General features: G+C 40.9%; 6 protein-coding genes across 13 annotated transcripts; 3 read left to right on the top strand and 3 right to left on the bottom strand.

Annotated features, from left to right (window-relative positions):
• Window positions 1-46537: 46537 nt before the first annotated feature.
• Window positions 46538-474036, top strand: SPAG16 (sperm associated antigen 16). The gene is given in 16 exon segments (XM_076342108.1): window positions 46538-46590; window positions 50701-50747; window positions 51188-51286; window positions 56664-56791; window positions 62747-62884; window positions 69173-69280; window positions 70689-70806; window positions 72219-72288; window positions 78367-78518; window positions 110216-110346; window positions 256629-256772; window positions 280407-280592; window positions 304780-304906; window positions 343536-343601; window positions 360675-360801; window positions 473540-474036. Coding segments are annotated over 16 exon segments (1860 nt in total). The 5' UTR covers window positions 46538-46547; the 3' UTR covers window positions 473716-474036.
• Window positions 474037-474616: 580 nt separating this feature from the next.
• Window positions 474617-531271, top strand: VWC2L (von Willebrand factor C domain containing 2 like). 2 transcript variants are annotated; one of them, XM_076342106.1, is made up of 4 exons: window positions 474617-475035; window positions 477157-477620; window positions 495997-496126; window positions 529111-531271. In XM_076342106.1, the coding sequence occupies exons 2-4, from the start codon at window positions 477210-477212 to the stop codon at window positions 529257-529259; spliced, it is 690 nt and encodes a 229-aa protein (XP_076198221.1). In that variant the 5' UTR covers window positions 474617-475035; window positions 477157-477209; the 3' UTR covers window positions 529260-531271. The 2 variants fall into 2 exon arrangements, with proteins under 2 accessions (XP_076198221.1, XP_076198222.1); XM_076342107.1 differs by lacking the exon at window positions 529111-531271 and adding an exon at window positions 502637-505437.
• Window positions 531272-551884: 20613 nt separating this feature from the next.
• On the bottom strand, window positions 551885-600606 carry BARD1 (BRCA1 associated RING domain 1). Of its 2 annotated transcripts, XM_076342103.1 has the most exons (12): window positions 600455-600606; window positions 600229-600285; window positions 596386-596531; window positions 588605-589605; window positions 579913-579993; window positions 579033-579205; window positions 572163-572228; window positions 568498-568606; window positions 566843-566978; window positions 564617-564709; window positions 554129-554226; window positions 551885-553422 (listed from the first exon to the last, which is right to left on the bottom strand). In XM_076342103.1, the coding sequence occupies exons 1-12, from the start codon at window positions 600604-600606 to the stop codon at window positions 553093-553095; spliced, it is 2442 nt and encodes an 813-aa protein (XP_076198218.1). In that variant the 3' UTR covers window positions 551885-553092. The 2 variants fall into 2 exon arrangements, with proteins under 2 accessions (XP_076198218.1, XP_076198220.1); XM_076342105.1 differs by lacking the exon at window positions 572163-572228.
• A 15837-nt stretch (window positions 600607-616443) lies between these two features.
• On the bottom strand, window positions 616444-707640 carry ABCA12 (ATP binding cassette subfamily A member 12). Its single transcript, XM_076342102.1, has 54 exons — window positions 707260-707640; window positions 702365-702458; window positions 685609-685756; window positions 682856-682944; window positions 681325-681434; window positions 680389-680574; window positions 679419-679597; window positions 676377-676489; window positions 675192-675288; window positions 670907-675064; window positions 670212-670327; window positions 669404-669510; window positions 667680-667933; window positions 667449-667561; window positions 666855-666979; window positions 665860-666033; window positions 664775-664939; window positions 663618-663819; window positions 662891-663030; window positions 662194-662313; window positions 660929-661019; window positions 659386-659565; window positions 657609-657924; window positions 654899-655013; window positions 653242-653571; window positions 652259-652328; window positions 652017-652151; window positions 651152-651307; window positions 650198-650375; window positions 647140-647358; window positions 646290-646486; window positions 645736-645896; window positions 643870-644094; window positions 642540-642678; window positions 640932-641184; window positions 639573-639659; window positions 638265-638358; window positions 636582-636709; window positions 635580-635667; window positions 634064-634169; window positions 630486-630540; window positions 629824-630001; window positions 627779-627894; window positions 627000-627159; window positions 625398-625666; window positions 624538-624748; window positions 622777-622886; window positions 622014-622158; window positions 621734-621868; window positions 620243-620346; window positions 619884-619976; window positions 619323-619428; window positions 618455-618592; window positions 616444-617220 (listed from the first exon to the last, which is right to left on the bottom strand). The coding sequence occupies exons 1-54, from the start codon at window positions 707326-707328 to the stop codon at window positions 617101-617103; spliced, it is 11967 nt and encodes a 3988-aa protein (XP_076198217.1). The 5' UTR covers window positions 707329-707640; the 3' UTR covers window positions 616444-617100.
• Window positions 707641-736661: 29021 nt separating this feature from the next.
• ATIC (5-aminoimidazole-4-carboxamide ribonucleotide formyltransferase/IMP cyclohydrolase) lies at window positions 736662-761248 on the top strand. The gene is made up of 16 exons (XM_076342101.1): window positions 736662-736746; window positions 737480-737606; window positions 739398-739474; window positions 740566-740632; window positions 742998-743086; window positions 744446-744597; window positions 744734-744890; window positions 746622-746747; window positions 746917-747024; window positions 748275-748360; window positions 749607-749696; window positions 751355-751483; window positions 752478-752570; window positions 758519-758701; window positions 760255-760410; window positions 760902-761248. The coding sequence occupies exons 1-16, from the start codon at window positions 736725-736727 to the stop codon at window positions 761019-761021; spliced, it is 1782 nt and encodes a 593-aa protein (XP_076198216.1). The 5' UTR covers window positions 736662-736724; the 3' UTR covers window positions 761022-761248.
• A 3839-nt stretch (window positions 761249-765087) lies between these two features.
• FN1 (fibronectin 1) lies at window positions 765088-821142 on the bottom strand. 6 transcript variants are annotated; one of them, XM_076342096.1, is made up of 46 exons: window positions 820935-821142; window positions 820431-820559; window positions 818824-818961; window positions 816854-816985; window positions 816612-816749; window positions 813946-814104; window positions 812324-812524; window positions 811665-811844; window positions 809989-810165; window positions 808914-809066; window positions 806895-807023; window positions 805128-805271; window positions 802592-802713; window positions 801215-801392; window positions 800913-801089; window positions 799195-799323; window positions 798991-799080; window positions 798246-798440; window positions 796557-796829; window positions 793056-793322; window positions 791393-791487; window positions 790870-791038; window positions 790478-790564; window positions 789526-789717; window positions 786948-787220; window positions 785714-785896; window positions 784647-784736; window positions 783771-784040; window positions 783256-783372; window positions 782643-782807; window positions 781784-781939; window positions 780902-781015; window positions 778908-779177; window positions 776831-777018; window positions 775641-775728; window positions 775278-775454; window positions 774951-775040; window positions 774301-774480; window positions 773667-773756; window positions 772357-772823; window positions 771642-771780; window positions 770024-770188; window positions 768627-768752; window positions 767936-768042; window positions 767507-767617; window positions 765088-766168 (listed from the first exon to the last, which is right to left on the bottom strand). In XM_076342096.1, exons 1-46 carry the CDS (start codon window positions 821092-821094, stop codon window positions 766139-766141), a joined length of 7410 nt encoding a protein of 2469 aa, XP_076198211.1. In that variant the 5' UTR covers window positions 821095-821142; the 3' UTR covers window positions 765088-766138. The 6 variants fall into 6 exon arrangements, with proteins under 6 accessions (XP_076198211.1, XP_076198210.1, XP_076198212.1 ...); XM_076342095.1 differs by lacking the exon at window positions 765088-766168 and adding an exon at window positions 766212-767051; XM_076342097.1 differs by lacking the exon at window positions 765088-766168 and adding an exon at window positions 766212-767051 and having other exon boundaries at window positions 772357-772691.
• Window positions 821143-836667: the final 15525 nt, after the last annotated feature.

Raw genomic sequence — 836667 nt, 5'->3', positions numbered from 1 at the left:
AGGAGATACTGGCATGTTTTAAGATCACGTCTCACCTTACCTTGCAGATCTCCCTGGAAGTTAAACAGTCCGTTTTTCCTCATTCTACCTGGGTGGTTGCATGATTTCCCTCAGGGTCCCAGGGCCTTTCTTCAAAACACCTGAAGTATGTCCTGTTTATTCATTTCACTCATTCACCACATTTTCTAAAACACCACCAGCCCTGTTCAGCGTGCGTAGCTACAAAAAAGTCAGCACGGATTTACTGGCATGTACTTTTCCCTCATTAGTCCTTGTCCCTATTCTTTCACCGCTTTTCCAGCATCATGCTGGTGGCTTGTAGGGAGCCAGGGAGAGGCAGCGGTGCTGGGTCGAAAACTAGTTGCTGTGGTGGTCAGGGACTAAACAGCGAAAGCATCTTTCAGGCTGACAGCAGCTCCTGCAGGTGTGTGGCTCTGCAACATGACCTGATCCAGGGAACAGGCATGGCTGTCACAGGCCAGGGGAGCAGGGCAGGGATTAGTTAGTCCCCTGTGCGCTGCTCAGCGCAATGCATGTACTCAGTGCAAGCAGTTCAGCATCAAGTACCACCTCTGCAGTGAGTGCTGGTTTGAAAGCTGCCATGCAAACCAGTCTTTTGATCATTGCAGAAATGGTATGTCGTCAGAGTCTCATGAGTAATGAAGTCAGAACATAAAATCGTCTGAGAAAACAAAAACACCCAGCCTTCCACCTCCAGAAGAGGCACAGCTAAGCCAAAGGCTGACACTCTGTCACCTCAGAGGTGAAGGACAGCCTGGGGACTAAGCCTAAGTCTGGATTGTGGATGACTCGCTTTCAATGCCTTGCTTTGGAGGAGGATATTCATTTCCCCCTCCCATTTACAAGGGGTGTTTTGCTATAGGCACCTTGTTTAGCCTCCTATTCCTCGGCTGCTTCTGGAGTCCACGGAAAAGACAGATGCGTCCAGATTGCACCTCCAAGCACCAAAATTAGATTCCTGCTTGCAGTCACTTTCCAGAGCAACATTTCTTTCTCTGGTGACTACAGAGGGAGGCTGGAGATATCAGCTGGCTAAACTGGTTACTTACAGTGGGTGAATATCCCCGTTCATACTTCCATTCTTCACGTAGAAAATAAAGCTGATAGTATTTCTTCTCCTCTGTCAACTGTGTTGAGAATCGTGAAAACTTCAGCAAGAGGGACAGGGACTTGGATACAGCTGTGATGGAGGCCATGCGAGCGTGCAAGAGAGAGCCATTTAAAAAATAGGGGGTTTGTATGCCTCTTTTGTGCCTGTAAGCAAAGCGTCATCATAGAAGTGTCCTGGGGTTTGATTGTGAAAATACAGTCACCTTAAAATAACCGGCCGCATAATCAGTTTTAAAGCGGAGCCAGGTTAACTTTGATTAACCACAAGCAACAATTTAGATCATAAAACATTAGCATCTTTTTATGCTCCTCTCAGTGTTACATGAAACAACGTTTGACCACAGCCTTTTAAAGCTGCATGTTAATTTTATTGCAAAGCATTCCTCTGTCTCGCTCCAGCAGCAGAGCTGATGGAGTGCTCCACAGCCTTTTTTTAGGAGACTGATTCGTTTAGTGGTAGAGGATTTCTTCATTTTTCAAAGTTGTATTTATTATTCTTATTTTACTCCAGGAAAGGAATAACATTTCTCTACATCCAGACATTACCCACACATAACTGTGCAAGCGAAGAAAACATAACTTCATTCTTGTGGTTTGAAAATGCCTCCTTTTTCCTGTTTGTTTGTTTGTTTTTAAGAGGGAGGCGTTTCTGTTTTTTAGTTCTCCTTTGAGGATTTAAATCAATGAAGACATCATTTGGTCTCTATATTAAAGAGAGAATCTTATGCTCCCGGCTCCTACCAATACACTGTCATTTTTTTCTGAGATCTGGAAGAACAAATGTTATTTTCTGTTTATTAGCAACATGAGGGATTCTTCTAATTAAGATTTTGAGTGGTGGAACGATGGCTAAAGAAGATGTCATTTTATCAGGTATCTTTTCTTCACTGCACAGGCCTGAGCTTATACCACTAATATCAACAGAAATTCTCCTACTGACTTCAGCTAACAAGACCCCGTCTAAAATCTACAAAAGTAAAAAATAAAGATTCAAATTTTACAGCATTATGAATGAGAACACAAATAGAAAAACCTTTGCAGATATTATTATCATCTTTGTCTTAAAAATTCTTCTCTGAATTGCTTTTGCCAGTTTATTGCGTCCATACACTGCTAGAGTGTTCTTCTCATAACAAAATGTTCCTCAGGCAAAACACTCACAGAGTTTATCATGAAGCCCTATAGAAGTACCAGGTCTCAGCTTACTCATTGCATTAGAAAGGCAAATGCTTTTCATAGTGGCTTGCTGCTGGTTTGACTTTGTTGGGATGGTTTTTAATTCAACAAGGTTATAATTCTACATCCGGCTCTGAAGTTTGGTTAAAAATAGCTGTTGAAAAGGATCCTTAAAACCTGAACATATTTTCCATGGAAATTGTATCCAAAGTAGCTATAGGTCTTTAGCGTTGACTTGACCTTTAATGATTTCTACACTATATTGAGTTGGCTGACAACAAAATTACGACCCTCCAGCGAGGTTATCCTAGATGGCTCATGCAAGACTTTTGCACATTTGCACATATGACCCCTTGAAATAAAGTGTTTGCCTGGCTGTAGATGGTGGCTTCTTCTTTTGTAAGACAAAAGAGCTCTGTTGAAAACCCTCACTTAGTTGTCATCGCCCTAAAATCAGAGATACTGGAAGAGGGAAATCTAAAACAACGACTTCTGTGAGAATTATTATCTGTGACTGCTCTTAAAGTAGACAGAGCTATGAAAAAACCAAAATGCCAAACTGTGGGGCTGACCTCATATTTCTCCACGGGAATGTTTTTTTCCACTGCCTCCTTTAAGAGGTAGTTTCTTACTTTAGATAAGGGACGCTCCATCAGCTGCTTCATAGAGCAAAACTGACACCCACTGGCCACCCCCAGTACTTGAAACATTTTGAGCTATTGAGCAATCCTTGCTTCAGGGCAGAGCAGGAGAAACGAGAGGTGGATCAACCTTCTAGCCCATCTCAGCCCTTCTTCCTTACGGCGCACGACCTCAACCTTGTCAGTGGTAGCCCCAAAACCCCACTGCCACGAAGTGGGAGGATGCATGACGTAACGCTCAGGCTCCCTTTCGCTCCTTAGGGAATCAGTCGTATAAACTCCTTTTACATGACCAGTGACAGGGCTCCTATCCCTTTCTGTAGGAAGATGGACCGGCTTTACTGACCATTTTCCCCTGAAATTCAGGATGACATTTCATTTGATCAGTCTCGGGCTTGCTGTGCCCATGGTCCACCACGCTTCCCTGCATCAGCTATTTGCAAGCAGCCATCCATGTGCTGGTTGCCACTCCGCCAGACTTACTCAATTCTGCTCTGGCAGAGGTCCATCTCTTCTGCGTCCCAAATTTCTCTGCAGTATCCTCGTTCCTTGTCACGCTGTCACTTCCGATCACCGGAGCTTTATTATCAAGGCTCCCAAAGATAATGTTTCCTACCAAGTACTGTCGCCTGTGTGTTGTGTGAAGAAGTGTCCCTTTCTGCCTCCCTGTCACAGCACAGGCCAGAATTACATTGGCATTTATACATTTATTTTTCAATCACATTGCATGCTCATATCTGATTTGCTATCCACTTAGGCACTTCCAACATGATTGCCTTGTAAGTAGCTCCTTCCTACCAAATATCTTTGTTTTAGATTATATTTATCTCCTCATGGAGAACTTCAATCTTCCCTGAGATTCAATCTAATTCTCTTATTTCCTCCACATGTCATATATCATCATGTGCTACTCTCTGGTATTATTCCTTGCTCTTGTCTGGTCTTTGAAACCCTTCTCCACTCTCTTATATGTTACCGATTTCATATAGTACATTATATTCTACATGGAACATGTCACTTTGCTGAAGGGTGCATTATTATACTTTATGTAACCAGCATGCCCTTTTATGCCTGCGTGATCATTTTGCACTTTAGCTATTTTAAACGTCCCAGTAGTACATTATTCAAAATTTAAAGCATGGTATCTCTAAAGCGCTGTCCTGTTTCTTATCACAGTTTCCAGGCAGTGTAGAGTAACTTATGTCGTTAAACAGGGAAGAAATGTTTTTTAACACTGAGCAGCTTCATCCATGCACGCTCTCCCTGCCTGTGCCACTGCCTGAGCTGGCTCAGCCTCAAGGGAAAAAGGAAACCGGGGAAAACTGTGCTCTTCCTTTCTGAACACTCATACATTCAGATTGTCTCACAAGGGTTTTCAAGAATAGGCAAGCTACTCTAACATTTTAAATAATTATTTTTTGGAGACCCCTCACAGAAATGAATACTCTGACTTCATTTTACAGTTCTCCTTTTAGCTTTTAACTTCTCCAGGTGAGCAAAACATCACGATGCATTGCTTTAGAGGAACTTGATGAAGTTACAAGATTATTTGATGATGTTTAATTAATAAGCTGAAGGCAACATGTGACAGCAGGCTCTCTAAGAGGAATAGAGGCCACAGTGTTGCTCTGTAATTCCTTAATATTATATGTACCCACTTCAGCCTTAGCAAATTCCTCTCACCCACAGACTGACTTCAGGACCGGCTTCACCGAGGCTGGGGGATGCTTAGGGGACGCAAGCACAAATACCTCTGACAGTCCTGTCAGGGGAAACTGGCCAAAGATTTTAGGGCCACTCATTGCCACATACCCAGCATCAATATTACAAGGGAGGAAGATCCCACCTTGACTTCCCAAGTCCAGGGTCCAACTGCTTTGACTTAGCTCAGTTGTTAGTGCAGCCCCAGCTCCAAAGTGTTAGCCTTTCACAGGGGTCCGTGAGTGACAAGTTGTGGGTCTGGGTTAACAAGACAAAACTACTTGGCCCACAGCTGTACGATGTTATTTGTGAGCATGCAGAGATGCCCTGTCTGCCCACGCGTTTGGGAGCAGTGGGGAAGGAGCTGGAGGGAAAGTCCCATCTGAGCATACGCATACTGGGAAGGGTCACCAGCTTCAGCAGGGTTATTACAGAAAGCGCCAACCAGGAACCTGTCCCTCACAGTACAAATATTCTTTATTGCATCTCACTTTGGTTTCTAGACTTGCCTGAATTACAGTTTCTCCCAAACTACAATGTGCAGCCTCATGGCCAGAGGATGAAGTGGTTACTTGGAGAATGTGGAGCCTGTTCATCCCCAGATGTCACCATTTCCCAGAGGCGGTGGCCACTGGTAGGATGGAGGGGACGCCCTGCAGCCTCACTGCAGGGGACTGGGCTCCCTGAGCTCCCTCTGCAGAGAGTGGGTCATGCTCAACACTGAACTGAAGCAGCAGATACGTCTCCCCTGCTTTCCTTCTGCAGTGATAATACTATTAAAATAATACTAAGCTGACGGCTACACATCATTTATTGATTTTCCTTGCTTAAAGCTTAGCCATGATTTCAGGCATGCAAAAATCCTTTACATCAGAATGATTTGTCAGTAAATTGCTTTTTACGTTAAAAAGGGAGGAAAAAAAGACATTCAATGAAGAGTCCTGGTATTTTCAGGCTATGCCTTAGGTAATCATGGGGTTGTGAGAATACGGGTAAGTCCCCACCTCGATTCATGTCCACACAAACGATATGCTTTCTCTGCTGTCTTCCGTTTGAATATTCTTTTACTTATTCAGACTAGATTTGTCTCTATATGGTGGGATTCCTGGAGGAGAGCATTGTTTACGTAGATGAACCTTGCGTTGTTTAGCTTTCAAATTTCATTTTTCAAAGCAATTTCTGAAAAAGGACCCACCCCATCACGCTCCTGAGTATTTGCTTATTCAAGGTCTGCAAAGAGGGATAATTTGCTCCAGCTGTCAGCATGGGGGCACAAGAAGAGCCTGTATGTTTGCAGAGGCACAGAACCCATTTTGGTCATGCAATTTTTTGGACATGTTTGAACACCAAGTCACTGTGCTCTCCCATGCTATCAGGTCATCGTTCTGAAAGCCCAGTCCTGTTTGGATGCGAGTTATAGTGGGGTGTCTCTGCTTTGCAAATTCCCAAGTTCATATTAAGCGTATGGTGTTGATGTACAACCCTCATCTTATTAACGTTTGACTCTAAAACTAGATGTAACATGCGCTCTACTGCATCCTAGTGAGACCTCTTCACTGTGCCATAAACTGTGAGGTTAGTATCTTACTACCCATGTTTCTGTCTTCTCATATTAATACTGAGCAATATATCTGCAGCAACGGTAGTCTTTCCTACATAGCAACAAATGATTTGAGGACACTTCTGAAACACATGCAGGAGCCCTTTGCAAACTGACACTGACACGTCTGAAGGTTTGGATGGTGAGAAATCCCTCAGAGAGAGACAACGTGGAGACCCTTCGAAGTCATCTATGAATATATTTCACTGGGATCATACATGGATGGAAACTGTACCCAGCAAGTTTGTGCTGCTGGCTAAAGACTAATCACATACCCCATACGTTACTGTATGTTTATATATGCTTACTTGTTGGCTGAGGGTTTGGTATAAAATGAGAAGAACTTCAAGACACTGAAACCCTGAAAAAAGTCAAGGGCTAACAGCCCTTCTGACTTCCCATACCTTCACCGAGATACCTCAAAATCTATAGAGAGATCCAGACATCCAGTCTAGACATGCAATCCAGACACTTTCTATAAGTGATGTGAATTCAGGGAGGAAACCCCAAGAGCCAGTTTTAACAGTGTTTTCAACGCAAACTCGTTTATAGACTCACAATCAGTATTTCCATGATTTTACCAGCTATGTTTCTGTTGTGAGACAACTGCTTGTTTTTTACTTCGATAACTAAGAACTGCAGATGCGGTTGTTTTTTTTTTTTTCCTGGCCTTTCAGCCTTCCTTTCAGCAGCATGAAACGTGTAGACTTTTTCCTTTCAATTTTCAGGTTTAGGTCTCAATCCAACAAAGCACTTAAACCAGTATCTTCATTTGAAGTTAGCCCTTTTTTTTCATCAGGAGGATGGAATTAGATGAGTTCCAGAGGTGTCCCTTCCAACCTGAATTACCCCCCCATACACACACATTAATAGTAACAGTACTTAATATTTTGTGTAAGAGCCTCCAATGGTCATCACAGAATGAAAAGGCTCAAAAATGTTATAATCCACATATACATGAAGCAAGGACAGAGGAAGAAAGGGCAACATAAAGTGCAGAAAAAGAGTTGCTTTCCAGTGGTCTAATAATTCTTTTCGGTATCATGGATACAGGGAAAGGTTTCAAGGGAAATTGTGTACTCATCCCAATTTTTTGCCCTTCATGCATATTTAAAACCCGTAGCCAATTTCCAGTCTTTCAGTGACTCTTCTGTTTTGGGTTTTTTAATATTATTTTTAAAGGTATTTGAAAAATAAATACACTGATCAAAGGGTTTTCTGGAATTGTAGCTTGCTTTCTACCTTTTCATAAATAATGGAAATACACAGCCAAGGCGTAGTAAGCGTGTGGCTGTACTATTTATTGCTTTCCTCTGGGGAGCCATTTATCTTACAACTACTACAGTTTACTTTCAGAAATGTGTCTGATTGTAACACTTGCAAATGCATATTTTGAAAGTTGGCTCTGATAATTTATGCACTCACACTTCCAGATCACACGTTATTTTTAAAGCTTCCCTTTTCGCAATGATGTTCTCCATTTTCACTAAAACAAAGCGGGGGGGAAGCCCACCTGTGATATACCTTAAGGGAAACCTATGTAGTTGAAGAATAAAATTTCTATCACATTGCTCTCAATATCACATTAGTCCTTTTGGGCCACAACCTACACCATCCATAGTAAGATCAAAAAAATAGGGAAAGCTAGAATTTAGTACAAATTACTATGAATTTGTCAAGATCATTAGTTCAGAATAGGAGAAATAGAAAAAAAAATAGCTATGCAAGTTTATTGTACCTGAAGACCTGCCCTTTACAATTTACCTCAACAGACAGAAAAACGTGCAATTTGGTGGAATGTTCTCCACCAAACCCCCCAGCTGTTGGTTTTTTTCCCCTCCATTTTCATTTCTGCCAGTCAAACTTGAAAAATGTCCACCCCAAACTTAAGTTTTCTACTTTTGGAAACATATTTCTTGATTTGGGGGTCTTCAGTTTTCTAAGGAAAAAAACAGCACAGTGAATGGAAATTATTTCACTGTTGATATTTTTTTAGTTAAAATTCAAATTTTCTGTTAAAAAAAAAATTGATTAAAAATTTTCAGCTAGTTTTAATCTTTATTCTTGCTGTTAGTCCATAGCTGCAGGCATGGCAACAGACTGAAGAGAGGACAGAAACAAGGAGAAGTCCCCAGCAAAACCTCTGTGAAAGGAAAACACATGGAGAATAACTAAGGAATAATATTATCTGCCTTATTCTGATCAAGTTTCCAATATTCAATGATTTCTTGCCACCATATTTAACAAATGAAACCAAGGCCACAGTCACAAATATCAGGGTGTTCCAGATCATTTTTTTTCTCTGCCCACACACAAACTGAGGTTCACGTTGCTGAGTGTGAGTAGTTCCCATCAACCAGCCCTTACACAAAAGGAACTATAATATTTCTGGCCATTTTCATGTTTGCCAGTAAGAAAACCAAAGTGATATATAATCTCCTACCCCTACGTATGTCTATTTGTTTTAGGGCGCTATAAGCCAATTTTGGCATGGCAAAGGCCATGTTATCATATTTTGATAACAGGCCAGGTTATCATATTTTGTCTAATATCAGCTACTTCTCAGTAAGGGAATACACCTCGTCATTTACAACAGGCTGGCTACCCAAAATTAATGAAAGATATTTTTAGGCGTGCGTTTTTGATGGATCGAGAGCAAATGATAAAACATTGCACCGCAGAAGTTGCCTGTGCACAGTTGCATGGTATCTCTTTGAACCCTTCCAGAGCAAAACACGCTCTGCATCTTTCCACTAATTTAGCTCCTAGTGCACTCCAGATCTGTCAGCATCCAATCCTTCCCAAACTCTTCACCATCCTCACAACATATCCTGGTGAAAGTCCCACGCAAGAGGAAAGCAGGGTCACAAGTGCCTCTTGCAAAACCAGAACTAGGCAGCGCGTGGGCTGCTTGCTGTCTTCTCCAGCCTGAAAACTTTCCCCGGCAAAAGGCTTTAGAGCAAGAAAGAGGGGATTAATTTACAAAACAACCCCCAAAACTTTCCACTACACTTCAACTTTCTTTTTTCTGTGGTAAAAGGCAGATGAGTTTGATGTTTATTATCAGTTTTTCCTATTGTCATTGCACAGAGTTAATGTAACTGCCATGCTATAGTAATATACATCTGCTCTTTGAAATGCACCGGTGAATGTCAGTTAGGCAGTATTTATGCTTTTCCTGGTGTCAGAGTAATTAACAGCCCCTTCGTTTTAAGTATGCGATGAAACAATACATTAGAAGTCCCCGCAGAACATACCAGAAAGGGTTTAAATGGTAGGAAAAAAACAAAAAAATCATAAAGCTCAGGGCTGTGTTTCAGCACATCACTTTGGGTATGGTAAAGTTTAAACCCAGGGCAAAATCCCACTAATGGGAATTAAGCAAGAGCACCCGGGCTACATGCCAGCACGGAGACGAGGATGGAGGAGCATCGTTTGCTGAGGCTCTGGACTAGAGACACCTGAGCTACTTGGATTCCCTTTTGTTCTCCATTTGTCCACCCTAAAGCCTCTCTTTCTCTCTTTTTTTTATTCATAAAGCATTGAGTTTCATTAAATGTTTATGACCCTATTACAGGATACAGTTTTAGATTACTATAATAAAAGGGAGTTGATAAAACTTCATTATCTGTGGTGGCAGAGGAAGAATAAAATCTTATACCTTCAAGTTTGTCCATAACATTGGTTGTAATAATTTTTTTAAAAGCCAAAGCACACACACACACAAAAAACCAACCCTGAAAAGCCAAATCGACTGTTCTAACAAGTCACCACTGGAAATTGGTATATCAAGCACATCAGGAAAACTTTACTAAAGCCACAATTTCTTTGTCACTACATATGTTATTTCGGGGCAACACCTTTTTGTTCCCTGTGTTACTAGGGTGGGAAGTATACGATGGTTAAAGTATAGAAGTATCACCTCAGCAAGGACAAATCTATACCTGAGTCCGGGTGTGGAGCTCAGAAATTCCTGTGATCTTTTCCTTTAAAAAATAAATGCTGGTACTTTAATCATTTATCAGAAGGAAGAGAATGTTTGTTTCAAAGGCGCAGAATGAGGGCTTTAAAATTAAACTCTGCTCATCATCAGCTTCTGAGTGAATGCAGGAATAATAAGGATTTTAAGATCTGCAGAGGTGTTTTAATTCCTGTATGTTCTGCAGGTAAAAAAACCCCCAAAACAAACAACTCCCTTTTCCTCCCTCTTACCAGCTGTGCAAGAAGGGACATTTCGATAAAATCCAGTTCTCAGTTTTGAGTTTTATAAAATAAGAAAAAAATATTACCAACACAAAAATGCCGTACTAACAGCCCCTGCAAAATATACACCTCTTCCCCTCCCATGGCATTTTAAGAGTCTAATTTTGTTTAGGGGATGAATTTGGCTGGGCCATCCATGCAGTAGTGATGCTTAATCACCTACTGCTGGACTCAGATACAGGCAGCCCTGAGAAGTACCACACATCCCTGCCGTCAGGGGGAGGCCACAGAGGGGTCCGAGATACACAGCACAAAATGCCTGTGGTGTTTGGGCTCTGGCACCCCTGAGGTGGGGGTCAAGCGCTGCAGCATCAAAAGGGCACAACCGAGGGCAGGCAGGGAGAAGGAGGGAATCGTGCTGTCAGGGTTGGGGAAAGGTTTCTGTGGGGGAACCTGTTGTCCAGGCTCCTGCAGAAGGTCTGCCCAAGACCAGTCTCAGAGGAGCATATTGGACACGGCATGAAAAACTGGTCTCAATGGGTCCTTCAAAAGCGGAGGGCTGGGTGAGCTACCAGTTACCCCTGAGCTCAGGGGCAACCAGCCTGACTGCAAAGGGTTGAAAAGAAACAGGAGGCTTCCCCAGCTGCCCTGCTCTGGTTACACCACCCTCTGATCACCCCCTCCGAGCCTCCATGTATTACTTGTGCTTCCTTCATTTCTCACTCTTTCCCCCAAAAAAGTTTTCTCTGCATGGAAGAGCCACCTCCATTTGAGGGCAGTGCCAGCTGTGGGCTCCAGATGTGCTGATGGAGAGCAGACACTCACCTGCTTCCAGTCATGAAAACTGAGGGTGCTGCTTGTTCTGACTGTGGTTACCCCTCTGTCAAACATGGCCAAAATGCTGCCAGGGGCACCCAGGGGGTTGGGGGCTGGTGGAGAGAGGGAAAGGGAGACGCCATGCAGTTGGAGTGTCCCCTGGCCCCCAGCACGGTGCGCGGGCATCTTCCCATGGGCAGAGGAAGGAAGCTAACCAACCAAAGAGAGGTAGGTGTGCAGGGGGAAGGGCAAGGAGATGAGAGATACGGGGCAGGATGAGGCACTGGATGGGAAAAGCTGTATTTAAGGAGCCATTTTTGTATCTGAGACAGGCAGAAGGAGCACACAGCCCCTTCCTTACTCATGGCACCATGGCCTGTGTGCTTGCATTGCCTCTGCTTTGAGAGCCTCAGCCACGTCTCCTCTGCAATGTGCCAGGGGGGATGAGATGACCTCTACCCAATATAGTTGTCTTAGATTTAATGCTGGTTTAACTGCATTTGGACTAGCAGCACTCTGAATCGCCAAGGCTGGGGAGAGCTGGTTCTCCCTTCACCCACCTGAAAATGCATCTTCAGTTTGTGGACCTGGTCCTTGCTACCACTCCAGTTTGGGCTTGTGCCTTGCACGCAGGTCCCATGCTCAGCCTTTCGGCTGGAAGCACGAGGGCTAGAAAAAAGCTCTCATTTAAAACCCTCTTCATATAAGCAGAAATGCTGTGAGATTTGGCAAAATTAGGAGCTTCCTGGCTGTCCCTTTTTTTTTTTTTTTGAAGTTAAAAGGGAAACTTAGAGCATTCCTGATCTTGAAAGGCCCAATAACCAACTTCTTGTACTAAAAAAGCCCTATTGCACACACAGGATCATAAATGTGCAAAGTCTAGACACAGGATCATGTGTGTGTGCTAGATCCAACAGCCCCGTTTTGTAAAACCCAAGCAGGTCCAGGCTTTGGCTCTCCCAACCAGCACGTGTGCAAATGTCCCACTGGGGCATCTGATGCTAGGAATACAGCAAGTCAGCAAACAAACTTTTGTTCCTACCTGTGAAAAAGATCAGGAGGTGGAAAGATGAGGTTGGGGGGAGAAGGGAGATGTTTAAATGGTCTTTGAGTAAGATCCGTTTTCTGAAAGTGGAAGCAACCATCTTGTGGTTGCTTCTCGATGGTTGGAAGCAACCACCTCCTGCCCTATAAGAAACTAACCTCAGGTACACTTCGTACATCAAAATAAAATTTCAGTTCAATGCCTTGGACAGAAACTGCCTGACATGAAAGAGGCAGTTTCATACAGCTGTCATTAGGATTCAGGGTTTCTGCCCACATGCAAGAGAGTGGAAAGCTGCTTTTAAGACATTGGAGCAGCCCCGTTTGATACATCGGTTTGTGGGACGGACTGTGCCTCTGAGGGTTTAATTAAGGATTTAACTTAGTGTGGCTTGAGCCCCGGGAGAAAGAGGAGGTTCAGTGAGTATCTGCCAAGGCTCCTCAAAGGTAAAAATGAAGTTGGGGCCTATTAGTCAGAAGCCACCACAAAGCTGCGGAGCCGGAGGATGCTGAAGCCCTGGGTGTGCTATTTAACACCTGCCAGCTTTCAGCGCAACTGTATCCTATGAGGCTGTTTCCACTTGCGTTTGTGGTTAGCAAAACCAAAACCCAAATCTTCAGCAATTAACACTTTTTCTCTAAGGTTTCTGCTGAAAAGGACCGTCGCTTGCATGTCCAAATCTCAGTGAGGAAAACACAGGTTGAATGCTTGAACTGTCTTTTTTTATGGAGGCTTTGGTTTCAGGAAAGACATGTGGCTCAGCGATGGGGAGAAAGGGATTGGGGAGATGAAAAGATGGCATAAGAAAAGGAGACCGCTGAGAACGCATTGCCTCCGTGGAGTAAAAATCTTTCTGCATACTCAAATTCCTTTGAAAATCCAAAGTCATAGGGATAAGGCAGTGAAGTGCCTGCCTTTTAGCTTCTTTTAAAATACCCTCCAGCCTGTGACCATTTAAACAGGGGTTAAGGAGGGAGATTAATTTATGCTCCCCTAGAGCAGCCTCCTGCCTGAAGCCCTGCCTGCTCCATCCTGTTTCGGCTCCTGTAGCCCAGTTCATACACATGAAAGTGCGGCAGAGGGAAGAGCTGCCTGTGTCCTCCTGCTCTAAGCCCAAGCTCCGTCCTTTGGCTCGCCCTTTCTGCGGCAGGGCAGCCTGGAAATATGCTCACAGCTCCAGAGGTGTTATTTCACTGCACTCCGTGAATTTTGCTGCCCTGAGGATGGGGTCTGTCTGCTCCCGAAGTGGGGGGAAAGCCTTACAGACCTTGACTTGCTGCCAGGTCAGGGTGCAGTGAGGGGAAGAAAACAGGTAACAACTTTTTGAAGGGAGGGGGGGCTGCTTTACACCCCTACCTGGGGAGTAGGGCAGCTGTTGAAAGAGCTGCTTCTGCATATGCAGGTCCCTTCTGGCCCCTCTCCCTGCCCCAGAGCAATACAGACTGTATGGACATAAGGTCCTTAAAAAGCTTTGGAAACAGAAACATTTTTAAACTTGAGCGTCCCATGGGTATTCCTCTTTAATGAGAGAAACTAGAATAATCAGGCACTTGGGAGCAGAAGCAAATATTTATGTATGAGCTGCATTTATTAAATTCCCTTTCATGGTTGACCTCATTTTTTCTTCTTTTAAGGGGTTAAATAGCTTAGAAACAAACCGTCTTTGGATCAGCATTTCAGGCTGCTCTAGACCAGGCATCCCCAGTAATCCTGTTGTTTTAACTGCAAACACAGCTCATTGCAGACCTGTTCCCCACCAAATATCTTAAATGTCCTAAGCGGGAAGCCCTTCTGCCTCACCGTTAAATCGACAGAATAAAACAGGAGGAAAGACGCTACCCAGCAATGTCAGCCCTGGAGCTACTGGGCCGTTCAGGAAGGGTATAGCCCTACTCAGTCATTAGCAGGTGGCAGAGGTGAGAAGAGAGAGGGGAAAAAAAAAAAAGGAGAAAAAAATATCTATGCACAGCACTCACAGCAGCTGAGTCTGTCCCCTTCTCTCTGAAAACGGGAGGGTTTGGACAAGGTGCCCGCATGCTCAGAAAGAGGTGAAAGTAAATAAAACACATTAGTTAAGCAAAAAACCAAATGCAAGCTCACACACGTGTAGGGTTTTCAAGGACTGGCGTGCTGCAAGTGATGTGATGGTCTAAATTGAGTCTCCGGTGTGATTCTGCGCTGCCTGATTTAAACCAACGCTTCTCCATGACTGCTGTGGGACACGCTGGTGCCTTAGGTCAATGGCTGCACAGCTGGTACCTATACATTATCAGTGTGGGCAGTGATATATATCTACATAAGGCCTTCTTGCTGGAATGACCCATTGGGAAATAGGAACCGAAACACTGGATGAAAGCAGTGATGAACAGATTCAGGTAGTTTAGGCCCGCTGTGAGTTTTGACTCCCAACAGCGATTGGTGGTCCCTATCTGATGGTGGCATCTGACCTTCATCAGCTGCACCTTGCTGACTGAGCGGGCTTGTATAGCACGTCCATGTGGGTGCCTACGGAATAATGTTTAGACACGATCCTGGATTTCCCATGGGGTTTCACACTATCCCGTAACCACGGGGGGTGACTCCAGTGCTGTACTGGGAATGCTTTTTCAGAAAGCCTCCCTGCTTTGCTTCATTATCCCGGCAGCGAGCGGGTGCCGTACCTAGCCGTGACGCATGTGTACAAGAAATAAGCCCTGTAATATTCTTGCACAACTAACATTGTAAGTTAGACTGCATTCCTGTCTTTCAGTTGTCAGGAGAGTGTGGAAAGAAGATATTTATCGCATTAGCCCTGCATGATCAAGGGGAAGCCTGGCTGTTTAAGGATGCTTTATTAATGAATGCTAGAGGACATCTACCCCTCCTAACGTACAAGTGGCTCGTTACTGAAAAATGCAGGGAGATAAACAGCCAAGTCCTCTGTCTTCTGTGGCTGTTCAGTAGGTGTGTTACACTTGACATGGGTTATTTATGAGTCTCAGATAGTGCCCAAGGCTAAACCTACCATTGCCATTAAAAAATAAAAGCAGATGTAACTGACAGTGTTGTTCTGCTGCTGTTTTAATAACACAAATGTCTTTCACATGACTTAAAAGGCCCAATCCAAAGTGTATCAAAGTCAAGGATAATTCTTCTATTTACTTCAAAGAGTTTGGGATCAGGCTTAATAATGCAGCTGGTACCTTGCAGCCCTCTCTCCTGCCCTCCTCCCCCCGCACCCGCCTGGCTGGAGGCGTATCGATACCTTAGACAAAACCAATGCTGTGTGTGCGACTACGGCTGCTTACCTGCTCTGCGCAAAACACGCACTTAGCCACTGCTGGAGCACTCCCCCAAAGTCCCCTGTCCTTACAGCAAGGCACCGATGCCCCACGGGGGATGCTGCCTGGGAAAGCGGGGAGCTGGAGGCATCTTCTTCCCTGGCTGCCTCTTTCTTAGCAGCACATCGACAGCTTGTACAAAGCTTAGAGCGGGTCAGCTGGTCCACCTTCCCCAGTCCCAGGCATTGGAAACGTGTCCCTCTCCAAAATGGAAACGTGAAGGTGTGCTGCTGCAAGGTAAACCCTTCCCTAGGGCTTCACCTGCCTGCTTTTCTCCCTCTCCCCCAAATCTTCACACACCTACTAAATTCAACCCACAAAGAGTAGGGGGGAAAAAATCCCAACTCACGAGTAAATCACACTTTGTGTTAAACAACGAGACATATTTACATCCATGGCATTCCCTATGGCTCGTTCAATCCTTCTACACCTGAACGAAGGGCAATCTTGCCATTAGAAGGCGTGTCATGACCCTATAGCCATTGTATACCATCCTATAGCAACCTTTTCCACTGCAGCAAAGGGAAGCAGAGCCGGCAGGGAAGGGACGTATGCTTTCCATACCTTGCCATCATGCTGGTTGCTCCCTCCTGCCTGGATTTTTACCAGCCAACCTTAATTTCCACAGCAAACCACAATACGGAGGCCCTCGTAACTGCACAACTCTGTGAGCTGTATAGTTAAGGCTTCTAATTAAAACTGAAGGATCCGATAGCTCCGAGTGTCTCATAATGCCTGCTGGCAGCCTGGCTCTGGAAGGGGGCAGAGCTGTTCCCCCCCCCAACCTGCACAGCTCTGCGAAGGTGCCCAAAAACACCCTGGCTGATGGGGACAGGGACTTTGCAAGTAAGAAGCCAGGCACGCGATCAGTCTCACTGGAGACCACAAAACCACTAAAACCAGGTACGCACACAAACGCACGGCTGGAGTGGAGCCTCTTAAAACATAAAGTTAATGAAACTCCAGCTCCTGATGAGCTGTTAGTATTTTAACCCTCTTAACATGAGGGAAGGCGTAAGGGCACCGACGTATGCAGAGGTGTCCCCAAACCAGAGGGGCTGAGGTGTCGGTGGTAAAATGCCCTGGTTGCAGCGAGCTTTCTGGGGCAGGGAGCTGCAGCGGGGGAAGAGGAGCATATCAAAGACCATAGGGTACGTGGCGGCAGCTTCCTCGCAAAACTGCTTCTAAAATGAAACGACTGAAAAAGCTTCCCCCTCCCTCCCTCCCAGCACGCACTTGCTGCCAACACATTGCAAGCGCTCTGCAAAATGCTGCTCACTTGCTCTGTGGTTGCTCGTGACAGCTTGATTTGGATGAGAAGAGAGAATTAAAACACTCTTCTGAAGAAGATGAACGACCTGCATCCAATGCTACCTTTTTTCTTTTTTTTCTTTCCTACTTTTTCTGTCAAAGCAGTGCTATCCTTCCAAGGGCCAAGTCCCCAAGACACCATAAGCACCAATGCATTTTCAAGGAGGCAGTCGCTGCTCCTTAGCTCCCCTTTTATTGTGCACACTGCACACAGGGAACACGACACCAAAATAAATTTACCTCTGACTTCTACTAGCTCCAGACCCTGCGGGCACATCACCCCCTTACGAACGCCTCCATGCAGAAAGGATAAATTTGCCCTCAAGCAAGCGGTTTCAGCAGCACCGTGCTCAGGTGAACCACACCGGATTTATCCTGCCATGCCAGGTACCAGCCCAGGGATGGGTTAAACCAAGCCCTCCCTCCTTAAAACAGGAGAGTGCCTTGCTCCCGAGAATGAAACTCCTGCGGCACAGGCAGACACTCATTTTAATGACTATACTTTGTTGTAATGTTACCAGATATTTTAAAGAGCATATCACTCTAGCAGAAGCCGCTGCCATCTGTGCTTCCCCAATTAGGAATGCAAGCAAATATGTATTTTACAGTAACATCAATAAAATGTAACACGCAAGTGATGTATCTTTGTTTTGAGTTGTTGGTTTTTTTTTTTTTTTTAAAGACACAAATTAGGGAACCAGTCAGTCTTGAAACTGCGGAATTCCCTCGCAGGAAGAATGGGGGTTTTGTAACCAAAAGAACAATCCAGGCAGGGCCTCCATCGCATGGATTTTAGTTTTCAAAGCAGAATAAATGGGCTTTAATATCTTTTTTTTTTTTTAAATGTATCATCACTTTGAGAGCATGGCCTATACATTTTTTTTTTTTTTTTTTTTTTTTTTTTAAAACCCTGCATGTCAGGCTATTCATTAGTGAGCATCCCATACCATGTGCCTGAAACCTGCCTCCTGTCAGAAGACAGGTGTTGAGCGTTTTCCAAAATCTTGGCTCTTCTTTTTTCACTGCTGGCTCAAATCGGTCACTCGCAAGCTGAGCCACTGTAAATCAGCAATTGGGGGAAGAAAACGCTTTCATTTCCCTGTTACTTGCAACACGGAGATCTAAGTGCTTTGCAAATATTTGTGGTTATTTCCAGAAGGTCCTTTCCCTGACAGAGCTGGGCCATCGCCCTCCCCATCACCCAGCTCCCTGGGGAAAGCAAAAAAAGCTTTCAGAGGGCAGGAGAAGAAAACACCGGGGGAGAAAAACCAGCATCACAAAGAAGTAGAGAAGGTGGAAATCCCTGGTACAGGGCTGGAGAGCTCAGCTCCTCTCAGGGGGACGAGGAGATGCCCGTGGAGTGAGGCTGGGTACTGTGGGGGGGATGCTGGGTACCACAGGGTCTCTCACTGGCGATGCTTATCAGGCTGCAAAGTTGCACGGCGAGGGCTCGCTGCAGGCTGGGGAGGTGTTTGAAGTCAGAAAGGAGCCGTTAGAAACCTCCAGCCTGCCAAAACAGCGCTTTACACTGCGGTCACTTGCCTCTTTCTGCCTTTCTTCTTTTTTTTTTTTTCCATCCAACTGTATCTTAAACTGTTTCTCTAGAGCACGCAGCCCCCAAAGGGGAGGGGGCACCAACCCAAATAAAGTAAAACAGCAACGTATTGTCTGCGACTGCCAGCAAGGCATCCCCTCCCTATCTCATGCTTAATGTGATAATGAATCTTCCCGTGGGTGCTTTTGTGATTTAGGGCTTACTGAATAATAACGTAACACAGAATACACACAAAGCCACATTTCTTTCTCTCATCCTCTTTTTTTTTTTTTTTCCAAAATACACATCTGATCAAAAGCCAGGCTGCAATTAAAACGTAGCATAGTTTGTTTTTTTTTTTTTCCCCCGATGCCATTAGATGGTATTTCATCAGCAGACGAAAGCTAAGACAGTGTAAATATTTTCCCCACAGTGGTAATGATAAAGGTTATACTTTGTAACTCTGCTTTGTGCTTTAACACTTAGCCCTTTGAAAAATATTTTATGTTAAATTACTATGCAGGTAACTAAAAATTGTGCCTCACACAGAAGGGTTTTACCTGCTTCATGACACAGGAAGATAAGCACAGGACTTGCCTCGCTCTGCCAGAGTTTCCTATTTCGACGCTCCCCAACCCCATCTGTAATTGTGTTGCAGTCACGTATGCGTCTCCTCCACCAGCCTAACCATGAATAACTTTTGTCCGACAGAGATCTCGGAACATCCCTGCACAATGCTGTGGAGACCCAGGAATGATGCACCTTTTAATGGCGGGGAAAGCCATCAAGCTGCTGTCAACTTTGTCCAGGTTTTTCAGCAACTTAATGGCAGAGAGAAGAACAGAACAAAGTCCTTCTATGGCTATAGAAGTCCTCCCTATGCTATGACTTGCTCCTTGTGTGCATATTAACATACTCGAGAAACTCCTTGACATACCTGGAGGCTACACACCACCTAAAGGAGCAGATGCTGGCTAATAAACCCCAACTAATCAAAGCAAGGTGAACATGAATAAGAGTGAGATGTGAGGACCTCACAGATGTTCACCATGGAGCAGCTGTGTCAGTCATGGCATTTGAGAAAATACTTGCAGGGCCAAAGCATTAATTCTGTTTTAACATTAATTCTGTTAATAACATTAAGCTGTATATTGACGTGCAGAGATCCTTTCTTCAGAGCATCGGTGAAGAGGGACATTCTTGAGAGGAGCTCCTCTATTTTCATCAGCTTGAAAATTTTCAACCATGAAAGGAAAATAGGTCACCAAATCTTCACTCTCCATATACCTTCCTATACACTAATAGTTATGGTCTTCCTCATGGGATACAGATGCAGTATCTCACTTGAAACCCTGATAGGAGTCACTCATACGCACAATTAAAATTAATTATGCGGCTGTAGAGATGTCCCTGAGCCTTGCTAATAAAGAAATAATTCAATTTGACGGTCATCTTCTTTTCTATCTTAACCACAGCGTGTAAGATTAGAAATACGTGTGTTTCACTTCAGTTAATTACTCTAGGCATACACACAAATACATGTGCTCTGTGATTAATTACCCAGAGCTCAGTGAACTTCGCAGGGACTCCACCACAGTCAACAAAAGAACATTCTCTGCAATTTGGCCCTCGATTTCCCCATGCCCATTTGGGAGCCCCTTCCAGGGAGAGGTGGGCACGGGGTTTTTTGGTGCTCCGGGAGCCGCAGCCACACAACGCGAGGCTGGCAAGGAGGTTAGGCAAGGGAAAGCGCCCGCCTTCCCCTCCTCACAGCCACCTCTGATCTCAGCCAAAGATGAGATACCAGGTGAGAGGGAGCTTGGGTCTGGCTGAGCACAGCTGCTCTTATCTCCTTGGGTAGGAGAAGAAAGCCTTGGCACCAGCAAGCAGCTTGAATTAAAGCCTCTTAAGTCCCTCCAGAAAAAGTTTTGCATGGGAGCCAGTCCAGAGGAGCTGCAGCTCTAGAGAAACGCCTTTGCTGCTGCCTCCCTGGGCTGCCCTCAGCTCCTGCCCTCCAGAAACAATCCCATTTAGCCAGGACAGTTTTATATATGTCAAGAACAATGTTTGCATGGTTTCCTTTGGCTATTTCTGTTGTGTGCAGCCTGCCAGACCTCCTGGGAAGAGCTGCCTCCTCTCCTGGGCTTGTTCAGCACAGGACAGGGTAAGCAAGAAGTGCCACCTGCAGCGAAGGAGAGCTAGGAGAGGCATTAAGGAAAAACTTTCTAGTGGCAGGGGGACAGAGACATGGGAGTAGATGAATTGCCTGTGGAGGTTGTGGTCTCATTAGCGTTTTCTAACATTAGAGAAACTTCTCAGGGGTGACCTAAGCAGCATCTGCAAGTCTCAGGACAGATCCAGTCATCTTCAGGAGTTTCTTCTGACCAAGCTTGCTGCAATTCCCCAGGGGCCTTATACCTCACCAGGACTCAGACATTCCACTGCAGCGCCAATAACAACTGTAAGAATTTATGACCCATCCACGAAGTTATTTAGCACACTGATGAAATTTGATTTGGAATTAAGTCCCAGCTGCAAACGACAATCAGGACATTACAATATCCACAACAGAAATTTGGTAGATCCCATTCAAGAAGACACTAGCTGCTGCATTATGTTTATTTTGAATTTAGAGGCTTGTGCTTAGTGACAGGTTGCTGGTGTCCATCTGTAGCTTGTTTTTTGTTTTCATCCGTGCTGCACATTTGTGTGACAAGACGTGGGCATGTTCAGTGTGGAACAAACCCACTTGTTTTTCACCTCCAGTCTACCCACAGGGAAGGCTTGGCAGATCCCAAGCTTGGCAGCGTTTTCCCTAAAGGCACCTGGAGAAGCTCAGCATCCCCATCCGCTGTCCCAGGCATGCCAAGGTCAGGTGTGAAGAGGCTCTGCCCTGTGTAGGAAGCCTCTTCTGGCCAGGAGCAGAAAATCCCCTAAGCCCCGATGCTCTAGAAGAGTTGGAGTGGCTTCTTCCTAGTATTTCAGCTATAAAAGACATTAATCCACTACACTTCTCATAGCCTCACCGATGGAGCAGAGGATAGCTTTAGCACTGTTATTTAACAGCTGGGTCCACAGGCCAGGGACATTTGGGCATTAAATCCAATCAGTCTCCCCCAAGCTTGCAAGATGCCTTAACCAGGGCTTTACACCCTATGTGCATCCTCATCCCAATGCCAGTTCAGCAGGTGAAGCGCAGGGTTAACATCTGCCAAACCTCACACGGCTCTTCCCATTGACTCTGATACCCTCCCTGCAGGCCTGAAGCTGGGCATGTATTAATTATCTTGGTCAGTTAATTAAGCATCCTAATTCCACCCACCCCCACCCCAGGCCTTTCCTAGTATTTAGGAGAAACATTTAAATGTCCTAATGGCCCATCCCTGAGAACCCCCAGCCATCCTCACCTATTTAAACTTCAGGCTGACACAAGCTGCCTACAGGAGAGAGGATGGGGAGACCAGGCTGGCTTTTGCAGCAGATTTGGGGATTGTCACAGCCCTCTGAGCAAATTCAGAAGTACACATGCATTCAACTAACCAATGAGTACATTTCAGTAACAAGAGAGCCTCCTTTTGCCATTACTTGAAAGAGAAAAGAAAATGTGATGACTTTTAAAGCAACTTCTTTAAGGGAGGAAGGGAAGTGATGCATGTTATGCAATTGCAATGATTAAATAAGGAAGGGGTTCTGCCTGGTCTCAAAAATAAGCAAGAGGTAAAACGATGCCAATATCCCCCCTTAGACACTGAAAGCAAGCTAGCTAACGCACAGTACATCTTGCCGAAGCCCGAATTTTGGCTTTCCTTTGCCTGCTCTCTCCTCTGCAGAAAGGAGCTCCCTGTTAGGGCACTGGGGCAGAAAGCCCCAGGAGGGCTATCACACACGTGAACCCGGGGCTGGCCGCATGCTGCTGCACCACATCCCTAGCACGGTGCAAAGTCTTCATGGTTTCTCGCTAAGAGCCATGCCTGAGACACCCTTCTGTGGGTGCCAACCACTGTGCAAGGCACACACAGCAGTCAGATGGCAACGTAGGAGATCCAGAAGTTGTGCCAAGGCTCTGGCTGGGGCGGGGAAAAGAAAAAAGGAAAGAAAATAAAATAGTCACCCACGCAGAGCAGCCTTTCTTTGCAGGCTCACCAGCAATGGAAAGCTCATTGGTGCGCCCTGAAACAGCACCTGAGCATCCTGAAAACAGCAAAGAGAGGAGCCAAGCAGGCAGCTGCTTTGCTAGCTGTCAGCCTCAGTTGCACGGGTTTTCCTTCTGCAACATGCCCTTTTTAGGAAAACCTTAAAAGCAGCAACAATCTCTCTCCCTGAGCACAGAAGCTGCCACTTTTGAGGCTCTTCTCTTACCAAATTTAAATTTTCACAATAAATCAGCTAAGGGAAAACAAAGAAAACCTTGATGACAGCAAATTTGTATGCAAATCTTTGGCAAAGCCCTTTCAGGCAGCACACCTGGAGGAGGTGCAGAAGTCTCCAGCTGCAGCCTGAGCTCCCCAGGAAGGTGTGCAGGAGGAGAGTAGGGGAAGCAGCCGACACATGGGGTAGGTTTGGCGGGATGAGACCAAATATTAGAGGAAGCCTGCCCCACGTGCACAAACGTTACAGCATCGGTATTTTCAGGAGAAGTCCCCTTGGAAATAGGAAAGTGAGCAAGAATAGGTTGAAAGAGAAACTGTTGATTATATTTACAAGATGTCCCTCCCCTGCACAGGCAATATGAGAGCTGACAGCCCACTCCTGTTGTGGGAACTACATGCAAGCTCTGCTAGGACAACTGGCAAAGCCCATGTCTATCCTTAGCTCTGCCCTGAGCTGTCATGTAAGCTGAAGCAATTCCCTTCTTCCCCATGTAACCCTGCTTAAGCAGAGACGTCCTCAAGGTAGAGACTTTTTTGGTGTGTATAGCACCTAGGAAAACAGGGTCAGGGGGATATCATCTCAGATATGATATCTTCCATAATAATAATAGTGCCTGGCTGTCACCCACCCTGTGTTCAGACACAAGCTCTGACAGCTTGGCCAGAAATCGAGTTTATTTGTTGACATCCTGATAGCTCCTACCTTTATCACAGAGAACTGCTCCCTTTGACTTACACACAGTGGGAGACTCCAGCAATTTCAGAGGCTCCGAGCAAACTCCTCAAAAGGGCAATCAGCCCAGGGTGGGACTGGAGAATATTTATGACCTTGTTAGCACAAGTGAGGCTTTTCTACCCAGACTATGACTGGGCTAAGATTGGGCTCTGCTGCAGAAAGCTGGGCACATGGGGCAAGTCATCTCTTTACAAGCAAGGTAAGAGAAAAAGCCAAACTAGCACAAACAAGGAACATTATTGTCCTTATTCATACTCTGCTCACTCCTGGAGGACCAAGTTAGAACTCAAGCCATACTGTAAGAGACAGACCCCATATGCTGTGGGTAGCAGCCACCAGCTATACCCAGGACCAACCTTGCAAAATCACCTCAGGCACAGAGGACCAGCTGGAGAACCAACCTCCAAATCTCCCAAAGGATAAATGCAATAGGACTCACCAAGCAGCTTCACAACCACACGTAGCCAAGAGCTCAAACTTCTCCCTCCTTCACTCAAGGTACTCCTAAGTGGGGTGCAGGGGGCTTTTAAACCAAAAATACTCCTCCCTTAACAAGCCCCAGACCTCAGGTTGTAGCTGATGGTAATTGAAAGCTGTTAATGTGATCGCCTTCAGCTGCAGCCAAATCCCAAACCTGCTCAATCACCAGGCTTTTTGTCAGTACCCCAAGAGATTTCATAGTTTTTCAGAGGCAAATGTGTAGCTCTCGTGGTTATGGAAAAGCCTGGTTCAGCGACATTTAATGGGCTCAAAAAAACAGAAAGAAAACAAAAAACAGACCAATGAAAAATCTTGTTTGGGGTGCTTTTCTTTAAAACCACTCAGTTTCTGCAGGATTTGGCTCATAATTTTTGAATTCAGGGGAAAAGCCAAATACTGCAGGTTTTGGAACCCAAACAAGGGCAAAACATTGATAGCACCCCTCATCCTCGGGTGCTCCCCTCTTGCCATCCCCCTCCCACCCCGAGCTCCTTTGAGCTACAGCCATGCTGTGGGACTGCAATTATCAATCCCTCTGCAGGAGTAGGAATAGCCAGTGGGGCTCAGATATGCTTGCTATTCATGCCCCGTATTCACTAGAGGATTTTCTTTTGTGGGTTTGTGCCTTTTTTGGGTCTTACTAATGAGGGAGATATAAATATGTTGGGTGTTCTTGTAATTGTCTGTTTTGTTTTGTCCCTGTTTCATTCAATGTATTACCATTGCTTGTGACTTCAGCCTTAGTCTTGGAACATCAGCTTGTTTTCTAGATGTCCTGTTGAAGTTAGAAATCTCATTTTTTTGTGAGTAAAAGTTCATGGCAGTGGGGGAGGTAGAAAAAAGTGAAAGCCGAGCACCTTCAGCTGGGAAAAGTGAGAATGTGAGCCCTAAACACTGAGACATTGGCAAGAAGAGAGGTGGAGATTATGGTGGACTGTATTGTCTTTTTTTGTTTTTTAATCTCTTGCTGCTTGGTCAGTTATATTTTGGCTTTTTTTTTTTTTTAATGCCTGGGCTTGATCATACATATTGGCTTGCTGTTCTTAGTAAGAGATAGGACAGTGCGCTACTTGTTTTCCTGCTGTGCACAGAGTCTGACACTGGCTATGGCCTGAACTGCTCATCAAATAGCAGCCCTACCAACATGATGTTTTATTCAGTACAAGCAGGCAAGACTCCTGCTTCAGTACCTATTTAGAAAGAACAGCCATCACTCATATTTCCCCTCCTGATTTTGATATGAGGAGTACCAAGTGGCTTGAGATTTTGGAAGCGGCACTCAGGAGCTGCAGAACCTCAGTTCACAGCCCTGCTCTGACAAGGGAAATCCTGAATTAATTCTTAACAGGTTTGGTTTTTTTTTTGCTTAAGGATGGTAGACTGAATCCTGAATTTTAAGAGTTTCAAACATTATTAACCTTTATTCACAAACAGCATGAGCTGAGACTTGCTGCAGGCATTGGGTTTCCATTCCCGCATGCTCAGAGCTTTTCCTGCTAAGTTTACAGTGTGAGGACAGATGGACTTTTCAAATGCTTTCAGCATTGTAACTTTGGCTTTCAGCATCCCCAAAAATCCACATTCAAATGTAATGAGTTGGCTATTAGAAAAAGTAAGACATCCCAACAACATGCTCATGAAATCTGCCATCCACTCATGGGAGAAACCCATGCAAGGATGCATCTCGCACAGGCATCCATGCTGTCCTGGGCACCCTTTTTAGTCCTAGGAAATAAAAAAAAAAATAAAATCACAAATTGTGCTTTAGAAATGCCATGCTCAGGCTGTAGGGAGACAGCAGAGATTGTGTGTTAGCACTTTCCCTTTGCGCTGCTGAGCTGCGGTGGTGGGACCCTGGGGCACTTCACCAAGGACTGGGATACATGCAAAATAACCCTTGTGATTTTATTTAATTTTCTGTGAAGTGCAGGACTGCCCAAGCTCTGCAAGCTTGGGGTATCGTGCCCAGCCAAGCCCAGCTCACTTACTGAAATGTTTGTTTTTTGTTGTTTTTTTTTTTTTTTTCCACTCCCCCCTTTTCACAGGCAGGAGTGACACCGGCCCATGACAACCCTCTTGTTCATTGAGCACCATCAGACAGCAGCTGCATTCTGGCATGTTTCAATTATACTTCACCCATTACAATATCCAGCAGTTTGATTACTGGCACAGTTAACTATTATTTGAAAAATCTAACCAAGCTGAAGATATGTGAACAGGTCTCCTGGTTAACATTGATATAATAGCTTGGCAAAAAAAAAATCCCCTCCTTCCTTTCACCCAACCTGTTCCACTTGTCCGGATGTTCTCCCTACTTGCCCCATACCCAACCCACTATTCTTCAATTCACACTTCAAAGGCTGCTCTTTCTGAGCCCACTCCCAACATTATACATGCTTTGAAGTACCTGGCCTCATCTTCATCACCAGTGAGGTGGTTTTAAATGGAGCCTGAGGAGAGAAAACCACTTCATTGGCATTTCTGCCTCTGGAGCCACTGCCCTCCTCCCATTTTCCTGCCACACCTTGTTAAATACTTGCAGGAAATTGCCTGCTTCCCTGGGGTCCAGCTCTCCAGTGCCTTACACAAAAGCAGAATGAGGATTAAAAAAGTTATTAGTCTAACCTGGCTGTGTTTTCCACCTGCCTGCTCTGGTATAAGGGACTGCAGGAGGTGTAGGGCAACAGACCCAAGGTGCAGCTCTCACTTTACACAGTTTCAATCAATAAGAGGCAGAAACCTCTTAAAAAGGTAACCCTGGCTGAGGCCCTGAGCAAAAACCCCCTGAAACAGGCATTAAGACTCATTACTGACCTCTAACATTGCTCCTGTGGCAATACTGAAAGACAGAGCAATGTTTTATAGGTAGTAATTTTGCAAACATATCTTCTGCCTACAAAAGTAGCACATCCCTCATCCTCCCGCACAATCCAATGGCTGGTGTAATTAAAATGAAGCCAGACTCAACTAATTTGACACTCAAGCAGTTCAGATTTAAAATATTCTCTTGAAAAAATGCACTTTGCTGTTAAGAAGCAGCACATATGTTTATGTATGGATAATGAGCCTTGCTGGCAAGGACAATTAAGTCTCCTGTAAGCATCTGTGGTCATTCTCCACCCACATTTCAGAGGGAGGCTGCCTGTAAAATATTGCCATTCTCTAAGGTAATTGTACCATCCCTTGTACTTGGCTCTCATGGCTATAGTGATTCTATAGAAGACTATTCCTTGCCATTTTCCTTATGCGCCTTCCTATCTCAAAGGAGGATGGCATTCATCGCCTGAAGTTAAGTGTATTTTATCTTAATTCTCCTTTTACACCATATTTCTGCCTTGGACCTTGTCTTGCATTTAGTTATAAAATAAGCACAACCTAAAAGACTGGATTACCAAGTACAATGAAAATGTATCTAGTATCAACTCCTTTCACCCAGGTTTTTCCAGCTTCTTGATTTGGCCCTATCACACATCCCAGCTGCCGGTGAAATAGCTCATGGGGTTTTGTAGGCATGGAAATTCAGTGAGAGGCTGATGGGAGCTTTTTCCATGCCAAGCGGGGCTGGATGGGGCCAGCCTTGCTCAGGGACAAGACAAGAGGTCCAAAGCAGATCAGGTGACATCACCCATCTTCGTTGCCAAAAATGACCACATTTCTGGATGTTTATGAGATTTTTCAGCCCCCCAGGTGGGAAGCTCTTTTCCCTACCCCTGGAAAAGTGTTATATTGTACTTGTTTCCAGCATCCAACTTACAAGCAGCCCAAGCATGATGCTTTTTGCTGGCTCCCTGCCAGGCAGGCCAGGCTTCTTGCAGGCAGCACACAGGCCATCGCAGCCACAGTGGGACAGGCAAGGGCAGGGTTTCCCCTCTACCTGCAGCCCTGCATCCACATGCAGCATGTGCAGCAAGGAAGCGTGGCTCTGCAGGAGAAGGGGGCCTCTGTGCCCAGTTTCCCTGCTGCTCCCAGGGAGGGGCAGAAGCCTTGCTGCATTTAGACCAGCAGGATGCATTAGCTGCTTCTAATTTTTTCTTTTTTTAAAATAAAACTTTCCCTGCAGCTAGATGGAGCCAGTGCAGTATTAGTGTGCACTGGGGCTGTGCTCAGGCTGAAGCTATTTCTGACACCTTTCCCCACCCAGGGAGTTTGCTGAGCTCTTCTCAACCTTCCCAATAATTCCCACTTGCTCTAAGCCAAGGGATGCCATAGGACTGCACTGAAATAGCTCATGTTGCAAAGATGATGCACAGGTAGAAAGTTTTACACTGGGTTGTATTATCATGATAGGAGCCAAGAAAGGAAGACATTATCTTAGGAGCCAGCCCCACCTTTGCCAGACTAGTGACCCCCAGTTATCAAGCTATACCCATACCTTACCTAATAATTTAAAGAACAGTAGCAAAGGCAGCACTGTGCATGTCAGCTCTCTTGCTTTTTAAAATGTATATATATATGCACACGCTTTTGGGGGAAAGAATAATCCAGCACAGTCCTGAGGAGTCCCCTTCTGAAAGGGTCTTTTCCCCACTCACAGCTATTTTGCAGTAATACACTTTTGGTGTTAAACACAGGGTGGTTTTTCAAAGAAGCACACTTCGGAACAATTATTTAGCTCTGGACCCATCCATCTACTTACACCCACCTCCACCCCTTTCCCCCATTATATTTTTGGCATCTTTAATAAGTGTCAAATTCTCAGCAGAAGAATAATAGTCCTGAATGAGAGGCTTGGGAACAGCAAGCAGAGCATGTTATTAAAGGACCAACTCCGCAGCATTGCGCAATGAGGATCTGCACTCATCGAGCAGCACTGTTTGGGGCATTAATACCAAGCAGTGCAGTTGTCTCCCTTTTTTCTTAAATTCCTTCTTTTAGAAAAAAGGATTCAATTATTTACTCACATTAGGAAAGTTGAGGATACCCTAAGCTCAGGTGAAAGCAAAAGGCAGCACTAAAATATCATTAAAAATGATAGAAGGTTCCAGGTCAAGTTGGCTATTGCAGATAAAGCTACTATCATCTCCTGTTAGTGACTGGGACTGAGCGCCAAGTGTTTTCATTACACACCAAGTAAGAAGTACTTTATAAATCACAATAACTCCTGACACGCAATAACATCCAGTCTTATTAATATAAACTGCAGGGATTTTTTTTTTTTCAAGTCTGCTGGCAGTAAAACCACCCCTTCCATAAAACATTGGCATTCACACATGCCCTGCAGCTTCTCACAGCACCTTTAAGCACTAAAGATGTTCATTACCTCATACGCTGAAAAAAGAGAGTGGGATTATATCATTGCTTCAAAACACTTGCCCCTACCTCTCCCTAAATGTTAGTAAAGTTAGAATGTGCCAGCTGTAGGCACCCCCAAAACCCATGGAGACACCCAACTTAGAGCAGCCAGCCCCACCTTGTCTCTGCACTGCTGATGCGCCACTGGCTTTACCACTCTGGCATGCAGGTAGGGCTGAATACTCTGAATTAGGGCAGAAGAGCATTGCTCTCCATGCTTTCTTCCTCTTTCCATTTAGAGACAGCTGCATTTTATTATTGTGTTGGAAAGGACTGCATCTCCATCAAAGCAGCTTTTCCACACAGGCCCTAGTCTCCCCTAGCTTAGGGGTTGCAGGTGGGACCTCCTGTGCTGCAGGGAAAGCATTGGAGGTTCCTGGAAACTGTCCAAACCCCTTCTTTCCCCAAGGAGCTTCAGCTAAGATGACGACGTGTTAGCTCAGGTCCCTATTGCTGAGTGGTGGCAGGGTGGTCTGTGGCCACCAGGATCCCACAGACTGCCAGGCCCCACCTTGCTGGCTCATGCAGTCCTTCCTCCTCCTCCTCCCTCCCTGCCACTTACCTGGGAGCTCTTCTGTGCTCAGTGCCCAGAGCATAAAGCCCTCCACCCTAATGAGGGTCTGTAAACATTTCCTTAAGACAAATGAGCAGCATTACATTGCACTTTTGTGCAGGAGGGACATGTGGGCCCCCTGCAAGGAGAAGATCTGAGTTAACCACAAAGAGACAACTGGGATAGAGGCAGCACCATGACCTCACTGGTCTTCCCACATCCATCCACCAAGCAAACAGCTCTTTGTGGTACATACATACAGCAAACATGTTGCAAGAGGCAGATGGTGTTGCAATATAAATACTAGGCTAGAGAACAGCTCAGTGAAATACCATTTTTCTGTCTTGCAAAAAGGGAGCTTTTTTTGAGGTCCTCCCCTTTCTGATTGAGGAGAATGCAACATTGTTGAAGCAGGTAGAAAAAACATTGCTCTGCCAGATTGGCCAACACCAAAGAAAGCAGAAAATTTGAGCCCAAAATGAGCAACAGAGGGGTTTGGATCAAGCTCTTCGGCATACCAGAGAGCCCCACCATCACCAACCTGTCTAAGGAGTTTCTTTGAGAAGTTTCTTTTCTTAATGAAGTCTTTCATCAGACAATTTCTGACCAGCCCAGCTGCTGCTTTCCTCCCAAGAGCTTTATTAAAACTATCACCCTTGCTTAAATACACCTTGTATTATAGTTAAAATGCTCATCAGGTGTTGATCTTACATAGTTTCATGCCAATGCACCACAGCTGGGCCTCATGCATACTAGCTCTGAATAATAATGAAGATGTGAGAGGAAAAACAAGCCCCAAGCTTCTGTTATTTTCAAGTGACTTTTGATGAGATAAGTCAGAAATGGCAGGATCATTTCAGAAGTCTGTTGTACTTTGCATCAATAGCTGCTTGTTGTGCATAATGTGTTGAGGAGATGCTAGCGGTAATGGCTGTAGTACCAGTTTATAAATAAATTAATTGGTTGTAACTGGGAATGCTCCAATAAGGGCACTCTTAAAAAATGTAATTAGGAATAACTCATCTTACAACAAACTTTTGCAACTTTTTGATGCACAACTGAAAGCCACTTTGCTTGCTTTGCTGTGCATGGAAACAGTGAATTCTGCTTATCCTCCCTAACGTATGCACAGCCATACACAATTTCTCTGTTTCTATTAATTGCCAGTGTCTCTCAGTATTGCATTTGGTTTGCAGCTTCAAGGTTTATTCCTCCCCCCGCTGATGGTTCCTATAATGTACACAAGGGGCTCCTGAATGTCACTTAAATGTTATTAGAGATGCAGCGTTCAAATGCTGCAGCAGAGGCACAAACACTGTTATAAGCTTCATTTGTAATCTTTAAGGCTTTTTTTTTGGCAGTTTATTCTTTCTTGCTGCAGGAAATAAAACATGTTTCCTATCTGCACCATGATGGAAAAAAAGAAGATTTTAGTACTAATTGGATGAAAGGAACAGTGTAAAACTTAATAGAGAAAATAAATCTAGAAGGGGGAGAGAATTAATGCATAAAAGTCCTGTGGGTCTCCTAAAGAAAGCAAATGTTTACCTGCACTCAGTACGTGTATTTTGAAGGTACCTTAGCCCGTAACAAAAATGAGATCAGTGCAATACACCCTTCTATAAATATTTGCACTTCAGATGATTCTCTGGGGCTGTAACATCATGGCATTAGTTACATTTCCTTAGTTTATTGGTATGTGTGTTTGCCCTCAGCTAGACTTGTTACTTAATAAACCTGGCCCAGGGATAACCCATCTGCGGGCAGAAGGTGCAGGCGATTCCGTGCTGCCGACAGTAGATGTCAGCATTGCCATTTTCCTAACGGGAGCAGGCCCACCGAACAGCCTCTCCGGCTGCTTTTGGGAGGAAGTTTTCATTGGAGGAGAAATTAGTGAAATATTCACACAGAGAAAATATTAAACTAATAGGCAAGAGCATTTATTTTAGCTATTCTGCACATTTCTACGCTTTTTTAAAATATTCATGTTACCTAATGTCTTAAGATGGATAAAAATGACAGCGCCAAGTCTTTTTCCATCAGTTTAATGCTCTGCCGGGTACTCTTTTAAGGTTTCTTTTAACGATTTTTCCTATCATATGACTGTGAGAAAGAGCATATAAGAAATTATTTCTTCATTTGACTACACAGGGTCTGAGAAGGTCAAGTGGCCTCTCTTCTCCCTGCTCTCCATCAGCTAGGGCCGCACCTATAATGCTGTGCATCCGTTTTACCAGCCTGGGATGGCTTTCCGATAAACTACTGCGCCTTGCAGGACGCTGATTGTGCCTATTCTTGAACCTCTGAAAATCAGTGGATAAAACATCCCTTGGCTCCACGCCCCCAGCTCGGTTCCCTGATGGGCTCTGCACACACACCACAGGGCTGCATGGCGGGGGTGCAGGGACTGGGACGGAGGCTCTCTGCCTGGTGCAGGTATATTCTTTGTTTCGCATTAGGGTGGCAGCATTGGCCACGCAATGGGGACTTGCAGCAGCCCCGGCTGTGCTCGCAGGAGCTGTGCATCCTGCATGAGCCATAGGTGCTGAGCTGTAAGGGCTGTGCAAGCAGGGAAGCGCAGGGCCGGCTGTGCGTGGGGACATGAAGCAGTTCAGTAGTGCACACGCTGCCAGGCCCTGCAAAGCTCCTCCAGAGCTGATGTTTCACCATGCTGAAATCAGAAGTGTTACTCTCCGACACCTCTGGGATATTTTAAGGCATGAAGTGGCCCCAGGCAGCCCACACGTGGCCAGCTGGTATTCACCGAGCTGAATCTGAGTGTGATATTTGCTATAGTGAGGACACATGTGAGCAACCAGCCTTCTTGTCCCCGCTGTCCCTTCCTGCTTTCAGTGTTTTGGAAAGAGGACGGATGGAGTTTGGGGGACAGAACGTTCCCGCTGCGGGGGGGGGGGGGGGGGGGGGGCAGTGATGCTAGTGAAAGCGACTTCATCTGGAGGGCACTTGAGTGAGAGCAAAAGAGACCAGTCGCCTGCCAATGCTGCATCCCCCCAACCCTTCCTGTGCTTCCCCAGGTGCGGAGGGAGAAAGGGGATGTCTGGCAGGAGGAGAGGAGCTGGGGAAATGGGGGAGGAGCAGAGACAGGATATAGCGATGCATTTATTTACATGGGAGGTTTTACGATGATGATGGAGTGCAATCACTGGTAAAGATGAGAAAGGATCATTCATCTTGGAAGATTTCTCCCTTCCCAAATTCTACCACTGCCCCTCTCACAGCAAATGTGTTTTCAGGAAGGCATGCCTCTGCACGTGGGATTTCAGGCTTTTGGATATCTAAAACTAACGCTTTATTGGAGAGACTGACACATCCAAAGTCTTGCTCCACCAGCCCTCTTGGGATCCTAAAGTGGCATTGAACTATTCTGCCAGAGCCGCGCAGTGCCATAACGTAGTTAAAATTTAATTTTAATTTGCACAGGGGTTTGAAAGCCTGGAGCAGCACCGTTCACGAACAGTGCAGTCTCCTTTCTCTTGCCCTACAGTGGTTCACTGGTGGGAAATATCATTTGAAGATTGTCATCATCAACTTAAAAATGTACTTGCCAGCTACAGTTTTTGGAGCAGCTGACACTTTTTTTTGGACTCCAGACTCAGAGAAACCACAACCCTTTGAACAATGTGAGTCTTCAGATGGTGCCTGCGGGATGAAAACCACAGAAGATCAGAATTTTCCATTACAATTACACGATTGTTTGGACTGATCACAGCATCCTTCATTTCTGTGGTAATTACACTGGCCTTGAACGCCATGTACTGACATCCCGATGTCTTCCTGATACTCAGTAACCACTTCTGATCAATGCTGATGTGAATGAATTAAAGTTAATAATATTGCCTCCTATTAGGGCAATGGTTGCTGGGCTCTAATTCAATCCTGCCAGCTGAGAGCCAGCCTGAGCAGGTGCTTTCACTTTGGATGTGAAAAGAGACATGATTTAAGGCTCTGGTGAGTAGGCTGAAATGTTTTTTCTACTGTAAAGGAGGGAGAAGAGGTAGGTAGTGATTGTATGTTGAAGAAATACTTCACTAAATAAGTTTTTTAATGGATGTTTTAGGCCTTTTTGTTAGTATGATAAATATTAAAGAATGGATTTTAAGATTGAAAGCTTTACTTGGTTTTGCTTTTCTGCAACAGAAGGAAGACAAATGCTTTTTTAAATTTGCTTTGATGTTATAAAGGGTCACGTTAGGATAGGTAGCTTTATAATGGAAAATGTATTTGTATAGTGCATGAAGCTAACACCAAAATGCTTTAAAACCCCTGTAGATGTGTTTATGTTACTCTTGAAGCCTGGGCCTGAGTTTACCATTGTCCTAAACTTTGTTCCTCTCATTGTAAAGCACATGTAAAATCTAATTTGTCTTTGCTCTAGATGGGTGAAATTAAAACCCAAGGTACTAGTGAAAATGACAGTAGAAGACATCTGGCAATGGCTCCTGCTCCTTGCTAGTACTTTCCTTCTAGTTAGGTCCCCTTGAAAACTGACAAAAGATACATCTTTGCAAATCATTTTCTAGCCTGCACGTGTGTTTAATTAGTCTCCAGTCTGTATAAGGAACTGCAAGGAGAAAGATAATTATGCAGGCTTCATGCTGTTTTGAGCTCTTGCATTTTGCAATTTCTTTTCCAGTGTTCAATTAAAAGTTAAGCACTTTTTGAGGCTATCCAAGTAGATAGCTATTGATTATTCATTCTGTAGCAGAAGCCTTTCTTATAGTTTGTCAATTTGTAAAGTTGCTGGCTGGGAGAGAAACTGGGTAGCACAACATCCTTGGGGAAATACCACAATGAATTCAAGGCATGAGCTACAAAATGGCCTCGCACTTAAGACACAAATTCCTGAAAATGTAAAAGCACCTTGCTTTTTTTAAACATAAAAAATAATTTGCTTGTTAAAAAGAAAATCTGTGACGCATGGAGAAGTTTTGAAAAGATCTTACTAAGTGAACCAGTGCACTGAAAGCTGAGATAAGGAAAAGGGACTTTTAGCTCTGTCTATGCTTGGAGAATGTAACCAGAGTCTGTGGATCCATGGGCTGTTCAGGGAAATTTCAAGACCCTTTACCTATATTGACAAGGCACAAGCAAAATAGTACTTTGTATAGCTGTACGGTAATCACCCTGACAGCTCCCTGGGACAGATGAGAAATCTGAGTAAAAGCGGTGCTTGGACGGCGTGGTTCTGCCTGGCAGGGATCCCTGCTCTGCCAGCGGTGTTTTGTAGTGTAGCGGATAAAATGCCGCAGGGAGGAACCGGTACCATGTGCCTTAACGCACAATTTAATTACTATGTACATCTTTATGTGCACTGCTTTTCTGCTTTGGAGGAAAGAAATGTTTTGTTGGAGACTCACTGTCTCTCCTTCAGTTGTGGACAACATACATGTGTCCTCAGTGGCCATGGTTTATCACTGTCACAGGAGACAAGTTGATGTGACAACACCTAAGAAGATGAGAAGGGAAGAAAATTGCAAATGTTTGATTTTTTGCTGGTAATGGGTTGCCTCAATAATGCTTGGTCTGTGGAAATTTACTCCGCTTTGTCAGGAGGAAAAAAGCTTCCATGGGGACCTAACCCAAAGACCATTCACCCCCACGGGATCTTTTCTTCTATTTTAACAGACCTTGAATTTTTCCCTCTAATAAAGGAACACCCAATATACTATTAGAGGAACTGACACAATATAAATTCCCTGTGCCAGAAGTAAGATCTTTATGCAGTAATGGCTAAGGAGTAAAGAGGATGGTTCAGACAAAGATTATAAATATCCCCATTAAGGGCCCTCATTTTCACTGATATAATTACAGAAAAAGCAGGGAGCTCTTACGGGCAAAGCCAACACTCCTCATACAGGCTTTCAGCATTGATAATGGCACATAGCTTAACGGTGACCAAGTCAAATGGTCCCTTCTGTAAGTGTTCAGATGCGGAGACCCTCTGCTCTGCTGCTTTTTCCTATCTGATCCACTGGATATGGGCTGTGCTTCACAGCAGCTGGGTACAAGCTTTGGTGTTGAAACCAGCTGAGCCTGTTTTGCTTAGTCTTTTCTCCTGGGCAGTTTTAAGAGGGCTGCAGAAAGTGGTGGCTATGGCTGGGAGAGCAGGGAGGCTGCTATGGAGGGTCCTGCTTCTTCAGGAGGGTTCCTCTCGCCCTCCCATGTTCGGGACATAAGCAGGAGACGGGTATGAGCTGCTTATAATGTCAACATTTTAGATCTACAACAGCATAGCTCACTCAGTCCTAATTAGCTGTGACCAGTGGAAACATAAAGCTGATAAAGTACAGTGAAAGAAACATAACTGAGTATGTGCCTAGGAGGAAGACTTATAAAAATACTATAGTAGAAGATGAGTCTCTCTTTAATTAACAGATTTATGGTACAGTGGGTGCATGATGAATTGAGATGGTATGGTTAACTGCGGTGAACAAAGCTGTATCCTAACAACCGGTGGCTCTATAAAACTACATTTGCAATGAAATGTCATCATGCTTGATAACTCCAAGGTGGACTAAGCTGCAAAGCTGAGATCTAGATTTGCACATGTGTGCAAGAATAAATGTTCAGGCATGGAGACTTTAGCTGAATTTACAAAGTCCATCTGTGAAACCTGGACCCAGAGCTGGTTTCTAGCTTTCAGTGCCAGTTCAGACTGGATTCTCAGAATGAAGCTTTTGGTCTGTATTAGTACTGCTGTCATCCCCAGACATGGGGACCATTTTCATTAACGCTTTCTGAATGTTGAGAATTATTGTTACTTGCTAATATTAATTTACACTAATGGTAGTATTAATCAAATGCTAATTAAGACGTTGTGGTCTGTGTGATAATAAAACAGGTAAAGTGCTTTAATGGTCACAATACTTTTCATATACAGACTGCACTCTTGACTTGAGGGTATCAGGGAACAGCTGAAGCTGGCTAGAGGGCATTCACCTCCATTTTACAGGTGGAGAATGAGAGTGCTGGCAGGGTTGTAGCTCGAGATGCCTGCAGTTTTTGTTCAGTTCAGGTGCCATTGTGCTGTGAGCCCAATTTCATACAGGGAGTCTCGTGGTGGATTCTGGAAACTGAGGCAAGTGAGATGTCAAGTCTGAAAATGTCCAATCAAACAGCTTAGAGTTGTATAGAAAACCAGTCCTCTGTTATGCCACTTGCCGTAAAGCCAAAATCTATAGGGCTATTTTGCCTGTTAAATAATTTAGTGTGCAAAGCTTAGAGATTATTCCTGCATTCCTCCTGTGTTTAAAACTGCTGTTCTTTAGGCACAGTTTGGGAGGAATGATAATTTTGAGTTAGACTAGCTGATGTAGTTAGAAAAAAATGGACTTCCTTTTGGTCCTACCTGTCTTCCTTCAGATATAAGAGGATTTGGGCTGGACATCACAATTACACTGATCTTGCTGGCCATTCTCAGTATGAAAAGAGACTGGGGCAAAAAGGTTATGTTTTTACACTTCATCCGAGTTGCTGCTTAACACAAATTATCTTTTTCCTGTGTAATCTAATTGACAGAATTTCAGCTGTTTCATTTGTACAAAGTAATGTAACCCATGGGATATTATACAGATGTAAGAAAGAGGTTCTCTGCACTGTCTTAATATATTTATAATAGAGATTCATGCACAAATTAGGAGAAAACAGACTTAGCCATGTGTTTATGAAGTATGGCAAATCTCATTTAAAAACTGGAGGGATGAAGAAAACATTGCTGACATCAGGTTTACCTTCCTTAGCCTCAGATTTGCTGGGCAGTATCATGTTGTAGCTATTGCTATTTTTATAAGCTTTGTGCAAATCAGTGTGCCCTGTGGCTGTTGAAAAGAAAATAACAAGTAGCTTCCAAAAAGCCAGTAGTTTAACTTGTGATGAGAGCCTGTGAACGGTGGATGTTATGGGTTCAGCTTATTAGATCCAGTCCAGCTCTGTCTTAAGTTGATAGGAAAACCTCATCTGATTTCACTGAGGGTTGGGCCAAGAGGTTGCTTTTTGTCTTCAGCAGTAAGATCGATCACTGGGTGATGTCTGCATGCATGGTATACACAATGATTTTTAAAATTGTTAATTCTGTAGTCAACATGTCTCACTAGGTTCAATGGGTGCTTGTTAGTGACAGAGCCTTGGGTTGGAAAAAATGGACCATGAAGGTGATTATTTCTTTCTGAATTATTCATTGGGGAATCTTCTGCTTGTAAATAGGATAAATGTCTTTGACACGTGACCTGACCACGCGCCAGTCTGAGTAATTGCGGGCTCACTGTGAAATCACCGGGCATGGGCTAAGGGGGGGCGAAGACTTGGCAAGATGCTCTGCCTTGCCAAATGGAGTGCAAAAGAAAGGCTGTCCAGGTTTAGAAGTGTTCCAGCCAATGGGACACCAGGGGTCTGACATCAGGTGAAGTCTACCAGGACAGCTGAAGACAGACATATACTGTGCATTATGCCATATATGCATGCTCCCTCCTGAACAGAAAGTGGGAGGAAGAATTCAGGTCTGGACAGATAAGTACTCCTGCAACAACTCCAGCTCACTCAGAACCCAACTTCACGTGTAAAGATGTTTTTGTCCACAAAGTTGTTGGTTTTTTTTTTTTAAAGCAAATGATCTTACCTTCTGCAAGAGTAGGAATTACAACTGCAGTCATTTGTCATATCTTCAAAAATACTGATCTGTAGGCCCTAGCTTGTGAAAACTGTAATGTTTCCCTCTGCTTTAAAAAAACTTTATAAAAAGTGTAGCAAGTGAAAATTGCACATCTGTGATGGATATGTCAAAAGGGGTATGTATGGGCTACTCAGCCTACTTTCCTTCTCTTTCCATACTTTGTTTCAGATTTCCCACCATCATATGGAATGGACTAGAAGGAGCTACACTCTGATGTGGGGTTTGAATATGATTCCGGTCCTGGGAAAGGGCGGTAGATACAGAATTGCACATTGCCCAGCTGGTAGTGAATGGTCATTTCTGAACAGAAGCATTTCCTTTCAAGAGTGATCAACTCTATGAAGCGCAGCAAAATGAGTTGTGTATCTTCTGTAAGGGAGAAGATGGTCAGACAGATGGTCACGCTGGCCTATGAAGATACTTGTATTACGTCCCAGTAATACACGAATACTTGTTCAAAAGTTATTAGAGGTGAATTTAGGTGAGGGAATTCTGATTCTTCTGAACCAGCTACATATTTTGAAGGGTCAGAAACACCTTTACAGGGAGGTATTTGTTCAAAAACCTGGTTCATGAAGAGAGAAATCTTGTAGTCCTTAAACAGCTATATCATCTTAACTTCCACTGGAATAAACTACTATTAAAAGTAAGGCTACATTTCTCTCTTCCTGACCAGTGGAGAGGAATCAGCAGCCCTCAAACTGCCTTGTAAATACATGTTTTGGACAGCTAGCTGCCTCAGGATGGTAGTATAGTAATCAACACACAGAGCAAGGAACTGTCTCATCTGGTCAAAACACAGCACTGGAAAGAGTTATATCTGAAATGACATCCTTCTCGAGGGCCTGGATACCTCGTCCCTGACTTCAGGGAGTGGACTGGAGAAGAGCAGGGCCCCAGATACCGCAAGCCTCTCTTGGACACTGGCACTGCAATTGCCCTTTTCAGAAAGGAGATAAAGCTGGCAGAGCCACTTTTAAGGATTCACAGCCAATGAAATCCTAGAGGATTTTCTTCTTGGTTTCAGGTGCCTGGATCCCTTTAGGCCTCTCTAGATTCTCAGTTTATCTTAGGGATTTGGCTCTGAATTACTGGGAATGTATCTGAAGTATAAAATAGCATGAATTATAGTAAGAGTTTATATTAAGCTTCTAGTGTGTGAGCTAGCACATTTTAAACCAGTTTGGGCATCTTCAAACACAATGCTGGGTGCCCAAGATTTAGGTTTGTTTAAAAGAAGCTGAATTACCAATATTTGCTCATTCTATTCTATACCAAAATGAGCAAATGGCTTGATAGCGAAAGTTATGTCTGTGCTATAAGCAATATGAAGGTAAAAGCAAAGAACTTAAACATAGCATTTTCAGACTTCAATTTTGTGACACTTCAATATTTAAACAAAATATTACAAAAACCACAAAGGAAAGCTTTGACATTTAAGTATAGAGTATCAATATTGTACTATGGCTTTTATCAGAGATACGTGAAAATGAAAACCACAAAATGCTTCATCCACATCACAAACTGCAATCAATGGTGGATATAAAACTTTTTAAAAAGTCATCTTTTATCCAAAATGTTGGATTTTTACAGATCCTGTATCTCTGTTGATAAAAATGGAGCAAAAAGATGGACATACAGACTGTGTTGTCTCCATTATATATTAATATACAGAAACTAGTGTACACTGCCACCCTCAGCTGAGTTAAGACAGATTAGAGGTGGATGATTTGACTTCTAATTATTTATATCTTCACATCCTGTATGAGAGAAAATGGCGCTGCACTAAAAGCAACCAAAATAGTAGAGAGGAAGTTAAAATTCTCAGTCTTGATCAATGCAACTGGCTTTAAGCAGTTAGTGAAGGCTTGGCTAAATACTCTGGTAGCAAATGTTGCTTTTGGCTACAAATCACCTGCTAGTCCTTGCCCATCTTGCATCAAATTCTGTGATGTCTCAGACCAATTTTTTTTATAATTTCCTGGTTGTTTTCTTGGAACAGGAACCCACAATATCTTCTGGGTGTATCCCTGAAAAGATATGTGTTGAAGAAGTACCCAAGGATCGTCAAGCTTGCTAAAAACACAAATGGAAATGGTCAGATTTCAAAGGAGGTTGGTCAGAATGGGGGAAACCCAAGAAAAAAGGAAGCAATGAGTCCAAGTAAAGAAAACAGCAAAGAGCAGGCAAATGTGTTTTGGGCCAACATGGGTGAAAAGAAGTGAAGTCCTCTGTGCTGAGCTGATTAAGATACAGATAACAGAGGGAGGATTGGGTGCAGGGAGAAAATGTAAACAATTTTGTTGAAGCACCCAGCAGTCTTGAATAATTTATGTTTTTGCTAAATATATTCCTTTACGTATATCTTTAATCTGATTTTGACAGAGAAAATTTGGTCATGTCAGGTCTTAATGTGTGCACATACATACTATCTCTCAAAAAAACCCAAACCCAAACTTGAGCCAGAAACCAGCTAGAATTATTCTGGTATGTGCTAATTAGTATGAGACTCAGACTTCCAATGGGAAGATGCATTGCCTGGGTACCAAGTAGTGGATTACTTGGAAGCATGGTAAAATAAACAAAAGTAATTTCTGCTAGCTTTTCTGCTGCTTATCCTTTAGTTTGTGTGTTTTCTGACATAGCATCTTGATTCTTGTTTCTGTTACTAAGCGCGGATTAGGACAATACAGCACTTTGTTTTCTCTGGCCTTTGTGTTAAGGATGGTGGCTTTCCTGTTTACAACTGTCACATATAGTTATAATTTTTTTTTTTAGCTTGTAGTAGCAGTATTAGCTGCTTTGTGGTCAAAGTTACCTAAATTTGAAAAGCATATTAATTAAATTTAATTTCAAAGAGGAGAAGAACATATGAAATGAAAAGCCTCTCTGATTATTATTTAGTTCCTACAAGTTGCATAAATAACTTTGTGTTCATAAAGCTGGAGTTTAGAGAGAACATGGGTCACTTACATTTCTAAAATAAAAAATGACTATATGCCACTTCTCTTCTCTCTCAGCACAATTTACTCTTGTCTGTGATGCAGAAATACTCCCAAATTTAGTACATGGAGAGCCAAAATGTATCATCTGTCCAATGCTCCTGAGAATTTTCAAAGGCAACAACAGCAGAAGATGTGGAGGCTGTAGTTCTTGGAAACAGCAGCATCAGTAGAATAACTCTTTTGTTATACATTACAGTGTACAGACTGGACCATATACACTCCAGTTCCAGTGTCTGCAGTGGGAAACCTGCACTTCACAGTACTGTGCCCTGTAAAACCCATGCTGTGTGATCACACTGTACCGATGTCACTCTGGATTATTGACAAAATGCTTGACTGTTCACTCCCAAATTTTTCTGTAAGTGGGGTCAAACCTCTTCATACTTCTGTTTGCACTCATATCGTTGGGTTTTGAGCAGAGCGTTGTCTTACACTTTCTTTCCTGTGAAAAAGCTGTGTGAAGTGGAAGCCAGACTAAATTTTAAAAAATTATCAAAGAAAAACAGCTGTTTGGATTAGGTGATTAAATAGTATAACTAGTACTCCAGCCAATGCTAGTTATGCTTTTAATAAAATGCTTAGGAGAATGAACATCAGCAGAAGTACTGATGCATTGGGAAACTGACATTCCTGTTTCCACACAATCTCAACTCAAACTCTTCGTTCCAGAGACTTAGTATATCCTAGACCTAATCTATAGAAATACCTGGAAACATAGTAGAAGCTTTTACATTGAATGGTCTTCTGCAGAGTAGAGACAAAATAGTACTACGCTTAATAACTTCAGCTTAACTCTGAATGCCAAACCTCTAGCATTTTAGTATTGCTTTTCCTAGCATTCAAAAAAAATCCCGTTTTTTTTTCCTTCTGGATTAGCTTTTTTTAGGTGTAAATTATTTGAGAATCATATGAGCACCAGCACACAAGCGCAGCAGGAGGTAGAATAGAAGATTTATTGATTTAAGCTGTCATAGGATTACACTTACTGAAAATTCTACTCCAATTTTTAAAGCACCCCATTCTGCTACATTTAAAGCCCAGCAAGGTTACTACGACCCCTAAGCTTTGCAAATGCAACCTTTATCAATATGAAGACCTAGCATTACAGCTATTACACTGCACTTCATACTACAGTTACACTGTATTTGTCAATATTTACATTTTTAGATGAAACTTTTGTTAAAGTAACATCTTTTTGAGACTTTGTTTGTACTAATCAATTTCTTTGTTTCCTTTATCAAAACTACCTTTGGCATACATCATTATGGCAAAAAAAACTTTCCTTGTAAGCCTTTTTTTTATTTCAGAATCTCAGTGTTGCAAGTATCCTTGATATGATTCTAAGGATAACTGTTAGCCAAATTCTGCGTGTTACTCTGTTGTTGTACAAGCAGCTGCCAGATGGTAATATGGAGAAAATGCATTTAACGTCAGTCACCTAACTGGAAGCCAGATGGCATAGCAGAAGTTGGAACAAGATGTTTGCTAACTCATTCTGGCTTCCAGCTGTGGTCCCATGTTCCACCATGACCATGTGGACAACGGCTTCTTGACCGTCACCGTGATACTGCCTTTATAGTGTTCCTGACCACGCTATGTGCTCATTCAAAAAGCTGAATCGATGACATTCCCTTGTCCCTTCTCCCCGAAAGCTGCGCTGAAGAACCATCAGAAATGGGTGTGTAAAAGTCAGTGGGGCAGATAATTCTTTGCTGGCTGCTTGTCTGCTGCGATGAAGTGCATAAACTGGACCTTTTGGATGTCTTCCTGCAGGGGGGGGAAAGCCACTGAAAGTAGCTTGGATGGATGTTCTGGTTTTCTAACTCAGCTTGTCAGAACTGTAGTCAGTTTGCTTGTTGAATTCGATAGGAGGGGGTATTTGGCTCTGAATGAGAGAATAGTCTTGCAATCCTTCAGCTGGTGATGTAAAGCTGGAAGAGTATCTGGCCTTTAGGGCTTGGGAGTGCAAGCAACACTTCTGGAGCATTCCAGTTTACCCAGTTTTCATGAATGGTCTTTTCAAATACTGTAACTTGTCTGGCTGATATATCTGGCTAAGGTACATGGCTTAGTCTTTGCTGTGTGAGAGAAGTAAACAGTCTGTCTAATGAAACACTCAAGCTACAGCAGACACTGCTTCCGTGTCTTTCTCATGAGAAGTTATAGGATACAGTAACAACATTGGTTATTGCCATTTGGGAGACAATAATCATTTATAACTCAGACCATTATGAGGCTATAAAGCAGGGTGAATCGGGTGTTTGGAATTCAGCTTAGCAATAACCAAATACAATGTATTTATGGTAGACGGCTCTCAACCAAGTAGAGAGAAACAAGTTGGCTTGTTATGCTTTTGAAGGAAAATTCTTGTACTATCAAGTCATTTATATAGTCATGATGGGATGACATAAATAGTTTAGAAGTTGCCAACCAAATGCTGTTTCCAAACACAGGTTTAAACCTTTGGGAAATAACAATCAGTAACTAACCAACCAGTTCTTTAAAAGCAAACAAATAAACTCTACAGGTCCTTTAGGATACTGGCAAATCTCCACATATAGTAGAACTGGTTATCTTCTCATTTAAATTTTTTTTTCATAGAAAGTACCATTGCAATGACTGTATCTGACCTTTTTGAAAATGCAAGCCATAGGACATCCTGAACTAGCTGGTGTCTGAATGCAGAACATAACTTTTATGAAGGACTCTGTCATTGTGAAAATCCTCCGGGAACAGTTTCCATTATACTTGGAAATAAATCAAATAGTTATTTGTTCAAAATTTGCTCTTTTAGTTGTAATTTATTTTTATTTAATTCTTGACATGGTTGGGTATGTTTGTATCTTTGCATAGCCTTTTTTATCAAATCTATTACCTGTGCACTTTGATCAAGCTGTTTAACTATTCCTTTAATAAACCAGGAAGACTGAGATCCTTTTGTCCTTCACTATTAATTGTTTTTCAATCTTAATCTTCCCTGAAGCACTTCTCTGAGCCCTTTTTAAGCTTTCATCAGCCTTCTTCAATTGTGGATACCATACATTTCCATATTTTAGTGAGATAGAGAAGTCTTGTGAAAAATCTGTAGGGAGAAGTTAGGCCTGTAGAGACAGAGAAAACTCTGAAGTGGAGAAGGGAGAGAAGGGTACTGCTTAGCATTTTGTATGTTCAACTCTACGTAAAGGCTAACAGCAAACCCGTTGCTGAGAGGAGTGGTATTAACTTAATGATATTAATCAGCTGAGCTTGCCTGTATTGACGTAAGTACAACTACGCTTACTCTGTGATTTGTGGTGGAATTCTGAACTTCCCTAAGAGAATGAGGCCTTCATTTGAAGCCATCCCAACTGCATTATGACTTTTTAATCCCACAGTTTTGGAAGTACTGACTCATGGGTGTTGTGCTTTATGATGCCACTTCTGCTTATTCTTTGTTATTTTTTGAGATGGTCTCCTGGAGTTCAGGACTGTTCTATTGGGTTGGATATGGATGAAAGAACATTGTTCTGGTCACATCACTTTCCTCCGAAGGGGGGGAAAAAAAAAAACAACCCTGCAAGACAAAAAGAAAGGTATGCCAGCATTTGTCCTCTCTCTTGAACCCAGCTGAGTTCAAGCCCTGACACGTACCAAACTCAACCCAGTGGTGAAGCTGACAATAGAGAATTTATGAAGGAATACAACAGTTCTTGTTGCCTTAGCAGTGTTGTGATGATCTTGTGCCAAAACACTGTTCTTTTATTACAATTTGGAGACTTTTTGACAGCGCCAAAGTACTCATTGTTTCTCAAGAACGTGTCTACAATGGGAGAAGAATGGCAATCCTGTGTGACAATCTCTGGAAAGAAAACGCTAAAATAATAGTTTCACAGGTAACAGGCCCTCTTGCAGGATTGCATCTTGTTTTTTCAGGCTAAAGACTGAACTGAATTATATAATTCAATTTCACCCATTTCCATCTTCTCTGATCTTCAGACTGTATTTTAATTGTTAGACTTTTTTTTTTTTAAAGCTTGCAAGCAAAACTGGTGCCTCTCCTTTCAGACCAGCTATACTAGCACTTCTTCCCCCCCCTCGATACTTTGTGCATTTATTTTCAGTTACTTTACATGAATTCAAGCACTGAATTCCTATCGCATGCAAATCCCATTAACTCAATGGAAGTTTAGGACTGGGACCTCTAAGCTTATTTTGAAAGAAAAAAAAAACCCCAAAATTTTCTGTTGAATTCTGCAACTTTATCTCAAACTCCTAAGAGCCATAGCATGTATTCTCCACAAATGTATAGGACATGGTATGCTTCTTTCCCAAACTTTTGTCTGGGAAAACTCCTACTCTTAATTAAACTTGAACATACTGCAGGAAGTTAATTTAAGCCATCAGTCCCACAGGACTGAGCTCAGGTGATCCAGCAAACACCTGTTTCAGCTACAAAAATGTTTCCTCTGAAGAAGAAATTAGTCCCTTCTTATGAGATTGGAGGGAGTTTTTCCCTCCCTTCTCCTGTTGTTTTCCTTCCATTTAAGTAAATGCAGTATACCCTAGTCAGAAAAGTCGCAGAAGCCAGCGGGGAGGACCTTGAGGAGACACCGAGGCCTGCCCCGGCTTCGCCAGCGACCACCCTGGAAACCTCCAGGAATCTCCTCACCCTCGAGCAAATCTCCTCACGCCCCCCGCGGTCCTCGTCGGCGCCGCTCCCTCGCTAGTAAAATGCGTGAGAAACTTCGCCTCAATTTAAAGACAGCACCCGTTGGGACCTCCGGCGGCAAGAAAGTGAAGTGTGAGTAACGCTAAATTAAACTAAATTAAATGGCTGCTGGGGGTCTGCCACCGCCCCGCCCCGCAGCGGCTTTCGCCGTGGGACGGGCGCGGGGCCCGGGCGCCTCTTCTCGCGAGAGGCTGCCCCCGGCAACGGCAGGACGCGACGGCGGGGAGGCAACGGCCATGGAGGAGGCGGCGGGCTCTGAGGCGTCCTTCTGCCTGCAGAGTATCCTTCCTCCTCCGGAGTATTTTCCTCCTCCTCGTCTGAAGCGGGCGGCTGGGGGGGTGTGGGGCGCCCCGGGGTCCCGCCGGTTCCCCGCCTCAGGGGGCGAGCGGCGCGGGCGGGCCCGTCTCCTCAGTGCTCCTGCCTTCCTCTGGGTGTACTTGTCCTCGCCAGGCGGGGGGACCCCGGTGCCTGCCTCGGCGGCAGCTTGGGGGCGGTCGGGCAGGGCAAGGGCAGCGTGCAGCCCTGCCTGTGCCGCTGGCTGCTCGCTGGGAGCCGGGGCAGGACCGTCGCAGCAGGAGACCCGCGGGTTGCCAAGTTTTATTTCATAGAATAAGGGGGGGAAAAAAAGCCAAAAACCCCCAAGACCTTGTTGCTGCTTTTTGCGAGTTACTGCCCCTGGAGGCTGAAAAGGGCTAATATGCGGGGGTGTTTTTTCCTGCAGAGACGGTAGGATCTTGCTCACTTTAACGGGGTTTGTTTTCTTGGCTGTTAAAGAGTCCCTGGAGGGACCCTTAGGAAAAGCGGGGTAATTTTATCCTCCCCTGCTGATGGGGCAGTCTAAGCAAGAGTTAAAATTCTGAACTGAAAGTCTCTTCTTGCCTCGTTTTAGTTGTTGATCAGTCAATGACCCAAAAATATCTACCGAGGAGTGACAAGCCATGTCATTAAGACTCAGTCCCAATGTGCTGTTGTAAAAGGTGCTCCTTTAATTTCCCCGTGCCTGCCACACACAGTAACTGGCCAGATAGTTGTGTTTTTCTTTAGTATTGTGTATGACTAAGATACAAAGATTGTGATACAATAACCTAGACATAATTTTGTTTGCTGTGGCTTCTAGAGGAAAAAAAATCAGTTTGAATTCTTTTCACAATTGAGTTGTGGCAAATTATGTTAGAACTTTATGGCTTTTAAATGTGTAATTTTTGGTCAGACGACCCAAATTCTAGTTTTGTCACTAGGTCAGATTAGCTCTGTTTTGTAGCTGTGAGCTGCCAAATCAATAAGATCTTGCGAGCTTTGTTTTAGAGGCTAAATAATCAGAGCTTAAGTGTTAGGCCCTACCAGTACCTTAGTTTTTCCTGCCTTGCTAGACTTAAGATGTAAGCCAACGTAAAAGCAATAAAAAACGTGGAATATTTGCCTTAGTGAGCTTGTGCCTCAGTTTCTACCTCCTTGAAACTGCCCAGCTGTTTTCAGTGTGGTGTACTTAAAGCACTGCATCAGCACATGTGTTAAAATAATCGACACAGTGTTTGTGGCAAAAATACAATAATTTTAAAATCAAATTCCTCTCTTTTATTGTATACCTGGCTATGATTTTTGGAAAAAAGAGGAAAAAAGTAATTGGGAGTTTTAAAGTAATGTTTTAGTCTGTGCACAGTGTTTGCAGTGATGCATTAGTTTAGACGATAATGGATCGCAAGTAAGGTCAGGTCAGTAGAAAATCCAGGAGGAAAAAAACAGTGTTTGAAAGTGTTTTACTCCTCAGGGTTATACTGCAGTGATGCTTCTATCTGCATTGAAAGATTTGACAAATGTAGAAAGAAATAGTCAAGATGGGGAGAAGGATCATTTTTAGCCCATACAAAAGATAGCTTTAGAAAAAATAAGTTTCTGATCAAATCACTAAACATGGTATGAAAAATCGCTGGGTACAGTATTTTATTTAAATGCACTTCATTTAAATTAATTTTAAGTTGATAAATACTGTGCTATAAAGTAATGAAGAGGCTTTGGAGTTCCAGAGAAGTATGCAGATATTTATTTTGTACATAGAATTACTACATATATACGGAAATTGTCCCCTGCTTCATACAAAAAAATGTTCACGCTATACAAAGATGACCATGCTTTTTAAAGTCTCATTCTTTAAAAAGAGCATGTGTAGTCAGCTTGCTAGTGCTAGGATATCTTAATCTAATTTAAAAAAGGATTTTTTTAGAACATTACCCTAACTAGTCAGTCAATATTACTGTCTTTTATCTTGACTTGCCTGCTGCAAGCAGCCTTCTTGCTTTTTCAAACAATAAAGGAAACCTATCCCTCCTGCTTTGCACTCGTGCCTTGCTGCTGTTCCCTTTTCTTCTGTAATCAGCAGTTCAGGTGAACTTTTCTCCCTGTGAGTTGAAAGAATGAAGTCCAGGAATTGGGAGCTGTTACATTAGGATGTGGTCAGACATGGATGTGAGGACCAAAACATTCCTGTTGTACTGGGGAGCAGGCAGACAATTGAAAGGTAGCCTGATGCCTGCATCCCTGATCATTCCCTCAATTCTGTTGGGTCAGCTCTTGCAAGTCATGTCTCAACGTGAGCTATTTTCATCTGTGTTCTCTTTGCTTACCTTGGTGGACCCACATATGGTCCTGGAGTACCATGCTGAGAAAAGGTGCATTCATTGAACCACGTAACTTCTTTGCCCTCCTGTTAAAGTCAGAAGAGTTAATCCAAATTTCTTCTGGTGCAATAGAGAACAGACTAAGGCCTGTTAAATCTAATAGTTTGGGGGTTCCTTCCTTCCCTCCCCTCCCCCCCCCCCCTTATGAAACAAAGCATAGTAAACATTTTTTGGAGATGAGTTTCTGCGTAGTTCAGGTTTTAGAATTAACATTCCAGAATCAGTCAGGTTAGAAAATGATGCTTTTGCAGAGAGCGAAATTTGAGATGCAGAGAGGTGGTGACTTGAATTCAAGTCCTGTGTTCCACATTGGCAGTCTGTCATGCAGTAATTCAGGAAGTAAATTTGGGGGCACATACATTACAGGCATTTGCTTTCATGTACTAAGCCTATATAGGAGATTCTTAAGAAGTGTTCATGCCAGTTTTCTATTTACATATACAGTTTTTATAGTAAGCATGTAGGGTAATTGGGTAGTTGGAGGTACGCAGATGTACTTTGACTTGATTACTGAAAATTACACATTTATTCACTCAATTACTTCCCTATTTGGTTTTTAAGTTTAGAAGAGAAAATGATATCTCTCCAACTTCTATCTCAAACCTCACATCTCTGTAAAACAAATGGTGGTTATTCTTTTTTGGGACATGATCTTCAGTTTTTAGCCTTCTAGATGGTTATAATCTAACTGATAGTTTTGTTGATGCTGGGGTCTTGAATGTAGATGATACTTTTACATACATATTGTACTGTGAGAACTGTAGCAAAAGGCCTGTTTTCTAGGAGAATAATTCAGATTTGGGAAACGATGCAAAGCTGGAAAATCATGTATCTTTTTTCTCTTTATATATAGAAGTTACCATTTAAATTTGATGTGTGTGAAGTACTGAATTGCCAGCTTCTCTTTCCTTCAGAAGTTAATTTCTGGTTTATTTACACGGGTCACTTGTAGGCTAACTGATTTCCTAGGGAAACTGTCAACAGAGCATTCTTGCTAAAAACGTTTTTGTTATACTTTCATGGGCTGTGAGGCTAGTGGATGAAAAAATGTTTATTTGGGTTTCATTTTACACCATTTGTAGTTATTTTTAATGAAAAGTTTGCCTCTAGAGCATTTGGAGGAACTGTAGATAATTTCCAAACGACTTTTTACATTTTGAAAGTTCCTTTTTATTGTAGCTGTGTTGTAATTAAGGCACTTGTATCAGCTTCAATAAATGGTCCTCTAGTATTCGGTGTTTGATCTCAGATGTTCGTGTTTGAACTCTTACATCTGAATTTGATAAAAAAATGCCAGTCTCTGAGAGCATGAAGCTTCTTATGCTTAGAAGCATGAAGTGTGTGGAAATCTCAGTGCAGTAAGACCCGTATGAAAATGGATGATTGTGTGAGAGCAGAATTTAGCTACTGTTTAACTCGGAACAGTGCTTGACTTCTAACTTTAACAGATCTGATGAGGCAAATTGTAATGGTGTTTAAACCTGCTATAAAAACTTTGAATCTAAATTCTGTCTCTGTGTGCACATAGTTTTCACTGGAGCTAGGCATGTTCACCTAAAGGCTGAAAGGAGCCTTGAAGTGTAAAGTCTTGTATCAAAAAGAACAAGGGTGAAGGTGGTGATAACAGATTTATAGATGGTTGGTTTATGATACATTTTTTTAACTTGGAACTCATCACATGCATCAGCTGTTTCAGACTTAACAAAATCTGCAGAATTTACCATAACAGATGACTCTAAAGATGATTATCAGTATGAAGAGGTAATTTACTAATTTGATAATCTTCAGATATATGTGGTAGAGCATTCATGTTTCGTTCTTTTGTTTTACTTCATCAGTCACAAAAACATCCTAGGAGAAATGACACAAATCTTCTTTTATGAAGTGTGATGATGCTAGGCATGTCTTTATTTTTCAAAAGAAGATTTAGTGTCGGTTGATTTATTATGTTTTACTTTTATTTGAATGTTTAACATTGGAATGTTAAATCTTCTATAAAGATACAGGTATTTCTATTTAGAAGTTTCAGCTTATTTATAATGAATATTTCAGTTATATAAATTCTATTTAAATAGGGCAAAATATTATTTTAACAAGAACGAGATTATTTTCAGTAGTTGTACTGGGAGTGGAAACGGCTGTATTCTGAAAGAAAGATGTATAAAATATTTTGATACCTAACTTTAAATCATTTCATTTAGGTTTCAGCAGATGATGAATTTAGTCTTCAGGAAGATGATGAGGATCTGTCAAAGGCTTTGCAGACTATTCAAGAGCAGGCTGAAGATGCCCAAATTTTAGTAAGAACTTCCTAAACATAATTCAGTTGGCATTAGTGGCTTAAAATTTACACATAACTTATTTTAATTATGAAATATTTGTGTGGAAAAGATTGTTTCTTACTTTGAAGTTTCTAGGGGTAAATGTATGCCACAGTGGAAAAGTCAACTTATGTTTCCTGGGTTTCATCTTCCTTTAACTTTTGTTCATTTTATGTTCTGTAAACAACCTGATATTGCAAATACAAGTAACAAATATATAGATAGATTATTTAAAATATATTACTGTTATTACAATGTATCAGTACTTTAGGGTTTGTTTCTTTATCTGAGTAGATTGAATGAGAGCGTGATCCGTGACACAAGAAAGAAACTGCATATGCTTAAGACCCACAGAAGCTTGTACTCGAATACCTTGCTAAAGAAGATTATTCATATATTGAAAATAAAGAATGGGCTGTTAAGCTACGTTAAATCAAAATATTAATGAAATTATCAATCATTTCACACAATTAGTTTTTGAAACTTCTTACATTTACAGTTTGTTTTCAAAACAGTCATGTAATAGTTCAGTTACACAATGGGATTGTTATATTGCGTTTTCCAAAATGTGATTTACCTGAATTTACTTGCTTATAACAATCTAATGGAAAAGTGCTTTTCCCTGCTGTGTTTCTAATATCACTGCTATCTTATAGCCTCATTAGTAAGCTATTGTCACAGTCTTCATTTTGCAAAAGCAAATGATTAATAATGAAAAGGTAAAATTATCTGAATGATTCTTAACATCAAAATGGAGGAAAAATGTGCTTTTTCTTCTGCACTAATGCATATCAACAGTTCAGTTTTGCATTTTAGATCAAACTTTGAATGAAAACTGACAATACCAGAGTCTTATGTGTTTTGAAACTGAATATGCCTGAAAATTAAGGGAAAGGTGGCAGAAGTTTTAAAGACTGAACATGCTTAACCAAGTAGTTAAGTAGTAAAGACTGGACTTACTTAACCAAGTAGTGGGAATTCTTAGTGTTCTTTAGGGATAACTGAAGTTTTGTCTGTTTTACTGTGTGAGTTGACATTCAAATAGAAAGTGAAACAAGGAAGAAAATTTTTAATCTATTCATCTTTTGACAGTGCTATATTTAAAAAATCTTTTACCTCTTCATTGATTTATTGAATTTTGCGTGGTAGGAAACAATATGCTAATATCTATCCCATTTAATCAACTGAAGAAAGTGTTACCTTTCCTTAAAACAAAAGAAGAACGTGTGTGCTTAAACTCAAATTCTCTTTGATTTTGTGCTTATGCTAATAGATGTCCGTCTTCTTGCTTCTTGACTCATTATTTGGAGGTTTCATTTTTTCCATAATTTTGAAACTGAAATAACATTTCCAGCCTTTAGACAGGAAGACATGAATAGAAAAATGTTTTAATACACTTGCTAGTTCCTTGGCAGCTTTCATAACGATTTACTGTATATTTTGTGAGGCTCAGTGACTAGATTGTTTGATGCTAATTCACTGGAAAAATCCAAGTGCTGCAGTGGATGCTTTTGCTGACCCAAGTTAGAAGCACTGTTTCCTGTGAATTAATACTGAATTAATATCCAAACTCTTGAGCGAAGAAGCACAGCAGAAGGCTGTCTTCACATGATAAATAATTGGTACACTTTTTCAATCATTAGCTTCTAATCTTGGCTAAAATAGGTTAGATTAGGTAATAACCATATCCTGGAATAGCTACTCTGTGATAAACGTTTTTACGTGATTATGTATATTTGCTGTTCATAGTAACTTGTATACCTAATTCCGTATTAAAGATTGCATTTCAATATTAGATGCAAATCTTTTGGTTAAGGAAAGAAATTATAAAGAGAAGGCACAGATCAAGTTAGCATCCAAAAATATTTAAGCGGTTTGCCAAATGCAGATACTCAATTTAGAAACTATGGATATTTATAGTAACTACAGTTTCTTTTACGCTCTGTAAAAACGTCAAGTATAACCGGGAAAATCTAAGAAAAATACTTATTTTCAAACTTCCTTCCAAAATAATTAGCACTAATTACTAAATGAAGAAGAGCAAACGTAAGCTAATGAGAGATGGTGCTATTCACTTTTTTTTTTGTTTAAATAAAATGGTGTGTAGGAATTAAAACTATGTTTCTACAGGGGATATTGAGACATGTTTTCGTTCCTTCTGGATCTCTGCATAGGTACCATGAAACCTCTGGTCTTCAAGGAGTTTGGTGAGGCTCCCTTGCCAGTTACAGTTCACGTTTTTGTTTGGATCCCAAGAGGGAAATGAGGGTGATGGAGCTCTAATCTAAGTATCATTTCCCCCTAGTCTGGAGGTGAAATGGCAGCTGATTCAAAATACAGCTGTGCTGGTCAACACATGCCTTGGATAGCAGTGATCCTGCCTGCTGTTCCTGTTCTAGTCATCATTTGTCCTTTTCAGTTGCAACTCGTGATTTTTTTTTTTGTTGTCCTTGTTTTGAGACATTGTAAAGTAATATTAATTATTTTTAAACACAAGCAATAGAGTACTTTGCATATGAAAGAAAATCTTAAGCTGATAGGGACCGTAGGAAAAGGATACAGAACTTGTGGAAAACCACGAGAAAGCTGGCTGAAATACTCTCTTCAGTAGTTACAACTATTACACTTCCATTCCAGGATCTTTATTTTCTTAAGATCCCAAATGATAATCTGAAGTTACATTGTCTTTCATTAACCTTATATTTTATGTAGGTTTGATTGATAATTCGTTTGAATGTGTTAAAAATCCTTGAATTCCCTTTTAATATTCTTTTTTAGTTTAATAAGTTTTGCAAGAACATCTTATTTTGTTTTCTAGAGAAATTATTAATTTATCTGGTGTTCATCTTTCTTCATTGGACAGAAATTCTTGAGAGTATTGTGGAAGTCTTTAAGGTTGAACTCTTAGCAATTCATTTATTTTACTGGCCATATTTGCAATCCTTAGACTCAAAATGTTTTGAAGATTTTAATTAAAAAAAATTAACCAAGAAATATTTAACAGATATTTAACAAAGCAAATATTTAGTTTGTTTATTTTGACTTAATGGTCAGAATCCTTTAATAAGGTATTTTTGTCTGTATAGCTACCATAGGGTGTCTGTTTGCACCACATTAATAGATTGTATTTTCCTCATTTCTAAGTAGGTAAATATATACAAAAACTTACTGTTATGCCATTCTATGGGTAGTCATCCAAGGTTAAGATTAAGTTAAAGTGGTTAACCTAATGTCACTCTCAAAGTCTGCAGAAGAGCTAGGAATTTAGTTCTGGTTTCCTGAGGTCCTGTTCCAATACTGTGCCTGCTATACTGCATTCATTTTTCCGTATATTGTTCCCTCCTCAAGCTTCAGTTCCTGAAATGATTCTCAGTGCTAGTATCGAGCTAATAAATTCTCTTCTGCACGGATGAAATTAATTTCTATCATATTTCCGTTTATTAAGGGAATCAAGCTGTGTCATTTCTTCCAAAGACTGGGTTTATAGATGTGTTTGGGAAACTACAAGCAACGATATTAGGTATTTGCCTCACTTAGAATAAAGAAAGAAAAGAAGCAAGAAAAGGGATGCAGCTGCATGTCTGCAGATGTACTCTCTTTGGTTCTTGTATTACCACAATTAGAAAATAGACCTGTCTGATGTACTGTATCTCTAGTAATGAAAATATGCTAAACATTACATTGCACTTGGCATATTGTATTATTCATAATACAGTGTTACATGGCCTTGATCGTACATGTACAATTCTTTCTGTTTATATTAGCTAGGTTGCCTGGATTAAACACAACATTTTCTGTATTACACAAAATGGCTATGAGATTTTTCCAGTGTAGGGAATGCTGTGTGTTTTTTATCAAGAGAAATGCCTTTATCTCCAGGTAATTTATGCAGTCATGTTGATAGAGCTCCCACTAAGGACGTGAATAAGCCATAAATGGATGGAGTTATCAAAAATCCCTGGCCTTAAAGATTCTTTTTAAATGGATGGAGGAAATAATTTGCAGTCACAGCCTTTAGTATGTCTTGATGAGTATTTCACTGGAATTTTTTTCAGTTTTGCTAGTATTGAAATGAAGAAAAGAAGGTAGGCATGTATGGAAGCTGTTTCTGCTGCTCTTCTCTACAGCGGTATTTTTTTCTAATAATATGTAGCTCACATCATAAAATCTGAGTTTCTTTCAAAAGTGTGCTAAGTGATAGTTGTCAAGCCCAAGTTTGTTCTGTCCTCCTCTCACCAGGAGGACAGGCACGTGCAGTATCTTGTCATAGTAGCCTGTGTTGTTGAGCAGGTCCGTTGTAGCATTGTGCCCATGTGGAGTTCCCAAATGCTGAGAACTTCACATTTAGGTATGTCAAGTCGCTGTAATCCATTTGAAGTCTGAATGAATTAACACCATCTCTTTGGCTGCCAAGTTGTGGCAGCCTCTCTCATCTGGTTATCTTTAAGTGCATTTTGTGGGGGGGGAGGGTAGTCTCAGACTGGGTCATATTTTACTTTTTTCATATCTCTGTGCATCTTGAAATCTCTCTAGGAGAGCTTAATATCAAGCTATGCACTGAGTGGGCTGAATGGGGTTGGGTGAAGGTAAGAAATGTGCATTGCAACAGAAAGCTGTGAAGGGCATTTTTTTCTTTCTCTCTGTAGTAGGATTGCTCTGTTTTGTTTTGATTCTGCTTTTGGCAACTGTGCTTGACCCATGAGCTGATCCTATCTGAATAACTGTCTATCTTGATGGCACTGGAGGAGTTGCATATGAAGCCTCAGTGCACCATCTGTATTCTGCTAACACTTGTAGCGATGTTGTCTGGCAGCTTCATTCAGTGTCTGCATATGGATGTTGAGAAGGAAAGGGAGAACTGATCTTTGAGACTTTCTAAGAGATCTAATGATGGAGATGCAGTTCTTTCAGTGTCTCCATTGCATGCATCATTACAAGAAGAATATAAGCTATTTTACTATCACCTTGGATTTTTGCATTTTTCATTAGATGAAGTACTGATTTTTCTCATCAGTAGATTTGAAGGTTTCTGAAGGGTGCAGGAGTATGAGAACTAACATTTTCTCTCTGGTGAGTGACAGAAGATCATCCATCAGTTTAAATAGTTTCAAGTCCATATCAGATTATGTCAGGTTCAGAATACGTAAATCAGATGATTTTGAGTTATTTCTCTATAACCTTTCACAGACCTTGACATTAGAAGGATCAGTGATTACAAATCTGATCAATAAAGACAAGGGAAACAATTCAGCTGTACTCTGGTAGGTATGTGACTTTAGATGACCTCAGAAATAGAAGGTATGATAATTACATCTCTCTTGTAGGTTTAATAACAATTATAAAATTTTAATTTCAGGCTTTGCAATCAGTTCTGACTTCTAAGAAATCCGTGTCTGAAATACCTGAAGCGATGGATGACTTCTTCTGCAATTTCCTGGTCAGACTGGGAATGTCCAGAACCCTTGACTGCTTCCAAACTGAATGGTAAAATATTTTAAGTGACCGTGTTACTTCGAGAATTAGGAAGTAGATGCTCAGGATTCAAATATTTCCAGTATTTCAGGATATATTTCCAGAAAAGTCTTCTGAGTACAAGCCATTCTTAAATACCTAGTGTCTTACCAAATAAATATATTCATGTTGAGAATGAGGATGCAAACCATTGTTTTAAGGACAGACTTTCAAGAAAGCTGACTCTGGGGATCTCCGAAACAGGTACCTTCGAAGGACTGTATGCATTTCACTTAACTCTAGACATTTACAAGCCTGAAGTGGTCACCTGAGGCCTCTTCTGTGACCAGTGAAGAGAAATCATTTTCAGGATGCAACTCATCTGAGTTGTTTAAGCCATCTCCCTTAAGATGAAATGAATTCAGTTATAATTTTTTCAAGTATATTCTTCTCTCCACTGACTAACAATGAAAACTAGAAACCAGCTGCAGTGCAGAAGTCGTTATTGGATCAAATGAGTCAAATGCAAAATGACCAGCATTTCATTTCAGCAGTGCTGAGAAATCATGTGGCTTTATTGTTTTCTTGCTTTCCAGAACCTAGGTGCCTGCTTAAAAACTGAATGTTTTGTAGTATGGTATAGTATTGTCACCTTACTTGTTTGCGTATTTTTGGACATTCATCATAGGTACCTCGTATTTTGAAGTAGAATAATCACAATTTTTGATGCTTGGTAATTTTTGGTACATCAGTCAAAATAATATGGTTCGTTGGTTTTATTCTTTTTAAAATTTAATTCATATAGTAATCAGAAGAGTAAACTCTTGAGCTGTTGCTATCTTCTTTTCCCCAGCTTTTATAGATTGCAGAGATTTTGTCCATACTTCTCGCAGAAGTTTAAAAATGCAGTTTTGTCTAAATATTCCACTTCCTCCACCACTCTCTTCACATATGGAATCCCACAGGGTGTATACATTTTTAATACTGATTAGGAATGATGTGCTAGGAGTGCTGCAAAGCTTGAGAGGAGAGCTGAATTATTTTGGAGGAAAAGATTGTTCTTGTCATAAAGTTCTATTGAAATACTTTCAGTTACGAGCTTCCTTTGAATCACAAGTTATGTTGGAAAGATTCTGAGAAGTGGAAACAACTCCTTGCGTTATCTTGTAGTCAGTCTTTAAACATCAGAGGTTCAGTGCTTCGTTCATAAGGTCTCTTGGAATTGTTTAATTTGAAAATTAGTAAATTTGAAGAGTTAGAAACATCCTATTTTTTCCTACAAAAGCCTTGAAGCTTTTAAATTTTCTTAGAAATATTCTCTAATGAGGAAATCATTGCTATTGTTTGCAAGGTTGTGATCTTATTAGTGTAGAGCTCACCAATCAGGTGTTGCCTTTGGAATTAATAATGATCTGGTTTTTGACAGCATAACAATGTGACTTAAATGATTCCTTAGAGAAGAAGCACTATAGTTCTGTATTCTTTTTCAACAAAAGAACTGATATGAATAGCGTTAAGTTTGAAGAAGTTTAACAGTTTTAATGGAAGAAGATAATTAATACCAGACAGATATAAATAGCGACCTTTTTATGAAACTACAGCTTTCTCTGAAGTGCTTAATCTGAATTTATATCAATGGCAAAATTCAAATTGCTTTTTAACAGGGCAAGAGCAGGTCTTAGGAGGCCCTGTCTTGTAAATCCTTAGCTATACATACTTTTTTCTCTGTAAGTAATATTTTTAATTTCAGTAGCATTACAAATGAGCCTAGCATGTCAGGATCTAAGCTTACTGTATTGAGACTTTTTCTGCATTAATAACTTGTTTCAAAATGTTTCTTGTTGGTTTGAAATAGATAATTTACAATATTAATGAAAGTGAGAGCAGATTAGTGTGCTCAGGTTTGTCATTATGTATTGGGATGACACTCTCACTCTCATGCTGTGGTGATCAAGTACTAATGGAATTTAAAATGAGAAATTAATTAACGTAGAGAAAATTTATCAAAAAGCTTGCTTTGAAATAATTGTCTGTCTGAGATCTAAAGGTCACGTAGATTGGACCAAATTATCTGTGTTTATTTCAGAGTTTGAGAAAACATTCTGTTCTATCCAGCTGTATAAAATGTCATGATTATGTTTTATTTTAAGCCAAACCCACTCTTTTTCTATGATGTAATGAATAATTTTATCACGCTTGTAGTGATTTTTTTTTTTTTACTTATGTAGGTTTTTGCACATACACTTTTTTCTTCCAGTTATACTTCAAGGAACTTAAAATTAGACTTAAATTATTTTTAGAATATCTAATTTACCATTAACTTTTCTATTCCTTTGATACACAAGATTTTGTAGTGCTTTTGTTGCTTATTAAAAATACTGGATTGACAGCTTTGGAGTATGAAGTGCAAGGGCTGATCAACTGTAAATTCACGCGTCTGACAGTCTATACCTTGTAATCCCAAAGAGCTCACTGCTGCTGGCAGCATGTTGCCAGTCGGATGAGCAGATGAATCATTTGCTGTTCACACATATGCACGGAGCTATCACTGTGATTAGTTAGTATACCCATTGGACTGGTAATCTCTGACTAAGTGTTCCTGGAGACCTGGCAGTGTTTCAGCTTGTGAGTAAAAGGAGAGCTCCAGACTAATTACGGAAACATGATTTGAAAATTCTTTTCTGTTTGATGTGGTTAAAATTATGAATAAACTTACATGACCAAGCAAGGTTAAAAGCCATGTCTGTCTTGTGTATGCCTTGCAAAGATTGCCTGGGTTGTGCATAACAGAGCACATGCAACAAAGCTACTATGTCTTCTCTGAGCATAAAGGTAGACTCATTACAAAAAAAATCCTTTTTGCAGAATGAAGAAAATGGATATAGGTTGTGATCCTCCATGTCACAACTCCCTGAAGACAGTGGAAACAATCTGCTTATTTCAGGCAGAGCTAAGTTTCCTCTACTCTGTGTCCTCTTTGGCCTGGAAATCGTATGGTCACATTAATGTACATTGTGCTCTGAGTTCATAAATCCTGAGAGGAATGAGGGTTATCAGTTCCAGGACAGCATCACACTAAAATAGATTCAGTTTTTGGATTAGACTGGCTCAGAACATAAGCGAAGTAACCTCAAGTTTGACTTGCAAAAAGCTACATGGACATACCTACTTTCTTGCCTACATAACAAGCATAACATGATAATATAAATTTTCTACTTATATGCCATAATAGATTGGAGGAGTACACTAGGGCAAAAAGGTGCTTTATTTTTCTCTGCTCATTTTTCTTAGCCTTCTGTTGAAACTGTTTAACAGGTTATCAGTTGGAATGATAATTTTCAGTAAGAAGTTCTTGTAAAAGCTAAAATTTGAAATTTTAATCCCTGAATGCATCTCTACATGAGTTATCCCTTGGTAAAGGATTATCCTGAGCTACATATCAGTTAGTTTATTGTAGGGCCTCTCTGCAACCTAATTCTTCTAGAACTCTCAGAAACTTGAATTTAATGTAACCTATATAGTAGTAATGTATAATTTTTAGTCAGTCTGTACTGGGTTTTGATCATAAAATCGTAGTTGACATCTGTTCCTTAGGTTTCCACATTCTTGGTTAATTTTAAATAGCGATTCAAGAATAACAACTCAGTTGTTCTGAAAAGCTTAGCAAAATGCTTGTGTGTGTATGGAACTAATTAGTTTAATTTGCATCACAGTTCCCTTCTATAATAGAAAGAAGTGAGAACAATAGCTATTTGGCAGTCGACTAGGTACGTAAGAGTTCTAAAAGTTTTACAAGACTAGGTTGATGAAAGATAATGAGACTTCACAATGCAATTTTGTTGTGTGGTTTTCTATTCCATTTCTACTACATGCACAAAAGCCTTCAATTTTAGTAGTGTTCTTAGACAATGGCATAATGAATTTATTGGTATTAATTGTATTTCATTAAAATTGTCTTTCAGAGTTCTTAGCTCTGCTGGAGGCTAAGTTCATCAATTATCCATGTCTGATGTGTCTTTGTGCAGAAATTTGATGGTTTTCATGAGGTGCAGTTAAGGCATTCAGTGGAGAAATTTTTCTGGCAGATAAAGGAGTATGTAGAATTGTGATCATTTGCAGTGAGAAGTGCCCTTATTTTCAGTATTTCCAGTAGGAATTGTACCTGCTCATCAGTCAATGTTTATTTGAGGGGGGAAGACTAAGCTTCTTTCTTAGTATTAAAGCCTGTTGCCACTGTAATTTGCTTAAGAAAACAAAGTGATGACAGAATGAATTTTGCTTTGGACATGTTCAGTTTAACTTTTCAAAAACCTTTAATCTGCTGGTGGTGAATGTGTCAGCTTAATTCATAGGGATGAGCATTCCTAGAAGTATCCACAGAATGCAGGTAAGGAGCTGGCCATAGGAACATAAAACATTTGGACATAAAATTAAGGGGAATGTTAGAAAATTTTTGGAGGATGTTAAGTAAGAGTTGCTTGTCAACTAAGAATCCCTTATTCTACAAACACTTTTTGTTTCAGCAACATGTTTTATTGGTCTAGGGATGCTGTGCTTATTGTCTTCAAGTTTCAAATCTGCTGCTTCTGTCCAAGTGCAGGAGATAGCATTTAGTATAATTTTTATCTCTAATTACTGCTGTTCTTTCCATACTTCCTTATTGGAAAAAAAATGCACAGATTCAATATATTTTTCCCTTGAAAAGGCAAATAATGTTCCTATTATTCCTTCTGGTGAGTTCCCACCCAGAACATCTTCCAGCTGCAGTCAAGATCAGCAGGGAAGATGATTGTGGGCCTGTAGTCTTTATCTGATGTAAATTATTTATAGCTCCATTGAACCTATGCTGAACTGATATCGCGGCTACAATAGTGCATGATGTCTTTGTCTTCAGTGGGTCTATAAAAGTTCATACCAACTGAAGGTCTTGCTCTTCTGTCTTCCGGGACAGAAGTAAATGAAGAAATAGATGTTTTGTACATGCATGTACTGGATTCTGGAATCACCTCTGCAATGTCTGCTTGCACAGAAGCATCTTACGCTTTTCTGAATCCTTTCTAATATCACCGCTCTCTTTTTTGTATAGAAGATGCTTAGGTACTTTAAGTTGCTCTGTATTTAAATACCTTTAAATTAAGCCTAAAAGGAGTAGTGTCAATGCCTATGTCCTTTTTACTGCCTGTTAGAGTATTCTTAGCTTCCATGGACATCCTACCAAAAGATGGGTAGTCCTAAAAGATACGAGACTGACTGAGTAGACTTTATTGCCAGGGGCTATTGAGATTCCTAGGTTGCTACACAGCATTACATGCTGCTCCAGATTCCCTTTTACTTCTCAAAATGCAAGTTAGTCTGTATGCTTACTTAATTAAAGCAGCCTTCAGGCTTCTACATCATGGAATCATGTTTTCTCGGGGGCTGGTAAAATAGGTAAATACTAGTAAATACAATTAAATAAGGAGAGGGCAGCATAAGTAAATGGGAAGGAATGAAGAAATTTCCCTAGGTGAGCTCTGTATTCCATGTTGAAGATAGCTCATAGAGTCATTCATCCAGGTTATCCACAGCTTTGTCATCTTGAGTCCTCAGAAAAAACAAATATCTTGCATATATTTGAGCATATGAGTTAAAAAGGTCTGTGAGTATATACAAATGTTATTTGAACAAGAATATTTTTTCTGTCTTTTATTTAAGCTATTTGGAAGAAAGGAAGGAAAAGAACAATTGTTTAAATTGAAGTACTGTGTTATACAAGACATGTCTCTTGACTGTTAGGAACAAGAATACATTTCAGAATGAAAAGCAGTAAACTAAACAGTGTGGTGGGATAGTACTGTTGCTAATTGTTAATGATCATAAAAGGTAAATGCCTTGAGATAAGTATCTGTGTGATTCTAGTTTAGGTAAATGCTAGCATGAGAAGGGAGCCATAAGTGAAGTGAGAAAAAGGAAACGGAATAAAATATCTCTCCGTTTATTTTCTACTAGGTATGAACTCATACAGAGAGGTGTGTTCACAGCCGAAGATAGTGGATTGGTTCCAACTGTGTATACCCGCAACCAGCAGCTTGAGGCTGAGAATATGCGTTTGAGGAAAGATTCAGAAAACTATAAACTTGCTGCGAAGTATGTTGTTTGGTCTTAATGAAACTTTGATATGCAGTAGTAAATGGCCAGATAAAGTAAACCCAAGTACTTAATGGAAATAATAAGTTCCTGTTTGTTATGCTGGCTGTGCATATTTTTACTTTTAGGTGACATTTGTAATTAAAGTTCAATTTTGTCTGAGCTCTGTGAGAAACCTAAATCTTAATTTCTTTTATTTGTATTTACTGGGCTATAGAAAATAATTTTCCATATGCAGTAATCACAACAAATTACTACAAAGAATCATAAGAGTATAATATGTAGAACTAGAAAATAAATGGTTATGTGCATTTTGTATTAAAATACAGTACTATAAATTACAGCTACCACAAAACATCAACACAGGAAAAAAAAAATCACTATACACTTATCCTTCATTTTTTTTTAATTGCAAAAAAATCTATCGCTCTGGCCCTAGTGGTAAATAGTATGTCACTGTAAATTACTGTCATTGATTATACTTGTGTGTACATTGTAGTAGCTGATTTTTCAAGTCCATTGTACTTCAGTCATAAAAGAGTTAAAATATTTAGCCTGTATAATGGAGAGATGCAATAATGAACTACATGTAACATGGCCTTTTCTGAAGAATGATATGTCTGCACATGTATGTGTTCATTGAGAATTTACCCTGAGACCTAATAATGTACTCACTTTGATTTTGCCAGTGCTTAGTTTTAAAATATGGAGCTGTAAAATAGAAAGTTAACTCTATCTCTTTGATTTTCCTCAAGATTGCTCAAACTACTAATTTTCATTTCAATTATTCCTTTACATGAAAAATAGCAACTTGAATCTAATAGTAACGATAATTAAATTATTTTCCAATGGTAATGTTTTATTATATTTTAAATTAATAAATTAATTGGCCATAGGCTAATAGTTAGTAAACAGCTTTAATAATCAAGTCAAATATTGTCCAGTCTAAATGTACTGTTGCACTGGGAGATGGGCCATATAGAAAACATTCCTTTATTTTCATCTGCAGTTTTTTTGGACAATGCATAGTTAGGGGTTGTGTCTCCCCCTTGAGTGGAAGAGTAAGAAGCAGTAATGCATAGTAAAAGGAAAGACAAAATCTGGTCCTTCTGAAATTTGTTATTGTCAGTAGAAATTTTAACAGGCTTTCCTTTCTCTTTTTTTTCCCCCCACCTTTTTTTCTTTCATTTTTTTCCCCCCTGTATGAAGCAGAACATACTATAACAAGGTAATCTGAGCAGATGATGACTTGACTTGACATTCTGCCATATTCAGTGTTGGTGTGGCCTCACCTTGAATACTGTGTGCAGTTTTGGGCCCCACAATTTAAGAAGGATGTGACAGTCCTTGAATGTGTCCAGAGGAGGGCAGCTAAGCTGGTGAAGGGGCTGGAAGGAATGTCTTATGAGGAATGGCTAAGGACTTTGGGTTTGTCTAGTTTGGAGCAAAGGAAGCTGAGGGGCAACCTCATTGCTCTCTACAGCTTCCTGAGGAGGGGAAGTGGAAAGGGAGGTGCTCCCTGGTATCCAGTGCTGGGACGCGTGGGAATGGTTTAAAGCTGTACTGGGGGAAGCTTAGACTGGACATTAGGAAGCATTTCTTTACTGAGAGGGTGGTCAAGCACTGGAACAGGCTTCCTAAAGAGGTGGTTGATGTCCCAAGCCTGTCAGTGTTTAAGAGGCATTTGGACAATACCCTTAACATGCATTAACTTTTGTTCAGCCCTGAACTGATCAGGCAGTTGGACTGGATGATTGTTGTAGGTCCATGCCTGGCCAGGCGATGGCCATACCATTGGAGTTGTCCTGGACTTGTTGCAAACATAAAGCTCAAAACCATTTCACCATGGTCATGAATGAGTTGGGTTTTTCGCATTAAAATGTCTGTATACTCTGCGGGGTGCCAGAAAACTTTTTATAGCAGATGCCTTCTCGTTAAAAGACTGAAAGACAATATGATAATGTGCAACAGGAAGAAAGCAGGAGAGAGAAAAGACATTGCCAGTATGCTAGGTTCCTACAGGCTATGTGTTAAACAAAACTCCCAACACTCATTTAAGTGAACTGTGCTAAAAAAATAAATAAATCCATGAACTGAAACCGTGCCCTGCTTCTTCACATTCTAGTGTTTGATGAAACCTAAAATAGCAATGCTCTGGTGGTAAACAAATGAGATACGTCACCTGTTCAGTATTCCAGAGAGGGCAGTGAGATATAGGGGAGTTTTATATGACACAAATTAGAAGTGGGTAAATTCTATTCATTGGCATTTACTGTTAAATACTACACTTATTCTGCATGTACCTTGTTAAAACTCTTACAATTAGTCCTCCTTTCTCCACTTGTAGGGAGAGCTTTATTTTCATAGTCTTTCTGCTAATATTAGAATGGAGTATATGTAGATGTGAAACTTGGTTTGTGCTAACGGTCATTACTTCATTTTTCAACAAAATTTCACAAATGTATTTCAAATAACTTCCAAAGTTTTCATTGATACTAACATTAAAAGTTCAGCACTTCTGTGAAATTAATTTCACTTACTTTGTTTTGAATAATTTATGAAATAAACCAGTGGTGTTTCTGGAATAATGGGTGAAATTGAGCATTTCTGCTGTATGTACCATGAGTTGATAATGTTCCTTTGTGTCTTTTGGATAAACCCTGATCATAATACTTTATACTAATTCTGTTTACTGTAGTGACTGTTAACAGCATTTTTTTTCTTGTTCATACATTCAATAACTGTAGTTAGTACCCTTGCTATAATAAAGCAAATATTCCAGCAGGAGCCAAAATTACCTGGAGGACAATTTGAGTTTTCAAGTATTGTGAGAGAGAATTCACCAGCTTACACTGAAAACAGAATGTCTAAGAGTACTGAAGAAATGCTGATTTGACTGGTTAGAAATCAAGGATTTGCGAGCAAAGAAAGTCTCTCATTTTGCTCTCTGGATTAGTCAGAAAACTTTCATTGTGAGATACAGTGCTGTGAAGTGTATTTGAAGAAAGCTTTTAACTACATTTGGTATTTCTGAGCTTGGTATTCTTGACAGCCATCTTGCAGAAAAGAGATGTTACTTGGGACGTAGGCAGTATGGGGGCCCAGGATAAACGACTGTAAACCAGTTACCTACTGCTCTAATGTTTAGCTATTGGTGGAAGAGATTCAGTGTCTAGAAGCTAACTGTAATTGTATTTTGGGTATTTTAATGTAGTATTTACATGATTGCATGGCAAGCAGGTGGGCAAGTAGAGTAGATTGCAGGCTGTTGGTTACATTTCACTGTGGTGTTTTGTTATTTGAAGAGAAAATCACAATCAGCTTCACTTCCTGTATACAACGAGTATGTATTTTAATAGGTTGTCCAATGTCTGAAGGCATCTTGAGATGTAACAAAATCCCTGGATGCATATAATAAAAGAAATAAATATCAGCATAATTATTTTACTCCAAAGCTAGTGATAGTTATTGCCTTAAAGTTTAGATACAGTACTAATATTTATTTAAATTATTTCTAAAAACAGACATTGTGTTGTGATAGAAATCAAAACTAATTTTACGTTGGTTTGCCATGTGACAGTAGTTAAAGTATACCTTAAGTGTACTCCCTTTCTTTCTTTTATCTTGAAGGCTACAGTTGAGCCCTGATTGATTGGTAAGGGACATTGCTATCTGCTGCAGTATTTCTTGAATGGAAACATAGATACTCTTTCCCATATGAAAGAAAAATTTGAAAACAACATCTCTGAAAACTGTTAACTCTTACAGGAGACTAGTTAAGTTTAATTCATTGTCTTCAGTGATGATTTGTGTCATTCAAGCATTTAATATTCTAGTAATATTTGCTTGTGAGTTGAATAATAGATTGTAATTTCATAGCAATATTAAACTGTGCCTATCTGATGATTTAAAATAGCTTGAATCCCATATATTTCGGTGTTTTCCTATGGCCAGGCCCTTTGTATTGCCTTTGTATTTGAACATGGAGGTAGACAACATAATGGTATATCAGGTTTAAGTTTGTGTTAATCACAGGGACTGCTAACTGTGATATTTGTAAGCTCTTTAAACATTTAGGAATTTATTAGGTAGATGGAATGAAAGTTGTGTACAGCTTTTGTCTGAGGTTTGTAACTGTGTTCACAAACATCAGTTAGGAAGTTTAAATATTTGCAGGTATCTCTGTCCTGATTTTTGGAAGCATGCTCACAAATACACGCCCAGTTTACAGCCACAGTAACAGTCAAAATATAAAGCAATCCTGGAAATTGTATTTATTATTATTGTTAGTGCTATCACCAGTAATAAAATCCTCAGCTGATCTCTTATTTCTGTGCCAAAATCTAACCATTCCTGCACATATTTGTCCATTTATACAATGAAAAAAATAAAGTGAACACTTTGTATTGTGCACCATATTTAAATGCATCTGTTTAATTACACGGTACATCTAGCATCCTTGCTACTAAATGCTATATAAACTAGACAGAGGAAAAGCATGAGAGTATGTTTTCTAAAACTGTCTTAATTTCAAGTAAAATCTTAGGGCTACAACTTGCATCATGTTGGGGAATAAAGTCCTACCTAAATTCAGTGGGAACACGGCATGTAACTCACCTTTGAAAATCCCTACTTGGTTTTATTGGACCTTGCCCTCTTCTGCTATTTTTATTAAACTATTTGCTTGAGAAGTTTAAATGGAGAGACCTGCAGTCTTTGACATACATCTTAACTAAAAGAAGTGGATATTGGCTTTGCTATGGCTGTAGCAACATCTTTTACTTTTAGAACAAGCCATCTGCTTAGCTCTGAAGGGGCAGGTTTTGTATTCAAGATCTTATGGCAAGTCAGATTTTGCGTGGTGTCATGATGGAGTTGTTTCACAGAACTATTCCTGAGACCACTGATTCATTTACCTCTCAAATCTTGCTGTTCATAGGAGCTTGAGCAGAATCATAATCTGTACTTTGTGTCCCAGTATCTTAAGTTACTCTGTTTCACAACTTCTGGTATTTGTGCACATGCACACACAAAGCTACATGCACGCCCACAGCTCCTTTGAGCTTTTCACAGTGTTACTGCAGGGTCAGCCCTGCCTGTTTTCATTTCCCTGTCAGCTTTTTCTCAGCTTTGACTGATACATAGTGGCATTAATTCACTGTGCTCTTCTTCAGGTCTTTCTAACTGTTCCTGCTACAAGCAACAATTCACATATAAATGTACACATATAAATATGGTAGTTTGTATGGGTAGTAAATACAGCAAATGCATATATAGTAAATAAATTGTTTGTACAATTAAATATAATGCACTGGCAATTATGGGTCTTCTTCCTGGACTTGTGATTTTGGCATACTCCACTGTCATAGTGGTTTTCCTAACTTTTCAACTCCTGTTGGAGAGGAAATGAGCTTTATTTTTTGCAAAGAGCAAATATCTAATTTCTGTGCAAGGTAATTTCAAGTTTCCTTTGCAATTAAACAATTCATCCTACTAATCTTTCCTGTCAAACCCAAGTCAGTGAAGGCAAGGAGAAAATGCATGGAATATATGTAGAGTATTTTCTTTATGTTTATGGAGCAGAGTATCTCAGGGTGTCCCATGACTGTGTGTAGAATGTGCTTAGACAATAACAGGCTATCAGTATGTTTGCAATTAATTTTTAAATGGATTTATGTTTGCTTCCTGCTCTCACGTACAGAGGACACTTGGGAACAGGCTGCAAACATGACTGATTAGAGCCTAGAACTTTTCTAGCACAATTTTTTCCAGAAGCTCTCTAAATGCATGTATTTGCAAGGCAATGATACAGTTATCCTTCTGTGTGTGTCCTTCTAGCATGTACCATTATGTTGGGCTCCAGATGTGATGTAGATGTTAGGAAAACTAGTATTGCAATACGTTTTCACATAGAATTTTAAACCTACAAGAAGAGTATTTTTTTCTAATCACCTGTAATTTGCATGTGTACCTCCACAAGACCCCTTGTTCTTGAGGTAAGGTTGATGTCTGAGATTTATAATGCCAGGATCCTTATGGAATCTATCTAAAGGAACTGAGGAAAGGTAATGGTGAAGAGTACCCATGGTTTTGTACATCAGCTGGCAGCAAAAAGACCTCAAAAGTACATGTTCACCACCACAGGGCATACTACCAAAAGTTTCCAACTTGGATACAGTAGGCATGTGCATATCTGAAAATTAATTCTATGCATATTCAACATACCCTGATGAGCAATTAATAGGAGGAGACTAATACTTCTCTCTTATATTTTCTGTTTACATACAGCAAAGCAAAAGAGGCTTTCCTAAAAATGCAGAAAGAACGGGACTTCCATCGAATGCATCATAAGCGAGTGGTCCAGGAGAAAAACAGGCTTATTTGTGACATTAAAAGGTAAAAAATGATTTTAATTATCATACATGTAACATTAAAGATAATGTCTTCAATTGTTGCCTGGTAATGAGATAACACTGTGGAATTTAAAGTGCTAAAGGAAAGCTAGCTGGATTTAGTTAGTGTCCTGGTATATAGCAGTTCCATCTGACCATTCTGCCATGTCTCTTAAACAATTTCTAATGATTTTTTTGTATTTTCCATGGTGTGATGTGGCATTAATAAATATATAGTATTTCTAATAGTTGAAAATATAAATGAGATTTTCTTTTACCCAGATCTTTTTCCATAAATATGTATTGATTTCTGGGTTTAGATCCTTTGTCCATTTTAAGGTTAACTGGTGTCACACTGAGTTCAGCACCTTTGCATTCATGATTCTCGTAGCTGGTATTTTCTGTCCTTTCACATCTTGAACTTCCTATGTGAAATTTGCTATGTTGCTTTGGTTGCAAATAAGCCCAGACTAGTCCATTGGTACTGAGTTATAGTAGCTTTTTTTGTAACATGTAATTCTGTAATTTTGTTGTTCTGGAATTTTGTAAGTTTTCTATTTACTGTTGTGCTTCTTTCCCTCCACAAATAGAACTTTTTATATTGTCCATCTGAAGATCACTGGGCCAGTGAAAGGGTTGAGTTTAGAATCTCTTCTTTACACGTGTTTATGCCAGCACTTATTTTAAAATAACATTGGGGAGTGACGTATGTCTGCAGCTCCAAACAAATCACAGAATTTTGGCTTGTCAATATTGTTATCAATAAATGCATGTAATAGCAACTACATGTTCTACATCTTAACCTTGAAATCCATACATACTAATGCAGGAGAGCACTATTCACTGACTTACCCTCTGTGTCAGCTTTTTGCAAAATGCAGTATTTTTGAAGCTTAATGTCCTGTGTTTCTCTTGAGAGATTATATATCTAACTTTCAGTTGTTCTGAAGAATTAAAGTGGTTAAGTATTCTAAATGTAATGTGCAGTGAAGAAAGAAATAGTAATCATATTACGACTGTTTTGTCTAGATTAGGATCTTAATTGGTAGTTGGAAAATAGCTGTAATTCTTTCTTCCAATGAAATATCATCCATCTGCAAGAAAACAAAAATTAACAAAAATTAATGTGCAATATGTGTATGAAGGATTAAGAACAGGTCAAAACTGGATGGATTGTTTTAAAAGATATGACTAAACAAACTATGAAACCTCTTATTGATCTGACTACTTATTTTTGTTTTTTCTTGTGTTATTCCAGTTGGGTTGTTACATACTAAATACCTTTGCTGTCTGCTCTGTGTTGACCTTTTGGCACTTTTATTCTTTTATTCGGGGAGGAAAAAAGTTACACAGACATAAATCTCTGATTTAACTCATCTTTGAGGAATCATTCGTCCTGTTCTTGTTCACAGGCTGAAGGCACATTATGCATCATATGAACCAGTGCTGAAGCAGTTGACTGAAAAATACCAGGCTACACTGAGACAGAAAATGTTAACTAGTTTGGAGAGAGACAGAGCAGTTGGGCAGGTAAAACTATGGTGACCACCACTTGCAAAGCTGTAAGGAATGTTTTTGGTTTTCACTTTGGTAAATATATAGGATATTTCTGTTAAAGCAACTCACTTATGCAGTAGTTTGAAGCAGAATATTGTAGTGAGTTTCATGTTATTCGGTGAAATCTTAATATTGAAAGTATGTGAAACTTAGTGCCACAAAGTAGTAGTTCTTAGTCTGTACTTGCTCAGTGCTGCTCTACATGAGTCAGCAATGTGCAGATCCTGTTATACTTTCAGTGTTGACAGCTTGAGGAAAGGTGTGATATTCTCCCAGATCCATATGCTTCCATCTATGCCTTTAGAAATCTCTTAACTTTCTCTATTACTATTTATTATTTTATTTTTTCCTAAATATATCCAGGAATGACCTACTAGTTAAGGAAAAAATACATTAAGATATCGAAGACTGTTTTTCTGGTTTGTGGGTGGAAAAATAGAGTAGTATTTTACTCCTATAATATTATCTGATGTATAGGTTGGTATACATGATATTCTGCCCCTTTAGCAGGAAGTATGACAAGCACAGATAGGATGGATGAAGAACAGAAAATTATCTTGCATGTGTTTAACCTGTAGGTTGTTTGTTCAAAAAAAGAGAAGGAAAAAAGGAAAGGAAAAAACCTCCCAAAATGCATTGCATTTCAGCAGTAGCATCAATTATATGTGGGTAACATGAAAGGAATTTACCATGCTTGCACTTTCTTCTAATAGTCCTCATCTCTTGTTTCCTCCTTTCCTCTGCCTCCAGTTTTTCTCAGGTCATCTGAGAGCTTACTTTTAAGAGACTTGAGGATTACATGTTTGAAGTTTCAATAAGTAAAGGAAAATGTCCTATGGAAAAAGAAAGGTTACTGTTCATATACGGTTATGCTGAATTGGGAGTACAAAATATAGAACAGTTCCAATGCTATGAAATTTCAGGAACACATGTAAGACATATCCAGTTATGAACTGTATGCATTCTGGAGTGATTGCTTTTCGTAATGCATAACACCATATTTTGTGGCATTTTCTTATGACAAAGTTGTATGTCATATTGTGCCATTAAGTTAAAGATCAGTGCAGTGATAGCAGTGGTTAAAAGTTGATGGTGCAGTAAGAGCCCTAGTATTCTATGTCTGCATTGTTTTAATAGAGCTGTAAAAGTAATCTGAGAGATTCTGGATGGCTTGTATTTTATCACATTGTTTCATTGGGCCTTTCCAAAATCTTGAATTAGGAGTAATTTTTATAATTTAGAGGCAATAATCAGAAAATTCAGAAATTATAGATGGAATTTATTACCCAAATATGCAGGCATAAATGCTGTGTGTTGTGAACAGACAGTTCAAAAGCAATGTTTTCATATTACCACCTCTTGTTCTCTCCTCTTTTTAAAATTAGGTTACAGGTTTGCAAGCCACATTACAAAATTTAGAATCCGGATGTGCTATTTGGATTCCTGTGACAAAAGGTAAAATATTCCCATCACCAAGCTCAGGCTGGTTATGCGTTTTTTGGTTTTGTGATGCATTTCAAAATCTGGTGTAACAGTAAATCAAAAATACTTGCACTATAAACACTTTGTCAGCTGTCCTGGTGACAAAGCAACAATTTTATCATTTGAATATTTATTCTAAAATGTATCCACTAAGGTCAGTGAAACTGCTGATGGCAATATAGAATACGTGAGTAATTATGGAAGGACTTTTGTCCTAGAAATCTATTTTGTGTTTGACTTTGTTATTTTATCCACTAATACTCTTTTTTTTATGCGAGTGTTCTTTTTCAGCGCTCTGTAAGAAGCTATATATGGTGGTCTAGAAACATTTTGAAAATACTGGTGTTACGAAATCCAGCCTCTTATTTTGGCATGTCTCATTTTTACAGGAGGTTGCTAAGGTTGTATAATATCTGCTGGAATAATATCTTTATCTGTATGGTACTACAGTACTTCCCTGTTGTTTTGAATAAATGCATAATTATTAAAGTATTTTTCTAACTCCATCAGAAAAAAACCGAAGCACCTCTGGTTTCCTAAGTAAATGAAGCCCATGCTATCACATTCTTTGTGAGCATCACTCCCATTAATAATTTTGAACCTATTTTCCAATTTCAGCTACATTTGACAGTGAGGTAAGTCTCAAATAAACCAGGTTTCTAAGACTCCTGAAAATAGATAACGAAAAAGGGAAACAGTGAGCTCTACCCTCTTTGACAACAGAGTATTCACATGAGAAGGGGATGTTGCATCTGCCTTAGTCATGAGCAGAACTCCAATCGGAGACTGGAGTTTATTTGACATTAGAGAACCCCAAATTTCTTAGCCATGTAGGTGACTAGATATCAGATATTATACAACTTCCTGGTGAAGCATTTGTTGCAATTAGTTTATATCTGTTTCTTTTGTGTTTTTCCAGTGTGTTAAATGCCTGAACTTTTGCACTGGTAATGTATCCCCGGTTAAAAGCCACCGAGTTACCCCAGCCTTTGACAATCAAGCTTCATTAGTTCCCACATTCATGGAGTTAATTCTATTGTATAAAATTCCTGTAGAAAAGACAAGGCTGAGAAGAAGAATAGTAGCCACAAACTTTTTTGGTTTCTTTTTGGATTTGAGTCGAGTTGAGTAGTTGAGTGAAGAGGATAGCAAGCATTTCCTTGACGATTAAGATGGCTTATTTACTATTAATGCAGATATTTCAGCTACCATCCAGATCTTTGCTACTGCCTGCCTATTATAAGCATAGCACATTTGCTTTAATTTTTCCTTCAAATTCTATCTAATGTAGGTTGAAGCAGTTGGTCTCCTAAATTGTCACGAATTGCTACAAGCACTGGACTGAGATGTAATTATCTGAAAGATGCCCCTCATCCTAGCGCAGGTCTTGGTTTCCATGCAGCAGTGGGAGGCTTCCCTAGCTGAGGAGTCCCTTGGAGCACACCCTACTACTTTTCTAAACTACTGTTTAGTTAAGAGCATAGCTGCTTTCATTTCTGGGAGAACCTGGAAGGGTTCTGTAGTCTTACCCAGTATAAACTAAGCTATAATTGTAACTCGGTTTTGTTGTGGTTTAACCCGGCAGGCAGCTAAACACGACACAGCTGTTTGCTCACTCCCCCCACAGTGGAATGGGGGAGAGAATTGGGGAAAAAAGAGTAAAATTCGTGGGTTGAGATAAAGACAGTTTAATAGGACAGAAAATGAAGGGAAGATAATGATGATGATAAAAGAATGTACAGAGCAAGTGATGCACAATGCAATTGCTCACCACCCACTGACTGATGCCCAGACAGTTCCTGAGCAGCAGTTGCTGCCCCCCCCCGGCCAATTCCCCCCAGTTTATATACTGAGGATGACGTCATATGGTATGGAATATCCCTTTGGTCAGTTGGGGTCAGCTGTCCCGGCTGTGTCCCCTCCCAGCTTCCTGTGCACCCCCAGCCTTCTCGCTGGTGGGGTGGTGTGAGAAGCAGAAAAGGCCTTGACTCTGTGTCAGCACTGCTCAGCAGTAACTAAAACATCCCTGTGTTATCAACACTGTTTCCAGCACAAATCCAAAACACAGCCCCATACCAGCTACTATGAAGAAAATTAACTCTATCCCAGCCAAAATCAGTGCAGGTATACAAGCAAATAGCTACTAAACTAACAACTTCTGTAAATACAGACTTCAGATGTGTTAATACAGTAGAATACTGAAGTACTGGCAGCAGGCCTCTTCAGTGTTCACAGTATCTTTCTGATTTTGGATTCTGATGCCTTTTTATGTATGAATTAGTATCATACTCCTCAGCAAGGCACATTTCAGGCCCCAAAATACCTTTCTGTGGATGTATGTACTGGATATGCTCTGCTGTAGTCTTTAAATCTTGTTACAACTAAAAGTATAAACCTCTGCCCCACAAAAGAGCACAGTGCTCATTTTCATCCCACTTCAGATAGGGAGGTAGAGGACAGGCTTCTTATTTTATATTAGTTTAGGGTATATAGCATTCAACTTTTCATTATACTCAGACTTGAGGATATATATTGTGGGTTCTTTCCCCATGCTAGTGTTTTACAGTATAGATGCCCCATCTGCCTCTTTCGTATTTCACATACTTTCATTTGTTGTTTGTGCGATTCTAAAAACCACTCTCGGGCTGTTCACAGTACTTGTTTATTCTCCAAAAATCTCGAGAGCAATTTATAATACCAAAAAATGATGCGCACTTTATAAATAATATTTAAAAAAAAAAAAAATCACTTAGTGGCCAACACAAATTAAGCTCATCAGCCACCTACATGCTTGTACAAGCCTTAATTTGCTTCATACCCTGTGTATCATAAATTAAGTGATATTTCAGTTCATTTCTTTCCAGTGCTTTGTTCTCTAATACTACATAATTTTTATTGCCCTCTGTAGGTCATACTCGTGTCTCAGTGGGTGATACTGTCTCTTATTCAGATACTTTCTGCTGCTTCTTGAAAGATGGTCATGTTCTGTTGCCTCTTGAGTTCTTATTCATGAGACAGTATAATTGAAACCTTGAGAAGCAAGCAGTGCGTAGATACTGGAGAAATGTTTGCTGCATTTTTCTCTGAATTTAAGTTCTTAGTTTGGAAAGAACCAGTGCTGTTGGACTTGCAAATCTCTGCTGTAAGGAGACCTACAGCTGCATTTTTTCAGTTGCTGTCTCTTCAGGGCTGACTTTTATGCATTAGTACATTGTAATTATAAGATATTGAACATTCAGATTGGCAGGTTATAATTTGCCAAGGTAAGATGCTTTTTCTCGCCAGCTGTCTGCTTTCACTGCAGGGCAGAGCGTGAAGGAACAAGAATGGCTCTTCCTGGCAGCTGGAGGTTGCCTGTCACTGCTCCTGATGCTGCTTCTGTCCCACAGCCTGACTTGACGGCAGAACACCTGGAATGCTGGCTTTGGCTACAGGGCACTGAGAGTGGCTTTTAATTAGTTTAGGGTTTGCTGAAGTGTTTGAGGTTTTGAATAGTGTCAGTGAGGTCCTGCACATCCAGTCCATTGTGGGTTTGTTTTTTTTTTTTGTTTTTTTTTTTTTGAGGGTGTCATGTGATGCATAATGAAGAACAAAGGGAAGCTTCGTAGCATTCACAATAAGTTTGCGTTGTAAATTTGTATCTGGTGGCTAGGTAGGAAAAAAATTAACAGTAGTTAATGTTAATTGTAGGACAACTATTCTGGACTTATTACTTAGGCATTTGATGTAGCAGCTTTCAGCCTGATGCATTTCAAACAGTTGAAGAGGATAGCACCACAATATAGAGCATGTAATTTATTTACTAGGGTTTTTTGCTGTCCCACTGCCAGACTGCTGTTTAGCTTTGCAAGCAGGGCTTTGTACACAAATCCTTCAAGAGAAAGTTTTCTTTAGGTGTCTTAAAAATTATTAGAAGTTTAAGTTTTTATTTCCTATTTACTTACCTTGCTTGTTTAAAGTTGATATGAAGGACGTTCAATAGTTGGAGAGGAACTAGTTAACAGTTAAGATTAGGACTCAGTCATCTTGTAGGCTGTTTCTCTGTCCCTGCTATGCTCATTCAGAAGCCAGCTCTGAAAGAAAAGTTGTATTTTGAGTTCAGATTATTTTTAAAAAGGACTGGATGTTTTGTGTAAGATTTGCATTAAAAACTGGTTTGTTTTTGTTTTAAATCTGGTCCTCCCTGATGTGGTAGCAAGATCATACATAGAGGGATCTAATTATCAAAGAGAAATAACTGATTTTTTTATTTAGGTTATTGGTGTATGTTAACAGGGCACTTGCACCCTTACTTACGGATCAAGACACAGTGTTAGGTGGTGCTCTGAAGAAGGACCACTTTTGCCTGAAAGAATTGGGCGATGTTGGTTGTGGCTTGCTTAGAAACCTAAGTGAATGCTGCTGTAACAGCTGGTTCTAAAAACATGTTATAAAACTGTTACTTGCTCAGTACATTTCTTGTATTTTCTAAAAACAGCTGCTTATTTATTACCCAATTATATTCAAAAGTTAAACTCAATGAGTTTCTTTACTCATGGTTAAATTAACTCATTGCTAAGCCTGTTAACTGTGCTTTTCCTTTTCTCGATCTGATGTAATTGCTGTTAGAAGGTCATGCAAAAAGAAATTTAAAATGCAAAAGTTAAAGTACTTAAACTTGGTTGTCCCCATTCCATCTACAATGCAATCAGAATAGAAAATCTGTAAACACAAGCTGTTAACATCTTAGTGCAATCACAACAGTTCTTTAGAATTTTTTTCTTTTTTTTAATGGTTACTGACTTTTAAGCCCTTCAACTGTCAAAACTCTGTTGGTTCATAAGTATGTATATTTCAAAAGCACCAACAAACCGAATATTCCATGAGCGACATGCTAGTGGGTAGAAGGTGTTTGACATATAAACCAATTTTGCTGTATACCGTTCCTCAGAGAAAGTCATTATTCAGAATATCTGTGACAGTAGCTTTAACTTTTAAAGCAGTGAGAATACAGGCATTTGGTTAGACCAGGCACAGTTCTTTTTATCAGTTACAGTTTTACTCAGGTTGGGTATACAGGAAGGTTTTGTGTTTGCTTGATCTGTGTTTTTTGCCTCGAGTGGAGAGGGTGGGTTTTCTTCCCCTTTAAGTCAGAAAATTTGCATTTTGGTGTCAAGGTCTTAAACTACTTTACAAGAGCAAGCATTTAGAAATGCGTAGTGTGAAGTACATTTGTTTCAGTCTGGATTTTAGCTGTATAATGTGTTTTCCGATCCAAGATTTTTTTCAACGAACTGGAGGGGGATGTAAGTGCCCAAATCCTGTTGGAATTCAGTATTCCATTCTTTTTCCTGTAGACCCATGTACATACTACAGAGCATTGCAACAAGATACAGGGATCACAAGGGACTGTATTCGGATATGTGTGAGCTGCCAATACAAAGGCTGTCAGAGAATAGTATCCTTTCTGCCAGGTCATGGCAGATACATTGTACAATAGTCCATATGTGCTGTACTGTTCCTCATATTCCTTTCAGCCTATTCTGATGATTTACAGCTATGCTACCTGCTTATGATTTCTTTGAGTTACCTATTCGTAAGTAATTCCTTGTTTGAAAGGCGGGTTGGGAGAAAGTGCAGGGAGGCAAAAGGGAATGCAGGCTGTAAATCAGAATAATGCATTGGTGGTAGATATTGGATAGGATGCAGTGAGATGATGTTTCTTCTAGCTCTGAGGGAAATGAAGAATTGCATCCATTTTACTGTGAGTCTCTCCTGTACTGCAAGGTTCAAAATCATTGCTGCATTTTGGGGGCAAAATCTAGGGTACCATTAGGTAAGCTGAAATAGATCACACCAAAATCATTTATGGAGCAGAGTTACATGTAGTCTTGGAATACTTTATATGGATGGCACAGTAACCTGAATATCTTTTTATTTAAAGTGGTGTTTATTTAAAGTGGTGTTTCTTTTAGAATTTCACGTCTGGCTAATATTAAGTAAAGAGATATCTTCCAGAAGAGTAAGTGAAAAATGCATTCTGATGATATTTTTGTTGGTTTTATTTTATAGCAGGCCACGAATGTCAAAGGAAGAAAGGGTTGGAAGATCCCACCCAGAAGGCTCTTCAGGAAGCCAGGCAGCAAAAAATTCTTGATGCTGAAAGCTCTTTATATGATCCAGTCAAAGATGCAGTGAAGAAGACAGGCAAGAGATAGCCAAAGGTATGCAGCATTCTTTGCAGTTGCTCAGTAACTAATCCAAAGTACACTTTAAACTTTTACTAAGCTGTGGTGAAAAACATTTGTCCAATATGACTGAAAGAAGTCTGTCACGTAGTGACAAAAGCTTAGTAAAAGTAAAGAGGACAAGTAGGCAACAGGGTTTTTATTTCTAATATGAGTTTCTATTGCAACTAATTTTTCAGGGAATAATAGGAACTTTGATTAGTTGAAGCAAGCAAGCTACTTTTTGAGAGTCTGATGTGATGACCCTGCAGAGGAAGAGCACTGGCTATAAATGCTTGTTGCTCTGTTATGTTTCTTTTGTATCTGGAGAAATCCTGATCTATTCTGTAGTGCTTGCAAACTTTTCAAGCATTTCAACCTGTCTGTTTCAGCTGGGTCTAAAAGGTATAACATCTGGGAGACCAAGGGCAATAAATTGGTGATTTCTTAATGGTCAATGAAAGTTTCTAAACTTGAGTATACCAAAGGTGTCTTGCTGTTTCAGTTTGGAAGTTGTGCAAAATCAAAATTAATTCCTGATTGAATTGTTTTATTGTTGAAAGGAATTTGTTTTCTTAACTTACTTATTCTACTTGGTTTATTTATTGAGGTTGCATTTTGGGACTATAAGCAGTGCTTTTTATTTTTCCAAATCAAGGTAAACATTCTAATATCTAAAATTTCTTAATCTCTTAAAACTGTTACACTGCCCTATTTTTATTTGAGAACCAGAGTTTAAATGGTGTTTTTTGAGAAGAACAAAAAGCTTTAGTTTACGTTGATATAGTCAGAATCGGCTTCAGTCTTTCCTTTCCCTGTCTCCACAAGAATATGTTCATGGTGATTTATTTTTTTGTATGTTTCTATCTGTTTTTGCAAGGGCATTTCTTCTGTGTGACACTGGCAGTGCACCTCTCCTCTGGCAAACATACCATTTTATTTCTGTTTTCATCTCTTTTCTTTGTCCTGAACCTCCAAATAAAATAAATCTATATTCTGTTGCTTTCTGGAACACTTCTCACCACATATTGGAAATAATTCTCTGTACCTGTATCTAATCCCCACCTATTAGTATCTGAGTATTACTAAGGCACCTGCCAGTCAGTCCATCTCTACTTTCCCCGTTCTTCATTCAGTGGTTAGAAACTTCCGTCTTAGACTCTTACAGGTATCTCTTCTTTTCATTTTGACTTGTGAACAGATGAGTATTTCTTGGCTTATGAAATCTTATTTTTATTCCTGTTTCTACTGAAGTCATCAGGATTTTTATAGTAAACTTCAGTGGAGTTATGTTTCACCCCCACAATATATAAACTCTACACAGGTAGTATGCCTGTCTGGCTCTTTCTTGTTCTTTGAAATTCATGAGCACTGTTAGTTGACTGGTTCTGGCAAGCATTTGTGTTTCTGCAGATCTTATGTTTCCCAAATGAGTCCTACCAGAGGCCCTGATGTCTTTATTTAATCAATGCATTAGAAAACTGGAGTAGCTCCAGAAATAAGACATCAGAAAATATGGGCGTGTTTGAATGTACTAGATTTTACCATGGCTAACAATAATCTAAAACTTTAGGTGTGAGACTAACATCTTTTCCAACAATGGAACAATACTTTTTTCACTTCAATTTTCCTGGATCTATTATTTCTAAATATTTCCGTTCCCCTAACGAAGGAGACTACCTTAGATACCGCATGTGAATTGCCTTTTTTTTTTAGGCTGTTATAAATAAACGGCAGAGGGAATGATGAGTCTGTAGAGGGTGAAGGGGTAAGTTAAAATTGTGTTTAAAACAAAGGTACTCACAGAACTTTGTCCTGTAGCACACATTTATTGAACTACAGTTCTGATCTAAGTTATTTTTTTAAAATAGTGCATTCTTACTTAACAGTTTAGTTGTCTGAGTATTTGTTCCAGTCAAAAGGATTAGGTATAAATGAGTGCTTTGCATTCCTTAGATCATTTTATGTGGTATTTGGAATCAAACTTGTGTGGTGCCTCATCTCTTTTGACCTATATCAAAAGATCTTTTAAATTCTGCCGTGTCTTATGTGACTTATATTCTTTCTTACAATGATTCAACATGGCAATGTCTTTATTGAAGAGTGTACCATAAGTAAGTCTTGTTCTCATTTACAGTAATGAAAATAACACTTTAAATGGTGTTTTGGGGGGCTAAAATTGACCTACACATATTCAGATTAAGATTACACTTAAGTTCTTTTTTTATACCACAAAGGAAGTAAGAGTCAGAGCATAAATTGGTCAGTTCCATGGAGTTCAGGTGAGGAATATATAGAAGAAATAAATGCGACTAAAAAACATGTATTCAAACAGTGCATTTATGACAAAATAGAGAAAAAGAAAACAAAGTATGGGAAATCTAGGTAAAATTCACTGTCAAATATTGTTTAGCTCTTTTCAGTAAATTTAAAGCTTACAGAAGTTCACAGTGAACAGTCTATCCAATTTTAAAGTTTAGGCATTTGGATTATATCATGTTCAGTAGAAAGTAAATATATTGTTATGAAATTGTATCCTTGAGACAATTATAAATGTTTGTATTAACTGTACAGTTATGTAGGAGTGAACTATGGTGATGAAAATGATTTAAAATCTTTTCTGTGTCTTGTAGCTAAATAGTGATCTAACAAATGCCTGTTCTTACTTTTAAGTAGATGCAAATATGACTCATAGCTGAGCTAGAACATTTACTTCAAGGACAGACATATATTGTGTTATTGTAATGCCCTGTAAAAGCTGACACGTAATTTAAATCTTAAGGTCCCTTTGATATGAAGTTTATCACTGAAACAGTGAAAAAGCAACTGGAATTTTTCTGAGAGAGAATGTATTCTCCTGATTTTAAAACCTTTATTACAAGACTCAATTAGATTATACAGTAACAGGCAATTAGGCTAAACTGTTTACATTTCTAGCCCTCAATAAGCCAGTATCAATAGCATAAATATTCTTAGATTAAGAATATGCATAGAGTACTGCTTTAAACATTTAAATTAATTAAAATGCACTCACAGGTCATGAAAATTGTAGAGAACCTTTGATAATATGACTTTCATTATCCTGTTGAAATATACTTTTCCTATTTTTATATTTTTATTCTTTTGGGTTCCTCACAGAGTACATTCTGTGTTTGATTGCTTTTATGAGTTATTAGCAGGGTGATTGCAGCTTCTTTGATAAATTCTATTTCCACATATAATGTATTACAATGCAATTTCATTTTCTGAAGTTTTATTTGGTGTAAAACTTTATGAAAACGTGCACTGGACATTTTTTGGAGTTGATGCGTTACCTGTTTCTGTGGAACAGATTTTGAAATTATGGTCAATGGTATATTAAAAAAAATACAAAAGTAAAATCCAATGATCATACGAACATAATAGCTTTTGTAATTAATAAGACTTTGGGTCGAAATATTACATGTATACATGTATAAAACCCAAGTTTCTCCCGAGTTCTATGGAAGAAAGTGTACAAAATTTAGAAGAACTGCTGGTTCTGTGCTCTCAAACAGAGGGGAAGCTAAAACCAAATGATTACTTGATCAGATTATTAAGCTTGAATATAAATGAACACAGGCATATTGGGACAGAATCGGAAAGGTGAGGTCCCAAAATAGGAAGGGTCGTAAATGAAAGAGGCAATCATTCTGTGTTTGTAGTAAAGTTACTAAGAAAGCACTGATTTGATATTCAGCAGAGAAGATGACAGACAGATAATACTGGGAATACTTGTTTCTACAGTCTGTCAGTGCTATAGTAAAACTCCAGACAGATAGCTAAGAGAACTTATACCAGTTACAAAGATATGACGGCAGTCTAGAGAAGGGAAAAGAAAACACAGTGTCTGTATTTCAAATGAGATAAAAAGTAAAAGCTAAAAAATTATAGACTAGACAGTATAACTTAAATTCCCAAAGAAATTTGTAATGAATAAATGAAATTTTACTAAATGTCTGGAAGAAACCAGGAAAAGAAGTAACAGTGAAAATGGATTTGCAAAGAAAAGATGTTTTAATCCAGTCTAAATTGTATCTATAACAGGATAAGAGGTCTCATGGATAGAAGAGGAGTAGTAAATGTTGTAACTTTATCTTAAGAATAAGATGTAAGAGCTCTTACCTTTTTAATAAGGTTTTGGATACTGTCTCACAGATCACTTCTATTAGCAGCTGTGGAAATCTGGCCTGATGGAAACTTTCCTAAATTAATGGAAAAGAGATTGGAAATTTGCAGATCTATTGACTAGGCTTTTGCCGGGACATGTTGCCATTAATGGTATGGAAAATGGAACAGAAAATATGCTGACTAAACTTGCAGACCAAGTGAACTGGGTTTGGTGGGGGTGGAACTGCAAGCGCAATTGAGGACAGGACTACAGTTCAAAACTTGACCTGTTGGAGAATTGATCTAAATAAATAACATGCAATGTAAGAAAAGGTACAAAACTCTACCTTTAAAAAAAATCAACTGTACAAATAAGAACAAGAAGTTAAGAAACAGTCGATCAAATAGCTTTTATTTAGAATAGGCTCTAGGGTTTGTTGTATAAAACAGGCTTAGCATGAGTCAACAATGACATGATATTGCAGAACAGCTGAACACCATACTGCAGTGTTAACCAGGAATATTGTATGGAGGATGTGGAATATTCTTGCTTTGTTCAGCTGGCATGTAGCTTTGGCTGCAGTATTGTGTTCAGTTTGATCACAGCTCTTCAAGTGCTGCATCAAGTGGAGCATCTACAATAGAGCAATAAGAATGATTAGAAGGCTATGAAACATAACTGTCAAAGAAAAGGTGAAAAGTGAAATTGCATGGTCTATGGAAAAGAACGCTAAGAGGAGACACTAAAATCTAAAGAATTCTGTTTAAAAAAACCTCAAAACAATAAAACAACCTGTTAGAACAAGAAGTAATAAAGTAGAAATCCAATAAGAAAGATTCAGATTACATATTAAAGAAAATTTATGGTAGTAAATATAGTGAAGCACTGGAATAAATTGCCTAGAGAGTTTGTGTTACTGGAATAGGATAGACAGATTTTTCTGAGGAAAAACATAGGTGCAGCGTCCCCTTGGGAAAGGGGATGTACTGATTGACCAGCAGAGGATTTGTTTAGCTGTCTAGCTGTCACTATTAGTTTGATTTTTTTCCCCAAAAAAATTGTACTTAAGGGAAGAAGCTTTCTGCCTTGCCTTAAAATAGCAGGCCGCTTTTAACTCTGTGTTGAAGAACAGCAATATCAAAATAAGTTTTTGTAATTCCCATTAACTCGGTGGCTGGGGAAAAGGAAAAGACTCACATTAGTGCCTGTAGAAGGAAAGCATTCAGCAAATGCGTATTTGTGAACTGGTGAGCATGACTGTAGCTCTAGAACAAGTACAGCATGCACAGCTTCTCGTCTAGTGGGACTGTCATCAGATACACAGTGGGAGCTGGTGTTATTGTGGTGATAGTGGGTATTAAGCAGCAAAGAATACGTATGTTTGGAATATGATGCCTCTTTACTTCTACTTATAGAGTTAATGTTCTGTGACTCAAATGTTAAGAATATGATCCAAGATTAACTGGATGTAAGCTAAAAAGTGTTCTTTAGTTGATTTTGATGGAATTTAATTTAAAAGAATTAGATATTTTATTAGGCAATACTTTATTTTTTTAAAAACTACTATAGACTTGAAAAATGGTAAAAAGAAAAAACTTATTTTTATACAAAATCCATGCTTTTGTTTTAATCTGTGTATGATATTCTGTATGTAATAGATGATGTGATGATGGCTTTAGTTTTAGGCTTTGCCTAAACGTGTGTTTTTAAATATGACAGACCTACGTGGAGAAAACAAGAAAATGTTTAAGAATGTTAGCTACGAATAAAGCTGTATATAAAAAAATATTCATACATCTGTAAGAAAAATTTATAAAAGACAAAATAAATATAACTTTCCATCCATCATTGCAGCTTTGTTAAATCAAGACACCCAAAGCCATGCGTTTCTAGAAATAGATTGTTTGATATTTGAAGCCTTTGGTCCTTAATAAAATTACCTTGCAGAGCATCCAAAGGGTTTCTTTGTGCTAAAGAACTTTGCTTATTTTGAGTCATTAAATGCTGCTAAGAATAATAAAATAACAGGCCCCCGAGACTGAAAACAAATACAGAAGAATGTTGGAAAGTAAGATGCATTTGATCCTAATTCTAATTGTAGATATGCTTTGCATATTCATATATTTCTTTCTGTAGTTGAGTGTAAAAAGTGACAGATTTTAGAATAATAGCCCATCTTCTGTGAGACTGTGAATCTCATTCGTGCTATAATCAGTTGCAAAAACTGATGATAATAAAACTGCTAGTTTTTTATATGCAAATGCTTTGATTTCCTGGAAAAGGGACCTACTCCCTTAAATTAATTTAAGAAAAAACCTTTGAATATTGCTGAGAAAATGAAGAAAATTCTTATATAGAGAGTTTATATAAATATAAAAAATAAAGACTTTACAATCTTTATTTATTTTTCTTTATTTTTATTGATAGCTGTTGCCATTGCTGTCTTCCTCAGGACAGGCAGCCCTGTCAAATGGGGAGAGTTGGGAATTGTGTTGTGCATAAGGGTTTCATTTATCCCACAGGAGTTCCTGCAGTGCTTTCCCTCATTCACCTTGGGCTTTATGATAAGATTTGTCTTCGCATGATTTAAGAGGGAACTTGACAACAGAACAAGAGCCTCCATACAAAGCACACACAGCAGGTGGCAGAATGATGCTTGTACAGCTATCAGTAATGTCAGCGTTGTTTGGCGTTTGAGACCATAATTGAGTAATTTCATTAACTCTGGAATAATGCTTTGTTTTCCTTAATTAAAGTGTCAAAACCTTAAAATTTCTGTTGGAAACAGTTTGGGAATTTTGGAGGGGTCAAGGAGGAGAATGGTTCAGTTGTGCTTGTTCCTTCACGAACAAATGGATACAGTGCTTACAGCGCATTTTTTTGAAACGTGCTCACGTGCAATACCACCAAATGGGGTTCGGCCAGTACAACTTCTCTCTGTAACTGTGCAACTGTAATGCTCTTTTGAATGTTTAGCTTTTGCCAAGGTGTCTATTCTTTTAAAAGAAAGAGAAATCACTAAGTATCATTAGAATGCACTGCACAAGACATACAGCAGTGCACCCTTGCTTAGGTACCTTGGTTATGATGTTATTGATGCAAAATTCATTACGCTTGAAAAATGTTGATTTGTTTTTAAGAAGGGATATTTTTTTTGTGTGAGAGGAAAAAACTAAATTCCACAGAAGTCTATTTCCAATTATAATTCTTCTGTTATTTAAGGTCCATTTCATAATAAAAATATTATAATGCATGAGGTGGGAAGAGTTATATGTAATAATTTTGGAACCCTATATACATAGTTTTAGTTTCCAATACAACAAAGCAATGATCCTGTTTGGTATTTTTGCGTATTGATAAAATAAATATGAAATGTTAATCAGTTAATTGCAATGGATATACAATTGCAAATCCAAATGTTCAGAATGGTAAATGTATTTGAACTGTGGGAAAAATCATCACTATACTTTTAAAGAAATATTCTTCCAGAAGAAACATTTGCAATAAAAAATTCAGCAGTTAACTTACATTGATGTTCAGGTATGTGGTTAAAAGGAAGGGCAGTATGTGAACTACTGCATGATATACTTCCACAAAAAAAAGTAGATTGAATGAGGCCAAAGTTAACAATACTAACTGTTTTTTGTTTTTCCATTTTAATGTAGTTCAGCTTAAATTACTCATGCATAAAACTGTATCCCTTTGAAATTACTGAAATATGTTTTAAATATGAAATAAGCATTCAGACCCTTAAAATCTGGAAGGAAGGGCTCAGGTGCTCACTAACTGTGGTATTTATATTTTAAATTAACGATTCTATGTTATGGATTTTGGTGTTTCAGTATTTTTTCCAATATTTGAACAAAGCCTTTGCATATGTAAACATCACTTTCAGGAAAATGAAATTCAACATTAGCATTTAGTTTTCATGGTAACGAATCTCTCTAACTTACCATAAGTGCTCTGGCAGGAACATGCACTGCTCATCATGTTCAGGGTTGTTTGTCTTGTGTATTCAAACAGTACTTCTGGGAGTAGAAAGTAAAGTCTTAATTGTTTTTGTTTGAATACAATGAAATGAAATAAAATGCTGAGGTTGTATTCCAAACAGTTTATGAATTAATAATCAGACTATTTCCTCCAGAAAATTTAATTATTTTTCATTGGAGTGTCACATACTATGGAGATAATGTTAATGGGTCACAGGACTCTTCATAATTGGATTTCCAGTTCAAATCTAGGCCTGACAGGTTTGATCATGATTAAAACTAGTTGGATAATCATGGATTTGTTGATCTTAATCTTCTCTTACATGCGGTAACCAAAGTGAAAGCTCTGTCAGCAGGGAGACTGAGGTCTGACAGAGTACTGAAAACTTAGAATTTCCTCAGTCTTCAGGAGGAACATGAGAAGCTGTTGTTGGCCTTTGCGTTGTCTGTGATCCTTTGAGGTTGCTGCCCTCCACCCCCTTTCATGCTTTCTTTGTCCTTAACACCAGCTCATTTTATACAGATCACTGAACAATTGTCAAATGGTAACACCTTCACTCCCGTCAAGTAAGGGTTTTGCTTTCCTGAGGAAAGGTTCCTTGGTGAAGGATTTCTGCTGGAAACTAACCTGTAATGAAGTATATGCAGGTGGGGTTTTTATGCCAGTGGAACAGAAATAATTTCAGTGATGTTTAGACAATAAAGGTGGATCAAATCTGCTACTGCTAAATGCAACCGCTTGTGTAAAGCACAACTGTTAAACAGCGTACACTCTACAACAGGAAACAATTTTGTGGACACATGAAGAATGTTTTCATATTATATTCCAAAAGTATTTGTTTTTGTATTAGTGCAGTCTAATGTCTTACTGCGGCGTTTGGTGATGATCTCTGAGCTTTGTCTTTGGGGAAGAAGCACAATGTATGTTTTTTTTGTGCTCAAGTGGTTTCATATCTCATCTAAAATAATGCGCTTTTCCCCGTTTTCTTTCAGTCCTCCCTTCTCCCTAACAGCTACCCTTCTCTTTCCTACTTCTACTCGCTTTGTAAAGACTCTAAATTCTTTCAACTAAGGTGCTGAATTAGAAAGTTATTTATACAAGTTTGAAAGTCTAATATAGAATTCTGTTACTCAAAACACAGGCCAAAACATGCTGAAGTGATTGCAATATTACCATATTACTCAGTGGACGGTTTCAGTTTACATGTCTCCTGTATACTTTGTAACATTTTTTCTGTATTTATGTTTACAAGTTTTTATCATCTTGTGTATATACAGTTGAGATAATGTGCTGTATATTGTAAATCATCCAAAGCAAGTCAGCCAATCAGACGTTTAATTTACTACACATCTGAAGCTGCTTTTAGTTTTGCAGGAATGCTTCACTCATGGTAGAAAGCAATCCTACCCAACGTTTCTGGAGCACCTGTAAAGAAATTGTTCTCTTGAAGCAATACAGCAAAAACTGAGATTGTTTACTGTGATTTAAATCTGTCAAGAGCAATTTCCACAAATTTTTATAGGTTAAAGTAAAAGAACAAATAAACAGGAAAATCATCACTATGCATAGTGTTTTTAAAAATTGTCACGTGTACCAGTGGTATTTGTTAATGTGAGAATTCTTTGCGTACACTGTATTTCCACACTTCTGATATATAGAAAAATAGTAATGAAGATAGATATCTCCTATTTCATCTCTTTACTTTTAAAGATTATCCTTTGGAAAAAAAAATTCCTCATTTTGAGTGTATTGTACTTGGAATTTTTGATATACAGTCAGTTGTTAAATGATTGGGTTTGTCCAAACATAGTAGAAAGAGATGTTCTCTTGACTCCCAGGATATGAGGCTTTGGCAGATTTTTCTTCTGCTGCTCCTGTTCTCTGTTGTTGACTAAACTTCCTCTGTTCTGATCTTGTGTCTCCAGCTTCTTTTCTGTTTTGCAAACTAATAGTTCATGGCCAATTTTTGCCTGCCACCAAAGCTTTGAACAACCAGTGTATGTAGGCTTAGTTTGATCTCAAAAATCTACACAGGCTAAAATAGTTTTGGAAATAACAATGAAGAGGAGCTGAAAGGGCTTTGTTTGCACTATTGTTTGTTTATAGAGTTTTGTTTTATTTTAATGGAAGACAGCCTTTTATGCACTAATTAAGTATTTTAGAAACTGTGTAAACATAAAAAGAATGAGAGGGGAAGGCTGACAATATTTGGAGCACATTTAAGGTTAATTGGATACGTCCTGTGTTTGTATGTCCATAACTCCTGTGTTCTTTCTAAAACCACAAACTAATATACTCGCATATATTCTTAACCTTGGTGCTAAGTTAACTGGGTTTTGGTCTGAGAATCATAGCAAGGAGCTCTTTACAATTTGTGTGTAGCTTGTGTCCATTTTCATCAGGATATACACCCACAGTAAGCTTCTAGCCACCATCTGGTAAGCTGTACGAGTAGACAGCCTCAGTGGCAGTAAAACAGGCTGTGTGCCAAAGCTGTGGTTAGGAGCTTAGTCAGAATATGCCAACACCTGTGCAGGAGACTATTCTTATTTAGCTGTATCAGCTACTCAGCAATGCTTTAGATTGTCTTAAATTTTATACCTTTTGAAACAATCCTTTTCTGTTTCTTTGGAATAAAAAGTTTGTTTTCTTAAATAATTTATGAATGTCAGGAAAGCTTTTAAATTTGAGATTTGGAGCTATAAATATTGTTCCTAATATTACAAATCCTGATTTTATTACTTTTAAAAATCTTTTTACTAATTGAATTCATTCATCATGAATTTAATGTCAGAAGTAAGTTAATGTAATAAAAGTAATGAGAGGAAACAAGGAAAGGGTAACCTCTTTGTTTCTCTTCCCAGGCAAATGTATTTGAATATCATTTTAGTATGTCATTGGATTGTTCTAGTCAATATATTAATGAGACAGCTGAGATTTGATTTTATTAGTGCTATCTTTTTGGTGAGTCTGCATCAACTCTAATTTGGCTATTATTTTTAGCTACACAAGGATGTGCCTGTGTTTTATGAATGAGAGGTTGATCTACTTGTATATTGTCTTACTATACTTTAGCTGCACACCCAATACATGTAAGCCATTTACCAATGGGTTTTAAGGTTTTCAGTTTTTCTTCTCAAAATAGTGACTGTACATTTAGCAGCAATTATTATCTAAAGCTCTGCAAAGGTGTTTAGGTTCCCTGTCATAGAAGTTAATAGGAGTGAGTGCCTTAAATGCCTTTGAGAATTTAAGGCTTATGCTGAGATTGGGTTGATATTATTGCCTAATAAATTTTCTAAATGTGCTAAAGAGTTAAATATCCAGCTTCTGTTTAAAGTCAGCTATCATTATATAACGTTGTACTGCGAAGGTTAATTTTCTGGTACTCTAGGATCTTAATAATCAGTTAAACAGATCTAATGGCTTATTGCCACTGACAAGATTCCCATTTTCTGCCCCTGTTTTCTTTTCTCTCTTCTCCTTTCATTCTTCGCAGAGAATAATCTGTTTTTCTGGTGGTGGTTTTCTGCCGGTTTAGTTAGGTGAACAGGATCACCATGGGATCAAAGTAATGCTCTTCAGTGCAAGGGAAGGTGAAGCTGCATTAGCATGTGTGAGGGCACAGGATCATCTCTGTGGCTGCTAGCTGTTAAATTAGTATGTTACATGAAATCTCATTTTCATTTCCTATTCACTGTATAGTCAGTGACAGTTTCTGGGGGGAATTTCAAGTTTGTGATGATACTTACAGAATCCTAACAGCTTTTCTACATCTGAGACAGGATTCTGCTAAAGTTGTTGAGGAATGTGTAAGCTAATGGAACCAATGGTGAGAGTTTGTCTAGTTGTAAAGGGGACTTCATACCTGTATGTTTCTTCTACAGTTCTCTTCTGAATGTTACATGTTTAAGAGTTCTGTCTGGTCCTATTCAAATAATACAGCGAGGCATGCCTTGTTTGGGGCTTTTTGGTTTGAGAAAGCTGAAATTCTAGTGTTATGATAATGACTTACTGCTGTATGAATTATTGCATTTTACCTTTCTGCTGAAGTGTGCATACAAGCTACAAATATGGAGACCTTAGTGCAAAAACCATATTGGTTATATATTGAGACCTTCTGTTCAGTGTCTTGTCTGCTGCTCTCAGCTGTTACTTTGAAGGCTGCTTTTTGTGGTTGTTTCTTCCACCTGTGCCCCCCCCCAACCCCCGAGGAATATCCAGGTAATTCTGTGCTGGTTTATCCCCATGTCCTTTATGCAGTATTATAATGTAACATTTTTAAGCCTTAAATTAAAAAGAAAAATATCTGAAATTTTTGTTGCTCTTGAGTTTCTGTGATGATAATTTATATTCTGCTTTGTTTACATTCTCTTTAGATTCTGAGTCAGAAAAGGAAATTTTTGGAGAGACATGTACTCATCAATTTTACAGAAGCCTCCAAAAAATTATTAAAGCTTTATTAAGGTCACAGGCACACACAAATAGTGTGAGTTCGTATTAGCACTAAAACCTTGGATGAAAAAATCCCACACAGCTTAATTTAGACATGGAAATGTAGAGTTAGGATCCTGCTTCTCAAACATGATTATGTAACCTGTTTTAATTATGCTCTTGCGGCGTATTTTTTTTTCTTGCTCTCTTTATGAAAATGTGGTTGTATGCCGTAGAAGGTTTTTCCCATAGACGTTGTCATCACTGTGTATGCTAGACATTGATGACAATACTGAAATACTTCAGAAATCAAGTTGAACTTTCACTTCACTAGCAAGAAGGAAAAGAGAGTACTATGACCTGACTCAAAAGATGAGGCATCAAAAAACTTGAATTTCTCTATAGGAGTCCCTCAGTGCAGTACTGTGTCTGACTTTCAGTAGGAAGCTTGGCAACAATGAAAAGACCAGAAGTATTTTAGACTTGCCAGTCCTTCTGGATGGTGTATTGATAACTGAATGTAGAGCAGGTGTTTGTGTGAGATGTTTCTTAATTTTAAAGTGTTTTCTTTTAAATGCTTTTGTTCTGAATAAATAAGGTACTGTTTTAAGAAGCTATTGGTCTTAAGATAATCCTGAGAGAACAGAATTAGAGATGCTGTAATCTTTTTATCGAAATTCATCACCTGTATATAATAGAAGATTTTTTCAACTCCGGAAAAAGGATAAGTATGCATTTGATTGTGGGAATGATAGAAATTGAGAGAGCAATGTTGTTTGTTATGTTTTAGTGAGCATTGCTTTAGGTAGTTGAACCGTAATCCTGAATGTGTCCTTTGTTTTTCTCCATAGCACAAAAGAAGGATCTCTATAATAGCTAAAAAATTGCCAGTGCGATTCCAGTAAATTTCTGAGTCTGATCCGGAGGCAGAGTATTACAGAATTTTTCATCAGTTAGGGGCTGGAAGTTGGAGACTTTATTAGGATTTCCTTCAGGGCAAATACGAAGGGGGTCTGGAGTTACAGTTTATGGCTGAAACATTACAGGCCTTTTATCTGATGTGCAGCAATGGCTGTGATCACATAGAAAAGAACTTTAAAAACATATTAAATGCCTTTAACTGCAGTTCCTTTGAGTAAAAATCGTGTTGGTTTTTTCCAGTTTTACTGTGGAAAGCTCTTGCCAAATACTGCCTTCAGTGCTTGCAGATTGAAGGCAGAAGCACAACAAAAAATGAAATAATTTAAGGTGTTGGTGTGGCAGCTGAGGTTAGAAATGAAAGATAAAAGAATGAAATGACAGGTGAGGAAGACATGGCAGCTCTATGAGTAAGATGACTAGATCTTTGGGGAGTTTGAAATGAAAAGGCAATTTGCAACATAATGCTTGGGAAAGCACAGAGGAGAACAGGTGATTGTGAATCTTGTGTTGCAGATGAAAAGTGAGCTGTAACAATTCTGTCTGCTTGAATACCAAGAAGTGGAAGTTTGCAATCATGTACTCTAGATCAGAAATGAGAAACTGAAGACGACCTGCCAGCAGAAATAGATTTTACGCCCAGATCCAAAAGGCATTTTCCAGAAATACTATTTTGCTGAAACTACTCCTGTACTTATGTTGTTGTTGTCACTGTAAGAACACTTTGAAATACATGCCAACTGGAGTAGCACTTAAAATGGGAAAGCTGGCAGTTCAGGTCTCTCTTTCTGCGTAACTGGAGTAATTACATTCCACGTTGTTTTCCACATACCATATAAGTACCTAGGAGTACATGGAAGCTAGAAAAAGAATAATAGAGTGAAAGGTTGGTAAGAACATGTCAGATGACTATGAACTGCAGTAAACAAAGAATGAGGGAATGATACAGATTATAGATGATAAAAAAATAAGGGGGTAGAAGATTATAATGATTTAGAATTTCAGAGGACAAAAATAGAGCAAAAAAGCTACACTTAAATTTGTGTGTGGAAATGTGTAGTGGAATTTTTATGTTGTGAAATCGAGAACGAGAGAACTTCTGATACAGGTAGAGTATTGGCAAAGGAAATCTAATTTGCCTACTCCTATTCCACTTGGGTTTACTGTAAAGAGGAATGTGTTAAGGTGGCTTGCTATCTTAAAGCTTTTACTAAAGTCATAGAAAAAGATGCCAAGAGGATGTGGTAGAAGATGGACTTTTAATAAAACAAGTTGTTTCATAATACAAGTGGGAGCAAAATTCAGATTTAGGATTGATTAATTACACTTTTGTATGGGTTATTACTGTGGATAAGGGAGAGTCATGAATATGCTCAGCCATATTCAAAGGGCAGTTAGACATAATTTTATGACCAGTGAATCAGGGCTCAAGGGAGAGTTTGAACCACTGTAGATCCTCAAGAATTGGGAAAGTTACAAGAAAAAGCCTTTGCTAGGGGAGTAGATGGAGGAAACAAAGGCAATAGTTTAAGAGACAAGGATAGTCAAAATAACAACTTGAAAGGAGGGTACTTTCCTAAAAAGTTGGGCGATATGCCCTGTTTGCACAATTTATTTATTTTATTTTTCTCTAAACTAATTTTGTATGCTGCTAGGTTCTGTGTGCTTTAAGGCAGAATTCCTTGGAGTGTCCACTTCTCAGTCTGTTTTTTTCCCCACTAGTGTCTCGCTCTCCTTATATCCAGACTGTCTTTTTAGTTTTTCTAAAACTTTTTTTATCCAGGGTTTATCTCTAGAAATGTCCTGTGAATTAGAACAGACTGGTGCAACCTGTGATCAGGTAAATTTTTAATTTTTCTGGGTAATGTTGGGTTTTATCACTCCCTCCATTGTAGATTTCTGGTATTGTCTCCTTAAGCATTAGGCTCAGAACTGTGGTCAGTGAATTCTGCGGGGTTTTACCCACTTGTATCTCATAACTGGCTGTTCTGTTACTCTCTGAGTCCCCAGATGCATTGATATATAGCACTCTTAAATTAATAAAGCTAATGCCCATGTTTTTTATACTCATCCTGTGCTGTAGCTACTGATGAGTGAAATTTGACATGTCCAATAAAAGCTTTGAAACTGTTAAGGCAGTGCCCAAGTGCCTAGATTTAGAATGAAATTGCAAGTTGTCTTGAATCTGTCTGTAGATGAGCAGTGGTGGAGAATTGGTTTCAGATATTCCCTCTGACTTTGTCAGAGCGGATGGAACAGAAAGCTGCTGCGTATGAAAAGGTATTCTACACTTTGACAAGGGATACCAAAAAAGACAAATAGAATCTAGTTCCATTTCAAAATTGAGTTGGTTTTGAGGGGCTAGTTTTAATAAAAAGCAATACAAACTGTTACTTGCGTTCTTACTAAGCACATATGATTTTGAATACAAAAAAAGAACAGATCTGTTGGGTAAACCATTGCTGTTTCTCAGAGTAAAACTCATTTTAGGTCCACATGCCATCTGTCCTAACCCACATAAACAAATTACCTTTCTGTTGAGAGTACATGGACTAGGTTTCAAGAATTGAATAAAATCTTGCAGTTTTTGATATCCTATGCGAAAGCTCAGTCTTTCAATTCTGTAACTTAGGAGTCAGGTGGTAATAAACTGATTCCATTCTTTCATCTCCTTCTGTACTAAGAAATTGTCTCAGTGAGATTGTGCCAGCAATCTGTGGATACTTTCGAAACTATCTTTAAGATGTAAAATGTGACTCATGAAATGGAGACCTAGAATAATACAGAGAACTAAAACGTGTATATGATTAGTACTAATATTAATACAAATTATCCCGTGATTGTAGAAGATAGATTTATCTACATTAAGCAATTGTTCAAAATCAACATAAATGATGTTACTAATAAGGTAAAGTCTGACATGAAGCCTTAAATGGAGAATCATCAAATGTTTTCAGAGATTTTTTTTTTTCTCATAAGCTATTTAGCATTTTTATATGTGACTTGGTAAAAAAGTCTCAAAAACCTGATTAGGATTTATTCAGAGCTACTGATAAAGTTAACAGATGACACACCAGAGAGGTCTTATTTCATGAAGAGACCAGGTAAATGAGGAGAGGAAGTCTGGATCACTTGGTAAACTTAAATAGAAATAAAAATCTACTTTTTTACTACAGTGTCTGTTAAAGTTCCTAGAATCGTAGAATAGTGTGGGTTGGAAGGGACCTTTAAAGGTCATCTAGTCCAACCCCCCCCTGCAATGAGCAGGGACATCTTCAAATAGATCAGGTTTAATTAAGGAGGAGTTAATCTGTGACAGGACTGTGACAATGGGAACAAAATATATTCTTAATTGGACTGTTTACTTAGCAGACAAAAGTAGAATAGGACTTAGTAGATGAAAATTGAATCTAAGGACATTCTGGGTTAGAAATAGTGTTGCTTTTTAACAGAGAATGTAGTTAGGCATTTCACAAGTTACTGGCAGTTACAGTAAATTCTTCAGTCTTGAAAAAACTGACAATTTCTAAATAGTGGCTTTTTTTAAGCTATGTCTAGCTCAAGTAGAAATTAGTTCAAGAAAGTGCAACGGCCTGGGTTTTATGTGGTCCAAAACCAATTACAGATGTTCTCTGGCCTGACTTTATAATCAGTGCCTTGATGAATTTAGAACGGACTGACTTCCTTGCACCTTAAGGCAGTTTTTGGCAGTTTTGGTTTCACTGCTGGCACGTTTGTGAAGTCAGTCTGGCAGTACCTCACTTACATATTCTGTAGTATCCACTTCCTGCTGTGCTGAAAATATTTATCCTGAGTTACAGTGATGGATAATCAGCATTATCACTGTTTGATATAGTACTTATAGCTAACAACTATAGTAATCAATTAATTAGCTTTTTATTGTAAAGAATCCGTTACTCTCCAATATTGGCAAGTTGAGTGCTTTGCACCTGTGTGTCAAAGTACTCCTACAGCTTTTTATTATTTATCATTATGTGGAGCTTGGAATAATGGTTACTACCTGTCCTGAAACTGAATCAGTATGATCAAATGCAAAGGGGAGTAATATGGACAGCATCTGTAAAGGATAATTGCAAATAAATCAATAACTAATGGTCCCTGAATATGTTTACTAGTTCATTGTAGTGATAGATGGACCTTTGTAAACTCTATGTGCCTTATAACAGTTATTGAGATGATTACAATATGTACTTTAGTCATGTGAAAAATTACTGTATACTAGATAGTGAGAATGTAAATGCAATTTCTGAGGTTCTTGACAATGCCTTAGAAGTGGACTATTAGAGGAAAAATGAAACTTGTTTGTTAATATTTGGAAAGTTAATAAAAGAATGACAAAATTTAAAACTTATTTGAACCTCTAGCATCAATATTTGGACGTTACTAGTGGTAGGAGAATCTTCAGGAGAAGATATATTTTTCTCTTATTAGAAGTGCAAGATAGGATCATGTCAAACTAAATCATCCAAAAAGTAATAGTTTTCCCACACTTTTTTACAGTGCATGTGTTAGAAATAAAATTGAAATGAATTCAGATGAACTGTACTTTGGAACATCTGTAAATGAATGTATGATCTTGTATTAGCTTCGAAGGAATATTGTCTTCTGCTTCGGCACTGCTGTTTCCATAGTTTTCCACTTGCACTCACGTGATGTTTAGGGTAAAAAGTATGTAGAAAGTATCTCTAAAATTGCTGGTAACCCTGGGAAAACTACATGTAAAGTAGAAGAATGTAGCAATTCTTTTTAGGACGGGGTTTGAGTTTCACAGCAAATCTGTCCAATAGCTTATGTACTAAGAAAATTGTTCTGATTAAGATCTTACTGTTATTTCAGAACTCCTAGGCTTGTGATTTTGCTGTCTTGATCAATGGGAAGATACTTCTTACAGAAGACGTACCACATGTGCTGGAGGAAAGAATCAGTGAAGAAACATTTGGCAGTATTTTGTAGCATCAAAACATTTTGATAGCTGATAAAACTGATGTTTGTTTTAATTATGATCTTTTGGACTAAACTTCATAATGACTGAACAAGCATGTGGTGGGAAAATATTATAAATTAATTTTAATAGTTATAAATCGGTATTTGACATACCGGCCTTAAGCGTGACAGGACCTGTATGGGTAGGAGTCTTTTCATTTTCTGTTTGTTTTAATCAGTGCTTATGACAAGTAGCAACTTTTTTTTTCCAAAGAATAATTTTTGTTTTTCTAGTTTGAAGAAAAACAACATCCGCTACATGCAGTAATACTTAAAATTCGTAAATTCAGATTCTGCCATTTGCTTCAGGTCTTGCACACTGGTTTTATATATGGGCATATAGGTACAGGTGTGTATAAAATTTATATATATTTTCTATACATATGCAATACTTATAGTCTTTATATATAATAGCTATTATATAACTAAAACATTTTATATTTATTATAAAGCAATGCACCAGTCCTATTGTTAACAACAAATAAGTCTATTTCTATAAACCACATTCAGAGATATTTTATTGCTGTCTTGCTATATTTAAAGAACCAATGTTCTTTAGCAAAACTACCCTGTGCTAGAATGACATGCAAAAAAGTATTTTTCAAATACAGAGCTTGGGCGAAATACAATTTTAAGCACCTCATAAAGTTGTTTTCGTTAGGTATGTCTTCCTTTCACTTTGACCTCAGGTTAGCAATACAAATATTTTTTATGGTAACTTATTACATAATGTGTACTAAATTTAAGAGTGTCTCTATTCACATTTGTTAAATATATTTGTTCTTTTAACACTAGGTTCCCAAGCAGTTATTAACTTATTAACAGCAAGCTAGCTGTTAATAGCTTCTAACCCTAGGATCTTTAAATCAGTTTGAGTACTGCAATGGGAAGAACCATACATGAAGCATGGGTTTGATACAGGTTGTGATTTAATAAAAATGATGCCATGGTATCAATGATATCGTACCATACATCAATATGTACAATACAGATTTAGATCTGAACATGTGATGTTTAATAACTAATTTCTTGATTCATATGGCTGTTCCAGGGATGCAGACAGAAATTAGACAACTTTTGAAGCAAGCAGCTAAATTTGTTAATTGACTACTATAGGATACTTCTGTAGTAGAGAGAATTCATATTAATTACTATGAACAATTTTTTAAATGTATATAAAAAAAGACAATGCTGCAACATATTTTGGAGTATGTCAGAAAACTGAAGTAACTTGATGTCTGTCGTATAATCAGCACTACTCTTTAACATGCCTAATTGAATTCTATGGCATATGCAGCATGTGCTGCTGTAACTTAAAATATTGCTGAAGTTTAATTACACCATAATCAAAACTTAAATCTGCAAAATAAAATTATAATTGGTAGAAGTTTCTATATTTTATTGCACCATTGTTATTTTAACATTGATCATAAATATAGTCGCTTTTTCAAGCATAGGCCTTTCAAAGGAAGGGATAGGGAACATCTTTGGGAATAGCACATGGCTATTTGTGACTTACAAAACTGCTATGAAAATCCAGGCAACCAAATGCATGCCTTGTATCATCATAATTTATTGCAGCATTTTCATTAATGTTATTTTACTTCTCCTTGGCAACTGATCAAGCTGAGTTTTGTAACAGTGTTTTCACTTGTTTTTGTAAGATTGTTATATATGTAGTTGTGCTGTACATCTGTACTGTATGAACATAGATATTGTTTTGTGCTTTGTAAAAGGTTGATTATCTGTGTGATAACACTATTTTGAAAAACAAACAGGAGCATATTCTATTGTTATGGTATGGTGATGCTATGACAACAAGAATCAGGTCAACACATTCAGAATTGCTACCAGTAAAATAGTACTGAATTTATTTTTTCATGTGTGATGGTTTTACATTCATAATTCCTGTTAATGGTAATCAGAAGTAGGTATTTAAAATCAGACATATCAGTACCAGTATCTTAGAGTTGTAATATTGAATTGCTTAATTGTAAATTAAGACATTAATTTTAATTGCATGTATTAAGTTACATTCCCTACCATCAAGGAGTAGTAAATTAAAAGTTGAATGATTGTTATATCATTTTATTGAGACTGTAGCTGAACTCAAAATTATTAGTACATTCATGTACTAGAATAACTTCACAGTGACTCCTCACTCACCTTATTGACTCAATAGAGACTGTTGGTCATGCTATATCCTGTAACAGACTAGATTAAGTAATCAAAGAAGGGGCTAAAAGTAGATTTGATGAGGTAGCTGGGATGGTGGAAGTGATGGAAGAAGCTGCATGTGATATTTCTGCACAGCATAGATACCCTTTTTAAGATAGAACAGGTCTTCAATGAATAGTTTATTTTGAGGTCTGTTCCTTATCTGGAAAAATAATCCCTTCATCTTTATAAAAAGTTTAAGTATTTTTTTTCCATTCAGTGTGGGTGCAGAGCATCTTAAATCTACTAATTGTTCTATGGTCAAATCTTCAGCAAGCTCAAGGAGCCATTCTGTGGTTCTCAGCTCTTGGTCCTGAGACTCCAAGCTCTCAGTCCTCTAAGCAACTGTGCAACTCATTGGGCTGCAAAGTCACTATATATGCTAGGTTTCTTGTACATCGATATGAATCTGTGATCTTCGTGAATGTTGTGGCTGTCTGTGACTTCCTTAGAGAGATTAGTTTCTAAAGCAAAATACTCTGAAACACCCATACATGCCTGTTGTGCCAGTGGAGTCCCTACTCTGTTTCTGTGCTAGACTTTGGTTTTAAATGGTTTTGAATGTTTCCATTTGTCTCTAGTGTACAAGTTATGTTACAGTCCCCACATTTGAGTGGCGTGTTTATCCTTAACAGCATCATCCACAGTCATGTTGCTTTAAACTGAGAAATGTGATTTACTTAGGTATTTGCTAAGAAGTTTTTAAGTTTTAGCAGAAGCTAAAATTCTAGTTGTTTTCTTTCTGTAAGGTTGGGCGATATGTTTTGTGTAGAGTAAGTTTTTCCTTTTATACTGTTACTTTCTGAAATAGTGGCAATAAAAGTTAAAAAAGCTGTAGTGCTAAAAATTGGAAGAAAGTGATTACATTTCAGTGATGGATCTTTTTATAATTGTTAGCTTCCTCTTATTCTTCAAATCTTTCAGATTGTTAATCATTGAGAAATATGGTTTTAATAGCCACAATAAAAGAAACAAAACACTAGTGAAGTGCAGCAGCTTTCAATCTTCAAGTTTATCCTTTTTATAGTAGAAAATAATTTCTGTAAATTTATCAGTGCTAGTAAGAGCTCTAGTCAAAAAGGTATCAAGTGTCTGTTGTATAGTTACACATTTATAGTAGTACTGCTTTCTAGTTTCTTTATTGCATAGGCAATGGCTGTAGGAAGACTTGATTTGGCAGACCCTTAAAACTGACATTGTCAGGAGCAGTTTCAAGTTTACATTTACTGTTAGCACCCATTCACAAACTGTCTGAAGAGCTGCATGAATACACTAGCCCTGAACATGAAGGCAGAGCAGTTTTACCATTGCTTTTATAATTAATCTGACTTTTACTACCTATTACACGTTATCTTCATGTTTATTTCATATTTAAAAAAAAAAAGGAAAAAATGTCAGGGTTATAAACTGAATGAGAACAATTTATGTGGCCACAATCTTTGTAGGTGATTTTTGTTTTTTGTTAGCAAGCCAAGCAAGATGTAGTATGCAATAGAAGTTTTACTATGCACTCCTGCTATTGCTTTCAACTTCCTTTCCTTATGTTTCAGATGTTTGTAAAATAATTGTGGTCATGATTAAAATAGTAAAATAAAGTGCAAATGTGTTGTAGTACAGATACTATAGACACTGGAACATTTTGAAATTGAGTTGTTTCAGTATTAAGAACTGTACAACATTAGCTACTGAATATTTTGCTGATGGCATTCTGTTCAGTGGATGCACTAACTGTCGTCTTTTTTTTTTTTCTTCATAGCCTGCTAGAAAAGGATACCATATTCCTTCAATTTCAGAAAACGTGAAAAAGAAGATAAAATAATGCTCGGCTACTATATTTTATATTAGTTTTCTGTCACTCTTGCAGCAAAGCACTTATTAAGCAAGAAACTATTGAATTATTATTATTTGGTTCCTTTTGAAGCCACCTACCTCCATTGCACCGTAACTAAGCTACTTGGAGAACAGAGTGGAGTATCAGGATTTTCATCGTGAGAAAGAGGAAAACAGGAACAGCTTTGAATCTCTTTTAAAAACTTTGAACCTTAAAATAAACTTAAGTAGTGTCTTATGTCATCTTAATAGTGGTCATTATTCACATCTTTCCTGTGGAATTGTCTGATTCTTGTAAAAACTAAAAGATGAGGAAAAGTAAAATAGGGTTTGGAAATCTCATACTATAGTTTGCTTTTTTAAATGTTTTAGCTTATTTGACATACTTTATTTTTGATAGTCTGATGATAAAGATTCATTCATTGTGAGCAATTACAGCCAAGGCTATCTTCATTCTTATGTATTTGTATTTTAAAAATTTCTTTTGTTCCACTGTTTGAATATATGGGTTCTTAGTAATCCTTAGATTGTTTTGAAAACTGTGATAGTTTGGACAAAAACTGAGATACAGTGTAAAACTGAAGTCCTATTGTGAAAACTATATATTTAATATGGAGTTTCTGAGTAGGACTACTGATTTCCATGGGACTGCTTTGATAATTAAGATCTAAAATATGGACATTTCAATATATTGTAATTTGTTTAATCTAAAAGAAAAGAAAAAATACAAAATATATTCTCCATAATATAAGCATATCAGATTTTTTTGAAAATTAAGCAAACAATTATTAAAATTAATTTTCCCCCGCTCTCTCTCTAACTTTGAGTAAAAAGATAATTTCAATGGTATATAAGTGTAGCTATCAGTGATTAGTGCAGTACTTTTCCAAGCACAGAAGAGCAGAAATAATCCTGATTTTTGGGTGCGAATCAAGAATAGAATATTTCCTTGAAAATATTTAGTGATACAAATCAGGATATCTTGCTGAATCTTGGACATATACAGTAGCTATGCCATAAGGAGAATTTAATTTTCATGACTTTGTTCTCATTTCTGAACAAAATATCTATTATTTGCTTTTTAAATTAAATGTATGGATACACCAGGACGTGTGACTGTGATTGTGCCCCTTGTGTGTATGTCTTGACTGCAGTCTTAGAATGACCTTTAATTTTCAAATTGGAACCACTCAGATGATAGTTGTCAACTTTTGGGGAAAAAAAAAAAAAAGATTGCTCCTCCTCCTCCCTCACCAAAGGACTTTGAATCACCAAATTACTGTCTGATGATCTTTGCCTCAGTTAAGCCTGCATTTATTTTTTTTTTTTAGAAATAAAGTAACAAGGCTTGATCTTCCTCACAATTGCATAGTGAAGCTAGTTCTTTTCGACTTCAGTTTTTAACATCTGAATAAAGAGAAACTTAGAAATATGTGTAATGATGATATAGACAAGGCCAAGCTGTGATTTAGATAAACTGATTTGGATGTCTTCTGTTTTGTATTAAACTATACTACATTTTTCTCAGCTGTGGGATGATTTAGATCAGTTCCATTTACCTATTCATTGCCTTCTGTGTGTTTTGACAAATGAGTCTCTTGTGTCTTTCTCAAGGAAAATGAAAGCTGTAGACTTGCTCTGTAGAGCCCCACTATCAGAAGTTGAAAAGGCAGTCTTACTGTAAAAATTCAGGACAGGAAAGAAAAGAAAGATTTCTAAGAGCTTTAAGGGTAAATTGTCTTAATTGCATAACTGTTTCCATCAAGACAAGATTTGTATCTTATTAGGGAGAATTAAGTAACAGTTTGAGACTCTGAAGAGGTGAGTTTGGTTTAAAAGCTCTCCTAGAGAATTTCAGCTTGATCTGGGGTAAATCCCTAAATCCTCATAGGGTTCTGGCTCTTAGCTTAAAAAAAAGAAGAAGAAGAAGAAAAAAAAGGCAAGCTGTTCCTCTTCTCTTCCCGTTTGTTTTTGTATATGAACCTATGAGGTCTTAGGGCAGGGAATGCTTTTATGAGTTCATGCAATCCTGATTTCTATAAGGCTCTCTAGGTAAATCATAAGAATCAGTAATAGTTCCTTTTATTACTTGGGGGTGTAGATGGGTTTGCGTTATTACCTTTGCCAAGGATCTAGCATTGGGATGTCTTCCCTGTGCCTATAGAACAAATGGAGATAACAATGCTTACTCCCTTCTGCTAATATTTTTGAGAGCTATGGAAATACTACATGTAAATGGACTGACTCATGGATAACTTTTTATGAGTGGCTGACAGTCTGTTACACCTGTAACTTTAGATAACAATGATAGTGTAGTTTCTAAATGACAGTTTGGGCAGATACAATGCACTATTTGCTTTTACCATTGTCAGTGACTGAGGACATGCATTCAGAATGGTTATGGTTCACAGAGATTCTTTCTAGGACACTGTTTTGAATGTAATGTTCCTTGCCTTTAATAAAGTAATAGGATGTTTAATTTCACAGGCAGGAAATGCATTACTTTCTCTCTTATACTGATCTAAGAGAAAAGCTTAATAGCTTTTCATGTTTGTCATAGTACAAACGTCTAGTACGTTGCAGATACAAGAGTGAACAAAAACAATATATTGCTTTGGCTCCTTAGCACTCAGTACATGCATTTCTTGGATTTTGGCATGCACATTACTGTTGCCGATGCTGAAGTAGCATCAGGCTTTGCAATCAATGTTTGTAATAAATATGTTTCACAAAGCCTTGTTATGCAAGATCTCAACTTGTGTAATGGATTCTCTGTTACCCTTAGGATTTAGCAATTGAAAATAATAGAATAAGGATTAAATAATGATGCTTCATTGCAAAATTTTTTTTGGGGGAGGGGAGCATCTTCATATTAGCATTCTTGAGCATTTTTACCGTAGGAAGTTTTTAGGGTAAAGATACCACATTTATTTCACAGTGACAAATATTTGTATCTGGGGGGGGGACACACCAAACTATGACCTATTTCATAAGTAGCTTGTTTGTGTTCCTTTTGAGGAGCTCAGAACCTACATACCTCCCATAAATTGAAGTTCCAATAAAGCTTTGATAAATCAATACAGTAATAATATATTTTGGAAATGCTGTGAGAGAAAACCTTAAGCCGGTATTGCTTCTAAACTCCTTGGTAGCTTTCTCAGGCAGGAAATCAACTCAGCAACAGACTTGATGTGTTTAAAATGTGCCTTCCACCTGGTGTGTACTGGAGAGCTACTGAAATCAACATTTCACCTGACCATGACAAGTGATACCACTGTTCATACCATTCAGACCCTGAAGTATGAACCATAGGTATGAATTGTGTCAACAACTGAGGCTGAATCTCATGTTCTAGTAAAATAAAGGATTATCAGAGCAAAGGAGGTAGAAACTACAATTTCAGAAATACTTCAGAAAGTCAGTAGGGAATGATAGAAATGCTAATATTTTTATGTTATCCTCTACTTTTTACTATATCTGTGAATTTTACAGCAATAATTTACAGCAGTATCTCCTGAAGTAGTATCTGTTTTTTTCCCTACTGAAAAATGCAAGACTTTGTCACTTCTATTCAGAGTGCTTAGGCTGTCCTGGAATTGTTTCACTCTGAAATGAGTAATTCTGGTTACATTTAGTAATTGGTTTTGTTCCAGAAAGTAAACGAGACACAGTTTACAAAAAGCATGTTGATTGTATGCTTTTTTTATGTTATAATTCTAGTAGTTCAAATTTGTAATTCTTGAAAAGTAAAACTTTCTAAGACAAGGAGCACACAAAGCTTCTAAGGTTTGCATGAAGGCAGTGGCGCATACTGGGATTATACTCACTTTTAGTTAACCTCTTTACTCTGCTCTTTAGACTGTGTATAATAAATACTGCAGACTCATTTTAATCACTCCCAAATTTGGAAAATGTATGGATTTTTCTTGAAACTGGCTTCAGAGATCTGCAGGAATATTATGGCTGAAACACAATCAGAACTTGACATACATTTCTATAAAAATGTTTAACTTTAGCCACAGACATATTATGATTCCTTCCTGGAATAACAATGCAAGGTTAAAGTAATCTTTAGTCTTTACTTATTTGTACTTTATGTATTTATTTCCTAATTCTGAATGTTTCTGATTTGTTTAGTTTTTTCCCCCCACATAGTTAACCTTTCTCTCCAAAACTGTTCTTATCTGTGAGATAAGAATTTTAAATTCTGTTAACAATTATCTTCCACATGTTTCAAATAGAATTTTAAGAATTTAGGTGTTCATTTGAGGTTGACTTTCTTTCTAGGCTCCTCTTTGCTTCTTAGTACACCCCTAAGTACACATAAGTAAGTGGAAATATAGAGAACTGTATGTAAACAGATGGTAATCTATGTGAATTGGCTGGTTTAAGATGTAGATGTTCAGTTAGCGCCCCAGTACAAGATGTAGGTATATTGCTAATACCTGAGTTAAGACAACAAAGGATGATTTTGATCATCTGGCTCTCCATGATTCCCACATTCTGTCTTCCTCTCCAGTCAGAGAAGAAAGATAAGACTGTCCTACATCAGTCACCATTCTAAGTCCCTACCATTCCATGGAAATTGAGTCCAGTGTTCTGGGAATGTGATTTCTGAGCATCATTAAGGCAGTTTGAAGCTAAAGTTCTACATATCTATAAAAGCTTACAAAATAATTGCCCAGGCAAAATTGCCAGGCAAAAAATCTTGAGAAGCTTTTCTGCAAACAGAACACTGTATGTAGCTTTTTACCTTCAAAGAAACATAAATATGGTTTAGATGGAACAAAACTTAGCAGTGAACACCTACAGTTTCCATCAGATCCAGTTTTACTTTTTTTTATAATCAAGTACAAAAAAATAAATGAAAAACTAGATTTTTGGAGTGGTAGTGTTAGGCTATGTACGTGATTGAAGCCACAGGCTACTGAAAAATATCTTCTAGGTCTTGGGTCTGTAACAGATGCACTTGCACTGATCATTAAGTCATTAGCTTAGTTGTTTTCATAATAATTTAAAAAGTTTGACTCAGGTTAATAGCATCCTTATAGAACATGCGGTGCAGAGAGCTTCTGAAATGGGAGACAAAATGATATTCTTTTGATAGTGTGTAGTTCTGAAATTTGCTGTATGCTCATTCCTACAAATTAACAGAATGGCTACCATAAAGTTACGTGCAAACAAATTCTAAAAAAAAGTTAGTGGTTATGCCTGCTGTGTGTGTACATTTTCAGATTAAAATACATTGATTTTATTCCATTCTTAATCTTAGTCGTTGATGGGTATTTTAAAGAATATGGTAATTTCAGTCTTTCCTTTAAAGCTTCTCACAGCAGGATGTCCTGAAAATTTGCAAACACGAATGATCAGCTGAGTCTTCAGAAAACTGTATAGTCTCTGTAAGTGGTTTTGTAATGACTAGAGTAGTTCTTAAAAATATATTGTGCACAGTTACCCTCCTTACATTCTTTAATGACAATCTATTTTTAATAAAGCCATTTAGCTTGGTTAATTAGAGTTAGTAATAAATCTCCTAGTCTGCTGACTAATCTTAGAAAATATCTTAGACCACACTGAAAATGAGGCTGCAAGATTAACTATATGTATATATGTATTTTGGCTTTTTATCAGCATTATACTTGCAAGAAAAGTCTTTTGAAGAATACAGAAGATCTGCCTCTTGATGCAAGTCATAGAGCTCACCTTCATGGAAAATAGTGGTAGAAAAAAAAATAGGCCATGGAAAGTAGCCCATGCCAGTAATCTCACAGAGGGAGGCTGATATAAACCTTTATTCCCAGTTCTAGTCCAGTGTTTTATGTCAGTAGTATGCCATTTATCTTATTCATTTTTTGCCTTGAGGCTTCTTGCAACCATTGAAGCTTCTTCCTCTACAATTCAGCCCCACGTTGCGATACAGCTTCTCTTCACTACCTGGTGTATCTGGAAGCTTTCTTGTCCTTCTCCTCAGCTTCTGAAGTCTCAGGTCAAAGTAGATCATTGTTAATACCACCTAAACTGGTACCTTCTACCACATTGTACTAAGCAAATGTAATTCACTCTAGGAACTTACAAGAGAGATTTTTCAGCTTTTCTAAGAATATTACTGGAGCAGACTGTAAAGCCAGTGCAGACTCACAGATATTCTCAACTTAGTACTACTTGATCATGCTTGTATAATCCTCTTTTCGGGACATGTCAACTGTGCATATGTGAGACCAAGTGGACTGTATAGTCATGACATCAGACTGTGACCTGCTTCTGATCAGACTGTACAGTGACCTGCGATAGGTCAGAGACTTACTCTGTGTCAATACTAAAAATACACGCATTTCATTCTGTTAGTTCAGCTCTATCACCCAGTTCCATAGTAACAGGTTTTTCTTTTGGTCTGGAGAATTCATTTGTTATTTCAAACCATATGGCTAACCATTAATAATAACTTGATGCTGAAATGTAGTTAATACCCTCACATGCAGATACTGACCAAAAAAAAAATGCTCTAACTATATTCTGTATCAAGAAGCAATATCAACTCCCTTCAGTGGAGCTGATCTTTTTGAAGTCATATTATGAGTTTTGAATACCACTCTATGCTGTTTACCTGCCTAAAAACCTGGACAGTTATTTTGAGCTAATTGCAAATAAGTGCAGATGATGACATCCGAATAGTTATTTGAAAGTACTTGGAAGTCTCTTTCTTTGACTTGAATGTCAGTATGAAGGGCTGTTCTCTCTAATTCAGGGCCAGTTTCTTTATTCTATGCTGAATAATTTCCTAGTTCCCTATTTGGGAAAGCTGATGCTTGTTTCCTTCTATCTAGAATCCTCATACTGCAATCCCTTCTGCCCCTTACCTGGCAAAGCCACTCCTGGTTCCAGGAAACCTGTATTCTTTTTGGTAAAGAGCCTGAAAACTCAAGTCTGCTAATGTCTGACTCGAGGTTAGTTTGAGAAGGTTTATTGTGGAAACCTCAGCCCCCTCTATCTGATAGCATACATGCTGAATATCAAGTCTACAATAAGGTTCTTGATTAATAGCAAGAACATCTCTTCTGTGTCCAGGGGACCAGATTTTCTGCTGCTAAGCTGGTACAGTCCAGCAATAATTCTGTGGTTCTTATCCCTCTAGGTTAACTGCTGGAGCTGAAGAAAACTGGGCTAACAGCTCAGGGTATCTTAGTATTCTGTTGGTGTTCAGTATTTTTGTATTCTCGTCTGCTCAATATATATATCTGAAGGATTTGGATTGTTTGGGGAATCCAGTCCTGCAGTGGATCTTAAGCATGTTATCCATGAATCTTTGAGCAATCCGCTTCAATCAACATCTGATTTTGCCTTCCATTGTCTGATGATGAGGATGTTTTTCTTGATGATTGCCACTTCTACCAAATGAGAGAAGTCTGTGTAGCATACTCTTAAGCTGTCTTATTCCACATAGATAAAGCTACCTTCAGAGTTCGTTCTAAATTCATGTGTAACGTATAATTAGTTTCATCTGAATTGCAGAATTCGCTTTCATGTTTGTTCTTGAAGCCGCAGACTTCCAGGCCTGTCTTTGTCCTTTTATGATGAGCCTTGAAGAAAGGACTTTGCTTCAGGTCTGTAACTGAATTTTACAGAGGCAGATGCTGTCTCCCTGGGTTGCTGCTTTGGAGAGTTTGTTAAAAAGCTGCAAATCTGGAACTGCCTGCTGCTGTAGTCAATGCTGTTGAACAGCATCAGCAGCTGACTCGGAAAATGTCTCCTCTGCCTGGAGTTCCAGTTCCCTCTTCAACAAGTGTTACTGTGTTGGTGAATTTTATCTGGGATTATGTGGCATGTGTGAAACTAGTCCTTCAGTCTGTATTCAAGTAGAGAAAAGGATCTTTTTATCCAAGTAATGGTGATCTTTGGGAAATACTACCTGGAGTTACTCACAGTCTAGATCTATCTATATATATTTGAAATCAAAGGAGAAAAAAGGTTATTTACCTGTAGCTGCTCTCCTTTGCATTTATTATGTGTGCATACGCAGCCCTCCTCTCTTTGTATTTGTATGATTTTTCCATTTATAATTTATAATCATAGTGGAAACAGTTTCATTTATCTGATAAATCAGTAATTACACCACAGACGGTGCTGTGCTGAGCTTGGTAGTAGGACTAAACTTTATTCTTTTCATCTCCAGTATGGGACGTATGCATAAGAAAAATAAAGAGAAGGAAATAAAATATAAATGGAGTGACGTGGACAATGAGACTAGTTCTTCCATTCCAAATTGAGGAGCTTTCCGGCCACCAGTTGATGAAATTGAACGGTTTCTAGAAGTTAACTTCTTTTAATCATGAGATGGTCCAGTGCAGGGTAGATCACTGCATCTTAAATTGGTAGTTTTAAACTCGCTGTTAAACAATTTTAAAACACTTTTTCTGTTTAAGGAAAACAATTCATTTACCTGAATTTTGACTGTCTTGCACAAAATACCTACTAAAAACAGAGATTCTCCTGAATTCAATACAGGGGATTTTGTACTAACAATTTAACAGCCTTCCTTTTTAAACATCGTATCTTCTTCCAGTAGCAGGTACACAAATGACATTAACAATAAAAGTATCAGGCCAAGTTTTTGTCACTAATACCCACATCGTTACACAAACTTTGTCACGAGTATAAATGACAGCAAAATTTTATTTGCCATTTTTTTACTACATCTCTCTGTATCCACAGTGTCGAGTTGCTTCTTTCCCATTGCTGTTATGTTGAACTACATAAATGGGTTTTTTTCTGTTTTGGGGGAAGAAGGGGTTTTGCTGGTATAAACGGTGAATTTATATTTGGTTGCAGATAATGATTAGTACTGATGGTGGATCTTTTTCTAGAGCCATACTATATTGCTATAACTGTCCAGGAGTTAAATGATAGGAATATAATTTTAAAAACACAAACTAATAAATCTCATAGTAATCAGTTGTTCACTATGGACCCCAGTCTTCCAGTTATGCCTACAATCATCTTTAACAATATGTATCAAAATTAATAAAATCAGGACAACAGCGATTAAAAAAATTGATGAAAATTGAACAGAGGAGACAAATAGAGTGGAAAAATAAGACAAAAATGAGTTTTCAAAATAATAACATAATAAGTAGTACACTGTATGAACTTAATGCAATTTTATTTTTTTCACCAGGATTCAGAGTTCCCTGTTGATACTCAAGTGAACCCATACCTTGTGCGTGCTAAAGAATATACTCAACCCCTGAAATCTGGAGAGTATAAACTGGGCAACATTTTAAAGGTGCATGACTTAACAGTGAGCTGGTAGGAACCATTAACAGTACATTAATTTTATTGTTATATACATGTTGAGTTTTCTTTTTCAACAGGTCATTGAGAAGCATTTGCTTCAAGTAAATTTCTGAAAAACTACTGGCAGCAGTCGGGGGGACAGTCTCTCTGAAGAATGTGAAAGTGGAAAAAATGATTGTGAAATTTAGTGGGAGTGTAAATACAGTAAAAAAGCTGGGCAGAACTGTTGACAGATTGAGATTCATTGTTTATGTAAGAAGGGTGGGATTTGGTCAGTAGGTATAAAAATGGGAACCAGAGATGACTATAAACTCAGGTTCCAGGAAATGGAATTATAATGCTGAATATTTTTGCAATTTGTATTTGATTGCAGTTTATTCCCCTGGGTCAAAAATCAGAAGAGTTTAAATTTAGATTGATTGAGTGTGCAAATAGCCTGTAAGCAATGACATTTCAGGGCTTGCTAGCTGCAGCTGAGGAAGAATAAACATAAAAATATTAAAAAAAAAAAAATGTTAGAGCTAGTAGCAAAGTTCAGACAATTCTGACACACTGTCCAGGTATGAATATATTTTTAAATTAATTTTAAAAATAATCAATACCTTTGTCATTCAGATAAACTTTATGCAGCTTGATACTGTTCTTACTGCACTCAGACTGCTAGTAGATTATTTCTGAAGGTATCTCCCTAAAGAAAAACTGTATTCCTACACTTAATTGTAGAAGCTTAATTTCTTGTTGCATCCAAGAAACATAATCCAATGTAGTTATGTTTTAAAAGTCCAAAAACTTCGGCAATGTAATTCTCATGCAGATGAAGAGTTTGACAATTGACTGACTTGTTAAAAAAAAATCAGTGTTGTGAAGAAATAGAGTAGTACACCATACGAACAGTACACAAAATCAGAGCCAAGTAAAGCAGTGGCACAAATTAGAACATGCTGATGTGCGTGTAAGGTAAATCTTGTCTGTGAAAATGGAAACAATATTTACACATTTAATAATTACAATGCATAGGTCACAGATACTTTCTTTAGGTGGCTGCCCATATTTTGTAACAAATATCCACCGTACTGCTTTGAGTTTTGGCCTAGCTGGGCAGGCTTCTGCTTAGTCTCTCAGATGCTCAGTTCTGGTTTTCTGTTTGGCAAATCCCTAACCTGTATTTGTAAAGTAAGATTTTGAATTATTTTCTCCTGTACTTTATAGTCATGTTGGTCCGATCAGGACAGAAAACTTGCAACTGGTGTCTCTGTGCTGCTACTCTGAGAAGGCTGTAGTAAATCCACCCAAAATATTAGTCTTTAAACTTATTTGGAAACACTTTAGAACTTGCTTGGAGAAACAGCAACTAAACTGAAAAAAAACAGTGAGGATGTGTATTTAATTTCCTATACTGGCAATATGATGTTGACTTTCATGTAAAGATAATGCTTTAAAGAAAGTGAGAGCCTGGGATAGTGCTCTAAAATTAACTGAAATGCTTATTTAAAAATGTAAAAATATAAAAACATGTAAAGAACAAAAGAATTTTAAAGTGTTTTTGAAAAAATGTAAACAATGTAATTGAACTTTTCATTTGCTTAAAAAAACCCTCTGTGCACATGGTGGATCATAGTTTCTGCAAGTTTAACCATATCTGAAAAAAGCATTTAAAATTTAGTCATTTCAATTAACAGAATTTTTCCTGTCTGAATACCACTACTTAAAACTAATCTTTTTAAGTGATTGAAAAGAAAGCCTGTCTTTTGTTTTTCTTGTTAATGCTAAAGGCTATATTTTTAGCCTGGTTTGCTAAAGGTAGGTCTTTTTTTGACAACATGTCCTGCAGTATTTTTTTAACACCCTGCCCAGTTTCAAACAAATTTGACAGAGCAATAACAGACTCAGAAGTACTGAGGTTCCTCTGTGTTTCAAGAAAACAGATCTCTGTTGAAGAAAGGTTACTTTTAGTACCCTGTTGGCTGCAGGTGGCTAAGAATTCAAAGAGGGGGGAGAAGTTGCGAATACTCTATATTTTGGGAAGAGCTTCAAATGGAGCTCGTACCTTATTAGATGCTATAGAATCCAACCTCAAGGCATACAGCTAATGCACACAACTTGGGTAATCATTTTTAGTTTGACACAGCAGCTCTTCCATCCTGAATCTGGCTTTCGTTGGAGGTCCAAGGGGTTATTAAATGCATAAATCGAGACTTTTTTTTTCAGAGAAGAATGACAGATTAAATTCTCTATAGGGAATGAAATAAAAATGGCCCATTTAAAGAAATTCTGAACTTGCACTAAATGTATTTATAGTAATTTTGATTGTCTATTTCATTTTACACACAGAAGATGGAAATTAGTATCCACTAGATGAGAATTAATTCTTTCTTGTAATTCATAAGATAGATGCAAAACATTCTATTGACTTAGGAGACCAAATTTGCTTTTTTATGATTTAGGTTTTTCTCACCAGAACCAGTGTATCAAATAGAACAGAATCTGGTTCGTGTATGTATATTACTAGGTTCCTTTACAGTTCTCTAGAAATTGGAGCACCTGCAAATCCAAATTCACAGTTTTTACGTGTCCTGGTTTTGGCAGGGTAGAGTTAATTTCCTTCCTAGTAGCTGGTACAATGTTGTGTTTTGGATTTAGGATGAGAACAAAGTTGATAACATACCAATGTTTTAGTTGTTGCTAGGTAATGCTTACACTGGCCAAGGACTTTTCAGTTTCCCATGCTCTACCGACTGAGAAGGCTGGAGGTGCACAAGAAGCTGGGAGGGGGCACAGCCAAACTGGCCAAAGGGACATTCCATACCATGTGACATCATGCTCAGTACATAAACTGGGGAAAGCTGGCCGGGGGGGCCGCTGCTCGGGGACTGGCTGGGCATCGGTCGGCGGGTGGTGAGCAATTGTACTGTGCATCACTTGCTTTGTGCATTATTATTATTATTATTATTATTTTATTTCAATTATTAAACTGTTTTTATCTCAACCCATGAGTTTTTTCTCACTCGTTCTTTTCCAATTCTCTCCCCCATCCCACCAGGGGGTGGGCGAGGAGTGAGCGAGTGGCCGTGTGGTGCTCAGTTGCTGACTGGGGTTAAACCACGATAGTCCTTTTTGGCGCCCAACGTGGGGCACGAGATGTGTTTCCAGCCATCCGGTGGTTGCCTCCACCATTGTAAGCACGTGGCGCTTGCCTTGGCGGGTTTGTGGGAGTGTGATATAATCGATCTGCCAGGCCTCCCCATATTTATATTTCAGACATTGTCCTCCATACCACAGAGGCTTTAACCGCTTGGCTTGCTTGATTGCAGCGCATGTTTCGCATTCATGGATAACCTGCGCAATAGTGTCCATGGTCAAGTCCACCCCTCGGTGACGAGCCCATCTGTATGTTGCATCTCTTCCTTAGTGACCTGAGGTGTCATGGGCCCACCGAGCTAGAAATATTTCACCCTTATGTTGCCAGTCCAGATCCACCTGAGCCACTTCAATCTTAGCAGCCTGATCCACCTGCTGGTTGCTTTGATGTTCTTCATCTCTTGGGTACGTGAGCATCTACGTGACGGACTTTTACAACCAGGTTCTCTACCTGGGCAGCAATATCTTGCCACAATGTGGCAGCCCAGAGGGGTTTGCCTCTGCGCTGCCAGTTGCTCTGCTTCCATTGCTGCAACCACCCCCACAGGGCATTTGCCACCATCCATGAGTCAGTACAGAGATAGAGCACTGGCCACTTTTCTCGGTCAGCAATGTCTAAAGCCAGCTGGATGGCCTTTACTTCTGCAAATTGGCTCGATTCACCTTCTCCTTCAGCAGTTTCTACAACTTGTCGCATAGGATTCCACACAGCAGCTTTCCACCTCCGATGCTTTCCCACAAGACAACAGGACCCATCAGTGAACAGGGCATATTGCTTCTCATTTACTGGTAGTTCATTATGCATTGGAGCCTCCTCAGCACGCGTTACCTCCTCCTCTGGTGATATTCCAAAATCTTTGCCCTCTGGCCAATCCATGATCACTTCCAAGATTCCTGGGTGACTGGGGTTTCTTATTCGAGCCCGTTGTGTGATCAGTGCGACCCACTTACTCCACGTAGCATCAGTTGCATGATGGGTACAGGGGACCCTCCCTCTGAACATCCAGCCCTGCACCGGCAGTCGGGGTGCCAGGAGGAGCTGTGCTTCAGTGCCGATCACTTCCGAAGCAGCTCGAACCCCTTCATATGCTGCTAATATCTCTTTTTCAGTTGGAGTATAGCGGGCCTCGGATCCTCTGTATCCCTGACTCCAAAACCCTAGGGGTCGACCTCGAGTCTCCCCAGGTGCTTTCTGCCAGAGGCTCCAGGTAGGGCCATTCTCCCCAGCTGCGGTGTAGAGCACATTTTTTACATCTTGCCCTGCCCAGACTGGCCCCAGGGCTACTGCATGAACTATCTCCTCTTTAATTTGTTCAAAAGCTTGTCATTGCTCAGGGCCCCATTTGAAATCGTTCTTCTTTCAGGTCGCCGGGGTCTGAGTGGCCGCAGTGCCTGTTCCCGAAGTCTGAGTAGCTGCAGTGCCTGTCGCCAGGGTCTGAGTGGCCGCAGTGCATGTCACCGGGGTCTGAGTGGCTGCGGGGCCTGTCGCTAGGGTCGGAGTGGCCGCAGGGCCTGTTGCTGGGGTCGGAGTGGCCGCAGAGTTGTTGCCGGGGTCTGAGTGGACGCACGGCATGTCGCTGGGGTTGGAGTGGCCGCAGGGCATGTCACCTGGGTCTGAGTGGCTGCAGTGCATGTCATTTTACCGTCAGATCCAGAGACCTTCTCTTCCCTTTGAGGGTACTGAATGGTGTTGAACAGGGCTCGGTAGGCATGGGCCAGGCCCCAGCACGTTGCAATGAGCTGCATCTCTCTGGAGTTGCCAGGGCGACAGCATACTTTGTCCAAATATTCTACTAACTCTTCAGGATTCTGCATTTGCTCAGGGGTGAAGTTCCAAAACACTGGGGGTGCCCATTGGCCTAGGTACTTGCCCATCTTGTCCAACACACTCTGCCACTCATAACTATTCAGCCTTGGGGCAGATCTCTAGATGATATTCTTAAATTGCTTACCAACTTTAGACAAAACCGAAACAATATTCCCAAGAAGTACCAATAGAAGTATCTTAACTGCCCAAGGATGTTCAAAATACTGAAAAGTTACTGTAATGAAGGAGGAAACGTCATAGAAGAAGGTAGTGACCCTGCCATTCTGAATTTCCTCTGTAAAAAAACTCTCAGAAAAGTCACTGCAATTGCTAGTTGTCTCCACGAAATGGTCTCCGTGGTACAGTAACGGCTTCATTGCGAAGTTTACATACCACACTAACGTCAAGGTCAATGTTCTAAAAACAAACCTCACAAGCGAGACATCACTATTCACTGCAGACCACAGCAAACTGCAAAAACCAACACCAATCTTTAACATGTACAGCAAAAAAAGGAGCACGATGCAGATTACACAAATCAATATCGAGAACAGAGAAACCAACATTGTGACCCACAACTATTAACAGATATAAGTTCCTTAATACGCTCCAGTTAATCTGTTATTATCTCAAACCCTTCGTGCCCCACGTTGGGCGCCACTGCCTGGAACACTATCCTGGGCCTTGAAAAGCAAGTCCTATGGCGACATGGCACCCCAGAAAGAATTGAGTCAGACAACGGGACTCATTTCCGAAACAACCTCATAGACACCTGGGCCAAAGGGCACGGCATTGAGTGGGTGTATCACATCCCCTGTCATGCACCAGCCTCTGGGAAAATTGAACGATACAATGGACTGTTAAAGACTACGCTGAGAGCAATGTGTGGCGGGACATTCAAACATTGGGATACGCATATAGCAAAGGCCACCTGGTTAGTCAACACGAGGGGATCTGCCAATCAAGCTGGCCCTACCCAGTCAGAACTTTTATGTACTGTAGATGGGAATAAAGTCCCTGTAGTGCACATAAAAAATATGTTGGGGAAAACAGTTTGGGTTATTCCTGCCTCGGGCAAAGGCAAACCCATCCGTGGGATTGCTTTTGCTCAAGGACCTGGGTGCACTTGGTGGATAATGCGGAAGGATGGGGAAGTCCGATGTGTACCTCAAGGGGATTTGATGTAGGGTGAGAATAGCCAATGATCTGAATTATGTGATGTTAAGTACTAATTATAGTTATAATAGTTATACTAATAATACTAATAATATTATATGCCATACTAATGTTATTACAATAAGAATCACCCAGACTAATGAAGAATAACTTCAGTGAAACCAAGCAAAGCACAGTGATGATGGTACCAGAACTGACTTCAACATGAAACAATCCAACACCACATACCATCTCCATTTTTCCTGCCCTGGAAGATTATTATGACAGATGGAGCCCGAAGTCATGGAGTAAATGAGCTCACTGAACATTTTAGAGGGATGGCCCACAGACTAAGGGAATGATATCTCTGTGTGTGTGTGTATATATATATATATTAAAAAAAAAATGGGGGTGGTGATTAATGAAAATGTACTGGAAAATATGAGACTCGAGCATGACATAGATGGTATAGAATAAGGGGTGGATATAAAAGGACTGTCATGGTTTAACCTCAGTTGGCAACTGAGCACCACGCAGCCGCTCGCTCACTCCTCGCCCCCCTTCCCGGTGGGATGGGGGAGAGAATTAGAAAAGAACGAGTGAGAAAAAACTCATGGGTTGAGATAAAAACAGTTTAATAATTTAAATAAAATGATAATAATAATATAATAATAATAATAATACCCAAAGCAAGTGATGCACGGTGAAATTGCTCACCACCCGCCGACCGATGCCCAGCCAGTCCCCGAGCAGCGGCCCCCCCCGGCCAGCTTTCCCCAGTTTATGTACTGAGCATGACGTCACATGGTATGGAATGTCCCTTTGGCCAGTTTGGCTGTGCGCCCTCCCAGCTTCTTGTGCACCTCCAGCCTTCTCAGTCGGTAGAGCATGGGAAACCAAAAAGTCCTTGGCCAGTGTAAGCATTACCTAGCAACAACTAAAACATTGGTATGTTACCAACTTTGTTCTCATCCTAAATCCAAAACACAACATTGTACCAGCTACTAGGAAGGAAATTAACTCTATCCCTGCCAAAACCAGGACAATATGCCTTAAAGCTGATGTAGATTAGTTCTTTAGACCTTCATCAGTATTCATTGAAACTCACATTTGTGGAGGGGGGAAAAAAGAATCCCTTGAGAAACCATGTTTGTTTTCTCCTAAGCTGAATGTTTCCCGCTTTTCAAATCATCACATGGGCATTCCTCTTCTGCATTAAGCTCACATTTCTCCAGTGTCCTTTTAAATATCCTGGTAAGTTTTACTCTGCCTACAAAAATCACTGTAAGATCCTCAGCAAGTTTGCAGATAATACCAGACTGGGAGGAGTGGGTGACACACCAGAGGGTCGTGCTCCCATCCAGAGGGATCTCGACAGTCTGGGGAAATGGGCCTACAGGAACTTCATGAAGTTTAACAAGGAGAATTGTAAAGTCCTGCACCTGGGGAGGAACAACCCCATGCACCAGTATATGCTGCGGACTGCCCAGCTGGAAAGTAACTTGTCAGTAAAGGATCTGGGGACCCTTGTGGCAAAGAAGGCGAACGGTATCTGGGGCTGCATCGGGAGGAGTGTTTCCAGCAGGTCGAGGGAGGTGATCCTTCCCCTCTACTCAGCACTGGTGAGGCCACCCCTGCAGTGCTGGGTCCAGTTCTGGGCTCCCTAGTACAATAGAGACATACTAGAGAGAGTCCAGCAAAGCGCCATGAAGATGATGAAAGGACTGGAACATCTCCTGTGAGGAAAAGCTGAGAGAGCTGGGGGTGTTCAGCCTGGAGAAGAGAAGGTACAGGATGGATCTTGTCAATCAATGTGTGCAAAGATCTGAAGGGAGGGTGCAAGGAGGATGGAGCCAGGCTCTTTTCAGCGGTGCCCAGTGGCAGGACCGGAGGTAATGGGCACAAACTGAAGCACAGGAGGTTCCATCTGAACATCAGGAAATGCTTTTTCACTGTGAGGGTGACCGAGCACTGGCACAGGTTGCCCAGAGAGGTTGTGGAGTCTCCATCCTTGGAAATACTCAAAAACCATCTGGACACGGTCCTGGGCAACTGGCTCTATGTAGCCCTGCTTGAGCAAGGGGTTTGGACCAGATGACCCCCAGAGATCCTTTCCAACCTCAAGCATTCTGTGATTTAATTATATATAGAAATGCACATAAACACATATGTAAACGTATAAAATATATGTCTAATAATACTTTTAGATGTATGTGCTATTAATTTTAACGTCTGCTGAATAAGTGTAGACAGTGTAGTTGCAGGACTGGATTTTTTTGTGTGCTGAAATATTCAAATACTCAATTCTGCCTCTTTTGAAATATTAAAATTCTGCCTTTTTTCAAAAGTAGAAGAAATATGAGTGGAAGCTTGGGTTGATTCTTATCTCCTTGTATATATGCAAAGAAATTCCTATTTCTCCTATTTTATTTCTCCTCTCCCCATTTTAACAACCTTTGAATATGTCTGAAGGAGCTAATGCAAAAGATGGTTAAATGTAGAATTAACAAAAGTCACTCAGTGCATCTTCCTGACACAAGGGAGAGACAAGAGCAACTCTCCCCGGGTCACTCTGGACAGATCAGTCAGTACACTTGCAGCAAGTGGGGTTTTTTGCATGGTGTTTTAAACTGTTAGCTTTATCTCATACATCCTGTCACGTATTTTAGCATTAAATTAATGTTAATAATAAATTTGTTATATCTATCTTTACAACATAAGAAATTCAAGTAATTCCCTTTCATAAATGCTTGCGTTAATGCCTTTTTTCCCCGTGACTGAAAAAGCATTTCGCTGGCCTTGATGAGAAGTATAAAGGTGTTTACACTGCAAATAAATGAAGTTCTCCTCCTGCCAAATAACAAGGGACAAATAACCCTAAAGCCTCAAAGTGTGGTGGGTAAACCTAACAACACCTACAGTGGGATGGGAAGAATATGCTTTGTCTGGTTTATTGCCCCAGCTGCCTCTCTGTCCTTGTGGAAGCACGTGTGGCTGATGTCAGGCGCACAGGCTGGCACCAAGGTCCTTTCCCCAGAGGCCCGGGTGCCATCTCAGGCCCAGCTGGATGAGATGTGCAAGGCAGCCTGGGCTTGAGCAGCTCAGAAATGTAGATGCCTGCAGCCTAAGCTGCAAGTGCCAGCATGGGAAACTCAAAAGCTGAGTCAGGGAGCGAAGAGTGCCAGGCTGCAGTGGGCAGCGCAGATTTAATTTAGATCTAATGCGCAGTGAAGACAGGGTAGGCATATATATCTGTGTGTGTGCTCATATGGCTCTGACTATCCTGCTAGCTGAGACCTCATGCATGCACTTATCTCCCCAACAGTCCTGTGAAGTGGTATTATCCTCATGTGAAATAATTCCTGCAAGATTACCTAAGTGGAAGATCCAGAAATTAAATTCACGTCTTCCGAGTCACAGTTCAGTGCTTTAACCTTCGATTTCAGAGTATCACCGTTTCCTATAGAAAATAAGTTCTTAATTTCTTTCTTCATTAAGGCCCACGTTGTAATGGAGAGATTATTTCATGGACTTCAGTCTGTTCATTATCGTACAGTCTGTAACAGCTTTAATGCAGTTGATGTGGAAGAAGTACTTACAGGAAAATGTCAAATGTAGTTTAGCTCCTTGTAATGCAGTTTAATAAGGAAAAAAGTGAGCTCTCCGTGAATATTCAGTGAGAACTGTGTGGCTCACACTTTGATAAGCTCTGTGAGGGCTTGCTACAGCAATGGTATGAAAGCACAGCTCCTGGCTATGACCCTTTCAACCCCATTTGTAGCTTTTTTTGCCTAACACAGTAATAATAAGAGAAGTAAATGGTTCCCTTAGCTCCACAGTTGCCTCTTCCCCCCACTTGCTTTTTCCCTGGTACTGTTCTTTCCTGTTCCTCTCTATAAGCTTTTGGCTATCATAGTCTTAAGAAGTCTCTTTATTTCTTATTAGCTTTGTCTGCAACTTTGGCCACAAGTGATTACTCCTGTGAGAAGGCATTGGCCATCACTTTAACGGGCAGCTTGAAACCGTAGCAGTAATAATTTGAAGTCATACTGTATTCTTTTATGGTGCACGCATGAAATGAGCTGGGTGTATCTGTAATTTTGTTAGTGAATGAGCATCTTTATCAGAAAACCAGAAAATTTTCGGGGAAGGTCAACAGAGAGAAAAACATATAGGGTTTGGTTTTTTGGGGTTTTTTTTGGTTTTTTTGGGTTTTTTTTACTATTTAGCTTCATAGTTTTTGAAACAGACTTTGCAGAAAAACCTGGAAGTACTTGTTTACAAAAACATGATTGTAAAAAATATTGTCTTAACTTTATTAAGTCTCTGGCATATTCTCCATAGACTGAAAGATATGATGCCTGGTAACTGTTAGCTCTGCTAAATTTGATTTATTTTCTTTTTATTCCCAATAGTCTGTGGACAAGAAAGGGGTTGAATACATCAGGTTAGTAATTTTCTGAAAAGTGTTTAACTGAAAACAGTCAACCTGTGGTGATCCAAATATTCTGAACACCAAATACACTAATTAAATATTTAATTGAAGTGTGCTTATTTTGAACAAAAGTAGTTTATTTAAAAAAAATTGAAATTGTTTTGACACTTGTCATATGGGATGAAGTGCTAACTTAAAGTTATTTTGAAAATAAATGTATTTATAAATTATTTTATAAAGTGTAAACAAGATGCTGAGATTTTATTAAAATGAAAGGTTTTGGTGAGCTTAAAGAAGATATTAAATTGTATGAGGGGAATTCACATTGTGGAGTTATTTGTTTTTTAAAACTGTTCAATATATTTTAGAAGAGAAAAATGCTAAACTCCAGGATTTCCAAAAGGTATAGAATATCTGTCTTGACACTTCATTGACTTTGATACAATTCTAATAGCTATCTCAAAAAGATCCTCAATTAATGTACAATACTGAAATTTTCTTGTAAATTGAAAATCCATTTACATTTTTATTATATTTTCAGCACCCATTCAGAACTACTCTTTGTCAAGAAATATGGAAGGAAGTGTTTATCTTGGAACCTTTGTTTTGATTCCATATGTCAGTTTTTAAGTTTTCTCATATTTGGCAATTAGTTTCTCCATGTAAAGAAATATATATCTTTGGAAAAAGTAGGTTTTTTTAAAAAAGTAAAGTTTTTAGGCAGTCATATCAAGACTTTATAAATATCGGAGTCAGCAACAATTACCCAATTACCCAATAAGATAAACAGTCTGTTTTCTGGGAAAGTAAGGAGCATTGCTGAGTGATGTTTTTGAGAACCAGAGAGTGTTCAATGCATGATATATTATGCTAGAGAAAAAGGAAGTGGAACATAATAAAAATATAATGCCAAATTAAAATTTATATATTCTAAATAGATAGAAGTGACTTACATGAATACAATAAAAAAGGATAATTTACAAAAATCGGTTGCTACTCTGAAATAGTGTGTGAGGTTGCACATGCTGTATTTTAATGAGGAATTCTATTTGCCAAAACATTTAATGCATTGCAATTAATACCATAAAGCACTTTTCACTCTCTCTGATGCTATCTTGTCAAAATTGTGAATTGATCTAGTAATGCTTCTGATCTTTTCTTATTCTTAGTTTGACCTATGAAAAGATGTTCTGCATGTATTAGAGACCTACTGTACTAATGATTCCCTTTTTACTGGCTGAGGTAATAAGACTGAAATCACCTACCATTCATTTGTAGGCCAGTTTCATAACCTGAATGTAAAATCACTAAAGGTTTTGGGTATTTATGGTTGCAATGATTTAGAGATACAACACTAACACATAGGTACATAAAGATGGCAGTTTCTATTTGCATAACTCTATCTCCTAATCCCTTTGGCTTGGAAAATCTCATATTGGTGTTATATCTTGTGGGATGTTAATATCTGAAGTTTAAAAAAAAAAAATCTTCAGTTGTTTTTTCACTATCTAAATATTTTTAAAGGAGGTTTTCAATTATTAAAATGAATGTAGTACTTGAACTGTAGTAGCTGCAGTGTCTCTGAAGAAAAGCAAGACAAATACAAGAGATGTAAAGAAGAAAATAGGTGTATTTACTCTTGTGTTTGAGTGAGTAAATATCCAGCAGGCCAAGGAAAAAAAAAATTATTGGATTGTGTGCAAACTTGCTGCATTGTTGAATGAAAGTTCATAAGTACAAAAGAGCAATAAGGAGAAATATCTGTGAAAACTGAACTGATGGAGTCACTCCAAGAATGATATGAAGTGTTCCCTCAGGACATTCACATCGTTTGTGTTTCAATATGGTTAAGATGAAGCTTAACTTTTAATATCCATTATAGAGTTTTTTTCAGACACCATCTTTTGTATGTCATGGAATAACCTTTAAACTATCACAAAATGGTTGGGATTATTCCACAAAGACACATAATTCTAGATTTTTGCCCCAGACAGTGGAAAAGAAAAAGCGTAAAAAATGGTCTTAGCCAATGTTGTACACTCCACATGAAGACCAGACAGGACACAGAACAAAGTTCTGTGCTTAAAATAATGGGAGATTGACTTTTCTTTATACTTACCAGGCATGCTTTGCCTAAAAGATAAGGTAAGACAGCACTCTCCTGTGGTTTCACACTACAGGGTGATCTGAACTGCCCAGAAAAAGCATCTCCAAGGTTACAACTTCAGTATCTTGGGCTCTGCCTTCTTGAACAAGTGCCAGTTCTCTTGCACTTGAAAATACACTGTATTACAGAGCTGTACTTTCGTGACAGAATTATAATCGAATGAAGCTTATTTTGGAAACATCTGGTATGATTGCTAAATGCTGACCTTTTGACTTCCTTATAAATCAGATTATGGGAATTACTCCACGTTTCCACTGCTGTCCCATCTGCAGGTGTGCTAGTGTATTTTCACATTTTGTCTTTTTCATATACAGAAGTGTACGTATTGACTGTGCTCACAAAATACACATATTGTTTCTTTTTTTTTGCCACTCATGATGATGATTTTGGTTTTATTCCATTTTAATTTCAGTATTTTCTTCATGGTAAATTCTGAAAATATCAGTATTGACACACAGCTATACAACTGTTGATAAGATTAACAGAAAAAGTAAGAGCTGAACTCAGTTTGAAAGGTGACGTTTTAAAAATGTTGAAAAACATGTTCAAGTCCTATGAGAGGAGAGTACGTTCCCCTGGGTTTGACTTGAAATGCTGAAACTGACTTTCAAAAGTGTGTTTCCCCTGTTGGCCTGTTCTCAACACAACTCCTTCCTTGTTCCTCTACTTTTCATTTCCATTCTTAATCTTTCAGAACTATCTCCTTGGAGAATTTCCTGCATGGTATTATAAAATGTCCAAATACAATTGGTCAGAAAATCAAGCGATAGAGAATCCTTTATATTTAGAGTGCTTTACCAAAGTTTCCCTTTTTAAAAAAAAGACCAACCAACCACTTTTCAGTAGTTTCACTTCTGTATCTGATTCCAATTTTTATAGCAGTTTTTTAGGCCAAGAATTTACATATTTCTTGCTATAGTTGACAGAACTTGGAATAACGTACCACTGCCAGGAATTCAGTGATAGATTTTAAAACTTGGTTTTGAAAGAGATGTCATAAACATAAGAGGCTGTGCACTGTCTGTAATAGGTGCTTTTGTTTTGTTTCTCCTGGCTGAGAGAATGATGGTACGTCCTCGTATTGAAACAAGTACTTATGAGCAGGTGAAAGATGCATGATAGCGATGAGTTATGGGTATGGGTTTATTTACTGAATAGACTGTAATTGCCGCTGTTATAATTAATTAGGACTGGCATAAAACTAGAAAATTTCTTGAGCATCATAATCAGATCACATTGGTTTGTGTTTCTTACCTACACTAGGTTCTGCATAGATCAGCTAAGGAGTAAGGGATCCCTAACTAGGGATTTGGGAACTATGAAATGGAGCAGATGTATGGCCGTAATAATCTTACTTGAATATTTTCACTAATGCTGAAATTTTCAGGGACCGTGCTCAGCTTCAGGGACAAACTTCCTATATCACTTAAGTGCTCAAATTCTAATTCAGATCCAGCTTTCAGCAGCTAGTACCCAACTGTATAAACAAACAAACATAATTCAGAAGAGTGCAATTCCCATGTAGACTTTTGGACAAAATGACTAGATTTCCTTGAGGATGCTCAGCATATTCTGAAAATCGCATCCCAATTGTAGATGTTGCTAGAATTTGAAAATCTATGGAGTTTTTAGGTCAGTCTTAAACTACATCATGAAATACATGTTAATATTTTTCAATCATCAATGTAGGACAGAATGTCTACCGAGGTAAGCAAGTAACAAACTGCTTCTGTCAAACCAGACAAAAGAACATCTTGATTTTCATTTTACACTAATTGACACTAAATACTAGAATAGTACTTGCCAGGTTTTCTTGTATCTCTTTCTTTTCTTGTTTCAAAACAAATTAGACTTATAACTCTAACTTATAATCAAAACAAAATTGATGGAGATTTCAATTTCCAGTCCCTGGGACATAGACATTTGCATTTGAAAATAAAAATATTAACCAGGTGAATGTCTGTCTAAGGCTATGATCATCCTTGTTTTCTTGTGAGTGTTCATATTCATGAAAGTTAATGGACTGCAACACTGGAAACAAAAGTTTCTAAATTTATCAGGGCTATTTCCAGACTGAGTTTCTGTACTGTTGATATTTATTTGTTTGGGTTTTTTTGTCCTTAAAAATAAAACCATCTGTGTGTGAAATGGCATGTTTTAGGCAGAGGCTGTCCAAAACAAAGCAAGTTTGCTTTATTAAAATTTATAGCTTACTGTTGTCCATATCTGCAGACAGGTTTTTCTGGCCTGCTTTATTTTTATATTTTTATTTAAAAATTAATTCAGAAGCAGAGGTTATTTTAAATCTTTTCCATTAATTTATGGTATTGAAAAGAGCAAGCTTGTGCTTTGCTGTGAAGAAAAATATCTTGGATGTGTTCCTAGCTGATATTCAAAAACATCTTCCTTGTAAAATAGTCTTTGAAATGGCAGACCTTTGAGAGCAACAAAATAAAGAAAAAATAAACCCACCACCCTATTACCTAGGACTGCATGACAAGTTATTCCACATCCTAGAAGTAGCAATTAAGGAAGAGAGACAGCCCTCCATGCAAATATTGGTCAAAAGTCTTTTCAATGTTATTGAGACCAACAAACCTCTTTACTTGGCTGTGGATGGAGCCTGCAGCCAGGGTGCCTCGCCTCGCCTCCCCTGGAAAGGGGTGGCTTTGAAAAGCTCACTTCTTCCCAATGCACAGCTCAAAGAGATTTTTCACTGAATAGTAATATCAGTTGGAAAATTATACACCCGTGCACCTAAAATGTTTTTCTGAAACAGAGACAAATAAGTCTTAGTTTAGTATTGTGGTTTTTTGTTGGCTGTTTTTTTCCCTGCTGGCCAAGAATCCTGCCAAAACTGCCCCAGTTATTCCAGAATGGACTTGAAAAGTAGGTAGGGGATATTTGTTTGCTTATTTGACTTTTCTCAAGCTTTTCTGCCCCTTTTCATGCCAGATCAATTAACTAAGGAATTCACTGCTTCCTTGGGTGGGGTGCAGTGGCTCCAGCTGCTCTGCACCCCAGGGCAGCCCCAGTGCAGGAGCAGTGGAAGGTAGGTGTAAATGGCAGTAACACTCCAGTACAGAGGCAGCCATGCAAAGTGTCTTAAGGCTGATCTGGAAAAAACAATGCAAAACTCTCCACAAACCCAAAATACTGGTTGATTAAATTTAGGTGTGGTTAACGGGGTAAGAATATTTTAGTTTCTACTTGAGAAATTGTTTGCTTCAGCAGGTGAAGGCTGGCTATTTTCTAACACCAACTTCTGGTTAGTAACTGGTCTTTTGTTACCAATTGGACTTTTTTCCTTCGTTCTTAGTGTTTGTGTAGTGTGGGTTGTGGTCTGCATGTTGCTTTTGTTGTTTTCGTGCTCGTTGTGTCATCGCTAGATCTTAATATCATGAAATTCCTATTCAATGGTGCCTTATTGTTTACATGCTTTTGTATGCTTTGTGGTTTGCTGTATTAGTTACTTAAGAGAACACTCTCTTATCTCTCTTACCTAATATTTTAGAGAAGTACTCTGACACCAAATGCTCGGTAAGTAAACCAAACCTCAAGACTATGCGAGGTAATAGAATTATTTTTTGTAGCTTCTGAAGACCATAGGGGTCTGAGCTCAGTGACTGCTGCTTCTCTGGTGTAGCTGTGTGGTATCCCCGGTGTAGGCACCTCCAATAAACTGATTCAGATTAATTTATTGGTCTCATTTGTAGAGTAGTTACAGTTTCTTTTTGAGTTTCCTTGAATTAAAATGTTTGGTGTTTTAAACTTAAAATCAATAATCATAGAATCATAGAGTCATAGAATCATTGAGGTTGGAAAAGACCTCTAAGATCATCGAGTCCAACTGTCAACCCAACACCACCATGCCCACTAAACCATGTCCCTAAGCGCCTCATCTACACGTCTTTTAAATACCTCCAGGGATGGTGACTCAACCACTTCCCTGGGCAGCCTGTTCCAATGTTTAACCACTCTTTCAGTAAAGACATTTTTCCTCACATCCAATCTAAACCTCCCCTGGCGCAACTTGAGGCCATTTCCTCTCGTCCTATCGCGAGTTACTTGGGAGAAGAGACCGACACCCACCTCGCTACAGCCTCCTTTCAGGTAGTTGTGGAGAGCGATGAGGTCTCCCCTCAGCCTCCTCTTCTCCAGGCTAAACAACCCCAGTTCCCTCAGCCGCTCCTCATAAGACTTGTTCTCCAGACCCTTCACCAGCCTCGTTGCCCTTCTCTGGACACGCCCCAGCACCTCGACGTCCTTCTTGTAGTGAGGGGCCCAAAACTGAACACAGTATTCGAGGTGCGGCCTCACCAGGGCCAAGGACAGGGGCACGATCACTTCCCTACTCCTGCTGGCCACACTAGTTCTGATACAGGCCAGGATGCCATTGGCCTTCTTGGCCGCCTGGGCACACTGCCGGCTCATGTTCAGCCGGCTGTCGACCAACACCCCCAGGTCCTTCTCTGCTGGGCAGCTTTCCAGCCACTCTCCCCCAAGCCTGTAGCGTTGCATGGGGTTGTTGTGGCCGAAGTGCAGGACCCGGCACTTGTCCTTGTTGAACCTCATACAATTGGCCTGGGCCCATCGATCCAGCCTGTCCAGGTCCCTCTGCAGAGCCTTCCTACCCTTGAGCAGATCAACACTCCCGCCCAACTTGGTGTCGTCTGCAAACTTACTGAGGGTGCACTCAATCCCCGCATCCAGATCATCAATAAAGATATTGAACAAGACCGGCCCCAGTACTGAGCCCTGGGGAACACCGCTCGTGACCGGCCACCAACTGGATGTAACTCCATTCACCACAACTCTCTGGGCCCGGCCGTCCAGCCAGTTTTTGACCCAGCGCAGAGTACACCTGTCTAAGCCGTGAGCCGCCAGCTTCTCGAGGAGAATGCTGTGGGAGACGGTGTCAAAGGCCTTGCTGAAGTCCAGGTAGACCACAGCCACAGCCTTTCCCTCATCCACTAGGCGGGTCACCTGGTCATAGAAGGAGATCAGGTTGGTCAAGCAGGACCTGCCTCTCATGAATCCGTGCTGGCTGGGCCTGATCCCCTGGTTGTCCCACTCATGCCTTGTGAGCGCCCTCAAGATGAACCGCTCCATAATCTTCCCCGGCACCGAGGTCAGGCTGACAGGCCTGTAGTTCCCCGGATCCTCCTTCCGGCCCTTCTTGTGGATGGGCGTCACATTGACAAGCCTCCAGTCATCCGGGACCTCCCCCGTTAACCAGGACTGCTGATAGATGATGGAGAGCGGCTTGGCGAGCTCCTCCGCCAGCTCTCTCAGCACCCTCGGGTGGATCCCATCCGGCCCCATAGACTTGTGAGCATCCAGGTGGTGTAGCAGGTTGTTGACTGCTTCCTCTTGGATTATGGGGGGTTCATCCTGCTCGCCGTCCCTGTCTTCCAGCTCAGGGGGCTGAGTACCCTGAGGATAACTGGTCTGCCTGTTAAAGACTGAGGCAAAGAAAGCATTAAGAACCTCAGCCTTTTCCTCATCCTCACTGGCAATGTTCCCCCCCGCATCCAATAAAGGATGGAGATTCTCCTTGGCTCTCTTCTTGTCATTAATATATTTGTAAAAACTTTTTTTGTTGTCTTTAATGACAGTGGCCAGATTGTGTTCTAGAATGTCCCCATGCTTCTGTTAAGTATTTGTTTGGTTTTTCCATTTGTTTCGGAGTTATAGATTGAAAGTACTGAGAAACCAAGCCTCATAATTCTACTGTCTAAACAACTGTAAATCAACTTTTAAGACGTCTTTAAGGTGGTTGGTAAAATTTTACAGGAATCAATGGCTGCCAAATACTATAGTGTTTTCCCAAGCACTGTTATTTTAATGTACCCCTCCTTATAAAAATGTCTTTCTTAATAAAATATATGCATATTTATATAGCTGCTTTCAAAAGCAGAGGTACCATCAGCCAGAAAATAAGTAGCACTTATTGTTTCACCCAATCAGAAATATTTCTGGTGCAGTTCCATGTAGTTTTCCAAACTACATTATGTAGCATCCTTTAATTACTCCAAAGTACAATATTAACTGCAGTGTTAATGGCTGGCTTCAGCAGGCATTAGGGAGGCAAGGCAACCTTTTCTGTGCTTCGAACAGTGTTTAAATGGATCAGTTACCTATCAGAAGATAGATAGTAGCAGGGAAAGGGTAAACAAGACAACAGTAAATGGAGAAAGATTGATGGCCACTGAGATCAGTGAGAGTTTTTTGTCTAAAAATAACTTCCCTGAGTTTCTGAATAGTCAGGGAAAAAATAGAAAAAAAAAATTGTTTTAACACTGTATCCTGATGTACTGGCAAGCAGTTAAATATGCATGGAACTCAGTGTGCCTCAGAAAATGAAGCAGTAATGCTTGATTTAATAGTTTTTGGGGATTTATTTTAACTCACTAGCTATATAATGACATATGAGTTTACACTGCTTGTGTGATAATTGGTACCTTTATTACTGAAATGTCCTTCAACCCCATTTTGTGTTGCGTGTTGTTGTAGTATAAAACAAAACACCGCCATGTATGTTTCAGGTATTTAAAGTATTCTGTATCTCATAGTGCAAAGCATGTCATATTCTGATGTAATGGTACACTTCAGCAATGTGATATTCTGTGCACTTTAAACTTACGGTATGGCAGGGTACTTGAATGTGCTTTTCATGTGAATGTCTGTGGGAAAGTCTGCACTATTGCAGTTATTTATAATTCCATTATACAAGTTTAAGTGTGTATTTGCAGAAAGGACCAACCCAAAGACCTTTTATTAAAATGCAGACAAAGAGGTACTGTAAATACCTTCTCTTAAGAGCGTGAAGTCAAGACAGAGTCCAAGAAGTAGAGAACTCAAAAGCAAGAGATAATGGGGATAGACAAGGTTTTTAAGTCTTCTGGGTTGGTGTTTTGGGTTTTTTGTTTGATTTTTTTTTTGTTTTATTTTCTTAAAAAGAAGGCATGCTTTATCTTTGACAGATTGTAAAGAAAAAGTGCTTAGTTTAATGCCTGAATTTTGTAATGGGGGTAGAGTCGTGTCACCTTGCAGTTGGGAACTTTGGACACAGGTGAAACTGGATTGTACACAGTTGTGCTTGGGGGTGTGTGGGGAAGGAAGAGGAAGAAGATAAAAGAAAATACGTCAGTTGGTATAGTTTGAATAGAATAAGGTTGGGACTATAGTGGCATAACCTGGATAGTCATTGAAATTTTCTGAGTGTATTCTTTTGATAAAGAGTTCTCAAGAGCCATCTGAATTAAACAGTAGGTGTTAAGTATTTAAAAATAATTTCCATGGGCATCCCTCTCAACCTGTTTTTATGTTTAAATGAAACCCCACTCGGCCTCGTTTGCTCCTTCATCTCATTAGGATTGGTTCCTGTCATATTTTAGTATCACTTCTTAAGCTCTTCATCCTCTGTAGACTTCGTATCAATCATGGTGTAAGGTTGAGTCTGTTTCTGTAGTAATTTTATGAATGCTTTTTGTGATTGGATTGATAAGGGAAAGCTGAATTTTTATTTTTTACCCTGGAAAGTATAACTACCTACTATATACCTTTATTTTTGGTGATTAATAAAAATACAGTCAGATGAAGATAAGGTCTCCAGTAAGATAACTGGGACCTTTTCAAGTATATTTGGCATAGCTAAACAAATAACTGTGGCCACTGATTAGTAAAGGTTGTGTTGAGAGAAGGATCAACAACAGAAAAGGATTTGGGAGTTTTTTCTGTATTGTCATTTCCAGGTAACTGTTTAATAACACATACACTGTGACTTCCTCAGTATTGCAAATCTTGAAAGGAAAGCTTTGTTAGAGTGCAAGGAGTGGCTCTGGTAGCTACCAAAATTCAAGTTCGGGAGAAACAACTTATGTTCTACATTTTCGCCATTTCTTTGCCAATCCCTTTCTTTGGGACAGGTTGAACAAAATGCCCTATAAAAAGCAGGGGGGAGTGGGAGCACAAAATCCATATGGAAAGGACATACCAATGAAGCACGTTATCATATAGTAGCAGTTATAACTTATGTTAGAACCATAGCTCTGAAAGGCTTATTATGTGTAATTGTGGTAATAAATCATAGTAAATTTCCCTATCATTTAAAACAATTTTTAAATATCGTACTTGTGTAAGCTTCTTTTGAAAGTCCTGTGGGAATTACTTAATGTTAAACTGAGGATTTTGGTATTTTTAATGAGCTGGGAGTACGTGTGGAGTGGTTTGGCAGTATTTCAGTTTTTGTAGATTACTTGGATCTGTTAATTAATACAGCCCTTAGACCTTTTTGTGAAGATTAATGGGTTCCCTGAAGAATAACATTCCAAATGCAAGAGATCTGCAAGACTTTTGAGACTAGCACTGTTTTACATTATGCCAAAGTTTACTAGATTAAACATTATCTCTTGATGGAAGAAGAACAGAAATTCACAAGAGGCACGGTAAAGATAAACCACCCATTTATACTCATTTTATTTTCCCTATCTACACAAAACATATAAATTAAAGAATTTTTAGATAACATTAAGATTTAGAAATAACTAGGTGGGAGGGAAACATTTAAAAATAAAGCCGGAGAGGAGCAACTCACCCAAGAAGAGAAACCTTTCATACATCACTTGGAGGGTTATCCTCCCCCCCATCTATACATCTGGGTGTGTTCATAACTTAGATATGAGGATTGAATCTGCACTAGTCCTGAGCAGGCTGAAAGACTGCGTGATATTGGAGGCAGTTTGAGTAAGAAGCTTGGGAGAACTGTTTGGTTTTTTTTCTCCCTTTTAGGAAATTTAGTGGTCTAGACTTCTTTGACCTCCACATGGAATCGGCATCTTTGCAGGAGAATTACCACTTTGAACCATAGCACAAATTAGTATTCTTTAGCAGTCATAAACTAAGTAGCCTTCCAATCCTTAATTTACTATTAAATAGACTGTGAATTGTTGATGTGGTATTTAAATTCATCCACATTACTGTAATCATGCCTTGGTCTGTACTCTCATCACTTCTGATAGGTCATTGCTGTTGTCTTTTTGGAAAAACTATGTAGTATAGTGTAGTGTCAGGTTTTTTGACATACAGAGAATACCTAAACAATGCTTAGAGGCGTGTCTTACAACATCTTTCAAAGTTTATATTCTTTACTTCTGCTGTCTGTTGTCAAAGTCGTATGTATCAATTCTTCTGGTCTTCTACTTAGTGTATGATTTTGAAGTTTTTAGCTGAATCTGGCTGTGTAGTAGTCTGCAAAGGTTTCATTTTTGATGACTCAAGTTTTCCTATGGAATACATGTCAAGCACTTTAATTTATTCTAGTCTAATTTAGAATGAAGTTTGATGAAGACACTAATCTAAGAATCCCTCTTCTTTTTGCCTTTCTACCTGCTGATGATTTTTCTGTTGCATAAAACCTCTTTGTGACTCTCTACAGCCCCTTTTTGGTTAGTTGGGTTTTTCTGTTAGTTCTGCTCTGTTTGGGGAAGCTATAGTTAAACTGATAAACTAAAGAAACTTGAATAGTTTCATTTACATGTCCTTCCTTTATGAGTACTTGCTTTCCTCTCTCTTGTTGAGGTCAGGCCAGTTCTGAGATGGTATCATGCTGTTCTGCAGAGAAGAAGAACAAGGAGCACGGGTACACACGGTTGTAACAAGTATAAGCACCTTATTAAGAACAGAGTCAGGTTTGTGGGCTTTTTGAGCACCTCAGCATTAATTTTGCACTGGGAGCTGCTCTTTGCTGTCCTTTATGTCTCTGAAGATTTTTTTTTTTTTTACACTTCAGAGCACACATTGATAGATGCTTATCAGTTTGAAAGCCATCTTTTCTAGAGAAAAGATAGCCCTTTGAGCTGTGCTACATCTGCTGAAATGAAGTCATATGAGGCTCTTCAGTCAGGTGCTATCAGTAACTTCCATACTATTTTAATTTAGAACTACAGTTTAACTTTTATTACCAAAATTAGAATTTAATTTTTGTGTTGACTTTGATTTTGTGACCCACCTGTACCATCAGCAGAACCTTTCAGTTGAGTGAAGGATTTCAAAATAATGAACCCCGTTTTAAACTTGATTTAAGATGTTAATTTGCCATGAAATTCACGTTTCCAAACCTCTTGCAAGTCCTAAATACCTGCTGTTTCCTGGGTGATTTGCTCTTTTGCTGAGCGGTCTGACTGACAGTTCTTACCCTGAGTGAAAGGTGCAATTGGGGGGTACTTTTTTCTGGGTCAAGAGGCACCAGCTTTAATACAGTTCTTGTTCTATGCTGTTATAAGGCCCACAGAGTGTTTTATACTTCTTACTGCATTTGAAAGTAATAGAATAGTGTAGTGGAAGGTGATTGGATGATAAATGAAAGCTCTTTCATTATAAAAATTGGATGTTCAAGGCATTTAGGAACTTCTGTGTATTAAATGGCATAAAAGGTATATGAGTTGAGAAATCTCAGCTTCTTATCCTGAGAAAATGGAAAAGCTTACAAAATTCAGGTGGTAAAGTATCTGTTAACAGGATAGTTTAGGCTGTATAGACTTTAGTTTTTGCTTTCTGAAGAGTTATACAAATTTTCTGTGAGGAGTGTCTTAGCCTGTATAATAAGGGTGTGTGTTTGGAGGGGAAGAATGTTTGATAAAGGCATTATAATGCTTATTAATATGTAAGTTCTGCTTAATTTAATTTCATTAAAATGGAAGTCCTCCAAAGTCGTATCTGGAGACTTGCTCTTGCAGATGGAAGATGCATGCTGCTTTTGAAATGGTGACAGTGGCTTTAAGAAGCAGAATAGTTTGTTCTGTCATTCAGTAGCATGAGTAGGGAATATGCAGTCCTAAATCAATTGTTCTTCAACTTATCTATAAACTCTTTAAACACCAGAGATTATTTGTAGTAAGCCAATTCTAGTGTTGGTGATTCTTATATGGCAACTTTCATGGAATTGGCTTGTTTTTTGCCTTTTTTTTGTTGGTTTAAGTCTGTCTTTGCATGACTGAATACATGAGAATACTTTCCTCTAGTAAAAAAAAAATCAACAAAACCCATAACCAATAAAAGAAAGCTGCTGTGGAGAGCAATTCAAAAGCAGGGGAATGGGTTTTTTTCCTGTTTGCTTTTAAAATCTATTTTAATTGTGACTTTATGATTGTAGAACCAGACAGCAGTTCTGCCAGCAATTTAGCTAAGGACTCTTCACTGTGGTTGAAATTCAAACCTGTGTTTTCCAGTTTAGAAGTCTTTCATGTTTTGATAACGTATCTTTTGGCTTTTGCTTTTTTTGTTCTATTGTTTCCTTTAAGAGTTTTATCTATTTCCTCTTCTTTCCCCGCCATGAGTAAAAGTTTTTTGCTTTCTTAAGAATTCATGTCATATTTTAATCTATGTGAGGTTTTGGGGTGGTGTTTGTTTTGGGGGGGGTTTTATGGTTTGGGTTTTTTTTTTGCCTTTTATAGGTTGGAGGCTCTTGAGTTTTTGTAAGGTTATGTTGGCGTATTGATATGTTTCATAAAGGCCACTGAATATAAACTACAGCAGTCTTCCTTAGCACTACAGAAGTCCGTTTAATTACAGTTTGGAGTAGATTGCCAGAACGTTGGTATGTTGTTAACCCTGTGACTTCTCAAAAAGCAATCCAGTCCCATGACTGGATTCGTTTGGCTTGAATAAAATGTCATATAGTATGATGACTTGTCATACACTAATAAGTGGACACATGAAAATTTATTTCACTTTTAACTCTTTTTTAAATATTATTTTTTAATCTTTTTTCATTGAAAGGCCCTGCCTTTATAGAGCTTGGATAAAGGTCCTGTAGAACTTGGGAATGTGACCTTTTCCTTCCTTCATTATTCTTTATATTATTGATGTTTAAATAACCTAGTAGTACAAAATAATACAATTTAATTTACAGGATACAATTTACAGGAAAGTCGCTTAATTTTTTATCTCTATTATAAACCTCCATGCATCCAAGTATTTGAACATGTTTATAGTAAGCGTTTTGGCTGTTGCTGGATTAAACAGTAAGAACTTGACTATATGCATTTCATAGTTAAGTAAATTAAATGGTATTTGGAATACTTCACTAATAGAAAAATCATCTAATTCTTGTTGAAAATTGAAGATAGGCTTTCCGTAGTGTCATGCTTTCACTTAACAACTTAATGCCTTTCTGCTTACCCAAAAGGCAAAACCTCAATGACAAATGATGAAACTGCAGTCTCTTCTTACTTTATGTCGTGCCATTATCTATCAGTATTTTATTCTAACACACTGACATTTCTTGCATGGTGCAATAACCTCAGTCAGCAGGAAATGCACAAAATAAATAATTGCAACTTCTCCATTAGCACAGTATAGTTAGTACACTACAAGCTCAATAAAATGAGAAGAATTAATGGAGTTACAGGCAAAAGCCCCAGAGCAATAATGATTCAGGGATATTAAATTAACAAGTAATTGCATTAAAATAAAGTCACAGTCCTGACTTACTTCACAATACTTATCTTACTGAGGAAGTGTGGGCTCCTGTGTTTCTCTTATTCTTGGGGAATGGAGCTTGATTAGAAGATCTTCCACTACTCCGCAGTGTGACCTTACTTTCAGTTAGTTACCATCTGTAATTGTAACACTGACAGCAGAGTAACACCTTAATGCCAAAACTGTACCTAGGGCAAAATCTTATTTTGGACAAGAATATTTCAATATTGGATACCCAGTAACTGGGATTCTCTTTCCTAACTTCGGTAAGCTGACAGGTCCAAGCCAGCTTTCTAGACCAGCACAGGACATCTGCTGCTCTGAAATGAGATGTGGTGAGTGCTCTCCTGTGTGTCTCTGAGCTGTAGTTCTCTGCAAAGGCAGGTAGCTCAGAGGCATAAAAGGGCAGGAGCAATGCAGTCTACAGCTGCTCAAAAGCAAACATAATGAGTCTCTGCTGGTGTCTTCTGCTGCACCAACATTGGGACTGTGGACAGACTGTTGGATGGATCATCTCTCCCATCCCGTCTGGTTTAGCACCGCTGTTCAGTAGAGGGCAGCATCCTGCATCCTTTCTGCTAATGCAGTAGCATACCCACATGAAAAAATTTATTTGGTCAGATGTTAAGTTTCTGGGATTAATAAGCTGTCATTAGAATATTTTTTTACAATTGAATTAGGGCTTCATTTCTCTTCTTAGCAAGAGTTTGCAAGAGTAAGCAGGCAGAGGAGGAAAGAAATTGGGAGGGAAGGTGAAATAAACTTGTGTATGATGAGTGATATGATTCTGTTGACAGTATTATACTTACTACTTTTATTTCCTGAAGAAAAGGAGATTTATGAAATTATTTGATGTGTGTGAGAGTATGTCTGTCTGTCTGTGACTGCACTCGATTTAGAAATCAGTGGCCACATTAGATTAGAGAGAAAAGAGAGATCATGTAAAGTGCACAAATAAGGAGAGATTGCTCTGTGATCCCACATCTATTGATGGAAGAGAATCCGTGTGATTAAGAGATTTTTATTAATGTCAGAAAAGTTGGAAGGAACTAGAGTCAGTTTTCAGTCAGTGATGAACTGGATATTTGTAGGGCTTTGTAAATTCCTTTGCTTCTGAAATGCTTTTGTTTTCATATGTACCACATTCATACTGAAGTATTTAAAAAATTGTATCTTTATTTTTTAAATACTGGAATTTTTAGAAGCTTTATTTTTGATGTAGAACTTTAAAGGAAAAGAAAGGAAACAATTTACTAAAATTCAGCAAGTAAAGGTGACCTACCTTGAAGAACTCTAACAGTTTCTGGCCTGTACCTGTGTATGCTTCTGTTGAAGTATTTTGGTGAAAAGCATGTCATGTTGGCTTTTTAGATTTTTGGCAGGACATGCCAGGTTGGCCCACTCAGGGTTATTTTTAAAAAATCAGGTATTTGTGTTTCCTGTGCTACATAAAAATTGTGTTGCTGTACTAGTCAGGTCCAATAATACCTCATGGAAGTATAGTTTTCAGACTTTGAAAATAATTTCCATATGGTTCCCTTTAGTGTCTCATGTCTAGGATCAAGAACTATTCAAAGTTGCAGACTAAAAATCTACAGTATGTGTGGTTGTATCTTGGATGCCTTCTTCAAACCTTACATCATTTCAGCTATAAATGTGCAAACAAGGAATGAGAAACTCTGCATGTTTCAGTACCGCGCTATTTCTTGCATGTTCAACTACTCTAATTTCTGGTTTCTTCAGGGACTGTAACTAGAATTTTCTGAAGCTTGCCTTTTATCTCATAACTGTTGAAATGGATATTTTTTGGATTAACATGCATTCACTTATGAAAGTGATGTGGTTTCCTTTCCATACCTGCACATTATGTAACATCTTTTAAGTTTTATGCAATAAGTAAAAACTGCAGGAACAATATATGCTGAAACTTATAAAGACATATTTGATGTTTTTGTACGTGTCATTGTGCTATAACACAAATAAATGTAGTATCTATGCCACTAGTATTTTGTTTAATAAAATTGAATTCAATTATCTTGGTGGGATTTTTTTCAGCTGCTAAATGTAATTATTTTCATCTGCCTTTAGGGAATTTGAACTACTTGATTTTGTTTTGAACAAAAAAAAAAAAGGAAAGAAAAATAAGCCAAAGCTAACTCATTCTTCAAGCTGTTAGCCATTTAGAAGTTTTCTGGTAGCAATGAGCCAGGGAAGAAAAATTTGTACACTAAAACTGAGAGTACAGTAAGAGATATGTGGTATGAAACAGCTTCTAGAACTGTCACCACTGCAGGGCTTCGCCGTCACTGACACTGACAAGCAGAGCAGCAGGCTAACAATCTTAGCGTGACAGGAAGAGTGTATTGTGGGTACTATAGCCCTGTTTCTTCCATGAGTCTTCTGTTGTATGTTCAGTTGCATGGACTTTGTATATAAAAGCCATTAAAAAGGCCTTTTGTGGGATTAAAAGAGCGGTCTGCGACTTCAGCTGCTGCAAGGATGAATGATGAAGATGAGTCTAAGTGTGCTTTACATTCAAAGGCTTAAGGGAATAATGACCAAACCACATCTGCTAAGGTCACATAAAAGATGAAATTTCTGGTTTTGAGCAATCCAGACTGTGGAAAGTGCATGGAATGTGATTACTTAACGGTGGATGATAAAGCCATGTACAACGACTCTGAAGTGCCAGAGATTAAATGTTCTGACCGAAAAGACACCAATTAAAGAAGGAAGAGAACATGAATGCTCCTTAGAAATAAGCATATTAGTCAGTAATAACTCTATAAAAGTCACTGCTCTTACTCCAGACCCAGTTCTGTATCTGAAGTGTTTCAAGACCACTGGGGGATAAAGGTGGCAAAATCAGGTGTATGCTGTAGGATAATAAGAAGGTGGGAGATGACTGGTTAACAAAACATCTTTAAGCTGATTTTCTTCTCAGATTGAAACTTGGTTTTCCAAGGAGGTGGGGGAATAAGCTTTCATCTTTCCTCTTACCATTCACTTTTTGTATGACTGCTGATGTTCAGAAGGCTATAAAGTTTTTTTTGGGTGGGGTTTTCAGGTTTTTTTTTGGTGTATCTACATTTATGGTTGCTTTCTATGGATTTTTAAGGCAGCCTTTCTTTTTCGTTTACAATAATATGTCTGTTCAGACTATCTAATCTATCAGATACTGACATTTTCAGTGTCACTATTTTTGTATCATCTGTAAGATTCAGATGAGTTAGATCTAAATGTTAGGCTGCAGTTACAATTGTATAGATCAGGTGATAAAATTTACAGACACAAAGGCACTTGTGAATCTGGTATTGTATGCAAATACTCCTTCAAGACTAAAGGCCAACTCTTTCAAAAGTGATCCTTACTATATGTGTTAAAACATATATTTGTGCTTTAATGTTACTCAGATGGTTGACTTACAGTAGTTTTTCAAATATTACTTCAGAAATTCTTCCACTCATCAGGATTAAGCAAACCAATGGACATCCTTATGCACAAGATTTCAACAATTTTATTCCAAACTGAACTTTTTTTCTGTTGCTCCTTTAGAGATGAGAACCAGTGAGGCAAGATGTGTACGCACCTCCAACGTGGCCTGCGATAACTTGGGAGTCACTGGTGGTGATGGGCCCAAGTTCTGAACACCAGCTAGGGAATTTATTTTTGTAGTGAAAGTGAATGGTGTTTTTGCTGAGCTGATGTTACGCTTGTCTAACTTTATAGTTAAAAAGGCTGAGTACCTGCAAAATTACTCCAAGGAGTGGAGCGTCATCTTGAAACAGTGGCTTTCTTCATTAAGCGTGAAGAACACAGCTTGACGAATGTAGCTTCCTGGCCCAATGTGAAAGCCAAAGGTAGTAGAAGCTTTCTGTCAAGACAGGTTTTTTTCTATTGAGTTGCAATTCAATTGTCACTGTAAACTGCATTGCTGAAATGTTTAGTTTTAAGTCTTAGTATTTTGTTTCTTTCATGCTTATGTGTAGAAGTTAAAACATTGTCCAGAAGTTTTGTGTTTAGACTCAGAGTCACCTTCTGGAGTCCTAAAGTAGCATTGTGTAGTTTTCTTTAAGTATGCTTTTGTTATAGTAGTCTTTTTGTCGTTGTTGGCAAGATGGTTCAAATATTGCAAGAATTAGGTGCAACATGCAGCAATTTGATATTTTGTCTTTGGGCTATCGGTATTTTAGTATGAGACCTGGTTTGCAGAAGCCCTGAGTCATTGTGTCATTGGATTTTTGTCATATTGCATGAATCAGGCAGTGATAGATCTTGTGTGTTCTTTAGTTTTACTGAAGTGAATGTCTATTTTTAAGAGATACTATAGGTAACTGTTTCTTAATGTGTTTATATCACTCGCTTCAGCATGGTCATGAGAAAATTAGGGACATGCTTAGGTGGAAATCAGCGCTAAAATACTAGACCTTCTACCTCCTTCCTGTAAGTTTTGTTGTTGCTACAAAGCCCTGGGACTAGTCTATCCAAGCAGACTAATGTCTGCTCATAATGGCGCTGCTGTTAATGGCTGTAGGGGACAGGTATGTATTTTATTTCTGAATAAATGAAATGACATTGCCTTTGATGTCTCTTCAATGTCTTTAAATTGACAGTCTGCACAGGAGAAGAATAGAGAGTGTTAAATGGAAAAATGGGCCATCTTGTCTATTGAGACAACCTTTACGTGTGGCACTTCTCAGCTAGCCCAATGCCTGCATCTCCACCCACAGTACCTCCTCTATTACTTCTTGTGACAGGATAGATGTGCAGTCTCTTGCGTGAAGTGCAAACATGTGTGTGCATGTGTGCATGCACTTCTGTCCAGAAAGGCCTTCTGCCATCTCTGGACACAAAGTTCTGTCTGTGATAAAGGTTTTGTCCAGTGATGAGTGAAGTCCGGCAATGCTGAAGAAAATACAATCGTTTTGTGGTTGGAAATCATCTTCTGTAGTATCTCTGTAGGGTATCCAGGGTCTGTATTTTTGCAGAGTACAGTGCTATATCGATAACAAATTTAGCCTGTGTAAATCACACCAGAATTATTAGTTTATGTAACTGATATAAGTCAAGTCTCTTTTCTTATTTAAATGTGTGGACTGAGATTTTCAGCAGTGTGGTTGAGATCAGCACTGACTTCTTGTAGGAAGAAAGGTAAGTTGATGTAATGGGTGTTTTCAACACCTGGGGGGATTTCAACGAGTATTGTTGGTCAGTTCCATGAAATAGGCCTGCTGGAGATTGTGTGAAATGCATTGGCTATTTCTACTGTGGTGAGGTTGGCAGTATGACGTGATACAGCTAATTTTAAGTAAAGGCTTGTTTGATTAGAGAACACTTGTTTAAAGGAAAAAAGATTGTACGATGAGCGTTCAACCCTGTGTTGAGCATGCCAGTACACTAAATTGGATTTCATAGCTCTGTGTGTGATAATTATGAACAAGTTACCATTCTTTAGAGTAATTTTTGACAAAAGGGTAATGACCTTAACTCAGTACAGAACATTTAGGCTGTTCTCTATTGACAGAAAATCAATTAGAATCTTCAATTATTTTTGTGCAGCTTCTGAATGATGATGTGTGCAACAAAACTAGGTGTACTGGATCGTGTAGTACAATGATGCCTTCGTGGCAACGGTAATGTTATAGTTGGACAAACTCATACATGTATCTTGGAAGAGTTTGACCTGTGAGTGGCAATTGTAGCCAAAATCCAGAAATGTGAGGATCTCTGGGATAACAGACAACGGTTTAAAGTGGCATCTCCATTTCGTGTCTGGTGCAAAACCAAGCGGACCGAGGGCAAGACAGCCCCGAGCGATGCCTGGGTACCAGTACAGACCTTGGGGTGCTGCCTCTGGCCAAGGACACTTGTGGCCCCAACTGGCCGGGGGGAGTGGTAAGGGTGTGCGTGTAGACATAGACAGCAGTAGGTATCTGTAGCTGCTCTTGCTCTTTCTGGCCTTGAAGAGTAAAAACATAGCTTGGCTGGGCTGAGATGGCTTTTTCTTCAGTTAGAGTAACAATTTCTGTAACAATAGCAGTGCTTGTAACTCTGTTATCATTGCACAAATTTACTCCTGCAGTTTCAACAGCTGTTTTATGTAAATTGTATTGTAAAACTTTACTGTTAAAAATAATTTTCATCGGTTATTATTCTCCATGGGGATTTTGTTGCTTTCTCACAGAAGAAAAATGAGAGTATAGAGGAGAGTTTCTCCTTAGAAACTAGGCTCAAAGATTTTTTTTTTTCTTTACAGTAGTACAGCTGCACCTTCTTTTCCTGTTTCTCCATCACCAGTGTTTTTCTGACCTTCAAAATGGGGCCAGAGAGCTAAGTTTCTAATATGGCAAAGCTCATTTCAAGTCTAGGTATGTTACTTTGTGCTGTCGTTGGTGATAGACTACCCTACAAACAGTTATGGTTTAAAAATTGTATCTTTGTCCTGCTTTAAATGCCATCCAGATGTACTATACCCTCTTTTCTGTAGCTTATCTTTTCTTGGTGGAATGACCACATATGAATTGAATTCTCTTGAATTCTGAAATGGTATTATCGCATTTTCAATTTTCTTCTTGTGTTTTATTCAATCAGGCCAACTCCTTTTTTCTTTTTATTGCCATTCCATCTGATAAGCAAATTATAGCAGATGAGATAATTGATTTCAAAGTACAGTGCTGTAACCAATGTACATGGCACAGCAAAGTCTGCACCTGTAGAAGTGCAGGAGATGCAGTGCCTGCTCACAGGCTGGCTTGCCAAATCCGAATTGTTTATTGATCAATTCTAAATCCTGACAGAGTAGCAGGTGAATTTATAATACTTTCATGCTAAGAAAATGGCTTATATACTGATCCTGTAGTTTCACTTCTAGCAGCATCCCTCTCCTTCTGCCCCCCCCCCCCCTTTTTTTTTTTTAATTTCCATTAGTGCTGGCAAAGTTTTCTTGTTCATAATCCAGGTTTCAAGGCTTCTTTTCACCTTCAAAATCTGGAGTCCAAGTCTAAGGGTACCAGGAGTTGTAATGCTGGGGAGGGGGAGGCAAGGCAGGGCAGAAATAATTTGGTTCACACAAGATGCATTTTTTGCCATATTTTAGGGGACCTTTTGAATTTGCTGTCGTGTCCAGAAGCAAGCATTTTTATCATGCTGTTACTGTGACCCACTTGTCAGTATCAGTGCTTTCAGTTTAGAAGCTTGGTAGTTTTCAGTGCATGTACAGTTTGGTATCATTAGAGCTGAGAAATTTTTAAAATATTTGCTCTTTTTACTTCCTTTTAAATTGTAAAATGAAATTATTTCCTATTAGCCCTTGCAAAAGTGTCTGAGTTAAGAATAAGCAGTGCTATAAATGCTGTAGTTGAATAGCAGGTGTTTATAGTGACCATGATTTACAGTTTTAATTTGGCAGACTATGGATTAATAAGCTGAAAAATGTCACTTCAGTCAATACTGAGAAGATAATCAGTCTTTGCTTTGATGTGTATTTTTTTGTTTAAATTTTGTTTAAATCCATGTCTGTCATTTTCAGCTAAATAGTAAGAATTTGGTGTATGCAGAGGCTCAAGATTTTATATATATATATAAAAAGGTATAAACAATTACACACCCTTGAAATAATTTCAACATTAAAATGAATGCCAGGGTTGCGCATTTGGCTTGTATTAGTCACACCTATTATAAATCTTTCTACTGTGGCAGAAGATATTTTATTTCAATTAAAGTAACACTTTCAGAGTTTCAAATCTAAAGAAACCATGAAAAAGAGATACATTTACCTTTATGTAACTAATGTGTAGCTATTAGTAAACTGTTTTTATTAGCAACAAGTCAGCATTGGATATTTTGTAAGCATCATATTATGATACAGTAGTGAAGGGAAGACAATAAAAGGGCAGCAAACACTCATGCATAATGTTTTAGCCTTAAGAGAGCAAATGCAAGTTGGAGTCGGAATTCTGTTTTCATCATTGGCGCTGATTTGCCATTAGTCTTGACTCTGTTACTCTGAGAATCAATTTAATTTACATTTCAGGATTCAGTATTTTCTCCTGTTTTGTAGCCTTTAACGTCAATATTTCTTTAAAAAACCCACATTTTCTATAGAAAGTAAGATGTAGTAATCTGAGATGTACAGAAAATTCTGAGAGCATAGAAGTATACATTTTAAAATAAAATTGTTCTTTTTACAAGTGATATTTTGGGCTCCAAAAACAATTAAGGAAAACCTAATGGAAATAGAGAAATGGTAGAGTGACATACTGGCAATAATAACTCATACTGCTTATATGAGTTTGAGGGTAATAAAAAAATTAGAAAACACTATTGAGGAACTGAATAATCATAACTCTTTGCTGGGTCAAAGGCTGAGGTTTTTCCCCGCTGTGCTTCCTGAAGCTGTTTTTGCATCTGTCTCTCCCAATGGGTATTTATGGATATTCTGGTTCTTATTTTCTCATGGATGGAATATAAAAGTTCAATGATGTGATACCAGTGTGGAGCGACGTTGTACTCTAAATACCAACACATTGCAAGATGTGTGACTGCAACATGGCAAGTAAGCTTAAAGGCTACTTCTCTAAGTTCCCCTTAGAATTGCATCTGAATGGGCTCTTATGAGTCTCAGCACCTTTTCAGAGTCTGTCTTAAGTAACTACTTTAGTAACTGGATCAAATAATTGCGTTTTCTTTAAAAGTATATCTCAAAGTTTTATGGAGGGTCAATTGCAGAAGTTTTATTGTTAGAGAGTACTGTGGCCACCTTTGAAAAGGGTGGTGCTCTGATTATAATATTAAATCTAAAATAATGAAATCACAGTCTGAGATAAGTAAAACGTCCTTTTACAACTCAATAAATTAGTTTAAGTATTCTTGCATAAGTTTGATTTCCACTAATCATCAGCTGAAGTGCCATATTGGCAGGAAAGATATGCTTATTGCTTCTTTTCTGAAAATGAAACTCCACAAAGCAAGATTATAAGACGGATTTTTGGTGACCTTATAACTACATATGCATGCAATTGTAAGCAGATTAGCAAATCACCTATAGAATATATATTTCTTAATGAGTAATTTTTAGTAAATTCGTGTTCAGTCATGTTATAGACCTTAGGGATCACTTAGTATTTTTATTAATTGCTGACTTTTAAAATCCATTCATTCAGTCCTGCAGTCATTAAAACTGTTAAGCAAAGTATATTTGTGATTGTGAATAGAAATTTCACTAATGAAGTCATTTAATGTAAAGGATATGCAAAGGTAGGAAGTTTCAGATAACATGTCCTTTTATGATCCCACAGCTTCGCTGCTTTTAATCGTGAAATGGGTCAGAAGAAAAGGAGCAAATCAGTCTCTTAGGAAATTTGTTTTAAATCATGAACTTCGTGTACTTTATGAAATAAAGAGTTTAAAATAAGTACCACACTGAATGCATCAAAATGGCACACAAGTGATTTAAAAGACCTTCAGTTATTTCATTTCCTCTTTTTATCCTTTAATAGACCATTTATGTGTCTTCCACTACTTATTATCAAAAGGATGGCTTCCTTATAGTAATATAATGCTTGTTTAACAGGAAATTGAATGTAACCTATCAAAACGTAGACCTATGCTAACATTTATTAACTGTGCTATTTGGACAGTTTGAAAGCTTTTAATGTTATTTTTGCAGAGGTATGCTGTCCTCATCCAACAGCCATGAAGACTTCATATAATAAAATTCAGAAGTGCAAAAAGATGACATTGTGGTAATGCTTTCTATTTTTTCCTGTATTCCATTTGAACAGTTAAGCATACAGAATCACTCATCAAAAAGCTTATTATCAAAAGTACTTTTATTATGCAAGGAGTAGTAGAAATATAAATTACATGGCTGAACAGTAAGTGTACGAGAGCCTCACTGATACCCATTTGAGTGGGAAAACCCAATAAATTCGAATGACTGAATTTTGGGGGCTGGTAAGGAGGTGGACACAGTAACAAACAGAAGTAGTGTATGTGTTATGGTCCTTGTTTCACTTACAGACAGGTGGTGGTCTTGCTAATACAGCAGTACTTAATTATAGTGGCTGCAAGAGGCGTCTTTTATGTTCCTGTACTGGCTGTTCATGTTACCCTTTAAGAAACTGGTTCCTGCAAGTGTGAGGGGCCTGCATGTAACTGTTAGATCTTGGTCTCTGAAAGAGTGGATGGGGAGAATTGAGTCTAAGCTCTGCATTCACTGAAGCATAGGAACATGGACAAGGTAGCAAGATGGATTTACCTTGCACTGTGTGTAGATTCAGTGCAGGGCGTTCCTTTTTTGGAGGCTTTTTGGAAGTGCTCCAGTGATTCTGTAAGGAGATAATATATATCCCTTATTTAGTGTCTAGCACTTTGTCATACAAATATTTAAAATTTGTATTTCCTAAAACTAATAAAATTTGAGGGCCATTTGTAGTACCCTATTTAAGCATTCCATATATTACAGCTTTGTTAAGAAGAGAGTAAAGTTTATCATTGAATGTATGTCTGAATTTTAAGGTGTAACAACTGTGGAATTGTGATTTGGAAAGATTTTGTTTTTCTTGATTACTAGAATGAAACATTTTATTTCAGGGTGCTTTTAATGTTGCTTTTAGTCCATTAAGTAGATAGCCTGTTTTAAGAAAGCACAGAGAAATAATAGAAGAGCAGATGTGCATGCAATAAAATTAATAATGCTTACCTGTGTAAGAAAATAACAATGTTTATAATCTTCCATTTAATCCAGTTTATGTAGTAGACACATTTATTGCCATCAAAAGGCCCTCTGTTGTGGCCAGGATGATGTTATTGAATCACAGAATAATTTAGGCTAGAAAGGACCATAAGAGGTTGTCCAGTCCAACCTGTTCTAGAAGATCTAGTTTTAAAGTTAAATCAGATTGCTTGGTCTCCTTCTGTACAAAATGCATATAAAAGGACTTAAAAATGAGCTCTGACATATCAAAGTCACTTCAGTGAGGAGGCTGGAAATTGTACTGTCTACAAATTAGCAGAAGTTTTATATTACATTGTTTAGTGAATACAAAAATAAAATTCCGATGCCTGGCACTAGCTATAGTTATGCACCTTGTGGTTGGGTATACTCTAGTATGAAATGTAAGTAGTTTCATGATCACAAAGTGTAAATATTCTAGTATTTAATATCAGTAAATATTAAAAGCCCATTGAAACAATTGCTTGTTACGTTTCCAGTATGGGTTTCTTTCTCCAACACTAGATTCCAGTACATTTGTCTTCTCTTATACTTCAAAGCCAAGAATATGGTAAGTGTTCAGTACCACGTGGGTGGGTGGCTTCATGTTTGCCCTCTGAAGCAGCCCTATTTATTGTGAGCTGAAGCTAAAAATGCTGGAAGGGCAGGAATTGTACAGCTGTGGAGTTCACCTCCTCCAGAGCTCACATCCTTTTCACCTTTCCACTGTGATAATGAAATGCACGCTTTTTTTTTATTCCTCATAGATGACATCAGTGCCAAAAACGGCACTATCAATAGAAGAGAATACAACCTTATTTGTTTAATGGAAAAGGCGTGGAATGGTTACTATGACTGGCCATTGCTCTCACCTTTAAGACGCTCAGAAACAAGTATGTTCGCTAAAACTGTCCAACATTAGAACTGCCATTCTGTGGGAAGTCCCAAGATAGCGAAATTAAATGAGGAATTTTGAAATTGTCTGTCATGGTTTAACCTCATTTGGCAACTGAGCACCACACAGCCGCTCGCTCACTCCCTGCCCCCCCCCGGTGGGATGGGGGAGAGAATTGGAAGAGCACAAGTTAGAAAAACTCGTGGGTTGAGATAAAAACAGTTTAATAATTGAAATAAAATGATAATAATAATAATGTAATAATAATGATGATAATACACAAAGCACGTGATGCACAGTACAATTGCTCACCACCCGCCGACCGATGCCCAGCCAGTCCCCGAGCAGCGGCCCCCCCGGCCAGCTTTCCCCAGTTTATGTACTGAGCATGACGTCACATGGTATGGAATGTCCCTTTGGCCAGTTTGGCTGTGCCCCCTCCCAGCTTCTTGTGCACCTCCAGCCTCCTCAGTCGGTAGAGCATGGGAAGCTGAAAAGTCCTTGGCCAGTGTAAGCATTACCTAGCAACAACTAAAACATCGGTCCGTTATCAACTTTGTTCTCATCCTAAATCCAAAACACAACATTGTACCAGCTACTAGGAAGGAAATTAACTCTATCCCTGCTGAAACCAGGACATTGTCATGGAACCACAAGTTCAAAATTTTGTTTAAAAACATGAAAAATAGTACTTTTTTTTGTCTTGGCATTTTTCCTAAACATTACCTGCTTGCCATGTGTACACTGCAATTCACTAGTTTTTTTATGAAAAGTTTGTTTAACTAAAAGCGGAAACTCCAGGAATGCTAACTCTGGGACAACTGGTGGGTAGTATGAGCAGAAACCCCCTCCTGGAACATGTCAGTAACTTTGTTATTTCCAGCTCTATTTGCAGTGAATAATGAAATCATAAGAGAAGATAGCTGTCCCTAATAGGTTCCCCTTATCCTTAGGTTTTGTGCTTCCTGTCTGATCAGCATAGTATTTCTGACATAAATGATTTATTCAAAAGACAATTAGGAAGACATTGTAGTGAAAGGGAAAAAAAAAAAAAAAGAAAAATCAGTTATATAATTTCATCAAAATAAGAGATTCTGGTACATGTAACTGTCTCGAGCAATCCTGCTAACTTCTGCAAGGTTATGAAGATACTAGTGTCTTTTTGTGGGGGATTTCACAAGCATTAAGTGAGAATGGAAGCATTACTTTCAGAGATGTGAAGCTGAGTCACCATTATATGACTTAAAGCTTTCACACATGAATTCAGGAGGTTCACATATAGCAGCAATAAGCAGCTCTTGGCATTTACTGATTGAATGGGCAGTCCATTACTTTGCTAAGAGCTGCTCATGTAACCTCTGTGTGTGTGTGTGTTCCTATGGATCTCTAAAAGTAGAGGGTGAAATCAAATTTTGAAGACTGTTGACTGTCAAGCATGCACAGAGACCTTTCTTTTTCTAGACTCCATCCATGGTTTAAATGTTTTAATGCATCAAGTATTTTAAGGCATTCTTGGAATATTTTCTTAAGAACTCTTGAAGGCTTCGGTCTAAGATCTCTTTTCCTTAATGCAGGATCAACCAACTGCTGACTGCTAGTGGAGACAGAGTTGCCAGTTTGAGTATTAGCCACTGAAACACTTAATTGATGGTTGCTTTTTGCAAGGTTAGCTAAAACTAGTTGAACTTAGCTATGTACTCCCAAGGCACAGTAATTAATACAACTGCATAAATGTGTATGATGGGAAAAGAGTTGTTGTACAGGACTCTGAAGTACTGCTTCTTACCTGTTCATAAAAATAGATAGGATCAATAAAAATGAAGGATGGAAAGGAGAGAACGGTAAATGAGTTAAGTAGGAAACCTAAGACAGAACAGAATTTGACATTTGAAGATGCTTGTAATACCCTCTTTTCAGCAAGACCGTAATGAAAATCAGTGCAAAGGATAAAAGGCCCTCTCAAAGTGGGATGAATATTAAAATGTATAGAGAAAGAAAGCGAGAGTTAATGACTTGCTCACACAAGTTGTTTGGGACAGAAGCTGTGTCCCTAACAATAAATTGTTCAGGGCATGGAACACTCAGTAAAAGGTAATAGCGATGTAAAAATCATCTAGTAGTACAAAACAAAAGATGGTCTGAGGTCACTGCAAGATCATAAGGGATGAGATCATACTAGCAGAAAAAGTAAAATTCAGCTGAAGTTTTCTGAATTAGAAAAACCTACAAGTAAGGTTAAGTGAAGGAAGGAATAGCGCTCTTAGAAGCTATTGAAGCTTCACTGCCTTACTTTAATTAAGAAACAATTGGATTTAATGTTTGTAGGAATGGGATAGGGTAACTGAAGCACTTGTTGTAAAGGATCAAGTCCATGACCCAAGAAATAACTTTAATTTCTTCAGCCTTTACTTAAATTTGTGCTGAAATAGAGCAAGATATTAGATGTCAGGAACTGCTTGTAAAGGAATATCACTCTTGTGTTGAGCAAATCTGTGGTTTCTCTTAGGTATCTGCTGATAAGTCTCAAAGCTAGGGCAGAAGGCCAGCCGTTTTAAAGTGTAGTTGAGTTTGGATGCGTCAGTAATGAAGAGTCTCTAATGAAGTGCAACGATTAAGTCCAATTATATGTCTGTATGAATTGCTGATGTAGATGTTTATAGGAAGCACAAAGCTCAGTGTATGGAAAGCATTCATAGGGAGATATCCATGGTGCCTTCCTGGGTGAGAAAGGACTTAAAATATGAATTATTAATAATTTACGAACTGCTCAGTCAAGCACAGCTCTCATTTGTATCTCTACTGCTAATGAGTTATTTGCAGTTTGAGATGAAGAGAAGGTGGTCAGAAAGCCACCAGGAGGGGAGTATATTCCTCGAGAGTACTAAGAGGTATTTTACCTAAGCTGCACAGGCTGGTTCTGCAAGCTGCTAAGCTGAAGATTTGTGTGGAGGAAGTGCCTTTGGGTAACCAGGGAGAGCGTCCTGAAAACAGCAGGGCAGGAGAAAGGTTCCCTAAGCACACGGGGCGTTGTGACGGCATTATTATTTTTGTATTCTATTCAGAAATGCTTTGTATAAAATTGAATCTGTTAACCAAATACAATATCATTGAAGACGTGGTATAAACCTTCGTTGTATCAGAAGATGTCTAAATAGTTGGCAAATACATATGTGTAATTTACTATTGTTTGTGCTTAGAAGAAGAAAACATATAGTTAATCTAAAGAGGGTTTTCTGAAGCAATATTTTATTTACAATTGAGGAGGAAAATGATGGATTGAACAGCTTACTTAAAGCAAAAAGTTAAAAATACCTACTTCCCTCCACCCCCCAACCCTTCTTTTCGTCTGCAGCCATGCAATTAATTGAAGCTCACTAGGAGCCTGTAATGAAAAGTCTAACATCATATAGCTGCTTTCATTAATAATATCATTGTCTTTTGTCAGCTTTAATAGCAATTGGGTTTATCCAGCTGGAAAAAGTTAGACAAAGACAGATAGACAGGCAAGTCTGTTTACCGTCAATTGACTTAAAAAGAAATGCAGCTTTGCTTTTTAAATACATCAAACCTGACATTTTATTCACTTTTTGGGTTCATTTTAAGAACTTTGTATGTGGATGCTGTCAGAAGTTTGACTAATGGAATAGAGAGGTAGTTGTGGAGGGCAGTGGTTGTGACTTAATGGGAGCTACTGTTTGTTTCTTGCTGTAAAGATAGATATCTTTGGCAGCCCAAAAGAGCTAGAAATTGAAGGGAAAATTGGAATCACCATTAATATTTGGTGAAAGGTTTAAGCAAGCATTGTATTTTTTTAATTGGGTTAACCATTCTGTAAAATGTATATCTCCAACAGGACTTTGAACTACATACTGTTAATTAGTGTGTTAGTATGGTTTTAATTTCATAGCCGTGAAGTGCTAAATAATGTCAACATACATGTCAATGCATCCCTTGACAATCAAAACTTCCCAGTGAAGCGTGTTTATGAGTTACTGGTGGATGAGGAGTGCTGTTAAGCACTGATCGCTGGAGCAAAAACAATCTGTCATTATTATGCCACAAGCAGGCATTGTGTTATTGAAAGTCCTAGTTACCTTTATTTCCTCATGCCGAAATCGTACTGTAAGTTATCTTAACATTAATTATTCAATAATATGGTACTGAAAACGTACTCTGCAATCACCCTTGTGTGTTTCATCATTGTGGTTTTGTGCTTCATTAAATAGTAATTGGCTGGAAGTAAATGATCATCAGGTGTCAATCTCCACAAGATGCATTGGTTTGCTATTCACTGCCAGATTGGAAAGTGATTGGAAATTATTGTCATCATTTCTTCATTCTTTTGGCTTATAGCAGACTGATTAAGTTAAATGATAGCTGTTTAATAGCAGTGTTTAGTTATAATCTGAAAAGTAACAAGGGACTGATTGCTTTACTGATGGCTACAGTGTGGTGGCTAGTATAGCAACGTTGATGGAAACAAAAATATGGTTCTGTTTTCTTATGTTCAACATCTTAGGTAAGCGATGTTTATATATGGGACGGGGAGAACACATACTGTGCTCTTCTCAGATTGGTGGCAGTGGTGGTGAGCAATTTCAGCTCTTCAAAGGGAGAGAAAGATCTTGAAAGAAGCGTGCCTTGTGTAAGAGGATTTAGTCTATTCAACGTGAGCTTGTATGGCACAGTTTCTCAGTAGCAGTTGTGGGTATGCAGGAGAGGGAGATACCAGTGATCTGAATAATCACACTGGTGTCTTTGGTGAAAATTAATACTAATTTAATAGTGATGGAGAACTGGAGGTAGACACACCGATGGACCCAAATTATTTCGAGGTAAAGCAGTGGAATGTGTATCAAGGGAACCATTAGCTAAAATAGCTCATGACGGGGTCTTGTGAGTAGTATCTAGAATGGCACATCCCTGTGAATGGTGAATTTTAACTCCTTGAGGCCAAGGAGGTGCTCCTGATCCATTTAATTATCGATGTTTAGATAGATCCCTGCATTCTTAGGGAAATGGTGGGTTTTTTATTAGTTTAAAAAAAAAAAAAAGTTGTTGTCATTTTCTTTTGGAAAGGCATTATACCAAGAATTCTTAGATGATTAATCCTGTCAAGATACCTATTTCTAGGGAGAGAAGTGAAAAGTTGGAGGTGATATTTGGCATCCTGAGTCTTTCTGAAACTCTCTTGTTCCAGTAGTAAGCATTACTGCTAAATGGAAATTGGCTCTAAGGAGTTGCTGATATTCTACAATTATTCACTGGCTAGCTGTATGAATTCTTGAGGACTGGTTGTCATTTAGTAGTGGTTAGTACTCTTAGGAGAATAAAATTACTGTGCTTTTGAGATTGGTTTTCTTCAGTTTGGACTTACTTTAAAAGAAGCAAAGCCAGCTGTTTTGGCACAAGACAAGCACCCTAAAGTGTGTTTTAGCATTAAGTGCGAATACCTTGCATCATTGAAGATTTGGATGGATGAAGATGTGGATACATCTGCAGGCAGGAACTCTTAACCACTGCACATTATAGTAGCGTGTCTGACTTATTTTCACTTTTTCCTCTAGCAGTATTGGAGGCCTGATACATGTTTATGGAGGAAAGGTGAAGCAAAGCTGGGCTGTGTAGTATACAATTTGGCATTAATTAGGATGATCTCCAGGCATTTTTGAGTTGTACGGTATACAGGATAGCCACGAATCGTGAAGGCTTGTTTGTCTTTTGCTTACTGGGCAGATGTTTTGTGCACTTAAAGAAGGGGTTGAGCTTCCTTATCAAAACTTGGTAGTTCTACAGTGCCTGGACAGAATTAACTGCCTTGCTTTTTGCATTTATACTTAGGCAAGAAATTGACTTGAAATTGGTGCGACTTCTCTCTTATGAGTGCTGTTGTGCTTTCACTGATTATAAATTTAATCTTCAGTGACTTTTCTTTGTCCCATAATTCACTTGGTTTTGACTGTGTAGTGTGTGAAATTGGTAGAGAGAGGAAAAAACCCACAGATTCTTTTCTATGGAGCTCTGTCAACTGTCACTCTATTATCCCTAAGTAGAGATAATTCTCAGTTCAAAATATGTAGATGATCACTATCAAATAACACTTTCCAAAAGGGCACACTGGCAACTGACAACATTTTAGTCTTGCTCACTGAATGGTTTTAAACATGTTGTAGTAACAGAATTAATATTTATTAATAGTATGTCAAGTGAAATGGCACTGACTAGGAAGCAATAGGGACTGCGAGATGTTAACTTCACTGGAGTGTAAAATGCTGGCTGTCTTGTATTAATATGTACTGGGAGGAATACCAAACAAATGAAAATACTTAACCCAGTGGAGGCGTGCAGTAGAGATAAAATCTGAAAGAACTGATGAAGTTGATGTCTGCCTTGATAGGGTTTTTTATTATTCATTCTTTTTTAGCATTACTTAGCTTTAGGATTGCACTAAGGGAGGGATGTCTCAGCTCCAAAAGCATACGGTGGTGGATATACTTTTGTCTTGGCATTGATTTGTTTATTTCATATAGTATGTTGCCTATAGTAAATGCAAAATGGATTTGAAAAATAACGTAACAATGACCAAGTTTTGTAAAAAAAACCCCCTATACTCTGGTTTTTGCTTAAGAGTTAAGGAGTATATACTAAATTCCGGTAGTTGTGTACTACCCTGAGTACCTTGTTGGAAAATCCTTCATTTTCATCCGAATAGGTGTATGACAAGCAACTGTTAAACTTTACAGCATTGACATTCATCCTTGTTATCTAGTACTACTCTTAAGAAAAACAGTGAAAATAATAGGCTGTTATGGTTAAGAACAACCCAATCAAAGTTTTTCTTTGATACTTGGTTGCAGTGATATCACATGAAGGCACAGAAATTAAAACATTTGTGATCCCTCTCTTTTGGAGTATTGGAAAGTGTTAGGACAAAAGATCATCCATGTGTGGCCTTTCTGCAGGAATTTGCTTTTGGCATTTCTTGTGCAATGCAAACTATTTTGCTTGCTTCACAAGGCATGTTCTATATTTAGTTGATGCCCAGTTTTAAGACCATGACATGCACAGAAGGTAAGCATTCAGTGGGAGTGGATGTCAGTTGAAACTGTGTTTGAATATTCTGCGATGGTGAGTATTTTGTCAAGTTGGGTCCCATGACTCCTCACTTGGACACTTTTTAATCTTTTTGTGACTGTTTTAAAATGTAAATAGTTTTGCTTACGAGATTGTTGGGCTGAGAAGATTAATTTACTGGCTTTGAAGGACTTAAATGCTGTCAGTAAAAAGAGCTGTAAAAAAACCAACCCACAACTGAAGACATTAATTTCGTGTCCACTGCCACTGGAGTTTATTAATATAACCTAATAATAATAATAATAATAGTAGTAACTTGCATGCCTTTCAGCATAAGGCCGCAGATTAAATACTGATTAATCGCTTGATGAGTGAGTGATGTCCACCCTGAAGAACCATGTGGTCATGTTATTGAAAGCTGTCATTATATACATAAAACTTGAAAGGGGGTTGTGGGCACACTTAGCTTTTGATGCTGAATTTTGTCACTTTACTAATTTCAATTCAAGATTGTTTTGAGTTCAATTTTTGCTCTTTTCTTTCACCGTGGAATATGAATCTTGTTCTACTTCTAGATTTCACAGCACAGTTGAAAACTAGCAGAGAACAGTTATGTATTATTTCACAGATATATGTTTTCTCAACAGCTTTCTAAATGAAATGTATGAATATATAGATAATAGGATTCTCTTCTAAGGATTCTTCTTTTGTTGGTTGGGTTTTTTTTTTTCTAAGACCTTGTTGACTTTTTGATGTAATATCAAGATAGTTTGTGTTTAATGTGGAAGAGTATTGCTACTGTTAGTGATGGCTAGACTCAATACAAACTATCCATTGACATTTCATTCTCTGCACTATATAAAAATACACTAATGACAGCACCTGTATCGCTGTAGCTATGCTTTCGTTTTTTGACACTCACTGTGCCTAATGTATATGTTTCTCAAATTCACTTGTGAAATGTAGTATGCAGACAGCAGTGTCCCAGGCTGCTGCTGGACAAGTGTTGTGGGGATGAATGTAGACTTGTAGTGATACCAGAACACCCTTTTAAGCAAAAATACCCATACATGGTGTGTGACCAAACTGATTTAGTTCTAAGTGATCCTGCATAACACACTTCCAAATTATTTAAAGGGTATAGTGAATGGTTCAGAGGTGCACTGAACTGCTCAAAGTAATTGCTGTAATTGTAGCTACTGTGGCATTTATTGATGTAATTTGTTTGCTGATTTTTTCCTCATATCAGCGACTCTGGGTGATGCATCAGTTGTCTGAATTCACGGCTGCCTGCTAAAAATGATTGGGTTTTTGGGGGAGGTTTGGCAAATACAATTTCTATAGCAAAAGTGAAAGAGCTTATGCTATGTTTCTCTTCTGATTAAGCATTTGATCAGCTTTTTGCTTACATACTTTTTAGCTACATTTTGTACAACCCATTTAATAAACAAGTGAGAATACTTTACTACTAGTATTTTCCTAGCCACATTAACAAATGTTCAAAGGAGATTATTACTGCACATTTGTTGATACTCTCTAGTCTGAACTCATCAGTGTTGCACATTTTAATGTTTCCGACACCTTATAGTAAAGGCTGAGAATTTCAGTAAGATCAGTACAGACTGAAATACCAAATCTGTCTTAATAATAAAGCAAGTTTATCACACCATTACAATTCTTTCACCAATACCTTTTTTAACATTTTGCTCTTGTCAAATCGAGGGGGAAACTGGAAAAAAAATGGTATTTCTCTTTCAGAAAGATTTCTGAAGGTTGTTCCTGTCTTTCCCTGAAATGCCTTTTAAATAGAAGGCATCTGTATCTCGTATAAACAGGTGTTTAATGTGTTCAGTCCAAAGAACTATCCAGAAAGCTAGGATGGTGAGACCATAACAGCAATAAAGACTAAAATACATGTAAGTTACTTAACTAAAACTTATAGATGCTTTTAATCTAATATTTTCCAAATTTTTTATGAAGTCCTCAAAAATGTTTTAATCCCAGTTGAAAGCAAAAAGGCTTGGGGGGGTGTAGGCTTTTTAAAAGATGTGGGGAGAGAGCACTTAGTGCTAATTTGGACTGTTATTTATGGAATTACAGCAGATCTTTCTTTTATAAGGTTGCACGGTAAGGCTCTGTCGTCTATTGTTTTCCACTTAAGAAAGCAGAATAAGACCTTCAGTGTAAATTCACACTCCCTGCAGTTTTCTACTTTTTCAGATCATTAGGAGAAAGTGTGGGTGAGATTACAGATCTTTAGCCTTTGGAGACAAGGCTTAGGTGACGTTACACTTGGTCAGTACAGTCTGTCCTCCTTCTCTTCCCATAACCACTGAATTCGCAGGTCAATTCCAGCTGAATTTGAAAGGCAGACTGAAATTTCATTCATAATAAGTGGTTGACTAGAAGGACAATATACCGAATGGTTTCTCTCCTGAGGAGACAGGCTATACACTTCAGAAATTACACAGTCTGCTTTTTACCAGCCTCGCTGTCTCCCATGCAGGACAGGACATAAAGGGAAGTTAAGAACCTGATGGGAGTAGAGATGGTAAGTGGACAAGAACAAAAGGGATTCATTTCACATTTTTTTCCTTTGTGTCAGGTTTTCCCATTTTACTATATCTTTTTTCAACAAAGAAGAAATGTTTGTAATAACAAAAGAAAACAAAAATTAGTAGAATATTTGCTGTCTGAAATTACTCAGCTTTTTTTTAATAGGTTAGATTTTAGGTCCATTTTGACCTTAAGTGGGTTTTCTTAAGTAAGGTGTTGAGTCAGACTTAGCTCCATATTTGGGATTATAGTTCAGGAATCCAGTACTTCAAGAATGCTTTTCAAAAATGATAGTAAAATACTAATTATTATGCAGACAAGTATGAAAGACACAAGTAATTCAGGTGTTGCTTGTCAGTGGGGATTATCATGGATCTAGTGCATTTATGTCTTGTGCTGTATGTAAATAAGTCAAAACATATTTGTGTATTTAACATTTTCATGTCTATTAAGTTCTTAAATGGAGTGTTACTGAAAAAAAAAAAACCACCAACAAAATTTGACAGCAAATCTTTGAAAGAATGTCCAGCTTTATATTTAAGATATATGATATAGTTTATTTGCACAAAAAAGATGCTGTTTAACCTTTTGTAACTCTTGGTCTTAAATAAACTGTTGGTTTTAAGATATATCCTTAAACAAATAAGCTGTTCTTCCTCTCTCTCAAAACCAGTTTGGCCTTCTTGATGTACATCAATCATGTGCTCCATTAGATGTCACTTTTTGTAGGAAAGGCTACATAAATTATGAGTGTCTTTCCCAGAAGAAATTAAAATATGAAATTTTATTGCTTTTTTATCACTAAGCACATCACAGTACTATATAGTTTAATGAAATGTGACAGGCTTTGCTGCAAGAAGTATAATGAATACAACAGGTTTTTTGCATTTAACAAGATAAGGTGCCAACATTTTATTTTCGGGATACAAAGTGATTGTTTAGATTGGAGACAGATATAGGAATTCATCATAATGCATATAAGTATATATATGTATATTTTTGCAGACATCTTGTAATTTTATCATGTTTTCCTCGATAGATCTTCAGAATGATTGTTACCGACTTTCAAAAAAGAAAAAGATGAATTTCCCAATTAGAAAAAGATCTAAAGTTTGCATGTAAATTGGGAATAAGACTTCAGCTGATTTTGTTTGACTTCCCCCCTGCCCGCCCTGCCCCGCTGAGGGAAAGTACTTTTGGTTTCCTAGACCACAAAAGATTGCCAAATAGGTTTTCCTTTTCTAAAGCTTTTAAAATCTTTATTAAAGATGCATTAATAATTAATAAGATTTAAATATCAGCAGGAATCAATGCTTTGAAGCTTTAAGAAATAAAATGCTTTCTACTTAAAATATGTATATAGTAACTGCGCTTAGTCATTTACTTTTAACAACCTTAATTTGTTTTTGGTTTTTTACTTTTTTAATTTGAAGAATATATTCTGGTCAGCTAATAGGTTTGTCAACCCCTTGTCCAAAACTTACCTCTCTGTAGTTACTTCAGTAATCACTTTTTAACTGCAGATGTTCATACTGGGGTAAATTTGAAAAAGAGCACTTACTTAAACAATATTACAAAATACCAAAGGGATGTTGAGGATCCCATAATTTTTGGAACAGATAGCGCAAACTTGAATAGCCGTAGTGCTGTAACTGTTCTGTAACAAATATTCCAGTCATACTACATTGCTGGCATGGTATTTAAATGACAAAATTACTTTTCTTAGTACTTTTAGAATTTACTTATCAGTCAATACTTTTGACTGAATTGAACTTTCCGCTGAGAGTCCTATCTGTTAAGGTAGTTCAAGATAAAACATCATTTGTTATGCTATTTATGTCTGCAAAATACAAATGATTATGAATTTCCTAGTGCATTTAGTAATTCTCTGCAGGGTTGGTGGCATAAAGTTCACTTAATGGAAAGTTTTGGTATTAATACCTGCATGTACTATGTATAAGAACTATAAGTGCCTACAACTGCTTACTGTAATGTGAACTTAGAGTAATAAACTTGCATGATTTTCATTGGGAAGTTCTGAAATGAGGGATTTTGGGCATTGACTTCTAAATTGGCAATGGTTGTTCTGATGAAAGAAAATTGAGAAACTACTGCGTAGTTTATGTTGAACATTCTAGGTTCTTGCATATGTTTAGTAACTTGGAAAAAACCTGGGAAGTTACTAATTTAATCACATTGAAAGTAACTGTTTTCATTGATGAAGAGGTGCTTATTTTCTGATGTGAAATCAGACTCCCTGATGAACAGAAAACTCCTAGCTGGACAGATGCTTTTTTAGAAGAAAGTAGGATTGCAGCTCTGAAAGGTGGGTATGCACCCATACCTACGTCTATCCAGATATAGTTTAGGTTATTCTTGATACTACTTACATGAAATATTAACCATATTCTAGACAACTGTGTGAACTGTAGTACACTTACAGCTTGCTTCTTCCGCAGGATGTTTTTATTGCTTTATGAGATTGTTGATTTTTTTTTTCCTACAGTCAATTACATTCTTTAAATAAGAAAGAAAACACCAATGTGCTTACAGCAGGAGTAGGATCTCTTTAAAATGTTAGCATAAGGAAAATCCCTCTCCCTTTTTTTCTTTTTCAGTCTCCTTCTCTTATGCCCAAGACCATAAATGTTAATGCCATTTTAATCTGCTACAAAATACGGGTCTCTGGGGGGAGAAAAAAAAAAGGAAAAAATGCTCAGTGATGAGGACAATATTCTTTCAGCTTTAATTCCATAAGTATGACTTGAGAACTGAACAGACTTTCTCAGTAGCATTCAGAAGCTATTTAATCTTCTGGCCTTTTTTCCAGTTCGTGTCCAGGCATGTGCAGGATAGAATAAGAGCAGTGCTGTCACCTTTCACCTAATCCAGTTAGGGGCAGACAGGGTAATAGATGTTTTCATTAAGTACATCTGAGCAGTGAGACTCAACTTCTTTATTGATGTTTATAGTGATACTGTGTAGTTCACCTGATTAAATCCTAAGCCCCTTAAGTATGGAGGTTATTTGAATAATTGGGTATTATTTCCTCACCTCTGTTTCTGAGTGTCTTTGCTAATGGGAATACAGTTGCTCATGTACGTCTCATGTTAGTGATTGTGTCAATGATTTTAAAATATGATCACTTCCTACAGTATTTTACATTTTATTTAATTTTGTATCTGTTTTTTGGCCTTCTATGTAGTAAGGATGAAGAATCTATAGTATTTTAGGCTTTGTTGTATCATTTTGTATGGCTTCAGTGGTAGTGCTTCTCACCGGTTTGAAGTTCATCGGTTTTGCAGTTATCAATGTGCAATATAAATATAACCGTTGTTACTTTATAACTAAGCATCTCAAACACTGTTCTGTTTCAGTAACTCTCTGCAGGGAGTAATTGTCACAAAGGGGCCTTATTTCCCAGTGCAACTTACAAAATAAGTGAGGTATTAGGCTGGAAAGCCTCCGGGCAAGGAGAAATTGTCATTGTGGGCTGTATTCATCTATCATATGTACGAGGTCTCAGGCAGCTACCTTGATCATTCCGAAGTTCTCTTTTTGGGGTTTTTGGTTTCTTTTTTTTTAAAGTCTGAATGGTCTTTAGTGATTTGAGATTTCCTTTACATTTAGCACAGAATGCTGAAGGAGTCGATAAAATAACTTTTAGACGGCAGAACCGGAAGAATTGCCACAGGACTTTGCACTTTTTATTGCATTACTTGCTTCATTTCCTCTTCTCCTCCTTTATATAATGCCTAACATCTACTGGGTAGGAAAGAATGCAGAATAGGAAACTTCTTCCCTTTCTTAATGTCATAATATTTTACCTTTCTTCATTTGTAATTTAAAACCAGCACATTTGGTTGAGAGTTAGGAGGTAAGAGTTAAGAAAATGCTTGGACTGCTTTCCTTTAATGCAGAGTATTTGCTACAAAGCAATTGTCAGGATCTCTGAAACATGGCTCCTTTTCCTTTTGAAATTTGGAGAAGGTATTCTGTGAGCTGCTTGGTTAATTGTCGCATGTCCCTGTAATAGGTTTTCTTTATTCTGCATAAAGGTCTGATGCTTCTGCTTTGTTAGTTGAGACATACTGTTTAATAAAATTAACTTAATCTAAATGTAGTAATACTTTTCTTAAAGTATGAATGTTTATGCTTAAGTCTGTATTTAAAACCAAATTACTACCTTTTAAAAAAAGTACCACAACCCACTAATTTGCTATTGTAAGAAAGATTAGTTTATCTTGAAGTCAAAATGTGGTTTGTGAATCTCTGCATCTCTCCCTTTGCTGAGATTGAGTCCTACGCCATGCTGTGGATACAATAACTATGTATTATGATCCAAACTTTGGTATCAAATATTGAATATTCTTTAAGTCAGAGTAGTTGGTGTGCATTGATGCGTGGCCATATGGAAGCCTCATAATACAGTTGCATAACAATTGTTTTGATTTTAAGCTGTTTAGTTTACTTGCTTACAGATAAAAATAAACATCCTGCCTTCTAACTGGCTGTCATCTTTTTGTTTTTTTCTGTCAGTGGTGGTAGTTTGGTGGTTGGGGTTTGAGTGTTCTGGTTTGGGCTTTTTTTGGTACTGGGATTTCTTTTATTTTTTTAGTGAAAGAATATTTTCATGATTATATTTGCCCAGAGCATTCTTAATTGCAACTGGAATACAATACCTTTTGCTTTCCATTAGCATGTGTCTATATAATAAAAACAGTTCTCTCCAGAAGACTTACAAATTCTGTTTATTATTAAGCTATAATATAGATCTCTTTACAGAACGTGTGAGCAAACAAAATATATAGGCTGAGTTGCTCTCTGCATAAATGGGCAATAAGGGATACTTTGCAGGGCCCTTGCTTCATTTGCTTATGAAAGTTTGAAGGCATTTACCTGTCAAGAAAAAAGACTCATACAGAGGAGTTTTTGACAGAGCCGGGATTGTTGCCTGTGTGATCCAAATACATTTATTTTTAATGTTGACTGCAATATGTCTAGGGAGAAGTTCATAGCTAGCAGGAGAGGTTTAAAAATAGGATTGCCAACCTTCTAATGTGTCCTTACTTTTGAGCTTTCAACATCTGACCTAAGTATGCCATGAATCAAATGAAAATCAAATTATAGCAGCGTAACTATTGTCTCACATCCTGATGTACTGCAAGGAAACAAAATAAAGAAGAAATAAAATTTCTTTTTATTGCAGGAAAGTCAGCACTTGAAGGACAGTGCTTCTAGTTGACTGCAAGTAGTGGAGACTGGAAGAATATTTCTGTAGACAAATTCAATATGTTGAGACGTTTAAGTGTAATGAAATTTGAGATAAAGTTCTGTGATTTTTTTTTTATTGCTGAAATACTTAGCTTGGTACAGGAATACAATATTATCATGGGATGTTTGCACTGCTATATAAAACATTCTGAATATTTGAAAGTATGATTTATAAGAAAAAGTGTTTTGTTTGACAGATTGGCTTTTTTAATATGCAGTGAAAGCATATTAGGAATTAGGCTTCCACCTTCTTTATTAGTTACTGCATTGGAAGCTGTATTCACCAAGTTATCGTCTCAATTTTCATGAAAATTAGAGCTACTTGTCTAATTCCTTATGCTTTACAGTGACTATCAAAATATTACATGTGAACTACAAAACTTGATGTCCCCAAGGGAAACTTATAAGAACATTTAATAGTGAACCAAGAGATTTCATTGAATGCTTTGCAGTTCAGAAGCTGAAAGAGGACTTATGTTTGATTGAGATGGTAATAACAGGTATGGCAAAATCTTGAGATGATTTATTTTTTAAAGATGATTCATAAATAAGTTCTCTGAAATTTTTGGCTTGGTCTCTAACCCACTGAGCTGGAGGAAAGGCAGAAAATCTTTAAGTACTTTGAGTAGCCATTTTAATTGACTAAGGTTTAGATAGAGAATGCATTAATAGGGGTGGATACTATTTTTATTTTGTGTATCTAAGTTCATGTATTCTTTGCCTCATTGGCAAAAATGTGCAAAAGAAAGAACTCTATGTTTAGGGTTTTTAAGACTGAGGAGGGAAAAATGGGAGCTCATAAGGTCAGTAGGCATTTTAAAACCTTTCTGTTTGGTTGTCAGCTACATTGAAATATGGGCTCTTGACAGTTCTCATGATTACAGTTTGAAATCTTTTTGCTAATTAACTGGTGTTTCCAAGATATTGAAGTTTCAAGGCCATCACTGATGATAAATACCATCAGTCTTAGCCTGAGTAGATACATAAGATTTATCAATAGGATCCCAAAATACTCTTATTTCAAAAATACTGTAGAAGAAACTTTGACCAAAAATTATCTTATTGCACTGAAAATCAGCTATAGGCTATGAAACAAGTTGTGCAGAATTTTTTTAGAAAGGCAGCTGAATTGAATTACAGTCAGACTTGGGAACCTGGCTGCAAATGGAAATACAAGACATTCATTTTAAATATTAGAACAAACCTTTTTATGTTGAGGGTGGTCAAGCACTGGAACAAGTTGCCCATAAAGGCTGTGGAGTCCCCACAGACTTCCGAGATATTCACAATCTGACTGGAAATGGTCCTGAGCAACTTCGTCTAGATGACCCTGCTTTGAGCAGAGGCTTGGGTTGGACGTTCTCCAGAGTTCCCTTCCAACCTCAGTTATTATGTCATTCTGTGAACCCAAGATCCACCTGAACTCGACCATAAAACTTCTTTATTCGTCAGTCCAGAAACACTTCTGCAAGATCTTTATTCAAATTTGAAAGTGAGCTTGAGGCTGTATTCGAAAACTACATGAGTTCAGCCTTTGATAGTTTTCCACCAAAATGCATTAATGCATCGGAGTATATTAATACAGTAATAAAGGTGTTGTTAATTCTCCTATACTATAATTGATACTGACTGCAAGTCTTAAACATACTAATTTGACACTATGTTTTTGCTGTGGAACTTGCTCATGTTTTAAATCCTCAAACCAAGCAGAAAAACTAATTAATACATGGAAAGTATGCAAGCTTAACTAACTTGGTAATTTTCCTGATTTCTCATAGTTGTGAAATAAATAAAAATAAGAAATCTTTCAGTGTCTAGAAGCAGGATTCATAAAATACTTTAAGGGAAAGCATTTGCCCTAAAACACCCAAACTGCAATTCTCTTTTGGAAGAGCAGAAAATGAGGGACATTCATTTTAATTTTTTGCTTTGCAAGTACTGTGCAGATGAAGTCATTAAGGTATCTGCAATAACAGCTTTATTTTAAGTTAAATAGAAGTTACCCTGCAAGTAGAAATTAATGAACAAATATTTTATTAGGATTAAGCCTCTGATTCTTTCCCTTCAGTTAGTATGAAAAAGGTAAACCTTTGACAATCTTCTAGTTTGTTGCTATGATTTAGTAAGGAGAAAAATGGGTATTTAACTTAGGCAGGATGAGGAGGCATCTGGTTAGCTCTGCAAATGCATTTTGGATACAAAGTACTATAAGAAATATTCCATCTCTGTTTTAATGATGAGTTATTATAATGAAAAAGAAATTTGTCAGCTAACTGGCTACACAGATGGTGTTCCCAGGTATAGTTTTGCTTCAGATTCAGAGAAATGAGGTATTCTGCAATTCAATGTTGTGTCCCACAGAATTAGTCACTACTGACTAAGACAGTTTTTGAAAAAGAATAATGAAATATGGAGGACAAGAACTATTCTATTCCGTGACATTTTCAGCAAGTTCAGTCATGGACAAACAGATAAGCCTGTACAGTTTACCAAAAAATGATACAAGAAAAATCAATTAGGAATTTAAATGGATCCGAAGAACTATTTAATGTTTCTGTGAAGGCATGTTTTCAGTAACAGGGAATGGGGTATCAAGTCATTCTTTGTTGAATGGGAAATGCTCATTTCCTGTCAAGCTACCACAGTTTCAGAAATGTTTCACTTGAATAACGTGTAATCTTTTTTTCGTTTTAGCCTTGGGAGGAGGACATGTCTAAGATTAAAATTTTGTGTTGTTCAGATTATCACATCATCCATAAATTCTGTGATAGATGCATTTACCTTCAAAAAGGATGTCACTTCTGTTTCAGCAGGCAAATCCACATACTTATATCCACTAGCATGGTGAATCTAACTTCTGTCAGGATGTTGTCAAAAGGATGGAGTCAGGTTTTCTTGAAGGAGTTCTTATGTGTCAGGACTTCATATTTCATATGCGGTGGTAAGAATGAGACAAGAAGATGAAAACTAGCCATGCAAAACTGCAACATCAGCCAGTCACAATTTTAGCTGTTGAATGTCTAAGCTCCTGATAGAGTTAGGATTAAATAGGGCTTACATGAAGCATCTGTTCTGCTTGACCAGCCTTTGGAAGTCCATTATCTAGTTGGTGTGCTTGATGAGAGTGCTCTTCTGAATGCCTTTAATGTGTTGATAAAAATGTCTCGAGGATTTGCAGAAGTTGGTTGGTACAAGTCTCTAACCAACACAAAAATTACTGTGGTGGTGGTATCTAAACACTAGGATTCTACTCTCCTTTTATGATGAAAGGAACCACAAAAGAAAGTTTGCAAGTGAGTGCTAAATTTCTCAATTTGTTGGTTCCTGCTTTTTTTTTTTTAAAAAAAGGGCGATTTGCAAGCTAAATGAAATTTGAGAAGTTTCCCTTTGAAAGCTTATCTCATTAACTGTATATCGTATAATGTTTAAATATCTTCTAAAGAATTACTTAGGTGTACACTTGTGAAAGTAAGGTGTCTACTATTTCTCAGCATGACTTACAAAGGGAATAAATTTCTTTGTATTCAGTAATAGTAGATAAAATGAACTTGGATTCAATGTCAGTTGTGTAATTTTTTTTTTCTTTTGAAAATTTTAGGCAATGCTAGAGAGTTACTTCCATGTCTACCAGTTAAGCTTTTTTAGGATGTGCTGGTAGTCAATCTTCAATATTTGTATGTTTGTACAAATATTTGTATTCTTGAAGCTGATTGGATTTTTTTAAAAAATCAGTGTCAAGACTACTGCTTGAAGCAAATATTGGAAAGCAATACCACTTCAGATCTCTGATGTCTGCAGTTGATTGTGCATGCAGGTAGAGTTACCAAGATGTGTCCAGAAGAGTTACTGATCTATTAAAAATAAAAATTAGAAAATGTATTTAAAAAACCCAAACACACACCCCTCCAACCCCACTCTGTCTTTATTACATTAGACAGCTAGCTTGTTCCATCCAGCCGCTGGCTGGACTATCTGCTGCTTGTGACTTTAGTTAGACACCCGATTTCAAGTAGCTTGTGCGCCACAAACACAAAAATCTCTGAGGTATCTCCAGTGTTCAGATTGCAGATGCATCTCATGCAGAGTTTGTGACTTAGTTAGCTGATGACCGGGATTGTTCGGGGAGCATTCTTCCTTTCCTGTTGCACCCCACATGGATTGAGGACAGCTGAAGTTGTCCTACCATATAGTTTAATGTGCTTCGTTGCTACTGCTTTGGTTGCAGCCTTTCCTTAACCATGATTAGCAAACAAAATGGTTGCCTTCTCCATGTTGGAAGGTACAGTCCTGTTAGCCCTTTCTGAATAATCCTATATAAAAGTTGTATGAAGGTAATACATAAGGTTTAATAACAGACATATTTGAGAAGGAAAAGAAGTTCCTGTACGTGTCCAGAACTAAACGAGCATAATAAAAATACTTTCAGAAATTCGCTGTGATGACACTAGTTAAATTATTGAAAATAGTTGGATCACAGCCAGAAAGAAAACTGGCACAATCACGTTATCTTCTTATACCAACAAGTTTGAAGTTTTAAGTGCCTGTGGACAAGTGATCAGTATTCCGTATAAGCACTACTCGTCTATTCCCTGAAATTTAAGGGCTGATTTTGTGCTGCACATATTTATCTCATGCACACCAAAGAAATGTAAGAAAACTAACATAGGTTGAGCTGGAAGGTCTTGGGTTTGTGCTCCTATGTCCTAACCTTCTGACGGCTTCAACCAAAAATGCCAACAGGCCTACCGTACTAATGGAAAAGTTTTATATTTGTATAGCTCTGTTCATCTAAGAATTTAGTATGCTTTACAGCACATCAAGTCTGCAATTCTACTGCAGAATATATCCATTTACAAAAGATAAACTGAGCCATGAAGTTCACAACCTGAAGGAAATTCCAACTCTCTCCCTTTGTGAAAAGAAACTGCTTCAGAGCCCCACATTTTCCCTTGCTGCTTTTCCTGCAACTGCTGTTGTCTGGAAAGGAGATTAGTGTGTTGGAGAGAAGCCTGAGCTCCAGTCCTTGTTCTTCGTGGTAATTGGATGCTGAGTTTTGCGGAAGAGGTATCTGATCTCATCTGCCCAGAGTGCATCAAGAACGAATTGTACAGCAAGGAGAGAAAGAGCAGCATATCTAAATGAATGTTTCACTTAGGTTTTTCAGGCATTCAGGACTGCAGCCTTCACTGTGGAATGGTAATCAGATTCAAAATGCTCTCTTTTATGGTAACAGTAAGGTAGAGAAAGGGGCAAAACCAAAAGAAAAAGCAGAAAGGGAGGGGAAAACCTCCCCAAACTGTTGAGGTTATGAAGAGATAGTTCAGATCTTTGTGTATAGAGAATGAATAGATGCTTCAATAACAGAAACTTTTATAATATATTCTGCAAGATTATAGCAGTCCCTGGAAAATCTGTTGCAAAGATATGTGAGGTAGCTCGTGTTCTGTTTGTAGTTTTATACAGCCTTACACTTCTTGTTTTATTAGCCCAGTATACTGCAAGTTTCGGAATACAGAAGTGTTCATGTTGCATTCCAGCATTGGTACAGGCAACCACAGGGTTTAATACTTCTAAGTTGCATCTTAACAATTCATTTCTTGTTTAAAACAGGGTTTCATCTTTTTTAATTTTTTAATCAAATTAATTTCTAAAACCTTTCATGTCCATTAGTCACTTATCTTTCAGTTTTCAAGTTTAATCATAAGAGATCCATTATTGTTTTTACAATGTTGTCTTCTTGCTTTTACAATTTAATCCAAATAACACTAAGCATTCATGTCTCCTTCAGTTTTTGGTTTATCAAGCTAAATAAGTCAGTCTCCTCTTGTAATTTCAGCTCTCCATTTGCTTGTACGTTCTAGCATTTTTCTTTTGTACCCTTTCAAATTCTTGAATTTAAGTAACCAGAATTTTACATACATTTTAAAAGAGGTCTTGGTGCTTTGTAAGTGATACTTTCCCTTCTCATCTGATCCATTTCCAGGCTTCATTTTCACAGATGGGATGAGCCAATCCAGTAGCTCACTCCTGCTGAAAGAGGAAGGTCCTGCTTCTCTCCCTCTGCTTACCTTCCATTGATCCTGTTTGCGTGAGACTGTTTAATGTGTTAACCCAGGATAAGGGGTAAACACTTAAGGAAATGCTTTTTCATTGTGAGTGTGACAAGCACTGGCACAGGTTGCCCACAGAGATTGTGTAGTCTCCATCCTTAGAGATTTTCGAAAGCCATCTGGACATGGTCTTGGGCAGCTGGCCCTGCTTGAGCAGGGGGATTGGGCCAGATGACCTCCAGAAGTTCCTGTCCAACCTCAAGCGGCCTATGATTCTGTGGTAAAAAAAAAAAAAGCCACTGCACTAGTGTGTTGAATTGAGTCACAGATGGACCTGAGGCACCTGTGAGAGGGAAGAGGCAGGACTGTATGGCCTGGAGCTGGTGAGGGAAGAATGGGGATCATGGAAAGTAGAAACTGGGTTAAGACAAACCATTATTTTGATTCAGCTGTTCATGAAACTATGGCCAAAGACTGTGGCAGCCTTTTCCAAGGCCACATTAAACAGTTTTCTTCATATAAAATATGTTGCTCACTTCCAGCAGTTAGCGTCTCCAGAATTTAGCAGAAATTATTGTAGGCAGTTGCATAATTTTTTGATTTGTGGTATTGAACTACATCCTATTTCTCTTGCTTTGATCCACAGTGATATCCAACTTCAGTACTCTAGTTTGCCTATGTACTGACAGTGCAGTCTCATCTTCTTGTTATGACCTTCATTAGAACACCAGTATTTGTATAAGAGTTGCTTATGGAAATACTAAATGCTATTTGTCTCCTCGGTTGATCTTTGGCCAGCTTTGCCTTGAACACTGGCTACCTTGCTGAATTAGTTCAGAACAGTATGTTTAGTAAAATCGGTGGGGTTTGTTCAAACACTTCCGTATTTTGATTACTGTTTTCTGCAAAAATTATTTTAAAGCTTTGCATGCTTTCAGGATCACATCAAGTTTTAAAATGGCCCAGCTGCTTTCTCTGCCTTAACTACAGCTGCGGGCATTATTTGTACTGGTATTCTGAGTTGCTGTTTTCCAGTCAGACAGGACCAAGGTTAGTGTTATTTAAAATCCTAGTTAATGGATTTGCCTTTTTTTTCCCAGCTCTTTTATTATTCTAGAGAGAACGCAAATCTGTTAAACAGTGTTTTCCTCAGCCTTGTTTCTTTTAATGGGCCACACTCCACTCTGAATGAGAATTTATATAGCTGGGGCTCAAGGAAGAAAGAAAAATTTATTCTTATGATGATCTTTTTCTTTTACGAGATGAATGACTGGTACAACCCAGTGTCTGTTTTCTCTCATCCAGTTTCTTTGAAATTTCTCTGACTAGCAGTCACTGGTTTAAGTTTGTTATATAGCGTGGCATTCAAGCACACGCTGCCGTTGTTTAATAAAATCTTTAAGTGTGTATTTAATTGTACTCACTTCAATCAGAAGTGGGGCTGAATGCCTGAAAATTGCATGGGGACGTTGCTGCCTGCAGTAGCTGTGTCTGTTCCTGATGGAACCGGTGGCCCAACCGGCCATTGGATTCCTGTGAATACAGCAGGTGGCATTCAGCACTAGGGCCATCTTTAATGCGTAGTTGCACCGCAAATGTGCATGAAAAAGCAATATAGCAATAATTGTCGTTTTGATAAAATGTTTTCAAATGCTAAGGGCCTAAGGAATTGCATAATGTGAGTGGTTTTGGTTTTTAGCTTGATATTTTTTGCTTGACAACTGTGGGGGTTTTTTACACACTTTAGAAGTATAACTGGCCTGTTGTATTATAAATTAATAGTAGTATAAATAGACACAAGTATAGGAGGACACAAGTATATATGGATTTAAGATATTGATGCCGGATTTGTACTAAGATTGTGCCAAGTTGAAGTGCCTTCAACCTGGAAAAAAATGCATTATAATAACTCTTCCCTTTTTAAAAACAGGATACTCATTTTGAAGATCAAATTACAACCATTTACCTGGGCCTCTGTAAAAGTGAAAAAGCAATATATTGTCTTACCAAGATTTTTCTTGTGCACTGTCTAGCTCACACACACAACCTTTTCATCATATTTGTTGCATGTTTTTTAGTAAATGGAGCTGACTGAAAATGAACAACAAAGAAAGGTAGAAGAGAAGTTTATTACTGAAATGCAATTCAAAGAAGAGCAAATTCTTGGTGAATCCCGCATCTCACTGCTTACAGCAGTAAAAGGTCATAAACAGTATATTTTGGTGGAGCTCGAATTCATCTGATGCTCCCACCTGGCCTGTTGTTTCAGGGCAAACTTAGAGTCCAAAGGCTCATCTTCTGCAGGACTTTACTGGAACCTCTGCCAAGTGCAAGTTCCCAGGTTTGATACTGTAAATTCAATACAGTAAAACTTCATTTGAATATGCTGCCTTTTTCCTCTGTTCATAATGGAATACTGTAAATCTTCGAACAGGAGAAAAATGAATAATATTCTTCAGCTTTCTAGAAGGTAGTTTCAAAATTGATTGAACCTCTCTATAGAAAAACCATATATTAAATGTATGTGTACACAGAAGTGCAACAGTAGATTTGGAAGTATGTTTTCTAACCCGTGTGGTTGTGACCTGGGCAGAACTTAGCTCAGTTCACTGGGGCTACATAACTAGGTTGGAACCATGCATTCTGTTTGTGTTTATATTTTTCATGGTTCTGATATTCTCTCTTTTACCTCTCTTTTAGCAAACTTGTTCAAGACAGTTTTTGAAACAAAGGAACTTTTGGTTTACTTACACGAGAATCAAATTGGAAAAAATTAATGCAATATGCAGATCATTGAAGTTTAGTTTTAACCTGAAGGTAACTTTTTGGTGTCTGAATACATTTGTCTTTGGCACAGAAGAGAAAATGAATGCACCTCTCTGTTTAAATCTATTTTGCTAAGTAGACAGTACAGTTAAAAAAAAAAATATTGAAGATAAAAGGAACCAAGGGAGGAACTCATAGAGTTTATCTTTCTGCCAAATACATTTGTTACAAACATGAATAATAGTCAGAAAGCTTTTTTATCAAGACTTACATGTGGTAGAAGAAAAGCCCTCCGACAGGACAGGATCTACTGATCACAGATTGCGGTCTAAGGTGTACTTTAAGCCAGCATAGCTCACCAGTTTTGCAGTCTGTCCTTCCTTCCCTTTCTGGCACTTGCAGAACTGCAGTTTAAATTTTCAAATGTAATGGTATATATGATCACAGGATTAGTTTTACTTGTGTTTTGTATTTTGCTAAACTGATAACCCCTCCTCTCCCTTCAGGTGTCCACTGGGACATCTTAAAATATACATACCCACTTAAGGTCTTGTAAATGGACGGGGTAAGAGCTATGTATAATTTCAGAAATAGTTGTATTGCTGAGATTATGTTAATGCTAAAATGATTATGTGCACTTTAGCTGAATAGTTGTCTAATTCTTCCAGCTGTGCCTTGACAAATTACCATAGAAATAACAATTAATTATCTGATCTATAAAGGGAGAAATCATTTTATCTTTTTCCAATTATTACTGAGTAATTAAATGATAAATTACCCACATGTAAACTAATCTGCATATAACAAAACAGTACCTAAGATTGCAAGGCTCTTTTAATGTGGTACAGTAGAAGTTAAGTGGGGACTAAAGTTAAAGAATTCTAACTCACAATTAGAGCAAAAAATGTGGGGTATATAGTCTATTGGAAAAGTGGGGAACAGGGAGACTCTAGAGATTTATTTCTGCTCTTTACAATTCAACTAGATTTGCAGTTCCTATGAAAAATTACGCTTGACTTAAAGGCTTTTTTTAATAACTTTCATTTTATTAGCTACCTGTTATATAACTATAAGGACATCTGTTTCTCTAAGAACATAATATTATTATAGATTATGGGATTGTTACATTCCTACAAGCAATGTTTTGAGCCTGTTGCCTTTATTTCAATAAAACAAAGAACAACATTCTTGAATGGATGACAGTTTAGGAAAAAAAAAAATCTTTTTTTGGTCTTTTACAAATAAGATAAACACTTAAATTGAATTTGGAATTTTTTGAAAAATCACGTGTGAACAACCTGTACAGATTAGCAGTGTCTTCAACACAAACCTGAGCTGAGTTTTGTTTAAATCTAATTATTCTGTTTAGCTAGCATCCAGTTTCCCCTGTAAATAGCTCTACTTACATAGGTAGATCCTTGGCTAGCATTGCTAGCTGATAGTACTCTATTTAGAGTTTTGCAAATTTTTTTTTCAGTTTTGCAGTTGAAATAAAGTCCAGAAAAACTTGTTTTGGTTGTTCACAAATAATATTGTCATATTCTTCAGATAAGGAAGAAAATTGGGAAAAAATGGCTTTAAGTAAATAAACATGTTTTGAAACCAGACTACATAGTTCGTCTTGGTTTGATGCTTTTGAACTTTTTATTATTACATTTAGAAGTATTTCTATGTCAAACATTTAAACATTTCCTACAGAGTGTGTCAAAATTGACCTTTCTGACTTGTTGGGGAAAAAATCTAACCTAAGCTGTGCATAAAAATTCAGCACGAGTATTTAAAGTTGAACCAGAACTGCACTTGGGGGGGGGGGGGGAGCGGACACCTCCTCCAAATCAGCCAACTCTTTTGCTGACTTAATGGGTTTTGTGCAACCCAGAACCTGAGTCTCCTTTTCATGGGGAAGTTATTGGATTTTTCCCCATAGTGTGCTTCATCAATTTCAATGAGCAATTTAGTTGACCCTTTATCTAGAAGCTCATTCTAAATTATCAGCCATTGCCATCTCTTTAAAGGACTAACAACATCATTGTTAAGAATTTGCCTTGGAGATAACTTGAAGAAAGAAAAAAACATAGATAATAAGAAACATTTTTCTGTCCCTTTTTCTTCTCTCCCCTCCCTCCCCTTTCCTTCCTTTTTCTTTTTTTTTTTTCCTGGAAGACATTTTCTTGAGAAAGGGAGGAACTGCCTGATTTCACTCTTTGCAGTCTGTTTCCTACTGTGATTCAAAGTCCAGTGGAAGGCTAGACAACAAAATCCATGCTAAAATTATATGCATCCGTAATACTTTGGAAATTTTGTTATCATCTATAGTTTTAATGAAGCATCTTTCAGATATCATGATTTATCAATCAGTTCTTGCTGTATGTGGGTTTAGTTTCCTATAAAAACTTATTGCTGATTCAAGAATTAAAGTAGGTATAAAAATTGAACCACGTTGTAGCATGACATCTCTCCTACAGTTTACTGTTTCTGATGATCGTTCTGTAACAACCTGAAAATAATGGAAGCACCAAGAACACCATATGATTTTGGTATGCAATAGGCTTCAAATGTGAGGCTCACAACATGAGACTTTTTCATAAAACTGCTTTTTCTGCTGAGGATTCTTCCTGCTGATGATTCCTATACTCAGAAGAATTGCAGTAGTTCTTAATTTTTCCCATTTTTAAGTGCTGAAAACAACCCAAGGAATTCATTAATGATGTGTTCTTAGAGCTTGCTTTAGCACTTTAATTTTTCTTCAACTTTTGCTCACTTGTATTTTCTAAAATCATGAAAATGTAAAACATCAGACAGCCTTTCACTTTCCACATTAGTGGAAAGAACGGAAATGTTATTTAGCTGTCTTTCAAATGGAAAAATACAAGTTTGGGAAGAAAACAAACTTCAGAAAGGCAGCACTTTGTTGCCATGATGAATATGAATTTTTTTCAGGGGAATGTTGGTATTCAAATGCTTTTTCTCCCCTTTATTTAAACAAATGATACCCTTTCAAGCTAGGTTTTAGAGGTATGAAATTAAGTACAGTGAAAATTCCAGTTCCTTCCTTTTAACGTTAGTATGGGAGTCAGGCACAGTATTGCTGTCACATAATGAGATGATTACTACCTATGGAAAGGCCTTATTAAATTAAAAATCTCTTGGTAAAGCAGCCTCACTTTGATAATTAGAGACATCACTTGCAAGAATTAGTCTATAATCAGTCTTTTCAGCTAGTAAATGGAGATGCATAAAACCTGCAAAATTTAAAGGCTAATCGAAGTGTTGAGGAGGCACAGTACGCCTAGAACGGCACTAGCTTCAGAGAAATCTTTTCAATCTTCCTCAGCTGCTAGTGATTCCTTCTAGTGTTGGAAGGGCTGGCTGGCCTTGTGTTCCTGGTGGGGAAAGCTATTCTAACAGTTGATGGTCTTCAAAACTGACTTTTCTTCACTGGGTAGGTCTGTGAGAATGTACATATCCTACTTACTGTTTTCATGAGCAGATACTCATTTTCCAAAAGTACATATTCAAAGATGGTATATAAATGCATTTTGAAATTGCAGGTATTAGGATTGAAGAGAAATTAGTGGAAGTTAGCAGACCATACCCTTTTAGGGATACTGTGTGTTCTTCTTTGATCTCTCTGCCTGGAAGTGCCTTTGTAAACTGTTGTTTTCATATGCTGCATTTGTTTATCTGTGGTTTACAGAAACAGTGCTGGATTTTTTTTTAGGTAGGTGACTATCAAAATTGGGAGGAGAATTTTTATTTTTCTCTTTATATTATCAATACAGATAATATTGCTAAGTATCTGTGATTAAGTTTGAATTGAAACCCTCGAGGAATTGGAGACTGTGAACCTACTTTCTATGCAGAATATGGTGAGTGTTGGATTACTGATCTAGCTTCTGTTCAGGCACTACAGTCATGTCGAGGTTCTGTCTGCTCTTGCAGTTCTCTTGTTGGCAATATTAGCCTTGTTTCACCAGCTTCAATAAATAGATATTTATTTTTAAAATAGTAAAGCTCTTAGTTATATCCATAATAATGATTCTGAAGCACGTCAACTTCATGAATCAGAGTTAAGGCAATATCAAGTGTAGACAGTGCAACTAGCACGGAATTTTTTGAGGGGCACACCTAGCCATCATCAATCCAGCAGTGACATACTCCATTGGGCATTGACAGGTGAAGAACTAGATGGCTGCTCGTGTTGTGTTGTGCTAAATTAAGGTAATATCTTACAAAATTGCTACAGTAACAGAAGAAATTGAGTAGAGCACTCCTTCCCCCCCCCCCCCCCCCCCTTTTTTTCTTTTCTTCTTTCAGGCAAGGGCATCTGAGGAAAGAAAGCAACTGAATAATGATTCTACAATTAAAAATGCGGAGGAATCAGCAGTTGAATTTGCAAATCTATTTCCAGTCTAGGAATTGTAATGATATTTTTGTTTTATCTACTGTTCAACTACAAAAGAAAAAATACTGGATAAACAAGTAAAGACAATCCTTATCTGGTAGACAGAATGATACAGGGGGTGGGGAGAGAGATTTGTCTAAGGGAAACAGTCCTTATGCTGTTCTCTTAAGAGGGTTACTCCTTTGTCTTAGGGGAAGCTTCTAAGCAGAAACATTATGTACACTTGGAAAAATACACTTTTTTCCCTCAAATGCCCTTGCCTGAAGGATTCTGGAGCATCCTTCTTGCTGGTTGCCTGGGTCTTCAAAACTTTTTGCAGAACTATGTGATGTTTCCTAAAGTTTGAAAACAACAAATCCACTTACTTAGCTAAGTGAAAGTAAATGCAGTTTGAGATGGGCCAGGATTTTAGGACTGTCATTGAATATCGTGGCCCAAAAGTTATTCTTCCCAAGTAATTGGCCATATTCACACAGTCATAATTTTTGCTGAAGGTGCTAATTCATTTTCAGCTTAACAGCTGGAAATATTTGTGGCCCTGCAGATGAAGACATTGAACGTATTACAAAGTTCCCATGTCCCATATGTGAGATGTTTTACAACTGTTACACGTTAAGTCAATGTTGTTTCATATTCTTTAATTCTTTATTTATGTTTAACAACTAGGTTTCTAAATAAAGATTTTTTTTTTTTGTCTTTGATGTGGGAATAAAACTGGGAGTAAGCTGTACTTCACAATTTTTAAAACTGGGATCCAGAGAGTTAAATATCCAAGCTCCCTAAAGAACTTCTTGAGGATACAAAAAGTGTGATGGATAAGTCTTAAATCTGTTATTAGACAGACCCAGGGAACAGGATGCGCTTCCAGAGACCGGCAGTACCCAGGGTTTGACGTACAGCAAGACAATGGAGTACACAGCTCAGTGCATACTGAGTTGACATAACTAAGAGTAGAAGAGGTGCAAGAACTGTTCAGATGTCAATGCATTTGAAATCTTTCATGGCTTAGATAGTCTGCTAGATGTGTAAGCCTTTCTGTATATCTTACAGTCCACATTCCTGACAGTCTTTTAAAAAACATCATCTTTGTAGCTAATACTTTCATATTTGTGTGGAGTATTATTTTGTAAACTAGAGTAAATGCAGGAATGAAAGACAACCTTGCACTTGCTTTGTTTTTTTTACTTGCATCCTCTCACAGCCGGCTCATGTAAGAGGGCAGTCATATCTGCTGCTTCTGTGCCTTTGAAGACAGCAGAATTCATTGTCTGGTGCGGAGTGGGAGACTTTCACTCACACTGTTTACATCTTTGTTTTTCCATATGTGTATGAATAAATATTATATATACTACTTTATATATAATAGACTTACTGCTATATACATATGTATATAATAAGTCTATTATATGTAATACTGAGGGGTTTAGTACTGTTATTCTTGGTAGTTTTCCTTTAAAATAGTAATAATGTGAATAATGACTGTTTAATCACCTACTCCGCTTGGCAGCTGTTTCGACAGAAGAATTAACAGCATAATATATTCCTGTAAGATGCTGTCATACTCGCTTTGCAGGTGTTAAAGAAACTGATGTCGTATTTTACCAACAGTGCCAACTGGCATACAGCTGTCTCTGCTTGAATGTATGTAAAACTCTTCAGAAATCGGAAAAATGATGTATTTCGAAGCATAAGGAGTGGCTCAAAAGACTTGAGCCTGTCATATCAGTAGTATTTGCAAAAAGTGGAGTTTAGACCTTTTGGTAGCTAAATAAGAAAAGGTCTGTGATGGTGATATTCCCAAGGGGCTTAGAAAAAAGGCTTAAATTTAAGTTCTGTTAAACTTCTCTCTTCAGAGTTGTTTTTTTTTTTTTGTAGAAGTAGCTTCTATCTCCACTTTTCTTTTACCGCTGACGGGAGGTGGCTTTTTTATTAATATGCTGTTGCCTGTGGGGAACCAATACACATGCTAAATTCTATTAAAAGTAATTCCGGGGCTCACCCACGCATGCAGTAATTATGATTGCGAGCATCCAAGGAAAATGAGTGTATAATATCTTGATTAAAGCAGGGTAATACAATTTTAGTTACAGATTAGATAATTTTAAGACTTTAGAATGTTATATTTCCTTTTTATTTTCATGTAATTAATATTGGTATAGCTATTTTGATAGTACATTGCCTTGTTAATGTTGAGTTTTGTTGGGGTAGGAAAATGTACAAAATCTGAAAGTCTAATCAATTAGGAAAATTCTGTTTATTTTGGTGACTGTGTTTACTTGAAAGTCACTTAGTTACTTGCCCAAGAAAAAAATTTGCATGCATGAGAGTGAAGAAAATAGTTTCTGTAGTACACTGTATAACCTTGGCTTCATCTTTCTCATTAACTTCAGTGGTATACTGAAGTTTGTTGTCTCAATCTCTATTTGTTTTTTTTATGGTAAATTCGAGCTCGTGTACATGTTAATGTTACCTTGAAGCCGACCTGTGTTCTGAATCTTAATGATGCTGAGATGTTTTCGCAGTAAAATAACTGAGTTGCACAGGCTGGAGTTTTCCCAGTTCTGTTTAGACATCTGTGTGGTCACTCTGTAGAAATCAGTAGCAATTTTTGTGTATTTTGATGTACAGTTTAGAATAACTACACTTTCACCAATTAAATGTATAGCTAGAAATCACAGATAACTAAAAATATGTGTACACCGCCTCTAGTGATTACTGTATTGTGTACACTTAAGGAAACCTGTGTGAAAGTAGTTAGCTTGAATACCGGCAGCATGAAGTTTAGCTAGGGATAAGTGTTTGATTGTTACCTATTTTCTTGGGTAACCTACCGTGAATCTCTTTACACTGCAGCTATACTGATCTCTAAACTGCCAAAGCAAAATTACTGGTTGTACAATCAAGTTTAAAACGAGCCCCAGCATTTTCATGTAGCACTGCCGTCATAGCAATCTTTTTACAGGATCTTGGCTCCTGACCTACCCAGTATTGAAAGGTACAGTATCAGGCTCACTTTAGCAGGCAGAACTATTGTTTCTAGTCTGCTGGATGATTATCTAGATGTTGTTGGTATTTGCCTGAATTTCGGTATAGTGGGATTTAATCATAGTCCACAGAAGAAAATCCTCTCATCGTTTTCAGAAGAGCAGAAGTCAAGTGCTCTGTTGTTAGCAGGACAAAGGCAGGCTCATCTGTGCATGCTGCCTCCATCCTCTAACATTGTCACTACCAAATACTCCCTTCCTGCTGTCTGCCAGCTGCCTCTTCTCTCCCACTATCTTGAGTTTCTTCCACCTTTATATGTTCATCTTGCTTCTGGCTCTCCTAATATGCCTTAAACACTTGCAATACTTTCATTGCTGTCATGCCATCTTCAGCCTGTGCTAATCAGCATTTCTTTGGGGAATTTACAGCCCTTCTGTCCCTTACTGGACAGCAATCAGGTCTGCCCTTAGCAGTTTTCACATGGGAGCTGTTAGAAGGGTTTGGCATAGAAATGCCTACAGAAGGGCAGCAGTTACTCCAGCTGGAGGCCCTAGCTCTTTGTCATCCCAAGATGTGTGTGAGCGATCAGTTTGTTTTGCAGAACCCATCATCTAACAGTCTTGAGTTAGTGGAGGCAGCTGCACTCTGGATTGAATTTGAGGGTTTTTGCAAGAAGTATCTGCATTGGGGTGCCTCCAGACTAATCCCATCAGACTTCTGGACAGGTTAGCAGAGATATAGGGACCTTTGCACTGGAATGCCCTATCCCAGACAGAAACCATCATGACTGTGAGTACATGCCAATGTATATAACCCAGCATGTATGTACTTTAGAAAACTTGATGCCAAGCCTTCTAAGCAAATCTAAGATGACAGCATTTAGGCCCTGATAAATCAAGCTGTATGGGAACCCTAATTTTGTAAATAACATACACAGCTCTAGCTATCGCAGTTATCTATTTAACGGAGATTTCTGCCAGTCTCACAGGCTCTCACATTCTGTATCCACAAATGTATAATCCATCTTTAAATTCAGTGGGTACTTCATGCAATAACTACCTGAACTCTAGATGTACAAAAAGTATTAATCAGGAAAATGCAGGTATTGGATTTTGCTGAATTCAGGTAATCTGTTAATTGATTGAAGATGATTCACTGCAGGTTGTGGCACTGAACTCTAGATATACTTTACAATACTTCACAGTTTCAATGATTTATGGACTTGTCATTTTATCTTATATAAGCAATTGGGTAAAATGACCTTAGAAGGATATTTTAATGATTGTTTTTAATACATAAGGGAGAAAAAGCAGAAAAAATTACCCAAAGTACTGCTATGCTGTAGAAATAATTTAGAAGTTCAATAGTGTTGTCAAATGTCTGTGCTGTAAACAGGATTTAGACAGATATAGTCTGCATAAGGAGATTCTGGCTTTTTATTTCTTTGAACATTAATAAAAGCTCTCTGAGTCCATTCCCCAATTTAAATAATGAATGAGCTATTTTCTTAGCTCTCTCTCACATATATACCTTCAAGTAATGTGTCTTATGCACTAAATAAAAGCTGGGAACATTTTTTTGTTTATTTCTTAATGTCATAGGAGTTATGTTTTATGTGCCTGTATCCACACTCCCAGGGGCATGTATTGCTACCTGGAAAATGTCTAGGAGGGGTAGGCTGCTGCACAGAAAATGGGAATGCCATGTCCTTTGTTATTTCTTTGAATGTGGTAGTGGTTCCAAATATAGCAGCAACAGAAATATCCTTTGCTTCTCTTACCAGAACTGCCTTGAAAAAACAGTTACTGTATTCTGTGCAGAACTGCATTTCTGGCATAAAGCTGTGGTGCAAGCCTACATTTTAGATTCCTACAATCATATCTCTACACTGGCCTTAAGTCTAAATGTTTCCTTATAGTCTACATATAGTCTATACACAGAAAAATAGTAGGACTTAAGAAATCAAATTAAATGCCATTTAGACCAAGGTGAGGGCCTTAGACATGAAATAAGAATTTTTAAAAGAAGTATTCATTATTTATTTCCCCCTCTGTGAAAACCACATTTTGGTTTTATTCCTTTTCTCTCTTGCATTGTATCTTAAAATTAATATTTTTACTACTTTTCAATGAAATGCATGTACTTAATTCTGTCATAGTCTACCATCACTAGTTTTTTTTCTACTTTACTTCTCATTCTCAAGTAGACAAACTGCATTTTATGATCAAAGCTCTGGGTCCAGGATAGGTTTCCTTACATTGTTCCTAACAGACTTCCGTGACAAAGATACATACTCAGAGTTTTAAGGCTATGTCCAAGTCACCCATTTTTCTGGCAACACAGCAAATAAGCAGTGGGGTCTGGGCTGGGAATGGAAATAGAAATGGTATGGCTAGAATATACCCTCTGCTGATGAAAAGTCAGGCAAGTAGTCCTTATGAAGCTGTTCTGGTCGGTTAACTTAGAACCATTCTGCAGCTGCTTCATCTATATTATGGAGAAATCTTGACCTCAGGCTTATGAGTCTCAAAGATAGTTTATGTATGCTTATCTGTGACTACTTCTGCATCAGGAATTACTTTGGTGTAGCTAACTCCACAGCAATGAGAAGCACTGGTAATGCATGTTCCTGGCTGAGGTACAGGAAAAGAACATTAGTTGCAATCTGATTTAGGTTATGATTTAAGAAACACTGAAGTATATATTCTTTGCTTATTCTCATCCATGGTATTGTGTATTACCTATTTTGAACTGTCAAGGGAATGATAACATTTGACATAGGTATAAATAATGCAAATGTTGAACATCTGTTGCTGCAGGGCTTTAGAGTCTGCAGCCTGACTGCCAGGATATTCCCTTGCTGTCACATTGATAATATTTAAGTGACAGCTGAAAATAGAGTTCTGTCCGTGCTGTCTCTGTGTCAGCTACCAAACCAAAAGACACTGACTTTAGAGTAAATCTTTTCTATCAATACATATGTTTGAGTAACTGTTAATTAAATCTGATTTGACTTTGCTTACTAATCTGCCTCCTGGATCAATCAATACGTGCCTCCTCTTCTGAACCTGAGCATTTCTTTGTGTTTAGAAAGTGTGTGTTATTAATACAGTATTTCAAATATCTTGTACTTTGCAGATGGAGCAAAGAATGCTTGCCATATTCAGAAGGGTTTCCAACATTATTTTATATCTGAAATAATGAGTTAGGAGAAACAAAAAATATCAAGAGAATAGAGTAGGGAAGAACTTATTTTAAGTTACGAATAGTATGTGCCTATGTATCTTCTTGGTGTAGCTGGGATGTTTTTAACTATTATTGTTTGGGGAAATAAAAGAAACCTGACTCTACGACAAAGTAGATGTATTGCATACTAAATTTTAAGAAGCAGAACTCTGACTTTCACTCTCTCTCTTTTTTTTTTTTCTTTAAGATTTGAGAATGTGTATTGTGTAAAAAGAGGAAAAGCAGGCCTTAAGTGAGACTGCAGGTTCCAAGTTGATGTAGATCAACATACTTCTGTTGAAGCCAGTGTTAATCATTCCAGTGGAGGCTCTGGTTTTCACGCCTGTGTGAACCTGGCTGAGTCCTGTCATGAGTCTCTAGGGAAATGGATCCTTCTGAAGAGGTGTGGTTATTCATCCTGCATGATTTTTGTTTGGTTTTCATATGGAGCTGGGTGTCACTGGGGACATGACCTTACAAGGGTCATGAAGACCTCAAGGGCTTTGTAATGCCACCTTCACTTTTTTCCTTCTCAAAAACCAAACCTCTCTGTCCTTCTGTCATTTGCCCTCCACCATGTTGAGAGGGAGGATGCATTAGTGATGTTAAAAGCTACAGTACAGAAAATGTGTAAGTTTGAAGCATCAATTACTACTCTACAATGTGTAGTTAGAGAGGGGAGTTACTAAGTAGGAGGGGCCTGTGGCCCATTTCACTGCTAGACATTAATTTTCAGTGATGAGTTACTTGCGCTGGCTGAGGTTTCCAGTTCAGTTATGATGCAGGATATTCTGGAACTTTTGAAGGCTTGTGTTGGCCTGGGTTAAGAAGCAAGAAAGAATTTCAGATGCTAGATAGTGCTGGGATAAGACGTAGTAAGCGGAAGAGGTTGGTGGTATAAGGATGATGTGAATTAATTGCTAGGAGGCTGCTGCAGCCTTGCTGTGGTAGTAGAGTCTAGTCCTTTTGCTGCCAAAAAGTGGCCAGGTCTCCATGCAACTGAAACTGTAAGGTTGATGTGCTCCACAGGTATGGAGAATGCTGGCTTTTGTCTGCGGTCTAGCATAGAGGAGTGTTTTTTAGTACCCTTTTCTTAAGACAAAATTGTTTTGTTTTACTCTTTCTACGGGGTTAAGCCCATGACATCATCTTAGTATCCAATTTAACCACTCCAGTGGGTTAGGAGGGGAAGATTATCTGTCTTCTGATGAAAGCTGGTAAGCTACTGAAGTTCCTTACAGTTGGCAAAATGTTGCACTAGCATTACGGAACTGCAGCCAAGCAATGTGGGAAATGCAATTGCAGTTGCAAGAAAGAGTACTGCCACCTGTTGTGTCCTCTGGGAAGTCACTGATCAAACCCAAGTGATAAATCTGAAGCTATGCCAACTCACGGACAGCAGGTTCAATTTCTTCCTAAATTTCTCCTGTGGCAAGGAGGCCTCTTTATCTCCTACGTTCCCTTTCCTAGGCTATGGGAAGAGGGCAATTTTTTCCCCTTCGTCAGCTTCCAGAGGAAATTCTCTATAGCCTCTAAGTTCCAGTAATTAAAATGGTGCCACCAAAATCCTTCCAGTGGATCACTTAAGAACATAATGGGATCAGCTCCCTGGATCCCAGAGGTCCATTGTACTAAGTGGTGTAAGAGAGAAGTTTTTTCTCAGCTGAGTTCCATGTCTGAGGCCAAAGCTGGTTTAACTGAGGTTGAAGTCAAACTACTTGAAGTACTATTTTCAGTTTAGTTCAGTTTATATGATGAATCGTAGACAACAAAAGAATTGGTATCCCTTGAACTTTTGTATTAACTCTATTCACAAGTAATCCTAGGTTTGGTTCTTTTAAATTAATCCAGTACTAATGTTTAAATTAATTTTTTTAGTAGTGAATCATCATATTCAAGCTAGAAAATGGAAAGAAATAGAAAACCATTCATCTAAAAGGAATATTTATTAGACAGTTACCATTTTCTTCTCAATAGTTACCCATGTTTAGCTCAAATTACTTTCTCTATAAAAGAGCTGTCATGCTATTTTCTTAAGTGCTATTTTACTTTGAGAACCTATCAGTTGTTTTTTACATAAGAGAATTTGTGATATGAAGGAAAGTAAAATTGCTTTTTTAAGGTAAATTGGTGTTTAAGGTGGTACTGTCTTGTTTTCAGTATGTGTTTTAGAAGAAGAAGTAGCAGAGTAATTTTAAAATCTCAGTAATTTCATTAAGAAACATTCAATAATCAATTTTTAAATATTAATTTAAGATCTTTCAATCTGTTACCTATTTCAATATTTTTAACATATTGAAGAAATGTATATAGTGTTTTGCAAGAGGTGGTAAATTGTGATAGTTGCTAGGAAATCCTGCTTTCGGATACAACATGCCAGTGTGCCTTAGATCTCTGTGCACTAGAAGGCTACTGTATCTCATTTGGAAGTTTTCATTATGTTTTGTAACTGTGTATGATGGCTTGCCTTCCCCCCCCCCCCCCCCCCCCCCCCAAGAAATACAGAATCGTAGAGTGGTAGAATCATTTAGGTTGGAAAAGACCTTTAAGATCATCCAGTCCAACCGTTAACCTGACACTACCAAGTCCACCGCTAAACCATGTCCCCAAGCACCACATCTACATGTCTTTTAAATGCCTCCAGGGATGGTGACTCAAAATATACTCTTTTGGTTTTTACTGTTGTCTTGTTTTCTCTCCTTACTACACATAATCTTTTCTTTTCTCTACTTTCTTACTTTACCAAGGCCTTGTTCACACTAGATGCCTAAGGTGACATATGTTGGAGTACATTTGTCCTAGTGATAGGGATAGGTATTAGAGCAGTACAAACTGCCATGCATAAATTAATACCCCACCTTGTTGTTGGATGGCGAATCCTCCCAGGAAAGGTATGTCATACGCAGCTATATGCCATTTAAATGACGTCATGTCTTCAGTTTTGTTAGCAATTGAAATCACGTGAGATTCAAATGTAAGCCCAAGTGAGAAGATAACAAGTAGTAATAAAGCTGGATATTTTGTTACTAGTTAGCTCCTAATTTTGTTTATGCTGGGTTCTGAACTCCGGGAATCTGTTCTGAAATGTTCAACCGAAGAGCCGCAGGGATGTGGCTCAAAGAGATCATTGACTTCATAGGAGTGCAATAATACAGAGTTGGCACGCAGTGCACTGTCTCATCTACGTGTAAATTACACCTATCATCCAGTCCTGTTCCCCACCTGAGTCTTAAGTGTGGACTTTTCCAGGAAGGATATCCGATTCTTTTTTCTTTGGTGTTAGAATCATCATACAGAGAAGAGGTTTGACAGTTCAGGGTGCTCATGTGAGCAACACAAATCTGTTTTTTTATGTGGTTTAGCAAACAAAATGTGCAGTATGAATTTTAAATCTGAGATGTAGATGTCTTACATGATGCCTAGAAGTTTGATAACTATTTGTCCTAGTTTTGAAAAGATTCCTGAAGCTGTGGTGTCTAATTTAGTGTGCATGCGTCAACACTGCATTAAAGATTGCTGAGAGATGCAGTATCTGTTTCTTGTCCAAACCCAGGAGAAGGTCATATTTTAGTACTAATAAAATACCCTATGTGTTGCATCAGGATTTGGTAGAAAAATAAAATAAAAAAAGCCACCAAATATGTAAATGAACCTATCAGAAAACTTTGGTTATTTTAATGATTAATTGTTCAGGATCATGAATAAGCTACCTGTGCTTTTTTTCCTCTCTGTTAGTGAGATTTGATTTTTTTGTTTTTAATTTATGCATTTACCCTGTTCCTTGAATGGTAGTCTTATGTCATGTGAAATAAATCACCCAGAGGTCCTGTTGTGCTTGTTTCCAATAGAAATTTTCAGGTGAACATTTTGGGTTTAAAATTTTTGGTTTACTGTTGAAATTATTTGATTTTTCCATCATAAATTTGATTTTGGCTTTTGATTTGATCTGAACCTTTTTTTGGGCTGAATTTTGCTGTCAGCATAATGTGCGTCTTTGGCAATTCTTCAACGAATTCTTCACAATTTAGATTGTGAAGTCATCGAGGCAGATATATTTATCTTCATGCTCAGGGCCAAGTAGGCCATCAGGATTTAACAAATAAATAGAATAAAGATTGTTAATAATCTTAGTTCCTTGTAGCTTTTTTTCATAGAGAAATTGGGAAGATTAATTAGGTACATGTTTGTACAGTGCTTTCAAGATGTAAAGTAGTATGTAAGTGCCAAGTATTATTATTACTTAAAGTCTCATAGGAAGAAAGGAGATATTTATCAGGAGCTGTAGCTATGTGATGATGAGACATCATGCATTCAGAGTTTTGGTATCTGGCACATTATCTTTTATACCCATTAAGTAGCCATACAGGAAAGATGTGCAACAGCAGTTGTTTAACTGAAAGAAAAGGCCATGCTTATTTTAGTGTTCTCTGTGAAACAGAAATTCATGATAGCTCCAAAAGGTGTGCAGGTAAAATTCTTGTGATACTGTTGGTTGCTAGGAAGTATATTCTAGATAAATAAAATAGGGCTTTAGTAGGAGTGAAAAAGCTAGTCTCAGGAAGTATGTAGGAGGCCTTATCTTGGCAGTAGGAATAGGTTTTGTTAAACTACCACTCCTGCCAGGGCTAGGATAGAGGGAAACATCTCCAAACAGAGATTGATCAGAAGTATCCAGTGGGCAACTTGCTTGGTTAGACTGGGGTAAGAAAGGCATGGGAAGGAGGTTTATAATTCAGCCTCTCAGGACCTTCTTGTCCTGCACAGGAGTTTGCATCCTAATTAGTGCCACCAGTGGGTGCATGTTGCATGATCTGCTGTGGATAATTCAGTAGTCATATTTCCTTTGGCTGGAAGCGGGTATTTTTCTATATTGATGAAGAATGGGAAAAAGAATGGTTTTGTTAAGTATTAGGTAGAGAGCAATTACCCAGCACTACTGCTAAATCCAGACGGATTTCATGTCCTACTACAGTGAAGGAAAAGTGCACTTGAGAGAAGGTGTCTAAATCAGGACTCGGCCTGCTACACTAGAGGGATGCTTGTTCTTCAACTTTATGCCCTTTGTCTTTACACATGGGGAAAGGACACTGGCATCCTACTGATGTACTGAGGTCAAAATGAAAAAGATATCCTAGAACAATACAGGAAAAACTTGCAAGTTATTACTGAATTGAAAAGTTGCAGCCCAGTTAAATCATGCCCGTAGATCTTGATGTAGTTCTGCAGCATTTAGACCAAGGCTTTACCTATACGGCAGGAAGAGACTACCTTAAAGGCACCAGAGATCTCAAAGATGGGGGTAAGATACCCTGCAGCAGTCAGGTCATTCTTTACTATAAGCCAGTGTAGGTGATTCTAGATAACTTGTTATTTTTGTGGTCTACATATGTGTACTTTGCTGAGTTCAATCTGTATATGCTAAAAGCATCTTACGTTAGAAATCATGTTATAAGGATGGGAATAGAAGCTTATTTCCTGGATTGTTTGGTTTTGGTTTTTTTTTGTCTAATGGCTTTGCCCTTAGCTATTCAAGTTGAAACCACACTTAGAATCATAGAACTGTAGAATAGTTTGGGTTGGAAGGGACCTCTAAAGGTCATCTAGTCCAACCCCCCTGCCGTGGGCAGGGACACCTTCAACTAGATCAGGTTGCTCAGAGCCCCGTCCAACCTGACCTGGAATGTTTCCGGGGATGGGGCATCCACCACCTCTCTGGGCAACCTCTTCCAGTGTTTTACCACCCTCAGCGTAAAAAATGTCTTCCTTATATCTAGTCTAAATCTACCCCCCTTTAGTTTAAAGCCATTCCCCCTTGTCCTGTCGCAACAGGCCCCGCTCAGAAGTCTGACACCATCTTTTTTATAAGCCCCCTTTAAGTACTGAGAGGCTGCAAGAAGGTTTCCCCGAAGCCTTCCCTTCTCTAGGCTGAACAACCCCAACTCTCTCAGCCTTGCTTCATAGGCGAGGTGTTCCATCCCCCTGATCATTTTCGTGGCCCTCCTCTGGACCCGCTCCAACAGGTCCGTGTCTTTCTTATGCTGAGGGCTCCAGAGCTGGACGCAGTACTCCCGGTGGGGTCTCACCAGAGCAGAGTAGAGGGGCAGAATCACCTCCCTCGACCTGCTGGCCACGCTTCTTTGGATGCAGTCCAGGGTACGATTGGCCTTCTGGGCTGCGAGCGCACATTGCTGGCTCATGTCCAGCTTTTCATCCACCAGTACCCCCAAGTCCTTCTCGGCAGGGCTGCTCTCAATCCCTTCACCCCCCAGCCTGTATTGATACTGGGGGTTGCCCCGACCCAGGTGCAGGACCTTGCACTTGGCCTTGTTGAACCTCATGAGGTTCACACGGGCCCACTTCTGGAGCTTGTCCAGGTCCCTCTGGATGGCATCCCGTTCCTCTGGCGTGTAGACCACACCATTCAGCTTGGTGTCATCTGCAAACTTGCTGAGGGTGCACTCGATCCCACTGCCTATGTCACTGATGAAGATATTAAACAGTACCGGTCCCAATACGGACCCCTGAGGGACGCCACTCGTCACCAATCTTCATCTGGATATTAAAAATGGGGGTTATGTTTCCTCTTTTCCAGTCAGTGGGAACTTCACCGGACTGCCACGACTTCTCAAATATGATGGACAGTGGCTTAGCAACTTCATCCGCCAGTTCCTTCAGGACCCACAGATGGATCTCATTGGGTCCCATGGACTTGTGCACCTTCAGGTGCCTTAGATGGTCTCGAACCTGAGAGGGAACCTCTTACTTACGGTAAGAGTTTATCGGGCAGCTTTACTGTGCTCCATAATTCCTGGCATGGTAGACCGTTCTTTCCTTTTGCACGGATGATGTATTTTTCTTTTCAGGACGACTTCCGTGATTCACCTTAGCTAGCATGCAAAGTGAGCTTCAAACATTGTACCTGATACCTTTCCTTTTTGATTCAAGGGCACCTTCCATGTGTGGACTATTACAGAAAATATCTTTATACTGGAAGGGAATTATTGGTGTCGGTGCAGAACTATTCTCTGAAAAAAAAGTCACTTCAGTTCTGAATTTTGACAGGTGGATTTACTGGAAAGTTGCTTTCCAAGCAGCAGCTTTCTGCAGGATCACACTTGAAAATATAAAGTGTTTTATTTCTTTCTCTATACTGATGAATTTAACCTACAATTTAATACCTTAATATGGCTTAATACACAGTCTCAACTGGAAGGCTAGGATCATGAAGACATTTATTTGCAATTTGTTTACTTCTGATAATTTGACAGCGCAGTAATGATTGTACAGAATCTGCTTTGCAGCAGGAAGACTTCATGTCCACCTGTTAGGGAAAATTAGTGATTACTGTCCCAGAGATGATCCCTTTTGTGGCAGCAGGTAATGCCAGGACATCTGCAGATCAATGTGTCCCTTTCCAGCTTTCAGGCCTGTTTCTGAATTTCCCTGCTGCAAACAAATTGGAAACCTTAAGAGACCCAGTTGTCTTACCAGACCCCTAAAAAATGTGCTGCTAAAAGATAATACAAAAGCTCTGGAGGGAAGCAATTTTCAGAGAACAGATTGTACAGCAATAATCTGTTTACCTTTCTGTGGTGTTGTGATGGGACAAGATCAGATAAAGTAGTTTGGTATTGGATTGAGTCTTCACTGTCTGGCTTTTTTTGCCCCTCACTCTCATGTCCCACAGAGATAAACTACTTTCTCAGTGCTTGTATTCTCTTTTGTTTCTGGAAGACAATGTCTGAAGAGTATCTCTGTTACGTCCCATGGAACATGTACATCAGATTTGCTATTTGAGGAAATTTCAGAATTATTCATGTAGCAAGAAATCTTCTGAAAGCCTGTTCTCCGTCCAAATTCTTCTCCCTGCAAAAACAAGCATCTGAAAGAAAGCAGGTAGGGTGAGTTAGATGACCTCAACCTCAGTGTTATAATGTTGGACTGTGAATATTTTCTTTTTTGAAAAGCATTCTCTCTTGTTCGCTCTTCTTGTATACCTCATTTCATTGTTTAAAGGAAGAATGACATAAATAGAAGTAAAAGCTTTGGGGGAAAAAAAGATACTAATTTTTCAAAAATCCAAGATAGGCAAATTGAATTAAAAATATGAAATATAAACAAGCAAAAACCTTGGGCAAAATACAAAGACCCCAGTGCATGGTTGAATAAGTTTGTCTTTAAGTCAGGACATCAAAAACATTCCTGAATGCCTAGCAGAAAGGCTTTCTCACTTGTAGGTGTTTGAATTTGGAATCCAGTGAGCTGAGGTTGATCTGCTGTTCCTGAGGTAGCTGCTGAGATGGCAGCATGGGGCTGTCTTGGCTGAAACCAGCGCTGCAGTTCTGTGGGAATGTTAGGGAGGCATAAGCCGGTGTTGCTGCCAAAATGAGCAAACCTCTTCTTTCTCAGTCCCTTTTTCCAACCACTTCACTGCCCACATGCTTGTAGTGGCAGTTTCATGTGGCTGCACTGTGAACTGGATCAGAAGGCTGGTACAGATTAAAATTAGCCCAGTAAAATTAAGTGCAGTTACTTTTAACACAGATGAGTTCACTGAGCCTGATTCATTGTACAGGTCTTGCACCAACACGGTCTTATACACAAGGAAGAGACGGAGGGGGTGTGGGGCGCGGTGTTTTCTCAAAGTGCTGTCTGATTCTGGCGTAAGGTGTGTCTAGAAACACAGTTTGAGAACATCCTAAGAGCCATGAATTATGCTCAAGTGAACCCATGGATTCGTCAGCTGTATATCTGTACTAGATCTGGTGGGTTTGTTGTTGTTCTTAACTATTTTATTATGTCAAAGAGAATTCCTCTTTATCAAATACACATTTATTTGCACCAGCTGGTTTTGTGTTGCTTTGTGGAACTCAGAATACATGCTATGTATGTACATACACACATAAGCAGAGTTTACTCAATGTGATCATAGCAATTATAGGTGCTTTTAAAAGAATTTTACCTTTTAGTACTCAGGACACTCATGAAAATTAACTATACGTACAATCCAGGAACTCTGTCTCCTTCTAAAAATAATTTCTTAGACAAAATTCTATTAGTTGAAATTTCTTAGGCTGGGTATGAACAAAAACTAAGGACCTCAGGATGTAGTCTGTGGAAGGTTTTCATTTCCTTTCTTTGGCAGGTATAAAATATATTAATCTGTGCCTGCTACTTGGCATGGGGCCACAGAGGGCTGTCAGCATAAGTAGGAGCAAATTAACGTGGCAGTTCTCACGCTGGAGTCATACCATGTTAATACAAGGCTTCAAACTAGATAATATGAAACCTGAATTGAGAGTGTAATATTTAGGGCTCCACAGTTGGAGCCGTTCATCATGATGATTACAGCCATGCCTGGGATTCTTGGCCAGTCAGGTTACCTTGTTTTACATGCTTGATTTCTAATGAAATACAGACCCAGCGGATATGCATTAGTTAGGGCAGGCAGACTGGCACAAAATAGACTTGCAGCTTGTTTGTAGCACCAGCTGAGGAGGAAGAAACTTCTTGAGGAACAGAGTGAGCTTAGTGGTTGTGCTTGCGCAGGGAGCAGGGTTAGAGAGAGAGTAGTGGGTTCACCAGGGTTGCAGCAGTAACGTGGTTGCAAAAGCAAGGACACGGCCCCATGTGAGATTAGAGATGCAAAACAACAGTAAGGATCTGTGTTGTTATATGTCATACTCGGTCTATTTCTTTTAGCAAACTGACAGCAGATCCTTTTATTCTTTTATTTTAATTTTATTTCATATTATCTAGCAGCTCCTGAAACTGTGTCTGTTAGTAATTAACCTGTATGCAGTATGTAATTGGTATGTTGCTGGGTTGTGTTTCTCTGATTTGGCAGGATGTGCACAATTTTTAATGGTTTAATCAAAATGGCAATGCCATGACAGCATTGATTAGTAACACAATAATCTTTGTGTTATGAAGCCTGATAAGACCCCGAGTGGTACTATTGCCCCATTAAAGCAGGTACTCCACACAAGCAGGAAAATATCTCCCCTTTGAAAACCTTACAGTCAGAGCCCAAAATTAGTTTACAAAATTTGCTGGACCTGGCATATAAACCAAGCCCGTTCAGGTCATTATGCCAGTGTGGGGTTGTATCTGGGTGCAGACGTATATTTAACTTACGAGAGAATTAATATATTAAGTCTTTCAAACTGAGAGAGAGGTGGTAGATATGAATGATGCTGACACTGCAGAAGCTCTATCTGAGCATTGTTGTACTTTCAATGCAAGGCGTTTATGTTTTCATGCCATTGTTTATTTCTATCTCTGCCTCATTATTTTTAAGCTTTCCAGGCCATTTTTAGTGTGTTCCTGTCTGTGCACTTACTTCTTCAGTCTCTACCTCTTTTACTTGTTACTTAAGCCAGAAAGGGGTGGTAAAGTCTATCTAAGGAGAGTAGACAGTGGCAACAGGTCATGTGTGCATGAGGGACAACTAACGAGAACATAAATTCAAAATGTTAAATTTTCATAGATTTTGCTTCTAATTCCTCTGCTAATTCAGTGTAAAGTTGTTCTTTAAAAAGATCTCATTCTTTTCAGTGTTGTTGTGAAATGATGGTGCTCCAGAGGTTCACGTCCAGAATAAGGATTCATGGATCTGACTGCTGTTTCTGAGCCTGGTGCCGACTTACTGTTTGGCAGGTGGCAAGTCATGTAACCTTGCTGTACGTTCACTCCACGGTCATAATTTACTTTGACATGACTGTGCCTCTGCCACCATACTTTTTCAGGTCCATTTCTTTGTAGGTTTCAATGTCCAGAATAATGTATGGTACGTGCACCTACATTTCTCACAGTGTTTGGGTTCCATTTTGTAGTAATTTTTACATAAAAACATACGCAGATAATCTGTATGCTGAGTAAATACATTAACAGTATTCATCATTGACATAATCTTCCAACCTGATTGATTTCAGAGGCGTTGCAAAACCAAGTTCCTGCTCATTTTTTTAATCACTTAAACCGTACATACTTTGCTTAGATTTTAAAAGATTATTAATGAGTTTCGTGATCATTTGCATGGTCATTGAAAGGTGTCTCAGTTCTGTATTGACATTACGTTACAGTGATCTTCCCGTGGAATATGTAAACATAATTTAATGCTTGTCAGGGTTTCTAGTAGGCACAGAGATTTCAGTGACTAGAAGCGCCAAGCTGCTTGGAGCAGCATCTCCCAGATCCATTGTGATTTACTTACTTGGGTCCCATTTCTTAAAAACAAGCAATAAGATAAGAAAACCTCCTTTAACATTAGAATGTTGGCTTTGAAATGTATTTGTCACTTTATTCCTTTTAAAACTGTACATACTTTCAGTGTATATTTACATTGTCTTAATTCTGACTCTCAAATACAGGTATTTCAGCTGAATTGCTGAGTGTCTGATGATGGCTCTGAGTATGTACAGTCTTAGTGTGCTCTTCTGTGTTGAGTGTGCAATTGAAATTTTAGGATATAGTTGGTGTCAGTTCATCTGTTTTATCTTGCACCGAGTCAGATTTTGGACAGAGGTGCTCTGTAATAACCGGACGTAGGAGCCAATGTGCCAGGAGTATATGGCCTTCTACCAATGGTCCTGGATATCTGACATCTAATAACTAGTGCCTGAGCTCAGGTGAGCATTGTAACACAAATGGTAATGATGCCAACTTCCAGTCTTTTCTCCTTGCATACCCAGCAGAAAGTAACCACAGTCTATTTGCAGATAGTTGAAGCATTTCTCAGGAAACTTTCTACGGTTTGCTGAAGAAAGCATTACAGACAGGATGATGTGGTTGAAGTGATGGTAATTCAATGTATTACATTGCAGTTTTTGAACTATGTATTTGTCTGGAGTCACTATTACTTAGCTCAGGATAAATCTCCCAGTCAAGAAAATGCTTTCAACTGGAGTTCTAACATCTGTAGGCTGTGATTTTTAACATCAACACCCCAACACTTCATGTGAGAAATAAACCACAGGCTCCTTTTTTACAGAAGTTAACGCATTTTTAAATTATCATAACTGACTTGCACTTTTCATATCTGTGTAGTTGTTTACACTATGGCAGAAGTGAAAGCAACATTCACCCAAACATGAGATACGTATCAAAGCTCTTCTAATTATTGTAGACAGCTAAACCACAATGTGAAGACGTTATCCTATGAACAGTTGGCCTCTCATGTTTTGTTTCCTCCCTTGTGTAAAGCATCTTACGGAGTTGGCAGTTCTGCAGGGTCTGAACTTGATCTTAATGAGAGGAGAAGCAGTAACACTTTAAATGAAGGGCTCATATCAGTCATGACAACCAAATGTACAGATGTTCTTTATTAAGAGCAGAGTAATGAAATTGTTTTTCTTGTATCAAGTATGACGAAAAAACCTGCTGTAGTTTAAGCCCTTTTAATACTATGTTATCAATAGCTGAAGTCAGTTATTTTGCTATATGGGCTATTTAGCAGGTGGTTTATTGTGATCTATACCTCTCAAGATATTTTTGACATGTTTGTGAACTATAAAGGAGACTTTCTGGCATACTAGTCATCTATTACACCTGTATTAATTGTTCAGGAGAAATATCTTGCAGCTTAGGATTTAAAAAATGATGCTCAATGATCAAGAGAAGTCTGTTTCTTGAGTAGACTAGCATAGGTCTACGTTCTGTGGGATGTGGTGTAAAGAAACTGGATCTGAGGAAAGAGTGCAATTAGTCTCATTCCTCATAAACGGGTGATGTGAGGGTATATTTAGCAGAAGTGGCAGTGCTGTTGAGGCTTTGTGTGGAAAACTGGCTGTCGTGTACTCAGCAGGACCAAGGGCCAGATTCAGCTGGCTGAATGCTCTCAGAAACCAGCAAACCCAGAAACTCAGGCTGCCGTCTGGTATTTCGGAAAACCTGACAGGCAAACTGGTCTTCTTGTAAGCACAGAATCTGCATGAATCCAAATACAGTGGTCCAGTGAGGAAAATGGAGCACAGTGACACCTTGGGAATGTATGGCAGTATTTTTTCAGTATATAAGGTGAATACAATTTTATTTCACAGTAGCTTTGGTAGTGGTCTATTCAGTTAGTTATCTGCTTCATTTGGAAATACTGGATTTGCAATTGATTTTTGAACTGGCAACAGCACACAAGCCTTTTTCCTCTCCCCTTGGTGCCATTCCACTGCCCATCCGCATATCTTGGGAGTCCTTACAGTGCTTATCATCGCTGGGGCATTTCTAGGCAGAGCTTAGGTTGTCTCTGTAGGTACCTTTCCTCCTTCTTTGCCAATACATTTTTTTGGGAAGTACCTGACAGTCTACAAGTTTAGGTTTGTTTCAAGAACGGAGCTGCCTCAAGAGGGAGACTATTTGATATACTAAGATCTACATTCGAAGTCAGCTAAATGTTATGAATTTGGGCTAGGCACATTGATAAATGGTTTTGGAAAGTGACAGTTTGACTTGCGTTAATGGAGATATTCATATGAACAAGTATTTATTGTACAAACCATTATAAATCTTAGAATGGCTGTTATCTTCTTAGAAAAATTCTGTTTAAATTTCATAAACATGCCTTTTCTTTTATGCATATGTGCACTGGAAAAGAGAGACCACCACTGTTTGGATCTTCTCTAGAGTCAAACCACTTGGATGATTTGCAATACAGGAATTTAAATTCAACACTCCTCCCTACTTCAGAAGTTGATTTGTGTGGTGGCACCATTAAAATGTATTTTGGAGGTAAGAAGAAAAATGGAAGTTGTGATCGTGAAGGATATCAATATTTCAGGATTTTAGATTGAACTCTCTCTGAGAAGAAATCCAAGATTATGGAATTCACTGTAAAAGGAAAAATAGTCTGAGCTGCTGTGGAAGTTCATGTCTTGCAGACTGACTCCAGAGTGTTTCATCAGGTAGGCAGGGCACCAAGGAACTTGGAGGGCAAGGTAGGAAGAAACAACTAAAAATCCATCAAGGATTTTCCTGGCTTTCATCAGAACATTGCTAAATTGATATCACTTCCATGGGGTGTTTAGATTTAGAGAAGCTGGGAGAAAATTAAAAAAATACAGTTTTTTCAGCAAATGTGAGAATTCATTTTTGAAGGAGAGGCTTTCTCTTTTCTTCAATGCTTAGTTCTTGGCATGCGTAGAATAGCTCATCATAATTCCTCTCAGTAGCTGTGTTGGTAGCACTAGGGGAATTGCTTATTATGCACATGATGTTCATCTTGCTGCTGCCTCTTCCTTCTCTCTGCTTTGTCTTTTGTGTCTTTTCATAATCTTAAGGTGGGAGCTCTTGAGGCAGATGCTTTCTTATTTGTTTACACAGCACCTTGCAAACTGGACTACCTGGTACTAATTGGGCCATCCACAGCCTGCCATATAAAAACAAAAAAGCAGACATAGCGGTTTGAACTAGTTTTTCTTCATGTTTAAGCAGAACTTGATTACAAATACCTTCTTTAGTCTGGGTAGTAGCCTCTTTCCTTTTGTGCTTGTTCCACATGGGAAATGTTTAAGTAATATGTAACTTTAAAGTATTAGGTAGCCGTTTCACAATGTAATATCAAGGCAAACTGCAAAGGCTCTGCATGAATCTAAGCTGCTTGGTTAGTCTGAAATACTGTATCTTTGAACTGGCAAATACAAAGCAATCTTTCCGGCAATATTATTTAATAAGCAATGGTTTAGATAATGTAAATGTATGTATTAGCATCTGTTGCAGCACTAAAATTTATATGCAGTTTTACCTTTGGGAGCCAACGGTTCTGGAAACTTATTATTATCATGCTTCATAATAGCTATTGCTAATGCTGTATACCAAAATACAGTCCTAAGAGATGTAGACCTTGCATGGGGGAAAACTGCAATTACGTTTTACGGAAGATTTCAGTGTTTGAGAATTGGTACCAACTTGGGGGAGCTTCTGGTAACGTGTCTTAAGGAGTCACTGAACTATATTGATCCTCCTCTCAAAATGGTGGTTGTAATGAAGACTTCCCTGGTATCTGGAGATTAGGCCCAATAAACAGGCTTAGGATATGGCATGGCCTGGGAGGTAATTTTTGGATTTGTAGGTGGGATGGGCTAGATAATTACCCTGATTTCAGCCAAGGTAAAGGAACATATTTGGAGCATAGCTTGTTGCTTTGCTATCCTCTCTATTAGAAAGACCGTATGAAAACATGATTTCTGAGACTTTCAACAGTGTGTGTTTGTGTATGTGCATTGTGCCTATTTCCATAATATATCAGGATAATGTTTTCTGTGCTTTTGTCGTGAAAATCTCATCTCTATTTTAACAAGCTCCCCTGCTGATTCCTGTTGGTCCTGAAATCAGGTAGCAAGTTGGGTGAAAAGCTGAATATTGTTACTTAAAAAGAAAGGGTTGTAAAGGAAGAAAATTCCCCATATTGTAAAAAATAAGTTACTTTGTCTTCGGTTATGTGTAGCAGGTATTGAGTACTGTCTGAAAGAATTCACATAATCATTCTGAAGCTGATCACCTTCCTGCTTTTGTGATGTTACATCACAAAAGAGGGTAAGTAATTAAAGGAATGGTCAGCCTCAGAATAACTTTCTTGTTTGCTTCTGTGGTCATGATTCAATCAACATAAGTTGTATGGATTTGTGTTTGCAAAATATTTCATTTGTATGTCTTTTCTTACCTGGCCATGAGGTTTTAACTACTCATTGTTAGAATATCCTAATGTTTTTCTATTAGCTTCATTTAATCCTTTTGGATGGAGAGAGGAAGGAATAACACTGCGTTATTAAAGGAATATAGCTTGTTTCATATCAATGTTGCTTGAGAAAACAACCCTTCCAAAGAGAGAATCCAAATTAAACTTCAGTTCCACTTCCAGTCTCTGAAGCTTTGGAGAAAGGAGCAAGACTAAGTCTTAATCCTGAGTGCTGTAACAATCCCTGCGGAGAATCTTAGTTTGTCCAGCCTCAGAAATGGCACGGCATAGTTCAGTGCCTCTGTTGAAGGTCAGTGTCTCGGTCTTTTCATACATACTCTCACATTAAATTACCATTCACTACTATGAAGTGTCTTATGAGGGTATAAATGCAACTTCTAATTTTCTACTGTATGCTCATGGCCACAGGTTGAGGATCCAGTTAAAACGTTGACCATAGCAGAATTAGCATAGCCTTCCACTGGAAATGGCTGACTAGCATGGATGTTTCTATGTGAATCCTCAACACCTGCAGTCTTCACTTAATTGGAAACTGCTGAAAATAGGAGAATGTGGAAGGGTATAAGGGTTATGCTTGGTTAACTGATGTGTTCTGCAGCAATACTAAATAACACACAATTATCTCTTCTTTAACTTCTGGGTATGTGGCCTTCACAGAGGTATCCCTACACTTAACACATCAAGCTAATGTCTCATGGAAAGTGGCAGTCAATGACTAATGTGCGTGATGCTTTCTCAGTGAAAAGTGGATTGCCTTTTTGTTCTCCTGATTTGGTTCCCCCCCCCCCCTTTTTTGAAATAGAGGATAAAAATCTAATTTGCCAAAAAGTTATTTCAGGAAAGTAATATTAAAAAGAGAATACATTTCAATAAAGATCTTCCTGGCCAGAAACATCAAAAGCATGGATATTTTCACTGAGTTTCCTGAAGAAGACTAGAGTAAGCACTAATGTTAGACATTCTTCAATGACATATACACTTTCATTTACCCGTTTTTCTTCCCTTAGGAATAAGAAATCTTTTCCTTAACTATGACTACTTTATTTACAGTTTTCCACTGATCCATAGTTCCTTTTTGTACAAAAGCTAGGATAAGACAGAGAGAATGCATTTTTCACATTTGCCTTTTTAAATTTTCTTTTCTAATTCACTAGAAACCTAGACACACAGACAAAATCATACCTTTCGAAGAATTTAATTAATGCATTGTATTTCTGTACATACGCTCCTAACGTCGGTAATTTAATCTCCAGTTTTGAAGAGTGTGAATGATGTGTTGATGGATACAACTACTAGCATTGAGAAAACTACTTTTTTTAGTTTCAGGCCAAATTCAGAGCTGTTATAATCAAAAGCTTGTAGGATCATACTTACTGAAATCAGGATTATGTTCATCAATGAAGAAAGGGATAGTTCTCTTAGACTTAATACTATATTTTGTACAAACAGAGAGAGACTTGTGATCTCAAGTGACTTTGTACACAAAGACCAAAAGAAAGCAATATTGTCTCCATTCCTGAATTGAAAAATGGAGATGCTATAGCTGATATGTTTATTCTATGTGTAGTGATTGCTGTGCTGAACCGGGCTGAAGGGCTCAACAGTGTAGAGATTAAGCACATAGCTCATAATTTAAAGTTTACAGCAGACATCTCTGAAAGCAATACCAGCTCAGTGACTTACAGGAGCATTCTTCCATCTGCTTACCTCTCCATCGTACCTGACCTTGCTTTTACTGTGGTAACTTTCAAACATTTCTAAAAGTGTTCCTTTTGTATTTGCACACGACATCAAATAATCTGTTAATTCTCAGAAACCACTTCGTGTTTAGCCATGTGGAGTTTAAAATTAGCAGTCCTGAGTTCAATCCACAATTTTTTAACAAGTGTTCTGCATTTTGTTTAATGAGGACCTTAGTCCCAGAAGTAGGATTAGAGCAGGTCTACGGCTGTGAGGCTTTCTAGAGACCTTTTGCTTGAGGCTACACACTGTCCGCTTAATAGCGGGTGAGGACGAGGGGTTTATGCTATTCAGGAAAAGAAGGAAAGAAACATCGTGTTGGGGACTGAACTGTAACAGGTGAAGAAGCATACCTCAGTTGTATGAAAGTGAAGAGCTGAAAATGAGTTGACGGGTGAACTCACTCCTGTGTGAATAGTCACTACTCATTGTGGGGTCATTCTTTGGCGATTACTTTGGTCATTACTTTGGTGCTTTGACAAGTGTTTTTTGGTCCTTACTTGGAAGTTTCCTTATACTAGCATGCTCTCCTGCTCTAACTGGTTTTGTGGTATTAAGTCCCATCGCAATGTTTACTTGCCTACATCTGCCAAACACTTGTGTTTATCCCTGCTGGGAAGAGAGTGTGGGTGGGATTTGCTAATCTGAATGAATAGTTATGCATTCCAGTTTATTTAAGCTAGTCTTTAATGTGTAATGACATGATTTTGTTTTGACAGATGAATGTTGTTTCTGTAGATCTGCAGTGACATTGCTCCATTTTGACTTTGTGCTGTCAGCTTGGTACATTTATCCTGACACTGTTGTATTTCATCTTGATACCATATTCTTGATTTGACATTGCAATGCCACCTCCATAAATTTGTATTGACATTCTTAGCTCATTTTCTTGGTATTTTTCAAAGTGAATGAAAGCCTGACACAGTTAGAATTGGGAGCAATATAAAGGCAAAATTGTGGAGATGTATCATAGAGGAATGAAAAGGGCAGAGATGGTGCTTAATGGGGAGAAACCAGGTGTGCAAGATGCATGGATGGTGCTTACAGGGAGCAACGTGACATTCTGGTAGGGGGCCATCTTAGAGAAATAAATGTATTCTACTGGCATGTTGTCAGTATAGCCTTAACTTTTTCAGCTCCTTTGCAAAGACTCTAAATGAAATTTGGATAGTCATGCCATAGAACGTGCTCTGTTCTCATATACTCTCACCGTTCAGGATCACGTAATCATTGTCTTAACACTGCATGATTGCTGTTACAGGAGCAATCATTTCCCCTTGATATCATTATTGACTTAGAGCTTCACATCAATACCCAGGTTTCAGCATGTGATAGCAGAACAGGCAGACAATACCATCCTTTCCTCTTTTGGCTTTCTTAGTGGCTGTCTATTAAGACAGCCTATCTGGTGTTCAGATAAGACAGAAAGCAACAGAATATTGCATGTTTTGCATCATTGGAATTTTTATGGGAATATTTATTTTAGGGGGTATATGCCCTTCAATATATCCACTCTCTCTATCTCTGCTGCTCAGTGCATCCTGGCTACCTTATGATAATGGTGTGTGTAGCTCTGTAGATGTGTGCTCACTGTAAGGCTGCAGAAGACTGATTTGAACATCTCATCTGTCCCATGTATTTTGAGATTTCCTGTGTGGTTTATGAAGTGCCTTCAGATCCTCAGCCCCAGTAGTGGTGGTTGAACAGAAAGTATATATGTTGTTTTATTATCATCAGTGTTTAAAAAGACTTAGGTTAATAAGAAAATAATGTTTTTAACACTGTGTATATTGTCTAGTGCTCTATTGTCTGCACTATGTGATTTTAATGTAAAAGTTATTCAAACTTTTCCGTAAAGTATAGGAAATAATATATCCACAATATGGAAATGTTATCGACCTTAAAATTGTTTAGTTAAAATAAATCTTTTTTTTTTTCTTAAGAAAAAAAGAATGTTTTGTGCCTAGGATTTTTTTATCAAATATGTTGCCAAGTTAATTTTTTTATCCAAATTTGAGCACGCTTCATTAAAATAATGTGAAAATAGAGGCAAAGTTAATGACACCCTTGTATCTCCATTTTGCCATCATCATAAAATCCTGAATCCTACTCCAGATGATTAGTAAATAAGATGAAATAATTTAGCTGAGAGAATTGACTATCTACAGTGCATGAACTGTAATTGTGATATTAATGTCAAATAGAGCTAGTCATTTCCAGTTATATTCTGCTCTTGAGCATGAAGTACTTTTCCCTCTGAAACCCCTAAGAGCTGCGTGCATGCAAATAACTGGAACCCGGGTCTTGAGGTCCCAGCCAACGAAATATGTTTTGGCCTGTGAACTGGGAAAAAGGATATTCATGCATTGCCCTTACCCTTTTTTATGAAAGGATTCTATAGTGTAAGTCATGAAGGACATCTCTGTTGTTGGAGGTCAAAGTCTGACTGGATATAAGGAGAAACTTTTTTCAGCATTAAGACAGCCAAGCATTGGGACAGGTTGTCTAGAGAAGCTGTCACTCTATCCTTGGAAGTTTTCAAGACCCAACTGGATAAAGTCTTGAGTAATTAGAGTTCAGATGTAGTAATGTCATAGGTCAAAGGCATTGTAACTTTCTGAGATTTTTTTCCTTTTTCATTTGTATAAGGCAATAAAGGTCCTGTTCCTGACCCCGTGTTGATCTCCCCAACCCAATAGAGTAATCACTGAGGCTCTCCATATGCACAGTGGCCAGCAATTGCAGACTGGAGAAAATAGACAAGAAATTTCAAAAGTGTCAGCTTACTGTGCAGTTTCTTTGTAATAAGATTGCTAGTATGCATTGGGAAGCAACAGGTTAAATAGTGCACGAGATACCAGTGAGAATGGACTCATCTGATCCAGTCTTTTCTGATGTCTTTCTCGTATTCCATGCTAGAAAGCTGCAGTTAGACCTTGACCTTTAGATAATAAATTATGTTGCATGTATTCTTAAAATTAAACCACTTCAAATTTTTTAAAGCAATTGGAAAAGAGAAAAAAAAAGACCAGTGCATTTTTCATAAGAACTTTATTGTCAAAAGTACAGAGCTCACTGAAACTACAAAAGAGGAGTTGGGGGGGAAGAGAGAGGAGAGCCACATTATTCCAATATGTCACTATCTGTACAATTAAAGAGATATATTGGTAGTGTCTGCCAGAACCTGTGAGATCTCAATGGACTAAAAGTGAAGAGGGGCCAAAAGGTTCTTTAGAGTAGTTTAATATGTCCACTTTAATATTTAGCATGGGTACTACAGTTTAGATTTTAAACTTTGCTGAAATGCTTTTTCAGTGGTTTATTGCTGGTCTTCAGCAACTTGCAGGAGGGTGGGCAAAATGATAACCTGACAGTAATGGTGATTTTTTTTTTTTTTTTTTCATTTGCAAACTTAAAATTGCTCAGCAATTTCTGCTCACTATTGCAATGTACTGACAACAACTATTAATAATGGGCATTTCTCTTTTCCACCTACCTGTCTCCTTTTAGGGAGGTGAGTTGTTTAATTGTGCAGCATTTTTGACTCATCTCCTCATAATTCTTGTTTAGTTACCGGGCAACATGTGCTGGTGTTATACCTAAATGATTATGTTTTGAAAGTGAAATCTCTGCAGCTGTCAAGTGATAATCTAGCCAACAAAATTCTGATTTATGACCTCCATGTGGGACTGTGGCTTTTAAATTGGTAGGTAGTGCTTTACCAGCAGCACAACCTCAAAGACACCAGTTTTATTAAAGCCTCTGGATTAGGCTCTCAATTACCTTGAGTTCCAGTTTCAATTAGACTAAACTTGGAAGAAATTACTGGCCTGCTGCAAAGGTCTTTGGAACAAAAGAAAATGAGAAGTCGCTTATTTTCCAGCAGGCATCTAAACAAATTGCACTTAGTGTTTCAAGTGGTCACGGATAAGCTGGGTCACAGCCAGGCTGGGCTCATGCTGCTGCTTATACTGCTTAGTGGCAGTGGAAGAGGAAAATTTAAAATATCCCACAAACTTCTGGATGACTGTAAGTCAAGTTCCCCGTAGAGGGTTTTTGTAATCACTCCTTAGTGCAGAACTGCAGGAGAACTCGGTACAGAAGATATTAGTGTAGAAAAAGCTGATACTGCCAGATCTATGGGGAACCATGTGGATACTGCTATTGGCAATCTGCCAAGTGTGTCCATAGATGCCTCTAAATATTTTTTTTTTCCTGCTATAGGGCTGCTATTGAAAATCTCCAAATGTAGCACAGCTGTTGCACAGGATTTGCATATCTGATACACTGCTAGTCCCGGAGAGCGCGGCTTATACAGGTCACTAAGCCAAGAAGCGCACAGTGCTTCAGACTTCCCAGAATTTCCATTTATATATTAGTGTGTTTTTAAAAGTAAATTTTTTTTCCTACTGTTTACCATAAGATAGCACCTGAAATTGCCTGGCTTTATGCTGTACTTAAACCAGAAGACATCTGTAGTAACTGTTTGGTAATGATTATAAAACTTTGACTGCAAAGCTGCTTGGAATAGATGAAGAATAAAACTGTGAAATTTAAAAAAGGAGTAGTGAAGGGGAAAAAGGAGGAAAAAAGTGTAAAATGAAAGATTAATTAATATACAAATTTAATAAAATATAAGTATGCAGTTCTGTTATACATCGTGCAACCATGAGAAATGTTGGACTATTTTGCTGAAAACGACTGGTAATGTTGTAGGCCCTAATTCTGTAATCACATTTATGAGAACACTTTTGAAGCCATTAGGACTGCACATTGGTGCAGTGTTTGTCTTTACAGATCAGTCTGCCAGTAGCTGGGTCTCAGGACTGTATTACAGCATCAATTTTGAGCAGAACTGTCCATTAATCTATAATAAAATCTGCTTTAAAAAATCCCTGGCAGAGTTTAGCTCTTTCCCAAATACGTTAGTAACTTATTGTTAAATGGAGCATTGGTATTTTAACAAAACCATTCCCAAATCACTGAAATTAAGAAAGCCAGAAAGTTTTTTATAAAGCTTTCAACTGGGATAATTGTAGTATGTCATTGGATTTATTAATTTTGTAGCTTCCCTCTCGTTTCACTGTATTTCTTTGCAAAGCTATAGTGTGTGTTTGGGCAGGGGAGGGAAAGGATCAGTTGTCTATCCGATTTTTAGTAAGAGATGGAAATAATTTGATCCGAACATGCTTGCTTACTTCATACCCAAAGTATTATGGAATTATCCCTTTTTCATAATGATACATTATAGTTTTCCCCTCATATAGTTTAAATGTGAAGGGAATTTATTTGCCACCTATAAAAAGGAAAACTGAGTCTGTAACAATACAATATTCAGATAAGTCTCATGAGTCCTGTTCTTATATGAATAAGAAAAGGCCTTTGCATATTTATGTGTAACACAGTGCACGTCCTTCTTTACTCTGGTACTATGATCAGTAGGTCTTTGTGTAGTAGTCTATACTAATCAGCAAAAGTGATACAGTCTTACACATAAATGATTTTTTTGCTTCTGTCAGCCTAATTAACGATTTTTCAGCAAAATAATTTTGAGTTCATTTTTCACTTGATTACTGTGGTGTAGTCTTTCTGAACACCACCACTTTACGGCTCTTCACACATCTCCACCCGCTGCATAACTGGGCTAGGGAGGTATTCTAGAGGTTTTAAACATGAGTTTAAACTGCTGATTGCTCCAATGGGCTTTAAAGAGAGAGAAGGAGAGAGGTAGTGCTCAAATGCCATATTCCCATACATTCTTGGAGCCAACTGCTTTACCGAGTGAGTTTAATAGTAGTCTCGGAGGAAAATCCTGCTGGTGAACCAAAGGCAGGCAGCACTTAACTGATTTTAAATGCAAAGTACTACTACCATAATAAAAAAAAAACCCAAACCCAAAACCCAGAATGTCTTGTAGATTCTCAGCAGCTTTTTATTTTAAGTGAGGAGCCCACAGATAGTGGAGAAAAACAGGATGCTGGAGAGAAAGCAGACGTGACTTGAAGTAAATGAAACCTTTTCAAGTTGGAAACAAATACTCAGGAGCTGCTGAGCTTAGTCTGCACGTTACAGCAACACCTCACTAATCCTCTCACGTTATAATTACCACATAGAAAATGTGCCTTTCTCTTCCTGCTGTTTAACAAAGGTTTAACAGCAGGATGTTGTACCAAGGGCTCATATTCCTGTTGACTTTATTGACTTGATGGAGTGTTCTATGTTACATTTACTATAGAATTATGTTACAGCACAAATGTTGTGAAACAAATTACAGTGGTCAAAATAAACGAACAAATAAATGAGCCAGATTAACTAGCATGCGCCAGTTGTTTTCTACTTTCTAGTCATGCAAACCAATTGTAAATACAGTGTACACAGCCACAAAGACGTCAATTATTCTCCTACTTGTTCATGCAGATTAGCATGATCTTACTCTAGAGCTAAGTGATTTAAACAACAATTCTGAGAATGACTGATGAGGTTCGTTTACACCCATGTAAATCTACAGCTTTTGGGTTTTGATTAAAGTTTTATGTATCAAGCTGTTCATCACTCCTTTTAAATGTTGCTGTTTGTGTAACTTATAATAGAGATGATCTCCATGTATTTAGTGAAATGGGAGAAAAATCTGAGGGTTTTTTTAGATGTTTGTTCTTGTAGTATATAAAACCTATGTATCAGCTTACAGCAAAGCTTCCAAGATGCTAATTTAATATATTTTTGAAAAGATAATGGCAACAGAAATTGCCTACTACCAAGTAAGCAAAGTGAGATAGAAATTTTATATCTTTCAATACCAATACAAATTTTGATTCATTTTAGAATCAGTAATAGCAAGTTTTCACTGAATTGCTCCAGAACAGCTATCACTAACTTTATGGGTTTCAGTTTGTAGTTACAAGCAATCGGTTATTTGAAAACTTGTTTGTTCTTAAACTTTATTGGACATCCCATTGGTGGGAGGGAATTGCAGTAGTGCACTAATACAAGTACTGCAATACTATTTGGCTCTTTTTCACACTGAATAGCACCTTACTTCATAAGCAGGATTATTGATTTTTACGGGGCTATCCTTTAAGAAAGTTTGTAGGTAACTTGGTAAGGATGCAGTCTGGCCCAGTGTGTTTTAGGAGTTTTGACTAACAAGTCACAAAAGACATTCAAGAGAATACCTGAAGGATCCTAAGCTCTGGACTTTCTCATTTGCAGTGCTACATTCCCTTTCTAAGACTCGTTAATGAAGTGTTATTGTAATAAATCTTGCTTAGGTAATGAGAAAATACATTGACTTGGAGGGATAGGAAAACACCTGTAAATTATAAGCTCACTACTATTAGCAGAATGTTTTTGTGGCAAACAGTAGATTTCATGCTGAAGAAGGAAGAAGTCTAGTTTTGCAGTTAGGAAGAGGAAACGTGATTTGAGCATGGGAAGGTAAATGACTGAATCACAGGACAATGAATTAGGAGACAAAGAACTGGATATTGCCCCATGTAAACTGCGTAGCTTTCCTAATTTCAACAGATCTACCATGACTAACACGCATGAGTTCTTGTATATTCTTAAAGACAAATAAAACTCTTCAATGAGTCACATTGATCGTCATCTTGCCCCTTGTAGTCTGATAAAGTGAGAGCCACACTGACTTTTGGCTGGTTTTGAGCTCTTCACTTTTCTGACGTAGCACATAGCATCACCATGGGCCATTGGTACAAATCTTGATGTAAATCTCCAGAGGGCATCTGGGATATCTTCTGAGGGCCCACCCAGTTTTTGGCTTTCATGATGAGTCCTTAATCCCTCATCTTCATTTACTTGACAATTTAACCCTTTGCTCCAGCCTTCCTTGTTTGACGTCATAGTTTGGATTTCTTACATGCACCAATTTCTCTCTTAGTTTCACCTGTTTGCACTAATAGACTTTTTTTTCCTCTTCATGATTCAAATTTTTTCATAATTGTTCCTCTCCCTAATTTATAATGAATAGAGTATCTTTTAATGACCCACTAATCTTTTTTCATTTCAGGGCTTCTCTTAGTTTCTTCTTCCTCATCTTGCCTGGTACAATTAATAATTTTGTAGTCAATACTGTTAACTCCGGTTTCTCCAAGTTTCCTACTAGACTCCAAACTCATACTAAACAGCTGCTTTCAGTGTTTTGTTCCAGTGCCGCTATGTTTTTCTTATATAGGTAGGTTTGTATTCTTAACAGACAGACTCCCTAATCCCTTCATTTCAATTTTGTTACTCTTCCTTCACAGTCAAGTACTTCGTTCATAGTTTATGTATTTCCATCAGACTGCCAAACCCAGCTGAGTGCTAGTGTCTCCCTCTGCTTCTGCATTTATTTTCTTTTACCACTCACTGGAGGAGATTTCTTTCTCCCATCTGTTCTCAGGAACAACTACTGCTACTACTTTTCTTTAGGATTTAGCCACTCACTACTCAAATTCATCTCCTCATCCTATACAGCTACCTTCTTTTCTCCCTATCACTCTCTTTTAGTCCACATTTCTCCTCCTTTTTGTCCTCCCACCATATTAATATGTTCTAAAAAGTGTTGTGTTCCTCAAATTTACTCCAAAGTACACCCTAGTCTAGTTTCCATCTGTTTTTAACAATGAAGTAACTTAAAAAATGTTATGCTTTTATTATTTTAATTGCCTTCCTTACCATCAGTATTTTCAGTCTAGTCCATTCTAGCCACTCCTGCTGGGATCATCTTTATCTGAGATAGTTCAGCTCACTGGAGTAGAATTTCTGCATTTGTTCCAAGTTATTAGTGAATGGTTTCATGCTCTTTTCGTCTATAAAGCTGTTGAGACATCTCTTATGTAGCTAGGAGTCTGCCTTAATTTCCTCTAATTCTCTAGAACGTTTTCCTAACTATTCTGTTTTCAGTATGTCTTTCTGTGTGCTTTCATGCTTTCTCAAATACCCCTGCTCTCTCCCTTCAAATTTAATTTCTTAATCTTGTGGCTTTGAGACTTTTTTGTATATCCTTGCATAAATATCTCGTTTGCCATCTGTGCAGCATTTGTCTAATCTTTTTAATAAGATAAGGCCAAGAACTTAGTTTTTACTCTGACCTCTTTTGAGTTTTTATACTATTAAGACACTGTAGATATTTAAATCATTATCAGTAATACTTCATAGGTTTTCTTTCCTCCACAAATACACTTCAATGTGTTTTAGGCATAATTGTTAAGGTGAAAATGATAATATACTATATACATAATATGCTTGCTGAAATTAAATTATACAGAGATCTGTGAATGGAAAGCAATGGCAAACCTCTGCATGTGCCCCTTCAGTAGACAGACAGCGGCCATTCCATTGCCTGGTAAACTGGCAAGATCACTTAAGAAGAAGAAAGCCAGTAGATGTCTGTAGCCAATATTATTTATGATATGTAGGTATGCAGTCAAGGAACATAAGGCTGTAGCAAAGAATCTAAAGTAATTATTTTTACCTGTGTTCATTGTAGAAGAAATTTGAGAAGTTCCCACGTGGGAATCCTTCCTTGTGGAGGATTTAGCAGAATATCTGTCTCAAATCTAAATGTCTCCTAGGAGATTATGGGATTACGTAGTATGGAATAAATGGACAAAGGAACAGTAATGAGTCACCAAGATCAGATCCTATTGACTCAAGAACTGGAACCAAAACAGCTTAACTACTAATTCTGATGCATAATGTCTTCCTTAATACTTCCTGAGTACTTGAGAATTTGAAGTAGCCAATATGAGCTCTGAGCTGACCATTACTGCTCAGGAATAAGTTTTTGAGATTATGATAGGTGGCTGTATGAGAACATCATCTCAGTGCTTAGTAGTGATCAAAAGAGTAAATCAAATATTAAGAATTCATTAGAAAGGAATAGAGAATAAAGCAGGGGACATCGCTGAATAAACCTATAGTTTGCCCACAATTGAAAACAGTTTGTATAGTTCTGGTCCCCACATCTCAAGAACAATATAGTGGATTCATAAGTTGTCTGCTGAAGAGCAATGGTACTGTTCAAATGCTGCTTTATAAGGAACAACCAAGTAAGCCAGCATTCTTCAGCCTGGAACAGTGGTGGCTACAGAGTCATGAATGGCTTGGGAAGGGTGAAAAGAGGTTGTTGGCTTTTTTGGTGTTGGTTTTGTTTTGGTTTGTTTTTTTGCTGTCTCTTCTAACACAAGAACTAGAATATAGAAAATTAAACCAACAAGATAGTGTTGAAAGCAAACATAAAAGAGTGGTGGTTCTCCTTGCATCCATCCATTGTGGATATTTGCAGAGGCCCAATAGGAGATTAGACAAAGCTCATGGAACAGAAATTTCATGAGTTCACAGAACATGCATCTGGCTCAAGAAATCTCTGAGCTGCAAGTGGCTGACAGCTGGCAGGTAGTAGTTTCCTATTCTTTCTTCCCTAGGCGTCCACTCTTGGCAAGTGTCAAAAATAGGATAGAGGGTTATATGGATCTTCGATCAGAGCAGCATTACTGGTTTTCCAGTACTGTTTTGCTAGTATGTTCAGGCATTATGAGCAATAGTATTTTAATAAGACTGCATTTAAAGAATACACTTGGTTATCATCAGTAATGAATTTTAATTTTTAAAATTTAACTTTCTATTCTTTGGAGACTGCATGGGTGGCACATTTTCATTTGCACACAGAAGGCACTATGGTGAATATGTGGAAGATGTATTTTATTTTCATCTGTGAGAGTAGAATGGTGGTATAATTTCTCACTCTAACAGGTTTTCTTTAAAGCAGTAACAGTCAGCTTGCTATATTTTTCATCAATCCCTTGCAGGCTGCGTGGCTCCTTCACATTTCTTTTAAATAGCAAGATCTTATTAATAAAAGTAATGTTGATCATCTTACTTTCTTTGTCTGACATAATCTGCATATCATAATAAGTGATCTGAGTCCTCCTTAATGATGCACTTGTGCTGAAGGTTCACCACTTTTGCTTAATTATCTCCATAACCCACTGACTGAAAGATGTATGTTTCATGTGTTATAATAGACCCTGGGGTTTTCCAGCAGGGTGTTTAATTCAGATAGTGCCTTTTCTATTTGTAAGAAGAAAACAGAGCTCAGGAAGTGTTGCATTATAGTTATATTTTAAAAAAACAAACAAACGCAAAACAGATTGGCATTGTAGTATAGAAGCTTACGCTCATTTTTCACAGATCAAATGAGAATAAGTAAATTTGCATTAACTGTAATGCCTGAACCAGCAGCACAGCTACTTTAAATTCAGAAGAAGAGAGACAAAACAGATATTCATATCTAAGCATTAAGGTAAGAACGTTTCCAGGTGGAAAGTGGAAATTAATGGAGCTATGACAATTCACGGCAGCTCATGTATTTGCGTTTATAGCTTGTTTTCCTGCACCACTCAGTTAAAGGAACTAAGGTTGTATTCTGTTTCTCTTCCTCAGCTGGATAGCACTTCTACTTAAATTTTGTGAATGTAATTTCATAGAATCTGTTACTATTAGCCTGAAAGTAGCTTTTTATTTTACTTTCTGAGATTGTTATATTTTAGGCCTAGTTCTCCTCCTCTTGTATATGTAAGTAATACTGTTTGTTTCTTTAGGAAGTAAAATAAAAGTAAATGTAGTAACTCCTGAACGAATTGAGGCCATGAAAAAGTGTGTGATGAGGAACTGCTATGGAGATCCTCACAATTTCATAGGTGGGTCTGGGAATATAAACTGTATGGCTTGACTGGTCTGTGGTATACTGGCCTATGACATAGTATCCCTTAAAGATGTAATATATCCAAGAGACTTGCCAGGTTGATTGAACTGAGAGACAAGAGTAGAGAAACAGTCTGCTGAGAATATTAAAAATTATTATTTTTGTAATTTTTCATACTAAAAAGTGCTTACCATTTAGCAGTTCTGGTGAAACTGTTACTGGTTAAAGACTATTGGCTGGAGGCGGCAAATCAACTAACCTTTTTTTCCTGGTAAGTAATTCAAGGAGTGTGAATTTATACAGGTTTTCACTTTTAGGCTTGCACCTAAAAGTAAACCCCATGGTGAGGTTCTTTTTACTAATAATAGAAATGCTTTTTATCAGTTATTTAGCTACTAGCGGGAAACAACCTGTGGTATTAAATCTGAGTTTGTTTGTAAAAGTCAGTGAAGCAGCTATTCTCTCTTTTATATATAAATCAATGAAGATACTAATGTATTTATGATCAAAACTTTCCCTTGTCCATTTTCTTATATTAGGTTTGTACTTGTTTTGTTACTAACAGAACAGAGAAAAATGAGATTACACAAGGAGAAGAACCTATTATCCTGGTTATTCTATTAGCTTTTTTGAAAACAAAGCAGTGTTAAACATTTGGGTAGGAACTTGACTAATTTAAAGACGGCCTGAGAATGGACACAAGTAACAAGCTATAAAAAGTTAACTAGGTTTTCTTAGAAGTACTAAGGTCCTTCCAATACCAAGGTGAAGTTTGAAAAGATAGGGGAAAGATGCAGAAAGCTTGTACGTATCATACTAGCTACATCCTCTTTGTTTTCCTTTTCTACTGAGGTTAATAAGACCGTCAGATCGATGTAAAACTTCTTGCTAGTTAAATTACAGCATGTAGATTTACATCCAGAGAAGGGCAATGAAGCTGGTGAAAGGGTCTGGAGAACAAGTCTTATGAGGAGCAGCTGAGGGAACTGGGATTGTTTAGCCTGGAGAAAAGGAGGCTCAGGGGAGACCTCATCGCTCTCCACAACTACCTGAAAGGAGGTTGTAGCGAGGTGGGTGTCGGTCTCTTCTCCCAAGTAACTAGCAATAGGATGAGAGGAAATGGCCTCAAGTTGCACCAGGGGAGGTTTAGATTGGACGTGAGGAAAAATTTCTTTACTGAAAGAGTGGTGAAACATTGGAACAGGCTGCCCAGGGAAGTGGTTGAGTCACCATCCCTGGACGTATTTAAAAGACGTGTAGATGAGGCACTTAGGGACATGGTTTAGTGGGCATGGTGGTGTTGGGTCGATGGTTGGACTCGATGATCTTAGAGGTCTTTTCCAACCTTAATGATTCTATGATTCTATGATTAGTATAAAGCATTGAAAATGAAAAGTAACCCATTGCAGAGCAGGTGAAATTTGTTTTATTTTTTACCACTGGTTTTCTTACAAACTTTGTTAGAAGTTTTCTTCACTTTTTGTGTGAAAAATGAGAGGTTTTAAAATAAAGAAACAAGAACATTTTTACCTTTCCCATTATAGTATCTAAGAATATAGAAATTACTTTCAGGAAGAAATGTATTGCTGTAAAGATCAGGCATAGTTTCTTGGGTTTTGGTATTTTTTTGGGGGAAGCCTGGAATGTGCAATAATTCTGAAAAATGAAAACAAATTCCTTTTTGTTACATAAGAAAACAAAATATTTCCTGTTCCTGCAATTACTTACTTGTGTAAGTAAAGGCTAGCAGAGTAATTCATAATATAGCCTTTTTTCCATCAAAATGAACTACTTTTATTTAAGATTTACTTGAATCTTTTTTATTCTGTTAACCACAAATAATTATTAAATGAGCTATAAGCTAAATTGCTAAGTATGTCTTTTCAAAATCAGCATTCATTTAACAAAACTTCTCATGCAAGTAAGTTGTGACACATATCCCTTTTGATGATCAAGATAGAATGTATGTGAGTCTCAGGTGGTATTTCTGGTGGAAAAATGGAAAGCAAATGTGAGGCTTGGCTGGATCTTAAATTTAGTAATATTTAGAACTACAGGAAAGATGCTTGTTTTCTTATTGTTTCCTCAGGAAAATTCCATCTGAAAACATGCATTTCAGTCTGAATGAATAATTTCAGAGCTTCTGTTTGGGTGAAAAATAGTTTTTTGAGGTGAATACCCAAAATGTTTGCTAGTGAGATATTTGAATTATGCATGTAGTGTTAAACAGAACTCACCATGCCCAACTAGGCATCTGGGTTTGAAAACAAAAAAGACCCTTCAGAGACTTCTTTTAAAATTATGTGTTCTTTACAAATTAAAAAATGAGATTAATGTCACCTCTTTGTGTTTATCCCTTAGGGTGCAGTTGTATAACTCTGCTTTTACTTTTATGAAACTGTCTTATCGTAAGACACATCATAAAATTGAAAGCTGGGCAACCGTGGCTGTGCGTTCCATCATTAAAATGGCTGGGCTTCTCTTCGCTATTCAAGGCTGTATAAAAGAGTCAAACTCATTGGGACATGTTTGTAGAAACTGTTGTAGTCTCGAAAACGCAGGTGAATATTCATAAGGGATATTCTGGTGTTTATGTATTGGTGGCTGTAGTTTTCAAGAACCTCTGGATTTTTTTTTTTAATTGAGTCATCATTTGGTTTGGGATGACTTCATTCTCCCTCTCAATTTTTTTTTTGGTGTTTTTTCTTCTTTGATTTGATCAGATTACAGTTGTTATAAATGTACTGTTCTTGAGTTTCCAGGGAGTAAAAATTACGTTTTCTTTTTATGAAGCCATGTTGGATGCAGATGACACCAAGCAGAGTGGTGCAGTCAACATGCCAGAGGAACGGGATGCCATCCAGAGGGACCTGGACAAGCTCCAGAAGTGGGCCTGTGTGAACCTCATGAGGTTTAACAAGGCCAAGTGCAAGGTCCTGCACCTGGGTCGGGGCAACCCCCAGTATCAATACAGGCTGGGGGGTGAAGGGGTTGAGAGCAGCCCTGCCGAGAAGGACTTGGGGGTACTGGTGGATGAAAAGCTGGACATGAGCCAGCAATGTGCGCTCACAGCCCAGAAGGCCAATCGTATCCTGGGCTGCATCCAAAGAAACGTGGCCAGCAGGTCGAGGGAGGTGATTCTGCCCCTCTACTCTGCTCTGGTGAGACCCCACCGGGAGTACTGCGTCCAGCTCTGGAGCCCTCAGCATAAGAAAGACACGGGCCTGTTGGAGCGGGTCCAGAGGAGGGCCATGAAAATGATCAGGGGGATGGAACACCTCTCTTATGAAGAAAAGCTGAGAGAGTTGGGGTTGTCCAGCCTAGAGAAGAGAAGGCTTCGGGGACACCTCATTGCAGCCTCTCAGTACTTAAAGGGGGCTTCTAAAAAAGATGGTGTCAGACTTTTTAGCAGGGCCTGTTGTGACAGGACAAGGGGGAATGGCTTTAAACTAGAGGGGGGTAGATTGAGACGAGATATAAGGAAGAAATTTTTTACGCTGAGGGTGGTGAAACACTGGCACAGGTTGCCCAGAGAGGTGGTGGATGCCCCATCCCTGGAAACATTCCAGGTCAGGTTGGACGGGGCTCTGAGCAACCTGATCTAGTTGAAGGTGTTCCTGCCCACGGCAGGGGGGTTGGACTAGATGACCTTTAGAGGTCCCTTCCAACCCAAACTATTCTATGATAAGCAGTATAAACCGATACTGTTTCTCAGTGTCTAGCTAGTGGTCCTGCTCCCTGAGGACACAGAAACATGTCACTAGTATGTTATGTGCTCATGGCCATAGGATATTTTTAATTTTTATAGTCTAAGATGATCTCTCCAGGCACCAAATTGCCATGGGATGGAAGAATCTAAAGCTGCTAGTGTAGTTAATTCAGATGACACAGCATCTTGAGGTCTGTCTGCATGTACATATGAGAAATAGTGGATTGGGAAATGATTATGAAAAGTTAGTACTTTGAAACCAGAAGGGTAGTAATAGAGTATTATGAATAGCACTAATCCATAAAACTTCTTTGATCTCACAGTTCAGCATTTATTATTTCAAATATTATGAAGTATATTTTTTAAATTTCAAGACTTCTAACGTAAAAAATGATTTACAATAATGTAGATTACAGAATTTAAAAGAATGAATTTTAACCCTCCTTTGTCGTAAAGTTTCCTTAAAACTTTCAATCCGCACGGCAGTTCTTGTAGAAATTATGTCTATCCAGATTACTAAATAGCACATACGAATTGCTTTTTCTTGTGACTTTATATATAAAGACTCCTTAGAACTAGACCGTTGGTTCCCTTGGCTTCACTGACCACAGGAAAAAATAACTTGTCTAAAAGATGTAGCAGCACATGACTTTTATGTTCTTCTCTTAGCCTGTAAGGCTAAACTTACTGTATCTTGTGAGCTTTAACTAGAATGTGCATATATGAAATGAACTGCAACAGCAGTGGTAAAAAACAGTGTTTTATTCTCTACAGAAATGTAGAGATCAAAAAGACTGCATTAAATAGAGGAGGAACAAAAATGTATTACAGGATAACTTCCATGGGCAACGTTTTTCTTACTTTTTTTTACACAAAGGGCTCTGTGGTTTTTTATGAGCACAGATGGCTTAAAAAGTGTGCCACCCAATAACTGGAGACTGCTGGGAAGAGGAATCCTTGTCCAGTTGATAGCATAATTGAAGGTACTTCAGTGAAATAAGGTATCTTTGAAGTGACTATCTTGTTAACTTCTCACTTAGCACATCAAAGTGAGGAAAGGATGCCTTTATTTCTTGTAAATGCAAATTACAGCTCTTGATTGTGTGAAGCCCTGCTTCAAAACCTTGCAGATGTCCCAGCTGATTTTGATGGCGAATGTTTTGTCATTGGTGATACAGGAATAGCTTTCAGTTTTTAATGGAAGTGTTGTACTTTGGTGATCTCACTGCAGCAAATTGCATTTGGAAATTGATTTCTCACTGGATCTTCCTTTTATGGTGTTTATGTTATCACACTGAAAAGTACTAAACAAAAACTTAAGTATTTTTCTACTTTATCATAATACCAAGATCACACAATGAATGTTGCAGACAGTTTAATGTCCAAAATGCCTGGTTTTCTGTTGTTTTTCTGTAAGATATTATTAAATTTTCCCAGTGATGCTTAAAATAGTTGTACGATAAATTGCAGTATCTTAGTTAAAAGATATTTATAGACTCTTTTGGCATTTTAGTTAGTTTTCCTGATCTCTGTGTTGCTTCAGGTACATGTTGATCTTGTTTTCTTGCTGCTATCTGTTTTTAGTACTATGACTGTTGGCGTGGAAGTCTGCTGCTAAGCATGGGTTGGTGAAAGGCAAAGAATAGTACATGTTTTGCTGCTTTTGTTAATTGCAATGACTGGATTATAGCATCATACATGTATACAATATTCCTCTTGATGAGGTTTGTAACATCCCCTTATCAGGTTTTCTGAAAATGCAAGGGAAGGCTTGACTTCTTGGAAAGCAGTGTTATCTGTCTCCAAATGATGGGTGGCTTGATGGAGCGAGTAGAGCAAGCAAGCTGGAATGGTGCCCAAATATTGTAAAGGATGGCCTCATTTGTTAGCCCAGTAGTCCATTTCTGCAGTAGAGGTGGTTGCAGTAACTGCACGGTAAGCCTTTTCTTTGTTGGAAATGGATGAGCCTCCACAATTCTAATCTTTGCTATAAACTGGCGTGTATAATATATCCCAATGAACCTTTACATGTGAAGAAAAGGAGGAGTTATAGGAACCTTTGATACTTTTCCTTTAGAACCCTCTTGCCTTGAGAGGGGGAATCGGAGCTGGAAGCAGCTTTCTTTTCACTGCAGATGTGTTCAAGATGTGGCTGTTACAGGAGAAGCGTTATCTATACAGTCTGGAGAGAGGCAGAGAGAAAAGGGAGTATACATTTCCTAAAACTGCAGAAAGCAGAAACACTAAAGAAACTGGGAAAAACAAACAAACAAAACCAAAAGCTCCAACATGTAATAACAGTGAGCGGATAACTAGTTATGTTACCTGAAAAGCAAAGGACCACCAATGGAGGACTCTCCAGGTTCAACAATCTCTTTTATCCATCCATAGTGGAGGAACGCCGACATAACGGCAGATCAGCTGAGCAGAAAGCTCTTTTAGCCAAGGAAATTTTCGGTGAACCAGACAATATTTACATGGGTAGTAAGATTACTTGGCTTTCAAGAAAACATCAAAACCTATCCCACTTTTCAACAGAGACTGATAAATGAGCTCTGTAGTCACTGCTGCAATCACAAATATTGTCTATATGTCTTCATACAGTACAATAGTGCTACAGTATATACCTCTGAGCTCCACTATTCCATGCAACTCCTCTTGATGTACAGCTGTAAGTATAAGGGCCATTAATCATAGAATCATAGAATAGTTTGGGTTGGAAGGGACCTCTAAAGGTCATCTAGTCCAACCCCCCTGCCGTGGGCAGGAACACCTTCAACTAGATCAGGTTGCTCAGAGCCCCGTCCAACCTGACCTGGAATGTTTCCGGGGATGGGGCATCCACCACCTCTCTGGGCAACCTCTTCCAGTGTTTCACCACCCTCAGCGTAAAAAATTTCTTCCTTCTATCTAGTCTAAATCTACCCCCCTTCAGTTTAAAGCCATTCCCCCTTGTCCTGTCGCAACAGGCCCTGCTCAAAAGTCTGACACCATCTTTTTTATAAGCCCCCTTTAAGTACTGAGAGGCTGCAAGAAGGTCTCCCCGAAGCCTTCTCTTCTCTAGGCTGAACAACCCCAACTCTCTCAGCCATGCATTGCACTCATATACTGGGACTTACACAGCATCAAATGGCTCAAGTTCCTTATCTCAGAGTGATTAGTCATATACTGAAGATATAATTTAATTGTTTAATTACCCATAGCTGGATGCTGTCTGTCTTCTTTTATCTGTCTTCTTGGAAAGTTTGGCTGAACTGGTGTAGTTCTTGGTAGGATTGGCTGTGAAGTGCACAGATGTGGAGGTAGCAGTTGATTTATGAGCTTCTTCCATCTCCTGCCAGCATTGACAGCTCTGGCTTTCAAAGAAGTGTTGAATTTATTTGCCAAAGATCTAAAATGTTAAAGGAAAGAATTGAAGAGCTTAAAAAAAGAAAAACCACCCCCTCCCCCCATTTTTCTTTACTAATGAGTGAATGGTCTGCTTTTGAATTTAAGTATTATGATGAGCAATCCTAACACTGGTGCCAACAGACAACATATATATAATGCTAACAAAGATGAATTGCAGCTTGAATGCAAGACCTACTTTTTTTCCCCCATATTTCAGGACATATTTCTGACCTATCTGCTTTGCTTAGTGACGATGATCACTGATCTAGTGTCTTACAAAAATTCGTTATCTTTCTGTTGAGCTCAGTCTTAATACTACTTCATCCAGATACTGTGATGGAAATTCAGCTAACTGGCAGAATTTATTTCTTTTATACTGAGAACATGAACTGAAAATAGTGTGGAACCTCTGCAGCAAGTTGTAAAGTGTGTATGAAATTACAAAATAAAATCTGTGCTCAAGCTCCAGAATGATGGCTTCAGTCTCTTAGGCTTTGTGGTGTTTATTGCACTATTCATTTTGGATCCTGAAATCGAAAGTCCAAAAACCAGTGAAGTAAGAAATCCAGAACTTTTTTTTTTTAATATCCCATTTTTAGATTTCTGCCTTGTTATCCTAAATACCCTTCTAGCTATCTTTTTTGAGTTTTCAGGAAGGCATGCTTAATGAATCTTTTAATCAGTTAACATGGTGGTAAAATAAACTGTTTTAATATTATAATTTTATATTCCATATAGTTACTGTAGAGCTAGGGGTCATGAGAAGAATATGCAGAAGTAGTAGTCAATAAAAAGCATTCACTGACTCTCATCAGTTAGTGTTTCAGTGCTGGCTTAGGCAGGTAGAACAAGTTACCCAAGTGATCAGTGACAGTTTCCAGGTAACTTATATGATGAATATATGCTAATTCTCACTTTTATGTAGTCATGTAACCCAGTGTTCAGAGACACTTCAAGATACAAACTAATTCCTTGCCTGGCTTGATGCATTTTCATCATCCTTCTGGATGTGCAATGTTATTCAGCTGTGAATTTGCAATTGAAGCTCTTGAAAATAATGCGTGAGGGAATGGCATGGGGCAGGGGAGCCAGAGAAAAACCTGATACGAGTGAGGGGTAAAACAACAACAAAACCTGGAGACGCGTCTGTCAAGATCGAAATTATGTCCTGGGGCAAATAACCCCACACATCGGTACAGGCTGGAAGCCAGTTTAGTTGCAGCCCTGCTGGAAAAGACAGCTGAATATGAGCCAGCCACGTGCAGTCATCACAGAGAAGGAAAACGGCATACTGGGCTATACTGGGAGGGCCGTGGCCAGCAGATACAAGGGAAGTGGTTGTCCTCCCTTCACTTGGTGCTGGTGAGGCCATACTTGAAAAACTATATCCAGTTTTAGGCCTCTCATGTCCAAATGGGTTTTGAGAAACCAGAGAGGGTCTAGCAAGTGGCTACCAAAATGAGTAGGGTTATAGGGCACACAACCTGGAAATAGAGTTTGAGGGAGCTGGTCTTATTTAGTTGTCCACAAAAAGGAGACTGAAGGGGGACTTCAGTTGACCTACACCTACTCTTAATGGGATTACAAAGATGATGGAGCCAAACGCTTTCTGATAGTGGCAGATGATAAAATGGGACTGTGACCACAAGATGTAGCTTAGGAGGTGCAGATTGGACATGAGAAAACACTGTGTCACCACGATGATAGCTCAGCCCAGAAACAGGTACCCAGAGAGGTGACGGAAAATCCATTCTTGGAGGTTTCCAAGAGCTGGCTAGAGAAAGCCACAGCTGATTTGATCTAGTATTGGTGATAGTCCTGCCTCAAGCAGGAGCCTGGACTAGAGACCTCTGTTCTTACCTTTCTGTGATTCTAAGAAAAAAAACTGGAGCAATCTATTTTATTACTTAGCAACTGATTAAATTTAACAAAATGTATATGGAAGACAAATCTTAGTAAGAATCAGCAGACAAACAAGGCAAAGAACGTTTCTTCAGTGTATATAGCTCACAAAGGAAGCTTTGCAAATTGCTAATAACTGTATCAGCATATGACTCCTTCATTTGCATTTGTACTTCAATTAATTTTGTAATTTAATTTCATAGAATCATAGAATCGTTAAGGTTGGAAAAGATCTCTAAGATCATCGAGTCCAACCATCGACCCAACACCACCATGCCCACTAAACCATGTCCCTAAGTGCCTCATCTACACGTCTTTTAAATACGTCCAGGGATGGTGACTCAACCACTTCCCTGGGCAGCCTGTTCCAATGTTTCACCACTCTTTCAGTAAAGAAATTTTTCCTCACATCCAATCTAAACCTCCCCTGGTGCAACTTGAGGCCATTTCCTCTCGTCCTATCACTAGTTACTTGGGAGAAGAGACCGACACCCACCTCGCTACAACCTCCTTTCAGGTAGTTGTGGAGAGCAATGAGGTTTCCCCTCAACCTCCTTTTCTCCAGGCTAAACAACCCCAGTTCCCTCAGCCGCTCCTCATAAGACTTGTTCTCCAGACCCCTCACCAGCCTCGTTGCCCTTCTCTGGACACGCTCCAGCACCTCAATGTCCTTCTTGTAGTGAGGGGCCCAAAACTGAACACAGTATTCGAGGTGCGGCCTCACCAGGGCCGAGTACAGGGGCACGATCACTTCCCTACTCCTGCTGGCCACACTAGTTCTGATACAGGCCAGGATGCCATTGGCCTTCTTGGCCGCCTGGGCACACTGCCGGCTCATGTTCAGCCGGCTGTCAACCAACACCCCCAGGTCCTTTTCTGACAGGCAGCTTTCCAGCCACTCTTCCCCAAGCCTGTAGCGCTGCATGGGGTTGTTGTGGCCAAAGTGCAGGACCCGGCACTTGTCCTTGTTGAACCTCATACAATTGGCCTGGGCCCATCGATCCAGCCTGTCCAGGTCCCTCTGCAGAGCCTTCCTACCCTTGAGCAGATCAACGCTCCCGCCCAACTTGGTGTCGTCTGCAAACTTACTGAGGGTGCGCTCGATCCCCTCATCCAGATCATTGATAAAGATATTGAACAAGACCGGCCCCAGTACTGAGCCCTGGGGAACACCGCTCGTGACCGGCCACCAACTGGATTGAACTCCATTCACCACAACTCTCTGGGCCCGGCCATCCAGCCAGTTTTTTACCCAGCGAAGAGTACACCTGTCTAAGCCGTGAGCCGCCAGCTTCTCTAGGAGAATGCTGTGGGAGACCGTGTCAAAGGCCTTACTGAAGTCCAGGTAGACCACATCCACAGCCTTTCCCTCATCCACTAGGCGGGTCACCTGGTCATAGAAGGAGATCAGGTTGGTCAAGCAGGACCTGCCTCTCATGAATCTGTGCTGGCTGGGCCTGATCCCCTGGTTGTCCCGCTCATGCCTTGTGAGCGCCCTCAAGATGAACCGCTCCATAATCTTCCCCGGCACCGAGGTCAGGCTGACAGGCCTGTAGTTCCCCGGATCCTCCTTCTGCAAAATTTGTGCAGTTCTGAATATTTCAGTGTATCTCTGTGAAGGGAAAAATCTTTTTTAAGGGACACAGCTATTTGGGCTTCCATTAAGTTTCTCCAAATACAACTGCTATCAGTAGTTCTACTTTCATTATTACTTCTCTATCCATGTGTTTGAAGTAGCACCATCATCATTCTAATTTATCAGTGTTTGCACCATCTGATTTGTGATGTAGTAGTTAAAGCCAAGAGTGCCACTAGCAAGCAGCTACTATTTTCTGCTGTAATTTCTTGAGTTTTCATACAACTTACTGAACAGCTTTTGAGTAATCTTGGGGAAGGAAAAGAAGCATTGAAGGCATTTTAGTTTTACTATCACTTTCATTCTAGGGTTGAAAGATAAGTAGTTGCTAGATAAGAATCACAGTGATGTTAAATAGTTTTTTCACACGTGTTCATATAGTTGTGCATTGTTTGTAATCCATCCCAGAGTTTGTGCTGCCTTGTCGTAAGCCAAAATGCAACTGGCTGCCTGATTCACTTGGAACTTGTACATCCTGAGGAGGTTTGGTCTTCCTTTGATAGCCTGATTCTTCTGAGGCAGTAGAGAAATAAGTGAAAGGCAAAGCTTTGCTCATTATTGGTAACTTGTCAGTTGACAAGCAAGTTGCTGCTGTGTTGGAACAATATAAACTCAGGTTCAACTTGGTAGAGGACTTTACCTAGCTATGAATTTGTTAAGAAAACATCAAGGCAAAAAATCGCTATCTCATTTTTTTAGTGTAAAAATCAGTAGGGTGCAGGTTCTTATAGCAAAACATGCTATAAATACAAACTCATGCTGTATGTATAGCACGAGCTCTATATACTTTTGCTATATGTGCTATACATACTTACACTTATGTCTGTTTTCTCATATACTTAGTTGCCTGTATTCGTCCTCTAAGGGGAAAGCAGAACCAAGTGTCCCCTCATGTTGCAAAAAACTTCTGTGCTGCATCCTTCCGCCAACCCCCACCGCGCTCATTAGCTTGCCTGGGATTTGTTCCAGGATAGAGGCTCTCTTGGTGCCAGAGGCCTTCTGTCTGGGGGTCGAACTGGATCAACTGCTGTTTAATTAGTAAATTCCATTTTATGTCATTCTGTCTTGTTGCCTGGATTATACACTGAGTCCTTCACTCAGCTCAGCCTCCTCAATCACAGACCTCTTAGGAAAAAAAAATCTTTCCTTGGTATTTGTTAACTTCCCTGCTGCCTGATAAATGACTGCCTCTTGGTGGCTTAACCGCTGTTTTAAACAGCAAATGTCTCAAATGCAAATAGGTTCTGTGTCGCTCTGTCCTTTCCGCTTTCTTTTTACCAGTCTGGAGTTTGTTTACTCTTACTGAATTATGTGACACAATGAGACACGCCGTTTCTTATTTTAAAAAGATAAGCTGTAGTGCAGATAAGGATACTCTTAACTGCAGGAAAGCAAAGCCAGTGGATCCAGTCATACTGCCAGCTCGGTTTTCAGTGCCTATGTCTATATTAGCAAGTTTTGTGGGCCAATAGGAATGAATCTGAAACTGTTGGTGTCAGTAAATTAAGTAGTGGCTGTTGTACCAGGACAATTTTTTTTTTTCTTGTTTGCAATAAGATAAATAACAGGAAAACTCTGTGCTTGCTTATTTCTTTGAGTTTGCCTCTGTAATGTACTCTCCCCTTATGTTCTCCATGGGTGTGTTTTGCCTTCAGACAGACTCTTCTATTTGAGGATTCTGTTTGGGCTAACGTTTCTGTTAATGCATATCAGTAATTTAATTTCAACTTTTTAAATGCTTTTAATATAATCACAGTTTCCAGTGTTGTCAGAATTAAAATAAATTTCAAAAGTCAAGGGAGAAAAGCTGTTTTTTCTCTAAAGCTGAAGATCCTAAAATGTGACTTTGAAACTAATGATTACATGTTGGTTTCAAATTGCCAACTGTGTTACTTGCTACTCTGCAAAATTCTTGCAAGGACAGATGGGTATGGCTAACAAGAAGATTAAAGGAGTTAAAGGGATCTTCTGTTCTAAGTTCAGAAAATGGATGTAGAAAATAACAGCCTTTAAAAGACAGAAACTCAAATGTTCATTTAAATTAAGAAACCTTGGAGAAATACTGTCTTCCAAAAGTAATGAGAAGGGTTCTTTTAACACTTAATCAAAAAAGGTTGTTGACCTGTAAAAGAAACCATGGCAGCTGCAACCATTTGGAGATCTTAAAAGGATATCGGTGAAGGTCAGCACATAACAGGCTTCCTCTAGTCTTGGCTAAAGATTTTTTTCACTGAGGGTTTTAGATTACTTTTTGTATCATTAAGAATATATGTAGTTTACATTAGTATTGTACCCCTAAAAATGTCAGAACAGAAACATAGCATTTTCTGAAACTTACTGAAAAAGCCAAAATGCTATACATAGTTAGAAAAGAAGAAAAAAAATCAGTGTAAAAGGTGTCTACACCCACAAGTGTTCCTTGGCATGAATGCCAGGACCCAAAGGAGTCAATAGAAATGGTGAACCATTATGGGACACAAGAAGGGACTGGGATTTTAGGCAGTAATTTTTTTTTTTTAAGTAAAGCAGTGGACAAAACAGAAGACTTAACTGGCTTGTGTGATGAAATCAAACGCTTTGGGTGGGTTACTTCTACTGACTCTGGTTAGTGCCGTTGTAGCCTGTACGTTGGGGAAAGATCCACACTAGGTAATGTGTATGATCTCTTTTGGGAGAGAGAGAATTGTAATAATACCCCTCTGTAAAAGGGAAAACATCATTGGGCTGTAGAATGTGTTTTCTTAAAAAAAAAAGAGGGAGGGGGGGAATTAAGACTGAAATTGCGGAGGGGGGGAGAAGAGACAGGTGTCACAGAATATACAAGGATCACAGGTGCGTGGTGGGTATGCATATATAAATTTTAGGATGAGCACCACGTAAAGCTCTGCTCACCTGAATGACTACATTAAAGTTGATGTCTGTTAAAGGCTTTGATCAAAGCTAAATTTTTCCATTCTCTTCTAGCGTGTTTCTTTCAGTTGCAGGTTTTGAACAAGGTCCATTTGCTGCAATGTGTAGCAATTTGTATGCCTCAGAGCATCTGGTGAAGCATTCCTTCAGCAGCATGAAAGCAGAAAAAACACCGTTCAAACCTGTAGAGTGGTATTGGTGTTTTTATAATTCAGTCAAGGAGATCCAACTTTTGTTTGTGTGAAAGCCAAGGACTTATACCAAGAATGCAGTTGCTCCACCTAGAATAATTTTGTTACTATGTGTAACTAGCAATTCAGGAGAAATATGACAATAGTATTACTATTACAATATTACTACTATACTAGCAATAGTTGTAACTATTGCTTATAGTATATAAGCAAATTGTTAGTTGACTTTATTGAGGACTGATTTTGGCAGGTCCTGTAGCTATTGTTTATTCCCTTCATCTGTATCAGAAAGGAAGAAAGCAGGTGTCAGTCATCTCCAAAAGCTTACCCTAGTTTTTATGTGCGATTTTATGCTCATTTGTAAACTGAGCTAGCAAGCTGGTGAATTGGTGGCAGCTAAGCGACGGTCAAATTATTGCCCTTTCCATCTTCTTCAATTTATATTCCTTTGTGGCAAAAGTAGCGCAGCAGAATTTGGTCTTGAAAATTAAAATTATATACATACAGGAACAGGACGGTAGATATCAAATTGCAAACTGGGTGTGTTAATTTATCTTGTGATCTGCACAAAGTCAATGATACTGGGGCCAAAGATGGGGTTCTTGATACGATAATTAACGTGTCATTATTAGTATGGATTTCCAACACTGTCTTTACTTTTTAAATGAGAAGGGCCAGTGAAGGGAAAGGTGAAGTTAGGTTTCATGTTAATTTCAGTATATGTTGCAGTACAGGTGGTACAAAGGTTTTATATTCAGCAATAAATTATTGTAAATATTATTATTTAAAACCTAAAGGAACAAAAGTTAGATTTTTTTTTTCTGTGCAAATACATAGCAAATTGCAGTTCTTTCTGAAAGCATCTGACAGTTTGTCAACTAAAATTTGTCAGCTGTTATCAGTAAGAAATCTAGAATGTTCTCTCAACAAAAAAAGGCCTGATTCTCTCCTTGTGTATTGAAATGCAAGTGAAAAGTTGATTGTTACCTGTGAGTTTTTTTGTGTTTGACATCCCTTGGAAACCGGGGATCTTGACTTTCCTAGGTAAGAGCGAGAGCTGAGTGGAATATTAATTCAGAATATTTCTATATTGTCTCACTATTTATTCATCTGTTTTCTGCAGGAGTGCATGATTTGATTCTTTGGGGATATACCGTATTTTTTTTATGTCAGAGAAGGGTAACACTATATCACCACTCTGGCTTTACCCATTTACTCAGATCGCATTAGTTTTAATTTGCATTTTTGTGTTTACTTGCTTCCTCCAATCCGTTACTGTATACATGTTGGCTGGAATGAGGTTTTAAGGTGAGTAGATCATGTTCAGATTTGGAAGCACTCACAGTTTCCACAGAAAAATGTATTTTTCTTTACGTCTCTATAAAAGCCCAAGGAACTTTCCTCAACCATCTCCCCAGGTTGAGGTTGACTTCCTTGTGCTGTTCCTCTCTGTTTTTCAGTGGTATAATCTCTATGTGAAACAAGGCAAGAAGCAGCTTATCCAGACAAAAAGGGCCTTGCTCTGTCTCAGCCTGAACCCAGCAGTAGTGAAATTTTTACAGTAGTATTTTTCATATAAAAAAGGCAGAATGGCATCCAGGTGTACAATGGGGACTTCTGGCCTTGGCTGTGTTATGACAGTCTAGATAAGAAAACCAAAACCCATGAAAATCTCTATTTTTAGTATTAAAAAAAAAGGTTATTCAGGATAAGAACTTGTCTACAAAGCAGGGATGTGTTTGTGCTGCTTTGTTTAAAAACCTAGAGAAACTTCAGGACTGTTTTATGTGAATTTTTAATTGCAGTTGTCATGATTGGCTAAGGAACTTGAAACCCATCTTATATAAAATTGACCTTATAGACTTTGTGTGATGAGTACGTTGAAATTCTAATGCATAGCCAGCAATATGCTGATGTTACAGCAGGTGTTTCTTTTCTTTTTAATTACACGGCTTCCAGTGTTGTTAATATTATATTATTGACAGATGAAGAGTGTTAGCTATGGTAAAGTTAATCAGACCAGTGTTAAAAAATATCAATATATTGTGCTGATTTTAAAGGATACCTTTTGCGTTAATCATTTAGACACAAAAAACGCCTGGAGAAAGCGGAGATCTGCATTTTTTTAGGTAGGCACAATTGACTTCTTGGTGATTCCATTCATCTAAATCCTGAATAAAAGAAATGCTTCACACTGTGTTTTAGAGACTTAATAAGAACTCTGGAGTCAGGTTTATCAAGAGGAGATTTGTTAACTGTGTAAGCAGAAAGCGTATTCAGATTGTTGCAGATTTAGGAAAAGCCATGTTTACAGTGGCAGATTCAGAGGCTTGGTACAAATATTAGCCTAAGTATTATTAAGCTAATAGTATGACATTCATACTTACATTTTGCTTGAAAGGTGGATGGGTTTTAAGGAAACTAAACAAGGAAGCTCTTTGCTCCTGCTACTGTTGGCCCTCTACTATTAGTTTCCTTAGTAACATTGACAAAATACTGGTTTGTTTAGATAAATGTATTTTTTTTTTTTAAAGCTGATGATTAATATTAGGTTTGAAGTAGTGACAGCTGGGAGAGTATTTCAAAGTTGTGATTTTGCAAATCAAACTGTTGAAGGTATTTCAGGATGGCTGCTTTGGAAATGTCTCCCCTCAGCACCAGTCACCTTTAAAAATGTGCATTTCAGAAAGTAAATATTGCTGAAAGCACCGAAGAGGTAACAAAGAAGGTAATTGTTTTATGAGGAGGTGATAATTTTATGAAAAGCACAGATTTATTTCAACTCTTCAGGGAAGAACAATAAAAAATTGGGAACGAACTCTGGCCTGTGATATTCTGTGTATGAATGAGCAGTAACTGCTGCCTCCAAGTTAGTGAAAGTTGTTACGTCTTACATGCTGATTAAATAGCATGTATATGTCTCTGCATTGTGATTAGTTAGAAGCAGTAAATACTGGGGTTTTTCCAGGTCCTCTAATATCAATATCTGTTTACTGGTGATATTGTTATTAGTAGCAACATTGAGATACTGCAACACTCTAATTAAATCCAGACAGTTCAGGTGTAAAATTTTAAAATTGATTCAGCAGTCTCCTGGTGAGAAGATTATACTCTTTTGTTATTCTGTGGTATGCAACATACCGTAATTCTGTTGCCAAATGGTTGTGTGTTAGGAAGAACTACTTTATGACAGTTTGACTCCAAGCAAAACTATAACTCTGCCTATATTGTGGGAAGGAGATTACATCCAGAAGTCCTTTCTGAATCGACACGCAACCTTATAAATGCTTGAGCCTCCAAGCCATATTCATCCCTGCGTATGGCTGTTGTTGCATCGTGATAAATGTAATGTTGATTTCTTTGGGCATCTTTAATGCTAATTTCTACTTTAGAAAGAATTTCTTTAAATAATCTTTTTTTTTTTTCTCATTAGCTTATTAGTAGTCGGAATATGTAAAATCTTAATAAACCTCCTTCAAAGGTTTTGCTTTGAGATTCTCTCTTGTGCCCTGTGGATATACAAGGAAGAATTGTCTGTTAAATTGTGTACTTGCAAAGTCAATTTGGAATAACAAGATTTCAACAATAAGTTTACACTCTAAGGGAGGAGGTACAAACACTGTATATATACATATATATATATATGTATGTATATTTCAGGGAAACATGGTTGAGACCCAGATCTCACTGAACAGTTACGATTACCATTTTCCAGGTGAAGAAACTGAAGCTCATGGGATCTGATTAGCTGGCACGCTGTAGAAGCTGCATGCCCCAGCACTAACTCTGCAACCCTTTATTGAATGACCTCAGGTGTTGCAGGGAAGGTGGGCAGCTCCTACTGTGAGACCTACTTTGTGCTTTTTAAGCAACCAGTTCCCATCTCTCCTTCTCATCGTGCTGCTCCTCATTCTCACCCTTTGCCACTTAGAGCTCTGTGACTGCAACTGTACTGCAATGAAAGGTAAGAGCATTGTGCCTTACAATGGAGTGGTCAGTCTAGCCCCAAGGCACTTCAAGAATGCTTAGGATGCAGAGACTTAACGGTTTTTCACCCATGAAGTGGTTTGCCAAGGTTATTGCTGCAGGACTCTGGAAACCTGTCCTGCCAATTGTGTACTTCTCACCAGAACAGCCATATGGACAGCAATGCCCACTGCACTTGGGCACATTCCATGATAGCTGTATTTTGCTGGATTTCCCCTTGCCTTGGCACTTCTTCTAGAAGATATGTTTGTCCTTTTTAATTCTTGGCGCACTCAGCAAAATAAATGTGCATTTATCAGATTTCTGCGTGTGGTGCTTATTGGAAGATGCTTGACTGAGAACACCAGAAATGGCATAGAACAGGGCAGGACGGGCACAGACCACGAACACCTATTACCCCACTCTTCCAGTTTGCTTGGAATTTGGTTCTGGAAATAACATTTTGAAGATGGTATTTCACTTTGCTGAAACTGCAAATATTATTGTTCTTTTACAACACTCACTTTTATATGACTGAACACACAACACAAGCATCAACTTGTTTCATTACAGAATAGTGGGTTCAGTGACTGCTAATTTATGTATACCTGCAGGCACTGAATTGTCCCAGGTGTATCATGCTGCTGGCAGGGAGCAGATGTAGAATTGATCCGATCATCCAGAGGTGGATCAGGATCTGATCATCGAGCGGGCTCAGGATCTTACTTCAGCTTTTCCTCTCTCTTGCGATACTTGTGTGTGATGATGCTTGTACATAGTATAATGAAAATGATTGCATTTTTCATTCTATGTGAGAATGTTTAAAAAAAACCCACCACATTTTGTTGTCCACTTAAACTGCTGTTATTAACTAGCTGAAAATTGCATCTAACAAGACACTTAGGAGACACAGGGGAGAAAGACAAGCCTCCAATTTTAACCTGATTGACTGCAACGCTTAAACATTCACTGAAAATTCTTACTTTCCTTGTTGTCTTTAATCTATATTAGACTAGGATTTAAATATAGATAGTCTCTGCTGTAGCATTTACTTGCCTTTTGATAATTTTCACCTTTTCCTTGAAGTGTATTGAACTGCAACATGTAACCTAGCATTTCTGTTGGCAATCAAAAATTCTGAATCTCATTGAGCCCTGCCCCTTTCTATTTATTTTTTTTTTTATTTTATGTTACTGAGATTCCCTCTGAAATATTATTCATAGAACATAACCTTAATTAACTTAAAACATCTATATTCTTCCATGTATGTTTTTTGCTACCTGCCTTGTGGAAATGCAGGACCTTGGAACAGGATTCATATACATTTTTCTCTTGTGCTTTGTCATACACATTGCCAGAACTTTACTAGTATTTCAAGGGGTTTAATAACCATGTTAGAAAATAGAGAAATTAGAGGTAGAAATTACAGTATATGCCTTTGCTCACACCAGTTCGAGATTTCTCCTTTCAGTACTGGCATTTTGAAGTGCATTGTTTTAGTTTTCACAGACCCCGATAAAGAGCCTGTAGCTATTTTCTGATAGCTAATGATGATAGCTAAACCTGATGACCAAGTTTTTTTCATTATATTAAATATAAGCTTGTATTTGGCTTTTTTTTAATATAAATCTTGCATTACTCTTCCGCATTTATTCCCAACCTTGGTATCTTGTATTCCGTATTCTTTTCCATTAAGACTTTCTTTATTCTGTATTGAAGAAGGTTTGCTGATGTTTGTCAATGTTTAGGGGTCTTCAGTACTCAGATTTGCGCAAATTAAAAACAACCACTGTCCTGGCTTCCCTTCATCTCATTCATACCCTCCCAATTTGCTGTCTAAAGAAAACACTGCTAACAGAATTGCCCTTTTCTCCCACTCTTGGGGCTATATCACCCATTCTTCAGTGGTTTCAGGCTTTCATCTCTTTCCTTTAGCACTTTAGCCTTGTGCTCTTTTGTTTTCTCCAAGATCTGCTCTGTTTTCATTGCATTCATCAGTATCTGTGACCACCTTTCTTTTCCTCTGTAAAAACCTTAGTACAGCATAATACTTGTTTCTGGTTTTGAACCTGATGATAGGATTACCCATGTGAGCAGGAAGATTTGTGCTAATAAATATTTGTAAGAACAAAATCATCACCGGTATGGATAAGGTTCTTAAAGGATTAGGTTTTAATTCAAAGTTTTAAAAAATCAGAACTACCCAGTCCCTAACCAGAAGCAACTGGAGTGAAGTTCTGATTCCAGTGAGGTCAGTGGGAGGTGTTGCTGTGGTTGTCAGCTGGGGCAGAATTTCACACCCTGCATTTCTTTTTAGTGATTTGAGAAGACTCACAGATTTCTGTCCAAGATTTTTATTTAGATTTGGCCAAGGCTCAGCTACACTATTGTAAGGGTGATGGTTGAAAGCAATGGAGTGTCTTTTTAAACCTAAGCACCCGTGTGCAAGTTTTAATGGAAGCCTGTTAGTTCCTTGTTTGCCAAAAATTTTGAATTATACACGACAGGTATGTTTCCATACTCCATCCATTCTTCTTTTCCTGCAATTTGTACTTTGTAATTATATCTTGCAAGTTATCTCCTTTATGACGGAGTATGATGACCTTTTAATAATTTTTTATTTGCAATTTTAACATACCTCAGAAAGCCTGAAGAATTCAGCTGAACTTTAATATTAATAAAAGAGTTTAGCATTTGTAATCCATAATTTTATTTCAAGAAGTTGGTGTAAGAAATGTTAACATTTGTAGATGTGAAACTTCCTAATATGTGGTTTTCTTTTCAGCCGTATGAAAGTGCAGTTTTTTGCATTAGTTGCACAATCCAGTAGCTTGTCATTTTAGATCAGGGAAAAAAAATAGCATGTCATTTATGTGTCAGTATTACAAAAGACAGAAAATACCCTAGCATAAAGGGAAATGAATTTAACTATAAATAAGCCAGTATTTTTCTCTTACTGAATTGACATGATTTCTTTAAAATGTGGCATGCTGACTGTTTTTTTCAGTAGTTTCATCGGCTTTTGTAAACTACATTAATTCATTCTGTCTTAAAATACCTTTCTCTTCTATGGATTCTCTTTATGGACCATACAGAAAGGAAATTCAATTAAAATAGTTTTGTTTTCTACATCAGTAAAAATTATTTTCTGTTACAACCAATTTAATTGTGACTTTTTTCTTTGAAATTGAAACAAGGTTCCAGACCCATCTCTTTGAACTCTTTAATGCGTTCTGCCTTCGTTAAATTCGCTATTGAAATGTGGATGCTTGTCGGGGAAACCAGAATATCAGAACTGAGATTCCCTGAAAATAAATCTCCAGGTTGAATTCTGCTTTCTGATTTTTTTGTTTTGTTGCATGTATACAGGACTGATCCTGGTTTTGGGGAAAAAAAAAAGTGTGTGTGTCTGTGTGTGCAAACATTGATGAATAGATACACACACACCCTTGAGTAGTTTTGCTTCTTGTGCATCACTTGACAGCGTGAGACCCTCCCTCTGTGAAGGCTGGGAGACCAATAAAGGTCTACTCTAAGTGAAAAGGGAGCAGGAGGAGGGACATAATTTGTTCACTTCCTTCTGCTTTAAGACAAACCATCTGTCAAGCAACCGTGAACCAAGATGAAATCCATGTTTTAGACTAACAGGCTGGTTTCTTAGTGAGATAGAAATGCCATTTGAACACAGGGAATAAGCGGTAGTTCCTTTGCCTGAGTCATTAACAATGCACCGACTAACATGAAGGCATGCAGAGTGTCAGATGAAAATGAAGAGCTGTACTGTACATGTCCTGTCCTGTATGTTGCTCTAAGTCAGTATGAGGAAATGCTCTGAATTGTCTCATAAAGGGAGACTATAGTTTGGCTATCAAGAAAGCACTTCAATCAACATTATTGTATACATCCCGAGAAAGTTATGAAGAGCTTTGTGTTTCTGGAAAGTAGGAATTCTTGAACTGGTGGAGCTTTTCTTTAATCTCATGAGTACTAATCTGGCATCAGAATATTTCTAAATTCATTGAAGTTGCTTTTGGTTTGCAATGAAATGAGAATTGGTCTCTCAGAATTCTCATTTTAATTAGTGGAAAACTTACAAAAATGTTCTGTTTTACTCTGTTAGTATTATTTTTCAAGATAAAATATTCACTCTACTTGATTATCTTTCCTAAATGGTAGTAAATTTACCTACTATTTTTAGATAGCATGCAAAGAAAGTGGAATTGCTAGGTGTAAGGTGAGAATTAAGGCTGCTAATAAGACTTTTATGGGTCTGAGTACATTGCAGCCTCTCCAGTATGGCATGTGCTCCATCAAGCCTCCAGTCATGTTGGCAGCCCTCCACTGGGTTCACTCCAGTTTGTCAGTGTCCATCTGAGGACATCTGTCAATGTCCAAAACTAGACACAGTACGCCAGCTATGTTCTCACAAGGGCTGGGCAGAGGGGAATTATCACTGCCTCAACCTGTTGGCTACAATCTTGCTGCTAATACAGCACAGTATGTGTTTGCCTTCTTTACTACAAGGACAAGCTTTTGTCTAATGTTCAACTTGTGTCCACCACGACCTCCCCCTCCCCCCAGACGCCATCCCAGTCCTTTGCTGCAGAGCTGCTCACTAGCCAGTCCAACACCCATCCTGCAGTGTTTTATAGAGAATTTGCATCCTAAATGCAAGAATTTGCACATGCTTTGGTTAAATTTCATGAGATTTCTGTCAGCACATATTTCCAGTCTGCCAAGCTCACTCTGAACAGCAGCCACACCCACCAGCATATTGACTGCTCACTCCAGTTTGGCTGCAGACTTGCTGAGGATGTGTTCAGGTCCATCTTCCTGGTCATGAATAAAGATGGTAAATAGTATCAGCCCCCTTACTAACCCTAGGGGAATGCCACTTCTTACTCAATGCCAGATGGACTTTATACTGCTGATCACACCCCTTCAGCTTGGTGGACCAGGTAATTTTGCACCCTTCTTTACAGACAATATGTCACACTTCTGGCTATATGAATAATATGGGAGGTTTGCCCCTGACTTACAGAGACTCAGACAGAATAACTGATTGTCCCTTACTGTAAAAGGCTGGGTTGATGCTGAATTTATAAACTACCTCCTCCATCTTTGAGTGTTAAAACATGTGGAAGCCCTCAAGCCTTGCTTTGTGTAAAGGGAGGTTTCTGCCCCTGCAAGCCAGGGGGATATGCACAGAGCTGCCCGCAAAGTGCATTGTAACAAGTTATTGTGTGGAGTGTGGGCTAGGAACGGCAGGGCGTGTTTGTGTGTACGGTGGGGGTTCTGTGCCGTGTCTATGGGAAGCATAACAGCATCTTTCTAGGAATTGCCTGGTACTTGAAGATTCGGAATGAAAGGTATGTGATCCCTGTAAAATGTGGGTTGCAATTGTCACTGGAATACAGCGTTGCAGTTTTGTGGAGCTGTGCTGCCCCTTAGGGATCCTTACAGGAAATTCTACCTCTTGGAGCACCAGGGAAAAAGTAGGGGCTGCTGCAAATAGGTCCCTTTTAAAACAAAATTCCATATGTTCATTGGAGACTTGACCAGTTCGCAGGAGACTCCCACGTGAAGTGCTGCTGGAACCTCTGCCATTGATCTGTTGCAGGGAAACATCCTTTTGTAAGCCTAACACTGATGTGTAGACTGGCAAAATTTCATCTGGAGTTTTGCACTTGAAAAGTGAGTTGGGTGAATTGGTTGAAACAGCTCTGCTTCTGACTGTCATTTGTGCACAAGAAATGGAAATGAGGAGCTTTAAAATTTTAGAGTGTCAAAAAAGAACACAAAGTACATTTGAAAATACTTATTTACTATTTAATTTTAGCTATCTATTAGAAATTAGGATTGAGTGCATCCTCAGCAAGTTTGCTGATGACATCAAGCTGTGCGGTGTGGTCGACACACTGGAAGGAAGGGATGCCATCCAGACAGACCTTGACAGGCTTGAGAGGTGGACCCATGCGAACCTCATGAAGTTCAACAAGGCCAAGTGTAAGGTCCTGCACCTGGGTTGGGGCAATCCCAAGCACAAATACAGGCTGGGCAGAGAATGGATTGAGAGCAGCCCTGAGGAGGACTTGGGGGGTGTTGGTTGATGAGAAACTCAACATGAGCCAGCAACGTGCGCTTGCAGCCCGGAAAGCCAACTGTATCCTGGGCTGCATCCAAAGAAGCGTGGCCAGCAGGTCAAGGGAGGTAATTCTCCCCCCCCTCTGTTCTGCTCTTGTAAGACCCCATCTGCAGTACTGTGTTCAGCTGTGGGGCCCCCAACATAAGAAAGACCTGGACCTGGTGGAGTGGGTCCAGAGGAGGGCCACGAAGATGATCAGAGGGCTGGAGCACCTCTCCTATGAAGAAAGGCTGAGAGAGTTGGGGTTGGTCAGCCTGGAGAAGAGAAGGCTCCAGGGAGACCTTATAGCCGCCTTCCAGTACCTGAAGGGGGCCTACAAGAAGGCTGGAGAGGGACTTTTTGCAGGGGCATGTAGTGATAGGACAAGGGGTAATGGCTTTAAACTGAAAGAGGGTAGATGTAGGTTAGATATAAGGAAGAAATTCTTCACGATGAGGGTGGTGAGGCACTGGAACAGGTTGCCCAGAGAAGCTGCGGATGCCCCATCCCTGGAAACATTCCAGGTCAGGTTGGACGGGGCTCTGAGCAACCTGATCTAGTTGAAGGTGTCCCTGCCCACAGCAGGGGGGTTGGAGCTAGATGATCTTTAAGGTCGCTTCCAACCCAAACCATTTTATGATGATTCTATGAAATTATTCTCATTGTGGGCAGATATGTCAAAACAGAAAAAGTAAAAAATACATAACAGTATTATCACAACGTATATAACTCATTTTGAAAGGTGATGTATTGATTCAGTAGTGGGTTTATCCTAAGGTTTGGAAGAACAGAACTCTATCCTGTTTAAATGTAGTATGAAATCATGTACTGTTATGCCTCTAGAGTAGTGAGTACCATCTGGGCTTCTTGATTTGTTGTCAGTGATATTCTCTGCCTATTCTGCTATACATGAACCACCCCAAACCTTATTTCTCTTGTCTTCCTGATCTTATTTCTCTACCTGTTACCATTTGTTCTTCTCTACTGAACCTTGCATCCCCACCCATTTCTGCTCTAACACTGCAAGACACCTAATGCTTTCATTACTCTAACGATGCTTTTAAGGACAGAACAAACTGTTGCAGCAAGCCTGCTAGACCTTTCAGGTAGCTTAAGAGATGTGATTTGTTTTCATGTTTTCAATCCATCCTACGCAGTACTGTGCTTACAGTTGAATAAATTGTCCATTGTCTCGTCCTACTTATATAGTTTCATAATATTTAAACATTTACAGGTGCAAGTACATAAGAGAGAAACTGTAGGGAAATTCCATTAACATTTTCTGAAATGTAATTTGTTTCCTATTAACCTAGGGGAAGAAATTAATGAAAATTTACTGTGTTAAGCTCAGAAATAAGTTTTCTAGAAATGAAGCATTTGAGTTTTTTATATATTTATTGAATATTTAGGACACCAACCCACAGCTCTAGGCACTGTGGAATAGTTAGAAAACACAAATTTCTGTATGTTAAATGTGTCCTGTCCAACTTGCAACTGCATTTTTTTAAAAGTTTACAAATTAACAAGAAATTGATAATACTGTCTATCTGTTCTCCCCTGCCATAGATAATTGCAAGAAGCCTGACACCAGAAACCCCTAAGCACTGGCAAGAAGAAACTGATTCTAATTTGTGTGAAATATGAGGATACTCTCTATTTATACCTCTCCAGTGTACCAGATTTAGTGTGACATATCAGTTTTCTTACCCTGAAGAGTTCTGCTGCCTTTGTGCTGTGTGGTTTCAAAGCCTTCTGCATCCCACAAGATTTAGGCCACAATCTTCCTCATCTTCAGCCTGCAGGGAATGTTCTCCCAGCATCTCATGTGTAGTTGAACTGTTTTGTCCGAGTAGTATGAGTGAGTTTGTGTGTCAGGATCTCTCTGTGGCACCATTGTCAAGCACTGGCATAAGTATGTCAGTTATCAGGTATCAATAAATGATGGGGAAAAAATGCCAAACAGACCTTTTAAGGGCTGGAAACAACCATTTGCATAGATTATATGAAAAACTAACCTTTTTTTTTTTTTCCTGTAGGACACGTAAAATCAAGTATAGAGCTAACACAAAAGCAGGACTGGTCTTTGGGGTTGCTTAGTCTGGTGTTGGTGGATTAAACTGAACTGTGTTGCTATGCTTTGGTAGTAGTTTGCTTGAATTCATGCAAGGCTGCTAGAAAATAGATTGTTTCTTGTGTGTATATGTGTGTGTATATGTATATAAATAACATAATATTTTATCAGAGTAATTAGCTGTTATGGCAGCGTCAGAGTGCAGGAGAGAGAACTCTGTTGTATCTCTCATTCTGAGTTTTTTCCTCCTGTGATCATTTATCGACCGTGTCAATTGCTGTGAAACACTATTCCATCTTTCCAATTTTATTCTGTTAGGCCTACCGTTTCCTCAATTCTTCCTTGTAAAAAAAGCTGTCGCAGTTTTGTTTATTTGAAAAGATGCCCTTTTCACATTCCTTATCTTACAGAGACTTTCTGCTAAAGTATCTGTCAGTGTGTCCTTTATGCATTGATTGCATGTAGATTTCATTCTGTATTTGAAATGTACTTTGTCTTCTCCCTCTCCCCCTATGTATATGTTGTAGCTGCTACTTCTGCATCAGTGAGTCACTGGGAAAAGGGTGTTTTACAATTCTTGTTCTCACCCTTTGGGGTATGGTACAAAAAATTGTTTAAATGTGTATCCAGCATTTCTTCCACGCTCAACCATTAGGACATGGGAAAATGTGAAAGACGTGGGATCCATAAAGTAAACTGGCAGATTGAAATGGCAGCATTTGTTTATTCATAGAATTCTTTATGCTGAGCCTTTTCACTTCAAAGGGAATTGTAAAACAACCAACCAACCAACCCTCCCATCGTTTGATCATTTATCATTTGATAATTTGAAGGCAGACAGCGGAAGAGACCTGACTTGCAAAACTGGATTAGTATTTTTTTCAGAATGTCTTGCAACCAATCCAGGGTAAAAATGTCAGGTATTTTACTACTGATTTCTTTGTCTGCACATCTGAGAAGTAAAAAAAAAAAAAAGAAGAGTTTGGAAGTTGGTTTGTGTTATATATTTCTGCCTCACTCTTTCTGTGGAAGCATGATCTAGAATCCTTCAGGGAGGGGGAAAAAAAAAAAAGGAACGTCAATAGAAAAAAGTTACTGAACTATAGGTGTTTCAACAGGAACTCAAAGAACAGAATGAGTTCAGATCTTAATAGCACTGCTGCATCTCTAATTAGTTCCTTTCTAGCCTCTCCTCTGTCCCTAGCTAGTAACTGTGGTAGGTGAGCAACTTGTGTGCTTATCCACTCCCTTACTGCTTCTGAAAGGTGTGGGAATAGTTTTCAGTTTAGTAAGTAAATTCTGCCATCTGGTGATTGCTGATGTATGTGTGGGGTTATTGCTTTGATGGAATTTGGCCTTTTGAAAGGGAATTTCCGACTGTCTCTTTCCTTGTCCTCTTTTTTTCCCAGTGATAGGACCTGGACAGGTGCTTTTACAGGAGTCTCAACACCTGCAAAGGCAGCGGGGTGCCTCAGGACGAGCCTTGCCAGTCCATTACACCTGATTTTTGCTCCCAGCATATATTTATAATGTTTGTAAACTGCAGCACAGTGGCTCACAGCCTTGTAGCCTTGTTATAGCTAAAACTTGCTACCTCCGGCTTTTCCTTTCCCTCCCCAGTTCCTCTTTCTTTCTACACATACATTATTTCTTTCCCCTGTTGCCCTCTCGAATGCCACTCCTGGTGCCTTCATGCTCCCAACATCCCTCCTGCTGTGCTGCTGCTGTTGTCTCCTCTTCCCCCCAGCCAGCTTTGTTGGACTGGGGTAGCATGGGAACTATGCTATACCTTGCTTCTAATTGGCAGGAATATTTGATACAGCATAGGATTCCTGATGAATGCACAGCATCAAAATTGGTATTAATTTTTCCTTTACAACAGTGGGTAAGGATCTCTTAAGCCAACCAGCCTTTTACTGCTGCTTCTGCAACAGTGTTCCTTGTCCTTCTTGTGCAATCCTGTCCTCTCTGCAGTTGGTGTCTGCGTGCCGCATAGAAGCTGTAAAAGTCAGAGCTGAGCACAGAGTGATAGCACAATGCTGGCTGATTTCTCCAGTGCCCCTGGATGTGCTCGGTGTACTCAGCTGCGCTCATTTGTTTTGTTTGCTTTTTGGGAAAGATGCAAGGAGGAGGAGGCTCAGGCAACTCGAAATAGCATTAGTCTAACCTCAGGACAACTTTTTCATCTATCAGGCAGAGAAAGAGTTGTCTAATTAAGCGTCAAGGACGGTGGAACAAAATGGCAAAAATGATCATGTCTTTCCTATGTGGGGTGTACCAAGCCAGGCGTCTGTGTTTAGAAAAGGCCTCCAGTCCCAAATTTACCTACATGTGTCATGGGCCCCAGCCAGCTCCAGGGCTCTGCCATGGCAGATAGTAGGTGAAGGAAGGGATTTCAGGCAAGGTGCTTGAACAATCCTGTACCTGTACACTCAAAGCCACAGGGCTTTTAATAGCTATTTTAGAGAAATGTTTCTTGAGCGGAAGAGTTTTACAACTTGTCATCTTCCTAGTGTAAATAATTTTTGGAAGAATATTTGGCTAAATCATGTTGAAAGGACAGCTGGCCAAATCAATAGAAACAATTTCACCTTTCTTCCCTCAATGGAGTGTTTATGCCATTGTCTTTCTTAGTAAACTGAATTTTTCCATTTTTTCTGTAAAAGGTGACCCTGTACAGCTGACTGGATGGCACTGGAGCTCTTCAGCAGTTATCAGTGTCCAATGACTTTAGTTACAGTTATCTGGGGGTGCTAGGATGATCAACATTTATTTCTTGGGATAAACATAATGGTTTTCAAAAGGAACTCTTTAACCGTTTGCCATAATCTACAGTAGTGATTAACAGACAATGTTCTGCCTCAAAGCTCTTTTGATTTAAAAATAAAGAAATAAAAATATGGTTCCTTTACTTAATGACCAGTGCACTGCTGATCTTCAGTGGATAGTAGCTAGTAAGGATGCAGGTATAAAAGAAAAGACATTTCCATTATGTCTTTTGAGTCAAATGTAGGCATAAAATTTTGTAAGAGCTAAAAACCTTAGCAACATAAAAAAAGTACTTTCTAAAGACTTAAAAGTTTGATGTAAAGGAAAGCTGTTTCAAAAATGGGGGGGGGGAGGGGGGCGACAAACTTGCCCACATGTTGTTTGAAACCTGTAAGACGTGCTATGCAGCCATAACACCATGTGCCAGTGAAGTCTGATGGGTTGATCATACTCTGATCCAATGGGGAAAGTTGCACTGTTTCTCATGAGCTAGCTTTTCAAAATGTCTCTTGAAATTAATTTTTTTATTTGCTGTTAATGCATACAGAAAGAGGAAAATGGTTCTTCTTTCAAACAAAGTAAGAAAATTACATTTAAAATGGTAATGTCCCTAAGGGAAAAGATATCTGTGCTGTATTGTTTAGAGGGATATGTCTCAGCATGGTATCCAGTTTTCAGTGGTATAATAATTCTCTTGAGGTTCTCAGGACCTCTAAATAAGGTCAATACATAGTTTGGGGAAAAAATGGAAGGATGGCCTTATATTGCTGTCTCTGGCTATGAGTCTTAGTGAAAAATACATGTATGAAGTATATGTGTGCATTGTAGATAGAAAGAAAGAGATTTGAATTCTCAGGTAGTGTGGCATTGAAAAATGCTAGGCAAATTCCCTGTCACAGGCAGTGTGAAAAACCATTGTATGTGTGGGGACAAACACACACCAGAAGAAACAGAGAAATATATATAACCAGAGCTTGCTATTGCAGCTGGCCTTCATATTTGTATATAATAAAGTAAGTAAGTTGATAAACATTAGAAATATATACCGATATCTGTAAAAGCAGAGCAAGAAGGCTGTCATCTGGGAGAGCACTGACTAGCTACACTACGGCGACAGACGCTAACACCATAACACCTTTCCGCATTTTATTCCTTTCTCATTTTGGAGAGGCTTGCTTCATGGGTGGGTGTGCATTTAACGTGAAGGCCTTAGCTTAGCTCTTAGAATAATTTTTTGAGTTTGAATAAGAAGAAAGAAAGGAATCAGATAGTACCTGCAGCTACACAAATAAGAGCTTTACAAGTTGTTAAGCGGAGTGAACTGTCTGTATTTAAGCAGGGGATCAGTGGAACACGGCAGCGCATGCGTCACTGGTGCTGTGTCTGTGCAAGTCTTGCTCTTCCTGGTGTGGTTTTGCCTTAACCTTCTACCTGAATCTTGCCTTGTGCAGCCATGGTGTTATCTGGGGAGAAGCCTAACACTCTGCGGTAGTGGCTTCGGAAGAATTTCCGAAAGCCTTTTAGGAAGATGGTTGTATGGTATTTCTGCAGAACACTATCACAGGGCCCTCATAAAAAATGTTGGACATGTCTCTTTCTTGCTTCCCTTGAAAAAAGGAAAAGTTGGCTCTCAGCAACAAGACATGGTAACAAGAATGATGGGAGCTCTAGCAGTAGTTAAGCAGAGAGGACCACAGCTCACAGCAACCTGTGCACCGGCAGGTAACGAAGGTGCGCAACTTGATGCTGAAGGAGGCAAACTTCTGTGTGCAGGGTGCTCCGTGCCTCTGCACACAACTGTGGCTGGTGGGATGGTGGGTCACTACCGTGGATGCTGCCTGAGCTACGGCTGCTGAAATTTGTGTACTTCCAGTGATTTTCTTCATTTCTTTTGCTTGTGGTTAGCTAATTAATAATTTGCATTCGTTATGGTGAGGGAGTTTATGGAGAAGTGAATTAATACTTAGTTTATATTAAAGAACAACATGATTGATGTGCTAATTACATGGATACTTGTTCTCAATATTCTACTTTATTATATACAAATATGAAGGCCAGCTGCAATAGCGAGCTCTGGTTATATATATACACAATAACAAGGGCAAGATGTATTATTCTTCAGGTTCATAAAATGTATTTTTTTTCACTGTGTACAACTTGGACAAGAACTGGAATATCTCCTCACTGGATATGAGGGAGCTGGGAATAGGGGCTCCTAAGTGTGTAGTGCTGTGTTGATATCAACTGCTCTTCTGAACAAGTGATATAAGTACACAGGGCAATAGTTAAGTTTAAGGATGTAATTAATCCTTCTGACACCAAAATAAATCACACTAGTTTGTTGTTCAGCTCTGCTTTGTGGAGCTAATTGTGTGCATAAAGTTATGCATGTAACTTAAGTGTTTGACTTCATTACAGACAGAACTTAAAGCACAATACAGGATCATATTTTAAAATATCATAGTGACTCCATTTCTGTATCCCCCTCAATTAGCCTTGTTCTTCCACGTTTGCTCTTATTTGGAACAGTTGAATTTGTACAAAGAGCCCAAATTCCTCTATTCACCTTGTTGTATGTGCAGGAGTAGGTCTTAAATAGAGCATTATAAAGCTCTGCTATTATATACTCATGTACATGCATAATATCTGATTAATTTATTATTTTTAAAAGAGATTTTAGGTGTGGTTTAACAGACTGACTTATTTTGGTACAGCTACCTTCTGCATTTTCTGACTTGTAAAGCCTTAATGGCCTGAGTACATTTATTTGTACAGGTTTGCAGGGGTAAAATAAACTAGACCAGCTATATTTTGGAAGCTTTAAAAACAGTTTAAAGTAGATGTTTCTATAAATCCCTATTTTATTACTGTACGTGCAGTTATTTCATGGAATAGGACATAGGGTATTGTTTCCTTTTGCATTGCTGCTCAGTACACACAGCTGATCAGTGGCATTTACAGAGGGAGAATCAAGCACATTAAGCAACTGTTTGCACAGTGCTATATGCTGAAATACTAAGTCAGCCCAAATTCCTATGAACTTTAATGGTATTTTTTTTCTTCTAAGCAATTCTCTGTGCAAGTCCCATTAAATGAACGAAGGATTTCTATTGATTACGTTAGTTTTAGCATCTGGCTGCAGGGATTCAAGCATGAACACTGCAAAACTCTATCCATGTTACATGCAAAGGAAAAGGACATTTTCGTACGTAAAGAAATCTCTTGATGTTAAAAGAGATTCCTGTGGCTATAGCCCCAAACACCGCTTTGAAAGTATACCTCTTACTGACCACTTACAAGCTGTAATGAGACTGATGGATAAAAATGAATTTGTTGGCACAGACCTGGAAAAGACCCCATTTCAGGGCAGATTCTGCATATTACAGGTATGGCTCTGTGGTACACAGCACTACTATGATCACTTCTTTTTTCAAGCAACATAAGGAATTTTATAATACCAGGCCCTGGACTTGCTATGGATGTTCCTTTGGATGTTTTTCGTGTGGACTCCTTTCTCAGGAGTTCAACATCTCCATTGCTGGCATTATGAACTTCCACTACACATAACAAACTGCTCTGCTCTGCATAATATGATACTGAAAGGCCATGTGGGAGAGAGCAGTGCGCCTGTCACCTTTACTTGATAAGCTGAACTTGAGTACTGGTGTAGCTTATTTACTGACTGAGACTCTACTTCCAGCTCTCTGTAGCTATTGTAAGAGATTTTTGTCTGTACGGTTGCCATTTTAAGAGAAAGAGTTTAAGCTACTCATGGTCAGATTGCTTCCTTTTTTACTCCGTGTGGTAGGGGAACTGATGAGGCTCCTTTTAGATGAATATAGCTTCATTTAGAATGGCTCCCCTAAAATCTATTGTTTGATATTTTTTATGTTTCTGTCTCGTGGATATTATTATTTGTTTGTGGTGTGGGTTTGGTTTTTTTTTTAAGTTAGGTGGTTTTTAATTAGAAAATGAAAAAATATTCATATTAAAATTGAAGTTAATATGATGTAAAGTATTCTGCCAAATTGGAGTAATTAATGGTAATAAAAATAGTCCATGTAATTTCTGATCTAATGATGATTTAGACTCTTATGTTTCTGCATTTGTAAAATTAAAGCAGAATCTTTTGTGTTGTTTTTACTTTAAGCAATCTACTTTAAAGTACTTATATAGGAAGCGTTATTTAGTGCTTTTAGGATTACACTAAACTAATCTAAGATGTGCCTCATTAGTTTTCCTACTACGTGGAATAAAAAAATTGCCAGCATTGGTCTTTAAACTGCATTTTGCACTTCTACAATTACCATATTGATGATTTTTTTTCAATGACAAATAGACTATAAAGTTCTGTTGCACTCTCTACTTCCTAGCAGTTCTTAAATTTACAATAATACTGAGCTTGCAATAGGCATGATGGGGGGGTCAGTCTGCAGTATATATTGATCAAATGTAGATGGTATTATACAGATGTTAAAATTAGAATGTGTGATACAAAGGGATTATTTTTAGTGGTACAAAATACTCCGATATTTTGAGTTTAGAGGAACTGGGGTTTGTACTTCAAAAAAAAAACCTTGCATGGTCTTTCTGGAGATATTATACAGATGTCACACATATAGGCATTGCTGAAAAATATACAGACTCATCAATGATTGAACGGGCAATCGATGAGTATCCTAACATTTCATCCAGAAGGATTCTCTAAAGCAGCTGTTGGCAATCTTTCATACGTAGCATGCCAGATTCTGTTCACTAAATAGCCAATGTCTTGGTAAAAATATGCAGCAATGCAGATATGCTTACCCTCAAAAGGAAACTATTCCTTGAGGTTGTGCTTCATATCTTTGCTTCGTTAGAAGCAAATCTTGCAACTCTATACATGAGATTTTCTGAATGACTTGTGCAAGATGTGGTGCCCTAGTTCATCCATCTTTTTTTTAAAGGCATCATTAGTTTTTTACAGAGTAGACGGCATAATAATAACACTTCCTATAAGTCTAGTCTCTCTCGTGTTGAAAATAAGCAGAAACTTCTCTTTTCATTCATAGTCCTCTGGCACCTTAATGATACACTAACATCTAGATGTATTAAAAAAAGACTTTAGAAAAATTGCTATTGGTTTTTCTGGTAGCATTTGATCAGATTCTCAGAGGTCCTTAGCTCTCTGCAGACTCGTACTGGTCTGCAAACCGAGTTTAGGAATCTGGGGTTTTTTCTCTTTCATAAACAGATATGTGATGCACATGCTGCGGGACACAAAATGGTGGCAGCAAAATGAAACCGAGATGGTTTTAGCTCTTTTAAGACTCAAACATAGGATACCAAACACTTAGAAAACCATACGTCTTTCTGTAAACGGACTCTATGTTTCTTTCCATTGGAGTGATGACAGAGTCTCACAGCACTACAACAGGCAAATTTCTCCCTCTTTTTCCTGCTCCAGAAGCAGGACTGTGTAGCGTACTTTAAAAGTACATATTCGTTACTTCTCATTAATGAGCACTGAAGAAAGCAGTGCTTTCTTATCCTTCATTATAGCCCAGTTTGAAGTGAATCAAAAGTCATTTGGAAGCAGGATAAATGCCGACCCTTGAGGTTGGTATTGTTATAAATTTGTGGTTGTTGAAAATAAGCCATCGCTTTAGTTGTGCGTATGTTTTTATCCTTCCAACACAGTTTACATAAGCACTGTCTTTGCAGGAGTCTTGCTTTTGGATGTTTACCACAGACAACAGCAGCTAACAAAATGGTTACATGGAGGGATAGAAAGTCGTCTTCATACTGTATGACACTGTGTTCAAGGCGGTTAATGGCAGCAAGCTAGTTAATAGGCTAATTCCATGGCACAGCAGAAGATTTAGGTTGTTGGGACCATCGTAAGATTTAGAACCACTTCTGAACATACAGCTGGGGTCTGTAAATGGTAGCAGATGGTAAGAATGCTAAGAAAGGTGAAAAATTGAAATCTGGAATCCCACCATTTTCATTTGGATGTGACTTGGGAAAAGGCATTTTATTCCAAATACGCTTTGAATTGAAAATCTGAATCTTGCACGACTCTCAGTCTTTGGAGGTTTGTTCTGTAGATATCAGTGGGTCTTGAAAAGCATCACATTTTTAACACTATGAAGACAACTTTCAGATAATTCCTTTCAGATAACTCCTGCAACTTGACTATAAGGCTCCCATATATATCAGAGAGCCTCATGCTTACCAGCAATAATTTTTAATGCATATATGTTTACATGATTTCAAACTCTTTATACTCTACAAAGGGTAGAAACACTTTAGTGAAGAATTTACAGGGTCTGGTATGTTATAGTTTTTGGGTCTAGGAGGATGTAGAGAAATATGTGGCAATCCGGAGATTTGACCATGAAGATTATTATTCTGTGTGCGGTCAACGTTCATTACATGAAATATTTTCAGGGTTTTTTTCCAAAATGTAAATGTTGCATTCATTGCTATGATATTAAGAGGATAATAGTATAAAGGGAATTTGTTTGAGAGAAGGGTGGGAAAGCAGAATGAAGAAGTCACATATTTCTTCTATCCCAAATTCTTTTTTGCTGCACATGCTGGAAGTTGAAGGGAATTCTAAGACCTATTTCTAGTTTTCATAAAGAAATGTGGATCTGGATCTCTCTAAGGTTGTTTTCCAGTATTGAAGAGCTTTGCTTTCTGCTTTGCTCCCCGTAATGCCTATGGACAGCAAATTGGGGAGCGGGGGAATTTCAGGAATTTTTAACCTCATTTAATAAAGTCTGTAAAGATTAATCCATTTTTAAGGAATGATATGGTAGAATCTATCCGTCAGTAAGTCTATAATTCTATAAGTCAGTCTTTTCTATGGGTAATCTCTCTCTGATATAGTAAACAGAGTATAATATACAGCTGGAGAGTGAAGCTGGCCTCATTTTAAAGAAAAGTTCTGCAAAAATAAAAAGAGGATAATTAACTATTGCAACAATTTAGCAGAGGAAATGGTGGCTTTTCTTGCACTTAAGGTTTTAAAATATGCATTGTGTGCCTTTCTAAAGGATAAGTTTTAGTACAAACCAATGTAATGGATTGGGCACAGGAACCTCTTAATTGAACTCTACAGCCTGCATCTCAGTTTGAGAATTTGCTTGGGAAATCAGTTCCGTTCAGTGTTTTCATTAGCAGTGAGGGTGATGGAATACAGAATAGCTTATAAAATATGCAGATGACACCAAGCTGTGAGGAGTTGCAAATACCTTTCTGTATCAGATCAGAATTCAAAATAAACGTGGCAAATTGGAGAGATTGTCTGAAATCAGCAAGATGAAATTCAATAAAGTGCCATATGACATATTTAGGAAAAAGAATTCAGATACACAAATACAAGACAGGGAATACCTGTCAAGAGAGAAAATGGGTAACAAAGTCTATGATGTATTGCTGTTGCAAACTAGCAAAATGTAATTCTGGAACGTTTGAAGAGGGATGTGGTATTTATAATGTAGGGTAATTATTTCAATTAGGGTTAGTGAGGTTTCAGCTGACATATTGTATCCATGTTTGGTCATGACTTTTAAAAAAGTTTAGAAAACGGGATCAGTTAGAGAACTGAGTTTGCCTAATTTAAGACAATGTTAGTAACAACCATCTGATATATGAAGATTTTAAGACAAAAGGTAGAGAGTAATTTTTCTTCCTATTCCTGAGAAAAGAATTAAGGGACATCTATGGAATTTGCACTCAGGGAGATGAGGGTTGTGTTTTTGAAAACACTGTTTGAACTATGAACCCCAGAGAAAAGCCACCTAGACATGTTGTAGAACCTCCTTTTTAAGGAAAAACTATACAAATGTATGTTGGGTGAGTCTACGCAATTCTTCCTTAGCATAAGACTAGGTGATGCCTTTCAGCATATGTTTCTGTAATTCTGTGCGGGAGATGAGAGTAGAGCAAATAGTTTGAAAAATGTCTCTTGAAACATCATGGAAATGTTGAATGGCCTCCTTCAGTGGGGAAAATTGCACAGCCGTTGGGGCAGACAAGATACTCAGCAGAGCTTTGCAGGCCACCGGGGGTCTGCAGCCTACAATTTAGGGATCATGGGACTAGAGAATTACCATGATCCTTTCTGAACCTAAAATCCATTTCTCTCTCATACATATATGTCCAGTTATGAAGAACATCAGAGGAAGAACATGATTTATAGGAATCAACTTTGCCTCTTAGTCCTAACTGTGAAGAAACTATTTATTTATGTAACTTTCTTCCCACAAAATTTTCCATTAATTCTGTTGATGGAAATCAGCATTACGGTACTGAAATAGAGCACAGAGCATAATGCCCTTCCCTGCCTTCAAAAGTGAGAAAGAAACACAAGAGGGAAACTCACCTTGAAAAGTTAATGCCTTGGTTTCTTATTAATTTAGAAATGTGAGTTGACAGTTTGATGCTCTAATTGCAAATTATATTTTTAAATATTTTCTTTTATCAACCTTGATAATTTAACAGAATCTACCAACTGGCAAGTTTCAAGTAGTTTTTGTTCCAAACTCTTATATACCACAACACTGCTCCTAATCATCTGTGAAAAAGCTGCCATGCAACAGAAGACTGGGAATTGCTAACAATAATGATGAAAACTAATTCAAACCAGGCCACAGGTATAAGCTTTTGCAAAAGCAATCTGCATCTTTTCAAGTTGGTCAAGCTAAAATTGCCTTTTAGAGAAGCAGTTTGTCTTTCATTACAAAGGAAGACAGTACCCAACAAGTACCTAATGCACAGGTCAAAAAATAGGCAACAATTATATATTGAATAGGGAAAGTTTTATGCAAGTTTGCCTACATTGCCTTTCCCTTTGCTTCTCTGCCTGTGAAGTGGTTCGCAATCACAGGTGCAGTGTAAAAATATATGGGCCATTCCTTTGCCAAGGTTTGCGCAGGGACTAACCCTGGTTATCTATAGACTCTTCCCTGCTGCTCTAGAGAGTTGTCCTGTGAGCTGCGATCTCTTTCAGAATAGGCTTCAAGACTCTGCAGGTCTAATCCTGTTTCAATACTATTTTGAATGCTGTAATTTAATACTCACATGGGACTGCCTTTCCCTAAAAGAAAGTAATTTAACATATTTCATAAAGGAAGTGATAGTAAAAGATTAGTTACAAGGTGATGGGCAGTATTAATCATGGTATAAATCATTTCAGGTGAGGAAGTACAGCTTTCACTCCAGTGGGATGATACTAGAAAGGGACATCACTATTTTAACATTTTAATTGCACCTACTTGTTTGTTTCTACTTTCATTCTCTCTTTTTCTTTTTGGCTTAATTACTTCTCCTTAAAGTATGCTGGGTACCTAGTAAGTTGACTGAGCTTGAAAATTGATTCAGATACATATGAAATAAGAGCTTGTGAGCTACTGGAATCACAGGGAATGACTCCCGAGTTAGTTGTTTTTTTTAAAAAAGCACCCTCAGTCTTACAAAAAATACCCCAAACTATTTGATCTGTCTATTGTTCAATTCACAGTTTTGCCATCACCTAAACTGCATGACAATTTAAATTAAAAAAAAAAAAAACAAAAAAAAAAAAACGAAAAAACCCCATAGATTCTGCAGACTGAAAATAAACAGTGGCTTTCTCTGTGGAGTAAGGTGGATATCCGTTAGTTGCCTGCTGCTTTGGTTTAAGGCAGGTTAGAAATGCACTGTTTCTGTAATGTGTAACAGCTGACATTGTACACAAAGTGATTCTTTTTTTTTTTCCCCAGCAGTAATTATCAACAGCCTTGTAAGCAAAAGGAAGGAATGAATAAGTAAAAATTCTCGAAGAAGTGATTTAGATGCATGCCGGTTGTTATTTACAAGCATTCTAGATAAAAGGCTTAAGGTTACGTTGCAGAGGTTCACAGTACATGAGACTATAATGACATAAACAATTTGCATGTTATTATACAGGTTCTAGAAAAATCCTCTTTCTCTGATCTGATTAAGGACTCTCTCTTGAAAAGGATTATGTATGTTTTTAAGTTAATATGCTGTGAAATCATCAGGACTCCTGATGGTGCATAATTCAAGAATGTGCATGTATCTTCAAAGGACTGAGACCTAAATAAAACACATGCAGATCAACAGGATAGTTTTGAAATTTTTCTAAGATTTGATGCAGGGCCAAGCTTTGTTGTTAAGAAGAAAAATATTTAGACTGGCCCAGCATGTACATAATCAGATCTAATGCGGTAAAACCTAGGTAGGTTACAACAGTCAGCTAATACAAATTAGTGTGTTTTGATAATTGCACACAGAGTGGATAAACAGAAAGTGATCAAAGAGAGAGCATCACAAAATGGACTTTATTCATTTATCACTACAACTGTGTCTATATCTGTGAGTTATAATGGTGTGTTTAGTACAGCTATTTATGGAGGCATTGTTATGTTGTATGGAGTGTTCACTTTCTGAAGTTGTTTTTTGTTGAGAGGAGAGCTGGTTTTGGCATGTTAGAAAATGTGAATTTATTCTGCTTCTTCACAAGAATAAATATTTTTGCTACTGCTATACAGTTAAGATTGAAGATTTTGTGTGCATGGTGAATAGAATAAGTAAATTAGCTAGCACTAAATTATGAAGTCTTTTGGCCTTTTAGAGATATGGGTTTAGGTTTCTGGAAGACTATTTTCTAATTATTTTCTAAGGTGTACAAAGATCTGCCGGGCAGTCTAGAAGGTTAACTTTAGGTATGTTGAGATCTTAGCAAGTCTTCTCCCTCACAAATCCTGAGTCATAGGAGCTTGGGAAGCAGCCAAGAATTTCACTAGACAGGATAGAGAATTTTAAGCATTGCTGTGAGTGAGATCTATCACTGCTTCCAGACGGGCATTTACGTAAATGAAACAAAATATATGAGCTTTGTGATATGAGTATTTCCCCCTACTTATGTTCTTTTTGTGGTTTTTGCTTTATCCTTTTTTTGTTTGTTTTAGCTCTTATTTTCTCTTTTGAAAGCATTTTTCCTGCTTCCATTTTGTCATGAAAAGATAAATTTTAAGACCTCAAACAGGTATGCAAAGCTTTTCAATTATGCTACCTTTGCATAATAAAACCCTGAATTAAATGTCAGGGTTATAATTATTGCTGAAGTATGCTGGCAAGTGAGACTGGATAACTCAAGCCAAGATAAAAAAGTAGTAGAAATAACTATATTAGAGAGATGTTGTTCAAAGAAGGCATATTAGGATAAGTTGCAGTGGGCAAAATGATTGATTAGGGTTTTGTGATGTGTTTTGTTTTAATATATTGGTGGGTTAATCTTGGCTGAGGGCCAAACACCCACCCAGCTGCTCGCTCACCCCCCCCTCCTCAGCAGGGCAGGTGGAGAAAAGAGGCTGAGAAAGCACATGGCTCGAGATAAAGACCAATTACTGTCGTGGGCAAAACAGACTTGACTTGGGGAAAATTAATTTCATTTATTGCCAATTAAAATAGATTCGGATATTGAGAAACAAAGACAAACACGAAAGCAGCACCTTTCCATCCCCCCTTGCTCTCCAGCTCCACTTCGCTGCAGACCCCTTGACCCTTCCATGAGTTTCTCTCTGGTGCGCCTTCCTCCTCACACTTTGCCCTTGCTCCGGTGTGGGCTCTCCCCACGGCTGCAGTCCTTCAGGAAAATCTGCACCAGCATGGGCTCTTCATGGGCCACAATTCCTGTCAGGAAAATCTGCTCCAGCATGGGCTCACTGCAGGCGATAACCTGCTCAGCACCATGGAGCTCCTCCTCCTGCTTCTCTCACCTTGGTGTTTCTCATTGTTTTTGTTCCCTCCTCCTCTCTCTGTCCAGCATTTTCTGCCCTTTCTTATGTTTTCACAGAGGCACCACCAGTGTCGCTGATGGGCTCTGCCATATCCCACAGTGGGTCCATTGTGGAGCCGGTGTGAACCGGCTGTGCCTGGCGTGGGACAGTCCCCACCTCTTCTGACAGAAGCTGATGCTGCAGCCACCCCTGCTGCCAGCACCTCCCCATTTACACCTTGTACAAAATGCTTCTGTTTGCTTTTGTTTTTTCTCATTCTTACCCCCACCGCACCGCCATTACATAGATAAGGAGGAAAATAAGAGAGATGCCAAAAGGTGTTGCAAACAAAGGGATTAACTGCATGTTTTCCTGTCGCTCCCTTTCTGCTCATAAAGAGAAAGTGAAGGGATTTTCATGACTGCCAGCTATCGCCTTTCGGTCCATCACGTGGTAATAATTGGCCTTTCTATTGATCTGAATTTTTTTGTGTGGTCTTCTACCTCTTTGCCTCTCATAATTTTAGAGGTTGACCTTGATTATAACTAGATCCTTGGACTGCGGTTGCATAGGTGATGAAGCAGTGCTGATCCTCCACACGTAGCAGCCGCACCTGGGACCTAACTGGATGGTGGTGGGTGTTTTGCCTCAAACGCTGTTGCGAACACAGGAGGTCGAAAAATGTGGTTAGGTCGTGCAATCTGCCCATCCATTGCTACAGAAAACTGTTCCTAATGGTTTGGTTAACTTGTCTTGAGTCTCGCTGCAACTGGCTAGTGACCAGCAAAATTGGGACTGGAATAGTATTTAGATTTTTAGGGCACAGTCCAGCAATATAATTAAGTATATGTGTGTGAACAATATCACTGATTTCAGTAGGGCTGTTGATGTCCTCATATTTAGGCACACACTTGTTGTTCTTGTTTGATGCTGTAATCAGTAGCCATCCTCTAGAATTCAGTGCGTGTTATGTCCTTGCCTTCAAAATCCACTCTGCTCTTCCATTCCAACACACCTAGAGAACCTGATGGTAGAGGAAGAAATACCTGCAATTTCCCAACAGTTTCCATTATAAAACTGAGTTTTTCAGCCATTTATAACTTCACCCAAATGTAACTGCTCAGACCGAAATTTCCTGTGCTAGGTATCGTGAGTAAGGCTGAATTTTTGTGTAAGAAAATGTTAGCTAAAATGTTTCTGTGACCAAGAAAAATGTGGTTTTATTTTTCTAATCTTGGAGGAACTCTGCTGTTCTCGTATTTTGGAGCAAGCAATGCAGCAGAAGAGCTTTCTGGTCTGAAAGCAGCTACTGGCATTAACAACAATCCTCTTTGCCAGTATCCGGGAACGCAAATAAATTTGGTCAAATAATGAAGTTCTAAAAATTACGTATCACAAGTGATATTCAGTACAATGCTGTATTAGAATTTGGCAGCTAAATGCTGTCTATATTGAGAACATACTTTTCTGTATAACTCCTATATGTGAAACCACAGAAAACTGGATTTTGTCCTTATTTCTGCCACAGAGCAATTGGGTGAGGATGGATAAATCACTTAGAGTATTAAGTTGGTCATTAATTTTGCATTCTTCATTCTCAGAATGCCTAATTTTGAGACTATTTAGGTTAGGTTTTTATTTCTGGACTCCTCCTATTCCTGCAATCTCCTGAGATCTGTAGGAAGCTAGTAAAAAAGGCTGAATATGTGGCGATTTTGTGAGATATTTTAGCCACTAAAATTATTTTAAAATTCTAGGGGGTTTTGTATGCCTTACTGTCCTGCATCTGTGCAATTGGGCTTAACTGCTGTTATGCCTTAGCAGAGATTTGAGGTGATGCTTTTATTGTTTTATAACTGCCCTTCACATATAAGCACTGTCTATTTTGTGCATTGAATGAACCGGGGCTCAGTAGGAACATTGCTACCTTAGGACTTGAAGGAACCTCAAGACACCAACCAGTCCGTTCTCCTAACCATGATGGAAGCAATCAACCTAGGTAATACATGATAGGTGTGCTGAGAGCTTTAAGAACAGGCTAATGATGGCAGATGGATATCGGTTCCAGTGTTTCAGAAACCTTATTGCCAGAAAGTTTTCCTTCACATCTAACTGAAATCTCCCCTGCCTCAGTGCAATGTAGTTAGTGTTTGTATTAAAACACACAGTTAAGGTTATGCAGACAGCTTTGGATTTAACACTTTTTAACCTGAAGGTTGATTTTATATGTGTGAAATGATCAAATGTAGTACATGCTGAGACGTAAAGTATTTTGCATCTGAAGTTATCATATTTTTATTTATGGTTCAGTCAAAATAAATTAAAATAATCGATGATTGTTTTGAAAGCAAATTACTGGGAGCACTATATATCTACCATGGCAACGGCTGAAGAGATGAGAATGTCTTATAATGCCAGAATGAGTTGTGTAAACATGGGCATTTATATACTCAATAGCAGCAAATCTCTGAGAGTTTTTTGTTTGTTTTTTTTTTCCTTCTTGGCCAAGTCCCCTCTGATCCCACTTCTATCCCAAAGGAGGAGGAGGAGAAAACTAATGTTCCTATCACACATGTTCCATTATTGATTTCCATTCCAATCTACCCAAAGCCTTCTGTGCTGGAAATAATTAGACCCTATGAACAGAGATGAAGCAAAAATCTATACAATGCTGGATTGCCAGAAATGAAGACAAGGGTGCCTAATTAATGTTGCATATAGAACGCCTTTTGGATGAATGGGCTTCCCTTTCTCAGAAGCAGCTCAACAGTGGTTATGTCACAAATTTGCTGTTAATTAAATAGTGTTCACTGTGTGCCTGTAAAAATGGCATGGAGAAAAAAAACATTGGACAGCAGCAGCATTTTACAAGAGCTCTGCAATTAAAAGAAAAGCCTGTGTAAAATAAACTTGCAGGCTTCATACTGACAGCAAGATACTTTCTTCCATATGAAACTCACTTTATGGATTGTTTCAAAGCTCTTTAGGAATGTCTAGTCACTGAAGAAGTTTGGACATTTCAAAAGTTGGACTGGAAGTGTGTTAGGAGTGTTATGGACAGGAAAAATGTTCCTGGGAGCTGAGGCAGGATGAACGACAGCACAGCTTGCATCCATAGGCAGCTGCGGCCAAGCCAGTGGGTAAGGACTATTCAGAAAGCGAGTCAGATTCTGGAGGAAGCCAGTAGGTTAACTTTTCCTTCAGTGAAAGGTGGACTGAAAGTGATTTAAGTTAGACTGTGTAACACATCTTGGGAACTCAGAATGCAGGTATTTAGGAAGAATGTAAGCGAGAGAACTGATGGAAAGTCTTCACAACAGGCATGCACTCGACAAATAGCAGAAATATCTGGAGGGGAAAACTGGAGGGTATCTGAAGGGTGTCTGAAATAGATTAAGAGAAAAATGTAAGCTGTATCCATATGACACTGTTTGCTTGTTTGTTTTCTCCAAATAACACAACGATAAAGTTGTTCCCAAAACAGAAAAATCCAGTCTTTTAACTGCATCGTAGACAGGCCTGAATCGGTGATTAAGCTTCCTGCAGTAGCACGTGCTGTCAGTGGTTTTGCAGCAGGTGTCCTCTTCTCCCTCTGTAGTCTTTCTGAATCCTATTCTGTTTCTTTTCCCCTTGCCATTCCCTTGCTACATCCAGAGGAGCTTAGGACCTTGTTGCTAGCAAGTAAAAGATACTCCTGCGCCGGTCTTGCTTCTGTGTGGTGCACAGCCAGGTGCATGCTGGTGAGGAAGGTCCTCTGTTTTAGAGGCTGAGAGAAGAGTGTGTGTAGCAGCCCCGATGGATTTATCTTTATAGTTATTAGCCCACTCATTTTTCTGTGAAGCTGGTCTCCTTTTTAGCAGTCCCCAGAATAACAGCGCTACATGCCTATGCATGCTGCAGAAAACAGCAACGGGATTTTTGGTGTGTCAGAGGTCTCTGATAGTAGAGGGATTCTGAGAGAGTTGTTCTCGTCCTGTAATTTGCAGGCCACTGGCGTGCCTTCTTTCAGCCTTTAATTCTCTCCTTTCATCTCTATTCCCTCCTTGCTCTTCTAGGTATCTGCTGTGGCCAATGTAAGAAGTGATACGATTGCTCTCTGTGCTTCTCTGGAGAATTTAAATAGCATCATTCCCTCCTTCTCTTTTCTCCCTGTAAATGCAAAGGAAGTTTCTCTTCTTCAGGCAAAGATAGAAAACATTTTTTTTTTCTCTCTAACAAACTAGAGAATGAGTAAAACCCAGGCTCCTCGGTCGAGCAGATGAGTTCAACTGATGAATCTGTAGGAATCTTCCTAGATTGTGCCTTAAACTGCAAGAATAGATGTATTTTCTGATGAAAATCTAGTTGACATAAATATGGTTTTAGCATGGATTTGATAAGAGGGAATTATTTTTCCCAATATAGTAGAAGCTGTGGTTCTGGTTTAGGAATTTTATTAAATAATTTGAGTGCAGAAAAAAGGTACTATTAAAAAAGAGATTTTTATAATAGTGTGCCTTCTAAGACCGCTCTTTTCTTCCCATTTGGCTGCTTAGCATGGTCTCTCTCTACTCTGATTCTGTTTTAATATGCGTTTTTCTCTGCAAACTGTTGGTTCTGATGCACAACTGAAATAGGTGCACACACAGGTTGTGATTCCTCTCCCCATCGTTGCATTTTGATTCTGAACTCCAGATTTAATCTATTTAACTAATCTAATCCTGGGACTTAAGTCAACTCCTAGATACTTTTTGATGTTCAACAAATAGTAAAGCATTACAATAATTTAAATCAAATAACCAAATCCATATGAAATACACTACTTGTTGTCTTTCCAACAGATTTATTTTCTTCCCTGAGTCCATTTTAAGTTGCACTGCTGTTGCCAAATCAAAAATAAACCAAGTTTTCAGTATAGGGGTATGATAAGCATATGATTTCCATTACGTCCCAGTGTGCTACATAATAAAAAATGAAAACATGTAAAACATTTTGAGTATAGAATTGAAATGGATTTTCTGATCTAGTCCCAGTGGATAGGTGCTAAAGTGATGGCAAGGACTGTAGCTCCTGGACTGTAATTATCATTTGAGTTATTTCTCAGTGGCAGGAGACTTTACCCCTGTTGGCACAATGAAAAAAAAGCAGAAAAAAAAAGCAGAGTCCTTTTGTCCTTTTTCCCTTTGGCCATCAGCAGCAGGCTGACAAGCCAATGCTTTTGAAGTTATTTTGGGTGTGGGAAAAAGTGATTCACATTGGTTCTGCTTGTTCATATGTTATCCTGTTGCATGTTCGTAAGAACATAATCTAACAAAGTATTTTAAAACATATTTGAGTGTTTTAATCAACTGGAACGTCAAGAGAGTGTGAAAACAATTCCAGTTTCACAGAAGTCAGTCATGTTTTATTGTTTTCTTCAGTAGCAGCAGAAACTCATCTACATAGCATATATTTTAGATTCTTATGAGCATAGAAAGCATCACTGCTTGTTCAGTCCCTCCAGAATCAGTCCTCTGTAGTTGTTGCCCTGAGTTAAATGAATCTCACTACTGTGTATTTCACATAAAATGGAATTGATACAGAATATAATCTGCCTTTCTTTTCTGTTGTAGCTTGGCTTTACATCCCTGAAAAGACATTGTAGTCACTGGCAGTGATGACCACCTCTGGAAAATGTGGGCTTTACCTGATGGGAACATCATCATGACGGGTGAAGGTCACACTGATTGGCTTTCAGGCTGCTGCTTCCATCCAAGGTTAGTGCAAACAGTCCCCTGAACGAGCACTAATCCCTTCTGGGGAGTACTTGTTTGCTATTTCTTTGTTCGCTGGTCTGCTTTGATGACTTTCTATTCTCAGTGTAACCCTGCACTCTCTGCTGAATTTCCAAACATATAGATAAATGTTCCTCTGGCTTTCAGTGTGTTGACTTAAGATTGATTGCTTTTAGTATTTTGTACATCTTAAACTTTGTCCACATGCCAGTGCACGTAACAAGCAGTAATAAGCTTTTTAGGTCTTACTGTATTAATTTTCTCCGTGTTCATGCACTATAACAAACACTGTTCCATTATTAATACTACAGAAAACTTGATTTCTTGTATTAGGCATTATTTGTCATATGGCTAAGAGTATTCGAGTTTACCTAGAGAAAAAGAATATGAGCTTTCCTCCTTCCTCTTTATACAGATTTGAAGCTGAATTAATAAATGAAAGTGAACATTGAAAATAAGAAATAAATATTTAGGTTACAAGGGTCATGGAAATAGGCCAAACATGAAGTAGACTTCTTGGTCGTTCTGTTGAAAAATAGAATGCCATTTTACCCTCCCAAAAAAAAAGATTCCATTTGTTAAAACTGAGCTTCTATATGGCAAAATGATTTTGCATCAGATTTGTAAGGCTGCAGTTGTAATAGAGCTCTTTACTGTTAATATAATAAAGGTCTGCCAGGCTACTCACCTGAGGTTCACTTCTAAAGAGAGCATTTTTAAACCTCCAACCTTGTATTTTCATTGTATTTATTTTATGAAGCAATATTAGCTCTTTCCTTCATGAGAAGGAAAAGTATCCTATTTCATTTCATGGTTCCTCCTGATTTCTGATATTGTAATGAGTTAGCAAATGCACACACAATCCTCTAAACACAAGAAAATCCCCTCCCTGTTTTCAAAACCTCAAGAACAGAGAGTCATGCTTTTTGGGATGAATTAAACATGCACTTACTCTTTTCTTGCATCTCTTTCTCCTATATGACACAGGCTTTTTCTTAAGATGCTTGTTTCACAATGTTCACTTTTTCAGGTGTATATCCTCAGAAATAATTTTATATATTTAAAAGAAGAGAATGATATCTGACTTAAATAATTATGTATAATGCAGGAGGAGAGAAATGGAGGACTCAGCTTCTTATTTTAAGATGGTAGGAAAATTCTTCTGTTACTGAATGACAGGTTGCACAGAGTTTGTGAGCATGCTGGACATCCTAAGTCTAACGGGCAGATAAACAGAATGCTGCCTTGCCTCTTACCTGTTATGAATATAAAACTCATCACAGGAAAAGAAAGGAAAATACAATTAGAAGAGCATGTTATCATTTATAAAGCTGCTGGGCATGCTAATCAGATTTCGATAATGCATTGTTACCATGACACCCGCTGACTCAGAGACTCAAAACTATTTTCTCATTAGTCTTTGACCAGAATACAGTCCTTTCAATAGGCTTTCCTATTTCTCATTCAATTATTGAAATTAAAATGAGTTGAGGTACATCATTATTCTCTTACAGTATAAATTGACTCCTGCTGAATGCTCTGGAGTGATTCAAAAGCAGTGCTGTTAAAATATTGTCTTCTGTTACTGGATAAAATATATATAATGTGACAGAATGCATTTAATCATACTTTTTTTTTTCTTTTTTTTTAAGTAGGGGACTTCTATATATCAGATGTTCTGGAAGTAAAAACAATTAAATAAAAATGGAAAGTTCTCATAGAATTTTTCTGGAATCAAATGTAGATAGCCTCTAGTTTTGTTCCTGTTTTAAAGATTTAAAATGATGTTCATCCAAAAGTTGAAAAGAAAAATACTTTTGTGGCACTGGGCTATTAAATTGTGATCCAGAAATCTGGGTAGAACTCCCACACTCCTACATGATTTCCTTTTTGTCGTCTGTTAGATCATTTCTGCTCTATGTTTCTTCTCTCCATCTGTAAAATCAGGTTTAGAACAATCTCCACCTCTGGTCTGAGAAATATCCTGTGTGAAGCCACAGGACGCACGTGCATGCACGCACAGTCACACACACAAGTCCACTTTCAAATCATCTTTGGACAGCATCAGAATAATCCACACACTGACATTGAGTGTACTAATAATTTGAGGAGAGACAAATCTAGAGCTATGATGTGAATTTGACTGGTGCTTCTGCACATACAAATGACTTGAAATCCATTTTTACGCTTTCACAGTGTACTATTACTTGAACAAGGGTCTTTCTCATGGTTGTCTCTGTGCCACCACTGTGTAAATAGGGGTAAAGTTGCAAGTCTCATTGATAGCTGTGAAGATCTATAATCTTCAAGCTAAAGGTGCTGTTGGGTTTATATATCCTCAGCTTCTCCAAGAGCAATGAGAGAATCTGTGTTGGTAAGTAGGAACTTACCTGTATACAATAAAAGGGTGAAGGTATGTTTTAAGCTCTGGACCTTGCCCGCTGATTAATACATAATAGTGATGAAGGTTGTCATTTGAATCTTTCCCAGTACTGATGTACAACAATATCCTTAAGTATCATAATGCCATTGAGTCTTAGGAGCAAAGGCCACTGAGTTTCTGGAGAGTTGTTGGATGGAGGGGATGGAGGAGTCTCATTTTCCCCCTCACTGACAATGTGCTTCATTCCACAATTGTTTTTGCTTAAAAACACATCTCCTTCACATCCAAGCAAAGTAGAGTGAGGTGAGAGTGCGTGGTTTGCTGAAGCTCCAGAGTCTGGTGGTGTATAATTTTTTTACATTGCGCCCAGTGCACTTTGGTCTGTACAAAGGGTCTTAGTCCCCTATGTGTTCTCCCTACGTGTCAGTGGCTCCCAGGACAGTAGATGAAGGGGAGCAGACTAGCTCTGTGCCTGTGAGGAGAGCGGAACATCTCTGTTGTGATGCTCTCTGCAGATCTGAGAGTAGAATTTTGCCTTAAGCTTTTAAAATAAAAGTAAAACTTCAAACAGGTCCCGTCATCTACAGAGTACAGCAGCTGGAAAGAGGAAGGAGAACAGTGCTTCCTTTTTGAAGCTCAGGTGACAACTGGTCAAACTTCAAAAACAAACACTATTTTTACTCCGTTCTGGCTGAATAGAACTTTGCAGATGAATTAGCTGTTGCAAGTTCTTGTCACCGTTGAAGAATTTAGGAATATTTTCCAACTTATGTTTTATATGTGTGAAGGAGTGAGGGAGTCAGAATGACTCCTGCCACAGCCATCCACACAGGCTTCCTGTTAAAAATCTGGATAGCTGGAGAAGAGCTGAGTAGTGTACCTGTGGATACCAGGTGGCCTGAATGTTTGGAATAGCAAACAAAAATCTGCATCTTCTGCCAGTTTCCAGAATAAGCTGAGGATGTTAATGCTGCACCTTTAAGAACCGTACTCTAATTACACTAAGATATTTCAGGGCATGTACTAGATTTATTTATCTTTATTACTAAACTTCCTGGGTGGCTAAAGAATCAAGCTGTGCAGCATAGCAGAGGTGTTTGTTAATGTCCAATAAAATCCCGGTAAACAGTAAAATATTGTATTCTTGCTCTGCATGTGTTCTAGTATAATATGTAACGTCCTTAATATATTCATAAATATTAATCAAGTTAACTCTTCTAAAATGTTTGTAGCCCTTTTCATGCAAACATTGTTTGAGTCTATGGAATACAATGAATTTCTGAATTGATAAGAAGTACAAAGTGTAGGTTCTTAAAGCTATTTAAAACTTGGACTGAAAATTGTCAAATTGTCAACTCCTTTGTAATGTCCTGTTCACCTGAGACAGAAGTGGAATTGCTTGTATTCTTTCTGTTGCTATTTCAACTCTCACAGTTACTGAGGAAAGAAATCAAAACTGTTATCAATTTGTTTGTTATACCAATAAATACCACAGCAGTTATCTTGAACTGTGTGGATTTTCTTTAAGTTCTGTTGTTATTGGAAAACTGGAGATGGGTATTGTCTCCTCAGCGATTAGGAAAAAAAAACCCAACATAGCATAAATACATTCCTGCATCAAGTATCTTGAAAATAAAGGTAATTAATGTTTGATATCCTAGAAAAAGATGCCAGTGAGGGGATGCAAGACAAAGATGAGGTGTTGGGCTAAAAGAACTATCCATTTCTGAAACAACAGAAGCAGCTCTAGATTGTACCTCTCAAAGCTGAAGGAGGTGATGTTACCCTGATGAAAATCTATGCATGGATAGATGAGAAAGACAACCTTGTAGAGAGAAGGTGCAGAAGGAATTAGCAAAATATATTGAGGGTGGATGAGAGGACTCAGAGCGTGGTTGAATGGGTTGGAGAGTGAATAGCAACTCCAGGTGGGCTTGAATTCACACAAGAAGCTTTTTAGGGGAATTCTGTAGCACATCAGAGCAGGCTATGGAGGGGCAGTGATTTTGATGCTCCCTGAGTGACTGGGGGGGGGGGGGGGTTATGGGTAGTCAGCAATGAAACATTATTGAATGCTTGGTCTGCAGAAAGCACTAAGCACCTATCTCTAAAACCAAGGTCTCTTCCAGCTGCCTAAAGTTGAGCAGCACAAAATAACTGCTGAACTTACGTTGGCCAACACATAAGCAGCCAAAAGTTGTGAAGTCTGCTCTTGGCTTTAGCTATGCCCTATCTCTACTGAAAATTTAAGGTTCGAGATGGGGAACAGAGGATACAATTTAGACAATCCAGTTGGATGCTCAGAACCTCTTCCAGGCTTAAAATCTCTGGTGCTGTGGGTGACTGGGCACTCTGGCGGCCTCTCAAGTCTAAGTCCAAAATGTTGCTGACAAGAACTCTCCTGAGTGAGAGAAAGGGGCCAGGATAGTGATATTTTCTCAAAATTTTAAACAGCAGTGACTGATAAAGATGAAATTGTGGAAGTAAGACTCTGTCAGAGTGGAAGTGATTTCCTCACAGTACAAAAACTTTTAAGGTTTAAAAAAGTAAATTCCTGAGCAGAATTGAAGTCAGAATAAACCAAGAAACTGAAATGAATTCTTGCTCAAGTAAGTCCCTGATTTTATTCTTTACATGATTATAATTGTTTTATCATGTCATCATTTGGGCTTGTGAAGAAACTATCCAGAGATGAATTTCAGTGCGAAAAAAGGATGGACTGCAAAGCCCAGCAGAACAGTAATTGAGGAATGGAGGGAGGGTGTGGAGAAACCTCTGAGGAGTGATGGGAGAGAGAGGCAAAATTCAGGAGAGAAGGCATTCACAGAAAGGAGAAGCAGGCCAGATTTCAAGCAAGCCATGATCAGTTGTTCAGAGGTAACAGGCAGAATCTGACACTGCTCACTGCGTCTCAGAGGACTTGTGTTTGGAGAAGGAGGGAAACATTGAGGAGCAAAAATCAGACTTGGCAGCTTGGCAGGTACATGTACAATTTCAGAATTTCACAGTGGACATGCTTTTGTAGTTTGAGAGCCCGTAGCGCTTTGATTATCAAGGTGGATTACAAGCAGGGTGCATGCTTCTTTTTTCATCCCCCACCCCTACAGCTCTTGGCCCTCAAACAGACAATCTGACACTAAAAATAAATGGCTGCTTTCTTTTTGGTTACATATTGCAAATAATATTTTTTGAATAACTAAGATGGTACATGGCCCATGAAGCCTCAGCAAATGAAAAGCATTAGATGACATACTGAGTGAGTAGGTTCTTTAGTCACAATAACAGGATAATTTTAAAAAATTCTACTGACATCAAATATATTCCTCCTCATACTTTAGTAATTCCTAATGCCAGTCTTAGATTTATTTTTATTTCTATGAGAAGAAACAGGAATTATCTATTATGCCATTCTGTTTAATGTACTGACTTTCAAGTATTCCTGCAATAGTTATTTGGTGAAACTAGGGAGACTTCCAAATCAAACAGTTACTGCTTAAGCTATGATTCCAGGATCTACAAAATGTTGCTACAAGCTAATGTTTGTTAGTTTTAGGTAAATACAGCAGCATTTGTCCTTATGTAAGCTGTAATTTAACACTAAGTTGTGTGATTTGATTATGCTACTGGAGGCTCTTTCTAATTAGAGACCTTCACATACACTTTGGGGCTCTTCAAAAAATCTGCCAACAGGAAGAAAGGAAGAAAGGTTTGGAGTCAGTGATTTTAAAGTGTTGGGTTTTGTTATCACCCATCCCTTAGAACCACTGCCCAGGCTGGGTCAACAGTCATGCTAAGGTAACGCCATACATGTTAACCCACTCAGGACCAGAGGAAGTTCTTTGAGATGTCGAGAAAGGAACAGGCTGAGAATTCGGCTCCACTGGGGACCCTTTCAAATTCCATTATGGAAAAGTTTCAGCTGTGATGTGCTCAGGTACCCTCTTGTTTGTTGTATTCCAGATTGGTTTTCTGGTGGCGTTAGTTGTGCATGTTTTCATGGGATTACTGCCCAATCCCGAACTTGTCTACGCAGGCCCTGGGCCTCCCGGGTCATTCACTGTGTAGGCACTGCATTGCTCTGCAATATGCTTCCAGTTTGTCAACTACTTCCAGATGAGTCAGGAGTACGGAGCACATGCTGCGCGGGTGGCCTGCAGATGTGCAGCAAGTGCAACACATCCCAGAGATGCATTCTGCCCGTTCAGGGAACTGCTGGATTCATTATGGACAACAGAGGTTTCTGTATACAGAAATCTTGGAAAAAATGCTGAGATAGTTTCATGATAATTCACTCTTTAAATTATAGAGTACCATTAATTGCATATTTCAGCTTGATAGTAAGGAGCTGAAGCAAGGCAAAACTAGCCTTTGTAGGTAAGAATACTAATGGCCCGTGGCCTGTAGATACACACGGGGGAGGAAGGGACCTCACTGCCCCAGGAGGTTTCACAGGGGTCATTGATAAGAGAAGCTCTGTGTTCAGATGAAGAATAAGACTGGTCAGGCAAGCTGCTATGTACATCTGAGAGCCAGGGAGAAGGAGGAAGAAAAATGTCAGCATTCACCCTTTCTGTCTGGCCACTGAGCCAACCAGATTTATGGTCCTCTCGGTGAAAGGATCTTGGCGATTACTGTTAATAAATGGTCCATAAACAGTGAACTTCAGAAGACTTTTTCTGCTAGTTTTTGAGTCGTAAATGCTGAGTTCCACATTATACATTAAACAAGGCTGAGACTTAAAAGCCACTGACTCCACTTTAAGCATTAACATAAGAAAGAGTTGTAAGACTCATGTTAATCACAAAGGTCTCTGTTGGCTACCAGTGGAATAGAATTATTCTGATTTGTGCCTTGAAATAGAGACTTTAAAACCTAATTCAGGGTTCACTGCAGAAACAGATGGGTTTTATTTATGCTTTTATTACTATTGATAGCTATTAAAGAAATGCAAGATAGTCTGCTACATTTTACTTCGGACTTTTGAACAGCATTTGTATTGAAAAGGCATAATGATTTCATTTCTTAAAGAATCTTGGATTCTTGTATAGTTCAACAAAGCCTTTAGTTACCAGATTACATATTAAATTTGACAATGGTTAGAAACTTCTTTTGAGTGACACGATTAATTTTCAGTCATCTAACTGGCTTTATCTAACACATCATATTTAGCAGACTAGAGGTCTGTTAAGACGTTTTATCAAACTGAGCTAAAACAGGAAGTTGAAAGAAAAAATAGTTGCATTCATTTATTCTGCAAAGAAAAAACTATTTCAGAAGCCTTTCAGTCAGTTCCCCAGCATACAGTATTCACCATGTACTTGGTGTTTTCAAGTATAGCAAAATTTTAATTTCAAAAGTAGCTTTGTTTATTTCAAAATCTTTGGCAAGCTTCATACTTTTTATACAAGGAAATAGTCTTCGCATAACATCATTCTCTCTCAGGCCTACGAAGCCTACTATTTTTACTTCACAAACATGTTTGGGTGGGCATTAGATTTCCTTTGGGATTCTCAATCTCATTATTTTTATCAATAAAAAGCCTTTGCTGGACAAAGGAATAAATCACATATAAATGAAATATGAGAGATTACATGAGAAACTCAGCTTTTGCTTAGTCTAATCCAATATCTTTGGCCAAACGTCTCAATGTCAAAGGCTTTATAAGTATTCTACAGGATCAGTCTGGCAAAGAGAAATCAATAACCAGGTAATGGATTTGATTAAAATTTTTCCCCTTCCACCCACTCCCACAAGCCAAATGTTTCTACCCATACTAATCTCTTCTGGCACGTGTAGCTGTTGGTTATTCTCTGTGGGTTTTGGAGATGTATATATATAAAATATGTTTTATATCATTTCAGGGGGCTTAGTTAACTATTGGTGAGTATCTATTTTAAGAAAAAGCAATGTTTATATCTAATTTTATTTTTCTTTAGAGAGATCAGTTCTGCAATGTGTTTTTGGAAAATATGGGATGATAATAATTGTAACTTTGCTACACGTTTAGATCCTGTTCTGTTGTGCAGAAGTTGCCTTTTTTCTGCTACTCCTGCCATGCCGAGGAGCATTTTCTTACACAGGCCAGGGTACCCAGCAGATGTCCAAACTTCTGGAGATTTTCTTTGTTGCCAAATCATCAGGTGTCTCCTTTACCCCAGTCCTTCTGATCTTCTGTTTTGAGATGGTTGTATTGGCGGTCCACGGGACATCTGGAACACTTGACTTTAGAAACATTAATAATTAGACTATTAGTGTTCTGCAAGGATGTTACCTCTGCTTTAAAGTAGTTTTCCAAATCAACAGGAAGACAAAAAAAATAGTTATTATTGCATGCATTTTGAAGTTGAGTTACAGCTGCTTTAATTGTAGAAATTTGTTTGGACTTTGCATCACTTTTTCTATTTTTACATACAGGCTTCAGTTACCAGAACTGTCCTTGAAAGCTATTCTAAACTAGAAATACTTTGCAGGACAAAATGCAACTTCTTTCTTTTATATCAGGAACCTTAAGACTCTATCATTATATTGATTTTAAAAACCAAACAGTCTGCAGTTCCATAGTGCGGTTACTGAATAGGCTTCACTTTTCTTCCAGAATGACCATGCTTTAATGAAAAACTACCTCTGGCTTCTATTTCTTGGTTGGTGGAAATAATTGCCCACTCAAAGTTAGTGATTCACTAATAATATCTCCATTACAATGATTCAGCAAACAGCAGGAGAGAGAAATGCTGATGACAGTTGAAAAGGGGAAAGGGAGGAAACTGGCTGACAGAAGAAGCAGTCCTCTTATTGAGCAATTCAAATGTATATTTGAAATAATTACAGGAAGAAAATAGATTGTAATAAAATGCTGCCCTTTGATGAAACAGCTCTGTAGTTTCACAGGTGGCTTTACACACTGAATTTCAAAACCAGTGATTGAAAACCTATTGAAGTTTTTGAGTAAAACTAACAAATAGTAGGAAACCTTTCCAATACTTAAGATAAACCATGACACATTATTTTGAAGACCAAAGATTTTATATCACAGTCATTTTGTTGATTGTCTTGTTAGGTATTTTCTGCTGGTTAGCACACACGGCTCAGATTTTTAAAAAGCTGTTGTACAGTGGGAGCTGTTAAAAGGTGTCTGGAGTCTGGTTGTGGTGTTTTAAGTGCTTTGTTGTAGCCTTTAAGGCATTATTTTAACTGAAACGAAGTAAGGTCTCTTGCATTTTAGAAAGTCATGATAGGATGCTTACACCAACTGTTTTTTCTCTTTTTTGTTGCCTGTGTATTGCTAAGGAGTTGCAGTTGTAAACATCGTAAAAAGTGTAGTCAGTTTCTTCATTTGTTTGTACATTTTCTGTCTCCTGTATGTTAGTTTTCTTTTGTGTGGATACACAGTGAGAAACTTCATTTCTGTTTCTTGGTGGAGGGATAAAGGAATGTGGCTTCTGAAATGTAAATCCTGTTTCACAGGGCGTTTATATGAGCATATGCCTGCTTCCAAGCAAGCTACCAAATTACATATTTTTCCTGAGTTTCCCTAGAGTTGAGACTATCTGACTGGCAGTTTGCTTTCAGTGAAAGCAAAGACTATGCTAGGAAAGACAGTTAAAGCGTACGTAAGAGGGCAAAGAAAAGAGTTCAAGGCAATCTGCTTCAAAGGGATGTTACTCAGACTCACAAAACACCTGGAGAAATACCCAGAGAAACGTCGGTGACGTCAACCCCTGACCAGCTCTCTGTGCCTGCCAGAGGACGCTCAGTCCCCACCACCCCCTTAGGGTGTAACACCCGAAGCAGCACACCCCTCTGGCTGGCTCCGCTTGGAGCAGTTGCTGCTCCGGCGGTCACTCAGCTGCTGGTGCCGAGTGAAGCCCCATAGCTGGTTTACTCCTGAGGAGGAGACAAGGGGCAAGAGGGAAGGTCTCAGCCCATGGGTCGCTGGCCAGAAATGTCAGCAGCTTGAAAAACAGAAACTGTGATAACATGAAACCCTCATTTCTGTAACTTTCTATTGAAACAAGTTGTTAATTCGTACAGCTATATGTTTGAGGAAGGATTGTGTTTCCCTCACAAAGCAATACCCCTTGATTTTACTAATTATTTTTAATTATGTAATATATTTTATTGGATGATATTTCTATACTTTTCTATGTAGCAAATATCTAATTACCAAGGGTTTTTTTCTTCTTAGATGTTAAGAGTCTGGCCAGACTTACACACACGCACGCACACATTCTCTCAAATAAAATCGAATCCTTGGCTACAATTTTTCAAAGAATTTTCCCTGAGAAAGTGAGAGGGGGTGCCAAAGGATTGGTATGTCAACACTCTAGTTTTGTTTCTGAAACAGTTTTAGTATGATAATAACGGATTCCATTTTGGTCAAATCAAATAATTTAATTCAAGCTCAGAATTTCTTAGGGAGTTCTTACAGGGCTTCTGTGATTTCTTTTGTCTAATCTTTACCTTGTTCATTTGCTATCTTTTTTCTTTTCTTTTTTTTTTTTTTTTCCAGATGAACTAATGCCCCCTCCATCACAAATATGAAACATCTCTTTAAAGCCTCTTTCAAAAAGACCTCCATCTTCATACCCACAGTATGAAGTATTTGACCTTGGATACATTTGAACTCCTAATGGGAATAAAAAGATATCTAGTCTTTGTATAGTATTATTTAAATTCTTATTTAGCTATCGTATCTTTATAATACGTCACTTAAATTTTATGCTTGTCTATAAAAGAAATAGTTTTCACATGTACTGAACACTTTGCTTACATAGAAATAATCTCATTATTCTTAAATGAATGTCTTGTGTTCTACATTCTTTCATTATCTGAATTTTAGACCTGAAAACAGCCATATTTAATACTGGTAGCATTAAACCAATCTAATCATATTGGTTGAAAAGGCATTGTGATTATCAGTTTCACAAAACAGGTGTCAAGTTTAATCATTCTCTTTATGACTAAAGTTTATTCAGTTATGCAAATTCAGTAATATTTTGATGTGATTGTTTTGACTCTTAGAAATTAAGAGGAAACTTTCTGATCAGCTGTGTGGGTAATTAGATCTGGTGTTTACTTGAAAGAAAGAAAATAATTTCTATATGATAACCACTTTGATAGAGGCAGGGAGGAGGAATATGCAGTTGAAATCTCTTTATAGAGTACCAATAAAATGGTATACTTCTAAACCTATTAGTTCAGCTTCAGTGAAGCCATGAATATGTTCTCTGAAAGTTTTGCAGAAATTTGCCTGCTCTTCAAGGAGTTCTTGAGTTTCTTTTCGTATGCGTCACCCTGATTTTCAGTTTCTGCTGGTCCTGGTACAGCTGCTCCCTGGGAGTCACCAGAAGCAATTCAGTTTTGTGGCTCTTCAATTCATTTATTTAGGTTGTTCACTGTGGTGGCTTCAGATTTGGAGTAGTTTAGGGTTTTTTCTAGCTTCATCAGCATCCCGATTTGAGGATGGGGAGTTGGAATTACAGAGCGCTAGCTGCCTCCTCGCTTGGGTTGGTCTCAGTTTTGCTTGTCTGATCCTGTGTTTCTGCTGAACGTGTCACTCATTCTATTCAGAGTTGTTATACACGTCAAAACATCTCTCTTAATAGAATCTCTTGTGTTATGTTTCTTTGTGTGCAATTATAATCTTGATGCCTTTAACATTCTTGGTTCATTATTGTTTTCTTCTGTGCAATAAAGGCAATTGTTTTATCCCTAAAGTCTGCTGCAAGGGTTCTAGTGGAGTAGCTAAGGAGATATCCATGTTTGTTATATTGTTAAAATGTGCGTTTCCTAAAGCGTAGCTGTTAAAATAACAAACATCAGTGTTAGAGCTGACTAGAGAATGGCAATTCAATTGAGGCAATGCCTAAGATATTTGAATTGGAAATAAACCCGAAATATTTAGAATGATTACAAAAATTGAATTGCACTGAAATGTCTCTTTTCAAGGTAGGAGGCTTAGGTTTTATATAAATATCGCTTTGATATTTTAATAAAAGGTTTTAGAAGGTGAGGGGGCTTTTTTATCAGTATGACTGACTTATTTGGTTACATTTCTGGCCTGAAGTATTTAGGCAGAGGTTCAAATCCCTGTGTTGCCCAACACTGCAGGTTTTTGCTATGCCTGTGCCAGTGCTATGGCTAGCTGCTGTGGAAGGGGAGGATCCTGAGCCTTTCCTCCTCGGTCTGTATCCAGCCACTCGCTTCCAGTCCCTGGGCTTGGGACAGCTCTGGTGCACAGTAAGCCCGTTTGGAGAACTCAACTGCCAGGAAACTTCATTTCCATTTTTTCTGCAGCATTAATTTTCTGCTAATAGAATGCTAGCGAGGGGAATGTGTGGCTGAGGAACGCAATGTGAAACCTCATCCTAGTCACAATGATCTATCCGAGATGAAAAATAGCGTTCTGAATTAGATGGAGGAAAAACTTGATTACTCGTTTGTCATGTTTGAAGTCAGGACCTTCCCTTTCATACAGTAGCGTCAGTGCCCTTAAATTGTATCATCTTGCCAAAAATGATCTAACCAGTACAATTCAGTAGACTTTGGAATGATGAATGGTTACTGGTTGGTGATGCATTACCTTTAATTAGATACTTTAGCTCAAATATACAAGATTCATCCTTGCAAAGATTTAAATATGGTTGCTTTAGTCCTGGATACTATTTAATTCCATTGTATATCTGCAGCATTTCCTAATGTGTTTCTTTTGTATTTAATATGGTTTTTTTAGTAAACCGTGTGGAATTTATGCACTAACCCTTGGGTAGTATGTTTTGGGATTGATTCATGGAGATTTGGGATTTCCTGGCATGAATCTTGTTTGGAGGACTAGACCTTACATTATTGCTTTCAGTTGTGAATTACTTCAAAATCATCATTAGCAGGTGATAAGGTTTAATGGTTGAAGTAAGGAAAATTTGTCTTGACTACAAACTCCAGCTATGAATTGTACAACTGTCATTTATTTGTTGTATTTATGTATTTTCCCTCAAGCTGTATCATTGCAGTAATTTGAGTACCTTCAGGTACAAAAGAGTTGCAGCGGCACAAGTAGCAGGCAAGTTGACTAATTGTGAATGAGCATCGGGACTTGTTTGACTGTTGAAGGACATGGATGTGGAACCATGTTCTTAGCTTGTTGTAACTGTATTCTTTGAGTAACACGTATATAAAATGAATGGGGAACAGAGAGAAAGAAGGCCACAGTATATGTGTCCACACTTTAGATCAGCTTTGAGTGTTGTTGGGTTTGAGGTTTTGGTTTTTTGCTTTTCCCCTTTCTTGAGCAATCAGGTGTTACATTGTATGGCCTCATGAATGGAAATTCATTTTTAATACAAAGCCTTTCTATGAAAGGATGGAAGATTATATTACTTTTGGTATGCTGCTTTCTCTTGTACCAACCCAGGATCCTGTCCATGTTAAGCTTTTCCATTCCTCCTCCACTCTCAGACTTCAAATCGTTATCGATCACTGTTTCCACTAATTCCCTGCCTTTGGTTATGTTCATATGCCCAGGGCATGGCTCAGTAAGATCATCAGTTGCCCAAAATACAAACAGTTGGCTAGTGCACTGTCCTGTGTGTTTTCTTGGGCTTCACTGTTGAGATCATTACACAGTGTGAGTTAAGTATTCTTCCAGGTGCCTGGAAATGTTCAAATCCCAGTGCAGAACTTTCACAGGCTGTGAAATCTCTATGCACTCACTGAACTCCCTATGCATATGAATATGCAGCTTAAAAATAATGCTTTGTACAAACGTGCAAATGGGATGAATGGCTGTGGTTCATTCCTGGCTATTGATTGAGATTAGACATCACTGGACAACCATTTGGGGATGATAATGGATTTGAAATGACTGATCCACAACTTTGCGTTTCAGAGGAACTGTGACAGAGGATTATCATTGTTAATATAGGTCATAAATCTATTCTGTACATGGAATTCATGTATCTGAACTCCTTCCAAACTACATTTTTCCCTACTTCAACAGCCCTTCATTAAAATTTGAGGTTTTGGAGTCATTCCAATGGAGGAAAAATGACCTATGCTAGATGGGATGGGTGTTGAGATTAAGTATCACACAGTAATAGCACGTTGTTTAATGTATGTTATGGATATTGATTGGTACTATGCATGATTTTATGTGGGCTGAATACACTAATTTATTTTTAAAATGTAATAGTGTGTAGGAAGACTTTAGCTTACATTGGCATTGTTTGAGGGAAAGTATTGGAATGGTATAGAATAGATACCATTTCTGGAAAATATGGTAGTTTTTCAAAGTTTACTCATTATATTTAATTTCAGGTAAAAGAATTATTTCTCATGAAGTTAATGGGGGAAGATATTACTTGGCAATATCCTAAAGCAAGATGGCACAACTGGACCCAGAAACACTGTTTGCCTTCAACATAAGCAACCTTCATAATTGTTGGAGACATCGCTGGCTAGGCTTCTACAAGCTCTCTGCTTCAAATAGGATGCCCAAAGGCTCCTGCCCCTTGGTAAATAGGTGTAGAATTTTGGTGTGGGAAGCTGGACATGCACTTGCAGAAAGTGGTCTCTTCTCTTTTAGAAGAGACATCATTTTTTTAATTGAAAAAAAAAAATTATGGTTAAAAAGTTAATTATTCGTTGGTCTTTAAATCTTGCATAGAACCTTGCATTGTCTAGTGCCTGCTGTCCTGCTGACATGCGTTTTGCTACATCTAATCTCCAAGTATTGTAACTAGTTTATATTTTGTCTTTTCATTTTTATTCCTTACCTGGTGTGCTTCCAAAGCCTCCTAAAAGGCAATTTTATATGTACTAAAAACTGCCTTCTACCAGGTGCCTAAATTATTTTAAAATCTCATTTAAGCATTTTTAATTACATGACATTGAAAGACAGCTAAGTCATTTTCATACGTTAAAAAGACTAGCCTGCAGTGAATGGAATACACTCAATATTTTTTTGGGGGTACCAAGCTAATCTTAGCAAGCTAAGGGATTTGAATGTAGCAGGCCTGACTGTGGTCTGTATAGACTGTAACCTGAATTGGAGCAATCTTCTACCTTGTGGACATAACAAAAAAAATCATCATAATTACCCTGAATGCAGAACTATAGGCTGTGTTTAGACCGGGCCAAAACCTTGAAATAAAGGAAAAATTGTGCACTGGGACAGAGACAAGCTGGTAAGAGCAGAGGGAAAGGCGCCAGGTGAAACAGGATTTCTCTGTGTATGTATGATTACATATGCCAACTTCTGTCATCAGTACTTAGTTCAGAAAGAGGAAATGCTTTAAAATATGGAGGACTTGTTAGGTTGAAACTAGTTTATAAATGACTTGAATTCATTTTCTGAAAATTCATATATACCATACTGGGACTCCTTTTGGTAGTAGGAACATGTGATATTTAAATTATTGCAGATGTGAAACTGGCACTTTTGAAGTGTAATGTAGCCTCAAGGAAGTTTTAATAAAGAAGGTGAACTTCATTAAAACAAAAGATTACTACTTTTATGATGCCTAGTCCCAGGGTCTATCTTAATCTAGAAGCAGTGACAAGTGGTGCTATGCCAAAAGACTCCTTTATTTTTTTTCCCTTGATGTCACACCCAGCTGTCAGCCAGGTAGAAATGGCAGGGGTAAACAGTTATCCTGTCTTGGGTCAATAGATTAGCATGAAATATGATAAAAAGATCTAGCAATTAGGTAATGTAGAATGAAAAATTACCTTGAGTTTTGCATTTGGCATACTATGCATTGACAGTTTTCTGAAGATTTCTAGCCAGTAGCCTTGTGTCACAGGTTTTTGCAGGATGGTTGCACTTTTCTTCTTAAAAAGCCATGTATCTATGTACCGTCCACCATCTGCTGGTTACTGCTGTGCTTCCTGGCTTTGAAACGTCTTCATTGGTTTACAGAATGTCAGTTTATGACTGATTTTGCATTTTTGAAATTTAATTCTTTTTTTTCCCTCAGCTTTGATGATAAATGAGGAAAAGAAAAGGTATTTTCGTATTTCTACTGCTGAGTATTCTGGCATTCACCTTCTGTATAAATGACATTTTACGTCTGTTAATAAAACAGGAGTAAAATTGGGCTTAAGATTATTCTGAAGGATAAAACATATTACAATTACTACATAAGATGTGTCTTAGAGACATAGTCCATGAGGATAATGAAAGCAACACTCAAAATGAACCATAGATATCAAAAAAACTAGGGGTTTTAATAAGAAATGTCACTGTAAATAATTAATGTGACTCAGACGTCCAGTAACAAAAAAGTGAACTATATCTCAAGTCTGTTTCAAGGTTACAAAATCCATTAGAAACAAAGTCTTTGCTACTGAGTGTTTTGTTCAAATACAGACTAAGAACATAAGGATGTCTGCACATGCCAAATTCTTCTGGACCATCATCCTGTCCCCAGCAGTGAGTACCAGGGGATGACTAGGAATGGATAAGAATAGGAAAGGCATTTGTGAGGTTTTGTTTTCATACCCTCCTGGACTCTACTTCTTATTTCAAAGGTTCTTGAGCCAGATGCAGTTTCCATGTAATCGTTGATATATTCCTCTTCCAGAACTTTGTCCCATCTTCCTTTGTACCCACAAAGAGTTGGATCCACATCATCCTTTATCAAGGAACCATGCAAGTCTCCTGCCTGGTGTGGAAAAAATCACCTATTGTCTTTTCAATATTTTTTTATGGGAACTTTTAAAATAATATATTGACCCCAACCTTTTTTAAATTCAGCCTGATTTTCACCTTCTCTGGTGAGAAGAAAATGAGGGGCTATGACCAAAACACACCACAGCAAAGTGGGACAATAAAGAAGAGTTACAATGACTGCACAGCTGAACTGATGTTTGGTATTTCCATCCCTACATTGTTTTTAGTATCAAATGGAAAAGAGAGTGTTTAAATACAGCTCTCATAACCAAAGGTGGGACCCCATTGGTAGGTATATACTTTCCTAAGTGTAACTGTCTGGATCACTGTTTTTAACCTTGTTTCCAAGGAAAATGAAGCTTACAAGGATGTACTCCCCCCCTTCCCTATGCTGCTTCTGCGCAAGTTCCTTACACCCTCTCCCATGCTCTCTAGTAACTTTTAACCTGCAGGCTAATTCTGACAAAACTTGGAAGACAGAAGTCTAAAGGATCAATCAATTCCTGATATATTTATTTAATCGACAGCTAAGATGATGGGGTGAAGAGGCAAAAGATACTTCCATAGGCATTCAGGCTTCATTAGTTCTGTTTTTCATGGACTAACTCAGTTTTTCTAGACATTTCCTTTCTTTATCTTTCCTCTTTGGCCTAGCATAAAATGTCAGCAAAATTAAAGTAATTATTAACAGTATTTGCAGTTCTTCCCTTGGGCTTTGCTGTGCTTAGGGTCTACCTGCGCTGATATTGCAAGTAGTGTAGTAGCCTTTAGAATTTTGCTTTAGAATAATTGCATGAATAGAGGTAAATAAAAGAGACGTCATTTTTCCAATTAAGCAATTGGAATATTGATTTTAAAGTCTTTTTCAATTGCCATGGTAAAAGACTGCTAATCCTGTAATGTTTTAGACTGTATGTTTAAAATTTGTTGTTGAGTTGCTGATGTTTATGTTGTACGGTTAAGTTCCAGTCAGATGCTACCTGTTGCTGCAGCTCTTTTAGGACACAAAACTTTAACACAAGTTGTGTTTGTTTTAGTGTATTGCTTTGAGAACCATTATTTGACAGCACTGTGTATAAGGCTTTGCTCACTGCCTTTTGATTTAGACTGTAATTGTCTCAGGAAAGGAGCCATATCTTAGTTTGTCTGCAGAACACCATCCATGTCCACAGCGCTACATCAATAATACATACAAATGCTAGTAGCACAGATGTTGCTACGTTCGCTTAATGCCATGTAGATTACAGTAACAAAATTGTCTGATTCACAGTACTGTCCCTGGCAACTGCTAAAAATAATATTCCTGCGAATAAGTCTTAAGATGAGATATGTTGGACAGAGAAGTCTACCTTACTAGTATTTACAAATAAACTGTAGATCAAGATGTTCTCTCTCTCCACCAGTACTCAGAATAAAGCTGACCAAGAATGCTCAGTGGTTATGAAGACGTATTGCTCCAGTCAATGATATAAGAGGTTGAAAGAGGGATGTCCTAGGCAGCTAGATCTAATGAGGCAAATGGCTTTATCATTTTTTTTTGGCTGGTGCAAAATGATAATCCTTGTAAATTTTGAAGGATGGGATCTGCGGTCCTGCTTGGCAGTTGATGTTGTGAAGCAGAATAGCTTGCTAGCTTTACATTCCACAGCATCTTCGGGGCAACCTGAGTAATCCCCCTGGAGTAGCTCGAGGCTTAGATCTAAGTCCATCGTCCAGAAATATTTGAACGAGGTGCAATATTTGAAGCTGGTTTGAATGTTGATATTACGTTTGATATATTTACAGGACAATGCTATCAGTGTAGCTATTGCCTTCATTTGACTGGTATTCCAGAAAGGTAATCAGTCACCTGAAATGTTGTAGAATATCTCTGTGCCAAAGGCTCATGTTGTTGCTGAATATGACCCTTAATTATTGATATGTCTACAACTCAGTAATTATTAATGGAGAGGCATCTTGTAGTGAGAACAGTGAAGCTGGAAGAAGGAAGAATGTATAATGAAAGGAAATGTGTGTGTTTAGAATATGAGGGAGGAAAGGTTAAGGCTTGAGAAGTTAATGCTCCATCCAATGCTTTTGTGGAGCACAGAATTAACATTTCCAAAGTTTTTTTTTCCACTCTAATTGTTTCTGGAAGGGCAGGTTTATAGCATCAATTAGGAATACCTGAAATCAGTTGAGAAGTAGAACTGTATGCATACTTAGTATTAAGAAAAAAGATCTATCCATAGAGACAACGCAGGGGTTACAGATGTCATAGACTCCACATTGCCTAGAACTTTTGAAAGTTTTTTCTACGCATATACTTTGTTCTAAACTATACAGGCGTATTTAATCCCTTATAGTGCTTCGGTCTGCTAGAAAGTCTAAACAGAAAACCCCCAAAACAGACCAAGCAAGACCATACAAACCCAACTGAGCACTGTACATAAATGTACTGCTACTTTCTTTAAAAAGATTTCTTTAAAAAAAAATTACTACCGAATTTCTAAAAGTTGGCAGTTATTTGCATATATGTGAATGTGTTTCAAGTGACAGAAAAAGATAGGATTTATGTTGTTCTTGTCTCCTAATATATTGTCTGGTTCTTTGATTTGTTTGGTAAAAAAGAATTAAAGTTTTTTATTATCCTCTGAATTAAAGATATAAATACTACACAGGATTACTTGGAGCTTTCTCTGTTAGTGATCAATCCTAAATTCAAATGGAGATTATGTCTATAGCTGCTGATAATTAAGGCTGAGCATCTAATGTCATATTTCCATCTGTATTTAATATAAAAATCAGTATGCATTTTGTTTGAAAATCAGTCATATGGTAAAGGACTGTTAAACTGACAGTCTAAATCATTAAAAACATCTACTTTTCCTGATATATTTTTTTCCCCAGATAAACTTATATCATACGTATAGAGCAGTAGTGCAGTAAAAAAATGTTGCAGCTGTTGGTAACAAAACATTACCTCAGAATCTGGAGTGTTTCTTTTATCTCCCAGGACCAAAAAATGCTGCAAATCAGAAAAAGTTTGTCATTATTGATCAGCTATTAAGTAGATAGGATTTTTTTCGAAGGGCAGCATTTTGATTTAGATGCCTGACTTGGCTTGACACAGCACTTTCTTTCATTATGTGTGTGTCTGGTTTGAATACTAGTGTGAGGTGAAGATTGCATGACCACAAAGTGCAGGCCCAGTGCTAAAACAGCTCTGACAGCCATCATTCCTATAAGCAGCAGTTTGTGCTTCCCAGAAATGCTGACGTTAAGTTCGTAGATGCATAATTGCAGATCCTCAGCTGATGCAACTCCCCTTTCTTTAATGAAGGGATGCTTTTTTTTATGCCCAGGGAATATTAGGGAGCTTGTGTAGCAGGGGACTGGGGTGTGGGGTCCCTCTGTTCCTGAGTATTTTTGCCCTTACTTCCACTGTCAGTCTGTCCCTCAAAACTTTTTCCTGAGCAAGCTATGCTTTTGTTTTCAATCTCCACTTTTTTCTCCTTTGATCTGTAAGGAGTGCTAAACCTCATTTGTAACTCTTTTCCCTGCCACAGATTGCCAAACTGAATCCATTTGAACTACCTTCCTGCTCATATCTGTTTTCTGAAAGATTTTCATCACTGCCTGGATGGTGTATTCTTAAAATTCAGCCCAAGGAACCGGTTCTTCATGTAGCATTTTGGGGATTATATATCAAAAAAATGCCTAAGCAATAAATCTCTTTTTGTGATTCACAACAGTGGCAGTGCATACTACCCTCTGAATCAATTATAGATTTCATCAGTCCCACTTTAGACCTGCTTCTGAATTTGTTTTAAAATAGCTCTTATTTCATAAATGTATAAGGGGTATGATAATTTGTCATTTCACTAATTTTATCTGTCTCCAGAAGTGAGACCTAGCTTGAGTTATTAAAAGTACAAGTGTTTCATTAATAAAAGCACATTTATTCCTAGCAGCTTGACAAAATTAGGGTCTCCTCCAAACCCTTACTCAGGCTTCAAGCCTTTATGCTTTGGTATATATGAAAAAAGCTTCAGAATTATTCCTGTGTGATGTTAAAATTTTTGAAAGATTAATCTCTCAAAGCTTTGTCTTAGGCATGGGGGTGTACCTGCCTTAATGAGGATTATAATGATATTTTCACAAAAAATAGCAATCTAAATGGTAAGTGTTAAAAATAGTCAAAAGTTTAGGTAGGTGATATTTCATAATGGCAAGTTCCCCTTTAAGATCTATCAGGTAAGTGATGCACATATTTCAAGCTGTCTTAGTAGGTACTTTTACAGAACAATCTGGTGGCCATCTATTGGAAAAGGAGGAAAGGAAGGATTTAAAAAAAAGTTTAACACTACCCCTCCCAGACCTTTTTTTTTCCCTTCCTCTTGTTTTTTTGCACTGCAACAGTGAACTAAATATCTCTCAGTATATTCTTAGCATGAAGTTTTAAAGTAGTGCTTATGATCAACTCTTGATCTGTTTTCAGTTCCCACAGTTTTATATCCAGAGATTTGGAAGAAGGATTCTGCCGCCTGTGATAGCACATTTTCCATTATTCAAATAAAAGCACAGTTTATTGGATCCTAATGGCAAGATCTTGTTATTGATGTTGGTGATGATAAAAGGGCTGTGGATCAGTTGATCTAACTTTTATACCGGGAAGGCTGGTAGAAATGATATTAAGAAGCAAAATTACAGGATACATGGATATATTTGTTATAGTGAAGCATTGGGAGGTGTCAGCATGGCTTTGGAAATGAAGTCTCAGAAATCTATTAGAGTTCTCTGAAGGGCTTGCTGAGCATTTGATCAAGGGAGATTCATAAATTCGGTATACTTGGATTTTTGGTAAATTCTTCTTAAAATCATTTGACAAAAACTCTCAAAGAAGCTAAACTGTCCTGAATAAAAAGGAAATTTATCTTGTGAGTTTAAAAACTGGAATAAAATGTCACTTTCAGAATGGAGAAATTATTATTTGAGTCCCACAGGGATCTGTGCTGGGACCTAAGTTATTAAGATGATCTTGAAATTGGGGGAGAGAATGAAGTGGATGAGTTTGCTAATTAGTCAGAGCAGTAAAAATGAAGGTTGCATGTGAAGAATTACAGGAAAAGAATTCTGGCCACAACAGCTGACTTGACAGTGAGGTGGCAGATGAAACTCAATGCAGATGAATGCAAAGTAATGCACATAAGAAAAAAATGGTCCTAATTGTACACAGATAAGAATGGGTCTAAACTAGTTATTAGTACTCAGGAAAGAAATCTTGGAGCCACTGTGGTCAGTTTTCTGAAAATTTCTGTGTAGTAGTGCCAAAAATGCTAATCAAATTAAAAGAATACAGAATAAACCAGAAAACACTACTGTACCATTGTATACATTCCTTGGGTACCTGTTTCTTAAGTTTCAGATCAAAAGGTGCTGAGAAAGATGGTAAATGTGATCAAAGAGATGGAATGACGTCTGTATGAGGAGTGAGTCAGTAGAGTAGGAGTCCTCAGCTTTGCAGATAAAATATGATAGGGGACCTATAATATCACAGTTGGTTTAGAGATGGCAAATGTGTAGTCAGTGTTTACTTTTAATCACAGTATTAGAATTAGAAGCATCAAATGAAATGAAGTAAGGTATTTAAGACCCCAAAATAGTTTTTCACACAATGCATAATTAAATTTTGGAATTCCTTGACACAAGGGATTATGGGTGCCAACGGTTTACATATGTTCACAAATTAATTAGTCATGGGGAAAAAACCTCCATGGCTGCTTGTTAAGCACAAAGCTTCTGCCTCAAAGAAAACCTGAGCCATAGGCTAAGTCTGGGAGAGTTTAATAGGAGAATGACTCTACATACTTTTTATTATTATTTTCTTTTTATTAAGAATCCCGTACTAGTTGTTGTATAACATGTTACTGAACCAGATAGACTTTTAGTCTGAAGCTGTATCTCCATGCTTAAATGAAATAGAACTATACTAGTTTAAATCTGAAGATTTGGCCAAAACATCTGAGTTGAACTCTGTATTTTTCATTTATATAACATCAATGACCCCAAGAGATAGTGAATGTGTTAAAGTATTTATACTGAGTCAGAAGAGACAAAACTGTGATGCTTAAATAATAATTTCTATGTAGAAAATGTCATGGATTTGAGAAATAAGAAAATATTCTTCCCTGAAGCTATTTTATTCTACTTTGAAAGCAGTTCTCTGGGCTTAAGTTATTTTACTGATAAACTCATAAATAGACTACAAAAAATAAGAATGTAAATTTTGGGACCCATATTTCCTTTCCCATGGAATATAGCTACTTCTTATCTCCTTTTCTTTTCTTTTGATAGAGTATTTAATACATGACCGCTTCATCTGTGATGTGTCAGAAAACTGTGTAAAGTAAAAATATGAATGTTTTCAAACACAATTTTTCGTTCATATGTATTTTAATGTAAAATCAACAATTGCTACCTAACCTGTCTTTCTAAACAGTTAAATCATTTTGCTGTGTACTTTGAAAAATCTTCACCTATATCCTTGCTAAAAACTACTCTTTATTTTTATTCCTTGTAACAGTGGCACCCAGCTGGTCACTTCAAGTGGGGATACCACAGTGCAGATATGGGACTTTTCAAAACGTGGATGCATTCTGACTTTTGAAGGACATGCCCGCACTGTATGGGACGGCTCATGGCATTCATGTGGTGATTTTGTAGCTTCTGCCTCTATGGACAACACAAGTAAACTATGGGATGTTAACAGGTATGGAGTTACTGGAGATTCTTTATTAGCTGATTGATAGCTTTACTTAATAACCACTGGTTTATGTTTTAGCCCAGTGAGAGAGAGATGTCTAGCATCAATTTGTGGGCTTCACTTTAAGAATATAGATAAATTAAAGGGAGTGGTGCAAAAAACAGGCTTTGATGTGATTTACTAAATAAAGGCTTTACTAAATAGGGAGCTGGGAATGACTTAATTTAAGATAGGGCCAAAAAAAAGTATTTGTTTTTATTTGGCATCTGTTATTCTGTGGTGGTGGGGTTTTTTTAAGCTCAGAGCTTTGTGGAACTTCAATATGTAATTTAAATAAGTAACTGAACAAAAATTTAAGTTTTCTATATAGTATTTCTAGCTCATGAGTATACAACACACCTTAATTTAAAGTTGGGCAACTGGAAATTTATTTTATTCATTATATATGTTTTGGCAAGGTGACTCCTGATTAATAAATCAATGTATACCTCTTCATTTTCTTTATTATTCAGGCAAATGCATTTTTATGAAGGTGCTTCTAGAATATTAGTATATTCCTGCTTACCAACTAATTATTAGTTCCTCAACTTTCTTCAGTTATAGTTGAGGTGACATATTTTGATTAATTTACACCTTAAAGGCGTGGAATGTTTGGGTTTTTTTTCCAAACTGTTCCTTCTAGACTCCTGAATAACTTAGGAATAGTGTTACTGACACTACTGTACTGTACTAGGTCTGATTTTTAACAACTGAATGTCATCAGTCCACAGACAAGTCTGCAGTCTCATATGTGTTTTCCCTGGTTCTTTATTATCCAGTCCTAATGGATTTGTCCATTTCCTCTCAGTCGTTTTCTTCCTTTGCATTTGAATGAGGTGAAATACTCGTTCAAGCTTGTTGGCCACTGCAGGGAAAGAAGCTTCACTGAAAAAGCAGGGGAGACTCTTCTTTCATTCATGGAAGGAAGACCTGGATCACTCCCGGTCTGCTGCAATTGCAGTGAGCCCTGCAATTGAGATCTAGAGACCTATTTTAGGAGCGTGCTTGGTGAAGCGGGAGTGTTGAGGGGTTTTGTTGTAAAAGTGAAGTACTTCTCTGGTAAGCGTGTATGAATTGAGATGTTTCAAAATGTTGTAATTCAGCCAGATTTTTCTGAGAGCTAATTAAAACTCTGTCAGTATCAGATTTTCAGTCTTGCTTTTAAATCGTGAATTGAGGAAGCATTAAATAATAATAAAAACATTGTTTTAAAAATGGGATAAGCAACGTATCTTTTCATGAATTATTCCAAATTATTTGGGCTAAGCTGAGAGCAGCTACTTAAAACAAAAGCTGGAAACAAATATTCAATTTTATAAAATCAACGACAAATCAGTTAAAGTTTGGAGTTCGGTTCAGTTCAAGACAACTGAGAATTGGGTTTTATAACAGAAATTGTCAGCCAGTTCTGATAACAGATGATGCTTCCCATTACTATCACTAATAAGAATTAGTGGTCAGTGTTTTGCTTAGAAATGAAAACACCAGAAATCTATTGTATCATTGCCTCTTTTCTTAACCTGTTGTAGGATTTTAATACTTTGATCATCCTTTATGGCATATTCATGACCTTTAAGAAATAACACTAAGAATAGCTTTAATTTTATGTCAGAATGGTTTTGAATTTGCACAGACACAGGTTTTGTTTAGACACTTTAAAATATCTTCCCTACTGAGGAAGCTTTTGTAGTCAGAGGAATCAAAGCAAATCTTCATCACCAACCCATGACTCCCACTCACACTCATTACCAACTCTCATTTCTACCTTCAGTGTATCTGATGTGCATTTTGCATTTGAAAATAAGAGAGTAAGGAGCACAGCCATGATGTGAAAGGCTAGTTATCATCATATAATTATTGAAACCTTAAGTCATGCAAAAATCTCGGTGGCTAAAGAGAGCAGGAGGTGGCACAAAAATGTGGCATAGTATGCTTAAAATAGGAGTATTCAGAGTATAAAATAAAAAAGCCTTACTCGGAGTCCTCACTGGTGGACTTTCAGTCTGTTCACAATAAAAGCCCATGTGTTCATTTACGTTACATTACCTAAGTCCAAAAGACAATTGAGTTCTCTTTAGCTAGTCTGTTTAGATGAATTTGTAAGATGTGCTGTAGAAGTGTATGTGGCGTATGCACTTAGTATAAAATGAGTACAGTGGAAAAATTAGATGCTCTTGAAGAGCTTCTGTAAAAAGGGATTTGATGACAACAAGACATGACTGTTTCAAGCTTAAGATGTCCCACCTGAAGACCTAATTCTGCAGAACAGTCAGCTGCAATTGATCCTTATGCCCATGTTGACTAATTCAAGCAAAAAATCAACCCGTGCAGAATATATGGCAAGATGTGGAAATAAGGGAAAGCTATTGACAGATTAATCAGGCTGGTAGTTTCCAGTCTGGATTGTTAATTTGCTGATGCTTATATACAGAAATGCTATACAAAAGAACCTGCAGTGTATTTTGGCTTGGCAGTACTAATTGCCAAGCTAACTGGCTGAGTTTGGCAACACTAATCTTAGACGTTTCCTAGAGTGTCACCTGTAAATTTGTTGTGTGCCTGGAGTTCTCTGATACGAATGAAGCCAGCTGTGCTAGGTACCATCTAAATACGTAACCTCCTTTGGACTCCTTTACAGTCTGGGTATGTGCAACAAAATGGGAAGGTGGAGCAGGCTTACCACAAGGGTTTTTGATGCTTAGAAAATATTTTTCTTCCCATCCTCACAGAATGTGTGCTTATCTAGTTGTCATCTTTAGAATTCTCCCTCTCCAGGTGTCTGCCAGTTGACACAAGCTCTGAACAGGGGACAGAGCACAAGATAACATACTTGTGGTAGGATAGTAATTAGTGATCACAGTTATTGTGCTTAATCTAGTGATTTATTCTTTCCACTAATAAGGAATTAACATTTTATAAATGATAGCTGTCTTTCTTCCTTAATAGTACATATATGGATGGATGCCTGCTTTCAAATTGTGAATGGTCCTGGAAAGCAGCATATTGTAAAGGGGGGGAAGCAAGCAAGATGAATATCAAAGCTATCATTGCCACCTTTCTAAAAGAGATATGTTGTAAATAAATGCTACAAGTGTAAATACATACATTTCTGTAATGTGTTTTTATTTCCAGATTTCAAAAAGCTGCTTTTATATATTAGAAATGTACTTTTTTATCTATAAACATAGCTTTTGAAATACCTACAGCAGAGTTCTCTGTGGTTGAAAACTTGGTATCAAGAAAGTGGGGAGGCTGTTTTCTATCTTTTAGCACCAAAACCCAAGGTGCAACTTTCACAAACATCAAATCCATAATTGGAGTCCAAAGAGTACGAGGTGCAACATCTCTTAAATGGGAAAAGGTTGCCAACTGTTTTAATAAATTACGTAATTCTTTGCCAATGATAAGAAAATTCAGCCTGCTAATTGTTTGAATTTTGTTTTATTAGAAGGTGAAACTACTGCTGATTATTTTTTTTTCACCAATGGATATTATTCACAAGCATTTTTCTTCTGTGTATGTTGGAAGTTTCTGTCATAGATCTAGCCACAAATGGCATTCCTACCAGGAGGATAATGTGAGGTAGCTTTGTAGTTAACAATGTTCTTCTCCTTGACAACTTATGTGCCCTCTATTTAAAGATATGACCTGAGTTTAAAAAACAAAACAAAACAAACAAACAAAAGTCCAAGCACCTTTCTTCTTCCCTGGAGACACAGACACATGCTGAGATGCAACCATGATCCAAGTTACTGAAGGATTTGAGGGAGTCTGAGTTCTGGTGTTGGCACTTCTTGATGCTTTCTGCTGGGAGAATTGGCTGCTTTTAAAGGAAATTAAAAAGAAAATGGCATAACAACTTGGGGGCGGGGGGAAGGGGGAAGAAAGATAACTAATGTACCTGCCGTGGTTAGAGAAAAAAAAAAAAAACAAAAGCAGCAAAACACATGCATATCTGCTATCTTCAAGGTTATCCCATCTTCAATGATTATAGGAAGCAACTGGAACACTAAGTGGGGGAAGAAAGGAAGAGGCTTATAATTTGTGAACAGGTTTTTATTCAGCGCATAGCTCATATTGAAAATATATAGCCAGCCATGTTAACAGCTTAGCAAACAGTTCCAGGATTGTTCTCTCAGACCATAAATTCAGGACTGTCAAAGTCATTTTGGCAGGATTAATTTCAATTATCCAGCTGTAAATATCGTCAGAGATTTACAGCCTGATCTCTGATATGCAAATCAAACTGAACATCATATATCTCATGTAAACACAGGCGGTTATTTAGTTTTGCAAACATATGCTGTTGACTGTATGTTAAATGCAAACATTGTTATGTATGCTTTAAGCTTCAGAAATTATTTTCACCAAAGTCAGAACATTCAGATTATTTTTTTCCCCAGTATATCCATTATATAGTAATTGGACGAGTTCTCCATTTTTCTCTGGTTTCTTTCAGTAGTGCAAAATATGACGGAATTAGGCCACAGAGAAATGCAATTCTGTACTGTCCTGCAGCAGACCTCAGGGTGAATAAATGTCTGCAAATTGGAGCCATTGCTGCTTTCTGTTTGCTGTTTTTTAATCCATGACTTATTTGTTTTCCTTTTCATTTAATACAGTAACTTTTGTCTAGCTCCCTGAAATTTCTCCCATAATCAAAATTTTATTTTAAAATTCTAAAAAATGTAATTGTTTACATCAGTCCTCAGTCATTAATAGTATCCTTTGGTGCATTTGTTCAGGTGCAAATTAAAAAAGTAACTAATCTATCATGGTCACTGTTTATTATCCTGTACAACCACTAATATAGTATCTTGTTACTAAGTTATTACTATATTCTTTTACTTATTTCCAAATAGACACAAAAATAATTGTTGACACCTTTTGCTTTTCTACAAGACTGGGAATTTTCACTTTACCTAGTGTCAGATATATATGACATAAATTAATTCCTACTTTATTTAAATAATTCCTTCTTTTGTTCTTAAGCCTACATTAAGATTCATAGCTTCTGTTATAACTTCTCTCCACTTGATAACTGCTGATTATAGTTTTATTTCTTCTCATAAGAAGCATTTTAATTTTGGGAAATTTAGGGTCAGCATACATTTTAAAGAAATTAAGCAGGGATGGATTTTGTTTAATAAGAAGCCCCTAACTAACTAAAGCTTTCCTTGGAATGATACCATGCAATGATGACACTGCATGTATTTTATTATTAACACATCTTGACAGTGTGCAGTGCAAGACATGATTGAGTTGATTTTAAACTGCTGTTATAGTTTTGGCTGGGTTTTTTTTTTTTTTTCTTTAGTCTTGATAAAGAAGCTAGTTAATATTGCTTAAATTGCCAAGTTGGCTAGTCAAACCAGTTGCTTTGTACCATCACAGCAATATGAAAAGGCACAGAGTTTACACTAACTTCTTTTGGCATCTTTTACTTTCATACTCTGTTTCTTTTTCTTCTTTTTCCCTTAGGCAATGGACAACTTTTAAATGAAATCTTTGATATCATATTTGTAGTTATTTTTCACCACACCAAATGTATCCGTATCAGGACTCTATAAAATCTCCTTTGAAGAAACTGATAAAGATTGTCTAGTTTCAAAATGGAGCCATACTTTCACATTTTGAATCAGAATGAGGGCGTGTAACCAGTCCTTGTCAAAATACCCCTTTTCAGGTGACACTTTCTGACTCGCTTTTCAGTGGGACGGAAGCCATAAGCTGTTCTGGCCAGATACTATGTTTAATTGATTCCAGTAAAAGTGAAACTAATCTATTTTCAGAATAGACAAATGTCCTCCAGGAAATTAGAAAGCTGGTAGAAGAACTTAAAGGAACTGTGGAAGGACCAACTTTGGGTAGTTTGTAATGTCTGTCCTGACAGCATGTGAGGAAATGCTTGCCATTCTGATAAAGGAGAATTCCCTTTGGAGTACTAGGGAGACAACCTGCTATTAATCCCTCAAATCAAAATGAGGCCTATGCCCAAGTTTCCAAACCTATAATTATGCTAGAGTTCTATAACACATTTTTCAGGACCAAAGAAAGTCTAAAACCTAGTTGTTGTTATTCCCAGAAAGCCAATTGTAAAAATCAATCTGAAGTTGTGAATTATCAGGGAAAAAATTATATCCAAAGCATAGTGGTTCGGTTAAGGGGAAAATATGGCTTAGTCTTCATACTACTGAAAAAGATGAATCTTGAAGTACAAAACTTAATCAAGAAGTGTAGCTTGAACTCCATACTGTAAACTTATTTAAATCACGTTACAGGGTTAGTACAAGACAACAGGCATTAATAATGAGAAATGTTTAATATGGTCACATATTTGCAAGTCCAAAAAAACAGATGAGTCTTACCTAATTCCCATAGAATGCCTAAACTGGGAAAGTGATACAATTATTTACATTTGGTGAAACTAAGCAAAGAGGTGAAGTGCTTTACTAAGGCCATATAGTGAGTTACTACTGAAGCCATCATTAAAAACCTAACTCTCCATCCCTTGGTAACATTAAAAAAAAGTCAAAATGAATTGTCTTCAAACTTTCCTACCGGGTGAGAAGAAAGAAAATCAGAATTGGATTTTTAGCAGTAATATAGATTCATGAGAAACATATGTTTATATGGTTATTATTTCTCTGTCACTTAAAGGATGCAGTGATAAAGCAATGCTGGACTTGTTTGCAGTTGCATGGCAATGTTCAAAGCATGCATATACTTAGAGAAATTAAAAGCATATGCTGTTAGTGATATTACAAAGACTGTCAGCCTTCACACTTTGTGACATAAAGTAATCACCATTTGGGACACAGTAGAAACATGTCTCCATGGAATTACACTGTTAGACATGACAGGAATTGTGTAGCTTCTGCTGAAATGTTTGTATTGGTGGTTGTTGGCTACAGGTCTAGGTAAATCAATGTTCTCTGTGGTTTTTACTGGAACTGTCTATGGCAATTTAGTTTGTACATAACAAGCATATTTGAATTTCTTAGTAGTTAAAATGACTATTTTTTTTAAATATCAAAAGTATTTTGAGGTCTTTTTCTAAAGCATTGAAAAGACAGAAATGTAAAAGCTTTGCTTTCTGGTTTCTGCTACTGGTCTTGAAATGTACAGCACTGTTTTTGATTAAGGGTGGGGGAAGAAAAACCAAGTTACTACTTTATTTTTTTTAAACTAGGGTGTGATGAATGGAGCTGCTTTCTTAAATGTTTGAGTTCTCGTCTCTGCAAATATTTCTAGTGGGCTTATCTGAACTCTACAATCAGTTACCTACATAAGATTTCCATCTTCTTTTATGGAAAGATAGCAGAGAAAGTTGCACTTAATTTGCATAAAAGGATGTATCATTTTCTTATCTCAACAGTTTCCTTGCTTCCATTATTTCAGCATCCAATATGGCTTGGAAAAAATTATTAGTTGGAGTTGGGTTTTTTTTATGTCCCAGTTGCCCTCTGTAAGCCCAGAGATGCACAAATTTCCTAAATTATGTATAGTTGGCTGAGAGATTCCTGTTGGATAGCAGAATGCTTTATTTGTTTGAACTGCTAAGGTAATGTAATCTTCTGTAAGTTGGACACCTTTCTACTTGGTTTACCTTACTTGTCAAAATGCCTCCTAGACTCCCTGACAGCTAGTTCAAGAGCAGGATGAATTATGAAGGTAATAGTTAGGCTTCCTTCCATCAACTCCTAACCAAACCAGCTGGCAGGTCCAGAAAACTTAGTCCAGTTTGACTGTGTATACTGTAGTAGGCTCACAGGTTTTTTTTTCTCTCTTTGACAATGTGCAAGTTGAATTCCTTGTCTTATTTGCAAGTGTGCAGGTATTATAACTATGGCTTCTGCAAAATATTGTTCAGATCTTGACAGGGTGTTTCCACTGTCCTACATTCAGTATTCAAATGCAAAGGATCAGCACTGCAGACATTCAGCATACTTTCACTCATAGTATAGTTTTTCACTACGTATCCACGCTCATTATCCAGTCATTTTCTTTCTCCTTCATGATACATTCACTTATTACTGGCAGTCTTTTCTTTACCTAGCCTGTTTTCATAGAAATACTGTCTTACAGTATCTCAACCAAAACAAAAATGAGTTGTACCAACAGAGAGTAATTCATGCAGCAGTGAAAGCTGTCAGATATTATTACAGAATTCAGTGAAGACAACAGTTCATTAAAATGATGTATTTCAATCATCACAACCATATCCTGTCAGTACCAGTTAGTGCAAATATTACATGTATAGTCTGTGATACATGTTAAAGTGGAGTACTGTTACCCAAAGTCACAGTGTGCCATAACATAAGTAATCGTAGATGGTTTCCCTGCTTGTACCTCCAGTGAATTAACAATAACAGGAATACATCTTACTATTCATAAGCAGCAGTACTTTGATAAGCATATCCACCTGAATGTTGAACTATTTTTAGATGCTAATGTCTTCTAGTTTGAAATTAGATGAGTTGGTCATTTGATTGCAAATTAAAAGGCTGCTGTAATGGCTGCCTTTATACATATAAATTCCTGTTTGAATTCTTGTCTTCTGGCTCCAGGCGGTCTTCAGAGATGTGTGTGATGCTTTTGGGGTTTGTTTTTTTCCTTTTTTTTTTTCTTTTTTCTTCCCCCCCCTTTTTTTTTTCAAGGGTTCAGACTTTACACAAAACCTTGTATTGCCAGATTATTTTCTCTCCCAAATGCTGGAACTCTAGATGTCTACCATGTGTATCCTGTTAAAGCAAACTACATTTATCTTTGATTAGCTTCAGCTGCAATATGAACACAAGTCACATCTTAATCCTTAAACAATGACTTCTTATGTACAAAAAACATCTCCTGGGTCTTTTATTGAAGTTGAAAGGCATTGAATTGTGTTTGTACCTTCTTAAAATGTGAATTAATACCATTTTCAGCCCAACAGTGGCTTCTTTTCTCAGTGACGGTTTTCAAAAACCTCAGGGCTCATTTCTGTCCTAAGTCTTAAATTTTCCTGAATGGTAGGACGACATACATATAATACAATTTCTTTGGTACCCTGTGCAGATTTTTCTTTGAGCCAGATCTCAGAATCTTCAGAGTAGACTTTGAAAGCTATAAAGCTTTCCATATATTTTCCAATTGTATCCATATGATACAATTTGTTAACTGTTTACATAGCCAGTCTGACGCTTCTCATCAAAATATGGGGGGGGGGGGGGGGGAGAGGGGGAGGCGTTGCCTTAATGGAGGTGAAGATCAGGGTGAAGAAAACAGAAATGTTGCCAACTTCCCTTCTGCACTTCTAATATTCAGAGTAGGTTTTCTGATGTGAATTGAGACACAACATCACACAAAAATCTTGTCCTAGACTAGCCAATATCTTTCCCAGCTAGGAATCAGTTCACCATCTGAAAGACAATTGTTATGCATCTATTTACTGAACTCAGAGCCTGCAAAGGCATGTATCTGTGGGAAACCTATTAAATATGTATTGGAATTATCCAGTTGATGCAAAACCAATGAATTTCTTTATATTTTAGTATCTCTTTCAAACATATTTCTGTCACCAAAACAAAAATTCTAGATAATAGAGTCTTAATATTGAGACTGCAGTAAAATGTCAACAAAATTTGTGAATTATTTAATACAGAGCAGATAGTCATGGATCATTTCTGTTGCATAAAGGGCATGCCAGTTAGCTGCACAGTGTGAACATCATTGAAGTTATACTTGTATCTCTCCTCTGAAGTTCTAAGAAAAAAATAAAAATACTATGTGATCTTCTGCAGTTATGTTCTGCTGATTAAAAAGCCCTTTTCACAGAATTTTTTCATATCAGAGTTTGTTTCATAGTAATATACGTTTGAGCTAACTGAGTTTGGAAGGTTAAGATGAAAATTAAGGCTTGAGGATGCAGTATGCAATACTAGATGTGAAGTTAGCAGCTAGCACTGCGGGTTGATGAAAACCTAATTCTAAGTGTGTCAACCTTTTAATTCTTATCAGGTTGTCACTTATGGCTTGACAATACTTTGATTACATAGTCAGCACCTACAGCAATAGTATAAACTAAGCTTTGCTATGTGCAACTGAAGATTTTAGTGGTGACTTGCTGGAGATATATTTAAAACAGGATAAGATGATGTCACAACCTCTAGAAGCGCAATGCCAGTATTAAAATCTTGGCAAATACCAATCTGTTAGTTATTAAATACACCATTTGGGCTTTTGGGACCAGAATTTGAGATCCTGGTCACTGAGCTTCTCTTCAATACGCTTTTAGATGTACTCATATGAGGAACTACTTTATGTGCCTATGTATGTAAAGTTTTTGCATTTGCAAGTTTGGGAAGAAAATGAGGATAAGATCATCCCACGTCAATAGGTAGATATCCTACCTCCTCCTACTCTGAAGCGTCGAGTTCTCAGAGAAGTTGCTACTTTTTCCACTCCTGTGGTGTTGAGCATTTAAATCTTGCACACTGTTAGGAATGGATTAGATGTCCCAAACTGTTCTGGTTTTCTGTCAGACTGAGACCAAATTCTTTTCAAAAGGACAAAGAGGTACACTTCTCAAATTTATTTTGGTCAAATCTATCTATATTGAAATTGTTGGTTGTTGTTTCCATTCATGCTTAAGAGTGAGTAATTTGCTAATGAAATTTAAGTATTTTTAAATTACTAAATAAAGCAAAGGACTCTCCCCCCTTGAGAAGTGGGATATATGTTCAGATCTACAAAAGGAGGAAGCTAAACCAGTGCTCTTATATTTTGTGCATGTGTTTCAAGCTAACCTTTTCCTCCAGCTGTTGACAGTGGGAAATACAGCCTTTCCAACTCTTTTTTTTTTTTTTTTTTTTTTGGGGGGGGGGGGGAAGGGGGCGGGTATAATACAAAAATGAGCTTGTAAGAAGAAAGCAGCAGAGTAGTGGGAGGTAGCCTTGGGAATTTAGCCCTTCACATTCTGTGTTTGAGTAGTTTTCCTGCTGAAAACACAGAGCTAGTCCCGTAGTTTGCTATGATGATCTGAACAAAAATGCTAGCACCTGTAGCTTAAATCAGTAGGCCAGGCTTTTTATTCCTTATTCCAGCAGCTGCTTATTAGAGAACCTAGAATGATATTGTTTTTATTGTGGCTCTGTGTCTAAGAGCACAGCAAATCCATTATTCATAATATCTTCCCAAGTTCACAAAACCATTGAATAGTGCTGCATATCTCCTTAAAGCTGCAACCCACTCAAATCCATTTTATTTGGACAAATAAAGAAACTCTGCACTGAAGAAAACCAATTTGAAAACACAATGACATTAATTTTCCTCACTTAAATATTAAAGTGCTTATGTTTATTGCATTTCAGCCATGCTGTACTGTTTTCAAAAAGAATTTGCTCATTTAATAGGTGTAAAGGAATTTCAGTAAATTTAAAATATGGAAGAAAATAAACTAACATATGACAAGAGTAACACTGCTTTTTATGCAGTGAATCTGCACTCTGTAGATTAAACCCATCCATTAATATTCTGTGTAACTGCATACTAATTTACAGTACCACAGTACTGGCCCAGGCTCTCGTGGTTCTCTGCAGTATTGCAACTGACTGTTGTTTTTTTTTTAATAAAATAGGTTTTCACTTGAAAAATGAGAAGGACTAAAGTTCCTGGTTTGCAATATAGCCCCTCTAATTTGCAAAGAGGGGCTTCTAACATTCACTTGTCATTGCATTTTTGAATTTGAGACTAAGTTTTTCTTTATCTGACTTTTTTGATAAAGGTATTTTCTTTTATATATCACAAAACTGTAAGACAGTTTCTGGTAGAATCATTCATGGTGTGCGTATAGTTTTGGTGCCTAATGTATTTGTATGCAATGATGTTCAGTGAGCACAGCTTGCAGAAGTCCCTTTACATGTGCATTGAACACTGTAAGTTACCCATGTTGCTTACATGAGTTTTCCTGAATATGGGTTGGGATTAAGATCTAGAGTTGTCAGTCTAATCTCATATTTTTAAAAAAAAAAAAAAAGCAGCTGGTGAAATTAAATTATGAAGTGCTGGTACTGCTTTCTCTATCCTATATGGAATTTCATTACTATAAAGCTAGACCAGCAAATGGATTCTGAGGTAAATTAATGGTGGAGTTTTTGTTTGTTTGTGGGGTGGGGGTTTTTTTGGGGGGGAGGGGGGGGATTGAGGGCTGATAGCTGAGCTAAGTCATTTTTATAAAAACTGTGGATGTAGTTGAGTTCTCTAGATTTATTCTGCTGGTCTCCTATATAGTTCTTGTTTCAGTTTTTCCCTTTTGTCGGTAGTTTTACAACAGTTGATTTTTTTTGAAGGAAGGCAAGAATTTTGTTTTAGAAACAGTGAAAACCTAGGTCATCCTTCATGCAGTTTAATGGCAACTCTTAGCAAACAGAAGCCCTGAGAGAGTCACTTCTTGTTCTTCAGTGAGACAAGTCTTCTTGTCAGCTTCTGCCTAATTTTGGTAAAGTCACGCAACAAAGTTCTCGCCTAAGCAGATGTTAGAGGGTGGGCTCCCTTCATTTGATAAGCACGAATAGTTGGATCTTTAAAAGTGCCTGAAGGGTTGATTGAAAATCTGTCGGAGTGGGCACATTGTCACTTTTGAAAATCCCATTAAGGATCTAATTGATTATTTAGGCACCCAAAAGCTATATGAACCTGAAACTCTGTATTGTCAGGGAAGTTTGGAAATCTCATCCTCAATGTACAAAGTTATAGAGAATATGGTATGATAGATCTCTATGGGATGAACTCAGAGTATGCTTTGGCAAGGTATTTTAGACTTTACTGTTACAAGAGTAGCGTTTTTAAAAAAATGTGCTGTTATATACTGTTACAGGCTTAAAATCCTATAAAAAGCAATTATTTATTACATTTGTCAGTGACTTTTCAGAAGAAATATGTCAGATCAGCCTCACAGTAAGATACCGGGTTTCAACAGACGATGTGCATTCCAGTATAGCATAGTAAGTTTATCTGGTCTTCTGGTGTAAAGATATTTCAAATTTTATTTTTCATTTTCACATTTCTCATTTTCTGTATTATGTGTGACCAGTCAGTAGTTGTGCATATAATGCCATATTCTTTATCTACTAACATAATCAAGTAGAAGAGTGAAGTAAGTGATGAAAAGGAAGAGAATAAAAGAAAAGACAAAGAAATTCTTCAGGGTACTTGAAATGCACCTTAAAGGAGATCTGAATATTGAGTTTAGATGGCTCATCTTTTCCCCAATGTTTTATTTGAACAGCAGAAACCTAAAACTGTACAATAACCTGTTTGAACAGAACAGTTCTAACATAAGCATTAATATACACACAGAAAAAATTAAATCACATGGCAGTGATCCATCTGTTACCTTTCAAAATCAACAGCAGTAAGATCTTGGATGAATTAACAGAGATATCTAGGTTTAGTTGTTCAGGGTTAGCCAGAAAAGGCAGAAGTTTTACCTGTAAAGTTTTTGTATTAAAAAAAAAAGGCAAAAATAATAAAAACATGGCAGCTTCCGTATTGACTGCGAAAACAGGACATCGGTTCAATGCTGATGTCAGCTGATATGATAATTGAGGATAACCCACTGTCACCAGGGAGTGAGACTTTGCTTATTCGGCTGCAGAACTGCTGAGCAGAAAACATGCTCGTACTAGTTCTGCAGTGTTTAATGTCGGCTTAAATGGTTCAGATCTATTTTATTATTACTGAATTGTGCTTATCTGATTATGTAGTACCCATATGCCTTGAGGGAGTAGGAGATAATTGTTTAATAAAATAAGGCTATGGTTTTCAATAAGTGATTTCTGGTGCTCCCGTCTTTAACTGTCCAACAAAAAAATCCCTTAAGGAAGCTTGATTTGCAGAAAGTGCTGAGCAAGGGTTAGAGTCAAAAAATAATATAAGCATCACCATGTACCTTTCTGAACCTGAGTGCACCTTGCCCCTGGATTGATGTCAATAATTCTGGGATAGATGATTATGCTTTCTGTATATTGCAAGGGAGAACCAGGCATCTCAGAGGAAGATTGTGTTCTAGTTCCTGTCCTAAGGACTGAAATGGCATTTTATTCAATATCTATGAAATACAAGAGCTGGCCTTGGAGGGGGACAGCTTCAGATCTTGTCACTCTGAGTGCTGTGACCATTGGCCTGCTGAAATTTTTTTCTTCAGCTATTTTCTTTAGTATTTTCGTCACATAGTCAGACTCGATGAAAAAGTTAGAAAGTTATAGCCATGAACGTATGGTTTAATACATGTGAGTTGACTTTCCTGAGGTAGAGGGAAGAACTAAACCTAGATTTTGAAATTTGATCGAGGAATCTAGGGTGCGTGCTCCTGCATCACATTAGGAGTGGGTACCAATGCACTTTATGTGGGGTCCAAATCCCATAGGTATATGTTACAGATGTTCTGGGAATGCCGGCTAAGTTGACTTCCTTAGAGTAGGGTTAACAAATTTGTTGTTTCTCACTGAGTTCAGATTACAAATTGCTAAATATTGTCAGGATAAAAATACTTTAGACCATTCGCAGACATCGGTCTTTTACTGATCTTTATAAGCAAGACCAAGGTTTTGTATATGACCAAGACGGTGCTTGGAAAGGGCACTTATTAAGATCTAGGTTTTGGATATAAATGCCTAAATGTTGTTCCTGTCCCATGACTTTCAAAGTCATTTTTATTGACCTGATTCAGACCTTGGGAAAATATGGCCCTTTTCAAATGTAGAGTAATCCAAAGTTGAAGCACATAAAAATGCATCTCACTTCTGAAAAATCTGGATTTAAAGTGACATGCTTCTGTTCAAACTAAAGTAGCTGAAATAAATTATCAAAGTTGATTTGCAGCCCAATTTCAGTGGAAAGTGAGCTTTTGCAACAGCTGTTGCCATGAGCTGAAAAATGCCTGGTGCTGCCAACAATTAGGTGTTGACTAGTGAGATTTTAAAGATACCTTGACAAGGTACAGAGTTCAACCGAGCCTACATAGTAAAAGGTAATGAAGAATATATTACAATCTGGTATGAAAATATATGTGCTATATTGCAAAACTTTTAATCTCAGCAGTTGCCCTCTTGGAACCGACTGCAATGTATTCCTTGCCCTCCTGAAGACAGACCTGGCAACTGCAACCCTTTTTCTGCTGTTAGGGTGGCCATGGTGTGCTGCCGAAGCATTCAGGCTTCTCTGGCCTCCCTTGCTACTGTGACTCGATCCAGAATAGCTACACATGAAAAAATGGTTGTTTCAATTCATGATGATCGCTTGTTGGTGTCTCAGAGATAGCTGTGGAAGTACTAATTTCTGTTGCTAGTTTTAGGCTGAGTTTGGCAAAGTGATACGTCTTTTGGTCTTGGTTCAGCTGAACATTTAGGAAAATACTTACATTTAAAGATGTGCTTAGTTCCAGATCGCATCTGTAAAGGATTCTACAGTGTCACTATATTGCTTTAGAAATCAGTTTGATCTTGTAATTGTGGATACTGTTCTTCTCATACAATGACACTTACTTCAGGTGCGCACTGTGATTATATAAGCTTAATTATATTGATATAAAATCATACCGTTAACGGGAAAAGTTAGAAGAAGAGTAAACCATTCTTAAGTAGAGCTCTTATGCCTTATTGTTTTATCTTTCCTTTTAAAAAAATTAAGCTTCACACCAAAACCCCTTTATCTGGAAGCAGAAAATAATACAAATAATAATACTTCTTACACAACACTTCACTTGTTCAAAGAAATGTAAGATATTAAGAGGCTAAACTTTCAGTATAATAATGAGCAGATTCATTATTCATGTTTCAAGCCAATAAAAAAGGAGATAGATTATTGGCATACACTGTTAGTTTTTCACATCTTCTAGTGAAAGCCTAAGTAGAATGTTATTAATTCAGTAATTTGCACTTTTCACTCATACAAAACATATAAAGCTATTGTCAATCATATTTATTATTCTCAATGTTTATCAAAATAGATCGTGGTTTTAAGTAGTATTCGAATCACTCAAAGAACATAATGTAATTGTTTATATTTCTTTTTTGTCTACTTTTGCTAGACATGGTACCTGTGAAAGTCTTGTTTTGTAAAATCCAACCAACCACTATCTCTGTGCGCACTATGCAGAAACACACACAATAATCAATGGTAGAAAATAAGGGCTCTCATTATTTCTCAGGCTAGCATCAGGCAGTCAAGTCTATGTTCAACACCATAGCAACCAGTGTGTCCTTAAAACTTTGCCTTTGTGCTTTTTGTCTGAGAGTATTTTTTTCTCAGAGATATGTCTTAGTAAGCTGATCAATATCTCACTAGTAGTGGAAGTTTCCACACACTCAATAAATACACAGCTTCTACTAAAATGCACATAATAGAGCTCTTCCAGAAAAATAAATACAGTGTTATAACTGGCTACTTCTCCAGTAATACATGTTCTGTTACATAAATTACAAGGAATTGAGACAAATATGCATTTTAATCCCAAAGGTAAGGCATGAAGTTTTGCAGCCTCTTTCTCCCACATTTATAGAACACTATTTCAAGGACTGTGATTCTTTGGCTGTTATCTTATTTCACTGCAGAATAGAAATCTGACTGGAGCATTGCTTTCTGCTGGTTAATTATAAATTTGTTAGGGGAGTTTTGACCAAATGTCCCTCACTATTAGACCTTGCTGAATCTGAAGTTCAAGCTATTAGACTTCATTTAATGTAATACATCGCCCTGTTTTTCTGTTCTGTGTGTGCTTTTTTGTATTTTCCGTGTTCTCAGGTATGTTCAATTTTCCCTTTCTGGGCATTGTTTGCCAAAGAGGCTCTTTCAAGTTACAGAAATAGGACAAAGTAATTTTTAGAACAGCAAAATATGTAAGGAGGCAAGGTCCCTAGAGGTGAAATAAATTTCCAGCGCAACACAACAAAATAGCTTTCCTGTTCTGTTTGGATGTTGCTGTTGACTGAGTAGCTTGTTAACAGCACACAGATGCGTAAATGGTAGCAAGGCTGTGCACCGCTAGTGGAGGTGGCACCACAGAATAAGAGAAGCCCATATTTGTATTTTGAGTTGGAGGAAAGGTTTACAGACAAGCTTATGGGCACACTATAATGGACTTGCTTTTGGCCCACATTCCTCCTGTAGGTAGATTTTAACACTTAAGTGGTGCTTGCAAGATTGAACCCCAAAATATCCGGGACTAGGCTGGGCTGGGGAGCACTCAGTGTGCTCAGACCTCATAAAATGAGATCCAAAGTTAAGGGCCAGTCATGCTCAGATGTTGCCTTTCAGTTTTCTCTTAGAGTTTTGCTAAAAGGGAGGTCTTGCAATATATGTTAGACAAATTCAGTCCGGACTGTGGGCTTACCCGAAGGTGTAGTTGCATCCCGTGTGAGCACAAAAGCCGGTGCAAGGTGTTCCTTATACAAGCAGGGCCAGAAGAGGACTGTGACTACAATTCCCACTTGCAGCAGGGTGGTATCTGTTCACCTACTAAATCGCTGTAGTTTTTATTACTGATTTCAGCAGGAACTGAAGCAGGGCTGGTGACGGTTTTGTTGAGTCTTTATAAATTGGTGTTAAAGGAAAGCTGCCGTGCTCAGTTCAGCTCCTGAAAAGTAAGGGGAAAAGAACTTTGCTAAATTTCAGAGAAGAAATCTGCACTCTGAAAAATAAACTGCTGCAGCCTTTCAAAACTTATCAAGCAAGACAAAAATGTAACTGTTAAAGTTGACTTATGTCCTTTTAATTAAAAGAAGCAATTTGATCCATTTCAGAACCTCCATGTTTTAAGAGTATGACTCCTAAGTTCTCATGTTTCTCAAGGAGGTCTAAGAAAAGGATGTAACAGTATTTTATTGCAGACTTGTAAACCTGCTGAGTCAGATGAGTAATGTTTGTTTATATACCTAGAAAATATTAATAAAACATTTACATCATGTTTGGGGTTCGTTCTTCCTTGGCTAAGTCTTCCTAGTTGCTAAGCCTTTGCTTTGCTTTTGGCAGAAGGAGGAGGAAAAGGACAGAGGAAGGGAAAGGATTGCACCCTTGAACTTACCAATTAAGTCCATACCGCTTCAGAGATCAGTTTCTTTTTACATGCTCAATTTACTGTGCACTAGACCAAAAGCGTGAGCTGTCAGGCTCCTGTGGTATTCAACCTGGATCTAATCCTGCTCCTACTGACATCAGTGTCAAACCTTGTGTTGCTTTCAGTGGGAGCAGGACTTAACACACCATGCTTGTTGATTCAGCCAGCCTTACCTGGCCGAGCTCAGAGCAGCCTCTGATGTGAGTGATGACAGCAAGGTTTAATACTTAATCTTGCTTCTACTCACTGTGAATTTAAAAATTGTAACAATTAAAATTATCTGAAACCAACAATATAAAGTGATTTCACATGATTTAATAACTTAAGAGTAACTCTGCAAACTGACCCTTGATAGAGAAACCCTGACTTACAGCTTCTTTTAAATTGGGGCATTGCTCTTTGTTTTGCAGAGCACTCAGATTGCAAAGGTTAAAACAATCCATGAGTGCTGAGTATTAAGATAAATTACACAAAGATTTAATTTATATTTTCTTTCTAAAAATTTATAAATATTTTAGAAGAAATGTTTACATTTTCACAAAAACAGTAGTAGCATATACTTTACCACTTCATTTTCAAAGTGTCACACGCTAGTTTGAAAGAGGGCACAAATGAATGTTCACAATTTGAAGAGAGCTTCATTTTATTGATGATAAATAGTAATTGAATGAAGAGGCTCATATTGACAGCATCATGCTGGCATATATCTTTTCAGAGGCAAATGCATGTTATAGAGGAAGTGTCCCCACATGTCAATGTCTTATAAAATGTGTTACATTTAGTGAAATAATGGGTCAAGAAAAAAAATTATTGTCATAAATGATGGTAGGCACTTTTTTCTGAAATACTGGTAGTTTTACATTCTTGACATGAATAATTGGATGTGTCATATGTGAAGCTACCTAGAAATAAAATAGACGTCATAAAATGTAAAGACATGATAGAATGCATTTATAACAGCATAAAACAAACTGGCATTTTAATGTCTTAAGCCAGCCCATTTGCTATACTTGCCCATTGATCTTGGCTAGAAAAGTTTTATGCTTAATTTAAACATATTTTGGAGACAAAGCCATATAATGGGAAAGCAATAGGATTTGTTTTTGTTAAAAGTATTCTTCTTTTAACTGTTACAATTATATCACTATAACAGGATTGGAGGCTCGTTGTTGTGTGACCTTACAAAACGTCCTCAGAAATGTTGTTGTCCACCTTCATAGCAGGCGACTTTCTGGTGTAATTTACATTGACGTTCTACCTGTTAGTGATTGCAGGTCACACAGAAGAATGTTATTCAATAGACATGAGAAAGGGTTTAGTTTAGTGTTTGTTCCGTGGGATGACTTGAGAGAGTAGTTGTTGGGAAAGAGAGTACAGTTTGAGAGTGTTTGTGCATTTAATGTATTCCTTTGGAAGGCATGTAAAAAGATGGTTGGTAGAGGCACTGACCCAAAAGTACATGCTTAAAATCTCATTAATTTTGATTGGCTGTATAGGTGCTTTTAATTACTATGCTTGAAATGATATTTAATATGGCATGGCAATAAAACAAGTAACTATGACTACCTAACTAATCACTGAAATGGTATCATCCCTTACCCCCCCAATTTTTCCAACTGGAGCTGAACATAGAAACCACATGCTTTAAAAAAAAAAAAAATCAAGAAAGTAGGCAGAGCTTGTCCTGTTTTCATAGGATTGCTAGTAAGCATGTGTCGGGTGTTGGGTGTTTTTTTAAAAACACTTTTAAATAGCAAACAAATTGGCAACATGTAATCTCACTTGTTGCTCTGGTTTGCTGTGTGTCTTTGGAAATGAGTGCTAAGCTGGTGTGGAGCGCTGCAGGTTGTCCAATGCTTTGTGCCCTGTATAGCCTTTAGCAAGAAATAAGTACCAGGCAATTGTAGAATGTTCCCATCAGGGCATGCCAGCTTGTTGTCCTTACTGAGTTTTAACTCCGTCTGTGCAGATAGGAAAGTATACAGGGTAAGAGAAATCTACCCACTATCTGTATTTTCTTTTAAATTATTGTACAGTTGTTGAAATACCTAACTAGTGCATTATTTGTCTGCTATTGTACATTAGTGTAGAGACAGCAGCCTGTTAATAATCAGCGAAGTCTTATGTGAGTGGAAATGTTTCATATCTTCTCTTTTCAATGCAGTTTTACTGAAAGCCCTTTTGAATTTGAATGAACAATTCTGTAATGTGATTCTCAAAAAAGAAGTCTCTAAAAAGTTGAGCAAGTAAGATTTTCCCATCACTGTTGAGCTAGTGATATCAATAATGGTATGATTAATTTAAATGCCAACATTCATGGCATAAGTGTGCTTCTTATGACTATAACAGTCTGTCCATGTTTGTTTGAATCTGTTAAGAAAAATCGAAACCTGGTGAGGTAGAATAAAGGCTGATTTATTGATGGGCGTCATTACCTTACCTGGATTTAAGGGAAGGGAAATTGACTTTATAGAGAAAAAGATAACACTGAGGATAATTAGTCATGAGTCAAGAAAATGTGTTAACTTATGTTTTACGTTGAAAAAGTAGTAATAACATGGGTAAAGGATGAGGGTTGGAATCGGTATCTGAGATGAGGTTCAGAATGCAATCTGCAAAGTACTGAACTACTGAGCAGTATTTCTACCATGGCATCATTTATTCAGGACCTCTGTCTCTGGATGTGAGCAACAAGAGTACTGCAAATGCCTAACCTACTATTCATAGATGATTCCCTCTCTCTTCTGAACTAAAAGGTTCAGAGATAGTGAAGTTTATATCCATGAGGCTATGTGTTCATAATGAGAAAAAAATATTAGATAATGAATGTTGCTACAGATTTATTCTAGTGTAGATAAACTTGAACCATTGAATAGAAATATGAGCTCCCATGAAAAACAGGATGATGCTCTACCCTTAATATCAACTTCGTTTTGTGGAAAAAGAACATCTAAATAAAATGTTCCCCTTTCTGACCAAAAGACAGCTTGTATACAAGACAGTCTTGCTGAAATTATATCTCAGCTGGAAGGAAAGATGAGTTTATTTTATGTAGCAGTTGGAGGTTCTTAGAAATATCAGTCAGTCAGTTACCAGAGTGGTAAATTAAATCTTGAGAGCCAGAGCTCACTCATCAGTACGCAATGATATGGAAGTGGCAAGGAGAGAGAGAGACAACTGCATCAGGTCTGGGTGTTTATGTTCTTGATGGAAAAGTACAAATCATTTCCTTCCCTTCTGCTGCTGTCATGGTCCATCACTTTAGTCCATTTTCACCTTGCTAAGGGATTCTGAATGGGCCTTCCTGCTTTGGCACCTAATTAATCTCTCACAAGCCTGTTCTTGCAGCCTGTCTGCCTGGGGTGGTCTATATCTTATGTCAGTGATTCACAAACAAAATATTCTTTTTTTCTTTACTCTCCTTCCTTTTCCTGTATTCTTTCACCCCAAGCCCCCTTAAGTAGGTTGAAGATGATGTTCTCCCCCTGCCTTTGAAAAGGACATACATACGTCCTGTTATTACAGGAAAATATCCCCTTTTCGTCTAGTGAAACACTGTCACACTGTGGTATATAAAGTTGTCTATGTTTTCAAAACTAATAAGGGCACACAAAAATACACAGCAGGATTTTGCTTGCCAGAAACTGTTCAGCAACTCAAAGTCCTTACAGTGTAGGAGGCAAGCAGGAAATCATTGGTCACTTTTAAAAAATGGCATACCTATACACAAATAAAAGTATATGATCTGAGATGAAAAAGGCATATTCTGTGGTGTAAAACATTACTGTGAGACTGTGAAACAAAAAAATATTTTATTGAAGTTATTTTACTGTCGTATATCAAGTGATCATGAATATCAGATATCTTGTGCACCGAGCTCTAACAGCCACAACACTTTATGACTAGTTTAAAATGAGTCCTTGTGATAAAATAACACATGTAGTCTATATAACAGATAATACTGAATAGTATAATGTATTATCTATAATAGAAAAACATAGATTCTGTAAAATGATACCAGTGGAGTTTAATATTTCTTTGAAATATATTTCCTGGATAATATTGCTACTCAGAAACAACTTCTCTCCCTTCTACTATCCCTTCTGTAGGGACAGACTTGGTGTTCAGCTCAGCGCAGCATATGCATTTCAGTCTGGGAAATGGAAAGGCATTAAAATAGGTCTGAGAAGTCACTTTTTAGATCAGTGATCAGGGGTAGAGTCCATCAAAACCCTTTAGCTCTACTGGCCTGTAGCTGATCTGCAGGTACTGATCTTCTGTGCTGTTGATATAAAACCTGCAAGAGCTCCAAGAGTCTTCTGGTGACATACAGGCAGGAAGAAAAGGAAAAAAAAACCCACATCTTTAATTCCCCCTGCTGACAGTTTCCTTAATAAATATTGTAAGAAATTTCTCAGTTAAGAGCCACCCAGTAATCTAATTTGCAAGCCCCAATGATATATTCAGCAGCCAGCTCAGGGGAGGTGTGTTTCTACTGTCAGAATCACATGAGCAGGGAATAAAATTCTGAGCTCTCACTGAAAGCTGTAATAATTTATGATGAGTTGTTGGCTTTTATTTTTTCATACTATTTTTGACTCAGCTGAACAAAGAGGATAGAACTGCTACTGACTTTACATTGATTAGGTTTTTCCATAGCATGCTCACCTACCTGTATGTTTTCACAGGATATAACAATACAAACACTGCAAATTCATGAAGCTTCATGTACATCTAAAGAAATCATAGACTGAAACCCATATCAGCATGGCTGACTCTTGTATACAGCCATAATGAGTGGTGAATGCCAGTTCATTTCAATTGTCTCCCCTCTTGACATGCTTGTGTAGGAGTTAAGCTTTTGCCATTCTGTTCAGTTTGAATAATCCCAGATTTGTTTGTTGCCTTCTGTGTTGTCCTGGTGAGGCATCCTTGGGCTCTTCCTTCTCTTCTCCTGGACTCAAGTTTAAGGAACGTTCTTCTCTGGTGTGCATGCAGAAAACAAAACAGAAGCCGAAAAGCTTTTCTAAGATCATAGCCATATAGCCAACGTCAGGCTGTTTTGTGAGAGAACTGATTCTCTACATCAGTGTCGTGGTGGTTGTGTTCTATTCCTTACAATTGGAAAAGCTTCCCCTCTTGTGTTCCATCTGTATCAAGTTCATACGCTGAACTGAGAAGGATCAATAGTGTTGTCTCAGAAATTAACTTAGTAAAAGATAAGAAAGCAAAACAAAAACATCTAGGGTATTACTTCATAGCTTATCAGCTGGGAGAAGGCAGGATAGTTGGAAGTCTTCAGCCTTGAAACAACTTCCAGAACCATGTCACAGAGTAATTCCATCTGAGCTGTGGTCAGTTCATTGTAAAGACTTTGGTGCTTGGGGTTCACCTCTGTTCTCTCACATCTGCTTTAAGAACTTACAGCTTATAATGGCTACTGGTGGGGCTTCTCTTCTGCAGCGAAAAGGCCTCTTGGGTGTCCACAGTGACAAGACTTTACCCTCAGTGAAGAACTCCCAGACATTGCTTAGTTTCTATAAGTCTTTCTGCAGACCTTGAGAAGAAAGTCAGGCTGCCAGCACTCTCTGGCTTTCTTCAAGGTGCATGTTGGCATGGTGCTATAGATTTCTTAGACACATTGTAAGCAAGAAGGAATAAGATATCTTTAAAAAGGAAATGGTGCTGTCCCTATCCTACCTTTTCATCCACGTTCCTTTTAAATTCTACATCAACAAGGTTTTTGAGGATGCACCCAGAAAACATAAAGTGGTGCTTTCATTGTTGCTCCTTTCAATTCAATCTTTTAAAACCCGCTTCTCCATTTCTTTTTACCTTCCCACTATAGCCTTCATTACTGGGAAGCAAACACTAACTGGTTTGGGTTTTTTATTTTCTCTGTGGTGTAGTGTTTGGGTGATGAATACCCGTCAATGTTCATTTTTTCTAAAGAGTAACTAGGAAAGATACATGAAACGTGTTACTAATTTAACTAAACTTGTCTCTTGTTCTTATTATCCTGAATGGCAAGTGCTGTATTTCTGTTATTTTCTTTTGCAGTGAGAGATGCAGATATACAACGTGTGGCCATAAAGACTCAGTCAATAGCATTGAGTTTCTTCCGTTCTCCAACACTGTTCTCACTAGCTCTGCTGACAAGACTTTATCTCTCTGGGATGCCAGAACGGTAAGTAGTCTTTTTCTTGGTCTTTCTTGAATTCAAGCAAAGTGATGGCATGTATGGTGTAAGAAAAATGAAAGCCAGTGTAAAATCAAAATAGAAAGTAAGGGTGATGTGGCGATAGAATATTCACTAACACAGCTATTATCTTCTGACCAAAAATATCACCATATAACTTTTCCTTGACATCTGAAGTAACTGAGTCCTCACAGTGCAACAAATGGACATGCGCTGAGATCACTGAATAAACAGGTAGACTTAATTAGGTGGCGGTGGTTTTAGCAGACTGCACAGCTGGACACTGTGCTGTATCAGTTCAATAGACAGAGCAGCTGAAGGTCAGTTTTGTCAGGCTTCTTTTGTAGGTGCTGGCATGTGCTTTAAGTTACGTACAAAGGAAATGGGGGAAAATGCCATAGGAGAAACACAAGCTGCATATAAGTCTAATATATTTATTCTTCCTCTAGAAGGGATCCCCCCCGACACCTAGAACTCACTGCTGATTTCTCAAGAAATATGTATTATTTTCTCCATATCACTGTAGGTAGCGTCAGAAACTCTGCATCTCTTCCTTTATTCTTCTCTACTTTCATTCTTTGGTATAGGTACAAATGGATTTAGTACATTGGGGAGTGTATTTGTCCCTGCTGCTTTGCAGACTAAATATGTAAATTCTGTTCAAATAGAAGATGAGAGCAAGGCGAGAGGAATTTTTTTTCTCTTTCATCAGAAAATTCAATAATTATTGTTGTTGTTGTGGTATTTCTCATAGAGCAACTCTTGAAATTCTCAAGTTGCTACTTCAGTTGGTATTACGGTCACTTTGCATTTCACAAACAGTGTAAAGATACAAGATTCCAGCCTGGAAGAGAAGATTGTATTCATGGAAGGGATTTAAGAGGAAGGAGGCAAAGAGCTATTGCTGTGTATTAATAGGTATTGTCATCAGAGCTATACAAACATAGGATAAGAAAAAATGACATGAAAATGACAGTGGAATGTTTGAGATGCTCATTAGGCAATTTCTATTTATGCATCATAGAAACAGACTGAATAGAAGGTCATTTAATAATAATCCTGGGCATAAAGCACAACAAGTTAAAATGAAGCCAGTCAAGACTCATTGTTCTTAAATGCGTTGGTTTGTAAGAATATTTGATATCCAAATATGAATAATTCAAAAAGAGAAAAAATATTGAAATACAATCAAAAGTGAAAAACTCAGTGGAAAAATAGATTTCTGCTTTGTTTTGTTTTCAGTAAATCCTGCAAGGAACTTTATCTTGCAAATGTCTCAGTAATCTCCTGTTCATAGCAAATTAACATAATTATAAAAGAGTTTTTCTTTGGTAAACTTATGGAAAAACCCTGCCCAATTTTCATTCACCAGCACTGTTTGTCAACTTTGGGTAATTTTGCTAAGATAGGAAAGACCTTTTGTGAAGAGAAAACATTGTATACGGCATTTTGTTGTGTATTTATTCTGTTGAATTGTTTCCCTGTTCAGTGGGAAATTTTGCAGATTTCAGATACATGCCCACATTAAAGCATCACTTTAAGTGGTGAAATCACTGTGAAGATGCTATCTCCCTCTAAATACTGAATGATATTAAATGTTCCCTCCAGAAAGATGAATGATTTTCTCCCATTAATTTGGAACAGAGTATTTTCTCACCTCTGTGAGATCAATTAGCATTAAGGAGTACATTTAAGATAGTTTTAATGAAACATGAAAATCATACTCCAGTTTGTTTTCTCCTAAATTAGATTCATATTATTAATCATATCTTGCTCTTCAATCATTAACTTTAGTCAGCTCTCTATTATTAAACATAATGGATGTAGAGAACTGTAAGTCAAAGAGGTGAAAGTTGAATGGACAATGAACTCTGGATTTGGGGCAGAATGGAACATAAATCTTTGTAATTACTAAGCTGAAGCTATAAAGCAGCCTTCAGACTTTCGAAACACATGACATTACTTTTTTCTTTTTTTTTTTTCTGGATAACATAGGGTCAGATCTAATGGTTAGAAAAATCTACAGCGCATTGACTGTAATTTTAAAACTAAGATATATATTGCCTATAGGGAAATGAGAACACAGAAGGATGAATAGTATTAAGATGATTACGGCTCTTTCCAAACATTCTGGGAGAAAACACGGAGTTGGTGTTGGATTTGGAAAGATACATCCTCATACCATGCCAGACTCCCGGTAGATAAGATGTATGAGACGGAGGCTGCAATTCATTAGTAGGAATTTCTTGCCAGTAAAGCTGATGGCTCTCATGCCAAGATAAGCTGCAGAATTTATTTCTCTTTATGCCAGTTTCATAGAAAGACAAGCATATTCTGGCTCTTCACCAGAATATTTTCTCGCTGACACATCAGAGTGAGCATCTCTACTCATGAATTGCAAAGTGTGTCCAATGATAAATGTGAGAGGTGCAAAAGGACATGAGACCCCAAGAGTACAAGTTCACCTGCCTGGGTTAATTCTTCTCATGATAAGCGGTCTGCCACTCACCTGCGTCTCCCACGTTCTGATGAGTAATTTCTTGGGGCTAGTCAGATTTGTCTGGATAACATTTAAGCCAAGCTGAATCTTTGCTCTTTCTCAGACAGATAAAATGCCAAATATTTATACACTTAAATAATTAAATAGAGGAAAAAAAGATACTCACATTTTTCATTCTACATGTTTGAAACGTATTGATTTAGTAACTATCTCATCTGCTTTTTGATTTTTGAAATGTCAGGTTCTATAACTGGCTATTTCATTTTTTAAAAAGTTGTGCAGTGACTGTCATTTAGAAGTCAGCATTCAGTAGTAATGCCCTAAGGAATGTGTCCGACAAGGATTTGGGAAGACTTGTGTGTGTACTTAACTGGACAGTCCCATTCACATCAGTGATTCTATTCTTGTGAATGAAGTTCAGCACATGCACAGCTCTGTAAAAAGTTAGATTCATACAATGATCTATTTTTCTATTTGATTTTGTGAAATACTAAGCATTTGAGATATTGTTTGATAATTGTTGTCCATTTTGGTCTCTACTGGTCACTGATATCCCAGTGCTTGTAGTTTAATTTGTTAATTATCCAGGATATATTTCTGACTTTATACAGTGTAGCCCAAGCATTTAAGACAAGCCCTGTTTTTCTGCATTCCTTTTGCAGAAGACTGCTGGCATATAACACAAATGAAAGGATCCCATTCCCAGTCTACTCTCAAACTAATATCCCTGACATCCAGACAGGAAGGCATCAAGCATGTCAGCTTTTTACTATTTGGGTCAAAGATGACTTAAATAGGGGTAAGACAGCACAGCAGAACAGTGACCAGATGCAAGTTCTAGCTCTGTGCATCAAATTTTATCCTTGACAGTAATTTGTGGCCTGAACAGCACAATCAAAAGTTAGAAGCTCCAAGGTAGTGTGGTCTTTGATTAATAATGCAGGCACCAGTCTCGGAGGAAAAAGGGAAAAACAGAATGAGATTGTCCAAAATCCTGCCTTAACAGCAGCAAATAGCTCCCAGTAATGATAACTCATTCTCATTGAGCCAGAACCTGGCTGTGGCCATCATACTCAAAGACTGGTGTAAAGTTTCCCCCTGCCCCAAAGCGAGGGATGGGAGTGGGAATCCAGGCAGAGCCTCCTTTCAGGCTCATGCAGGGGTATTTCTTCATGGGCGTGAAGAAATTGGTTCTCTCTTAGCCCCTGGAAGTGGTTCATGAGTGTGGTACAGCCACATTTTCTATAGTAGGGCAGGCTGGACTCTTAGGGCCACATTACACTCAGAGAAACACAGTAGGAAGAAGTAGTCAGTGAAAAGAGCAAGAGGCAGCTGGGTGTTCTTTTAGGGCAGGGTTTTTTTCTTTAAATGTGGCATTGGATAAAAAAAGGTCTTAATGTACAGCCCTTTTTAAAGCATTATTTCCTAATAAATTGAGGCTTCTGTACTCATGATGTCTGCTTATCATTTTCTGCTAATAGCTTTTGAATGTTAGCCAGGGTTTGATAGAGTTCAAGTTTCCATGCAATTAGGTCTCTGGGCAACAGCAGGGAAACCCAAATGAATGCCCCATCTGGTAGGAGAAGTGGCAGTGGGTGCTCAGCCCTGCTGTCAGGCACCACCTTTCCTGTGGTCCACAGCAACCCCACCACACTTGTTCTACAGAGTGGTTACAGGCAGTGGTGGTAAGATACTGCCTGGGACTTTTCTTTCTTGGCTTTTCATGATCTACCCCACAGACTTTTAGATCCTGAAATGATCTATCTGTGAGTTCAAAGAAACAGCAGAGTAAATGCCCAAGAATTTGGGGCAGTGTAATTTGCATTTTTGCGGTCTTGCAAAAGGCATCTGATTTAAGGCATACAGATCATTTAAGGACAGTGACTATTTAAAAGGGCTTTTCACACTGTGTCCTACCAGAGAATAAATACTTACGTACACCAGTTTTTGAGCTCTCTGCGAAGGTTGCCAGCTGTGGTGCAGCATTTTAATTATGAGGGCTTAGCTGCTTATGTGTTTCATATGGATGTAGAATAATTACAACGATGCTGATCTAAGCTTCAGTCTTGCAATTTTTTCCTTCACAATACAGCCCGTCTTCCCCCACCGTGTGACGTCTATGGCATGGGACAACCCTGCTGTGGTTCCTGTTCCAACTAGATTGTGCCTGAAAGCTAGTTAACTCTTACTTGATTAAATTCAGTGGCATTGTTCCAAACTAGTAATTTCCTTAGATAACCTTTTTTCTTTCTTCTAATGAAATTATCTTTTAGACCACTTATTTTTCAGTGTTGGTTTTGTCAGAATTCAGTAATTTTCAAATTAGTAATTCCCTAAAATAACCTGTTCTATTTTTGTTTCTTCCAGTGAAATATAAATTACCATTTAGACTACTTGTTTTTCAACATGGATTTTGTCAGAACTTTTTTGTCAGTAGCTTTAAAGTATGTGGGAATATCCAGCTTTTTGTTGGGGTGCTGCCTATCTGTGGTGGGGGCTTTTATGCCTGTGTTCATTTGGAGTGGATATTCACGAGGCAAATTCAGGAAAAATGTCAGAGTATTTAAGGATCAGGTGTATGAGACAGGCACAGCGCAGCCAAAGGGAGTCACTTTGAAAGCTGATCTGGTTGTCTTTGCATTTTTTGGCCTAGTCCAGTTGATTTATCCCCCAGTAAACACCTTAGACACAAAATTATCAGTCAGAATATCCTCAGGGTATTGGATTTGTCAGTTTTATTTGAACCCTTTTGAACTCCTGAGGACCGAATTCAAGAGCTGGGTGGACAGACAGGATGGGCCATTTAAAAAATCTTTGACAGGCAGTTTATGGTTCAAGTCAATCCTTTTCAAAAGTAGGTCAAAGATTGAAGTGGTCAGTATTGGAGACGAAGAGCTCTTCCATGCAAACTTCAATCTCTTAGTGTAATTGAATTATTTTGCTGTAAATAAGGGACATGCAAGGATAAGTCCAGTTCCTGGCATGAAGTGTAACAAATTTTGTGTTCCTGATTCTGTTCTACGTATTTGTAAATAATGGGTTCATATTTTAAAACCCCCTGTCTTAATATGAAAAGGAATTTGAGTCACAGTAAAATATGAAATCAGGAACAAATAGCTATGAATACAGATTAGGTTTTCTCCAAGAAGTAATATCACAAAAGACAAAAGTAAAACTTGAAGAGGTTTATATTAAATCTGTTTGGGATGCTTTCCTAGAGACTTAGAGCCAATTTTTCAAAACCAAAAATATGGCTGAGGAAAAATGCCTTCATTTCCTTCTAACCTTGAAAAATAATTGGAAAAAAACTTGATAAGGTCACTGTCATTTTTAAAAATGCTACATTCTGACTTTTCTCCAAAACAACTTCTGTGGAAAAAGGCAGATTAAAATAAAATATTTCAAATAATGAGCATATAACTCTGCAATTTGGATCAGTTGACCCAGATGCAAGCAAGAAAGTGTCCTATGTTCTTGTTTTGCTGTGGGTTTCTTTTCTTCCTGAGAGGCAGGAAAACCATTGCCCTTCAAAATATATTTGGCTGCTGTCCCCAGAATAACCCTCAGACTGGAACTATGACTCTGTCTTTCATTTGGCCTGCCATTACTGACTTGTCCCTCCTTTTTCTTGCCTTCCTGACTTTGCTCCCAAATCAAACCATTAAATCCAAAGTTTAACAAACTGTATAATCAGTTGATCTCGTGGGCTTTTTTCCCTGTTAAACTAGGTTTAAATTAGACTCTAAATATTTTAGATCAGACAAGTTACCTTGTTCTGCAAAGCTCCAGGTGAATTAGTGGCTCTTAAGAGGTTATAATTACTGTTTTATTAAGCTGTTCCTGTTCATTGACATGCCTGGGCCTGTCTACCAGATGTCAGAGTCCTTTTGCCAGTGGGAAGGCAGCCCCTTTTAACATGTTATCTTCCTCTGCCTTGTCTCCACAACGTTGAAAACCTACGTTCTTACTTCATTTCAAGGAGAAGTCTTTGAGGAGACAAGACAGTTCTGTATGTTAAAGCTTAATATCCATCTTGACTCCTAATTCATGTGAAAGGTATAAATGGCTTTATCTTGGCAGTGATGTAGTTAGTTAGATTAAAGTAACACCTTTTCATCATGATGTTCACAGTCATTTAAGCTGCTACCAGAGAAGAGAGCAACAGGGTCCTCTGCAGCCTGATGATTTCATTCCTGTACTGTCGTGGTTTCCCCAGGGGCTCTGCCTGAGTTTCCTCCTGTAGCTAGAAGTTTGCACCCTTCAGGCAAGGCTTCTTGCAGTGTAGCCCAGCCTGGTTTTAACTCGCTGTGTGTCTTAGAGTGAGCCTTGGCTCCTTTCTCGTATCATTGCCTTTCCCATGGCCAGAGCAGTCCTCTCATCCTTCCCTAGCAACCTATAGGTGTACCTGCCTTTGAATTCCTGTTTGCTGCCAAGCTCACAAACCTCCCAGCACACCTGATTGCCCACCTAGAATCATAGAATCATAGAATCATTGAGGTTGGAAAAGACCTCTAAGATCATCGAGTCCAACCGTCAACCCAACACCACCAGGCCCACTAAACCATGTCCCTAAGCGCCTCATCTACACGTCTTTTAAATACCTCCAGGGATGGGGACTCCACCACTTCCCTGGGCAGCCTGTTCCAATGTTTCACCACTCTTTCAGTAAAGAAATTTTTCCTTACATCCAATCTAAACCTCCCCTGCCGCAACTTGAGGCCATTTCCTCTCGTCCTATCGCTTGTTACTTCGGAGAAAAGACCAACACCCACCTCGCTACAACCTCCTTTCAGGTAGTTGTAGAGAGCGATGAGGTCTCCCCTCAGCCTCCTTTTCTCCAGGCTGAACAACCCCAGTTCCCTCAGCCGCTCCTCATAAGACTTGTTCTCCAGACCCCTCACCAGCCTCGTTGCCCTTCTCTGGACACGCTCCAGCACCTCAACGTCCTTCTTGTAGTGAGGGGCCCAAAACTGAACACAGTATTCGAGGTGCGGCCTCACCAGGGCCGAGTACAGGGGCACAATCACTTCCCTACTCCTACTGGCCACACTATTTCTGATACAGGCCAGGATGCCATTGGCCTTCTTGGCCGCCTGGGCACACTGCCGGCTCATGTTCAGCCGGCTGTCGACCAACACCCCCAGGTCCTTTTCCGCCAGGCAGCTTTCCAGCCACTCTTCCCCAAGCCTGTAGCGCTGCATGGGGTTGTTGTGGCCGAAGTGCAGGACCCGGCACTTGGCCTTGTTGAACCTCATCCAGTTGGCCTGGGCCCATCCATCCAGCCTGTCCAGGTCCCTCTGCAGAGCCTTCCTACCCTCCAGCAGATCAACACTTCCGCCCAACTTGGTGTCGTCTGCAAACTTACTGAGGGTGCACTCAATCCCCTCATCCAGATCATCAATAAAGATATTAAACAAGACCGGCCCCAGTACTGAGCCCTGGGGAACACCGCTCGTGACCGGCCGCCAACTGGATGTAACTCCATTCACCACAACTCTCTGGGCCCGGCCGTCCAGCCAGTTTTTGACCCAGCGCAGAGTCCACCTGTCTAAGCCGTGAGCCGCCAGCTTCTCAAGGAGAATGCTGTGGGAGACAGTGTCAAAGGCCTTGCTGAAGTCCAGGTAGACCACATCCACAGCCTTTCCCTCATCCACTAGGCGGGTCACCTGGTCATAGAAGGAGATCAGGTTGGTCAAGCAGGACCTGCCTCTCATGAACCCGTGCTGGCTGGGCCGGATCCCCTGGTTGTCCCGCTCATGCCTTGTGAGCGCCCTCAAGATGAGCCGCTCCATAATCTTCCCCAGCACCGAGGTCAGGCTGACAGGCCTGTAGTTCCCCGGATCCTCCTTCCGGCCCTTCTTGTGGATGGGCGTCACATTGGCAAGCCTCCAGTCTTCCGGGACCTCCCCCGTTAACCAGGACTGCTGATAAATGATGGAGAGCGGCTTGGCGAGCACCTCCGCCAGCTCCCTCAGCACTCTCGGGTGGATCCCATCCGGCCCCATAGACTTGTGAGTGTCCAGGTGGCATAGCAGGTCATTGACTGCTTCCTCCTGGATTACGGGGGGTTCATCCTGCTCGCCGTCCCCGTCTTCCAGCTCGGGGGGCCGAGTACCCTGAGGATAACTGGTCTGCCTGTTAAAGACTGAGGCAAAGAAGGCATTGAGTACCTCAGCCTTTTCCTCATCCTCAGTGACAATGTTCCCCCTTGCATCCAATAAAGGATGGAGATTCTCCTTGGCTCTCTTCTTGTCATTAATATATTTGTAAAAACTTTTTTTGTTGTCTTTAACAACAGCGGCCAGATTGCGTTCTAGCTGGGCTTTTGCCTTTCTCATTTCCTCTCTGCACGACCTAACGAGATCCCTGTACTCTTCTTGAGTCGCCTGCCCCTTCTTCCACAAGCGGTAAACTCTCCTTTTTTTCCTGAGTCCCAGCAAGAGCTCCCCGTTCAGCCAGGCCGGTCGTCTTCCCCGCCCATTCTTCTTACGGCGTACAGGGACAGCCTGCTCCTGCGCCTTTAAGACTTCCTTCTTGAAGATCGTCCAGCCTTCCTGGACCCCTTTGCCCTTCAGGACCGTCTCCCACGGGACTCTCTCAACCAGCGTCCTGAACAGGCCAAAGTCCGCCCTCCGGAAGTCCATGGTTGCAGTTTTGCTGCCCCCCCTCCTTACTTCACCAAGAATGGAGAATTCTACCATTTCATGGTCGCTAAGCCCAAGACGGCCTCCGACCACCACATCTCCCACCAGTCCTTCTCTGTTAGTAAACAGCAGGTCGAGCGAGGCACCTCCCCTGGTAGGCTCACTCACCAGCTGTGTCAGGAAGTTGTCTTCCACACACTCCAGGAACCTCCTAGACTGCTTCCTCTCTGCCGTGTTGTATTTCCAGCAGACATCCGGGAAGTTGAAGTCCCCCACGAGAACAAGGGCTAGCGATTGAGAGACTTCTGCCAGCCGCTTATAGAACGCTTCATCCGCCCCTTCATCCTGGTTGGGTGGTCTATAACAGACTCCCAGCAGGATATCTGCCTCGTTGGCCTTCCCCCTCATCCTTACCCATAGACACTCAACCGTACCATCATCACAATCGTTGAGCTCTATACAATCAAAACACTCCCTAACATACAGGGCCACCCCACCACCTCTCCTTCCTCGCCTGTCCCTTCTGAAGAGTCTGTAGCCATCCATTGCAGCACTCCAGTCATGAGAGTCACCCCACCATGTTTCTGTGAGGGCGACTAAGTCATATCTCTCCCGCTGCACAATGGCTTCCAGCTCCTCCTGCTTGCCGCCCATGCTGCGTGCATTGGTGTATATGCACTTGAGCTGGGCTATCGATTTCGCCCCCGGCATCGGCACGCCACCCCTCGGCTCATCTCTAGCGAGCCTGGTTTTATCCCCTTCCCCCTTCGAACCTAGTTTAAAGCCCTCTCAATGAGCCCTGCCAATTCATGAGCCATGATCCTTTTTCCCTTGTGAGACAGCTGGACTCCGTCTGTCACCAGCAGGCCCGGTGCCATGTAAACCTCCCTCCCTCCTCGCAGGTCACTGCAGCCACCCTTCTGCAAGTTTTTGTGCCTTTCACCAGAGCTTCTGTTCTGGTTTAAGGCTCTTTTTCATCCATGTGCTGTGTTTCCCTCACATTCCCCAGGGTGGTTCCCCCTAGTCTAATGATGGATGATGGGGAGGTGCTTTTGGCCGTGTGTGTCTCCGCACTAGTTTCTATTTACTCATGCCTTACCAGCTAGGGGGTTGCTTCTGGCAAGGCATTTTGGAGTGATGTAGTCATGTGAAACACACGCCTATAACTACAAATGAGGGACATCCATATTCCAGGCAGCAGGCCATGCAATTCACAGCTCCACTGACAGCTCCCTGTGATGTATCACTGACGCTGATGTGTTGCAAACTTGCAAGGGCAGGCAGAGAGGCAACAGTGGAATGGAGAAGGCTATTAATTCAGTACTGATTGAATCAGATTCCATCAGTTGTAAAATTAGAGTGGATCAATTTTCAGTTGCCACTGGTTATCTTAGAATATTAGTAGTAATTAGAGAGCTATAAATAGATAAATTTAAAATATTTGAAGTTCTAGCCGGGGGAAAAATCTGGCTTTAGATTTCAGTAAACCCTTAGATAGCATGGTTCCTGGCGTGCCATACAGGGAGTGGGTTCTGTCGGAGTGTGCAGTGTAATGGCATTTGGCTGTGTCACTGATTATTTAGAAATGAATTGAGAGAAGCAGGCTGTATTCCTGCCTGGGCAGCAAATAGATTGACCTGAATCTGAACTTCTTACCAGCTGCCTGTGTATATCTATAAAGTGTGTACAAGATATATTGCAGTAAGTATGAACTTAATTTTTATGTCGCCAGTGTCACTTTGAAACAAAATGGGAGTAAAGTTCTTTCAAAGGCTTTGGGAAAGGCCTGACTGCAGAATAACATTTGCATTGACTTCTTGGTCCTAAAACTCTAATTAAATTATTGATTATGAAGCTGGCTGCTTTCTTAATAGTTCCTAATGTAACAATTAAAGCAAAGTAAGTAATTAAAAATGAAAAGATCAGTCCAAAGTACAATCTTCAAAAGGTCATTTTCAACTTAATCGCTTTTTTGAAAGAGGCAAGAATAAAACAAATGAGTCATTAGTAAAAAAGCAATTTAGTGTGTGTATGTGTGTAATAATGTTCCTACCAGATTACCACTGGCCACACAATACCTAAATTAATTAAAAATAATAGCTAAATTTACTTAGTTGATATTATATTAACGCCTCTCTTCCCAGACCAGGCCTCCATTGTGTGAAGAACGATAGTAGGTACTTAGCCATAGCATGCTTCTCCTCTGGACAGCTGATAACCAAGGCAGAAGCCAGAAGCTTCAGCCAGAGAGCACAAAATTTCAGTGAAACCATTATGTTATTATTTAACATCATAAACAATGCTTTGTACTACACAGACCATTTATTAGCAGCTTTTTTATAGGCATGAGAAGTAAAGGGAAATTTTTAGAGGTCAGCCAAGTTGGCCCATGGATACTTATAGGTGTGAAAGGTAGCAGGGAGGAAAGCACAAAGGTGTTTGCTGGAAAATTTTCGAAAGACCACTTAACACGTCACCTTTGACAGAGCAGAAATGAGAGGTGACACTGGAGGATTTAAGAACTGATAGAAAGTTTGGAATCTACAAGCAAAAAATAGTCACTCATAAGCAAGGTACACAGCCAGGCACTGTTCGCCTTCCCCTGAATGGAGAACTACTGAGTTTCATACTGATTGTATTCTGTACTGTGGGCTTTTCAGAAGGTGCTCATAATGTTATATGAAGTAAAATCAGTCACAGCTTTTGCATCATCTCTGAAATTTAGCTATCATGTCCTGACAAGCCAGAGAAGGAAACGCATTTGAGATGAAAGCTCTATTACAAATACTTTACCCTCTGCCACAGGTCTTTCCGTATAAAATATCCAGCTTACATATCACTGCAAAAGTAGCTAATTGGCGCAATAGTTCATATGTATGAAGACAGCCTGTTCTGGAGCCTGTTATAAACGTAGTTCAGTATCACCATACTGCTTGCACATGCAAGCTAATCGGAAACTAGGCCAAACTTTGAAGTATGGATGTGGAAATTTGCTAAGCAAACACCTGCCCATATTCAGCACCTCCTGTGCCTGTAGAACATGTGTATTCCTGTGCACACGGAAACTCATTAAATCATGGGAGACAGAATTCAGATAAGCATGTGCATCAAAGAAATACATCTCAGGGGTATCTGGGAGTAGTCTAATATTGTGAGCTTTATAGACATTTGGGGAACTGAGCTCTCATGAATTACTGTGTACAGCAACTGCAAACACTTTCTCTAGATCGTAATTGTTGTGCTTGCTACAGTTAGATTCTGCTTCAAGACATTTGCTCAGAACCAAATCCTATTCTTGATGAGGCAGTGGGGGGAAAAATTACTGTGCTGTAATAGAATATGCTGTTCAGGTTGTATGAGAAATAGATAAATCTGTTAGCCTTTTAAGTTAAAGGCATTACATCTTAAATGCTCTTTTTCCTTTCCACAATGAATTGTGGAATCTTCTTTCCTCACATATTAATTGAGGAAAGCAGATCATAGCCGTGAACCTTTTATGAAAGCTCCTCTTAGTGGATCAGCATGTCCGCCTCTCCACCTGCATGCCTACAATGCTCTACCATGTTAGGCTGAAGAAAAGGAGTGGGTGGTTTGTTATCTTTCCTTTTATCTGGATTCCCCACGAGCTGTTTTTATGTGCTACTAAGTACAGAGCTGCTGTTCTGTCAGATTGAAGTAAGGCGTCCGGACACACTTGTCTACACAGAATATGCTATGATGGGTTTTTACTTTTCAAATTCAATTACGCTAGACTCTCTACTCCAAGCATGAGCTGTTATATATCAAGCCATGTATTCCACTGTCCCTTCCCAGACATAGCTGTAAGAACTTAAGTTTCAGAAGTCTGATGACAAGGTGACCAGCTACACGTTCTCAAAAAGATCTATTAAAAAAAAGAACAAACCCCAAACCTTACAAATCAATTTCCTTTCTACGAACAATGACATTGTGAAGTAAGTAATATATTTTCAATAAATAACTTTCCAGTTTGGTAAATACTGAATCAAAACGCTGGTGGTGAATCAATCTGTTGCTTTGATTACTCTCTTCTAACTGCTACTGCATGTGTATAGATTTGTTCCCATTCTGGTTCCCCACAGCCTCGGTGGGTGGCTTCTTTAGACTTCCCGTTCACGCATCCTTGTCATAATAGCAAAAGAGATACTGTCTGGGAAACGGCTTGAATTGAAAAACAGGCAGGCCTTTGGGATGACTTCAGCTGTGTGTTCAAAAAACTAGAATTTCAGAGCTTGCAAGATATTTGCTTAAAAAATATTTTCTTGCTGCTTCAAGAAAGCTTAAATAGTCAATTTTAAGTGTCATCTGCAAAGTAGTTGAGGGTCCTAGTTTTGAAGAAAAAGCTGTAGGCTGTCAAATTGGTTTTGAGTAGGATGCCCCATGCAGTGTCAATGGGTAGTGAAAGTTTGCAGTGGTAATTCATACTTCAAACATTTCCCATACGATAGAATTTTTGTAGTACATGTTTAATGTACAGAGAACTGCCAGACAGTCAGAGGTTTAAAACAGTTCTATGCTCCGATACCCCCAAGGCAACAGCACGGAGAGGTGTTGTTCACATTTTATGGTCCAAGGCCAAAATGCAACTTTTTTATTAATTATTATTGAATTCAGCTTCCATATTTATAAGCGTGATAAACAGTTGAGGACATTTTATGTTAAGAGGCAGCATGGTTGGTCTAATATGAAACTGATATGAAATTTGGGAGATGCTTTTTCTCTTTCTCACACAGCCAGGAATTTGCTTATGAGCAGCAGGCATATCACTTCACCTCTTTTCCACCTTCCCTTTCACCCTTCTTGTTGATGTAGACTGTAGCTTAGGGCTTGAAAAAATAACACTTTAAAAAGTAAGAGTCTTGCCATCTCACAGTGTGCTATGCTAATAACCTAAAGATGATTCAGCTGAAGTCCTAAAATACAAACATACTCAATTCTCTCTTTCTGGAATCTTTTTCTCTACTCATGTCTTTGGGTTCATTCTGCAGAAAGGATTAAATTGATGCAAATGAGAGATAGACCTGATTGCTAAAGTGGTGGAGATGGAATGAAAAATATATGACAGTTGTCCTAAGAAGGATCTTCAGGTGTTGTACAGTATTGATCTGGACATGGGGAGACATTAGCATGGGCTATTGGAGAGGAGAAGCAATGAGGCAGCACCTAATTTGTGTTGTACAGTTCTATTTAAAGTTGCTCCAGTAGACTACCCTGATGGGATTTCATATTGTCTATAGAAATAGAAATGCATGTTCTTTTGTTGTCTTGTAGATGAGGTAATGTGACAGCGTTGTTATTGTGAAATTGTCAAAACTAGTAGTGACTCGCTTCATGGCGAAATGTCTGTGCTGGTACCCTGAGAATCCCAAGTGTCCCCTCTCTGCAGCAATGAATACAAGGCAGTGCTAATTACATGCTGTAATTTATGTGAAGCAACTAAAAGAGATCTGTCTCTGTCACCGTGCTGGTCTGGACTTTCCTAACAGGATGGTATTCCAATCAGTGGTGTGAATTGCTGTGTCATTCTAGTTAACAGCCAGGTTTTCTTGCATTGTAACATTTGCCCAGGCTCTTCATCTGGAGGCAAGCTCCTCCTCAGAGTGCTGTGGGGTCGCTTACAGAATTTCCTCTATGTGTTTTCTCCTCCTGTGTTTAATGGTATCTCCTTCGTTTTCTTAGAACAATTAGGCATACCTCAAGGATGCACATTTATCAAAGCAGTCAGCACGCAATTCCTCATCCCTACCATAAATCCCAGTCACACACACTTATCCCATGCCAAATGCAATCGTGAGTGCACTAATCCCTTCACAAATGCTATGTTTGGATGCTTTGTGTCCTGCTTTCCTGGCAGGCTGAGGTCCATCAGCTTCCTTTCAGGAGTGCAATCTCAGAGCCCCTCTTTGATTGTGAGGTGATTTCAGAGCTAGGGCAGAAAAACAAGCTTCAGCAGCAGCATCATTGTCGCTCAAGTTCAGATTTCTGGCAATACTTTGCTGCAGCACTACTAAAATTAATTGTTTTGGGACCTAATGCGTCCTGGCACCAACACAGGAGGAACGAAACACTGCCAAAAAGGTACCACCAGTTGATCCCCTGAGAACTGACTGTTCCTGCATCACTCAGCATGGTTTTCAGGACAGAAAGGATTTGCCGGTAAACACTGGTTTTATAGTTTATTTAGCTTTTCATTTTCTCTAAAAATAAATATGTAATTATTGCATTCCTGTTTTTCCTCTTTTGTGGCTCAAGCCCAGCTTCTCTGCCTCCAAGTGGGTTTCAGGCCAGTCTTTTGCAAATGATAGTATTTTACATGCCAGTCCCTTACTCAGCTGATTGTTTCTTTCCCCTCTCTCTCCTCAAAAATGTTTTATAGAGAAGCAATAATCTTTCAAAAAGAAGACATTTCTCACACACAGATTGGAAACACTGGGACAAAACTGATAGGCGAGATGCAAAATTTAGCAATGTGACAAAGCCTTTGTACGTAATCTGCCTCTGTTGGTGACTAGAATAAATATCAATGGTCCAATTTTCCACTGTGAACAAGCTCAGAATGGGAAAGGAGGTACTCAGTGATGTATGCTGATATGACTGTGCCACAGTCCTCCTTTCATTTAAATCTCTCCTATTTTATATTAGGTTTGTGCAAAAGCAACAAAGAGTTTCTTTAGCAAGAAGCCACAGAAGAACAGGAGTGGTCAGGACTAGAGTAAGGCCAGGTGGGACCCTCTGCATGTTGCACTCCAAGATCTACCCCAATCCTGCTACCAAACCTGCCCCCGTTTCCAGCCCCATCCAGTAATGGCATGCAACTGGTTTTACGAGTTGAGATGGAACCCTAGAAAGTTGAGTCTGGGATTCGATGCTTTTTGGAAATGCAGGTAGCATGTCCACCTGTCTCAGAGCCTGTGCCTCGGGAAGTATGCAACCTCTTGACAAATGCCCTTGTGTTAACTCTACTTGACATCTATTTTGAAGTTTATCTTTATAATTGTGACAATTACAGACTTTTGTAATTTTTTTTTTTTGTTTTCCTTCTGTCTTTAGTGAAAACTTGCATACAGTAACACAGTTTGTATTTTAACCATGATCCTAACCATGTTGGTCCTGGCCATCATGCTCCCTCCTTTGGTTAAGTAAGAAATGGAGAGATCTGCCCTCACTGGCTCTGCAGCATTTGGGAGACCTCATGAACATGCCTTGTCAGGCATCTTCTCCCACCAACACCCAAATTGTCTCTGTTGCTCTCCTGCAATGCCACCATCACACAGAAGGGCTATGGGGTAACTTAAAGTGAGACCTTTTCACATAAGAAACTTGGGGCCTAAGTATTTCATTTTCCACAGTTAAAGTGCTAATAGGCTTCAGTCATACTTGTAATGAGTATAATTTGAATTTCAAAAAATGTCAAGTTCCTAGGAAATAGGATAGGAAATGCAAGATGCAAAAACAGAAAAAAAAAAAAAAAAACAAACCACAGTTTTATCCTGGGAAAAACTGTCTAACATATTTGAATAATTTTGGTTTAGGGGCGGGTTTTTTTGTGAATTTGGTTCCTTCTAAAATCTTTCCTGTCCAAATCTGGAAAATGGATGTTATAGAATCATAGAATAGTTTGGGTTGGAAGGAACCTTTAAAGGTCATCTAGTCCAACCCCCCTGCCGTGGGCAGGGACATCTTCAACTAGATCAGGTTGCTCAGAGCCCCGTCCAACCTGACCTGGAATGTTTCCGGGGATGGGGCATCCACCACCTCTCTGGGCAACCTCTTCCAGTGTTTCACCACCCTCAGCGTAAAAAATGTCTTCCTTATATCTAGTCTAAATCTACCCCCCTTTAGTTGAAAGCCATTCCCCCTTGTCCTGTCGCAACAGGCCCTGCTCAAAAGTTTGCCGCCATCTTTCTTATAAGCCCCCTTTAAGTACTGAGAGGCTGCAAGAAGGTCTCCCCGAAGCCTTCTCTTCTCCAGGCTGAACAGCCCCAACTCTCTCAGCTTTTCTTCATAGGAGAGGTGTTCCATCCCCCTGATCATTTTCATGGCCCTCCTCTGGACCCGCTTCAACAGGCCCGTGTCTGTCTTGTGCTGAGGGCTCCAGAGCTGGACGCAGTACTCCCAGTGGGGTCTCACCAGAGCAGAGTAGAGGGGCAGAATCACCTCCCTCGACCTGCTGGCCACGCTTCTTTGGATGCAGTCCAGGGTACGATTGGCCTTCTGGGCTGCGAGCGCGCATTGCTGGCTCATGTCCAGCTTTTCATCCCCCAGTACCCCCAAGTCCTTCTCGGCAGGGCTGCTCTCAATCCCTTCACCCCCCAGCCTGTATTGATACTGGGGGTTGCCCCGACCCAGGTGCAGGACCTTGCACTTGGCCTTGTTGAACCTCATGAGGTTCACACGGGCCCACTTCTGGAGCTTGTCCAGGTCCCTCTGGATGACATCCCGTTCCTCTGGCATGTAGACCACACCATTCAGCTTGGTGTCATCTGCAAACTTGCTGAGGGTGTACTTGCTCCCACTATGTCATTGATGAAGATATTAAACAGTACCAGTCCCAATACAGACCCCTGCGGGACACCACTCATCACCAATCTCCATCTGGACATCGAGCCGTTGACCGCTACCCTCTGGATGCAACCATCTAACCAATTCCTCACCCACCGGACAGTCCACCCATCAAATCCATACCTCTCCAGTTTAGAGATTTTGCAAGATCTGCTAAGGATTTGCAGAGTATTCCCATCTTTGGTTCCCTTTTAATCATGTTATTAAAAATTAGCCCTTTGTCAGTTCCTCCCTGAATAACGCAGAGACTCATGTCTCAAATTCCCCCCAACCACCGACAGTAGCAGACATGACCCATGATGATGAAGTTCAGCTGGACTCAATTGAGCATAGGCAAGGAGAGGGCTGACATTCACCTATGGGGGACTGCCTTTCTGGGGCTGGCTGAGGACACCCCGCAGCTGATCAACCTTAAGGGCACGCATGCACTCCTCTCTCGTACAGCCTTTCTGAGACCTGACATCAGGGCACATAACATCTTTGGAGCTCGAGGGCTTTATTTTAGAAGAATAATTGTCCTACTTTAAATAGAGCAGCTTTGCTGTGGCTAAGACTGATTTTTTTTGCTTTATGACATTCTTTTGTTACTACTTTTGGTTTGGTTTTTTTTTTCTTTGTTTTTAAATCCAGAAACTACTCTTTCTCTGGAGGAAAAATGCACATATTGTTATCAAGATTTTATTTTTAATTTAGATCCTAGTGTTTTCAGTAGAGTGTGACTTGCTATAAATGAGAGTTAAACAATTGTTGAACACATAGCTGCAAGTTAAAAAGTGTGTGTCTACAAGTGTGGGGGGAGTATGTGTGCACACATTTTTCTAGATATATTTTGCTCTCTCAGAAACATTAATTAGTAGTCAAGAGTAAATAGTTGTATTAAACCTAAAATGATAAAGACATTATTCGACACTGCATAATAACTAAAAAACCAGTAAATAGTGTTTACTAGTGTAATGTTCAAAAATGGGTTGGGTTTGTGATGACAGCCCATAACTGCCTGCTATTTGACTTAGACATGCTACTTTTGAAAAGTTTGGTTATTAAACAAATTAATGAAGCAACTTATATTACTTACTAGTCTCACTCAACATTAGCAAGTGGGTTGCATTTCCTAATTAGCATGTAAAGAAATGGATAATAAAGCTTTTCCCTAAAAATACGTGTTGCCAATTTTCACACCTTTATTCCAAATTTTCTCATTTTTAACCTGCCAAAATGAAATAAATGTCTGTTGGGGGTATGAAAAAAATAATTACTTTCCTTCTCCTTTAACTTCCTCTTAATTAACTTTTAATGTATGCTGTTACTCAGGGAGCATCCCTTATTACTAAATGTGTCTAAAACAGAAAAGACAGAGATTTAAATGATTTAGATAAACATCTGCCTAACATAGAGTCATAAAAATTACAGATTCAGAAACACAGTGGCTTACTGCCAGCATTCACAGACAAAAAACCACAAAAAATTGTTTTCTTTTTCTATAAATCTTCTTCCCTTGTGTATATGAGCTTAGAGGAAATGATCAAGCCTTCAGGTGCAGGTAACATGGATTGCAAAGAGTGTCTAATAATATAAGCTTTCTGAATATCACCAAATTGCTCTATGAGCATCACCAAATTACCAGAGATTTTGAAGGAGGACATGTTCTTTCTGGTATAAAATTCAATGTTTTGACTTGTTTTAGAGCAGCCCTCTTCTTCTTAATTTAAGACAAGAAATGGAAAGAGAGTTGCGGTTTCTATCCATAGTTTCTGCCTACCTGACTATATAATGCTAATCCATACTGGTGTTAAATAATTCTGTTTAGATAAATTGGTTCTGTCTTTAGCAATTTAGAACAATCTTCTAAAGTAATGTGCGGTAAAAGTGTATTAAAATAATCACCTGCTATTTATTTTCAGCAATGTTCAACTGTCAGAAATGGCATAATAAAAAGAAATATTTTGTCAAAATCTCAAGATTTCCAATAGTTGAATCAATAGAGTAAACACAATTATTGTTGTATATAGTTTTCCAAATAATGACAGAGATTAAGGATGTGTTACAAACCTAAACACAAAATCTCTCTTAACATTGTTTGAAAATTATCTGATGAAAGAGAATTTAATCGTAAAATGCTGATTGACCCAAATATTTCTGTGGAAACATCTTTATTTTACAAGCTTCTCTTATATGCTAGGCAGCATCACGGTGAAAATGTTCTTCATCCCCTGGGAGGGAGCTGGGGGGTTTCACTGCTGGCCCCCCCAAAAGGGCTTCTGAGGTGGGCAGAGCACAGACCTTGGAGTCTGCAGTCCTGGCACGGACTGCACAAAAGAGCTGCTCTGCTGCTGAAGACCTGGGGAGCCCAAGTGTGTTTGTCCGGAATTGATACTGTCAAAAAATTTATCATAAATAGAAATTTGGATCCCCATATCTTGTATTAGATGCGTAAAATGAGTCATGCAGGCTTTTTTTTTCTTTTTTATTTTTTTTCTTTTCACTTGTTGACTTCAGCATAATACTGTATAACTGGAGATATACCAAAATGGAACAAGCCTAAGTAACAAACACATCCTCCAGTATCTCACTGTGTTTCTCAAGAGTTTGAATGAGGTGTGAAGGGACATGGTGTTGATTTCTTTAGCAAGACACATGAAATCTCAGCTTCACTCTTTGCTGTATAAGCTGTGCTGTTTTCATGGCACTTTCATACCCTGCTGGAAAGTGTTTCCTCTGCAGTCTTTAGCCGACTGCTTTTTGTGCTCTTGTGTTGCTACAAAAGCGCTACTCTCTGGCTGTAGTAATTCATCTGATGGTAGAACATGACTGACTTGAACCGAGTCATGTAGTCTACCTTACAGTAGTGGTGTCATAACTCAGAAGTGTTGCTTGTGATAGCTGGTGTGCTTGAAAATTCATAGTGGATGTTTCACGCAGGGGAAATGCTGGTTCTGAGAGAGGTGCATCCAAGTTTTCTACCCTAATTTTGAATCTCTGAACAACAATAAAGTGACATCCTTCCTGGGAGGAAGTGGTTTTTTAATAATCAAACACATTTCTGAGATTTTGAAAAAAAGTTCCTGCTTGGATTAGGATGAAAAGTCAATAGTTTGAAAACTTTCTGTGTATCGATACATGGATAAAATCTTTGTTCTGAACAACCAAACGGTAGTGTCACCAGAATTTTGAAATATTCTCCTTTGACAATTTTGATCTATTTTTCAGTTTCTGAAAATATACTTAAATCTAAACTTGTTAACATTTTAGGACAGCATGTTGTTTTCACTCAGTAAGCCAAAGCTTTTTAAAAGGTGATTTTCAACACCTCTGATACTTATTTTACCAGATGCATGTAAGTTGATTTCTTTAAACTGACCTGTATCTTGATCAGGTTTATTGTTTAAAAAGTCTTTATTTCCCCCCAACAAACATATTGTCAATACAACCTCACTTGTTCCAGTTGACAACGCTTCTGTTGATAAGAGGACATGAATTAAAACATGAAAAGAAAGCAGAAAAGCGAGTAAAATCAGACCTGTGTGCTGGGTGTTCAGGACTGTTCTCATGTGAAAGCTCTGGAATAACTATATATTCTGATTTCTTCTGGCTGGATTGGACTCCACCCATGATCTCCCTTATAAAATGGGAGATCACTGATGAGAAATGTCACATATGGCAGCCGTGGCTTCAGTGCCCAGCCGTGTGGGTCTACCCTGACGCATGGGGAGCTTTCTCTGGATGTTTTATACTGTGGCTGAGGGGCTACAATCATCTTTTGCCAGACTCTCTGTTACCTTCTCTCCTTATTGCACGGATCCTATCATACTAAACCCGACATACTGCTCTGAGCAAAAGCAGTCAGAATGATATATGAGATGGCTTCAAGACAATAAAAATTAGGTAGACCTTGCTCCATTCTCTGTCAGCGTTACTCTCCCATTTTTTGAGAAGAGGGATCTGGGTGTGAAAGAAAGGGAAGACGACAGGATAGAGTAGAAAGATCATGTTTTACTCACGCATCAGGTAATTATGGATGGTGTAGGTTAGCAGTGAGAAAGATGATAGAAGGATAAAATCAAGTATAAATGAGAAATATGTACTAAGAAAGTTGGAAGTAAAAGCTGTGAAAGAAGAGAAAGCAGTGGTGTCAGGAGGAAAAGAGGGCATAAAAGAGCTTAAGGAAAGGAAACAGCAAACAAAAAATCAGGATTTTTATATATTTTTGGTATCTGTTTTCTGCTTGGAAGCTTCTACCAAATAAAAGGCTCTATAATAGTGATTGATTTGTAATCTCTAGTGTCATTGCCCTCACTTCCCCCCAAAGCCATCCAGAGGCTGTCTGTAGACAGCCCATTGAAAAGTATGAATTGCAGCAAAGAAATTCTGCCTGGCAGAAAGAGGGATTGGTAATCAATTCCCTTCCTGCCAGGCAAGGTTGCTTTGCTCCCTTCGCACTTGCTGTCTGGTATCCTGTCTGCAAAATGCCATCAGAGATGGTACCCGGGGAGGAGCACAATGATATCAGGGATTACAAATCAATCATTCCCATTGTTGCTGGAGCCTGCTGTTGAATGCTGAAGACAGACAACACGTCTTTCGTTCGATAATTTAGTTGTTTTTAAGGATGAACAAAAAATTGGTTGGCTTTTCAAGATTCACTGCTGTCTCTGGGCCAGTGGTGCCCAGGGGGTTGATGTCCAGCTGAAGGGTGCATTAGTGGTGGTAGTGCAGCCTGGCTGCCCAGGGCGTGTGCTTGGGGGGAGTGGTGGGACAGGTGTGCTCCTGTGTGACTGCAGAACTCATGCTTTTCAAAGCCTGTGTCTTCCTGTATTTTCTGTCCTTTTTGCGTGTCCAAGGAGCTGGGCAGACAGCATTTTGAGGAGAAACGTGTACTGTCTGCTTAGAAGTATGAAGAGAAAAGGCTGGGACCTGTTCATAATGAGGAAGGGCGGTACTGGAGGAGGTTTCACAGCAGTAGTATCCTCAGACAACAGAGCAAGGTTGTGGGAGGAGGAGAAAACAGCCCTAAATTGAAAACCCAGAGGAGAACAGCTTTGGGGCAAAGTGCCAGAGCACTCATAGCAAAGAGGCAGTACATTCCCGAGTGTGAGCTCTTCCCTCCTCTTGAGGCCAGGATGCCAGGCAAGGACCTTCAGCAGCTGAGGAGGAGGTTAAGGTATTGGGTAGGAGCACTGTCCTTGCACCCTGCTATGGTGCTTTGAGGTGGGATACGGGTGTTCAGCAGATGCCGTGTAGCTGCACCGTACATGTTGCCCTGACCCAGGCAGAGAGGGTGCAGGGCAGTGCAGCCATGCATCACAGCAGCAGGCTGCCAGTGCCGGTGTGGGCATGTCCCACTGCCGCACAACTCGGGCAAGGCCCTCTCAGCTCTCCTGCTAGGGATTCAAAAGGAATAAATATAAATGTAGAAGAGGAATTACTAAAACTGTCCCTTAATAACTAAATGGTTGATCATAAATTGGAGTGTCTATGCAAATGAAGTAAATAATTAAAACTCCAGGAACAGCACTGACTAGGTGGTTGATGGCGGGCAATTATAAAAGCTGAATTTTTAATATGCATACATCTAAGGAGCCAGTAAAAATTAGCTCCTAGACTAACGGACTTGCCTTTCTTCCAAAGCAGAATTTTAATGAGAGCATTATTTATAGCAGAGACCAAGATCAAGCATTTTCTTGCTTAGTCTCGTTTCTTCTTTGCTGACACTTTATTCATTAACCTCTGAACTTCTTTAGAGAAGAATAATACTCTACGCAGTGGAGGGCAAAGATCACCTTGACCCCCTGAAATTAGTCATGGGTCATATATTGTTAAGAGAGTTACTACTTCTAACAAATAATGTTTATAAAACCCCATTGGTGATATGTCCTCATTTCATGCTGGTTTCTGAGTCATTTATTTACAGTTCAGTTCACTGAAGAGAAAATGAACATAATGTGGTGTCTCATAGTGCAATGCTTCTTGTGCCATCTTGTTTTGTACAGTGGGTAGATATACATCCCAATGAGACCTGAAAGGCTATTCTGGCCATACATTCTTACCGTGGATAAGAGGTGCTCCACATGTGGCTTGAAGACGTGCAAGGGCATGAATTTATTTTTGAGCTCAGACACTAGCTCTGCCATGTCATTGCAGTGACCCTGCTGTACAGCATCTCAGCTCGCACAAAGGGCAGAGCCCTGCCACATGAGGGATCGCAAACCCGGGCCAGCCTGTGCCGCTGTGGAGCATCCTCTGGCTGGAGGGGGAGCCCAAGATACCCTGCTTCCTGCTAATTCCCTGCAGGAAATCAGGGTGAGGAGGACACAAGCCCAGCAGAGATAGCTGTGAACAAAACCAAAGTGCTTTGGTTGGGATCTTAAAATTTTATTTGAAAATTTGCAGAAATGGAATGCAACTTATAGGTCATTTGCATTTAAAGTGCTTCATGTGTTTTCCTTTTGAGCTTCTTTTTGTTAAATGCACATTTTTTCTAATTAAAAAAAAATATCCTTACTTGTCTTTCTTTCAATAATCAGGAAAGATCTGGCTTAAATTGAAAAATTAAAAACCCAATAAAATTAATGAAAGAGCTCTACTTCTCAGATCTAGGAATAACTACTTATACTGTCCCTAGTGATGAAGGAGACAGGAAAGGAGAATGAGCAAAAAAGAAAACAGTGTTTTATATTTGTTGGGGCTTTATAATCAAATCGCACTGAAAGCATTTTTAAAAAAAAAAATTAAAATGGCATTTCTCATTTTTTAATAAATATAATGGTGTCTTCTGAAAAGACAAACTTTTAGTTGTTTTTTGTTCTTTACCAGATGAAATCATGTGGTTGAAAGTTTTGACCTGCAAAACATATATAATAGGCCAAGAGTCATGCTGAGTGCTCACTGTATCTGAGAAATGGAATGAAATTTTGTTTTGCCCTGCTCCACTTAAACATAGTGTCAGGATTCCTCCCACAGCTTTCAGCCATGTATGCCAGCATACTTCCTTTTCTCCACGTTGCAAAATGGGCACTAATTCCATTCTCATTGGAGAGTAAGACTTCAACAGAGGCTCAATCTGTTCCAGGGTGTAAAATGCTGTGTAAGTAGTACTTTTTATTTATGACAGTTCTTATAACACTGTTCTTGAAATTTGGACGTTCAAATGATTGAACGCTGAGAAGATCACTACATAAGAAGTAGCATTTAATTTGGTAGATGCCTGAACATTGTTATGGAGCAGGATTGTTGATGTGCATGTCTAATGCAGATAATTTTTTTTTTAATTAATTTTTAAAACTCTTTGGTTTTTGACAGTAATATCTGCTTTCTGAGATATGTCTATATATCTTAGGAAGTTATCAGATCTGTGTCTGACTCAGGTACTCTTTCATCTTGCTGTGAGTGCACATGACAACACTCAGAGACATAGAAAAGAGTTTAAGAATGTTTTTAACTTTCCATCACCGGAGCTGCAGGCAGGTTTGAGACACTAAGGCCAAGACTTTAGCAGGATACAAAAGTGAATGGAAATTTGTATGCATAATGAGACCATACAATGTGTCAAACATAAAATGCATTTCATATATTTTTAATATGGTAGCAAGTTTAGACATGAAATAATATTTATGAACCACCTGTTCCATAAGAGAACCTTCCTCAGAAGTAGCTGGTTTTGTGTGCAATTGCATTGGAAAACTGGAGCAGGTATACCGGGGCACAGCACTTCCCATGGTCTGGGAAATTTCAGCTGGGGTAGAAAGGACTGTCTCTTATCCAATGTTAGTAAGTAGCATGGAGGTGACCTGGAAAATGACTGTGAACTCTCAGCTGCAAATTAGTGGCTCAGGTATTGTCTCAGTCATTTCACTTTCCTTTGCTGTCAGTTTACCGTCTGTATGAAATGAATCAGCACTGTTGACTTCCCCTTTTAGGAAAACATCCACTGGGCCAAACCAGCCAACACAGCATTGCAGCACCGTAGTAAATGACTGAATGAACTGAAATTCTGAAGTACTCCTCTGTTCTTTCCTTCCCTGTCGTAGCCCTGGGGGTGTAGCTCAGAGCTCAGTGGTGTAACTGAATGTATACTGTTTCTGAGCACAAAACTTCTCCACTAAGCCTACTAGACGTGCCCTAGTTTGCATTTCTTTTCCAGTCTTTCTTCCCTGCTCTTGGTTTTGCAGGTATTTCCTGAAAATGTACTTGTTTCACTCATTATACAAAGTTCCACTGAACCTGAAGCTTCCATAGGCTCTGTGAAAATCCCGGCCGTTTTATCCAATGAAGAGTAAGTAAGAAAGTGTCAAGATTTTTCTTTAGAGTTAATAGAGAGCTTTAGAAAACTAAACTTTGTAGGTGCTCCCTTCCATGTATGGTTAGTTCAAATTCTTGTGGTTTTCTCAGGTGCAGATATTCACCCAGAAATGATAGCACCTCCCACAGTCATTATTAGTCTGTGCAGAAACCCCGTGCCTTTGCACACAGCTCTCAGTGGGAACACACTATAAATCCAGCTTCAGCGCCTGCAGGCTGTCTCCGCAGCCCCTTCAAGAGCTTTGTACTCTGTGGCTCGATTCTTCGTTGCCTGTAGGTTCACAAGTGTTAGCTGCTCCTGCTATATAAGGGTTTGTCCCCTAGCCCAAATTTGTGCCCTAACCTAGCTCAACCTCTATGTGGACTTGCTGTGTCGGCAATAGCGTGCACAGGTTTTATTGAACACGCCCCATTCTCCAAGACCGTCTCCAAAGGACCTTTCAAAAAGGAGCTGGGAACTGGTCACCTGACAGATCTCTACCCCCCTACCCAACCATGGCTCTGCGCTGTACCCAAATGCAGTTTCTGTATGAAGTCCTTTCATCCACTAGTCAGTCTGGGTGAAAGCCACTCTGCTCCCATTTGAATCGGAGGCTTTTCAAGTTGTCTCTTGTATTTTATTTCTATTCTGATTATTACATTTTTATTCATTCTGTCTTGAAAGACCCATTGCCTATTGTAACTGCATGTCTTTTTTTTTTTCTTCTATGAGGACTTCATTTAGTTGGAAATACCGAACATATTACAGAATAAGTAAAAGTAGAAAGCTTTTCTTTCACCCTCATCCAGCTGAGGGCTTGGCAGCTACAGGGTCCAAAGCGTTGGGAATATGAGGAAAGACAACATAATGGCACAGAAAAATAAGGAAGTGACCTTCTATATTGTAAAATGTTGTAAACAGAAACATTTCATATTTGCCCTGCTGTCAATGTGTAAGCATTCAACAACAAATCAATACTGCCCAGTGGTGAGTGGTTCTCTTTCTTCATTTTAATCTGTGCAGCTCGTCGTGGTGGCAGTAGCGCAGCAGTGTCGGGAAAAGGGAATGATTTTTTACCAGGATTGTGTTGCAGCTGCCCCACCCTCTTTCCCAAAACAAATTCACGGCTTTAATTTTACTTCTTCAAGAGTCAGAACACAGACATTTGTTTTCTCCCCTGCTGCTTTGTATTTCTCCCCGGCTGCTCCTCCCATCGTGTTGCTGAAGGCTGTATTCTTCTCTTGTTTTGCTTCACACTTTAATTTTCAGGGGCTTTGCCGTAATGCTGTGGCTTCTCAGCACAGGAGGGTTACCATTCCTGGGGCGGAGGAGGTAGGAAGGAAAAATGTCCCAATATCGGCTTCTGAGTGACAATGGTCTGTGTTAGAAACCCATCTAGTCAATCACTGCATTGAACAAGGGCAGATTTTCATCAAAAGAAACTCCCGGAGGGGTTGGTTACTTTGAAAGAAATACATTAATTAAAGCACTCTGCAAAATAGTGGGTGAAGAAATGCATAACATTTCAGCTAGATTTTATGCTATGCTGAGCACTTTTTTAACCTCCATCTCCAAATGGTAAATGGAAATGCGGTTTTGAAAGCCTTTGTACGTACTGGTAGCACAACTTGATTGTTTCCTCTGCTGTTGCTCCTAGGAAAAAAAAGCAGCAAAAATATGATACTGTTACCATATTTGCAGCTGAGGCTGTTTAGAGCCCAGGCGGAGTAACATTAACAAATGGTGATAATTAGGCTTGATTTGCATATTAAAATGGTCTTAATTAAACACTGATTCTGTAAACATTTAAAGGCTGTAATCGATCTTTTGCAGGCTCTCTTGGTTATTTATATGATCTAATAAAGGCTAGAGGCTTTGTTAATGAGACCTCTATTTCCTAACTTGTATGTGTCAATGAGATTATTTCACCGACAATTACGGAGCAGACTGCCGTTAATAACTCACAAAACCCAAATGCTGGAATTCTTTTGTCTGAGGCTACATACGTGATATAACTCCTTTAATGGGAACCTACTGTTTACATTTTCTTTCTGCTCAGAGAGGGGCCCATGCCAGAACCCTTACTAGGGAAAAATCCCAGGAAAGATATTTCATGGGGAGTTTTTGTCAATGTAAAATCAAGCTCACAGTGTCCTGTGAGCTGTTTGAATAATGGATCTAATATTTATACAGCATTGAGCTTAGTCATAATACATTTGGTCCCAGCTCTAATCCTGGCAACTCTGACAGTTAGGCTGAACTTTGTAAGAAACATTTTTTTATTTAAGAGGTTATGTAATCATGCTGTAATTTTACAAGAGGGCTCTGAAAAGGCTTCCAGGAGTTTTACTTCTCTTCAGCATCTCTACGGTCCTGTGCCATGATGTGAGCATCTTGGGAAAACGGTGCTAAAACAGATGAAGAGCTCTCGCTTCTCAGATGCTAAATGTGTTTATCCCTTCTGCCCCCAATAACCTTGTTAGCACCAGACAAAAACATTTTGGGGAAAGTGTTCATATTGCTTTGGAATAATTTTTTCAATGTTTTTATTATTTGACTGATCTTCTTGCACATGAAGGACTATGTATTTATGTATATACGTATGTATGTATTTATAACTGATTATGACATTTGTTTTGTTGTGGGATATTCTCAGTAAAGATTTTCTGGCTTCAGTCCTCTACATGTGCTTCTTTGAAGGTGACAGAAATAGTTGCATACTCTGTAGTCTTGTAAGTCCAGTCACCAGATACAGTGCCAGTATTGATGGATTAAAAAATATATTTATTCCTATTTCATTTAAGTCATTACATTTATTGGGAAATATTAATAACCTTAACAAAGCTAAACCACTAGAGTGTGTTTTTAATGATTAAAATAATTTTTCTGTGAAATGATCAATAAGGTCTATAAAGCAGGTGGGACTTTTAAAATTGGTGTTTTGCCTAATTCTTTTCCCACCGAGACTGAATACAGGTTTCTACTGGGAGCAGTGCTATGGTGAAAGAGTAATATTGGTAATCCTTAGACTGAGATTCAGCGAGGTACTTCCAATGGGAATGCTTTGTATGATGAAAGTCAAAAGGATGTATTTACACATCTTTTGGTCTGAGCATAAGCATATTTATTGGCATAGGTAATTTCATATGCAACGAAACTTGACATCAGGTGGAAGTTTTTTTCTAGCAAGTGTCCTCATTCTGTGAGTGAAATTGGAAATAATTTTGTCATTAGCTGCAGTAGGCCCCAGATCTGTTTCATTTTGTGATATGTCCTCATGGTAGTGTAAGGCAACGACAAAAAGGATGATGCCTTTTCACACGATGTCTGTATTTCAGCTAAACAAGAGGCCACAAATATGTAAGGCCCATAACTTATAAAGCATGCAAGTTTATGAGACAAAGTTTGCCTGTTCCTAAAGGTAATGGAAGTTAACCGTCATATTATTGAGATACTGAGATAGTAATTATTTGTGCTTTGAATGCTAAATAAAACTTAGACATCCAGCAGACTTACTAGAAAATATAACTATTTCCATCACTACCCAGACCTTCTGCTTTACTTTCTTTTTTCTCTAGAAAAATCTCACTTTTGAAAATATTGAAGTGAATTTGATTTTGAAGACTTACAAAATTCTGAATTTGAAATTGCAGAAGATGGGGAATATTTTTGATAGGCATTTACAATCCTTTTTTCTCCTTTCACTCAGAATACGTAGACAGTGTATGCAGGATCTGGTGTATAGAACCTATGGACAGTGTGTTCGTAAGAGCTGATTTCAACGTTTTCTCCTCTTCCACTGGTGATTTTTTTTTTTTCAAATTGTGAAATCTAAAGACTTTTTAAAATTAAACTGTTCATTTTTCTTTTTTTTTTTTTTTTTTTAATTTCAGTGACTTCTTTTTCCAGTGAATAACTTCTTCAATGTTTCTAGCCAAATAGTCTGGATTCTGTTCTCTGATCTCGGTCCCTCAGGTCAGCAATACTGTTATTCCCAAAGCTGCAGAAGTTGGGAACCAGATCATGGTGAGCAAGTGATGTGTTTTCCATTTCTGTTCAGATCCTGGTTTCTTTGCCAAGACCCCTACTTTTGGAACTAGTCAATCCCTTCCTGTTGGTTAATGGAGAAAATAGACATCAAAGAAGAACCTGACTTCAAGAGTGCTATTCAGCAATTGCAGGTTAACAAAAGAGAACTGCAGACATGTTCTGTTAAGTTTGCCCTTTTTTGTTTTTCTCATTTTGGTATTTTTCTCTGTGCATCTGCCATTTTAAATTTGGATGAGATGCATTTGATGCATAATGACTGCCAGAACAAAATTCACAGTGTGAATGCAGGAGGCTTACAAATTTGTTTATACCAATAGAAGTAAACACTCTCCAAATAGCTGTCAGACAAGTAATAACTTTGATCTTATTGGCTTAGTTTTGATTTATACTGACTCTTTGAAGGGAAGAAATTCTTCAGCTTTTTCTTTTTTTCTTTTTTTTTAAAACTTTTGAGCCACTATTTGTCTTATTTAATAATCACAGTTGTGTATGTACCTGCTTTTGCCTGTGTACTGTCTTTTTCAGTTAAAAACACTTAGTTTTTCCTTTCTCTTGCCAGGAAAAATAACCAGTGTTCTGGTATGAATTCACATAAGGCAACAGTTTGGCATTTGGGCCAAAATCGAGCTTCTAGTTTTAAAAGCACTAAAATCCTTCAGACTGATGCTCAACTTCTCATCTTCAGATAAGATCAGAAGATAGTGCATCATGTTGCTTTGCTCAGTTGCTGATTTCTTAAGAATTTTGTTACAGGAGCAGAATTGGATTAGCAGGTAAACAAACACAATTCTGGAGTGCAGACACCGAAGACAATGCACAGGAGTGGTAGCTGCAGATGTAGAAGTCGTACGTGAGTAGAAGCTGAACTATATACAACTGAACAGCTTCCCATGCCTTTATAGTTTCCTTGCAGGCCAGATGATGTTAACTTCTGAACAGAGGAAAAGTAAAAACTTTCCAAATGTGAAACTTAAATTTCCAACCCTTTAGCTTTAAAAGTGGGAAGGAAGAAAGGGTTTCCAATGTAGCCCTCTCATTTTTTCTCGTATATAATTAAATTATGTATTCATTGTTTTATTCTGCTTTCATGTAATTTCATTTTCAAAGCCAACAGAAATTCTTTTGTATTTCTTTTCTGTGCTTTCACTACACTCATAACTTTTCCAGCTATATTCCACCAGCAATTTCTGCTCATTTATAATTAATCTTTTTGATCTCTTTTACATTAAAACAATAGAACTCATAATGTTTAATGTTACACAGTCCTTCTAGGTTTCTGTCATTCACTCATTACTCTCCTGAAAATGGTTGGTATGTTTTGCAAAGTATTGGAATACCAAGTTAATTTAAAGTAAATTCTAGTTACGATAAAAATGGGACGCCTAATTCTGTGGGGGAAAAGGCCGTATCCCACGCCGAGAAGTCTGCAGTTATTGGACTTCAGTATATGGGATTTCCCTGGCCATCCCTGCTCTTACACGACTGATCCTTCCCTCGCTGAAACATTTAAACTCCAGGAGTTACGTTGGATAGGAGGAATGCAATTACCAAATTTGGCTCTTTTGGTGCTGACAGGGTGATGTATGTTCACCTGCCTTACGAATCCTTATTAAGATGCAGTAGCTTCTGTTACTGAAGCCATCTGCGAATATTAGCCGGGGAATAATATACACTGCCTTTAGTGAAAGAATTTCAATATCATTGCGGGATTATTTATTTATTTATTTATTTTCTTTTGAAGGAATGATAGGTCCAGCAAAGAAATTTCTCCCTCCCCCTCCCTAGATGGTCTGTCACGGCCATGCAGGTGGAACTGTGCTCGTGTGTGATCTCTCCAAGTAGAGAAGACTTTTCTCTCTGTTCACAGAAGCAAGTACAGGAAGGTATCTGCTTGCTATAAAACCTTTTTTCCTCCTTAAATAGTTAGAAGATTGATGTCTTTTACAGGAGTTTAGTGAGGAGAGAATCCCACACGGTCATGTCTGGTTAAATACTGCCTGTGGTTACAGGTTCCCGCAGACTGCAGTACAAAAATCCAAGTGTCAGTAGAAGACAAAAAGATAATTCACTTTCATCTCAAGAACAAAGCTGAACAGAGGAGCTTTTTTCAACTTTTTTAATTCATGAAACATTCATCTTAGAGTCAGGTTATATTATGCTGGCAAGAATATAATCTGTCAGCATTTCTACTATAAACTCCTGTTTTTAGTGGTTTTTAGGAGAGCCTTAGAGGTTCACTTTGAACAGATTTAGCATGCAAGGTCTTGGCCTAGAAACATACTTTTCCTCCCAATTAAGAAAAATGAATATGACTGCATGTTCAGTGCAAAAGACATAGTAATGCTATGTTCAGGTGAAAGTTCAGATGCAGAAAAATGAGATAATTCAGGAGTGTCCCAGAGCAAGGTTACTTTAGTTTTTTCCATATTTTTAATAGCAGATGTTATTAACTCTGAAGTGAAAGGAAGGCTGGTCTGTGATGAAAAGCATGGCGTTAGGCTTAGCTGGCAGGCAGAGCTCTTTTTCTAGTTTCTATTACCTACCAGCTTTAGAAAAACGCTGTTTCTCAAGTTTATAATGTTTCACAGTATGAAAGTTGTTATATAAGTTCATGCATTTTAAAGAGATTCAAAATTCTCTTCCGTTTCTTCAGGAAGATGTGGTGAATAAAGTTTAGAAAAAAAAAAAAAAGCTGTCTGTGAGAAAGGGAGATCACCATAATAGCAAAGACCCCCAACAGCTGATGTACTTCAACTTTGGTGTACATACCTGCCTCTGTGAATCCTTGTGTAATAAGGCACACAAATGACTGTTGCAAGTTAATTTTATTCCCCAAATACAGGATTACAAAACATCTGAGTAATGCCCTGTCCTTACCTTTGGTCTAACATCAAGAAACAGTCTTCTCCACATGACTTTTTCCCCCAGGGTCTATGCCAAGTGAGGAGAACAGAAGCAGACTCCATGCTGAAGGTTATGTGCTTGAGCTTATTGAGTAAAACCTGTGGTGATGGATGGTAAAATTGTTTTCCAAATTTGTTCACTGCTTACTGTACAGGTACTGTGTTCATAAAAGCCTCTGAGAGAGTAGCTGGGAGATGGATGCTTTTTCCCTTGTTTTAAGTGGTGCCCTCTGGATGAGACAGGATGGGGCAGATGGAGAAGAGAGCAGTTCTTGCTGTGAGCAGCCGGGCTGGCCTCGCAGGGGACGCACACAGACTTCGTGTGATGCAGGAAATTGCTGAAGTGAGTTATTACGGGCTGGGCTGAAAGGATAGACTAAAAGAAAGGAGCCGTCTTGCGGAGGTAGAGGGGGTAGGTGTTTTTAGACTCTTTCCTCCAGTTTTTGTGTTTACCTGTCATATCCCATGACAATGAGTTTTCTGTCTTTTAAAAATTACCTTGTTATAGCTTGTGCTCTAATAAAGAGATCCAAATCCCTTTTGATGTTTCCAGTGCACCTACTTCAAGGCAACAATGCAGGCAATTCCCCTACAGTGTGGAGTGACTTCAGAGCCCACAGTTCTGCTGGATATGTCACACGTTTCCTTCAGAGCTTGCAAGTGCCTTGCTGATGTGAAGTGCAGGTAGACCAACCAGACAGACCATGTCATGAATAAGGCAAGGATTTGAGTAGGAGTCATGCTTTTAATTTTGCACTTTGCTGTAAAAAGGGAAACCCTTGGCCATATTCAACAAGGGAAACTGAGAGAAAGGTTAGACCTTCCCCAGTGGGTCAATAGCCAGTAGTCACGGTACACTTACTTAACATGATGCTTGTTTTAGGAAAAGTTCAAGTCTAGTGAAGTGAGCTTTCTAAGCATTAGATTATTTGACTTTCTGGAAAAATTTTACCTATGTAAGATCAGAAGTTTCATTCAAGACACTAGTTTTTTTCCCCAAAATAAAATTAAACCTTTCATGAAAAACTGTTGGGAGGTTTTGTTTGTTTTTGATAAAGAGAATGAGGTGAACAGTTCCACTGTTGAGTGCTTCATGGTTTGAACACTTTTTTTAGTTCAGTCCTTCTGCATGAACATATTTCTTTGAGTTAATTTCTAAATGAACCAAGAAATTACAAAAAATCTCTTATCTGAATACTGTTTAGATAAATCTCATACTCGGATGTTGTTATCTAAAAGCTCATATCATATCAAACTAATAAAGATAATTATGTATTGCACCTAGTATATTACACTCAGCTTGATCTAATGGATAAGTTATCTTGATTATTTAACTTGGCAAAGCAAGTTTGTTCATGTCAGACTTTCATGTATAGCAGAGCATACTGCATGCAAAATCCAGAAAAATAATAAAAACAGCAGAGTTTAAAAAACATGAGTAGCTTTTAAATGATGCTCAACAGTTTCTGGCTGTGTGTTTTCTCCAGAGGTCTTGTTAGGTTTGGGGGTTTCTTGTTGTTGCTGCTAAATTGGTAATTAAAATAAGTATAGGAAGATTCAACTGCTGTGTTACATAGTTAATGGTTGAACTTAATTCTACTGATGCAAAGAAGCTGTAGTGTATTAATTATGATTGTCTTCAGCCTGTCTTGTCTTGCCCTGGTATTTGTGTATCTATATGGACACAATAGGGAAGATTTACAGCAGAATTTCACTATTGATTCCAAAATCTTGGGCTTTTATCCTATGAAAGTAAGAACTAAAAATCATTTGAATTTAGGTTCCTTGTTTAACTACTTTTGCAGCAGGATTACTGTTCACAGATTCATAGTTCCAAAGGTCAGGCTGCTTTTCTACAGTACTGGATTGCATTTTAAAAAAAGAAATGTTTTCTCTATCTGAAGTCTTTTAGATAGCTCCTGTCCAAGGCAGGCAATTAATGTCTGTGCTCAGTGGAAGCTGAGAGGATGATAGGCTCCATAACATAATGCCATAGTGTTTCTAACCGCTGATTCTAATGTTAATTTATGGGTTCCAAAATAGAAAATTATATGTGTGTGTGCATGTGAATAATCATTTAAAAAAAAAAACCAACAGTGCAGAACACTTCATATTTTGTTTTCTTTGAACATTGCTATTATCTGTGTATTTTCCACAGAGGAAGAATGTATGGTTATTAATGTAATTGGGCAGTAGCTCAAGGAGTGAATAGAACTGAGATTTCCTCCATTAATATTTCAATCAAGACCTGATGACTCAGTTAACAATAGTAATGTATTCTCCTTAATTTACTGCCCTTCATACTGCTAGGGTGTCTGGATAGACCCCAGGTGGGTTAAATGTGGAAAAAATGGGCCTTTTTACAGCTGCAGAGTTCTGCTCTGATGTTTTGTTGTTTCTCCTATTCTCGATTTGTGATAAAGTTATCTCTGACAGTGGGGTAATGGTCAGTGAGACCTTGAAGGTAGCAGCAAAGGAGCGTAATTTTCCCTAACTGACAACTCCCCTAACATTAAGACAAGCTCCTCCTTTTTCCTCTGCTCTTTTCCTCGTGATACAAGTCCTGGATGTTTGCCCCTGCTCGTCTTGAACCTTAAAGAAATTCAGTTAAATGGCAGATGCATACAGCTGGTTGCTGGATGACAAGAAGCTGTTAGTTAGCCAGGGACCAATTTGCAAGGCGCTCCAGTGAAATTCATCTGAAGAAGAGATGCTCCAAACTTCTCTCCAAGGGAGATTAAGCCTGGGACTTGGATACCCTGTCCACACCTGGTTCAGTTCCACATTGAACGAAGCAGGGGTCCTGGTGGTGTTATGGTAGATTATTTTATAATTAAAGACTGAAAAGCAGAATGCATGTGCAAAAGGGGTATCATTAACTTACTGCTGAGCTCTTGAAGCTGAAAGCTCAGTGCTATCTTAACGTGCACTCTGATCCAAAGAATATTTATTACTGTTTGATTTTGCTGGGACATTACAGCTAAATAGTAATCTTTCCAGTTTTATTTTTATGGCATCTATGTCTGCAGAACTCAGATTTCCTGGTGTTGGTAAAGGAAACACTAGCTGTGCATTGAATAAAAATAAAGTGGCACTTTGGAAATTAAGTTTCAGCAATAATATTGAGAAACTCTTTACAGAACCATTGCCTTTGTCTAGCTTTTATTATTATTATTATTACTATTATTAAAATCCTTTTCAGGTGGTTTATACTGAATTGACTTATGGAAGGGAAATCAGAAAGTCCACATTCATTTTGTGGCATGGCATCCATGTGGCTTTCTTTTTTTCTTTGGTTTGTGATACCATGCTTTTTCTGCATTTGTGGAAAGGTTATTGTGTATATGTTGATATTTGAGAATGTCTGCGGGTAAATACTATGCCCTGCTGAGCAACAGCAGTTATTTTACAATGGCTATTTTTCACATGCAAAACATGTACCAACATTTGGGTTGTTACCATGGACTGGGTACAATTGATATTGCTGCTAGGCCACAAGGTAGATTTTATGTCCTTGAAATTTTTTCTTGCTAGACTGCTCATATGTGTTTGGTTATTTTTGTCTCTTATTATGTTATCTTTATCAAGTTTAATTTGTCTGTCAATATCTTGGGAATTTTGTGTAATCACATTTTTATTCCAACAGTGAATTTATAATTGGATAATACTTATTTAAATTTTCTTTTTATCAGGATTTATTGGTTCATATTTTATTATTTAGAAATCATGTAAATATACAAGTTTTTTGGGTGGGGTTTTTTTTAGCACTTTTCCCCCCTGTAAGTCTGTTGAAAACTGTGGAGGACTCAAGAACTGCGCTCTGGCAACATTTTTATGCTTAAAGTGGATGGCCTGCTTGCTCTTTAAGTATAGTGGATCGCTTTTAATAGTCCAGAGCCTTCTTTTCTTGATATATTTGTCTTGCAATTCTGCCATGGGAATAATACTAATTTCCTAGTTTGATCTCAATAGTATATGCGGCCTTGAAGCAGAGTCTACTTCAAGACAGAAAAGTAAATGAACAATACAATAAGATACAAAATGGCGCTTGCCAAAGTAGCCTGCTGCCTTTTTTTGGTGACATTTTTTAAACAAAAGGAATTCCATGAAGCATTAAATACTGGAAATTTGTATTCTAATGCCATATGAATGAGACTGGAAAGAGTCTCCTTGGTCTCCAAGTTCAGGCAAAAGATCACATGCAGGAGAAGGTAATTTATTTCCAGACTTTTCAAGCAGCTTCTTACAATTAATGAGAATTTTTTATCCCCACTACTTGGAGAGGAGAGGAGTTTTCACATCTCACTGTTTGAGAACTATCTTCTAATTTCCAACTGAAATTTATCTGCAGATAATGAATATCCATATGTTCCTGCGTCAACACTGCTCTTCAGCTTCAATAGCTCTTTTCCCTCTTTGCTCTTAACCCCTGAGATATTTACAACAGCAATCTAATCCCCTTTAACTGCTGTTTTGTTGGACTGAGTTCTCCTAAATGGTTCAGAGATGTAATATGAACTACAGGGTATTATTGAGTAGTGTCCCTCCAGAATTACTTTGTGGTCAAACCTCATTAACTACTTTCCTGAAATGACTTGTTGCAAACAGTGAGAATATACTGATAAAGCAAGCTGATAAAAAAAAAATGTAGGAGGTTTTGTCAATGAAAAAGAGAATTAAAATATCTTATGTCGGAGAAGGAGTGATTTTTTTTTTTTTTTTCCCAGATTTGGAAAATAAAAATGGAATTAAGCTGATGGTATAAACTCTAAAAGCATGACAGAGGTATGATTAACCTATGTTACCCCTGCTCCTGAGAGACTTATTCAAGCTGGAATAAGTACAAAGAAGGCTACTAGGATGAGTAGAGGAATTTCAGATCTTGGTTTGGGGTTTTTTCTTCTCTCCAGAAAAATGCAAGAAATTGTCTTTCGATTCCAGTGAAAATAAAATGGTTTCTTAGAGAGAAAACTTGTTCTTCAGGATATGATTACACTGTTCAAAGCTGGGTTTCACTTTTAATAGAAAGTATTTTTGTTACTATTACCCATGAAACCAGTGATTTTTATGAAAACAGAGAAGTGTGTCTTTTTTTAATACCTCTGTCTTCCCATCTTGAAGACTTCAGATTTTTTAGCAGGAGATACTGTGGTTGGATGCCTCCTGTACTGGGAGAACAAGTCAGATATCAGTGATGACATCTGACATATGTTACTGTACTATGTAGGTCACTTAGGGCCTAATGTAGAAGATGACAAAAAATAATTAATTTTGATTTCATGATTGTGATTCCTTAAGGAAGACTTTAATGGTGTGTGTGGAATATCGAGAGACGTACTGAGTCACTGCCTAAGAGCAAGAGCTCAGTCTTTTGGAAGCAGTGATTACACCTTCCAATTCAAACCCTCTGGCGAGGGAGATGGCTTTTTTTCATGACATTGGAATGCATCTTTTCTGCTAGCTATTATGTGAAGTAAGGATATATATCCTTAGTAATTGTGAGAAATGTGTTCCTCTTCTAGCAACCAGGAGCTGTTTTTTAGCACACAAAGTGCCTTGGTTTGCACACAGCCATAAAATCAAGGTCTTTCTGTTTACAAGGGTATAGAATAATTCATATCACTGTAACTTATTTAATTGCTTTCTTTTTATGTTTAGTTCCTAGGGTCTCCATGTTTACACGTTCTATGGCCATCTGCATTCCTGTAATCATGCTACATTCAACATGGAGGTAAGTTCTGCGTAAGAATTTCCTTTTTTTTTTTTTTTTGTTAATCATCATGTTGCTTGCTCTGGTAAATACTGTCATGCACTCTGGTGAAAAATATACCCCTGCAACTGAATTCAGTATTAGTAATGACTTCTAGAGCAGTTCAGTGTGGCACAGACCTGCCAGCCAGAGCAGAGTTCCAGAGACTGTTATAATAAAGCTGCCCCTTGCACCTACCTCCTTTCTCCTTTGATCAGTGCATGATATCTAAGCCATTCTCCTTTGTCATGATCATTTAGTTACATTACTTAAATGAAGTTTGCTGTTAGTTTTTTTCCTGGATGGTTAATTTTATAGTTGTTGTCTAAAATGCATCATTTTTGTTGGGATTGGTAACAGAGTGTGATCTGAATGCCTGTTAACTTTGGAAGGGAAGTGATTTTTCCAAAATGTTTCTTTGAGGTGATATGAAATATTCTGCAATGATCAAAACATTTATGATGTATGGTTCCTCTAGCTCTCCTGACCATACTGCTCTTTAAAACTGGTGTGGAAGTGGTGAGGCATGTGCTGGTTTCTGCTACCACTTGCACTCTTTTCTCTCAGGGACCATCTTTCCTGAAAAATATCCCAATGGTGTTCCTGCTCCCTGTGCTCTCACTGCCACTTTTATTACAAGCAGAGCAAGGTACTAATTTTTACTGTAGGAGATCCTGAATATTCTCCTCTTGTTCAGTATCAGCTACTGCTTTACCAACTGCTTACGTCAACCCTGTGTGTTTATAGGGCAAACCCTAGGGGTTGACATAGCAGAAAGTGTGGGATAAGCTTGTGTCAAGGAGGGGAATAAGAATTCCCAGGGCATCTTAATCCTTTCTTGGCCGCATGCGTGTATCTGTATATTTGACAGGCACAACATGCCTCTCAGTATTTTAAAACTCTGTGGTGTAGAACAAAAAATATTTAACAGTAGCAAGAATTATGAGGGAAATACTATAGCAATACTATAGCACTGTCTTTAGAGCATGAGGCTCTTTGTAAATACTCACGTTAATGTGACCTATAATGATTAACAGGAAGCTTAAAGACTGTGTGCTGATAATCTTCCAGATAAGCATGTTATTTTGATAAAGAATATTATAGTTGGCATTAAACTCTAGACAAAAATCATTGGTTGACATTCTCAATGATTGAATTAGTAAAAATGGAAACAACTAGTGCAGCATTGATTAAACTGAATGAGGAATATAATTTCAGAAGCTGTAATTGCAGTTATATAAATTAACTCTGTATGTACTAGAAAACTACTGAAAAGACTAAGTAGCTGGTCCCGAGTTGTACAAGTTACAGTTGTCACATTGGTTGGCTAGCAAAGCAAGTGCTGTATTTCAACCAAATATAGCACCAGAGAACTGTTTTCTTACCCTCTAGTGCTTGCCCACTAAGAAATTAAAATATTCCACCCTAAGCAAGCTGCTTAAGGTGTTTTGAGTGACTTTTTTTTTTGTTAAAAGATGCATGTTTTATGAGGAAAAAAGGTTTTTATAGACACATTAGTATTTTCAACAATACTTTCATGGGAAAGATTCTGGAGATTGATCATGTACTATTAGGACAAAGGTGCAACATCACTTCTAGAGTGGCCAGCAGAAAGCCTAATGGTTAGACCTGGCCAAAGAAGCTTTGGAGCCAGGCAAAGATTTGTTGGAAAAGTCTGGTTTCTTAAGTCTGAAATGGCCAAACAGAAGGCTGATTGCTGACAGAATCCTACCTGGATTTTTTTTAATTTTTATTTTTATTTTTTTATATCCTAATGTCTGCAGATCCCATGCTTTGTCAAAAGTCTTGTGTATAGGGTCGGACTGTGTGGGTGCAGTGCTTTAATGGTGAAAGATCCCAAGAGATTCACTCCTTTTTCTGCTTAGGATATAGGTCAGTTTAAGTAGGCTCCTAAGTCACTTCAGTAGGCTTGTGATAGTCGTGTTTCAGGCTGCTTGGTGCCCACAGGATTTTTGAAAGAACATGAAATGCTAATTACACAATGTCCTGTAGAGAAAATACAGAACAAATTTTCCTGTTAGATCAGAGAGCCATCCAGGCAGTGTGTCCAAAAATTAACAAATATTTTAGGGGAAGAGTACTGTATGAGGAAGAAGGAAAAAAAAGAATAGTACATTTATACGAATTGAATAAATCCTCATTAAACTCTGTGAAACTGATTAAATCTGAGTTATTTACTGTACCATGCTTCTGAAACTAGTTAAAACTGTTTTAGTTTTGTTAAGTGGGCGACATTTAAAGCCAGAACCCTTAACAGTGTTCAGAGTCCATAATTAGCAATTTTTCTGTGGAACATAACTGCCAGTTTGGCACCTGAAACGTGGCCATTTGTTGGAGGCTGTCTTGCTGGGGCATGAGCTCTCTGGAGAATCTGGCGGATAGTCACATTGCCCTGATAGATACTCTGCTCTAACTTCTGTAGTTGTGGTTATGTCAGGACTTAAAAGATAAAGCTTTCAGCAGTGTATAAATTCTGTGGTTTTCCAAGTTGGTTCTCTGCCTGTGGAAAGCTTGAGAAAATTTGAGCAAAATCCATATAGCTGCTTTTGAATTGAAAATGTAGAAAAATGCATCTTTCCTCCTAAAAGTTAATGTTACTGCCCCTTTTACTCCCATGTCCCCGTAACACAACTAACTTTGTAGAGAAAAATGTTTCAGATGTTTCTTTTCCACTGAGGGCTAAGCCTTTGAGTAGAAACATGTGCGTGTGCTTGTAAGGGTGGTTTTTTAGAGGCTACTGTGTGTGCTCCAATTCTCTTCAAAGGCTCTGAGTGCGGTAAAAGACACGTGAACATATCTTACATGGGAAAACAAAGATACCCACTCTAGGGAAACCCAGGTAAGACTGCACCTAAAAGGCAATGTAATTTCCCCAGTTTTTGAACGTTACTGGGATTTGAGGTTACCCCACTTAATTGTTGGATTCCATACGATTTCACAAATGTAGGCTCATGGTGGGCAAAAGGTGGTGTAGGGAGCCCCATTGCTACCAAAGTCCCTACATCTGGACATCAAGGCAGGGATGTCCAAGTCAGCCCTGGCCCTCTCCTTCTGTCTTGTGGATAATTATGGAGAGGATATTATGCATCTGCATAATTTATGCAAAGATGAAAAATCAAACCACTAACATTTTTACATTAGTACATGTTTTTGATCAACAACTAGGGGAAAACAATGCAATTTCATACAGTAGAATTCATACAAGGAATGGTGATCTCTTCTTGAATGTTGGCATGTAATATAAAATCTAAGTATGGCCTAAATAGTGTTTGAAATAAGTTTTGTACATACTTTGTACAGCATTTTCCCAGCTTGGCAAATCACCTATGCTAATAAAGTGTAAAGACTATGGATGCTTGGTTGAATCATTATGAATTTAAAGTAGACCAAAATTTGCTCCCTTATGTGTATGTATATATGTGTTTATGTTCAAATAAGAGTATGATTATCATTTACCTGTGTTTATCTGTATCTGCCATGCTGTGCTTGTATGTTGTCTGCAGGTTAAGAAATCATTACAGAGGTTACCAAGTTTCCTTAAAACGAAAAAGTATTTTTGGAATTACAGTTTATATTAGGAAAACCTAAAAGACTATAAAAAATGTGCTTGATAGCAACTGCCCAATTTTACCTCCCCAAGCCAAAATGCAAACAGCATTTATGTCATTCTTCCATTGATTTACTGAAGGACAAATAATATCAGACAGTTTTTAAACAAAAACAAAATTTCAATTTTGTTTACCTCTTCAGCAGTCCAGTTGCTGTCAGCTATCATTTAGCTGGGCCAATAATATTGATATTTGATGTCAGTTCTTATTCATTGCTGCACCCAAATGATGCAAAAGTCAGATCTTTCAGATGTTTCTATGGATGGCCAAATAAAGCCAGGGATGTCTGACCGCATCTAACAGACACAAACAAGAAAAGAACAGAATACAAAATCAAAACCCAATCTGCTCTTATTGTTATTTATGTATTCAAAGTGTTTACCTCTCTGTATAAACTGAAAGCCAGTTACTTACAAAGGTTACCTAGTAATATCAAACGTGTTCAATTATACATGCAAAAGGGCTAATAGGTTCTTCCTCTAGTTTATTTCTGTCTCCATGCATAAGAGATATAATTACAGAACTGAATTACATTTTAAATACAGATTTTAGTATCATTAGTTAACCATTTTCAGGCCATCGAACGTTGTCAGAAGTGAAAAAATAAATCTATTCTGTCTCTGTGTCATGGCAAAGAACAAAAACCGCATCAAAATACTCTCATTTCACTTGTTGGCAAAAAGCTCTTTCTGATAATAGTGAAACTCTCAGGAAACTGCTAGAATCCACTTCCAGATCCATTCTCTGAAATATTAATGTTTTTGGAAATCATTTTTCTGGAATGCTCTTTTCCCTTGGCCAGGCATACTGTTCAATCACTTCCCATCATCTCTGACACTATTGTTATTCACAGACCCCTACACTTAGCACATATGTGCCTGTTTTACGCATTCTGTGTAGACCAGATAAGATGTTCTGAAACCACTCTAGAAGAATCGGGTAGGTCCATCTTTATTTTGATCAGTTTAAATATTCTTGCTATCCAACTCCGATATCAGTCTTAATATAGAAGGCTAGATAAACAAGTGAGAATATCCCTACCAGATATCCTAGAGGTAAAAAAGTTCCTCCACCTCTTTCTGTGAGGAAGCTCCAATATGTATGGACTTATCTAACCATGTTCAGAAGGCCAAGGAAATTCATGATGCATTGGTTTGTATGGGGGTGGCTCTCCCAAGGTGCTGTATTTCTGTGTCCCTGAGAAAAGAGACAGTCTTTTAGCAAAGGTACTTCAATGGGACTGAAAAAAATCCGAGCCTGATTTTTAAATGTCACACCTTGTTTGTGTCATTCAGCTTCCCATCACCATTTCTGGTTCATTATCAGAGATTGCTTGCAAAGAAAAAATTAGTAATCAGTGTCATACACCTCAATAAGTCAATGACAGAGAAAAATCCTTTTTTTCTTTCATGCATAGCAGATGATGGTGACCACACGAAACCTTTAGTGTCAGTGTTTAAATGCACCAACTGCCCCTAGAGTTTACCTCTGCACTTCCAAATCAGCCAAAATGCAGTTCCTTCGCTGTCTTAGTTTGGGAGAAATTTGGCTTGCTGGATTATTTTTGGATCAATTTCTCAGTTATAATTTCTTCTGAAAAAAAAAAAAATTTCTGTTAGTCTTAAAGTTTGTTTAATCAAGGCCCAAGTTGCCTTCAGAAACTTGGAATTAACCAGCCCTTCTATTCTCCCCAGTGTAATTTATTTGTCTGAGATTTTAAACCCAGTCCTGTCAAGATACTAACTGAAAATAATCACAGGTCAAGAAAATTCACCTTCTTTTGTTGTAAGTGTTTGACACTTTGTATTTTGAGAGGTGAGGTTAGCTCCTTCTGCCACAGGACCTCTCTTCTCCAGCCTCAGGGTTTAGATCTTTCCTTCATTTACCACAGGGTTGACTTTTTAAATTTTTTTTAAACCCAGGAATCCCTTCTGGTGCTCTTTGTTGTCACCATGCATGTACTCTCAGTAAATCACAAAGTATCCTGTAACATTCACCCAAACAAACAGGCAAAAGCTTAGATTTGAGAAGACCTTCTTTTGTTCTTCTTCCTGATGGAAGGTTCCAGGAAAGTATTTCAAACCCATCAAGAAATGGAAAGTGAAGAATCTTACTGTAACATTGACCATTTCTGAAAAAGCCACTGCCTCGTGTTGTCTTTTCTTGCTTTGCCATGGAAAAAAGGAATGTAGTTTTTCCCAATAATGATATTTGTAAAGACATCACTTTCAGCCTTCTCTGTCACCAGGCATTACAAGATGGATATCTGTCTGTCTGTGGGTATTGCCTTAAGGCCTCATGTTCTCTAAGAGGTGTTGTGTTCCTACCCGGTCAATCCTTTCAAGTCCCCTCTTTGCGATATGTACTCTTTGCTGGGTAACAGTAGTTCTACGTGGTCTTGGTGCTGTGAATGCAAGACAAACCTCAGGTTAACATCATGTCTACTAGTACCTGGACTCTGTAATTATAAAGCGAAGTAACTGAGGGACAGCTGCTCTTCCTTGGGAGCAAGCTGCATATACCATGATGGCTGAAAGTTTCTAGTCATGATCACTGGGACTTCTGTGCTCCAGAAGTGGACTACATGGAGATTGTGTAGATGAGGAACATCTACACAAGGAAGGTAGGAAACAGGGCAGGTGCCTGCCATCATACTGTCTCATTCATTCGTGCTATGGCTAATGTTCATTTATATTGTTAGTAAATGAACAAGAGAATTGACCTGCTAACTTTATACTTCAGTGCTAATCAAACATACATTTACTCAAATTTTAGACTGTATTTATACAATATTATGAAATATTCTGTGAGTATTTTAAATCTGGAAAATTTTGAACCTGGGAAACTGAATATTTCCTTTTGGAGGTATGCAGTATACCTGGCCCCTTGTAATTTTTTAAATTAATTATAACTTGCGCTTTAGGATGTCCTGCTGTCCCCCACCTTGAGTGGGACACCATGCTGTGTCTCACTGGGAAGCGCTGCTCTAAGCAAAATGAGAAAGAAGGCTGTTTGTCACACAGCCAAACTGTAATGCTTCTGAGACGTGGAGACAATCCAGAGGTAGGCAGAGAAGTTTTGAACCAGCAGTAAATGAAATATTTAACTTTTCTAATTGAAGCTTTTAATCAGATTTTGCTCTCATTTAAATCTTTGTGTATAATGAAGCTTTGTCTCAACTCTTCATGATAAAAGTTTGGGGCAATGCTTAGACATTTGGATTTTGGACAACTCTGTAAAGCCCAAGAAGAGAAAATGTGGCATCACTTTTAACTAGCTTTAACATAATTTGGTTTTGAGTAACTTTAAAAAACCTGTATGTTTTAGGTCAGATTGGCCCTTGGAAAGATCCTCAGCAGAAACTGATAATTAACTTACCATACAGTATTTTCTTTTATGTTTTCAGACTTTCTATTTACAAATATAAACATATTGTTATGTCCATTTGCTTATTAGTATAACTGAAAGAAAAAGAGATCATCCCCTTTAATGTGATTTTGTTTGCTTAATTCTATGTTCTGCAGTGAATGTGACCCTCTATGTCTACAATACATGAAGCAAGCACTGCTTAGCATGCAAAACTGCTAGCAGTGTGGAAAACTTTGCCCTTCTTTCTCAGAGGAGAAGAATTAATTTGTGTATCCTAAAGAACAAGGATTTTTTAAAATTACATCTCCTGGCCCAGCACGCCAGACTTCCCTGTGGCAGATGTACACTGTGGGTCCAGGCCCCAGCATAATTCATTTTTCATTTTAACAACTGGTTTTTAAACGTGCCATTTTGCAAAACAAACAAAATCAGAATACAAAGATACATCTAGATTCTTTTAAATTCAATTTTCCACCTGCAATACAGTCAAACTTGCCTCTCTATGTGATATTTCACAGGAAATAATGTTTTAAAATACATGAGAAAGCAGCATACCATCCCTACACTCTATCCTGTAACTCTCCCATGTGACAGTCATTTTCTTGATAAATTGTGAGACTTTTATCCGCAGTGCCGTTGTTATCACTGACTTGAATGGGAATGATTGCAGACGCTCAGCGCTGAGTTGTAAGGCTGGGGCTCCAGACGTGCCTGCTGACGCTGAATCTGCTCACCTCTGGCTCACCCAGCACTCCCAGTTTGCTGTGTTCAGGTGTGGATGGGGGCTCACGTTAATTAGCCAGGTTACCTGTTGAAATAGATGCTGTCAGTATAGTTTTGCGTTGGTTACAAACAGAGAGGTAACAGCTTTTCCAACAAAAAGCATGTTTGTGCAAAGTTAACTCTTCAGAAGGGCTTAAACTAAATTTGGGTTAGAGACGTGGGTTTAGTTTAGAGCAATGATTTGTGTTTGGTAAGAGGACTCGAACTGTTTACCACTTATCAAATCATGGCCAAAGGGAAGCAGGGTGCTTGAAACAATGCTGCATACATGGTTGTGTAGCACGTGGCTTTATACAATACAAAGTTGGATTTAAAATTAATTTATACAAGAGTGAAAGTAGGGCCGAATTTGGAAAGGCCTTTCTGTTATGAAAATGCAATTAATCTGTAGTTGAATAAATATCACTGTTAGCAGGTACTTGAATATCAGAATGATTTAATCTGAAAATAATTGAGAATGCATAGCTAAAGTCCATCAGGCAAAGGAATACACATTATTCTATTTTGATATTTAGCTGTTTTTTTGTGAGGAAGTTCTTGAAATAATGGGATAAGATTTGTTGAACTGATTATTCTTTCACCTGAGATACTTTGACACTGTGAGAAACGTTCGTACACCTACCAGGGTTCAGAATTGGGCAAGCTTCTGTGAATAAATTTTATATATTGTTGATATTTCTTCTTTATGCATTTTGTTTCCTTTAAAAAATGCTGAAAGACAAGAGCCAAATATTAAGTTGAACTTTTTCATTTTATACGTTCCTTTGATAGTTTCTGTTTAAAAAAAGCACGCGTAGTTTACTGACACTTACTTTCTTTCAGTGACTTAGATGTTCTGCATTTCAAAATAGACAATTTCACATTTCAAAAATAGATCTGTTGCCACTAATATTAATTTATGAATTTATGAAAGTATGTATTACATCTAATATTAACATTATTGCAATGGATACTACCCAGATTTTAAAAATTTACTTATTTAGACTTTTAAGGAACTGAATGACAATAAAATCTCTGTACACGAACATGGCATACCCTAGGAATTTGTTATGCTTATTGCTCTCAGGAGTGTCTAATCAGGTAATGATGGCACCTAACTTCACTTTAGTCATAGTATCTCTCAAAATACAGAGAAAAGCCAGTAATGGCAATTACCATTCATCTCTTCCTCTCACTGCACAGCTCCCAGAATTCAAAGGCACTTCTTTGATGGTTAGAAAGGAAAACCAAAACTGATTATTTTAAAACTCTCTGCAAGAGATATTGCTCTCTTTGCAGTACTGTTTCAAGTGCAATGTCAACTATGGCTAGCAGTAACTCTGCAGGGAGTGCAGTGATCTTGGGTTTCATATGCAAATTTATGCAAAGGGCTTCTGCAAGCCTAGCATGTCTTGTTCTCCTCAAACACCACAAGATACTTCGTGCTACTTGATGTGGCAAAGGGAAGAGAGATTCCTTATGTTTCACACAGGAAGAGGAAAGCCTGCAGAGTGCATGTAAACAAACAAGAGACCCATGATCCATCATTATTTCTGAAAGTCAGTAGAACTGGAAATTCTGCTGCAACAAAGCTCTGCCATTTGCATTGATTATTTTTAATGGAGCTCCTCCTTTGGAGGACACAAGGGGTTTTCTCTATCCTCTGAAAGGATAAAATTAATAACCTAGAAATAATATAATTTTAGGTTATTCTTTATCTTGATCAAAATCATCACTGAGAAAATGAGGATAAGAAGTAAAAAAAGTCTATTTTCATATCTTTAAACTTCTTAGTATGCGATGGCCCACATACCTGTTCATTTATCAGCACAGACAACTCATCCACATCTTTTTTCCACTTCCTGATATATTTGTTTCTCCTCTGCTTTCTAATAGCAGTAGACTTTTGGCCACTGATTACGTTAAAGAGACATCTATGTGCCTCTACCCTTCTGTAATAAATTTCCCTTCTGCTCAAAACCTCTCCCGAGGACTGTCTGGTTGTTCCCTTTGCTCTGTTTAGTTGTCTGCATTAGCACTCACTGCTCAGTCAGCACTTTGTGTTTCCCACCAGGACTTGCTGTCTCCAGCTGCACACTTCTGAGTACCTCCAGACAGTCCTCATGTTACAGCTGAACCTGGTCAGGTCCCAGCATGTACCAGCAGTAATTGCAAAGTATTTAATCTTGGACCATAATTTAGAGTGGCTAATTTGAAGAACCCTACATTTTTACAGCACTTCTGATGAGCTAACATTCTTTCACCTTCGTTACAGTATGTGATCAGTATGTCTGTGTTCTGGACTGCAGCATCATGTGAAAGAGGAAAGCGTTGACACAGAATTCCCCTATAATGTTTGTAAAGCGTGTTTTGACTTACCAAATTCATTCTGAACCTCAGCTGCTGGGGTGCCTGAAGGAAAAAGAGCCAGCAAAAGAATTGGAGCTGGGACAGGAATGATCTCTGCTTCCCACAGGCATAAAACATCAGTTATCCTGAGGCGTCTCCTTTGAGCTAGTGGGGTAGGTGCTGATATTGCCATGTAAGTGGGATTAAGAGAGAGCTTGGAACAGATTCTTGTAGTTTTGAATCCATAATGTTTTTTAATAATAGATATTGTATTGCCTGTTTGTTCAAATGCTCACAGTGCACATACGGCTGGATTAGAGGATGCTTTTGCCCCCGAGTATGCACAGTCAGTACGCTCTCAAAACCTGCACATTGAACCATAATATCAAGGTATTACAATAGATCAGTAATCACAATAGGTATGGCAAAAATAGCCAAATTCTTACAGCAAGTTGTACCAGTTCTACACAGTGCAAAATTAAGAGTTGTTTATTGTCAACTGCTAATAAAGTTGGAGGGTTCTTCTGTAGGAACCAGCAGTGAAGCTCTGAGAGATGATTCTTTCTGCATGAATATCCTGGATTCACCTCACGTCCAGAAGCGCTGGTGTCTCACCAGTTCATGTCTATCCAAAGCTGTAAAAAATGTCACAGGGAGTGAGAACCAGACCCCAGTTGCTTGAGCTCTGGGTGTTTAGTTGCTTTGAAACGTAAATGGTCCTTTGTCACTTTGAGAGATGCAGAAGTTGAAACTATAAAAGGAAAAAGCTAGTAAAAAAGCAGATGGGACGACACTAGCACTGCCTGTAAATAACCCTTAATCACCCCCTTTCCCCCACTCTTGATGAAAATAATTATTAAAAATAGACCGCTACACTTTCAAAGTGGTAATCAGTGTAGCTCTGTATTTTTGCCGGGCTAAGTAATTCCATGTCTTTCTAAGATGATGCTATTTTCATTTGAAACTGAGATGATTTAAGCCTGATATTTCAAAAATGGGTGGTGATTGATTAGTCATCAGTCTAATAATGGACTACATCTGCATTTTTCCTCCATCTTTATCATATTTTACATAATTCATTTGGCTTAATTGGTCATTAAAATCTTTTTCCCTGTAACGACTGCAGCAGATTCACCTGCCCCTGCTTGGATTCTCTTGAGATCCCTCTGCCCTTGCTTGCTTCTGCTCAGAAAACCCAATTCCACCCTGCGGGATGGGGTGGCACAGGGGATGGGACTTTGTCTGCTGTGCATGCCCCCTGTTATTTTTTCTGAGTGTAGTTAGTTTTTGCATTACAACAAGGCCTGAGGTAATAACTTTCATCAGGTTTCTGATGTGCTTCATGCTGTAAATGTGGGAGGTAATGATTCCTTCTCTTAAAAATATTCACTTTAACGCATATAAAATGGTGGTAGAGTTAAGTGACTTAGGCTGTGTCCCACAGGGAGCATCTTAGAGATGCAGATTATTCGAGTCTGTCTCAGTTTGAGGTAGCTGAAGCTATTCCTCATGTGGCCACTTTGTCTACTGGCACTTACTGGCAAGGAGTTTCTGCCACACTTTATGTACACAGAACAGACTCCTTTTACTTAGTTCAGAGACTGGTAACAAGACTAGTAAGACTGGTACCAAGCTCATCAGCCCTTTGTTATGCCAGAGGTCAACCAGATTCCCAATAGTAATAGAAAGGGAAAATAATTATCAAGTTTCTTTCTAGTTAGCAAGGGGCCTAGAGCTTGAATCTGTTTCCACTGAGGTTGATGAAAATCTTAGTCTAGTCATCATAAGAGTCCCTTAAAATATACTTCATACAGCTACATCTGTTTTGCAAACAAAGGACTTGCAAATCAGTAAACTTGACTGATTTGACTATGAACTTGTCATAGTGAAAATGAGTTGCCTGTTCACTCACTATTTTGCCTTTTTAAAAATACTTGCAAAAGGTCATGAAACAACTACTGACCTGCCTTCAGAATTAAACTTTGAAGAGGATACTCCTGGGATGAGTTTGTCACGGTCTAAATTAGATAAAGCCACTTGTTGCAGTTCATGTATTGTTGATCTTTCAGCAATAAATCCAGAGGTGTGTTCATAAGCAAGAGACATAACTATTCAGATTTTTATCCTTATCGCTAGTGTGAAACAACAATTTTCAGGAAATATTTGCCTAAAGTGTACATGGTGATTAGTCCCTTTGTTAATCATTATTAATATTCACAAGAAAAAATGTATATTAAAAAAAAGGAAAGAAGGAAACGGATTTTTGAAACTTCCTGGAAATTATATGTCTGTTAATTCCTGATGTTATAATTATTTGTGTTACAAGGGTTTGCAAGTGCCAATTGACATTGGGATTATGTTGTCTATGGGGCTGAGCATAGCCATTTTAATGGGAGATCTTCTGTAATATAAAGATGTTCATTAAGTCAGCAGGGAAGGTAAAGAGTGGAGGGTGGAACTGTAAAGGCAATTAAAGGACTTGCAAAGTCCTTTAAGTGGAGCCTGGAACAGAACCAGTCTTTGAATCCAGACTAATTGAATCCTTGTATAAATTCTTTAATTACTTTAGTGTGCACACACAAAAAAAGTACCAACTTGATTATATAGCATAGGAAGCAAGTCTTACCAGTTTTATGAATCATTCTACATGCTCTTTGATTAGAGGAAGTAATAGAACTGAGCTGTGGCTGCTGCAGCATAAAATGTAGTGCAAATGAAAATCACTACAACGTAAATCTGCTTTTACACATTTTCTCCTTGGATCTCATTGTCTCCTCCTTTTACATGTAGGAAAATCAGTCAAGCCCTGATGGTCCAGCTTGCTGTTCAGTAAAATGTGTCATGAAAAAGACATCATAAAAAAGACTTCAGTGTGGCAAGAAACAAAAAGAAGAAAACAAAGAGCAAGGCAGAGGGCTTTTCCATGAATAACTAAAATAATAACTGTAAAAGGAATAAAAAAGCCAAAAGCTCATAGGAGAATTCAAAGTGCTTCCACTTTAAAGCTTTTGAAAATCGCCCATGGCCAGAGGCAAATGAGTTCATTTAACATATGACTTATCCCTTTCTTTTTCTTTGAGTGGCATGCAGCTTTAAATTATCCTTCAGCTTGGTTACATTCCTGGTTTATTTCTTCCTATTGAAAAGTTGTTATCCCACATCTCCAGCTCACTTGATTTAGAAAAAGTATGTAATAGAGATGACATTAAGCGAAGAAGTGGTGAAATGTAATAGCTGGCTCATTAAAAAAATCCTTTTGGTATGTTTTTAGTGTATCGGCTGCCTAGGTATCAGTAATAATTAATGCATTTAATAATAAGTCTGTGGACAGAGTATGCCAAGGCTGATAAAATACCTGTTAGCATGTGTTGATGTGTTACTGTCAGAACCCTGTGTTTTCTTACTTCTGTTTGCCGATGAGGTCTACTGCCTTTTCATGGAAATCAGGCAAAATATGCTACTGGGCATTGCATTTTATGCACAGTTTGTCTATACCAGGCATCTGGGAGGAAACTGATAAAAAGTCTGCAGACTTTTGACAGCAAGAATTGGCTGATCTTGCTACTAAGATAGATTGTAAACCCTTTGGAGCAGGACCACCTTCTCTAGTTTGTTTACACAGCACCTAGCACGGTGGCATGGTGCTCCCAGACCAGGTTTCTGCAGCACTGCTTCTGCTCAGGTGGTATCTGCAAGGATCAGGGGGGCTTGTCCTTTCTGATGTGGCCACAAATCACCTCATGAAAGAGAGCTTAAATAACAAGTTAGGGTGATTCAATGTATCTGGTACCTACTAATGATTTGACTGTGTAAATTCCTGCGGGGGGGGGGGGGGGGGGAGATTTGCTTACCTTTGTATTTCTTAAGCATCTGTGGTGGAAATGGGAGAAAATAAATGTGGCAGAGAATAGGATGGCAAGATTGAAAGAGGATGGGGCATGGATCTTCTCTTGTGGTGTGTCAGCTACTGTAGCAAAATTAATTCATAGAAGGAAGAACCTGTGGTAAAAGTAGATCAGATTGTTTTCCTCATAATTATGCAACTAGTAACGATCCCTTAATCTGGGCCAGTGGGAAGGTCAAAGTCAGCTCTACAGTTGCAGTCACTTTGTGGCAGGGACTGTCTCTGATCAATGTTTGCATAATATTTATTTCAGTGAAGCATTCTTGGTGCTATTATGATCTATTAGCTGAACGATGCTGTTACTTAAGGAGAAATGTCATATTGAAAATCCATGGACACAACTGTTGACGATGTAAGAAGGAGTCACAGAGCACCCACTGGAGTGTCTTCTGTAACTGCACCGAGTGGGTTATGTGCAGTCTTACCCAGATGGGCTGTCCCTTGATCTAGTTCAAAATTGCTGAGTTAGTTACCAAAGCTGTAATTAAGGAGCATTTCTTGAACTGCAGTGAACTGAAGTATATTGGACATATACAAAACAAGTTTGAAGACAGGCATATTCTAAACCATAACAAAACCAACCCCAAAAAGGTATTATTTACTAAAATGCCTCTATGGATGGAAAAAATCAGAAGTAAAATGCAAGAATATGTCAAAGTCATATTAAAGGTTATGAAATAATGGGTATAAGGGATACCAGTGATTTCCTGAGTGGACTGTTGATAATGTTGGACATAATCTTTGCAGAAGAAAGTGAAAAGAGAGAGGATGGTGAGGTGTGGAGAGCTGGTCCAGAAGCTGAGTACTTACACTGAGGAATGGAGGGATCTTTCTACATGCACATACTCATTTCCTCTTCCCTTTACTGGCATGATAGATAATGACCTAAGGAAAGGAGACATCCCACTTGATCATGCATGTCCCACCCTCCCACTTTGTAGTTGCTGCTGTGTGCCAGCTTCACTGAAACCTCTGCTCAGCGGAGATAAGCATCTTTAACCTCTCTGGAAGTCAGGTTACGGGGATCTCAGAATGGGCTTCCAAAACTGGTGATCACTTTTGCAAGAGTTGCTTTATAAAAATCAGTAATAGGTACATTCATAGTTAATCCAGACTCCATACTATCTTAAAAGTGTGGGGAGGAGAGAAGAAAGAACTTCAGCTGTTTAGCCCAGAAAATAGCATCTGAGGGGAGATATGAATGATACTGTAAGTGAAGTGCATCAGGGACAGGGAAGAAGGGAGGAGTATTTCTGCAGAAAACCCCTTGTATTTAACCTAAAGGATATAGATTGCATGTGAACAAGTACTTTTAAACTCTCGCTTTATACTTAATGTGCTGAAAGATTTATAAATGCAAGAGCAGGCAGGTTCTAGATCAGCAGCAGGGGGTGGATGGGGGAACTGCTGCTAATCTGGAATTCAGTACTTTTATCAAGGCAAGCGTATGAAAGCATTGCTTGTATTAGTAGGAGGCTGGATTTGACAACTCTTCCAGTCTCATATCCATGATGATGCTTTTTTTTTTTCCCATACAAAATTTGCATTATTGAGATCCAGTTCAAGCCATGCCACAATTTGGAGTGTAGCTGTGTTGTTTGGGGGTTTTTGTTATTTGTTTCCTGAACGGCCTGCTTGACCTTGTCGTTTGTATAGGCTGAACTTCATGAAAGGAGCCAGATGAAATGAAAGAGAATTAGGTGGGTACAGCTGGCGAGACAGTTAAACAAATAGCTTTTCCGTAATGCTCAGCACCACTATGTTGAGGTGTGATGTAGTTACGGTTACTGAGCTTTTTTGCGAAACAGAGACTGCTGAGAGCTTACGCATTGCCGGCTGAATTCTCCAAGCAATGATTACTTTGTTTCTCGGTGTTACTCTGTATTAGTCCCTGTTACAAGCCAGAATGGAGTTTTGACATTTTAGGTCTCCTCCAAATGAATCTAAAGACTTCATTATACTTATACCATGAGAGTGTTTCGCAGGCCATTACTTTCTACTTGAGAAGGCAATGGATATTTTCAGATCTTAATTCCTCTATTTGCTGGATAACTCTACACATTTTCTTGCAGGTATTATTTACATGAAAGATGTAAAAATTAACTGAATATAAAAAAGTCATGGATGCAGCATCTGACCCAAGTTTTACCTGATTCTCAGTTCCGTACCATTGTGATTCTCCTTCAAAACAATATCCTTTAATCTAATTTTACACTCTTGCGTAAATTGGAAAAGACATTGACTTTGATAACTCTGAGTGCATACCAGCTGAGCTGGTTTGAGGATTTTGAATCTATCTTTAGGAGGTTAAAATGAAAAGTAAATGTTTCTATATTGGTAGCTAGGGGTTTTGTTCTGTTATGGTGGCAGGAATTAGCTAAACAAAGTTATGTTTGGGCATCCTTTACCCTGCCTTCTTTGATTTTTACATTTGTTCATATGTTATGCATACAAAATACTTCTGCCACTTTTTTAGTTGTGGTTTGTTTTTTTTTTTCCTAAAACAATATTGAAGAGAGGCATGGGGGACATGGTCCTGCTATCTTTCCTTGCATAGATAGTCCCCACATGCTTCTGACTTACTGAAATGATTGAGATTGTCCTTAGCATGGCTATTAATGAATGTACAGCAATGAAGGAGTATATGTTCTGCTCTAATCTTATGCTTCACATTGAAAACATGAGTAGACAAATGAAAAATCAGGGCTAAGGGGCCATTCCTCTGTCTCTGTGAGAAGAAAAGGTGTAATCACAAACCATGTTCTTAGGGGACACTGGTATCAGAATTCAAAATAACCTATTTTCTCTTTTTTACTTAGTTTCTCCTGGACTGTTCTCTTTAAAAGTCATATTGTACCGTTGCTGTTCAAGTCAACATAGTTGTTAAGAGGCTGTGATAACCTCACATATAATAACTTACATTTATTTAAATACATACAGTTACTATGTCTGGCATCAATGAGTATCCAGCCCTGTGCCATATGCTTTCTTCTTTGCAAAAGTACAGAAGCAATGCCCTTATTTTGTTTCCAACATTAAGAGGGTGATACGATTGCTTCCTGTGACTCCTCTGGTGTGATGAAGGTCTGGGACATTCGGAAGTCAGTCCCCATTTTATCCATAGATGCAGGCCCACATCCTGCCAACCAGGTCGTCTTTGATTGCTCTGGTAGGATTCTAAAACAACTTTTTCTATCTAGGATGTGTTTTATTTTTAAATCTCTCTAATCTCTCTCTGGTTCTGAAGCCAGATAGCATGTGCAAAACAGCATAGATGTGTAAATTCTAAAGAACAGATGCCTGATTGTACCAATGATCAATACGCTTGTTTCCTACTGACTAGATTGGCAAATTGGACTAATGGTCCACTTATATAAAATGAAAAATGTGCAATAACAAAAAGTGCAATTAATTACAAAAATATTACATAAAATACAGAAATGATCACGGGGTAAAATACTTCATGAGATTACCTATGTTCTAGTGAAGTTTATTCTCCATTACTGTTTGTTCTTTTATTTGCTAATTCTGTAGCTGCATTTCAAAACCAATCTTACTAAGTCCTTTTATTATTGCTTCAGAACTTCATTGTGTTGACAGGACTGCTCACTATGCACAAAGAATTGAAGTAACCAGTTATTTTTCATCATCAACCATGTATTACCATGTCAGCAATATTGTGAGTGAACGTGCATTTTCATTTGAAGAGGGGCTGTTGTAAAATGTTTGGGGTTTTTTGTTTGTTTTGAAACCAATATTAATCTTCAATTCCAAAGCGTGGACAAGCATTCACGTTGCAGCACAAAATTAGATCCTAGCTTAGGAAATCATTCTTTCTCAAAGGTAGTGCAATATGATATGATATAATACAATAATATATAATGTAATATAGGTATATTGAAAAATATGTATGCATTTGCATTATTTGTTAAGTGCATAAAGTATAATGTTTCAACAGAATATGAGAGACAATTAAGGAATCATTTAAACAAGAATAATAGTATGATTTTTTGTCATAATGACCCACATACTGTGAAACACATAATATCAATATATTGAGTCACTTGACAGAAAACTTTGCCATTAGATTCTATAGTATTTGTATAGTGGTTTCACAGATCTCCCTGCTGTACCATTAAATAAGGTATTTTCCTTTCCAAGGGAAAAAAAATACATTGACACTGTCCATTTTTGACAGCTTCCTAAAGACAAATTTAACCACTATTCTATTTATGTGTGTAATTTGGAATAAAAGCTCTTTTTTTTTCTTCAGGAGGATTTGAAGAAGTTTTGCATTTGTGTTTCTGAAGTATAATGTTGGGTCATTTGCAAAGGAATCACATCCCTGAAAAATGCAGTAGCAATGTTTCTAGGCAGATAGGAACTTTCCAGTAGAAAGGTTATCAGCTTCAGGTAATCTAAATGGGCAAATTTTTCCATCATTTGGATAAAATCCAAAATTTTCTCTGCAGGAGTAACCACACAACAGAGATATCAAATTGGGATGGCTGATCACGATGAGGCATAATGCAACAGGATGCAATCACACCTTGCTAAAGATAGGAAAATATCTAGCTAGAAGAGACTATTGCAATGCCTGTTGTTTGAAGAGAGATAGTGCCTACGTCACCTAACTAGGGACAGAGGGCGAGGCATACCAGGCACTATCCACACACACAGACTGAAAAGGCAATGCCTATTCTGAATAGGTACCTTGTAGAAATACAAGCATACTAATATCTATTTGTTATGGAGCAGTATTTAACTTACTTGATGAGTGGCTGGAAGGAACGCATTTTCTACACTGCATCCGCGGGGAATGATGCGGTATTGTTTAGCAAACCTGGCCTTGCTTGGGTGCAGCTGGTTTGGTTACTGCTAGCAATGCCGTGTGGGACCCAGTCTGAGGTGAATATCTCTGGGACCCTGGGTTTGTGGATGTTTAATTCACGCTGACACCATGTTGTCATAGTTTTTTTTTTTTTGCTAATACTGGAGTTGCCAAGCTAGCTAAACCAGAGTTAGCCTGAGTAATCCTAAAATGGCCCTTGATGCATCAGTGAGAGAGGCTGAATGATGTGCTTGTCTGCAACATCAGAGGACTAAATAAAATGATCCAGCAAGTTCCTGCATTGTTTGTCTAAACAGTAATTCATGGATTTGGTCAGTCTAAACTATTCAGTCAATCATTTGAGTGGAGTAAACAAAAAAAAAATAACCAGGTTGAAATAAGTCAAACAGCCAGAATACTCCAAAAATAAATGGTGATGGAAGAATATATCCTATGTTTAACTAACAGCCTGTTGGGCATGGGACATCTGTCTCATTTGGGACCTCTGCCTGTGGAGAAGTTTGGGTGGATCTTTCTGACCTTGTCAAAGCATGTCTTAATTTCCAGTTGTATCCCTCAGTCTCTCCTGGTGATGTTATACCTCCTAGTGTAAAATACTTGACTGCATTAATAGTCACAGACACTGGAAACAAATTGTTCAGCATCTTACAGGTGGATTTAATTACTAGATTAGAGAGCCATGGTTGAGCAGTTTTTTTCTTCTGTCCAGTAATTATTTAAATTATACCTAATAATGATAGAAGGGGTTTATGAAAAGTTTGGTAGTATCAGGAAATGAGATTGAGGTCAGAGATAGTAAGTCCCCAACTAATGGAAGATTTTTGTTTGTTTTTCCTTTGTATTGTTTTCAAGTAATTATCATTGCAAATGCAATGTAGACAAACACATCTTACCTTTTGTTTTTAAGTGGCACTATCTTTTGTCCTATGACACGCACTGGATGGGAGTTGCTTAACAAAGAGCTAGTACCAAGAATGAGTTTGTAAGTTGCTGGGATTCTCCTGATGGCGTTATTGGGGACAGTCCTTGCTAACTCTAGTGATCCGAATGCTATTCATGGCATAAATGCTTGACCATAAAGCCATTTTCTGCTTTATCAGAGCCATACTCAGATCTTAAATAAGTTAATGAAAAAAGTTGTGTAGAAATCTTTCTGTTTTAGCTACACTCTGCCTTAGCTTTTCTTTAGCTCGGCTTAGAGGTGGCCTTTTCGATATGGCATACTTGTGAATGAGGAGAAATTAATTACATGATTAATTACCATTGCACTTTATGTGGATTTTCTTCTTTCCCCCAGTCTTTCTGAAACTAGCTCACGGTCTTGCAATGAGAGGTGGTGATGGAGCTGGCTGGGACTCAGCCCACTGGGGACAATTATCTTCAATATTATGCTTAATATCAGAAATACAAAGGAACATGTCCTTTGAATTCTGCGTGCTGTGAATGGTCTCAGAGAGGGGACCAGTTGTGGTTGCCGTGCAAGATGGGCCACAATGTAACTGATTTTTAAACTAAATTTACTTTTATTTTTTCATATGAAAGTTAACCAGCATCTCCATGTGCTTATGTTCTTGTGTAGCATTCACGAATCCCTTAAACACCCTCTTGTCATCACCTTTTGTGTTTCCAGTTGCTGTTCAGAAAATGTACTTAACAATTAATCACAACACAGCATTGCATATGTAAGAGTTAGAGAAGCTGTAGAGGATCCTAGTTTATATGCTACGACATATTTATTTATTATCATAACGTATTAAAACAAACAAAACAAACAAACCCCGCAGCAACAGTCCAAAACCAGTAGCAGTTACAATAAGGCCAAGGGAAAACAAACAATATTTGGAAAAATATACTGCTATATTTTGAGATCTGGAGATAACAGTGAGGTGTTATCATTGAACCTGCTTCCATCCAAGCTGGGCAGTGTTGCTCTCAGCATTGAAGAGGTGTGAAGGGTATGTGATTCTTCTGCCAGAGCATGAATAAATAGCCTTACAATGCCTCTGAACATCTCAATGGGCAATATGTACCTATTTTATTTAGAGGGGGAGTATATTAAAAGAATGTGAAGGTTGTAGATTAATGTGAAAGTTGAGAAATGCCAGGATCAAGATTACCTTGTGATAGAAGTGGTTCATTTTAGGAGATAGGAATAGGAGATAGGGGTACAGGAGACACATTGTTTTAGGAAGTGACTGTCAAACAAATGGTGCCACTGTCAACCATGGTGGGGTCAGGGTAACTGCTCGGTGTTGCTATCCAAAAGCAAGCTTAATTTGTTTAATCACACATCACCCAAGACCAGTACCACAAAACAGCCATTAGTTCAATGGGTGACAATTGTTTGCTGTTCGGTCTGGAGTTGGTTTTGGTGTTAAATAGTGGTCTAAAGAATTTCTTTCTCTATATTACCCACCCTTTACTGAATACAGAATTATTGACGGGATTTTCTGGGATGCGATTGCTGAAGCATTTTCAATATTTACACTTGACATTATTTGGGCCATTACTGATAACATTAAAGCCACAGGCGATCCACACAGGCCTCATGAGGGATGGAGGCATGGAGATTAAACCTCAGATTGTTAGAATTTCTGCTGATATTGAGTCTTCAGGTAAAGTTCCAGAATTACAGTTTTCAGATTCCTTACCTGGTAACAATTTCTGTGCTAGAACAGAACTGGTAGAAACAGTCCTTGTAAGTGGAGGGGAAAAGCTCAGAGGTATAAGTTGTATTTTTAAATTCATATGTGCCCAGTTGAGTATATATTCTATTTCTCAAAGGAAACATAAATAATATTGATTTATTATATGGCAGTCTCATTTATTTAGAGATTTGATCTTGCAGTGAGATGCCCACTCAATTTTCTCTTTGATTTCCTCAATTTCGTTTGGTATATTGGCTGCAAAGACAAGCTGGTATTGAGGTGCCAGGTGTCTGTCTTTTCTCCTTCTTTCCTTCACATTTTTGGTTAATTGATACCACTTAAGTGGCACTGAGTAGATAAAGCTTCATCTTGGCAGGGTGGGGAATTTTTCTAGGATGGAAGAAGCTCTCATTTGCTGGGAAGCGGTACAGTGGATTTTGCAATTGGCGGCTGGATGTGGGGAGAGCAGGGGATGCACCTGCACCTCTCGGATCTCAGGAGGGGACTGTGTCCAGGTATCAAGAGAACCGGAACAGGACAAGATCTTGACTCTATCTCACTTTTTCTGCAGTTTCTGAAGCTTGATTGTTGTATTTGTCTCCCTCTTGCTTACAGTTAAAGTCATGCTTGATGGGAGAAAAATCCTCTAGTGCAGAATTTACCACAGTAATCTTTTTAGCAGCATCTGATTTTGTCCGTATAGTGCAATTATGTGCTGACATTAATGTGTGTTTTTCCCTATGACCCCCATTTCTGACTAAAAAGCTTTTTTCATTACAACACTTTATTGCTCTGTGTTCTTTAATCTCCAAGGCAGATTACTTGATAACGTCAATTGATTCCTTAGGGTGCTTTTCCCCTTGCGGTTCAATGCCCGAGTCCCTGCCTCAATTCTGACTATGTGTATGCTGTCACAGGCAATACAGTCTCGACTTGGGAAATTTTTACTTAATTTAAGTTATTGCCAATTAACGCAAACTTCTGATCATTGATTCTGGGTATTGAGAAGAAAGAAAACATGAAGAATTAAACAAGCGCTTAAGTAAATGCTTTTCCTCCCCCTTTCCCAGTCTCAGCTTAAGCCAAACATCTCTCCTCCACACTTCCTACTCTCTGCTTGCCTTGTTTTCGCTGCGGGCTGTGCTCCATCATCCCAATTTCTTTGGTGCAGCAACGGGTGATGAGGGAGGTTGGGGTTGTGTGTATAATGGCTTCTGTCTGCCGCTCCTCCGTGTTCCTTACTGCTCTTCCTCCACTGCTCCAGGCTGTCACTGCTTCACTGTAGGTCACCCATGGGCCACAGCTGTCCCTGCCCCGATGTGGGTGTATATCCATGCATGGACCGATGGGGCACTCATGTAAATTAATTGGGGGCTTATGTTATTTAATATTGTTAATTTAATTATGTCAATTAATTGAGTGTCAATGCATAAACTGATTGGGCACACATGCATGAACTGATGGGGCATTCATGCATAAGATAATTGGGCACTCATGCATGAACTAATTGGGTGCTTGTGCATGCATTAATTGGGCACTCATGCATGAATGTAGTAAACTCTGCAAATTGATGCCCAATATGCAAAGAGAGCTTGATATATAGATAGACTGAAATAGAGATAGGTATATTCTTTGGATTTGTCCTGGCACTTGTTTTTTTACACAGGACTCAGACAACTCCCAATTCTGGTTATTAATCAGTTTGGACTTGCTACAGTGCTATAGCTCCACCTAACAGGGTGGCAAAGTCATCAAGCCGTGTTTTTAGAACACATCTTTCCAATTCTTTTGAAATATTTGCTCTTCACTTAGAAAATTGAGACTAGTTCTTCCTTATTTTGCTGCCTGCTTTGCTTTTCATTCAGGCTTTTCTCATGTCTATTTGAAAAGCATAAGCTACAATCTTGTACATCACTCATTCCCTCTTCTTTCTCCCATCATGAATTGCTTAATGTCTGTCCCATCAGAACCCTTTTGTGCATTATGGGTTCAGCACTGCAAGATCTGTGTGTTTTCCCTGCATCCTTACACACCCTTTACTATACAAACTAAGGATTCATATGTTCTTTTTCCTTTAAATATAATTGAGCCAAATTCTTAGAAGTTTTGCTTGATGAGCACAAATGCAGCCACCCGCATCTCCTAGTTCTCCACTCTTTATTTGGTGATCAGCATTTTTAGTTTGTCTTCACTTTCTTGGCTTCAGCTTGTCTCTAAGTGCTGTGTCAGTGCTCTGTGTCTGAGCACTGTTCTTGTGCGTGCCTCCTCTGCCAGGCCAGCGCAGGGGACACTTCTGCAGAAACTGGGCCACGTAGCAATCAGTCACGAAAAACTATTCTTCCTTCCTTCCAAAATGGGATAGGGCTAAATGCCAAAGTCAGGCCTTTTAGTTTACACTGGCAAGTTGCAAGCAGTGGTAGGTCTCCATTTCTCCTTTGTCTCGTCCATTTCTCTCTTTCTCTTTTTCTTGTTACTCCAAACTTGAGTATCCCTTTATAAAACTTTTCATAACAAAGGAACCATCAATCAACAATCAGCAAGGATTACAGGGAGAATGAAAGACAATTTTAAAGTCTGTGATATGTGTTTGGTCCATGTCTGAATGTGCATCCCTACTTTAAACTGATCTGTGGAAAATAAACTTTCAGGTCTGCCATTTGTTGACCAAGCTGTTTTTATTCAAGCAAAAGATTTTCAAAAATTATACCTTGGATAGAGGGAATGTTGGTGAGCTGGTTCACCTCACCCACACTAGTAGAAAGGTTTTGTGCTTTGTCCTTCAAGCTGAAATCCCTGCTTTGGCAGAGCTTTGCAATAGGCAAATGCTATTGCCCCAAGTGTGTGCTCTTAGACAATGCACCAATATTGATGTTTTGTCCTTAGGTAGCCTGCCCAGCCTGCGTGTTTGAACTGATGAATCCATTAGTGGACTCCCTGGAGAGATTCCCGTGTGGTCTGAGTTGGTTTACACAGCCCATGACCTATTTTCTAGTCCTGATCATGCTGCTTAGTCTTGGAAGTCAGATCGGCAATACGTCCATGTCAGCCCTCTTCCTCTGAGGAATGCTTACATCTGTTGACCATTCTTAATTATTCCTGTGGTCAGCATGGGAGTAAAAGGATGTGCTGGAAGACTACATTATTCAACAATAATTCCTTGTCTTATAATTCTCACTTCTCCCCTCAGTGCTGCTGTATTTCATTTCTCTCATTCTCAACATTTGTTTTCCTGACCATAAAATTCTCTAATTTGGAGGCAATGGGTAGATTGGAACTTACGCAAATATGAGCTGATTGACAGATCATTTTGTCTCCTTGTTCCATGGGGGCATGAAACTATCACTCTCCTTATTTCTGACTGTTGCAGTTTTTCAAAAGGGAAAAGTTGGCATTGATTTTTTTCCCCTTTGTTGATCAGGAGAAGAGTTGTGCCATGCAGTATTTCTGTTGTGTCATGACCGTTTTTCAATATGAGCAAACTCCACAATATTTAAATATGCTAGAAAGAAAAGAAAAGGGATTCTTAAGATGTATGACTTTATTTTCAGTACACACATAATTTAAAATGTACGAAATATTTCTCCTTTGGAAAGGAAAGGGAGGTGGCTTGGAAACTCCTTGTCTTACATTTTTTGCCCTAGTTGCAAGATAGTATTTTGTCTCTGGCTGTGTTTTCTTTGCTGAGCTAATGAGGGTGGGGACTGTGTACTACTGCAGGCAATTGCTTTGAGCGCTGAGCACTTTGAAGAGATTAGCCCCATTGATATTCCCTTCATCTTTGTTAGAGAGGAATGCTTCCTTCCCTGGAGTGCAAGAAGATAGACAGCTATTTAATAGAGCCAGCCTTTTTCAAGTAGATACTGTAGTACTAAATATTCCCATCTCACTTGCCTGCATATACCCAGCATAAAAACAATGTTCTGGCAGCCAGGGTTGTGCTTCATTAGAGCAATATATTGACCTGTTAAGGGTTTTTTTGAGGACCCCAGGTTGAATGGATTATTATCTGACTGGTTAAATGTTATTCTTCAAGGAGAAGCAACAGTTTCAGCTGTTCAGGCAGTCAGCCAAAACATGGTGATGAGCAAATTGTTTGTTCCAGAAGTAAATGAAGGGAATGTCCGCATGATTTTTGCCATCCTTGCATTAAACTAACAGAAGCTGAAAACTGGAGCTTTATGCATCCCAAGTGGGGCATAACTGATCAAAATTTTGATTCTCCAGCAGCTATCCACAAACTGAATTAAAATGGTTTGCAACAGGTTGGGTTTTTTCTAATCCCATTTAAACTAGGCACAAGTCTTAATAATGTATTCAACATCTCATCTCTAGCATTTACTGCTTTTGTAAATTTACTAGGTCCATGTGTTCTATTTCGTATTTATTGTTTATATGAATTCCAGATTACAGAGTGCTGCAATTAGCAAATTCCCGCTTTGAATGTATTTACAGTGATTGAATGAGAACTCCTTTCTTTCACTCAAACTGCACAGCTCCATCTCAAGCCTGGCTTAGATACAAGAGCTTCATCTCCTGATTAACTTATTCCTGCAGACAGTCAGAGAGTAAGGACCTCTGAAGGTCATCACAGCCTTTCTTCCATGAAAGCTCCTCTTAAATATTGACAGCTATCCAGGTCTTGTGTTTTGAGTAAAGCATCTGTATTGTATGTAATGAAATGAATCCATACTGCATTCATCATTCATATCCTGTAATAAAAGAAAGGGATTTTTGAAGTAAGGTATTATATTGATCTAGTATTTGTGTGTACTTTCTAGGTGTCAAACATGCAAGATAGAACAGCCGTGACATTCTCCGCCAAGGACTGGATAGGTCAGGGAATCTGTAAGGGGACAGCGATTTGCATCTTTGACACTGTTGAAATTAAATGCATTTTCATCACTAACCAAGAGTCATTAGTTAGCTAGTAGCTTTGTGGACCGATCCAGAATTTTGTTGGGAGTGTAGAACATATGCTTATGAAAAGAAATTGGGTGGTTTGTTCAAGGGAAGCAAATACTTAGAGAGGAGACAGAGTCCATTGGGATTGGATGCTTTGGAGAAAAAAGTAATCCTTGTGACAACCTCAGTAACTCAAGTATGTTGTTTCAAACTTATGGATAATTTAGGTAATCTGGTCTATTTACCCACCATTCTTTTCCCTTTCAAGACGCAAAGTCCGTATTTTGAGTGAAAACTTTGAAATGAAATGTCAGATGCTTTTGTGTAAAAAAATCTTTAAAACAATCTGTAAACAGTATTTAACTTTCCACTTTTTTGGGGGTAAAAACTATGCCAGTCTATGCTGAGTTTAAATAACACACTTTCAGTAACTCAAAACCTACTTTTTTATCAAACTTGCTATTTTTCCAATATTCATTTTTAAAAGTAACTGAACTCTAAAAGAAAATTATTCACCTCTGGATACCTGTATTGTGATTACCAAGAAAGTTTTGATTCCTTGAACAGCTCTTCCACTTGGTAAATGAAATATATTCATGAGCTAGTTCTTTTGAGAGCTTGGAAAGTGGCATCTCTATTCAAGAAAGAGATCATCTTTAAATTAAAAGTATGCTGTCCTTAGCATACTTTTTTTATTTTTATTTTATTGACAAATTGTCACAGGAACTAAAATGTGTAATCATCAATAGAAAGTGATCCATGGGGCTATGCAAAATAAATTGATTAACAATATAATCTCCATACAGATGTCCTAGGAGTGCTTGTTATTTTTTATGAATCAGTCTGGGAGTCTTGCTTGCATTTCATGGGCCAGGTGGAAAAAGGTGAGTGAGACAAAGTTCAGGGCATCTCTGCAGTTATTCTGTTGCTGCTAGCAGTCAGAACTGGCTGAAATGGTGGTCTAATGTACATGGAAAGGCATCGTGTTTGCTGAAAAGGAAAAAGTGCCAGAAATTTGCTCCTACTACAGTATCTGCCAAGCCTCTTTTTGTCAAGCCTGCATGCCAACAAAACAAACCCATTGGCTTGAAATGAATTTGAGGCCTGAGACAAAATCCCCCTTGTCATGAAAACATGATTTTCATTTCTTTGTTTTTAATGCTGTTCCACTACTAAGAAAATCATGATTTAGATGCCTTTGAGGCATTTAACTAATGCTTATGCAGAACTATTCCTCAGAGAAAATTGGATGCAATTTTAGGATTAGATAACTGACCTAGGAGAGAGAGAGTGCAAAACTTGCATATCCACGTTTCCCAGATGGATATTCACTAGGAAGCCTTCAAACTGCTCATAAATATTGCCTGTCCTTTTGTAAAGGCTCACACCAGCAAGCACATGGTCATTTCCTGGGCAGAAAAACATTTCTTGTACTGAGACTTTTGGGCAACAAAATAAAGTATTTTAATTCTCTTTCTTTTTCTGTGGCAAAATAGTATCCATGATGGTGAATGGGAAAATAAGGAAGAAAATAAATTCTATAAACAGCCTCTAAAGCCTGACTTGGATATTTGAACTGTTTGTTCGTTTTTGTTTTTTCCTCTGGAAAGAACTTTATTTCTTTGCCTGTATTTCAACTTGTGAAAATACCTTTAATGTAGAGCTGTTATCTCTCTGAGTAACACATGCTCTTGAGGAGTAGGGTAAAATCTACTTACCTGTAGTCTTTCCTCTCTAAATTAAATTGAGTGAAAAAAGGAAATATCTTAGTTAATCCTTCCCCGCCCCCCCCCCCCCCCCCTTCTAGAATAAAGCAAGAGGGAGTGGTAGTGATGACGGAGAGTTCTTTAATGTTGGGTTCATGTCAAACATCATTCCCCTTTTCACGTTTTATATTGTAAATGAATATGCGTGGAATACCTCAGTGATCCTGCCTGGAAACACAGAAGAGCAAAAACTGAGTGTTTCTGGGTCATAGCAATGCCAATATCCCACCTCTGGCAGTGGGCAGGAGGCAATGCTTAGGGAAAATAGATAAAACCAGAGGGAGTAAACACTGAGGTTTCTCTGCTACTCTTCTCCAATGCCCTGTGGATTAGGACCTCCCAGAGCTGGGGACCTCATGCACTTTGTCTGGTGTTCATGGATCTCTCCTCTGTTAAACTTGTCTGATCTTTTGTTTTGGAACTTCTTTATATTTCAGCTTCCAACAGATCCCGTAGCAATGATAACTTCCCTAACTTTGCTTTAAATCTCTTAATGCTACATTCTGATTCTCATACTGTGGGAATTATTGAGTAATTATTCCTTGTTCAACCTTTTCATGCTGACACATCTTCCCCTACTCTCTTTGCAGAGCTGAAGAATCCGTGCCTATTTAATCTCCCAGATATATAAGCCGTTCCTCATCTTTCTTCATTTGTTGCCCTTCTGTAAATCTTATTTCAGGTACATTCTTTTAGAAAAGGAGGAGAGGGACGAGGCCTGTATGATCTGTTTAAGATGTGCTTAAATCATGGTTTTAAATTGAGGCCTAATGAGGTTTCCTGGTTTTGTTCTCCAGCTTTTTTTTCCCCCACAATAAATCTTGACATTATATCAAGCTGATGTTTTCAAAGAAGTATCCACAGTGGCTACGAGATCTCTCTCCTGAATGACAAAGGATACTTTACAGTCCGTTGTTGGATTTGTATAATTAAAGATATTTTTGTTAATTTGAATCATTTTGTGTTTCTCAGAATTCAGTTTCATCTGCCACTTTATTACTTAATCCAGTAGCATCCTGATATTCTTCAATGAGTCTATGAAATGTGCTGTCGTCTTGAAAAACATTAATAATTTTACACTATCAGTGAATGCCATCTCAATATTCACCTTCCCACCCTTTAAAAAAATATTTATTAATGTGCTGACTAGCACAGGTCCCAGAATAGATGTCACATTCTTCTGGTAATCTGCTCCTGTATTTTCCTGACTTTGTCCTATTGGAAAGCTGCCTTTTTTTTTTTTTTTTAATGCTTTTCCCCCTCCCAACTTTGGTTGTTAAAAACTTTTGGGAATTCGACTGCCTTATGTCAGTCAGGTCACCCTTACTCCTATGCTTCTCAGCACCATCAAAGAACTGGAGCAGATTTCTGATCTGTGGTTTCCTGCTATAAAAGCTACAGTAACTCTTCACTATGGTGTTACGTTTCTCCATGCATCAACTAAATCCATTCCTTATTATACAATTGAGTTTATTAGACCTGTAAAGAAATCAAATGAACCAGTTGACAGTTTCTCAAGCTCTTTTCAGAAGTTGCTGTAATGTTTGCCACCTTCCATTCCTCTGCTCCTTGGACCAGGTTAAGCAATAGGTCTTGTACTTTAGTAATAATTTCAGTTAATTTCATATTTAAGGTTTTATAAAACTCCTGTTTGAATACTCTCTGATTATGGCAAATATTTAATCACTTTATTCTAAGACTCTGGACTGCTGTTCCCTGTTAAAACAACAAAACAGCCTGAGCAGGGTATGTCTCAGGAGTTACAAAACCAGCCAGCTCTCTGCATAGTTCTGCTTGCTGGTGTGATTGAAGCTGGTTGGATACAGTTAAAATAATGCATAGGTGACTTTGAAATTCATCACAGAGGATTTAGGCTATTGGTACATGGGGCACCTAGGTTTCTTTGCATGACCTCATCTTTAAAGGAATGGATCACTAGTGTCAGCAATTCCTTCAACCAAAGACATCTGTCTATATAATATAAGGTCTTTTGGTTTCTCAGCTGGATGTGCATCTGAAGTTGGGTGGTAACATTAAAGTTGGATGTTAAGATCAAGAGTTAAATTGTTAACACTGTCCTTGGAGTACAGAACTCATTGAATTTGAGAATTTCGTTGTGCGTTCCATAAAAAACCAGAACTTAAAACATAATCTGTTAAATTCATTGCCTTCCCTGGCTTCCTTGCCAGAACCATAGTAGTAGTTGGTAACAGCCTTTTATTCAGGATGATCCCTTTCTGTATTCCAGACTGCAGTCACAGCTGTCTACTTAAAACTCTAATATACAATTATGTGTATTTGGCTAAACAGGTCTTTCCTTACATCAGTGGAATTTTGTGTCTGGGTTTTTATTTTTATTATGTATTCTTTTTCCTTCAATTTCATACACTAGCCAGTCGGCCTGAATGACATTGGGAATGTCTCTGATAGTATAATGGGCATTTATAATTAATGATTAATATTTTAGTTGTGCTTGCAAGCTAAGTTTAGGCACTGGCAAAATAAAGAGTTGCCTAGAGTCATTGGCTGATGGACCAGCAAAACAATGGGCTTCATATAAGCAGATGAACCCTCTGAATCACACTATAGGGAGGACAGATCTGTGCCAGTGCTGGCCTCGCGCAGTTCTGTGGCAGAGGGGGCTCCTCCACCTTGTTCCCTGAGCAGCTCCAAATGCCAGGACTGAGTGAACTCCCTGGATTTAGAAACACACGGCCTTCCCATTACAGTTTCTACATCTGATGCGAAGCATTTGAGTCTGCGACCGCTGAGCCTTATGATGCAGGTATTGTGATTGATGTAACGTTCTTGTAATTTTTAATTATGAAATAACACATTTATTATATATTTTTCTTAATATATTTGCATAAATTAGTAGACAACTCTGATGCTTGATAGGACATTGCGGGAATGGTAACACAAAATCAAGGAAAACAAGGTTATTGAATACAATGAACACTTCCCTGGTATCAGAACAAAACATAAGGAAAGAAAAGAGGAAAGGAAATCAATAAGGAGAACTAACCCCACAGAAATTATTAAACATTACCTGACTCAGAACCCTCCAGCGAAAGAAAAAAAAGATGCTCTCCTGAAATATCGCCTGAAGTCTTAACTGGTAGATAGATCTGAAGTTTGGAGAGAAGACTAACATTGTCTGCTGGGAAGTGCTGAGCATCCCCATGGCACCTTGTGCAGCAGGTTCTCTGTGGCAAGCTAGGACTTAGTGGAGCAAGGTAGAGGGCATCTTGAGTCTCAGTATTGGTCCTTTCAAGGGATGAGAATTCTGAGCCTCAGACCTCCATAGAGGATTTCTTCTTGATTTCTGTCATACTGATACAACATGCTCTGGGTTGCTGTTACTATAGTCCAACCCAACCAGCTTCAGCCAGCTTCTGTCTAGCAGGCATGATACTGTCTTTCCAGGACATTTTCTGAGACATTGTAGGAGACCCAACTAAGAAGATACTGTCTGAATGCTGCAGCAGGCTACTCTGTTTGTTAGTGGTTCATTAGGTCAGACATCTCAGCTCTGTGATGTTTTTCAAACACAGCTTCACTGGGAGTCCCAGTTCAAATTTCCTCTCTGCGTGCATGCTGCTGGCCTGAGGGCTCTTGGGGCTACCTGCTTCAAACTCTTACACTAACCAGGGACTCTGCTACATATTTTATAATAATTACTTTTCATTGCTCATTTGTTTTCTGTTATTATTTTCCTTTTACTGCTATAAAAGCTCTTCTGTTCTTATATCTGATGTTCACTTCTGTGATTTGTCCTGATGTTCTCTGCGATTATAAGTTTTAGTAGTACTGTAGTGAATGTCTAAATAATTCAGTGGATTGGATCCAAAATGACACAAACTGGGTTACTCAACAGATGAGAGCACAATCACACCCATTAACATAGAGCTGACATTCACCTTATGTACAAGTACGTGCAGATTACAGTCCTTTGGCTCTGTACAATTTTGCTCTTAATGTACATATTCACAGTCTGTTTGGGCTTTTTAGAATGATGTACCAAGGGCTGGACAAGGAAGTTTTATTACCAGAAATTACCCTGTTAGGTGTGTGAAGCTGGTTTTTGTGTAAAGATGTGGCAGAGTGACCATTAGGATCTTGCCATCGTAAAATGGTAGATACCATGCTCCCAGTCAAATTACTAGCCTGGCTCTATCAGCTGCTCTATAAGTACTGGTGTACCATGTATGCATGTATTTGAAGTGTGCTGCACCGGACTTCTCGCTAGTGTTACCTGAATCGTTCTTTCCTTAGAATTCGTGGAGGAGAGGTGAGAACCGTACCCCAGTACAGCCTGGCCATCATCATGGAAACACAACGCTTGTCGGTACATCCTCTCCGGAAGAGGAACACCTGCAATAGTTATTGTACAGAACATACGTGCAGTGTAGCCCAGTGAAAGTGGATTCAAGTATTTCCTTTCTTCGGTTGTACTAGACCAACAAAAGTAAAAACACCTTTATATGCTCAGTGATTTAAAAGCAGCAAACACACCTCAGCCCATCTACCACCACATACATAATCGGTTTTGGTATTTCTAAGGAAAACAAATACTTCCAAAGTAGCTATTGTGAACAGATGGACTAACATTCATAAAACAGACAGTTCCCTTTGTAAGTGGTTTGTTTGAATAAAATGTATTGTTTCCATTGAGATTTAAACTACAATTTGCTTAAATTATTTTTATATTTGGCCATTATATTGCAAGCATATGAAATGGGCAAAATGTTAAGAATAATTAAGCAGAGTGGTCCTGAATACTCTGGTGAGTCTTAAAAATCATATATAAAAGAAAGCAGCTATCTGTGGAGCTGCCAATTCTGCTTATAGAAGCCCATCTGTTTACATCTACACCTGTTCCCTAAAGAAGAATACGCCTTATGTGAAGAGTTCCCACCAGATCCCTCAGACATTTTATCATTCAAGAATGTTCTTCCCGTTTGTTCTCTCTCTTTCCTTTATAAGAAACTATAGAATTAATGTTTTCGGTGCTCTCTTAGAACATTTACAACACACGTACTGGACTTACCATATAAAATTAAATGAGTTTGTTCTCTTCTGATTCCATAATGAATAAAAATGGTTGCAAACCATTTACATATACCTTTGACTCACAGTGGCTTATAGCATTGCCTTCTATTTATTTCTCCCCTTCCACTTCTTTATTCTCATCTTGAATCCCTCAGACCACCTCTTGTTAAACCTAAGAGATAGGTTATTTTATATCTAATTGATCATGTAGAAAGGCTGTTTGCTGTTTACATGGTATCTGGTCAGTGACAGATTATAAAACTTCTTTTAAAAAAAGAAAAAGTATTCAAGAGCTCCAAACTTTGTGTTTCCCTGTATCCTCCAGTTCTAGGAGTTCTGCAAATGTACAGCTAATATTTTACTGCTGAGAAGCAGCAGATGTACATTCCCTGGCTTATGTTCCATCCTCAGAACTACTTCAACAACAAAATTACCTGAATAATATCAGATATAAGCATGTGGACTTTTTTGATCTTTTTATTAAATCCTAGTATCAAAGTGGATTTATCCACTCTCAAAGATAAGATGGGGGGAGGCCAGCTTTTGAAGATCATTTGAATTTCTTTCTTTTGGTGGCCTAATCTTCTTCCTACTCTGTTGAACTTCTGTAAATTGTTTTAGGATTCTTAGAACAACAAAAAAATCTCTAAGAGTTCTAACTTCTGATTTAATTATCAAAGTGTAAATTCTTTATATAAACTTTAGTGACACAGCAAATACAAAATAAAATGAGGTCAAGTCAAAAAAGGAGCAAATTCAATTAGCCCCTGCAAAGAAATCTTGACTTGATTTCGAGTTTTGAATTACAGATTTAGAATAAGTGTGGGTTTATTTCTCACCAGCTTCTGTGGAACTGAAGTACGTTAATTCATCTCACTTCTAACAGTAAGTTCCCAACCAATTTTAGTGGTTCAGGTGCTTGGAAGGCTGTTAACTCAGATGTGCTTCTCTCTTCCCAGGTAGGTAATTCCATTCTGACCACCAAAATATTCCTTATATTTTGGGCTTCTCAGCTGCTGAGGGCAGGAAGTGCAGCACTATGCTCTGCCCATGTTTTATTCAGAGGGGTGTATTTCGGGAAGACCTGATAGTTCTTTGCTGCCAGCTGCAGCACTTTGAATCACGCCCTGTCCGCTTCAGCATGCCTCCACAGGAGTCCAGCAGCCTGCCCGCACCAACGCGGTTGGGTTAAATTAGGTCAGATAGAGCAATGTGTTGCACTGATTAATTAATGCTTTTGCACAATTGAAGTTGTCTAGAAGCAAATGCAGTTCCTAGCGAAATTCCTTTTGCTTTGGTGAGAAGTGAATGAAGCACACAGATGAAGTTCATATTAGTAGTAAGTTGTAGCTCTAAAGTATCTGTTATTGCTATTCAGTTTTATTAGCGTTCTCTTAACATCAGCTTTCTCTTGAAATGTCTGTCTTCTGTCCCATGCTTTCTGCTTGCTGAGGGCCTGCTGCTACTCATTTGTGGGTCTGGGTGCATGATATATATCTCATGAGGAGAAAGGGGGCTCTGGCATCCTTTCCCAGCATACTCACATTTATACTCCTCAGCCTTTCCTAGCAGAGATTGTCCATGAACTTCCATTCTTTACTGCCAAGGTGATACTAGGGTTTCTGCATCACTTGTGAGGAAAAACTTTTTACCTCATATTTGTTCTCTCTGTTGTAAACAGTGAGTAGCTGTGTTTTAGGTAAGTAAATTATTCCATGGTAACCTGTTTGTGCCCTTGGATGCCTTAGAGACAGATGGAAATAGCAAGGGCAGTGCCCTCTTGACAGGGAATGGCTAAAGGCAGGTTACAGGATACGTTCATGGTGTCATCTCTTTGTAAGTGCTGGGGTAGGATGTAGTGTGCAAAGGACCTATCATCTGACATTTTTGTGGGGTTTGATATTTGTGTGGAAGATGAAGTGGACTGGTGGACCGATTGATTCTCAAACTGAAAACCTTCTTGGGATTGGGGGTGTTAATACATTTTTTTTCCATGAAGGGCAAAAAAAAAGATTAGGCAGAAGTAGATCAGATGTTTAAGACCAGTGAGGTTGTAGACATTTAAGTCTGTACCTAGGAGTTGTATCTAGGGGCTCTTCCCTGCAGTGGAGACAGCAAACCTTAGCCAGTGTGGATTAATGCTTGGTTTCTTCATGCTAACAGCAGCACGCTGAAGGGCTTTTGCTGGTGCTTGAAGCAGCTGGCCTTGATTCCCCTGACTGCACTGGTGCACCTTTTCATGGAGATCTTCTTGGTTGTACATAAAGTGGGCTATGTGTTGCTGTTTCATGGATGTGGTACTTGAGAGTGTGCAGATGACATCTGAATCATGGGAAGAAGATAATTTAGAAAAATGAACAGCGCACAGACTACCCTGGGCTTTTTTCCTCAGTAACCCACAAGAACTGAATTTCCATCTGACTGTATTGGAGTTATCATAGTGTTAGGAGTTGCTGTTTGAGCTGTTCATTGACTAATTTTTTTTTACTGTGTTAACTTTTCCTTTAGTAGGTATTTCTCATAAACAGCATTCATCTCTTTTTTGCTTTGTCTATTGTAACAATGTCTTTTCTAGATAGACTTTAAATAGATGTCTTTTTGTATGTAGATAGATGTATCTTTTTAGGAATCTGGATATAGTATTCTTCAACTGTTTAGCTGTAACAAAATACTTTTCCCAACGCATCCAGTGATTCCAGCAGTCCAAAGCAGGGATTAAAGGAGAGGTTTATATTTAAGAATAGATCACAGCTAAAGAAATTTAGAGTATTATGGGATTCTCTGTCGAGGCCTTTGAAGATATTGTCTAAAACACTTTTTAACTACTTGGCTCTATCAGCTACGGAGGAGTTATCATCTACTATTTCCAAACAGTTAGCAGATAAAGTCTTAAAGGCTTGGAGTAATCCCAATTGTATGGTGAGTCAATTTATGGGAAAAATATCTCTTGAAACAGTAGTTAAAACTTTATTACAGATGGCTCAGATATTGGGCTTGATTTATTCTTTATATCTTCTGTAGTGACATGAGTGAATTGTCTACAGAAAGGCCGCATCATACTTACTACAGAATAAAGGGCAAATAGCAAAGGTAGTTGCTTCTTCATGGGCCCAAATCAGTTCTTCCATTTTCAGTAGAATGGAGAATGCAGAAATAAAATGAGATTCTTTTTAGGTTGTTGTAACAAGTTAACAACACCTTTGTTTACACTTAGGATGGTGCTTGAAGGTAGTTTATATAAATCTCTTTTATACATACCAAAGAAAGTTGTTTCACCTGATGATAGTATTTGATTTGATTTTACGCCTCCCTAAAACTATCAGGCATTAATTTAAATAATGCAAGGCAAAGAGAAGGAAGATCTTAATTATTTTAGTTTGGTTATATCTTATCAAATTTGCTTAGAACTGAAAATTTCTTGCACTTTTGGAAACTGCAAGCCTTTCTTTTACTGTGAGACACCTGAATATTTGCACTAGATATATCTCAAGGAAAAAAAAAACATATTTTCAAAAAATTTCTTAAAATCATATGTAAAAAATATATATCCTACAGCCGTCATCATTTTTTTCACACTTCTGTGAGGAGAATGCATGGCAGTCTATGCAGAATTCTTCTGAGAACACGTACTCTGTTTTAAATTAAAATGAAGAATGTACTGGATTATAAGTGGGCTGCAGTGTTTTATTTCTGATTTTATTTTCGTGGTCCATGTAATACAGGCCATAGTTTAGGATTATATTTGTTGAAGGACAGTCTTGATTTCAAAGTTTTAGGTAATAGTGAAAGATTAATGAAAAAATCATAACTGAGAAAATTCTTATCATCCATACTTTACATATTTGAAAGAAGATGAAATTTGTAAAATATTGAATTAGAACTGGTTAAAATAGTTCTCTTGTGCACACATTGCATAAATGAGAAGTATTGCAGAAATAATTTGTTGAAGTCTTTTCTAGTTTCTCTTGACATTTGATAGCGTTCTCTTGACTTTTGGATTGCTAAGATGGGGATCCTTGGATCAAATCCATTCTCTATCTTGACCTTTTAGAAATATCTGTGCTTTAAAGTTCGTAATATCATATGTTGCAAAGGAAGGTTGAAAAAAAAACCACTGGGCGATTATGGAGAAATCTACCCAGTATGTAAGCTGCTTCTCAAACCCAGCTACTTGTGATTGACTCATGAGCTGATGCATGAACGTGTGTAAGTGATACAATTGTTTAACCTGTTGTATTTTTAGAAAGGAAGTGATTGAATGGCATAATGCGACATTAGTGCCCATATCAGTTAATAAAATAAATGCGATGCTATTATTCATGGTATTTTAAGAATAAAAATCATTGACATTGTATGCATAAAATAGACGCGAATAATGGCAGAACCTATTAGGCTCTAACTTCAAAAATATCCAGCAATTATGCAACTTAAATTAGCAATCTTAACTTACCCATATATTTACATATTAATGGTCCTAAGTGGTAATTGTAATCGTCTCTCATAATTGCTTCCTTTGACCCTCATTTTTCAAATAAGAAATATGAAATTCTATTAAGTAACATTAATAGTAGAAAATTAATTTAAGGCAATATATCATCAATTAGCAAACCCTTAACACATCTCACTATTTTCACCTGATGCTTACTTGAAGAAAAAAAATTATTTTATGTATGTCTGAATTAGAGGATATCATCTTGTGCACGTATGGCAGAAATGAGAAATAAAGTATATTAGATGTCCTGGCCTGGATCCAGTAAAGCATCAAAATTCCTGTTGACTTCTCTAGACTATTCACATGTGGCTGATCAAGGGCAAAGAGCTCTGCAACATATGGGGTCCAGGCCAGTGCCAGCATCTGACTGGGAAAGACTACACTTTTGACAGGGCTTATCTTTACGCCTGGGCTCATTTTCTGGTTTTTATGCAACTAAATGTTCTCGCAAGTAAGCAAGAACTTCCTTCAGATAATTAATGCATCTAGTTTATCTTTACACCATACCTTACATAATGATTCTCCTGATTCATTCTCCTTCGTGGGGAATGACATACCCACGGCTGTTCTGCATTATAGATCAAGATTAGAAAGCAGCATTTGCATCTGGCCAATAGGTCTTTAGTCATCAAATCGACAAATGGAGCTAATGTAGAATAATAATGTGTGAAGTTGCTTCCAAGTGCTGAAGACTAAAATACATTTTACACAGTGTGCTGCGCTTGTAAGAAAAAAAAAAATTACAAAAGCCATTAAAAACTAAATGCCTCTTATTTGTCATGTCAGTGAGGCTATGATCATCTGTTACAGGACATTTATGATTTTTTGGACTGCAAATGTTACTGTTGTCCATAAAAGCGAGAATGATTTTTGTTACTTCCTTAAATGCCAGCCATGTAAATAATGTCTCTCTTTTTTACCCCTTTTTCAAAGGCCACGTTTTCAAGTATTTTAGTGTTCTTTGAAAAGCACTTACACTGTGAGAATTTGTTAATGTTAGTAACATTATTAAGTTGCCAACTATGGAACATACTATAAGGATAGTTTGAAGAAAATAGGTATGATTTTTTCCCCCTTTTTATATGAATTTCCCCTGGTTATCCATGTAAATGTTAGATTGGGGTTTTTTTGGCTCTGTGAGGTGTGTGGTTGATAGAATAGTAAGTGTAACCTGGAAATACTTTGACAGAAGCTTCAAATCTTCATGCTTGCAGGTTTTAAAGATGAGTTATGAATCAGAACAGTTTGAGATCTGGCGTCAATAACAGGCTAACTTGGTAGAGTTTCAAGGTGTAATTAAAAAATTTCTGTGTGAGAATTAGCTTCTCCATAGCCTGATTGCTGAGCTGAGGATGCTATGCTCTCCTGCACTGCAAGTGTGTAAAAGCCCATCCGCTGCTCCATAAACGTTGTCCTTGTGAGCTATTTAGTTTCTCAGTTCTATTTGTAGGAGGATTTTGTTTTTCCTCTGATGGATGCTAATTAATTCAGATTCCATTGTCCTTTGAAAAATCTCAGAATCCTGTTTATCGCTAAGATTTAAACTGGCTGTAATCAACAGATTGATTGGTGAAAAGAATATCGGGTAGCAAGATTAGTACAACATAATGAGCCAACGTACTGCTGCTACCACCATGAATGATGTCAATGTGCAGAGAATATATTAAAGGGAGCAAAGACTTCCATTATTTTGGAGCATGTTAGATCAAGTAACATCTCCAAAATTACAGCCACTGGATAGAAAGTTGATGAAAACCGGAGGCAGACTAAGGAAGTTTGCTATTGGCTTTTACCTTTATATGCAGATCTAGCAGCCAAAATGAATTACAGTGATACATTGAAATAGCTCTGGGATACATGACTAGCAGAAGAATGGTGTAACTGTCAGTGCAAGGCTTTGCAACATTATTCATAGGGACTTAGAGGCAATTAACCTGACTTCACTCAGCTGAGTTTTCAGGAAGGAAATAAACAGCATAACTTCAGAACGAGAGTTTCTGATTTTTTTTTTATATTGCATATTCACCGTAGAAAGTATTTGCACATTAAAGATAGCTGTAAAACATTAAATTAGGCAAATAAGCCTTATACATTGGAAAAAATTAAAAGTAAATTTAGCCTACCAAGTCCAATTTGAATTTATTTTCATATTTTAAAGTGGTTTAATGGTCATGATCAATAGTTACATTTTTGTAGTTTAGCTAGCTCAGTTCTTTTAACCAGCATGAACTTGATTCTTTCAGAGAACAAAACTTTTCTTCATTCAGGTGTGAGGTGTACTCTAAGCAGGACAAAGCTGAGGACTCTGAGCCAGCCCCGCAGGGGTAAAGCTGAGAAAGGCTTTTTCATTATAAAGACTCCAGCTGACTGCTTTTCCCCACAGTCTTGACTCCAGTATACAGGCTGGCACAACTGCAGGTTAAGGGTTAGTAAAATGAACCTTTATGAAGCAATTCACCATAGCACTGTCGTTTCATGTAGAGGTTTTGTTTGTCTGTCCATGCACGCCGGTGGTTAGGGCAGCACAGTTAATCTTAAGATAGAGTATGACGTGCTTGTGCAGGAGAGAGGTAGCGAGTGGGTCATGTGTTTGTGCAAAATTGCCACTACTTGAAATATTGCCAGGCAGAAGCATTCAAATGAGGTGGGCTGGGACCTGCTAGCCCCTAACTGATATAGGGGGCTATGTGTATTCCGGTGATGAACTGGTTAATGCAGTTGGCCCCAAATCAGAACAACCCCAGTGCAGAATCTCATTTAACAGTACTCTTGGGCAGATCATTTAGCAGCCTTGTCCTGGCCCTTGTCCACGTGGCTATGGAGACTGCAACATTTAGCTCCCAAGACTGGCGCTTCCCATAAAAAAATAAAATAAAATAAATGCATTTTGTTGTAGGTATTAAGGAGATATATCCATGCAGTGTTTTCGTCCCCTTTCCTCTGCAGTATTTTGTTCATTCCCGTTCTTGGCAGGTGTTTCTGGTCACAGTCCCTTACACGGATTCTATCGAACGCTGCCTTTGGGGGATGCTGTTTCTTTAGCAAAGGGAGCAGAAGGTGCCTCTGTGTCAGACAGGTGAGAAAGAGAAACAGGGCAGCAGAGGAGGTGGAGCTGCTGCTCTTCTTCCTGCATGGAGTGAGCAAAAGCATAGTCTGGGCAAAAGAAGAGGGAGGAAGCTGAAGATTTAGGAAAGAAAACAGGGGCAAGCACGTAATGAGCAGAATCAGTACAAAGAATTGGGCAAAGACATTTGTGTAGGGGGGACATGGCAGTATTTATTGACTTCTGGGAAAGCAAAGTAATATAGGGTCTGAAATGGATTGTTTTAGGAAAGGAAACATATTGATTGTGGGGAAGTAGATAATTGATGCTGGAAGAAGGGAATTTGCATGTACAGCCATAGCATGCAAAAATAAAACATGTTCGCTGGCAACAGCAGACAGACGTTTTGAATATGCAAATGTGAGTTTGCATATACATGTGCAAGTGTTATGTATGCAATAAATCTCCAAGTAAATTTTGCAGGTTCATTTTGTGTCTCTGTTAATTCAAAACAATGTTGAGTAGAGCTTGACTGGGGAGAGAGCAGTGAGGGGGATCTGTATGGGACTGAAAACAAGGAACATACTGTAATTATGTTAAAACCAAGCATTACAAGCAGGAAATACAAAGTTATGATTACTATTAAAAGAGACCCAGGCATGTTAATTTATGGAAATTAGCAGTTTAAGGCATCTAAAAAACTATGTACTCACATAAAATTCTGCTATAAAATTATGATTAAGGCATTTTCCTGTTTGTGGCCCCAAATTAGTTTAATTTTTAAAGATGCTTTTTCTCCATGTGATGCCACTTCAGTGAAGGAAGCGAGACGTTCAGTCTGCATTTATAACTTTACAGGAGTGGCGTAAAGCAGAAGGATTATGTTGGTGAACTTAGTCTCTGCATTTTTCTTAATGGATTATTATTTTGCTCATGATTTGAGGGCCGACCATTTTTGGTGCTGTTTCTTTTTCTTAACCTTTTGTATTTCATTTTTTTATCCACATTCAAGTGTAAAATACTCAATGCAATATGTTTAGGTATATGAATAAAGAGATCCAGAATGGAGGACAGAACTGTTAGAACTGAACCGTGCGACTATTTTCTCCTTCATTTGCTTAAAAAAAAAAAATCCAACTTTTCAATGGAAAAATTTAGTTTTCTGTTGGGGAAACCCTTAATTCCCTACATAGATTTTAGCGTTTTTACCTTGAAATGAAAAGCAATTTCCCAATCAGCCCTATGTTGAAGTTATTAGTGTTCAAGGCCACAAGGTGTATGTTAAGAGCTCTTCAACTTTCACTGACAGTTTTTCCAGGAAATACAACAAAAGTGGTCCTTTTTTTCTTTTTTAACCATTAAAAAAAGAAACATAGACACATTTTTGCTCTTAGTTCTTTCTTTGTGACATAGTTGTCATAATTTCAACTGGCAAAGTGACTTATTCTGCGTTACTGGTAATAAAAACATGGTACTTGAACATTTCTCTACAAGGTAATATCTGAAGGAGCTGAAAAGAAAACTGAAATCTTGCTTGTAGGAAGACTTAAAAATATAAGATCATTTATCATGCTATAAATAGGGAAATATTCATGTTGGAATAAGTAATAGAAAATGAATAAGTATAAAAAATTAGATGTGTCTTTTTAGTATTAACTTATGTTTTAAATGGGCACTTAAAATCTGGAGTTGGGTATATAACCATACCTAACAGGGGCATAATTCTAATTCATCATCAGTGGAACTTCATTCCTAAGCTATTCAAGAGCCTATATACATACTGCGGTACGTGCTGTAAACAAAGTTAGAAGGCTGGCTTTCATTTCCCAGTTTTGAAGGGTTGGCTTTCAGCTCTTGGATCACAGCTGTAGCTCCATGAACAGTTCTGGCATAAGTTCACAGTGCCGCTCGGAGGGATGGATGCTTCTTCTCTCCCCTTCCCTTTTCCTGGCATTGGTGGTGTGTAGCTGCTTTGTGAGCCAGACCAGGGAACCACTTCAGATAAAATCCACTCTGAAAAATGGAAGTTACTTTTCAGCTGTATTTGTTTCCCACTTCAGCTCACGGCACAGTCACAAGGATGTTTGTGCTGGCAAAAAGGAGAGGAGCAGAAACACATTCTTGTGAGTGCGCTGGAGAGCAGAACCACCATTTCTGTCAGCAGCGTGCTTGCTGCTGGGATAAATAAACTTGAAATTATACCATCAGAGGCGGGGGGAAATCTTAATCCTGTGCAGCCATAGGCAGCATGTGGTCTGACAAGAAAGTGAAACCAGTTTAATGGCTAATTGTAACTATAAGAGGCAATTTGGCCCCCCTATTTCCTCTTCTCTCCTTGTCCCTTGCCACGTTCTCCCTCTGCTTCCTTGAGCTGTCTCTGCTCTTATCTGACACCTCAATGACACAGTTCAGGGAGTTAAACCTACTGAAAACTAACCCTACGAACAAAAAGGTATGTGTGGGGGTGTTTGTATTCCTTTGGTTTTAGCTCTTTAGCATGAATGTGGTGTAAGAGAAGGGGCAGGAACAGGGGGGTGTAAGGTGGACTGGGCACTGCCTTGTTGGATGGGGTTAAAGATTGCATTAGCCATATCAGCTGACAGCAGTCATAGCCAGGGGGAATAATTTGAATTGAACATATAAAATGGAAAACAAGGATGATGTTAAATTGAGAAATCAACAGCAGGATAAGGCAGGGATTTCCCAAGGATGTTAGATGCTAAGCCTCCCATTGAAATTCAGACGAGTTCCAGCATCAACTTCCCATAGGCTCTTTTGAAAAGTTGAGATTAAATTCTTTAACTCTTTTATTATAATTACTAAAAGTTTAATAAAACATTATGTGTTTTGGATAAAACTCTGGCCCTGCTAAAAACAAAATTGAGAGTTTAACTTCTCCAAAGCCAGCATTTACCATATTGGCTTTAATGAATCCATTGGATGCTATGAGGCTAGTATGTACTTCAGAAGAAAACTCCACAACTTTCATTAGAGCAAACCAAATATGTTTAGCACTCTCATGAAGTAAGAATAACACTTTTGAAATAACAACTGCAGGATGTCAATTGATTTAATGGACGATAAGAGGTAATGCTTGCAATTGTGAGACTTTAGAAATCCAATTATTTCTATTAATATGCTTGCATTAAAGAGCCATATTTCAGTGCTGTCCCATGCCTCGCTTGTCTTGCTGCCTGTTATCAAACTGAAGCCTTTAAAATCTCCTGTTTGCATTTCAATTGGCTTTGGGAATAAGCTGGAAGAGAATAATGGAAATAAGTGGCAAAATTGAAGTAATGCTTTTGAGAATCTGGAAGCATATAACACGCATGTAACAGACTCTTTCTCACTAACATAAGCCCCTGCTTCTGATACACTTGTTGTGTCTGAGACATGTGAATCCTTTTTGTCTCATCATTTGAAAGAGGGGGAAGGAGGCTTTTTAATTCTGAACATGCTCTGTGCGTGTTTCAGTGTTAATATCACAGTTGGCATCTGGAATTACATTCACTAAGCCCTGCCTGTATTTCAAGCCAGCGTGCTAAAGTGGGGAATTTAATTCATATAAATGTTGAGAAGTGGAGGCAGGAGCAGAGGAAAGTCTGCAGGCAGAGGTGAGTGCAATCAGTGCTAAGCAGATTTCCCTGGCTCGCAGGACACCGCTTCTTCACCGCTGAGGATTAAACCCTCCGGTGTCGTGCGGGTCGAGACTCTGCAATTGTCATTGTGCTCCCTTGTAATAAAACACAGCAGTTTGCAACCTTTGCAACCTTTCAACCTCAGCTCTTAGGGCATCTACCTGGCAATATATGGATCAAGTTTTCTACAGTGATGTGGTGTCCAGAAATGTTTTTTTCTTTCTTTCTTTCCCTTTCATTTTTTTTTCTTTCACCTACTGCATACCCTCATTGCACTTAAAAGACATAGTGGTGAACCCTGTAATCCTGTAAATGTTGAATCCTGTCACAGACTTGGTTGAATCTCCTGAAATGCAGGATTTCCAAACATAGAGATATTGAGATCAGTTCAATCTGTGTACATGCTCACTGCATTGCCTGACATTAGCATCATGATTGCAGATCTTCATAAAAGGCCGACAGAAGGGTCACAACCTAGAAACTGTTTCTGTAACCTGGCAGTACAAAAAGTCACAGGGGCGAATGGCAACCCTGGGAGCTGTATTTAGCTGTAGAAGGCATGGCTATGTTGTTACTGCAAATTAAACTCTCTGTGCGTCCCTTTCCCTGTGGATACAAAGTTCCACGCAAATCAACATAACAAATTAAAACCAAACTCCTAAACTGAAGTTAATGCTGACTGAGCTGCAGCTGCTTTTCGTAAGTCCCGGTTACTACAGATGCTTGAGATGGGTTAGTTATTTGGCACTGAACCTCAAAAGCCTTCCAGCAATTTAAATGTGGGTATGAATGGTTATTGTTTTATTCAAAAGTTACCACTCATGTGGCCTACAGTATGACTAGACTAAATTATTAATTTCTGGAGATTCTAATGGAAAGAGGGGAAGGGAGTATTATTCAAAGAATTCATTTGGAAACCAAAATGCCATTAGGGCATGTAGGTTTCCAATTTGGACTGAGCAAAGAATAATACATCAGCTCTTTTTTTCCTTCCCTGTCATATTCTGTTCTTAAAGCATGAGTGGGATGCTCTCCAATTCTAGGTGGAGGGAATAGATTTATTTTACACTAAAAATAATGAGCTTGTATGTGTTTGTGTTTGGTTGAACGGGTGGGGTTTGCATCAAATGGCTGTTTATATTCACAGAGCTCTTTGCTGAAAGGGAGAGTTGTAGATGATCTGACAAATGGTCATCAAATACAATACACTTTTCTTAGGTTGGCAGCGTTTGAGGAGTAGAAGTGCCTGGAGCAAAATGCATGATTATGCTTAGAAATAAGGAAAGCCTAGTTTTATTCAAGCAAGGGAGGTCAAGTTGGATCATTGCAGGCTCAGTGAATAGGGTGCATGGGGAGCTACTGGCTTCTCTACCTCCTGTGGCGGCGGTTTCTATTAAGTTACTAATGGAGTGGGGGCCCAGTCTCTCTTTGCTTTGACAAACAAGGAGAGGGCATGTAATCCGAACAATGACTGACAAGTGAGTGCAAGGAAAAACTTTTCGATTATGTACTAATGCAACGTCTCATGAAAGCAAATACAGGCGCAGGCAGAGGCTCCTGATTGATTTGCATCATTTTGATATGTAACTTTTTGCTTTGCTTCTAAAAAAACCCCAACCCACCCAACTTTTTAAGTAGAATTCAGGATGACTTTAGAGTATTGCTGTTTAAGTGAGTTCCAAAGGAAGAATTTGCTTCATTTTATTTATTTGTATGCTGCTGCATTAATATCGGAGAGCAATAATGCTTGAAATCATCTAAACAATTTTCTGTTTAGCACTTGAATCTATCAGGAAGAAAGTGTCTCTCTTAAATGAGCATAAAAGTCATTAATGTATTTTCCTAAGGGAGCCAAAATCTGAACTTTATATAAATTGCTTTAAAAGTTTAAATACTCATCTGAAGATATATTTCAGAATATCAGATGGCTTAATAAGCCTTGTTTAATGTTATTTCTAAAATGTGTGGGGTCTTATGGTAATTGAAATTCAACAAGAATATCTGAACTGTTGTGTTTTATTTAGCTGTTGTATATCTATATAGCTATAAATTGGGTTTGATTTGCTTTTAAATTTTAAGTGTATCTTACTGGATTAAATTATGTCCTTTATTGCTAAAAAACTCAAGCTGTTATCTTTTTCTTTTGGTTCACTCTATAATTTGCTTAGTTTTCCTCCTCTGCAATACGAATGGATAAAAACAGGTAGCAAAACAGAGAAACACTAGTAAAAAAAGCATGAAAAAGAACAACAGGAAAAAAAAGAAAGGAACACACCCTTATCGGTAGCTGAATAGTAACTGCAAAGGGAAACCTTTCAGATGGTTTCTTTTATCTTAGCCTTGGTGTTTAATGTATGTCTGTGCCCAGCAAAGTTTAAATATTCTCTAAACTGGTCTAGTGTCAGAGTGGACTCGGAGTCTGAACTCCAGGAACTCTTTACAGCTCAAAGTTATTCCTGTGCTCTATTAATAGTACATAGCAGAAGCTTATTCTGAGCAGGTTACCTCCCTGTAGTTCCTTTTTCGGGAAGGTAAGATGGAAGTTAGCTGGCTAAAAGCAAAGGATTAAAAGGTCCGGTATATATAAAAAGGAGGAAAAATCCCTCAAAAAATCCCGCTTACCTTGTGTGTCATGGTAGACCCTGGGTCTGACATCGAACACCCTTGTGTTCTGCACTGAGCTGTGCTAAGTGATACACCATGTGCTTGGCCTACTTGTTCCTCCCAAGCCCCTGAAAGCAAAATAAAAAGATTACTACCTTTTGTGAAAATACAGCCCATTCCCTCCAGGAGTTCGGATCCACCAGCAATCATTGTAACTCACTATTAGATTGATTCAGCACCATGCTGGGCTTTTCTCTTACTTTTCACCAATTATGGAGGCTGATGGGAAGAAGAAGAAGTAGTATGCTGCAGTAAATGGGAAAGAAAGTGAGGAAAATACTGGCATTTCCTAAGATTTAGGACACAGTCACAGTAAATCCAAAAACTTAATAGGAACCTGACTTTAATATAAGAAAAACACCAGAATCAGTCTCCAAAGGCAAGTAATTTCTGTGACTTCTCATTTCTGACAGCAATGCTGGCTCTTCATGTAATTTGTCTAGAGATATCGGTGAATCTTAATCTGTGGAATACGATACAAGCATGGCTCTTAAATGCTCTGTTAACCATTTTTCTGTATTTAAACTGGAATATATTTTGAATTCCCACAATATTCTTTCATACTTATAATTTTGTACACTGCAAATATGTACCATAATAGAAAGAAAAGTGGAAAATAATCTCAAGAACTGTGAATAAGACTTTGTATCCTCAAGTTTGTGTAACAGGCCTGAAGGCAGATTTCCATTCAGGTATTGATTAATACAGGTAGATTTTGTTCTGCAAGCTGGCTTCCCCTTTCCACACTCAGCTGGTATTAGAGATCTCTGTACAGAGTGCAGAGGACTCAGGGTTTTTTATACGTTAAGAATTTTTTCTTCTTTGCTAGCACTTTTATATGTTAGACTTCTTAGAGACACTGTTCAGACACAGATTACAGGAAGTGTCAGGGGTGGAAACCCCCCGAATAGCAGAGGTTCGTACTGTGTAGGTGACTGTGCAGTTTCTGTGTCTTTCCACTGCAGAAATTCTACATTCATTCTCCCTAAGACCTGACTTAATCACAGTCCTTCACAGCACTGCATCTTCCCAGAGCGGCGCACTCTTCCTATGGCTTGATATATCCCACAAAAGGCTATTTCTCCAGGTGGCCTGTCTCTCTGCATTGGGTGCGGAGGGACAGGCACACTGAACTCTTAAGCTTCCATTTATTTTGAAATCTCTGTGCTTGAACCTGAGATTTCCTCCTGGTGAAGGCCCTTTCTATATATAGGGCAAAGCATAAGCTCTGGTGGATTTTGGAAGCTTCTGAAGTGAGGGAGAAAAGGAAGTTTTGATGTGAGGATTGCACTGATCAGCTTGCAGTAATTAGAGGATTCAGCCACAGCATCATTTCAATGGTTGCAAGAGTAGTTCCATCAATTGATTCAGTTGCTGTGCCTGTTTGATGTCAGTGTCTCTAATATTTTGTGTTATTCGTGTGGTTTTGTACAAGATGGGAGTCTGCCTTAACACTGGAGATGCCTCCATTTGAAGGGATTTCTCCAAGTGGTAATTTTTTTTCTTGAATCCGAAGCCCCATTTCAATCTAATGTTTTCCCTGCTCTCAAAGGCAAGCATAAGAGAATCGTAAATTGTCTTTACGTCAGGGAATCTGTCAGAGTTACAGAGAATGAAGAAACCTCTGTGTATTGGACAAGTTTCTCTGTTCTGCTTCTCTGTGCTGTTTAATTCTCTGAATTAAACATGGATCACCTCCTCCTAAAATTGAGCTCCTTGGGGACAGTATAGGTTCTTCTCTCAAATAAAGTATTGGCACAATACCTTCACCATCAGAATGGTACACGTCTGTCTGTGCAGGGATTGACTATAAGCCCACCTAAAAATCATTGAAGTTTTCTTTTTTCATTTCATCCTGCTCAGGAAGGTATTAGAGCCTCACTGGAACAGCTCTTGGGGTACAGTGCCTGAGGTTTTGGTACATCTTGTTTTTTGTTTAGTTCTTCTCAGAGATAACTCAACCCTAGAAGACCAGCGCCAGAGAATGTCTGCTCTTTTACCTGATGCTTAGAGATCTAAAGTTTCATATCCACCTCTTCATGTCTCTTTCAACAATAGCATCTGTTTATATTCATATGAGGTGTTTACTTTGGGAAAGCAATTTTGCCATCCTTTTTCCCCAATTACACTGTAAATTGTTCTGCTTTTTCAGCAGCAGAAGGACAGAGAAAGATTTCTCATCACTCTCTCTGCTTCTCTGCTAGCTCATATACCTGGTTGCTTTCCCATTTTTCTCAAAATTCAGTTGCCTTAAGTGTTGTGGGGAAAGTAGGATCATAAGACAACTCAGGTTGGAAGGAACTATGGGAGGTGTCTAGTCCAACCTCCTGCCCAAAGCAAGGTCAGATATGACATCAGACCAGGCTGCTTGAGGGCTTTATCCCTCAAGCAAGTCTGCTCTTGAAAACCTCCAAGGATGGAGAGTGCACAACGTCTCTGGGCAGCCACTTTCGCTGCTTAACTGTCCTCATTGTAGAAAAGTTTCCTTTTATCCAATCTGAACCTCTTTTGTTTCAATTTATGCCCATTGTCTCTGTCTCCAACCATCTACCACCTCATAGAGCAAGTGCTCCAGCCCTTGACCATCTTGGTGACCCTCCACTGAACTCACTCCAGTTTATCAACATCTTTCTCGTATTGGGGGCCCAGAACTGGATGCAATATCTAGATATGGTCTAACGAGTGCTTAGTTAAAGGTGGATCAACTGGCTGTGCTTCTGTTAGTACAGCCCTGGATGATGTAAGACTTCTTTGCTGCCAGTAGGAAGAATTTGGGTGACTATCCCAGTTCTGGACTTTGCTTCCTAGGAAGGAGTTCAATTTTCTAAGGGGTTCCCAAAGTACTCGGAGAGTATTTCAAGCAGAAGCTTGGACTGGTAACTTCCTGAGGTCCCTTCCAACTTGAATCAATCTGACTATGTGGGTGTATAAGATTTTTCAAAAAATCACAGTAACCTGGTAACCTTTCCTTTACCTACTCAATATTTGAAGTTTACTATTGAAAACTAGGCTCTGCATGTGATATGCCTCATTTTCTAAAAGAAAACAGTTTTCAATAGTATCAAAATATGTATCAAAATAGCAAAAAAGCCAAATATTAAACAGTCAAAATATAGAAAATATTAAAAAATTATCAACCAAAAAGGCACATTAAATTTTACTAGTTAAGCATTCAAATTTTTTTATTTCAAATATCTGCATTTAATTCCTACATTTATTGCTTGTTATGATTTGTTTTTTCCTATATGTACAGTATGTATAAAATAACAGGACACAGGCTTTGACTTTTTCCTTAAATTCCTTAAGGAACCAGATGAACAATGAAAACATACTTCTGGGTACTTTTTACTTCATTGCATGTAATAGAAATATTACCTGAAGTATCTAAATGTTTAAAAAGACATGAGCATTTCAATCCCTATAGAACATATACTATGCCATGTAATAAAAGCCATCTTACAGTGGCTTTCCTTCTGATCTTTTTAAAACATAGTACACAATTTTACTGCAGTTTTATCCTTGTTCTTACTGGGAGCTAAAGTAATAACCTCTCTTTCTGTTCTAAAGCTTCTTTTAAAATGCAGAATTGGGCTTTTATTATTTATTGCTGGGTTTTGTCAGTATTTTAGTACACAGTTTATCAGTTAATATGGTGAATTTGGTTTATTTTTGTAAGAAGGGGGGGAGCATTTTAAAAACACACTTGTTTGTTTACACTTGAGAAAGCACTTGCCAAATGGGGCGTGTTATTCATTGGCCTCTATTCAGGGACTGGATAAGGACACCGCAGTAGTGCTCAGCAAGTCCAAAAACTGTCTTCTGAGGCCAGAAGGAGCCACTATAGAAATACAGAAATAATAAGAAATACCAACATTTTGAAAGATATCTTGAGATATCAAGAGATAGATCATCCTGTACCCAGGCTACGAACATCTGACCATATCAGTATATACAGACACTAGACTTTTTCCCAGTAGTCCTTCTGCAAAGCATCTAAAAAAGTCAAGTGGTGTACCACCACTTTCAGTAACCATCTCAGCATTTAAGTACACACCACCATGAGATTGCATCTTTTTTACGACTGAGTTTCTCTAGCTTCCAGGGAATGTGTTTTATTATGCCTTTATCTAATAAGACTGACAAGTTCCCTGCGATCAGTCCCTTAGACTGCTGTGTGTAAGCTTACACATGCAATAAGGTCACCTTCCAGCCTTCACTTTCATAAGCAAGAATTACATTTTGTGAATCTGAGTGGGCTTGCATCTGCCCAGCTCCTGGTCCAAGTTGGAGCATATTTTAAACTGTCCTAACTTCCCCTTGGTCCCCTTGCTCTGGACATTGTCACATGAGGCTGCTAAAGCTTAGGAAAGCCAAGTCATCCTGAGCCCACTGTCTGCTGAGAAGCAAATACTGGGGGAGGTTTCTGTTCTCAAAATAACTGATGTTTCCATACTTTTCTTCTGTATGAATTTTAAAGTTAAAATCAAGCTGTAATTATTGTGGATATGATTTTATACGGTGGTTTTGTGACATGCTTTTCCTTGTGATATGCTTTTCCTTCTGTTTGAATTCTTATCCTGACTTTTGTGAATATATAAAAGAAGTTAATTCCCTTGTTAACTCCCACAGGGCCCTGTGGTTGTTGTTCATACTGTAGAACAGAAGAGCTCAGAGCTGAGCTGTGGCGATAATTTTTGTGTCAGTAGCAATGAAGTATGGCAGGTAAGATCAAAGCTGGTATATACACAGTGTAAGAGACAGCGTCTGACGTGGAGCACTTAGACACATGTCCACAGAGGCATTAGGTGCTTAAGTACCTTTAGGGATCTAAGCTACATAATCTACACAGACAATACAAAGGAAGATGGGCAGAGAAACAGGTATAGGTGACTTGTCCAAGGTTATACAGCAACACCTGTAACAGAGCTAACAAACAAACGGGGTGTCACTCCCCCTGCTGTCAGGGGTCTGAGGGTATGAGATCACACCTTCCCTTTTTTTTTGTGCAAGATACCTTTTCAGGTAAGAGAGAAAAGTGGAAAATTTGGGGATGAATTTTTGTTGCCGACTTTCTCCTTTTTTCCACCCTATTCCACAGTGCCCTATTTTTAGAAGTAATGCATAGTGCCTGCACATATTACAGCAGCTGGGCTCTCCAAGTCTTCACAGAATAACTCTTTATAGGTTGCTCAAACTCAGCAAGTGGGGTGAAATGTTTCTCTGCATTATGCTTTCTGCAGATCTTTTCTACAACAATAGGAGAGGTAATTGTAATGTAAATTATTCCAGTCTGCATCGTAACCCTCTGCAATAGAGAAAAATGTTTCCAGCGAGACTCATGTTAGATATTGATTTGACTTTAGAAAGTGAGAAGATCTTTCTCTGATAAGAGTTTAAGAAGCAGGAAGGCCATGAATGAAAGACAACTTGAGACTTTTTACCATCAGAAAGACTGGGAATTATAGCTGTAAGGGTCAGGATAGTAGTGGCTCCTAGACATCTCAAGCTCAAGTTCCCCTCATCAACATTGACTACAGTAATTGTGTTGCCCTGAATGAAATATCTATTCTTTTCTTAAGTCTTTGAGGTGCAAACTTCTTCATGTAAGCGAATTTCTAAGGAAAGTTGCTTAACTATTGCTGAAAAACAGAGTGCTGAGAAAAGCTGTGGGAGCTGCAGCATTTTACAGCCCTAAGACCAAAGATCTGTCACAAAGAGTTGTGGTAAAGTTGATCTTGCCTTGAGATGGTAGAAGGAGTAATGACCTCTTAAGCATCCCTCCAGCCCTGATTTCTGAGATTCTGAAATGCCTGCTGGATTTACAGGAGCTACAGAAAAAACATCTTGAGCAGCTAAACCGCAGTGGCTCCTGGACCTCTGGCTAGAGGGCTGCTGTGTTATATTAATGCTGACTGGCCCCAAACTACTTTTGCATCTAATGGAAGCTCATAATTCATTACAACAGATGAGTATGCTGTGTTAGTTCTCTTGCTGTTGAAGAAATGGTAAATGAGGCCACTGAAATGAAGAGTTCTTGTTCATGTCATTTTCCCCAAAATTATGGAAAAAGCAAAATGCACTCACTTGGGGAGGAAGCATGACTGCACTGCAGGGTGATGCTGTTTTCTCAGGAGTGGATGGGGGAGGCCAGCCCATTAGTCCAGTACTCCGAGGCCAGCACTTCTTGAAAGCTGAGAATTAAAGGAGGTACTGCAGATGGCTTCAGAGCTCCTAGAGCTGCTGCTTTCAGAACACAGCTGCCAAACACAATTGTGTCTTACGCTGGATACACACACGTTTCTGTGGGTAGTGCAGTTGCAATGCTGCTTGTGGGGAGGAACAGGAGTAGAAAAATTCAAAAGAAGTAGCTGACAAAAGCAGGGGCTTGCTTGCTGTGTTCACATCAGCAAGCAGTTGCAACAGTGCTTTTTGTCCAAGCCTTTTGCAGTCTATTTTCCTTGGAGTGATAACAGAATTACCACATGAACTCCAGCAACAAGTGAACACAGGCTGTCCAGCAGTGCATTAGGCCCATTTCCGATCAGGCAGAGGTCAGGACTGAAACTGTGCTTGAATTCAGTGACGTAATGCTGGGCCCAGTATAACTGCAATCCCCTTCTTTCCCCTGCAATGGCATGAGAGTTTTGATTTTATTTCCTTATGTAGATAAGGAAAGACTTATACGATTCTGCACATGCCAGTTCAAATATGTGAATACTTACTGGCAAATATCCAGTGAGATTTACACCATGGTTCGCTCTTAACCTATATACAGCTTTCTACCTTTTCTCCTTGCTGCTGCTGCTTTATTTTTTTTAAGCAATATGTGAACTTGATTATTGCGTTGTGTCATGACTGTGGGAAATACTGTGCAGAACAGCACCTCCGTTGCAGTCAGAGAGTCCCTGAGACTTGTCAGCCCCATTAAAATCTGGAGACCGTACAAGAGCATGACCTGTCAGGCTTCCTTTCTTTTCAGTCACATCGTAATTGCTGTACGTGGCATGAAAAATGTGGTATAGTAAAAAGCTAATATTTTGACAGAGTAAAAGATCGATGGAGTAAAGGCATTACTCAGTATTTTGAAGATTTGCTTTGTCTCAATGCTGCCTTGCTCTCTAAGGCTTCTGATTCATGAAAGCAGATTTTGGAGTATTTTAGTGTAATTTTAGGGGATATCCTTTTGTAAGTAGGGAAATAAAATAGGTCAGGACAACTTTAATAATTCTGTCTCCATAACAAATCAGTGATTGCTCTTTGCCCAAAGGCAAACAAAGCAAAAATTCTTGCTAATAAATTGAGAGAAGAGGAAAACTAAAGTTATAATGTTTAATTATTATTAAACACTATTTCATGTCTTTCATTTTGATTATGAACACCAACAAGACTGAAAGATGAAAACTAAGCTTTCCTTAAGAGTTTCTAATAGAAAGAGGCTAAAACTAGACACTTAAAATTCATGGTTACATCACCAAAATATATATTTGAAACACTCTGCATCGGAAATCTTTGTTGGAAAGCTCTGCACTCGAGTAGATTTGTTTCCAAGTCATACAGTAAAACTACTGTTGGATTCCAGTCACTAAACTATCGGTGAACTTGTGGAGTTGGAAGTGTCTCAGAGGCTGTCGTGTAACATTTTCTGGTGACATGGGATAACCCCCTCCGCTGCCCAGAATGTAGAACAGCCTCTGTGAGAACAGCGTATACCAAGTGAGTGCTCACTTTTCAAAGTCAGATGAAAAATCCACTCTTGCACATTAATATATTCCAAAGCGAGACAGAGTATTGCTGGATTTATGTGTATGGCAGAATGTGAATCAGAAAAAAATAGTCATTTAAAAAATTACATTAATATGTAATTATTTGACATAATGTCAGGTCATAAACATAGTCATTTCTTGTAATGCACGCTTGGATTTTATGAAGGTTTTAAAAAACCTTCACTCAACTAATACGGGAAATCACATGAAAACAACTGCCAAACTCAGAATCAATTAGAAAAAATTTGCCTTATTTTAGCCAGTTTGCTGAGAGATTGCAGAGGTCTCCAAAGAGAGTTATATCCACAGTGCTATTGGAGATTAAATAGTAGAGTACAGGAGGATGGCATATGGACTGTATTTCTTTTTTGTCTCTGACTGTCTTGGTCTCTGAGATCTGTAAGTTCAGATCAAGGCTTGGCAGAAGAAATGAAGCTCTGTCTGTCTTACTGAGCTGGTTTTGGCCATTAGGAACAGAGAATGTAGAAGTAGAAGGCGGCTCTCCTGGGTGAGCATGTTTGCTCCTCTGTAATTGCATGCAGACCTGTCAGCTAATCCTTTTTTATAAATTTGGCCTTAAAAATTATCAGCTTTAAAAGACTGTTTCAGAACCTTACTCTCCTGAGTGTTAAAAACTTTATGCTGAGTTCCAGCCCCCGTTTCTTCTCCTGTGTATATTGGCCCGTCTCTCCTTGTTGGTATTTAATCTTCAGCAATTTCACTGAGCAATCATACCCTCTGTCAGCCTTTGTTTTGTGGAGATAGATAACTAGGGCCTTATAATGCCCTCTCATAAGATTGTCCCTCCAGTTTCCTGATGACCCTCACACTAATATACCCCATCTTCCACCTCAATGAGGTATCTCCTCAGGTTGCATCACACTGATGTGTATGGCTGTATCACCCTGCAGGACCATCATCTTCCTATGACCAGCCAATATTCCTCCTGTGCCCTCAGTTTATAGCAGGAATTCGTATTAATTTCCAGGGCAAGACCTTGCACTTCTTACTGTCATAATTTATTTCATTTTTGCTACTCCAGTCCTTAATGTCATCCAGCTCTTCTTGTATGTGATTGTGATCCTCATCAGTGCCATCTAACTTTGTGCCATTAATGTTTAATTAGTTTGATTCTTCTATTTTGTGCCAAGATAACTGATGAAAATGCTAAATAAAATGAGTCTCAGGACCAGTCCTGGAGGTTTTGCATCAATAGCTTTCTCCCCATTTGATAGCTTCTCTTTGATGACATATTATTTTGTACACTTCAGTTAGGTTTTTTTAAAGCATGTTTTGGTGCTAATTCCAGGGTTTTTTTAGTTTAATAATTTCCCCATGTAACAGTTCATTTGGCACTTTACAGGAATCTAGATAAAGTTTATTTACTTTTCTTTTGGTCAAAAAAAAAATCAATTGTCTTTTCACAAAAGGATTGAGTCTCTTTTGCTGTGGTGGTAAACCCACTCCATATGGCGTTCAGTTTTCCATGTACCCCACATTTTCAGGGCTTTTTTGAACTGATATAATGTGTGCTGAAAGGCTGATTCACTGGTCTTCCGTTTTCATTTTAGGTAATGTCAAGTATGTGGGTGAAAATATTTCTAACGTCTGTGCTTTTAAAAAAAAAATACAAACACAAATCTCTAATTTAAAATATTTTGTACACTGTTGTTCCTACAGCAGTGTGGCAGAGCCCCTCATTACATGATAGCACTGACCTTATGACAAACTGCTTCTGTTCCAAATACACTTTTGAAAGTGTTAACCAGCTTGTGTCACCTGTTTAATACAGATTAATTCCACTTTTGTTAAGATGTATCAAAGCTCTTTATGATAAACCTTTAATTGTTAATATATCCTTACATATAAGCTACCAGGAATTATTTCTGAGAATACAACTGCACAGGAGAACGAGGGTGTGATTATGGTAATAACTACTGGTGAAGAAGCAGTGATGGGTGCTAGTGTCCTGAATACACAAACTCCAAAGACATGATCTTCACCTGTGGATGAGCTGAAGCCCGAGCTATTTTTTTTTTTTTGCTGCCATTGCTACCCGTGCTGCCTAGGTTAACAAAACACATGCGTATGCTACAACCTGCTATACTCCCACCCCTTTTTTACCGGGAGATGTGCTGGTGTGCCGAGGACTCAGAGGCTGCTGGCATCCTCTGGGCGGGGGTTAGGAAATCCAGTTTCCATACCCTATGCTAATGCCCATTCCTATTGGAAGTAGGCTATAAATCACCGTTGCTTAGAGCAGACAGGATCTCTTCGCTTAGTTCTACAAGGGCACAAGCCTCCCAAAATCCACGCAGTTTGTAAGACTCTCTAAAAACATCAAAGAAGAAGTGGCAATGTCCCCTGTATTGTAGCATAGTTCCCTGATGTGATAGGTGTTGTATAGGTGGGTGGCTGTATCTAAAGCCTTTCTTTGGAGAGGGTGAAAAAGCCTTTACCATCACAGAGTGGCCTCTTCTATTTATTCTACCTGATTTCCAGTTGAGTGTTTGCTTATGCCTAATAAAATCCTGATGGTGATTTTTCCATACCATCTCTGCAATGTGCATGAACTCCAGCACCCCAATTTGTGAGCCTGAGAGATGAATCAGAGGAAGACCTTCAGTGTCCACATGCTGTTTAGGATCCACTTGCTCTTTGAGGATCCTGTCAATCCTACCAGGCACATGAGAATCCAGCTGGTCAGCTTGCATATTTTGCAAGATTCTTTCACTATCAAAGTGAAAGAATCCAGTTAATGCATCCAGATGGAAGAGTTAGTATGGGATCTGTTTAAATATTACAATTATCTAATCTTATTTCAGTGAGAGGAAATAATTAAATATGCAAATTGTATTTACTTTTTCCATGTCTAAAATTTGGTGATGATCAGATGTCTTTTTCCAATAGCTTTTCAAATTCAATGAATCAAAAAATACTCTTTGTATTAGGGTTTGCTTCCTAGTCAGTGTTGTGTTTAACCATTCTTAGTTTATCATCTCCTGAGATTCGTTTTGAAATTTGTAGATCTTCCTAATACCTTTGTTTGATTCCTATTGCATAAATACCGTAATTGTTCTCTCTTCTGCTCTCTCTCCCGTACTGCTTTTCCTTTTTAAAAACCAAACCATCGAGAAATGTTTGGCAGTTTCATTTATTTCACAGGAATCCAAAGCATTTCCCATTTTCTTTACCAGATTTTATGATACTGTTTTTTATCTACATACAGTGAGCTTGGGGAGGGGGACAGAAGTTTGATCGAGCTACCATATTTCTTATCATTTACATATTCTCTTTACAAGATAATACAGCCTGACTTTAAATAGTCTAAAACATTGTTTAAGCAGCTACTGTTTTGATACAAATTTAACTTGTATTTCTATCTGTTTATCATTAAAAAAAAATTGTAGCTAAGGGTTAGTACCCCAATCTAGAGGAAATATTTCATTTGTTCATTCTTTTTCTTCTTTTGGTTACTTAAAACTCCTACATACCTGCCCCTCTGTGTACACAAATTTTGCATATGTGTAGTTTTTGCTCCTCCACAGTCTTTTTTGCTCCAGATGTGGATTATATATTCTGCTTTGGATTTTGGCCTTTAGGGCCAGGTTGCTGCTGCCTTATCTATGAGCTTCCTGGCACAGAAGAATACATGCAAGCTAAGCGAAGGTCTAGAGCTACCTTATATCCTAGTCTGAGCTTGACTTACCCTTTTGGAGTACTATAAGCCTTCTGGGAGTGCACAGAGGGAGCAGTGGCTCTCCTTGATTTCAGACAGTTAGATGCATCAGATAAAGGAAAAGTAGGAGTACTTTTTTTCTGTTCCGTCCCTGTAAAAAGATTTGATAGATGCTTACTTCAGATTTTGTTTTGATAGGACTTTAAGCATATGAGCCTTTGCTGAATCATAGTCAAATCTCTATTGTGAAGGTTTGATTGGGTTTTCTGAACATTACAGGTGTTCTTCTGGATAACAGAATTGCAAATAACAGTGACTCTTAAAACCAGAATAAAATGATAAGTGTCCAGCATTAATTAGTGCATTTCCATTAGTAACCCCACTAAAAGGTGCTGATTAAGAGTTATAATTGCATTTAAACCAAAAATTTAATGTAATACCTTTTTCTTTTTGTTAAACTAATGTAAGCTTTATTAATACTGCTAAAGTGAATACTGCATAGGGTAAATTAAATATCTGTTTCCTAGAATATGCTGCATATATGTTCTGTACTGTTTGTCAGCTAGTGCTTTTTCTATTTCAATGAACATTGCTTTTTAACATGAAATGCCTCTGTGTTTTTTCTTTGGCAAGAGAATGTCAGTGTCTGTAGAGTAAGAGCTGTTTAGAGCACTTGCTGGCAATCAGGGTATTAATCATTACTATGCTTTGCTGCTCACTATAAAATCCTCTCTTTAAAAACATATCTTTGTAGTAAGATTGAGCATGTAGGTTCAAAAGATTCACATTGTGACTCTGAGAACTTGTATTTCACGTCAATGAAATCCACAGAACTAGCTGATATTCATGCACTTAGAAGGCTGACGTCTGTCCTCGATGAGCTAGGTTGTTCCCTTTTTCTTTAAAAGATAAAAAAGGCAGCTACTTGTTCATTTGTCTTTGTTTGTATGCTGAGTTCCTGGAAATGCCGAGCTGTGTACTTCATACTGGTTAGCATGCATCCCATGTGCTGGCTTAGGGAAATACCTTAAACCAGGATGTCCAGGGACACCTATAGCCATCTTCAATAAGTCAGAGTCTGAACACGTCTCCCCTTCTCAACAGCCTCTCTAAAGCTTAGTGGTTCCCACCAGTAACACATAGCATTTCCTTTCCTTGCGGGAGCTGTCCTTGTCCAAATCCTCTCCCACACTGTGGGGAAATCGTGGTGCTGTATGACTTTAGACAGTCAATCTGGGTGTGCAGAGACAATCTGGGTATAGATCGGGCAGATAGTCAATGTGTATCTCACACATGAGCGTGTAGGACACACCTGTGTAAATCGTATTGGGTGCTAAAGCTTGGATGTGATTGACAATACTGTTCTGAACATTTTGTTTCACTCTTCAGTCTGGTGTTAGACTGAATCAACTGATGTTTTCAGGAAGAACATCAGAAAATAATTATAAGGTCCTTCTAAGTAATTTTCTGTTCCAAGCTGCATGAGTTAAACCATTAAGACATTGATTCACATTTTGCCTTCGTATACCTAATTACAATTTCTGTCACAATGTGCGTTACATATGATACTGTTCTATATGATCTTATATGTGATATTTTTCATTATTTACAGTATTTATGTATTATGTTTTTGTCCTGTTTGTTACCTATTTATGATCTATTCAGAGTACGGTAACATATCTAATATACTTTTCTGCCATTCGTTTTTCTCACATCTTTATTCAGGCAGCTTTCTCAGCTCCCATTTAGCACAAAATAATGATAAAAAGGTAAATCTTCATTATTTCTATTGAAAAATCCTCATTCCTTGGCTCTTCCTTATCTTTGTATGCTGATCAATGTTCACATCTTTGCCCAAAGCCTTGTTTTTCAGGTCAGGTAATTCATTTAATGTACTGTTTATGTCCTCTGCAGTTTCTTGGTATAGATATTTCTCTCATTTGAGAAAACAGATGAAACCATATTATACTTTCAATATGTTTAAGGTCAAACATTAAAAATTCCCTCTATCTACCCACTTGAGATGAGATACTTGGAGCATTTCTTTGTTCTGCTTTATACGATCTTGTAAATCTCTGTGAAGGATACTGTTATAAATCAGTAAATAACCACCAAATTTGCAAAGTATCTACTGGCACAACAGATTGCAGAGCTGAGCCGCAGACGCTCACCTGTGGATCCCTCCTTATCTTGTGGAGTTCAGGGACGCATTTTGTAGGTGACAACTCTCCTTTGGCAAGAGGTTGCTAAGACTGAGGTCATGTGCAAACCAGAGAGGTGACACATTGATGAAAAAACATCATTTTTCTAGCTGAGATTTTCTCCTTTATGATTCTTACAAATGGCCTTGACAATAATTTAGAGAAATGTATTTCCATTCTCTGTGCAAGTTCCTTCATGCACTTAATACTGCGTTTGTAAGCAGTTTCACTGTTTCTACGTGGCATCTGTGAGGTTTTCAACTGGGAGCAGCTGTCCCCATCATGAAAAGGTATAATTTGAAGTTGCAAAGTCATGTCCTGTGAGTATTCAATCTGCTTTTGAACTTGCTTTTAGTTTACCTTCAACTGTTTCTTTAAAGATTCTCAGCTGCATCTTGCACTTTTGGTAGTTTCTGTCTGTGTAAAATGCACAATAATGTCAGGAGGCTTCATTGCTGCATTTTTTAAAATATCCTAAAATCTGTCTTTCACCAGCAGTCTCCATAACTTGACAACCTGCTCACATTTCTCTGACTTTCAAAACCCTTGGATCAGAAGAAGGAATTACCAGTAACGCTGTCTTTCCCTCAGATTGGCAGAGATTATACACCATTGTGCTACTTGAAATTTGTCCATCTTCAGAAGATTTATATAGGAATTAAGTGGTACATTGACCCTGTGCATTCATGGAAGTGAGTTTCAACCAGCAAGAAATTTCTTCTCCATGAATAAATCAGAATTTACTTGCTGTCCTTGAAAAAGAGCGTAATGGTTCTGCCTACGCAGTGTCCTATAACACGACGTGTTCTTTACACCAGGGCAAACTGGATGTAAAATATCATCACTCTGCTTTGACAGCGCTTTGTTTCCCTTTGCAGCAGCACTTGATAATCTGACAACAGAGAATCAGGACCTTTTAATTTTAATGAAAAACTGACCCACGTTCTTACTCACGGAGTTATTCATCATGGTAATTTATAGGTCACATCCTACCCACTCAGAAAACTAGGATATTTGATAGAGCAAGAAAAACTGACTTTGAATCCTCAAGTACTTCAGAGAACTTGTAGTGATAAATGGGTTTTAATTAATTTAAATATAGTTAGAAGATCAGATGAAGCATTATTTTAAAGCGATACCGGAAGAAACTACAGAGATTTGTGATCTCCTTATTTGTCATGTCTTCTGACATGCTAACATGCAGTGGAGCATACAGAAAGGATCTGGCCATCAAAAACCCACTTCAAACACATTTTATTTCAGAATAACTAGTAATTTAATGGTTCTTGTCTGGTTTTAGCTTCTATTCAGTAGGTCACCATTAGACACATAGACAATTATATCACAGCTGACTGGTGACTCAGAACTGTGCATTACATATAAACTAACACTCCCTCCAGACATCCTTCTGAGTGTCATCCTCTTGAAACAGAGTGGAATTTTAAGCAAATTTAATGTTTCCATAAGCTCCGTAGCACAGATTGCTTAGTGTAAGCTGGCATAGCTGTGTTAGCAAAGAGCAATTTTACAGGCTAAGTTGTACAATTACAGTTGTATTTTACAGCTGACCTCAACTGTTCTTTAAAATAGCTGTTATCAAAATGGATTGATTAGGTTCCATTTCTAGTGGCTTCTTGTTCTTCCCACTGACTTCTGAAGTCATGATGGGCTCCTGAACAAGCAATTTGCAATCCTGAATCGGATGTTGTGGTCATTGGAGGTTTCATGTCTCTTTCAACTCTACTGAAGTCAGTGGCCCCAGAGATTCAGTGAGGTGGATTTGTGCTTTTGACTCTTGATCGGGTCAAGATGCATAAGAAAGCTAATGCAAATAGAGTCACTACAGCTATACCAGTTTAATCTGGAGGATTGCAGTCCTCCTTCCCTGTTCGTTGTTGACACAGAAAAATTAACAATATAGAATTTGGCCCTGACCTTGAGGAAGTCCCAGGGCTAAGCAAGCTAATGAGGCTGTTTTGCCATCATTATGATTTGGGTCTGTAGCCAGTCACTGCTGTAGTGTGCAATACAGCATGAGATCAGGAAAGTACCTTTCACCATTCACTATAGTTTCACCAGGCCCCTGACTTTGGATTCTCCGTTTCCAGCAAACCGTTCCTGCATGATCCTTGCTTTTCTTGGGCAAAGGAAAGCTGTCTCAGGGAGCAGGATGTTTAGCTTGGGCTTGCTGCAGTATTTCGTCTTGCAAAGGAAATTCACCATGTGCTACTCTGTGAGATGTCTCAGTGACCCATGGCCAGGGTGGAACCTCAACCCATCTGAACCTGTGAAATATTACATAGCCCATAGCATATATAGAAGCAAACTGATGAAAGAACTAGCTAATTCTCTGTGAAAAATATGGTGATAGAAAGCTTATGGAACAAATGTTCCATCAGTTAATTAGCATGAAAGCCTGACAAATAATTATGACCCTTTTTTCTTTTTTCCTGAGCTGTTCTTCAACTTTTTTCTACTCTTGCATGTCAGTTTTAATTCATTTTTACCATATAAATATTGTACTGTGACAATCTATCTTAGACATACCTACTTATCTGATGAGTAGATAATCTCGTTTTGTTTCCTTTTAACACATCTGGTAGCCTGCTAGCTGCAAAGGAGTAACGCTGTCCTGTGAGTGTGAGTAGACAAGGGTGAAGTCAATTAGGAGCCTGAAGGATTTCTTTTTCCAGTTTTTGATGGAATTTCTATTAATGCTAGTGCAATATAGACAGCTATTACAAATATGAAGAGGGAGAAAGGATTCCTTGAAAATATTTGGTAAAATATCCTGAAGGATGTCTTCCAATGACACCAAGAAACAAAGCACAAAGGCCATTTTAGTTGCTTCTTTCGTTAGATGAAAATAATTTGACAAAGAATTCTTTTGAAATGCCAGCCATGAGACAAATTTAATGTATGGATGAAGAATTTGAATGAAATTCAGAACTTTAATTTACTATTAATTAACTTCCAAACACCGCTAAATAGCTTTAATTGGCACTGTGGCTGAAAGTTTACTTGCGAAAGTGTTACTAATGAACAGAACAATCATGATCAGAGGCAGCATATACAGTTTCTCAAATGTTTCATTATAGATCCACAAAAATGTGATGGGGGATGACCATGCATCTGATTTCTAGTTTATTCTCTCTGTTCATGGAAGAATATCATTTAGTTATTTAAATCATAAACACTGAAAGTAGTTTGTACCCAAAGGAAGAAAGTTTATAAGATTAAATTATTTATCACAACTGGTACTTTCCTGACTCGTGCAACTAACTTAGGAATATTGCAGTATTTGTCTCTATTTGTAGCAGGGAAATGGTTATTTTATTTGAAAATATTTGTTTGTTCTGTCTCATGGCAGACAGTTCATGTTTTCTCCGCTTGTGGAATATCACGAAGTCACCGCACAGCCAGTGGTGAGGCTGTATGGGGATATAAACAACTGTTACGAAATAACACCTTTAGCATTAAAAGCCCTTGTTAGATTTTTGACACCAAACCGCATCCTGATGTTAAGCTGTGGCAGCTGCTGCGTGGGGCCAAGGCAGTTCTTCAGGGGTCCTGTCAGTCAGACGTTCTCTGCAGTTTGGTGTGATCTCTATGAACCCGAGGTGCAGAGATTCTCTTTTTGGCAGACTTTCTGCTTGTTACTCCATTCGCTCGTCTCGTGATTGCGTGGCTTTTCCTCATTTTAGGGCAGACAGGACACTAACTATATCATTTCCAGAATCTTCACAAATGGAAAGGAAAATGTTCCTTCCATCCTTGGCCACCTCCCATCCTACTCAGAACAGGACAGCAGGTCTGCAGAGTATTAGATCTGTAGAATGTGATGTTGTAGACAACTGCTGTCACTTTTCTATCTAGATGTAGCAACTATTGGAGAAATTTGAGGGATTTTTTCTACTGCTGTTGTCTAGGGAAAGAAGTTTTGTCTTCCACCCTAGTGCTATGCGGTTCAAGTTAATGGAATGGCTTTTGATGTAGTGTGAGGGAAGAGCCACTGCCCGTGAGAGCTACGGAAGTACACACTGATTTTTTCACCTAAAGTCCTTGAAAGTCTATGAAAAGCCCCCCAGCATATTTGACTATCATTAAATTCGGACTATATTTTGAAGAGAGATCAAAGAGGCAGAAATTAAGGAAGTCTGAATAGTGACGCTAAGGGGAAAATGCTGAATAGAACTGCCTGAGATCTGTCTAACGTTGATGAGTACACCTCCATTTGAAAAATTACACATGGCTTTTGTGGCATCTGGATTTAGGATAAATGTTCTCATAGCCTTTTGTATACGTGCCTTAATCACCATTCCATAATTATGCTAAAGGAAAAATTGTGGAGACCTGAAATTAGTAACAAACATGCGTTAATTTGAAGACACAATGTACATAATCCATTGTAATATCAGCATAAGCAAAATTCAGGCTTCACAGGAGGTAAGAAATACAGAATTAACGGCATGGCATAGTAAATGTGGACATTACTAATTACAATATGGACTCACAATAACTTGTTTGGATTAATATAGCCTTTATCATCTTTTGGTAGGAAATGGAGATTTTTAAAATAACAGAGAATTACATAGCATAGCTACTTGAAAAGTAATGTAAAAAGAGCAAAATTATGCTTTTTATTTTGGGTACCTTTTTCTGATCTACTATGATATTGATGTGCCAATTCATAGCTTGATATAGTACTTGTTCATAGAATAGGGGGTTTTGAATAAATATACTCTGGAAAACATAAAGTTGAATGTGCGTATTTGAAATACTTGGATTGCTTTATCTTCATATGCAAGTGAGTGAAAAGCTGTGGTTTGAATAAGTGGGAACAAATGAATGAGGGAGGATCCCCAGACCTGTGAAACTGCCAGTGTGGATTGCCTACAATTTTGGTACACTGCAATTTTCAAAGGTTTGGTGTAGCTTGAAAGACAATAAAATGAAATATGTACGAGCAAGTCCAAATTAGGAAGCAAAAATAGGGACAGTGGTATTTGCAGTGGTTCCCCCTCAAAGCATAGGGAATCACTGCAAATACTACAGGTAAGGTAAACAATGTGGTGTGGGAAATGTCAACATTTTTAACTGTTTGTGCCCCATGTACCTGTACCTGCGGGATGCCACCTGTTTCAGTTTTGTGGCTTTACAGCTTGTATGTAAGTGGGCTCCATGTGGAGGTACTTCACTTGTGCGGGTAGAAAGAGTATGGATGCAGTGGTTCAAGTAGAAATAAGTAATAATTCAAGTCACAAAGAAATGCCCTATGCCCTTCAACTGATTTTGTATCTAAATGAATGAATTGATAGAACACATCTTCATCTATGGATGTGTGTAAGAGTGGCAAAGGATAACTTACTTTAGTGATAGTGGCTGTATTTTCAAGCTGTGCTTGCTTTAAATTCTGGTGAAGCTTTGTTGTGCTGGTTAATCAGATTGTACTGCCTCAAAGAAACAATAGTTTAGGTTTAAACTTTTCTATTTCAGCAAAAGAAGAGTTACTATCAGCTTTTCAGTTTAAGTGGTTACCTATGGGCAAATGCTTCTTTTCTGGCTTTTCAGCAGCCGTATTCTGAAATGGCACTGTCAGCTCTAGTGAAATTCCTTTTCGCTAATCGGAAATCAGATATGAGCCAGGGGCCAAGTAAGGGGGGGAGTGGAGTGCTGAGCTAAAATTCATAGGCCATGCCTACGAGCAGAACTCCAGGTTTGGCTCCAGGCTGGCATGGTTTCCAGACTTGTGGATTGGCGCTAGTTCATGTATGTGTAAGAACAGGTCTGTGACTGTTGCACGTGGCATACACTCTGCTTTGAATTTCTCTGTGCATCATTGTCCTATGGCATTAATACCCTTTCCTTCTTTCAAAGGTGAGTTGTGAAAATAAATACTAAATTCAAGGTACTTGGATGCTCTGCTGGTGGTCATAAGAGGTATATTATGGGTATTTTGGAACCTATGGCACTATGTAATACCTGGGAGTAATGGCCTCAGCATCTATCCTGCTATTTTCAGTGGACTGACCCTTGAGTTAAAGGAATTGTGAAGAAGGGCATCAGAATTTGTCTTCAGATAAGCAGAAAACATTTCCAAACCCAGGTATCTAGGACATTTTTTTTTTATTTAGCTTTTAAGCATTTATTTTTAGATGGCGTGGCTCCGCTTGATAGCAGAGTGTGAATTTAAATGTTGTAAAGCAATATAAATGGCCATCAAGTTAGAAAGCACAGTATGACCTTTTTGAAATATTATGCCAAACATTGTGTTTGCTTTGTGAGCTAAGTGGAACTTCTGGAAGGCTGTTGCTGATGAAAGGCACCGGCTAGGTCTCTGGGGAGAGAGCACATTATTACAAGATGAATCTGGGGATCTGACAAAAATAACAAAACAAAGCTGTAGGGTTTAGAGGGTTAGATTTTAACAGGAAGAAATTCAGATTGATTGCAGTGACTTTCGTATGCCTTATTTTTCCAGAACGCAACGAATGCTTTTTTTTTTTTTTTAACTTAACTTTCCAGCTTTAAAGATGTGCTATCAAATCCTGAAAGATGCTATGAAGGGGGACTATGGGAGAGCATCTGTGCAAACCTGCCAAATATTTATGCACCTTCATTAGTAATATTCTGGTATTACTAAATATTAGAGCAGCAGTTAAGAGCCCCAACCGATGGTGATGTCCCAGTATGCTATGCAGTGCGTGAAAAGGCTAACGAGGAGCAGCTGAGGCAAGCAGGAAGGTACAGTGTAAGTGGAGATGAGGCACAGTTGAAGAGGTGCAAAGGGAGGCATAGAGCAACTGCTTGGAGTGATGCAGTGGGTGCAGAGCCCAGCCAGCATTAAGACTGGGGCAGAGTCTCATCAGTGACTCTTGTGGCCTGGGGTGAGGCAAGAGGAGCTATTCTGAATTGTTGAATATTGACAGATTTTATCTAAAATACACCCTGAAAACAGCAGGAAGTATTGCTTTTGTTTCTTCAGACTAAGCCTCGAGACCTGTCTCTACAGCAGCAAATAGAGGATTTGGATTCTTTCTGTTGGTGCAGAAGTGGTTGATCTTCTTTGAGACTTTATAAGGGACATCACCGCCAAAAAACAAGCAGTGATGAGGAATGGCTGATGTTTTATTTAAGACAGGAAGCATTCAAAGTAAAACTGCAATCTCATTCCAGTCACTTTGTTTACACTCCCTTCTGTATCTCCTCTTTAGTTTATGCTTCACCTGTCAGTAGGTTTGTTCTTGAAGGGGAGTAGAGTACCCCGACACTAGCAATGAGTTCCAGTACAGTGTCTCATCTTTATATATACCACAGATAAATAAGTAGTTTGCAAATCAACACAAAACTGGCTTTGAATCCTGGCTTTGCATTTGATGCATCACAGTTAAATTAAGCAGTTTATGTACTTCTATTGTGGCTGATTGGAGTAAACTTAGATGAGATTTGTGAACACAGGGCAAGTATTTATCATTTTCTCCAAAAAGCTCAGTAAAGTGCTGTCCTGGAACAGGTGAATCAAGGATATAACTGTTTCCATCTGCAGGAATATGTGGTTAAAGCCATTGGTTCTCAGCTGGAGCGATGCATCTCCCTTGGGAGGCATCCCAGCTATAAGGGTTAGGCACATACTGTATTGCAGAAAAAGTGCTGAAGGAACAATTCCAACATTCAATGAAGAACGTTCATAACACCTTTTTCCTCACCATTTCACAGAAGGTGGAAAAACTTATATTTTTCAAGTATGTCTGGATTCAAAATTAGCTTTTACCCTTCAGTTGGCTCAGCATTGTCTTGGTAAGCTTTTCAGTTCATGCATACATAATCTGTGCACTGCAAATATAACATAGTCTTATTTGCATCTGTTCTTGTTGCATGAAACTCGCAGACCAGAGGTAGGATTTTAAGTCTTCTTTTTATTCTTATTTTCCAAAATGCTCTTTTTGACCTACCTGGGTATAAAATAAGTTGAAATTTAAAAGAAGTTTCAAAGAGGTTGAAATAAGTTCAACAGCTTACCTTTGTATAACATATCTTAGATGCTTCAAAATACTGGGTTTTTTTTAATGAAATCTTGAAAGAGGATAATTACATATCTATTGCAGAAGGCATTGCCTCCTCTTCTGAAATTTTTTTTAGAAAGGTGATAATTTTTCCATCTGAATTCGTAGACAAAGCTGGCTAAGCATTGCCAGACAACTAGACAGCTAACAGGCTTTTCACATTAGCAGGCAGTTATAGCATCAAGTAACCTTGTTGTATTACACAATCAGTCATCTCAGTGTTTACATAAAAATGATATCCAGTTATATGAACATTTGTCCTGCATGCAAGACAAGCATGTTAGAAATAACAACTTATGTAGAGCAGTTCCAAATCACAAGCAGCTTTCCTAAAATTTCAGAGGATTAAAGAGTTTACAGGAAAAAGTGTGTTCTCTAACAAAATGTGTGGCACCTTTTCTAATAGCTTTAGCTTATTAACTTTTCGTGCAAAGTGAGATGGAGACAGGCCTGCTTTTCACACAATTAATGTTTCTGTTAAAGCTTACATACACTCCTTGTTGTTCTTAAATAAAGCACCCTCCCTATATTCTATTCAATCAGGCTTCTTTCTAAAATGCATCTTGAAATATGATTTTTCAATACGAAGCCAGTATCTGTACCAAACCAACATCCATGCAAAGAAAGGTGTCCTAGAACCCTGAACAGATACAAATTCATCTTCTAAAAACACCACCAAGGAACAGAATAACTGTGACTGTCAGACCCCAGAACAGGAATCAAGCCTGTGACACCTCAACATGGCCATACTACCCCTTTCCAGTGATTCATCCCTCTTCCAGCTAACTCCAGAGATGACTTGTGTTTGCTAGGCTACCCCTACACTGCAGCTGAGACTACAGCATCTGCCAGCAGACATAATTTAAACATTTTTACTACTTAGCGGAGGTACTGCTGGTCGGACGTCTGCAGATGAAAAGGGACTGTGCACGTGGGTCTGCAGTGAGCTTTACGCTGCTGTAGGTTAACTGGTAGTAGCAGCTGAGCATTACAACACGCAGTGAGGCTGGGTGTACATATCATAGAATCATAGAATCATTGAGATCCTACCCTTGCGGTACAGGCGCAGCTCTCATCTGTGCCTCTCTCCTGTGTGTCCACGGGAGCTTTGTGATTTGCAAGCTAATAATGTTTTTGGCGCAGTTTTAGCTATAGAAAAGATCCTTGTTAGTGATGATTTCTGAAGCACAATTTTGATAATGACCTTCTTCACTTACATGATGTAGCACTTTTCAAAGCACTTAGGAATTATTACTGAAGTCTCAAAATACATCCTTAGGGTAGGTTTAGTTCCAGCAGTTATTCAGGTTGAGAAACAGAAGCATAGGGCTTTAAATAACTTGCCAAAAGTTGTAGAAGTTTGTAGTAATGCTGAACTGGATTCTTGCATCCCTGCTGTCTACGCAGGTTAACATGGCTTTCTCTGTATCACCCTTGAAGCACTATCCTCTGTTATTGTGCTTTCTTTACTTTTTAAATGAAACCAATTTCTAAAGACTGAATTTTGCTTCTTTTCTCTTTTGTACATATCTGTTAAATAAAACGCATTTCTTCAGATACCATTTAAGTTGTAAAGGGCATTTGTTTCATAACATACTTCTTAATTGCACCTTTCTAGTCAAGACTGGCACTAGCTTTGGTAATGCAAGTACATCAATCATCTGCCAAACCGTGACAGAATTCTGAATTATGAAACACATTATATATAAGCAAAAGGCTGCAAGTACTTATTTGGGAAAATAAAAAGAATAATTATATGCATTGCCTTAAACAGTTGAACCTGGGTCCTCAGGTGGTGTAAATCTCCATAGCAACATCGAATTTGGTGTATCTCACTTTGCACAAATAAGAGATCTATTCTTCATTTTTCCTTCATCCCTTGAAGACTTCAACAGTTATTCACAGCTTCTCTGTCCTTTACCTCATCCCCTAACTTTTTGTGTTCCCTTTATTACTTCCTGGATCATATTTCCAGCAAACTCTTTCTCCCAGGGTGCTCCTGTCATTACAGAGCATCTCACAGCTCCAGGTAACACTCTCTCCTTTCAAAACCAGCTGCCTTTTCTGACACATAACTCCAGACTCCTTCCAGTAACATTACTACCTTCTGTTGCTCATTCCCTTCCCTTTCAACTCCCTTGCAGCACCTCTTTTGTCTTGTATTCCCTTGCTCCCCCACCCCTTCAGCCACCTACCCACGCACTTTCTCTTTACTCTCAGCATGATTCATGTTCCTCATGGTTTGTCCTCTTTTCAGCCTGGATGCCTACAGAAATAAGGCTTATATAATTGGTCCATCTGTCAGGCCCTCCGTGTGTTTGTCAATCTTCCTTTAATAACTTGGAACCTGTTTGCTAATTGCAGCTAAACCAGAAGGAGGGGCAGCACAGTACGAGACGGCAAACTCCCTAAGGTTTCATGAAAATGAGCATATGTGGTGGATGGAGGAATATGTAACAGAGTTCAGCCCTTATACATTATATCTGGCAGAAAATGGCTGTCCAGTAATATCCATTCTGTAGCTCGGTGCTACTTCTTGTCTGTGCTGATGAAATGGAATAGGCGGGGTGAACTGGGCAATTATGGCAAGGAGGACAGGGCAAGGCAGCAGAAGATACATATCTACCCAAAATTAGACAACATTAATACCATGGATCGCAGAGTAATGTTTTTTTCTTCTTCAAGCTCCTTGTTCTGTTTTATTTTCTTCCAGATTTTCTCCCCTTTCTTTTCCCCCCTGCACCTGTTCTTGTCTCTGAAGTTTTCCTCTTTCCTTCTTTTTCCATCTTTCACCCCCCTGTCCTCATCCTCTCTTCATAAATTCCTTTTCTCCTAAGGAATGCCTCAATAGTAATTTCAGTCTTGCCTTTCATCCTGCACTCCCCCACATACTCTCTTGTTACTGCTAATTGTGCTCCCTTCCTGGACTGACACTGCTTCCCGAGAGGAAGGAGAACTGCCGCAATGATTGGTGGCAGCAATGTCTTAACCATCTTCTTAGAGCACAAACACTGTCACAGTGTTTGAAAAGCTACATTAATTGAACATAGATTTGTTCAAGCTGCTCATTGAATGGATTTCCCTTGTGCCTGGCTTGTGTTACAGCTTATTTTAGCTATAGCTGAATCTGAATCTGACTCCTGCCAACAGCTGCCTCTACTGGATGCCATACCTGACTTGATCCGAGGGCAGAGGACCTTGCATGCACCAGTGCAGAGACTCAAGCAATCATGAACACCAACAACTGGATGCTAAGTGTAATCCTGGGTTATCAAACCATGTACTTGGAACAGAAAGAAAAAGACTTTTCATGGCACAGGTTTTACTTAAGATCAACTTTTGCAAGGAGGTTCATCTGCCACCTGCATAGCAGTTTGGGGATTTAGGTTATGCCTGTCCTGGGGCCAGGACTGCTAAAGGGACTGGCGGGGAAGGGGGAGGGCATTCCTGCCCACCGAGGCCCTGTGACCGCTACAATGGTCTGTTTCATTTGTGTGTTGGCTTCCCTGAGTCTGTGCGTGATTCCTGTGTGTTGTGCACTGTAGAAGTTCAGGTATGCTCCTTCCCACCTCTATTTCCTTTGGCTTATAAGTCATCACCCTTCTGTCGGAGCCCCTGTAGAAGTGGCATTGCCATGCTGAGCATTCCTGGGAGAGGTCTTTCACCTAAGCCGCAACCCTTTTTCCGCAGCTTAGACTACTCCACAACGATTTGTTGCAAGCTGAATACATTGGTAGAGAAGTAACTCAGTACATGAAGGTTTGCTAACCCACAGGCAGTGGGGACATTTTGATCCATGCTCATCCATGAATGGCCTCACTCAGCCGTGTAATCTCCAGGAACTGAAACAGTACTTCTGCTAATGATAATTCAGCTATAGCCAGGCACTTCTTACAGTGCTAGTGATTTCTTAGGGTAACAACCATCGCCCTTCAGTGTGACAGAAAAGCAGGATGTGTGGAGGCAGTGAGAGACTCTCTGAGAGAAGGATTTCCAGCCTCCTGCTGTCATTACCAGTTTCAAATGTCTCAAGTCTGTGACTGGAAGCAGTGTCGGTGGCAATCAGTGCTTGCTTGCATGTTTTTGTTTTATAAATACAGTGTACTGCTGTTGGTGTGGTCTTAGGTGCCAAACACACACAGCTCTGGTTAACATCAGTGGAAACACCGTGTCTCTAGGATTTCACTGCTGCATTGTGATCTGCATCCTTAGGGTGTGTGTGTTGGATTGGGCTTGCTGATTTAGTGCTTTAGCTAGGGCACAGGTGCAGTGGCCCTGTACATGTAAGCACGATATATTTGCATTTCATCTCTCTGAATCAGCGCAATTCCCCTAACTACCCTCTTCAGTAAATTCCTAATTGCCAGCAATTTATGTCTTTACCTATTTATTGCAGCTTGAAAAGTTTGCAGTAAATTTGGCTTGTGATTTTGTGTTTGTGCGTGTGTGTGTAGCAGTTAAATCATTTATGTTCTGAGAACTTTAAAGAAACATATGCCTTAAAATCGGCAAAGCATTCATTACTTTTGCATACATGGTGAAGTCTGTTTTATTTATTGCATTACATTACTAAATAACCTTGGTTGTTATTCTTCAAGGTCTCAGTGTGTTGAGCCATTAACAACTATGGAATGTATCTAAACTGCATTATAGCTGTATAACTACAAGCTAAGGGGTAATCGAAGATCTGTCAGGCTTAACGTTAGCATATGGACAGCTTTCCACTACTAATATAGGAAAAAAAAAACCCACTTAATTTGGAATTTTTAGGCAGAAGTCCCGAAGGATGCTTTTACCTAAATGATCTTCAACTTATACAATGCAACTGGAAACACCAATGTGGGAGAATAAGGAACTAGGAGTAACTATGCTCTGAAAGGGAGAAGGAGCACATGAATATTTAATCTGTGTATATATAGAAAATTAGTACAGAGATAAACAATTTGATGAGTAATGATGTGTATATTTAATTCATGGTTTTATGCATTTTTAAAGAAAATGTAAGTAGGTGGAAGCTTGAGCTTAATTAAAATAGCAAAAGATGCATTCAGGCTAGTTTATTCTCTGCTAAACATTGAAACACATGTGACAGCTTCTGAAAATTGCAGTTCCTGAAAGGGAGGGACCAGAAAAATCTGAGAGATTTAACAGGAGTTCTGATTACGGTGTGGACAGCGGGCTTTTCACAACTCTGCAGAATTTGTGGAAATACAATATATTGAACCTTTCCGGCGTTGCCACCGGACATGCCTTTCATCATCTGAGTAACATCAATGCCAAAGTTGTGGAAGTTGTCAGGCGTTCTGACACTACAGTGCTATTCTTTATGGTTTTGTATGGATGTTCTAACTTCTGTATTATTAAGACCAAGAAGTGATTAATATAAAGAGAAATGTGGCACTGCATGGTGGAAAATACATTTTTCTTCTTAGGGCCACTGTCAAGCAATTTTTCAGGAAGAATGGCACAGTTTAAGAAATCCAAATCTTGAATTCATATTGACCAGAGGGGATCCGACAAGAGAGCTGAAGTTTTAAGTTCCAATCCAGCTGTGTGCTGATTCAGATCCAGCAGAGATTAGAGCAGAACAGCAGCCAGAATATGATATAAGAGCTGAAAACCTCTTCCAAGGGGCAGCAAAGCAGCTGTGAATTGCTGCATCCCTCCTCCAGGTACACCCACACAGTTGGTCAATTGGTGCTTATATTATACAGCAACGCCTCCAGGCTGTAATCGGAATTGGCATGGCATTGTGCTGGTGTTATCTTCATCCATATAGACATGTTTTTTTCTCCCAAGAACTTACGTAAGCACCGAGATTTTATATAAGCATATACAAGTGACATATGAAGTATGGGAGTGGAAGAAGTACAATCTAATATATACCGCTGGGATATAGTATACTAAGAGGTAATATATATGTCCATAAGAGAGAGGCTCAGTGCAAAAATTACTAGAAGAAGTTATTTTGCTGGAATCAAGATAGATCTTTGCCGTAATGTGTTTACCAGCGACTTCTGTATTGTGATTTATTGAGAAGCTCTGTTATTGCTTTTAATTTTGAAAAGTCATCTATAACCTGTTCGCCGGAATGAAACTCAAGAAAACCATATGTTCAGGATATTGTTGTTAGTGTGTTATGTTTTATGCTTCTTCGAGATGCCTTGAATGATTTCTCTGTTGGTAGGTCTTTATTTTGTGGGTATTGCAGGTAGCCCTAGACTCCAAGTAAATTAAATTCTGTTGTGTTGCTTCTACTTCAGAAAAGCAGGTGTTTAACTTCTGTCTATATGGAAAAAACATCACACAAATATATCAGGATTTTCCTGATATTGTGAATGTTATTATTAATTGTTTCCTTATAGTCATTTTGAAATAGGTAGGTCTAAAAGAAGTATGAAAAAGGCAATGTGGTGGTTAACAAAGTAATTGAGGAAGGCTGTACTGCATGTACAGACTGCAACAGAGGAACAAAGATGTTTGTGTGAGAAGCTGATAAGCTGCTGTGTTGTTACAGAGGACACGTGCAAAATCAGGCTAGTCAAGCCAACCCTCTGTCTGCTCTGTCACAGCTAAACTGTGATATAGTACAAGCTGTCTGCAATATCAAAACCCCATCAGAAGTATCACATTTTCTTCATTTCACTGACATGCATTGAACGTGCATGTCATGTTTTGCTTTTTTCTGTGTTTAGTTGGACGGTTGCCCCATCACTGACACTGAGCAGAGAAGTTATTGGATCTGCATCATACATCATTTACTGGTGTAGCATTGTAGAGTCCTTCATAAGTTCTCCCTTGACATTATGAAGGGTGTGTCTGCAGAACAAATGAAAAAAAAATTTCTTTAAAGGTAATACTCTCAGTGTTGTGACTCTGAATGTTGTTCCCATGTAGCAGCCTTGCAGGTACATATGTGCTGCACAATAAATCTGGAAATAAGAGTATGTGATCTAGTTGTTGTGACATTGCTCTACCAGCACTAACAACCTGTGTTTTGGGCAAACACTGTGCAAGTGAGCCTGATGATATGTGCAGCTTTGGAGCTAGTGGGAGCAGATGCTGGTATCGAGCATTCACAGATAACTATAGACATAACTTCAGTTAGCTTAATAGTCTACCAGTATATTCTTTCCTAGAGGAAATGTTAAACGTATAGCTATTGTTTGACTGTGAACCAGTTGCAGATCTGGGTAGTCCTTCCAGAATCAGATGCACAATAACTAGATTTACTTCTGAAAAAAAAGGAGTGTTTACTCGGACATACTTGCTGACCTAAGAGATGTTTAGGTAGTTAGTTAAAGCTAGTAAAAGTGGCAGGTAAATGTGAGTTATCCCAGATGGCTTCCTGCTATTCTCCAGGAAGATCTCCTGAACATGAAGTCAAATCCTCTGTGGAAAGGGATAAAAGGTCTCGTCTATAGCTACATGCAACTCTTGCTACAGTCAAGGAGCCACTCTCTTGTCAGAGCTATGATTTCGCCTCTGAAGTGCAACAGGAAATTATTGTGCACCTCTGCTTCTGTGCACAGAAATCCAATTTAGGAAAGGTGAGGTGCGTCTTAGAACCAGATCTAAGTCGGTAGGCTGTGACCATCTCTACTAGACGTGTGTATGCAAATGAAGGAGACAAACATCTTGCCATGCCTGCATATTAATGTGCATTTCAAAAATTTTAATGTTTTTGTGCCTGAACTTCTCGGGTTCAAATTTTAGAAGTCCTTGTGGTTTGTTTTTTTTTTCTTTCCTAAATTAACATATCTCAGGTTGTTAGGGAAATGCATGCAGTACTTTGTCTGTCAATTGAAGCATTAATTACCTTAGGCCTTCACGCTGTAACGACCTGAATTATTCTTTCACATTCCCCTTCCGTTCTCTAGTTTGAGTGCCTTAGAAATTGTGAAAGCTGGACTTGGTCAATGTGCAGGAGAGTAAGAAGAGTTCCTAAGCCCTGGGTTTCAGTCCATGAATTAACTGGGATAAGGGGACTATATCTTTCCACTTCTCTGAAGTGCTTAGCTCACTATTTGTGTGCCATAAAATAAGTGGCAATAACAATAATCCATGTCTGACCATTCAGAGGAGTGAATCCACCTTCAAGCAGTTCACAGTCAGTAAATGGGATCATATAGTACATATCATCTGTATTTAGTGTGACTGCCTGGTACAGAGAATATTGATTATTTTTCCATATTGTCATTCTGCATTTATATCTTCATTTCTTTCCTATCAGAGAACCACTCTTTTAGCCCAGTGTGTTTCTCAGTAAAGAGAAACCTGTGAAAGGTGTGGGTTTGAACTGAGTGTGACTGGTCACGGGGCTTAGGGACGCCCACGCTTGTATATCTGATGGATCAACACAAACAGGTATTTCTGGCAGGAATACTGCTGAACTGGTTTCCGTGGACTTCACTTTTCATATATGCTGACCATAAGAACTCAAATAATGTAGTCAATCCTAGATGACAAACAGCATTTTTTTCATGAAAATGAATTCTGAAAAGCTCTTCAGATTCTTACATTAAAAGTCTTAGGTTATTTGCTCTACCTCTGGATACTGAATATTGTTCATATTGCATAAGAAGAGTTTTTACTCTTGTTACACAGGAGACGTTACTTAGCTATTTTAGGAACTTAAATTTAGTTCCAGAGAAAGGTAGAGAGGACATACCAGCTTTTGAGAGAGACGTGAAGGACCGAGGCTGGTTTTCTGCCTTTCATCTTGATATATTGTGTAACACCAATTGGAGAGAGAAACACTCTTTCTAATGGAAGGAGCAAGCTTTACTTCAGGCTGATGGGATCACATGTTTGCAGAATGGATGAAAATTCATAAAAGGTGATGAGGTGGGCCTGTGGCAGCCTTGGGATGCTGGGTCAAGATACTGAGAGTCAATGCCACTATGTGTTTGTAGGTGCAGATGGGAACTATCCCAAACAGGACAATACGTTATCAGGTATGAGTTGATATTGTTGTGATCCAATTACTACCTGGGAGTTTCCCTGAGTTTGGATGGTGATGTTTCTCTTTACCCTTTGCTTACTAAATTGCAGGATTTTTTTTTTTCCCCGGCAAACACAGGTAAACTTGTTTTCTTGGTACTTTTTTAATTAATCACATGTAACCTAGCCACTTGAGCTCAAATGGAATAAAAAGCTTTATTCCAAACCAACGATGCATTAGAAGAATGTTGGCAGCATTTTACATCGCTCCAACACTTTGTGTTTAATGAGGAAAATGCTTTAAGTGCACACATACCATTGTGGCACAAAGGATGAAGATATTTGAGTAGACTCTGTTCACATTTGTGATCGTTCCAATCCTGTCCTTTTTGTTAAAGCAGCAATTTAAATTAACATACAAATAAAAATGTAATATGTAGAGCTTTTAGTGAAGTACACACACAAATTATCAGAGGGAAGAAAAGAAATTCAGTAAAAGAAAATTAATATTGAGCTTAGCTGGAGATTACTAAGATGCTGATTCATTAAAACCAATTGTTAATATGAACACTTCCTCTTGATTTAGGAGATCTAGAGTTCTCCAGTTAACCAGGGAGCTCATCTAACTTCTAGAAACAAGTGGCAAATGTGCTATCACCTCTGCTTTGCAGGATTAAAGACATATAACTCAAGAGATGCTGTAGCTGATACTGAAGAAATCAGGTACATACACAGTTGATCTTTCAAGGTGAAAAAGATATTTAAACCAATAAACCAGAACCTCAGCTGAGGTCACTTGACTTTGAGATGTTAATTTTAATTTTCTCACGCTGAAAAGTTCAGTCCTGTTTTTCTGTGCCATTTTCCTTGCTGGAGGGTTGACATTTGTGTAACTCTAAAGCGTGTCTACTGTTGTATAACGGCTGAAGATCTGGTTCATGATTTTTTGAGCATACCGAGAAACAAACCTTTATTCAACCTACTGGTACTACTCTGTGCAGACACAGGACATGACCTGCAGCTGCTGTGAGTCAAATTAATTCCTGTGCTGAGAAGGGAGTTATGTCCCAGCTGCAGCTCTGGCATGTGCTCTTAACAAACATTTTACATGTGGAAAGGCACTGATTTTGCTACTGGGATATAATTTGTGGAAAAAGTAAAATCCAAAGAAAGTCCAGTCATGTTGACTTTGTGGATGATGGGAAGAGAACAATGGGAAAACCTGATAGGGACAAGTACCTTTTACTCCTTTTCTCTTCTGCTCATCTTTGTAGTGGAATGAAACAAGGACTGAAGAAGAGTAGAAATGATGAATAGGTGAAAAAAATGAAGGGCACTGCTCTCATCAGGCAGCTGCTTCAAACAAGTGTGTCCTCAATGGGAAGATAAAGAATTCCTTCCAGTTTATATCAGCTGTGAATCTGACTTCTATTTGTTACTTTCATATAATTATTTTCTTTTTTTATTAAAGATTTCTCTTGTTTTCTTTTAGTTTCCAGGAAAAACACCTGCCCAAGAGCATCGTTTTAATGAATCCTCTGTAATTTCATACCAAAGCAATACTTTCAATGATAAATATCAGTGGACTAGTTTGCCTTTGTTAAAGCAGTTCTGGCCGGATTGACTAACATATTGACGGAAAAAATATTTTAAAGATATATCTGTTGTTCATCCAGAGTTCTTTTTTGTGGAGAGAATAACCCCCTTTTCCAGGCAACCCTCCACCGACATATTTTGTCTTTGAAAATTTTCCCCTTCTTCTCTTGATATTCAATGCAATCTCACTTGCCTTTTTTCCTTAGTACCTACACAAAGACAAATTCTGCCCATAAATTCGGGAGAAGCTTTCCTCATATTAAATGAATTTCATTTAATGCATCTCAGGGGGAAGCACTTAAACCGTGGTATTGCTGAACTTTGCCTTTCTCGGTTTCTTTGTTAGAATGATCTGTCATTCCTTTCTTTTGATGATTCAGTAAGTAATTTCCCCATGTATTTCTAACCCTTAATGTTTGGCTCCATTCAGTTTCTCCAGAATGTTTCCTTTTCAGTCCTCATCAATCCCACTATTAGTATGTGTGTTTTAACTGAGTACCACATAACTCCAAATGCGTACCTGTGTACCTGCATATGTTTTTTTCTCATCTTCTTTCCCTTTTAACTCATGCTGCAGCTGGTTTTGCTCTCTCCAAGTCCAAAAATCTAGAACCAGGTCTTTTATTCTTGGTGACCTGTTTAGAAATCAATCACTGATCTCTCTTTCCTGAGTCAGGAAAGGGAATTTGGAATTGAGACTACAGGTAGGCAAAAGATGCTGCTGGCTATTGCAGCCTGTACATTCAGATACAAAGCATTTAAACCTTTCGAGGTGGAAATGTTTTTCACAGTAATCAGACTGAACACTGAAATGAAAGAAAATAAAAGCTCAACCTTTTTATATTGGTCCTGTGAAATAAGTTGTGATCATATCCATACCTCTGGAAGGAAAATGAGTGTGATTAATGAAGCAAATCATACATTTTAAAGTGTATGATAAAACAGTTATTCCAAAGAGAAAACAATATCTTTAGCAATTCAAACTATTGTTATTTGCACAGTTTTTTTAATCTGCTTTTTCTTTTCATTGCCTTCAAATTCAGGTAGGCTGGCATTTATTGCCAAGACATTACTATTTCAAGTCTTTCCCTTCCTATTTGCCTTTCCATCTTCTGTGCATATAATGCCTGTGTCCATTCCCTCTCCCTCTCAAGCTGAAATGCTTTTTCTATTGCATGTTTTTCTAAGCCTTTCTACAGATAAATTAACCACATGAGGGAACTTTGCAGCAATCTTTCCTGTTGCTACTCTGTGGAAGTTAATAGGAATGTACAAAGGGTAAAATATGTCTCTCAATGTTAGATCCATTAAATTACCAACCTTTAAAAAGGTTGGATGGCAAGTGAATCTTGGTATGCCTAGTAATTTTCAGTCACTGAAAACTGCCTAAACATATGTGCAAGTGAAAAACTTAATGAATTACTGAGGATGCATGTATAAGATATGTTTCAAATTCTACTGAAAGTACTGGAAAACCACTGGTTTCAGCTAGCTTGTGAAAGAGGCTAGTATACTTCTTACCTTATTGAAACAGACTGACTTTTCCTGTGGTCCATTATTCTATACTCTTCAGAAGAGGTATGTATAGTGTACTGGTTTCACCTCAACTCCTGTTGAAGATAAATTTATGTCCTAAACCACAGATGTTATAGTGTTATTCTTAGTGTAGCAATCACAGGTGGTTTTCTTCCTCATATATAGTTTCAAGCTCTTTTTAAAAACCATTAAAGTGTTGTTGTTTTTTTTCCCCTCCCCACTAATTCTACTGTAAGGCTGTTTGAAGACCTCGCATTTCTAATGGTTTTCATTTCTACATTACATTTATTCATAATTGGTCAATTCATAATGAATTATCTTCCTGTATGTTTTTCTTTCACTTAAAATGTCATGCTTACTCTTGTAGCTTACATTATCACATCAGACATATCCTCACTCAGACCCCATTTTTGATCTGCTACATTACATCTTTTAGGCTCCTCGTTTCCTTCATCTTCTCCTTGGGCTTGCCAGCTGTTCCACTTTAGACTAAGTTGTTAAACTGCAGTTTACACGGTATTCCAGATGAAGTTGCATGAGGAACTTTGAAAAGGGCATTAATACTCCTTCACTTGCATTGTATATCCCCATTTATCCTATGATCAAATGCGTCTTTCTCGGGCCTGACATGTTGGAAGCAGGAGAGGTAGCAGGCATGATCAGTGAATTGTCTCTGCGATCAGTGGATTGCATTGCTGTGAAATCGTTGATGAGCCCCATGCCAGTCTGTAGACCTTCCCTGGTTATCTACAGGGAATTTCTTCTGTGTTTAAGGTTATTTCTGTGCCCAAAAATGAGAATAGCAGTTCCTTTCAAACATATCCCTTAATAGGGAACTGCAATGGTCAGTGCAAAACAAATGAGTTCAGAGTCTTGGGAAATACTCTGAAGTTGATATATAAGGTTCTGATACTTGGAAAGGTGAAGTGTCATTGCACACTGCAAGATAACTGCAGTATTTTGACGTAGTCTTATTTTTTAACAAGCTAAATGTGGGAAAGGAAACCTCTTACGCCATGATATTTTTCTATACCCTGCTTTTCTCCATGCCAAGCTGTCTCCAGTTTCCCTACAGACAGCCTTGCTCCTCAGCTCTGGCTCTTGGCATTGGCCAGTCTCTGCTATCTGGAAGATCTTTGCCTCTCATTTACTACCCAGACATCTGTGACAAGTTAAAATGCTACCACCTTGTGCCGCTTGCCATTTCTTCTCCCATGGACAATATAAGCTAGGCCTTTGGATTTTGTACTCATGTGCTAGACTGCTAGAGGAGTGGCCGTTTCTGGCAAAAAGGCAGTCTGGCTAGCTTGAAGCAGTTGTTTCTTACACTGACTTGGTTATCTGTAGCAGTCTGTCTGTCTGTGCCTCTGCCAGCATGCCGTGGTGCCCGTGGGCTGAATGCATTGTCAGTGAAACAGGACCACACTGCAGTCCTTCACCTGGGAGTGTAGCTGAGTGTGCTCACATCATGTTCACCTCATCCAAATATAATTTTCTCTCTCATGTCTGTGCCCGTTGCTTTGCCTTTCCTTAAAGCACCTTTGCTTCTAGTATGGCCTTTTCAGAGCAAGAGTGACCACACCTCAGTGTGTCTTTTAAGATTATGAAATGCCAACATTTAATACATATTTCGTATAGGAACTCCTGTATCATGGAACCTGCAATCTGGTTTGCTGGTGTGAATGTTGCTGTATGAGTTACTGAGTTGTCTGCAATGGCTCCTAGATCTTTTCTTAAGAGATTGTAGCTCATTTAGAACTCATCTCTGTTTTTGTTAGGAGTTTGATTGGAATAAATATGCACTAAATCTTTGTGGTAAAAGCCGTCAAGGCATCTTAATGTTTAACTCAAGCCAAAAATGGGGTTTTAAATTATTTTGTTTTCATGAGAAAGCTAATTCCACTTTGACATGTTCTGGGAATCTCTCATTTACAGGCATCTGTAATCTGCATCTGTAATCTAACCAATAATCAATATTAGGATGACAACTACTATCTCCAGCTGCAGATAGTAGGGACTATCTTTACCAGACATCTGTGATGTGTTTATATCAACTCATAAGGAACACTGGATGTGATGTTGTTACTTCAAGAGCAGACTCATTCATTTAAGAGGGGCTTTTTGTAAAGGAAGACTGTTAATTCAATATGAGTAAAATAGCTGGAAGCTGGCCCTTACAAATTCAACATATGCCTGTTGATTAGCTGTAACTGGAGTTGCTTTGAATCTTTAAGTTACACCTTTTCAGACCCGGACTATGCAATATGAATCCCAATTTTCACAGTCCCTGTATCTATTCGGATTTGATTTTGAATCAGAATTTTCTTATTCTTTCTCTATACTACGTGCTCATTTGAATTGTATCAAAAGCCTTCTCTAGTATATATCCTGGATGAAGTAGCAATTCCTCGGTCTTTCCCAAGACAGATCAAAACCTGTGCAGTTTATCCAAATTCAGAATGTCAGTGCAGACTTCTACAGACCTATCTGATGAATGAATATTTCTGAATTGTGTTCACCATACTCTTTTATCGAAGCTCTGTTGCTTATTTTATATTGTTGGATCTCTTTTATATTTTCATGTCAGCTGTAACTACATTTCCTCAATTTTTTTCTCTGCCAGGTTTGGCTGTTACATTGAACGTGAACAGATTATTTTGTGGTATGAAGAAGATCAGTGATTTAAGACTGAACCGGTTACTGATTACAAATGAATTTTTTCCTGTGAACCGTGCATCTTGAGAAAGAAGAGGCGTGTCTTTATGTTTAGAGACAATTCCAACTTACATCTGACTGCTTCTCCAAAATTTACCAAATTAACATCTGTGCTTCAAAGTAACAATAGAAGTTGCTTCTCTAACTACATTCTGTTGTTTAAATATGTTTAAACAAAGTCAGTAGTTTGCAAATAATAGCCAGTTAACATGTTTCAGTTGAGAATCAGGCAAAATATTCCATTACATCTTCCTAATTTGTAGAGTTTGTATGATTTGTTCATCTATCTGTGAAAGACTCCATCTCAACTGACTCTAATCATCTAGAAGTTGCTCCCTCTGTCATCTCTGGAGAGATAAAGAGCTATTTTCTGAATGATGATTCATCTCATCCAAAAACACAAAATAAATCACAAGTATAATCTAGACATATAACCTGTAGATAGCTCCAGTGGGGTGAGATGTACCCCACCTTTGATATGTGATGCTGTAGGAGTTTTCATATGTGTTTATGAAGATTAAAGATTAGTTTAAAATGGCACATAATAAAGACCAAGACCACATTCTATTTCTTGCATGTTCTGAAGTGATCCATGTCCATCTTCCAGGACATTCATATTTACACAGTTTAATCCTGAATTTTTACCTTGCATGCCTAATTAGTATGATGGCAAGAGACTGGAAGGAAAAGGCAGGGTGTCTTGTTACTTCTTAGAGAGGATCCTTTCACCTTGTCCTGGTCCAACCTGGCCTTGCTGCTTCCCTGGGCACTGCATTGTGTGCCTTGGGAAGTGTGCATCAATAAAAGCTTCAATGAAACTCCTCGTCTTAACATAGTACTTGTACTTGCAAGGTTCCCAATGCAAGGATGGCAAAGGCTGGAGGTCATGTTTGAAGATGAGGTTAGTTATTGAGGGGGAGGGAAATAAAGTGTAATCCACTGTTAAGGGAACAAAGAGGAACTGAAGCAGGTAAATGATGAGCAGGAGGGAAATGAGACAGCAAGTACTTAACAGAAAGGAGTGACTGAGAGCTCTTAGGAGTGCCAAGGCACTGGGAAGAAGAGAGTTTTGGAGCATGGGGTTTGGAGAACAAGTTCTCATCTCATTGTCATCTCAGGAGTGTTCACTCTGCAGTACTTTACATTAGAATGTGTGTCTTCTGTAATCCACTTCAACATGTGTGATTTGTGGCCGGGGAGCAAGCTGGTTTTATCCTTTTCATGCTGAGACTGGTGCTATATCCAGTCCTGTACCTTGAATTAGCCAGTCTACCTTCATTCATAAAGCTTCAGCTTTCTCTGTAATAATAACAGTATTCTTGAGCTGATTCAGATTCATCTCTGGACAGTTTATTTTCGGATCCCAAGACTGCTTTAAAATGTATCTTAATACAAACTTCTGTTAGTGGTTAACTGAGTGAACCCGGTTTTGATTCAATATCCCCATGATCTCAATCCCAATAGCTTTATTCTATACCTTTTTTTTTTTTTAAAGTGCACCTTCTATAATAAATACACAGTCAAAAGAAAATGTGCTAATGCTCTGAACAAAGCAAGCTTTGATTTCATGGTTTAGCAAATCAGTCAAATTTTATCATTGTCACTAGTTGGTTCTTCCACAAACCCAACCTGTAGAAGCCTTTTTTTTACCTTTGGAAAGCTTTGGAAAGCTTAACTCCCTCATAAACTACCAAATTCCCATTGATCAAAGCAAGAAAGAGGCAAATCCATTTGTATCCATGACAAATGGATTTAAGATAATATATTTGGGTCCTTTTAAAGTAAATAACCCCTATAAAAGATCTCTCTGACTGGTTTTAACTGGGTTTTCAATATGAATTTTCCCTGTGTTGTAGAAGTCTCAAAATAAAGAGAGTCAAAGTACTATATATAAATACTTACATATCCCCCGAAACTCAGAGTGTTTTTGTTGAATATCTGTGACCTGCAGGAAAAAAAATAACAGTACTAGATCTCATCTGACTTGATGGTGGAATAGCTGAAACCCTAATTAGTTGGCGTTAACACATAGTGCTGCAGTCCACTCGTAATGTCACATTACTTCAGAATTATTGCTCCCTTAAAGTTAGGCATAACGATTAGGACTTTGCAAAATTGGCTCTTTCTATCTTTACTCTTTTCATGTTGCCAGAAGATACAAAATGGGGGGAAGTGGGCACAGGTGGCACTAAATATGTGTGATCACACATACTTGGATTACCATGGTAGTACAGTACCTTTAAAATGACTGATTTGCTAAATTGTCTTAACTAAAAATAGTAAGGCGATAACTTAGCATAAATGAATTATTAATATTTTTCCTCTCTTTAATAGCCAGAAAAAGATAATAAATAAATAAATTTGGGACCTAGCAAAAAAAGTTGTGGGCCAAGGCTAATCAGAGTCAACTGAAAAATAGCTATGAACATCAGTGGAATTTGGACTTTGGAGGACCTGAGAAAGGGAGAATGGTCAAAATTAGAACTTCAAAAAGCCAATTATTTCTCCAAGAATCTGCTCCATCCCTTTTCAAGTGCAGACTTTTTCCCAAAAGTACATTTAAAGAGTGTGGAGGGCCAGGCAGGGAAGAGAGAGAGCTCACAATAGAAAGCTTTCTTGTAAATGCAGCATGTACCCAGAGGATATTAGAAGACTTTTGAGTAAACTGTATGATTGTACCCTGGCTGAAAAACACAAGAGCCTGTAATTATGCTGTGTTGTATTTATTCACTGGTGAATTCTTTCAGCTCTTTTTTCTACCATAGGATATTAGTTATTTACAGGTCGTGTGTTTTGGGTGTACTTCATTTTTAATACCATTCATAATTTTGTTTTGGAATCATGATATTTATTAGAACAGTATAGCATATAAAAGCCACCTTTTTGCCTTTGTGCAACTAAATAAATAACATATATAATACATATCCATCTCAGTGCTGAATATATTAAGGCACATTCACAGTACTGTACTTTTCAACATCCAACTCTATGTTTTAACTCTGCTCTGTACTATTTTTTTATTAAATCAGACAGATTGGTGATCTATTTTGCAGTGCATGGAATGTAAGCAGTCCCTGGTACTCTTCATTCTCTGCACACCCTCTGTTCTTTAAGATATTTATTGAAATGGTTGGTGAGGTGCAACAAGCCAGACATAATATTCCCCTTGCCTTTTGTGCGACTACACTGTAATGAAGAATTAATAACAGATTCCTGAAGAATATTAATCATACTTTCACAAGCCAGTAGGGAACAATTTAAGTGCAGGAAAATTAATGTAACAGTCCAACTCATAGGCCCATGCAGAAAGTCAGAAAAAAATGGGCCCTGCTAAAGGGCTTTCCTTCATCTCTGATGCGGTGAAGCATTAGTGCAACTCGTCGCACAGACCACTGAGCTGCCTCCGTCCTCAGCAGATCTTGGCCTTCCAAAGCGTCTGGCCATGTTGTCAGCACCCCTCCTGTGTTTTCTGCATAGGTACTCGCTGAAAAGCCCTTTCTTCACAGGATGGAGAATAGACCTAAATGGAAACCATTCATCCCTTCCTGTAAGAATATTCCTACTTGAGATAAAAGATGATCTGACAATCTTCATACATTAGCATATGGGGGAAAAATCATGTGGCCAGTGAAAATATTTACTTTTGATATTTTCAAAATATTTATTTTTTATATCTTCAAAATACTTCATTACAGGCTTCATTCTTTTTCATTTTATATTTCACCTTTTTGGAAACAGACGTGAAATTAAATTTCAAAATGAAAAGCGGTTTTAAGCAAACCTCCCTTTGAGATTTCTCATCCCAAAGACGTCAGAATGAACATTCTGGGCATTCCTAAATTTTTTCCAACATTTTGCCAGGTCTGGAGATCACCTGAAACCTCTTCATTCAGGAGAGCAGTTTCAATTTTGACAAATGGGTGTTTCTAGAGGAAAAAAATAATTCTGTCAGAGACAGTCTGACTAGCCAGAGGGCAAAGTTCCCAATGAGGCTTTACAATACTATGGTTTTTTTGACGTGATAAATCTATGATAACTCTGCAGTAGTTAGTGCCTTCCATTTTTGCAAAATGCAGGGTCAGAAGTTGACCCCACAAAATATCTTTAATGAAAAATTATAACGATCTGAGTATAACCTGTAAAAGAATTAATTTTTCAGAATCTCTTAAAATATTACACAAAGGGTAATTACGTTAAAAGAATCCTATTAATTAGACACTGTGTTAAAATGAAAAAGGCTTTATGAAGGAGACTACAGTGTTTCACTGCAGTCTTGTTTTTAATCAGGATAAACATATTACATCAGGAAGAGCTATATATTTTTAGTAAGCTCACTGTTGAGGAACTTTGCTAAATCAAGACTAAATCTTGGCCCCACAGTTAAGCACAGAAATGACTGACCAGTGGGAAGAAGGGGGCGGGGGGCTACTTGTGAGTGTGATGATTATTTTGGGGAAAAATCTCCCAGTCCTAGCCCAGTTAGGGGTTTGTTGCTGTTTTCACAGGTGTGTTGAACAGAAGAGACTCCGGTGAAGCAGTCATGAAAAACTGTCAGAGATATCCAAATCAATCTTTTGTTATCCCCAATGAATTTTTCATTCATCTCTAACGTTAAGTGTGTTCAGTGTGTGTAACTTCACATGACCAGCTGCTCACTTGAGTAACTGGGTACTGCTGCTGTGTGGCGGGATGCTTTGTGTTACACTGACAAGCCATGCCAGTGGCTCCTGCTGATTCTTTGGGGAGGTAGGATGCTCACTGCAGCAGGTCATAGTGGTAGCTGCTTGTGGCACGTTCATAGTGACTGGAGCTTAGCCTTTCTCTTCTTTCAGCTCATCCTGCATGCTTCCTGCTGTCCTGTTGTATTAAATGCTAAGGATAACAACCCTGACTTTGCACTTGATCATGGGCCGCCATGCAACGTTGCGAGGAATTTAGCCTTTCTGACAAACTGTAAGTGCTTATAAATCTGAACTGAGCCATGAGGATGCGCTGTGGCTCAGAGGAGTGGTGTGTGAAGACCTGCATTAAGCCAGCTGAACCTGGTAATGGTTTCGCTTTATTTTCACTCTGTCTTTTGGCAGAGGGGCTTCTCTCCTGGATTCTGTGACAGTATTATCACAAAACATGGACCCAGGTAATTCTTCATCCCTAGTCAGCCAGCTAAAAGGGAGCCCTTGTGCCACCTAGTAATAAAGGTGGCAGATGTGGCATAAGTCCTTGGAAAAAGCCCACAAATAATACAGTTTCTAGAGACTCCAAGACCTTTAGGATTGCTCTGACTCTTGCTTAAAGATAGGGATGAGGACATGAGGGTATTATACCCTGTTCTTTTCTTCCTTGATTCACTTCTTTAGGTACACATGACACTGCCCCCCAGGTTAAATCTCCAGAGATGGAAAAGGCTCATTTTGGTCTTTTTGCCCTTGCTTTAGGGCAGGTGCATCAATGGTCCAAAGTGTTCAAATATTTCTTCTGAATCTGCATGCTGGATATAGATTTTAGATCTTTCAGGCAAAGGAGGAATGACTTTGCATGTTGAAAGTAGTAATCAAAATGCACAGTGTCTGAATTCAAGCTCTGATGTAAAAGCTACACAAAACCCCAATCAGCTCCCGGCAGAATTTCATAAGGGCACGCAAGGAACACCTTGATTAAAACAGTGGTGTACTGAGCCTACTTTCTAACTGCTTCTTATTGTATTAATTCAAAGTTTTTCTCTTATTGGAAAATCAAGTAGCAGGTGTAGTTTTAATGAACTGTAGCAGACTGGGTTTAGTGGTGTGGTAAATAGACTGTGATATTCATTTCCAATTAAAGTTCTTTTGCAAAGATCAATGAAGCACATTCTCATAAATTGAATCACAGTAAAATAATAAACAAATTTCTTTCAGCCTGCTGATGGCAAATTCTTATTTCCTTAACATGTTAGATCACATCATGGTATTAATTATATGATGCATGAGCAACAAAGAAGCAATCATTTATTTAGCAATAATTTTATATTTATTTTTACCTCAGCCATTAGCTTTACAGATAATTCCACACCTATAGGCAAGGAACATTAAGCATTAGAAAACGAAAATTTCAAGTGAATATTTTTAATGCTTGACTTCTGTCTATCATCCAAAAAGATTTTTAAAATTTTGTTAATGAATGTGCTGCACTGTTTGTTTTGCTGATTAAAAGGGCCACTACATCTGGAAGGGTGCACCATAACCTTTAAACTAAATTGCTATATAAGACATTCACATCAGTAGCAACAGTGTTCATGAATAATAGAGCAAAGGCTTAATTCTGCATCTGTAAACACACTGCTATAGTCATTTAAAGAAATTAAGATATTAATTTACCAATCTTAAATGTCAGCAGTATGTTCTTAGCATATAGTAATGGTGTGACAGTTTATTGGGATCCTACTCTGATTATATAAGAATACATTTTGGTGCTGAATAGAGCCCCGATCATTGATTGAGGTCCCTGGGGGGATACCAGCACATAGACTAGGCTAATAAAAATGATAAAATAAAGCTCTCACTGTATAATAATGTCATTTCTTGAGATCCTGTCATTATTGTAGGCATGTGAGATGCCTATCAGAATGGATTAAACATCCCCAGAAGGAGCTTTTTTTAGGCTTTGACTACATGAGGTTACATAAGCTAAGCTTGGGTTTGGAAGGCCAAACTCCCTTCGATCCCTTTTTAGGCTGGTGGAGAGAGACTGGTTTTGCTGGAGGCCAGTCAGAGCCCTGAGGTTAGATTTCTCTGGCGTGTTCTCTGGAGAGGCCCATCTTTCACCTTCAGCTATAGAGAGAAGAGGGAGAGAAGACTGAAGCTCATTTTGTGAATATCTTCTATGTAAGATATTCACAAATTGTGAATATTTTTTCTGTATAAATAGTTTTAAATCTGGACATACTCATCTTCTGCAGTCTTGTTCACGGCACTAGTGCATCCACAACATCTTTTCCTTCCATTTAACAAAAGCTGTTGCTTTATTGCTGTCATGATTTAACTCCAGTTGGCAACTAAGCACCACACAGCTGCTCGCACACCCTCCCCGCCCCGCGGTGGGATGGGGGATAGAATCAGAAAAAAAAAAGTAAAACCCGTGGGTTGATACAGAGACAGTTTAATAGGACAGCAAAGGAAGAAAAAGTAATAATAATAATAATAGTAATAATAATAATGATAAAAGAATATACAAAACAAGTGATGCACACTGCAATTGCTCACCACCCGCCGACCGATGCCCAGCCCACCCCGAGCAGCAATCGCTGCCCCGCTGGCCAACTCCCCCCAGCTTACATACTGAGCATGACATTATATGGTATGGAATAGCCCTTTGGCCAGTTTGGGTCAGCTGTCCTGGCTGTGCCCCCTCCCAGCTTCTTGTGCACCTCCTTGCTGGCAGAGTATGGGAAGCTGAGAAGTCCTTGACTTTGTATAATTACTGCTTAGCAACAACGAAAACATCAGTGTGCTATCACATTATTCTCATCCTAAATCCAAAACACAGCACTGTACCAGCTACTAGGAAGAAAATTAACTCTATCCCAGCCGAAACCAGGACAATTGCATTTTGGGATCTTACTTTATTCTGATTTTTCCATCTGCTGTTTATCTCAGGCTAAGTTTATTGCTAATGACTGACTCCGCCTAGTTAGCAGTATTGAAATGCATCCTGTAAGGACTCCCCAGGTTCTCAGGAACTACCTAGGAGTTTGCAAGTGGAAAGCTATCATTTCCTGCCTTGGATGGGCATTGACTGTGCAGAATTCCACTTCTGAAAAGATGAAAACCTTCTGGTTGCCTTTGTCTTATTTTTAATGCAAAACATGTCTTTGGAAATTTTGCAGTCAGCCAAAAATATTTTTCAGGCTTAAATACAGTCACTGTGCAAGTGCAGGCTATCCGGAAATCCAGCATTTATTTTCCTTATGAGACCAGAGCAAGAGATAAAAGAGGAAGATTTAGGTCACGTAAAAGGGAAAATAAAGTGGCTGGTGACTTTGTGTAGCTCACTCGTGCATCTCCTTTTCTGTGCTGCCCTTGTCCTTGGGTTCCTTGTGTTCCTTGTGTTTGTCTAAGAGGTGAACTGTAAAGTACAATCACAGTCATTTTCTTGTTCTTCAGTCCTCTGGCAGATAGCCACAATTCTCTGGTGATAACATATTTTCTGTTCTTCTTAGTGATCTTTTTACAAAAGCCTCCATAAAAGTGATTATTCTGTTTCAGTCATAGTGTTAGGTTTCTTGTGGGGGAGGGGGAACAAACTAACAGAAATCTGACTGTAATTATAAATCATTAGGTTTGCAATATATGACAGTTTCCAGAGTGGAGGTGGGGTCTGTATCTGGACGTGCCAGTCTACCGATGATGCCGAGTGGCCATGGTCACTTGAAAAGTGTAGTGCCAGATAATCCTTGCAAGAGGTAAAACACTTTCCTGTTTCACACCAAGCAGAGTCTGTCTTAGGTCCTTGCCGTAGTTTAACCCCAGTTGGCAACTGAGCACCACAAGCCGCTCGCTCGCTCCCCCCGCAGTGGGATGGGGGAGAGAATCGGAAGAGCAAAAGTAAGAAAACTTATGGGTTGAGATAAGAACAGTTTAATACTTGAAATAGTAGAATAGTAATAGTAGTAGTAGTAGTAGTAGTAGTAGTAGTAGTAATAATAATAATGATAATAATAATAATGATAATAATAAATTGTAATGGAAAGGAAAACAACAAGAGAGAGAGAAACAAAAAAACCAGGGAAAAAAAAGAAACAGGTGATGCAACTGCTTACCACCCGCCAACCGATGCCCAGTCAGTCCCTGAGCAGCGATCGCTGCCCCGCCGGCCAACTCCCCCCAGCTTATGTACTGATCATGACGTCATATGGTATGGAATACTCCTTTGGCCAGTTTGGGTCAGCTGTCCTGGCTGTGCCCCCTCCCAGCTTCTTGTGCACCTCCTTGCTGGCACAGTTTGGGAAGCTGAGAAGTCCTTGACTTAGTATAAACACTGCTTAGCAACAACGAAAACATCAGTGTGCTACCACATTATTCTCATCCTAAATCCAAAACACAGCACTATACCAGCTACTAGGAAGAAAATTAACCCTATCCCAGCTGAAACCAGGACAGTCCTAGATCTGCATTAGGTCTTTTCAGAGTCTTTTCCAGAAGGCTTGAAGTTGTAATTCTTCCAAACGAGCAAAAACCCATGTTATCTTCAAGCTGTGGATATCTTTGCTCATGTAAATGCCTGGTCCTTTTGGCTCACTGTGCAGCATCAGAGATTGCTCGAGACAGTGGGTTCACACATGTCCTCTGGAAGTTTCTCTCTATTGCAGCTGTGCACTGTAACTTGGTATTGCCGAGTAAGTTTTATGAATGAGTATGAATTAGTTGTGATCAGGAGAAGTGCTAGTGTTAATGAAATACTAGCCAAAGATACTGTAACCACTGAGAAGCACCTTTCCATCTCATGCATTCAATTTGAGTTATTCTATTAAGCTAATAAGTTTGGAAAGAGAAGGAAAGTAACCAGTCCAATAATGCAACGGACTTGAGATGGGAGGAAAATTAATCTGCAGCTTAACAGACTGAGAAATACTTACTGTAGTGCAAAATAAGGCTTGCAATATGATGAATTACTTGTGTTGTGTGGAACAGGACACGACGAGAGAAAGTTTAAACACCGTTTTCCTGAGAGAGCAGAGTTTGACTTGAGTGCATTTGATATCATCATCCAGTGTCCCTCCATCACAGAGAACACCAACAGCCCCAACAGGTGTGTAAGTGTTAATTGGGGTGAATTGGAAGGCATATAGATATGTGGCTGGATGGATTGTGTATTTTCTTACATTAAAGTTTGTAGAAAGTCCATATATACATAAAGCCAAATAGTTAAAGGATTTGCTTAATGTGTACACTTGTTTGTGTGCATAGTCACCTCAGATTTGTATGGATGTGAGTAGGAATGTGCTGATTTTGTTCAGGGACCTGGTAAGATTTCCCACCAGCTTCACTACAACACACCAATAGCAAAAATCTTGGCTGCACTGAAATTAATGATGATATTCTCACCAACTTAATAGGACAAGGACTTCTGCCTAGATCCTTAGGAGAAAGGATAAGGCAGTTTTCTATATTAATATGTTTCTTCTCAAATGCTGAAAATAAAGATCAGAGATATATGTTGGTAAAAATATTAATTGGTACTGGAAATACTAATTTATTTTTGTGCGTGAAATAATTATTTTTGATTCATAAAAACTCAGAATTATTAGCATATAACACCAGTCTCCACAGCACGAGAGCTGTTGCATTGGTAGAAGAAGAACACATGTAGTCTCTCTGAAAGTAGGGCACTTCTTGGTAAATCTTTCTGACTGTGATCTGTATCAACAGAACAGCAAGTTTCCTTACTTGCTCCCGGCCCACCCCAAATGTTTCTTCACAATCATCTTAATTACATTCCCGTATTTCAAAGTTAAGCATTTTATCTCTGGCCTGAATTAGCATGGCATCCTAGCCACTCATGGGTAAAATAGATACGGAGATATTGTATGTGCTAAAAGCTTAGGTAGGTTCAAATCAGCTGGATGGAATCACAAAAGAAAAATCCAGTGTGGGCTGTTAAATATAACCAGATGGCCTCGGCTCAGGAAAGCTGCAGGTTGCTGACGGCTGGGAAACTACTCTGAGGAAGTATCACTATGTTCCTGCCTTGTTCTTATACTCTTTCCCAGGTAGGGAGGATTTAGATGACATGGACCTTTTGCCCCATGTGCATGGATTTTCTTATATTCTTAGCTTTTTATCTATGATACTATTCAGGTCCCTGCTTAAACTCCACTTCTTCCAGAGATTTTTTTTTTTCTTCCTTCTTTTTATGTTCTTCTTATCTTACATGACCTTTGCAGGGATAGTGTCATCTTTTATGACTCTAAAGCCTGATGTAAAACTATGATGTAAAAGTATTCTTAATTCTTAAAAATAGTTCAAGGTATCTGACAAACTGGGAAATAGCTGCTGAAACGGAAATGACCTGTAGAGATTTGTTTATAAATTTAGACTTCTCTATTCTCTTGGGTGATTTGAGTGATTCTAGCTTACATAGAGTTTGAGGACTTCGATCACCAGGTAATGATGTGGTTAACAGAAGATTGGATTTCCTGCAAGAAGCAATTACCTTGATTGATAAGAAAATTTGAGAAAATTCATTCAAGACTTAATGAGATTGACAAGGTCATGGTTGAGTCAGGCATCCACCTTGAATAGATAAGGTTATGTGTTTAGAAGAAGTAATCCAAAGACAATAAGCTCCTCAAAAAATGGATCATTTTTATCTACACTGAGATGATGAATGAAAACATTAGACTTGTGCCTGTGACAGAGAGTCTGGGGTGTGAAGATCAGGAGAGATTCTTCACAAAGTCATTTATAGCACTAGTATTGCTGCTGTCCCTTTTTTATACCATTAAAAAGAATATAAAAATGACTTTCAGAATCTTTGTGGCCTCAAAAATCATCCCAGACCTTTATCTTACAACTCTGTGAGGTGTTTTGTCTGTCAAGAAAACTGGAGGTCATAAGAGAAAGGATATCATTCCTGACTGCGTGCTCATCTCCTGCTATCCACAGTGGGGTCCCTTAGGGCTGTCAGCGTAGCCAAAAACGCTTTTTAAATTCATGAATCCTGGACTCTTTCTTAGCCTGGTTAGAAAAAAAAAAGTATTGCTAAGATAACTAAATAAGACATTACAAGGAGATAGAAATAGATTAAAAAAAGAGATGATTTATTGTTTCAAACTTGCGAGTCATTTATGGAAAAATACATTTACACATATGTAATTTCTATCTTGAAGTGATGCAGTGGATTTTATTATTTTGTTTTCTGTTGCAAGTGATAAGAAACGGACATGGCCAGTAGAAACAGTAACTAATACTTTTTAGCGTACTTTAAATACGAGTGTTTGACGCCACATGAAAAGTAAAACCTGTGCTCTAGTCCTTATCCCAAATCTAAACATATGGTTAGATATAGTTCTGCCTATTTTATCTTGATGTATCATAACTATTGGAAACAACTAATTTAGAAATTTCTACCTATATCTCATCCTAACTCCTGGCTCATTTTCACTATTTTTTAACATTTACTTGTGCATAGTGATCCAACATACAGTAGCCTTTTAAATGCACGTAGGCATCACCCTTGGAGTTAGTCTGGCATAGAAACTTCTTCAAAGGCAGAAAAATGTCTTCTGTTTTTATTACTTATTCAAGATCCTTACAAGCAGTGTACCAAAAAAAGGCACTTCAAACTTACTTTGGAAGAGTTGTATCATTCTATTTCAGAAAAGTGTGTTCACAAGAGGTTTTATTTGCTTATATAATATTTTTTAAAGAGTTTGTGTGTAGTGGGGGTAAATAGGTGAAAGGGAAAGTAATTGAAAATAGAGTAGGAGATAGTTGGATATATTCAATATGTAGTCTTTGTTGGCCTGTAAGCACTTCTCTGTATACTTCATTCAGTTTTCATTTAATAGATCACCCCAGAATGAATGCAAGGAAGGTAACGTGTCCATTTTTCTGTGGACTTTGTAAACGCATGCACAGAAATCTGCAGCTTCTGATCCACAGCAGGTAGGCTAATCCTACTTTCGCTGAGCCAATGCCAAGTATCTGCCCCTTAATTCTCTATTCATTTCACTATTTTTACAATTACACAGAGTAAAAAGTATTCTCTGCTCACCGCAGCAGGATTTCTGAATCATTTCTACAGAACCCCATTACACTTACCCCAAGAACACTTTTGACTTCAACTATAATAAATTCTGCAGAAGTCTCCTAAAGAGCCTAAACTATACCTTTCATGAGGCAGTGGTTCTATTTTCAGGTTTCAGCAAATAACATAGTGAAACTACTCATAGTTTATAGAATTTGTTTATATTGTTATCAGTAACCCTGCATGAAAACACTTGAAATGCTAATAGATCATCCTACCCTTAGTTTGGAAGGATCCTACTGCACTCTTAACGTTATTAGGAAGATTAAATTATGAGTAGTTCTGCACTCAATGGACAGGATTCTAACCTAATGTAATGGTTTTAGTCCCAGGACATAAGACATAATGCAGACAGAAAATTTAAAATGATGTGGAATTGCTTCTTGCGATGTAAATAACCCTTTTTTAACATTTGCCTGTTGATTTTGCATTTCTAATGGAAATGTTTTTTCAGCAATAAGAGTGAAGGGGTGCCCTCAGTGACAGGTAAGTTACTTCGGCAGAAGGACATTTTCAAAAGGAGATTCACACGGGAGAAGTGTGTTGAATAAATGCAAAGGCACTGTGCTCACAGGGCAGTTGGCCAGGCTTCCTAATGCATGCTGAAACTTCTTTCTTGCCTTGATGGCTCCTTTTGTTCAGGTTATGACTGTTGACATCATTTTTCTTCCTTGCCAGTTTGTGGAAATTGTATTCCCTTCCCTTACCCACATTGCTGTTCTAGTCAGCTTGGTTACAAAGTCCAGTAAATCTCTGTTTCTTCTATATGAAAACTCCCTAATTACAAATTGTTGCAGACACAGAAACCTTTAGTGCTGTAGCAATGTTTCCCCAATGACAACCATGGGACTTACTCATGGACATATTGCAGGCTTGATGTGGTGAGATTTCCAACTTATTCTTAATGGAGCTTAAAAGACTGGGATTCCCTTAGAGTTTTTTTCCTGAATTGTCAAGATGGTGTTAATAATTATGTCTTTTGCCTCTTGCCTCTTGCTGTATGTCTGCAACAAGGGTGGAGTGCTTAACTCTCCCATATATCATGGTGTTTCCTGTTCCCATGCAAATCTACTCAGAAGTTTTGTTCTGAACCTGAAATCTTACTGAGACATCATGTATCGACACTTTCATACCTTAGAATTTGATTTTCCAACGTTAGCCAGCTTAAAACAAAATATTTCTTACAGTTCTCAGCTGGAATGGAGAGTATCGAAGTCTTCTGAGAAGCATTCCTATGCTGTTGGCTCTTCTGTTGTGGCTGTGGTTTCTGGTTATTTATTCTGTTGTTAGACTTTGATGCTGAAGGTGCCTAGAGCTTTAGATAAGCAGCTTCATCAAACTGGGTCATATGCATAACCACCCAGCACTTTCTTGCTCAAGTTTAGAAGTATATTGCAGAGGTAATTCATTTTTATGCAGTGGGGGTGTGATTCCTGATGCACTCATTAGGGAGAGCATATGGGGGAAAAAAGTTCAGACAGGAGCAAGTCAATTTGTCTTCCTTTATTGATGGCAAAGCCATGAATCTCCTTGAGCTGGAGATCTGCCTTGGACTGATGCCATGTTGAACCTAAGCTCCCTGAGAAAAGCTTCGTTCCTTTCTTAGGGTTGGAAGACAGTAATTTTGTGTCATTCCTCTTATTGTATGGCCTTTCCTCTGCAGAAGAGGAAAACAGGTTAAGTCAATGATAGATGTGAAGTCATCAGATCTCCAGAACTTTGTCACCTAGTCATTCAGCTTCATGTGATGCAAATTTAGAGATGACATAAATCAAGAGATAGGTTGTATGCCAGTGAGTGGCTGCATTGATAAAAAAGAGAGAAAGAGTGGCACCCTATCAGGGAAGTGATTAATAAGAGAACCAGAGAAATAATAAGTAATCTGTCCTTCTGGTCTATCTCAGTACAGTGAAACACATGCTTAACTTTGCACATATGAATAGCTTCTTGGAAGCCATTCCTTCACTGGAAGCTGATGAAGATATTCACATACTGAAAATCTATATACCTTTAGTAAGGTTCTAGTGAAATATTTCCTCCCCTCTCTATATACATCCTGTGTGTCTTTCCCAACCTGCGAATCTTTATCCCTGCTGTCTGGAGATTCTAACATACATAGAAAAGGTCATTTGTGTTTCTTGCTTTGTGAAGAAGAGGAGAGCTTGTAATGATGTAATGAAAACACTGGTACAGAAAAATGTTCCTCTTCCCAAAGAGAAGTGAATTTAATTAGCATAAGTTCTCCCTCTTCTGGAGGGAAGAGAGATATAGCTCCCAGGCTTTGCAGGGGGAAAAAAAGAACTTGGGACATCTGTAAATGATCTTATCCAGTGTGTTGTAAAATAAAGTATTTTGAGTAAAGTATTAGGAGGAGATTGCTTTGGAGTGGGAATTGTTCATTCTGACAGACCATACCAGCAAAGGGGAACAAGACATTTTCCTCATACGTTCATGTATGTTAAAAAGTTCTCTGATGAGAACTCTTCTCTCTCTCTCTTTTACGCAGTGGCTGATGCCAGAAGTTTAAGATGAGAGTTTAAGTTTAAGATGGGAGAATGAAGAATTGGCCACTGTAGGAGAAGATCAGGTTCAAGACCATCTAAGGAACCTGAAGGTGCACAAGTCCATGGGAACTGATGAGATGCATCCAGGGGTCCTGAGGGAACTGGCGAATGAAGTTGCTAAGCCACTATCATATCTGAGAAGTCATGGCAGTCCAGTGAAGTTCCCACTGACTGGAAAAGGGGAAACATAACCCCCATTTTTAAAAAGGGAAAAAAGGAAGACCCAGAGAACTACAGGCCAGTCAGTCTCACATCTGTGCCTGGGAAGACCATGGAACAGATCCTCCTGGAAACTACGCTAAGGCACATGGAAAATAAGGAGGCGATTGGTGACAGCCAGCATGGCTTCACTAAGGGCAAATCGTTCCTGACAAATTTGGTGGTCTTCTACGATGGGGTTACAGCGTTGGTGGATAAGGGAAAAGCAACTGACATCATCTACCTGGACTTGTGCAAAGCATATGACACTGTCCCGCACAACATCCTTGTCTCTAAATTGGAGAGACATGGATTTGACAGATGGACCACTCAGTGGATAAGGAATTGGCTGGATGGTCACACTCAAAGAGTTGCAGTCAACCGCTCGATGTCCAAGTGGAGACCAGTGACGAGTGGCATTCCTCAGGGGTCGGTATTGGGACCGGCGCTGTTTAACATCTTTGTCGGCAACAGAGACAGTGGGATTGAGTGCACCCTCTGCAAGTTTGCCGATGACACCAAGCTGTGTGGTGCAGTCAACATGCTGGAGGGAAGGGATGCCATCCAGATGGACCTTGACAGGCTTGAGAGGTGGGCCCATGCGAACCTCATGAAGTTCAACAAGGCCAAGTGCAAGGTCCTGCACCTGGGTCGGGGCAATCCCAAGCACAAATACAGGCTGGGCGGAGAATGGATTGAGAGCAGCCCTGCCGAGAAGGACTTGGAGGTGTTTGTTGATGAGAAGCTCAACATGAGCCGGCAATGTACGCTTGCAGCCCAGAAGGCCAACCGTATCCTGGGCTGCATCAAAAGAAGCATTACCAGCAGGTTGAGGGAGGTGATTCTCCCCCTCTACTCCACTCTCATGAGACCCCACCTGGAGTACCGTGTTCAGCTGTGGGGCCCCCAACATAAGAAGGACCTGGACCTGTTGGAGTGGGTCCAGAGGAGGGCCACGAAGATGATCAGAGGGCTGGAGCACCTCTCCTATGAAGACAGGCTGAGAGAGTTGGGGTTGGTCAGCCTGGAGAAGAGAAGGCTCCGCAAGACCTTATAGCAGCCTTCCAGTACCTGAAGGGGGCCTACAAGAAGGCTGGAGAGGGACTTTTTGCAAGGGCATGTAGTGATAGGACAAGGGGTAATGGCTTTAAACTGAAAGAGGGTAGATGTAGATTAGATATAAGGAAGAAATTCTTCACGATGAGGGTGGTGAGGCACTGGAACAGGTTGCCCAGAGAAGCTGCGGATGCCCCATCCCTGGAAGTGTTCAAGGCCAGCTTGGATGGGGCTTTGAGCAACCTGGTCTAGTGGAAGGTGTCCCTGCCCATGGCAGGAGGGTTGGAGCTAGATGATCTTTATGGTCCCTTCCAACCCAAACCATTCTATGATTCTATGAGTGAAATCTTTTAAGACATTCTTTTCAAGTTTGGTAGAGTTCCTGTTTTCCTGACCTTCCTCCTCCCCCATCGACATTTCCACCAGCTGTCAGCCACCACATTAAATTTGGCCTCCAATTACTTTAGCTGGTTTAGGTTTGTTGAGTTGGTTTGCGGTTTGAGAGAGGGGAAGAGAAGGGTTAATCAACCTGTGTTTCTATTGCTTGTTTAACCTTTAAAATCAGAACATCATAGGCTGTGAGGGATTTGAAATGAAACTTCCATTCAGATTATGGTGACAGCTTCAACTTGACTTTGCTTTACAAGGATTTAAAATCAGAAGAGTTTTCACTTTTTTGGAAATCATTCCATGCCCTTTTTTAGCTTAAACCTCAGGGATAATTTTTTATTGTTCTTGATAGGACTCTTTTGGCACTGTCAGCCTCGCTAAGTTAGCATTCATCCAGGCTTTCTAGTTAATGTTTTCTTTACTATCAAGAACAGTTGCAATCCAGGTTAACCATTTAGAGGTTTTGTCACAATGCACCGTCAGAGCAACTAAACAACCATCAAACTAATCTCCTCAATCCGGTGTGATGAGTTGGCAATTGACTGGGAATACCTATTGCCTGATATTACATTGTAGAGTATAATTCAATCCTTATTAAAATAATTTCTAGGCAAAGCCCTTGATACTATATTTTAATTATCATAGTCGCTAAAGATTCTGAGCAGGTTACTGTCCTCTATTTTTTCCACTGAGTATTTCTATGAACTATTTTTGTAAAGTGAACCATTTAGCTGAAATCAACATTGAGTTTAATCTAGACATTTGTAGGAACACAGAAATTGTCATAGCACATCAGAGCAATGGTTCATCTGGAGTTGCTAAGATGTCTTGCCTTTGACAGAAGCCAAGACCAGATGCTTCAGAAAATGGTTTAAAACCCCTATAATGGATAATTCAGCAATAACATGCCGGGCAGGGGGAATGGTTCTGGCCAACCTCAAGCAGGTAACAACTGCCTTATGCCCTGAAGTATGAGGGCTGAAATCCCTTAAACATTATAACAACACACCTACCATGGCTGCTTGTAGAAACTTACTGGGACATTTAAATGTCACATTTCTCATTTCGATGATCACGCAGATTTCTGTTGCTTTCTCTGAAGCTTCATTTTCCCAGCATTGTACTTTCTTAATTATTTACCCTGTACACCTCTTCCTAGCCCATGTTTTTCTCTCTGTCTCCATGTGGGGAGTTTATGCCCATTTGAATAAGAAACAATCTTCTGTCTTGCAGCTTCCTGCAGATGCTTTTGAGCACTTGACAAGTCTCTCCGGTGCCACAACAGAAAGGCATGCTCATCCATTCCCGGTGCTGTAGACCCTGTCAGCAACAGCAGCATCTGCTGCCAGGATACTACAGAACATAAATCTGTTGGTAATGACAGCTCTTCCATGGCCTCCCCAATCTGCGGCTATCAGAAACCCAGCTTTGGACAACAGCCATTCTTTCATTTAATATTTGAATAGCCAGCTGGATGGGTTGATTCCTACCTACCTGGAAGTAGTAGTAGTAGTGCTAAATTGCCTGGAAAACCTCCCTCTCTCCCAGCGTGGACACAAAATTTCAAATATCATCTTTAAAAGAGAATTTGGATTGTATTTTTGAAGCGTCGTTACAGAGAAGTATGCAGTGCCTGACTGGTTTTTATTCTGGTATCTAAATCAATATACATTGAGGATGCCTGGGCAAATTTGTGTAGAATCCTGTCTGTGTTTCAAATCCACAAGTTAATGGGAATTTTGCATGCAAAAGGACCATGAGATGAGAACTGTGAACAAATCTGCCTTACAGTGATTTTTTCCCAAGTATTCTGCAACCGGCTTTATGCTCAGATACAAAGTTACTTAATGTAAATGAATGAGAATATGCACTAGTTTGATCTCTTCCTTTTCTTATCTCCTCCTCTACTTCTGGTGGTTGTGAGGAGTATCTAACGGCAAAGCGCTAGCTATGCAGCAGTAGTTCACCTTTTTTCTCTCAGGAGGAAACCCTTGGCTTTCTGTTTCATGTCTGTGAGGTTCCAGATGAGAGCTGAGATGCATGTAAGAGAGAGGGATCGGGGCTTGATTCTCCTCCTTATTACACCGGTGCTACACTGGTTTGACACTGCTGAAAATCAGCAGAAGTATACTGATATAAGAATTGAACATATCTGCATATGGACATGGGATGGGCTGACATCTTTTCATCACTGAAACCCTGAGATGAGGTTCTAAGCTCAGGGATCCCTCTGGTACAATACGAGACATCTTGTCACACTGCCATGGGACTAGATCCTGAAACCAAAGATCCACCACCACCCCCCAAGATGGACTCAGCATGAGCACTGTTAAATTAATTTGGCACTAGAATAGATTAAATACAAATATTGACCTTTTTATTTTTACCATTATATTAATCCAGTAGGATAACTGCCTAAATAAAAGCTGAGCTCTGTTGCATTAAATTATGTTTTATGCTGGCAATATTTAAATTAAAAGAATGACCCTCTTAAATCTGGTTTTAATAGAAACCCCCTGATGTTTTTAATGATTTCTTTATTACAGTTCTTATCCTGTCATGAGTTCCTTTTGTTTCTCAGTAATTACTCATTATTAAAATAACATGGTATGCAAATGCTGTAGTAGAGCCATAGATTGAGCTTGTTTAAGGCAACATTTATAGCTATGCTCCCTTTCCTCCCCCACACCCACCTTGTTCAGTTTGTGCTTTTTCCAGGGTCAAGCGTATCTCAGTACAGAAACTGTTTACAGCTTTGGGGGGGGGGGGGGGGGGGGCGGTCATAGTAAGTGTTACCACCCTAATTTTTCTTTGAAAATTAATAGTATAATACAATTCAAGAAAAGGTCTGTCTTTTGAGTGCAGTCTGCTGCAACTGATGGCAGGATTTCCTGCAATGTCAGTAATTCACTTTTGTGTACTGTACTTGACCCTGAAGTGATGTTTTTATCCCTCCATCATAAACAAACAGTGGAAAGTATTTTTATTTGCATTGTTTACTTGAGAAGGGGAAAAAAATTCACTAACTTTCTACATCTTCGCTTTCAAAGGCTCCCTTTCTTTCATTTAAGAAAAGTTTGGCATTCATCTATTTCTATTCCAAAGCAAGTTTCTTTAATGCTAGTTCTGAGAACAGCCAAAGCAGATGCAAATCCAATCGTCAGCTTGCAATGCTGCACCTGAAGATTTCTATAAAGACACAATTTTTAGCATGATTATGACCTCATTACAAACGTTATAAAGCTTAATACATTTTGTGTATTTAGCGGACTGTAAATTAGAGGATTGAGAAATTTTTCTCTTCAGAGATAGATTATAATTTCAGTTTACAATGGAAAGAGAGTATGTGTTCATTATGTTGGATAAATTGGAGATCTAACTAGCCTGCCAGCAAAGCCACCTTTGCTGGCACTTGACCTGTCAGTGAAATTCAGTCCTGTACATGCTTTTCTCTCCCATTGTGCTTGCAGAAATGCTCAGAGCAATCATCAAGCACCAAGTCAGTTGGGTTCTATTGATTTATAAAAAAACCCAAGCCATTTTGCAGCTTGCTCTGTTTTTTTGATGATTTTTCAAGTTGATTCTTTGAAATTTTTAGACAGCTGATGCAAGAAATCTGGGGCTGCCATCTTAGCCCCAACTTGGTTGACTAACATGTTCTTCCAGAAAGAAAAAAAAGCATACTGAAATTGCAAAAGAAAAGAAAATTAATGAAAATGTTTAACCCCAGCACTGCCCAAACTGCAGTTATAGTAAAAGTTGTATGTCGACAAGCCCACTGAGTGAAGGTTGAGGTGAGAGCAGCCCTGCAATTTCCCAGTACATCCACCTGGGGCTATGCCTGGCATCCTGGACAAACACTTAATTGAAATGAACAGAGACTGTACCTCGTTGCAGACAGACACAGCATTACCTCAAAGTCGGGCTATTTCTCTGAAGGTTGCCAAACTCCCCTAGTTCTGGTCAGCTGTACCAATATCAAAGTCAACTCCTACCAAACTTGCTTGTAATGAAAATGCATCCATAAGTGCAAACTGTATCTTTACTCCTTAGAATAGTGGCTCTTCCCTGTGAAATTACCATATTTTACAAAGCAAATGACTCATTTCAAAAGCATTCTTAAGGGCCACTAAGAAAGAGATCACTTCTGCAAAAAAGTATGCCTTTTCATTGGAAGCTAACTTCAATGCAGATCATTGCCTGCTACTATCTTTTGCCCACCACAGATGGCAGGAGGCACATTTGGGGCCATTAATAACAGAAGCTGTCAGCAATTCTTTTAATGATATAACCATGCTGCCTCCTCTAAACAGAAAATAACATGATTTGTGTAGCAAAAACTATTGCTCAGTGATAGGGACATCATCATCTGTCATCTCTGTTTGTTTTATTTCTAAGGGAGCTAATCAGGAAACTGGCAGTGCTTTAAACTATTACCAACTACCAGTCGCCTTCTCAACCTCAACACGATGCAAAGCCAGCATTTGTTTGTCCTGTGACTGATCAGTTCTTCTGCAATACATATAAGCTACATCTCCGCATTCAGTCAGTGGGATCCACCATTTGATATTCTTAATTTTTCCCCAAAGATGCTTCCAGATCTACTCGGTCTAATTCAGCTGTGTTCTGAGGGATTTTAAAGTCCTTAGTTGATGCTGTAGTTGTCTTGTTCTGCTGCGTTGGCTCTGAGACATTGTACGCTCAGATTTGATCTATTCGTTTTAATACCATTCTAGACCTTCCCATTTCACTTGCAAGACTCAAGTCAGCCCTTGAGTGGTAAGCGTCTGATATAATTCTGGACTCTTGGGTTGCTCACAGATTTCTTAACTAGTTTCTGATTCTCCATCACATGCCTGATGCTAATGGAGGAACTGCTTTGCTACATAGAGTCTTAATATTTCCCTGAACCTGTATTCAGGCAGGTCAGTGACAGAAACGTCTAAGCGCTTTGAATATTTTCCCTTTTTGTTGACACAAATCATTGTTAAGGACATCTGTTTTCAGCTTGCTTTGTAGCATGAACTTCTCCTGAGGTCCTTAGAAATACCAGAAAGTAAAGCTTCCCATTGTCAGCAAGTCAGAAAATGGTACACTTTTCTCCCTGATCCGATGTTTGTCTTTTGTTTTCAGACATTCCACTGATGGGCGATAATTTATAGATACCTCTCTGCATACACCTAGAAAACAGTATAGAAGGTACTGGTGGGGAGGAGAACATCAATAATGATGCCTTGCTTCTTATTTTAAAGTTGAATCTACTGGGTTTGTTTCATATTGTTTCCTTTTATCTACTTTTTTTTTTCCTAGCATAGTTACTTTTCCTGTTGACATAATATTTTCTTGATTCATATTCCTTAATCCTTTATCATTTTCCTCTTATTTATATTCATCTCCATTTTCTCTTTGTTTGTTCTCTTTTTTTTCCTCCTCTTATTATTTTGCTTTAGTTAAATTCCCTAACTTTTCCTCTGTTTTCCATCCTTTGCAAGACACCAGCCACTCTCTTCGCTGTGATCAAATAACATAATTGTGCTTCCTCTGACACTAAGGAGAGAACCCCTTTGTGTGCATCCCTTTCTTGCTAAGTGATACAGACAATTCTCAAATGATGACAAAAGCCAGCTAAGTGGTGATGAAATACAAACATTTTCTGGCACGCTGCTGAAAGCCTGCATTGAAGAGAGGTGGTGCCATTTTGATTGATTTGCTGGTGGGATCCAAGGGGAGGGATGGAGCTGTCCAAGTGTTAAGAGTCTTTACTAGCAGCACAGATGACAGACTTAAGACAAGCCCTAAGGAGTATGTCTTTGAAATTTAATAACATAAGAAGAAAAATATTCCACACTTCACTAGCAAATCTAATGCTACACAGTAAAAGCATTATGAAGCACTTTATTATTATTATTATTATTATTATTTTATATTTTTTTAAAAAAAGGAAGAGAGCTGGTTTACGAAAGTTGATTAAGAATGTGGTTTCCCCACTGCTTCATTTTAGAAAATCATGCTGATGGCTGATGCATGTTTTCTGGCACATTATAACTTTTGAAGTGTATTAATTTTCCCTGCTGGGGAAAATGTCATTCAAGAAGATTGGGGGAGGAGGGGGGGAGGGGCTGACATCCTTATTATGCTGTCACATAAAGACTACTTCTTCAGACTTTTCAAGGTCTGTGTCTCTGGAAGAGTGACAGACTAATAGGTTCTATTCTTAACTTCTAAGTATCCTTGATAGTGCACCAAGCAATTTATCTTTAAAATAAAAAGTGAAGAAAGTTCTGCTGATACATAGTTGCAGAAAGTCACTGGGAGATAGCTGAATAAAATTGAATTTCTCCTATCTTGCAAAAATATAAACACAGAGTATTGACATGCTTGTCTCTGAGTGCCTGTATCTTCACAGTGTAGGACCAGATGTAATTACCAACTTACTATGAATTTCATTCACATCACAGTATCTTGAGTCAGGAATATCATAAGCTCCCAAGCCTGCGAGCAACTGCAGTATTTCCAATGGGAATAATGACTTTTCATGACATGATCCATTGTGGAGTGAAATAAGTTCACATTCTTACATGTATCTGGATGAAGCACAAACAAGATTTAATAACATAGAAATAAATCAAACACAAAACATGTATTTATTCTCCATCAGGTCCCTAAGATCAGAAATCTGGAGCTTAACAGCAGTGGGAACAGAGAGAGATGACTTTCAGGACTTGATGATGCTGGTATTTTGCCTCTGATGTCATAATTTTTGAATCCAGCCGTAGGTTTCTAGCCGTGAGAATGCAGTAAAAGATTCTAGGTGTGCATTTCAAAGAGAAATAGATAAGCTGCATAAGCATCTAAGAAGCAAAAGCTTTGATAGTGCAGGGAATTTGCATAAACAATTTGGATAGTCAGTGAATTACCTGTTCCTGCTAAATGAATAACTCAAGAACATCCAGATTGGCCCCAGACTGTGCAAACTGGGCAATATAAATGCAGTTCATAAAGTTCAGCCACATACAAACAAGATGAGCAAAAATACCCTTTGGTTTCTAAGCAAATCAGATGTATTCACAAGATTGTCTTAGTTTTGGTTTGTCTTGAAATCGCAGAATAGATGGGAGGGGAATGGGAATGCTGAATCACAAAGTGATGGCAAGAACATACGGGCAAAGATCCATGGTTCATCTCAGGATATCATTGCGCTTGCTTGGGAAGCCGTTTTTCCTAACTCTTTCCTGATTCTGCTTAGCTGCTTTTCTAATGACTAGTATCAATCAGCAAAATGCAGTTTATCATTCCACTCTAGAAATCTAATGCAGTGGGAATTATCAATCATCTCTGGAGGAAATGCAGCTCACCCCACTGTCCCCTGCGGGTGATCCCGGCTGACTGTCATTTTGGATCTTTCTTCTTTCTTTCTCTGTGACATTTTCCAGCTACGAGTAGAGCTATCTCTAGTTCATCTTTGCTCTCTGAACCAAATGACATGCTCTCCAAAACCTCTATATTAACCAGGTAATGACTTTGAATTCTGGCAGAACCAGCGGTTTCAGAACACACTTGTACGTAGATGTCTTCTTGGATATTTTTTCCTCACATTGCCTTTCTCCTACATCCAGCCAGCAGCAGCGATTAGAAGATAACCCCTGCTACCTGCACACCCCTCTGCAGTACTCTGTGCATCACAGCTACCTCTAATTGCCATCCCTTCTCGTTTTAACCCACATAAAAATGCTAATTCTGGACTAGTCTTTCATTGATTATTTGCTTAATTTTTTTTGACATCCTTTGGTGTCAACAATGTTCATAGCCACAATGTTGTAGGACATTCATCAAGAAAAAAATAGCTTCTGATTTCTTCCAGTATGGGATTTCTCCTACCCCATCCCTGGCACTGTTGTAGCTGTTCAGAGCCTAGCTCCTAAGTAGCCTCAACTCACTTAACCATAGTTTGTTTTTTTTAACATTGCTTGTATTTTGTTCCTTCACAAGTGACTTCTTGCTTAATTTGATACACTTCTTTATCTTTTATGCTTGTGGCCTCCAAACAGAACTTTCCTCTTCTGCCAGAAACAATTTGAGCTGTTTATTCCTCTTAAATGATACTACACACTTAAAAATAATTTACCAGTCCAGATAAACCCAGGTTAATTTGAAATGGTTTCAGGTTTCTATGCTTGCCTTTACTATAAAATCACAGTGAGCTGAAGTCTGAGAAACAATGATTAGTATACATCAACAAATCTCTACTCAGACTTGATTTCTTTTAATTATTGTCATACTTCACACTTAGGCCAGGCTTTTAAACAATGAAACATCAGATGTCCAGATAAATCAGACTTTGAAACAAGGAAACTTTGCTCTTTCCATAGGGCAGATTAGTGAGATACAGCTAATATCAATAAATAATATAAAGCTACTGGGGCCACATTCTGTTTTCAGACAAACTAAAGCTTGCAGCTTGAAGATATCAAAAAGGGGACATTGTTTTACCTCACTGAGATACAGGTGAAGAATTTCAGTGCTTGAGCATGTGTGGATTTATAATACACTCTGAGAGGCAGTGAGTATAATTCCCTCAATGAGGGAATTCTACTTCCCCATTTGCAAGCTTTTCACCTTTGCCATATATAATGATATTCTTTTTCATTTAATAATTAATCCAAATGCCGTACAAGTTACTAATGAAACTAAGACTGAAGTATAGTTGTGCAGAAGGCAAATGGGTATATGAATTGCATATACAGGCAATGGAGGATGCTAACCGTTTGTAATATGCCTGTGCCTTTCAGAGGAATTAAAGTCTTACTCCGTGCATCCTATTGAGGCAGCCGATGTGATGAGAACTGATCCATGTAGCACTAAGAGAATTTCAAAAGGAGGTTTTCTGACATGATTTAATGTTCTGAGAAACAGATTCAGGTCCTAATCCTGAATTTGCCATTGACTTCTTCTGTTCATTTGGATCCAATACTCAACAGTTTTTGCCGACTTAAGTATTTGAATTATGGATATTCAGGTACTAAGGGAAAATGTGATTTTAATTTTTAAGCAGACTCTCTCTTTAGCATCCAAAACAATGGAGTTCTGTCTGTGTGGGTTTCTCTTTTTTCCCGATTTCTTTAATTTAGAGGGGATTCTACACTTCTGTCTAAAACATTAGACTTAATGATTCCAGATTTCCTGAAAAGTATCACTGTGTCTCATACAGGCCAGGAGACACCTGCAGAAGCTTTGTTGGTGTTGTACACAGGATGGCTTGATTACAGATGCTGTTTCTTCTTCCTGCATCTCAGTTTCTAAATTCCACTAAAAGGGCATCTGAAAAGCCTTTCTCAATATTGCTGCTGCACATAACCAATCACCACCACAATACCACATATCTGCATGATAGCGAGCACTGTGGTTGGTGTTCACAAGCCAGCATGTTTTCAGTATCCAACAACTTTGTGAATTTCATTAGCCAATTAAATCCTATTGCATTAAGTAATTAAGTGGATTAACTGATGCCCTCCCCAGTTGTTCAGTCACCTCCACGTGAATGCGTTCTAATAGTCTTGGATCTGTAATGTCTCAGGGATGTGCAACTGATTCTTAGTTAATGCACTTTTGCCATAATTGCTTTTTAATACAGTGGATTAGAAGATTATCTTTAAATTAAACTGTATTTATAACAACAAAAAGAATCACGTGAATTATATATTAATCAGTAGATTCTAGGAGTTAAATGATTTTCTAATACTAGTTATTACAATTACTTGATGTCTTTAGGACCTCAGATTTAATCAGTAATTTGCCCATGATTTATTGTGGTTGAAAAACAAAATTGTAAGGAATAAAATATTCCACCAGTAGGGACAGAGAAACAGATAATATCAAATTATTTCTAGTCATTATCATCTGTCTGCTGGAATTCTCATCCTTGTTATTCCAGATATATTAGCTCAGGAACAGCTGCTGTAAATACAGAAACTAGATTTTTCCTTAGGCTGGATCCCTTTTTGAAACTTCTCTTTCTTTGCTAAATGATTACTAGCTGCAAAGCACCGAAGCCCTTATTTGGTTTGTAGCCTACGGGCAGGCCAGTGGTACATCTTTCAGACAAAGCACCGTTTGTGCAATGGAATTGGGGCAGTTCTTTCTGAGTGCACGAGGGGTATTAGCCAGAAATATAATTGAGGGTCAGATGGCAAATAAAAATAACTTTCAGCAGAAGCTGAGTCTTTGGTACCCTAACTCATTCTGAAAACCTAAGTTGTACCCTGATAATTAGGGTGGAGTGAAGGTAAAAGAGGTGGCATGGTTGCTGCCTACAGAGATGTGTCCCTGATGTTGGGGTAAAACAAGAATAAACAGGTTGATACAATATAAGAGGTATTTTTCCCCTCTCTCCTGCCTTCTTGATTTATTGCTGACACACTTTACCTGTTAAGCTGTCTACAGTGTCTGCCCCTGTTCAGACTTCTGAATTTGCAGTAAGTCCCGTGGAAGGCTGTTTTCTCAACAGCCATTACCAAAAGCATGAAGAACATTAAAGAACAGGTACCTTTGCTGAAGCAGAAGGAACTCTGCTGAACAGCTTTTTGACTGAGGAAATTTGACATCAGTGGCTTCAACTGATCTTGTTCAAGTCTTCTGTGTTTTTGAAGAAAGCATTGATAAGTAAGTTATTTGAGTCTTGGAACTTCTCGACATAAAGACTTCTGGGTGAATTAGGCAAATGAGACATTGAAAGCTAAACAGGTGGAATGGATGGAGTTGAAAAAACCCTAAATGAATGAGACATCTTTGGAGAAAGAAGTTTGAATTGGTGCAGTTGAGGAGTGGAGGCCATTGAGAGTGGTATGGTGACAATACTTAACAATGATGATCTCAGTAGCAGTATTTTGCTATGGGGAAGGCAGAATGAGAGAGTGGTACATCTTAGGGAGGACATCATGAGAAAGAGCTGCAGGTGATTCACTGGAGATGTCATGGAAGAAGTGGTAAAATTGTATATAGCTGGGATGTTTTGATGGGAGGAATTGAAGCTAATGCTGAGGCTCTTGACCTGCTTATTGCTCATAAAGAATAAGGGAATCTGCAGAAGGGTCCCTTACAAGCTATCCGGGTTATGATAAGATTGAGGCAGACCAGAAGCCTGGGTTGGATAGAGTTTTCATGGTGAGTTTTCCCAAAGAATATTTCATCTGAGCTCTGCTTTAAACACACTCCTTGATTTTACAAGCAGAAATGAGAACAAAGAAACAAACCCTTTAAAATCAAGCTTATGAGGCCAGATTTCAGTGTTAGCAGTATTAGCATCTGCTGCTGCATTTATATCTGAAGTCAAAATCTTGGCCCTTAGCCTGTAAGCAGCAGTTTATGACCATTCTGGATACAGTTCAGAGCTATGCTAAGTGGTTCCATTTGAAAGACACTTTTCAATTACAGAAAAACAATTTTGGGAAGAGGTTCTGTTCAAAAGTACTTGTTGAAATTCCATTTATGCAGTCTGGCATGGTTGCTTTGGTTATGTTGCTAAAGCTCTTGTGAAACCAAACTAACTCCCTGGCAAACGTATTAGTACTGCATAAGGAAAATAGGAGCTGAATCTGAATCAAACCGGGGGGGGAGAAAGAGATGGGACTCAGAGAGAGTTTGGATATGAAAGTGGAGGCTGGTTTCTCCTTCAGCAGTTGCTGCGTTCAAAACCTCAATCCTGAGCATCTCAAGCTTTTGAGAAAATCTAGAACCAGATTTGAACCCTGTTTTAAAAGAAATATAATTTAATGAAGCTACATGAATTTGCAGCTTTAAGGCAGATCTGAAGGCTCACTTACAGTGGGAAGAAATAATAGACACAGTAAAAGTATTGCCTAATGGAAATGTCAGATTAATTTAATCATAGAGGTTATTAAAAGTTAATAACAAGCGTTAACTGCATTATGGAATCATCCATTTACCTGGATGATTCATCTGGAGAATCCAGATGAAAGAGATCTGCATCCCTGGGAATGGAATCACGAGACTACAATGGAGTATTTAAACAAAAGTTCTCCCAGTGTGGAGGAACACAACCTAACCCACAGTTTCCTTGTACAGAAAATAAGTTCCTAGATTTCTGCCCTAAGATCATTCTTTCTTGTTTACCAGAGGAGAATATTTAGAGGCCTTGTGTATAAATGAAGAAAAAAGACAAAGGCTGGCAGTTTCTTTGGCTAGGTGTGGCAGATTAAATCTGTCCTGCCATATAGCCTAAGCTTTTCTTGGAACAGTACCTGGGGTCTGTGTGCTGTCCCAAAACACATGGCACTGCAAAAATAAGGCTTGTGCTTTGACGATGAAAATTGGGCATTGTAATAGCTCTGGTTCCACATAGGACTATGTCAGTACAATATTAATAAGCAACTTCCTAATTAAGAATAATAAAGAAGGCATTTAAAACAGCATTTAAAATTTGCATGGAGCGATGGAATTTATAAGTGATTTTCCATATGGTCATTTTTTGTCCTATCAGAATAGTCATGTAGGTGACTTAGTAATCCATGAGGTTACAGAAGCCTAGTTGCGTTAATATGCTGTTAGAAAGCTAAATGAAAAAGATTTTTTTAGAAATCATCAAAAGAACACATAACTTGCAAACAAAATGCAAACCAATGGTTCAAGTAGGAAATGTGTCAGGAAAAGAGTAGGTTTCGTATAGGGGCTGGAAAAGGGAAAAGGATATCTTTTAGCCTGATGAATGGAATGATGGGTGGGTAACTAGAAACCATGGCTTGCAATGGGACCAGTTTAAGCATACGTGAGAAGATGAAGAATAAGGAGTGTGGAGCAAAGAACTGGACTGATGTAGAAGATGAAGAGGACATAAAAGAATGAAGATACACTGAGAACAACACCTGAAGGTAGATGTAGAGCTTCAGTACAAGAAGAAGGAAAATTATCAATGGAGAAGGAAAGGAGTTATTAGAGCACGGAGTACATTTTCAAAGAAAGAGAGAACAGTGAGGTATTTACCAGGAGCTTTTGGGGGTAAACTGGAAGGAGACCGGAAGGTTGCAGAAAATTACATATTTAGACATGGAAGATATACATTGGGACTTGCATTCAATTATTCTAAGACCTTACAAGCTAGAATTACGTCCTATCACTGTGGGTTTGCCAGAATATAAAAGTAGAAAAAGCAGCGAGAAAAGATAATACAATGGTGGAGAAGACTGCAATCTTCCCTCTTTCGGAGACCATGACAGCCTAAATATTAACTGAAGCCATCCAGCAAATGAAAGGTGCATGCCTCTATTTGACAGGGTTGCTTTGGAAACCTGGATTTAAATGAAAATAATTTAAACTGCCCATGCTTATGCAGTCCTAGGAAAGGGATGGATTGGCTTTACAAAGCCCTACCTCATTTTAGTGTGTAACTGGCTCTGCGAGCACAGGAAAGAGCAACTAACATCTCTAAGCAATCAGTAGTATTGCAAACGGCAAGTTCAGGGAAAAGGAACACAGTTCAAGGCACATTTTATATCTTAACCTGATATAGAATCATAGAATCGTTTAGGTTGGAAAAGACCTTTAAGATCATCAAGTCCAACCATTAACCTAGCACTGCCAAGTCCACCACTAAACCATGTCCCTAAGTGCCTCATCTACACGTCTTTTAAATACCTCCAGGGATGGGGACTCAACCGCTTCCCTGGGAAGCCTGTTCCAATGCTTGACAACCCTTTCAGTGAATAAATTTTTCCTCATATCTAATCTAAACCTCCCCTGGCACAAGTTGAGGCCATTTCCTCTTGTCCTATCACTTCTTACTTGGGAAAAGACACTGACACCCACCTCGCTACAACCTCCTTTCAGGTAGTTGTAGAGCACAATAAGGTCTCAGCCTCCTTTTCTCCAGGCTAAACAACTGAGTTCCCTCAGCCGCTCCTCATAAGACTTGCGCTCTAGACCCTTCACCAGCTTCATTGCCCTTCTCTGGACACACTCCAGCACCTCAATGTCTTTCTTGTAGTGAGAGGCCCAAAACTGAACACAGTATTCGAGGTGCGGCTTCACCAGGGACGAGTACAGAAGGATGATCACTTACCTACCCCTGCAGGCCACACTATTTCTGATACAAGCCAGAATGCTATTGGCCTTCTTGGCCGCCTGGGCACACTGCCGGCTCATGTTCAGCCGGCTGTCAACCAGCACCCCCAGGTCCTTTTCCGACAGGCAGCTTTCCAGCCACTCTTCCCCAAGCCTGTAGCGTTGCATGGGGTTGTTGTGACCCAAGTGCAGGACCAGGCACTTGGCCTTGTTGAATCTCATACAGTTGGCCTCGGCCCATCGATCCAGCCTGTCCAGGTCCCTCTGCAGACCCTTCCTACCCTCAAGCAGATCAACACTCCCACCCAGCTTGGTGTCGTCTGCAAACTTACTGAGGGTGCACTCGATCCCCTCATCCAGATCATTGATAAAGATATTAAATGAAACTGGCCCCAATACTGAGCCCTGGGGAATACCACTTGTGACCGTCCACCAACTGGATTTAACTGCATTCGCCACAACTCTTTGGGCCCGGCCATCCAGCCAGTTTTTTACCCAGCGAAGAATACGCCAATCCAAGCCAGATTCTCCAGGAGAATGCTGTGGGAAATGGTGTCAAAGGTGTTACTAAAGTCTAGGTAGAGAACATCCACAGCCTTTCCCTCATCCACTAAGTGGGTCACCTTGTCACAGAAGCAGATCAGGTTAGTCAAGCAGGACTTGCCTTTCATAAACCCATGCTGACTGGGCCGGATCACCTGGTTGTCCTGTACATGCTGCGTGATGGCACTCAAGATGATCTGCTCCATAACATTCCCAGCACTGAGGTCAGACTGACAGGCCTGTGGTTCCCAAGATCCTCCTTCCGGCCCTTCTTGTAGATGGGCATCGCATTTGTTAACCTCCAGTCAACTGGGATCTCCCCAGTTAGCCAGGACTCCTGATAAAGGATTGAAAGTGGCTTGGTGAGCACCTCTGCCAGCTCCCTCAGTACCCTTGGGTGGATCCCATCTGGCCCCATAGACTTGTGTGTGTCTAAGTGGCATAGCAGGTTGCTAACCGTTTCCCCTTGGATTATGGGGGCTTCATTCTGCTCATTCTGAGAGACTACTTGGGTCTAATAGGACATTTTTGTTTTGGAAACTGTTACACGTTATGGACTTAGGCTTGAAAGAGCAGTCAGTTTGCAGGGTCTGAGACAAACTCATTCAAACTTGACCTATGCTGGCTTTTCAGGCAAGGGATGAATAATCCATAAAGAACTGAAAATAGTTTTTGGCTGTGAATAAAAGCAGTAATGTACCAGTCAGTCCAGGACGACAAGTGAAAAACAATTCATATATTTCAGACACTTAAAGTATAGGAGATGCCACAAAACAGTCAAAAGTGTTAACCCCGCTTACAACCTTGGCAGGGAGCGCTGTAAGGAGCTGCATTCAAAGTACCATAAATCTGCAAAAAGTCTAATGTATCCTACAATGAGCTTTTTTGTTTTTTAACTATCACTTTTCTGTAGTGTTACAAGATATTTTGTGTATACCCAAAACTATAAGAACTACATTAACTCAGGATTCCTTTTCAACACTCTCTAGCTACGTCCCATTACCTCACCATAGATTTTTAATGGATGCTAACCAGTGATTCAGTATTAGTGTCATAAATGCCATTATGACATACGACATTTGTTATACTCGACAGCAGCATTCATTACTGTAAGCAATAGCAGCCAGACTGCATTTCCTTACAGTATTTAGCCATTACTTGATGAGAGGTGAGAGAGTAATTTGGCAGCCAGTGCAAGCGGAGCAGCTGAAGGAAGTGACACTGTATGTTATCTCCCATGGTTCAATTGATGCCTTGTGTGCACATGTAGCCAGGAGATCTGCTGTTGACTTACAGCAGTAAACACTTTTGTATTATTTATGATTTTTTTAATAATGCCTAGAGGCTCCACTGGGCACGCTGTAAGAGTTCCTGCCCCAGTCGGTCTAAGGAGATAAGCCGAACAAAGTAGTGTTACCACTTTCTATTGCAGATGGGGAGCTGAGGCACAGGGAAATTAAATGACATGTACTATCAGGGAGTAAGGCAGTTATTGGAACTGATCTCCAAACTTGTCCTACCTCTGCCTCAGCCACATGTCTGTTGATTCTCCACTAATGCTCTTGCAGTGTGTTCATGGATTCGTGCATATAAAAGTTACTAGGATCCTGCAGCAAATGTTCTTTGGCAATTAAAGGACTAAAGACCTATATTTTTGTTCCCTTCTCTGTAAATAGAAACTCTTGGAGTATCAATACAGTCACTTAAAGCTACATAAACATCAAGCTATGGTTTCTGGCGGCTTACCTGACTCATACCACCTGGAAGCATATGCTTTGCTTATCACACTCTTATTTCTTGCAATTGGGGTTTCCTAAATCCATTGACAGTGTGGCTTCTGTGGAGCCATGCCACACTGTGTGATTAATTTGACTGCTAGTAATAGCAGAGACTGCTACATCTCAGGGCAGCACCCTGATCTGGGGGCTATAAAAACTTTTTTACCAGCTTTTACATTTTTTTGAGATACAAAGTGGAATGCTAAAACAGGAGAGATTCAAAAAGGCCTATTCCAGGATAATTATTAGCTCAGAAACTAGTTCGTTCAGCGTCACTGGGGGACAACAGCAGAGCAGGAGCAGGAATACAGATACCCTCCTACCTGTGAAGTGAGTGCCATAAACACTTAAAGGCCATTGACTGTTCTGGTCTGATTTACTCTTGTTGTTGTTCTCTCAGTTTCATTTCAATATTGAATCAAAGGAGTTTTGCATTACAGAAAACTTACTGCCCACCGAGCTCATCTGCTATATTAGTATACCTAAAGACAAAATGGTCCAGGCATAGAGAGGTTTATTTTAAGCAGCTGAGTTTCACCTACGCCTGTCACTGAATAATCATTACACCTACTACAGCTCCCCTCTCAAAAGAAAAAAACAGTCACAAAAGAAAGTTTAAGAAAAAACTATATAAGCTTCGTAAAATGTAAAAGCTTCATTTTACAAATATAAGTCCATGGGTAAGTGAGCCAGCTAACCTCTACGACAGATTTATGCCAGCAGCATTTTCTAGCATGGGACTCCAAGGGCATAAAAGTCAGGATTTCACAGTAGTATAAGGCTAATGATTAAAGTATGTGTGATGGTAGTCACAGTAACAGCACTGAGCAGGGAAGCACCCGCCTTTCTCTTAGGTGTTCTTACAGCCTGATATTAAAGACCTGCAAGTGTCAGAAGATGTAGGAAATCAACTGGCCTCTTTGACAGATTTTACAGCGTAGTGTTTGTGCTGTCAAGGCAGTGAATATGACAACCCTGAGAAATGACAGTAATAGGAATGTTAAGGTAAGGAACAAGCCTAATAGAGATGCTGCTGTTGACAATAACATGCTTATGTTAAAAGTAGACTCTTTGTTTGAGCTTTTATTTGGAGATGTTCTTAAGCCTGTTTTTCTACTTCTGTTTTTTTGTTTGGTTTTCAGAGTCTTCCTGTGTGTCTGTCTGTTTTTACTACCATGGTAAAATACTATTTAGTTGTAATGTGGAAGAAAGACACAAGTCATTCTGTAACACACTGTTTCACTTAAATTATCATGATAGTGTAGGCAACATCTGAAGGCTGCATTGATTAGGATTAAAAATCACCATTTTTTTATCCTGAACAGTTTATGAACAGACAAAAGAAACCAACTTAAGAGTTAGGAAAGCTGAAATTTGAGAAGATTAAGGACGGCATTGAACCCATCTATTTGACAACCTAAAAATGAGGTAATTTGTTCAAGCTAGTCATGGGGCTACATCTGGAGTGAATGGCTAGTGGGGACCTGCAGATCACATTTTATTCCACTCACCTCTTTCCAGTCACGACAGAAAATGCCCAGACAGCTACAATAGACCGGGCACGGAAAAGTCAGGAGAGTAACCTCAGGCTAAGCTGGAGGCACACACAGCACAAGCCAGTCTCGGCTTTCCCAGCCGCCTCAGCTGTGCTTCAACCAGCTCTGCATCAGCCTTCCTCTCCAGGGAGCATTGTGTAGGGAAGGATTTTGCTTGACAAAAAAACAGAATCCACATACATTAGATCATCTCCTAAGCTTGAAATAATAATGATAACAGCAAACTAGCTTTAAGGACAAAACAGAAGTGTTTTCTGATCTTATTTGCTTAGAAAAGACTGATGAGTGCAAGAAGCACTGTTTACCCAGAGCTTCTGCTCTGATCTGGGCTCATAAGGACACCGAACTTCTCTTTAAGGAGCACGTTCAGAGATAAAACATTTAGGCAGAACATTGTGAAGTAAAGCAAGATAAATATTACTTTTCCTCAGAAGTGCTTTTTCTCTGAAGTAGTAGTTTTCATGACTCCTGCTTGAACTCTAAAAGTAAACTGAAGTTTGGCTTCCAGGTCTGCATGGGCAAACTCTTGTCCGAGTCCACCTTCATCTCAGGCTTTGATCACCTGCAGTGGTTATTAGCTGTGGTGTAAGAGCTGGCTCTTGTGGTCAAGAGATTTGTATAAAAAAGGAAGTGCTAATTACAGACTGTTTCAATAAGCTTAGAAATATAGCAGAGACAAGTCCATTATCTCAGAGTTATTAGGGTTACAAGATGTTGATGATGCACACGATCTGTTTTGTTACCAAATGCTACTTAAATTATGGATTGTTGTCACAGCATGAGAGTTGCAGCAAATTATTAAGACTTGGGTTTAATAGAGGTCATTGCCTATGTAAGTCTGACTTTCAATGGTATTTAAGCACCTGGAGATGCATACAGGTGCCTAGTTACATTTTCAGAAGCTCTGGTACACACAAGTCTGCCAGCAGTGCAAATTAGGGAATTTCTTTTGGAAATTTCTTTGAGGTGCCTGTTTGCAAGTTTTGAGTGGGATTTAATCTCCCCCTGCCTCAGCTGTCTGAAAATGAGCTATGTAAAGTCCCTCTGTAGTCAGTGCACGGAGGCAATCACCTGTGATAGCTGTCTAAAAGAGGTAGGGTGAGTTCCTTTGAAAAGGAAGTTTTTCTCACTGGTAGCTGCAGGAGGAGCCCAGATGAACTAACTACTCATCTCGGGATGGCAAGGTTAGATGAGATGAATCCCACGCTGTGTCAAAAAACGATTATGCATCTGGTCATTCCTTTAGAGTTAATGGAAAGGATGATGCATATGCTGTCCAAGGGAAAAATAAATCATTGTTCACATCCTGGTCTCATCTTCTGTAACACAACCATATCCATCTTATCATTTGAGAAAGGAAGAAGGATCAAAGAGGCTTTAACTGAATGACTGCAGGCATCTGAAAACAGAGAGTGGGGAAAAGAGAAAGAATAGAATATTAATAAAAACATTACCTTCTATTCTCTGAATGCTTTTAAAATGGTGTTTCCATTAGTCAGAGCTATGTTCCTGCACACCTGGAATTTTTCTTGTCTTTATACATTGCTCAACTCCACTGATTTCTTAAAAATGAGACTTATAGATGCCTAAAATACGTACAGCTGCAGTCAAGTAGGAAGTTCAGAGGAAAGCATGTTTTTGCACCCAAATCTATATTCAGGGACCTCACTTGTAGCAGAAACAAGAATAAATTTCAATTTGTGGTGACAGCAGTTTTGCTGTGACTTAATTTTTCTAAGTTAACCCATCAGTAAGTTTTATTTTTCTTAATGAAAATTTTTATTTAACGTAAGTGCGACTTTTTTTCCTCTCAGACTCTTAAAACACCAAGAAATCAGCTAATGTATTACAGAGATAATACTACACACAGTACAGTACTTGATATGCTGCTTCCAATATATAAGTTTAGCAGAAGAGAAAAGCTTGTTCTTCACAATAAGATTTTAGTGTGAAACTTAACCATGCTCTGGAGCATTTGCCATCACATAAAAAGTCCTTCAGAAAGTTTCTTTGTAAGCAGAGCTTCCGCTTGGCAACTTCTGCAGATGATTTTATGGTGATTTATTCCTTTTTGAAGATCATCAGATGATACTGATCTTTACTCTTTTCCTCCGTTGCTTTCCCCTCATGCAGCATTTCAAAATTCGACATTTTTGTCACGTTGGTGCCCTGGGCAGCACAAGCGCAACTACAGCAACAACATTACTAATGTCACCTTCTCTGAAGTTTCTCAGCCAACAAGTGAGGAGGTGATTGCTCTGCCGAGGCTCCAGGCAGCTCCCTGTTGATGCAGCGTCACTGAACACATTCCCCTTTAATGGCAATATAAAAACCAAATGCTGCCTTTTGGGATTTGAGATTTCAGAAGAGCTCAGTGGGACCGAGGTCCCACACTCGGTAGCAGTCCAAGGATTTTTACCAGAAGGCCATCTGCCTTGTTCCTCACCTTTTTTTCCTTCAGGTAGATTCACTTGGAAACATAGACCTACATGTGCCCACATATAGATATTCTAGGTAACACTGAAAGCTAGACAAATGTGTTCCTATTGTATGCACAAAAATATTCTTCTTTGGTAGAAATTTTCATGAAAAAACCTCCAGTCCTGGACAGAAGATGGAGATTGTTGTCCTTTTATTCTCAATATATTATTTTTGAATATATTCTGAATATATTCAAGCATGCCTCATTAACGTATCCAGAAAGGTTTTGACATCTTGAAGACTCTGCTCCAAAAGTTTCTGCTTTAATACTTTATGGTTTGTTTTGAAACTATTTTGAAAATCCCAAATGCTACCAAAAGGCCAACTAAATTCTGATATAAACAAGCTCAAGTCCAGCTGAAAGGTAGCTTTACACTAACGGTCTGGGTCTAGAAATCCTTATAAAAAGGCTTTAAGTTCTTTTATATAGAGGATTTTCTTCTATCAGATAAATGCTTTCTTGGCTCTGAGTAACTTTCTGGTGATTTTTTGATTGAAAAAAGATTTGTCGAGTGCCGCAATCTGTTTAAGCTCTGGAAATAACGCTCCTTCATCTAGGTCACATTTTCCACACAGTAAGAAGTTAAGGGAAGTCCTCTTTTTCCATTGGCCAAACATTACTCCACACCCTTATTCTTTTGAGGGAAATGCATAAGGCCATATCCTGCCGCACACTCATTTCTCATCCAGGACAAATCTCTAAACGCAAATTTTTAAAGATAATAACTGTACTTCTATTAACACCCTGCCTGCATAATTTGAGTTTTTCTGTGTTCCGGGGGCATCACCTTCCACCTTTGTAAGTGTCTATTGAGCAAGGTGTCTAAGAAACTTCTCTGCACTTACTTTTCTGTTACTATCTTCTTCTAACATTTGGGTCTAGGAAACCTGCATTATATGCCCCTACTCAGTCTATAAGGCTGCCTTTCTCTTTAAAAGGTCTAACTATTAGTGTACTGCTGAAAGCCAAATAAAAGTGAATTTGTTCATTATAAGACCTTGTGCTCTAATTCATTATTGCAATAATGAATCTGTTTGTGATGCCCTGATCCTACCATCATTTAAGCACGATTACACTGAATTGAATGACTTCACATGCATAAAGTGAGTCACGAGTTTAAGTGCATACTGAGATGAGCTAATTTTCCCTAATATACTTTGCCAAATCTCCATCTATTTAAATACTTCTGAGAAAGGAAAAAGAAAGTCATTACATTAGAGAATGACAAAAGGATTTTATTTTGGTACCAATATATTAAAAACCTGTATCAGCAGATTGTTGGACCTCTCCTCTCATTCCCAGTTTGCCTTTTGGTCTCCATTACTGAGAATATTTAGTAAATCGCTGCAAGTGAATTACAACCTGCTCAGGATTATTCTATGCCCTCTCCCATGAAAAGATCTAAACAAACATAGTGGGAAGGCAAAGGGAGGAGGGGGTTGCCATTATTTCCAATACAAGAATATTTAGGACGTTTTATTCACATTTGAGAATGGAGGACTTACTTATAACAACGTCAAAAAAGTGCATTCCTAAGCAAAACATAGTGTACATTTGGAAGACGAGAAATAATTGTTGCATTTGCTGAAAGCTGTTTATAGAACAAAAAAAATGTACAACATCTATCGTATGGTGAAATCAGTTGCTTGGTAAATAACATTCTGCTTGGTGTGACAGTAATGAAGAATTTTATCTACAGCCACTGCAATCATAGTTTACAGCATCTGTTAAGCATTTTATTTACTCTTATTTAGGCAAGCACAGTAACATTTGCATGAAGAACCTTAGATTGTAGTGTTTGGTAACCTTTCCATCTGCCTTTCTACCCCCCTCAGAAAGGTTCCTCAAAATTAAAGTTTTGTCTAATTTCATACCAAGTAAAAACTGTGGGTCAGATCATGAGCTGGTGTAAAGCAACTCAGTGCTTTCCTCCTGTTTCCCAGATAAGGATCCAAGCCCATCCAGTTCACGGTTCTCTGCAGCACAAGTGATGCCAACTCAGAAGCTGGACGTCATATGGCCACTGTCATGCCATGCTGTGTCCAGGCTGAGAAGCAAGTCATACTGGCTGGGGGGGTGCACCAGAACAGCTATACTCCTCTAGATGTGCTCTATATACCTGAACGAGCTTTGTGCAGGGAGTGGTACCTGGTACCTCTACATGGGGCAGTGCATAGACGTGACTTCAGAGCCAAGTCTTCTCCTGCTGCCAGGATGCCCATAAAACATTTAACTATGGTAAGGCAGTGTGATCACAGCTAATTAAGTTTATAATAATCTGTAGCCTTGTCTTCCCTGATCTATTTGCTGTATTTCTTGTCATGGTTGGTTGTTTTTTAATTAGACTGCAGATTATTCAAGGCAGGGACTGGGTATTTTTGCCTTTTACACATGGCCTGAGAGGTGTTCTGTTTCTAGGAGACCCTCTAGGTTGAGGTGACCGTCATAATGACGAAAATGGTTGCAGCTCCAATAATGATAAAAGATCTTAATTCAGAGGGGATGTAATGCAGTAGGGCTGTGTGATTCATAATATTATATTGAAGAGAGATTCCTTTAAAAAAGGGAACAGGAAAGAAAATATGTTTGGTACAATGTGTTACGTAAGGAATTAGTAGCCTTTGGTAAGTAAGGTTTCAGAAAGACCCTTCTCTTAAAATATATTTCATTGACTAACAATCATGTGCCAAAAATAAGCCAAATTACACTTTGCCTATTCTTGAATATTGTTTAAAAGTTCTGAGTAATGGCATTGGTTGAACCATTAATGTACATAAGTAATTAAAAAGGTAAGTAGTTTCTTGATACTTTCCACTTTGGGGCATCTTTCTTTAAAAAAAACACACAACAAAACCAGATGCTGCTCTACGTGCATAGGAGAAATCAATATATGGGATCAATATTCCCTCCACAGGTAATAAATGCTGAGAAGCATTTCTGTCTATCTAAATTGATCCTAGAGAATTCTTTGAATTGGTTCTGATGTGTATAAAAATCATTTCCCTATTGATCAAAGCTTTTCTTTCTTTCTTTCTTTCTTTCTTTGATATGTTATTTCATCTCTGCCATCGGTAACAGTCTCAGGCTTCTCTATGCAGCTATGATAAACAGAATTTCTTAAATCCATCCAAGATTATAATTTTAATGAAACAAGAAATAAGTGGGTTTGTGTCTTTGAAGATGAATGCTTTGCTTACGGTTAGGCAGTGCAAGTATTTTTAAATTGAGAAAGTTACTATATCTGAATTATTTACAAGACAGTCTAAAATAACTGCCGTACTTTTATTAGAAGCGATTGTCCAAATCCAGCACCTCGACTAGTCCGTTTGCTCTGAGGGCAAGAGCTGCTGGAACAGACAGGAGAGTTTTTGATCTTTCACTGTCCTTGTTCTGCTCTGTATCTGAGCAAAAGCGTTAATGTTAGCTGCTGAGTCTATGGAAAAAAACTATTCTGAGATAACAAACGGTGCTAGTTATCAGTATGAATGTCTCAGCCTAATATGCTACAGTAAGTTGTGGAGTTTGTGACTTTTGTTACAGTACTATTTTATTAACATTTAAGCTGCTAGACTACTCTAGAAATGTTAAGTACTTGTCTGCTAAAACAGGAATTTTCAGAGTATTCAATAATTGAATGTTACATAATTTGTAAATTAATTTGCCTGAAGAAAAGATTAATGCTTCAACGTGTCTATAAAGGGCTCGCCAATGGGGATTGTTGTTGCTGGTTTGTTCGGACACAGCAGTGTGTGTATGTAGCAGTCTGCAACATGAGTGGGATGCGCTGGGATGAAGCGGGCAGGTTAGGTCTGTTGGAGCGTTCGCTCTGAAGAGGGCTCTGCTTCCAACTGTTTGAGAGATCAGCTGCTTGACAGCCTTTACAGTTGTGACTTGTTTTAAGATGAAATCTTAAGGCTTTGGCCAACATTATTGTCGTGGTTTAACCTCAGTCAGTTGGCAACTGAGCACCACACAGCCGCTCGCTCACTCCCTGCCTCCCCCCCGGTGGGATGGGGGAGAGAATTGGAAGAGTAGAAGTGAGAAAAACTCGTGGGTTGAGATAAAAACAGTTTAATAACTGAAATAAAATAATAACAACAATAATAACAATGTAACAATAATAATAATAATATACAAAGCAATTGTTCACCACCCACCGACCGATGCCCAGCCAGTTCCCGAGCAGCAGCCCCCCCCGGCCAGTTTTCCCCCAGTTTATGTACTGAGCCATGACGTCACATGGTATGGAATGTCCCTTTGGCCAGTTTGGGTCAGCTGTCCTGGCTGTGCCCCCTCCCAGCTTCTTGTGCACCTCCAGCCTTCTCAGTCGGTAGAGCATGGGAAGCTGAAAAGTCCTTGACTAGTGTAAGCATTACCTAGCAACAACTAAAACATCGGTGCGTTATCAACATTGTTCTCATCCTAAATCCAAAACACAGCACTGTACCAGCTACTAGGAAAAAAATTATCTCTATCCCAGCCGAAACCAGGACAGGCTCTTATGGAATATAAATTGCCAAACTGTCTTTTGACAAGTACAGGTTTAGTTCCCTCTACCCCAAGTTATTTGGTTCCATCAACCCAGCAAATTAATCTTGTCTAGTTTTGTCTTCTGAAGAAATGCAGTAACAAATTAGATTGCTTCAGCATACCAGCACTATTTTAAATTTATCCACCAGTTCAAATTAGGAAATGGATTTTGTATTCTAGTCACATGAGTGGCTTTGGTTTTGTTAGTATTTACATAGCAGCATAGGCATGCAAAGTTCGTTGCAGAAGAGAAAAAGCATGTTGCTTACTTATACGTAACATAACTGAGCTTCACTGAATGCAATAACTTTGATTTTAAGCTCACATGTTTAGGTCAGTGTGGAGACTCCAGCAAAATTACTTCTTTTTTTTGCCAGATTCTTGCTTTTGACACATTATGGCTATGGCCTTTCTTAGGCCCATAACTTTATACATATTTGGAAAATTTACACAGCAGTTTTCCATACAAGATAATTCATTTTAATTACCCCATTCTCCAAAGTGGGATACATGTCAATAGTAATACAAGTATACAAGTAATAGCATCTTTTGAGGTACTAACTGATTTTAGGGCTCAGTTGTGGTCTCAAAACAATGTAAGGATATGGTTTTAGTATCAGGAATAGTTTTTCTAGAAGGGCAGGAGTGTTTTTTATTGTTTTGTTATGTACAGATGTATTTCCAGCCCAAACAACAGCACTGCATTTGTGATTAATCAATGCCTAATACCAAGAGCATTGCCAGTCTGGAAGTGGCAGCCTGGCGACATAGCACGTATGAGATCAGGAACAGAGTTTTTTCTCTGTAGGACACGGGGACTGGAAACCTACAGCAGTAGTTTACCCAAATGCTGGGGAAAAAAGGGGGCTGAAGTGCACTGATTGCTCAGAGGAAATTCAGTTTCGTCCAATAAGAAAGGTGACTGTTCAGAAATACCATGTCCCATGCTGCGCTGCTTCTGACAGCTTCTCCTGCTGCCTTGCAGCTCCCAGGTTAGCTGGGATTCAGACTAGCATTTTGATGGAAACTCCGTGTTTCACCCACATCACCTGAGTAGTAGTTTGGGGTCTGGCTCAGCTCTGGATTTCTCTGTGGGTCCCCAGGGAGGCAAACAGCGGCGATACCATGGGCTGACTGAAGCTTGAGGTTTGCATATGGAGAAAGCATGATCAGCCAAGTACATTTTAGTGCGCAAATAGTTTTTTCTGGGATAAGTTGTCATCCCTCTTGACGATTCCTTGCACAGAAGTTGTTTATACCTTTCATTGCCTTTGCTGTCTTTCTCTCTCTACCTTTTCTAACTCACTGCATCCTTTCTGAAGCAAGTGACCAGATGGTCAGAGCTTATGTTATTCTAAGGACATAATAGGGATACATCAGAAAAATCAGTACCTATGTTCTAGCAATAGGCAACAGCAAAACAGCCGTAATTAGTACAAAGGCTGCTACTGTAGGGTCTCTTTGTCGTGGCAGTGTGCTTTGTCATCACTCCTGTCTGCCAGTTTGAAGAAGAAGGATGAGCTTAGGACTGGCGTGGTGCCAGCCAGAGCAAAGCTTCATTTTAGCTCCCCATATTGCCCGTCCAGGAGGTGCACCAGCAGATCCAGAGCGGGTTCTTTGGAAGCCTCGTGAGCTGGAGATCTAGAGGCTGTGAGATCTAGAGGTCGGAGCCTTCAAGGCTTTGCATCTTTTAATCAGAAAACGTTCATTTCAATGCAAATCAGCATAAATGCTGAGTTCAGTGAGTTTGCATAGACCAGCCCCACCTGACAGTTTGGTCAAAGGTATGAAGAAAAATTTATCTCCGGGCTTTCATCTTCCTCTGAGTGTTATATCAAAGTGCCTTTGTTAATGCACAAGTAAGTATCCTTCATAAAAATAGAGCTTTGCATGATAATTATGTAATAGTTTTTGTTTGCTTTCCTAATTGGAGAACATTTTGAAAGAGCAATAAAACACAATTTGTTCCCTCTTTCCAAAACGAAACATCTCCTTTTGGAAGGAAGGAGGGAGTAAATTTACATTATAATGAGCAAATTGTTATGAGCGCATAGATCAGTGTTGACATAAAGGGTGACGGAAATGAGATATTCTCATTTTGTGGGTTCCCCTCCCCTTTTGTTCCCTCTTGCATGCATTTGCCTGCACATCCTGCTGCTACCGAGCAAGGAACTGGCTGTACTCATAGTCAACGATAGTAACACACTATAACTCAGCTAACAAAAATTCATATGAAATGAATCATTCTTCACCAGGGCTGCCTCATACACCTAAACCCTTTCCCCAGCAAGTACTAGCAATGAAGGCATGTGCAGTTCACTACTGCACCTCCTAGCTAGTTGTTTTTTATTGTCCCTCTCTATTTTCCTATTGTTTTTGTCATTTCCCGATACTGTCGGAATATTGTCATGGACTGACTGGATGAGATTGCTATTGTTTTACTTCAGGCATATGACTTATCTAGCGAAGAGTTTAGAAAAACGCAGCGTTGGGGTCTGCTCCTGCCCTGCTGCCAAACCAGGGGGGTGAATTAGACATTGAAGCTGTTGTCTCAGTTATCAGTCTGTGCTGCCCTTTCTTTCTGGAAGTGAACTGCAGTTGTCCAAATCTTTTCTCCTTGCTGTCCCTCTCTCTTTGTAACGAGTGGGTTCATTACTGGTTTTGAGAAGCTGAAAGTGACATTAACCCCCTGCCCAGCTGTTGCGGTGTCACGGCTCCAGGGGAAATGGCATTTGTTTGGCTCCTGGAGAAGTCATCCCAGCGATTGCCTGGAGAGTCTGGCTGCAAGTGAAATCCATATGCAATGCTTCTGTCAGCAAAGACTTGCTGGAAGAGAGTTTATAATAAATATTCACATCTGCTGCTTTGGACACTCTAATCCATCCTACAGATCTTTGCTGTGTCAGGCTTTGTTCTAGATGAAGAAGCCGGGTAGTTATAAAGGTTTGCAAATAGGGCATATTTATCACAGTTAGCTCTACTTTCTAGTTCCCTTTCTTGCACAAATATCCATGACCACGCTAAGCATAACTTGTGATTAAATATTCTCAATGCATTTCTAAGGTGTTTTAGACTATGTGTTTCCTGTGATAAATGGAGAAAATGGCAATTGTTTACTTCCCGGGCTGTCAAATGAAGCCATCGGGTCTCAATGAGCAGAGCGGAGAACATCATTGTTATGAATTAGTTTGAATGGAGGGACAATATATCCCCTGGATAAACTATACATCACATAGGCACACCCAAGACCCTATGGCTTGCATATTATTAAAATTGGGACAGATTCCTCCATACTAACTTCTGTTGGGCAATACGTTCCCATTGGCTACTTGGCGAATAACCTGAACGACTAAAAACAGCAAAGTACCTCCCGTTTTTCATAATCTTCCCAAAAATGATGACCTCGGAGCCAGACTGACTTTGTCAGTGTCAATATTAATTATTCCTCGCTGGTGATGTCTTTGCTTTCAGAGAGAAAATCCCAATACATAAAAAAAGAGCTGTAATCATTTGGAGGGTACATTGAACTTGCTCCTAATAGAAAAAGGTGTTTGACCAAGATCATGACTGGCAGTACAATGATCCCGTTGTTGGGAGGACCACATCAGCTTTGAAGTGAATGTATTGATCCTCTTTTTTTTTTTCTTTGTACGTGAAACTCATGATTATTATAGTTAATTTCTAAAAGGAGAGCATCTTTATCTGGTGGCTGGATAAGTAAAAGGTGCTTCAAACATATCACTTACCAGCTGTTACCTCTGCTTTTATTTAAGCAGGCAGGTAATAAACTTATAAACACATTCTGCCTCATTGAGAATGATGAAAACTGAGTCCGTTTGGTTCATAAACAAACACATGGAAACTGGGAACTCCTTAGAACCTTTTTTAGGTTTTCTTTTATTTTTTCCACTCTTAGACCCAATTCTATACTAACCATTTCATTATGGTTGTTTTTTCCATAAGGATGTAAAGGAGCAAGGCACTCACTTCAGTTAGATGCCTGACCTCCCTGAAATTCAGCCGAAAACCTGCATCTTCATTTCTTACAGTGCCGTACAAGAAAAGCAGCGTTAAGAGCATGGCCTGATGCAGATACCTCCAGGCATCAGAAAGGCATCTACTTCTCCGGGGCTCAGTCTGTGTGTCAGAACCTGGCCCTGAACAATTGTATCCAAATACAAGTAAAGTAGCTGTGCTCCTACATGCCCAGGTCTCCAGATTCACTTAATCACTCTGAAATCCAATCTCATTACTATTGATCTGTCCAACTTTCTGATAATTTATCTCAGAAAACACGAGTATGCAAAATGTGGGTGTCTTTAAAGCAACGGACTCAAAACTTCCAGTGCCACCCTCTTGCTTTGCCTTCGCAAACCTCAATAACTTTCTTTTGAGTTTCAGGTCGTATTGTGGCTCTGGCAAGCAGCGATGGATCCGTTAAGGTTCTGCAACTTGAGTTTGGGCAGCTCTCCAGCCTGCGGGGCCACGGCAGCGAAGTGCACAGCGTTATCTTTGATCACAGGGCAGAGCAGCTGCTTTCTCGGGGTGCCGACGGTACGGTTTGTCTCTGGACCTGAGGACCAGCACGCTGCTTAACGTAACCTCAATCTCAAGGCGTTACGGAAGAAAATGGTTTGACAGCATAGCAGCGAGGGCTTAGTGAGGTGTTCATAGATAATGTTTGCTGTGGGAATAATCGCCCGAAAGGAGTATTATTCTGCGTTTTATCCAAATAAAATCCCCAATTTCTCCCTCTTTCTGTTGACACTGTTTTTCCGAACATCAAGAATCTCTTTTGGTGGTTTCTGGAGAAATAGCTTTACAATGACGCCTAATGACAGAGCAGACGAATTGCAAGGAGATTGATTTTTAATGTGACACAACACGAGACACGAGAGCTGGGCGCCCCTTCCCCAGTGCCAGCCTGTGGGAAGATGTGAAGTTTTAGTAATGCAGCAATGGGGGATTTTTTCCTGCAGCGCACGCTCCGGACGCCGCCAGGGCAGCAGGACTGAGCAGGAGTTCGGGAGAGCGGCGGTGAGGGGAGCCGGCGCCCCAGCCGGCGGCGGCCGCAGCCGCGGGGAGCTGCGGGCGGGGGAGCGGCGCTCGCCGGGACGCGCCGCGGCGGCCTGAGCGGGGGCGCGGCGGCAGCGCGGCGCCCCGCGGAAACACCGCCGCCCGCGGGGAAAGCGCGCCGCTCCGCGCCATGGCACGCCCACGCTGAGGCCCGCGGGGCCTGAGCGCTCCGCCGCTCGATTCCCCCGCCCCCTTCCCCCCCCCCCAAAAAAAAAAAAATAGTTATTATAATAATAGGCAGAGAGCGCGGAGCTGCGCGGCCCGGCGCGGGCATGCCCGGCCCCCGGGCCGGGGAGTCCCCGCAGGGGAGCGGGGCCCGCCGCGGGGGCTGCCCGCCCGCCGGCCGCGGGGCTCCTCCGCCCTCCCTCTCCCGCCTGCCTACAGCCTAACCAGCCCCCTCTCCCCCCCTTCCCCCGCCGTGGCAAATCCTGAATCGCAAGAGATCCGCTGGGCATAGGGAGGGGATATATATGGGTTTTTTTCTCTTCCCCCCCCCCCCAAGACCTGAGGAAATCCAGCCCAAGTTCGCCGCGATGACTGTGCTGCTGGCATCGGGGTTTCTCCGCGGCATCCCTGCCTCTGGACCGCCTCGCCGCTGCTCGCCCTGAATCCTGAACACTGGGTTAAAGCTTAATTCTCATGTTGTGGTTGCTGGGCTGCCGCTTTCCTGTGTTTTGCGATGGGAGGTGGAGGAAAAGGGATTGTCCATGAGTCAACACTGAAAATGTGATTAGGAGGAACTGCTTTCACTAATCTGTTTCTAACCTTTTAGTCCATGTTGGCCTGTGACCCCTTTCAGCTTTCAGACCGAGCCTGATTAGGTAAGTGTAAATTATTCACTTGGGGTGAGGGAAGGCGGATGGAAACGTTTTACTCAGAGACTTACCTACGATCCTGGCCTCTCTCATGATGGGAAATGATGAGAAAGTTCATCTGTAAACTAATTCTGAGCTGAGCAGCATTTGTTTACTTGTTGAAATCTGTCCGTGCAAGACGTCTGCAGTCTGTCTGATTTCCAGGATTGCCACTGAGCCGAGTGCTCGTGAGTTGCTGTGGGACATCTCAGATGACTACAGACTGTAGCAAAATACAGTCGTCTTATTTATGATCTTCGGAGAACTTTTTTTTTTAATTTGGAGAGCTTTCTCATCAAACTTTAACAAATTCTCTTGATTGTTTCACATTTCTTCAGACATGAATTACTTCATTTGCTTCTGCTTTTTTTTCCCCCCCTAAATGCCCACCAATCTGCAATATTGCAACCTACCTGTAGCATTTAGGTGGGCAAGATTCTCTGCTCTGTAGATCTGTAAAGCAGCCCTATCTGCATGAATCACCCAATTCCCAAACAACATGTTACAATAGGTATTGCTGATAGTAGTAACACGGTGCGTAGTCCTTGTGATGGAAACATAGCTAGTACTTCGATTAAGAAGATATCTTTTGAATTTGATAAAGCCTGTGTAATATCCGGTGTCTCCCTCTGTTGTGGCTTTGGGAAAACTGCTTTGTCAACAGGATCCCTTAGCTGCTTTTCTAGGATTAAAGCTTTCTCCTCCTGCTGCTGCTTTTTTGCTGCAATTAAGGGAGAATTAATTGCTGAACATCTGCAGTCCACCTAAAATCCCAATACATAAAAAATACCTCCCAGGGCGGGGGAGTACATGTTTGCCTGTGTGTGTAGGTTAATGCATGTTTGTATATACTGTGTGTCTCTGTGTGTGCACGCTATGGGAACGGAGGAAGAGAAGGAGTGCACACATATCCAAACAGTCCATTTCTGGTATGTGCCAGCAACTACCTCCACTGTTCTCAATCCATGTGATGCTAATATTTCATCTAATTTAAAAGTTTCCTGTAATACTTTGCCCAGTTCTCTTAAGAGAGGTCAGAAACCATTTTGCTGCTGGGGTTGCACTGGCTGTTGGCTGGTGTGCTGGCAGGACGGTGTGTGGGTGGCAGTGATGTGGCACCGCGGGCAGCCAATAGCACACCCAAGACACACACACGGAGCCTTCGCCTGGAACTGACTCTCCTGGGGGCAGTGCAAAGCTCCTCTCCCTCTCTGGGTCAGTCCTCTGCTCGACTGCTTAAGCAGAGCTCTCCAAAGGTTGGGCCATGCTGCATCGCTCCCAAAGTTTTAGAAAGGCTCCAGCTTAATCAGAGAAACCCATTGCAGCAGCTCCATGCATTACACAGGCATTTAACATCCTGCTCCCTGCGTTTCTCTCTGGGAATTACTGAAATGCTGAATAATGGAGAAGATGAATTACATCTTTGCTTCTGTCGGGATTATACGGACCTGCCGCAGGCTGGGCTCTATTGGTAGCCCAGGTAGTCCCTCTTCCTCTTCAGAAATGCCATATAAAAGATTCTGTACTATTCCAGCTCATACAGACCAAGTATAACCCAGCACTACTTTTCATATTGGACCCAGATCTACCTACAGATTATGCTTATCTCATTTTTCAACTCAGGTTTTCCACCTCAGTCTAATGAAGTGGTCTGTGCACCATACGTAGCACAGAGGGACAGCGGCTGCAGCAGGAGGTTAAGACCATGCTTAAACTTGGGTTCAAGTCCCTCTGAGCTGCCCATCACCATGTGATTTCAGGCAGCTAGTTTAACTTCTGGTGCATCAGAAAACTCAACTGCACAAATGAGGAAAGTAAAAATCAGCTGATTCTGTGAGCCACCATTTCTACAGAGATACTTGGTGGGCATATGCTTACAGGCACGTGTGTCTAATTTATGTATTTCATATGCTTTATTCTCTTTAACAGTAATTCAGAAGAGGCTTAATTCAAATGAAACGGTGATAGTTATCTGTGCGGTTTGAAAGCACTGATTTATTCTTGGGTGCTGGTTGAAGGTATGGCTTTTATAAGTCAATATTCCTTAGAATTTTGAGTTTGTTCTCACTTAAAAATATTTGTTTTCAGACAACACTGGTCTCCCTATGGAAGCAGCTGTTTCTATCTGGCATTGAGATCCCATGGAGAAGCTGAGGAGGGGGATGGCTCTTCATATCCATGAAGCCTGGATACTTCTGTTTGTAATCCCTGCTTTGGTCTCTCCAGCTGCCATCAATCATGAAGACTATCCTGCCGATGAAGGGGACCAGACATCCAGTAATGACAATCTGATCTTTGATGACTACCGAGGGAAGGGCTGTGTGGATGACAGTGGCTTTGTGTACAAACTGGGAGAACGTTTTTTCCCGGGACATTCCAACTGTCCCTGTGTCTGTACTGAGGATGGACCTGTTTGCGATCAACCAGAATGCCCTAAAATCCACCCAAAGTGTACAAAAGTGGAACACAATGGATGCTGTCCAGAATGCAAAGAAGTGAAAAACTTTTGTGAATATCATGGGAAAAATTACAAAATCTTGGAGGAATTTAAGGTATGAAACTCTTTCGTCAGTATTTAATATTAGTGTGCTATAGGAATTGTATTTCTTTTGGGGACTCTCAAAGGCACTCAGTATTTTCTCACTGCTGTTAATTGGTGCTAAAGCTGAAGACCCTTTTAGCTTTGATGCAGGTCTGGCTAATGCAGAAGCTGCCACCTCCTCCCTCACGTGCACCAAGCGAGAGCCAATGGTCAGTGAAAAGTCCCCGCGTGAAATGCCAGCCCTCTGAATCTGCTACTCCAGACAAACTCCTTCTTTGCTCATAGCATGAGTCAGGTTGTACTACCAATGGTGTCTGTAAAAATGGTGGCAGACCAATACTGAGTGCTTTTTAAGAACGTCTTTTCTAATTTGGATAGCAAAAATTGATGGCATGGTACTGAGAGTTGTTACTCATAACTGTATGAGAATGCAAGTAATAGTATTTTCATTTCAACTGTGATAAGGCTGTCTAGAAAGGCAGAAGATTAATTTCTAGGCAGATGACCATCTCAAGTAATGGGAAGTATGGGGTTTAATTGTAATGGTTGAGTTCCTATTAGGAATGTTGTAAAGAAATCCTTCTGGACTATACCTTAAAAATAAGGCCACATTTTCAAAAATCATTACCCTTTGCACAACATGCATCCCTCATTCTAATGAGGTTGATTGCATGTTTTCAATTCTGCTAAGGAAAATAGCATTTCACAATGAAGAACGGGGTCTGCAAAGGCAATGGTTATACACAAGTTTGTTCTCCCAGGTCACATGGCTTTAAGATTCATACCTCCATAATTAATGACAACCTATAACTCTTCGTGGCTGTATGCCCAATCTCATTATACACTTGCCAATTTATTTTCTTTTCTGACAATGAAAATACTCCCATATAGGTCTGTGTACTTCACAAGTTCTCGGTAACATAGATCACAATTTCCTTTTTCCCAGATACTGTCATTTTCAGTGAAGGTAGTATTTAGTTCCTTTCTTCTATCATGTATGGTTTATGTTCATCTTTTTCTGTCCATCTGTAACTGCAACCACTCAGTATGGGCAAGTCAGTTTAATGTCATAGTCACAAGGCAAAACAAATATATAAGGAACACCTCCTTGAGGGCCATCCTGATCAACCTGTTCTCTGCTTTGCTTTGCTGAGGAATGTGAAGATGCTGATTTTGTGAACTGCTTAAGTAAGTTTCTTCTTGCCATAGGAAGGCCTAACCCAACTTCATCCCACAAGCATGCTTCAGTCGTCCCACGTTGACTGCTGCGTTGTCAGGTGATGAAGTGTCCCACCTAGGTGTAATTTTGCCACATGGTCCTTACGTGAAAGTTATAAGGAGTCTTTTTGGAGAGATTTCAGTAGGACAATAATGAGATGGATCTTCTCACTAAAGTATCTTTTGCATGTGAACGAAATACAAAAATACTAATCACTTTTCCTGAAAGAAATAGTTGCACTCTGATAACGGATTAAAGGATAGAGAAACAGAATTTAGGGAAGAAAGGCTATTAGAGGGAGATAGAGCCATCTGGTTCAATGTTTGCAGTGTTCAAAAAATGTGGGGTCTTGTGTGGAAAGCAAAGTTCCAGTATCCTCTGAGAAACACAAAGTAAATGGTGGCGTGCCACTCTCGCACACGGTAACCTTCAGTCCAGGACTAATGTGAGATCCTTCAGACTTAGTTTAGTTGACAGTCAAGCTTTTGACCTGGACCTGTATTTTGCTGAGAGCTCGATACCTTGTGGAATAGAGCAGAAACAGATTTTTTTTTAAATCTATGTGTTTACCTAGAATAAATAGTGAAACTCTTTTTTTTTTCCTCTAAGTAGTGGAAGAAATTCAGGCAATAGATACTGTGCACTTCCAGGGGTGTTTTGGGGGGAAAAAAAAGGAGCGCCCATGAACTATGAGTTTATAAATGCTATAGGAAAGGCAGAACTTCAGGATGGAGGAAACTGCTGCTATGAAGTGAAATCTTGACTTCATTGAAGCATCAGAGCATTTTACTGTTTACTTCAACTGAACAAAGATTTTATCTGCTATCTCCACAGAAGAAATTCTGAGCAGTCCATAACTTTTGTAGGCTCTGAGCTCTGCTCAGCCCTCGTCCTGTTAAATTGTTAAGGTCTGCAAACTTTCTCAAGCCCATTCCACACACATTGAAGTCTGTCTTTGCCAAAAAGGAGAGGCATTCTCCAGTTAATTCTGACTCAAAATCAGACTGCTTTCAATGGAAACGGAGGCACTGTTTTATGTGGGCTCGTAACCCTTTTACCCACTTGATTTACTTTTGCTAATATGTAGATTCCAAATCATCGTCCATAGAAGTGCTCGTCACTGCTTGGTTACAGCTGAAATTAGCCTCCATTTAAAAATCTTTTGCAAGTGTGTGTCTGTGTGTGTGTGCACACAAACATTCATACTTGCTCTCTAGTAGTATTACCAGGACTGACTCATCTTGTAGAAATTTCAACTGCCTGATCTTTTCCAAATTAGGATTTTTTTTTTCTCTAGGAAATTTTTTTCTCTAGGATATCAAAATATGTGAGAGTTTTCCATTTGGGAGAATTTTCCTGTCTTGTTTCTAGGTTTCTGTTTAGGTTTGGGGTGAGAAATCCAAATGTGATTTAATCTTTTTTTTTCTTACCACTGACAGTAACTGTGACTATCTCAGGGTAAAGGAGTAGTTATAAAGACCCATTTCTTGAATATTTACCTTTCTTCTAGTGAACTGATCTTGTAACTCTAATTTTTTTTACTCATAACAATCATAAGCGCAAAATATAAACATGACAACAAGCCATCTAGCTAAGACAGCTGTCCAAATGTTTATGCTTGTGCCCCTAAGTCGTTAACATGTACAAATGAAATGCTGAACTGAAGTTCAATTGTAAATCTAAACCCATTAGTAGTTTTTCTTGTATCCTTTTGTAAAACCTTGTGTCCCTGACAGATGGTTTAGTAACCCCATGTAGCATCTTCATAACTCTATTATGGGTCCTGGGAGATCTTTGTGGGTTTCGAGGCCCCAGCTGCCCATACAGAGCCTGCCTCATCCCCTTGGTTTGCCTGGGACTTATCCCCAACTTCGGCTGAGGCTGCGGTTCCACCTGGAAACCCTCGCAGAAAAGGTCAGTGCAATCTCCCTAATGTGCATCAAGATCCAACTCAAACATGTTTAATATGTAGATTGCTGCCTGGTGTTCAGGATTTTGACTCCTGTGGAGCAGTGTGCAGGAGAAAGGGAAGGTCTGGTGGCTTTTACTGGGATCCCTCTATCTCTTTCCCAACCTCATTTTCCACTTCTCTCCTTGTCATTCTCAAATCTGGTCTCTCAGGTCTCCTCCGGTCCCTCTCAGAAGCGAACGCAGGGTGATGGGCAGCTGCAGTGGCTGCAGGGAAGGTGTGAAGGATGCTGCAAGTCTCAGGCAGTGTCTCTTTTCTCCAGAGAGGTCTGGCGGGGACTCTTGGGGTCACTTAGCAGCTTGCTTTTTCTCCCACACATCAGCCGTGTTTTGATTTCAGTCCAGGAGGTTAAGGTCCGAGTCCCAGGTGCTCCGTGCTTGCCTGTACTAGCAGAGCTCTTTCAGGAGGTCATTAACCCTCCCCTTTCTTCCCAGAGAGAGAAAACAAGCAAATAACAACTCAGACAGCAGTCTCGGTTATTGTAAATACACATGGTTGTGTTTTAAATGAATGTTCCCAGACAGCAGCTTATGTAAACTTAAGGAGACAGTGTATCACCAGCATGATGGATGTTCATTGGCAGCTTATGGAGAAATCGTACAAATATCAGTGAGACAACAGTCTTCCTAAGTGCTGCTTAGTTTTTACCCTCCTGCATAACTTGCTGACAGAGAAGCACATGCCTACCTGCATTTAAGAAACGCAATTTATGGCATTATTTAAGGTACATTTGTAGCCACGGTGAGGACCCTTTTGAAAATTATTAGGTTGTCAGTTTGAAAAGTCCATAATCACTTGAGAACTTCCTAGATCTCTCATCACCCAATATTGGCATATCCAGAATAACCTTCTATGGACCTATATGAATATGTAGCAAAATACCATTGCTGGGAAATGGATGATCGGTTCACAAGAGACTGTCAAGCTGACATCTTGAAATGTTCTCTTCATTTTAGACCCTACAGGCAGGAACTGCTCCCCATCCCTGCCAGAGAGTGAGTGCCGGGGACATGGTTTTTGGTGGCGTGGTGCCATCCTTCTCAAAGTCAATGGCAGAAATTTTCTAGCCACAGGCATTAAAATATCTCCATTTGCCTGGCAGGACATTGGGTGAGTTATCTTTTGGGTGGGAACACAAGAGGTTTTGGCATCACAACTTGGCCTTCCTGGTAATATTCATGCCAAAAGAGCACCTTCAACCTGCAGTTGTGAACTTGAGCTTGCAAACAGCTCTGAATATCAAGGACGTTTCTTGGGTGCTCTTCAGTGGCCGCCCTACTTTCTGCCAAGCACAGAGCTGCAATTTCTTCCAGCCATTGGCTCTGCCAGTACGTAACCTCTGCTGCTGCCTTTCATCTGCCTGCCCTTTCCAGTGACTTCACCTCCTTGTTCTCGCCCCTTCCACCTTCACTGCTCCCCTCCCAAACCTATCCTTGCTCAAAAAGTCCCTAGGTGATGTCCAAATGTCTGTCCCTTGCAGCAAGCACAAGTGTAGAGAGATGGGAGAACAGCCCATTGCCCCTGGGCAGGCCTCCACACTGTGGGGAAAAAAAACCAGGAGAGGAGAAATTTTAGTTTCATTCTTGGGAGATTTTTCTCCACTGACTTGAAAAGAGGCAGGATTTCACTGCTGGAGTTCTACTTTATTTTTCTTTCCCATGTTTCCTGCCACTATATCTTAAGTTCATTGCTTTGTTTTGTCCACAAATCATCTGTAATCCTTCAGCTAGGGCTTCTGTATCTCGCTGACTTTATGTCTTCTTGAGCAGCACTTTGCACAGTAGGGATCACAGCTCTAACAGGGATCTTCGGGGTATAATCAGAATCCAAAATAAATGAGGGACTATATAAGCATAGCATTATCATATACTAATTCTCAGCTCATTATGGAAACCTTTACTTCGGAATAGTGGCACCTCCTTCTCCTTTGTTAATGCTCTTTAAAAATGTTTTATTAATGCAATTATCTCAATATAACTTAACAAAATAAGACCTCTCATCAAAAGGCATTAGCACATGCAGGAGTGTATACAGCTGCTATCCCAGCATCTCTCACTCCCTGAAATGCAGTGTGTCCATTCTGCCACTGGAGAAAAGGAGACAATGAAACCAAAAAGCGATTCCCCACCCCCAGAACCATGCCAGAAATAGAAATTAAGTGGTGCAAACTACAGCCTTGCTCTGACCTCTAGTTACCCAGCCTGGGAGTGCAACCTTATCAAATATGAATGAAATACTTGGGACGTTCCCGGAGCATTACTGACAGGATGATGCTGGTAGGTGAAAAACGAGTTTGTTGCAGCCCTGGGTTGAAAGAGAAGGTGAGGAAGAGACATGTGCAACTGTGCGGTGCCTGGGGTGGTGCAGTGGGCTGCTCTGAGTCCCTCAGCCCTGCCCAGGTGTATTGAACTGTCCAGCTGCAGGTTTGGACTAGGGATGATGTGATTTTTATCAGCGTGAGAGAACAGAGATATGACACCTTAAATCTGAGGAGCTTCATTAGGCCACTAGAAAAACAAAGTGGGGAGAAAAGGAAGGTTGTTTACTGAGCTTCTCTGTAATATGAGTGTTCAGTTTCCTGGTGAATCCTGGAAGGAACTCAAATCATGGGAAGCTAATCATCGCAAGAACAAGCATTATTAAAACCTTTCAGTAGTATACTAACCAGTCATCCAAATCACTAGTAGTTTTTAGATCTTTGCTCGTAAATTACAAGAAACTGATTACTAACCCAAGCCAGCACGGGGCCCCAATTTTAATATTGGCATTTTTCTCTCCAAGATATGTGCAGCAGGTTTTTTTTCTACTATGACTCAAACAAATGGGGCTTTTTTTTTCTTCTTCTTGTGTGTTCTGCAATTTCACATACAGCTAGAAAATCATAATACAAAAGAAATTTCAATAACGTGCCTGTGCTTTAATAAAAGGAGCCATGAAAAATGCCAGCTCTGAAGATAGCATACAGCCATTGAAATCAGACAGGGGAAACAGAACATCAGTCAGATGGAAAAGTATGATTTATTATCTCCCTCCTGGCAAAATTACAGTGACAATGTCTATGCAAAGGAATCTGAAATTACTGACTTACTGTATTTCTGTCATAATTTGTACCAAGAAAACATACTAAAATAGAGAGGCATGTCACATATTGATCTATAGTGATACCTGTTATTTTTTAAATTATGTTATGTACTTAGCTACTGATTCTATAACATATATATTACATTATGCACAAGTATATTATTACAATAGCTGAAAGAAGATGGGCTGTATTCAGAATTTGGCTACAAAAAATCCACGCTGTTGTTTTCCCCAGATCACAGTAATACGTGGAGGCCCCAAAAAGCTCAGAGCTCAGTGACGCCGGCTCCGCTACAGACATACTCTCTCAAAGCTCCCCATTGAAATAAATGAAACCCAAAACACAAGCATCAGCATGATTCAAAATGACCAGGAATTAAGCACAAGCCCCCTTGTTTTAATCACAGTGCACCGGTGCAGGAGTGCAGTGCAGAATTTAGCCTGTACGTGCAAGCCCAAGGGATTGGTATTTTTCCAGTAAACATGACACAGGAATGCACGTGCCCAACATTTGTACTGCCAAAGCTGTGACTGGGCTTTCAGATATTTGCTCCAGGAAATAGTCCATCAGCTCTGCTTGCTTCCAGATTTGGGGGCTGTCCAGAGAGCTACTGAAGGAGAGGGGATACCTCTGCATAGCCAGAGAAGAGGCTCTGACACTTCCTCTCCCCACCATTGCTGCTGGAGCTGTGCTGTTAAGAAAACGGGATGTGTAGTATATACAAGTGTTACCATCTCCTTCCAAGAGTGGTAAAATCAAGTCTGAGGCATTATTATCGTGCCAGACAATGCTCAGTGAGGCCAAGGAGAGAAGCGCTCATCCCTTGGCTCTCCCAAGCTATGTCCATCTCTCTCACCCAAGATGTTTCTGTAAGGGTGGTGAGCATGAAGTCCTCGAGTTGTCAGCTTGTGAAGAAGGATGTTGTCCATAGAAATGTTGACCAACCATTGGCGAGAAGTTTTTTACACAACCGTTTCCTACCAGAGAGAGAGGAAGTGCAGGTGTGTGTTGCTACTGGAATGTAGCAGAATTGCGTTCATTAAAAATAATGCTCAATTAGCTAATTATCCTAGTTATTGTTTTTAAGACTGTAATTAGATAAGTCATGTAATGACAACGCTCAGTCTAGTTGCAAAATAAAAATACATGTAGCTTTAGGCTTCCTTACTCTTTGTTCTATGGTACAGTTCAGAGGTAATTCTTTGGGAATTATAATAAAATTGGTATGCTTGGAGGAGCATTAGGGTTTGAAGCAGCTCCTCGAAGCAGACTCTCTCAGTCTGTTACCTGTGGTCATCCCAGGCAGGAAAAGCTTTCTGAGGGTTAACCCAGTGTGCTCCCTGTGTTAGCAGACCCCAGTGTATTCTCTCATCACAGATAACCTAATCAAACCCATTTTCATTTCACATCCTTCCCAGCTTGTGCTCATCCCAAATGTGATAACATCCCCTGAGGGCCGGAAACCTCCCGGACCCTGCTGGCTTCTCTCCTGAGGGTTTAAGCAATGGCAACTGGATACAAGGGGCAGACGGGAGAAGTTGGAAAATGCCTTCTCCATAGTGCCAGCTAGTAAAGAGCTGCTTTATTCTGTGGGGCAGGTGGGGCAGGTTCTCCATAGTTCTGCTATGAACTGCTGCAGCTCCATGGATCACAGGTGGCCCATTGGGATGTTACACTGGTGTAAAGTTCAGTACCAGTTAGATACTCCTCTGTGGAGTTGGCATGATGCTGACCTGAGATAATGATTTGCCTGAGGAAGCTCTCATGAAGCCTAATCCACTTCGCCAGCTGCCAGAAAGCAAAAAGTTAGGCTAGGCTATCAAAAAAGTACAGATAATGGAGAATGAGAGAGAAAAAGCAACCAGGAACAAGTCAGTATGTGATATGATGTGTTTGCCCCTCTCCCACCTCTCAACATGCAATGAAAACAGGACTGATGTCAAAGGCCAGGAGCAAAGGAAACCAAAACCACAGCAAACCCAAGCAGGCATGTGATGTTAACCCACTGGTACAACCACAACTCACTGCTTGGCAGGACAAGGTTTTGAAGCAGGTCCTGAAGACAGTGAAAGAGAAGGGGATGTGCGTGTAGATGTAATCGTGGGCGCTCAGCACCCTTGAGCTCCTGTACCCTCAGCAATGTAAAGGAAAAAAGAAAGTCAGCTCCTAACCGCTCCTTGGACGTAGACTTGGGTTCAGCCAACATGTCTTTCCCTGGGAGGAGAAAAAGGCGGTACAGCAACAGAGCGTATTAATGGAGATCAGTAATGAGCTCTTGTCTCCAGCTCCGATGCTACAGGGAATCCTGAGCTTGGCAGAGGTGAGCAAGAGCAAAGCATTCAGGAAGGAGCTGCTCCTTCAGGGGGAGGGAGGGAGCATATTGGTGTGCCGGTGGGACACAGGAGCTCCCACTGCAGTACCAGGGTGGTGGGACCGGCTTCCCTTAGGACACAAGAGGTGCAAAACTGTGCAAAATGCTGAGTCTGAGGGTGATACAGCGCTGAAATCTGCAGTGTGGGACCTACAGCAAGAGAAGCTCACACCTTCCCTTGACTGCCATGACCCAGCCAGGAGTCACCCACCAGGATGATTATTTCCAGCCACCTGAGCTGTGTGGGGACGTGGAGCTTGTCTTCAGACAAAGCAGACTGACTCCAAAGATTGCATTCCGTTCGGCCAAATAGCCATCATCTGGGTATCTTGTGAGTAAAAGGGTCACAGGGCCAAATCCATCACTGGTGTAAATCTATCTGGCCTGTACTGTGGCTGTGGAAAGTGCATCTGACAATCCAGACAGAAAACTGCAGGAGAAGGAATGGGACCAAGATCCAAACCTCCTCCCCAGTGATGGCTGGTTATGTTATACCTACCTCCTTAATACAAATTCAGTATTTTATCAGTATATAGAGCTGATCTCTCCACCTTGTCCCATCTTTCAGCATGAATGAAGGAGGAAACAGCAGATTCAGATATAGGGAAAACACATGTAAAAGGGATCACCTTTCTGACCAGGTCCTTGGTTCCTTTCTCCCTGCCCCAGGAGGCTTTCTCCTAGATGAGGCTCCTTCATTGCAAGAGCCTACAGGGAGGAAATGGAGAGAAGGAAGCTGCCAGCTGGGCTCGCTTTCCCTATTGATATTAAAAGGAGCTTAAAAAACGTGAAGCACATAAAAACATTTTGTCTGTGTCCGAACAGGGCTGCGCGTCGCATGTTGGAGCCACAGTCCCATCTGTTGTATCTGTAACCTTTCAAAAGGAGTCCCGTTCCCTGTGCACTGGGCATGTCTGAACTAAAAAACTATTGTAATAGAGTCATAAAAATTATCTCCAAATAGTGACCTCCAGTCCCCTCAGCCCCAGGGTAGGTGAGGTGCAACTATTGTAAGGAATAAAATGAGACATATATCAAATAAAAGAGAGCATTCTTCCAAAAAAAAGTGCAGAGTCATGTTGGTATGGAAAGCTCCACTGCTGCTCTCAGGGGAGAGAAACAACCATGAGACTGCAGATACGCAGCTCCTGTGCAAAAAGGGCCAGGGCTGGGCTCAGGGTTGTCTCTCTCTCACCAGCTCATGGAGGAGTCACTCTCCAGACCCCGACGTGGTTCCAGGAGCCTTTTAAACCCATCAAGTTGTGTGGCACATAACAAATATATGAGTACAAAGCTCCTAATGCCATCACAATCCTGAATCATCAGATGTGGGACCAGGATGCCCATGGTGAGGCACATCTTCTGTGCTTCTCTCCCTCATCTGGCTTACCGATCTATAGTAGCTCCCCAGGAATTTTTACAAAAGGGTGGCAAGGATAATGTTGTTTCCAGGTATGGACAGGCGTGGTCTGAGGCTGAGGGGAGGAGAGGTATACATGACCTGGGGGGATTACAGCATCTTTATGCCTTTCCATCTCCAGAATCCAAGCCTGGTCACCAGCCTGCTGGAGAGACTCTTGTAGCTGTGAATAGAGAGTTACCCCTTAGTTAGGGGTAACTAAGATCAAGCTTTGGTTGGAGAGCTGCAGCATCTGTAGGCTAAGAAAATAGGCAAGTCATCTTCAACCTCCTTGTGATGGGGCTGCTGTGAATATAGGATGGAGTCAGCATTTATAGAAAATGTTTTCAGTAATGTATTTGTGTCTCTCAGTTCTCTTTCAGTTGTGTGAGAAATTTGTCATTTCATTTCAGTCTTACATTAGTAATGCTTCTGTGCGTGTTGGGGGCTCCCTTAGAAATACAAGATCTCAGCATTCACTTCTGCTGCTTCTTGGAAGCCAGCTCCTTGTTTTAGCTGATCTGCAGTATGGTGCAAGCATTTTTCAATTTTTGGATGGCACAGTTCATTTGTATTGCTAGTGCTCCATATAAGTAGGATACAGCTCCAGTTTTTCACTGCAAATAAATTATCTAATCACTTAGTACTTTTTTGCTGTTGCAAAATCATTTGCAACCTGATGGCGTTTTCAGTGATTGTACTCGTCTAATAATCACTCACCGGATTGTTTATTTGAGCAACTTTCCACCTATGGAAAATCCAAGTCATTATGATTTCCGTAGTGTAATTGATACTGGGTCTCCACTAGCTGGATGGATGATTTCTTTTTTGAATAAGTGACAAAAAATGAGTGAAATTTTTGCTCCATGCAAGTGCTTGTATTAGCACACGCACACAAAAAGAGCCATTTACCAAACTTTTAACACCATTTAGACAGTTATTTATGCACTACTAATAGTAAAGGCAAAGTGAGCAGCCCAGAAGAGAAATAGGCTGATTTCAGTTTCACCTTCAGGTGGGACTCACTAGCTAGCTCTTTCTCCACAGTTTGGCACCTGCAAAATTTCTCAGTTGAAAGCTTTCTCTGAACTCTCCTGCAATCTCCTGCTAATCTGCCTGAGATCACAGGCAATTTCAATAACAGTGAAAATTATTCTAATTTCAACTCCAGGAGTATCTTCGATGAATGCTATCCTGGTTTCTTTTTTATTCGTCTCCCTTGGTTTATGACTTCCCACCTCAGCTGTAATGCGGAAACCGTTTTTGCCTCCGATTTTATTCATCAGGTCCTTTTTAACTTTCTTCCCTTTCTTGCTTCCTGCCAATAAATTCACCAACTGAAACTGTAGCTACAAAAATGATTTCCATCAGAATTGCCATTGTCCTTAGCGTCATTAAAAGTTACAGCTATTCTTAAGATGTAAGTGCCCAATTTGACAGACTTCACTTTACATTGCTCTGCTTTTCCTGCTGTTTTATCTGCATAGAGCAGGATGCTATCAGTCGAGCCTGACTGAGGCAGGAGGCTGAATGTGATTATCCATATGAGCGCTGGCGCACACTATCTTGAAAACTAAAACATGGAGAGATTGGCAGCAGCGATGGTTTTCAGCTTTCCTTCCCTTGGAGTCCAGCACTCGCAGGGGACGGGACACATCCAGTCCTTCCCGGGGACATGTAGGCAGGAGGTGCATGTGGATACAGCTAGTGGATCCGAATCTAAGGCAAGGTACTGACAAACATGTGCAGAAGTACCAGATTAGATCCATTGCATTCAAAACCGCCTTGACATCAGTAGAAATGGAGATGATGGCATCTCCTTCTTTTTAAGGGATTTCCACTTCTTTTTCTAACATGTTCTCAAAGGGGGAGAAAGCATTGCAACTCGATATTCAGTAAAACTACCATGGAAAACATTTTTTCCCTTTGCAATATAATCTAGAAAAGGCATATACTTATGCACCATTTCCTTTTTGGTGTTTAAAGAAGGTGGGAGCTAGCATGCCTTATTAAGGCCTGCAGTGATATCAAGAGTCCTGGCATCTGCTCTGCATTTGCTCTGGTGTGATGGATCCTTGGCTTTCCATGGGGGTCAGAAAGCAAGCCCACTGGCTTAATTTCTTGGTTATATACCACTTCAAATTCCAGTCAAACAAGCAGATTTCTCCAGTCATTCTGCCCATTTTGTAAATATACCTATTTGACTGTGAAAAGCATCACAGGTCCCAGTAGCAAGTCTATTCAATTCGGTGGAAATACTTAGATTGTCTTCTACTAACTTGAACAGCCCCTGCATGACGATCAGTGTGTGTCTATTGTAACATGATTAGATGGTTGTAAACACTTAGATGAAGCTTTTTTATTTCCTTCCTCAAAACAAATGTCAAGTATTTGTGATATAATAGTTGCAAAGTTTGTATTGCTCTGTAGTTGTTCGCTAGTAGCTGTGTGTAATTAACAAAGGGCTGTGGCGCAATAGTCAGCACAAGGACATGGTCCTTGTGTGACCACTTCATAGGACCTTGTCAATGAGATGAAGTCTTCGAGTATGGGATCGTGGGACATTCCTGTAAAAATACCCTCTCCAAGCTTAGCTGGAGAGTGTAGGAAGGAGGGGGAAAAGAGCAGCCCAATAAATCCTGATAACTGGATCCCAGAACAGATGACTAAGAGGGCAAATGCAAGAATTTGCAGTAGCTTTGAGCAGCCTGTATGCTAGCTCCAGCAAAGATGTAAACCTTCTTCCACGAGGCTGAAAACTTGGGTACGAAGAAAGTACCACGCAATTCAAAGTCTTTTCTTGAAAAGGTGAGGAGAGGTCCAAAGTCTCAGGAAGTGGCTGTGCTAAACATGTCTGGAGGAAATCAGGAGCTGGCATCTAAATTCATAGAGTAGGAGGTCTCAAGGAGTAACAGGTCTGTATATAATCTGTTTTAATGATATAAGATCCACTGGCTCTTGAAATACGTGGGTGCCAAATAGCACTTTGCGCTCAGAAGGCTGCTTGGAAAATGGGCACTGTTTTTCCAGAGGGGTATAAGCCTCAAACCCCAAGTTTGAGTGAAGCCAGCTGGATTAATCACAGCTGATCACAGGAGGCTGCAGCCTTAAAACTTGGCCTGAGATGTCTTCTGAGCTGGGTGACAGCCCACATATAGGACTGAAATGAGTGCGCTTAGAAACCACAGTTAGCCTGGTGAATGTGACAGCAGAGCAAAAACTGAGGAAAATTGCTTCTGATTGACAGAACAAACAGGTAAAGAAAAAGTATCAATCATATGTCATCTTCAGAGTTTTTCGTTTGTCTTAGGTAAATCACTCCCTTTCCACCTCTCTAGAGATGTTTGTGTAGAAGCAGCTAAGTGTGATTGACAAGCAGACGTGTAGACAGAGAAATCCGTATTGGAGGCATGGAAGAGGAGGGCTGCAGTGTAATGTTTTTTATATATATATATATATATGCTTCTTCCATTCACTCAAGGAGAATACTTACTACTCAGTAATAAGCTTTTGCAAGGCAATCTACATGTTATAGAAAAGTCTTTCACATATTTGGGGCAGCAGAGAGGTGGCTTAGGGTGCTGCAGTTGTGGACAAGGCATGAGATAAGGGTGAAATACAGGTGAGGTTCAGTAAGTATTTGGGGCAAGAGAATTTCTATGACTAAATGAGATGGCTCAGATGCAGTAAAGCTTAGGTCTTGCAGAAGCTTCTTGCAAGATCTTTCCTAAAAACTTGAAGTTTTGTGTATTGGTTATTGTGTGATTTTACCAGCTGCCTTGGTCTAAAAAAAGTTTGAATTGGATCTCTTCAGCTGTAGAGAAGCATAAAAGTGTAGATTTAGAGACTGAGTTTTGAATTCAATTTTCCATTTTCTTTTCTCCACCTCTCCCTTAAGTTTGGGAAGAATTAGTATTTTAGGCTATTTTCCTGAAGAGTTGTTTGATCATGCAATCTTCTTCTGTCTACCAGTCCTTCTGGATGACTTGGGGGCTTGCTGGAGCCCTCAACTGTAGACCTCTCAGAGGTACAAAATATCTGTGGTTTTATGAAACCTAGTAGACGACTAAAGAAGGACCCACGCGGTGCCCAAGCCCGTAAGACAGGGAGCCCCTTATCACTGTGAGAAGTACCTGGATGATGTTAGCAATCATAACTCCTACGTGTGCTGGCATTTGCTTCCAAAAAGAGGGTGAAAATGGTGGGAAGCTGGTGTGTATGGGAGCGAGAGTGAAGATTAGGAGATACGGTATCCACATCTTGTTTGGCTTCCCGATTTCCCCTGCTCAGGGTGTATCTATCTTGTTTTTCATTCTGTTTCCTTTGCTGCCTTTTTAGTTTGTTTGTTCATATCATCTATCAAGTTTATCATTATGTGCTCATACGCATAAAATCTTTATTAGCCATGCATATTCTCTATTCTCTGTTTTAATCTTCCTTCCCTCTTTCTTTGTTAACAAACTCTGCTGATTGCAGATGTTTCCCATTTGACAGCACCTGAGACTAAGGTTTTCCAGCCACGCAACCAGATGAATGCTGGCTCCTTCCTCCGGCCGCCCCGCTGTGTGGGACGGGGCCATCCCCTGGAACAAGCAGGGAATGAACCTGCCCTCCCAGCCAAACCTGCAGTCACAGTCCTCCTTGAGATCAATAGTCCAGAAGAGAAATAGAAGTTGGGCCGTGATCTTAGGTGTGGTTATAAACAGGGGTGTTTAGGGTCCACACCCTTGTGATTCTTTGGTCTCTTTGAAGTGACTGGCCAAAGGAGAGGTGAATCAAGGTCAGTGCTGAGACTGAGAAGGTCCTTTGTGCTCTGTGTCCTACTTCATCTGTTCTCAAAAGCCCTTGAATGGTGGTTAGACGTTGGCCACGTCTGCTTCCCACCAACTTGGCTCAACTTGGCCCCTGCACTGACAACAATATCAAAGAATGTATTTCTTCACTAGTTCTGAGGGTTAGTGCTCTCACCCCTGTCGTAAGTGAAAATTGGCTAAAAAGAATTTCAGGTGCTTTGCACTAGTTTTCCCAAGTCAAAATGCTGTACTGATACCTTCTATAAAAGGACCCAGTTTGCTCCTCTGGTTTTAATGATAGGTCCATTTCTTAAAACATACCTTGAACAGTAAGGGACCGTGCAGTTGTGTGGACATGTATCCATGTTATGACTGGGCACCATGAACATCCTTTCCTTTTGGACAATGGTGAGAAGAATGTTTCTGCACCAACATCTCTTGAAATCCTTCCTAACAAATCCTTCCCTAGAGAGTCCTCTAAGATTATTCAGCCTTGGACAGGTGGAGTGAATAAACCATCTTCTGGCCCAAGCCTTTTATGATCCTTTAATCTTAACACTTTTTCTAGAATATCAGTTTAAGGGACACCAATAAAGCGTTTGCACTGTCCATGTGGGAATGGCATAGCCTCTGATTTGTGTCCTCTCTCCTTTGTACTTCAGAAACCCTCTATTTTTTCAACCTTGTTTTTCAGTAGGGATAAGAGTTTCTTTTCAGGCACTGGTGTTAGATGGTGTTTGAACTTCAATGGCTACAAAAGTGTAAACCTCCTCTCTTCCATGGGGGATAAATCTTTAAATTCAGATTCTGGGACTCGCAAAGATTGACAGAGCTGCCTGCTGGATCCTCTGAAACGCTCCTAATTATGAGCAGTACTTGCACTGGGACAGAGAGCAAGCGAAGCAGCAGCATGTGTGTGGGAACACCACTGACCACAAAAGAGTAACTGCTGTGATCTGGATAAAAATAAGAGCAAATGAGGTAGATGGAAGAATCGGGAAAAAAAACTTTGGGACATCTTTCACTGGTTCCCCATTCTTCACTGATTCCCAGTTTGTCATTTTGCCGTTTGGTCTACATAATGCCTATGTAAATAAATAGAGGACTTTTTTGGCCAATGTCCCATAGTTATTCCACAAAAAGGGTAGCTCCAGGGAAATTAATAGCAGGGATGCAGAGCACACAGACAACAGTAAAAAGATGCTCAATCATCATGCTTGGGGCAAAGTCCTTTCTGAAAGGGCAGGGGTTTGCAAATCAGATCCCAAAGCACATCCCATGGGAGAAAGTACCTAGACATTCATAAAATAAGTGGACAGGAAGGCTGGAGTCACCCATGGAGGTAAGAGCCACAGTAAGGGGCACTGGCACGTGAACAAAGTAGTCAGATAGAGGAAGATCCTAGAGGCAAGACCAGGTACCTTGAATATGATAAGATGGGGAAGAGGAGGTGGCTGAGAAAAGTCTTGTCGTCCATGCCAAAGCAGTCTTTTCATTTGCTGGCTGCTCGTTCCTCGTACTGCCCAGGTGTGCTTTCCTTCTTTAATCGTGTGCGGTTCTTCCTTCCTGAAAAGCTGCTTTCAGTGTCAAGCAACATTGTGGTTTATTACAGTGTCATTTTCAGGTTAGACCAACAATGCAAAAGCAAAAGATGTGTATGTCATGTCTCATTTACTCAGTTGCAGAGTCGTTCAGGGGCATCTTCTGCTTTTGTTGACCATCTTTAAGCTGTTGATTGGGCTGCAGTCCATTGCAGCCACTGTAGTAGTTAAGATGGGGACAAGTCCTGAAGGATACGTCAGTGAAAGCCTCCACAAATCACAAGATCTAGTTCTACTGCTCCATATAATTAGCGATTAAAATGAGTAAAAACAAAGCAGCAATTTTCTTATTGATCCCTCAGCAAATAGTTCTGTCTATTCTCTTCTGTATTGTTTCTTCTTATTAAATAGCTTTGAATAAGAAATGTCAGTCAAATGAATATAGATTCCTGGTGCTTCAGACAGAAATCAAAGCAGGATTGAATGAGGAAAGATAATTAGAGAGAGGAATTCCACCTCCACAGACTTCTTCCCTTGCTCAAGGAGTGCTGATTTTATCTAAATTTCCAAAGCCGTGAGCAAATAAGAGGTGATGGGAATTATAGACTGCAGACGCTGAGACAAAGCAAGGGAAGCTTTAATTAGTGCATTTTATGGTAGAAATGAATTTCCTGGGAATAAATTATTTGACTCAAGACATATGGAGCTTCTTAGAGGTGAACTGAAAAGCTTTTTACCTCCCAGAACCAGGGCTCACAGGTTGTATCTGTCTTGTAGAAATGAGTGATGCATCACTGGGGTCTGAAACACATGGGGATGACTCCTCCTTTCCTTTGTATCTCACTTTTTTTTTTAATATGGGGGAATTCCCATTGCTGCAGATTCCCACCAATGCAACAGAAAGCGGAATTTTTTCCAATACCCACATTTACTTGTTCAAGTGTTAGTGATGGACCTACCGTTGCTGAGGAATTGGGAGTTACGTATTGAACCTACAGGTACTGAAAGGAAGTTATTTTCCTTTCAAATTCTCCTCTTATTCTCCTTTCTTAGCTCTGTTGTTGTCCTTTCATCAGACTTGCACTCACATAAGGACACTGGGAACCTTAAAACACTGGCCTTTCTATTTTTCAACAGATTTCCACAGCTTTTCAAAGGGTGAGACAGTGACAACTCTCTACTATTTGGAGGTAGATAGAGATTGCTGTTTGAATTGATGGAGCTGAAATGAAACCATTTAGCTGGGTGCCTTAATCCAGAACTCCCTGACGCCAGCAGAATTATTCAGGCTCTTAATTATTTACATATTCTGTATGAGGCAGTTGCTTACAAACCTTGTCGAAACAGGCTGGAGTGGGGCCAGGACCAGACCTAACGGTTATGTTATGGGAGTGCTTACAGACCCCTGATACAGGTGCTGTACAAACACAGAATAAAATGGTTTTGCCCCTCCAAGAACAACACTATTTTCCTCTGCTCTGAAAAGCGGGAATGAAAGCATATCAAGAGGCTGGCGGCTGGACAGGCCACCCCAGCAGCACCTTTCCGACAGCTTGGGGTTTGCTGGCAGTGGTGGTCTACGAGCTATGAGTATGACCTGGAAAATCACCCTGTCCTCCCTTCCTGGGAGGAACCACCACTCGTGATCTTCCAAAAATCCTGCGCTGCTGCCGGCCAAGTGTGTAAGATAACAACAGATGAGCAGAGCAGAAGTACAACCTAGTAGTTTCAGCTCAGTCTTTTTGATGAAGGGAGCTGAAGTCTGACAAAAGCTAAAAAAACCCGCACCCTCTCTGGGAAAGCAAGTATCATGCTCACTGTTTTTTTGCAATGTTCTAGTTGCCTATTTCAAATGTTGCTATTTTGTCCTATAGGTTAATTTGTATTACCCATGATGAATGAATGCAGTCAAGAGGTATTAAACGCTGATGTGTTTATCTTATGGCAAGATAGAAATGTTGCAAACTTGTGAGCTACGGGAGGAAATGGGCTAATTTTAGATTTGTTCCTAGCCCTCGCCATGCGAATGGTGTCGCTGCGAGCCCAGCAATGAAGTTCACTGTGTTGTAGCAGACTGCGCAGTTCCTGAGTGTGTCAACCCAGTCTATGAACCAGAACAGTGTTGTCCTGTCTGCAAAAATGGTAAGAAAGTACTGTATTGGCTTTAACAAAGAGATATAAAGGAAACATTTTATTAAAATGTTGTTACTGATGCATTGCCAGGAGGTTTGCTTCCATCGACACAGGCCGGCGTTGGGGCTGTTACTTCTCCTTGCATGTCGGCTTCAGTTACAAGGTGACAACTGTGAAAATTAAGGCTGCCCTTCATGGTCTGTGTCCTCTCATTGAAGCTGATGGGATTGCTGACTTGAGTAAGGTTTTATAGGATTGAGCGCTGGTACTGGTGATAGTTGTTTGATATCTTTGCTTTTTTCTCATAATTAGTCTAACATGAAATCAAGTATATAATAAAAGAGAGAGTCTTTGTCCCTAAATTAAGAAACCAATGGTTATTACTTAAGACCAGGAGAAAACTCACCAAAATCAATGGCAAAACTCCCACTGGGGCCAGTAAGACGCCCACCAAGCCTGTAATGTTGTAGGTTGCGTGCTGGAGTCTGTGTGTGTAGTGGTGGCCCTCATTGTCCTGCTGAAACGATTTCATGAACTGGGAGTCGGATTTAGCAATACTTTCAAGAAAGGTTTTGGGATGACTGAAAGTACCTCTTTGGAAAAGAAATATGTTTCCAAGAAGGTCTCCCTGGTCTTGTACCGCAGCCTGTACACACTTATGTCTCTGGAAAAGCACCTTTCTCCTAATGTAGATATGAAGACAGATTAAGAGGTGAGCTAGCTTCTCATAAAGCTCTTCATGGCTTTCTTAACATATAAGGAATGGCTTCCTAGACTCATCTTCTCATGTTTGGAATTCACTACCCATATATATTTCCTCTTACATACATCACCACTGCTGGATGAGAGTAATGATTGCTTTTGGATCTAACTGAAAATGTTTACAAAGAAATAACATTTTCAACACATTTTCTGCTCTTTAGGACAGAAAAAAGCAAACAGTTGAAAATGCAAAATATTTTTACTAAAGGAATTGGCAAAATTAAGACTGGTCTGGAAAATTATACCAAAAATACTACTTGAAATCCTGAGGTTTATATTCAACCATGATTTTTACTCAAAAATATTTTAAAAGGTTTTCATTTAGAGTTTTATGTTTCTGTTGAAAAGCAGAAAATGATCATAGGAAATTTCATTTGTTTGCTGTTGATGATCTTCAGAGAAAAGGTATGTTAACCAACTCTATCCACCACCTTTGCATATAGCCTGCTGCACTTCAGTATGAGGTTTCCCATCACACTCAGAAAGATTGATGTCTTGGGTTGATGACTGTGAGGGGTAACAGTGGCCATCGCCATGCCTGTCACCGTAGCTCAGACTCATTTACACCTGAACGAATGCCGCTCATGTGTGTTTGGCCTCTGTGTTCCCATCGCTTATAGGGTACCATGCTGAATCCCCCTCATTTACAGTGACAGCACTTGCCAATTCCTTCCCATCTGTTCACATCACATGAATCCAAACCGTGAGCATCGCTCAGGCTTCCCAGGAGTGCAGACTCAAAGGTGGCTTCATACAGGTCCAGGAGCTGCTGGATTTGCCTACCAACCCTTCACCACCATGACCATTTCCCCCAGTAACCAGACTCCCCCACTTTGGGGGTCGGTGGCTTTCTGTGTTGCAGTCCCCAACATCCCTGGTGACCGGGAGTGGGCAGCATCTTTCTTCCAAAAACAGGCAGGGTGTCCAGATAACCAGGAGGAAAGGGAAAGAAGCAGCTCGTACTGATGGGAGTGAGGACAAGAGGACAGAAGGAAAATCAGCCACCTGCTGAAGGGGCTGCAGGGCACAGTGTAGTGACTGGGACCCTCAACTAGAAGCCAGGAGGCTTCCTCCATGGTTTTGCCAAATTTCTCCACTCCTCTCTTCACTCATCTGTTCCAGATACAAAGTTCTCTGAAACCTGTTTTAGGCAGGGAAGTATTTCTTACCGTCCTTTTAAGTGCGGCTTACATGCCTTGGGGATCCTGGTCTCTGGGGCCAGGGAGACCGGGGCTTGCAGCACAGCTCTGAGCCAGTGGTGAATGAAGGGGAGAGGCGGTGCCGTGATGTGGCTGTTCCTTGGGATCGAGGACCATATCTGCATGGGGGGTACCGTGGAAAGGAGCCCAAGCCCTCCTTGCATTCCAGCCTGGCTGTAGGGCTTAGATGTGAGACCCCCCAGCTGGCAGGGCTTTCTGCTCCTCCTGCTGCAGCTGGAGCTGACTGGCTAATAGTTGGCCAATGCTTGTAGTTTCGGTTTTATCCTTCGCAAATGAAATTAAATAATTCATGAAGTGATAGAAATAAGTAGGCGCCAAGGTAGTCTCCGTTGTCACAGGGAATCTGATGAACAAATTTTGTTACTGCTCTTGGACGTGGCTCCAAGTGTGGCGCACACCCTTCGCCTCCCTCTTACATTTTGGGAACTTCATGTGAAAAAGTAACAGACATTGCTGTGTCTCTTCCCCCTCTGAATCCCTCTGACACATCCTAATGAATGAGGATTGCAACGTTTTAAGCTGTCTGTTCACCTTGAGACCAAGATTTTATCTTTCAGCTCTCCACTGCAGCCAGTCAATTAAAGCTCAGTTTCACAAATGCATGAAGATAACACAAGGTGACAGACGCACTTAAATGGCTGAAATCCCCCTTTTTTTTAAATTTATTCGTTTTGTTCCTTCCATCCAGTAGCTTTTGCGTTCTACCAAAGTGGTGAAGACAGTTACAGTGCCATGTTTCAGTGTGATATAAAGATTTTAGCTTAGTCTCAGTCCTTGTGGTCATCATTTTACTGGCAAACAGAAGAGCTCAAGGGATACAGCGGTTGAGGGAAAAAAGTTAATCCCCAGAACAACATGTTGTGCAAATCCCCATTTCAAAAGCCACTCCTTAAAATTTTGGTAAGGAAAATCCTCATTTTAGGTTAAAACACAGCCCTGCATCATTTGCTGCACTCTGCTAGCAGCGTGGCTTGCCTGCTTGTTTAGCTGTTGCTGCCATTAACGGGAGAGTAATTTCCTCTCTATACATTCAGATAGATTTTCATGCCTTTCTTAATTATGTCTTGCCAAGGGCAAAAGTGCTGTGAAGCAGTGAGGTTAATGCAAAAATCTGTTGATTCTAACATACCTGACATGAAGATTCATAAAAAGCCAATATCAATTTTCCTCCCTCTACAATCATTTAAGAGCAGTCTGAACAAGTGGCTTTGGAGATTTACTCCTTATTGTCAAAAGAAATAGAACTGTTATCTTGTGCTTTGCTAAATGCGGTGTAGCTCATGCAAAGCTGGCTCTGCTCAGCAGGGGATACGACATTACACGCAGAGCAGGCAGAGTTCACTGGGAGGCTAAAATTTGGGAGTGAGAGAGGGAGAGGATGTTTTCTCCTTCATGTCCCATCGTCCAATTTGTCAGAGTGGATTTTAAGCGCGATGGCTCCAGGTGTTGCGCAGCATTTCTGTCATGGAGATGAAAGGTCACTGGATTTCATGTTTCCTGGTAGTGACAGACCGCAGAATTATGGCTCCGAGTTGTTATTTCTAGTCATTGTGACTTCTCCAGACAAAAGTGTGTCAGCTATTGTTAACTCTCTGCTCTGCAAGATCTAAAGCTTGCCTATCACTGTTAAAATCAAGCTCGTGGCTGCCACCATCTGTGCTATCCCTCCTGCCCCCAGGTTCTCCTGCAGTTCAGTGAGAACATCCATCCACTCTGCTTACACCAAAGTCTTTCCAAGCAAAAATCCCCCATGAGGTCTGCATCCTCCTGTGTCCAGGGCTGTAGACATGCCTGTGTGGTGTTACTCATACCTCCCCTGGGTCTTCCCACCTGACCCTGAACTCTTCATTTCAAAACCTCTGCTTGTCCCTCCCCATAAGTCCATCCACTGCTGCGGGTTGAGCCTCATTATTCGTGGGACGTGTGGTTTTTAAAGCCCTTCCTTATGCATCGCTGTGAGGTTGCTCTTTATGTTTCCTTCAACCCTTTGGACATGGTCTGGCAAGGATGCAGGGTGCAGGGATGAGGGGGATCCCCACTGTATCATCACTCGCATCTCTTAATCTGGTTTAATCTGTGATCCAGATTAAATGGGTTCCTCTTCTTTGCCAGCTCAGAACAGCTCTCACCTACTGCTGTGCACAAAGGGAGAAATTCATTGCGTTTCGCCTTGCCCAGTGCTGTTTGTTCAGAGCCAAAACCACCCACTCCCAACGTGCCCTTTCTGGGGGTGTGAGTAGATGTGTTTAAGCAGAGAGTCCCCAGGTGGCCTTGGAGGTCCTTTCTCCAATGCCGTGCTGAGTTAGCAACACACTGATCTTTGCCCACTGCTCTAAGGGGGCTCAGCTTCAGGCCACTTGTGCATCCGTCCCATTTGCTGCTCTATGGAAGAAAAAACAGGTGCAATTTCAAATTAGCAGCCTTGCAGCTTCTCGGGGAAAGGCTGGAGGTGAGTGGAGGCAAGGGCAGGGCAGCGCAGGGTTCCCGGTGACCAGTGTTCTCCTGATTTTACAAAGTGCTCCCTCAGAATTGTATCCAAAAATAATCTCAACATTAGCAAAAGTTCTTCATCATGGGGGATTTTATGGCACAGTTGTGTCGGGGAAATTAATTTAGAAATTCCAATAAATGCCACAGTAGAATTGTTAACTTCTTCTCCTCTCTAAAGTGTGAAATTCTTTTCAGAGCATTTCAAAGGCGCCTTCACCCATTTACACATACATTAACGCAATTGCTAAAATAGGGTTTGCCTTGGCACTTTCATTTTCTTGAGGGATGAACAGAATAAGCATTATAGATTTCTGGTTTGGGGTCTGGTTTTGCTTTTAATTTAATTTTTGTTGCCACCAATCTTCAACAAAAGAATTTGTTACCCAACAAGACAGATAAAAGCTAACATGTCCACAATGAAATACTTCCTGGCAAGTGTGCTTACTCATGTTAGCGTGGGCTTCTGGAGACATTCATGATGAAATACTGGGCAGCAGGAAGACGTTTTGTAGATAATCTGTCACTGAGTCTTTAATTAAAGTTTTAAATTATCACAGTTGATACAGATTTCAAAGTAAAGAGTCTAATCCTGCCCTCCACACACAAGTAAAAGATCCCTTTGACCTTCAACAGATTTTACCTTGGTAAAATAGCATGTATTCAGGCAAAGCTCTTATGGGTATTTATTGTAATATGCTATAAATATTAATAATTCCATGCAAATGTCTTCATCTTTGAGGGCATGAGCACAAAAGCAAGTAAATAGTAATTTATTTCCATGCATATAAAGCCACATTTTACCTAAGCTTCACTCTTAATTTACTGAGAATATAAACTTGCTGCTCATTATTTCTCCATTCAAGTTAATTTGAAATAAGCATTCTGCACCCCAGCCTGTTCCTTCTGTAACACAGTGTGTTTTGCCCAGAAAACCCCCAAGGATTTTCCCAGCCCGTCGAAGCCAACGGCAGCCTTTCCTTTAACAAACAAATATGCGTTACATGTCCCTAAGTGAATTTTGCACGCCACTGTGTAGAACAACACCCAGGGGCTGACCTTCGAGGCTGCCTTTTCCTAGCAAGTGGTATGTAGAAATGCCTTTTTTCTAAGGAGGAGATTTTTGGAAGTCCCCAGAGGCCAAAGGGGTGTCCCTTCGGAAAAGCTCTGCTGTGGACAACGGGGGGAGTTACTGCCAGGACATGGTCAGGCAGCCCCCAGGCCAGGCTGTTCCCATTCTGCCCAGCCACACACCGAGTGAAAGTTGGTTCAGGAACTTCATTTACTTTCATAAATCAAGCAAGGCTAATACTGATTACCACTCAGGTGGGTAGACCTCCCAGGAAAATCTAGATGCCACAGAAAGAGATCTTGGCGAAGCAGTCAATGACCAGGGGTCTTCCTTCTGAATCAGCGAGACAACCAAATCAATGCCCAGGTTGGGGGGAGAGGGGGGCAATGCGATGTGTTTATTTTGCAAAACCCTTCGGGATTTTGGGGAACAAAAGGCTCCATATAAATGTAAATTATTTATTGTATTTTAGGTGCAGGTGCAAGTTGTTAACCAATATTGACAAAAAGAACTTTCCCACGTGGTCTCTATTGTTCCAAATTATTGGCTATCTATCTTGAAAAGTGCCAAGATTTTAATATCGAATAATCCAGTGCCTGGATATTAAGTTACCTGTGCTTTATTGCATAAATATAGCTTGTTATTTAACTGCAAGATTTGGATCACTGAATCTCCAGGTCATTGTTTTGGAAAGCATCTGCTTCTAACATGATCAGTGACAAAAAAAATCAATGATGAAGTGTGGAAAAAAATTACTAAAAGTTTGAGGAAAAAAAGGAAGGTTTTAGGGAGAGGATGTTTTGTCTGCCATTTGATTATATACAACTGTTGCAGGAAAAAGATGACACAGAAAATGTGGCAAGAGGACAAGAGAAGACTTCATATTCATTTACTTTATGGAAAACAGTGGTTTGGTGCCATGGGGAAATTCCTTTAGAAAAAACAACTAAATAAAATTCCTCTTCTAATTTATTTCAGGAATTCCTGAAATGGCCAGATTTTAAGATTGCAGTTAAAACCCCTTCAGTCAAAGTCTATGCAATATGCTGATTGATTGTGCAGATGCAAGTTGAATGTGACCAGCCAAGAAGATGTATCCCCCACGCCGGACTTTGCTGGACTTCATGATCCTCTTCATAGGTCCCGGAGATGGAAGCCGGTAGCGTAGCATAGCCGCATCACCCTTCGTTCTTGGTGGATGAAGTATTCATGGCAGCCAACCAGCTTTTTGGGTACTCAGTTGACCCCACCACCACCACCCCATTCAGATGGCAGGCTGAGGGGTCACAGGAAGGACCTGCTCTTCTTTGGGCAGCGCTTGCCCAGCACTTTGGGGCTGGTGGTTGTTTCACAGCCGACTCCTTAGCACTGCTGTGCTGATGCAGAGATACCACCCCAAATCAGGAGTCGTCTTCCATTTTTGCAGAACCTGTAGAAGCCGCCTTAACATTGCAATGGCAGAGCCCAGCGCACCAAGGCTTCGTGGCCAGCTATGAAAATCAATGGTTTCTGAAAGCTGAATGCAAAAGAAAATTCCTGAGACTACAAAGGATGCGTTTTTGATTGTTTGTCGGCTAATGTTCTTTGTGTTTACCAGCAGGAATGTAAACTATGGTGCTCTGTTAGCTCAATTAAAGGAGTGATTTGATTACCAACAGAGGGAAAAAAAGATTGATTTAAAAGCTGGTAGAAGATCAAGACTGAAAACAAGGTGGTATATTTGGACCAGGCAGTCACCGACCTGACAAAATACTTCAGTACTTGCTTTACTGATCCTTGAAAAAAGAAGTCATTTCACTGAAATTGATTTTCAGTGGAGCTCGTTCACCTCCATCACTTTGGGCCAAGTGGTTAAAGGCACGTAGATGCTGAACTTGCTGGTGAGAGTTCTGTCAAGAGCTAGCCTCTCCATTGCTTTTGGAAATCTCAAGCAGTTGGATTATCCAGATGCTTAAATGCCCTGCTGACTCAAGACTGTGACCTGCTCCCTGTGGACACAGCTGTTGGAAGAGTCATCTAATAATGGTGAAAAGCTTTGGAAAGGTATATAGAGGTTAAACCTTCCAAAATTAGCCATCCTGGTGCTGGATAGCATCAAGGAGGGCTGAGTTGAATCTGCCACCTCCTGAAGTTTAGAAGAAGGAGAGACTAAAAGAGGCGAGGGAGAGGAAAAGCCTTTAGAAAACAAAAAAGACATGAACTGAACAGCTCTTAATGTGATTAACTCTATCACACAACTCAGTGCTCACACAAAGCAGTAGCTGCTGCACTGTGTAGCATCAGAGTGACAGGGATGCTGCTGGGAAAAGCTCAATTCAAAGAGTGCTGCGGTAGGGCGCCAGCAGGACAGCAGCCCCTTTCGACCCGACATGTTCATTTGCACACTTACAGGTCCGCTAATGCTTCCCGAGCATTTGTGGTCTCTTCCTCTGCCCAGGAAGCAAGAAAAGGATAGTTCACATATTAAACAAGGCAGGAGAAAACTCTGCCAGACAGCCGAAGGCCAGGCAGGAGCTGAAAGCCACTATCCTGAATTTGTACCCCAGGTCCTAACCATGTTGGCATGCTTCCACCCCAGCAGAGTTCAAAATTAATGACTAGAAGCACCCTAAAGAGAAGGGTCGGGGAGGACTGTGAGAAGTCATTTGTTGGATGGGACTTGCTCCAAAGCTTTCATTAAGCGGACACAGCTCACAGAGATGTGGGAAACATGTTACATGGTCTGCATTGCTCTTTAAACTCAGAAATATTTATGAAGAAGCATCTGCTCACCGGTGATTGTTTCCCCTTGGGAAAATGTTGCTAAAATTTGTGTTCACAAGCCTATGGCAGTGGTAGTTCAAGATCCACTATCATCATGATAGTATATTGTAGAGGAAGGGTTGGGTTTGGAGTTTTCTGGAGGGAAAAGTTCCTAGATTCAGGTTGGGAAACCAGGTTCCTTTTGCAGAACACAAGCAGCCTGGGCAGCACAGAAATTAAAGCAGGCATGATGTTGCTGTTCCCGACCTGATCAGATTCTTGGTGTAACTGAAAAGACCAAAAGTAACATTATTATCCAATTACATTGCTGTAAACCATTTTGCTGCAAGAGAAGCCTAAAGCCAAATCCTGAGTCCATGTCACGTGGTGTAACGCTGGCAGCATTGTTTTACTCTGATTTACTCCAGCTGAGGATCTGACCTGCAAGAGCTAATATATCTGGGTGACTCACAGGCAAATTGCAGGAGGCTGGGGTGTTTTGCATGGCCAGGCTTTCTAAAAGGATTAGAGATGGGTTTGGTTTTTGCTGCTCTAGAAGGTTGGGATTATTAAGCATATCTGTGTGAGAAGAGTGGCAGACACTGTCTTCATGTATTTCTAATTTAATGAATGTTTAATGCTTCTTTTATTGGAGCCTACATATATGTAGAATAGAGGACTTTAACAAGGGGTTGACTTATGTCAAATAATTGATGTTTGAGCTGCTCCTTTTACATGAAATGCAGACTTTACAGAGCAAAGAAACTGTAATGAAAATATGAATTAAAGATTAGAGCTAAGCAAGTCTGAGAAAACTTAGAATTAAAAAAGGCACTTAGAAGTTTTCTCTTCCCGCTTCCTTTCCTTCCCTCCGCCTTTTCTACATCTCCATCCTCTCTGCTTCTTTGGTAGGATCCTGCATTTCAGCTGCAGCCTTCTGTCTCTTCTACACCTACGCACCTCTGCAAAGGAAATCAGTGCAGTAACCTCATTCTGGGTATTACTGTATGTTTGCACATCATCCTAGCCTGTTACGCTTGCCAACTCACCAATCAGTTCGGCTGGAGAGACTAAAAAGTGCGTTTTTCTTCATCTCTATCCCTGATTTGCTGATGGAGCGCATCTCCTGGGCAGAATGAAAAGAAGTGCAAGTTTTGTGGAATCGTTTGCCAGAGAGACCCACAATTTGTTACAGCACATCTGGGTGAGGGTGAAAGAGCATTATTTATACGTGGCGGCGATACTGCTGTGTGACAGTGGTTGAGCTATGCTGCCTGGAGAAGGTTCCTGTAGGACAGTCTTGAGGCTGGTACAGCACGAAGACTGCCATCAGATATTGCCAGTCTCTGTTGTCCAGAGGTGCTCTTCTGCCCATAAACATCAGCATCCATTTCCTTCTACCCCCTTGGCCCACCCCTCTCCCTCTCGATTAGCTGTCTTCGTGCTCTGACTTTCCACGAGTGCTTTCAGCTCTCAGTGCGGGTCTACGAGCTCAGTGCCAGGGCATCGCTCCTGCAGCATGAGGCTCTTCTCGCCTCAATTCCTGCAGCACAGGCTGCAAAGAGCTTGGCTGGTTGGGGGTAATTTCTTGCTTTCTGTGTTTGTGTTTAGAAAACCTTTCTGCAATGTTGATCTGAATTCATACCTAAGACTGAAGAGCTTAGGCTTGGTCATCAGGAAATAAAAGCCCAGTGGAAAAGAGGAGAGGATGTTGCTTTCTTTGCTTTGGCTGGTTGGGTTGGTGCGGTTCGGTTCCTCGCACCTCTGGCCATTTTGGTACAGTTAAATTAAAGAGTGCCCAGCAAGTGCTGGGCAGAGCACTTGCCTATGGGACCCTGATTGTTAGCACTTTGTAATGGGTGGCACACCTAAGTCACAGCAGTCAGCCAGCACTGTTTTAGCAAGCTTTGTGTGCTCCAGTGCCTAGCCGTGTCTTCACCCCAACCCCGAGGCACATACAGCATCCTTGATGCTAAGGGACTATCACCCTGCTCGGCTGCATGGCTGCCCCCCTGCTAGCTCAAGCAGTCCAAAGAAATGCACACAAAATAATTACATCTTAGGGTGAAGAGGGCACCTCCTGGGGTCTGGAGGAGGTCCAAGGGGAAGTGCTGGGTGGTGTGGATGTGGCCAGTCTTTGCCACATGACATTAGAGCCAGAGGAGAGTCTTATGCCCTGTTTTATTTAGCAGTATGGGTGCGCTCTCTGAGTCCCTCCCCAAGAAAAGCTGCCACTGCACTCTTAACCCTTATCATTTTTGTCTCCAGAAGCACTAAGCCACCAGCAGACTTCATGTGTAGAGACTTGAGGTGTGGAGCTCACACCTGAAATAGGGACTGGGGAGGAGAGGGGGCAGGGAGGAGGGCAGCAATGCACCCCAGGTGATACAGTAGGTCATTAGCAAAGACAGTGATGGCCCCATGGTCCTCCTAACTTCTGTGTCCTGAGGACATACTGCTTTTCTGCTGGACTGAAGGAACCTGTCCTTTGGGATGTAGGTGTGTACTAGGTGGGTCTCATTGCAAAACATGGTCACTCTTAGCAGCCCTGTGTAGGCATGCCTGTATTCCTTATCATTTCTTTTTATATGCAAGTTCTTGAAACTTAAAACCATAAAAATCAGAATTTGCTCATAGTAGAAACTCAAAAAATCAGGCTAAAACCCCTTCAAAACAGCATGGAAAACACCACAGACTGTCAGTCCTATCTAACAAACAGAGTTCCAGTGAAATCTACCCTGTCCGCAGTGCACTCAGGATGTGTGTGATCTAATCGTATATATGATTTAACCTTATTCTTGCGCAAAAGATGTCAACTGCAAGTTAGATTTCATCTCCTAGGAAGGTGGAAAGACAATCAAATCTCCCCTTAGGTATCCCAGAGCTCCTACATCCTCGTCACACATATTCTACACCATGTGCGCAATACTGTATTTCTTGTGCATGGAGGCTCCCCAGGTTTATTCTTTCCAGGTAAACTCTAGAATGTACGTATTCCACTTGTACCCATTTCTGAAACCGTAATTGCCACAAGGAAGTCAGTAAGTAGTTTTAAGAAAAAAACTAGATATGGACCAGTCCCACAGCTGATGTAAACTAGTATAACTCATTTTACATAAAGTAAGCCATATTTTTGTCCCAGTTAAAATGTTTTGTGCCAGGAGTTTGGTGGTGGTAGGGAAGCTCATGTTTGTTAGAATAAATGGAGCAGGAGCTGATGTACCAAAAAGAAAACTACTGATGTCCTGCACAGGGATCTATTGAGAGAAATGGGTCTCTGTGAAGATGAGCACACAAAGTTCTCCCTGACCTTTCAAAGCTCAGACTTTTTTCACTGCAGCTGGTTGAGCACATTTGAAAAAGATGGGAATATGTTGGTCAGAAAATGCTGACTCACTGAAACGCCCCCGGGAAAAAGGCCAATTATAGCAAACTGGCTGTTTGTAAGTTAAAAAAGGTCGGGAAGAAACCTTGAAATGATCAGACGCCCCATTTTAATGCTTTCAAAATGAACTGACTCAAATCCGGGAGGGTGGAGAGGTGACATGGTTTTGGATGTAGATCTTTATTTTATCATTTGGAACATTTCAAATAGGGAGGACAGAAATGAAGGGGCTTTTTGCCCAATGAATTATTTCAGACAACCTGCTCTGATTTTATTAAACCCAAAAAGTGCTTGCGACTTTGACTTTTCCTCCCCTTTTGAGTGGGAGAGGAATAGCAGAGATAGCTCCAACTGTGATGGGAAATGTCCTTCCTGCTCGGCTCTCACCCTCGCCTGGGTAAGTAGTCAGGTCCAGGATGGGATTAAAATACTCCTCTGGGGTTAGATGCCTTTGGGGCCACCACCTTCCACGCCTGGCTGGAGAGGGCTGCTGGCACCCAGCGCTTCTCGGGAAACCTTCCGCAACTTGCAGGATCAGGCCCGCAGGCTTAGCTATTTGCAGAATAGCACCTTGAATTGCACTTTCTCATCTGATTGAAATGTATGGGAAATGTCACGAGGTGCGGGTGGAAGAGCCCTCTTTCAGTATTGCTTCGGTACCCCTGAGTCTCATTAGCTCAGGTCAGTGCATTTGCCTCGTTTCTGTCTTGTGAACCAAAATACCAGCGTGCTTTCGTGCAGTCCCCTCTCAGCTCTCACTGCATACAGAAATGGCTACAAAAAATGGGGAGTAAATAAACCCCCATCAGCTCCTCAGGCTGCATCTGAGCAGAGGCTGGGGAATGCGCTGCAGCCAATGCAGCATTTCAGTGCCGAGCCAGCTCAGTTTGCAAGTCAAAGGCTTTGATTTCATGAGGGCAGAGCCAACGTTGGGTGTTCCTTCCAGAAAAGCCTCGTTCTCTGATCTCTGACTCATCGCAGCCACCACTGACGTCCAAGGGACTCCTTCTGCATGAGGATTATTCATCTGAACCAGGTCCGCAGCAGCATCCGATGCGTCATCCCTTATCTCCCAGCAAGCAGAGGCTGGCAGTCGCGCAGGTGGTGTGGGCACCAGCCCCTTCCTGACAGCACAGCAGTCGCAGACCTGCCCAATGGTTACAGATCAGGGCAGTGGCTGCCAGCTATTAATGAACAAATTTAGCTTGCTTTTGTTTGACATGCCGCCGTTGATGTGCGTGAGGCTCTGGTGCCCTCACCGTGCCACAGGGAAAGCAGTGAGAGAGAAGTTTCAGTGACTTTACAAGCTGTGTCAAACAAAAAAGAAATGTATTACAGGAAATGTCAAACAGTAATTATTAAGGACTTGGAAAACTGTGATTAAAAATGGAAACCTGTCCACAATAGTAATAATTAGATGTATTTGCTATGTTTTGTACAGAAACCACGGTTTTTCTTGGCTACATTTGTGCCCCCCTAGAGAGCAAATACACTGTGGTCCAGTTCCTAAGACTGGTGTAAATTGGCCTGGCTGCCTTGCTCCAAGGGAAACACCCATGCTTTTTCAGGAGCTGAGGATTTGCCCCCCTCTCTCATTTGTTCTAACAGCTCGATAATGAAGTTGTTACAAGCGAGAAATAGCCAGGGCCAGTTCCCACACCTGTATAAGCTGGCCTCATGCCCTCCAAGTCAGGGGATGCTGCTGCCGTCGCCCCTGTGAGGTGGCGCTACCCCTTGGGCTGAACGGTGAAGTTACAGCCAGTCGTCCTCCCCAGGTGCATTTATCTGTGAAGGGAGGCTGGGAGGGTCTGCACACACACCCTACATTGCTGCTCTGCCTCCTTTGGTTTGCTGCCATTTTTTGCCAAAAAGGTCTTGCCAAAATCTGAGTAAGGGACTGAGAAACACAGAGGGGCTGTGCTTGGTTCAGCTGTCCCGGTGCTCGGTGTGAACCTACCAGAGCCCCTTCTTGAACAGTTTCACTTGTACTTGAAGGACTTCCCTGCCAAATGGTCACTTGGGTTTCCCAAGCAGGTCAACCAGTGAAATAAAGGTGATATTACTTTTCTTTACAGATTTAGCCTAACTAACTTATATCTATGGATCTAAAGGCTCGAGGAGCAGTGATGGAAGGGGAATGGCCTCGAAGGAAGGGATTATAAGCCCCCAGCAACAAAACCAAGACTTTTCTTGCTCCTGTGTTGCATGCAGTAGTGGTTTTTTGCAGTTTGCATTGCCCCTTCTCCCTTGCTTGTTTTCTCCGTCTCAGGGAAGTGCTGCCTGCGCTCTCCCTCCTTGGGTTCACGTGTGATCAAGCAAGAAACTCCTCTCCTAACCATGGGTTAAACAAAGTGCCACGGCTATCCTGTAGCCAGAGACAAGATTAGAGGAGACCTGCTGGCTAATTGGGAGCAGCGGCAGTGACCGCGCTTAGCAGGTTCACATGGGATGCTGATAGGCACCGTCAGACTGGCCAGGACAGCCAGTGCCCAGCAAACAGGCTGGGCTCTCCCAGTCCCCTGGATGCGCCGGGGTTTCAAAGTGGTGTCTGAAAGCTTTTCCTTGTTGGAATAGGATTTGCCAGATGTGAAGGTGATGCTTAAGGTGCATCAAGGAAATGGGTGCATTTTGTCCTCCCAACTGAGGACCAGGCTTTCTAGGCACGGCCTGCGCTGGTACACGAAATGTTGGCATAGGGAAGTCTGCAGTAAACCAGGTATGGCATGTGCTGGTTGAATATAGACCCAATGGTTCTCCATCACTTTATGCCTTAATAGGCAGGTCACTGCCATGGGGGTCAGGAAAGGGGCTACATACCATTGGCTTTCTGTTTTCCACTAATCTGTTGGGAAAAAAAAATTAAATAAAATCCCCCCCCATAAGCTCATTATGTCCAAAACTTTCCCAACTGGTAAGGTCAAAGCAGCAGTGAGTCTGGCGGTGCTTGCAGGCATGGCACCTTTTGATGTCCTTTTAGTAATGGCACCTTTTAATAAGGTGTTATTGCTGTCTTTGTGGGGTGTGCTACGCCCCGGTCTTGCAGCATTACCCCCACTGCCGTCACGCTGGGAGGAGGTAACCTCTTGGCGAGGGGCTAGCAGTGAGTGTCTGACCCCTTGCCTATAGGAGGGGAGCCTTTCTGGCAGCATCAGGTAGGTAATCCTGACAAATGGTGCAGGCACCACGTCCCTGGGCAGCATCGATAACACGTCTGATACACTGTAGTGTCTAGTTGTGCATTTTACCCCGTGGTTGCTGAGTTTCTACATTTCTCAGCTGAAATCAGCTGCCTCCATCGAAGATTTTGGCTGTGCACCCCAGGAGAGGACCTCCAGGGCAGAGCAACACCCCACACTTGGACATCGGCAGCCACAAAGTCATGATTGATACTTTGACTCCTTAACACAGACAGGCAGCCCGTGCATTACGGGTGACGTTTTCCTTCTTTTTGTTGCTCCAGATCAAACAGAGCTGGTGTGAAGCCCATTTATTTGTCCCCCTCATGTCATTCTGCTGCTGAGGTTTCACAGGACCCATCCTGATTTTTCTCCCAAAATTTTCCAGCTGAGAAATACCTTCAGTAAAGATGACAGAGTTTATTCACTGGGTTTGGCAATCACTTCATGGCCCAGCAGAGAAGGATGCAAAATAAGAGTCGGGGGGATAAATAGATGCTGTTTGCTCTTGAAAGCATCCGCTGGAGGTTTACCCAGCCCTGGCCTGTGTTCTCTGTAAGTATTTAGTCTCGCTGGCTGATGGCTCGCTTGCGATACGGTGCTTAATGGCCCGCTTGTGCAGCATATGTGCTCAGCACATTGATAACCTGCCATTCATTAGGGACTTGGGTCAGGCTGCCCAGCGGCAAAAGTCAGCTCCCAGCCAGCCAAGCGGGACTGGCCACTAGCAACAAAAAGCCCCTGGCCTCATTTTATCACTCGGCACCATAATCGGTGGCTTTTAATTAAGGCAGAAGGAAATGGGTTGCAGAGGGCGCAGGAGGGGCAGGGATGCTGGGAGCAATTGGCCGTGGTATAAGATGCCGGGGGGAGGAGGAAGGGAGGGCATACACAGTGAGGGTGCCTGGCGTGACAGCACAAATTGGCTTTATTTAGACACTGGTGCCCCTCCTTTCCTGCCACTTTTTTCCAGTGAGTACAAAAAGAGCCAAAAATAAACCTCCTTGGGCCTACTGCAGGATCTCAGCTGTGGTAGGGAGGGGATCTGTCTTGAAAGTGGTGGGGCAATGCTGTCTTCAAAACAAACATTACCCTGGCTTTCTTCTGAGATTAAAACCCTTTCTGAGACATTGATGCTGGTTATTATAGCCCTCTGGATGCTGACTTTCTCACTGTGATTGCTGCGGAGGAATAAAGAGGAGAAAATTAAAAAAAAAAAAGGAAGGAGAAGGAATGGAAAACCAAACTAATAGAGTAACTTCTGGTGCTGGCAAGTTTTCATCTTCCAAGGTCAGCTCTGATTTCATTTGGAGAGTGTTTTGCTCTTTTTAGCAGTTTTGGCTATTGCAGCCGTACGTACAAAGGACCATCTGGAAATCTGTTCCCAACTTTAGCAAGCGTTAACATCGAGTTGCCCTGAGCCCGTGTTTGCTCGCTGGCTGCAGTGGCTCCATGTTGAGCTTGCTTGGGCTTCCGCTCGTATCCCCAACAAGGCAGGGAATGTGTACCACCCCATGCAGAGAAGCCAACCAGGCAGGGTGTGCACAAAGCCCTCAAGCTTCCCCAGGAATTTCTACCCTCCTTTAGTTGTGGGGTTTTGGGCTGGTCTGGATTTTGGGGTGCTTTTTTTTTCCATCTATTTTCCTGTGTGTAGTTGTTGAGCTCAGCTTTTGTTATATGCATTCAAGAGTACAAGAGCGTGTTTCATTTTCCAGATTAGAAAATGCTCAGAGGTATAATCAGGTCCTTCCACAGTATTTAATTATCCATAATTAAAGACATCTACACAAAGCACCGGATTTTCAAAGACTATTCTTGTGTTACATTGCGAATGAATTAAGTAATTAATTGGCATTGAAAAAATACAATAGGAAACATCAATCTTTTAAAGTAAAGCATTTTTTAGGTGTTTTATAAAACCATTAACTTGTATCAGGTCAGTAGCTGTTCTAATGTCTAAATCCCCCTTCTGGCTTCAAAAAAATTTCTAAAGGACAAAATGAGCACAGGAAAAACAAGGCAGGGAATACTTGCTAAAGTGTGTGAAAACACTCAGAAATGGGGAATTTCATTTGGAAGTTGTTGTCCATCACTTTGCCGCTCTGTCCCATGGTTCCTTCCCCCTGCCAATAAGGTCTGAACCAATTTCCATCACATTTGAGAACGCAGTTTGCAGCCTCAAACCTGTCATGTTCCTGCAAGTTTTGTTAAAAATAGTTGTCTGCTGAAGGGGAGAGAGTGACCTGAGTGCTTCCTTCACCAGGAGCAACTGGGCTGCTGCATGGAGTGGCCTGGGCTGTCCCCATCACACAGCTGAGTACTGCACCGTGTACTGCAAATATAAGGGAAGGGAGGCGACAACAGGTTTAATTCCCCCAGTAAACCCATGACTACTAGTGGGATGAATCTGTTGGGTTTTTTGGGTGCTGTCTGTCTAAGGGAGTGGAACAGGGGCGAGGGTCACCGAAGCTGGCCTGCCCTCCCCACCTCTATCTGGGCCAGGAGCACCATCACCCCATGTCTTTGCACCACTACAAAAGCCCCCATAACCAAACACCAAAGCTTGTAGACCTCCAACAGGAGACAAAAATTTAAGGGCTGCACATCAGGTCAGCCCAGTGCTTAGTGCTTCTGCCGTGGGTTTAGTTTTAATAACCTACGGCCCCTCGAGCAGGGCACTGCTTCTGTGCCTCAGTTTCCCCTGTGCACTTCCCTGCCCCATGGGGATGCTGTGATGGTGACAGGCTCTTGGTTGTGATCCATTCAGATACAGTGGTGCCACTGAGACCAGAGAGTGAGTAATAGTTTTATCCAGTAATTAAGCAATAAAAACAGACCGGCAGAATAAGGGGTAACGAAGCATTCTGAAAAATCTGGAGGGGAGGGATGCAGAACCACATATATCCACCATAAATTTTCCCCAGCCTTTCATCATTCCTAGCTGCTACCTTACAGTGCAAAATGACTATCCTGTCCTGGCACATCAGCATAATATCACATGGCATCTGCTCGAGTATAAAAGCCCACATAGATTGTGGTAATGCATTTTGTAGTGGCACCCAGAATTATTAGCAAAGGAAGGGATGATCCTTTTCCATTTGATGGTTTCGTTAAATGCAACTATTCACATGCAAAACCAGCACCACTCATTTTATTTTTATTAGCAACCTGACTCTTTGCACACACCATCAGAAAGCATTGTGCAAATGCCATGGATACCATTAAATTCAGGTAGCATAATGGGCCCTTGGAAGAGCAAAATCTGGGGGCAAAACATGGATTAAAGCTGCTTCTGCAGCTGTTGGAGAAATTAGGGTAGGTCCCAGCAGAAGGTTTTGGAGCCTGTTTATTCCAGAAGCACCAGCCTCTGCGTGTCTCAAACTGTCCATCAGACCAAGGTGTGCCCGTCCTTGCAGTGGTTTGCTCTCCCCATGTGTGCCATTGAGGTCCATCCATCCTGCCCTGCCCTTTCCTCTGCTTCCTGTTTCATCAGGAGCTGCAGATTTTGGGACAGCAGTGCCTTGTCTCTCTAACAGCAAGCTTATCGGTTGCTTGGGGTGGGGTCGGAAGGGAGGTGTTTTCTCACGTTTCTTTTTCCATGTCCCAGGCAGGTAATTAAGTTCCCCAAACAAATTAAGAAATTATGTTTCTGCCGTTGTGGTTATTCCCTTTCTCTGGATAATCACTCATTTGTACAGATTGGCATAGAACTGGGAGCTCTGCCACTGCAGCCTGACCTGAAGGTTCGGGTGGGATTATATTTAGCAAACTTATAAGGGTGAAAGAAAGGCAAACCCAAAGGCTGATGCTGCTTGGCTCTGTTAAGCACCCTCCAGAAGACTGCATCCTTCAACTGGAAAGGGAACCTTTGGTGACTGACTCAGACGTCTAGCTTGTATACATGTACACGTTCATTAAATTCACCACTCACTTGGGTCTTGCCTGCCTGTGGCCAGTCCATCTTTGTGGAGGCTGGGACGATGGGGAATGGTGGTGAAGGCTGTGGAGGCCAGGAGGCTGGGGAACAGTGCTGAAGACAGCAGGAGACGGGCTTGCTGTGTCACACAAAGTGCAAAAATTGGGTTCTCAAAACTGGCAGCAGAAAACCCAATAACTGAAACACGAGCTGGGAGTAGAAAGCAATGGTTTCAGCAGCAGCTCTCTTACATGTATTGGGTTTGCATGGCAAGGTTTTGGTAGCAGGGGGGCTACAGGGGTGGCTTCTGTGAGAAGCTGCTAGAAGCTTCCCCCATGCCCGATAGAGCCAATGCCAGCCGGCTCCAAGATGGACCCGCCACTGGCCAAGGCCGAGCCCATCAGTGATGGTGGTAGCGCCTCTGGGATAACATATTTAAGACAGGAAAAAAAAAAAAAACTTGTGCAACAGCAATTGCAGCCATAGAGAGGAGTGAGGATATGTGAGAGAAACAACTCTGCAGACACCAAGGCCAGTGAAGAAGCAGGGGCAGGAGGTGCTCCAGGCACTGGAGCAGAGATTCCCCTGCAGCCCGTGGTGAAGACCATGGTGAGGCAGTCTGTCCCCCTGCAGCCCATGGAGGTTCATGGTGGAGCAGATATCCACCTGCAACCCGTGGAGGACCCCACGCCAGAGCAGGTGGATGCACCCGAAGGAGGCTGTGACCCCATGGGAAGCTCACGCTGGAGCAGGCTCCTGGCAGGACCTGCAGGACCCATGGAGAGAGACGAGCCCATGCTGGAGCAGGTTTGTTTGCAGGACTTGTGACCCCATGGGGGACCCACGCCGGAGCAGTCTGTTCCTGAAGGACTGCACCCCATGGAAGGGACCCACGCTGGAGCAGTTCATGAAGAACTGCAGCTCATGGGAAGGGCTCATGTTGGAGAAGTTCATGGAGGACTGTCTCCTGTGGGAGGGACCCCACGCTGGAGCAGGGGAAGAGTGTGAGGAGTCCTCCCCCTGAGGAGGAAGGAGCGGCAGAAACAATGTGTGATGAACTGACCGCAATCCCCATTCCCCATCCCCCTGCACTGCTGGGGGGTAGGAGGGAGAGAAAATTGGGAGTGAAGTTGAGCCTGGGAAGAAGGGAGGGTTGGGGGGAAGGTGTTTTAAGATTTAGTTTTTATTTCTCATTATCCTACCCTGATTTGATTGGTAATAAACTAAAATAATTTTCCGCAAGTTGAGCCTGTTTTGCCCATGACAGTAACTGGCAAGTGATCTCTCCCTGTCCTTCTCTTGACCCACGAGCCTTTCGTTATATTTTTTCTCCCCTGTCCAGCTGAGGAGGGGAGTGACAGAGCAGCTTTGGTGGGCACCTGGCGTCCAGCCAGGGTCAACCCATCACAGCTTTGTTTTGAAGTTCCATTTCTAACACGATTCCACGTTCAAAACCTTCATCAGAAAAAGCTGTTGCCAGGTGGAAAAAAGAAAATGCGATCGTGCTGATGCTCTCAAAGCGTCACATTTCATCTCACACAGGTGGAAAGGCTTAAAGGCATTTTTCTACCAATTGACACATTCCCACAGTCATCTGGATTGCGATGAAGCTCTGTTTTTCAGACAGGTGCTGGAGGTTCATCCTGAGCGTGTGGTTTCCCGCAGCTGAAGAAACCCTTCTGCCACTTGACAAGGGGTTTGCGCAGAGATTTACTCATACCAATGGGCAACCATTGCCACAACTAATGTGCGTAGCGGTGCGACTGTCATCGTGCATTAACCACTGTGGTTTCATTATGCAACAGTGGGTTGGGTTTTCAGTAGGCTGCACATCTAAATGCACAACTCAGATAAATATATAATAATCCTGGTTCCTTTTTTTTCCCCTCATTTTGCATTTTTTTTCCTCATCTTTTATACAAAATTAGCACAGTCACAGTTTCCACTTCATTTATGACTGATATGAAAAAATAACACCCCATAAAACATCATGCACAGCTGTAGTGACCAAGTTAGATTCAATTCTGGCTTTATATTGAGTTGATGTGCAGCCAGCTCTCTTCCATACATCATCTGTGATTGTAGTTAAGGATGAAATACTGTTTTAATTCTTACACCAAATGTGGGGGGGGTTCTGAAGAAAAAAGACATAAAAATGTTAAAATGGGCCATAAAAATCATTAAATTTTCACACCGAGCACAACCAAGAGGTGAATAAGTTGGCTAAAAGCTCAAAAGACCCAGAGAAAAAGTCCCGGTTGTTATTCTTTCGTTGTTAACACTGGCCTTTGAATGGCAGAGAGCAAAGACTTGGTACTTTGGCAGTCGAGGGCTATTTTGCCACTTGCTTCCCTAGGTAAGGGTTTCCCCTCACGGCTGCGTGGATGAAGAGCTGTTGCTGCCTGCTGGAGCTGCTGCTCGCTGCCAGTGTCCGAGGACAGTGCCTTGGGAGGTGCTCCAACACTGTTGCAGTGGGCAGGATGAACATCCAGCCAAGTTCCCGGCCAATTTTGCCGCTCTACATCCCAATTCCTTTCTTGGGTGACCTGTGAAATAGCGGCTGTAAGGGCATGGTCACCTGGGCCAAGCCTGTCCCACAGTGTGCGTTGTCCCATGGCTGCTCTCAGGACCCAAGCTGGCACGGTGAAGGCAGCAGAAGCGCAACAGCACATTATATATATACCCTCTGGGTATATATTTCTTCACTTAAAGGTTTAGTCTCTGGAAGGTTCAACTTTTCCTCCCTTTGGCTGTTGATTTTACCGGTAACATTGTTAGCTGATGTGGTATTTTAATAGTAGTTTTATTAATTGATTTCTTTTAGATTAACCTATTTTATACCAACTCCAAAGAAAACCCCCTCACCTTATTTGCCATGTTTGAACCATTAGAAGAAGTAACGTACCTTCAGCGCTGTTGGAGTTCATTTGGGGAAATATCTATTTAGACAAGTTTTTAAAAAACTGTTACTTACCTGAAACGTTATAGTGACCTAGGAGTAGCTTTCATTGCCTGCAATTAAAATCTACCTATATTTTTTAAAAAAATCTCTGGTATTCTCCCAAAGCTTTATGCTGTCTGCAAAGAGATTTTTAAGAACTAATCCTTTCCATTTGGTCAGGTAAATGTTGAAACATGCATTTCACATTTAATAGATGGTTATTGCTGTCTTTGAGGTGTTACTGTTTTCCTTCTTCAACCTTGAATGTACACAGTAAAAATCTGATTCAAAAAGGCTGTTTTATATGCACAGTAGCTGCCTGTGCAATGCTGAGCACGTTGCCTGTGCGGTTTTTCACCATAAGCTAAAATTTTCAGTGCTGATTAAGGTATTTGCACATGTAGCTCCTTTTAAAATGAAGAAGAATTTGGTGTGCAAATCCCATAGGTGACTTTGAAAATGCCAACCTGCATTTTATATTAAAAGAGAGAGGGGAAACCTTATGTTTAAGGCAAGGTCTGTAGCCCTGTGATTTGCTCTTCTGCTGTCTGAGAGCGGGTCCCGAGACACATCATGTGTTGGTTTGGTGGAAGTGGTTCGACTTCAATGCTGCCCTCAATTCAGGTGTATTGTTCAATCAGCAGAGTGGGTAAATGATTTTGAACTTTATATCAGCTGTTAATTTGCACTGTAGCAGTGCCTAACCCTGCTGGTCAACAGTCCATAACCCACCACTGGATTAGAAACCCAGTAAAATGGGGAAACCGGGGGTGAAGTTTTGCAGGGAGTTCAAACTGCACTCAGGTGTGCTCCCAGCTTTGGTTTCAGTGCACTTGGGATCAGAAACAGAGAGGCTGGATGCACGGGCTTGGGGGAAATGCCCATATGGTGAGGCAAATACCCTTAATCTAAAGTAGCAGGAATCATACCACTTGCCCTATTTTCTTTAGCATGCCCAGATCAGGTTTATCAGATTATCTGCACTAGTCTTGGATTGTTAAAAACTGATTTAAAAGATTCGCTCTCATGGTTGAGACTCACAGTAGTTTATTATTGTATCTCAATCCACAATATTCCTGCTGGAGGAAAAGTTCTGCTCCTTCTGGGCTTTAACCCTGGGAATTGCCCAGTTTGACATCCCCCTCATACCTGCCGACGGCAGTGTCAGCTGTCGGTCATTGGCACTGCTTGTGACTGATCTGTTTTCTGCAGATGTCTGTGCTGAACGTGCATTTTTCTCCATCATCTCCATGCTGCCTTCCCCGTAGCAAGCCATGCCAAATGTCTAATCTAGAGCTTTGCTGCCACCCCGGCGCGGGCAGTGCTGTCTGTCAGAAAGCAAACGACGGCACTGCCCAGGAATGGGCAGGTTGGAGGTGACCACCAGCCTTGGGCTTGGTCCTCCATCGTCGTGCTCATCCCACACACATGGCGGAGGAAGAGGGAAGTGGGGCTGCAATTTTTGGCTGGTGCTTTTTAACTGTCAAAAAGCCGCTGTCTTTATTTACTTGCTGAGTAATCTCAAGTCTGTCCGCACAGCTCAGATCTGTATTGGCGCTGGTAGACGTCACCGCTCCCAAACAGACTGCTTTTAAATTGCACCCATAGATCTTCCTTGCACCAAAACATTCCTGCTCCAGCATTTAGTGATGCCTGAAGTTATGTCTCCACATCAAGTTAAGTAACTGTGCTATCAATAAGGAGGAGTAATGTGGTGTATTCCTTTCTGGATGTCTCTCTGTCCCTCATTTGTTTGCTGCTCCTGATTAAGACGGATAATGAGCTATCGGTAATTTTCTAACCACGGTGCAAAGCAGCGAGGATTAAATCAGTCTATGTCACTGGGAGCCAGGTCATAATTTAGGGAACTTGAGTGGGCCCCCTGCATTCATTAGACTCCAAGGCAGCGGATGCTTGGGGTTGACTGAGCAAAGCCCAGATGATGTGAACATCTCTGCATGTGGAGAGCCAGAAGGTGACGTGAGGCCACCAGGAGATCCCTGTCCCGCTGGTCTGGCTGAGAGCTGCAGGTGTGTTTCATCTCATTTATTGTGCTGACTTCATCGCTGGTGAAAGTCAGTGGAAAAGCTCCTGTTGCCCTGAATTTAGCTTTTCAGCTCAGTCTCGCCTTTTTAATGCACTCCTTTTAATGATGTAGGGCTTGCTTAGAGTGAGCAACTTGGATTTAGGTTGGAGAAGGATACTGCAGATACATATATATTTTAATGCAGAGATTAAATAACTTTTAGGCATCTTCAGGCACCCAGCAATGTGAGTTACGGCTGGAAAAATCTCTCATGTAAATAGGCAGTGCTTGAGAAGAGCTGTTAGCATCATCTTGTGAGGAGTGAAATATGCAGGAATGATGGAAAAGAGCTGCAGATCAGCTTCGGAGGAGATTAATTCTTTGGGGCAACAGTGCACAAGGTTGAAAGCTCGTGGATGGCTAGGAGATACCACCAGTTGACTCCAGGGAACTTTTAGCCAGAGCCAGCAGGGTTTGTCCACAAATAAAAAAAGAAAAGGCTCTCATTTTGCAATGTTTTAGGCAACAGAGTGAAATTTGGGGTATTTACTGGAGGTGCCATCTCTCCATGGGTGGCTGGACAAGGCAACAAAGGAAGAGTGAACCTTCCGCTTTGGGGTCACCTCGAGGAGTTAACACTTGTTACCATGGCTAAGAGCCATCATCATGCGATACTCTACCTAAAAGTGGAAACATCCCAGGCAGAAAGTGGCCTCATCACAGAAATATCACCTGGTCCATCATTGCATGTGGTTCCTTTCAGCAGAGAGGACAGGAGTGACATGCCCACCTCGCTGGGAGCTCTTTACAGATAAGCAAATACTGTCTGTGCTGGTGAATGAAGACTGGAGTAGGCTGAGATTTGGTGGGAAAGCTTGCACAAACCTCCTGTCCTTCTAGGAAAACACTGGCTGAAAGCAAATGAACAAAAAAAAAAAAAGCTGTGGGAAATGTATCTTCCAAATTTCCTTGGCTTTGCTTATATGTATATAGATACATACCTACATACTTCAGGTCTGTGTAAGGCTTTCTTTTGGGATTTTAAAACATCAACAGCAACAAAAAAAAAGAGGCACAGAGGAATTCCTGAGCTTTTGAATGGCAGAGGGGCTGGGGGGCTGCTGGGGGCAACACTAGCCCTGTGCTCGCTCACACCTCCTCCCCAAAGCTTTCCATGCCTGCCTTGGTTTTCATCCCTCAACTCATGGGGGAGGATGGGATGAAACCCGCAGCGATTTCACCCCAGCATCCACTCACTCATGGGCCTGTTGCCAAAAAAATGGCGTCGCTTTTGCCTTCCTCCCCCCAGTTCACCGCCCACCCCACCGCGAGACTGAGCCCCACACCTGCCAGATGGAGACACCGCCTTTCTGGCAGCTGCTCTGCTGGGTGGTGCTTCCTTATACCCGCAGGATGCAATTGCCATCCAACAGGTCTGCGGCAGCGTGGCGGCGGGGATTAGCAGACGATGGCTTGTTTGTGCTGGTGACCAACTTTCACCTACCCACACTGAAAATATTGACGTGTTCCAGCGCGCAGCACTTCCAAGCTAAGATGTGCAGCCAATTAGCATTTGGGGTGGCAGATGGCTCTGCAAAGTGTTTTGCTTACAGCAGCGAGGACTGACACCTCCAGCATCCCCCGCCTGCCTGCTGTAGGGATTTTTGATTTGCAGCGCTGAGGCTGGTGCAGTTTGGTAGACTTGACTCCCAGTCCCTCCCAAAGACGGAGCAGCATCCAGATTTTATTGGGGTGGTGGCTGAGGTGTTGATGCAGCCTCCACATTTGGGTGCAGGCAGCTTAGGAGAGCTCGTCTGCTGCTGGAGAGGGTGAGCGGGCTGGAAAGGGGCTTTCAAAGTCTTGCTGGTGATCCGGTTGGGGGCACTGACCTGAAATGGTGCCATTTCCAGCCCTGCAGGAACCTTTGAGCAGGTTGGGTGGGGATGGACTTGGGCTATAGGGGAGTCCAGGGTGGGTATTTTCACTTGGTGTATGTATTGGGAATATGTGGGATGGATAGATGTCCCCTAATCTCCAAAGAGCTGTGTCCTCCATAGCCTGGGGACACGGACATCACCTCCGAGAGCAGGGAGTAGGCAGAGCCACAGTGTACTCCCCTCCATCGTGCCACCACCAAGAAGCAACTAGCCACAGACCAGGGGTTAGACTTGGGCATTATCAGGGTGTAAACTCACTCCCCCACATGCCACAGTCATGGCAGCCCTGTTTCCAATGCACCCTCGGGCTTCAGTGGTGCTTTGAGCCAGGACCTTTGCCTTTAGCTACTTTCTAACACAAAAGAGCTCCAGCGCTGTTATCTTTTGGTGGGGTTTTCAGCCCCCCCCGCAGAGCATTGCCAAATTTCATTTTCAGTAAGGCAAAGCTCAGCATCCGCAGCTGACTTCTTTATGTCTCACCTCCAGCTTCACCTGCTGCCTTCTCCTCCCCGCAGGGAGAGGGGGGCAGGCAGTCTTGGTACTAGACGGTGAAAACAAGATTTCTTCCCTCTTCGACTCGTTACTTAAAGCCACAAATTGAGGTCTTTTCTTGCAATCTGAAGTGATCGCATAAATAGCGTTGATGGAGCTAAAGGAACATTTGAAAAGATCCTGCAGGATCAGCAGAGAGGAGCTGTGTTAACCTCCAGAAATGGGGCTGTCATTGAAAACAAGATGCTGTTTTTTCTTCCCCCTGAGCGCAGAGTTCAGCCTGGACGTGGAAAATGTCGCAAGGTGCAGGCAGCTGGTGATTTCTGCCCTCTGCACCAGAGCCTGGGCGTCACTTGTATTTCTGCTGTGTTTTGCCTCTTTCTCTGCTGGAGGGTTGTCCACAAGCATCCTTGTGCACGTTTCAGGGTGTAATCCTGACATGGTCATTGCTTTGTGAGTGTTTTTTTTCAGCTGAGCGATGCTGGGAGTGCCGGACGCCGGCACTGGAGACCACGTGGCTATGGCATGGGATGGTGATGCTGCAGACCGTGTTTCATGGAGACATGCAAAGAAAAATCCACCTTCCCACTGAGAGGACATTTGGCCATGTTCACTAGAAATGGCTCCCCCAGTTTGGTGCAGCTTGCCAGCAGTAAATTCCCATGCCCTATTGCATTCACGGTCAAGCTCCAGAAGCAAAGTTGTCAAGACTCATTCAGCTGAATGAGCATCCATGGGGATGTTTTTAGGCTGTATCCATTCCTAAATACTGTTGGGAAACACCACCGCCTTCTGCTTATCCCTTGCAACTTTAATTGTGGGGCACATCACACGGGAGCCTGAGGAATGGCTGGCTAAATCAAGTTGCTATTTAGCAGCTACCTAAACTACCGGTGCAAGGTAGATAAGCGTAGCCATCAGCACCTCTCTCCTTGACGTTACCCATTGACTGAATAAGCTGAATTCTCTTGGAGCCAGCCTTAATATTTTCTAAAGGGATGGGGAGGCTCTTAAAGGAGTGGTAGGAGACATAGGTTTATTGTCAGAAAATATTTAACTAAGAGGAAAATACCACTCCTTGCTGAAATAGGACATTGTACCATGAGAAGTTCCAGTGAAGGTGATGAGCTTCGCTTGGTGCAAGATGCTATTCAGGGCAAATCTGAATATCACAGTTGGCCTGAAGTGATTTGTGCTTGTTCGCGATGCTTAACATTTGATTTCCTTTTATTGCTTCTTTGCACACACGAAGCTAAATTCAGAGCTGCTGTAAGCCACAGGCAAAGATGTTGCGTTCAGTAAAACCCACTCCAGAAGCAACTGGGAGCAGCCTGCAGCCCCCAGAAGCCAGGCTGGTGTTCGGCACCGAGCAGCTCCAAATCATCAGCGTGATGCTGCATGCTCAGGGCATTGGAGAGCATCAAACCCCACGCTCCTGCTATTTTCAGCTTTAACTCACCGTCCATGTGGGGTGCTCTTGAACTCACATGTTTTCCTCTGCATCCCCATAGTGCTGTGGTGGGGACCATGCAGATGTAGTTTGCTGGGGAGCTAGGATGGCTGCTCCTCATGCATTTGGGACGTGAGTTTTTTCCAGCATGATAGCGTCTGATCTGGGGATTTTTGGGTTGCTTTGAAGTACCACCATGCCACTGAGTCACGAGAGGACTTGATCTCACACCCTTGGGTAGCGTTGCATGACATAGCAGGAGCGCATTAATGCCCACGCATGGGATAGACATATTCCCTCCGTACCAGGGGTGCAGTTCAGCATCACAACATGGGTCGTCACCCAGGTATCTGGTCTTACACGTACAGTTGCAAAATTTGCCCTCACTCTTCCCGAACAACAAACCATATATGGTTTTTCTCTTTGCGCTACATCTCTCCCGTCAAAACAGCATCTGAACGTCCCTAATATATCTCCATAAAAATCTTCACAGTTGTTCTAGCAAACAGCCCAGAGCGCTGTGGTCTTTTTTGAGTATTAATTATGTTAAGCAAAGCAAATCTCACAATAATGTTGTCTGTGGGAGCAGCAAACTTCTCCCATCAGTCTCCCTGAGCAAGGCAAAAAGGGTGTTTACTGTCCTGTTTTCATCGCAGTCATGGCTTAAGATGCTTTTACAAAGACCAGGACGACAGCCCTTGCCCAAAGCAGCTTCTTGTTCCTACTGCTATTATCATAAGTAACTTTCTTGATGTGCTTAACATGTCATCAAATGTCTTCCTTCGAAGAAGAATAATTTAAAAAAACATTACTGTGCTGTTCTGTCCCATTCTTTGTGATTTTTTTACATCAGTTCGGCAGATGCTGGTTTCAGCCTGCTCCTCTGAGCAGCACAAAGCCACAGTGGGAAAAGCTCAGGACAGTCCCCGGCAGCATGGGTTTGGGGCACTGAGCTTTTGAAATGTTGGGAGGTTGTTCTAAGGGAGGAAAAAAAAATGTTAGAGAACTTAAAGGAGTCCTGTTAGCTCTGCTGCAGAGCAAAAACAGGACTTTATTTCTTGTGGCCTTACAGGCTGCAGCTCCTCTAAGGCACATCACAAAGCCACGTAGCATCCCCAGATGCTGGAAGGCAGTGGATTAGCTGTCGGCTCCATAATACCCAAGGTCGCTGGAAAACTCCACGGTGACTTGTGCCATTGCATAGAAAATGTCATTTGTCTGGGGCAAAACTAAATTTCAGCAGTGTCCCTCTCTGAGTGCATCTTTCTCATGCCTCAGCCACAGGTGCGATGCTCACTGCCTCCCATTTTGGACCAACAGGATCCACTTTTCCAGTATAAAGGTGGAAGAAGTTTAGATGGGAAAAAAAGGGGGCTGGCTGACAGCGACTGTGCTGGAAAATTGGATTTCAGTGATTCCAGTCAGTGAGAATTTAAGTTGAATTAGCAGAAATGGAGTGTGGAAATTTTGCCTTCCGTTTGAAATCCACGTTTCTATAGGGGTGGGGATAGCAGGGCGGGGAGAGAGGATGCAAAAATGCTCCATCCAGCTTGCTGTCATGGACAAAAGAGAACAGTTCACTCTGGCAATGCAGAGGTGGCTATTTTGAGAGAGTGGTGAAAAAAAAAAAGGTCCAGAGCAGTGGTAGTGTTGGTCTAAATTAAAAGTACTAAGGTCTGACAGAAGAGATGGATGTCCCAAAACAGCAGCAAAACATCTCATAGGAGGGCAGATATCAGTAGAGCCCAAAGCCAGGCTTTCATCCATTTTGCTCAAAGGCAAGAAGGAAAACGAGCCCACTTGCTGCAGTTTTCCCCTCGGTTCAGCCTCTGAACACAGCTCCTTCCTTAGGTGTGCTCAGGTGGTTTAGCCGGCCAGCCCAGGGATGCTCGGTGCTGCTTCAGTGAGGGCTGGTTTGGCCATCCCCCGACATTCCTCCCAGCCTTCAGTTCCTAGGATTTATCCAAAATAGCCGTAGTTTTTCCTCTTCCTTTCACCCAGTCTCTTTGGGGGGGAGGGGATGGCAGCATCCCAGCCCCTTTGGGGGAGGGGGTTGGCAGCATCCCAAGGATTTTCTGTTAGACACAGAGGCACTTGCCAGGTCCTTCCTGGCTCAATAGATGCCAGAGATCAAAGGGGCAGATTATTAGTGTTTAATTACTATTTTGCAGAGCTGCCCTGTGTCCTTGGCCAGGGCAGGCACGTTGCTGCTGTGGTGCTGTCCCCAAAATGGGTCATCCCCTCTCTGCCAGGGACCTCAAAGGCACAGGTGATGCTTTTAGTACCTCTGCCTCATCCATCTCCTCTTTTCGTCGTGGTGTCTGCTTTCTGCTTCTCAGCTCTGGGATAGGCACATTAATGAGGGGTGTTTAATGATTTTTTTTTTCCATATGACTCCCCTGGGTTCCCTCTCAAAAGGGAGAAGGGACCTGGGGCTGCCGGGAGGAGGATGAAGGGCAGCTGTGGCTGTGATGGGAGCAGCTATGGGATAGACAGATAAGCAGGATGCAGGGAAAAATAAGCTTTTCCCTAGTTTGCAGTTCCCCTTCAGCCAGTCCCAACTCACTTGTCCTCGGCTGACCATGACCCCGAGCTGTGCTCTGCCCCTGCAGCGTTTCAGTGCAGGGATGCAGCCAAAACCCTATGAAGGGGATGTGGGGTCCCCAAACCCAGGCCAGGCGGCGAAGGTTGGCCCACCTGTGAGTGAGAAAACACACCGGGTCCCGTCGCTGCCGGCTTCCACGTTTTCAGCCACGTTGAACAAGCTGGTGGTGCTATAAATCCGCCGTCATTCAGCACCCCAAGAAGGCTGTGTCTGGAGATGCATGTGGGTGTCAAGGCAGTGTTGGCTTCTCAAATGAGATGATTAACAGGCAGCCGCAGGGCAATAAGAGAGAAAACAATCTTCCCCTTTCCTTGCCACCCTAATCTCCGGAGGAATCTTTTTGTTTAAATTTTAATGAAAAGGTTTTTTTGCTCTCGGAGCACGGAGCAGGCTGTTGTGTGAAGGCTGCCCATCCTGGACATCCCCAACATTGACAGGCAATCAGAGCATCCTATTAAAGAGGGACAGGCACTTACTTCAACTTTAAATATGGCCAGATACAATTATTGGCATTTTCATTGCATTTGAGCCCCGGACATTTAACGGCAGAAAATGAGCTGACCTGATGGCGAAGGCCACGCTGCATGTCGTCACACAACAACACCCACCAGACTTGATGAAGCAGAGAATTAAAATCTGTGATGAAGAGCACAGGCAGCGGCATGGGGCAGCCAGCGCAGGGACCCGAAAGCTGTGGGAAGAAGTGACAACTTCAATGGGTTGCCAGAGAAATACTGCAGTTGGGATCACAGCCTTTCCAACGGGGATCGTGTCTTCCAGAGAGATGCCAACTTCAGAAATCTTCAGCTCATGACCAAATTGGGTCATGACTTTTTCAACCACATGCATGTAAAGAAAAACACATGTATTATATAGGTGTGCATACACAGAGTTTGGCTTTTCTGTATCGCTGCATGTCCTTGGCTGGTAACTCCTGGCTTTGAAGTTCTTTGCACCATGGAATGACTGAGGTTGGAGGGGACCTTTGGAGGTTGTCCAGACCAAAGCTCAGCTCAAAGCAGACTTAAAACATCCTCACGCCCAGTGCAATGGTCCTCAACTGCCAGCAGACCAACATAGCCTGAACTCTAGTTCAACAAGTGATTTTGAATTTCCTTGTTTGGAGCAAAAGCCTGCTTCTTCCTGGCATCCTGATAGACTCACATGCTGGCCAGGCGAAGGAGGAAGCATCATCCCCCGTTCATGGAAAGACACAGACCTTCCCAGCACCACAGCCTGCCTTCCCAGGTCCTGCCTGTGGAAGGAAGTAGCAGCCCTGGGGTATACCCCGTCACCCCAAATTCTGGTACAGGAGCCATCAGAGGCATCTTTCTCAGGCCCTTCTGCTGTGGTTACATTAAGACAGATGTGAAAAGTTGCTATAGAACTGATCTCCATTTGAAGAGGCCTTTAATAAAGGCGGGATGTTGCTTAAACACAAACAATGTTCAGGCACCATTTGGCTCAGCAGCAATCTGAATTGCCGACGTCTGGTTAAGCCCAGCCGTGTCAAACTCGTGGCCTGTTGAGCTTAAACATAGGGTCCTGAGGAGCATCTTAATAAAGTCAGGGCACTAATAATCAGCAAGGTGAAATGAATAGTTCTCTGAGACTATAAAAGGTGAGACCCAAGCATAGGGTTGGCTACAGCTCAGCCTGTTTCCAGCTACGTAGGGACCCTATTTTCCCTTTCAGTCTTAAGCCTTATTTTAAGCACTAAGAACTTGCCTGTAATTTCATGTCTGTACATGCTCTCATCTTTCGAATGCGTCTTGTGCACCGGAGGCATAGGTTAAAACCGGTGGCCAGCCGAGGGGTGACATTTCGGAGCAGCACTCAAGCCACGAGACACTTTTCAAATGTCTTCACGCTTCCCTGATGCCACGAATGCAACCACCTTGATTTTTTTTGCCATGTGCTGCTGGCTCTGACATTAATTCCCGGTGCTAACTGATGCAGGAGCAAGAGGGGAGGGGGAGAGGGTTTGCAGAGAGACAGCTGGGCAATGGGTATTTTTGGGGCTTTTATGAGAAGGAGGAAAGTAAGATCCTTGCTGACTTGCTGCTCAGCTTTGATATTGTGTAATAAAGAAGCCAAAAAAATTACCAATAATGAGCAGATTAAAGGAATCGCCTTCAGAAAAAAAACAGATTTTATCAGAAACCTTATTTGGGAGGTGAATTATTTTTGTTAATTTGATGCCACCAATCATTTATGGTTAACAGCCCCGAGCTGGTGGGGGTCCCTGGGGTTACTGGGTGTTCAGGCACGGCTGCCGCGATCCTGGGGGATGAATCGGCTCTGGTCCCTGCAGCTCAGTGCAGGCTCACCAGGCTAGAGCAGCGAAGGCTGGTCTGTGTCCTGATGCTTCTTCTCATAGTCTTGCCCATCTTGCAGCCAAATCTTAGGAGAAAGCGATACTAAATTAGTGGGCAACTGAGTAGTAAAAGCTGGGTGCATCGATGGGGCATCCGATGCCATTTGTACTAGGGGTTGGTACAGAAACAGGAAAAAGAAAAATGTTTCAAGATTTTTGGTTTTTTTTCTTTATTGCCTGAGGGCACTAAAAAAAACTGAGACAAGTGATTGGCATGGGGCAAAGGTTTGGCACTGAGCGGGCTGGGAGAGTTGCTGATTTCAGCAGCGGTGACATTGTGGCCAGAGCACAGCGAGGAGCTGGGGCTGAGCACCTGCCTGCTCCCAGGCACTTATAGCAGAGCTGCTACATCCAATTTAAAAACAAAAAAGTATTTATTTCTATTACTCCTGTGTGTTTTTGCAGGTCCGAACTGCTTTGCAGGAACCACAATAATTCCTGCCGGCATCGAAGTGAAGGTGGACGACTGCAACATCTGCCACTGCCACAACGGGGACTGGTGGAAGCCAGCGCAGTGCTCCAAGCGCGAGTGTCAGGGCAAGCAGGCTCTGTAGCGGCAAACCTCCCTGCCAGTGGCACCGCTGGCAAAACAACTCGACGATGACGATGACGACAATGGTGAAGGAACGGCTTTGACGCTGCACACGCGTCCAACCTCCCGCCTGCTGCAACAGGGTCACCAGGAAAATCTGCAAGGGTTTCACACAAGCAGAGATTTTACATGCGGGGAAGGGTCTCCCTCTCCCCACTCTCCTGCTCTTCTCTCGCTTTACACACTATGTAACCGGTATCTAGGTATCTGCTCTGCTTTTGTAATTATCAGTGCTTGATAGGGTTCTGGTGGTCAGATTTGGGGAGGAAAAAGCAAAAATGTCCCACACAAGTTCTTGGACTGGTGACGCCTCCGAGACGCTGATCGATTCACCGCTCTCACTTTCTACAATGTGGATCGTGGGGTTTTCACATTTATTTATTTAAGGTTTTTTGCTATTGTGTTTTGGGTTTTTTTAAAGCCTCTTCCTAAGCTGGGATTGTTGTGGCAATACAGCTATGAGTGAAGCGATGGATCATTTTTGTCATGTCTGTAAGGAGGGGGCCGGTAAGGACAGGAAGGAGGTAGAAATTAAAAGGGGAGGAAGGGGTTAAAAAAAACCAACTGGAATGTAACCTGCGGAAGGACCAAGGTAGATGCGCAGGTATACGACCGGACACCCAAGACGCAAGCTGTATCTGTGTTACACTTTCTCCACTGAGTGGGGACAATAAAGTCGAAGACACCTACACAGTCACTATGACCTTGATCAGAGCCAGAGCCAACACCGGCTGTGTGGGCAGGCGGGGGCGGCGAGCCAGAAAGCATTGGAAAGGCACCAAGAAAGCAACATCTTCCCTGGGTTGTCTCTGTGTGATGCCTGGCTGGGGCGTCGGTGGTGGAGCAGAGGGAAGAAGGTCCCACCTGCGCCACGGCTCTGCCAGCTCTTGGCCTGAGCAGGCATTCGCCTGCCTTGCCCCACCCCTGTTTTGCCAGCACCGAGGCTGCTCTCGCTGGAGCAAAGACCATCGTTTCATTGACTTCAGCGACAGCAGGACTCAGCCGCCATGAGTCAAAATTAAAATATTTCATCCCCTGTCTGCCCATCGCCCTTAGGGAGGTTTCCAGAAATGTCCCATCACTGTACCACCACTAAACCGGCTCAGCTGGTGGGCAAGACCCTTTGCTGCAGTGTGAGGGAGCTGCCCTGGCTCTCCCCCAGTCCCAGGACCATCCGTACTGCTGGGGATAAAGCAAGCTAGGGTGCACGGGGGGCTGGGGACAGGCTGGCCACATCCATGGGAATCGGCTCCTGGTGAAGGGTCTCTCCAGAAAATGGCTACGTGCCTGCCTGCTGGAGGAGACGTCCCTGCGGTCCCTGCCAGCAGCCTCCGTCGCTCCGAGGAAGGGTTCCCTTTGGGCTTTTTGGCACCTTTTGCTTTCTCAGGCTGCGGCTTCCAAGCAATACTGTGAGAGAAAAGCCACCAACGTCATTTCCCCACTCTGCCCTGCCCAGGTGAGCACAGGAGCCTTTCCCATCACTGTCCATGCTTGGTTTGCTGCTTTTTGGTCACGGCCATTAGGGCGACAGTGCTCATTTTGTTCAGACTCCAGTCCAGCACCTGCTCCTAACAGCAACGGCAGCAAATCCTCCTTACAGCATCCTCCACCGAAGTGGATCAGCACGGTCGGTCTCAGTTTATGCACACTGTTGCCTTTATATTTTTATTTCTTCTCCATTTTCGTGTTTTACTGGAGGGCAGGGCGTAGGACGAGCACTAGCGCAGTGATTGCCATATTTCAGCTGAGCATTGGCTTCCTGCGATTTGAACTGGTACCATTAAAGAAGTCATCGCCACATTTCTTTGTAAACTGTTGCCTGTCAATGACTATCCGGTTTCAAAATTTTCAAACAATAGTGTGCCTGAAACTAGTGAGAAAAAAAAAACCTGTAAAAAATGGGGGGGTCTAGAAACAATATTTCATGTGTAAAAGACTATATTATTAAAAAACTATTTTGTTAAATATAAAGTGTGTGAACCAGCAAAAAAACCCCAGAATTATATATTTGTGGCATATTTTACTCTGCTGATCTTCCCCCCTCAAGCTCCCTATTCCCCATCTCATCCCTTGCTCCAGCCCCCAACTCTCTGCAGTGTTGGTGAGTGCAGCAATGCAGCTGGGGTGGGAGGAGCAGGCTTGGAGCCTGGAAATAGCTGCAAAAGTCCTACAGATGGGATGGGTTGCCCAGGTAGCTCCTCAGCAGTAAATCAGTAAATCAGCTTTGCTTTGTCACAGGATACCTGCCAAACTGGGATTCCCTTTTGGGGAGGCATCATGGACCAACACAACTCCCAGACTCTCGCTTTAACCTCCATATGTTTTTGCCTTTTTCTGATGCCATTTTATATTTGATGCCATTTCCTGAACATGGAAATTTGCTTTCAGTTCACAAACTCCATTTGGTACCTCCAGATGCATCATTATTTACACTGATTAGTAGTTACTCTAATTAATTACATCTTAATTACTGTAGTTAATGTTTGTACAGCGCTTGGAACAAGTACAGCACTATACGTGCCACATATTATTATTTTCTTCATTATTAATTAAGCACCATCTCCATTCCATGCTGTGCTACTTCATTATTTCCCAAGGAGTCACGGTAGTGCCCTTATTTCCACCCAGGAGTACTTTGCTCCCAGCTCCCACTGGGATGCTGCAGTGCTGGCTGCCACGCAGGATGGGAGCAGGAAGAGCAGTATCTATGCCGAGTGGGATTGCCAAACAACATAGGGATGCTCATTTTTTTCCCCTCATCCTTCCAGGGCATTGAGTCTAAAAAAAAAAAAGGAAAAAAAAAGCTGATGGCAGGGGGATGCCCCAAGGATCATGCACAGTGTGCCGGAGCGTGCGTTTGGGTGAAATGAGGTGGAAGCCCTGCAGATCCCATCACAGATATTTCTGTGAGGTCTCCACAAGCTGCTGCCTCAGACTGTAGAATGGATCCAATTCCGCCAAATCCAGTGGCGTTAGGCACATGGTCCTGCTGAGGGATCCTGTTGTTCTTCCTGAGCACCAAGGTGGTGGCAGGGCAAGGCCTGGGGGTCACAGGGAGGAGCAATGGGCACAGATCAGCTTTTCTGGGGGTCTGCATGGAAGAGTCACCAGTTGCGAGTGGGCAGTGTTTCCACAGCACCTGTGGTGCTTGGAGCAATCGCCTTGAAAATCATTGCCACCAACACTGCTTTGTAGCAGCCCATCTCAGGCCAGACAGGGTGGATCCAGAATTGAAATCCCATCAAACTCTCTCCAGATATGCTTTTTTTTTTCTGAACCGAAGAGTTTCAGCCTCATCTCAATCTCCTTCTTTTCTGCCTTTTTTTTTTTTTTTTTTTAATGTTTTAGTTCATTTCTCCCCTTAATTAATCACAGCTCTGGGCCAGCCAGACCCATTAACTACTCTTCTCATTTAGACCTTTCAGAGATACAGGTGCAGATGCAATTTAATTTGTTGACCCATGATCGATAGCAATTAATACCATCTCTTTAATCTTGTTGAAAGGTTCATCTTGGGCTTCCAGAGGCTGCCATCTCAAGGGAAAGGTGTCTGATACATGTGTTATTAGATGGGGGAGCACAACCTCCGTGGACACCGTCCTTCCCATCCGCCGGGGCTCGCACTCTTGAAAATACAAGAGGCTTTCATGGGAGATGGAGAAGAGGAGGAGGTGGACAAAGATGAGGGAAGATGCTGAGGGGTAAAGAGAAGAGCAGGGGGCTTGGTAGGGCAGGAAGCAGGGAAAGGTGGAGTTGATAGGTTGGAAAGATGAGGGATAAAGAGGACAGCATGAGGGGAGATAGAAATGATACATCCTAGGAGACATGGATGGAAAAGGAAGCCAAAAGAGTTTGAGTTGGAACAGAAGAGTGGGTCAGAGAGCGGATAGCTTAGAGGCAACACCTTCAGCATGAGTAACAGTGAATTTTGCAGCAGAAACAAACCCAGAGCCAGAAAGGCAATCCTTCCTCCTGGGGTGCTTTACACCCAAGTCTCACTTTGATGCCATTATTTACTCCCAAAGTGCAGCAGCTGTGTACAGTCTCCCTCTTCCTCCTCCAAGCAGTGGGAAAGCCCACTCTGAGAGCATCACTTTTTCCCCGTCCTCATTAATATGCCATTACCCAAGATTATTTTATAATTACGGGATTATTTCCTGCACACCCCAGGGGGGAGCTGTCTCAGCTCCAGATCACCTGAGAAGCATCAGCAGGGCAATGTCATTCTCCCCCAGGAGCCTGCAAGGCACACGCAAAACCAAGCTAAGGCTGGGAAAAACCTGGACTTTGGATACTCTCCATCCTACCATCCCGCCCAGATGGCTCCACGCAGTACCGGGATGCTGAGCACCAGCACTCCTGATTCAGCAGCATATAATGGCTTCAGTGGCACATAATGAGTCGAGTTGCATCTGACGTGACTGTCCCCTGGCTCAGCTGTCCCAGCCGGCAGGGATGCTGGATCCGCTGCAGGAACCCCTATTCAGCCACAGCTCTGCTAAATGTAAAGGCAAAGAGCAAATCCTCAGCTTCCAGCACAGCATGAGCAATAATGTGTTTCTCTTTGGTGGCTGTTAAAGGGAAAAGAGGGCCCATGTGAATGTATAGCAAATGAATGCCTTTTATATAGCAAAATTACATGTTTTTGCAATAGCAAGTCAATATAGAATATGAAAAATTTATCAAAAATCCACCTTCCTTTGTAGTGTGGAAGATTAACTTTTAAAACACAGGGAATAGAGCACATGGAAAGGAAATAAGTGCCTGTATTTATATATTTAATATACCATATGTATATATTTATATTTGCAGATATACTTCCTACATTTTCAGAGTGATTTTTTTAAGGGAAAATATCTTTTTACCATGACTAACTTCAGTATCTAAAAGAGCTCTGCTCTCAGAAGATGCCAGTTCATGCTCCCACTCAGCCGCACTCTTCCTGCGTCCTCCCAGGAGAGCCAGCAACACCCCAGTGCCACTGGCTGCAGTGAGAGTTTTGCATCCAAATATGCCCAACATGGGACAATGTTCAACATGACATGGTGACACGTACTTCCCTGTTGACATAGGAGCTCTGGGAACATGACTATTTCGGTTCACATACTAAGGTGATGGAGATCCTCCAAGTTCTCTTCAAGGAGGTTCTCAATGCACAGGATTTTGTAGGATGACCATGAACTTTGTCCACCCTCCAAGCCACCTAGACAGAAGCTGACTCTACCTTGGAAACCCTTTAGCCACCATGGCCACAGATTGGCATCCAAATAAATAGCAGAGGGGCACAGAGTAGATGGTTGGTATTTTTTTCCAGCAGCTCCACACAGAAAAAAAAGCACCTGAGATCCACAGAAACCCCTACAAAATATCATCTTAACCCAGGTAACTGCCCTTGGTCACTGAATTGCTCCTTTTGGCAATTCCCTTTCCTCTACCCATGGACATGCATGCTGACAGTCAGCGAAATGGGGAGCAGGCTGGTCAGCACTATATCTCGTAAGTAAACAACAGTCAGAGGCCCCAGTGTAGCCAAGGGACCCATATTAAGCCATATAAAATATTATTTGGGGCCTTACTGTGCTTTACGTGCATAACCAGCCCGAGGAAGGGAAGAATAATCCATTGCCAAGATGTGGCATTTTTCTGGACACAGGGATGTGCAAGCCCAGAAAAAGGGATAATTATGTACCAGGAAACTGGAAGGAAAGAAAAACCCAACAAGAAAGCTATGTCAGGCTCCTTTGGGATGGCACAGAGCTAGACAGTGTCCCCACCAGCACTGGCTGGTGTCCCCGCTGAGGCCAGGCGTATGTGTGATGGTTGCACCCATCTGCACAGACAGCCTCATCTTTTGGACAGGCAGCCAGTTGGGTGTTATTGATGGCCATTCAGCAAGAGAGGGACAAAGTCTCTCCTTTCTCAGGGAGCTCATGTCCTCTGACCCTGCTGGTTCCTCTGGGGTCACTAATTAATTATTTATCCGCATCCCTGGGAGTTGCCAGACGATATTTTCTTGGCACTGGGCTTTCCTTAGAAGAAGACAGAGGGTAGGTAGAGCAGCACCAAAAGACATTATCTGACAGCTTCAGGGTGTCCTTCCCAACACAACCCGTCCAATCCATGGCTTGTGCAGCATCCCTGGTGCTGGCATCCATGCCTGACCCCATCTGAGAACCGTGTCCTCAATGTAATGCAGAGTGCTTTCTGCTCACCTGGTCGGCATGGGGCTCAGCAAAGTCAGCTTTCCTGTGGTCTCTCCACTTTGGTGGCCCAACCAGCCGGGCGAAAGGACCCTTTGCCATGTGACTTTCTGACATTTGCTTCAGATACGGGAGATAGCGATCTGGGGAAAGGAGGGAGCGAGAGAAAGAGTGAGCCTGAGCTATTAGGCTTGTTTCAGTGGGACAGAGCAGGATTTCAATAATAATTAATGCCACTATTAAAGATGCTCATTTAGATTGTAAGGCATCTGGCACTGGAAAGGACGCAGTCAAGGTATTTTTGGTCATTACAACATACATACACACACAATGTTTCATGCTGCTGTTCTCTTTATGGTGATAACCCATGAAGGCTTGAAAAGAAACCACTAGGCCACTCCCCAGCCTGGTTACCCATAGAGATTATCCTGTTACCCACACAGATTATCCCTTCAGGTTTTTCAGTGGTGGCTTGGCTCTGTGTTTGGAGAAACAGCCAAATCCCAGTCTAGGGAGTTTTGGAAAAATCATATAAATCTGGAAGGCAGAACTCCAAGGAAGCATGTGAAAAATGGGGCTTGCCAGGCTTTATGTTGTCCCTCTAAATGATGCATGATGATGAGAGTGGAGATGCCTTGGAGTGGGCTGCAAAGACAGAGCGTCCTACTGCTGGCTGTGCAGCCAGTGTGCCAGGCACTGGAGAGGCTGGGGCCAGCGGGCTCTGGCTTTTGGAACCTTGGGTCCTACCTTGAAGGACTTCAGAAGAGGCTGCAATAAAGCCAGGGTGAGGTGTTCAGCTGGCCTGCTGAAAAGTGTTGTCTTAAGTGTTTACATCAGCCTCAACACCGCCATCAAGCACTCAGTTAATAAAAATCATTTCAATTTAATAGATAGGGACCGGTGATCTTTGCTCTTTTCATTACTTAGCTGGCTTGATGGATGCAACCTCTGCCTTGCTGGAACAGTTTTCTGGATTTCCTAGAGCCCAGCTCTGTTCCTATAATTTAGCTGTATTTGCCATTTCTCTTTTTTTTTTTCAAAGAACAAAAGCTTTGTTAATTTTTATTTATTAATATATTTTTCGAGGGGGCAACAAGCAGCTTCCCAGGAAAAAAATTATCCTTAATGTTTTGAAACAGAGCCATTCTGGAGTTGTGTTGTGTTAATAAACTGTCTTCATCCCAATCATGGATGGATGTCTGCGCTTCCAGGGGGAGCTGGGCTGGGGTGGGAAAGGGAAGAGATAAAACTGTGAGGAACTTGCACTCCTGCAAATAATCCACTCCCATATGTGCTGAAACACTCATTTTGCAGTCCATTAAGCTCAAGTTAATGCAGGTAGAGCATGTCTGGCATCGAGAGGATGGTAAAGGTTTCGGGTTTTAATTTTACTCAGATGAAAAATCCTACACGTTCCTGGCCGGTGTCGGTACTTCTGCAGCAAAGACAACAGGCCCCGCAGGAAGCATGAGGCCAAGGTTAAAACACTTCTAAGTGAAGATGCTATGATACCCAAAGAAGCAATTTCCCATTGTATTGCATATCTTCTGGCACTTTATCAGCATGAATAGAAACTGTGAGCGAAAGGGGTGCGCGGGGACCCATTGGAGCTGCAGATGGCTTTAAATTTCCCCTAACTTTCTCTGGATTCAAGGTTATCCTCTTGGTTTGCTGCAGGCCTGCACACTTGGGCTAATTGCATCTCTAAACAAATAGTAGCATTGCCCCTCCTCGCCCCACCAGCGTGAAAAGAAAGCAAATGGAGACGTGTCTGGGAAATAAAGCATGTTTGTTATCATGCTGTGAAGCCCCATGGGATATTTTAGCCCTCATGGTTTTACTTAAAACACCCTGAATCCCACTGGTTTTGTCAGCAGCGTGGAAAACAGCAAATGGAAGGAGGCGCAGGTGCCTCAGGCAGGGAGCAGGAGGCACATAGGGAAAGACAATCCTTTGCAACCACTTAAAATTTCCCTGATGGTGAAAGAGTCCCCCTGGGGTAGTGGACAGTGCGGGAAAAGTGGAGATACCATAAATCCCATGAGGTGGAGATACCACAAATGCCATGAGATGATGGGGTTTTCCTGCCTGCTCCTCCTGGGTGCTTCTGAGAAGATAAAAGGCTGGTCTCCATCCAGTTGGAGCTTAGGGATCAATGCATCGTTTGCATTCCCACTTCTCACCAAAATTGCTAGCAGCAACCTGGGCTCAAGCCCTCTGGATCTGATTAAGTGGATCACAAACCAAAACCATCATTTCCTAGGCCAAACTCACCCAATGTTTGTATGTTGCCAGTGACTGTGATGCCTTGTAGTAGAAATACAGGAGTTTTCTCCTGTAGATCAGTGAAGAAATAGAAATTTAGGTGGATGCATGTCTGAATTTCTGACCAGTGAAGCAGACACACATCCTTTGAAGGAGTTACCACACAAGAAAAGTTTCACTGGCCAGGCCTGGTCCATTGCACCACTGACCTCGAGCAGCGTGGAGAGAAGATTTAGAGAAATCCACGTGCACCACAGACTGGTTCTGTCATTTCATCAGATAGACTTTTCTTGGGTATTACCCAACAAGTGGCATTTGGCCTTAGGTTTTGAGAGGGAATAGAAACACCCATAGGAATATAACACATAGCAAAGATTTTGCTACCTCCATGTGGAGGGGCAACCAGAGGGCAACATTTCTGGAGCCTTGTCCTAGGGAAACCTTGAGGTGTCACAGCCTTTCTGTTACCAATAAAGAGAAAAAAGAAGTTGAGCAGGTTAGAAAAGATGCAAAGAAAGAAACATGAAAACAGCTGAGCCACGTTCCCTTCAAACAGGCACAAATCTGGACCAGAGTCTGCTCCTGGAGAAGATGCAAGGGGAAAAAATGGCAAAGATACTACATCCAGCACCAGCGACACCAGGAGTCTCTTGCCATTCCCCATCCCTGATATTAATAGTTCCGTTCACCATGCTGAAATTATTCACAGGGGTACAAGCAACAGGCCCCTCAATCCAATCTTCTCATATCTATTTGGTGATAAACATACGTTAATCTGATGCCGGCTAATCTGCACCACCTCTCTGACCCTGGAAACTTGTGCCTTTTGCAGGTAAAAGTGAACTGGGTAGTCTTCCAGATGCTGTTATTTGGACACACCGTATAATATCAAAGTGACAACGGCTGGAAATGCGATATTAGTAGGATAGATCACATCAAAAAATGGACCAATTTAGTTATATTAAATTAGTGCATGGCCTCAAATTCCTAAAGAGAAGTGGCTGGTATAAAAGTGATATAACTATCAATGCAATGTATTATGAGTTTTATTCTTTCTATTTTTTTATTAACAAATTTTTCATTCTTCCCCTGCTGTGGCAATGCCATCCGACAAAGGGCGAGGGCTTGCTTACCTGCAAAACAAAAGCTTTATTACTTGTTCTGAAATAGATCATTTACAACAACAACAAGTGGTATTAATAAAGTTCAGGGACAGCCAATTGCAGGGAGCTGTGTTTCATATCATTGCTAGCGAGAGCTAACTTTGGGAAGGAAAATGAAATGTTAACCAAAAAGCCATTTCCAAGAGAAATAGCGCCACTGTACATCATCAAACTAATAAAAGCATGCAGTCGTGTAACACAAGGAAATTCCTTCTTCTCCTGGTCACAAATCATTTTTACCCCATTTCCCTGTGTACTCAGTCTCAGAACAACATTGCAGATTTCTATCATTTTTGTTGGTGAATTTATGCGGCTCTTTACTGCTCACCTACTTCATCTCATCTCGGTCTTTTTCATTAATGATCACGGAAGCATTAATTAATGTTTAAGAGGCAGATAGCAGGGTTTTTTCTCCTGTGGATCACTTAATCAAAGTGAGCCTGTGTTGTTCAGTTGTAAATGGAAATCCAGAAATGGACAACAGCTACGTTGTCAGGTTGTGCTTTACATACCCAGCAGGAAAAATTTTAATATAAAATTTTAAATGAAAAGAAGGGACCTAAAGAAGCATCAGTTTCCAGAAGAGGCCCAGCCTTCACTAACTCTCATGCAGATGCTTTACAAGTTAATTTTTTGTGGAAAAATCAAGCCTACTGCAGTGACTGAAGAAGAAAAGAGCTCTTCTGAAAATTTGACTTGAGATGTCAGCTTGCTGGCAGTCTTGACAGCAAAGAGAAAGCAAAGTCTAGAGGTGGGAGCTGCTCTTTGGTCTCAGTGGTTGAGGAGTGGAAGAGCCCTGAGGTGGACTCCTGCATGGCATCAGGCCGTGGGAAATACCACCAAGGCCTCAAGCAGGTGGGACACAGGTGTCCCTCAGCCATCGGTATGTCCATAGGCTCTTTTCCACTGGCTTGTACAGAAGCAGGTTGAGTGTTCAGGGTAAACAGATGTACTTTATGGGTTCATATACAAAACCCATTCATCATCATCGAAACAATAAAGACTCTGAGGGCTTAGCACTTCTGAAAAGTCAAGTTCATGGTGTTTTCAAGATTGACATCCTGAACTGAGGAGAAAACCAAAGGACACAAAGTAGTTTGATGTGATTTAGTCAAGGACTCTGGCACAGCCAGGGCTGGACTCTGGGTGTCTCAGGATCCTGTCCTTGATGCCAGCCACCAGGATGTGCCACCAGAATGAGAGAAGATGCACAACAATAATGGCTAAGATTGAAAACAATGAAGGACAGCTGCTTCAAGGCAGAACAGGCTACCTCTGTCTTCTCATCAGACAAACCCTTCAACAGACCCTCCCAGACCCTCACAAATCACTGTGTGTGTGCCATCTTTCTGAATGAAATGTTGCTACAATAACAGATCTCAAGTGTCCCCTGAAGGCATGCTGTTCGATATTTATAATCACTTAATAAACACATGAGAAATGGCACAGTACAGCCCTACATAATCTATGTGCAATGATCCTTGGTGACAAAGTGTAAGTGACCAAATCCCTTTCCAGGTCTAATGATATTTTGCTCTAGTAAGCCAGTGATATATCTCATATAGCAAAAATAAAGCACTCATGCATAAAATTAATTCAGTAAGCTCTGAAGTCATAAAGCTTTCAGTCTGTGATATATTAGATGGGAAAATGACTAACCTGTAATTCAAGTTCTCCTGGTGCCTTATTCCCGATAGGTTGTAGGGTCACCTAGGCATTGCATGATCAAACCGCGCCATTTCAGAAGCATATGAATTATTAACAAACCAGCTAGGAAGCCCATTAGGGTCATGTGCATAAAAAGTCCTGTGAGGACACAGGTAGCAGCTTCTCCGCATAGAGGTCAAATGTTTCTGTTCTTTCCAAACCTGCATGAGAAAACTTACAGCAAATCACCTCCATCCATTTTGCTCCCATCACTCCTTCTAGGAGAGCTCATCATGCAACCAAGACTTTTGGACACTTACTGAAGTAGCTGGGACCTCTTTCTAGGCAGATTGCCCTGCTATTTGATAGCACAGATACAATTCCCATGTAGGCCTCCAATATAATTGGGACCAGTTTGCTCGAAATCCACAAAAAGCATGATGGCAATGTGCACATGCAGTCTATGCCACGCACTGTTTCCAGAAACACCACCTTATTTTTCACTCCCATGAGCCTCCTCTACATCTCACGCACACCAGCCATCCCAATACAGTGGCAGACTGGCCTATGCCTGGACCATGGCTGGACCATGCTTGGGCTTGTGTGCTGTTGCGGACTCACCCATCACATGTTGCGTAGCCCTCTGGGAGCTCTTGCAGTGTCCTGGTCTTCTGTACCAGTGTGAACCGGTGCCAGAGAAAATTTCTCCAGCTACCTGGAAGAAGTGAAGAACCATCCAGAAATTTAGAGCAGGGGCGGGTGAAGCAACCAGCAGCATCACAAGTCTGCAGCTTGAGTGAGGGCTATGAAAATGCGTTGCCATTGCAAAGCCTGTTCCATGCAGCGCCTTGCTGGGGCCCTATGGAAAGCAGGGCATAGAGTTGCAAATACAAAAGCCCTTCATAAAGATATGCTTAGTAGTGTCAAACATTGAAATTACCTCTCTGCACATGTGTTGTGTACTTTTTAATTGCTGATTGTAGTAACTCAGGGACAAGAAATCCAACCGAAAGACAATTTTTCAAGGTCCTTCCATAAGAAAATGCAGACACTGCTTGCTCTGACTGCGGGTGCAGCACAGATCACACACAAGAACATACTGTAGACTCCATTGATCCGCAATCCATCCCTTGTTTCAACCAGAAAAATGATTATCCTTTGCATGTGAAATGATCAAAAAGTGCTTAAAAAAAATCAAACTCCAGCTCCTCAATCAGGAATGCTGCCAAGCTATCGAATCAATAGGTTGTTAGATACTTGAAGTATGGGAATATGTGAAAGCTATCAAATGATTTCTTTGTTAATAAACTGCTACAGTAATTACCATTAGAATAGAAATGGAAAGATACAGATCAGAAATGGAAAGCTGTAAATGGTTTCTCATTAAATGAAACTGAAGCGCATGGGATTTTTTTTCTTTTGGCCTTGATTCTGCAACAATTTGAACTCATATACCCAGAGCTGCTCATGCACCCAGCTTTGTGTACCTCCATGTCACCCAAGTATCTTCAAGTCAGTGAGCCTCCAGTAGAGGAGAGCTTACCTTGAGAACAGTCAGTTAAAGTCAGGGGCATGAGGATGTTGCACCTTGTAGAACTGAGCCCCATACACGGTAGTAGATAATCCTGGAGCAGCTCAGCCAGCAATGGTCATTACAGAGGTGTCCACACTGGGGCTCAAATAAGCCCAGTGCAGATGTTCTCCATGAGCCACAGATTTTAGTGCCAGACACGAATCCTCAGTCTGAACAACAACGTGATACTGGGAAATAACAGTGACAAGATTCAGAAATCAGGAGCTGCTGGTTCACAGAGAAGTGAGTTAGCCATGCTTCATCTTGCATGTACCATGTCTGCTCTGCTGCCCAGCCCCTCAGCTCTGCCAGGGGTGGAAAGTGGGATACCACGGAGCACAGAGAACCAGGTTAGACGTGTGGAAGGACCTTGGGGAAATTGTAGACCTGACAGTTGAGTGCTGGTTTGGGGTGGGCAAGAGAGCATGAGAAGACTGAGGGTGACGGTGTGGCTGTCCATTAAGGTCTTGGTAGGTGGCTCCAAGGGCAAAGAGATTCAGCCCATGCTGACTCAGTGCTAAACACAAAGACAGCCAGCATGAGAGTATCGTGACCCAAATTCTTAATTTTCAAAGGTCTGTGGTGCTAAAACATGGCAAGTTCTGTAAATCATAAATACATCAGGAGCCCTCCCCACCCCTCCCACTTGCTACTTGTGGTCATTAGAGTAATAGATTTTTTCAGCAAAAAAGCTTGACCTCGTCTAAAGTGTAGGTCGGAGAACACAATGAGATACACTTAGGATTCAGCTTTGCTCCAATTAGCAAGACAGAAATTGTCATATTGGCTTTGGGGGAGGAGGGAGAACACCATTTGCTGCCAGTTGAGGAATACTTTAGCTGTTAAAGGTAGCTCAGCTGCCCACATGACAGCCTGAACTACCCCAACATCATTCCTCCTTAGCTTGCCTATAGCTGAGAGAGCACATGGGTGAAAGCACATCTTCCTTCATGATGTAGGAGATACAGAGCAAGTAGTCCACTCAATGAAAAGAGCAGGTCTCAAAAACCCCAACTCTTTTTATGAGGAAAAGAAAGGTTGTGGAGGCTGGAAAACACCTGAGAAGTATCATTCAACATCTGCAAATCCCACTTTACCTGCAGTGCTTAGACAGGACAATATTAATAGCCCCACAGCTTTGCATGTACAGAATTTCAAGTGCTTCCAGACCCTTTCCAGACCTAATGTATTTATGGAAATTGGTTGTCTTCTACTAGCACATAAAGAAGAAGGGGGGAAAAAAAGGACTAATGGATGTACATTAACCTTTTGGTACTAGATTTCCAGATACTAGCTACTAATGCAAAATCCATTAGAAGGAAATGTCTGGGAACCATGGTGCGTAAATGTTGTAACGCAATGAATAAGCCTGTAAAAATCTGAAGCGGGCATGGCAGGAACAGAGACCCATGCAAAGGTGGTTCCAAGTGCAAGACAATTAAAGAAAGCTCTCTGATTTGCTTTGGGCAGAGAAACCCTGCAAAAAGGGCCTGGAGAGGTGAAGATTTGGAAACTGAGCTTTGCAAGCTTCCCCTTTTGCAGGAGAATTTTATTGCTCACCCCAAGGGCAGAGCTTTGAAGCACCTGTATAAGCCTTTTCCACTGCCACACAAACTCTTCTTCTTGTGTCTTTCTCTTCCTTTGCTTGCCTGCCTATGCAAGCATTGCCCAGCGTGCTGGTGGAGGCTATGGTAAGGGAGATGAAATGGCTTTCCCTACTCCAACACAGCCTTTCACCATGGGTGCCTGGCTGATGGGCTGTGCCACACCGCTCCATATGGACACGAGCTCTCATGCTGGCCTGGGCAGCGCCAAAATGATGATTTCCATCCTCTGGGTGCCTAAGCTCCTGCTCCTGCTTGTCATGGGAAGAGTAATCCCTCATCGCTTGCAGAAAAACCACAAGGTGTTTCCTAATGAAACACAGGCATCCTTTGGCAGGGGATCACCCCAAAAATAGCTGCCCGGAGAAATCAATTGTTTAGTCCTCCAAGCAGGTACAAAGTGATCTTCTTTAAGATCATCTTTGTGGAGATGAAAGAAATACCAGGAACAGCCTGGGCATGGTGTGAAACAGGTGTTGAAGAGGTGGGGGTGACCATGGCGTTGAAGATACAAAACAGCCTCAAATACCTTTATTTGAGGAATTTTTCACTTGCTGGGTGCACTGCTTCGAAATTGTAACATTTAAGTGCTTTTCTTTCAGGGATGTGAAGAGAAAGGGGAAAGAATGAGACCAGGAGAAGTGAATATTATCATTTAATACGCAAAGACAGTTTCAATAGTTACCTTAATGTGCACTAATTAGGTGTGGGAATACGCAACACATCCCAAGGGCTGGTTATAGCCTCTTTCCCTGCTGCACTTAGGCATGTTTCGCTACCATGATCAAATATTTTAAAATGTACAAAGATTTATCACCTGTAGGGCACAGAAGAAAATTGTGATTTAGCCTCCTTGCCAGTCACAGCTAACAGCCATCTTCCTAAAACAGAAAAGGCCACGGTCCAATTTCATTTATCATCTGGAGCCAGCCAGAAGCCATCAGTGCGGATCTGGGACTCCCTACAGCTGCAAGGACAGGAGCTTGGACCTGGACAAAAACTCTCTCTCTCTGGGTGCTGAAGCTCCCAGTTCTTTGTTCACCTCACAGCTCCCCATGAAACATCTTCAGGTCTCTGGTTGTCATCTCTGTCCTTTCCTCCAGCCAACTGTGAAGTCCTTGAAGGAGTAAGTGTAGGTACGACTGGGCATACACCACCACCTCGAAGGCAGCTTGCACCTTGAATAGGATCAGAATGAGATTCTTTATAACAAAAACCTTTGCAACCTCCTGGCCTTGGGGCTTTCTCTAGGGTGCCAAACAGCACAGCACCTGGGGTGAGCATGAGCTAAGCAGAGTTGTCTTCCACCTACTGCCCTCTTCTGCTATCTTGAGTGTTGCCTGCTTAAACACGGAGCCAGTTCTCCTCCTGCCTCACCAGGGTGCAGGTTTTTTGTCTTTATAGGATTACAGCATGCTGTTTGCAGGGAGAAGATGAGTGAGGACTTTGTACCCGTGTGTGTTTGTGAAGACTGTTCTCTCCTTTTCTGCTCCTGCTCATGCCTGTAGTGCAAGTGCCATCTCCAATTTAACAGATCACTATGGTGCCATCCAGAGACTGATCCAGAGCCGGTACTACCTTGCCTGGCCTTCAGTAGGAACTGTGGTTCCTTCTGACTTGTGGATCTTATACAACTTGCCCTTTGAATGGTGTGCACCACAACCATGGCATCTTAACACAGGAACTGCTGCATCTGATCACTTACTCGTTTGTATGTGAATTTGGGGGCTTCAATTTCAAAGCTGAGAGCTCCATTTTGCATTCACAAACTGTCTTTGCAGTCCAAATCCAGTTTAAAGTTCCTACTGCAGGTGCCCAAAAACAAGTGAAAATGTATGACTAGCTCCAAACCTGGTCCCTGCTGATAGCTGCCTACAGCTGAGCTCACTGTGCCTGTCCCTTTTGCACCCAGATACTGTTAAGACCTACTTGCTTCCCTGCACGCTAATAAGGCTTCATGCTGAAACGCATGGGCCCTGTAAGGAGGAAATAAAATCAAGGTTATGGGATTTTCCTTGGATTTGACAAATGTAGGTGGAATACAACAAGAACAAATCAAATCCCAGCCCCTTTTCTCCCCCACTTTCTCTGCCTGTTGATGAGAGCGTCCTCAGCGTCCGCAAAGACTGGTAAAAGCTTGCCTTGCTGGCAGGACCGGTTGTGTGCTACGCTAGCCCAGGGTGCAGAGTAGGCTAAGTGCCCAAGCCTCCACCCAGCAAATTGGGCAAGTCTGGCATCCTGTGATGTGTGGGAGAGCAAATCTGTAGCTCACAAGACCTGAGCTAGCTAGGGACACCCCACTTCTGAGCCACAGACGTACATTGCTGCACAGACCACAGGAACTACTAATTCGGTGTAAGCAGTTTCTCCATCTCTCATTATTGAGTCAAGGTTGATTTAATCAAGCAGTTTTTCTTAAAACACAAGCCAATAGTCCATGCAAACTATTGAAAGAGTCCACAAAAAGACATCACTGGAAAAAAACAAATGCTTGTTCCAGGCTGTTCCTGGATGTTTTTACCATGCCTTGTTCAACTGGTACACAGCAAGCAAAGAACCAGAGACCAGAAAACTTGTACTGTGAGTGGATTGAGCTGGGAACAACATCTGCCTCCAATTTTTCAGTTAAACAAAACTGTGACTTTTAATTTAATAAAAACCTTGTGCGTACAACCACAAATAAAATCATTCAAGCTTGGCTGAGTTTAAAACCAGAACCTGGCACCTCTTCAGAAGCACGTTAGAGAGCTTAGGGTAGAAAATCTTCACATTTTGACACACGCAGCTGCTGGGACTCAACTGCTGAGAGCAGGAATGGAGCATTGCATCGGGCCCAGGCTCCAGAAGCAAAGCACATGGAGGTCACAGGCAATATTTACATTAATAGCAATGTTGTTTTTGTGTGGACTTTAAAAACTATGCACGCCACTATGAGTAGCTGTTTTGAATGCAGGTTACATCAGCCATGCAGGTGACCCTGGCTTTATACAGTCAACCTGAGGGCACGTGAAGGAGTTCGACCTGGAGTGCAGCCTGGCTCCTTTGCCCTCTCCCCATGCTATCATCCCCTGCTGTCCTAGAACAAGCCTAGGGGACACAGCAGGGCAGAGCAAATGAGCATTACATTGCTGCACAGCATAAAATAAATACAGGGGAAGAAAAAGATCCAGCACTGCAGACTTATTGAATTAAACATTATTGTGGCTAACGCAATCAATAAGGCATTGATTGCATTATCCATATTAATATTTAATTCAATTAAAAGGCCCCCCAATTTCTTTTCTTTTGTTTAAATATTCTTCCAGCTCTTTCATGCTGCAGAAAAAAAGTTAAATTTGGCTACAGACCATGAATTCCACCTGGTCCCGAACTATAGCTGATCTGGGTTTCCTCTGGCACCAGCTGTTCAAAGCTGACCCTTCCAGCAGAGCAGGGGAGAACCATTTCCCTGGCCAGGCTGCCACTAGCACCCAGCACAAACCCCACAGAGAGACTGGGACCCCCTCAGGGCAACGTGAAGTGCACAAGTGTGTAGGGCAGTCGGAAAACCTCACTTTCCAAGGCCTTCATATCACAACTGAGCCCCAGCTGATCGCTGCCAAAAGAGGCAGTCTCACACCTGGTCCCCCCACCAAATACTTTTTTGACTCCTCTGAGAATTAGTAGTTTGCTAAACTAGCAGCCCCACAGCCCCACCCCACCCAGCCCCACACTAGCTGAAGAAATAAGTAAATTTTTATCAGTTCAGCAAGCTGAGCAAGTCAGCGAGCCTAGCTGTCACTTCGCATCCCATTTTTTATATAGATTTTTAACCCCTGTCTCACCGTGTATCTGTTTAGCTTATGGGCTTATGAAGGTAAGCACTGCACGTGCTTGCACAGCACCCATCATGGCACAGCACTGCTCTTCAGCAAGCTTGCTGTAACTGAATAGAAATAAGCCCCAAAGTAAACTCAGACCTGAGAAAGGGCTGCTGTGGCTTACAGCTGTGCCCAACAGGGAAGAAACCTCTCTGCTTCTTAAACACACTTGGACGTCCAGGGCAGATATTGTAACACAGCTAACTGTGGCACTGCACGGTTAACTTCTCCCAGCTGTGGTGCACAAGGCTTCCAACATCCACCAGAGCAAGACATCGCAACCCCTGCTGCATAACAAAACCGCAGGTACCAGCCATCCCGTTACCTGTCACTGCCTCAGCATCTCCGGTGAAAGACACCAGTGTCTCAAACACGCAGCGGGAGCTGACGTTTCTCTGCTACTTCATCAGACCAGACCTCCTGCCAGGAATTAAATTGAAGCACAGAAAATGCATCTTCTCCATAGAAAAAGAAAAAAAAAAAAAAAAAATGGGAACCTTCCTCCCCTTCCCCCATCTGATTACATACAAAATGTTCTTCTGCTTTTAAGGGCAATTTAACACTAGTTAAACTACCGTTAATTTAAATCAAACAAGTCTGAAAAGATAGAACATGCTGCACTGCTATTAAAAACAGCTGAATCTTCATTTGTTCCATCCGAGACACTACTGCCCATTTCCTAGCCAATACTATCTGGCTGTCCAAAGACCTCTTTCTGTAGTTTTTAAATTGATATTTAAGCCTTCTTTGTTGGCTTTTGTAACACAGTGCGGTCCGCTTTGGTATCAGAGAGAAAGATTCAAACCTTTCCATCACACTGATTTTTCTTGCAAAGTATGGGAGAAAGTCAGAAGAAGGACATGGGGGCCAAACTGGTTAATACCAATTAATCTGACATCAAATTCACCCCATTTCCAAGAGCAAAAACAGGTGATCCTCCAGCACTGAAGTACAAAATAGCTTAAAGAGGAAAAAAGAAAAGCTTTGCTCTTCCATGTTTCATAGACCTGTCCTCAACAAGATCCCAAGATGCCGCTATCCAAACTGCTGGCAGTTCAGCCGATCCACAAGACATGCCAGAACAGACGCTCCTGCCCAGAAGCTCTATTGGCACTGCAGCGCTGGCAGCTATAGACTGATTTTTCCCCTTCCCTCTACCTCCCTGGCAGTAAAGCTAGCCCACATGAATCAGAAGCAGAACAGAAAGCACAGGCAGGGGGAACCAGATGATCTCTACATTTACACATTTTCCCCAAATAATACACACCAATGTGTAGTTTTACAACAGTCTGTGGCTTCTATACAGACATCTTTGTCCTGAGCAGAATATTTGCAAGAGTTTCATTAGCCAAAGTGCTGATCTGCTGGAAGACTGCAGCATAAAATAACTGCTCCAGATTAAGCTTGGTCTTGAATTAAGACACCGGACCTAGTCAGGGAATACAACCAGCTTCAATTCCCTGCCTAGCGTTATTCCTTTCCTTGAATTATGTCTTCAATTGCTCTTGCTTCTTCGGTGAGCCTTGCCCAGGCTGATCACAGATAACTTTGTGATGGGTCCCGCACAGCTGGTCAGGTCCAACCTCAGCTCAGACACTTGTAATAGAGCAGAAGAGAGGGGCTTTAGTTCAAGGCTAACAAAGGCTGTGTGGAAGCCAGTTGGATGAAACACTTGCTGACATCTTTGTTACTAGAGAGATGCAAGACTTTGGACCCTCACATCCTTGTTATTCATTTGGAAGAGGACTGCGTGACAACAGACCCTGAGCACCTCCCAGGCATGCCAATTCTAATTTGAGAGCAAAAGCAGCTACCACTGTTCGGTATTACTCGTTTATCTGTTGTTTCCTTAAAACACTTGCAGAAATAATGCAACATCTAGCTCTCCTGCATTGCTCTGATAAGTTCTTTTGATGGGCCACTCGCTTCTACCTCAGAAAAGTCACTTCTGAATATCTCAAATAACAAAGAAATCCTCAGTGTTCAGCAACAGAGAACAGATTTTATTTTATAGCTGGAGGAACAAAATCCAAAGAGAACTATTTCCCCAGGCATCCCCACTACAATTAGGCTTCCTCTGACTTGCCCACCATATATTCCTTTCTTATGAAAATTAATCTCTCCCCCTCAAAAATGTATATAATTTTAATTACTTCAGATGGGAGGAGAGATGTTTTAGGGATAAGAAAAACCTATAAGATCTTTAAATACAAGCAATCAAATAGAGGTGGAAGCAGCCAGAAGTATGAACTATTCTGTAACTATATTCCCCAGGATCTAGCCAGGACACTGATGCAAGGAAGCACCTCTGTACTCTTAAGCATCTTTCACTTCAATACACACACACACACACGATACCCAAAACCCCACAAAACAACAAAAGAAAAGCAAACAAACAGACTGGCCAGGCTTTGTATATTCTCCCCTAGACCACAAGCCACAGCCATTCAAAGAGATTATACAGTATTTATTAAAAATGTTATCTTCTATTAACTATTAGTGACGTTAAACTGGTGTCACCGAACTCCAGACATAACACCTTCAGTAGCAATCAGGTGTCCCTACTGAACTAATTCATAATAAAACAGACAAATTTCAAGGGAAGCTGCCTGAAAATCTTTAGCCTTTCTGAGACTCACAGCATTTTTGAGGTATAAATACAAGATTAATAAAAACGTCTACAATCCAGAATGCAAGTCTTAGACTTTTACCTCTTCAAATGCCCCAATCATCAATGCACATTAAGTATATGCACTTTAGCAGAATACTAATATCAATTCACGTTACAGCTAAGGTTCTTTACTAACCTTTAACAGATTTTCTTGATGAACTCATCTACTCCCTGCTTCAGACTATGCCAGAACATTCAGCACCCAAAACAGGCTGCGGCTGTCAGTGCCACAAGTCTGCTCACACTGCATGAAATACCTCTTCTATTTTTGAGTCTGCCTCCTACTAGCTTCCTTTAACGCAGCCTTGTTCTTCAACTAGAAGAGACAGTGAGAAATGATCCCTACACACCCTTTACCACATGCCTCTTGATTTTATAACCTTGCTTTAATGAGCCAAAATCCATCCAATGGATTAAGGGACTTGATTTATCCTTACTACAAGGCTATTTTAGACATGTTTTATCAAGTGCTATCTCTGCTTTTAATGATTAGCAAGCATGAATTAAGCAGGGTCTGCGTCACTGACCTCTAGCTTTTGTGTACTTACCTATTGCTTCAGTAGTGTTTGACACCTGCTGCAATTTTGGCATCAGTCTACTTACTGCAGTTCTGTGAGACTTTTTAAGTACATAAGTCTACATAAGTTGATCACACTCAAACTGAATTCCTGAAGAGACCTGAAGGAGATGGGCCAGAGTTAATCTTGAGGGCACTTCAATGACAAGGGTAAGTAAGGATCACCCCTCAGTACGATACGGAAGGATTCTTAATGTGATTTGATAGTAACCCTGCTTGAAAACATGACTTGATTCAGAGGAACAAGACCTTAGGAAAATTTCAGTGTGGCTTTAAAAAAAAAAAATTTATGGCAATTTTCTAACAGTTTCTTTTCAGCTGCCAAGGAACAATGGTTTCTAAAAATCTGTAAATCTGCTGCCTCTACTTTAGGACATAGAACAGGATTAATGATGGGCCAAATTTCTTCCTGGTACAGAGCAGAAAAGCTCCGCTCTTAAGAATTTTGCTGAGATTCACTGCTACTTTTGCAAAGAATACCGCATTAGGTATATTGATGTGCTGTGAAATGCCAAGTTAAAATGTGCTACAATTGTTAAAATAAATGACCAAGTCCACGCAGTATCGACTCAGTACCTTATTTGCTGCCAGTGTTTATCTGCACAAAAACCCGAAACACATTCATCCCATGGGTTGTTCCGTTTATTAACAAGTCTTGCATTTTTGCTCACTCACACAGACATACAAGTACTTGAGAACTGCATTTAGTGAAGAGCAATGATTCAGTCTAGCTTAAGTGATAGATCAAGATACTTCAGCTACTGAAGTCTAGTAGATGCTATTGAAAACTATACCTGTTATACATGAAGTGTATAGCTCTAAGAGTTCTATAGAGCATATCGAAAATTGGTATAGGATTGCCAACGGCAACGGTTACAGAAAAAAACCGTCTCTTACATATCCACCTGCAAGAGCGGCTCTTCAGTGTATCTTCACAGCTGTATCAAGTTCACAGAAAAAGTACTTACATTTCCATTTACCTGTTGAGATACATACAGACTACGTACTTATTCTGCAGCTAAGCTCATGCAATAAGATACTCCAAACTTACTGGCACCATAAGCTTTATTATTACAAGCAATACAAAAGCAAACACAAGAAACTTTGTTTTATCCCACAACCATCTTTCCCATTGTATATTATTACCAGACACCATTTTTAAATTATGAATTCACAAACACAAAAGATGCAAGACATTACATAAGAGCATAGAGTGAGGAAGTAAGATTCTGACAATAACTTATGATTAATTATGAGAAATGAATTAAAAATTTATTGTAACAAATACGAAAGAATCAAATATTGTTCCAATGTAGCCAGGTAAGTTTAAGTATAATTGTGCAAAGTGAGGCATAATTCTTTTGTGATCGTTAAATTTGTTTCATTAAAGTAACCATGATAGCAACCATCCATACTTACAGAAATATGTTTTCTTTTAATAATTTAATAAGGATCCTGACGCTTAGAAAACTTCAGAAAATAGATCGAATTCCAGTTACACATTTACAAGCATGAAAGAGGACAGAGTGAATAAAGCATTACTCTTGCTACAAATAAGGAATTTTAGACCAAGATTTTTATTATATCAAGATTTTTAAAGATAGTGTTTTCAAAATTGTCTACTTTCAAATGAATTCAAGCCATTAGCTCTACTCTAATTTCTACAAGGCTTATCCATGCCAAAAACTTGCTGTAAAATTCAGTTGTAAGAAGTTGTAAGAAACATCACATGTCATTTGACAAAAGATACGTCTATGCAGGCAAATGACTATGTTCAAATGCATAGAGTCCTTTTTTTAAAAAATACAAATTCTTGCCTGGCTGGGAAATCTTGACACATACAGTAGATCCTTGTCAATGGATATTAAACAGAAAAGAAATGGGGTCATGCTCTATCACCTAGGAAGGGCTGGTTTAAATCAAGAATGCAAAAGGTTTCATTTTGCAAAATCTTAGTTAAAAAATGTCAGTGATTATCACACTTAAGTTAAATGCAAAAATAAAGCATACTAAATAACCCAAGGCACATTTTTCAATGCAGTATATTTCTCTCCTCCATTATAAGTTCATTTATTCCAGCACATCAGTGATCTTAGTAACTCATTTAAATGGTCAAAGCTCTCCTGTATTCCTAAGTGCAAAACATAAATCACAGCTACAGATCGGTGTTTACCAGAGTGTTCCAACTGCTCAAGATTCACCGCATTTTTAAACCTTGCTCTCAGACATTGATATTCATTTTACAGGCAGGAGCTGAAATGACATCACACAGTCTATAAGCCAGCTGGAGGGGGCCATCCAGACTTTGCCCTGACGAATTTTCTCTGGCTTGAATTTAGAAGACACATCATAGATTACATACTGAGTGCAAAATCTCTGGTCAGAAGTAGATTCTGCATGGTATGCCACTGTGTTGATTGTCTGTGTCACATCACTGTCTGGTTTTGGCTGCCTAACCAGAATTTGTCCTCCTGCTGCTCTGACCAACTCCACAAGATCACTCTTCTGGTGACGGTTGAAAGATCCCAAAAAATAGAAGTAGCATCCATCAAACAACTTAGGCAGCTAAGTAGAGGGGAAAAAAAAAAAGTATAAATACAGGACTTCACAACTGAGCACACAGGAAAAAAGTGTAAAGGAACTATCAGTGCCTACAAAAACATACAATTTAAAATAACCAACACTGGAAGTCAGAACAGTAACTTAACATGTAAGGTCCTCAGTATAAACATGCAATCAAGAAAAGCTTGCTTACATGGTAAATTCTTGCCCATGTTTAAATATTTTCCAGCACAACAGGGTTTAACTATGCGCTAGGAATATTTACAGCTACTGTTACAATACGTTTAATGAAATTCTCCAGTGTAATCCAGAAAGTAACCAGAAATTAACCCAGTTAAATATAAAAGTGGCCCTATATGGAAACAAGAAGTAATAAAAACATTTTTCTTTCAACTTTCAGATAATTTCAACTAGGTTCTAAAGCTGAGCAGAGAAGGCCAAAGCAGCATCAATTCCTGTCCCATACAGCTTCCTCCACGAATGTAACATAGCATTCCCTCTGACAAGGTTATAGCAACATATCCATTAGTAGAGAAAAATGACGGCTTTATGGGTGTTTGCAGTTCTTTCGATCACCTTGCACATAATCAAATTTCTGTACAAGACCACATTAAAATTTTACATCTACTGCACCTGTACATGTGGCAAAGGGCAAAAATGCATGAACCAGAGGTCATTAAGATAATCTGTCTCAAGCAATAAAACCCACCAGCTGTTCTCTGTTGAGCCGGCCTCTTTGTGGGCCACCTTGGATTTCATACTTCTCTTCTTGTTCTCGTACTGTGGTTTGTAGACAGGCTTGTACCCCTACAAAAACCACAATAAGGCAGGCAAAGATTAGAGATCCCATGTTTTAACAGAGGCTTGCATGTCATTTTAGGGATTAAAGAGTTGCACTAAAATAAAAGGATTACCCACAATGCAAAACATAGCATCAAAGCTTGTGTGCTTTAGCAATTTGCTTTTAAACTTGAAAAAAATTACAACAGCAGTTGAAGATGCAAGTTAGATGGAGAGAAGGAATATCACACTAAAATCAGTGCTGTAAACACTAGGAATTATTAGCTTTTCCTCTTGCCCACTAAGGTCAACCACTTAATGTCAAATTGCTGATCATTCGGAAGCTTAAAGCCAGCATGTAGAACCAACTCCACAGTTACGAAATGGAAGCAATTGCCTCATAAAGAGCAATTACAAAGCAAGCACAAAGCTGTTTCCAAACAGCTATGGCCTCAAATAACAAATCAGATGGGATTTCAAGGTCTCCAAGATCAGCACAAACTGGAGATTTATGCTAGGGTTTAACAGTGGCATTCATTTTTGTTACCACTGCTGCATAATGAGATTGTCTTTTAGAGTCATCGTGTTTTTACCTTGTTTTAAGGCTAGTTATTTTTTCCAATACACAATGTGCTGATGCTAACGTATCGCTAACATCAGTTAAACGTACTACCTAACCTCACTTTGGAAAGAGAAATTGCTGTGGTCACCCATTCAAGGATGGAACATTTTGCCTGCACATCCATTGTACTCATTAATAAAAATTACACAAGAAAGTTTGCAAAGCTGATTTTGAAAATTGTTCCATGAGGATTTACAATGTTGTCAAGGTTGTAACTTTTAAAGTAGTACCTCACTCCTTGCACAGTGTTTCTTACTCAGGCAACTTATTTCTACTGTGTAAATATGAAACCCACGGTATTTAAAAAAACAAACTAAACAAAATCAGACGTAAAATGTGGGGGGGTTGATCCTAAAAAGCAAGAAAGCACAAGACTATGAAGTATCACTGAAAAAAAGTACTTGGATACCATGGCAGCTGAAAGATAGGAATATCTAATCTAGAGATATCTTGAAAGCCAACTGTTAGCAATTTACCACCAGTTCATACAAACTCACAAAATGCAATGGGAATTCATATTTTAGTTACTAGAAGTCCTCCAATGTACTTACATCAAAAAAGATAAACCTATACAGAAAACCACAACTGGCTGAATACTATGACAATGTATATCTCCCTCCATGTACAAGTACTGGGTTGATTATTTGCACTTGTTCATTCTTTCAAGAAAAATTAACACAAACTTCTACAAAACTAGAAGGGCAACCTAGTCATGTATTCTCCAGAAAAGCAACCTACATATTCATTATTGATAACAGCAATGACTACTGAGAACTTATTTTCAAAGTACTCATAACTCAAAAATAAATCTAAAAGTTATTTCAATATTTATTTTTTTTATCATCACAACTCAACAAGACTTCTGTGTCAATTTGCCTCTAATTTACAAGGCTGTGCTTTCCTTCCAAAAAATACAGATGTTAATGGATGCCACTTACAATAAAGGAAAAACTGTCTCATCTAGTCTTAAGAACAAAACCGTCCATTCATTAAGAGCATGTTTTACTTCAATCTACTATCAAAAGCTCAATTTCAAGGATTTTCACTACGGACCTGAGTTTTTATACAATGAGGACATCACAAATTGAGCATCCCAGTGCCAGCATCAGTAAATGAAGCAAATATGATATGAAAGTAATAAAAGACTGAATGAATACAAGAGCCTGATGTCTCTTTGTACTGTTACTTCCCTCAAAAAAAGAGTCATGAAAGTGACTAACGTTAGTGGAATGTCTATTTTAGCAGAAAATGAAAATAGGTTATGTCTGTTTTGCATACATATGTCTGTCCATTTTACGCTGCCAAGTCCTCCAAGGAATTTGGAGGCCTCAAAGTTCCCTGTCACACGTAATGACAATCCTCCAAGAAAGAAAGAAGAGACTCATCTACATGTGTCCTATTTTCAGTGTATCTAAGAACCACAAGATAAACATTTGTTTCTTTGAAAAACTGGAAATTTGCAAACAGACCATTTGTCTAGCTAGTGTCTGTATGATCAGCATTCTCATTAATTTTATTTTTTCTTAACCAGCTAGAATCAGAACAGACCTGTGTCTTAACAGATACGTGGCACAAAGGCTATGTATTCCAGGTAGGATAAAAAGCAATAAAGAACATAGAAGAACATAAGTTCTCAGTGCCTAGGTGTTTCTCTTTAACATAAATAAGCTAAGAAGCAACACTGTTAGGCCTACACACACACAACTTTGTGGAACAACAGACTATGTTCTTTGGTGATGGAGAAATTGTACATTTTCAATTCCCAAACATATTTTTCATGCAAGATGTGGAAGCAGAACTTGCTCTGACTCATGGGTCTTGTCATATTTGATAGATAACAACAAATGCTTTTTGGAACCAGTGTGCTCAGGGACATTTCAAGCAGTCTCATCTAACACTTCGTCTACGTGCAGGTAGCAAGAGAGGAAAGAAAGTCATTTGAATCCTCAAGCTCAGAAGAGGTGGTGCTTCAGGCTTCAACATACTTCATGGCATTCTTGCCATCAACAGCACAACTAGTCCGCAGTAAGAGTATCACTTGGAAAGAGACAAGACAACACAGGGTAACAGTGACACTAAGGAGAGCCTTAGGCACAAGGAAATGAGGCAAACAGTATGTCATGTGTCATCAGAATCATGGTCTAGCTATATATTCAGAAAACTTATGCAGTTAGCAACCAGTGTTTGAGGAAGGTGCTTAACAACCCTAAGGTGAACAGTCAAGGAATATCTATCCATGGAGGAAGGCTTCCTAACTAGAAAAAGGAAGCTAACATAATTTAAGTGATAGAGACCAGTATGTCCTTTAACTGCAGACTTTGTTCAGACTGATTTCTTCCCGAGTTGCTCATTTCTCTTCAGTGACTCCTTCATACTAGAAAGAGATTTTGTATTAAAGAATCAAAGGATTCACATACCATAATAAAAAAAGAAATCAGTGAAATGAAAAAGAAATATCCCCCTGTTCTCATATTTGAGATGAAATGACAGAGGGGCTCAAGCTGTGTTTCTACCTAATTCATTATGCATTTGTCTAAACAAAAGGTTCTTATTTGCCCATTCTTTTTCCCCCTCTCCACACAAAACTTAGTGTTAAGTCACTTGCTTCTAGATCACTAATTCTGCATTATCATTTGCAATAATCTAAGTGAGGTTCTCAAAGACAACGCAATCAGTTTTGGTTGTGCTACGGTGTCATTTGGAAGCACCAGGCATGTACAAGCTTTATCACTCTTCTAATAGATGGTACAACCACCACAAGATGACCTTGTGCTGAAAAACCTCGACTTCATACTTAAAGAGTAGGGATACAAACCAAAGATTAGAGCATACTGTAGGCCCTTCCAACTTTTCTCTTTTTTTTTTTTTTTTTTTTTTTTTTACAGCTAGGGATTTTATTTTGACAACGGAGGGCTACGCTGAGTTCACTCAGTAAAGCCCAGGTCTTTTTCTTGAGTAGGCATTATTAATTTTAAAGCTGCTAACGTGTATAAGTGGCTGGATAACATGACAGTTCCCTTTCAATAGTCTCAATTCGACTGAGTGTCAGCCTGATTAAGAGGACATATAAAAGGAAATAAAATTCCATACTGTACTCAAAGGTATATCACTCCGCTACTTTTACAGGGGCATTTCCAGAAGCTCTGTTGACCTCACAGCACTCATATTTAAGCCAGAGGTATAGCGCCCTTTCACTTCAAACAGAAGCCATGTTAAATTGATTCCCAGAATTTGTTCGGCACTGTATTGAAAAGCCACCAGTGAGAACCTGATGCCAAGACATTGGTCAAATGAATGGACTAAAAAAAAAAATTGCTATTATCCAACTTGCAAAGTGATCAGGACACCATCAATACTATGCCACCCCCCTTCTGAAATTGAGATGGACATCTTAAGTACTTATGCAAAAAAAAATTTCAGAACAGGACTGAATCTTGGAAGGACAAGGACATCCTTAAAGAAGCTCTCTGAAAATGGTGGGGAAAGTAAACTTACTTTTGAGAGGACACCTGTAATTTTAGAAGGAGGTAGAGATCAAGGTTACATTGTTTTCCTTCCCACATTTGCAGTCTGTGCATTCTTTACAGGCAAGCCTGACTAAAAAAATCTAGTCTGTTCTGTTACAAAAATAAAATAAGACCATTCAACTTATGCAGGATCTCAGCCAATCTTGATTTATTCCTTGATACTATTGCCAGTAAGAGCTGTGGACCGTCTAGGTTTGAGGTTGATCAAGTTTATTCATTTAACATGTTCTCTTCCCTAAAGAGAAGAGGGTGATTATTGCAACTACGCTTTAATGGCCTTCTAGTTTAATCACAGTAGTTGGATCAATTACCCGCAAAAGGGTAAGACTTATACCAAGGCAAGTGGCATTTTTCCATTTCACATGGACCAGAGCTGTTTTGCAATGCCCAGTTCAAGTGTGCAAGCACTCATTAATAAAGCTTGCCTGACAGAAGACCGTACTGGAGCAGGATCACATGTGCAGAGGGGTCATGCAAGGTTCTTCCCTAGAAATACAGACCATTAGAAGTTTAAAAGCCCTTAAATAGCTGATTTCACACTTGCAATTTGTAGATATAAACAAGATCATTTGCACCAAATTCTAGCAAAAACCGAGCCTGCATTAAAGTCCCTAGAAAATATTGCAGAAAAAGGTTTTAGCTTAATACAACCACATTTTAGCTTGATGCCACCACATTTGGCAAGGAGAATACAGCTTTTTTTTTTCCCCCTCATTAGCAAGATCAGTAAAGCGTCACTACTTACGCTGATCCTTATTACTTCACTGAACAGCTGCCCCTACCTTCTCACCTTCCAGTATAAGGAACAAGCAGGTTAAAAGGGTGCCCACTCTAACAGTATTGTTAATTGACCTTAATTGATACAACTGTAGCTACTAGTACTGGAAATAAAGAAATCATTATTTGCAAAATTTAACATCAGAGCCCTATAAACCTTATTCATGTAAGTCTTATTCATTTATGATTAAACTAACTGCATCAGCAAAAACAATTTAAGCAGGATGAAGTACAAAAAGAACTGGTTGCCAAGAACAAGTTGTAATCACCCACAGATACCCAGGGGTAGCTCTCAGTAACTCAATTAGCCTTACTGGAGTTTTGTTGGATTTGCATTAATAAAGCAAAGAGCAGAGGTTAGTCCCAAAAATCTCTTAGAACAGCTAAAAGTAATTTAGGAACACACAATAGCAACAAAGAAGATAAAATACTACACATCCAAGATGTAGTAGAGATTGCAACTGAAACCTCCTCAGCTCGGTTTGCACTGGGTTTTAAGACTTGCATGCAGATTGAGTAAAGCTCGATGAGATTTTTTTTTTTTTTTTTTTTGCTAGAAGAGGAAGAAATCTGGACTGAGAGAAAGCCTTAGGGGAATTTGGCATGGCTAGCTTCAATTTGCTTTCATCAACAACATTACTGGTCTCTGCTACAGCACAGGAAATTTTTATACTGTCTCTTACATGCTTACAAAGCAACTTTAGAATCACAGATTTTCATGGAGTGAGGTAGAGGTCTCATTTGGTGAAAGAAGAGCAGTCCTTTTTTCCAACACATGGAAGTTACACAAGATGCTGCAGAGACTAAAATGAATCTGCTTAAGAATGGTAGTTAACAAGTTAATCCAGCTGACATTTATTAAACATGATGGAGCAGATGCTTAGGAAGTCCTTAAACATCAATTCCCAGAAGCTAGGAGCATGTAATATGAAAATCATTACTTCACTTAAAAAAAAACCCAAGTGTCATATCTTCTTTAAGAAACCACTATTTGCCACAGCTGTTTTCCAGACTAATCAAAGTGACTGGAGATAGCCATTCCTGAGGTGCAGAGGTCAGGTTAAATTCCACTGGGAGTGTTCATCCTCTGGATCCCGTCACATGCTTTTAAATGCATGAGGTAATATTTCCCATCCTTTTCCTTACAATGGGCTTCCTTAATGCAATGTTTTCTTCAAACCAAAAATGAATTAGAGCAAAAGGACTCTCTAAATATGAAAAACTGAGTATCTGGATGACACAGAACAGAACAGAGGGAGCAGTGGAAACATGGTTTCCTTTTCCTCTAGACCTTACTTCAAACCAGCCCACTTCCCAGCTCTGGCAGACAAAGGCAAACTCCACATTTAAGACCTTCTCACCCCCATTTTCTCTGCCGCAAACCCCAGCAAGCTTCACAGTCTACATTTGTGCCAACTTTGAAGTAAAACTGTTTCCCTCCTCCTTTCCAGAAGGTGCAGACACTGGGAGTGCAGAAGTTCAGACCCTGTGGATGTGAAACATTCCCCTCAGCTGTACACCCAATACAACCAGAACACGCATATGCACATTAGATATTTCTACCACCTCCTACAGAGCTGTGAGTCCTTTTGTAAAAGGAGGCAGTTGAAGTAAGTCTCCAACTGCAAAACAGGCATGAAACTCCACTGATCAGAAGTTTTGAGCTGTTTTAAGGAGGGAGGGCTTTGCTGAGTATCAGCCTGTTAATCTAAAAGATGTTTATGCATGGAAGAGAGACAGTCCAGCCTGAGACACAGTCAGCTCAACAGCTTTGTACTTCTCCTGTCTAATAGCCTGAACAAGGATGGGCATATTGCTCCAAGAAATTCAGAAAGATGTTTTCGCCTTGAGATGTCAGTCATTCAATCCCCTAGCTCTTCTAGTCAACTCCCAATTGTTCCAAGTCCTTACAGGAAAACCAGGGTTTTTTTGCATTCTTTTAAATGATCAGAGCTGAATCATTGCTGCTGCTCCAGGTAAGCAAAACAAATGAAGGAATAAGCAATCAAATGCTTAGACTTCTTCCAGATACTCTGCTGCAAGTACTGACACAAGCTTGTTTCAATGCATATCATTACCGAGATCATTTTTCATTCCCTGCTTTAACAGATGACAATCAGTTTAAGAAAAAACAAGCTGAAAAGCTATTAAAGGCTTCTGCTGGTTTTAATTATACTATTCTATGCTCTACAAAAAGCATAGAGGAAATAGTGATATTTGAATCTTTGCCTCAGCCTACTTGCAGAAGGATAATGATATGCTACTTTGTGCCCTGTTACTGTCCCAGAAATAATGAAGGCAATAAAATAATAAAACCAATGAAAGGTATGGCCAAGGGCAAGGAGCACACTGACAACAGTGTCTCAATTGAATTCTATGCTGCTTTGAAAGTTGATATATTGCTGACAGTGTATTATATATGGAAAATACAGAACAACTGGTAATGTGAAATTCTTCTTCTGTGAAGATCTAATATTGCTCAGTGGTGACATCCTTTCATCCCAATCCTCCACCTGAAGACAAAAGGGAGCCCCAAAACTGAAGCTATATTTAAATCTTGGCTCTCTAATACTTAAGAGGCCTTATTACATTTAGCTCAAACTCTGCTGGAAAATTCCACATTACCTCTCTACTGATACTAATGGATGCTATATCTGTGTGTATAGACACAGGTAAACAGAAGCATCACAGAATCACCCAAGAGAAGGAAATTGCTTTTTATTAGAGAAACACAGCTTGAAAGCCTGCTATAATGGAAGAGTTAACATAAGAAATACACTCTTAAATACTGTTTTTTGCAAGCATGCAATGTTTTTTAAAAAAAAGGTGTATAATTGTGTGTAGGCTATAAATACAACTTTAGAAATAACCATCAAATGCAGCTTACCTTGTAGTAAAAAAAATTCAAATACTTATACATAGTCAGCATTTCATTAAGTGCTACAATGAGCTTTGTTTTTTCAAATACTTCAGTGAAGTTTTTGAACATGAATTTGCTTTAAGTGAATGGTTTACAGAACTGAACTATAAGCAACTCCTTCAATTTATTTGCAGTGGCTTTGACAGAAGCAAGCCAGAATATGCACACACTTTTGGAAGTTTATTTGCATCACATTTAAGGAAACTTATCCAAGTAGAAGTCAAAAAGCCACGATAAATAAAGAGAGAAATTATGGAAAAGAAAATCAAAGACCTCTTTTTTCCTAGACAAACGTTCCATCAGCAGGAGTCCCATTATTTGTTATAACAATCTTTAACTTGTAATGACTCTGAAGAAGACTAATAACAGACTGGTGTGAACAGATGGAGTGGGGCTGTTAATTATAGGCACTTAGCTGCATCAGACCCCACGAGTTATTACTAACATTTCCCACTAGGGAGGAGAATCACTCTCTTTTAAGTAGTACGTTGCTTACTAAGCTGGGAGCATTAGCAGTCAGGATTGTACTAATCAGTACTAACAACATAAAATAAAACTCAGCTGCAAACAAAAAAATATGAAAATATTCCCTGAATAACCCCCACACTTATTTTTTCTTTTCCAATCACTTCTAAATATAAAAGTTCTTCCACAAAGATTTTAATTAGTGAGACCTGAGTTTAATCTCCCTACCACTCAGCTGAAGCTTTCTAAGCATCTGACTAGCAAGAAAATAAAATGAAATAAAGGAAAACCACCCTAGCACATATAATAGAAGGTGTGCAGCCCTCCTGAACTGAGTGAAGCCAAGAACCTGCAAGTGATTCACCAAAGAAACGGATTATTCCATCTTAGTTAAACAGGATATCGTTCCAGAGCACCCGCACACACCCTTTCCAATTACACAACTCAAACATTGCTTCTAGGCCTTCTGAGTTTCCTGGTGCATCCCCACCTCCAAACAGGAAACCATCTCCCTTCTGCTTATCAACAAAGTGTCTGGAGGTTATTAAATCCATCTGCTTGCTTAAGCATAAACAGTATTTCTCATATGAGTGGTTAAACGTTGGAACAGGCTGCCCAGGGAAGTGGTTGAGTCCCCATCCCTGGAGGTATTTAAAAGACGTGTAGATGAGGCGCTTAGGGACATGGTTTAGTGGGCATGGTGGTGTTGGGTTGATAGTTGGACTCAATGATCTTAGAGGTCTTTTCCAACCTTAATGATTCTATGATTCTCCATGTTACATATTCAACAAGAAGCTACTCCTATTTGTAAGAATCACAGTACAAAGATGTTTTCCTTTTACAAATGCTTAAAAGGCAACAAACACCTGCCACTGCAGGTGTTGCAGAAAACATCTCTGAGGGGACACTAATTCAACAGACCCTTTAAAAAAAGCATGGAACAAGTCCACTGACTATCTGGAAGCCAAATGAACTCCCTGAAAGAAGAGTCCAATGTTCAAAGAGTCTGATGATGTGCCTTATTTGAAAAACTACTATGCATCTTGTGAAGCTTTAAGCAGTGCCTTTATAAACATTAGTGACTGGAAAATTTAGATCATTAAAGAATCCTTATATTCTGATGTTTAGTCACACAGTAGAAAACTGGACTGAAATTTGTCTGTGAGTTTTCCATGGGATAATTAACTCATTTGTAGCGTACTTGCTAGCTAAAAGGACTTAGCCATAAAGGTCAAAGGGAAGAAGATGGCTTTTACAACTACTGTGAAAGCAGATACTAAGAAATACATTAGAAAGAATGAATAAAAAGCAGAATTTGGGGTGTAAGTCCACAGAACAGCTATACAAAAAAGCATGCACTGTATAAAATTACAGATTGCGTGAAAGATGACATCGAAACTACTTGCACGCTAAGGAGACACTATGCAAGTTATCTTTCCTTGGAGGTTACTATTTTAGTTGAAGAGCACTCCAGTCTGCAGGGCTCGGTGTGTACAGAAATGGGTATCAAAAGTTACATATACATTTGATCTGCCTGAGCCTGTGCTTGCATAAAGCCTGACAATTTTCTCAAACAGAGAACTTTAGTAGAAAGTACAAACAGAGGTTATGATCAGCTGACAGCCTAACTTTGGTTAGAAGTTAAAACTTTCAACAGATCTCAGCTTATAGGTAAATAGGTAACACCTTACCTTCCTACAGGCTCTGATCACATACCCCAAGCAAGCAAAAGTTTCCTATCAATTTCAGTGGAAGCTGCTGATAAGAAATCCAAGAATTTAATAAATTCCTTCCTCCTCTCCCAGCATTTTTTCCATAATCTTCCAAATCACTCTTAATGTAGCAATGAACAAATTCACTCCCCACTGATACTTAGGGTGTGACCTACCCAATACATCTAATAATGAAATGCACACATTTGCCAAGGGAGGAGTAGTATTTAATTAAATCTCTTGTCATTCAGGAGATCAAAACACAAAACCCCCACGCTTGATGTTAAGTTAGTCTTGAAATTAGGGCAGTTGTTGAAAAAGAAAATTTTCTCTGCAATCCCATCTACAATATCTGGTTAAAAAGCCCGAAGAATCCCATATATTTAATACTTACATTCAAACTTGAGGACCCAACATCCAGTCAGAACCGCCATCATACATTTGACAGTACTTGGCATTGGAACATCAGGGATAACAAGATGAGTTACTAGGAGAAAGATTACATCAGTAGAACTAAAAATCACATAGAAATCAGAACCATGCCTGGCTGAAAAGCAATCAATCACCATTTAAAGAATAAACAGACTATAATAATTTATCAACCACTCTTTCCAACAGAAGTATGTGATTTCTGAGACTAAGATATGAGTAAGTAGAAGTGCTATTAGAAATTTTGTGGGTTTCAACATATACTTGCTGTGAAAAAGAGAAGTCACATTTTTATTGTTCTAAGCTATCACTTAAATCTTCAGAGGAGGCTCCAGTTTATAGGATAGTATATTTTTTTTTTCAATCCTTTTAAAGTTATATTCAATTTTGACAGGAATCTTACCATGCGATCTCACTGCTTTAACACAAAGCTAACAGAACTCAACTCACAATTCTGGAGTAGTAATCAGGGTGTGAAAGATGGTAGGGGAAAATTACCTTAGCATTTCTTTCACAAGCAGGAAAAGCAGCACTCTAAATAAAAACTAATAGGAGGGACTGTCTCTAAACTGGAGAGATATGGATTTGACAGATGGACCACTCAGTGGATAAAGAATTGGCTGGATGGTCACACTCAAAGAGTTGCAGTCAACCGCTCGATGTCCAAGTGGAGACCAGTGACGAGTGGCGTTCCTCAGGGGTCGGTATTGGGACCGGCGCTGTTTAACATCTTTGTCGGCAACAGAGACAGTGGGATTGAGTGCACCCTCTGCAAGTTTGCCGATGACACCAAGCTGTGTGGTGCAGTCAACATGCTGGAGGGAAGGGATGCCATCCAGATGGACCTTGACAGGCTTGAGAGGTGGGCCCATGCGAACCTCATGAAGTTCAACAAGGCCAAGTGCAAGGTCCTGCACCTGGGTCGGGGCAATCCCAAGCACAAATACAGGCTGGGCGGAGAATGGATTGAGAGCAGCCCTGCCGAGAAGGACTTGGAGGTGTTTGTTGATGAGAAGCTCAACATGAGCCGGCAATGTACGCTTGCAGCCCAGAAGGCCAACCGTATCCTGGGCTGCATCAAAAGAAGCATTACCAGCAGGTTGAGGGAGGTGATTCTCCCCCTCTACTCCACTCTCATGAGACCCCACCTGGAGTACCGTGTTCAGCTGTGGGACCCCCAACATAAGAAGGACCTGGACCTGTTGGAGTGGGTCCAGAGGAGGGCCACGAAGATGATCAGAGGGCTGGAGCACCTCTCCTATGAAGACAGGCTGAGAGAGTTGGGGTTGGTCAGCCTGGAGAAGAGAAGGCTCCGCAAGACCTTATAGCAGCCTTCCAATACCTGAAGGGGGCCTACAAGAAGGCTGGAGAGGGACTTTTTGCAAGGGCATGTAGTGATAGGACAAGGGATAATGGCTTTAAACTGAAAGAGGGTAGATGTAGATTAGATATAAGGAAGAAATTCTTCACGATGAGGGTGGTGAGGCACTGGAACAGGTTGCCCAGAGAAGTTGTGGATGCCTCATCCCTGGAAGTGTTCAAGGCCAGCTTGGATGGGGCTTTGAGCAACCTGGTCTAGTGGAAGATGTCCCTGCCCACAGCAGGAGGGTTGGAACTAGAAGATCTTTAAGGTCCCTCCCAACCCAAAGCATTCTATGATTAAGACAATGTTCCCCCCCCCCCTCAAAAGGGAACAAAAAAACCCCGAAGCCCCATAATTTGGCTCCATCTTCTTAATGAAGAAGAAAATTTGAAGAAAGGTAGCATGTGAGAGGAAATTTGTCAACTCTTAGTCAATGACATGCTCTTTCTAGAGGCACCATCTGCTTAAGACTCACTTCTGGAAGGTAAAAACCTTACAGGATGTCTCATATGAGCAGAGACCTTAAACTTGGTAAAAGAAGTGTAAATAGAAGAGGTCTTTGAGGAGGACTTTGGGATTTTAAATAACAGAGAATATACTGTCAAACTGTGGCTCCCCTAGAAGTCTCCTGCCTCAGTAACCAGGCTTTATATGCATTTACATGCAACAACACACCATCATTCTACTATGGCTGTAATTCAGGGATTTCAGAAACTGCACTTATTAGAAACAATAAAAAAAACCTGTTGCAGCTAGTATCTTAAAGGATATAGTGCAGAACTGTAGTTACTTATATTTGGACAGAGACATTTCAATAAGACTACATACCTCTGCTGTTAAATTCAGTACACCTTCGAGCTTTCAGAACTATTGCTAGTTTGTTCAGCAATTTCTGTTGCTCTGAACTAAGACTGCTCCCCAATATACCAAGAGGTCCATCTCTTGGCTGGCTGGGGCTCAGTGCCTGCATGAACAGAAAATCCTACAATAAGCTGAATGTTTGGGAACATAAAGAAAGCAACTAATTTGTTTGACAGCTTTATTTAATAAGAATAAACATTTTGAAAAACAATTCATGGCAACCTTAGTAGACAGGGTTCATAAGTAAAGCTCTATATAACAAACCAGCTCTAGAGGAAGAAAGCTTGGCATTAGAGGTACTTCATTTAGCTTATGCAGGGTATCAAAACAGCTTGTGCATCCATTTTTTCTTCCTTGCTTTTTTTTTTTTAAGACACTGGTGTGCACACATATAGCTGGTTGAATACTGTGTAAATAGCCTTGCTGACTGCAATGTTGAAGGAGAAAAAAAATTCCCAATAAAGTAGTAAAGCCTCCTACTTTTAGTGAAGTATTACCAACAGATACACCACCAATATGTTGAGTAACCTATATAATTAACACCTGCATTTCCTTTTCCCAAAAAGTCCTTAATACCTTGCCCTGTAATTAATGAATGCCTACATTTTTTTATGCAGATACTACTAATGCAAAGTCAGAGGAGCTGCTTGCTCAAGTTTTATGCTGACAAGGATGCGATATTTCAGCTCCGGGGTCTTCCTAAGTACTTCCAGATTCCATAGTACAGATATACCTTTGAGACCCAGTTACCCTAAAGCCTTAGGCTTTGGATCAAGTCATCCATATGAGCTCGTAACCATCCACTGGCACACACTCATCCCAAAGCAAATGCAAATACTGAGTGTTTTGTTTACGACAGAAGAGCCACATCTTACATTTGCTACACATGGGAGGAACAGTCATATCCTTGCCGATTTAGCTGCAACAGTTTACTTTTGGCCAATGGGTATCTTACTACCTCAGTGAGAAGGGATCATAACAGGCTGTATACCCTGGAGTAGACCAGGACTGCTTGTATCAGCCAGGTCAGTTTAATCATCATTCATTAGGAAGCACAAAGTATTTCATAATGCAGTAACTTAAGTCTGAATAACCTGATTTTGATCACAAGTCCTGAGAAGTCTTTGGCAAAAAGGGGGGAAAAACAAAAACCCCAAAACAATCTTCCAAAACCTGTTTTCAACTGCTGAGCTGATATTTTTACTGTTGGACAAAGGACGATACTGGAACAGCCTTTTAAAGGCACACGAAAAGCACCTGGAGCAAAGACTGCTGCTGCTTTCATCCAGGTTGGCAAGTAGAACAAATTAAATATGCAGAAAAACAACAACAATAGCTAAGTTCAATCAACGATACTTCAAGAACAACACAGCATTCATTCTCCTATAATAAAGAAATATCCTTTGTTTTCCCAGATAAAGCTAAAACACAGAATATCATAGCTTGTAAGTGTTCCACATACATTCTAGAAATATTGTCCAAGTTAGTTTCCCAACCTATTTTAAATCTCCCTGTAAAGGCAGGTGATGTACTGTACTTAGGCCCAAGCCTTCAATACTTAACAGGATGAACGTATGTTTTCTTAAAAAGCAAAACAAAACAAAAAACCCGCACACACTTACCTCAGAGGGTTGGTTAAGTGAAAACGATTCATTCTTCACTGGTAACATTAGCACACACTTCATCTTTTCACTTTCTGCATAGTCCACAGGCCGCAGACCAAATATATTACTGGCAAAACAAGCACAGATGGGTTTAAGTAAATAAAATGTGACTTGATTCTTAACTAACTGGGCACATTAACTGGGTAGCTTTCCCTCCCACTTTCTTATTAATATGTAATTTCAGCTAAAAAACACTCAGCTTCAAGTAAGAACTGCATCCAAGACAGATGGATACTGAATTACAAGCTGTGGCATTCAGCTAAGGAGTAAGGGATGTTCAGAGCAGTATGTTCAGTTAAATAAACCACAGTCCTTGTTAAACTCTTTCAAGATGCACTTTGATATCATTCACAAGACCCAGAAATTTCAGCTTTAATCTTTCATTGCAGTCATATAACCAAGAAATGTATTTTTGGCTTCCCATTTCCCATAAAAGACATGTCAGAAGATTCTACATACTGTGTTAAACATTGGAGCTTGATGTGTTTATGCTGTTATGGGAAAAGCTATCTGCTTCCTACTTAGGAACTGTGACTCCCTCACACTTCCAAAATTTGAGTACGCATCTCATTTTCCCCTCAGTGCACTGTTCCACAGAACACATTACAGCCAATTCATTCAAATTTTAGTTGGTTTGTCAATTTTGTTGAACACTATTCATCCTATGTGGCACCTCATAGTTATTAGATACACTTCAAGACCCCTTTCCTCCCCCATTCTTTTAACATTAGTCAGATGGATACGATTTTCTATAAACAAAACATCAAGCACAAGCATGGCTTCTATCTCTTCTTCACACAACTTTGCAGCTGCAGGACAGTAGTGCGTGGAGGAAAGCTTGAAACTGCAGAGCAGGTATAATTGCCGTTAACAAATACGATCTTCTGCCAGCACTCTTGGGAAATATTCTGCTTGCTTTGCCCTTTGCAAGAATAATGGCTATTCCAGCTGATCATCTTCTCCCCACCTCATGTAGCTCTGGCTCTCAAAAGGCATAATAAGAGCTTGTTATGAAGGGGAAGCTTGTAACTGAGAACAAAGCCCTGACTCAGCATCTGAAATCCAGCAAGCTTAGTCATCAAACAATGAAACATTTAAAGAGGTCAAAAAACCACTGCATCTTGGAAGCCCTGTCTCTTAGTTAGCCACACATTCCTGTGCAGAGTAGGAATCTAGGAAGCTTTATAGGGAATTCCACATAAGACCATAACCCAATCCAGCCCAAAGAGAAGCTCAAATCACTAAGTCTTCACTCTTACTTAACTGGGGGGCTTTGGGCAGTACAAAGCTGAAAGATGCATCTGACCTTATCACCCTTCTATGCTCCTGACTGAGCACTGCTCACTAACATAGCCTCTTGGGAAAACAACAATCCACAAAAATCCCACACAGAAGACTCTGGGATGGTATTTTACAATTGCTAATTTTACAATATTACCAACCTGAAGCTATTCTGTGTTACTAATGAGAAAGAGCTAGCAAAATCCAAATTCTGCAGACTAAAAGATAATTGGTTAAATCTCAGCCCAGTCCTGGGAGTTGCAGCCCATTAAATATTGTCATGCTGTTCCTGCTTTGTCATGCATCATCAGGGTAGTTCTTGCCCTTTCTTTAAATAAGGGCCATATTCGACTTAAACTGCTGCAGTACAGTTCCTTTGAACAATGCATCCAGAGAGGGGGAAAAGAATATATATATATATATAAGCACATACACTAAAGTCACCTTTACACTAGATGGCTGACCTTTTACTGTGAACTAAGCAGGGGAAGGAAATCACTGAATGTCAGTAGCAGAGGTTTGGGGGCATCTCCCCCCCCAGGTCGAATTAAGATCCTTGACTGTTGGAAAAAACCTCATGAATGTTAGGTCACCACAGTTAAATATAGACCATTTTTTGACAATTAAACTGTATAGTAAGAGCTCCAGCTGCCCCCTCTGTATACACAATTTTTTTTCTCCATTTTTAAGATCATTTCAGTCGCTTCTTACCAGTGTGTTGCAAAATGCTATCCCATCATTATGTAGCATAGAAGAATTAATGGCTATTCATAGGATGTTAAGTTAAGGTAGCATGGTTAAAGTAAAATGTGGCAAACTTGGGAGCTCAGATCTGAAAAAAGGAACACCAGCCCATGGGATGAGTTTAAGAGTTTTGAGTATTTGCAACAAAGCAGTTTGTTGAGCTTAAGGAAAGTGAGAAAAAGTAGCTGAAACAGGAGAAAACAGGGTGTACAAAATAAAAACTAAGACAAGGAACACATCCAGACAAGAGATTTTGAGTATGGTATTGTTCTAATTTACACATCCTTTTCAAAGAAAAAGGATGAAAACCAGATTTGTTCTTTTTAGTTAGGCACCCGCTAACCATCCAAAAAGCAAATAATCATGATCAGAAGGAGACCTTGCCCAGTCTCTGTTGGGCTGGTACAATTATCGGTGCACTTACTTGAGGAACTGTTTTTAATATATTAGGAATGTATATTACTTGTAACACTATCAAGGACCAGATCTATGCAGCCACGAGAACACCAGTAAGGCACAGGAATGGGAAAAAGAAGCTTCTGGCAAAAATGTGTGCTCAAATCTGTCTTTATTCAGCCAAGCTGAACAAGAGAAATCTTCCACCTTGTTTAGAGTAAAAAAATGAATTTTGATCCAGTTTGCAAAACAAAATTAAGTGGGACATGCACATTAGGTCCACCCTAACACACAAATACAGCATTTTTAGAAATATCAATAACTATGTATGTGTGCTCGTACTATAGGTCTGGGTTTGTCAAGAATGGGTCCAGTGCACCTGACTGCTTAACAGGACAAGTTCCACACTCAGAGGGAAGAGACACAATTGTTTCTACAAGAGAGAAATAAGTGTCTCTGGTGCTTAAGCTAGAATACCAGGTCTCTAAGGCATACTTCTTTCTACCAGAATGCAAGTGAGCTTTTTTCAAGTTGTTTTAAACGTTCAAGAGTCAGATGTATCCTTTGATGCAAGCAGTCTCCCATTAGTCATCAAGGTACTGAATAGTCAGTAGAGGCCTCTTACAGCTAGAACAAATTCCAATCAAAGAGTAGGATGTCTGTGCCAAGAACAAAGATAAGCCCAATGAAGAGCAACTCAATGTAATCTGCTGAGTATGACTTTACATGAGATGACAGATATCTTAAGGACTGACAGATCAAAGAACTTCTTACGAAAAGCTTTAGAAATAGGATTCAGTTTATGGTGCAATATTGCTGAAGTCTTAGGTACGAAGACAACAGAGGTTACTGCTGTAGTTAAAAAGAAACTTAACAGCTACCTTCTAAATGTTTCAGTAAACTTTCAGGAAATAAGCAACCAGAGGAGAGAAGATAAATATGAAGACACACCCTTGTCAATTCTTTAGAAGCCCCAAACTTTCACAGCTTTTGATACAAGCAAACAATGACTATGTAATACTTCGTAATCAGGAGTTTTAAGCTGCTCCATTTCGACATCAGAAGTTATTTGCTGTTCCACAGCTGAGCATAAACCAATTTTTACCCCAGCCCCACAAAAAGAGTTCAGCATTGAAAGGAAGTCCCACAACCAGGTCCCAGCGCAGTACTGTAACCACTAATTCCCGTAATGGAAAACTGACCAGTTTGGGGCTCTCCAGTCAGCACCCGTATTCTGAGAGCATGGTAAGCAGAAATCTTTTCTGAACCTGACAGAAGGAAAAAAAAATTAATCTGTGTAGCCAGAAAGACCGTCTTAAATACCCAAACAGGGCCAGGGTTTTAATTAACCTGCTGTCAACAAGAAGTTAAGCATACTGTCTTGCACTTAGACAGTGAAGTCTTGCACTATCTTGACTTAGAAAAAGCAGACAAAATTATGTCAGTGTCATGGGTCTAATGCCTCCTGGAATTAACTGCAGGTTATAATAGTCTTTGCCCCTATGCCATTCATAATTGAGGACCATGGTCTATCCCTAAGCATTCCCACAGGTTTGTTCAGAATCAGACTCACAACTACTCAAAAACAGCTAACACCTAAAAAAATAGGGCAACACAACAATTTTTACTAATGCTAAACTTATTGTGCATGAAGAACTGGCAAGATAGCCCATTTGAGTGAAAGCATTTAGGAAGTACTGTGAAATTGCAAATGCAGAGATCTAATTTTTCAAACCACTTGGCTTGCTGTGAAGCAAGGAAAAAAAGACAGAATTCAAGAGAGTGAGCACATGAAAAAAGCTATAAAAATATAAATTAGCTATGTGTAGGAGATTAAGTTAAAAAAATTAACTAGACCAGCAGGACAATTAATAGGTCCACTGGTCCATATAATATTTTTCATTTGTAGTTCATATCTTCCCCAGTCAGTGAAAACCTCAAATGGCAAATGAAGTGCCACAACTATTAAATCTTACAGATTTCAAAAAAAATTTTTTGCCAAGGAATACTGAAATCCCAGGATTGCTTTCTGGCAGAAGAGGTGGTTCTCATCTGTATTCGCTTGGTCCAAAAGATATGTAGCTGCTTCGTATTACATACAGTTATTTCTTAATGCACTATGTATTAACATGCAAGGAGAAAAAAATAGCCTGAAAGAAACTTGGAATGAGATGTACTTGATGGGTCCATGAACGTGATGATCTAAATCTGAAATTGCGAAGTCTCAGCTCTCTGATAGCTAGGGTTATGCTAATACCTGTGCACCTCATGAACTGAGGTCCCTTAGAAAGCAGCTGTATTTGCTCCCAGATACATCTTACATCCCTCTACAGACCAGTGGATCTTACATGCCTTTGGGCCTGCAGTCAGTAAATATTGCACATCTTTAAAAAAATATTTCATCTTGCACAATTGAGTATCATACTGAATTTCAAAACTACTGCTGTAATCAGGCTATTCAACACAAGCTCTGTTTTTATTCCAGTAGATTAACTCTCCAACACACAAAGGATTTTAAGAGAGAAAAATGAGTTAATTCTACGGTCAAAACAGCGGCAAGACTTCAGTCACTTTTGTGAGGCTTCATGCTATGTATTTCATACTGTCCCAAGTAACATTTGAGTATATTTATCACGTTCACATTTTACTTAGCTTAGCTAAAGGAAAAGACTTTAAGTAACCACAGTGAACTAATCATAGAATCATAGAATCACTGAGGTTGGAAAAGACCTCTAAGATCATCGAGTCCAACCATCGACCCAACACCACCATGCCCACTAAACCACGTCCCTAAGTGCCTCATCTACTCGTCTTTTAAATACCTCCAGGGATGGGGACTCAACCACTTCCCTGGGCAGCCTGTTCCAATGTTTCACCACTCTTTCAGTAAAGACATTTTTCCTCACGTCCAATCTAAACCTCCCCTCGCGCAACTTGAGGCCATTTCCTCTCGTCCTATCGCGAGTTACTTGGGAGAAGAGACCGACACCCACCTCGCTACAACCTCCCTTCAGGTAGTTGTAGAGAGCGATGAGGTCTCCCCTCAGCCTCCTTTTCTCCAGGCTAAACAACCCCAGTTCCCTCAGCCACTCCTCATAAGACTTGTTCTCCAGACCCCTCACCAGCCTCGTTGCCCTTCTCTGGACACGCTCCAGCACCTCAATGTCCTTCTTGTAGTGAGGGGCCCAAAACTGAACACAGTATTCGAGGTGCGGCCTCACCAGTGCCGAGTACAGGGGCACGATCACTTCCCTACTCCTGCTGGCCACACTAGTTCTGATACAGGCCAGGATGCCATTGGCCTTCTTGGCCACCTGGGCACACTGCCGGCTCACGTTCAGCCGGCTGTCAACCAGCACCCCCAGGTCCTTTTCCAACAGGCAGCTTTCCAGCCACTCTTCCCCAAGCCTGTAGCGCTGCATGGGGTTGTTGTGGCCAAAGTGCAGGACCCGGCACTTGGCCTTGTTGAACCTCATACAATTGGCCTCGGCCCATTGATCCAGCCTGTCCAGGTCCCTCTGCAGAGCCTTCCTACCCTCGAGCAGATCAACGCTCCCACCCAACTTGGTGTCGTCTGCAAACTTACTGAGGGTGCGCTCGATCCCCTCATCCAGATCATTGATAAAGATATTGAACAAGACCGGCCCCAAAACTGAGCCCTGGGGAACACCACTCGTGACCGGCCGCCAACTGGATGTAACTCCATTCACCACAACTCTCTGGGCCCGGCCGTCCAGCCAGTTTTTGACCCAGCGCAGAGTACACCTGTCTAAGCCGTGAGCCACCAGCTTCTCTAGGAGAATGCTGTGGGAGACGGTGTCAAAGGCCTTGCTGAAGTCCAGGTAGACCACAGCCACAGCCTTTCCCTCGTCCACTAGGTGGGTCACCTGGTCATAGAAGGAGATCAGGTTGGTCAAGCAGGACCTGCCTCTCGTGAACCCGTGCTGGCTGGGCCTGATCCCCTGGTTGTCCCGCTCATGCCTTGTGAGCGCCCTCAAGATGAACCGCTCCATAATCTTCCCCGGCACCGAGGTCAGGCTGACAGGCCTGTAGTTCCCCAGATCCTCCTTCCAGCCCTTCTTGTAGATGAGTGTCACACTGGCAAGCCTCCAGTCATCCGGGACCTCCCCCGTTAACCAGGACTGCTGATAGATGATGGAGAGCGGCTTGGCGAGCTCCTCCGCCAGCTCCCTCAGCACCCTTGGGTGGATCCCATCCGACCCCACAGACTTGTGAGCATCCAGGTGGCGTAGCAGGTCATTGACTGCTTCCTCTTGGATTATGGGGGGTTCATCCTGCTCACCGTCCCTGTCTTCCAGCTCGGGGGGCCAAGTACCCTGAGGATAACTGGTCTGACTATTAAAGACTGAGGCAAAGAAAGCATTAAGTACCTCAGCCTTTTCCTCATCCTCAGTGACAATGTTCCCCCCTGCATCCAATAAAGGATGGAGATTCTCCTTGGCTCTCTTCTTGTCATTAATATATTTGTAAAAACTTTTTTTGTTGTCTTTAACGACAGCAGCCAGATTGCGTTCTAGCTGGGCTTTTGCCTTTCTCATTTCCTCTCTGCACGACCTAACAAGATCCCTGTACTCTTCTTGAGTCGCCTGCCCCTTCTTCCACAAGCGGTAAACTCTCCTTTTTTTCCTGAGTCCCAGCAAAAGCTCCCCGTTCAGCCACGCTGGTCATCTTCCCCGCCCGTTCTTCTTACAGCATACAGGGACAGCCTGCTCCTGCGCCTTTAAGACTTCCTTCTTGAAGGTCGTCCAGCCTTCCTGGACCCCTTTGCCCTTCAGGACTGTTTCCCAGGGGACTCTCTCAACCAGTGTCCTGAACAGGCCAAAGTCCGCCCTCCGGAAGTCCATGGTTGCGGTTTTGCTGGCCCCACTCCTTACTTCATGGAGAATCAAGAATTCTACCATTTCATGGTCGCTAAGCCCAAGACGGCCTCCGACCACCACATCTCCCACCAGTCCTTCTCTGTTTGTAAACAGCAGGTCGAGCAAGGCACCTCCCCTGGTAGGCTCACTTACCAGCTGTGTCAGGAAGTTGTCTTCCATACACTCCAGGAACCTCCTAGACTGTTTCCTCTCTGCCACGTTGTATTTCCAGCAGACGTCCGGGAAGTTGAAGTCCCCCGCGAGAACAAGGGCTAGCGATTGAGAGACTTCTGCCAGCCGCTTGTAGAACACTTCATCCGCCTCTTCATCCTGGTTGGGTGGTCTCTAACAGACTCCCAGCAGGATATCTGCCTTGTTGGCCTTCCCCCTCATCCTTACCCATAAACACTCGACCGTATCATCATCACAATCATTGAGCTGTATACAATCAAAACACTCCCTAAACTTTCCTCCCCACCCCTGTGAGGTAATGAAGAATTACTTTAATATGCTAGGATAGAGGGCCCTTTCCTGGGCTGAAAGTTAGTTCATTGAGAGCCTGAAGAGCCCACAAAAGGACTAGAGTTTCATACACAAAAAAACCAAAACAATGCAAACTAAAATTTGCATACTTCTAAAGTTAAGCGACTCCTCAGGTATATTCCTAAAGAAAATAAACCTTTGAGAAGAGATGCAAGTTCTACTCATCACTGCTCAATTTCTACTTTAAAGATCCTAGAGTAATGATGTGAAGGTGAGCAGATCCTGCATTAAGTACAAAGAGGCCAATTATAACTAGTCATACTGAAAAGAACTATAATTGCACCATCTTAAGTGATCACCCTGCTCTCGCCTCCTGTTTTTAAAACTGTGGTCTGCAGGTCTCAGGGACCTAGGAAAAAAGTCACTGAAGAAAAGCAAGCTTCTTGTCAGATGTGACTTCATTATAAGGGTACCTGCATCCACTAGAAAAAAAATATTTAAACCTTCTACATTAAAGAAGCTTCAAATCCACTTATCTAGACAAATCCAACCACTGTTTAATTAGGACTACAACTACCAGAGGCATTGGCAGAAGGAAAAAAACCTGTAAGATTTGCAAAGTCATGATCCAGGGTGAGATCATGGCACAATTCATTGCTGGAAGCTAGCAGGGCACAGGAAGGAAGGGAGGCACAAGACATTCTCAGAAGTCTCAGACATACTGTTCTTGTTTCTATTGTTTCTTGGTAGTGTTTGGAAAAGGTCAGTAAAGTCTTACTATTCAAGCCTGAACACTTTGCTTGTACATCCCTTTCTCTGTGTCTCCGATGCTCTCTGTAAAAATAGGGGGAAAAAACCTCCCAACCCCTTTCCATCATCAATGCAATAGTAACATGCACAGTAGCATTTCAGCCAGAGATAGAGAGCCTACAAAAGATTTGGAAGCCTCGATTTTTCCAGGGGGGACGTACAGGACCAGATTTTTGCCAAAGCACCTGTGGTTCCTTTTGCCAGACAAATGAAACAAAGATTAAAGGCAGCTAAATTTGTTCCCAAAAAAGATTTTAAGTTAAAAGAAAAAATGTACATATATTTATTCACACCACACACTAGAGATTCCAAGTACCCTGGAGATTAAGTCAAGAACAGTGCATACTTAGAAGTGGGTTAGAAGCCTTTTTGATACTTAGAGGTACTGCAAGAGGGAGCTAGTTGCAGAGTTGTGACATATCCTATGTCACGTTGTTTTAATATACAACTGAACATTACCTGTATTCAGTAAAAAGCTAAGACAGAGCTTAAGGTTTACATAAATCTCTCCTTCCATGATTAAAAAGCTTCTGTTTCAATATAAAGTCATGTTTGCTCATGTAGAATGAGCTGAAAGAGGTTCAGCTTCATCTCAGTTTGTGTGAACACATGTGGCAGAGACTAAGGCTAATAAAGAGACCTGAGGAGTCCAGTGTTGGCATTTGGAGTCTTGGCTGTGCAAATCTACCAGTGCTTAAGTCCCGTCAAAACCTTGCATCAAAGCTGTTGGCTGTGCTACGCTTTCAAATACCAGATAGACAAGTGATAAGTGTCACACAAGCAGTTCCCGATATTCAAGTGGCTTGAAAATTAGTTTCTGAAGCTGTCAGCTTTTCAAGGTGTAATGCGCTCGTCTTTGTTGTTCAAGAACAAAGTGAAGATGAACAATTGATCCTTGTTTTACTTTTTCATGCTAAAGTTTTGTGGGTTTGTTTTGTTGTTTCAGTTTTTTCTAAACTCCAGTATATTCAAGATTAGGACTGTTTCTGAAAACGCTATGCTTTTCCACATAGTACCTTAATTCTGTAAGCTTCAAGAGCAAATATTGAGAGCTGAACTTGTTTATGCTTCTTTATGCAGCTGGCAAATAAATTCATGTCATGCAAGACTTCATCCTATCATGTTACTATATACACACACCTATTGACAACATGCATTGGACTCAAATTTTATACACACAGGCCCTGGCATAACAGCAATACTACAACACCTAAAACCGCATTTAGTGTCTGAAATACTAATAGCTTGCAGGGTTATTCATAGACTGACAGATTCTTTAGCACCTCCTACACACAAATTTAAAAATCTTCAGGAAGCATAACTGTATAGAAGATTCAACTGAAAATATTTCTAAGCTTTATTTTTAATTAAAAAGTGTACCAAGGATTAATGCTTTGATCCAGAATGGAAAAAAATAAAACACACTCCCCAAATCTCAGCCTGTGTCTATGTCATTTGTGAAGGTAGAAGAGACTGGACTGAAACACCTTCTGCTAGCAAGTAGTGTAGTAAAAGTAAAGAGACAAAAAACAGCTGTAGCAGTTCAAAACTCATCTAGCTGAGCATCTTAGATCTGACAGCAGCTATAACAAGATGCCAACAGGAAAGTGTAAGAATAAGGTAAGCATATTTTGTTACTTTCCTAATACCACCTCCAATACTCCAGCTATCTGACTCAGATGTCCTCAGAAAAAGCTTAGGACAAAGCAAAATGGAAAGGAAACACCTACCTGGAAAAGGAGGATATAAGTATAGCAGAGCATATGTTTAACACCCACCCCTTCACTTCAAATAAATCACATTTATTACTAGCTTTGCTTCATATTTACTTAACATACACCCTGGAAGTTGTAGCTACAGCTAATGCAGCAGTTAAAATAACATTCCACATCTACTTACACTGCATCACGGGAGGCACCATGCAAAAGCAGCAGCTCCGCAATGCTCACATGCCCATTCTTGGCAGCATCATGAAGTGGCGAGTCGTTCTGATACCCCGTAGTATTCACTAACGCCTTGTATTGTAGCAACAGCTCCACCACTTCTTTGTGCCCATGATTACATGCCTCGTGCTAGTTGGGTAAATCCATAAGAGGGGAAACTCAAGTGAAACAGAATTCAGAGGAAGGCCTTCTGTCACACCAGTTAACACATTCATTTTCAAACACCTCTCAGTAAATGGTCGGGGAAGACGATGCAAGGATACAGCATTACATTCCTGACATGAATTAACCTTGGAACGTAGCACTAATAAAAAGCACAGAGAAGAACTGAACAAAGGCTAATTGTGTGCACATTAGACTACAGGGAACAAAGCCTCCCAGATTACAGACACTGTCAAGAGTATTCTTCAGGAGAGGAAGAAGTCATGGTCGAAAAGTACCTTTTGCTTATTTTCTGCAATTCAAGTGAGCAATTTTTTCATTCAACTACTTGATATATTTCCAAAATGGTAAAAAACACTGAGGACATTAAGAACCCATAAAATATACACATTATCTGCAATTGACCGTTTTCTAGTTATCATAGTTATATTTTCTGCATTTGCAGAATCGCAGGCTGATAGATTTTTTGGCATGCCCTACCCCAGCAAAGGAGAGGGCAGGTCAGTAGTTGCCAATAAATTCTTTTAAACTTGTTTATCTTCACTTCTTCACTTTGCATAATTCTTTGTCACCTAAATGCATGCAAAGGGAACTAAAATATGGGAGAGGAAAGGAGGGATGAAGTGAAATCTGATTAGAAGACAGATAACAGAAAAAAAGTCTTCCACACTCACCAGTGGTGTCCAGCCAGCGTTGTCTTTGACATTGGGATCTGCCCCATTTTTCAGCAGCTGTTCAACAGCTGCTAAGTCACCCTACATAGGAACAAAAAAAACCAGTTATTAAAAAGTAATGAAGAAGATACACAAAGACAAGAAAAATTTAAGAGATGCAGAATTATAAGTTTAGCTGCAATAAAAATGTAATGATACAAGCCTTCCATTTAGATATTGTCAGAATACCAAAAACTCAACTGGTTTGGAGACCACAGTTTATCATTACTGTTCATTTAGAAGCACCTACACATTTTACACAAATATATATTTTTAGATAAAAACAATGCATATAACAGACTTAAGTCAGAATAAATGGACAAGTTTGTGCTGATTGCAATCTGTCCACTAGAGTCAACTGCAAGGATTAAAATCAGGAACATTTATTCAGAATGTCTTTGTCCTTCAGACTGGATTTTTTTTAAACTAATCTAAGTAACTGGCTAGAAACATGCATAGGTGAAATAGATTAATAAGCCTGACAAGCTTCTATAAATTATTTTCCCACAAGTCAAAAGGAAGAGGGAAAGAGTTTTATTTAACACTGCAATTACTACTCATGTTGAATCTCACTGACACTTTCTCTGACAGTTATTCTACCAAAATAGTTTTCATTTGCTTTTTTGGAAGAACACTATATTCAGTTTTTACTATAAGCAAGGAACTGTATGTGGAAAAGGGTGGAAACTGATGCAGAGATTATGGGAAGAGGAAAGAGGCTGAGTACAGACAAAGTGAAGGAAGCAACTGGGCAGAATTTGTGAATCAGAGGTTTTGACATTCTTAAGAGGCAAGTATAAGAGAGAAAGTGGTAATAAGATTGGAGCATTTACAGATGCAGCTATAAATAGGCAAGGTGAAGCCTCCTGCAGAAACTGAGGCAAGGAAATCTCTGCAGTGCAGGTCTTCTTAAAAGCAGGTAGGAAAAGTAACCCAAAGAGACTTGAAACCAAACAGACTCTGACCCCCTTCTCCTTTCGCAGCACCGTCTGCACCCCAGCATGTTGGTACTTAAAACTCACTTTGTGCCATGTCAGCCAGTTACTGCTTCTGGCATTCGTTACTACAGAGCAGCAACTGCAAAGGTCTGCCCTCCTGGAAGAGGCACCATGAATTCTGTTCCAAAATTTTTGCTACAGTGCTGGGAACCCTCCACAGCTGCAGGTACACAACTGTGGCCAGGCTGTCCCACACCTCTCAGCATCCGGTACCACCTCTCAGGCCAAAACAATGATTTACCTGCACTATTACAGATTAGGAGGAGTTATGCACTATTTCTCAGCTGACAGAGTAACAGGGAAGGAGGAGATTGTCAACTGTCATCTAATGACCAAAACTACCTAAATAATGCAAGCTTTTCAAAGGCTAAACTAGCACAGTAGGCCTCAAGTTTCTGCATGGCTTGCCACCAATGCCCCAATTCTTTTTATTTTAGGTTTGCGGGGAGGTTTGGGGGTGGCAGGGGTTGTTTTTTTAGGATCCGCCCCAACCAAGCATTTTTAAGATGACCACTAACACCTTTACCTAGACCAGGGTATTGTGATCCCCAATGAAGAGACTAATAAACAAACTAGTATCTAGCTCTTGCCCTTGGCCAAACTTGCAATATATAAAATATTAGGACCTGGAAGGGGGAAGAGAAGTTTAATCCATGATATACAGAAAGTTCTGTGCCCGTAAGTAGTGGCAAGTTAAGGAATTCCTAACTGTTACACCACAGTCTACCTTAGAAAAAGTGGGAGACTATTAAATTAAGCTTTAAATACAAAAAAAAATAATCTTAATCCCTTTTTTTGTTATCAAGGAACACTTTGGAAAAACAAAATAGCTTTAATCTTTGCTCTTTAGTTAGAGAAAATATTAAGACAGACTCTGCTCAGCAGAAATAAATCCAGCAAGCAACAACTGGAAACTCAAAATTCACCAAAAAAAATGCTGAGAATCACTGGCTTTACAACAGTCAAAGCAAATTAACACAGAGATAAATTTCATGGATTATATTCACAACCTAGATGTCCCAGCAAAATGTTACCTTTCAAAGCAATTAAAGAATACGCTGCTGTTGGAATACTTTATGGTTGCAAGGTAATAGACATGCATCAAATCTGAAGAGTTATTCAGAGGCAGCTAAGACAGTGCTCAGCATTAGATCTTTTTCTACAGAGAGAATATACAATTATCTATAATGAGTGAGATCTGAGCTTATCATTTAAAGTTAAGTTTGCAAACGTGTACAGCAAGGGTTTGACATTTCAAGAGTACTCCTTTAGAGCAGTAAGCATAGTTAGTAATTTGTGTGAGCATTAGGTAGTATCACAGCTTTTCAGAACAGTTATGTGAACATTGATTTGTAAAACAGTACTGCAGTTTTATAAAAGGAAATGTTGCTGGTGTGGACACCAGTACTAACAACATCCACAGGAGAACATGCCTTTTGTCCCCTCAGCAGCTCTTCAGTCAGTTATGATATTGTGAATATTTAGTTGAAGAGAGGAAGATGAAATTTCAAGAAGCAGATCCTTAGCAGACATGTGTTAGGGTCCCTCCTGCAATGAGGACCACCATCATCTGATAGTGATCCAAAAGTAAAAAAGTGCAGTTAACACATTGACCAATTCTGTCAGAGTTGATGGAATTACTCACACATTTAAAAGTTAATAAACGTTTTGCTCAACTCTAAACAAGAAAGGCTAAGCACGTGGTAGGTGCACATCCTAGCCACAAATATCTAAATACCATGTGCCTTTCCTCCACAAGAAAGCAGAAGAGACTACACCTATACCCACCTATTGCTTTGAGATTACTAATTCAACAACATGCTTCATGAAGTTGTGCTTTGACTAGTATTGAAATAGACTTTGTACATTTAGCCCCTTGAGTTTACTTGATCTAGCAGTGCCAGCATAAGATCACCGGTCCCAAATACGGAGTCATAACCATACCAGATGATACGAGGAGGGGCCCTCACAGCTTGTCTTAGCAGTCTGTAGCAACAGCAGAGTGGAAACATAATTGGAGATACTACTTGTTTAGAAGTACAGAACAGGACAAACACCAGGTAGAAAAATGGTAACATCAACAATTCACAGGGAAGTGTTTATTTTTAAATCTCATTATCAATGAAGGATTACAACCAGCTTCTGAAGAGGCAGAAACTACTGCAGAATGTAAAATTTTCCTTTTGGAAGAAACAAAGCAAATGACATTTTAAGCTCATAAACAAGCTTATGTATAGAGACAACGCAATAATGCAATGAGTTTGCTCTTCCTCTGCTACAGCTTAAGGAAGCTCTGAAAACCACAGAAGCAAGAAAGGCATTGGGGCCATCTGTTGGCAGATCTAGAAGACAGCATTAGCTTACACAGAGAAGGGTATTTACACAGCTTTACAAACACGTCCCTCCCAATGAGAATTTAGTTCCTGCAGACACAGATGGCATAAGCCCAGAAAACCATCCTCACTTGGCTTAGACAAGGTTTTGTTTTTTGTTTTTTTCCAAGTCAATTGTGTCACGATGTTAATGCAGACAGATGGTTAAGAAGAACTGCAAGTGTTCTTTTAGCCCTATTTTCTAGGTGTTTTTTTTTCCACTTGACCCTTTCCTAGCGCCGTTAACCATAGATATTTTCCACCCAAAAGTCACATTTAAATTATTAAGTTAATGAAAACATATTCTACCAGTTCAAAAGACAGACCCAAAGAATTAGGGCAGTACATGAAGATGAAGCTAAAAACCTGTACCACATCAACCAAACACTTCTCCATTTATTTGCAAAGGTAACTAAGTGACTTCAATCTTTAGGTCAAACAAACGAACAAAAAAACCCTTTCAAATCCAAATACATTTGCTTGTTTAAGTTATGGCAGTGGGGAGGAAAACAAGGTTATTTACAATTCATGATAAGTGGTCAAAGAGGGCAAAAATGAATTACAGAGTGCTTATAATAATTGTGAATGCTCCAATCACCTCTTTCCAGGAACCAGCAAATTTCTCACCTAAAATTTCTCTAAATTAATTCCCTACCCAGTAGACCATTTATTAACTAACAAGCATACAAGTAGCTATGCTTAACCTTTAACAAAAAGCAAACATTCAAGAAGTTAAGTTTAACCCACCTCAGAAAAAAGAGAAGTAACAACCAAGCATTACCAAAAAAGAAATGGCAATTTGTTTCTAAGCTTTCAAATCAGCGCTTGGGAAGATGGATTGCTTTGACTCACGGCCAATTTTCATATTCTTAAGTTCTGCATTTGAAACCATTACGCTGCTTCATATTTGTCCTAAGCTACCTGCTGGATACCACCCATAATCAGGAGGCTGCTTACCATTCCAGTACCACTTGGCTTTAACATTAGAGAATCAATGCCAAACTACAACTCCAAAGCAGTCTCAGGTGCTACACCTCTATCTGAGTCATCCTGCTAGTTTCTGCCAGCAGACCCCATTTCTGCAGTGAAATGGGTATTATACACGCAGCTAAGTCACCTGCCACACAAAATCACGAGGTCTGGACAAAAAGACCTTGGACCAACGGATGCATTCATTCACTGTGAAGCAGCTGGCAGGAATAATGCTGTCCATCCACTGCCTTTTGTTCAGGGGAGGCTGGGAGCGTCTGGCTGTGCAGCAGCACAACTCCCCTCTTGTACCCAAAGGCTCAAGAGGAAAGGCAGGAGGGGAGACGTTCCTCGCATGGACACGTGTGACCCAACACTCAACCACGATACATACCCATCTGGTACCAAAAGTGAACAACTGCACAGCTGACTAGGTCAGAGACACCTGAAAAAGTATCTAAAAGGTATTCTGATGTTGGCCATCACATGCTCACAAAACCACAAAATCTTCTTTCACTTTCTAATGTGTCATTAACTGGTAACAAAGCAATAAAAAGGAAGAACGGTCTCACAGGCTCGGAAGGAATTATCTAATAGTTACTACAGTGTTAAGTATAATGAATATGAAGAGCCCAGCACAGCCAGCTAGCCATGGGTGAAGCCTTTATGAAGGCCCTCCCGGTCAACCATCAAAACTAAAGGGTCCCTGGAACAAGAGGTAACTAAAAGTAGTCCCAGTGCTCCTTCTCTCTTTCTTCAGACTAAGTAGATGCTCTGCATAGATGCAATTTCTTCTTTCCTCAGAACAGGGACAACTCTCTAATCGCTTTTGACTTGAAGCATAAAAATCAAAACCTTTTCCCAGCTACCTCCCATCCACTCTTTTGTTACAGTGTGGCTGTTGCCATGGTCCTCTGTTACCTTGTTGCATTGCAGTTTGCTATTCCTCGTCCTGGAATCGTAGTGGCAGCCATTCCACACTGTGAACTGCCCCATCATCTCCCTTGTCAATGCAGAAGAAACATAGGTACAACCAAGACGTGAAATACTGTACCAAGAAACCATTGATTTTTTTTCTCTCCATAGCAGATTTAAGACTCTGTACTAACTAGTTAAGTAGTACTGTGCTGCATTTTTAATTGCCACATAAGAGCTAGTCCTGTGAACAACTCATTATTTTACTGTAAAAAAATTCCTATGTGAAAGGGTTGTTGATTGGGCAATTTCCCACCAGTTTAGAATATTATGAGTGCAATAGGTCATGTTTTGTATTTTAACTAACTGGAAGTTTTACCTTTAATGACTATGGAAGAAGATAAACATGATGGCTGTTTGCTATGGGAAGAGCCACATTTATTTTAATTTATTAGTTTAACTCAGCATTAAGTTCATCCACACTAGAACCTTTCTTGAGAACCATTTTGATTTCAGTAAGTTAATAACTAGTAGTAGTAAACAGGGACAATCCCTCAGAATCATTTGAAACAGCACAATACACTTAATTTTAATGCCTGATAACGTTGTTTATTATCTCTTTCAAATAAGAAAAAGGGAGAACTCAATTAGCTTTAATTAAATTCAGGGTATTAGACTAACAGCTAATGAAAATAATACAGATTTATTTTTATAATTAATGAAGTCCCAGAAAGTTAGACTTTATTTCACTTTGGGGGGGAGGGTGGCAGCTACAAGTCTGTTTCCCATTACACACATTGAAAAACGTTACTGGCTGTGGACAGAACAAGAAAAAAAATCACCTATAAAACAAAACTGGAAGAGAAATACTTCTTCCAGAAACAGGAAAAAATGACAGGGCTATTTTGGAAAAAAAAAAAAACCAAACAACAATGAGAATATACATACAGTATAAAGCCTAGTATTTTCAAGACCAGCTTCTTTGAGAAAACACATTTATCAGTTCCATAGCAGGGTTCCTACAGCTTAGAAGAGTGATCTAGAAACATACAGGTTATACAAAAGATACTTGAATGCAAAAAAATGTTTTCTTGCAATTGCCACACATCCCCAGCAGATTCATGGCAATTAATCACCACTCTTGTTCACTGCTTCACAAAAGTAAAATGTTAGCAAAACCCATGACCAATAGTTCTCTAGAAAGACCAAGTCCTCACATCATCTGGCTTGAGCAACTTAGTCTTAATCCACTTTGACATGAACTAGTAACTGTGCCAACATTTACTGGCTACCAGGGGATGCAGCATCTTCTTAGGAATACCATAATGTACCCATGATTAAGCTATATAACAAGAACAAAGAACACAAACGAAAGGAGATAATCTGTATAACCTCACTCTACAGATGAGGATCTGAGGTTCAGAGACAGTAGAACAACTTTCTTGCATTTGGAGTTGCATTGGAAGTTTAGTAGCTGGAAACAAAGATACATGCAAGTAAACCAAGACCATAACCAAAAGACCGCTTTCCTTGCCTTATTTTAATTACCTTTAAAAGAGAGTGGTAACTTTGAGATCACCCTGAAGCCCTACCTAGTTAAACAAGCCTTCACTAATGAGCACCTCAATGCAAACAGAATCGATGAATTAAAACCACAGCAGAACTAATGAGGAACAGAAGCAACTTCACATTTTAGCTCAATAATTATAAACATTAAAAGAAGACACCAAAATGAATTCACACACAGGACTGAAAAAAGTATTCATGTGTCTGCCCACCCCACTGCCTACACTACAGCTGGAGGTCAGCTTTTCAGCCCTCTGAAATAGCCCTATCCCTTTCTCAGAGGGCTGTACCAATGCCAACAAGCAGTGCCAGCCATGCTACTAACCTTGGATAGCCAAAACTTGTTTATTCTTTTTGTCTATAGCATCAATCATTTTTTTACTCATTTATCTTCAAAATTCTTTGCAATGAAAAGCCACATTATTGGCATATCACTGTTTACTCCAAATCTCACAATAAGTATCAGATGTATTGCTGGAAACAATACCTGTGTGAAAATTTGACAAGGTAGATCAATTTTTTTTAGAACCAGTCAGTCATAATAGTATTCCTTACAAATTCCCAGAAAATCATGGAAGGATAATTTGTAAACAGTGCTTTAATAAAAAGGAATATACAGGACTTATGATGAGAGGTAACAAGAGATCTACCCTTTAAAGCTCGAGTTCTGTGAGGACAACATTTCCTTTTCTCCTCCCTAATTCCATATTAATGGCAAGTAAGATATTTGAACTCAACTCAGCTCAGCTGCCACTTCCATTTAAAAAGGTCTCGTGCAGCAGGAGTGGCTTATTAGAATGCCTTTGAAAGAGGACACAGTTATTTATCAAGAACAGCCTTTGTCTCAACAAATAGAAGTGCTGTATAAATGTCAGGATGCTTACAGGCGAATCAATTCTACCAGTATAGGCAGTTTATTAACCACACAGTATTTCTATATTATGATTTAGCACAAAGTACATTTAAATTGCCAGACTACAAACTCTTTGAAATGACCTCTCAGAAGAGAGCTGCCATATTAGTGCATCTGATGAGTTTGACTATAAGCATTCAATTCACTCTACCTGCATGCAGCTTTTACATTGTAATAGGGAAAGACAGCCCTTGCAGAGAGCAAAGCCATGAAGTTCTACCACAGCAGGAACTGGCTAAGATAATAACAGCAAAATGAGTGACAGCTGTCATTCCAAGAATAACATTGATCCTACATAAGTGAAGTCTACTGAGAACATTCCAACTCTCTCTTAATTCTCCCTTCTCTACTATCTGTGAGGACAGCATGCTCAGAGCATAGGGCTTAGCATGGGAATCACAGGGTGCAGCATTTCATTCCTCTTGAGCCAACACTTGCATTAGATCGAGGATCTCAAAGATTATAAAATAGTTCACCTCAATTAAGTTTGCATAGAGTTATCTTTATGTAGGTAATTCAGATCTTGTCCTGGCTGAGTTACCAGGTCAAGTTAAACTGATCAAGATCACTCAGTGAGATCTGAATTACTTAGCTAAACTCCTTATGACAAATCACAGAGACAGCTTTCTGGCACATAAGGCCAAAGCATTTGAATGCTTATCACTTCCTAGAAGTCATAGGTATAACTGACACTGTAGTACATTGCGTCTCTCAAGTATAACCATCTTTGATCATCCATTCATGAAATCAGAGAGTAAGGTTGGAAACTCCCCAATAAACCTAGAAGAAAAAGACCACAAGATGAGATTTCCCCCCAAGAAATAGGATGTACTGAAGTAACTGCTTTCCAGGATATTTTTAATACAATATTGTCTTTTTAAACCCCTGTTTAAAGTTGAACTAGAAGATGATGTTCCTACCTTGATGGAAGCAACATGGAGCAAAGTCTCTCCTTTGTAATTTCTTCTGGCAATTGTGTTACCACCAGGGGACTTCAACACAGAAGGACTGTGCGGTATTCCTACTTGATTACAAGTCTTAGAAGTAGATGGGGTAGAGGGAGATTTTGAAAGTGAAGGACTATTTATTGCTTGAAAGAGTGCAGAGCTTCTTGTCTTCATTACGGTGTCAGTGAGTTTCGATACAGAGGAAGAATTCTGAGCTGGGGTCTTGTGTTCAGTCACTGGGGAGATGGGGCAACCCTGAGGTAACTCCTCTAAGCAATCTGACTGACTGACTGACTTCCCAATAATGCTCCTCTCAGTTCTTCTTGGTCTTTTAGACTGAGAAGTAACTGGAAGTCTGGATTGCTCCCTTCCACGTTTTAAAGGCGTAGTTTCATTTTCTGTTGACAGTGATGTCTCTGTAGCACAATTTTTTTCCTTGCTGACTTGTGCAAGGCACACAACCTCACTGTTATCTTTCTTCTCTGAGGATTTTACCTGTGGCGGTATTTCCACACTTTCTGTATTTTTGCTGGAGTCAGCTTCCTTTACAGACTCCTGCTGAAGTGTCTCTTCAGGGCTACTTGGTTCTGGAGTGCACAGAACTACCGGTTGACTGCAGACAGTCACACGCTTTTCCTTGGGAGTCTTCTCCTCAACTCCTCCTTTCTGCTCAGGCTTCTGTAAGCTCCACACTTTGTTAATGTCTGCTAGACGTTTCTTCTTCATCTTCTTACTCTGTCTCTGTGTTGGCTTTTTTGTCGGCTTGGAGGGCTTTTCACGAGGAGGGGAAGGAAAGAAATCATAAATTGAAGGTGTGTCTTGACAAAGGTCATCACTTTTAGACTCAGGCTGACTCTTGTTCAGGATGCATCGAATCTTCCTACTTCTTGGGCTGAACCACATTTTTACCTGTTCCTTCTTATTCTTTTTTCCAAAGTCTGAGTCAGTTGGTATGGACAGATCTTCTGTTGAATCTAAGTGCATCAGGGAAGAGGAAAAATAATTTACAGAGTACTTTTCAGTAAAAGATCACAAAGAAAAAAGATCAGAATAACAACTGTAACAACTGATGAAGTGTTACTAAATACAACATATGAACGCCTTCATTTCTTCTGAAGAGACACATGTAATGGCTTTAAAACAACTGGCAAGGTCACACGCCGCTCTGGAGTTCAGGGATCCCAGTGCAGCTAGAGCTATCCACTAGGCAAGTGAGCACCCTGGTAGAGAAATTTCCTCAATAGTCTGGGTTCGCAAAGCAGCATGTGCATAGAAGATTTCTGACCAGATTATAAAGAGGATAGAAGCTGGTTCTCTCACTGTTAAACCTATTTCCAAGGAAAACCCAAAGTAGTTTGCACATACACAAAAGAGCACAGAAACAATTTTCTGAAAAGATATTACAATTCATCTGAAGATGAACAGGGAGCATAACTGCGAGCAAGCGAAAATAACATCCTTATAAGAATGTTGAACATTCCTGAGAAATTTTGACTGATTCCACAGACATAGCAGATGAATCAGAGGAATATATAGAAAATCTGTAAGTAACTGTGTCCTGTCATTTGATCCTTTACCCCTTGGTAGTAAATAATTCCAAGGAAGCTACACATTTTGATGATCTCAAACATTTCTTTAAAAATATGCAGTGAAGCAATTTTATAAGTCACATCGTACAGCATATTACAAATCAACAACCAAGATGATGGAGGAATATCCTGTACTCCCAGTGCATGAGATAACAGTTGAGTACAAGGACTATAAATGGTGTCCTCAATGGCTTAAGAATAAATTAAGGAGCATAAAGTGACCTCTAAGTTAGACACTAATTTAATCTGACAGCAACTCTTTCAGTGCAAAAGAGCTATAACAGATTTTTTTTACAGATTCCTTCTTGGAAACCTAAGTTATTTTTGGTTATTTGGACAAGTCCTCCAAAGTAAACGTACAACTCATTCTTTATGTTGCCTCCAGCCTCAGGGACTAAACTACCATTCACAAAAGTCTGGTAATTTATAGCAATCAAGCACAAAACCAATATTAATTTTGCCTAGTGAGGCAAGTAGGGTATTAATATTATTACTTTTAAACAGAACTAAGACCAAGATTAGTGGGGTTTTTAAACATTCTTGAAATAAACTATATCACGTCTCAATTACTAAAAGTAAAAGACAGACACTCACTACAACGTGTTACTTTCACTTCAGTGCATTAACTTTCTATGGATAATTTGTCTTCTCCATACCTCCTCTTCTATTTTTGGTGTTAGTAGCTATAGCCTGTTTTCCACAGCAAGCTGTAATAAACTCACAGATAGCAGACAAACTAGTCCAAATCCCTTAGCCACAAAAAAGTTTGAAATTTCACTTAAACCAGAATCGTATAGCTAGTAATTCAACACCAAAATAGACATTTGCAGTTTTCTTTTAAAGTAATATTTCAAGGTTAAATGTTTCCTCAATCTTGATTTACATTACCCTACTTACCCCTTGAAGTAAAACATGCTAGGTATTAGGAGATTTGGCTAGAGGAATATGTAAGGCATCAGACCAAAAGTGTCTTTAAGAATACAGCTTTGAGGCTAGCTAATCAATCATTTAGGTATCTAAAGATAATCATCAAGCACAGAAATGCACCTATTTGGTTTTCCTGTAGGGTTGGGCTTGGTGCAAACAGGAAAAAAAAGCACTGAAATTGAGACTGAAATCTCATAACTAGCTAGCCTTCAGAAAGTTATCATATCCAATTTCATTCTGACGATAACATCTAAAAAAAAGGAAGAGCGTAATTGCAAACAGATGCAAAACATAAAACACAGTTACTATTTACTTGCCGTCACTGTTTACACAACTAGCAGATTTCCTTCTAAAATATTTACCTTGCTAGAACTATTAGTCATCTCCAAGTAAAAAGGAAGAATAAAATCAGTTTGCAAAAGTAATTTGTGCAACAATGTTGTGATGGCCAGAATTCCTTTTGATGTGTATAGCACAGTAAGACTTTAAAGTCCAAGTGACAAATTCAATCAAAGGCACTGTCCTTCAGAAGTAGGATCTAAAGCAGCATAACGCAATTAAGTATTTACACTGGAAGCTATGTATATACCACTTCTGGCAGCGAGAAAGCTCGTGAAAAATCAACCACAAGGGTTGTTAAACTGATCTGTTCATTACTGGTTGCTCAGCAGGGACTTACTAGTTAGGATTTTTTATAACCTGCTGAAAATACACCACATAAATACTTTCCTAGGATTATTTTTCCTCACGTGCAACTACTTTAGGTGTAAAACAGTATGTTGCATGTTTTAGAACAGGGAGGCACTTGCAGAACATGATTAAAAGGCCACGCATACTGTGAAAGAGATCTGTCACATTGAGAGGTCAGCCCTGCACACCCAGGGCATCTCCATAGCCTACTGGGGAAGAAACCGCAATTTCTGCCAGGGTGTGTGTTGTCTCTCAGCCATTCTTCAATAACTCCATCCTTCTGAATCCTCTGTAGCTAACATCAACTTTACCTGAACGGTTCTGTATAGCATCTGCAAAAAATGTTATTTTTAGACTCTGCTGCCCCTTTCCTCCATTTCCAAAACGTACAAGGTAGGGAGGAGAAGTAATAAGGAAAAATGGCCAATCTACCCTCCCTGAAAATCTAACCCTTTGATGGACCCAGAACTGCGAGAGGGAGAGAGAGAAGAGACACACTGCTAAGAAACTGAAAATAAGTTCTCATGGTTTAATATGTAAATGTTAATTTATATAAAGAGGGTATTATCTGGTAGCTAAGTGCATTCAGTTAAACTACCTTCAGAGAAAATTGCTCATAGAAAAATCGATCCAAAGGAATACTTTGCTGTCACCAAGTTGGAAGCCAGAGCTTGCGTCGCAACAGGAATGAGAAAATTACTATATATGATTAAGATTTAATTCTTTAATACATAAGAAGTATCCTCACCAAATTTTTAGAGATACATTGAGACAAGGTAAATCAGTAAAGCATGCCTTACTAATTCTAGATTTTAAGTATCTGCAATAGTGTAAAGACTACCCACAATAACAGTATTAGAATCAGTCTATAATAAATGCAGTAAATTTACTCTCCATTACCGATTAAACGTAACATTCATATACACAATGTATTAACTGAATTCTTTCTAAATTACTTATTTGCACATAATAAGCACAAGTTTCTTAATGCTGACATTTAAATTTCTTAATTCTTCATTTGAATTTCTTAAGTGTTAAAAGGGTTGAGAGTAGACAAAAATATTAGGAGATACACAGCACCTTGCAACTAGAGAGCTACATCTCCAAGTTCTGCTGTAGTGCAATAACAGGCTAGAGCAGGAAAAAAAGGAGCAATTAGAAAATGTGGTTTAGCTATCATTAATCTGCATCAAAGGAATATAATGATGCACATTGTGTGCCTTTCAAATTATTCTCTATTATGGGTTTCAGAACAGAAGTTGAGAAATCTCTTTGACAAACTAGTCCCTTATTAAAAATCAAAGGGAAGTGCTTTGGTACCATCTGTGCAACATTAGTGCCTTCACTGAAGAATGATTACTTTGCAAGTTAAGTATTCAACACAGGGGGAAAAAGGGAGAAATTCCAGCTATTCAAAAACTCATCTTTAGCTATTATGAAAGATGTCATAGCATACATGAGATGCAATGTAATCTGTTACAACAGGCGTTCAACATCTTTCCCTCCACATCAGTAAATGTGAAACTAAATAATGATACTATAAGGCTAATCAAAAGTTAATCTCTCCTACTGTCCACCAGCATCAACACGAGCTTAGGAAGCTTTGACCAACACCTGCAAGGTCTAGCTCTGTATGAGAAGAGGGGAGGAAGGCTTGCTGTTTGACTGTGTTAGAGTGAAGCAGATTATGTTACAAAGAATAAGGTAAAATCATCTAGAAATGGTTGTTGTGAAAGTTTACCACAATCTCTTCTTTTTAAAGAATATCACACAGAAAAATCTGAAGTATTTAGAAATTTACTTTCAAAGTCATTACCGTAAATCAACCTTCTTCATCTCCACTATACTATATACGCTATGTCCATGATTCAACAAGTTCTTACTAATTGCCCACATACAAAATCTATCATCCCATCAACTCAAATTCTCAACATGCCTTGAACTCTGCAACATTAGAGCTGAAGATTCTGAGGTGCAGACATCCCATTTATGAAGCCTTCCAACCAGATAGCTTCCCATTACCCTCGTAAAGGTACAACACTAGGTGGTGAAAAGGTCAGACAGCTCTCCTCACCTTGCCACAAACTGAGAATATAACATCTCTAACAAGTTAATTCATTTTGGGACTCAGCATTTGCTACCTATAGTTTGCACTTTCTAGCCAGTTTCAGGTTCATTGTTTGCCAATTCCCCTTCAGTCACCCCAGTACTATTCTGTGTCACTTCCTGTGCTTCACTTTAATTTAAAAGGGAAGTATTAGCTGTTTTGTGCAGTCTTTCCTGAATTACTTGCTGCTGCTTCTTAGAACACACTACTTTGGCAAAAAGCTATTCCTATCCCAATGGAGTATAAAGTGAGATCCCTCTCATATCTACGGTGGAACTTAGGGTACAGGGATTTTTATACTTGAAATATTCAACACGTGAGCTTAACCCTATCCTTTTCAGTCACAGTAGTTCTGTGGTTTTTTTAAAGACAACACACACAACTCACTGCATTCACTAGGTCTGATTAAAAAATGAACAAGGATCTCATTTTGAGAGGCCTTGAGATAAGCCACAATTGTCTCAAAACAAGGCATATAAAACAAATACACAAAAGGGATATAAACCAAATATACGGAAAGATTCCTTTTTCAATTGCTTCTCTTCCTTTCCTCCCCAGAAAGACTGATTTTTCGGTCCGTTTCCTTTACTGGAACATAAAATACAATTTCTGACCTTCTAACAAAAAAAGAAAAGAAAATATTGTTGACAGGAACACGGCAGAATTACAGTGCCGTAAGAACATGAAAGCAACTTCTTAACAAGAGAGGCCCTGATTCTCCAAACTCAAACATATTTCACTTTGTATACATTAAGTTCAAGACATACATCTATGGGAGGTGACAGATTTGCCAGAGATGAGTGACAAAACATCCTAAAGGATTTTCTCTCAAAATCTCTAAAGCTACAGCATCCTGTGGTTTGCTATAGTACAACACATAATTGGCTGTTGTCAGAGGTGTGCAAACCATTCCCAACAGTGAACTATCACCAACTCAGGAGGTTTTTCCCTTAACCTCAGTATGAAACATCCAAAAGGCCATTAATCCTTAGTACAGGGCAAGGACTACAAGTAACGGAAAGTAATCTCCCACATCAGTTCGTAGCTTTAGCTCCAAATAAAACGCTCTTGTAAACTTCAGTTTTGTGCTGCTTTTATGTTAGAACAAGGAACAATAAAAAGAACCTCATTTTATCCTATGGTTTAACCACACCATGCAAACCTTATTTTAGAAGAACTATAGGATTAAATGTATTATGCAACTTCTAGTACAGTGAAACAGACTGATTTGTAAGAGTTAATCCATCTGTAAGAGTTCTCCAAAATATCTAAACAGTATCAATACTATGATACTGTATTTTAGATGCTTTATTTATAGCATCACAAATAGCTCCTCTCAGAGATTCTCCTCCAACTATGTTTTTAAAAGCCTTCACCACTTAAAATGTTTCCCTAAAATCCTATTTAAGCCATCATCTGCATTTTCTATGCTCCAGAAGATTTAATCACCGTAGGATTTTATATCTGTATAAAATGTATTCCTTTACAGTTGGACATAGGCTTCCAGCCTCCTTGCTTCAATGTATTTTGATGTCAATAAAGAGCTACCCCATAAATGAACATGAAAGTGCTGATGGGATTAGACTTAGAAAAAGAATCTTTAATTTAGACAAACATATTAGAAAGCAACAATGAAGCAAGAATTACCTTTTCTGTATCTGACAGCTAAATGAATGTTTTCTAAAACTTGGTATTACATAAATTGCTCCTCTCTGGGCTTGCAGAAGAGACATACATTCACCTACGCTCATTTCACTTCATTTTTTCCTACTTTGACAATCAGCCTAAAATTTGATAAAGAGATGAATTCCCAGAGTACGATCTCTGCAATCTCATTGCACAGTCAGCAATGACAAAATTCCATTGTAGCAGACTAGCTGATTGCTAGGCACCAGAAAATAAATGAGTTCAGACTTGCCTCCTTCCCCTTTTAGGCAAGGAACACAGATAATTTTTTCCATGTGCAAAAACCCTAAACTGAAAATTACTGGGACAGCATGCACGCCTTGGTGCACAAATACACAAGAGGCAAGAGAATATATGCATTAATCCTTTAACAGGGCCCCCCTAAAGAAGTGTACACTGCAGAACATTACACATTTGTGCTCCCCTAAGAGCACAAAATATGACAACTTGTGCCCCTGGTTTGTGCAACTAACTGCCTCGTGACTTGGGAATCTATCCCACTTTCGTCTAATTTTGGAAGACAGATTCTAATGAATTATGGACTAACCCGCTCATGCAGATTTCTTAGTAAAACAGATTCAAAGAATGAGCAATGCATACAGACAGTTCTCTTCACATCAAATTTTCCAAACATGATTTGGAACAGCCTTTCAGAATCTTAAACAGGGCTGCACTGCTCATTCTCTATAAAGCTCGTGAAATGAAACGGAGCCGTCTGGATTCAATGGCTGTCAGAGACCCAGGTTTGCTCTTACCTGAGGTGTCCGCATCCAGTAGATGCCGCAGTTTGCTGCAAAGCTGAATCATGTTATCTAGTTGCCGGTTTATCTGTGCATCTTGCACCCAGGCTGGCATGTGGCACACTGGGCATTCTGTGCCAACACAGTCACCCACGCAAGATCTGAAAGTCAAATATAAAAATCCATTATCTAGCATAAGTTATCTACTGTACTCGCTATCAACCTTTTCACAGCCAAACAATCATTAAGAATCTCTTATTTTAGCATTGACAAACCACTATTGTAAAGCCCACATGAGTTAGTCACAAATGTAGGAAAGGACATATTTATCACGGCAAGTGACAAGCCATAGTTAAGCAAGCCAAGCCCAGAGCCTTGTCAGGACACTGTCATGAAAGACATAGTATCTTGTGACTCCTACAGACTCACAAGCTGATCCAAATTTTCAAGGTATGCTAAAGCTCTGTTGCTGTTTGTCCCAGATAACAGGACATAATTAGGCTTGAACAGTTAAAACTACACATTCTTTTACATCTCAGCTAAAGGCAGGGCTATTCTTATGCAGCCTTCTATTTTTAAACAAGTGACAGAAAGCCAACCCGTACTAAACTGTCATTTCCACTTTTTCCTACTTAATTTTCTTGATATTGTGAAGTTTCACCTGTCTGAACACTTTTCTGTAAGAAGTCCCACGAGGATCTCCAGGTGTTCAGAATATTCCATCACTTTTCTCTTTCAGAGCATTTATGTCAGGAGATGATCAAGGCAGGGTGGGTGGGGAAATAGATTTACTCAGTAAAGGTCATTTAACACTTGTAGCTTCTTAGTAATACTACTCTTCCCATATGAGCCTAAAGTCTTTTATTCATTTGATTAGTCCAGTGAGAGGACCTTATGATTTGCCATCTGAACTGCAACGTTCAAGGGCCATTGTTACTTCTCAGCTCCAATCTATCCTATTAAATATGTTATAATTTCACATACCCAAGATTGAATTAATTTCAAAAAGTCTCCGTTACCTTACCACCATGTAGCACGCACAAGTCTAACCAAAGGTATAAAATTAAATGTGAGCAGATCATGCTAAACATTCAGAGGAACAGAATGCAAGTAATTCAAGGCACTGCTACCTGGAGAGGAAGACCAAAGTCTATGCATCTAGACTCTAAACATATAGTCAGCTTGGAAGCTGACAGTCATACACCCCAAAACTAGTAGCATATCAGTTAACTATAACAGAATTATAACTACCACCACTTTCCTTAAGAGGAGAGTTAATTTCAGATCTGTTCTCTGCACTGGTATCTCTCCCTCAAACACTACACAAGTATCATGCCTTCAGTTAATTCCAAGACAGGAAATCTGGTATGTAAAAATTGCTGCTAGGTATGTTTTGTGCTTTAAACAGCCTGCCCCAAGCAGGCAGAGGACCTCACGGTTGAGACACTGCTATGATCAGGAGACTGAAGTAGAAGTCTTGGCTTTGACATATTCTAGATGACATTGACAAATCACTTGGAACAAAGATAAGAACCAACCAGGTCTCGTTCTCTAGGAAAGTTGGCCTCAGGTCTCCCATGTCTGTAAAAGGTAGTGCAAAGGAAATGCAGAATGACTTTTATACCACGACATTTCCTAATTACTTCTAGCTGTTGGGTTTTTATAGTTAATGGACAATGACTGTAACTAACTTAGTAGAGTTACTCAGACAAAACTGTAGAAACTGATCTTAATAAAAATCCCTGCCCATAATAAAACCCATGCTGAGGGAGAAACAGTTACATTATCTGTGACCTGATTATTGCAGTTCATTAATTTCACATATTTCACTTCATATATCAGAAGCCAGCTCCATCCATTCACCCCACTCCTTCCCAGGTATATTAATAAATATCTGTCTTTAGCAATGGATCAGAATCAGTGCATGTCGGAATACTGTAAATTCAATCCATGCCCTACCAAATTTGCTGGTAAACAAATTAATCTAAATTTCCTTAGGTTTATTTAAAAAAATAGCCGCTATCCAAGACTCGGTCATCAGAGGACACATTAAATTGATGACTAAAAGGTCAGGCATACAAAAGAGAAAAGATCAGGTATAACAATAACTTGGATAGTAGCAAATAAACTCTTTTTCTGGAGTAAGAAATAGCTGCTAATGAGTGCTTAAGACTCCTATTAGCTATTCTTTCCAGCCTCATCAATGCAAACTGCATCATCTTCTGATGTCTTGAAATTTTTTCTTAAAAAAAAAAAACCTTCAACAGTGGGTGTTTGAAATCTATCACCTAGAATACACTGGAATTATCCAAAATACAACCACAAGGCCTTAGATGCCCAACAACTAAACAATTATGTTTATTAAGCCACCCTTACACTACCCTTCAGCAACCCACACTGCACCTGAGAAAAAAACATTTAATAAGATAGTTATGAACATATTTATAAATAACTTGTACAAGCTTCTGGCGATTCTTTTACCAAGTACTCTGTGGACAGGTAGTACAAATGGAACAAGTAACAAAAAAAATTTGCTTCAGATGGCAGAATCATCTACAGCAATTAATGGCCAAAGCTGGGAAAGAACCCGCGTCTGGATAGAAATAAATCATTTGTGCATCTTTTAATACATACATACTGGGGGGAAGAGATGCTGAGGGCATCTGTCCCATAATCAGTTATTTCTTAAAATGCAAGAAAATAATTTGCTAGTATTTTACTCTTCAGGCTTTCAACACTTTAAGCTCCCATTAGAAAGGTGCAGCTGAAGACAGGGAGTGAATACACAGCCACGAGGGAGGGAGGGAGGGAGGGAGAGAGGGAAGGAGGCAGGGTTTTCCTCTGCTTTTATTAACATACTCACTACAGCATTAACAAGAGGCAAAGCTGAATATCTAGACTGGCTTACAAGCAGAGGTTGGAAAGTGTCTATCCTCTCCACCATAACATGCATAAGATTTTAATAGACAGCTCACATCTGTACTGTGCAGAGAAACTGTTTAAGATATATGACTGACCTTTTAACTCCCCGTGCTTGCATTTGCATGCGTGAAGAGCAGCAACATACAGGACAGCCAGAAGGTTCCACCACCTTCCCGAAATGAGGTTCTGGGGCATAAACATTTCAGACTCTGTGTGTACCAACGATGCAGTGAGCTGTCCTAAGACAGGCCAAGTGACTACCACCTCCTCAGATCTGCCCCGTTAGCAGGATATTTCTAACTTAACTCAGTTTTTTTTTAAACACTCAGATTATTTGACAAACTGTAAGTAGAGGTACTCATGCTATCCCAGCATGTTTGGATGGACATAAATATAGGAACAGTTACAGTGGCAGATCTGAAGGAGCAAAGCCATTAGCATAGCAGAAGGCCAAAGCAATGACAAGCAGCACCCAATCCTCTCAAGCAGAGCAAAACCCCCTTGGAAACAGGAAGCATCTTTCCAGGCTGCTCTTTTTTATTTGTTTTGAAGGGAGGAGGAGGAAAGAGTTGGAGATGACGAGAACTGGAAGTTGGTTTCACCTCCTACCCCACTACGAGTGGGCACCTCCCCCATCAGACTGAGGGTTCCCTTTACACCAGGCAAACATCCCAAAGCCTAAACCAGCACTCAGAAAGCCAGGCCTTCGCTCTAGCAAGCCAGACACCTGCCCCAGAATAGCGAGCTGGACCTAATGGAGGATAGCAGCTCCCCCTTCCTCTCCCCGGCCAGAAAGCACCACCAGTGCCCACCTCCTTAAGGCGCCAGCCCGTTCTCCAAAGCAATGAAGGAGGGGGTCTGGGGGCGCCCTTCGAAGCGCCGGCGACCCGGGGAGGGAGGCGGGGCGGCCGAGCCCCGGCGCACCACGCTACTTACAGGCAGAAGACGTGCTCGCACTGCCCCAGGGACACGGGCTCCCGCAGGACGCCGGCGCTGTGGGCAGAAGGACAAACGCGGCAGTATTAACACACGCAGCCTTAAGGGCACAGCGCCAGCGGCGGCTCCGCTCGCCTGCCAGCAGCCGGAACGTAACGGCCGCCCCGACCAACGGCAGTAACGGCCGCGGGGCCGGGGCGGAAAGGGGAAGGGGGGCATCCGTTACCAGCGGGAGCAGCTCAGCGCCCTCTCCAGCCGCCCCAGGGCGGCGCGAGTGCGGGCCCAGGGGGGGCCGGGCGGCGCCATGGGGGCGGCCGTGAGGGGCTGGCCGCCCGGGGCCGGCCGGTTGCCCGAGCGGCCGCGCAGCACCTCCCGCATCGCCAGCCGCCCGTGCCGCTCCAAATTCCCCGCCCGCCACCACTGCGCAAGCGCCGAAGGCTGCGCGCCCGCCAAGCGCGCATGCGCGTCAGGAAGAGCCGCGCTCACTGCCCCCGGCCGCCGCGCTTCCCGCGCTTCGGGGGCGAGCGGGGCCAGAGGAGGGGCGGTGGCGCGCGGAAAGGGGCGAGGCCACCCCTGAGGGGAGGGCTGAGGAAAATGGCGGGCTGGCTGCCAGCCAGCCTGAAATTCAGGGTTGAGCTACCTCAATAGCATCCAAATCGATCAAATACCCAAACCCGAAGCGTCTATATGTGTCTTTCCAGTATCTGTCTGTCTACAACAAACATGTCTAACACAGCACAATCATCTCCTACCCAAATGAGGCCTGAACAGGTGGGGGGCATGCCGTGGCAGTGCTGAGGGCCTCCTCCCCTCACACCCAGTGCATAGCCCAGGCAGGGCACCAGCCTCGTGCCGATGCCTTTCCGCCCTGACTTTAAAAATTTAATTTTCTTCCCTCTCTTCCACCCGTTCACCAGCTTCAGTCTGATGGACATACTTCACCAGTCACTGTTACTTTGGGTTTCAAGGGTGTTTTTTTCCTCAGCCTGTGCGTCCAGTAGCACCTCAGGGTTCAGCCCAATCTCCCACTTTTTACAAGTTGCTGTTTTTGAAGTGGTACCTCCATAGACACAGCCCCTGCCTTCCCTGTACAGTGTAATTACTGAAGCACATAAAGCAGTTATAGCAGGCATTTATCACTTTCAGGTAGAAATATTCCTGGCCAAATAAAAGATAGAGCAGAAATGCCAGGAGCAATTTATAACAGGCTTACTGACATTTCGCATTGAGAAGCTCCGCTGGTGAATAAGCATCAAGCCATAAATCTTGGAGCAAACATGACTAAAGCGAGCGAGTTATTCTTTGAGGGAACTTCATCATAAAAGGATGCGGCGTCATGGAGCCGCAAAATTTGGTTGGCGACAGTCACAGGAAACAGCCATCAGTACGGGGTCCTAGCAGCCCATCTGAAATTTCAGTGGCGTTTCTCGTCCCGCGTCTCCCTCCGTTTGCTTCCTGCGGGTGGATGGTTTCCCCTCATCCCTGCTCACCAGGTGAAGTAAAAGCAGCAAGATGTCAGGTACCACTGCTCAGCTGAGCAATGGCAGCCTGATGAGAGGGACTAATTTGACCGCTGGTGGCAACGGGGGCATTTTCCACAGCTTTTACCTCATCTAGAGAGAAGGTATTCTATGCAGATGAGTGTTAAATAGGGGCTGAAAACATTTCTTAATAAGTTATCCTTGTCTTCCAAGAAGGAGGTTCTTCAGTTTTCAGGTTTCACACTCCTCTGCTTTGGTAGTTTTGTTCCCTCTGTAGCTCCTGAACACCAGGGATGTTTTAAATTGGGATTATTTTTTTTTCTTTATTTATGGAAAGTTAAATATTTATCTTTGCTACTAACATTAGCCAGAGGTGCAAAGAGATCAACGCCACAATGGATGGGGAATTGTGAAATCTCTCAGCTCCATTGATCCGAGAAAATTTGCTACTGTCGTCCAGGGCAAGCTGATGTGTCACAGGGTGAAACACTGTCACATTGGTTTGAATGGTGGCATATTCAGCCTTTATTAAATCAGTGTCATTGTATCTCCCAACCTGCTTGACCCCAGCAAACACCGCCTTGGCTTTCTATGTCTTCACGATAACTCTTGATCTTTACCCATGAGAAAGGAAACTGTGGAGGTGTGTGGAGGGTTTGAAGGGTTAAACAACAGCCTGTCCTTTGCAGGTGACTCTGTCCTTGCAGAATTAGGACCTGAGCCCTGGGGGAGAGGGATGTAGGTGTTCCCATCCACACGTGTCTCGGTTTCGCTGGCGCAGAGAGGAAGGCTGTTCGTTGTCATCGACAGTGCGGTAGCTGCATCTGTGAGCTTGGATCCAGCTGTGAAAAGTGCGGTTGTATCTCTGTAATAGCCTGTTGTTTTCTGGTGCTCAGGAAACCCGCCCGCTGCGTTAATAACACTGAGCGGTGTCCCTTTTGCTAACGGCCCGTCATCCCCGGCAGTGGGGATCAGCAGGCCCTCTGCCATGGAGGGAAGCAGCTCTGGGGAAAGAAACAACAGCCTCGGAGGTGAGCATGGAAGTAAAACAAAACCAAATGCAAACCACAGCTTGTTAAGAGACATGCATAGGTGTCGGGTGCTCCTGGGCGGTGGGTGGGCTCGGACGTGTTTCTGGCAGGAGCTGACTGTGGTGAGCTGCTTCAGAGCACAGCGTCCTCCTTGCCTACCTTGGGGAAAGAAAGGGGCAGGGAGAGGTGCCCTGGGCCCTGTCCTGCCTAAAGGGGAGCTTGTCCCCAAGCCCAGTGAGGTCGGCGACTGGCCCATCCCATGGTGTCTCTTCCCGTCCTGCGCGCAGGCACCAAAACATCTAGATGCAGGAGAGGGATGACCATGAGGGACACAGCTGGACAGGGCACCCTCGCTCCCTTCCCCGGGCTGCAGGGGATGGAGCTGGGACAGGGACCTGCTCCCTCACACCACTGAAACCAGGATAAACTCACAAAATAAGCTAAAACAGTCATTTGTCCCTTAAACACGAACAGTTGACAGATGCAACCTTAATGTCCTACTGCCTCTTACTTGGCCATTGTGCGCTCATCCTGTGCTCTAAAAAAACAGCGCCCGGCATCTCAGTGCGCCAGGGTTACTGAAAGATGGCAAAAGGCCTTGCTGCTGAGATGAAACTTTAACGCAATTTGAAGCGTTCAGCGCAGGTTACAAACAACACTTGATCCATAGATCTCTTGAGTCAACCTGGCATTTATGTTCACAAAATATGAGATGCCAATATATACTGTATAGGACAATAAAACAGATAAGTACCTTGTCTTCCTTTCCTCCAGCTGAAATATGTTTAGTGTCCCTCTCAATAAATCTGCGTGTGTGCGCATAGTCTCCATTGTGCTGAGATATTATGTGCAAATTTACAAACATTTGCAACTAAGTTAAATTGAGGCAAAGTACTGCCCTGGGCAGCCAGCAACTAACAAATACTTGTTTTCGAGAAAGATGTAAAAGTCACGAGTGATTCATTCTCCCTAATTTTATAAAGGTTAAGGAGTTGGTGCTCTTGGAAATCTAAGAAACATATTCCTCTGCAGTGAATTATTGCAACCAATTGGACAGTCACAAGCAAAAAAAAAGATGCAGAGAACAGGGTAAAGCAAGAAATATATCTCTAAATTTGGTTTATGCAGTATTTAAAGTACAAGTAAAGCCATTCCAGGCAGTATAAGGCCCACACACTTTAAAATAAATTTGTTGCATGACAGAAAGCCAGTAAAACGGTTTCAGCAGTGGTGTGATGTAGTGCGACAGTCGCGTTCGGTACGTGCATGAATCAGCTGCCCCGTACCCCACCGAGGCAACGATCATCTTCGCCATGCTAAACTGATAATGTGATTTTGAAACAATGCAGGGCTTCAGAGCAAAACCCATGCTGAAGGATGGGGCTTGGCTTTCCAGCTGACAAGGAAGGTAAAATATCCTCATCTACCTCATGCTACATTTCAAAGCGTTGTCCATCTGGTAGAGACCCTTTTATGTAAATATACCGGTACCTGATATTTTATTCATTAGCAAAGCTCCCCAGCTGTTTTGCAATAAATATACAATTATTAGATGATTCATCATGTAACGGCAAAGAGCGTGCAGAGGGAGGCAATTCCCTCAAGTCTCACAAGTCAGTTGTTTTCCCAGGGGCTAAAAGAGCCAAAGCATCTCCTCTCATCCACCCGAGTACTGGGCACATCCCGAAACCACCGCGCCCCGCCAGGAAAGGGTGCTCAGCTTTGACGTGCCGAGCGCCCACAGCAAGCAACAGGATGGATCGGCTTCAGCAGAAGACTGAAAAGAGAAAAAAAAGAAAAAAAAAGGGGAGGAGGAGCAGCCTCACGCTTTGAATTCCCTCTTTCCCCAAACATCTGAATCAAAGCCTTTAGCAGGCTTAGTTTGCTCCTCGAGCCAGCTGTCTGGGGCCAATTTTGCTGCATGGCCAAAGCCCTGCGAGCTCACCGTTGTCTCAGAGGCATCGTGGGCTGCGGCGCCGACTTGGGGCTACTAAGATCATGCAGCGCAGTAATTGATTAAGGCCATTAGACTAACAAGTTTTAAGATTTCCAATATTGAGGGATTTGATCGGCAAAAGGAAATAATAATAAAAAAAAGTCTATTACGCTTTCAGACTAAGCAGCGCAGTCAGCATTGCATTACACGGCATTAAATTATTAGTCGAGTCTCGATAGCAGGAACATCTGCTGGTGTTAGGCATGGCATTTTTAATAAAAGGCAGCAGCAGAGAAGCCTGTGGTTCATCGGTTCTGCTTTTGCCATGCGAATTGCTAAATCCAAAGGGCACTTGTACAAAAGATTTGGTCAGAGCACATGCTCTGGACCCTGTGCTGCAGAAGTGGAGGCGGAAAAGCAGCCAAGGTGACAGGTAATTTACGCCTGCGTTCGCCAGGCCCACCACTCGATGAGAGCTTTCTGTGAATTCCCAGCTGGGTCAAAACTGCAGGGGATTTTACAAAATTGAGATTACCCTTCTGTTTTTTCCAGAAGAGGGAGAAAAGGGGTTTCCGACAGAAAGGCAAGTAACAGAGAAAAGAAAAGCAAAGCAGGAGGAAGCTCTGCGTCCAGCCATGCAGCTGGGGACCACATGCAAACCTTTGCTTCAGCGGCTGCTGATGCTCCCCTGCTCCCGGGGCTCCCCACCAGTGCTGGGATGCATGAATGGATGGCATAGACCCTCCATATCAAACGGTGCCCCCTGGGAGTTTTACCTTCCAAAGGAATAAAGGTTTGAACAGGGAATAATTTGCACCCCCTCTCAGCTGCCCACCCAGACCCCTGAGTCTAAGCAGGTCAAGCAGGACCAAAAATCACCATCAGACCTGGGCTAGGAATTCGAGCACGGCTGGAAAATGCCCAAAGCCCCCGGCAGTGTGGGTACATCCAAGAAATACCTGTGTGGACAGAGCCAACAAAAAAAAAAAGCCTTCTTGCCCTCTTCCACCTACCACCACTCCAAGGCAGTCCCACAAGCCTGGGTCAACACTAGGCATTCTCCTTTGAAGGGACCCAGCATTTCTGTAATAAAATCTGAATTTTAAATCTGTTCACAAAAGGCCAGGTCCTAACTCAACTTGGCGGATGGGCAGAGATGAGGAGCAGAGAAAAGCTCTTGTCTCAGGGTATGGATGGCAGAAACGTCAGGCCCCACGGATGCGCGTGGCTGCCTTCCCGTTGGTGCAGAGGGGGCCAGGATTTCCCTCGACGAGCCCTGCAGATGGTGTTTGTTTGCTCAGCCACGATAAAAAAGGAAAATATTTGGTGCAATCTGCTAGCAGGCAGAGGCAGACATATGGTCGGTGCGACACAAGCCTGGATGCTCAGGAAAACGCAGTCAAAGCTTTGCAGCAGCTTTCAGACGTTGGATTACCAGTGAGTTGAGTGGGATACAAGTCCAAGGAAACCTTTGAAGAACTTGGGTGCAGGTTTTGTACAGTGGCTGCTGTGGCTTGAACCCTCTTATTATTAGCTCCACTCTAATTAGTCCTATTATACTATCCCTATTGTACTAGAGTTATTATAATTAACCCAATTTTAATTAATGCGAGCCTCTGCTCTGGCTCAACGCTTGGAGAAATTCTCCCTGGTTCGATGTCTGTTCATCTGGCACACACAAAACACAGGTTAAAAGCGACGGAGGCAATTAAAGGCAATTGCTTGTGCGTTTGGACACGGCAGAGTCAAGGTGCGGGTGCAGCATCGCTTTTGTTCTCTTTACCCGTGACTTACGAGCCTGTTGTTAAATGTATCGTTGCAGCATCAAGCCTGTAGGAAATCTTTGGGCCACCCCAAAACATAAAATCCTTTTTATTTCCCTTTTAGTTAAATTTTAAAGAGCCAAACCCTAATTCTTCTGATTTCTGTTTCCCAAATATCAAGGCCCATTTCTTAATCGGAACTAACCCCCAGCTAAGGCAGTGCTGGTGACATTAAAGGTTTCAGCAAGGTTTCCTGGCGGTGCCGAGGGGGCGATGGGGGCAGTGGATCACAGCTGCAGAGCTGTGATGGGGCTGTGACACGAGCCATGACGGGACTCTGCACCCATTTGGAGTCTCCGCATCCATCCAATCCCAAGGGAAAATGGTGAGGGCAGCGCGTGCTCCACTGTAAACATTGCTTTTTTGGGTGTTGTGGGTTGTTTTGGCTTTTTTTTAAATGGAGAAAGCAAGAACATTTCCTTTCCATCAAGGTGCCTTTGTCAGGATTTAATTCCCTTTTTCCCAGTATGTCTCCTTTTGACGATCTACAGCTGAGTGTCCTTGCTTTTAAATTTACCTTTTGGTTGCCTTGTGCTCCACGAGGTCAGTCAGGGATCTCCACGCGGTCAGTCAGGGCTCAGAACCTCCAGTTTCATCAGGATAAAACAGATCACTGGGATTGCGAGCACTGGGCTTGTTTCAGGTAGAAATTTGCCATGACTTGTTAACAACAAACCTGCCTCACTTTGAAGAAGTCATTTTGCGGGGGTTAAGTAGACCCCCCTGGCTATGCCCAAGTGCTCAAGGGCAGGGACAGATGCTGCGTCCGAGCACCAAGATGGGGATGCCTGTGGGGCGAAGCTCTGTCCCCACCGAATTCAGAAATGCTCTGTGGGGAGGGATGGGGCCACCTCTTCAGCCCTGGCACGAGCTCCACACCCAAAACACAGGGTACGGTCATACAGGTGCCTCTGCCAGCCTTGCTCTGGTGCATGAGCAGCTCAGACCCACCTTTTAGCCTGAATAAAGTCAAATCAGGGAAAAAAATAATATAGCAGCAAGGAGTATAGCTGGTATTTCTGGTGAATATGAAATGCATGGGTAATGCTCCTTAATTTAAATTAAAATGCTCCTTCCCTGCTAAGCCTTCCTTCCAAAGGCAGGAGCACAGGTCTCCAGCATCCCACAAAACCCATGCCTCATGCTTTTTAAATATAAAAGCCAGAGCTGAGCTGCAAATGAAAAAAAAAAACCAGGAAAACCATGGGGTTACTACAGCGATATATGGATGCAATGCAGTACCTGGGAAGCACCAGCCCCGTGCCCTGCACAGGGGCTGGAGGAAGGGCTGGGAGGCAGCGTGGAGAGCTGCCCCTCCGAAATGTGTCGGAGACCTCCCGGTCTTGCTTTTTCCCTAGGTGCCGAGTTAGCATGTAATCGCAAGACAGATTTTGCTCAGGTGCAACTTGGCCTGAACCATTGCGCACCCTCACATGCAAAGCTCACACAGTATTTTCCCGACTCGCTTCCTAGCAGGAGGAAACTAAGGAACAAACACCCAGCACATCTGTGTGTTTACAAGTAAGGGAATATATTTTTTAAATAGGTAAGGATATTCTTTTTTCTATACTAATCCATACTAAATCCAAATTAACATGATAGCAGCTCCTGATGATTTATGTTGTTATAATAAATAACAGCAACCGCGTACCGCTTGGCTGATGATTAATGATCCTTATTTACAGTGTGTTCAGCTCGGGTCTGCAGTTTACACTTGCAAACATCAAAGGAGAGTTCAGCTTTCCTTTTCTCCTGTATTTTGAGGCCACGTCGTAAATCCTGAACGAGCAGCCTTGACGGCTGCACTTTAATCCACAAATAGGATTGCTATAAACTGCCAAAAGAAACACCAGTCTGACCCGAGAGCCGCGGGGCTGTTTCCCTATGGCCTGAGGGACACAGCTGGCTTCGCCAGCCTCTGTGGGGAAGAGTGCCGAAACTGTGGCGGCAGCCGACACCATCGCACCCTCCCCTCTGAGTTATCAGGGTCTGTTGGTCGAACGTACTAAGCACCAACCCCTATTTTTGTGCTCTGATTTTCCTATAATCCCTCCTCTCGGTTCACTTCTGAGGCAAGTGAAGATGGTTTGTGAGTTCTTCCGCAGAAAACCTTCCCTCCCAGAGCCTGTGCACATCGCCAGCCCTGCGCCCATGCTGCTCCATCCCGCTGCCGGGACCCCCCTGCCCTGAGCCATCCAAGGCCAAAAGGCTCCTTTTTCCTGCTCCACCCTGCAAACAGGCCTTTGGTGATGGGAAAGCCCAGTGGCACAGACCCTCTCATTTTCATTAGATCAGTGCTGAGCCCCTCAATGTCACAGCCTGGGTGGATGGAAAAACAGCTTCCCATTTTTTAAGATGATTTCAAGGACTTGTATAACCATGTAGGCTGGCATGCTCCATTACAGGGGCCAAACGATCTCACCCGGTAATTTCTGCTTGAGCCAGAGCTCAAAAACGCCAAGGGGGGTGGGAGGGAAACACAACCCAGCAGCTTTGATTTATCAGGATGAGGCTGATGAGTAACACAGAAACTTAGCAGTCCTGGGATGACACCTATCTCCCATTTAACTTAGCGTGAGAAGTGGTGGTATATTGCGCAAAGGGGCACTATGTTAACGTGTCATATACGAGCTGACTTCAAGCACTGAAATTACCTCATGTAGGACGTTCACAGTGGAAAAATAACCCCTATAACATCAAGACTCTCCAAGGGAGCTGTGGAGGTTTCTTGCTCTCATGGGTCAGGGCTGAAGCCCGACTAACGCTCACCCAGTAATTACATTTTTCTGTACGCCAGCAGAGTTATGTTGTTTTGGCACGTGGGATTTCTGTAATGGTTGCAATATGAACTCTGTCTGAAACTGCATCCCTCGGCTCTGCTGCCTCCACCATCAGCAAAGGCAGGGCAACATGCGTGGGGCAAACTGTCCTGTCCCTCCTCCGGACGGCCGTGGCTGAACCTTGTCCAACATCTCCATCCCTGCAGGCTTCTGGGGGCCCAGCACATTAAGGAACTTTGAACATTTGGGCTTTTTTTTGTTTGTGTTTGGGGGTTTTGTTGTTGCTGTTTTTTAAAACACCTTTTCCCAATTTAAAACTGAAGCTTGATGGGAGCACAGTTCACAAGCAGCCTCCCCAAACACACGCTTGTACCTTAGGTGCACATACACTGCCTAGTTTTCAGCCCCAAACCTCCCGGTGAAGGTCCCCGTTGCTGCAGCTCCGTGGTATGCCCTAATCCTGCCCAATTTCACAAATCCCAGTTTACAACCCAACCCTGAGGAGCAGGAGGCTCTGTTTAATGCAGCGAACCTCAGACTGACAACCAGGGTGGTTTATAACAAACATACAAGCTTTGCCTTTGCTACCATCCACTGATGTGTGGCAAAGGGCTGTTTATGGGTAAAAAAAAGCTGCTTGTTGAGTCTATAATGAGGATGGTCAAATGCTGAAGATGTAGAAAGCAGGTTAAAGGAGAGGTCTTGCTGCCCGTGCAAGGGAGGAAACCCGTACAGCTGCTCTGGCACATTCACGCAGAGGGTTATCACAGCGTGAAGCACCAGCCCGTGAGTAAACGCTCCTTTTGTGGCTCTGCACTCCCTGGAGATGCTTTAATAATTTCCAGGGAGGCTCTGAAGGCTAATAAAAAAAATGAATAAAGAAGTCAGGCCGAGCAATCGCTCTCTTCCTTTTTCACGGCAAGCCTCGAGCTGCCCTTGTCTGGCTGATCAGGTGCAGCTCTGATTTCCCGGGTTCCTGAAGCAGAACGGATTCAGCAGCGTCGCAGCCTGCTTTGTGGTGATGGATGGGAATGATTATAATTGTTAATCTGATTAAGCCTGTGGTCTCAAATTTTGCTCATCTTACTGACATTGAAGGTACTTAAAGAAACACTTGAGGAGGGGCATATGAAGATGTATGAAGCACGTACTTCTGTGCACCTATCAGTATTGATCTCGGGGCACAATCTGGTGCAAGGTGATGTGAATTTTGCATTAAAATTAGGTCCCTGGGTTATAAACACACCCCAGCCCTCAGGCTTGGTGGTACAATGGGCAAAGAAGAGTTCCCTTCAGCTTTGCTTTCTCTCTTTGACATAGAAATTTCGGGGGAGCAAGATGTGGTCCCACAGCCTGCTGCAGTCCAGGGCAGCCTGCTATAGGCTTTGACAGGGACTTGGACTAAGGGTCCAAGCCAAGGACCGCACTCCTGACTTCCACCCGCTGCATCTGGCTGCTTTGAGGGAGTTGTTATGCTCAAGAGTAGAGGTAGAAAAGTATTTTGAGTTCCTATACCTCACATAACTCCCCAGAGATGGCTGAGGAACACCTACAAGTACTGTGGTGTTGCTAGCATTTCTTAATGTTTGCATTGTTAGTTTTTTAATGAGTTTTCTTCTCAAACTCAACTCAAATGCTTTAGCTTCCACAGTTCCTGGGAGCAGGGTATGTTCAGTCACTGCACGGGGGAAAGCCCTATGCACCAAAAAGGGTAAACCTTTCAGAAGCACTTGGATCTTAATTGCTTTCCAGCAATCATTTATTAGAGAAAATTGCTGTTAAAAAGCAGAAAATGGTTTCTGTGTTTTCCCTCTGACTTGCTTCTAGGGCTGGCTGAAGATAAATAAGAGGCAGCCCTTTGGGGTTAGGTTACCCAGCTCAGGTAAGGGCCCCAACTCAGCCTGCGAGCATCTCCAGGCTCCCGCTGCAGCCACCCAGCAGAGAGAGGATCCTTGACAAGGTGATTCAGGGCTCCTTCTATGGAGCTCCATCCCTTGTGGTCCATCCCAAAGCAGATCTGTCCACTGCCAGCCCTTGTATGCTGAGGCTGCAGGAGCAAGAAGGGAAAAAGCCCTCACGCAGAGGTGCTCACAGCTGGGGCCGACACCCTGAGGAGCACTGGGTGCCCTGTGCGAGTGATCACCCTACTCCTAGGCCAGGCTGGGCCACCCCAGGAGCTCTTCCCCCAGTAGAGGAGCAGACCACCACTTGGTGATGTAAACCCATGCATAACTCCTCTGGAGCCCTCATGGATATGGGTCACCAGGCAGACTTCAGCCCTGTGCTGACTGTCCTCTCAGCACACGTCTATTTGAAACTGCACTGGTGTAATTAAAGGTACTCTACTAATTGGATGTGCAACCCTAAGGGGACTCCTTTAATTACATTTCAATCTGGTTGATATCATTTTACCTTAAATTCATTGCTGTCTTGCACAGGAATAACCCAACTGGGTCTGGCTACGGAGAGGCATATCATCCTGCTTCCTCCTCCCCATCACACTCTGGATGCGCTTCAATTTGTTAGGCTCTGGCTGTGAAATAGCCACCGCACATTAAAGCGGAGGGCTGTGTAAAACCTCTTTAGCTGGTAACTAGGACATAGCAGAGGGCTGAGAGTTCACCCTGACCTGCTAATGGAGGTAAAAACCTCAGTTATTACCCTGTCTTCACTTAGATTTTATCTCGTATGTGTTACCATAAATTCCGTAGTGCCCTGAAGATGGCGTTCATTTGTTTCTTTCTTTGGAGTCAGTGAAGACCTGAGCTCTTTCTAAGAGGTGCTTCATTTCTCCCCAACACGCCTGGCTGTAGTGAAAGACCCACTGCTTAAAATTCCAGAGCCTCCATTAAACTGGAGGTTGGGGGAGATGATCAGATTGTTGCTTTGAGCCTTAAAGCTTGTGAGAGCACGGTCATTTATTCTTCTTACTCCCAGCACGGGGCCCTCAGAATTGCTCTCCCTGGCGATGGCCTATTTCCAAAAGTCTCTTCTAGCAGCAATTAGCAATGAAGGGGGGGCTGCACCCCCCAGGAACCAAGCGCTGTGGAGAGGCGCCTGGTGTCAAGCTTTGCTCCGTGGGTTGCAAGCACAAGCTGTATGTTTTCTTCACCCTGGGCTGAATGTTGCCACTGTGACTGTCCCCTGTTTTGGTGTGTGCCAGCTTTCAGGTGCTGCAGGATTGTACCATGACATGAGTCAGGCCCCGATCCCAAAATATTGATACCCCTTGGGGTGGTCTTGTGCAGCTCCCCCTATGCTACAGATATTTTGGGGGGCCTGGTCTGGCCTGAAATGGGCCGTGCTCCCTATGCTGCTCTGAGCATGGGCTGCACCGTGGGGCCGATCGTCCTCCCTCATTACCAGCGCTGTGTATGCAAGTAGCATGAGGAGCAGAGCCAACAGTAAGTTAGCGCTGGCTGTGTCCCATACTAATGTTGTTCTTACTATTTCAGTGCCATCTTCCTTATTTCCACCCTCTCCCTGAACAACTAAATTAATTAGAGTGATTTTTTTAATTTAAATACTGTCGTGGAATAATAATTCTGGTGAATTCATTTTTTTTTTCATTCCCCACTGCTTCTTTTCTCTGTTGCACTCTCTTTTAATACGCTGTTGATATTTCGTTTATAGCTATGCAAGATCACAGCTGTTGTCTGAAAAAAAAAAAGAGTAAAATCACGCTATGTGCTGTTGCCATCCAACAACCATTTTTCTTCCTCCACCAGCTCACAGAAAAACCCTTCCCCTATTAAGTGCAGGAGCACACATTTTTCTTGGCTTGTAAAAAGCCAAAAACCCTCACAGCAGCTTCAGTGAAGCTGCAGCAATGTAAGGAAGCTGAAGCTCCTACAACAGGCTGGGGCCCCATCCTGAGCCTGTTACGAGGTCGGATCCTGCAAATCCTGGATCCCAGGAGTGACTCCGCACAGGCAGCAGGTCTGTGGGCAGCACCCGCTCCTGCGCTTTACTAGTCACTGAGTTATGTTTACCTGGACATGTTCATTTGACCTATAAACATGTTTTCTGATCCAATCCAGTAACAAAACCCCTGCTGTGGTTCTCATGAAAGGACCAAAGAAGTCCAATTAGACCCTGAATTTATATTTACAGTAGTGGTCAGGGCTGAGAGAACCATTGCTTAATGCTGGCCCTTCTGGACAGCTTTCGTCGGCCCCTGCCAGACCTTTTCTGACGCTGCAAGTTCAGCCCTCGGTGGCCATTTGCATCGAGACCGAAGCTAAGCAAGGATCAGGCTGGAGAAGCGCCGTGCTCTCATCAGCAGCACAAAGTGATAAAGGAAGGAGAGGCAGGATGGAGATTTGAATTGTCGTCTCCAGGTCCACAGCTCCAATTACAAAACTGATTTGAATCAGTCTCACAATCCACATAACCAATTATTAAATTCCTCCTTGACTCCCTGGCCCTGGACTTGTTTAGTGACTGCACTGCGTATACCTTGTGTCTGTAACATTTTAGAGCATTTTTAAATTAAGCTCAGTTGAGGCCCATGCGGTTCCAATTAACACATACGGGCTGTGTGATCGCTCCGGCAGGGCTGGCCCAGCACTGTTGCTCCCTATTGCCTCAAACAAGGGTTATTAGGGTGGCTGAAGTGAGATTGCATTAAAGAATTGAGATGAAAAGCTTGTTTTCCCCCCAGACTGCAGCATTCATCTCTCGCTCCTGGAGAGGTGATGTGCAGTGGTACGCAGAGTGCTCCCCTGTCCCTTCCAGGGACACCAGGGTCAGTGTTTTCAGTGATCTTACCTCCCTGCTCAGACCAAGGAAAGGACCGAGCTTGTTGGCTGCCTGGCTTTTTTTGAAAGCAGAGTCATGTAAAGCAAAAGTTTCTGAGAGGATTCAGAGAGGGCTGACAACGGGGGGCACCTGCTATTACACCCGTACATCAGCAGGGTGAAGATTACCGCAAGCACTGAAGATAGGGGAGTGTCCCCATCCTTCCCCTGATGTGTACAGCGCGCTCATAATCTTTAAGACAGATTTTATCAGTTGTTTTCTTAGGCAGGGCTCTGTATTTCTGGTCACCCCTGGAACCAGAATCAACCCTCCTTAGGGAGGCAAAAGGGCGACAAGAAACCTGGAGCTGGTGTTCGGAGGCAGGATAGTATTAGCTATCACATTTATCGTCCCAGAATTGAGCCTGGGGTGTGTCCTACCTCCGAAAGGGACAGGTTGAATCTGTGAAGCTCAGCAGGGAGTAGGGATGTTTGTAATGTGGCACAAAAAATAATTCAGCCCCTAGTGACATTATATACAACCTCCCTGCCAGATGCTTCAACCCCCTAAACAGTTGTAACTGCTTCCCCACAGGTTTCAATTAAATTCCCTTAAGTATGTAAACTTTGGCTTGTTTGGACCAATACCTACAGACTTGATTGCAATAGCAGATGTTTTATTTTTACCTGCAAGTGAAAAGGGGGAGCGTATATCATGGCCGTGACACATTTCGCATGAAGCAGATGTTTCTATTAGTGCCAGAATTGTGTGGAAATTCAAAGGAAGCTTTTTGCTTTTTTTTTTTAAACTCTATTTTACCCAATTAAACTGCAACTTGCTGAAGTATTCAAATGAATCACTTCCTGGTTTTTTTGATTAGTAGGCTCTAAAGGGACAAAAGAATAGCTTTGTATCAGTCTCCCTCAATTAAATGTAAAGTACGCCTGGACAGAGACTGAAGATCCATCTTTCACTGGCAGTTGCAAAGCCATCGACATAATAAAATAATACTCTGGTATTACAAGGCTGCATTTAAATCATTGGCATTCATGCTCCGAGTCCTTCGCAGGGAGCGCAAGCCCTCCATTAGAGAAAAGCTTAATTTTATTCTGTGATCTGTATAAGATATGCAATGAAAATGAGAAAAAAAAAAAAGAGCTTTTGCAGAGCTGGAGACATAATAATAGAAGCTACAATGAATGTCTGGGCAGCTTTCTCAGTTACATAAACTGCAGGTGTCAAATGCATTCTGGAAAGAAGCTGAATTCCAGTTTTAATTACAGGCAGCAGGTTGAGGCATAATTCAAGGCTTTATAATACCTTCAATCCGTAACAAAACTCCTCCTGCTATCAGTAAGAAGTTTACACCAAGATCAAGGAGAAAACGTGACCTCCTTGCAGTAGCTAAACTCTGAACTTCAGTATCCCACTGTAAAATCCCGAACACCCTTGATATTTAAAGTACCTATTCCTTGCGTGATTATCTCAGCAAGCCTTTAGCATCGAATGGGAACTGAACTAGTACAACTGCTCTGATGATCAGGGTGAGAAAGATGTGCCATTGCAGCTTTCATCTAAAGTTTCCTTTGGCTCAAATTAGCTTTAGGGGAAAAAAAAGCAAAAAAATCCCCCTCTAGCTGGAATGGTGTGTATGAACCCAAAACCGAGTGCCATATGGGCCTTCCCAGGCCTTACAAGGTAAGTACGACCTGGCTTTATCAGCAATCCCTTTTACCAGCAACAGTAAGTTTATTGAGCTCAAAGAGTTTATTATGTGCTTGAATAGCACCACGTACATCAATGCCCTGACCCAAAACTGAGCCTTTGAGGCCTTATGCTGATACATATAATAAAGAGTAATATTAAACTCTTCTACCTATTAATGATTGGGGGCCGGGGGGGCAGCAGGATGTGCGTGCTGGTGTGCTGAACTCGGCTACTGGGGGGCTGCTGCTCAAAGGTAGGCAGAGGTCTCATTCACAGCCAGCAGGCAGAGCCTTTGAAGAAGCTAATTATGCCTTATTATGTGGGAAAACACAGGTCTAGAGTTACAGGGGCAGCCACCACTTGGGTGTTGAGGAGGAAGGTCACTGAAAAGGAAGCAGAGAGGCAGAGCCACCCGGGAGATGGAGGTTTTCTGAGCAAGGGAGATGCTCGTTGCTTTTACTCTGCTCAGGGAAACACAATCTCATGAAGCAAACTTCTTCATATCAGAGGATTCAACAAATATACCTGCCTCGTACCATTCTTCTGCTGTAATGGAGAAGCCCTGAACATCAGCCAAAAGGAGAAAGGGGCTTGCTGGTGGAACGATCTTCCGTTGGGTACCAAGAGCCAGGAACTGCCTGGGACTCGAGGACTTACTCAAGGAGGTGCAGAGAGCTGGAATAAACTACAGGAACAAACCAAAACCACTGGAAGTGCTGACTTTTAAAATAATTATATTTGTACTGACATAACCCACACATACAGATAAGCTTTATGTCATTACCAAAGACGGCCCCCACCAATGGCATATGCGACTCAGTACATAACACCTATGTCCTCGCAACACCCCTGTGAGGTAGGGCAAGGCCATGAACCCCATTTCACTGGTGGGGAACCTGTCAAAACCGAGCGACTTTCTCATGGTCACCCAGAAAGTCTGTTGCTGAGCAGGGAGTGGAGTGCGGGCTTTCAGAGAGGGCAGCCGTGGGGCTGCTTTTTTGTCAAACACCGTGCACTGCCGACAGCTCCTCTGCTCCATCACGGCCATTTCTGCTGTAAGCAAATGGCCACGAGCAGCAGGTGATATCAACTAAGTCCTCACAGGCATAAAAGTGATCATAAAATAAGAAATGGGGGGAGAGGGAGGAGAACCTGTGGAAAGACCAATCTGATTTGTAACCAAATGCCAGTCTTAAATGCCTACCATGTTCCTAGTAACAAAATAAGTGCATATAAAAAAAAAAAAAAGTACTTTAAGAAAATGTGACTTTTTGTCCCCACCATCCCAGAACCATAGAAAACAGGGCTGGAAGAACCCCGAGGGGTCATCAGGTCTTTTCTCCAGCTTTTATGATCCCTCATGGTTGGGTCCCTTCAGTAGATGGAGCTTATGGTGCTATCTTGGCTACTTGTGTCAGAGCTGTCCAGTGTCACGTCAGGACCTGCATCCACGCCATCAGGATCTGCTTGATCTTTAGCAAAGTTGATGAAAACCTAGAAATTTAAAAGAAAACGTTCAGTATGTGACAGCATAAAGAATTTATAATATGAATGAATATAAAACAGGAATGGCTGTTCATTTGACTGTGAGCCTGGAAAGAGTCCTCAGGAATGGATTCCCGCTGGATTTGAGAATTGCAAATGTTGGGCTTCTGTGGGCTAATGTAAATAAATGGATGCACGCTCCTGTACCTCGACACCCGGGATGCAAAGGTAGACGTTCCTGTACCAAACCTAATTGTCCTGCAGCTCATGTTTCAAAAGTACTAGCGAGGTAATACCCGTGTGGTAGCTCATTTTGATCACAGTGTAACACAGCTATATTATTGCTTTATAAACCCATCTGTCTATATATAATTGACATCTGTACATGCACAACTGCATATTATACAGATAGGTATATTTAATCTCACGTAACAGTCTTCGTTTGAACAGTATCTAATGAATACATAAAATATTCTTACTAGAACAGTATCTGCAATCACATTTGCATATACACAAATCCAAGCTGTCCTCCCACAAAATATGACTTGGGGCTTCCTGCTGCTCGTTTGCCTGTTTTTCTCACAACCACTGCCCCTTATTAAAACAATACTGAGGACCTCCTTCCCTCCTCCCCCTGATCTCTTCAACTATTCATAGGATTACAGGGCTGCAGTTTTGCTCCTCTCTCTGGGACAGACCTAATGTATCAGATGCTGATGCCCAACAGGATGATTTCTTCTGGATGGTCCTTGCAGCATCCCTTCAGCTGATGTGTTTCCTACAAGATTTTGATGCCAGTGGGAATGTTCTTCCAAGGGAAAATGGAAGGAACTCAACCACGAAGCTAAGTTTGGAGTAATGCTAAATGAACTTACAACGCAAATACAGTACAAGAAAGAGCGAAATCAAGCAGATTTCCAGGACTGGTGGAAAGCCTAGCACTGGACTCAGGGATGATTCATAATCCTGCCCTTCATCCACACCCATGAGACTGCAGAAGTCAGCAGTGGCAGAGGGAAGAACAGATCCTTTATGCTACAGGCAGCTTTCTATGTGTGTTTTCCTAGCGCCAGTACAGGTATCTGGAGGCGGTAGTACTGATAAAGTATCCCCAAGAGGAATATAGATGGAAATCCCTTTCAAAGTATAGTCTATTGTGTACAGCAGTCCATTATGTGTAACCATCAGTCCGCTCCCCTGTTAACAGTTTTAAATGGATAGCCACACATCTTTAATTCCTTACCTCCTCTAACGTTGTTTGACTCACTGAGAAGTGCCTGATATTGAAGGCTGCTTTGCTGGCTTCCAGGAGATCAAATATATTTGCTACCCCTCCTGCAGAGACTGGAACGTGATATTCCACCATGCTGAAATGCCGATCCTGTGGGAACAGGAATGATGGGGTAAAGTTAAGAGGTTGCTGCCTATAAAAAGCCAACAGATCTGATGGCTGTCTGGCTGAGAACAAAAGCAAAGAGGAGCTGAACCATGGGAGAACGAAGGGGCAGAGGGTGTGTTCTCTCCTTCTGGCTCCCAAAGGTGAAGAATATTTATGTCCGGTATTGACCAGTGTTTCCCCGTTGGGAGTTTTTGTGGGTTTTGTGACTGGGAAATGATAACTAAGCCCCAGAGCTGGAAGCTTGAGGGTAGCCATAGCATTTTCCAGCTCCAAGACTGCCATTTTGATTAATGCAGAGATTGGGTTATGGACAACGGATGGGATTTGTGACTCAGTTACGCTGGTTTTACAGTTATTCAGTTACTGGAAGCACCCGACCATCTCATTACCCACTGAATATGAAGTGGGTCTCCATGCAGACCAGGCTTCAGTGGGACCATTCCCAGGGCCAGAGGGTCACCTAACAGCTGCCTTATAGGATCACTGCAGCTGTTTGGCTAAAGTTATTTAAGCCACCAAGGAACTTGGGTGCTCCAGCCCTTGGACAATGTTGCTGATAGCACTGACGTGTGCGTGTGTGTATGAATCCCTTACACTCTGAGAGCACAGGTCTATGTGCACAGTACGTTACAGGATGTCCATCTTGCAAGATCCTCTTGGTTAATTTGAAGGGATGGAGAGGGCCTCTCCTGAAAGCATTTGTCCTGCTTACCTTCAGGCATGTATTTGGAAAGTGTGACTTCATGAACTCTGTCAGCATGTCAGTGCAAACTGTGTTGCTATTTAAGTGCATCTTCACAGTGAATCCTCTTCCAAACCTAGGGGAAAAAGAAAATCACAATTAACACAGTAGGAAAGAGAAACAGATAAAGAAAATCCTTTGAGAGTGCTGCACAGCCTCTTTGGGGAAATCTAATCCAGGCAGAGTGCAGCTTGAATGGGGTCAGGGTTGTTAACCTGGAGAGAATCTTAATAAGAAGCCGAGCTACTGTGATAACTAGTAAAATCGAAACTCAACCCTAACATGCATTTCACATTTTCAGCAGTGAACAGATTACTTTGGGGAACACATCTCTGGGAAAAAAGGCCATGAGAGAGCAGAAAGTGCACTAGTTAACACAGAGTTTCAATGGTGTAGTAAGAAACACAAATCAGAAAATGATGTTATTTTGATGCCCTGATAACAAAGGTCTCGTGTTCTGAGCCCTCAAAGCTGTAGGTTACTAACTCCATATGCCGTTCAGTAAAAGTGAAATAGGTACATTTTACTGACCTGCTCTTGATATGCTGCAAAGAGCCAATGCACTGAAAACTCCCATTCACCATGATAGCTAGCCTGGTACAGAGGGCTTCACATTCTTCCATGCTGAAAAACCAACCAAGAAACTCTAATAAGTCATTGAGAAGGTATTATAAAAAAAAAAGTTATTTCAGCAATCAGAGAACATTACTGGTCTTCCCTAAAGTGTTGTGGGTCGCTGTGGGCACCCACATTCAGCCACAACAAACCCCCAAACCTGTCATAGCTCAGTGCCCTGAAATTCTGCAAGGACCAACAGGGAGTGTGAAGGATGGGCCTCTCCATACCTGCTGCAGACCCTGAAACTGGAGACAGAGCCAAACCAGCCCTACCTGTGGGATGTGAGTATCACCGAGCATTTGTTCTGCACTTCCTCACTGATGATTTTCCAAAGGTGGCGCTTAGCATTTGGATCCATTCCAGAGCTCGGTTCATCCTATTGGGAGAGACGGGACTGAATGTAAATTTGCACTCAAAATCTGATCTTCCTAAAACTTGCACTTTTTTTAGTTTCATCGTTAGTGTTGTGTTTGCTAGTAAGGACCCACAGGAGAGCTTCCACTGGTACAGATCAGGGAGAAGGATTATCTTCAATCGCATTACGGATTTGACTGAGACATCCTGCGCTCCCTTCAAGCAGAAGCAAGTCAGCTTGTCTACAGCCTCCATCCTCGCTGCCCTTTGGAGCTGCACAGCTCCCCTGGTGGCTGGTGGGAACTCCCAAACTCTGTCAGCCTCTAGAGAAACCGACTGGCTGTGATAGCACCATCTAAGATCAACCCTACTGTGCATTTTATACCATGGTGTTTTAAATGTCTATAAACACCACAGGCATAACCTCAGACAAGAAGCTATCAACTGGGACTTGGTTCCCACGTGCACCTGCGTTTTGCCTCCCTCTCAATACGCTGACGAAGCAAGTGTTGCATTTCTCCATTTAGAGAGACAGTAAGCCAGAGATGAAAGATGGTATACTATCTCCTATCTTATGCATTGCTGATAAAATTGTTAGCCAATTTCCGATTGACAAACTGTTATTGCTGAGGATAATGCTTTATGTAAGGCAGAAATAAAACAGCTTGGGTTCAGGCTGCAGTCAGTACAGAGGAAATTTCCCCACCTTCTATTTTTATTGAGATTTTTTTATGTCACAGAAGCAGCTAGAGGGCTGGTGTATGTGGTCAGAAATAAAGGCAGTAGTGCTGGGCTTGATACAAGTTGGGGCAAGGGAGATTTTTGTCCACTAGGTATCAAATTTAGTATTGCAAAACCTGCTTACAAAGCACTGCACACATTCAAAACACAGCAAGTGGAAAAACTGCACAAAAAGGTATATTTTAACAATGGCATATCTCATGGAAGAACTGGAAAGTTCAAAGTGAAAGACAAAAAGGGAAGCCAAACCTAGAAAAATAGTTTTATGTTCTAATCCTGAGGGAAGTTGCTCCTTTGCTCTCCTACAGATTTGGAGCCTTGGATGCCGCTTTTCTTGCAATACTGTGCAGGGCAGTCGATACAAAAAAACCCAAGAAAGCGCTGGGAACAAGGAGAATTTAATTGGCAAATATAGGATCTATTTTTGACCTCTGAAAGAGGCTAACAGAGAAACTGGCAGACTCACCACTCTCTTATGCCCTCAAAGAAAGTTTGGGTGCTTGCTGGAATCTAAACTTTCCTCTGATGCATATGTTGTCAGGCTAAGTATGGGCATTTGGGGAGTGTCCTGCAAGCTGTGCCTGAGAAGGTTTTCCTAGACTGTCAAAGCATCTCTGCCAGCACAGAGATCTGCTCCTCTTCCCCCCAACAAGGCCCCCATTTCTCACCAGCAACAGAATCGATGGTTTCCCAATGAGAGCCAGAGCTGTCGACAATTTTCTGTTGGTGCCATAACTGCACATAGACGTGACTCTGTCTTTGTAGGCCATCAGATTCAGCCGGTGGAGAAGCTGGAATACAACCTACAGGAGCAAGAATACAGCTTTCACAACTTTGTCCAGGCATCAATTGCCACGCACGTATCTATTTATTGAAACACTAATTAAATCAATGTAAAGGCTCTCAATAACTGGAAAATGCTCTAAGTCAAGCCCTGGCGTTACTCACTCCTTTGATCTCTCTTTCTGGGATGCCATGGAGCCTAGCATAGTAATACATGTGCTCTTCCACCGTCAGCAAGTCATCCAAGGCATCTTCTTGAGGACAGTAGCCAAAGAGTGACCAGTGTGCCTCACTTATGTCATTCAAGGACCTGTGTAAGGAAGTCGGCAAGTCATTTTAAACACACTGAATTGCCAATGCACTCTGGAATTAGACAGGAGAGAGAAAAAAAACCCTTTCTCCTGCTTCCTACCCCTTCCCCAACCCTTGAAGGAAAACTCTATGAATTTGTAGACCTTCATCTTTTAGGCCCTCAGTGCTGCAAAGGAAGAATTGTATTTGTGACGTCTGTTAGCCATGATGTCTAGTACATAGCTCTCCAATTGCTGCCAGCACTTCAGATGGCATAGCAGCCACCAAGCCTACTCCTGTTAAAGAGTGCTTTGAGATGAGTCCTACTGGTCTCCAGATACTAGCTCAGAAGTGGGATCACACTCAGCTGAGGATCTGAGTCTGATCCCATTTGCAATGGAATGAAGTGAAAGAAACACCACTGAGAACAGCAGAGGTATGACAGCAAAATGCAAACCCTAGGGAAGCAACCATACCATCTTCAAAGGATGAAATCCCCTGCCTTATTTATTTTTTGCTCTATCTTGAGTGTTTTATTTCAGACTTTTATATTTCTTTTCCTTTGCCATCCAGCCTTAAACACTGCTCCCAGGCTGATTTGCTCACGCGCGTTCCCCAGAAATCACATCCCCCATACCCAGAATGATCCTGGACCCGCAACCTTCCACTGGATGCACCAATATCGCCTGTCAACATCTTAAAGATGGTCGTCTTTCCAGCTCCGTTCACACCAAGCAAGCCAAAGCACTGGGTTGTGGGAAAGAAAGGTAGAAATGTAACCATGCTGTATTTATAATACAGAAATATTGCTCTGAGATGAGTGCTCAGTGCATCTTGTCTCTTCTTTTCTCTGGACCCTTGAGCACGATGAATTGCAAGAGTGGCAGAGGTACTCAGAGCATATGAACATTATAATGGAGGTTGTTTATGGTGCAATATACTGTAGCTTATATTAGAACCGTTTGTTTAATATGGTGAAGAATCAAGGATGTGTCTCTAATAGAGTCATTCCTTTTACTGCAAGGTGCATTTTTGCAGCGAGCTCATCTGACAGGCCAAATCCTGAGCATCTAATTTGTGCAAAGCCTCCCATTGACAGGAACAGAGCTATTCATAGGAATGAGGCAAGTGAGGTTTGTGCTGTCATTGGTAAAACCTTAATGCGACACAAGATTTTTGTCAAATAATCTCACTAATGCACTATATTAATAAGATTAAGAAGCGGCTCCCTGTAGTGCAGTTCAGTATCTCATGCTAAAAATCTATGTTTTATTGCTAAGATTGGAGATATGCAGTTGTGTGTTGCATAAGTAATTACCATTGTGCTGATAATTACTATTATTTTGATATCGTTAGTACAGATTGGCTGATGTGAAAATCCTCATGTGTTGGGCCCACTGCAGATGCACAGGATCGATCCAAGCCCCTTTCCCACCTCGAGGTCCATGCAGGAACAGTATCTGCGCACAGTCTGCGGTGCAGGGCCATGGCCTCTGCTGACACCAGCATTGGGCTGACTTTTGCCAGAAGCTAGAAACCTCAATGCCAGTTGTGGCTTGGAAAAAATCCTCTGCCAGAAAGATCAGCGCCACAGTCTCGATGTGAGGCTGCTGTCCTCCTGCCTAGCACCCTACATCCTTTCATATGCCCACTATCTCCGTGGGACCCAGGTGATTAAAAAAATCAGGTACCAAGGATTACTTCCAAGCTTCCCCACAAGTCAGGTGCAGTCTGAGACAGGATCTGGTCTCCAGAGGCCCCATGAACTTTCCTCTGGGTCTCAGAGGTGCTCCGTATGCTCCTGTCTTTTCTCTTCTCATGAGTCGGTGTTTTTGCAGGTAACTGCACTGACACGACCAAAGAATCTTTTTTTTCTTTAGAGTTAGTTTTAAGTCTTGATTCATGAAAACGTGTGTTCAGCTGCAGTGATTTGTCTTTCCCTGATGGGAAATACAAGCAGGTAGGCTTGACTCGCTGTCTCCATGCAGTTTAGGTGAATAATTGCAACTGGACAAATTCTGCCGTCTTCATTTACCATATAGCAATCCACAGTGACCCCCCAAAACTGCACTGTGCTAGGTGCTGTACAAACACAGCATGCAGACATTTTGCTCTGAATACAGCTCCATCACTGTCCCATCCACTCTTCCTCTTTCTAGGGCCTTCAAACTGTCACTTGGTGTCCCAAATCCACCAGGAGCCTTTAGTTGCTACCGTAACCCCAAGAATCAATAAATAAGGCAAAGGAAGGAAGGAAGAGGTCAGAGCAGAACAAACTATTACAGTCGTGCTGGGACAGCAGCAAGGACTAGGAGAGAAGATGACAGTGGGACTGTGGATCTGTTTCAGCTTCCCTCCCCAGGGCAGAAGGTGCCCACAGCCTTTTCCCCTCGCTTACCTCTCCAGCAGGAATCCCGAGGCTGATGTTTTTCACAGCCATGACGCGTTTGTGAGGAAGGTGGTAGATCTTTGTGAGATTCTGGAGCTGCACCACGTCGAAGTCAGCTTTGCCAGACTCCACCCGGTTCCTCTCTGCCTGGACATCCCTGTCCTCTTCAGCCACAGGTGGCAGAAGCGATGCTTTGCCATGCACTCTGTCGAACAGGAACCTATGGGGAGGGCAGAGACAGGACCTTACCCTCTGGCAAGCAGACAGCAGTGGACATGTGTGCTTGGGATACTAAGGAGCCTTCCCGTGATATCCCAGGGCATACAACAGATACACAGATGTACAGACAGTTTCTAGTCTCTCCTGATATTTGCACCATTTAGGGAATTTAAAAACCCAACTGCCTGGGTTTTTAAGAGAGAGACCCAATTCTTTCTGCCTCATTTTTTTCTCTTTTTCAGCAAACATTCTGAACTAGAGGAGATCCTGCCTTGTGGACACACTTGTAATGCAGGTGACGGGACTGTTCTCGCTCCTCCCTGTGTGCACCCAAGCCAGAGGAGACAGGGAGACTCAAACAGCTGTCTAGGGACTGACTGCTCTTACCAACCAGCTGAACATCAGCCCACCAAACCCAGAGCTCTGAAACGAGGGCCATAGTCTCAGCCAGCAAGGACTACCAAGGGACTCTGGTAACCTATACCTCTATTAGTTAATACTTTAATTACTGGTAGGCACTGGGACTGCTGCCAGAGAAAACTTACTCCATGTTTGCAAAGTGTCTTGGAAATTTATGGGCTTCATAATTGACAAAACCACTGAGTGCTGGCTTGGTCTGTTTTCATTGCGAGACTCCAGATGTTACTCACTCTAGTATGTTGTTCCAGATTCTCTGAATCATCCTGTCATGAACTGTAAGACGAATGGCAAAAAACACGGTGCCCTGGATAAACATGGCAAACAGCTTGGATGTGGTCTTGTCCAGCTCAAAGGTTTTGTCAGGATAGTCCACTCCATAGGCTTTCAAGAAGCCCAGCAGCGCCTGATCCTGCGACAGTTCAATCAAGCCATAGCCAAAGCAAAATTGTGGGAACAGAAGGAACACATGCCTTAAGTTTTCAGCGAGATCATGCAAGCCCTGAAAAAAAACAAAAAGCAGCACAGTCAGTCACTGGTTTTATTCATGGAATAAATTCATAGGTTTTACTGTGGGACTGAAGTGTAACAATTACATTGGGATTTGCTTGTGTCTCAGAGCAGAGATAAATTGAGAGCAAAGAGCTCGGGAGACAGCTCGTTTCACAGGCACAAGGTCAGAAAAGTCAACAGGCAGCTCTGAGGCTGTGATCACCCATAGCAAACAGCAGCTAGTTCCCAGCGCAGTCCGTCGTTGCTGCTCAAGCCGCCTCACTCTGTGCATGCAGCAGCCCGAAACCCACCCATGAGCCAGAGCTGAATCCTGCCACTGAGCTGCACTGTGCCTCCCAAAACTACAGAGCTGCTGCACCAGGCCACTGTGGGGCACAGCCCACTCACCAACCCTGCTCCTCTGGAGAACTGTCCTATCTGTTTTCCTTGGACAAACATCTCCATAAAACACAAAATTCGGCTTTAATAGACATAGAAGGGCAGTCTCACACTTACGAACTCTCATACATAGAGATTTGGTACATTTCTAGCAGAAGAAAGGATTAGTGCACACAGCAAAGTGGAGAGGCAGTAAATTAGCATGGAAAGAGACTGACTCCCTGCCACTGGGGCACAGAGGGATAGGCGGCGATCGTAACTGCACATCCCTAAAATCCAGGGGGTTGCTAACAAGCACTGTCCAGCTAGAGAGAAAAATCCAACCCAGCTATTTGTTTTACAAAGTAATTGCTCTTCATAAGAAAAGAAAACTAAATGTAAGGTGTACAGTTTATCCCAGTGATTCATGGGGATATCTCAGTTTAAGAGAAGACTTTACTTCAGGGAATCATCACTGTCTCTGAGTCATTCTTCATCCTTGCAGGGAGAAGATGATGGCATTACAGATCTAGATGACAGACAGCCGGTGCTGGGCTTAGTGCAGCACATGTCAGACTCAGGACGATGACATCTAGTTGTCACTCTCCACAGTTCATGCTGCAAGAACTTAGCAATGGTTTGAAGTCCCCATCAACTTTTTATCAAACATTTACAGCCACCTCCTGCCCTTCTCTGCACGGGCAGTTTTCTACCTCTCGTTTTGTATTCTTCCCTCTGTCACCATCATTTCCTTCTTTGCTGGGGGTGCAGATTTACAGACAACTGAGATTCGTATTTGACTCCTGTCCTGTCTACAGGGAACCCCATTAAGTAAGTGTCCTCTGCTTGGTCTACTTCAAATATCTTGAAGCCAGCCAGTTGCTAAGGACCTGATCAAACCCACCAAACTCAACAGGGAGCCTCCTATTGTTTCACCAAGGGGTTAGTATTAGTAGGGTTCCTACCTGGTCCGTGGCCTTTTCCTGGGAGAGCAGAAATACAACTGAGTGAGTAATGATGGTATTGATGCCAAAGAACAAGTTGACGCAGACATAAACGATGAAGGCCATTCCTGTTTCTTTGAAAAACCCGGCCAGCAGGTACATCCATGAAAACGTTGCATATCTATAAATTGCCAACAGTGTAGAGAATACTACAGTAACTCAAAGTGTGATTGAAAACAAACAACTAAAGACCCCAGACAAACAGAACAGTTCTGTTTTGGCATGTGACTAGATTTCCATATTACAGGACCTTAAAGAAGGAAAAATGCCTTTGTGTCTGTTAGAATTTGGAGAAAAAGTTTATGATACATACTGTGAACATGGAGCCCCGACTGAAAGCAGACAGACCGGGCCTGGAGGATTCAAAGCCAGGGAGACAGTTTTGCTAAGTTTTCCTGAATTGTGCTGCTGGTTTTTTTTTCCTCTCTGATTTTGAAATGCTTCTATATCTTGAACTTTGCAATAGTTCAGTAAGCATCTGCTTACAGTTTGGGCTGTCACTGTGACCTTGAATATTTCATACGTATAATATGCTACAGAGTTTGCTTTGAATAAAGTAGGCATGACAACAGTAGTTTAGCTCACTGCTCTTGGAAGGACCAACTAGTCACCATTTGTAAAGTGCACGTTGAAGAAAAAAGCCCACGTATTCCTCCCTTGGATCTCAAATTGCAGCAGCCTGCAACATGCAGTTCCTCACTCTGTGCAATGATATCTAAATAACTAAGCTCCACACTTACCCAAACAGTAACAGCAGAAGAAATACTGCCAATAAGTTATTGTTGTTGCAGAAAGCTGGTATCTGGAAGGATGAAATAACTCCTATTGAGAGTCCAATAGGGACCATAAAAAGTACCTGCAAAATGATATTAAAAAGATGTTATTAGGACGATAATTCTTAAACATTTTTCTAGAACTATGCAGAAGCAACAATGCCAGGTCTGAATCTGGTCCCACAAGTGCAGCTTGGGTTTTCTAAGGGAAACCAAATGCAGGTGGGGTCTCAGTCCTCCTGAGACTTTCGGGAGTCTTGCAAATGAATTCCCACAAAGCCACTTTGAACAGGCTAAGCCTCAACATTCAGGACTGTGGGCAGAAAGTGCCTGAAAAAAAGGCTGTGAATGAAAAATACCCCTTTGGGTTTTCTGTTAGCCTTGCAGTCAGACCACTTCATTGTGCCCTGTAAATCTAGTTTTTATAATGTTGAGTCAAGCCAGGGACCTACCAAACGTCTGCCTTGAGAGGTTCCTCTCTTCCCCAGCTTTGGGATTTAGCAGAATTTACTGGCAAGGATTCACTGAGAAATATCAAGTTGCCGAGAGCGCTGGATTAGTTTCAGCCCGCTGAATACTGATTGTGGCAAGGACTCTGGGGATTTTTTTCTACAGGCTGATTTACAAATATGCAGTAATATGGAGCGAGGGCCTGGATCAGGGAAGCAGACACAGGCCTGCCCCATCCTCACCCCTGCGCTGCAACTCAGGGCTGCTCTGCCAAGCCAGACTGCAGCCACGCTGCCTTCAGACCCCTTTCAAGCCCCTCCTGCAAGGCAGGAGATACTTGCGCTGTGGCCTAATCACACCGGCCCCTATAAGCAGGCAGTTTAGACTAGTTAGTGGTGAGAACTGTATTGTTAGGACTGCTTTGTTAGTGTGCATCGGTGTTACCAAAACACCTAGGAGCTTAGGCTGTGCTCTGTAGAAAGAGTCAAGTCTCACATTCCCCGAGGGATTTCAGCCCTTAGCCCTCACTGCATCAAAGGGGGCTGGCCACCCAAATGCCCTTGAAAATTTCATATTTTCAGGAACTGATGATATCACTGGGATTTTAGGCACTAGCAGAACTGCATCAATAGAAATTTGTCGGATATGTAGAGCTGATCACCATTACAGCATAGCCAGCAACGCCAAAGCTCACGAGCAGAGATACTCTGCACTTGCAGATCTCTATCTATGTGAGGGTTTGACATCTTTGACATCGTGCACCAAAGGTAATTCATAAGACACAAAGCACTTTAGTCTACAGACACTGTGCATATTTATCCTCTTAGCTCAGCGATGCTTTCCAGCAGTGCTATTAAACCTCTTTACCATGAGGAAACTTAACTTCAGGGAGGACAAGGGCATGCCTACGCCACGTAATGCAGCACAGTGCTGGGGAGCTCAACCATCTATAGGAACAAGGTGGTAAATCTATACAGCGCAGTGCAGCACTGTAGAAAGGAACTTGCTCAGGTCCTGGAAGGCATATAGCTGCATTAGTAGCCTTGGCTTAAAAACCTTTATAATATATAATCTTAAAGAGAGCATTCAACCCAGCAATGGATTATTGCCCAACAGGGGAGTGTCAGCTGTGAGGTATCTGCTAATGTCACACCCTGTAATCCCAGGGTTTCCAAGATGGCTGTAGCCTCAAGCCCCAAAACCTTACCCCAGATGCGTAAAGCCTGCATGACAACTAATCTAGCCCTGCAAGCTAACAGAAAAGCAGCTTGCTGCTTGCATGATAAAATTGAAATCAAGCTCTGGCCTGTTCTGTGTTGCTCTCATATAAATGTGCTGAATGTTTTGCATACACTCAAGAGAGAAGGAATGCCTTCGCTTAGCAAAATCCAGTGTTGCGGTTCACATTTAATAGTCTTCAATGCCTTGGAGAACAATTACTACATAATACTCTTGGTAGTAATAATATTAAGAAGTCTAGGCAACCAACTTTAAATAAAGAACTTTTTTCCCCCTGCTGCGTAATGCTACTCTTGATGCATTTAGGAATGTGAATTATTTACCAGATCATAAATGAAGTTAGTCGCCCAATAGCTTGTCATCCCAATGCCTGAAATATGCTGCAGTTGTTTGGCTTTGGTTTGATGTTCTTTTACCACATAGAGCACAAAGCTTGCCGTCGTGATAGAGTAGCCAACCAAAACAGACATTGAAACTATGATGTCAAGTAAGCTGTTGAGCCTGGGGAGAAAGATGTATATGGTGAGTCAAAGTGGCAGATTTCCCTCATTGCAGAGGCATTGTTTAGAGCTCAGAAGCAAAGAGGTCCTGATTCTGTGCCAGCATCTTTTGCTGATGTTAATTACGCCTAGCAAAAAGGACTCACAGCACTGAGTCATAACACTGTACCATAGCATTGATTGGTAAGGCCAAAAGGAAAATTATGTAATTATTATTATTATGCCAAAGCACAAAAATGTGTGATGCTGTAACTGTGACCTCCAGATCTACATGAGAACCTGCAAAGAAACCCTAACAGGAATCAGCAGCTCTGTGGCATGCAGGATGCTATTCATGCGTAGAGGGAATGAAGACAAGGAAGAGCGCATTTTCATCATTTAGAGAAAGATGTTCAGTAATTTAGGCTGTGTTATGGTTTCCAAGAAGCTGGTTTGCTCCTTTTGAAGCTAAACAATTCAGGCATCAGCCAAATGAACTTTCTTACATTACTTGTTCTTGACTCTGTCCTCCAGGATATGGGTGAGCTGATAAGAAAATACCTACAAAAACAAAAAGAAAAGAAATTGAAAATGTGGCTAACTTAAAAGATTCCTTCACCAGTTCCTGGTATTGACAGTAATACAGAAAACTGAGTACAGAAAAGCAGATCAAAAGCTGATTTTTGCTCAGTCATCTTGGTGTGATCCTGGGCAGAATGCTGAGCGTCATCATTTTTCCTATGACTTCACTTTGATGCACAGCAGATCTGAAATTCAAACCTAGGCCTTGTTTCTGCATCTGTCTGGCTGATAGTATTCACTTCAGTGAGAGCACTCCCACACCTAAAATTAGGCACATGCTTGTGGGTGTCCATGTGTTTTAGGTTAGATTCCTCAACACTGACACATTCAAAACTGATGAATATGTTTCGTTTTAAAGCTGCTGTTTGATGGTATCACTTCATTTGTTCTTGTATCATCAGAAACAAATCATTCCCTATTGGCTTTCTCCACAGCTATTATTTTCCTATGATATACGTCTTTCTCAATATGGGCATCTGTTGAGATGCTAGCATAAACCCAAGTAAGCTACAGACACTTTTGTTCCCAGTTTGGCAATGAGTTAATTCTGAACTATTCTGTCTTATGCAGCTAGGGGGAAAAAAAAAAAAGATTGTTTTGTCCAAAGGAACTAGCAAAAATCTAGTTACTGCGTTTGTAAGCCCAGTGTGATGTTTTCCAAAAAGATCCCTTAAAAATGGGTTTGTATCAAGCACAAGCTGCAAGAGAGAAGTTTTCTGCTCATGTGCAGATATCTTCATAAGATTTAGTTTAAGTACTTCTTTACCAAGAAGAACACCTAGCTCAAAATATTCTAGTATTGTTCATCACAGTGCATTTGCTTTGTTTGGAGGCAATTTATGCCTATAAACCCAAGAGTTTTCTAGCAAAGAGAGGAACCTGGAGGGCTCTGGTGGGCCAGTTCCAACCTCCAGTGAAGGTCTCTGCCTTGGTCCCACCAAGATTACAGCCCAGTCTCTAAGACTCTGGCACCTGAGAAAGGGTTTAGGCTAAGATGTTTATGTGCCTAAAACCAAGGTTCTCAATCCATATTTAGGCACCTAAGTAAATGCCTCAGTTCTCAGGGAGTGCTGGAGGACCTCTAGCTGCTATTAAATCCAGAGAGATTTGCTAGAACCTGACACCTCTGAAATTTAAGTTCCATACATCCAGGTGCCTGACTTTCAGCAGTTATTTGAGGAAGAACTATTCTGGGCTATTTTCCCTAAGAACGAGCACTCCAACACAGGGGCCAGAAAGGAGGAGACTGTGGGTTTTGCTCAGTTTGGCACTTGGTCAGCTAATAAATTTGAAAAGGAAGATTTCACAGGAAATCCATTTCAGAGGGGGGAAAAAAACACCTCAGTCTTGTCATCAGTGAGAGAAATGGAATTAAAATCTTGGGCTGCTGATAAAGGCACACAAACAGCCAGGAAAGATTTCCTTTCTCTAAAAGAGAGAGAAAGAAAGATACCGTCTGTCTAATCTGTTAATACTTCACTATAAAACCATTTTCCTTTACTGAAGCTTAGGCTAGAAGTCAAAATTTCCATTTCAATGCTTTCTCTTTTTTGTTGGTTGGGATTGAGAGAGGAGAAAGCACAATATACATAAGTCAAAAGCTATTATGACTTGCTTAGTGACAGGGTAAAAAGCTTTTTATGTATTTTTTAAAAATATATGCAGTCTTAAGTCAAACCTCTAAAGCAGGACTGGCACCTCTTTCAAACTGCTGAAATGACAACACACTTATCTGGACATTTCAATGGTTCTTAAACTGTCATTTATTTGTCACAACCGCAAATAGATTTAGCTGCCAGGAACATACCACGCAGAACGTCTGTTCAATTGTATTTCAATCTGGATTTACACTACCCTGGGGGAGCTATCCTCATCCATTCATTTTACTTCCCCCATTCTATAGCTTGGATCATTAGTGGGAAGTGGAGAATTATCTGTCTGGTCATTTACTGCTAAGCATTTCTTTCCAAAAACACATAAGCAGCAGGACAGATGGAATAAAAACTGCTGCTATTCTTTCCCACTGAAAATTGTTATTTTGCTGGTATAAAACTTTCCCTGTGAAAACTTTGACTGTTCACACGAGCTTCCTGCTTTTGCTCTCGCTACAGCATGTGTTGGGAATACAGAGACAGGGCAAGAAGCTTCACTGCTTAATAATTCAGCTGCTCTGGGATGTTCCTGCCACTGGAAGCGCCTGGCTCAAGTCTCCTCTCTCCACATGCGGCCAGGGGCTGCAGCTTTGTGATACGCTGTTGCGGCACACACTGAAGAGCTTGAACCTTCTGACCTGGAGGGCACGCTGCAAATCTCAAAGGCACGAGCCAGTGGGTATTTGAGGATGGTGGTGGGGGCAAGGCCCGGGTTTTGTCTGTTGTGAGCCGAGCTTGTTGTGAAGGGAGTTTCAGTGCATCGTATGTGGAAGTGGGAAGAGAGACATGCTGTTTTGACTTGTAATCAGCATTCTGCTGTTTCTTTAATTCATGGCATGACACTCAAAGCTTCAGACCAGATGCCTTTTCCATTATAGTTCAATTCAGACACGTCAGTGAGGAATAGTTTTACGAGCAAAGAGACACGTCACCTATTTCACTGTCACCTGGAATGGCAGGCCTCTGAGGTGAGGGGAGCTAGGCATGACCAGGACATGGCTGGAAGGGCACCGTTTGTCAAAGAAAATCAATCGCTAGGGCATTTCTGCACACAATTGCTACTCTTGTCAGATCCCATAAATCTCTGTATAAGATTTCTCAGAATGACATCAACATAAATCTTCTCTTCTCCCTGCAGCCCCTCCACCTCTAGAGACAGGCATACATACACAAACATATTTGTGCCCATGCTGCACCCTTAATGTAGCCTAAACCGTAAATGGTAAGATAGGGGGCCCTGGTTTATCAGCAGGAATTTGGGTTGCTGCATTACATTACCAAGGAGAAGCTATGAGAACTGATAACCCCAGAAGGGTTACTAACACTCCTTGGAATCTGTGTATGTATGTCATGTGTCAGAGGAAAAATATAGCTGAAAATTATGTTTCTCACCTAATCTCACTCCCTCTCAAACACAAACATACCCACACATCCTGAGTTGCTCTCAGCAGAAGGGTGACATATTAAAATTTACTAAGCTACACCACCCCCGGAGATGAACTAAAGTAGCCTTCTATGCATAACTAACGGGCACCTGTCAAGACACAGCTATTTCAGTACCATGATGAGAGGCAATAAATCAAATAGCAACCATTGGCATTTTTTGGATGAAGGAAGTGTTACATAGGAGCTGGGGTCTTCCCTGTCCAGCTCCTCTGAGTCTTTGACAAAGACAAATGAAATATGTGATTTATTCATGTTTTTCAATTCTGTTATTAAAGGAGGTGCATAATTGGGAATAAAGAAATGGCCTTATTGAAGTCAAGGTAAGTGTTGTCATCGGTTTCAACAGAACCAGGATATTCCCCTCAAAGGGGAGAAATTATCTCCTCATGTAAAAGGACACTTACCATATCTGGAAGTCTCATTTTTTGGCAAGTTAGCTCGAAGAATGAAGTTGTTCAAGCTGTTGAGATAGGCTGGAAGGCTGTGATAACCTTCGGGATTATACCACACCTGCACACAATTGAGAAATTGAAACAATTTGGGAGAGAAATCGTTACTGATAACATTTTGGTTTGGTCTGCTTGCACAAATGAATCATTCCATGGTTGTTATCTAAAGTCATAAGCTCTGCAAGTTAAAGTCCAATGATTAAACCAGATCAAGTACTGAATGAGTATAAAAGCACATTTCACTTTCAGCACAAGCAGTCCCATCAGCTTCATTTGCCTTCTGGGAGAGAAGAAAGAAGCACTAGCTGGATATGTGACATAAACCATCCAGACACTTGTTTTCTTCTCTGTAATAAGTTGCTCAGATCTGATGAACACCAGCAGTGGAGACTTCCCAAAGAAGGCTAAGCAGTCAAATGTCTAACACCCCTTGAAAGCCAGGGGGAAAAAGGTTGCTTTAGGGCAGAAAATAGCCAGTTGTCACCTTCTCATTCAGCAACAGCCCTTCCCTCCCCATGACAACTTTTCTTACCTATACCATGATAAACCCTGAGAACCAAGGGAACAATCAGATCACAGGACATGCACTTTGAGGGGATTTACCATCAGCTACTTTAGGCACAAGCCACAGCACCCAGGTTGGAGGTGTAAGTTACCTACCAAAGGACAAGAGAGCTTAGACTATTAAGCTTAGAAGCTTAAACACAGCCCACAGCATCCACCTTTGCATATCCCCAGGTCCTGCGTGCTAGTGATTTCATTCTCCTTGCCCTAGCAGAGCAAGGACTGGAGTCTGCTCTGCTTCCAAGACTATCAAGGTTTCCAGGTATTAAATCTGACATGTGATAAGCAAATAGCAATGCTTTCAGGTCTAAGATGAAGCTGTAAGATTGGAGGGATGAAAACATCTGTAAACTCGTTACATGAGCTCTGAGTGTTAACAAAACAATAAACCCTGTGCTTCCCTTTTATTGGAGCCACCTCTGAAAACAGCACTGCTCTTGCAGGAACAGTCTCCTGGTAGCTAGGTTTTCCAATGAGATCACAGGATCTTGTCAACTCTCTTGCGCTTCCCTGCTACCTCAGATTTCAGCCTTGGTGCTTTTAATGCTGATGCATTACAACATTTTCACTGAGCAGAAACAGAGAAACGGGTATCTCAGAATGTACCAGCCAGCCCTAGTTAAGTACATATGTTCTCTCATGAGATAAAGGTGCTACTAACTGATCTTTTCACCTCTGTATAATAAAATTATGACAGCAGAAAAATTGTCTCCTGCTAGCACGAGAGGTCAGACCAATCAAGAAGAATGGGGAGAGGAAAGGAAGTGAACTGCAAGTCACCTTGCCCATGCTGAGATGCAGATTTCAGAGGGTTTCACTTTATTTTCTGAAATATCCCTGAACTCGATATCACTTCTCCTGGGTCCCATACTTCCCATGCTAGGACAAGCAGATGAAGGTTCTTTACCTTAGTCAATGTTCTGTTGGGAGGCACTGGCCTGATATCGAACTGGAGATCTGTTGTCAAAGGCAGCCCGAAGCTCCAGCCACCATACCTGCGTGAAAAACAGAGGGAAATGCATTGCTACCCTCGTTCAAAAGCTTTAATACCTTTGGTTGATGCATGTTAGTGTGCCACTGTCACCCCAGTTAATTCTAGCTTGACTTAAAAGAACTTACCCCAGTATGTAGTGTGTGGCCAAGCCAACACTGCTGCAGGAGCCCTTATTTGGGGAAAAAAGGGAAACAGAATCTTGGCAGCACTATCACGACACTGTGCTGAAAGCCTCCATCTGAGAAACATTTTGGAGTTGCGTGAACTCCTAACCCGCTTGTCTACCACATTGGAATAAGATGACTGCTTCTTACCCAGAAGATGAGCAGCTCAGTTTAAATCAATGGCAGATGAACATATTCCTTGACAACCTTAATGGCAGGCTATTTTTGCCCCAAGACATGCTGCGTGGCTGTGTTGCAGAGTCCAGACACACTAATAGCTCTAACAGCCCCATGGTGCAAGAAAACATTCAGCCTCTAATTTCACTGGAACGGATGCACTTGTTTAAGTGAAGCACATGCTGAGACTCTTCAGAGAATCAAACTTGGAGGAAAGTCTCTCCCCAGGGTTTACTTCATGACAGGCTGTGTCAAATTTTCCTCTTTTTAAGCATTTCTGAGTCAGACAAAGGCTTGTCTGCGGATCCAGCCATCAGCCTATCAGATGATTGACACATTATCCCTAGGCTATCTCTGCTATGATCAAGCAGAGCACTTGCACGAACCTTTACCTTTAACTCCGTGATTGCAGGACATTTTACCTCCTTTCACCAGATTCACAAAGACCATCAGCAGAGAGGCCCTTCTAAACCCCTACTGCCCTGTCACCTCTTCAAGCCCAGTGGATATGATGTGTGTAAGAGGCTGCTCCCAGTACAATGCAGAGGAGAAGGACTGGAGATTTATGCCGTACCGTTTTTGCAGGAAGTCTTTGGTAGTTGCTAGAATGTAGGTCTCCACATTGTGCCCTGTAAGGTTATAAAGTGTCCGCGTGGAGAAGGTCCTTCTGTGAGGGGGAGTGTAATTCGTCTGTGGACATGTCTGATCGGAGGCAAATGAACAAAAATGTTAGTGTCTGTGTTTTAACTAAAAACTAACATATCAGGACAAGATTGAGAGCAGGCAATGGCAACATTCTGGTCCTGGGACTGATTCCTACAGAAGCTGATGATTCACAAATCAGGGTGCAAAGACATGGCATACATCCCTGCATGCTGTCCTGAACATATTTAGTGAGGTGCTTAAAAACAACCATAGCTTAAATCCACACTTCAGTTCTACTGACATCAGTGAGACCTTGAAATGCGCTTCATGCTACATAGGAAGATTTTGCTGAATTAAGGCTGATCCTACTTAGCAGAGCATCAGAGTGACTGCACAGACAATGGCAGAGGGCAAAACAACTCATGGAGCAGAAAACTCCACGGTGGCCTCAAACTCTCATCTTGCATTTCACAGCAGCTACACTCCACATTTTTGCTTTACTGTCAGTCATTGGGAATATTTTCCAGAGCTTCAGATAAACCTTGGATTACTCCTGAATATATAATTTAACATGCTGAGGGTCAAAGTCTTATCAACTGTTTCATAAGGTTGAAGCGTCCTACCAGACAGCATGCTGGCTGCTTCTTTCAGCTCATCCATAACAAAAACCCTGGCCTCCCCCATCGTGTATCTGTTCATAACTTTGCATCAGAATACACAAAATAGCTTCCTTCATGCTGAGGAACACCTGCCTGTGCCTGCTAGAGGTGAGAATCAGCTTTGAACATTATCCTGACTTACTTGAGAAATGATGCCAATACTTTTAATGATGTGAAATTAAGTGTATACCCAGAAAACTCCATAATATTGCTGCGTTTTAAGGAATGACTAGGAACACTGAACTAAGCGCTTGCTTTATCTTACAAATGGCATCACACTGCACCATGAGTCTGATTTCCTACTGGAAAAAAGCTGAAGACAGGTGAACAGCACTGGAGGGAAGAAAGCTCAACTTCAAACTGGACTATAAAATTGTAACATCATTGGGGCAGAATCTGCCTTTTCCCCATGTGCATATAAAGACACTAAGCCCACCAGTGCCCATATCTGATTCTGTATGTATCACCGTAATGCAAATAACTGATGTTATTAATCATCACTTCATTTATAATACGAAGCAGAGTAAAAGCAGATGGATCTAGACTTTGCATAAAGTTAAATTCTGAAGAGCAAACAGCAATAATAGCTGTGCTTTCACATAATGACAGTGCTTGTATAAAATGCAATTTTCCTCTTGAATACATGTTCACCTCTGCTAAATGGGACAATCATACAACATTGAAAAACACCGTTAAACCTTTTCCCACCACGGGGAGGAAGGCAGATATATTAGCATGCGAATCTTCTGAGGACACTGTTTCCTTTCCTGTCCCCATACTGGTGCAGACAGTGGTTATCCAGTGTACAAAATCAACAAGGCCAAAAAGAGACAGGAGGAATCTGAACACTGAGTTCCCCTTAGTATCATGCCTGCCCACAAAACAACTCCCAACCTACATGGCTCCCCAAATATCCCCCAAAACTCCCTCTCTTTTGGGTTTATTCAAATTACCTGGATGCCATCTGTGCAGTTGCAGGCAGAATACTTAGTTCTCTGGTTTCCACTGAAAATCCACTGGCCGAGCATGTCCTCCTTTAAACACTGCCTGAAAATGAACACATTTTCCTCTGAGGTTCTCTATGCTCAGGTGTGCAAACGGTGCTAATTGCTGTCATGTTTAATGACAGCAAGGATGGCAGTGAGCAGCTTCAGCAGAAAAGCAGACCTTCTTGTCAGCTCTGGGTGTTTCAGGGAATACCCATCCTCCCGCTGCCTTCAGTGCCTCTCAGCAGAGAGCCCTCACTACTGCTCTCTGTGCCTGGATTTGTTCAGCTGATTAGAAGGAATCCAGACATCACTTCATTCCCACAGTAGACAGTGTAAGGAGTTAGCGTGCAAAGGCCAAAATCATCTTACAGTGCAGAAATAAGGGCTATTGTCATTGCAATAACTGGGGAGTCCTGCAATGGACTGTATTGACTAGGCAGTCACTGTAAATACTCAATATAAATATTTGCCTGCAGACATGTGGCACACATGAGCATGCAAGTCTGCCCAGGACTACTGGGCAATTCCTTGAAAATTTATCTGCAGAGCCCGAAACAAACCAGCCCTCATGGCACAGCTTTTAGATACAGATAACAAAAGCTATGCTGAGAACTTTCTGGGTAGGCTCAGTGTTATAATTGGGATTATGGGGGAGGCAAGGACTACTTCCCAGATACAAGAATAGCTTGCTCTCATCCTGGCATCCTGCCACTACCAAAGCTGCTCCCTTACTACTCATAATAACAAAGGAGTCCACTTGTGGTGGTGAATACTTCTTGAGGCAAGCAAAGAACACCAGTGTCAAGGTCCTGGGACTGTGCGGAAGTCCCAGTCTCAGCCTTAAAGCACAGTATAGTTTCCTGTCTTCAAGAATATGTACAGTTCTGTGCTGGCAGATGCAAGCCTTCACTCCAAGCTGCATGGGAGCTGCGTAGACCCTCGGCAGGGCTGAGGTCTGCTTCACACCAATCATGACTACACAGCTCCCCGCTCAGAACTGACTTGCATCCCGTCAGCTCAAGTCTGTGAGCAGCGCAAGCTTGCACGTGCCTGCAAAAGGCCAGTTAGACATCTCCTAATGAGCTGAAAGAGTCTGCAAGTCAACCTGAAGAGAGGCAGGAGATATTTTTTTTTCCCCCTGCACGTGGCACCAATGTATGAAAATTCTGCAGATGATCAAAGACGGTTATTAAGGCCTAATAGCTCATAGTGTTATGTCAATTCTCTTGCAGATTTGGAATTTAAATGGAAGAAAAATCAAGAACTACTTACGAATTGCTTTCATTCATGCATGTGTTATCCGTTCCAGGAAAAGCAAGCATCGAAGCAACTAAAGCATCTGTGGTTTCATTAAAATTTCTAAGATTTAACAAAGAAAAAAACAGAAAAAAAGAAAAAAGAAAAAAGAAGCATGTTCAAGATACTTCCACTACCACTGAGCAGAGGAAAACTGTGTCTGAATGAAACAGGATTTATTTAAGATGCTAAATAAATGGTTATTTGTGGTGCTAGCCCTGCAAACCACTTAAGTACGTGCAGTATATGCGGGCAGTCACACAGGTTTAAAAGGACTGCTTATTGCTTAGAGCCGCACACCTACTCCGGTGGTTTGCTGCCTCTAGGTCTAAGCAAGTTACTGATGAACTTTTGGACAATCAAGACTGTTTCCAGGGAAAAAGCATCTACTGCAATTTTCAGGCACTACTCCCAGTCTTGTTGCAATCAGCTCTCTCATTTGTAAAGTCCATTTGGTTTTGGTCATTCAAGAAGATGCTTCTTGCTTCTGACCCAGCTTTCTAGCAATGATCCATCAGGAGAAGCAGAGAACATTAGGAACAGAGAACTCAGACAAGTAGTTCTGGCTCATTCCCCCCACCTAGCAGTACTGAAGTGGAAAGGCATGAGCGGTCCTGGGAAAGAACACCTAAGAGCAGACATGCTTGCTTTAGAGCTAAATTTTATATTTCTGACTTAAAGCTGAGAACCACTGGAGAAAGACAGCAGTTCACATCATGAAATAAGAATGATACAAATTATAATCATTTTGGTAATAGGATTTTTAAGCACAATTAAATAATTCAGTGGTGACATCTTAATCAAACTGAAAAAGTGCATGCCCTTCAAATGACTGTGTGCCTTGGACAAGTGGGGCCTGGGCAGGAGAGTGTGCCCTGTACTGAGAGGAGGGCGATGCAAACAGTTCACAAGATGGACAGAATTTGATCCCGGTGTTGTAACGTTGGAGACAACTGATGTGGGGACCCCCACCTCACATCGGGGGAAGAGTATATACATTAAGAAAATCCCCTTGGGGCAGTATGGCTGTCACAGGGCCAGAGGACTCCAATGGCAAACACAAAGAATATTCCTCACATTTCACAGTTAATTCCAACTGAGAGGTTGTTTTTCTAAAGCTTTCTGATTGCTGGTCTGAGCCAAGTCATCTCCCCGAGAGAACCCTTCTTAAGAACAGGATTTCTACATGTTATCTGCGTAACAACTATACAGATAACATAGCTACATATTATCTGCGTAACACTTTTCCACTGGGTCTGCTTAGAAATAATCCTGATGGTAAAACTGACTCTTTATAAACAAATGGTTTTAAGGGTCACAAAGAACACCACTCACCCAAAGAAGTCTGCCTGGTCAGATGTGCCATACAGAGAGGGGGAAAGAATCAGTTCGGGATATTCGGTCTCCTTAGTTCTCAGCGTCCCAAGTCCCATGGCAGCCATCACAAAGAGGACCGGGAGGATGACCTGAGCAATGAAGCCTCTGACATCCCGCCGGGTATGGTGGAATCTCTTAATGAACAAAGCTGATGTCTTCTTAAGCAGCAACGGCAAACCCTGCAGGCTTTTTGATCTAATCAGGAGCTGATCTGGGTACAAAAGAACACATTTTGTCATGGATCAGTATTTGTGAAATGCAGGGAATTGATGGCTATAGTACCCTGGGAGTATATTTAGCTTCCTGCACTCCTTTACAGATGGCAAATCAAAACTACTAATTTGGAACATACGCAAGGGTCAGGCTTGGGACAGGACTCTTGGCTCTTGAGTCATAAGCTCATGTAACACCATTTTTTTTGTTTAATTTCAAATGCGTACATGTAGTGAATTCGTTTTGAGATCTTGCAAGAGGAACACAGGCTTCCAGATGCAACAACTTATCTACATCCTACCTACCCAGCTGCAACTTACAGGGAAAACATATTATTCTTTTATATTTGCAAACTGAAAATTTTCATAATTTAGAAAGCAGGTCCTCAGACAAATCAATAAGACAATTAATCCTGAAATAAGAAAACAAGGCACATAAACCAGTTGATCTTTTGCATGGATAGGGTTGTGGTATACTAGAAGCAGAGCCAAATCCTGTGCAACCTATTCCTCTTTATGAAATATTAACCTATATAATACAACATGAAGCAAATCCTTTTCAGTGCTCTCATTAGGGGTGACACAAAACAATTCTCTATGCATATGAGTTATTGTTTACAGCAACATTTACAGTGCAGGTCAGCTTTGAGAAACAAGTACGAAAATACCTCTGCGTTGTCCCTTGGATGCCTCCCTAACTATAAATGGTATACACAGTTATAAGTATAAAAAATGTTTCTACTCTGAGAAAGCATTTCAACCAAGTATTTGCTCATTTTTGGGCCGTGCCACTTTTTGCAGCTCTCAAACCCTTGGAGATACCGGTACAGCTTGATTCTCTTCTGAATGTAAATTTATCCCACTGTTCGGCCCTTTGAGCTGTTTTACCATACTGCAATGGCTGGGACACTGCAAAAAGCAGCAAGAAGGACCCAGCTCAGAGCTGTGCTGCTTTTGCAACAGGCTAAGGGGTTTCCACAAAGTTTCTCTCCGATTCTACTAGTTATGTAGAAATAATCCTCTACATCAATTACAGCGATTACTTTCAGAGGTATACATTTGCTCTTTCACTCACACACTGTATTTGATTAGATTAAAACCTGGATCAATTTAAAGGAAGGTGGATGCAAACAAAACCCCTCTGTAATTTATTCTGTGATTCAGACTATTCCAAACCAGCGGATCTAAACAACTGTTGAGTGCTGTACTTCTAGTGATTTATTGGTTTTGTGATTCCTGGTTGAGTGAAATGTGGTTTTCAACAAAGAAAGAAGACGGGGAGCTCAAATCAGTACATCTGTCACTGTTTGCATCTGCGGCAAATCTGGAATAAAACCTAGAGGTAATTTAGTACCGTCTCTTTCTGTGAAGGTATCTGTGCTCACAGACATTTCGTCACTGCCAATTTGACCACTAGCTCCAGGCAGCTGTTGGGGCAGTTCAGCATCTTCTTGCTGGTCCTTCACTAGCTCTTTTGTCAGATTGAGAAACACCTATGGAGCAAGAAAATATGAAGGAAAATTGGTCCAAATGACTCCATTTACCAAAACAATAATCAGAATCCACTCTCCTACTTTGTAGCTGTAGTTGGTGCAGCAATTATGAATTACAATCCTCTTTCTGTTCCCTTTGTGCTCTGCGAGAGAAATTCACTTTTTTCAGTATAAAATTGTTGTTGTCCAGCTCTTTGTCACCTCCTGTCTCCCTCCTGCTGCAGCAGTGGAAACTTAAACCTTTGCAGCTGCTCCCTGGACTTACCTTGTCCTAATACCACCTGCTACGTGACTACTGAGTAGGTGTAAATGAAACTGCATTTCAGCTCAGGCCCTACATAACTGTACTCCCTCCACACCCACACAATGAGCAGTGCACAGATGGCTCTCCCTGCACGGCACCAGTGAAGAAACAAGGAGGGCTGTTTCCCTGGGATATTTTCCCCTCTAGCCTCTGACAATCCTGGCTGCCTCCGTGCTGAGAGTGTGCACAGTTGTGGCACCCAAGCTGCACATGGTACATGCTGTATAACTCATTCTTGCTCCCTTAGGAAAACACCTTAAAAGCAAGTAAGAATTTCTGAGCAGAAGGGTAGCAATCTCCCTCCCTCCCTCCTGCAAGACAAGGGACATCACTGCTCATCATTTAAAGTTACTTTTTGTTTCTGATGCAACTAAATCTTTGTCTTTATTTGACCAGAGATTTCCCATGGGCAGAAAGGTGCCTGTGTCACTCCGAGATGCACCAGGTGACTCATTTGTACAATACAGCATCCATGCTGAAGTTTGTCACTTAGATGGTTTGCTAACTCGCTCCCTACTGACTGCATCTGTAGACAAACCCAGATTCGTGGAGACCAGGAGAATAGTTTGAAGAGAAACACATCATTGCCCTCTCTCCTTAGTTTAACAACTCCAGCATCTCATTTTCTGGGTAAAATGCCAAAAAGCTGTTAGCAAGGTGAGACAGTGGTATGTTGTACATCAGTATATGTATAGATTTATGAATACATCTAACACACTCACATGTTTCTAAGTGTAACACAGCAAACAACCAAACCACTTCTTCCCCTGCCTGCAACTCTCACATTGAAAACATGCCACCATCTAGCCCAGAAAGCAGAGCTACACAGGGCTGTGAAGTTAATCTCCATAACATTTCATTAAATTGAGAGGATCCTGAGCTCATACCTCTTCCACGGTTGTGTTTGAAATCCCGTAGCAACCAAGGTGGAGATCACTCAAGCTGGTATCGAGGGCTCTGAGAAGCGCTTGGTAGGCCCCTGAGACTGTGGACTTGAAGGGGGGAAGCACGTACACGAGCTCTCCACCGATATCCTCCTTGAGATAAGCCTCCGGGAGGTGGGACTGGATCAAGGAGGTCACTGCTGTGGTGTCACACTCCTCTATCATGTTCTGAAAAAGAAGGAGAAGACTGGTCACCAAGGACTGCGAGGTCAAACTTCCTACCACAGGATTTAGCCCAAATCCTGTCCCACAGAATAATCAGTAGGTGATCTCAGTCCGGGGATGCAACACTTCAGTTTAAATATCAAAAGGAGATGAAAGTGGGTTTCTGGCCCTTGAAAAGGAAGGGGGTGTGCCCATCTTGGTCCATCCAAGACCTTGCTGGGCTCCTTCTGACTACAGGGATATTGGGAGTGGGCTGAATCGACCACTTTGCACTAGCTAGAGGGTTTGTAATACAACAGAGAAAAAACCTAACCACAAGAGAGCTGACACATGAACTTGGCTGCCAGCACAAATACATTCTTTTCCCCTGAAAAACAGGCCTTGCACATGGGTCTTTTTTCATTTTCTCTATCTATACTGCCAGCAATTTGGAAGAGGGGCTGATCTCTTATGGTATCTGCACGTTATTCTATGTGCTGGGGCTACCAACAGCACTGTCATAAATGCTATCAAGAGCAGAGTTCCGCCCTCCTTGCAAGCAGAACATTTTGCCTCAGGCCAGATACTATTGATGGACTCTTCCCATCTGCTTTATTTCTCTGAACTCCAGAATTCACACTCTGCACCCGGCCTTGCCTTTAACCCTCAAGGAGACCGTGTTCTTTTTCAACACAGCAGAGCACTGATATTCCTCCCTTCCAAGGGCCACAGAGGCTGGTCCGGTGGCCCCGCTGGAGAGGCTCCCTCTGCTTCAAGGGAAGCGGGGGCCACATGTTCTGTCCGTATCTCTCACCAAGAAGCAGTGTGCTCACATCCAGATCCTCAGTAGTTCTTTAGTACCCCTACCGTCCTTGGATCCGTCACTCAGCTCCTGCCGATATAGCCGTAAGTGCCTGCATCTCTGAACAAGTCTTGATGGCCCCCCTCAGAGATGAAGCTGCTGAGAGCTCTAGCTCAGCTCCACGCAGGCTCGCAAACAGGAGAATCTCTACCTCTGCCCCTGGCAGTGCCTGCTGCAGTGACCGTGCTTCATGGGACATGAAAGGGAGCTAAGGCCCAGCGGGGAAGGGAGGATAAAAAGGACTGCATCATGCACCTGGGATACAGGAGGCTCAAGTTCAGACCTCTGCCTTGTCTATTAATGCTGCAAGGCTTTGTGTAGAGGGGCTGAAGCTAAGACTCCTGTGTTTTGGGGAACTTTCCACATAGGCTGTCTTTCTGAAGGAAGCTTATTTATAAAAAAAGCATGTGAATTCCAGCATGGGACAGGCAGAGTGAGCCAGAGAGTAAAGTGCACTGTAACCCAGGTATCTCAGTGGTTGGGGCATATGAAAAAATTATCTTACTGGCAGCCCAAAGAAACAGTCCAGCATATTCTTGAACCTGTGTGGCCAAACCCAAGGGTTTCAAAACACATCCCACTTTCACCTGGGCATAAAGTGGACACATAAAGAAGTTATTCCATGAAAGTGAAATTATACTGGAACAACCACTCCACTGCAGACATCTAAGACTGAGATGAACTTTCTGCAGCATGCTTCATTTCTGTGGGACACAATGATGTGCCTCCTTCCTTCCTGTCCTACAACTGACTCAGTTTCCCACCCAAGATGCTCAAAATTTAGGACCAACTCAGACACAAACCTTCTTTTTTGTGAGCGTCAGGTGGTATCCATCACCAAATGTTTCCTTGAGGTAGAATGGTGAACCACAACATTTGAGCCCTCCATGCTCTAGGAAGGCGATTCGGTCACTCAGAACTTCTGCTTCATCCAAGTGATGTGTTGACAGAATGATGGTTCTGCCTGGAAAACACAAAGCTGATGTCAGCCACCACAGAATAAACACACGTGATTACATGAGACAGATGAAAGCTATGCTGAACGAGGGGACAGAGTATCAGGTGAAAATCGACTGCGCTTTTTTGAAATTATTAGTGAAACTGGATGAAAGGCAGTATTAGAGAGAAGCTGAAAGTTACTGTATTGTAAATTGTGTATTATGGTAGTTACTTTTCAAATGACACTGTGACTTTACAAAAAACAACCAGGATGCACCCAGAGGGCCTGCAAAATCCCAGTCTCCCACAATTTCTTCTCTGTGGTCTCCAAAACCTACAGTTCAAAGCCACCAATATATTTTCAAGAGTGACACAAATCACCTTTACCACTGGGCAGCATCTTGTCTCATCACGGTACCTTTTTTATTCTTGGAGATAATTTCCCAAATACTTCTCCGAGAGCATGGATCCACCCCTGTGGTTGGTTCATCTAGTATCACCACCTTTGATCCACCCAGGAGAGCAATAGCTATAGATAACTTCCTCTTCATCCCCCCAGACAGGGAGCCAGCTAGCTTGTGACGATGGCTGTACAGTCCGGTCTCCTTCAAAGTCCTTGAAAACAAAGAAAAAACAACCCCAAAAGTTGTCCTTCAGGCATCTTTTAAAAGCAGGGAACCTGAAAATACCCAAAAAACCATAACTGCAAATGAAAAACTGCTCAAGTATGGACTGCTCTACTGAATGGTCACAGTGCAGGGAGATGATTCACCCTGTAGCTCAGTCACTGGGATTTTAATGTAAAACATTTTTTTAGGATGTTTTCAAAGTTTCCATCTGACAAGTCAAGGTTAAAGGCTCAACCTCATCAATGGAGAACACCAAGATCTAAACTCCTTGGGATGTTCTGGCTGCTTTACCTCTCCGCAGAACCAATAAAGCCGGTATCTTTCTGACTGGTTGATTAAATCTCTTTCTGGGGAAAACTGTAAAGCAGCAAGGACTAGACCCTTAGGCCTATAAATTCACCTCCAAAGAATTACCACAGAAGTTTGTAAACCCCCTGGAGAAGAGATGTTATTTTCTTACAGCCACAGATATCAACACTCAATATATTCCTCTAGTCAGACCAAGGCATTATTTGAACTCTACGCAGGGTCTGCAACAGTCCTCAGAACCATTCTTTTGAGCTTTGCAGTGGCAATGGCACTACCACACAATAAATTTGACATCCCTCTCTCCCTTCTCCAACCCTGCTATTTTTATACCTCTTCACTTCTTGGTAGAGTTCCTGTTTACTCCAGTGAGGGACTTTGATGTACCCGTAGAGCAGCAGGTGTTCCTTCGTGGTGAGATAGTTAAAGAGCACGTTGTGCTGCATACACACCCCCATGTTTTTCCTGATAACTTCCTGGTCAGTCCTGATGTCTTTGCCATACACAAAGATAGTACCTGATGATGTAGGGAACAATCCAGTCAAAATAGATCTGAAAGGGAAAAATAAATAGAAAAGAAAGTTAGAAAAAGGAGAAAGCCATAGGTAATTTTTTCATACGGTCCTGTACCGATCATCACTTTCAAAGTTTCCTTACATCACCATCACACTTCTTCCAGCCAGAGACCACTGACCACTGCTTCTTCTGCTGTCTGACCACTCTTTGGCAGAGTGGTGGCCAATTAACATCAAAGGACATCCTCATACCCCTCTGCAGGAATGTAAGGGCAAGCACCAAGCTCACACACTGACCTCTGGCTACTTTTCACATGTACTTTTATCTTCTTGAGCCTTCCCCTCCCTAAATCAGACCATTGCATATCCCATACATCAATACTCATGAACGCCCTGGGGCTTCCAATTTAATCACTGGGAATTCATATAATGCAGTTACTCTTCATTCTTTTGAGGTTTGTCTGCAGTATCCAGACAGCCTCATATTGGTAACCACAACAGAGATTGAAAACCACACCTTCATCTTACTAACCACATCAGAGCATGGAAACCTGATTTCACTGGCATTATTAGCAAGAAATGGGGGAGGGCTTCCAGTCAAGACACTTCACAGTGGGCAGCACTTTCATCTAGTTCAAGCAAATAATTACTTACCTACCAATACCTAACAGACCTGAGTCAAACAACCTCTGCTCAGAATAACTACTTGCACAATATAGATAATTTTTGATGCTGTCCTACAGGGACTAAAAGAAGAAGATGCGTCTCAGACTGCCCTTCACCTTCCGAGAGATTCTCTCTCTCCTGGGACTTTTAACCATCATTAAAGAGGAAGGAAGTAACTTGTGACCTTACTCAGGTTTTGAAGCCTGCACTGAGTTTCAAGAAGGCATTATACTTTTCTGTACATCACCTTTGCCTACACTTTGCAAAGAGGATATGAGATGAATTGATAATAAGCTGAGATGAAGCACACATTTGTCTTACTGTTTTTGGCTCTTCTGAGGCTTCTATTTATCAGCTTAATGTTGCTTTCAAAGTGATGCACATATATATCAGTGGAGAAATCAAGTTCTACAGGTCTGCTTTAGTGCTGTTATCTAACAACTTAAATAATAATTTATAAATGGCAAAGCTGGAAGGGCTGAAAGGCCGATGTGTTAACCCACTGCCATTCCAGCCCAGCCAACACATGAGTTTGTACAGCTGAAATACACCCTTATTAAGCTTTCTTGCTAATATCACTTCAGCTTTGGTGTGTGCGCAAGCTACCCAAAGTGTTCACAACAACCTAACCCCAGGCACCATAGTGTCATGGAACAAAATGCTAGAAGAGCTGCTGTGCTGTGTATTACAGGTATCCTACCAGATTAAAAAGCATAGAATCATTAAGGTTGGAAAAGACCTCTAAGATCATCGAGTCCAACCGTCAACCCAACACCACCATGCCCACTAAACCACGTCCCTAAGTGCCTCATCTACACATCTTTTAAATACCTCCAGGGATGGGGACTCAACCACTTCCCTGGGCAGCCTGTTCCAATGTTTCACCACTCTTTCAGTAAAGAAATTTTTCCTCACGTCCAATCTAAACCTCCCCTGGCGCAACTTGAGGCCATTTCCTCTCGTCCTATCGCGAGTTACTTGGGAGAAGAGACCGACACCCACCTCGCTACAACCTCCTTTCAGGTAGTTGTAGAGAGCGATGAGGTCTCCCCTGAGCCTCCTTTTCTCCAGGCTAAACAACCCCAGTTCCCTCAGCCGCTCCTCATAAGACTTGTTCTCCAGACCCCTCACCAGCCTCGTTGCCCTTCTCTGGACACGCTCCAGCACCTCAATGTCCTTCTTGTAGTGAGGGGCCCAAAACTGAACACAGTATTCGAGGTGCGGCCTCACCAGGGCCGAGTACAGAAGGATGATCACTTACCTACCCCTGCGGGCCACACTATTTCTGATACAGGCCAGGATGCCATTGGCCTTCTTGGCCGCCTGGGCACACTGCTGGCTCATGTTCAGCCGGCTGTCAACCAGCACCCCCAGGTCCTTTTCCAACAGGCAGCTTTCCAGCCACTCTTCCCCAAGCCTGTAGCGCTGCATGGGGTTGTTGTGGCCCAAGTGCAGGACCCGGCACTTGGCCTTGTTGAACCTCATACAGTTGGCCTTGGCCCATCGATCCAGCCTGTCCAGGTCCCTCTGCAGAGCCTTCCTACCCTCGAGCAGATCAACACTCCCACCCAACTTGGTGTCGTCTGCAAACTTACTGAGGGTGCACTCAATCCCCTCATCCAGATCATCGATAAAGATATTGAACAAGACCGGCCCCAAAACTGAGCCCTGGGGAACACCACTCGTGACCGGCCGCCAACTGGATGTAACTCCATTCACCACAACTCTCTGGGCCCGGCCATCCAGCCAGTTTTTTACCCAGCGCAGAGTACACCTAAGCTGTGAGCCGCCAGCTTCTCTAGGAGAATGCTGTGGGAGACGGTGTCAAAGGCCTTACTGAAGTCCAGGTAGACCACAGCCACAGCCTTTCCCTCATCCACTAGGCGGGTCACCTGGTCATAGAAGGAGATCAGGTTGGTCAAGCAAGACCTGCCTTTCACATGAATCCGTGCTGGCTGGGCCTGATCCCCTGGTTGTCCCGCACATGCCTTGTGAGTGCCCTCAAGATGTTCCTAAGCAGAAAAGAACCTTTAATTCTAATAGGTGAAGGGACTGCTGAGGTCATCCATAAGCAAGATAAAACTACAACAGAGATTTCGCCTAATAAAGCATCTTATTCAGTCTCCCAACACTGCACAGCCCCACTTGCTCTCTTGTTCACCCAATCATGCCCCACAGTATAAAAAAAAGCAGCTTTAAAGGATACGCACATGGTCGTAGTTTTCCCAGCTCCATTGTGTCCCAGCAGGGAAGTGATATTCCCTTCATAGAAGTTGAGACTGAGGTTGTCCACTGCAGCTTTGGATCCATAAACCTTTGTTATGCCATGGAGAGAGACTCCCAAGGTGAGATCAGTGGGCTCCGGTTCCAGATGAGGAGCGGGGGCACCTTTGATACCAAAGGCAAGGGTCAGAGGACAGTTACTGCACTGCAACAGGTGTTTGTGCTACTTTTTTCACCTCAGAGATAAGCAGGGCTTTTAAAAACAAAATACAGCAAAAGTAATTGCCTTTCAGCTGGGAATGTAAAGAACATTTCACAGGATCTGGATCATTTTGAGCTCTCTGGGATTTCTCCTTTTTACTTTTGCAGCTTCTAATAACTCCTGACAATAAGTATTAATCACTTCTGAAAAGGTCTCATATTTAGATGTTTTGGAGCACCTAACCTAATTTATACTAAGCGAGCACAGAAAATTAGAGGACATACAGCAAAACTACAGAGTTATTTTCAGTTAGGTAGAATCAGCAAGCTTTTATGTATGATCTCACAGTATTTTACAGGCTAAATATTTAAAGAGATGAACAAAGAAGCACACATCCCTTTTGCCAAGTGGAAACTTCTATTTGCTTGCACAAACAAAAGTGTGTTTCTACATAGAGCATTGTAGAGATATACGCATCTAACGTAACTGCCCAACTACAACATACACAAATATGTATGTGAATATCAGTACTGGATTTCCACACCAAATGGGAAGAACAAGTATAATTTAAAAGCCAAATCTCCATTTAGGTAAGTAACAGCTTCCAATTTTTCTTGTGCTACAAAATAAGGATAAATACAGAAATGTGCTTTCTAAGTATGGTGCGCCCCTTTACAAATTTGGCTTCGTTTACCTAAAACATAAGTTAATACTGCTACCCCGTCTAGCATTCACATACATATCTTATTGTTGAGGGTGGCTTCTTTCCTTAACATCAGCTTGGTGAAGAGAAGGCCTCTTTGTTTCTCATTCCAGAAGGGGAGGTAACTGTTGTATTCGACCCAGTAAGATGGAAGCAACGGGAAATACCAGGGAGCTGCCATGCCATATCTACCTACAAGGAGAAGAGGAATCTCATTCAGGTATCTGTTTCTGCAGGAAGTATCACTATTGGGGTGCATTCAAAACAGCAAAAATAAACTCCACAGAGATCTCTCCCCTCTTGATGTGCTCATGTATGTATTACTGATACTTGGTAGAGAATTTGCCCAATTGACACCATAGGAAGCATTCGCTAATTTGTTATTCTGAGTAACTTCATAGCTGGAGGGCAGGAGGACTTTACATTTTCCACTGGGTAGATTTCCGTATGCCAGTGGACTGCTTCATCAGGTGGGGAAGAAAAGCAAAGGACAAATGTACTCACTCTTGCCCAAGGCAGGAATTACTTTTTGAAATCAAATGATATAAATAACACAACACAAAATCACTCAACTGACAAATGCAGGCTAACATGCTCTGTTCTCATTTTCACTCACCAGACCGCAAACACATCCTCCCATGTCCTTGGCTCCAGCTTATTCAGGAGACCCACCTACCCATTTGATAAGCAGAGGAACCCTAATTCTCCCTTGCTCTGCTCTGTATCAGCTTCATTAATACTCTCAGACATCCACAAAGTCATGCTCCCTTTGATCTGGAAACAGAGGTATCCTGTGTGTGCAGACTGTCTTACTGCCTGAACCATGGAACCAGCCAGTGTTGAATTCACTGTTTTCCAAAAGCGATGGTACAGCACCAGCCTCGATGCTTTGTATCCTCACCTGGGAAAACATTCCTTATATACCATCCCAGGATGAAGTAAATGAAAGAATCTATCAGAATGAGCCAGCACATCCAACCAAAGGAAGTGTTGTCTCCAATCATTGGGGACTTATACATGTTGTCCCACTGCAGACCTGCAGAAAGGATACAAAGGATAGAAATACAAACAGAATCCATATTAGTTAATGAAATGTCACACCCACGGGAGCTCAAAGCCTTGTTTTGTCTACAATAAACATACCTATGCCCTGTGCCTCATATCGAGCAATGTATTGACTTGCATAACTGAACGCAGTTGGAGACAACAGACTCTGTGGAATAAACAAAATTGACAACAGAGAACTTATGAATTAGTCTCAAAGAGAAATGAAGTCAGTCAACCAATCAGGTACCTCATTGGCTTGATCCAGTAGCCAGAAAAATGAGTGTTTGTTTTGGGTTTTTTTCCCCCAACAGTCACAAAGAGCACTGGACCAGGCTTATGATGGGCAGTGCTTCTAGTGATGGGCTGTAATGTCTCCTTAAAGCCTGCCTTCCTTTTGCTTCCATACCCAGGACCCAACTTCCTCCCTCGTACAGGGCTTTATTTTAGGCTTTTGAAATACAGCAGTGCTTGAGAATTACCTGCCATGCGGTTAATAATTTTACCACTTGCATTAATAGATGTCCTTTCCCGAATTTGGTGACTTAAAGAAAATAAGTCTGGCTTCTGGAACCTAATACCTACCTATTTCTACCCCTGGTAAGAAACAAGGCTTTACATCTATTTCCATGGCTAGGAATTTAAGATACATGAAACTAAAGGGTGAGCAGAGCCAGCAATGAGCAGAGCCAGCCCTCCTTCACAGCCCTGCTACCTAAACTCCTTACTGAGACAGCCTTGCTTTTCACAGTGGTTGTAAGTAACCCACTTTGCTTTGCAATTTGAAAGGGCAAAGTACATAGCTCAAACTACTCTGATTCAGCTGGCAGGTGGGAACTCACTAAAATTCCACAAGTAGTGCTTCCAGTCATGGGACACAACTAATTCCAGGTCTCCCTCAGACAGGCCATGGCCAACTGTCCTGTCGTGCTGTCGTACCTGTCAACACCCATTGATGGAATTTAGAAAGGCACCCAACTCACATATATTTGTGACACAAGCTGTAATAAGGACTGAAGTTTATTGAAGGTGAGTGTCTGCTTCCACACACACGGTCCCTGTTATCGAAAAGCAGAACTTACCAGTAGGCTCTTCACAGAGAAGCTCAAATGATTCTCAATGACAAGCAACACGATGAAGGGGAAGAAGGTGAGGATGTACACGAGACTGCCCACCAAGGCTGCTATGTTGGTGTTATTGAAGAAAACACTGATGAAGTAGCTCATGGCTATGATGGACAGGCTGTAGTCCATAAGGTACAGGAACAGGAGCGCTGTGTTTGTTTTGGGAAGGATGTCACCCACTTTTAGAACAATGATGAGGAAGGTGACAGTAATTAGGAGGAAGATGGCGCACTCTATGAACCAGGCGATGAAGTGGCTGCTGGCATTAACACCCATCATTTTCATGTACTACGGAGAGAAACGTGAAAAAAAGAATCACAGATGACAACTGTTTATTAAGAGATCTTTCTGCTGATATTGAACTGTTTCTTTTTTCAGTTTCTGGACAGGGCATACAACCAAAATGTGCTCCTTCATACTTTGGCATACTGCATGTTGAAAACAAGGGAGAAACGATGCACTCACATTTCTAGAATGCCCCAGGTTTGCAAAGCCGTCTATTGCAAAAGAGCAGCACAGACAGGATCTGCAAGAATGAAGCATCGCAGCCCACAAGCTCCAAAGCAAGTTACAAATCTAAGGCCAGAAGTTTTCTAAAGCATTTTGGTTATTTTTTTAAATAATGCCAATTGATCCAGTGGCTTGAGTGTAAAATCTCTTAAGTATCTTTGAAACCAAACCATTTCTCACACATCCCCAAGACAACAAATAGCAGCTAAATTACCATGGTTATAAGGAAGCAATATTAATTTATACTAGCTGATGATCAAGTCCACAAGACTTGTATAAAACTGTATATTTGTATTGATAAATCCAAAAGAAACTACAGGTGCTGTTGTAGATTATTACACACCTAAAAAGATTACTGACACCCTGGTTCTTAGAGACAGTGAAACTAAAGTAAGGGTAAGGGGCTGTCAGCTAGCCACTGGGGTTCACTCATTTTCAATCTCATCACAGTTCATAGAATGCCCTTTCTTGGAAATGTTTTTGGTGAATCAATATTTGTTTCCATGGGATCAGATAAAAAACAAATCTGCTCGAGCTTTTGTTGCTTGCTGAAGCTTAGTTTTACAAAAGTTCTTTGCTGCTCATCTCTGTTAACTGTGTTCACACTGAAAACCTGAGTCAATTTAATAAATTCCCTATGTCTCAATGTCATTTCTTTTCCAATAGGCAACCTGAAGAACTTCATTTCAGAGGAGCTGATGTAATATGTAGCACCTTCTGAAATACAAAGTATAACAACTTCAGGGATAGGAAATAAGTCACTTTTCATGTCTTTGTCCCAAATAGGTATGACTCAAAGTAAATTTTTAGAGAGAGCTTTAAATCTTCAGAAAACTTGTAATTTTGTGAGGTCCCCATGTTTCCAGTGTTCAGAACTGCAAAGCAATATTCTCACCACTTGAAGGGCAAATGCCCTGCATTTCTATGGTTTTGAGCTTGGTTACAATGTCAGAATTTAAACACTGCAGGTCAAACAATAGGTATTTGGAATATTATTTTCCTTAATGCTTGTTTTGCTCCATTTAATATTGCATATGAGACATACTACCCACTAATAAGGAAAATCTGTTTATAATTTTGCACGCCCCAGAAAGTTTTACCGTACCTCATAAAGCCTCAGATCTTTCTCTTGAACAAGTGTTTTAACAAAATCAGCTATAAACAGAACCCAGGCAGCCATCAGAGCAAATGGAAGAGAGTAGGTCACACTGGTTAAGAACCTGTAAAAGGCAAATGCAGGCTTTAGCTGAATATGAAATGTTCTGGGGATTAAGGCTTTATACAGAATATATTTTTCAGAATAATACTTTGGCGCAGGAAAAGACATGCTTATATTTCAAAAACGTGGAGTATAATTAATAATTACAAAAAAGGCTATTTTTCCATTGCATTGGATTTTCTATTCATGAAACTCCTGACTGTTCAAAATCTTTTTTCTTTTTTTAAATCACAGAGGGGTTTCCAGATGCATTCTGGAAGTTTTGCTCAGCAGCACCACTGGCAGGAGCAGGAACCGCCACAGGAGTGGCATCCCCTGGCTCTCTGATGGCGTGCATCCCATTTTGAAACATCACAGCAGCCAGCCATAATTCCCAGTTCTGTTAACAGGTATAATGGCCAAATTTTGCTATCAGGCTGTATTTCCTGATGCCAGAGTTTGGATATAGGTGCTTCCCCTCACAGTGTCTGTCCTATTACCCCGCAGGACAGATATTGCGGACCCAGGCCTATGTGGGCTTCACAATTCTTGGCTCCTCACTTCCGTTAAAACCTTCTTCCTGTGCCAAATGTGCGCAGAGAAAAGACAACAATGGCCAACAGTAAATTTCTCCTTTTGTGATGGAAAGCAATTTTTCATAGCAGGACATTCACTTCACTGTATCTACAGGGCTTATGCTTTCCTCCCTCATTTCTAAACCTGGCTTAAAAAAAAAAAAAAATCAGTGATATTCCTGGGAAAACTTTAATGTACAATAACAGTAAGAAATTAATATGATTACATTTGGTTTTAATTTTTCTTACTTGTAAAGCCAAAAATTTCCCATAAACCAGCGTTTTCAGGAAATGCTTCCATGCTAATGAAGCCGTATTTATAAAGAACAATGAACAGACATTTCAGTAGCTCTACTAGTTCTTTGTTGTTTGGGGCTTTTTTGGCTACCACCTTGTGCATGATCTCTAGGCTATTAAAAATTCAGCATTTCCCAAGACCTTCTGTGTACTGGTATATATATTCCCTCCTTTTCCCTGCAGGATGCTAACTACGCAATAACAATCAATAAACAGTCATTTTATGACGACTTCTACTGGATGCAAATCCAAAGCCTTTAGGTATTTTAATAATTGAGTAAACTCATGTCCCTCTGAACCTGGGGTGGGGAGGGAAACCCGAAGGCAAGCGGTTTTCTCAGCAGCCCAAGAACAAGTAAAGGAGCAGATAACATTGTAGTAAATGCCTCTAGCAGCCAGTTAATCATTGTACAAAACTATCTCACAGCAATAATTCACATATTTCCTGCAAGAAGTTGGCAGTTGTTTTGAATGCTCCTGCATACTTGCAGGCACTTTGCGTGTGGTTATCTTGAGAAGAGATTGCAGGTCCCCAGCTCTCTTATGTGACAGGCCAACACAGGAGGTTAATGGGTCTGCTATAGGTCCTATAGCTCTAGCTCCCATATAATCTTTTAGCTCATGCAGTAGACACGCAGGCTTTTCAGTAGAAAGAGCTCCTAAGTCTAGTCTGTACTTCTGGTCCAAGGGAGACCCTCATGTCAGGACAGAGGGACCATCCAGCCTACTACTATTTGCTGAACATCCTTCAGTGCTTTCTGATGGACATGAAATCCGTTCCCTGTGCGTTTTCCACTCAGTTTGGCCACCAGCTGCGGCCAGGGTAATAACTCTGAGGAAGTACCATGTTGCCAGCTTTCCAACACAGACCAAAATTGTCTTGCCGGAGGGGCAGGTCCTCAACTGTGAGAGATTTGCTTCTCTCTATTGCATTTGGCAGAGATGCGGGTTTATACTAGCTGCAGATCTGGCTCAAGTTGAGCAGAAAGGAAGATGATCCAAAACTTTTTGATCTGCTTCACCATTCAAAACTTATTCTGGTCCACACATAGTTCACGCTGCACTGCTCTGTATAACAGGCTGTTAACTCTGGCAACTCAGCACATCAAAAGCTTCTCTGTCCTCCCTCATTATTCCAGAGATGAATGGCACAATTTCATCTTCTCTCTTATCCTTCTTAAAGCGTCTGAGAGGCACCTGTGTTGAGAACTATCTGCTATACACTGAACATTAGCCAGAATCACTGGAATGAATAACAAATACCACAGCTGGATAGCAATCTCTAGGAACAAAGCTCATAAACCTAGGGACTCTTTTTTTCCCAATAAATAAATTTTCTAAGTTCTGCTGCATTGTCTGCATGTAAACACCTGCAGAACAAGCCAACACTCATATTTAATCCAAGTCCTGCCAACCCCAGTCTCTGTTCCACCACATGTAGTAAAATAGGGACAGCGAATTTTACCTGCTGTAAAACCTATAGTTATCATGACAATTCAGGTACATAAAGAGCACTGAAAACAAAAGATTAGGCAAACTAAACATGGACCATTTATACTAGAGTCCAAAATTCCTTCTTTTGTTCAGACCCTTGGGGAAAAAAAAAAAAAAACACCACCACAAAATAAAATTATTTCTATGCCATGTGAACATGGTATTAAGGAGACCAGCGCAGCTGGTGAACTCCACCACTCAGACAAGATGAGCTTACACAAAGCACAAAGACAAAAGCCACACAAACTTACATATCCTTATTGTAGCAGGGGTAAGGCATGGCCTGGACTTGAACAGCTATTTCCTCTGGATTCTTGCCAGTCTGTAACTCAATAATGGCTCTTTCAATGCTGTCCTGGATATAAATAAACGCCCGGCTGTAAATCTGGCTCTGGGAGGTGGAATTGTGCGGGCCCACTGTCCAGATGCGCTCCCTTATTCTGTTGGTGGTTTGCGTGATCCTGCTGCTCATTCGGATGGTGTAATTGAGCACAGGAGGGAGGGCCAAGTCCCCATGAACTGAGCGCCCAGGGTTGCTATGGTTTGAAGGCAGCTTGAAAATGATACCTTGGAAAAGAAAGGGAAAAGGCTTTCCTTCAGTCTCGACAGCATGGGAGCAGCACACAGATACGTAGGAACTCCTCATTTTTATAAGCCTTTTCTACATTACAATCCATCATTTCATTTCTTTGCTGCACAAATAATGCTCAGATGGGTAGGCTGCTTATCGAGGGTCTAGAAGTAGAAACTATACATCATTGCAGCTACTCGTACTTTCAAATGTGACCAGTGATTCTGGGTGCAAAATACACCCCCAGAGCCTTTAAATTTTTCCCACTGAGCATTCAAAAATCAAAGACTCTCAAAATAACCAGCTGTATTTGGAAAAATCTTGCTGTTAACATGGACTGTCACACATATGTTAGGTATGTCACTCAGCACACGCACCTCTCATGAATGTGTCCAAAGGTACTCTATCAATAGAGCTCACATAGTGATGCCGCAACATAAAAACCTCAGGAACATGGTGTTGAAAATTGTTCATGACCTATACACATATTTTTGTGCCCACACAAATTCCCGCAAAGCTGAGGTGTCTAAGAATATAAAAGCTTTGCGAGTTCCTGTTAGGAAATGGCATGCTGTAGATACAGTTTGACAGACAGGCCTTGTTTTCCTTTGAAGTGTCTCTTTGAGTAGAGGCAATACGACAGAAGTTTTTCTCTTCAGAATATTTTTCTTGATTATTCCATATATAAAGCATACGACGGAATGGAGGACAAACATGGAAGAAAACTGCTTTTATGGGAATAGACAAATATTATCAGGGTCTGAAATTCCAAGAAAAGAAAAGGTTTCTATCTACCTTTATACCTCAGTTATGAGGTATAAAACCAAACAGGTCACAGGACTTAAGTAAATCCTAATTGAGGAGATATTTGGCATACTTTAAAAATTAAGACACATTTGTATCATTCAAATTAATATAAGTTCCTATTCTCTACTCCCCCCGGCCCCTCTCTGCGGTCTGATCTGAAGCTGCAATCTGATCCCACAAACGTGAAAAGTGCGAATGAGAAGACCCAATATAATATTGCAGTGTTTGGCTGGAACGTCTCAAGAGCTTTATGGCCTTCTAATAAATTGAACTGTCTCATATCTTTCTCGATTAAAGCATCTTTTCCCATGGGGGCCTGAAAGAAGGCAGCTGTCATGAAGATCTCCTAAGGGCAGTGAAATTTCATTCAAACTGAGAATTAATCAAAAGAAAACACCAGTTGACCAAAGGCTTTCTATACAGACAGCAGAGGTGTAAGAGAAGAGGAGGTATAAAAAGGAGAGTGTAAAACACTGCCATAAGGAGGTCTCAGTGTGCAGGTCCCACACACACTGGCTCAAAATCGATTGCTGTGTGGTGGGAGCTGTGACCACAACAACTGCTGGTGGAAAGCCAAACTTCCTATGCTGGACTCCCAACCTGTACCAGCCTAACTTTAATTTACAGGAGGACTTGAGACTGTCACATACTTGCGAAAAGCTCATTCTTCAGAAACAGCTCTTTAGCTACCATTTCCATTTCCTCTAAGTTTCTGACTGCCTGAATGCGATTAAATGAGACACAGGAGGACACATTTACAGCAAGGGTAGCTAACGTATTCAGCTGATCGACAATGTCAGTGTTGTTCTGTAATTCCAGCCGAATATCATCTGGAAAAAAAAAAAAAAACACAACACACAAACAAAACCAGTAGCATCACTACACATAGCAAAAAATCCATCACATCATTCCGCTCTTTACACTAACAAGGACACCAGAAAGGAAGATAAAAACCCATCATACTAAAAATTAAGTGTAAAATACATTTCTGCACTTAGCAGTGCAATGAAGGCATGTTGTTGACCCGATTTTTATGTTAATCATTTGTAATACGCTTGTGAGTTTGCCTTTGGGAGGATGCCAGCAATGGGATGTGACAGCCATCCCAAATCAGAAGTTGCTACTAACCTGCTGAGGTTTCAGACTCACATATGATGCTCGCCATTCATTCCACATCTTATGGTTTTTGATGTAATCAACTCATCTGTTGAGCTGCTCTGTCTCAGGGGAGAATGTGCTTTATACAAGCACATCAAGGAAACGTTATGTCTGTTGTGCTGATGTGTGTACTAAACCTGATAATGCAGTTTAATAAAGACACTGCTGTTTCCTGGCTGTTTTGAAAGGTGACTGCATAATGCAGTGTAACTAATATGGAACAGCTGCTGCAGGCATGATGATTTTATGGGGAGTTAAGAAAGGAGATGCTACTCATGAAATAACACAGGGGTGATCACGAACAGTATGTAAATATCCTTCTGACTGCAATAGACTACAACCACTCTTGGTTTATGCTGGGTTTTGCTGGCATAACCCAGATTCATGTTGACATGTATGGCCACTCATTGAAAAAGCGGGTAGGGACAATAAGACCAGCTAGGAAGGGACTGTGATCACCGTGCTGTGCACTAACAGGGGATATATCCACCACCGCTGTTAGCTGACGATTCCCACAGTGCAGATCAGAAACTCTCACCTTGAAGGACCATGCAAGACCACCAGAGAACAGCAGATTCCAGGAGAGCATCTCCTGTAATGATGCCTCTGGCTTCATCAGCCTGGGTACCTTTATCTGATCCCTTGCTTTTTTGCTCTGGAAAACTTTTAAGTTGAACCCTGATGTGATGCAAGTGAGCTCTCCACAACATTTCCCAGCAGAGTCCCAGGTAGCTCATTTGAAGTCATAATTATGGCTAAACAGTGTCCTCCAGTGGCCACACTGAGCTGCAGAGATTCCCATCGTACTATCCCTTCAACACTCAAGGAAACATCTCTTCATACAAGCCCTTTATTTTCTAAGAGTCTTTTCCCATAGACCACAAGATTTTTGAATCACAGCTGAGATTGCCTTGCACTAAAGCATCTGATACTGACTAGAGAAGAGCAGTACCAGAGGATGGCTACAGTTTGGTGACTCTGGAGGTCCCAGACCTGAAGTACAAATAGGAGGGCAGCAAATGTGGAATAACTTACCCAGTTCATTTATTTGACTCAGCAGTTCAGCTGCATCCAAACCCACCATCAGCTTGATAAAAACCTGCACAAAGGGATTCTGCAGGGTATTCTATCAACAAGCAAAAAGAAAAAGCATCAGTTTGACCAGAAGTGCCTTGAGCTCATTCAGTGTATTTCTAAAATATAACAGACCAGCTGCCTTCACTGAGCATTTGTATGACACCCTCCTACTCCCTTCCGGATCTTCCATATTTCACTCTGTGTATCAGGATGGGGAAAAGTTAGCAATGAAAACGTCATACAGAGCCCTGTGAGTCCAAGGCAGTGTTTTCTGAAGTCAACAGAAGATGGCTATTGAGTCTCCACCAGGCACTAGAGTACCGTGGAAAAATCATGGATAATCTTTGTTATTCTAAAAGTGCAGTAAATTTCATTTGTGTCTGTTTTAAGTCCTGTGAACACAGCCAGAGCACAATGGATAGGGGACCAATATTTAGCTTGGAGACCAGCAGACAGATTTTTGTTTGCTGAATAGTTCATTATTCCACCAATGAGTGCAGTCAGCAGAGAATATTTCATTTCACTTTTGCATATTCCACTCTGGATTTTCTCGCACTGCCACAGAAATTATAATTAATTCCAGCCACTGAAATTAACTTCTAATGTTTTAGGGTTCCAGAGATCTCATTTTCATAGTTTCCTAAGAAAAGGAGACAATTTTTACTGCAGAGAACGGGAAGCAAGTATGTGAAACATTACAGCCTACTGCTTTCTGTATCCAAGCAAGGCTAGGCTCCTTTGGAGGGGAAAAAAAAATTATTTACATTCACTAAGGTACAAAGACATCTTCTAGCTCTTACGTGTGTACCCAGAGCTACATGCTTATTATAGATACTGTTTCATTTTCTGAAAAAGTCATTTCTTGCCTGGTCTTGGCTGGCTGGATCACTCCATCAAGCAGAAAGTTAATTTACAAACTGAAGAGCGCTTCCTGGTCCCTAGCCCTCCAGCAGGCCTCAGCATGGCCAGTGTCGGGGAGCATATTACAAATAGATCATTTCAGAAAGAAGATTTGCATGGAAAGGTGCATCAGGATTATTTCTGTTACGGGAACAGGCAGGCAGGCACAGAAACTGTGAAGTCCAGGACAAAAGCCTGAGAAGGGTCTCCCCAGCTGACCTAAGATGTCCCTGAGGTCGCTGGAACCCCAGCTTATTTCAGTGAAGAAATCCATCCTCCCTATTCCATCCCGCGAGAGAGACAGGGGAGGTAGGATCTCATACCTTGATCATCGGAACTGTCTGGTTTAACTTAGTTAGTGAGGTCATGATGACAGGAGACTTGTCCAACCACTCCTGGGACTTCAGGGCTAGATCAGCTATCTGCTTCAGGGTTGCATTAGACTATAAAAAAGCCCACAACATATAAGCATTCATTTATTCATTACCTTACAGCTTTTAAACAATAAATAAATCAATAAAACAGCTAAGACCAAATTTGGTTTCCTTAGGATTTTTCTTAGCACCCTATCACTGTTTGGCAAAGTGCCCCTTAACACACTGAACTTGGATGCAAGTACTTAAAAATATGGCCTCGTATGTGACATTTGGAGCATGTCTTGGATATCAGCTTTCCTTCTACCACTGGTCTGCTTGCGAACAAGTACTGGTTATAGCATTTGTCCTGGGAGACATCTCTCTATTACTGTCTGAAAATACGAGGGTGAAACTTCATAAACTGAAGGCCTTAAAAAAATCGTATTATAAATATTAGACAAACGGCAATTTTTTGGAGGTAAGATTCATTCAAAGACAAAAGATGACTCATATGACCAGCAATGCAACTAGGAAAAGATAATTTGACTAATACTCCAAACAGTGAGAAAATAGACTTCTGCTTCTCAAAGACACAAGCCTGTGCTAGATAAATTACAATCCTTTTGCGCGGGCGTATCCTGATGTACTGTAAACAGAGCCATACCTTTCCCATGATTGCTCGAGTTTCTATGGTATCTGGTGTATAAAGGATCTTCCCAAGCACCATTGGTTTTAAAAAAGACCAAATCAAAGCTCCAGTTGGGGTCTTGACCAGGTCCAGGTAAAAGGATAAGCAAAATGGTGCTGCAAGGGGAGAAAAGCAAACAAATTGCACGGAGCACAAATAGACCAGACATGAAAAAGCTACCAGTGTATTTTTTCCCATCTGCCCAGTTCGTTGCTGTGTACAGTGAATGACTTCAGGGCCCTCTTCACTGACTGATATAATGTGTCTTGACAAAAGCAATCCACCCCCAAGATCTCCTGTTGCCGAACTCAAGACAATAAGAGTCTCATTGTTCAAGCCAAGATTCTCTGCTTGAAGCTTAAATGGAGTTTCATGAACTCAGAGGTGCTAATAATGTCAGAACAGCTGGAAAAACTACACATCAAGAAAAAGCAACAACCTGTCAAGCCCTAAGACCAGATCATCAACAAATGGGAAACAGTGCAGTGTCAAGCACTGCTCTGCTACATAGGCTGTTTTCCTTTTAACACTTATGGAAATAAACCACCAATAATTAGGGCAGTGCAGATCTTCAGCTAGCTTAAATCATGAGCACTTACAGCCCTTCAGAGACATATGGGGGAACAGCTCAGCACTGGATCTCTCTGGAAACAGTAGAGTTTGTCTCTGAAATGTTTTTGCCTTAAGGAAAAGCCAGACTTACTGGAGTCATGAGGAATCCCATATTTCCTCATCATCTTTTGGACATAGACATCCTCCACAGAAGAACTGTTGCTTACAGGGTCTCCAAAATCTGGAAGCAAGGACTCAAAAAACAGGGGTGTGATCTCCTGGTTGCAGAGAACTTTTGACATGGACTTAAATGTGCCACGTGTTATCTTAAAGTTGTTTGGTTTAAATAATGCCTGCAGAAAAGAAAATGCAAATAAATCCTGCACGCTAAAAGCATCCCATTCTGAGAGGAAAAAGAAATAACAGAATTAGAAGGCAAGGATTAAGCATTTTTATACTTTCTAATGAGAAGTTTGTCTCTACAAAAAAGGGACTTCCCATGGAAATCATGCTTTTATGGCTAACCTCTGCTATGACAGAGGTGGTAAATTCATTTCCAGGTATGAGATCCAATTTGGGAATTGCCTATAATGTGTGCCTGGTGACACATATATACCCCGGGTTATAAGACAGAATTTGTCACACAGATGTGCACATCCCCTATCCCCATCTAGTCCATGACTGCACGTGGTTCTGCAATGTGCAGGTAAAGTGATTACTGGAAACGGTTCCTGCGATCTATGCTGTCATTGACTATGGATCAGAGAGGGATTGGATCCAGTGCTGGATGAAGTTAGTGCAACCTGAAGTTATTGCAGCTGTTGGAGCAGGACTGGGTTTGTACTGAATGTTTTGGGCAGTCTTGAGGCTTTGGGCGCGTTCTAATGCACACTAAAGCTAGAGCAAATTTTTGCTGTTGACTTACGTGGTTTTGGATAGCCTTTAGCGGGCAGTTCTCCAGTTGCTTTCACAAGCTGACCCCTTCCAATGCACTGGTATATTTTGTTGGAAGTCTACCCTCCTTCAAGACAGTTATTTATCCCCCGCATTTTTCTTCCTAGTGTCCCTCCCACAGCACGTGTTCCTAGTGTCCCGTCATGAGCACATGATGGTCCCACTGCTCCAAATCAAAGCTCTCCCAGGAAGGCAACATATAAGTTTGATAGAGATTCTTCTTAGGACACCACTGCTTTAAAAAATAATCAATAATCTATGATTTAATGCACCTTTGGCTTCTAGGGTAAGAAATGCCTGTGGAAACTGTTCCAGCAGTGTTTTGCCTCCAAAGCACATGCAGGCTACACGTACCTTAGTCAGTGCCACATTTCTAGACTGCCGGAGCGTCTTCAGTGAGTGAATAGCTTGTAGCAATGGATCAACGCCAGGTTCAACCTGGTGTCTGAAATATTTCATTTTTGTCAGAAGGCCTAACATCTTGTCCACGGGTTTCTGAAGTTCCTTAGGGAAAAACATCTATGAGAGACAGGAAGGAAATCAATTATGATTAGCAGGAATCTGTGCGCACATGCATGTACATGCCCATACTGTGTTAATTCTAAGACAAAGATTGTGGGATTTTCAAAACTGTTAGGAGGCTTAGGGAGTGGATGTCCCATGGGAAATGAATGGGATTTGTATTCCTAAATCCCCAAGCACTTTTGCAAACCACTCCCCTGAATATTACATATCCCAAACAGTGCATGCTTCCAAACACCTAGACTTGGGAAATGTGTATCAGATATTGGCTGGGATATAATCCGAGTCTCTAAGGAGGTAGCATTTCACCAACATAGATGTCAAACACTATGAGTGACTTTTGACCTGAGCCAAATTCACTGGCATTCTCATTTAATAACTTTTTTCCCCAGGATCACTTCTGTAGCATTTAGATGTATTCAATATGCACTTCTCTGTGAATGTTATTTTTACGTGTTGTTTATATAGTTGCATGCGCAGGATATTTGAATCATTTAATAACTTGGCAGTGCCAATTAGATTGGGAAAATATATTTTACAGGACTTTTTCCAGGGCTTCCCTTTTCAAGGAATAAAAAAAAAAATTAGCCCAGTGCCATATTTTTGGGAAGCCTGAACTCCGCTGGGAATGTTCAAGAGGTTGTGACAGCATATAAATGATACTAGCAGATAGGAAGGCATTTAGAGTAGGTCCAGTGCCTTTAAATGAGGTTTGCTGGTTTACACCAGCTGGGATCCTCATTTATATCCACACTGTCACAGCATGGATATGCAATAAAAATTACTGCATGTGCAAAGCCTGATCTTTGGCTTGGGTAAATCAGCATAGCTTCTGGCCACTGCAATGTATTTTATGACCTTTCAGCCACTACATGCAGCAAGGACTATAGAAAGCACTCTACAAATCCAGAACTAACCTTGTATAAGAAATTGTAAATGTCTAAGTGTCGTAACAGTGTGACCCCCAGGATGTAAGTCTCACGAGTCCTCTCTGAAAGAGACAGATTGCAGAACTCCTCCGCTACTGTTTGCAGCTGTGGGTCAGCAGGATGGATGCGACAAGACTCCAGCTGGAGGATCTGAGAAATGAGCTGTGTTTGCACAAAGGAAGAAAAGATTTGTTAGGGGGTAGACTGCTCACTCCAGTATGCATGGATTAATCTTGCCTTGCTGTTGTTCTTTCCACAGCATCATATTTCAACCCTGAGAACCAGAAAATGCCTACCCATTACTCCCACTCCAAGGGACAAATCCTAAGGACTATGTTTTACTGCCCAGCTTGCACAGTAGTAAAAGCTTTTGTGGCTTCAATTTTCCATTGACTGATGCATGTAAAGTTTGGAAAAGAGCGCTCTTTGGGGCTCAGTCCAAACAAGATGGTTGGGAAGGGGAAAAGCATCTGGAGCTCTGTTTGTGCAGGAGGCTGAGGAAGGCAAGCTCATCTCTCGTTATGGGAGGCTATTTTTGGACCCCGAGTGCTCTCATGAATTGTGGTTAAAAGTGTGTTTTCCATCTGGACTGCAACAACTCCTCAGCACTGAGGACTCCACCAAGGACCCCACTCAGTCCTCATTAGTCTGTTATAGTGAAATGTGCCCTTGCTACGGATCGGAGCAACCACTCACCAGGCAGTGCATGGCTGCTTACCAGCTACTGGTGACAGCCAAAGAGACCATGTGGCTCTTGGTCTCCAATGGCTGAACTGACGTCAATGACTGCTCTTACTGCATTTCTGATGGCTATTTTGATCCATAACATGCTATGCCATCTATCCCTGTGGGATCATCTACCTCTCTCCATGCTGTCACACATGCAGTGATCTGCTTAGCTGCATTCACTATCAAATTCTGGTTTTAATGGTCTGAGAGGTAGAAAGCAACAAGATCTCCCACCAGGGTGACAGCAAACTTACCTGACTGCTGTTTTCTGGGAGAGATGCTTCCAGAAGAGCATCGATACTGGCTGTGGATATTCCTGATGTGTTTTTGAGATCCTCTTTGAGCTGGTCCACATTTTTAAACACATCTCTCAACTTTTCTGTAAAGAACAATCAAAGAACAATTGAGTAAGCTTTCTCCAGACATACAGTAATCTCAAGTACACAGAGAGGACTTTAAGTAAAGTATGGGAGTGGGGTACATCACTGCTGATTAAAAAAAAAAAAAACAAACCCCTACTTGCAAAATACAGGCATGTTTCCTAGGTTTTACAGTCTGATTTGTGGGCTGAAGTTGACAGGTCTAGTGATAGCAGAAGTTGCTCAAATACAAAGACTTGGGACTTTCAGCACATAGGACTTTTTGGGCAGTACAGAAAACAAGTGTGGTCTAGAACAGGCTCTAGAATTACCCTAGATAAAGAATCCCAAGGACATGAGACATGGTGTACGGTTATTTCATTAATCCCACTTCTTCCTGGCAGGTAAACAAGTCTTGGGATTTCCAGCAGAAATTATGATACCAGTAATGATGTTTACCAACATTGTAAAATAAATACAGAAAATTACCTTGCTTACTAGAATCTGTTAAATTCTCAGTGATGTTCAACATGGAATTCAAAGTAGTCATATACTGAGGAATCTCTTGAAAGAAAGCAATTTCTGGTACATTTTCTTGAAACCTAAATAGGAAAGACAAAACAACCAACAAAATTGGGAATATGAAAAGAAGGCAAGAAGCCATTTCATCATTTCATGAATAGAATACTAAAGCAGTCTAACTCAGAGGAAGAGCCTCACCACTTGATTTGTGTCTGGATGTTTGTGGCATCCCCAATCAGTACATTTTGAAGCTCTTGTGAAATTCTTCTGTGATTCAGTACATTGGTCACAACTTCATTGCTCAGTTCAATAGCACGGAGGAGCTGCTCACGAGATTGACTTTGTTCACACAGTTCTCCAAAGCTAACATTAGGGAGATGGCAAATGTGCTGTATTGACTTAAAGCTCTCATAATCACAAAGAAGTGTTGTCAGATCCCGGAGGCGAGATATCTTCAAAGGAAATTTTGAAAAGGAAGACAAATGCACAAATGCCAGTTAGATGACAGAATTATAAAAGGCAAATTTTAAAGAGTTCAGCTGTCCCTTTCCATATTTCTTTAGGATTAAAATTTTAATATATATTTTTAGTTCATTCAAAAGGTCTCCAATAGAACAGTCCATAACAATCCTACATGAGTTTGTAGCAGACCTGGCTACACAACATTGCACAGGATCTACTAAACCTTGCAAGCCTTAACATATCATTTCCTCTGCCCAACACATACATAGCAATACTCCATTTGGACTTACCTGTTGACCAATTAATCTTCCCAGAGACCAAATAAATTTACCTTGTGCAACAGGTTTAGCCTTTCAGACACCACCTGGTCATCTCTACTACAGCATATGAAATAGAATTGGCTAGAAGTCCGGACTTACGCACCTGCCAACCTGTGTAAAATTATACTCCTTTGCCTACTCTGCTATTATGGGCTTCCCTCTTGTCTGACATCATTATTTACATTATCAGTCTCTTATGGCAAGAACTGTTTTCTGTTTTGTGCCTATAAGTACCTGTCACACTGAGGCTCCTCATATTATTGTTACAGATATATTAAGCAGCAACAGCATTGCATACTGTTACCGTTTTTTAAAAAGACTTTTAAATTCTATTTCTTATACAAAGAAATAAATTGCATGCATGCTATCAGTGCAGTAATGTATGTATGGTGTAAGAAACATTTTATCCAAATGAGGAATTGCCAAATCCAAAGCTGGTGAGGGAAATCCATGAATCAATATTGCTTAATCTCAGAAACCATTATGGTGTTGTGAGACATCTAGGGCTAAGGGAGCATGGGGGGACTTGGACTCCAGCCACGCTAGTGTTGGTATAGCTCCTTAGGCGTAGTGATAACTAAGTTAGCGGTGCTTATAACTGCCAGTTGGGTATGCAAAATTCCACTGATTTTCAGCAGGGCAGAGGTATCTAACTGCTATTTGTGTCTTTGAAAACTTCTCCCTACATACTTCTCAAATGAAGCTCAGGCATCCTGGAATGATCTCAGCTCTGCAAGGTGCTTTGCTAAGTCTCAATGTACTGAACTTAAAAACTACTGGTACACTGATTTATGAGGAATATGCTGCCACTGGCAACCTATGCAGTGCTCATCCTTTTGGGATGGCTGGTGGAAAACAGAAGCCATTCTATCCCACAGACTGGGAGGACAGGACATCTCTACCCTCTCAGAAAAATGGGTGTACACTTGGTAGGGACTTATATAAGAACAAGTTCCTCAACCCAGTTTAATGGTGACCTTTAAATATAGGCAGCAGGCAGAAAACACAGTTTCAGTCCTAGTTTCTATCAGCTGTTCTTTTAAGAAACTTTTTTTCCATACGCTGTTTTTCAAAACCTCCATTGCACAGTCATGTATCACTGCAGGATGTCCTTCAAGTCAGCATTTTGAGCAGACTCACTTTTAGCTTCAGGAGCTCTGGTATGGATGAATGTTTCTCAGAGGTATTATTTTGCATAAAAGAGTTCTTTTTCAGATGAGTTTGCTTCAAAAGCAGTGTGATGTTTTCTGTGCAAGGAAGAAAACAAAAGTTACTCGAGACAAAACTGCCAGACTTGCATAAACTTCACAGATGGGAATATCGGCACTTTTATTGAGGCGTACTGAGCATTGCTATTTTCCACAAAATTCACATGGCTCAGGACCTCTGAAATCGCAGAACAAGACCTAGGCTGTAATCTGGATTGTAATGGATCCAGTCCAAGGAGGTGCTCTGGTCCTAAAGAAATCCACCCCACACTGGTAACAGGACTTCTGACAGTGCCCTTCAGAGCACATGTGGTATCTCTATTCTGTGAACAGATAAACCTCTCAGGTTGTACAATAAGCTCATACAATGAATATCTATGTGAAATACCATGTTAACTCTCAAAAATAACTGCTGTCATCTTACGGGTACATAAAGCTGTGAAGGGAATATAGGTTTCCATTTGTAAGATTTCTTTATCTGAGTGTCAGCAACCTGTCATCATATAGTGAAGAGTAGAAGCGCCTTTTGGATAGAGTTGGATGGAAAACTTCTATCTGCAATGTGACATAACTCAAACAAAAAAGGAGTCTGGCTTCCCAAGGTCTCACAGCTCTAGTTAATTGCCAGCGGATGAAAACATGTAGTACCATTCCTTCCCGTCATTAGACAAAACACTTTGAAAAGACAGGCACAACATATTCCAGCTGAGGTCCCACAACATTAATGAAATCATGATTACCTGTCAATTTGCTGTTTTCAACTTCAGTAGCATTTATTAAACACATCAGGTAAGGGTTATAGCTGTTATTCACTGTCACCTGTAAGATGGTGTTTTCAAATTCTAAAAACAGAAATCTGAAAAATATGAAAAATAAGAAAAACCTGTCAGCTGTTCCTTGGCAGTGTAAATAAGAATTCCAGATGAAGCCATGTCTCCCATGACATCTCCTAAGTGGATACTCTCCCAATTTTATTTCATCAGTTCTTTTTGCTGTTATCTCCCAAAGCTGTCATTTACTCTCAAGCCATATGTATAAGAAAACACACTTGAAAGGTTCACTGTGGATGCAAGATATAGATGGAAAGGCATGCCTAGGGGAGACTGAGAATCAAAAATTAGAGTCAGACCACAAAGAAGGGGTTTCTGAAGAGTTTACCACTGGTGGCAAGCCTCCTACAGGATTCTGCTTCCACCATGAACTGATACATGCCAACACAGAAAATTTTTGCAAGTCTCGCTTTTAGCTGTACGTTCAGTTCAAGGAGAAATTTCCTCTTTTTCAATTTAACCCACGTTAGACCTAGTGTCCTAAATTATGGTGATTTCAGGCTTAAGGTGCTCCACTGGAAGAAAATAACATACTTCACATGCTGGAATGAGGATGGTGGTCACTACCCATAAATTCAATTACAATATCCAAAAAGCAAACTCACCGTGTGATCAAACTGGCTGGTGACAGAGTTTGGTCACTTTGAGTCCAAGGTAGGGTCTTGTTGTACAGGGTTTCTGCCATGACAATGAAGTGATGAGCGACAATGTCAATCACACTGTCAAAACTAGTTTTGTTGGAGAGAAAAGCTGAACTGGAACTTATACTGAATTCACTTAGCAGATCAGAGAAGTTCAGCCTCTCGAGAATGTAGCGAGTGGCTTCTACGATTTCTAGAACTGACACATCGTTGGCAGAATTGTTTGCCACTGCTTCCAACAACTTTGCAAAGGCAGCTGCTTCGGTTAGATTCCTTTTGGTGTTTAGGAAACTGTCAAGCACATCCCAGACGCTTGAGTAATAACTCCATTTGGTGAGGCTGAAGGCACCCTGGAGTCTCTGCAGCAGGTCATTCATGTGGAGCTCATCCTGCGCCACACTGAAGAGTGTGGACAGGTTATTCCAGCCTGCTAAGCTATCAGAAAAAATGAGGGAGTTCAGTACTGTTTTGTTCAGCATGAAAGGAATGAGCATGTTCAAAAGCTGAGATGGGAGCACACCACCCACATCTTGGACTGGGACGGGGCAGGAGGCATTACTCTGCAGCAGCCACGCCGTGAGAGCAGTCAGAGCTCTCGCCTTCTCCTGTACCCAAGAGTTTTCCAGCTCGGAGACAAGGTTTAATTCAGAAAGGAAACTCAGAGAAAACTGTAGAGACTGGATGATGCACGACAGCTCCTTGGAGAAGCGTTCACTGCTGTTCTTGTAGACAGCAGCAAACTCTGGAGACAGTTTCAGGTTTGTTATGGCAAGCTGGAACATTTTTTTAAAGGTGTCATTGCGCGTTGTTATATCCTCCATGCCCATGGAATCAAAGAGAGGTTTGCAGGGGCTCCCAGCTAGGGACTCGCTTAGAGTGGTATTTTCAAACAGCATCTCAAGTGTTATGTAGAGCATGTCCTGAGCAGAGCAGTTCTGGGGTGTCCCATAACGATTGTTGCTGTTCTCTAGGAAAGGACTCAAGGCTAAATGCAAGAACTCCCAAATTTTTGCCTCTAGCGAAGTATTGTGCCGTAAGGAAGACTGGCTGAACTCCTTCTGCAGCAGCAAATGTGAGAAATGATAGACAATGTCTATTTTTTCTTCGAATGTTTTGTTTAAGTTGGTGTCATGAAGGACTTCCATTCCTGCTCTCCATATTTCAATCAGTCTCTGGGTATAGTTACTGTAAGAATCAAATAATAGGTTGATAGTTTCAAGCTCACTGATATTATAATGTTTCTGTAAACCTTTTAAAATTAAGATACTCCTTTGCATGGCTTGCAAGTATATGGAGATGTTGGCTCCTCTGGAGTCTTCTTCACCATACAGCTCAAATATGGAAGATGCAAAGTTTACCAGCTGCTTCAGTTCCTTACTGAAAGGAAGACTGGAGCCATTTTTCATGGTACTGAACTGATTTTGCAGTATGTCTAGAAGTGACTGGGAAGTGAGACTGTCTATACTATTCCAGTTCATGGACTGGAGTACTTCAGTAATCTGCCAGAAAGCACGAAGTTCGTTTCCATGCCTTCCATGAGGGGAACTCTGGAGTTTCTGCATTAGCTTAGACAAAGAAGAGATGAGCAGATAATGATCACTGGTATTCACCTTTGCCATGGCAGCAAGAAGCTGCTCTATAGACAAGAGTTGTTCTGCAAAATTTTCAGAAGTTACAGGGGTCAACAAAAAGTCAGAAAATAATGATGACACTTCTTCATTTGTGCTGAGATAATTTTCAATGTCTTCAAGCGAGATTGCATGAAGTGCAATCATTTTGATCACCTCCCGTGCTTTCTCTGTATTAAAATGAGTCCTGTTTAAAATTATCTGATTCCAAATCACTGCAGCCATAGTTAGAACATCTTGATTTTCTTTTCCGTAGGGATTAGGGTAGAACAATCCTTCACCACCAACTTCATATAGTGGAAGTATTTCTTGAAATATTCTTTCCAAGTTCAGCGTGCTGTTTGTGGCAGAAGTTGAATTGAAAAAGAGTTTTAATGAATGATACAAATCATTAAGATCTGAGGATTTAATTCCTCCACTAGAATTATGAAAGATCTTATGTACTAATGTTTTTCCAGGAGCTACCCCAAAGTCCACAAGAATTAGAGCTTTCTTCATAATTTCTAGGAGTTTCACATATTCACCCACTTCTGTTAGGTTCCATTTGGTGGTCAACACATGGCCGGTGGCGTGCCACAGCCGTGAGAAATGTCCCCACTCAGACTGGTTGGAAGCACTTCTGTCCACCTGAAGCAGTTCATATATACTGCTGTTCCTCAGGGAAACAGTCAGTAACAGATGGGAAAACACAGGCAGCCTATGCCAGTCTGCTGAGCTATCAGAGAAATTTAGGGAGTTCAGTACTGTTTCGTTCAGCATGAAAGGAATGAGCATGTTCAAAAGCTGAGATGGGAGCACACCACCCACGTCTTGGACTGGGACGGGGCAGGAGGCATTACTCTGCAGCAGCCACGCCGTGAGAGCAGTCAGAGCTCTCGCCTTCTCCTGTACCCAAGAGTTTTCCAGCTCGGAGACAAGGTTTAATTCAGAAAGGAAACTCAGAGAAAACTGCAGAGACTGGATGATGCACGACAGCTCCTTGGAGAAGCGTTCACTGCTGTTCTTGTAGACAGCAGCAAACTCTGGAGACAGTTTCAGGTTTGTTATGGCAAGCTGGAACATTTTTTTAAAGGTGTCATTGCGCGTTGTTATATCCTCCATGCCCATGGAATCAAAGAGAGGTTTGCAGGGGCTCCCAGCTAGGGACTCGCTTAGAGTGGTATTTTCAAACAGCATCTCAAGTGTTATGTAGAGCATGTCCTGAGCAGAGCAGTTCTGGGGTGTCCCATAACGATTGTTGCTGTTCTCTAGGAAAGGACTCAAGGCTAAATGCAAGAACTCCCAAATTTTTGCCTCTAGCGAAGTATTGTGCCGTAAGGAAGACTGGCTGAACTCCTGCAGTAGAAGATGTGTTAATTTATAGACAGGGTTAATTATTTCTTCACTGGAAGCTTCACTGGCACTTGTATAATGAAGGATTTTCATTCCTGTCCTCAGAAGTTCAGACAAGCTCTCAAAGGTTTTATTGTCAAAATTAAAGAAAAGATCTATAGATTTTAATTTACTGACATTATAATTCAGCTGTAAGTCTTTTAATATGTACAAGGTCTTTTGTATGGCTTGAGTGACTAGTGAGATATTGGCTACTTCAGGGTTTTCCCCAAACTCTTTAAACACAGCTGTTATAAATTCTGACAGTTGATCCATCTGTTCACTGAAGACACTATTTGAATTATTATTCAACTTTTGTAAATGGCTGTTTAGTACCTCTAAAAACTGCCCATAGGCTACGATGCCTGTGTTATTCCACTTCATCGACCTCAGTTTCTCCCCGATGCTCCAATAGGCATTCAACTCATCCCACCAGGTTTCACCCATGGAGCTTTCTACTTTCCGCATCAGTTCAAACACAGGCATCAGTAGATACTGATAACCTATGTTTGTGTCTGTCATTATAAAAAACATCTTCTGGAGAGCTAGGAGCTGGTCTGGAAAGTTTCTGTAGGACACAGGCTTAAGCAGATAATCGGAAAACAAAGATGGTATTTCTTGCATTCCATTTAAACGGTCTCTGAAGTCTTCCAGAAACAATGGCATGCTAGTGGAGAGCAACATTTTGAGAGCATCCTTAGTTTGCACTGTACTAAAATTAGAATTATTTAACAGAACTGGATTCCAAATCATTGTAGCTAATTTTAAAGCACTCTGAATTTCTTTCCACTCGGTCATTATATTGAAAATGGAAGTCCCATTAAAGTCACTCTGTAATTGCAGTGATGTGAAGTTATAGATTTCATCAATTATTTCCTTATTATATGGTTCCTTTAATTTATAATCATGATGTGGATTCATTCCCAGTTCAAGAATTGCATACAATTTCTGTAACGTTTCATTCTTCAAATTTCTGAATAGATTTAAGCTTTTTAATTCACTTCTATTCATTTTTTTCTCAAAGCCTTCTAAACGATGTAGAGACTTTTGTATGGCATTTAAATCATCTGAATTAATGGACCTCTTGGAGTCTTTTCCACCAATCTCTGGTGACTTTATTTTTCTGAAGGGGGAAAAAAAGCATTTTAGTGAATATGAAATCAATGCAAGTGGAAATGTAAGGTGATTTAGAGCAAAGATCATAGACTTGAATTATACTGTTAGGAATATCCCTTTAACTAATGTCTTACCTCAGAACTTCCTCCAATTCAGATACTAAAGTCCGATTGTCTTTCCAGTTAACAAAGGGATTACAAATATATCTGGTCACCAAACTTTTTTCTTTATCTACAACAAAGATGTAAAGAGTACATTAGTGAAGATCACATTAGTTTGGAAACTGAGAAGAGCTGTATGGCAAATCTGTCAAGGATAACACGCATGTATGAAGTTAGGCTCCTATGACAAGACACAAGATCCTGGTTAGAAATCTGAGTGCTCTTTTGAGGTGTAACTCTTCTTGGCCTTCTGAAGGAAGTCAGGATGCTACCTGCCATCATAGAAATTATTTTCCATCTCAGGAACAGCTCAATGCCCCTGTGATCTGGGTGCTAATAGAGCTCTCCTCCTGCTTTAGGAGCACTTTGCCATCAGTAATGCAGCATTAGGTGACCTAACATTTATTATTGTTTCTTTCCCTTCATTTGGGAATGCTTTTTTACTACTCACTCGTAGGCTTTGTCTGCAGCATCATTTATGTCTCCCATAGCCATTTACAGTCATCTTGATACCCCCATTTGTCCAGCCCTCTCACTAGCCACATCTCCATGTTTTCCCTACTTGCACTGCATTAATCTGCTTTCTTCTTATCCACCTCAACTTCCACAATCTTCATGAAACAAGTAGAGAATGGATAACATTTACCAATCTGTCCCTTGTAGCATTTAGATGCTGTACCTTTCCCTCGTCTGTTCACATAACCTCAGTTAGAGGTGGATGTCGAGGACTCTGCCTCTGCTGTAAGTCGACAGGGGTTTAGAGGAACAGCTAATCTTGATGTATACAGCTTGTTGTGCAGCCCAGTCCCAGCCCCTACCTTGATATACTGAGGTGAGTCTGACAGAGCCCACAACTAGAGGCAGATTTTGACATGCCCGCCCCCCCCCCCCCCAATCAAGGTAAAAAATTACCGCTCCCCATTTCCACTGAGACTGCAAACTCATGTTAATTCATTGTCTACTGACAAAACCAAGCTTTTTTACTTTTCCATTTGAAATGAGGTATTTTATTCACATTTGTAAAAAGTTGAAAGAAGAATTCATTATGCTGATCCCTGAACAGTATGCAATCTGTATGGTTACTTATTAGCCTGCAGTTTGCTTCTCCTTAGCACCACAGGTTTTCAGCAGAGATATGACTATATGGAGGAGTCTTACCTTGCTCCAAGCAGTTCAGGGAATATGGAGGATCTGTAACCCCATTCTGAACAGTCTTGAATCTATCATCAGTCACAATCAATGCAGAGACATTCTGAGCTGCCAGCACAACACTAAAGGGGGGAAAAAAAAAAACAACAAGGAAAATAAATTGTGGTTACAAGTTTATGAGAAGAAATAAAACAAGTGTTCAAATAAGAAACAGCTGGAGTACAGCCTATCATTCTTAAAACATCTGACAGACAAGCCTTTGCCCCTACTTTTAGTTATTTGTTTGATCACGCACAAAATACAAATACAAAGGGCTTTGATGGGAAAGCCATAGCGGTATATTAGCACAAACATATGTGTTCCTCTTATTAGATGTACTTATTCAAAGGGTTATGCAAAATCTATAGACACTTAAATCCTCACAATAGGGCTTAGAAAACACTCAAGTGATATGCCAGTCCAGTGATTCACTGCTGCATGTGAATCTCCTCTTAAAAGAAACCAAGAAGCAAGCAGACAAGGCTCAAGGGAGAGCGGGGATCCCTAGGGGACAACATCTGTGGATGGAAGAAGCGATCACAAATAACTGTTACCACTTCCAATTCCCCTTCTTTCCTCTTTCATACTGTAATAACCAGGCTGACAGGGAAGCGAGGAATGTTTTTCGGTCTTAGGAAAGAACAAGCTGATAATCAGGCATATTGTATCACAGAGGAAGTCATTTAAAAGACTGTCTGTTCAATGCATGCAGGTTACTGAAAACTTCACAGTGATTATCAGTCCCTTTTGCTTCTCCTGTATAAAGAGTAGCTCTTCACTGTAGGCATAGGGTCACCGTGAAATGCACAATCTCTCACCTGCCTGAAGTTCTGCAGATGATACACAAAGAACCTAGCTGAGCTGATTTCAGTGGCATGAATAAATACATACTGATTTGTGGGAACAGACTGCTAGTGAGAACACAGCACCAGGGATCTCTTTTCTCCTCATTTAACATAATGTCTCCATGCAGGTTTCATGGACTTGGTGCTCACCATTTCCATTCTGCAGAGGTGCTTGTTAGTAAGAGTCTTAGAGGGGGAAGAAACTACAGTTATAAATGACATTTAGTTGAGCAATGGCAGAGCCAAGGAGGAGGGAGGCATAGGCTTGCCAAAAGTGGACACATATCATACAGATCAGAAGGTAGCAAACATGGAAACAAGTGTTGTCAGTCTTGCAGGGCTTTTGCGGACATTGGCTTTAGAGAAAAAGCTCGGCTTACATGCTTATCTGAAAAACTATCTTAAAGCAACAAACAAGAGCATTTGTGAATTCAGTCTGTAAACCAGGTTTGTGCGGGTAATAAAATTTGCTCCTAAACTTTCTATAGAATTCATGACTTTGAAGTTACTGTTTCACAGTGGTGTTGTTTATCACATGGTTAATACAGATGCCACAATGAGCAAAAGTTCTTTTCTTCTGTATCTTCATATTTATAGTACAAAAAAATTCCCTGTACAGCATTTCTTTAGGAAGTACTCAGGTACTGCCTGAGTAAAAGACATGGCCAGGCTCGCTAAGATGTGCTTTTGTAAGCATCATTAAAAATACTATTTGTGCAATCTCTTTGCAATAACTCTTTACTCATGCACTTACACTGCCAGATGCCAGGCATAAAAGCACTGCACAACTCTGGTGATGAAATTCTATGTGCCTCTGTTGTGCCTATGATAACTTTGCCCAGCTCTGCAGCTGTAGAGCAAAGCAGAGCAGCACAGTAAATATTAATTCTTCCTGGGCACTCAAACAGTGCTGGTTCTCAGGCTTGATTCTGCAAGCCAGTAAATAAAAACAAATGCAATAATCCTGTGACTTAAACAGCAGCATGGACAAAACGCCTCTGAATAAAATTAAAATTCTTGCCACACTGCTACTGACTCCTTTAAGGATAAGGACATCACAACTTACAAATAGTTCTCACAATGCAGTATAGCAAATTACCTAGATATTAAATGTACAGGTTTTTAAGTGGCTTGGCAACATGCCAGTGATGAAAAGCGAGTCCCTCTAAGCCTGGGTGTAATCAAAGTGGCAAAGTTTCTACAACCTCTTTTGGCATTTTTACCCAACTGCTCATGTATCCAAGAAAAACAAAAACGTCCAAAGACACGCAGTTGCTTGCTGTCCTCCATGTGCTGTAACAAGTGGACTATTCAGGATAATTTATAGCAGTGTCAGTCACATATCCAGTAGATGATTTTGAACAGAGTCCCCTAATCTCTTGAGTAACTCAAGTCTTCTAGAGATCAGTGAGAGTTTAGCCCAACTACTGACCAGGAAAGGGATTTCAAGGCTAAGCCCATTTTAGAAGAGTTTTTATTGCCCTAGCTGCATACAGCATCAAATATTTCAGCACAGTTAATTAATGCAGTTAAGCCAGCTCTTTTTTTCATATAACCATTGAGCAAGAACATAACCAGTACTTTCTTCTTAAAGTCAGACATATTCAAAGCCCCATATGCTAAAAACCAGGCTCCCTCTCATCTCTGCTTTCTTGGGACCAATCTTGAAAGATAAAACAGCAGTAAATCAGGTAATTTAAAAAAAAAAAAAAAAATTATGGCTCTTCTACAAATGCCTGAGGTGTTCCAAAGCAACTTGAATTTGGCTCTATGCTTTTCTGGAAAGAAGCAGCCAGCTGCTTTCTTTAGCAGAACAACTATCCAGCCAGGAGAGCCTTTCTTCAACCAAAGGCAGTTGCTGTTACTCACCAACCTTTCTATCTGCACATGGGATTGACAGTGCCTCTGAGCAGGCTGGAAGAAAACTAAGAGTTCAGATCCAGTTCCCATTTAAAAAGTGACACAAGAGTCACTGAAAATCAAAACACTGCTCACTATCCATAGAGACCTTTAGCTATGCATTAGTATGGAGCTATATCACCCCCCAAATAAATCATGCTTTTAAGCTAACGTCCTTTCTTCAAGATGAGAAGTGACATGTCCTTGGAGTTAAATACACAAATCCACCAACTTTCAGTGCCTCTCCTGGCATTTTCTGTATTTTTACCTGCTTGCGTTCTGAAGGAAATCAATTATGTCTTGCAGTTGCATGCTGCCATGAAACACATCTGGGGCCAGCAAAAGGAGATGCCACAGGGAGGTGTCATTCTGCACTTGGGAGATGAGCATTAGAAACGAGACCATTTCATTGACGAATGCTGCCTGGTACTGTGGGTTGTGTTGCACCTTAACAAACAACAATGCAAGAAATTATTTAAGAACAAGAACCCTTGTTGCTGGTGGGTCTTTTTATGTTTTTCAGCTCACACTGCACTTGTACACAACTCTACAAAAAACACATTCAAATAACTCTAGTGATAGGCAATAACTGAGAGAGTGACTGTGCTTTACCTTCACACCCCAGATTGTACAATAAATTCTCTGTTTAGACAAGCCCCACGATTCACAATGTCACAAACAGTCCAAAGACTAGGAATACAAGAAAAATTAATATCAATCCTTGCCCTGGCAAAAAAGAAGGCACCTTTAAAGGATTCATTTGCTTTAATTATATAGCTTTCCCAAAGACAAGTACTGCTTCAGTCATGAATTGTTGGATCAGATGCAGGAGTTATTGGATGAAGTTATACAGCTGAGGTAATACATGATTAAATTTATTGCATCCCCTAGTTTTAAATATTCTTATTTACACCACATCCTCACACTGTACCTTTCGCTGCAGCAGGGCAAATAAAGAGGAGAAACAAGACCCAGGTGTGCTGAGAACCCTTAGTGGCCACTAGCTGATGGCTGGATGCCCTTGCCTTTCCGAGCTGTATACTCAACTCTAAGGTCTTTGGGCTAATCCCATTCACAAGAATTAGCTCAGCCTCATCATGCACTATATGCACTTTGGTATAGAGATGAGCAACTCCTAGCGAGGTGGGGTCATGTTCTATCTCCCAAACACTGCAATAACATGTGTGAACTAACACAGCTACTAGCTGCAGATATTATCAAAGGTCCCAGGCACTTACCTGAGAGAACTGACTTCTGAACTCTTGGGTAAATGACTCTAAAAGCGATGAGTCAGTAAAGCAGAACGTCCGGTGGATATTGGCTGCCATCTTCTCTTCGGTGAGACCAGGATGTGCTATGTATCGCGACAAGACCTCACACAGAACAACTTTGAGATTTGCTGCTGTTGAATATTGGGTCTGGCTCTAAAGGTAAGATGTAATGTTAAAGGTAGCTTTAAAGCAATGGTCTATTTGGGATGGTTTTAAACGCAGTGATGAGACTTTTTTTAATGGGTAGTAGTGACATCTGGAAAGCATTGTCATTACAAGCACTTACACACTTACAGAATTCTAACATGTGAACAGTATCACTGAAATCCATCAAATTCCTCACATAGATAGAGAGAAATGTGTGCATAAGTATTTGTAGGCCTTAATACAAAAACATAAGCATACTGGTTCCATTACATGGTACCAAGTTGCTGTTACAAAGGAGTTGTTCCTATATGTAGTCAATACCTACATAATAAACACACAGTCCCTCTGATGCCACTGCAGGAGTGTTGTGGGAAAATAATGAATTCAATGGCAAAGCCTGTAACACCGTATCTTTAATTTCACGTGAAAGAAAACACACTCTAAACACCTTAACTCACACAAGTTTTGAGCAAAATATCTCAGGGTACTGCATGTGGCCGTATTTGGTAGTTCATGGTATTATGTCCCAAGGTGTCTGGTTTATGTGGTTTCTGCTTAGAAGATAATAAATTTACCCCAGAGCTTAAAAGTTCACCCAAAACAACTGCCTTCCTCTTCCCAAAATAAAGCACGTTCACATAATAGGGGAGATCCAAAAGCAGTAAGAGCTGTATGTTGGTACTTTGAGCTTCTAACTCTTTAAATATGACTATACATAAATGCACACACTCAGCTATTATGCAAATACTGACTTACCTTCCCAAAATTGAGGATTTTGTTGAACATGTTGACGCTGGAAGTCAAGTTGGATGATGATGAAATATTCTGAAGGGTTTTTTCTCCATGAGATATCAAATCCCCATATGCTGCAGTAACAGTTTGAAACACTGTATTTTACTTAATGTCTTTTAACCTCTTTGCTACATCAAACCATGACACAGGATAGCTGACTACAGCTTTGGGCATGCCATCATTATTAATCTGTTTCCAAAGGTACAGCCAATGGCATCCTGTAATCACTTACTTAAGTTTTTTTCTGATGTAATTAATTCCTGGATTACATTATTTCCTCCTGTAACTTTTTTTTAAATTAAATGCATTTAACTATCTGCTTGCAGGTCAACTTTAATTTCCACCTCTTTTCTCCAGTCCTGCAGCTCCCCCGTGCAGCAAGAGAGATGGGTAGCCTTACAAGGAAGCCCACATCAGCTCGAGCTGATAGCCCTGTAAGGGAGAACTCTCCAGGTGTCTTTGGCACCAGTGGGTAGTACTCGTTATTCAGAAACAGCTCCAAAGATTTGGAGCCCTGCTGCCCGCTATACACAGTGGCACACCGCCAGGTGCCCAGCTGACACACACCAAAGCCAACACTTGCACTGAGCTACACTCTCAGACAACACAGCTCACTGAAACCAAAGGAGCTATGCCAGTTTACACCAGCAGAAGCTATGACCTATGATTTTTACTTTATGTTTTTTAAACAAGGTGTAGAACTGAGTTCCTCCCTGACCATCCGTGGCCATCAACATGAGTTGATAATTCCTATAACTGTTGATTCCCCCCCCCCCCCCCACCTCTGCGTTCAGTCCCTTTTGCATTCTGCCTCTTTCTGCCAGTACACCAAAGAGTGAGTGCATTGGCAGGAATGCTAATTGGAACAGTGAATGGCTGGAGCAGAACAGTCACAGAATGCAAATCCGTAATCATTCATTTGACTGTGAGCTCCCTGGAGAAAGGACTATCCGTCATGATGGCTTGTGGATAGTACTAGCCATTACCATCAATAAATAATAATTGTAATGATTTTATAGAAAATTTAAGTCCGAAAGTTCCTTCAGGAAAGAGAATCACATCAGAGGAGAAGATCACCAACAATAAATATCCACTGTGGCACAGAAGAAGACTTATTTGCTGGATAACTGAATAAGAAATACATCTGAAAAAAAATCATAAGCTGTTTATGGACAATTTGTGGGCAGTAAAATGGCAATATTCCATAAATGGCCAGGTCTTTAATTAATGTCCAAACAGTCTGTGATCTTGCATTGCTCCTGTGAAGCGCAACAATTTAACCCTGGTTTCTTGGCCAAATTCCAAAAGTCTTTTCTACAGACAGTTACTTGTAATTATTCCCAAGAATTTACACTAATGTCATGGCCATGGTCATGTGCCTATATAGAACACATTAATCATTTCAGCAGTGCTCTGAGAATTGCATCTCTGTCCAGAGAGCTTCAAAAGATCAGCCTTTAAAGACCAGAACTTTACACAGCAGTCAATAACCTACCCAGTGAAGCACTCCTGCTTTTAGGAACCTCTGCACTCCATGGTGATGGATGGTTGTCCTTGGCCACACTGGATGAGCTCCTCCGCTTACTGGGGGAAGGAAGAAAAAAGAAAAAAAAAAAGAAAACACCTGTAACAACTCATAGAGTTTCTTATGATTAAGCTTACACTTAACTACCGCGTGAATCAGAATGGGTCTATAGCTGGATTTCATGGCAGGTGTGTTGAAACCTGCGTTGTGCAAAAGTCTTGTTCCTTCTAGGAGCCTGGCGTGTATTTTGGGGAAGCACACTGCAGCGCTCTCAGACACGAAATAGATGGAGGGGACCGCATTCATGCCTGCTCTGCAGGGACACCAAGGACAGGCAAGGCTTGACATATATATTTGGTCTAATCTTAAAAAATGCCCACTTCTGGAAAGAAGGCCTCATTGTATCAAGTCCTATTCTGTCCTCCACCAATGCCTGCTCAGCAGAAGACACAGTGCAGAACTTTCATGGCACTGTTAATGACACTCGGACTGAGCAAAGAGGCCTTGATGTAAGCTGGAACAGCTCTATGCTATAACAGCAGCTTGCATGCCCCTACCACAAAATCCTTCAAGACATCAGGACCTTACTTCATCCCTCCCAAACATTTCACTACAGGGGAAAAGAAAGGGTGGAAGATGTTGGTGCTGAGCTCACTTTTTGTACTTAGTTCCCTCTTACTAAGGGAAATCTCAAGCGACCATGTCTTGCGCACCTTGGTAAATGCTTCTAAGGAACAGAATCAAAGATGAGAACCTTGCCCATTTTCTCTGCTGGCCACTGTAAGACACACAGTTTTAGGGCAAGTTATAAAACAGTCTAATAAGAGCTTCACTGAGTTGCACAATGGGAGGGGAAAAAAACCAGTCTGGATTAGCTGAATACTACAAACTCTAGATTACACAATAATATATCCAGACAGCGAAGGGTCACAGCTCAAAGACTTCACCTTCGTGACAAACTCACCCATGGTGATTCCGCTCCTGAGGCAGAGCTGCATCTATTCATGCCGGCTTCTGGAGCTTTCCCCTACCCAGTCAACCTTCTGGTGAGGTTTTATGTACGTATGTACATACATACAGGATTCTGCTGTATCCTGCTAGGTTTGCTGTGACTACTTAATAGCTGGTTGGTTTTTTTCCTTGCAGAATACAATATATTTCCAAAGCTGACATTGACCACAGAAGGGTAGGTATACCCACATAGTTGCGTGATACTTCACATAGCCAACTTTTAGCATCAATAGTGGTCAAGATGCTTATTAACGACTCATGTGACTTGAGCTATAGTTTGGCCAAATCCTTTGATTTTCAGTTGGCAGGAAAAAACAGTTATTTCCTAAACAGCTGTACAGAAACCAAAAAACAGAAAGCAAGGAGGATTTGTAGCTATTGAAACCCATGGAAGACCTCCAGCTTTGGCACTTGAAGTTCCCATTTCTTCATTTCAATACCCCAAATTAACCATTGTTTAACATGCCCAGGGAAAAACAATGACACTGAGGAAACAAGTGAAGAGCTGTGAATCCAGGCATCCAGTCTCTGTGCCGCTCTGCCCTCTTCTGCTGTGTGACCTTGAATTTAATTAGGATTCACCTTGTGTAACTTCAGTCATCCACATACTTAGTCATCCAGACTCCTTCTAACCAATGGAGAGATCCTGACCATTGACTTGGCCTGGGAAATGCCAGTCCCTTTGCACTAAAGAGGATCCTTCAGGAGCCACTGACCCCAGGATCCCCTATCCTGCCTGATGGGCTCTCTGCTGGAAAGCACGGGGCCCACCTTAGCTCTTCAGACACTCCAGCTCTGGCCAAGGGGGATTTTGAGGCTCTGACACAGCCACTATGGAGCAGCCTCTAACCTGAAAGCAAAGATGAGCAACCAGGGACCTTGTATGCGAGATGCCCGGATTTTCAGCTCTCCATTAACCAGCCAGGCCTCAAGAGTAGCATGTTCCCCAGGGGTGTGTCAGAACTGGGCAGCCAAGGTGGAGAAACAACCCTGGCTGGCATGTCTCAAAGCAAATGCTACTTGGCTTCAACTGGAACGTCAATGAAATTGAAATGCCTCCACTGAACATTTCAATTTCAACAAACCAACATTCCAACAAAAACATGCCCAGCCAGCTCCACGCTGCAAGTCTACGTGCTTTTGTGGGCAAATATTGTTTCTTCATTTTCATTTGTTTCCCGATATGTTTGACGACTTGCAGAACGGACACCCATTCTGGCTGGCACCTGGAGGATCTACTGGAAGAGCAGTCACTCCAGAACAAGTGTACCTCAAACTAGAGCTGTTGGGGAACATTTGCCACTTCCACCCAAAGCATCCTGAACCAATCACTACAGTGGCAGATCAGCACACTGGGCTGCTCTTGATACAAATCTTATCCACTGACACCCTGTAGGACCTGACCCACAATCATGCAAAAAAAGTTTCTTTGCTCTGACCTGGGTGAGCAGAAGCATTTTTCTCAGGGACTAAAATTCTCTTCTACTATCAAGCCTGGATCAATTTACACATTACTGATAGTTGTCCCTAACATGAACATTTTTAAATGTCCCATGTTGCAGCCTATATTCTCATTTCTAAGTGTTCAGATATCTGAGATATATCTGCTGTGGACACACTTACACATACACACACGCATGGCTGCTCCCTCCACCTCAAAGCAAGTTTTGCTTTACAGCTTGTAACACCCAGATATATTCAGATTCCCTTACAGTCTGAGAGATGAGATGTCATTAAGTCTTGGCAGCAGATCTTCTGGTGTGTATGGTGTGCCTTTACATCTGGCATCTGAATCACACAGCACGGTTTGCAGGAACGGGAAGAAGCCTGCACTAGGAAGGTTTCGGGGTGCAAGATAACCTGGAGAAAGGAGAAGGAAAAAAAATGCCATTATTATGATGTGGACATGCACTTTTTTGCCACGTGTTTCTATCAGTATGTGCTATTTTCTCTTCCCAAACCATGGGCTTGATTCTTAGTTTCACTGAGGGTCTTTTACTCCACCCTGGCAGCACTATCTGCCAAATCCCACTAGAAGCCCCTCCTCAACACTGACAAAGCCACGAGAGGCTATTTAATAGGAAAAAGAGTCAAGCTATTTGTTTATAAGATACCTGTCGGTCCCAAAGCAACTGCAGATTTCCCCCTTCTGCTCCAAAATGCAAGAAACAGGCAAGAAATTACAAAAGCACCCTAGGTTTATGATATCTTAATTCTGCCTTTAAAAAATTAAATAAAATAAAAGCAGGTACATGGCCAGAGTAACCTGAAGCACCCATAAAAGCATATTCTCCAAGGCTTGGTTGGATCAGTTCCTATGCAATGCCACAAGTTTCAGTTTCAAGCCAGGTTGTTAAAACAGGGCTCTGTCTCAGCTTTTGCCACAGGAAGGGGCAACAGATCCAGGACCAGACAACCTCCTTTGCTTTTTGTGCAAACCTGCCCAGGGAAGGGAGAGGAGCAATCTATCACCACCACCTCCTCCGTGTCTCCTGCCATCTCAGAGCAGCTCCCGTACCATCTGCTTGGTGACCTGTGATGCTGGCACCCAGCGCTGAGGGGTGAGATGTATGTCCCTGTCTCCCATTTCTGCAAACACAGAGTGGACCTGAACAATTAGAGACTTTAGTATTTTATGTGCCACTTGCCCCGTGCTGCTTACTGCCAGCCCACAGAGTTCACTGGCTGCTTTTCCTCTCACTGACAAACACTCTAATAAATCTCAAAACTCTTTTGCTCAATCACAGCAACATATTATTTAAAATAATCATTTGGAAAATTCCCTGGCAAAGGACATCATTGCTATTATTTCTACTATGGAAAGGAGCCAGATTTACAAAAGGCCCCCAGGCAGGCTTGTGGTAATTGATTACCTTGTTCTTTAGTCTCCAAAGACAACCTGTGACTCTTGCCCAGGCACAGCTTTATCTCTAACCCCTCCAACAAGGACACTGTACTACATTTGTACTACATTTATTAATTATAGCGGTGGTCAAAAAACAGACATTTCCAAAGGGGATGGCAGTGCTAGGTGGAGTACATGGCTGTCAGTCTCCTTGAAGGAGACTGAGCTTTCCTGAGCTTTTCCTCAGTTGGTCTCAGCCCATGAGTGTGCACTGCATTTTTGGGTCAAAATGTAAAAGCTCATGGTTTAGCATGGGAGTTGCTGCTGCTTCGGGCCAGATAGCTACTGGCACAGAGGACTGCTGAGACCTGCAGAGTCAAAGGCACCCATTCTGAGTGTAGTGATTCTCTTGTATACCTCAGCAGAGAACTGCCCTAGAACTGCCCTAGAAAATTAAAGGAGATACCCTGCCAGAGGAGGAGGCTAGAGCTCTACCTGCTGTGGGAAGCTCCCCTGACATTCATTGCATCCTCCAGGCCACAGGGAGTTACATGGCAGGCTGAGCCAGCTCCCAGTAATCACAGAGCACCAAGGAGAGTAAAAGCTCTCTCTTGTCCCTACAGGCAAGTCCTTCTGGTGTTGGGGCTAAAGGACCAAACATACGCCACTCTAAAGGTTTTGAAGTATAATTAAGTCTGCTGCCCATGAGGGAAACTTTAGAGTAGGGCACTTTAATCTGGAAGCATCTTTGTGTGAATATCCCCTGCCATGTCTGGGACATTTGCCCTTTGAGATCACCAGTTACAACCCTGCAAAATGGCATTTGCACACACTGGCATTTTTCTCTCATCTTCCTTCTGATCTCCTGCACCCTCATTCCTATGCAGGAAATTGACTCACACCCCAGTCCAAAAATGCACACCACAGACCTCACTTTATCAGTGTCTCTACCAAAATGCTGCTTCAAAGACCTGGGAAGCCATGAGGTTCAGGATGGAGAGCATAACCACAATGAAGTGAGACAGGTAAGAGCTAGGAGGGAAACAGCTACACCCTCCACAGCCATCCGCATCTACCAACGACAACCAGGGCCAGGAACTAAGCTCATGTCTCTTAGGAGACCTCGAGCAGCTAAACCTGTGTAACTCCTAACTGGACAGCAGAGTGGGGAACGCAAGGATAGGGCAGGGAGCTTGGGAAGCCCTGTTCTTCTCTGGAGAGATGCGAGATGTTTACAGAGACAATTAAGCAAGAGATCCTGCTGAATTCAGAGCAGGAAAAGACACTTCCTTAAGATATAAATAGCAATAACAAATTTTAAAATTGGACTCAAAGGTGGTACACTTTGAACTAATTGGACAATTAAACAATCAGTTGCTGTATCACAAGCAAGGTGTACAGTGTAAGAACAAGGTGGTGATATCAGCTCTTTCTTTTCTTTTCCTTTGAAACAGCAGCCTGAAAAATAGAAAGACAGGAATTCGTGACCTGAAGTTTGCAAGTGCTGCTACTCGTGGTGGTGGCACGATGCCTGTGAAGACATCACTGGCCCAATGAGATTGAGGTATTCAGTGAGGTTCTGCCAACTCCCATCAGATGTTGAGCAGTTTGCTGGTACCTGGTTACAACCATGGGGCCTGATCCATCACTGAGTCACCGCAGGCGTGAACTGGTGTAACCCCACGATGTTCTTGGCACAAAAGTGGTGGAGATGCCAGAGAGGACTTTTCTGGAAGAGGCCTGGACTCTAATAGCAGTTAGAGAATTAGGGAAGTTTTTCAAGAAAGACCACGACACAGAAAAATCTGAAATGTCTGGGCCAAATTCCCATTTGGTGCAAGTTAGACCTATGCTGGTTCTTAACCCTGAGTATCTAGCACAACCGTGCTCTGTGTCAAGCACGCAAATAGCACTCAGGCTTCTACATCAGAATGAAATGAGTTGTTACGTTGGCTCTGCTGCCTGCATTGATGAGATCTCCACCAACTCCAAAGAAAGTTTAAAGACCTGGTTCAGATGCAGGCACCCCTTCCACAGACACCTAGCGCTGGGAGATGAATCCCACCCTTGCTTTCTCGCGTGGTAAGCCGATGGTGCTGAAGAAGCTACACCGTGCACACTGCCTTCTTTACGCACTGGCCCCACCAAGCCAAGAACAGGGTGGCCAGGCTGGTGTGACAGGTCTGTCCTTCAGGGGCCACAGAGGCCAACAGCTTAATTTAACAGAAGCTGAGCAGCGCAGCCACAGGAAGCTCAGCTTCTGACTATGCTGTCTCTGGCTGCTGTGCCTGAGATCAGAGCCAGAGCACAAGGCACCATGCAGGAAGCACGGCTGATTTGGGAGTCCAAGCCCCAGACATAGCGTAGCCTCAGAGCTCTTTCCTGTAACTCCCTCTCACCCTGCAAAGGAGAGAATTTACTGATAAGGTGAGTCAATAGATAAATGTGCTCCCTGCTCCATCCTCCCACCCTCCATCCACTTGCTCGTGATAAGGAGACATGACTCCACAGAGCCACACAGGCTGCTCTGCCCACACATACAAATTCATTACCTGTGTCAGCCCGTATGCCACTGCAAGGACAGCCAGGAAGGAAGCTGGCTCCTGACTCCCTTCGATGCTTCAGGAGACGTTCGTAACTACCTGTCCCTCCCTTGGCTGAGATTTATCCAGCACATCAACTACATTATCACACGACATAAGCACTAGCTATGAAACATTACTGAAGGAAAGTTGTAAACACTCTTCAAATTTTAAAGGACAGTGTTTTGATGGGGATAGTTTTGCAATCTGAAACATAACACTTATCACCATTAGTGACTTTTGCAGTATTTCTACTGTTAGGAATCCCTTCAGTCTTCCACACGCTGCAGAAGAGAGCTCCTTCTCCCACCGAAGTCTATGGCAATGCTATATCCAAGGAATATGGATTTCGCTAGCCCTGTAGTCCCCAACTTTATAATGCCATGTCAGACAATACAGCAGATCCACAACACATGACATCATTTTTCATTCTCCCCACTGCCGTTAGTTTTAAACCTTTTGATTTCCTAAAACTACAGTTACCTTTGGAGTGTCTCACTACACTGCCTATGAGCCAAGAGGGAGAGATCACTGCACCCACTGCCGCCCCATGTCTGAGCTGAAAGTCACTAGCACATTTCTTGTCAAATTGACTTGTCTGCAGCCAAAATCTGAGCCCAGAGCTGTATCATGTTAGTAAAGACTGATTTCTGGGTTTGCCAGCAGTAGAATCCCAAGCGCACAGGCTTTTGCTGTATCCTCTCACTGAGAGCTTTGATTTTCTGTCACCATTGATAGAAGGGCACCAAATCTGAAGAAAACAAGACAGGCATCCCAAAGGGCAGAAGAGGCCAAGGGCTCAGCGTGGGCTGAGCTGGTTCTCCCTGCTCAGTAGCATCTAGCCAGGCCAGCTACATCTCCAAGAGCTGAAAAGAAATAAGGCATGCACAGCAGTAATAATAAACACAAGATACCTATAATGAATATATGCAAGCCACTGGAAATTCTGGCATTTCCACATTTGCTTTCATTCAGAATAAAATGAAGAAAATTATTTTCTCTTACTTCCCTGAATGTTGTAAATTCCAACATACTTCCCTTCAACATGAGCGAAACATTTTGTTTTCTTCAGGTAAAGGTGCTTGGTGTAATAACAATGAAAAATGTCAGGGTAATAATAAATGTCATACAAGAAGGATGAAAATTACTATTTCACTACAATCTATAAGATTAATTGAAATTGACTGAAATGTTTAAATCTAAATGGACCTTGTTTTACGTTGCCACATTGATTTTGCTGCTTTCATCACACTGAGGTTTCACGTATTTGCACTAGCTAAGTCCAACCATTCATTTCAAGAAATTGGGCGTTTCAGCAGACTGCAGGCACAGCACCATGAACACAGCCCCTGATGTCACCCCCTTCAGCCTGAGGCAGTGGGGCTGCCTGCTCCAAAGGAGGTAAGTGCTGGGAAGATAGCAGACATTATTATCCACACCAGAGCAAAGGAAAGTAAGTAAGTAGTATATTCAAGTTATCAATTCTTGTGTTTATTATTATTATTACTGCTGTGCATGAAACAAGGGTATAAAGATAAGACCATGTCCACATTCAGTACAGGTTACACTCTGGTTTACATCAGCCAGCGGTCTCTCTTGCAAACCAGCAACCAGCTCACTCAATGTGCAAAGTACCTTCCTTTCCCTCAGTTCCCCAGTCTCAGCTCTGCTACTCTGATAGACGCTAACTGTATTGCGGACCCATGATTTGAACATGCAAATCCCCTTAAATATAATGGAGCTACATAGACCATATCTTTTGCTTTCAAAATATCACCCATGCATTCCTTCTCGCCTTTCTGCCCACACTATATTTCAGGTTTCAAGGTTTCCTACCTAGCTCTGCCATCCATCCTGCAAAAACAGACAAAATGTATATTCCATTTTGTTCATATCAAAGATACGGGATTTCCATTATGAATGGCTACTTCTTAAATAAATTTGGGTACGTTAACTGTATTTTCTTCCTCTTTTACCATTAATTTAAAAAAGCATGCTGAGTTTTTCTGTTTTCTACCCACCCATAGTTCAGTGTCGTATCACTACCCCTCCTTGGGCATGAAAAAATTCTCTTGGCTTCAGATTTCACACACTCTGATTCTACATATACCTTATGCAATTCCTTCCATATTCCTTCCATAGTTCATAAAAAAAAAATCCAGGCAAGTCTCAACTCCCCCCACTGGTGAATTAGAAACATTAATGAGCAAATGACTTCATTAGGAAGTATTGTGTTTAATTGAAAATGCATTCAATCATTGTTAAATCATTCAAAGAGACTTAATAACTGGGACTCTTCAGCAAAGAAAAAGATGGCCAAAAAGTGGTTTGACAGAGAAATAAATAAAATGATGATCAGTAATGAAAAAGGTGAGTAAATCATCATTCATCGCAACACAGGGACAAAGAAACACAATGAGATCATGAGGTAGCAGGCAAAAGGGACAGAAAGTACGTTTTTTAACAAATACCAAAACGTTGTAGAACTCACTGCCACAGGGTGGTGTATGCTGAAAAGTAGACATTCATTTAAAAAATAATTAGACAAATTCACAAAAACAGATTTGTCAGTGGCTACTAAATATGATCACTTGGATTCAACCCCTTCAGCTTCTGGCTGAAGAAACCTTAAACCTTTGAAGATTTTTCTAGTGGAGGGAACACTCTGCTTTACGTTCCTACACGCTCCCTCAATCACCCCTGAGCAGCAGCAGGGGGTCTAACTCAGAGTGGCAATACTGACTGTTTATCAGCTGTGATTTATATTTATCTAAGAAGTCACAAAACATAAAATGAAAATATTTACTGCTATGGTGATCTCCTCCCAACTTTCTAAGCAAAATGTTATTTATGTTACATATGTTATAAATGTTATATTTATGTTATGTTACTTATTATTTATTATAAAAAGCAATTACTTTTTTGCTTCGGTCTTCATTGGCAAGTGCTCGAGCCTCACTGCCCAAACTGCAGAAGGCAAAGGCGGGGACTGGGAGAATGAAGAGCCGCCCACTGTGGGAGAACATCAGGTTCGAAACCATCTAAGGCACCTGAAGGTGCACAAGTCCATGGGACCCGATGAGATCCATCCGCGGGTCCTGAAGGAACTGGCGGATGAAGTTGCTAAGCCACTGTCCATCGTATTTGAGAAGTCATGGCAGTCCAGTGAAGTTCCCACTGACTGGAAAAGAGGAAACAAACCCCCCATTTTTAAAAAGGGAAAAAAGGAAGACCCGGGGAACTACAGGCCAGTCAGTCTCACCTCTCTGCCTGGGAAGATCATGGAGCAGATCCTCCTGGAAGCTATGCTAAGGCACATGGAGGACAGGGAGGTGATTCAAGACAGCCAGCATGGCTTCACCAAGGGCAAGTCCTGCCTGACTAACCTAGTGGCCTTCTATGATGGAGTGACTACAGCAGTGGACAAAGGAAGGGCTACAGATGTCGTCTATCTGGACCACTGTAAGGCCTTTGACACGGTCCCCCACAACATCCTTCTCTCTAAACTGGAGAGGTATTGATTTGATGGGTGGACTGTCCGGTGGGTGAGGAATTGGTTAGATGGTCGCATCCAGAGGGTAGTGGTCAATAGCTCAATGTCCAGATGGAGGCTGGTGACGAGTGGCATCCCGCAGGGGTCCGTACTGGGACCGGTACTGTTTAATATCTTCATCAGTGACATAGACAGTGGGATCAAATGCACCCTCAGCAAGTTTGCAGATGACACCAAGCTGAGTGGTGTAGTCTACATGCCAGAGGGACGGGATGCCATCCAGAAGGACCTGGACAAGCTGGAGAAGTGGACCCATGTGAACCTCATGAGGTTTAACAAGGCCAAGAGCAAGGTCCTGCACCTGGGTTGGGGCAACCCCCAGTATCAATACAGGCTGGGGGATGAAGGGGTTGAGAGCAGCCCTGCCGAGAAGGACTTGGGGGTACTGGGGGATGAAAAGCTGGACATGAGCCAGCAATGTGCGCTCGCAGCCCAGAAGGCCAATCGTATCCTGGGCTGCATCCAAAGAAGCGTGGCCAGCAGGTCGAGGGAGCTGATTCTGCCCTTCTACTCTGCTCTGGTGAGACCCCACCAGGAGTACTGCATCCAGCTCTGGAGCCCTCAGCATAAGAAAGACACGGGCCTGTTGGAGCGGGTCCAGAGGAGGGCCATGAAAATGATCAGGGGGATGGAACACCTTGCCTATGAAGAAAGGCTGAGAGAGTTGGGGCTGTTCAGCCGAGAGAAGAGAAGGCTTCGGGGAGACCTTCTTGCAGCCTATCAGTACTTAAAGGGGGCTTATAAGAAAGATGGTGGCAAACTTTTGAGCAGGGCCTGTTGCGACAGGACAAGGGGGAATGGCTTTAAACTAAAGGGGGGTAGATTTAGACTAGATAGAAGGAAGACATTTTTTACGCTGAGGGTGGTGAAACACTGGAAGAGGTTGCCCAGAGAGGTGGTGGATGCCCCATCCCTGGAAACATTCCAGGTCAGGTTGGACGGGGCTCTGAGCAACCTGATCTAGTTGAAGATGTCCCTGCCCACGGCAGGGGGGTTGGACTAGATGACCTTTAGAGCTCCCTTCCAACCCAAACTATTCTATGATTCCATAATTCTCTGTTTAACTATATTGTGTACACACAACCTTCTCCATTCCTTTCTATTCTTTCCCATAGTCACACAGCATGAAACTTTATTCCTTTGCTTTGTTAGACAGTCAAAAAGACAAACATGACTGTTTAATGACATGATGACTACACTGTTTCTCTTCAACCACATGCAACTGCCCGTTCCCAGCTTTGTTCACATTTATTCATCAATAACAGCTTAAGCTGCCTATTTTCTGTAGAAAACTTTATGATAACGCTAGGACTTTTGATCTCTCTCCAAAAACTAAACCCAATCATCAAATCTATGGGATAAGATTAATTTTGAAGCAGAGTATTTTTTACACACATGGAGAATGGTCCAAATAGCCAGTTGGCCTATCCTTTACCTATGAAAAGAGAATATTTAATTGCCATGGCCCTTGTACTGCTGTGACATTGTGACATTCATGCACTCTGAAACTCACACCTGACCTTGAAGCTGGAAAAAAGGACGTGCATGTTCCTAGTTACCTGGGAGTGAGGTCTTTAGTGGGAGCAGGACCAGGAGGCAAATGCCAGCTGCAACTTTCCTTTACCTTTTTCACGCCTGCAAGATCAATGCCCACACCAGTCCCACGCTTGTTGCACCAAAAAAAAAAAAAAAAAAAAAAAAAAAAAAAAAAGAGGAGCGGGGGGGCCAAGGACAGTAAGCGTTACAGTTCCTGGCAGGACAGCCCAAATCTTGTTCAGTGTGTCCAAAGCCCACGGCACAGTAGTGATTAGCCCTACTGATTTTAATGGGATTACTCAGACTTCAGGTTAAATTCATATTTAAGAGCTGTGCTAGATCAGAACTAATGGTTCGGTATTGCACTGTCCCTACACTGTTGCCTTTCATACCACAAAGCCGATTTTTAAAAGCACTCCGGAGCTAGCAGGCAATTTCTTTCACCCTATTTTTGGCCAGCCAGCAGAACTGCCATTTACCTCCGCAAGTTCACCTGTTGAGCAGACAGCACTGAAAGAAGAGATTCCCTGAGCTTACCCCGAAGTTGCAAGACACCAAACAGCCTCAGTATCTATAGTATCAGAGTAATTTTTGTTCCTCTGCGAGCCTCCATCACTGCTGTATGTTAGGACAGGTTCATGTTGCAAGGTGGCACACAGTAAGCTCAAATACACACGGTGCAACATAGTCCGGATGGCATGCAGCGCGGGGAAGCCTGCCAGCTGGGCCCTGCACCACACACGTTAATTATGACAATCTGGTGTTAGTCCAAGTCTCGCCGTCCCTGGAGCACACACATTCCCCCACTGCCTTCCTATTATGCTTTAAGCAGTGTCATCCTTGGCCCTCTTTCCCTCAACTTTAATTTGATTTTTTTTATTTCCCCCATACAAAACATTAAGCAACAAAAAGCTGTTGTGAGATTCGAGAGCTTGCATTTTTCATCTTTACAGCAACAGCATCCCTGTTTTCTCGAGTGTCCTAATAACACGATGTCCTCAGTTGTCTGCCTACGACAGTGAGATTGAAGCAGCAGACAACTCACTACAAGACTCCTCCCTGTGTTGGTGGCCTCAATGGAGGAAGCATTTCATTGCTTAATTCTTCCCTCGAGCATTTCAAGCTCTACAAGTAAGGCAACCAGCCCAGAGCAGACAGCATGTACTTCCATGCTTATTAAGACTAGGCAAGCTAGTTTTGCTCGCCCACAAACCTTCACCTTCCACCCCCTTATTTAATAAATTAAAAATCAGCACTTGAATTTGAATGCATTGGGTTCATGTACTGATCAGGGAGATAGATCATAAAGACCGGAGAGCATAAAAATGCAAAGGAGTGGAAAAAAAGCGGGTGTAAAGGGGGGAGAAAGAACCCCCAAACCAAACACAAAGAACAAAGGAGGGGAGATGGAAACCTTCTAAGGGGTATTGCAGATTCAGGTCAAGATGGGGAAATGACAGAGCTGATGACTGCACTGCAGGGCAGAGCTGATGGGGAGGGATCGCACTGGAGGTTGACTGCGTTGTGGAGGGATGCTCCATTGCCTGAAGCACAGACACACCAAAAGAGAGGAGGAACTCTGCACTAGGCCTTTTCCTACAGGGTCTTTTTAAGCAATATTTAATACAGACAAGGCTAACTTGCTCTTGTCTGTATGAGCAGCAGGGCACTGCACAAACAGGATCTAAGAAGAGAGTCGAAACGTTTCCCAGCAAGAAGCTGGAACCTAAAAGCTTAAATCCATATCTAGACTCTTGAAAAAACCTGCACAAAAGCTGTGTTTACTAAACCAATGTTTTTCAATGCTGAGTGCCTCCAGGTAGTCTCCAGAGTCCAGGTTCAGATTCTTTAAATGAAAGTGACCTCCCTTCCAGAAACACAGACATCAACAACTGCTGACTTCATTCCAAGCCAAACTGCTCAGTACCTTTGGAAAAATACTTCTGCACTTCTAGGTTCCAGCACCTGGATTCAGATGCTTCAGGAAGTCAATTAGAATTAAGTGACTGCCCCAAGGCCCTGTTGTAATTCAGTGGGGAGGAAAAAAATACTGGTAACTCAGGAGTTCCCATCTCCAACTCTAAATGTCCTTCAGTCACACCTCACAAGGCGGAAGAGTCAGTAGAAAGAAATGGAGGTGTGGAGATTTATGAAAAGGGAGGCATTATAAACATCACAGCACTCTGTTTAGGCTATAGGTCTCCAAGCTAAGTGAAAGCTTGGGCAAGTTGCAGGGAACTGTATGGCTGGGCACTACTTATGTATGTAAGGAGATAAATGTATATGTCTATTCCAGCAAATGTGGGGATAGTTAATATAATAATTCATACCCCGCTTCAGCACTGTTTCAGTGAAAAAGAGCATTATACGGCAGTCTGCTCCCTGGCACAACAGCAGCACAACAAAATGAAACAAAATGAAGTTCATACCAAAACAAGGAGGGACCTGATGAGGCTATTTTGCTAATCACACTGCAGTTGAGCACAGACCAAAATCTGGTGTTGGGCTGTCTAGAAAAGGGAAGACAACTAACAGAAAAGAAGGGGAGGGAAAATGAAGCAATGCAAAGGAAAACAAGGAGTGGGGCTGCTCCACCACAGGCAAATAGTAATGGAGAGCTGGAAGTCTGATGTGTGCTCGTCTGTATACAGAGTAGGTTGAACCCTTGGGGTGGATTATGCCTTGCATAAATACTCAAGACTTACCCAAATGAATGGAGTGGCCTGTGTAGCCAAGCCACCATCTCAACTCCCTATAATTAGCATGGGAACCTATTAATTTTTCCACACTACTGGGAAAAGAGATGAGTTCAGGTCCCTCCAACTATGAAGCAAATTTAAAGTGCAAGCATCTTTTCAGAGCTTTCTCATCTCCAGGATGGTATCTCAGAGGAAGGATAGAGCTGTGGCCCACCTTGCTCCACGCCGTCTGCCCTCACACACGTTCTGGCAGCCAGAGTCATCACTCACATTGAGAATTAACCCAGCTCAAGGTCCTTCTCTGTTAACTGTGGGACAAAGTTAGTTTAAGGGTTTCTGCATCAGAACAACATGCTGGGATTGAGGCAAGGAACTGTCAGAGCTAAAAGTGGTTTAAGGTCCTTAGTTACACAGACCCACAGGGCAGGAGCCCCCTGAACTCATCTACCAGCACGCTGCTGCAACAGCCAGAGGGGCAGAGACACGCATGGGTGTGGAGGATGGAGGGCAATAGGCGCTACCTGCCATGCGCTTGGCAGAACAGACACCTCGCACCTGTCACAACCAGCTGCCTTATCCCCTTTCCCAGTGGTATGGGAATTTGTGCATTTATCCTTTTCTTTTAAGCTACACAGAGCATCCTGCCTCTTTTTCTGACATTGCCCCAACCAGGGTAACTCGTGCCTCAGTTACCTCTAACACTGTAATAGTGCTTAGCACAGAAGTCACAGGAAAGCTCCATCTGCAGGTACAAGCCACAGCATCTCTCCTAAGGCATCTCAGATCTGTGCTGTGATTCATACTGCTTTTTCCAACCAACTCTGGACCTGTTCAAATCCTAGCTACTGATCACAGTAAGACTGAATGGAGTATAGGTCAGAGACCCTCCTATCCTGGGTCCTCTCCCAGGAGCACTGGAGCCAGGAATGAGAGCAGAGTATGAGTATCTGCTCCTATGTAGTCTTGTACCACGCAGCTCTGGCTCTAAACTAGACCTAAACAGCTACGCTGGTACTGGCAAACAGTCTAGAGTTCAACTATTATGATATTCCCCCAGAATATCAGCTGCAAAGAGCAGCCTTGCGGAGCACTCTGCTACCGGGTCTATCACAAATATCTGAGTGAATGCAATACACCCTGCAGGCATCTCCACGGGGGTGATGAAATCTGGGTGGAAATTCTGGGCAGAGGTGAAGGGTAAGATGTGCTTCACTGAGAAGAGTTCAGGCAAGAATTCCCTGGCAGAAAGAATCTGGTGGATTTTAAGACCAGACCCAAGAGCACAGCTTCTTTCCATGAAGAAGGATAAATATCTACGAACGAGGCACGGCTTTCACAGCCCACTGGCTGTTCCTTGGAAAGCCGGGAGAGCAGAGCCCTGGGTCTAACAGGAGAGCAAGGTTCTTACCACATCTTCTCCATAGCACTAAAGAGCAGGGTTTCTGAATGAGTGGACAACTAACCACACCCAAGAGAGTTTCTCCAAAGAATAATGATGAGGTCAAACTGACAGGAGGGGAGAGAAAGAGAACAGAAGAGGAAGAAAGCAGGTGGGGAGGGCGTGACAGGGTGTGACAGCACTAGTTAAAGCAAGGAGTGTAATTGGGCTTTTCTGTAGTCTGAGTGGGTTGAGCCCTGAGGGACAGATTGTATCTCATACACAATTCCCATACCTTGCAAAAACCTGCAGTGATGGAAAGGGACTTTTGTCCCTACTCACTCTAGAAAACAAGTAATACAAGCACAAAAAACTGGAAGATACCATCAAACCCAGTTCACTGGCTTTCAGGCTGTAGGCTTCCAATCCAGAGCTTCCTATTCCACATGTATGCCACAAAACACATCCCAATACCTTCTGGAAAATACAAGGGCTGTAATAAAAAGGTCAAAAGCCACAACTGCAATGTGCATAGTAAGTTGGATGGGGATTTTGTGTGGTTAGACGCTCAGATCATCACAGGAATTGGGTGTGCAGAGAAACAGAAATCTCTTTTTCATTTCTCCTGACAATAATCTCTGCTGACCTGGAAATATATCATCAAATAGATGCGTGGAAGAAAGAAGAGAGGTGGGTTTTTTTTCCTCTTAGATACTAGATGCTTTAGTTGTAAAGAAAATTATATATCAGATGAATTTCAGCTCCTTGTTTTCCTCAGTTCTTAGTTTTCCTATGAGCATCCTCTTGACTGGTGACATTTATTTGGCATGTCATTTCCCTTCAGAGTTCAGTCTGGCACAAGCTCCCATTGCATTAGGTACTACACAGCATAATTCAAAGCAAGCAACTTGCTCTTGCAGGAAGCTCTTGCCACTTGTTCATTCTTGACTGATCTTTGCTAGGTAATTTCTCGACATAATCCTCAATCTACCGAATGTGTATTAGATGTCCTTCAGAAGAGTTTACTGTCTCGAATTTGAGCTGTTTTAATTGAGCAAATAATAGATTTCATATTTCTGTGGCCCTGAATACGAGATAAGCTTACAGACTGAGATCTTCTGTGGGGCTATCTCTAAGGCTTCAAAACTCAGCATCTGAGTAGCTTATTCTATCTCTGTGCCCTTGATTCTGTACTTCCTGACTTTTGTCTACCTGCAGTCATCTCTTGACAGCAGAACTGGAAACAGCTTCTTGTCACTATTTAACGATTGTGTCTTTTAAGGCAGGCACTGGAACTCAGCATAAAATGGATTTTATTCCTGTTCAAAACAAACAAAAAACACCCTCCTGTAATAGTTTTCCTAGGTGTGTCCACCCGCTCTTTTTTTTTTCCTTACCAGAAAAGAAAGTTCCCAAATGATTTCTCTTTCACTTGTCAAGCAGAAAGTTGATACTTTTTTCCAGTTATCAAAAAAAGAGGGTAATTGTCAAGTGGCTATTCTTATTTAATTAGAAAAGCAGCAGAAACTGGCTGTTTGATGGTCTGGTTAACATTCTTCTCCATCCCCTTGGCATTCTTAGATGGCCTCTGAACATCTGGATCACAAGAATACACCACAACTATTACTTTCCAGCATAAAACCTCTCTTGCAATAGAAAGTTCCTATCATCCACTTCTAAGAGACAGACACTTGGTTGCATACTGAGACTTGTCTCAAAACAGAATTCATCTATGGAAGAAAAAGGAACTAGTCCAAAGATACTGCCCAATCTTCCCCTTTCCTGCAAAGCACAACTGACAGAACTACTTGCTGTTCCTAAGAACATTCCTTCCAATCCATTAATTCAGAGATGCAACCATCCAGAGCAAGCACACTCCGGATAAATATACGTTCAAACTAATAGCCATGTAGAATAAAAGAATAAATATTTTACCATCCAGCTGTCTGTCTTGACATTCATCTTGTCTGATTTAGCAGGGACAGGAAGTACAACAAACGGAGCAGCATGGGAGGACTACCATTTCCACACTTGGCAAAATCTGGGCTTTTCACAAAGTACAACGTGTCCTGTCTTGCCTGCTCCAACTTGTTCAAGGGAATTTGGGAGAACTTAAAACATATAACATGCCTAAAGAGGCCTTTTGCTGACAGCAGATGAGCTTGGGGTTAAGAGACCACCCTAACACACCAAGAATGTCCTTCTCCATTAAAGACTTCCTGTAATACTTTCAGAAAGTCACTTACTCTGGCTTTCCATTCCTGTCTACAAAATGAGGTACAGAAACCTTTAGTGAGATTAGGCTGCAAGCTCTCTGGGACAAGGGCTATCCTGATTGTATATCCAGTATTTGTCACAATGTGGCCCTTTCTCACACATCATACAGAAACAAAGACTTCTAAATAAATCACACACGTCACTGGGTCGAACATTTCCAGTGCACACACATGTCAAGTATAGATCCCTCAAAACCACTTTTCACACATTTGATAGCTACAAACTCTGGAAGCCAACTGCTTGTCCTCACTGCGCCAGTCTGTCTCCTCTCCCCCTGCACCAGTCTCCTTGCCCCAAATACAAAAATCCAACACTGCCCATGCCAGGGCTTTGTTCTTGTCAAGTCGATGACAGCCTGATGCAGGCATCCATGGTTGTGTCTCTCCTATGGATCAGATGTTGCAAATCTTTTAGCAAAGGTAATTATTGAGGGCCTATTCCTACCCTGTGCTGGAAAACTATGGCTCTCACTAATAGCTCTCTGCACAGCTTTGTGCTGCAGTACATGGATGTGAGTCAGCAGACCAGATGTGCCACATGAAGCAAGAATCTTGCATATACTTTCAGGGTCTCTGCAATGATAGGGGCAAGGAACCCCTCCAATGAGCAGATAAAGAGTGCAGCTCCATGACTGATTTCTCCCAACACAAAGGTAGGCCATCACTGGAAAGAGGGGCCCAGCCCTTTCACCCACTCCTCTCTCCTCCCTTGGGACTGCACTTGTGAGGCCACAGAGAGCAGAATCAGGGATTTGATCCAACTCAAAATTAACACTTTGGAAGGGAAAAAGGCTTCCAACTGGATACACTCCTTGCTCTGTTTTACCATATAACTTCATGAACAGATGTGGCCAGGACTGGGGGCATGCTTCTTCTGATGGTGATAAGGACTCACTAAATCAGTGTAAGTTTTTTAGAGCAGATTCAAGCACACTCGTGCTCCGAGATGTAGACACGTTCTCCTGACCCAGGAAGCAAGGTTTGCAAGCGAAAACGACCTTGTGTAAACTCTTCACCCATTTAACCACCACCGGCTATTCACCCACCCAAATTGCTGCTCTTTGACTTGCTAGAAAGGGCTCACATACACCATCAGGTCACAGGAGCCAAACAAGTTACCGCTCTTCAGCTGAGCCTTAGTAGCAAGCTGCCTGAATTTTATGCTTTTTGCCTGTAGCACACACAAAGTAAAATCTTTCATGTTGACCAACCTCACATTTGTTACCTCACCTTCATAATCCCACTTGAAGCCTATGCCCTTACTCATTTTACTGAGTAAGAACTCCCCTAGCTGCCCTCTTGTCCCTCAATTTATCATGTAAATTTATATTGCTGTCTATAACAGCAGTATCTGAGTGCATCTTGATGAGACAGTTCTTTAAAGTTGTTTTCTAATTATAAAACTAATTTGGAAAAAACAAACAGTAACAACCTCAGAGGAATACAGACATTTTATTTACAGCATGCTGCATCCCAGGAAATCTCCACTGGAAACTACAAAGAACCAAATTTGTAAAAGTAACAAAAGACATCAAATTAACACATCAGTCACTGAAATGAGAACTAAATCCCGAAGACAAAAACAAACCAGTTACTTACAGTTTGGCTGTGGTTCTGGAGGGAATTTGAGACGGATAATGGCCAAGATTATGAAAACAACCACAGGCCAGGAAATTAAAATGAACGACCATACCTATAAAACAGCAATGAAAATATATCGGTTACGTTTGTCGTATTGATATGTCTCAGAGCTTGTCTGGAATGTACAAGCACTACCCTAAGTGAGTTATAGGATGCATTGTAAATCACACCTGTCTTGGTATGCATACTTTTAAAACCCAAGTATTATCTATGCAGGAAGAAAAACTACATAAGATTTTGAGAGCAAACAACAAGCCTGAAAATAACACAAGCCTTCCTGTGTTTCAGTTTGGCTGATAATTATGGGGTACAGCGTTTACACAGCTTTGAGACACTGCTATGTAATAGTAAAAGCACGCTGAGAAGTACAAGACTTTTGGACGCACTGATCGCAAGATAAAAGAGCTACAGGGCAAAGGGTTGGTTTCACTTTCAGTGAATAGCACTGCTCAAACGATGGCTAAAGATGACTTTGATTTCATTATACCTCAAAATTGAAGTGTTTGACAAGTGAATTGTCAAGTCTGCAGCATTTTTTTTTTTCCCAAAAAAGTTTCACTGTTCTTCACAAACAGTAGTTCAGCCTCACAGAGCTGAAAGAAAGGATTTTCATAGCAGTCATTTACAAGATATGGAACTCAAGCATGGTGTAGGAAGGGGTTTCTGGAGCTGTGTAACCAGTCAGCTGGAGAAGTCACATTCAAACACCGATCACCAGGATCCCTCATATGAGCTTCTGACCCTAGCAACCTAACTTCCTGACACCTTTCCATCTCCAGACTGTAGCAGTCCATATAGATGAGCTGAGACAGAAGAGAGATGATGTAAAATTGGACTAGTACAGTGGAAAGCACATGAATATTTATAGAACTCTTGCCTCTGACATGAGCGTTGACCATTTCAATGGACAAGAATGAAGAAAATACAGTCTGCTAATCATCTAGCGTAGTAAACCAATCTAGGTATGAGGCCCAAAGTCAGTCTTAAAACTACAAACTTACAAAATTTTGTAAGCTAGGAAAATGCAGTTATTCAAATAATCAACTGCTTTTGCACTAGCTGGCTAGCTTGCTACCGTGCCTACTAGATTAGAGTTTTCCATCCATCAGTAGTTAAGCTCAAACTACTCTGTGCTGCAAAACTGCTGTGCTATCTTCATGCCAATTTTTGAAACTGCAAAGATGTCTTTTTTCAAAATCATCCCATTTTTCATCATTGTGTTGCTATTTTTTTTTCCAGATCAGCACATATTACCCAAAACTGCTTTTCTAAAGTAATTCCAAGCCCATAATAGTGTTTTCATTTCCTGTAACACTTACTGGAACATAAAAACAAACAAACAGACAAACAAATCCTGGAGAGCAATTCAGCTTAAAGATGGCTGTTTTACAGCAACTCCATCCCTGATAAGATGGCACAGCCATGAAAGCACGAGCAAGATTCATGCCCCAAAATAGGCAACTGACAGACATCAAACCACAAGGCACCTCCCCACACATCCCTTCAGAAAGGGTACTCCTATAGTTTCAGCATTCAGCAATATTTTAGCTTTTACAGACAGTACTCTTCCTGCCTTTTATATGTACACTGCCATTTATAACAAGATTCATCATTGAAACGAACATCTTTTAAAATTTTTTATATCACGTGTCCTAGTTTCGGCAGGGATAGAGTTAATTCCCTTCCTAGTAGCTGGTACAGTGCTGTGGTTTGGATTTAGGATGAGAACAAAGTTGATAAGGCACCGATGTTTTAATTGTTGCTAGGTAATGCTTACACTAGCCAAGGACTTTTTGGTTTCCCATGCTCTGCCGACTGAGAAGGCTGGAGGTGCACAAGAAGCTGGGAGGGGGCACAGCCAAACTGGCCAAAGGGACATTCCATACCTTGTGACATCACGCTCAGTACATAAACTGGGGAAAGCTGGTTGGGGGGGAGGGGAGGGGGTGGGCAGCGCTGCTCAGGGACTGGCTGGGCATCAGTCAGCGGGTGGTGAGCAATTGTACTGTGCATCACTTGCTTTGTGTATTAGTATTACATTATTATCATTTTATTTCAATTATTAAACTGTTTTTATCTCAACCCATGAGTTTTTTCTCACTCATGCTTTTCCAATTCTCTCCCCCATCCCACCATGGGGGGGGAAAGGAGTGAGCGAGCAGCTGCGTGGTGCCCAGTTGCCGACTGAGGTTAAACCATGACAACATGCTTTCCCTATAATCAGTCCCCAAATACACTGTTTAATTCTGATTAATTCACATGCAAACAGTATTATTAACATATCATCCTTGTTTAGTACCATGTAGGCTAAAGTAAAATTATGGGTAACAGCACAGAAACTGATATTAGTCAGAGGCTGCCTAAAGGAAGTGCAAGAGATCTGTCATATTCTTGGGGGAAGAAATGAATTCTGGTTGTCTCTACTCAGGGAGATCTTTGTAGCTCCCTGTTTGGAGTTAAAATGGTGCTTTTATTCCCCACTTTCCAGACAGCTCTTCCCCTAGTATCTCTGTCCTCCAACTTAATTGGATTTAATAGTAGCTGGGTACATCAGTTGCAACATAACAGCATTCCCACTGTCCCAGGCATTTCTAGTTAACAAAAACAAGACAACCACCCTGGCTAAACTGATTGCAGGTGGAACATGTTGACTTGAAAGGAGCCAATTTCACTCTTGGGACATTAAGCACTGTGCTGATACAGGTTGCATAATCCTTTGGTTGCTGGATTATTTCACTTCTAAAAGTAGATTTAATTGCTCAGACCTTACTTAGTATCTCTGGACACAGGCACATTTTCTCTCTCCTGCCTCTGTTCAAATAACCAAGCTGCCTAGAAGTGACAGATGGAAAGCAACAGAAGTGCAAGAGGCACTGATTTCTCCAGTTCCTCTCGGAATGCAGGCCAAACCTCGCTCCCGAGAAGGCTGCCTCCTAAACTCATGACCATTCCTTTCTCAGCAGGAGTAACCTGTATTGAGGCACTCCCTTCCCTGGCCATGGATGCAGAGCTTGTGCTGATTTCAACAAACTGACAGTCAAGCAAGCTGTAGCTCTCCCCGTGCCACGCAGGTAGAGGCAGTCTCTCCAGGGCCTCTGCAGAGAGCTCACAGAGGAAATAAAGTGTAAAGCAAAAGGCAGAAGCAAATGTGTTTGCCAGCCCTGGAGAGGCTGATAAACAGAGCAGGAAAGCACTCGAGTCTGCAGGAGGAGGATGGGGGCTGCCTGGTGTCAGACCATTCCGTGACATATCAATCAGCCCTGGCGAGGGCAGCCAACACCACTGCAGCGGCAGGAACCACCTTCACTCGTCAGAAACAGAAGCACAACAGAATGCTTCCCTTGCAAAACAAGCACGCTAAAAAAAGCTTTCTAAAAGCTAAAAAGATAAAAGTAAGTGAAGTCAGATTACACAGGTTAAAAAACAGAAGCAGGGCAGAGAAATCAGGATGTGTTTGGGAGCAGAGATGTGGGTTTACCTCCTCGCACCCTCTCCAGACTGAGCAAGCTCCCTAATTTGGAGCAAGAGAGGGAAATGAAGGAGGGTTGCATGGAATGCCTGCCATATAATAATCACTAGTGGCCAGATTTTTATTTTAATTGACATTTCAATTCTACAGAATTGATATTTCAACTCCACAAGAAACCAGAATTAAAGCAAGTGAGACTGTATGGTCAGAAGTACCGGTAGGGCATAGGTTAGCATTTACTCTGGGTATAAAAGAGCTGAAAGAGACCCAAGCCTTCTGCTTTTAACAAGGCTCTTACAATTTCTCTTGAGAAATTAGAGGTAAATTTTTTGGGATTCCTCTGCATCTCAGAAAGTCTCCTATATCCTTAGCACCAGCAAAGGATACATTACTCTAAGGTGCACAGCATGCCCACAGCTCCTATGGAGGATCACAAGGAGTCAAATGAACACAGCACCCCTCTGAATCAGGCTCCAAAACTGAGAGGCAGGACAGGGCAGGCAAGAACGGACCTTGCAGAAGCGTGGGATGATATGAGGCCTTTTGCTCCATCCTCACATCACAGCCTCCATAGCCCCTTCTCTTCTGTCAGCATTTTCTGCACATGCCAAGGCTTCCATTCAACCAAAAAGTTTAAAAACCATCACATTTGGATTACTAGCAAGAGGACAGGTTGCAATACAAGTCCATGAACTGCAGCATGCTTCTGCTGAAATTACAGTGCAGCTGTATTGAAACCAGCCTGGGATAAAAACACTGAGCAGACTTTGCCTGGACACGCAATGCCACCCGAAGGAACATTTGCCTCCCTGATGCTGCTGCAGTTCAGACTGCTGGACATAGCTGGCAATGGTTTATCTTTTGGAAAGAAAGACTATTTGGGGTGTTTGATTTGCAACACACTGTACTGCACTGGAAATCTGTCCTACCTGCATCTCTCGGAGCTACTTTTTTCTTTGTCCATCCTTTACAAATGGCTCTATATAAGAGCACCCCCCATCACCCCCACATCCCAGGGACTCCTTGGAGGCTGTACACAGACTGTGGGGTCTGCTCACATGGGAGCAGGTACAGAACTGCAGCCTTAATTCAGGTCTGCCCATGAGTTTGTGCATGATTTTGTTTGCACAGCCCACTGCCCCGAGGAAACAACAGTGGCATCCGTGGTACTCAGTCTAGACTCCTGAGCCCTCAGGCATGAGCTCCAATGCAAGACTCACCTTCACTTCCATGCCATTCCCTTCCTTCCCTCTGCCTCTATCACCAGCCTTCAAAATATTTCTATTTTAATACTGTGACCTTCCTCTCCTGCAGTGCCTCCCTTGCTCCTCAGCTCCTGTGATTTCCAGGTCCCTCTCCTCTACTATTTTGTTTTCACACTCACCGGCTGCCTCTTGACACTCAGCCAGTTCTTCCACAGCAGGATCCTCAAGTGCTGAGAGAGCGCAGCCATCCTTGGCTGACCCAACCAAAAGCGAACTGGCTGCGTATTCTTCCTCCCCAGGCTTAGGAGGCAAAAGCGGAGGCTCTAACCCAAATGGGCATCCAGTGTCCGATATCCAAGTGCCTGCCTCTTCCCCACAGCATAGCTCTGAAGCAGCTACCTCATCCACTTGTGGCTGCTGTACTCCCAGTAACTGTAGCTCTTGTCCTCACAGCAATAGCTCCTAGCAAATTCAACAGGTTATTCTTCTCCAGGCAGGCAGACAGACGCAGCAGCCTGCCTCCACTTGTGATAATTACAATATCCAGCCTCTCCTGGCTTCTCGTTGTTCAAGCCCTAACCGATAAAATGGATAGCATTCCAAAAAGATGCTTCTGCTTAAACAAAAGGTGATGCATGCCGCCTCCTCCTCCTCCTCCTCCCCATGATGAAATTACCTGCCTGCCCACACACCGCTTCTGCTGGAGAGGTGTCATCAACAGCAAAGAGTTAGGCTGCTTGCCAGGCCAGTCCAACTTCCCTGAGTTCACAGGGAACAGCTGGGAAGAAGAAAGTATCCACAGCACGCGTCTTCCTAGCATTGCTTATTTGGAAGTAGGTTTTGGTTTTTTTTAATACTTTTGAATGTCTCAATTAAACCTACCCATCCAGGGAAATCAAGTGAAAGAGTTAAAAAAATATATATATAAAAAAATTAAAATCCCAGGGACTGATCTAATTGCTCAGCTTCTTGCATCTTCCCTTTCCTCCGGGAGATCAGTCCCAGGGTTCTCATGATTCAATATATCACATCAAGTCCACTGAGAATGGGATTGCAGGATCAGACCCCACAAAGATTTCAGAGCACTAGTGTAGCTTGAACACTGTTATTATTCAACTGATCATTGAATTTTTCAAGCTAGTGGTAAGATATTTAAAAAAACAGCTAGAGATAAAAGGAAAGAGTAAACTGCAGGTACAGAGGGAAGCAATGACAGCAGAGGGGACTGCTCATTGTACCACGGACCATAACAAATCTTGAGTTTTGAAACCAGATATGGACTTGTTTGATGAGCTCTGGTCCCCCTCAGCAGAGTAGCATGTACACTCAAGTATCCCATCTGCTAACACTGACATCATCCTCAAAGTACCTAGGCAAGCCATGGAAGACTTCACTGCTCTCAGCATATTTCATAGGAGATCAAAAAAGATTCTCCTACATGGTATTTCTTCCAGCCACAAACTAACTTTGTGCCTCAAAAATTAAAGACATCTTGAACAAGTCCTTGCTAAACTTCACCCAGGGACAAAAGTGGAGGCGGCAGCTCTGCCATCCAGAATGATCTTGGAGCAAAGAAGCTTTGATCTGAGGGTTGCGAAAAGCACTGAGTGAGAGTAAGAGAGGGGAGGAGAGATGTGGTACTCAGTGAAGAGAAACAGCTTCTCTGAACTGGTTAGGAAATACTTCAAAGGTGGGAATAGCAACAGAAATGGAGTAGTCCCTGCCCCACATACCTTCAGTCTAAAGAGATTGGACATTCCAATGGTGGGAGTGGAGCTGGAGCTAAAATGAGCCTAAAAGGCTTCCCTGGTATAGTTTTGATAGTGATGGGAAGAAACCCAAACGTCTAACCTCCCAGCTCTACATTCACATTTTTTTTTCTACCAAATGTCCTTAGGAGAGAAAGGGATCTCGTTTTGATCTGTGAGTTGAGAACAAGCACTGCTCCTCAGGACACTGTTCTAGTCCAGCTACATGTAAGAGGCACAGCCGAATTCATTGCATTTGGTCCAAACACCATTTGCAAACTTGATTCACTTCCTCTCTGGGGCTGAAAAAAGAAATCCAAATATAGATAATTCTGCTCTGAGGGGGTAAGAAAGAATTTATAATTTCACCATTCACTGCTTTGCCAAGGTCTTCTAAGGCAAGCGTCTGATTGCTTCTTTTTGGTATTCAGTCAAACAACTGTTTCAAAAGAACACTGTGATTTGGATAATAATTTTCCCAAGCAAATGCACATCCTTACTTCCTTTGTGAACTGAGTCAACAAACATTCCCCTTGGGAAGTACCCAAAGCATAATTTGTTCGAGTTCACCACTGTAAAACCAGAATAACTCAATGTCAATTGCCTCTCAGAGCACCTGCACTCAAGTCCCCAAACGCCATACTGTTCCAGTTTGAGAACACAAGATGAGAACTTTATTAAGCCATTATACCTTTTTGCTTTTTCATTCCTTTACTTACCAATTCCTACAGATGGCACAGGAGGCTGTGCAACTACATGGCCACTCTGGGACAAAGAGACCAGAGCAGACAGATGTCCCACTGACAATGCAAATGTGCACATAGGCAGAGGGGGAGAGGAGGGAAAGGCCAAATTCTTCCTTCTCCCAAATAAATCCTCAGTTGGTTTATTCCTCTGGTTGAAGAACTAGGGCTCTTCTGGACTGAGGGGCAAATCGTTGGCTCAGATCACAGGGAAGAAAAGCAGAATCTGCTTCTGTGACCATGAAGCTGACTGAGGAAACCCTCAGGGGAGCTCTGAACTGTGATTGCATCCAGTGCAGGTCTTTAGAGACATGACTTATCACATGTACTGCAGTGGTGGCTATGGCTCACAATGCCATGCAGGGGCTGTAGCCTTCAGGGCAAAAAGACTCTCCCTGTGGACCAAGAACTCAAGCTCTGATACCTTCCCTCGGGATGTTCTTTCAGGTAGAGGAGTTTTTACTTCAGTAACAATGAATGCTCTCATGCTTCCCAGGTGTGCTGAGTTACCTCTATGAAAAATGAAAGCTTAGGGAACTGATGCAAGACAGAATTGCTAAGAGAAGAGGATAAAGTCCATGAGTGAACGATCTGCAAGAGTGCTGGAAACATGCTTGCAGGAGGACATGCCCTTATGGGTCCTGCTGTATCAGGGCCAGCAGCTGTGTGTGCCACAGGCAGCAGCACTGTGCAATGCAAGGGAGGGATCCATGAACAGAGAAAACTGTCCTCTGGAACAACTGCTGCACAGGGCTGCACCAGGGCTGCAGGGGCTCTCTCCACATCTAACACACTGGGAGGATGAGAAGAAATGGCCAGCCTTATAGTTAAGGTTTCACTAGTTGCCTGGTCAAAACAACCACAAACCAGAAAGCTAACAGCACCATAAAACGCAAACAGCTGTCTACTCATTAACACTCTTGGCTTGGCTTTTAAACAGAGGGGTAGCTAGAGCAAATCTGACAGGGCAGAATATTTACCCCCTTGAAGTCAGTGCCAGACAAGAAAAAAAACTATTCTGCTGGCTACCAGGAAAAAACCCAAAACAAAACACTAATCTTGCAGTGACTGTGCATGCTACAACTAACTCACAGCAGAGACTTCCAGAGGCACACAGGCAAATAGTGGTTAGGAATCCTCAGGGGCCCAGAGGAGAAAAGATCGCACCAGCAATGAGTGAAGAAGCATAACCAGATTAACTACCATGCCAGAGAAATACACGCAAAGCAGAATGAACCGAAGGAGATCCGCAAAGGGAGCGATGGGGTAATGTCATGACTCATGAAGAGGCAGGACTCTGAATTTGGTACTTTCCTCTTACAGCGTTTGCAGTGTCTAGTTACTGAACTTAGCTCAGGAGCAAGTCCAGACTGCAACAGATGGGCTTTCCTCATGGCTTGTGTAAGCTAATATTGACCCAATGTTTGACACGCTCTCCTTAGAGATCTCAGAGATGCTATGCATAGACTTTAGCTGCGATCTCTTACCCACAAACCCAGCCAGGGCAAGGACTGCTGAGTGGGCAGCCTTCAGCCCCACACTCCTATCTGCAAGCTGTAGGGCACTCGCAGACCAGTGCTGAGCAGACCTATCTGCTTAAAGGTAAGTGCACACTTACACATCCTGTCAGACGGCACTTTGCTAAGGTCGCATGCACTAGCAAGGCGCAATGAAATACAAGTGTCACAATTTCTACCAGAACAGAGAGACAGGTGCAGAACAGAGCAAGAAAAGCCTTCATGCAATGGGTACAATTATGTTCAGCTCAAAGCCCTTGGCTGCTGGTCTTCATGGACTAGCCTTCTATCAAAGGGCAGGCCTTCAAACCAAGTCAAAATTCTAGGATGCTCTGAAACCAGAATGAGTAGGAATCAAAGAACATCACATGCCCTTGCACCACCGAGGAAGGTAAAAGTTAAAAGTCTATGGCCAACTTAAAACGCTGCCTTCCTCACAGGTAGAGAAGCAGTTGCCTGAGGACTTCACAGCATTAGGCAACATGGTGCACAGTGCTGGATGATGCTGAAATGGCCTAAGACACTTGTGTGAACTGGAACACCGTTTGCTAAATGAAGAAAAAAAAAAAAAAAAAGGCTTTTGTTGAGCAGCCCACGACATTCCCCAGTGAGAGACTGCACATACTCTCTGGGTCGGTCCAAATTCCTTGCAAAGGCATCGCAGAAGCCTAGAAATGCAAATTCCTCCACATTTCCCAGGTGCCTAGTTTCAGCCCTCAGAAAAACTAAAATGGACAGCAATATTTTTAGCCACTATGGAAACCATGGGTGATGTGGCACCACCACAGTACCACTGTGCCACCAGCAAAGACATTTCCACAATTTATTGGTGATTTTTTCCCCCCATTAAAATGCATTTGCAAAACAGCCCCTGCTGGAAGCAGTTTTCCCTCCAGTGGTCCAATCATCAATTAGCTTAGAAATACAAGGATGTTGTCACACAGGACACACTCCAAAGAGCTCATGGAGAGCTGTGCTGCTGATTTTTGGCTCAAAGCCCTGCTTATTTCTACAGAGCAGCCTTGTTTCCAGGAACAAGCCCTCAAACCAAGTGCAAGTTTTGGGATACTCTGATATCAGAGTAGTTAAGCACCAAAACCAAAATGCCTGAGCTTCCTGCAAGTGAATTAGAGGCACCACAGGCTGAAAACATTTGGGACAAGATTTTCAGAAGAGCTCATAGTAGGGTTTTTTCCTCTTATGTCAACAACTTTCTGCAGGAGCAGATTTAGGGAAGGGTAGGGAAATGCAACGTTTGGCTTTAAAACCACGGTGCCTCTGTTCAGAAGTGCAGTGTTACCAGCCAGCCCTTTACCCTACTCATTTGCTCCTAAGGTCACCTTCATGTACATCGGGTCCTAGCAAACCTACAGGTCCAGGTCCATGAATCATTTCCCACCACACCCAGCAGCCAAGGGCTTTATTTGTGAGGCTCCCACATGCACACCTACCTTGCTACAGGCTGCTTGCAGGCTTCACGCTGTCCCTTTTCCATCAGTTACAAACTCCTGTGATACGATTCACACACAACGCTGAATCAGGATTAAAATTTAGTCAGAAAAGAGTTGTGGGCATGAGTAATGGACAGTGAAAAGCAGCTACTCCTGATAGATCCTGGCACTCACCAATAACCCCAGATTAGTCTCTCCCTGGTACAGTAAAAGTTTACCAGCAGAGCCACGCATCCCTTCTATTCCACCCTCTTGCTCATCAAGTAAGCCCAGCAATGTATAGCTCTTCAGAGTATGCATTACTAACTTAGGGTCCACTGTGCTCAGTTACATGTGGTGCCTCCTTAATTAAATCCCTTTCTCCCCTTCCTTGTTCTCAGGACCAGGGTCTAACTTTCAATCTATGCAAACCCACTGAATCCCAAGGCTTACAAGTGGGCATTACCCAATGCAACAACTGGCATGCCTGTTTCAATGCAAACTTTGCTCAAGAGCCTTTCTTTGTAAGAGCAAGCGGATGATATCATTCCAAGTTTCATCAGTATGTCCTTTAACCCTTCATCCAGATTATTAACAACGTTAAGACCAGATCTAATGCCAAGGCTTGCAACAAGACATTAGACAGCTACCAGCATCCAAACCCTCCTGACATTTCTCATTCTTTGTGCATTCAGCCAGTTTCCAATCTGCATGGCAACACTCATGTCCTGTCACATGAACCTGGACAGCTGACAGATGGACTAATTAGAGATCACACTATTCATGGTAAGACTGATAACAAGGTCAAAGCAAGGTCACTGTGAAAAATGGATTTGACTTTGCAAAGAACAATTGTTCTGTGTATTTGGGTCACAAAATGATCAGGGGGATGGAACACCTCGCCTATGAAGAAAGGCTGAGAGAGTTGGGGTTGTTCAGCCGAGAGAAGAGAAGGCTTTGGGGAGACCTTCTTGCAGCCTATCAGTACTTAAAGGGGGCTTATAAGAAAGATGGTGGCAAACTTTTGAGCAGGGCCTGTTGTGACAGGATAAGGGGGAATGGCTTTAAACTAAAGGGGGGTAGATTTAGACTAGATAGAAGGAAGACATTTTTTACGCTGAGGGTGGTGAAACACTGGAAGAGGTTGCCCAGAGAGGTGGTGGATGCCCCATCCCTGGAAACATTCCAGGTCAGGTTGGACGGGGCTCTGAGCAACCTGATCTAGTTGAAGATGTCCCTGCCCACGGCAGGGGGGTTGGACTAGATGACCTTTAGAGCTCCCTTCCAACCCAAACTATTCTATGATTCTGTTTCCAAGGCTGGGGACAACCATGCTTTCCAAATGAAAGTGTCAGCAAAGCTGCCAAAAAACTCCAACAAACCAGCTTCCAAATTAAGAGGCCTAAAGACAGACTGCAAGGATAAGGAAACAGCAGAAGCAAGATGCACTTGTGACAACAGCTGTATCATAAGCATACTGTTCTGTATGCAATGGAAACACACATTTTCTGAAAGATTAAAATTGTATTAAGTTAAAAATTAACTATAGTCATCTGCACATGACGGGAAGATAAACCCTCAATCATGCGGATTTAGAAACAAAGTTTTTTCTTCGTTCCATAATAAATGCAAGATTGGCTTCAGAGCTGGTTGACTTGAAAAAGTAGAAAGAACGAACACCAAGAGCATATATCCTGAGAGATACTGCAACACAAAACATGAAGCCAGTATCAACATAGCAGTCATCACCAGTACTGAAAAAGAAAGCTCATCTTGCTTCTTCCATATAAAAATGAGACCAGCTAGCTTATGTAGGGACAGACATCCTTCCACAGAGCCTGAATTAGTGAGCTGAAAGACCCAAATACATGTCTAGGTCGAGTACAGATGAGTGCAGATAACCAAACAGCCGTCTAACTTGCAGAACATGGGGCAAGACATTCTTAGGAAGGCATTTCATGGTCTTGACTGCATAAGGTTAGACAAGAGCTTGGTATTTCAGATCTAAGGACACCATTGAAAAATAAATCTGATGAAACCCTACCAAAACAGAGATAAAGCAAAAGTTCAACTTGTACAGAGGGTACCACTTGATTTTATTGAGCTACTCAAAAGGCAACCAACTAGACCAAAAAACTGCTCAGTGTTATAAAGACAACCAAAGCAAAGCTTTGTTTAGCTCCAAACAATATAGAGTCTTTGGATATACAAGGCTGACTGTATCTGATATCAAACACTAAAGTCATTGGCCAAGCACATACCTTGATGGCAGACCACTTCAAAGCCCCAGGCAGCTTCAGCAAAAGCCCATGAGACTTGGTTGACACATGCTGAAGACCACAGAAGCCTAGCAAAATGGAAGACATCACTAAGCTGCCGAGATAAGAGAACTTAAAAGTAGCAACAGAAAAAAACATAAACTAAAGGTTATTATAGGATAATAAAACACCTACTTATAGTCCAGTTTGTTCAGATTTAGTAATTGAGTTGCAAGCAATGTTTTTTCCCCCCATAGCTGGGGCATTCATACATGCTCCTTCCCACATGGATTTTCTGTTACCTAAACAAGCATAGGATTCTCAGCCCAGGCACTTAACCTATTCTTTCTCTTCTACCTGTTTGCACATTTCTATGAAATATCTACCGGTCTGATCATTTCTGTGGGATTTATCCACCAGCATAACCCAGTTGAAATCCAACAGTTTTGGAAGCTATGGGGAAGGATAGACAAACAACCCCACAAACTCAATTTCTAGAAGCAAATAACAATCTGAGAGAGCACTCTAAAGACATGGAGTCACTACACTCCTACTTAATAGGTTTCTAGGGTGTCTATCCATCACCAAGTCACCTGGGTCTTATTACAAAATCAGCTAATTAAAGCCACACCCTGAGATCTAAACGAGTATAGGGAGTATGAGTAATGACAAGTTACACAAGGCCTGTCAGCCTCCTATAGCTGGGAACTTGCTTGCTGTAGAAGACAAATATGTGTTGTAATAATCTCATACAAGCACTGCAGTGATGGAGGAGCACAGACAGAAGCAGAGAAGGGCTTGCTCGCCTACAGACTGTTTTTGAAAGCTCCTTAATTTATAGCAAAGGAAAGGTTAAAGAACCCTTTTCCCTCTTCAGGTCATTGATAAAAGACAGATGTCCCAAAAGAGGGTTTGATTCTCTGACTCATACAATGGAGATGGGCGATCGTCACTGAATGGGCGAAGGAGGGTGGCTCAACCTGAGGCTCAGTAATTAGCCTGGGAGAGAGTGCTCACCCCTCCTTTCCTTAATGACTAGCACCCTGGCACCCTTCCTGAAAGAAGGGAGTCTGGTCCTTCATGAAGGCTCTGATCTGATTCACTGTGCTGAAGGCAGCGCAGTGCACATGAGAAGGGCTTATTATAAGGCATGCTCTGAGTTTATGGCCCATATTTCAAAATCTCTATGTGCCTGAGCACAAAGCACAGAGCGTGTACCTTGGAGAGCTGGGGAGCAGGTGTGGTACACGTGCTGGGGAAGACAGACTCCCTGGGAGTTGCTGTAAGATGTGCTGCCATGTACCTGGGCCTCAACTGCAGATCTGGAGTTTGCAATTACCCAGCTGCCTGCCACCAGTACGCCCTCACTAGTGGTTGCATGATGTGCCCTTATCTTGGGCGTTGCCCTTGATACACACAGAGCTCTTTAGCTATGATATGCCCATCCCTGGATGACCAAACGGGCAAAACTCCACTCTAGATTTACACCTCAGAGTTGTCACTGCTGGGCTTATCTAACAGCATGCTGCAGTTTTATTTTTCAAACAGAAATGACAGCAAGACAAAGTCTAGAGTTGATATTGTGACTTTGCCATCACATGGAAGCTTTCTTGGGTATGGTACAGAGAAAGAGGAGAAGTTACACTCAAGTACTGTTGGACGGACTTGCACTAAGGGCACAGCAAGTCCAGCACCTTCTGGAAAGCCGCAGATAGTCAATCACACCCAAAACAAGCCATGCTTGGTGGGCATATAGCAATCCACCATGCAGGACCTCCTTAGCAGGTCAGACAGGTCCTAGTTGTACTGGTCCTACCATATGTGCACAGCAAAGCTGAAAATCATGTTGTCTAGAGCCATTAGTCCAGGACCTCTGGATGTCTGGCAGGCCTGGCAGATCCCCCTGACTGTTACCAAGGTTGTTTGGTGACTATATTCTGGGCTCCTTGGTCCAAAGTCCAAGACATCCCAAATGACTTGCTGGGTTTTGCTGCTACCAAGCTGCAGAACTGGCCAGAATTATAGTCACCTCCAGTCTGGATGTCCGGAAATCTTAAACAACTGACCTTGTTTGTTGCTTCTTGTTTTTTTCTTGCCCAAACAAAATTTGTCTGGAAAAACTTTTACATTATCAAAAAAAACCCCAAACCACCTAGATGTGTGTCCTTCTGGATGCCATTACAACTACCACAATAAGAAATGTGTTCTGGAAGAAATTTAAAGCCATGAAATGCAGCTGGACCAGTGGTAAGAGAGAAGCACAGGACAAACACTCTGCCTGTGCATGAAGATGAATACCTTTCGGCCGGAAGTTACAGTCTGTCTACAAAGGGCCCTGAAGAGCTTTATTATTTACGGATAATATCATTATTTAGAGTCCAAAGGTCTGCCCTTTTTCTTCAGTTTGTTTCAACAGACATCAAAGGAGGATTCATCAGTGTCTTCCTCTCCATTGCCAGAAGGTAGTAGTAATTAGTAATTGGGGCTTTTTACAGTCAAAATGCTTATAAAAGCCATTCTCTAATTACTTAATAACGAGACATTTGATGATGCACTGGAAGCAACATTCATTGCCTCCAAGAAAACAGAAGTAGCATCAGATGTCTGCTTGAGGAAAAAATACCATGAGAGTGCACTCTCTGTAGACACTAATCTATGTAACCCCTTGAAAGAAGCTAGCTGATGCCTTGTTTTCCAAAACTAGTTTCAAGACAGACTATCATGTACATACATACTTACATGTATCTCACTAGAAATGGGTGAGCAAGCCTCAGCTTGTGTCATTCTGATAATTCAAAGATGCAGTAAGGACTTCTGAGGGCAAATGGGATTGTGATATTTATCTGGTATATAGCTTCTTCCTAGAAGTTAAACCAGAGGATAAATGTGGAGATAATATCCAGTGTCAGTCAGATGACATGGCAAGGCATTAACCTTCTCAGCAGTGCAGGCTGTTTAACTTGTATGAAGAAACCTAGAGTGCGCAAATAACATATGTAATAGCAGAAATCATCAACCAACAAATCAACTGTCGTCTCCCATAGGAAAAATTTCTCCTCCCAGCACAAGAAGCAATATTTAGGAGTCTGTTGTATCTAGACACTAGCTTGCATGACTACTCCAGCTATAGTAGAACCAACATTTTGTCTCCTGCATTTACATGAAGTGAATTAGGCACAGATTAATTTGGAAGAAGGCTAGGCTAGCAATGGAATAAAATATTGCAAGCAATTCTGAGCTGCATGACTATTTTCACATTGCTTTGGGCACAGAGGTTGCTCAAGAACACATCATTTTGAGACAGGCAAGAGCCTTGGGACTCCATTAATGTAAAACACTGTGTTCCTACACCACTGGTATTTACAGAGACTTGCTTAGTCCCATATATTAATGCCACTTTGATGCAATTTCTTAGAAGTGGTCCAAATGGATGGTTTTTGACAGTGAAGTATCTTAAATTTCATGGAAAAGTTGATGAAAATCTTAATTTTAAAAAATCCTTATCAAACATTGGTTAAACAATGTTTTTGGGAACGGAGATAGATTTTGACAAAAAACACTCATGCATGTGAGAAGGTGGAATAATTCCCCCCCACACACACACTCTGGGGTGAGAGCATAGGTAGTTTCAGCAGCACCTTTCCTTGAATATTGAATAGTTCCTATAATTCCCTTGATTTTTAGAGGCATGCATAGCTGTGGCTGCAATGCTTAGAGTTAAGTATGTTCAGTCCCCTGAAAATTAGGTAATCTGGGGGCCTCTGCCTTCACTTGGTAGTAAGGTAGCTTGGTAACACTACATTCAGGTGCTTTCTTGTGGCAGAGGGCTTCACAGACCATTTCCATGCATGCAACCAACTTAGGTGCACCGAGTCACCCTCCTATCACCCTTCTGGGCGGATTGTCCGGTGGGTGAGGAATTGGTTAGATGGTCGCATCCAGAGGGTAGTGGTCAACGGCTCAATGTCCAGATGGAGGCTGGTGACGAGTGGCGTCCCGCAGGGGTCCGTACTGGGACCGGTACTGTTTAATATCTTCATCAGTGACATAGACAGTGGGATCGAGTGCACCCTCAGCAAGTTTGCAGATGACACCAAGCTGAGTGGTGCGGTTGACACACCAGAGGGATGGGATGCCATCCAGAGGGACCTGGACAAGCTCCAGAAGTGGGCCCGTGTGAACCTCATGAGGTTTAACAAGGCCAAGAGCAAGGTCCTGCACCTGGGTTGGGGCAACCCCCAGTATCAATACAGGCTGGGGGATGAAGGGGTTGAGAGCAGCCCTGCCGAGAAGGACTTGGGGGTACTGGGGGATGAAAAGCTGGACATGAGCCAGCAATGTGCGCTCGCAGCCCAGAAGGCCAATCGTATCCTGGGCTGCATCCAAAGAAGCGTGGCCAGCAGGTCGAGGGAGGTGATTCTGCCCCTCTACTCTACTCTGGTGAGACCCCACCGGGAGTACTGCGTCCAGCTCTGGAGCCCTCAGCATAAGAAAGACACGGGCCTGTTGGAGCGGGTCCAGAGGAGGGCCATGAAAATGATCAGGGGGATGGAACACCTCGCCTATGAAGAAAGGCTGAGAGAGTTGGGGTTGTTCAGCCGAGAGAAGAGAAGGCTTCGGGGAGACCTTCTTGCAGCCTATCAGTACTTAAAGGGGGCTTATAAGAAAGATGGTGGCAAACTTTTGAACAGGGCCTGTTGCGACAAGACAAGGGGGAATGGCTTTAAACTAAAGGGGGGTAGATATAGACTAGATAGAAGGAAGACATTTTTTACACTGAGGGTGGTGAAACACTGGAAGAGGTTGCCCAGAGAGGTGGTGGATGCCCCATCCCTGGAAACATTCCAGGTCAGGTTGGATGGGGCTCTGAGCAACCTGATCTAGTTGAAGATGTCCCTGCCCACAGCAGGGTTGGACTAGATGACCTTTAGAGCTCCCTTCCAACCCAAACTATTCTATGATTCTACGATTCTCCCTGCTGCTGAAGAAAGACCCAAGCTGGGACTTCCACCATGGTGTGGGTATTGATCATTGTGGGTCACAGATGTGACCTTCCTTCAGCTCTGAGCTGAGCAGGAGCAATGCAAATCCAGCCATGGTGAGAGGCATAGTGTATCAGCTAACTACAGACACTTTTCCACAGCTGAGGTTTTCCTTGCAGTACGGGCAGGGCAAACTCACATCTGCCTGCAAAATCCCCAGAAGAAACCATCTTAAAATTTATAGCCCTTAAATATCCCAAAGCCCCACTTCTACAATCATTTATACACATGCTTAACTCCACAAACAACTTTAATGTGGAACAGCTACCCACATATGGGAAGAAAAGCCTGTGATGGCATCCTTGCAGGACTGGGGCTCCAGATTGTGGGAGCCAGGGGCCTCTCCTTGATAGGAGGAAGGCACTTTGCATGCTGTGGATGCAATGCAAAGTACCACAGAAGTCGAACCTTAATATGAACATTAGTTAGAACTATTTCATTATTCAAATCTTGGGAGAGCTGTGGAGTCAGGCATCTTCTCCTTTTTACATGAGAAAATATGAAAATCCCGCACTGCCTTCTTCCTTTGCCCTGGACTGGAAGTTGGGGACTTCCAGACAAGACTCAGCTGCACGCATTTGGCTTTGAGCCATTTTTTTTCTCATTCTGGGGACGCACAACAAGCGTTGCTTGTAGTTATTTTTTACCACAGACAACAATCAACAGCTATAAAACCAATTCCACATACAGCCTGGATCAAGTTTCAAAAAGCCCTCATGTTCTGTGTGTTTGCATATGTGTGCACAATTTAATTTACTGTCGCTACAGAACTGCGTTTGTAGGACTACATTTAATTTTTTCTTTTTTAGTCTCCAAGGCAGTTATCTATGACAGTGAGTGCGTCACAGGACATCACTTGCAGCAATTGCACAAATCAGCCTCCAGCCTCTTGCCTTAACAAGCTATGTGACCCAGTGATCTTCAGCATGACACTCCTTGCGTTTTATTGCTGGCTGGAAAGATTTGTTTTGAGTCTCTTTCAGTGCCAGAGGTCTTTACTGCCAAACAGCCCTGGCTGTTGAGTAATACATGAATTTAATGTACTCATACTGGAATGCCTGCTTGGAAGTAGTGGAAATTCAACTTAAAACAGCAATCAGTGCTTCTTTTTGCTCTTTTTCATTCTGTCTCTGAGTTTTCTCTTTGCTGTTCATAAACTACTTCCTGAGCTGTTTCCCATGCTGTTACAGCTCTTTATGAAGCAGACTATCACCTCAGTCCTGCTCAGGCACATGAAAGAGATGATCTAGAGGAGGGAGGAGCAGTGGCAAGTCTCATAAAAGCAGCATCCTACTTGTGCGGCTTTGACAAGACATGAAATAGCCCCATTCTTCCTGACCATCGTATTAATAATCAAAATCCATCCACAGAACAAAGCATTGCTGGTACGTTTCAGCTGTCTCTTTGGCAAGATGCATGGGGGGAAGACGTGGAAGAATCTTACGAAGAAAAGCACCAAAGCCCATGCGGGACTGTTTCATACCTGGAAGAGGTCCAGGAAGGTTTCTGGGGGCCAGGCTTTGGAGAGGGAATAGAAATCACGCTTTTGAACATTCTGCATCAAAGCTCTCTTGAATGTACCACTGTTGCCTCTGGTACTTTTTGCTAGGAAACAAAAAGCTTCTATGACAGCTACCAGCAGTTACAAGAGTGGAGCTATGTTACTACTGGGGAAAAAATTCTAAGTCTGTAAATGTGTATCTGCATTTTTAAAAGCACTTTTCACAGAGCTTCTCAGCAAGCACACTACGCTTCCAGCAGGAGCACTGACAGCTTACTGGGAGCAAATCCTGTGTTTCATTCTGAAAGAATATTTGTGATTTGGTCCTCTCAGGTATTTAATTTTTCCCTAATGTTCCTGGTTCCGGGGTCTGGGGTATAAGTAAGAGTACTGTCTTTCCTTAAAGCAAAAGATCCATTTTCAGCCCTCACAACTGCAAGAAATGCTGAAAAACATAAACTCTGAAAAGACATAGACATCAGAAAGACCACATAATGCAAAGATGTCACAATTTTTGAATGGTTTGAGGTAGCGAGACTGAACTTGTGGTTGTCCCTCTGCCTGTTGCACATGAGAAATTTGATTCTAAGAGTTATGCTCCCATGATCAGTGAAGAGAAGCATACTAAGTAGCTATCTATCCAGTTAATGCTCCAAATTTGACCACCAAACATTGCAATAAGCTGCTCTCAAACAAGTTACAGATTCACTATTATTTGCAGAAATAATAACATCCAGCAATTTGACATCCTCTGAGAAAACTGTTATTTTCTAATGGCGACCCCAAATAGACAAAATTAACCTAATAAGGTATTCATTATGTATCATTTACCAGCTTGTGCAAGTTGTCAGTCCAGAACGCAAGACCATACCTGACCTTGTAATAGACACATTTTTCTAACAACAGCCACGTTCTATCAGGCTATGTTGTAAAGCAGCTTAGCTTTTATGCTGGTGGCTGATCAAAATATCCCTCCTCCCATCTAGCATTGAGCTTCCTGCTCCGTTAATGCTCCACAACTCTTATCACACCTCTTAAGTCCTGTTCCTGGGATGAAGAGCAGAAGGAGCATTGTGTCTTCTGGGGCCTCTCAGAACATCTCTATTGCAGATGCAGGCTACCAGGGGAAAAAAAAAAAAGACATCAAGAACTGAAGCAGTGGCCTACTGTTGCAAGGTGATGATAGGAGATGGTTATCTCTGGCAGGTCAGTGTGTGTTGGGATGTCCCATCCGTTATCGAGGCAAGTCTGCTCTACGTCAAAGCCCATGGATCAATGTGAAAATGAGACATTCCTCAGGTCAGTGCCCTGACTCTCAATACACTGACGCAAGCAACAGTAGCTGTTAAAATGTCACTGCCTGTCCTGCCCCTGCGCTCCAAGTTACCATCCCTAGCAGGGAACAGCAGAAGCAACTGTGCCTCTGTGCCAGCACTGCAGCATACCCATGGCACCCACCTCCACTGGCAGCCCATATACACTAGCCAGCCTGCAAATTAGGAGCTGGGGACACCGGGATGTGTTCCCTGCTGCAAGGCTAGTCACCCTTGTTGGCTGGTCTTGTCAGCAGCTGGGACCCCTGCAGTCTGATCTGCCAGGGCTTCTGTGGTACAGTTAGTTAGGTGCAGTTCAAGTTTCAGCCGTATGCCTCAAGACCATTAAAGCTAATCTCAATAGGCAAAAGGGGTTTACAAATGGACAGTGGCAAATCAGTTGCCTATGAAAGAAGTGTCGTCATACTGCATCAGACAGACTCCTGAGTCAGTGCAACAAAGCATGACGCTATAACCTAAGTTTGCAACTACCCAGCAGCCCTGAAAATATCAGGGCCCATCCTCAGCTACCATGAGTGCTTTGAGAAGTTCCTTTTTTATGGCTTTAATGTGGGGCTCAAAGCATCTTCCCCACTGTGGGGGAAGGGACAGCAGTCTCGAACCCAGGGGAGGACTAGTGCCATTCATCTGAAGTGATGCTATGAGGTGCTCCCACTACCTGTTTTGAACCCCATGGGCTCCTGCATCCTCTTTCTGGGGTCTTCCCTGTCCCTGTGTGTCTGCCTCTACCTCAGCTGCTCTGCAAGGTGAGGAGGACCCTGTCAACTAACTCCTAAGTCCTGCTAACCAACACAGACACATACAGCAAAGAGCAGAGATGAGTCACCTTCAGATTTGCCCTGGGACAAACGTGTCCAGGTGTCAGCTCCCATTAGCTGCAGTGGGGATGCAGATACAGTATTTGTTTTTATGTCCATGAGAAACCAGGAACTGTGTAAGAAGGAAAGACAGAGAAGATGCAGAGATTTTTCTTCTCCCATTTTCTGAAGTGGCTGAATCAACCTACAGACTGGTGCCGCTGTGCTGTGGCTGAGGGAAACCCTTTTTCAGTTGCTGGAGAATTAAAGGAAGAAAAGTATGAACATGAAGACTGGTTTTGTTTTACAACAAACATCAGGCACAGACAGCTCAGCTGTGCCAAGTATAGACAAGCATGACTCTAAGCAGCCTTTCGCTCTGTGGGTACTTAAGTGTCTCAGTCCAAAAGAGTGACTCTCAAACTCTCCATAGGAATGCTGGCTGATAAAGTCACTGTTTCACACAAACCCCAGACTGTTCCACGGCTGTTGATGCAGAACCCAAGGGTACTCTACAACAGAGTGACAGGTTGGGTAGGGAAATGCAGGCAAAGGGTTCCCAATGAATGGTAACTAGCTCTATCTGTGGCACATGAAAGACCAACTCACGTAGGCTAGGGGATTTTTTTATATTTATTTTATCCTTTCCTTTGGGGTACAGTTTCCTCTCACTTGAATCAATGATCATTTGTTACATTAATTCAGAGACAGAAATCAGCTACACTACATTCATGCTCTTTAATTGTCCAGCCAGAGAAATCAATGCTTTTATTGAATTAGCCAGTTGCCACAGCAAGTTTTCTTTGATTTCTAAGGCTCCCATGAATCAATAGGAGTCTGTCATTGCCTCTAAGTGGAGCCAAGTCAGACCCCAAGTCACGCTGGTGGATGAAAATACAAACCTTCCTACAGAATTTTCTGCATTAGGTGGATATGGGACTACTTGGCAATTTGCCAAAAACCTACTTCCAATCACTTCTTCCCCTGCTTCACCAACTGCCCTCAGCTCATAACTCCACCCCTGCCTTATCAATTCTCATCGCTCACACTTAGTATCTTCTGTTTTCCTGCTTCCTTATCAGCTTTTTCTGTGCCGTAGGCAAGATCTGCTGCTGCTGTCTCCATATTGTCTTAGGTGCAGGTGTCTATGCCAGAAACATCTTCCCCTACCCAGGCCTGCATCTGATAAATTTAAATGCCTCTCCAGGACTCCCTTCCCTGTGCTGTCGGCAATAAGTCATCTTTAATCAAAGTGCTGGTCCAAATATTTTGTATTTTTTTTTCACAAAGGTAATTTTGTTGTTGTTGTTTTCCAGTCTTCCCATAAAACTGGCCATTTTTTATCAGCACAGCTGGCTGGGAAGCATGACTCATACACAAATTACCACTTTTACTGCAATCCTTCCCTTTGTCAGCCCTTCTGCTGTCAGCTATGTGGGACAGGACCATTATTCTTCAGTGTTTAGCAAACACTCTACACATAATGGGCGATACTGTAAATAAATGAAAATAAGACCTGAAATCAAATTAAAGCTGACTGACAGGACTTTTGTGAAACCATCTGAGCTTTGCAGGTTTTTAATCAGCTGTGCTGCACTGTTACACGGTGCTTAAAATGGCTCTGCCTTACTTCCGTAGTGTTAGACAGGATCGCAAGGGGATAGCAATGGAAATCAGGTCTTTAGCTCTTTTACCCATGGCTCACTTCAGTTGATTAAGAATGATCTGTGCCTTATAGGCCGAGAAGCACCATGTAACTTGTGACTGGCATAAAACGATGGATGGCCCAGCATTTATTGCTTAATCAGAATTTCTTCCTCAAAAATCGAGGGAAGTGATAGAAATTAATGCTAAGGAATGGCAGGTTGCAGGAGATGTCAAAGTGGAGAACTGATGGGGGAAATTTCAAAAGGCGAGCTGGCCCATGTTAGTGAATGCAGAAGTTCATAAAAATCCTCTGCAAACAAATTTTGATCATGTTGTAGAGAAGAGAACAGGGCAAGGGGAAAGGCAAGGATTGCAAAGACGAGTAAGTGCTAATCTAAGCACAACTGAAAAAAGTAAAATAAGCTCAGAGGGCTGTAGTATTTCAGCTACCAGGTGGAAGTAAAAGAAATGAGTAGCAACACGAAAACAAAACTGGTGCATTGCATGACACAGCTCCAACTGGGACATCAAACTAGTATGAATAATATTACATGGTATTATTTGTAGGAGAAATAGCAATGTTTCCACAGTGCCAGCAATGAGAGCCTTGTGGCCGCACATGTGTTTGAAATGGATATTGTTTGTGTAGTACTGCCTACCCCAAAACACTCAAAACTTTCAAGTTAGGCTTGGAAACTGTGAAACTGGCTTGAAAATTAACAGGTTTAGAAAAACACTCCATATATTCTTCATATATGTCTGCCTTCTAGTTTTCAACCTTCATGCAACTTTCAGTTGCAACTTTCAGTTTTCTGCAGTAACTGAACTAGAGCTTCATTTTCTGAAAAAAAAAACCCAACCAAACCCAAAAAACAAACTACCAAGAGTCTCATCATCAGAAAAAAATCCAAACCACTAATTATTGCAAGATCTGCAGTGAAATCATGCTATCAGCAAAAGCCAGCTGCAAACCAAGTACCAACGAGTCTTTGGACAGAGGAGAACATAAATACTGATGGCATTGGAAAGGTGAAATCAGAAGATGGGAAAGGACTGGAAGGAATTAATCTAGGGGTGGCTGGTTCAGATGAGCACAGATGAGCAGCTTTGAGGCACCTTGTTTAGCAGGGTCCTTTCTGCCCAACTCAGAATGGTAGATTGGCCTGCGGGGAAGAAAAGCAGTGGAGCTTGTTTTGTTGAGCATCTTTCAAGATGGGCTGATTTCAGAGGGAAATGCATACTACTACTGATGGGGTGAATCCAGCAAGATCCAGGCACATGCACAGACAGCAGCATGACAGCAGGCAGAGCAGCAGCTGATGCTCCTGGTGCCAGTGAGGCATGGAAAGTAGAGAAAGTCCACCCTCATCCAGTCCTGCTCACGCCAGCCCTGAACACGGAAAGGGTTGCCGGGGCGAACACTGGCAGACCCGAGCACAGCCTCTGACCAGCACCAGCCAGGAAGAACCAGCCACAGCCCTGTGTTAAGCTGAGCCTGGCATAGTCAGCAATGTCAGCTGTGGCTGCAGGAACCAAGGTGTATACTTTTGTTAATAATGTGGAAACTTCTCTATGGATTAAACTGGGAAGGCTAAATCTACTCCCTACTATAGCCCCAGCTTATTTCTGTTGTGCGAGGGTAGAAGCTGCTCCAGTTGTCACACTGGAGGTCTGCAACAGAGCTGGAGACTGGACTTCAAATGCTGGACTTCCCGCAGCCTTGTCATTTATCCCTGCTTCTTTGGGAATACAAGGAACCCCATGAAATTCAGCATTCAGGGTCTTCCCTATGCCCAAGAGGCTTAGAAGAGGATCTCTTTAGCCTAAAATGTCTCTGAAGAAAAGAGGCGCTCTCTTTCCAGATGGGATGATGCCAATGATCCAGTAAAATTAGAAACAGTGGATCAGTAAAGGAGGAATTCAGCAGAGAAATGTCAAAACTGAATAAAAAGACAGGATGTCAAGCATTAACCATCCTTTCTTCCATCTATAACATTAGACCTGAGTCTTTAACATTAAGCCAGGAGTAAAAAACATTTCACATGATTCAATCACATGTATTCTTAACTCCTAGCCTCAGTGTGTTCCTTGCTATGGTTTACGGCATCAGTGGGATTTGATGCTGCCTAACACTGGGATTTCAGCCCCTTGCAGGAGTTAATCTATAAATGAAGAACTCCCCATGTTCTATTTAAAGGATTTTTATCTGACCCATCGTGATTAAACTGCCTCTTGCCTGGAGAAACTGTTCTTCCCCCGTGTGTTTGTTATAATGCTGGTGTGTGCTTGTTGGGCACCAGATGAGTTAAATGGACGTGACCAGACACAAGCAAGTCTTTTTCCAGGTTCTGACAAGGTCTGTATTTATGTGAAAAACAGTGTAAATAAAAAAAAAAAATCCTACTCTCCATCTCTCCGGAAATAGCTAAATGTTGCATATTGTCAGCAAAATTTTATGTTTTGGGAATTCTGTCTCCAGCATGTTTGCTTCTTTTCAACCACATTAAATTAGTCAATAAAACACAGCAAAATAAACTGAAGTGTTACCCTGTCCTTATTAGTCACCCAAGTCTTATGAGACAATGGGATGAGGCCATAATTATGTGATTAATGATATTATCATTAATTAAAAACCAGGGCTGGAGAAAACATTGGTTAGGTAAATTGAAGAACATGGTTCAAGTCTCTAGTTGTGTTTTGCAGGAAGTCCCATTAAGTTCCCTCTGGCCCTGCTGCCTTGGCCTGAGTCCCAGGCTCAGTTTTTACCACTGAGCTCATACAGGGCCAAAATTGTTCCCCCCATGCATCTGTTAATTTAGCCCAGGAAAACAGCTCTGCCTGTTGGGTGTCATTTCACTGCCTGCTCCTACAGCACAGTGGTGGGCGCTCGGGGGACTCTGTCTCCCAACCAGTTGACGCATAAAGCCAGTGGTACCTCCAGCCCGCCCAGGGACAGAGTGCATTGGGAGCCATATGATGACGAACCTGAACTCTGTCAAAGGACTACTGCTGCTGTCCAAGCGTGACTGAGGACTGACATGTACACTTCCTGTGATCTGATACATGTCAAAATAAAACTTGATGAAAATGGTTGTTTTCCAAGAGCCCTGCTTTCCACTCTGTCCCCCTCTTGTTCCTCCTTGCTACTGGAATTTCGAGTGGCTATGCCCACAATATTTGATCCACAACAGCCTGTGGATACACAGAGGGTTAAATTCCCAACAGAAATCAGGTGCTAGAAAAGCAAATAATCTTTAGAAGAACATTACCATGCTTCCCCCCTGCCCAATTCTCCACACAATTAAAGCATGACTGATAGCTCCAGTGACTCTAGAACAAGAGCCACTCTGAGCCACAGTCACAGTTTCAATACCTGAAATGTACGGAGACAACCAAAAGCTAGCGTGGATGAAAGGTGCACTATTGCAAAGCCAAAGCTAATCCTGCTCTCAGGTCAGACCCAGCCACCTTCTTTGCTGCTGATCTGCAGGAATCAACAAGCAAGTCAGGACACAGCTTGCACGCTGGCAGGAACCGTGAGCATCACGACTGCAGCTCCAGGGTAATTAGTACCTGCCTCAGCTCTGCCTCATGAGGGGTGGTATTTGTCATCCCCATCCCGAAGGCTCCCTGCCTCTTACAGGTGGATTTGCCACATGAACACAGGCAGTCTGCCTGCGATTAATGTAATTTGGTCCTGCCCGGGGCTTTTCATCAATAGATTTCAACGGCACTGCAAATGCGGACATGTTGCTGCCCTCTGTTTGCATACAGGGAAACAAAAACGCCCGTCGCTTAATTTGCACAGGATTATCATGCAGGAAGCAGAACTTGCATTTCCCAAGTCCAGAGCTGGACAAAGCCGGCTCAAAAGTTTTCCTGGGGACCCTGCTTAATAGAGTAATAGCTACATGACTAAGTCCTGGTTTTCTGAAAAATATTATCTGGAAAATGACATTGTTTATTCTAGAACCTGGAAATGTTCATTTTAAGGTCTCCTGATCAATTTCAAATACCTGTTTATTAATGAAAAGCTGAAAAACTTGGCTTTGATTGAGGTGAAAAATAAAAAGGTTTGGTTTAATGATGTTTTATGGGGAATAAACCCCTTCCTTTTCTAGTCATTCCTAGCCATAAAACTTCAGTGAGATGATTTTGAAAAGCCAGAATTTGTCCTGTTGCAACTGGAGACTCTGAGCAAGGAAGGTCAGAACAGAAAGAAGGAGCCACAACTGATTATGAATGCAGGGCATACAGGATAACAGCACTTCAGAAAGCACAAGAAACTCCTGGGGAATCCAAAGCCATCAAGTTTTGAACACAGAAACTAAACAACATTTATTTTCATTTTTTTTCTCCACAATTCTTCATTAACATGTTATCCATGTTTCTAAGGCCAAAATACAGTGACCTGGTCCAGTGTCTTGGGAGGAAAAAAAAAAGACTAAGTGGTTTATAAAAAACATTTAACTCTCTCTTTCCTTCTGGTTTTTTTTTGTTGTTAAAACTAGACCATGTGTAAAATCAGCAAAATCTGAAAATGGATTATTTGCCGCAACTAAGAACATCTTCTATTAGGATGAAAACATCTGCCAGTCAGAGACTGCTCCAAGCCTTCATTGGCTGTGGCACTGACTGCTGTATGATGCTGGACATGTCTCTCCATACAACTCTGTGTCTTTTTCCATCCTCCTAGTTAGCCATGATTTCTATTCAGATCACAAGGGCTTGCGGCAAGACCCATTTTTATCCTATATCCTAGCTCTCGGGGGTCCGGATCACAGCTAGCTCTAATGTAACACACATAAATAACCACCTATGACTGTCTTTCCAGGAGAGCCTCCTTGTGCTATCTTTGGCAAGGTGCCGTTTTTCAGGCATGCTGCAAAATGTCAGCTCTGTCTGCATTTGCTGTCAGGTCTCCTATGAGGTGGTTAGCAACCTGACAGGGTTTCCTGGGTCCCCTAGTGAGCTAGAAATGAATACAGATTCACAGCATTTGCCCTTCCCTGTAAGCCAGCTCCTGGATATTAGACAGAAAGGTGAGCAGAAAGTTTGATGGAACTGAGCGATGGGGTTTGTGCCTAAGCCCTTCAAAGCCAACATGGGCTAGTCTTCCACTCAGGGAAATTACTTTTTCCTCCTTGTCTCCAGAGCGTCTCTCTTCCCTAGACAAGTGTCTCAGGGACTTTGTGAACCAAAGATGACTGAGGCTGGATTGCAATACAAAATGCCCGTGTTCCTCCCTAATCTGTTGCAGGCTCTCTCGCCAAGCTTCACTGATTTCCAGATGCTTCTTAACTCTACAATCAGCCTTGACTCTATTTGCATTGTGTACTAAGAAGAACTCCTTGATGATGATCTGCTTTGCTTTTTGCTGTAAATCCCCCACACTCTACAACAGACGATACCTGGTGGACAGTAAAACTGTGTCACTTATCCCTCCAGGCTCTCGCTGGAAGACATGAGAACACTCCACCCAGGGAGCATGTCATCATCTCCCAGATCCTGTTGGAGCAAATTCCAAATATCTGGGGAACCACAGTGAATTAACATGCAAATTCAATCCTAAGCCAAGATTCATGTCACTGTCATCTTTATGTATTAGACTGTAGATCATGAAAGGAATTATGCTCCAGCTGGCTAATTAAGCAAGCAAGAGTAGCAGACAAGGGCTAGGGTCTGGGAGCCTGCGTTCAAGTACTGGCTGAGGCAGAAAATTCTTGAGTGATAATGGGCAAGTTTGTTAGGGGCAGTTTTGAAATGCAGAAATGACAACAGGAGGCCATTAATGGGACCTTGAGATGGACTCTTGTCCTTGTCAAAGTACAACGCAGATTACAACTTCCTCTGTCATACAGAGCAGTAAGCTAAAAGAAGGGGACTGTGAGATGAGAGAAGTTAAATAAAAGGCTTGAGAACAAAGCTTCTCCCTGCCCTCTGTGTACAGGCTGGGGTCTTCCAAAAGGTCTTTCCCAGCACTTGACTTAGCCCAAACGTCAGTGCACTCAGGCAGCTACAGCTGGCTTTGCAGCACACTTCAGCTTCATCCGGGGAAACTGTAGCCAAAAGATGGGGAAACTAGCCAGACTCCTTGTTTTAAAAACAAAGGCACCATTTCTTACATAGGCATTTTGATGGTTCTACTCTGATCCCAGAAGAAAACCATCCCCATTTTAACTGTCCTAGCGCGCTCTAGTGGGAGCCCATTCCCTGCACAGCTCGGCAGCATCCCTGCAAGCCTGCTCTGCCAGCAGCAGCCTCCTCACCCAAGGACACCAAGTTATCCAATGCAGGTGTCCAAAGAGCTGGGGGCGAAGGGAGACTACTATAAAACCAGCTCCACTGGGAACGGTTCAGTGATTTCAATGGTCAAATTAGAGAAAAGGTAAAACAGCCTGGTATTATTTCAGGATAATGTCATTTCCTCGCAGCTACACCAAAAAAATCCTCAAACCCCAAAACATTTTCCCCCCTTTTTAATGGGAATTCTTCCTTTCACGTGATTAGCTCAAGGAGGCATGTAAAGAAACTCAAAGTGGATGAGATTTTTTTTTTACTGCAAAACCCCTATTTGCAATTACAAGCAGACCTGTTCAGTCACACCCTTCAAGCATCATCTTCCTCCCATATGCGCACCTTGTATGTTAGTAACATACCACCACCACTGCCTCCATCTTGCTCAGCTGAGGCTGCTCTGAGGGCACACAACTTTTCTGTAAAACACCGCTTTGCCCCTTTGCTTACACATCACAGGCTGCTCCCTCACCCACCAACACAGGGTTTCATGCTCTGGGATTCATTGTCTCACTGCATGGAGGTTTCAGACAATAGAGTAAGCACTAATTCACCAACAGGAGAAACTATTTCTTACCTTTTTATTATTATTATTCTTTCTATGCTTGGATAGGAACAAGCCTCTGTGAGGAAAGGAAGGAGAACATTCAGAAAATAAATTGTTGTTCGGTTTATGCACCTTTGGGTCTCATTCATAATCCAGAGCATTACGAGAATAACTCAGGTTGAAATATTTATTCTATTACAAGGAAATTGTTTCTTTGACAGGAAAAGCATTAGACAGTGATATCAAAGGTTTAGGAAAACTGACCACTTACTTATGTTGGTGCTTGAACAGGGGACGTAACCTTCAAACCCCAGGTCAAATTGTACACGCAAAGCTCTTTGGTGTCTCTGAACCTTAGCTAATAGGCTAGTCATCATCTCTGCAGCTACGTGGGACCCTGATCATGGATTTACAAGGACAGCTGAGAGACAGTATGCCAGCCCCATGTATGTGATTTAAATGGGACCTCCAAGGAACACAGTAAAACAAAAGCTGCTCCAAGCTGATCAGGGTTGAAAAAGAAACTCAAAAATCAGAGCTCTTGAGTCTCTCAGTTATGGTGGAGTACTCTCAGCTAGGCTGTTCATCAGCTCAGCTGCTGGAGTTACCCCAGAGATTTCGCAACTGGTGGCAAGTGGCATGGGCAGTGTGATGCAGCTTTCAAACAAGGTTCAACAGAGCAATACTTAGCAGCTCTTTTTCTCCTGGAATACGTCAAAAAGACTTCACCCTGCAGTTCTCATGAACCCTTAAAGCAAAAGGCAGATAAACCAAAAGACGGGATGTAGCACTATCCATTGAGAAATAGCCTGTATTAAATTCCACTCCCATCTCTACTGTTGTGTAACATTTGAGACAGGGCATTTGAAGCTTGCTTGAGCATGCACCTTCACAAGTACTCAACTTTGCAGTAAGTAATCCCATCGTACTGAGCGTAGGGGTATATACAAGTGCTTGCAAGACTGTGGTCTCTGTAAGACTGAAGAAATTGAGGCCCAGTGTCTGGCAAACAGCATCCTGAAGGAAGATACCAGATACCAGAACAATGCGGATGATAGCAGTGCCCCTTGTGAATGTAACATCTTCCTCACTTATACTTTCTCGCTTTCCATTTAAATAACTGTCAGTGAAGAAAACAGGAGTTTGGGTAGGACAGAGATGTATTTGTCTTACATCATGCTAAATACCACCATGCTGAGATATCGCAACCTTTGCTTGAAGGCAGCTCAGAAAGAGCATAAAAGAGGCAAGGGGTTGTTTGCATGTGAATAGGGCATGGGGAGGTATATAAATGAAAACAGGGCCTGGTTAAGGAAAATAAACTTGATATGATGAAGAATTTCAAAGTTGAAGATTGTTGTTATACAGGCAGAGATGTCCACAATATCATGCTTTTCCAAAGCAGCCTCATGGCAATGAGACACATTTACTGGGGTAGGGCAGATCCAGATCAGACCACTGCTGTAACACTCACCACCGATGACACTTCATTTCTTAAGCCAGGGCTGCCTCAAACCAGACCAACCAGGGACTTGCACTTTGGTTTCCCACATTTTGTCTGGGTCTTCCTTGGTCCACTGCCAGGCCCAGCCCACCCTTCTGCTAGCCCCCAGGCAGCTGCAGTATTAGCTGGAGAATCCTAGCTTGTTGGCTTCCTACCCTAACAAATTCATACATGGCCAAATTAACCTGTTTTCTCTACACTCCTCTTGGTGTGCTACATGGAAAAAAAAAAATAGAGAACAGACTTACAACAGGGACTCAGAGCCAAGCTAAAAAGCATTGCTTTACTCCCTACTGTCTCAAGAGAAGGGAATCTAGGGTATTGTCCTGACAACAGCAAAACCAGGAATGCCATCCCTTTTGTATGTCTCTATTCAGCTTCATCCTCTTTTCACTTCTCTTTATTAACACAGCGGAGTACATTGCTAATTAAGCCTGATTTTTCTTTCTTGGATGTAGGCCCTGGTATGATTTAGAAATAATCTTAATCTGGTATTTGTAATTCTAGTATTTACCTCTTCCCATGATTTCCAATCTGATGTTACTGCATTCTTGGCTCAGGACGAGCTTCTGCAATGGTTTAAAACACCAGGAAAGAACTCCAGTGAGACCTTGTTCCTATTGAATTAATGATGGGACATGAGCAGAGCACAGGGTACTTGAATATCCTCTAAACATCACAAAAAGCAGTTAATTAGTTAAGCTCTATAAAGCAAAACTAAACCTCTGGGGAGGCAGACTGTTTTCCCTGTGTGGCCATTCCAAAAGCAGGACATTATCTATCACATCCAAATCCATACACCCCTCCAGCACACAGCCAGAACGCCCTTTCTCAGACTTCAATCCAAGAGAGAACATGGGGTAAACCCAAACCGCCCTCCTCCCACGCAAGCCCCTGTGCAAACAGAAACCTCGTCTCATGCGCCAAAGGACAACAAACTGCTGGAGAAGCTAAAAAAGCAAATGCCACTATTCATGCTGATAACGTCCCTCCGACTGTTTGTCTGAAAGCAGTAGCAGCCCTGCCCTCTTGTGCATAGGCTGACACGGCCACCCGCTCGCATGCAGCTTCTGCAGTATCACAAAACACCCTGCTTCACAAACAGCATGCGTGCTGTTCCTTAGCTTCTCAGGCACTGCACCAGAATACGCAAGTGCTCTCCAATGTTGGATAAATATGGAGAGCTCTGTCGAATTTTTCATTTACACATACATTAATCATCCCCAAAGCCCACCTCGGCTGTACAGATCTGTGCTCTTTGTACAACTTTTATTCTCTCAAAGGTGTGTATTTTCATAATGATAGTGCTCATGTACCACTTAACAGTATAGTTTCATTTGGGCCCAGCCACAGTTCTGAACAGTAATTTATTACTGCTTGTCACTAGCTGCTACTAAGAGTAATACATATACTGGGTTTATTTAGTGTGTTTAGTATTTCTTGCTTGACTCTTTATTACATAGACAATAGTGCCCAAGCCCAGAGATTCACAAATCAAAACAGCCAAGTTTCAGGTTCTTCCAGTTGCACTTGTTTTGCACTTCCCAGCTTTCTGTCTGCAAGATCTAGAAGCTTTCATTTATTTGTTCTTTTTTAATGAAAGTGGAGAGCCTAATGCAGTCTGCCTGCTCCGGGAGCTGCAAGTGTAAAGTGAACACCTACGTGGATGATGAAAACACAAGAGAAGTATGTGGGGATGTCTCAGGGGCCTGCCCGTGCTGGCTTTATTGCTTAAGGACCTGATTCAAAACCCGTATACCAGGTCCCCACTACCCCAGAGGTAACACGTCAGGGACGTGCACGTTATATGAAGGCAACTAGCTCCCAGCTTGCTGGACCCGATACCTGCAACATGTTTGCCATTTTGCTGGGCAATGCTACCCACTGGGAATGGCAGCACTTACTGCGTGCTGCTGAAGTGACAGGACAGCCATGGAGAGGCCTCGTGCAAACACTGGCAGGGTGACGGCCAGGGGTTGTGCTGCAAATTAACTGCAGAGCTCTCTACCTGCAAAGCAGCATGGGTTGCTGCTGTCCCACTGCTGCACTTTAACCTTGCTGGGGTGTACAGGGGCACAGCGGAGATTTTAACCAGTGATGTTAAAACCAACGTGTTCTGTCAGTGCTACCTGTCAACCACAAGCTAGAACGAAAACAAGAACAACTCTTTTGCAAGGAGTTCCAGGAACTTTGGAGGCCTGTAGGGGAAAAAAGCTCCCCCTGTTAATTGCCCTTACAGAGAAAAATAAAAAAATAAACAAAGGGAAGAAAAGCATCATTTTACTATTTGCAAGCTTAATTTTTTACCTCAGACTTGGTAAACAAGTGTCTTGTCTTTGCCCCTGCTTGTCGGTAGATTGCAAACTCTGCGAGAGGATTTTCCACAGATGAAATTCCAGTAAGTATTTCTGCGAAAAATTAATTGTCCTTACTGCACCACCTTTCACTGCAGTGAGGTATTGCCTCACCTACACCTCATTTTTCACCTACGTAGTAAGTTGGGCTTCCTGTCACTGAAGAGGCCAAAGAAAAACCTGCACTGCGGCCTGAAGGTGCTTGGCCTGCAGGTACCACACTTGTGGCCACCCACCCTGTCCCCACTGGGACCTGGTGAGCAGGGGCACCACCAGCTGCAGCACAGATGGGGCAAAGGGAGGGCTGGCCTCCTGTATCTCCCCCCATGGAGGCACCCCCATCCTCACCCCAGCACTGCTGTTTACATGCTTTTCCGCCATGACAGCACGCTGCGCACATCCACAGGCGTGCTGTACAGCATGTGCAGTGCATCTATGTATGCGCACATAGTGCACATAACATGCACTGCACACGTGCAGCACTGCAGATGCTGCACACACACGCACACCGAACACCCTCGTGCATTCCACATGCACACACGTGTTGCACATAGAACACTTCCAACACTGGGGCATCCACCACTTCTCTGGGCACTGCACACCCAGTGTTGCACGCTGAACACACGTGCTTACACACACACACACACACACGTGCCCCGCACACCGAGCACTGCACTGCCGCCCACGCCGTGTGCACCCACGCCCCACTCCCGCACCCGCCGCTGGCACACGCGCTCACGCGCCACGCGTGCGCCGCACACCCACGTTAGCACCCCGCCGCCTCCCCTCCATTCCCCGCCCCGTCCGGGCCGGCCCCTCAGGCTCCCGCCCCCCCGCGCAGCGGGCGCCCAAATCCCGCCGGGCCGCCGCCGCTTGCTCCTTCCTGCCTCCCCGCCGCCGCCAACGCGCACCCACCGACGGCGCCATGGCCGCCCGGCAGCAGCTCGGTAACGCGGGGGCGGCGAGGCCCCGGCAGCCCGGGGTGGGCTGCGACCGCCCGCCCGCTGTGGTGGCGGCAGCGACGACCGGTCGCGGCGGTTGGAGCCGCCGGGGGAGGTGGAGGGGGGCTGCCCTCCCGCCGGGCCCCGAAATGGCCGTTGGGCGGGTGGGCCGGAGCTGCCGGACCGAGGCGTATTTCCCGGCTGCCGGGTTCAGCTAAACAGGGCGGCCCCGGAAGGCGAGGGGCGGCCGGGTGCCGCTCGTTGAGAGCGGGGCCGCCGCTTCCAACCCGGTAGTTCCCGTGCCCTGGGGGGGGGGGACGGTTCTTTCCCTCCGGGCTGGTTATCCCTTGGCTTCGATCCGAGCTGGTCGGTAGCTGCCGCTGTGTGAAAGAGGGGTTTAAACTCTCGGGGGGGACGAAGAGTAGCGGGAAGGACGGTGAGGGGACGTCCCGCGTTTTGTGCCCTGAGGCAGGGACGCGAGAGCGGCAGCGCTGCCTCCTCCCGCCGGTGTCTCTCCTGGGGGGGGGGGGGGGGGGGGGGGGGGCGCGCTTCCTCGTTGTGGATGTGGGGAAGCGTGAGGCTCTGGTGGTCAGCTCATCCCTCCCCTACCCAGTCACCTCACATCAGGGAAGATTCATAAGCTATAGAACTTATAAAGGCTTCCCTCTCTTAATCCTGTTGTTTTCTTTCTCTGTTCCACTTTTAAAACCAAAATATTTGTTCTCTTCCCACCTGTTAGCTTTACTCAGCGTCTCTGACAAGACCAGCCTGGTGGAATTTGCGAAGAGTCTGAATGCTCTTGGCCTGGGTTTAATTGCTTCTGGAGGAACAGCCAAATCCCTGAGAGATGCTGGCTTGCCTGTCAGGTACAGACACTTTCCTATACACCTCCACCAAAAATGCTTATTTGGGTCCTGAGGCTGCTTAAATTGTTTTCTCTATCTGTGAGCAAATGTGATTGAAAACTGGTCTGAAAGCAAGTCTTCCCTTCCAAAAAAACTCCACCTCAAAAGCCCCAGAGCAAACTTCAGGACCTTCTTGGCCCGAAGTTGGCTGACTGAGGCCAAAGAGTGTTACAGTGCAGGTCAGCACGCAGAGAGGTGTCAGAAGCATTGTGTTGGAGGTGATGCCTTGTCTGCCTCGGGCCAGCTTTTTTCCATGAGACAATCAGTTGTCTTGAAATTCATGATCTGACCCTAGTGCTGCTCTTCACAGCCAGCTGAAAGCTGATCTTTGCCTAGTCCTGCGACAGGAAAGGTGGCACGTGTCAGGAATATGTTGAAGCTCACTGGAGATCATTTGTCACAAATAATTTTCCCAGCATGATGGTCAGCTTTTTCAGACAGACCCTTTAAGTGTTGTGCATCCACTGTTTGAGAAGGGGCATGTAAAGTCACCGGCTGTTTTGGCCTATGATTCTGGGGAAACTTGTTTTACTTTTTTTCCACGCTGTGATTAAAAAAAACAGTTCTGGCCAAATAAAAATTGTTTCCAGTACAGTGATGAAAAATCTGTCAAGTATTTGGCAGGACAGGTGCCTGTGACTCTTTTTTTGCTTCCAGTGAATGCAGTGATAGGCCCCTGGGACGTATCAGCATGAATATACGCCATCTCTAGAGCTCCCTGTCCTCACTGTTATCCAGCACTTGATTATGTCTCTCTGACTTCTTTGCTTGGCTGTGCTATCAGTGAAGCCTGAAGCAAAGAATAGTCACATTTCCCCTTCCCTCTCCAATTTATTGTTCCTTTACCATCATAAACAGTCACAGGGAGTGGTGAAACTTTAAATGTTTTGGCTAAGCTGGGAAGAAGAGTACTGAGGTATTGCTTCTTTTGAGGATGGTTTTCCATTCTCTCTATAAACCATGTTTACTTGGGATTTGCTTATCTTGGTTATTTCAGTGTATTTGAGAAATAGCCATACTGCTTAGTTGAGTGTGACCCATGAACTTTGTTTCCTTTCATGGGAAAAGCAGTTGTTGCCTCTTTGTCATAGAGGGGGGGTTTGTTGTGAAATGTATACAATTTTTTGTTTTGGGTCACTTACTAGAAAGCAGTGTCCTTTCTGTCTTCTGTCAGATGTAGCTTTTGCGTAAGATATAGATCAACATCTTGTGAAGAGTGAGAGAGCATTAAACCAACATTTTGGCTGTTTCTACTAATCCTTCTGTACCTAGCAGCATTTTGCTAGCTAGTTGACAGATGCCAACCATAACAAAAACAGTCAGATCTATCTTAACGTAGAATGTCTCATCTCGGAACTACTTCCCAGCCTTCCGTAAGAAGGATGCATCCTAGTCTGTCACTCAGCATAGGTTTTTCCTAGCAGTTTAGTAATACACCTTCCATATGTTGTGTTCTTACTGAGATACAATATACTGAAGTTTAGAGGAATCGTGCATGTGTTTTCTCTCTAAACTCCTCCTGTCATTGGTGGAAAGGTAGTGATTTTTTTTTAACAGAGGAACCAAAAGAAAGCTAAGTTTATTTCCCCTCCTTGCTGCCTCCAAAACTCCTAGGTCTTAAATCTCCTTCCAGTAAAACCAATATTGCCAGTAGATCTAAACTACTGCCTTGATGGGGATGATAAACATTGAACCTATAGATTAAGTCAGTATGGCACGTCTGTTACCATGCTGTGTTTTCTCATTGAGCAGAGATGTTTCAGACCTGACAGGGTTCCCTGAGATGTTAGGTGGACGTGTGAAAACCCTTCATCCTGCAGTCCATGCTGGTATGTTTCTGCTAATTTATTTTCAGTCTAAAAGAGAAAACCATGGGCAGTAAGGGTGGGAAGAAGGGGTTGACAGATGTCTCTTTTTAAGGGTTGTGTGGAAGAACAGGGTAGTGAAAACAGGTTTGCTCTAGCAGCAGGAGAGGTGAAAAGCATGGGGTGGAGAAGTGCACAGTGGCTGAATTACTTCCTCTGTTGCTATGCTGGCGTCTATGCAGTTAGTAGAGCTTTTCCTCCCCAGAGCTACAAGTAACAGGGCTTCTCTGTAAATGCCTTTCCACATTCTTTGCAGAGTCAATTTCAAACTGTTCAGGCAGAGAGCTCCACTGAATTTAACCTGTGGATGAATCTGGTGTGTAGCATAAGGAACATGACAGCATAGTCTTTAGTGGGTGATTTCTGGATGTCTAATCTGCCCTGGCTCCTCTTCAGCAAGGAAAATGTGTGATAATTGGTCAATCTGCACGTTAACCCATCTGCTTTTTCATTTCCTGTTATGGTGCTTGAGATCCCTCAAATTGAACCTGTTGCCCATCATACTTGAGGGCTGGAGACAATCTCCTCTGACAGCCTTGAACCCAGGATTGTGCTGTTGCTTACTCTGTGCCAGCCAGTCACCTGCATGTTTCTCTTGAGTTCCTAGGCCCAAGCCAGCCACCTATGCTGCTCAGGTAGAGGCACAGCTTCTTTTGCTTCAGATGCTTCATAGACTTCAAGTGTTGCTGGCTGATGAGTGGCAGGTGCCCTTTTACTCTCCATGAACTCCTTAATGACAGCTTTAGTGTTTTAAGGGTAGCAACTGGATGCTTATAAAGTATGTTTTTGAGGTTGCTCTTCAGCACTTGGAATGCTGTAGGATTTAGCATTGGGGAAAAAAACCTGTGAGCATGGAATTTGAACAGCCAAAGAGTCAGTAAAATGGAATAGGGTAGAGGAGTAGGGGCTGAGGACTGTCTGAACTAGAATCAGAAAGTTTATTGTAGAAAATCTCTGAGGAAAAGCACAGTCTGAAGGAAGATTTTGAATTAAAAAAATGTTTGCTGGTGATTTTGTTCTTTTTTTAATAAAGATGTACTGTTGTTTTTAACTAGGCATCTTGGCTCGCAATATTCCAGAAGATAATGCTGATATGAACAAACAGGATTTCAGCCTTGTAAGGTAAATGTTGGGGGACATGATGCAATTCATCAGTAATCAAAAATGAACATTGGAGACCAGTCAACACCAGTGAATGGGAGCAGTAGGGATTGTAACATCTGCACACCAGAAGATCTGCGATCTCCTTCCTTTTCCCTGTCACAAGATACTATGTTTTTAAAAATACAAATTTTCTACAGATGCGTCTTCATCACTTGTAGTAAGAGAAAACTAAACCAAGAAAGTTACATTGTGGTTTCCACAGGGAACAGAGGTTTTAATGTCTTCTGATTATCTGGGAATTTTGACACTTTACATTTAGTCAGTGTTGGACCACATTGCACTTCTTGCAAAGTTGAATTCAGTACTTTTGAAGCTGGCGCATCTCCCTTCAACTTGGCTCTGGTTGTCTGATCAGATGACAATTCCCGATTTTGAAATACTTGCTTAGTAAATATACCCTTTGAGATTTGCATAATGTTTACTGAGTTTCAACACATAAATAAAGAGTAGACATGAAAAGTGGATCAGGAACACGCAGCATTTGTACAGGCAGAAAACACAGATAACAGGCAGAAAACTTACTTTCTGAGAGCCGTCATGGGAGCAAGTGAGCTGCAGCCAGAAATTGAAGTAACACAGTTTGTGCACTAATGTACCAAAGATTTTTTTCTGGTTTTGTTAGAATGTATTTACTCAGTACACTCACACAGGGCAGTTTGGGACTATGTTTAACTAATTGGTTTTAACATCTAACTAGTGATTGTGACTAACCAATTCTATGTCAGTGGGTAGCTCCTGGTTTAGAAATGAATGGCTGAATTGAACATACTAAATTGTAGGTATAGCCGGGATGGGAGGTATAGTTTGACTGTGGTGACTGGGCTAGAATGCATCTTATTTTTTAAAATTACTTTTAAAAACTGATGTGCCTGGGATGGATGGATTTCCAGGCTGAATTTGAAGACCTGAAATTTTAAACCACAGGAATCGTCATAGATGGCTCAGCAGAGGTGGCTCTTCAGAGTACGCTGCATATTAAAGCAGGCTTTGCTGAATTGCAGGGGGAGTAACATGCCTTTACATCAGTGACTTATAGTGCACTTGCATCCGGAGTAATAATTTGGATTTAGATTGTCTTACATGAAGCAGAAGGAGCTAATCCTCAGCAGGAGGGTCTTTGCATAGTTGCATAAAATTTACATAGCGAAGTCAAGGTAGGAAAACTTGATATTGTTTATCTTGATTTCCACAGATAAAAGCATTAGCAGTGTTAAAGTCCATGGATTCCTGATGGTTTGCAACAGGTCAGGAGCTTGGATTGGAGGGGAGAGGGTATTAGAAATAGAACAGACAATAAAAGGTATCATAGGAAAATTAGAGACATAGGGGGTTCTGAAAACCATACTGGAAACTAATCATCCCTTCCACTTGAATTCATCACGCAGTGTGGAAACAAAGGAATATTAAAAGTTGGACGCAAGTGTATGCATCACAGCAATTCACTGCGATACTGGGCATGCATTGGGGTTTGATACCTTCATACATTCAGATCAAGAGAGTGAATTAATTCTCTTGGGTTAAAAACATTGTGAAGGTCAAAACAGATACCTCCTTTCACTACAGTTCATGTGGTACTGGTAGGATGGGACAGGGCAAATTACTGCTTCATGCTTTCTGGAATACAGACTGCAGCTTCTTCCAGATCAGCTCAAGAAACTAATTCCAGTAAGCTCCAGTCTTACTTTGAGAGGGAAAGTCAGTTCTCCCACCTGCTTTTGTGTGCCACAGAGGCTTTATGAGATCCACGCTGTGCACTCAGGTTTCATATGCTGTTGGTATTTTAAAAGTCCAGAAGGTGATATGTAGGTCATTTTCTGCTCTTGGAAAAGTTGTGGAAAATTAGACTGTTTATGCTTTGTTTGCAATGGACCTTGCTCTGGGTGCTTACTCTCTTAGGAAAGTTGGTGGATGCCTATTTTCAGTACTGCTGAGAGCTGCTTTGAAGTCCTTTGAAATGACTCAAGTTGCACACCAAAATCACTGAACATTTAAACACAGGCCCATGTATTTAAAGAAACTCTTCCTTTTAACTAACTTCTGTAGATCGTGGTTCTATCCACTGTAACATTGTTTAATGCACAGAGTTCAGTTAAATTGTATAATGCCTGTACTGTTTCACCATTGTAACATTACTTGGTCTTTGGCTGAACACTACTGACTCTTAAGTGTTTTGGAGAAAGAAGCCTTGGCTACAGGATTTTATGTTGGTCCCTGATCTGAGAGACAAGGCCATAAAAACACTGGTAGTATCTTGTGCATTCCAAGCCCAGTTTGGCCTTTTTATTTCTCATTGAGTAACCCTGCTTTTCCCCTCAATTCTCAGAGTCGTAGTGTGTAACCTCTACCCCTTTGTGAAGACCGTATCTTCTCCGGATGTAACTGTGCAAGAGGCAGTGGAAAAGATTGATATTGGTAAGTTAAAGGGAGAGCAAATCTGTTCTCCAGGCAGACTTGATAGTTCTGGTCTCTAAGTGGTCTCAGGTCTTTTCTTTTTGTTTGGTGGCCTTGCACACCCATAAAGGAAGTCTGCTAAAGAGCGCAAGAGTTGCAAGGAGCAGGCTGAAAGCATAGTTGGGTAAACCTCATTGCTTTTAAGCAGATCTACAGTTAAAATGGCAAGTGGCTGTTGTGACAGGCTGGCAAACCATGCTGCACAGGTGGGCAAGTCATGCACTGCCCAAAGGAAGAAGCCTGGTATACTGTAGAAGGCTATGCTAGGAAAGGCCAGGTGGAGCATGCTTCCTACTGAAACACGGAGAGCAGATTAAACCTCTTTTGCAGCCTCTGGCAGCGTAATAAAAATAAAAAAACATGAGCTTTGGAGAGAAAGAGCTAAACCACTGAAAGTGCTCTGGGGATTGCTGAAAACTTCACTGCAGGAAGCCATTACGAGGAAAGAGGTTGGTCTGCATATGCGGGAGAGTAGTTAGTACCTGAGTTTGGAAGCATGGACGCCTGTATCATCAGGAGTTTTGCTCTTCCTGCTAGTTGTTAACCCCAAAAGGCTTGCAGTTCCTTCACTGCAGCATCTCTGCCTGGCAGCTTGTGAACAGTACAGGCAGTTTTGTGCCATGAGGTTGGATTGGGATTGAATTTTCTTGCAGTAGTTTAGTCCAAATGATGCCCAGCAGAGCTCTCTATTAAATGTTTTATGGAGTAGTACTCACTCTGCATGTAGCGGTGCCAGCCTCTACTTTTCCTTTGCAACAGCCTAGTATCTTGTATGATTTAAAGTGTTGTAATAGCTGTGCAGAGTCAGATTTAAGGGAGAAGCATGGCATTTTACCTTACACAGAGGACCTGGGCAGGATTCATTAATATTTGCAGAGAGATTTGGGAACCTCAGTTGCTTTGCAGTGTAGAAGTAAATCTTCCTATAGGCCCCTCCCCAGCCCAGTGTTGCAGAAGATGGTGCTTAAGTGATACGTGGAGACAGCCATCCTCTTCAGGGTGTGGCTGTGCTGCTTCAAGGCATTCTTGCCCCAGTTGCTCATCGCAGCCCATTCATGACCTGTTTTCTTGCCCCTGCAGCTTGGCCTGTATCTGCAAAGGCCAATCAATGTGCACCTTCACCAGTGGACTGTGTCAAACTCACCAGCCTTGTGCATTTTGAAGAGCATTCTTACAGTCCCTTCTTGCTGGAGAGAGGGGGGCACGTTCATCTGGCACAAATGGTCGATTGGTGCATGTCCCTTCTTGGTCTCATATGTGGCTCTCTATTATGCCGTGTCCAGAAGGGAAGTGCTTCATGCCTCCATCCTTCTCTTGCAGGAGGAGTTGCCTTGCTGCGGGCAGCTGCCAAGAACCATGCTCGCGTGACAGTTGTGTGTGACCCTGCAGACTACTCTGCAGTAGCTAAAGAGATGGCGATATCAAAGGACAAAGACACCTCCATGGAAACCAGACGTCACCTTGCACTGAAGGTTGGTCGTGTTTGCTTGTAGTGAAGGGCTAGGCCAGACTCGTTTGCCTTTTGTTTGTTCACTTCTTTAAACACCAGATCGTGTGTAAGTAAGTTGACGTGTGTAAGTTGACGTGTGTCCCCATTTTTGTCCCCAGGCTTTCACCCACACTGCCCAGTACGATGCAGCCATCTCTGACTACTTTAGGAAAGAGTACAGCAAGGGGGTGTCCCAGCTGCCCCTGAGGTACGGCATGAATCCTCACCAGAGTCCTGCGCAGCTCTACACAATGAGATCCAGACTTCCCCTGACAGGTGAGGTCTAGGCCATGCTGGCCAAAAGGGAGCTCTGGGATAGCTAGGAAAGGAGGTGGCTGGGCGTGTCTGCCAGTTTTCTTTAAAACTGAAATACCATCTTGTACCTTAGTCCAAGGGATGGCCAGCAGTACCCTAACAACCACTTTATTACTGAGTGGCACTAGCTTTGTAATGAAAAGGTTGAGCTGTGTGAGACAGAAATGCTTGTCTGCTGACCCCCACAAGACTTATTGTAGCTCCACGTTCTCTGTTGGTGTAAGATTGTGTGTCCACACTGAAGACATTTGGGCAGATTTACGTGGTGCACCTTCTGCTTGACATCAGATCCAGATTTTGCAAAGGAAAACCTTGTTATCCTTTTAAGATGCTTTGCTGCTTTCTATTTTCTTTATTTAGTATCTTCCCAATCTTTTTGTGTCACCGTTTACTCTGTCTAGAAACCAAGCAGTTCTTCTCTACGTTTGAATGGGTTTTGTTCTTTTTTTCTTTCTTTGATGGTTTTGAGCAGAGGTTTATTACCTTAGTTTTCTAGAATGCTGCTTCTGCTAATGGTGGCAGAGGGAAGGGATACTAGTCTCATTCACAAGAGTTTGGGACAGGTCTGGTGCGTCTCTACCATTTTACAAGGTGCGCCACTCATCACAACATTGCTGCAGTGAGGGAAACCCCTGTTTTGGAGAGCAAGTCTGGCTACTCTTGTTCTTGAGATTGTTTTTAATGTTGGTGAAAACCAGCTCTGCCTTGTGTGCAGGCATTGTCCTGTTGAACAGACAATGAAGCTTTGTGTTGCAGAATTTCCTTATTTCAATTCTGGGATCTCCATAAGAAGCTTTTCTACACCTGCACTGGAAGTTGATTTGCTTGCAAGTCTGCCTCCCAGTATGGGAGCAGAACATCACTGTGTTCACTTGTTCTGGCCATGGACTATTGCTAAAATGACCCTTTCCCCCTACCTCCTGGAATGCTCACAGTCCTGCCGTGTCAGTACAAGCAGCTCTTCTTGCACGACCAGGGCAAAAGGTTTTGAGAGCAGACTTTTGAATGACCTTTACTCTTGGCATGGATTTCTAATTAAAGGACCAGATGAAGCATTTTGCTAAAAGCTTGCCCTAAATTTCATGGCTGTGAGTGGTTCTGTTGACATCAGTTAGAGACAACATGTGCTTAAAGTTTGGCTAATGCCGGAGTACTTTGTTGAATCAGAGCTATAGTCACTATATTAAATTTATTTACTAGATTTGTAAAGAAATCTACCTGCTAGGGAGCAGGGGATGTGCTTTTTGCGTTCTTCCCTGACAGCACTGCCTATGCACCTTGGTCAAAATCAAGCTCTGGTAGGCTCCCTCAGAAAGAGATGGCTCTTGTTCCAAATGGCTGCCAGTTGAAGAACTCAAAGAACATAAGGGGGAATGTTCTTTTTTTGTTCCCCTTTCACAAGAGGGGAGGTGCATGGAGTCAGTGTGTGTCTTGCTCCAAGATCGTATCACCAGCTTCTGGTAGGGAAGAGAATTGTATTGGCATCTCCTGAGTCTCAAGCCTGTGCATTCCTCACAAGTCACTGAAGCTTTTCAGGGCATTTAACCTTGCTGAGGAGCCAGGGTCATTTGATAAGACAAATTTGTAGTGATTTCAGTTCTTGGTGGAAGAAATCTCTTCTGCTTGCTGTCCAGACTCTGGGGAGCAGACTCTGCCTGCTTTAATGTGTCCATTTGTGTGCTGTGTTTGCAGTGGTGAATGGCTCTCCAGGGTTTATCAACCTCTGTGATGCTCTCAATGCCTGGCAGCTGGTGAAGGAACTCAAACAGGCATTAGGCATTCCTGCTGCAGCCTCCTTCAAACACGTCAGTCCTGCAGGTGGGTGGCTCCTTGTTGCCATGCTTTTCTCTTTGAACAGACTATGACTTTTGGCAGGCCCTGCCAGTGGTGTATCTGTGGCCCTTACCCTGGCAGTCTGAGGAGGTCTCAGGGGCAGGGACCAGCGAGAGTTTCTGGTTTGAGTGCCCTGGCTTGTATTTCCCACTAGGTGCTGCTGTTGGAATACCTCTCAGCGAAGAGGAGGCGCAAGTCTGCATGGTGCATGACTTCCACAAGACCTTAACACCCTTAGCGTCTGCCTATGCACGAAGCAGAGGTGAGAAGCCCAGGAATAAACTAGCATGTCCAAAGAGCTGAGCTTAATTATCAGGACCTGAGCAGCATGCTTAGCACTTTGCAGGCTCTTCCCTTTGCACTGTACTCCTCTGTAGGGTTTTCTTCCTCCATAAGGATCTGACTGACTGACTAAATGAACTGACTGCCTATCAAAAATTGCTCTCCAAGTGAGCAGACATTGTATATTGTTTCGAAGAGGCTAAAAACATTTTGGATTCTATTTATATAGAAGACCTGTATTTTTTGATTTGTGTGTGTATATATATACACACACACATATAAATCTGTGGGGTTTTGGCTAAAGGATGGATAAACAAATAGCTGTGCTGGTAGCCCACTCAGCCTTCCACCGTATATGGGGTGCTCAGGAACTTGAGTAGAAATGTTTCTGCCTGGTATTTGGTGGGTGATTTTTTTTAATGCTTTTGTACTTCAGAACTCACAAAAAAAAGCTAAAAATAAGTGAATAAAAATATCTTCCTCTGCTTAGCTGAGATACTTTGCTAATTGTCTCATTTTCCATGGCATTCCTAGAAAATCTGCATAGATTATAGAAAACAAGCAAACTTACTTGATAAGGGGCACACTGGCTTGAATTCATTTTTCACCACTTTAGGGACCACCTTTGAACATTGCCCTTGGAAAACCGTTGCATGATTGGTAGAAAAACATATCTTTAGAATGGCAGGGACAGAAGAATTGACCTTGCTAAATAGTAGAGCATCTGTGATAAGAGCTGAGTGCCATTAATTGTTCACCTTAGCTATGCCATTAAATATAGAGAATATTTATTGTTTTAAAAAAAAAAAAAAAAAAGCTCTTGGCTACATTTCTGGGTCCGGTTTCTTGTAGGAAAAGCCAGATGGGAGCACAGGCATCTAAAAGCTTTCCTCTTTTTCCAACTGTCTCCTATCTAAAATCTTTCTGTACGATCCTTGCCTTTCCTTGTCCTCTTGCCACCATGGCTACAGCAGAGCTGCTTGCAGTAATGGAGGTAGTCACAAATGCAGTGAAGAAGGAAGAATATCTGAACTATGGGAATATTTAAAGGTGCATGTGTTTGAGGTAGGATTTTCCATCCTTGTTGCTCTTACATGGCCTTTTTTTTTTTCTTTTCTGCTGTGAGATTAGATTATTAGCTGTCATGGAAATTGACTGGATTGTAGGAGCAAAGAGTTTTCTTTGTATTATGCTATAGTTTGGTAAGTTACTAAAAATACAATTTTGCAGGTGCTGATCGGATGTCTTCTTTTGGTGACTTTATTGCCCTGTCTGATACCTGCGATGTGGCTACTGCCAAGATCATTTCCAGAGAGGTTAGTTAAACAGCAGCAAATCATTCGAGTGTAAAAAGGAGAATCACACTAGATGGAGTCATTGGTTTGTAACAGCCGTTCTGTTTGAATTTGACCAGTTTTACTGAAGACTATTTATTGGTCCATTTGTGTAATTCGGTATCCAGAGTGCAGAATTTACACCTATCTTTTGATGCATTTTTCTTCCTACCCACTAAAACCTGGCTGTGTGGGAGAGCCTGTGAAATAGCAGTGCTTGAAATGCTGCTTTCCAGGAGATGATTGCAAACCTCTGCCTCTGAGTAGGCCTCCGGAAACGAACCCTGATTACGCTGTCACAAGTATCTGGTTGAACAGCTGTAATCAGAACAATAGAGGGCTGGAGAGCTGATGGCCAGCTGCTTGCCCAAGGCAGGAATGTGGATGTAGATTGCTACCTGCCAGTTGATACAAGTTATGTGTAGGCTCAGCCATTTTCCAGGCTGCACTTTTAACTTTGCTGGATTCAATGTTAACTTCATAGCTGACTGCATTGCACAAGTCACTAGTTCAAATACAGAGTTAAACAACTGGGAGTTAATGCTTTACCGAACAAGTTCATCCCATTATATGTTGCTTACAATTTTTTTGAGAGGGGGAAGGCACAATGCAAAGGGCTGTCTTGTATGTTGGAGACTTCTTTTCAAACAAATGAAAGAGCATGTTTGACTGGTTTGTGAGGATAACATTTGGGTTTTGATAATTTGTTATTACTTAAAAACAAAAAAACTGCCACCCACGTTGTAGGATAAGAATGTGAAAGGTGTATATCACTTCATGGCACTGATGAATGTAAACTCTTCTTCTCGGTTTCAATGCTGTTAACAGCTCTTTTGCCAATATTTTTCTCTCATCAGGAGTGTCACTGTTGAAATAAGGATTTTTTTGTTTGTTTGTTTTAAGCCATCTTTACTGTTAGGGCTGAGAAAAGTGGGGATGTCCTGCACAAGCTGTTTCCCCCTGGAGGGGGATATTAGTTATTAGTTCCATTCTGCTTAAAGGGATGGTGGGGTATTTTTTACTAACTGTTGCTAAGAGCTTATAGTGCTCTGCTCTTTCCAGGATTGAAACCAATATTGTAATATTGCCTTTGGTATTGTATGGTACAGACAGACCCAAGAGGTGTGCCTTCAATGCGTTTCTGGAAATGGCAGGTGGAGTTTTCAGTATTGGCTCCTCTTTTTTTTTTTTTTTTTCATGTAGAAGCTGAAATCTGTGTGTGTTGCAGGTATCTGATGGTGTGGTAGCTCCTGGCTATGAGGAAGAAGCTCTCAAAATCCTTGCCAAAAAGAAGAATGGTGGTTACTGTGTCCTCCAGGTTTGTACTCCTGCTCCACTATAACCCTCTGCTGCTTTTGCTGTACCTGCTTTTCACTAATGTTAGTGTCCAAATAGCTGGGGGGCTGATCCAGGCCCCCCTACGGTGCATGGATGTGTTTCTTCTGGGTCTTTGGGGATTCCTGTATGAGCTGGAATTCCACCAGCAGTGTTGTGTCACGTTTAGCCTATAGTCCTAGAAGGGAATATTTTTATAATGCCTTCCTTGGCTTTCAAAGTGATGTGGGTTTAAAGTAATTAAATCTATGAACCAGCAAGAGTACTTCAAAGAAACAGAATTTCTGTGCTCTTTCCACTCTTTGCCAGCTTTCCTCTCACTTTTGCTGAATTTGTTTCCTCCCTGAATTCTTTATATCTAAGATATAGTGCCTCAGTGATGTGAGTCTTGGCAGTGAGAATCTTATGTAGTATACCACTGGGGGAAGCCTTGTCTGGGCACGTGGTATTTGTAGAGCAGTCTCTAGTACAGTCAGTGATGAAGATAGCAGCACAGGCAGAGTTTGGACCTGGGATGATGCACCTTTCCATGCTGCAACCAGGATGCTTGTCAAGGAATATTAATATAGTGTGGTCAAGTCAGTGTCAGGTTGCCTTCCTAGTTCCTGCAGTGATTGTTGGGACTTCAAAATCATCCAGTTTTGGTGAACATGACTAATGGATTACATAATGCTGTCAGAGCAGCCAAATAGGTCCTATTTCTGCCTGACTGAGAGACAAACAAGCAGAGAACTTCACTATAACATTACAAAAAGAAAATCCAAGGCTTAGCTGAAGTTGCAGTTGTAGTGTTACTACCAGGGGAGCTGTAGAAGATGGCTCAGGAGCTTCAGGCAAGAAGGAATGAAATTGCAGACAATCTTGGCAGCTGATTACCTCCTGAATTCAATTAGCTTTGCAAGGATGAGGTCGTATTGGTTAAGCCTGTATCTTCAGGGCCTGTCTGCAGAGGGATGCTAAGGAAAGTTGATCTGAACAAATTCAAATGGATTAGGGAAACCGCATAAAGCATGCGCACCGTCCTATTTAGAGCTGGTAGCCTTAATCCAGTTTACTTCATGTCTCTCTAACCTGAACTGGGGCTACCAAATTTCTAAATAAGCCCATGCATGGGTAGACCTGAATGCAATTTAACAGTTCCACTTAGCTTTACCCCTGACACTGGTGTAAATTAACCGTGCTGCATGCTTGTTTGGAGGTGTGCCCCAAGAGAGTGCATCTCTGGAAATGATCGCATTCCCTGTTTAGTGTCAAAGAGGGTTGGGAGCTGTACCTTGAGGCGTGTATGAAGCAACTTAAAATATTTTTACCTTCCTGTGGAAGACTGGAAGACTCTTTCTGTGGACATTTTTCCCTTTCTGTGAAAGACCAGAAGACTTTGTAGATTTTTGTGGCTCGCAACATGGACATTTGTATATAAGCATCTATACTTCATTACCTCTCTTCGCCCCGTAAATGTCACTTTGTGCTGTTGAGACCTTGCTGCTCCAGTTAATTACTTCTGATGATTTGACATTGCTTTCTATAAACAGTTCACTTCTTTTGGATTCTTTAGATAATGTGTTTTAACCTAAGCTATTACTGGATGTTGGCTTTGAAGAGCTCTAAGAATGTTTTATTGGCCTATCCTTTGGCTTTTAGATGGATCCCCATTATGAGCCAGATGACAATGAGATTCGAACCCTCTATGGATTGCATCTCATGCAGAAGAGGAACAATGCAGTCATCGACCGGTCATTGTTCAAGAACATTGTTACAAAGAATAAAAACGTAAGCGTCAGAAGATAAATGAGCTTAAAGATTGGTGGGATGAACTGGTGTGCTGTTATCGAGGAAGTCATCACTGTTCTATTTTAAGAGCTCTTAAAATATTTTAATGAGATTTAACTGGCTTTCAACAAAACAATGCAGCAAACTTTCTGAACCAAATATACTTGGCTAAATCAGGTTAGTTTACCTTTGTTTTGATTCCTTGCATAAATAAGAAGAGCTGGACTTTGCCCTTTATCTCCGACTACCAAAATACTTGTTTTTCTTATAGATAGAATAAGAATAAATAAGAAGCTACCTTGTGTATTTTCTTACGGTGAGACAGCCATGTGCTAAGGATCCATTGTGATCTTACTCTGACTCACTGTTTACTTTCCCTTTTGTGTATAGTGTGTTGTATAAACTCGGCCCTGCTGATACTGCTCATAATTTAGAGTTCGCATCATCAGAAAGTTATCAGTTATTTCTTTGTCTCTGATCTTGTTCTCATTAAAAACAGATGTTAATGAGCATGTGATTAGTCATGGGCTCAGAAGCAAGTTCAGACACTGAGGTAATAAAAACCATTTTAATAAATTAGTAATGGAATGGACTTAAAACTAATACTTAATGCAGATATTGGGAGCTATTTTTGTTGTTGTGGTCCTGTGCGTACTTATGTACTCATGTGCTTTGCTTTTTGCCTATGAGCACATCTGATGACAGTGAGCAAATACAGAAGACTTGGCAGGCTTAGGGCCAGTGATAGAGCCCTCTTGACTTGGTAGGATTGAGTCTTATCCCTACAAGCTATGAGATTAGCTGCCAAAGCAATCACTTAGTTTTTAATCTAAACAAAATTTGCTGGTAATTGAACAAAACAGGATAGTTTTAGTTATCTTGTTTTCCCTCTCTGTGCTACAGTACTCGTCATGGCTTTGGGGGTTTGCAGATCTAGCCAGTTGGCTAGTCATGTTTGTTAGGATGGACCATTGACAATGGCATTTTGTTTCAGCTGCCTGAGTCTGCTGTCCGAGACCTGATTGTTGCCAGCATTGCCGTCAAATACACCCAGTCCAATTCGGTTTGCTACGCCAAGGATGGGCAGGTAACCAAATCGGACAGCTCTGTGGAGCGTGCTTTCACAGCCACGCTGGTCAGAGTGCTTCAGTTTTAAAATCATTTAGCGTACAGGAAGCTATTAAAACGGGTACAGACGAACTGCCCTAGACAGTGCCATGCAGAACAGTAGCTAAACCTGTGTTTCTCAAGAGGCTGCTTCAAAACCTTGGTGTAATTTTTTCATGATAATGACAGGGCTGGCTCTTTCAATGATAGGGCTGGAAAAGCTCTTATGTGCTTCTGCAAGTTTGGCCTTGAGTCATTTCTTTCTAACTACTCTGTCCTTTTGTGTCTTTTTTTGAGGGCATGTACATATGTTGTAGTCTGTATAGAGCCTTAGGAAATGACAGCAGTTTTCATAGCTGGATTCTGACTGTCCAAATGGGTCTTAGTTATATTTTCATTTTTTTATATAAGAAAGATGGGATGTACTTTCTTTTTTCCCTTTGGGGCATTCTCCCTGATTTTTTTTTTTTAAGCTTATGATGGATGTTGGGATTTACAGGGGCATTATCAAATGTGTAGTTGAGATATGAATCTTGAATTTAAAAAAAAAAAATCCTTTCTTTCCACATTATCACTAGGTATTCAGCTTAAATCAGTTATCCAAAAGTTGTTGTAAAGGTATTAAAAATTGTATTTTTGCCCAGCAGCTCATTCTCATAATGCTGTTTAGCTGGTTCTCTGTTCCCCATGGTAACTCTTCCATAGGCCTGGATTATTTTAAAAAAATACAGAAGAAAAAGACAAAGAATGTTTTTGATCTTGACCTTTGGTACATAATAAATCGGCAAAATGGATCAAATAGTGTGCCCTACAGGTACAGACTGTGAATGAACTGCAATGCTGTCTTTTTTGCATGGGTACTCATCTGCATTTGTCAGATTGTTGTTACAGCCTGAAAACATTGCAGCGCTGTCTCACAGTACTTTCTGAGGTCATGTGCTGTATGGTTCTTGAAAACATGTCTCTGGAGATCGCATTTTTCTTTTATTCAGCTTTGGGTTTTTTTTCTTGCTTTTAAATGGTTCTCCGTACTCAAGAGTGTTAGTTCTCGTAGCCCCAGAACAAAGGTGTCACTATCTTTGCTCCTTTTCCCGTATTACAGCAGCAATTTCCCCAGTGCTTTTGCAAGTCTGGACTTAACGTGGTGCTGCAGATGTTTCTGAAATGTGTGTGGTAATGCATGTACCATATGGAAGGGAGAAGGCATGAGGGAGGAGTGAAAAGCAGTGTGGGCAGGCAGGGATTTAACTAGCCTGGCTTCAGTGATGTTTTGCATACTTGCAGGCATATCTTTTTATCAAATATAAATGTGCATTGTCTTGGTTTGTTGTATATGTGACAGGGAAGGCCAAGATCAGACGTCTATATACTGCGCTAAGAAACAAGTGACTTTTTTAACAGTAAAGATGTGCAGCCATTACAATCACTTACTCGAGGAGGTGGTGAATCTGTTGGGTTTTTCAGATCAAAGCTTGATGTCTACCTTAAGAGACTCATTACAGTCCAAATGCAGAAACGGCAGTGTGGCATGCTGTAGATGGTGATGGAGGAGCTCAGATAGGAGCTTGCTCCCTCCTGGTTTTAAAACCTCTAAAAGCTTCCTGAGACTGTTAAGTATTGAGACCATTGTTTTTAAGGTACAGATGGGGAAGGAAATAAGGTCCGCTGAAAACCAGTCTTACTAAGATAGTGATTAGCTCAGATTCCTCCTGGTGATGCTGTGCAGAACTAACTCTGGTCATATCACCTACCAAGACATAACATCAGATGTGTACAGGAAGATTTGGGTGCAAACCAAAAAAATAGCACAAATCAAGAAGGAGGGATGGAAAGGGACTTCCAGATTGTTACACTTAAAATGCTTTTCCAGGATCTGACTTGGTTTGGGTTACATGAGCCAAGCCTGGGAAGTCCAGCTTTCTTTCAGTTCCATGGCTTTTGGTTTTCCAGGGGTTATTTCAGCCTCACAGCATCCTCGTTGCCTAGCAAAACTCTTGTGTATCAGACATCCAGAACGTTTTTGACAGCTTGGCTTCGTTGAGTTCATGAGTGGATTGGCCACTCCAACAAGGGCTGGTGCTTGTGTTAATAAGTTCTAGGAAAGCATAGAGTGGGAGGAAGCATTTATGGACTTAAGTGTCACTTAATTTGCAGGAAGTCAGCTGCCACTAATTGCAATAAACACTTTCACTTGTTTTGTCTTTCAGCACCAGAGAAGCCAGTCTGTAACATGTTGATTTACACTTTCTTTAATGATACCATCATGTTTTAAATGAGCAATTTGAAATTATTCTCTTTCTTTATTCTCTGCACTGTAGGATAAAACAAACCTGTTAATTTACCTTACTGTTTTCCACTGATGGTGCAGACATTTGTTGGTAACTTCATTGTTTGTTTGTCTTCCCAATTGCAAAGTCCTTTATTTGATTTTTGTAATTCCAAATGTATTTAGGGTTTCTGTTTTCACTCATTATTCAGGGTAAATCTGAGTAAATCCAGGCCAACCTGGACCATTTTGCAAGGATCCTTTGGGCATTATCCATCTCATCCACTCCGTGCTTTTGCACAGTATTCCAGCTATGGGGCGTGTTTGGCCCTCCTACGAGCCGAAGTGTTTTAGTCAAGTAGTTCTCAATTTTCACCGAAGCTTTTTTTTTATTAAGTGATTTTTCTACTCACCCTGTATTGCTGTCTCCTTTCACTACTCACAGTTAATAGGCTCTGCTTAAGCATTTTTTTGATTCCTAGGAGATTAAACTCTGAAGGAAACATAATTAATTTTTCTGTAGAGAATAGGCAGAAAGTAGAGGGGGAGGGATTCCTTTGTGGAGGATTTTGAGGTTTCAGCTGTGTTTTTGTATGGGAGAAAGCCAACATTTGAGGAAGGGAGAGATGAGGTGTAGGAAGAAGGATTTTTACTTCACACAAAGTGAAAAAGGTGTGGAGAATAGGTACATTCAGACAGGCCAGTGTGAAGAGAGATTCAGGTAAAATGCTATAGTTTGCACTAAGCAGAAGCTCAACCTTCTGATTTCTCCTCTTTAGACCAGAAATTCCAGGCTAGACTGAAGAAATCTTCCCCAGCAATGTTGCATCAAAACACATTTTTCTACAAAAAAGGATTTCGCTTTCCCTGGATCACCATTTTCCAGTGAACTGCATCTTACCAGCATGTTCTTCCCAGGCTGTAACTGTGAACTTCCTTCTAGAACCATGTGGGCTCATCAGGAGGCACAGCGAAGCAGCTTTTATATTCTCTTGCCTGTTAAGCCGTTATAAAAACAGTTCTAGTTGTTGTGGATAATATCTCTGTAGATTTGGGGATGCCTGCGAAGAGTTTACAAGGATACATCACTTCAACTGAAGTACAAAGTTCCTGCCGTTTTGGAGTTGTTGAATATGAGCCAAAGTTCAGTTATGCATCTTTTGACAAAATTTAGGTCACAAAAATGTAAAATATTTTGAGTAGCTCATGGAGAAAAGGAAAACGCTCTTTTTGAGAAGGGTGCTTGGGTGCTGACAGGTAGGAGAGCTTGATTTCTAATGTGTGCCCATGAAGGAGCTGTGTGTTTGGGGCTGCATTGCCCTGAAAACACTTTCTCCAGTACTGTTGCCCTTTAACCGGCTGAAGGCCGGGGCTTGCAGCAGGCTAGCCAGTTCCATCACAGGAGTGCAAGGCCACAGGTCACATGTACGTGATGAAGATAAGGCACCGTTCTGGCTGGGAAAGGGCAGAGAGGACATTGCACTTCTGGCACGTGACATCACATTTTTTAGAAACTTGGGGATGTTTCATGGTATTTTGGCCCCTGCTACCAGCAGCCTGTCCAGTACCCTCTACCATCTGCATCCCAAGCTAAAAATTTCTGCCTTAGCCTAGCCTGGCTTGCTAGGCCCACTCTTAAGGGGTGGGTGACAGTTAATGGCGTGCAGTGTCTGACAATTTTAAATCCTCTCCTTTGTCCAGGGAGAGAGGAAAAATCTCTGTGGAAGAGACGATATACCTACGTGCAGCTGGCATTGACCTCCCTTGAGATGCAGGGTCCCCTGCAAGTTTGATGGTTAAACAGAGTGCACTTGAGAGTAGAGGTCGGACATCAGGAGTGTTTTGGGGGGGGGGGGGGGGAAGGGGAAGGTGTCACTAAGCCATGAGAAACTCTGCAATATTTAGTATTTATGATAATACTAATATCCTTGTGGGTTTATTAAGTACTGATGACTTCAGTTATAGCTGAGCAGTTGATATTAGATAGCAGCCCAAGTCTTTCATTTGCTCCTTGGGGGAATAGTATCCAGCAGCATGTTTTATGGTTCTGGTAAGAGGTGAAGTCACTGTGTCTCGATGAATGAGAAGACAAATGATTCATTCCTCTGAGGGCAGCCTTTGACTTACGGCTTTACCATCTGTTTTAGTCTGAGCTGGAAACTCTGAGGCATTGGCCAGAACTGCTAGCCTCAACACAGTGTCCATGGAGCAGTCCCCCATGTGAAGAGTCTGGTGAACAGTTCAGCTGTGGCTTCATAGGCAGAGGAAATTATGGGAGAGAGACTTGTTTTCCATCAGATCTCTGGTTTGAAATGGCTGGAGCTCTCTTTGGAAGGCAGGACCCACAGCTCTGAAAGCCATGGAGAAAAGTTACCAGCCTGAGTTTGACAGCCATGGTGGCTAGGTCTGGCCTTTGTGTGCCTGGCATACTGTCTTGGCAGAGGCAAAGCTGAGGGACAGCAGACAGTCTGGAGCCCAAGAGACCTCAGCTCAGTCCCTGCGCTGCAGGCAGACCATATCTGCAGGGGTGGTTCTGCCAGCATCCAGTAACCAAGATGTCTCCAGCCATGTTCAATTTTCAGTGGTGTCAGCACCTAAGAGTTGCCTTTGTCTCCAGTGCAAGTTTGCACCAGCCCAGACGGGATGCAAGAGCTTGTTTGCATTGTGCATTGAACCATGACAAATGGCTTGCAGAGTTACCTAACCACCAGACTCCAAAGAGTCTCTACATATTTTAATCTATAGTGTACCTGAAAAAATTGACAGAGGTTGAATGTGTCTGATGAGAACTCCAAAGAAAGTGGTCTGAAAAAAGCAAATGGAAACTGAGCAAGTACCATATTTTCATAGAAGCTTCCTTGAGGAAAAAAAAAAAATGCCTTTTGGATTTTGCTTCCGGAAGCATTAGGTCTGTTTGATATCAAGCACAAGTGCTATTAAATAAGGTTAGCAGCAGCAATTTTTAAAATCCTGGACTCTGGCAGATGGCAGAGTAGGAAATGTGTTGGTAGCTCCAGGGCCTTGGTAATTCATGTGATGTAATGGTCCTATTGGCCAGCCTTCCTGATTGAGCAGTGGATTTACTTTCTTATCAGCCTTGACAGACAAACTGCCCTGTAATCCACCAGATAACACAGGTGGTCTGTTTAAGCTGTGTATGCCTGGCCCACCAGAAGAGATTATGGTGTTTGGGTGACCCAGGCTCAGACTTTAATCCTCTAACCAAAGTGCCCTTTCCAAGAACAGGTAGGCAGCCTATCATCTCTTAGCAGTCACATTTGTTTCTACAACCAACAGGACTTTGTTTTGCCTTAAACAAAAGCCATAATTGTATCACTCTCCTGAGGTTAATGGTTTGACTCTGATGACTGGGGCTATGTTATTTAGAAGGATGAAAGAATGTAGTGTCCTCAGAGTGACTGCCAGCTCAGCAGAGCCATGGAAGTTAGCAGTGCAGAGAGCTGTCCCTATAACTAATTTACAGGATTGGGGATGCAGGTATTTTCAAAGTTTTCCTTGCTAATTACCTACACTCTTTCTCTGCTTCAGTGAGGAGCAGCTAATTTGTGGGAGGTCTTTCCTAATTGCCTGGCTGGAATGCAGCTCTGATTGTGATCTCTGTGCAGCAAGGCGTGATTGTGCTTTGTATCTATATGCTTCAGGTCATAGGTATTGGAGCTGGTCAGCAGTCCCGGATCCACTGCACGCGTCTGGCTGGTGACAAGGCAAACAACTGGTGGCTCCGGCACCACCCGCGTGTGCTCTCCATGAAGTTCAAAGCAGGTGTGAAGAGAGCAGAGATCTCCAACGCCATTGATCAGTATGTCACTGGGACCATTGGTGAGGTAAGGGCTGGCTGAAAGGTTTCCCTGGAGACTCCAGCTTCTGCGAAACAAAGCTGGAACTACTGCTTGAAATATCAGCTGTGGGTGCTAGGACCTGGCAACCGGGCCTTTTCTCATTCATCTCAGTTTTTCTTCCAGTTCCAGAAAACCCCAAGTCCTTTCATAGCTCACTTCAGAGCTGGTCAGACTGTTTCCTTTGGCATAAAATGACGCCCTTACCATTTCCACCTTCTTCCTATACTGAGCTGTTTCTGTGCTGGCTCCATGCTGAGGAGACATTTGTAAGGACTCGGGCAAGTCCTTACAAAGGACAAAGTCTTAAATTTGTAAGGACTTCAGGCAAGAGGGGGCTTGGTAGGTTACCACTTTTGGAACTGGTCAGCCTTTATAAAGGTAGTGATCTCTGTTAGGACAACAGATGCCAGCCACCTCTAACTCCATGTGAGTCGCTGAGTTCCCTTCGTGCCTCTGAAGGTCTGTAGCCAGCCAACAGGAAGCTGTAGGTACCAGGATTTGGGTGTTTTGACTATGGCTTGAAATGTCCACAGATATTCTCTACAAGAAGCCTCCATGCTGGCTGTCAAACTGTTAGAGCCAGAGGTGATGGGTGCACTTGCAGGATTTGGTCTTTACGTAGTACTTAAGCCTGGCTTGAGCTTTGTGCCTGGGTGTCAGTAATAGATGATCCCAAAGAGCTGGGGGATCAGGTGGCCAGGGCCCAGGATGGTGACTTCCCTAAGGTCATTTAATGGCCCAGTGGCAAAGTGTCCTGATTCGCCCCTCTGATACTGCACCCACCACCTGGAACCTGGTGCTGGAACCTGCCCTGTGCTTTGGTGTGCAGCTTGGTTTCATCTGATAGTTCTCCCCAGCAGTAAGGAAGGGTTAAAGCTACAGTTAATGTTTCAACTCTCACTGCCCTGTCAAGGCAGCTGTCCTTCCCTTCTTGCATGGTGCTGTTTGCTTGTGTGGCATTTTGGATTCTCAGAATCCGTCTGACCTCCCTGTTACAAGCAGTAGTGAGACAAGAAAATAGTATGTCCTTTTTAAGTATCAAAGCCAAGAGCTAGATTGGGGACCTTGTGAATCACCTCTGTGAACAGTTGCTTGTTTAAGGGGGTAAGAACTGGAGCAGTTGCTATTTCAGAAGGTGAATCATAAACCAAGCTGCTGTCTGTCGTGTTAAGTCATCTACCAGATCCTGTTTGCGTGTGCTGGCATTTACACAGAGCAGCATACTGCAGGCAAGCCAAGCAGAGCATCTTGGAATTAAAGGGGGGGAGAAGGAATCCCTGAAGCCCCGGGGTGAGGAGAGGGAAGGAAAGGAGTTAAAAGAAGGCTAAAAGAGCCAATGGTGGTAATGTGTTCCCACCACCACTGGGGATTTTAAGATCCCTGGTACGAAGCTCCCAGCAGCAGAGCTGTGGGAGCAGAAAGCACAGCTGAGCTGGGTGTCAGAGGGATGCCGTCATCACTCATCCTTATGTGCTCCTGGCAGGGGACTGCCAGGAGCCCGTGCTTTGGGGCTGAGCTGGCTCTCTTTGTTCTTGCAGGATGAAGACCTGGTGAAATGGCAGGCAATGTTTGAAGAGGTGCCTGCGCAGTTAACAGAAGCGGAGAAGAAGCAGTGGATTGCCAAACTGACTGCTGTCTCTCTCAGCTCCGATGCATTCTTCCCTTTTAGGGATAACGTTGACAGAGCTAAACGGGTAAGGTCATGGCAGGGCCAGGATGTCAGGGTGGCTCCAAGGAAACGTCTGCTCAGCCTGGGCTTTTCCTTTGCATTTTGTGCAGACTGCTGAGGAATGTCTCTGCTCTGCACTGCTGGCCAGAAGAGCGCATCCTGGGACGGATGTTTCCTGTGGTTACTGGTCTCACATGGATAGTAATTACCCAGCCATTGCTCAGTTTGTTGATTTGGGGTGAATAGAGGATTAAAGTTTAATAAACTGTTTAAGAATATCAAGACAAGGCCTATTGCTTCCAGAGGAACATTTTACACTTATTTCTGAGCTGTGGAGAGAACTGACTGCTTGCATGAGGAACTCCCCTGTGAATGGCTCTGGGCAATGGAAGCCTTTGTTTGTTCAACACTTAGTATCCTGGGATGTGGATGAAGGACTGGGGCTGCCAGCTCCTTTTCAGGGGGATTTTGGTTTTCAGTCCTCTAATCTTTCCACTTATCTCTGTTTTTGTTCAGAGCGGAGTACAGTTCATCGCTGCCCCATCTGGCTCGGCTGCTGACGAGGTTGTGATCGAAGCTTGCAATGAGCTGGGAATAACTCTCATTCACACCAAGCTTCGGCTGTTTCATCACTGAGTTTGCCGTGGGCTGCTGTGGGTCCCTCTTTGGTCACAGTCTTACCAGCAGCAGTGACTGGAATATCACCAGCTTAATTGGGAGGCACCTGCAGTCTGTGCTTAGCAAGTGTTTGTAAGATCTGAAAATGAGATCTTTCCCTGCGTTAACAGAGAATGAAGGCGCAGGAAGTTGGCCTCCAATGTAGAAAATGTCTCTTTTGCAAATAAATATACGGTTCTTAGCTATGTGGAGTCTGGAGTCTTGTGTCATCCAAATACTGTGTCCTTGGGAAAAAGGTTTATTTTTGAGGTAAATTTTATGGTCCAGACTTCACTAATTCATTAGAAGGCCTATGGAATGGTATAAAAGCCTGGCTGATGCCCAACTTCTCAGTGAACTGATAAAAATCTGTGTTGCAACTGATGAACTGAGCTGCTTTTTTTTTTTTTTTTGGAGTGGGCAGGTAGTTTTCTCCAGGTGCTTCTAATCCATTATCCTCTTCCCTGTGAGGAGAGGGGAGCGGGTCCTTTGTGCAAGGCAGCCTCGGGTTCGGTGCTCTGAATCCTGCCCTAGACATGTGCTTTGGGCTGAGAGGCAGTGTCAGATTGCTTTCTCCAAGGTAAAAGACTCATTCCTGCGAGTTTGACATGCTTGTTCTCATACCGGGGAGTTCAATTCAGAGTTCATAGGCAGGCATCTGGGAAGCATCTTGCCTGAAGCCACTTCCCTTCTCCATTGTGCGAAATTTGCATTAAGCAGATTTGAACTCTGATTAGAAAAACAAAGCGAAAATCTGGAGCACAGTGAGACGAATAAAGTAACAGCCCAGACACGTTTCTGCTGGCAATCGCTGTGACCATTTCAAAGGGATTTTTTTGGTTCCATTTTATAAAATCTGTTCAGTTTTGGCAAGGAGCAGTCTGCAGTTTTGCAGTAAACACTTCTGTCGCGGCTCTGATCTCAGCTGGTACAGAGCAGAAAGTCTGCATGTGTTCCCCTTGCTCCAGCAATAGCAGGGGCGCATAGGTAGGAGATGGACCTGGAAGAGGGGAAACTCAGGCTGTGTTCCTGGCTCTGTTGCTGACTTGCCATGACTGTGGGCACCCGTTTTTATGTGACCTGACTGCCTGTTTGATGCAGACTGGTTTGAACTGGGCAAGGCAAAGATACTTCCTGGGGGATGGGACTTGTTTAATAGATCATAATCCACATGCTGGTTTTACCTTAGTGCATTCATTCCATCCGTTCTATGTACACGTGCACCCCTTGCCCTCCTTGTGTCTTAGGCCCTGGGCACTGCCCAGGAATTCTGTGCGCCCAGCGCTGGCCTTGCTCTGGCCTGGAAGGGAGCAGTCTCCTCTCTTTTCTGATCTCTACAGTGGATTATTTTGTCTTTTCTGATCTCTACAGTGGATTATTTCCAAGTGGCTGGATTAGGCAGGACAGGGTGGAGAGAATTCTACTTTTTGGGTCCAGATTAAGACAATAGTGCAAAATAAAAATGGTGCATTGGTTAATGGCTTGCCTGTTGGCTGCGCTAACCCCAGCCCTGGCCCATCTGCCTGCTTTCTGTGCCGTTGCTTCCCATGGAGTGTTGGTGTAGGGAGTCTTCCCTGTTTTTTTCTTAGCTTATACTTTAAAAATTGGGTTTTGGACTCTTCCACTGTTCTTCTACTCCTTACACGTCTTTTCTGTCATGCTGTTTTGATTGTAGCTGGTACATACCATGCTGTGAGGTTCTCTCCGGAATCTGTTAGCCTGTTCTTTACCTGCATCTTCTAAAGCGTTGGCTAAAACAGAGACTGGTAATAAGCATCTGGCAGCTCCTGGTCTCATGTATTCCTGCTTATCATTTACCCTTTGTTTGCTGTCCTTGGGGCACTGTTTAATCTACTGATGGAAGTTAATAGGTACTAATCTTCCAGGTGAGATTTCTGCATGAGATGCTAGTAAATGTCTAACTAAGGGGATATCTATCTAGGACCTCTCTGCTGTGTTACTTGTGCTGAGCAACTTGCAATCTTCTAGGTACACAACATCTCACAGCATCCATAGAGGGATGCTTTTGCCTCCTGCTGTGCCTGTGGTAAGGTTAAAGGACGTACAGGGGTCATTCAGAATTGGGGAAAGGCACCTAAGTGTCCCATGTCCCAAGCAAAGTGTCCTTGACTACCCTGCCTCCCTTGTCTGACTAATGGCTGATAAAAAACCACTGGTCTAGTTCCAGGTGAGAGGTGACCTCATAGGAATGCCCTTTGGGGTGGCTTGTCACCTGGGCTGCAGCGACAATTTCACTAGCCTGAAGCCTTCCCCTTGAAGGAAATCGGCAGTGCGTGAAGCCTGGCACTTGACTGGCTCCTGTTTCGGGCACAGAGCCACAGATGTCCTTCTGGAAGGAGTATGCAGGTCTGGAAGCAACGGCTCCAACCGCTGCTCTGTGAGGTCAGGTCAGGAGCTGCTGTTTCTAAGCTGCTGAGAGATGCCCTAAAGGGGGGATCCAGTCCCTGCTGGTAGCAAGTCCCTGCTGACAATTGGTCTTAAGAGCTGTGAGCCTTCCCCCAGTGCAGCAGGCCAGATGAGTGGTTCTCTGTAAGAAAGGGCTGTGTTGGTCCGTAACGGTTCCTTATGAGGTATGCTGATCTCCTGCTAGTTGAATGAATTACTTCTCCCTTTGATATTTACAATGATTAAAAGCAAACCGCGTAGCTCTGCTTAGTATCTGTTTCCCATAGGAAAGGGCATGTCTCTTCTCATGGGGGGGGATAGGTCTGCTCCCCTCAGTTGATGCTTTTTGAAGAGCAGGCTGCTGACAGGCTGTTTTGCACTGTCACCATATGGCGCCTTGCCCCTGGCAGGTCCGGTGCTGGCAGAACAAGAACAGCTCCCAAAATCGTGGAAGTAAACGAAGGGCAGGGAGGAATTATTCTCAGTCTTTGCTGTCAGCAGCAGCGGATTTTTCTTCTTTTTTTTTTCCTTCAGCCACTCCGTTCCTTGCTGGAATAGAGTCCTGACTCTGGTTATTCCTGTGCTCTAACCGAAGCTCTGCATTAGCTTGAGAAGACAACCCATGTGGAGATGCGCCTCCACTTCTGGAGAAGAACAGCCAAGGGCTTAAATGCCACTGGGCTTGCGGTAGCTGTGAGCACCCTGTTTGGGAGTCCAGGGCGTCTGAAAGCTCCCTGCTAACAGGGGCAGATGCTCCCTTCATCCCCACCTGGGCAGCTGCCCCTGCTGTGAAGGTAACGTGGGTTGGACAACGTTAGTTGATCTTAGCGCTCAAGTGGACCATGGATATAAATCGAGCCTGTGTTTAAGGTCCAGCAGCTGTTCTGTTGCCATTTTATGCACTACGGCCTGGGTGAAGCATGGGAACCTTCAAAAACCTTGGCTCCTTTTGTCACTGATTGTTTCTAGAAGGAAAGACTTGTGGCTGATACTTTGGACCTCACAACTTTCTACTGCCTCTGTGCTGCGCTCTGCTAATGCTTTTCAAATGTAACTGAAAATAAAAGCTTTAGCTGAATGATGAAATACCCAGCATTACACTAGTAAATGTTAAACAGAAATTGTCAGCAATGTACACACTCATGTTTTAAGGCATGGACAAACCTCGACAGAGAGCTTAGGCAAATGCATTGTTTAAATAATTTTATCCTGTAATGCTTACTGCGGGGAGGGGGGGTTGTTGCTGTTACACATAATGTGACATTAGAGAGAGGAGCTTAGGTGGACTATGACTCCCATTCAGCTGGGCAATTCCTGTGTGTCCGTGAAGTGAATTACTTAGTGGCAAAGTGACTAAGGAGGGATCTTTGCAATTGGTCTCTGGTCCAAAATATATAACCCTCACTGGGGAAGGACAAATTAATAGAAATCTAGTTTAAAAGGGAAGTATTTTTCTGCATGTCTGTCTGCCATTTTTAGTTCTTATGTATTTTAGATACTCGTTTGGCTCTTGAACATTGGTGGGATAGAACTGATTTCTGCTGCAATCATTTTACTATTTGCAAATGTTTTGGTTGCTCTATAGATAGCAATCTGTGAAAACAACTGCCATGTGTGTTTCTCATGTCAAGAAGCCAAATTCTATTTTCATGCTATGCTTTATTCAATCCAGAGAAATCCATTGACTTCAGTAATACAGTGCTTTTGTTAGCTAAGAGAGGAATGCGGCCTGAGGAATCATGACAGAACCTTTCATGTTCTGTATTTGCAAATGCTGTACAGGTTTTTGCAGCATTGGCAGCGCAAGCTAAAGGGACCTGTTGCTAGCTTTGTTCATCATAATCAAGACAGGCTTTGTTTCAAAAAAGGTTTTGAGGATAATTTCATTCACCTCCCTCCCCACCCCACAAGGCAGAAGCACAGTAGACTTGAAAGCAGTCTTTGCCTGTAACACGCAGGCATAGACCCAGGTGCTGTCTGTCCCCCTCTGTCTTTTGAGGCATTCTGCAGAGGTAGCGGAAGCATTTCTATGACATTGTTGCAGCAGTGCCTGAGGGCATGCTCACTAGTACCTAAACAACCTCAGTTCTGGATTTTGTTATTTGAATTTACCATGTTGCAAATGGAGATGGAATAGCTGAGAGTTGGAAGAAGGGTGTGATAGCCCCTCTATAAACCCTTTAGGTGGCCACAGGGTAAGTTATCCTCCATTGCAGAGGGCTGCACTGTGGTCTTCCCCAGGGGCAAGGCATAGGGCAGGGTCTCAGAGACCCAGCATCCATTTGGAGTTGTGGGGGAGTCACTGGGTCCAAGTACAGTTAAGCTTTGAACACATCCAACTTCAAGGGCGTGGATGGCCTCGCTAATTTTGGCAACTCAGACACTGACAGCTTATTTGATTCCTGGCATTTAAGTGTCAGGCTGGATTGAGGACCATCTCTTTACCTCAGTTAATGTCCAAAGCAGGGAGTATTTTCCTTTCCCTCCCCCTTTTCTCTCCTCCACCTCTTCCCACAAAGCCAGCCTCTGCCTCCTGCAGCATGGCATACATACTCAGAGTGTCTCTGTGCTCTACTGGGGCAGGGAGTGCAGCTGGAAGTCTTTAATTAACAAACTGCTCTACAAAGATTCTCTTGAGGTTTACTTCAGGCTTCATTGGGGTGTTTGTTCCATCTTGTTTCAAGGCAGTATTACTCCAGCTCAGAAAAATAATCTTCATCCTAGATTCCATGGTAGCAAAGAGAATCACTTAAACTACATGTCTCGTTTGTAAATCTTTTTATTAAAAGAGTTGTTTTTTCTTTTCCACAGTAGTAAAGCTTTGGCACTTACAGTATAAAAATAATCACTGATCATAATTACACCAAATTCCTCTTTGTCAACTGCATACTAAGTGTCTTCAATACATTTTATTCCCATATAAAAACACTTGAAGGTCAGGGGAACAAAACTGATAAATAACAGTATGAGATATAAAGATACAGCTAGAAAAATACTAGGATCATTGAGAAAGAATTAGGACTGTGCATATTTTAAATATCACAGTGATTGGATTTGCTGTTCCTATCTTATTGCTGGCTGCACGCTTATGTGAAAGCAGAAGTGTTTGGTGGACTTTCCTATCGCTAAACTTCAGTCGTGTTGTACTCAAATGTTCTTTGCATAGCATGGGAACCTTGAATTTCTACACCCTCCCACCCCCTTAATATTTTGATCCCCCATCAATTTGTGATTTAGCATCTCCCCCCTTTTTTTCTTTAAATTTGAAAATACTGACTGGTATTCAACACTTTGAGCAAAAACAAGACAATCGCTATCAGTCATGAGAAAAGTCTGAAACACTCCAAGAGTGGCGCTTGGAGAAGCTGTGAGTTGAGCTTAAGCTGGGAAAATGGCTCCAGAGCAGAGGGCCATTCTCATAAGATGCGCTTTTGCTAGCATCACTCCAGTTTGGATGGTAATCGTGGCAGATAGGTATTTATACTTTGGTTTGTCTGTTGCCATTGACGCAAGAAGTCTTGCTGGATGTTACTTTCCCCGTGGATGTTGTGTGTCTGCCTGTACATCTAGGGGCATGAAACACTCAATTGGGCAGTTGACGTTCTGTCAGGAGGGAAGGAAATCAGTTAGCACTCTGTCCTGTAAGGACGGACACTTCTGTGGCATGGTTTGGGCTGAGAATTGTTGCCAGCCCATGTAGACGTTTAGCTTTCTCAGCACAAAGTACACACCTGGTTTACAGCAGCAAGTGAAGACTAAGAAATCACTACATGCACTACCGCCTCAGCCAGAGCATGCAGGCGCATCCCAGCACCAGAAAACGAGAAGTCCCACTGACGTGAGTGTGGCACTGAACACTCTGTGTGGAAGTGTGAGCTCAAGCATACGTTCTGTGCTGCACAGAGGGATGGTTTGCTGGATCAGTGGCTATCATGCACTTCTGACCAAGCAGAAAGCTACATGCTGCTCTTATTCCTCGAGCTCTATACAGACCCCACATATCTGCGCCGTAGACCAGACTCACAGTAAAGAAGGGCAGAGAAGGAAAGTGTACTCACAGTGTTTGTGGCCTGGTGGTATCTCTGTGTAAATTGTGTGTAGGTATGGCCAGCAGAACCTTCAGGGGCCACCTCCACGCTGGGTCTGCGGCAGTTGTCACAACGCCAGCCCTAGAGAAACAGAACGTGTGTGCACCGGTCAGACCGCACTGATGCGGCTAACCGAGGAGGTGCCAGTATTCATGCATGTGGGTACATCTCCACCAACACCACTGAGGTTGCTCCCATTTTATACCACGCAGGCCCCGACTACCAAGTCCCTGCAAGTATTTATGCTCTCCTACTAATTATTTTTCTTCTTATATGGGCCTATTTTGGCCAGGCATTAGACACCACCTGACCTGAAACCCAGCAGACTTAGGACTGCACCCCAGCACAGCCTCCTCTCCTCATTCCCTGTGTTCAGCATGCCAAGTCCCTCCTGCTTACCTGCTGTCCTCCATAACAAGTGCAGGAGCAGATGGCCCCAAAGTACTCCTTCTGCCACTGCTCTCCAACTTGGTACATTTTCCCATCATCGTAGCATGTGGTCTCATCTGTGGAGGAACAGGCAGAGCTCAGTTGCATGGCCTGTGCTTGGCTTTAAGCATTCTCAGAGCAGCTTGGTGATCAGAACAGGAGCCTCTGGCCAGCACGCTCTTCCTGTTTGACCGGAGGCTCACTGACTGGCAGGGGGAACATCAGTCATTTTTATAGCTCTCCAGACGCTTTAGAACATGAGGGTATTTGCCTGACAAGAGCAATGCAGTTTAATTCATAGTGTGAAGTCTAGAGCATCTTCAGGGGACAGGCCCTGCAGAAAAGTCCTGTGTTACTGATTAGGGTAATCTACACTACTTAGTGCAGTGACACGTCCCTCTTGTGTGGCTCCAGGGCCAAAGGCAGAGAGATGCTGTGTGTGCTGTGACCTTAGCTAACAAAAGAGGGTTTTCTTCTTTTTAAGCTTGGGAATGTGAGTTTTATGCCTTCAGCTCTTGCGAGAACAGATTCAACCTGTCACTGAATCAGACATACTGATACTCTGCCTGCCCCCATCGCAGGACCTTAATGGGAACAGCCCTGAGATGCTGAAACTGCCTGAATGGGAGCTCAATTAAATTAACATCAGAAGAAGACTTACGAGGTTCACACTTGAACTCTCCTTTTCCATTTCCAAGGCAGGTGCAGCTCATCATCTGGCCATTCTCCCCCTGCCGGTCCCACTTCTCCCCAATCTTGTAGTTTACACCACTATCGTGGCACCACTCTGGAGAAGGCAGAGGAACAAGAGAAGCAGGAGTTATCCCACATGCTGCAGTGATGCAGTGGGAGGAGAACAGCTTGGTGTTGTCTTGGGAACCAACAGAGGGGCAGCAGAAAGAATCTTTTCAGCTCATGTAAGTCCCAAGGAAGAAATGGGTTCAGCTCCTGCAGCTTTTAACTGATGAGGACCATTACAGCTCTGGGAAACGGCTAGAGGCTCTTAGGAATAGAGCAAGTAGGATGTGACAAAGATTGGGGGGGGAGGGAGGAGGGTTGGCTAATAGGAGGAGTGGTGAAATTAAAGGGAATTAAATAGACATGGGGCAGAAAGGGAGAGAAAAATATCTTAAATGCTCTTTTTTGAGCAAATACCCAGTAAAACTGTATCACAGAGACTGCAAAACACAATGGGTAAGCCATGTGTATCAAATGATGAAATATAAATACTAATCCCATAAAATAAGTGTCTTCCTTGCAGTCATTCCTCTGAGTCTATGCAAATTGCAGAAATACCCTCTTTGCTTAGCTTACTCCGCAATTTAAAAGCACAATTATATTCGATTATCCAAAGCATTGGATATGTGTTGTGTTAAACCACTCAATCACAGACTTTTGTTCCATTCCCTTACATGAAGTTTGAATCTCTTCCATGTAAACCACAGTCCTGCAAAGAATAAAACTTAGTGCCCCGCAGAGGTGTTGCCTGCTCGACAGAGCTTCAAAGAGCAGCTGAGAAAATTAGAAAACTTGTTCCGTAAGATGCTTTGCAAAGGCTGTTTGTAATGCAGAACAGACTCGGTAGTTGCTGTAATACCACTGAAATCCACACAAGTTCTGTCTGGCCCACTGCAACGATGTGTATAATTAGGAGATGAAGATTCAACCATAATTTAATATTCAAAGCTGTCTTCTTAAATGGCTACTCAGATACTATCATCTAGGCGTCTCACCTATCTCACTTTTAGACATTAGCCAGACGTGCCTGGCAAGGGTAGGGAAAATAAACCAAACATTTAACTTCAGTGAAAACGTCATTATGTAGCAATACAATATTGATTGTTGCTGATGCAGTGAATGGCAGTACTAGATAAGCTGCACAGCTCAGAAGTAACCAAAGTTTTCCATCACTTCTAATGATGCAAAACACTGATTTGATTTAAAAACTTAAGAGCCTGCATTCATTTGCATCATGTTTGGATCAGGTTGGTTCTGTCAAACATGCCATTAGCGCTCAGGGAGCTTGGAGACAGGGATGGTCAAAAGCAAGCTACTCACTAGAAGAATCGCATCTGAAATGACCACTGCCAAAGCCTAAACACTGGCACCAGAGTTTAAAGCCAGTTTCAGATAACCGCTCCCATTCCTCGCCAATGGAATAGAAGGAGCCAGTGTAAGTATCAAAGCAGGTATCGTCAGCTGGCTGGTTTAGTCCTTCAGACACTGGAACGAAAGAAAAAAAGAACAGGCATCACACACAGCAATAGGAACCACTGAAAGACAGAACGATTTTCACTGAACACGTGCTTTTTTTTTTCTTCTTACAATATCCTGGCAGTAACGGAGCTACCCCATGGGCATATACTTGATGGGTCTGTCAGCAGTCCAGACTCCCTGTGATTTATTTTCCATTTGCATGTGTCAGAGCAGTTGAATGATAAAAAAAACTGACACGAAGGCTATTTTCATTTTGATTTGCCAAGCTTCAAGCAAGCGTGAGTTTTTGCATTTGCTGCTGGAGAGCAACAACTTGACTTAGCCTGTTTTTAAGAGAAACGTGCTGTGAGATGCTGGAGAACAGCAAGAAGTTGGTAGCTGTACGTGCACTTTTTTGGGGCACTTCAGACTCTAGCTCATGGCAGGAGAATGGGAGGAGACCAGACCATGCTGTTGGACAGATGGATTTCCACCTTAGGTGTATGCCTTGATTGGAAGGTGGGTGTTTTACAACCACCGGTTCAGTGTGTGATGACCAGGGTCAAGAGTTACCGCTCTCGGTTCAGCCTTTGACAGACGTAAGGCAATTGGGGTGCTGGAAGGGGAGAAACAGCCTTATTTCCCAGGGAGGTGGGGGCAGTAGGGGGCTGCATGGAGAGGCTTAATGGGTGGACGACGTAAATCCTTAACTCTTAATTTCCTCTTCTACCATCCTGTCCTCCTCTTCTTTTTGACCTCAAAAATACACACAGGAGGAGATGGAGGGAGAGAGAGTTGTCGACCAGACCCCTGTGCTGGTAAAAGCAAAGCCCAGGTCCCACAGGGGGTGTGTGGGCTCTGGGCTTTCCAGCTGTGGCAAGTGCTGTCTCTCACCACAAGTACTTGTGGTTGGTCACATGGCTTCTAAGTGCTGCCTGTTTGTGCTTAATTAGCATCTCTGCAGGCAGCCTGCCCTGCTGCCAGACCTTCAGGATGGTCTAGTGGTGTGGCTGAATAACCAACACAGAAGCACTGGCAAATGACTGACAGAGCAGTTAAGCTGGCTACTAGCACCTTCCCATAAGGTTGATGTGTTACTGTGACAGCAGATCTTTGCTGCTGGGCAGGAGTCTGTGACACCAGCGTGATCCCTGACTTCTTTTGAGAGAGGCAAATACCGGATCTCTTGCTCTCTCTTGGGCACTGACTCTAGAAGAGTGTATGGAGCCTCAAACAACATTCTTCATGATTAGACAACAGATCAGAATAGCTCTAGTCACACCATCAGTGTGTCAGTTATGCAAAACACGTGGACTTCACAAATCACTTATCCCAGTGCCCTGCTATGAACTCTCCATGTCTGGAGAAGTTTCCTTTCTGAACTATTCTCAAGTCTGGGCACGAGGTAGGTTGTCTTGAGTACAGGAAATGAGGCAGGAACAGCACAGCTTCACCTAGACTCCATAAAGCTTTTACTTACCAGTATTGCCAACTGTGACCACCTCCTCCAGCACCTTTTGTCTCCGGTGATCTTTCAGGGCTTCCACTATGATGTTGTAGGTGGCCCCTCTTGTAAGGCCAGTGAGCGTAGCACTGGAGGAAGTTCCAGGAACCCTGAACTGCAACAAGAGGCAATGCCAAATCACCAGAAGAGTGATTACTCTTTAGGTGTCACCCCACTCATAGGAAAGACAGGGTGTTTAGGTCGACTTCTATGCTCTATACCATAATGGAGCCAGCCCATTCCCCTTAGACATTCTGAGAACTTCAAACAATACCAAGTTAAACTTGACTACTCTGGACTATGGTTCATGAGGGATATGTTACTACTGCCATTTCAGGGAAACAGAAACCAAGGGAGACAAAGGAGAAGGGCTAAGGGAGTCTTTGGCTTGGAGAAGCAGCACCTCAGTCTTTGAAACTCCCAGTCGTCCCTTTTACTGCCCCCTTCCCTGGTGAAATGTTGATACCGACAGCATTTCAAGGGCTTTCTGTTTTAGCAGTTTTATCCTGTAGCCTTCTCCATGAAGGAGAGGAGGGAGGCATTTATCCTGCTCTCAGCTACATGTTAATAAGACCCTTTAAGCCAACTCCAACTGTCACCCCCTTGACAAAATAAAGGACTGGACTCCCAAGAGACATCTGCTGCCACAGGTGAGGCTAACACCGTTCCTGTGCTAAGACAGTTCACTTACCTGCAGAGTATCTTCATCCTGGCTGACTGGCTGACATGAGATGATGTATTCAGAGCTCTCCAGCAATGGCCTCCAAGAGATGGTTGTCTGAGAAAGAGCTTCTTGACCTGTGGAGTCGTTGCGCCTGGGCCCACGGGAGTGCGGGTATGAAGGTTCAACTATGATAGGCACTTGGTACCCAGGGATTTCAATCGCTTCATCTACATTTGGTGGTTGCCGTCTTGACCCCGGCCTAAGGGGAGTTGCTGTAGTAGGTACAGGCCGTCTGTAGCCGTGCTCCTCAAAGAAGACTTGTTGACCCTGGTGTCCTATTGTCTGCGGGTGCCCAGAGGTGCCTGGAAGTTGGATACCATTTCCATTGTCATACCTATTGTTTGTGAGGTAAGGGGTCCCCTCGTCAATGGAAGGTACGTCGAGAATGTCGGGTTGGTTGGGGTGCGGTCTGGTAATCAACGTGGGAAGCTCATCTAGCCAAAGAAAGGTTAGAAGCCATAAAGCAAAGCATGGCAAATTAACAATGGTAAATTAAACAGCTAGAGTGGATGCTGTACACGCTCCCAGCATCAAAGATTAGCAATCATCCCAAGATGCAACACACTTTTTATGACCTCACTGTGATTGCGAAGGTAATTTCTATCTCTATATATATTTATATAGTATATAAATATATGTATATCTTTCATACATAGGCATAAGAAGTGTGTTGGTATGAAATTTTCATACAGCTGAGCAACAGTTTTGAACGCTGCAACCCAAAAAAGCCACCACTGCTCAAATTGAGAAGAAGAAATGATTACAAGAGATATTCATAGCTTATCAGTTTAAGAAAAATCACTGGTGTGCAGTAAGAAACGAGCTCCTTGATCACATTCGGATATACAGCTGCTATTTTGCTTGCTACAGGTATCTCAATCTCGCAGTGCAGAGGGTGTAAAGTAAGAGAAATGCAATGGGCAACAAATGAATGGATTCTGCCTTTGATGCCATCATGTGCTAGACGGAAATGTGAGTGTTAACCCTAACTTAATTATGAATTAGGCACCCAGGCAAGAATCAACACCAAGCATGCTGTTCTGTTCTTAGCACTGAAACGCAGCTAAATGTGATTCATGTAACTTCAGAATCTTACCTCCTGCATTCTAGAAAGGAAAACCTCCTTATAAAGCCTATTTGACTCATAGAAAAGGTGTGGCTGAATGGCATGAACAGGATATTTTAAATAACATTATTATTTCAGTCCTGAGATTGTATTGCCCAAGTGGAAGACATCATCTCCTGTTGGCACACAACAATCCAGAGCTTTGTTTTACCTGTCCTTTTTCTGCCAACCAGTGGTTCACTCTTTTGATTGTTCTTCACAGCAATGATGTAGATGATGTATTCAGTTCCTGGTTCCAAACCTAGGGAGAGAGGAGGGACATAAAGCAATCTTAAGTTTAACAGTTGCTTTTCTTTTATGATTATGTGTGGGATCTAAGGTAGAATGAGAGGTTGGTATGGCTATAGTACGGGTATGTGCATTTTGGATCTGACGTTTTCAGGACAGTACAAAGAGTCCAGCCTCCTGCCACTCAGGGCAAGTTTGAAATCTGACCATGTCACATCTGGGATCATGGACACTGCAGACACAAAACATAATGAATCTTCAGAACGTGTGACTGATGGGGTGCCAGTGTCATGGGCTTTTTTCCTTGAATGGATTACAGTTGTGGTGGCAGTGGAAACAAACATCTGTGGATTGTTCAAATTTGGTGGTTGATCTGATCAGTGTATTGTGTTTGTAGGACGGATGTGCTTATAAAACTGCTGTCTGTCATTAAAGGAACAAAACTTTGTCTTTCTCTCAGCTAACCATCAACACATTTTATAATTAGGCCTTCCCCCTCTCACTTCATATTTAAGTGTTTCAGGTGAAGATCTCCCAAACAAAACAGAGACAGGTACCAGTAATAGTAGCCTCGGTGGTGCTAGGCCGAGGGCGAGGCAGAACCTCCTTGGCTGGTGAGCCAGGTTTCTCATATCTGATGATGTAGCCTGTGATCTTGGCTCGTGGAGGCTGCCAGGTAGCCAGGAGGGAGTTGCTTGTCGTTGTAAGGAAGCGCAGGTTAGAAGGAGCATCGATAGCTAGGTGAAAACAAAAGGAAACAAGTCAAATGCAGTAAAGGCAAGCATATTCTTCACCTGAACTGCATCTTCTGATACCCTTGTCAAACTCAGGAGTAAAACCTATTGCTGTAAGTCACAGTAAATATTATATGTGATCAGATATAGAATCATAGAATCATTGAGGTTGGAAAAGACCTCTAAGATCATTGAGTCCAACCGTCAACCCAACACCACCATGCCCACTAAACCATGTCCCTAAGCGCCTCATCTACACGTCTTTTAAATACCTCCAGGGATGGGGACTCCACCACTTCCCTGGGCAGCCTGTTCCAATGTTTCACCACTCTTTCAGTAAAGAAGTTTTTCCTTACATCCAATCTAAACCTCCCCTGCCGCAACTTCTGCCAGACCATATAGACAACTTCTGCCTGACCATATGTGATTACTTATGTGTTAGCATGAGCAGAAAAATCAGACAAGATCATTACCAGTGGAGGCATCAATCACTACTGGGGAACTGCGTGCATTCTCGTTCAGAGTGTAAAGGTAGATCTTGTAGTCATTGCCAGGCTGCAAGCCTAAAATGAAGTTGAAACGTAAGTATTAGCTAATCAAGGAAGCCATCTAAAGGGAACATCAGAACATCTTTCAACAACTTCTTCTTGGAGACTAGTCTTTACGATTCAGATATTTTTTTCTTACCTTTTGTTTCTATATTATTTCTCATCAAGGAAATTCAACTACTAAACAAGAACCCAGTGTACCTTCCGATATGACCCTGAAAGCTCCTGCACCTGCAGAAGCCCCTCACTTACCAGTGATAGTGTAAGTCCTAACATCAGGGCTGATGGTCCTTTGAATGGGGTTCTGGCCACTCGCTGGGACAGCATCAACTTGGAAGCCAGTGATGGTCTCAGTCTTGGTTCTCCAGGTAATGGTAATGGTTGTCTCAGTGGCATCTGTCACACGGGCCCGGCGAGGGGGACTAACATCTGCACCAGAAGGAAAAAGTCTGTCAGTACTGTGGGGATTGTGACTCTTAGCAGCTAAGTGTTTGTGAAGGCCTTTGCTGGAGCTTTGTATAGATCCATACTTTTGAGACAGAGTAAGATCTCTGCCTCTGGGCGTCTGCACCCAGCACAATACTAATTGGTCATTTGTGGAGGATCACTACTTACTTTCAAGAGTGGTGACCACCCCCTGGGCTGGTCGGCTGGTCAGAGAGTCCTTCAGGGCATACACGCTCACTTCATACTTGGTTGCTACCTAGAATGGACAAAGTTATACCATGTTCTGAGAAGGACCTGGCATAGTGGGAAACACTCCTGCCCTCGTTCAGTGTTTGACGGTGCCACATTTCTTGGTCACCAGTTTCTGAAGTATGAAACCTTAAAATAAATCAGTGAAGGATTGACAGGATTAATTCTAATTATTTCCAGCTGTAATAAAAGAGTAGACATAGACCCTGATCAACAGTGCTGTTAATAATACTAGTAGTGCACATGTACACCCAGGAGCAGAGGAAATCCTGGAAGAAGCTTATTTGTCATCCCTCATTTTGGAATCTGTGCTTCAAAGCTGATTCTTCAGAAAAATCTAATTTACATCCTGTTTTTCCTGGGGTTAATGGATGCTATTTGCTATGATAAGGTGCTCTTGCTGTGAAGAAAAGAGAATGGTGGAAGTTACAGCATGGTCTTTTGTCCTTGACTGCATCAGACCAGGAGTCCACTTAGATTAGAATGTTTTTTAAGACTCATTTTTGAAAATTATTTATAAAACTCCTTAAAACCAGATCAGTAGCTTTTTAAGATAACAGGAACCATAAAAGCAATGATTTTCAGCCTTTTCCAGTTCAGGAACTCCTGAAATGTTTCCAGTGGAGAAGACAGTGGCTATACAGCAAATTTAAGCCTACTCACAAAAGACTTGCATTTTTTACGTACATTTTGCAGATGTCTTAAAAATAGGCAATAGACTGCCAGAGCTCCCGTATCACAGCTTGAAAACCTCTGCATTAGGTCACTTTATCTGACCTCTTTTGTGAAAGATGAGTAAAAGCATTTTACTGGGTTACTGTTGATTGTGAACCTGGTAATTTGCATTTGATTAAGGCATCCAGTCTCTCTGTGCTAAATGAGGAAGGGGAAAGAATGCAAGTTCAGCAGGCCAGTTCCTTGCCTTTTAAAAACCATGGTAACAAGTAGTTACAGCTGATGGCTAGTCAGACTTCAAACAGTCAGACCCTTAGGAGCTGTAATGATCTACTCCAGCTGAGGTTCCTGACCCAGAAATTTGAAATTGCTTCAAGTTCTCCTAACATTTCTTTCCCACAAGACAGTCTGCATCACACAAAAAAAAGAGTTACCATTAATCCAGACACGACAGCAGATGTACTGTCCGGAGAAAGGTTGATTTCTTTCATAGGACCAGTCTTTTCTTTGGGGTTCACTCTGACTCTGTAGCCAGTGAGGCGAACGTTTGGTGCATTCCAGTTGACGGTAAGACTGGTGGGAGTTACCTGAGTAAACTTCAGGTTTGTTGGAGGTGGAATTGCTGCAAAAATCCGGATTGGCACATGGTTAGTTTGAAGAAGACAGTCTTGGATAAAACAATATTCTCTCCTGAGCATGAGATAGTTTTAGGCCTGAAATACACGGGCAGGAAAGTGGTGTGCCTTATGCAGACACAGGCATAAAGCACCATGGAAGGGGACAAGGTATTCAGGAAGAGATTGTCAAATCTGTGATAACGCTTTTCAGGAGAAATAAGGAGATCTCGATGCTTCAACCCTGAAGTTAAGTGAGTAACAACACTTGCTGTGATACAAGCTTTGGGAGGTGCTTAAATCTGTAGTAGGCCAGTCTGTTTTAATTCTTCTGCTTGTCTCTGCTTTTCATCACACAGCTAATAGTTTAGTCCTGCTTCATTTGCCTATCTCTATTCATTTCTATAATACGATTGATGATTTACAAAAGTAAGTAGGAAGCAGGCTCAGGAATTGCAAAGAGGACATAAAAATACTGCAAATGCAGAGGGGAAGCATTTTACAGCCACTTACACAAGTGTAAATTACTACACAGAGAGCAAGGCAATGGAAAAGCAGAGCTGTGGTGGCCATAAGGCTCATCACGCAAGAGTGTTCATGAGCTAACACATCTGATATCTTTAAAAACAAATGTTTGCATAAAAAAAGGAGTATCCATTGAAACATTTTCTTGCCTTACTGTTGGTAATCCTTGGGCTGTAAACAGGGGAAAAAATATACCTTACCATAGTGCCCGCTATTAGCATGTTGCTGTGAAGTTTTCTAATTTTATAGAGTGGAAATAGAAGATAATTCTCCTTTGTTGCTTTGCTCAGAGCTCAATCTGAAGCCCATGAGAGTCAATGGAAAGTCTTGAATGACTTAAATTACACTTTTGAACAGCCCACAAAGGGTAAACCACAGAGAGTGGGTTTTAAAAATTACTATATTTGCATTTCTGGCAGATAGTCAGCCAGCTGTTTCAATCATTACAGCACTTTGCTTCAGTTTAGTATAGCAATCTGTGCACTAGGAACCACTGTCTTCATTACACCCCTGGAATTATAGTGCCAACTTTTCATCCACAAATGAATGGGAGACCTTTATTACAAAGGTGCTACCTTTGTAATAAAGACATATCTGGCAATGCTGGAAGCTTTGCAATGGATTCCATATTGCTGGAAGTAATTTTATCTCAAGCAATAGCTTCCTTTTCCTTTTTCACAAAGGAGTTTTAAATGTGTTCTACACGGAGTTGGATCAGACTGGCACATACAGGAAGGGACTCTCCTGAATGGAGCATGTCCTCTTCTTGTGGAGGTGATGTGAGCGCAGGGTGTTGGCATGCACATGGGCTGTAGTCCTTAGGGCAGTGCCAGTGAAGGATCTAGAGGCTTTGTGAGGCCTGAGGGTTAAGCAATCTCCTAGTCCTTCATGCTGATCTTTTCCCACCCAACAGCGAGGACCCTGGGGGATGAAAGCTGCCCTAAGCTCTCTCTTGTTGGTAACCGTCTCTGCTTGCAGGTGCCCCATATCCTAAAACCAAGACAAGGGCGTTGTGAGAGGGTGGTTCATCATGAATTAAGCTCTGTGACTAGGGACCGGACATTACTGATCCACTTGAGGACTGAGAGGCGGCTATAAGGTAACATCCCTCCTTCCTCTAGAATCTGCTCCTTCAACCCTGCTGATCTTTCCTGCATTCCCTGACTTCCCTAATGTGTATGTAGGCTGACTCCACTGGCAGCCAGCTCTCCAGCGCCAGCTAAGCCATCTCTCAAGAACAATCACATCCCCTTGGCTGCCCCTGGGGCTTCCCCAGCGCGGAGCACCAGTTGCGCATGGAAGCACACTTTACCCAACAGGGCAGACGCGACTGCTGCCATGGCCTGCTGGGTGGTGTAGTTAAAAGGTGTACCTGTGGACTGGGTCCCAGTGAGGGGCAGGCTCTCCATGTCATCATATATGGCAACGATATTGATAGTGTACTCAGAACCTGGCCTGAGGCCATGCAGCTCAGCAGTGTCTTCTTCGCCACCTGGGGCCGGCAATAGCTCATGGATTCCATCCTCAGGGCTTGAGTAGGTCACCCTGTACCTGGTGACTTGCCCCTGTGGGCTTTCCCAAGCAATTTTGATGGAATCAACATCCACCTCAGTGAATGTTAGTCCTTTAGGGCGGTCAATGTCTGTTAGGCAAATTAACGGTAAGAGGTTATGTGATAAAAAGCAGGTTGTGGGTGAGGAAAATAAAAAGCTTTTTTATTACATGCAAAGCAGTTTTTGGTTTTGCGCGGGAGAGAGGGTACTTGATTCTCCTCTGTGCTGCACCTTGCACACATGCTTACACCTGTGCAGAGTAAGGCTGAGAGTTTGTGGGTGCCAGACAGCAGGAAGGCAATCTTGGCTTTGTTGAAACCAGAAGGACTTGCATTACCACCTTCAAAGCAGCCAGGACACCACTTCTTACCTATACTTGAGTCCCCTTGGTACTGAAACCCCTTTTATGCAACTCTAGCAGCATTAAGCTACCGTAAAGTGGTCAAGAGAAAAAAATGAAACGGGAATTTTAAGACCCGTTTCTACCATCAGAGCCAGTAACTGGTTCCTAGTGCTAAAGGCAGTCAGACAACCCACCTGACTTGGTAAGTTTGGATTCATGATGCATTTGGTTTTCACTATTGTAAGCTGCCGTGCAACGTGCCAGTCCAAGGAGAATCAGTCCCGCTATTTTCTTTCATAAATTAATATCCAATTAACACACTTATCAAGAAAGCAAATTACTCAGTATATTATATTTTAAAATCAATTAGAAACAAACTTTTCAACTTTGTATTGAGTGCACAGGGAATGTCCACAGGTGCAACTGGGTGATACGCACACTTCCTAATGAGACCAATTCATCCGATTTTCCTAGCAAGGTGGGAGCTCAGTGCTAAACAGCAAGGTAAATGAGCTTTGCTCCACAGAAGTCTAGTGTGGCTACCACAGAGCTATATCCATTTGTTACACAAAATGGGAGGATCTGGCATATCATTTTTACATTGGATCCAAATTATGCTTTTCTAAAAGATTTCAACTTTTTTTATTTCCCATGTTATATTAGTCCTGAATTTTCTACATTTTCTAGTTGGCAAAAGTGATTTTTGTCCAGGAATTTGTTGGCTTGAAATTGAAATGCACTCTTTTCCCACCTCTGCAAAGCTTCAGAGAAGCTCCTGTTGTCTTCAGGACAATTCTGTAAGTATTTAGGGCTGAGCTGTGGTTTTGAATACAAGCCTGAGCAAGGAAATAATGTGCATGCAAATCCCTACCCCAGAGGTGTCCCCGAAAAAGGCACTTTACATCAGAGATATCACTCCGAGTTACATGTTCCCTCTTGCCTCCTCTTTGTGTCCAGAGTAGTACTGCTGTTTTCTACAGGCAGATAGAGCAATTTGAGGGCTGAGCTGTCCTTTCTTTTGCAGTCCTTTATCCCAAGTTCTTGATAACTCATGTGGTTTCCTTTACTCCCTTGCACAGGGCAAGTGCTCCCAAGCCAAGTCCAGTCCCTTAACAGTAATCACCTTTGCCACCTAGCTCCAGAAAGGAGATCTTTACACCTTTTTTCCACTGATTGGCTGGAGGCAAACAAAACCCAAAAAGATTTTGGGGCTTTAGTGAAAGAAAATCAGAAGCGCAGCATTTTGATGGGGTGGGGAATTGCATTTTGCCAGTGTTTGAGGGAGAGGGACTGCATTTTTGCCAGCATCTGCAATTTAGGTGCATGGTACTTATCACAGGGCAGACCACCTTGCATTCTCCTGGAGACTAAGCACCTGCCACTTGCTTTCACTGGGGATGTGATACTGCATGGTAGATTCAGACATCAGTAGATAACATTTGTTCTGTTACCATGAAGTGAAATACGTACTGGTGACAGCTGTCTCAACCAAGGGGAGGCTCTCTCCGTTCTGATTCTGAGCATAGACACTGACCATGTACTCAACTGTGGGCTGCAGACCTTCAATAGTGACTTGCGTTTGATCTGGCAGGAAAGAACAACATTAATCCATCTGCAGCTGCACAAAGCTGCAGAGCATTGGCCTCTAAGCAGCCTTGAACAAAGGGCCTGTATTAGCCAGACGTCATTAAAACGAGATAGGGTTAGACACATCAGGTTTACCTTTTGCTTGCACTACGCCTCTCTGGCAGTGCAGGACAAGGCACCTGCTATTTGTACCCGCTCAAAGGCCCCACAGCTAAAAGGGCAGGTTAGCACAGTAAAAAAATAAAGCAAGAACAGACCAGCTTTCACCATTTTCTGGGACAGGATTGACCATTAACCCAACTGCATCACAAGCATCCCTGAGTGCTAATCTCTGCAGATCCCACAAAACCTACTGTGTTCCCGAGAGCTGACTTGGCAGACTCTATGGTAACGAGGTCAATCCTGCAGCACATGTGACCATGCTATGACCAAGGGTCACATTATGTGACCTTCAGAAGGATTTCAGAGGAAGTTTTGCTGGATGCTAGAAAATCCAATGACATTTCTTTGAAATCCAAGTGTCTTTCAGAGACACTGAGGTTGCCAAGAACAAACCTTTGCAGCACAGCGGTGAAGCTTTCGGGGCGAAAATTTGCCCTAGCTTCTCCTGGATGAGCCCCAACTGAAGTCAGCAGGACAGCAAAAAATGGTACAAGCAGGAGAAAGTTTGGCTTCGAGCATATGCCTAGTGCCTGACAGTGTTGATTCTAGTGATCACGTCTTGCATTTTTTACAGATCTGGTGAAGGATGTCATGTACTCTTACCTGCAGGGACATTTTTAGTTTTGGTGGGCCCATGTCCTTTCTTGGGGACAGCTGTCACCCGATACCCTGTGACTGGGGATGTTGAAGGGAGCCATCTGATGCTGATACTGTTGTCCTGGACATCGGTAACTTGCATCTGGGATGGTGTGTCTATTTCTGGGCAACAAAAATAGTTTTTTCTGAGTGTGTTGGTACAGGAAACCCTCCCTCCGCTGTTACCTCCTAGCTGAATTTTATTCTGCTCTTCCTTTTCTAGGCTGTGCTGCTTAGAACAGAAAACACACGTTGCTATTTATTTGTCCCTCATGCTAGCCCAGAACAGAAAAGCCTTAACCATGATGTGTGGGTGACTGACCTCATATCAATGTTAGTTGAGGATTTTTGTTGTTTTAAAGGCTACTAAATGCCTTTATCTGCAGCTACAGTAGGAGTAGGATTAGGCTATATCCAGATCAGGAGTGAGACGACAGTCCTAGAGTTAGAAGGTCAGGTCTCATCAGGATCACATAATATGGCAGCGCACCAGAAGCACCGGAGTTAAGCCAACAGTGACCCCACGACATGAGAGCCCGACAGGATTTCCACTCTGCAATAAGCAGTCAAATATTGCTTGTATCCCCATCTGGACTCCACATGGTCTCCTTCCTCCAAAAGTTCAAGTCCACGATCCCCTTCTGTGTCATGTCATTATCATGCTGGGCCACCACGATATGCAGCTCAACTGAAAGTGATGGGCTTACAACATAGCCCATGACTTCTAAAAGAAACCAGGGATCAGTGATACAAATTTATGGGGATAAGCCAACAAAAGCTGTGGGGTTTTTATGTGGGGTTTTTTGTTTGTTTAAACAGGTCTCACCTGTTTTGTAGGTGACAGTGACTGGCTTGCTACTGGCAGGGCTGTCTCCACGGCCAGTTACAGCATACACGGTGATGGTGTAGTCTACACCAGGTTTGAGGCCAGTGATGGTAGCAGTAGACATGGTGCCAGGCACTGTAAACTCCTGCACAGGGCTGCTTCCACCTAAGGAGGGTAGGGTGGAAGAAGAAATGTAATGGATCTCTAAATTATACATTTTAAATCATTACGAAAACCAGGACAATCCTATATGCATCAAGTTGAAGACAGGACCCTGTTGATTTCAATGGTTCTTGGGTCAAAGTCTTTTTCAGACCAACCCAAGGAAAAGAATGAAATATATACACAGAACCGCCTCTAAAATGACTGGAGTGCTCCAAATGCTCTTCCTTTTTGGTAGACAAAAAATTATTTGCTCTCCTTTTAAAAAAAAAAAAAAAAAAAAAAGACACCTATATTTGACAACCTTCTCTAAATATGCTGCAAGAATCTCAGAGATACAAGAGTTTTTCGTCTGCCACAGTCAAACTTGCCTTTGCTATTTGTTGTCGCTTTCTAATGGCCTCAGAATAGAGTTTCTGGTCTGTGACTGGCCATAGCAGCCTGCCCTCACCTGTTTCACCATAAGTGATCCGGTAGTATCTGACTGTCACTGCAGGAGCATCCCAGGAAATCACAAGGCTGGTCGGGCTGGTGGGGGTGACTTCCAGGTCCCTTGGAACATCAGACACTAGAAAAACAGAATTGAGAGAGAGTTTAAATGCAGTTAAAGTACATCAGCTACATACTCCATCTATCATACCGTGCTCCTCTGCTACTCATCTGCCTTAGTTTTAACCCAGTGCACACACCTCTACAATGGATGTATGTGGTTAAAAACCGTCCGGCATTGGACTAGATTTAATGAAAAAAGTTCTGCTGGCCCTGAAGACAACTGACTTGATCTGAAAGTAGCATAGGTTCTCCCACCTTTTTCTAAATCAGGCCCTACCTCAGTATCACAGGCACTTCCTCATGAGGAGAGTTTCACCAGCTGGTAGGGAAGATCTGGTTTAACAGCAACTACTTTGCTAAAGGACACCCAAAATCCTCATGGTAACCTTTAGCCAGCGTTCCCTCAAGGCTTACCCGTTGTTTGTTGGCCGACCAAGGGCACACTCTCCTCCCTGCCGTTGATGGCGATGATGCTGACCACATACTCAGTCCCTGGAAGCAGGTTGGTAAGGGTGATGGAATTCCGTGAGGGGGGCACGCGGTCCTCCTTGTGCCTGCCAGCACCATGCTCTGGGTGATGCCGGATTTTGTAGCCCGTGATGGTGGCACGAGGAGCAATCCAGTGGACAGTGAAAGAGTTAGCAGTTATATCCGAGAAGTCAAGGCCACTGGGGGAATCAAGACCTAGGTATTTCAAAGAGACAAGAGGCTGAGCTCAACTGAACTACTGGTCATAGTTCACTAAGCTAGGTACCACGACACTGCCAGATCCTAAGCCAAACGCTATTCAGAGAACTGAAATAGCCAAATAGCCAGCATAATAGCCAAATGCTATTATGAGAACTAAACTCATGTGTGTTCAGGATCAAAGCAAAATAAACAAGCTCTGGAATGCAACTGCAGGAAAAGAGTGTAAGGCACACACAGACAACACAGCATAAAAAAACCACACATGACCAGCAAACTCCGTTACACAGTTACAAAACAAGAAAGACTCAGTGATAGATATGATAGGCTCTGCTAGGCTTGTTCTCAAGTAGACACTGTCGGTATATTCACACCAGGGTCTACAATGCTCTATTTAAAACCAACAGAAGTTCTGGCTCTCAGACATAATGAGACGTGAGATTTCCCAGCGTTTCCCAAGATGTGCACCTGCATTGCTCTTTGATATCTAGCTGATGACCCATCAACAAGATAACAGTACACAAGAAAGAGCAATGAAGTCCCATTAATGAATCTTAATGGATGGCATTAATCACACACGTGTCTTAGGCTGCGTCTAAGTACCTGTTTTCTGGATTCCAGACAAAGGTGTGCTCTCATGTTGCTCAGAAACACTGTAGACTCTCACCATATATTCAGTACCAGGGAGCAGATCTGTGGAGTTTAAGTACAGGAATTTAGACATATTTCTTTACTAATAGCTAGAAGTCACTCAACATACACAATTTTAACTGTATTTCTTAAGGGAGGTAATTAGGTTTTGCTTGATGGAAGATCTGAGCCTCCCGGACTGTCAAAAATTTAGATCGGTTCTTTTTGTGGCATTACAGTTGATTGCAACATTTTAGCCTGAAGGAGCATGGTAACCTGTATCGTTGCTTCATTAGTTTGTGGGGACTGGCTAGAAGCAATTAGTTTTCTACAAGGTCCCTTCTAGTTATCTAGTAGTTTAGTTATGCACTGTGTCAAAGCTTTAGCTGATACAAACTGGAATAGGGCCAAGGATTTCCAACACAGCTATTCTAACTCAGATGAGCTCCAGGTCTGGTCCCTTATTCTGAAAGTGGATATTGTCTCTCAATACTCAACCAACCTGATTCTAGGACGGGTAAAAAACTTCAAATACAGCTTTTGCACCAGCAAAAATTAATGTCAGCTTTTTGAAAATGCCCATGTTTCGTTGCCATGTCCTGTAAGGTTTGAAACAGTATTTATTTTCTGGTCCTGAGCATACAAAGCCAAAGGAACAACGACCTTTTGCACATTTTCATCCTCTCCCTGAACCTCTGCACTGCAAGTCCTTGACATTTTTGGCAAACCAGGTGAGTAATATGTATTTACTCTTAATACCTAACCAGGCTGCGAATCAAAGCAATTGCCCCATAGTCTGATTCACCACTGTCCTTGGATTGACAGGAAACACTTTCCTGTGGTTTGGCTTTATCTTGGGTAAAGCAAGTGGCCAAACCCCATTTAGTGCGAGTTTGCATGAGGCCACTTCGACACCAGCTTAGATCAGCTGAGAATATGGCCAGTTACACTTACAGTAAGCAATTTTTCTTTTGCCTCATCTTATGTCATATATAAGGAGCCTCTTATATTTGTTTGACTTATGTAGGTAACCCACTTACTTGTTAAGATCACCACGTTGTCTGAGGGTGAAATTGTGACCTCTGCAACGTCTTCCTCCTTCTTCACAGGTGAGTAGCGCACCAAGAAACTGCTCAGCACGATGGAAGTTGGTGCAGTCCAAGTCACTCTCATAGTATCAGGCCCCACATTAGTGAAGCGGAGATCAGTGGGAGGAGGCACAGCTACACAGCAAAGAACAAATACATCTTAGTTACCTGATTGATAAAAGTTGATCAAGAGGTATGTTCAGGGAATCACCAGAGAAAGCATCTCATGCATAACAGACTACTGTGTCAGATCCATGCAAACAGACTTCTAAACTACATTTGGTTCTACTATAGTTAAGAGAAAAATATGTCTGTACTACTGTCAGGCTCCTTTAACCTCTTGGCAATTCCTGATACTTTAAATATACCCTGTGGGGCTAATTTGAAAACAAGGTAGCAAGTTTCAGTAACATGCTTGTTGCAGCTGGATTTTGTATTACAGATGCGGAGCCAAGAGAGGTTTAAAGTTGCCATACAGCAGCTTACAGATGGAAAAGTAATCTCATCTAGAATTCATACATGCACACACAGGAGAGGAGAGGGTATATCACTAATTTCCTATGACTCTACTTCTACTCGTGTCGAAGGATTTACAGCCTCAGGATTTTCAAACACAATAGGATTTCATGCAAGAACCAGTTTTCAGCTCGCCTTCTGCTCATGCACTAGAGAGACCCTTGACGGTGTGGCATAGCTGTCAATGGCATGTAGTCAGGGAGTGGTGTTTCATCTGCATCCTTTGGGGCATTGTGGAAAGAGTGGGGCCACCACTGAAACAGACTGCTGGAAGTTCAAATAGTTATCAAGGCTGGAGGGTGTCTGCTGAACTGCTCCGCTCTTTGGCACTCTTATTTTGGGGAAATCACAGTTTAAAAGTCTGGTGAATATACAGCTCATGGTTTCAGGCTCTTGACTCCAACTGGATCCCGGAAATCTGAATAGCAGAAGGTGAATGAGCCTGGCAAGCCTGCAGCCATACACAGTATTAAAATGCCTCAAATCAGAAAACCAAGCAGTGCATATCCATCCCCAGCTGCCATTTAGAGAAAGGAGCGAACTGGGTCCGTCTGGCTTCCCCCCAGCAAGCGGCTCGATTCCTCTTTGGACAAAGCCCCATCAACCTGACAGCCAGTGACAGCATGAAACACCGTCCATGTCACAAAACACGGAAGTTTTCAAAATTCACCCGTTTGCTGTGTCAGAGTGGTAGGGGCGCTCTCTCCGCCATTAATGAGTGTGATTACACTGATGTCGTAATCAATGCCCGGCTCCAAGCCTGTGACTGTGTAGTATCCTACTGAGGAGTCCACAAAATCTTCAAAAATAGGGACACTTTCTCCTGCCGCAACTACTGTGATGCGGTAACCAATAATGGTGGAGGCATTTAACGGGGTCCACCTCAGGCCGATGCTTGAGTCAGTTATGTCAACAAAGCTTAGGTCAGTGAGTTGGGGCACCTCTAATGAGTTAAAGAGCAAATGGGAAAGGCAAAGACAATACAGAGGCAAAAGAAAGACAAGGGAGAAAAAAGTAGTGTTCATCACTATTAACATTGACAGAACTTTAGAAGCAATTGCGGTGATATGCAGAATTTCTCTTGGGGTTTGGCGTAAAAGGAGGGGTTTTGGTGGGTTTTTTTGTTTTGTTTTTTTTTTTTTCTTTTTATATTGTACCCCTTCAATGCAGTCTCCAGCTGCCTCCCTGGGCAGACAGAAGCTGAAACCCCTATCCCCTGAGATAATGCACTTCCACTTTAGACATACAATTTTCAAGAAGGCCTACAAGAGGCACTTAACTTGCAACAAATTTACTTCAGGCAATGATGAGCCATAAAGCCCCATCATTTTCTGATGATAGAAACAGAAAAAACATAACAATTTTTTTTTTCCAGGTAGAAAACAGGAGATCAAAGTCTATTAACATATAAATAAAACTACTCCTCTGAAATATTAGTTTATTTACCCTCTAGAATTTTTTTCTTGTTCGAATGCTAAGTCCAACTTTTATCGTTGGGATCATAAAAATATCAACCCCTTTCAAGGGGCTAAATCAGCCTACACCCTCAGCTGGTGAGAACCATCACAAAGCTTCAGGGTAAATCATCCACTACCTGAACTATTTACACTGAACTTGGGAAAAAGTCTCAAATCCCTGTAATGGCCTTGAGGATCTGGCCCAGAATCCCTCAAGTTCTACTTACCACTAACTGCTGCAATATATGTGCTAAAAACAGACGATACGGAACAGTGAGTAATAAAACACTTTCTTGGAAAGATGGCAAATGGTTAAAAATGACCTTTAGATGGTTAAGTATTCTGTAAGAGCAACAATATCCCCATATTCAGAGGTTATGCCCAGCACATGATGTGGCCAAGAGGCTGACTTGATTTGTTGGCTAAGTTGTTCAAGAATCTCAGAACTGAGCCGCTGAATAAAGATCATCTTCTAGTTTTTGCCTAAGTTTCTGTATGGCAAACAAGAACAGCTGTAACTGTTTTGCCTATGGATATTATTCATATAGAAAGTTGTTCTTTTCCTGTATGTTAGGACCAACAGAAGTGGGCAAGGGGTGGGGAATGTTAGATGCATCTTTAATTGACAACGGCCAAACCCTCAGCTGCTCAAGTCAATAGATTGGTATTGATTTAAGCCACAAGATTTGGCTATGTAACTTTAGTAGGGTGATCCTGAAATCAGTGGGAGTTAATGGATGCTCTTCCTCCCTCAGGATCAGACACCAGGAGGTGAGTCAAAGATGCAGGACTCTGCATCCATTCTGTTGGATCATTACAAGTTAGCTTGAAAAGGAATTATGGGACAGTAATATTGCAAAAGACTGGCTTTGGTAACAGTGGTTATGTTCTATTTTAATGTCTTTCGAGGAGAAGACTTATTTTACAGAACAGATGCAAAAAAATGCCAGTTGTCTGTAAAATCATTGTTTATCCACATGGAATGCATGTACCATATCACCTTTAAAGAGCGCTAAAAGCCAGACATACATTCTTAGCTTTCCCCCACCAGAAGATGGTAAAGGGCTAAAGCTATTACTGCTTTAATTATGCAGTATCACAGCATTAGTTCACCCCAGGGCTCATACAGCACTTCAGTGAAGCATGGAAATTTTAAAGCAGCGTTATAAGAGCAAGCAAACACAGTAGCTGGCATCATTTCAGGGCTGAGCAGAAACAAAAACAAACAAACAAAGCCCTCACAAAGGAAAATGAAATGAAACCATTTGGGGAGATGCATATTAATTTTGCTACTGTGGCTACAAAGGTAGTTTCTGCAGTCAACATGTAATGTGAGGTGGCACACACCACTTTGTGTCCCAGAAGTGCTACAGTGATGGACCTTTCAATCTTGGCTTTCCTCTCCATTGTGCTGAAGTGATCTTCTGCCACTTGCTGCCAAAATTTCTCCTGCGCTCGCTTCCCACTCATACCTACTTCCCATTCCCACCAGCTGTGCTCCAGATGCTGGGGCACTGCAGGGCCAAGTTGAATCTCCATTGATCTTCAGCTCAGTGTAGTGATACAACAGATCCATCTCTTTACCACCACCCTGTTGACAGATAATGTAGGCTGCCCATGCAGAGTAGTACACGGGTATAAAAACTGCTCTATCACATGCTGGCACGTGGCTATTCTGCTTCTAAGCCTAAGCCCTCCGCCATCAGGCTAATAGGAGTTCTGCAATGTAGAGCTCTCAGGCTCAGCAATTTGACTTTAAGTAGCTAAAACTGCTGCTCATCCTTTCATTACCTTGTGTGATGGTTTCAGAGATGGGGATACTCTCCTGGTCGTCCTTGACTGAATAAACGCTGACGTTGTACTCCACACCAGGGTTTAGGTTTTCAAAGGTACAAGTGGTCTGGTCTGCACCTACTACTTCCTCCAAGGTAGAGCCCTGCTGCCCATTGGTAGGAGCAGTGGTCACTCGGTACCCGCTGATGCCTGAAATACAGACGTACAAGTATGCAGTAATCTCATGCTGTATTGATTTACATCAGGCCTCAGTATAAACAACTGAAGCAAACACTTTACATTTTACAAGTGATTTTGCCACCCTCAGCACAGCAAGCAAGAGGTTGCTTTGTCAAGCACCCTGAAACGAGCGTCCCAGGAGGTAGCCATGCCCCTCTCACAGCATAGTTTCAGTTTCCTTTGAGATCTTACCAAACTGAAAATCTCATGACACGTCAAGAAAAGATAGATCTACTGACTGAGAGTGGGGTTTTCAAAAGTTTTCAATCCTTGTTTCAATTGTACAGCTCCCATCAGCTATTGTTGGAGAAGAGTTCATCTTGAACACTTTCAGATCTTCCATGCTTACTCTCAATGACATGAACTCATTCTTCACTGCCAGCAATCTTTTTGTTCCATTTTGCTTTCCTTCCCTTGGACTTTTTTTTAAACCACTGGGGATATTTGAAAAAATCCTTCAAATACCTAAACCAGCTGAAATATTTAAACACATTCATACTCCAAAATAGCGTTTTACATGGAATGTAAATCATGAAGAGTCCTATGGCAACCTATACTTAACTGAATTATATCCTTGAATATATCTAGAAATATGTACATTTTTCCTTAAATGACTCAACAGCAAGCTTCCTATCAAAGTCCCCTTAATGAACTGCAAGGCACCGCAGAACAAACGTTAGCATTCTGATACAACAGGAGGTTCGAGCATAGTGTGAGTTCCCATAGTTACCTGGAGTTGTGCTTCTATCCCAAGAGACTACCAGGATCCCAGTATCAGGATTGGCCTCCAGGTGCAGGTTGGTTGGTGGAGACAATGCTGCAAGCATTCAGACAAATGGGTCATTTATGGCACTGAGAATCATACTAGCTCCCTCAGCGTCCCTCCTACCCACATTATATCCTCACCCTTCAGAATTAGGTAAAAATATTCTCCTGAAGTTGTGACCCCACATTGCATAAGCTAGTGCTACTGTCACCTATGCATCAAAAAGAAAAACACCTTCCAGACCATGACAGGAGGAAAAGACTAGAACTGACTCCCAGAAGACAGCCATTGATCTGGGGAGCACAGGGGAAGCAAGTGGAAGAAGGAACAATTGTGGAAAAGCAAGTGTGTCATACGTGTAGTCACTCTCCTGATGATTGGAGTCTCTCTCTCCTGGCCATCCATCAGGACTGTGAGGCTGTAGGTGTACTCCACTCCAGGGGTCAGGCCAGATATCACGATGCTGCCAGAATCAGAGATGACCTCCCGAGGAGCCTCTCCACCTTGACTTGGGCGCACACCCAGCTGAAGAGAAGCAGCAAAGTTTGCTTTTTAGCCTCCTATACTCCTATCCCAGCTAACCATCAGCATCTTGACTTATCATCCAACAGGAGTATCATGGGCCCTTATGCTAAACGCCAACTGTTAATCCTGTAACTTGTGTTTTAGATGTCCCACTGATGAACTTGACCTGAAGCCCAGAGGACATGCTTTCATTGACCTCTGTGCCCTAGACCTGCCCCTAAGCGGCATGTCTCTTGCACCTCTTTCCTTTGTGCTACTATCTTCAATGCAGACCATAGTAAACAGCTTTAATCTGTCCTCCCTATCACAATGACGCAAGAGGAAAAAGAAACATGGGACTTCAGTTTCCCCTACCTTGAAACCAATCCTTGGGGCAGGTGTCCAGGTGATGACAATAGAAGTCTCAGTCACTTCTGTGTTAAAAGGAGGAACAGAGCCAACAGGCTGATCTGTGAAGTGAATTGACAGAGTTGAAGACTAGCTGCTGTGATGGCACCAAACAGTTAGAAAACGAGACCTATAGCAGTCCAAATAGCAAGAGGTATGCAATAAGAAGCTGAACTATATTACTTTTGAAAACCCAGTGATTTGGGAGGGATCTGACAGATGACTTCTGTCTGCTGCTGGGGTTGATAGTATGCAAGTGGTCTAATCTAATCATAGCCAGTGTTTTTGTTGTTCCTGAGGAAAACAAAAATATTGAACTGGGTCTTGTAAGTCCTCTGTGCATCCAACCCCAAGAATTTGGGGAATATTGTTTTTGGCATGATACCTAAAGCATTCCTCAAAAAGCAGCTTTTTTTCCTTAACCCACCATATACCATTCAATCAGCAGAACACTACACCCTTGTCTGTCATCCAGCTGTCCCAGCTAGGACCATCTTATCCCTCACCAACATCTTCAACTCTTTCAAAGTCAGCAGAGTTAAAGAGAGCTCAAAGTCAATCTGAGGAATCTGTGGTCTCATTGATATCTGTCAGGAGCATCACACAGAAGCCAAAGCCTTTGTGTACCCCAGAATCAGTCCAAATAACTCCACGGAGTTTTATCTGAATTGACCTCGTTATTAATGAAGAGACTTGGTTTACTAATCTATAGTCTCAAACTGGACTGGTTTCATTCAGATAAGCCAGAATTTGAAGGCAATATTCATCTAAGATATCCAGTCATATCCCAATTGAGAAATATTTATAGATAAGGCTGTCAGCAAAAAGCACCTTGCCAAGGTCAACAGTGTTACTCTGATTAAAAGTTTGAACCCTTATTTTAATTTCACATTGTTCTAAAAGAAACCACATTCTCTTTTGAAAAGAGGATGTGGTTCTGGGCTTGGATGGCTTTGAATTTTGTTAGTTTATATGACTGCTTCATCATTATTTAAACACTGAATCTATTTGTTCTTTCTAGAAGCATGTGTGGGTTCTTACAGAACTCCCTTTCCTCCCAAAATTTGCTTAATATTTCTTCCAAGCCAGCAGCACAAGTACAGATGACTGAAATTTAAAAAAAAAAAAAGAAGTATAGAATGCAATGTTTGTGTCAGTTTCTGTAACTGCAGTTGAGCTGCCTTAGATGGGATGGTTGGGCTTAAGAAATGACTGCCTTCAGCTTTATACAAATGACAGACTAAGTATTTGTTGCTCATTTTAATGGAGCTGTTTGCTTTCCTTGATTTGTCATGCCAAAACCAAACAACTGGAAAGATCAAGTAAAATTAAATTTCTTTTTCATTCAGTTAAACAAAAACTGAGGTACCAGTAGTAAGTTTTCCCTTTTGTTTTTAATCACCAAAAAAGTTAAAATATATTTTACTAAAAGCTTTTTGATGCAAATAACTCTCTTTTTCCTGCCACATAGTTCAGAAAGAAGAACAAGGAATATTTCTCAAGCAGTTCTGCTGGAATGCTACTTCAAAAGGCTTCTTCTGTAAACCAATTCACAATAGCCACTTTCAGCACAAGTTTTGAAGAAGGGCCAGGGCATTAGGGAAGAGGAATATGTACCTATTATACTTACAAGTTGTGAAGACTCCAGTCTCTCTGGTGCTTTGCAAGTCATCTTTAACTGCCACAAGGTACACGGTGTACTCAGTGCCAGGCTGCAAGTTCCTGAGAAGGTACTTGGTGGCAGAAGGTCCCACATTGTAGGTCCTTGGTTGACCTCCTCTTGTGGGACCTGCAGTCAGCCGGTATCCTGTGATCACAGCACGGGGCCGCGTCCACAACACTAACACTGAATGCTCCGTGGTATTGAGAAATCTCAGGTTGGTGGGGGCATCGAGCTCTGGGGAAGAAAAAGCATAACATGCATCAATTTTCCAGCTGAATCTCTACTTCACTCCTACTTCCAAGCACGTCCAACACCATGCAAAAAACATGGATGTACAATGAGGTTGTTAAGCCTGTATTTCTCACTTAGGGCACGAGTGTAACAGTACGGAAGAGAGAAGGTAGGGACTATGAGAGAGCTGGAAATATAAGTAAAATAACTATATCCATGCCTCAGTGCCATCTGATAATATGCTGGGCCAGGCAGACCTGCGCGTTCTGGGCTGCGCCCATGTGGGTCGCTGCCGTATGTGCCATCCCATGGGGAAGTCAGGCTAACGGCTGAGGCAAGACAGATGAACCCAACCGCACTCAGGAATTTCAATAGTTTCTCATGAATACTGAGCATTCTTTAAAAATCAGCTCAGTTTAGACTTGTCAGCATAAGCACGGAAACCTAACTTTAGCCCTTTTTTGTTAAAAAGATTTATTCTTTTAAATCTTTGCTCAGTCCTACTCCCTGCCCTCTCAAAATCCCTTCCCAAAACAAAACACCCCCACTTTGTCATTTTAATGTAAAAATAAATAACAGTCAGTGACTTTCTGCAGAAAACCAGTTCCTAGATCTACTTAAAAATAATCACACCGTGGAACTGACTATACAACAATTCTAAGCATGCTCATCCCTCCCATGGGACTCATGCAACAGCTCTTATCAGGCTTCCTTCCCTTTTTATCACTACCTCTGGGAAGCTGCTGAAACTGATAACCCAGAAAACTACATAAACAAGAGGCTGAAGCAACACAGCTTCTTCAGCACTGCACTGGAGTCCGATGAATGGCAGAGATGTCACTACCTTTGCCTGAGACAAGATGAGGCTCAGAGGGGGGAACAACACTTAAGCGATTTGCCCCCACAGCAGGCAGGGTAGCACTGGCTGCAGTGAAGAGTTTATAGTGTCTACATGGCAAGTTTCCCCACCTTTTCTAGGGCCCAATTATATGTTGAAATTAAGAGCAGTGAGGATAGGTTCCAGCAATGTTCTTTTTTGATGGCAAATGCTTTTTTCTCCCCAAGTAAATAACATTTTTGTGATAAAAGTTAATGTTTTCATCACTCTCCCAGTGACTCACTGGAAAACAGTTTTTGTCCTTTTTCTTTTCTCCCCAATTGTTTTCTCCCTTTTTGAGGAAGGAGAGAAAAGGAAGCAAAGACTTCCTTTTTCCACTACTTACAAAGATGGGGGAGATCCAAAAGACAAAGGATGAGTGTGACCCTCCTTAGGCCCATCTCCAACCCATGGGCTGAGAGTCAGCTTTATCTTTTCTTGGTACTTAATCTGTGCTAAGTCTCATCTGACAAGGATTGTATCTTCCTCTGATTTGTAGCCTACAGTCAGTTCCTTTCTGCACAATTTAATTTGCCAGCTCTTTTAGGTTTTTATCACTTCCTCTCCCCATACTAAAGGAAAAAGGGGAAGATTAAAAAGCCACACACACACTCAGAGTTTATTTGTAGACTGCTTTTTAACAGAAGGCCAAAAAGAGAATAACATTTACACCGTGGGAAGAGACTTTTGCTGCAGGGTTTTCCTTGGGAACTCTGAATGATTTCTGTTTCCCAGGACTTTCGATTACAGGATGCAATTTATGTGAATACTTTCTGAAACGTGGCTTAGGCAAAGCAGTTAAGCGGATGATCATAGCCTATGGAAAATGATTCCAGACATTTGTAACTAGCCCTGTGCTGTCTGAATCAAATGTCTATGCTCCGATGTCCACTTCTGTGTGTGGACTTTCAGAGGGGCTCTACACCCAGCCAAGGCTTCTGAAAACCGCCACAAAAAATTACAGATCTAACTGGGAACTGAGCCCGTGCTCTAAATGCTTCCAAGAGAGTTCAGACTCCTAAGTCGCATCCTTGCTTTTGAAAGCCTCACTTGAAAGAGGGTGTTCACATGATCTATGTTACACTCAAATCAGATACCTATGTCAAAGGACAAACATAAGGATCCCGTTCTCCCTGGATAGTCAAGATGGTAAGAGGGAGAGGCACTATTCATGGCTCCTAACTTTATAGATGTTAAATAAGTACTATTTTCTCAAACAGCATGGCTATATTCACAGATTATCCCATTTCCTTTCCTTTCCTCTCATCTTTGTAAGAGTTGGGCTGGATTCTCAAAAGTTGCTCTCATTTACTGAAGAGTATCAGAACAGCAGCAGATGTGCATAGCTGAATTTTGGTCCTTTGAATAATGTGACCCAGTCAAAGAACACCACAAACACAGTCACCCTTCTATTGCCCAATAAACAGGATCTGTTCAAATGAACCACATCCCAGGTTCTGTCTGATTTGCTTCTCTGGGATCAAAAATGGAGATAACCACTCGAACCCATGCTAAACTCCTCCTCTTCCATCTGAAAGCCTACATCTTGCCCAGCCACTGCTCCTCTCTTCTCTGCACTTCTGCAAAGCAAAAAGCAATGCCTGACAGAATGTGTACTTTGCTTGTCATCTTGCCTCACACTGGTGATGTGTTGCACTGCCACTAGATCATTAGCAATCGGGTTCTGAGAGATCCCACACGACCCTTTCTGAAAAATATATGCTCCCTATGGCTCTTGTCAACAGTCCATTGAGGTCACTGCAAACTAGCTCCCGAGGTTTCACTGAGATGACAGTGAAATTTCTGGGGTGGTGAGACAGCCTGTGGAAAGCCAGGCCTGACCTGGCAAAGCTGAAATGCAATCCTTTTAACGACAAGGCCTGTCCTTACATGTGCATGCAGAACTCCTACTGCTGACAGTGGAGCCAAATAGGTATGTAGCTGTCAGAAAGGAGATAGGGATTTTCAGAACAATCTCAGCAAGGCTCCTAAGTCATGCTGAAATTTGCCCTAAGGTATCCTCAAAAAAAAAAAAAAAATCACAGGCTGCGATCTGTGCTGTAAGAGAACTGCAGGGCCCATCAATTCTCAGTCAGTAATAAAAAAGTTGAATTCCAGCCATATGAAATTGTTTTAAAGTGCCATGAGTTAAACTCCCATTGGAAAGCCCTGGAGGAGGATAAATCTGCTGAAGAGATCATTGTTCGAGTGAATGAATTGCCAGCCCTGTCATCCTAGTTATGGGATACCTCCTGGGCTGTAACTGTGGCACTTTAAGTGCTCTGTTTATACGTTTCTCTAAGCAACAGAGAAATATGCATTTCAAAAGGTTGAAAAAAGCATGAAGGAAAGACACTTACTGGTGGTTTGCTCTCCAGTCAAAGGTTTGCTCTCCCTGCCATGGCTCACAGCAAAGATCTTAAAGAGATAGGTTGTTCCTGGGAGCAGGTCAACAACTTCAGCAAAAGAGCTCCTAGTTATAGGCAGTCTCTGGCCATGTTGGCCAGGGCGATTGACAGGGATCACTTCCACTCGATAGCCAGACACTTGGCTCTGTGGTGGGGTCCACATGATGGTGATCTTGATATCAGAAACCTCCACAAACTGCAGATCTTTGGGTGAAGGAACTTCATCTGAAAGCAGAGCGACAGAACGGTGTTAGAGGGAGTCCTTAGCAATTGGCAGGAGAAGCTATAGGTTTACATGGAAGAAAAAAGTGGATTTTGATTGAACAATGGATAGCTCAAGAATATTTACCAAATTAAAAATATCATGGTAACCTTACTGTAAACATGTATACACACATTCCCAGACAATATTCAAGCAGACTACAGTTCAAAATGTCACTACATAGTTTTAAGTATTTTATGCCTTCAGTCATAGAAGGTATCTTGCTGTCACAGAAAGAGAACTGAAAGACCAGATGTAATATGCTACAGAACTTCAAGTATATGCAGAACCAAAAGCTTGGGGGGAAAAAAAAAAAAAATACTCCAGGGGTTGGAAACAAGAGCCTCTTTTTAAAATTGAGAGGGTTTTCAAAACCCATGGCATGTTCTGAATGTCTATAATTAACTTAAAATCCATCTTTTATAATTAAACAAGTGCAGGGGCTGATCTGGCCTTACTGTAGTCAAAAGACAAAATCCAGTTCCCTCTGTGTTGGTCTACAGTACTGCACCCTTGAATTCCTATGTTCAAATTAAGTTTCTTCAGATTAGGATTGATACTGCCCTAAGGTTAACCAGTGCACATTTTTGGAAGATACAGATGCCAAACTATAAAATCATTGAGCTGAGTTCATTCCTGGTAAATTCCCATTTGCAAATACGTGCTTCCAACTTGCAAGACCATCAAATTCCACTGTTACCACATCAGATCCCAATTCTTTCACTATCCTTTCTTTTGGTTTGGCTATTCAGCCCAACTGGATACTTTAAGAACCCCAAAACCAGCAGTTTTTCAAATTGTGGGTGCCTCAAGTTTAGATCATATGGTGTTATTTTGGCACATCAGTCAATGCTGAGCAGTCTCCCATCCCCACTGACTGCAATGGAAAATAATGGTTAGGACTGGAAGGGAGAGGGAGAAGTCAGGTGAACAATTTGGATTGTGTTGTGGTGTCTGAGTACATAACCTTAAACATCTGCAGGCCAAGCACTGAGGCAAAATGATTTACCAGGCTCTTCAGAAGATCTCTTAGCAGAATCCCCTTAAGACAGCTTAGGAAACTCTGATCTCTCTTTTCCATAGACACAATGCAAGACCAACCTTTTGACTTGCCTGTAGTCTGATCCCTAGGAATTACACCCCTGTTCATGCAGAGCAGTGGCTTGACTGTGTCAACTCGTAAGTGAGTGTGACTTTACTATAGAACTTCAATACCAGTGACATTTACAATTAAAAACCACAACAACGATGACAAAAATCAGAATTGAGTCCATTTAAGGATTCATTTAGCTAGAGCAATTGTGAGCCTGCATTGTCATTTGGCTCTATGTACTAAAAGAAAACTCAGTGACTGATATCCAGAACATGCTGACCATTACCTGTGCGTGGGACACCTGTGGTTTCCTGTTGGATGAAGATAGGAGTACTCTCCTGATTTTCTTCCACTGCGTAGATGCTGATGTTGTACTGAACACCTGGCATCAAGTCACTAAGTGTTACAGAGGTTGCAGTGTCAGGCAGGTTGAGCTCTGTGCTGCTGCCTTCCACGGAGGGTGTGTAGATAATTCTGTAGCCTAAAGCAAGAGACATATATATATAGTCCTTAGCCACAATCAGTAAGCCAGCACAAGGAATGCTAGAAATGAGAACTAAACTGATCTCCCTACTGAGGTTTCATAAAAATAGTCCTGAACTTCAGTAGGATCCGTGGCTTGCCTTTGCTCACATCCCATCTACACATTGCGCACTCATAATGCCTTACAAAGCACAACCTGACCTGGATTAGAATATTTCTGAGCTTTGACATGTGGATTTAGGGTCTATACAGTTCTCATGCTTGTTATGGGATGGTCTGGATGACAGATACAAAGAGAAGGTTATGGGGCTTGTTTTTATTTAACCAAATCCAGAAGGAATTGTTTTGCATCCAGCCTCCTGAATTCCTTGATTCAGACAGTGAAACCAAGCAAATGCTGAACTACCCATGTGCTTTCCAGCTGGTCTCTCAGACCGAGCAGAATTATGCACTAGCCCTCTGTCCCAGAGCTATACTTCATTTTCTTTTTTACCTAGATTTCAGATTCTACCAATAGTGCAAAATAGGTGCACTCCAATTAGACAAACCTGTGATTGGAGCCTGTGGTCTACTCCAGCTAATGACAATTGATGTGTCATCTACACTTTCCACAGTGTGATCGGGAGGTGCATCAGGAGCTGTTTAAGGGAATAAACAGAGAAGGACAGCAAGCGTGAGGATAAGAGGTAAAAATTTATTGAGCAAACAATAAAAACAGCTTTCAAAGTGCAGCAACACCCACCCACACATACCTGTAGTCTGTGAAGTAGACAGGATCAGATTCTGCTCTCCTTCTTCAGAGATCTGATAGACATTAACAATATACTTGCGACCAGGAAGCAAGTCAGGGATGTTGACAGAAGTGGCTGTGCTTGGAAGATCTAAGGAAGGCAGGAAAGAAAAAAATGCCTTAGCAATTCTATCTTCTTGCTTTCTCTCCAAATGAAATAATTAAGACCTCTGTTCTAATCTGGGCTGAATCACAGTCTTCCTGCAATAAAACAGCAATTGTTCTGCACTGTGTCTTTAGTGCACATCAGAAAAGTCGTGTGGAGAGTTGGGACAGGTCTCCACACTCAGCAAGCAGACAACAACTAGGACAGCAAGGCTTGATGTGTGATATGGCAGGGCAACTGGAGCAGCAGCCTCCTGCACACTGCTGGCATTTAGCCATCTCAGCTACCCGAGTACTCATTCCATACCCTGACTGTTATATTTTCAATACAGAAATATATGGAAAAATTTTCACATGAATAGGTTATGTGGAAAGACTGACTCATGAGTGGAGAAGAATGACATTATGACGGCTGATGAACTTCTCTCCCCCATCCCTTCTCCCAGGTGTCCACCTACATGCCAGATGTAGGAAATTCCCCATGAAGCAGCTCCTTACTGGCCAGACTGAAGCCAAGCATCTTAAGGGAAACTGGAAATTGCATTTCAATTTGCCTGTAAACCTCTGTCTGTAGACAGATGAGCTCAGGAGCTGCTTCACAACACAGCTCAGCTGTCTGAGCAGCCAGTGCGCAGACAAGAAAGGTGGTGATAGTGCTGGCAGTCCTGTTCCAGGGAGAACTATTAGGTCAGAGGATTACTGTTCTTTTTCTCATGTTGTTCTTCTATCATACTCATGTCTGAATAGCTATTATAACCTCAAATCCTTGTGAGATATTGCTATTACCATTGTTAAGACAGAAAATTAGGAAAAAGAAGTTAAGACGGAATTATGTGTGGTAACACAGGCTCTACAGTAGATGTTGGAAAGTGGGTTCAATTCCTAGGTCTGAGTCCAGTGCCTTTAACCAGCTTCCTGGCTTAGCTAAGCTGTCACATTATCAAAGATGAATAAGATCTGATCCAAACAAAACAACTGACAGAGTGGACTGGAACAGACATCCATGAGATGACAAGTAGCCAAGAGAGGGCATTTGCGAAATATTTCTCTGTGTCCATTCTGATGGAAGGACAAAGGTATAGCGAAGGAAATTAGCCAGGTGGCAGGTTCAAAAAATAGATTTGGTTGTCCTCTCCTCTGCACTGCTGCTCACTTCAGGATGCTGTGGAAGCTAGTAAATTTACATGATTTCAAAAGGAAAAAAAAGACCAGACAAATTCATGGAGCTGAAAAGAATAAATATATCTACCCACAGTTATTACAAATCCACCACCCCTGGCTCAGGGAGTCTTCCTCTGCAGGATCCTGGGACAGTATTCTGAGGGGGTATTGCTATATACTTGCCTTGTTCTCATACTCTTCCTTGGACATGAACTTATGGCCATTGATGGAGAAAGGACAATGAACTAAGTGAGCTTTTAATCTGAGCTAGTCCTGCCACTCTTATATCCTACTTGAATCATACTGAAAGATAGTGAGATCCTCACTATTTACACTAGCTATACTGATTGTCACAGAAAACAGCGATGTACTGTTAACAATGCTTCGGTCTAGTAGACTTAAATATTGTCTCACCAAGATACTGTGGCTCATCGCCCTCCTCGCTCAGCTCATACTCAACACGGAATCCAGAAACTGTGTCAGAAGCAGAAACCCAGGAGACAACAAAGCTGTTGGCTGTGATTTCAGTGACTGACTCTGAAGTAGCAACCATGGGAGGAAGAAGAGTTGTCTCTCCTGAAACAGTGTTGCCTACAAGAGAGAAGAAAGAGAGGTTTAATTAACCATCGCTACTTTTGTGTTAACTGGGATGCACGAAACAAAGACTTAGGTGAAGGAGATTAGGTTTTTCTGGATGCCCTGCTGGTTCAACTTACTTGTCACTGCTGTGGTGCTGGTTGTGGTAAAATCAAAGCGGGTGACTTCTTTGTGGCCATATCGCTGAACACTGATGAGCTGTCCTTCATATATCACACCAGGCTTCAGGCCTGAGATGGTGTAGGAGTTCTGGTAGCCAGGGATGGTGGCTTCCTTCCACTGCCTTCCAGAGTTTTTCTGCAAGAACAAGGACACCCAAATAGTGAGAGACTCCCTAGCCTGCCGGCAGAGGTATCTAGTGACCTAACCTGCTACACAATTACCAAGCACTGTGATATTCAAACACAGGTGTGACTCGAATGGCTAATGCAAAGACAGAGTCAAGTCAAAGGAGATGAGAAAGGAATGCCAGGAAGCAGGGTTAATGACATTTTGGGTGATTAAGTTTTACTGGGATAAATTGAAAAACAATCTAGCTTTGAACTTTTCCCTTTAAAAGGAGCATTATTTGTAATATATACACTAAACTCATTCCTTTATCAAAAATGCATGAAGGAATGGCGGAAAATGCATATTTGAAGGCTGTTCACAATAACACTCTAAGCCATCATCTGAAAACAATATACAGAAAAGTGCTTCTCTTCTATCCTGTGTTTGAACTCTATGGGAAGCTCTAAAATAATGCTCCATCCTCTGAGGTTTGTACTCCAGTGCTTTAAAGTCCATTTCATTCAGGCCTTGATCCAAGATACACTGAAGTCAGTAAAAAGACTTGAGTGCCTTTAATGGCTTTGGATCAGGGCCTTTATTGTTCTCTTAATAACAGGCAGCATCAAGGTACTAATGTTCTTAATCATTAAGTGGTCTTTCGTGAAGCTGTACTCAGGGGAACTGTAACACAACTCATCTACGTTGGTTAAAACGAATCATTCCTCAAATATAAAGGAGCCAACAAGCAGTGGTTAACGAGCTTTGGTTTAGACTTTACAGAAGATAGGAGGTGACTGTTTATTTAATCCTATGCTAGCTGTTTATATCTTCATATCCTATTCATTTCTACCTCCTCATTAATAGGATAAAATCTATCCCAGTTGTCTCTGGATATGCACATGGTACTAAACCAATGTTTCTTAGGAGGAGGAAGCTTCCACAAGGATTTACATTACTTAAAGTGAAGAAGGATATAAACTTGTCTGCTTACTGTGCTAGTGCTTTGGTTAATAAGATACTTCATGAACACAGTGACCAGTAAAGTTTGGGCAGGAAAACATCAAATGTTTATACAGCACTGGTTGTCTTTGATCCTCAGAGTAACTGTTGACTAACTGAATTAGCAACTAAAGTTTGCTGAAATTGTGTCTGGCACTTCTTTCAGATACAGAAAAAACTAAATAAAATATTTTTGATGAATGAATGATGATGAATGTGGCACTCACCGGTCTCCAGCGCAAAATGTACTTGGTGATGTGAGATCGTTCAGGAGCATTCCACTGGATGGGGTGGGAGTTTGGCTGATTTGTACTCTCTGTGATGATCACCTGAACAGGCCCAGTTGACCCTGAAAAAAGAATTGCCATTTTTTACATACTGGGGATGCTTTTCTTCTGCCTTTGTTGTGGAGTCATCAAAAAGCAAGAAAGTTGTGTGGCTCAAATACTATTTCTATACATAGGAAATAAGTCATATTGTCTTTCTATCTGTAATGTTTCATTGCTCCTTAGAAAACTGATGAATTAGAATGTATTCTGTGGGGGAGCTAACATGTGCCGTTTGGGTTAATTTCCTGTGAGTTATCAATGAAATAGAAAAACAGAGCAGCCTAGTATAGAAAAAGTCTGCAAAGCAAAGTTATATTGTTCAAAGAGAGGGAGCTTCTCAGCAGCAAACTGCTTTCATCAATTAATATCTTCTGCACTGGGAGCAGGGAAACAGGTGAGACATGTCTGCCCAATCCAGGTCTTATCTTGTGGCATGGTGAGGGCAAATTCCTGATCTGATATTGAATACACCCTGCAAAGAGACACTAATCTTTTACTATTTACTAAATTTCTTCATCAGTTGATTTGAAACACTGAATTTTCATGACTCTGTGGAGCACTCCACAGGCAGCGAGGCACATCTTTCACACACAAACCACACCAGAAGGGCTGGTGGAAGTCTTGAGACAAATCAGGCCCATAAACTCATGAAAATACAAGTTCAGCAGTGCTCTAATGCTTAAGACTAACAATTGCATTTAGCTAGATCAGGCTCAGGTGTATTTTCTCCACAAAGCCCTCTAATCGAGAAGGGAAGTATTATGATCCTATGGTTCTCCTTTCAGTCCCTCCCAGTCCTGCTGAGGAGGTTTCACTGAACACTCAGCAGCACCATGCTCATGTTAGTTCTCAGAAAATCCCGGCAAAGAGCAGCCTGGAATCTGCAGGGAAGTGTCTTGTTTTAGCTATTAAATACCTTCACCCTCCCTCCACTCCCAACATTTCTAATTATAATTTATTTGGACAACTTGTAACATATATACCTGCTCCATATTTAACGGGACTTCCAGGCAAACAAACCTGTGCCCACAGGCAGAAAATTTCAAAGCTCACCTAACCCCAAACCTACATTCAGAAACATTAGATTTGGTTTATTTACACATTTTCAGTCACTCTTGTGTCTAAAGCAGCCCAGCGCCCTGGTCTCCAGTCTGGAGGCATGCATATTTCACATAGCTCAGAGAGATGTTTGTTTAAGCAGTCTGACAGGAGTCAATGAATCTCAGCAAGCCCCAGTAAGAAACTCAGGGGAAAAAAAAGTCCAAAGAAGGCCTGCTTCATATTCTTGCCCTCCTTAGTTTGCTGCCCCAAAGAAAGGTAGTCCCTAGTTCTGTCTGCCAAGTGTCCTATTGCCTTGTCTCAGGCTCACTAGCTGTATGGCCATGAATAGAAACGCAGTCTGTTCATTGACAACACTGCTGGGTATAGGCCAGGTTCAATAGGCTGCTGTCGCAAAGACCTTCTATATGATGCACGTGAAGCAAGTCACAGAGAAGAGGTACTCACCTTATTTATGTGAAGCATTTAGTTGCAACGGACTTCAAAAGGGGCTAGTCCCCTTCTACAGCAGAGTCACCTATATTAAAACCCTCTTTCTGAATGAGCCTCACATTCCCTTTCTTACCTTGCAGGGCACTAAGGGGATAAATACATTGCAGCTACTAAGTGGACAGACACTTCTTAACCTATCTTAATATAAAAGCAGAGAATCAACTCAGCATTGAAGCTGCCAAATCCAATCTTTATGCAGTTCCTCCATATTTATGCTCAGAGATGGGTTGGGGAACTGATGACTTGAGCATAGTCTTCTCCTCCCAACAGGGAAGCCACAACACAGTCTTAAGATTTCATCTCATTCAGATTCAGACAGTGGTAGTTGGAACCTTAAACAAGAAAGTAGAGTTGTTCCCCTCATCATGTTCTGTTCAGGGAACCGAAACAGAACAAGCCAACAAACAGGCATTGCCTATCCCTATAAAGGTTTCCTGGAACTGACTGAGCAAACAAAAGTTCAAATATTTAATTTCTTCAGAGCACTGATGAGGAAAAGTGCTTAATTTTGTGGTGGATTTTGCTTCTGTAGTGAGTGGAAAAGGAAAGACTACACATGTAAGAGTTTTAAGCAATAGAAACTGAAGGTTGCAGGTGTGATATCACTAAATACCAAGAGGCAATGTAAACCCAGGTTGTTGTGTGAACTGATAGTCATTCTCTAAACTAACCCTGGCCTCAGGAATAGCTGATAACAGCCTGGCCCCCTCTTTATAATCATGACACCTGTTTGTGTCTGCCAAGGGTGTAGGGGGAAATGGTTCTGTTTAAAAAGGAAACCAAAAGGAATAATGTAAAGAAATCTGCACAGGTGAGGGGTAGAAAGATTGCTTTCCTCATGTCTTACTCAGCAGATGAGTTAGTTATCTGTTGTGTTTCTTACCAGGATAGGTCTGCAGAGGCTGGCAATGCCATTCTCCAATACCACGACCATAGCAATAGCACTGGTATCTGACACCGTGGACGTACTTCTCCCACGAATCTCCAATTTGGTAAAAGGTACGGGTTTCTGAATCCTGGCACTGATCTAAAGGCACAAAAGAGACAGTTAACCACTGCATGTTACTGAAACTATAGTGAAAAAAAATCTATGCCGAACACAGAAGAGTAAGTCACAAGAGACTTTTACACAAAGAAATGTAACACCAATGTTTATTTGCAAATATAGTTACATAAAGAGTGGCAACAGAAATTGAATCTCAACTCAAAGTTCTTGATATATCACTGCACGTGTTAAGTTAGATACTAGGGGACTAATTCAGCTGTGATGCATTTCTTAAGATACTGTTAAGTACAGGCCGTCCACCTGGAAAGCTTCCCACTGAAGTCAATGGGGTGTTCCTTCAAGAAAGGATTTATTTTGAACTATCTATTATGGAGCCCAATTCTGCTCCAGTCAACTAAGTTCATCTCTCATCCAAAGCTAAAGCATGCTGCTCTCGAGGAAATCAATGGCAAAATTCCTACTGGCTTCAGCAGAATTGAGTTATACTTTATAAGTCCGAAGTGACCCATTAATTTTCAGCAGAGTCTTTTTCAGATTTACCATTGTTTAAACCAAAGGAGGACAGATCAAATCCTGAAATCAGCTTAGCTAGTGTAAATACAACACAGCACCAGCACTTCAGTACACTTTCTAGTCTGACCTATGTCTGTGTTTCTGGCTCAATGGGAATTTTCAGTGAGAACTAGCATTATGCTGACTTCGATAAACAGAGCCTTGTTTAGAGAGAGCCAACAAAATTAAACCAATTGCACCTTTACAGATAGCTGAAATCATCCCCCCTCCCCTTCTTTCAAAGTAGTAATTTTCAGGAGCTTTACAATCCAAGTTCCTCCAGTAAACCTGTACAGATATTACTGTAAATAAAGCAGAACTTAACCACTAGTACTTTCTAATAGATTTTCTTGGCAATAGTTCGAATTTCTCTTGGATTTAGTAATTGCAAACCAAACAGCCAGGTCTTATCTTCCAATCAAGGTTCACTAGGGAAGGGGGGGAGGCAAAAGAGATGAAATCTCCTCATTCCTGCAGAGAACCATGATGGTTTTAGCTAACCTCCAGAGTGCTATTAACACATGTTCTCATCCTGAGCTTTCTCTCTTTGCCAGAACAAAGGGCAGCCAAAAAAATCAATTTAGTCCAAGGTAAGTTAATATACACTGGTGCTCCTTTCTCAGTTCAATGAGGAGACCTAAAGATTTTAGGATAGAGAAAGGAAAGAAAACTGATCCTACCATCAGTACCTAGCTGCATATTATCAGCGTTCAGTCTGAGAGTCCTGCCTGCTAGGCTGACAGTTCAGGTACCAGAATTGAGCCAAATCACCCCAGCCTGGGGATACTATGCCCTCTTACCACAACCTGCTACATTTTAAGAGGTACATTGCCACAACCATTACTACTGCATCATCATCAACTTCTTCTGTGGCATGTGTGATAACCCAAGCTTATCTCCTTAAAATTAGGAATCCCCTTTCACTTACCCTCCAGCAAGTCCAGCGTTACTTCTACTTTTGCAGTTGTGCAATTCAGGGCAGAAAGTGGGCAAAGACTGGGTCCAAATTCACACACGAGTTTCACCATACCATAACCAATTCCTACACTGCCACAGCCTGTGTTTAGCAAGCGGGAACAGCTGGTGACTTACCAACAGGATCGCATTTCCATCTCCCCCGGCCCTGGCCAAAGCATGTGCAGTTCAGCATGTGCCCCTCATCGTGACGCTTGTGGAAGGTCTGGTTCACATCATAGGTGATACCATCCACAATGCACTGGTCTGTTTGAGAAAGAGCAGAGACACTTTTGTCGGCAATACCTCTAAGTGTTAAGACAAAATCCTTCTGCTTGGCACATTGTTCCCTCCTCTTGATCAGCTTACAGAGACTGGCCATGACAAGCTCCATTCATGCAAAAGGGTGCCCCCTCCTGATATCTGTGATCATCACAGATTAGTGCTGCATACATACCACTGCTCCCAAGTTCATTTATCAGCAGCGTGTAAATAAGCAACACTTGCAGAAAAGAGGTCTGTAGGATGCAGTCCAAAGTACTATGCATTACTCAAACTACAGAACTGCCTTGTTCTTCCTTGTGACATATTCCACATGTGAAAGAAAATCTAAAATAGCACACTAACTCTATCACTACCTCCTCTTAGGAAATCTAGACTGGAATACCTCAGTGAGTACTGTCTGAAATCATTAGACCTACACAAGGAGAAAAGGGCTAATCCAAATTCATAAAGATACCATGAAGAGGTACAAACATCCTCATGATGTTATTCTGCCGGGTATCTCTGCTACACTTTGTAGTAATCTGAAGACAGGAGCAAATCTATTACACATCCAAGATGCTACTGGTACCTACTAATCTACTATTCCCTCAAAACACAATAACCAGATCCCATGCTTAAGTACAATGGTATCAGTCTATTAGGTTCAATGGCAACGTGTCAATCTGTGATCTGGCCCAGAGTTCCCAACACCAGTCTTATCACAGCAAGGAACAGAAAGACAAAACAAACAAGAAAACCACCCCAGAAGCATGATGTTTTGTTAACTGGAACCCAAGAGACCCAAGTTCAATTCCGGAGTCAATCACAGACCATCTGTCCTTGGGGAAGTGACTCAGTTAATCCCAGGCCTTCATTCTCCATCATACTTTCCCACACCATGGGCATGGCATCAGGATAAACCAAGCAGTGCTCAGAGCCTCCTATGGGTGCTAAGGACCTTCTCTGGCTGCTACGTTTAAACGGTTCTACTTGGATAACCTTTGCCTTTTGAAAAAGCAAAGTATCTCTACCCCCCTCATCAAGAAAGACCACTTTAACTCCAGAATGAAACGGCAGAGAACTGTGTATGTGGGAAAAGAAGTTTCACAGACCAGAACTTTTAGCAGTGCATTTCTCACTGTTCTGAAGTAAACGCATTAAAAAAAAAAACCCTCCCAAAGCCCTTGAGTGAGCCTTTCCCTATAAATTATATCCCATTTCAGCAGTGGTGTTAAGAGTCCTTTCTTGGCTGCTTGACAGCAACCCCCCTGCCTTTTCCAGACATGAAGCCAATGCTGTGAGCTAGCTGTAGGATGATCGAATGTCTGTGCTTTTAAGTCTTCTTTTGTTGGTATTATTTAAGCACTTCTCCACTTGGGTCACTCATAAATAAGTAAATAAATAAGAGTAATCTCAGTGCTGTCCTGCCAACTTTTCATATAGATTAGCCAGCAAAGGGCTAATCCAGCACAGAGAAATTGAAAATTTCACTGCAGAACAATAAAACAGGACGGCTCTGCATTCAAACTTCAGACCAGTCTGGAGTTTTGTCTGTTCTTGAGAGGGGGAGGTGCCTCTGCTGAGCTCACTGTAAAGTCACAGTGGCACTGATCCTAAATGTAGACAAAAGGAGGTAGAGATACCTCCTGATTAAGCTCAAAGTTTTGCCCCTGCTTGCTAGCCTGTAAAGGCTGAAATAGTACTTTTGCAGCATGTAAACAAGACAGCAACTTCACATAGTCCCTCTGATTCCCTTTCTACTCCAAAGAAAAGCTTGATAGTATAAAGTTCTTGAGCCTGGGCTCGAACTCACAATGATGGAAAAGAAAACCAATTTCTCCCACCCCCTAAATACTTAGACTAAAGTGGTAATATTAACATGAAAATGAGTACCTCTGAGCTGGGAATAGGCAATGCAAGTCCATTCTCCACGGCCATTTCCTACACAAGTACATCTCATCATATGGCCCATGTCATGTTGTTTATCCCACTGGTCCCCGACACGGTACATGACACCATCGTTGGTTGTGCAGACTTCTTCATGGGCTGGTTGAGAAGAAAGCAAGAAGATACTTTATGTAGCCGGAATTAACAAGCTCTTGAGGGCTTAGGCCATTTGCAATGCCCCTTCATACTGTGTAGTAGTTTCTGCATCTGCAACTTTAGGCACCCACTTGATTTTGAATAGCATTTTTGCTGGGTGATGACATTCTCTAAGTGCAGATCCCTTGTAGGGGTTCATTTATCTTAATTTTCATTTGAAAGCTACTAGAAATAGCTTCTGTACAATGTCCAAGGGGTGCTGTGTGAAAGAATCAGTTCTTGTTACATATATGCCTTTATATGAACACAGCCATTTGAAGACCTGCGTGTTCCACAGGCTCTTTTTAAGGGCTCAGATGCTGCATTGCCATTAGTTATAAAAGGCCTTTCATTTAAGAATTGGTAAGTCACATTCCCTCCTGACATCATAGAGACATGCAGGGATTGTAGGAATGGACCACAATATTGATTTTGACATTACTGCCATTTTCAAGGTTACACACTGATATTACAAGTACAGACTTATTCCTAACCACGGATTGGGCAAGATGAAGTGATGAGCCATGAGGGAGAAGTTTTGGCAGATGAAAGATAAAAACCTCACTTGGTATAAAGCACTACAGTCCAATGCTCTCTAATGGATCTACACCAGTTTGCACCAGCTGAGAAGCATGCCTACCACTAGCTTGTAGCAAAGGAATAACGAAAATTGCCTTCTCCTGGCATTGCCCACATCTCTGCTAGAAGTAATCAGTGGGGAAAAAAGGACAAAACAAAACTTCAGAAATGTCTTAAAGGGTTTTGGGCTGGGATGCAGCTCATTGGAAGTCATCAATAACTGACCAACGACAGACAGCTCTTTACTTTCCAGCTCAAAGAACCACTTACAGGTATTCCATAATCCCTTTATGGTTCTCAGCCTTACCAGCCATAGGGCAGAAACCAAATTTCTGGTCAGCGTCATAGTTCTCAGTGGTTCCACACCACTTCATGTTGTCTCTCCGTCCCTCAGAAGTACAGTCAGTGTAGTTGCGGTTGTTGTACAGGAAGGGGAAGTGGCACAGAGCACCATTGGAATTGCCACCACGTGTCTGGACCAAAACTGTACAAAAGTGAAAAGAAAACAGATGCAAATCAAGCCTGCACTCTCCCTTAGCATGCAGGGAAGAGCTTGAAAAACAAACCACTAGCACTATTTTTTCCCACATGTACCCTGTATATTATACATGGGCCTCTTTTCTTGGCTTTAATTATTTCAGATCTGGAAACATAAGCCTTGCACAAGGTCAATTCAGTTCAAACACTGCTTTGGAAGGAGTTGTGGAGCCAGCCATGGGAATTCCTGAGCAACAGGGAAAACCAAAGCTTACTGTGTTTGGGAAGTGGCTTTGCAGACCCTTTGTGTCAAGACCCAGGGAATAAAATAAACTCACAGTTCTCAGCATACCTGTATTATCTCACTGAGGCTATTACCCAATTGTGCCCTTTGGCTTAAAGTAAAGCCTTAGTCCTCAGGAAAGGGTTACAATTCAGTTATGTACAACAGAACAAGTCAAAACCTCCCTGCAGGTTGGAAGCTTCATGTTTTGCAAGCAGCAGTGGAAAGAGGGCTGTAATCTACCTGAACTACTCAGCTCTTGAGCAACTCTGCTTTACAAATAATGGAGAACAAGGAGGCATTTGTTGAGGTTTTTCTGTATTGATATCTCTCATTCCCCACCGTATATCACAAGAAGTCTCACTAAAACAAGCATGTGTGTGTGGACAAACTGTCCCTAGTGGGTTTTTTTGGTTTTGGGTTGTTTGGGTTTTTTAAAAAAAAGAAAGAATATTCTATCACTGCAGAAAAAGGCTTGACTTTTATCAGAAAAAACAACTGAAGTAGAACAGAGTAAAAAAAAAAATTATGCAGAGTAAGAAGAAGTATTTTCGTGTGGGAATGTGAAAAATTCTCTCCAAGGCCAGGTCCCAGAGAAGCTGCCTGGGTACTGTTCCATTGATGTCTGATGGGCTTTCCAGGAAGTGCAACCACACAAGTAGATCTGTACTGTGAAGAGAACACTGACCATCCACAGACAAGAGGGAATGCTGCCGCATTAGTCATGCACCGGCTCTTGATCAGTGATCACAAATCACATTAAGATTACTGCTATATATGGCAACCTGGCTAGATAGTCAGGACGGAGGGAGTGACAGAGGACTGCACAAACTGTACTCCATGGATATCCTCCTCTTCGCAGCCTAATATGGGCATTGCTCTAGCAATCCAGTCAAGCAAAGGCGAAGTCTTTGGCCCCCAAAGGGGCCAAAGCTCTATCCTGACGAGGTACTCAGGTTCTAAGGTCAGCTCAGAGGAGAGAGAACAGGACTCAAAGGCTACACCTGTATCACCCTGAGCACCCTCCAAAGATGCCAAGATCACGAACATGCCCTGACTCCAGGCAGCCCTCCATTCACAGGACTGCCTTGCTGTTGAGGCATGCCTAGAGTCACTCCAGACTACCGGAATTGTCCAGGCAGCCTGTCCCTGTGTTCTCTGCTCCTTTCTCCATCTGTGCATGAGGGTCATGTGCATGTGATGATCCTCTGAGAAGAACTTACCGTTCTGCTCGGTACAGAAGGAGTATCTCCTGTCCTGCTCAAAGTTGGAAGTGGTGCTGCACCAGAGGTGCCCATCTGTGCGGCCTTCAGTGGTGCAGGAATAGAAAGTCCTCCCGTCATAGGTGAAAGGCAGAACACAAGCTTCTCCGTCAGAATTGCCACCATATGTTTGGGTCACAGCTTTAAAACAAGCAAATCACAGCATTAGACTCTGGCTTAAAGCAATCCCCAAATCTTAGGGCTCAAACAGCAATAGAGCCTCTGGGCCAAGTCGCTGGCTGATGTGAACCCACACTGACTGCCACGGACCTGGGCCAATACACACCAACAGACAACTTAGCCCCACAGCTGTGTCATTCTTTTACAAACATATATTATTGCAGCTCAGTTTGAATAAAGTTATTAATGCTGCTCCCCTAGGGCTCTGTTTTCCCTCAGCAGGTTATATATAACTCACTGGGAAATGTTTCTGCCCTACAGAACTAGGCTTCAAATAACCAAAACAACTATTTCTTCACCCCTTGCACCTTTCTCCAATATGTCTTCTTCAGAAGAGATTTCCGATACACACACACAAAAGGATTCTACTTCGAAATTAAGCTGCAGGGCATTGCCAAAGATTTCACTGGACTGAACAGGGACTAAACACAAACTCATACCTATTTCCTGGCAGCTGACTCCATTGCCCAGGCAGGTACAAAGCATTTGCTGGCTGCCCTGTGTCTTGAGCCACTGCATACCCACAGAGTACACCACTCCATTATCAGTTATGCACTGGCCATATGGCTGAGGCTGGGGCTGTTGAGGCTGGGGCTGGTACAACGCAGTCTGCACATTTGTGAAGCTAGGAGAGCCAGATCCTGCAGCAGAACATGGGAGAGAAGTGAGATGTTACATGCAAAGCTAAAGAACAGAATGCTTCAATTAAATGCTGAGATAATAAAACCTTAGGTACTCCATCAGATCAAAAGCACAACTCTCTTAGCTTCCCTAGACATATTTTAATTATTCCACTTAGCAAACTTCAAAATTAAAAGAAAAACTCCCAGTTCTGCTAATGATAGCCTCTGGTTTCTACTACTGTAGAGTGGCTTTAAAAAGGATTAAGAGCGTCAACCGCTTTTCACAGGAATTGTTGAAAAACGCTTTTTTTGGAAAAAAATTTTTTAGTTGAAGGAAATCTAGAATAGAAAAATCAAGATCAGTGACAAGACAATAAAAAACTACCAAGGAAGCAGGGAGATTAGGTAAAAAGGATTTATTTTTAATCTTTCATTGAAAAAGAAAAATAAAGCACAAATGTATTCATTTACTCTGGAATTTTTAAACTTTGAATCAAAGGTTTTGGTCCATCATAATTTGAAATAATACTGAAAGACAAAGGGGCTTGTTGTGTACATTATGGAAATTTTTGCTAATGATTCCCCCAGGAATCTCCACAAATTCAGCTCTGCTGAAATAGGGGAAATATTAATGCAAACAAAATACTGGCACCCTTAAAGCTTTGTGCATTTTGAAGTTTAGACCTTCTGAGAGTTTGAAGGTAACCTGCTGGTACCAAACAGTTAAAGGTCATTTACCAAGAAAAATTTAGTGTAGGTACTGCAGGAAAACAGAGAAGTTTTACATTGTGTTCATGAAAAGGAAGCCTAAATCCTTGAAACGGCAAAAAAGAGTTTAGAAGCTGAAGACTTTAACAAACCTTGGGCAAAAAAATATATGTTACCTATAAACTAGGTAATATTTCATACCAAAATTACAAACTATCTAATGTACATGTATTAAATACATTGTATACATTCCTTGACATTTCTGGTTTTTAAAGCTCAAGCATTAGTAGGTGTATTTATCTTGTCAAAGAAACCAGATGGTCTCAGTGGAGTTTAAATTAAGGACATTTCAACAAAGTTACCCTGAGGCGAATACATAAAAGTTCAAATATTAACCTGAAGTGCCATGCTTCCAAGACAAAGCTAGTAGATAGTTCCTGTGAATGCACAGCTCTAGACATGATTTACTGCACTGTGGTTGTGCAGGCAATCACATCTGTATGTGCAAGCCTCATTTCTGCATGGAAGCAAGGTATAAATTAATCTTATCTACACATGCACAAACAAGGAGCATCTCCTGAACTCTGATCCTCTTTGCTGACGATCTTTCCCTTACGAGACTCCTAGATGCCTAAATTAGGATGACGCAATTCAGCACCAAGTCCTAACCATTCAAAATGTGCCATTCTTTGTCCCTTCCCCTACCTTACATACTATGATGCCCCACTTACCAGTGCTAGTCGTATGCAGAGACGTGTGTCTTTCACATTTCCATTCACCTCTGCCATTACCGGTACAGATACACTGAAGCAAGTTTCCACGGTTATCCTTCTTGCTCCAGGTGTCTCCAATTCTGTAGGAAGTCTTGGTGTCATGGTCATTGCACCTATCTGTATAAGGAACAGGACTGTTAGCTATTTCTGCATTGGATGGCTTCACCGTGCAATTCATAGTACTGAACCACCAACACTATAAAACGAGCTGATAGTTTAAGGCCTTTATTGAGAGCCCACCTCATTTTCTGCAGCCCACTATTACAAGTCCTATATATGCACTAAAGCCTGCATTAAACTGCATAGGCTGAGAGCATCTGAAAATCCTGATGGTTTAGTCTAAGGGAAAATACTCATTTATTTCCAGAACTGTGATTTCACTTTGTAGCCATTGTCAAAATTAGCACCATAAGATTCCCAGTGTGAACATGGTAAGCTATGTTCAAAATCAATGTGAAAAAGCATGTTCTGGATTGAAAACATTCCTGCTAGTTATTTTGAAAGCTATTTTTAGCCCATTCTGTCTAGCATACACCTTTCAAGCTTAAACTTGTTGTAATGACTTTTTTTTTTTTAAAGCAGAAGTCTTCGTAGCTGGGTCATTTCATATTATACACAGGGCACAGTTCAAGTTCAGGGCTGTACTTAGCTGGAAGAAACTAAAACCTGTTTGAGGGCAATATGTTAAATTCCATTTCTTCCAAAAGAAGTGTGCATAAAGCTCCAGTAAAGTTAATATAAGCTGCTCACGTCATACGAGGAATATTAGACTTTCTAAATCTCCCTGTTGACTTTAATAACCTACAGCCCCTGATGAATTGAGTAAATAGGTTCAAAGGACAGCATAACAAACTACTTCTGTCTGGATGCCAGATCCACATGGATTAACTAGTTCTTCTTCCATTACAACATTTTATCTTCTCATTCAAGGGCAACTTGATACAGTGGCTCAAATATAATCATGAATCAATGAACATGGATTTATGAAGAACTGTGGAAGGACATATGTATCATGCCAGAATGCCACTGAAAGAGCACACGGGATAGAATATGAATGTAGGAAACACATTACTAATTCACAGTAGTTAAAATGACCAAAAACTGAGTATTTGCCAGAAGAGTGGTAAATTGGTGAAGTATTTGTAATGTAATTGGGCGAATGTGAAAAAAACTTGTCTTACAGACGCTCAGATTCTCAAGTTAGACAATGAAAAGCTGAAACGTCCCCCAGGAAATCAGCTGTGATTCTGGAAAATGCTGGCCATACAAGATATATAACAGCAGCACATACTGAAGCATAATGCTACTTTGTGGGCTACAGCTATCGTTTTACATACATAAATTTGAATTTCTCTGTCTGATTACATTTGAAAAACAAAATGAAAACTGAACAGGTCATTTTATTGCAATTTCCCCTATGATACAACAACGCAGACCTGAGTTATGGGAGGAAAGACACTGCCAAATCATTTTTATTAGCAATAATAACTCCTCCAAAATTCACAAACAACACATTCTGTTTTATTCATTCCTATTTGACACTTAATGATTTTCCCCCATGTGTTTTTAACAGACTTCATATTGTCAAGGCTGGTTTGATTTTTACAGCTTATTTCTTGACCCAGTCTCTCCAGATCTTCAGTTTTAATCACAACCCTCCTTAGTGTGTTAGTTCTTTACAGGTCTGCTGTTTATATCAGCAGAAAGCCATTATCTGTGTGCCCCGAGGCAACTGAATATGAAGCAATTTAAAGGCTACAGAAGAGTTTCTCAAACCTTGCATAACAAAGGTGTAAAGTACAAAGTTAAATTTTCTTGAGGCAACTGGTGTAAACCATGATAGCCCCACAATGGAGCTTGCTCCTAACAAAACTGGAACAGAAGGTAGATAAACAAGCAAGATTTTGGATTTTAAAAGCCCTGTTTGCTTTGCAAATGCAAATAAAATGGAATATTTACAGTAATGTCCTTCAATGATGTAAAAACTAAAAAAGTCGCCTGCGTGGGTGAAGCATATTTACACTGAAGACAAAATGGTGGGAAAAACTAACAAGCAAGATGGGAGAGCAGACAAAACAAACCCTGTTTTAGCTAACATATATATTAAACAGTAATGAAAGGAAAAAATAAGACAACATTTTAATCTGGCAGATCCTGTTGTTGGAGCAGGTAACTATTTCTCTTTAAAAGCACCTAATTCCCCCTCAGGAGGATACTTTAAAAAACAGAAATGGCGGTATTTCGCCAAACTCTGCCGTTTTGCAGACCAGGCAACTCCCCTGACTTCCTGGGGGATGAGCAACTGTGACTCGGCTGGCCTGTGGATTTCTTAAACCTTTCTCTCTAAAGCAGGTTAAAACCCCAAATAATCCAGCCATTCTGTCACCAGCTCTCCTGCGTATCCCCAGATTGCAAATGGTAACTGGGACACGCAAACACTCCCCTCTCACCTTAGAAGGGTCTGTTTCCCACCCCTTCTTAGGTGATGGCGTTCCCTCTAAAACTACTGTTGCTTGCAACAGGGCAGAAAAAGGAGTACTTTTTCTTTTTGACACAGGACAGATTTGAAAAATAAGTAAGATAAATAAAATGGAGCAGCCGGCAGGTGCCAGGCCAGCACTTACTTCTGGAGGTGCAGGTGATGCGGCCGCTGCCCTCCCCCAGGCAGGTGCAGTCCACCATCATCCAGCCCTGGTAAGGCTTCTCCCAGGTCTCGCCGACCACGTAGGATGTCCCAGCCGTGTTGTCGTAGCATCGCTCAGCTGTGAGAGGGAAGGGGATAAGAGTCTACCCAGGGCTATCCCACATGGGGATGCCTCAGGGAAGACAGACCGAGCTGGGAGAGAAGAAGGGAGCTGCCACCTACCCACAGGCTTGCAGGTCCACTCGCCCTTCCCGTTGCCCAGGCACACGCACTCCAGCATGTAGCCACCAGTCTCATGGGGCCGGCGCCAGGTATCGCCGATCTTATAGGACTGGCCACCCTCGTGGCAGCGATCTGCAGCAGGAGAGAAAGGAGCTGAGGTGAGGGACCACACCAGCGACAGCATCAAGGGGAGAAGGTAAGGGCCACCCGGCCAGGGGCAAAAAAGAGGGTCAGCTGGGGCGGAGGTGGGGGGCAGTGAGGAGGAGTGGGGCAGGCCATGGCCGCCCCCTTCTCCAGCCCACAGAATGGCACCTGCCATTTTCCACTGGCACCTGCTATCTTCTGAGCCTCCCAGGCCCTGTCCTCTCTCCTCAGCTAACCCCATCCAGGTTTCAAACCACAGCTGAGACCCTGCCAGTGAAAGGGGAACACCAGGGCCTGAGGATGTGCTGTTTCTCCCTCAGGCCCCGCTCACAGCCTGAGAGCTAGTGAGAGAGGGTTTGCCTCCATCTTGTTCTGAGGTAATACCGCTTGGGCCTCTTTGTGGCCGTCCCTATATAGCATGAGTGACATGGTAGCCAGGCCAGTATGTGGAGAATAAGGAGGTGCTTGGTGTGACATCCGTCCTCTTGGGTTTGGAAACCCTGCCCTGGAAAGGCAGATTCCCAGCCTGTCAGTGCCCCACAGCCCTGAGGCAGTCCAGACCCACCACTTGGCCCAGGATCAGGGAGGGAAACACGGTAAAGGGCAGTTTGCAAACAGAGGGTCTTCTTCCAAGGAAAAGAGGAGAAACACATATCTGGTCATTTATTAGGAGCCACTAAAATGTTTCATTGGCTCATTTATGAAAGCAAGGAATCTAAGAGTTATGAAAATTGATTCAAAGCCAGTTACAGTCAATGAGACTCTCCAGTGAGCTCTAAACCAGGCTGATGATGATGAAATGAGACTGCTCTTATGTTTGCAGTTTCCTTACTGACTCCTTTTCTTACAACACTTATCATCCCTGCCCAATAAAATGACATTAAATTCAGAAGGGTTTCAGCTCTACTTGTTAGATTCAATGCATTTTTTTTTCCATGCTATAATAATGGCTGGCTTCTGAGTCTCCTGTGGCAATGCTACTAGGATCAACACATGTGTCTTAAAGAAACTGGATACTTTTAAGAACAAGACTTTTCTCAAAAGGTGCCTCAGCAACTTTGAAATCTCAGTCTAAAAGTCCTGACATACAGTGATCTTCATTTGTGCTCACAGAAAGTCTAATTATGAACTGAAGGGAAATTGTGAACAATTGTGACTCAATAAGGAAAGGATTTCCAGACAGACAGAGATGTGAAAGGGAGAGCTGGGGAGAAAGGACCAGGGGAAGAGAGGGAGGAACAAGAGGAAAGTGTGGGTCAGGCTCGTGAAAAAGGAGTTGCAGAAACACATCGAGCTGGTGTCTGGATATCAAATCCCAGCTCCCTCAGGGACAAGCGTTGGCATGACATTTTTGGAGGACAGGGGGACTGGCTCTCAGGTGGTATTTATTATTATTTATTCAGAGTAGTCCCATTAATGCTGATGGTGTTATTCTGACTCACCAGCTGCAGAGCAGACCCTCACTCTTTTTTCCAGTCAAAAAACTACTTTCATAAATGCGCCTGCGAAGATGTAACACACTCTTGTATATAGTAAATGTACTAACCTGTATGGCTGGACATTAACAGTAGATTTTGGCTTATGGGGTTTGTTTTGTTGTTTGTTTGGTTTTTTGTTTTACACATAGTACTTCTTAAATAAAAGAGGAACTTGGTTGTGCAAATGTATGTACATGGGGCAAGGACTTTCAATTCCAAGATTTTAACGGGCTTTGGATTAAACCCCCCCAAATCTAGCTAATGGGCATTGGGAATATTGTGTAAGTTGCTCTGGAAAATATGACACTAAGGAACAATAGCTCTAGTAATAGGCTCTTAGTTACATACTGGCAATGGTGCAGCTGATTCTCCCACGTCCAGCTCCAATGCAAGTACAGTCCCAGATCATGGAGTCCTTGGGGCGCTCGTAAGTCTCCCCTACTCGGTAAGTGGATCCAGTGTATTTGTCAAAGCAAGTCTCTTCAGCTATGAGGGGAGAAAAATCAACTTCATGTAACCATGCCAGTAACATGTAGAGTCAACAGAAACACACATTCCTCGCCTCCTCACATGGATGCTCTTTTTTTCCTGAGGAAAAATGCGTATCAGCCTCCTCTTCCTTCCTGGGATGGAACAGCAGAGAGGAAGTTGGGTGAAATTCACCCCCTCCTCAAGGTCCCCATGATGCTGAACAACCTCGGCTTCCCTCCCACAGTGAGCCTGAAGTTGAGCATGGCACATGGACATGCATGCCCTGAAAGGATCAATCCCAGCTGTTTGAAGTGCAACAGTACAGAAGAGAGGAGGGAGCAAACATCCCCTAAGAAGCTGTGTGCTTTGTCATGCTAATCCTCCTCGTTCTGACTTGGCAAAAAATTGAGTATAGTAATCCCAAATTCTACAGCAGTCCCAAAGTCAACAGCACTACTTGTGAATTGTTCACACTCACACATGAGTAAGTGATTACAGAATGGTTATGTCAGTGCTGCCACCAGACTTGAGATCTGCAACAGAACAACCTTCTTCGCTACTGGACAGATAACATTAACTGTGCCATAAGGGAAACTTGCTATCGGACTTCAGAACTGTAAAACTTGGGAATCCCTGCAGGGGAAGGAAAGCTAGATTAAACACCCTTTTACGGAGGAGTAAGGGGACTGAGCACTTAAAATACTCTAGCCATGAGGCAGGCAGCACACAAGCCTTGCAAAAGAGATTGCTGGGACACTCCCATCTGTCTTACATGAACACTGTCAGCCAGGAATCAGTTTTTCTCTCTTATATCTCCAGAGCAACATTAAGGAGTTATGGCAAACCAGTGGCTTCAGACCAATAAATACAGATAGATCACATCTGATTACCTAAACTACATTGTATCCCAGAGAGACACATCTTCCAGCGGAGGCTGCATTTAAAGTTCTTTCTGTTACCTAAACTTTTTCTGCAGAAGACTAAACAATCTCATTTTACACTCAATTATTGAAAGCTCACAGCACGGCTGGGGGGCTGTGGAAAGTTGTAAGTTGAAATATTTTTAAACAAGCTGACGACACTGGACAGCTATGAAAAGTTGGGGTGAAGCAATCAAACAGCACAGAGCCAGAGCTGCAAAGTGACTCCAGATTTGAACTTCCCCGGGCGAGTCCAGGAGTCAGTTCAGTTCATTATAAAGAAGAGGTTGGCTCCAAAATTAATGTTTAGATACAATCCTCCAGAGAGATGAGTGATGTTTGGCTCAGGGTTCTGGTGGCAGGCCCATCACTAATGAAAAGCATTTCTTAAAATCCCAAGCCAGATCTTCAATGTAATTGAGCGTAGATCCGTTACTGACCCTAAGTACCAAACTTCAGCTGAAAACCCAGTCTGCCAGTTATAACTCAGTAGAAGGCTTAGCTTACTCGGCATCAAAAGCCATTCTGGGGTCTTGATGCAGACAAAAGAGGCCACCAACTTACGTTCAGGCTTGCTTTCGCAGTTAAACCCTCTGCTTCCACCATAGCAGGTACAGACCAGCGTGTTTCCCAGGTAAATGCGCTCCCACTGCTCGTTTATCTGATAGTATCTTCCATTGTCAAAACAGGTCTCTGGGGGGAAGAGGAGGAGGATGGAGGAAGCAGAGGGGGAAGAGAAAGAAAAGTTTGGAGTTACCGAGAGCAGAGGCAGGGAGAGAAGGGGCACGGCACAGGCAAACCGCGGCTACAGCGGGCACCGGCTGCCGTGCCGCAGCCTCGCACGTGTGCGAGTCCCGCCGAGCCCGAGGGGCAGCAAAGGGCCGAGCTGCGGAGACCGACGGAGAGAAAAAGCCACCCGGGGGGTCACTCAGCGGGGCCGAAGCTCCGTCTACCGCCGCGCTCCGGGGGCTCGGGGCAACGCTCGCGTCTCATCCGCGCTGCGGAGGGGCCGGGCCGAGCCCTCCGCCCTGCCCTGCCCGCAGGACGCCATCCCGGCGCGGTACTCACGCTTGCCCTGAGCGGGGGTGCCCTGAGGTACCAAGGTGGTCTGCGCCTGCCGCCGGCTCTTGCCGCCGCCTCCGCGACGCTGCCCGCCGCCACCCCCCGCCGCTGCAGACCCCAGGCAGAGAGCGACCAGCGCCAGCCGCCACAGGGTGCGGTCCGGCATACTGGCACGGCACGGCACGGCACGGCACGGCACGGCACGGCACGGCACGGCACGGCACGGACAGCGGCGCCGCTCGCAGGCAGCCCGACAGACGGGACAGCGGCGCCGCCCGGGCGCTATATAGAGCGGGCGGCGCGGGGAGGGGGCGGCCGCCGCCGCCCCGGCGCCCATTGGCCTCGGCGCCGCCGGGGGCCGGGCGGGGGCCGCCGACGCCCCGCCGAGCGCAGCCGGCCCGATCCGGCCCGGCCGCCACAAAGGGCCGAGCCGAGCCGGGCCGAGCCGAGCCGAGCCGAGCCCAGCCGGGCGGGGCGGGGGCCGCGAGCGGTGGGCAGCGCGGGGTCCCCGGCCGGGGTGAGAGGCCCGTCCCCGCAAAGAGAGCGGGCTGCAAGGCGGTCGTGCCATTTTGTGGAACATTTGGCTTAACAAAATGGCTTTTTTGGGGAGAGACAAACTTTACTTTTTCCTTTGAGCAACGCTGCCTGTAAGCTGATACTGCTCCATTCAGGAGAAATAATGTTCTGCACAGGGGAGAAGGTGAGGTGTAACATACGTGTACAGGTTGGAAATAGGAAACCCTAAATGATGTTTTATCTACTGCTGGTGACTCAAGGTTAAAATCTTTCACACCTCACTTGGAAAAAACGGTGTCGTTACATTCCGTTCAAAATAAATTTAATAGCCTCTTTCACTTTATTTCTTGCTGTCCAAAATCAATTCTGAGAACAAAAGAAAAGTGGAAAAAGAAATGCTAGGCTTTGAACCCCTTTAAGTATATGGGATCTTCAGCATGATGATCTAATGTAACCCTGCTGTATACAAATTTCGTCATCCTCTTTCCCCTGTCTTCTTCCCATAGCCATCTCTGCTGTTTTGGGGGGGTCTCTTTTCCCTAGTTTGAAGGAATACTGCAAAGCAGAGAGCATGCACTGTAATTGTGGCTCTCCAGCAGGAAGCTGCTAGTGAGCAAAGCACAGTGTGCCTCGTTCTGGTACAGTGCCTGCACCGGCACTCAAGTTCAGATCATATAGGAAGATTGTGTTGCTAACCATTTTTGTGCTTCTCACGCATACTCTGTCTCGGCAAAGGGATTATTCATCTAAAAGTGTGCTGTGGTTCCTGATCTATTAAAGCAACTCTTCAGACAAACGTGAGTGTGAAGTAGTCTACAGTGTTTCCAGACATCTTAAGCTGAACATCCACAGGTCTCCATAAAAGTTCTTCAGCAAGTTGAGCACCAAGCTCTATCTAGTTCCACTTACTGCAAACCGATTACATTATCTTTACTAAAATGCAAGCAGTAATATCTCACTTGGGATGAAGACTCTTTCAGTAGGCAGTGTACAGATCCAGCACATGCTTTGTCCAGGAAAGCATGTAGTTGTGATATCAGGTATCTATTTTCAAAGAAATTTCTATCCCTCTGAATGAGGAATGCCCACAGATCATTAACACAAGCTTCCCTGCTGAAAACTTACTGGAAATTGAAACCTGACCTGGCAATTGAGGTGAGCTGTGGTGAGCCAATTCCCATCTTTCCTAATTTTTATTTTTAGACAGTGAATTTTTTTTAGTTACTGGACACGCATTATCCCTCAAAATAATCACAGAACTAAGGTGGCCATAGCGAGGGAGAGCATTAGCTTTTGAAGCGGGACACATCATCAGAAACTAGCGAATATCCGGTTTCTTAAAATGAGAGCCTGCTTTCAGAAAGCATTCCTGTTTTTGTGAGACCTAAGACGTGAAGCAAGGGGAAAAGCACATTGTCAGAAAATGATGCTGTATGACTATTTATAACTGGGATGTACTTCACCTAGCCTGCTGCAAAGGAAGCATTACTGAGTGGAAATCAGTGGAAAAGAACAGTTTTCCTTCTAGGAAACACATATGTGCAATGAGGAGGCAATTTTAGGTCATTTTTCCAGTTGCTGTGTATAGGTCTTGGTCAAATTTTCAATTTCTTTTGTGCAGTATGCAGTGTAGCGCTGCTTCTGCACAGTGCTTGCTTCTGCATACACTTCCAGTGAATGTGTGAACAGGTCCTGCTGCCGCTACAAGCTACTCATTAAGCTCAATTGACATGGAAAAGGAAAGGGTAATGAGGAGTCTTCAAGTACAGGAGGATTATGATAAATAAAAATTGCTAGGGGAAACCTGCTTAAAATGTAAGAGCTAAGTACAGGTAATCTATAAGGAACAGGCTATGGTGGAATAAGCAAACATGAGGAAGCAACCAGCAGTCCTCACTGTGGAACAAGAGCCCATGCATGCTAGATGTTTTGCAAACATAGCCAAAGAGTGCTCCAGGGAGTTTATAACCTCTGTAGGTCTAGGTAGGTAGTACCTACCAGCTCTCTGCAGGCATTAGAGCAGGAGAGTCCCTGCTCCCAAGAAATAAGACTTTTAGATACATTTCCAGGATGCTGCTTTTAGTGATGCCCATTTCCAGCATGCTGCTTTTAGCGACTATTTTAAAATGGCATTTAAAAGATTCATATACTGGATATACTCCCCATGAAGGCTAAATGATCGACATTGACCTCATTTATGTCTGCTTTAAGTCCAGTTCATGTAATTTTGCATTGCACTTATGTCTTCAAGGACAGTATAAGAATTTACACAAAACTGAAAATGGAATTCAGTCTGGAAATTGAATGAGAAATACAGTGTTAGCAAGCGTGTGACTGTGTCTAATGCTTTCCACAGCATTAGTTACACAAATACAGGGATAAATGTAAGATTCTTGTTTAAGAAAACATTACTGGAAGCACACAAAACAAAACGATAATTTTCAACAATTCTCAAATTAGTTTCTCACATAGCCATCATTTATTAGCAGCCAGAAATAATCTTACAAGTCATATTTCAACACAATTTGGAACAGCCTGGTTTCAATTCTAAAGGAATCTCTGACAGTAATTATGACACAAACATATAGTAATTATTACATTGCATGCTCTTAGACTTTCTGAGATGTCTCTTACTTATTTCGGGAAATGGATGTAACTCCTTTGTCTGTCCTGCTGTCAGTTTGTCCCTCAAACTAACAGGAAATTAAAGGAAGATTCACCTGAAGTCTTTCTTAGGATGAGATCAGTTTGAATTTATAACCACCCTTCCGTGGTTTTTGCATCCAAATAAGGATTAAGAATGTTCTAAACCTCTGCTTTAGCCATGAGTATTCTGATTCACGTTCTTGGTCTTTTTAATTTTTTTTTTTTTACTGAAATACTAACTTTTCAACTCTTGGTTAGAAAAGGCACATGCCCTTATAAGGTTCTCCTGACTTTTGTTGCTCCATTGTATTGCTCTGCAGATAAACCTCTCTACTAGGTTGACTTGATTTCTTTTGCTGCACACACTAGTGGGGGGCTACACATATGACTGGAGCACGATCTGTCTCTGTAACCATTCTCCTGCAAATTCCTATAGTGAAGAGGGAAGATGAATCAGTACAGAAAGGACTGAGCCAGGTCACTTGTTATTCTTTTAGCAACCTTAGAAGAAAGGCCACATGGGCTTAATCATCTCCTTCTAAAATTATCACTCATAGGAACAAGAACCATAAAGACAAGAGGTCAGGATTCCTCTCCTTGACATAGGGAGACCATTAAACACTTCCTGCAGTTCCCAAATATTTTGCAAGAACTCCTGTTGCGATCTGAAAATTTCTGAATCATCACAATTTCAAGTCTGTGGTTTTTGTTAGGTCACAGCAAAATTCATTTCAAGGCTGCTGAGGCTCTACTGCACAGTGCTTCATTCACTCCTGAGTGTCTCGTCCAGGAATCTGGAACATAGCTCTTTAAATGAAATTAATTCCTACTGCCAGTTAACTGCAACTTCAGCGGTACGTAACTTTATGCCGTCTCTCAGTGTAGGAATGAATTTCATCGTGTATAAATGGTCCGTAACAGGGCATTAATTATATCTTTGGCAGTCTCAATGGAAATTCCCTTTTCTTCTCCCTCCTCCCCAGTAAATGTTCAGTGTCATAAACGCAGAAAAACGCATTTCCTTTCTCTAGCTGTCCTTGGATTATGCTATTTAGTTTGGTTTGTTATTTAGTTTAGTTTGCCAGTGATGAGAAGTTCATAGCCACAGCTCTTGTTTTGCAGTTGGGTCTGCAGTACTGTCAGCCCCAGGTGTTTAGCACTTGTGAGTCACACCCTGCAAAATCAGGGGAACAGCTTTGGAGGGCAGGGGGGGAGAGATTTTCATTCTTTTCCAGGTAGAGGGTTTCTTTAGGGGGTTTCAGGTTGTTTGTTTGTTTGTTTTCCTGATTCTTTAAGGAGGTGTTTGCATCACATACAAAGTGATTTAAGAGTGGAAACTGGGATTCTGACATGCTTCTTGATGCCAGAACTTCAAGAAAAATGAGAAGTCTCATGAGACCCGTGACAATGTGAATTGGCAGGCAAGTAGCATGTGGCAGACCCTCCTTCACAGGAGAAGCTTTTGGAAGGGCAATACCAACTTGAAAGAGCTGAAAACATGTTCTTCATCACATTTTGAGATGTTTGGTGGAGATTTTCACAGATGCTTGGAATCCTGTTCCTGTTGCCTAAATCCTTTGGAAATCCCAGCCTGACACCCTGCTGGGGATGTTCTGCAGCACTTCTGGGAACTTGTCAGGGCAGCTCTGGAAATCTGAATTGGCGTTTCAGGATGTCTCATGAGCACCGTTGAACGGAGCTGTAGGACCTGGCTTGGGACACCAAGCACAGTCTTGCCAGCTCTTGAAAGAGATGTCATTCTAGGCAGAGTTGGAACTATTTTGTCTTAATGAGGGATGTTCCATCTCCCCAGTTGATGTCTGCCCTGCTCAGGGGAAATCCCCCTCTAACTGGCTGCTTGTGCCACTTATTTTCCTCCTTTCAGAGGTTAAGCAGCCCCCAAGGACCACTGCAGGGAATGGACGAGCTGTCTCCTCCTCCAGCTGACGGCCCAGCACTCCTTGCATGGAAGGAAATGGAATCCTGCAGCTGCTCCCCAAAGTAAAGATGAGAGAGCTCCAAAAGGCCCTGAAGCGGGGCCACTGGGACAAAATGAGCTAGAGAGGATTGCTGCAAGGAGCCTGGGCGTCACGAGGGTTTGCATTGCTGAGCACAAGGGTGGCAGATCACCCATCAGGAGCCAGAACCCCCCTCTACAATTAACAGGGGAGAATTAGCAATGCCTGCAATTGTGTGCAAACCTGTACACATTAGGCATGGACAAAGGAAGGAAAAAAGTTATGACAGCTGGAAAAGCGCAGTTTCTTATGACTGTTATTTTCTTCTTAAGTTTTGCGTTTTGGCCAAAATTCTACCCAGTGGTGGTGATGGGGGAAGGCTCCTAATTCCAGTAGCTGTTTTTATTTAGTCATCACGGGTTTCTAACAATAATTTGACTTTTGAGTAATAGAGGGGTTTTTCTTTTAATAGAAGGACAACAGTTAGTTATGTCCATGTTGTTAGCATAACTTGCATCTCCCTCAAAGCCCAGAAACAGAATTGAAACCCTCCCTTTTTCCACAGCACTCTTAGAAGTACTAAAGCAAGTTAAATAATGGTGATTTCACCACCACCAGCATGAGGTGAACTTGGCCACAAACCCTGGTGTTTGAGTGCAATTGCTTTTATTCTCTTCCAGTGAATATGGCAAATCACACCGAATCTTGTTTGGTTTTAGGCAGGCCTGGTCAAAATCCAGAAATAAATGCTAGTGCCGGGTTGAGCTTGGCTTGCTGCGAGGAAGTTGAATACACTGAGCAAGCAAACAGCTATTTATTATGATGATTATGGGGGAGTGCGTAACGGGTTGAAATTGAGAGTCACAAAGGGCTGAACAGAGCCAGGAACGTCAAGAAGGAAAATGTTTTGGCTCCAAGCTGAAGTTTGTCCCCTGTTTCCTTCTTACCCCTTCCACCCAGCCTTACATGGAGCCAAGGAGTGTGGATAGTTCTTTGCTGCCAATTTTGAAGAGTTGGCTTTTTTCTTTTCCTTCTCTTACTATTGGTAACCTGATTTTTTGGCTGCACTCTCAGAGATGAGAGAAGCTCTCACTTTCACTTGTTTTTCAGCCCTGCCCAGAAGTTCTCGTTGGCTGCCTTTTATACTTTGCAGCTTCTGGGGAAGAACTTGGGTCTTCTCCCTGTCTTCATTCTCACTTTATTTTCCCTACTCTTCCATCCTCTCCCTTCTGGTAGTCCAGGTCTCCTGGCCAGCAACATGTTCCTTGGTTTCTGATGCATTTATTTTAACTTGGTTGTTTCTGTGGCCCAGCAATAGTGTCACTTCTCCTGTGGGACTTTCCCAACTATTTCTCTTCTGTGGGTGGGAATCCAGCCCAGAGAGAGGCCCAGAATAAGGCATAAGGGCTGTTTCTGACTTACTCAAACCCTTTGTGGAAGATGAGCTTCTAGCAAGAAATTTTAGTAAAGCAGGCTGAAGTTTCATTCTGTGTCAATCAGTCAACTCATAATTAGTCTGAAGTCAGGGCCTCTTACAGGTATGATTCTTACCTAGGGAGCTTTGCTAGTGGGGAATTTTGGCCCTATATAGGTGTAAGTATTGATAAGATTTTTTTCCTCCCAAGTCACTTCTGTTGGAAACCTCTAACTGTAGAGTCAGGCTGAGAAATGGAGCTACCTCAGTGCTATGTCTCATTGCTTAACTGTTTCTGGTGTGGCTTTACGTTAAAATCTAGATGTGCTTTGATTAATTTTTGGTTGAAAGCTGGACCTCATGGCAAAGGACTTCCTATATTGACTCAGAAAATTTTTGCTGTCATTACTCCTTTGAATTAATTCCTTACTTTCAAATGTTGACTATAGTGGGCTAGACCTTTTTTTTCCCCTGGCACTCAAAACTGAAAATAGTCTGCATATGTTTTTTGATTATTGTCCTTGTTCTGGTTTTGGGGTTGCTTTGCAGCTTCGACTGGCTTGGAGTTCATATTTTCAGGCTGTACTGAACTACCTACCCATGAAATCATACAGATTTGGAGCTGATGCTTTCCAACAGTCATCACTTACTTCTTTTACCTTTCTGACAGTATTTACAGAGTTTGCAGTGTTCCTCATTCTTGAGATGATGAATTATTGTGGTAACAATAAATATACACTGTTTTCATAGGCCATTTTAGATAATTCTTTCTGCCATCCATATTGATACAGTCACGCCAAAGGTGTTTCTGTGTGCAAACAAAAGTTTTATCACTGATAGTATTTAGCCATTTAAGTATGTATGATACGCTGCAAGAGGTTTTCTGCTGGGACATCACAAATGAAAACAAGTCAGTTTGCCCAGAACAAGGAGTCATGCCCATGTTCTAGGAATCCATTTCACTACTTCCAAGCGCTTACACACCGATTTAAAGTGTCAAAGTGTTTTGCAGGAAAGCTGGTGATTCAGATACATCTCTTCTCTTGCAGAATTCTCCTTTCAAGACCAGCAAGTGCCTTTGGCTGGTGTGTGGGGAAGGGATGTCATTGTAATTTAACCTACATTTTCTTGTCTACACCTCTCCTGTAAAGTGATAGGAGCAGTTGCCAGGCAGGCAGTTAGGCATGTAATGGATGGAAAACTAAATCCCTTACATGATTACAATGAGGTGATTGCAGTCCAGCCTGTTGAACTGAACAATGAAATTCATGTTTTTCATAAAAGGAGCAGGATTTGGGCCTGTTAGCAGGTTGATACAAGGACCTTCCGAACTGGGTAGCTGTCAGGATTTCCCTTTCATAGACACAGAAACAGAGAAAAAAAGGGGGTTTCAAAGGAAAGAAAACCCTAAATAGTTTGATACAGTCAGGAGAGGAAAGCTTCTCATTAGGTTGTCCAGGATAGCTTCTGGCAACACCAAAAAAGCTGAGCATAATTCTTAAGTGAAGTAGGAAGTTTTGCAAAGATGCATCGTATCTTGTGGTCATATGCTAAAAACAAATATCCCAAAGCTCTCAATGATGCATCTGGTGTTTGTACTCATTGAATATGTCCCAATCCAGCCATATTTATTGGAGACACATTTTTGCTTAGCCGGGTCATGCAGAAATTAAAGCAAACATTACTTAAATACATATAATCAAATCGGGGTATTAATCTGGCTAGATTAGTATAAACCCACTTGCTGTCCATTCCATAGCTGAAAGATTTATAGGGGCAGGTAGCAGCTTCAGAGTCTGGAGATATGCATTGCTTCTGCATTTGATTATACTCTCCAGATTTATACACAATGTGGAAAGAGATCGTAGCTTACTTTCCAGGAACAGCATTCATATTTTCCATACAGTGCGTTAGTATAAAATGCAGATTACATGCACATTAAATGAAGGGAAAGTTTTTGACAGTATGTCTCTTCAATTAGTTTATAATCAGAAATAGTGTGTGTAATATTGAAAATAAGTGCTACACATGGCATTTATCTCCTGACTGACACTTCATAGAATCATAGAATCATTGAGGTTGGAAAAGACCTCTAAGATCATCGAGTCCAACCATCAACCCAACACCACCATGCCCACTAAACCATGTCCCTAAGTGCCTCATCTACTCATCTTTTAAATACCTCCAGGGATGGGGACTCAACCACTTCCCTGGGCAGCCTGTTCCAACGTTTAACCACTCTTTCAGTAAAGAAATTTTTCCTCACGTCCAATCTAAACCTCCCCTGGCGCAACTTGAGGCCATTTCCTCTCGTCCTATCACGAGTTACTTGGGAGAAAAGACCGACACCCACCTCGCTACAACCTCCTTTCAGGTAGTTGTAGAGAGCGATGAGGTCTCCCCTCAGCCTCCTTTTCTCCAGGCTAAACAACCCCAGTTCCCTCAGCCGCTCCTCATAAGACTTGTTCTCCAGACCCCTCACCAGCCTCGTTGCCCTTCTCTGGACACGCTCCAGCACCTCAATGTCCTTCTTGTAGTGAGGGGCCCAAAACTGAACACAGTACTCGAGGTGCAGCCTTACCAGTGCCGAGTACAGGGGCACGATCACTTCCCTACTCCTGCTGGCCACACTAGTTCTGATACAGGCCAGGATGCCATTGGCCTTCTTGGCCACCTGGGCACACTGCCGGCTCATGTTCAGCCAGCTGTCAACCAGCACCCTCAGGTCCTTTTCCAACAGGCAGCTTTCCAGCCACTCTTCCCCAAGCCTGTAGCGCTGCATGGGGTTGTTGTGGCCGAAGTGCAGGACCCGGCACTTGGCCGTGTTGAACCTCATACAGTTGGCCTTGGCCCATCGATCCAGCCTGTCCAGGTCCCTCTGCAGAGCCTTCCTACCCTCGAGCAGGTCAACACTCCCACCCAACTTGGTGTCGTCTGCAAACTTACTGAGGGTGCGCTCGATCCCCTCATCCAGATCATCGATAAAGATATTAAACAAGACCGGCCCCAGTACTGAGCCCTGGGGAACACCGCTCGTGACCGGCCGCCAACTGGATGTAACTCCATTCACCACAACTCTCTGGGCCCGGCCGTCCAGCCAGTTTTTGACCCAGCACAGAGTACACCTGTCTAAGCCGTGAGCCGCCAGCTTCTCTAGGAGAATGCTGTGGGAGACGGTGTCAAAGGCCTTGCTGAAGTCCAGGTAGACCACAGCCACAGCCTTTCCCTCATCCACTAGGCGGGTCACCTGGTCATAGAAGATCAGGTTGGTCAAGCAGGACCTGCCTCTCATGAACCCGTGCTGGCTGGGCCTGATCCCCTGGTTGTCCCGCTCATGCCTTGTGAGCGCCCTCAAGATGAACCGCTCCATAATCTTCCCCGGCACCGAGGTCAGGCTGACAGGCCTGTAGTTCCCCAGATCCTCCTTCCGGCCCTTCTTGTAGATGGGCATCACATTGGCAAGCCTCCAGTCGTCCGGGTCCTCCCCCATTAACCAGGACTGCTGATAAATGATGGAGAGCGTTTTCTCACTGTTTTCAGGTTCTGTTTCAGTGGTGTGTAGGGACATGGAAACGGGAGGCTGTTAAGGGCCTGCGTAAGTCTCCTGTCTTTAGAGAATATTTTGCGCAATCTCTTATGAAACATAGCTGCTAAAAATTAGTCTTTTTACCTCTGGCAAATAAAACAGCCTGAAACATTTCTTTATATGGAAAGCCTTGAAGGAGAAAACAAAAAGGGGAAGATAGAAACATACCTTTGATAGGAGTTTTTTATAGAAGATGGAGCATCTGTGCATGGGAAAGAAATATTTAAGACAACAAAATTCTAAGGATCACAGGAAAATCAGTAGTATATCACTGATGTTGTTGTAAGATGACTATGTGGCAGAGCTTTGGGCTCTGGAGCAGTGGTGTTTAAGAACCTCTGAAATGCCTGGGGCTCAGGTCAACGTACGGACATCTACCTCCCATGTGTTTGAGAGCTAACATTGTTTGACAGGCCAGGTCCAAGAGACTTGTGAGCCTAAGTCTCATTGAAAGACAGGACAATTTAGATTTCTTACTACCTGAGTCTATAGACATGTCATTAGGTCCCTGGCTCCCATAAGCACATAGTGTCTGGTAGAAACATTGCCAAGGGGAAGGTTGGTCGGCTGGGGGAAGCACCATTAAGCTAGAGGCAACCCAGTGCACTGAATTCACTGCTGTTGTTGGCTCATACCTTAGAGATCTGTGAGGGACTTTTTGTGTCTGAAAGGCTCAGATCCTGACCCTGCAAAGATTAATTAAAGCATCTAGCTTTACCTGTTGCAGTAATTCCACTATTTGATTAACCTTGCCTGTCACCTGAATAAAGCCAGGCATGTGCTTTGTTTCTCTTGAGCCCGCTCCCCGCACCTCTGTGAGCAGCATTTAATACATTGGTATCCTCAGCCTCGCCACTGGGAAAATGTGTATGAATAAGCTGCATGACAGGGTCATAAATTACATGGAGAGTAGAACAAATCTTGGCAGCAGATCATAGCTGCTGGAAAGATGAGAGCTATGGCAGACACATGAGCAGAAAAGGAAAGGAAGACTAATACTTAAGAGGAAGACAGAAATTTTACTACTAGACTCTGTTCCATTGAAATGAAACCATTTCTGACCTTGGTTTCTTTGGGAGCAGGCTTGGTCTCCTAATTTCTGTTTAATGTTTTTCTTTTTGTCTAACCTCTCAGGGAAGGATTGATGCTTTAAGACCATTAGAAATTCTGCCTTCTTTATAGAAAAGCCAAAATCAAAACCATAAAGTGCAACCGATTTTTAAGGAGGCTGGAGCAATCCCACAAAAGCGTATATACTGTGCATGCCTATCTCTAAATTCATGGACTGCAGCTATATCCTTAAATTTGTGTGTCAGCCTTCATGGGATAGAGGCCTAAATATTCTTTCCACATCTAGTGTCCGTCACAAAGTCTAAACACCATTACTGTGTAAAATTCTTCCTTTTTTTGAAGTTTCATAACCTTATAACATTCTTATAAATGCATTTGAAAACTGTAGTGTGACTTTAAGACATGTTTGGAAAAACTTCAAACAATTACAAACATGCACACAAAAAAATCTGTGCCTAGATGAGGTAATCCACAAGAGGGTTTCCAGTTGGCCTTTTGAAAACCAACTATTTCATATATAAATGTCAACGTTAATTAAAAATCAACAGAAAACAGGAAGTAAAAAACCATAGTGCTCTATTGGTTATTATCTGAATGTACTGATTAAGTCCTACCCCATTACTAAGAGTTTATTCCTGTTCTTGGAGGCAGTGAAGTTTTTTAAAAGAAAGAAACAGATATGCAGGAGGATGGAGTATGCAGCCCATCGGATGATTTCATATTGAAACAAACATGTGTAGAGTAATTTTTCAAAGACATTGTGGGTCTTTGCATGATTCCTGATTAATAATGAAAATGGAGCATCTTAATCCTTTTGGCATCTCTAAAAATCACTCCCATGATTTAAGCATATTGGCCAAAGTCCTCTCCCTGGAGAGCTGCTGTTGTCTGCCTAGGCTTATACCATGAATCAGTGAGACCTCATGAGTTAATATTTGTGTGCTTATGCTCTTAGCTGGCTTTTATGAGTGGTACTAAATGGCTTTTTAGATCCAGTCCTCAGATACACAAAATGTGCTTTCCAACACTGCTGCTTATATCCAAGCTGCTGGAGGGAATAGGAAATGGCCTGAGCTTAATCCATCCTCAAGACAATCTTAAAATGATTAATTTGCGGTTGTCCTCGAGTGCCACACAGCAGGTTTCACTACTACTGAGTTTTTCCAGAAATCTGCTTATTTATTACTGCTACATACATTACTGCATTTTTTTAAGGATGGAAGAATATGCCAGTGCATTCAGGGCACACTTCACTGCCTTGCTAGTGGGGTACACACTTGAAAAAGTTCCCAAATCATAGCGCTTTAAATCAGAAATCATATGCAGATAAAATTAATTTCAAAAACATGCCCCATAGTGTGTCCAGTGCTATGCGCACCATTTCTTTTTATGAATGCACAGGGACACTGCAAACATGCCTCAGGTAAGGGTGACTGCTTACATCTTTAAGTCCTGTTAGGTCAAATTCTCTCCTAAATGGTAGACAGAACATAAATAAAATGGTGAACTACGCTCACCTCCTTCCCCAGATAAATTATCTGCACCAGGGACAGGATGGGGTCAGAATGGTGTGTTCACACTTGGAAGCGGTGGGGGTGTGTTAGTGAATGGGAGCCCCAGGGTAGAGGGCCGGCTGGCAGAACGAGGTCCCCATGACCGAAAGGGTGCTCAGGGTTTCCCTCATGGGTGCTGCAATACACATTACTGAAGTTTGCATTGCTTGCCATGCGAGGTTTAGGAAGTGGAAAAGAGACTGGTACATCTCAAACAAGCTAGTTGCCATGATGCTCATAATTAATTAGTGCCCTTTTACCCTACTATAGGGTTTAAGGCAAGGAGGAGCTTTGTAAACTGTCAATCCACACACCTTCCTGATGAGAAAAGTTTCCAAGTATAAGAAGGAGAGATTGAGACCTGCTGTAGGTTGCTGTAATGAACATGACTTTCCCCATGTTGCTTTCTTGCCCACTTGATCTGGCAGGCTGCCTGGACTAGTGACCACAGGCAGATAGAGTAGGGCTGAGAAAGCAGCCCTGTGCACCTCCTGCTCCATAAAAGTTATCCACTAGATCTCTGAGGATCCTTTTTAGCACCTGCCTGTGAATGTAGCCAGCTGTACCATCTGATCAGCATCTAACCCTCCTGCTATGTGGCTGATGCCATTGCCAGTGCAAGTTACGTCATGGTGTATGTGACTATGGGCTGGGATTATGTAGTTCTTAGATAAGCATGTTCTTGTTTGCATATATAATTCCAACAAGTTATGTGTTTAAAGAGGAGATTCATCTCCAGGGAAGGTAACACTTTCTGACGTTCAAATGCCACACTAGATATCAGTCACTGATTTGTTTTGCCTCATTGAAAGAAGAGACTTCATTTATAAAACTGAAGTTTTGATGTTGATTTTAAATCCAAGCATAGCTTCAGGGTGTTTTGATCTGGGACTTGTAAATTTAGATTCATATTCAAATTTACATTCATATGTCTGCTAGCTATTCATGTTGTATAAATTCTGTATAAATGAACAAATTATATAATGTTCATTGAGTGGGAACTAGAAGACATGACCTTGTTAAACTGGTGCTGGAAGAGCCAACAACAGGGACAGCACCACAAGCATCACCTGTGAGCGATGACTTCCCAAAACTAAAGTTTTTTTGTAGGGAAAAGGCTCAGCAAATGCCCATAACTGCCTGGATATGACTAGAAATCAGTCTTCAGTCTTTCCTGCTGCAAGGGAATCTGAGTAAGGCTGCATGCAACTGCCGAATCCCATGAAGAAGGAAGGAAACTTTCCACCTGTCACCATTTGCAAGTTGCCAGAGGCAATGAAAGTATAAATACAATAACTCACTGCAGTAGCAATAGCTTTGCAGTGAACTGCACAGTCACCCTAAACCCCCATGTTATATTATAAGGTTATGCTGAGCATGATGAATGCTTTTGGTTTAAAATATTCCAGAGAGAACATTTTTTATCTCTCTCCTCTTCCAGACTTCTACCAACTGTGTTTGCATCTAATAAAATCCAGATGCTTCTCGAAATAAAATTGCTGCTATATTGGATTGCAAAACTTTTAAAATTGAGGTTGTGACATTTTTAGCAAATGTTCCCTTTCACTGCAGTGGACTCAGAGCAGGAAGCAGTCGATTTTATGACAATGAAACACAGACAGAAGGTGTTTATTCTTATCTGCTAACAGCGGTATTATTGCTCTGTGGTACTCTAGTGGACACTTTCTAACATGGCTTATATCCAATATTTGTAGACAGCTAGATCTTGGAAAAACCTATTTCCTGAGAACAAGTCTGATTTCTCCTAACATACTGTATACTTACCTATATGCAGCTACATGACATCTGAAAAATACTATAGGGTGTCAAGATGACCTGAGGAATTAAAATAACAGTATACACATGGAAATTTGGAGGCATACTTCCAAAGGAAGACATTTTTGGATGCTATGTCAAGGAAGGCTATGAGGCATTGTTATGATGGTTTGTGACACATTGTAGCAGAGGACCAAGCTAGATAAAAAGTGAATTTATAGTGGGTCTATTATGACTACAGTAATAACCATCTTTTATGCTGGTATCACAGCCTGTTTTCATTTTGTTTAAAAGACCAAAGGCCTTTATGTGCAAACCTTGGCTTGCACATACCTGTCTTAAATCATCTCCACTACCACTACAGTAAAATACATTGACTCCTTGTGTATTTTGTATTGTCAGTCATCCCTGTGCACAAATACCTCTTCCAGGAATCCTCCCTTAACCACATCTCTGGTACGTGCAGATTGTCCCCAACCCAACTGCAATACTAAGAAATATGTTTTGTTTTTCTTTAAAGAACTAAAATATTCTGATTGCAAGAACAGGTCCCCCCGTGTTTGAAAGGAATTCACATGTGGCCAGATGCTTCTAAAAGCCTGTTTTCCTTTCTGGAACAAATGCATCTCAAATAATCACCAACTGCTTTTCCCTAGGGTTTCCTCAGGTCAGGTGCTCCATGGAATAGCATGATCCTAACTATGCTCTTTTTTTATTCTCAAATTCTTTTCAAGTCAGAAAACTTTGGGAGCCCTCCTCTTTGAAAAACTGGAAGTTTACAGGGAGAAAATCAGTTTTCAAGTTCACCTTTGTAGGGAAAAAAGTCTTCATTTTGAACAAACTAAATGTGTCATTTATGTAAAGAAAAAACCCAGAGAAATGTTTCAACTTAAATGTCATAAATAAACCAGTTTGATGTCCATGAAGGTTTCTAGTTATCTTGATACTGACTTGAAAAACAATACTGAGGGAATTCAGGAAGGAAAAATGTTAATGCAAGGATTGTTTCCTGCAAAGTGTATTAAAAGGCCATAAACCAGCTGTCTATTTTTGATGTCGTAAGTGGAAATGACATAAGGTATAATAAATGAAAGAGAAGATGGAGATCTCTACTCTGCAGATCCTAATGTCAACCACTTAGTCTGCTAATGTGTGTATGCAAATGCATGCTAGTTTGTTTTGAAGGTATTACTGTACAGAAGATAAAGAACATTCAGTG

Source organism: Aptenodytes patagonicus, chromosome 6, assembly GCF_965638725.1.
Source record: "Aptenodytes patagonicus chromosome 6, bAptPat1.pri.cur, whole genome shotgun sequence".
NCBI lineage: Eukaryota > Metazoa > Chordata > Aves > Sphenisciformes > Spheniscidae > Aptenodytes > Aptenodytes patagonicus.
This window is presented reverse-complemented; position numbering and strand designations above follow the sequence as displayed.

What these genes read in the sequence shown, in the direction of transcription:
- ATIC (XM_076342101.1), top strand. Translation starts at nt 736,725, where the DNA reads ATGGCCGCCCGGCAGCAGCTCG. An exon ending in CAGGATTTCAGCCTTGTAAG is followed by an intron (nt 740,633 to 742,997) that starts GTAAATGTTGGG and finishes CTCAATTCTCAG; the next exon opens with AGTCGTAGTGTGTAACCTCT. An exon ending in AGTGGAAAAGATTGATATTG is followed by an intron (nt 743,087 to 744,445) that starts GTAAGTTAAAGG and finishes CTTCTCTTGCAG; the next exon opens with GAGGAGTTGCCTTGCTGCGG.
- VWC2L (XM_076342106.1), top strand. Translation starts at nt 477,210, where the DNA reads ATGGAGAAGCTGAGGAGGGGGATGGCTCTTCATATCCATGAAGCCTGG. An exon ending in AAATCTTGGAGGAATTTAAG is followed by an intron (nt 477,621 to 495,996) that starts GTATGAAACTCT and finishes ATTTGTTCCTAG; the next exon opens with CCCTCGCCATGCGAATGGTG. An exon ending in TTGTCCTGTCTGCAAAAATG is followed by an intron (nt 496,127 to 529,110) that starts GTAAGAAAGTAC and finishes GTGTTTTTGCAG; the next exon opens with GTCCGAACTGCTTTGCAGGA.
- FN1 (XM_076342095.1), bottom strand. Translation starts at nt 821,094, where the DNA reads ATGCCGGACCGCACCCTGTGGCGGCTGGCGCTGGTCGCTCTCTGCCTG. An exon ending in CTGCGAAAGCAAGCCTGAAC is followed by an intron (nt 818,962 to 820,430) that starts GTAAGTTGGTGG and finishes CTCCCCTCATAG; the next exon opens with CTGAAGAGACTTGCTTTGAC. An exon ending in AATCAGCTGCACCATTGCCA is followed by an intron (nt 816,986 to 818,823) that starts GTATGTAACTAA and finishes CTCCTGCTGCAG; the next exon opens with ATCGCTGCCACGAGGGTGGC.
- BARD1 (XM_076342103.1), bottom strand. Translation starts at nt 600,606, where the DNA reads ATGCGGGAGGTGCTGCGCGGCCGCTCGGGCAACCGGCCGGCCCCGGGC. An exon ending in ACTGGATGCGGACACCTCAG is followed by an intron (nt 589,606 to 596,385) that starts GTAAGAGCAAAC and finishes TGATGCACTTAG; the next exon opens with ATTCAACAGAAGATCTGTCC. An exon ending in TCCATGTTGCTTCCATCAAG is followed by an intron (nt 579,994 to 588,604) that starts GTAGGAACATCA and finishes GTTCCTATGTAG; the next exon opens with GGTGACTTAGCAGCTGTTGA.
- ABCA12 (XM_076342102.1), bottom strand. Translation starts at nt 707,328, where the DNA reads ATGGCTGCGCTCTCTCAGCACTTGAGGATCCTGCTGTGGAAGAACTGG. An exon ending in GAGTCAAATAAATGAACTGG is followed by an intron (nt 659,566 to 660,928) that starts GTAAGTTATTCC and finishes TTTTTTTTCCAG; the next exon opens with ATGATATTCGGCTGGAATTA. An exon ending in TATCTCCAAGAATAAAAAAG is followed by an intron (nt 645,897 to 646,289) that starts GTACCGTGATGA and finishes TGTGTTTTCCAG; the next exon opens with GCAGAACCATCATTCTGTCA.